Here is a 1,039,627-nt window from a genome sequence, read left to right as displayed (position 1 = left end):
ACTCTTCCATCGAACTTAGAAAACAATTTAGAAGAAGAATAGGCTGAATTCAATTCGACAACTTAATTCTTTCAAACTTGTCACTTAATTAAACTTTGTGTGCATCTGTGCTAAGTCATTTCAGTCATGTCAGACTTTGCGACCCTATGGACTGTAGCCCACCAGGCTCCTCTGTTCATGGGATTCTCCAGGCAAGAATATTGGAGTATGTTGCCATGCCCTCTTCCAGGGGATCTTCCCGACCCAGGGATCAATTCAGTATCTCTTAGGTCTCCTGCATTGGCAGCAGCTTCTTTACCACCAGCGCCACCTGGGAAGCCCCACTTAAACTTTATTGTTTCTTTAAATTGTGTAAGCATAGCCTAAACTCTACTATGCTAACATGGGAATAAAAAAATGAATTACTGATTAAACAAATAGTTTAATTGAAAATTGTGTTTAAAGTATTCTAATACTTTCCATCATGTAATATAAAATAAAACTGTGTGGTCTATCTATTTTTAGTGACCTATTTGATTTTTGTGAGGGAGATAATTTTTTAAATTGAGCAAAATTAAAAAGAAAGGGAAATAATGATTTGAATAATCAGTCCCAAATAAGTAAGATTTATTTTTTGTATTTTACTTATACATAACTAAGATTAGATTAAAAATTCAAAGTATGAAACACAAAGATTATCATTGAGCATAAATAATTAAAATTAATTAGAGTCTTAAACTGAGAACTCCTAGACTCCCGAGGATGTGGAGACTATTAGAAATCTGTAAAGATTTCTCCTCTTCTTTCATTAGGAATGGCAGGAACAGATCATAAGAGTTAATGTTTAAATGCTTAAGAATGTGGGTTTCAATATTTTTGGAAACACCAAACGGTCCTTTCTAAATTAACTGACAAGTCATTGTGTACTTGCAATACAGACTGGCTTTTTTGTGGTGATAAGCTGCATCATATCTGTCTGAGAGACAAGCTATGAGAGAATCGTGAAAGAAACAGCAAGTATAATCAGTAATCAAGTGTAGATTCTTGAGACAGCAATTGTATAAACTTCAGTGTTGAGAATTGATAGACTTTACTCTTCACTTCATGGTTGGGAAGTATCTGTAATTAGCTTCCAAATAAGAGAGACAAAGAGGTGTACTACACTCCTATGGAATTATATTATGTTGGAACTGAAAGTGATCTTCGTGTATTAGTTAGCCAATGCTGAATAACAAGCCATCGTAAAACTTGCTGGCTCAAAACAACAAACACGTGTTTGTTAATGGCTATGGATTAGCTAGGGATTGACTGATCTAGTCTGGGCTCAACTGAGCTAATTTCATTCCATGTGTTTCTCATTCTCCTTGGATCACAGGCAAAATAATAATAATAGTGTTTTTTAAAAAGTGCCTCTTGAAGTCTTACTGTGCGCCAGATTTTGTGCTAGAAACACTTAAAAGTGTTACCTCTTTTACTCTTCATAAAAACATTGTGAAGAAGGTTGAATTTTTCTCACTCTTTTTTGGCTCTCCAGTTCTTCCAGACTACTTTGTATTAATTTTAGGGCCTAAAGCATCACCCTCCACTGAAACCCAAAGATCTGTGAGGAGCTTCAAGCTGTGACTAGACTCCCAGCAGACTCATCAAAGCTTAACCTAACCTTGACCCTGGAGTCTCCATCAATGAAAACTCCCAGAATGTTCTAGCTGCCTCTCAACCTGTCTCTGTTAAAGAAACTTAGTAAGTTGACTCTCAACCCTAGTAGCAAATTGTCTTCTATTCTACCAGAATATTCACCTCAACAAAGTGGACACAGACTTGGTGAAGGCATACTATGTAGGAGGAAAAGTGTGAGAAAGTTGTTAATTGCTCAGAAAGAAAAAATAAGCCACTATGAAGTAGATACTTTTTGTCTTTTTTACAGGTAAGGGAACTAAAAAGAAGCTTTTTTAAGGTCATGAAATTAGTGTATGATGGACTTGGAATACACATATAGGTCTGCCTGACATCAAACTTCTTGTTCTTAACCACTCTGCTTTCTTCTGCCTCATGAAATATATTGCTCCATTTTCAGAGAGCCCTGACAACTAAAAAGTTGCTCTTTTATATTCAGTGAAATTATTTTCCCTGTAACTTTAAGTTATAGATCTTAATTTGGCCCTTGAACACAGACTCATGCTGTTTTTCAGGCACTTTTACTGTATCATCTAATTTAAATAATACAGTAGAAGTGCCTGAAAAACAGCATGTGTTCAATAAAAATTAATTTAAATCATCCCCACAATGGATATAACACTCATTGGTAAAATACTCATTGAGACAGGGCCAGCACTAATTGTAGTCTCACACAGTTTGCACTTGTTCAGTTTATTCAGAAAGCTATAAGATAATAATAAACTCCAGATATTTAGATATTTAACTCAGATAAACAGACAAACTGTTTCTACAATTTACCTTAATCTACTAGCTGAGTGACCTTGTCCAAAAGAGAAATGACTCCTAGATTTGATAAGCAACAGACAATTAGAATGCTTTGGCAGAGTGGAGAGGGAAAGAAGGTGAAATGACATTAAATAATGCTTCTTAAAATTAGTAAATGTTTATCTTATTAATAGGTAAATACGCAGTATTGACTCTCTTTATAAATGTTGACTTTATTAGTGGAAAAAATGGAATTTGTTCAAAGGTAAAACATAGCTTACATTAAAAATTTACTTAAAGCCACAAGGGGACTAAGTACATAATCAGGATTGAAAATAAGGAGGTTGTTCAAGGATGATTTTCAAAAATGGTAAAAAACAAATACAAAGTGAACATATGTTTAAGATTTTATTGAACTCATTAATTAACAAGGTCAATCTTGGGTGGCCTCAGCTTGCAAAGAGCTTGAAGCAGGATTTCGGTTTCCGGCCAGAGATTGAAGTCAGGCTGCAGCAGCTAGAGTGCTGAATCCTAGCTACTAGACCAGTGACCAGAGATGAGGCTCTGGCCTATCAGCTTTATAGTAACAAATTCCCACAGAGATGAACAGTAGTGAAATAAGTGTTTATTATGAGGAAAAAGAGTATAAGCGGGTAGACACACAAGCAGGTCCAGAGAGATCCATGCCCTTCTGGTAGTTTGAATTACTTATATGGGCATTTCTTCCAGGTTTCCTTTGGTTAGTCATCTCATTTTGCTGGTTCTGAGTCTGCATTTGGTTATCTCCGGGTCCTCCCATATTTGCATGGACATGTCTTAGCCAAGATGGATTCTAGTGAAGAGGCCTATGGGTAGGTTGACATTACTCCCTTTTGATCTCCAAGGAGCCTCTCTGGGAATGTATAGTTGGAAAGACCTCCTCGACCTCCAGAACGAGTAATATGTGGTCTCTTTTATCTGGGCGGGGCTCAGCTCCGCTCTAGTTCCTGCTATTATCTTCCTCTTGGAGGATCTATCCACAGGGAACAAATTCCAGCGGCTCAGTCTGGAGCCCATCTATCTCCTTCCTCAAAGGAACCAGTAAGCTATTGCAGCCTGTTCAAAAAAGAATCAAAACAGACATATGGAAGGCAATCAGGAATCCTAAAGTACATTTGCTAATGGATGCAAAAAATAGAGATTCTATAGGCACTAAACTATAATGCTGGAATCATCTTTTCTATAGAGGGGAAAGCAGTTGTGTCTCTATGACAAATTATGAACAAAAATAATTAACATTTTACTATCAGTCAGTTTTCTATAATATCCTGACTTATAAAATAGCTAAATCAAACACAGTTCAAAGCACAGGCCCCAAGAAGATCAGGTAACCTAAAGGGAGAACCAGGAGATGTCAAACGTTCCATTGAAAGGACACCAAGTAATCATGCCCATTTCAAAATCTTTAACAATTTTTCCTAATGGATTTTCCTAACAGGACATGAAGGAGAAAAATTGGGAAAATCTTGGGTTAAGTGAAAATTTGCATGCATGCTTGCTTAGTTGTTTAGTCATATCTGACTCTTTGCAATCCCATGGATTGTAGCCTACATAGCTCCTCTGTCCATGGATTTTCTAGGCAAGAATACTGGAGTGGGTTGCCATTTCCTACTCCAGGGGATCTTCCCAATTCATGTCTCCTGCATTGGCGGCAGATTCTTTACCACTGTACCAACCAGGAATCCGCAAATGAAAATTTATAATGCTTGAAATATTTTATATTTTTTAAAAAGACATATGAAAATTTATAAGAAATGGAATAATCCAGAAAAATCATAAAATTACTTTTTAGATTCTTCTTTGTCACATTCTTCAAATAAACCTAGTTACTCACTAAGGTCAGATGGGAACTGGAAAAAAGAGAAAGATAAGAAAATTAATAAATTCTATTCATGTACCTTCTCATTCTTCTGCCACAAATTATATTTAAAAATAATAATTTATAACATTTTATATGTCTAGATGATCACTGACAAGCTGAAGCATTCCCTGATCTTGTCATGTTAAAAGATGATTGGTTGGAATTAAAAAATGGACAAAGAAAGTATTAAAATGACCAATAGGCACATAAAAAGATGGTTAACACCCCTAGTTATTAGGGAACTACAATTCAAAACTACAATGAGATACTGTTTCATACCTGTTAGAATGACTGTTATCAAAAAGCAGAAAATAGCAGATGTTGGTGTTGATGAGGTGGTTGTTCATTTGCTCAGTCGTGTCCAACCCTTTGCAACCCTGTGTCCTGCAGCACACAAGGCTGCCCTGGCCTTCACTGTCTCCCAGAGTTTGCTCACACCCATGTCCCTTGAGTCAGTGATGCCATCCAAACATCTCATCCTCTGTTGCCCACTTCTCCTCCTGCCCTAACTCTTTCCCAGCATCAGGTTCTTTTCTAATGAGTCAGTTCTTCACATCAGGTGGCCAAAGTATTTGAGCTTCAGCATCAGTCCTTCCAAAGAATATTCAGGGTTGATTTCCTTGAGGATTGACTGGTTGGATCTCTTTGCTGTCCAAGGCACTTTCAATAGTCTTTCAAGGGACTTTGAAGAGTCTTCTCTATCACCACAGTTTGAAAGCATCAGTTCTTCAGTGTTCAGCCTTCTTTATGGTCAAACTGTCACATCTGTACATGACTATGGAGGCTGACAAATTGGACCTTTTATGCTTTGCTGAAGGAAATAGTGATACACCATAGAAAACAATATAGTGATTCCTCAAAATTAAACATATGATCCAGCCATTCTACTTCCAGGAGTATACCCAAAAGACTGGAAAGCGGGAGCTCAAACAAATACTTGCATACCAATGTTCATAGGAACTGTCAACTAAAAGAAAAAAGCACAGTGCAAGAGTTGTGGGTTTCAGTTTTATTCAAGGACCTTACTGAGGACTATACTATAGCCTGGGAAATAATCTCTAAGCACTGAGGTAATGATCTTAAGATTATATGTGTGTGTGTGTGTGTGTATATATATATATGTATATATATATACAGGCTTCCCAAGTGGTGCTAGTGGTAAAGAGCCTGCCTGCCAATGCAAGAGACATAAGAAATGCAGGTAGTTCTAATGAGATGGATGAAACTGGAGCCCATTATACAGAGTGAAGTAAGCCGGAAATATAAAGACCAATACAGTATACTAACGCATATATATGGAATTTTAAAAGATGGTAACAATAACCCCATATGCAAAACAGAAAAAGAGACACAGATGTACAGAACAGATTTTTGGACTCTGTGGAAGAAGGCAAGGGTGGGATGTTCTGAGAGAATAGCATTGAAACAAGTATACTATCAAGGGTGAAACAGACCACCAGCCCAGGTTGGATGCATGAGACAAGTGCTCAGGGCTGGTGCACTGGGAAGACCCAGAGAGATGGGATGGGGAGGGAGGCGGGAGGGGGGATTGAGATGGGGAACACATGTAAATCCATGGTTGATTCATGTCAATGTATGGCAAAAACCACTACAATATTGTAAAGTAATTAGCCTCCAACTAATAAAAATAAATGAAAAAAAGAAAAAAAAAGAAATGCAGGTTCGATTCCTAAGTTGGGAAGATTCCCTGGAGAAGGGAATGGCAAACCACTCCACTGTTCTTGCCTGGAGAATCCCATGGACAGAGGACCTTTGTGGGCTACAGACCCTACCATAGTGTCACAAAGAGTTGGACACGACTAAAGCGACTTCTTATGCACGCATGTATATTACACAGATATATGTATATATCTGGTTATATCACTTTGGTTATAGAATGCTTGCAGTCAAGCATAAATCTCAGTAAAAGCGTACTGCTAGTCATGAGGATCAGGTATCTCAGTTAATGATTTTAGTGCCATTCTGTGTATGCGAAGAGTTAAGAATCTGGGTTCATTAAAATTTTTTCCAGAGATATCTATCTAAGGGGTCTATTTTTCCAAAGCATGGAGTGCCTTACCTGTTTTTCATCCTGAATTTCTTTTAGGGTTTACCGTCAGTCAGCTACTACAGTGACTAATGACTTGAAACTCCCATCCTCATAGAACTGGAGAGTGAGCCATATTATTTGTTTTACACTACATTATTTACATTAGTCAAAAATTAGAAATAATCCAAGTGCCCATCAACAGATGAATTAATTAACAAAATGTGGTTTATAGGGGAGGGAAATTTTCCTTTTTACCTTTGTAGTCTATATGGCTGGGCCTATGAGTTAAACTGACAGAACAGTTCAACAGGAGGAAAACATACAAATGTTATCTAATATTTTTCCATGTACTCAGGAAATAGTCAAAAGGAAAATGAAGACATTAGGTTCCAAAACTTGCATACCTTTTTAAACAAAGAATGAGAAATTGTGCAGGTGTGACAAGACATAAGGCTTTGGGTCAGGGGCAAAAAATTATGGGACAGCAGATTGAAATATATGAGGGAAACTAATGGAAGTTCTTTTAATTGGTTTGTTTTATTTTAGCAGAATTTGTACAGATCATTTCAGTATAGGCTCCCGGTCTTGTGATAAAAGCATTCTTCTCTTCCTAGTATAGAGGTGGCACCCCTCTAATGGGAAATTTTATGATCCGATTTTAGGTAGAAAAAGGGAGATCAGAGATCTCTTCCTGGGACTTCCCTGGTGGTCCAGTGGTTAAGACTTCACACTTTCACTGCAGGAGACGCAGGTTCCATCCAAGGTCAGAGAACTAAGATACTGCATGACCAGTGACACAGCCAAAAAAAAAAAAAAGCGAAACAAAAGAGAGTGTCCTTCCTGCATCTATTGCTTTTCTCAAGTGCTTTCAGCTCAAAATAATTAATATGCCACAATGGCATATATTGTGGCATGTTCTGTACCCTTTCATTATATAGATATTACAGAGGAGGAACACTTTTCCTTCTACCCTTCTAGGGTTTTTAGCTAGTTTAATGAGCAAACTGACATAAGACGGCATCACAGGAGAAAACCAGTTTAATTTTGTACATGCAGGAGTACTTAAAAATATAAGACCCCAAAAGGTAGTCAGGCAATAGAGGCTTATATGCCATCCTGAGCTAAGGAATGGGATAGGGTCCTGAGTCTTCAAAGCGGAGGAAAGTGATTCACAGGATAGTAAGAAGAGTGGATGTTCGGTGATTGGATGTTTGCCCTGCCATACAGATAGGTCATTCAAATAAAAGTTATCTTTGGTGATAGTGCTCTCTCTGAGCCAGGGCCCCTAATTTCTTACAGATATTTAATAGGAAGGTTAAAAAAATTGCTTCCTAGGTTTTTTGGGCTTTAATTATCTTCAGCTCAAAATAACCCACATACCAAAGTGATCCATTTTGGGAAGGCTCATCTTGAACCCTTTCAGTACAATGAAATATCATTCAGCCTTAAAAAGTAATAAAATTCTGATACATGATGTAATGTGGATGAACTTTTGAAGCATTATGCTAAGTAGAATAAGTGAAGTATTGTAAGATTCCATTTACATGAAGTATCTAGAATTGGCAAATGTCTAGAAAGAGAAAGAATAGAGGTTTCCAGAAACTGAAGAGTGTGCAGAATTGGGTTATTGCCTAATAATGATGGGGTTCAGGACTCACTACTCCAAAATATGGCAACTTGCCATATTGAATATGAATATTCCTTTCAAGCTGAAGGAATCTGAGGATGACATGTGCAAGAAGGACTTTCTGACCTTCCCCTGAAGCAAGTTTTAAGAGCCCTATGTGATATATATGGAATTTAGAAAGATGGTAACGACAACCCTATATGCAAAACAGAAAAAGAGACACAGAAGTACAGAACAGACTTTTGAACTCTGTGGGAGAAGGTGAGGGTGGGATGTTGTGAAAGAACAGCATGTATACTATCTATGGTGAAACAGGTCACCAGCCCAGGTGGGATGCATGAGACAAGTGCTCGGGCCTGGTGCACTGGGAAGACCCAGAGGAATCGGGTGGACAGGGAGGTGGGAGGGGGGATCGGGATGGGGAATACATGTAAATCTATGGCTGATTCATATCAATGTATGACAAAACCCACTGAAAAAATAAATAAATTTAAAAAAAAAAATCAGAAGAAAAAAAAAAAAAAGAGCCCTATGTGAGAGGTACCATTCCTATATCTGGAGAGAGTCTCCTTATCTCTAAGGAGGAGGGCATTGAGAAGAATCTGAACTAACTGGCCTTGCTAGATTCCCCCAGTTTACCATACTTGGCTCACCTTTGTCCTCTGACATCTTCCCACAGCTTTTCCCTCTTCCCCAAATTTGGTGTGAGAACACTCAGGATTAACCATTTCTTTGGGTCTTCATTTCCTTATGAAGGCTCCCAAGTCACATAAAACTTGCATAAACTCAATTTGTATGTTCTCCTATTAATCTGTCTTTGTCAGTTTAATTTTCAGACCCATCCAGGGACCCTAAGAGGGTAGAGGAAAACTTTTTTCCTCCCCTGCAATAGGCACAGAGTTTCTCTTGGGCATGATGAAAAGGTTTTAGAGAGAAACACACACAATGATATGAATGTACTTAATTCGCCTGAATTGTACATGTTTAAAAGGTTAGAATGGTAAATTTTCAATATATATATTAGTGCACGCACACCAAAGATCACTGGTTGGAAGTCAAGTAGGTTTCAAAGCTCTCTCAAAGCTCTAGACACTCCAAATTGTCTTCCTTTTTTTCTTCTCATTAAGTTAAATAATTGTTAAGCATTTGTTGAGAGCTTTTGTACTAAACACTGTGCTAGGCACAGCAGAAAATTCAAAATAAGACATCTTTCTTTCCATGAAATCCATCACTGAGTTTTCTTAAATTGAGATTAGGGGAAAGCTGTTCAATTTTTTATACAGTTTTGTGTTCTTTGTTGGGAAAGGCTTGTTAATAGGTGTGTTCAGGGGGTAAAAAATCTTTCTTTTACAAATAAATAATTAGGCAAAGTTAAATGGATTTATTTTAAACATGGGACTTCTTTAACATGCTAATGTGCATTTTTGAATCTCCTAGATGGGGACTTAGTAAATGGCCTTCCTAAACTTATTTGATCAGGATTCTCTGTTCTCTTGAAGTCCAGTTAATTAACATCTCCCTTGTACTGTGTCTACAGAAGTTGAGCTACAGATGTACCAGCCATGTGGGGGATTCTGTTTATGCGGGGCTCAATATGTGATGCAAGCTGTAATTATGATACAAATGTGCAGTTTATTTTATCCCTAAGTGTTCTAGCATGTGTACATGATGATTTTTAACATTTTTTTAAAATTAAAAACATAGATTAAATGTTAAATAGAGACAATAAAAGTAACTTTCCAAAGTAATTTATTTCTTCAATTGAGAGTTCTCTATCTCCTTTAGATGACTTTTAGAATTCCTTTTAAAAAGTTATTTCCATTTTGGGGAGAAGGACTTGCTAATGGAGATTTTGCAGAAAATGTGATGCTGGCTTTGTGGTCTGTAACTTTTAAACATTTTTACTTTTAAAAAAATAAAGCACCAATTCTCCTTTTTTTTTCTTGATAATAGTATTTCTACTAAGCTGTATTCCAATAAACAGCTGTAGGACCTGTGATATTATCTATGCCTTTGGATAATTGCACTATATTTTGCAGTTCATTTAATCCATCATTTAAAATATGTCTCCTTTTCCCATTACTAGACCTGGACTTCAAGTCATAACCTGCAACAATATACTCTCTCATTTTCTACATATTCTCTATTTTTGTACCATTTCTTCACAATTAAACATGGTGGACCAATTTAAGTGCAATGAGTATCTGATTAAAGCCAAAGATACAGCAAATCTGAGCCCATTTCATGACTTTAATGTTGGTGCCAATTATATTTTCATTAGTAGTATCACTTTCATGTTTATAAAATATTGAGTGAATGCGATAGGATATTCAAATAATTGCATGGGGATTGCAAAGGGATCGAGATGATGAAGCTGTCAAGATCAAATATTTGGCTGTCAGGTAGAAGGCCCTTGTGATGGTGTGAAATGTTTATCATTGAAGGATGAAAGTCTACACTCAGCATGGGAAAGAGGAGTTAGCTGTGTAAATGCGCGGTAGATGGAAGTGCAAGTTATCTGAAAGTCACACATTTTAAAGCTAGAGGCTTCCTGAAATAGCACATGACATCCTATGTGGGTTCAAGGATTAAAATCCTACTGGATGACTACAGAGGCCTTCATGGAGGAGGACACATTTGGGCTGGATTCTGAGGGATCAACAGGAGTTCCCCCAATTATTCCAGATGGAAGAAAGAGGCTGAGATATGAAAATACACAGGTGACTCTAGTGGTAAAGAGCCCACCTGCCAATGCAGGAGACCTAACAGACACAGGTTCTATTCCTGGGTCTGGAAGATCCCCTGGAGGAGGGCATGGCAACCCACTCCTGTATTCTTGTCTGGAGAATCCCATGGACAGAGGAGCATAGCTACAGAGGGCTACAGTCCATAGAGTTGCAGAGTCAGACAAGACTGAAGCGACTTATCACGCAGGCACGCACGCACTAAGAAAGTCATCTGGTGGTGCCAAGGGTAGAGCAAATGAGAGATATGCAAGTAAATGAGACTAGAAAACAATAGATTAAGGCCAGATCATTAATGCTGACAATTTTAGACTTTATTCTCTAAATAATTGGGAGCTGAGGAACGTTTCTGAGCAGAGGGCACGATCTGTGTTGCAAACAATTACCTGGCGGACCCACAGGGAACAGATGAGACTGGAATGAGGCAGGGGGGCTGGGAGGCTAATGAGGATGTTATAATTGTCTACCGAGAAATGAGTGAGTGATGCCATCAACCATCTCAGCCTCTGTCACCCCCTTCTCCTGCCTTCAGTCTTTGCCAGCATTAGTGTCTTTCCTAATGAGTCAGCTCTTCAAATAAGGAGACCAAAGTATTGGAGCTTCAGCTTCAGCAACAGTCCTTCCAATGAATATTCAGGATTGATATTCTTCAGGATTGACTGGCTGAATCTCCTTGCAGTCCAAGGGATTCTCAAGAGTCTTCTCCAATTGATGTTCAAAAGCATCAATTCTTCGGTGCTCAGCTTTCTTTATAGTTCAACTCTCACATCCATACATGAGTACTGGAAAAACCATAGCTTTGACTAGATAGACCTTTGTTGGCAAAGTGATGTCTCTGCTTTTTAATATGCTGTCTAGGTTGTTCATAGCTTTTCTTACAAGGAGCAAGCATCTTTTAATTTCATGGCTGCAGTCACCATCTGCAGTGATTTTGGAGCCCCCCCCCCCCAAAAAAAAAAGTATTTGACTGTTTACATTGTTTCCCCATCATTTGCCATGAAGTTTTGGGCTTCCCTGGTGGCTCCAAGGTTAAAGCGTCTGCCTGCAATGCGGGAGACCTGGATTGGATCCCTGGATCAGAAAGATCCCCTGGAGAAGGAAATGGCAAACCACTCCAGAATTCTTGCCTGGAGAATCCCATGGATGGAGGATCCTGGTGGGCTACAGTCCACAGGGTCGCAAAGAGCTGGACACGACTGAGCGATTTAACTAACTACAGGACCAGATGCCATGATCCTCATTTTATGAATCTTGAGTTTTAAGCCAGCTTTTTCACTCTCTTCTCACTTTCATCAAAAGGCTCTTTACTTCCTCTTCACTTTCTGTCATAAGGATGGTGTCATCTGCATATCTGATGCTACTGGTATGTCTCCCTGCAAGCTTGATTCCAGTTTGTGATTCATTCAGTGTGGCATTTCGCATGATATATACTCTGCACAAATGTTAAATAAGCAGGGTGACAGTATACAGCCTTGACATACTCCTCTTCCAACTTTGAATGAGTCCATTGTTCCCAGTTCCCATGCCCAGTTCTAACAGTTGCTTCTTGACCTACATACAGATTTCTCAGGAGGCAGGTCAGGTGGTCTGGTATTCCCAACTCTTGAAGAATTTTCCAGTTCGTTGTGATCCATACAGTCAAAGGCTTTAGCATAGTCAATGAAGCAGAAGTAGTTGTTTTTCTGGAACTCTCTTGCCTTTTCTTTGATGCAACAGATGTTGGCAATTTGATCTCTGGTTCCCCTGCCTCTTCTAAATCCAGCTTGAACATCTGGAAGTTCTCAGTTCACATACTGTTGAACCCTAGCTTAGAGAATTTTGAGCATTACTTTGCTAGTGTGTGAGATGAGTGCAATTGTGCAGTAGTTTGAACATTCTTTGGCATTGCCTTTCTTTGGGATTGTAATGAAAACTGACCTTTTCCAGTCCTGCGGCCACTGCTGAGTTTTCCAAATTTGCTAGCATAATGAATGCAGCACTTTCACAGCATCATCTTTTAGGATTTGAAATAGCTCAGCTGGAATTCTATCACCACCACTAGCTTTGTTTGCAGTGATGCTTCTTAAGGCCCACTTAACTTCACATTCCAGGATATCTGGCTCTAGATGAGTCATCACAACACTGAGGTTATCTGGGCCATTAAGATCTTTTTTGTATAGTTCTTCTGTGTATCCTTGCCACCTCTTCCTAATATCTTCTGCTTCTGTTAGGTCCATACCATTTCTGTCATTTATTGTGTCCATCTTTGCATGAAATATTCACTTAGTATCTCTATTTTTCTTGAAGAGATCTCTAGTCTTTCCCATTCTATTGTTTTCCTCTATCTTTCTCTGGGTTTGTTAACTGTCACTTATCAGAGTTAGTCTTCTACCCTCACACAGAGACTGGGAGATAAGCCTATCAGTAGGTGCTGGCTGAAGCAAACAGGATGTCACCTAGAGCCAGACATCCTGGAATGTGAAGTTAAGTGGGCCTTAGGAAGCATCACTACGAACAAAGCTAGTGGAGTTGATGGAATTCCAGTTGAGCTATTTTAAATCCTAAAAGATGATGCTGTGAAAGTACTGCACTCAATATGCCAGCAAAGTTGGAAAACTCAGCAGTGGCCACAGGACTGGAAAAGGTGAGTTTTCATTCCAATCCCAAAGAAAGGCAATCCCAAAGAATGCTGAAACTATGGCACAATTGCACTCATCTCACATGCTAGTTAAGTAATGCTCAAAATTCTCCAAGCCAGGCTTCAGCAATACGTGAACCGAGAACTTGTAGATGTTCAAGCTGGTTTTAGAAAAGGCAGAGGAGCCAGAGATCAAATTGCCAATATCCACTGGATCATTGAAAAAGCAAGAGAATACCAGAAAAACAACTACTTCTGCTTTATTGACTATGCCCAAGCCTTTGACTGTGTGGATCACAATAAACTGTGGAAAATTCTGAAAGAGATGGGAATACCAGACCACCTGACCTGCCTCTTGAGAAACCTGTATGCAGGTCAGAGAGCAACAGTTATAACTGGACATGGAAGAACAGACTGGTTCCAAATAGGAAGAGGAGTACGTCAAGGCTGTATATTGTCACCCTGCTTATTTAACTTATATGCAGAGTACATCATGAGAAACGCTGGGCTGGAAGAAGCACAAGCTGGAATCAAGATTGCCAGGAGAAATATCAATAAACTCAGATGTGCAGATGACACCACCCTTATGGCAGAAAGTGAAGATGAACTAAAGAGCCTCTTGATGAAAGTGAAAGAGGAGAGTGAAAAAGTTGGTTTAAAGCTCAACATTCAAAAAAGCATGATCATGACATCTGGTCCCATCACTTCATGGCATATAGTTAGGGAAACAGTGGCAGACTTTATTTTGGGGGCTCCAAACTCACTGCAGATGGTGATTGCAGCCCTGAAATTAAAAGACGCTTACTCCTTGGAAGGAAAGTTATGACCAACCTAGACAGCACATTAAAAAGCAGAGACATTACTTTGTCAACAAAGGTCTGTCTAGTCAAGGCTATGGTTTTTTCAGTAGTCATGTTTGGTTGTGAGATTTGGACTATAAGGAAGGCTGAGCACAGAAGAATTGATGCTTTTGAACTGTGGTTTGGAAAAGACTTTTGAGAGTCCCTTGGACTGCAAGGAGATCCAACCAGTCCATCCTAAAGGAGATCAGTCCTGGGTGTTCATTGGAAGGACTGATGCTAAAGCTGAAACTCCAATACTTTGGCCATGTGATGTGAAGAACTGACTCATTTGAAAAGACCCTGATGCTGGGAAAGATCGAGGGCAGAAAGAGAAGGGGACAACAGAGGATGAGATGGTTGGATGGCATCACTAACTCAATGGACATGAGTTTGGGTAAACTCTGGGAGTTGGTGATGGACAGGGGGGCCGGGTGTGCTGCGGTTCATGAGGTCGCAAAGAGTCCTACACGACTGAGCGACTGAACTGAACTGAACTGAGCTAATGCAAACAAGAAATTCTTTGGACAGCCTTGAGTTTAAGAAGGTCATCCTAGGAATTCGACATTGAACTGTTAGAAACCACACTAGTGTTTGTTCAAGTCTTTGTGTGTAGATGGAAAAGTGAAAGTGAAAGTCACTCAGTCGTGTCCAATTCTTTGTGCCCCCATGGACTATACAGTCCATAGAATTCTCCAGGCCAGAACACTGGAGTGCTTACTTTCCCTTCTCCGTGGGATCTTCCCAACCCAGGGACCGAACCCAGGTCTCCCACATTGCAGGCAGATTCTTTACCAGCTGAGCCACAAGCGAAACCCAAGAGTACTGGAGTGGGTAGCCTATCCCTTTTCCAGCAGATTTTCCCAACCCAGGAATCGCACCAGGGTCTCCTGCATTTCAGATGGATTCTTTACCAGCTGAGCCATCAGGGAAGCCCAGATGTGAAGGGAAGATGTACAAAATCATTTGCTGACTCTGCAGTTTTAATAGACAAAGTCTAAGGCCTCATCAAAAAGAGGGCTTAGAGGAGCCTGAGTAGAGTTTGGTAAAAGGAGAGAATGGTGGTCATAAGATGTGGACAGAAAGTGGAAAAGGCCATGTGAAGATGAAGGCAGAGATTGGAGTTATGCTCCCCAAAATCAAAGAACACCAGGGGCCATCAGAAGAGACAAGAGGCAAAATAAAATCCTCCCCTAGAACATTTGGAAGGAGCATGGGTTTGCTATTTTGATTTTTAATTTCTGACCTCTTAAACTCTGAGAAAATCAGTTTCTGCTTTCTAAGCGACTTTGTGGCAAATTTTTCCAGCAGCTCGGGAAACTAATATCCATGTGAAGGAGAGGGAGGCACTTTGAACCATAGGAGTCTAGGAAGACATCACTACCGTGGATTGACATGTTGCCTACAAGACATCTGGGAAATATTAACAAGGGGATGAGAATATGGCAGGGTTTGGGATTATGGACTTAGGCTTGAAGAGTGAATGATAATGAGACTTCTGGGGAAAGAAAAGTAAATTTCATCAAAAAATAGTGTACAACTTAGACCATAATTAAAGAGCTTAATTGCCCACTTCAACACAGTTGTTTCCCTCCCATTTCCAAGTTCTATTTCTGTGTGGTGGGGTGGGGAGAAAGCTAGCATCGTTGAGGGTTAATGAATTTGGCTTATAAGAACCAACAAATTTCCACGAGTTTGGAAGCAGTCATTAGCAGAGCTTTAATTTCCTATTTGCCTTAGTAGCAAATTTAGCATCCCTTTCTAAACTTCACCTTGGATTGCTATCTCTATTAGTTGTTATTTTTTTTTAATAAGAAAACAACACCATAGTGTTGTTGCATCCTCAGTGTTCATAATGTAATTCATTTATATTTCTAGTATTGTATTTATCCCAATGCATTGTAATTATCATTCTGTCTCCCCCTCTAAATTGTGAGTTTCTTGAGAGCAATGATCCATATTTGTATCTCAATTACCTAACACAGAATTCAGCACTTAAGTAATTTGTGTAATAATTGTAGCATTTATTGCAGTAACAACAGAAGTTAAGGGCCAGGCTCTGGAGCTAGATCACCTAGGATAAATTTTGGCTCTCACATATTATCTTTGTGACCTTGGGCAGATTACTAAACCTCTCTGTGCCTCAGTTTCCTCATTGTAATCTGGAATAACAATAAGACCCTCTGCATTAAAATTGTTGTGATGATTAGTAGGCACTCAGTACGTGATCAATATCCACAAATATGGTATTAAATTATTATGTAAAATAAAACCTTCTCACATTCCATACTGCAACCCAAAGTAGGCCTTCCTTATTTTATTTTAGGTTTTCATATCTTCCTATTTCCTTCATGATGATATTATAATCTGTAGTTTAACTTACTTGTCTGCTAACAAGTCCCATGAAGGCAAGAACCTGGTCTGTTTAGTTTCCCACCCATTCCATGCTTAACACCTCATCCACAGAAGAAATAAAATTGATGAATGTTTCATTTCACTCAATGATCTTTGAATGATCATTGATGACTCGTCTATAATGTCTAGTTGAAATCGTTCTCACATAGCTAACATTTGTCAACTGAAAAAAAGTTCACAACCTTAACGTTGAGAGGTATGTTTTATTCCATGGACAAAACTGAGGACTTAAGCCTAGGACACAGTATCTCAGATAACTCTAAGGGACTGTTCTGAAGGGACAGAAACCAGGACATACAGAAGGTTTTGCAACAAAGACCAGGTAGTTGAAACATCAAAAGAAGGAAAGAAAGAAAGTGAAGTCGCTCAATCGTGTCTGACTCTTTGTGACTTCATGAACCAGGCTTCTCTGTCCATGGGGTTTTCCAGGCAAGAATACTAGAGTGGGTTGCCATTTCCTTCTCCAGGGGATCTTCCCCACCTAGGGATTGAATTCAGGTCTCCTGCATTGCAGGAAACATCAAAAGATTGCTGTTAATTAAAGAATACCAGATATCTTGAGTTAAGGAATTGAGTCCTTTACTGTGTTTGGGAAGATGCAAAAGTCTGACCTTGGTGAAATCAACCCTTTGAAATGTACCTCAGCTATCTGGGGTCAGTATCCTATGCTCAGGTTGAAGACAGACTTCATCCTGAGTCTCTTTAGGGTATATCATCAGAGGTGACTGCAGTGACTGACTGATAGATAGAGGTACAAGTCCAGTCTCCATCCCGAGTTCCCTCAGGGTACATGATCAGGGTGACTGTAATGTGCTGGCTTGATGGTAGCAATACCCCTTGTTTCCTGATAGTTCACACACTGAAATTCCTTCTAACTTGAAATTCAAAGAAAAGTAATGTGACAACAATAGGCCTTCAGCCAGATCTGAAAAAGAAGGACTTATTATTTCTAAGACCAACTACCTGAAAATAGGATAATATATCATTACAGGCATATACTGATTTTATCTCCTATTTCTGCTCTTCAGGGCAGTTTTGACATTGGAATAACTAACAATAATATCATGTTCTTAGAGAAAGAATGATCATTCTCTTATGAGAAGATTCAAGACAGGTTCAGGGGAGCAAAAATTGCCACCCCAAAATGTCTTGTTGGCATGCAGATTATTTCCAGCTGAAAACAATGCCCAAGAGACTCAGAAAGAAACTGGCCTTCTCCTGGATGCCTAAAAGAATATAGATAGAAGACTTGTTCCTGGAAGGGAGCTGTTACCATAGAAAACTATAGTGTGAACTAAGTGTGCAGACTACAGTCCTCAGTAAGATCCTGAATAAAACTTAACTCACAACTCATACGTTGTACACTTTTCTATAGTTGACACTACGCAGGGTACCTCCCAAATATTGCAACTTAGCATATTAGATATTTTTAGCTGTTGAAATTTTTAAAAAGCCATGTAAAGGAAGGACTTTTTTACTTCCCCTGAAGTGAAGTGAAGTGGCTCAGTCGTGTCCGACTCTTTGCGACCCCACGGGCTGTAGCCTAGCAGTCTCCTCGGTCCATGGGATTTTCCAGGCATGAATACTGGAGTTGGTTGCCATTTCCTTCTCCAGGGGATCTTCCTGACCCAGGGATCGAACCCAGGTCTCCCACATTGTAGGCAAACGCTTTACTGTCTGAGCTACCAGGGAAGCACTTCCCCTGAAGCAGGTCATAAAACATTCAATGAGAAGTGCCCTCCCTATACCTGGAGGAAAGGAATATCCTAATCTCTAAAGACAGAGGGCCACAGAGAAGAATCCAAGTGCACAGTCCCTATCCCACCCCCATGGTCCCTCTGACTATACAGTTCATTCATACTCTATGCCGTAGTGTCTTTCCAGAACTTTCCACTCTTCATCAAATCTAGCATAAAAACAGGTTTAACCATTCTTTGAGTTACTTTATGAAGTCTCTTGTGTCACATAAAACTTACATTTAATAGATTGCCATGTTTTTCTCTTGCTAATCTTCCTTGTGTTACAGGGATCCCAACAGAGAACTTAGAAAGGTAAAGGAAAAAGATATTCTTCCCCCTCTCCACTGGAATAAAGATTATGCGAATTTCCTGTTTTCTTTAAATATGATTCATAGAGAGGGGAATTCAATGATGAAGAGTCAGCTATTTTTAAAATTGATCCCTCTGTTGGGATGCTAAAAGGATTTGGAAAATAAAAACTAATAGAATCTTTACAATATTAAAAATTTTCAAATCAAAATGCAAGCTAGTCTTATTTACTGTAAAGCCTGTCCCATTGCTTTGTTCTGCCATCCTTCTATACATTTGCCTGGAGAGGACAGCAAACAAAGGAGGAATATGTAAACATTTTAATCATTTCTAACTTGCCATCTGCGACAATTCATGGTGCTGAAATCAGAAAGGATGGGATCACTTTTCCATTTCTTTAAGGTCACCAAGGACAGACAAGCTCAGGACATACTGTATTTGTCAGAAGCAAAAGAGATGACTAGGGAGATGGCAATGACAAATCTGTTCTAGGCTTAGCTCATTTTACTGAAGAATGTGTGTGCCCTTCTGACATTTATCAAGAGAAATTCAATTTTATAAAAAGAAGGATGTCAAATAATAGTACATAGCTAATACTCATTCTGCGTCTGTCAGAAGGCCAGATGGGGGCAAAAAGGAAAAGGGTAGATGGAAGAAAAAGTCATGCTGGCCAGAAACAGAAAACCAAACAGGGTGAAAGTTCAGTCCTAATATGCTTACAGGCTTGAATACATTTCTAATTAAGTCACATAGTTTTGAGATCCGTATTAGTGCCTACTTCACACTTTGGAATACTGTTTTTCATTTTCTACAAATACAAGGAATGACACAAAGTAAAGGTTTTGTGTCTGTGTGTGTATTTTTGTTTTTTGTTGTTCTTGTTTTATATTTTTTTCTTCCACATCTGGGAAGGAGGCTAATGAAACCTGGTAAAATCCCACAGCACCAGGTACAATGAAATGTACCCCATGGGCCAGCAATCTATATTTCTTACAGTGATGATGATGATTTTTCTCTGGCAGGAAAGGATATTCTGGGTCAAAGAATAAAACCAAAAGTTGAGGGAGAGGTAGTAGGAAAAAAAGAAGTCAGATTAAGATCAAAGGAGGGGATTCTATTAAGAGACTAATGATGAAGCTGACAAAATACTGTAACAAGTGAGTGTTTTTACCATACTGCATAAAAATATTGGATTAAGCTACAAATTAAATCTCTTTCTCGGTAAGGGGTTTCTGCAGGACAGAAGCAATTAGGCTGCTGTCTAGTGAAGACAGGAAACTTGATTAACAGATCCAAAAAGACAGCGTAGGGAAGATGGGTTTAACACCAGGAGGTGAAACACCAACTGTTATGCAAATTGACTTTTCTCAAAATGTTGGATAATTTCAATCAAGGACTGAAATACACTTTTTTTTTTTTTAAACATCACTGTTCTCTGGCCTTAAACCCGTCAATGCAATTTCTTATTAAATAACTGCTACTGATGCATGTGTCTCAGTCAGATTCCTGAGGTGGGCACTGAGACACTAGAACATTTCACCATAAAACGGATTTTTGCTTCTTTTCCAAATTTTCAAATATTCAAGGTGTTCTAAGGATGGCTGAGCAGGCAGCTTGTGGGACACTAGCTGTGAAGTGTTTGTGTCTGACCTTTTTGAGTCCCGTACTCTCTGTAAGGTACCTATTTGGTGCAGTCCAAGTCAAGTGGTTCTTGTTTAGAATAGGGACTCTAAGGAGTGGCTACAATTTGTTAATGACAAAATACTTGTGTGTATTTCTCCCACATTGTGCTAAAGCCAGAGACAGGACAGTAGAAATCCAGGAAACATTGTAACTATTTATTCTCCATTCTCAAATTTGTACTTAATGTCCTGGAGATTTTCAAATTCAGCAAATAAGGCATTGCGCTAAAACCAGAGACAGGACACCAGAAATCGAGGAAACGTTGTAACTATTTATTCTCCATTCTCAAACTTGTACTTATTGTCCTGGAGATTTTCAAATTCAAAATCCTAAAAGTATGCAGAATATTTAAAAATGTATCTGTAATCGAGTATCTTTCCTTTAACCAAAATAAGTCAGGCTCCACAGCACATAAACCAGATCATTCTACTCCTTCTTGGAAGATGTTGAGAAGAATTAAAATCATGTAGATGATCTTCTACATGAAATTAATTTAGTCATCTTCATACATATTATTACCAGCAAAGTTTTCAAGGTTTACATTTTTTCATGAGACTGGCCATACACATTTGCATAAATCCTTTGAGTCCAGGAAATATGATCAAATCAACTAAACAAGTTAACATACAGACTTTTAACTCTTCACATCAAAGGTTGTCGAACTTTTTCTCTGAAGTAAATGTGCTCACCTTTGCATTCCAGACAGCCCCTCACAAGTACTCAGCTTTGTTCTCTAGGGACACAAAAGCAGCCAGAGGACTCTCCAGAAGCAAACGGGCTTGGCTGTGCTCCAATACAGTGTTATTTACAATAACAGGCAACGAACTTTGGCCTGCAAGCCACAGTTTGCTGACTCATGCTTTATATCCTTTTATCCCCTTCATTTCTTTTCATTTATTCTCTATCACGATGTCACAGCCTCATACTGAAAATGCAGCAAAGCTGTGGCTACAGACCAAACACTGTAAACAAAGATTGCAGGGGGTGGGTGGGGGGGACGTGAAAATTTGTTTAAAAAATCTGTACTAAATTAGTAATAGAATATACACTGAAAAACATTAGAGTTAACAGTCCTTTCCTCACCCTGCTGCTTGAGAGATCTTTCTAAAATGCAAATTTGATCTTGGAACTCTCTAGCTTAAAATGTTTTACCTGCAGCAGACAGCCGGCTCTTTAGCTTGTCACAATCGGCTCATCCCATGGCTGACCCTGCTTTCCTCCCAATCTCATCTCTTGCTATGTCTTCTTCTCACATTCTATGCTCCAGGTACACAGACGGAATCATAATTTCCATAGTGCTATGTGCATTCTGGCCTTCCAACACATGCACTTGTTATTCACTGTGCTTGAAACCTGTTAACAACCCTGACCTTGCTAACTTTGAGGACTGAACTCAGGTGTCTCAGGTGACTTACTCCCAGGCTGTGCTACCAAGAGGTGACTATTTCCTTGTCTATTGACCCTGATAAATATTAAATTCTTGAAAGTTGAAACTGCATTTTTTAAAAGCATGAAGCCTAGCAATGGAGAACAATCCATAAGTAATTATTCAATCAATCAATCAGTTAATTAAATGAACTTTGTGGGTCCCTCCACTTCAGCCTATAAATACAATTGTTCCTAACAATGAACAATCTCTTTTCTTTAGCATACCATCTATAAATGATACACAAACAACTAATAGAGAAGTGGAAAAATTATAGTTAAAGCAATCTTTTATATCCCATAAGCAGGGGGAAGTGTTAACAAAGTCAGTTTGCATGCTTGTTTCAGCAGCACATATGCTAAAATCGGAATGATACAGAGATTAGCATGGTCTCTGTGAAAGGATAACCTACATGGGAAAAGAATCTGAAAAAGAATATATATATATGTGTATGAAGTATGAAGTGTTAGTTGTTTAGTCATGTCCAACTCTTTGCGGCCTCATGGACTGTAGCCTGCTAGACTTCTCTATCCATGGAATTCTCCAGGCAAGACTACTGGTGTGGGTAGCCATTCCCTTGTCCAGGGGATCTTCCTGACCCAGGGATCAAACCTGGGTCTCCTGCATTGCAAGCAGATTCTTTACCATCTGAGCCACCGGGGAAGCTCCACATATTTGTATATGTACAACTAAACCACTTTGTTGTACACCTGAAACTAATACAACATTGTAAATCAACTATACCTCAATATAAAATAAATTTTTAAAAACTGCTTTGCATTTACCACAGAAGTAGGAATCTTTTCTCAACTGCTCATCATAGGAGAGCCAGGTTTTATATGAAGAGCAGTTAAACATTTATGGGATCTACAGGAAACATGAACAGATGCTATATAAAGACATCTAGGAGAACAGACTATAGAAAAAATAAATTTGTGTTTCAGTGGGAAACTATGCATTAGACTTTAGCCTTTCATAATCTTTGCACCGTTTTACAACTTTTATAAGTTGAAGCACGTGCACATTCTGTCTGGTCTGGAAGAGTCTCAGTTGACTTCCCTCCATTCCTTTTTGTGCCGTGCTTCAGTCGTGTCCAGCTCTTTATGACCCCTGTGGTTGGTAGCCCACCAGGCTCCTCTGTCCATGGGGTTCTCTAGGCAAGAATACTGCAGTGGGCTGCCATGCCCTCCTCTCATTCCTGTCTGCTTCATAGAAATCACTGCCTTTTGACTTCTCCTTTAAGCCTGTTACACCAACTACCTGATTCTCTCATTGAACGAGTAAAATAAAATCTTCAACACATGCTTGCTTTAAAATCCATATGAGAGTCATGATTTTACCTTTTCCAGAAAAAATTATCTTTTAACAGTTTTGGAGGTTCCACTGAGATGCTCGATGGATTCAGGCACCAGAGCCAGGAAAACTTCATAAGGAGAGAAGTGCACTCCATGGGCAGCTTACGCCCAAGGTAGTCTTCTCTTGGCTTCCAAAGGTAAACCCAAAATGGCAACAAAACTTTGCTTCCTCTCTGCTTTTCTAATTTTAAGTTGCCTCTCTACCAGTTTTACGTTTGTGTTTGGATTTTTGGGGGTCAATACGTTCCTTCCCAGTAGTTGTTAGCAATTTGATTTTATGACCTGATCATTGATGATCTCTGTAAATGAAGTAATAGTAATAGAGAACACAGCTGGCTGAGAGAAAGCAGAGAATCTGGCATGTGAGTCTTTTCTTGTTTGCCTGTTTTGAGACCTAATCAATTAAGAATTTTGTGTCCATTCATGAATTTTATACTTCTGTGTTTACTCTTGACCCATGGCTAAAATTTTAGAAAGGATGCTATAAGCTTTCTCCCTTTCTCTTTGTATATCTGTATGTTGCTATAATTTAGAAAGACTTTTACCTCTTATGTGACGAGCCTGACGGGTTATGGTCCATAGGGTTGCAAAGAGTCACACACCACTGAAGTGATTTAGGATGCAAAATTCTCAGAAAATAGGGAAATTGAAGTTCTCTTACTTTCAGTGTGGCAGATTTAAAAAGTATTCAGCTCAGAAGTGTTTTAAGATTTCACTTTCAAATAATTTAACGAGACAAGTTTAATATTACTGGTTTTATTTTTTGAAAGTTATATATCATCTATGATTTGTCAATATTAAGTAAAATACATAAGTATAGATGTTTACTTGAATATGTACTACCTAATCTTAAATAGATTCACTGATTAAATAAACTTACTTCTACTTAATGTTTAACATTATGAAAACATAAATTTGATTTTACCCAGATTAAATTATTATTCCAATAAATTTATGTCAACGATAATTATGTTTTGTCATATGTCAGCTTAAAGATAATTTCTAAGAACTGTAGGTAACTTAAAACCTTGGACCGACAGTAACTTGAGTTAATTACTGGACTTTCATTAGATAATTACTATGGCAGTAAGTATCTTAAGACAGTAAGATAAAATATTGAAACACCAATTATTAATCATAATTTCAAGTTAATATCCATTTCCTTCTTATTTTTATGAATCTTTCTTTGCATTGGTAATGAATGTGCTCATTTCTGCCACTTTGAGAAGCAAACATAAATGATGTGTGTGGTTCTAGAAAGCTGCGTTAGGTGTGTTCATGGCCTCTGCAAATGTACTATAGAATGCTGGTGAGTGACAGACAATTATTCACTCCCCAATTTTTTTTCTGTGAAATAGAAGTTAGCTGCTTTGAGTAAAAGTTATAACTGCTATATGGTTTACACTATACTTAGGAGTCATAGCTTCAAAGAAATACAGCTATGTACATACTTCCATTTGGAGAGAAAAAGAGTAATTCTTTACCAAAGGAGCTGGGCCTATGTGGTCTCCAACCCTCTCTGGGGTCCTCAAGCTTCTTGAGAACCACAAATAATTAAAACTGTCTTTGAGATTTTCCAGAGGGCTCCTTGAAAATCACAAAGATTTGTTCCTTCACCTTATAAAAAGAGACATGCTAGAAAAAAAATTAGGTTTATTTGATATGTTATTGTTGATGAGTTATGTGAAAAGAGCTCTCAAATCAGAAAAGATGGTTAGCCTAATCTAGGTTAAATTTGTATATAAGCTTGTTAATACAAACACTTCAGAAATTGAAATATAAATGTGGCATTTCTGGAGATTTGCTTATTCCCTCACTGTCAATGACATATTTCCATTTATCAGAGTCCTGGTGTGACTCTGCTTACTATCAGACAACAACAATGTAGAGTTATCATTATATAACTTATATATACCATTATATAACTCTACAACAATGTAGGGTTATAATTTTAGTTATTATTTTTTATATACCAGTTTTACTGAGATATAATTCCATACAATTCAACCATTTAAAGCGTATAATTCAGTGGTTCTTGGTATATTATACAGCCATCACCACAGTCCATTTTAGAATAATTTTATCACCTTTAAACATTGTGTTGTTGTTGTTCAGTCACTAAGTCATGCCCAACTCTTTGCGACCCCACGGACTACAGCACACCAGGCTTCCCTGTCCTTCACTATCTCCTGGAGTTTGCTCATATTCATGTCCATTGAATTGGTGCTGTTATCTAACCATCTGATCCTCTGCCACCCCCTGCTTTTGCCCTCAATCTTTCCCATCATCAGGGTCTTTTCCAATGAGTCAGTTCTTCGAATCAGGTAATCAAAGTATTGGAGCTTCAGCTTCAGCATCAGTTCTTCCAATGAATATCCAGGGTTGATTTCCTTTAGGATTGACTGGTTTCATCCCCTTGCTGTCCAATTAGGTCTCAAGAGTCTTCTCCAGCACCACAATTTGAAAGCCCATTAGCAATAATTCCCCATTTGCTTACAAACTCACCAACCCAGATTTGCCTATTCTGGACATTTCATATAAATAGAATCTTATAATATGTGATCTTTTGCAACTGATTTCTTCCCCTTAGCATAACATTTCAAGAGTCATCCATATTGTAATATGTACCAACATTTCGTTCCTTGTTATTGTCAATTGTTACACTGTATGAATATAACACACTTTACTTATCCATTCATCAGTTTGTGGGCATTTGGTGTGGTTTTTTCATTTTTTGAATGCTGCTATAAATATTTATAGGCTTCCCTGGTGGCTCAGATGGTAAAGCGTCTGCCTACAATGTAGGAGGCCCGGGTTTGACCCCTGGGTCGGGAAGAGCCTGTGGAGAAGGAAATGGCAACCCACTACAGTACTCTTCCCTGGAAAATCCCATGGACGGAAGAGCATGGTAGACTATAGTCCATGGGGTTACAAAGAGTCAGACATGACTGGGCTACTTCACTTTCAGTTTTTCATAAATATTTATAGATATTTATATATATCTATAGATAAATATTATAGATCCAAGTTTATGTGTGGATATATGTTTTCACTTCTCTTGAATATATACCTTAAAGTAGAATTGCTAGGTTGTATGGTAACTCTGTGTTTAACTGTTTTTATGATAACTGTATGTTTACCTGACAGACTGTTTTCCAGAATGGTGGCTGTACCATTTTACATTACATACAGCTGCGTATGAGGAGTCCAATTTCTCTACATCTTTGCCAATACTTGCTATTTTCTGTCTTTTTTATTTTAGCCACTGCTGCTGCTGCTAGTCACTTCAGTCGTGTGCAACTTTGTGCGACCCTATGGACTACAGCCTGTCAGGCTCCTCAGTCCATGGGATTCTGTCAGCAGGACTACTAGAGTGGGTTGCCATGGCCTCTTCCAGAGGATCTTCCCAACCCAGGGATTGAACCTGGGTCTCCTGCATTGCAGGCAGATTCTTTACCGCTGAGCCACCAAGGAAGTATCACTCTGTGATTTTGACTTACGTTTCCCTGATGGGTAATGATGTTGTGCATCTTTTCATCTGTTTATTGGCCATTCTTATATCTAAATCTTTTTTTTTTTTTTTTGGCTGCTCTGGGTCTTTGTTGCTGCACGTGGGCTTTCTCTGGCTGCAGTGAGTGGTGCTGCTCTCTAGCTACAGTGCTTGGGCTTCTTACGGCAGTGGCTTCTTTTGCTCTGGAGCATGAGCTCTAGACACGCAGGCTCAGTAATTGCTCCACACTGGCCCAGGGCTTTTGGTGTACAGCTTAGTTGCTCCACAGCAGGTGAAATCTTCCTGGATCAGGGATCGAACTCACCATATCCCATGTATTAGCAGGCAGACTGTAACCACTGGACCACCAGGGAAGTCCTTGAGAAATCTTTTTACAAATCCCTTACCCATTTAAAAATTTGAGATACTTATCTTTTTATTATTGAGTTGTAAGACTTCTTTGTGTAGTCTAGATACAAGTTCTTTATCAGATACATGTTTTGCTAACATTTTCTCCCATTCTGTGGGTTGTCTTTTCGTTTTCTTAATGGTGTCCTTTGAAGCACAATTGTGATGAGGTCCAAATCACCTAATTTTTTGTCACTTGTACTTTTGATGTTTTATCTAGGAAGCCTTTGCCCAGCCCAAGGTTGCAAAGGTTTACCTCCTATATTTTGTTCCAAGAATTTTATTGTTTTAGTTCTTATATTTAGGTCTGTGTTCTATTTTTAATTAATTTTGTGCACAATATAAGAAAAGCATCCAACCTTATTGTTTTGTGTGTGGTTATTCCATTGTTATATTTGAGAATGATGATAATTTAGTCAAGCATGACATGTACTTTTAAGCAAGTAACATTTTAGGCTTTACAAGCAAATGCTTACAAACCCTCCTGGGTACACTGGACTGGCACTCTCACAGGATCCCCAGCCTTCCAGGTAAGTGTGGTAATTTACTTCCTGGTAGGCTTAAGAATCTTAGAATACTTGGGAGAACTGGAAAAGAGAGGAATTTGTCCACATTTCTAGGTAATGCAGGTGAAATCTAGTGGTGAGCTCTTACTTTGGTCTCCTAATCTCAGAATAACACATGTCAAGAAGCTTTTAAAAGTCCATTCTGAGATTACTTATGAAAACTTACAATAAAGCAGATTTTAAAAGGCTTACAGGGTGAAGTAGTAGTCTTATTGCCTCTGTATAAACTACCAGGGCAAATCTACTAAGACCAATCTTATTTTATAATCAAGAATAATCATTTGAGATCATTTTTGATCAAAAGGGAAAACACTGTAGAAAAAAATTGTGTTTCAGTGTAAAACTATATATTATATGCAAATAGCTTAGTTTTTTGTATTAACACATGCTAGCCTTTCATAGTCTTTGAGCTATTTTACAACTTTAAAAAAATTCATAGTTATGTTCTGTCTTGTTTGTTAGAGTTTCAATTGACTTCCTTCTTCCCTCAGGGAAAAAAAACACTTTTTCCTTCATTTGCTATTCCATTCATTTACTCTACATAGATTGGTGCCTTTTGACTTTCCTTGGAACTGGTATAACATTTGCCAGGATTCCTCATCAGATAAGTAAAGTAAAATCTTGAACACATGTTCATTTGTATATCTGCATAAGAGTCATGATTTTTACTTTTTTAAAAAATTATCTTCTAATAATATATTTCAGAATGGGATGGAGATAAAATAAAGTAAGAGAGAAAAGGACAATCAAAATGCATAGGTTTTGAATGTGTCTTATTTGAACAGTGTATAGATAGTAAGCAAAGCCTCAGGGAGGTTGACTCTTATCAAAGTGATAAAACCAGAAAATGAGGGTGACATAAAGATAAAGGATAAGCATTAATTAGAGCTTCACTGGTAGCCCAGCTGGTAAAGAATCCACCTGCAAAGCAGGAGACCCTGGTTCGATTCCTGGGTTGGGAAGATCCCCTGGAGAAGGGATAGGTTACCCACTCCCGTTTTCTTGGGCTTCCCTGGTGCCTCAGATGGTAAAGAATCTGCCTGTAATGCAGGATACCTGAGTTAGATCCCTGGGTTGGGAAGATCCCTGGAGGAGGGCATGGCAACCCACTCCAGTATTCTTGCCTGGATAACCCCATGGACAGAGGAGCCTGGCAGGCTACAGTCCATAGGGTCGCCAAGAGTCGGACACAAGTGACTAAGCGCAGCACAGCACAAACAATAAGAAAGAAAAGGGGTTTGTTTTGTTTTGTTTTTTACTGTGGTGCACGTATGTGGGATCTTAGTTCCCCAACCAGGATTCAAACCCATGCCCCCTGCATTGGAAGTCTGGAGTCTTAACCACTGGACCGCCAGGTTGAGACCTCTGGTAAATATATTACAATGACCAAAAACAGATGAATGAATGTTCAATCCCATAGTAGTCTCAAACCTCTAAACAACAACAACAAAAAAAAACAAGAACTACCTTTTCTTATCTAAGAGAATGGCCAAAATTTAAAAGTGATACTGTCCAGAGCAAGTAAGGGGTAGCAGGAATAGATTTGTTGTTGTTGTTTAGTTGCTCTGTCATGTCCGACTCTTTTGCGACCCTATGGACTGTAGCCGACCAGGCTCCTCTATCCATGGACTTCTCCAGGCAAGAATGCTGGAGTGGGTTGCCATTTCCTTCTCCAAGGGAATCTTCCCTGCCCAGGGATCAAGCCCCAGGTCTCCTACATTGGCAGGTAGATTCTTTACATTGAGCCACCTGGGAAGCCTAGCAGGAATAGGTACACTTCTGCTTTGTAAGTAAGTTATAAACTATTTATGTGGCTGTTTAGTAATATTTATTCAAAACTTGCCTGGAAAATTCCATGGACAGAGGAGCCTGGCAGGCTACAGTCCATGGGGTTGCAAAGAGCCAGACATGACTTAGAGACTCAGCATGCACACACGCACCTTTTAACCCAGCAACTCTACTTTTAGATATTTAACCAGTTAAAGACTGGCAAAAGTATATGATGATATATATTCAAGGACATTTATTTCTAGTAATGTTCTAATAGAAAATTTCAGGAACACTCTACATTTCCATCAATAGGGGTTACTTCAGAACAGAGTACATAATGTAGTTTGTAAAAATTATATATATATATATATATATAAAGTAGTTATCTTAGACAGCTGCAACTATGGAAGTCCACCATTACACATTTTCTGTTTATGTGTTTGTATTACTTTTATAACATCCAAAAATAATGTAGTGAAAATTTAACTGTAGGAGAATCCAAGCTTTTAAACTTGAGGCAGTATCTTTTCCGCTATTATGTAATGGACCATATCATACAAATTAGCTCATCTTTTCAATGCTTCATTGGAAGCTTATCAGCAGGAATGGGGAGGGTTGTACAACAGCTTTCTGAAATTGACCTACACGGAATGAAGAGAGGTCATTACTCTCAGAGGATTTTTCTGTGCCTGTGCACAATATTCAGACTAGGCTTTAATAAAGATCTGTACACCCTGCCCAAACCAGTCATACCCTTTACGTTTTCCTAACCAACTCCTTGTCTTTGGGCCAATAACCATGAGAAGTTTATGTAAATGATTTTGAACAACTTATGGACTATGGAATGTATATATGTGTATGTGTATATACATGTGTATATATGCTGTGTTCACTTAGTCATGTCCAACTCTTTGCAACCCCATGAACTGTAGCCCACCAGGCTCCTCTGTCCATGGAATTCTCTAGGCAAGAATACTGGAGTGGGTCGTCATTTCCTACTCCACATATGTGTGTGTATATATACATATATGCATATTTTTAAAATTAAAAATGACTAGTTGTCTTTTGACTGTAGTACCCAGTGAAGAACTAAGTTGCTGGAAGATGAATTAATGCCAAAAAATCTGAATATGCATCGTGTAAATAATCACTTCCAAGTGAATATAATGCAGATAGAATCAATATATCTTAAAAAGTTATTTGTGGAGTTGATTGATTTCAAACTGCATATACTCCCAATTGCAAAACAGGCTAATTTGAAGCTGACCCTTCAGTAGATGCATAACATAATACCACTTTAAGAATTTAGATCGTAAGTTACACTGAAGTGCTATAGGAAATAGATTTAGTCAGGCAACCAAACCAATGTCATGGTTCAGTAACCATAAATACTGTGGCAAATAATAGTAATTAACATTTACCACAGCCTCAGTGCATTGAAATTACTTCTGTCAGCTACACATCTGAGCAACCCAGTGACGTAGGTTATGTTTATCCTGGTTTAACAGGAGGTAACTAGGGGCACAGGATGAGAAAATGATTGATTCCAGATAACCAGTATGCAGATCAATCTTCTGGAGGACAGCTCCATGTGTATTGATTTTACAAAGCCATATTTTGGAGCCTTCTATTTATTGAAAACAATTTTAGTGAAATAAATCAAACACAGACATGTATAAGTCCCTCAACAAGGCTGTATATGTAAAAGAAATAACATAATAGACTTAACCAGGTTCCATTCCAAATTTATTTTTTTGTTCAATATGTATAGTTTCCAACTGTTTTCTATTTACACTAAAGCTACAACAAGAAGCAATAGGAATATTGTGAAAGAAAAAGCATGCGATCAGACTTTAAATTTTTGGCAATGATGGTGTTTAACTTTGTCATCTGTGGTTAATTCTCAAATTGCTCAGGACTGGGCTCTGAACATAGTAACCAGTGGACGCTACTGACAGATGGAGATTACAGTGGGTCACAAAGGGATATTGGAGACTATTTCCCAGGAGGTGCTCAGCAAATATTTATCTGTTGGTGTGGAGGCCACAGAGGCTACACCAATAATAGGTGGCACTTTTAGGACAATAATTTCTGAGGGAAAAAAAAAAGGTTTCTTTTTTTCCCCTTCACGGTTGGTTGTCTAAATAGTTAAATATAGCCTCTTCTGCCATGATACTTGTCCACCACCCTCCCCCTTAGAGAAACTGATTTCTGAATAATTTCTCTTGTACATGAATTTTAAATGTGTGTAATTAACTGGTAACAGGTTGTTAGGTAGCTGATGAGGTGTGAACCAGTCACTAATTTGTTTTCTTTATTTACAACTTTCCTTGCACTTGAAGATGACAGCGCGGTGTTTTTCATTCCCTGCTTACTTCACCAGATTAAAAAGTGATTTGTGAAGCCATTTTTAATTCCTCAAATTCCATTAAAAAGGAATATCCAGGGGAGTCTTAATCAAGACATAATAGGCACTAAAATGTGATCACACACAGCACTCCTAATGTGGCCCTATAAGCTACAATGTTAAGGGATTGCCTCCAGTTAACTGAATTCAGCCCTAACATCGACCTACAACTTCTGGAATAACCCTTACGCTTTTGGCACTGGCTTTGTTGCAAATGTTTGCAGCTAACACACTTTATTGTTTTAGAATTTATCACATGATCCACAGGGACAATTTGTTACAAAAGTATTATTATTGAATTATCACTAAAATAGTTTGCTTTTCCCTTCAAATTGCCTTGCCTTCTATTCAATAATAGATTTTTAAAAATCAGCTTGAGAAGAAATTAAAATAGAAACATAATGGAATGAGAACTGCTAAAAAATACAAGGCTGGAATATTGAAAACGCAGCTAAAACAGAAATAGCTAAGTGTAGAGTCCGAAGGTAACCAAAAGGGGTAATTTGGGATCAGAGAGAATATTGAGTTATTAGATAAGTTTGAAAAATAAATAAGAACAAAAACTGTGTCCTGGCCTTTAAAAAAATATAACCAGAAATGAAATTATAGAATATGTGAAAACATATGTCCAAAATACCCGTAAGCCTTGGATAGACAGTTAACCAACATGCAACAAAGCACAGATGCTAGTTAAGTGGTAACATTCTCTTTTTTACTTGTCAAAGCTACATCAATATTTCCATCTAGAACATTGTAACTTTCAAAGTCTGTTTCTAGATGCTGATATGTCTTGGGGGGATCAACTCCAGAAGCAGCTATGGTGATCATCACTTCTGTATGATATTAACAGCCAATGTTTTTTGAGTTCTTGATTTATAGCAATCATTTATGGTTTTTTATCTGTCTTTTTTTAAAATTATAAAACATTTTATTTGACCAAATATATTAAAGATATCATTGGTTTAACATATGCTAATATAAAATTATTAATAAGGTATTTTACATTTGTTCCAGCTAAATCTTTGAAATCCAATATGAGTTAATACTCATATTGTTAACTGGCCTCATTTCAAGTGGACAGCAGCACAGCATTAAAGAGTGTCTTACTGGTCCCCAGCAGGAGAAGGTCCCCTGCCCAGCTACCTAAAACAACCCGGCTGCTCTTCTACCACATTATCTATTAATATTTTGTCTTCTTTACAGCCCTCACTAATACCTCTAATTATCTTATTTGCTTGTGTATTCTTTGTCCCTTAAGACAAGGACTCACCTTGAATGGTGCCCAGCACAGCATAGGCTCTCATAAGCACTCAATGTACACTCCCTTCTCCTCAAGAAAGGGACGACAGAGGATGAGATGGTTGGATGGCATCACCGACTCAACGGACATGAGTTTGAACAAACTCTGGGAGTTGGTGATGGACAGGGAAGCCTGGTGTGCTGCAGTCCATGGGGCTGCAGGGAGTCGGACACAACTGAGGGACTAAACTGAATTGAACTGTACACTGTCCCTGACTGAATCCATGTTCGGCCAGGCCCCTGGGGCCCCTCACCCTCCCTGGAGCTGCTCCTTGGCACACCTGGCCTGCCCCCACCCTTCCTTCTCCAGGTCCATTTCCAGAGTATGGATCATGGAGCTGTGTGTAGTGGCGCTCTGCCAGAAGACCCACCGTGACTTCCCATAGGCTCTGCATTAAGTTCTTTATGGTATTAATTCACTGAATCTCCCCAGTGACCCCATGGAAAGTACCTTAGGATGCTTATTTTATAGATGCAGGAACTGGGGCACAGTTTTTCAGTTAAAAGTAACTTGCCTAAGGTTACAGAGTGTTGGGGAAATATAATTAAAATGAAATCTGCCAACCAAGAAAATCTTCCCATAGAGGTTAGAAGAGAAAGAAAACAGTTTTATTATCAAACAAACATCAAACCAGAGTGTGATGCACATCACAGGCAATCCGCTAACAAAGACAGGGGAAGTCTCATCTTTTTTTCTCCTTTTTTGTAGTCAAACAGATACAACCATGACATACATGTTCTCAAGATAAATGATAGCTAATCCTCAAGTAAGAGGCCTAGATAGCTCCTTTTGTGACACATAAGTCATCTTAGATGTACCTAGGGATACTTAGATGTACATGGGGATGACCATCCATATTAACTAATTGATTTTATTCAGAGGAAACACAAACCTCTTATATTTTTATGACAGGAGAGAGTTTTGCAACTTGGAGCAAGGCGCCTAAATAAGGGATGCTTGCACCTTTCACAGAAATAAGGAGATAGTGGTGCTCTCTTTTTTTTTTTAATTTCATATTATTTTTCATTTATTGCCAAAACTTTGCTCATGATGTTATCTTATATATTTCTTTTCTTAAATTTTTGTTGGAGTATAGTTGCCTTACAATATTGTATTCATTTCTGCTGCGCAGCAAAGTGAATCAGCTATACATATGCATATATCCCCTCTTTTTTGGATTTCCTTCCTGTTCAGGTCACCAGAGCACTGGTAGAGTTCCCTGTGCTGCCCAGGAGGTTCTCATTAGCTATCTGTTTTATACAGAGTATAAATATATACGTGAGCCCCAATTTCCTAATCCATCCCACCCCCTCCCCATCCACCCTTAGTGTGCTATCACTTAATATTTACATTTCACATGGATGACTCCTGGTCCTTCAGAAAGGATTACTAGGTTGCAAAGCTGACAAAAAGCATATCTAGTTTTCAAAAAGATTTTTATATATTTCAAATAGAGGAGAAAGTACTTGTGATTAAAAGTTTTCTAAAGTAAATGCCTTAAAAAGAAGAGATGAGAGAAATTTATTATTTTTATTAAGTCTCTTATTTTTCATTTTTATTTGTCCTTATAATAGCTAGTATATAGTAGAATTAGAGGTCAAGCCCAGATAGTGTGGCGTTAAAGTCCTTTTTTAAAAATATGTATTATACTGCCTCTACAAACTTCCTACTTGAGAGGAAATGCACTGAGAGAATTCATACATTCCATCAATGGCTTTTTATTGAGCATCTACTATGTACTAGGGATTTTGCTAGGAATTAAGAATGTAATTATGGATAAAACAGGTGAGATTTTTGTCCTCATGAAACTTACATGGAGAGACCTGTATTAAATAGTTTTCCAAATCAAACGAAATTATGGAAATTGAGAAGAATGAAAACTACAGAGTATTTTGAGAGCATCTGACAGAGAGAATTTGAGCTAGCCTAGGTGGTCTGGGAGGCTGTTTAAGTTCAAAATGGAAAGTTTGATGAAAAGGAAAGGAAGACAATAAAGAGTTGATTTGAAGTTTGGAGTATTAAATAGTTTGGGAAGAATAAAATGAACAAGTAAGTATGCCCTAATCACTGAACACTTATTCTGCCAGAGTGAAATAACTCTTGATATAAAATATCATGTCCTTGTCTTTGATTGATTACACTGTTTTACAGCTTATAGAGAAAGCAGTTAAATTGTAGAAAATGAAAAAGGATAACAACACAAATGTTTCTTGTCCATAATATTGCAAGTGATTTTTTTTCATAAAAATCCAAATAAATTTTGTCCGGTAGAGTTACAGATGATTTCCACCCAAAATATTACATTTTATTGCCCAATAAAGTATAGTGTTTCCCAGGTGGCTCAGTGGTAAAGAATCCGCCTGCCAATGCAAGACAGGCAGGAAATGCAGATTCAGTCCCTGGGTTGGGAAGATCCCCTGGAGAAAGGAATGGCAACCCACCCCAGTATTCCTGCCTAGGAATTCCCATGGACAGAGGAGGCTGGTGGGCTATAGAGTCCATGGGGTTGCAAAAGAGTTACATACAACCCAGTGACTGAGCACACCCACACATAGAATATTAACCAATTTGCATTTGTTGACAAGTTCATTTCAGAATTTCTAGTAGCCGCTATGTATGTCTGTACTTCAAAAAAAAAATGTTTGAGCTGGTTTTAACATCTTACTAGTTCCTTTACCAACAATGAGTTAAAATATTTGACATGTATTCATTGTGTATTTAGATAAGACTTATAATTCTGACTTTTTGAAAATTATAGTTTAGCAAGTGTTGGTGTAAGGTTTGATATCATATATTCAGGCAAGGGCTCTTCCTGGTTTGACAATGAAAAAAATAACCTATGGAAACAGCCTAACTCAGATGGAATCTAAACCCAGCCAAAACCCAGACTGGGGCTCGAACCCACTGTCTTTTAGTTAAAATCACACACTTGGTCTCAGAACTTAATGAAGCTCAGGTTATGTCTCACTACAGAAGGAATTCAGCTAGAGGCAAAATGATAGGAAGGGGATTTATTTAGAGAGACACGTATTCCATAGACAGAATGCCATCTGTCTCAAAAGACAAGAGTGGCCCTGGGAGAAGCACACTCCACAGACAGAGTGGGCCGTCTCAGAAGGCGTGAGGCCCTGATGTATGGGATGGCTGGTTTTTTATGGGCTGGATAATTTCACAGGCTTAAATAAGTGGGACTTCCCTGGTAGCTCAACTGGTAAAGAATCCACCTGCAATGCAGGAGACCCCCAGTTCAATTCCTGGGTCGGGAAGATCCCCTGGAGAAGGGATAGGGTACCCACTCCAGTATTCTTGGGCTTCCCTGGTAGCTCTCACGGTAAAGAATCCTCCTGCAATGTGGGAGAACTGGATTCGATCCCTGAGTTGGGAAGATGCCCTGGAGGAGGGCATGGCAACCCACTCCCAGTGTTCTTGCCTGGAGAATCCCCATGAACAGAGGAGCCTGGCAGGCTACAGTCCACAGTGTCACAAAGAGTCAGACATGAGACCCTGAGTGACTAAGTACAGCACAGCAATGAGTGGGAATATTATTCCAACTATTTTGGAGAAGGGCTGGAGATTTCCAGGAATTGGGCCACTGACCACATTTTGCACTTTTATGTTCAGCCTTAGAACTGTCAAGTCGCTAGTGGGTATGTCATTTAGCATGCTAATATATTACAATGAGCATATAATGAGGCTCAAGGCCTATTGGAAGTCGAATCTTCCACCATCTTGTGCCTAATTTGTTCTAACCAGTTACGTCATATCCCCAACAGCTATGTCCTTCTTGAAAAGGTTGTGCCCTGCCTCCTTCTCTCCTGTTTCACGGTGACCATATTTTCATTATACGCCTCTGCGTAGATGTCACATGAAATGTACATCGATCCTTTAACCCTCCCCCTGCAAAATGCTACTCCAGGAACTTTTTCTTTAATCCTAAAGAAATTCTAAATTTGACATGACTCAAGGTTGGGGGGTGGGGGTGGTGGAACAAATAAACCAGAAAGAAAAAAATAAGCCATACAAAAACTGAGGAGCAGACATGGTCCATATCAATATATTAGCTGGAGTTCTCCAGGTTGTACCTCTGCTCTCTCTAGGAAAAGACGTTTGTCTTAACTTTGTATTTTATACAGGAACTTAGCCAGTTAACAATGTTGTGGTAGTTTCCGGTGAACAGCAAAGGGACTCAGCCATACACACACAGGTATCCATTCTCCCCTGAGCTACTTCCGCATCCAGACTGCCACCCTGAGCAGTCTGTGCTATACAGTAGGTCCTTGTTGGTTATCCATCTTAAACGTGGCGGTGTGTACATGTCCATCCCAATCTCCCTAATATTGCTTCCCCTCATCTTTCCCTCCAGCAACCATAAATTCATTTTGGAAGTGTGTAAAGTTTGTTTCTTTTCTGTAAATACGTTCATTTGTATCATTCTTTTTTTTTTTTTTTTTTTTAGATTCTCCATGTAAGGGATGTCATACGATATTTCTTCTTCTCTGTCTGGCTGACTTCTGACTTCATTCACTGTGTCAATCTCTAGATCCATCCAGTTCAGTTTCAGTTCAGTCGCTCAGTTGTGTCCAACTCTTTGCGACCCCATAAACTGCAGCACGCCAGGCCTCCCTGTCCATCACCAACTCCCAGAGTCCACCCAAACCCATGTCCATCGAGTTGGTGATGCCATCCAACCATCTCATCCTCTGTCATCCCCTTCTCCTCCTGCCCTCAATCTTTCCCAGCATCAGGGTCTTTCCATCCATGTTGTTCAAATAGCATTATTTCATTCTTTTTAATGGCTGAATAATATCCCATTGCATATGTATACCACATCTTTATCTATGCCTCTGTTGATAGACATTTAGGTTGTTTTCATGGGAAAAGACTTGCTGGGCTCTATCATCTGGAGCATATCGTTGTGTGGGTTGTGGCAAGAGTTTTGCTTATTTTTGTTCTCTGTTGTTAGGGAAGCCTAGTCTATTGGATGGGTCTATATTCGATGGCTAACTCCACACCTCCAGGTTGATGTGAAGGAGTAGGCATTTGCCTCTTACTAAATGGAAAGTGTACCTCAAAATGTTGGCCTGCCCGTGCTATCCTAATTCTTAGCAATAAAATCAATCCTATTTTTAAAAGGTAATCTTGTTTTAAATAAAATGGATTCCATGTTGGACATACTTTAGTATAAATTCATTACTAGCCCTAGTAACTTTCTTGAGGTCACGAGGCTCTTTTTCTGCCTCCACACAAGTCCTCCACCAAGGCAATCATCATGATTCTTGTTCCCTTTGCCAGTTTTCAATGGGGACCAGCAGTGGAAGCCAAAGATATCCCTCTCTTATCACACCCATGAAGATACATCTATTAGGGTGTGTGTGTGTTGGATGTGTTTTTTAAAAACTGTTATGTTTTTTAAAATCTGATATGTTTTGCCAGAAAGTGAATCCCACTCTTAAGAATTTCTAATCTATGAGAATAAAACCTGAGAGAGTGGATGTATGGAACTGAGGAGGTGGGAACAGTGTGAAGAGAGGGGAGGGGTTTAAAGATGGAGTGTTGCTCAGAGAGGGTAAGCCTGGTCAGGACATCCAAACGTAGGAGGCTCGATGGTCACTGGAACCCGGGAGAGGGAGTGCATGTGGAAAGAGAAGGCCTGCCGAGCATCCACAACCTATCGAACCCACTTTACACTTTCAGCCTGAGCTGGCCGGATTCATCCACTATTAGGAGAAGCATTTCTGTGGACTTACCTGGGGAAGAAATCCGTATCTTCCTGCATCTGCAAGTTTTCCTGAAAAGGAGAGTCTGTAGCCTTCTCAGACTCTCAGACTTCAGACTCTCAGACTTCTCAGCCTTCACAGACTGCCAGTGGGGTCAGTGGCTCAAAATAGTCTCAGCCATTTTTCTTATTACTGTGTTCTTTCAATACCATTTTCTTTTCTTATCGCCTCCTCTCTAAAAACTTTTCCAATTTACTCTTCTGAGAGAACTTTATATCTTTGTGGCTATTTGATACTGTCCTTACATACACTTCTTATGAAATCTGTCTTGGTTTGCAGGGACTTGGAAAGAATGGGATACCAGGAGAAAAATTGCCACAAACTAAGATACAGCTGAGGACAAGAGCCCTACTTCAGTTTAGAACATGGTGGTGGACTTGTTGACAGTATCAATGATGCATTTAAAATCTGCAAAACGCTTTACCAACACACCCACCAGCTTTTGTCCAAATGCCAAAGAAGAAAATAACAAAATGCCTTTCACAGAAAGGCATTATAAACACGATGGTGTTCAGCCCTATTGCCATTTATTTCAGGCTGCTCAATGCTAAACCCTATTCATCTTCTTCTAGGAAGGGGCATTAGTAAATTGCATCAAAATGATTCCAGACTATCAGTCAGACTGGTCGGCCTGAACTCTCAGAGCAGTTAGACAAGCGCTCATCTGTAATGTTATGTTGGTTTCTTATTATTTAATATGTCAGCCACAGGGGGACAAGTGCGCAGAGATTTGCATTCACAGCAGTATGTGATCACATCTCTTCTTGTATGAAGAATTTCAAGAGGAAGATGATCACCTTGAAGTGCTTGATTGTAAGAAAAAGGTGCGTGTCTGTCATTAGTCGCTCATAATTGTTTTGGGCTAATTTTCTGCTGCAGGTGTTTTTACGCATTATTCCAGATGTGTAGTTTCAGATTTTAGTGGAAACAACACAATTCAAAGCACATTCAAAGTATTTTAGTGAGTAGAGAGCAATTTTAAATTCTGTTTACCTATTCCTTTTAGAAACGCTAGGAAAAAAGTAATTATTCTCTGACAGACTGTTTCACACTCTGTCAAGAATGCTCAAGAAGAAAGGACAGTTTCTTCTCATTTGTTTCTAAACAATCAAATAGAAACTGTTCACTTATTTTGTTCTCTAATTGATATATACATATTTATATACATAGTATAATGTGTGTGTGTGTGTGTGTGTGTGTGTGTGTGTGTGTGTGTGTGTGTGTGTGCATGCTTAGTCACTTTAACTGTCTTCAGTGGCTTCTTTGTGACCCTATGGATCGTAGCCTGCCAGGCTCCTTTGTTCATGGGATTCTCCAGGCAAGAATACTGGAGTGAGTTCCCATGCCCTCCTCCAAGGGATCTTCCTGACCCAAGGATCGAACCAGCATCTCCTGTGTCTCCTGCATTACAGGTGGATTCTTTACCCACTGAGCCATCTGGGAAGCCCATACCCGTGTGTATATATGGCTAAAAATGTCAATGCGTTTAGATATCTACCATTTCAAATATTTAATTAACCGTGTACACCATCAGATATAAATCTTACTCGTGAATATAACAAATGTCCATTATTTAGGTTCTTTAGTCTGTTGATATCTTTGCTTTATTGATAGGTTGCTACAATTTGAAGAACATTTAAGGATGTAAGATACCTGTGGGTGGGAGGCAGTTAAGTTTCTCCTCTCTAGTATTGCATGAACTGTTTCAGGCTACAAGAATCCCATTTGCTAGATTACCTTTTCTAATAGACTTCCCAGTACCCTAGAACCAAGGTTAGTTGTGTTTCAAGGAGTGAATGAGAACACTGAAGAGTATTGTTAGAAGTCTAAAAATCAATCAAGAAAGCACTCACCTGTGAGTTGACAGGTTCAAAAGACATTTGAGTTCAGCCTGAGCTTGCTGGTAAGAAGCCAGTAAATTGCTCTCTTTCAAGAAGGTTATGATTTTTTTTCCCCCAGGATAATTTGATATGGTATAGTAAATTACTCTCCATTTTAAAAAGTAGAACTCTTCAACTAAAGTTCCTTTGAGTAACATTCTAAAAGTGAAGTTAATGGCCTTCCAGACACCCCCTATCTACCTTCAAAGGAGGACCAGCTGTATGGACTCTGCCCAGAGTTGATGAGACTCGGAGGAAATTTCTAGTAAACTGCTACATTATTCCCTTAAACTGTCAGAAAGTGAAGTCGCTCAGTTGTGTCTGACTTTTTGTGACCCCATGGACTGTAGTCTGCCAGGCTCCTCTGTCCATGCGATTTTCCAGGCAAGAATACTGGAGTGGGCTTCCATTTCCTTCTCCAGGGGATCTGCCCAACCCAGGGATCAAACACGGGTCTTCCGCATTGTAAGCGGACGCTTTTACCAGGGAAGATTCCACCAGGGAAGTCCTTAAACTGTCAAGGGAATCTTAAATTAAAATTCATGAAAAACCAGAGCCTGCAGAGGGCATCCTAGGAAAACTGGCAGAGGCCAGAGAAAGTGAGGTTTCTTATCAGAGCCAGCACTCCCAAATATCTATATGTAATGTGTAACCATGAAAGGAAATAAAATTTCACACTGCCCCTCCCTTTCCAAACCAAAACCCATTGGTCATTGATCTTCCTGTCCTTGGAATAGCTATTCCTTTCTTCTTGTCTTGTTTTACATTCTAAGTCCCTGGCTTTGCTATCTGCCTCCCTGGGCCATGCAAGTTGTCAGTTCTTTCTTTTGGCTGGCCTTTGGGAGCAACTCTAGATCTTGCAAAAAATAATATATTTTACACCCTTTGGGGAGATAACTCCTGAATCCAAAACACTGTTTAATATTGCCAGAAATAATCATTGCTTGTCCCAGCAGAGACCTGAGAAGATGTTTGAAGAGATTTAATAACTTTATAACCATAACTTAAGCCAAATTGAAAACATATTCAGCGGCTGATAGAAAAAAAGTTTTTTGGCCATCTCCTCTTAGCTGAATGAAACGGGAGGGAAATATTCCAATAAAGGTGGCTGAGTGTGTCAGTCCTTTAGCACCAAGGCAATAACCCAGTTCTTTGCAGAATTGAGGTCAACTGTCCTTATTGGCAGCAGTAAAGAATCTGTCTGCCAATGCAGGAGGTACAAGAGATGCAGGTTCAATCCCTGGATTGGGAAGATCCCCTGGAGGAGGGCATGGCAACCCACTCCAGTACTCTTGCCTGGAGAACTTCATGGACAGAGAAGGAGCTAGATGGGCTACAGTCCATAGGGTTGCAAAGAGTCAGAAACCACTGAAGTGACTTAGCATGCATGCACAAAGAAATCAAGATACATCCCAGGCAGAGCTGCTTGTTGAAGGTGGCCTTGGGGAAGAGATCTCTGAGCGCTGTGGGGGAAATAAAGTCTGGCTACCCTGGAAAAGGGCTGGTTTGTGCCCCCTTTTTCTCTACAGCTATGACATTTGTGCAATGCCTTGAAGGACCAGCTGGGTTATACATGGCAGACTTTTCTACTTGTCCCCAGGGCTCCAAAATATGTCACCAGAGATGGAATTAAGTGGAACTAGCTGATCAGGATTTACAACTCCCTACAAATCCGGCTGCTCTTTTTGTGCTGTCGGCTGTGTTTTGCTAAGTCAGTTTTCTGGCAGATATGAAGCATGAGAATCTGACTACTATGTTTGCCAACAGATTTACTGTCTTACTTTTGACCACAGGACTTACAAGCATCCTCCAGGCCAGAAAAATGGCAAACACAGTATGAATCATAATGCACAGCATCAATGCAGGCCCTCCCCATAGTCTTGTGTATCCCACTTTACATAATAGCATGTTTTAAAAAGTCTAAAGACAGCGACACTCTTGTAAATCAAATCATACTCTGCCATTGACTTTTGTTTTATAAGATATACATTCTTACACAGCATAAATCTTGACTCTAAAAACATTGTGAAGAATTCATATTTTTAGCTGAAAAATAAAATTTTATAATGAAAGAATAGCATTAGATAGTTAAATATGATTTAAATATAATTGCTATACCTAATGGAAAAGTGGTTATTGTCAGTGAAGAATAGAACAAGAAGCATTTTTAAAAGTTCTCAAAGAACAATTTTTCAAAGTGTACACTTGTCTGTTTTTAAAAATAGGTTAGTTTCCTTCCAGTAACCTTTAAACTACAAGTAATAATGGTCAACAATAAAAATCTCAAACCAAACAAAATGACAGGTAACTCCCAACCCCCAGTAGCATTAGCTGTGTGCAAAGCACCATACTAAGAGATTTACATGGATTATCTAATTTTATCCTCACAGCAATTGACTGTTACTATTACTACTGGTGAAGATGTCCTAGACATGCAGAGGTATGAATGTGAAGTATTAATTATTTGCTCTGCAGTTGTTCTCAGAGTATATTGCTCAGACTGCCTGTGCCAGAATCATTTGAAGTGAAGTGCTAAGTGAAGTTGCTCAGTCGTGTCCGACTCTTTGTGACCCCATGGACTGTAGCCTACCAGGCTTCTCTGTCCATGGGATTTTCCAGGCAAGAGTACCAAAGTTGGTTGCCATTTCCTTCTCCAGGGGATCTTCCCGACCCAGAATCATTTGAAACCCTTGTTAAAATTTTATTATTTTAGACTCCCAACATACAGAGATTTTAATTCAGAGGTTTGAGGTGGGAGTCTGGAATTTGGTTTTTAAGAAGCACTTCAGGTGATTCTGGTGCACAATAAAGTTTGAGAATCACCTGAGAATATTCATTGTTTTTTATTGGTATATAATTGCTTTACAATGTTGTGTTAGTCTCTGATGTACAGTGAAGCAAATCAGCCATATGCGTATGTATATTCCCTGCCTCTTGGACTGCCCTCCCACCCTCCCCGCCATCCCACCTCTCTAGGTCATCACAGACCACAGAGCTGAGCTCTCTGTACTTTACAGCAAGTTCCCACTAGCTGCCCATTTTACACATGGTAGTGTGTTTATGGGGCTTCTCTGGGAGCTCAGCTGGTAAAGAATCTGCCTGCAATGCAGGAGACCCCAGTTCAATTCTGGGTCAGGAAGATCCCCTGGAGAAGGGACAGGCTACCCACTCCAGTATTCTTGCCTGAAGAATCCCAATGGACAGAAGAGCCTGGCGAGCTACAGTCCATGAGGTCACAAAAGCACAACACAGCACAGTGTATATATGTCAATTCCAATTTCTCAATTTGCTCCCATCTACCCTCCCGCCCTGCCACTGTGTCCACAGATGAACCTATTTCCAAAGCAGAAATAGAGAATATTCATTTTCAATGTAATTTTCATATCTACTTTTAATACAGGGACATATAAAAAAGGAAAAATGACACATAACACTGCTTTTGTTATAAAAATTAAAATGTACATTAAAAATTCCAGCAAAATAGAAAATTAGAGGTAATATCTCCCTCCTTGCCACACTCTTCATCACCAGCACCCCTCCAAAACACATAAATACTCCTGATTCTCCAAATAACCACTATCAAGTTTCTTGTTAATCTCCAGAAAAATGTTGCCATATATATGTGTATACTTTATATTATGCCCAGAAATTGAATCATACTATGTTTACTGTTCTCCATCTTTTTAATATATAACTGAAACTCTCTCTACAGCATATAAAGTTCTACTTCATTCTTTTAAATTGCTGCACAGTATTTCATTAACTTTATGCATTAAAATTTAATACATTTTATCTATCCAGTTTTTATTACTGTAAATAAAGAACATTGCCTGAATCTTATAGATGATACATATTTGTATAATATGTTGACTGCGTTGTCTCTTTCAAACTGTAAATCTGGTATTAAAATTGCCCAGATAGAGAATTCTATGTTTTCAAAAGCTTTAGATCCCTCTTTTAATCTCATTTCTGCTATAGTGAAAAGAAAGATTTTTAGCAAGGATTGTTGTTGTTCAGTCACTGAGTCCAACTCTTCACGACCCCATGGACCACACCTCTCCAGGTTTCCCTGACCTTCACTCTCATCAGAGTTTGCTCAAACTTGATTATACCATCCAACCATCTCATCCTCTATTGCCCCCTTCTCCTGCCCTCTGTCTTTCCCAGAATCAGAGTGTTTTCCAATGAGTCAGCTCTTCATATCAGATGACCTAAGTACTGGAGCTTCAGTTTCAGCAACAGTCCTTCCTATGAATATTCAGGGTTGATTTCCTTTAGGATTGACTGCTTTGATCTCCTTGCTGTCCAAGAGGCTCTCTAGAGTTTGAAAGCATCATTTCTTCAGTGCTCACCTTTCTTTACGGTCCAACTCTCACATCTGTACATGACTGCTGGAAAAACCATTGCTTTGATTATATGGACCTTTGTCAGCCAAGTGATATCTCTGCTTTTTAATATGCTATCTAGGTTTGTCATAGTTTTCCTCCAAGAAGCCAGTGTCTTTTTAATTTCATGGCTGCAGTCACCATCTGCAGCGATTTTGGAGCACAAGAAAATAAAATCTGCCACTGTTTCCATTTTCCCCCATCTATTTGGTGTGAAGTGATGGAACTGGATGCCGTGATCTTAGTTTTTTGAATCTTGAGTTTTAAGCCAGCTTGTTCACTCTCCTCTTTCACCTTCATCAAGAGGCTCTTTAGTTCCTCTTTGCTTTCTACCATAAAGGTGGTGTCATCTGCCTATCTGAAGTTGTTGATATTTCATCTGCCAATAGACATATAGGTTGCTTCCATGTCCTGGCTATTGTAAACAGTGCTGTGATGAACATTGGGGAACACGTGTCTCCTTCAATTCTGGTTTCCTTGGTGTGTATGCTCAGCAGTGGGATTTCTGGGTCATATGGCAGTTCTGTTTCCAGTTTTTTAAGGAATCTCCACACTGTTCTCCATAGTGGCTGTACTAGTTTGCATTCCCACCAACAGTGTAAGAGGGTTCCCTTTTCTCCACACCCTCTCCAGCATTTATTGTTTGTGGACTTTTGGATAGCAGCCATTCTGACCTGTGTGAGAAGGTACCTCATTGTGGTTTTGATTTGCATTTCTCTGATAATGAGTGATGTTGAGCATCTTTTCATGTGTTTGTTAGCCATCTGCATGTCTTCTTTGGAGAAATGTCTGTTTAGTTCTTTGGCACATTTTTTGACTGGGTCATTTATTTTTCTGGAATTGAGCTGCAGGAGTTGCTTGTAATTTTTTGAGATTAATTCATTGTCAGTTGCTTCATTTGTTATTATTTTCTCCTGTTCTGAAGGCTGTCTTTTCACCTTGTTTATAGTTTCCTTTGCTGTGCAAAAGCTTTTAAGTTTAATTTGTTTATTTTTGCTTTTATTTCCATTACTCTGGAAGTGGATCATAGAGGATCTTGCTGTGATTTACATCAGTGAGTGTTTTGCCTATATTTTCCTCTTGAGAGTTTTATAGTTTCTGGTCTTACATTTAGATCTTTAATCCATCTTTGGATTAATAGAACTTTAATCCAATCTTTAATCTTTGAGTTTATTTATGTGTATGGTGTTAAAAAGTGTTCTAGTTTCATTCTTCTACAGGTGATTGATCAGTTTTTCCGGCATCACTTGTTAAAGAGATTGTCTTTTCTCCATTGTATATTTTTGCCTCCTTTGTTAAAGATAAGGTGTCCATAGGTGCATGGATTTATCTCTGGGCTTTCTATTCTGTTCCATTGATCTATATTTCTGTCTTTGTGCCAGTACCATACTGTCTTGATGACTGTATCTTTGTAGTATAGTCTGAAGACAGACAGGTTGATTCCTCCATATCCATTCTTCTTCCTCAAGATTGCTTTGGCTATTTGAGGTTTTTGGTATTTCCATACAAATTGTGAAATTATTTGTTCTAATTCTGTAAAAAATACCGTTGGTAGCTTGATAGGGATTGCATTGAATCTATAGATTGCTTTGGGTAGTATACTCGTTTTCACTACATTGGGTCTTCCGATCCATGAACATGGTATATTTCTCCATCTATTTGTGTCATCTTTCATTTCTTTCATCAGTGTTTTATAGTTTTCTACATATAGGTCTTTTGTTTCTTTAGGTAGATATATTCCTAAGTGTTTTATTCTTTTTGTCACAATGGTGAATGGGATTGTTTCCTTAATTTCTCTTTATGTTTTCTCATTGTTAGTGTATAAGAATGCAAGGGAATTCTGTGTATTAATTTTATATCCTGCAACTTTACTATATTCATTGATTAGTTCTAGTAATTTTCTGATGGTGTCTTAAGGGTTTTCTATGTAGAGGATCATGTCATGTGCAAACAATGAGAGTTTTACTTCTTTTCTGATCTGGATTCCTTTTATTTCTTTTTCTTCTCTGACTGCTGTAGCTAAAACTTCCAAAGCTATGTTGAATTTCAGTGATGAGAGTGGGCTTTCCAAAGCTTTCCCTTGTCTTGTTTCTGACTTTAGGGAAAATGCTTTCAACTTTTTGCCATTGAGAATAATGTTTGCTGTGGGTTTATCATACATGGCTTTTATTATGTTGATGTATGTTCCTTCTATGCCTGCTTTCTGGAGGACTTTTATCATAAATGTGTGTTGAATTTTGTCAAAGGCTTTCTCTGCATCCATTGAGATAATCATATGGTTTTTATCTTTCAATTTGTTAATGTGCTGTATCACATTGATTGATTTCCTAATACTGAAGAATCCTTTCATCCCTGGGATAAGGCCCACTTGGTCATGATGTTTGATCTTTTTAATATGTTGTTGGATTCTGTTTGCTAGAATTTTGTTGAGGATTTTTGCATCTATGTTCATCAGTAATATTGGCCTGTAGTTCTGTTTTTTTGTGGCATCTTTGCCTGGTTTTGGTATTAGGGTGATGATGGCCTCATAGAATGAGTTTGGGAGTTTACCCTCCTCTGCAATTTTCTGAAAGAGTGTGAGTAGGATAGATGTTAGGTCTTCTCTACATTTTTGGTAGATTTCAGCTGTGAAGCCATCTGGTCCTGGGCTTTTGTTTGTTGGGAGATTTTTTATTACAGTTTCTATTTCTGTGCTTGTGATGAGTCTATTAAGATTTTCTATTTCTTCCTGGTTCAGTTCTGGAAGGTTATACTTTTCTAAGAATTTGTCCATTTCTTCCAAGTTGTCCATTTTATTGGCATATAGTTGCTGATAGTAGTCTCTTATGATCCTTTGTATTTCTGTGTTGTCTGTTGTAATTTCTCCATTTTCATTTCAATTTTGTTGATTTGATTCTTCTCCCTTATTTTTCTTGATGAGTCTGGCTAATGGTTTGTCTAGTATTTATCTTCTCAAAGAACCAGCTTTTAGCTTTGTTGATTTTGGCTATGGTATCCTTTGTTTCTTTTTCGTTTATTTCTGCCCTAATTTTTATTATTTCTTTCCTTCTACTAACCCTGGGGTGCTTCATTTCTTCTTTTTCTAGTTGCTTTAGGTGTAGAGTTAGGTTATTTATTTGATTTCTCTCCTGTTTCTTAAGGTAGGCTTGTATTGCTATGAACATTCCCCTTAGCACTGCTTTTACTGAATTCCTTAGGTTTTGGGTTGTCGTGCTTTCATTTTCATTTGTTTCTATGCATATTTGATTTCCTTTTCTATTTCTTCTGTGATTTGTTGGTTATTCAGAAGTGTGTTGTTTAGCCTCCATATGTTTGTATTTTTAATAGTTTTTTCCTGTAGTTGACATCTAATCTTACCACACTGTGATCGGAACAGATGCTTGGAATGATTTCAATTTTTTTGAACTTACCAAGGCTAGATTTATGGCCCAGGATGTGATCTATCCTGGAGAATGTTCTGTGTGCACTTGTGAAAAAGGTGAAATTCATTGTTTTGGGGTGAAATGTCCTGTAGATATCAATTAGGTCTAACAGGTCCATTGTATCATTTAAAGTTTGTGCTTCCTTGCTAATTTTCTATTTGGTTGATCTATCCATATGTGTGAGTGGGATATTAAAGTCTCCCACAATTATTGTGTTACTGTTAATTTACCCTTTCATACTTGTTAGCATTTGCCTTACATATTGAGGTGCTCCTATGTTGGGTGCATATGTATTTATAATTGTTATATCTTCTTCATGGATTGATCCTTTGATCATTATGTAGTGTCCTACTTTGTCTCTTTTCATGGCCTTTATTTCAGTCTATTTTATCTGATATGAGTATTGCTACTCCTGCTTTCTTTTTTTCTCCATTTTCATGAAATATCTTTTTCCAGCCCTTCACTTTCAGTCTGTATGTGTCCCTTGTTTTGAGGTGGGTCTTTTGTAGACAGCATATATAAGGGTCTTCTTTTTGTATCCGTTCAGCCAGTCTTTGTCTTTTGGTTGGGGCATTCAACTCATTTACATTTAAGGTAATTATTGATAAGTATGATCCCATTGCCATTTATTTCATTGTTTTGGGTTTGAGTTTATAAGCCTTTTCTGTGTTTCCTGTCTAGAGAAGATCCTTTAGCATTTGTTGAAGAGCTGGTTTGGTGGTGCTGAATTCTCTCAGCCTTTGCTTGTCTGTATAGCTTTTGATTTCTCCTTCATATCTGAATGAGATCCTTGCTGGATATAGTAATCTCGGTTGTAGTTTTTCTCTTTCATCACTTTAAGTATATCCTGCCATTCCCTTCTGGCCTGAAGAGTTTCTATTGAAAGATCAACTATTATCCTTATGGGAATCCCCTTGTGTGTTATTTGCTACTTTTCCCTTGCTGCTTTAATATTTGCTCTTTGTGTTTGATCTTCATTAATTTGATTAATATGTGTCTTGGGGTGTTTTGCCTTGGGTTTATCCTGTTTGGGACTCTCTGGGTTTCTTGGACTTGTGTGACTATTTCCTTCCCCATTTTAGGGAAGTTTTCAACTATTATTTCCTCAAGTATTTTCTCATGCCCTTTCTTTTTGCCTTTTTCTTCGGGGACTCCTATGATTTGAATGTTGGGGTGTTTAACATTCTGCCAGATATATCTGAGGTTGTCCTCATTTCTTTTAATTCTTTTTTCTTTTTTCCTGTCTGCTTCATTTATTTCCACATTTTATCTTCCACCTTACTTATCCTGTCTTCTGCCTCAGTTATTCTACTGTTGGTTCCCTCCAGATTGCTTTTGATCTCAGTTATTGCATTATTCATTATTGATTGACTCTTCTTTATCTCTTCTCAGTCCTTGTTAAGCATTTCTTGCACCTTCTCAATCCTTGTCTTTAGTCTATTTATCTGTAACTCCATTTTGTTTTTAAAAATTTGGGACGTCTTTACTATCATTACTTTGAGTTCTTTTTAAGGTAGACTCCCTATCTCTTCCTCTTTGGTTTGGTTTGGTGGGCATTTATCATGTTCCTTTACCTGCTGAATATTTCTCTGCCTTTTCATTTTGTTTAGATTGCTGTGTTTGGGATGCCCTTTCTGTAGGCTGGAAGTTTGTGGTTCCTCTTTATCGTGGAACCTGCTCCCTGTGGGTGGGGTTGGACTAGTGGCTTATCAAGGTTTCCTGGGTTAGGGGAGCTTGCATCTGTGTTCTGGTGGGTGGAGCTTTATCTCTTCTCTCTGAAGTGCAATGAATTGTCCAGTAGTGGGTTTTGGGGTGTCTATGGGTTTGGCAAGGCTTTGGGTAGCCTATCTTTTAATGCTCAGGGCTGTGTTCCTGCTTTGCTGGAGAATTATAGTGGTGTGTCTTGCTCTGGAACTTGTTGGCTCTTGGGTGGAGCTTAGTTTCATTGTAGGCTTGGAGGCTTTTGGATGAGCTCTTGTCTATTAACATTTCCTGGAATCAGGAGTTCTCTGATGTTCTCAGGTTTTGAAGTTAAGTCTCCTGCCTATGACTTTCATTCTTATTCTTACAGTAGCCTCAAGATGTCTCCATCCATACAGCACAGACGATAAAACATCTAGGCTAATGGTGAAACAATTTTTCACAGCGAGGGACACCCTGAGAGGTTCACAGAGTTACATGGAGAAGAGAAGAGGGAGGAGGGAGATAGAGATGACCAGGGTGAGAAGAGGGGGAGTCAAAAGAGGAAAGAGCAATCTAGCCAGTAATCAGTTCCCTAAGTGTTCTCCACAGCCTGGAACAGCTGGAGAGATTCACAGAGTTAAATAGAGAAGAGAAGGAGGGAGGGAGAAGATAGAGGTGACCTGGGGGAGAAAGTGAAAAGCGAAAGTGAAATCACTCAGTCGTGTCCAACTCTTTGTGACCCCATGGACTATAGCCTACCAGGCTTCTCTGTCCATGGGATTTTCCAGGCAAGAGTACTGGAGTGGGTTGCCATTTCCTTCTCCAGGGGATCTTCCCAACTCAGGGATCAAACTTAGGTCTCCTGCATTGCAGGCAGATGCTTTACCCTCTGAGCCACCAGGGAATCCCTGGGGGAGAAGAGGGAGAGTCAAAAGGGGAGAGAGCAATCAAGTCAGTAACATCACCCCTAAGTGAAAATGGGTACTGATTAGATTCTTAACGGTACACAATTGATATACCAAAAAGCAAAGATTAAAAATCTAGAATAAAGGTTAGACTCTCAAAAATACAACATTAAAATACAAAACAAAATCTGTCACAAAAATTATAAAATATATATATATATGAAATTGTCTTTAAAAATAGAGTCTTTCTTTTTCAAGTAATATTAGGTTATAAAAATGAAAATTAAAGGAGTAATAAAGAACTTAAATTTAAAAAAAAATTTAAAAGTAATAATAGTAAAAATTTATCTAGGAATTTCTCTGGAGCTGTTGTGGGCAGTGTAGGGTCAGTTCAGTTTCAAATATTTCCTTTTTCCAGTTTGTACTTATTCTCAAGGTCTATGGGCCCCCCTCTAATGCTTAATGTTAACTACAGGGTTTTAATCTGTTGCACCTGTCACTTCCAGGGCGGTTCCCTCTTCTTTGTTTATTTTGGCTTCCTCTGTTTGCAAGTCTTTTCAGTGTTTAATTTCTGCCCTGACACAAGGGGGTGAAGGTGGTCACTTATTTAGGCTCACTTGTTCAATTGTGTTGTGGGGAGGGAGGGACACTGCAAACAAATATCTCTGGCTTGTGGGGAGTGCTCCTGGTGTATGGCCCACAATGGGTTTGTCCCAGCTCTCTGGTGTGTGCTTTCCAGGTCTACACTGCTCAGGCTCCAGGTCTGCAGGAGCACCATCCAAAGTGGGCCCTACATTTCTTGCACTTCCCAGGTCTAAGCCACTCACGTTCAGGTTCTCAGGTACTCCGCAGGGGCACAGACTCGGCTGGGCGTGCATGTTTTGCCCTTCCCAGGTTCCAGCCATTCAGGTGACCAGGTGCTTGGCGAGCACACTGTCCCAGGTGGACCGTGTGTCCTAATCACCTCCCCGGTCCTGGCCACTCAGTTTCCTGGGTGCGCTGTGACAGCACGGTCTCAGGTGTGCCGTGTGTCTCCTCTGGGGAGCTGATCTCAGGCTGCGACCCTCCTGGCGGATATCAACTGTCCAGGATCCCAGGAAGATGTGATTAGCAACTGGGAGCCTGCTCACAGTTTGGTGGAGTAGGCTGGTCTCTGGCTGAGATTGCAGCAGCCCCTTCCTTTAGCCTCTGGCGGTGGCTCGCCTGCCTCTCTGCCTCCGGCAGAAGGGAGGGGTCTGTATGTAGCTGGTTAGCTCACCTTTGGCATTCACTCAATCCTTTGTTCTGTGAGCCGGCCAGGCTGCACATTAGAGCCTTTCACAGGAAAGTTCTCTCTCTCTCTTTTTCCCCTCTCTGGCGATCCCACAGCTTGGGTTGCTACCTCACCTTAGCTCCCTCAGATTGTCCTCAGGGCATTCAGACCTGGTCCTTACCCTAAGCACCACTGTTGCAGCCCGCCCCTCCCTGTCCTGCCTCCACTGGCTGGCGGCAGACATGAGCATCTGGGCTGCTTCTCTGCTGGCAGTTGCAATTAGGTGCGTATTCTGTGGGTTTTTTTTTTTTCCTCCCAGTTATGTTGCTCTCTGAGATTCCAAAACTCCCCATAGACCCACCTGTGAGAGCGTTTCCTACTGTTTGGAAATTTCTCCTCCTTCACGACTCCCTCCCCAGGATGGGTTTCCATCCCTAACTCTTTTGTCTCTCTTTTTGTCTTTTATATTTTGTCCTACCTCCTTTTGAAGGGAATGGGCTGCCTTTCTGGGTGCCTGGTGTCCTTCGCGAGCATTCAGAAGTTGTTCTGTGGAAGTTGCTCAGCATTCAGATGATCTTTTGATGAATTTGTGGGGGAGAAAGTGATCTCCCAACCTATTCCTCCACCATTGTGGGACTTCCCTCTGAATAGAATTTTGAAATAAATAAATAGAAGAAGAATAAAAGAGCATTCCCAATACAGAGAGTACAAAAAAGGCGTAAAAAAGGAGAATACAGGATGATCTTTGGCTTTGAAGGCTGAGTGACAAGAAATTGATGCTTTCAAATTGTAGTGCTAGAGAAGACTCTTGAGAGTTCCTTGGACAGCAAGGAGGTCAAACCAGTCAATCCTAAAGGAAATCAACCCTGAATATTCATTGGAACGACTGATACTGAAGCTGAAGCTCCAATACTTTGGTCACCTGATGCGAAGAGATGAATCACTGGAAAAGACTGTGATGTTGGGAAAAATGGAAGACAAAAGAAGGGGGGAGCAAGAGATGAGATGGTTAGATAGCATTGCTGACTCAGTGGACATGAATTTGAGCAAACTCCAGGAGATAGTGAAGGACAGGGAAGCCTGACAAGCTGCAGTCCATGGGGTCACAAAGAGTTGGACACAGCTTAGCAACTGAACAAAAACAACAATGACAGAAACTACATGGAGTTGGTTTATGAAGCTGGAGAGTATGTTCTGGTTAGTTAAAAGCATTTAGACTTTAATAATCTCAGTTGAACATTATCTTGCTTTGGTAAGTTATTTGCATTAATCAGCAGCTTGAATAATTTTATTTTCCAATAAATATTGAATATATCATCTTTAAGCTAGCCCTGCCCAAATGATCTCAAATTCTAAAGTGCTGAAGTACAAATTAATGAGATTTTATTGTCCAAATTGATAAAGTCACATTAAAGAGAGTTTGAAGGTAATGAGTGAATATAAAAATAGATTTCTTGTCTTTTCATATAATGTCGGGCTTGAAAGGATCAAATGAGGTATTTTGTACTTTTTCTTCTGTATAGTAATTTTGAGAAGTGGACATTTATGACTGCTGCAATGATGTCAAGAAAAGAAGAGAAAACCAAAACAGGTAGGGGATAAGTAAAAACTTGAGAGAAGAGAATGAATTCTGTTAAATTACTTCCTAAGAGGGCCCATGTTAACATTCTATCATTTAAATCATAGTTTCCTTTTTAAAATATAAAGATGTACAGTTCTAAGACGTTTGTTAATTATCCTTACTAGAAGACAATAAAATATAAATTCCATTCAGGCAATATTCTTCTCAGAATAATTAACGTCTCTCTCTTTTTTTTTTTTTTATTAATTTTATGTTATTTTCCGCCTGAAATGCCCCATTAGATTTTCAAAGCCTTACCTACCTTCTCTTCAGACATTCATTTGTCTAAGGAGTCAGCCACAGAAAACAGGAATAGAACCCTCAAACTAGTTCCACACATTTTAAGTCTCATAAATAATTGAGATGAAGTGTATGGTTGCTAGGCTGCAGTTGATTTCATCCTATCCCATTATAATTTAATTTAGGTTTGTTTAGGATTTTTTTTTTTCCTTCTTTGTAATCCTTTAGGAGCAAAGATTTTGGTGATTGAACTGCTATATATGATAGTACCTATTCTAAGGCAAAGGCTTTGAGGTGTTTCATGTCATTTCTTCTCATATCTCTGAAAACAGAATGTAAAGAAATCCAGTGCTGGCCCCAGCAATGACAAAGTGAAAGAGAATCAGAATGTTGTTGCTGCTCAGTCGCTAAATCATGTCCAACTCTTTGCAACCCCATGTACTGTGGCCCGCCAAACTCCTCTGTCCATGGGATTTCCCAGGTAAGAATACTGGAGTGCATTGCCATTTCCTTCTCCAGGAGATCTTCCTGATGCAGAGATCAAACCCAAGTCTCCTGCTTTGACAGGTATTCTTTACCACTGAGCCACCAGGGAAGCCCTGAAACTTGTTCTCCTTGGTCCCAAAGTGACTTTTAACTTCAAGACACTCAGAGTTGAGGGCCCCAAACTCAGTTAAATCAGCTCCTCAGGTGGAAGTCAATTCATGAAGGGAGTAAAACCTGAAACATTGTAGCATCATGTACTTCAGCCCAGGAACATCAGATAGGTTCCAGTTTTAGACGGCAACTCTGACTGGTGGTAGGTATTTAGAGCAGGGGCCTGCAAACTATGTCCAACAAACCACTGGACTGCAACCCATAGGCCAAATCCAGCCAGCTGCTCATCGCTTGTAAATAATGTTTTGTTGGAACGCAGCCACATTCATTCATTCCTTATTGTCTGTGACTGTTTTCACCCTAAAGGGGCAGAGCTGAGTAGTTGCAACAAAAACTGTCTGGTTCGAAAAGCCTAAAATATTTACTTACATTTTATTTACAGCAAGTGTTTGGTGATTCCTGGTCTGGGGTATTATGTTGGGAAGACTGTTGTCTGGAGTATTATGTTGGGAAGGCCTCAACTAGTCCTAGAAGGAAAGAGTGCTAAGATTTATTTTCTATGTCTGCTATGTTCATGGGAGACGAGTGCCATATGTTTTATCAACCCTGCCCTGTGCCCTGCCCAGAAGGCAGAATATCACGATGGGAGGCATGAGATGGAAAAGAGTAGTGCTGTGCTAAGTCACTCAGTCGTGTCCGACTCTTTGCGACCCTGTGGTCTGTAGCCCACCAGGCTCCTCTGTCCACGGGATTCTCCAGGCAAGAATACTGGAGTGGGCTGCCATGCCCTCCTCTAGGGGATGTCCCAGCCCAGGAATCAAACCTGCCTCTCTTATGTCTCCTGCATTGGCAGGCAGGTTCTTTACCACTAGCACCACCCACGAAGCCCATGGAAAAGAGTAGCTTCAGCATCAAATCCAGAGCCTAATGATCTCCACCTGAAATAGGAGGATATTGAATAATAGGTCAGAAGACTTGGTAGCAAGGAAGCAGGAAGTGGTGTCAGGAAAAAGAGATGACTCCTCAGGGGATGATAGAAAACTTAGAATAAATCAAGCCTTTATTCTATCGTTCAAAGTATAAGTGCACTGAGTTTAGTTTTCTATACTATGGACTGATTTATACTCATTAGTGATATAGAAAATTTGGAGGAAATCTCTCTGGTTTATTTAAGGAAAGGAAGCAAAGCAGAGTGATAAGAAAGAATCCACCTTGCCTTCAAAAACTGTGACTGCTTCCTTCCTGTGTACCATCTTTCGCAAGCACACATACACTCACACCTTCAGTCTTCCTCATCTCACAAAGCTGGCTGATTTCATTCAAATAAGGACACTTTGCCCTGAGATTCTGCAGTCAGAAGTGGAATGTAAAGACAACCATTCTCTAGTGGCCAGTACTTATTTGTTTGAAATGGCCTTAAACATAAAAAGCCTCTTTATGAAGGTGAAAGAGGAGAGTGAAGAAGCCGACTTAAAACTCAACATTCAAAAAACTAAGAACACAGCATCCAGTCCCATCACTTCATGGCAAATAGAAAGGGAAAAAGTTGAAACAGTGGCAGATTTTATTTTTGTGGGCTCCAAAATCACTGTGGATGGTGACTGCAACCATGAAATTAAAAGATGCTTCCTCCTTGGAAGAAAAGCCATGACAAACCTAGACAACGTATTAAAAAGCAGAGACATCACTTGGCTGACAAAGGTCCATATAGTCAAAGCTATGGTTTTTCCAGCAGTCATGTACAGATGTGAGAGTTGGACAGGACCATAAAGAAGGCTGAACGCCAAAGAATTGATGCTTTTGAACCACAGTGCCACAGTCCATGGGGTTGCAAAGAGTTGGACATGAGTTAGTACTAAACAACAACAAACAACAATAGGACTTGTGAATGGACAAAAGGAATCTTTTCACTACTCCTGGGTCCTAAGGGCTTATTTCTATACTGCACAGAGTCAGAATAGAAATCTAGTGAAAGACAGTCTAAAAGTGTCTGAAGATTTTTAAAACATTGTATTAGGGATGCTTGCAGTTGACATGCAAAAGCTTCTGGTAAGATACAAACAAGCCATTCATTGGCAAATTAATAAATAAGAGGTGTTGGATAGTCACTTACATATCTGTAGGAAGCAACCAGGAAAGTAAGTTTAATTTCTTTCTTTGACACATTGACAAAGGAAGAGTAATAGATATCATATATCTAGACTTCAGAGAGGCTTTTGCTACCATATCACATGACATTTCTTTTCAACGACTGTAATACATAGCTTGGCTCACAGTGCTGTCAAGTGGCTGAAGAGTTGCAATCAAAGAGGAGCTATCAGTGACTTCTTGTCATCCTGAGGACATTTATCAAGTAGTGTCCATCTATAAGGGTTGGTTGAGGGCCAGAGTCATCCACAGGGTGATGGAAGGGAACATAAGTTCAATAAATTTGCTGATAACACCAATCTGGAGCAGCCTCTTACACCTGGCAAGAGAGGAACAGTTTTCAATGACCTTGATTAAGTCGGGCTGGTAGAGTGGAACAATCTCAAAGCCAGGATGCCAGGCCAAGACACAGTGGGCAGATTTTCTATGCAGCAGGGCTTATGGCATGTTGCAGTAAATGGAAGTACTGTTTTGTTTCCAAAATTTTCTAAGGCACTATAATTAATTAGCAACTCTCCATGATGCCAAGTGGTTTAGAGCTACTTTTATTGTACTAGTTTTCTAATGTGCAAAATGGAAACTCAAAGACATGTCTCACCGTATTCTTTATTTTTAATGTATATACTTTTAATTGAAGGATAATTGCTTTACAATATTGCGCTGGCTTCTGCCATACATACATCAACATGAATCTCACCATATTCTTTTAAAATTTAATTAACTCCTGGATAATGCCTGACAGATTTGTTCTTGTTGTTTAGTCGCTAAGCTATGTCAGAGTCTTTGTGACCCCTTGGACTGTAGCCCAGCAGGCTCCTCTATCCATGGATTTCCCAGGCAAGAATACTGGAGTGGTTGCCATTTCCTTCTCCAGGGGATCTTCCTAAACCAGGGAAAGAACCCACATCTCCTGCATTGTCAGGTGGATTATTTACCACTGAGCCACCAGAGAGATATTGGATGCAAGATGTTAGTTTCCCTCTTCCTCCTTGTCTTCCTATCCTTGTTATAGTGTAACCAGCAGTGGGAAGGGAAAGCCTAGAATTTGATACAGAAAAATTAAAAAGGATCTTCCTAGAAACATAAATACTGGTACTGAACCTTAAAATGCCCTCTGGTTTCCCCTTAACATTATCTTAACCATCAAGTAGAATACTTTTTCAAGGATTATTCAAAATTATGCTGTGAAAGTTCTACACTCAATATGCCAGCAAATTTGGAAAACTCAGCAGTGGACACAGGACTGGAAAAGGTCAGTTTTCATTCCAATCCCAAAGAAAGATAATCCCAAAGAATGCTCAAACTATGGCACAATTGCACGCATCTCACACGCTAGTTAAGTAATGCTCAAAATTCTCCAAGCCAGGCTTCAGCAATACATGAACCATGAACTTCAGATGTTCAAGCTGGTTTTAGAAAAGGCAGAGGAACCAGAGATCAAATTGCCAACATCCGCTGGATCATCAAAAATGCAAGAGAGTTCCAGAAAAACATCTATTTCTGCTTTATTGACTATGCCAAAGCCTTTGACTGTGTGGATCACAATAAACTGTGGAAAATTCTGAAAGAGATGGGAATACCAGACCACCTGACCTGCCTCTTGAGAAACCTATATGCAGGTCAGGAAGCAACAGTTAGAACTGGACATGGAACAACAGACGGGTTCCAAATAGGAAAAGGAGTACATCAAGGCTGTATATTGTCACCCTGCGTATTTAACTTATATACAGAGTACATCATGAGAAACACTGGGCTGGATAAAGCACAAGCTGGAATCAAGATTGCTGGGAGAAATATCAATAATCTCAGATATGCAGATGACATCACCCTTATGGCAGAAAGTGAAGAGGAACTAAAAAACCTCTTGATGAAAGTGAAAGAAGGGAGTGAAAAAGTTGGCTTAAAGCTCAACATTCAGAAAACTAAGATCATGGCATCTGGTCCCATTACTTCATGGGAAATAGATAGGGAAACAGTGGAAACAATGGCTGACTTTATTTTTTTAGGCTCCAAACTCACTGCAGATGGTGATTGCAGCCATGAAATTAAAAGACGCTTACTCCTTGGAAGGAAAGTTATGACCAACCTAGATAGCATATTAAAAAGCAGAGACATTACTTTGCCAACAAATATATGTCTAGTCAAGGCTCTGGTTTTTCCAGTGGTCATGTATGGATGTGAGAGTTGGACTGTGAAGAAATCTGAGCACCAAAAAATTGATGCTTTTGAACTATGGTGTTGGAGAAGACTCTTGGGAGTCCCTTGGACTGCAAGGAAATCCAACCAGTTCATCCTAAAGGAGATCAGTCCTGAGTGTTCATTGGAAGGACTGATGCAGTAGCTGAAACTCCAATACTTTGGTCACCTCCTGTGAAGAGTTGACTCATTGGAAAAAACCCTGATGCTAGGAGGGATTGAGGGCAGGAGAAGACGGAGACGACAGAGGATGAGATGGCTGGATGGCATCACCGATTCGATGGACATGAGTTTGAATAGACTCCAGGAGTTGGTGATGGACAGGGAGGCCTGGCATGCTGTGATTCATGGGGTCACAAAGAGTTGGACACAACTGAGGAACTGAACTGAAGAATTTTAAGACATTTACCTTCAGCAGTTATAGGAATCAGAGAATTATTGCTTCTTTTGCTTCATGGATCTTACAAAAACTTAGTATCATGCATATAGTGGATACTCAATAGGTACTTGTTTTATATTCCTTGTAAGTTGTCAGAGAAATGATTTTTTTAAAATCAGTGCTTAATTGTATTCCAAAGCAGGTGTTCTTAACACCTTTGGGGATTAGATTTTTCTTTGAAAATGGAGGACTGGTAACAAGAGCCAGTGTAGTACCTAGAACACAGTTTTACTCCTAAATTATTTTTTTCCATTTAAAAATTTATTTTATTCAAGTATAGTTGATTTACAGTGCTGTGTTAACTTCTACTGCATAACAAGTTGACACAGTTATATACACACACACTTTTTTAGTATTATTTTCCATTATGTTTTGTCACAGGATATAATTACCTGTGTTATATAGTACAACTTGTTGTTTATACATTCTATATATAGTAGGTTTCATCTGCTAACCCTAAACTCCCACTCCATCCCTCCCCACAACTCTCCTCTGCCTCAACAGCCACAAGTCTATTCTCTATGTTTGTGAGTCTGTTTCTAAATAACTTCATTTGTGTCATATCTCAGATTTCACATATAAGTGGTATTATATGGTGCTTGTCTTTCTCTTTTTGACTTCACTTGGTATGATAATCTCTAGGTTCATCCATGTTGCTGGAAATGGCATTATTTCATTGTTTTTTATGGCTGAGCAGTATTCCATTGGATGTATGTACCACGTGTCTATCCATTCATCTGTCAACAAACATTCAGGTTGTTTCCATGCCTTGGCAATCATGAATTGTGCTGCTATATTTCAATCTTTATTGCTATAAAAAGATAGCCTGCTTGAATTTTATAAATACATATCAGTGGCACACCACTTACATTTCCAGGGCAGAATGAACTCATCTTTGGTCAATATCTGTATTAAATGACGGTCGTGCTTGAAGGCTCAGCCCTTACTAGAGCAAAAAAGTTATTAGCCATCAAGAAGGGACTGCTAACAGGACCACTCATAAGCTCTTATCTAGGCTGAGATAGAAATTCAAGATTGTGTTCCCATTAACAATGACTCTGAACAGACCCTGGTGCCTATAGCAGTGGAAGGGCAGCAGGTTAGGCAATGAGAAATCTGGTAGATGTTCTTGGGCAACTTTTTTCCAGAATAAACTCAAAGATGTTCTCAGTTATAAACTCTTCTCTTGGAGAGGATAAGATAGTCTCCTGCTCCCAATTCCTTAAATTAAACTGAAGAAAATAGAGAACCACTGTCAAAAAAGAAAGTTCCTGGCATTTAACATCTCTTCCCCTATCTTCACTCTCTCCTTATTGCTTTTACTTTATTGAAATAAACTGGCCAGTCAAAAGAGAGTTTCCCCACTCTCCAAACCTCAAAACTCTGAAGAGAGTCACCTAAGTTTTCATCTACACTCCTCCTCTAAGTCATTCTTGAATAGACTCTGATTAGTCTTTTGTTTTCTCTACTATAGTCAAACTCCTGTTAGCAAGACTCTGATAAACCTCCACATTGGTAAATCCAGTCACTAAGTCTCAGTCTTCATTACACTTGACCTGTCTGTTGATCATGTTCCTTTATTTGGAACACTTCCTTCACTTTTCCTCTAAGACCTCACTTTCTCTGGCTTTTTCTTCTACATCACTGGCTGCTCCTTCTTAGTGTCTTTACCTTGGCACAATTCCTCTTCTGCCCTTTAAACACTGGAGTGTCCCAAGACTTTGACCTTAGACTTCTCCTCTTCAGTTTCTATGTTTACCCTCTGGGGTATTTCATCCAATCTCATGACCTTTCTAAACCACCTAAACACTAGCAATTCCTGAATACATATCTTGGGCAGAGACCTCACCCCTGAATTCCACACTAATATATCTAGCTGCCTTCTTGACCTTTCTGCTTAATTGTCTGATTGACACTTCAAGTGCACCATGTCCAAAACCAGTTCCTTAATTCACTCCCCTGTGTACACCCTCCGTTTTTCCTCTCCCAGATTTTTGCATCTGAATAAAGTCAACTCCATTCTTCTACTTGTTCAAGAGAAAAAACATGTGGTCATCCTTGACTCCCCTCTTTCTTTTTCTGTTCTTCCAGCCCCACTTTTGAAAGATATCCAACTCTACTGTCCCATTATCATCATTTCCTGGTAGGATTACTGCTCTTCCACCATTTCTCTCCCTGACCTTTGCATGTACTCTGTATACACACACACTCCAGTCTCTAGAGTAGCCTAAGTTCAGTTCAGTTCAGTTCAGTCGCTCAGTCGTGTCCGACTCTTTGTGACCCCATGAATCGAAGCACGCCAGGCCTCCCTGTCCATCACCAACTCCCAGAGTCTATTCAAGCTCATGTCCATTGAATTGGTGATGCCATCCAGCATTCTCATCCTCTGTCGCCCCCTTCTCCTTCTGCCCTCAGTCCCTCCCAGCATCAGGGTCTTTTCCAATGAGTCAACTCTTCATGTGAGATGGCCAAAGTATTGGAGTTTCATCATCAGTCCTTCCAGTGAACACCCTGGACTGATCTCCTTTAGGATGGACTGGTTGGATCTCCTTGCAGTCCAAGGGACTCTCAAGAGTCTTCTCCAACAGCACAGTTCAAAATCATCAATTTTTCAGTGCTCAGCTTTCTTCACAATCCAACTCTCACATCCATACATGACCACTGGAAAAACCATAGCCTTGACTAGACATATATTTGTTGGCAAAGGAATGTCTCTGCTTTTTAATATGCTATCTAGGTTGGTCATAACTTTCCTTCCAAGGAGTAAGCGTCTTTTAATTTCATGGCTGCAATCATCATCTTCAGTGATTTTGGAGCCCAAAAAAATGAAGTCTGACACTGTTTCCCCATCTATTTCCCATGAAGTGATGGGACCAGATGCCATGATCTTAGTTTTCTGAATGTTGAGCTTTAAGCCAACTTTTTCACTCCCCTCTTTCACTTTCATCAAGAGTAGCCTAAGGGAGACTGCTAAAGCTTAAGTTCAATTATGCAAAGCTTCTGTTCTAAACCTTCCCTTTGTTTTCCATTTCCTTCCAAACAAAATCTTCAGTCTTTATGACCTAAAAGGCCCTACATGGTCAAGTCCTGGGAACTCCTGGCTTCATCTCCTACCACGCTCCCCTGCTCACTCCTCCTCAGCCTACTGCCTTCCTTGTGTTTCCCTAATTCCCTGCACACATTTCTGCCCCACAGCCCTTTCCTTTGGCGCTCTCTGTGCTGGGATCTTCTCCCACTCATGACTCTCTTTCACTTCATTCAGATTTCTTTCTGCTAAAATGTCACTTACTCCAAACACTTGATATAAAATCCCACAGACGCACTTTATCTCCTCACTCTCCAGCTTAAAGCAGGGTGACTATTTTAGCTCCTCTTCTTATATGATCCCCACCCCGCCCACCCCCGGGGCCTGTCCTATGTAAATTGGGCTTAGGCAGGAGCGCTGTTCTACCTGAAGTCCTCACTCCAGTCCTCAGACCTTCCTTTGACCTTCCTCTGTTCTATTTTCCCAGGCTTTTCCCTTCCTTGTCTTTTAGCCACCGCCATTTTGGACTCCTTTTCCCTATTCTAACTACCTAAACAAGACCTGGAGCTGACTGTGGCTCAGATCATGAACTCCGTATTGCCAAATTCAGACTTAAACTGAAGAAAGTAGGGAAAACCACTAGACCATTCAGGTATGACCTAAATCAAATCCCTTATGACTATACAGTGGAAGTAGGAAATAGATTTAAGGGACTAGATCTGATAGACAGAGAGCCTGATGAACTATGGATGGAGGTTCATGACATTGTACAGGAGACAGGGATCAAGACCATCCCCAAGGAAAAGAAATGCAAAAAGGCAAAATGATTGTCTGAGGAGGCCTTACAAATAGCTGTGAAAAGAAAAGAAACAAAAAGCAAAGGAGAAAAGGAAAGATATTCCCATTTGAATGCAGAGTTCCAAAGAATAGCCAGGAGAGATAAGAAAGCCTTCCTTAGCGATCAATGCAAAGAAATAGAAGAAAACAACAGAATGGGAAAGACTAGAGATCTCTTCAAGAAAATTAGAGATATCAAGGGAACATTTCAGGCAAAGATGGGTTTGATAAAGGACTGAAATGGTATGGACCTAACAGAAGCAGAAGATATTAAGAAGAGGTGGCAAGAATACACAGAAGAACTGTACAAAAAAGATCTTCACGACCCAGATAATCACAATGGTGTGATCACTGACCTAGAGCCAGACATCCTGGAATGTAAAGTCAAGTGGGCCTTAGAAAGCATCACTACGAACAAAGCTAATGGAGGTGATGGAATTCCAGTTGAGCTATTTCAAATCCTGAAAGATGATGCTGTTAAAGTGCTGCACTCAATATGCCAGCAAATTTGGAACTCAGCAGTGGACACAGGACTGGAAAAGGTCAGTTTCATTCCAATCCCAAAGAATGCTCAAACTACCACACAATTGCACTCATCTCACACCCTAGTAAAGTAATGCTCAAAATTCTCCAAGCCGGGCTTCAGCAATACGTGAACTGAGAACTTCCAGATGTTCAAGCCGGTTTTAGAAAAGGCAGAGGAACCAGAGATCAAATTGCCAATATCTGCTGGATCATTGAAAAAGCAAGAGAGTTCCAGAAAAACATCTATTTCTGCTTTATTGACTATGCCAAAGCCTTCGACTGTGTGGATCACAATAAACTGTGGAAAATTCTGAAAGAGACGGGAATATCAGACCACCTGACCTGCCTCTTGAGAAACCTATATGCAGGTCAGGAAGCAACAGTTAGAACTGGACATGGAACAACAGACTGGTTCCAAATAGGAAAAGGAGTACATCAAGGCTGTCTATTGTCACGCTACGTATTTAACTTATATGCAGAGTACATCATAAGAAACGCTGGGCTTGAAGAAGCACAAGCTGGAATCAAGATTGCCGGGAGAAATATTAATAACCTTAGATATGCAGATGACACCATACTTATGGCAGAGAGTGAAGAGGAACTAAAAAGCCTCTTGATGAAAGTGAAAGAGGAGAGTGAAAAAGTTGGCTTAAAGCTTAACATTCAGAAAACTAAGATCATGGCATCCGGTCCCATCACTTCATGGGAAATAGATGGGGAAACAGTGAAAACAATGGCTGACTTTATTTTTTGGGCTCCAAAGTCACTGCAGATGGTGATTGCAGCCATGAAATTAAAAGACGCTTACTCCTTGGAAGGAAAGTTATGACCAACCTAGATAGCATATTAAAAAGCAGAGACATTACTTTGCCAACAAATATATGTCTAGTCAAGGCTCTGGTTTTTCCAGTGGTCATGTATGGATGTGAGAGTTGGACTGTGAAGAAAGCTGAGTGCTGAAAATTTGATGCTTTTGAACTATGGTGTTGGAGAAGACTCTTGGGAGTCCCTTGGACTGCAAGGAAATCCAACCAGTTCATCCTGAAGGAGATCAGTCCTGGGTGTTCACTGGAAGGACTGATGCTGAAGCTGAAGCTCCAGTACTTTGGCCACCTCATGCGAAGAGTTGACTCATTGGAAAAGACCCTGATGCTGGGAGGGATTGAGGGCAGGAGGAGAAGGGGGCGACAGAGGATGAGAATGCTGGATGGCATCACCAACTCGATGGGCATGAGTTTGAGTAAACTCTGGGAGTTGGTGATGGACAGGGAGGCCTGGTGTGCTTCGATTCATGGGGTCACAAAGAGTCGGACACGACTGAGCGACTGAACTGAACTGAACTGAACTACCTAAACAGTAGTATATTCATTGCTGCTGCTGCTAAGTCACTTCAGTTGTGTCCGACTCTGTGCGACCCCATAGATAGCAGCCCACCAGGCTCCCCTGTCCCTGGGATTCTCCAGGCAAGAACACTAGAGTGGGCTGCCATTTCCTTCTGCAATGTGTGAAAGTAAAGTTGCTCAGTCATGTCTGACTCTAGCGACCCCATGGACTGCAGCCTACCAGGCTACTCCGTCCATGGGATTTTCCAGGCAAGAGTACTGGAGTGGGTTGTCATTGCCTTTTCCAAGTATATTCATTAGGGTTATCCAAAAAACAGAAGCAACAGATTTTTGTTTGTGTGTGTGCGTGCGTGTGTGTGTGTGTGTAGAGAGAGAGATTTATTTTAAGGAATTGGCTCATATGATTGTACAGACTTGGCAAGGTAGGCTGGAAACTGAGAGAAGAGTTGTAGTTTGTGTTTCAAGGCAGTCTGCTGGCACAATTTTTTCTTTCTCAGGAGAGATCAGTCTTTGTTTTATTAAGGCTTGATTTTTTGTTGAGGTCCTCCCACATTACAGAGGGTGATGTGCTTTTCTCAAAGTCCACCAGCTTTATTGTTAATCCCACACCCAGACACACACACACACACACACACACAAAAACTTTCACAGAAATATTTGACAAAATCTAGGCCCAGCAAGTTGACATCACAGGTCTATAAAATTAGACCTCAGAGGTAAGTTATTCCATATATATATATAGCCTTTGCCTCCTTTGTCTCTTCAATTATCTATAAGCTCCCTGGGCACATTGATTTTCAGGACAGCAGGTGATTGATAGATGAATACAGGTCTCCTAACAGATTGACACCAGTAGCTCCAATTTCATATTTCTATTTGTTCACTTGGATCCCTGATAAATTGTAATTAAGGGATCAGCTTTGGTCATCCTGCCCTTTCAAATTTAAATAAAACTGGTCTAAGTCTCTTTGTTCTGCCCTGTGGGAAGGCTAATGCTTTCCCTGGTATTTTCACAAAGGTCTTAGGACTCACATCTGTATGGATATATCTGCTCTGAGTTCTCACTTCTGTTAACCTCTCGGTGTCACTTTTGTCTGGCCCCCATCCTCGCCTCTTCTCCACTTTTCTCTGCTAAGTGCTGACCCAGATGTGGATGATAGCCCCATTTCCTTCTTGAGAAAAGCACATAGATGGGGAGCTAGTCTTTATTGAAGATTTGGGGAAAGGGTGGTTAAATGCCAAGAAGGCAAGCAACTTTAAATTTACACAGCTCTAGCATCTAGCATCAGAGAAGGCAATGGCACCGCACTCCAGTACTCTTGCCTGGAAAATCCCACGGACGGAGGAGCCTGGTGGGCTGCAGTCCATGGAGTAGCTAAGAGTTGGACATGACTGAGCGACTTCCCTTTCACTTTTCACTTTCATGCATTGGAGAAGGAAATGGCAACCCACTTCAGTGTTCTTGCCTGGAGAATCCCAGCGACGGGGGAGCCTGGTGGGCTGCCGTCTATGGGGTCGCACAGAGTCGGACACAACTGAAGTGACTTAGCAGCAGCAGCATCTAGCATAACTATTTCCTCTTTTATCTCCTACCCCCATCTTTGCTTCCTTCCATTCTCTGCTTTCCCTCATCACCAAATTTCTTTTATTTCTTATTCAGAGTAGTTTAGTCTTCTTCTAGATCACACCTTCAGGGGGTCTTGTCTTCCCTCTGAGCATGATCTTTCACTGTGTAGTCTTAAGTCAACAACAGCAACACTGCCTAAAGGGTCTAGTGCAAGCTGTTAAATTAGTTTTTCCATCTATATTTGAAAAGGTGACATGGAAAGTTCCAAATCCAAATCTACTTCTGTCTCTGAACTTAGATTTTCATGCACCAAAATGCTAAAGACTTTCTGAAGTTTTTTGCAATTTTATCCTTTGCAATAAGCATTACCTTTTAAAAATTGAATGTGCTTTGCAAAATTCTACCTTTATATTCTTATAAGCAGATCATGGTGCAGACTTTGTAACCTGAGAAGTAGTTAATGTATCTGAGCTGATTTGTAGACAGACTTTTATTACAATTGTTACCTATTCTACTGTAATAGTTCTCTGTTTACATTATTTAAATCATTCTATATCCAGAATACTAGAAAGCAGAGTCTCAGTATTGAATTAGAAAATTTCAGAAACATCAGATTATAAAGTAAAGATGCTTGAATTTAAACATCTCTCAGTAAGTAAGTGGGCACTGTTTGGGTACCTCCAGCAGTATCACTAGCAATTGTTTATCAGTAAATCCCAAGACCTTAGTCTAATAGTTGCTCAAAATAGCTCTTTTTCATTGGGGTAAAAAGTGCATTGTGTAAAGTTACAAATGGTGGAACATCTGAATCCAGGTGGAAATTTCAGTTCCTCAGAGAATCCATTCCCTTTATTTTGGCAAAAAAAAAAAAAAAAAAAAAGCATTTAAGGGTTTGTGCACCAAATGTTGTATTAAGATATATATGAATTAAATAATTTAGTTGTGATCATCACCCCACAAGGTAACTATTTTTATCTATATTTCAGATATGAAAATACTGAGGTTTGAGAAAGTTTTAGTAACTTGTCCAAGATCATGAGATGCTATCACCCTCAGGTGTATCAGACAGGGCCCTGGCCAGAGAAGCTTGGTACACCTAAACAAGATAATGGGGGCTAGTTTAATGAAGGATCTGCTTGTTGAGGTGTGGGCAGGGACAGGCAGAATCAGCGATGGGAAAGATGCCCACCCCAAGGCCTCCAAGACCAAGAGCAGGAAGCACTCCCTGCAACCAGGAGAGACCTGCAGTCACAGGAGAGGGGGTACCCAATAGACACTGTCATCTTAGGGAGAGAAAAGCAGATACTGGCACATTGAGGCCCAAAAGGATGAAGATTGACAATATACTCTTTGAACTCTTCAAGCCCTCTGATCTGCTAGTCACTAGCAGATAGTGCATCCTTTCGTCCAAACTCAACCCTAAGGTAGAGGGCAAAGGCACCTGTGAGGTACAGTCCATAAAGGTGAAATTTTTTTAAGAGTAGAAATGTAATTAATGTAAACCCCTCTTCCTCTCGGATTTTGCATCACGACTTTCCCAACACATGATCTAAAAATCCTCAGGTTGTACTGTTGAGAGAAGGTCTACAGCTTTGTCACCAAGGCAACAGGGCTTTCATCAGGCTGTGTGTGATTTGGAGTGTAAATCTCTAATAGTAACAGTTGATGAGAGTAGACAGCAGTCATCCTGTAAGCTCTCGATTACCAGTGTTTTCTTAAAACAGGAGCACTAGGAGACTGCATTATGTTCTTTAAATTGAATGCTGTGTCCCCACATTCATACTTTGAAATCTTAACCTCCAGTATGATGATAATCAGAGGTGGGGCCTTTGGGAGGTAATTAGCTATGAGGGTGAAGTCCTCACAAATGGGGTTAATAACCTTATGAAAAGACAGGAGAGAGCGTGCTTCTTCTATAAGAAACTGGCAGTCTGAAACCCAGGAGAGGGCTCTCATTAGAATTTGTCCAAGCTGGCACAGTTATCTCAGACTTCTAGCCTTCAGATAACTGTGAAATACTAGCCTGGCGTGCTTCTGCACAGAGATCTGTGGTCAGCAGCATAAATGCCCCCTAAAGATGCCCACATCTTACTCCCAAACCTGTGAATGTTTCTTTCATGGCAATAGGGACTCAGCAGGTATGATTAACGTTAAGGACCTGGAGATGTGGAGATTAGTCCAAGTTATCCAGGTGAGGCCAATGTACTCAACCAAGTCTTTAAAAACAGAACCACGCTCAGCTGTGGGAAACCAGAGAAACAGCGGCAGGAGGGTATCTTGAACATCTCTTGCTGGTTTGAAAAATGGAGGAAGGAAGCCAGGAGCTGAGGAACATGGGAAGACACTGGAAAAGGTAAGATAAGAAATTCTATTCCCAAGCCTCCTCTTGCCAGCACCTTGATTTTAGCCCAGTGACAATTATATCGGATTTATGGTCTACAGAACTATAAGATAGTTAAGTTTGTACTGTTTTAAGTGGCTATGGTTGTTTGTTAGGCCAGAAATAGAAAAGTAATACTAGGCCCTTCATCTTTTTGTTTTGGGTTAGAAAATAAGCCTCTTATTTCCTAACATTTCCAGTACATGCATTTCTGGATGTGTGATGACTGACGCCAAGGTATTCAAAAGCCCCACACATTAATCTTTAAGCATCGATTGGAAATATTCAAATTCTAGGGTAGAAGCTGTTTTCAATTGCATACCAGCACCACTTGAGAGTAGGTTGATGATTCACACTCTTGTTGTTTTTTAAAAATACCTGCCTCATCATTAGAAAAAGTTTCATTTTGGGTGTAAGACAATCAGGGGAGGATAGTCTTTGAGAAATGGTCCCAGAAATAATTGCCTAACTCCTGGCCATGGGTAAATAGAAGAACCAAACTCCAAAAAACCAGCAAGTGAACCACAAGGTCATCGATATACAACACGTCATTTGAGCACCAAAGTCATTGCTGGGTTGCACACACTCATGTCTATGGGTGTTCAATCTGTGTTCACCATAGAGGTGATCATCTGATGTATGTGTGTGCTTAGTCACTCAGTTGTATCTGACTCTTGGCGGCTCCATGGACTGTAGCACACCAGGCTCCTCTGTCCATGGAATTCTCTAGGCAAGAATACTGGAGTGGGTTGCCATTTCCTTCTCCAGGGAATCTTTCTGACCCAGGGATCGAACCCAGGTCTCCTGCGTTGCAGGCAGTCTCTCACATTGCAGGTGGATTCTTTACCACTGAACCACCAGGGAAGCCAATAAAATGCTAGTGTTCCTCAGATACCAGAATATTCTAATTGCTTTATGGAGCCACATGGGAAGAGTAAAGTGAGCTGTTTAAGCCTAAGTCTGAGAGGTAAAACAGGTAAGAAGTTTGGGAAGGCCCGAATTATTCAGGTATGAACCTCAATTTTTCTTGTTTGATGTATACATGAATGTAACCCTCAGACCTTCCAGTGTACTGAGAGGTAGGAGCCAAAGGAAGCTCATTCTGGTGTTGCAGCAACTACAGGATCCCCAAAGCACAATTCACGCCACAGAACGAAGCTCATTTCCAGATTCTTCCCTCCGTTTTGCAGGTGACACCACCTGAAAGGATGAGAGTCTGCTTTGATATTAAGCTCCCTTTGTTGTTTTTGCTTCAGACCTGATTTCTGAGTTTGAAGTCCAAGGGTTTTAGATGAAGAGAATTTTCAAGTTCATTAAGGGATGGAGTGGGGGGTGGAGGCAGGGTCACTACACAGGAATACCCGTTTCTAATCTAACAGAGTGACTGCACGCTGAGGGGCTGATTAGACAAAGGCCAGGGAAAGAAAACAAGAAAATTGGCTGTAGTGGGATGGGGGATCCAAGTTTCACTGTGGGTGACAAGTGTTTGTTTTAGGTTTGTAATCAGTTTCCCAAGGGAGAAAGGAGAAATGTTTTACTCTTCCCCCAAGATTATTGTAGACCCATCAGGGCCAAGGAGGATCCTGCAGAAAGACAGAGCAAGGACACACAATGTCACTCACTGTACCTTTGTATCTGGATGTTCTTCTGTATCCTTTGTCATATTCTTTAATATAAACCCGTAAATGTAAGTAAGTGTTTCCCTGAGTTCTGTGAATCATTATAGCAAATTATTGAATCTGAGAGTGAAGTTGTGAGGATCATGGATTTGTAGGTGAGTTGAATAGTACGCAGGCTCCCAGGTGGCACAGTGGTAAGGAATCCACCTGGAATTCAGGAAATGCAGATTCGATCCCTGTGTTGGGAAGATCCCCTGGAGAAGGAAATGGCTATCCACTCCAGTAATCCTGCCTGGAGATCTCATGGACAGAGGAGCCTGGCAGGCTACAGTACATGGGGTTGCAAAAGAATTGGACATGATTCAGTGACTAAACAACAATCTAAATGGAATCACACAAAGTAAACCTGTTAAGATGGGCTTTTTTCCATCAGCATAGTGATCTTGATGTCCACCTAGGTTTTTGTGTGTATCAGTAGCTTATGCCTTATTACTGAGTTGCATTCCATTGTATGGATCTAACATTTTGTTTGACTGTTACCTGTTGAAATTGTATTCTGAGTTATTACCATTTGGGGGCTATTAAAAATAATGTTGTGAACACTGATATACAGGCTTTTTCATGAAATAAGTTTTTGTTAATCTGGGATAAATGCCAAGAGTGTTATTGCTGTGAAATGTACTCTTTGATTCAATTCAATGTCTAAATCACAAAAACACAGAATTAAAAAAAAAAAACACTTCAGTTTCTGCAAAAAGATATGATTATTTAATTTGTTTTTACAAACAAGTTTTTCTCCAGGTTTATTGAGCTATATTTCACAAGTGAAATAAGGTTTTTAAAGTGTACAATGTGAGGAATTGATGTATCTGATAAATGTATACACTGTGAAAGAATCCCACCATCAGGTCAATTAATACATCCCTCAATACACATATTTACTTTGTTGAAAATATTTAAGTTCTACTCTCTTAGCGAAGTTCAATTATATAATACAGTGTTAGTGACTGTAGTCACCATGTGATACATTATACCCTCAGACCTTATTTATTTTATAGCTATATAACTGAAAATTTGTACCCGTTTACAGACCTCTGCCTATTTCTCCCATCCACCAACCCCTGGCAAGCACTTTTATACTGTAAACTTGAGTTTGACTTTCTTTCCAGGTTTCACATAAATGTGATATCATTCGGCATTGTTTGCCTGCTCTATTTCACTTTGTGTAATACCCACCAGCTTTGTCTATGATGTCACAGATGAGAGGATTTCTTTTTATAACTGAATGATATTCAGCTATTATATACGTAAACATGTGTATATTCACATACATGTATATATATGTGCCTACATATATGTGTGCCACATTTTCTTTTATTTCATTTATCAGTTGTCATGCACTTAGGTCATTTCCGTACCTTGTCTATTGTGAATAATGCTGCTATGAACATGGATGTGCAGATAGCTTTTTGAGATGATTTCACTTCCTTGGGATATATACTCAGAAGTGGAATTGCTGGGATCATACAGTAGTTCTAGATAAAATTTCTTCAGGAAACTCCATACTGTTTTCCATAATGACTGTACTAGTTTACATTCCTACCAACAGTGTACAAGGGTTTCCTTTTCTCTATAGCCTTGCTTTGTCATTGTTTGATAATTGACAGCCTAACAGGTATAAGGGGATGTCACCTTGGTATTATTCTGCATTTCCCTGATAATTAGCCATGTTGAGCACTTTTTCATGTACCTATTGGCTACCTGTATGTTGTCTTTAGAAAAATGTCTATTCAGATCCTTTGTCCATTTTAAAATTGAATTGCTTAACTTTTTGCTATTGAACTGTATTCCTTACACATTTTGGATGTTAACTCCTTATCAGATATGTGGTTTGGGTTTTTTATTGAGGTATAATTGCTTTACAATATTGTGTTTATTTCTGCTGTACAACGAAATGAATCAGCTGTATGTATACAAATATCCCCTCCCTCCTGGGTCTCCCTCCTACCCCACCCCCCATACTACTCATCTGGGTCACCACAGAGCATTGAGTAGAGTCTCCTGTGCTATATACAGCATATTCTCACTAGTGTCTGTTTTAACTATTACATGCCAATCCCAGTATTCCCATTCATCCCCTTCTCCCCCAACCTGTGTCCACATGTCTGTTCTCTATGTCTGCACCTCTGTTCCTGCCCTGCAAATAAATTTATCTGTACCATTTTTTTAGATTACACATATATGTGCTAATATACGATATTTGTTTTTCTTCTTCTGACTTGCTCCACACTGTATCACAGTCTCTAGGTTCATCCACTCTCTACAAAAGACCCAATTTTATTCCTTTTAATGGCTGAGTAATATCCCATTGTGTATACATACCACATTTTTATACATTCATCTATCAATGGACATTTAGATTGCTTCCATGTCCTGGCTATTGTAAATAGTGCTCCAATGAACATTGAGGTGTCTTTTTGAATTATGATTTTCTTTGGCTATATACCCAGTAGAGGAATAGCTGTGTCATATGTTACTTCTATTTTTAGTTTTTTTTAAGGAACCTCCATACCGTTCTCCATAGAGTCTGTCAGTTTACATTCCTACCAACAGTGCAAGAGGGTCCCCTTTTCTCCATACACTCTCCAGTATTTATTGTTTGTAGATTTTTTAATGATGGCCATTCTGACCATGCAAGGTGATACCTCTTTGTAGTTTTTTTTAATTAATTTATTTTAATTGGAGACTAATTACTTTACAATATGGTAGTTCAGTTCAGTTCATTCACTCAGTCGTGTCCAACTCTTTGTGACCCCATGAATAGCAGCACGCCAGGCCTCCCTGTCCATCACCAACTCCCAGAGTTTACTCAAACTCATGTCCATTGAGTCGGTGATGCCATCCAGCCATCTCATCCTCTGTTGTCCCCTTCTCCTCCTGCCCCCAATCCCTCCCAGCATCAGGGTCTTTTCCAATGAGTCAACTCTTCACATGAGGTGGCCAAAGTACTGGAGTTTCAGCTTCAGCATCAGTCCTTCCAATGAGCATCCAGGACTGATCTCCTTTAGGATGGACTGGTTGGATCTCCTTGCAGTCCAAGGGACTCTTGTAGTGGTTTTTGCCAAACATCGACATGAATCAGTCACAGGTGTACACGTGTTCCCCATCCAGAAACCCCCTCCCACCTCCCTCCCCATCCTATCCCCCAGGGTCATCCCAGTGCACCAGCTCTGAGCACCCTGTCTCATGCATCAAACCTGGACTGGCGATCCGCTTTGCATATGCTAATATACACGTTTCAACGCTACCCTCTCAGATACCACCCTCGACTTCTCCCACAGAGTCCAAGACTGTTCTTTACATCTGTGTCTCTTTTGCTGTCTCGCATATAGGGTCATCATCACCATCTTTATAAATTCCATATTGCATTTCTCTAATGATTAATGATATTGAGCATCTTTTTATGTGCTTGTTGACCATCTGTATATGTCTTCTTTGGAGAAATATCTATTTAGGTCTTCTGCCCATTTTTCCTTGTGTTGTTTGTTTTTTTGGATATTTGGTTGCATGAGCTGTTTGTATTATTTTGGAGATTAATATTATTTGCTTCATTTGCAAATATTTTCTCCCATTCTGAGAGTTGTCTTTTTGTCTTATTTATGGTTTCTTTTGCTGTGCAAAAGCTTTTAAGTATAACTAGGTCCCATTTGTTTATTTCTGTTTTTATTTTCTTTAGAAAGTGGGTCAAAAAAGATTTTGATGCAATTTATGTCAAAAAGTATTCTTACTGTGTTTTCCTCTAAGAGTTTTATACTGTCTGGTCTTACATTCAGGTCTTTAATCCATTTTGAATTTATTTTTGAGTATGGTGTTAGGGAGTTTTCTAATTTCATTCTTTTACCTTAGCTGTCAAATAACCTGTTTTGAAGAGGCTGTCCTTTCTCCATTGTATATTCTCACCTTCTCTGTTATAGATTAGTTGGTCATATGTGCATAGGTTTATCTCTGGGTTTGCTGTTGGAAATATTTTCTTCCATTTCTTGGTTGTCTATTGATTTTGTTGATGGTTTCCTTTGCTGGGCAGAAACTTTTAAATCTGATGTAGTCCTACTTTGGTTATTTTGCTTTTGTAGACTTTGCTTTTTTTTTTTTTTAGCTTTTATTTACTTTTGGCTGTACTGGGTCTTTTTTGTGGTGTGAGGGCTTCTCATTGCAGTGTTGTTGAGGAGCACAGGCTCTAGCACATGGGCGTGAGTTGTTGTGGCACACAAGCTTCAGTAGTTGTAGCATGCTGGCTCGGTAGTTGCAGCTCATGTGCTCCAGGATGTGGGCTCAGTAGTTGTGGCACATGGGCTCAGTTGCTCTGCAGCACATGGAATATTTTGAACTAGGGATTGAATCTGTGCACCCTGCATTGGCAGGTGGATTCTTATCCACTGCGCCACTAAGGAAGACCTGACCATATATCCATGCATTTATTTCTGGGCTCTCTATTCTATTCCATCGGTCTACGTGTCAGTTTTTATGCCAGTACTATGCTGTTTTGATCACTATGTGTGTGTTAGTCACTCAGCTGTGTCTGACTCTCTGCAGCTCCATGGACTGTAACCCACCAGGTTCCTCTGTCCATAGGATTCTCCAGGCAAGAGTACTGGAGAACTGTGTAGCCATTCCCTTCTCCAGGGGATCTTCCCCACCCAGGGATGGAACCCAGGTCTCCCACATTACAGGCAAGTTCTTTACCATCTGAGCCACCATCACTGTAGCTTTGTAAAGTAGAAATCAAAGTGTGATACATTTGGCTTTGTTCCTCATTCTCAGTATTCCTCCAGCTATTTTGCTTCTTTTGTGATTCCATACAAGTTTTAGAATTGTTTTGTTTATTTTTGTGAAAAATACCATTGGAATTTTGATAGGAATTGCATTGAATCTGTAGGTGGCTTTGAGTATATGGACATTTTAGCACTATTAATTATTCCACTCCACCAGCACAGAACATCTTTTCATTTACTTTTGTCTTCTTCAATTTCTTTCATCATTTATAATTTTCATAGCACAGATATTTTACCTCTTTGGTTAAATTTATTCATAGGTATTGTTTTTGATGCTACTGTGAATGGAATTGTTTTCTTCTCTTTCTGTTCGGTGGTGGTATATAGAAATACAGGTGATGTTACATTGATTTGGTATTCAGCAATTTTATTAAATTTATTAATTCTGACAGGTTTTTTTGGTGTTGTCTTTTGAGTTTTCTGATTAAATGTAATGTAATCTGCAAATAGAGACAATTTTACTTTTTCTTTTCCCATTTGAGTGCCTTGTATTTCCTTATCTTGCCTAATTGCTCTGGCTGAGACTTCCAGTACTATATCGAATAAAAGTGATGAGAGTGGTTACCTTAATCTTGTTCCTTGTCTTGAAAGTTTTCAGCATTTTATCATTAAGTATAATGTTAGTCGTGGATTTATATATGGCCTTTACTATGTTGTAGTAAGTTCCTCTATACCCAGATTATTGAGAGTTTTTTATCATCAATGAATGTTAAATTTTGTCAAATGCTTTTTCTGCATCTATTGAGAGGATTATATGACTTTTGTCCTTTGTTATGTTGATATGATGTATCACATTTATTGATTTTCAGATGTTGAGTCATCCTTGCATTCTCTGGAATAAATCATGGTGTATGATTCTTTTAATGTATTGTTGAATTCAGTTTGCCAATATTTATTGAGGATTTTTGCATGGTCAAATATGACCAGTGCTCCCACTTGAAAACAAAGTTAGGAATAGGTGTGCATGATACATCTAGGGTAGGTATATTTAAATTTAAAGTATTAATTATTTTTTAAAAATTAGGCCTGACACTTTTTACATTTGTCCTAGGGTCAAGTTAGCAATGATATTTGTTTTAAAATCATGCACCACTGTAAAAAAAAAAAGTGATGGTAAGATACTTTTTAGCTTCCCCTTTCACAATTTTTGCTATATATGTGAAACTATCTCTTTAAAACAACTCAGAGTTTAAGCATAATTTATAAAGCTCCAAATCACTACTATAAACTGGATAACATTATTGTTTGTCATGAGTAAAAGATAAACGCAAATAAAAATTGTTGTTAAATTCCCATTTAACATTACGTCCCAATTTTTTTTTGTTGGAGATATTATCAGTACCAGAAAGATTTTAAAGATTTAATAACACCAAACTGAGACTTGGTGAAAATTAAAAGAATTTTGAATATTAAAAAAACTGAAAAAGAATCGGAAAAAACATTTCCTTATAATAGTTCAACATATACGTAATGCAGTTGCCGTGGCACCACCTAAAACCATCAGAAGTATCAAACAGCTGTGAAGCAACTAACATTGCACATCTTCCACCACTAAGATTCATGCAGAAAATCTGACTTATGAGAAGATTTAGCTATGGAATAGGAGTAAAAAAAAACTTTATTTCACTAAAAGCTAACCTAGATAACATCTTTGGGATCATCCCAGTTGATCTGTTTTGCAGTATTTCTGCAAACAACATTTGTAGTGTGTATCCCTTGGTCCGTTGACCTATATCTTACAACAGCATCTGCCTTCTTCTCTTCAAAGCTAAGCTCATCCTCTTTTGCAAAACTTCTTTGGCTCAATAAGGACTCTAGGCACTGAGCCTGGAGCATCATCCTGGGGGTGGCAAGCAAAACCTGAGATGGGCACTAGGTGATGCCCCCAGGATCACACATCGGTAGGAACACACCTTGACCTCAAAGGTGAGAAGAGATTCAAACCCAGGCAGTCCTTCCCTATCACTGGCCAATGTGTCAAGCCAACAACCAGGTACTTGCAACATGAGATGGAAATCACACAGCATCATGACAAGTGCAAAAACTTTCAAAGGTTTGAGCAGCAGACTTTTCTGAGAATTGGTTGCATAGTTGTTACCCTGCAGGGAAAGCTTGGCAGGTTCACCTCATTCCTGATGAGCCCCTCAGTTGCTCCCCAAGGTCCATTAACCAGGGCCACAGGGAGCAACCTCTTGAGGACTTTTAAATGCCCGCAGCCAGCCTCATTCCTAAATACTGTGTTTTAGTTGGCGTGTAGTAGTTGCAGATGTATTTACAAAGAGCTCCCCAAGTGGTTGTGAGGGGCAGTCAGGGCTGAGAGCCAAGAAGACCTCCTACTTAGCAGACAGTGTCCACCCGTGGAACTTGGGCAGCAGTCAAGTTCCCTGGACTGGATGAGGGATGGGAGGGCGAAGCAGGCACCTCCAGGATTAGATGCCAAGACTGTGCTGGTGGTTGGAGCAGGCCAGCTGTGCTGTCTGTCTACCGGGAAATAGGCAGCCTAGATTTCTGGGCCAGAGGAGATCACTGTAATAACTGGTAAAGTAACATTAGAAAGAAAATGGCTTTTAAAAACTCCCGCGGAAAGTTTAAGTTAGGTTAATAAATAAAGATCTATTTGTTTAACTTGAAGCATCTTGACCTCTGCAGTTCACATCTAATGACTGGAGAAGAGTCAGTGTCATTTATTCAGTACCATCTTTTCTTCATTTTTTTCAGTGTGCCTAGTTTTTTTTTAGTGATTTTTTGTTTGTTTTCTTTTTTCTTTGTTTGTTAATATATTTTAGCTGAGGTATAGTTGATTTACAATATGTGTTAGTTTTAGGTGTACAGCAAAGAGATTCAGATATATATATCCTTTTTCAGAATTTTTTCTACATATAGGTTATTATCTACATGTAGATTTTTGTTTAATTGCCAGTTGCTTTAAGCTAAGGTTATATGTGAACTTTTGAAGGTGGAATGAAATCCATATTATCTAGAAGCAGACACTTCTCCAGCTATACTCTGTAATTTCTCATTTTCAAATAGCTGGTTGCATAAAGTGGTGCTACTCAAACAGTATTTATGAATGAAACAGGGTAGGTAGAACATTGAATTTCAGCTGATTTCAAACATTTATTTAATAAAACAAAGTATCATTTATTCAGAATCATAGATTAAAAATAAAGTAAAATGACTTTATAGAGTCGCCCCATCTTCCCTTGTTAGCACCAGCTAACAGAGGCATCATAGTGTCATCTGAAATTCTGGCAGGATCCGCACATCCTCTCCTCCCACAGGTTAGAGCCCCATGTGCTGATTCTGAGTGACAGGAACAAATGTCATTCCAATCACCCTCTCTGCAGGAGGAGGACTCCTGGGTGTGATGCTGGCCTTCTCCCTTGCTGGGGTATTGCAAAGCTTAATTAATGTTTGCAAAACATTGAAGGACCTTCTATAGAAATCACTATGTAACTGCAAAAGATTACTGTGAGGGAAAATGCTAGTAAAATTTACTGGGAGAGGAAGGGAGTTTAATTGGTAAATCTTATGCTTTGCTTTGAAAATTATGTCAGACAGAAGCAAATCGATTTTATAAGCACCCAGGAATAAAGGGAGTTATCCAGAATAGTGGTCTATAAATCCAAGGTATAAAGTGTCATGGCTCAGTTTAATTTTGTTTAAATTCATAATATTAGTACAAACCTAACCACCTCCATTAAAACCATTTGTTACAGAGATTAAGATCTGCTGTTTATTTGTTATCTGTCTCCTAAAAAAGCCCTTGTGCATGAGGATCTTTAGTTTTCTGTGAAGCTGAACCAGGAAACACACCCCAACCACCACGATCATAATTGGATTTACTTTGAGGTCTTCCCTTCTCCACATATCTTTTGAATGCCTGTCAGTGCTGCTTATTTGTGTTTGATTACTCCTTGGGAAACTTCAGCAACATCAGAAGTGACTAGCATTTTATTAGTTTTTTTTTTTTTTTAAACAGAACATCTGAGCTGAACTTGTTTATTTAGTAACACAATTTCATAACCCATATAACTCGTAGTGGTTTCTCTACCTCCTGCCCCCACCCAGTCCATCTTATGGTACAAGGTTAATCTTATCTATTGATTCTCATTTCAGGGCTTATGGATTAAGTAGAATAATTATTTGAGCTAATTCATAGAAGGCAAGGTTTGCAAACCCTTGTTACTGTGTGGCTCAGGGCTTGAATGGCCAGATGCTGAGCAGCCAAATTCAGAACTGTGCTTTCTCTTGGGTCCAAAGCCAAGTCAGCTTACACCCCAACCTGCAGGAGCTGGAGTCTAGATCCCAAGGGCCATCCATTGTCCAGGCTGTGGGACAACACCCCAACTGTTGGGAGAGCAGATGGGCTGCTGCAGCAATGCAGGATTTGCCAACATCTTTCTTTGCCCAGGAAGAGGTGTTGATCCAAGACATTGATAGAATGGATTGGAAACTGTGACCGGGAATGAAATGGAGGAGATTGAAAAGATAAGGTTCTCCAAGAGAACAGGTAAAAATATGGTAATGATTTAGTTAGGTCTCAGGTGTGAACAAGTCCCAAGGTAAGAGGTAGGAACTAGAGACCCCCTGGTCGTCAAACTAAGGCATGATGCTTGGACTGGGATCCAGAGAACACAGGGATGACGTCAAAGATGAAAGTGTTGCCAAACTGAACTTCATTCTGCTTGCCCGCCTCACTGTGAAGCTGATTTACTGACACCAGGTTATAGTGGAGGAAACGACTGTGTTTGCTGCAGGAACCAAGCAAGGAGAATAGGCAGCTCATATTCAAAAGACCCATGCTCTTTGCTGGCCTTCAAGGAACGGTTTTTAAAGGTAACATTAGGGCTGAGGGGTACATGACTTTCTTCTGATTGGTTGGTGGTGAAGCAACAGAGTGGTATTCCAGGAATCTTGATAATCAACCTTCTGGTTCCAACCAGTCTGGGGTTTATGTTTGTGGTCAGCATGTAGCCACCTGGACCACTGTCTTAGTTTCTCAGAACAACTCAAAGATATGAGTCAGATTGTTAGGTATATTCCTTGAGGAAAAGCTAGGTTTGTCTTATTGCTGATCTAGTACAATTACTTCTCTTGAGAAAGAGGTTAATCATAAACTCTGCAAGGAGTTCGGTTTTAAAGGGGACTCGGGCTTCCCCTGTGGCTCAGCTGGTAAGGAATCCATCTGCAATGTGAGAGACCTGGGTTCAATCCCTGGGTTGGGAAGATCCCCGGGAGAAGGGAAAGGTCACCCACTCCAGTATTCTGGCCTGGAGAATTCCATGGAGGGTATAGTCCATGGGGTTGCAAAGAGTTGGACATGACTTAGCGACTTCCACTTTCTTTTCAGTTTCAAAAGCAAGGAACAGGGGCCAGGGGCAAGTTTTTCTGAGAGGGCAAGTGGTGGCAGCTGGCTTGTTTATCCATCATTTTACAGCACTCATCTGATCAGGTCTCACTTCTGCTTACAAACCTTGAATACCTCTGTTCCTGGTGAATTTGGGTTCTTGATGTCTCGTCACAGCAGTAGTTCAGTGAGAGACAAAGTTATAGGTAAGAAGTGGATTTATTTAAAGAGAAACACACACCACAGGCATAGTGTGGGCCATCTCAGAAGGTGAGAAAGAGGCCCCAAATATGGTGTGGTTAATTTTTATGGGCTGGGTAATTTCACAGGCTAATTAGTGGGAGAATTATTCCAATTATTTTGCGGAAGGGGTGGAGATTTCCAGGAATTGGGCCACCATCCATTTTATGGTCTTTGGTTAGCCTTGGAACTGTGATGGTGCTTGTGGGTGAGTCAATTAGCATGCTAATGTATTACAGTTAGTGTATAATGGGCTTCAAGGTCCACCAGAAGTCAAATCTTCCACTATCTTGAACCTAATTGGTTCCAAGCAGTTTTTGTTACGTGCTATGGATATGTCATTCTTTTAAAGGTTGAATCCTGCACCCTTCCCTCTTGTTTCAACTTGATTATCCTCTGTGGTACAACCAGGACTTCAAATCTGATAATCCTGAACTTTATCATGGCTTCCCAGGTGGTGCAATGGTAAAAAATCTGCCTGCCAATGCAGGAGATGTGATTCAATCCCTAGGTCAGGAAGATTCCTTAGAGAAGGAAATGGCAACCAACTCCAGTGGTCTTGGGCTTCCCTCATAGCTCAGTTGATAAAGAATCCACCTGCAATGCAGGAGATCCTGGTTAGATTCCTGGGTCAGAAAAATCCCCTGGAGAACAGAAAGGCTACCCACTCCAGTATTCTGGCCTGGAGAATTCCATGGGCTGTATAGTCCATGGGGTCGCAAAGAGTTGGGCACGACTGAGCGACTTTCACTTTCACCAGTGGTCTTGCCTGGAAAATTCCATAGACAGAGGAGCCTGGTGCGCTATAGTCCATGGGGTCACAGAGTTGGACATGACTGAGCATGTACATGCACACATACACACACGCACACACACACCCACCCACCCCACATATGCTACAAGACGCAGCAGTGGTAGAGAAACCACCCTTCTATCCTTGTGATCCCTCTATGCTCTGAGAAAAGACTCACTGAGGGACCAGCCTGACCTTGCCTGTTCCCAGATAAGACCCACCTTCACTGTTCCTCAGTGACTTGCCTGTTTTATAAAACCTTTAGTTGTCTCTCTTCCTGAGACTGTCCTCATTAATGAATGTTCTCTCTATTGCAGTTGCCTGAATAAATCATTTCCTTAACTGCTGGATGCATTTTCTTTCACAAGTCCAAACTCCTTCGCAGTTCCCAGAAGGCCCTTCACAGTCCAAGTCCAGACTCTCCTTTTGCTACTCTTCCAACAAGCCCTAATCTCCAGCCCCACAGTCTACTTGCATCTGATTATTAGCACCATGTTCTCCTGGGTCTCTCTGCATAAGCTACACCATCTGGGCAGAACTCCTTGCCCACCTCATCTTCCAGCTGGTCCCGGAGCATTGCTTAGGACTAAAATGAGCTCTTCCCTTCTTTTGGAAGTCTTCCTCGACCCCCTCTACAACTCCGCATTTTGTTTACCTACATCAGAGTACTTACCACACTATTTTGGGCATACTGTGTTACAAGTCCTCCTTTTACTTATCTTAAAATGGGTAAAACACTATTAGACTCACATATGTAGTGGCTGATGAGAAAGTACTCCATAAATGTTTGCTGGAAAAAAATCTGCCTGATTAATGATCACAGGTTTAAAGCGGACTGGCTCTGACAGTAACCACCTCTGTGCTGTTTATGTGAGAATGAACATTGCTGCTGCTCTGATTTGATTGATGACTTCTCACCCAGATGAGAAGCCCTAATTAAATGTCAAAAGGGACTAAATTGCAAAGCATGAATTGTCTTTTAATTAAAGGCAGGAAACAATTGAATTAAATGACCTGATAATTGTTTAAAGTGGCCATGCTGAATCCTGAGACTCATCCTCAGCTCTGGATTAGAGCTGGGGGACAGGCATTATAATGTCAAAAGCAGGGTCCCATGAAGAAAACCTTGGACTACCTGAATGAGAGGGTCCTACCTACATTCTTGTCTCTTTTACCTTCCTTCTTTCTCCTTCACATTTTAGTTTACTCCTTGCCAAATTATAGTCATTACCACAGAGGATATACTTTAAAAATTTCTTCCATTCTTGTGTCCCATTAATATTTTTATGTGGCTCGTGTCTTTTCTTAATGCACACAAGAGGCAAATTTGAGGTGACTACCTTAAACAGTAACCAATATTACTTGTCATGAGCCAAAAGTCACCCCCAAAGTACATAACATATCCTAGGTTTCTAGCCTGCCAAGAAATCTGCTCCACCCTGACAGAGCAGAAAAATTCATGGGGCCCCTCCCTAGGGTCCTGATTACCTCTAGAGGTTTCTCCCCTTGATTATCTTCTTTGGATGTGGTGAAAGGCTGTGTTTCAAATTATCATTCAGGTCCTATCTAAAGCCAGGTAGCTAACAAATCTGGGGAAGCAGTAAAGAACCTGCCCACCAGTGCAGGAGACTCAGATTCCATCCCTGGGTTGGGAAGATCCCCTAGAGAAGGAAATGGTGACCCACTCCAATATTCTTGCCTGGGAAATCCCATGGAGAGAGGAACCTGTTGGCCCACAGTTCAAGGGATCGCAAAAAGTCAGAAATGACTTAGCAACTAAAACAACAACTAACAAGTCACCATTTTAAGGCAAGGCAAGAAAAATTTAAACATAAAATTTTTCTCTTTTGGCCTCTGCCCTCACCCCCAGTAAGCATTGTACATCTGCATTATGTGCTAACCAGACCTCCTCAGTAGTAGAAATACCTGCTTAACCATGAACATCAGTTTTGTTTTTTTTTCTCTTTCTGGGGCCAATACCTTAGAAGATAACATTCTTTTTTCAATTCTGTAAGGGGTTAATGATGACCCACCACTCAATTGCATGTGCAGACATCTTTGAACTTTATGTGCAATGCTAATATATCATTCCCCTTAAAGACAGCAATTGATTTAGAACAGATTGGTCAGATGACTTGGGGCAGGCGTGGCATGGGGGGATACTGAGTCTCACCTAATTGAAGTTCTTAGCTTAAATACTTGATTATGACTTATTTGTGTTACTAACCATATTACCTGTATTCTGCCTATTTTACTAGATTGATTGTTTCTTTTAAATTTTTGTCTGTGCTGGGTCTTCATTGCTGCATACGCTTTTCTCTAGTTCCAGCAAGTAGGGGCTACTCTGGTTGCAGTGCATGAGCTTCTCCTTGAAGTGGCTTCTCCCACTGCGGAACACAGGCTCTAGAGTGTGCAGGCTCCAGTAGTTGCGGCACTCGTGGCTCCCGGATTCCAGAGCACAGGCTCAATAGTTGTGCAGATGGGCTTAGTTGCTCTGCAGCATGTGGAATCCTCCCAGATTAGGGCTTGAACCAGTATCTCCTGCATTGGCAGGCGGATTCCTTACCACTGAGCCACCAGGGAAGCCCTAGATCATTTCTTGAATTACTAAACATGTGACTGAAACTCAGATCAAATTAATGATTAGGTGACTTGAAACAGTTGACCAACTATGTAGCTCTATAAGATCAATGATTGTAACAGTGTAACTCTAGATATGGGAAGAAGTGGCTAAAGGGAACCACTTCTTGGACCATAACAGACTAGTAAGACAGTGGGTCGAAAGGCTTTTGGCTACTCTTAACAGAGCCTAGTCCAGTAAGAGCTAGTTGAGGGGCCTGTCAATGAAATCCTTACCTGACCTGGGAATGAGCATTCCCAACACTGTGGGACAAATTCGTCCTGAAATGCCTCCCAAATTTTGGTTGAAATTAAAATAAAAAGGGAAAGGATTGTGGCATAATGTTGCCCATCATTCAGTTCTATGAGAACCAAGCCATTAGCCACTTAGCCACTGTAGTCATTGACCCACATCACATCCTGCAAGGAATTCAGGGCAAAGATCAGGATGAAGCGCTCTGTGCTCTAGGAAAATTGGAAGAATGGGGTTTCAGATAGTCAGATGTTTTCAGGAGCTACTTTTTATGAATCTGAATTCTCATATCTTAGAAACCACTAAACCATTAGGGTATCTATTCCTAACGGCTAGCAGCAACCTTCTACAGAAATGTGTGCTTCATTGACTGTCCTCTTTTGCCAAAATCACATATATACTGACCTCCCCCTTTGCCTTTTCAGTTCAGTTCTCAGAACTCTCTGAGAGACTGTCTCCCAGGTTATAACCCTTAGATTGGCTTGAATAAGAATGCCCATTTTTTTCTTTATATCAACTATTAATTTTTTATTGACACCATTGGTCATGCACCACTGCTAATACACGTACCACACTTTGGATGACATTGCTGGAGTTCCCAGCATCAGAACAGGTGAAAACCTTGTTGCTATCTGTGTTGAGTAGGAATTCCTGATTGTTTTTCATTTTTGTGCCTGAAAGAGTTCTGATTAATATCTTTCCTATTTTACTTTCCAACACTTTTAACCACTTCATATGTGTTGCTCTGGCCCCTCCTCGGGCATGCATGCTCAGTAACTTCAGCCATGTCCAACCTTGTGTTACCCCACGGACTCCTCTGTCCATGAGATACTCTAGGCAAAACCACTGGAGCAGATTGCCATGCCCTCCTCCAAGGGATCTTCCCAACCCAGAGATCAAACCCACATCTCCGCGTCTCCTGTACTGGCAGGTGGGTTTGTTACCACTAGCACCACCTAGGAAGTGGGCCCTTCTTCATGTCCCTTTAAAGGTCATGCTGTTAGAATTTGGAGCTGACATTTGTTATTGTTTAGTCGCTAAGTCATGTCGATGAGCTAGCACCTATTTAAGGTAATTTACATGGTCTGTCTCTATTAATCTTCATAACAAACTTGAGAAATAGGCATCATCCCTGTTCTACAGATGCTGTGAAAATTCTGCTGTCCATTATAGAGATAGGGATTGCCGGGAGCCATTATGGGGGGTCCCGCCCGTGACGAGGTCATGAAGAAAATACTGGGCAGGCAAGGCCGTCCAGGACCCCATCCATGACAAGGTCACGAGGACAAAACCTGACAGGCAAGGCCGTCTAGGATAAGGGACCCTCCAGGTTGGCCTCGGCCTCTACCTCACCCTGTATCCTCCCCCCTTTTTCTGCTGTCGTTCTTGTTTGCCCTGTTGCAGATTCTTGTGTTGCCTGCCAAGAGCTCTCCTGCTCCTCTTTCACTGGATGAGGACCAACTTAAAACCCTAATTAATAAATCTCCTGGACACTGCTACCCTATGAAGGGGCCAGGGATGAAGGAAATGCTTCAGTTCAAACCCTTTTGCTGGCATTCTGGCTTGTTTGATAAATGTGTGCTCTCATTGCAAAAAATGCTCTTGATTGTTCTAAACATCCTAAGCACAATATGCTAACAAAAGAAACTATTAAGCAAAGGCCCCTTCACGGGGTGAGAAAAGCTCCACAAATATTATAGCCACAAATGTGCCTAACAGAAAATAGTTTAGATAGAGTTTAGCTGGCGACTTCTTGCAGGTAGTTAACTTTTAAACTTAGAGCCTGTTTTGTGCCATATCTGCTGTTTTTGCAGTCCTTCGCATTTCTGTTCTGTAAAAATGTAATCCTATCTAGTTCCCATGGAGATGACACTTATTAGAAAGAAAATAGATTAATTATAAGAAAAACAGGGTCGGCTACTGAAGTTGCTTAAGTCACACCAGGTGCAAGCCATAAAATGTTAGCAGGCCTGAAGGCCAAATGATAAGTCTTGTGAACGAAAAGTATGTGGGTGACATTCTGTTTCTGTTGAAGGTCAAGTTGCTGTAATGTTTTGAGATGACCTGTGTATAAGCAATATGCACTTCCCCCAAAAAGATGTTGTTAAGGGTATAAAGGGGCCGTGCAAAAATAAACTTCAGACTTAGCCCCCGAGCTTTGTCTCACTCTCTCTCTCATTCGCCAACGCTGTTCATCCTGAGGGTTCCCCTGGATCCTGCTGGGGCTGGACCCCGGCAAGGGATTTAACTGGCCTGTTGGTTCACCCCTACTGGTGCTGCCTCTGAGAACGAGTTGGAATTTTTTCAGTAGTCACCTCATGGCTGAGGATCACAGTACCACTGCCTTGAAGTTTCTGCTTGCTATATTCCAAGTGATAAAATCAAATCAGTATGCCCCTAACTCATTTTCATTTTGGGATCACTATGACCATTTCATTCAGAGATGGCAGATAGGTTTCATCTGAATGTCCATGTCAAAAAACAAGCAGAAGCTCTGCGTTGGGACAGAGTTTCAAGGTTTCTCAGGAAAAGATAATTAATTAGAAATGTCTCCCATGGGTTCTGGAGCTGGGTGTGGCAGCACAAGTACCATGCATTTGTGATGCTTGCTATAATCTTTTCTGTAAATAAATCTGTGCTCAGTAGTTTCCCAGTTAGCATTTGCATGCTTTCTATTTTTGCAGTTTATTTATAATATAAAGTTGCTTTTTGGTTTCATATTATTTCTTGTGCCACCCAAGTTTTAAAATTTAAATTCAATTTTGTGAAGGTGCTGGCAAACCTTATTATTTCTCTTCTTTACATAACCCAGAATTATCTACCTACCTAAGGTGATATAACATAAACTAATGTAAGTACCTAAGAGGGCGCAGCAATATGCCACCCCAAAATGTGCCACTTTTGACATATGGACTGCTTTGAGCTAAAGGCAATTAAGACCCAGCAAACTCAAGAAAAGCCTCTCTGCCTCTCTCAACTGCCTAAAAGAATTTGTATAGAGGGCCTGGACCAGGACAAGCTAGTACCAAAGATAACTTGTTATGTCAGAAGGACCCATCTGCAGACTTCCCTGGTTGTCCAGTGGTTAAGATTCTGAGCTTCCACTGCATGATTTGGTCCCTGGTCAGGGAACTAAGATTCCGAATGCAATAGACAAATAAAGATTTATTTATTTATTTATTTATTTTTAAAGAGAAAGCCTCACCTGCATGGCATGTCACACAGCTGTTTCCCTGACATCTGCCTGTGATTTGTCTTCCTTTCCTTTGAAGCCCCAGGCTCCTCTCCCATCCTTTAGCTCAGATGAACATGAGCATCAGTTGCCTGGCTGATAACTTTGAATCTGGTGTTTTGATTATACTCCAGCATGTTCAAATTTTGTTTTTCTTCTGTGAATCCATCTTACGTCAGTTTAATGATTAAGCCAACCAAAGAACAGAGAGGATGTTGGAAGGAAGAACTTTTCCTCTGCCCTTTAAGGTTCTTGCTGATATGAATTAAATAGACGTGAGACAAATTAACAGGAGAAAACCAAACTGAAGCTTAATAACATGTTTACATGGGAGAGACTCACGATAACTGAGTAATTCAGCAAAGTAGCTAAAGCTGTCACTTTGAATATCATCCTTAGCTACAGACAAAGGGTTTCCCAAGTGGCGCAGTGTTAAAGAACCTGCCTGCCAATGCAGGAGACACAAGAGATGTGGGTTTGACCCCTGAGTCAGGAAGATCCCTTGAAGTAGGAAATGGCAACCCACTACAGTATTCTTGCTTAGAAAATTTCACAGAGAAATCTGACAGGCTACAGTCCATGGTGCCTCAAAGAGTCAGACAACTGAGCAACTAACCATACACAGCTATGGACAAAAGATGTTGAACATGGGTAGTCAGAGAAGTTACCAGGAAAAGCGCAATAAATGAGGGTAAATTTGTTATGCAGGTTTAAGTCCTGGCCTTCTCCATCTTTAAGTTCCTAATGAGAACCCTTACAAATGGAGATTTCTCATGTAAGTGTAATTGTTTCTTACAAAACAGTAACTCCTACATGGTTATCAGTTTATACTATGTCTGCTTATTTCTTAGAAAATAACCAGCTTAAAATATGCCAAAGAAACATATTTTGGAATGGCAAATTTTGCTCCCCTATGAATGGAAAAAGGAAAGGTTTTCCTGCCTTACATGCTTCATGGAAACAGCCACCAGAACTGTCTGCCTCCATGAGATTTTATAACCTGCTAAAAATAAATTTCACAAAGTATATATTAGGTTTTACCAATTTTTGTAATTGTGATTGCTAAATCCAAAATTGTTTGCCTCTGAATGAACAAGTCTAAAATGAAATGGATTACATAATTAATTTCTGATTTCATAGATCAAATTTTTTTCCATTTGAAGACCAGTTTAAATGTTCAAAAACAACTTTGGTTGTTTAAGAGTTTTACCATTTAAATTGTTAACTTGGATTCAATAAAAGTGATTTTGAAAATTTATGGTTTTTAAGGCACCAAATAATCATTTTTCTTTCTTTATACACTTAAGGAGTCCTCAGATAACTAGTTGGCAAACAGATTTCCAATGAGTATCTGAGAAGGTCTGAGAAGTATCTGAGAAGGTTTTCTAATATTCAGACAAAGAAAATAAAATTCTTTCCTGTGATATAATTGTTGATATAAACAAGGAATATGTTTGGCAGAAAGGGAGTGAAAACATACACATATTATTATGGCTAAATTTAAAACTGTTAGCTTGTGTTCTAAAGTGGGGAAGGCATAGGTGATTTTTCCCTATAAAAACTCTTACTCATAATTTAAGAGAATGAAGTTCTAAGAAGTATTTCCTCTTTGAGTTATTCATAATTAGAATATTCTAAGCTTACAATTTGCATACTGATTCTTAGTAAAAAAGAAAAAAAAAGTCGGTCCTGAAAACTAAAATTACTTGCTCCAAATTAGAGTATTTTCTGGGAGAGTTTTGCTTCTCTGTTCCCCCAACCAAAGGCAGATGAAATAAGAGCAAGCAGAGTCATGTGGCAGTCTCAAGAGAAAATTCATTTTAATTGCATTGATCTTACTTCATAAGGTTAAATACAATTGTTCCCCAAGTTATATATCACTTTTATTGAGGTTAATGTTGAGTCAAGATCTAATTTCAGCAGCTCCTTGAAGTTATTTGAACTGTTTCCTGCAGCTACATGATGATACTTATTGTTCATTTGAAATTCCAATTCACGACATCTCATTCCATTCATGTGTGGTTGGATACGCTTTTGTGTTTCAAAATAAGAGATGTGCTAGTCAAGCAAAGAAACTTAAGAGGACTTCAATTTCTGAACTATGGTCAAATTGATAAAATAAGTTTGTGGTTGTTTAAAAGCTTTTGCAATCTGGCCTCACATTGTTTGACACTCCTCCCCTTAAGAGGGGAAGTCTGTACCTGTCTCATGGAATTTGGGTAGGTTTTGAAGATTTCATCAATAGAGTTCAGCAGAAATAACACTGAATGCTAGATGAAAACCACAAAACTTGTTTGCTGGCAAACTGGTGGTTGTTGTTCATGCCCTCAATCATATCCGACCCTGCTATCCCAAGGATTACAGCATACCAGGCTTCCCTGTCTTTCACCATCTCCCAGAATTTGCTTAGATCCATGTCCATTGAGTTGATGATGCCATCTAACCATCTCATCTGTCACCTCCTTCTCCTCCTGCCCTCAATTTTTCCCAGCATCAGGTCTTTTCCAGTGAGCCAGCTCTTCGCATCAGGTGGTCAAAGTATTGGAGTTTCAGGTTCAGTATCAGTCCTTCCAAGGTATATTCAGTGCTGATTTCCTTGAGGATTGACTGGTATGATCACCTTGCTGTCCAAGCGACTCTCAACAGTCTTCGCCAGCATCACAATTCAAAAACATTAATTCATCGACGCTCAGCCTTCTTTATCGTCCAGCTCTCACATCCGTACATGACTACTGGAAAAACCATAGCTTTGACTATACAGACTTTTGTCAGCCAAGTGATGTCTCTGTTTTTTAATATGCTGTCTAGGTTTGTCATAGCTCTTCTTCCAAGGAGGAAGAGTCTTAATATCACGGCTGCAGTCACAATCCACAGTGATTTTGGAGCCCAAGAAAATAAAGTCTGTCACTGTTTCCATTTCTTCCCCCCATCTATGTGCTATGAAATGATGGGACTGGATGCCATAATCTTAGTTTTTTGAATGTTGAGTTTTAAGCCAGCTTTTTCACTCTCACCTTCATCAAGATGCTCTTTAACTCCTCTTAGTTTTCTGCCATTAGGGTGGTATCTGCATATTTGCATATCTGAGGTTATTGATATTTCTTCCAGCAGCAGTGTTGATTCCAGCTTGATCTTCATCCAGCCCAGCATTTCACATGATGTACTCTGCATATAATTTAAATAAGCAGGGTGACAGTATACAGCCTTGGCATACTCCTTTCCCAATTTTGAACCAGTCTGTCATTCCATGTCTGGTTCTAATGTTGCTTCTTGACCTGCATACAGGTTTCTCAGGATGCAGGTAAGGTAGTCTGGTATTTCCATCTCTTTAAGAATTTTCCGCAGCTTACTGTGATCCACAGTCAAAGGCTCCAGAGTAGTCAATGAAGCAGATGTTTTTCTGGAACTCTCTTGCTTTTTCTTTGATCCAACAGACTTTGGCAATTTGATCTCTGCTTGCTCTGCCTTTTCTAAACTCAGATTGTACATCTGGAACTTATCAGTTCACACACTGCTGAAGCCTAGCTTGAAGGATTTTGAGCATTACCTTGCTAGCATGTGAAAGGAGCACAATTGTCTGGTAGTTTGAGCATTCTTTGGCATTGCCCTTCTTTGGGATTGGCGTGAAAACTGACCTTTTCCAGTCCTGTGGTGACTGCTGAATTTTCCAAATTTGCCGACATACTGAGTACAGCACTTTAACAGCATCGTCTTTTAGAATTTTGAGTAGCTCATCTAGAATTCCACCACCTCCACTAGCTTTGTTTATAGTAATGCTTCCTAAGGCTCACTTGACTTCACACTCCAGGATGTCTGGCTATAGGTGAGTGATTACACCATCCTGGTTATCCTGTTCATTAAGAACTTATTAATACAATTCTCTGCATTCTTGACACCTCTTCTTAATCTCTTCTGCCTCTGTTAGGTCCTTTATTGTGCCCATCCTTACATGAAATGTTCCTTTGATATCTCTAGTTTCTTGAAGAGATCTCTAGTCTTTTCCATTCTCTTGTTTTCCTCTACTTCTTTGAATTGTTCATTGGTACTCTGAATTCTGTTGAGTATATCTTCCCTTTCTCCCTTGCTTTTTGCTTCTCTTCTTTCCTCATCTATTTGTAAAGCCTCTTCAGATAACCACTTTGACTTCTTGCATTTCTTTCTCTTCAGAATGGTTTTGGTTGCTGCCTCCCATACAGTGTTACAAACCTCTGTCCATAGTTCTTTAGGCACTCTGTCTACCAGATCTAGTCCCTTGATCTATTAGTCACCTCCAATGTATAATCGTAAGGGATTTGATTTAGGTCATACCTGAATGGCATAGTGGTTTTCCCAACTTTGTTCAATTTTAGTCTGAATTTTGTAATAAGTTCATGATCTGAGCCACAGTCAACTTCCGGTCTTGTTTTTGCTGACTGTATAGAGCTTCTCCATCTTTGGCTGCAAAGAATATAATCAATCTGATTTTGGTATTAACCATTTGGAGATGTCTATGTGTAGAGTCACCACTTGTGTTGTTGGAAAACAGTGTTTGCTGTGACCAACGTATCCTCTTGACAAAACTGTTAGCCTTTGTCCTGCTCCACTTTGTACTCCAAGGCCAAACTTGCCTATTATTCCAGGTATCTCTTGACTTCCTACTTCTACATTATAATCCCCTATGATAAAAAGGATGTCTCTTTTTTTGCTGTCTGTTTTAGAAGATCTTGCAGGTCTTCTTAGAACTGTTCAACTTCAGCTTCTTGGCATTAGTGGTTGGAGTATAGACTTGGATTACTGTGATGTTGAATGGTTTGTCTTGGAAAGGAAGAGAGATTATTCTGTCATTTTTGAGATTGCACCCAAGTACTGCATTTCAGACTCTTGCTGATTATGAGGGCTACTCCATTTCTCCTAAGGGATTCTTGCCCACAGTAGTAGATATAATGGTCATTGAATTAAATTCCCCCATTCCCGTCCATGGCTATTTTAGTTCACTGATTCCTAAGATGTTGATGTTCCCTCTTACCATCTCCTGCTTGACCATGTCCAATTTACCTTGATTCATGGAGCTAACATTTCAAGTTCCTAGGCAATATTACTCTTTACAGCATTGGATGTTACTTTTACCATCAGACATATCCACAGCTTAGTGTCATTTCTGCTTTGGTCCAGCTGCTTCATTATTTCTGGAGCTATTAGTCATTGCCCTCTGGTCTTCCCCAGTAGCATATTGGACACCCTCCAACCTGGGGGGTTCATCTTCTGGTGTCATATCTTTTTCTTTTCATGTTGTTCATGGGGTTCTCTCAGCAAGAATACTATAGTGGTTTTGCCATTCCCTCCTCCAGTAGTTGATGTTTTGTTAGAACTCTGCACTAGGACCTGTCCATCTTGGTTGGTCCTGCATGGCAGGGCTCATAGCTGCCCTTGTGTCACAACAAAGTTGTAATCCGTTAAGTGGCTTATTTATTAGTTCCCCTCTTTTTGATCAAGAGTATCACAGTAATTCTAGACTTGTCATGCCTCGATATGTTTGCTACATAGGGGGAAGTTAGCGTGTCGGTTTGGTTCACAGGTTTTTAAATCAGGAGAAATCATATCCTAGGAACTATACCCCAGGAGTCTCATCCACATCCAGACCTGATTTTGACAACTAACCTCAAACCTAAACTTGTAAAATAATGGGACTTTAGTAAGTTCTTGATAGAGAGTGAGTATGTTTTATATGTCATAAGAATGTAAGTATATTTATGTATGTAAATATTTACATATTTATGGCCACTGGGTCAATTGTGGAGGTTTGAAAACTTGGCCACAAATTCTTTGACACTGTTCTCTTTAAAAAGTGAGGTGCTGTAGACTCCCCCAATCCACGAGCACTGTTATCTTTTCATTTATTGTGTCGTCTTCAGTTTCTTTCATTAGCGTTTTAATGTTTTGGGCGTATAGATCTTTCACCTAATTGGTTAAATTTATCCCTAAGTATTTTGCTGTTTTTGATGCAATTATAAGTGGGGTTGCTTTTTAAAAATTTTCTTCTTTGAATAATTTATTGTTACTTAAAGAAATATAACTTATTCTTGTATACTGATTTTTTAAAACAATTTATTTGTTTTTGGCTGTGTAGGCTTAGTTGCTGAGTGGCACATGGGATCTTCTGGACCAGGGATTGAACCCATGTGCTCTGCATTGACAGGTGGATTCTTAACCATTGAACCACCAGGGAATCCCTGAATATTGATTTTGAAATCTTCAAGTTTACTGAATTTGATTATTAGTTCTAACAGTTTTTTGGTGGAGGCTTTAGGATTTTCTATAAAAGATTATTTCATATGCAAATAGAGAAACTTTACTTCTTCCTGATTACTTGCATGCCTTTTCTTTCTGTTTTTGAGGGGCAGGGGTTGATTGTTCTGGCTGGAACTTCCAGCACTATTCTGAAAGCTTTTAAGATTTTGCTATTGAGCATAATGTTCTAAGCATAGAACATCTGGTATAATGTTGGCTTCTCACATTTAGCCTTTGTTATGTTGAAGTGGGCTTCCTGGTGGCTCAGATAGTAAAGAATCTGCCTGCAATGCAGGAGACCTGGATTCAGTTCCTGGGTTGGGAAGATCTGTTGAAGTATGTTCTTTGTTGAAGTATGTTCTTTGTGAACCCAATTAGAGAGTTTTCATCGTGAATGGATGTTTAATTTGTTAAATGCCTTTTCTGCATCTATTGAGGTGATTGTGACTTTTATTTTTCATTCTATTAAGTGATACACCACGCTGATTGATTTGCACATGTTGAACCATCTTTGTATCCCAGGGGTGAATCCCACTTGATCACAGTATGTGATCATTTTAATGTGTTGTTGATTTTTGTTTGCTAGTATTCTGGCAAGAACTTTTTTGGTCTATATTAATCAGAAATATTGGCCTATAGTTTTCTTTTCTTGCAGTGTCCTTTTCTGGCTTTAGTATCAGGGTAATGCCAGCCACATAAAATGAGTTTGGGAGTGTTCCCTCCTCTTTCATTTTTTTTCTTTTTCTTTTGGAGTGATTTGGGAGAAATTGGATTTAATTCATCTATAATTGTTGGATATGATTCACCAATGAAAAAAATTGTCCTGGGTGTCCTTTTATGACTGGTTTATTTCATTTAGCATGATATCCTCAGTTTGATTCGTCATAGTGTATGACAAGATTTCCTTTTTATGTAATTACGTATAATTTCCATTTTATGTAAAAGCCACATGATTCCACTTACATGAGGTATCTAAAACAGTTACACTCGGAGAGACAGAAAATAGAATGGTGATTGCAAGGGGCCGAGGGAAGGAGGAAATGGGAAGTTGCTGTTCAGTGAGTTTAGAGTTTCAGTCACATAAGATGAAAAAGTTCTACAGGTCTGCTGTGCAGCATTGAGCTTATAGTTACTATTCTGTACTATACTCTTAACACATTTTTAAGAACAGATCTCATGTATTTTTACCACAATAAAAATAAACACATTATTAAATCATATCAGTACATTAAAAAATCATTAAGGCATTCTAAGGTGTATATATGTCTGGAGTTTCAGATTTTTGTAAATAATGGTCTCTCTTAAAATGTGTGCAACTGTATATGTATAATTCTCATAGAGCTTACGGGAACCTCACTTTGGTTCTGAGCACACTGTGGAGGAGATAACTGCTAGAGCTTATCTCAGAGTACTAAGGGATCCTGGATCCATGGCCCATAGAATGTTTGGAGGAATGTATAATCTGGCACCAACCAGACTAAGATGTATTTAAACACAAGAAGAGTTGTCCTTGGGTACAGAGACACTTGTTTCCCAAAGAATCAGTGGGCTAAGATTCAGCAAGAAAGCCTTCGGCTCTGTCAAAGTGCCCCCAAACTTCTCAATAAGAAAATACAATGTTTCATGAGGGGGCGAGATGAGCCAAGTAGCGGCTATGTGGCCATCTGCTAGGGGAATCATAGGAAAGTCCCTTCCTGGTCTGAAACTCATTGACTCAGTGACAACACTTATCAATTACATTAACAAATTATTCTGTGTTAAGCACTGAAGTTTCAACAAGGACTCCCTCTATTCATTCTCTACTATGTGATGAATATTAGCTGTGATTCAGAACTTGGAAAAAAATGTCAAAACCTTCTTTAGAGACCTCTATGCACATTGACATGATGCCCTGACACACTGGCTTTCTGGCCTCCACAGTTGGGGCCGTGTAACCTCCTGCTTGGAGAACTGGGCTCTTGTGTTTGTGAATCAAAAAAATAAAAACCATTGCAAACCAGCATAGGAACAATGTAGAATTTCTCTTAAGTTCTAGCAGAGTTGTTTCACAAAATCCAAGGCAGAAAGTATAGTCAAGTCTGGGGGAATCCAGACTGGGAGAGCCATCAGGCAGCCATTCTGTTTCTCTCCACGGCTTTGTCTGTCTCTCTGTATATCTCAATTTCTGTGGCCACACGGTCCTTTTGTACCTGTAATCAGCCCACCGGCTTCATTCTTCTGTCTGCAGATGAGTTATCTTGGCTTTTCCACATACAGTGCTGCCTCAAAGGTCTATATGCAGGCTTAAAGCCCTGTCCAGATTTCTAAACTCCTGACAAAGGGTTTTGGTTGGCTGAGCTTGGTCAGGTGTCCATACCTGCTCTGGATGCTCATGAGTGTGTGGTATATATGTGGTCTCAGGGTTTGTCATTATAGATAGAAGATAGATCTCAGAAATACAGCAGTTAATGAACAGAGCAGATACCTAAGTGATAGGTTTTATCACAGTACTTGGTACATAGTAACGGCTAAATAAATGTTAAATTTAGATAACAAAAAAGTTGACCTGAGATAGGGATTCTGTAGGGAGTGAACTAGGCTCATACATTAACTATGTAACTGGAAATTTATGGAATTCAAATTTGTGTCTCAGAGAAGACATATGGTTGCCAACAGGGGGAGGGTTGGATTGGGAGCTTGGAGTTAGCAGATACAAACTAGTATATATATGTGTGTGTTGGTGTGTATGCGCTAAGTCACTTCAGTCATGTCCAACTCTTTGCAGCCCTATGGACTGTAGCCTGCCCTCTGTCCATGGGATTCTCCAGGCAATAATATTGGAGTGGGTTGCCATGCCCTTCTCCAGGGGATTTTCCCGACCCAAGGACCGATCCCAAATCACTTGTGGCTCCTGCATTGCAGGCAGATTCTTTATCACTGAGTCACTGGGGGAAGTATATACATAGGTTGGATAAACAACAAGTTCCTACTATATAGCATAGAAAACCATATTCAATATCCTGTGATAAACTGTAATGGAAAAGAATATGAAAAAGAATGTGTATATGTATATATAGTTAATATATATATAATTGAATCACTTTGCTGTACAGCAGAAGTTAGCACAACACTGTAAATCAACTACACTTCAATTAAAATAAACTGTCTTAGCAAAGTTCCAATTTATAATATCACAGACTTCCAAGGTCACTATTAACAAGTCAAGTTTGTGATTTTTAAACTTGGTAATGTCAGAGATCTATTATAACTTTCTCCTAAATATCCCACTTATAGAAAAGAAAAAGTCAAGATTTCAATATGCAGTTCCTAATATATAACACTGATTTTTGGTTAAATATGATAGAGCTAAGCTAGTTCCTTGAACATTTCAAGTTTGTTCCCACATAATGACCAAGAAAATATAATTTAAAAGCAAGAAGAAGAATTGCTGAGTATATTATATTTTTGAAGTCATTTTTGGAAAGTATTAGATAAACTTCAATATTTTACTTAAAATCATCTATCACTTTCAGTGAAATTTTCATTGGGAATATCAAAACTATCCCAATGGGATTAAAACAGGCCCAGAGGCTGAGAAATTTGCTTTACAAGAAAATATAATCTACAGAGCTCGAAGGTCTGAGTTGATGTGATTTTTTTTTTATATGACAAAGCCAATTATAGGCATGTCTAATTCCTGCTTGCTGAGAGCTAATTTAAGCTAACATTATTTCATATAATATTCTTTGGGAACTAAATACTTTAATTCTTAGGTAAGTAAAACTGTATTTGACTTCAAAGGGAGTTTTGCCCATCTTAGAAACTGGACCATGTTTCTAGGCATATTACCCTTATATGATCTCCTGTTTTTCTTCTTTTTAGTTCCTTGATGTCTGAAAATTCTGGTGGATGGTGTATTAATGGATAGGTGCAAATCCCATGCTAGCTTTACTTTGTCACAACTGCCTAGTTTTTAAGAAAAAATTTGTTGATGTACTCCTGGAAAAATGGACATTGTAATAGACATAATTTAAAAATATACCAATATGTATTTAAAATATTAGGATATGTGTTATATAAGCAACTATAAAGTCCACAGCATTGGCAGAATGAACAGGAAAAAAATGCGTATGTTCTGGTTTTGCTCTATCACACTAATAAATTGCTTTTGAAATGCATGTAAGAGGGTAGAGTAGCCATACCAAAGGGTTGAATTTCACCAGTTAGTTGATACCTTTAAGAACTGATGAAATACATTCTTTTGGCTCTTGGAATTCCTTTCAAATGAAAATTCTTAATCAGTCTTCCTTGCTTCTCTGAAGAGAGACCAGATATCAAGCTTTCTCTCTTAGCAAGTAAGGCTAATTTTACTCGATGGATTTAATGCAAATTGATATTTTAGGTGAAGGTATCTAAAATAAAGGTCAAGACAGTGCCCCAAACTGGATTTGGTTTCAAAGGGCAAATAGGAATTCCAGACTCATTTGTTTTCATCAATACTTTGCTGTGCCCACAATGCATGTCAAAATCAAATTCAGTCCCAACAGAGAAGTTTGACCATAGCTCTCTGATTTATAATGGTACCTGGCTGTAGAATCAAAATATATCCATATGACAAGCATTTTCCATCCCATCCCATCCCCCTCCCTGCTGTCAGTCATCACTCCTGTTGCGGGGAGTAATGCCAAGCTCTGTTATTTGAGTTGTTTTCTTAATTAATTGAGATTATGTGATCATAACAAAGATTTGGCAGCAGGGACTAGAACAGACTTATTAATAAGGACCCATTATGAGCAGGTGGACTTTTTGACAGCTGATTTTTACCTGACAATGTGTATAAAGCCTTTAATTAGATAAATATAGCTAACAAGCTGACCTCACCATCTGCTGTCATTTCCCTTCCTGGGTAGAGCATTTTATCCATTGCCTATGAAATGTTAACCCTTTTCAGTGGAGGCCCTTTCAAGCAGCCCTGCAAGAGCTTACAATTCATCTCTCAATATAGTCCGTGGTTCTGTACCTCTCAACCTGTTTATGGCCGCCCAGGCATCACGGACGAGTAAACTCCGGGAGTTGGTGATGGACAGGGAGGCCTGGCATGCTGCGATTCATGGGGTCGCAAAGAGTCGGACATGACTGAACAACTGAACTGAACTGACCTGAACAAGAAAACAATTTTCCAAAATCAGTTGGTGGAAATCTAAACAATTCCCTTCTAGCTCCAAAACCAAGGGAGTACATGAAGCCCCTTTCTCTTTTATCCAGTCAATAAATCACTGCACATCAAAGAATTCTGAGGCTTGAAGTGCTTTCTTTGTTGCGGGGACTGATGATAGGGTATAATAACAGCAGTGAGACAAGTAAACAGGCAGAGCAGTGATCCTGTCATACCCAACTTGAATTCTTTCCAGGACAGAGCTGTTCCTTTGCCCAGCCACTAGGAGTTGGGGCAGGGTTGACTCACAGATGTGTTCTCTCCCTTTCCCCAGTAACTGCACTTGGTCAAAGGGAAATGCCTCGCTCTGTTACATAACCTCTGCCCCAGAGCTCCCAGTGGGATTAGCTCAGGCTCTTTGGCAGGAGCATCTTCATTCAACTTCTCCCTCTGTCTAATCTTGCTTTCCTTACTGCTTACAACTGTGTTCCTGAATTCCTCAATAAAATCCGGTACCGAAATCTCTTTCTCAGAGGTTGTTTCCTGGACACTCAAGTTATAACATACAGTTAGGTCATAAGACCTTGCTTGCAGACAAATGTTGCAATGTTGGACTTGGACCACACTGATTTTGTTTGCCATAAGACTTTCTCCACATTTCTTTGTCTCTTTCCTGTGGGTAGGAGGGATTGTGTCTTTATTGTGTACTTCATTATGGACGCAGTGTGGTGATGGCTGCAAGCTATCAGGATTCACATATACTCTCAATGCATCACTCATCCCAGATACAACTGAAGCACTCATACCTCAGTTAAGGATTTCAAGGGCACAAATTGACTTTGGAATGCCTCCTGTCTACAGCTTGCCCATTTCTATGGAGCAGCCCTCTATTTCCTCCCTCAAATGATCATCCACTTGAACTCCTAGCAGCTCTCCTAAGCTATAGTTTTGCTCCCAATACAGTTTGTGTACTTTGTGTAGTTCAAGTTCAGTTTTGGGGTGAAACTAAAGCTAAGATGCTTCTAAGATATTCAAGAAGAGATTTCAAGTAAGCTATTTGATCAAGCAGTCATGAACTTGGAGAAGGAATGATGTTAGCCTAACAGTACTATATGAAACTGTGGGGATGGGGTGAGGATTTTCTAGGGGGAGAGGAAAGACAGAGAAGAGAACTTATGATGAGCTTGAAAACTCATCCTAGAGGGCCTAGCAGAGGGTGAAAGGAATGAAAAGGAGACTGAGAAAATGGAGCTACACAGAGAAAATTAGGAGGGTGCGGTATTCTGGGAGGCAGAGTACTTCAAGAGGGCTGGGGTGGTCAACTGAGGATCTTTTAAGCAACAGCTTTATTGAGAAATAATTCACATACCATAGAGTTGACACTTTTAAAGTATACAGTTCAGCAACTTCAGCATCTATTGTTTGTTGTTTTAGTTGCTAAGTTCTGTCCGACTCTTTTTTGCAACCCCATGGACCCCACCAGACTCCTCTGTCCATGGGATTTCCCAGGTAAGGATCCTGGAATGGGTTGCCATTTCCTTCTCTAGGGTATCTTCCCAATCTGAAGATCAAACTCACATCTCCTACACGCAGGCAGATTCTCTGCCACTGAGCCTCCTGAGAAACCCTAAGCATCTATTACCACTAATTCCAGAATATTTTGGTCCCCTCAAAACATGAATTGGCCTAGTCTGGATATTTTATGTCAGTGGAATCATGAAATATGTCATCATTTGTGATTAGCTTCATGTACATATGTTTTCAAGATTCATCAAGTTATGTAGCATTATCAAGACCTTACTCTTGTTTATTGACAAATAATATTTTATCATATAAATATACCACACTTTGTTATCTGATATGCATCAGTTGACAGACATTTGAGTTGTTTGACTTTTTGGCTATTATGAATAATGCTGCTAGGATCATTAATATAGAAGTTTTTGTGTGCATGTAGGTCTTCAGATCTCTTGCATATATTTGGAAGTGGAATTGCTAAGTCATACAGTAGCTCTAGTTTAACTCTTTGAGGAATGGCTAGATTGTTTTCCAAAATGGTTTCACTATTTTATATTTGTAGTATTTTACTCTCTTCAGCAGAAATGAATGAGAGCCCCAATTTCTCCACATCCTCATCAGCATTTGTTATTGTCCATCATTTTGATTATAGCTTTTCTAGTCTATGTGAAGGTTTGATTTGCATTTCTCTGAGGATTATGGATGTTGGGTATCTTTTCATGTGCTAATTGGTCATTTATAAGTCTTCTTTGGAGAAATCTTGTGCTAGATTTTTTTCAAGTCTTTATCGAATTCATTACAATATTGCTTCTTTTTATGTTTTGTTTTTTTGGCCAAGAGGCATGTGGGATCTTACCTTCCTGATCAGGGATCGAACCCACACTCCTTGTTCAGTTCAGTTCAGTCACTCTTGTGTCCAACTCTTTGCGACCTGATGGACTGCAGCCCACCAGGCTTCCCTGCCCATCACCAACTCCTGGAGCTTATTGAAACTCATGTCCGTTGAGTGATGCCTTCCAACCATCTCATCCTCTGTCGTCCCCTTCTCCTCCCACCTTCAATCTTTACCAGCATCAACGTCTTTTCCAATGAGTCAGTTCTTCACATCAGGTGGCCAAAATATTGGAGTTTCAGCTTCAGCATCAGTCCTTCCAATGAATATTCAGGATTGATCTCCTTTAGGATGGACTGGTTGGATCTCCTTGCAGTCCAAGTTACTCTCAAGAGTCTTCTCCAACACCACAGTTCAAAAGCATCAATTCTTCAGTGGTCAGCTTTCTTTATAGTCCAACTCTCACATCCATACGTGACTACTGGGAAAACCATAGCTTTGACTAGATGGACCTTTGTTGGCAAAGTAATGTCTCTGCTTTTTTAACATGCTGTCTAGGTTGGTCATAACTTTTCTTCCAAGGAACAAGAGTCTTAATTTCATTGCTGCAGTCACCATCTGTAGCGATTTTGGAGTCCAAAAAATAAAGTCTGCCATTGTTTCCCCACCTATTTGCCATGAAGTGATGGAACTGGATGCCATGATCTTAGTTTTCTGAATGTTGAGTTTTAAGTCAACTTTTTCACTCTCCTCTTTCATCAAGAGGCTCTTTAGTTCTTCTTTGCTTTCTGCCATAAGGGTGGTGTCATCTGCATATCTGAGGTTATTGATATTTCTCCCAGCATCTTGATTCCAGCTTGTGCTTCATCCAGTCCAGCATTTCCCATAATGTATGCCACATATAAGTTAAATAAGCAGGGTGACAATATACAGCCTTGACGTATTCCTTTCCTGATTTGGAACCACTCCTTGTACTGAAAGGCGAAGTCTTAACCGTGCACCATCAGGGACGTACCCTTTGCTAGATTTTTAATTGGAGTATTTGTCTCTTATAATTGAGTTGTAAGAATTCTTTATATTTAAGTCCCTTACCAAACATATGTTTTGCAAATATTTTCTCTCATTCTGTGGGTTGTCTTTTCACTTTCTTAGTGATGCCCTTTGAAGCATAAAGTTTTTAATTTTGATAAAGTCCAAGTTTATTTTTAATTTAGATGCTCCTGCTCTAAGTGTCATGGTCAACTGTGTTTTGCCTGCTGGGAGAGATCAGGTAAAGTGAAAACAAAGAAATACCCACAGGTTTGGCAACAAAGAAGTCATTTGTGGCCTTGGAAGATTTGTAAAATGTGGTTAGGCTCCTGAACTAAATTGGAAGGACTATGGAGAACTCCTAAGCCAACTCAGAGTCTTGAAGTCCATGGAATATAAGAGAAAACAGTCTCCACTTGAGAGAGCTGCAACTTGCAAGGGAGATGATCTCAGAGGTGTCACTTTTCAGTTAAGACAGGGAGTTATGGAAAAGTCCATGGACAGAGGAGCCTGGCGGGCTGCAGTCCGTGGGGTCACATGACTGAGCATGTGTGCACGAGGGTGGAGGGAGATGGGCTGGTAGCAATAAAGTGGTAGGACTGGAAAAAAAAAAAAGGGAGTTAAAGGAATATTCAGGAAAGAGATTAAAAACATTGTTTATCAGTGCTGGGAAGTTAGAGGACACAGGGAGGGTTGGGGGCTGGGGTGTGATTAGTAGATTGGGGTTGAGAGGAAGTCTGAACTGAATTCTAAGTTGAAACTTTGTCTTTATATCACTAGAGCAAGACTCAAAATACTGAGGTGATCTATCCAGTTAAAGAGGCCTCTTTCTGCTGGGGAGCATAAAGAAATAAGGTCTAGCACTCTTGGCTTATACGGTGGAAAATTGAGCACTGCCTCCTATCAATACTACCCACAGTGGAGGCATCCTCCAATTGGGAATGGAGATTGGTTTCTAGGTTGTTATTTCTCCCCAAACAGAAAATACACTATATAAACTTGTTAAATTTTTTGTGTCTACTTTAAAAGAATGTTTTAGATAACATCTTCTTGACTAAGTGACAGAGATTCAATATCAAGTCAAATTCACATATAAATATCTGCTTTGCCATCACTTTTAACTATATGTTTGGTCTAGATGGTTTGAGGTATGAATTAAATCTGCCTGGATTTTGAGGGGAGAATGTAATCTTCAAAAGTATTTTTAAGGCATCATATATTCTTGGAGTTAAAGTATTTTCAAGCCATGCACACACACTTAAAGAGACTCATTGAAGATAATCTTTCCTGTATATGTAAAAATATGCTAAGCATCTGCTTTGATTTATCCCATTCTACCTATGGCTGCTTGCTGCAGTATAAAAATCCAACAAGAAGCCCTTGGCAAACACAATTTAATTTTACTGACACACTTTCATCAATTCTCTAATTTAAATTCTACATGTGTTAGGGTTTAGCCTAAGCTGCTTAAATTCTGTGGATTAAGTTTGATTTTTTTCCCTTTCTCCCCACATAATAATCCAAATGTTTAAGGATGGGTAAATGGCTCTACTCTGTGGCTAGTAATCTTTGCTCTTAATGTGTGGTTTCCATCTCCAGGCCCAAAGCCACTGCTATAGTTCATCCCATTTCCAACTGGCAGTAAGGAGGAAAGGCTGTGGACCAGGGCAAACAGCTTGTCTTTTTTCTTTTTTTTAAAGATTTATTTATTTATTTCAATTGGAGGCTAATTACTTTACAATATTGTAGTGCTTTTTGCCATACATTGACATGAATTAGCCATGGGTGAACATGTATTCCCCATCCTGAACCCCCCTTCCACCTCCTTCCGCATCCCATCCCTCAGGATTGTCCCAGTGCACCAGCCCTAGGCGCCCTGTCTCATGCATCAGACCTGGACTGGTGATCTATTTCGCATAGGGTAATATACATGTTTCAACAGTTTGTCTTTTCGTTAAAGTTGCCTCAGAATTTGTATACATCATTTATGATCACATCCCATTGGCCTGAATTTAGTCACATGGCCACTCCTGGTTGAAAAGAAGGCTGGGAAAAGTCTTTGCCATGAGTCCAGCTAAAACAAACAAGTTCTAGCCCTCAGGGAAGAAGGAAAAAATGGATACTAGTTCAGCAATGTCCACCAAATCAGGGGACAGGTAAAGTGTGAGAGCTTACCAGTTTTTTTCACAGCTCAATCTTTGTTGCAATAAAGTGCAGAGAGGAATGTCTTGTTGAACAAGAAACCTCTTCCTGTCTGTTCTTTAGAGGGAAAAAGCAATTAAACATTAGAGTCGAGAGCATGGGAACTATCTTGGTTGATAACTCAAGCTTTGTTGTGTATTCGTTTTGAGACTTTGAGTAAATAATTTCACTCTTCTATGCTTTATTTCCTCATATGGATAATGGTGATGAAACATGCTTGGCACAGTGTCTAGGTTATAGTAAGCATTCAATTTATATTAATTTGTATTTTAGCAGCCACTAGGGGTAATTAGTTGCTTTTAAGCCAACATTTTTTGTTATTAAAATATCCTGAAATTGTTGTTTGTATTAATATGCACATTTATGAACATGTATTATACTCCCAATAGTTGTTAAATGAATGAATAATAAGTCACTAAGGCCAGGAAACAGGTCAAAGTAATGACAGGGCTCTCTTTTCAGAGTCTTGTCTTCTGAACAGACTCAGGGAGTGTGGTCTTGTTGTAATTGATAAGGAAAATAGGAGTCTTTAATTCTTTCCAGCCGCTGCCTTGTCTGATTAACACCATGATTTACGGCTGTAGTTCCATGGGGGGAAAAATGATCTTAGCATTTAAGCTCGTAATTCCAAATGTGACACAGATGACCTGGACACCACTCATAGCAGAAAATAGGAAAGTAGCTTAATGTAAAGTCCAGTTTTTGAGGCCTTTTGTGGCTACCTCTGCTACTCAGGATCCACTCAGGCCTGATGGGCACCACACCTGTTTTTTTTTTTTAAAAAAAAAAAAAAACCATTATATTTTATTTTATTTCATTTTACCTATTTATTTTTGACTGTGCTGGGTCTTCACTGCTACACTCGGCTCTCTCCAGCTGTGGCAAGCAGGCCTACTCTCGAGTTGCAGCACACGCGCTTCTCGCTTTGGTGGCTTCTCTTGTTGCACAGCACAGGCCCTAAAGCACGGGCTCAGTAGTTGTGCTGCACAGGCTTAACTACCCTGAGGCATGTGGAATCTTCCCGAATCAGGGATCGAACCCATGTCTCCTTCATTGGCAGGTGGACTTTTAACCACTGAACCACCAGGGAAGTCCCCACCGCCTGGTTTTAGTGCACATGCGTGGTTGACCAGATGATGCTGCAATCATTATATCTGACAGTGTTCCCAAGGCACTAAAATGATTCTCTGTTTTTCATTTGTTTTAAAATAAGGAAACACACATTTTCATCTTTTTGTTGCTATTTCTAGTAGCACATCAACATTTGGGGGAGTCATATTTGCAGTGATGACTAGTCAGTGAAAAAGTGCTGGAGCATGAATAACAACTCTAGAAAAGTTGGTACAGAGAACGTCCAAATTGCCACCTAGAAGCTAAAAATATGGATGAAGGGGCTCACTTAGGACAAGTTCATGAACAATATCTCTGAGGTTGTATCTCCATGGGTTTGAGTCAATAAATGTTCACTTAATTCACTGTCAGTTCCTTGGAGATAGAAATGTTGGAAAACTTGGCTCTTTCTACTGAAGAAGAGTTTTTGAGTAATATCAAACAGGGATCTTGGAGTCCAAAGCTTCTTGTGATGAATCTATCGAGGTGTTATAATGAAACCTCCCAAATGTAGGTTAAAGTCTGGAGAAGGCTACTTTACAGTGTGGGTCAATGAGTGAACCAGGAGACCCCACCTCATCCCCTCCTCACCCCCTTGCTTGAGCTTGCCTGCTAAGTTGCTTTAGTCATGTCCAACTCTTTGTGACCCTATGTATTGTAGCCCACCAGGCTTCTCTGCCCATGGGATTCTCCAGGCAAGAATACTGGAGTGGGTTGCCATTTCCTCCTCCAGGGCATCTTTCTGAATCAGGGATGGAACCCACGTCTCTTATATCTCCTGCATTGGCAGGCAGATTCTTTACCATGAGCCATCTGGGAGGCCCCCCTCACCCCCACCCTGAAGAAATTGAGTCTATAGAACAGGAGGAATAATTCAGTGTTTTGACTAATGGAAAATAAAACATCTCTAAAGACATGAGCTGGAATAGTAAATGGCATCTCACTCCAGTATTCTTGCCTGGAGAATTCTGTGGAGAGGAGCCTGGTAGGCTACAGTCAATGGGTTGCAAAGAGTTGGACATGACTGAGTGACTAACACTTCACAACACAAAGACATAAGCAATAGTATATTTGGGGTAGAAATTTATATTAGCCTACAAATAATAAAACAGTTAAAGTATTCCAAAGAAGAATGCACCAATGACCATTACACCAATCTACATAAACATTAGGATTATATACTGTGCTGCATTTTGATTTTTACTTTCACTTTCCTTTAACATCAACCATTCACTTCCACTGTACCCTGTGGACTACTGGTCCCCCAGAACCTCTCTGAAATAATCCCCAATATCCTACTCTTGACCCAACACTTCTCCTTCCAGCTCTCACTCCTTCCAACATCTCCTCTTTGGCTTTATCCAAACATCCAGTCACATTCCTCCAAGTCTATTAGACCCCCACAAGTTTCACTCCCTTCTCTGTCTGACCCACCCTAGTTGATCCATTGCTTTATGTGTGTCTTTGGTCTTTCATGCCCCACTAACATTCAACTATGATGAACTAATATGAAGGCAACTTTCATCTGCCCTCCTGGGAGTTAGGCCTTGAGCACTAAGTACTCCTGGAGAAAGTTACAAAATTGCACCAATTGATGCCATCACAAAATCATGATTTCTAATCTCAGTGGGCCCTTCACTGCCTGATAATTCTTATATGTGTTTAGTAACACACATATAAGTGTTTAGTGATGTCTTTTTCTCTCAGCAAATAATTCTCCGTCTACTACATGGATAAAACAGGACCACTAGTAGTGAAGTCGCTCAGTCGTGTCCAACTCTTTGCGACCCCATGGACTATAGCCAGGCTCCTCTGTCCATGGGATTCTCCAGGCAAGAATACTGGAGTGAGTTTCCATTTCCTTCTCCAGGGGATCTTCCCAACCCAGGGATTGAACCCGGGTCTCCCACATTGCAGGCAGACGCTTCATCCTCTGAGCCACCAGGGAAGCCCATTAATTCTTACTATATCTCTTTAAAAAACTGTTCTATAGTCATCATCAAGAGTCTGAAATGAAGAGACATCCTCCTCTTTATCTACCCTCTGAATCCCTTCCTATCTTCGAAAGCATCTTCACCTACCCTATGTGTGTGTGTATCAGGGGCTCAGTCAAGTCCGTCTCTTTGTGACCCAACAGACTGTAGCCCACCAGGCTCCTCTGTCCATGGAATTCTCCAGGCAAGAATACTGGAGTGGATTGCCTTTCCCTTCTCCAGGGAATCTTCCCAACCCAGGGACTGAACCTGGGTCTCCCGCATTGCATGCAGATTCTTTACTGTCTGAGCCACTTGGGAAGCCTATCTTATAGGTCAACTTCCCTACAGGTGACCTACCCTATAGGTCAACTATGTCTCTCCCAGATGCATCCTATTATTTCTGTTGCAGACAGATCTGTTCTTTTTGTCCTTCCTGTTTCTCCACTTTTCCGGCTTTAGTCAGATTGCCCTTACTGAAAACCCCAATAGGAGCCCCTAGCTGGTCTTTCTGCCTCTTCCATTCTTCGCTTCTCCCAGTCTGTCCTCCTCAACCCTGTAAACTGGCACAAAAACCTTTCTAAAACATAGGTCTGAACATGCTTTTGTCCTGCTTAAAATCTTCTAGAGGCTCCTTTAAACCACTAGAAAAAAGACCAAGATGCCTGGCATGGCAAACCATGCTTTTTGTAATCTTGTCCCTGCCCACCTCTTTAGCTCCACTCCTCTTCGCTCAGTTTGTTTCCAGGTGCTCCTACAATCAGAGCCCACTTACCATCCCCTGAACACTCTTGCTCGCTCCCAGGTCTCTGCTTGCGCAAGTTTCTCTCCCTGGAATGTCTTTTCCCTGCCGTGTCATTCTTGGTGGTTCTTCAAGTCTTTGAATAAGGGCTCCCAACTCTGTGTTGTCTCCTCTTGTCCCACTTTTCCCCAGCACTCCCACTCTAAGTTAAATGCCTGAGCACTACCATACAGCCTCCTCATGATTCTTTTATAATCCTTATCATGCCCTATTTTTTATTCATCATTTTAGCTAGTTATTTTTTATAGTAGTAAATTAATCATAGATAAATTGAAAATATGTATAAGAAAAAAAGAAAAACCCAAACCTAAAATTCTCCTACCAAGATTTAGTCAATATTAACTTTTGGGCATATACCTAAGACTATATTTCTATGTGTTATATATAAATAATTATTTGATAGTGGGTTTATATTATATAGAGAGTATTATACTTAAAAATTTTTTTCTATGATATAGTTTTTGAGTTAGTGTTGTAAATATATTACAATGTCAAAAATATACATACATATCATAATTTTAATAGCTGCAGAGAATTAGTGTATACATATTTTATTAAAGCTACTCCCTACTGTTAGCCATTTAGAATATCTTAGATTTTTTTATTATGATCAGTGTTATTCATTGAATATCTCAGTATTTTTTCTTATGATCGGTGTTGTTTATGACCATAGTTTTTTATTATGATCAGTATGATTATACATAGATATTTGTGTACATTTCTGATAAGGGTATTTTCTTAAACTTTTAGAAGTTGAATTTCTGGATCAAGGAGAATTTTAGAGTGTGTTGGTAGTTATTTGTCCAATTGCAGAATCACCCTGTGTTTAAGTATTGGTCTATTTCTCTTCCTTCCCATCAGGGTAGAGACTCCTACAAGCTGGAAACAGTTTTGTTATTTTCTTTGTCCCTGGGACATTTGGAAGTATCACTGCCTCACATCAAACGTGTCAGATTCATGTCATCAGGCTGATTACCCTTGTCTAGAATAAGGAAACACAACACAGATCAGGATCATCAGCCCCGCATAAAGTTTAGTTCCAGTGTTTTCATGAAAATGAATCAAACCCAACAGCAAGATGAACAGGGTGTTTGAACCTATGTTTTTTGTTTGTCCTTAACATTTTATTTTATGTTGGAGTATAGCTGATTAACAATTTTGTGACAGTTTCAGGTGCACAACAAAGTGATTTAGCCATACGTACCCATGTATCCATTCTCCTCCAAATTCCTCTCCCATCCAGGCTGCCACATAACATCGAGCAGAGTTCCATGTGCCTTACAGTAGGTCCTTGTTGGTTATCCATTTTAAATATAGCAGTGTGTACATGTTGATCTCAAACTCCCTAACTATCTCTTCTCCCCAACCCTCCCCAATGGTAACCGTAAGTTCTGAAGCTATGTTTTGAATGGGATGTATATCATGTAAAGTCTGCATTATGGGCTGGGTCACTCATTTGGTGATTAATCACTTGTTCATGCTCTTCATGGCACTTATGATTTTTTTAACTAGTTAATATAAATACCTCCATTTTTTCTTAAGAATAAATTCCTGGAAAATGGGAATGATTATACTTTCTTGTATGTCTAGAAGTTGTGCTCTTAGTAGGCCCTCAATAAATATTTTTAATCACCCCAATAAATCTAATTTTGATCATGAAACTGCTAGGGGGAAGGGAGGGACATGGGCCTCATTCTGCTGTTTTCCATCCCTCATAAAGGACCAAGTGAGATAATTAACTGCATTTGTGCATGGGTGTTAAGTGGCTTCAGTCATGTTTGACTCTGAGACCCTATGGACCAAAGCCCACCAGATTTCTCTGTTTATGGGATTGTCCAGGCAAGAATACTAGAGTGGGTTGCCAAGCCCTCCTCTAGGGCATCTTCCCGACCCAGGGATCAATTGAGTGAAGCCCTAACTGCCTCCCACACTCCTTAAATATAGCTGGAGGTGCTCCCTACTCAGTGTTATTCATGGGTGGTAATGAGTGGATGATCTTGCCTGAGACAGCTGGCATTGCTAAGAGTCATATAGGAGGCCAAGGACCATTTCAACGTTCAAATAACTGCATACTTTCTGTTGCCACCCAGCCCCCACCCTTCAGCCCACTAGCTGAAGCTATGGGCTTCAGCTTTTTTAGCACCATGTTCTTTTTTTCTGAATAACAGTCTTCCACCAATTTAAGGAATATAAGAATGTTCTTTTAAAGCCAGTAGCAGGAATATGGGAGAAGAACTAATCAGTTTCTGGCAGCCATTACCCACTCACCAGTTTACTCAACTACTTTTGACTGGAATTCTATAGCAGTGAAGCATTCAGGGTTCAAAATGAACCCCAGGCTCTTAGCCTAGAAAGGCTTTGAAATCACAGCTAAGCATGATGAAATAGAGAGGAAGGGGTAAAACAGGTTGAAACTTACTACATGACAGAAAATTACTATTAAGAAACTACATCTCATTAAATATGTGAGGCTAAAGTGATAACTCAGCTCATTTCTGTACATTTTGACTCTATTTTTTAATTTTTTTAATTGAAGTATAGTTGATTTACAATGTTGTGTTAATCTCTGCTATATGATAAAGTGATTCTGTTATATATACATTCTTTAAATATTCATTTCCATTTTGGTTTATCGTAGGATATTGAATATAGTTTTCTATGCTATACAGTAGGACCTTGTTTATCCATCCTATAATAAAAGCTTAAATTAACCCCATCATTTCACTCCATCCCCTCCCTCCTCCTTGGCAACTACCAGCCTGTTCTGTGTGTCTGTGATTCTGTTTCTGTTTCACAGGTAGGTTCATTTGTGTCCTATTTTATATTCCACATAAAAGTGATTATCATATGGTATTTGTCTTTCTCTTTCTGGCTGCACTTAGAATGATAATCTCCAGTTCATCCTTTAGACTCTTGGATGAGGAGAATTAAAGGTAGTTTCTGCATCTGTCCCATCTTTTTTTTATCAAGAGTAATGGAATCTCCAGGCCCTGGTCCCCTACCCACACCCACGTGATGCTCCATTTAGAGAGCTGGGCTTCTGAGAGAGTCAATTTCTAGGCAGGCTGTTAAGAAGTCTGGGGTCCTCAAGGAGGAGAAAGGGGTCTGGAATTCTCAAGGAGGAGGAAAGGACAAACATCTTTTTTTTCCCCTCTACTTTCATAGTCTTAGTCATGTAAGACATTTCTCTCTTTCAGCCTGGATCTGATGATTATACAGCAAGCAACTCAGTTTAAACTCTGTACTAAGGATTATATAACAACAATGTATCCTGCTTGAGGACAGTTTCTCCTTCCTGAAAACCTTCTGGCTAATCCTGTTATTTTAAAATGCAAATTATGGGAGTGAGTCTAGTAAGATCTTTACCACCTTGAGACATTCTTTTGATTTACTGTAATAACTAATTGAAAAAGTATATAACTCCCTTGCTAACACTAGCAAGGGGGGCATTCTCCATCCCCCTTCTGATGTCTATGTCAGAAGCTTTCTCTGTCCCTTTTTATACTTTAAAAAACTCTGCTATACAAAATGTCTTGAGTGATCAAGCCTGGTCTCTGATCCTGAAGTTAAATCATCTTCTTCAGAGATCACGAATCCAACACAGTTCATCACAAACTATCACTTCCACCTCCATCGATCTTATCCTGCTCCCCAGCCTTTGAGGTTTCATGAAGCAGTATGATGGGAAAATGGGGAACAGTAACAAGAGTATTAACTTTTAGTTGTGCAAGTGAAGATATTGGGGAAAAGCCCCTCATCTACCACCACTAACAGTTCAAAAATTGTAACACCCTAGATAAAGGTCACACAAAGGAAGGTTTTTCCCAAGTTACAACAATTGGAAATTTAAGCCAATATATCGATATCATGGGGCTTCCCAGGTGGTGCAGTTGTAAAGAATGCACCTGCCAATGCTGGAAATGCAGGAGAGGCCGGTTTGGTCCCTGGGTCTGGAAGATCCCTGGAGGAAGACATGGCAGCCCACTCCAGTATTCTTGCCTGGAGAATTCTATGGACAGAGGAGTCTGGTGGGCTGCAGCCCATGAGTTGCAAAGAGTCGACTGAGCACATATGTATCGATATCATATTGTTCTTATTTTTTTTTTCATTTTACAAAAAATGTGTGGAAACTTTATAGTGGAAAAGCAACAGAATTTGAGAAACTCTGTTAGTCCACACTAGCATGCCTGCCACTTTCCCCAGCCATAATCCTCAACATGCTGTCTTTCAGTTTCCAGGCTGCAGTTCTCTCCTGTTCCCCTCCCCAGGTACTTTGCCTCTTCTGCTTACACTCATCCATTTTCTTAACCCCATGGAGCACTGATTCCATTGTGGGCCAGTACCCCCCCTTTTCTTGCCTCTTACCTCTGTCTCTCCCCAGTTCTCTGCTTTAAATTATGTTCCAGATGCTCTGATTACACTCCGTTTCCAAGGGTCCCCAGCATTACTAAGTAGGAGGAATCAGTCTACCCCACTCAATTCCAGGAGACTGATGAACTTGACCAGATCCAGGCCTGGGGCTGCTCCTGCTTCTCCTGGTCCCGGCAGATTTTCCCACTTCTAGATAAGTTGGTTGTTCCTTGGCCTTCTTTTCTAATTCCTTTGAAACTTTATGTATACACATACATACACACACACATACATACACACACATTGTTTTGTTTAGTCACTCAGTCGTGTCTGAAACTTTGCGACCCCATGGACTGCAGCTCACCAGGCTTCCCTGTCCTTTACCACCTCCTGGAGTTTACTCAAACTCATGTCCATTGAGTCAATGATACCATCCAACCATCTCATCCTTTGTTGTCCCCTTCTGCTGCCTTCAATCTTCCTCAGCATCAGGGTCTTTTCCAGTGAGTCAGCTCTTCGCCTCAGGTGGCCGAATTATTGCAGCTTTAGCATCCAGGGTATGAATATTCAGGGTTGATTTCCTTGAGGATTGACTGGTTTGATCTCCTGTCTAAGGGACTCTCAGAGAGTCTTCTCCAGCACGACAGTTGGAAGGCATCAATTCTTCAGCACTCAGCTTTTTTTATTGTCTAGCTCTCACATTTGTACATGACTACTGGGAAAACCATAGCTTTGACTATATGGATCTATGAGGCAAAGTAATGCCTCTGCTTTTTAATACGCTGTGTAGGTTTGTCATAGCTTTTCTTCCAAGGAGCAAGTGTCTTTTAGTTTCATGGCTGCAGTGATTTTGGAGCCTAAGAAAATAAAGTCTGTCACTGTTTCCATTGTTTCCCCATCTATTTGCCATGAAGAGATAGGACCAGATGCCCTGATCTTTGTTTTTGAATGCTGAGTTTTAAGCCAGCTTTTTCGCTCTCCTCTTTTACCTTCATCAAGAGACTCTTTAATTCCTCTTCACTTTCTGCCACGAAGGTGGTATTATCTGCCTATCTTGTAAAACTATGTGTTCATAAATTTAAAAAATTTAAAATACATGTTGTCACCCTTAATTTCACTTCTTAAACCAACTATTACTATTATCACTTTGTTATATTTTTTAAAGTACACAACTTTAAAAACACTGGTGTAATCATAGTTTGCATATACATTATATTTTTCTTTTATATTGGCATATAGTTAATTAACAATGTTGTGTTAGTCTTATACGTACAGTAGAGTGATTCAGTTATACATGTATCTATTCTTTTTCAAATTCTTTTCCCATTTAGGTTATTAGAGTATTGAGCAGAGTTCCCTGTGCTATACAGTAGATCCTTGTTAGTTTTCTATTTTAAATATAGCAGTGTGTACATGTCAATCCCAAACTCCCAATCTATCCCTTCCCCACAACTAATCCCTGCTGGAAACCTTAAATTCATTCACTAAGCCTGAGTCTGTTTCTGTTTTGTAAATAAGTTCATTTGTACCATTTTTTTTTTTTAAGATTCTGCTTTTAAGTGATACCATATGGTATTTGTCTTCCTCTGTCTGACTTTTTTTAGTATGATAATCCCTAGGTCCATTCATATTTCTGGAAATAGCATTATTTCCTTCTTTTAAATTACATATTCCACTGTATATGTGTACCACATGTTCTTTATCCATTCCTCTGTCCATGGATATTTAGGTTGTTCCCACGTCTTGGCTATTTTAAACAGTAGTGCTGCTATGAACACTGGAGTTGTGCATCATTATGAATTAGAGTTTTCTCTGGATATATGCCCAGGACTAGGGTTGCTGGGTCATCTGGCAGTCTATTTTTAGTTTCTTAAGGAATCTCCATACTGTTAGCCATAGTGGCTGTACCAGTTTACATTCCCAGCAGCAGTGTAGAAGAGTTCCCTTTTCTCCAAAAAAGAATTCTCTTTTTTCCAGTTGTTATTCTTTGTAGACTTTTTGATGATAGCCACTCTGACTGATATGAGGTGATATCTCATTGTAGTTTTGATTTGCATCTCTGTAATAATGAGAGATATTGAGCATCTTTTCATGTGATTGTTGGCCATCTGTATGACTTCTCTGGAGAAATGTCTATGTAGGTCTTCTGCCCATTTTTTGATTGGGTTGTTTGGGGTTTTTTTTTTTATATATATTGAGCTACTTGAGCAATTTGTAAATTTTGTCAATCACATTGATTGCAAATATTTTCTCACATTCTGAGGGTTGTCTTTTCATTTTGTTTATGGTTTCCTTTGTTGTGCAAAAGCTGTTGATTTTAATTAGGTTCCATTTGTTTATTTTTATTTCCATTACTCTAGGAGATGGATGGAAAAAGATAGGCTGTGATTTATGTCAGAGTGTTCTGCCTATATTGTTCTCTAGAATTTTATAGTATTCAGTCATACATTTAGGTCTTTAATCCATTTTGAGTTTATTTTTGCATATGGTGTTAAAGTATGTTCTAGTTTCTTCTTTTGCATACAGTTGTCCAGTTATCTCAGCACCATTTATTGAAGAGACTATCTTTTCTCTGTTATATAGTCTTGCCTCCTTTGTTGTAGATTAATGGACCATAGGTGCATGGGTTTATTTCTAGGCTTTCTATCCTTTCCCATTGATCTATATTTCTGTTTTTGGGCCAGTACCATACTGCTTTAATGATTGTAGCTTTACTGTATAGTGTGATATCATGAACCTGATTCCTCCAGTTCCATTTTATTTGTTAAGATTACTTTGATTATTTAAGGTCTTTTGCATATCCATACAAATTTTAAGAATTTTTGTTGTTGTTCTCTGAAAAATGCCATTGATAATTGATAGGAATTGCATTGAACCTGTGGATTGCCTTGAGTAGTACAGTCATTTTGACAATACTGATTCTTCAGTCTAAGAACAGAGTATATCTTTCTGTTTGTGTCATCTCCAATTTCTTTCATCAGCATCTCATAGTTTTTGGAGTACAGGTCTTAGGTATGGTCCCGTTGCCATTTACTTTGTTGTTTTGGGTTCACGTTTATACAACCTTTCTATGTTTCCTGTCTAGAGAAGATCCTTTAGCATTTGTTGAAGAGTTGGTTTGGTGGTGCTGAATTCTCTCAGCTTTTGCTTGTAGCATAAAGTCCTCCACTCACAGGAAATTTAGCCAAGTTCAATTCAATACAGGCTCTTTCCTTTCTAGCTATACTGAGGTAGTTCTGGGGACAGGGACAAGGACGAGCACCCACTGTGATGGGTTCCCTTCTCGTTCCCTGGTCTGAGAGTCAGTACAAGACAACCCCGTTGCACAGGTCCTTCCCATGAATATTTCATGTACCTCTGGGCCTGTGGATCTTTTTCAACCACTGGCAGATGCCTCTCAGAAGCCTGAGTCCTGTAACTCCCCTCTGTCAGGGTCAGACATTTCATTACCTACTCTGGACCAGAGAATAAGGTTGGATGGTCTGAGGAAGTGCACCCATTTTGTTTAAGATTTAGATTATGTGAGACATTTGCAAACGCTTTGCATGTGGTGGTTTAGTTGCTAAGTCGTGTCCAACTCTTGCGACCCCATGGACAGGGAAGCCTGACAGGGATTCTCCAGGCAAGATGGAGTACAGGTCTTTTGCTTCATTAGGTAAGATTATTCCTAAGTATTTGCCTCTTTTTGATGCAACAGTAAATGGGATTGTTTTTTTATCTTTCTGATCTTTCATTGGTAGTGTATAGAACTCCGACAGACATCTGGGTATTTTTGTATCCTGCAACTTTACCAAAGTCATTAATGAGGTCTAGTAGTTTTCTGGTAGCATCTTTAGGATTTTCTGTGTATGCGTGCATGCCAAGTCATTTCAGTCTAGTTCAACTCTTTGCAACCCTATGAACTGTAGCCCACCATGCTTCTCTGTCTATGGGATTCTCCAGGCAAAAATACTGGAGTGGGTTGCCATGCCCTTCTCCAGGAGATCTTCCTGACCCAGGGATCAAACCCACATCTCTTACATCTCCTTCATTGGCAAGTGGGTTCATTACCACTAGCAACAACTGGGAAGACCCTTTCTATGTATCAGCTCAGTTCGGTTTAGTTGCTCAGTCATGTCCAACTCTTTGCAACCCCATGAATCGCAGCACGCCAGGCCTCCCTGTCTATCACCAACTCCCGGAGTTTACCCAAACTTGTATCCATCGAGTCAGTGATGCCATCCAGCCATCTCATCCTCTGTCATCCCCTTCTCCTTCTGCCCCCAATCCCTCCCAGCATCAGGGTCTTTTCCAATGAGTCAACTCTTTGCGTGAGGTGGCCAAAGTATTGGAGTTTCAGCTTCAGCATCAGTCCTTCCAGTGAACACCCAGGACTGATCTCCTTTAGGATGGACTGGTTGGATCTCCTTGCAGTCCACGGGACTCTCAAGAGTCTTCTGCAACACCACAGTTCAAAAGCATCAATTCTTCAGCGCTCAGCTTTCTTCACAGTCCAACTCTCACATCCATACATGACCACTGGAAAAACCAGAGCCTTGACTAGACAGACCTTTGTTGGCAAAGTAATGTCTCTGCTTTTTAATATGCTATCTAGGTTGGTCATAACTTTCCTCCAAAGGAGTAAGCATCTTTTAATTTCATGGCTGCAATCACCATCTTCAGTGATTTTGGAGCCCCCAAAAATAAAGTCAGCCACTGTTTCCACTGTTTCCCTATCTATTTCCCATGAAGTGATGGGACCAGATGCCATGATCTTAGTTTTCTGAATGTTAAGCTTTAAGCCAACTTTTTCACTCTCCTCTTTCACTTTCATCAAGAGGCTCTTTAGTTCTTCTTCACTTCCTGCCATAAGGGTGGTGTGATCTGCATATCTGAGGTTATTGATGTTTCTCCTGGCAATCTTGATTCCAGCTTGTGCTTCTTTCAGTCCAATGTTTCTCATGATGTACTCTGCATATAAGTTAAATAAGCAGGGTGACAATATACAACCTTGACGTACTCCTTTTCCTATTTGGAACCAGTCTGTTGTTTCAAGTCCAGTTTTTGGAGAATTTGAGCATTACTTTGCTAGCATGTGAAATGAGTGCAATTGTGCAGTAGTTTGAACATTCTTTGGCAGTGCCTTTCTTTGGGATTAGAATGAAAATCGACCTTTTGCAGTCCTGTGACCACTGCTGGGTTTTTCAAATTTGCTGGCTTATTGGGTGCAGCACTTTGTGATTTGGGATTTGATTTAGGTCATACCTGAATGGCCTAGTGGTTTTCCCTACTTTCTTCAATTTAAGTCTGAATTTGGCAATAAGAAGTTCATGATCTGAGCCACAGTCAGCTCCAGGTCTTGTTTTTGATGACTGTATAGAGCTTCTCTATCTTCGGCTGCCAAAAATAAAATCAGTCTGATTTCGTTATTGATCATCTGGTGATGTCCATGTGTAGGGTCGTCTCTTATTTTGTTGGAAGAGGGTGTTTGCTATTTCCAGTGCATTCTCTTGACAAAACTCTGTTAGCCTTTGCCCTGCTTCATTTTGTACACCACAATTACACTGCCTGCTACTCCAGGTATCTCTCTTGGCTTCCTACTTTTGCATCTAGTCCCCTATCATGAAAAAGACATCTTGTTTTGGTGTTCTAGAAGGACTTGTAGATCTTCATAGAACCATTCAACTTCAGCTTCTTCAACATTACTGGTTGGGGCATAGACTTGGATTACTGTGATATTGAATGGTTTGCCTTGGAAGCAAACAGAGATCATTCTGTTGTTTTTGAGATGGCATCCAAGTACTGCATTTTCGACTCTTGTTGACTATGAGGGCCACTCCATTTCTTCTAAGGAATTCTTGTCCACAGTAGTAGAAATGATGGTCATCTGAATTAAATTCCCCCATTCCTGTTCATGTCCATTTTAGTTCACTGATTCCTAAGATGTTGATGTGCACTCTTGCCATTTCCTGCTTGACCATGTCCAATTTACCTTGATTCATGGACCTAACATTCCAGGTTCCTATGCAATACTGTTCTTCATAGCATCAGACTTTACTTTCACCACCAGACACATCCACAGCTGAGCGTTGTTTCAGCTTTGGCTCAGCCTCTTCATTCCTTCTGGAGTTATTTCTCCACTCTTCTCCAGTAGCATACTGGGCACCTATCAACCTGGGGAGTTCATCTTTCAGTGCATATCTTTTTGCCTTTTCATACTGTTCATGAGGTTCTCAAGGCAAGAATACTGAAGTGGTTTGACATTCTCTTCTCCAGTGGACCACATTTTGTCCAAACTCTCCACCATGACCCATCTGTCTTGGGTGCCCCCACATGGCATGGCTCGTAGCTTCATTGAGCTAGACAAGGCTGTGATCCATGTGATCAGTTTGATTAGTTTTCTGTGATTTCTGTTTTCATTCTTTCTGCCCTCTGATGGATGAGGATAAGAAGCTTGCGGAAGCTTCCTGATGGGAGGGACTGACTTGGGAAAACTGGATCTTGCTCTGGTGGGTGAGGCCAAGCTCAGTAAATCTTTAATCCAATTTTCTGCTGATGGCTTGGGCTGTGTTCCCTCCCTGTAGTTTGGCCTGAGGCCAAACTATGGTAGGAGTAATGGCTATAATGGCCACCCCCTTCAAATGGACTTAGGGCAGCATGTTATGGCTCCCAGGACTGTTGCGGTCAGTGCCCCTGACCCTGCAGCAGGCCACTGTCAACTCACGCCTTCACCAGAGAGTCCAGGACTCTCACAGGCAAGTCTGCTCAGTTCCTTTTGGGGTCACTGCTCCTTTCTCCTGGGTCCTGGGGTGCACAAGCTTTTGTTGTGCCCTTCAAGAGTCTGTTTTCCCAGTCCTGTGGAAGTTCTGTAATCAAATCCCACTGGCTTTCAAAGTCAAATTCCCTAGGGGTTCTCAGTCCCTCTGCTGGATCCCCAGGTTGGGAAATCTGTGGGCCCTAGAACTTTTACAGCACTGGGGACATAGCTTGGTGAGACAGGCTGTTGGGTGAGGCCACATTTGGTGAGAAAATGGCTGCCTCAGGAGTGCTCACGCCAATGAGTACTCACCAGAACTGCCACCGCCAGTGTACTTGTCCGCAGAGTGAGCCGCCACCGCCCCTTCCTCCGCAGGAGACCTCGCGGGACTAGCAGATATGTCTGACCCAATCTCTTATGCGGTCACCTGCTTTTTTCCCTGGGTCCTGGTCTGCACAAGATTCTGTGTGTGTCCTCCAAGGGTGGAGTTTCTGTTTCACCCAGTCCCGTGGAATTCCCACAATCAAACCCCATTGGTCTTCAAAACTAGATTCTCTGGGGACTCCTCATCTTGTTGCCTGGGAAGCCTGATGTGGGAGGCAGAACTTTCACTCCTCTGGTAGAACTTCTGTGGTATAACTCTTTTCCAGTCTTTAGGTTGCCACCTAGAATGTATGGAACTTTATTTTACTGTGATTGTACCCTTCCTGCCTTCTCTTGTGGCTTCTTCTTTGGCTTTGGATGTAAGGTATCTTTTTTTTTTTTTTTTTTTAAGGTTCCAGAATTTTTTTGTTGTTGTTGTTGATTGGTGTTTATTTAGCAGTTTGTTGTGATTTTGGTGTTTGTGTTAGAAGAAATCACTCATGTTCTTTTACTTTGTCATCTTGTCTCTTCTACTATACCACCAGTGTGCATATACTTTAAATGTTTTTCCCGCATTTTAAACACTATTAGTTTTACCTCTTTGTTGTGCTTGTGTGCTTATTTGCTCAGTCATGTCCAACTCTTTGTGACCTCATGGAGTGTAGCCCAGAACAATCCCCTGTCCATGGAATTTTCTAGGCAAGAATACTTAAGTGGATAGCCATTTCCTACTCCAGGGGATCGTCCCAACTCAGGGATTGAACCCAGGTCTTCTGCATTGCAGGCAGATTCTTTATCTTCTGAGCCACCTGGGAAGCCTTTCCTCCTAGTTAGTGAAGTCACTCAATTGTGTCCAACTACTCGTGACCCCATGGGCTGTAGCCTACCATGCTCCTCTGTCCATGGGATTTTCCAGGCAAGAGTACTGGAGTGAGTGGGCTGCCATTTCCTTCTCCAGAGGATCCTCCCGACCCAGGGATCGAACGTGGGTCTCCCGCATTGTAGGCAGACACCTTACTGTCTGAGCCACCAGGGAAGTCCTGACCTCAAATACATGTTTTAAAATAGCATATACCATTCTTTTGATTGGATGTTATATTTTATGTAACCACCTTCTTTAAAGTCCCAGGAACTAATATTTCTAGGACTTTAAATTTTTGCCTGTTGCTTCTCCATACACACATATTACATTTTGAATTATTATTTTCTCATACATTTCCAGTAATGAGTTATGGCTCAAAGGACATGACCATTTTTAAGATTTTGGATCTATTCTGCCAAATTGCATTTCAAAAAGGTTATGCTTGGGATTTGGGGGAGAACAGATACATGTTTATGTATGGTTGAGTCTCTTCTCTGTTCAACTGAAAGTATCACAACATTCTTAATCAGCTATACCCCAATACAAAATAAAAAGTTTAAATAAATAAAATTACAAACAAAAAGTTATCCTAATTTAGTGCCACTAGCAATATCATTGAGGACAACTTGTCACCATAGTCTTCCCAGAACTGGGTGCTATTATTTTATACATATAACTAATTTCATAAGCAATAAATGTTACTTCATTGTTTCCATGTGTTTTTCTTTGATTAGTAGTTCAGTTAACTATTTTACCATATGTTTATGGTTCATCTTTTGTAAATTATCTATTTATTTGCCTGTTGGCATATTTTCTCCCCTCCTTTCTAATACTTATACCTCTTAACAGTCTGAATACTTTTAAAATCACTTTAGATGAATTCTTTACAAGGATATTAACACTGTCACATTTGGTGCAATTTTTTTTAGTCTGTTTGCTCTTACATCTTGGCTATATTTTTCTTTGACTTATGTAAGTTTTGAAATTTAATGCTGACTTATAAATTCTTAAGCTCAGACATTTGCCTGACCAAGGAGAAAAAAAAAAAAAGAGAGGGGAAAGTTATCTGAAGCTGGTAAACATTTAGTTATATTTGTTCTTATCTTCAGACCCAGTCATCAAGATCAATTGCTTTAAGTAGATCAAAGGTCACAGATTCCCCTCACTTCCTCATTGATTAAGAAGGATTCCTAGGGAGATGAAGTGGGATCAACTCTAGGGTAAAAAACTTAATCCCAATGAAGGGGTTTCTTCTTTTTCTGGTTTTGGAACAAAGATTTGGATAAGTTGTGAGTGGTGAGGCAAGAGGTTGAGGTATAGTGAGGGAATGAACAATGGATGTGCCAGGAGACCCTCTGCCAAATTTCGTTTCAGGCTTGAAGTTCTAATGCTCACCATTTTTTACCTTTAAAAAAAAAAAAAAAAACTAATTATTTGTTAATAACCTAATTTTCTCCCTCTTGAAGGGAAATAACATGGGACTATTGACTGTTATTCCCAAGTCAGTCACACTAAGACCTGAGTGGTTTTTTGGGATGAGAAAATTCATGTTGTTGACAAAAAAGGAACTTGTGAACTGTTGATGTGTGCAGTGTTCTTTTCAGACAGGCCTAAAAATTTTATCTATTGGCTGCCTCACTCTGCTACTAAAACACAAGGAGGACCAGCCCCTTAAAAATAACTGCAAATGACTTAGTGGACAGGATTAAGTCATGATTGGAATTAAAATGTTTGTATTAATGCCAATCACTTCGCCCAGAGGAGTTTTATATAGGTCCAAACTCCCCTTTACTCCCTATAACCTGTCGCACCCATGCTTTTGAAGTAGAAATCTTCTGGCAAGCTCTATATGTGCTTCTCAAAGAGTTCCAAATCCAGGTCTGCTTTGAATTTGGAAGGAAAAAAACAAGAGTGAAGCCGGAGTGGTGAACATTGTAGAAATCATTTTTAAAAAAATCTGTTAAAATATGCATATAGTTTCTTAAACCACTGTGAAAAACAGGAATGTCCTGCAGCCATTATTTCACTCCACAGAAGGCATTATTTCCAAGTTATTTCTTAATTTTTGCTTTTATATCTAGATTAAAAAAAAATCTTAAATTGCTACTTTTTGATGGTCTTTAAATTTTAGGCATTTCTGATTGACATCCCTATATGAGAGAATTTGTTATTCTCCACATACACATCATGGCCTATTAGCTCAGTTGGTTCGAGCGTGGTGCTAACAATGCCAAGGTCACGGGTTTGATCCCTCTGCAGGTCAGGGGAACTTTTCCTTCTTACCACTCAAGGTGGTTACACGTTTGCTGCTGCTGCTACGTTGCTTCAGTCGTGTCCAATTCTGTGTGACTCCATAGACGGCAGCCCACCAGGCTCCCCCATCCCTGGGGTTCTCCAGGGAAAAACACTGGAGTGGGTTGCCATTTCCTTCTCCAATGCTTGAAAGTGAAAGTGAAGTCGCTCAGTCTTGTCTGACTCTTCACGACCCCATGGACTGCAGCCTACCAGGCTCCTCCATCCATGGGATTTTCCAGGCAAGAGTACTGGAGTGGGGTGCCATTGCCTTCTCTGGGTTACACGTTTAGGTTTCCCTGATAGCTCAGTTGGTAAGGAATCCTCCTGCAATGCAGGAGACCTTGATTTGATTCCTGGGTAGAGAAGATCTACTGGAGAAGCGATAGGCTACCCACTCCAGTATTCTTGGGCTTCCCTTGTGGCTCAGCTGGTAAAGAATCAGCCTGCAATGCAGGAAGAATCTGCCTGCAATGTGGGAGACCTGGGTTTGATCCCTGGGTTGGGAAGATCCCCTGGAGAGGGGAAAGGCTACCCACTTCAGTATTCTGGCCTGGAGAATTCCATGGACTGTATAGTCCATGGGGTTGCAGAGTCAGAGACGACTGAACAACTTTTGCTCACTTTCACCACATACTTCTTCCTTACCTTCATCTTTCCAAAATAACTTGGAGTTAAATACTTTACATTTCTAAGACTATGTAAAATGTAGAGCTGACTCCATGGTATACTATAATTACATTTACTTATTTAAACATTTTTCTTTTTTCTCTGAAGTTTTTTCCTTTCCCTTTGACTTGCGTAGATTTCTAGGTACTTCTCTCATCCATCCCTCAACTGTCTTATAAAAGTTTCATCTCCTGTCAGTAGTTTAAAAACATCAAGCATTTCATCAGCCTCATCTTCTTGGGACATTCCACTCAGCTGACGATGGCATTTATTATGGCTGTTCAGTGTCCTCACTTACAGGTTTTTGGCTTCTTCACTGGTTGTGAATGATGGCCGGGCTGGGGTGGGGGGCGCGGTAAACTGGATAAGTGAGATGGTACTTGTGTTCAGAATGTCGGGGATTTTCTAGTATTCCATACAAATAGAGGATCTAAAGTGCCTTCTCTGTGATGAAGTATCTTCAGTAGGTGATATGCTTAAGTGTTAGTGCCTATTACTGTAATGTTGTCTTCTCTCTCCTTTATAGATATCAACTTCCTTATACACAATTCTGTAAAATACTTAATTAGTGGAGTAATATTTTCTCAAATTTTAGGTAAAGTAGCAATATTTTCTCCCCACATAGCAAAAAATAACGGCATGGATATTCAACCTTGGAAGAATATTGCTGGTGGCATTAAAATTGTTAAAATTACATCTGAGAAATAATTTGCCAATATGCAAGATAGCAACAAAAATCATCCTTCCCTTGGCTTTGCAATTTTAGTCTAGGATTCCATGTTAAGGAATTAATCTAAAACATGGAAAAAGCTGTATGTCCCAATGGTATTATTTGCTTTGGTGAAAAACTGGAAATAATATCATGCCCATTAATAGGGGAATGGCTAAGTAAATGGTGGGAATATATACTTTGCTTTTTATGTACATGTAAAAATATGAAAATACTTACTGTACTGTAACATTAAACAACAACCAAAAACTGAGTAGTCTGCCCAGTACCCTGTTCTTACAACTATGTAAAACATAGATGTTGAAAACTGAAGCCATCTACTCCATACAGTTTACATGAACATGACCTCCATATTCCAACATTTGCTGGTATAACTTTACTCTTCCAGGAGCCTTTTTGCCGGGTAAATAACTTTATTTTTATGATGTAATTTTTCAACAGACTCATCAAGTTGTCAATAGAAAGTATCAACTAACAGTTATGTCCTAAGACTCTCTGAACCCTGCTGTTTCTTACCAATCCTCAATAATTATATCATGATCTGTACTCAGTCTTAAGCCCTGCTTCTTCAAAGATCTCCCTTAAACAAAACTCTGGAATTTCAGTAAAATCTGATATTGCCCTTGCCCCTCTGAGATACTGCCAAAGCTCTGTTGAAGTGATGTTCTCTGTTATGTCAGTTGGCAGTGAACTCAGCCCTGTATTATTAATTATGTTGGGATACTTGGGGAACCAGCACTTAACAATGTAGGAAAAGTGTGCAATATATGCACAGAGAAAAGACAAAAGGAATATGTAAAAATAATAGTTACATAAGGGGACTGTCAAATTTTCAAGTTTTTTTTAAATGGTATTATGTAATGAGGACAAGGTTTATTTCAGTTAATAACTAAGAATTCATTCTGGTAGAGCTATCTTTTAATGTGTAAAGATCAAATAAGGGCAAAGCTGTGTAACTTATTTTCTTTGTTGTATTTTGTAGAACAATCAATATCAATCCAGAGAGAAGACTACTAAGGCAGAGAAAGAAGCTATTCATATTGTAATTAGGCTTGTAGAATCGAAACACTTGTGGATTAAGTGGTGATGAAAATGTTCCCCAAATGCTCTAAAATCACTTAATGTTGAGAAATAATCAGGAAGACATTGACAATGACCTTTAAGTGAGTTCTGGTACTTAATTTAGCCAGTGGTTTGCTTAGCACTGAGTGACCTAAATGTTGTAAATCTAACACAATATATAGATGCAGCTCACAAAATTAAAAGTCAGGCTTTATTAGCAAATTTGGTAGTCAATGGACTTTGCAGTGTTAAATATATTTCCTATCATTTTACGAACATCAGGGAGAAAGCAGGCATGCAGACAGTTTGTGCAGCTGGCAAAAGCAGCACTCAACTGTTCCTTTTGTACATTTGGCAATTATTTACACAGCTTCTGTTCAAGTAAGGATGTGCTTATGACAGGAATAAAGACAGAAATACCAAGATTAATCAGGTAATTTTATTTAATATTTACCACTCAGCAGCAACCAACATGAACATCTGGGCTAATAGAATCTCTTGAAATGTTCTGCTATATAGCTGCTTCAGAAATACACGCACATGATCGACTGTTCATTGCCCCAATTTTTTTTTTAAAAAAATGGATTCAAGAGCAAATAACACTGATTTACACTGTGCCCAAGCACTAGTCAAGAAATCTATTAAATTACAGAAGAAAAGGAAATCAAAGCTTTGTTATCTTAAGCATGTCACCTTATTTAAATGGAGGGAAGGCTTTACTTCTTTAAAGCAACAGAAATATGTATCTTCCTATATATAGAGAGATATATATATACTTAAGGATGTGATTACAAACACAAAGTGTTATCATCAAAAGCAAAAGCTAGTTCAAGAAATTTTCAACTGAAAAACTTGCAAGATACAAAGCTAAAATTCATGTTCCTTTTCTCTATTAAGAATACTTTCACTAAACATAAATATTTTAACATATATTAATTTTTCTGACATTCAAAACTGTAGTCAATATGGCAGAATTATTGTTAAAAGCACATATGTACAAATATTCTTTTTCCATACATAAAGTATTTGGCATAATTATAACAATCATACTGCATCCACAACAGTTTGCTTTTATTTTTAATTTTTTTACACGTAATGGTATCTCTTATTAAAATTAACCAGTTATGTACAAAAATACTTGAACATTTATTATAGAAAACCTCTATAACCAGTCTCAACAGCATATACCTGCTGAATGGTTTTGAAGGGAATATAAAAAAGTGGTCACTGCCTTCTGGGTAAGCTATCAACAAAAACACACACAGTTAAACTAAAATGAGCTTCCCAACAAAAGAGGGAAAATATTCAACAGTATGATTTAAAATACAGTTCATATCTATTGTCAGTTGAGTGTTATAAACAGTCAGTAAAGAAAACAAGATATAAAATACATTACTACATACAAGGTGCTTTTCTCTTTTCACACTCCTACGACTGTGGCATTAGCATCCCTATCTAGATCTAAGATGCTATGTTGTAATGTTCAAGCTAGCGCAGTCTATAGCCATCCTCCTTCAACAAAAGGACAACAGGATTAGTTCAGCAGACAAGCCCCACTGGTAACAATGGAGTTGTGAGGAATTTCTTATTTTGTGCAGGACTGAAAGTTAATGCCCTTGCCTTTTAAAAGTCCTCTTGCCATTTAATCATGCTAATATATTTTCTCTACTTTTTTTCTTCATTTACTCTATCGATTTAATACTGTCCTGTATTGATTCCTGAATTCTTGTTAATGGGACACATTAATTTGTGCCTACTTAATACATGAACATCTCTTCTTCAATGACAAATTGGGTAGCAGAAATTATCTAAGGAAGCACAAGATTCAAGTAAACATTTCTCCTGGGGTCTTTTGCTTCATCAACCTGATGGGAACTCTGGAAGTAAATTGCACCTTGAAAAAAAATACAGTAGATACCATGGTGTCAGGGTACTAAACGGTTTACCAGCCAAATGGTATAGTAGCTTCTGAAGAATGCAGACAGCAGTCAAGGTCAAAAGCAACCTTCAAGAAGTATGTTTCAAGAACAAAACCGCTTCCAGTCCCAATCTTTGCAACTCCTTTAGTGTATATCTCATTAGCCTGCTTTAACTTTTAATTATGACGATGTGCATTCATTTGTCTGTTGATAGAAAGAGTCAGAAACCTCACCTTATTTACAGAAGTCTTCTGAAGTAAGGACCACTGCCTTAGGATGTGCACTGACTTAATAAGCTTTCATGAAGTATCAAGTATTCAGTAAAAAGTATACAACATTATCACGCTTCGTATTGTTCGACAATATTTTACTGGTTGAGATTATGTAAAAAAAAAAGTGAACATAAAAAGATACAAAAGAAGGCTTTATCACTATTTATCACTTTCAAACGAGAAACGGTGTCATGAAATTCAGCCATACTTGGGACATCTGGCGTTGGGGATCAGTAACTTTTAATATTGTGCAACATATTCTATTAAGCGAGTTTAAATTCCATTCATCTAAAGACAAATCTGAGTTATTAAAGTGCCTACACTAAAGATGTCTTCTCACCATACCTCTTGATGTCTTGTAAACGGCAAAGAATGCGTCGCAGGGAAGTAGAAAAGGGACTTATAACTGGGAGACCTTCCGGGGCAGGGGCCTGGGCCGCGGGCCGGGGTCCGTCCTCCTGGTCCCGTTCTCCAGGTGGCCCGAGCGCGCCGCCAGGGGCTTGGGGGGCAAGGCGGGCGGCTCGGCGGTGACGGGGATGGAGAGGCTGTGAGGCAGCGGCACGGGGCGCCGCAGAGTCCGCTCGTACACGCTGTAGGGCGGCGGCGTCTTGCTCTCCTTGCGCACCGGCTCCTCCGACCCCAGCGGCGCCGCGGACGGCTCATTCACCTGATTCTCAAAGCCTGAGGTCTCCGACGTGCTACACCGGCTGAGGGACGAAATCCCGCTGCTGTAGCTGCCCGACAGCACCGGGGAGTTGGAGATGAGTCCTGGGGAGTGGTACTCCACGGGGGACGGGGTGAAGGACTGCACGGAGCCCTGTGCGGAGGGGAAACGGCAGAGCGTTCAGCGTCAGGGTGATGAGCTCTGCTGCGTCCCCCATCAAACCCAGAGGCTGAAGCCCTTCTCTCCCCCACCCCTGGGGAAGGCATGGCAGGCCCTGCCCTGGAGACTTCTGGGCTCTTGCCAGGCTCAAAAGCTGAAGGTTGGCAGCCCTCAGGCTAGGTAGCCTGAGAGACCAGATGTTTCATCTGCAGTGTTTTTAAAAGCCTCGGTTGTTAATTCTGTAAAACAGGACGGTTTCCCACCAACTGTGCATTTCTTTAAGCACTGGAAAGTTCTAGCAACACGACTCACTCTCTCTTTCGGTAGAGAATCTCTTGTTGCTGAGCAGGGTCTGGCCCTTTGGATGGGGCCTGGATCCGTCCGTTTCCCACCATCACCACCACATCACACAGACGCCTCATTGTTAACTGTCTATTCCCACTGGCAGCAAGATCTGCACTTCCCTTTGGGCTTCCCTGCTGGCTCAGAGGGTAAAGAATCTGCCTGCAATGCAGGAGACCTGGGCTCCATCTCCGGGTGGGCAAGGTCCCCTGGAGAAGGAAATAGCAACCCACTCCAGTACTCTTGCCTGGGAAATCCCATGGACAGCGGAGCCTGGCCGGCTACAGTCCGTGGGGTCACAGAGTCGGACACGACTGAGTCACACACACACTCTCCCTCTCTCTCTCCACCTCTTTCTCCTTCTCTCCTAACAGCGCTCTGTGAAAAGAGGATTCTACTGGGAAATACTGCATCCTATGTACTCCTTGAGTCCATTCAAAGCCTATTAGCTCATTAAAGTCTGACAATAAAGGAACCTCAATGACTTTGTTCAGTTCAGTGTTTGCTAAACTTATTTCACCACAGACCTTTTTTTTTATACCTCCTCATTTATCACATAATGGCCTATAAAACCAAGAAATGTTATCCTACACTAACTTTACCTCGGTCTCTCTTTTTAAACATGAGAATGCTGGTAGACACAAATCCTTTCACTTATCAGGAGCCTAAGATCAAGAATGGCCAATTAAAAGATCCAAATTCACTGGTGTTTTTTGTTAAAAGTTCGACCCCAAGTGCAAAATAGGGCAGGTAAGCTGAGTCTTCTTCACAGGGTTAATTTCCTCATTTAATTGCTGAAAAAAACTCTTAAGGAGTTTTCTGCATTCTAAGCACAGCAAGAGAAGGGGATGACAGAGGATGAGATGGTTGGATGGCATCACCGACTCGATGGACATGAGTTTGAGCAAGCTCTGGGAGCTGAAGATGGACAGGGAAGCCTGGCGTGCTGCCGTCCATGGGGTTGCAGAGTCGGCCACAACTGAGTGACTGAACTGAACTGAAGCACAGCAAAGCTAGTAACTTGTGGCACTACGCCCTCTAATGTCACCCGGAGTTACAACACAGTGTTTCATCTTTTCAAAGCCTGATTTGTAGATACTGCTACAAGGCTACCTGTGGCCAGCAAGAACACAGCCAGGTCTGTGGAAAGAAGAGTGGCTAATTGGTGGCTACTTGAATATTTTCAACTCTTTGACTCTATTATTAGGAATTATTCTTTTTAAATTTTATCTGATTACTAATTTATACAATCAAGTTAAAAAATGCATATGTGAATCCCATAGCAACATGAGGGGTTCTTTGTGAGTAAGGGGAAATGTAACGATGCGGACACCTTGTTTCTTTGTTTCCAACACATTAAGATAACAGTCTATGGCTCCCGGGGTGAATGCAGTCACATGAACTTTACCATTAACAGCTGCATGGCAGTATGACAACCAAACCAGCAGATAATTTGCACCCACTAGCAAATTTTGACATCAGAAATGTCAGCAATGCAAATCACGCTTTTTTTTTTTTTTTTTGCAATTTTCTCCACTGCAGGGATGGGGTGGGGGAGGGGAGGTTTCCTTCCAGATTCTCAATTTCTACCAGCAACAATCCTGAGTACCACAGATGCACAGGATCACAATCTGCCCTTAGGTGTTTGCAGAAGCTAGTTTCTGTTTTTCTTTTACATTAGTTTGAAATGTCTCATCAACAAAAAGGACACAAGAGTATGTGAATCCTAAGTCATTCAGGAACAAATCATTCTTTCCATAGTCACTTCATCTTTAAGCCTCTGGTGTAGCAGCTCTGAACACCTACCTCTGAATGCACCAACAATCCTTGCAGCCAGTCTGATTCAATTTGGATAGAGACTAAATATTATTCTTTACCTTCAGGAGGAATTTTGTATGTTTAGAGATGTTAAATAGCCTATGTCTTCATATTAAATCAAATGTCTGACCTTTAAAGCTTTCCAGTTTGTTTCCCAGAGATTTTAAAATTCATTTTACTGTCTTGTTTTTCATGATCAAGTATGTACCTCTAATGTAAATAGAAGCCTTGGTATAATATGTTAAAAGAGAAAAAGTTGGGTTTGGCATTTTCAAAATGAGTGAAACTGATGAAAAAGGCACTTGAGAATATTTAGTAGATCTTGGTTATTTTTCAGCATTATCCTTTAGTTTAAGGCACATCAAAAACAAACACTTAAGTTGAAAATATCCTAGAAGATACCTAGGGACCATTTCTTTCTAATTCAGTGTTTATACTCACTCTAGTTTGTACATTCTCATTGCCACCATTTGGAGAAAAAGGCTAATAATCTGAAACCAAACGGCAGACTCCCCAAAGGGAAAGTCTAATGTTGTTTTCTTACCCATCTTCCTCTCCCCCTTCTATGTTCTCTGCCTGGTCTTTGTAGATGAAAGCACCTTATTGATGTAACAGGGGAAAAAGTAGCAAGGGGCCAATTTCTAGCTCCCATCTAAACAAGAGCCTGTACCTTCAGTGGAGATCGCCCAGCAGGCGAGGGGGATACTGACGCTGTGTGCCTTGCTGGTGAAGCTGTGAAGAGAGAGAGAGATCATTTCAGTTCAGAAAACCAGACAGCTGACTACCTGAAAAAGCCCTCTGTGTGTACAAACCCATACAAGGATCTAGGCAAGGTGGGTGCGTGGGTGGAAAGACTGAATGGTGCCCACCCAAAATGGATTCCCCACAAAGGATGGCAGCTCCAAGACATGGGGTGATCAGTGAAAAGTCACCAGAGCACACATGATGCTTTAACCAAGTGACTGGTCCAGCGTCCTTTCCACTTCCTCAAAGCCCAGATGCTTCTCTGCCCCTGGTCTCTTTCAAAAGGTGCTTTTACGCGTGAGGTGCCAGGGAGCAGACTTTGGGCTGAGCAGGAATGAAAAGACCCAGGTCACCCAGACAGCTTCGAATAGGTCCCTGGGAATGTACTGACATCAGTCTCCTCTTTCACCACCCCTCGCCCTGCCCCTCCATGCAATATTCCTGAAATTGACAGAAACCCCTTGGCTACATCCATATAAAAGGTAAGAAGTTTTCCATTTTTCTCCCTAATGTCTGTACTTGGGTTAGGAGGTCATCATTAAGATGAGAAGAACCCTCTCTGTTTCTCCCAGCAGATTTTCAAGCCGTACACCTGGGACATGGCCAGTGTGAAGACACTGCTGTGTGTGTGCCCTCGTGGACCAAATCCAGCTCTAAAGCGTAAGCACACATATGACAGCCAGCCGTGACACTGTCAGCACGGGAGTATAAGCCAGATTTCCCAGGTCTGCCTACAGCGTTTTCCGTGGGCTCGGGGTTTGCTGCTCTGCGATGAGCTGCCATGCTCCCAGCTGTCACAGTGGGGTTTGCAGCTCGTAAGAAAACCAGAGAAAGGCCGAAGGAAGAGAGACGGTTACAGATCCCACCAGCAGTGAGCACACAGGATGACAGGAGGACAGACCATGACAGCAGTGAGTGCAGAAGGGGAGGCAGCGCTGCCAAGGTAACCGGGGAGAGGTACGGTCACCTGCGTGCTCTGGGCCTAAGGCACTAGGGAGAGTGGCCGGTCCCCCCGCTGTGGGGTCGTGCAGATCCATCTTGCATGCCAGGGCATGCTGTCAGCACGTGCCATGTTCCATTGCCACTGTTAGTTCTCAGTTGTGGGTATCGAGTATAGAAGAAGAGCATGGACGTCTAGGGAAGCACCTCTTGATTGGGAAATGGTATTTTTATTGTCTGGGACCCTCATCCTCTCAACTTAGGCATTCCCTGACACCACCACTGTGGACCACCCAGCAGCCCCTGCACCCTCTGCATGTTTAGAGTGATGTTTCTCCAGAAAAGACCTAAAATAGTTCTATCCCTGTCCTTGCCTACAAGGTAGAGTTAGCCTAGGAACCTAAATACCATGAATATTATTGTCCCTTTGAAAACACTTTTCAAGTTTCCAACTTTAGGAACACAACCAGGTTTAAGCTGGAGGTTGCTGCAATGTACCAACATCATGAATAAAACACCAAGTACTGGTCGGTGAGTTTTAAACTTCCATGGTCACACTGACCTAGCAATGCAGATTATCAAGGAAGGCTACAGGTATTTCTTGTTCTGTTTGAAGATCTCACATGTCTTTCCAAATCTACTGGCAACTTCTAGCTTTGGGAAGGACAAAACAAACTGGGTAGCACACAGTTTATTTTAAAAAGAGAGTCATTTTTCTTCCTTTGGTTAAAAAAAAAGAAACTAGAAAGATGTTAAAATACAGCAAACGAAACAGGGTGATCAATCCAGAAAAATCCATGAAAAACATAGGTGTCGTATTTTCTCATGCCTTTAGGCTAGTTGTATTTGTAAAGCTTCAAAACGACTCTAAATATAGGCGAAGTGTTGAAAAAGCTCTCCCCATCAAGAGGACACAGTAAAGTGCAACAGCCTCTCTCAAAAACTGCCCTCATATGCAGGTCACCCAGCAATGGCTTCTACAAGAGGAAAAGGGGGTCCATTACTGTTATAAACTCAGGAAGTTTCTTAAGAATAATTTTCAAAAAAAAAAAAAAAGAATAATTTTCAGTGGCTCTCAAAATTTAGAAAGGTTTGGTAAAACACAGATTCTAGGGCTTTGGCCCAGATATAGTAAAATTCTGATTCAGTAGGTCTGCTGCTTAAACCACCTCCCTAGGAGATGCAGTGCCTTGAATGAACCCTTTGAGAAAGATGACCCTGGAATACAGTCTTGGCTAAGCCATAGGGGCAAGGTACTGGTTGGTTGTTCTCCACAAGCCTATCCAAATCACAGTCAATCCTACTCACGGACAACCTGAAATGGGGGCATCAGTCCTGCAGAAAGTGGCTGGAGTTCGCAGAGGCTGATAAGAATGAGGTGCTTCAAGCGAAGGATAGAGAAGATGCTAGTGGTTCAGCAAGGTTAGGGTGCCCCCCCCCAATTCTAAGGATGGTATCTAGGAAAAGAATGTTCTACAGTTTAGGAGTGGTGCGCTTGTAGACTTAGTATAACAGGAGTTGAGGAAAAAGAAGGAACACTGCAGATGAATTCTGTAGCTACTACAAAGGCTTTTACCTTGGACACATCAAACGCTGACCTTTCTGAGGAATTCAGGTCGGAGTAGTCAATAAAAGTTATTTTTATAAAAATGATCATTAAATGCTTCAAATACCCACCAGTCTGTGTGGGCCGTGGAGGGACTGGGGGAGAGATGAGCTTCCCACCATCTGCCATGTTCTTGGCTTCCTTCCCACTGTCCAGGCTCCAGCTGCTAGGGGTGGGGTTCACAGCTGGAAGGGAATAACACAGCTAAAATCACATGGTCCACGTCACCCTGCGAACACTCAATCTTAGAAGTCAGAGTTATCCAGAATGAACACAGCAGCTGGATTAAAAATAAGGAAACTTCCTAAATGCGAACCCTTTATTTAATTGCCCACCTCACAATTATAGTTGACATTTCATTGGGTGATAGCATGTCTCTCTTTTTCCCTCAAGCAGTCAGAACTACACATCTCGACAAAAGAGTGTAGAAACTTGAGATTTACAAATGTGTTTAGACACTGGATAACAGATGGAAGATGTAGTCACTCGACTATTTTAAAACTTGATTTTTAGCGGAATTTTCTGGACAAATAGCACCCTAAAAGGGGGAAGGCAGTGGACGCTAATATCTCCACTTCCTGGCAGAATTACTGGCAAGGAACAGCCACACCACACCATCCTGTTGGCCCTTGTTCCTCAAGTCAAAGGGCTATAGTGGAGAACGTCCTAAAAAAATAATTTGCAATGCTGACAGTATCATTCCTTTTTTGTAATCTATCTGCTGCACACTTCAGTAAGATGCAGAAATATGGAACAACCCCGTTAGGAACAAGGGCAAGACATACAAGGTTATAAATAGCTGCTCTGAGAGGAGGTTTACAAAATCAAGTCTTTAGAGAGTTCCAGTCTGTTGCTCACTGAGCAGACCCTGCCACCTGGTGGACATAGCCAGAATTTCAACATTTTGTGATTATATTACCACTTTAATTGGATGGAACCACCACTCGTAAAATACATTTCCTCTGATCCTTTTAAAGGTAGCTTTGTGGGTTTTCTTTGGTAGAAGAGGTGAGAAAACGACCACATTTCTAAGTTATCCAGACAGAGATCAATATTTGACTTGTAGCGTAAAGCAAAATGTGTGCTTTAAAATAATTTAGGCTACAGTCTTGCTGATTCCCATCTTCCGAGGAAAGTTTTAATGTATCGGTGTACTCAAATGACAATGCAGCCGAGATCTTAATGGGGACAATTAAAATGCACTTTACAGGGATATGTCATTAGTGACTGTTAATTTGCTGGCTCGGGGACTGCTCTGATTTTTGAGGCTGACTCTGGGAGGTGAACGAGTGCCCTGCTGCCAGTCCCCACCCCGCTAGCTGAGGAAGTCACATTTAATCCACCCTTCTTCCTCTGCTGTGTTGCACAGACCAATGCTAATTGGCTATTAACTGCTATGCATATGTTGGTTTCTCATTTTTCACATGACCTTGAGGCAGGGCACACTCCATTATGCACTGGATTGCAAACTTTCAATAGCATCTGAGTCACCCACAAGCAACAGATGAGCTGACTGAATGAGCTTGGTAAGGCAGACAAAAAGTGGGACCAAGGATCCATCTGGGAAGGTGCTCACTGTCCTTGTGTTGAACAAGTAGCCTAATTGGCCACTTTGTTTCAGGTAGCCCTGGGATTGCCTCAGTGGCTCTCTGAATGACACCAAAAGTCATTAAACAGAGGCGTCCCTACCTTGCTCAGATTCTGCTGCTAAATCCTACAAGAAAACAGTTTGTGAAGAATGTATCAGAAATAACTGTCTTCCATCTATCCCCTAAAGAGCAGATCAGTCCTGATCATTAAAGGTCTGCACATCTGCCTTCCACAGGGACACGAGGGCGAGGGGAGGAAATGAAGACAATACACTGTTACACATTCCATGACTGGAAGACGCTGGCTTCATACCCACCTTTCTCAGGCGCAGAAAGATTGGGGTCACTGCGTGGCAAAGCTCCATCTCCAATGTGATTAAACAGCAGCCTCTGGAAAGGCACAAGAATCTATTTTTATGGTGCAAGATACTGACAGGTGAGATCTAGAAAACGAGGTGATTATTTTATTACTGAATGGTGTATGCTACTGCTCCATCGTGTCTGACTGTCTGCGACCCTCTGACCCACCAGGCTCTTCTGTTCATGTAATTTTCCAGGCAAGAAGGCTGGAGTGTGTTACCATTGCCTACTCTAGGAGGTCTTCCCAGCCCAGGGATGTAACCCACAGCTCTGTGTCTCCTGCATTGGCAGGCGGGTTCTTTACCACTAGTGACACCTGGGAAGCCCTTACTGAACCTTTTGTTTTAAAAAAATGTTTCATATGGCAAAATAAGCCATATAAAACATTACTTGCTTAACATTGTTGATGATTGGCTTATCATTATTGAATTATTGTTCAATAATGACTCAGTTATATTTAAGGGAAAAAAAGGAGAAGACCCTTAGGTTTCAAACAGTGTTTCTAAATGGTGTTTTAAAAGTCTATACAGGATTTCAAATATTGGTTTGGCCAAAAAGTTTGTTTGGGTTCTCCCATACCATCCTCAAATGAACTTTTTGGCCAACCAAATATAACTGGCAAATAAATTTTTGTAACAAAATATGGAAAAAATAAACAGTAAGTAGCAGTTAAGCTACGGTGCTCTTTATAAATACAAATGCTAGACTGGCAATATAAAATATAAGTAAGAAAGAAGAAATATTAGCTCCAAAAATCTCTAGTCAATGAACTTTACATTTTAAATCCTAGATTAGGTTAAAACATATGAAATGGTTAGTATGTTGCAACCTTTAACCCACAAAAATGCCAGTTTTACATAGTTCTACCTAATATATTAAATGAAAGGCACCAAGTCCTTAAAAATAGATACACCAGAGGAATGTGTATTATGGAAATTTTGGCAACACACACTGCTTCAAATTTTACCAAAAGCAGAAAACTCGGGAGGCTAATCTGGAAGTCTTTCAGAGTTCCCCACGCTGGTGACCTGCTCTCCAGGAGCAGAGGGAACAAACTGAAAGTCCTGGGCAACAAGTGACAAGGGGAAATTAAACCAGCCAGGTGGTTCAGGAAAATGCACTCGGCTACAGTTTCTGCAACGCGTCCGTGCTGTGCGGATGGGGTACCCTGGAACTTTTGGGAAGATCAGAATCAGCAAAGAAACCAATCCAGACAAATTCCCCTCATTCTCATCCATTTCCAGATGCAACTAGCCTTCTGCCAGGATGGTGTGGAAAAACAGAAAATGAGCTGGAGGATAAATAATGATTATTCTCTGCTCCTGAGTTATCCACAAATAACCAATAAAACTGAGGGCTCCATAGGAATCTTTACCTTTGAAACCCCGCCTCAAGGTGCTTAAAGGGCCCAGAGGGTGAAAACGTTGGCCATGCAGTCACTGAGGCTGAGAGAGATCACTGCAAAGCCAAGAGAAGCTGAGCAGGTGAAGAGGGCTGCCGGGGAGGCCCCAGGGTTCAGCCACTCCCTCCTCAGTGCATTTAAGAACAGCAGAGGCAAAAAGACACCCTCTTCACTCTTGGATACCTCGGTAAGCAATCCGTGGCAGCCATGCCTCTCCTCAAGGAGGCGCTAGTGGTAAAGAACCCAATGCAGGAGACATAAGAGATGCGGGTTCAAACCCTGGGTTGGGAGGATCCCCTGGAGGAGGGCATGGTAACCCACTCCAGTGTTCTCGCCTGGAGAATCCCACAGACAGAGGAGCCTGCTGGGCTGCTGTCCATGGGGTCACAAAGAATCGGACATGACCGAAGCGACCTAACACGAAGTACAAGGAGTTCCTCCGAATTTCTGCAGACAGACACCCCCGCCTCTAACTCATTCACCCGTGACCTCTCTTAATGTTCAAGTGGCAGCAACAAAACAGTCAGATCAAAGTGGGTAAAATCATTTCCCAATTCCCTCTCAGCTCTACTGCTCGGGCAACCACCAGGCATCCACGTCAGATTCGACGGTTCACACAGAACTTCCTAACACCAGGCCCGGGGCCGAGGTGTGGACTTCACCCAGCTGGACTTGTCAGCACGGCCCGTCTGTGGTCTCTGGCAGCTCCCGTGACTTTCTGCAGCCCTGGAAGTAGCATCCAGACTTCTCCTTGTTTCCTAGAATTTCCATCCCCCACACTCTACCTGAGAAGGTTCCACAGGTGTCGGATAGATGGCGCTGCATGGCCGCTCTCTCGGGGACAGGCAAGCGTTTTCTCTGGAATGTTTGTGTTTGTCGGACAACAAAGGAGAGGCTGGGAAGAGACGGGAAGAGAGGCTCCTCAGGGTGGTGGTGAGCTGGGACCATTTGGAGGAGAAAACCTGAGCCTGCGGGAGGCTAGAAGGTCCTCTGGGCACCCTCAGTCCACCCCACGCCTTGGCACTGACCTCTGGCACTCGAGGGAGCAGAACTTGTCACATTAGGCGAGGCGGAGTGAGTAGAACTCAAACTTGAGGTAGATGGACTTGGCTGGAAAACACGGGAGCTGTTATCAGATAAGGCTTAGAGGCTGCAGACTACACTGACGCGTTTGAAACAAAATCACCATTTTTTTTTTCAAAGTAGAAAAAGCTCATTAAGAATTATGGGAAAATCTCACTAACTCAGACCAATACGGATGCCTGTCTGAATTAATAAAAAAAAAAATCTGAGATTTTTGACACCTGCCAAAGGAATGCCTTTGTGTTCAATTCAGCTCCATACAGCCTGTGACTAAAGACCAGTCAGCAGCAGCTCCCTGACTAAAGCACTAGCAGAAAGGCTCCCAGCCTCGGGCAGATAAACAGATGAGTGCTTCTAAAAGGCAGAGAACATGTCTGCGCCTTTTCTCCAATGTCATACATTCAAATCGTAAATTTGGCAATATGTGTTATGGCCCCTTTCCAAAGACAGAGGTGGGGGAAAATTTCAGCTGAGTCTTACCGAGTGATTATCAATGTCCTATTAGCTGTATCTAAACACAAATTTTTGTTCCAAGAGTTACACTGACACTTAAATCCCTAAAAACCTCTGTTTTTCTTTAGTAAACAGTTTTTTATTATGGGAAATTTCCAACATATACCTAAGTAGAGGAATCTTAGAATGGGCCCCTAAACGGTATCTTCTTAAAAGAACAAAACACTTAGGAATGCTAAGAGGCAGCTGGTCGGTGGTGACAAGCTCCAGGACACCCAACTGAAGACCTGACTCAGAGGCAGAGCTCAAAGTTCCCCTCGTAGGGCCTGGCTGGGCTTGCCCACCGCTGGCTCAGGTCTTCCTAGAGTGGCCGGGGCAGCTTTGAGAGAATCAGCTTTGCAGACTCCAGGGACCAATAAGGCAATACAGGTGTGTAAAGGTTTGTCCTTAGGTCAAGTTCTCGCTCGTAGGTCTGTTCCTAAGCATAGCAGAGTGAATGGAAACACTCATGATTGAGACAGAAAGGGAATAAACAGGACCAGACAAAAAGAAAACAGCTGATCAAGTACCTGCATGTTAAAGACTTCATCAGAGCTTTCTGATTGCCCTGTAATATTGCTTACTTCAGCAGACGCTTGTGAGGACAGTGAGGAGGAAGAGTATCGGTTGACAGCTGGGTAACTTAATGGGCTGTTTTCAGGGAGAAAAAGAAATGGTCGTTAACTTAGTCTCTACATTGCACTTTATCACATGCTGGCATGGTATAAAAACCAAAGGGAAAAAAATATATATACATCCCATTTTGTCGCCTCCCGTTTGCCTCAATGTGATCAAATGTCTGAGTTTATTTCTCATGCTGTTGCTGTTTTACCAGTGGCAGATGTCTGCAGCTGCCTCTAGGGTTACTTATTTCATTAAGAAACCGCATATTTGACAAATTGTGCCATAAAGAACGAGACAATCGTTCCGCATCATCTTGTGGGAATGCCAAATTGTCAGATAATGCAGAATGTGACTTACCTGCGTCGAGGAATTACCCTGGTGCCATCTGGGCTCATGGAAGCAGGTGCTGAGTTTCTACACACACGAGGGCTTCCATTAGGAAAATGGACTGGACTGGCTTGTATACAAGCGGAGAATTCCTAAAGAGGTAGTAAAGAAAATATTTCAGAATTGTAACGGTAAGGGCTGAATCACTCGAGAGGTGCTGTGTAGTACTAGATGTGCATTCTGATGGTCATAAAACCTTTATATAGGCACTTAGGAATGTAAGTTATTAAGCCTTCCCTCATTTACTTTTTCATTTTCATGAAAGTTAAGTGTGGTAAACCAAAGTTAATACAATTTTAATATTTGAGGGCTCTCTGGTAAAATTTTGGTGCAGTTTGGCAGACAAACCAAAAGATGTCACTGTTGTATACTTCATGGTTCCTCTTAACAAAAAGCAAATGGAAGAAGTCGGACTGCCCCCTGGCGGACCCTTTGTGTACATACCTGAATCCCCAAGCTGGACTTCATCACAAAGAACTGGTCGACCAGCTTCTTGTGAAGGGGTCTCATATCCTGAGGCACAAACTTCTCGTGCACGGCCAAGCCAAATTCCAAAATCTGTGCCTTGAGAGTAATAGAAGGAAAAAATCCCCATCAGTGAGTACCGCCTTAAGTGCCTGCTGGGGATTCAAGCATGGTGCCCCGCGTTTTGCATGCATTACTGTTAACCTCCCCATCCGACAAGACAGGAGCAATCCTTAGTTTACTGCGGAGAGCACTGAGGATCAGAAAATTCTGCATGTGCAGATGTAGCAAATGGACTGGTGGACACAGCTGGGGCAGGAAAGGGTGGGGTGGATTGACAGTGTAGCATTGACATACACTATAACGCCCTGTGAAAGACAGCTCGCTAGTGGGAAGTGCCCTATAACACAGGGGGCTCAGCTCAGTGCTCTCAATGACCCAGAGGGCTGGGAGGGGGAATCCAGAGCGCAGGGACACATATACACGTATGGCAGATTCCCGCCGCTGTACAGCAGAAACTAACACAACACTGCAAAGCAATTATACATAATTTTAAAAAAGAAAAAAAGAGAATTCTGCATGTACTAAAGGACAAATGGGAATTTGATTCCAAGGACTTAACTGTCCTACTACCCCAAGTTTCTTTCCCATGTATTTTCAACCTGTAACAACAACCATATTTAACAGTTAAGCATCCCTTTGGCCCCTTCCTGCACTTCTCAGGAGGGGGCAAGGGATGCAGCTCCCTGTTAGGAGGGTCAGGTGGTTCTCCCCTTAGTGATAAAGAACCTGCCTGACAATGCAGGAGATGTAAGAGACTCAGGTTCAATCCCCGGGTCGGGATGATCCCCTGGAGGGCGGGCAAGGCAACCCACTCCAGTATTCTTGCCTGGAGAATCCCATGGTCAGAGGAGCCTGGTGGGCTACAGGCCATGGGGTCACAAAGAGTTGGACACGACAGAAGTGACTTAGCACGCGCCACGTGGTACTCCCCATGGGACCTCTTTTCTGGCTGGCACTCTTTCAGCCACGTTACCCTTCTATCTCCTGTCAGTTCCTCTGTCCCTACCCCTCCCTCCCTCAGATTTTCAGAATCTGTCAGGGAGGAAGGAATGAGAGGGTATTCTATAACAGTTGCTATGTTCTTGTTTTTGTTAAAAAATATTCTTCTTCTTCTCCTTTATAATGCAAAAAGGAACAGTTCCTATTTTCAAAAAAGGTTTCCTGCTCTGAGAACCTAAACTGAGATGAATGTAAACATTCAAGTTTCCTTTGTACAGCTAGGTCAAAAGTGCTTAATCCCTTTGATGGGAGTAGAAGACATCTTTTACATTTTAAAAAACGCCCCATGCTACAGTGGTCAAAAGGACAAATTTCAGAGGCTGAGAGGAAAACAAATCGCACATCACTACTAGACGGTCCTTTATCTTTACAGCCAATGATGGTTCAAGTTTGAAAGCTTCAGGGCAGACATGAGTGACGCTGGGGGGGTGAGAGCATCCAGTACCGCCCTAAGGGTCAGAACGGTGGCAACTTTGCCTGTAACATTTGCATAAAGATAAAAAAACACCTTGAAATAAATGTCAAGTGCAGTATGTCTGAGGCCAAAGGGCAAGCCCGGTCTCTGTGGGCAGGGAGGAGGGCTGGACGAGTCGAGTCTACGGGCAGGGCCCTTGGTCCTCTGCATCTGAGACTCTGGCTGCGAAGAGCCCGCCCTTTGGTCCAGGTAAGGCTGCAGGTTGGGTGCTCCTGGAGGCAGCTTCGGCATGGAGACTGGGCTATTCACTGGGGAGTACCCCTGGGATCACTGCCCATGGGAGGGAGGGGCAGAGCGGGACTTGACTGAATAGGAAACTGAACCGGCACGGCAGCCTGAAAGCCTTTGCCGACCCCAGGGCAGCTCGGGGCCTTGAATGATTCGTCACAACTGCACTGTGTGTGCCCCAAATGGCCAGGCTGGGCCTCTCCTTCCCGGTTACCGGATGCAGGTCCTCCAGGAAAGTAGGGACATTAGGCTAGGTGACACTGCAGCAGAGGCAATGCTGGAGGATCTGAGAGGCCAAGGTGTCTTCCAGCAGGTGGGGCCACAGGTCCTTTCTGGAAGGAGCCCTGGGGCTGTGCAGCTCCGAGTCTACTAGACAGGTCTCTGAACCGCTTCCCAGAGGACCATTGCTCTCCAGCCGTCCCAGCTTCCTACAGTCCTGCAAAGACATGTGACTCGCCCAAGGTCACAAGGCTATACCGTGCATGACTTGATAGGCTCTAATGCTCCCTAGGCCACAGCTCTTTCCACAGGGTCCCATGATGCAGACAAAACAAAGGTTCCTCAATCTTTTTCTTGAGAGACTGCTTCAGTCAGTCAGTTCAGTTGCTCAGTTGTGTCTGACTCTTTATGATCCCCTGAACTGCAGGATGCCAGGCCTCCCTGTCCATCTCCAACTCCCAGAGCCTACTCAAACTCATGTCCATCGAGTCAGTGATGCCATCCAACCATCTCATCCTCTGTCGTCCCCTTCTCCTCCTGCCTTCAATTGTTCCCAGCATCGGGTCTTTTCAAATGAGTCAGCTCGTCACACCAGGTGGCCAAAGTTTTGGAGTTTTAGCTTCAGCATCAGTCCTTCCAATGAATATTCAGGACTGATTTCCTTTAGGATGGACTGGCTGGATCTCCTTGCTGTCCAAGGGACTCTCAAGAGTCTTCTCCAACACTACAGTTCAAAAGCATCAATTCTTCTACACTCAGCTTTCTTTATAGTCCAACTCTCACATCCACACACGACTATTGGAAAAACCAAAGCTTTGAGTAGATGGACCTATGTCGGCAAAGTAATGTCTCTGCTTTTTAATATGCTGTCTAAGTTGGTCATAGCTTTTCTTCCAAGGAGCAAGTGTCTTTTAATTTCATGGCTGGAGTCGCCATCTGCAGTGATTTTGGAGCCCAAGAAAATAAAGTCTGCCCCTGTTTCCATTGTTTCCCCATCTATTTGCCATGAAGTGATGGGACTGGATGCCATGATCTTAGTTTTCTGAATGTTGAGTTTTAAGCCAACTTTTTGACTCCCCTCTTCCACTTTCATCAAGAGGCTCTTTAGTCCTTTTTCACTTTCTGCCATAAGGGTGGTATCATCTGCATGTCTGAGGTTATTGATATTTCTCCCAGCAATCTTGATTCCAGTTTGTGCTTCATCCAGCCTGGCATTTCACATGATGTACTCTGCATATGAGTTAAATAAGCAGGGTGACAATACATAGCCTTGACGTATTCCTTTCCCGATTTGGAACTGGTCTGTTTCATGTCCAGTTCTAACTGTTGCTTCTTGACCAGCATACAGGTTTCTCAAGAGGCAGATCAGGTGGTCTGATATTCTGATCTGTTTCCACAGTTTGTTGTGATCCACACAGTCAAAGGCTTTGGCGTAGTCAATAAAGCAGAAGTAGATTTTTTCTGGAACTCTTGCTTTTTCAATGATCCAGTGGATGTTGGCAATTTGATCTCTGGTTCCTCTGCCTTTTCTAAAACCAGCTTGAACATCTGGAAGTTCATGGTTCACGTATTGCTGAAGCCTGACTTGGAGAATTTTGAGCATTACTTTACTAGCATGCGAGATGAGTGCAACTGTGCAGTAGTTTGAGCATCTTTGGCATTGCCTTTCTTAGGGATTGGAATGAAAACTGACCTTTTCCAGTCCTGTGGCCACTGCTGAGTTTTCCAAATTTGCCGGCATATTGAGAGGCTTTTTAGCCCTTTTGATTTTAACTTGAGGGAAAGAGTTCAGTCATACTGAATACAGCAGGTAAGAATCCTGGGGTGACACAAACTGCTCACAAGAGAATTAAAAATCAACAAAGGCTAAAGGCATTCCATAATCCTAAGTACTTGATGACCTAAGCTGCTCACTTCATTTCTAGCAACTACATCATCCCCAGGGCCACAATGAGAATTTAACTTCTCTTTCCTTTCAGGTCAAATTCAAGTAATCCCTCTTTTCCAGAAGCTGTCCAACTGACTCTTCCACCCACGGTCCTGGTCCATGGCCACTTCTCTCCCTTCAGTATCAATTTTGTGGACCAAGCCTACAGAGCATAAAATATGGACTAAAACCAGATACAGCCTCATCATTTCCTAGTCCAACAGAACATGCTTTGTTTATTAATTTGGCATTATCAAATGTCACATTTTATCATACATATTCCATTTTTCATAGATATAAAATGTTTCCTATTGATTTCCTATTGATTTATTTCCTATTTAACCCAGCCTCTCACCATAATGTCTCCCACCTCAGACGTTTTCAAACCATTTTCAGGCCAAGAGCTATCAACAGGGGAAGAGAAAGCAACAGGTTATTCACCCTGGCTCTTCATATTTGATGGAACCAAAGAAACAAAAGCCAATTGTGCTTTTGTAGAACTGAAAATGATGAGATTGTATGTAGATCTGTCTATGTCATATGATCTACAGGCTTTGTCTGCACAGCGTGATACTGTTTTAAAGCAAAGGGTATTACTGATTGCCCACTTCCTTAGTCTAACATTTAAGTACGAATCTCATTCATTCCTTTACTGAATCATTCATGTTAAATTGGCCTGAAGTTACACGATCCCAAAATCTTGAGTGAAAAGTTGGCATCAAGTCTTTGGGGACTGAGCATTCAAAGAACGTGCCAAGGGCTGACATGATGTTTGCTCTAAGGGGCTGCCATAGTCGACTCATTTTTTCGTTTTCCCCCCTACATCTAAGTGGGAAGAAAAAGTAGAAATTAGCAAGTCAGGATATATGACAAGTGAATCTGTAACCTGTGACTGCTAGATTGCTGACATGTGGGGCTGGCCAAAAAAGTTTGTTTTTCTGACACAGCTTATGGAACAACACAGACAAACTTTTTGGCCAACCCAGAGAAAACCATGTAGATGGGACCCTGGGTAGGCAAGCACATGTGTGCATGGAAGAGGGAGAAGGTGATGGGCTTCTGCCCCCCTTACCTGCTCAAGCATCAGCTCTCTTAACCGTGCGATTTTCTCTCCATCTTCGGGGTGACTTAAGATATATTCCTTGACAAAGAATGCCTGGTAAGAAGAAAGGCAGTCAGTTTACTTCAAGAGGGTTACAAAGGAAGTGGAAGACACACTTATTGTTTCTAAGGCTTCTTTAAAGAAATATCACTATTATATACCACTTTTGGGGGCTGGATGGAATGATTCAAAGTGTGGCAGCTGGTCAGAGGGAATACAAGGAGGTGATTGTTAACAGGCGATCAGAGATTGCATGAACTTTGTATCTTTGGTAAAACAGCAAATCTAAATCCATAAGCTTTTATGACATCATGTTGCTGTTCAGTCGCTCAGTCGTGTCCGACTCTGCGACTGCAAGGACTGCAGCACACCAGGCCTCCCTGTCCTTCACTGTCTCCCAGAGTTTGCCCAAGTTGTGCTAAAGAATGTTCAAACTACTGGACAATTGAGCTCACTTCCCATGCTAGTCAGGTTATGTTCAAAATCCTTCAAGCTAAGTTTCAGCAGTACTTGAATCGAGAACCTCCAGATTTACAAGCTGTGTTTAGGAAAGGAAGAGAAATCAGAGATCAAATTTCCAATATTTGTTGGATCATAGAGAAAGCAAGGGAATTCCAGAAAAACATCTGCTTATGACATGCTATCCTAAAATAAGCTGCCTAAAGACTCAGAATGATCAAGATGGTAGCCCCATCTTCCAAACAAGATTAGATTCTTTTATGTCCAAGGATCACTCTTTGCTTAGGGAAATGGGTTTAGGTAGCCATTTATTAAACAACTGTGATACCTTCACTACTTTTATTCAAGAAAACACACACATGCACATACTTTTAACCTCAAAATATCACATTCTGGGAAACAGAGTAAGTGTGCATCCCCAGTGATTACACATTTGCTCTATTAAGCAAAGAAATCTGGTTGTATTGATTGTGGCCCTATGTCAGCAGGCTGATGTATGGGCCTATCTTGAAAAAAGACTTCTGAAACCTTAAGAAATCACATATGAAAACTTTCACATAACAATACAAATCCTTACCTCTTGATACCTGGAAACTCCACCATTAACCGCAGCATCTATAACTCCATTCAGGCACATGGTTAGGGGATTAATATTCTGCATCTGTCTTGTCTGACACTGACCAATCAGAGTCTTCAGCTGCTGATTCTTATTCTCCAGCACTTCAATGGCATTTTCCAGAGGACTCATTTCTACCTGAGAACAAATGAGCATAAATATATATTGGATTTTGTGACATTCAAGAAGAAAGACAAAGTAGATTATCCACATTCTGAATTATCTGTGCTCCCCTCAATATCTCTACCAGGGGCCATCAGTATAGAACAGACAAGGATATAGAAGACAAATTAGCTGTTTGTAAGGCCTGGGAAGAGAAGGTGATTATGTTCACTGGCTGAAATGTGGTTCGAATAATCAACAATCACTGATTATATATTAGCACTAAAACAATTTAATTCTTGAAACAAAATTCAAGCCTATGTATTTTACAATTTATTTTTTCTTTTCTTTTGAAGGCTAGGTGTTCAAGGACCCTGCATATTCTTAGCATCTTTCTAGATACTTAATGCGAAGTACCACAGGAGATAACAAAATGCATTTACAGATCCTCTGATGTCAAGGAGATTTCAGCCCAGTTGGGAAGATGGGACATATGCCCACATGGACCCCATATGCGTATATAACAGCACCATAAGGTGGCACAGGATGGCACACAGTTTTGAGTTATAGAAAATAAGATAATCAGATATGCTGCAGGATCTATTTGTTCCAGGAGAGCCAAATAGAATCATAATGACTTTTCCACTCTGAGTTTTAATGGGAGACTCATTGTGAAAATGATGAAACTGCTCTTCAAATGTACAGCATTGTGACCGTTACTGACATTGACATACTCTTTGAAGAGAAGGTCTGCCAAGCTCTCATCTGTATAATAATCTAAGCTTAAGGATTATTAAGGAAGGGAAATTATTATTGGTTAAGGAAATAGTTTTTAAAGGTCACCTGAATCATCTTAAACCAACACTGAAAAGTACTAGAATGATTTGACTATGTCAAAATTCAGAATGTACATTTATCAAAAGACATTATACAAGAGGACAGATAAACCAGAAAGTAGGAGAAGGTATTTGTAACGTAAAAATCATCAGTCTATGTCCAGAATATATAAAGAACTCTTATAAGCCATTAAGAGAAAGGCAAACAGCCCACTTAAATATGGACAAAAAACATAGCCATTTTATGAAGGAAGAAACCGAAATGACCAGTAGACATATGAAAAGTGCCAAAACTGCATTTTTGATCTAAGAAGTGAAAAATAATACCACACTGATATACTATTAAGCACTTACCAGAATGGCAAAATAAGTATAACAGTAGCAAATGAAGTGAGAATGTGAGGAACTGAATCTCTTAATTCCTGCTGTTGAATGTTCAAATTGGTTCAATCACTTTGGGATTATTTATTAAAGATGAAGATATCTATATATTGTGTGAGCCAGTAATTCTACTCCTAGGCATATATCTGAGGAGAAGTGGAGTAGAAGATCTGTATACATGTGTACTAGGAAACATGTACAAAATATTCATACTCATCTCCAAAATCTGTACATCCATCAAGAAAAGAATGCATAAACATATGGTAGTATACAATGGAATACAGCAATGAAAACAAGTCACATGTAATAACATGGACTAATATTGTAAATCATACTGACAGATGCAGTTACACTAGAATATATACAGAATTACATTATTGCACAGGTGTACCTCTTTTTATTGTACTTTGCTTTACTGCACTTCACAGATACTATGTTTTTCCTAAATTGACACCCTCCATCGAGTAAGTCTATTGGAATCATTTTTTTCAACAGCATTTGCTCACTGCATGTTCTGTATCACACTGGTAATTCTCACAATATTTTACACTTTTTCATTACTACATTTGTCATGGTGAACTGTGATCAGTGGTCTTCGATGTTACTATTATAACTGATGTGGCATTTTTTAGGAATAAAGTATTTTCATATTCTTGAAGGTATATACATTGTTTTTTTAGACAATGTTATCACATACTTAATACACTATAGTATAATGTGAACATCACTTTTATATTCACTGGGACATCAACTAATCCGTGTGACTTGCTTTATTGTGGTAGTCTGAAACTGAACTTGCACCATCTCCAGGATATGCCTGTATAAAGTTTAAAACCACGTAAACTAAACTGACTTGTTTAAAGAGATATATATAGGTAATAAACAAAGCAAGAGAATGGGTACCATAAAAGTTATGATAAGGGAGGGAGTAGCAACTGAAAGATGAGGCACAAGAGGCCAGTAGGGTGCTATTGCCAGTATGCTGTTTCTTTACCTGAGTGGTGGTAAACAGGGTTTTATTTATTTATGACATTAAGCTTTTGTTTTGAGATCACAAGAGTTAACTCACAAAGAAGTAGTCTGAGAGTTCTGATGAACTGAAAGTTAAAAAGTCAACAAAACCTCTTGGAAACAGAAAGTAGAACATCGGTTGCCAGGTGCTGGGGGATGGGGGAAAAGGGAAATTGCTATTCAATGGATATTGCACAACAATGTGCATATAGTTAATACCATTGTATTATACATTTAAAAATGGTTATTATGGTGACTTGTATGTGATTTTGATCACAATTTTTAAAAAATTTATGCTTACCCTTTAAATGTTAGTAATATGAAGAAATTTTACAAGTAAGCAAAATAAAATATAGTAAATACAGACAAAAGACAAATAACAACCTAGGAAAATATTTCCAACATATATTTCAGATGAATTATCAATATATCTCAAATACTGATGAAAACTATACAAAGAATATAATCAGTGCATTCACCAAAACTGAGTTAATGAAAACATACCATGTTCATTAGCACTCAACAAATGCCAAAAAAAGCCAACCCTACTGTGACCATTTTTGGCCTAATATCTGGAAATTTTAAAATAATATACAGCACCCTGTGTTGAAGAGAATGCTGGGAAAATGGTTATTCCCAAGAACAGTTACCTCCTCCAGACAGGGCATAAATTAATACATGCCATTGCTGATCCATGAGTCAATATTACTGATTATATGTTGGTGAAATTATTCTAAGGAGATGGTCAAAGAAGTGCATAAAGAATAATGTGTAGAAATGTTTATCAATAAATTATTTTCCATTGGTCCCAGATTGTGATCTTTAATTACTATCCACCACTGAAAAGAATCAGGAGTCACAGGAGGCATGGTTGCTTTCAGGTCTGGGGCAAGATTGCACAAGTGAGTCTGGACTACCCAGAGAGCAAGGAAGGCTTCATTAAAGCAGCTGGCCTGCTGGCAATTCACTCTCCTTACTGGAGGGATGTCCTTGGGGAACAGGAAAGAAAGCAGGTGACTGAGGTCTTATCTTCTTGTCAATTAAAGCTTCAATATAGATTAACTGCTAAGAGGAAGAGATGGTATCTATGGAATGCTCTTAGCAGGAAGTCCCCAGCTACAAGATTGCTTACAGTAAATAAACCCAGAGTCCCTCAGGCATGCTTCACTAGGGAATGTTCCAGAGAAGTCTGACAACTCTCTGGAGTATAAATTGGAATGATTCACAATTTAAATTTTATGATTCAAATGTGCCCTCTGTACGAGGAACTCTGTGAACTTCCCTTAGAGACTCTGCCTCCAGATCTGAATTATTAGTGATACGGGAAAGAAGGATGTGGAGGACAAAACTTGAGGTCTCAGATATCTCTCTGCTTCATCCCAGCCTCTTGACTGCCTAAAAGTTGTTGGTAAAGTTTGATGCTGATTCCTGTGCTTGATTTGACAACTGGCCTGTGTATTAGCTCAGTGACAAAGACAACTTGGATACTGTCAAAAGGACTGAGGAGCCAACCTGAAAATGCTTTCAATGGGCAAAATGGAACAATGTGAAAAGTAATGAGTAATAATGTGAAAAGTAATGAGTAATAATTGCAATTGAAACAAAACAAATATGTTTAAATCCATGATGCTAAACAAAACTAACAAAATAAAACCCTCTCTGGTCACATTTATAGGGTGTTGTGGGTGCTAAGTCACTTCAGTCATGTCCGACTCTCTATGACCCTATGGACTGTAGCCCACCAGGCTCTTCCGTCCACGGGATTCTCCAGGCAAGAATACTGGAGCGGGTTGCCATGCCCTCCTCCAGGGGATCTTCCTGATCCAGGGATTGAATCCACATTTCTTATGCCCTCTGAACTGACAGGCAGGTTCTTAACCACTGGTGCCACCTGGGAAGCCCTTATAGGGTGTTAGGAAACCAAATTATTATTTTTAAAATTGGTAACTCAAAGGAAAGAAAAAAGTATTAGACTTCCTTTCCTATACCTTAGGGTAATCAGATTGTCGATGAAGGGATGTTTCTCTATAGAAGTATTCTAATCAATAAATGAAGAAAGAACGATGAAATATCACCCTTTTGTAACCTCTAATAGATTCCTGGAAAGGGGCAATGATCAGCGCTACTTGCCAACCACAGCATATAACACCACCTGAGAAGTAGTCTTGCAAAAAATAAAAGACAAAAAAACATTTTATCAAGCTTTTAGATATAGCTATCAATTTACCAAAAAATATAGGAGCAAAGAAACACACTAAATGACCTCACTGATTCATAGCCTGCAAAATCCAGACTCAAGGAAACACTTCAGTATAAACAACCTGATTTCTTCAACAAAAAAGCTGCAAGGAAAAAATAATTTGGGGGAACCTAAAGATCAAATGAGATCTAGGAGGTATTTCTACCAATGTGAATGTGTGGCCCTTATCTGGGTCCAGGTTCAAACAATAGATGACAAAAGCAAACAAAAACCTATAAAATGAAGAATTAGATAATTGTGAATAAACTGGATATTTTGTGATCAAGGAATTACTGTTAAAATTTTTAGATGGAAAACGTAAACACAATAATGGTATTGTGTGTACGCTTCTGATAAATATACAGACTGAAATATTCTTGCATAGTGTCTAGGACTGACTTCCAAATAATCCAGTGTAGAAGGGAATGGAGGGAGGTGTAGATGACACAAAGTCGGCCTTTTTGATAACTGAAGTAAAATAATGGGTAACTAAGTTTATTACATCTTTTCTCTATTTTTATATGACATAACTTTAGTTTTAAAAAGGAGACTGGCTACTGTGTACAGAGGTGTCTGCAGCAGGGGGAGGGAAGAAAGGCAGAAGCAGGTGACCTCTTAGGAGACTGCTTCAAAATCAGGCACTAGATGTATGGCAAAAACCACCACAATACCCTAAAGTAATTAGCCTCCAATTAAAATAAATTAAATGTTAAAAAGAAATCAGGCACTAGATGGCGCCATCAGAAGGGAGATGAGCAGGGCTCAGGTGCTGGGTAATTTTGAAAGTACCTGGAGCCACACAACTTTCTGATGGATCTGATGCGAAGTGTGATAATATTCTCAGGGGGTAAAGACTCCATCTGCAGTGAAGGAGACACAGGAGGTGTGTTTAATCCCCAGTGGGGAAGATCCCTTGGTGGAGGAAAATGACAACCCATTCCCGTATTCTTGAAAAATCCCAAGGACAGAGGAGCCTGGAGGGCCACAGTCCGTGAGGTCACAGTCAGATACAACTGAGCGACGAAGCACACACGTGATAATATTGGGGCTTCCCAGGTGGCACCGGTGGTAAAGAACCCTCCTGTCAGTGCCGGAGTCACAGGAGATGCAAGTTCGATCCCTGGGTCGGGAAGATCCCCTGGAGGAGAGCGTGGCACCCTATTCCAGTATTCTTGCCTGGAGAATCCCATGGACAGGAGAGCCTGCAGGCTATAGCATACAGGATCACAAAGAGTCAGATACGACTGAAGTGGCTTAGCATAGCACACAGCACATGAGAATACTGTCACTATCTGTAAGGCTTAAAAATATCATTATCTGTACATTCTATTTTATAGCTTTTTCACGATGTTTAAGATGTTTTAAATAAGCTTATTTTTAATCAAAAATATTTTGTTTTAAAAACAATTACTGAGGAAACAGTAGTTCAAAGAGGCTTATCATCTTTGAAACAATGGGATAATATGTTCAATAATGTTCTGGGGTTATGATTTAGAGAATAAAGGCCCATTATCTCATCTGAAATCTTTGCTGCCAGATGTATCAGAACTCAGAATTTTTCTGAGTTCTTCAGAAAGGTAACATAGGGCACCTATAGTATATTACACCATCCTCAGGCAGGGTCTGAAGAAGTTTCCTTTAATCAAATGTGTTAATATTTTCTGTAGTAAAGTATATGAGTAGTCCTACTAAGTGAGATAAAGATCATAAATGGTCTTAGATTGGGTTAGGTATATTCACAACTGAATTTTGGAGCCAAACTTATGAAAACATCTTTTGGTACTCAGAATCTTTTAGAGATTGGTAAGGTCCAAAAGGAATTTCAATTCAGTGCGGCACATATGTCTTGAGTGCCCCAATCATGAGGACCTTCTACACTGGCAATTGAAGCAGGAAACCAACAACACTAACAGAAGATGGGGATATGCCAGGCAGCGGGGATAAGAGAAGGACACGAGGTTGTCACAAGTGGGCTGTGTTCAGGGAACAAAACAGCCCAGTTGGATTTGTTCTGCTTGACAGTGTAAGACTGCATATTCTAATAAAGTAGGCCGCTGCTATTTGAAAGGCTGTGTTTAGTAACTCTCCCTTAATCACCATCAGCATGCTGCTTTTTATTAGCAGGCTGTGTGTGTGTGTATAATATTTCTAAGGTTAGGCACACTGGTGAGACTTCACAGAATTTACTGCTCTGGGTAGTAAGTAGCTGACAAGGCTCTCGGAATCATTAATGCAGCAAGGATGACTAAGAACATTCCTGTGGTTTGGGCCCATGCCATTCAGCAGGAAGCAAAACATTAAAGACTTTCTGAGCACTGAACTCAGCAGCCTCTTCCACAGGAGGCCACGGGGTCCACCATGGAAGCAGCCAACTCTGTGGACCCTTGAATCAGACTTGACAAGAACACACCCACACTGGTGTAATCTGCTGGCTGGAGTGCAGTTTGTGAAGAGAGCTGTATGAATTTTTTAGCCTTGCAAAATGAAAATGCCATTAAATCCCTAGCGTGATTGAACAGAATAAGCTGAGGGTGGTTTTGATGCTTAGAGAGACTGCAGGTAGGACAAGCCATTCTTGGAAGACAATTTGGGTGGGATCTGCTCTTACGGATTCATTGACAGAGAAGCTTGTTACCTAAAAAAGGAAGGGGCTACATTACATTTTCACGACTGGCACATTTTTCTATCAGGACTGTGGCAAAGGGCTGGCCCCTGACATAATGGATATGCCAAGGGTGGGAGGGGGGCTTCTTGGGGGCATAGGTCTGTGACTGACAGCAAGGGGCTGGGGCCTTGATAACTGCTGGGGAGGGGTTCTCACTCCATGGCTGCCTTCCACAAACGCTCTCTCCCTTCCCACAGCAGGGGGCATGTTTTACAACCGAAGGTTCTTCAGTTCTGCAAGGAGATCCAACCAGTCCCTCCTAAAGGAAATCAGTCCTGAATATTCATTGGAAGGACTGATGTTGAAGCTGAAACTCCAATAGTTTGGCCATCTGATGCGAAGAACTGACTCGTTAGAAAAGACCCTGATGCTGGGAAAGATTGAAAGCAGGAGGAGAAGGGGAAGACAGGATGAGATGGTTGGATGGCATCACCGACTCAATGGACATGAGTCTGAGTAAACTCTGGGAGTTGGTGATGGACAGGGAGGCCTGGCGTGCTGTAGTCCATGGGGTTGCAAAGTGTCAGACACGACTGAGTGACTGAATGAACTGGACTGCTCTTTGGTTGCTGTGATTCCCACATTCTCAGTGACACCCGCTGATTGCTCCACCGGAGCTCAGCGACAACAGCGCAGCGGCATCCTTCTCCTGTGAACTGTCACCGCACGGACCTACTGTGTGTCAGATACTGTGCTGGGCTTGACACTGGCCTCACACTGCTTATACGGCTAGAAGAAATAAACATACCTGGCTTTGGAGTCAGAAAAATCTGGGTTTGAGTTTATCCCCTTTCAGTATCTTGCTACGGGATCTGTGGCAAAGGTTTTAACCTCTTGTCAAAACTTATGAAAAGAAGGGTAAGAATATGTACCTTGGACATGTAGAAATGAGAACCACAGCACACTGTTGGTGGGAATGTAAATTGGTTCACCTTAGAAAATATGATGGAAGTTCCTCAAAAACTAAAAACAGAATTACCATATAATCCAGCAATCCTATTCCTGGCTATACAGCAAAAAAAAAAAAAAAAAAAAAAAAAGAAAGAAAATACTAATTCAAAAAGATACACGCACCTCAGTGTTCATAGCAGCATTGTGTACAACAGCCAAGATATGCAAACAACCCAAGTGTCCATCCACAGATGAATGGATAGAGAAGATAGAGGTGATGTATATAATTGCATATATATACATACACATACACACAATGGAATATTACTCAGCCATAGAAAAGAATTAAATTTGTAACAATGTAGATGAACCTAGAGGGTATTATACTTAGTGAAATAAGTCAAAGAAAGATAAACACTTTTATCACTTACATGTGAAATCTAAAAATAAAGAAATGCAAATAACAAAACAAAAATGCATACATACCTTGTAGCTTTGACATGGTGATTAAATAAGATAATGTAGATAACTTTCTTCCACTGAAGATAAACAGTGAAGGTCTCATAGCTAGAGTGGTTAGGGGAGCTGGAATTCCAGTTTCTCTAACTCAAGGGCCTGAGGTGTTGACATACTGCAGTCAGAGCTATTTTGGAGGGATCACTCAGACTGGCTGGGCTAGGCCAATGGGTCCCCTTCCAGCTTTCATCATAGCAGTCAACATCACAAACATTCACTAGCTTACTATGAGTGTTTCCAGGGACTTGGAGTCCAAAGCAGAAGCAGTGGATACATGGCCTGACTCCAGGTGAACAACTGTGCTGAGCAAGTATTCAATACTTGAGAATAAGCTCTGATCCTTACCACTTCACGCTTCTCCACTTCAAACCAGCGGGAAATTCCAGGTAAACTCTGCACCAAGTATAGTGATGTTCTTTCCACCCAGAGACTCTATGAAATACAAAACAAATTAAGTCCCCAAGTTACCTTCTTTCCAGTTACTGAGCAATGACTAATGTTTGCCATTCAATTTTACCAAGTTCTCAGTCTTTGTCAGCTTTTCTTTAGTATTCATTCCAGTGCTTCAGCAATCTCTTTGCACTCAGGAAGCTATCTCAGTAAGACATGCTGAAGCTTATGTTAATTTCATTGTATATAATCTGAAACTTTTTTTTTTGTGCAGAATACATGATCTGCTTCACACAGTAACCTTAAAAATGTAAAAACAGGTCATCACATTCTTTCCTTTTTCTCTAAACTTCTAATTTAAAGTTTCTCAACTCCTCAAGGGGGTCTAGCCATTTTTACTTGGAATGGGATATAGTATGAGCTAATCGTCATGAGATTAGAATAACAGAATCCTCAAGAAGGAATGGGCTTTAGGAATCTCATAGCCTAATCTTTCTGTATTAAAGATGAAAGACACTGGCCCCCCAAAAGCCATGTGTGCTGTGCTGTGCTTAGTCGTGTCTGACTCTTTGTGACCCCATGGGCTGTAGCCCACCAGGCACCTCTGTCCACGGGGATTCTCCAGGCAAGAATACTGGAGTGGGTAGCCTATTCCTTCTCCAGGGGATCTTCCCGACCCAGGAATTGAACCAGGGTCTCCTGCATTACAGGCAGATTCTTAACCAGCTGAGCTGCCAGGGAAGCCCGAGAGGCATGTGACCTGCTCAAAGCAACATCCTCATCACCTGGACTGCAGCCCCAGGACCCCCGCACGAGAACGCCTGACTGCCCCACGGCTCCAGCTACTGGGCCATCTGCGCTGCCATGATCCAGGAAGATCCGTACTTAGAGCGGGGCCTCCCTCTGGCCAGGATGAGCACCCCCATGACACATGCAATCACAGGTGCCTTTGGTAAGAGCTGCTGTTGACAACGGGTCTCTCTCTTGTCCACAGGCTTCTGCATTTCCGCCTCATGTTTCCTGGTTAAACAAAGTGTATTCTCACATGTAGTAAACCTGACAGGGTTCCTGAAACACTGCCATTTATTCAACAACAACAACAAATGGAAGGATTTCTTTGTGCCAGCCAAGATCTAGTGAGATGAATATGGCAGCAGCCCTGTGACAGGAGGCCAGAGCACTCTGCTGCTGATGAGGGGCAAAGCAGATCAAGAAGGGCTCAGGGGGCTTCCCTGGCATCTCAGGGGAAAAGAATCCGCCTGCCAATGCAGGAGACACAGGTTTGATCTCTGATCTGGGAAGATGCCACATGCTGAGGAGCAACTAATCACATGTGCAACAACTACTGAGCCTGTGTTCTAGAGCTGGGGAACCGCATCTACTGAGCCCACATGCCCTAGAGTGTGCTCTGCAACAAGAGAAGCCACCACAATGAGAAGCCCGAGCCCCCGTTTGCTGCAATTAGAGAAAAGCCTGAGTGGGAAGGAAGACCCAGCACAGATTTAAAAAAACAGAAGGGCTCAGGGAGAAGAGAGAGGAAGAGCCCAGGTGCTGGGAAGCCAGGAGGGGGCAGCGCACCAGGCGTCCTGTGGGAGGAGGGCCGCCTCACTGAGGAGTGACACGTGAGCGGAATTTTGAAGAGTGAGTAGGAGTTTGCCAGGCGGGGAGCGGGGGAAGCGGTGCAGGCAGCAGGAAGCAGAGACGCACGCGGCTTGTGAAAGGGCACGGCAGGCAGGAGATGGAGGGAGAGCTCCGCGCTGCCAGAGCTGAGAGTGGGTGAGTGGGCTGCGGCAGAGACGAGGCTTCCGGAAGGGCAGCTTGGAGCCAGATGCTGAGGGCTGTGAGCACAAGAAAAAGCAGCCAGATTTATTATTTTTTTTAAGGAGGGCTGCTACACCATTGATAAATATTTAAAGTGATGGCCAAAAGGAAATGTGGTGCAGCAGAAAAAGCAATGGAGAGGCATCAGAAGATGGACATTCCAGTGCAGGGTCTGGGGTAGTGAGAATGCCATTCTGAGCAAGTCACCTGCCTGATTCTGGGGGACCTTGGCCTTTTTACCTACTGGAAACTTGCAGTGAAAACTATATTATACACTAATGATCTTTAATCAGTTTTGGAAGGCAGAAAGAAAAATTATCCAGAGGGATTAGAACATGGTCATGGATCTTTTCAGTAACATCGTAGCGTTATTTTTCCAGTGGCTTCCTGGCCTTGATGTTTAACCCATCAACGTCCTTGCCCAAAGGACTGTGCTTTGCTCGGTCTCATCATAACACTGCAAAACTATCCAGCTTTCCCTCTGATCACTTGCTTGTGAGCAATTCTGGAGTTACTGTGAGGAGTACCAGGGACCGAAACTTGGGCAGGAGTGACAGGCGAGTTCACATCAGACAATCACAGCTGATAGTGTTAGAAGAACATTTTCTAGCTTCCCTGATAGCTCACTTGGTAAAGAATCCACCTGCAATGCAGGAGACCCTGGTTTGATTTCGTAGTCGGGAAGATCCTCTGGAGAAGGGATAGGCTACCCACTCCAGTATTATTGGGTTTTCCTGGTGGCTCAGCTGGTAAAGAATCCGCCCGCAATGCTGGAGACCTGGGTTCAATCCCTGGGTTGGGAAGATCCCCTGGAAAAGGGAAAGACTACCCACTCTAGTATTCTGGCCTGGAGAATTCCATGGACTGTATAGTCCATGGGGTAGCAAAGAGTCAGACATGCTGAGCGACTTTCACTTCACTGTGATGAAAGAAGCTAAGCCAAGTCACCCAGGATCCTAGGTTCATTTTACATTTTTTTGCTTGGGGGGAGATACTGGGGATCTGTATGATCTCACTTTGTCACTGTTATCAAGGAAAGGGCAGATTATAATTTATATGTGGAACAATTTCATCCCTTTCCCCCAGTAGGGCTGTGAGAAACCTTGCCCTTTCTGGCTGAGAGAGAACTAGCAAGGCTTATCAGAACTGAGGATGGAAAACTCAACCTATGCAAGAATCTATGGTTGGTCCTCTCGGAAGTCTGAGTTACACATCATTCTATTAAGAAAAAGCAGCAAAAGACAGCACAGTCCCTCTCACTGGGCCAGGAGCCTCCCCAGTGGTTCTATCTCAGAATCACCTGTTCCTTCAGTATCCTTTACTCGTGGCAGTCTCCTATATCTGAGATTAAATACCCGAGGTTCCCACAGTTAGTTCAACATGAACGAATGGAGGACTGAGCTGAACCCTGAGATCTCAAAAACTGGACAGAGGACCACTGCCATTAGAATCATCATAAACTTCGGGGCCTCCTCTGTGACCCAACGAGTCAGAATTTTCAGGCCAAGAAATCTGCTTGGTTAGAAAACACCCCCTGTCACCCTGATACATGGTAGAGTTTAAGAATAATTAGACCACCTTCTAGTTTTATCACCTGACTGTATCTTGAGTAAATATTTAACAAGCATCTTGATAAAAAAAGCTCTCAGTCTATTTGAGGAAACCATGTGTCACAAGAATTGCTCAGTACCTTGAATTCATTCTCTTTATCTTTCGTGCCTTTGTGAAATGGTCTGTCGTAGCGGAATTTCCAGATGTGATTCACTTTATAGAAACTTTTGATGTTGTCTGGGACACCTTCTCTCTGAAGGACCTCCTGGCTTTCTGGGATGGGAGTCACGGCGTATATCTGCAAATCTAGGATTCAAGAGTCAAGGAGGGAACCTGATTTGGCAGACTCTCTGGGGCGTCTGGCTCGACCTGAGCTATGGCAGAAAGAAAAGGATGGCGAACAATCGAGTGTTTCTATTGGGGTAAAGTCAAAACTGCCAAGAAGGTACCAAGAACTCAGTTTATAGCAAATCACTTCTCAAACTATAAGCCTTAAAATAGCTTCACATTGGTCATTCTGACAAAGTATCAGTTTGAAATTTCTATGTCCTGTAAATTCATTTATCATAGATTTTTTTTGGGGGTGGGGGTGGGTTTGAATGGCTTGGATCCTAGGTACTAAGGATTGTATTCATTTTAACCCTTGTTTATGAGGCTCTGATCTTTAGTGCATGTATGGTCCTTTTAAAATGTGTTTGTTTGAAAAATAATGTATAAATACCTATGCAACCAAAGACAGCAACCAGTACTGAGAGTAACTCATATGTTCCCTGTCTCTAGCCTTTGCACATTTGAGGTATCCACTCTCCCAAACCTTGTATTGATAAGCAGAGTGTTTAGTTATAGTTGGTATTTTTGAAAACTATATTAAAGGGGTATTATATTTACTTATACATTTACCATCTTTTCTTCTCATTCAAAGAAAGATAGCAAAATCTTTTCCCTTAAGTAATTGCTTGCTTCTGGTACATTTAAGTTTCTACTTTGGAATGGTATCCATAATTTTCAGGGGGGAATTTCTGATCTTCTTTAAGATTGTCAATTTCAGGAAGAGAGAACAATTCATAAAGGAGTGCTGGGGCGAATTCCCTTTGTCTCTAATGCCTGTGTAATTTCAGTTGAGTTGTTTATGTTTGCACAAATGGGAGTATCAACTACACGACAATTGTTAAATGCTGTCTGGAATGCCATGGCTAAGAGTCCCTGAAAGATATGGGGCTACCTCCTCCTCTTCCCTTTCATTCAGAATAAAAATATTAAGGGAAAAGTGGGTAAGTGATATATGCCAGTAAACATAATGCTATCATTTCCTTGAACTGAAGTAGTTTCTACAGGGTGTGTATGAGTGTGTATGTGAGTGTGTGTGTGTGTGTGCACACACACACGCATGCATGCATGCACACTCAGTTGCGTCTGGCTCTTTGAGACCCCATGGACTGTAACCCAACAGGCTCCTCTGTCCATGGAATTCCTTGGGCAAGAATACTTGAGTGGGTTGCCATTTCCTTCTCCAGGGGATCTTCCCAATTCAGGGATCAAACCAAGCCTCATGCAGTGGCAGGTGGATTCTTTACCAACGAGCCACCTGGGAAGCCCATTTCTACAGGGTATGCCAGAGCAAAATTATTCTAGGGGAAATCCCTAAAAAGGAGCTTTAAAAGCAGGGTTGAGATATAGAAAAGCTGCAACTAAAAGGAAAAAAGAATATTCTTAACAGAATCCTTAAGGGATTTCTTTTCAACTGACATTATGAGAATACCTAGCATAATTCTGTTTGGAAGGAGCTAAGCTAAAATTAAGATGATGAGAAAGAAGGAGAGTGAAACAGGGCTATTGACAAGGGGCCAGTGCCTGAAGCACCTGCACAGAAACACTCTGCAGCCCAAGGCCAGTGGGACCTAGTCAGAATCCGGCCTTTCTAGGCGTGGATACACTGAGCTTCTGCCTGGAAGATGGTCTCGTCGGGCTGGTTGGCATGCTGCATGGCGATGGCGTGGGGGAACTCGTTCAGCATTCTCTGCTGGAAGGCCTCCAGTCTTTCGTAGTCATGCCCTCGACACACAAACTCTTTATTCTGGAGATAAAATCAGAAAAAGAAACATTAGGACTATGTAATTGAGTGCAATCACTACAGAGAGGAGCCAAAATATGCAACACTGGTAGTAACTAAGCATAGGCCCAACATCAATAGAATAGAACCAAAAAAACCACACCAGAACAGTCTAGAGAATTTGTCCGAATATTAAAAATACAGGGCAAAGGTCATAAGCATCACTCTCTATTGCTTCTGGTAAGTTCCACAGCATGCCTCACTTTTCCAGGTTCACCTGCTTGAGGTGAAAAGGGGTGTCTGGTTCTCAGAGCACCAAAGTACAAAACAAAGCAATGGTGTTCCCTCCAAATGTTAGTGAACACATGTTACAGACTATTTTAAAAACTGTATAACAAAGTTAAGTGGGCAAATTCTCAATTTGGAAGAAAGCAAAGTAAGCGCAATCCCTAAAAATACATTTTATGCATCCTTTCTATAAAGGTCACAGAGATTGGCCTTAACCCTTTCACTCCGAGATCCTTCCATGGAGAGGAAGGCCAAGCCGCCTGCATGCCAGCTCTCCGCAGGGCTGCTGCTGCAAGCATCCTGGCCATCCCTGACTCCGCTCAGCGTCCTGTAGCCACGACCTCTGTTAACTGACTGAAGCCAAGATTGGGGACGTTTAAGGTCTTGCTAAATGTTGGACAAATCTTTGTCTGTTTCCGTTTTGTTTTTACAATACATATAAATATTCTGTTAGTTAGGACTCTCTCATTTAGGTAAGAAAGGTGAAGGTTATCCTTGATGGAGGCCACAGAGCTGGCAGGATGGGGACCTTCTCAACAAGTACCTTCATGATCTGGTTATCGATATGGAACAACACTTCCTGACAGTTTCAAGTCAAAGTATTAGTCGCTCAGTCATGTCCTACTCTTTGCGACCCCATGGACCAGAGCCTGCCAGCCTCCTGTATCCATGGAATTCTTCAGGTGAGACTACAGAAATGGGTAGCCATTCCCTTACCAGGGGGTATTCCCGGCCCAGGGATCAAACCCAAATCCAGTGCAGGCGGATTCTTAATGGTCATGAGCCACCAGGGAAGTTTAATGACAGTCTAATGATAATGAAATTATAATTGTTAAGCACAGCCAGCACATACCTTATTTAACCCAAAGAAACTTGAGAGGGTGGCCCACCCCCATTCTGTAGCTGGGAACTGAGGATCAAGATCATTACATACTTTGTCCACATGTATGAGATTTAAGCTCAGGTCTGAGTCCAAGGCCTTAGCTCCCTCTGTTCTGAACATGGCCTGGTACATGGAAAAACTCCTAAGAGCTACGGAGACCAAGAAAGACTGTGGGATAAGATGCCCTGAAGATCTTTAAGGAGTAAAGTGCTTCATGGACTGGGGAGTTAAGGCCCAAAGATCTCAGCAGTTCTCTGCTCTGGGAGGTTTCTGTGATTGCACCAAATGCACAGAGGAAGTACTCTGGGTGAGTACTCTCTCTGAGTGAGAGTACTTCGAGCCTCACTCTGAGTGAGGAAGTCAGAAAGGGGCTCAGGGTTGCAGCTGAGAAAAAGCAGCTGCAGGCAGAGGAACCAACAGAAGTGAGCTCTGAGAACCTGCTACAATGCCCCAAGCCACTCAATAAACCAATAAACCCTTGAGAAACACAAGCTAAGACAGACTCCTTAGGAATCAGGATTGCCCTCCCCATAAATAATCCTATATTTAAAATTTCTTGATTGAAGTCATACCTTCTGATGATGTGTTATTTTATTTTGCTCAAAAGATATTCGACAAGGACCTACTGTATAGCAAAGGGAACTCTACTCACTACTCTGTAATAACCTATATGGGAAGAAAATCTAAAAAAGAATAGATACATGTATCAGTTCAGTTCAGTTGCTCAGTCGTGTCTGACTCTTTGCGACCCCATGGACTGCAGCACACCAGGCCTCCCTGTCCATCATCAACTCCCAGAGTTTACTCAAACTCATGTCCATTGAGTCAGTGATGCCATCCAACCATCTCATCCTCTGTTGTCCCCTTCTCCTCCCGCCTTCAGTCTTACCCATATCAGGGTCTTTTCAAAAGAGTCAGCTCTTTACATAAGGTGGCCAAAGTATTGGAGTTTCAGCTTCAACATCAGTCCTTACAATGAACCCCCAGGACTGATCTTCAGGATTGACTGGTTTGATCTCCTTGCAGTCTAAGGGACTCTCAAGAGTCTCCTCCAACACCACAGTTCAAAAGCATCAATTCTTCAGTGCTCAGCTTTCTTTATAGTCCAACTCGGAGAAAGATTGGCCAAAGAGGCCTTCTGATTGCCAGCTACATCCATACATGACTACTGGAAAAACCATAGCTTTGACTAGACAGGCCTTTGTGGGCAAAGTAACATCTCTGCTTTTTAATACGCTGTCTAGGTTAGCCATAGCTTTTCTTCCAAGGAGCAAGCATCTTTTAATTTCATGGCTGCAGTCACCATCTGCAGTGATTTTGGAGCCCCCAAAAATAAAGTCTGTCACTGTTTCTATTGTTTCCCCAACTATTTTCCATGAAGTGATGGGACCAGATGCCATGATCTTCGTTTTCTGAATGGTGAGTATTAAGTCAACTTTTTGACTCCCCTCTTTCACTTTCATCAAGAGGTTCTTTAGTTCTTTGCTTTTTGCCATAAGGGTGGTGTCAGCTGCATATCTGAGGTTATTGATATTTCTCCTAGCAATCTTGATTCTAGCTTGTCCTTCATCCAGTCCAGCATTTCTCATGATGTACTCTGTATATAAATTAAAAAAACAGGGTGACAATATACAGCTTTGACATACTCCTTTTCCTATTTGGAACCAGTCTGTTGTTCCATGTCCACTTCTAACTGTTGCTTCCTGACCTGCATACAGGTTTCTCAAGAAGCAGGTCAGGTGGTCTGGTATTCCCATCTCTTTCATAATTTTTCACAGTTTATTGTGATCCACACAGTCAAAGGCTTTGGCATAGTCAATAAAGCAGAAGTAGATGTTTTTCTGGAACTCTCGTACTTTTTTTTGATGATCCAGCAGATGTTGGCAATTTGATCTCTGGTTCCTCTGCCTTTTCTAAAACCAACTTGAACATCTGGAAGTTCTCGGTTCATGTATTGCTGAAGCCTGGCTTGAAGAATTTTGAGCATTACTTTACTAGCGTGTGAGATGAGTGCAACTGTGCAGTAGTTTGAGCATTCTTTGGCATTGCCTTTCTTAGGGATTGGAATGAAAACTGACCTTTTCCAGTCCTGTGGCCACTGCTGAGTTTTCCAAATTTGCTGGCATATTGAGTGCAGCACTTTCACAGCATCATCTTTTATTTTATTTATTTATTTTATTGTGGTGGTTTTTGCCATACATTCACATGAACCAGCCATGGGTACACATGTGTTCCCCACTCCGAACCTCCCTCCCACTTCCCTTTTGAAATAGCTCAGCTGGAATTCTATCACCTCCACTAGTTTTGTTCATAGTGATGCTTCTTAAGGTCCACTTGACTTTGCATTCCAGAATGTCTGGCTATAGGTGAGTGATCACACCATTGTGATTATCTGGGTTGTGTAGATCTTTTTTGCATAGTTCTTCTGTGTATTCTAGCCACCTCTTCTTAACATCTTCTGTTTCTGTTAGGCCCATACCATTTCTTTCCTTTATTGTGCCCATCTTTGCATGAAATGTTCCCTTGGTATCTCTAATTTTTTTGAAATATCTCTAGTCTTTCCCATTCCATTGTTTTCCTCTATTTCTTTGCGTTGATCACTGAGGAAGGCTTTCTTATCTCTCCTTGCTATTCTTTGGAACTCTGCATTCAAATGGGTTTATCTTTCCTTTTCTCCTTTGCCTTTCACTTGCTTCTTTTCTCAGCTATTTGTAAGGCCTCCTCAGAGGCCTTTTTGCATTTCTTTTCTTGGGGATGGTCTTGATCACTGCCTCCTGTACAATGTCATGAACCTCCGTCCATAGTTCTTCAGGCACTCTGTGTATCAGATCTAATCCCTTGAATCTATTTCTCACTTCCATTGTATAACCGTAAGGGATTCAATTTAGGTCATACCTGAATGGTCTAGTGGTTTTCCCTACTTTCTTCAATATAAGTCTGAATTTGGCAATAAGGAGTCATGATCTGAGCCACAGATACATGTGTACATGTGACTGCATTGCTTTGCTGTATGCCTGAAACTAACACAACATTGCAAATCAACTATGCTCAGTATAAAATTAAAAAATTTAAATATAATAAATTTGCTTGATAAAATAAGACAATACATATCTTCTTGCATATTACTGAAGTCCCCAAATAAGTACCTGAAAACTGAAACACTTCTAAAGCAATGCTCCTCCATCACAACAGTTTGTAAAATCAGGGGAATGCCTCTAAGTGTAAGGTCATTCAAAGGTAGTAAGAAATCATTTTGGAATAAACATAAATTTGGGGCCTGATATTTGAGTTATGGAGAAATAAAAAGGAGTTAAGCCTTCTTTCCATCAATTATTTTTTAAAACCACAGTTTTGAGATATAGTTCACAAGCCATAAAATTTACCCTTTTCTAGTATGCAATTCGGTTGTTTTTGGTATATTCACGGAGTTGTGCAACTATCAGCATTATGTAATTTCAGATTATTTTCATTACTGCAAAAAGAAATTTGTACCTATTAGCAGTCACTCCCCAACTCCCCCTCCCCTTGGCACCTGGCAGCCACTAATCTGCTTTCGGTTTCCATGGATTTACCTATTCTGTACATTTCATATACATGGAATTACATAACATGTGACCTTTTGTAACTGGCTTCTTTCACTTAACATAATATTATCAAGGTTCACCCATTCTGTAGCATTATCAGTACTTCACTCCTTTCTTATTGCTGAATATCCCGTTGTATAGCTATACCATATTTTGTGTATCCATTCATCAGTGGATGGACATTTGGACTGTTCCTACTTTTAGGCAGTTGTGAATAATGCTGCTGTGAATACTCATGTACATGTCTTTGTGTGGCTCTGGATGCTGGGAAAGATTGAGGGCAAGAGGAGAAGGGGGCAACAGACAGCGAGATGGTTGTATGACATCACTGACTCAACAGACATGAGTTTGAACAAACTTCAGGAGTCGGTGAAGGACAGGGAAGCATAGCATGCTGCAGTCCATGGGGTCACAAACAGTTGGACAGGACTTAGTGACTGAACAACAACAATTTGTTAATAATTACTTTTTAAAATTGTCTTTCTTTAAAAAGGAAATATATACCTATGGGATAAAAAATTCCCAAATAGTATAAGCATACAATAAAAAGTAAGTATCTTTCCCATCCTTGACCTCAGTCATCCTCCTCAGACAAATCACTATTCAAAGATATTTTATGCATTTAAACATGTCAATAAAGAACTCATTTTCCACGAGGGTAAAAAAAAAAGCTAACTCAATTACACAAACATATTAATTTATTTGAGCTTTAAAAATTATCAGGAAATTGATCACACAATGAAAGGAAATTTTTAAAGTTGATATTTGTTTTTAAATCAAAGAACAGACTAGATAGAACCTGATTTCTTAAAACGTCTAGTCCCATGATTCCAAAGGGTGCAGTGCCATTTAGAAACCAATAGAGGGTGACACTTCTCTTTCATTTAAAAGGATATGCCATTTTATTTCTAGAAAAGTTGTTTTCAAAAGAAAGATGATATATTGATCTATTCCAATTGATATATTAACAAAATTCACTTTTTAGCTGATACGTCTTCTAATTTGCCAAATTTACTTTAAAATAATGGCTCCTAAACTACTTCTGACTTTTAAAAATCTTCACACTTTTAATTAACACTAATCACACATACACGATAGAGATCTATGGTACTTTATAATATATTTGTTAGCTGAATTCAGAATTTGATCAGGGCTACAATACAACTTTTATGGGCTGCTTTCTCTATTAAAAATATTAAAAATCATACTGTATGACTCATTTGGCATAAAGACAAATATATCAATAATAACCTAATGTATAATATACACTATTAAATAACAATCTAGTGTATAGTATACACTATGGGATTCCCTAATGGCTCAACAGATAAAGAATCTGTCTGCAATGCAGGAGATGCAGGTTCAATCTCTGGATTGAGAAGATCTCCTGGAGGAGGAAATGGCACCCTACTGCAGTATTTTTGCCTGGAAAATTCCACGGACAGAGGAGTCTGGCAGGCTACAGTCCATGGGGTTGCAAACAGTCAGGCATGACAGTGTGCACTCACACCCATAATATACACTATAATATATATTTTAACATTTTCTTTAACCTGAAAGTTCACTGTTTTCTTCTGATTTTTAAAAGAAAACAGTTTTATGAACCATCTATGAATATTATGGTCCCTAAGCACTGTACCTACTGTGTATAATGGATCAGGTAGCTCTGAGAATGATATGGAAAAAAACAGAATCATTGCATTATTTTGAGCCAAGAGAAGAAGGGGTGGTCTGCAGCATAAGAATCATGTCTTGGCCCTACTGTGGGGTCTCCAGCCCTCTGCGCTGCTCACAGCTCCAGAATGTCCCTCCTTCCCCTCAGAACTTGGACCCAGACCCTGCACTCTGCAGGAAGTGGCTGATGACAGCCCAGGACTAGCGTGTCCACTTTCAAGACACAGTCTTTCAAATTCAGTTAAGTGTTCTGAATTTGCCACTAGTTTTGACTTGGAATGAAGGTTTCCTCTGTCTGCAGGCAGGTCCATCTGCAGAGCCGACAATGTGACATGTCTGTCATGTGGATCCTCCTTAACCGAGCAAAGAGATCTTACTTAGGTCTGCGTGGTACCCAAATACATGGTTATTTCAATCAGTTAGACGACTGATTTGCTATTTGAGCATTTGTTTTATGCGATACTAAGTGACTCTTTGCCTATGGTGTTTAGGTATTTTATACATATATATATATACACACACACACATATATATCTTCATTCTGAAAGGCAGATACATGAATGATTATTAAAGAAGCAATGAAGTCAAATGTTTCTCCTCTCTGTCCTCCTTTAAGTACACCCCCATCCTGTATCTATTCATAGGTACCAACAGCTAAAGGAAGATATTTAAGATTTAAACTTTGTACTGAATTCACTCAATGTTACAAATTATTCCAGACACTCCCCTTAGTTGCTGGAGAAGGTGCATTCTCCTCCTTTCCAATGCTTTTAGGTGAGTATAAATGAGATGTACAAACTGAAGTGTTATGTAAGTTATTTCAGCACATAAGAGACTACTTGGCCAAATGCGAACAGTGGTAAGAATGGAGTCAAATATTTTATTATCTGGTAGGTACTTTAGAAAGTCTCGAAAATTTCCCTTTGTAGAAATAGTTTCTACTAGCAATAAGTTGAATCTCTTTGCTGGGTGGCATTTATCTTTTCAAAGTCAGCTAGGACAAACAATGGTCCTCTGGAGCCTGGAGGCAGAGTTTCCACAAGACGTGAAACTTCGTGTTTTCTGCAGTCTGCGACTCCCAGACCCTATAGCGCCCGCCATTTTTCTCTAGACTAACTCTATGGAAATTGCAGGCTGAACAGAAGTAATGCTACCAATCATACAAGGGAAACAACTGTAATTGCCAAAGATTGCTCATAAAATATAATAAACTTTGAAATGTAGGAAGAAAATTCAACTCATTGTTTGAAATCTTGGGAAATTATTCAAAACAAGGCATTCTATATGAGTATGGGGTTTGCAAACTAAAGTTAAAAGAGAATCTTGTAATGTTATTACCTGCCTTAAAAGGAAAACATGTCGTTCATATTTTAGTTTGCTTGATTGGGATAGCTATATTGGAAGCATGAAAGCAAATTAAGTAGTATATTACTTACTCTTAAGAAAAATGGAAACTTTTTCCCATAAAATCCAACTCTGAAGAACTCTGGTTCAAGACGCTGCTGGTCCATAATTTTGTCATACAAAGAGGCTTCCATCATCTAGCAAAGAACAGGGGGTGTTTTAATCATTTTATCTCATTTTTTAGCTCCACCACTTTATAGAAGAGGATATTTCCTCTATAAAAAAAGGAGAACGTCACTTTCGTTCCATTTGCAGAAAAGAAGGTTGACTCCTTTTCTATGCTTTAAGGCAGAGATCAGCAAACTTACTCTGTAAATGGCCAGACAATAAATATTTCAGACCTTACAAGTCACCTGGTCCCTGTCAAAACTACTCAATTCTGTGAGGTCCACAGGCTGTAGTTTCCTGACCTCTGCTTTAAAGGATCGAGTATATTACTACTTGTTCTCACCAGAGGAAATAATTTCTATGCACGTAGTCTATCAAAATATTTTCTTCATAATAAAAATTAACATGAACTCTTAGAGGCAAAATCTTTCTGGAGAATTCTTGTACTCACCTGAGCATTCAGCTCTCCTAGGTCATGGTAATTCAGGACATCTGGAAGATGTAACCTTGTACAGGTTGAATGGGGATAAACCAACAAACCAAACGGGGCCCATAGTGAAAGTGCTGTGGGAGCTGAAGGCTGTTAACTGTGTCTTTGATGAGGTTGGAAGCATGAAGTACATAAAGATAATGGCTTTCCATTCATGGTATTATCATCCCCAGGGTTTCCAGAGAAAGACTAACATTGCAATTGAAAATATCTCCCCTTTCTCCACCCCCAGTAATAACACCCAAAAGAGCACTTGGCATGAAGTGCAAAGCTTTGGGTTTATAAAAATCTTAGTGACTATGGCACCCAAGAGCCCTCACAGGTAAACATTGTAACCTCGCGTCTGTTCTGGGGACAGGATGCAAAAAGAAGCACAGGGACATTTTTATATGAAACTGCAGTGCCTGCCAAAGCCAGCGTGATGGGCTGAAGTTAAAACAAGGCTTTTCCTCCTTGGTTTTCCTGTTACGAGAAATATCGATGAACTCCTGACATGAAACAGTATGCCCAAAATACAGGGCTGGCTCCTGCCAGAGGAAGAAGTTACTTGTGGTATAAGGGATACTGGGTTGTTAAAGGTTTATGAGTATCATCTCTTATATTGCTACCTTGGAATGAAAAGGTAATATCATCATTTTTTAAAATATATATGTATATGCATATGTATATATAATCTGATGATCCTGTTTAAGAAGCCCTGAAGAGCTTAAATGTAACACGATGATATCACATGTTTGACCTGACAAGAATAAGGATGTGGAGTACCAGAGGGACTTGCTTGAACCTTCAAGAAGAGAAGGTATTGAGTTAGCCAAAGTTCATTTGGGTTTTTGTATGATGTTTCGCAAAAACCCAAGCGAACTTTTTGGCTACCTCAATATAAAAGATTTGGTTTAGGGACACAGAATATTAAACTCCTTGAGCTCTTGGGTACTAAGACCTTGGTTTCAGTTTTAGCAAATAAAAACATATTTCTGAAGCTAAAAAGATTTGATACCTACAGAAGTTAGCCCCCAAATCTTTCAAAATGTGTCAGCTAGCCATTTCTGCTATTTTACTGCACAGATTATGGGACTAAGAATGGAATATTACTGAGATTTGTGTGCAAGTGATAAGCTCTTCCAACAAAAAGTATTAATCCTGTGTTAAATTTTATATTTCAGATGTAGTGTTTAGAATAGATCAACAGCTTACATTTTGCATATTAATCAAAAGCATCACAGAGGTCAACATGCTATTTCTCTGGATAAATAGAGGAGTATGCTTCAGAGGAAAGGTATCTTTCAAAAGCTTTCTACAAGATACATCAAGACGATCACAAAGTTGACTTTCTAGCACCATGTGGGAAAGTTAATCTAAAAAAGGATTCCATAACCTGATTAGGATGCATGCAGGTACCTTACCCTCATCTTGCTCAGGTTTCTGTAATCATAGTAACTTTCATACTGCTCTGCAATCTTCCGGCACAAGATGATGCCGTTCTCCCAACACTGTGGACAAGTGAATGTCATAAATGTTAACAATCTCATGGCATTTACTAATTTCCACCCAGAGGTCAAGAGGGGACCACTCTCAGATGATCAGGTCTTCTTAACCTTTAAAACCTACCCTTAATAGGACCACTGCAATTTTAAGCATGAAAACAGAATGTAATTAACAAGTTCATTATTAAAAATATTTAGAGTTGAAAATGATAACCTACAAGTCATTAACATATGGTGCAAAAACAACATTTCATGGTATCATCTCAAAACTATTATCCTGAAGATGTGGTGTACACACACACATATATATTAGACTATTAGTCGACCATCAAAAAGAATGAAATCATGCCATTTGCAACAACATGGGTGGACCTAAAGACTATCACGCTAAGTGAAATAAGTCAGAGAAAGACAAATACCATATGATATCACTTATGTGGAATCTAAAATACAACACATATCAACACACCTGTGAAACAAAAACATACTCACAGACATGGGAACAGACATGTGGTTGCCAAGCAGGGGTGGGGAAGGAATGGATGGATGGATTGGGAGTTTGGGATTAGCAGATGCAAACTAGTACATATAGGATGAATAAACAACAAGGTCCTATTGTGTGACACAGGGAAATATATCCAACATCCCGTGACAAACCGAAATGGAAAAGAATATGAAAAAGAATATATATATATGTACAGATGAGTCACTTTGCTGTACAGAAGAAATTAACACAACACTGTAACTCACTACACTTCAATAAAATGAAAAAAAAAATAAAGTAATAATTTGTAGGTAAAAAATAAACAAAACGATCATGCTGAAATAACTGCAATTCCACAATGGCCAAGGAGATGAATGAGCAGCCCCTTAGGGCTGGGGTAGGGGGAACTGCCACTGACCCTTAAGGTCCAATTATCCACAGCTGGCTCAGTGGATTCCTTGCTGGCCCAAGTGTACTTGCAAACTGTAAGGGTCTAAGCCAGCTAGTTACTGTCAGCAGAAATGCAAAAATTCTTTGATCTAGCTCAGGTGTCTGCAAATTTTTCCACCAAAGAGTAAATGCTTTAGGTGTTGTGGGCCAAACACCCTTTGTCACAACTGCCATTAAACTACGAAAACATCCGCAGACACACATGAGCTTGGCTGTGTTCCAATAAAACTTTATTGACAACTGAAATATGAATTTCATATAATTTTCACAGGCCAAATACCATTCTTCTTTTGAGTTCTTTTGACCATTTAAAAACGTAAAAGTGATTCTTAGTTTGTGGGTTGAACTGAAACAGGCAGTGAGCTGTTTGACCCGTGGGCCATAGTCTCCAAGTCCTCATAAAGCACAGACTCCTGGGAATGAGCCGAGAGGTTCTGTAACAGCTTATTTTACAGGTGGAAAGTTTACTGTGGGAGGACACAGAGGCATTTCTTTGCTATTAACGCAATGAACAATATGTCAGGGTAGTTAGATAAATAATAGAAGAGGACAGGAAAGAAGCAATTCCCTTGCATCAAATTTTTAGGAGTACCCAATTATGTTTTATAAAAGAATGACAGCCACTGGGTGTATTTTCATTTCCTGTTTAACCTTGGCACTTTGAAAGATATATTTAAATCTAAGACATGTATCACCAAAGCATCCAAGTGTTCAAATCAACTGGGGTCAGATTCACGTGTTTTTTCAAGAGCATTGCAAACCCTTGAAGAGGGAGCAGGTGGCAGGGAGGTGACATGCTGAATTGCTTTATTAGCTCAGGGAGGTTTTCAACACCCCATGGCAACTCTGAGTACATGACGAGATGTCATAAAATTCTGTAAATAAATTTAGTTTCATTTATTTCACCTTAAAAAAAGTGGACTGGGACAGAATACTATGTGCCAGTTTGGGGAGGTAGGGGAGGTGTGATAGGGGTTTTTCAGATAATAAAATGCCTGGATGTTGAAACTTCTAGATGAGGATCTCTCAAGGTGGGGTACAAGTTCATACACACTGGAATTTTCTGGAGTCCTCATTAAAATCGCAGAATCCCCTGGTCCAAGCGAGACCTACTTAATCAGAATTTGCAGGAGTAGAGCCTGGGATCTTAATTTCAGTCAACTCTTGGGAGTCGTTAATGCACTGAAAATTTGAGGGCCCCTGCTTGAAGAGGTGGCCATCAATGAACTAGAAATAAAGGAAATGTGACAGTCACCTTGGGAAGGGACACCGGTGGCTGGGGCCACTTACCTTGCCTCTGTCAAAGTTCTGGATGATGGCGAGGTGCAGGTGCTCCTTGCGCTGCCATTCCGTTTGCATGGGGTAGGTCAGGAACTCCCGGAGGGGCCGGTCAGACCATTCCAGCAGCTCATCATATAACAACAGCGTATATGCAGCCTCTGAAAGACAAGCGGGAAGGTGAGGATCGAGACAGGACCCCAATGCAGCTGGCTCAGGACAAGCTGGATTAAGCACTTTTTTCTGAATTTCACGATACTGAAGAACACATGTCCAGGACATATGCAATGGAAGGTGAATGAATGAGAAGTGCCTCGGGAGATGGAATTACTGGAGACTTGTGTTTGATCTTTTGGTTCTCTTTATCTTCTCTTTCCTTCCCGTCTATGCTTCCCCCTACTGTTCATATGTACTGGCATAATAAAAATGTTTAAGGATAGCTCTGAAGCTGATTCAAAATGTAGGGGAGACACGCTTTCGTTTGCTGCACAGGTTCCCTGGTGAATCCCGTGGCAGGGGACTATGGGCAGTTTCCACAGGGCACGCTATGTTGTTTGTTGTTCAGTCACTCTGCCGTCTTCACCCCTTTGCGACCACATGGACTGCAGCACGCCAGGCTTCCCTGTCCTTCACCATCTCCTGATGTTTGCTCACACTCGTGTTCATTGAATTGGTGATGCCATCCAACCATTTGTTCTCTGTCGCCCCCTTCTCCTGCCTTCAGTCTTTCCCAGCATCAGATTCTTTTCCAGTGAGTCAGCTCTTCACATCAGATGGCCAAAGTATTGAAGCTTCAACATCAGTCCTTTCAATGAATATTGAGGATTGATTTCCTTTAGTATTGATTTGACCCTGCTGGTGTGATCTCCTTGCTGTCCAAGGGACTCTCAAGAGTCTTCTCTAACACCACAGTTTAAAAGCATCAATTCTTTAGCACTCAGCCTTGTTCATGGTCCAACTCTTACATCCTTACATGACTACTAGAAAAACCATAGCTTTGACTATATGGATCTTTGTTGGCAAAAAAAGGGCATGCTGAAGAAATAAAAAATGATAGCTCAATTCTCTTGACTAATAAAAGGCTGAAAAATGTGAATGTGATACAGTGAGTCCCCTATATACAAATGAGTTCTGTTCTGCGAGTGTGTTCTTAAGTGTAATTTGTTCCTAAGTCCACAAAGTTAGCCTAGGTACCCACAAACATAATCAGCTTTATAGTGCTGTACCGTAATAGGTTTGTAATACTTTTCACACAAATAATACATTAAAAAAACACAAAAAAATAAAGAAAACATCTTTAATCTAAAGTGCAGCACCTTGAAAGTACAGTAGTATGGTACAACAGCTGACACACAGGGGCTGGCATCGAGTGAACAGGCAAGAAGAGTTACTCACTGGAGAAGTGAGAGGAGGTGGGAGACAGCAGAGCTGAAGGATCGTCAGCAATAGGAGACGGAGGGCAAGCTGTCATTTCACTCACGCTGACATTGATGGAACACATGTTCACATCTTTGAAAGTTCGTATGTAGGGGACTTATTGGATATGTGTGTGGGGGGTATCAGGGTACAGACAGAATGTAGAAGGGGAAAAGCTAGAGAAAAGCTGAGTTCAGAGAAGAAAAACTTTTAAAATCTTTTAACAGCCAACAGAGAAAGGACCAGAAAAGGTAGAAGTATTGGGTAAGAAGAGTGTGTGTGTGTGAGAGAGAGAGAACAACTGGGTGGGCTGTGTACTCTGACAGCCCCTCTGGCTGGCCCCACAAAGCTTCAGTAATGGTCACTAAAGTCATGACATGTTTGGTGTAGTGAGAATTTCCTGGGGAAGCATGTAAAGGGATGCCATTCTATCCACATGCATAGAAACGGTGACCCACAGGCTTAAGCACGGTTGACAGGTGATGTATTTAATAGGATACTTGCCATTCTGCAGGTCTCTTCTTTTCCTGAGCCATAAATACAGCCAAATACATCAAGAATGGGAACCAGAATTCACTGTCCCTGATGAAAGACTATAATAATTTTTTTCACCTGACACTATAACAGCCAACTTATTTACTAAACTGAATAAAATGATAAAACCCTTATGTTAGGTATCCATTTACCTACCATCCCCACACATGTCTGAAATGACACAGTAGTAACTTTTAATACAATATCCATAAATGGTAATTCTTTTTCTTCACTTATTTGCTTTAAGGATAACTACACATAAGGCTCCTAAGTAACATGTTATGTTCCAGTACTGTGATCTGGCCATCTTAATGTATAAAATATAGCTGTGATAAGAAAGGCCTGGGTCCCATCACTATTCTCTTGTCTCTTAAGTGTAGAAGTCCTATAAGGCACAGGTTCTGGCTGGGTCTGCCTCTAATTACCTTTGGTGAGCTCAACCCAGTAACTTCAACGATTGCAGCAAAACTTTTCATCACCCACCAGCAGTCTCTTATCCCCCAGCATCCAGTGTGTAAGCTGTTACTAATACAAGTTTTCTTTACTGTAAATGATCACATTGCTCCCATGATTAAAACAAGTCAATGATTTTCAGTAACTATTAACAATAGAATGAATTTAGACTTCCTAAAGTGACACAGAAGGCCGCCCATGATCTGGTCCCTCCACTCACATTTTCCCAATGTCCCCACTTATGATGGGTAAGAAGGAGCCTGCTACTATGAGCCTGCTACTGTCTCCCTAAAAAGCATCCAGCCCCCTGACCCCATCATCACTTTTGCTGAATGAAACTGATGCATCCTGATCCAGAGGTGGCTGCCTGTCAGGGACACAGGTGCCTTCCACTGCATGGGCACGGGGCAGGCCCTTTCCTGGGGTGAGACGGACAGAGCGAATGTCTGCTGGAGGGTGTCGATTAATCAGTGGATGTAGAAGCAGCCAAATCTGCCATGACGTGGGTTGCCATGGAAGACTGCTTTGCAGGGGACAAGACAGATGATGATGATAACAAGATCATCAGAGCTGTGCCTATTTGAACAGCATCCTCATTTTCCCTGAGGCCTCCTGAGATCACTTCCTAATCTTTAATTATCCACATACTCTTATAATGCCAAGCATCTAAGAAAACCCTAAGGGCATCTTTGTTTTTCTGTCCACACTCTTTGCTCCTGTCACCTGAACAAACTACGACTCCTCTCCCTTATCACACCAACCCACACCTGGGGTCCTTCATAGCCTGTTCCTTCAAGCCTTTAGTTGCTGAATAATTCCTATTTTCTCTTAATGACACAGCTCCAGAATGATCATCTTTGCCTCTCAGATTTCTTTTGTATCTCCCTGAGCTCTCAAAAAATATCCTTGAGATTAACCATGCCACAGTGTAAAGGTGGAATAGTGAGTGGGGAGGTCAGAGGGAACCCCTTCCCACATCTCAGCTGCCCGCAGGGAGGGACCAAAAGGGCAATGAAGGTCAAATTGACACAGAGAGAAAGTAGCATCGTGGTGCCAGAGACGGGGGAGGGGAAAATGGGAAGTTACTGTTTAATGCATACAGGGTTTCAGATTGGGTGGATGAAGAAGTTCTGGAGACAGATGGTGGTGATGGTGGCCCAACAACATGAATGCACTTAATGGCCACTGAAGTGTACACTGAAAAATGGGTAAGACGGCAAATTTTATGTTATGTACATTTTGCCACAAGAAATAAAATGAAAAAAGGGGGGAGTAATGAAGTGTTTCTAATCTGTAAACTGCTGTTCAAGTAATGTTTGCCCTGGAAAGGTCCAAGGGATGGCTGGAAGGTCAGGTGTGGGTGAGCTGCCCCTGAGAAGGGTGGGAAGAAGTAACTACTCGCAGGTTTTTTGGTACAGTTCTTCTGTGTATTCTTGCCACCTTAATCTCTTCTGTTTCTGTTAAGTCCTTGGTGTTTCTGTCATTTGTTGTATACATCTTTGCATGAAATGTTCCCTTGGTATCTCCAATTTTCTTCAGGAGATCTCTAGTCTTTCCCATTTTATTGTTTTCCTCTATTTCTTTGCATTGTTCACTTAAGAAGGTTTTCTTATCTCTCCTTGCTTTTCCCTGGAACTCTGCATGGCAGAAAGCGAAGAGAAACTAAAGAGCCTCTTGATGAAGGTGAAGGAGGAGAGGGAAAAGGCTGGATTAAAACTCAACATTCAAAAAACGAGGATCAAAGCATCCAGTCCCATCACTTCATGGTACAGAGATAGGGAAAAAGTGGAAACAGTGGCTGATTTTATGTTCTTGGGCTCCAAAATCACTGCAGATGGAGACTGTAGCCATGAAATTAAAACATGCTTGCTCTTTGGATGAAAAGCTATGACAAACCTAGACAGTGTGTTAAAAAGCAGAGACATCACTTTGCTGACCAAGGTCTGGTTTAGTCAAAGCTATGTTTTTTCCAGTAGTCATGTATGGATGTGACAGTTGGACCATAGAGAAGGCTGAGTGTCAAAGAATTGATGCTTTTGAACAGTGGTGCTGGAGAAGACTCTTGAGAGTCCCTTGGACAGCAAGGAGATCAAACCAGTCAATCCTAAAGGAAATCAACCCTAAATATTCATTGGAAGGACTGATGCTGAAACTGAAGCTTCAATACTTTGGCCACCTGATGTGAAGAGCTGACTCACTGGTAAAGAACCTGATGCTGGGAAAGATTGATGGCAGGAGGAGAAGGGGGTGACAGATGATGAGATAGATGGATGGCATCACCAACTCAATGGACATGAGTTTGAGCAAACTCCAGGAGATAATGAAAAACAGGGAAGCTTGTTGTGCTTCAGTCCATGGGGTCACAAAGAGTCAGACATGACTTTAGTGAATGAACAACAACTGGCAGGCCAGCAGAGTAAGCTGACAAATGACCGGTGGGTGACGTGGGAAAGTGTGAAAGCAAGTTACACCTGGATCAGAATTTGATTCCAGAAGATAACGATGTATATCAGGGGTAAACGGTGTGTGTGAAGGAAACTGCAGAAAACGTTCATTAAAGGAAACGTATGCCTCCGAGGTGTCAGCAATAGACTACTGAGGTTTTTGGAAAACATCGGCACATCAAGGATGTTTTATTACAATATGTTGCATGTTTATTCCTATGTATCTTTAGAAGACTGTATTACATACTGAAAAGAGAAAGATGACTCACATCCAAAATTATGAACAATGTATTTAAAAGTGTTTATAATTTTGAACAAAAGGCCATCTCACATAATTAAATATGGGCCATCTCATTCCATCATTTTGAGAATTACACAGGGAAGATATCAATATGCAGAAAGAAGTAACACAGGATAAATGTGGAGACAAATCATGCAATGGAGGGCATTGTCACAGACGGCTGGAAAGGATTAAGCCATAAGAAACAAATCCTGTAAAGACAGAAGTTTTTCCATCAATTCCACTTTCTGCAAGGACCCACAGAAATGAGGACAGAGGACAAATGAGTAAAATGTTATATGGGAAAATAACTTATTTCTTATGGCTTTGGGGAAACATAAAAACTCCAAGCTGAGTAAACAAATTAAAGAAAAAAGATTTACACATTTTCAAAATATAAGGTGACAGATTTGGAGTTTCAGAAAACCAAAATATATCTGTTACATATCTGCAAGAGCTTGTCCTCACTTCCCTCTCTTATTTCTTCTGTTTTTTTTTTTTAAATGGGCTTCAAAATTAAACAAGTCTACTAGATTGTTTTCACAGATAAAAAAACAAAAAACAGGTTCACCATTTTTCTAATATTAGCTACAAACTACTTTAAAATGACTACTTAAACTTCTAGACAACAGAGTCAGCTAAAAAATCTTGGTTTATTTAATTAAGACTATCAGGACGTCTGTGTGAGGAGATACTGGGGCTTCCTTGGTGGTTAAGGAATTAACAATATTAAAGGAGGAAAATCTGCTCTTGGGGTGTTAAAATCTGAGTGCATTCTTAGTAATGCATTTATCTAAATCTCACAGCACTAGGCACTAATCTAAGAACTGAGGAGACTAAGAAGAAAATATCATCTCTGTCCTCAAGGAATTTACCCTTCAACTAAAGATCTCTCAACCTACCTACCTACCTGCTTGTCAACACTCACACACACACACACATTTGTTATATAACTATGAATAAAATGATATGATAAATACTTGAATGGAAACCTGAAAAAACTGCAATGGGAAAAGAGTAGGAAACATTAATTCAGCCCATGGCAGGGGGTGCAAGCTCATGGAATTGGTGAGGGAGAGAGAAGGAAGATAAAGACTTCATGAAAAAGATGACATAGGAGCTGGCTCTGAAGGATAAAAAGAACGAACACAGTATTAGAGGTAAACAAGAATACATTAGGCTGAATGGACAGGTGTTGCTTCAATTATTATGGGCCTTGAATAAAGACTTTGAGCTTTACTTTGTAGAAGACATGAATTGATAGTGTTACATCTAGAGAAGGGGGTGACAAAGTTTTTTCTCAAAGGATCAGACAGTTAAAAATTTAGGCTTGTAGGACATACAGTCTTTGTTGCAACTACTCAACTACGCCATTTGAGTGCTGCAGCAACCATACACAATATGTAATTAAGTGGGTGTGGCTGGAGTTTTAATAAAACATTCTTTAAAAAATCAAATGACAGGGCTGCAGGTTGAGGTTTACTGATCCCTGCTCTAGTGAGTAACTCGGGATAGTTAAGCAGCAGTACAAGAGAGAGACAATGAAGGCCTGATTGAGGCAGTGAAACTGGAAACAATAAGAAAGGATATGGCTTTCATTTTTAGGAAGCAGAACCAATAGCACCTCATGAATGGGAGGTATCAAAGATATCATAAAGGTCTCCAGTCTGAGTCAAGAACTGGGAACTTTTAACTTTTAAGCAATGCTCTTAACTGATATAGTGGAACTGTAGCTAGAGGCATGCTTAAATCCTGGGAACATGAGCATCACTTCAGAAAGCGTTCCTTTACTCTTTCAAAGCTGGGGGAGGAACCAAGATTCAGGAGTTCCTTGGAAGAACAGCATGCCAAAACACTAAGATTTGTAATTTCTAAATCCAATTAAGGGGTTCTCATTCTGGTTAAGATGTGGTATGCACATTTTAGTGTATTTTTCTCACTGATTCAACTAAAAACCCAAGACAGAAAATATAAAGCAACTATTAGAGAATTCTGAAAAGTAAACGAGAAGGTAGACAGAACAGGAAAATCAATACTCAAAGGAGGATGACAGAGTGGTGAGCTCCTGGTTTTTACCTTTTTGCCTTTTATATCTCCAGGCTTAGCCTTCCCTGTTTCTTGTAACTTCGAATGGAAAACAGACAGAAAAAGCTCCTCTAGTCAGAGAACTGGGAAAAGGACCTTCTGTGCGATGGAGTACTTTGTGTTCTTCTGGTCCACTCTGAGACCCAGGAACAAAGCTGCAAACCCGCACTGTGACATGAGGGGCAGTCACAGTGGCAGCTTCCATCTTTCTATTTTCTTTCACTGCCTTCCCCCTATCAGGGAGGCCGACTATACATAGTAGATCATAGTGTGGAGGATCAAATCTCGGCTCTGAGTCCTCGGCTCTGATTAAGCGAGAGTATCGGGAAAAGGAGCCCTTGCGAGATGCTAAGAGTGAGAAAGATCAGAGAGAGCAAGGAGATGGAGAAAGGAATTTTCAAATTACGTGTATGACTTCCTGGGCTCACCCTTAAGCTGTACATGTATAGAATGAATCAGAATCAACATAACAAAACTTTTGACAAATGAACTATGGTATAGATAACTGTCCTTGTCCCAGGCTCTCCCCAGGGGGCACACAGCAGGAAAGACCTCGGAAGTGCAGCAAAGGCTTTGAAAACTAAACTGACCTTCAAAAGGTAACTCGGGACTTTAAGTCTGAACTTAGCTGGATTGATTTTCTGAAGATTTTAACAAAACCCAGAATCTCACAGTATTCAAAATGTCTGGGATACAATCCAAAATTACTTGACATTCAGAGAACCAGGAAAACTAAATAAATCTCAGAGGGAAAAAGCAATTAACGGATGCCAACTCTAAGATGATTCAGTTGTTTAAATTATAGGCAAATACTATGAAACAGCTATTATAACCGTGCTACTTGAAGTAAAAGTGAACACTTGTGAAATAAAGAGAAAAATACAAATTTTGCAAAGCCATTGAAGCTATTAAAAATAACTAAACTTTTAGACAAATAATAAAAAATTAAAAAAATTAAAACTTCACTGGAAGGGCTCCGTAGTTGAATGGAAATGATAAAGAAGAGCCAATGAACTTGAAAATGGATAAATGGAAATTATCCAATCTGAAAAACAGAAAGAATAAAAAAATTGAACCCCCCCCCCCCACAAAACAGCACCCCAGGAAATTATAGAACAATACCAAATGGTCTAACATCCATAAAACTGGAGTCCCAAAACAGAGAATCAGTGCAGAAAATATATTTGAAGAAATAATGCCTGAACATTTCCCAAATTTGGTGAAAGAAATGTTTAGAGATCCAAGAAGCTCAGCAAACCCAACCAGGATAGACTTTAAAAAAACCATGCTGATATATATATCATAATTGAAGTGCTGAAAACCAAAGTCTTAAAGGCAACCAGAGAAAATTACACATTACATACAGGGGAACAATTTAAATGACTATAGCTCTCATCAAAAACAATGGAGGCCAAAAGAAAATAAAAGTTTCAAAGTACTGATACAAAGACACTGTCCAACTGTATCCAGCAAACATTTCCTTCAGGGATAAAGGTAAAATAAAGATGAAGGACAACTAAGAATTCTTCACTACTAGATCTGTTCTAAAAGAAATACTATAACAAGCTCTGGAGGTTGAATGAAAATGTTAAGAGGAAAACTGAGAATTTCATGAGTGAAGAAAGAGCAACAGGAATGGTAAATATCTGAGTAAATACAATAGATAATTTTTATCCTCTTAAATTCTTTAAAATAGGTATGACTTAAAAATTATGACACTATCCAATGGATTTCTCAATGTACATACATATATGCTTATGACTATTACAATGTCCAGTGGGGAGGTTGTAAAGTTCCTATATTTAACTTGAAGTGGTGAAATACTAACTCTAAACGGACTGTGAAAAGCTAGGTGTGTATTTTATAAACCACTCAAAAACCAATCCCAAAACCAACTCCTAAAAAATTATGTAAATAGATACAGTAAAGAAAAAACATATATATTCCAGTTCCAAATTCCAATTTAAAAAGGAGAAATGGTTGAGTCTTCAGCTCTAATTTAAAAAACAGAGGAATTATATTTAATATAACTGTGACCAGCCCACTTCCCCCAACTCAAGTCAAAAGACACAATTACCTGTGAAATTCTGTGCTTTGAGGTGCAGATCATAGAGTTTGTGGATGTAGCGTATATACATCTCTTCCTTGTTCAGTTCAGTCTTATAGAAGTTCTAAGAGAAAAAAAAAAAGAGTGTAAGTATGGATAATTTTTCAACAGTTAGGTTGGCAGGTATCTACCCTTTACTCTGCTTGAAGTTTCATGTCTTGAACCAAGAAAACAGACAAATTTTTCATACAAATGTCTTACAAAATTAAGTAAGGGACACAGTCATTCATGTATATACATATATATTTGACATTTCTTTCATTTTATTTTGGCTGTGCCGCATGGCATGTGGAATCTCAGTCCCCTGACTAAGGATAGAACCCGCACTCCCTGCATTGTTAGCGCAGTCTTAACCTTTGGACTGCCAGTCAAGTGCAAAAGACAGTGACATATCTTTAATTCAACACTGTCTGTATTAAAAATTACCTATCAATAACTGGATAGACTGGTAACTCCTGGGAGGATGTTATTACCACTGATTCACATTTCTTTTGTTACTTTCTACTGTTTTTTGGTTAAGTTTAACTGCCAATGAACTACTCTAAAAATTCAACTAAAATATTAAAAATATGTTAAGATATTAACCCATTTATTACATTTGATCACTGACAGTCAAAGGATAATTTCTTTCATCTTAAAATTATTTTATGGTGAATTAAAGGTTTCCAGTTTATGACTACAACATAAAGGGATTTGTAAGAGATTTTATTTCAAATTATTGCTACAAGGGCACGCTTACTGGAAATATTTGGTTTATGAAAACAAAGTATCTGGATCTTATTTAAACTTCTCTAAAATGTTTAACATCCACCATCAAAAACTCAACTTTGACTTAACTGAACACATTATGTTGTCATTTTAAATGTTTGCATTACAGGTCGCCACATCTATTTCTTTATCAATATCAATTTTCTAATATAGGAAGTATGTTAGCCCTCACTGAACTTTGTAAACATAGGAGCAAAAGTGTAAGAAGTTGGAATTCAGCAAAAGCATGAGGCTGTGAGGCTCTGTATAAGGCTCCTTCAGCAAGCAGATCACTGCAGATATTATGAAATCTCTGCTTACAGCCATCTGAACTACTATCATTACTATTGCTATTATTGTGACAGATGCTACTTGGTGTGGAGAATGAAAAATGAATAGTGATGGGGAGACAAATCTGTTGACTTGAAGGAGTAACAGGATTTTCTAGGGGGAAAGGCCAGGAATTGTAAACATTTCTAAAGTTGATTAGCTAGAGAGGGCTTTGGTTACAGACCAAACTAGCCAGTGTGGCTGCTTAACTGTGCTTGGGCTTGAAGCCTGAGGGCCTCCTGTCAATGTAGTTTGTGGCCACTACCCAACAGGGATCCATTCTTCAATATGAGGACTCATCTAACTTCAAGAAGCTGACATGTAGTTGAATGCATCATAGAAAAACATCTCCTCCAATTTATACCATTATCCCTTCCCTTTCCTCTTGTGTCCTGTAGATCTTGGGTGGCACTAATCTTGGGTGGCTTGCCAGGTGGCACTAATCGTAAAGAACCCAGCTGCCAATGCAGGAGACATAATAGACCTGGGCTCAATTCTTGGGTTGGAAAGATCTCCAAGAGGAGGGCGCAGCACCCTACTCCAACATTCTTGCCTGGAGAATCCCATGGACAGGAGGCTGGTAGGCTACAGTTTCCTGTAGATCTTAGCATTCTTTAAAAAGCTAAGTAAACAATGCTCTTTACCTCTCTCTTATTATAACCAAAATCATTTTAATTAGTAAGAATTATTGTACCATAAACATAAATCTAACCACTCAATAGCAGACCTTTACATTATTAAACAATGTTTTGTTTTGTTTTTTCCCAATAGCTTTCTGGTAAGAAGCAGATTTCTTTGGGAACAAAATAACTGATCATTCTGTAAATGAATAATAGTTCTTTAAAAAAAAAAGAAAGAAAAGATATCTCCAGTCAGCAGATGAGTCTCTTTCATGTATGTCTGGCAAAACTAGTGACAGAAAGAACAAAACAATAATTAATTTCCTAGTTTTAGTCATGTCAAAGATTACACATTTTTAGCAGTCTAATACTACCGTTTAACTCAGAGCTTGTAGAGAAAGTCAGAGTTCCTCTGAAGACAATCTGGAATTGATCTTTCCAAAGAGTTAAGAAAAATCTCCAGGAGGAAGTGAGTGATTAAAGAGAAGCATATTGCAGCTAGAAAACATCAGAAAACTTTCCATATGGAGTATAAGCTAAAAAGATCAGCTTCAGAGCTATATATTCGGTCCTTTAATAATAAGTATTCCTGTGCAGTTGAAATTAAAACAGTGTTCAAAATGTTAGCATTTCCTATAAGGACTATTCTTGGTCAGTGCAAAACTAACAAGATAGATTCTTTGTCTCATGTGAACACTGATGGGGGCCACAGATTTTATTGTCTCTGGCTCATTCCTCCTGGGAAACTAGAGTAAACACATGTAGGTCAAGAGTATTAAGTCTTTCATCTGAGGAAATGATATCTTCTGTTTATACCAGTTGAGGAAATGGACCCAGAGTCTACACTTAAGAGTGTACTTCCCAAGGTCACAGAAGGTGCTGTGAAAGCAGATGGAGACAATGGAAGACGATTCCTTCGGGAAAAGGTAAAGGCTTTCCTTTGAGGTTATTTATGAGATTTCGGGCTTGGAGCTGGGGAAGAGCCAGGATTAAGGAGACAGGCTGAGAAAACCTGAAGACGACAGAGTACTTGGCTTCTTTCCTCAAATACTGACGTACAAGCAGAGACACGGAAGGAGATCAGGCTGAGGACCTTGACCACGGCCAAAGGCTGGCAAACAGTGGGGAAACCACAGAAAGGAAATTTAGAAGTGGGAATGACTCTGCTCAAGGTTAGACATTAAGTGCCAAGAGGAGAGGTAATGGGCTGACCCCATGAGCTTGGCCTGATGGCCTGCAGGTTACTATTGGGTCTGATGATAAAAATTATGGAAGAAACTGCATAACAAGAGGTGGCCTGACAAAGGATACTCAGATCTCACTATTTTTAGCACCTGGTATCAGAGGTGGGATGTAACAATTAAATGCAAAAATGAGGAGGAAGTGGTGGGTGTGGTTAAAAAAAAAAGGATAAAGTCATATACTCAGTGATGAACAGTACAGCGAGAAAAGAAATAAAGGAAAAAGATAGTCCTAAGAAAGTTAAAATTCTGAGTTCTGAAGAGGGACTGTGAGGGGAATAAACAAAACAAAACAAAAAAATCTGAAATCAATGAGCTAAGACAAGACAGAATCAGATTGGGGAAAAAACAAAATTTTAAGGTGCAGACAAATAGTGAACAAAAAGGCATGGATGTAAGAGACTCGTGGATCAGAGTAAGAATTAGAATTGTTTGTGCAAATACTTAGGATAGATGATGAGGTATACCTATTCTGCGAAATAAGAAAAAGAAACCATGATATATACAAATTTAGAACCAGAAACAGTCACAGAGTATGCTTGCATTTTAAATCTGATCAATGTAAATTATTAAAAGCATCAATTTATCCTACACCTAAATTTGAAAAAGGAATGTAAATGTATAGTCCTTCTTTTGCTCTGTACTGAGAATACCATTCTATTTGATAATTAGTTATGAGAAATTTCAGGATAAATTTTGTGTTCCTAGAACTGTTCTGCTGTAGCCTATTATCCTTACGATACTGATTTTTATTTTCAAAAATTTCTTGTTTGGATGAGAAACTATATGGTTATCCCAGGTATAGTCCAAACTTTAACCACAGATGGCTTTAATTTGCAAAGATGCTATAGAGTGAAAATATGTGTGTTAAACAGAAAACTGTCATTTGTTCAGAAAGGAACATTAATATTTATTAAAATCTAGAATAAATATAAGCAGGGTAGAAAGGAACTGTTTACACAGAAGTGAAAAGACCTTTTCCCAGGGACATCATCCTTTTTCCTAGGAGAGCAACAAAGGACTCCAGGGCAGAAAAGCGAGACAAGAGGGAGAAGCTGGCATCACCCTGGGATCTTACAGTGGGTACTTTCTGCAACACTGGGGAGCTGAGAATTCTCTAGCATTTAATTCAAACTAAAGCAAAGAACACTTCTAAACTCTTCTAAGAAATACTCAGATAAAGACACACTGTGGTGGAAAAACAAATAAGACATAGAATCTCTGAGAAAAAGCAAACATTAGAATGCAAGGAGGAAAAGGGAAGTCATTGACTAACCAGGAGGCTCACGGTGCAGCCAATCTTTTTGCCATCTACCTCGCCCATTTTCATGCAGTCCCTGAAAACAAGAAGCAAGAGTCAGAACTCAGAACTTCCTTCCTAAGGGCAAACAACAGTTTGTTCTTCTAGGGGAAAAAAGGAAACTGTCAGAGACTACAGGCTATTTGCAAGTTGCTGTTTGGATCAAGGAGGCCAGAGCCCCAAGAGGCTTGGGGTTTGGGGGGGGGCGGTGGTCAGACCCTCCCTGAGCACCAGTGTGACTGTAGATTTCACTTCCAGGTGGGCTGTGCCCTCTCTCAACAGACTAAGGAAGAGGAGGAGTGAGGGGATGTTGTGACACACCTTTTACTGGGCTGAAAAGGAGCCGGTCAGCCAGGCCATCAGCAGTAACAATGAGGCTTTTTTTCTTAAAATACCATGCGTTTAAGTGGGATGACCTGCTTCAACAGTTTAGATCACTTCAAAATAAAAAAATCATGTCTCTGAAAGCTAACGGTGTGAGTTTCATTCCCTCTCTCCTTCTATAAGAAAGCAGCATGGTTATACAATTCCTTGTTACAACATCGTCACACTAAGATGAATGGGTCTGTTGATTCTAATGGGTGAGTTTCAAAAACAGCAACAAAGGATTTCCTTAATAACAGGACTCTCTCAATTTACTCAAACTTTAAAAGACCTGCCGTAAACCCCAGAACAAAACATTAAAAAAGGAAAAACAAACACAGAGGAAACTGAGCTAGCTAGTTAAAAGTCCACTATTTTACTGCACAAGGTTTCATGGTCTGATTATCAGTTCTTTGAGTGATTAACTCAAGTGCAACTGTATTCTGACTCTTCTACTTCCTAACTGGAGCGCAGTGTATCTGGGAAACAGGGCTTACCTGTAATCTAACAACCTCTCCATCAGCCGAGTTACAGTGGCGATTAAGGAAACGCCACTTTCTCTCCATGTTTCCCGCTCAATTTTCTTTAGTAGACTGGAAAAGAAAGAACCCAGGGCATTTTCAACATTTATTTTTATCAGTCACCATGACAACCATTTTACTTTCATCAGTACCTTAAATGCCTTAGCAACCACCGCAACATCTCACAAGTACCACGATGCAAACAATGTCTTACCTAGGATAGGGACCAAAGAGTGGAATTCTAATCCAGGAAGCATTGACAAAGCAAATCGATTTTCAGATTATCCAAGTCATCAAATACGAACACATGCATATAAATCATACTTTCAAAATATGCAAGCACCTCAGAGCTCAAAGACATTGTTTCCTAGCTTCTCTCTTCCACTAATATTAGAGGCTTGTGCCTCCCCACAGCAAACAACATTGAGAAAAGCAAAAACAGAAGTGCCTCAAAGTTTACTTTTAAGTAAGATCTTGCTTTAGTCACACGAAAATGTTTTCCTACCTCTCAGTGGAATGCATCTTCATCCAAGCAATTTTACTGCAATGCAACTGCTACAGGAAAATCCTTGTACAGACGGTATGACGTTTTGCGTTTTTTCCTTTCACTTAACATTTGCCCACTCAATACATATTGTACTATCTGTGCACTCACTCAACAGTTTCATTCATTTTGTCATTAATCACCAAGGATTTTCTATGTGGTTGTTACAGCAGATTGATGGCAAGTACCGAACCACATCTCTCCTCCTACATTTTTCCCCTAATCTTAAGCACCTTGGAGCAGAGGCACTGCTATGTAAACACAAAACAATAACAATCATAATAATTAGGATCTCTTTTTACTTTCACTCCCTCCTCTCGGCAAATTAACCATATACTTGGCAAAACCCCTTTAAGATTGAACTTTCCCCAAAAGAAAAAAAGAACATAGGCATGACAACATGAGGATACTCTGTCTCCTAAATTTAATGATGATTATTTCTAAAATCTTGTTTCCCTCTTATCCTGGATTCAGGAATAACAGAGAGAGAAGACATTTTTTATTTTTTATTTTTTTCACAAGTACCATCTCAGTCTAGCCTGTATTGTGCTTAGTAGGAAAAAAAAGCTATTTCGTCAAAGCTTTTTTCTTTTTTTGGTCTTTGGCTATGTTCTCTCTCAATTGTCCCTCCTGTTCCCCCCACCTTCTTTCTGCCATTGCCCTTCCAGTGCCCAGTCTTCTGTCCTGGCTCCTCATCTGGTGCCTAGGCATCCCTGATCATTTGTTTTTCTGGCTTATTCTGAACTGCTTCCTAAACTAAGGAGGGGGAGGAAGGGAGAGGTAACACATGAAGGAATGGAGTGTGCCCTGACTAATCCCCCAGGGAAAAGGCCCCTAGTTTGTTCTAAATGTGTTTTCTTTAAAAAAAAAAAAAAAAAAAAAAAGGAAAAAACCCTCTGAAAAGCACCTGTTTCAAGCTTAAATGCCAAACTGGTATTGAACCAAGCACGCAAATGAAACTCTGCCTGCCAAAGCAAGGCAGGATGATGGAGAAATCTTCCCAAGCGACAGCCCACACCTCATATACTTTAGAGGCTGAAAAACAAAGAACCCAAGTTAAGTAATAATTCTAAAAATAAATGGGAGACTTCTTTTATAGGCATGAGCTTCACTAACTTGCACAGCCCCTGGATGCAGTCAGAAATCAGAGCTACAGAATCCTCTTGCGAAAAGAGGCACAGCTCTGCAGAGCCCGCTGCCTTGACTAACCTGAGACTCAAATTAGCAGGACCAAGCCTAGAACCGGGTTCATCTGCTTTCTTGGCCAGGATTATTCCTTCTGTGGGAAAGCTGGCCCTCCAAGCTTACTTGATACACCCGGACAAGGAGAGGCTATCAGACAAGAAGAGTCTTTCTAGGTAACTTGGGTGACACAGGTCTATAATTTGGTCTATAATCATGCCAGTGTGCCCATGCTGAGTACACAGGGAACTCATCTAGTAACAGTGAAAGTTTTCTATTTTTTTTTTTGAGGCAATAAGATGATAAATGGTTGCTACATAAACTAATGCGCTAACTTTACATACATGTCACAAGAGCATAAATGATGCATCATTTCCTTATAACTTTTAAAAACCATTTTAAAAAACTGAACTACAGTTAATTTACAATGTTGTTAGTTTCAAGGGTACAGCAAAATGATTCAGATACATATATATACAAATATATCTCCCTTTTTTTCTTTTCTATTATAGATTATTACAAGATATTGAATATAGCTCTCTGTGCTATACAATAGGTCCTTTCTGTTGAGATATAGAAGTTCGTCTGTGTTAAAACCAAACTCCTAATTTATCTCGCCACTACTCACTTCCTGGCTCCAAGGTGATTTTTTATTGCTAATGATAGGCAATTGGATGCCATGACAATGAGGAGCCACATAAATAACGTCCTGCAGGACTATACACTTGCTCATTAGGCTTTTCCCCTCTGATGGGATGAAGGGTACAGAATTTGACCCTCACTCTACCTCTCTCTGTATCTTAACAGGATTGTGTGGAGGCCAATGTTTTATATACATAGGTGGCTCAGATGGTAAAGCATCTGCCTGCAATGTAGGAGACCTGGGTTCGATCCCTGGGTCAGGAAGATCCCCTGGAGAAGGGAATGGCAACCCACTCCAGTATTCTTGCGTGGAGAATGCCAAGGACAGAGGAGCCTGGTGGGCTGCAGTCTATGGGGTCGCAGAGTCGGACACAACTGAGCAACTTTCACTTCACTTCTTTACTTCAAATACACACACGCACACACACACACACACACACACAGCTCTATGAAATTATTTGGAGCCTTACTGAATTATTCAGAGCAACACACAATAAAACACAGTGGAGGACTGAGGTGGAGGTTACATCTTCCAGAAATCCCCTTCGTGACCCCCGAGGCTGTCAGTACCCTCGCTGTGCGCGCCAACAGCCAGCCACCGATGCACCCTCAGCCTCAGAAGACCAGCAAGCACAGGGAGATGCTCAATTAATGAAGCTGAAGGAGTCAACGAAGTGGATGCAGGGAAGCAGAATTTCATTCTGATACCTTATTCTGCATATCTCATGGGCAGCGATGGTCCATAATTTCAGCATTATCAAAACCAATATATCCCGACCCTCATTTATTTCAAAAAGATGTAGTGTGGGAAAATGAGGATAACATGAGGGTCAGGGAAAGACGAGTTCTTAGGAAGGACTGTACTTTATAAATTTATAGTTCCATTCTAAGGAGGCTATTTTGGCAAGTATATATCACATTTTCAGGAAGCAATGAGCTACTTTCAGCTTCTGACCGAATTTTAAGAAGTTTTAGACATGAATTACAGAGAAAAAATGAAAATCTGTACCACAATGGCACGTGTTCCCAATTCATACTGTGTGCAGTGACACAGTGTGATTACCCTAATTCTTTGTGATTTCTGTTGCCAAAAAAGCATTTTATTGTTTCCTGAAATATAGTTGGATTTTCCCTTTCTTTTCTGAGCCCAGGTAGTAATGACATTTAATTATCACTTTAGATTTTATTTATTCTCAATATGCTGATCATAAAAGTATGAGAAACATTTATAGTAAGATTTCTAGTGATATGCTAGAAAATCAAGAAAAGAATAAAAATCTCCAGTGAATGAATCAGGGACCTTAAAATAGTCCTAATTACAGAGGCTTAATATTTTAATTATTGGTTTGATTTTAATGTCAAGGTACATCTTCTACTTCAAAGCCATATTTACACACAAGCAGTCCAAATTGCATGCTATCAGGCCTTTATTAAAGTAGATAAGAGGCACTACAGAGCTATGCGAGTGCTTATTAATCTTGTGAATTTATTATAAATAATTAATCACAAATCTCAAGAGATTCATTTCACCAAGTGCTTTCTCATTTTAGTTCTTTGTTCAAACCAAAGACTGGTAACGGAATTGAGAGTGGTTTTCAAAAGTAATTTATTATACTGGATGAGGTTTTAATCAGAATTCTTGCTAAACTCCAGCTGTCATGAAAGACAGATGCTTTGTACAGTAGAATGAACAAAGGCTTGGTGAATAATTATTAAAAGTTCCAGTTTAATTACAGTATCAGAAGAAAATGCCATTGTTCAGGATTCAGTACAAAGAATGTATTTTATCACGTACCACCACCACAAGAGATCTGTATACCCCTTCTTGGCTTTCCCTTTAATATAATTTTCTTAAAAGCGTCAAGAATGACTTTAAATCAGGCAAGTTGAAATCTATCAACCATTAGTAACACTTTTCAACCCTATATATTAATATATCTGCTGCTCTAAATTTATGATCATAAATAAATTACAGAGTTTTCTATCTGGCTATCAGTGCTAAAGCAGTAGTATTTAGTTTTAGATTTACTTGGTTGTAACTACAAGGAAAAGCTTATTTTGTAACAGAAAAATATATTGCTAAATTGTTTCTGCACTTCTGAAAGAACTGCAAACATTTCCCAAGCACAATGAGCTGGTTCTTCCTTCAAAAAGAAACACTTCGTTAAGTATAAAAGGTTAGACAATGACTAAGATCCTTAGAAAGCTGTAGAGAAAACAAGTGCTAGAATTAAAATCCTTAAGCACTGGAACCTTCTTACATATTGTCTGTGGCCATTTTACACAGTGAATGACTACTCAGAACAAGCACTTCATCCTGGGACAGTGATCACAGTCTTACCTTAGTAAGGACAACTTCAAGTCTCCTTAAAATACTCCATTACTTCTTTATCCTCCTTACAAATCCTAATTACAGAATCTACTAGAAATTATTTGCTTCTGTGATATTCTAGTAAGGAACATTTAGGAAGCAATTAATAATGCTGAATGAGCAATAAGCATTGCTGAATTAAAGCAAGCGCTGAAGAACAGATGCAAACTAGGTTAATTTTCCTAACAGCAAATCAGCCAAGGACATCTTGGAAAGCATTGCACACAAACACAACAATCGCACCACTATTTTGTTTTCCTCTCCCACTATCTACCCAATTGAAAATCATTATCTTGCAGCCCCAACTTTAAAATTGTTAGTCACAAAAAGAGTGAGATTTGTTATGTAACACTTGTAACCTGTCCTAATCAGAGATTAATACAAGGAGATATGTCTAATCATCAGCATAATAAGATCCATTCACCAGAGTTAGGCAATGATCCTTTATTTCACACTCCACAAAGACAAAGCACTCTGGGGAGACCCAAGCTATCTTTGCAGCTCTCAGCTGCTTAACACTGACACCCAAATCCCCCAAAAAGAATCAACTGGAGGTACACATGTTACTCACATACTGTTGAAGAGCTCACGGTAGGTTTCATCGCCTTTGCCTTCGGACATCAGGCTGTCCAGTTTGTCAATGAGCTTGGCTTCCACCTAAAACAGACCCAAATGTTACTCTCTTTCTTTCCTGCTCACAAGGAGGATTTTCTAGGCACATGGAAACATATTTATTTCTGCAAGGGAAAAAGCCACAGTAAATTTTGTGAATTTATCAGCTGTGGTTAACCGGAGACACCCCCTTGGAATTCTAGGGGGCCAATTTAGATGCAGGAACATGACTTCAAACTCCCGGTGGGGTAGCGTGTGCTGCCGCGAAAGACTTCTATTTGTTGATTCAAACACAAATGCCTGCAGCCCAGCTTAAATGTTTGAATTCTTTTTTTAGGAGCTGTAAAAACTGGCAAGGCTTTTTTGTTTTTTTCAAATCATGATATATATACACATACACACACACACACACATACATATATATAAGAACATCAGCAAACTACCATATCCACAAACATTCAGTTAAATCTTTGATGCGTTTTGTATCTATTTTCTTTCTCAAAACAGTTTGAGGTTGCACTAAATCTTTGCTGAAGTTGAGAATTTGCCCTAACCATGTACAGATGGTAGATCCATAGACATATTCTAAGTCAGCAATCGGCAGCATGAGACAGAAAGGACATATTTCCTGAAAACTGTAGTCAAAACATTTATATTTTCAAGAACATAAATCCTTTAGGACTTCAGTGTCAGGAAAGCAGAAATAAATATCCCTTCATCTCTCGGAGACAGCAGAGGGGACAGGAAAGGAAGAGTTTCTGCAAGGCCAGAGAGTTAACAACTAGGGGTATGGAGGGATATCTGACTTTGTCAGAGGACTGAGCACTATTATTTTCTTTGAATCAAATTTCAATAAATGGGTAAAGAGATAAGGGAAGAAAGGTGTGTTTTCCCCAATATAATTTTTAAATAGGCTTTCATTCACGTATTGACTCTCCTGAAAATAAATGAAGGTCTTGATACAGATGAAATGTCATGCTTTTGGCAATGGGAGGGTTCTATGTATGCATTCAGCTTGTTCATACAGTTGACCATCATTTCTAAGACTTGAGAAGGGCTCACAGGGAGAAGCAAGAAGCTTCCTTCATGCAGCTGAGTGCACACAGGTGAGTGCCATGACTGTGTGAACAGTTGGCCTGCTGTCTCCAATAGGAGTGACTTGCCCTGGCAAAGGCAGTTGATTTCTGCTATGAGATCTGGTTTTGGAATAAGAACAAGTGTCTTTCCAAAACTGGAGCCTGTGACAAGGAGATCCTGTATCAAAGAGAAATGATAAGCTCATGCTCATCTTCTTGGAATTTCCTTTACAACAATTTTGACTGCTTTTCCCTTTAAATTAATTCTCAGCACTTCAAGCAAAGAGCAATAAAACATACTGTGCATCAAATGCTCAAAGCTAAGCCATTCACCAAACACAATGTGCAGACCACTGAGAGGTCAGCAATTTTAGGAATCATTAACCTTCTGATTCCTCTGTGCTGTGTCCAGCTGGGAACAAATAAAGTTTCTGCTAGTTCTTAAACACAGACCTAGGGAATCACAGGATTTTTTTTTTTTTTTTTTAGCTGAAAGGTAATGAAATTTTTTTTCAGGGCTTCTCAGAGATTCAGGGAGACAGTCCCCGAAAGGTGTCCAAGGCTACGTATTCAGCTTGGAAGTAAGCAGCCTAGGTTGAAATCTGGTTCAGAGCTCATTCCTCAACTCGGAGCATCTCTGAGCCGCCGCGCTCACCTCTGAGAGAACTGAGACTCTTCTGACTGCTCCGAGAGCACATCCACCTACCTGTTTAAAATTGCCACTCCGCCTCTGCTCCCAGTCCATCATATCGTGGAAAATAGGAATCATGACATTGCGGAGATCTGGCTGGGGTATCAAGGTTACTTCCAGGAAGGGGCCGATCAGGGCAGGGATGAAATGGAGCTTGTGCTCTCCTAAAATGAATGAAATATTTACCTTTCTGTAGATCTAGTTTTAATAAGATTTTAGAAAATCAGTATTATATGACTTGTTTAAAACTACTGTCACAAGAACAGGATTGATTATAGTTGTCTCAAGCAAGAAAATATTTCTCTAAGCAGCTATATAAACAGTAGATTTCCATGAGTTAGTATTTCTGCATCATTTTTAATTAAAAAAAAAACCTAGGGATTTACCTTTTCACAGTTTAAAAAAAAAGCCATAAGATACAATTAAACATTATATAAATCATCAGGAATTTGTTATGTATACTACTGCACTTCACATATTAAAATTCTTATGCAATCATTAAAAAGGAGGTTGAAGAATAACGCAGATAAGTTTCTCAATATAATTAACTGTAAAAGCAAACCACCACACAGTACGCAAAGGTACATCTTTCATTTAAAAAGAATATGTATATGATAGTCTAAAAGGTTATATCCCCTAGTAGTAACCACATTGGTTATCTCTGGGTGATAATATATTACTGGTGACTTTTATATATGAAAAAGGTGGTTCCTATCTGCATTATGTAATTTGTCTTCCTTCTTTACATAATAAACATAACAGCCTAAGTAGCATATAAACATTGGCCCAAACAACAACAGAACAATTTTCTGAAAAGACTACAATGCAATAATAGTGAATTCAAAACGGTATTTAGCAAGTCCTGAAAAGTATACTGTTGACAATTCAGAGCAAAGGAAAGTGGAGGGTGGGGTAGACACAGATGATTTTGTCTAGCAGATATGTTTTGAGTTCAGTCTATTACCCTAGTCATCTATGTTAAATCTCAGAGAGTTTCTATTTTTATAATAAAAAAACTGCACACTACAGAAAATGTACAATGTACATTTCATGTATGCACATTACATGCACAACTTTTTGCATCATGGACAAAAGCATATGATCCTGGGAGGCTGAGCAGAAGAAAGCTGGCTTCATGAAAAAGGATCATTTCCCTCCTATTAATTTTTCCATCTTGGATCTTTTTTAGTAAGTGTTGAATACACACAAAATCTCGCTGTTCAGACTTACTTGCCAATTTTGGAGTTAAATATCTTCACATTAATTATCATTTTCTCTATTTTGTTTCTGTAGCAGAAGGCATGAAGGTGAACACAGACTTGGACAGACATAAATCCAGGATGCAAACATACAGTTTAAATTTGTATTGACTTTAGAGGGATTTTTAAAGGAAGGAGAACATGAAGAAGAGAATTTGGAAAGAAAAGAAAAATGATGGATGGGCAAACCCAAGTAGGTGTTGTGAAGTCACTGTTTTTTGTGACTGCAAACACCTTGGGATATTTTTGATGTCTTCAGAAAGTGGCTCTCATCCTTTGTACTCAATACGGGATGATAACAGGACACAACTATCGGGCCCCTCTGTATCTGAAAATCCCGGTACTTCAGTGATGCCACATGGTCCTTTCCTCTTTTTCTCATGTTTCATTGAAAGTAACTTCGCAGTTTGTTATCATCTCTAAATTACTTATATATCAAGGCATCCATTACATGTGAGGAGGAAACATGGTTTGTAATTCTTTTTGCCTTCCTAACTTTATTCTTGACCTGGGTAATATTTTATCTTTTCCAAGGGACTACTTAGTTTTCCTCTTCAGAGCAAGAACACTTCCCTCTTATTCATCAAAAGAAATGTCCTTATTAATCTGCCCTTGTACATTTTCCTCCAAAAGAATGAATAATTTCAAGACCAACAAACTCACTGTGGCAGAATATACAAAAACATCAACTCATGGTCTTCTCCCTGCATTTTCCCCATGCTCCCAACATACACATTTAGAGCAGGTAACTAGCAGCCAGCATTTGCAATTCCTTTCTGCAGTTATTTTTGTCAGGGCAGAATGCAGAACAACCTGAACTCAATCATTCTTCCTGTCATTTGCAAAAGTCTAAACCCACTCACTGCTTCTTCAAGGTGTTCTGGCAAGTGAGGGGAAGAAAGAGAAAAGAGGAAAGGAGATTTCTGCAGAGATGAAGGCTGGCAAGTCTTGAGATCAGCCAGCCTTACTCTTATCTCTGACCCTGCCCTAGGAGATGGCTGCAGGGCTTCAGAGTCCAGCCACAGATGCTCTGCTTCCGCAGAGCCATGGGCTGAAGGGACTCTGTACACAGAACAATGGCCACCCTGGCATGTGACTAATAACCAAGAGGACCTTTCTGCTTCCTTGACACTGTGTAAGACACCAATCCTTTGCACAGTTTTGGGGTATGCATGGGGTGAGGGGGATGAGTGAAGCAACAAATATAGAATAAAATGAAAACTCCTGCCAGCCAGATAGTCCTCCCACAGCTACTATGGTGGAATGATATTCAGAACTGCTCCATTACAGAATTTTTACTTTTAATCTTCCCTGAGCCTGGCATCCTTTGACCTCCTAGCAAAGAACATCATTAGCATGCACTTAGTTTATTTACCACTATTTCTTTGAGCATCCATGAATCTTTTTAAAAACTCTCTTCCATTTATAGGCATTTTACAACATGAATTTCTCTTTTAAAATTTTCTTACTTTGAAAAATCTCAAATGTACACAGAATTACAAAGAACAGTAAGATAAATCCCCACATCCCTATCATCTAGCTTAAAAAATTATCAACATTTTTTTTTCTAATTTTGTTTCACTTATCAACCCAACTATTTTGTCACTGAGAAATTTTAAACCAAGTCAGAGACATCATAACATTCTACTTGTATAAACATCAGTAAACATCTTTCACAGGCAGGTCATTTTGTAAATATAGGATCACAACACCTTTATCACATCTTTAAAAAAGGGAGACAGTAATTCTTCAAATTAATCTAAAACCAGTCTATATTACAAATTTCCAGATTGTCTTAAAATATGTCATTTATAGTTGGCTTCTTTCAATCACAATCCAAACAAAATACATATAGTATTTTGTAGCCTGATTTTCTATGACAGTAAAGAAACCATGTTGTTGTTTAGTCGCTAAGTTGTGTCCAACTCTTTTGTGACCCTATGAACTGTAGCCTGCTAGGCTCCTTTGTCTATGGGATTTCTCAGGCAAGAATACTGGAGTCATTTCCTAGGACTTCCCTGATAGCTCAGTTGGTAGAGAATCTGCCTGCAATGCAGGAGACACTGGTTCAATTTCTGGTTTGGGAAGATCCGCTGGAGAAGGGATAGGCTACCCACTCCAGTATTCCTGGGCTTCCCATGTGGCTCAGCTGGTAAAGAATCTACCTGCAATGCGGGAGACCTGGGTTCCATCCCTGGAAGGGAAAGGCTACCCACTCCAGTATTCTGGCCTGGAGAATTCCATGGACCAGAGTCGCAGAGTCAGACACGACTGAGTGACTTTCACTTTCACTTTCTCCAGGGGTTCTTCCTGACCCAGGGACTGAACCTGTGTCTTCTGCATTGGCAGGCATGTTCTTTACCGCTGAGCCACAGGGAAGCCATACCCACATTTAAATTATTGTGCAGACTGTATGAGGCTAGCCTTCTTTACTGAGAACACACTTTGGAAACAAAGAATCTGTGCAACTGTACAAGTTTTCCACCACAGAAAATTTTACTCTTACCCAATCCGCAAAGCAAAATCTTGAGCTATGTATAGCAGCAGGAAAATAAACTTCACTTAGATTATTTCTCCTTAAATCACAGATTTAGTATACTTTTCCCATCTCTAATTGTCAGCCACATGGTCTTGTTTTGAAGTATTTAGGGCACCTGCTAGTTGGGCTGCTGGAGTTGTGTATTTATGCACACATAGCAGTCTGTTAGGGAAGTATTGATTTTTCTACAGCAGTTATAAGATGCTGTGTTTGCAAATGTGGAAGAGGAGCCCACTTTATATTTAGTAAGGATGTTAGTTCAACTAAAAATAGAAAGAAAAAACTTAACCTTGCAGCATGATGAATGGCAAAGGTGGAACACAGCAGTAGAGAATCACCTCTTTCTTTGTAGACTACTCTTCCAAGTATAGGTACAAATAAATAAATTTGAGGGGATTTCATGCTTTACTCACTTTCATTTTTTATGGAGGTAACACTGGTTTATAACATCATATAAATTTCATGTGTACATTATATTTTGACTTCTGTATACACTACAGCATGCTCATTACCAAAAATTTAGTTTTCATCCATCATCGAACTGTTGACTCCTTTACTTATTTCACCCTTTTCTACCTCCCTTCAGAGGTCAGACAGAAGAAGCAAGACCTAAAGCCCCACGCCCTCCAGAATGAAAACAACAATCACAGAAAGCTAACCAAAATGATCATATGGATCACAGCTTTGTGTAACTCAATGGAGCTATGAGCCATGCAGGTCCACCCAAGACAGACAGGTCATGGTGGAGAGTTCTGACAAAACGTGGTCCATTGGAGAAGGGAATGGCAAATCACTCACGTATTCTTGTTTCAAGAACTCCATGAACAGTATGAAAAGGCAAAATGATATGATACTAGAAGATGAGCCCTCCAGGTCAGTAGATGTCCAATACACTACTGGGGAAGAGTGGAGAAATAGCTTTAGAAAGAATGAAAAGGCTGGGCCAAAGTGGAAATGATGCTCAGCTGTGGATGTTTCTGGTGGCGAAAGTAAAGTCCAATGCTGTAAAGAATAGTATTGGACAGGAACCTGAAATGTTAGGCCCATGAATCAAGGTAAACTGGACATGGTCAAGCAGGAGATGGCATTTTAGGAATCAGTGAACTAAAATGGATGGGAATGAGTGAATTTAATTCAGATGACCATAATATCTTCTAGTGGGCAAGAATCCCTTGGAAAAGGAGTAGCCCTCATAGTCAACATAAGAGTAGAAAATTCAGTACTTGGGAGCAATCTCAAAAAAGACAAAATAATCTTAGTTCATTTCCAAGGCAAACAACACAGTAACCCAAGTCTATGCCCCAACTACTAATGCCGAAGAAGCTGAAGTTGAATAGTTCTATGAAGACCTAAGATCTTCTGTAACACAAAAAAGAGATGTTCTTTTTAATCACAGGGGACTCATATGTAGAAGTAGAAAGTAAAGAGATGTGTGGAGTAACAGGCAAGTTTGACCTTGGAGTACAAAATGAAGCAGGGCAAAGGTTAACAGAGGTTGCCAAGAGAACACACTGGTCATAGCAAATATCTTTTTTCAACAACACAAGAGATGACGCTACACATGGACATCATCAGATGGTCAATACGGAAATCAGACTGATTACATTCTTCGCAGCTGAAGATGGAGAAGCTCTCTACAGTCAAAAACAAGACCTGAAGCTGACTGTGGCTCAGGTCATGAGCTCCTTATTGCCAAATTCAGGCTTAAATTGAAGTAGGGAAACTCACTAGGCCATTCAGGTATGACCTAAATCAAATCCCTTATGACTTTACAGTGCAGTTGACAAAGATTCAAGAGATTAGATCTGGTAGACAAAGTGCCTGAAGAACTACAGACAGAGGTTAGTAACACTGTATGGGAGGCAGTGACCAAAAGCATCCCAAAGGAAAAGCATTGCAAGAACGCGAAATAGTTGTTTGAAGAGATCTTATAAATAGCTGAGAAAAGAAGAGAAGTGAGAGGCAAAGGAGAAAGGGAAAGATATACACAACTGAATGCAGAGTTCCAGAGAATAGCAAGGAGGGATAAGAAAGCCTTCCTAAGTGAACAATGGAAGTAGAGGAAAACAATAGAATGGAAAAGACTAGAGAATTGTTCAAGAAAATTGGAGATATCAAGGGAATATTTCATGCAAGGATGGGCACAATAAAGGACAGAAATGGCAAGGACCTAACAGAAGCAGAAGAAATTAAGAAGTGGCAAGAATACACAGAAGAACTGTACATAAAGGTCTTAATGACCTGGATAACCATGAAGGTGTGGTCATTTACCTAGAGCCAGACATCCTGGAGTATGAAGTCAAGTGGACCTTAGGAAGCATTACTAAGAAATGAACTAGTAGAGATGATGAAATTCCAGCTGAGCTATTTCAAATCCTAAAAGATGATGCTGTGAAAGTGCTGCACTCAATATATCAGCAAATTTGGAAAACTCAGCAGGGGCCACAGGACTGGAAAAGGTCAATTTTCATTACAATCCCAAAGGGCAATGCCAAAGAATATTCAAACTACTGTACAATTGCACTACTTTCACATGCTAGTAAGGTAATGTTCAAAATCCTTAAAGCTAGACTTCAGCAGTACATGAACAAAGAACTTCCAGATGTACCAGCTGGATTTAGAAAAGGCAGAGGAACCAGAGATCAAATTGCCAACATCCATTGGATCATAAACACAGCAGAAAATTCTAGAAAAACATCTACTTCTGCTTCATTGACTATGGTAAAGCCTTTGACTGTGTGATTACAACAAACTGTGGAAAATTCTTAAAGAGATGGCAATACCAGAATCCTTTACCTGCCTCCTTAGAAATCTGTATGCAGGTCAAGAAGCAACAGTTAGAATCGGACATGGAACAATGGACTGGTTCAAAACTAGGAAAGGAGTACATCAAGGCTATATATTATTACTGTGCTTATTTAACTTACAGACAGAGTACATTAGGCAAAATGCCAGGCTGGTTGAAGCACAAGCTGGAATTAAGATTGCCGAGAAAAATATCAAAAACCTCCCATATGCAGATGATAGCACTTTAATGGCAGAAAGTGAAGAGGAACTAAAGAGCCTCTTGATGAGGGTGAAAGAGGAGTGAAATGCTGACTTAAAACTCAACATTCAAAAAACTAAGATGATGGCATCCAGGCCCATCACTTCATGGCAAATATTAACAGAAGGGGGAAAAGTGGAAGCAGTAACAGACTTTATTTTTTTGGGCTCCAGAATCACTGCAGATGGTGATTGTAGCCATGAAATTAAAAGACGCTTGCTCCTTGGAGAAAAGTTATGATAAAACTAGATAGCATATTAAAAAGCAGAGACATCACTTTGCCGACAGAGGTCTATACAGTCAAAGTTATCCTTTTTCCAGTTATTATGTGTGGATGTGAGAGCTGGAACATAAAGAAGGCTGAGTGCCGAAGAATTGATGCTTTCAAACTGTGATGCTGGAGAAGACTCCTGAGGGTCCCTTGGACAGCAAGTGGATTAAGTCCTAAAGGAAATCAACCCTGAATATTCATTGGAATATTCACTGAAGCTGAAGCTCCAATACTCTGGCCACTTGATGCGAAGAGCTGACTCATTGAAAAAGACCATGATGCTGGGCAAGATTGATGACAGGAAGGGAAGTGGGTGACAGAGGATGAGATAGCTGGATGGCATCACCGACTCAATGAATGTGAGTTTGAGCAGACTCCAGGAGAATGGGAAAGATACGGAAGCCTGGTGTGCTGCAGTCCATGGGGTCTTGAAGAGTTGGACATAACTTACGGACTGAACAACAGCAGCAGCTTCCCTTCCCATCTGGTAGCCACTAATCCATCCTCTATATGCTTACTTTTGTCTCCCTTTGTTCATTTATTTACTTTAATATTCTTCATGAGTGAAGTCATATGATAACTGTCATTGCCTGATTTGTTTCACTTAGCATAACACCCTCTCAGTTTTGGTTTCAGTGAAAGTCGCTCAGTCGTGTTCGACTCTTTGTTGACCCCATGGACTACACAGTCCATGGAATTTTCCAGGCTAGAATACTGGAGTGGGTAGCCATTCCCTTCTCCAGGGGTTCTTCCCAACCCAGAGATCGAACCCAGGTCTCCTGCATCGCAGGCGGATTCTTCACCATCTGAGCCATCAGGGACACCCATAATACCCTCTATGTTATCACAAATGACAATATTTCACCTTTCCTATAACAGAGTAGTATTCCATTCTTTGTATATACAACCTCTTGACCCATTTTTCTGTTAATGGAGAGTTAGGTTGTTTCCATATCTTGGCTATAATAAATAATGCTGCAATGAATACAGGAGTGCATATATCTGTACAAATTAATTTTTTGGTATTCTTTGGATATCCAGAAGTGGAATTGCTGGGTCACATGGTAGATCTAATCTTAATTTTTTGAGGACTCTTCATACTTTTTTCCATAGTGGCTGCACCAATTTACCAAATTTATCAATGTAAATTGGTGCAGCCACTACAGAAAATTACCACCAACAGTATATGATGGTTCCCCTTCTTTCACACCCTGTTCAGCACTATTACTTCTTATCTTTTTGATAACAGCCATTCTAATGGGCATGAAATGATATCTCATTGTGGTTTTGATTGACATTTCCCTAATAGTTAGTGATGTTAAACATCTTTCCATGTGCCTGCTGGTCATCTGCACGTCTCCTTTGAAAATATGTCTATTCAGATTCTCTGCCCATTTTTTAATCATTTATTGTTGTGGTTGAGTTGCATGAGTGCTAAGTTGCTCAGTCGTTTCTAACTCTTTGTGACCCCATGGACTGTAGCCTGCCAGGCTCCTCTGTCCGTGGAATTCTCCAGGAAGAATACTACAGTGGGGTAGCCACCCCTTCTCTAGGGGATCTTCCCGACGCAGGGATCAAACCTGTGTCTCCTGCATTGGCAGGGCAGATTCTTTACCACTGTGCCACCTGGGATGCCCCATATATTTGGATAATAACCTCTTATTGGATATATGATCTGCAAATATCTTCTCCCACTCAGTAGGTGGTGTGTTGTTTTGTTGATTGTATCCTTTGCTGTGCAGACATTTCTAAGTTTTATTTAATCCCATTGGTTTATATTTGCTTTTGTTTCCCTTGCCTAAGTAGACATACTTAGGAAGATATTGCTAAGACTGATGTCAAAGACTGTACTGTCTATGTTTTCTTTTTAGAGTTTTATAGTTTCAGGTCTTATATTCAAGTCTTTAATCCATTTAAAATTTTTGTGTATGGTATAAAATGAAAACCTTTAATTATCTGAATAAATTCTCCTTTAGCAAGCAAAACACTCAATATTATACACTTATAGGTGATCCAAATTATAACTAATATATACTGATATTCTTAAGTAACATGCTGACTTAGGCCCTTTGAGGGGTGTTAAAATAGTACCATGAATACTTAATTTTTCTTAACATTTTGTAAAAATATATGTTGGAAAAGAGGTTTTTACATTTCTAAACAGTTTCCAATTCCAGTTGTTGTATGGCAGCAATGACCTTTAAAATTCACCTCATGTTTTGGAAGGCTATGACCACAACTCTAAGGAAATAATGCAGAAACCAAGGAATGAAGTGAAAATGTACACACACCTTATACTTGAACTATGTCATGCTGGGAATTTGCACTTGATTATAATGAGCCTTTTATAACAGGGTGCTAGAGCTAGACTTTAGGGTTGGAAAAACAAAGAAAGGCTAGAGTGCTGTCTACAGCAGTGCTTTTCAGTCTTTAGCCAAGTGCCTAAGAATCACCTGGAGAACTTGGAAACTCAAGACTGTTGTGCCTCCTCTCAGAGGTTCTTGAGAGGAGCCAAAGAATTTGCATTTCTTACAAGCTTCCAGGCGATGCTGTTTACTGAGTGCTATTGTTGTTGTTCAGTCACTAAGTTGTGTCCAGCTCTTTGCGATCCCATGGACTGTAGCCCACCAGGCTCCTCTGCCCATGAGATTCTCCAGGCAAGAATACTGGAGTGGATTGCCATTTCCTTCCCCCAGGTATCTTCCCAACCCAGGGATTGAACCCACATTTCCTGTTTGGCAGGGGGGATTCTTTATCACTGAGCCTCCTGGAACCACTGTTCAAAAGAGCACTGACATCATAATATGTTATGGGGACCAGCATGCTTTAGAGATGTTTTACATTCTTTAGGTTTCTGAGGAAAACAAAACCCAGAGAGGTAGACATATTTTTGTTAAAGACAAAATAGAGGAGAAAAGTTTATGAAGCAAACAATGACATCTTTAATGCAACAAAAGGTGCCAGTTTTATTTAGCAGACCATGGGCCTAAGGGCACAGGTATGCTGGCTTAGAGAAAGATTCATGTGGAAATAACCACACATGACTGTGCTAAGATTTATCTAGAAGATGTTAACCTGCCATTTTCTCACATTCTGTTAACTCAAGTGAACTGTCCAGGTCTTATCATTTGAGCTCTGACAAGAGCCTAAGCCACAACCACACTTCAATGTAACCTTCTTTGGAAAACACTTTGCTAAATTAATGCCAAAAGCAATAGGGACATTCCAAGGGTCTTGATCTGTTTTTGAAAAACAAAGCACAAAGAATCAATGAAACATGAAGACTGAGAGGAGGTGTTCTTCAAATAAGACAAATTGAGGTTATTTTTCAGTTGAATCTAAACATATGTCATGGGCTTCTCTGGCTGGTTTTAGACAGTTGGAGGTTGCTTTCAAGTGGTAACTTCCTTTTTTTCCCCCCTGAAATTATCAGTGAGCATCAAACCCTGGGCTCAATTATATATAACAAGGTTTCTTCAAATTGCCCTGTATGTATTCTACATTTGAGGGGTATCTTGGTCAAATATCACTTCTGTAACATGAATTGAAGTAAAATGATAAGGGTTGTATTTCTAGTTACAGAAAACAAATTCTGCCCTTTTCAAGTTGTGTTTGGATAAGTCCAAGAGAAAATATAGTTTCAGGTCATTATATATTCAATTCAAATAGGTCCATCACTTTAATAAATCACAAGGGAGAATTACAATAGTAAATGAATGCTATGAACTTAGGGCTTCCTAGAAGGCTCAGCGATAAAGAATCTGCCTGCAATGCAGGGGATGTGGGTTCAATCCCTGGGTGGGGAAGATCCCCTGGAGGAGGAAATGGCAACCCACTCCAGTATTCCTGCCTCAAAAATCTCAGGGACAGAGGGGCCTGGTGGGCTACAGTCCAAAGGGTTGAAAAGAATGGGACACAACTGAGCAACTAAGCAGAGCAGAGCTATAAACATGCATAATTAACATGTCAAATTAAGTAAGTTATGACTTTCTATAAAGAAACCCAATGCCAATGAGATTTTAAAACAACGTTTCTTCTAAATATTATTCTTTTTTATGCAACCAGATCTGTGTCATCAATTTGCTGGATAATATGCTCTATCTGCTGTGGCAGATTAACAAAACTGGATCTAATCGTTTCTTAGCAACTACAGATGCTTTAAAATCCTTTGGCTATAGTCTTTATGACATAGGCCATTGGTTTCAAAATTTTAAGAGTACAGATGCTCAGGTCAATGTTTCATGAACCTTATTCTAAATTCGTTATGATTCACAGCCTCAATTCATTCTGAGTTGCTATAATTCCAAATTCTGAAAGGTTAGCTCATTGCAGGTCTTACTGGAATAATGCTAGATTATAAAATTTGTCATTCAGTGGAACACACAAAAGAAAGGTGATTTTTCAGATAGATACCAATTTAAAGAATCAGTTGTAGCCTTATTCAACGCCAGACTGTCCCTTAGTCTCTCTAGACTTCTTTATTGATTTAGACACTTGGTTTCAAATGCTGTCAATGGTAAACTGTCCATCTTCATTTGTTTCCTTACAAGGACAGTGATAAGCTACAAAATAGGGGTGGCTTCTTTTTTCATTACTTACCTAGATTTTGCCACATGCTGAAAATTTCACAACCCATTGTTACCCGCATGTCACCATATCTGAAATAGAACAGAAATCAAACCTGATACAAAGACTCCAGAAAAAAGAAGTTATCTGTGTCTTTTTAGGACACAGTCTATCTTTCTGAATTAAAAGACAACATGTTCTTAACTAAAAATGTTTAATGTACACATCTTTTACTGAGGTATAACTGACATAATATCATATTATAGCCTTTAGGTACACAACGTAACAATTTGAATATTTGTATATATTGCAAAATTGCCACCACAGTAAGTCCAGTTAATATCCATCACCATAACTAGTTACAATGTTTTTTCTTTCGATGAAAACTTTCAAGATGCACTCTCTTAGCTACTTTCAAATATGCAATGCAGTATTATTAACTAGAATCACCAGTGTTGTATGTACATTACATCCCCATGACATTCATTTTAAAACTGGAAATTTGTACAATGTATTAATACATGTCTTGAGGCCTCTAATTCAAATTCACATATTAACCCTTGAGTGAAACATATTTGTCTCATAATTTTTGGCTCCTATAGTATTTTTGAATCCTGAAAGACTGAGGACAAAGATTTCTAAATAAGCTCAAAATAGTGAAATTCCAAAAAAGTCGCTTGCTGTCCTCTTGATCATTGCCTCTCCACTTTGATTTCTAGTTATGGAGATCAGATTTATGAATCACTCCAAGTAAAATACTTTTTAAAGGGCACAACATTTGATTTGCCTCATATTCTTACCCAATTATACACTGGTACTTACTTTTCTAATACCTTTTTCTTTTTGGAAGGTGTAAACATCTCTAACTGCAGACACAACTGGTTTATAAAAATGACCGCAAGGTAAAAGTAGGAATCCCAGATCTAAAATGAGAATGACATATTTAAATACTATGGGGTTACAAAAATATTTACAGGTGAAGTGACAAAATATCTTGGATTTGCTTCAAAAGTGGTAAGTGGATGGGGGGAGAGTTGCAATAAGATGGGCCATGAGTTGATAGTAGCTGTACCTGGGTATGGGTACATGAGGGATTCATCGTATTATTCTCTTTACTTTTATACATCCGTGAAATTTCCTATAACAAAGAAGCAAACTAACTAAATAGATACTATTTTTATATTGCTGTATCCCAAGTTTCATGGGCTCTCTGGTATATGCTAAATGGTAGATACTTCATTTCTCTCATAACATGTCTGTGTGTCTCCAAGAAGGCTGAGGCATAAGCTGGATAACTTTATTTTGGTGTGATTTCATTTTGGAACCCCTTTAAATGTAGGACTCAAAAAAAAAAAAAGAAAGATACATACACTATTTTGGATATGCTAATTGATTTAAATTCAGAGAGTACATAAAAATTCCCCACCCAGACAAATCTTCTAAGTTCTCTTACACCAAAAACGCATTAGAAAGAGATCAAAATAAAATTTCCAGAAATAAATGTAACCAAAAACATGGAGGACATAGGGAAAGAAATGACTTTTCTATTGACACCATGTAAAATTAAAGATTAATATGAAACATTATAAAGAATATATTTTATACATAAAGAGTGCTCACAAATAAAAAAGAATATAAAACTCTAAGCAAAATAATGAACAAAAGAACAGATACCTCACAAAACATGAATTTTAGTCAATAATTAGTCAATAGCTAATAACTAGTTAATGATTAATAACCAATGAATAATTAAAAACATAACTAGTGAGAAATGTGGGCTTCCTCTTGGCTCAGACGGTAAAGAATCTGCCTGCAATACAGGAGACCCGGGTTTGATCCCTGGGTTGGGAAGGTCCCCTGGAGAAGGAAATGGCAACCCACTCCAGTATCCTTGTCTGGAAAATCCCATGGACGGAGGAACCTGGCAGGCTACAGTCCATGGGGTTGCAAAGAGGCAGACATGACTGAGCGACTTCACTTCACCTCAGTGAGAAATGTAAATAAAGCAAAAAATTGTTCCGCTTATCAGAGTGCCCCCCAAAATGGACTCCTCTAGTGCGGGTGTATGCCAAGGCAATCAAATAGAATTGTTACAACCTTTACCTCAACATTTTCATTTACAAATATTCATCCAAAGAAACAATTAGGAATATAAGTCAAATTTTATTTTGTAAGAAATATATAAAAAGAGTAATTTACGAGAATAAAACAGTAGAAACAAACTGAATATTAAGAAGTAATGTGGTGATAATGAAATTTTGATATTTTGATTATTATAAAGTATAAAGACATCTATTATGCAACCATTAAAATTCCACTGGTTTCTATTATACTTTTTGTATTTTCTAGTTCTCTGATAAGGAAATTTTATTGAATGTTTAGTATAAAATGTTACTTTTAAAAGAATGGGAAATTAAGATGTCAAAAACATAAAACACCACTCAGAAGGGAAACCAGGATAGGCACTGCCCATCTTTATTTACCATTTTTCATTCTCTATTTAAAAAATGGTATACTGAGAATTCCTAGAGACCCAGGCATATCACATTACATTACAAACTTACAGAGAGATCTGCCCTAAAGAATCTTACTAATTTTTCATTTTTTTTTCTTTTCACTAGTTCATTCTAAATTATAAGAAGATAGAGATCTAAAGGAACTAAACAGTTTACTTTGTAAATATATTCTTTATATAAACTCTATTTTAAAAGATGTTTTAAAACATTATGCTCTAAGTTCTTTTTGTCATGCAGGGGATCAAAAAGAAAAAGAATTAAAATTTACAGTAACAGTAAAGAACATTCTTTCCTCTTAAGCACTATGATTTTGACCAGGTTGATGAACATAGTTATAGACCTAACTTATTCACAAATAGAATGAGGAACTCTTAACATTATTCATAATTGAAACTAATATGTTCCAAGATTAATTTGAGGTAGCCAGAATAATTTTATCTTCCTATTACTAAGAGAAAGAAAATTCATGAGGCAATTTCTTGAGGGATAATGTAAAACCTTTTAGCCTAAGCAAGATAGTTATCTAAATGGATACTGACCTTATAATCAAAGTTTTCATTTAAGAAGTTCTTCCGAAGTGCATCTGACAGGTACAGAACTGTTGTAATAATGACGCTAGTGATAAAAAAGAATACATTTTAAGTTGAAAACTTCACATTAGTGAAAACCATTTATTAGGCAAGACTAAAGTAATTAAGACAAAAGAAAACCTCTTCAGTAAGCCTGTGGAACAATATTAGATAATTCATATTTGAAATGAAAAAGAGGACACCTAGAAAAAAAAAAAGTAAAAGAATCTGCCACTGAAATGATATGCAGAAAAATCTATAAATTCATATGACTCAGAACTATATTGTCTTGATGTTTTACAATTTTTAAATTTCTAAACAAAGCAAAAATTTTTAAACAAATTTACAATAGTCTATATTTTATTAACATAGAAGAAAGTATAAAAACTTATATAATACAGCAAGAGAGAGAGCCCACAGATGAAATGGGCAGGTTAAAGCAATAGATTATATTGAGTATTTATTTGACTGTCTTCTCCCTGCTCTTCCCTATTTAAGGTGTTAGCGGGCATGTGAGAGCTATGGGAGTCAGATTCCCTCTCCATGGTGACAACATTGCCACTAAAGAAACCATTACAGACTGTGAAATTGTCTATATCCCAGTACTAAGCTGTGTGAAACTGACAGTGTTACAGCAGTTTAGAGAATGGGGCATCTCTGGGCTGGAGAATTAGGGAAAGCCTGTCAGAGGGGCCATATATAGTCATCTGTATCTTGTTAGGGAGATTATAAAAGGAAGATTTAGTAAGCATCCTTGGTTAACTCTTGAGTTAAGCAATTTGTTAAAAATCTGCTCCTTTTAACAGCTACAAGAGCATATGTTCAAAACTGAATGCAATTCCAATTGGCTCATTTAATGTCAGATAACAGCATTTATTGAAACAAGATAGGTCACTCCCCAAACCACCAGAAACCAAGCACCAATTTATAAATGATTGATCTTTAAAATCTCTTTGGCCTTTCCTAAGATGCATGCATAAGGAAGTGCTTGTGATGTGATGAGGCCCTAGTTCTCATTGCAGGATTTGTAAATGAGGGATGTAGTTGTATGACCCTAGGTAAAATAACATGAAACAAAACAAAACACCTCATCAACCTCACACCTTGGTTATCCTACTGGTAAAATAGAGATTAAAAGAATATTTACTCATTAGAAGAATATTTATAGTTTTTGGAGAACATAAATGTTCACTGATGAAATCCAAGGTGGTAACTGGTTAAGTTTCTAAAGCAGTTCATTCAAATCTTACTGTATAAAACTAAAGCTTATTCATCAGAAAATGGAACGCTATCAGGCAAGGAAGGGGCTCTTTGTCCAGCACCTATTGCATTGTTGGGCTTCTAAGTTTAAAGAAGAAAAATTTGCATCCTTAACAAATGTTTTCCTTCAATAGTCAATGAAGAAATATACACAGAACCATGATACCTGAGTTTCACATCAAAACCACCTTCTGGCCCACAACTCTAGCTTGAACTGTTGTTCAGAAACAGTAACCTCTAGTGTTAGTAAAACATGATGTATCTGAGATTTGGATTATTGGGCCCAATGCTGTGGAAAGGAGCCAACAAACTCAACCTTCCAAGTGAGATGATTCCTTGGCAAAGACTACTCATTTGTAATCTATATGCTGGATCCCAAACACATGAACAAAATCCATGGCTTCTTGAACAGTGCTTGCTGGTAAACAACAAGGACTCTCTCTGGCTTTATGAAGGACCTGTGAGCTTCAAGCTGACTGCTTACTGGAATCACTGAGGAGCTTTAAAAAACACAGATGTCTGGATCACACCCAAAAGATTTAATAATTGGACTGGGGTGCAATGTGGACCTCAGGATCAGTAAAGCTCCCAGGTGATTTCTTTGTACACCCAGAGTTGAGAACCATTGCTCTAGACAAACATTTTTAAAAGTTAGACAAACTTCCATGGATGCCTGGTGATCATTTAAGATGCAGATCATGATTCAGCAGGCTTGGGATAGGGCCAAAAGTTCTGCATTTCTTACAAGCGCCAGGAAATGTTCACGCTGTTGATTCACAATCCAACTTTTGAAGAGCAAGGTTCTGGAGAGGTTCAAGTCAGAAACACATTCCAAACAACACTGCTTCACACTCTCCTGCCTTCAAGAATTTTAGGCCAGTGACTACTGTGGTTCTTTAACAGGACATGCATCCTTGCTCTACACTGAACATCTCACCCTCATACCAAGGGTGCTTTATCATCAGGCATAAGAAGTACAGGGCACAGGCCTTTTCAGGGGCTTTGGAAAGTACTGCGTGTGTTTGTTAGTTGCTCAGTCATGTCTGACTCTGTGCGACCCCATGGGTTGAAGCCTGCCAGACTTCTCTGTCCATGAGGTTTTCCAGGTAAGAATATTGGAGTGGGTTGTCATTTCCTTCTCCAGGGGATCTTCCTGACCCAGGGATCGAACCCGGGTCTCTTACATTGCAGGAAGATTCTTTACCGTCTCAGTCACCAGGGAAGCCTGGCAATTTATTCCATAGGCCAATACTTCAAAAAACAAAATGTAAAAACTGCTTTTCATTTTGGCATGCGGCAGGTGGTATGATGAGGGATAAGACCTTCAAAAATATGACTTCCCAGGGCTAAAAAGATCTTAAAATGACTATTTCAATCGCTTTTCATTTATGCTTATAATCCTCAGCCCAAGTCACAGAGGCAGCTCCCAGAGCTTTTTATGTCTCAGCACTAAGACAGTTTCCTGGCATACAGGCCCTCAATCAGCTAAAAAGGCATATATATATTATGGCTCCTTCACTGTGGTGGAAACCTGTAGTGTTTAAGGATTTTTTTTTACTTGTTCTAATTTACCCAAAACCATGTGGCTCCTTTGGTTTTATTCTTTTACTCATGACTCAGTTTCTGAATATGTGGACTTTTCAAATCTCAGGGCTCCAATTTAATAGCCAAGAAAGGTTTGCAATCTGTTGCTACAAATGGTCAAAATACTGATGTCTGCCATAGGAATGCAAGCATAAAGACCACTTTTGACAACCCTAATCTATGGCACAGCATGATAAATGTATACATAAACGGGAAACTAGCACACAGGAAATCAAAACTCTTTCTTCAAATTTTCCAGCTGCCACTTCATTTCTGGCATTTAGAAAGTATTTTTATGCAATGCCATCCCCCCTAGAGAAACCTCATCCTATAAACTGTCCTTTTGAAAACTACTCTAACCTGATAATCTGCTCAAGCAAAAGCCCATCTCCATAAATTATAAATAAACTGAATATTTTGGATTCCGATATCCAGTTTTTGGATAAATTGGCCATCAACAAGGTTAATGTTTGTGCACTGAAAAACTAAGGAGATCTAAACTTGGAGGATGACAAATTCCCTATAAACTAGAGGGTTAAGAGGGCAGATCAAAACCCTGGACAGCCATCAGAGAAACTGACCTAAGCTAGTGGTCCTCAAATGTCAGTACATGAGTAGCACCTGAAAGATACATAAGGCTTTAGGGCCTCACCAGAGGCTATGGCTTGGTGAGATCATGCCAGGGCTCAGCCACGTAATTCTGATGCATGTGATCATTCATTTTGAGGTCTGGTGTTAGAGATGGAAAAGAAGATAGATGAGGGTTGGAACTTGGTGAGCAATGACATTTGGGAAATTTGTCTATGGTAAACACTGCATCACCAAGGGCCTAGCCCAGTAAGTGTTTGCTGAATGACTGTAGTTTCAAACAGGTATTTAAATCTATGGTTTGTGATAATTATTTGCTGTACTAGATATTTCTAAAATGTAAGCCTTGTAGAACTTTTTATACTTTTCTATAGCTACTTTTTTTTAAATAAACTTTTTTTTAACAACAGTTTTAGGCTTACAGGATTATTGCAAAGATAATACAGAGTTCCTGTATACATCATACCCAGTTTCCCTTATATTAACATCTATTATTGGTATGGTACATTTATCACTGTGAAGGAACCAATACTGTTTCTATAGATATTTTGAAGAAGAGACTGAGATTAAGACAAGCAAAGCTGATGGAGAAAGCCACTCTAAATGGAGGTCACAGAATAAGCCAAAACAGGAAGGCAAGAAAAGAAGTGATTTTGCTTTTAGTCAAGGAGGTATGCAGTGCAGGTGAGGTCAAAAGAATCAACGAGGATTGAAAGGGAAGGATTTTTAGAAATTCCATGACCTTCTCCTTTGGGCAGTGTTGGTACAAAATCACTCATGTGGCAACAGCCTCAGTTTTTGTTTGTTTGGCCTACTAGACTTAAATCCTAATATATTCTTGCCTTTCCTCATATATTCATTCTACCAACTCCTCACACCTCACCAGGAGATGCAGGCAATTCTTTTTTAAATATTTACTATAACTCTGGAAGTATGGCACATTTCTCTTAGTAATATACAGTTTTTGGTAAAAATCACTACCTTCTCCCATGCCCCCAACCCCCACCACAGTAAAGTATTTAAAGATAATAACCCTAATAGAAAAACCCCACCATCAACAAAAAACAATAGTAATTATTTTTCAATGGATCTTCAACAGATAATGGGCTTCCCTGATGGCTCAGATGATAAAGAATCTGCGTGCAAGCCAGGAGACCCTGGCTCAATCCCTGGGTTGGAAGAACATTTGGAGAAGGGAATGGCTACCTTCTCCAGTATTCCTGCCTGGAAAATTCCATGGACAGAGAAGCCTGGCAGACCTCAGGCTTCCCTGGTGGCTCAGATGGTAAAGAATTTGCCTGCAATGCAGCAGATATGGTTCAATCCCCAGGTGGGGAAGATCCCCTGGAAAAGGGACTGGTAACCCACTTCAGTATTCTTGCTTGGAAAATTCCATGAATAGAGGAGCCTAAAGGGCTGCAGTCCACGGGGTTGAAAAGAGTCAGACATGACTGAGCAACTAACACTTTCAATTTTTCACTTTCAACAGATCATCTACTCTAACATAAAACTTTTCATAGTCAGTATCACATACTTTGTCTTCCTTCCTGTTACAATGGATCAATGCTCCTAGCTAAAGTATCAAAGCTCCTGGCTAAAGCCAAGCTTCCTGGTGGGTACTTTATCAGTGCTACCCTAAGTGTGGTGAGCTTCCTTCATTGAGAAAGTCTCACCACAAAAAACAATGTCAATGGAACTAAACTGTATGCTTACGCAGCTGACCCAATTTCCAGTGCAAGTTGACAGTGGACAGCGCTACCTTCAGGAAAGGTGATCTCAGACAGGCACAATGAGAAATCCTGTACTTTATCTCACCCCTACTGGCTTACCCAAGGACACTGTTTCTTCACTTAGGCCTGTTTTCTTTAGCACTATCAATATTTCTTTTTTCTGTGCCCTTCCTATCTGTAAACCAACATGCATAATATTCCATATTCAGAAATGAATCTTAGCGTTCATATCTCCTTCCAGATATAGCCACATTTCTCTGCTCCTTCTTATAGCAAAATCTTCTAAAGAGCTGATAATTATTGCTTTCATTTTTTCAATTCCCATCTGCTCTTGAATTCACTCTGATAAGACTTTCATCTCTACTGCTCCACTGAAACAGTACTTGTCAAGGTCACCAGTATCTGCATCCCACTGCCAAAACCCAGGGATAATTGTCAATCTTCATCCTCCAACCTCCCAGAAGCTCTTTACCTCCTTCCTTTATGAAATATTTCCCTCATGTGGTTGGTATTATGCCCTTCTGGTTCTCATCTTACATCATAGGCTACTCCTTTTCCATCTCTGTTGCTGGCGGCTTCCAAACATCTTGACCTTGGAAGGTTGGCATGTTCCAGGGCCCAGTCTTAAGTAGATTTCTCTTTTCAATCTGTACTTTCCTCTAGAGTGCTCTCGTTCAGTTTGATGACTTCAAACACTACCCAATGCCGAGGACCTCAAACGTATTAGCATGTCGCTAGTCTTAACTTCTCTGAGCTCCATACAAGCATGTCCAGCCTCTTCTCTTACATCTCCACTTGGGTATCTAACAGCATCTTAAATTTCTGCTCAATAAAGGATCCCTCACCTCTCCCACTCCTCTCTCAGTATCTTCCATTTAAGTGAATGTTACCACCATTTGTCATTCTGTTGAGGCCACAATTCTAAGAGCCATCTTCAAACTTTTTTCTCTCCCACCCACATCCAGCCATCTGCAAGACTTGTCATCTCTGTCTTCAAACAGGGGCTCTGTATCAACCCAGGAGGGTGGGGTGGGGAGGGAGATGGGAGGGAATTTCAAAAGGGAGGGGATATATGTATAACTATGGCTGATTCATGTTGAGGTTTGACAGAAAACAACAAAATTCTGTAAAGCAACTATCCTTCAATAAAAAAATTAATAAATTTAAAAAAAATCGATCTTCCTACTACCATTATTGCAATCCACCTGTTCAAGTCATCATCGTCTCTTACCCAGACTGCTGTATTAAGCTCCTAACTGGTCCTTCCTGGTTTCTCTCTTGTCTCTTTACCCCCTAATATCTGGACCTTGTCTTCTTCCAACCTCATTTTTATTGGTTCCTTCGCACCTCACACTTCCTCCACACAGTCTTCCAGATCCTTGAATGTACCATCTTCACTCTGACCACAGGGCCTGTGTGTATGCTATTCCTGCTGATAAGAAGTCTTCCTTTGCTGTCTGCCTATTAACTCCTGCTACAGATTTCAGCACAAGTTTCACTCCTTCATAAAAACTCCTCCTATTCCAGTCCAGAACAAAGTTCCTTTCATAGCTCCCCTCTCAGAACTGTGCTTTTTAATGATGACATTAAAATTTTACAGATTAGGCACTAGAAAATATTTACTGAATGAAAGAGTCAATGAAGGAATGGATGACCTTCCTAAGAATCTCTGATTCCATAAATCACTTATTTGCTATATATATCTCATTTGAACATAAACTGGTGAAGGTAATAATCAGCTAAACAATTCAGTGTTTGGTGGGAAAACACACACACACACACACACACACACAAGTAAATGTTTGAAGCCAACATGCAGAGAAGATAAACAAAATAAGGGTCTGAAATTTTAACTGCAGGGCCAGGGAATTTTTACTTTCCTCAGTAAGCAAATCTTGAAAATATGTATAAAGCTGTGACTTTATTTTTGTACTATATTTTGCAATGTGTATGGAAGAGGGTGGAGAGAAGCCTGTCTCAAAGTGTCCTGTATTTTTGGTACTCAATTTTCATCTTCCTTATGTTCCTTCTTTCTCAGATTGAGCAGTTGTCCTCATGTGAAACATCTACCAAGAACTTACAGTGGCCAGGCACAATTAAGCTTTGCAGGCAAGCAGAAGTCAGCTTTCTTATCCTTGGGAAATTTAGCCTGAACACACAATGTGAGACATTCAGGTAGAAAAAAAACAAAAGACCATACTAACAGCCAGGTTTTTATAGTCATAGCTTTTGGTAGGACTTCACATAATGCAGAGAAGCTACAGGATTAGGGACAGCACAGTTTAAAGACAGCATTTAACTGACTTGAAAACACTGGAAGAAAGGACCCACATATAAAAGAACACATTCTTTGTGAGATGAGCTATTCAATTGAGTTCAAGCCTAGACAACGGTGACTTCTGGGCCAGTTACCATCAATGTGACATGTATCAAGCATACAAGTGGGTAGTAAAAGTGGAAGTTTGGGTGAAAATGCCTCTTTGAGGGGCTCTTCTCAAATATTTCTCTAGTGTCATGGAAGAAAAGGTGGTCAACTGCAGGGACCTAGATCTAGCTTCTGAAACTTGCTTCTATATAATTTAACAAAGTAAAACCTTTTAATTTCTGGTGTGGGCTCTTTAACATATTTAAAATATCTTTCAGAGATTTATTTCTCTATCAATACTATTGATGTTTATATTTTTTAACAGATAAGACACAAATAGCTGAAGGTTTATTTCTGAACTATCAGTTCAGTCACTCAGTCGTGTCTGACTCTGCGAGCCCATGGACTGCAGCACGCCAGGCCCCCCTGTCCATCACCAACTCCCAGAGTTTACTCAAACTCATGTCCGTTGAGTCGGTGGTGCCATCCAACCATCTAATCCTTTGTCATCCCCTTCTCCTCCCGACTCTAATCTTTCCCAGCATCAGGGTCTTTCCCAATGAGTCAGTTCTTCGTATCAGGTGGCCAAAGTATTGGGGTTTCAGTGTCAGAATCAGTCCTTTCAATGAATATTCAGGACTGATTTCCTTTAGGGTGGACTGGTTGGATCTCTTTGCAGTCCAAGGGACTCTCAAGAGTCTTCACCAACACCACAGTTCAAAAGCATCAATTCTTAGTGCTCACCTTTATAGTCCAACTCTCATATCCATACATGACTACTGGAAAAACCATGATCACACAAGAAAGATCCCACATGCTTTCAAGGTTTGAATGGGAAATGACTATGACAGTTAAATGAGGAGAGGACAGGAAACTGAACAGCTGAAATCAGGGGGTCTATTCCAACTTGGCAGGTGGTTCACAGGCTGTGGAGTCCTGTCTATGAATTAGGTTGGATATACCACAGCCAGACATCACCAGGGGAAAAGCAGTGCCAGATTCCTATCAGCACTGACTTGGGTGTCAATGGAATGATGGTACTGCATTCAGCAAAGTCTTACGACCTTTTTCTTAGGTTTGCTATGGGACTAATCTTTGGTTTAAACACATTACACAGAGCTCATCTCTAACAGAACCATGCTCCTATTTAGCTAACATTAGGGATGGAAATCTTGAACATTGTAAGTTTACTCAAAAACAGAATCTGACTTCTAAGTTTGCTCCCCACTCACATGACAAGTCTTCCCAAGTGTAGTAGCGATTTTTAGGTGGCGGCAGAGTGAGATGGCATTTCCTATCATAAGCCACATGACTGTCATGGCTTTCAGAAGCTAAACCACTACCTTTGTACAAAAGGAACAAAATGTTAAATTCACTTTCAGTTTGAATGTCTGCCACTGGAAATTCTAATTCAAGTCAAAATATCCCTCTGCACACAGATGCAGGCAGGATGACCAAATAATGATGCTGTATGATGATGATGTCAACAGCATAGACCCCTTCCTGTGCTGGCTCCCTGGACCACTCAACACCCTCTCCAGGTACCCAGAATATTTGTTGTTTGGTAATGAGGCCAGAAACATGACCAATGGTTCCCACTTAAACCTGTAGCATCTGGACATCCAGATGAAGAGTTATTTGATTCTACTCACAGATATCAAACTAAATATGCTAAACTCTAAAGAGAGCTATTTCAGGATTCTCAATTAGTCTTCAAAATGGAAAAGCTGTTTCTGTACTTATGTAAAATATAATATGCTATATTATACAATTTGTTACTTCACAAAGTTTTTAACACGGCATTTTAACACCTCCTCGTCTCTAAATGTGTACTGCAGCAGAAGCCACATTAGGCATATCTAATCAACATCAAACCCTATCTTCCTGGGGCTCTTACCTTCATCATATTTGGGTACCTGGGGAAGACAAATGGTGTTTTTGACCCATGAACAGATACCTGAAGAATCCAAGCTTCACCTGAGCATGAGGGTTTTGGGGATGGGAGAAGAGGAGGAAGGAGAGGGAGGCAAATGTGGGCTGGAAGGAAAGGATGCTTATGAAATAGGGTAAATTATAAATGTGGAGGTAAAGATCAAGCCACTTTCCTAAAAACAAACAAACAAACCCACTTCATCTTCATTTCACATCCTGAGATAATAGAGACCAGAAGCGTGAGAGCAGATAAACCCATGACGCTGTGCCCTCCAGGAATAGCTCCTGGAATAGAAGGCCGTTCTGACCACCCCTTACTCTCCTCTCCTGGTTCCTACTCATTCAACTATTGACCTGAGATCATTTTACTTTCCCCCCCAATATGCTTAATATAAGCTAATTTTGTCAACATCAGTAACTCCCCAGATGCCTGTATCTCTTCCTGAACTTCCTTCAGAACACTATTTTCAGCCTTCTGAAAATACACATCACTCAGGTATGTAAAAGGAACTTTAATCTTCACCTGTCTAACTCAGGGGTCCTATCTTATTCCCAGTGCTCAGCATATGGGAGAGGCTGAATGTATTCTCTGAGTTAAAGTGAGTTAAGAAAGATCAGAAATGACTCAAGGGTCCAGAAATAAAGCTGGTATTAAATAACCTATGGTACACCTCGTCAGTGGAATATTATACAGCTACAAAAGAAAAAGAAACCATAAATGAATGAGGGACTTTCTACGTATTGATTTGGAAAGATTGCTGGGATTTTTATTTAAAAGAAAGATTTGCAGGACAGTTCATTTATTCTGCTACCTGCTAAGCTCTGCATAAAGGAACAGTGGAAGGACATGCAAGAAACAAATAAAAGTGGTTACTGCAGGCTGGGAGTAGGGGTAAATAAAGTAGGTGGGAGACGGACTTCTTGAGGCATATTCTGTTATAGTTTGATTTTTGAACTATGTTAACATACTACCTATTTAAAACAAATAGTAATGATTAGGAAAAGCAAGCAGGCAAGCAAAGAGACAGACAAAACAAGTGAGACGAGTTAACTCAGAAGCAAAGAAAAAGAACTTCAGGATTTGGAGGTTTCAAATTTGAGATCAAAGTGAATGTACCATATTCTCCACTTCCCATATTCAATGAGTTGCAATTATCATCAATGTAAATGTCTTACTTGTTAGCCACCAAGCGCATGACAGTCCAGTCCTTTGGAAACATCTCTGGGCGTATCAATATTCGGAACACAGTAAATATCTGCAGCAGGAAATCCTTGGGTAAGGAGGAAAGAGACCATTTTACTGAGTTATTGTAATTGTTCACACACACACACACACACACACACACACACACACACACACACAGCTATTGTTACTATTTCCAAAGCACTTACAGAGAAAGGAGCCATACTCAATACTTTACCCAGGAGAAAAAATCATCTCCCTGCTCATTCTCAGTGACCAGTTGATTTGCTACCCTTCCCAAACGTTCCTCCTTCTTTCTCTTTCTCATGCCTGGTGGAAATGACACTTTGTTTCTCTCCACAAGCTCTAAACATTTAGGTTTGAGAAATAAAACAGAAAACTACTAACAGATTAGCAGGGAAATGTATTTTCTTTCTTCTATTATAGTATCCTAAACTTCAGTACTTTTCAGTTCAAGAGAACTGCAAAGGGTTTTAGTTCAATCATGCTTTCATTTAAGTGGGTGTTAGAATTTAGAAAGCTATGCTCATTGGAAAGCATCTTAGGCAAAAACCCATGTTTCTTAAAGGGCATTCTGAAAATGCAGGATTAATGGGATGCATGCAGGTTTATAGAATCTGAAGGTCCTAGGCAGAATAAATAGAGAGAGGGATGTGTATAAAGCTGAGCCCAGTGACAAGTCCTTAGAAACCAAGAGTGTGTCAAGGTATTCTTCACAGAGATGCCATTCTAGGGGGCAGTGGTATTTATGACGATGGTATCTTTAAGCTGACCACCTGGAAACACTCTTGACAAAAAGCTTTTGTCAGGCATGGAAATACCATTTCTTAAAACATTGTAAGAAACAGACCCAAATTGCTGGAGCACATTATACTTAACAAGAACTCAAGAAGCTAACACACCGCAGGTAACGAATGAAATGGAGCTTGCCCTACTCAAAAAGAGATTGGCTCAATCTAATTATGATTTAGATTTGTTAACTAGAAAACTTAAAGATAGTTCTGTAACTTAATTACTGCTAGGAAAACATATTTCACAATTTCACTGAAGGTAGTAGTATTGTGTTGCTTAGAAAAATACCCCAAATATAAGAGTTTTATTTATCAAACCTAACAACACATTAGGTTAAACATGTAAGCCACTTGAATATAAGATTATCATTGTCACCCATATCATCAGTAGACAGAAAGATCCTAAAAAGCTAGAAACATGTGGGAGCTGTGTGTGTGTGTGTGTTTACATATTCTAACAGCTTTGATCAAACTCATAAATATTTTGACAAGGATTTAATTTAGTTTCTTTGGCATCAGCACACATACGCTGATGTGTAGTCCATGCCATGTGGAAACATGCCCCCTAGGTCGTCTGTCTTTAAATGGTGAGACAGACCCTTCCTGTGTTGGCAGAACTACCACAGTTTCCCAAACGTATTCTCCTTCAGGTCAGATAATTTTGGGAAACCTCCCATTCTAGCCCTCCACTGGGATAGGGGGTCATTAGCATATCAAAACTATGAGAAGCTCTTTTTAATGCACTTCTAGATCTTTTTTCAGTTTTCCTGTTGATTCTTCTGAGTTTTGCAGACATGAACACATATAATCCTTGCAAAAACTGTTTGCATTTACCTTTCAAAGTGTTATACCTCACTTTAGTTTTCTGTCTTGAGGTATTTGCTTAGATAGATATTAAAGAAAAATCCTGAAGGTGGGGAGTCACTTGTTTTCCATAGTTTACAAGTACTTTTGTTGGGAGAATGAAATGGCAGCCCACTCCAGTATTCTTGCCTGGAGAATCCCATGGACTGAGGATTCAGGTGGGCTATAGAATATAGGGTCGCTAGGAGTCAGACGGTACTGAAGCAGCTTAGCACACATGCACTTGTGTGTGTGTGTGTGTGCGCGCGCGCACGCGCACACACGTGCCCTCAGTTGCTAAGTCGTGTCTGACTGTTTGTAACCCCATGGACTGTCCCAAAAGGCTCCTCTATCCATGGACTTTTCCAGGCAAAAAAACTGGAGTGGATTACCATTTCCTTCTCCAGTGGATCTTCCCGACCCAGGGATTGAATCCACGTCTCTTGTTGCACCTCCTGTATTGGCAGGTGGAATCTTTACCACTGTAGGTTCTAAAATGGTGATGTTTCATCTTTTCTCCTCTAATCAGTAAACAGAATTGGAAATTGGAGGCAGCACCCCTCACTAGGGAATAGGAGAGAGGGATGTCTCTTGCACAGAGGGAAAAAAAATGGCTGAAAAATTGGCTACAGGAGGCAAGATATCTATCTTCAGGGCTAGCAACTTTGACTGCTGTTTTGCAGCGCAGGGGACAAAGGCAGTTATTCCAGGTGTAGGACTGGAGACAAACAACCTGTTTCTGTACCATCTCATTTTCCTACTCCCATTTATCTCACACAATAAAAGGCGTGGCAGCATGGGGCCTTGGGCCAATGCCTACAAACTGACATCAACTTTTATTTCCCTGAAGAAAACCTCTCACTATCTTAAGTAGCTTTCTGAGCTTCATCTACCTTTGTGAAACCAAACACATTCATTTGTAGAAATCTTATAATGAAAAATAAAAGAACATTATACTGAGATCAGAAAATCTAGATTCTAATCCTGCCTCTGTCATTAACAAGCTCAATGACCTAGATAATTTATTTAACCTCTCTGGAGTTGAGCTCTGAGGCTTTATAATGCGAGGGCTTGGGCTTTCCTGGTGACTTGGATGGTAAAATGGAGAAAGATATGGCAACCCACTCCAGTATTCTTGCCTAGATAATCCTGTGGACAGGGGAGCCTGGTGGGCTGCTGGACATGGGGTCCCACAGGGTCAGACACAACTGAAGCGACTTAGCATGCATGCATGCATTGGAGAAGGAAATGGCAACCCACTCCAGTGTTTTTGCTTGGAGAACCCCAGGGACAGAGGAGCCTGGTGGGCTGCTATCTATGGGGTTGCACATGGTCAGACACGACTAAAGCGGCTTAGCAGCAGCAGCAGATGGTAAAAAATATGCCTGCAATGCATGACCCAGGTTCAATCCCTGAATTGGGAAGATCCTCTGGAGAAGGGAGTGGCTACCCACTCTAGTATTCTTGTCTGGAGAATTCCATGGACAGAGGAGCCTGGTAGACGACAGTCCATGGAGTCTCAAAGAGTCAGACATGACTGAGTGACTAACACTTTAAAGTCTCTTGTAGTTAGAAGAGACTAAAAATAATTAATATGGCCACTCATCTATTCATGCAGTATACAAAACTTTTTATATTTCTAAACTGAAGGTTAATGTTTCGGTAGATGGTATCACAAGTACATTCCACTGCGGTACTTATATGGATTCAGCAAGTATTCTTGTCAACTGCCTTGTGACAGGTTACATTTCAAACTCAGTGCCAATATTTTAAAGCACTGAGACCTGAATGTGAGGCTCACCATCCCATCCCTCCCCAAATGCAAGGGTATTTCCTTGTCTATTCTAAGTACTTTTCACTAAACAAGACTGTCTGCACAGATAAGTGAAATTATTTTGCACATATAAACAATAAGTAACAGGTTCTTTTTAAAATTTAAAAAAAGAACACTGTTGCAATCATACTCTGGTTTGGATAGACACAAAAATAAGTGTTTCATATGCCATTATTTTAAAATTGGCAGCCTGGAAGCAGTTTCTTTTATGTTTGTTAACTTCAAATAGCACAACATAGGTATTTAGTTGCATTACTGGTTATTATTCAAATAAGGCAACAAATTAAAAAAAATAGGGAGGAGTTTTATTTCACAGCAACATTTCTTTTCTGCAGTGCGAGAGGTTCAAAGAAGGTTCAGGTGAAAACCTTCACAAACAATAAAAGTCTCACATTCAAATAGAAAAGAAAGCAGAAGTAACCGTTATGATGTTAGATTATCATTAACATTTATTCATTCATAAATATTGGATGCTTTAATATGTGCTAGGCACAGTAAAAGAGACTGGGGACACCTAGTGGGATAAAATATATTCTTTCCTTTATTCATGTAAGAATATTTACACAGTATCTGCAATAGGCCACACGATGATGAGTTAGCTGAATGTGACCTTTGCTTTCCTCAAACTCAGTTTTGTGGGAGAGATGAGTGCTCATCTGTTTAAGGATGTGTTACAAACTAGGATAAATCTGTAGGCCAGTTATTTCACTGCTTCCCTGATAGCTCAGATAGTAGACGACAGTCCATGGAGTCTCAAAGAGTCAGACATGACTGAGTGAATAACACTTTAAAGTCTCTTATAGTTAGAAGAGACTGAAAATAATTAATATGGTCATTAATTGCTGTGACTATACTGCAGGTCACTGCAACTGACCTGCATTGCAGACCTGCAATGCGGAGACCCGGGATCAATCCCTGGGTCAGGAAGAGCCCCTGGAGAAGGAAATGGCAACCCACTCCAGTATTCTTGCCTGGAAAATCCCATGGATGGAAGAGTTTGGCGGGCTAGGTGGGCTACAGTCCATGGCGTCGCAAAGAGTCAGACAGGACTGAGGGACTAACACTTTCACTTTCACAGGTATTTCACACCAAGGGAAGGGCACTTCCCAGCCCCAGAGGCAAGACAGAACATAGGCTCACCCAGGCTGCAAAACGGAGTACTCAGAAATGGGGTGTGTAGGTGGGTCAGTTCAGTTCAGTTGCTCAGTCATGTCCGACTCTTTGCGACCTCATGGACTGCAGCACGCCAGGCTTCCCTGTCCATCTCCAACTCCCAGAGCCTACTCAAACTCATGTCCATTGAGTTGGTGATGCCATCCAACCATCTCATCCTCTGTCGTTCCCTTCTCCTCCTGCCTTCAATCTTTCCCAGCATCAGGGTCAGTTCTAATGAGTCAGTTCTTTGCATCAGGTGGCCAAAGTACTGGAATTTCAGCTTCACCATCAATCCTTCCAATGAATATTCAGGACTGATTTCCTTTGGGATAGATGGGTTGGATCTCCTTGCAGTCCAAGGGATTCTCAAGAGTCTTCACCAACACCACAGTTCAAAAGCATCAATTCTTCAGTGCTCAGCTTTCTTTATAGTCCAACTCTCACTTCCATACATGACTACTGGAAAAACCATAGCTTTGATTAGATGGACCTTTGTTGGCAAAGGAATGTCTCTGCTTTTTAATATGCTGTCTAGGTTGGTCATAACTTTTCTTCCAAGGAGCAAGCATCTTTTAATTTCATGGCTGCAGTTCCCCATCTGCAGTGATTCTGGAGCCCCAAAAATAAAATCTGTCACTCTTTCCACTGTTTTCCCATCTATCTGCCATGAAGTGATGGGGCCAGGTGCCATGATCTTAGTTTTCTGAATGTGGAGATTTAAGCCAACTTTTTCACTCTCCTCTTTCACTTTCATCATGAGGCTCTATAGTTCTTCGCTTTCTGCCATAGAGGTGGTGTCATCATCTTTCTCCCGGCAATCTTGATTCCAGCTTGCATTTCTTTCAGCCCAGTGTTTCTCATGATGTACTCTGCATATAAGTTAAATAAGCAGGATGACAATATACAGCCTTGACGTACTCCTTTTCCAATTTGGAACGAGTCTGTTGTTCCATGTCCAGTTCTAACTGTTGCTTCTTGACCTGCATACAGATTTCTCAGGAGGCAGGTCAGGTGATCTGATAGTCCCATCTCTCAAAGAATTTTCCACAGTTTGTTGTGATCCACACAGTCAAAGGCTTTGGCATAGTCAATAAAGCAGAAGTCGATGGTTTTCTGAAACTCTTGTGCTTTTTCAATGATACAATGGTTGTTGGCAATTTGATCTCTGCTTCATCTGCCTTTTTTAAATCCAGCTTGAACATCTGGAAGTTCATGGTTCACATACTGTTGAAGTCTGGCTTGGAAAATTTTGAGCATTACTTTGCTAGCATGTGAGATGAGTGCAACTGTGTGGTAGTTTGAACATTCTTTGGCATTACCTTTCTTTGGGATTGGAAAGAAAACTGACCTTTTCCAGTCATGTGGCCACTGCTGAGTTTTCCAAATTTGCTGGCATATTGAGTGCGGTACTTTCACAGCATCATCTTTTAGGATTTGAGATGGCTCAATTGGAATTCCATCACCTATAAGAAAAGAGTCGTACAACTTTTTCTGGAGCGATGCTTCCTAAGACCCACTTGACTTTGCATTCCAGGATGTCTGGCTATAGGTGAGTGATCACACCATCATGATTTATCTGGGTCCTGAAGACCTTTTTTGTATATTCTTCTCTTTATTCTTGCCACCGCTTCTTAATATATTCTGCTTCTGTTAGGTCCATACCATTTCCATCCTTTATTGAGCCCATCTTTGCATGAAAATTTCCCTTGGTATCCCTAATTTTCTTGAAGAGATCTCTAGTCTTTCCCATTCTATTGTTTTCCTCTATTTCTTTGCATTGATTACTGAGGAGGGCTTTCTTATCTCTCCTTGCCATTCTTTGGAACTCTGCAATCAAATGGGTATATCTTTCCTTTTCTCCTTTGCCTTTTGCTTCTCTTCTTTTCATAGCTGTTTGTAAGCCCTCCTCAGACAATCATTTTGCCTTTTTTGCATTTCTTTTTCTTGGGGATCGTCTTGATCCCTACCTCCTGTACAATGTTCTGAACCTTCTCCATCCATACTTCTTCAGGCACTCTTTCTATTGGATCTAACCCCTTGAATGAATCTACTTGTCACTTCCACTGTATAATCATAAGGGATTTGATTTAGGTCATACCTGAATGGTCTGGTGGTTTTCACTACTTTCTTCAATTTAAGTCTGAATTTGGCAATAAGGAGTTCATGATCTGAGCCACAGTCAGCTCCCAGCCTTGTTTTTGCTGACTGTATAGAGCTTCTCCATCTTTGGCTGCAAAGAATACAATCAATCTGATTTCAGTATTGATCATCTGATGATGTCCATGTGTAGAGTCTTCTCTTGTGTTGTTGGAAGAGGGTGTTTGCTATGACCAGTGCGTTCTCTTGGCAAAACTCTGTTAGCCTTTGCCCTGCTTCATTCTGTACTCCAAGACCAAATTAGTCTGTTACTCCAGATATTTCCTGACTTCCTACTTTTGCATACAAGTCCCCTATAATGAAAAGGACATATTTTTGGGGTGTTAGTTCTAGAAGGTCTTGTAGGTCTTCATAGAACCGTTCAACTTCAGCTTCTTCAGCATTATTGGTCAGGGCATAGACTTGGATTACTGTGTTATTGAATGGCTTGTCTTGGAAACAAACAGAGATCATTCTGTCATTTCTGAGACTGCATCCAAGTACTGCATTTTGGGCTCTTTTGTGGACTATGATGGTGACTCCATTTCTTCTAAGGGATTCTTGCCCACAGTAGTAGATATAATGGTAGGTGGGTAGGGATACATAAAAGATGGATAGATAGATAAACAGGAAGATAGCAATAAATATGGACCAAGGATATACAAACAGAAAAGAGACAAATGAATCTCCTACCTTTTCCCTGGTAAGCAGTTTGGAAATTCATCCTGAGGACAATGCAGAGACACTGAGGGACTTTATACATACATGTAAGAAGATCACACTCCTCCTTCACAGAGATTTTCTGACTACAATATACAACACAATGTTTTGTGTTTAAATATATTATGGTATCAGAACAACACAAGATAGAAATCAGCTGTATATGAAACAGAATTGGTGAGACACAGAAGGAGACCTTTGGAGATCAGGAAACCTGAGTTAAGAAATCTGGGGGAGTTGGACCATAAAGAAGGCTGAGCACTGAAGAACTGATGCTTTCGAAATGTGGTTCTGGAGAAGACTCTTGAGAGTCCCTTGGACAGCTAGGAGATCAAACCAGTCAATCCTAAAGGAAACCAACCCTGAATATTCATTGGAAGGACTGATGCTGAAGCTCCAATGCCACCTCTTGCAAAGAGCTGACTCATTGGAAAAGATCCTGATGCTGGGAAAGACTGAAGGCAAAAGGAGAAAAGGGTGGCAGAGTATAAGATGGTTAGATAGCATCACTGGCTCGATGGAAACGAATTTGAGTAATTCCTCTCCAGAAGACAGTGAAGGACACGGGAGCCTGGTGCACTGCAGTCCGTGGGCTAACATAGACACAGCTCAGCGCCTCAACAATAACAACATGATTCAGGCTATAGTCAAATATTATTTTAAAAATCTGCCACAAATTTCAAATATGTGACACTGTTGATTCAGGGTCTGAACTCAGTTAAAGAGTGTTAATCAAAATGATCACATTGAAATTTATATTTATACCCTTACAATATACTAAGTAGATTATGCAAAAATAACTTCCAAATGGTCCTCAATCTTCAAGAACTATAGAATTTTTTTTTTGTAATAAAATAAAGACTATAAGTTGAAATAACTTAATGGAAAAAGACAGCTTCTGAAGCAATCAGACATTTATTATGAGGGTTGAGTCACTCAATAAAGATTTAATGCTTAGGACACAGAGTCCTTACTCTCAGAGAGCTCACAGTCATCAAGAATACAAGAAAACATGCACATGTTCTCACAGAGAGGGACTGTGGTCTGTAAAGGCTTCATTTTTAAAAAGTGACATCTGGGGCTTCCCTATGGCTCAGTGGTAAAGAATCCACCTGCCAATGCAGGAGACGTGGGTTTGATCCCTGATTCAGGAAGATCCCACATGCTACAGAGCACCTAAGCCCATGCCCCACAACTGTTCAGCCCATGCTCTAGAACCCGGGAGCTACAGCTGCTGACACCACAACAAGAGACGCCACTGCGATGAAAAGCCCACACACCACAGCTGGAGAGGAGCCCCCGTTCACTGCAACTGGAGAGAAAGCCCACAGAGCAAGGAAGACGCAGCACACTGTAAAATAAAATGTTCTAAAAAGTGACTCCTGAGCCAGATTTAAAGCAGGAGGTGAAACAGGAATTTAAAATTATCTATAGTTTGTGAGGAATATACAAGTAATCACAGTAATCTTAAGTGACAGGAATGAGAGGTGTTTGGAAAGGGATGGAGGACAATGAGGATGGAAGGAAGATTGAGGATAAGGAAGACGATGAAGAGACTGGGTTTTGTCCTGTAGACAATGTTAAGGCCTCAGATTTTACAGATGGCTTGAGACTTGATCAGATATGACTGTTGCAAGCTAGTGGGCTAATATAAGGGAGACAATGAAAGGTAATAATAGTGCTGTATCTAACTTTCAGAACATGTATACTCTCAAGCTGAGGGCAAGATCCTCACAGCTCTATATGAAAAGTCATAATCAACAAAAAATAGGAGTTTTACTGCTCTCTATATACATAAAATGTCAGGGATATGGACAAAACTTTAGCCCACAGTAGAAGGCGGGTGTATTATAAAGGGTCAGTTATAATAAAACATTACTGACTACAGAAGAAGGAAAGAAACTCTAATCACTGCTTAGTTTTCGCTTTTGTTCATTTCTAAAATAATGGCAGGTTCTAGAGAAGGAAGGCAACAATCCAGAGGACTAGCACGGAGGGCCGCGCTCCTCCTCACTTCAGCTGACTCTGTGCCTCACACACAAGGACCTGAAGACCAAGGAGAAACAGCCTACTGTGCACCACGCTAGAAGCGACTCCAATAGTAACCCTGGAGACACCCCAAGTTTCCAAGCAAGAATGGAATTCAAACACTCGAGGCTTAGCAGATACTTGAGAACTACATACTTTCAACAATCATTTTGATTTAGAGACTCATGGGGAACTGCTAGGCCAAATCTCTCTTTGAATTGATAAGAAGGAAAAAAAAAAGAACAACCAAAACAGTAATTTGAAAATCTCAGTATATAATTTGTCAGCACCAAATAAGATTTAGAATGTGTATATCCCATGATCCAACAGTTCAAATTCCAGAAATTCATTCTACAGCAATAAGGGCACAAGTCCATGGAGATCTATGTATTGACATTAAGATGTACATGGCAGGATCCCTTCTTTATATTAATATGTATATTTTTTTGATAGAAGGTAGTTATTTCATTTTTAAAATATTTTTATTGAAGTATAGTTAATTTACAATGTTGTGTTAGTTTCAGGTGTGAATTGTATATACATACCACAACTTTATGCATTCCTCCATTGATAGACATTTAGGTTGCTTTCATATCTTGACTATTGTAAATTGTGTAGCTATGAAATTGGAGTGCATGTAGCTTTTCAAATTAGAATTTTGTCTAGATATATGGCCAGGATTAAGATTACAGGACAATATAGTAGCTCTATTTTTAGTTTTGTAAGGAATCTCTATACTGTTCTCTGCAATAGCTTTCCAATTTACATCCCCATGTATCCTTTCTAATGGAAAAAGTCATAAACATACTGAATGCTCACCAAAAGGGGAATGATTAAGTTTGGAACATTATGTAATGAGATTCAGAAAAATGAATGATGCAGTGGGCCATATAATGTCCATGATACATTATTGTGTGAAAAGAAGTGCAACCCATATGAATAATATGATCCATAGGCATGCGGATGCAGCAAAGAAAACAGTCTATGAAGATACACCCTGATGTGTTAACAGTAGTTACCTCTGGGAATTAGAATACATATGTGTGAAGGAAAAGAGGATGTATGCTTTATTACTTTAAACCGGTAGGCTTATTGGGATTTTCAGTGTCTAATTCCAGGATCAGCTATGATTTTTCACTAATCACTCTAGAAAGTTAGCAGAGAGATCACTTTGTTGACAATGGTCCGTCTAGTCAAAGCTATGGTTTTCCATTAGTCATGTATGGATGTGAGAGTTGGGCCATTAAGAAAGCTGAGTGCTGAATTGATGCTTTTGAACTGTGGTGTTGGAGAAGACTCTTGAGAGTCCCTTGGACTGCAAGGAAGTCCAACCATCCATCCTAAAGGAGATCAGTCCTGAAGATTCATTGGAAGGACTGATGCTGAAGCTCCAATACTTTGGCCACCTGATGTGAAGAGCAGACTCACTGGAAAATATCCTGATGCTGGGAAAAATTGAGGGCAAGAGGAGAAAGGGGCAACAGAGGATAAGGTGGTTGGGTGGCATCACTGACTCAATAGACATGAGTTTTAGCAAACTCAGGGAGATAGTGATGGACAGAGAAGCCTCACATGCCGCAGTTTATGGGGTCACAAAGGGTTGGACATGACTTAGAGACTAAACAACAACAACAATGAAGCTTTATCTTTCCTTACCTGATACTCCTTATTTATTCAATTTCTAACCTAAGCAAAAAAAACTCCCCAAACTCTCCCTCTGCTACTTTGGTATTTTCAGACACCTCCAATCATGACTAGAATAGCTCATTTCTTATAAAGAGGTAATAAAGGAAAAGGTTATACAATTTTAGATCAAAGATTTTGGGTTATGAACGTATGGGGGAAAGTTGGGTTTTGCTGACTAAGCCAAGAGCTGAGACATTAAAAGAATTCCTAGCCCTCTCAGTTACTTGGGAATGAAATAGTATCAATCTTCACTGCAGGGGGTGATGAAATGAGACACTGTAGAAAAGTTTAGCACTGTATCTGGTTCATGGCTATGAGGGTGAGAGTAAGGAGGGACTCTATAACTGTTGGAGAAGGAAATGGCAACCCACTCCAGTACTCTTGCCTGGAAAATCCTATGGATGGAAGAGCCTGGTAGGCTACAGTCCGTGGGGTCGCAAAGAGTCAGACATGACTTAGTGACTTCACCTTCACCCATAACTGTTAGCCATCATAACTGTTGTTTATATCAATACAGATCACACACATTTATAACTGAGTGATTTAGATGCCCTAATAACATAAAGGCATTAATAGAGACTGTTTTATTAGTCTTGATATCCCAGACATCTAGTCAAGGTACTCAACAAATATTTATTGAGTCAAGCGACTGACACAATAAAATGATAATAGTGCCTACCTCATGGGGTTCTTTTCAGGATTAAATGAGTCAATGCTAACCAACCTCTTAGAACAGTGCTGCATATGTACTGAGTTGGTCAAAAAGTTTGTTCAGGTTTCCATAAAATTCAGCTCCATGAGACTAAATGTTTGCTTTTTGAGGATCTCAGTTCCTTTATGAGAATACCAAAGCCCATAGTCCTCTTAAGACTTTTGGTTTGAGGATCCATTTGGCAGCAAAACCAAACTACTTAGAAGGTCTTTATATATCCCACCTAGAGTGAATATTTTGTTTAGCTGCAGAAAAACTGAGTGTTTGATTATTCAGTGGACCCTTGACAATATGGGTTTGGGCTGTGCAGATTCACTTAAACAGATTTTTTTCAATAGTTCAATTCAATTCAGTTCAGTTCAGTCGCTCAGTCATGTCTGACTCTTTGCAACCCCATGGACTGCAGCACACCAGGCTTCCCTGTCCATCACCAACTTCCAGAGCTTGCTCAAACTCATATCCATTGAGTCGGTGATGCTATCCAACCATCTCATCCTTTGTTGTCCCCTTCTCCTCCCGCCTTCAGTCTTTCCCAGCATCAGGGCCTTTTCAAATGAGTCAGTTCTTTGCATCAGGTGGCCAAAGTATTGTAGCTTCAGCTTTTCAGTAGTAAATACCCCAATACTGCACAATCGTAGCTGGTTGAATCCATGTATGTGGAGCTATAGATACAGAGGAAACTGGGATAGGGAGGAACCACATATACAGAGGACTGACCATAAGTTCCCTGTGGATTTTTAATTGCACATTGTTCAAGGGTCAAACTGTAGTTGCTATAGATGTAGTTGCTATAGCATCAAACTATAGTTGCTATAGCATCTCCTGGAGATGCTATAGATGTTACTACACAGTATATGTGCTACACTATCTTTCTGGAATAGCAAACATTCTGATTTCTGAAATACATGTGGTATGAGGACTCTAGTTAAGGGACTGTGGACCACTGCAATCATCTTTGGAAAGTCTTGTAACATAGGTTTCAGTAGCATGAATACAGATATCTGACTTTGAAGAAAACTGAGAACATGAAAAACATATGCTAAAAGGTGGCATCTGCATTTTTTAAGTACAAATGAAAACCAGATGACTAATTAGCCTTTCATAAGATAAATGCCCTCCAGCCTGCCTTCACTCCAGTTATTTCCCTTCCAGTCTTACACTGGGCAAGGCGTAAGATTAATTAGATCCCTCCAGCTGCTTTCTTAGGGACTTTCCCCGGTGAGTTAGCACCTTTTTATTTTTAGTGTCTCCCTTTCTACCAGCTCTGATTATTAACAATTCAATATGTTTAAGCTTTCTCCATGATAAATATTCCTCTAATAGCTCAAGTTCTCCTTCAGTAGACACCTTGTACTCCTCTTCTTGAAACACAGTTTACATCCACTACATCTTTTTCTTTTTTAATCCTTCAGTCTATGACACCTTGGCTTCCCACTCTTACCAATGCATTGAAAATGCTCATCAAATTTAGCAAATATGCAATAATTCCATAGTGCATCCAGATAGGTCTTTCTTAATACAAATGTGATCATGTCTGTCCCTTCTTAAAACCCTCCACAGTTTTCCAATGTCTTCATAATAAAATCTATATATACATATATATATTTTCAGAGAGGCTTATGTTTTACAACTCTCTTCTCAACTCTACAGTCAGTCCATTCACAGATGTTGCCTGAATACCGACAATGTGTTAGGCAAGCTCTGGGCTTGAGGATATAGCAGTGACCCAGCAATAGTTTCAGATGTCAAGAAGCTTATATAACCTAATAGCTAGGAGTTGGGATATATATAAACAAGCAAAAAGATTCCAGATTCTAGTAACTATTATAATGGTAGAATGGCAGATGTGGTGTATCAGGATATCTGGGTGACATTACAGCTGAAAGAAGCGGGTGGCAGCGGATGAGATGTTGAGATAGGCATCACCAACTCAATGGACATGAATCTGAGCAAACTCCGGGAGAGAGTGAAGGACAGAGGAACCTGGCGTGCTGCAGCCCACTGGGTCACAAAGAGTCAGACACAGCTTCGAGACTGAGCAACAACATAGTTGAGAGAGCCGAATGTCTTAGCCAAACAGGGCCAGCACACTCCTACTCAGTTTTCAGCCAAGACTTCCTTTGGCAAGGTTTCCTCTACCCTTGAGTTTGGGCTGGCTGCAATTCCTAGATGCTCCGAGGCACTGCGTGTTAACTGTGTCTTCACCACTTCCTCTGCCTATGTCACTGCCCGTTAACCTGTTTGATCCCACCCCCAGCAGGAAGTGGCCTTTTTGTCGCTGGTTACATAACAACACTGATAGCACTTGGTATGCCTCTCAATCTGTACTTCCCGAAGGATAGATAAAGTATCCTCATTAAATCATTTTCCTGACCTGAAAGTCCAGTTTTGTTTTGTTTTTAGGCCCCACTATTTTGAAGAGGGACATATGTCTTTTGAAAAAGTATATGGCTGACCAAAGGAAAAGTCACCTGAAACATTCCATTATTTTCATTATTCCATTATCATTCATTATTTTCATTTGCCTTATTATTGTTAACATGAATATTAAAGCATAAAACTCAATACCTAGATTAAACAATGTTTTTTTGGCTTATGCTTTTCCACTATTTTTTTTTATTCCCAGGCTCTGTGAAAATACGTAATCTTTTCCTATGTGAATTTTGAAATACGAAGTTATAGACTTCGTAAAATCTAATGATTTACTGTGTTAAATATTCAACTTGTGATGATAGTTCATAACTGCACAATTATTTTCCTTTTTAATCACATGGATTTCTGTATGTAGAGTAGATAAGCTCTAAGATCCATTTATCCATTTTAAATTCTAACCTCAAGATTAAATATTAATACAAGCATGAAAAACATGATATTTTCAGGCTTGGACATATGCTAATCAACTTTCAAATAGATTACACCTGCCCAAATCTATTCTTTGTTTCATATGACTCTGCTTATAAACTGATCCAAGGTAATTGAAAAATTCATCTGAGATTATACAACATTTAAAAGTCAAAAAGAAGTGACCCTTATGCACTATCTATATTAAAACTATAAATCTTGCTCTAAGACACCATTGTTCAATCACTAAGTCATGTCCAACTATCTGTGACCCCAAGGACTGCAGCACGTCGGGCTTCCCTGTTCTTCACTGAGTTTGCTCAAACTCATGTCCAATGAGTCAGTGATATCATCCATCACATCTCATCCTCTATCGCACCCTCAATCTTTCCCAGCATCAGGGTCTTTTCCAACAAGTCAGCTCTTTGTATCAGGTGGCCAAAGTACTGGAGCTTCAACTTCAGCACCAGTCCTTCCAATGACTATTCAGGACTGATTTCCTTTAGGATTGACTGGTTTAATCTCCCCGCCATCCAAGGGACTCTCAAGATTCTTCTCCAACACTACAGTTCAAAAGCATCAATTCTTCAGTGCTCAGTCTTCTTTATGGTCTGACTCTCACATCCATACATGACTACTGGAAAAACCATAGCTTTGACTATATGGACCTTTGTTAGCAAAGTGACCTCTCTAATCTTTAATACACTGTCTAGGTTTGCCATAGCTTTTCTTCCAAGGAGCATGAGTCTTTTAATTTCAAGGCTGCAGTCCCCATCTGCAGCGATTCTGGAGCCCAAAAAAATGAAATCCAACACTGTTTCCACTTTTTCCCTATCCATTGACACCATGAAGGCTTTTAATCATGTAATTCTTACAGTGTAACTATATCCACTGTCTTATAATTCTTCATCCCTTAGTGATAGGGACAGAGGAGGAAAATTAAACAGTTTGGAAATCTCACTAGAGGCTTAAAAACAAACAGAATTTTAAGAGGGTTTGCGAGACTGTTATAGGCTAATCACTCAAGAAAAGACAGTAACCTAGCAACAATCTATACCACCTTTAAGGAAGATCAGGTACATTCAAGTGCAAGGCACACTCAACCTGTGAACAAGTTGTGATAGTTAAAACACAAGACAATAGATATGTTACATGAAGTCAGGAAATTAATGGTCTGTGAAGAGCAGCATTTCTGTATGTAGTCAAGATAGGAATACAGGTGAAAGGGGAAATAAACTATTTGAAAAAGGATATTATACCAAAATCTGAGATGAATTACTATATTTGCTAATATACATATGACTTAAATAGTGCCATGACAGTCTCAGTCCACACTGGGTTCAAAGGCAGAACTGATGATGTAAAACCTTTATATCTACCCCCAAACGAGGAAGAAGGTGGTCTTTTCCCCATTTTTTCTTTGATTAAAAAAATGTAGCCCTCTTTGTTCTTGGGGTTGCACTGTCTTGCTGGCCCACTTGTGTATCTCTCACAAGCGTTCTATGCTAATGATCTCACTGTTCGCCTATCACTTTGCCTCTTGCTGAATTCTTTCTGTGACAAAAGAACCTGAGCTTCAGTGAGTTCAGGTGAGAAGGTGAGCAGTTTCAATAGAAAGATGGGGTTTGAGTCCCCTCCTAAGTCAGAGATTGTGGGTTTAAGTCCCATCTGAGAAGGAGGGTGGTTTCACCAGCACTAAAGAAACCCTTCCATTTTGATGGTTTATGTATGAACCTGTCTGGAAACTGAAGCAATGGAAGAGAAATAGACATAATTAATGACAGATGACAGATCATTCCTATCACTGAGGACAATCAACTTCTAAGATTTTAGTGAACACCATGAAGGAAGCATTGTTGTTCAGTTGCCATTTGTATCCAACTCTTTGCAACCCATGGACTGCAGCAGACCAGGAAACATTAAAGGAAGGAAGCATTAAGGTTCCCTAAATCTTAGCAAAGATCAGACTTTTACAAACTAGACATCAATATTTTCTATTTAATGTCAGACTGTCAGAGTAGCATAGCATAATGATTAGACTACAGCCTATAGAGAATATCAAATATAAACTCTGCCTCCCTAGTCAGAATGCTGTAGCCAGAACTTCTCACTGTGGCTTTTAGTTCAATTCAGTTGCTCAGTCGTGTCCGACTCTTTGTGACCCCATGAATTGCAGCATGCCAGGCCTCCCTGTCCATCGGTTTTAGCAGGATGAAATCAGCTAAAATATATTCTCCCTTATTTTATAGTAAGGCTATTTCTATTAAGATAATATATTCTCCCTTATTTTCTATTAAGGCAACATTACCACTATTAGACTTAGTCTATTTGATTTTTGTCTCATTAGTTCTGTTACTCTATTTCTAGGTTATTTTATTGGACTTTGATGATAGGCGTTTCAAATCTTATATGCTTGCCCAAAATTAGAGTTAATTTCTTGGCCTGGGTACAGAAATTTTAAAGAGTCAATTTACAGAAGAGCAAATCTACGGATAAATCTGATAAAAAACAGAATTTAATGGAATCAGATAAAGCAATTGTGAAAAAATTATCTGAATGATGATAAATAAGAAAAAGAGAAACTAAAAAGATATACTAAAGAACACCATATAATGTCACTTACCCTTAGTTCTTCTTTTGTATTGAAACTATCGAGAAGCTGCTGATAATGTCTATCTGTCATTTGCCGTAATAGGGACAAGAGACAAGCAACAAACTCCCCCTAATGAAAAAAAAGAGCAAGCACACTGTTTTAGCAAGTACATAAAGCAACATCAGCAACTTACTTTCAACTCTAAAGTGCTCTCAAAAGAACACTTGGAGAAAAAAACCCACTATGATCCAAGTTTACAGTATGATATTGTCTTACTCTAAATTAACCATGACATTACAGTTGAAATTTCTCCCTGTGATGATGGTAGACCTGCACTTTAGAATTTAAAATTTAGAGTTTTTTTTTTTTTTTTAACTTAGGTGGAAGCTTTTCAGTAGGGCAGTAACTACATACACTTAGAGAAGGTGAGGCAGTGAGGCTCCCGACTATTTATTAAGCATTTACTGTGCCTTGGTTCATTGCATCATTTGAGCTTCATATCAGTGCTATAAGGTAGGGAATATAATACTAATTTTTTTCTTTCTTTTTTTTAATTGAAGTATAGTTGATTACAATGTTGTGTTAATTTCTGATGTACAGCATAGGGAATACTAATTGAAAGAAAGTAAAATAAAGGTTTGGCAGGCTAAAAAAGATATTGGCAGAATTGGAGTTATTTCCAGCTTTTTATACTCCAAAGCTCTTCCTGTAACTTCCTGCTCAATATTTGAATTCCTATGTTCTTCTCCAGCTCATTAGAGGGCCTATCAGCTAACTTGCTGGATGTAAAGAAAGTCATACACTGCATAATGTTGGTTTCAATCTCCTTTTAAGACCAGCTAATTTTTAAAAATTTTGTTGAAATATAGTTGATTTACAATGTTGTATTAACTTCTGTGGTACAGCAAAGTGATTGTTATACAGAACATATAAACATCCTTTTTCATATTCTTTTCCATTATGGCTTATCACAGGATACTGAAGACAGTCCATTGTGCTATACAGGAGGATCTTGTTGTTTATCCATCCTGTATATACTAGTTTGCCTCTGCTAACCCCCAATTCCCAATCCATCCCTCCCCTTTCACCCCCAGTTTCCCCGGCAACCACAAGTCTAAGAATAGTTAAAGTTAATTGTGATTCTTTTGTGCTTGGGTGCTATGCGACTGACTCCCATAAAATCCAAATCTTAAAAATTAATAATGAAAAGAAAAAAATACATATAGCATCCATAGATTTGAGGACTTATAACATTATCAGGCTTTCCTAGTGACTCAGAGGGAAAAGAATCCGCCCACCAAAGTAGGAGACATAGGAGATGTGGGTGGGTTAGATCCCTTGGTTGGGAAGACCTTTGGAGAAGGAAATGGCAACACACTCCAGTGCTCTTGCCTGGAAAATCCAATGGACAGAGGAGATTGGAGGGCTTCAGTCCATGGGGTGACAAAGAGTCAGACACAACTGAATGACTGAGAACACATACACACACACAAAATCATTATTGCTGCATTTCCTGATGCATTTCTAACTTAAAATATTTGTTTTCAATGAAACTTTTGCTCAGCAAAGAATTTACCTACTTTTAAGTACATTTAAAACAGTATAAGCACAACAAGAGAGGTAACCAGTGGTAAGTGACTGTGGATTTAGAGAAATGCAATTTAACTGGGAGTTGAATTCTTTGAGTTTACATGGGAAAATATTATAGACTCATATGTACAACTTGAGACTAAAAGCTTTGAGAAATGGAATTTACCCATAGCAGTAGCTAAGTCAAGACAGTCAAAGTCACCAAGGCCATGGGAGGCCCAAGGATGCTACTTTATGGCCATGTTAGTGGTAAAGAATCCACCTGCCAATGCAGGTGATGCAAAAGATGCAGATTCAATCCCTGGGTCAGGAAGATCCCCTGGAGGAGGATGTGGCAACTGACTCCAGTATTCTTAACTGGAAAATCCCATGGACAGAAAAGCCTAGTGGACTATAGACCACTGGGTTCCAAGAGTCAGACATGACTGAGTGAATGAATGTGCACACGCGTGTGCACACACACACACACACACACACGAACCAGAGATGCAAGTTGACTCCTTGCATGTGTATAATAATTTGCAACACATAGATACAACAAATTAATATTCCTACACACTTTTTAGGGCAAATATTTGAGAGCTCACCAGTATGGGCTAGCAGAAATACCCTCTAAGCTCAATATATTACTTTGTTAATGTCTGCATATTTTAGCTGCTCTTATGTCTCAACCTGAAAACACAAATCTAGTTAGTAGTAATGCATTCAATTTTTCATCTTTGGTTTTTCTGCATCTTAACCAAACTATCTCCAATGTATCTATGAGATTAACATTCTTAGACTATTTCAACATACATTCTGTCTATGAATAGTGATATATCTTAAATGACATTATTTTTAATGATTTTAGTAAATCATAAAAATTACTCAAAAATGAAAAGATATTCATTTCATTAAATCTTTACAGTCACTGTACTAAGAGAATCTCTCTCTGAATCCATATTATTGACTATTTATCTCTGTCACATCCGGTTTAGGCCCAATGCAAACAACTTGTCATGCTAATATCTCATCCTGGCACATTTACGACATGTTGTCATTTCCAATATCTACCTTACGATATCATTTTATTTATTCACTTCATCAGTTTAGGAACATTTAACCCTGTTAAGAGGCCGAGATGTCCAATATTTCACTGACATATTTTTCACCTGCAATTTTGTTTTTAAGAGACTTTAAGTGTCTGCATGAAAGCCGTAGACTCGTAATTTGTTAAAAATAAAAAAATAAATTATTGTCAGCCAAGGTTCACTTCATTTTAATGTTGGAATTTAAGTACAAATCATCTTTAGCAAGAAATCCACGCCACAGTGGTTTCATCCATATTACAACTAGATTGAGTAAAATGGCCATTTCCACCAATAACTGGGAATAAGATTAGTAGATGGCTATAAGGTCTTCAAGAAACCTTTCATTATATATACCCAAATGTCCCCCAGAACTCCCCCTTACAGAATTCTGCTTTCTTCTTCCCCCAACCACAGCCCGTAGCACACAAAAACTGCAGACAAATGTAGAGCTATGTCTTAGACATGGTTCCTGCTGACTGAGTCACCTGTACTATAAATGGTGCTGAATAGAACTATGTACCCAGATGCATTTACCAACTGTAAGCAACTCTGGAGTCCAATAGTTGAGGGTGTGAACAAATGGCCATACATGCCTCTTAATAAAATCTGCTTCCATGTACAATTAGATGTTTGAAAGGAACTGATTATGATGGTGCTTTACCCTCCCCCAACTCCCCTCAACTAGTGAGAGTATTTTAAAGCTTAAACAACAGTTGGTAGAAGAACAAAAAGTACAACCCATTTAGATGGTAAAAATAAGGCTACTGTTATCTGGAATTATGACAAGAGTGGACGCCAGTCATCCTGTTGGCATTACCAGGAGACAGGGTGACAGATGTGGCACTTACAGAGAGCTGAAACACTTCCCCATGACACACGGTGGGACTGGCTCTTACCCACAGCATGACCACTTATAGTGGGCACTTTTTCTGTAAAGACAGAAAGGTGCTCAGGGTAGGACTGCCATGGAAAACCTCCCTATTCAGAGAGCCTGTTCTCTAATTCAGAAAGAGGAAGAAATCAGATAGGTCTTCAGTGCCCAGAGAAATAACCTTGCCAATGATCAGGACCCATTTCTCACCTTAGAATTAGTTAAAAAGTAAGTAGCTCTTTAAGGTCTTTCCTGGTGGCTCAGTAGTAAAAATCTGCCTGCCTATGCAGTAGATGCAGGTTCAACCCCTGGGTCAGGAAAATCTTCTGGAGAAGGAAACAGCAACCCATTACAGTATTCTTGCCTGGAAAATCCCATGGACAGAGGACCTGGCAGGCTACAGTCCATTGGGTCACGAGTTGGACATGACTTAGCAACTAAACAACAATAATAAACAACAACAATAAAGCAGCTCTTATAGGAAACTGCCTTCAGCAGGAAGCCCCTTTTCCCTGTCACTTTAGCAGAGCTACACTATAAGTTTTAAACCAGGCACCCTCATGTTCTACTCATCTCTAGCCCAACACACCTTTCAAATCTTTTAGTCACACAATACTTTGCCTAACTTGTCTGTTCCTTCTGTAGATCAAAGAAGAAATGAAGAATAAGTAATGAACAAATGACCAGATCTCTTCTCTAGCTTTCCCTTCAGTAATCTGAACAAAATGTGTGACCGAACTGTATGAACAAGATAACATCTAGAGGAAGATCACGAGGGTAGGACAAGCCTGCACGCAGCTGAAGAACGGTGGTGATTCTAACACCCGATCTCAATGATGAACTGAGGTTACTGCCTTATTTTTTTTTTAAGCTGTTGTTGCTGAGCAGAATCTTTGGAGGTGGTTTTGGGGGATGCTGAGTTCACCATCTCCCCAGATGGCTGGCATTTTGATTAAAGGCATCTTTCTCTTCTACCATTTGTGAGTGTGTAATTGATCTTGTAAGTGGGAAGCAGCCGAACTCGATTCATTCAATAACAACATAGATATTACTTCTACAATAATAATAATATTACAGACTGGTGTTGCTACCACAATTACTAATGGCTAAAATGTACTCATGTTGCTTAAACACTTTTATAGATTTGATGAAACCCTTAAACTCACGTTGAGATAAGTACAATTACTTTCTCTATTTTAAAGGCAATTAAACAGAAGCTTGCCCAAGAGCATGCACAGCTAATCAAAGGGCAGAGTAGGATTTAGACCAGGTCTGCTTGAGGATTCGAAAAAAAAAAAAACTATCTTGCAGCACAAAATCTATAAAATCTAAGATACCAAACTATTTAAGTGGACATTTCTTGCAAACTTCATCCCACATACCCAGAGTTTGGTTTGGCACACGGCAAGGGCCACACAACAGCTACATGAGGGAAAGGTTTCACTATATGTGATTTTCCTAAAATTGTAGCAAACCGGACAAACCCCCTGTCTGCCCAAACCCACCCATGAGCATCACTCACTGCCTTCTTAAGTCTCTTAATTTGCACTGATTATTATACTGTGAGGACTTCCCAGGTAACTCACTGGTAAAGAATTCACCTGCCAAGAAGGAGACACAGGTTCGATCCCTGGGTGGGGAAGATCCCCTGGAGGAGGAAATGGCAGCCCACTCCAGTATTCTTGCTGGGGAAATCCTATGGACAGAGGAGCCTAGAGGGCTACAGTCCAAGGGGTTGCAAAGAGTTGGACACAACTGAGCAACTAAACTACAACATTACGCTGTGAAGACCTACAGGTCTTCATGGCCCAGAAAAATTTGACAGTTTCAACCCTGTTGATAGACACAAAGCAGTTTGACAAAGTGTTTTAGCTTTTGACCTTGGGCAGTCTTTGACCACATGGAGCATTTGCTGTGATTTTGTTTGCTTGGCCATTATAATTTTAGGACTGTGTTGGAGCTGTATTGCCAGGAAGCAATTGAAATGTTACCAGCAAAACCAAAATGAAGGAGACTTTCTTCTGCTTTTGGGAAGCTGGAGTATATATGCTTTCCCCAATTCCTTCTACCAAGTACAACAAAAACCCCTCCATTATATACAAAACAAACAAGATGACTCTGGAAAGTGGAAAGAAGAGAACAGGCCTGCTAGAGACCTCAGACCCAAGGAAGGACAGGGTGCTGCGTTCTCTGGGTTTTCTTTTTGCCTCCTATATCCTGCCCCTGGAGTTGAAAAAGCTGGCCTCCTTGAAATAACAGTATTTGCAACAATCTCCCTAACCCCCCACCTCCGCTTGGCACCTCCCAGAAAGCCTGCTCTCTTAAGCCAAAGGACCAGTAAAGGGGAAGTTTAACAAGACAAAACTTTTAGCAGTCACTTCTCTACTGTAGCTCAACATCACAAAAATCTGGCTGTTTTCAAACCTGCAAGAGCCAAATGGGGAGTCCAGATTTCCATCTTTACAAGGCTGTGATGGGATACCCCAACATCTGTCTCCAGAATGCAGAGCCAAATAGGGGGCAGGTATTTTCATGACCACTGGTCTGTGTCAGTGAAGCCAAGGCAAGGAGCCTGGATTTCTGCCTCCAACTGCCCATCGTGAGTTGGCATCCTCACCCTTTCCTTGCTAAGTAGTGTCACATAAAGCCACGTGAAACAGAAGGTTTAAATAAGAGCTGGAGTCTTATAATACAAAAATGTCCAGGTTTCAACTGAAAATCACTCGTCATACAAAAACCCAAGAAGATCTCAAACCGAATGAAAAACGACAAGAGATGTCAACACTGAGATAATAGAGATGTTAAAATTATCTGACACAGTGAATATAAAAATCAACTCAAAATGGTTCACAGACTTTAATGTGACATATAAAACTATAATACTTTTAGGCAAAAAGAAAAAAAAAAAACAACCTAGGAGATAACCTTCAGAATATAGGGCTAGACAAAAAGAGTTCTTAAACTTGACATCAAAAGCATGATCCATCAAAGGAAAAACTGATAAACTGGACTTCATCAAAATTAAAAACTTTTGCTCTACAACAAAAAGACCCTGTTAAAAGGATGAAAAAACAAGCTACAGAGTGGGATAAAATATTTGTAAATGACATATTCAACCAAGGACAGCAATCCAATTAGAAAAAGGAGAAAAGACATAAAAAGATATTCCACTGAAAGTGAAATATAGATGGCAAACAAGTATGCGAAAAGATGTTTGGCCTCATTAATCATTAGGGAAATGCAAGTCAAAACCATGATGAGCTATTACTACCCACCTTTCCGAGGGTCCCCATCCCTTCCCCACTCCTCAAAGTGACAACACTAAATGCTTATGAGGGTCTGAGAAATTGGATCATTCATTATACACTGAATATATGAGAAGGTAAAGTGACACACCCATTATGGAAGTAGGTAAGACCATTTATTAAAAACCAAAATAGGCTACTACCATACAATCCAGCAGCCATACTCCTGGGAGTATTTATCCTAGAGAAATGAAGACTTATGCTTACATAAAAACTTGCATGCAAATATCTATAGTAGCTTTGTTAGTAGCAGCCAAAATCTGGAAACAACCAAGATGGCCTTCAGTGGAGATAGCTAAACATACTATAGCACATCTACACCATGTAAACTACTGAGTAAGAAAAAGGAACAGATATATACATATATATTTATTTATATATGTGTATATATACACATACACAATGACCTGGATGAATTTCTAGAGGATTAAGCTGAGTAAAAAAAAAAAAAAAGCCAAAAAAAAAAAAAAGCCAATCACAAAAGTTACGTACTGTATGGTTCTACTTGTATAACATTCTTTTTAAAAATTTTTAAAAATCATTGTCAATTTACAATGTTGTACCGATTCTCTGTTGTACAGCAAAGTGACTCAAGTACAGCATTCTTAAAAGGACAAAATAACAAGAAAAGGAGAACAGATTTTGTGGTTGACAGGCTTAATAAGGAGGTGGAGTTGGGAGAGAATTGAGTTTGGCTATAAAAGGGCAAGACAGGGGATTCTTGGGGTGGTGGAATATTCTGCATCTTGACTGCACTACTGTTGATATCCTAGTTGTGATACTGTGCTATAGTTCTGAAAGACATTACCATTAGGGAAACTGGATAAAAGGAACATGGAATATCTGTATTATTTTTCACAACTGCAAGTGACTCAAATTATCACAAAATAAAAATTTCAGAAAAACATGAGAAGACAGGACAAAAAAATTCAAAACAAACTCACGCAAACTTTCAAACCCATAATGATCTCCAGTAGTTTTAAGAAAAAACAACATGTTTTGAGCATTTACTGTGGATCAAAGAGTTGGCAAATACACAAAGCTAACCCTGTGAGGTAGGTGGCATTCTACAAATGAAATTCCACCAGATCGTGAGAAATTAATAGCTTGCTCTTCTTTTCTTTAATGAGGCAGTACAACTATTACATATATTAGGAAATTTTTTCGTACAATCTTTAACCTCTGCTTGTTACAAGAAATTGAGTAACTTTACTTCCCAAACCAGGAGCTTGGTAGGAAGAATCAGGTAAATCTCAGCTCTGAAAGCAGAGAAAATAAAATGCAATAGAAGATGGCCATCCTTAAGACACTCAACCTTGGCAGGACAGCCGGGGTGGGCTTTCTATTTTGTTGTTGTTTTTTGTTTAGTCCCTAAGTCCTGCCCAACTCTTTTGCGACACCATGGACTATGCCTCACTCTGTCTAGGGGACTTCCCAGACAAGAATACTGCAGTGGGTTGCTGTTTCCTCCTCCAGGTGATCTTCCTGACCCAGGAATCGAACCTGCACCTCCTGGATTGGCAGGTGGGGTTTTTTTTTTTTTTTTTTTTTTTACTACTAAGACACCTGGAAAACCCTCTACTTCCTTAAGTAAAAGAAAAAAAAAATTATCTTCATCAGGAGCTAGGCAAACATTCTTATGATAGTGGTTCTATAGTGCACAATTTGTAAAAATAATAGCAAAAGGCTGACATTTTGGTTAATAACCTATATGTGAAAACTAGAGCATCTACTGCCATTTCTGCGAGTGGTATTTACAAGAATGTTCTGAATCAGACCTTAAAAAAAAAAAGGCCACATTGGTCAACTGAATGTGAGTTTCAAATGTGAAAATTTATGTACCCATCCATCCATCTATACATCTCTCTCTCTACACACACACATATAAATATATATACAAATAAACTATCACATAAATTATGTCTTAATATTTATAACTCATGTTACATTAGATCCATAAAATGGTGGAGCTTGAAGATATCTCAAAATCACCAGGTCAAACTTTCACAATTCATAGCTGAGGAAACTGACCTCCCCCACCAACCTGCCACCAAATTAAGATCCTTACTAGCCATAGTGAAAAATTCACAATCAAAATTTAGGACCCTTGACTGCTATTGCTCTGTTTCACTGTTCTAACTTTCTCAAGCAATTTGATGAATGAAAAGAGAATGGATAATTATCAAGGAGACTGAGGATATAGAGCCACAGATTAACTTGAATTGCGCAAAATGGGGGGGAAAAAAACTGGGCCAATTTGGCCTTTCTGCCATTAGAAATATCTTAATCGAAGATCTTGTAACAAACATGCATCTTACTCCATCCCCTGGTAAAACGAAGGTAAACTTACACACATTTGAAATGAACACAGATCAACCTCCCAAGTTCAGATTCCCCAGATTCTTACAGAAACCCACCCTCAAAGCAACTGAGGCTTTAACAAGCAAAACTCTGCAGTTTTGTGCGCCGTGGCCTTACCGTGACATCCTGAAACTGAAGCCTCATGGTGGAGCCAGATGGCTGCGGACGACTGGTGATCTCCAAGATGGTTCTCAGCAGGATGTCCAGCAGGCTAGCCACTATCACATCTATTTCCTCCAGCACAGATTTTTCCTAAAGGAAAAAAAAATAATGTGCTCAGGAAATTGTGGCCTAAAATAAGAGTCCTAACAAAGGACTCGAGCTGGTCAGTCCTGGACCTCCCTAATTTATCTAAATGAATGACCTTTCATAGAAAACAAAAGGCACAGATATATTAACACCTCACCCAAGAGTACGTGACTCTGCAGTGCAGTGGGAACCTGAGATCAAGTAAAAAGGTGGAGTGATGGTCTGAAACACACCCCAGACTAATTCAGAACACCAGCTATGCCAATAACATTGTGTGTGTCTCTCTGTGAGGTAAGTTTGCCTCTCTGGGCCTGACAGTTCACTAAACATCCCTCTTGGTTTTAAGAGTTTGCAATTTTTTGATTTCAGATTGTTTTTACATTTATTCTTCTCATCACTGGAGTTGCATGGGTCATTTTCCAAAACTCCTAAGTGCAAATGTTCTATAAAGTGATTTTTAAAAATCCCTACATGTAAAGATTAGCAAACAGCATTCAGTCTGAATGATGTTAGTTACAGACTGGACTTAATGTCAGTGGTTGTGCTGGGACTGCTCTCCCGAAGCAAAATGTATACTATCTAAGCCCCAGAACTTGAGAGAGCGAGCAAAATTTTCTGTACTGACTAAAGGTACTGGATTTGAGTTCTTATTATACTGCACCAGACAAAGCACTATGATGACAAATGCTTTGTGTAGCAAGAAGATTACTTTTGCAAGGAAAACTTTTAGAAAGTATGAGTTGGAAAGACCCTTTTCACTGGGATTTTATGATAAACTTTCCTACACTGGAAAGAAAACCACTAAAGATTTTCCCCCAGAACAGAGTTTCTGCTCTGACTTCCTCATCAGACAAGTGCAAAAACTGACCAAAACTTCAACAATGAAATAGGAGGGGAAAAAAAAAAATCATCTCTACTAACACCTGACGTTTTTGGTTTTCTGCAGTAACCTTTTAAACTTACTTCTCACTCTCAGCAATGAGAGTTAGCAAAAACATTCTCACTAGGCACGGTATAGCTATACTTTACTGAATTGGGTACGTAAAAAGCAATGATCCCTCCTATGCAGGTATCTCATACCATACTTTCAGACACAGAGTTTCTGGTCTTTTTCTCTCAAGGGCCAACTCTGTTCCCACAAAAGACCTGATGCTTTTGAAATGAGGTACTGAAGAAGACTCTTGAGAGTCCCTTGGACAGTAAGGAGATCAAAGTAGTTAACCTAAAGGAAATCAACCCTGAATACACATTGGAAGGACTGACGCTGAAGCTGAAGCTCCAGTACTTTGACCACCTGATGCAAAGAGCCGACTCACTGGAAAAGATCCTGATGCTGGGAAAGATTGAAGGCAGGAGGAGAAGGGGGTGACAGAGGATGAGACTGTTACATAAGCATCACTGACTCAATAGACATGAGTCTGAGCAAACTCCGGACGATGGTGAAGGACAGATGAGCCTGGTATGCTGCAGTCCATGGGGTCACAAAGAGTTGGACATGATTTAGCAACTGAACAACAACTGTTCCCACAGTGCTGGAGTCCTATGTCCAAGACTTCTACTGGAAGCTCTTCAGAAGGTGATCATAACTCAGAGGGATGAAAATGGGAAAATTATAGCATGCTAGTAGTAGGAGGCAGAGAAACAGGCATCCCAACATTCACTGCCAATCCTACTTTGTAAAAGTTGTTACGGGTGAGGCTGCGTAGTAAACAGGTGCAAACTGATGTAACTAAACTAGGACATCCTTCGCACGTGGACTTCACACCAGACCTCTGAACCATGAGCATGCAGGGGGTTACCCCCAGTTATAAGCAAGCATGCCACTTTTCTCTGTTTACACTCTATCGCCTAATACAAACTGCAATTCCTCAAGAGTCAGGAACATTGACAGGAATTTCTAGAGCCATGACAATGGTGAGATTAGTAATGGTTGTGGTGCAAGATACCACCAGGTTCCTGGGCCTCTCTTTAGCTTTCACTATCTGCATAGGGCTTGGCCCAAGGCCCGTGGCCAAGCTCTGACCATCATCATCCAGTCTTTCACTGAATGGGCCCAAACAGACTGTCTTTGCAAGCAATAATTTATTCTTGCCACAGAGTATTTATCAAGATTAAAGACACATGTGGGAGGCTTTGAGATTTCTAATTTTTCTCATTGGGTATACAGTTCTTCCTTGAAATACAAGTTTAAGACATGCAGGTTATTTGGGGCTACAGACATCCTACAAGGTTAAAAAAAAGAATTCCTTTAGAAGAAAAGTAAAAAGTCCAACACAGATGGAAATGAAAGTGAGAGTCTCCAAGGATGACTCTTTGGTGTGCTTTCTCAGAAAACTTAAAATTTTCTTTCCAGAAGCCATCTGATGGGCACTATATCCTATGACCTGTGTTTACTTACTGAGCTATTTTTCTTGATGAGACAAAATACATTGCTCAGGATCCTTGCACACATGATCAGGTCCTTCTGTTCTTGCAAGTGCATGTGGAGGTGATGTAGCACGACAGGCAAAAGAATATACCGGGAATCTGGAGGGAGAAGAAGTATTAGTGTCATATTCAGCAGGCCCACGCAAACCTCGTGCAAATCCTTATCTACTATTTAATTTTAGTTGCTAAATTATTAACACATATAGTTAGAAAAGCACTTGTTCTATAAAGTTGATACTGAAAAACGGTAGTCCCTTCCCCAGCCCATGACCACTGTATTCACAAGGCTTTTCACTCTTTTATTGAAACAGGCTTTTTTGTTTGTTGTTTGTTTTTACTACCAAATACCTAAATGGCATGCTTTTCTTGCTATCTCCAGACTTCATTGAGATGAATTATCGAATCACTTCTTACTATGATAGATGAGAATTTAGTTTTTTTGTTTTGGTTTTTTTTTAACCTTTTTTTCTTCTCTCCAGCCTCTGAAAAGAGTTATATCACAATTTCTGGCTAAATTAACACTTTTCATTTCCTGCTATTCTGATTTCCAACCCTTTCTCCATGATCAGATTTTTGTTTTATTTTTGTTTCTCTCTCTGAAAGCTTTTAGGAGATTATTCCTTGCAATTCAAAACGTCACGATCATATACTTTGTCATGGCTCTTAAAATCTATAAACCCATGCCCTTGAGTTCTGGGAACTTGCCTTGAATTATTTCTGGTATTATTTCCTTCCTGCTACTAATAGTTCTTCTGTCCTCTGTCTGGAACTTTGACTACATTCATGTCATGAATATCATCTACTTTTCTTGAATATTTTTTCATATTTTTGATCTCTAACTTGTCATAAGTATTTGAAATAGTAAGGTGATAAGTAATCTAAAAATTAACTTATATGCAGTATATATTTCAATATTTTGAAAAAGTAACAGTGAATATGCCTATTGTCCTGAAGGTTTATTTTTCAATGTGATGTCATGAACACAAAATTATTGTCTATCTTGGGCCCATAATGGGAATTTTATTTATAGGATGTGCCCACTTGCAAATACCCCAACCCATCCTGCTTGATTTTCTAAAAGATGTCATCTGTGAAATAATTCAAATGAATTAATTTTGGGTTATACAAATCCATATGTCTTATAGACAGCTTGTATAAGCTATAATCCCACCTCACTCATTCCAGGAAAAATGGATAAGCTAAATAACTCTATACCTATTAAAGAAACTCAACTTGCTATTAGGAGAATACAAGGAAAATTCCAGACCCAGGTGGCTTCTATGAGTTCTATGAAGCAATAATTAGAAGAAAGCATATCAAATCTACATAAATCCTCCCAAAATATAGAATAAACAGGGAATACAATTAACTCATGTTATGAGGTCAGCATTATCTATGACAAAATTAGTCAAAGACATTTTAAGACAAAACTGCAGATTTGCTATCTCTCATCAACATAGATGCAAATGTTCTTATATAAAATTTTAGTATAACACACATACAGTGATTAAATAGGTTTATCCTGGTAATGAACGATCGCTTTAACATTTGAAATCAATCAATCAATGTGATTCACTATATTAGCAGATGTATTAAAAACGTGAAAAATTCAGCATCCATTAATGATAAAAGGTGATAAGAATAGCTAAAGAATAATAGATTTCTCAAATTGATAAAGGGCATTGATGAAATATCTACTGTTAGCTACATAATAGTAAAAGATTGAATGCTTTGTCTTTAAGATAAAAAATGAAGGAAGGCCAATTTCACCAATTCAACACTACACTAGATTCCTAGCTAGTATAATAAGGTATATCCAACAAAGTGAAAAAATGTATGATTCTGTATCCTAATAAAAATTTTAAGTATTCACAATTCGGAAAGTGCCTTTACTGGTGTTTGCCTGACTTCTCTTGTCTTCTTGGTTTCTTTCAGTAGTGAGGTTGGGAGTTATATTTCTTTTAATGCCTGCCACTAGACTACCAACACAATGAGGCGCGGCCTGAGGTTTACCATCAAAACAAACCACATAAGTCACAGTCGTGCTTCACTTTCAGAAAATGAACACAAAGTGTTAAAATACAGTAGAACTCATTGCAGGCTTCCCTGCAACAGGAAGCCTGAACCAGGGAACTTCAATGAAACCAAAAGTGAAAGTCACTCTGTTCTGTCAGACTCTTTGCGATCCCATGGACTATACAGTCCATGGAATTCTCCAAGCTGAAATACTGGCGTGGGTAGCCTTTCCCTTCTCCAGGTGATCTTCCTGATCCAGGAATCGAACCGGGGTCTCCTGCATTGCAGGCAGATTCTTTACCAGCTGAATCACCACGGAAGCCCAAGAATACCGGAGTGGGTAGCCTTTTCCTTCTTCAGGGGATCTTCTTGACCCAGGAATCAAACCAGGGTCTCCTGCATTGCAGGTGGATCCTTTACCAGCTGAGCTGTACTTATTTACAAAACAATTACTTGACAAAAAGAACCAAGAAAAGGAACCTGAAAGCTTAAATGACAGGAGTCACTGCCTAGTGATGCTTAATTAGAAGGAAGATAAAGCTTGTCTGATATGTTCCTGCAGCCAGTGGGATTTGATTTCTAAAAATTCAATTTGCAACCAACTGTTAAGGAAATCTCTACTGCCAAAATGCAAGGCAGACAAATAATTGGTGTGTGGCATGTGTAAAAAGAAATATATGAGTTGCCTGAAGATTTGCTGCTTCTCCATTACTAGGGCAATATCAGCCAATGCACATGATAGAATCGAGGGGTAAGTGCCAAAAGAGCTGACTGGTTAAAATGCTAATTCTTAACTTTAAAACAAAACACCTAGAGTGATCAAGAAGGCTCAAAGGAAAAAAGAAAAAGGCTCAAAGAAAAAACAAAACCCAGACTTGAACATACAGTAAGTTTCTAAACAGTAGAATCTGTTATGTAGGTTCTGTCCTTGAAAGGGTCAAAACACTCAGATTCAGATTCTCAGATAAAGCTCACTGTATAGTGTGCCTTACTTTTTATTTTGTCTGTACACACGTGAAGAGATAAAGCCAGCTCCCATTAGCAATTTCCAATAGATGTGGGGCTAGGAAGAGGAAGCAGCAGCTAAGAAATGCTGATAAACTTCCTCGTTGAGGTTAATTTCATGGGAAGTTCTCATCTTTGCTCCTCTAGCAACAAAGCTTTAGACAATCGTCCTTGTAGTCCTCTGCCCCAGGTGAGTGAGGGCTGCGAGTCCTGCAGGGGCACGCAGGGTTTCCATCCACCCTCCACCAGCTGTCCCAGTACAGGCTGGACACCAGCAGCACCCCCAAGCACCTGCTCCGTGGCAGCCTCAGGATGCGAGGTGGTACCTCGGGTGGGCAGGGGCTCTGGCTGTGGGACAGCTCTGAACGGAGCAGAGCTGCTGGATGCAGGGAAGCACCAGCAGGGCAGAAAGCCCTGAAATCAGAGCTGGTTTAGGCCTTTGTGATCCAAGATACCAGGAAATGAACTGCTGATGTCACAGCAACAGAAGCTGCAAACAAGCCCTTCAGATGCTGGTGGACAGAAAACGCTCAGAATGGATAGGACCGATGATGATTTAGGGGCTTCCTGCCGTGCACACACAGTCAGGACCACACAGGTAGACAACAGCCCAGGGCTAGGGATGATCTCTGTGTGGCCCAGGTTTCTTACCCAGTGGGTTCAATCTCCCACCCTTAAAGCAAAATACTAAGGGATGCAGAGGAACCAGAGATCAAACACCAGAATACGCTGGATCATGGAGAAAGCAAGGGAGTTCCAGAAAAACATCTATTTCTGCTTCATGACTATGCTAAAGCCTTTCAAGTGTGTGATTACAACAAACTGTGGAAAGTTCTTAAAGAGACGGGAGTACCAGACCACCTTACCTGTCTCCTGAGAAACCTGTATACAAGTCAAGAAGCAAGTTAGAACCTGACATAGAACAACTGACTGGTTCAAAATTCTGAAAGGAATACGACAAGGCTGTATATTGTCACCCTGCCTATTTAACTCATATGCAGAGCATATCATGAGAAGTTCTGGGCTGGATTAACCACAAGCTGGAATCAAGATGGACGGAAGAAATATCAACGACCTATATGCAGATGATACCACTCTAATGGCAGAAAGTGAAGAGCAACTAAAGAACCTGTTGATGAAAGTGAAAGAGGAGAGTGAAAAAGCTGGCTTAAAATTCAACATTCAAAAAATTAAGATCATGGCATCCAGTCTCATCACTTCATGGCAAATAGAAGGGGAAAAGCAGGGAAGCAGTGACAGATTTTCTCTTCCTGGGCTCCAAAATCACTGTAGACAGTGACTGCAGCTATGAAATTAAAAGGCACTTGCTCCCTGAAAGAAAAGCTATGACAAACTTAGACAGCATATTAAAAAACAGAGACATTGCCGACAAAGCTATGGTTTTTCCAGTAGTCACGTGTGGATGTGTGAGTGCCGAAGAATTGATGCTTTTGAACTGTGGTGTTGGAGAAGACTCTTGAGAGTCCCTTGGACTGCAAGGAGATTAAACCAGTCAATCTTAAAGGAAATCAGTCCTGAATATTCATTGGAAGGACTGATGCTAAAGCTGAAACTCCAATATTTTGGCCACTTGATGCAAAGAACTGCCTCATTTGAAAAAGACCCTGATGCTGGGAAAGATTGAAGGCAGGATGAGAAGGGGATGACAGAGGATGAGACAGTTGGATGGCATCACTGACTCAATGGTTATGAGTTTGAGTAAGCTCCGGGAGTTGGTAATGGACAGGGAGGCCTGGCATGCTGCAGTCCATGGAGTCGCAAAGAGTTGGACCTGATTGAGCGACTGAACAACAATTCTTGCTCCATCCTGATCCTGGTCATGACCTAGTACATAGCATTCATGAAGCATCTATCAAGTATCTGTTATGTACCAGGCACTGTTATGGAAGCTAGAGATAAAACTGTCTTCAGGATAAATACAACTCGTGTTATCTTAGGCTCTTCTGGGATGAGCGGGGAGAGACAGATTTGAAACAACTAAATCACCAGTTCTTCAGTTATTTCAGATGTGTTAGGTTACCTGAGAAGTAAAAAGCCCAAGAATGAGACTGATGATGGGATGGGTGAGGCAGATAAGAGATTTCTTGAGAAAATGAGAGTTCAACTGAATCCTGAAGGGTAAAGATGGGTCAACTTGATTCAGAAAGGAACAGGAGAAAGTCGGTTCCAAGCAGAGTGAAGTAACACTGAGATGGGACTAGGCGGGTGGACAGGGCATTATCATTCTACTTTGAGGGGAAAAAGAGCATTCTTCATTCCTGCAACTCCATGCATCTTTACAAGGCCTGTCTGCTACAGTGTAAGCTGTGGTTAATAGAAAAGTTGCGAGTAAGTGACATTTTCTAATGTGAAAGAAATTTAATCACAGTGCAAGAAAAGTCAATACTCAACTAGGCTTTACCTAAAGTTCAAAGAAAGAAAAGCTACAGGCACCCATCAACTGTAGTAGCATTTTATTCTTCAAGTCGTCAAATTAATAGATACACCATCACACATCCTTTTTTTATATTGTGGCCTAAAATGGGGGGTGGGATGGACAGGTAGAGGCATTCTTTCCCAGAATAAACTTTAAAAACAGTCTTATGGGGACTTTCCTGTGGTGGTCCAGTGGCTAAGACTCCACGGTCTCAATGCAGGAGGGCCAAGTTTGATCCCTGCTCAGGGAACTAGATCTCGCATGCCACAACTGAGACCTGTGCAGCCAAATATTAAAAATAACAACAACAACAAAGATGTCCTTAAAAAAAACAGTCTTATAGTCCACCTTCCTCCCCTTCTCCTTTTCTTTTTCATTGCTGCCATCAAGTCCACAAAAGAGCTAATAGGGAACTGGGGAGTTTCTGGCAGAAGGAAAAAACAATGACTTCTGGGCACTTTCTTACGAAATCCCTATGATACCTGGCTTTTCAGTTTGTGGGAACAGAAAGTAGCACCAGCGTGCTTCTCATCACTACATGCTCAGTGCATTTATGCTCACCTCTATCACCTACACTGTGGTTTGCCTGAGAAACTGCTCAATTATCCCAAAGGAAAAACATGTATGACCTTATCTTAGCAAGCAAATAGCTCGGGAATGACTGCAGACCTCTGCTGAACAAGTCAAGCACCAAGCGATGGGGCCCAATGAAAATGGAGGCAAAACCACAATCCCCCAGAGCCTGCCCTGTGGTCTGAGAAGACTCAATGTCCACCTTCTCACTCCCACAACTTCAACTGCCACTCAGCTCCCATTCTCCATGCTTCTGCCTCCTCCTGCCTCAATCTCTATCCTTCAAATCTGCTCTTTACTCACGGCAAGCTGTTTTCTCCAACATCACTGAGACCTTTTCCTGGCCTTCAAAAAACAGGAAGAATAGAATTGTGGGGAGAAAAGGAAAAGTGAGCAGCTCAACTTTTATACCTTAAATAAGCCTGCCTGGACCCCAGATGATTTAGGCGTGGAATAACAACCTGCTTAAATTTCAAATCTGAGCTAAGTCTTTCAGGTCTAGCCAGATACTCTAGACTCTCACCTTGCGGTACAGCTCAAAGGGACTGATTCAGTTCTGCCTGGCTGTGGAATGCCTCCAGCCCTGAGGCTGCCCCCTGGCCCTTAACTCAAGATGGCTTGAACCTTCCTACCATGTTTTTTTTTTTTGTTCCCTTCTGTGGTGTTGACCTTGTGTGTCCCTCTTTGCCTTCTGTGAGTATTAATTTCTAATGTAGGCTCAACTAGAAGTATTCTGCAGCCATACCGCTTCCCTTGTGTATCTCCTCCACTTTTTTTCTCTCTGGGGTTTGCATTGGTTAATTTTGTATGTCAACGTGTCCCATGGCAGCTCAGGTGTTTGGTTAAATGCTATCTTTGGTGTGCCAGTGTATTTCTGGATGAGAATTATGTGTGATTTGGTAGTCTAAGTAAAGCAGATTGTCCTCCCCAACATGCGTGGGCCTCACCTAATCCGTTGAAGCTCTGAATATAAGAAAAGGTGGAGTAAGGAAGAGTTTACTCCCTCTGCCTGTCATTCAGCTGAGATATCCACCTTCTCCTGCCTTCAGATTTAGACTGGAATTTATACAAACACCTCTCCTGGTTTTTAGACCTTGGAACTCAGACTGGAACTATATCACCAACTTTGAATCTCCAGCTTGCTAACTGCAGATTTTGGGACTTCTCAGCCTCCATAAACACATAAGACAATTCCTTACAATAAATCTATACACACACACACTATTGGGTCTACTTCTCTGGAGAAGCCTAATATAGGATTCTAGTACAAAGACAGCTTTCAAAACTTTCTACCTCTCCTAAGGAGCTTGTAACATCTACAGTTTTGTCCTTCAAAATATTTTGAGATCTATTTTCTTAAAGCATGGGCTGACTGTACTCTGTACGCCTTTCTAGCTAATATGAATGCCCCAGAAAATGAGGTCACTTTCTCAGGTCCCTCTCACTCTCTATCACCAACCAGTTCATCTTTGTTGATCAGAATTCAGCTCAGAGTAGCAATTATCTCTGCCACACTCAGTGTTCTGAGAAACGGAACTGTCATTAAGGCCATCAAGAATTAAATACTTTGTCTTCAGCTAAATACATAGCCAGCTGATACCCTGTAATGTACTTATCCCTATTTTATTTTCCCCTGTTCAGATTTATAATTTTAATCAGCAAAGTGTCATTTGTAACTTCCATCTGGCCAAGATGTGTTTACTTATATAACTGTAGGACTTCATGTTCCATTTATTTTACTTCCAACAAGTAAATAAAATTCATAGACTCCTGAGTGTTTTTGCCTTTCATATATGGAGCTACACCATCACACTGCTTTTAAATTGTTCGTTTTACCCCTATGTAGTAGGCAGAATAAATTGTTTCCCTCAAAGATATCTACATCTTAATTCTCAGAACCTGTGAATATGTTATGTGAATAGATTATGTTAAAGATATTTTTTTGGAAATGATTAAAATAAGGATACTGAACTGGGGAAATTATCCTGAATTCTAGGTGGGACCCATGTAAACATAGAGGTCCTTACGAGTGAAAGCAGCTAGACAGAGTCAGAGATGTGAAGATGCTAAACTGCTGGCTTTAAAGATGAAGGAGTGGGGAATGTAGGTAGCCTCTAGAAGCTGTCAGAGGCAAGAAAACAAATTATTCCCTAGACACTACACAAAGGAATGTTGCTCCATCCACACCCTGATTTTAGGCCAGTGAGAAGCATTTTGGACTTCTGCCCTACAGACATGTAACATAAGAAATTTGAGTTACATTAATCCACTAAGTTTGTGGTAGTCACTGTGGCACCAGCAGGAAGCTAACAGGTCAAAACTTATCTAAAACATGAATCTGATTTCACCATAGTTTGGTGATGCTATTCATGGTTTTTCCTTGTTGTTGTTATGGTTCCTGGGTAACTTTTTTACTACTGTGCCACCTGGGAAGCTCAGTGAGTCACTAAATCACAAGCTAATCCCATCTTCCTGGGGGCCCTGAGGGGAGTCAAGCCTCTTACCAGCATCTGCGTCCATGTGTTCCATTGGTCGGGAGTTACTTGTTTCTCAGAAGTTTATGTTTCCCCAGCATCACCCTCCACGAGGAGTGTCCCACATAACAAGGGAGGCAGGCTTCCCCTGCCCCTCTTCACATCAGTGTCACCATCACTAATCCCCAGCACTGGCTCTGAGTCTCTCCTCTAGGTCACGAGCACAGGTCTTTCAGGGTCCACGTTCCCTGGGTCTCGTGAGTCCTTCTATTCTGGCCCCAGTAAATAATCTCGTCACCTCCCACAGAGACCCAGTATGATTTCTCTACCATCTCTTGAGCATCAGTAATCAACAAGGAACTGAGTCCACAGACAGAACACATCTCCCAGGGGCAATAATGAACAAAAATAATTTCCTTACATTTAAAAACGGTTTTCATTATCTATGTTGCTCTTTTTGTGTCAGACTTTAACCTAACAAAGAATTATCTAGCCAGTAAGAGAGAAATATGGTAAAAATCACCAATTCCTCTGACAGGAGAATAAACTCTTCTTAGTTTGGTAATTGATATTGACAGAATTTATATTCTAGTCAAATTTGGATGCCTAATTGGGACCTTCATCCTTTCTACTTCATACTGCCTATTCTTCACCCTCAAGGAAGCCCTAATCACTGCAGCAGAACCCTAGGACTCTGAGAGGTACAGTCTGAAAACTACTACAAAAGCATCTTTCCAGGATGAGATGTGTTTTCATGGGGAGAAATCAGAAGGTTGAAGCCTCTTTCACACTGAAACATTGTTTATCTCAGAAAAAAATCAGAAACATACTAACAGTCTATCAACAGGGAAAAGATAAATTAACCATGATATACAAATATTCGTTGGACTACTATACAATAGTAAAAAAGAACAAGAGCTATATCTAATAGCATGGAAAAATAAAAAAGTGCAATATTAATCAAAAAGAAGCACTCTACAGAATGACATTCAATATAATATTATGTAAAAACTAAAAGATGAAAAAAATTTGAAAAGGTAAAAAATGATGTTTTTATAGCTACAGAATAAAGGCATAGAAAACAGAAATGAATCTGATAGTGGAAACATATATGAAGGAAGTGAGTATATACAAGAGGGTCTATTTCTATAATGACAAATCTCTTAAAAGACCTAAAGTAAATATCCCCCATTGTTGAGATTTATTATGCTCTAGTCTAGTTTGTATGTTTAAAGTGTTTCACAATAATGTAAAAAAGGTTTCTTAACTATATTTTAGACCTTTTTCAAAAATATAACACACACATATATGTATTCATGTGAAAAGAGATTTCTCAAAATATAATTTTTTAAAGTTTTTGATTCAGTGATAATTATGGAAACTTTTAAAATATAATTTAAAATGAGGCTGGCATTTTTTTTTTTTTAAACTGGAGGAATTTCTAGTATGTACTGGGATTTCATAGTAGACATTATGACAAAATCAACTTAGTAAGTAGTCACTTGCTATTAGGATAAAATATATAAAAAATGACAATACACTGTAACTTTCACCCAGTTTCAGAACACAAATTGATGGAAAACTTTTAAGGACAAATGAGATAAACAAACAAGGATTATACCAGTTCCCTGTAAGCATCTCTGAAAAGAAAAATTTTTAATTTTGTTGACTAAAGAAGAAAAAAAAAATCTACAGCAAGGAAAAAAGCATGCCCTACACTACAACTTGTTGTGATCTGAATTAACAATTTAATTATTAGAATTTTCATTCTTTCCAGAAACAAAATTTTAAGAGCCATACTTTTGTGTTTGACTATTTAATAAACTTATTCTACCATCCAAATACACAATGCTTCTGAGAAAGAAGTTTTTAGTTTCCTTTTTCAATTGCTTCTGCTGACCTATGACTAGAAAATGTAAGCAATGGCTTTCTAGAGACACTGTTTTATCCGAGAGACACAGCACCTTACCTGGGTTGGTATAGAGCTGGCTTTCCACGGTCTTGCCAATGCACTGCAGTTTAACAGCCTGCAGGGCGTCATCCACGTGCACGATCGTTGGCAGACTGCCCAGGGTGTCCTGGACCAAGTTGGCCACCTCCCGGACGTCAAAGAGCTTCAACAGCTCTGAATACACAGCTGGGAAGGAGCTCAGAAACACAGCCTTTAAAAGAAGAATTTAAGTCAATTCCCAGATATGCCCTGAGAAATCAGCTATAAAAATGTCAGTGAGTTTAAGACTGTGACAAATATTTTTAAATGGTAGGAAATAGAATGTCAAATGCTTCTGGTACCTAAATCTAAAAAGACTAAAAGGGCAAAATTTAAGGGAAAAAGGTATACCAAAATAGATCAATTTTTCAAAATATGCAAAGGTATAACATAGTAAAAAACTGGGAAATCCTGTAAAACAACTGACATTAGCAAAATGATGGACAAAACCCCCACAGATTCAGCAGAAGGTAGCATGATCAAAAGGTAGAAATACTCAGCCAAGACCTGGATTGTAATTACTTATGTTTCATTCTTTTTGGAGAAGCATTCTGAAGTGCTCATTTAAATATCATTTACCTTTAAGAAGCCAAACACATTAATTCCTTAAAACACTCAATTTATGATTAAAGAAAAAACACAGGACATCAGAAGGCATCAGAAGACCTAGATTACATGTAGGACTAGCTTGACTTCTAATCAACTCTGTGACCTGGACAAGTCATTTTAAACCCCTAGCTTTCAGTTTCATCACCTGTAAAATGACAAGATCATTAGAATAATCCCTCGGGTTACTTCAAGATCTAATGAAAATCCAAAACTGTGTTTATTAAGAACAATATTGTTTACATAAATAAAGAAACCTGATTGTTATTTTTTAAAAGAAAAAAAATAGGTGCTAACATCAAACCCTGAGGGGCATACTTTTAAAAATTGGGCTAAGACTGCACATCAAAACAAACTCAGCCTTTTAAAATTCCACAAAAGGAGGGCAGTGGAAAGAAAAATTGATCAACCACCTGGTGGAGGAAGAGGCACATGTTTCTAATATGCTGAGATTCAATGGCTGTCGGATTCACCAATGAGATCTGACACCAGCAGAAAGTGGGTCAGGTTTCCATGTGCTGATGATTCAAACACAGAATCGAATTCAAATTTGTGGACTCTGGTATCTACCTATATAGCGGTAGCAGAAATACGTTGAAGAGCTGAGACCTGTTTTTGATATCAGAACCATCAGAATGCTCAGGGTCAGCAGCTATGTTCTCCCTTTGACTTTTAAAAATTATAGATTTACTTGAATGCTTTTAAAATTAATTACTTGATATTTTTTGGTAAAGACTTTATTTATATAACCTTCATTTCACTCTGCAAAGAATTGAGTCATAAGATGAAGTTTAAAAAGAGTAAATGAGGCCAGCTTTCTGATCACTGAAAAATCACCTAACTTGATGTTCCTCAGAAATCCCTTAATGTATGCATCAATTCTTTATTTATACCTCTTTATTTCAAAAAGATATTTGTGCCTGCAGTGTAAGATACAATTATTTAAAAAGATAAAGAAAAAAGGACCTTGTGATGAGGGTAGAAAGAGACTTGTACAGGTATCTAAGCTAAAGATTTCTACTGCAAATAATAAAAACACAATATTGTTTTGATCTTCCTCGTAGCCAAGACAAAAAGAGAAAAGATAATTAATAGGAATTTGGGGCAGGGTCTCAGGGCTGAATGCCTTCCACCATTCTTCTTTTTTGGGGGTTCCCAGGGTAGAGAGCTGCCTTTGGAATGAACTACAGACAGCTGAGTTAGTCTTCTGTCCTGCTCCCAACGACAGAATCATTAACAGGCTGGGCTTAGGCCAGGAGGACCAAATGAACCTCCAAGCAGTACCAGCTCTACAGAGCAGCTGTCTACTGATCCAACTGGAAGGATTGCTGGGATGGCCTATTCTGCCTCCAGGAGACAGAATTTGCTGAGTTGTAACTCACATGGAAAAAATCCAAAATGGAGCAAGGAAACTGGGACTTTTGTGTTTAAGGCAAGAATCCAGACCAATGGCTATCCTCGGCTCTGGACACGGTAGGCAGAGTTCCAAGATGATCTCCAAGAAATTTGTCCCCTGATGCTGTTCCCAGGCAGAAGTGTTCTCTGGCACATGGTAGGGGAACTCAGAGATTTGAAGCATGAGAAAGATTTGATAAACTGTGCCTGGCTTTGAGGATTGGAGGGGCCATAAACCAAGGAATGTGTGGTCTCTAGGAGCTAAGAGCACCCAGCTCCTTCCCCACCTCTGGCTGACAGCCAGCAAGGAAATGGGACTCTCACTCATAAGGAAACTGATTCCTGTCTGAAGTCTGAAAGATCTAGAAGGTGAATTCCTCCCGAAAGCCTCCAGATAAGCCGTCAAAGCCAACCCCTTGATATTGGCTACAGGAAACCCTAAGCCAAAAATTCGACCACGTCTTTTGATCTACAGAATCTGACCTGATAAATGGGTGTCATAACACCATCATGAGAAACGCTGGGCTGGAGGAAGCACAAGCTGGAATCAAGACTGCCAGGAGAAATATCAATAACCTCAGATATGCAGATGACACCACCCTTATGGCAGAAAGCAAAGAACTGAAGAGCCTCTTGATGAAAGTGAAAGAGGAGAGCAAAAAAGTTGGCTTAAAGTTCAACATTCAGAAAACTAAGATCATGGCATCTGGTCCCATCACTTCATGGGAAATAGATGGGGAAACGGTGGAAACAGTGGCTGACTTTATTTTTATGGGCTCCAAAATCACTGCAGATGGTGATTGCAGCCATGAAATTAAAAGACGCTTACTCCTTGGAAGGAAAGTTATGACGAACCTAGACAGCATATTAAAAAGCAGAGACATAACTTTGCCAACAAAGGTCCGTCTAGTCAAAGCTATGGTTTTTCCAGTGGTCATGTATGGATGTGAGAGTTGGACTATAAAGAAAGCTGAGTGCTGAAGAATTGATGCTTTTGAACTGTGGTGTTGGTGAAGACTCTTGAGAGTCCCTTGGACTACAAGGAGATCCAATCAGTCCATCCTAAAGGAGATCAGTCCTGAGTGTTGCTTGGAAGGACTGATGTTGAAGTTGAAACTCCAATACTTTGGCCACCTGATGCGAAGAGCTGTATCATTTGAAAAGACCCTGATGCTGGGTAAGACTGAAGGCAGGAGGAGAAGGGGACAACAGAGGATGAGATGGATGGATGGCATCATCGACTCAATGGACATGGGTTTGGGTGGACTCCGGGAGTTGGTGATGGACAGGGAGGCCTGGCGTGCTGCGGTTCATGGGGTCACAAAGAGTCGGACACGACTGGGCAACCGAACTGAACTGAACTGAACACTATCATGGTCATCTGTTGCGCAGTGACAGAAACCTAACGTATGGGATCAATCAGATTAGTGACACCTTCCATCTTAGAAGAGAGAGCAATGACAGTGTGGGGTCAAATGGGGACTTGGAATGGGAAGAAGTGTTTAAAATTCTCCTTCCTCCCAAAATATAGAGGGACAAAGTCCTCCTTGCTTAATGAAGAAAACTAACTGCTTATTTATAGAAATTTTCTCTTAGCACCAAACTAAGAAACTATGTACACATTTTATATATTATCTCCTGATAAAAAGCTAACAGTCAAAAATGAAGAATCAAATATGATTCTTTGAAGGTGCAGCAGTTTCACTATTTTAAAAAAAAGTTATTTTAATATTTTAATTTTTCTTTGGCCATGCCCCAAGGCATTTGGGATCTTACTACCCCAACCAGGGATACAGCCCACACACCCTGCATTGGAAGGTGAAGTCTTAACCACTGCACGTCCAGGGAAGTCCCAACTGCTTCACTATCCTGATGGAGGGGTAGAATTTAGAGAATCAAAAGCAGTTGGAGGTTAAATATAGAAAAGGAAGCTGCTCTATATCACGGCTGTCCCTCAGAGCCCAAATTTCTCAGAGTGATGGCTAGGATTCAGTGTAACATAACTAAGGTAAAAGAATGTTTCTCTAACTTTAAAGAAGAAAAAAAAAATCTCATGAGTCCATAGCAAGACATTCTCATTTGAGAAACCATGATTTAAGATTACTCTTGAGAGAATATTTTTCAGATATGAATTAGGTATGTTATATCCTTGATAGAGGTTTTTCTTTTTTTTTTTTAATGAAAAATCTCAAAATGAAAACTGAAATTTTCAACAGTTTTTATAAAAGTAGTGAACTTATGAGAATATTGATCTAAAGGAATATATGGTTAGCCTGTTGGAATATCCTTTTCAAATATCACCAGCTGGTAAGTAAGGTTTGATTAGTTGGCAACTTGACATTGAGATCTCTGGCAAGTCTCCTAAAGTTCAGTGATTGTACCATTGACAAGAGAAGCCAAAATGATATTAAAAGAGCCCATATCCTTACCCAGGGGCTTCCCCGGTAGCTCAGTGGTAAAAGAATCCACCTGCAACTCAGGAGACACGGGTTTGATCCCTGGGTTGGGAAGATCCCCTGGAGAAGGAAATGGTAACCCACTCCAGTATTTTTGCCTGGAAAATCCCATGGACAGAGCAGCCTGGTAGGCTATAGTCTGTGGGGTCGCAGAAGAGTCAGACACGACTTAGTGACTAAATAACAACATCCCTACCCAGATGGAAGAGAAGTCCACCTCTGCAAAGAAGAAAGTAACAAGAACAGCTCCCAAACAGTCAGAAAAACACGGCATTATTATTGTAGGGGGGGTTGTACATTTCTAGTGTTTTGCCTTTAGATATTAATGCCTTCCAAATGGCAAACAACACCAAGTTACAACAATACTCCTAGGGATCTAGTTTCCTACTATCCCTTTTTGTATCCAAATTCACAGTGATTGTAAGTCTCAAGTCTCCAGGGGAGGGTAATAAGGAAGTTGCTTCCCCATCTGAACGGGTTTTTTAATCAAGTTATTAGAATTAAACAGGTACAAGAAGTATCAAGAAAGTGTAGAGAAAGGTATTCAGAATGATCTCACAGCACAATGACCTCTTGGCACAACTATTTGAAAAGTAGATAGATCCTGTTCTTAAACAAAACATGAGAGCTACTCCTGGTAATATACTTTGGCAGCGACCGCTGAGCACTGGTGATAGAGTAACTCCCAGGATGATTAGGGTCAACTGGAAACAAAACAACATGCAGTTTAGCCGAGACCAGTACAATGAGCCTCAAGTGCAGGGATTAAAATGCAGCACAAGGGAATTCTCCGGCGGTCCAGTGGTTAGGACTCACCAGTCTCATTCCCGGGACTGGGTTCCATCCCTGGTTGGGGAACTGGTCACACAGTGTACCAAAAAAAACAAAAAGGCAGGCTTGGGGGAAACAACTGCAGCAGATTGTTGTTTTTGTTGCTCAAAACAATACTCTTTATGACCCCATGGACTGCAGCACGTCAGGCTTCTCTGTCCTCCACTATCTTTCGGAGTTTGCACAAACTCATGTCCATTGAGTCAGTGATGCCATCCAACCGTCTCATCCTCTGTCACCCTCTTCTCCCCCTGCCCTCAGTCTTGCCTTCCTGAGTCAGCTCTTCACATCAGGTGGCCAAAAGATTGGAGCTTCAGCATCAGTCCTTCCAGTAGCAGACGAGTTAGAGAAAAATTCCTCCCCACAGGTGACACTGACAGGGTGTCTCCAATCAGCAGTGTGAGTTCTAGAAACTGGAATGGAGGCCGATGCAAACCAACAGGCTCTCCATTTGGGGTGATAACAGTCCAAAGAAAGACATTACCAACTTTTGCTCTGCTGGTGCTCAGAAGCTGGGGGACTTTTTAAAAGGCTATTCCGAGTCATTTAAGCTACAAATATAACCTGGAGTTATGAAATGCTGATGGAGAAAATATTCACTTAGGTGGCTATGTAAAAACAAATAAATTGGACTCATTTTTTCCTCCATTCAGCAGAGATGAAAAAAAAATTACCTGTGATTGAGATAATGCTCCAGATCCTTTGCTTTCTTGTGAAAGAAAAAAACGAACTGACATGAGCAGCTCCTGAATACAGCAGCGAAATTCCTCCTCATTCTGTCCTCCGGTGGCAAGGGAAAACAGCCTTCGAGACTGAACAATATACTTAAAAATATATTCTTGGGCCTTAAAACAAAATTTTTAAAATGTTAGTTTCAAAAAAAAAAAAAAAAATCAAAGGTATTTATTTAACAATGACCCAACACAAAACTATAGTACAACATTAGACTTTTAAATTATTGATTTAAGTACTAAGGCCCTGTGTAATTTTTGAACAGTATTTACTCATAGAGAAAGAGCTGTTTTTCTCTAATGCCTAATGAGAGGAAACAAACATGTAGATAATTTTTAAATTCTATATAATTCTTAAAGAGGTATGAACATTAAATGTTTTTGATCCTCAGATGATTTTTTTTAGTATAATTAACAAAGATACGGTGGTCTGTTTTTCAAAAATAATTCTGCTTTGCTGGTAGGTTCTCTTGCCACTTGCATTTTACCTTCAATCAGCCCCAAATGACAAATTTATGATGAGTAAAATGCTTGTTTTTCAGAATGTACACCTGTTTACTTTTACCTACTGACATCAAATACTATGTACTCAATTACAGAAATCAAAAGGCTGCCAAGGCTGTTACTGGACAAACCTCTTAAGAATCTGTTGACAGATGGGAGGGAGGTAAGAGAGGGGTTCAGAATGCAGGGGACACATGCATATCTGTGGCCGATTCATGATGATGTATGGCAAAAGCCATCACAATATTGCAAAGTAATTGCCCTCCAATTAAAATCAATTAACTAATTTAAAAAAGAATCTATTGGTAGATTCTTTACAAATATGTTGCAAGAAAGGTATCAACATCTTCATATACACAGAGCTCGTAGGGCCCAGAGATATGGGCAGTGTTAAATCACAAGACCCCGTAAAACCTCAGGTTTCCTCATTATGATCCCTGCTAAGCCATCCTCCAGGCAAGAATACTGGATTGGGTTGCCATGCCCTCCTCCAGGGGATCTTCCCAACCAAGGGATCGAAGCCAGGTCTCCCACATTGCAGGTAGATTCTTTGCCATCTGAGCCACCAGGGAAGCCCATGAATACCGGAGTGGGTAACCTATCCCTTCTCCAGGGGATCTTCCCAATCCAGGAATTGAACTGGGGTCTCCTGCATTGCAGATGGATTCTTTACCAGCAGACCTACCAGGGAAGCCCTTAAAATGTAAGACAAATGGTTCTCAGATGGTCTCTGTCAGGGTGGTAGAAGCAAGAACAGGGAAATTCTAAGCTTAACTGCTCATCTGCAGTCTTGTCTTCTCAATCCTTCCTTCTAGATTTCAAGTGTTCAGAGCCTGGAGGAGTAAGGATTTAATGCCAGGGAGGTTCCAGTGGGTGAGTCTGGCAAAGTTCTTTTCAAATCTCATCACCTCCAGAGAAGCCACAAACTGATTAAGATCATTGCACTGGAATGTCAGTGATACATCATCAGCAATTACTGTCTGTGTAGAGGAAACCAATTTGCTTAGGCATTGCCACGCAGCAGTGGGCTGCTGGGCTACGACATGCTATCCACAGCATGTCATTACCTTCAACACCTCTTGGATGTGCTCTTGTCTCTCTGCTTCTGTGATCCGGTCCACATACCACTTGAGTACTTTGATGAGATCTCTAAAATACAGGGGAAATGTGCAGAAGGGAGACTTGGTCTCATTCTCAATTAGAAGCCAACAAATCAAACACTTATTTTTATCACAAGGAGGTGTCATTTTCCATCAGTTCTCAACGTTTCTGTCAAACTGTTATAATATGATAAGTTTACAAAGTCTGCATATCAACATCATTATCCCTCTTTTGAAGCTGAAGAGAGAAACAACATTTCCTCCCAGCGAGATTCCTTTCAATCTGGACATATTCCATGAGCCCTGCTGCTTCTGGCCATGCTTCCAATGAGTGAACACAAATATCAGAAGAAAGGACTCCAGCCAGGGCAGTGTCTGAATCTGACTGCCACGGTCAATCTCGGACAACTGCTAATTAGGATTTCCTCCCCAGTGAAATCCTAATTTGGATGAAATATTTAGCGGGAGGCAAAAGGAGATGTGGGGAAGGATAAAGGTACCACCTCCTCATTTCAAATCACAACCCCATGGACTTAACAAGCCAATTCTCTGACCTGTGGGAAGAATGAGGCTTACCATCAGAGAATGCCCTAGTAATTTCCAGAAAAGCCAAGTTTTATTTTTTCCAAGTAATTTTTAGAAGTTTTATTGTTTTAAGAAACAAAAATTGAATTAACCTCCACCCCTTAAATTCTCAAGATTGCAGTTACGTGACCTTTAACACCGGCCAATTCTTGGCATCTAGAAAACAGCAATTTTTTAAAATTTTCTCTCTGTCCGAGGAGAATTCATGGTTGCTCCAGTTGATAGATGCTGATGGGAACACTACTTTTGAGGATGAGTGGTCATGATTCTGGCCCATGAAGATTCCGTGGGCCTTATTTGTCTTATTAGAACTGATCAGCTGCCTTCCTGGCTAATCTGAAGTTTACACCACTGTTTTCTAGTTTCCAGTGACAGTGTCAGTCAGAATGGTGACCCCTCACACCAGGGCCCAAACTGTTAGGTCATGGGCAAAACTATCCTTGCTCAAACATTTCACCCTTGGAAAAACTCATGTCGGTAGAAGGCCAAGTCTTGCAAAAATGACTCCATTCACTTAAACATCAGAGGTGTAAATCTTACCAGGCTATGGAAGCAAACAACCAAAGGAACTGGATGAAATGCTTAGCTGATTACCTACTATCTTCTATACAGCACACAGATGGGGAGAAAGGGCAAAGCCCTGATTCCATGCCCCTTTAACGCACCTCTAGGAATAGATGACTACGTGCACATACCCACAGGTGTTTAGTGTATAAGATAAAAGCACTGGCAGCTGCTGTATAACATAGGGAGCTGGGCTCGGTGCTCTGTGACGCCCTAAAGTGGTGGGATGGGGGGCGGTGGTGGGAGGCTAGGGAGGAGATATATGTATACATACTGATTCATGTTGTTGTGTAGCAGGAACTAACACAACATTGTAAAGCAATTATCCTCTAATAAAAAACAACAATTATAAACTAAAAAAACCCTGGCAGAATAGCAATGACGGCAGTGGAATGGGGAGACGGAACTTTGGGGTACATTTCAGGGCTGTATTTAAGCAGGCCCATGACCAGGAAGATGTCACCCACAGGACAGAAAGAGGGGAGCCAATCTTCTAGGCTACATGTAGGCAGGTACCAGCTACAGCATGTCATTATTCATTCACTTTTAGTTTGCTTGCCTTATCTGAGCTGATAAGAAAGGAGCAGCAGTTAAAATGGCAGCTGGTAACAAAGGATAGAGTCTAATAACTGAACTCCTTGCATCCACGGGTCAGCTCTTCATATGATCAGCACAAAACTTAGTGCCTGGCATGCAGGAGGCACTCAACAAATATTAACAAACGGATGAACAAAGGACTTTAAAATGGATGATTGCAAAGGCTGTTTTCCCATTGTATTTCTTTCTTAAAAACATCTAGAATTACCAAGGAGTGTGATGATTAAATGGGGTTCTTGACTGTCAAAATGAAACAACCAGCAACCTAGATGCCCATCAGCAGATGAATGGATAAGGAAGCTGTGGTACATATACACCATGGAATATTACTCAGCCGTTAAAAAGAATTCATTTGAACCAGTTCTAATGAGATGGATGAAACTGGAGCCCATTATACAGAGTGAAGTAAGCCAGAAAGATAAAGAACATTACAGCATACTAACACATATATATGGAATTTAGAAAGATGGTAACGACAACCCTATATGCAAAACAGAAAAAGAGACACAGAAGTACAGAACAGACTTTTGAACTCTGTGGGAGAAGGTGAGGGTGGGATGTCTCAAAAGAACAGCATGTATACTATCTATGGTGAAACAGATCACCAGCCCAGGTGGGATGCATGAGACAAGTGCTCGAACCTGGTGCACTGGGAAGACCCAGAGGAATCGGGTGGAGAGGGAGGTGGGAGGGGGGATCGGGATGGGGAATACATGTAAATCTATGGCTGATTCATATCAATGTATGACAAAACCCACTGAAAAAATAAATAAATAAATTAAAAAAAAAAAAAAAAAGAAACAACCAGGTATTTTAGACTAGAGAAGACCAAGTGAAACAGAGGCAAGAAGAAAACATATTTTAGGTTTTTCAGGACTAGAACTCAGGAAGTTCTCCCCCCACCCCCACCTCCCCCCCCCACCTCCGCTCCTTTTTAATCAAAATAAGTTTCAGCCATCAAAAAAAAGTGTGTGAAAAAGGAAGATACTGTCTCAAGAGACACTTGAGTAGCTGTACTTCATTTCTTCCTACACTCTCTTTTAAATTTTCCTATATAGCTGGTTCTGCTTTAAAAAGTTCAAAAGAAACTGTTTCTAAACCAATTACAAGATAAAGGACCTTACCTGTATGCAAGTGCCCCAGCAAAATGACTCTCAATGTAAGTGTCCATTACAGGTTTAAAATGATGAAATTTGCTATCTTGCAGCAAATTGATTATGTGAACCTAAAACAAAACAAAACAGAGTTTTACAAAACTGAATGCAAACCAAGACTTTTTTGGCAGGGGAGTGGGAAGGTTTCTTCTTTTTTTTTTGTTTGTTTTTTTGTTGTGTTTTTCTTTTCTCTCTCTCTCTTTTTTTTTTTTTTTGATTTGGGAAGGTTTCTTTTCAAGTGAGCTCATTCTATTAAGTGCACATTCCTAAAATGGTCTTATGAAAGTCGAGATTTAAAGACAAAATTAAGGTAAAAAGTTAATTTAAACTCACCAATGAATCAAACACTTTAGACCCATATTTTTGGGAATTTTCATCTAAAATTCCAAATAAGGTATCCAGTGTATCTTGCAGAAACTGTTGGATAAAGAAGTAAAAGCATAAATAAAATATCCTCTGTATTTCCCCTCTAAATATTCTTTATCCCACAAATTTCTAAGAGAAGGATAACAGGATGCATTTACCTTTACTATCTCGGAGCCATCAATTTCTTTTAATTTAGAGAGACAGCCTGTGATCTTGTCTGGGTGGGTTCTCCATTTCAAAAGATCAAGCATATCACCTGTCCAAATAGAAAAGGAAGATTGTTGCCTTGATAGAGAACAGGCTCTCACAGGAAAGTGTTCTAACTGGTAAACACTGAATTCTTAAATATGTTTCCACCTGGTCACCCAAACTGCAGGCTCCCCCAGACTCCAACTAACCCTCTAAGATGGCATTTGTTACAGTGTCTTCTCTTTCTCCCTTCCCAGTGCCCTTGACTGACAAACTCTTGCTTATCCTTCAGTTCTCAGGCTACTTGTATTTGCCCAAAGACTGTAAACTCCAAGAGAAAAAAACCACATTGAGTTTGGCCCTAACAGTGCTAGCGCTGGAACAGAGGAGGCACACAGCAGGCAGTTGGTAAGTACTGGTTGAAGAATTTTCTAACTCCTCCAATTAAACTGGGAGACTTGAGGGCTGGGATCCCACTTGATTCATTTTTCTGTTCCCAAGACATAGCACTTGGCCAAGCAACCAATTCCATTTGGCAATGAAGGTCTTCTTGACAATGTGACCCAAACCTGGCAGGACGAGAAGGTTCCTGCAGAATGAAGCCATGCCATGCCATGCCAAGTTGCTTCAGTTGGGTCTCTTTGCAACACTATGGACTGTAGCCCACCAGGCTCCTCTGGCCATGGAATTCTCTAGGCAAGAATACTGGACTGGGTTGTCATGCCCTCCTCCAGAAGATCTTCTTGACCCAGGGATCGAACCTGTGTCTCCTGCATTGGCGGATGGGTTTTAACCAGAGAGACACCTGGGAAACCATACAGTGATGACAAGTCCAGTCAACTGTCAGACCATCAAATGAGCCCTTGGACCTGAGAGGGCCAATTCCTGGACTCTGTGATCATCTTCCACCCTAGACTCTGGGCAAGAGCAGCTCCCAGCTCTTCAATTCCCTTTTCTTTCTGACCTGACAACATGTGAGCCCTGTGTCCAGCAGAGTCCTCAGGGAACCTCTTCACTGGTGAGGGAATAAATCCTTTCCTCCTCCTTCCCGGGCAGAAGCTCCTGCACATGGCACCCATCTTCACTGGTCTCCAAAGGGAACAAGGAGTCAGTGGCATCGGAGGCCAATGACAGCAGTAACAACTGACAAGGCTCATGGAAGCAGGACGTGCCCAGGACTATTCTCCTGGTGCCCAGTGGGGCTGAGACACTAGAGAAGCCATGAGAGAAGCCAGCAGGGGTTTTCTGCTTCAAAGCACTTGTTTCAGGAGAAACTTGAATGGGACTTGCCAAGAGGCAAGAAAGACTAAAAAATACAAACACCAACCATAACAACAAATAATCCAAAAAAATCAAGGAAGCAGTTATGATAAGAAAGAAAATATGATGTAATAAATAAAGATCCCTAGGTCAGGAAGATCTTCTGGAGAAGGAAATGGCTACCCACTCCAGTATCCTTGCCTGGAGAATCCTATGGACAGAGGAGCCTTGTGGGCTACAGTCCATAGAGTCACAAAGAGTTGGAAGCAATGGAGCATCTAACATACACAGTAAATAAAGAGAAAAAACATGAGAATCTCAAGAGGAAGTAGAAGCAACCTCCACCAAAGCCAATTTCAAGGGAAAAACTTCACAAAGGAACCAAAAGTAGGAAACTTAGCACTAAATAGGAATATTTTTCTGTAACAAATAGGGGGATGAGGAAGGGAAGATTTAGAATTAGAAAAAATGAGGGAATTTTTCAAAAACTGACATTGAAAAAGAAATTTATGATTATTTTATAGCAGAAAACCCTGAAAATGTTGAACATTCATGTCTAACTCAGACGTTCTGGAGGTATGACTGAAACATTTTAAAATATGATCGGTTACATTTAGATGAGAGATTCTACAGGGTGAGACCAGATGACTAAAGAAAGTTCTCCAGGACTCTCCTGGTCTGCTTGCTGCCCCGCTCCGACTTCCCGCATCTAGCTTCAGGATGCCTGCCTCCTTCCCTGGCAGCCCTCTTTTACAATTTGCCCTGCCATTCACTTCCCAATCCCCCTCCCATCCGGGTCTGTCCCCTTCTTCTCTCTCCCTGCCCTTTAGAATGAGGCCTTTGCAGGAGCATCCAATGTGAGGGGTGGACCCTGTGCAGAGGAAGAAGGAGGCTCTATGGGCTGCAAAGTGGCATCAGTAAAGGACCAAGGATAGGACTGTCATCAGCAGAGCCGGATAGCAGATGACAGCGGTCCAGGGTGGGGCTATTCATCTTTCCTGCAAGAAGTCTGAGGAATTGTTAGACTGCTCCCAATGGAGCCAAAAGGAGAATAAAGTGTTATACTTTGTCCATCTAGACACAATTAATCATGTATGCCATGTACTCAGAATCAAGTCAAAATTATCATCTCTTAGGTCTTTATTATAGCCCTTTGAAGATACATCAGTTGCAATTTTGCAGCTAGGATCTATTACTGAAAATGAGAATTTTATACATTCCATTCAACTATCATTTAAGTGTGTACTGACTGTATGCCTGGTCTGCCAAGAGCTATAAAATAGGTGGATGACCTGATCCCTATTTTTTTTTTTAAAACCACAGTCTCAGGAAGAGACTGAATAAACCACCTGTTACTGGGGGGAGGGGGGGATATGGAGCAGTCAGTATGGGCACAAATATTAGACTGAATTTAAACATTGTTTTCATTTTTTCTTAACGTTTTAAAAAGTTGTTTTTAACAGTCCAAGGAAGCTAACAAACAAGTTAAGTGGTTCCTTTTCTGATCCTCACTTTTAAGAAACTTAAAATATTTCCTTGATCTGGCAATCACAGATGTCCAGTCCAGCCAGTGCACTAGCCTCACTATGCTATCTAAGAACGACACTGGAACACACAGAACGTGTAGACAGACACACTTTAGAAATCCTGAAATGCAAATCTGCTCTAGGAAAACTGTCCTAGAGACCACATCACTTACTAAATGCCCAACTGTAATGGAAATGGGATTTGTATATTTTCCAAGTCGAGTAAAATGAATACAAAGCAATTTAATTCCAATTTGGAAGTGGATTACTTCTACGCAGAGGCATGTGTCTAGCATGTAAATTTCAGAAAAAAGAACTTCCTTCCTTCCTCTGTCCCATGTCTTTAAACACACTATTCATTTCCTGCCTCATTTTGAGCTGTTCAACATTGACAAGGTTAATCAAAGTCACAATGGTAATTAAGCACTTATTAGTCTTCAATAATGCTTTCTATATAGCGAGATGTTTAATTTAATGACTTCGTGAATAGTTTATTTACTTGAAAAATGTTCTCTGCTTTTACAGAGCAGCAGCTTCTAGTTATCAGGATTTGTTTCCTTCTGTCTTATGTTCACAGTTCTGTCTAATAGCCTAAACCCTAGAACTAGAAATAATTAAGCAGGCAGTGCCAAATATTTTCACGGCAGAGAATCTATTGTTAGGTTTATATCTTTGGAAGAATAATGGCCCCCAAAGATGTCCATATTCTAATCCATGGATTTATCTTAACTGACAAAAGAGTTTTACAAGTGTGATTAAGTTAAAGATCTTTTAAATGGGGTATTATCCTGGATGATTTGGTAGGAGCACTCTCATCACAGGGGTCCTTAAAAGATGGAAGATGATCAGAGTCAGAGAGATCTGAATATGCTTTGTTGCTGTCTTGGAAGATGGAGAAAGGGGCCTGTAGCCAGGGAATACAGGTGGTTCCTAGGAGCTAGAAAAGGTAAGTAAAGGGATTCCCTCCTAGAGATTTCAAGAGGGAACGTGGTCCCGCTAACACTTTGATTTTAGCCCAGGGAATAAGATTGCAGACTTTCGACTTCCAAAATTATAAGATAACAAATAATTGTTTTAAGCCAATAAGTTTATAGTAATTACTACAGCAGTAACTGACAACTAATACCAGCTGAAAATAATCTAATGGAGGCAGAGAGTTAAATATGAAGCAGATTCTTTAGAGACACACAACTCATCCATATAGGACGAATGACAATACCACCTAAGGGAGTCAATAACGTTGATTTTATTATTTTCACAACCTCTATGGGGTTAGACTCCTCTCACAAAAAAAGGCCTGAGATTTGGTAAATGCTGTATAGTCATTACAGAATTCTGTCAATGAAGGTTTTATTTAAGTAAGATCATTAACCACTGAATACTGATAGTCTGGTGTAATGACCTAACTTGGCAATAGCTACCTTCAATCAAATTTACTAAAAATAAATTACATAGTTTATTTTTTAAAATATGTCTCTAAAAATACCTTGGGAAGGGGAGAAATGAAATCCAATATAAATGTAAAAAAAACAATTTGCCAAGATGCTATATAAATACAGTAGCACTGTTTGACAAATTGGGTGGTATCATTAAAAGTGGTCATTATAATAACAACAAAATTTGCTTATTTTCTCATTCCACGTTCTGAGAAAATATATGTATTTCTTACTGTATGACACAGAAGAAAGTAATAATAACACTTTAAAAAGTTTAAGCACAGGTGCATATTTTGCCTAACAATATAAAGCCCTGACTTACTATGGTTTGACTTCAGATTTTTGACTCTACATGGGTGCAAAAGTGGTATGAAATCATTTAGAAACTATACTTCAATTTTTGAGTTCTGATCTTTTCCTGGGTTAGCTACATGCAATACAACAGCCTCCTATGATGCTGAGCATTGAGCCGCAGATCCCAGACAGCCAAGTGATTATGAAGGTAAAGAAGCAATATGGTTATTAATACAACCATTCTGCTTTTCACTCTCAGTACAGTATCCAATAAGTTATGTGAGACATTCAACATTTTATTATAAAATAGGCTCTGTGTTAGATAATTTTGCCCAACTGTAAGCTACTGTGAGTGTTCTGAGCTTGTTTAGTGTAGGCTGGGCTAAGCTGTATGACACAGAAGAAAGAACTTCTTTTCTTAGATGTTTTGTGGTGGTGGTGGTGTGTGCATGCTCAGTCATGTCTGACTCTTTGCGACCCTATGGACTGTAGCCCACCAGATTCCTCTGTCCATGGAATTCTCCAGGCAAGAAGACTGGAGTGAGTTGCCAGTTCCTGCTCCAAGGGATCTTCCTGATTCAGGGATTGAACCTGCATCTCTAGCATTGCAGGCAGATTCTTTGCCATCTGAGCCACCTGGGAAGCCCCATGATGCTTTGTAGGTTAGGTGTACTAAATGCATATTCTATTTATCTTATTCAAGTTACCGTGGGCTTATCAAAAGAATGTAACCCAATCCTAAAGTCAAGGAAGAGCCATACCTTATTATAAAGTGATTGTCTTTAACAGAATGAAACTAATTTTATTATATGGCATTCAGGATATTTCCAGAAGCCTTACATGGCAACCATGAAGAATTCAAAAATATTTAATTTACTTCCTTCATTACAGACAATGCTTTCAGGACAATTTGCCAAGGAGAAGAGCTTGCTTTATTAATCATAACTTGCTAAACAATCATTGACATAAAAAGTAATGCTAGAATAGAAAAGTAATATCCATCTAATTAAACAGAAAACAGCATTTACTTTGAAGCCTGCAATTAGCACGGTTTATGAAGCAAGAGAGATTAAGGTTGTGGTAATCTTTGTCTTTTTTTTTTAAGCAGCTGGGTTTTGATGGTTTATTTGAGGACTTGTGTACTTGGGTTCCAATACTAGGATAATTCTGTAGTCCTTAAACTATACACATTTAACTCTTCATTGGGTCACAATTATTTTCATATTATTAGAAACCACAAACAGAAGGATCGACAACAATTTTTCTAGTGCAAAGTTCTTAAATATAAAACTGATGTTTACAGAATATCCTACTAAAATTCACATGAGTACTTAAATACAGGGGCTTTCAAATAAAACAGTATTATACATTACCATTTTGTGTCAGTTTTGTGGAACAGAGAAAAGATGTTATCCAAAAAGACTCCTTTGTGGCCTTCGTGGCTTGATTATTATTCCCAAGGAGAATGCCCTTGGAAAAAGGAAGTTTGAGGTAGCGGGTAGTATCCTGAAGATTTGTGTTTTCTTCACACTGCAAAAAAATATTTTAAAAAATGGAAGCGGGAGAGGTAAGAGACCTCTTGAGAATTATTAAGCATAATATCCATTTCTAGTTTTTAAGAACTGGGAAATATTCCAAATATCATTACAAACAGAATTTTGCTTTTAAGTAAAATGCAACAAAAGTGTCTAAGAAAAATAACTCACTTATTTTGGACGCAGACCCATTTGGGTTTGAATTCCATCTCTGTTACTTCCCACACAAGTAACTGTATCAAGTTATTCAGCCTCTTATGATTTCCATTTTCTATCTCTATGACCTCACTGTGCTTCCATATGAATTAGATTACATGAGGCCTTTACACAGAGCCTGATACATTGGAAGTGCTCAAGAAATCATACTGCAGTGACCATAGCATTTTAAAAAATCTTTTAACTGGAGGATAATTGCTTTACAATGTTGTGTTGGTTTCTGTCATACAATGCGAATCAACCATAACTGTATGTGTATATATATACACACTACAACTATATATATATATATATACACAACATAACTATATACACACACACACACACACACACACACACACACCCCCTCCATCTTGAGCCTCCCTCTCACCCCCCCATCCCACAACCATAGCATTTTAAAAAAGTGCTTAAATTCTTCCCACATTTCCTCTGAGGTAGATATTAAACAACTCCTTACTTTGAAAACAGGCAATTAAAGGACTCTATATTTCATGATAACCTAATAATCCCACTATGTTGAGAAATCCCTACAGAAAATGTCCGTCAACAAATGTAAAAGAAATTATAGGTTTTATAAATATAGTTTCATATTCCTAGTGTAATTCTTTCTTTAGTCAAGGGTTGTTGCTAAATGTTAAAATCAGCAGGAAAATTGTTGATGAGCAAATGAACATTCAATGCTACCACAGAGATTCCCTCCTACTGGCAAGGGGACAAATATAACTGCACATAGGGGCATCGCCCTGTCGGCCCTCTGATGCAGGGCAACGCAAAACAACACATCATCCTCGCAACGCATTCCTCCCAAAGCTGTGGAGCCTAAACGGATGACACCGACAGATTCACCTTCTACTTCACAGAAAATACAAAGGACAGAGCAACATGCTGAATGCCATGGGGCAGCAACCCCCATGGGTTTGTCTGGGGACAAACCCAGAAGGCAGCACTTTCTGTAGGCACCTGTCTTTGACTCTTCAAGTCAAGTTTTGCGGCGGGGGGGTGGGGGGGGGGGAAGGATTACTCTAGATTAAATAATACTTAGGAGATAAGTAAGAGCCAGATACAATATAGTGGCCCTGGATTTGGACAAACTTGCTGAAAAGAATTTTCTTTTGGAATTTATACATTATTAAGTTCTAGATGAGATAAAAAAAATTAATGATTGGAAGTCATTAACTGGCAAAAGCAAATTTAAAAAAATAATAAGTTCCTATTGTATAGCACAGGAAATTATATTCAATATCTTGCAATAAACCATAATGGAAAAGAATATTAAAATAAGCATGTCTATTACATGTGTATCTCTGAGCTACTTTGCTGTATAGCGGATATTGGCACAACATTGTAAATAAACTATACTTCAATAAAAAAAATTTAAAAAATATATAATAAAGCAACTGAGATAATCCTTCAGTACATGAATAGATAAATGCGGTACATCCAGAAACCAGAATATCATTTCAGTGCTAAAAATAAATGAGCTACCAAGCCATGAAAAGACATGGAGGAGATAATGCATATCAAAAAGTGAAAGAAACCAATCTGAAAAGTCTACAAACTCCATGATTCCAAATACGTAATATTCTAGAAAGTGCAGAACTATGAAGACAGTTAAAAAAACAATGAGTGGTTTCCAGGGGTTGGGAGTAGGAGAAAGAATGAACAGACAGACCACAGAAGATTTTTCTAGGGCAGTATGATATTATGATGATGAATACATGTCACTATACATTTGTTGAAATCCACAGAATACACAAAAACAGGAGTGAAAGCTAGGGTTTCCTGGTGGCTCAGTGGTAAAGAATCCATCTGCCAAAGCAGGAGACATGGGTCCGATCCCTGATCTGGGAAGATCCCTCATGATGTGGAGCAATTGAGCCTGTGTGCCCCAACAACTGAGCCTGTGTTCCAGAGCCCGGGAGCCACAACTACGGAGCCCACGTGCCTCAGCGACTGCAGCCTGTACGCCCTTGAGCCGGTGCTCTGCAACAAGAGAGGCCACCGCAATGAGAAGCCTGAGCACCACAGCCAGAGAGAGTCCCTCACTCTCTGTGAGTAGAGAAAAGCCTACACAGCAACAAAGACCCAGCACAGCCAAAAGTCAAGAAAAATAAACTTATATATAAAAAAGGGTGGACCCTGGTAAACTATGGGCTTTGGGTAATGATGATGTGTCAATGCAGATTCAACCCTGGTTAAAATAAATACGCACCATTCCAGTGAATGATGCTGACAATGGAGGAAGCTACACACATGCCGGGCCAGAGGGTGGAAGGGAAGTCTCTATCCTTTACTCTCAACTTTATCGTATACTAAGCTACTCTTTTAAAAGTCTGCTAAAATAAATAACATCATTTGGGTAAAAAAAAAAGTTCATACAGAAAAACCTCCAGAAAGATATACCCTAAGGGATAAATAGTTAACATCATCTGAGCAATCAGAATATGGTATTTTTATTTTTGTTTATCTATATACTGTTTCTGTAATGAAGGTGACTTTAAATTAAAATTTTGAGAAAAATATATTGTAACAGATATAGAATCGGTATTAGTTCAGTTCAGTCACTCAGTCGTGTCCGACTCTTTGTGACCCCATGAATCGCAGCACGCCAGGCCTCCCTGTCCATCACCAACTCCCGGAGTTTACTCAAACTTATGTCCATCGAGTCGGTGATGCCATCCAGCCATCTCATCCTCTGTCGTCCCCTTCTCCTCCTGCCCCCAATCCCTTCCAGCAACAGGGTCTTTTCCCATGAGCCAACTCTTCACATGAGGTGGCCAAAGTATTGGAGTTTCAGCTTCAGGATCAGTCCTTCCAATGAACACCCAGGACTGATTTCCTTTAGGATGGACTGGCTGGATCTCCTTGCAGTCCAAGGGACTCTCAAGAGTCTTCTCCAACACCACTGTTCAAAAGCATCAATTCTTTGGCATTCAGCTTTCTTCACAGTCCAACTCTCACATCCATACATGACCACTGGAAATCGGTATAGCTTAACTTATTTTGAGTATAAATTTAGGAACTTTATTATTTTTTAATGTATATATTTATTTTTAAGGCTAGTGTTTTGGGAACAGGTAGGAAATTAAGCACAGAACCTCTTGGGTATTCTAGGCTAATCTGTGTGATTTACAAAAAATTTTTAATACTAAATCTTTAAGAAAGACACCTCTAATAAGCTTAGAGAAACAAAATCAGAATATTACAAGATGTTCTTCCTGGCACACCTGCCCAGTAACAGGAGGACCAATAAACACAAGAAACAGTCTCCATAACTCTCTTCTCACGTTATGGCTCCAAATGCTTTATTACTGTACGATATTTCACTTAGACAGAAGAATGCCTATATAGTTTAGAAATAATTATAACGTGAACACTTCAGATGCTTTCCTGAATAAAAGTGCTTAGCAAAGTAAAGTTCTGGAACCTGGGGTCACCATCCCCCTCTCCTCAGTCTTGTTCTGGTATCAGGGCTTGGAGCACAGCGTCCTACACTGGCCCTGTTTTTTTCTGCCTGGATCTTGTCTGTAGGGTCAGTAACATGCTCTGCTCCCATCCCCAGCATGACCTGTGGTCTGTATGTTGAACCACTCCTTCCTATTGAAACTGAAGCTTCATACAAACCCAGTCCAGACACCATCCAGGTTTCTTCCTCAGAAGAAACTTCCAGAAGCTGAAGCGTGCCCTGGTCTGGTATGCTCTATCTGTGTACAGAAATCCTGAAGCCATAGATGGCTTTCTTATCCTCATCCCTACAAATGGTTCTTGAAGACTTCTGGAAGCCTCTTGGAATGCCTGCTTGCTGAACTCATGCAACTCAACTGGCAGTCAAGGATCAACCACTTCTGTGATTGAAGATGCGATGGCCATGTTCTACCCATAGGGGACACTGTGGATAGACACCTTGGCTGCCTTGACAGGGGGCAGTCACTGTGGCCAGGCGAGCGCCATCTATTATAGTTCACTGCACTTCTCCCCCAGGCTGGGGGCAAGACCTCAGCATCAGAGTCTCTCTCATTTCAAGCTGTGACACCTTGAATACCTTCTTACAACTGAACTCTATCACCCTTACTCAACACAAAATACAGTAACTAACACAAACATTACTCTGGACACAGAAGTTATTTTAAGACCTTCCTTCCACGAATAATATCAGTGTGTGTTATGCATGTGTTGTGTGTATTTTGGTGCTGGTGTGGGGAGGAAGTGGGGAGGATGGGTAAGAATTCTACCTATTAATTTAATAAAGAAAAGTACATAATAACTCTTTGGTCTCTGTGAACCCTTTGCTATAATATTTACTGTATTATAATATTTACTAATACTAGGTGTTCAAAATTGATTTTTTTTGCTTTGTCCAACAGGAGTCAAAATCATATGTTAGGTATGGGGTTAGAGTTTAAATCTATTTCCAAAGAACTTAAGTGGCCTTCAGGGAAAATCTCACAGCCTGGCTTTTCTTGTCCTCTGAGGTTTTTAGCATGCATCCTCAACACATCACACAGCACTAGAGATTTTATAGGCAATCCAGGCAACCATCATTCTGTTGTTGTTCAGTTGCTAAGTCATATGCTAAGTTGTGTCTGACTCTTTGTGACCCCATGGTCTGCATTTACATTTATTTACATTCCTTTGCCATCATTTACAAAGGCTTACTAAATGTCAGACTAAGCACTCTGCGTGAGTTTTTTTACTCTGATAATAATCCTATGAGGCAGGACATCATAACCTGAAGGGCTTATGTGATTTGCTCAATATTACAAAGTTAGTAAGAGTCAGAGCCAGGATGTGAACCAAAGTTCATGCTCACAACTACTATACAAAATAGCAGTCATGACTTCAATGACTTTTCCACTGTTGTCTTAACCAGGTTTTGACTTTTGCTGTAACAAATTTTAAAATTAATTAACAGATAACATATTGAATGGCAGGTATGGTTAAGAAAGATCGCCCCCAAGATTTCATTTTTCACACAAAGTATGTTTGTGGGAAATACCCTGGGAGAGAGCTTAGAGTGGTCTTTGGAGCTGAAATAGTTTCATATCTAACAAGCCTGTGAGTCCTACAGTGAAATGGCTGATCTGTGTTCTGAAGCCACCCAGGGAGCAAAAGGGATCATGTGATCTGGATGCGGTTGGCGGGGAGAAGCATATAGGAGCAGAGAAGGCGTGTCACGGGAGCTGTGGAACACAACAGATGAGTCAGAGATCATTTGTTCATTCACTGGATGAAACAGAATTTACAGAAAAGAAATGAGACTGAAGAGCAGTGAAGGCTAGAAACAGGTTCCAGAAGATAGGCCTGTAGGGCACGGCAGATGTTGTAAAGGGTTAAGCCAAAAAGGTTGTCCAGAGTCTTCAGAGGAAATGCTCAGCTTACCAGCAGAAGCCAGGGAGTGAGAAAGAGTCAGCTGTGAATTTCTCGAGCATTCTTCTGCCAGGTGGGAGAAGAGTCTGGACTGTGAGGAGGAGTCTGAACAAGGGTGTGGATGGGAGAGAATAAATGGGTAGGAGCAGTCTTCCCCCAGGTGAAGGGCTAAAAGTCAAGGAAGTCACAGAAATGAAGCTGGTAAAGTACAGCATGGAAACATCAGTGCAAAAGAGTTGTGGCTAGATGTCTGAATGCCTGTGAATCTGAACAGTAAAAAACTGCAGCTTTGCACAAAGCTACATCACTGTGTTTTTTTGATGGATGGTTTTGTCACCACAGTAAAATGCAGTTACATCCCTAAACTGATGAGTAGTTAAATACAGACCACTTGCATTCTGGGGAACACCTGTAATGCAACTATTTTCGTTTTAGCATAGGGATGATTTTTTTCATCAAATCCAGTGTGGGCATGGAACAAGGCAACACGGATATTAGAATAAGAAGAAATATCCTCCCCTCCTCTTGCAGCAGACACAAGCAAAAGTCTTGCTGGTATTATGTCAGATGGGGGAGACAGACAGAGAGATGCAGGAACAATCAACTGAGCCATTCTTTCTAGGAGAGACAAGGCCACACGACTACAACCCCCTGAGGTTGCTCCTGGATTATGGGAACAAAACAATGTCACTGTCAGAGAAAAGGACAATTCTCTGTGTTTACTTTGATAGGGTGGGATCTGTGCAAGTCATTTTAAAATGGCATGAAGTTAATTTATTACAAATTAGAGAAGAGGGAGATGAAACGCAGCCTGCTGCTTTACTCGAGACTGAAATCAGATCTGACAGGAGGGATGGACTCCCTAGATTATTAAAGAAGAGTTAAAACAAAGGCTCTGTGGCAGCAGTAGTAGCCTCTGTCTTCTTTGAGATGATATAGCCTGGCTCACAATCTATTTCTTTGCCCAGAATGAAAATCAGTTGGTGGAGCAATGAATTATGCATCACACCCCAGGCCACTATTTGTCCACTGTCTTGAGCAAGAAAGAGATGCAGTGGTCAGTCACAGTCATCCAGAAAAGGGATAGGTGCAAAAATGCAAGCTACATAATTGAGAGAAATAAACAAGAAGTTTCTTCAGATATTAACTGGTACAGAGATTCATAGTATATTAATCAAATTAAGGGGCCTGTAAGTTTCAGGATGTAGAAAATTAAATTAAAAACTATAGTAAGTTAGACAATCCATTTGAAACTACTGCCAGTTAACTGAACCAGATTTATCAATAGCTGTGGCAGAAAAAACCTTCTTCTGGGGATCCTTTCAACATGATTCGTCATTTTTAATGTCAGTATTAAACATGTATTAAAATTCTACTATTTGACTGTCTTTTAATTCAGTATAAAGAATGTAACAAGGAGATAAAAATAGTCTCTGTACATGAGGGCATTACATGTCTGACCTCTGCACTCATTTGTTAAGACTGATGACAAAGCAGCAATAAAGACCCCCGGATTTTAGCTCTGCCAGGGAAGTAGAGAAAAATCTGTGGGGAAAAAGGCTATTTGACTTCAGTCATAAAGAGTAAGAGGCTTGCCAGGCAAGAGAGAGAAAGACATGTTATACAGAAGAAACAAAACATAAAAAGACACTGGGGGAGAAAAACACATATATGAGATGATGAAGATATGGCAACTAAATGCAATATGGGTTCTAGACTGGATCCTAGAAGAGAAAAATAAAAGTACTGGAAAAATGTGTAACATCTAAATAAGTTTTGTGTTAACAGTATTGTATCAAGGTTAATTTAGTTTCAATAAATGTTCTGTGGTTATGTAAGATGCTAACATAAGGAGAAGTTGGGTGAAGGGTATATGGGAATTTTCTGTACTATTTTTGCAACTAAGTCTAAAATAACTGAAAAAACAACTGTTTTAAAAAAGTACAGGTGTAGTCAGACAACTATATGTAGTTGAGTGTGGCCTAAATGATGTGATTTTTTTTTTTCAGGACCAAAAAAGCCTTGGGACTACTCTGAACTTCTTAAAGAAGGAAAACTCAGACTGATTCTGATATCTGTCTCTGGTTTAAATTCCTTAAAGAACCACCAAGGAAGAGGCAGTGATTGGTCATGAAACCAAGTGTTTAGATGGTGAGGTAAAGTGTGAGCAGTCAAGAAAAACTGAAGGTTTCAATTCACCACAGGAGAGGATGGAGATGGAATAAAAAAATTCAGTTTTGGACAAGCCAAGTTAAGAGGTGTCTCTGGCGGACCCCACTGAAGATGCTCAGTAGGCTGGTAAAAGTCCTGAACTGCAAACCCAGATCTGGACATCATCAGCAGAGATGTAGCAAATTAACCCACAGAAGTGGGTGAGATGGTTCCAGAGTGTAGGAGACACAGACAGGGTCCAAAGATTAAATCTATGATAACACCAAGATTTAAGATGCAGGTAAGATGCACACTAGTATATACAGGAAGGGTAAACAACAAAGTCTTACTGTATAGCACAGGGAACTATATTCAACATACTGTGATAAGCCATAACATAAAAGAATATGAAAAAGAATATATATGTGTATAGCTGAGTCATTTTGCAGTACAGCAGTAATTAACACAATGTTTCTAAGTTAACTATACTTCACTAGGGGATTCCAAGGTGGCACTAGTGCTAAGAATCCATCTGCCAATGCAGGAGACAAGAGACACAGGTTCAATCCCTGAGACACAAGAGACACAGGTTTGATCCCTGGAGTGGCAAGATCTTCTGCAGCAGGGAATGGCAACCCACTGCAGTATTCTTGCATGGGAAATTTCATGCAAAGAGCCTGGCAGGCTACAGTTATGGGGCCACAAAGAGTTGGACATGACTGAGTGAGCACATGCAACAAAAAACATACTTTACTAAAAAAAACTTTTTAAAATACAGATAAGAGAGAAGAGTACTCAAAGGAGTAGAAGGATCAGACTCAGGAGAACACTGTCAGACCATGAAATCTGGGATTTTTAAAAAGGGTAATCAATAGTATTACATGTTATAGGGAAATCAAGTAAGGGAAGATTTAGGAAGTGTCTAGAAGGTGGGCCACAGCGTAGGTGCTAGTGACCTTGAGGGGAAAACTTCATTTGAGCTTCAAGGACAGAGAGTAGCCCAAGGGACAGATGGGATGGAGGGAAGTAGAGACAGTGAGTAAAGACCAGCCTTTCCTGCAGGTGACTGAGATGGGAAAGGAAGAGACAGTGTGGTAGCTATTACAATGTAGTTTGTCTTTAAAGAAAAAGGGCTAGTAGAAGGGAAGAAATTATAAAAATTAGGGCAGAAATAAATGCAAAAGAAACAAAAGAGACCATAGCAAAAATCAACAAAGCTAAAAGCTGGTTCTTTGAGAAGATAAATAAAATTGACAAACGATTAGCCAGACTCATCAAGAAACAAAGGGAGAAGAATCAAATCAACAAAATTAGAAGTGAAAATGGAGAAATCACAACAGACAACACAGAAATACAAGGGATCATAAGAGACTACTATCAGCAACTATATGCCAATAAAATGGACAACTTGGAAGAAATGGACAACTTCTTAGAAAAGTATAACTTTCCAAAACTGAACCAGGAAGAAATAGAAAATCTTAACAGACCCATTACAAGCATGGAAATTGAAACTGTAATCAGAAATCTTCCAGCAAACAAAAGCCCAGGACCAGATGGCTTCACAGCTGAATTCTACCAGAAATTTAGAGACGACCTAACACCTATCCTACTCAAACTCTTCCAGAAATTGCAGAGGAAGGTAAACTTCCAAACTCATTCTATGAGGCCACCATCACCCTAATACCAACACCAGACAAAGATGCCACAAAAAAAGAAAACTACAGGCCAATATCTCCGATGAACATAGATGTAAAAATCCTTAACAAAATCCTAGCAAACAGAATCCAACAACATATTAAAAAGATCATACATCATGACCAAGTGGGCTTTATCCCAGGGATGCAAGGATTCTTTAATATCTGCAAATCAATCAATGTAATATACCACATTAACAAATTGAAAGATAAAAACCATATGATTATCTCAATATGCAGAAAAAGCCTTTGACAAAATTCAACATCCATTTATGATAAAAACCTTCCAGAAAGCAGGAATAGAAAGAACATATCTCAACATAGTAAAAGCTATATATGACAGACCCACAGCAAACATTATCCTCAATGGTGAAAAATTGAAAGCATTTCCCCTAAAGTCAGGAACAAGACAAGGGTGCCCACTCTCACCACTACTATTCAATAGAGTTTTGGAAGTTTCAGCCACATCAATCAGAGAAGAAAAAGAAATAAAAGGAATCCAGATAGGAAAAAAAGAAATAAAACTCTCACTGTTTGCAGATGGCATAATCCTCTACAAAGAAAACCTTAAAGCCTCTACCAGAAAATTACTAGAGATAATCAATGAATATAGTAAAGTTGCAGGATAAAAAATTAACACACAGAAGTCCCTTGCATTCCTATACACTAACAATGAGAAAACAGAAAGAGAAATTAAGGAAACAATCCCATTCACCATTGCAACAAAAGATTAAAATACTTAGGAATAAATCTACCTAAAGAAACAAAAGACCTATATATAGAAAACTATAAAACACTGATGAAAGAAATCAAAGAGGACACAAACAGATGGAGAAATAGACCATGTTCATGGATTGGAAGAATCAATACAGTGAAAATAAGTATATTACCCAAAGCAATCTATAGATTCAATACAAGCCCTAACAAACGACCAATGGTATTTTTCACAGAACTAGAACAAATAACTTCACAATTTGTATGGAAATACAAAAAACCTCGAATAGCCAAAACAATTCTTGAGAAAGAAGAATGGGCCTGGAGGAATCAACTTGCCTGACTTCAGGCTATACTACAAAGCTGCTATCATCAAGACAGTATGGTACTGGCACAAAGACAGAAATATAGATCAATGGAACAGAATAGAAAGCCCAGAGGTAATTCCACTCACCTATGGACATCTTATCTTTGACAAAGGAGGCAAGAATATACAATGGAAAAAAGACAATCTCTTTAACAAGTGTGCTGGGAAAACTGGTCAACCATTTGTAAAAGAATGAAACTAGAACACTTTCTAACACCATACAGAAAAATAAACTCAAAATGGATTAAAGATCTAAACGTAAGACCAGAAACTATAAAACTCCTAGAGGAAAACATAGGCAAAACACTCTCAGACATAAATCACAGCAGGATCCTCTATGACCCACCTCCCAGAGTAATGGAAATAAAAGCAAAAATAAATAAATGGGACCTAATTAAACTTAAAAGCTTTTGCACAACGAAGGAAACTATAAGCAAGGTGAAAAGACAGCCTTCAGAATGGGAGAAAATAATAGCAAATGAAGCAACTGACAAAGAATTAATTTCAAAAATATACAAGCAACTCCTGCAGCTCAATTCCAGAAAAGTAAATGACCCAATCAAAAAATGGGCCAAAGAACTATAGACATTTCTCCAAAGAAGACATACAGATGGCTAACAAACATATGAAAAGATGCTCAACATCACTTACTATCAGAGAAATGCAAATCAAAACCACAATGAGGTACCACCTCACACCGGTCAGAATGGCTGCTATCCAAAAGTCTACAAGCAATAAATGCTGGAGAGGGTGTGGAGACAAGGGAACCCTCTTACACTGTTGGTGGGAATGCAAACTAGGACAGCCACTATGGAGAACAGAGTGGCGATTCCTTAAAAAACTGGAAATAGAACTGCCATATGACCCAGTAATCCCACTGCTGGGCATACACACCAAGGAAACCAGAATTGAAAGAGACATGTGGGCCACAATGTTCATCACAGCACTGTTTATAATAGCTGGGACATGGAAGCAACCTAGATGTCCATCAACAGATGAATGGATAAGAAAACTGTGGTACATATATACAATGGAATATTACTCAGCCATTAAAAAGAATTCATTTGAATCAGTTCTAATGAGGTGGATGAAACTGGAGCCTATTATACAGAGTGAAGTAAGTCAGAATGAAAAACACCAATACAGTATACTAACACATATATATGGAATTTAGCAAGATGGTAACGATGACCATATATGCAAGACAGCAAAAGAGACACAGATATATAGAACAGTCTTTTGGACTCTGTGGGAGAAGGTGAGGGTGGGATGATTTGAGAGAAAAGCATTGAAACATGTATATTATCATATGTGAAACAGATCACCAGTCCAGATTCGATGCATGAGACAAGGTACTCAGGGCTGGTACACTGGGATGACCCTGAGGGATGGGATGGGGAGGGAAGTGGGAGGGGGGTTCAGGATGGGGAACACATGCACACCCATGGCTGATTCATGTCAATGTATGGCAAAACCCACTACAATATTGTAAAGTAATTAGCCTCCAATTAAAATAAATAAATGTTTTAAAAAAAGAAAAAGGATTGAGAGTGTTAAAAATCTGAGAACTCTGCCACAAGAGAGGAAACAAGAGGGGATGCTAAGAGGAGCAAGGTCCCAGGGGAGCCAGGAGAAGAGGAAGATCCTGAGAGAAGCAGGTAGAAGCATCAGCCTTGAAGGGAAGGAGTCTTGTCCCACCCCCTGAGACAGGAAGCAGGAGGTAAAGGAATGAGGCAGATAAGTGTGCAGGTGGCAAAGGAGAGAACACATGAAGTTAAGGAAGTTCCTGTCTCACAGCCTCTGTTTTCTCTGTTAAGGACAGGAGAAGTGGTGAGGCAGGCAAAGTGGTAAAGTCTTGTCAGTAGTTCTTATGAGGACTAAGAAGGGAACTATGGACAGAGGTTTTTAACACCATACAGGAGTTGGTGACCAAACCATCACCAAGGAAAAGAAATGCAAGAAGACAAAGCGGTTGTCTAAGGAAGCTTTACAAATGGCTAAGAAAAAAAGAGAAGCAAAAGTCCAGGGACAGAGGGAAAGATATACCCAAATGAATGCAGAGTTCCAGAGAACAGAAAGGAGAGATAAGAAAGATTTCTTAAATGAACAATGCAAAGAAATAGAGGAAAACAATAGAATGGAAAAGACTAGAGATCTCTTCAAGAAAATTGGAGACAACAAGGGAACATGTCATGCAAGGATGAGCATGATAAAGAACAGAAATGGCAAGGACCTAACAGAAGCAGAAGAGATTAAGAAGAGGTGGCAAGAATACACAGAAGAACTATACAAAAAAATCTTAATGACCCAGATAATTTCGATGGTATGGTCACTCACCTAGAGCCAGACATCCTGGAGTGTGAAGTCAAGTAGGCCTTAGGAAGCATTACTCTGAACAAGTTAGTGGAGGTGATGGAATTCCAGCTGAGCTATTTCAAATCCTAAAAGATGATGCTGTTAAAGTGTTGCACTCAATATATCAGCAAATTTGGAAAACCCAGCAGTGGCCACAGGACTGGAAAAGGTCAGTTTTCATTCCAGTTCCAAAGAAGGGCAGTGCCAAAGAATGTTCAAACTACTGTACAACTGCACTCATTTCACATATTAGCAAGGTAATGCTCAAAATCCTTCAAGCTAGGCTTCAACAGTATGTGAACTGAGAACTTCCAGGTATGCAAGCTGGATTTAGAAAAGGCAGAGGAAGCAGAGATCAAATTGCCAACATTAGTTGGATCACAGAAAAAGCAACGTAATTCCAGAAAAACATCTACTTCTGCTTTACTGACTATGCTAAAGCCTTTCACTGTGTGGATGACAACAAATTGCAGAAAATTCTTAAAGAGATGGGAATACCAGACCACCTTACCTGTCTCCTGAGAAATCTGTATGCAGGTCAAGACACAACAGTTAGAACTGGATGTGGAACAACAGACTGGCTCAAAACTGGGAAAGGTGTACACTGAGGTGGTATATTGTCACTCTGCTTATTTAACATCCATGCAGAGTATATTATATGAAATGCCAGGCTAGATAAATCATAAGGTGCAATCAAGATTGCTGGGAGAAATATCAATAACCTCAGATACACAGATGATATCACTCCATTGGCAGAAAATGAAGAGGAACTAAAGATCCTATCGATGAAGGTAAAGGAGGAGAGGGAAAAAGCTGGCTTGAAACTCAACATTCGAAAAACTAAGATTATGGCATCTGGCCCCATCACTTCATGGCAAACAGAAAGGGAAAAAGTGGAAGCAGTGACAGATTTGGTTTTCTTGGGCTCCAAATCACTGCAGACAGTGACTGCAGCCATGAAATTAAAAGACACTTGCTCCTTGAAAGGAAAGCTATGACAAACTTAGAGAGCATTTTAAAAAAGCACAGACATCTCTTTGCTGACATAAAGAGTTGGACTATAAAGAAGGCCAAGTGCCGAAGAATTGATGACTTCAAAATGTGGTATTGGAGTTGACTCTTGAGAGTCCCTTAGACAGCAAGGAGATCAAACCAATCAATCCTAAAGGAAATCAACCCTGAATAATCACTGGAAGGACTGTTGCTAAAGCTGAAGTTCTATTATTTTGGCCACCTGACGCGAAGAGCCAACTTATTGGAAAATGCCCTGATGCTGGGAAAAGACTGAAGGCAAAAGGAGAAGAGGGTGACAGAGGATGAGATGGTTAGATAGCATCACGGACTCAATGGAATTTGAGCAAACTCTGGGAGATAGTGGAGGACAGAGGAGCCTGGTGTGCTTAATCTATGTGGTCACAAAGATTTGGACATGATTTAGTGACTGAACAACAAAGAAGACAGTAACCAGGACAGGTAGAAAGTTGCCATGTTGTATGGAATAAGTTTTACAGAGAGAGGGCATGGAAACTCTTCACAAAAGGATGGAGAATGGTATCTTTACATGCACCGAGGCATTTAAAGAGATTGAGCGTCAGGACACTGAACACGAGGCTTCAGAAAAGGAGCTTTCTGTACTCCAGAGGTCACCCAGGAAGCTCTCTCAGCCAAGAGCCAGAGTTCAACAGAGGCAGAGATTTTAAAAGATTGTGTAGTGGTATTAATTACTGAGAATGAAAGCACTTTCTGCCCGTCACATTAGTAGCCTTCAGGGCTGAGACCAAGTCCACTTATTAAGTCATCTTAGCTGTCTTCTTTCTTTTTCTTTGCTTGATTTAGCTTGTGTTGGACTGTGTTAGTCACTCAGTCATGTCCGACTCTTTGCCACTCCACGGACTGTAGCCAGCCAGGCTTCTCTGTTCAGGGACTTCTCCAGGCAAGAATACTGGAGTGGATTACCATTCCCTTCTCCAGAGCAATTTTCCAACCCAGAGATTGAACCCTGGTCTCCTGCCTCGCAGGCAGATTATTTACCATTTGAGCTACAGGGAAGTCTGGTTTGGCTTACGTTTATGCTAAATTCACCAGGCTACTTACATTTTAATTTAATTTTGCAGGTGTATGCTACTTAATTTCTCTCACAGTCTGTAACAAAACAAGGATTATGTGGCCAATGCTCCTATGCCTAAGCCCAGGGTGGACAGATATGTTTTGTGCTTGTCTAAGATCTATTGTTCATGATTATAGGGGTGTTCTTGTGGGGTTCCCTTGTGACTCAGCTGGCAAAGAATCTGCCTGCAATGCAGGAGACCTGGGTTTAATCCCTGGGTTGGGAAGATCCCTTGGAGAGGGGAAAGGCTAACCACTCCAGTATTCTGGCTTGGAGAATTCCATGGACTATGTAGTCCAGGGGGTCGCAAAGAGTCAGACACAACTGAGCGACTTTCACTTACAGGGGTGTCTCTTTCAGAACTGTTGGAGAAGTATGTAGAGTTTTCTGCACAGCAAGATGGGTGGCAAACCTATCAGTCTATTAAATTTTTCAGACTCCTGTCATTTTTCCGTTTTACTTATAAACACAAACATCGTATAGGAAAGGATAAGTGGAAAGCAACTCAATCTGAGAAATTCACCTCAAAGAAGGTAACTAGTGCAGAGGGGCTGTGCTGGACTTCTCTGGATCAGGTAGGGAACTAGAGTATAGCATAAGAAACTGAAACATTGCAGGGAAAAAATGAGACACAAAGCATTTATGAACAAACTTCTAGGGAGCAAAAGTGAAATGAATTCATCAAAGACTCTTGCAATCTAGGCCATACATTAAACTAATCACTTTCCAACCAGGAAACACGATCATCCTCTATTTAGCTGATTTCTTATCTGACCCTTCTCTTGTTCAGAAACAATAAATCCCACCCTAAGGATTCAGATTCTCTACTAAGCAAATCCCCAGTCTGGCTGAGTTGGGTCACTTGAGTCATAGTGGTGTTAATCAACATAATGAATTTGCAAAACCCCAATTTCTTTAAAAGTAGACTGTATTATTATTTGTTTATCTATACACACAAACTAGACCCGAGAGTATTTTGGCATGTACTTCAAAGAAATAAAAATCCTTCACTAGAATAGGTCAGAATGAAGACTTGAAGGCACAGTTATTAACTTCCTATCCTTCTTTTTTGAACCTTCATATTATTATCTTTAACAGACTTGACCTTTGGAAAATGAATTTTCTTAAGCTTATTATTTCAATTTCTTTTTTTAACTTTGCTTTCCAACAGGTAGTTGGCAAGGAGTAGCCAAAAATATCTCTACAAATTTAAGGAAGACAACAAACCTAGCAGAATGCAGCAAAATAACAAAACTTAGCAAGATTAAATGCTGTTACAATCAACTTAGGAATTCCAAAGACAAGTTTTGGTCTTAGCCATCAACTACTTGGAGATATTACTGATGTCCTCAGAGGTGAAAAGGGACCCTGGAAGCACAAAATCTCTAATGATGACTAATCAAGTTCTTTCACTTCCCTTTCTAAAGCTATAATATTTGGATTTTTTTAGATTTCAGAGGTTATGTCCATGGAATACCACTGCAAACATACTATCAATTATGTAAAGGTGAAATGACTTTGAAAGGGAGCTTTGCCCTCAGAATTCTTCAGCTTCTGCCCTAAAGGATGAATCCAGGTTCTTGCCAGACCACTGACTGATAACAACTCTGTCACAATGATTTCCTTAAAACACACTCAGAAATCCAGTCACTGTCACAAGGGGAAATTATTATCTTTTCATAAATTTTAGGCCCAAATTAGGCTATTAAACAGTTTTCAACATACCAATTTTTTTTTTCTTAGTTCACTGTAGAAATGAATCTTCTAAACCAGAAACTTACATGAGGAGGAAAGTAGATTTTAAATATCCTACTATGAGGGATTCCCTGGTGGCTCAGATGGTAAAGAGTCTGCCTGCAATGTGGGAGACTGGGTTTGATCCCTGGGTTGGGAAGATCCCCTGGAGAAGGAAATGGCAACCCACTCCTGGAAAATCCCATGGACAGAGGAGACTATCATGCTACAGTCTATATGATCTTATACATAAATTAGTTTTAAACTTTATGTAGCTAAAGTTATACATTTTGGGGGTACCTGACTCTTTGAGACCCCATGGACTGTAGCCTACCAGGCTCCTCCCTCCATGGGATTCTCCAGGCAAGAATACTGGAGTGGGTTGCCATTTCCTTCTCCAGGGGATCTTCCCAACTCAGGGATCAAACCCGGGTCTCCTGTACTGCAGGCAGATGCTTTAACCTCTGAGCCACCAGGGAAGCCCAATTTCTAACATTGAAGAGGGATCATTAGAAAGGCCCTCCTTACCTTAACTTTCTAAAAATGTTCACTCATATTATAAAGGCTCTTACAGTTTTATTTTTTACATTTAATCAGAATTTGCTTTGGTATAAGAAGCAAGGTAGGGATCCAGAGCTTAATTTTTCCCTGCAACACCTATTGTGGTCATCTCAGTTATCTCAACATCACTTATTAAATGGGCTATTTTTTTACCCCGTAATTTGAAATCCATTCCTCTTCCTAGCTTCCTTTTTCATTCAAATTTTTAAATTAATAAATTCAAGGCTGTAATCATCAGCAGGCTGTGAGATTGCCCATCATGGCAGAGGAAGAATAACATTATGCTCATAATACGGTTTTATAATCATAACCTGCAAGTGCCCTTAAGTAGAAATTGTACTTCTTGACTCAGTACTATGAAAAAGAAAACCATGGCATCAACTAGATGAAAAACAAAAGATGTATGCTTGACAGGTATTCCAGTTCTCTTTAAGCAAATGCTGAATAATCCTAATCATAAGACTCAGCTACTTAGGGTTGTTCTGTGGAGCTAACGCTTCCTCATGGGTCTACACAATGTAGGTCTGCCCTGTATGAGATGATCTACAGATACCATCCTGAGCCTCCTTTGTGATGGAGGAAGATCACTGGGAAGAGCTGCTCTTTACACTGTTGATGCTCAAATAAATTTTCTTATGCTTTCTGGATTGGAATTCTGTATATCCACTGAAAATTTGTGCAAGGGCTTGAGATGATTCAAAGCTCCACTTTTGAGAAAAATGGTGGTTCTGTCAAAGGCATCCTGACAGACCCCAGGTAATGGGAGTACATGAGCCTATGCCTGGGAACCAATACCAGCTGGAATGCTAAATGCTCACATGTAGAAGCAAGCCCTGCTACCTGTCCTCCTGGCATTTTAAGTACATGGGTGTCTCTAATCAGCAGCTAAGAGTCTTAATATTATTTATACTTCTTTAGAGGAAGTCAACCTAGACTTGACTGGAAAGTTAGTACCTACCACCCAAAAACACCCTCCAAGCCACAGGTGAGAGCCTACATTGTGCAATGTCATGTACGTGCAGTCATGTCCAACTCTCTTCGACCCTGTGGACTGTAGCTCACCAGGCTCCTCTGTCCATGGGATTTTCCAGGCAAGAATGCTAGAATGGGTTGCCATTTCCTCCTCCAGGGGATTTTCCCAACCCAGGGATCAAACCCACATTTCTTGCATCTCCTATATTGGTGGGTGGATCCTTTACCAATGTGCCACTTGGGAAGCCTTGTGAAATGTCATAAAGAAGTGATTTATTCTTCTAAATATTATTAGGAAGTTAATAATTACCTTAGCCCTGCCTTTTCTGTGTGAAGATTTAATGGTACACAGAGTCAAGATCACAAACATTCATATCAAGTACCACTTATGTCTTTTGGTAAACTGTAGCTGAAGACACAGCCTGTCATATTACCCATCTCACATAAAGGGGCCGCAGACCTTTATTTATATAAATAGATCATCTCACATGCCTAGTGCATTTAAATCCTCTGTATGCCTTAGTGTCACTCTACTTGAAAATATTTTTTCCCTGTATTTTAACATCACGAATTCCTTTAAGTCACTTTTGAAGTCTAGAGGATGTATATGCCAGAAATGGAGGCACTTTAATGGTCTTATTCACCACTATATTCCCAGTTGCTAGAAGAATGTCTGCCCTGTGGTCTGTGGTAGTCAATGCCCTGAACAAACAACCAGAAGATAAATGATTCAAGAAATATGTACATACATACCAATGCACAAACAAGAATTACCCGGTGTCTTGTGCATGGACACTCATTTTACCAGCAATAATCCAAATGTAAAAAAGTCTCTGTCATCTCCTTCCTTCACTCAGTGTATCTTCACTGCACATCTGCCACATACCAGAACCCCTCTGACTCAGCTGTTGCTCCTGAAGGGCTCCTAAACCTACCCTGGTGAGTTGAGGGGTCATCAGACAACCATTTGACAATGTAATGAGGACAATGGTAAGAGATTCGTGCAGATACCCGGGGAGCTCATGGGCGGGCACATCGTCAGCTGGGAACACAGAGAGTAGGAACTAGGGTGAGGGGACTGTTTTCCCAAAGGTTCTGGCCCAGGTGAGCCTCTGCAGATGAGGAGAAGCCAACTGTTGGGAGACAGGGGAAGCATGGCTGCAGGAACGTCAAGTGGAACTGGGGGAACCAGCAGGCAGGAAGTGACTGGGGCATTAGGTAGAGGACTGGAAATGAGATGACGTGAGGCATAAGGGAGGAGGCAGCCCGACATACCTGAAAGCCTGCCATTTCCACTGTTGGCAATGGGAAGCTTTTCCATGGGTTGAAGTCAGGCAGGGGCCTGGTAAGATTTGCACCTTAGACAGGTCACCCTAATGGCTGACTGGAAAATGGACTAAAGGCAGAGAAAGCCCAGGTGGGCAGGACTAGTGACCCCAGGTAAGAGCTGACAAGAGCCTGGAAGAGCATGTGGTTACAGAAATGGAGAAATGCAAAGGAGAAAGATTTTGGAGAAAATCATATACTTTAGTGCTTGATTTCATAGTTACGAGTGCTTCTGTTCTGTATTTCATTATTACTAGTATTCTCTGATAATTCCTAAGGATCTCCTGTTAGGTGAATTTTCTTTTTATTGCCTACTACACTATATTCCCCGCCCCCCCCCCCCCCCCCCCCGCAAATGTTTGCATGCCAATTCTTACAGCAAAAAATAGAGAGAAACAACCACTGAGATTGTCATGACAAAGAACAGCCACTTACTTCTCCCTTGCTTCGTGAGAACAGCAAACAAGACAAATGGAAAGGTGACCTTGCAAAATTTGCTTCTGGGGTATTCAGATAAGAAAGCAAGTATTGGGAATATTTTTAAAATATTAATATATTAAAATATTAAAAACCTTATTTGTAAGGTTTATCTAATCCTATCACAGCTATGGATAGGATTTCAAGGTCACCCTATAGACTTAGCCAAATACCCTTATTTCAATTAAGTTTTAAAAAAAAAATCTTTAAAATACATGTCAGAATATGACAGAATCTAGAGATACTACTCTCAAAAATGCACTCTCCCTGCCAGTAATCATCCAAAAGAGTATCTTTGCAGTCCATTTTTGCTCTTTTCCAGAGTGAGGGTAAGACTGCGAGTTAGTACTTCTGCCCTGTTTTACACAACTGCTCCCAACCTCTGACTGATGTTACCTTATGCACAATGAGCTCGTGCGTGCCATCTGGAAGTGTCCTACCATCTTCCTGCATCAGGGGAACAAAGGAGAAGCCAAACAATTTCTTCTCTCCTTTCTCCTTTGCTGTAGAAGGGAAAAAAAAAAAAAGAATCAGTCAGTTACTTCACTGTATGCTTACACAACTGTGTTCAGACACACAGATTGTGGAGATGAGTGATCATGAAGAAATAGACCCCGCCCCACCCCCCACCTCCCACCCCCGCTCCCTTTACACAATGAAGAGCAGCTCTTATGACGGGACTTCTGTCTACAGTTGGCCACCCTCTAACCCCATAGTCCTGCCTCATAACCCTAAGTTATTTTCCTTGACTAATTTTCTTCAAGGGATTCACTATTTGAAATTACGTGTTTTGTTTGTTTGTTTTTTGAAGTTGTAGATTTCCCATTTCTTCTCCTCACAACCCAAACTCCACCCCTTAACATAAGCACCATGGAGGGCAAGATTCTTGTCTGCTCTATTTTACTCTATGCTTGGTATCTCAAAGAATGCCAAGAACATAGTAGGTTCCCAACAAATGTATGGAACACAAATGAATGAGTGAATGAATGAACTCTCCCTACAGACACATGTATAAACAGAGACCTCTGAAAGCCACCTCCTTGGAATCAGGCACGCAGACAAACATAAACTGCAATCAATAGTTTGACAAGAGCTTACTGCAGTAGTATTTGTATGCCAGAAACGAGGCACTGAGGTTTTCAGATGCCCAACTGAATTACAATGGCTAGAACAAGGGTCATGAGCAACTGTTTACAGATAAGGAAACTGAGAGGTCTATCACAATGTCACCTGCTCCAGACCTCTTGTGTGCCATTCTAGTACTTTCCACCCAGCTTCACCTTCTCCAAAAATGAAGACCGCATGAAAGAGAATCTGGTTTGTTCAACTGGACTCTGTCCTTGTATTTAGACATGCAAAGAAGAGTTGCAGGCTGGCAGCCATCATGGGCTGGCCTGTTTTTCTTGCCCACACAACTGTGGAAGTCGAGGTTTTACTTGACAGAAAAGTCCAGCTTTGGGATACAGTAAGCCCCATGCTAGAGGAGTCAGATCCTGAGGATTGGACAAGAGACTCTAATAATAAACACATTATCCCCCTTCCAATTCTTTCTGGCATTTAACCACAGGGATGTGGAACCCTGTGCACAGATTAATTCTAGCTGGCTGGGTTAGGTTCCTGGCATGAGGGCAGCCCTCAATTGTGATTACAGTAAAGGATTTTCTTTTTAAATCATTAATTTCAAGCCTAGAGAGAAAATGGGGAAATACCAACACTCTTCAAACAAAAGTCACAGCAAAGATCTCTGGAAAGAGATTTCTACGTCAGTGAGTGTGCTGGGTATGGAACTTGTGATTTACGGGGCAAGACTTATTTAGAAATAGTTTCTTAAGTTGCTTTGACTGTCTTTTTGGTGTGGTTTTTGGTATTCAATTCGGAAAGATAAACAAAATTCCAAGATGCATAAAATTAGCAAAGGTAAGGAACAAAGCAATAGCTTCCCCAAATGTGCCCTTGGTTATAAGGTAATATAAATACCAAGTAAAGTTTAAAGTACGTAGCCTTTTCCCCTAAGCTATTAGATCAGGACTAATGAACTAAATAGACTGTTACATATAATATGTATAATACAATCCCCTTTTATTAATAAAACCCCTGAATCTATGGATTTCACCTCTTGACTTTCCAATATATTTCTTCTTGTAGCTCAACTTGTACAATTCTGCCCCCTGGGACCTCCAATATATTGACTCACCACTCCTTACCCCTCCACTTCCACTTTCCATTTCTATAGCCCATCATTCTAATCACCTCAGTGAAAATACCCTCAACCCTCCCCCTTCCACATGTCCACTCATAACACTACACCTTGGCAGAATCCAATTTGTGGCTTATTCTATGCCTAATCTAAGCTTAATTAATGTGCACTAACTACAGAAGCGTCCTGGGAGAGGCAAACTTTCTGCGTTTACCTCATCAGCACACTCCTCTACTTTTCTAGACAATAATTTCATCCATTCTCCTCGTCTCTCAAGCCTCCAATACCTTGATACTTTCACTGTCAGCTCATGGAGACAGCACTCCCTCACACCCTCACATCCACCTATCACTCACCTGCATCTGCCCTCCTAGCCCTGAACTGCCCACACTCCCACCCAAGGCTAATTTTTATCCTTGAGTCCTAGGTCCTGTGCTCCTTTCCCAACTCAAGGACACTGTTCCTACAGGCGTCCCCACTCTCTACATCATCAGGTTTTCCCCTCTACTGAATGATTTCTCCCAAACGAACATACTTTAAAAGTTCCATTTAAAAAAAGAAACAACAGCAAAAACTTCCTATGACCTACTTGTTTTATAGCTACTATCTCACTTCTCTGCTCACCAGTATTCTTTATAGCAAAGCTTCTTAAAAGATCTGTCTATACTCACTGCCTGCCCTTCCTTTTCTCCATCTTACTCTTCGACTGACTCCAGTCAGCTTTCAACTCCACAAATCCAAGAGAACCACCTGTCAGGTTCAATGACTTCCATGATGCCAAATCAGGAGATCATTTCTTGGTCCTTAATTTATTTATCATTGGCACCTGACACATGATCAATCCCCTTGTGAAAAACTTTCTTCCTTTAGTCTCCTAGGTTCTATTCTTCCTTGATTCTCCTTCAACCTTACTAGCTATTCCTTTTTAATCTTCTTAATGACTACTTCTCACTCTCCCCAAATCCAAATGTGTCAGTGACCCAAGGATCCATTCTTGGACTTCTCTTTGCTATTTAAACTTTATACGTAGACATCTTGTCCAGTTTCGGCTTTGAAAACCACGGATATTTGTGATATGCTGGAGCTGACCTGTACTGGTTCATAAGAACTGACAGTATGCATCTTCCCTCAACTACAAGATCAGTGATGTCATGTTGGCAGCTTGAAATTGACCATGGTAGGAGTATTTACCCCATGGAAGTCAGCAAGTGCCATAATTTAGGGCTTCCCCTCCCTTCTCCATCACTCTGAGTGCTGGTTAAATATTTACAGCACACCAATGAACTACATGTTCTCATTATCAAGTTTAAGTCTCCAGCTTGGATCTCATTCAACTGCCTACTTGATGTCTTGAATATCTAATAGACTTCTCAGACTTAGCATATTTAAAATGGAATGTTTGATTTTTTTCTCTCCAAACAGATTCTTCCTGTTGTCTTCCCCACTTCATTAAATGACCCCTTTACTCTGAGGCCAAAATCTTGAGATCAACCTTGAATTTTCTCCTCCTTTCACATCCAATCTGTCAATAAATCTGTATAAAAGAATCAAACCACTTAAATCTCGTACTTGGAATTCTGCAAAAGCCTCCTGAATGGCTTTTCTGTTCCCATCTGGCCCACCTACAATCTATCATCCATACAGTTGGCAGACTTAACTTCAATCTAAAACCTCTAATGCTTCTTTCTCACTCCAAATAAAGTCCAAAGTCCTCCTTCCCATGACCTAAAACACAACAGAGGATCTGGTTCTGCTGGTCCCTCTCTGGTTCTCACCTCCAACTCTCTCACTTGCTCATTCTGGCCTTCTTACTAGTCCTGTAAAGTACCAATCACGTTTGAGAATGCACAGTATTAATAGATATATGCAAATCAAATATGAATCTGAGCCAATCAGAGGCTTTCCTGGTAACTTCACATGCCTAGGAAAGTCCATGAGGGTTCCCTTGAGCTGTCTAAGGGCTGGATCAGCTCCTGGCTGAAAAGACAGCACAAGAGTCAGGGGTGCCTAAGACCACACAAGCCAGTCAGGCCTTTAATAACCCATCTCCTCTTTCTGTGTAGTCTTCCTAGACTGTGAAAGTGATGAATTGATTTTTATGAAGTGATCACCTTCAGAAAAACCTTGTAGATTTCTACAGCCACTTCGTTTCCTCCTTCTCTTTCATCTCTTTCCATAGAGGTTATTGGTTCTTTGAGAATGGCACCCATTTACCTCCAGGATTCCATTCACCTCCATTTCTCTCTCATGGAGGTCTCTGGTTGGTGACGCACTTTCTACAGACTATCCCACACTGTTGTTTCTGCTTAGTAAGCAGTACCCAACATAACAAGGCCACGGAGACACTCATCCACTTACTGGAACAATGCCGGAACTCGAAGCGGATATGCGCACCCCTGAATTTATCCACGGGGATAGGAAGTTTCAGCAGCTCGGACCACCTGGGGCTGTTGTTATGATAAAGCACAAAGGAGTGGTACTCGCTAGCCGGTGGCTCTCCAGAGCCGAAGGATATAAAATCCTGACAAAAGAAACACGCAAGTTAAAGACAGCTTCATTTCAAGATGATTTTGGAAGGAGCAGAACAATTGCTTTGCTGTGTCTGTGTGCTCCCAAAACAGCACTTAATGCGAAATTACGTCCTCAGTCCTCTTCGGGGCTGTTTTTGCACCTGCTTCTGCAGGCAGGCTGTGTTTGGTTCATCCTGAGGCTGGTCTCCCAGGGCCTAATTGCTCAAAGGTGGACCTCAGTGACACATGCTGGCTGAGCAACTGCATGCCCAACTCAGAGTCAACTACAAAGCAAAATTCTCAACCAGCCACAGCCAAAAGCCTTCTGTGCCTTCCTATAAAACTCAGTAAGCCCCGGGGCTCCCATGAAATACTTCTTCCACAAAGGAATCTGAAATGATCACCCTGATTAGCAATACTCTAATCTCCACGTCCTATTTTGGTCATAATGAAAATACATAGGATTAAATATGGGCTCAGACACTAAAGAATGCCTGCAATGTGGGAAACCAGGGTTTGATCCCTGGGTAGGGAAGATCTCCTGAAGAAGGAAATGGCTACCCACTCCAGTATTCTTGCCTGGAGAATCCCATGGACAGAAGAGCCTAGAGAGCTACAGTCCACGGGGTTGCAAAGAGTCAGACATGACTGAGCGACTAAAAATTAAAAAACCCAACTGCACAAAGAAAAAGTATACCTCTCCAAAACTATAACAGATGAAAGAGAAAAAATGAAATGGGATAAAAATGCTGCATTTAAGGAGTAGCTGCTATGAGGATGTTTTTGACATGATTAATTAAACAAACTGAAAGTTTATTTTCCCTCTTTTCATGATTAAAAACAAACAAACAAACAAACTACATGGGGGTGGAGAAGAAAAATAAGATTGAAAATATTGCAAATCATAAGTTAACTGATCGCACTAAAGATGAACCCAAGGCAAGGATGTGAAATTGTTTTACCAAAAAGAATTCAGCATTAACGTACCTTCAGGGTCTGGCCACTACTCTCTACAATGAACATCGTAACTTCCACGTTTCTGGCCACACTCTTTCCTCCTTTCTCAAATTCTCCCCTTTCTATAGTGATATATAAATCATTCCGCATTTCACCTAGCAGGAGAGGAAAATTGAAATGGCATTTTATATATATAGTAGGAAGTATAATAAGAGTACTCTATCAAGGAAAAGTTTAGTTCACAAAAAATAGTGTTATAGCATACAACATACAATATTTATACTTCTATAATAAGATCCTCACCCTTACTGCCAACATCCAAGAAAAGCAAAGGCCAGCCTCTGCTAGCTTGAAATTAGCAATACTGAAAATGTACATTTAGGAGGGAAATAAAGGACCTGGGTAGAAAGGTGCTGTCAAGTTTCACCATTTTTCAATATTTCCTTCATCTCATTTATGAGGTGTGATTACAGAATGACAGCTGAGAAGGGGTGGTTCAAAGAAACTAGTCTCAATACTTTATAGTCAAGGCACTTAGAGAAGAAGAAATACTTAAGTGGAAGAAAATGATAGGACTGCAAAGGGTACAGTTACAATTTAAATCTTCTAAAATTCATGGACGAAATGATCTCACTCCTGGAAGAAGCCAGGTTAGTGCTTTACAAACACAGATGTAGAATAATTCAGGCATACAGAGACACTTGGCTTAATATTTCTTGCCATCAAGCTATAAAACAAATGAGAAAGGCCCTGGATTCAAACTGACATAGTCTATGTACACATATATCATCTATTGTTTTTTCTCCACTGGCTATTTATGAAACTTGAATGTTTTTTCATTTTGCCCCTTTCTGACTACAGCAAGAAAAAAAAAAAAAAAAAATAGAAATTGTATGCCAAACAGCAAAGAGAGGCAAACACCTGCTTTTATTTCTCCTTGACAACCTGCTTTTATTTCTCCTGTAAGAATTAAATTAGGGGTAGGCAATAAGTGGATACGGACACGAGAAGTAAGTCAACAACGTGTGACTAGAAAATTTTTGAAAGTAAATATTGGTAAGGTCAGCAAGGTTGAATGTACTTTTACTTAACACAGCTTCCAAACATTTGAACACTCAAAAGCAATATTGCTTTGTTCTAATAAAAAACAAAAAACAAAAAAACCCTCTCCTTAAGAAAGCAAATCACCAGAAGGAGCAATAACCATACAAATGTACCCACATTTGGGAAATTTATCAAACTTCCTGACCGAAATGTATATAAGAAAGTACCCTAGCTTTCAAAACCATGGGGGAATACCAGTGGCATGGGCTCCTTCCTCCACAAAGGCCGGCTTTTAATAAGAGCATCATCTGCAAATGACCTTGTCTGACCAGGAAACAGATGGGCCACAAAAGGGAGACACTGAATAAGTTCTAAAAAAGATGAAATCTCACTCCCTCTTTAGAAAGTGTATGTAAGGAACACATTAATGAAAACAATTGATACAGTGGTCTCTGCCTTATAAATTTCTCAGTACTCTCATGTAGCTCCTACAAATCAACTTGAACAGGCAATGAACTTGGAACTCCAGGAGAAAAGCAAGGTATTTCAACACATATAAAATTACATTTGCATGCTTTGAAAGTTTTCTTGTTTAACCATCTCAATTTTTTAAAAAATTAGGAAAATATGACCCCACAAATTTCACAAATTCTCTACAGTTTTATAACCTGATTCATTTAATTTCTATATATTTATCATTAAGTTTATACATATTTATTTATATATATATATTCATACATACACACATACATTCTCAACACTATTTATTTTAACAATTCCAATGCAGAATAAATAAGCTCACAAAGTATGTCCTCCAAATTCACCAGTTTCAACTCAAAACAGGCCTGCAGTGCTAATGGTCTGCACATGTGCTATTTCAACAACTGTCTGAGGGGAAACTCTTGACAATACTGTTCCAATGAACAGATCTGCCAGGTGAAAAAACAATACAAAAATCAAGGTACTTTAGAACACACACCCACACACACAACAGTAGGAAAATTCCTTTGCTTCTGGAGTAGGTGACATATGATGAGTGGCTGAGGTGACACACAGACTATAAAACACACGCTGATTAATGGGAAGTGTAGCTACAGGGGCTTTTACCTTAGAAATTTCTCATAATGAGTGATTAGCTTGTCCAAACCACATGGGGATTAACTGTCCTGCAAAATGAAGCGTAAGTGTTTCTTGGGAGGGGGACTTCCAACTCTCATCTATTGGCAGGGCCAGTAATTCTGGCTTAAGCAAAGTGGAGGGAGGGAGGCCTGCAAGATAACCTGTTTCTCCCTGTATGCATGGGCCCTGCAGAGGAACAGGGATGGAGGGAGAGTAAAATACCACCAGGGCCGTGAAATTCTTTCTCCATGTATTCATTCAGCAAATAGACTGTGAGCACCTACTATGTGTCAGATGTTATCTTAAGTCCAACAGACTCAGCAATGAACAAAGCAAAGATGTCTTCACTGCAGAGCTTAGATTCTAGCAGGAAAGGATTTTGAACAAAGAAGAAAAACACAGAGCACACTGAATAATGCCAAGAGCTATGGATCAAAGTGAGACAGACAAGGCGACAGGGTGCTGAATGAGGCAGAGGGGCTGTCCCCTGAGAGGAGCCCTCACGAAGAGGATGAGACTTCCGGGGAAGCGAGGCTATCTTTCCAAAGGGAGGTTTAACATGGCCTTCGCTTCCCAAATGGACCCCTGCAGTTGGTTTTGCTTGTAACTGAGCTGGATTCTTCTCTCTCTTCTGAGTTCAAATAAGCCTAAAGAATGTAGGGTCTCAGGAAGACTTGAATAAGGAGATCTGGATTCCACCCTTCCCTGCCACTGTCTCCTGTCTGTGACATTAGTCTAGACAGGGCAAGATAAACCTTGGGCCTCAAGCGTTTATATCACTCAAGTGGGATGCGGTAAAGGTAGATGTAGGGGTGGGAGAGCCAGTAGGAGGGACAAGGCTACTTTATTATGTTATGTTTCCTTTTCTGTAGAATTTCTAACATACAACACATTCATATATAAAAACACCTTATACATACATTCTACTTTTCTGTTCTTTAACTGTCACTGTCCCTGAAACTCTCTTCATCTTTCCCCAAACTTTTAAAAAATTTTTATTTTTATTTTGCAAAGTTTTTAGACTGAAGTAAGATTTCTCTGAAAAGAGAACACACGACAAGAACATTTCTCCCAGATGACATTCTACATGTGCCCACCCCCCTCAGGAATCCATAGCTTGCTGTGTTCTAATATGGCAAGGTGCCGTGTTTTGCCAAAATATGTCGAAGGATAAAGTTGAAACAAGTGTTAATTAAAGTTAATACATTTGAGGTTGACTCTAGAGAAAGCCAACCTAAAGAAAACTAAGCCCAAATGGTGTTAAGAAAGCAAATCCTGGGTAATTAAGAGAGAAATCATAAGGTGAGTATTGAAATGGAGTCACAGCACCAGTCATGAAAAGCTACTTGCCTGACAATGTTTATTAACACCTTGCACCTCTTAAATTTATTACTCTGTAAATTTGACGGGCTTGACACTTTCCTCTGTTTCACAGGCCCTGTTCTGCTGGTAAGCCTTCAAAATATCACTGTAGATGAGAAAAAGATAAGGCCACAGCAGTAGGAACAAATTCAAAAAGAGTTCAGTAACTACAATCAAATGGGGTTGATTTGTGGCTTATCCTCAATGGGCAACAGGCTTTTTTTTTTTATCAGTATCCGTAAACGTTGATTCTGTCCTATGAATGCCTTGGATAAAGTCACAGAGGACAAGCTCATCACACCAAGTAAAACACTGTCCTCAGCCATAGGGGCTAGTCCAGGGCCTCTTCTGCGCTAGACAATTGTCACTTTTGGAGCTGGAAAATAAGTTTCTGTACTTCTTAAAAACAAAAGACCATATGTAAATGACTATAGGATTTTTGTGACTTAGATTATGATGATGGTGCTTAGTAGTAGATAGACAGTAGTCAGGTATTTTGCCAAGTACTGTAAGTAGAATATCTCATTAAATCCTCACATTAAAACCTCATTAAAACCTTAAACAAGGTCCTATTATTTCCATTTTACAGATGAGGAAACTGAAGTACAGAGATTAAGAAACATGTCCAATGTGTTATCAGTATCTCTGCTTTACCCATGAAAATGTAATTCAACAGGTAAGAACATTCATCAAATAAGCTAGCGCAATTTAGCCTTTGCTTCCAAAAGACCAGTGCCCTAAGCAAGGAAGATACTAGTCCCACCCTAATTGGCCAGACTAGTTGTCAAGCAATGATTTCATTTCTAGGAATGAGACAGAACATGTATGCTTCTGATCATAAACAATACGGAGAAGGTACTCATCAGTGGAGAGATGAGGGTGACAAGAAGTTAACTGAACTTTGAAATGTTGAGGTTACAAGCAGGAAAACTCAGCCCAGCAGAAAGAAGGTAGAAGGAAACTAGTTGAACATGAAAGAAGTCATTTTGAGAGATGACATGAGATGTGATGATGTGATCTTGGCCATTTAAGTACTCAAGTACAGCCAAGAAACCATCCCCAGGGACCCGAGGAAGAAATTCATGCCTGGACATGTAGCTGAGCTGAATGGCCCTTTGTCTGTGTAGCAGGCACTTCCTTACCTCCCCAAAGATGTCCAGGTCCTAATCCCATGAACCTGCGAATAGGTTACCTTACATGACAAAAGGGGCTTTACAGACATAATTAAGTTGAGGCTCTTGCGATGGGAAAATTTTCTTCAATTATGAGAATGGGCTCAATTTAATTTCAAAGGTCCTTATAAGAGGGAGGCAAAAAGTCAGGGTCAGAGAAGGAGATACGATGAGAGAATCAGAGGTTGAATGATGTGGGGCCATGAGCCAAGGAGTACAGGCCACCTCCAGGAGCTAGAAAAGGCAAGGAAATGGTTTCTCCTTCAGAATCATCAGAAGAAATACAGCCCTGCTGATCCCGTGATATTAGCCCAGAGAGACCCGTGCAAACTTCTCATCCCCAGAACTGTAGTCTATTTGCATTGTTTTAAGCCACTCCACGTGTGCTGATCTGTTACAGCAGTCATAGGAAATGAATACAACATGCCATGCACACTTAAACTTCCATTACCTCGGGACATCTTCAAGGAGGGGACAGAGCAAGGGGCAAGGGCAAGGTTTCCACGTAACTGAAATCAAAGCAAACCACATACAAGGAAAATTTATGCATGGGATGAAAAATTAACTTTGGATTTCTCACATGGAGTACGCTTAAGTAAAACATACCTGGTGTTTCGTTTCTGTTTTATTTTAAAAGCGTACACTGAGATGTTGAACTTTTGAGGGGGTAGATTTTTAATTCTTTTTTGATGACTATCAAACAAGCAGTGGCAAGTGATAGCAATAGCAGTCATGAGGGGCTTTCCAGGCAGCAGTGCAGAGAAAAAGGAGCAGGAACAGGGTGCCCTTTACACTCTAGAACAACACATGCATCTCTGATAGCAGCAGTAAGGAAAAGTCCTATACCCATGGGCAGTGGGGCATGTCATCTTACTAATCTGGGGGCACCAGCCTCTCCCCCAGTGTGAACTTGGATGGGGATCCACCCTTAGGGTGACACAATAGACTCTTAGCCTCTCTCTCTCCTTGGTCACTGTGGCATTTGTTGGTTGAGAGACCACTGTCCCCTTGGTAAGGGCATCATCAGGGGGTTCAGATTTAAACAGACCAGTTGCAACTGTGTGATGGCGAGGTCCATGACTTGGTCTAGGGGGTGGTGAATTTTAGTTAGATTTAGGATATATTTTTTAGAGAAGACCAATTCAAGTAGGTTCCTACCTCTTTAAAAGAATTGAGGCAATTCCATCTGGTGATGTACATATCTCTTCCAGTAAGTGGTAAATAATACTAATAATATATATATTTAAAAGAATAAAACTATATATCTTCTTAAATGGGAGGCAAATATATCTACAACATTTTTCTTTCCCCAGTCTTGTAAATCATTATCTAGTGAACTTTGACTAAATAGAAGTTCGACTTACCTGAACTGTTGCCTAAAAAACAAAAAGGAGGCTTACTCTTGAAGACACTTGAAAAATAAACTTAAATCTTGGAATCACTATCACAGCTACTATTGCTGGCAACCATTTGAAACATAGGCTCTGTTAGTAATTTTTAGCAAGGTCTTCTAGTCTCCAAATCTCAACCCTTCATGGCTCCATCATTCTACGACTTTCCCGTAAGTCCTTGTAGGATTAGGAACTTTAAAGATGTACTAAAAGTGAATGCACTAGAATGTATTAATTAGAGTGGCTCAGTGGTAAAGAATCCAGCTAGCAATGCAAGAGGCTCAGGAGATGTGGGTTTGATCCCTGGGTCAGGAAGATCCCCTGGAGGAGGAAATGGTAACCCACTCCAGTATTCTTGCCTGGAGAATCTCATGGACAGAAGAGCCAGGTGGGCTACAGTCCATGGGGTCACACGGAGTTGGACGCAACTGAGCCACTGAGCATACACACACAACAATCAGGGACAGTTTTACTGGTTTATACGTGAGAATCCCACAGACAGAGGAGCCTGGTGGGCTATAGTCCATGAGGTCGCAAAGAGTCGGACATGACTAAGCAATTAACCCACACACACCCATGAGAACGAGTCTCCAGGAGAGTGTGTACAGGTAGGGAGATAAAGCATGGAGACCAGGATGACTGCCTAGAAAGAATCACAGACTCAGAATAAGAGTGGACCCCTAGGTCCACTAGGGTGGGAGGAGGGCATGGACTGATCGCCCATGACGTTCCTGACACATCAGCCGACTTTGTTCCAAAATGTCTGGTGGGTGGAAAATTAGTCCTTCCTGGTATTCAGCAAAGGCTCAAGCTCTGCTTTGTACAGTCTGTTAAGACATTTAGAGTTTGGCTGTTCAATCCTGTAACCACTGCCACATGTGGCAACTGACTCCTTGAAATGGGACTTGGCTGAAAAGAGATGTGCTGTAAAGTGTAACAGTTACCAGCCTTCAAAGACTTAAGTTGAAATAGTGTAAAATAACTCATTACAAAATTTTTATATGGGCTATCTATGAAAGGATATTTTGGATGCATTGGGTTAAATAAAATATGCTGTTAAAATTAATTTCATCTCTTTCTTCCTACCTTTTTTTTTAAGTGGTTACTAGAAAAGTTAGTTATATTTGTGGCTTGTATTATATTTCTACTGGAGAGCACTGATTGAAACATTTTCAGTGCCCTCCCTCTCATAAGCTCAGAGACCAGACCACGGAACATTCTGCAGGGTTATTTGGTTTGTAAGTGGCAGTAATGGAGCTTCATAGAGAGAAATTTTTCTTCTTTGGAAATTCCGTAGGGCTAAGAAATAAAGTGCTGAATGACTGACCCTTAGTAACAGAGGGCTTCGTGACAAGGCAAAAACATAGGGGCAGGTTGCCTCTTTATACCAGGTGACATTCCAGAGATCAACCCGTGTAAAAGACAGACCAAGACTTGAATCTCTATTTCCATGTTTTTCCCATTCCAAAAAGAGTTTGGCATTGATGACACTCTGTGACCCTCAAGAAAAGTTGTGTGTATGTTCCCATTAGTGTCAGGACCACAGATAATTCATTCTGCAGAAAGGCAGTGACTAAGTTAATGAAGGTCCTGTAGGTATAAACACACGCCTCACCCATCCTGACCTCTATCAGAACCCAAATTAACCCTGAAGGACAAGTCTAGAAAAAGAAAAAAAAAAACCCATCACATTAGCAGACTGTCAGTACAACACTGGGATCAGAAATGCTGTTCAGATACATTTTTCTCATTGAAAACTCAGCTCAAATTTTCATCAAAGCCACGAGTGAGACAGTGAAAATTAATTGGCAAGTCAAAATTCTGAAAATAAAGAAAAACAAAACAACGGCTGGTACGTTTGCCAATGTAAAACATTCCATTGAGTTGTAAAGTTGCTTTCTTTTCAGCTGTTTAAGTTTATACACACATCTCTCCATCCAATTTGTAAGACTCAAAAGCCAAAGAAGAAAAAAAATGAAAGAAGAAAAGGAAAGTGCTTTAAAAAAAATCTCTTGCAGTCTCAGGCACTGTAGACATGTGTCTGGGAAGATTGAGTCCCTCGTCAGCATCAACCCTGCCATTATAACGTGGTGCAGGGAAGGGACAGAAGCAAGCCTGATTCCACAGTAAGTTCATTTCCATCATTAAAGCCAGACAAGATCTGCGTGAGCAGAGCACATCCCAGACAATTATTCAGTCAGTGAAGTGTCATGTTGCTTGATATTTTTTCCATTTCTCAATGATACTGCTCGCAGACCAAGCTGAGGAATTCTTCTAGCAGCTGGCTGCATTCTGTTCTAAAATATGTTTTTCATATTAGATTTACCCATCAATTTGCTTCCCAGTGGGATGAAATTTTTTTCTTTTCTGCTAAAGAGGAAATACTAGCTATTTATAGCAACTAAAGGAAATAATGAATGGTTCCAAGAGCCAGTGGATAACATGCCATCAAGTAAACAGTGCTGTAAACAGTCATTTTTGACAATAGTAACAGGAGATGCTCAGGCAGACTGGGTCTTCAGGCTGGGTCAGGTCATCTCAGGAAACTTTCCAGGCTATTCTCTTAGCCCTCCCTGCATGAGTGATTTCCATCAGGAGATCAAATGCCACAGCGATCAATGCCGGTCAGTTTCTGCAATGTGTTAGGTCTTTATGGACAACAATCCCACCACTAAGTCTTACAGCTGTAATAGAGGCCTCGTCTGAAGCAATATTCATGGTTTGCTTTTTACACATGGGATTTAAACAGTGACTTAAAGGATCTTATTTCTAAAAATACTGTCAACAATTTGAGACTGTTTGGTTTTTCTATTTTTTTGCTCGGTTGTGTAGAGTAGGATGCAGGACCCTATGAAAGACTATTACTTGGCATTTACTTTGATAGTGTGAATTTCCTTAATCTCGACCATTTCCACTCAAACATTTTTTTGGATTCTCTTTTGGAGTCTCTTTTGGTTGCTAGTATAGATCTGATGTATATATACAAATAGAACTAAAAATATATATGGTATTTGCATATGACTGCTTAGTTACACACACATATACCTCTGGTGGAAAATCCTCCAAGAAAGGCTAACCATTGCTTAATAAACGTTCTTATCAAAACTTGTAAGGATTTCCCCAAGTGACTTCAATAATACTTCCCACCAAAGGGTAAAATATTTTCTGTATTCAACTTCAGTTTTCCTTCTTATTATGGTCATAATGAAAAGCAGGCATGGCCCCCACAAGTTATCCATCCTGATATGAAAGAAATGTAAAGATTAAAAAAAAAGAATTAAGTATCTCAATTTATTCTTCAGCATGGCCCATTTGAACTCTTTGAAGCTGACAGTTTGAAACTTTCTCAAGTGCCAAAAGGAGACAAAATAGCCATATTTCATCATGTGGTTCATTCTGAGTCACTTACCAGGCATAATAATATTAGAAAAACCCAACTTCCTGGTGATGGATACTCCATGAGAAAACACCGATGAGTATTCCCTTCTGATTTGTTCAATGTCTCCATGCAAGAGTTGTAAAGAAACAGCTAAACCTAAATTAAATGAGAACAGAATTAAAAACAGAAGGACAGAAATAGCATGAACAGAAACTGAAATTGTTTCATCAAGTCCAAATCTATGGTGTCATTGTTTTAAACTAAAGATTAACATTCAGACAAAATTAACAGAGTCTATAAGACAAATATCTAGAGAACACTTTTCCAATTTGACCACCTTAGTTTATCCACTTATAAAGAAGCTTCCTAGAAGCTGGAAAAAACTTGGAACAGAACACTAAGAAGAGGAAGTTTGACTGCTTCCCAAAACCCACTTCTCCATTCCCTGCCTGACGGAAACACCCCTGCACCAAACTCATCCTTGCAAATGGCAGGGGCTATTCAGCCCTGGAAGACACTGATCTTAAAATGGGAGTTCTAATTCCTTAAAAACTCTATAAAGTCTGTGAATAATTACTTACCAAATACCATAAAGATGAGCACAAATCTAAAGACATTAAAATTCAAGGATTTTAAGGATATCCATAGCTGTTTCTTTTTTTTTTTTTTAAGTAAGAAAGGTGATTAAAATGAAACCAACATTGTATTCTTAATATTATATATGGTACAAACTCATAATCACATTATTTTCTACTGAGCATATATAGCAAGATGCAGGCCATTTTGATAAACAAGAAGAAATTTAGTCAGTAAAATGGCAAAAATTATCTTTTTTGGTTAGCCCAATTATAGTGACATGACCACAGTAGAATTTATTGAAGACACTAAACGACACATTTTTCATACCTCATTTTTCCAAATCTCAGGCAAGAGCTAGAGAAAAAAATTAATGTCTTATATTTTTAATATGTTTCCCTATTGTCAACATGCTGCTTCTCTTTAAGCCTTTTAGTTCCCTGTTCCTTTTTCCCTCTATTATTTTAAAACAAAGAAAAAAATAAGCCCATCACTTACATTAGTAATAGAAAATGAAACCAGTCAAAGGTGACTTATTTTTTTAAAAAAACTTTCAATCATCATTAACCTGAACTCAAAATGAATGTGGATGATGGAATCAAGAGGATGATCAAACCGTACTCTAAAAATCTTCCATCTACATTCTTATCACCCTTTTCACTCAATAACACCCTTACTATTTGCCACTTGTTACTCCCAATTCCTACCACACAGCACTATGAAGTTAATTGCCAACATCCACCATAAGCCTGGCAACGATCAGGCTGGGATGAAACAAATGTGTAAGACATTTGCCATGCATCTAGATCAGGATCTCCCTTTCAATCCCCTTCAGTAATAAGAAACAACAACAACAAAAGCAGTGCTCTGTTGGCTTGTTTGCTTGCTTTACAGAGTGCATAAAACATCAGAAAAATTTGTCTTTTTACAAAAAGCATTATGCTCAGAGAGAAGATGAAGCCTTTCCTGGGGTTCAAAGCAAACCAGGATGAGGCAGCGACGTAAGCAAAGAAGGCCCGCACGTGGCTGCATCACCGAGTGCCCTGGCGTGTGGGTCTAACAGAATGTTGGTGCTGGAAAGTTGTTGTGAGAATTAGATTAAATCTGGCAGGCACTCAGGAACTTTAATTAAATCTTCATCTTATTTTTACCTAACTGTCTTTTAGCTCACTCCCCACCCTCACCCCACGTGAGCTGGGTGACTGAGGCGATAAAATGGAGGGCATTAGCCCTCCGAAAGCCACATGGGATGAAGCAGGGAGAATAAGTCTGGGTGGTTTGATGGTGACAACTTTGATGTGGTACTATTGGCTCCTTTTAAAACCCAGAGGCAAAAAAAAAAAAAAAAGAAACCAAACCCAGAGGCAGGCGAACAAAGATAAACTAACACATGTTGTAATCCATCTGTCTCAGCAGCTATTTCTTCTTGACTCATGCTCTTCACTACCCCCACCTCATTACTGGTGTCTCTGTTCTCCTCCTACTTCTGTCCTTTTGCCTTCAAAACATTCACCCACACTGTCACCATCATCATGAACATCATCAGGGTCTGGTATTTGTAGAATAGCAGTGTGTGCCAGATAGGGTATGTAGTAACAGTCTCTCCTGCTGGGTAGAACACTGTTCCAGTCCTGGGCTACTATCAGCAATGCTTTCAAATAGAGAATCACATGCACTAAATTCCTGAGGTCCTGTGATGTTTTGCAAGAGCAGGTCATTTTATTAGAACTTGTCATCAAAGGACCTGATCAGAGATACTAGCAACCTTATATGGTTTGTATAAAGTAAGAAGAGAAAAGAACTAAACAATAATGAAAAAATAAACAGATCCTGCTATTCAGGATAGAGGCTGGAGGAAGGAAAAGTGACCAGGATTCTTGTTTGGCTCTATTGGAGCCAGAATTCATTTAACCATCAGTGAATTTATATATATATATAATATGTATTATATATTTTATATATATATAAAACATATATTTTTTGGAGAAGGAAATGGCAACCCACTCCAGTATTCTTGCCTAGAGAATCCCGTGGACAGAGGAGCCTGGTGGGCTGCCATTCATGGGGTCGCAAAGAGCCGGATAAGAAAAGAAAAAAAAAAAAAAAAACATATATTTTTTATGGCTCAGTGGTAAAGAATCTGCCTTCAATGCAGGAGCCACAGGAGATGCAGGTTCTATCCCTGGGTTGGGAAGATCCTCTGGAGGAGGACATGGCAACCCACTCCAGTATTCCTGCCTGGAGAATCCCATGGACAGAGGAGTCTGGTGGGCTACAGTTCAAGGGTTGCAAAGAGTTGGACACGACTGAAGTGACTTAGCACTCCTATGTGTGTGTGAGAGTGTGAGTGTGTGTGTGTGTGTGTGTGTGTGCACACGTGTGCTGAAAGGATAAGACAATGAGAAAATAAAGGCATTCAATCAATGTGAACGTTAAAGACAACTGAACATAGGAAATAGAGAAAAAATATGTTTTCAGGGAAGACATAGATGTAATCATGAACAAAAAAATGCCTCAACGTTCTCCAGACAGCCAGAGTCATAGAGATGAGAGAATGCAAGAGGATAGAGAGGGAGGATCCACGTAGGAGACAATGGACAGAAAGGAGCCAATGAGGCAATGAGGAAGTGATGAGGGAAGATATACAAAATAGTATGGAGGGAAAAAAAACAGACATTCTAGAGTTGGATGCATCCTAACATTTGGTTAGAAGACATAGTAGTTCTCAACCTGAAGGTTTAGAAAGACACAGACGAAAGCCCAGGATAATGATTTCATTTGTTTGGCCAACTGATATCAATTTGCAGGGAGGGCAAGGTATTGTTGAAGTGACCCAATTTCTTCAGAATGAAGAACTCACAGAGAATTAAGAACTGGGAAGGTCAGGTGGGCCAAGGGCTTGACCACAGTGTACTTGGCTCTTCCCAAATCATCTATTCGATTTCCATAAAAAATCACAACACATAACAAACTTCAGAGAGTGGCAAGTCAAAGAAACATGATATAATAGTGAGTCCACAGGAACCAGCCCACCAAGAGCCATAGCAATATTATTTATTTTTCAATCAGGGAAACTCCTGATCCTGTTTTTCTAGTGGTTCTTAATTATGCTGACTACAATGAACAGGTTGGACAAATGACTCACTAGATAATAAGAAATATGGTATTAACACTAAGAAACTATTCTTCACTATAAAGGAGAGACTTGTCAAATATTCACTCATTATGATGACCTGAGGATTCATCCTCTCCTTTCAGGAGAGTAGCTCAAGATGTAAGGCATGTTCACAGAGCAGTATTTTCTTCCTATTCTCTTTCTTGTCAGATCACTTTACTGTCCTCACCTTAACCCTCTCTCTAGGGCTGAAGCAACTTCTAAAATTCTATCTGCACACTTTAACTTACTGCTACCACAATTTAAACTGTCCTCTTTGGGCAAGGCAATAACTTTCAGCTTGAGGAATATGAAAGGCAAGATATAAGAATGTATTAATATGTGATAGGGTTCCTGCTCCATAGAAGCTGATCATCCAATAATAAAAGACACACACACGTAAGTAGAATATGAAGCAGTATGGGTTAAATGCATGATAGGAATATTATAGTAAAGAAAAATTATGACTGATGGAATTTGAAATTTCAGGGAAGAATTTTTATGACAACCAATCAAATTAGGTTAAATTTTTAATTTTACAAATAGATCAATAATGTCCCACAATCAGTTTTTTTCTGGCACTTAACATAAATACCAAAAAGGAAATTGCTAAGGAAAAAATGTTACTCTTAATAGGAGAAACAAGAATTAAGCTAAACTTTAAAAAATCACTCTAGATATTTAAGACCCAATTATAAAGATTTTTAAACTAATTTTAAACAGAGACTTAGTCATTAATTAATAATGAATCTAGAATCACAAAGCAACATTTTTTCAAAATTAAATAGCTTATGGAACAGAACTACAGGAGAGAAAGGCTTAGTATCTGTTAAACCAAATGTGCTTGATTCTTTGGGAACTCTAATTTCTTAGGAATTGAAGCTAATTCACTCTGTGAGATGATTTCTTTTAAATTCATGAAATTCTGCACTTTTACATAAAATGGCAAGCACAGCAAGGTTTATTAAGTAGCAGGCAAAATTGATTTTAGACTAGATCAGCCATTTTGCCACCAATGAACCAAATAACACATAGCAAATGTATAACAATGCAAACACAGAAATTCATGGCAAATATATTTGATAAATACATGTTGTGATTAAGTGGGCAGTTTAAAGAGCCTGTCATACAGCATCATGACTCTGCCTCAATGTTAACTTCTCTGTGCTTGCTTTGGTTTTCACATCTGTAAAATAACTCCATAAAATACTTTGGGCAATGCCTGCTATAAAGGAAGTGCTTTAAAATGTTAGCAGCTACTACTACAACTACCACTGCTGTTATAATCACATGATTGCTTCTCTTTCCATTGTGCTCATTTGCTATTTAAGCAGTACACTAATTTTTCTTCAATGACTTCTTCTTTAAAATAATTTAAGAAATTCTATTTATTTCTTTCTCACCAATAAAGCTAAGCACCAAGAGGACAGTTCAGTTCAGTTGCTCAGTCATGTCCGACTCTGTGACCCCAGCTCAGCAGCTCAAGCTTCCCTCTCCATCACCAACTACCAGAGCTTGCTCAAACTCATATCCATCGAGTTGGTGATGCCATCCAACCATCTAATCCTCTGTCATCCCCTTCTCCTCCTGTCTTCAATCTTTCCCAGTATCAGGGTCTTTTCCAGTGAGTTATTCTTTACATCAGGTGGCCAAAGTATTGGAGCCTCAGCTTCAGCATCAGTTCTTCCAATGAATATTAAGGACCGATTTCCTTTAGGATTGACTGGTTGGATCTCCTTGCAGTCCAAGGGACTCTCAAAAGTCTTCTCCATCACCACAGTTCAAAAGCATCAGTTCTTTGGTGCTCAGCTTTCTTTATAGTCCAACACTCACATCCATACATGATTACTGGAAAAACCATAGTTTTGACTAGAGAGACCTTTGTTGACAAAGTAATGTCTCTGCTTTTTAATATGCTATCTAGGTTGGTCACAGCTTTTCTTCCAAGGAGCAAGTGTCTTTTAATTTCATGGCTGCAAGTCACCATCTACAACGATTTTGGAGCCCAAGAAAATAAAATCTGTCACTATTTCCATTGTTTCTCCATCTATTTGCCATGGAGTGATGGGAATGGATGCCGTAATCTTAGTTTTTTGAATGCTGAGTTTTAAGCCAGCTTTTTCACTCTCCTCTTTCACTTCCATCAAGAGGCTCTTTAGTTCCTCTTGATTAGATTAGAGATGCTTAATATTTTTTGATGAATGGATTAAAAAACTCTCCCTGGTCATTGCTTCCTATTTTCTTTTTCATTATGAACCCATTTTTCTACCTTTTATTTAGTCTTTTCCTGATAGTTTATTATCTAAACTTCTAGGAGACATGGTTTAGGGAATACACAAGTGATGCTTGGAAATGAGTTCTCTAATACTGGGCTTGAAAGAACTGTTCTCTGTTTGAAAAAGGTGATGAGAGGAGATGATTCCCCAATGAGACAGAAAAACGTAAGCTTAAGCCATTGAATTTAAATTAACTCAGCAGTTTGGAAAAATCCATAGCAATGAAATCCAGGGTAAGTAACCAGTCCCAGTGGAGGAGCCTGAAAAAAGGAAATGTATATTCATTCCACACTATCATGTTCACTCCCACAGTTCATGGAATTCCTGTGAATTAAGCAACACCCACTGAAAATGGGTCACAGTAAAATAAACAACAACAATAATCCATCATAAAATAATCAGCAATGAGGGAAAGGGAGCAGATATAACAAATCACGTCTCGACTTCCATGGAATATTTAAAACTTAAACTTCCAACTGTCAGGACCTGTGTTCACACCCTTCCTCCCTGTTGGAGCACCGACTGGAGTGTTTATCCCTCCAGTGTGGACCTCCCTATACAAGTCAGTGGGGCTTCCCTCATAGCTCAGTTGGTAAAGAATCTGCCTGCGATGCAGGAGACCAGGGTTCGAGTCCTGAGTCCAGAAGATCCTCTGGAGAAGGAAATGGCAACCCACTCCAGAATCCTCGCCTGGAGAATCCCATGGACAGAGGAGCCTGGCAGGCTACAGTCCATGGGATCGCAAGAGTCGGGTACAACTTGGCAACTAAACCACCACTACCACCATACAAGTCAGCAAGATGGCCCTTCCTTTCTTTGAAGCTTTGTTTTCTATTTCTTACCACATCTTGGTTATAATTTATCCAGCATTTTTATGTGTTTGTAGTTGAAGAGGAAGTTACAAGAGGCAGTCTACCATGTTTCAAAAGCCAATTTATTTAACAATCTTTGCAATCTCTATTGTTTCTCAATAACACAAGCAGTCTGTGAAGAATATAGAATAGTGTGCCTTCAATGTACAATTAAATTGTAAATGGGTAAGTTAATTAAGTGAGCAAAAATTTACTCTATTTATATAGTATTTAAGAACTATCAATCTCATAAATATTTAATTCAAAGACTGCCTTTTGTGTCAAAAAAAATTTACAAATGTGCCAAATTAAAGTATGAAATAAAATCATAATAGATTAAGTAACAGACTTAAAAAATGTAAAAAGTACTTGACACCACACAGTTACATTTTTCTTTTTAATTCGCCTGAGTTTCTATACAAGTATAGAAGAAAAATGGTAGCATATTACAGTATATGTTCTATAAATACATGTGCTAAAAACATCTGAGCTAAGAATAGATACGATAATAGTGCAAAAATATCATCACAAGTGGGGTATCCAAAGATCAAATTACAAATCCAAACTAATAACAAATTTCTGAAGTGACCTATAGGGGAGGAAACAAAGAACATAGCTGGCATATATCTATTAATCCTGAGTCATTTAATCCTCTCAATTAGAAATCTCATGAAGTTTGATGACCAAACTGAAATGGTCTTTTCTTTTCATTTTCAGCATTTAAAAACATCCACATGCTAAGAGAAGGCCAAAAAACTAGCTTCATTTACTTTTTCTCAAATTAAAGTGTGGCAAATAGAGAACCTTGAATTAGGTTTTTATCTCAATACAGCCAGAATACTGTAAAATTTAAAGAAACTCAGTTTGGAAGATAAGAATAATTGAACAAGCGTAAAAGATTTGAAAAAAAAAATCATCATATATAACATAGCAAAATCTAAATGAAAAAAGGCAGGGAATAATTTATCAAAGGGGTGTTTTTTTTTTTTTTTTTAGAAGCGAGTAAAGAGAAGACACATAAAATACAGCAGGGAGTTGTGAGCAAAGACAGAAAAACATAGAATGGGTAAAAGACATGTGTTTGCCTCGCTTTGTTTTGAAATCACTGAGGTCTTCTAGTTCCTAGTAAAATTATTGAAGGCTGTATCAATAAATTAGTTTAATTTCTAATACTATCATAAAGGCATACACTTCTGGGGTATGAACACTTACAGTACCATAACTCTATGTGGCTACTAATTCCAAAATCCAAAGAAGGGTATGTTGGGTTGAAGGTAGAATGTAGGGGGAGACACGAAAGGGGGCTGGGTCAGAGACTGAAGGCCTGCCTTACAAACCACACAGGAAGGAGTCAAGTTGGCATCACAAGTGATGAACCAATAAAACCTGAAATGGGAAAAGAGATACAGAACAGGTTTTTATATGACAAAGAGGATTCTGGCAGTACAACAGAAGAAAACTTGGCAGGATACAAATTATGGATAAATTTAACAGTCTAGGTGAGAACTAAGGAGGGATCAAAATTAATATCATTGGTTGTCACAGAGGATAGGCATGAACTTCAGTGATTGTTTTGAGCACACAGAGACTGTGAAAGTAAATCTACGTCTGAAACCAGTCTCTTCCACTCAGTCTCCAATTTCTTCTTTTTTCCACTCTTATGAATTAATACTGCAATCCTGAATCTACAGGTTCCAAACTTTTCAAAAATCTCTGACATCTGTCTTTGATGTCCTCAATAACCTGTCCCAGGTTTTATTCCAAAATGACCATCCAAGCTGCTGTTTACTTTGTTAATGTGGCAAAATTCATCAAAAATCTCATATTCTTCCTTAATAATCCCATTTCTAAGGCTTTATTTTAAAGTCATATTCTGAAATACAGGAGATGTTCCTCACATTATTACTTACAAATGTGAAAAAACTTGAGAGCATTTGAGTCTAACAAGCAGGGCTGGATACAGAAATTAGGGTCTTAAGTCTCAAAGCTAGAAAAGACAATGCAACCTCCTTAGAGCTCAGTAGATTATTTTTTAATGTTTTCCTATTTGGTACTAGGAAGCCAAAGAAACAAACTTAAGCAAATATCTGATTAGTGTCTTTGATTCATTCATGAAATAGATGTTGTCTGTTAGTCATTAAAGAATTGCGCATTTTAAAATTTAACTAGATTAAAAAAATTTTAAGTAGTACATGCATATGTCAAACTGTACTAAAGTTTCTGCTATGGAAGGAAATGTACTTCTTTACCTCAATTACTGAGTTCAGTTTACTAGAATTAATACATGTTTAACAACTTCTTGAGTATCCTACCACAATTTTTCTTTTTAAACTGTGATAATTGTCATAAAGAAATTAAACCATAAGTTGAGATAAAAATAATAAAAGATAAATGGTTTTAGAAGTCATTTCTGAAAGAGTAACATTCAAGCTTGGAAAGAGAAACAAATGGCAATGCAAAAAATGGGGAGACGGTGCTCCAGACAGAGAAAAGAGCATGTGTAAAGATCCTGCAACAGAAAAGAGCTTGGGGTGATGGAGAAGATGGAAGAAGGCCACTGTGTCTGAGCAGAGTCAAATGAGGGTGCAGGGGAGACCAGAAGATAAGCAGCAGTCATGGAAGCCATGACCAATTACTTTTATTCTAAATGCAACAAGGGGATCCCTCCTGGTGGCTGAGATGGCAGTCTACCTGCAATGCAGGAGACGGGGGTTCAATCCCTAGGTCCAGAAGATACCCTGAAGAAGGAAATGGCTACCCACTCCAGTCTTCTTGTCTGGGAAATCCCATGGTCAGAAGAGCCTGGTGGGCTCAAAGAGTCAGACATGACTGAGCAACTAACATCTAACACAAATGCAACAAGAAGTTATTGGAGAATTTTAAATAAAGAAAACATGATTCAATTTGTGTTTTAAGAAAGTGTTCTTACTGTTGTCTGGAAAATGGGATCAGAAAGAGGAAGAGTAAAACTGATGAGTCATTGAGCTTCCTGGACATGAACATCAGCTTTTTATCAAATTTGTAAAGTTTTTTGTCAATATTTCTTTTAATATGTTTTCTGCTCCTTTCTCTCCTTTCCTTTTGGTATTCTCATTTTATATGTTGGTGAGCTTGGTGGAATTTTTCTGAGGTTCTGTTCCTTTTCTTTCAGTCTTTTCTGACAAAAAAATTTTCCCTGCCATGTCCACTGTTTTCAAGAGATCCTATAGATTTAAATTTCTGCAGAGTGTATCAAATGAAGCCATTTTCTTTCAGGAGAGCTTCTTTTTATAAACTGCCTCTTCCCTGGGCCAAATCTATGATCCACCACTCCAGAACTGGAGGTGGGTACAGCAGTCCATTCTTTAGTGACACCCCTGCTTTATGTGGCAAAAGCTAGGCTGGAGCAGTAGCCTCTGGCCTCCTCGTGTGGAATCTCCAGCCAATGAGTGAGCTGGAGCAAGGGCAATTGACGCCTCAGTATTCTCAACTTTCTGTGTCTGGGACAGAGCCTCTGCCTTATGAGTGGCAGCCAGATGGTAGAAGGGAGACCTCAACCTCTGAGCCACTTCTGCCAGGAATGTAGCCTGTGCAACTCACAATTAATGGAGGTGAGAGACACTGGAGGTCTTCACTTCTTGATAAGATACAGTATCCCTTGACTGAGAGCTGAAAGGAGAAGCAGTCCTACCTTCTTGGCCACAAAGCACCCAGAGCAGAATTTCCATCATGCTGAGTAGGGCCAGGTGGAAGGGAAGAAGTCGACTGTAACACACGTGGCACAAACGCTCTCTGTTCTCACCAAGATTTAATATTATTCTTTTTTTTTAAGCAATTCTTATTGGAGTATAGTTGCTTTACAATGTTGTATTAGTTTTTGCTGTGTAGCAAACTGAACCAACTATATGTGTATATAATCTTTTCTGGATTTCCTTACCATTTAGGTCACCACAGAGCACTGAGTACTTCCCTGAGCTCTACAGTAAGTTCCGGTATTTTATCCATAGTATCAATAGTGTATATATATCAATTCCAGTCTCCCAATTCATCCCACACCCCCTTCTTTCATTGGTATACACACATTTGTTCTCTACATCTGTATCTCTATTTTAGCTTTGCAAATAAGTTCATCTGTATCATTTTTCTAGATTCCACTTTTAAGTGATGTTATATGATATTAATTTTTCTATTTCTCACTTTGCTCTATATCAGGGTCTCTAGGTTCATCCATGTCTCTGCAAATGGCAGTTTTGTTCCTTTTTATGGATGAGTAATATTCTGTTGTATACATGTACCACATCTTCTTCATCTATTTCTCTGTTGATGGACATTTAGGTTGCTTCCTTGTCCTGGCTATTGTAAATAGTGCTGCAGTGAACACTGGGATGCATGTAGCATTTTGAATTATGGTTTTCTCCCAGTATATGTCCAGGGGAGGGATTTCTGGGTCATATGGTAACTCTATGTTTAGTTTTTTAAGGAACCTCCATACTGTTCTCCATAGGGGATGTTTCAATTTACATTCCCCCCAACAGTGTAAGAGGATTACATTTCAAAATCCACACCCTCTCCAGCAATTTTTGTTTGTAGATTTTTTTGTTAATGGCCATTCTTACTGGTATTTTGATTTGTATTTATCTAATAACTAGTGATGTTGAGCATCTTTTCATATGCTTTTTGGCCATCTGCATGTTTCCTTTGGAGAAGTGTCTACTTAGGTCTTCCATCAATTTTTGATTGGGTTGTTTATTTTTTTGATATTGGAGCTGCATGAGTTGTTTGTGTATTTTAGAAATTAACCTCTTGTTAGTTGTTTCATTTAAAAATATTTTCTCATATTCTGAGGGTTTTCATCTTGTTTACAGTTTCCTTTGTTGTGCAAAAGCTTTTAAGTTTAATTAGGTCCCATTTGTTTACTTTTGTTTTAATTTTCAAAATTAAAAAGTATTAAATTTTATTCTTGAGTATTTCTTCATTTGCTGTATGCTCTCAAGAAAATTTTCAGACTTCAATGCTTTTTTAAAAATATGATCATTACTAGTTATATTTTGGAGTGAGTCCATGCAGCGCTTTATGCTGCCATTCTGGGGCAAGACTCTGAAAACATTATTTCATGACAGTACTTACATACTTTGTGTTTGGTAGGCATGGGCCAAGGGGTAAAACCTAATTGCCAGGATTTCTCAACATGAATGATAATTACTAACATCATCTGGTATCAGAAAAACTTCCTAAAGGTGATTATCAATAGATCCTTCCATAATTCACCTTCAGTAAAATCTATTAATTTCTGAAGTCCTAAGACCTCATTATTATCAGAGCAAGAATTTTTACTTCTATTCCCTTCTTTGTGTTTGATCTACAAAATCTGTCATCTGAGTTTTGCTTTGGACACTACAGTATTCTATGTTGTGTCTATAAGGTAAGATAATTGAGTTTTAAAATAAAACACCAGAAGCATATATAACTTTCAGGGATACATCCTGATTGCATCAAGCAGTAAAACCCTGACGGGATCAGGCGAGGAGTTCACACAGCAAAGTCAGCGACAGTCTCAGGGCCTCTGGAACACAGGAAAGAAAGGAAGCCAAATGTCTGGTAGGAGTGGTGTGAGGTGAGACAACACTGTTGGAAAGTGAGTCAGCTGAGGAAAACCAAGAAGCATTAGGAAGAGATTAGAGTGTAGAAATGGACCAGGTTCAGTTCAATTGGGTTCAGTCGCTCAGTCGTGTCTGACGCTTTGCGACCCCATGGACTGCAGCACGCCAGGCTTCCCTGTCCATCGCCAACTCCCAGAGTTTACTCAAACTCATGTCCATTGAGTTGGTGATGCCATCCAACCATCTCATCCTCTGTCGTCCCCTCTCCTCCTGCCCTCAATATTTCCCAGCATCAGGGTCTTTTCAAATGAGTCAACTCTTCGCATGAGGTGGCCAAAGTATTGGAGTTTCAGTGTCAGCATCAGTCCTTTCAGTGAACACCCAGGACTGATCTCCTTTAGGATGCACTGGTTGGATCTCCATGCAGTCCAAGGGACTCTCAAGGGTCTTCCAACACCACAGTTCAAAAGCATCGATTCTTTGGCGCTCAGCTTTCTTTATAGTCCAACTCTCACATCCATACAGGACCACTGGATAAACCAGAGCTTGGACAAGGTTAGATGAAGAATTAAAACGGGAGCTACGACAGCACTGCAGGCCTTCTGAAATGTGTGCTCACTGCGCAACTGAGGACGCCGAGCTGCTCAAAGCCTCCTGCCAGCAAGACCACATTACCCAAAGGACGCAACGTTTCCATACTGAAAACCAGACACTTATGTCTTTAATGCTGCAAAGCTCAAATCTCCTCTTTCAGATGCACTTTCAAAGCCATATAAAGTAAACAATAAAAAAAAATCACTCCTCTTTCTAAAGGGTCATATCTTGATTTCTGACTTTCATCCTGTATTATTCAATCTGTGAATAACGAAGCTAACAGCAATAGGTATAAACTGCCTGATGAAATAAAAATTCATATTTCAAGGCAAGACAAGAAAATTTTAAACATAACATTTTTCTCTGCCTTTTTGGGCCCTTCTCCCCTTCTGCGTGCATTGTGCGTCTGCATTATAATGTGTTCATCAGACCTCCCCAATGGCAGAAACACCTGATCAACCATAAATTGATCAGTTTTTCTTCTTGTGGTGCCAGTCATGAAGCTCCTTGGAAGATAACATTTCCTTCTTAATCCTGTAACGAACCCACCACTCACCTTATATGTCAACTTTATGTACAATGCCGATATACCATTTCTTTTAAAGACAGCAACTGGTGCAGAACAGACTGCTCAGATAATCTGGGCTGAACCTAATTGAAGCTCTTAGTGTAAATACTCACTTATGACCTGATTAATGTTACTAGCTATACTACTTGATGGGCTTCCCAGGTAGCTCAGTGGGTAAAGAATCTGCCTGCAATGCAGGAGACACAGGACACTTGGGTTCGATCCCTGAGTTGGGAAGAACCCCTGGAGGAGGGCATGGCAACCTACTCCAGTATTCTCGCCTGGAGAATCCCATGGACAGAGGAGCCTGGCGGACTACAGTCCATAGGGTTGCAAAGTCAGACACAACTGAAGCAACTGAGCACTCATACAACTTGTGTTTCCCCTATTTTACAAGATTATTATTTCTTGATTACCAAGTGGATGGCTGAGCTAATGATAATTAGGAAACTTGAAACAACTGACCAAATATATAATCCCATAAGGCCAAAGATTTTAAGAGTGTAAGTCTAGATACCAGAACAAGCAACAAGAAGGAACCATTCCCTAGACCATAAGAGACTAGTAAGGCAGGTGGCTGAGAAGTTTTGGTTACCGTGAACAGGACTTGGTCCAGAAATAGCACACTGAGTGGCCCGACAACAAAATCCTTGCTTGTTCTGGGAAGGAGCATTCCTAGCTCAATGGGACAAATTGGTCATAAAATGCCTCCAAAACCATGCTCAAAATTAAGACTGAAAGGGAAAAAAATAAAGCATGTTGTCCATCAACTAGTTACACAAGAATCAAGTCACTGCAATTGTTGACTTACAGTACAGGGCAAAGATCAGGATGAGGTACTTGTGCTAGGGGAAGACTGGCAGAACTGGTCCTCACAGATTATTTTCAGGAGAAAATTTTATGAACTCAGTTTCCCGCATCTTCCCATACTGAGAAAAGCACCAATAACTAAGATATTTATTCCTCAAGAGTAGCAGTAACCTTCTATCAAGATATTTGATTGCATATACCCCTTTGTCAAGGTCACATGTACACTGTTCTCTCCATCCCCCAACTTTTACTTCTTCAGAATAGTTCTCCAACTCTCTGAGAGACGGTCTCCCGGGTTATAATTCTCAGGTTGGCTTAAAGAAAATTTTCCATTTTTTTGGTAGTATGACATAGTCTGTTTCTTTAATTATTATTAATTAGAAGATCATTATTTCACAGTATTGTGCTTGTTTCTGCCATACAACATCATTTCTCCTTTAGATTACTATGAATTAATGTTTTTGTTGACATATTTAAGTCTGGTGTGTGTGTGTTAGTTGCTCAGTTGTGTCTGACTCTTTGCGACCCCATGGACTGTAGCCCACCAGGCTCCTCTGTCCATGGGATTCTCCAGGCAAGAATACTGGAGTGGGTAGCCATTTCCTTCTCCAGGGTTTAAGTCATAAAGGATGCAATTCTAAAGGAGGATGAACAACAGGCTGACCTTCAGAAAATCATTGCCCTGATATGTCTGCATAGGTAAACTCATCCATTGGGATGCTGACTTCCTAACAGGTAAAAGATATGAGAAGCATGGGTACAAAGATATTCACTGCTAGTCCACAGATGTGCTATTTCCAAGTATTGGGAAGGCTTTTATGTTTTCCTTAAAGAAGTGATTAGCCCATGGCTAAACAGTTATTGAAAAAATATGATTAAGTGGAAGGACTGATGTTGAAGCTGAAACTCCAATATTTTGGCCACCTCATGCGAAGAGTTGACTCACTGGAAAAGACTCTGATGCTGGGAGGGATTGGGGGCAGGAGGAGAAGGGGACGACAGAGGATGAGATGATTGGATGGCATCACCGACTCAATGGACATGAGTTTGGGTAAACTCCGGGAGTTGGTGATGGACAGGGAGGCCTGAAGTGCTGCGATTCATGGGGTCACAAAGAGTCAGACACAACTGAGCAACTGAACTGAACTGAACTGAACACATAATAAGTCATGGAATGTCAAACTAAGGCATATAAGCGACATCTGGAATTGTTTAGTTTCATCACGTCTTAACCAGAAAAGAAATATATTGATCAGAAATGAAAGACAAAGGCCATTGGCATATAGTGGAAGCTATAATTGTTTGAGTGGATGAGCCTATTTAGAGGGAATTCACAGTTTTTTAACAAAGGACTTTCACCTTAAAGTTTCCATACTTATTTTTAAAGGCAAACACCGAGGATTAGGTTAATAGATAAAAGGTTGTTTATTTGCTTTCTATTGTAACTATTACTACTTATTTGTAATTTTTTCAAAGGACACAGTAAGCCACTGGCTAAAAACAACTTTTTAGAAGTGTATATAGAGCATGGCATAAGTAAGTGTATGTCATATCTGATGTTTTTAATTTATTGATATACTTATTATAAACTACATTTTTTTCTATGTTGTATATCTTTTCCTATGTAGTATAGAAGATAAGATGTTGGATGGCATCATTGATTCAATGGACATGAGTTTAAGCAAACTCTAGGAAACAGAGAAGGACAGGGAAGCCTGGCATGCTGCACTCCACAGGGTTGCAAAGCTGGACATGACTGAGCGACTGAACAACAACAAGAAATATCTAAATTGGCAAAATGTAAGTAACTCAGAGAATAAAACAAGGCTAGAATCACTACTTCCATTACCTTATAGTTTGAGTTTGTGTTTGTGGTTTTTTTTAAATACTACATGAAGTTTTACAAATACCTTCCATAGACAGGTTTGGTCACTGTCATGTCCTACTCTTGTGACCTCATGGACTGTAGCCCGCCAGGCTCCTCTGTCCATGGGATTCTCCAGGCAAGAATACTGGAGTGGGTTGCCATTCCCTTCTCCAGGGGATCTTCCTGACAGGTATCCTGCACTGCAGGCAGACTCTTTATCAACTAAGCCACCAGAGAAGCATATTTTAATATATTTTGCACTCCATCTTTTTTCTTCACTGTCATGAAAAGAGAATTGCTTAAAGGAAACTAAAAAGATATGACAACTGCATGCAATACAGCCTGAGTTCCTTTTGTTATAAAGGACATTGAGAAAATTGTCAAAATCTGAACAAGATCTACAGATTAGGTAAGACTATTGTATCAGTGTTCACTTTCTGATTTTGATTATTGTACTGTGGTTATGTTGCCATGTTCTGAGTAAGTAGAGATAAAGAGGAACAGTTCCTACAATTTTTTCTGAAACAGTTCAGGTGGGAAAAAACATGTAAGTGTGATATATACGCATGTACATATACATGTATATATGTGCATGTATAAACATCAGGGGCATTAATGCAATCTTTAAGAATTACACCAATTCAGTAATAGTAAGTTACTATCTATAGAGAGAATCTATATAAGATACACACAAATATATATATATATAACACACAAATATATATATATACATATATATATATGAATAAAGTGCCTGTGTGTGTGTATGTAGAGAGAAAGAAAGCAAGAGAAGGATAATGCAAACATAGCGAAAAGTTAAACTTTGAGAAGTTACATATTTGCTGTACTATTCTTCAAATTTTTCTGAAAGTAAAATTAATTGAAAGCTAAAAACTCAAAAAGAATAAAAATAAAGCATTATTTAATAATTGTGTGTGTGAGCTCAGTAATGTCCGACTCTCTGTGAACTTATGGACTGTGTCCTGCCAGGCTCCTCTACCCATGGAATATTCCCAGCAAGAATAGTGGAGTGGGTTGCCATTTCCTCCTCCAAGGGATTTTCTAGACCCAGGAATCGAATCTAGGTCTCTCACATCTCCTGCATTACAGGCAGATTCTTTTACCTCTGAGCCACCAGGGGTGCCTTCATTTAATAATTAGGAAATTATTAATAATTAGGAAATTCCAAAAATGAGCCAAAAGGCCATATACTATATGTCTAGCCAATAGGTGGCGCCAATGAGTACCTGTTTTCTTTAAACAATATTAGAAAGCAAAGTTTCCAAGTGCAGTGTTCAAAAGTCAGGAGTATAGACACAATCTTTAAGAAGTACACCAGTTCAATACTGTTGAATTAAACAACTACCTGGCTATGTGAGGACAGGATGCTCACCTCCCCCAAATACAGTCTGACTCTCTCAAAAGCCTCCTTTCACCTCAGTTAAATGAAGAACACCATTTACTTCCTGCATGGGGTTAAACTGCCCTCCGTGTACAAGTATGTGGGCTTCTTATCTAGGTAATTCTGAAGGAGTTTCACCTTCTGTGGGGGTTAAAATGTATAACTGGCAGGAATGCAATCACATTGCTCATCTGGCTAAGGCAAAAAGCAGATTGTAGAAACTGACCTGATTAGCAAATATGATTTCTTCTAGTTGTAAGTTACATGTACAAACTACAGGAAATAGGATTTCATAAACACATAGATAATATTAAAAGATTCTGAATTTTCTCTTAGGACATACTGAACAGGAGCCAAGGATTTTTACACAATTTATTTCAAATAATAGAACTGAATGTGTCTCAGGAAATCATATTGGCTCAGTCTTATTTCACATTCCTAGAATTCAACTGCTAATGTCTTTCAGAGGTGATGTTAATAATAACCATTTGCTCAACAAACTTCAACCAGGCTGATTCTAATGACTATTTTTAGAAGTTCAAATTCTCACAATATGATTTTTGGATTTAAAAATTCTCACAGAGTACAACTTTGGAAATTTTGAATTACTGCAATGAACTAAATCTAGCCATACAAATATGTTAATTCAATTATATTTTTACCTTTAACAGTTAAATGGATCACCTGAAATTTTCTTCCAGTTTCTAAACCCAATAAAGGTAGTGGTTAATGTACTTTAGCAACACAAGTCTTAGGTTAGAGGGGGAGAAAAAACCCAGTTATCTAGACAAATCCTTTTACCTATTAAATAGACAAGATTACAACTCCAAAAGATAGGAGCACTTCAGTGAAGCATAAAAGGCCTGAAAATTAGGTGGTAGAATTTGATTCTAAAACTAATTTCGAAGTTATTCTTCTTTTTTTTTTTTAGTATAATGACCAAGGAATAGCAGGAGGAAAGCAGGGACTAAAACAAGACTTTGTCGAGTGCACTTAATTCTCTTGAAAACATTTGACTGCACTGCTTCCATTTAATCAACTACTCCATGGTCCATGGAGAAAAAGTCAACATTTCACTGCGATAATTTAATCATGAGGCATCCCAATTTCCAACTTCAATTTCCTATATTCTTGTTTCCCCCTTAAGTACGCTAGCAGATGCCTCCCTTTCAATAATAAAGCCAAACAGCTCCTAAAACTCTACCCACTATTTTTATAATTGCCTTCCCTCAAGACAGGTGACAACAGAACAATGTTCCACTCTCCAAGAAGAGTGGAAACTTAAATGGAAAGAAAGAGTAAAGGGTTCATTTACTAATTTTTAAAAGTTTCTGTCTGAACTTTCTCTCTCTGGAGCAGTATTTTGGAGTGACAAGGCTTAGGGCTGGGTTTGCCTTGCTATGAGCGAGCTAGAAGGGACCAGAAGGACCCAAGGAATAGAAGGCGAGCTGATGCTGGCTGGGTGCAGCTGGCTGGGACTCAGGCTTGATAGGAGGGGGAAGGAGAGGAGTGGGCTGTAAGGGCAGGAGAGCAGGCAGGGCTTTGCAGCCAATGCCAAGCATAAAGCGTATATATTCAATCTAGCAATCTCAGCATCAAGATAGGCAGCAAAATGCAGGATTGATTCTGCCAAAGGCAGAGAAAACCTGCTAGGCAGGGTTGTATGGTAAAATGGCTTCTTTCACTCTTTCCAAAGATGGAACAAGTGGTTTTTCATTTCAGTATAATGGATGTAAACACAACAGGTAACACCCAAGGAACTTCCCAGGGAAACATAATACGCTGCCTTTCCTTCCTGGGGTTAATCTATATGTGTCAGAAGGAAGACCTGGGAAGAGAGGTTAGCAGTCGACTGAACACAGACGAGACGGAAGAAACAAAGAATAGGAAGAATCAATTTGATGATTCAGCCTACCAATAATTCAGCTGTATGATTCTCAAAGTCTCCATCTAGAAGATCAAATCAGGATCCATTTTGAGAAAATGAAGCAAGGTGCTTGACAAAAGAAGGGTAAAATATTCTAGAGGATGACCCCAAAGTTGTAACAATGAATAGACACATCATGTATCAAATGCCACGCTATGCACTCTGCAACATTTTCTCTTTTAATCCTTCAGTGACCCTTACAGGGTGATACTACCTTTATCCCAGTAAAACTTGATTCAAACTGAGGACATCCCACTTCCAGGAGCAAATATCTTTGGGCTATCCTCTCTAAGAGATGACTCCCATCTGTAAGCAGAGAGAAATGTATGGTTTGGCTTGACTGGCATCCCGATCTCATAGGATATAGGGTCAATTATGCAAGGAATCTACCTGGACATATAAATAAATCAAAGCCCATTATCCAGGACTTCAGCATGATTCGAGAGGCCAGTGAGCATCACTTCAGTCAGGACGATGATAAACTCAAAGGATCCAACAACAGAAGAATTGTAAGGCACACTGGAAAGAGGAAAGACCTGGGACTTGACAAGGAATTTGGAAACAAGTATATTGGAGCAGATCAACACACCTTGCTTAGTCAACACTGCATCTCTGAGGGTAAGGAGGGAAGGGAATACCAGGAAAAATTAGAAGGTCAGGGTTAGTTTTATATTTATTTATTCACATAGGAGGCAAATGCAAGCAAACTAAAAATAATGGGACTCTGGGAGAGAAAGAAAAAGATACACAATAGCTACAAACTTCTCCACCCAAAGTCAGTGGGCAGAAGCAAGGGGGTGAGGCATAATGAATGTGAGGCATCAAAAGAGCTCAAAAAGGAAATTCTTAAATGGAGTCTAGAGCAGCACTGCCTAATAGAACTATGATATGAGCCACCTTTGTGGCTAGTAACCACTTAAAAAATAGAAACAAAATTAACTTTTGTAATATATTATGTTTAAACCAATATATCCACAATGTTACCTTTGAACATATAATCAATATAAAAATTATTAAAGGGGTGTTTTATATTCATTATATATGTATCAAGTCTTCAAAATCAAGTGTGTATTTTACAAGTACTACACACTGCAATGACATCTCCAGTGGCTCAGGGGTAAAGAAACCGCCTGCAGTGCAGGAGACCCAGGAGACGCAGGTTCAATCCCTGGGTCAGGAAGATCCCCTGGAGAAGGAAATGGCAACCCAATCCAGTATTCTTGCTGCAAAAATCCCGTGGACAGAGGAGCCTGGCGGGCCACAGTCCATAGGGTTGCAAAGAGTCGGACACAACTGATCAACTGAACATCATGCTCACACTTTAGTCCCAGTGCTATACTAGTCTCCTGTCTAAGGCTCAACAGCCACAGGTGGCTGGTACCTATCAAGGTGGACAGCACAGGTACAAAATACATTTAATGATAAAAAATAATCCATGGCATCAAGAAATACCAAAAAGTCTGTCAAAAGTAATGAATTTGGTTAGAAGTTTGTCAATGAATTTGGCAAGGTAAGTTTTTAAAAAGCACTAGGCCTACCATCTTACTGAAAGTACATTTAAAATAAATTGCTTGGTCTCTACACAATAAGTGCTATTTCTTTCGCAGAAAAATTGAAGACAAGTGGACACAGCAGTTTCTGAGGTATTCTTCTTATTTCAAGTTATATTCACTACTAAAATCCCCTGGTCCTTCAGAGACTCTACCTTCAATAGCAAGTGCAAGTATTTTGTTTATTTAGTGATAGATGGAGGACTTTGTGTGGATCAAAGGAAGCCAAGTTCCCTCCCCCACTCTTGGGAAACTGGAGAGAAAACTGACCTCACCATTCATTACGGACTGAAGTGCTGCCACATGAATGAACTGTGACTACTTACAGCTCTCGTGTGAACAAACCACAGAGTTTCTGTCTGCAGTTACTTTGTGGGTTGTTTTGGGCTGGTGATGTGGGATCGTCATATGCATAGGGTCCTCTGTCCATGGAATTCTCCAGGCAAGAATACTGCAGTGGATCCCCTGGAGAAGGGAATGGCAACCCACTCTAGTAATCTTGCCTGGACAATTTCACGGACAGAGGAGCCTGGTGGGCTACAGTCCATAGGATTGCAAAGAATTGGACACGACTGAGTGACTAACGTTGTCACTTGACCTGGTGAGATGTACACAGGTCTGAAGAAAAGGTGGTCTATATTTAAATTCAGGTTCTTTTAACTGCCAGGCAAGTTGGACTATTACACAACCATCTATATTCAGGGTACTTTAAAAATCAGCTGCAAAAAGCAATGCATTCAGTTCAAATACCAGTTGATTTACATGTTTCTTTAATTAAAGCACACAACTGCATAGTTTATTCTGCTTCAACATGGGTTTGGAGGTGGGACAGGGAACAAATAATATTCACCATGTTTTTGTATACTGATCAAACTTAAAGATGTCATTCAATATATTATATACTCTACATATGCTATATAATACTAGTATGTTACTAGTATAAGAGTATGCGCCACCTGATGTATTATATGTGCTTCTCTGGTAGCTCAGCTGGTAAAGAATCTGCCTGCAATGCAGGAGACCTCGGTTCGATTCCTGGATCAGGAAGATCCCCTGGAGAAGGGAAAGGCTACCCACTTCAGTATTCTGGGCTGGAGAATTCCATGAACTGTACAGTCCATGGGGTTTCAAAGAGTCAGACACAACTGAATGATTTAAACCACTCAGTGATTTAAACCACTTATATTATATATAACTTATAATGCTATGTTATATTACAGTTCCTGCCGATGGCATGCATATGCTTTTCTCTATATAACACTACAGCTATAGGCAGAGAAGCATGGTTTTCTTGGACCTTATTGACAAAAATTCCTGTTCATCAAACCCATTCCACACAACTGTCATGAACAGAGGTATATTTGTCATTTGGTTTTCAGCAATCAGCAATAACCTGGAGATCCCAAGACTAGAGAATAAACTCAGATACTCTACCTTGATTCAAACCAGAAAAGAATAGATCTTTTAGAGTTATAGTTACAAACCTATCATAGAGTAAGGAGACATACCAGCATGCTGACCGAGCACTTTTAGGGAGTGAGTAGAGAGAAAAACAAAGGGCTGCAAATCTTCTTCTTCACAGACAAATAAAGCAAAGCAACTGAAATGAAGAGTGTGGGGAGTCAGACAGACCATATACTCACCCGCATTGGAGCCAGTCAAATTATAACGCGCGTTCAACTTCTTGATGATATTCTCGTGGATCTGATACCACTCACTCTCTGTATTACACCTGTGAAATCACGGCCACTCTGTTAAGCTTTGATGATGCATGAGATGACCTTACTACACACCTGCCCCTTTTCATATAACCACTATAATGTACTTCCTTAAACCTCCCTGCAGTTCTCAACACAGAGAACATGGCTTGGCTTAGCTGCCCCAGGATAAGCAGAAATGACCATATCAGGTAATGCACAACCAACTACTTCATGAAGTGGCTGAGATGAACAATTCAGGTTATGAGAAGCTCAGAGAACAATGCATACAGTGGAAGGAAGTACAGGCTAAGATTCTGACTCCCTGGATTTGGATCCTCACTATTAACTGAGCTATGTTCTTTGGGTGAGTTACTTACTCTGTGCCTTGATCTGTTCATCTGTGAAATGGGGGGTAATATACTAGAACCCTGAACAAGCTTGGGTTTAGGATAATCCCTGGCATAAAGTAAATGCTCAGTAAATGTTATTTCTCATTATTGAATCTCCACCTATTATATCATGACCAAGTTGGCTAGCATCAAAATGCAACTGAGGTTAACACAACTTGAACTGGCAAAAACCTGGGATTTACTGAAGGGTAATTAAGGTAACTCTTCCAGATTTTCTACTTCTAGGCCAAAAGGCGTTTCTCCATCTCTCACACTGACAGCCATCTGTACCTTAGTCTTTCAGCTTTTGTCTTTCACCAACTCATGCTATCTTTGTGTACGTGGTACATTTCACCTAGGAGACTCTGAAGATTCTTGAGAATTGGATCTAGGACTGGTAGATACTTGTGTTTCCCTCAGTACTTTGAACATTGGAGGTGCTTAAAAAAATACCGGCTACATGAATGACTGAATGGATATCCCTCTGACTGTTACTCCCGATGATTTGTTAATATCTGGGTCTGTTCTCTTCTTACTGCTGAGACTCCCCCCCCCACCAGTTAGGTGTTTGTAAATTCACTACTATCTTTCACTAGCAACAAAGGCTCCCTCCAAAGGGTCCTGACAATCAAAGATTCTATAACTATCAATCAAAATATTACACCTTAGAGAGACTTCTTCCTTGTGATCTCATCTGTAGCCAATAATTCACAATGTGCTTACATATTTATTTATTTCACCACCATAAGCTTTTCCAGGATGAACTTGATGAAGGTTACCTCTGAACCAGTTAACAGTAGGATAGCAAATAAGAGCACTGACACTGAGAAAGCTGGAAAATTAAGATGAAATAAAACCATTCCACTTGTCCAGCTGTAAGATACCAAATTGCCACTTAGTACACCCTGCTTCTAGCTTTCTTAGTTCAGCTCAGTGGGGAAGGAAGAAAGATAGCTTGCTTCCTATTAAATAGTTAAGGGACTCCGGAATTCATGCTTTTAACCTACAAAACTCCAAATAAAATAAAAGCTCCTAAAGTATGCGACTGAAATATCTTCCAGGCTCAGATGAGGTATTTCTTGCTATTCTCTGTTTGAGTCCCAGTTTGGGCTAAGGATTTGGTCACGTTAACAAATAGAAATTTCTTCCAAATTGTTTCTAACAGTCACTCCTCTAAAATGTTTTAATAAATTCTAGTTTCTTTTTCATCTACAATAACTGTTTTGACTGCCTAGCATTCATCCTGGAATGGATTCATAAATTGCTGAACTGTAATTTTTAAGGGATCTCTCTTGCATCAAGAATAACCCCAAACTTTATTTGATATATTTGAAAAAACAGACAATAACAACCACAAAGAGCAGTACAACTTAATTCTAGGAGAGTGAGTATCCCCCACAGAACTGGAATTCATGGGTCTTCCTTGGCTGGGTGCATAATCAAGAGGAATGCAAGCAACTCCAGGTCCCTCAGTTTTCCCATTGACAAGATTAATCTAACACTTCCTACACATACCTGGAAAGATCACTCGAAGAAACAATAAGATTGTTTGTGAGGAATTTTAGTTTTTCTTAAAAAGCAAGGTCACCTAACAGCATCATTGTCACATCACTAGAAAGTGGTGTGAAATAGCACCCTGAAATAGCACATATGACCTGGGAGCTAACATGAGAGCTCAGGTTCTGAGTCAGGAGTCCTGACTTCACAGCTGGTCCCTGTTCTGATTAGTCAGGTGATTTTGGGTGCTATTTAGCCTCTCTGTCCCCTTATGTGGAAAACAGAGCCAACAGCATCTGCTTCATGAGTTTGTCATGAAGATAAAGTGATACGGCACATGCAAAGTGCTTATTAACATGGTTCCTTGCACATAGTAAGCACAAAGTAAATAGTGGCTTTTTAATTAAAAAAAAAAGTAAATAGTGGCTAATTATCATCAGTATTGTTGCAATTAAATTATGTTTCACAATCACCAGTAAAATTTAGAAAGGGGATTATACTGGATTTACGCTCCACTGTGGGAGAAAAGAGTAGCATGCTTTACTACTCAGTAGTTTCACCAAAAGTTTTCAAGTTTAGTATCAAGGTCACAGATTTTATCACTCTTAAAAGGGGCAAAGAGAGTTTCTAGTCCTAAACCACAGGCTATAAGTGAATCTTTGACAACTGATTAGCAAACATGTGGGGCAGGTCCCAGGGCCTCCGGGTAGAAGATGGATAAATCCAAGAAACCCTGCAGCTGTGGTCAAAAGCAACCTGAAGTGTATATCCCGCAGGGAGTGGGACACGCGGGTCCCCTCCACATATGGAAAAACTCTTGGCACATGCTACAACAGCTGGAACAGATAACTAAAGCAAGCTCACTCACAGAGGAGGTCAGTAGTGTGGTCCTCAAATCAGGAATGCGGACCCCAGACCCCCCACCCCCCAGTGCATCTGCTCTGAGGATATCACTGTGTGCCATCTCTCCATTGTCAGACCTGTGGGGAGGTGCTCAGGCAAGGGCAATCAAAAGCCATGTGCCTTTTTAAAAACTTAGGATGTGGAATACATTCAGTGGATTTTCTTCGTGGAATGTTCAAACTGAACTGTATCTGCTGCCACTGGCCCATAAAAGATGCATAAACCACATTCTGAGGATCTTATTTGGAAATAGGGTCTTTACACAGAAAATCAAGTTAAAATTAGGTTGTTTAGGGTGGGTCCTAACCCAATATAACTAACTGCTGCTGCTGCTAAGTCACTTTAGTCGTGTCCGACTCTATGCCACCCCATAGACAGCAGCCCACCAGGCTCCCCCGTCTCTGGGATTCTCCAGGCAAGAACACTGGAGTGGGTTGCCATTTCCTTCTCCAATGCATGAAAGTGAAAAGTGAAAGAGAAGTTGCTCAGTCATGTCCTACTCTTAGCGACCCCATGGACCGCAGCCTACCAGGCTCCGCCATCCATGGGATTTTTCAGGCAAGAGTACTGGAGTGGGGTGCCATTGCCTTTTCCAAATATAACTAACTAGGCCCGTGTAAAAAGGGGAGATGTGGTTACAGAAACAGACACACACACCTGGACAAAGTCATGTGATGATGAAGGTACACATGAGGTCCTGCATCTACAGGACACCAGAAACCAGGAGAGAGAAGCAGGGAACAGAAGCCCCCTCACAGCCCTCAGAAAGAATCAGTGTAGCCAACACTGTGATCTGGGAATTGTGGTTTCCATTACAGCGAGACCATAAATGTTTGTGGCTTAAGCCTCCCTGTTTATGGTGCTTTGTTAGCGAAGCCCTAAAATGGGCTTCCCTGGTGACTCGGTCAGTAAAGAATCCTCCTGCTATGCAGGAGACCTGTGTTCCATCTCTGGGTTGAGAAGATCCCCTGCAGGAGGAAATGGCAACCCACTCCTGTATTCTTGCCTGGGAAATCTCATGGACAGAGGACCCTGGCGGAATATAGTCCATGGGGTTGCAAAGCGTCAGACATGACTTAACAACTAAACCACCACATAATAAACTAATAATACACGAAGTAGGAGGGGAATCACCCAATCTGAACTTCCTTTTCCTTAATTCTAATTAGTTTACGTTAAAAGTTATTTCCATTTTCCAAGAACAAATGAACTTTCTGAGGGTAAAGCTATAACAGGTTTTAAAGTCTTGGGAGGTATTCTATGCAGTGGATGGTCCACCCAGTGGGAAAACTATCTGTTCTTTTTGGTTCTCAATTTCATAACTCCTCTGCAAGGCAAATGATGATTTGTAGGCTTAATTGTAGAAGGCCTAGAGATTATTAAATTTTTGAGGAATGGCTCATAAACTTGGCCCATCCCTGTCTCTTCCATTACCCACAGAAAGCAGGATTCACCACATAGGATGCCCATGTACCCCCATGCCCACCCCAGTCCACATCATGTGCAAGCTTCTTACATGTACACTTTCAGGATGAGGTCATCTTTCGTCTCTCCCGTCAGCAGGTCAGCAATGCTAAGAACTGCACAGCCAAAGGGTCGCCGGTACTGGACACTGCAGGCATTCTTTTTTTCTCCTGCCCCCATTCGACCTGTTCAACGAAAAAGCACACCTAGTTCAAGGAGCCATTTGATTAATCCAGCTTAAGACGAGACACATACAGCCATAATATAAGTCATATGAAATGTAACGGGTGATGGTAAAGACACAGAGTTGGGGCAACTGCTGCCTCCGTTCTGAACTCTCCCCTCAGATCACATAGTTGTGTGACCTTGGGTACGCAGTGCAAACTCTGGCCATTGGCTGTTACCTATAAAACATGAAGACTGAAGCTGAGCCCATGTGTGGGTACCCTTCCCGAAGCATTCACGAAGGCACCCCAGGAGAACTGCATCCAAAAAGTAAGGGTGCCCATTTCATTTTCTACTTGTAAGATTCTCCATATTTCAAAAAATGATTTCAAACATTTCACCTCTGAAAAGAAGTGATTTGAGATTACCTGAAGGTATAGCAAGTAAGCACAGATGAGCAAATGAGCATATTCTTTCCTGACTCAGTATGCAGACTGAGATTTCCAGGGATCCTTTTTTAACCCTGAAATGGTTTCTACTTGTTTAAATTGTTAGGTGTTTTAAAATCTGTGGTTGAGATACTGTTTTAATTTATTGTTGCATTTAATTACCAATGGGTTATTTTGAAAACGGAAAGCAAAAAGCACACTGGAGCTGTAACATAACAAGCTAAAGTGAGGAGAAATAATGAAAAAAGTCTGTCAGTCTGCTTCCAGATGCTAGGGAACAGATCTGTACATTGTTTCCACCTGACTGAAGTCCTCCTACAACATGTCTGCATGGCTCTAGTACTTTCCAAATCCAATGCTAAATAGAAAAGAAGAAAGGAATGGCAGTATTCAATTTGGTTTTCATTCTTCAGTAATAAAGGAAAATTGCCCCTCTGATATATCAACTTCAGAGTAATACTTATAAACAGAAGCTGGAATACCACTTAATGGTGGTAAAAACCACAGAAAAAACAACAACAAAAAGAAGAGGATTTCTGACGTAATGAAAAGGATTTTTCCCTGTTGAAGTCCCTTTTGAATAATTAATGTGTGACAGCCTTGAAATGTACTTTCTTGGATGATGTTTCATTTTCATTGGTATATTACCAATATATTGATTAACAGGCCTAAGGATAATAAGAATGCTGATTTACAATGGAATCATGTGCTAGACTCAACACTATAAAAAGAGTTGAGAGGACTCCTCTGAGATCAGGGACAGGTGTTCACTATGTGGCATGCATGGGTTTGGCGAATCATTAGGTATTACCATGTAGGTACAGGGTTTCCCAGATGGTGCGGTGGTAGAGAATTCACCTGCCAATGTAGGAGACGCAAGGAATGTGGGTACGATCCCTGGGTCAGAAAGACCCCCAGGAGAAGGGAATGGCAACCCACTCCAGTATTCTTGCCCGGAGAATCCCATGGGCAGAGGAGCCTGGCGGGCTACAATCCACGGGGTCATGAAGAATCAGCTACAACTGAGTGTACATGCAGGCAGCTCAGGGGGTCATGTCAGTCCAGGCTTATTAACAGGGTGAATACGTAAACTTGGCTACTGTGAACTCAAGAATAATAAGCAAAACAAGGACAATAAATGTAATGAAGGCTGTAGTAGGACTAATAATTATTAGGGCAAAGGTTGTTCTTCAAATTACATGAATTAGTAGGTGTTCAGCTGTAATATTAGCTGTTAGCTGTTAGTCATATAGCTAGGGCTACTGGTTGGGTGAATATGCAAATAGTTTCAATAACTACAAATATACTGGTAAGAGGAATGGGTATTCCCTATGGTAGAAAATACATTAGAGATGCTTTTGTTTTACGGTGAAAGCCTATAATTGTTCATGATAAAAAAGGGATAAATATACCTAAAATTATTAAAAGTTGTGTGGTGGGTATAAATGAATGTGGTAAAAGACCAGCTAAGTTTGTTGGGTTGATAAACAAGCACTATAAGTATTTCTGTTCAGGTCTGCCCTTTATAGTTAGGAATGGCCATTATCTGTTTTGTCGCAAGTTGAACCAATCACTGCTAAATAGAAATCATGCAGTTATTCATGAATCTAGTGTGTGGAAACTCTCTCTCTTTATTTCCTCCCCTTCTTTCCGATCGAAGACCAGGCCTCAAATTCCAGGGCAGGTGCTGTCACTCCCGTCTCGGCAGCCAGTGCAGGCCAGTGTGCCCTTTTCTTACTAAGTCCATGCAAGGAATATTCTAGGAAAAGTTCTTACTCTTTCTAGAATGATTTTTCTATTTGTCCCTGATAGACAAGGATCTTCCATTCCTTCATTTCACTGAAGCAGATTAAATCTTAACCTTTCTGAGTTTCTTACCTCCATTATTACTGGACTGATCATCAGGCAAGTTTCTGCAGTAATGTCAATATAGAATTAATTTGACCAAAGCTTAGGGAAGGAAGGTAGGTAATTTGGGATTCAACATTCATTCTGATGACTTAATGATCATAAATAGCTTAGTAAAATATACAGCCACTAATCAAATGCCAGGTATCTGAAAGGCAGCCCTGTGATGGGTAATACTATGCAGTCGTTTCCTCAACTGTATCCTGGGAGTGAAGGACAGAGATACCCAGCCCATGGGCAAGCAAGACATGTGATCATTTTCTACCACCAAAAACCTGTAGATACTTCTCTACAAGTTCTGAAAGCTAAAGTGGTTTACTTTTTATCTCAACCTTGTAGAAGATTATATTCAAATTGTATCCATGTTTACATGAAGATGTCCAAAATCACATTTTACATTAACAATTGCTGTGACAAATTTGAATACATTTTAAAAAACCACAAAGAATTACATAAACTGCACCCCTGCCATCCTAGGCACAGACAGAGGCTCTTATCTCATAAATACACAGAAACACGCATTACAAGGTTGACCATTTTAAAAGACTCTTTCCAATTTCTACACCCCATACTCATGTATAAAAAGAAAATTAAAACAAAACCAAAGACAGTTCACTTATTTACTTATTTCTGCTGTCCCTCAAATATAAAAAGAGGATAAAACTAAATGGGTTTTAAGAACAGACTTTTATGAGGAAAAAATGCTGAGAAAATCTTTGTTGAAACAACGTTTTATAGTCTCTCTCAATGCAAAATGGGGTCATCGTGTGTATAAAATAAAAAACCATAAAAAAAAAATAAAAGTCACCATGCAGGACTGCATGGTGAGATATTACTGTCCTGCAGAAGTCTCCTCAGCAAGCCGTGTAGCAGTTAGTGAGGAACGGGGAGCCGGTTCTCAGCATCAGTTGGTTAGCTTTCCTAGAGAAATGACTTAGGTTCCACCATGTATTTCCTCTGCCATAAAATGCCTGCTTTTAGAGGTCTTATATGTGTAAACCTAGTGACCATGTTTTGGTTTTGATGTGCAAGGGCATTGTAGAACACTGAAAGTGTGTTCTGCAAGAGGTTAGTAAGTGTTACATTATATAAGTGTTTCCACAGTCAAATCAAATCTGGAGAGAGCTAGGGTCAACAAAGTTAGAGAAGCAATTTTATTCTTCCCTGTAGGATTTCTCAGACTCTTTAATAAGCTGATGAAATTATACAAGTGAAAAATATATATACAGCATTCAGTTTTTCATAGTCTTTTTCTTATAGCACCCTGTGTAATAATGCTCTGCAGCCTTCCACACTTTGGGAAATGCCAGTTGGTGTAAAGTTTTCATAAATGTGTAGAAAATCCAGCTCCTAAAAGTTTAATGTATGCTGTTAACAGAAATTAGAATTTGAGTAGACAAATACCAAGTGTATGAATCCAATATTTTTAGAAAGTCCAATAAAACAAAATGAAATGCAGCAAACTAACTAATGACTTATATGGACAGAGAACAAACTCTATTTATGGCGGTGTGAGCGTTTGGGGAGACCAGAATCCCAAATTCTGCGAATATTGGATTCGGATCTTGCTTGGACTTCTTTTGGATCCAGTCAGCACATAAACCACGAGTACACAGAAACCTCGCGGCGATTCTCCCCGCCGTGCTCCTGTCACACCGAGCGTCACACCTACCGATTCGGATGATGTGCACAGTGATGTAGATGTCCTTCCTGAGCTCGCTGCTGCCCAAATCCTACCAAAAAACAAAGCCTGGTCATTGTAGAACTCATCCTTTAGGCAGAAGCACTTACAGGGCATAGCACATTGTTTTAACAAATAACAGAAGAAAGACACATATGAACATTCTTAATGGATTTTTTTTTTTTTTTTGGAGCAGAAGCACATAATTCAAATCCTGTTCTAAAAAGACCACTGTGATCAACTTTACTGTAAGCCTACAGATATCAAATAAGACTTAAAAAAGAAAAGCCCATTCTTTTTTCAGTCTCTGGTTCACTCATTCTTTAAATATTTCTTAAATAAATACTAAATAGCACGTGCCACTCTGAGCCCTGTCACGCTGGGCTTCGGCCATAGAGAACAGGCTCTCACACACACTGAAGGAACAAAGGTGTGTTGTGAAAGCTGGCATTCAGATTTCAGGGCATTATTGTAATTTACACTCTTCCCTGGCGGCTCTGACAGCAAACAATCTCCTGCAATGCAGGAGATCTGGGTTTGATCCTTGTGTCGGGAAGATTCCCTGGAGGAGCAAATGGCAACCTACTCCAGTATTCTTGCCTGGGAAATCCCCTGGACAGTGGAGCCTGATGGGCAAAGAGTTAGACACCACTGAGCAACTAACACTTTCATTCCACTTTCACTGTAATTTGTGTGTTATTTACAAAGTTTCAGCAAATCCACTATGTTCTCTCATAATAACTTACTCTCTTAAATAAGATAAAGTACTTAAGAAAGAATCTGCCTCCTTGATAAAACAAGATCCACTTACCACGAAGAGAGAGCAGTGTCGTTCTGGTTTATCTGGGGCTTTGGGAAGACCGTTTCTATTTAGCCTCAAGAAAAATCTCTCACTACAAGAGAAAAGAAGTTGAATATTTTTAGAATTAATTAATATTTAAGGACTCGTCACCTTTCTAGCTGCTCTTTGTCCTAAGGGTTAAACTCAAAATTTTTTAGGCTTTTCACTAATATCAAAACTGTGTATATAAATTAGAAGAGCACCCAAGACAGTAAACATTTGCTTCACTTCTGACAAAGCTAGCAAAGCAGAATGTGCAAAAGCAGAAAACATACATATGCAAACAAAAAAAAGAACTTTTAGAAAGTTTCCATATCCATGAAATCATCACTATTACTTTAAAAAGTAGAAACAAGGACACTAAAAGGAAAAAATCTGACTTAACATGTTCTGTGTATTTGTACCTAAGATTATTTTTCATGCTTTGTGTCATTGTATTTACTTCACATCATACATGAACACTATTCCGAGTACTAACAATCCATTAGAAGGCTTAGTATTTTATGCTCCTATAAACCTAATCCAAAACACAAAAAGAGAGACCAGGTAGTGAAACCTGAATATTCTTTGTTCCACAAAGAAATAGAAAACCTCACAATGCCTGCAGAACTTGCAATTGAAATCGCAGCAACACCTGGATATAATGCAAATACAAATAATGCTGTTGATCAGTCACTAATTCAAGTCATTTCAAGGTAATGTGTTACAATATTTATATTAAAAAAAAATGAGTATCACCCTTGCCCCCACATTAATGTACCAGCTACCACAAGCTTCTGAATTTCAATATCCTGGTGCCCATGGTAGAATCAAATGGCTGGCTGCCTCAGGCAGAGAACATACAGCTAACATCTCCAAAATGTGAAATTAGTAAATGGCATGGCCTTGGTCAGTAGCTTCCTTCGGTCTAGGGATCAGGCAGAGAAAGGGAGAGCAGAGCATCAGGAGGACTCAGACCCTTCCAAGTCTCCATGCATATTCATCACTTGGTTCTTGCCATAAATAATGGTGCTGTATTTATATCAAAATCTCCCTTCTCCCCTACAGGGGGAGAAATGAGAACCATAATCAGATCTCTAAGGAAGCATATGGTTTTAAATTTATGGCTGTTTTGGAACATTTTTATTCTCTTTTGCCATCTAAATCAAGACAGATATATTTAACAGATTCAACTACCTGGCTCACCCTGTCCTTTTTTAATGCCTATCCCTGATCTTTCACACAACAAAGTGCAAGCAATACACATGTCTATGGGGTCACTTCCTGCACCTATTACCTATGTCTTATTCCATAGAGCAGTGGCCGATGAGATCTGATGAAGAGAATATAAATTGCTGCAAGGATTCTCAAATGAAGCCTACGAAGTTCCCATATAATTCTGAGACAGAGGCTGGAAATGACAGATTCGACCAAGACTGCAGAGTTAAATTAATCTTATTCAATTGTCATTTACTATAATTCATGGCAAAGGACTGCAAGCTCACCTCAGAGTGGAAGAATATTCACTATTATTTCAAATTCATCTTGGGGAAAAATGAATTACACTTGAAAATAATCATAGCACTAGGTAACACTACTTCTTTAAGAAAACACTATTTTTTATTTGAGAATGGGCACTCTGTTAAGGACTTTACACGGATTGATCTCTTTTACCCTCACAATACTCTTATTCTGTCATTTTATAGTTGGGAAAACTAAGAAATAGTAAATAGTTTTGTTCAAGATCACAGAGCTGATGTGTGACTGAGTAGGAATTCTATGCCACATAACACCTACCTTCATTTGAATGCTATAAAATAAATTCTTTCTCTACTTCATAGAATAACTGAGCATATTTACAGATTATTGAGATAGGGAAGAAGTCATTCATCTGTAAGGGACACCCACTGACTCAGTCAAGCCTGGTCCTAACTCTCTCCATATTCTTTCTGGGCTAAACTTGATTTAGTAGGTTTCAAAGCCATCCCTGGCTTGAAAGTATTCCTTGGTAATTTTTTCAATGAAGTATTCTTAGAAAAATGACTTTGGAAATAAATTATTTGCTAAACAAATGCGAAGCTTCAGAAAGATCTAAGTATTTGGTTTTAGTTGGTCAAAGCTCCTAAAGTTTAAGACCAGTATTTGGTTTTGCTTCTTAGTCCGCACCTACTGACATATTTATTGATTATATTTTAGCCCCAAATGAAAGCAGTGTGATCATTTTCTGCTGATTATAGGCAGCATGCTCCATTCTATATTTTTGAGGTGCATTTATGTTTGAGACTACTCTTACAGACTAAAACATTCGAAATAAATGCCACTTTATCTTCTGAAAGGTCAGTCAAAATGATAAATAACAAAAATATTAATATACAAAAGTCAACATGGCATTCCAGATATTGAGACCTTAACTTTAATGTTGATATAAAATAATATTTTATATTCACAAATTTTATCAATATTTTGGTAAAATGTTTTCTAAAGCATTCCATTTCAGAGATTCCTTTTGCTCTGTCACTATTTTAATTTCACTAGTCTAGACAGAATCCTGATTATGCAAGTATTATATCATATCCTGTTTCAGAAAGAATATCAATATTTACTAAGCCATATCCCTTAACTTAAGCATGCCTTCAGTCTAAAAATAGACTGAAGATGGGTACTACAGAGAAAAAAGTCATGTGCAATTTCCTTAAAACACAGACTTCTAAGAGGGGGAAAAACTCTCTTATGGTCAATTAAACAAAATCTTTTTTGTTCATCTGGTGACAAGCTGTTGGTATACAAACTCAATTTCTTTCAGCTTTAGTGATACAGCAACCACTTAATTGGCAAATGGTTTCAGAAGAAAAGAAAAGAACTACAGCAAAACATTTCAGAGTCTTTGAATTACAAATAAATACCCACCCACATGCTCACCAGATGATATTAGTGTTAAAGAACCTGTCACCCATCTGCCAGTGCAGGAGACGCAAGAGATGTGGGTTCAGTCCCTGGGCCGGGAATATCCCCTGGAGGAGGGCATAGCACCTCTCTCCAGTTTTCTTGCCTGGAGAATGCCATGGACAGAGGAGGTCACACAGAGTCAGACAGGACTGAGTGATAAACATTTTCATGCTTTCACACACTCACACACATTTGGAGAATGCCCACATGTTGCCTTTAAGGCAAGGGAAGAAACTAAATAAGTCAGTGACATTCCACTATGGCACATCTTCTAAAATTCTTTCAAAAACTTTTGTGGCCACCCACAAAGATATTTTCAACTTTCTACAGTTGATTCAAAGAGTGGCAACTCTGATTAGAAAACAAAATTAGTTTTCATCAATTAAAAAATTGTCCTATTACCAGCCTGGAAGAGAAGGGGAGGTTGGGAGCGAATGGATACATGTATGTATGGCTGAGTCCCTTTGCTGTCTATCTACAACTACCACAATATTGTTAAGTGGCTATACTCCAAGAAAATAAAAAGTTTAAAAACAAAGCAAAAAAAGTGTTCTATTATAAGATGTGCATACTTCCTATTTCCATTCCCAGATATCAACTAACGATTTGGTACCTTCTAGGTATTTAAAGACTGAACAAATACAATCTTTTAGGAAAAAAATACAAATTATTAGGTAGCAACGTTCGCTCTCTTCCATGTAACATCTTTTACACTTCATGGTAGCGAAACACATGAAATTCTCCAGGGACATATCAATCAATGGCACCTTACCATCAGACGTGAGAGTCACCTAATTAACTTCAAGGCCACTCTAGATTCTAGTCCATGCCATGTAACTCTGTCCACCACGCACATTCTAGGTCTTTATTATAACAAATATATTGTAATGGAAGTATCTATGGTGACATATTTTCAAATGGGAATGCCTCCTTCTTCATCATCAAACAATGAATTAGCACATAGAACACTTTCAGCAACACTGAAGAAATGGGATTTGATATTATTAGTAGCAGAGAAAAATCATCATTTGACTTCCCCTTACAGTGCTATGTGCTCCCAGAGGAAATTTCACTGCCAGAGAAATTTAGTGTCCACCTGAATTCCTTGTGTGAGCCATTATGAATCACTGTGTGATAAATCAACAAGAGTAAATTATGTCTTTGGAAATAAAGAATAAAAAATCACAATTATTTATTATTTATAATGTGCCTTCTTCTAAAAAGGATTTGAGAAAACCAAGATAGTGAAGTAACAGTGGGCATATTCATCCCCAGATATCCCAGGGGAAAATAGTACAACTCAAAATAAAATACATACATTTTATACGGATTTTCTCTAAGTCTCACAATCACCCTATAAGGGAGGAGCCCCTCCCATCCTCACTTTACAAATGAGAAAGCTGGAGCTTGGAGATACTGGGTAAGTTGGCCAAAGTTGCATGGTCAGTCAAGGATGGAGCCAAGAAATTAATTTCCAGGGTCTGATTCCAAAGTCTCAGGTCTTAACCACAAAGCTATCTTCATAAGAACAGAACACCTCATAACAGACACAAAAAGAGCAAGTCTAACCATATCATGTGAACCCAGGGTTTTTATTGTGAATATATACAATAAAATACAAAAATAATTATTAAAACATGCATGAAGCCAGACAAAAATAAATAAAGCTACAAACCTATCTGTGTTTAGGGAGTTTAGGTCTGTTTCAACAGCATAGTTGGTAGAAAAGTTCTTACCAATGATGCAAATAACATGGGTGGCACAGTAGGGATCTGAAGACCCCAATGGCTTCTCTTCTCAGCAGGATAGGATGCTCCTATCTTCCCACTCCTCCTTTTAACACGCAGAAGCAGCTGTCCTTCTAAAGGCCCTACCTAGGGTCTTGGAGGCCTTCTGGACAGATGTGGGAGGGTCCTCCCAGCTTTCTGAGTCATCATATCAAGTGACTCTCCGATAACAGCATTCCTAGGACAATCATTTGCTTTCACAGAGCAATGTACCCATAGTTAGGGATGACCAGCATCAAGGACATTTTTTTATTTCTCTATATGAATTTTTGTTTATAACTCTATAGCTCCCTTCTCATAAGAAGCAATGTACCTATAGTTAGGAATGCCTAGTGGTTTAATGTTTGTGAAAGTTACACAATGTATAGCTACCTAGTGGTTTAATGTTTGTGAAAGTTACACAATGTATATTTTATACAGTAATTCATGATGATAATATATTGAAGTTGAAGTCTGACTAATCCACAAAAATTGCAAAGAATACTTTCAAAATCATTTTGGACAGTTAAAACACTGAAATAAATTTATGTTCTCCAAAAGCAACAGTAACAAAAGAGAGAAAACACTTGGATGGTTGTGTTCTGGTACACAAACTGGAAAAAGAACTATCTGGTTCTTTTGTGCTTATACTTGATAGAGGGCTTCCCTGGTGGCTCAGCAGTAAAGAATCCACCTGCAATGCAGGAGACACAGGTGTCACCCCTGGGTCGGGAAGAGCCCCGGAGCAGGTCACAGCAACACACTCCAGTATTCTTGCCTGGAGAATCCCATGGACAGCAGTGTCTGCCAGGCTACAGTCCATGGGGTCACACAGAGTCAGATACCACTGAAGCAACTTAGCACACAGGCATGCATATTTTATAAAACAGCTGTACCAAAAAAATACCCCATGTAGCATCTCTGAAAGAACCAAGTTCCTTGTCTTAAATATAACTATGCTGTGTGTGAGGACAATTACTATTTATTGTACATTGAGTAGTCATGCAGGGAGATGCGCCAAGAGCCAAGGAGGAAGCATTCGGAGCAAGAAGATGGAAGGAGAAGAGGAAAGAAAAAGGCTCTGCTGAGCTGACTTTAGGGCCTCTCCCCAAAACGCCATAGTACACGATAGATGTTGATCTCAGTGCTTCTGTTTCACTGTTTCTCCTGCATTTTCTCAAATGCTTTCTGATTGACTAACATTGTAAGCTGCTTCCAACAACCTGCGCAGGGAACTGTTACTGTGTTCTTTCCTAGGACAAGTGGCAAAGCACAACCCACGGAGCATTCTAGTCACAGTACCGGGAGCTGGTACTGCCACCGGCCAGGTAAGATACTCTGGGAAGTGAGGGGAAAGTGCGCCGGCTGCCCTGGGGTGGCCACTGGACTGTTTCAGTGTCACCATGGCACAGCAGAAGGGGCTGTCGGCCAGGCCATCTCCTAACGTGGGTGTGCACAACATTCCCCTGGGGAGCTGTAGAAAGCCCAGGTCCCAACCTGGGGTTCCTGACTTACTGGAATATGGATCTAAAAGCTCTTGCATGTTTAAAAGCACAGTCACAGTTAACGGCCACAGTTTTGACCCAAATGCTTAAGCTCTAATCAGTCAGAATTGCTGACTGTCCTTTGGAAACAGGCAACACATGCCTGATATGTTCAGGTCAATGGCTTCTCCCCTTTGTCTCCCAACATATGACGGATGCAAACAAAGTGCTTCCTTGTCAATAAATAAAAGCAACTCCTCAAGCAAGTCTTCCTAGATAAAGCTATTAATATGCTTTCTAATTTTAAAAGTAAAGCAACACAAGGGTCATGAGCTCTTCTGCTAACTAGAGGGAAATGAAACAAGAAGGATCGTTGATACCAGGATTTCCACAGTAGTTTACTTAAAAAGCAGACAGATTCTGAGTTTTCTTTTTTAATATTACTGTCCAAACCCAGATTCACTTGACAAATATTTAAAGCTGAAGGACTAAGCAGTCAACTAAAGGGATGCTTTGTTAGGACAATAAAGGATTTTGCTTTAGTTGAACAATGAAAGAGAAGATAATTTTTTAAACTATAGTCAACTCTATAGCCAATGCTGAACATCAAGCTGATTCTTTCTTACTAGTTAGAATGACTTAAAACCATTTCATGTTTTGTTTTTTTTCTTTCAGAGTATAAAGCTAGTTGAATCAGAACTCTTTTTAGGAAGGTAAAGCTCAAAAAAGGAATGCGGTTTAAAGTTACAAATAAGTGATGTACAGACCACCTGCTGATAGACCAATGAACGAAAGAAAAGATTTGGATCAACTGTTGATTTGAGAAAATCCATAATGGCAATAAGTTCTAAAAAGTTGATGTTCTAAAAATCCCATTGTTGAATTCAAGTAAAATCCTTAGAAACAGTTAAACTGTTCAATTAGGCAACTCAGGAAAATGCTTGTGTCTATCTCTAGAGAACTCATTAAGAATTTCACTAGAAAAAAGCTCCTGAGAGGTAACTAAAAGTAGGTGATAATGCGATCTGGTCAACAGAACCAGGGACTGTGAAATAGGAAAGCTTGTTTTTAGGCAGAATGTCTTATGCTTATTCTTGGAATTTTCATTAATTTGATTATGGTAAACACTGTATCTATGACATTTCATGAAGGAGGAATTGCTCTGATTTATATACAGTAATTATTTTGACCTTTCTAACAATGGTTCTTTGTTAGGGAAAGTATCTGTAATAAGGAATCTTGAAAGTAAAGCAAACCTGAGCTCTTTATAACTATTCTGGGTTGAAGCATGCAGTTCTTTGCAAAGGTAAAGGAAACCTTTATGAAAACAGAATAAATAATAAAAATCCAAGTAATTCAAGCCCTGCAAAAACAGTAAGTAAAATATCTTTCATACATCCATCATCTCAAAAATATGTCCTAAGTTTTAAAATGAAATAAACCAAAATCAAATGTCCCTTTCAACAGCTTACTGATACTGACAGATTCTTTATATTCATTATAACTTAAAAAAATGAAAACTTATGGTGGTCACCAAAGGGGAAAGGTATCGGGAATAGGGGAAGGATAAATTAGGAGTACAGGATTAACAGATGTATACCACTATATATAAAAATAGATAAAGATTTGCTACATAGCACAGGGAAGTATAATAATCTGTAATGGAAAAGAATCTGAGAAAAACATATGTATGTGTTTAACGGAATCAATTTGCTATACATCTGAAACTAATACAATGTTGTAAATCAACTATACTTCAATCAAAAAAAATTATCAACTACACTCATCATTCAATACTATTTATTAACTAGATGATGCATGCAATTGGACTTTCTAAAGGTCAAATGCTTTTTCTTTTTAACCAGGAAACTACAAGGCCTCTGCATTGAAATGCAAATATTCATGTGTATGAGAATAAGTACATTATTTTCTGAAGAGCTCTACAGTGTTAGTAAGTTGGAAAATGCACTGAGAAGTTTAGGAAGCACTGCTCTAGACACCACAAATATCTTTGTAAAATGAAAACAGCATATTGATTACATACACAGAGAAACTCTAGTGTTTAAAAATATCCCTTGATTTCAAGCTTAATAGTCTTTTGAAGATCAACAAAATCTAAGTTTAGAGAGGGCAATACTTTTTAAATTTTTTATTCATTGATGTGTCCCCAGTGTCCAGATCAGTGCCTGGGGACAGTGCTCGATCAGTAATTGTTTGCTGAATAAATGAAGATCAGTGATTCAACAACAATAGCATGTGATCTCTGACGCTCAACTGAAATAAAAAGACGCAGTCTCTGTTTAGCTTTTTTATCAAAGATCTGCAAATGGAAGTACTTAGGAAAAGATGCTACACAGATTTTCCTCAGCTTATAGGGTTACGTCTTGATAAACCCACTTAGCTTCAACAGAGTACTATAGCTCTATAGCTCACATGGATAGCCCAGGGAAAGATCAAAATTCCAAGTACAGTTTCCAGTGAATGTTCATTGCTTTCATACCACTGGAAAGTCAAAAAACCCTACTGAAACACTGTAAGTCGAGGATAGTCTATAAATTTATCTGCCAGCTTTTATTTACTTTTTTTTTCTAAAACAGATTTTGCAAATGATGCTCCCTGCTCCCGTAGAGACATATCTAAGAGCATACCTCTGCTTAACCCAAGAGAGCATGAAACAAAACTATGGACTTTTCTGATGCACTCAACCTTGAGTTCTCTCTCTTATCAAGAAGCACATCGTCACTGGAGATGAAGGAAAACAGCAAAAAAAAAAAAAAAAGACAACAATGACATGATCTTTTCATACTTTGCCTCGACAATAGTGACAGATTTGTAAATTACTTTTAACCGTATCAATGCCCAGCCTGTGTAGGGCATTCTGCAAGGTTCTGGGAACAGAAAGATAACAAGAGAGTAGCCTTATCTTCAAAAAAGGAACTAACTAGGGCCATATCATGAACAATTCTTTTGTTGGTGTTGAATCACTTACAAAACAAATGTCAGTGAAGAGCAAAGAAGTCCTAGCAAGTTGGGTTGCTCTGTGTAAGCATGATTTAGTTAGTAGCGAATTAAGGGAAACTAAAGGGAAACTAAATTAATCTGAATTCCCTCTAGGCAGCAGACAGGGCAGAGGAGAAAAGACACAGCTGATAAGAATCCTGGTGAAAAGAACACCAATCTGGTAATCTTTTAAAACACAGGAATGTGGGTTAAATCTGATCAATTTCTAAAACATTGCACAAAGCGCCATGAGACAAATAGGCTGCACAGTGTCTGGAGCTAAAGGGGATGATAAAGTCAATCTAAATCCACTTATTCAATGAGTTTTCAGTTTTTTACCCCTTAAAATTCCAGTCACTTTTTCTTATAATAACATAATAATTTACAATTTCAAAAAATAACTGGAATTGTATGGCTCTTAAAATGCTACAGAGAAAAACAGTGGATCACTTCTATGTTGTGTGTTCTCGCAGCATGAACACAGTTATTTGTTTCTTTTGTTTTAATTTACATCCTCCTCCTGGTCCATTTCTGAAAATCTCTCCTATTAACATCACTACACCTCTAAAGCAATATTTTTGTATATGCAACATAATGTGACCAAAGAATCTGATTAACTTCAAAGGGACAACAATCTCAATTTTCGTGCACCTGCTGGAGGAGTCAAACGATAGAAAAGATGTGGGAGAGTGGAAAGCACTCATGCCTTTAAACAGGAGGCCCGAGGGAAGGTCACTGTGGGGTCAGTGATGTACAGACACCCACAGAGAAATCTGTGCCAGCGCGTCTAGACACAGCAGGAAGCACACTGGGCCGTATGGAATGGTTGATGTTGCCACAATCCGAAGAGGACCTCTGAACGCCTTCTTCTATTTCTGTTCTCGGTCATGCTCCCTGCATGCATGGCCAGTCAGAAATTTTCCCCTCCGTTATTGCTTGACTTTGGAGAGGTTACAATTTCCAGTTAATTTTATAACATAAAACTATAAAAAGAGATCTACACCAACCATCTTTCTACATTCCAAACAACAAATGCTCCTAATTTATGTAAAAACATAGATGCTGAATTTGTGTGATCACACTATAATAAGTTGTAAATGAGGTATGAAATGAGAAATTCTAGCACAGTGCTCGAAGAATTAAAAAATCACATGTGCTGTCTTAACTATGTTATGTACTATAATATAGACACCAAAAGATTAGCATTTTTTTCTAAGAGTGGACTAAATAACTTTTCTCCAACAGCTGTAAGGCCTTGAAAAAATTTCCCAGTACCTAAGTCTTTTCAAAAGAAGCGTGAGTTCTTTAATTTCCTCTTAAAAATGAAAGGCTTATGGGTCATGTTAGCCTCTGAAGAGACCAACTGGAAGCTATGGTTGTAATTTCTTTTAATTCCCTCATTGTGCTAGACTCCCATTCTCAGTTTTATCTAAATATGATGTGTCAGGCTCCAGCTCTACCACCTGACAGCTCCATCCTGAGCACACCTGGCAAAAGGTAGCTAACTCGGGAGCCAGGATTCACCACCAGTTTCAGACATCTCTCTTGCAGCGGCCTTCCTGAGCTCGGCGATTCCGTTATTCATCAGTAGCTCACTTCCTATCACATTTGTGCTCAAAGGCCACTGACCTCGTTTGTGCAACTCACTTTCCGCCCTGAGCTCCCTTTCATTCTCCTTTCTGCTCTCCAACAGCAGTTCATCTTGTTCCTCCACTTTTCTTATGAAAGGTCAAGGCCACAGACCCAGGCCGTCTTTTCCATTTCAACATCTGAAACTCATTTCGCTGCCCTCCCTTCCTCCCACATTAGTAGAAGCAGCAACCTTCCTCTTTCTCAAATTAATTTCTTCATGGGTGCCCTGCATCCCTTCTGCCATCTGCCCCAGAAGTCACCTGTGAGTCTCCAGCAGGGCCTCATGCCACAGGCATCCCACTGCTGCTTCTGTGACCGTAAGACCAGTGCATGAATGAACAAGGGAGTGGCGAGAGGTAACACGCCAGTCATGTACATGTAGAAATTCCTCACCTTTGGGAGGACAAACCTCTATTATTATTGTTTATAAAATTTATTTTATTGAAATATAATTGATTTATGATGTGTTAATTTCTCTGTATAAGCAAAGTGACTAGGTTATACACATATAAATATATGTATATATATGCATACATTCTTTTTCATATTCTTTTCCATTACACTTTATCACAGTATACTGAATATAGTTCCCTGTGCTATACAGGAGGACCTTGTTGTTTTGGACAAACCTCTATTAATTCAGAGTTTCTGGGAACCTGGTCCTTATATAGACATAGAATTTTGCTTAAGCATATAAGGTATTTCCTCTCACAGAACATTCATCTTCTAAAAGTCGCCTATTTTATTTTATATATGAGTCAGACTTTACACTTTAAAGACAATATTACTATAATATATTTGTTACTGTAACACTGAATGTCCTAGACCTTCAGAAAACATTCCTGTTAAGTTCTGCCAAATATAATATCAAAAATATTATTGTCAGTTTATAGGAACCCAGGAATATTATTCCAAGCAGAATGGAATCCAAACCATGTATGGGGCTAGTGACTAGATCAGAGTAATAAATCTATCATCTTTCAAAGAAACTGAGAAAAAGGCCTGCCTTCATTGTTTTACTGCTTGTATGCATAGAAAATTGATAATTTCAAGGAGATAATGCATTATCATACACACTATATGCTAAAAGGTAAACAAAGCACGCACAGATCTTATATCATAGGAAATTTACAACCATTCAATTCTGCCACATTGCTCCACCTACTTCTCTTTGTTCCTTCTTTCTTTCTTCTCCTTTTTCTTTCTCCCTTTCTTCCTTCTCCCTCTTTTTTTCTTTTTTTCTGTTGCTAAAGTATTTAAAAGCAAAGCATATCCCTGGATGCTGTTCCACATGTTTACTAGTCTCTCCAAATCTTATGCAACTATAATAACATACACTTTAAAGATTAATAATACTTCCTTAAAATATATGACTCCTTTAAGAATTCAAGACCAAATACCACATATCATTTCTGGTTATGTTAAAGTGCATTTCCTAGTTTTTTGTTTTGTTTTAAATCATCATCATCATAGCTTATAATTACTGACCAATGATCCAGTGTCAAGCATTAGACTAAGAAGTATATGCATTATCTCATGTAATCCTAAAACAATTCCATGAGACAAGTACTATTCTTATCTTCACTTAGCAGACAAATTACAGCCATAAGAGACATGAATTCACTTGCTCAGGCTGATGGAGCTACTGAATGACAGTGGAGGGTCCTCTGACTACAGAGTCTGACCATTTCTGTACTATAGAATGGTACCTGTAAGATACAAGATATACATCTTGAGTATGGAGAGGATTTCAGATAAATTTCATAGTTCAGAATTGGCTCATGTAAAAAAAAATCTGCAAGCTAGGACATGGAAGCAACCTAGATGTTCATCGACAGATGAATGGATAAAGAAGTTATGGTGTGTGTGTGTGTGTTTGTGTGTGTGTATATATATATATATATATATATAATGGAATTCTACTCAGCCATAAAAAGGAAAGCATTTGAGTCAGTTCTAGGGAGGTGGATGAAACTAGAGCCTATTAAACAGAATGAAATTAGTCAGAAAGAGAAAAACAAATATCATGCATTAACACATACATATATAATCTAGAAAGATAGTACTGATGAACCTATTTGCAGGGCAGCAATGCAGACGCAGACATAGAGAAGACTTGTGGACACAGTTGGGGAAGGAGAGGGGTGGGACAAATTGAGAGACAATTTGAGCATGGAAAACATACACATGACCATATGTAAAAGAGATAGCAAGTGGGGAAGGTGCTATGTGACTCAGGGATCTCAAACCAGTGCTCTGTGTCAACCTAGAGGGGTGGGGTGGGAGGTAGGAGGGAGGCTCGAGAGGATGGGGACATATCTATATCTAGGCTGTTGATATATGGCAGAAACCAACACCATAGGGTAAAGCAATTATCCTCCAATTAAAAATAAAAGAAATCTGTGCCTCACCAATAATATTCATCAATTTTACTTAAATAACAGACTTGAGTATACTGAAAAAGAAGGCAGTTTTAGGCAATATAAAATTTATACAGAAATGAAGCATTTAATGGAGAGTTCAACTGTGTGATGGTAGAAAAAACACAACTTTAGTCAAGTAAGTGAGTTAGGCACCAGCAAGAAAGTCAACTTTATCTGAACTTAATTACATGAAAGGACTTTTTGTATTTAATCACTAGAATAAGACTTTTTTAGAAGCACTACTCTGCTGCTATTTTCTCAAACAGAAGCCCACACCAGCAGTCTGCACACACAAGCAGACCTATAATAAGCCGAGAACCCACTGGCGGCACTTAGCAGTAGGAATGCTAGTTGCTCAGTTGTGCCCCACTCTCTGAAATCCCATGGACTGTAGCCTGCTAGGCTCCTCTGTCCGTGGGATTCGGCAGACAAGATTAGTGGAGTGGGTTGCCATTCCCTTCTCTAGGGGATCTTCCCAACCCAGGGATCAAACCTGGGTCTTCTACATTGAGGGCAAATTCTTCACCATCTGAGCCACCAGGGAAGCCTTGGTGGCACTTAGGTCATAATAAATATATTCTCTGATAAGAATGAAATACAGTAACAGATTAGTCCTAAAACTTAGAATACAGCAGTAACCAAAGTAGCAAAACTTATATGGGAAATAGTCAACAAAAAGGACCATGTCATTATCACTGGTCCATGTAACTTACACTCTGTTGTAGATTAACTGACACATTAATATGTAAATAGGGCTTCCCTGGTGGCTCAGATGGGCAAAGCCAACTGAAAGCCTTCTGAAAGGATTCATCATTCAAGAAGCCATTAAGAACACTTGTGCTTCATGGGAAGATGTCCAAATAACATTAACAGGAGCTTGGAAGAAGTTTATCTAATCCTTATGGGTGAGTTTGAGGAGTTCAAAACCTCAGTGGAGATAGTAATTGTACATGTGGTAGCAATAGCAAGAGAACTGGAATTAGAAGTAGAGCCTGAAGATGTGACTAAATTGCCACAATCTCACATTTAAACCTTGAATGGATGAGAAGTTGCTTCTTAAGGATAAGCAACAAAAGTGGTTTCCTGAGATGAAAGCTACTTCCGGTGAAGATGCTGTGAAGATGGTTGAAATGACAACAAAGGACCTAGAATATAATATAAACATAGTTGATAAGGCAGAGTTTGAAAGGGTTGACTCCCGTTTTGGAAAGAAGCTCTGCTGTGGGTAGAAGGCTATAAAACAGCATAGCATACTATAGAGAGATAAAACATGTTAAAAAAAGTCAACGGATAGAGCAAATTTCACTTCTGTCTTAGCTGAAGAAATTGCCACAGCCACCGAGCCTTCACTAACCACCATCCAGATCAATCAGTAGCCATCAAAATCAAAGCAAGATAGTCCACCAGCAAAAAAGATGAGGGCTCAGACAATGGTCAGTGTATTTTAGCAATAAAGTGTTTTTGATTAAGATATGCACATTCATTTTTTTCAGACAGAACACTCCTGTACTCTTAAAAAACTATAGTATAGTGTAAACATAACTTTTATATGCACTAGGAAACCAAAACATCCACGTGACTTCCTTTATTGTGATACTCACTTTATTTTAGTTGTCTGTGGTATTTTAGTTGTCTGTGATATCAAAGCTGTGGTTTGATATCTTTGCACAAATCCCCTCTCCCTGATATTCCCAGTCCTGTGCCCCAGGTTATGCATATCCACACTCTGCCCTTTCTCCCCTTCTCTGCTCCTTGGCTGGTCTTCCCACCTGCAATTTCAAGCCTGTTTCCTGATACCTCCCCTAAGGGACCTTGATCCAGACCTCTGCTGCTCCCCGAGTGTAACCTTTCCCATGTTACTGGATCCTTCCTGTCAATTCTTAGTAAGCTCAAGCTTCTTTCACTTCAGTTTCTTAAAAACACACACACACACACAAAAAAACCTTCAACAGACATCTTGCTATATGCTGCTGCTGCTGCTGCTGCTGCTGCTAAGTCACTTCAGTCGTGTCCGACTCTATGCGACCCCATAGATGGCAGCCCACCAGGCTCCCCCGTCCCTGGGAAGGAAATGGCAAGAACACTAGAGTGAATTGCCATTTCCTTCTCCAATGCATGAAAGTGAAAAGTGAACGTGAAGTCGCTCAGTCATGTCCAACTCTTAGCGACCCCATGGACTGCAGCCTACCAGGCTCCTCTGTCCGTGGGAGTTTCCAGGCAAGAGTACTGGAGTGGGATGCCATTGCCTTCTCTGACCTTGCTATATACTGGTGATTTAAAAATCGGTTGAGGAAGCAAACAGAATACTATTAACATTGAAGTTCATGAGAATGGGTATAGAAAAGTTATTAAGGATACTGATGCCTGATCAAACAGCATGTTAAAATACGGTCTCACTGTATATACCAGCTGTGTGGCCTTTGGCAAGTTATTAATCTCTCTGATTAATAAGTTTCCCCATGGATAATAATGAGGACATAGTCAGTCTTCTGTATCTATAGGCAATACATCTGCAGATTCAACCAACTGTAGACAGAAAATGTTCAGGAAAAAAAAAATTCCATAAAGTTTTCCAAAAAAGCAACTATTTAGACAGGATTTATATTTTATTAGGTATTCTAAGTAATCTAGAGATGATTAAGAGTACATGGGAGGATGTGCACAGGTTATATGCAAATACTATGTCATTTTATATAAGGGACTTGAGTAACTGTGGTATTTGGTACCTGAGGGGTGTCCTGGAACCAATTCCCCACAGATACCAAGGAAAGACTATACTAATAGTGCCTACCTCATAGGGTTGTTACAAGGGATACATAAGTTAATATTTTTTAAACAGCTTAGAAAACAGTGTCTGGCACATGGTAAGCAATATATGTTAGTTAAATGAAATGAATAGAACTGAATAAAATTACAGATGCTATCTAGGGAATTGACTCCCTGACTTTTCTAGCTATACCCTTATAGCCTGGAGAAATTACAAACTTTCAACCAGATAGATGTGCTCTAAAAATATTTTACTCCTATAAAACTTAATTGAGTAAATATTTTTTAAACTAAGAAATTACATTTAAAAAAAAAGAAATTACCTTTTATGGTGAGAAATTATGTCAAAGACTGGGAAAAACTCACTCAGGAAAAGTACGTTATTTCTCCTTATAACTGAGTTCAGTGTGTAGCTGTACCCACCGTGGCAGATGTTGTTAAACAAATGAGGGAAAATTGGAAAATAAGCATGGGCTAGGTGTACATTAGCAACATGCTGTTAGAATATGTCTGACTCTTTCCGGTACAGTAAAAGGCATCTGCAACATGCATCAGAGGATTAACACTAGAGGCCATCTTCACGCAGAAACTGTTTGGAAATACTAATGGGCTTTCTAAATATCATCCAGCATCAATGACACATTGTTCTAAGTTTCTGTCAGAGAACATACCCCTCCTGGTACTGAGGAAATACTGTGTGCTTTGATGCACATGGTGAAGTAGAAGCGAGTAATCTTCACGTGCTGATTCCTTTTGCATTTGATATCTCCAAGTACTAACTCAACGTTTTGATCACTAGTACATGGTAAGAGTCAGTGCTATGTTGCTATTCTTCAAGTATCTTGAGAAGGACTCACTTTTATTTATTTATTTTCATCTATTTTTATTAGTTGGAGGCTAATTAATTTAAAACATTGTAGTGGTTTTTGCAATACATTGTAGTGGTTTTTGCCATACATTGACATGAATCCACCATGTATTTACATGTGTTCCCCATCCTGATCCCCCCACCCGCCTCCCTCCCCATCCCACCCCTCTGGGTCTTCCCAGTGTACCAGCCTTGAGCACGTTTCATGCATCCAACCTGGGCTGGTGATCTGTCTCACCCTTTATAGTATACTTGTTTCAATGCTATTCTCTCAGAACATCCCACCCTCGGCTTCTCCCACAGAGTCCAAAAATCTGTTCTGTACATCTGTGTCTCTTTTTCTATTTTGCATATAGGGTTATCGTTACCATCTTTTTAAATTCCACATATATGCGTTAGTATACTGTATTGGTTTTTATCTTTCTGGCTTACTTCACTCTGTATAAGGGGCTCCAGTTTCATCCATCTCATTAGGACTGATTCAAATGTATTCTTTTTAATGGCTGAGTAATATTCCATTGTGTATATGTACCATCGCTTCCTTATCCATTCATCTGCTGATGGGCATCTAGGTTGCTTCCATGTCCTGACTATTATAAACAGTGCTGCGATGAACATTGGGGTACACGTGTCTCTTTCAGATCTGGTTTCCTCGGTGTGTATGCCCAGGAGTGGGATTCCTGGGTCATATGGCAGTTCTATTTCCAGTTTTTTAAGAAATCTCCACACTGTTCTCTATAGTGACTATAATAGTTTGCATTCCCACCAACAGTGTAAGAGGGTTTCCTTTTTTCCACACCCTCTCCAGCATTTATTGCTTGTAGACTTTTGGATAGCAGCCATCCTGACTGGTGTGTAATGGTACCTCATTGTGGTTTTGATTTGCATTTCTCTGATAATGAGTGATGTTGAGCATCTTTTCATGTGTTTGTTAGCCATCTGTATGTCTTCTTTGGGGAAATGTCTGTTTAGTTCTTTGGCCCATTTTTTTGACTGGGTCATTTATTTTTCTGGAATTGAACTACAGGAGTTGCTTGTATATTTTTGAGATGAATCCTTTGTCTGTTGCTTTGTTTGCTATTATTTTCTCCCATTCTGAAGGCTGTCTTTTCACCTTGCTTATAGTTTCCTTTGTTGTGCAAAAACTTTTAAGTTTATTTAGATGGAGAAATATACCGTGTTCATGGATTGGAAGAATCAATATTGTGAAAATGACTGTACTACCCAAAGCAATCTATAGATTCAATGTAATCCCTATCAAGCTACCAACGGTATTTTTCACAGAACTAGAACAAATAATTTCACAATTTGTATGGAAATACAAAAAAAATCTCGAATAGCCAAAGCAATCTTGAGAAAGAAGAATGGAACTGGAGGAATCAACCTGCTTGACTTCAGGCTTTACGACAAAGTCACAGTCATCAAGACAGTATGGTACTGGCACAAAGACAGAAATATAGATCAATGGAACAGAATAGAAAGCCCAGAGATAAATCCATGTACCTATGGACACCTTATCTTAGACAAAGGAGGCAAGGATATACAATGGAAAAAAGACAACCTCTTTAACAAGTGGTGCTGGGAAAACTGGTCACCACTTGTAAAAGAATGAAACTAGAACACTTTCTAACACCATACACAAAAATAAACTCAAAATGGATTAAAGATCTAAATGTAAGACCAGAAACTATAAAACTCCTAGAGGAGAACATAGGCAAAACACTCTCCGACATAAATCACAGTAGAATCCTCTATGACCCACCTCCCAGAATATTGGAAATAAAAGCAAAAATAAACAAATGGGACCTAATTAAATTCAAAAGCTTTTGCACAACAAAGGATTCGATTTTAAAAACAATTTCTATAGTATAGAATATTTCTGAGGTCCTATATTAGTTTCAGTGTTATCATTACCAATAAGTTGTCACAATTTATTATTAGGGCTACCAGTCTCTGGAGCTCTCACTCTGGCTAATGAAATCTTGCTGTGATGGAAATGTCCAGAAGCCCTTGACGAGGCCGATGGGGTGGTGTTCAGAGGGCAGACTTTGGGGCCACGTAGCTGGCCTGCCACTCTGCTTCACCTCTTACCAGTTTGGTAAACTCAGGCCAGTTTCCTGACCTTACTGTGCCTGACTTCCTCACCTATACAATCAGGGCATATAATATAAAGTATTTAAAACAAACTCTGGCAGATGTGCTTAATAAAATGCTGGCTGTTTGATTCTTAGAGAAGTTAAATGAATAAATTCTAGCCAGTTGTCTGCCTTATGAAAGGAATAAACTTATTTCTTTCCTAATCAAACCTCTACGGGCTTTGTACATGTTGGTCCCCCCATCTGTACCTGGACAAGGTTATTTCCCATGATTAATGGTCAGCACAATGCCATAAAATTACACTTAGACTGTATTTTCTCTTTTTGTAAATTTCAGCACTAATGATCCTATTTACCAACAAATGCATTCCCTAACGGAGAAGGAAATGGCAACCCACTCCAATGTTCTTGCCTGGAGAATCCCAGGGACAGGGGAGTCTGGTGGGCTGCCGTCTATGAGGTTGCACAGAGTTGGACACAACTAAAGCTACGTAGCAGCAGCAGCAGCATTCCCTGAATTACACCATCTTTTGCCTACTAAATTTCATTGTTTGGATTGGACTTCAAATGCAGAAAAAGAAAGGAAAATCATGATCCAGTCTCTTCAGCAAATAAATTAGAAGGAATTTAAAAAAGAGAGAGGGAAAGGGAAACTACATATGAAAGGTGACCCGTGAAACTTATCAATCATACAATGGGTGGACTTTATTTGGGTCTCATGAATTACAAATTCCTTATCTAGAATCTGTAAAACAATAATCATCGGTCAATAGCAGAACAGAATACTGACCAAAAACAGATATTTGATGATGTTAAGGGAATATTTATTTGGCAGGGAAAGACAGTGAGGACTGGCGTGCTGCAGTCAATGAGATTGCAAAGAGTCGGACATGACTTAGCGACTGAATGACAAGATTTTTTTTAGTTTTTTTCTTTTTTTTTTTTTTCAGATAGGTGTACCCTGAAATATTTACATGTGAAAATTTGATCTCAGGGATTTGCCTCCATATAAGCTGGGAGCAAAGAGGAGGACTGGAAAGATATGTAGTTGAAACAAGATCAGCCCTGAGTTGATCACTGTTGTCACTGGTGGTGGGTCTATGAAGCTTTATGACACTATTCTACTTTTTAATACATCTGAAATTTTTAAAAGAAGCTTTAAAAAATAGTATGAGTTGATCTTAAAATACTCACACATCCATTACTTTCTCTCTCTAAACCTCATCTTTTATAGGTGATAGTGATGTTATTTACCTCATTGTTTCTAAGTTTACATGCCAGAGCACACTGGAGAGTTTATCTTACGGCCTGCCACATGGTAAACCTGCAAATGTAACTCAAGGAGGTGAGAAGCAGTTATAATCTCTGTATGTATGCAAATCAAAAAATGAAAAAAAGTATACTGTTATATTTAAAGGAGAAAAACTGTTAACGAGAAAAAAATAACCCACACATCTCACACTACATTCGCTGTTGGGCATAAGAAGAAATACAACAATGCCTCAAATATCATATTTTGGCTTTATACTACCTTTTTCTGAGAAGATGCAACTATTTTGCAATGCTCAGCTCTGCCAGAAGCAATGAAGGAAACAAGACTTGTCACCAGTTTCAATATGAAGAACAAGACAGAGGTTAAGTTAAAGGGTCAGGGCAGCAGCATTCAACTGCAGAGACAAGAATCAAGCTTGTTCTCAGATCTGTGCATCCCAAGGCCTCTTCAAAAGGTAAGTATGAGTCCAAGCTACTCATAGCAAGGTTTTGAACACTCCCTAAAAGAATAATCACCACCATCTGAAACCTCAGAAAGTTAAGAAATTTGAGATCCTTCCAAACACCTAGTAATTGTGTATTTTCATTCTTCCTCATTCTTTTGCCAATCAACTTCATAGAGATGATGAGTTTGGGAGCTGAGAGCCCATGGCCAAACTCATCAAGTAGAAGCAAGGGAGAGAGATTCAGGCTTGATTTCTCCAAGGTCATTCTACACCAGGGGTGTCACAGAGGGAAATGGAGATTAGAGAGGGGAAGCAGGAGGAGAGGAGTTGGGGGAAGAAAGGGTTTGATGGAGAGAGGGGAAGCCTGGAGGCTGGAGGAGGGAGTCAGGCACAGATACAGCCCAATCACATCATAGACCCAGCTTCTGGGCAGAACCTAGGAACCACAGAAACAGTATTTTGTTTCTGCACCCAGGTTTTTTTTCCTACTTTCACCAAGTAAACAGGAATAAAAGAGGAGGAACTCTGTCAGTCAAAGCCTGAAGGAATGTTTTAGAAAATCTCAAAATGTTTATAACAAGACAAAACTGAGAGACAAGCTAATATTAATCTTATGTCAATGCCATTTGAAAATTACTGGCAAAGGGGAATGTATATTCCTCAAAAACTTTAGCTGAACAGGAATGAGCAAAAGCTTGACCTCCTTTCTCCATTTTACACTCCATACAGTTCATTAAATATTTCAGAGACCATACATGACACAGACAATGTTACAAAGCCATTGGTTAAATTACACTACCTGGAAACCAAGCTTTCTAAAACACTTCAATGTGTAAGCAGGTATTATCTCTAAGGAATCTTTCACATCTCTAAAGTCAGTGCTAAACTGTAACGTGGATCCTTTTTTCAGGCCTTTATCTTCCCTTTTTAGTGGTGTTGATTTGGGAAGGGGAAAGGTTCTTTTAACTCACTGACTCATTTCCTGCAACAGTGTATAAAGTAGATTTGAAACTGTATTCCCATCATTACTTCCACACCTCATAAATCTTGCCCTTGCTGTATAAACCAACACCTTTAAACTCTATGGACACAGTTCACTGTTAGGAAATAGAAAGTATACTTTCTAGCAGGCAATGAATAACATATAAGCTAATTAAAAGATTATATGGCTATAAACGCATTAAAAACAAACTTCACACAGATTTCCTTAAAAAAAGATTTTCTTTTTACCAGAAAAGAAATAGTTTGTGTTTATAAAATAATATGCAGCTCATTGTTGCCTAAAACTGTCAACACTTATTTTAGTAAGTATTATTTTTTAAAGTGGGGTACAGTTGGATCATTATGTGTGATTTGTGGTATAATATTAATTCTAATTTCAAACTAAAATTTTTTCATGTAAAATATGGTGTGGATTATGCTCAACTTTAAGATGAAAACATTTTTACACATAAAGAAGTCTCAAAAAAGGTTGAGACTTCTGGATAACAGCCAAAACATCCATTGTAAGTTTTTCTTAAATACAGAAAACTTGCCATAACAGAAATACAACAGGTAAGACAGAGAAAGAAAAAAATGTATGTGAAAACTGTTTATTATTTCCCACCTTTGAAACGCTAGTGGAAAGGTTTCTAAGTATTTAGTTTTTCCTCAATATCATTTGATGTGAACAGGGTAAGAATAATTTACTGTTTATTGAAAATTTGAAAAATACAATGTATTGACCTTGAGATGCAAATGAACTTCAGGTTTAGAGATATTATGTCTTTTTTGCATTATCAATACAAAACAACTCAAACAAATAACAGACCTGCTATCAATGACATACTTTCATTTAATAATAAGTATGGTTCTATGGCCTTTTTGAGTTTTTCAAAACAAACCTTTTCATGACTCATGTCATTTAATTTTCAGGGAAACCTCCAGAAGGTACGCAACTTAGAAATTCATAAAGTTCTAAAGGCGAGAAAATAGGCTGATAAAGTAAAAGCGTACAAGGTCACACATCCCAAAGTTTGCCAGTTGCAAACACCTACCACTTCACCATTAAGGAATTCAAGTCATACCTCCACATGCATTTACCTGATCGGTCGATTCTCTTTACTGTCAAACAGTGAAAAGATGACCTCAAGCTCCTCTCCCAGATTGGAACACATGAGACTCTTCATCTGCACAAAGAGGTGGTGACTGCTGGCCTGCACTGGGGTATCTTTCTTCCGATGTCGATGCTCCATCTGCATGACGTCCACCAAAACACAAGATCAGCGTGGGCCACGGGAAACGATGGAACCCAACAAACTAGTTAGCTGTGGTGTGATCATAATGTCCTGTGCTTTTTTTTAGGCTGTGAATTTGGTATCCAGTCGGATGTTAAACTCCAAATTTTATTTCAACTTCTACTGAAGTCTGCAGACCATCAGGAATCCTACTTTAAGAAGATTTGTTTCTTAATTATTAACATTAAAATGATACAAACTCACAGCGTGAAAATGTAAAGGATTCTACTGGTCCCTTGTCAACTCCCAGGGTGAGAACAAATTATGGGTCATCTTTTAAAACATCAGACTAAATTAAAAATCTAACTGATCATTTCACTGATGGGAGCTAAACAATGTAGCTATGATTTCACTTTTCTCATAATTAAAAGTTCTTTTAAATTATACTAAAGGTTTGGTAGTTTTCCAAGGCAGGCAGTGGCAAATGATATTCAATCATTAGAAAAAGAAAATGTTTCTAATCTGATGTGGAGATAAAGGGAAGCAGACCTACAAAACTCAGTGAGTGTCTAAAGGCAGGAATAGTCTCTGTGTCCATCTCTAGTTTCTCTTTTAATACAGCCAGCCTAGGCTACATGTGAGAGGTGGGACCAGAAGTAAGAGTTCCCACATGCTAAGGAAGGAAAGGAATCACCCAGGGTTCCAGGGGTGAGGAGAACATGGAAATGATCATTTATTAACATATTTGTTATGTGTCTACAACATGCCCAACACTGGGAATGCAATGATGGGTAAACACAGAAATAGCCTATGCCTTTGTGGAGCTTTTCTACTAAGGGGAACAGCTATCAACAAAACTGTCCCACAAGCAGATAGAAAATTGCAACTATGATGAATGGAGGATCTGACTTGTGTCTGAGCAGTCAGAGAAAGCATTTTGGGAAAGCAACACTTTAACTAAGAGCTAAAGGGTGAGAAGGAATTATGAACCATCTAGATAGCACTTCTCAAATTACCTGCAGTCAAGGACCAGTCTGTTTTCCCCTCTAATCTACCACAGGTTGATATTTTCATAAAATACAGTCAAAATGTCATGGCAATGGCAAAACGTCATAAAGGCTTCTATACATTTACTCACCATCTTTCTACTTGGGTCAGTTACAAACAGTTCATGATTCAGCCAGTTCTTGAACCACACTGAGCAGAACTAATACGTGTAAATCTATGGCTGATTCATATCAATGTATGACAAAAAAATAAATAAATAAAAATTTTAAAAAAAATAGAATAAAATAAAATAAATATTCTTGATCTCAAAAAAAAAAAAAAAAAAACTCCAAAGGAGTCATATCTTTGCTTGAAGTTAAGGTACACAACTCTTTGTCTACCTCAGCCACCTTTTACTGTTTCTAAGTATAGTTCAAAAACTAATGACTGAAAAAAAAAAAAACAACTAATGACTGACTAACCAAGATTTGAATGCAAAAAAATGCTATTTACATTTAGTTATAAATGCAACAACATAAAATCACCAGAATTTTTTCATGCTTTTATCATTTAATCTGAACCACTTGAAAAGTAAATAGCTAAAAAAAAAAATGCAATTAACCAAATATATCTATAATTGTTGTATACTCAACAGGGACACTGAACCTGCTTCTGTAAAAGTGAGGAGTAAGTGCATTTTCTTTTAAAGTGGACGTCAACGTTGTGGTATGTGTTGGCCATAATTACCAGAAAAGGCTTCCTGGAGAGAAAAAAAGCATAATTCTGTCTTTTTTCTATGATGGTTGCTCTATTTTGTACTTTAAAAACTCCTTAAAACAGGGCAAAGGAAGCATCATACATTCATAAAACTACATCTCTTTAGTTTCCCAAGTAGTTTTTTATTTTCTGAAATTGCTCATTTATTTACTGATTTACTTATAAGTTCAGGGTAACAAAGCACAAACTGCTATGAAGAAATGAGTAACTACTAAAGGTTAAAGCTGGAAAAACAGATATAAGAACTAGGAGATGTCTGGTCTTTACTTCAAACAGTGCAAAGTTCCCAGCATCCAACATGACATTCACTAAACGCTGAACAGAAGAATTAGCTCCCTTACACATGCAGAGAATCCAATATATCTAGATCAGTGGTTCTCAACCTTGGCTGCACTTTAGAATCACCAAGAGAGCTTTTAAAAAATACTTATGTCCAGGTCCTATCCCAGAACAATTAAACTAGAATTTCTAGGGGGTGGGGGTCCAGAGAAGAGAAGTTTTAAAAGCTCCCCAGGTGATTCTAATGTGCAGTGAAGGCTGAGAATCACTGATTAAGATCACGCGAAGAGAGATGCAAATCCTAGCGGATTGAAAAACGTATTGTTTCATCTTTTGTATAATTACTGCCTTGAAATATTTGGTCTCTGAAATCACCTCTCTTCCCTCACCTATAATGTTTCCAAGCCTGAGATGGATTTGAACTTGAGTAGGTTATGAAGACTTGTTTATCTTTTGGTAATTTACTACTTTTGGGAACTGCTAAAAATATCTCTGTGAAGATATTATTACAACAGCAAAATGAAAAAGGCAAGTTCATACTTCAAGAGCTATGATTTGATAGTTATAACACACAGACAAAAATCCATCTCTGAAATAGACAAATCTATCTCTGAAATAATTTACGGTTACAAAGGCACCTAGCAGTTATTCTAAATGTACTTACATTTTAACTAGACCTTTGACTGTGGAAAGAAAAAGATGTATTCCAAAGACTTATTAAAGTGATACAGATTTTTAATCCTCACCAATGCATCAGTTACTAGGTAAACTGTCTATATATACCAGGGTTCTCACCTTCAGCACTACTGATAATTGGGGCTGGTTCTTTCTGCGTTGTGAGAGCTTTGTGGGATGTTTCCCATTTTCTGGCATGTACCCGCCAGATGTCAGTAGCACCTCTCCTGATCCCCTAGCCCACACATCCCCAACTGTGACAATCAAAACATGTCTACAGACATGGCCAAATGTACCCTGTTCTATGTTCGAGAACCACTGGCCTACCCACTAAGGATCACACAGCAAGCTGCTAACATGATCTTATAAAAACCAAGAAAGTTTCCTAAAAAGATCCTCCTTATGCACAAATTAACTAGAGAATCCAGCCAATAAGGTCCTCTTTATTTAGCGAAGGATTGAACTCTGGTCATTGGCAGTAACCCAAGTGGACATATGTTAACACTGTGAGGTTTAGCACATTTTACTGCTTAGATGAACACAATGAGGTGAGAAAGATCTGCTAACAGGGCTATCAAAAACCGAAAACAAGACTTTTTTTTTTCCCTAATGATGCAATATGGAGTTAGTAAGATGCAAATACCTGTGTTTCAAATATGACATAGCGAAGACAACCCCCACCCCCAGCCACAAGGGATTTGGTGGTGGTGCCCGCCAACTCTCCTCGGTGAAGTCAGCACAGTCAGTCATGTTTACATTGCATAGAGAAAAGGGCCAGTGCTACAGACAACCTGATTACTGCTGTGCCAGGACATAAACAGGAACTTGAAGCTGCCTTAAAGAGAAAACATGTCCTTCTGACGTTTATAATCATTTGAGGTTTCCTGGAGTATTGTCTTTACTTCAGAAACAGTAAAATGCAAAGGAGGAGGAGAATCCCAATTTCATTTAAAATCATGTTTCTAATGAATGAAGACTGTGGACTAAGTTCTGAGCTATAAAATACAAAAAAATCCTTCTCATCTGGCAGTCATCACAGCCCAGATGAGATCCCAGAATCCTATCAACATAACACTCCCAGCAGCCACAACTAGCAAATTGGAAAGTCCAAAGAGATGAAATAAATTTCTCATCCTGCAGATGACATTAAGTAAAAAGCAGATAGATAAAATTACATGCATACAAAATCAAACTTGGGAAAATAAAACATATTTGTGTCAGATACTATTAGTTGCTTATCAAATATCTGATATCCCTAGCTAAATATGGGGATGTGACCATGCCCTAGCCAAAGAAATATAAGGGCAAGTATTATGTGGAGTTTCCAAAAGGACTCATTAAAGTAGCTGAGTCAACTGAAAGAAATCATTCTCCTTCCTACTGTTGGAGAGCAATGTAATGGCTGGAGTTCTTGCAGCCATGTTGTACTATGATGCATCCTGGATAAAGGATCCTTTTTTTGCTTCTGACATCATGAATCCACAAACAAGCCCAAGACCTGCTGCCTGGGCTTGTGTACTGTCAAAGAGAAATAAATTTCTGTCATGTCTAAGCTTCTATTACTTATTTCACTGAACGCAGTCAAATCTAATTTTAAGAAGTAGCATAGTGAAATTCACTCAGTCGTGTCTGACTCTTTGTGATGCCATGGCCTATACAGTCCACGGAATTCTCTTCTCCAGGGGATCTTTCCAATCCAGGGATCAAACCCAGTCTCCTGCATTGCAGGCTGATTCTTTATTAGCTGAGCCACCAGGGAAGCCCAAAAATACTGGAGTGGGTAGCCTCTCCCTTCTCCAGTGGATCTTCCCAACCCAGGAATCGAACCGGGGTCTCCTGCATTGCAGGTGGATTCTTTAACACCTGAATTACCAGGGAAGCCCCAATGACATAGCATGTAAGGTAAAAATTATTCTTGCCACCATGCCTCTTTAACAAGGATGAAATAAAGATGAGAAAAGAATGAAGACTGACTGAATGCTTAGGTGCTTTGCAAATGTTATCTGCCAAGGAAAGGCATTTCACATGAATGTCTTATTTAATCTCCCAAACAAACATGGTAAGAATGATTTCTCCGTTTAATAGAAGAAGAAACTGAAGCTCTGAAACACTGAGCAATAAATCCAAGATCAGAGAGTGGTAGAAGGAAGAGATGATATTCAAACCTAGTTTTTTTGATCTACAGCCATGGTCCTCTCATAATATCATAATGACTGCAAAACCATTACGTGATTGCTTATTGAGTGCAAAGCACTGTACGAGATGACCTCAGATGTAACAAAGGGAGATAAGACATGGTGCTCACTCTGAAGAAACTTCAGATTGATTGAGAAATTAAAACAAAAGTGAGAGACAAAATTTGATGCCCAATAGTTAAATAAACTATAATAAAAATATCCCATTAGAGGATGTGTCTGACAAATTCTAGTGATTTTGTTATATACACATAAGCTAAGAATTAGTGATGACTTTAAACTTTACTTGTAATCATCTCTGCCCTCCTCCCTCCAACCAATCTTTAACTGTGTTTTTGCTCTGTGCTTGACACTCCACTTAGCACTAACATCAGAGAGGGGTGCGGCATGAAGCACCACTCTCAAGAAGCTCAATGTAAAGGAAATTCTTTACAGAAAAAGAATTTATTCCAACTGACATGATGAGCTTTAAATCATCTGAACAGATTGATGACAAAGGGAAAAAAAACTGAATGTGGTATTAAAAATCACTTTCTCAAATCAGACATATGCATACTGGATTTTTTTCTCATGTTTTTCAGATAATCTCAGGTCAAGAATAACCTGTGATTCTATGAAGAAGGTTGGGAAGTTACCTCCAAATAGGCAGGATCTTCCAAAAAAGGAATCCAGTGTTGACCACAGTGATTCCTCCTCGGAACATTATGGAAAGACACAGCAGTAACTAGAGCAAAGCAAAATGACACCTGGGATGGTGACTGAATGTCTTTCCAGCCACATTTTTCTTTGATTTGATGTTTCAAAAGAGCTTATTGAATAACAGGGGCTTCCCTCGTGGCTCAGTTGGTAAAGAACCCATCTGCAATGAAGAAGACCCAGGTCTGATCCCTGGGTCAGGAAGACCCGTAGAGAGGGAATGGCAACCCATCCCAGTATTCTTACCTGGGAAATCCCATGGACAGAGGAGCCCTGACAGACTACAGAGCCTGGGGTTGCAAGAGTAAAAGATGACAGCGACTGAAACATCACACCACCAGTGAATAACAAGAGATTAGGTAAACTTTATACAAATATTAAGAATATGAGGCAAAATACAAGACAGAGGATCATTCAGGGAACCTAGATGCCAAGTAAATAACTAGACTGTAACCTATCATGTAACTAGGGAAAAAACTCAAGTCATGGGTGATGCCATGGTGGGTGATATGACCAAATATCTTATGATTATTAATAAGCTTCAGTACTTAGAAATGGTCTCAGAGAGATGGGGGCTAAGACCAGCATTTGGAGACCAAGGAGGAGACACTTTCAGGAGTCTGTGCATGTAGTGATAAGACAGGAGGGAAGGGAGTTAACACGCTGATGAGCACTAACTGGAAACCATTAGTCATAACAATGTCTTGATACACAACAGATAAATATACAACTTGTAAGCATTTCACTAGTCCAGGCTAAGTAGAAAGATTTAGGAAAAGAACTTAAAATTTCTTTGGCTTTACTTCCTAGAGCCTGGGAGTTGAGGGCTCAGTAGGAATGTCAGGTAATTCTTAGATGGGTAAATTATCTTAGTTTTGTACTTGGGGCAGGGTCACCTCAGCTTTCAATTCTCTTTACTTGCTCCAAATTAAACCTGGAACATCCTGTTCTTACAAAATCAAGCAAGTATGAAAAGTGTCATGGAAACCACAAAATTAGCAGTGAGACTGTGAGCCACAGGTTCCTGTACCTACCAATCGGTAGAGCTCAGTAATGCTGATGTCCTCTGGATCCACCATTGCATACTCTTTCCTAGGTACCAGGTCCAGTCCCAGTTGTCTAGAAAACAAATTGCAAATGTTTGGAAGAAATGTCACCTCAACAGAATATATTTAAAATAATTATCTTAACTGTATCACTCTACAATTCAATACATCACCCATTGTGTTTCTCTCACCCAAACTTTTTACCTTATAATAACCTTTTACTGTGCTCGGACTAAGTAAGTAGGCTGAACGCTGGTTATAACTTGAGAAACAGAAGATGATAAAGGCAAGGAAATAGGGATGGGGTGGGGATGGGCCGGCTCTCTTGGTGCAACGCCTTTGCCACTGGGGGCCTTGGTTCTACAGAGTGGGGAGCCTTTAGCACCCTACAAACTATTACCACAGAAACCCTTCCTCATTGTGCTGGCCTGGAAACTAGACACAGACATAATTTTGTTCTAGAACACAGAGTTGAGGAGAGGGAAGTCTGACCTTGAGGATTTGACCTGGCATCAGGGGTTGGTTTTACGTTAACACAGTCACTGAACTGTTCTGGGACATCAGGAAGGAAGAATGAATTGATTCTCCCTCCAGGACCATCACAGGAGCGTCATAAGACAGCACAGGGCTCTGTGGAGAATGGAGACGCCGCCACCGCTGCAACTCTGTTTGAGGCTTTCAGGCAAGAACACTTCTGATGGCCCTGATAGGGAATGAGATGACTATCTCCTCCTCCTCCCAAGTTTCCTCCACTTTTGTTTTTCCCGTTCAGTAAGAAAACTATATTTAAAGGAATACAGTAAATGCACAATCTGTAAACTGTAAGTCATTTTAAATAAGTTGTCAAACTCAAAGAAAGCAAAATCAGACCTCTGAAAATTCATGAATTTGAGGATGATCTAAATAAATTATATTGCTCATTTTCATACATCCATGTTTTACCTACTTACCATAAATTAGCCATAGAATTGCCCAAAGCATAAGCTGGAACTTACATGAGTCAAAACTGAGCCATGATTCAGTCATAATTAATGTTTTTCCCTCTTTTCCCTTCCTTATGTCATCATCTTCCTTCCTAAAACTGAAAAAGTATCATCTTCTTGCCTGCCCTCTATTTCTAAGCTATTTTTGATAAGCTAACTTCGTCCAACTTTCTTCTTGTTTACAAACTAGTCTTTTAAAGGAGAACCGGCATGATGACTAAGGGCCAACATGATTCAGAGAACCAAGTTTTTTCAAAACAATAAGGAAAAACATTCAAAAACATTCAAAACATGAAAGATGGGCAGCCTAGGTCATGGTCAAACAGTCTTCAGATCTACCCCTCAAAGGGCCACCCCATCACACACAGTGAGACCAGAGGCTCCATGCACGTGGCTGGCATATCCCATCTCTCAGGAAGCGCTCCATGCTGTGAATCACATTGGTCTGGAGTGGATGGGGCCTTACATCTCTTCTGGCCCAACTTACCCCTTCGACAAGCGACAAGCGACGAAACTGAAGCCAAGGAGGGCTCAGGAATTTGCCTCACATCTTAAAAGAGGAGAGTTCCGAGTGCAGTGTCTTGCTGTATTCTACCCCTGCCCTTGATTCCCCATAAAGAATGAATCTCCCCAAGATAACTGAATTAGGGCTGCTCTCTTGACTGTCTATAAAAGGATGAATGGCGCAGCTCACTCAGCAAAATAACAGAAGGACTGGACAAGATAGAGCTTTAAAATGTGTTATATACTTCACTCCTGTAGTATACGATGTCTTAGCAGGAATCAAAACTGCCTTCTGATAAAGTGATATCCTATACTTGAAGGAAGCATTACTCTTGATTTCAAATTGGTTTTTCCAGATTCAGTAAAAGGAAAATTCATCTGTGGTATCTTTTACTGCTTTCTCCTTTCCTGTCTGCTTTTCTTTTTTTCTGTTGCTCTAAGATGCTCTGATCCACAGAGGATCACAATAAACTGTGTGGATCACAATAAACTATGGAAAATTCTGGAAGAGATGGGAATACCAGACCACCTGACCTGCCTCTTGAGAAACCTGTATGCAGGTCAGGAACTGGATATGGAAGAACAGACTGGTTCCAAATAGGAAAAGGAGTACGTCAAGGCTATATATTGTCACCCTGCTTATTTAACTTATATGCAGAGTACATCATGAGAAACGCTGGGCTGGAAGAAACACAAGCTGGAATCAAGATTGCCAGGAGAAATACCAATAACTTCAGATATGCAGATGGTACCACCCTTATGGCAAAAAGTGAAGAACTAAAGAGCCTCTTGATGAAAGTGAAAGAGGAGAGTGAAAAAGTTGGCTTAAAGCTCAACGTTCAGAAAACTAAGATCATAGCATCCGGTCCCATCACTTCATGGCAAATAGATGGGGAAACAGTGGAAACAGTGGCTGACTTTAATTTGGGGGGGCTCCAAAATCACTACAGATGGTGACTGCAGCCATGAAATTAAAAGATGCTTACTCCTTGGAAGGAAAGTTATGACCAACCTAGACAGCATGTTAAAAAGCAAAGACATTACTTTGTCAACAAAGGTCTGTCTAGTCAAGGCTATGGTTTTTCCAGTAGTCATGTATGGATGTGAGAGTTGGACTATAAAGAAAGCTGAGCACCGAAGAATAGATGCTTTTGAACTGTGGTGTTGGAGAAGATTCTTGAGAGTCCCTTGGACTGCAAGGAGATCCAAGCAGGCCCTCCTAAAGGAGATCAGTCCTGGGCGTTCATTGGAAGGACTGATGCTGAAGCTGAAACTCCAATACTTTGGCTACCTGATGCGAAGAGCTGACTCACTGGAAAAGACCCTGATGCTGGGAAAGACTGAAGGCGGGAGCAGAAGGGGACAACAGAGGATGAGATGGCTGGATGGCATCACCGACTCAATGGACATGGTTTGGGTAAACTCTGGGAGTTGGTGATGGACAGGGAGGCCTGGCGTGCTGCCGTTCATGGAGTCACAAAGAGTCAAACACGACTGAGCAACTAAACTGAATAGAAGATGCTCTGAAGGTCCAAACAGTGAATGGGGATTTGGGGAGAGAGGGAGGCCATGACCTTATAGGATACCAAGGGACCAGTTACCTTCCTTATGCTTGAGCAACCACATAAGCCTAACATCATTGTCAAAGTTGGCTTATTCTAATTTCTCACCCGTATATTAACATTCATATTTAGCACAACATCAGCCTTGATCACTGCTTTAAGTGACTAGATTTACTATTTAAAGTACTTGGCTATTATTTTAGATTAGTCAGTTATGTCTTATTTAAGAGCAAATCTTGGTCAAGATCAGTTTTCCCAAGCAGCTCCTCAAAAGACACTAACATATATGCACAAGTAGAATCAGGGCAGTGAGGAAAGCCACCCCTCAGCCTTTCCCCACCACCACCCAGGATCCCTGTCCCTAAGACTTTTAACAGAAGCCATCTCCCTCCGCATAACATCAACAATCTATGACCACAACAGAAAAGAGGAATGTATTTAGAAAGAAATACACATGTCAAGCCCAAAGCCTTTTTGAAACAAGATGTACTCTCAGTGTGGAGAAGGAAATGGCAACCTACTCCAGTATTCTTGCCTGGAAAAGTCCATGGACAGGAAAGCCTGGTGGGTTTCAGTCTATGGAGTTGCAAAGAGTCGGACGCAACTGAGCACACAGTAGTAGTAGTACTCTCAGTGGGAGTCACATCTGATTGACCCCGGTGAACATTTTGTATTTCGTGAGCATGTGCACACTGTCAGACCACACACGGCAGTAGAGAAGTGACAACGTCCTGGGACCAACACCAGCCCTAGAAGATGCCGTTCTCAGCTCCATCAGTGACAGTCTGCACCAAGCCCCCCAAAGGAGGAAACTGGAAAGTTTTCCAGAGATACGAGCACACGGCGGCTCACACCACTGTTACAGTCACACCCTCGTGTGCACCCACCAGAGCTCGTCCCCAGGGTGGCAGGTACTCACTCGTTGCCCCAGTCCAGGCGGGCGGTGATGTGGCGCTTCACGTCCTTCATCCGGTCATGGGTGAGGTGCCCCACCAACACCTGCCGCCGCAGATCCAGGATTTCATTCATGATATGCCACAGTCGGTGGAAGAGATCACCTTCATTTCTCTAGGAAACACGCAAATGCGGAGATTCAGTGGTCAGACTCTGAGACACGGGGTAACCACAGAGGAGCAGAGGGCGAGTCCCGTATACCCTCTATGTGCCGGGCACTCTGAAGACAGACTTTCCATTAACAAACTCTCTCCTCTGGTCCTGAAACGCACTCACTTCTCTACATCCTTTCATCCTGTTTCACGATGCTGCTCTCCTGCCCAAGAATCCAAATCCAACTGCACTTCTCAGGCTCCCCAAAACACACATCATGTCACAGGATCCTGATTACGTCTCCACACCTGAGTTTGGCCCTATCTCTGACTTTACATTCTCTGCTTCCCTTTCCACCTCAAATCCTCTCTTTCTTTAGCTCCATCCAATTCTACTGTCCTTCAAGGCTACAACTGACTTCCACCTGCCTCAGGAAATCGTCCCTGACAACTCTTGCTCGCATGCTTTTCTCCCTTCTCTCAAGTATGGCTGCATGCAATGAAAGCCAATTCAAAGGAAAATCTTATTTTTCAGTTACTTCTTGTGTGTTGGTCTTAATGCTTTACTGTTTCCCATCAGAAGCTGGGTACATAGAGGACTCTAATGCTCGCTTATTGATAAATTTTCACTGCTAGCAACTGGACAGTATTTAGACTTTAAAAAAATGTTTTCTTTCTTACTTATTAAATTTTCTTGTAAATTCAAGCTAATCTCTTGTGAAATTCATCAAGTGAGGAGGCTTAGTTGGAAAGAAGATTGGTCAAACTCCTGGCTTCAAATCTTGGTTTTGCCACTTAACTAGTTTTATAGGCTTTGAGTATGGCTTTTGTCATCTGTGAAACACGCACATGGAAGGTTATTAGAGATAACATTTGTGAAGAGAGCCTGATAAGACAGTGATAAAGAGCACAGACTTGAAAGACAAACTATCTCACTCTGCATTCTAATTTTGCCCTTCACTGGCTAAAAAACCTGTGGCAATGTATCAAGCTCATGGTGCTTGCTTTCCTATCTACAGAGTGGCTATCATAGTCCCTATCTCATAGGCTTGTTATGAAGATTGATTAAATGAAGATTAAAACTCTGAGAACGATGTCTGACCCACAATAAACACCACGTAAGTATCAGGTGTTGCTAGTGCTGTTATCATTACAGTTTTGATCCAGAGTAAACCCTCTTATAAATACTGCATCTTTATCAAAATCTAAGTGTATGTCTCTTTCCCACAGATATTTAGGGTAAGCCTTTGGTAAGTATTTCACCTTTCATTAACTCTTCATCTTTCTTAAGCAGAAGCTATGCTTTCCTGTTCTATGAAAATTGTTAATAGGCTATATGAATAATGGTATGAAAGTATTGAGATTATCATTTACCAGAAGTTCTCTACAGAGATAAGCTGCCAAAAATTTCAAATTCTGTGTGATGGATAAAGATAGTCATAAAATTCTTTAGAAAACAAATGGTAGAGATGGATCTTCTGCTTCATTGATGCTTGGTGACTGGGAGTGTTTTTTTGTACTGAGCAGGTTAGACAATGTGCCAGTTGAGCAAGAAACGTTCTCCATGACACCATCCCTGATACTCTGAGATAGAAGTAATCTTGCTCTCAATTCCTATAGCACTCCCTTGAGCCTGTTCTACGATCTCTCACTCTTTCCTCACGTTATACACTCCCTGCAGTGCAATACTACTGTAAGTCACTGGTCAATGCCTGTTCTTCATCTGATGTGAGCACCAACCACAGTGGCTGAAACTGCCCTGTGTAGTCCCAGTAGCTGGAGAATGAAGCAAGAAACACCTTGATTTAAACGAGCTTTAGGGAATCTTAAGAGGTGGGTTCTATTTAGATCATATAAGAGAATAAGCAGGGAAGATCAAGAAAAATTTGAGGAGAACAGACCTAGGGATTATCATACTAAGGGAAGGAAGCCAGACGAAGACAAATATCATATGATATCAATCATACTTTGAATCTAAAAAAAATGATACAAATGAACTTATTTATAAAACAGAAAGACACAGACACAGAAAACAAACACTGTTATCAAAGGGGAAAAGGGTGGGGGTGTAAATTTGGGATTAGCAGACACATACTACTATATATAAAACAGATAAACAACAAGGGAACTGTATAGCATAGGGAACTATAGCTGTATAGTGCACAAACTATATTTAGTATCTTGTAATAATCTATAATGGAACATAATCTGAAAAATAATACACACACATACACACGAACTTCCCTGGTGGGGGGCTCAAACAGTAAAGAATCTGCCTGCAGTGCGGGAGACCTGGGTTCCTTTACTGGGTCAGGAAGATCCCCTGGGGAAGGGGATGGCAACCCATTCCAGTATTCTCGCCTGGAGAATTCCATGGACAGAGGAGCTTGGTGGGCTATAGTCCAAGGGGTCACAAAGAGTTGGACATGACTGAGCGACTAACAGTTTCACTTTCATATATACACATACATATACACAGACACATACACATACATATACATATATATATAACTGAATCTCTCTGTTCTTCATCTAAAACTCACACATTGTAAATCAACTATACTTCAATTAAAAATTAATTAAAAAATTAAAACTCAAAAAACTTGAGGAACTCCACGGGCAGAAGGAAAAGTCCACTCAAGTAGTCAAAGAAATTACTTACCTACGGAAGATATAATACAAGTCAAATCTCATGTGGCAGGGAGACAGCCAACTCCTGCTTAACATGACCACCACCATGTGAAAGGCACCTGTCTTGCTTTCGGGAAAGGTGTCCTGGTGTTGTCCAGAGGGATGGGCTTGATTTCCTAATAATGTCACCTCTAGCACTTAAGTTCAAGAGCACACTGAGCTGAGAAGAGGTTGGATTTACAAAAAGAAAAACCGGTCGGTCTGCTCTCCCTTTCAGAAAGGGGTGGCCAGAACAGTGACATACCACAGCACCCTCCCCACTAATGCACAAAAACAGTACATAACTGTTTTGATAGCTAGTCAGAAAATGATGCCTCTTTAAAAACTAGATTAAAAAAAAAAAAAAAAAAGGATAGTTAAGAAGACTCTTCAGGAAACATGAAAAATGCTTTTAATTTAATGTTCAATGAAAGAGGCAGGGTAAATAAACACTTAAAATAGAAAAATACATAAACATTTTTACAATATATCAGAAAACTTCTGCAACATTTATCTGCTAAAAATGAACTGTAAGTATTTTAGCATCGTAGAGAATGAGCAAGTTTTGATTTGCCTCAAGATGGAAATAATATAAATTTTGGAGCAGCAGACCATGTACAGCCAGGTTTTCCTACTTAGCATGTGACCCTAGATAGATTATCTCTGATAAGATTTGAGAATAAAAACTACCTGGTAAAGTCTCAGGGAAGAGAGCTGTGCAATACCCAGCCGAAGGCCTGCACAAAGGTACTTGGTAGAAGATAGTCGGTATTTCACCTAATGTTTTTGTTGTTACTGCTATTTTATTAAGTGATACTTTAAAGGACATTATTTAGACCATGACCAATGCACTGAAGAAAGCAAATAGCACTTCTTGAGCATCTACCATGTGTTTTTTTTTTTTAAATGCTAAATGTTATACGTTATATTAAGATAAAGTATATCTCACATACTGGTTACCGTTGACAACATCTGAGTAGCTCATCAAACACCTTCCAGTGGAGAAGCTAGGTGTCTTAAAGCTGTTAGGAAAGACCATAAGTATCCTGATACACTTATGCATGATGAACTTGAACAAAAACATTTAAATTAGGAAAAGAGAAATCAAAAGGTCCAACATATCCAAGTCAGCCAAATTCTCAGGGTTAAAAATCTAGTATCTCCAGGTTAAATTTTATATTTGTTCCTAAGAGAACTATTATTCCAGTATTCAAGGAAACTTTGAAATAATCATTTATCTCCATCACTCAGGATGGTAGGAGGTAAGGGAGTTACTCTTAGAGCTTCCAACACGTAGATTTTCAAGCCAATCAAGTAGTCCCCAAAATAGATGCTCACAGCCTCAAAAGCAGGTAAAAATAGCTAGATGAGGCAGAATCAAGAGGAATTCAACTTTGATCCTCACTAGCAGCTACATAAAAGGGAAAGTGCTCATCACTTAGCTCAATTAATGGTTCATACTTACACTGTCATTATTTTTATGGTGGGTATTTAAGATGCAGCGATTTGCACATTTCACATAGTTTTAATTTTCATCTTAATGTCATGCAATATTAAGTGAAATAATACTTGGGTTTTATTCTCTCCAAGACAAATTTTGAAAATCTAAAAAGGAGATCTGCATTTCTTTTGTACTCTCCCAGCCCAGAGCCCGAGTTCAGTTATCCTGACAGAGCATTTACTGCACCCCAGCAAAGCCCAGATGCCGTGTTTCATCTAAGATCATCTTGTGGATTTTAGTAGCGAGCCCTAAAGCCACCAGCTCCAAGAGGGCATGGTCAGAGAAATCCAACATCAAATGGGTTTTTATTAGTGACTTTTAAAGATTTTCTTGACTCAGTGAAATATCCTATTGCGTTTTCTATGGAGCAGAGAATAAAAATGGTCATTCTTTGTCCATGTCCCTCACTAATTTGGATTCTTTTCTTTGACAGGCTATTTCAAATAGTGTTGTCAGGATAAGTACACCTTTGTATTTTGAGCACATCCCTTCAAAAATGACTAAGCTGTTCACTAAATTCCTTTGAAAATCAAAGAAGAAATAAACTCATCTTTCCCAAAACATCACCCCCAATTCCCCACAGACAGTGCTTCAGTGAGGATGCTAGACTTACATGTGAATCCCAGCTTAGTCATAGTCATTTTTCAACTGCTTGGCCTCCAGTAAGTACTTCACTCTCAATTTTCTTCATTTGTAAGCTAGGGATGATCATAGTCTTTATTTCCTTGAGTGGCTGTAAGGCTTAAACGAGATACTACATGTAGAGTAGTTCTTACAGGGTTTGCAACATAGAAGGTTCTCAGTAAGTATAATATGTAAATAGGTATGTGTTTCTGTGCATGCTTCAGTTGTGCTCAACTGTTTGTGACCCTGTGAACTGTAGCCTGCCAGGCTCCTCTGTCCATGGCATTCTTTAGGCAAGAATACTGGAGTGGACTGCCCCTTCCTCCAGGGGATCTTTCTGACACAGGGATCGAATCTGCAACTTTTATGTCTCCTGCACTGGCAAGCAGGTTCTTTACCACTAGCATCACCTGGAGAGCCATATATACGTATATACCCAAAACACTGGCTCCTTTTTTTCCCAAGAAGCATCCCTTTCTCTTGTAGTTCTAGAATCTTCTCATTGATTCTAAATAGACTATCATTTTTAGTATACCTGAGCAATGTACAGAGAATTAGAATATAATTGAATGTCATCATTATGAAAATTATATTGAAAAATAAGCTTATTTCTCTGTGACAATTAAAATTATTCAGAAAGCCTAAACCTAGGTTCCATGTACATCATCCTATTTGATTAGATGCCAGGGAAGTAATTTTTTACCTTCATGCAGCTTGAAAAAGACCTTACAAAATCCATGCTGGATGGACATAGGGATAAAAATCAGACTATTTTGTATTAAGCTCTCCATCCCCAATTCCCAGAGGAGTAGTAGAGACTTACAGCAGGTCCTCAAATACTAGTTGACACTGACCCCTGTTCAGATATTTTTTGAAACAATTCTCTACTGAAAAAACAATGCCATTAAAAAGTTACATACCACATAGAGTTGTTTCCACATAGTTCCCCAGTCTCTTAATGTTGATGTCATTTCTGTGATCACAGAGTCTTCAGTGGGAATAACCATTTCAAATTGTCTGTGAAATTGAACAACAAGTATATATGCAAATGACATAGACAATAATCTTCTTTTAAATATTCTAAAAGACCAACTAGGAAAGGAAGCTGCCTAGTTATTTTTGGTTCTGCAAATAGAAATCAGGATCTGAATATGAACTTGTGTGAGGAATGTGATGTGGGTTATGGCAGTACAACACCAGAATGACCAGCCGCTTCATCTAGATCAAAGTTTAAGCAGTGTGGTGAAGCAACAGTATCAGCGAGGTTGTGCGCCAGGCACAGTTTGACCTCTAAACAGTAACTCACTTAAATTCTCCAAGTCCAAAAGTCCTTGTATGTAACATGAGGTTACCAGGCTATCTAGACTGTAAGATGGCTCTTGCCTTCCAAGCGCTATGACCACTGGGCTCAAAGAGAGTGAAAGCCTCATTCAATGATCAGGATATGATGGCTGCAAACATCCAAACTAACTCAGTATTATAAACAACTAGACACTGAGGTACTGACTGAACACTCACTTGATCTCATTAACACCTCATTTTTATTACTTGCAAACAGGACCATGAAAAATGATTACTACTATCAGTAATGTTGTCATGCATCACAGAACTTATAAAGGGTTTAAGACCTCACAGGTATTTGAATATCCATTGCAGAATGCTCCTCTCCATGATTAGGGTAATATATTCCTTCTATTTCTTTCCTATGTGTCAGAAACTATACTTGGAAAATATTCATACCAATATTAGCAGAGTATCTATGGTGGTCCTGATGTTAAGCGTATATATAAGGAGATGGAGAGAAAAAAATCAGATTGAATTTGACTTCTGCATCCTATCTTTGACATACAATAACCTTTATTTTTTTCATCTCTCGTTTCTTTTTTGTAAATTCTTCATTTTTGTGCAGGTTAAAATGGGTAAGTGCCTTTAATACTACTTCCCAAAAGTACGCTAATTGACCATACTGAGGGGGATTATCTTCTTCATTTGAGCATCTTTTTCTAAGGACAATATTCAGTGTTCAGTGGACACTGAACCAGGTTAAGTAGATGATCAAGGGAAATTTTTATTTCTTATCATGAGACTATTAACTGTTCTGTGTTCCTTCTTGATGTTAAGTCCAAAGTGTACATAACTGTCTTTTGTAAAGTTTTCTCGGCAAGTATGGGAATTAAAATCTTGCCTTGATTTCTTCACCAACAAAGCCTCATTTCATACTGCTGCTAAAATATCCTGAGAATATTTTACTTCTTTCTAGAGCTTAAACATAGCTGAAGATGTAAAACCAGAAATAAAAGTAAACAGTAATATATGAACTGTGACATATACAGAACCTTTTATCAAGTATACATAATTGATATTTTCAAATGGTAGTGCATTTATTTTGCTTTTCAAGCAGCTGTTGCAATTTAAATGATGAGTATTTGGAGACAGGCATTATAAAATGATAGATGCAAAGTCTGGGCAGGAACAATGAATTCCCAAGAAAACTTAACAACCTACTTAGCATTTAAAAACTGACATGACCACAGCAAGAATTAAACAACAAAGAAGTGACCTCACCATTCACAACTATAATTTAAGGACCCCCACCCCCCACCCCCATCAGTCTTGCACTGCTCTGAGACCCAGGAAAGAATTTAAAGGCAATTTAGTCTGCGGGAAGTTGGTCTGGGGTTTGCTCAACCAAAATGTACATTTTTAAGAAGCACAAAATTGCCATTTTAGGTGAGGCAGCTGTTTCCTCTTAATTATACCAAAATCAACATTCAAGCAGTCTGGCATAAGTAACTGCCCTTGAAATTATATTCTGTTGAGTTATTCTGAGATGTACACTGCAGTTATTTCATCCTGGTGGGCCATCAGCCTGCTAATCCCCTTAAAATAAGACAGGCAACATCAAAAGCCTAAAGAGACTGCTCTCTGGGAAAGCAATCATCTGGCAATACGTGTTCTGGAATGTTTTCAGGTTAAAGTTTTTCTTCTAGTTAACGGTCCTAGAACCTAAAGTCTCCATCAATTCTAACTTTTTTTTTTAAGAAAAGAAACTTTGGTTCTACCCTGAGGTTCTCTTGCTGTATAATGCTCATCATGCCCTGTGTCCGGTGTCGAACCCACACCAAGTCTTAAACTAACAGGACCAAATTTTGAGACAATTTTATCTATTGTTAAACTTCCTCAGACTCAAGGGAGTCAGATATTCACCAGTTACTGGCTAGGACAAACAAACAAGGTACTTGTTTCAATTAAAACTATGTCCCACCACAATGCATTTTCAGAGAGAGGACTTAAAGTACACAGAACGATGCTTGACATCATCTTTGCTAGCATGCTGTCTATTTTCTCTTCCTCGGTCTGCATGCAGGATGGGGGCAGGGTGGCTCTCTACTCTGGAGGGTTTTTAGGATCAGGGTTGGGTTTGAGGCAAAGGCAGCAAAGAGACTGGCTACAGGGGTTGGATCCTTTAAGGGACAGGGTAGAAAGATCCAGATCACTAGGCCAGAAAGGTCAGAACAAAGAGTAAGCGTGTGTTTTCTGGACAGTCCCTTGGTTTACTTGAGGAGGGTTGGATAGACTCTGGTTGGAGAATTCCAAAAGGACTGATAACTCTGCCTGACTCATTTCTGGTGGGCTATAGCTGCACATTTCTGAAGAACATACATTCATTAAAACAGTAATAGTAGAGGCAATTATTAGTATTAGAAATATATTTTCAATCTAATGTTTTAAGTACTTACTATTGTTACTATCAAAAAAGGTCTTAACGACCGGGATAACCATGATGGTATGGTCACTCACCTAAAGCCAGACATCCTGGAATGTGAGGTCAAGTGGGCCTTAGGAAGTATTACTACAAGCAAAGCTAGTAGAGATGACAGAATTCCAGTTAAGCTATTTCAAATCCTAAAAGATGATGCTGTTAGAGTGCTGTACTTAATACGTTAGCAAATTTGGAAAACTCAGCAGGGGCCACAGGACTGGAAATGGTCAGTTTTCATTCGAAACCCAAAGAAGGGCAGTGGCAAAGAATGTTCAAACTACCAGATAATTGCGCTTATTTTATATGCTAGCAAGATTACACTCAAAATCCTTCAAGTTAGGCTTCAGTATTATGTGTACTGAGAACTTCCAGATGTACAAGATGGGTTTAGAAAAGGCAGAGGAACCAAAGATCAAATTGTTAACATTCACTGGATCACAGAGAAAGCAAGGGAATTCCAGAAAAACATCTTCTGCCTCACTGACTACACTAAAGCCTTTGACTGTGTGGATCACAGCAAACTGTGGAAAATTCTTCAAGAGATGGGAATACCAGACCACCTTACCTGTCTCCTGAGAAACCTATATGCAGGTCAAGAAGCAACAGTTGGAACCCAACATAGAATAATGGACTGCTTCAAAATTGGGAAAAGAGTATGTCAAGGATGTATATTGTCATCCTGCTTGTTTAACTTATAGGCAAAGTACATCACGCGAAATGCCAGGCTGGATGAGTCACAAGCTGGAATCCAGCCTGCCAGGAGAAATATCAACAACCTCAGATATGTAGATGATACCATTCTAATGGCAGAAAGTGAAGAGGAACTAAAGAGTTTCTTGATAAAGGTGAAAGAGGAGAGTGAAAACACTGGCCTAAAACTCAACATTAAAAAAACTAAGATCATGACATCTGGTCCCATCACTTCATGGCGAACAGATGGGGAAAAACTGGAAATAGGGACAGATTATGTTTTGGGGGGCTCCAAAATCATTGCAGACAGTGACTGGACCCATTAAAAGATGCTTGATCCTTGGAAGGAAAGTTGTGACAAACTTAGACAGTGTATTAAAAAGCAGAGACATCACCTTGCCAACAGAAGTCAAAGCTGTGGTTTTTCCAGTAGTGATGTATGGTTGTGAGAGTTGGACCATAAAGAAGACTGAGCACTGAAGAACTGATGCTTTGGAACTGTGGTGCTGGAGAAGACTCTTGAGAGTCCCTTGGACTACAAGGAGATCAGACCAGTCAATCTTAAGGGAAATCAACCCTGAATATTCATTGGAAAGACTGATGCTAAAGCTCAGTATCAGCTGAAGCTCCAATACTTTGGCTACCTGATGCCAAGAGATGACTCATGGGAAAAGACCCTAATTCTGGGAAAGATTGAAGACAAAAGGAGAAGGGGTTGGCAGAGGATGAGATGGTTGGATAGCATCACGCACTCAATGAACATGAATTTGAGCAAACTCTGGGAGACTGCGGGAGGCAGAGGAGCCTGGTGTGCTGCAGTTCATGGAGTTGCAAAGAGTCGAACAGGACTTAGCGACTGAACAATAACAATAACACACAAGGATATGTTTTTAAGTCCAATTAGGAAAATAATGACAGACTCAGCTACTAATGATCAGTAGTGAATCTAGGAAATTCCTGGGTTGAGATATGACTCAGCATTTGATGGCTATGATTCCTTGCTTCCCTACACAACAGGAAACCAAGAAGAACCAACTCCTCTTGCTTAAGATTAGGTGGATTCTATGATTTCCAATGAGAGACCTCTAGTGCCCTAGATTGTACTGCTGTCCAACATATAGATGTGGTTCTTTCATTTTCTCCACGAACTGCCTTCATGTCATCTGTCTTTTATCTAACAACACAAACAATGGCAAGAATCGGTTCATTTTTTCAAGACAATAAGTCTTTCAAATTCCAAAATAAGCAATGATTGTGTGAAAACTCTCCATCAATAAAATTTATTTCTCACCCTTTGTTCTTTACACAGGCATTTTTCAAGTGAACATAGCTGGAAGGAAATATACCCTGGAAGAGAAAACATGAAGGTTATGGTGCTAGCTGTCTATTACGGCAGAGTAAATTTCATAAGTCATATATATAAAATATCACCACACAACCATAACAATACCAGGAAGATGGAATCTCTAACACATTATCTAGGTGAAATCTAATGTAGCTTAGAACCAGTCATTTTATTTCTACTACTTATCAGTTTACAAATTTAGAGATACTTTAAAATAAATATAACCAAAACATTAAATCCCACTCAAAAATATATTCTACAATTTTTTTGTATTTTCAAGAATATTCTATATAGAAAGCATGCTAAATAATTTTTTTTAATATTGCAGTTTTGAAAAAGGGGTTTTAGTTTGCTTCTCTTGGTTGTAGTTCTTTTTCTTTTCTTCAAACTACTCATGTGTCTATTTCAAAATACATACTAAAAAACAGCACTACTACGAATTTAGAAACAGTATGTATATTACATGTTTAGGAACAATCCTTAATGAAAACATAGCAGCAAATCATCACCAGGCTGCCATTCTGATGGAACAAAAATTAAACAAAAGAAGACATGCTAGCTTAAAGCTCTTTATTGTAGGGAAAGGCTAGGGCAAGGAAATTGTTCCTTTGTTCTAAATGAGAAATTGAAAAAAAAAATTAAAAAAGAGAGCAATTTTATTATCCATTAAATGACAATATTCTCTGAATGATTTTTTATGTACAACTAAATGGAAAATTCAATTAAATATTTAGGAAAAACAAATGTCATTTGAATACATTATCACCATTGTGGGTCCAAGCATAACATAAAATTTAACTAGCAAGCTCTGTATATACAACAGTAGTAAATAGGCATAGGTTTTAAAAAAAGAAAAAAAACACCCTTTCCTTTGGAATTTAAATTTACCTCAATATAGTAGGAATATCAAATAAGAGTAATTATTAGAATTAACAAGAAGTCAGAAATTGAGGTTCTTTAGAAGAGAAATAGAAGCAACAAATCTTAACACTTTTTAAAGCATGTTCTAAATGAAAAATATTGAAGTTACATATGCATGTGCCTGCAGATGACCAAAAATAACTTTATATGAGAGCTAAAGTATAGGCTCTCCTTTAGAACAACCTAAAATAAATGAAATACAGTAATTAACACAGTTGGATGATCCAGGAAAAAAGGTATACTTAAACAGAAATGTAGGCAAAATAGATTAGATTATTTATATTTTGGAAATGAGAAATGATACTTTCTTATCTACAATCCTAAGAAAACCAGGATTAAACCAAAAAATGAACATGACATGTAAGAAAATATTAGTGAATGTGGGTAGCATGGGTAAAGATGGGAAGATAGGAACAAAGTAGAAAAATATAGAAGTAAGAATTAGTGTTAACATCATAAACTACACAAAGGAAAGGTAAAAGAAAAATCATATTACTTCCTACTATAATTCCTTATGATTTATATAAATATATAAACAATAATAAGTCTTAGTTTTTGTCTGGAATGGTAAGAAAGATGGACTCTTTATAATTTGATTTTCCCACATTTCAGCTCCTCACACCTAAAAGGACTCATAACATACCTAAAATAAACCACTCTCCACACCAACTTTTACAACTGATATCACAGAAAACAAAGATTAAATACCTCTATTCATTATTTCTTTTGGAATATATATTTCCACTGCCTGAATTTTAATTTAGCTCTCTGCAAAGCTTACACTTCAAAAAGATTTTGTTTATATATCATGAGCTTATTAAGGTCTTCTCAGTATAAATTTCAACAGCGACACAGGATTATCATCTGAGTAGCGTGTCTTAAGTATAATCCAAGTTCAAAGGAATTTCAAAAATTATGAAAATCTGTATTGCCATTTAGTATTTCAACTAAGAGTCCCAACTGTAATTTCAATTGTATAATGAAATAAAGTAAATTAACTGTCTTTCTTTAAAATCCCATAATTATAGTAAAAGTGATTATTTTTACCTTGATATTCGGGTTTTTTAAGGCAAAGCCTCTGTACCAGCCTGTGGAGAAATAATCATGGTCATGTTTCAATAAATCATTACAATACTTAGAAGAAATGATTAGAAATCAATCTATCCTTTGCTGACAGAATTTTACCTTACGTGTGGGAGTTGGAATTAGGCTAGACTATAAAAGTCAAGTAACTACAAGTGTAAGTCTTCTATCAATAAAATCATTTAAAAATTGTATTGGAAATGTACATAAAAAATACAAACATGCATAATGGAAGTAAAGGCTTGGGAATCAGAGTACTGGGCTTTAAATTCTAGTTTTACTATCAATAAGTATTAGCTGTTGAATCTTGGGCAAGTTAAGTGACCTCTCTGAGCTTAGTTTCACTCCATTTTATAAAATGTCACACTATATCTCAAAGAAATTCAAGAATCTACGCAAGACTTAATACAGTTCCAAACTGTCTTTGCCTGAATACAAAGCCCTGACTCTACCACCAAAGAGCAGTGCTTAGCCAGCAATTCTGTGCTGAACTCACACATTCTTTAGCCTACCATCTTGCATGAGGATCAGCATAAGAAGAAAGAAGCCAGGTCTCATCCACTTAGAGCATTAATGGCACTCTTTCATCCACACAATGTCCCATCAACTGAGCTCACCATAATTTTTATTCTGCAGAATGTCTATAACTTAACCTCCAAAGTGACTCAATCAGTTTTACAGCACTGTCCTTAAGGGGGAACATAACTTTTTATAGTTTAAAACAATTACAGGGCATATATATTATATATATGAATTTATATAGCTAATATACGTGTGCTGTGTGTGTGTTCAGTTGGTTAGTTGTGTCCAACTCTTTGTGACCCCATGGATTGTAGCCCTCCAGACTCCTCTGTCCATGGAATTTTCCAAGAAAGAATACTTGAGCGGGTTACCATTTCCTACTTCAGGAAGCTGAAGTAATATACAGCCTCCTATAAATGTATTATTTTCAATTTATTGTTTCTTCAACTATAGAAACCATTTTGCTTATTGGAAGAAATTATTTTATCATAAAACCAATTTCTATTGAATTGAATCTTTTTGATTAATTGAACTTTTAGAAAAAAGTATTTGAGTTTTGTATTTAATTATTTTTGTTCCTCATGAGTTTTCTTAAAAAAATATTTTGTAAAACATCATTTTACAATCAGTCTGGAAAAGAATGAATTGAGAATTGCAATCTCTATAATGTCAGGATTTATTAGATTCCTTAAAGACATCCATCCAAGAAATATATCCATTCTTAAATAATTATTTTAACAGTAACCAAAACTTCTTAAGAAATGCAGAAATGTCACAGTGAGGTCTCTGTCCAACTACACCACACAGAAAGGTTTTTACATTACAAAACAGCTCCCATTAGCTGGGAAGTACATTTTCACCCATTCATAACAGATTTTATATTTATCTGTAAATGAAGTGGAAACAGACAAAATATATCTGGCAATAACAGAGAAAAACCTTATATTTTTAAATATATCAGTGACACTGTACAAAATAAATGTTCGTGTATCACCACCATTTAATGACAGGCTCTAAATAAAAGTAATAGTTCTATTTGGAAGAACACGATTTTACCAATAATGAACCTTAATATGATAGAGTCTTACCATATTATAAATTCCTAATAAGGACAATGTATTGAGAGGAAAACCATATATTTGGATATGCTGATGGAACTTTACAATATGGCCATTTTGTTAAGAAAAAAAAAGAGTAGTCATTTTATCTGGGATCTTTTTAAGGACAAGAGTTTAAGGATGTTTTGTTACAAGGAACAGAAGCATTTGAAAACATACTAACTTGATTTAATGAGGTGCCTCTTATATAAATTAATCATACAAGTTCACTTAACATTTCAAATGGAGTAAATAATTTCAGTCCAAATTTGGGGGAGGTGAGGAGGAAGAGGTTACAGGACTAGAGCAGAGTTGGCCAGGGCAGGAGTCCCACCCCAAGGAATCTGGTTACCCAACCTTGGTTAAAGCATTTCTGCTCTGGACCTCTGTTTCTTTCTGTCCTGGGGAGCCCACCAGACTCTTGACATTCCAAGAAAGGCCTTTGAGTTTGGCCCTGAGTCATGAACTCTCAGAAATTCAACAGTCTCAATAGTATCTAGCAAATATAAATAAATAATATTAGGAAAAAATATAATCAGCTTAAAAATACCAAACAATATTTTCTCATAAGCCAAACATTGAACATGCAAGAAAATAGTTTTGTAAAAAATGGTTCATTGTGACTAAAGGGAAAATCCCAGAGATTAATAGAAGTATGAAAAGAATTTGTACACTTTATGAGCTGCCCAATGCTGAGGAGATCGCTTACCCAACTGCAAACAATCAATACTAGTCTACTCACCATCGCACTTCTCCAGGATCTGAACTGTATCTCCAATTTCCAATGACAGACCATATGGCACAGTTCCTCGAAAACTGGCAATAACTGTAAGAAATGACACAGAATATATGGGGATAATCATGTCAGTTATGGCCAGTTATACTGCTTACTATTGCATGTTACTGACCAAGAAAAATGAACATGGGCAGGAAATACGTACCGATAGCTAGAACTGGCTGTCATATTTTAACATGACACGTTTCGGAAGAAAACCAAAGTTTACATATTTTGCTAACCTCTTGGTCAAACAAGTGTTATTAATACAAATTTCAAAGGTGTGATAGTCACTAAGATAGTAGACAAAATATCAACATCACCCGATAACATACGTAAGCAAAGATACTGCCTGAAGAGCTTCGCAAGGAGTGTCCCTCTCCCTCACTGCTAAAATCACTCCCCATTCAGAAGCCCACCCCATGGTAGTGACTCAATAAATATGTGTTCAATAATAAATGAGGACTATATGTCTTACTCCTTAATAAGCTTGGTTGACCTTTCTGCTAAGCTGTCTTCAGGATATTTCCTTTCCATACACCGTAAGGTCCTCAAGAGAAGGGACTGTGTCCTCACTATTGTGTCCTCAGGGTCTAGCCCAGTACATGGTGTTAAAGCAGTCTTCTTCTCTGCATTAATCAATGGTAATGATTACTTCTATCCCTTGGGTCTAAACATGTGGCCAAAATGACAATTCCCACATGCCTTAGCTCTCAGATAATTTGGAAGTGGGGGAAAAGGGGGCACACAGAGATTAGAGTCACTGTTTAGCCTCACCTAATGTTTACAGACTGTCTGGTTTTTGAAACACAGTGTGGGGCTGGGCAGGACTAGGATATAACACCAGAGATTAACCATCCCTAGGCTATTTAAGGGGTTAAGAGAGAATGAAGGACAGAGATTCTTCCCAGGAAATTAACACCTGAGTCATGAGAGACAAGACTAGAAAATAAAGAAAAGGACCTCAACATACGGAAAGAGAAGACACATTTCCTGTTAAATATTTCACATGCTAAAATCTTCTTGCAATTCACATCCAAAAAATGATAGTAAATGCTTCGACCACCTGATTTTTAAGAGCCTCCAACTTTGGAAGTGAATTTTACAATTCTCTCTCTTTCAGATCTTAAGATTTAGAAACAAGACCAATCCCCCAAATAAATTATTGTTACTGCTGTGTATGTATTTTAAAAGCCTGAAGGAACACATGAATCTCTCAAAAATCAAAACATGCCAATAAGTAATGGGCTTTCAGAGAAGTCTAAAGCCATTTTATGATCTTAAAACAAAATTAGCAGTAGCAATCAAAGCACAGGACAGAAAACATAGCCCAAAGTACATGAGACAGATAAAAATAACTACACAGTAACCAAGTTAAAACATTTTAGATAAGCACTAATCCATGATGTCATTTTCCAACTATACCCATAAATACCCTATGACCTCATGTTGATGGCCTCAACAGTGTTTGCTTAAAAGATAATCAAAGGTCTGTATCTTGACAGATTACTTCAAATAACTTTCAGGGACCTCTTCTTAAAAGGAATCAACAACCAAATAGACAGCAGATTGAGTACCATTTAAGACTCCAAAGCAAACTTACCCTCAGAATTGCCTTTTTACATTCATGAAGTTACCTTAACCTCTCACAACCCTAGTGGTTCAACCCTGCACTACTGATGCTTCTCTTAGAGGTCTAAGGGTGTGGGTGCCCTAACTCGGCTCTGTGTATAGCTCTTACCACTCACGAATGCCCGTGTTAACTCCCAGGCAGCCAGAAATACCTCCCCTACTGCTGGTGGCTCTCTCCTACACCATCACCTTCTTGAACATGGCAGTACCATTCATTAGTTTCATTCTTCACCACCCCTTCACGCCTCAGCCCTTCACTTCACTGTGTTCTGAAATTGCTCTCTCCCCCACTGTCACTACATTCATATCACCTTTGAGGAGGCCATCCTCTCTTCTACTACTCCTCTCATACCTTCCAGCCTTCTGCTGTAGATCTACTTTCTTAGCCCTCTTTTTAAAAATGTATTTATTTTTAACTGGAGGATAATTGCTTTACAATATTGTGTTGGTTTCTGCCATACATCAACATGAATCAGCCATAGGTATATAAATGCACCCTCCCTCTTGAACCTTCCTCCTACCTTCCTCCCCATCCCTTCCCTCTGTGCTGTCACAGAGCACCAGGTTTGAGCTCCCTGCATCATACAGTGAATTTTCACTGTCTATTTTACCTAAGATAATGCACATTTTCCATGTCACTCTCTCAATTCGTCCCACCCTGTCCTTCCCCTACAGCGTCCACAAGTCTGTTCTCTGTGTCTGCATCTCCACTGCAGGCGTGCCGACAGGTTCATCAATACCACCTTTCTATACAGTGGAAACAGTGGCAGACTTTATTTTTTTGGGCTCCAAAATCACTGCAGATGGTGACTGCAGCCAGGAAATTAAAAGACGCTTACTCCTTGGAAGGAAAGTTATGACCAACCTAGACAGCATATTAGAAAGCAGAGACATTACTTTGTCAACAAAGGTCCATCTAGTCAAGGCTATGGTTTTTCCAGTAGTCATGTATGGATGTGAGAGTTGGACTATGAAGAAAGCTGAGCGCCGAAAAATTGGTGCTTTTGAACTGTGGTGTTGGAGAAGATTCTTGAGAGTCCCTTGGACTACAAGGAGATCCAACCAGTCCATCCTAAAGGAGATCAGTCCTGGGTGTTCATTGGAAGGACTGATGCTGAAGCTGTAACTCCAGTACTTTGGCCACCTCATGTGAAGAGTTGACTCATTGGAAAAGACCCTGATGCTGGGAGTGATTGGGGGCAGGAGGAGAAGGGGATGACAGAGGGTGAGATGGCTGAATGGCATCACCGACTCGATGGGCATGAGTTTGAGTAAACTCCAGGAGTTGGTGATGGACAGGGAGGCCTGGTGTGCTGGGATTCATGAGGTCGCAAAGAGTCAGACACAACTGAGTGACTGAACTGAACTGATACTTCATATATATGCATTAATATCCGAGTTAGCTTTCTTCTTAAATGTTGACATCAAACAGGCTGGGTGTAGGGATTTCCCTGGCTGTCCAGTGGTTAAGACTTCAAGCTTGAACTGCAGGGGACATGAGTTGGAGAACTAAGACCCCACATGCTGAGTGGCCAAAAACAATAGACAAACGAAAAGCCTGGGTGTAGGAAAAGAACATCAAACTTGGTATCATGAGATGTGGGTTTGAGCCCAGGTCTTATTAGCTGTGTGATTCGGTCCAAGATACCAATCTCTCAGAGTCTCCATTACCTCATCAGGAAAATGGGGTCAATGATAAAGAAACTGCAAAAGGTAGTAAAGGATTAAATAAGGCTCCTCAAAGCAGACTTCCTTGATACACATCATCTCACCTTAATTCCATATGCTCATAGCACCATATACCACTTAACCAGCCTCCCTTATTTGTGCAAGTTTTGGAAGGATGTCTCCTGCAACAGACTGAAAATTCCATGGATATAAGGACTAGGTTGGTTTCAGCTCCCAGTTGTCTACATAATTCAGTACAGAGCCTAGCACAAAAATTGAGCCTGGTAAATAATCACTGAGGGAATGAATGAGGGCAGGGCCATTACTGTTAAGTGTTCTGGTCTTAGGCAGTCAAGTTCCTTTTTTATGGGCAATTCTATTTTAAGAGGGCACACAAAATTCTAAGAACCAAACTATATTACCTGTGAAAACTCATTCTTTCACAGGAAATGTTTAAAATTGGGATGACAGGTTGTCTGGGTCATAACTGTGCATCATCTCATTTCTTGCCCAAGGAACCTATGTGGGTGAATTCTGACTTCACTCTTCACCTATATAATATCTGATAACTATTAAAGGTGAGCTATTATGTTCTTCAGTCTCATTGAGCTTCAGATGCCTCTTCTATGAAACAAAGGAGTTGAACAAGGTGAAATGAAAGGTCCCTGCCAGCCTGCAATTCCGAGAGTCTGGAAGAAGTCTTTCAGCTCAGCACTGAGAGGGTATAATATATAACTGAAGCACTCTGTCCCCACACCAGCCTTGCTTCAGTTTTAGTCACTGCCTGAGTTCTGAACGAATGGACATTGGTCCCCACCGTCTGATAAAGCAGAAGGGAAGGTCTGCTCTCAGCATCTCCTACCAAGTCCGTTACCACTGTGCTCCCGTTCCTTTCCAGGCTCCCATCCCACCTGCCTCTCCACACAATGCCTTCCACGCTACACCATATCCAAATTCTCATCAAGCTCTTTCATGCAGAACTCATTGCCTTCATACATATTATACCCCTTGGGGGCAGTTGCCTTCCCCACCCCTTCTAGACAGCGAACTACAAAGTAGCCTGAGTTGAAGCTCTAGCTCCAAGGTAAACCCTTTCAATTTCCTGATGCTACCCTTTCTCTTTCCCCATCCTTGGACCCAAATGAAATCAACTATTCTCTTATCTGTGCTCCAAGGGTACTATGACCATATCTTAAATAGAGTAAGGTATCCCATACACTTAACTTATCTTTGTTTCTCTACTTGAAAACTTTAATTGTTTCAAATTCATCTTCCATACACCAGCACTGGATTATGTTAGTACAGAAACAGTAACACATGGAATGAATGAATGAAGTCACTGAAAAATGGTACTCAAGTTTTAACAGAGTCAGAGAGTGTCAAGGGCACCTCTCATAACTTAAAATGTCTAAAATATATTAAACCACAGATCATACTGGAGAGTAACACTTTTTTAAGATATAGTTCAAGGCAGGACTTTGATCTTCACCTTCTAAAATGGCTAGCCATTTTCAGTCTTTGAATTACACAAGTAATTCTACCTTGCAATGTACTAAGCTCATGAATGGATGGATAAATGCTATTCTGTTTATGCTTCAGGTTATGCAATTGAAAGGGGAAGGCAGTTCTAGGCCAAAGAGCAAAAGATCTGAAAACATGATCGGCTTGTGTTTACTAATGGTAGCATATAGTGTATCATAAAGGAAGGAAAACTGGTCTCACAAAGCAAAGATTCAAAGAAAACTCAGGCATTCATGAAATCTCAATCTGCATTTCTATCAAATGCACTTGGAACATATGGTATGCTTAGATTCCACTCTGGATACAACTTTTCAAGTAAGTCCCCAAATCCTCCAAGCATTTTTGCATGAAACAAGTCTACAGCTGAAAAGTAATCTTGCCACCAGTTGTTATAGAGTAGCTCTGTCTTCAAATGAAAGTCTTCTCATCCTATCTTTCCAGGGGCATCCCAATAATACTTGGGTTTACTGAACATGACCACATACTGTCTTGATTCCCTTGTTTATTTTCTGATAAATTGAAAAGGAGCTACAGAAAAGATCATAGAGAATGAATGCTTCATAGAGCTGGAAATAAAAAGGTTCAATGCTATTGTTTGAGTCCTAAGGATCCTGAGAGTACAGTTTTAAACAGACATAAAAACTACTGTATGGTATTGTTTTCATCTCTGTCCATTTGCTACTATATAGAAATTTATTTGGATTAACAAACATGTATATAAACATAGCTATGTTCAAGTCTTTTAAAATTATATGTGGAGAATTCGGGTAGAGAGGGAGGTGGGAGGGGCGATCAGGATGGGGAACACATGTAAATCCATGGCTGATTCATGTCAATGTATGACAGAACCCACTACAATATTGTAAAGTGGTTAGCCTCCAACTAATAAAAATAAATGAAAAAAAATTTTATACAAACACGTTTTTGGTCGCAAAAAAATAAATAAATAAAATAAAATAAAATAATTTGTGGAGAATTCCTTGGCAGTCCAATAGCACTCCATGCTTCTAATGCATGGGGCACAGGTTCGATCCATGGTCAGGAAACTAAGATCCTGCATGCCACGTAGTAGGGCCAACACTTCCCCCCCCCAAAAGAAAAACTAGCTAAAATTATGTGTATAAGGTGAAAGTGTTAATTAAATGTATAGCTTAAGTATCTTGAAAATCAGAAACAGTTGCCTCTTACCACATATTATTCCTTTACATAATATCAGTTTAGTATCTAGTGACTTTATTAAAAATTAAGTGGTTTTAAAAAGCATCCTGTCTATAACTCACCAGTATTTTCTATGAAGGCAGTGAAAAAAAAGCAAAATCATGCTGTGAAGCAGGAACTTATTTCTCAGTTTCAGTGACATTGCTTGTTTTTGCAAAGAACAAATTCATACTGTAAAACTTTTAAACTTAGTATGGAGCAATTCAATCACAGTTGTGATTTTAAAAGCAAAAACAGAAACAAATTAGAAAAACTACTAGAAGACAATCATGTAGCTCTACATCACAGATGATACCATATTCATCATCATGATCAAAATAATATTGATGATGATGCTACACACCACAATTCAAGTCAAGCCTGGCAAACGCTGCCTTTGCCCTTTATGGGTTGACAATCTAAGACGAATGGAACATAATGTGGGGGGAAAAAATAATGAAATGTTTTGTTCCTTGTGACACAAAGGAAGGAAACTCATCCCTCAAAGTCAAAGTTTTGGCTTCATCTTTCTGATAAAAGGATTTCCAACTCAGAAACAGGTTGTGGTCTGAAAGGTCAGTTGGAAGTTATTTACAACACAGAACACGATGGATGCTGCTGTTCTCAAGTTCTGAGACTATCCCATGGAATCCCATTTAACACAAAATAAATGAAACTCCTGTTTTTCACAATAGAAATGAGCTATGACTGCACCAGAAATTAAATAAACATTTTTATGCAAGTAGTTGTAAAATTCTGAATGCTGGTACTTGAAGCATGTCAGCAACAGTGAGAAGGCAGTGACAAAAGCAGGGCTTTGTAAAGAACTCAGGGATTTAAAACCGGTTCTTTCCATCTTCACATGTATTTCATACTATATTTCACTCTGGTTTGTCATGAATATATATCTACATTCAGGTTTATCAGCTTTATGAGTATCATTGTGCGTATTGGGGGCACGCACAAATGGAAAAAAGCAGGGAGGAAAAGGTAGAAATTCTGAAGTGTCATAAGATTTTTTTCTGGATAAGAGCTGGAGGACACAGTGAAAAGGGAAAGGGTATTATGCAGAACTAAATTCTTTTTCAGGGATTTTACTTCATAAAATAGGAAACAGCGGAAGAAGAGGACAAGGGGTCATCTCCTCTGCACATGCACAGAATTCTCCTGTAGGGAAAGATAAAATATGATGGGGAAATCCAAGTTAATAGTCTTATCAAAGACACCACCTTATTTTTTAAAGAGCTGTCTGGATAGGCCTTGAGGGAAGATGAAATAGAAGTCATCTGGAGATTTCGATTGGTATGATCACAAGTGTAGGATGGCACTGTCTTTGTCTCACAGCCCCTTAACATCTTCCCCCTCCATGAGATGAAGTTAAGAGCAAAGGGGTCATTTCTACCTTCAAGGGACTCCCAGCTGGCCATCAGTATGACAACAGGGCCATAGGAGCAGGCGGTCTAGAAAGACTGGAAAAAAAATTTCAAAGGAAATGTGGGAGGGGGCAATGGGATGCCTGCTCCTGAACATGGCTTTGATGCTGAAGGTGAACTCCACAGGAAAATCAAAGGAAGGCTCACTCTGCTCCATCTTCTCGTCCTCATAATTGTCATGCATTTGAGATCAGTTCCGTTCTGTCTATGCAGGCATGCCTCTGGGGCAGACATATGCACACTGACCAACAGGACTTCATTCTGATGCCACGGGTACCACGGTCAGGCCTTCAGACAGCTCACAGGACTCTCTCGGGCCTAAGTGACTTTGAAAAATCAGAAGCGCATGGAATAAAATGTATTCATTTCTAACATTTGACAAGTGCTACTTGAAAATATATTGCTGTCCTTGACTGTTAAGAGGACATTTCTACCAACTGCAGAACCCCATTCTGCTTGAACCTCTGCCCTTTGGACTCCAGGTAAACACAAAGTAAGGTCGTGGGTACAGCCACACCAAGATCTTGGAAGATCAGCTGAAGGGAGCTGCTTTGCCCAAGGCCATGTCCTCTTCCCAGGGGGCCTGCACCCAGTGACAGCGAGGGCCAGGCCCTCCTGCTACAACTCTGAAGGGCCACTCCAGCTGAAGCTGATAAGGGCTGTCACTGGGCCAGCATCACAGGTCATGTGTTCCCTCTGCCCATTCCTACTTCTCCCCTGTTCCTTCCACCGGTGTGACACCCAAGAACACTCTCTGATACACACCCTGCAAGCTAATCTCTACATCTCAACATCTGCTTTCTGGGGAGGCCAACCTGCTCCACGCTTACAGTGTCCCATGTTCAGAACCAACTTCTTGCCAGATCCATTTTCAAGGGAGAAGGAAAGTAGCCTTGTTGTAATACTATCTGGTGGTTTTGCTAAGTTCTTTGTGCATTATTTCTGATCTTCTATGACGGGGGTGTTTCTATTCCCATTTTAGAGATAGAGAAGAGGACAGAGGCCAACAACAGAACGAATGAACTTCAGGAGGCTACTGTTCCACACTAAGATTCATTTGAAGACACTGTCACTGTGGCAGTAAAGGAACCCGATTTATTCCCCAAAGAGTCATAAACATACTCTTTCCCTTGGTTTTAATGTTACAAATGCAAAGGCACTTTCCTAAGTGGCTACAAGAACAACTGAAGGTCAAACAGTAAAATTCTGAACTGATGACTGCATCCACCCATCAGTACTTCTAAAAACAACTTTCAGATGATAGAAAAGGTTATGGTTTTGGTCAGATGCCAGTCAAAAGGAGCATCTTGGAAAACACAGAGTTTAAGCAATTATCTCAGAAGTATCTCAGCACCAAGGAAAAGGAGACAATATTGGAAGCTCACAGTACTGCTTTTTTTTGGCGGGGGCGCACAACATGGGGAATCTTAGCAGCCGACCAGGGATTGAATCTGTGCCCCTTGCACTGGAAGTGCAGAGTCTTGACCCCTGGATCACCAGAGAGGTCCCCTAAGGGGACAATACTGAATAGCGAGATGAAGGACCTGGGTTTAGCTCCACTACTTATGAACCATCTGTCTTGAGTCCTACCATTTACAGGCAGAATGACATCACCTGCCCAGACTAGCTCCCAGAAATGTCATGAGGATCAAACAAATGTATGAGAACTGGATTTGTAACCCTTTAAATGTAAGTAAATACAGGGTATTCTTTTTTTCATAGTCACTGTTAACTGGAAGCTTGGAGACTAGGTCTGAATCTATAACAGGCAAAAATAACATTTCCATTCATAATCATTAAGTCAAAAACCCTTGCTCCATTTTGTGATTATGGATTCTCAGAAACCACTATTAACAAGTTAAACTTAGAAAGATTCAGGTTCAACTGCTCCAGAGCGGAAAGAAGGCTGGTACTATTGCATTTTCTGATAAAAGAGGAAAGTATCTTTGGCAAATGAGATAGATTTTAAAAAAGGAAAGTAACAGAGTTAAGAAAGATTTTCCTAAAATGCTGAAGCAGAGATAGGAAGGGAAGAAGATTCAACTTTTAATACACTCTCTGCAAAACAGTGCATTATTTGTCCTAGGAATACTAGACAGCATTAGGAGGAAAAATTACAATGCAGACTTCATGTCACAGAAAATAATAACTGCTTTCCCCATACTCCAAGGGAAAAATTTTCACTGGGAAGTAAAATACTATTTCCTAAGCAGACATATTAAATCTACCACCAAATATTTGGTTTAAAAAATGTATATATAAAATTTATAGACATGTATATAAATCATTATATAAAATATATTTCCTTTCCCAATGTGAGATGGTTAATGTTAAAATTACATCCTTCAAGAGAATTTTTGAAACATAGGATTAAGCTTCAACACTTTTTTTTTTTTTAACACTTTTTTTTTAAACTTAATTTTTTGCTATAAGGGAAGGGAAAAAAAAAACAAAACCTTGTTACATCTTTCTGTGCTCTGTTCTGATTTCTCTCTCCAAGTACTAAATACTCAAAGTCACAAAATGGCACAGAAGAACTCAAGTGGTCCATCTGGGCCTAGTCATCCAGCCGTCTCACCCTCTCCCCCTGCACCAGAGGGACTCACAGGTCACCCCCAAACGTGTGTGCTTAGTCGCTGAGTTCGTGGCCGACTCTTTGTGACCCCATGGGCTGTAGCCCACTATGCTCCTCTGTTCATGGGGATTCTCCAGGCAAGAATACTGGAGTGAGTTGCCATGCCCTCCTCCAGGCGATCTTCCCAACCCAGGGATTGAACCCGGGTCTCCCGCATTGCAGGCGAATTCTTTACCAGCTGAGCTACCTCCAAATGGGGAGAGGTCAATCTGTTCTCACAGCCTCTCCTAATGTTCTCTCCAAAAGTTGTCTCATTTGGTTATTTGTCTGGCTCACACAATAAAGCACTCTAATTTTTTCTTCCACAGGGTTTTCTTTTTTCAACTTGAATTTGACTTCTATTCCCAATACTCACCTTTCAAGAGGTCCACTGGGATATTACCTGCAAACCATGTAACTCCCACCAGAAGAGAACCAATCCCATGTTCTTATACTTTATTACTCCCTCTTCTCCTTTGATGAATAAGCCAATTTCCAATTTTGAACAAACACTAGTTCTGACTGGCTTTGACCACTGAAAACCAGTTGAAAGCAACTTCTCTAGAAAATGGGAAGCCAGTGAACAGGTCAATGGAGAAAAGGAAGAAAGTTCACAGTTCTCTAAGAATCTGGTGCCTGCATACTTTTCGAATCTCAGCCTTTACAAACCATAGTCAACAGTCATACTGAACCTCTTCACTGGGTCTTAGCAAGTGCTGTAAATGCTTTTCTCTATAGTCAGGATCCCCTTTTGCCTGTTTCCAACAGATATTCTTCAAATCACCTCCAGCCTCCTTGACTCCATGGTACCCCTCCCATTTACATCTCTCTAACACTTAACTATATCCAGCATCTCTAGGTTTGAGATCCTCTTAAGTTCCCGACCCCACCAAGTGGCTGTTCAATAAATACTGATCAAACACGTGTACAGTTTACTCCTTCATTCACCTTCTATGCCCCAGCTCTGTGGCCGGTACTGGAAAGACAATGGCGAAGGAAACCCTCTACATCTGCTTCACCTAGCTCACAGGCTTCCCTTGTGGCTCAGCTGGTAAAGAATCTGCCTGCAATGCGGGTAGAACTGGGTTCGATCCCTGGGTTGGGAAGATCCCCTGGAGAAGGGAAAGGCTACCCACTCTAGTATTCTGGCCTGGAGAATTCCATGGACTGTATACCCCATGGACTCACAGAGTCAGACACGATCGAGCAACTTTCACTTCACTTCACTTTCCTAGTTCATAAGTTACGAGAAAGAATATTTCCCATATCTTTTCATTCCTAAAAAATTCAACACTGAATTTTATATTTCCAGTGATTTTTTAATTGTAAAATTGTTTTTATACAAAACCAACACATTTATAATTTATCATTCTTGTGTGGGAGAAAAAATTAAGTCTCTTGTCCATTTTCTTAACTTTCAATTTTTAAATTGCAGATTTATATATTAAAAAACCTATGAAAATAGTATAAAAATTGATTTAGCCTTCAGTTAGTTTCAGGAAGTGTTAAGATATTAAATAAAGCACGCTTGCCAAAACCAGGGCTTCCCTCATAGCTCAGTTGGTAAAGAATCTGCCTACAATGCTGGAGACCCCAGTTCAATTCCTGGGTTGGGAAGATCCCCTGGAGAAAGGAAAGGCTACCCACTCCAGTATTCTGGCCTGGAGAATTCCATGGACTGTATAGTCCATGGTGTCACAAAGAGTCAGACATGACTGAGTCACTTTCACTTTCTTTCATTGCCAAAACCAAGAAATTAAGGTTGATATAATATTCTTAACTATCCTAAAGATCATATGCAGATTTTACCAACTGTCCAACCAATGTCCTTTGGTTAAGGATTCAATCTTGGATTCCACATTACATTCAGTTGCTTTATTTCTTTAGTCTCCTCTCATTTGACAGGTTCTCAGTCTTTGTCTTTCATAACCTTGATGCTTTCAAGAATAATGCCCAATTATTTTGCAGAAAGTCTCTGACTTTAGTTTTGTCTGATGTTTCCTCCTGATTAAGTGCAGGATATGCAATTTTGGCAAGAATACCACAGAAGTGATGATGTGTACTTGCTCAGTGTACCTTATCAGAAGATATACAATGGCAATGTGTCTCATTGCTGGTGATGTTAACCTCGATCACTTGGTTAAGGTGGTTTCTCCACTGTAAAGTTACTACTTTTTTCTTTGCAGTTAACTATAGTATCTTGTGGGGACATACTTTGAGACTGCAAATATACCATTTTTTTCACCATATTTTATAGCATCCATTGATAGTTCTTGCCTGGAATCCTAGCAAATTTAACTCTGGTGTTTTTTCATAGGGTTATCCAGACACAGCTGGTTTATTTCAATTGCAGTTAAAACCTATAATGGGTCCTTGTTGAAGCTGGCACAATATCCTGACTTCAGCCATGATGTCTTGATTTTGTAAGTAGAAAGCATAGAATTAACACCACTACTACCACAGGTATTCTTGACATGACCTTACTCATCATATTAAATAAAATCTCAACCATAACATTTCACTCATTTCAGAAAATGAACAGAATTAACATTTTTTGCTTAATTTTCAGTATACTTCTTGGTCTCCTTAAGTACTTCTTAACCAAAGAACAGATATGTGCATTTGGTAAAAGACAGCTTTTGAACTATTTCAGCCAATATTTTCAAGAAAGATTGAATGGGCTTGCATTAACTATAATCATTCACAGGTTTGAATTAAGCCTTTCAGTCTTTACTTATGAGTCACTGACAGGGAATTGCGGGAAAATTTTCAATTTCTTTTATTTCAGTGAGAGAATCTAGTCTTCTGCGATGGCTAATTTTTTGTGTCAACTTGACTGGGACATAGGGTGCCCAGATAAAGCATTATTTCTGGGTGTGCCTGTGAGGGTGTTTCTGGAAGAGATTAGCATTTGAATAGGTGGACTGAGTAACGTAGACTGCCTTCGGCAAGATGGATAAACACCAACCAACCTGCTGGAGGGCCAGAATGCAACAAAAAGGGAGGAGGAGGAGTTTGATCTCTCCGCCTGTTTGAGCTGGGACCTCAAACTTCTCTCACCTCGCCTAGGACTTAAGTCACTGGCCCTCCAGTTCTCACAAAGACATCACTGGCTTGCCTTGGTCTCTGCTGCTATAATCATGAGACAATTCTTTATAGGAAGTCCTATACATACATAAATATATCCATATACACATGCACATGTATATGTATGTATCTGTATATATGTATGTATCTTATAGGGGCTTCCCTGGTGGCCAAGGGTAAAGAATCTGCCTGCAACGCAGGAGACACAAGTTTGATCCCTGGATCGGGAAGATCCCCTGGAGAAGGGAATGTCTAACCACTCCAGAATTCTTGCCTGGAAAATTCCATGGACAGAGGAGCCTGGAAGGCTACAGTTCATGGGTTTGCAACAGGGTCAGACACAACTGAGCGACTAAACAATATCATGTATGTATTTTCTGGAGAACCCTGACCTAATACACCCTCCTAATGACTGTGTACAATAATACTGATTTTAAACTAAAGTCTTAGGTTTTACTGATGTTCCCAACAGCTTCTAAAGTTATTAATTCTGGCACACTATATTAGAACTGATTATAAAAATCTTTCTTAAACTAAGATATTGACTACAAACTAGAACGTCTAACTTATAAGTGATTTGTGTTTTGGAAATTTTATAAAGTTGGTTATTTAAAATGAATGGATTCTCAAGCTACCATGTAATAGTCTTATTTGATTGATAAAGCAACTGAAACAATCATTCCACATGCAATGAAACTTCAGGGATGGGAGGGATTTATAATCCGGGAGATACACTATGCGCAGAGGTAGAGCAGTCCTGGTTAATGTGGAGAGAGAGTGGGTATACTCTTAATTCCTCACCAGTACCTTAATTCTCATCCTGGACTCCTATAAGACCCCACGCACGGGGAGCACCACCATACTTCAACTCTGTGGTGACCTGGTGAATCATCTACATCCCTCAGCACCCTCAATACAGACTATGATTATGAATCCATCTTGGCCTTCCTTCATCACTTCCTTTTCTCCAGGGAAACACAGCTGTATTCGAATATCTCGCTCAACCTCACTCCCACCCCTATCCACAGGGCAGACCCAGTAGCCATCTGACCAGTGAGACAGGAAGGAGTGAACATCCAAGTCCTCTGGGATCTGGCAGGAGCCCAGCCCAATCATTCTTTAGACTTACAGTATTAGAACTGAAAGGACTTTACAGGAGTAATGACATCATTATATATGTGGTATTTGTAAACCTGGGACTCATGTGGCTTATATTATCCAGGAAATTCACTGAACCCTGCTCTTTCTAATTTATAAATTCTCAATGACTATTTTTCAAATTAAAAGATATTGAGAAAAGAAATGCTGCCAGTTTATCATTGAGATTTTAATGACAAGTTAAAGCAAAACTCATGAAACTGTAATAGCCAAATCAGGGAACCAGGATAAAAACAACATTACCGACTCAGTACTTATCAATTATAAATGAACTTTTAAATCCTTCCTTGGGGTTTTCAGAGGGTGTCAAGTTCTCTGGGGATCATGCCCTCTGTTCTTTGACTCTTCCAATTTTATGAACTAATGAAGCAGTTGCTTCCCACGTCTTTCTTCTCACTGTAAATTTCAGCTAACTATTGGTCCCAGGTATTGTCTACAGTAATTGAAATCTGCACTCTTTGTTAGCAAATCAATACGCTGTTGAAAAGAAACTTCTAAAAACTATCCCCTTAAACAGACTGCTTTTTTTAAAAATAGATATTAAAACATCACTGTGCTTGGTTAAAATCTTTGTAATTATTTGTCCTTTCTCCCCTCTGCAATGAAATTTGCCAAGAAAATTTGATACGTTTTCCAAAATATCTTCAAAAACAGACAACAGGTCTGGTGTTAGGGCCAAACCCAGTCATTTGTTTCACAATATGTTAATTAGGAACAATCCATCTATTGCAATTCTTTGGTTTGAAGGATAATTCTGCATTTGTTTTTATTTTTCTGAGCACCACTGGAGGTGACTCAGTCTGCTCGTGAACTAAATCTGACAACGTGAAAGCCCTTGGGGTTATGTACAAAGTGAATGACTTTAATATTCCAGCCAACACAGACTGAAATAACAAATGCCCAAAGATGATAAGATTGAAAAGTGAAAAACATTTCTAAAACATAGAAATTTCTATTTTTTTGAAGATAACTCTAATTCCCAAAAATAACCTCAATATAAAAAAATTTAATAAAAAATGTGATGGATTCTTCCACAGGTGTGTGGGAATTAGAGGATAATTCCATTTAACAAAGAAAAATGAGGAGGTCAAATTCCTAAGCTTCACTAGAGGAGTACATCTACATGAAATGTACATATAAGAAAGTATGGATATTTCCTTTTTTATTCATGACTATAAGTAAAAGCATCTTATTTTAGAACCTCTGGGAATAGCCATATGTTAGTTATGTTTTATAAAGCATTGACAATTTACTGAAAGTTTTACTATTGCTAATAAATGTAGGTGAGTGTAATGAATTCTTAAAGTTAAAAAGCTATATATTGTATTTTCATTTATATAAATGAATAATTTAGCTATTGAAACTCCAATACTTTGGCCACCTCATGCAAAGAGTTGACTCATTGAAAAGACCCTGATGCTGGGAGGGATTGGGAGCAGGAGGAGAAGGGGACGACAGAGGATGAGATGGCTGGGTGGCATCACCGATTCGATGGACATGAGTTTGGGTACCTCCGGGAGTTGGTGATGGACGGGAGGCCTGGTGTGCTGAGATTCATGGGGTTGCAAACAGTTGGACACGACTGAGCGACTAAACTGAACTGAATATAAATAAATTGATCTAAAGCTGATCAGGATCCCCCAATAGGCTATCAAGACCCCCATAATAATATGCTTAAAAATCCTGAATCTATCAACTTCTTATAAAATTCAAATACAAAAGTATAAATGAATAAATAAATGTTTCTGCCATCTCTCTTAACTCTAGCTCTGACAGCTCAGTGAAATATTAGCAAAAGATACTTTTTCAAAGATTTTTCAATCATTGAGTTTTAAGGTCTTTGTGTTCCAAATATTTGTGCATTAAACATTTCAGTGAATCCAGCGTAGTATGTCTACCTAAAAGAAAACCCAGTTTAAGAAAATTCTGCATTTTTCTGTGAGTTCTTCCTAAAAAGATTCACGACAAGGTCAACTTTTTTTTGTTTGTTTGTATATATAGGAGAAATTTGTAGTTCTAAGTTATTTCATGCCATGAAATTTCAATTTACAATTAGAACTACACAGTTAAAAACAATAAACCTTATAGGGAAAAACTTCCCTACACTGTATTTGAAGCTGTGTGACAAATGTCTTAGGTTTTCTCAATTATTTCATCCCTGCCACCTGCCCCAATTCTGACAGACACAGTAAGCAAATAGAACATATTAACCAAAATCTCATCAAAATAGGTAAGGTGGATCTCTTCTTACCTCCATCAAGCTAATATTTTCATTCTTTGCCATAAGATTGAAACTTTTTTAGTTCCTGACACATGCAGAAAAAATAAATCATCCTGTCAGTTTCCCAAAGACTAGTGGGGTCCTGCTAGAAGTAACATATGTCAAGCTACTTAATGTGCATGCATCTCAAAGCCCCAGGGTGAAAAAGCTCAGCTTCACACAATTCCCCAGATATGGCAGGTCCTCCTGTTTGTTAAAAAACAGAAAACCATCTCTGATGCCCTTCATTTAGTCTGCAGCTTGCACCTACTGGCGTTATGAAAAACAAACGTCTTATTTCCATTTGTTTTTTGGAAAATGAATAGATATCAATCATTTCTGGAAAACTAGTCTCTGGCTTAAGTGATCAAATCTGCAGTATCCCAAATCCGAGAGCCTTATAAGATCACATGGCATAGAAATGAGTTTTGTTTTCTATGCCAAAGAGCCACTGGTAGCCCATAAGTAAAAATTTAAAAAAATTTAATGAATGGGCAAAAGCTGGGCATGAGGGTTGCTGCTGCTGCTGCTGCTAAGTTGCTTCAGTCGTGTCTGACTCTGTGCGACCCCATAGACAGAAGTCCACCAGGCTCCTCCGTCCCTGGGATTCTCTAGGCAAGAATACTGGAGTGGGTTGCCATTTCCTTCTCCAATGCATGAAAGTGAAAAGTGAAAGGGAAGTCGCTTAGTCATGTCCGACTCTTAGCGGCCCCATGGACTGCAGCCTACCAGGCTCCTCCATCCATGGGATTTTCCAGGCAAGAGTACTGGAGTGGGGTGCCATTGCCTTCTCTGGGGCAGGAGGGTTAGGGAGCCAGAAACAATGAGAGGGTGTGGTAGCTTCTAATCACAATGGCCTGGCTCAAGATGAACATTCTCTCTGGAGATCAGTTCCTAAAGACTTTCAGGATCTACACAATAATGTAGTTTAAAATTCTTAGGGAATTCACTGGTTGCCCAGTGGTTAGGACTCCTCCACGCTCTCACTGACAAGGGTCCAGATTCAATCCCTGGCTGGGGAGTTAAAATTCCACAAGTCATGCTGGGCAGCTGAAAGGGAAAACTATGAAAAGAGTTTACATAGTGAAACTAAAAAACAAACAAACAAACAAAAAATCCCGAGAGCTGCAACTAACACCCAATGCAGCCAAATAAATAAATAAATATTTTAAAATAATAAAATTGAAAGTAAAAAAAATAAAAACTTGCCATCGACTCATATAATGAAAAAGAGAACTTTCCTCACTGTGTTTCTGCTCTCTCTACTCTCCACTCCCACTACTCAAACAGAATACTGTCACAGATAAGTTTCAACATCCAGGAATCTGGGAGGGTGGTTCTCGGATTTACCAGCCCACACTGGATTCTCTAGCCGAACAATATGTTTCCATATCATCATTTGTGTTCTTCCTTCCTAGTAGTTTCCTGTGCTCCTTAGCCCTCCTCCCCCCGAGGCAGCTGAATGGTTTCTTGGGGACAACAAAAGAAAGGAGACACGCTCAGTCTTCCACTTCCCAAACAGACATGGCTCATTTCCCAGTCAATAGTTGTGAAAGTCAAGGCTTCCGTTTGCCAAGGCTTTTATGAACAAGGGCCTGGCTTTACTGGTAGAAGTGTACTCTAAATTCCTAAGGCTGTCCTTTAAATATCTATACTAGAATCTAGAGATCTCAGAGTTCTGCTATAAACCACAGAGCATGAAAGATGCAGGATGGTTTCCCAACATGAAAGGGGAAAATCTCTACCAGTCTAGGAAGGGAGAGAAGGGGGAGAGGGAAGAAAGAGGTATTTGGGGTGTTGTACTTATATGCAGAGTGTGGATCACAACAAACTGTGGAAAATTCTGAAAGAGATGGGCATACCAGACCACCTGATCTACCTCTTGAGAAACCTGTATGCAGGCCAGGAAGCAACAGTTAGAACTGGACATGGAACAACAGACTGGTTCCAAACAGGAAAAGGAGTACTTCAAGGCTGTGAATTGTCACCCTGCTTATTTAACTTATATGCAGAGTACATCATGAGAAACTCTGGGCTGGAAGAAGCACAAGCTGGAATCAAGATTGCCGGGAGAAATACCAATAACCTCAGATATGCAGATGATACCACCCTTATGGGAGAAAGTGAAGAGGAACTAAAAAGCCTCTTGATGAAAGTGAAAGAGGAGAGTGAAAAAGTTGGCTTAAAGCTCAACATTCAGAAAACTAAGATCATGGCTTCCGGTCCCATCACTTTATGGGAAATAGATCAGGAAACAGTGTCAGACTTTATTTTGGGGGGCTCCAAAATCACTGCAGATGGTGACTGTAGCTATGAGATTAAAAGATGCTTATTCCTTGGAAGGAAAGTTATGACCAACCTAGATAGCATATTAAAAAGCAGAGACATTACTTTGCCAACAAAGGTCCGTCTAGTCAAGGCTATGGCTTTTCCAGTGGTCACGTATGGATGTGACAGTTAGACTGTGAAGAAAGCTGAGTGCTGAAGAATTGATGCTTTTGAACTGTGGTGTTGGAGAAGACTCTTGAGAGTCCCTTGGACTGCAAGGAGATCCAACCAGTCCATCCTAAAAGAGATCAGTCCTGAATGTTCATTGGAAGGAATGATGCTGAAGCTGAAACTCCACTACTTTGCCACCTGATGTGAAGAGTTGACTCATTGGAAAAGACCCTGATGCTGGGAGTGACTGGGGGCAGGAGGAGAAGGGGATGACAGAGGATGAGATGGCTGGATGGCATCACCGACTCTATGGACATAAGTTTGAGTAAAATCCAGGAGTTGGTGATGGACAGGGAGGCCTGGCGTGCTGCGATTCATGGGGTCCCAAAGAGTCAGACACGACTGAGTGACTGAACTGAAATGAACTGAACTGACACAAGCATAGCACCTGCTTGGTATCCTACTGGGGCCAAGACCCAGAAATGGGGGGAATGGTTGAATAGATTCCCTGACAAAGTCTGGAAATGGCAAAGCAAAGAGGTCTGTCCTCCCTGCTCTGCGGAACTTTGCAAAGGATGGCAATAAGAACAGTAGCCAAAGTACAATAGAAATGATAGCCTGCTATGAGTTGGATCTGAATAAGGTAACATCCCTCCCTCCCCTCAAGACAAACTCTCCCAGTTAAGAGGACAGTAGAAGGCAACTGAGAACACAAAATCACATTCCTGCCAGGAATCCAGAGTCAACAGCCCAGAGTCTGCACTGAACGAAGTCTGCAAACTGAGGCTTGAAGGGTCCACAGCATCTGCTAGACCTAAGGTGGAGGCTTAGTGAGGATGGGAAATGGCCCATCACCATGTCCCACCCCTGGCCCAGCCCCGACCCATCACCACGTCCCAAACATGGATGGTACACAGAGGGTAAGGGCCAATACCCAAAGTCAGTGTAATTTTTCTCCTCTAAATTATTTTGGCCCAGAAATCAGCCCTTTTGATTTATCATGAAAGAAAATCAATAAACTGCTAGAATGAGTATCATGAGCTTCAGAGCACGGACTTCAGCAAACCTATCCTGTTAGTTCAGAAAATTCCTTGTTAGTTCTTGGCCATGTGGTATAAAGGTGTGGTAAGTCCCAGAAACATGGAATCTTACAGACACCTAAGATGAGACACCTGTCTTCAAAGTGCCTATACCTCGGTGAAGAAAAAGGGCAGAGACAAATGAAAAAATAGGTAAAAACTCAATCCTGTCAATCCTTTGACCAGCTTATTAGAAAAAGGAGGAGTGCATGAATGTCATACATAGTTCTCTTGTATAAAGTGAATTAAAAAAACAACTCCCTAGGCTACTTGGCAATTCAGGAGGAAGTGTAACATCTTCCATCAAGCAAGTTACACTGATCCAACTCCATAAGTCTGAGTGGCAGCTTAAGCATTTTTATCATCTGCAAAGGATCTCATCATCATTTCCATAAATTCACCCACATCTACTCAGTAAGCTACTTGCCCTGCATCTTTTCACAGCTTCCTTAAAATCTGTGTCTTTTCATTGACTTACTGCACAGAGTGTTCTCGTTTAAAACTTCCTCGAACAATTCCAGAACCGTTCCTATCTGCCAAACACAGATATGCACAAATGGACCACAGCTCTTCTTCACAGGTGTACTGCCAAGCACCTTCTCCCTGATTTCCTAGTTTAAATAAGACAGTTGGTCCCCACCACCCACAGACTGCAGGGCGGGCATCTGGAACAGTCTCCTGAAAGTCCAACATTATGTTCAGGGCATAAAAAATGTGGCTTTTATAAAATATTCACTTGATTATTTATGCTAATTAATATAAAAAAGGTAAGCTGAGAAAGACTACACCTTAACAGCAGGAATGCAATTTCCTTTGGTAATTGGTACTAGTCTGTATCATGATGATGTGAGAAACACCTAGAATGGCAAGTTTTACCCTTCCCTCTCCACATGCAATCTCCTTTATCCCCACCTGGGTTTCTCCCAGAGGAGGGTATGGTATGAGCTTAGAATCAGTAAATGTTTATTAAAGATCTACCACAAAACAAAATGGTCTACCATAGATTGAGCACTGCTCTCAGTACTGAGGCAGGAAAAAGTGAAAGTGAAAGTCACTCAATCGTGTCCGACTCTTTGCAACCCCATGGACTATACGGTCCATGGAATTCTCCAGGCCAGAAAACTGGAGTGGGTAGCCTTTCCCTTCTCCAGGGGATCTTCCCAACCCAGGTCTTCCCCACTGCAGGCAGATTCTTTACCAGCTGAGCCACAAGGGTAGCCCTTCCCTCTACTGAGCCAGGAGCATCCACAAATGCATTGTAATGACTCCTCTCAGCAACTCTCTGCAGTAGCTACTTCTATCTCTTCCTCATAGAGGAGGAAGGCTGGGCTTAGCCAAGAGAAGTCATTTGCTTAAGGTCACAAAGCTTGAAAGTGGTACCCAGGAGAGTTCAAACCTCGGTTGGCTGATGGATGTCCCAGCCGCAATTACTGCTGCTTGAGAGGAGAACAGGTACCACAGCCATGGTGAAGAAAACCACCGGACTTCTGCATAGATGAGGCTGTATATTGTCACCCTGCTTATTTAACTTATATGCAGAGTACATCATGTGAAATGCTGGGATGGATGAAGCACAAGCTGGATTCAAGATTGCTGGGAGAAATATCAATAACTTCAGATATGCAGATGAAACCATCTTTATGGCAGAAAGCAAAGACTAAAGAACCTCTTGATGAAAGTGAAAGAGGAAAGCCAAAAAGTTAGCTTAAAACTCAACATTCAGAAAACTAAGATCACGGCATCCGGTCCCATCTTTTCATAGCAAATAGATGGGGAAACAATGGAGACAGTGAGAGACTTTATTTGTTTGGACTCCAAAATCACTGCAGATGGTGATTGCAGCCATGAACTTAAAAGATGCTTGCCCCTTGGAAGGAAAGTTATAACCAACCTAGACAGCATATTAAAAAGCAGAGACATAACTTTTGCCAACAAAGGTCCATCTAGTCAAAGCTATGGTTTTTCCAATAGTCATGTATGGATGTAAGAGTTGGACTATGAAGAAAGTTGAGCACTGAAGAATTGATGCTTTTGAACCACGGTGTTGGAGAAGACTTGCGAGTCCCTTGGACTGCAAGGAGATCGAACCAGTCAATCACAAAGGAAATCATCCTGAATATTCATTGGAAGGACTGATGCTAAAACTGACACTCCAGTACTCTGGCCACCTACTATGAAAAACTGATTCATTGGAAAAGACCCTGATGCTGGGAAAGATTGAAGACAGGAGGAGCAGGGGACAAGAGAGGATGAGATGGTTGGATGGAACCACCGATGTGATGGACATGAGTTTGAGTAGGCTCCGGGAGCTGGTAATGGACAGGGAAGCCTAGCATGCTGCAGTCCATGGGGTCACAAAGAGTTGGACACAACTCAGCTACTGAACTGAACTGATAGAGCTCAAATCCTATTTCTGCTACTTATTCACCAAGTGCCCTCATCAAGCTATTATTTTTATTGTGCCTTGGTTTCCTCAAACTGTGCAAGTGAGGTGATAACAGTATCTGCCTCACAGGGTCATGTGTCCAATGAGAACAGGGAAGGCACCCAGCACAGTGACCAGCATACATGTGCAGTCAGTACCTGTGAGCTGTGACCACTGCCTCCCTTCTACCACCATGACTACCATCACCTGGCTAGTAGTTAACACCAAGGAATGTTTCCTTGATAAAATACTTTCAGTACTTCCTTCATTTCCCACCTGTGATTTACTGGCTATAATTTTCTATTAAAAATAAGCACACAAAGTTAAAGGTCCATAAACTGCCCCAGAAATAAAGTACAACTTCTAATCACAGGGAAGCCTTTTCTAAGGAGACATCCTGATGGGACTTCCAGAGTTACTGCAAGAAGTGAGGAAGGCATGTGGAAGTAGCAACCCAGAAGCTGACAGGTACCATAACACGGGGTTAAGTTTCTTCAGGGCCCATGGCAAAGGCCTCTGTTTCCCACCTAAGGATTTGGTATCGATTCCCATTCAGGTTGTAGAGAGCATTGAAGAAAACCAGGCCAGGATACGGGGAAAAGCTGCATTTCTCACTCATCCAGATACATCACCTGCTTCTCATGGGTCAAAAATCTCAGTAAGAAAACCATTAGATAACATCATGCCTTCTCATTCCAAGAACAAAGATTTTAGGTTATTGTGCTTACTATTTTTAAAATCAGTAATGGTGAAGGCTTTTTCCTCCCCGTAAACTTTGTCCTTTGAATCGAACTAGAATTTTCCTAGAATACTAATGAGAGAGAGACGGGCATTTTGTACTCCGTCCCCTGAAAGATGGTTGTGTGCATTATTTCTGCAACTTGAAAATCCACAAAGAAAATCCTCAACTTGTCATTCATTATGTGCCTTTGGGGAATTAACAAAAATAAGTCTCAAAGACAGGCTTATTCTTTAATTTACATTCTAGTTCTTTTCATGTTACAAAATAAAACTTTGATATTTAGTGTTGCTAACTGCTAGCCAAGAGACCAAGTGATACCAACACATACAGGTGTTTCTTTTCTTTGGTTTCTTAGCCATGTGCTGGTCAATAGCTTTCCCTCCTAAGCTGCTTTGCTTATGCCCTTCAGAGTCAAGAAAATGTTTATCATGTACATTTTGTTTCATCTTCAAGAAAGATTGCTTACGTGCACGTCTTTTAGAAGACATGATCAAGGATACAATGCTTTCAACGTTCTAATTTTTAAAAAAACTTCATAAAAATACTTAATTTGCCCTAAAAATTTAATAAGTATATAATCCAAATGTTTCCAGAGACCTTTGTCAGCCTCCTGGCTTATACATCATCTAAAGGCTAATGATTCCCACACTGATGTATCTACATGGGACTTGCTTGAATACCAGATTAGTATATTCAACTTTCTGCTTGGTTTCTCCATTAAACAACTCTTCATCTCTCCTTCCCACATGACCTATCTCCACACCCTAAAGCCTGTTCTACTCTCAGCCATCCGTCTCAGGAAATAGGACTGCCATCTCCCAGCTGCTCAAGCTCAAACCTAAAAGTCATCCTTGTCCTCTTCTCTTACACCCTTTAACCAACCCATCAACAAATCCTGTCCTCTACTTGTAAAGCATATATCAAGTATGGTCGCTTCTTACCCTCTCTAACAATAACTACTTCGTCAAACCACTCATCTCTAACCTGGATTATTACATTCTGTCTCCTAAAACCCTCACGGCTTCCAAAACCTTGACTTTCAAATAGTGAATTCTCCACATTGTAGCCAGAGTGATTTTTCTAAAACTGAAGACAGATCATGCCATGTCTCTGTGCAAAATAAACACAACCTCTTCCTCGACGGCCCCATTGACATTGGTTATTTTCATCTATTTTGCTCTTCTGAACAGTGCCATCAAGACCTGTATTTTTAGCTATGCATAATGTCAAATTAGCAAAGTGATACAAAATCTTTCACAAAATTAGCAAAGTGATACAACTCCTTCCTTAGTATTTCATGCTACCAAAGACATTTACAAAATAACCAAATTTCCAAGTTTAGAAACTTGGTTTGCATAACACAGCTGGTCACTGAGAAAGCACTAATCAACAGAAATATAGAAGATCAACCTTAAGTACTCACTGATGATAGTACAGATGTCTTCCAAATGCTGACACAAGACAAATCCTCGACATTCACTCAGCACCACCCATATGTTGGCACTGTGCTGGGGCCAAGGAAGCCAGTGAAGTGTTTTTTTTTTTGTTTTTTTTTTTAAAGCTGCTGTTTCTACCTTACCCTCACTGAGTTCCTAAGCTTTCACGGAGCTTCCAATTCAGCTCTATTCTATGCACATGAACTCACCACCAGCTCAGAGACACCCGGGGCGAAGACAAGGATGAAAAACAGATCCAGCATCTGATCTAAATTGTGGATGGTATGACACAGTGTTTAGAGCTGTTTTGAATATGTCTTGGCCTTTCTGTCTCAGTTCTAACTGCTGAGTTATCAGACCAGCCAAGGAGAGGACAACCTACTCTCCCAGTACGATCCACTCCTTTTTCGGCCATCCTTATGCTGCCTCCTGCCTCAGTACCTCAGACCCCCATTCCAGTGACAGCGCAATCTACCCCCAGCTGAGCTGATCAGGTCTCTCACCCACAAAACCCTTCGATGGTCCCCCTGTAACTGCTAAGATGATAGTCTCATCCTCAGTGGCCTGGCCCAATTGCCTACCTCTCCTGTCTCCTCATCCTTTATCTTCCATCAGTCCTTGTAGTCCTGCTCACTCACGATGCTGTTTCTTAACTCTTACCGGCTCATGCGGGCCCTGGTGCTAGGAACAGCCTTCAGCCTTTCACTGCCTGTTTCATTCTAGATTATTTCAAATTCAGCAGAGTGTCACCTCCACCCAGGCAGCTTCCCCTGCCCACTCCTGTACTCAGGCAGAGATATCTCCTCGTTTGCTTAGGCTTCACAACCTAACAGGTGACCACACAGACAAGAAATGGATTTCCATCTTCCTAGGATGCTGTGAAAACAAACATACTACTTTTCCAAGAGCAAAAGCAGTTTGTTGGCAAGAGTCCAGGCCAGAGGATGTGTCGAAAGGACCAATCAGTGTATGTCTGAAAACTTCTACCCCACTGTTCCTAACACAGACCAATTTCATCTCACTAGTAGGGGCTCAGCATTACTTGGCTGCATTGCAATTGCCTGATTATACCTTTAAAAGATCTAGTTAACCTCTTCTCTTAAAGAATCAGCACATGGCTAAAATCAAGCGGGAACAATTTTAACCCAGAAGGAAAGCTTTCTGCAAGAACCTGGATCAAGTGAAATGGAAACTTGGAGAAGAATGAACATCTCTAATGACCCTCTGCACAGCGAGTCACAGCAGCACTCTGAGTCTAATTGCCTCCCCAGGCTCCTTCAGTCCATTTCCCTCTCAGCATGGACAACACACATTTCACAGTGAATCATACCACAACTCTAATCATTTAAAAATAATAATGCTAGAGCTAGCATTTTCCGACTGACTACCCAAAATGTAAATCACATACTGAGCCAGGCTGTTCCGGCGATATCATGATACAAAGGTATGGATACATTCTGAGTTTTTCCTCCTTTCTCTAAGCACCCAGCTCCTTCCAGCTGCCCTTGAAGGATCTGTCACTGAGCTGTGGCCCCCAGCTCAGAAATGTTTCTTCTCATTCCTTGGTTCTGTGCCCCATCACTGTACCCACAAGATTCAAACCAAATCCGGTAACTTAACCGTGAATGCACAACTACAGAAAGGCTAACCAGTTGCTCCTGGGGAGCAAAGGCACTTCAACCATAACCTCTCAGCTGAAGGACACCCACTTACTCTCCCATTTGACCACATCTGATTTCCTGGGCACCCACAGGAGCCTTTTGGACCTCCCAAATTATGTAGCATAGGACCTCTTCTTTCATAGGGAGTTTTGGATATAAATCTGCTCTGTCAAAATGAAAAATCCTAAGCAGCCTCAAGGGACAAGAATGGGGAAATATAATTCATAAAATGTCACCATTCATTTTCCTCCCAGGACAAATGGTTAGTGCTGGCAACATCTCCTGCGAAGTCAAACTGACATTGGATGAGCACTCTTATTAACCCCTGAACTTCCATGCTAATATGATGGACAAAACTTGTCACTTGGGTTTGGATAATCTAAAATGTCAGCCAGCAGTCACTCCTGAACTTAGGTGGAAATTCATTAGTTCCAACAGACAGCAGTGTTAATGAAGGTAATTGTATTCAATGGGTGGTTTATTTGCTACTGCCGATGGAAGGAGATATGCTGATGGATGAATCTGATCCCACGGAATCCTTGGAAGTACAAGGGTAAACTACTGAAGCATTACAGAAAGAAATTATTTGTGGTATGGTTGAACCTAAACAGGATCACAATTCATTGTTTCTCTAAACACGTCTGACAATTAAATAGCCATAATATTTCAAAAAAGATCCAAATGTCTAAACCACCGAAAAATATAACTTTCTGGTTCAAAACAACTAATCGCTTTCTTAATATAAGCAAACCAGGTAAGTGTGCAAACACTACATCTGTAGCAAAAACTACTGAGAGCAAAGTCAAGAACTTTGCTACTGGTGTGCTGTGTCTCTCATTTAAATGCTGCTTTCAGATTCATACTGATCAACCCAAAGTACCAGGACCTTGGTTTTATAGAAAGCAGGTATGATGCCCTTTATACCTAAATTAGCAGTTGGGCATGGAACAGCAAGTTCTACACTATCTATTTCCTAAGGAAAACATACATCAAAATGGTGAAGAGGCCAGTCTGGAAGCTCAGGTTGGGTGTGAACAGCAAATATTCACATCTGCAACACACATATCCCACTGTACAAACACAATCACCATCCAAAGTCAACCACAGAGAAAACACTTGGCAGTGTTAATGCTGCCTCAACTAATGCAGCTAAGTAATGGATTCACATTTCCAAGTGTATCTAAACCACAATGAAATTACAAAAATCATAAAACAGTAAGATAGGAAAAGGAATACGTCAAGGCTGTATATTGTCACCCTGCTTATTTAACTTCTATGCAGAGTACATCATGAGAAACGCTGGGCTGGAAGAAGCACAAGCTGGAATCAAGATTGCCAGGAGAAATATCAATAACCTCAGATATGCAGATCACACCACCCTTATGGCAGGAAGTGAAGAAGAACTAAAGAGCCTCTTGATGAAAGTGAAAGAGGAGAGTGAAAAAGTTGGCTTAAAGCTCAACATTCAGAAAACTAAGATCATGGCATCTGGTCCCATCACTTCATGGCAAGTAGATGGGGAAGACTTTATTTTGGGGGGCTCCAAAATCACTGCAGATGGTGATTGCAGCCATGAAATTAAAAGACGCTTACTACTTGGAAGGAAAGTTATGACCAACCTAGACAGCATGTTAAAAAGCAGAGACATTACTTTGTCAACAAAGGTCTGTCTAGTCAAGGCTATGGTTTTTTCAGTAGTCATGTTTGGTTGTGAGATTTGGACTATAAGGAAGGCTGAGCACAGAAGAATTGATGCTTTGGAACTGTGGTGTTGGAGAAGATTCTTGAGAGTCCCATGGACTGTAAGGAGATCCAACCAGACCATCCTAAAGGAGATCAGTCCTGGGTGTTCGTTGGAAGGACTGATGTTGAAGCTGAAACTCCAATACTTTGGCCACCTGATGTGAAGAGCTGACTCATTGGAAAAGACCCTGATGCTGGGAAAGACTGACGGCAGGAGGAGAAGGGGATGACAGAGGATGAGATGGCTGGATGGCATCACCGACTCAATGGACATGAGTTTGGGTAAACTCTGGGAGTTGGTGATGGACAAGGAGGCCTGGCGTGCTGTGGTTCATGGGGTCGCAAAGAGTCAGACACGACTGAGCGACTGAACTGAACTGAACTGAAGATGCAAGACGGTTGGAGGGAACACACTTGTTCCATGTGCGCCTCATCTTTTCTAATCACTGTACATGGCACCTGTAGTTTAAGGGGGATGGCTCCACACATTTGACACCACCCCCAGCCCACTAACGAAGAGGAATTAACAGATTCTTTGCTTCGACTTTAACAAGAGCTGATGATAAAGAATATCTTTCACTCTTTAGGGACTTGAAGCTCTAAAAGACGTGAAAGGCTAGAGCCATATGGAAAGAGCTGCTAGAAACAGAAGTGCTGCTAGAGGGATGAAGAGAGCTCTGATGATACAGTGAACTCCTGGATCTAGTAGAAGGTGTTACAAAAGTTAACACTTAAGATTTCTCATTTTAATGAATGTTTTTTAAGTTCATTTGGCAGGGTTGATGCTTTGTAACTAAGAGTACTGGCCCTATACCATGGCAAATACTCAGAGAGGGATGTAATGAAAGACAAGGGATGGAGTTTTATAAGGCAGAAGTCATTGATGCGTATTCTCTATGACTTAGAGTTCATCATGGTAAACACATGACCTGTCGGTGCCCTTCATTTAGTGCCACCAAACCAGAATAGAGCAGAGGGGGAAAGAGCAGGACTAAAAAGTGAGCAGCAGAGGCACTATACAACCATGGTCATTACTAACAACAACTAGGCTACAAAATAAGAGCTACCAGCAACCATGAAAAAGCATGTAGGGAGGATACTGGAACCATGGATGCTGAAACAGGAACTGGTTCAGATCCTGTCTTAGTCAGTTTGGGCTGCTCTACCAAAGTACCATAGGGTCTGGGTGGCTTATAAGCAATAGAAATTTACTTCTCACAGTTCTGGAGGCTGGAAGTCTGAGATTAGAGTGTTAGAATCATCCTCCTGGTTTGCAGATGGCCAGCCTCTCACTGAATCCTTACATGGTGAAAAGACAGTCAGCTAGCTCTGGGGATAAGCACACTAATCTCATTCATGTGGATTCCACTGTCATGACCTGATTACTTCCCAAAGGCCTCAACCTCGAAATATCATCATACTGGGGTTAGATTTCACCATACAAGTTTGGAGGGAACACAAACATTCAGCAAGTAAGATCCCTAGCAAGTAAGGTTAGCCTTCAACTCAATTCACTGTTGATTCAACTAAGACATCCTCCATTCAGTCAGTCAATGGATTCCCTTGTCTGCTTCTCTTCAATGGAGCTGGAGTATCACTCTCCCACCTACTTAGGTTAGATGCCAGAGAGTTTTTTCTTCCTTAGGGAACCTTAATTCCAATCTTATTCTTCAGTTCTCTTCCTTTCTCCTTCTCTCCCTGCCTCCCTCCCTCCCTTCATTCTCTCTCATCTGTCCTTCTTCATATCAGCTTTATTTTGTCAAAGATTAAATCTTCTGACAAACTTATCAAAAAAGAAAACCAGGCCTGTTTTTTTACAAGCTTTCAGAGAGTGTCCTGCTTTCTAAGCTTTAATCATATTGGAGCCTCTTACTTCACTCCTCACCCTCCTCCTTCCCCTCTCTTGAGCTGTAACTCATGGACTGACTTTGTTTCAAAGAGAATTTGCTATGTGTGGTTCATCATTTCAAGCCTCTTCAAATTAATCTCATTGCTACAGGGTGATTTCCTGCTTTACTCCAAGAACATTTTTTAAACCATTAGATTAACCCTTGAAAAATACAGACTTCTGAGTAAAAATGCTGACAAACCAAAATTAAAGTGAGGTGAACACATCATTAAAATGTCTCCAGTCAAAATACCAAAAGACACATGCGGGGTACATTAGAAACTCAACTCAACCATATCAAATGATATTGCTTCCTGAGAGTCAAAACACAAAGCATGTCTACCAAAAAAAGAAGGCAGTGGGTTTGCATGACAAGCCTGGCCATTATCTCCATAGGAACAAGGCTGGAAAATACAACGTACAATTGTTGAATCCACTGCAGTCTGCAGCATGCAACTCACCAGAATTTTTAATCTTGTCAGAAGACCCTTAAGTAGGTCACAGCAAGCTTAAAAAATTTTGACAGCAAACAAAGTGTGATGGGTGACAATGTGTACATCATCTTGGAGGGAAAGTCAGTATTTTGTTATTCTGACCAAATCTCAGCAACATTAAAATTATTAAATATTTAGGAAGAGCATGTACAAAAATATCTACTCCAACAGAAACTGAAAGACGTATTACACCATCTTAAACTAAAATATTTGCTAACTAATTAGGCTTAAAGTGCTGTTTACCTAGAATTGGAAATTCTAAGTGAATGGCTATAAACATCAAATACAATTAAGAAGTGACCTAAGCAAGTGAGTTGATTAAATAAAACTAAATCTTTACTGTCTTACTAGGGTGACATCTCATGTAATTACTGTCCTTGGCACTTTCATGTCTGGGGCTGCTTGCTTTGTTCCTTTATAAAAATTTTTATTGGAATATAGTTGCTTTAGAATGCTGTGTTCATTTCCACCATACAGCAAAGTGAATCAGCTACACATATAGTCCCTCTTTTTTGGATTCTTAAAAATGGCTTTTTGGTGTTTTGGTATTCATTGCAAGGCACCAAAGCATTGAGGAAGGATCTGTCTTAATCTGAATTCCTCCCTACGTGATACTGTGTTGCAGTTGAATTCCTCTGAGGTATGTGAATACCATATAAAATAGTAAATAAGGAAGTGGCTGAAAGACAGACTAGATTTCATCCCATTGCACTGTGACCCTGCCTTAGTTACTTTTGTCTCATTTCACCCTCATGTACCACACTCATCTAAAAGGGAAGATGGGTAGGGAAGGGGTGAAAAACAATGTCCAGTCATCCCCCAGTACCTGTGGGGGACTGGTCCCAGGACTTCCTGCAAATACCAAAACTTGAGGATGCTCAAATCCCTTCTATAAAGTGGAGTAGTCCAGCTGACCATCTGTATCCACGGGAGGTTGAATCCACAGATGTGGAATCCATGAATATAGAGGGTCTACTGCATTGCCTTTTATTCGTAGCTTCAAATTAACATTTAAGTATTAATTACTTTTCTCCAACATATTTTTACTTTCCATAAGAAGAATACATTCTAACCTCTGAGGGGAAATTTTTTTTATTACAACCTCCTTAAAGGGAGGTATTAAAGCACTCATTTATTTAGCTAACAAATGTAAATAAAATAAAACTCACTGGAATCACCTCTGACTTCAATCACTCCATGCATCTGTTTTTTCAGCTGTAAGAAATCTGAATGAACAATCCAATGAGACATAGAGGTATATTCTACCTTTTATTTTAATTTTTAATTAAAATAATTGCAAGTATTTCTGAAAAGTTCAATATAAAGTAAATAGTTCCAAAAGAAATACAGTATCCTAACAGACAGATAAAAGAGAATTTAAAAATAGGCCAAACTCCTTTACCTTTCTAGACTAGAAAAAACTTTGCTAACAAAAACAAATATAAAGAAATGACTATTTCTCTTGTTAGCTATTGTTTGAAACCTGAATGTGCTAAGTCGCTTCAGTCGTATCCAACTCTGCAATCCTATCTGCTTGTAGCCCACGAGGCTCCTCTGCCCACGGGATTCTCCAGGCGAGAATACAGGAGTGGGTTGCCATTTCCTACTCCAACATTTCCTACTCCCCTGATCCCGGGGATCTTCCTGACCCAGGGATCAAACCCAAGTCTTCTGCACTGCAGGGAAGTTCTTTACCATCTGAGCTACCAGCAAAGCCCCAACAGGAAGATGAAAAAGCCTAAAACTTCAAATTTATAAATGGAGTTTCAATGCTCCCAACCCCATCCCTTAAAACAAAAGAAAGCCAGACAAAAAACCCTCTTTGGGAGGGTAGAGGTAAATGTCTTTTATTCTGATGGCACATGCTATGTCCTACTAACAAGTTTGGCATTTTCAAGGTGTGCCTTAAAATTCTTCCTGAAATTTGCCTATAATGCTTTCTCACCTTCATTCAAAACTTCAAACCTTCCCCTCTTTCAGGCTGTATCACTGCAGCATTATCCTCCTGACCTTATCAGAAGTCCCCAAGATTGGGCTTCTCTTTCAACTCTACCCGTTAAGACTGTTGGATCAACTTTAGAGGGTACACACTTCTTCAAGCAGTTCTGCAAACAACATGGATGGAGACCCAGCACTAGATTACAAAGTACATACTCATTGTGCCAAGTAACACAGTCCTTGGAAATATGAACCACTACTTCACTATTGGGAGATAATCTTCTTTATACTTTTAAAGAAATAATCTTAGGAGAACAAGTAAGCTCAACTTAAAACCCATATCAGCATTAATGTTTCAGTGTTAAATATAGTGATCAGTCTGGAAAAATCCCTAGAAATAGAAGTCTTAAATGATAGGATCTCAATAGACAAATCCTGCAATAAAGGAGACCATTTTCAATTTATGGGCTAATCTAGTATGCTTTTGATTGGGTTTTGGTTACAAGACCACTCTCAAAGCTCTATTTTTTATTTAAGTGCCTAATATTTCCTCCTGCATACGTGTATGGGAAAGAGAAAGCAAGAGAGATTCATGTTTGCTTTTTGGTGGGGGAGAAGAGAATGAGCAAAGAGAGAATATATAAGGATGAATCATTTGACCAGCTTTACGAACTGGGTAAAATGTTAGTCATTCAGTTGTATCCGACTCTTTGCGGCCCCATGGACTGTAGACCGCCAGGCTCCTCTGTCCATGGAATTCTCCAGGCAAAAACACTCGAGTGGATTGCCATCCCCTTCTCCAGGGGATCTTCCCAAACCAGGGATTGAACCCGGGTCTCCTGCAATGCAGGCAGATTCCTTACTGTCTGGACTACCAGAGAAGCCCAAACTGGATAACAGCAGTAGAATCAAACAGGATTACTGAATCTATTTCCCCAAGGGCTAAGTGGAAATTTTAAAATATCTTTTTAAAGTAACTAAACAAGGAAAGGAAACTATGCATGTGCCTGCCATCTTTTGAAAAGTGCAGCTGAGGGATGGAGCAAGACTCTGAGAGCTGCATCCAGCATGGCCCTGAGTCCTGTTCGCATATTCTGCCTCAGAAGTGGTGTTGAAGAAAAGAATAAGCTGATGAAACTCTGAACATTCTTACTCAAATGCTCTCAATTGGTGAGAAGTTGACTTGGAATTAGAAGTCTTAAAGGGGAAAAAAAAAAAATCCATGAGACTAGAGTCCTGTACTTCCTCAAGTGCCCCAGGCTAGCCACATCCCAGGATACTAAGGAGAACTGGGGTCAAGCTGAACCAGCTACAGCTACATGGAGTAGACAGGGGCCTAGAATATTTAAAAATTAGTAGAAAAGAAAGTTGATCCAGATAGGGTGACCAACCTTCCTTGAGACTGAGAGGGTTTCCTGGGATATAGGACTTCCAGTGTGAAATTGGGGAAAGTCCTGGAGATAGAACGATGCTTAGCCATGCTAGATCCAGGTCTTCCAGCAAAGGCTGTATTCATCTCCAAGGGCGTTCTCCCCACTCTTCCACCCTTGGATTATGAGTACTGCAGTGAAACTGACAGCAAGCCCTCAAACTGGAGGCAGGGATTTAGAAGATAATATAGTCCCAGACAAAGCAGAAACAAGATCAAGTAAATTCACTTCTACTTGATCAGAACAAATAGATGATGTGGAGAGTGGCCTCTATCATTCATGAGTGAGAATAAATAAGAAGGATTATAAAACTCTGCTAAAACAAAAATGGAAGAAAAGGATCCAGCATGTGAACAACAGATGTGGAACTAAGATTGTAAGGAACATAACCCTAGAAACAGACAACTCTCAGTGAGTGTTTGGCATTCTATTAAAAACTTCCTAAGACTGAATTCTATAAAACAAGGACCCAAAGACTAGAAGACTCAAAGACAGAATGAAAGGAAAATTATCGATATACAGAAATGCACACAAAACCACAGTATTATGTCCTTAATAAACCAATTAGAAACATCAAGGAGCCAAAGAGAAGAAAAGCCAACTAATGAATGGCCCAGAGTAAAGGTTAGAGATAATCACACTGAATGGGGCAAAACAAAGGAATTAAGGGACCTAGAGAGGAGGTGATACATGGAGGCTCAAGGTAAGAAAATTAAGGACGATTGTTGTTCCTGAAGTTACACACACAGGAAAGAGAAAAGAAGGGTTCATATTTAAAAACTAGAGGCTTACAACACACTCCCCCCAAAGCTCTTCAAATAAAGGAAGAACTGAAACTGTAAATCAAAAGGACATTCTTATGCCAGGGAAAATTTATACACAGAAAAAAAAAAAATCAAGCAATAGCTTGAGTTATTGAATATAAGAATTAAACATTTTTCAGATACCAAGTATGAAAAACCAAGTAATCTACTAGAGGGAGAAAGAAAACAAAACAAGGCTGACTACAGATATCATCACAGTAATATTCAATGTCGAAGACAGTGCAGTATCTAAAGACAGGCAATGTCTTTAAATGAGGAAGCTTATACCTGAAGAATATTAGGTCCAGCTAATTGACAGTTCAAGTATAAAAGCAAAAGGCAAACATTTGAAAACTCAAGAAACAGGATATCCATGAGTCTTCCTTTAGAATAAACAAACCAAAAAAACTGCTTGACCATAAAATCTGGATAAACAAGAGATGAATCCAAATAAAGAACTCAGAAATGGAAAAACTGTGGCAAAAGGACGCGTGGTTCTATTTAAACACAGAACTAAGACTAAACAACTAGGGCATTATGATTGCAAATCAGAGTATGAATGTTGTGAAGCCTGAAAAAAGAAAAACTAATATAAGCAAACATAAGGGCAGGTGGGAGGAAGCACAAGTTTGTTAATTCCTCTTGTTTCTGAACAGAAAGACAATCCGTAACAGCTCAGAGGTTTAAAGTGAGTTTGTTTTTTAAACGTTTGAGACTTAATTATATACAATAAAGTACACAGCTCTTAGGTGTACAGTTTGATGGGTTTTGATAAATACATACATTCATTTAACCAATATCCCAATTATGATAAAGAATACTGACATCATCCTAGAAAGTTCCTTTCCAGTCTATACTCCATTCATCTCACAGCAAACCCTCTTCTAATTTCTATCACCAGAGAAACAGTTGTACATGTTCTAGGACATAATATAAATGGGTTTATAGAATATGTACTCTTTTGCATCTGTCTTCTTGGCTCAACACAATGTCTATGAGTCATTCATGTTGTTGCATGTCTTAACTATGAATGAATGTGAAATGACTATTCTTGCACAAATCTTCTTGTAGACATGGGGCTTCATTTCGGGGAGGAAATTACAGTGGAATTACCAGGTCCTCAGATAGAGGTATATTTAATTTTATAAGAAACACTTTCCCATAGGGTCTATACCATGTTACATTCCCATTAGGAATGTAAAAATAAAGAATCCCAGCTGTTCCACATCCCCATACCTGTGAAAGTGAAAGTGTTAGCTGCTCAGTCATGTCTGACTCTTTGCATTTCCATGCATCACGATCTCCATCCGCGGAATTCTCCAGGCAAGAATACTAGAGTGGGTTGCTGCTCCCTTTTCCAGAGGATCTTCCCAACCCCGGGATCAAACCTAGGTCTCCTGCACTGCAAGGCAAAGTCCTTACTGTCTGAGGCACCAGGGAAGCCCATGTCCCCATATAAACTTTGTATTTTCAGTATTTTGTGTGTGTGTGTGTGTGTGTGTGTGTGTAATAAAGTTTTATTAAAGTATAAAGGAGATAGAGAAAACTTCTGACATAGGCATCAGAAGGGGGTAGGAAGAGTACCCGCTTGCTAGTGTTAGCAATGGAGTTATATACTCTCCAATGAATCCAAAGAATGTCTGGAGGTTGTAAAGACCTTACCAGACCTACGTCCATAATTCACATTTTAAGATAACAGAATTAGTCAGAAGGTTTAATCCAGAGACTGTCCTCAGGCAGGATACATTATTATTATATAAATAAGGAATGTAGAGAAAAAAAGTAAAAAGTTTGTCCTTTCTTCCTCCTTGAGAATTCCAGACCTCTCTCTCCTTGGGGATCCCTAGACTTCTTATCAACCTACCTGGGGAATGATGCTCTCATTCCCCCCTTTTCTTTTAGGAGAATTATGTTGCCAAGGGAAAGGGGCGTCGTTTTCGTTCCATAACTACTTCCTGCTGTTTAGGGGCGTGGTCCCTAAATTGTTAAGGCAACATATTCTCCTAACCCTCATATTGAGGGCGTCTGATCCAGGGACCCATGTAATAGTTGGAGGAGGCTGTGGTACTCATAGGAGCTCGGACAACCATTTGTAAATTAAAAGCTTTTAGATGGCTAGAAAACCCCATTATACAGTTACAAACGTAAGGCAAAATAGTCCTCAAAATGAAAAGTCACATTATGTCCATAGTTAAATGGTGCACAGTGGTCAGACTATGATGGCTCTAATCTCCTAATGGTTCTTCTTAACTCTGAATTACCTTGGAGGCATTATTTTAGATATTAATGATTTTTAAATAAAGAAACTTAATCAGAAGTTCAAAAATTCCTTCAGTTTCATTTCATTGAATATAACGATTTAACTTTTAAAATAACATGTACACACACTATTATAAAATTATTTGTGCCCATCTACCTATATCCAGTCATTCATCCTTCTATTTTTAAATTTTCAGATGCTGACATTCCCCAAATGATAACATTTTATTTCTGGCAGGTAAGACTTGGAGATGATTTGTAACTGTCTTCTTTATATTTTTCTATAGTTCTTGAGTTTTAGAAAAATGAGCATATCTCCTATTTTAGAAAAACTGTAAAGTTGTTTTCTGTCATTTTAGTGGGGACTGGACACCATATAAAGTCACACAGAGAAAGATATGGATATGAAATCTAAATATTTTTGAAAAAATAATTAACAAACATATCAACAGGTCATCACTATCCTGGGGACTTTGATTCTTCAAAAACTTTGTAGAGAGGAGCAAAAGGAGAGGCTTAATGGTGATGAATACTAATGTCATCCTGCCACAAAAATGAATGAAGACTGAAGATCAATATATCAAGTGAGGTCAAGAACAAACAGCTTGGAAATGGCAGAACTGTCATACCAGTGCCATGGCTGGCTGGGGAGCTTCAACTGCACCCAGGACAGGGTACACCCTACCCTGTCATTGAGTTTGTATCCTGAAAATCAACACCAGTAGGACCATGCTTCTCCCCCAGCTGGCAAAGTAACAGAAATATAAAATCCAAGTAGTAGGTGGATAATCCTCAATCAGAGGTGTAAGTCAAACCCTGTTTGGTTCTATAGAAAAGACCTAACTTTTGGCTAGAGCTAACCAGCTACAGCTGATTTCAACCCTTGCTCCTTAATTACCAGCTCTAATATAAAGAGGATCACGTCTGTCTCACTCAGTAGAAACTTATTAGAAAACCAGCATATTGGACCAAAGTCACTACCTTCCGGACCAAAGAACTAATGCATCAACAAGAGATGTCCACATGACTTTAGATGGGTCCTTGGCTTCTGAGAAATGGTTTAGTTTCTTCACAACAGAGTAAATAACAGGAAAGGGATTTAAACAAGGGAGTCAGAACATAAAAGTAGGAGTGTTTACATTCATATACCATAATATATTGTACTATTTCAGGCTTAGTGAATCTTCACGTTTCCCCAGAATCATCATCCATATTTAAACACAGACTTACTTCAAATGCATTCCACTCTTAAGTGATGTCAGAATTATCTCCAGCTCTTACATTATTATTTCACTGGAAATATATTTACTGATTACCCACAGTGTGAGGAACCCTGCCACAATTCCTGCTGATAAGGTTGAATTATCAAGCACTTACTGTGCAACAAAGAAAACTGAGGGTTATAAAGGATTTCATTTGGGTGCCTTAGAAATGCATAAATCTAGTTATAAGCTGTCATTTGTTCCTTTTTTTCTTTATTTCTTCTTCTTAAGTAATTGCCTACTTGAAAACTTCTGGCTTTTATATTATTATACCTATCTTTTGTTAAAAAAGGCTTGATTGTCACTGTTAAGTAAAAATCTAGTTAGCCTCGCAAAGAGATGACTGGACATGCTGGATTTCACATCTGTGGGTAAAAGGAGACTTCAAGCCTGGGTTTTCTCACTCTCAATCATGTGCTCTTTCCACTAACCATTCAGTCCTAGTTTTCATCAACATCTTACTTTGGCCACATGTCATTCATGTTTTCCAAAATCAGAGGCTGGGGCAGCAGAGATCTAGACGTGAAGGCACTCCAGATGACAGGATGTTAAGACAACTGGTTTCCACAACCCCTTCTTGTCTGATGCCTGTTGGCTTCAGGGACATTCCCAACTGCAAAGGTCTCATCTTGGGATAACTGGGAAGCTTCGAGAGTGGCACTTGAAGAGGCTTCATTATCTGAATATTTTATCTATCCTTAAAGTAACTCTGAAAAGATGGATATAGAAGCAAAGCTTTCTCTTTCTGAAGGATTTCTCAGTTTCCAAAGAGCTGAAGGCCTACCCTAGAGCAACCTCTGCACAGACATGTGGACTAGATTAGATGTCTCCCATTTCATCTGCACTGTGTTTTCAAACAATTATGACTACTATCAACATTTGAGAATTAGGAGTCTTTCATAAATTAATTTTCAGCTTTTCTTGAAAAATGAGAAAATCCAGTTAATCAGAGTCCTTATTTCCCATGCTAATAATGTAATTTGATTTAAATAACAGCTGACCTCTTTAGATGAGAAAACAGCCTCTGAATACCCCTAGTACTTACCCCTGGCCATATCTACTCATGCCTGGCACCAATAAACATTTGAATTTTCAGTCTCCACTACAAATCAAGTGCATTTCATTGGTAGCTGCCTTATTCAATTCTGTATATATTTTCATTAATAAAATGTGAATGACTCAGGCACAGCCTCAAGCCATCTTATATGTAGCTCACTGGTTGGGAAAATAAAGACTCTCCACATATGCATGCTGACCCAATTTAAACTGGGTCAAAATGTTTTACAGAGAAAATTTAATCAATATGAAAGAACAATAAGTGATTAAGTGGAAATCCTTCAACAGGATTCTCAAATGATCAAGATTAAATCTCTAGCTTCTATACTATCAAATCTTATCTTCTGATTAGAATACTAAATAGGAAGGCTTTCATACTGAATGACAAAAATATGGGAAATGATGCCACAGGTAGACTGTGTACTTTTGCTTTAAAATGTCCAATAATAGGGGTTTGATGAAATAATTCATAATGTCCATACAGAAGGATACTAGCATTAAGAATGATATATAGAAGGAAATTTAACTACATGAAAAACTGACCAAGATGTTAAAAGATTACAGTGAACAGTGTTGGATTCGTGATCTCTGAAGAAGAAGATTTAGCTTCTTCGGGACTAGGGACCAGGCTTGATCACTCAAGAGCTTTTGTGTAGCAGAGTTTTATTAAAGTGAAAAGGGACAGAGAAACCTTCTGACACAGACATCAGACGGGGGACAGACAGTGCCTCCCCTGCTAGTTTTAGCAAGCTGCTTTAAGTCTGTTAGAAAGTTATTAATCAGTGAGACATCTCAAGGCTGAGGGAGTTTCACCAGGCCCCTCTCCCACAATATGCATTTTTGAAATAGGATGGCATGAGGTGTGTCATCCCCCAGCCATAAAACAATTGATATGAATACTGGTTTGTTGAGTTAGTATTAGCCCAAGTTTTGAGAAAAGGAAAAAAGTCTTAGCTTAGGAACCATTTTGAAGAAAGGCAAATTCCAAAGCAAATACATCGTTTCATTAACCTAGATTAAGAAAAACATTTCCATAAGAAAAACGCATTGGTTAGCTCAAGCTTTGACAAAAGTTAAGTTCAGGTGGAACCAGGTGTCGTCACAGCAACACAGAATTTTAAGAGACACTTGCAGCCTATTTCCTCCATTTGGAGACCCCTGGCCTTCCTGCCTGTTACCCTCTCACTATCATTCAATGAAAGGATCACATTCTCAAATAGTATATTCAGTGTAACTACTTTTAAAAAATGTATAAAGTATACATACATGCATTAAGAATGTACAGTTATACATATGATACTCTATAAACATGCAATTAAAAAGATACAAAGTATATACAGTGTCTAAAGTAGTTATCTCTGGGTGGTGGACTCTGAAGTAATTATTGTTTTTCTATTTTTTTAACATTTTTAACGATAACTAAATATTATTCTTTAGTTAAGGCAGTGATAAACAGACCAGTTCAGACGGAGATGCAGCCCTAAGTTGAAACCATTAGTTGAGGCATCTTATGAACTATTTTCCTTGGGTTTAACAGGAAAACAGTGATGAACACTGCTGATAAAAATCCTTCCAGAGTTTCTAGTACCCATCTATTGCGACAGGAAGGTCACAGAACACCCAATTATTATCTCTCAGGAGAGGTGAGGCCGTGAGATGTAGCTGTCAAAGTAGATAAGAATACACAAGTATAGGAGTTAAAAAATATATTTCCCCTGACCTCAAGGTAATGGCGAAGAAAAGAAAATGAGGTCATAGTGTATCTCCACATTAGTCACCATTTTTCTATCCAATCACAATTTTGAACAAATTTTAATTATCAAAATATGATATAACTCAATGAACAGACAAATTTTAGATGAAGGCAGGGTCATCAACAAATCCACCATTCAATGGATAATGAACAATTTTGAAAATGATTGCAGTTAATTACTTTGAATCATAAAACTACTATATAACAACAGACCTGGGCATAAAACCTCCAGTCTTCAAATTGTAAACTTGATACTGTTTCTACTCTATCATTCTGCCTGTTGTTTCATTTCACCATAAGGGTAACACAGGACTACAAAGACTTTTTAGTTAGGGTTCCTGTGCTGCTATTAACTATCATTTTGGCAGACACTTTCCATTTGTAAGTTTCCTTTAAAGAGCAAACTGACATGATATCCATGATCCCTCCAGCCCTAGAATGCTATGATTCCACAGCAGAGAGAAGATATTTGCTTGGGCCCTAGACTGACCCTTTTTACTCAGAAAAGTCTACTTCTGGAGAGTCAAGCTGTACACGCATTGGTTTAAGAGCACCAGTCTGTGGGTTTATAGGGGTGCAGCAGTCAAAGTAAATCTTCTCCACAGGATGAAAAAAACAACCAGCTGCAAGGTGATAAAGAGTGATAATCTCTGAGGATGTTACCTTATCATTTCAGTGACTCCCCAACACTGCTCACTGGAACAGACATCACTGTAGTCCAGAGTAGTCAATGATGGGGAGATATTATTCTCATGCCTTATGTGCCTTGGGACAGGAAGATTAGGCCAAAATATGAAAGATACTGGACTATAGACGAGAAAGAATCAGGCAGTTAGCAAACACAACTAGTAAAACTCATATCCAAGACAGCAAAGATGAATAAAATCTATAGTTATATGAGACTAGGCCAGTATGTGCTGAGTGATAATTCCTTGAATATCACATGACAAGAATTAGAGCTAATATATCATGGGTGGGGAGGGGAAGGTAGTAGATAATGCACACGCTACACAAAATTAAATCTTTGCTGTTCAACTGCCTGCTATAGGAATACCCGATTATCCATGGGCAATAATGACTCTCTTCACTCACCTTACCTGACAATCAGCATGTCAGGCAAAGGAGGAAAATAAACAGACATCATTACCTACCCAATTAAACAGAAAGAGACTTTCACACGTCTTGACCAAAATGATGTCATTAAATCTCTTTTATAATCAAAAAGAACCTAATCAATAATCTCATCATTCCCTCTGAAAAACTTAACACTTTCACTAACAATCATAATCAGTTCTTCTACATTCAAGAGATTGCTATAAATCAATTCTTAACCACAAAGGATGGGGGTCTTAAAAACAGGAGCTTACTTGTTTTGATCCATATACAATGATGCATTGATAACATAAAAACACACCAGTGAGAGGTTACAGTGCAGATAACCAAGACATTGTTTAAAATGCTAAAGGCTAGATTAAGATCTCTATTAAAAAGAAATCCATAAAAGCCATCAATGGAGAGAATAAAGTGTCACAGAATCATGAATGTTTAATGAAGAGGCAGATAAGCCACTCTCACAGAATACAGTCAATTAAAAGAATAAAATGATGCAAAAGAGCAGAGTTTGTTTCCAACTAATTATCAGCACTAGGAGATCCAAATGTCAGCAAGAGAACAAACTTGGATAGAAAGGATATGAGAATATCTGACTGCAATAGGGTTTATAAGTAGTATTTGAATATTCCCAGACACCTAGACAATTCTGGGTCTCCCAGAAGTTGTAATAAAAGAGCTTCGCTTCCACTCTGAAATAAGAATCTTAAAGACAACATTTAGCAGAATACACATTTTATACATGAGCTATGGACACTCAGACTAAAAAACAGACTTTCTGAAGATACCCCAACTAGTTACTTAGCATAATAAAAATTAATAATAATAATAGTTATTATTATTACCTCTGCTGCAGCTTCACTTGCATAGCATTAACAATCTAAAAGATACTGTTTGAAGTGCTTTATATATATATATCCTGTCAATTAATTTTCCCACTCTATGAGGTAAGTACTATTATCGATTACATTTACAGATATGAAAATTAAAGTGCAGAGAAACGAGGTTATTTATCCAAGGTCACACACAGGGTGAGTGAGAGGTCCAGGATTAGAACCCCAGGAAATTTGCTCCAGAATCTGTGCTTTTCAACACTGCCCACACTGAAAGTGAAGGGCTGGAAAAAAAATATTTCATGCAAATGGAGACCAAAAGAAAGCAGGAGTCGCAATACTCATATCAGATAAAATAGACTTTAAAATAAAGGCTGTGAAAACAGACAAAGAAAGACACTACATAATGATCAAAGGATCAATCCAAGAATAAGATATAACAATTATAAATATATATGCACCCAACATAAGAGCACCACGATGTGTAAGGCAAATGCTAACAAGAATGAAAGGGGAAATTAACAATAACACAATAATAGTGGGAGACTTTAATACCCCACTCACAACTATGGACAGATCAACTAAACAGAAAATTAACAAGGAAACACAAACTTTAAATGACACAATGGTCCAGCTAGACCTAATTGATATCTATAGGACATTTCACCCCAAAACAATCAGTTTCACCTTTTTCTCAAGTGCACATGGAACATTCTCCAGAATAGATCACATCCTGGGCCATAAATCTAGCCTTGGTAAATTCAAAAAAACTGAAATCATTCCAGTCATCTTTTCTGACCACAATGCAGTAAGATTAGATCTCAATTACAGGAAAAAAACTATTAAAAATTCCAACATATACAGGCTAAATAACACACTTCTGAATAACCAATAAATCATAGAAGAAATAAAAAACGAAATCAAAATATGCATAGAAATGAATCAAAATGAAAACACAACCCAAAACCTACGGGACACTGTAAAAGCAGTGCTAAGGGGAAGGTTCATACTAATACAGGATTACCTCAAGAAAACAAGAAAAAAGTCAAATAAATAACCTAACTCTATACCTAAAGCAACTAGACAAGGAAGAAATAAAGAACCCCAGGGTTAGTAGAAGGAAAGAAACCTTAAAAATTAGAGCAGAAATAAATGCAAAAGAAACTAAAGAGACGATAGCAAAAATCAACAAAGCTAAAAGCTGGTTTTTTGAAAAGGTAAATAAAATTGACAAACCGTTAGCCAGACTCATCAAGAAACAAAGGGAGATGAACCAAATCAACAAAATTAGAAATGAAACTGGAGAGATCACAACAGACAACACAGAAATACAAAGGATCATAAGAGACTACTACCAACAGCTATATGCCAATAAAATGAACAACTTGGAAGAAATGGACAAATTCTTAGAAAAGTATAACTTTCCAAAATTGAACCAGGAAGAAATAGAAGATCTTAACAGACCCATCACAAGCAAGGAAATCGAAACTGTAATCAGAAATCTTCCAGCAAACAAAAGCCCAGGACCAGATGGCTTCACAGCTGAATTCTACCAAAAATTTAGAGAAGAGCTAACACCTATCTTACTCAAATTCTTCCAGAAAATTGCAGAAGAAGGCAAACTTCCAAACTCATTCTATGGGGCCACCATCACCTTAATACCAAAACCAGACAAAGATGCCACAAAAAAAGAAAACTACAGGCCAATATCACTGATGAACATAGATGCAAAAATCCTTAACAAAATTCTAGCAAACAGAATCCAACAACATATTAAAAAAAATCATACATCATGACTAAGTGGGCTTTATCCCAGGAATGCAAGGATTCTTTAATATCTGCAAATCAATCAATGTAATACACCACATTAACAAATTGAAAGATTAAAAACCATATGATTATCTCAATAGATGCAGAGAAAGCCTTTGACAAAATTCAACATCCATTTATGATAAAAACTCTCCAGAAAGCAGGAATAGAAGGAAAACACCTCGACATAATAAAAGCTATATATGACAAATCCACAGCAAACATTATGCTCAGTGGTGAAAAATTGAAAGCATTTCTCTTAAAGTCAGGAACAAGACAAGGGTGCCCACTCTCACCACTACTATTCAACATAGTTTTGGAAGTGTTGGCCACAGCAATCAGAGCAGAAAAAGAAATAAAAGGAATCCAGATAGGAAAAGAAGAAGTAAAACTCTGTCTGCAGACGACATGATCCTCTACATAGAAAACCTTAAAGACTCTACCAGAAAATCACTAGAGCTAATCAATGAATATAGTAATACTGCAGAATAGAAAATTAACACAGAGAAATCCCTTGCATTCCTATAAACTAACAATGAGAAAACAGAAAGAGAAATTAAGGAAACAATACCATTCACCATTGCAACAAAAAGAATAAAATACTTAGAGGAGTATATCTACCTAAAGAAATGAAAGACCTATATATAGAAAACTATAAAACACTGATGAAAGAAATCAAAGAGGACACAAATAGATGGAGAAATATACCATGTTAATGGATTGGAAGAATCAATATTGTGAAAATGATTACACTACCCAAAGCAATCTATAGATTCAATGCAATCCTTATCAAGCTACCAACGGTATTTTTCACAGAACTAGAACAAATAACTTCACAATTTGTGTGGAAATACAAAAAACCTCGAATAACCAAAGTAATCTTGAGAAAGAAGAATGGAACTGGAGGAATCAATCTGCCTGACTTCAGGCTCTACTACAAAGCCACAGTCATCAAGACAGTATAGTACTGGCACAAAGACAGAAATATAGATCAATGGAACAGAATAGAAAGCCCAGAGATAAATCCATGTACCTATGGGCACCTTATCTTCGACAAAGGAGGCAAGGATATGCAATGGAAAAAAGACAACCTCTTTAACAAGTGGTGCTGGGAAAACTGGTCAACCACTTGTAAAGGAATGAAACTAGAACAATTTCTACACAAAAATAAACTCAAAATGGATTAAAGATCTAAATGTAAGACCAGAAACTATAAAACTCCTAGAGGAGAACATAGGCAAAACACTCTCCGACATAAATCACAGCAGGATCCTCCATGACCCACCTCCCAGAATATTGGAAATAAAAGCAAAAATAAACAAATGGGACCTAATGAAACTTAAAAGCTTTTGCACAACAAAGGAAACTATAAGTAAGGTGAAAAGACAGCCGCCAGATTGGGAGAAAATAATAGCAAACAAAGCAACAGACAAAGGATTAATCTCAAAAATATACAAGCAACTCCTGAAGCTCAATTCCAGAAAAATAAATGACCCAATCAAAAAATATGCCAAAGAACTAAACAGATATTTCTCCAAAGAAGACATACAGATGGCTAACAAACACATAAAAAGATGTGCAACATCACTCATTATCAGAGAAATGCAAATCAAAACCTCAGTGAGGTACCATTACACGCCAGTCAGGATGGCTGCTATCCAAAAGTCTACAAGCAATATATGCTGGAGAGGGTGTGGATAAAAGGGAACCCTCTTCCACTGTTGGTGGGAATGCAAACTAGTACAGCCATTATGGAGAAGAGTGTGGAGATTTCTTAAAAAACTGGAAATAGAACTGCCATATGACCCGGCAATCCCACTCCTGGGCATACACACCGAGGAAACCAGTTCTGAAAGAGACACGTGTACCCCAATGTTCATGGCAGCACTGTTTATAATAGCCAGGACATGGAAGCAACCTAGATGCCCATCAGCAGATGAATGGATAAGGAAGCTGTGGTACATATACACCATGGAATATTACTCAGCCATTAAAAAGAATTCATTTGAATCAGTTCTAATGAGATGGATGAAACTGGAGCCCATTATACAGAGTGAAGTAAGCCAGAAAGATAAAGACCAATACAGTATACTAACGCATATATATGGAATTTAGAAAGATAGTAATGATAACCCTATATGTAAAACAGAAAAAGAGACACAGATGTACAGAACAGACTTTTGGACTCTGTGGGAGAAGGAGAGGGTGGGATGTTCTGAGAGAATAGCATTGAAACAAGTATACTATCAAGGGTGAAACAGATCACCAGCCCAGGTTGGATGCATGAGACAAGTGCTCAGGGCTGGTGCACTGGGAAGACCCAGAGGGATGGGATGGGGAGGGAGGTGGGAGGGGGGATCGGGATGGGGAACACATGTAAATCCATGGCTGATTCATGTCAATGTATGGCAAAAACCACAAAAACCACTACAAGATTGTAAAGTAATTAGCTTTCAACTAATAAAAATAAATGAAAAAAAAAGAAAAGTAGAAAACGAGAGAGGTAATGAGGAGAGGGAGGGGGAAGAAATGAGTGAAAGAAGGAAGGAAAAATGGACTTGAATCTGGTCCTATAATTTGCCCCAGGGCCCTGAAAGCCACTGTGACCCAGTGTGTGTTAACTCTCCCAAGTAACGGCCTGTGAAAAAAAAAAAAAAAACACTGCCCAACACCACTGCTACCATCCTCAGCTTTTATGTTAGTGGAGCTCCACCTATTCTATTACTACAGCAACACGGATGGTGAGCTATGCACTGAGACGGAAATAGTACTGATGATGGGTTGAGTGACATGGGTGCCACAACATCTTATGTGTCCTTGGGCATCTCATTCTAGTTTTCCAGCTTTAGAATCTTCATTTGTAAAAAAAAATGTGTTCTGTGTTAGATAATGCTAAATATTTTCTCTTTACTGCTCAGCAATATACATGAATTTGTTTATTCTCCTTTCATTATAATATGCCATAAGATATTTATACCTCTTAGCTCCAACTCCTCCCCTCACTTTACATTGATAAAGTACCTACTTGATATCTCCATTTATGTCTAACCTGTGTATTAAACATACCAGGTCCAAAATCACATTCTTTCTTCCTACTCCCTCCTCCAAAACCCCTCATTCCATCCTGGTTTCAAACTCTCTACTAAACAAAATTCTCTTCTATCAGTTGTAAAGACCAAAAACATTAGAACCATCCTGGATTCCTTTCCTACATTCCTTTCCTACATACCCTACATCCAACCCTTCAGCAAACCCAAGGATGCGTCCTTCAAAATATATCCTGAATTCTTAAACTGACCACTCTCACAATATAACTAACCCCACCTGAGCCAGAGCTCGCGGTCCTCTCTCATCTGGACTAGTGTTTCAATAGCGTCTCATGGCCCCCCACCACCCGCAAAGCAGCTTCCCTTGCTTCACAGGACAGCAATTCACCAGATTCCTTTTAACACTCAAGCTCCTCAGATCTCTCCTATACACGGAATCGTTCACTCACATTCTTCCCACCAGGGTAATCAAAGTCAGGAGATCTGGCTCCGCCCCTACCCCTTCTCTGGGCAGAGCGAACTTCCCGCCATTCTCCCCTGCTCATTCCACTGGCCACTCCACTCTCTCTGTGATTCTACAATCCATGTCAAGTACATGTTCTTTTAATACTTTTTATACCTACCTCTGTCTAGAACACTCTTTCCTCACATGGCTGCATGATTGTGTTAATTTTTTTTAAGTTTCTGCTCAAATGTCATTTTACAAAGAAAGACTTTCCTAACTAATGGAAAATATAGAACTTTTCCTTTGTTAAGAACTATCTCTTTACATTAATTCACTTTTATAGCATTTACTAAATACCCCCATCCCAGCAACCCCTTATTAAAATGTTACCTCCATGAGACAGGGAATTGTTTCCTGCTACTGAACTGAACTGAACTGATGAACACACAGACTGTAATAGTATCTGACAAACAGCAGATTCTCAATACATACTTATTAAACAAACAAACAAACAAACCAGTAAGTGATTATCACAATGTGGTATAATAATCATCTGACACTAAACATCCTTGGCTGAGGACAAGGATCAAGTCTTTTTATCCATATGCACCCAAAACTCAGCACTTACCTGAAAGATAATAATTGCTCAGTAATATTTGTCAAACAAGCGAGCGCATTTCCTCCTGAAAATTAAGTCCTTTCTATGACCTGTTAAGGGGCTTCTGTCATAGCTCAGTTGGTAAAGAATCTGCCGGCAATGCAGGAGACCCGGGTTCGATTCCTGGGTGGGGTAGATCCTCTGGGGAAGTAAATGGCAACCCACTCCAGTATTCTTGCCTGGAGAATCCCATAGACAGAGGAACCTGGCAGGCTACAGTCCATGGGATCGCAAAAGTCAGACATGACCTAGTGACTAAACCCCCACTACCACATGGCATGTTAATAACTAGCAGATTTAAAAGCCATGCCTCTAAATCTGATAGGCTGGTGAAAGTTTGCCATTTTGTTCAAGAGAGCACTGTTGACTCTCTCCCACACACAAAAAAACCCTAACATATTTCAAAGGCACTGCCATTAAGAAGGATATCATTTAAAAGATGAGAGAATATATGTCAACTGCCATTTGGCACAAAAAAAGGTATATTAAAATTTATGCTTCATGATGTGAAGAAAAATAATTGTACATTTTCATGGAACAAAAAGCAAGCAAATTCCCCTTAGCTATCATTTATCATTCATAAGTTTATATTCATGGCATATTGAACAACTGCTTAGGGAAATCATTGCTCAGTACCCTGTTTCTTGCATAACAACTGTATTTAAAAAAAAACAGAGAAACTTGTCAACAGAAAACCTGCATCTGATTTGAGCTTGTTTCTTTGCTGGATATATGTTTTATTTGCTAGATTCTGGGAGCTTTTATTGGTACTAGTGGAAAAAGTAATCCTGGCCAATTATACCTTAAAATTGACACAAGACAATATAAAAGGCAATAATCAGTCAAACCCATGTAAGCAATCATCATCTGACAACCTTTGAGTTAACATAAAGAGCATCCACCACGGAGCACTGGATACCAGTTAGCCTTTGTTCAAACCCAGGGTTCGTGCCAAAGAACAAAGTTTCTCGTTTGTCCCAGCTAGAGATATTTAAGAAAATTCAGACAGTAGAAAAAATCAGTTCAGGGAAATTGTACCCCTGTAATAAAGGATGCATGCATGCATATATGCTAAGTCACTTCAGTTATGTCTGACTCTTTGCAACCTTATGGACTGTAACCTGCCAGGCTCCTATTGAACCCGCATCTCTTACGTCTCTTGTATTGGCAGGCAAGTTCTTTACCCTTAATGCCACCTGGGAAGCCCCGTAATAAAGGATAAGGGCCAGGAATAAAGAAGTAAAAAACAAGGGAAAGGAAAATGGTCTCCCAGAAAGCTGACAAATGGGAAAAGAAAAAAAAAAAAATCCTTTGGTGAAAATTTACATCTAATACTTCAGTCTCCAACTGAGATGGAGTAATAGGAACTAGATATAGTCTTCTACTGAAACAACCAAAAATCTGAATAAAATATATGGAACAATAGTTTTTAATACAATGGACATGAGACACCAAAGGACAGTGATCCCCGAGAGATGAGATACACATGGGGTATCTCAGTTTTCTGCCCTGAAAGACAGTCCAGGCCATAGAGCCCTGAGAGGAAGCCCGGATGGAGTCCAGCAGACTCCTTGAGTTGAGGAAATAGAGTTGGGGGTCTGGGGAGATCAAGGAAGCTTACAGGAGCAGAGAGGATAGAGTTAAAAGAGAAAGAACTGCACAGGTCTGCAGAAGGTCTACCTTGAGTATTTAGGAGAAGACTGATCAGTGCAGGCATGTGAGGAAACTACATGAGTATGGGGCGAGGGGTGGGGGCAGGGGTGGGCAGGAATCACCCTGAAGGATTAGAAGAAACAGTGTCTGGAACTCACACAAGACCTGCTCCCAACAGTCAGACTGGAAATCCTCCTCATAATTCATGGGATATTAAGTACAGAAGGGTTTTGCCTCAGTATTGGGACAAAATATTTACGTACCTAACAACTGATCTTCAAAATGAATCTAAGTCAGATGGGCTGGAAAGAGTATGGTGCTTGGAGACCTAGAGACTTAAATCTGAATATTAGCCATACCACTGCTAATTTTATGATCCAGGGCAAGTGATAAAACCTCTCCTGAGCATCATTACTTTACCTATACTAATGACAACCACAAACCTACCTATTTTAAGAATTTAGGAGGATTTGTCTCAACACTTAGCATGTCTGATAAAGAGCAGGATCTCAGAATTGGTTGTTCTCCCTTCCTTTTGCAGTATCTATTGTAGCATTCCTTCTAAAATAAGAGGTTCACCATCATAAATAAAATCTGGCATTTCCTCCCAGAATTTAAAGAGGCTTTTCTCCTAAAAGTCTTTAAAGTATTGGTCACCTTTGGACCAGTCTTGTTTTGTTTAAATTTTATGGGCAGCCTCCTGCTGAGATAAGAGGCAAGTGGACTAGTAGGGGGTAGCTTTGTTGCCATAAATGCTAAAGGCACTGGATTTATTCCCTGACTTGAAATGAACTGTTCCCTGGTGGCTTAGACAGTAAAAAATCTGCCCACAATTCAAAGACCCGGGTTCAATCCCTGGGCCAGGAAGATTCCCTGGAGTAAGAAATGGCTACCCACTCCATATTCTTGCCTGGAGAATCCCATGGACAGAGGAGCCTGGTGGGCTATAGTTCATGGGGTCACAGAGTCCAACATGACTGAAGTGAATTAGCATGTCATCTGCATAGGTTATAGAACATCATACTTATGCAGAAAAAAAATACTTTTCAGTACTGAATTCAAATTTTTCTTCCACATTGTCAAACAGCTATCTATGTAGAAAATGAAAAATAGCCATTATTATGAATGACTTACAAAAGTAGTCATGATAGTCCTTTCTTAAACAAAAGTCAAATACATTCACTGGGAAATTATTTAAAAAAAAAAAAAGCAACAACAGAGAGCTCCAGCTTCCCGTGCAAATTTCCTTTTACCATTAACTTTCACAATAAGGAAACTGCTAACTGAAATAAACTCTGATTTTTCACTGATTTAAAGTCTACATAAGATTTCATCTCATCAAGACAAATTAAGATTGCCAAATATTACTAAAATGCAAATTCTGAACCAAAAATATCTATGGGCTGTTATTATGTTTAGCTCAGTATTTCACAATTAATAATTCCTGATTCAGTAATATACAGATGAATCAGTGATTTGTGAAAATTTTTTGAGGCTTTGCAACATGGCCTATCAGGTATTTAATTCTAAGAGTGAAATACAGCCATTGCTCAATTTTTTTTTTTAAAGACAGTATTAGGTACACATATTAGTGCTATTTAATACTACATACAATACTAACCTCACACTAATATCAACTGGTAGTACAATTTAAAAAAAATTAGGTTTAAGGTTTAGGGTGGAGAAGGAAATGGCAACCCACTCCAGTACTCTTGCCTGGAAAATCGCATGGACGGAGGAGCCTGGGAGGCTACAGTCCGTGGCATCGCAAAGAGTCGGACACGACCGAGCGACTTCACTTCACTTTAAGGTTCAGGGAGTGTTGTGGCAATGGAAATAGCAAAATGAGGGCGGGCAGGGATTGTAATGCAAAGTTTCAGGAATGTGTTGGGAATTCTTCAAGGTTTTGAGGGTGGAAGGTTAAAAAACTCAGAGAGGATGTGGTAGGACATTTCAGCAGCAGGATTTATTCATATGATGGAGAGAAAATTTAGTGGCACCAGATTACAAAACACCTTGAAGTTTCTGCATACACACTAGTTACACTTTTCAGGTAGGGAAGTACCAATGACACTAAATTACAGATTCTTTTAAAATGACCTCTTTTATTGAGGAAAACAGGAGCCAGGAAGAGTGAAGGAGGAGTTAGGAGATGAATAAGTAGGCTCAACACCTTCTGGTGTTAATTTCTGAAATAAGAGATCTAAAAATGATGGCAATCATTTTCAGAGAAGCCATTAATAGGTCAGGAAAAAGATCAGAGAAAAGAATGATATTTTGCAACAATAAAAAGTTTAATTTGCACCTGGCTGCAAACAGTTTTTCAATAAAAATTTGAGAATATGAAGGAAAGAACCTCTAGAGTTGTTCAAATGATACTGTATTATTATGTGAGATGATTTGATAGCACTACGAAAAATATTAAGGCATTTTTCAAAAAGGCAAAAAAAGAAAATGCTTATATCTTCCCAAGGTTATTCCAATTTATTTTTCAGAAGACTTACTTTTAATTAAAACCTTAAAGAGGTCAATCTAGATAGTTCCCTATATATTGATAACTGTATTTATGGGTCTATATTCATATTTATCTTTATGTATATATACAGACTTTTAATTTTATTCAAGTATAATTGATCTACAATGTTAACTTCTGCTTTATAGCAAAGTGATTCAGTTACACACATATATGAGACAGGTAATTTTTTATAAATAAGTATGTGCTCAGTCGCTAAGTCATGTCCAACTCTTTGTGACCCCATGGCTGTAGCTCTCCAGGCTCCTCTGTTCATGGAATTTCCAGGCAAGACTATAGGTATATATGTATATGCTAAGTCACTTCAGTTGTGTCTGACTCCTTGCAACCCGATAGACCATAGCCCACCAGGCTATTCTGTCCATGGGATTCTCCAGGCAAGAATACTGAAGTGGGTTGCCATACTCTCCTCCAGGAGATCTTCCCAACCCAGGGATCGAACTCACATTTCCTATGTCTCCTGCATTGGCAAGAGGGTTCTTTACCACTAGCACCACCTGGGAAACCACTTAGATGTGTATGTATATATATACAAACACACACACACACACACACACATAATATATATATTTAAGCTATCTTTTAACATCCAGATTTCAATACTCCTCTTAGAGAAAACTCTATAAATATGTGTTGCATTCAGTAGAATTTTAAACTTTCAACATTCTTTCCTATTCCCCCCTTTTTCTTTCTTTTGGGGCATATGTGGTATTACAGATTCCCATGCTAGATTTCTCTGAAACCAATTACAAAGTTACATTATTTCCGTGCTGGATCATCAGGCCTGTGTTGGGTCAGAGTTGTTTCCAAACATATCAATTTACCATCTGTATCTCCACTTTCTGTCATGATGCCCTACACCCAGCCCCAGACTATTACATAAGAAGTTTTGCTGTTTCCCACTCACCCACCAGCAATAATGGCTACAGCTTCCTCACAGCAGCCACTGGACTTGAACACCGACTCCCTCTCACCACTCCCATTTAAAATGTCCATTTAGTGATTCAACACTCCTCTCCGATATTATTAAGCTCTTCGTTCTTCTCACCCTCATGTTACAGTTTTACAAACTAAAGTGAAGTAACTCAGTCGTGTCCGACTCTTTGCAACCCCATGGACTGTAGCCGACCAGGCTCCTTGGTCCATGGGATTTTCCAGGCATGAATACTGGAGTGGGTTGCCGTTTCCTTCTCCAGGGGATCTCCCCGACCCAGGGATCGAACCCGGATCTCCCACATTGTAGGCAGACGCTTTACTGTCTGAGCTACAAATTTGCATAATTCATACCACATATGAGGTTTGTCTGTTTTAGAATCACTTAACAGAACACACACATATGATTCCAATTTCTTGCTCTGCTTTCCATATCACCAAACTGACAGTTTAAAGGCCAAGAGAAAAGCTAGTTAAATACTATAGTCTCCCCTACCCAGAGTTTATTCATCTCAATTATTATTATTTCAAAGGACTCATATATAAAGAGATTCAATTCTCTTAACTATTCAAAACCTGGAGCTAATAAAAGCACTCATTCTTACTGGCCAGCCATCATTCTGGAGAGGCAATGGCAGTCCATAAACCTTACTAATTATAGTACAATATTTGGCCACATGCAAGACCCCAGGGTGCTATTTATATTCTACTCCTCAGATCAAGTTCAAGGGTTTGAAGTTCAAGGGAAGGACAAGCAAGGCGGCACACTCAGACTTCACTGCTACAGACCATACCACAAAGCAAGTAAACACACCTCTGTTCAACTTATGACTTGACCCATGTGCATATCTTTAAAGGGAGTTTTCTGTAAGGGAAAAAAATTATTCCACTCATTTCCTCCCTACTCCAATCTCTGTTTTTCAAAAGTTTAAGAAGTAACTCTGCCCTCTCTCATGAGAAAGCCCCAATAACTAGTACAACTCAAGGGGGCATCCAGCTTAATTGCAAAGTGACACAGACATGGTAACAACAACCAAAAAAGGCTTTCCAAACACTTGACAATACTCAACTTATGCTATAAAATAGGAGGATTCGTTTCCATGGCTTATTTAGAATTTCACTTGCTTTCTCTCCCAGTGGTGTGCATACAATAACTACATCTTGCAAAACCAGTAATGTCTGTCAGAACCCGGAGGAGAGAGATCCCAGGGAAAGGAAATGTCAGCTATATCATCACCACCAGACCATGAGTCAATCCCTCGGACTGGAATCTGACCCAAACACCTGGGGAAAAGAGGAGTAATGAAAGCTGAATCGCAAATGAAGAGGAGAGCTGGTCAGGGAAGAGGAGGCAATGGTGGCTAGAGGGGCCGACCCTGCAGGAGCTCAGCCTGGAAGCTTCTCCTGATCCCCCGTGTGTGAGGTCTCGAGGCCGCTTAGGAAGCACTCCTCCAATGGGACCAATGAACAAATTAAAGCATTCAGGACGGGGACATTCAGAACTACCTCCATGCCTGGGCCAGGTAGCAAAATAATGACTCCCACATCCTGTTTAGGACTACAAAACCTTTAATTCCTCAGATAAGAGTTATTTAATATCACTTTCCAATTTCAAAATAACGAACTCTATCATTACACACCTTGATAAATCTCCATTTGTCTCTACCACAGCTGACCCCAGTTTCCAGAGAACACAATCTCCATTCTCCAAGTAATCCCAGCGTGAAACCCCTGATCAAAAACCACACAGAAGTCAGGACTGTATTAACTGTTAACTTAGAAAGAGAACCTGGATGTTCTTTTCTAAACTAGCCTCTGAACTTGAGAATTACTGAACAGTGACAACACATCTACAAAATAAAGAAATAAAAATGATTTATTTACCATTTCTTACAGAGAAAAAAGATTTTTCATGTAACATTAGATTTACCTGTCTCTACTCTCAAAGCAAGTCTAAATCATTCACTGCATTTTGAATTCACTTACATTTATTTAGAACTTTCCTTCCAAATATATTAAGGTTGATTTTTGAATAACAATAAAATAGGGCATATTTTCAGAGCCCTTGTACTTATTCCAAAAGAGATTAAAGTAATTTAAGCTACACACACACACAAATATAATGGGAATTTAAAATTTAATTTAATACAAAAATAAAATGTAAATTAAATAGAAGCAAAGGAAAATAAAGGCACGGAAGCAAGATAAAGCCAGGAGTAGGCCTGGTATCTAAAAGGTATCCCATGCATTTCCATACACTGCAAGATACAACAGATGGAACTAAACACCATATCAAACTCAGTACAAAAGATGGAGCTGGTGCTAAGCTCTTCCTAAAGGAAGGCAAAGAGGGAAATGTGATCACTGACAAGAATCTCGGGATCCAGGAGAGGAAAACGAAGAGACAGCAAAGGAGAAGTACAGGGAGATCTGATACTAAGATCAGAGAGAAGTCTTTCCTGACTATTGTGAGTCAAACTGTGCTCTGCTAGCTCTGGCTGGGAGCAAGGAAGGGGCAGGTGGGAAAGGAACGCGGCAGGTGAGATGAATCCCCAGTCCTTCGATGCGGCTGCCTCAAGAAGAGCAGCTCTGGGTGTTTTTACATAATTGGCCTTTGTGCAAGAAGTTGTTGGTGGGAGGGAGAAGATAGGTGGCTCTACTTTAAATAATAAATTTATGACCACTGATAGAGTCAGGTCCACAAGATGAGCCACTGGGGAACAGGAGAACAAATGAGGATTTCTGTGTGTGTGTATGATATGATATATATATAATATATAATAATTTTTTACCTTAAAAATAAAGGACTTTAAAAAACTAGGAAGGGAATTATAATATGACCCAACAATCCCACTACTGGACATATGCCCTGAGAAAAGCATAACTGAAAGAGATACATGTACCCCAATGTTCATTGCAGCACTTTTTACAATAGCTAGGACATGGAAGTAACCTAGATGTCCATCAACAGATGAATGGATAATGAAGTCGTGGTACATATATACAACAGAATATTAGTCAGCTATTAAAAAAAAAAACTCAGTCGAGTCAGTCCTAATGAGGTAGATGAACCTAAAGCCTATTATACAGAGTGAAGTCAGTCAGAAAAAGCGAGACAAATATTGCATATAAACACATGTGTACGGAATCTAGAAAGACGGTGCTGATGAACCTATTTGCAGGGCAGAAATGGAGACCAGACCCAGAGAACAGACTTGTGGACAGAGTGGTAGAAGAAGAGGGTGGGATAAACTGAGAGGATGGTATGGAAACACACACTACCATGTGTAAAATGGAAACCAAGCGGGAATTTGCTCTGTGACACAGGAAGCTCACCCCAGTGTTCTGTGACAACCTAGAAGGATGGGGTAGGGCGGGAAACGGGAAGGGGGTTCAGGAGAGAGGGGACATATGTATACCTGTGGTCGATTCATGTTGATGCATGGCAGAAACCAACACAATACTGTAAAGCAATTACCCTCCAATTTAAAAAAAAATGCAATCCAAAAATAAAAAAAATAAAGGAAGCTCTCCTAAAGTCTCATATTTGAGCTTTCCCTGGTACATTCCCTAAATCACATGCTACTGGAACTGTGAAGTGTGGCATGAGAAAGGGGGTTTGCCCAGAGGAAAGAATCCACACAGTTTTTTGTTCCCAGCATATGGTGAAAACTGCACAGCACCTGGGCCTGGCTAAGTAGATTTATAAATAAGATTACATCAGTTTAACTGAACTCATTTACAAATGTGCAAGTGGCTTAAAAAGATTCCTGCAAAGAAAACATGGATTAAGGTTAGTACTAATATAAGCCCATGCAAACAGATAGAAAATGGTAAAAATGGACCTTTCTATGGATTTAGCTTAATCAGCCATATGTTATAGGTAGAAATTGAAAATCCAATCAGATCTGAAAATAAGAGGGCAAAATCAAATTATGTAACACAGGCTGTAATCAGTATTTATAAACTAACCTTCAAATATCTATATCAAAAGAAGTAAGCTTAGGTTAAAAATAATGAAGCATATTTAATCACATTGCTATCACTAGAATTATATGAATCTGTTCCCTGATTAAAAAGACTTTATAATACTGATAATAAATAACAGTTTATCTTATAAAATATGTTTTTGGAAGAGCTTTATGTTATGCTTAATAAGAGTATATAGTACATAGATATAATTTGTAAATAAAAACACATATCCTGTGCATGCAGACATCAATTTTCTATTAGTGGAATTTCACTAATATAGAAGATACTGTATGAATTATATTCAACAGAAATGTTTGAAAAGCGTTTGGATAGATCCTTGGCGAGAAAGAAGTCCAGTAGCAGTAACAGCACCTTATCTTTGCATTCCCCCTTCTTATTCCTCTATCTTCACCTCTACCATGGCAAACGTTATTATATAATACATGGTCTAGGCAATTTGTTTGTTTTTAATATATCATTAAAATCTCTGTTATAAAGAACAGCAAGCATCACCTCCTCTACTGCTGGAGGTTTCAAAAGCAGTATGAAGTGATAACAATGTTATATGCCTAAATTATTTTCGTAGTATGAATTACCCTAGCCTAATTCACATTAAATTTCATTTATGACCTTTCATCTAAGCCACGCTGCTTGATTAGAATCTCTGGTATGTCTTTCCAACCCTTTCAAATGCTTACTGTCCTGAATGGGGTTCCATAAACTAAATTTGTCACCTGATCCCTGTTTCATTAACTCAATCATGAACATAGTCAATATTGAGTCCCTTGGGCAAAGGCCTCATGTAACCAATTCTCAAAGCTTCAGTCAGGCAAGAGCCTTGATTATAGGCTTGTCTGCTGTCTCAGAGGAAACAGGGGCAGATAATGAGCATGAAGACAATAGAGTAAAGCAGGAGAGAAGAACGGGGGAGAGGAGAAAATGAAAAAGGCGAACTCTAGAAGTGGGCTCCGTGGGGATACACTGACAAAGGTCAAAGCCTGATTCCTCTTCCTCTTCCCACATTTCCGAGGCTCCCACTATAAAACTGGGAAATGAAAGTGAGGAGCTCTGCTTCAGACAGGAGAGAAAGCTCTTCCTAAGTCACAGGTTAAAACTGAAAGAAAAGCTGATTTGGGTGAAAGATGAAACTATAACCTGAGGACATCAGGGGTTACCTCATCTACTCAGAATCTGAAATTTAGATTCAGAAGTTGGACCTTCTTTGGAACCACTCATGACATTCTTAGGCAAATCAAATCACAGTAATATTCTTATATACATGTGACAATTTCACAATCACAAAATTATACTACATTTCAGAATTTTTTCACTTCAGTGAAAACCATCCTGACCAAACTTAGGAATCTATTCTCTTTCACATATCAAGTCAAGATGTGATGATAACAAGCATCTTGCATTTACCTTCAATTTCATTTAACAGCAAAAATGATATACAATTATTTTATCAACTCATGATATAATTCTAGACATGCAGCCCTGACTAATCAACCCTGTTTCCTTAAAGAAGTCCCCACACTGGATTTATCAGCAACAGCTGACTCAAGCAAGGATTTTTTGATTAATATAAAAATTAATTTAAGATAAACATGGACATATCCAAAGGAAAAGGATGAAAGCTATGGGATACAGACACAGTTACACAGATGAAGATATGAACACTTTTGCACGGCTGTGTCCAAAACTTTGAGAAATCCTCCTTTTCAGACACTTGGATTTATAATACTAAACTCCCTCGCAGTGCACTGCAGACAACCACTCGCAACTACTGCGGTCAAGGTCTACACCAACTCAGAAGAAAGAGAATATATTTAAGAAGTTAATAAATTTTTTTCTTGAAAATTAAAATTAAGAATTTCTTTAACTTTTAAGAGAAAGCCTTAGTTGTAACAGAAAGAATTAAGCTCATTTCCAAGGTGGTGACTAAAAGGAGCACCACATTCAATTCAGCAGCTTCACAGGCTTGACATCAAGCCCATGTAGCAGGTTTCACGGTTAGGCAGAGAGAAAACACAAGTGCCAAGGACTGCCAACTCCAACAGAGAGACGACTTAATCTCCAACTCCTTCAAGGAGAATTACAGAGATAAAGAATAAAACAGTTTTCCTCCATGATTTTTAAGCCATTTAAAGGTTAAATGTACGATCTAAAAGGAAAAGAATGGCCCGAATTCACAAGGTTATGAGGTAATTGAAATGATAATCTCTTATGTCCTACTTTACCACTTGTTCTCTCTTTTGCATTCCTTCATTTCACACGCAGAGATACTTTCCAATATAAAAGGGAAAGGATGGAGTTAAAAACTGCTCACCTCCCCCAACCCATCTGTGCATGACTTTCCTACAAAGACAAGATCACACACATGTACATCACCATTTCCAATAATCACCACTTTGGGTGGGTGTGTACAGCCCCTGGAGAGAAGGGATCACGGTGCACCCTCTGAAAAACAGCTGCATGACGTCCCAGCTGGCCTCCCCAGCACCTAGAGGAATGCAGACACGGGTCACACCACAGGCAGTGGCAGAATTAAGCCACAGAGACATTCACAGTCACAGAGGGACTGAGAGCCACACTAGAAAAGACTGTCCCAAAGTGCCAGGCTTCTGGTTCATGAGGTAGCTCAAGACAGATGCCCAGAAGCCAGGGTGCACACAAGGCTTTTCCTTCAAGGGAGCTTACTTAGCCCTGGGCCTGCTACACACCAGCCTTGCAGTCATCACCTGCTATCCCACCATCTATTCACTATCCCATCCTTCCACGTGATACTGAATGGGGGCCAGCACACACAGCAAAGTCTAAGTTCTCTCTGGCCACTTAAAATGTCTTCAAGATAAACACACCAAAGTTTTGCTTTAAAAAGAATTATCAGTGTAACTGTGATTTGTAGTAGCCTTTCCCAAATTTTATTTTGTGGAAATAATTTCTCTGGGAAGATGTTAATAATGTTCCATACACACACACACACACACACACACACACACACACACACACACACACACACACACACACACACACACACACACACACACACACACACACACACACACACACACACACACACACACACACACACACACACACACACACACACACACACACACACGTGTATACAGTTTTTTTAAATGTTAAGAGATTCTTTTGCTGGAGAGCTTCCCAGTGTCTTTGTTATGATAACCTTCACTGGGAATTTCCCAGGGAAGAATAAAGTGGTGATAGTGGCATTGATGGAAATGTTTACTGAGTGCTTTAACAGAAGCCAGAGCAGCAGCATCTAATTTTTTTTAACATAAATTAGCTTATTTAATTCTCAAAACACACTTATGAGTAAGTAAAATTGTACAGTATAAAGACAAGGAAACAGACTCAGAGAGTTCATTATAACACAACTAGGAAGGAGCAGATCAGAAATCTGAACCCAGACCTGGCTGAAGAGTACCGCTTCCATCCATCCATTCATTCATTCATTCACTCACACAGTGAGCTAGGAAGTATTTACTGTTGGTAAATACTAGTTAGGATACTCCTAATATGTATTTCTCTCCAATAATAACATTGATAATTATGACATCTATCCTCCTACCAACCTCATATTTTTGTAAATGTCCAACTTGCATGAAAAAGCTTGAAAAAAAAAGACTCAATGAATATCCACTCCACCTGTGAAATTCACTTTGTGTAAAGCAAAGTAAGTTTCAAAGAGGAAAAGAAAATAATGGAATCAAGGAAGTGGGAAAATGCATTACAAACATTCATAAGATCTTCTGAAGGGGCAGTTCTGTCTCCAATAAAAGCAAGGCTAATTTTTCAAATCTTATATTTTATACCAAAGTAAAGGCAGTTGTCAATACGTGAATGAATATTCAGCTCCTTAATCAGCACCTCTTTATGAATACATTGTCAGGATCATTAAGATGTGCTAACATACCTTTATTGCTGCTCTATCCCTAGCACCAAAAACGGTGATACCTCGAGCTGACATTAAACAATTCTATTTGAAAACACGTGCATAAACAGAAGTATACATCCTGTGAGTTTTACTGTGTCCTCCCTGATGGGACCACAGTGCTTATCGTCTTGACCTCTTGCATATACTCAGGTGCTGCTGGACATTTCCACACGGATGCTCCCCCCTCCTCCCTCCCCACAAAGGATAGAGAAGCTATAAGCAGAAAACTCAGTAATAATGAGAGCCCACCTCAAAGTCACGAAGTATGAAAAATTCCCCAGTTTAAAATAAATCACCATTAAGCAAAAACATCTACAAAACCTTCCACTCTGACGAAAATGGAAAAGACTCTCTTGAAACTGAAAGCTACGGTTCTAGAAAGGCCTCGAGAATACTTAGTCTGCATTTACTACCTGCCAGCCTTTCTCCACAACCTCCTATCCCCTTTCACTCCTGCGTGATACAATCATAAAAATGAAAAGCATTAGCCAGTGGGACGCTTAAGATCTCATCACATCTTATCTTCTACTTGATGCTCTCTGTATCTCACTTGAACCCTCCCAAAGATGAACAGACAATGAACACAGACTCTGCTCCTGTTCTACAATTTTGCCAGGGTAGGGTTGGGAGACTTACATTATAATGTGAGCATATCTTGATTTGCTTGTTTTGGCCAGGCCGCATGGCTTGCAGGATCTTAGTTCCCCAACTGGGGATTGAACCCGGGTCCCAGCAGTGAAAGTGCTGAGTCCTAACCACTGGACTGTCATGGAATTCCCGTTGTAAGCAGAAAAGAGGATTATTGAGAAGGACATGGGTGGGCATCCAAAATCTCGTTCTTTCCTTTTTTTTTCCAAAGAGGAAGGGGTTATCTTTGACAGTTCCCCATACTGTGAATTCTCCCTTGTGAACAGAAGGTATAGCCATGAGAACAGGCTCTATCACTCACATGTGAGATTTGATTTGGCAGTGAACTATGTGAGAAAAGAGCCAGGCCCAGGACACCCTCAGAGCTGGCACAGGTGATGGCAGAGGTATGAGGGCTGGAGTCACATGTGGCAGCTTCGTGGGTCACGGCAGAGGCGGTGTGGTTCGGAGGCTGGCGGCAATGGCAGCCTGCTTGTCAGGCTAGTCCCGTGGGGTGGTTCTAGGAAATGTTCATGGAAATGTAGCCTGGAGCGTGTTTCTGCATCTTTTCAGAGAGTCTGTAAGCCAGCTAATATCCCATAACAAATCCCATTTAAACCAGCTGGGGCGGATTCTATTATCTGCATCAGAGAACTCTAGCAGATGCAGAACTCTGTGCAAATGAAAGGTTTTGAAGCTGCAAAATATCCCAGTAAGTGGAGCAAAAATTTCATAAGCCAGTTCCACACCACTTACCACAGCTCCATCGACATGAGAGCTTGTAAGGACACTAAGCCAGTCTCTCTTTTGCTTATGATTCTTTCAATCCAAAAAAGTAATACAGCTTTCTCTCTTGGTGAGAAAACAGGTGTCTTGTCTTGTTAGACAAGCTCCTATGATGACGGGGGACTGTCAATTACAAGAAGGCAGCTGGTACGGGCTGAACTGTCACAAAATAGAGCTTCTGGCCAAAGATCCAAAAATAAATAAATAAATAAAAGGTCCATGGCACTCCCACGTGATAAAACTTCAGGTGCCCAGCTTCTGCTCAAGGACAGAACAAACATAAACAGTGCCATTCACATCTGACAAGGAAAGCAAATGGCCCAAAAGGTCAACTCTGGTTGTTTCCAGGCGGTAAGTTCATGGGCGATTTCATACCCTTTCTTTTTACCTCTCTTAAAAAATGCTACACAATGAATATTATTACATTTATAATCAGGAAAACTAATCACATTAGTTAAGAAATAACCTTATTCCTAGAATCGAACCGGAAAGCACCATGACAGCAAGTAAACAAAACACACCGGCAGTTGAATGTCCAGGGCCTGCCGAGGAAAGCCGTGGAGGCAGGGCATCCGACTCGCGAAGGGCTGGCCAGAGCAATGCCAGGCATCCTAAGAGGGGTAGGGGGCAGGAGCGTGGGTTTGAGCTAGCTGGGGAGGTGTTCCCAGAGGAGGTTCCACTTCAGCTAAGTTGTAAAGGAGTGGAAAATATACTGAGCAAAAAAAAGTAAGTCTTGTACATGCTCTCGGAGTGAAAACTGGAGGGCTAAAAAAAAAAGAAAAGAAAAGAAAGAAAAAATGTGTAAATGACATGGTATGGCCCTGGGCCTGCTGCCTGCTGCAAAGAGGCATTCATTGCTTGCAGGAAACAGGCAGGGACCGGTTTCCTGCCAGCCCTTCTAGAGCTGATAGCTTTGACTGGCCTCTAGCACCTCTACAGGGAAGAGGAAACTCCCCAGAGCAGCCCTTTGAAATCCCCAGAAGCTCTGACACCCTTGCCATGTGACTGCCACGGAGAACCACAGCAGACACCTATCAGATGAAGTCTGGCTGTCTGCTGCCAGGAGCAGCTTCTTTATTTACATTTTTTGTGGAAGATACTGAATGACTTTACAGGGTGACCACATTCCATCTCAGCCCATTACTCACTGTGCTCAGAGTATTCATCTTGAAGCAGGTATGTAATTATATAGTCAAGAAAAGTATGCATGGCCACACAATAGGGAAAGGGAAAATGGATTGAAGGAAAATATAATAAACCCCAGATCGCTTTGTTCCTGCATAGTAAGTGGTTCCTATTTGTTTCATTGCTACTGGGAGTGGTATTAAGAAGACTGGGCTATTGTGTTCACAACCTAGTATTACCAGTTAGTAACAGACGTATAACTTTGCTTCAGACAAGCCCTCTAGGTCAGTTTCTTCAACTATATAATAGAAAAGATGTCTTGTATCCTTCATCAGTTCACTGAAATGATCAAATGATTCTAAAGGCTCCTGTAATGGCTCTGAAGATTCTATTTTTCTAGATTGTTCTGGGTCAGACGAGGTAAATTAATACAGCGATTTAGAGCACAGGCTTTGGGTGTGAATTCCAGCTCCATCCCTCTGGGTATATGAATGTGGACAAGTTATTAACCTCTCTCTAAGCCTCAGTTTCCTCATCTGTAAGACAGAGATAATAATATCTATCCCATGGGTTTATTATGAAATTAAAAAAAAATAATCCACATAAAGTGTTAAGCACAGTTCCAGACACATTACAAATAAAAATTATTATAACGAATGATAACTTCTGTCTTGAGCAAGGATCAGCTTATTATGTAACCTAAAGAAAAGCACACCATCCCATATTGAAACTTTCAGGAATCTCCCCACTGGCTGGAGGGAGTCTCACCTTTCTAGAGACAGAGGTGGTATCCTATTCATCTCTATATCCCTGGGCATCTCCCACAGGGCCCTGCACTTGGGAGTGTCCACACTTGCATTCAATTAATGGTCCCAAATCCTTCTTGTGGATTCAGAGACCCTCTGATAGGAAGTAGGATCTCTGTCTCCCTGGATTACCCCCAAGTGGTTCACCAGGAAATCACTTCTTTAACGAGGTACCATGAGAGTACCCAAGTGAAGCAGTTCAAAACAACAAAAAAGAGCAATATTAATGAATGATCTCATTAGGATGATCTCCCAACTTTCATCTCTCATCCCTCCATGTTAACAAAATGAGCCTCCTTCAGAGTAGTAGTATATGTGCCTGCCAGTTAAAACGCACTGTGAGAGCCTTGAATTAACACTGACTGGCTATTCTGAGCACCCAAATGATTACCTATTGCTTGACATGAGTACTGCCAGACAGTGACTAAAACAATAAACGATAACCTTAGGTCACCAGGTGGATGCAGGCTCAATGCTTTTCTTCTGAGAAGAATGAGTTAACTTTGGCCCTGTAGGCTAAACATACTTATAACTCTCACATCTTTGCTCTTCTTATTTGGCAGTCATAGGATGGGCTATTAACAAAAGACAGAATTCTTGCTTTCAAGGGACTCTCAGCCCAATGAGGGAAGCAGCATGGGGTCACTGCTAAAAGGTAAGGCTCAACAGTAAGAATAACTTATTTAAATCTCAACTCCGCCCCTTGTTGGAAGATTTAGAGAAAAAGGCTTAAGTTCTCCAATTCTTGGTTTGCTTATTTATAATAGGGAGGAAATAGGACCTACCACTCTCCTAAGAAGAGAAGAGAGAGCCACCTATCTCTCCTTCCATCTCGTGAAGACACAGCAAGAAAAGCCCTCCCCAAGATCCCTGACCATGCCGACACCTGGATCTCAGCCCACCGGCCTCCAGAACTGACAGAAATAAATGCTTGTCACTTAAGCCATCCAGTCTATGGTCATTTGTTACAGCCGCCCGGACTAAGACATGACTATCGTTGGCAGACGTGGTGGTGGAGGAGAAGGACGTGCCAAGATAGACATGGTTGGGGTCACAGCACAGATGAAGAGCACCCATTTCACTGGGAGGACACAAAAAAGACTTCCCGGAAAAGGAAGGCATCATTGATGCAATGGACATGAATTTGGGAAAACTCCGGGAGACGGTGCGGGACAGGGAGGCCTGGTGTGCTGCAGTCCATGGGATCACAAAGAGTCAGGCACGACTTGGCAACTGAACAAAAAAAAAAGAAGTAGTTAAACAGCGAAGAGAGAACAGGAAAGATGGCAAACCGAGGATGGCATTTGCACATGGGTTCGTTTTACTTGGAAGGTCGGAAGAGGATGTAGCTAGATGGTCCACACTTGGGTCAGTTTTTCTTTGAGCAGCAGCCACTGTTCATCTTAGCCAGGAAAGTGCCTAGAGTGAAGCTCTGGAGCAGAAGATGCTTCATTCTACAGAATTTCTTGCAACCAAATCAGTGTTTTGGGTTACATGACAGAAAGACAATTTGTTCTACAAAGCTATTCTCCTATTAAAATAATAGCATTGGTGATAATATGATTTTACCACAGCCCACAATAGGACTCTCCTCCCAAAAATCTGACATTTTTATTCATATCTGACATGGGCATCTTACACCATTTTTTTTTCCCCTCCTCTTCTTAACCATTATTACTTAGTTCTCCTTCATTTTATCTTCCTCCCAACTAGCAATTTTAAGTATTTTCGGACGAGGAACTTCTACCTTTTGTATTAATATTTTCCACAACCCCTACCAGGCAGAGTGTACTACACATGTGAGAAGGATCAATAAGTGCTAACTAAAAGAAGAATTTTTTTTAGCATCCTTATTAAGGATAGTTTGAAATTTCAATGACTCTACCAGATTTAAGTTATAAATCTTTATGGCTCTACCACCTGAAGGCAAGAACACTTTTTTAAAATTATAGTTCTATTACTTCTCTAACTGGAATGAACTCAAGAATGATTCTATTTCAATAGGAATGTTATACAAACTGACAAAGTGTTACATTCTCAGAGCAGTCTTCAATCTTCTCAAAGGAATGCAAGTATAATCCTCTTGAATATTTTCTAACCTTTGAAATTATTATTATTCACAATCACCTGCCAAATACTTACCTTCTTACTTGCATGTCCTTGCCCTTAGCATAGAAAACTAAAAGTACACTAGCTTTAGAAAATTGTACCAGGAGCAATATTCAACGCTGTTAGAAATAAGGCTGGAAGGAAGCTACCATCTGAGCCTTGCCAAGGAAAGAGGAGCCTTTTTTGATATGATTTTCAGTAAAAAAAGATTAGATGAAACCCCAAATTACTCCTCTTTTTATATGTTTAAGATTTTAGTGGAATTTTCTTGACTCTCTTAAATTCATGTGAAATACATACCCCTTCATCCTGCTGAACTCACTTTTCTAAAAACTGTTGGGAAAATTCATCCCTGAGTCATAATTTGCTAAATGACATAGAGACTGGGAATCCACAATCACTTCAGGTCTTTTTCTCAACAGCTCTAACCAAAGAGCTCCCATTTCCAGTTGGAAAGCTCTAATAAACCTTAACAATTCCATGAACTCAGAAAGTACAAAGTGTTCACAGACTTGCTATCTCTTTAGAAATTCTCCTGTGTTACAAAAGAAGGAAAGAAAAAAAGAAACTATCCATGACCAGATTATCAGCTTGCAAAATAAAATAACAGACAGGCAATCAACAATTTGCATTTCACTGAATCGCTACTGAACACATCCACAACAAAATACAGACGCTAGGCCCCTGTGATCCAGGTTCACTTATCAGAAACCTTAGCATCAGACATATCATGTGATTCAGTATGTTTCCAGACTTCACCAAGTAACTTGGATTAAATATCAAGTATTACTAACCTTTCCAAACAGATATGGATCAATGTTAATGTCTCTGCACAAACATGTATGAATATCATATCAACAATTTAGATTAGGTTTTACTGTCAAATAAGTAGATGGAGATTTTACAGGGATTTGGGGATGACAGGTAAATGATACACTAGTAATACTCCTGTATCAAGGAGCTCGTGATCAGGTAAGATGACAGCAGTTATTTATCCCTTGAGTCAGTTAAAAGCCACTACCCATCAGCTCCAAGTTCACCCCTCTATGCTCTGTTCTGGGATGCTAGGTTCAGCAAACCCCATTTCAGCTTTGCCAGATGCTGGTTCCTCTGCCTGCCACAGGACATCCTGGGAGACTAGAAGACTGGGGAGGGAGAAGGGAATTCTGGTGGGTGGACGCTCCCACGTGACCTCCTGTCTGTTGGCAGCTCCTCTGATTATCATCCAGGCAACACGTCTTCCCCTGGGCAGTGGCCAGTCCCTCCAGCAGCACTGGGATCCAGTTGGCTGGACTCCACACACCAGCAGAACAAGCCACAGCCAGAGATCTCAGGGGAAGCTAGCTCCACGCTGGGTCCCAGCCCACAGGACTCGCAAGCCAGGGCACCACCCTCACCTCAGGTCGATTTCAGTCCTGCAGCTGTTGCTGTTCAGTCGCTCAGTCATGTCCGACCCTTTGCAACCCCATGGACTGCAGCACACCAGGCTTCTCTGCCCCTCACCATCTCCCGGAGTTCGCCCAAGTTCACGTCCAGTGAATCGGTGATGCCATCCAACCATCTCATCCCGTCGCCCTTTTCTCCTCCTGCTTTCAGTCTTTCCCAGCTTCAAGGTCTCTTCCAATGAATGGGCTGTAGGGCCCGACAATTCTGTAGGGTCCCCCTCTAAGCTTCTAGGTTTCAGTAACCTAACCTCTTTCTTGCCACCAGCCCCCAACCCACCCAGCGGTTTCTCAGGTAACACCGTTATACAAGTTAACAATCCTTTATATTAAAGTATCTCTGTTCTGTAATTAGTGTGGTTACTGTAGTTGATTGGACTCCTGCTGACATGAAACCCCAGACATGCTATAATAAATCCGGAAATACAGATTATGAAACAACATATTCTAACAGTGGGCTCAGGGAAATATTCTGAAGACCTAATTGTTGAACTAGAACCTTACAAGACAAGAAGAATTCACCCAGTAGAAAACGGGGCAAAGAGACATTCTGATAGAAGAGAAGTAGCCACACAGCAAAGGCTCACAGAATTTTGCAGGGGAGGGGAAGGAGGCAAAGGTGGAGAGAGACCTTTTGCTTGTGCTCAGAAATGTTTGCTGGAGACAGTAGAGAGTTGCTAGAGACTCACATGCAGCTCCCTGCTCTGGCTGGCCCAGCGCTGATGGTGGTGTAGAGGGCCGCTTGCAGGGGAGTGCCGCGAACTCGGAGATCAGTTAGACAGCTTAATGCTGATAGTCTCTCCTCTAAAAATGTAGATAATTTAGCAGGAAATTCAGACATAGTTCATTAAATACTATAATTAAATATAACTAGATCCCAAATATTGAGCCATACTCATTGGCAGCAAACAATGAAATTTCAATCCACTTCAAAAAGTGGTGTGACAACTTTAATTTCTGAACTAAAGATTTTCATTAAAAAGTACTTTCACATAGACCCAACCCCCCTCCCACATACACACAAAACCATGATGAAACTTGTGATTATGCAAACGTTAGTGGGGCTAAATTTTGCCTTAATTAAGGAAGGAAGAGAGGGAGGGAAGGAGAATAGTTCCCTAGAAAAACAAATTCAGGGTACAATGGTAATAAACTCTTCCAGTCCAAAAGAAGTACCCCAATAAATGCAGTGACTACTGATCTCTTAACTTGATTTTCTTTGTACCCTTGTAGCACTTACAATTTTAATACAATTATCATTGACTTGTTTCCTTGCATTATCTGTTATTTCATATTCTCTCTTAAGTTAGATCATAAAGTTACTTTGTCAAGAGAAAGAATCACATGTGACATTTTTGCTATATTCTCCTAGAGTCTTTCACAGTGAATAAAAATTCCTAAAGTATTTTTTGTTGATATGTATGCTAAAAATATTTTCAGATATAGACTTAAAGAACTCTTTAACAAGCGGTATGTGAAATTTTTTTTTAGAATAATTCTCAGTAGTTTGAATAGTGTGATTTATTTACTTTTGCATTCCCTGGAAACAAGCATAACTTCTTGCTCATAGTAGGCATGCAATAAATATTTGCTGATTTGAGTTGTCTGAGAGTCAAGGGTCATCAAAATATTTTGAAATCTAATTCTTCATTAGTTTAGGATCTGGACAACCAGAGTTAACAACGACAAACTGGATTTGGCAAAAATAGTTAAAATTTTTGGAACTCATTTTCGTATTAAATAGGTTAGTTAAAAGAAAAAAACAGATGAGGAAAGCTTAGGACACATTGGCACACTTCCACAGATTATTTGATGATCAAAGACATCTGGCTTCTTTGATTATTTACAGAATTCCACCCTAAGTATCACTTGATAATTCCAAAATATGTTTTGCAATATTTGGACACTCTCCAGGCGGCTGGTTTAATTCACATTTCCCCAAACACTCATCTTATTAGGAAGCTTGATTATTATTTCTTTATGGTTACAATTAAGTCCTAAATTCTAGGCAGAGTGTGTTCAGAGTTTTATGAAACAAAATGAAACTTTTAAAATTTAATTTTTAATTTAAAACTGAAATTAAGCTTTGATCCACTCAGTTTGTCATTAAATCTCGTTTTTCTGTGTATGATGTAGAGAAGAACTAACCGTTACATAGAATTTCATTTTTTCAGGAAAAAATACTACATTTAATCAAGATATAAATAAATACACTAGTTCTTAAAGATTGACAAACATAAGTATTATTTCCAACAGTATACAACAAAACAGTATAGGTAAGAGATTCTCTTCTCCAAGATATCTGTTAAACATAAACGTCAAGGTGATTATGGTAAGTAGAAATACTTAGACATGTTTAATTTTATTCAATGTGATGCCAAATGAGAAAAAGGCAGAAAAAAATCAACAGGACTAGGAAAGAGCAACTGAATGCCAACCAATATTCAACAGATGAGGTTAATGTCTGTCAGTAGTCAGAAGTTAGAAATTCAAAAACAGTACACTTTTCTGACCAAAGTAACCTTGGGAATAAATCTTTTCCTCATCCCCAACATGAATGACTACAGAGTAAATTAAATTACACAAAAAGGAAAATGCTACAAGTTAGCCAAATATCCTACTAGCCAAAATAAATGCAACATATTTGGGCTCCCTATGAACATTAAGAACAAAAACGCAATGGTATTCACATCTACACAGTGGGAAAAATAAACCACATAAAAGGAAACCAAATTAGAACATGCTTCATTTTTTACTTCTTATAGTATAAAAATATTTCAGAAGTTCCCTGGCAGTCTAGTAGTTAGGACTGCATACTTCCATTGCCAGGGACCCAGGTTCAATCCCTGGTCGGGAAACAAAGATCCCACAGGTTGTGGGGTACAGTCAAAAAGAAAAAAAAAATTTTAATGTTTGTAGAAGACGGCAAGTCTTTTTGAAAATAATTGTGTACAAAACAGAAAATTATAAACTTTAAAGTACATGGTAGTGCCATGTACTTAAGAATGATGGAATAAGTATTTTGAAAAAGTCTTTCACTAATAAATCATTTATAAGTGTTTTATATTGAGTTGCAGTACCATGTATTATGAAACCTTATTTTAAACCATGGTATGTAACAGACGGCCTTGGAAAGAGCACTGATCATTTTTATATACACAGATACAGATATAGATTTATGCATATGCTGTTGCTGTTGTTCAGTCCCTAAGTGATGTCTGACTCTTTGCAGCGCTGTGGACTGCAGCACACCAGGCCCCTCTGTTCTCCACTGTCTCCTGGAGCTTGCTCAAATTCATGTTCACTGAGTTAGCTGTGCTATCTAAATATTTTTTAACATGCAGTTATTTGTCTAAAATATTATGGCAGCATTTTATGCTGAATGTTGATACTAGAAAGTGTGAAGTAATATTTATAATTTTCTGCAAAATTTTCTCAAATTTTTATAAAACACTATTCATTTTAATACTTTGGGGAAGGAAACACTATAATCAGTAAACTTAAAGGATAAAGGGTAGCAAAGAAATGTCAAAGCAGTCCCAGAAGAAGAATAAACATCAATTATGCTGTCCTAGGTATTCATGACAAGTACAAGGCCAAGTGAGTAAAATTCTGACTACTTTGTTGAACATTTTCATAGATGCTACACTTTATTGATAAGGCTGGCAAATATATAAAATTGTTCTCTACTAAATGGGTTTCTAGATGGATTACTTGAAAATATATACATTTATCAAATTCTTTTTAGAATGTTAGGGTTATCAGTGTATGAAAATAATTTTGTCTCCTTTTTTTAAATTAAGAAATGCTTAATTAATTGACATCGAAGTTAGAACCTTCCTTAAAACAAACGAAAAGTGCCTTTTATTTCACATTCTACTCCACTTCTCTCAATATATTCTGCCCCCAGCTATATCTCACACCACTTGCTCAGTCACTCAGCCATGTCCAACACTTTTACAACCCCATGAACTGTAGCCCATCAGGCTCCTCTATCCATGGAATCTCCCAGCAAGGATGCTACCATGGGTTGCCATTTCCTTCTTCAGGGGATCGTCCCTACCCAGGGATTGAACCCTGTCTTCTCCATTGGCAGGCAGGTTCTTCACTGCTGAGCTACTAGGGAAGCCCATCTAATACCACTAGAGATGTCCTATTTCCTTACATGAAACAGAAATAGCCTAAAATCGCCCAGGAAAATACTTTTTCCTATTATTAACTTTCTAACACTTTGATTACTATGAGCAAAGTACGATGAGTAACAGTTTCATTATTTTGTGAGAAACTTTACAGCTGCAAATAGGGCACAGAAAGAGTGATTTCAGGATAGTGTATCTGACTAGACTGGATTGATGGGTATTATAAAAGGAAAGTGATTTATTATGAGTTTGTCAGAAAAATGCTGTCACACAGCTCCAACCTTCTTCCCCAAAGACAATAGGGTCAAACAGAACAGATACACTGATGTCACTCTACAGGATGTCTACGTAAGCCGGTTGGGAAGACAGGCAGAGACTGTTGATGGTCTAGGTGAGGAAGAGCACAGAGGAGCTCATGCATCTTACACGTCCTTTCCCTTGGAATCTGGGTCTCTGTTCTAAACATGTATCATTATTTCCATTATGTATATTACAAAGGATTACACAGGATGATATCAGGGGCTGCTCTGATGGCTCAGCAGTGAAGAATCTGCCTGTCAATGCAGGAGATACAGGCTCGATCCTGATGCAGGAGGGTCCCACATGCTGCATAACAAAGCCTGTGTGCACCACAACTAGAGAAAGCCTGCTCGCCAACTAGGGAAAAGCCCACACATCAATGAAGACCCAGCACAGCCAAAAATAAAATGAATCAATAAAAATTGTAAAGATGATATCAGGCAGGAAGAATGAGGTACAACAAAACACTTCCTAACAATTATACAAATAAGTGTACAAACTGAGGGAGACTTGGCTTACTTGCATTTTGTGTAGATAGAGATCCCGGAAGTTTTACCTGACTAAAAGTCCAGTCTGAGGCAATGGTGTCATGTGGAAGTATCTTTGCCACAAAAAAACAAACAAACAATCTCCCATAATGCTTGGGCCACTATCTGAACTCCAGCATTCTGTACAAAGGCAATTAAAAACCCCGCTGTACTCTGCCTATAAATTATATTACATGCGAACTAGACTTTAAAATTTTGGCTATAACATAGTCAAGGGCACTAGCAAACCGCAGCAAGCCTAGAGCTGAGGGAAAACAGAAAGGAATCTAGAGACATTGTCCTACAAGGTATGACAGAAGTAACTAAAACTCAAAGGCTATAAAAGAGAAGATAATTCAAGAATTGACAGAGAGATGTGGCCTTGGTTAAGCCAATCAACATCTTTGCGCTTTAGTTTCCAATCTGTAAGACAGAAATCACAAAAGCACCTATTTCGCAAGGCTGTTGTAAAGATTAAATAAACTAAAACAAGCACTAAAATAGTACCTTGCACATAATTAATCTCATTAATATAGTGCCATCATTAATAACATCATTTTCATTTTTTTCTATAACCTCCAGAGGGCAGAATTAGTAGCAATGGGGAAACTATAAAGGAAAACAAATATTGACTGGATATTAGCTATAAATCCTGCTTTGCTGTTTTGAGGATTCCATTCCATCTCTTCAATTTAATCTAATCAAGTTGCAGTCACATCTGCTTTTAAATGCCTATGCCTCCTTGGTTATCCAAGTTAAATTTCTATCAGAAGAACTAAATTTAGAGAAATTGCTTCTGTAAAGATTATTTACATTTCAAAAAGTACTCTAACTTACCTAGTAAGTAAATATAGATCATTAAACATTTTTTTAAAAGTTGGATTTGCATATAAAATACAGAGTGAAAGTCGTTCAGTCGTGTCCAACTCTTTATGACCCCATGGACTTATACAGTCCACGGAATTCATCAGGCCAGAATACTGGAGTGGGTAGCCGTTCCCTTCTCCAGGGGATCTTCCCAACCCAGGGATCAAACCCAGGCCTCCCACATTGTAGGCAGATTTTTTACCAGCTGAGCCACAAGGGAAGCCCATAAAATACAGAATGCTCAAATAATTAAGAATTTCATAAAATGACAAATAATGTTTTTAGTATAAGAAGGTCCTGCAAATTCCATGAACACATTTTAGCTTAAAAAAAAAGTATTTAAATAAAAAATTCAATCATTTACCTGAAATTAAAATTTAACTGGGTGATTTGTACTTTTATTTGCTAAATCTGGCAAAGGTTTCAAAGGGTCAACGTTAACAAAACTCAGTCTCTGAAAAAAAACTTTTTTTAACGAATTTTTTGAAGATCCTTTAACAATTTAGATGTTTTCTAACATGGATAGGGAAACGTTATGTATCTACCACTTTGTGTTTAACACCATTTAAGAAAATTTTCCTTCCTGACGCATTCTTTAGTCATATCTTAGATTTCCGGTGCCAGCTTAAATTGCTCAAGAGGAGGTTAGGATCAGCCATCTACTTGTGGCAACTTGCAGGAACATCACTTCCCACTTGGCTGTAGGAATACAGACCTTGTGGTCAATTTCTGTTTTCAACTCCGTTAGGCACAGATAACACAGTTCCTCTGCTGTAAGCATATTTACACGAACAATGTACCCAAATATTTGAAAATGACCATTGTCAAAGAACACAGCTTCTATCATTTTCCTCAGGCTCTACCAATAGAGCAGTAACAAAAGTGCTGAGATGTGAAAGGGAGTGGGGTACTGTAAAAAGCCTACGAAAGAAGAAGCGAAACAGGAAGAAGGAACCCCAAGTCAGAAGAATGCAAGTCCAGTGGATAATTCAAGGAAGCAGTGAGGTTTGGAGGAGCCTGACAGAATGTGGGCAAGCTGTGTTTATATGACTCAGTTTCGATTTGACTGCTGCTTCTCAAAGTTGTAGGGAACAAACTAGACAGTCCATATGAAATTATTCTGCACACTACAAAATCTTAGGAGACACTGCTCATCATGGTCACGAATCAAGATGACTTGAACCCAGGGCTCAAGGTGAGGGAGACCTCTAAGAAGTCTGAGAGGGAAAGTGCCCACAGAAGAATCCCTCAGAACAGACCAGGTAGACAAAGAACATGCAAGAAGGCCCTGCAAGTGGGACTCTCGTTCCCTTGAAGGAAGCTATTATACCTTCATATCTTCATGGTCTTTGAGATTTACTTGTATCTATTTTATCAGTTCCCTCAAATGTTTTACAGATTGTAATATTAAGAAAAAAACAAAAAACAAAATCTTTGTAGCTCCAAATTCCTAACACAGTACTCCACACACACCTGACGTATAATACACGTCTATTAAATTAAATGATTAAGTAATGGTCGTTTCCTTTAGAGGACTAAAAAGAAAGATGGTAACTAAACTTGAGACTCAAGAATGAAAAGAGGGAAAACTACGTGAAGTACCATAATTCAAAAGGTCAAGACCAAAGGAAGCGGATCACAGGGTAATGGGGCACATGACAGCGTGCTCATGGGTGCAGCCTCGAAGGGGACATAGACTCGAGTTAGAGCCCTAGTCTGCTTCTTACCAGCCATGTGACAAACTGCTGATCCTCTCTGCACCTCCAAACCCTGGGTGCATCCAATGGATGTTGGAGGAACACTTGCCAAAGAGAGCTGTGGGAATTAATTGAGATTCCTACACATGTAGAGTCCTTAGCACAGTGCCCAGCATGGAATAAACCCACAATAAATGTTAAGAGAAACAGTAATAAAATATTTAAAAATGAAAAATTTTTTAAAAACCTTTGTCATGCCTGGGATGAGAGAAAATCTATGTCAAGAGAACCATGCCTTCAATGAAGGCATGCCTTGGGATCCTGAATACATGATATTTTACCCTGAAATTCTCATAAATCATGATGTTAATGGTGGTTTTAACAGCCATCACTACATCCTCATCTGTGGGTCTGGAAGAACCCTTGAGGTCGGGGTTGGTTAATCCCACAGGAGAGTCATGGAGAGAAGAATGGCTAGAAACAGGGGCAGTGGTTTCTGTAGTATAAAATCTACCTTAAAACAATTTTTTTTTTTTTATTATTATCTCTACCGAGGGATGACAAGATTGCAAATCCCCCAGCAGCCTGGGATTTCCCATCAAGTCCAGCATCAAAGTGGTTTATTACAAAATTCTTTTTTCTTCCTACAAGAAACTGAAAGGCCAAAGGAGAATGTATTGTTAAATTAAACCCTTAGCTAACATACACAGGGAGGCACTTGTGGAAGTGGCAACTCCACTTCTCTCTCCCACTTAGAATACACTACATTTAAGGCTTTACACACACACACACACACGAGAGAGAGAGGACTCAAAGGGAGAGAAAAATACTAGCCACCAACTACTGAAACATGAGACATTTCATATCGAACATTACTGTGAGATTGGCAGTGCTCTTCTTGTGCCTGAAAAATACACAATCTTGTAAACGTGGTAAAATCCTACCCATGTGATTTAGTTAAAAATAAACCTTGAATAAGAAAATATGATTTATTGTGGAACATATTTAAGTAAAAAACTCTATTACTTTTAATTCATAATGAAGATTGTGAATTTAAAGTCCATTGGGTCTGCTTTGTGAACAGATTAAGCACACTGAAAATTAGCACTAATTATAATTAGCATCGATCATACCCCCAAATAAATGTTCTAATTTTTATAATGTACTTTTTTAAAGTAGGTTCAAAACATTAATTTTTTAAAAAATGCCTTTCTTCACTGATTGCACTAAGGTAAAGTAAATTTCAATGCATCTTAGGCAAAATAATTAGAAATCAGGAGAATTTTATACTAATAGGATTTTAAAATAGTTGAAAATAACTTTATTTGCTATTTGATTGCTACCACAATTCTTCAAGCTTTCATTTTGATCATCTCCACTGGCTACACCTACAAGCACCCAGAGATAAGACAATTTGCCCCTGCTGTTCTGTGAGTTGGTTGAAAATATAAGATTAGAACCTGAAAGTCTAGAGTTACTAGTATAGTACATGACTCAGTTACTATAACAAAATGAATTAACCTCTGTTTCCTAGCAGTTTACCTTTACATATTGAGTTAACCTCTTACTCCCAGAAGTCAAGTTTCTGGCAACATCAGAGATTCTTTTTAGAACAAACCGTATACAGAAAAGTAAAGGAAAAGTTTGCCAAGTACCCAAAACAGCCATGAAAATGCTTCACGTCCCAGGAGAAGGCCTGAAATTCTCATACAGAATTTATTTATCCTTACCTAAAAATGTTTCTTAAAAGACTTGTTTATCTGTGGTTCAAAATAAGCAGGTTGAAAGTAGTACTGATGGCTGAGCAACTAAAGGTACAAATAATAATTGTACATAACGTAAAGCCATGTTAGATAATTCATATCAATGACTCTGGTTAGTATGATCAAATAGATTGGTGTTCAGCAAACTCTTTCCCTTCCCACATTTATGGAAGAGGTATACTTCTCTGTGTTACTGAGGTTAGGTTCAGTATGTGACCTACTTTGACCAATGGAATGGAATCAAATGGATACAAGAAGAGACTTGAAATGTGCTTGCACCCTTGGACTAGCTCTATTGTATCTCTTCCATCACTCTAAGAAAAGCTTTCCTTGGTTTGCTGCTCCTTCATATTGGACCCTATACCCAAGCCCAATCCACAGTGAGAACACAAGGTCAGACAGGCTTGCAATATAACCTACTGGAATAATCCCTAGCCAATCCCTCAGCATCTGGGTAAAGGCAAATGAATGAAAATCATTTTAAGCCATTGAGTTGTGGGATTATTTGTTACACAGCAATAGTTGTCTGATGCAGACATAAAGTTTCAACAGTTTCTGCTTAAGGCAGTTACATTTTTAGTAAAATTTTTATCAGGAGCTATTAAAGTATTTTTAAAGTTTAGCATTTGAAGAGAGTAACTTTCAACTGAATGGAAAATTCATTTATATGAAAGCATCCCCAAGCCACTACTTAACAAAGTAATGCATAATTCTTATGAGTTGTGTGTCCAGAAAAAGAGAACGAGTGCTTTCTTTAAATAAAGCCTGCTTAGTTTTGCTGAACTGTTGTCCTGGATCCAGAGTTAATATACTTCCATCTGAGATTTCACACTGATGGTAGGAAATAGTCACATGATGCTGTGGACTGAGTAAACAAATCAACCACACAGGAAACTTCAAGGCCTGCATAGTGAAAATGAAAGAAAACCCTTGCTTTCTCAAAAAATCCTGCTTCACATCTGTACAGCGTGAAGTAAAAAATTGAGACTTAATGCCAGAATCCCATGGATGTGACTTGCTGCCATTTTGATGTTACCAACTATTTACTGAGCATTTCCTGTGCATGGCAGGCCTTTGTACTGGGTGCTTTACTGTTATTACTTCAAGTAAATCATACAGCCACTCTAAGAGGTCTGTATTATTACCATCAGCACTTTAGAGAATTGGAAAAACAGAAATGTACTGAGTATGAATAACGCGACCAAGCTGTAGAGTCAGGAAGTGGTCAGGGGATTTGGAGCCAGTATGTCTTACTACAGACCAGTGCCCTTACTCATACCGTGTTATATGAGAAAACAGTTCCAGAATCTTCATTTTAACATCAGAACCTGCCATAGAAATCTTACCACAAAGCTACCTTCCAACCTTTTCTCCTCAAAAAGAAGATCTAACACAGTGACATCTAGAGAAATACTCAATTGCTCCCTCTCAACCCCCAAATGCCAACTTGTCATCAGATACTCAACATGCCCACAGAGTTATTTCCAGCATCCTTTAGAAATCAGTAAACGAGATGAGAGATTTGATCCATTCTTGATCAGAGATTGATAAGATTGTGTCAAAAAGACACAGGGGTCAAAGTGGCCTAAGACAGGGCAATTTGAGCAAAAAGAATAATGACTGCAGTAGATAACCAATGTCTAAAAATGTATGAGTTCATAATACTTACAGGAAAGATTTCACTTCTCTTTACTAGAGGTTGCAAGGACACAAATTTATTACCCTCTAAATTTATAAACATGGAAAAAGAATCAAACATTTATCTTGTCTCTTTTGTGCAAACTGTATGTCAAGGTACTCAAACAGTAGATGAGGGGGAATTCCTTTTTATAAGAGAATTCTAGTCAATAAATGTGTAAGACATGACAGAATTAGAAAAATCAGCACTATCTAATTTCAAAGAGAAAGAATGGATCTAGGCAATGATTATCAATGGACACTACATTCATCCAATACTTTGGCTACCTGATGCAAAGAGCTGACTCATTTGAAAAGATCTTGATGCTGGGGAAGATTGAGGGCAGGAGGAGAAGGGGATGACAGAGGATGAGATGGTTGGATGGCATCACCGACTCAATGGACATGAGTTTGGGTAAACTCTGGGAGTTGGTGATGGACAGGGAGGTCTGGTGTGCTGCAGCCCATGGGGTTGCAAAGAGTTGGACACGACTGAGCGACTGAACTGAACTGAACATTCATCAGGTGAGAGGATAACGGGGAACTTTATAAAGGAATCAAGCTGACACCTCCTGATTGAGTAACCTTGAGTAGGGCCAGTGAAGGAGCGACAGTGACACCAAGTTCTTGTTGAAGGAAGATAAAGGTACAGAGCACCAACTATGAGATATTTTCCCCAAAGTAAACAAGTAAACAAACAAGGCTGAATCTAATCACATCTCTAGACCTAATGTCCAATTTACAGAAAATACAGGTTGTAGAGGAACCAATGAAAGATTAATACAACATGAGAAAGCCACCAGCTAAATCCACAATATGGACATCTGAATCTACACACGGACTCATTCTGAAACCATTTACTTCAGATCAGGACTTGAACCCATGTGCTGGGACTCGAACTCAGACAAATCCTTGCTTGGGACTCTAACCAATGTGGTTGGGACTCAAACCCAGTCAAAACTTCTGGTCTTTCAATTGAGATCACAGATCTGGTTTCAGGACCTAATGAAGCTCAGGTTCTCGATGTCTCATCGCGGAAAGAATTCAGTGAGAGACAAAGTGATAGGTAAGAAGTGGATTTATTCAGAGAGAAACACACTCCACAGTGTATAGGCTTTCACAGAGGGCTAGAGCAGGGGCCCTGAAATGTGGTGTGGTAAGTTTTTAGTTTTTATGGGCCGGGTAATTTCATAGACTAATGAGTGGGAGGATTATTCCAACTATTTTGGAGAAAGAGTGGAGATTTCCAGGAATTGGGCCCACATTTTGGTCTTTTGAAGGTGCCTTGGAACTGTCATTGTGTCTCTGGGTGTGTCATTTAGCTTGTTGATTGAGGATCAAGGTCTAGTCCAAGTTGACTTGTCTGCCACCTTGGACCATTTGATTCTAATTGGTTTATGATACGTCTCTGAGTTATGTCACTCCTTCAAAGGTTGTGCCCTGCCCCCTTCCCTCCTGTTTCAATTTTGCCAATAAGTCAAAAGTAGGAAGGGGAAAAACCAGAATAGCTGGGAAAGAAGGACAATAACAAAACAAAAGACTTAAGAGACCAAATAATCACTTCAAAATGCAGATTCTGTTTAGATCCTAATTTGAGAGAGGGCTAAGGGAGCAAACTATAAAAACATATCCCTTCTCAGGCAGCATTAGTGGTAAAGAATCCACCTGCCAATTCAGAGACATAAGAGACACAAGATCCCTGGGTTGGGAAGATCCCCTAGAGGAGGGCATGGCCACCCAGTCCAGTATTCTCGCCTGGAGAATCCCATGGACAGAGGAGCCTGGCGGGCTACAAGTCCATGGGGTTGCAGAGTCAGACACAACTGAAACAACTTAGCATGCACGCATAGGCTGACTCTTATATTAACCCTTGATATTAATATTCATTCTATTAGGTATGATGAAATAACAATTACTTTTAAAAAAACAATTGTCAGTTAGAAGTACACACTGAAGACTTTTGAGGTAAAATGACATAACATCTAGGATTTGCTTTAAAGTACTCCAGAAACAGGAAAAATAAAAGGACATGATGTGATGTTAGATAAGTTAGATAAGCAAACTGTAGCTAATTCTTGAAGCTCAGAAAATACATGAAGATACGTTATACTACCTTTATATACATATGTGTTCAAACTGCCATACTAAAATAATGCAGAAAAGGAAAAAAACAAACACACACATGACAGCTAGAACTCTTAGATCTAGGGACTGTTAGTCACATTTCACTTGGTGTTTACTTGCCTGTCTCTCTGCTCTTATTCTTTATTTTCAAAATTATCAGTTTAGTTCAGTCACTCAGTCGTGTCCGACTCTGTGTGACCCCACGGGCTGCAGCACGCCAGGCTTCCCCGTCCATCACCAAATCCCAGAGCTTACTCAAACACATGTCCATCGAGTTGGTGATGCCATCCAACCATCTCATCCTCTGTGTCCCCTTCTCCTCCCACCTTCAATCTTTCCCAGCATCAGGGTCTTTTCCAAGGAGTCACTTCTTCACATCAGGTAGCCAAAGTATTGGAGTTTCAGCTTCAGCATCAGTCCTTCCAATGAATATTCAGGACTGATCTCCTTTACGATTGACTGGTTCGATCTCCTTCCAGTCCAAGGGACTCTCAAGAGTCTTCTCCAACACCACAGTTCAAAAGCATCAATTCTTTGGCGCTCAGCTTTCTTTATAGTCCCAACTCTCACATCCGCACATGACTACTGAAAAAACCATAACTTTGACTAGACAGACCTTTGTTGGCAAAGGAATGTTTCTGCTTTTTAATATGCTGTCTGGGTTGGTCATAGCTTTTCTTCCAAGGAGCAAGCATCTTTCAATTTCATGGCTGTATTTACTATCTGCAGTAATTCTGGAGCCAAAAAAAATAAAGTCTCTCATTGTTTCCATTCTTTCCCCATCTATTTGCCATGAAGTGATGGGACTGGATGCCAGAATCTTAGTTTTCTGAATGTTGAGTTTGAAGCCAACTTTTTCACTCTCCCCTTTTACTTTCATCAAGAGGCTCTTTAGTTCTTCTTTGCTTTCTGCCATAAGGATGGTGTCATCTGTATATCTGAGGTCATTGATATTTCTCCCGGCAATCTTGATTCCAGCTTGTGCTTCAGCCAGTCTGGCATTTTGCATGATGTACTCTGCATATAAGTTAAATAAGCAGGGTGACAATATACGGCCTTGATGTACTCCTTTCCCAATTTGAAACCATCTGTTGTTCCATGTCCAGTTCTAACTGCTGCTTCTTGACCTGCATACAGATTTCTCAGGAGAAATTTTCAAAATTTTATATAATTTCTTATAATTATAAAAATTATAATTTTTATAATTATCAAAATTATAGTTTTGTATTAAATAACTAAGTTTGAGAGAAGTGTTTCCTAAAACAAGAGTCAAAGAAACAAAAATTAAAAAGAAATAGAACTGAGAGTATCAAAATTCATTCACTTAATAAATATTTGAGTCCCTATTTGACTTCTCCTCATCAGTCCAGGGGGAAATCTGTGGAAGAGACATAGGTTCCTCTCGCTAAAATAGTGGTTGCTAAAAATCTGGCAAATATCAGCTTCTCCATCAGCGTCAGAAAAAGGATGTGGTAACAGATGCAATTTCCTAAATCAACTTTACAAAACTTAACTCCAGAGTCTTATCAAACTGATTCTGACAGGGTTTATGCTGAGCCCAGGCTGTTCTGCACCAGATCATTAAATGTTAACTGTGAATGAAGTGCGTGCAAGCAACCTAAGAAGCTCAGTCATCTCTGACTCTTTGCGACTGCACGGACTGTAGCCCACCAGGCTCCTCTATCCATGGGATTCTCCAAGCAAGAATACTGGAGTGGGTTGCCATTTCTTTCTCAAGGGGATCTTATTGACCTGGGGATCAAACCTGAGTCTGCTGCATTGGTAGGTGGATTCTTTACCACTGTGTCACCTGGGAAGCCCTTGAACAAAGCATATGCAGAGCTAAATAGTATCCAAAGACCAGATGGGGATTTATCACAGTTCACATGGTCAGGAGTCCCAGGGAGAGGAAAGTAAAAGCACTCAGGAAGACTGGAACATTCCACCACCACCTCCACCCCCAGAGGAAAAAACAATTCAGGACATACAGGATTTCAGTGAAGAACACTGCATGCTAAACCCAGAGCAAGAAAGAAGAAGGGTCAGAAAATTAAAGAGGAAACTCTTCGGATTATCAGTTCTACATTTTGTGGTGCAGACAAGACAGCTGACCACACCAGGGCTGTGGTAAAGGATTCCATTTTTTACATTTCAAGATGCCAGTTTAGACCATGTCAGTCTCCACCACTGATCTCTCTTTTTCAGTGACAGAGTTCTACTCATTCAGTGTCCTACACTGAAGGATCATGTTAACTGCGGCAGCATAACCTCCTATTAACAGCACACATTTTGGAGCCGGATGGCTTGAGACTGTATCCTAGCTCTGCCACCTAGTTGCTCTGACCTTAACCTCGCTAAGCCTGTTTCCTCATCTATAAAATGGAAATAACACTAGTATCTAGGGTCTGACATTTAAGATTTGATTAAATAACATGTTTAAAGAGCTTACAATAAGTGCTTGTTATTATACAGTGTCTATGTAAAAGACACTCTAGATTTTGAAGATTTGATTCTAAAAAAAAAATATAGAGTATCTAAATTTTTATGTGTTTACATATAGAAATGATAACATTTTGAACATATGGGGTTAAATAAAATAGTATCAGAATTAATTTCACTTTTACTTCTATCACTTTTTAAACTTTTTGGTGTAGCTACTAAGACATTTAAAATAATATGTGTGACTGGCATTCTATTGGACAGGACTGCTCTAGAAGGTTGATCTTTGAAACCAGAGATCCATCATGTCTCCCCCTATCCAGAGCTGCAAATTAGGTTTACCTGAATTTAAGAATATCTGTGTATATGCGGTCAATAACGTAATCTCCACACATTCCACAGTCCTATAAAGAACAATAATCTTCCTTAGGTCTTTCTTCACCAAGAGAAGGCTCTGCCCATCTATAAGCCTTCGGCTGGCAATGTACATGCTCCTGAGATCTGAAATGAATGGCAGTCCCTAACTGACACCTAGGATCTTTCCTGCACCTTCTGAAGGCATCAAGAGTTGAAAAGCATTAAGCCTATAAAGTCCATTTCATAAACTTGTTATCTTTTTCTGAGTATCATCAAAGCAACCTAACTGGCCTTATCTCCCTACTCCCCATTTGCTCACATCAGCAATTCATTCTATCCTAGGTGGGATGCTCACAATGACTTACAAAAAAATCAAATCTGAGCACTCTGCAAACAAACTGCTAAAGCAGGGGTCCCCAACTTCCGGGATCAAATGCCTGATGTTCTGAGGTGAAACCGATGTAATAATAATAGAGATAAAGTGCACAATAAATGGAAAGTGCCTGAATCATCCCAAACCCATCTCCCCCTCCCCCAGCGCATAGAAAAATTGTCTTCCGTGAAACTTGTCCCTGGTGCCGAAAAAGTTGGGACTAATGTACTAGAGGTTTCTGGGTGAATCCTTATAGAGTCAGGCCCACTTTTAGCTCTGCTCTCTAGCACCCTACATCTTCACCAAGGCTGCTTGTGCAGTAACTTGGTTTAATCAATGAAGATGCCAGGGACTGCCATGAATTATTTCTTGCCTGACTAACTAACATACTGCAAATATTCTTATCCTGCCTCATGCTCACCTACCATGGAAGATGTGGGCTACAACGGTCTGTCACATGCAAGGAAATAAATGAACATTCACTAAGGGCTTATCACATATGAAACACTATTTTGAGTTATCACATTTTATTTTTTAATCCCCTCAACAACTCTGTGAGATATGTTTACTTACACTTTCCCACAGATGAAGATGTTGAAATTCAATTATATGTCCACCAAACAGTTCCCTATAGCTCTGACTTGTGCGCACTTTTGGTATCAAAGATCAGAGACCTCTAGCCACGGGAGCGACAGCCTGTCTCCAACTGAACAGGAAGAATCTGGGCTCTGGCTTGTCCTTGGACCTGCACAAGGACTTCAGCCCCAAGCATCCAGTGTCTTCAAAGCAACATATGAAAGCACTCAGGTGAAAAACAGGTTCTCCAAAGGCTACTGCAGTGTGAAACAACTAAAGATGACCTGGCCTCAAAGAGACGGCGATTTGCATTAAACTTCCCTTCCTTTTCTTTTTTAACATGCCTGGCAGGCAGCAGTAGATCAGAAAGTCATAATCACGATTCCAGTTTTGAAACCGCACTGTCCTCCTTCCCCAAGAAGATGGAATAAAACACACAGCCAGCAGGCTCTGGGTACCAGTAAATTACACCCTCCACACACCTCAGGATGTCAGAGGGGTGTTGCTCTCAGCAGGCGTCTGGGAGAAGTGGGGACAGAATGCTGAAATCTGTAGCAGCCCAGAAACTGAAGGTGTCCTAAGGAATCAAACCCCAGTTTGACAACAAAGGATTTACCTTTTCTATCCTTCGCATATCGGTGTCATTATGGAAGATTTCACATACTGGTGTCATTATGAAAGATTTGAACACATGTGGAGATAATTATATCAGGAAGCAGAAAAGAAAGTAGCCCAAACACAGTGGAGGGGTGTCACAGAATTCTTAAAGAGCCAGATAGTTACCCTATGGCTTGAAAGAATACAAGTGGGTACATTATTACCCAGAAATAGTCTAATGGTCACCTGATCACAAATAAACATGAAGGAGTTCTTGTTCCGTGTGCTGTCTCTCAATGCCCCCTCTATTTCCTATTACCCCACAAACCGCTATTCTTATTAATGCTATAATTAATTCTCTCTCTAAAATTTTAATATTTTAAAAATATTGTTAAAAATATCATTTAAGCTGGTCTGCAAACCATCATTAATATTCTCATCACAAAATAATACTACAGCCAGAATTAAAAGTCATCATGCATTTCAAAAAGGGAAGAAGACAATTATATTAATATTATTGCTTTGAAGTTAGTGATGACTGTGCCCCTGATTGATTCATGTGGGCCAACAATTCTAAGAAGCAGGACCGTTGTCTCTGCTTTAACACATTCCTGCAGTAGAGTGGGCAGTCAGCAAAGATGTGGTTTCTTTTAAATGAGAGATGCTTTATAAGCAAAATTACCTTTCCATAAGGAAACTCTTATTACTAAAATATATCATTTCAAAGACTAGTGCAAAAAATCCAGATTTTGATCCTTATTTTTAAGAAACAGAATGCCCTATGCCCCATCTAATATGCAGTTAACTTTATAAAACTTGCCTTTAAAAAATTCTATTGAAATATGAGATTAAGAAATTAAGCCATCAGGATTATTGGTTCTTATTTTAAAAAAATAGTGACTGTCTATGATATAGGAAAAATAAAAGAAAAAACTGTCTAAAATGGTTATTTTTAAAATCTAAAAACTGGAAATTTAGTTTCTATCTTGAAAAAACATACTGAACCTAGATACAAGACCATTTGGCTTACCTGGAGCAGGCAGAAAAATGTACTTAAATTGACAGATGATTAGAAAATATTTATATTATAATGAACATTAATAGGGCTTTTCAAAAGCACATTCATGCCATCTTTCTCTCAAAAACATTGTAATTTATTCAATTCCACCAAGATAATATACTTCTTTCTTCAAAAACATTGGTCTATCATAGGTTAAACTAACAGCCATCACAAGGGGAAAAAATGCAGTAATATCAGGTCAGGGCCCAGGGATAAGCCACAGGGAATTTTCTCTGTGACACAGTGACAAGCTATACAAATGAAAACAGAATATGAGAAACAGAGCTGAAATACAGCTTTGTAAATTACACCAGCTTAGTTGTGACTAACTTGAAAGAAAGAAATATGACAACTGTCTATAAAAATAAAAAATACATGTAGGAATTTTAAAAATATACTATATACATTATAATAATAGAAATTATCTTATATATATTATATTTAATAGAAAATGACAAAAACAGCAACAAAAAGTTCTAAAATTGAAAACTGATCAACTCTTAAGGCTATATTTCAATGATTATAATAGAGACTATCACTAATTTTTAAAAATTTTCCCCCTTAACTCTTTTTTTAATTTTAAATTTATTTATTTTTTAATTGAAAGATAATTTCTTTACAGAATTGTGTTGGTTTCTGCCAAACATCAACATGAATCTGCCATAGGTATCATTAATTTTTGAATAGCAATAGAATAACTTACAATCCTGAAAAAAAAATTTCTCTGTTTTACTTATCATTGATAAGCCTTTCAAAGATAGAGTGCTAAATTTAGCCTTCTTTATTTTATACAGAACATGGACAAGCTGGAGTCAAAAAAAGGCAATACAATGAGTTGAGAGGGTAATGCTGAATCATGGAGTCATGGATAAAGATATTCAGTTGCTAAAAGAAAATAAAAGACTTGAAAAGGAAGAAATAGGGAATGGTTGTTCAATTGTTATAAGAAATATTTAGTTTAGATTTACTTGAAAATCAAAAGAGAAATGGTGAACAGGACCCAAAAGGAAGTTAAACCCCTAAGTTTTAATCTATTAAAGAGACAATATGTAATTAAGTGTCCCATGACACTTCTTAAAGTTATTTAACTCTATGAATTCTATGGACAGAGAATTCAGCAAACATTTCATAGAAGTCTTCTTTCTCCTATTGGTTATAGTGGTAACTTTCTCATAAAATGGTTTCATTCTTTCCAAAACATGTATGCTGATTTGAAATACTTTCGTAAAAGTTCACTGAGGTAGAGGGACAAAAGTAAAAGCAAAAAATCTTAAGAAACAATAAAACATTTCAACAGATTCCTTCAAGAACATTGAATAAGCAAGTTTCATGAATTTAGGTGTATCCAGAACTGAAAAAGCATGGGTATAATTAGGCCTTTCTGAAGCAAGTTCTACAATTATATAAAATGGTGTGTGGGCTATATTTTTAGGTCATTACTTTACTAATCATGTATCATGAACCAATTTTATTTTCTTCTCTCAACTGATTATGTGGCTCAAGAAGTTGAGATCAGGTCTCACTAATCTCTCTGTCAAAATACAAAGCACTGCCTTACATCCAGCTGCTGCTCAAAATAACGTTTCTTCAGCCAAAATGAATTCTCATACCTTTGAATTCCACACAGGAGCCACGACAATGTTAAATGTCAGTGAGGTGCCCTACAGTGAGTGAGATGTGGTTCTGGCCAAACTCAAAGACCAAGATGTAGGTGACTAGTAAATATCCCAGTGAGAAGAACAGAAAGACACAAGCCTAGCCAGCATGACGTGGGCAAGTGGAGGTTCCAGCACTGGACCACAGGCACAGCACTGGGAATACAGGAAGAGTCAGCTGGTGTTGAGCAGAGAAGTGAACCGCCTGTGTACAAGAGGCATAGTGGCAGGGGTTTAGGGGCAAGGCTCAGTCACTAAGGGGGCCTGTCTGTAAAAAGCAGGGCACCGATACAGAATAAATGCAACATATATCTGAGAGAACACACCAAGGCAGGGCATAGGAGTGAACACAGGATCTGGTAACCACAGCTAGAGCCAACTCTCATTCAAAGGAAAAAAGGCAGCAGCTTACTCAACAGAACCCAAGTAAACCAATCAAAAGGAAACAAGTGGTAGGAGAATACTGGTCCTAAGTCATTAAAATGAGGGTTTTGAGACTTTTGGGGCTAGGAAAAGGGTTATTTTCAGAACTCAGGGTAAGTCTAAACATACTGAAATGTTTTAAAAGCTCTAGGGTTAGGGACTTTCCTGGTGATCCAGTGGCTAGGATTCCAGGTTCCCAATGCAGAGAGCCTAGGTTCTATCCCTGGTCAGGGAACTAGATCCCAAATGCCGCAACTATGACCCAATGCAGCCAAATAAATAAATAAAGCTCTAGGTTAACGTGCAAAATAGATAGCAGTGGGAAGCACAGGAAGCCCAACTCAGTGCTCTGTGATGACCTAGATGAGTGGGATGGGGGTTGGTGGGAGGGAAGCACAAGAGGAAGGGGATATATGTATATTTATAGCTGAATCATGTTGTTTACAGCAGAAAGTAACACAACATTTTAAGGCAATTATCTTCCAGTTAAAATTTACATTTTTTTTTTAATTTAAAAGAAAAATAAGCTCTAGATAAAGGGATGAGGATTTAGGTTGTTTCACAAGCCTTCTGTAGACTAAACTTATGTTTTGAACAATTTTTTAAAATATCAACATGGTACACCTAGCCACATATACTTCTGGAGATTTATAGAAGTGAACATGTAAACAGAACTCTTAAGAAGTTGTGGGTCTACAAATTCAAAGCCAACTGGTATTCCCTAAATTCAGAACAATGTATTAATAATATTCCTGTCATTAGGCCAAGATGCAGAAAGGACTCCTAAATGTCAGAATGCCAGACTAACTCCCAGTTCTAACAGTTAGGACACCAGAGGTTTGCCCATAGGAAGCTGAAAAGTTTTGGTGGGACTCAAAGGATTCCACAGTGTATTAGAGCATGGAAATTTTGTTATATAATCAGAGCTTTAAATATGCCATACAAATAATACACTCTTTGAGGAAATGCTTTCCTTCTCTTATGCCTGTATCTCAAATGGTTTCATCCTGCACAATGATTAGAAACTGCTTACATGTGAGTAAATACCAAAATTAAAAGTCGTAAGTGCTAGGGACTTCCCTCGTGGTCCAGTGGCTAAGACTTCACACTCCCATTGCAGGGGCCCAGGTTCAATCCCTGGTCAGGGACCTAGATCCCACATGCTGCAAATAAAATAAGACCCAGCACTGCCAAATAAATAAAAATAAAAGTAAAAAATAAATACTTTTTATAAGTCATAAGTGCTAAAAAATGCAAAGATAATCCACATTCCTCCTCTCAAATTCTCTAAAATATAAACTACCACTAAAGGAGATTTTCTTATTTTATAAATTATATAATTTTATAGTTAAATTATATAATTTCCTTTAGCAATGAATAGTTTAATATATACATGACACAATGTGAAAAAATACCTAGACCCAAATTAACATGCACTGAACTTTAAATCATCCAAGAAATATTTATACAACACTAAAAAGTGCAGAACAAATTTAAATTCCTAAAACTTGCTATCACTATGTACAGTCTAGAATGGCGAATAAAAGTCCACATAAATAGCAGGCATTAGCCCTGATAACCACGTCTGTAGTAGGATCCTCCACACACAAGCCTCTCTTTAATAATAGCCCCTTATTCTCTTTAACAGGAAGAAAAAGTTTATTGTATTCCTAAACACAATTGATAATTTGTATTTACTTGTTTGTTTACTCATTCAATGCCTGTCTCCAGGACTTCACTGTCTGTTCCATGAGGTCAGGGAAGGTGACAGTTCTGTTTACCACTAAGCAACTATCCTAGCACGTGGTGGGTATTCATTAAAATCGATAGATTGATTGGCTGAATCTGTGAGTAAAGACTACTTTCTTTTAGGTTGACAGACCTTATATAGACACATCAATCAGAAAAACTTGCCTTTCAAATCAACCAAGTATAAAGAAACCCCATAATATGTATGCACAAGAAAAGTAACAGATGCAATTAAATAAGACAACTAGCTAGATGTGAACACAATAGCAGATAAAACTACTCCCTCACCCACATTTACAAATATATTTAGAGGAATTGAGTACATTAATATATTCCTACTGACATAACTGTTGGAAAGACTTAAAAATCAATGAAAAAATAATGAACAGGTTTTGTTTCTGTATATTAATTGTAAAAATTAAATATTGATAAATATTTGCAAACTCCAAATAGATTTTATCCTCTTAATTCTAGGTTATTATAATTTTACAATCAGATCTTTATTTTTAGACTCCACGGAATAGTATAACAAAAATAAACTCTGGCAGTGAAAATGAGTCGTGTTTCAAACCTACATATGCCAGCTATCATACCTCCTTCCAACTGTGAATAAGGAATATTACATTATGCATGAAGTATTTAATAGAATGTTTTGATATAGTTACAATTCAGGTATTGTTAACTATGTAAAGCACTTGTTAGAAGTGTGAGGGTCTCCGAGGAAGTGAATGTGGTGTGTATTATGGAAGGATAGGATGAAGGAACACACAAAGTGAAAAGATTTCACTTTTGGCATCACTTCTAAAGATGAGAACTATTACAGTCAGCAATCCACCCAAAAAAAAAAAAAAAATCATCTACTAAGAATTAACAAGCAATTTTATCACAAGCAGACAGTGCCTAGGTATAAATTCAGCTCCATTATCCCAGTGTAATATCATGTTGATTTACTATATATTTCACATGCTAGTTAGAAATTCACCTATAAAATATATCTCAAAATGTCTTTTGAATTAAGACAATGATGACCCTACCTACGTCATAGCTCTGGTCTCCAGAGGGGTGAAATATGCGCTATAAAGAAGGAAGGCTTGATTTTTTGCATGCGGTTGCTTAGCATCAAGTACTTTTATGTCAAAAGACAAATGGCACCAATAAAACAGCTTATTTCAAAGGCTACCAATCAGCCCTAGAAAAGTCATGACCCACTGCCAACTTCCCAGAGCAATTCTCAGTTGAATTTGATATTTATTGTTGTTATGATTCTCCACACAATGAATCCCTCAGAACCTCTGTCCCTTGGTATTTTTAACTCCAATACTTCACTTTCCAGCTATAACTTTTTTCCTTTCACCTACTGGTAAATATATTCATTTTCCTTTTGTCTTCAAATAGAATTGCAGTTCATTCCTGAACCATCTACATTTTATGCCCACTGACTAATTTTTCCTAATCTTGTGTGTGTGTGTGTGTGCGCATGTGTGGTGCATGTGTGGACACACACACACACACACACACACACACACACACGTGCGTGCAGTGGGCTGCTGATGCTCTGAGGTCTTTCTTCAGATTCACATCCTCTACCACCTCCCTCAATAGAACAGATCTGTCTTTCTCCTCCCAACCTCCCCAACAGTTCTTGTTCTAGTTCCCAATTCTGAATGCTCCTCGTCTGCAACTGATATATCTATATCCCACTGACAGTCTGAGTTTCTGAGGACAGGACATATACTCAACCACAACATCTAATTAATAGCAGGTCTCAGTAAGTGTAAGATTGTGAGCAAGTGGCTGAGACACTGAGAATTGGGTGAGGAAGAAAGAGAAGCTAGAAACATTGCAAGTTCTGAAACCAGACACAGCACAGTGGTTAAGAAGAAAAACTCCAGAACAAACTGCCAAGGTTCAAATCCCAGCCCAGCCATCTTCTAGTCCTCAGGAAAAGTACCTAGCCGGTGAATGTCACGAGGAATACCTGAGTTAATATATGTTAAACACTTAGAAAAGTGCCTTTAAGGATTCTAAACATGCTGCATGCTGGAAATTAACACAGTGGATTAACCTTTAAAGAATTCTAGTTTCCCTAAGCTAATAAAATCTTTTAAGTTATTAGTAAAATCACAAGTTCAAAATTTTTTTACAGTTTCCTTATTGAAAGGAAGCAAACCCACAGATGCTTAGACCTCTGCCTCTGGTAATGCCGATTTGTGCACTCCTGAGTTCACACATGAAAACCAAGAAGTCACTTAAAATATGAACAAAATTAACTCCAGTCACATGAAACACTGCCACTTTTTAAACTTATCAATTATACACATTTTCTCCAGAATACTATAGGACAATAACACATCATTAGCTTTTCTAATTCTCTGGTGGTGGTGGTGGTTTAGTCGCCAAGTCGTGTCCGACTCTTGCAACCCCGTGGACTGTAGTCTGCCAGGCTCCTCTGTTCATGGGATTCTCCAGGCAAAAATACTGCAGTATGTCGCCATTTCCTTCTCCAGGGCATCTTCCTAATCCAGGAATTGAACCAGGGTCTCCTGCATTGCAGGCAGATTCTTTACCAACTGAGCTACAAGCCCCCCAAATTTGGGGAGCAAATGGGAAGTAAAGAACAAGGTGGAATTTTTCTACCAAGACTAAGATGCAATGGTACTGAAAAACAAATGGGAAGTTCAGTCCAGGGAAGTCAGAATCACAAATTCAGACCTTCTCCTTCCCACCTGTTGAATCTCAGCCCCAGACCCTGAGAGGCAATAGGAAAGCCCGAAGGACCACCTCTTAAACTGGGCATGCATGTGTGCTCCATCGCTCAGTTGTGTAGCCTGCCAGGCTCCTCTCACCATGGACTTCACCAAGCAGTAATACTGGAGTGGGTCATCATGCTTTTCTCCAGCGGATCTTTCTAACCCAGGGACTGAACCTGCGTCTCCTACATTGCAGGTATATTCTTCACCCACCGAGCCACCGCCTGGACAGAAGATTTATTTAGTCAAGGGAATCAGAGCTGCAGAATATTTGATTATGGCCCTCAGTCTTGGGGTAGGATAAATTGATGAAAAACAGTCTATTTACAGGATTAAAAAACAAACAAACAAAAAAAAAACACTCATGAGTGCTCTTGTCCTAAGAACAGCTCTAAACAATCATTCCTTTTTTTTCCCAAATAAGCTTATTTTATTTTTTGGCCACTCTGTGCACATTCAGGATCTTAGCTCCTTGACCAGGGATCAAACCTGTGCCCCCTACAATGGAAGCTGAGTCAACCACTCCATTACTAAGAAAGTGCCAGTTCCCTTGATCTGAGACCAAGGATGCAGTCCTGCTTATCTCTGTGGGACAGGACACAAGGCCAACTTCTCTGAGGTAGACCCATCTTATCAGCCGGAGCTTTAGGGCAAGACAAGGAGAATACACCCAAGTTCCTGTGCCCCCACTGCACCCTCTTCTCCCTTCTGAGGCCAGTGCTTCAGGGAAGGCACTTGAGAAAGCCGAGGTCTGCATTTTTCCCGGGTACTGCAGCCATCAGGGAACACAGGGTGGGTGAGTTAACGCCCTCACAGTCTTACAATGGAACTTTCATAACTGACGTGCTATTGCCACTGGGTGCTCTGGAATATGAATCACAACACGCAGCAATTATTACTGAATTACTTTCAAGTACACCACTGAAACAGAATGCCTCATTAACCAGCCCTGCTCTCTCTATTAGCAAACTAATCATTTAAAGAGGGAGGGCATGCTAAGACGAAGGGAGGGAAATGCCCAGCTCAGAACCTTTACAGCTTCTTTGCACAAAATCGTAGGCCAAGACTTGCGAAGCCTGGCTCTCTGATTGCAAGGGAAGCACCAAAGTTCAAATTTATCCTTGGCTGCTAGCAAACCCAGAGAATCAGCCATCAGAAGGAATCTGCTTTCTCCTTCCTTCCCATATTGGACAGCATGATGTAGAATGGACAGGTGGAAAATACCACTTTTTAGAAGAAAAATATCCAAATGACCTCCTGTATTTTAAATTTGTGCTAAAGAATATAGTAAGAATATTAAAAGTATAAGGCAGAAAGGTTCAAAGTGCTTATAATCTGGGACAGGTGAGAGGAAAAGGGGAAGAATAGACTAAAAAGTAAATTTGGAAAAAATATAAGACACTATATGGTTAACCCAATGTGAAATGGTGTGATATATCAATAATAAGCAGTAAAGGGAATCAAGCAAGCATGAGATCAGTAATGCTTAGAGGATGATAGTTTCAAGAAAAATAATTAAGACTCAAGAAAAAGGTTAAATCCACATTTTAGATGATTATCTAGAGAGTATTAGTTTAATAATCTACTGGTATCATTAAAAAAATAAGAAAAGACCATCAGAAACATGTCAGAGACTATATTGAGCAATATTGAGGATGTCATTCTGTGTTTGAATCTTGGAAGAAAAACTCCTAATCCCTGTTATCTAGTAAAGTAATCTGAAACATGCTCAAGTTAACACACAGTTGACAGATCCTGTTATTCTTTCTTATTTATCAGTTTTTACTTATTTTCAACTTTTCTCTAAATAAATAATGGAAAGTTATAACAAAAAACATAGCAGTCATCTTAAGGAAACAAATTTAAAAATTAGTGTGAAAATCTAAAACCCTCCTAAAATAAAAAAAGTAGACATAAAGCATGAGGAAAGCTGAGTAATGAGTACACATGACTTCTCTATATTGTTTACAAAACTTCTTACAAGTGAATAATTATGCAAATAAATATTTTTTTAATCAGAAGATCAAAATCAAAATCCAAACATGATAATTATATGAGTTGACCTGAGTAACCATGATGAAGTTTCAAATTTGGTTCTAAGCTTCTTTGAGTAAAAGGCATAAAACCTGAAAACATTAACAGAAAGTCCTTATAAGAATCTTTATGGTTACATGAAAGATGGGAAGGCACATAATGGACAACGGACTCCACAGCAGATTCCACTGGGTGGCTCCTAATGGATTATTCACTAGTCTGAATGATTACGCTGTCCCTCCCCTGACCCCTGTAAATTCATACCTTGGATCCTAACTACCAGCATAACTGTATTAAGAGATGACTAGGTCATGAGAGCAAAGCCTAACGACTGGGATTGCATGTGTGAGTGCTAAGTCACTTAAGTCATGTCCAACTCTTTGCGACTCCATGGACTGTAGCCTTCCAGATTTCTCTGTCCATGGGATTTTCCAGGCCAGAACACTGGAATGGATTGCCATGCCCTCCTCCAAGGGAATCTTCCCAAACCAGGGATCGAACCCGTGTCTTCTGCAACTCCAGCATTAGCAGACAGGTTCTTTACCACTAGCGCCACCTGGGAAGCCCAATGACTGGGATTAGTGCCCTTATAACAGAAGCCTGAGAAAGCACACCTGCCTCCTTCCACACTGTGAAGACACAGCGAGAAGAGGGTCCTCTATTATCCAGAAAGTAGGCCTTGATCAGACGCCCAATCTGCCAGCACCTTAATCATGGACCTCCCAGCCTCCAGAACTGTGAGCAATTAATGTCTGTTGTTTATAAACCATCCCATTTGTGGGATTTTTGTAATAGCAGCCTGATCAGACTAAGACATGTCCACAGCCTTCAGCAAGAGCAGACAGCAGCACGACATTCAGATTCAGCTCAGGGAGGTAGCAAAGCAATCTATAGGGACCTGGTAACTTGGGGCGTGAAAGGATACAAGTCTTCAGGCATGCTAAAAGCCCCCTCCTCCAGATAAAAGCTGTCAGAAAGGCTGAGGGTACACTCTAATCTGCACCCAGGGATTGATATTTCAAACCTCTGATGAGGACAACTCTATAAACACACAGAAGATCAGACTAGCAGACGGCAGAGCAGGACCTTGCAAATCAAACTGAGAAACTGAACCAGACCTTTCCAAACAAAGCATCCACCCAGAGGTGGGGTGCTGAGGATGCTGTGGGCTAAACAAGACATTTTCTTTCACAGCAGCGAAGATTCTCCCCTGACACACAGACATGTATTTGACATCCCCCACACATTGGAGAAAGACAGAAATGCTTTGAACGTTATGGGTTTTTCAAGTGGGAATAACCACTTTCTTAACATAACCAATGATAACTTCAGAAATATTCCCAAGGAACATCTAATTCTGAGTAGCTAGGCTTGCTGATGAATCCTTTGATGTCACCAGCTCCAGAGAGCTAAGTGAATTGGCTTGTTACACCCAAGCGTTATTTAACATTTGCCAGTCGAACACAGAAAATGACAGCCAAAGGCAATGAAGATTCTTGTGTGGATTTAAAAGGTAGATGTATTAAGTTCTGTCTTGACCTCTATTTTCACCTTGAGTTTATAAGACTGAAAGAGGGTATATGAGCATTACTTAAGTCTGAAGAAAGAAGAGTAACATAGTATTCTGGCAGTGTTTAGTTTTTATAAATTACTTGGCAACATTCAGCTAAATCCATCAAGAAACTGTAAGTACCCTGTTTTGGCCATAGATCATTTCCATAAAAGTATAATAATAACACTAGATTTCTGAAGAGTTTATTTAAATTTAAATCTAGCAGATACTTATTGATTATTTATTATGTATGAGGCATTATACTAAAATCTAGTAAATCCATTTGTACAAGGCCCTACCTTCGACTTCGAATCCCTCACAATTTAACCAGGGAAAAGAAAGAGGAGAAGACATGTAATGTATTCAAAGAGTCAGTGTTTTGGACTGAACTGTGTCCCACCCAACCCCACCACCAAATTCATATACTGAAGTTCTAAGCCCCAGGACTTTAGAATATGGCTGTACTTAGAGACAAGGCCTTCGGGGAGTCAATTAAAGTTAAATGAGGTCATACGCAGGATGCCCTACCCAATCTGACTGGTGTCCTTCTGAGAGAAGGAAGATATCTCAGGGTACAAGGGAGATGCATTCACAGCAACAGTGACCATGTGAGGCCACAAAGGGAACTCTGAAAGTCAGAGGAACAGGCTTCAGGAGAAATCAACCCTGCTGACACCCTTGATCTGGGGCTTCTGGCCTCCAGAACTGTGAGAAAATAAATTTCTGTAGGTTAAGTCACCCAGCGTGTTGTATTCAGTTACAGTCACTCTAGCAGACTAATATAGCCACTCTGAAGGGTGAGGTAATGATACATACTGTAAGAGGAAAGTGAAATTTTACTTAACTAAAGGAATCAGGAGAGGTTTCATGGAAGAAGCTCATGGGATAGATGGGTGAAATTATGAAACATAAAGGGGCGGGAAGCGTGGGGGAAAAGTGTCATTCCAGATCAATCAAAGAAGAAGATATAACAATTATAAATATATATGCACCCAACATAGGAGCACCGCAATATGTATGGCAAACGCTAACGAGTATGAAAGAGGAAATTAATAGTAACACAATAATAGTGGGAGACTTTAATACCCCACTCACAACTATGGATAGATCAACTAAACAGAAAATTAACAAGGAAACACAAACCTTAAATGACACAATGGACCAGCTAGACCTAATTGATATCTATAGGACATTTCACCCCAAAACAATCAACTTCACCTTTTTCTCAAGTGCACACGGAACATTCTCCAGAATAGATCACATCCTGGGCCATAAATCTGGTCTTGGAAAATTCAAAAAAATTGAAATCATTCCAGTCATCTTTTCTGACCACAGTGCAGTAAGATTAGATCTCAATTACAGGAAAAAAATTGTTAAAACTTCAAACATATGGAGGCTAAATAACACGCTTCTGAATAACCAACAAATCATAGAAGAAATCAAAAAAGAAATCAAAATATGTATAGAAATGAATGAAAATGAAAACACAACAACCCAAAACCTATGGGACACTGTAAAAGCAGTGCTAAGGGGAAGGTTCATAGCATTACAGGCTTACATCAAGAAACAAGAAAAAAACCAAATAAATAACCTAACTCTACACCTAAAGCAATTAGAGAAGGAAGAAATGAAGAACCCCAGAGTTAGCAGAAGGAAAGAAATCTTAAAAATCAGGGCAGAAATAAATGCAAAAGAAACTAAAGAGACCATAGCAAAAATCAACAAAGCTAAAAGCTGGTTTTTTGAAAAAATAAACAAAATTGACAAACCATTAGCAAGACTCATTAAGAAACAAAGAGAGAAAAACCAAATTAACAAAATTAGAAATGAAAATGGAGAGATCACAACAGACAACACTGAAATACAAAGGATCATAAGAGACTACTACCAGGAGCTCTATGCCAATAAAATGGACAACTTGGATGAAATGGACAAATTCTTAGAAAAGTATAACTTTCCAAAACTGAACCAGGAAGAAATAGAAGATCTTAACAGACCCATCACATGCAAGGAAATCGAAACTGTCATCAAAAATCTTCCAGCAAACAAAAGCCCAGGACCAGATGGCGTCACAGCTGAATTCTACCAAAAATTTAGAGAAGAGCTAACACCTATCTTACTCAAACTCTTCCAGAAAATTGCAGATGAAGGTAAGCTTCCAAACTCATTCTATGAGGCCACCATCACCCTATTTCCAAAACCAGACAAAGATGCCACAAAAAAAGAAAACTACAGGCCAATATCACTGATGAACATAGATGCAAAAATCCTTAACAAAATTCTAGCAAACAGAATCCAACAACATATTAAAAAAATCATACACCATGACCAAGTGGGCTTTATCCCAGGAATGCAAGGATTCTTTAATATCCGCAAATCAATCAATGTAATACACCACATTAACAAATTTAAAGATAAAAACCATATGATTATCTCAATAGATGCAGAGAAAGCCTTTGACAAAATTCAACACTCATTTATGATTAAAACTCTCCAAAAAGCAGGAATAGAAGGAACATACCTCAACATAATAAAAGCTATATATGACAAACCCACAGCAAGCATCACCCTCAATGGTGAAAAATTGAAGGCATTTCCCCTGAAATCAGGAACAAGACAAGGGTGCCCACTCTCACCACTACTATTCAACATAGTGTTGGAAGTTCTGGCCACAGCAATCAGAGCAGAAAAAGAAGTAAAAGGAATCCAGATAGGAAAAGAAGAAGTAAAACTCTCACTGTTTGCAGATGACATGATCCTCTATATAAAAAACCCTAAAGACTCTACCAGAAAATTACTAGAGCTAATCAATGAATATAGTAAAGTTGCAGGATATAAAATTAACACACAGAAATCCCTTGCATTCCTATATACTAACAATGAAAAAACAGAAAGAGAAATTAAGGAAACAATACCATTCACCATTGCAACAAAAAGAATAAAATACTTAGGAGTATATCTACCTAAAGAAACAAAGGACCTATACATAGAAAACTATAAAACACTGATGAAAGAAATCAAAGAGGACACAAACAGATGGAGAAACATACCGTGTTCATGGATTGGAAGAATCAATATTGTCAAAATGGCTATTCTACCCAAAGCAGTCTATAGATTCAATGCAATCCCTATCAAGCTACCAACGGTATTTTTCACAGAACTAGACCAAAGAATTTCACAATTTGTATGTAAATACAAAAAACCTCGAATAGCCAAAATAATCTTGAGAAAGAAGAATGGAACTGGAGGAATCAACCTGCCTGACTTCAGACTCTACTACAAAGCCACAGTCATCAAGACAGTATGGTACTGGCACAAAGACAGAAATATAGATCAATGGAACAGAATAGAAAGCCCAGAGATAAATCCACGAACCTATGGACACCTTATCTTTGACAAAGGAGGCAAGGATATACAATGGAAAAAAGACAACCTCTTTAATAAGTGGTGCTGGGAAAACTGGTCAACCACTTGTAAAAGAATGAAACTAGAACAGTTTCTAACACCATACACAAAAATAAACTCAAAATGGATTAAAGATCTAAATGTAAGACCAGAAACTATAAAACTCCTAGAGGAGAACATAGGCAAAACACTCTCCGACATAAATCATAGCAAGATCCTCTATGACCCACCTCCCAGAATATTGGAAATAAAAGCAAAACTAAACAAATGGGACCTAATGAAACTTAAAAGTTTTTGCACTACAAAGGAAACTATAAGTAAGGTGAAAAGACAGCCCTCAGATTGGGAGAAAATAATAGCAAATGAAGAAACAGACAAAGGATTAATCTCAAAAATATACAAGCAACTCCTGCAGCCCAATTCCAGAAAAATAAATGACCCAATCAAAAAATGGGCCAAAGAACTAAACAGACATTTCTCCAAAGAAGACATACAGATGGCTAACAAACACATGAAAAGATGCTCAACATCACTCATTATTAGAGAAATGCAAATCAAAACCACAATGAGGTACCATTACACGCCAGTCAGGATGGCTGCTATCCATAAGTCTACAAGCAATAAATGCTGGAGAGGGTGTGGAGAAAAGGGAACCCTCTTACACTGTTGGTGGGAATGCAAACTAGTACAGCTGCTATGGAAAACAGTGTGGAGATTTCTTAAAAAACTGGAAATAGAACTGCCATATGACCCAGCAATCCCACTTCTGGGCATACACACTGAGGAAACCAGATTTGAAAGAGACACGTGTACCCCAATGTTCATCGCAGCACTGTTTATAATAGCCAAGACATGGAAGCAACCTAGATGCCCATCAGCAGATGAATGGATAAGGAAGCTGTGGTACATATACACCATGGAATATTACTCAGCCATTAAAAAGAATTCATTTGAACCAGTCCTAATGAGATGGATGAAGCTGGAGCCCATTATACAGAGTGAAGTAAGCCAGAAAGATAAAGAACATTACAGCATACTAACACATATATATGGAATTTAGAAAGGTGATAACGATAACCCTATATGCAAAACAGAAAAAGAGACACAGAAATACAGAACAGACTTTTGAACTTTGTGGGAGAATGTGAGGGTGGGATATTCCAAAAGAACAGCATGTATACTGTCTATGGTGAAACAGATCATCAGCCCAGGTGGGATGCATGAGACAAGTACTCCGGCCTGGTGCACTGGGAAGACCCAGAGGAATCGGGTGGAGAGGGAGGTGGGAGGGGGGATCGGGATTGGGAATACATGTAAATCCATGGCTGATTCATATCAATGTATGACAAAACCCACTGGAAAAAAAAAATAATAATAAAAAAAATAAATAAATAAAATAAAATAGAAAAAAAAAAAAAAGTGTCATTCCAGGAATAAACCATGATTCCAGGGTAGCAAAGAGGCCATTTAGAAAGCAGCCAGTTGCCCAGTTTGGTGACATTCTAATTTCCTGTGGGCAAGGAAGTGAGACCCTATTAAAGGCATACTTTAGCAAAGGGCTTTGAATGTCAGCATGAGGAATGTATGCTAAATTTGGTAGAGGCAAGGCTGCACATATAAGAAATAAACTGTCAATTATATAGCTCTAAGTGCAATAGGAAGGATTATTTCTGAATATGAAGAAGAGTCTTATATACAGCAGTGAAGTTAATAAAGCTTCTCAGTTTTTCTTTTTCAAAAAATACACACACTAAAGTTTCAAGTTTAAATTTATTATAAAGAGTCTAAGATTAGAGTAATACAAACATTTCTGGGATTGCATCCTTAGATAGACATTGATATTATTTCACTGCAAGCTCATCTGAATTCTGAAGAGCTTGCAAAAATAAATGTTACTCTCTAGAAAAGGATACCACCCGAAGACTAAATACATATTCATTACATAATCTGTTAGGTGTCACATACAACACTGGAGTGATACATATCTTTCTAGGAAACTGAACAGAAAAAATGACTGAACTAAACAAACCTGTCATGAGAAGCATGCTAAGTTTGATAGTACAAGGAGAAACACTCCTCCTGAATTGAAATTTTCACCTCAATTAAGAAATGAGAAGGTGTAATACTTTACACCATTAACTGAGCTATTTATTATCACACCATTGAGGATACTTTTAGATCACCTCCTGGCAATGAGACACTTATTTATACTCCCTTAATTTGCAAACTCTAGTGAAACTCAGATAATTAAAAGGGTGGTTAAGACCCAGGTCATTAGAAGAACACTGGCCAAACACAAGAAGTTTCCAGTGGTACCAAAACAAACTAAAAACCCACTTCAGAAGCTGATCTTTCATCATATCCTTTCTATTTATCACAGACAAATGTCAAAATACCCATACGGTTCCATTCCAGTGTGAGGAGAAACCCAACAACTGCTAAATCGCATCCATGAATATGGACGCTATAATCCCACTTCACAGGGATTTAATCTGGTAGAATGTAGGGAATTTCAATCTGCAGTAAATAAAACCAGACACCTCTTCTTTGCATGCTGCCAGGAACCAGGGATGTAAAGTTGACCAACCTCTTTCAGTATCTGGCCCACTTTTATTTATTGGAGGAAGAGAAAAGGAGAAAGGAAAAAAAAACAATCATTATACCGTTTCTAATAACTGATGTGAGAAGAAAGTGCTTTGCTACTCTTTAAGGATCTCTCTCAGAAAGAGAAGTTTCCTTCACTGAGGAGAAAGAAATTACCTCCCTTCCACATGATAACATTGCCCTGGCATGGCCAGGAGGCTGTGGTTCCTCACATGCAGCAAATGGACAGGATGCCCAAGAAGGCTGTAGCACTGGTTCCCAAATGCCCTCTCGGGGCCATTTCCCCAGCAAAACACACACACACACACACACACACACACACACACACACACACACACACACACATACACACACGTGAACAATATGGGACCCCTTGCCAACCTCCAAACATACAAGATGAAAGATCTTTGCTGATCAGGCTTCCTTCCTCCAGGTAGGATTAAGGAGGAGGCAACATTGAGGTGGTAAGCCACTGGCCAACACAATTTCTCCACAGTACCAAATGAGACACAGAGAAGGAAAATATATATATATGGTAAGCTTAAAATATAAAAAGCAAGACTGTTCTCTTGAAGAAAATGCTATATAAAGTCAGGCAATGCAACTCTCACAGAAATGTAACCAGCTTTCATTACAGAAACTTCTGGGCTACCTGCTCTCTCAAGGTAAAACTACTGAACTAAAAATAAGATTGTATTGATTTTTAGGAATATTGTATCTCAGAAGAAAAGGAGAGTCCTCAGGTGTTAAGAAACTTTAGAGGGAGGCTGGTTATTGAACAAAAGCTACATATTTGTGAGTGAGCGACCAGGGTGAATTTCTATATATAGCAATATTTTTCTGTTAAGCTGCAGTAAAAATCATCTTTGAATGCAGTATTTGTATCCAAAAGCAAAGTCATTTGCAGATGGGCTCCCAGAAAAGTCAAAGGATGGCCAAACATGAAAATGAGCCTCCAAATCTCCTGAAACTTTTTTTTTCTCATCAAAATGTAATATATTAAGTTAACAGATATCTTTCCAATAAAGGCTTAAAAATAATCAAATACCAGAAAACCTTGTCTTAAAACACTGTTAACATTTGTAGAACTCCATTAGGATTAGAATAAAATTCTAAGGCAAAGAATATTTCATAAAACTGTGCACAGAGATATGCATCTCTCCACCTACACGCCTCACTCTGTGGATTGAATTCATAGTGATACAGGTCTACTACTCACCTATCCAGCTCAGAGCTTGAGGCTTCAAAGACAGGACTAGATTATTATATTTCAAGAAACTAAATAAAATAGGATATGAAATATTTATGTTATTACCCCTGTATCTCCTACCCCTGTAGGAGAAGAGGGCAGCAGAGAATGAGATAGTTGGATGGCATCACCAACTCAATGGATATGAGTTTGAGCAAACTCCAGGAGATAGTGAAAGACAGGGAAACCTGGTGTGCTGCAGTCCATGGGGTGGCAGAGTTGAACACGGCTTAGGGACTGAACAACAACCACCCCTGTATCAGGTCCCAGACACTGGGTCTTTCTAGGGAAGAGTGACATGGCAGACAGACCTCCAGGCCACCTCCATCAGCAGACGAAGCAGAGCAAAGGCCGAATCTGGCAAGCATCACTCATAGTGGGGTCATCCAGAAATCTCTCAGCTAAGAAGACGGTGGTCCTGTTTGTAGAGGCAACCTGGTCCCTGGTTGGGTGACTTGCTGATTATAGCCTTTTCAGATCAGACACTCCCCATTCCCATCCTCTAGCCGCTCTCACAACAGACCCAAAATCCATGCTCAGGGAAATCAGACAGGTATTCAGCTGGAGGGTGCATGCAGTTCACATGCTGCAGGAGGAGCCTGTCCTCTAGAGTCCATGCAACTCACCTTCCACAGTGAAATGCAGCTGTCTGCATCTTCCCCATTCAGAACGCACCTGAACCTCAGCAAGGAGAAGTCCAAACTATGTCCCATCTACTGCTCTCCTCCAAGCTCCCCTCACCCTCCAACACCCACCCTCAGGTCTTCACATAGCAGAGCACTGGATGTGCAGGTGACCCCCATGAGAAAAGGGTGCAGCCTTTTCTGAAAAGCACTCACAACAGGTAGCGTCACCTGGGCACAAGAAGAGTTGGCCCTTTCAGCTCTTCACATCTGGACTCTTGGTCCTGCCTCAACAGCTAGCTCTTGACAGCATTCGAGTAGACCAGATGATGCTGAGGAAGGGATGCAAACTCCCTAGGGAAGAATGGACCCACTTCAAGGGTTCCAGACTGTCTAGGAAGGTCTTAAAGTGTGAGCAGTGAACATGCAGACATTCCCTTCTAACCCTTCTCAATGGGAGTGAGGTTCGAGGGAGAATGGCTACACATATATGTACGGCTGAGTCCATTCACTGTTCACCTCTAACTATCACAATATTGTTAATCAGCTATATTCCAACACAAAATAAAAAGTTAAAAAAAAAAAAGGGCACTCCCTTATGTGGAGAGGGGATAAGGGATTGTTTTAGTTCCAATTATTTCTGCCTGCCTGTCCTCAGGCCATAAGTGGGACTCTTGGTCTCAATGCTGTTTACATCAGATTGAGAAAAACATTGTAATTATACAAACTGGTGAAAATCATTCATTTTCATTGACATCAGTTACTATACATAGAACTTCTGCCTGTGTGGGGCATTTTTGCTAGTCATTTGTTATCTGTTTTAATTCCAACTAGTGATTTCTATTTTACATAGTGAGACATCTTTTGCAACTTTCCATTGAATAGTTTTCAATGTTTATAATTTTTATTCATAAAACTTATCACTCCATAACACTTCAGTTACCATCGTTGCCTTTTGCTCTCAGAATGCCTGTAACTAGGACCCTGAACTGCAGAGGCCCTGCTTCTATGTGTAAGGGTTAGGGCTGAAATTTCTGTACTGGATGGGGTATGACCTGCCTGTCCAACCTCGGATCACTAGCTATTTTAATTAAGTATAGACGTCTTCATTCATAAAGAAAAGATGAGTAGTCTACATGGTTTACATAATCCTCAGAACAGTCTCCAAGGGCCTCTACGTTGTTCCTCAGCCCCAATGTGGAAGATGATTTTTCCACATTCATCAAGAAGATTCCTCCATGTAAACTGTAAGTGACTGGATTTTGCTAAAGATTTCACAGAGAGAGGTGTCAGGGTGTTTATACCCACACAACCACATCAAGCCTTGTAGGCAGAGCTCTTCTCAAGATCTTCTTTTCAACCTCCGGCCACCAGTCTGCCCTCTCATCACCTTTCCATGAGTGGTCTTTGAATCTCGTTGGCTTTTGTGCCCCCTTGGGGACATTTTCAGGGACCTCTCCATCTCTCCCATTTTCCTCTACAGAAAAACTTGGTTCTATTCCAGTTTCTACCTCTTATCTTATACCCTTCACCCAGCACTTAACACTGTCTTCGAGGACATATCGGGCTATCACTGTGAGAGAGCTGATTCTACGCTCAGCAAACCACAGACGTCCCACAACTAGGATCCTTGAAAGGTGGAGATGTTATTACCAAAGGGAAAATTAAAAATTACACTACTGCATATCCAATAAAAAAACAAGCTTGCAAATTAAAAAACAAAAAGCAAAAAATTACGTCAGAGGCTATGGTGAAAGAAGCCAGGATTAGGAATTCCTGAGGCAAAGTGGGGTACAGGCCACTTCGAGCAATTTATAAACCAGAGAGCTCTGTCCTGAGTTCCCAAATACACTGACTAGTACCTGAGACCAGGAAGACAGGTCCCAAGTGAGCAGAAGCACCAGAAGAACCGGGCTCTGGTGAAAACAGCTGTACTGAGAAGGCAGCTGGGCAAAATCCAGTGTTTCTCACAGTGAGGTCAGTAGCCCCAAGTGGGCTAACTTTTGGCACCATACAAGACTTTTTAAAAAAGCAACAAAAAAGAAAATTATGATTATTAAGAAAAGGAAAAAAAAAACTCAGGAAAACGAATTTCTCTGTATCATAATGCCATCCCCAAACAGAAAGCTTCATTAAGTTTAGCTTCTTGTCAAAAGATCTGATGAAGGATTAAGACAATTTCATATCAGGATCCAGCCAAAAGCAGAACATCATTTTCCTTTAGCCTCCCCACCTCCCTATCAGCTCCGTTGGTTGACTCTCATTTCTCATTAAAAGGACCAATGCTAAGTCCATCAGGTCAAAACATCTGTGCGGTTTTTGGCTTTTTGACTGACCTTGCCTCATGCAAGGGCCAAATCCTGCAAATCTGACCTACCTCATTATGCTCTCCGAATGAAAGCATGAATACATGAGCCATCTCAGTTAAGCCCTCATGACACAGTCACTCCCAATGACTAATATTGGAAAATCTTGGTTCACTTAAGAGAAACAGGGATTCCAAATGCTGATACATCTCATCATACAATAGCAAGATATCACAACTCTCATCAGAAAAGTTTTCAAGTATTGGTACACAGGTGTGCACTGGCAGATAAAAATCTTTGAAATTCTCATTTTTGTTCAAGAGGGCAAATTGTCTCATTGGCAGTAACTGCTGTCAAACATCTTGAAGTGACAGACTCATGTCGTTCACTTCCAAAAAGATGTCTGCCAAATACTCAAGATTGCATGACTACAATATGTCGATTTGTCTTCCACGTAAAAAGACTGTTTCTTGGGGAAAAAAGCAGCTAGTACAGTCTGCAGCTCAAACATTTGTGTGAATACTTTTCCTCCTCAAGACAACCAATGCTGTCTGCATTCAGCAGAAGTGCTTTAGGAGTGCTTCCTATATTGCTGCACGGAATATTAAAACAATGTGAACCGAAGGTTTGAGATTTTTACTGCTCCATCAAGGATATTCTTAAGTGAAACTGAAACCTTTTCTGTAGGTGCACAGAAATGAAAAAGAAAAATGAAGACTACAGCTTGATGCCATGGCCTTGATTTGTGCTAAGGCACCAAAAGTTTTCCTGGCATGGCTTTTGAATCATCAGTATAAATGTCAAATCCAGTGAAAAAGGCAAATAACATCTTAGTATGATGAAAATAGCTTTGTCTTGGCAGACCCTCCCCCAGAAAAGACCCCCTGCAGATTTCACCTTTCAAATACATTCCTTACAGGTCTTCCTGTCTCTAGTGAGTTATACAGCAGATCATTTTTATCTCAAAATGCTGCCAGAGTCACCTATCTAAAGCACGGGTATCTGTTCCTCACTCCTACATCAAAATCATCTGAGTCCTTCCCACTGAGAGCAAAACTAACTGCAGATTCCCACATGTACATGAAAGATATCCAGTGAGGTTGCTTAAGCTGCTTTTCCTGCCTGACTCCTCCATCTCTTGCATTTATATCCTCTTGTCTAGTCAAACAAAACTTACATTCTTCCCAGCTGGGCATTTATTTGCTTCTTTAATTTCCTCTGCCCAGAATGCAGCTGTCAATATCCCACTGTTCCCTAAACCTGTGGTCCTCACCCCCACTGCATGTGAGAATCCCACGGGAGATCCAGAGGTTTTGATTTAATTTGAATAGGGCCAGGCCTGGGGATAGGTGCTTTTTAGAGCTTCCTAGGTGACATTCAGTTGAGATCCAGTGAGTCCACCTTTCATGCTACTGCCCGAAAGGAAAGCGTTTCAGATTCCTCCAGAAGAACAGGTGCACTTTTGGGGGGATACCTGCAGCCATCTGTTGTCATCTTCTCTGCAGAGCATCTCATTTCCATCTTGTAATCTAGCTCTTGCTCTGTTTATCTCACCTCCCTGCTAAGCTGCACAATCCTTTGAGACAGCACCTCACCGCGCTCCTTGCTGTGTCCCGTGCAGTGACGAACACAGAGCTCTGCCCAGGACACAGATTCAAGACATAAAGTTTACCATTTTCACCATTTTAAAGCATGCAATTCATTAGCACAAAGTATAATCACAATGCTGTTGCACCATCACCACTCTCTAGTTCCAGAATGTTCTCCTCACCCGAAATGGAAACCCCACCTCGATTAGCAATCATTCCCCATAACCCTGTCTCTCCCAGCCCCTGGCAACCACTCATTTGCTGTCTCTATGGATTATATATAGATATAGTATGGAAGCCAATGTGTGTTTATCTATATACAGTTGACCTTTGAACAACATGAGTTTGAATTACATACGTCCACTTACATGTAGATTGTTTCTTCAATAGTAAATACAGTACTACACGACCACTGGCAGTTGAATCCACAGATGAGGAGCCTTGGATACAGAGGCACCACAGATACAAAGGACCAACTATAAATTCTACGTGGATTTTTGACTGTGTGGAAGGTTGGAGCCCCAACTCCCACATGATTCAAAGGTAAATTGTGTATTTTATGTATCTCCATATGTGTGTGAGGTGTGTGCGTGCATGAGCGCTCAGTCGAGTCTGACTCTGTGTGACCCCATGGACTGTAGCCCACCAGGCTCCTCTGTCCATGGAATTTTCCAGGCAAGAATACCAGAGTGGGTTGCCATTTCCTTCTCTGGGGATCTTTCCAACACAGGGATCAAACCGTGTCTCTTCGGTCTTCTGCACTGGCAGTCAGGTTCTTTACCAGCTGAGCCACCAGGGAAGCCCATATCTCCCTATGATATATGATAAATATACACAAGCATTGATGTTATATATCAGAGTTCACACAGCCTTCCTTCCATCACTTCACAGTGACTCCCACACTGTAGCTCTCTGAAGCCCACCTTCACAATCAAACTTCAGGTCTTTGCAGTGCCATATTTTTGCAGTAATTATGTATGTCTTAACCATTCAACATGTGCAAAGCATACTCCCATTTTTATTTGGTTACTATCTTTATTTAAAAAAAATGTGTCATTGATTACATTTTTGCATGTTGGGTCCTGACTTTTCCCATAAGTGCTGTGGGTTTTGTTATGCAATTTTGGGCAGCATGGTGATTTGGGAAAATTCAAGAGTTGCATTATAGCAGAACTGACTGGATGACTTTTAATTCCAAGTAGAAGCTTGGGTCAAAGACCAAGCTTTCATGACCTGCATCTTCCTTTGTCAATCCTGGATATACAAACAAAGATGTCACTGCACTCATTAAAAGTCTCTCTCCATTCAACTCTCTTTAAAACTTATTCTCACACCATCATAAGTATAATAGGAATAGCCTCCTACTCCACAGTCAGAAAAATCCATGCAAGATTTCCTGCACAAGACGCAGCACTGTTATGTAAGAAAACTCTCTTCACACTTACCAAATCATCCCCATTTTCCACAAAAATCTGTGGTCTGCTTGCCAATTCTTGTTTACAAATGAATGATACCAGAACCACGGACACAAAATTTAAAACATCATTTCTCTGAAAATCCCTGGAGCTTACTTATACTATACTCAATTTTCTCCATCTTAAAGTTTAAAGAGTTTATGGGAATTACTGAGTAAGTTAGTGTCACAATGAACAAGACTGAACTGAACTACTTCAAGTGAAAATCATTCAGAGAGATGCAAGATGACAATCAGAGATTTCAGATTAATTTGGGAAGCCCATTTTGGCCTCTTACTGTACCCAAATATTCCTCTTAGTTGAAATTAATTAATACTTCACATAAAAGTAAAGTGGAACTTCCCTGGTAGCCCAGAGATTAAGACTCCTGCTCCCACTGCAGGGGCTGAGAGTTCGATCCCTGGTTGGGGAGCTAAGATCCCACATGCTGCGTGGCCACCAAAGAAAGGTAGAGTAAAAAATACTCAATAGCTCTACATTATATATAGCAATACTGGCCCCAAAAGCTGTCCTCCTAGACTTTATAGTCAGGTGGCCACTAGAACTTCACTGCTTACTGTGATTCCCACTCTTACCTCCCCCTTCTCTGTAATACAGCCTGTGGGGCTAAAACCATCTTCTCTCACTCCTCGAAACCCAGTCCAGGGACTGTCTTCAACCTATGAATCAAACAGGCCTATTTGGAAAACACAGAGAGTGGCAAGGAGGGGAGGAAGCTCTGGCAATTGTCACTCCTCTACCCACCCTCCTGCTACTTCCCAAACTTCACATCTGCTGTGTACAAGGAGCCGCAGCCCAACTGCTTCAATGTCTCCCCAGTAGATGCATGGAATCTTCACTTCCCCCTCAATGTAGAGGTGTCTTTCCTCCGAAATCTAAATGTTCAGTGTCCACAGATAGCTCTTATATGTCTTCATCTTTTCCTAATGACCTTGTGCATCTTAAAATGAGATTAATGGACTTCCCTGGTGTTCCAGGGGTAATAACCCTGTGCTTCCAATGCAAGAGGTGCAGGCTTGACTCCTGGTCAGGGAACTAAGATTCCACATGCAGAGAAGTGCGACTAAGGAAATAAAAACAAGCTGTAAGAATTTAAAAAAAAGAGTTCTCATATCTTTTGCTTTGGGAGATTTGGTTGGGTTGTTTCAGAACTCCCCAGTGGTCCACTGGTTAAGACTCCAAGCTCCCAGTGCAGGGGGCATGGGTTTGATCCCTGGTCAGGGAACTAAGATCACACATGCCACTTGGTACAGCCCAAAAGAGAGAGAGACAGAGACAGGCTGGGGCCAGAGCTAGTCACTCTTATTAGTTGCCTGCTTCCAACCATTCCAATTCCAATATAGAAGCATCCATAGCAACAGACAAGGTGTTAATGTCAGTCCATCAAGGCCCTAGTACAGGAGACAGGAATTCCACTTCAAGACAAGAAGTGGAAACCACTGCAGAAAAGCAGAGGAGAAAAAAAAATCAGAGGAAGACAGGGCACTGAATAAATGGCAGAATCCCAAAGGCTTTGCTAGAAGCCCCCACCCCAGCACCGCCAAGCCCAGGCAGTAGGTGGAGAGCTGCAGGAGAGGTTAGAAATGCCTGCCCTGTGGAGTGAACGGTCCCTAGCCGTGAAAAAACCAACACTGTTTCAGGATCTCACTAGAGTTTTAAGATCTACGGTGCTGTTGACACTCGGATGCCTCAGACACATCAAGGTTGGCCCACAAACCTAATACTGACCAGAACACAGAATACTATTATTATCAATAGCAATATGTGTGCCAACTCCATTTAACTGCATCCTAAATGAATTTTGGAAACACAGCCCTTTCATGAAGAAGCAGTCAGGATGGTGACAAAGTGTGGGCTCTCAAGTCAGACAGCATGGGTGCAGGGTCGAGCTCCACTTTCTGTGGCCTTGGTTTCAGGCTGTCAACCTACAAAAGCTGCATTAGTGAACTAGCAGCACTCACAGATTGAGCCCCTACTGTACACCAGACATCATGCTAGGTATTTTATGTATGTTCTATCCTCATAATAACACTGCAAGATTCAGTAACTTGTCCAACATCACATGTGTAGAAAATGGCAAAGCTGAGATTTGAACCTAGGGCAGCCTGATTCCAAATCTCATGCCTCCTTCCTTTCTCAAATAGCATTTCTACATTATATATGATAAGTATGTATGATAGATATCATGATATATGACATATGATACTCGTCTGTCAGTAAAAAGTCTCTAACTTTCAAGCAGTCTTTGTCCTTCTGGGGGCAGGAGCAGAACTTCCTCCTGTGATTAGACTCGATGAGTTCCCCGTGGGTATGGCTGAGCACAGAGTCCTAGCACTGCTTAAAGAGGTCCACACATACTCTCCACTGGTAAAATATTTAGCGTAGTTTCCTACAAATCCATATGGACAGCAGTTCTCCTTTTTGACCACTTCATGCTCTCACAGTTACAAACCTCTTGGCATTAGGTTCAATTCCCTTGAACTTTCAGAGCCTTCTCACTTCTATTATCTCATCAGCCTTGTCGAGGAACCCTCACCCACTCCCCAACATGAGAGAACAACATCACAGTTTGAAGACCTTCACTGTTCACAAATTAGGTTGCATTTGCACATATCAGTAGAGAATAACTCTAGGCAGGAAGACTCACAGACCAATATGTAGATACTTTAGTCTGTGAGTCCCCTCTTAATGGCTGCCTTTCATTCCTCTACATGAGGCATGTGGTTTTTGACCCCATCCATCCACCGAGACTGCTCTCATCAAAGTTGCTGATGATATTCTGGTGCAAAATGAATAACTGAACTTATTTAACATAGAGAAAGCTATCTTGTATCTGAATATAGCGTATAAAAGTTTCCAACACTACTCTACTTCAAACAGTTTCTCCATCCACTTCTATTAGTATTTGATTTACATTTATTCTTGAGTGCAAAAAATGCAGCAAATAATATTAATTAAATTCTGCTTTGTCAGATATTAATATTGTCACATTTGACTCTTACTTGCTACTGCTAATAGATCCTGTCTTTTTAATTTTGATAGGTTATATTTGGCTAATTGTGGCAAAAAACACAGTGGAAAATTTACCATCTTTAACCATTTTTAAGTGTCAGTTCAATGTGTGAAGTATATTCATATTGCTGTGAAGCAGTTCTCCAGGACTTTTTATCCTACAAATCTGAAACTCTATACCCATTAGAAAGCAAATCCTCATTCCTTCTTCCTACCCTCCGCCCCCTGGAAACCACCACCATTCTACTTTCCAGTTCTATGAATTCGATTACTTAAAAGTTGAGTCATTATGTTTTAAGACTGTGCCTTACAAATAGTATTTACTTGAATTTTTTAAAACCCAATCTGAGACTTCACCTTCTAGTGTTTAGCCCAAATGTATTTACTGAAATGACAGATATGTTTGCATTTATTTTTGATATTTTATTGAACTCTTTTTTGTGTTTCTGTGCTATGTACTTTATCTTCCACTTCATTATAAAGACTAGGGTTTTGCCTGCTTTTATCTATTTTAGTATTTTCGAAGTTGAACTCTATTTTTATTTTACTGGTGGCTATCTTTAAGTTCTCAAATACATCTAAACCCTTTATTCCTCTGATGATGAAATCAAGAGCAAGATCTCTTGCCACTCTCTCACAGGCAGGGATAAGAAATTTACCAACATCATCAACAGAGAGGCCTGAGGGGATGGGGTTTTGTAAAAAGTACCACAAACAAACTTTTGGTCAAAAGGCAACATAAAGGTCTAGTTACTAAATTTAGTTTCCATTAATCGTTTCTATAATTCAAGCATCTGGAGTTTTAGCTATCAAGATAGGAAACCTCTTATCCCTATACAGAAAAGGAAATAATTTTCTAAATTACTCCACCAACCGTATCAACTATTTAATAAACTGTCCACCATTTACCCGTGAAATATTCATGGTAAACTATACATTCTTAATCAAGCATGGCGTTGAACCATCTTCTTACTACGTCCTTCTGTTAGAACTCAAGTCACTCAAACAAATTTTCATGCTTGCCTAAATCAGCTGTAACAGGAAGGAAGTGAAGTAACAGTCGCTCAGTCGTGTCCGACTCTTTGCGACTCCGTGGATTATATAGTCCATGGAATTCTCCAGGCCAGAGTACTAGAGTGGGTAGCCGTTCCCATTTCTAGGAAATCTTCCCAACCCAGGGATCGAACCCAGGTCTCTCGTATTGCATGCAGATTCTTCACCATCTGAGCCACAAGGGAAGTCCAATAGGGAAGAAAAATCTGCTTCAAAAACTAAAGAATATATTCTAAATGCTGATGGAAGGACTCGTATCTATATAGAAGGAATTTGTCTAGAAGTAACAGAAGGGGCATCCACAGTTAAGTGGCATCCCTACCACTCTGTCCTGTACTAATTATAATCAGGACATTATCATAAAAATAGGGTATTCATTTTATTGATCATGGAGAAAACATTCTAGATGATATCATAAAGCAACATTCCCTGTAATTTACTTTTATGTGTAACAATCAGATAAGTGAGAAGTGATTAACCTGGACACATTTTGTCATTTTCATTTAAATAAGAAATTAATTAGCTATTTTAGTCCACCTGTGACCTTACAGTCATATTAAAGGACACTCCACCAGCGGGTCCCTTCTTTTGGCCAAGGTCCAAATCCCAGCTCTATTTCTCTTTTCTCCAGTTTAACAGAGGGAAGATCATAGTTTGAAAACAGAATAACAATAAAAGGAGGAACATCTAGCCACTCGCTGGCCACATGACTTGGGAAACCTCATTTCTCATTTTAAAAATGAGAATAATATCACCAACTACTTCATAAAATCATTTTAAGGCTAAAATAAAATAATGCATTATCAACCACCTAGCCTGGTACCTAGCCCCTAACAGGTATTCATTAAATATTGTTTCTCAAAAAAATAAACGCTTAGTCAATTTCCTTGTTTATAATATAAAGAACAAATCCACATTCATTAACATAATACATTCATAGATATGCATATTCCATGTATAAGTTACATTCTTTTTTTTTAGTCACTTCCGTAAATATAACCTTGATGTACTCCTTTCCCAATTTGGAACCAGTCTGTTTTTTTTGCACGTCCAGTTATAACTGTTGCTTCTTGACCTACATACAGATTTCTCAGGAAACAGGTCAGGTGGTCTAGTATTCCCATCTCTTGAAGAATTTTCTACAGTTTGTTGTGATCCACACAGTCAAAGGTTTTGGCATAGTCAATAAAGCAGAAATAGATGGTTTTCTGGAACTCTCTTGCTTTTTTGATGATCCAACGGATGTTGGCAATTTGATCTCTGGCTCCTCTGCCTTTTCTAAATCCAGCTTGAACATGTGGAAGTTCACAGTTCACGTACTGTTGAAGATGAGCTTGGAGAATTTTGAGCGTTACTTTGTTAGCATGTGAGATGAGTGCAATTGTGTGGTAGTTTGAGCATTCTTTGGCATTGTCTTTCTTGGGGACTGGAATGAAAACTGATCTTTCCCAGTCCTGTGGCCACTGGTCAGCTAATTTTCCAAATTAGCTGGCATACTGAGTGCAGCACTTTCACAGCATCATCTTTTAGGAATTTAAATAGCTCAACTGGAATTCTATCACCTACACTAGCTTTGTTCATAGTGATACTTCCTAAGGCCCACTTGACTTTGCATTCCAGGATATCTAGCTCTAGGTAAGTGATCACACCATCATGGTTATTTGGGTCATGAAGATCTTTTTTGTATAGTTCTTCTCTGTATTCTTGCCACCTCTTCTTAGTATATTTTGCTTCTGTTAGGTCCATAACATTTCTGTCCTTTATTGTGCCCATCTTTGCATGAAATGTTCCCTTGGTACCTGTACTTTTCTTGAAGAGATCTCTAGTCTTTCCCATTCTATTGTTTTCCTCTATTTTTTTGCACTGATCAGTGAGGAAGGCTTTTTTTATCTCTCCTTGCTATTCTTTGGAACTCTGCATTCAAATGGGTATATCTTTCCTTTTCTCCTTTGCCTTTTGCTTCTCTTCTTTTCTCAGCTATTTGTAAGTCCTCCTCAAACAACCATTTTGCCTTGTTGCATTTCTTTTTCTTGGGGATGGTCTTGATCCCTGCCTCCTGTACAATGTCACAAACCTCCGTCCATAGTTCTTCAGGCACTCTATCAGATATAATCCCTTGGATGTATTTGTCACTTCCACTGTGTAATCGTAAGGGATTTGATAGGTCATACCTGAATGGTCTAGTGGTTTTCCCTACATTCTTCAATTTAAGTCTGAATTTGGCAATAAGGAGTTCATGATCTGAGCCACAGTCAGCTCCCGGTCTTGTTTTTGCTGACTGTATAGAGGTTCTCCATCTTTGGCTGCAAAGAATATAATCAATCTGATTTCAGTATTGACCATCTGGTGATGTCCATGTGTAGAGTTTCTCTTGTGTTGCTGGAAGAGGGTGTTTACTATGACCAGTGCATTCTCTTAGCAAAACTCTGTTAGCCTTTGACCTGCTTCAATTTGTACTCCAAGCCCAAATGTACCTGTTACTCCAGGTATCTCTTGACTTCCTACTTTTGCATTCCAGTCCCCTATAATGAAAAGGACATCTTTTTTGGGGTGTTAGTTCTAGAAGGTCTTATAGGTCTTCATAGAATTGTTCAACTTCAGCTTCTTCACCATTACTGGTCAGGGCATAGACTTGGATTACTGATACTGAATAGTTTGCCTTGGAAGTGAACAGAGATCATTCTGTCATTTTTGAGATTGCATCCAAGTACTGCATTTCAGACTCTTGTTTAGCATGATGGCTACTCCATTTCTTCTAAGGGATTCTTGCCCACAGTAGTAGACATAATGGTCATCTGAGTTAAATTCACCCATTCCAGTCCATTTTAGTTCAATGATTCCTAAAATGTTGATGTTCACTCTTGCCATCTCCTGTTTGACCACTTCCAATTTGCCTTCATTCATGGACCTAACTTTCCAGGTTCCTATGTAATTTTGCTCTTTACAGCATTTGGCTTTATTTCCGTCACCAGTCACATCCACAACTGGGTATTGTCTTTGCTTTGGGTCAGTCTCTTTATTCTTTCTGGAGTTATTTCTCCACTGATCTCCAGTAGCATATTGGGCAACTACCAACCTGGGGAGTTCATCTTTCAGTGTCCTATCTTTTTGCCTTTTCATACTGTTCATTGGGTTCTCAAGGCAAGAATATTGAAGTGGTTTTCCATTCCATTCTCCAGTGGACCACGTTTTGTCAGAACTCACCACCATGACCTGTCTGTCTTGGGTGGCCCTGCAAGGCATGGCTCATAGTTTCATTGAGTTAGACAAGGCTGGGGTCCATGTGATCAGTTTGGTTAGTTTTCTGTGACTGTGGTTTTCATTCTGTCTGCCCTCTGATGGATGAGGACTCAATGGATAAGAACTGACTCGATGGACATGAGTTTGAATAAGCTCTGGAAGTTGGTGATGGACAGGGAAGCCTAGCGTGCTGCAGTCCATGGGGTTGCAAAGCGTTGGACACGACTGAGCAACTGAATCGAACTGAAATACAACCTGCTGAATCTTTTAAAAGATAGGCTCCACTTCAACCTATTAGTGTACTAATAAGTGATAAGAAATGAACAGACATAGATGAAACATTCATATCAAAAATGAGTTCCACTCCCCAAGTATAAAAAACTCTCACTTAAGGAAATTTCCTATGTGAGCATAGCCCTAAAGCACTGAGTTAAACCAGGCCTCCCTGTAAAAACAATTAACCTGAAAGCCCACAGCTCCACCAAGTTTGAAATTAAAAACAAGCCTGAATTATACATTTGAAAGGTTATGTGCCTGATGAAGAGATGGGTGAGTTCACTCTCAGGTAATTGTAATATCTAGTACTTTCTACAATATCTTTATGATCTAAATTACAGTGTGTGGGAAAAATCATATGCTTTAGAAACAATGCCTCCCTGCCTCCCCCCACAACAGGATGACCCAAAGCCTTCTCTATCATGTCATTTAGAGCAATTATCCTGCCTCTCAAAAATCCAAACCAGTTATTTAAAAAATACTAAGGTTAGTTGGATTCCTTCTTTCTGAAATGTGAGGTGATCTTGTGTGTGTGGTTGCTTCCACTGACCCCTAGACAAAACTTAAGAGCACTTCCTAGTGGAGCTGACTCCTAATGAATGCAGTGAGTGTACCTGCCACTTCAGTTACAAAACATGGTGCAGAAAATTGTATTTGAAAAAGCAACTGACACCAAGAAAGAGGTATAGGTTAATGATGAGTGCACTAGAGACAGACTGTCTAGGTTCAAATTCCAGCTTCCCAAGACACAGGCCTGTGACCTTTGTCAAGTTAACTAATTTCTCTATGCCTCACTTTCCCTCATCTGAAACTAAATATTACAAGAATACCCAGCCATGGATTTGCTGTAAAGTTTAAATGAGACAGGTAATCCCCACTCATCAAGCATGGCAACACACTCAATGTGTTATCAAAAAACAGAAGGCTCATCACACTATTCTGATTATAAAGAATTATCAATGAATTTCTATCTCTTATGGAAAACTAGCAGCTACTGAAAATATTAGCTATTTCTAATCACCATAAAAACTAATCTAAAAGGCACCGAAATCCTCAAAGACACAGAATCTCTGAGCACCTACCATAATCCAGAAAAACAGCCTATTATCCTGCTAAATCCTCCCAACAGGCCAGTGAATTAGGTATTATCATCTCCAAATTAAACATAAAGCTAAAACTCAGATAAATAATCACAGCTAAAATGGAGGAAGAGCTGTGAGTTAAACACCATCTCCTTCACTCCCAAATCTAGATCCACACATGAGATCAGGTTGTTCCCCTTGGTTTCCGATACTAGCATATCTCACTAAATGCTTGCCAATGAAAACACTGAAGAACGGCAACAATATAAACCAATATAGAATAATCAATAAGTATGTACACATGTGTCTTTGTTAAGAAAGCCTAAACTATGGCTCATTTATTTAAAGCAACATTCAATTAGACAAACAGGACCATAAACACATAATTTAGATAGTCTCTTAATATGTCTCAGTAAGGGAAGATCCAGTACCATCTTTCTCCAATCTTACAAGATTTAGAATCCTGTACCCAGATGTTTTTTCAGTGTTAAATTACTACCACCTTGAAAACTGAGCCCTCTCATACATTGCTAGTGAAAATGTAAAATGGTTGAGTCACTGCGGAAAGCAGTTTGACAGTTTCTTATAAAACTAAATATGCATTTACAATATGACCTAGCAACTGTACTCTTGAGCATTTATCCCAGAGAAATAAAATTTGTGTGCACACAAAAACTTGTATATGAACACTCATTGCACCGTTATTCACTATAGCCCCTAACTAGAAACAGCCCAAATGTTCTTCAAGGGATGAATGCTTAAACAAACTCAGATACAACCATACTACAGATCAGTACTGTTCAATAAATAGGGATGAACTGATTGATACATGCAACAATTTGTGTGGACCTTGAGGCATTATTCTTAGTTTAAAAAAAAGCCAATCTCAAAAAGTCATATACAGTACAATTCTAATTGGATACCATCTTCAAAATGACTAAATTATAAAGGTCTGGAGAACAGAAAAGTAGTTACCAGAGGCCAGGAAAAGTGGAGCGATCAGTGAATATATAATGGAATAGCTTAGGGAAGGTCCTTTATGGTGATAAACAGTGCATATCATGATTATGGAGGTGGTGACATGAATCTATGCATAGGATTAAATTGCACAGAAATACATACATACACACACACTAGAGCATGTACAGACTGAACAAGCCATGTGCCAATGTCAATGTTCTAGTGTCGATACCGTGTTACAGCTATAAAAGATGTCGTCACTGAGGGAGATGGGTGAGGGGAACACAGGCCTCTTCATGTACCAGTAACTTTCAATGAGTCTATAATTATAATTAGTTCCAGAGTAAAAGTAAAAACAACAAAATACCAAGCAGGTTTTTTAGCTTATCCTTATATGGAACCTTCGAAACAGCCTGAGCAACATTCTTCCCTTTACGAGGCTGCGATTGTCCCAAAACTCTTAATTCTAGCAGCAGCCTGGAGACTAGAACCCATGTCAACTAACTCACCATCCAATTCTCCATCACAGCTTTTATATGGGAAGACAATGAAAACACAAACATATTAACATAGCCATAATAGTAATACTGTTAGTTGCTCAGCTGCGTCTGATGCTTTGCAACCCTATGGACTGTAGCCCTCCAGGCTCCTCTGTCCATGGAATTCTCCAGGCAAGAATACTGGAGTGGGTAGCCATTCCCTTCTCCAGGGGATCTTCCCGACCCAAAGATCAAACCCGGGTCTCCTGAATTGCCGGGTATGAGCCACCAGGTAAGCCCAACATAGCCATAGGCTCTGGCTTTCAGTAATGTCATTCCCGCAGTGTCCAATCCTTGGGAGTCTACCCAAATGAACAAGGCCATGAGTACATCTAGACTTGGAAGCAATCAACTCTGCCTGAAAAGGTCAGGAGAGGCTTCTTCCAAGAAGGGAAATTGGAGCTGAGTTTGAAGGTTAAGAAGAACGTCACCTGGCAGAACTGGAAAGAAAGAGCATTCCAGGAAGCGACAGGCCTGGGACAGCACCTCAAATTTAGAGGGCTGCAAGGAAGGGGGAAGAGGGTGTGATAAAGGTGCAACGTAGCTGTGGGAAAGAAGGGGCACAAGGTCATAAAAGCCCACAGTGCTGTGTTATAAGCAGAAAGTTTTCAAGCTCAAGGTTACATATCCACCATAAACCACTGAGGACAGGAGGTCTCTTAACACTTCTCTTTTATTTTGCTTAAGACACCTACATGATACTTCTTTTCCTCACATGTGTAACTTCTGCTAGTTAATAGAAACAAGATATCATGGTTCTAACAATTCTCCCAATAATTATGATAATGGGATGCTTTGTCAGTTTGTCTTCTGACTAAGCAAAGCAAGTAGATTCTTTTGGGGAAGTAAAATTAAGCCAAGGAGGAAAGAGATCAAAATCACCACACCAAATTATACACAAAAGCTAATCTTATTAACATGTCCCATGCATATTTATTTTTATCCAATCTTACCTTTTCTCAAAGCTTGTTTATTCTCTCAAAATGAATATAAGCTATGTTTTAAGTTAGTAAACTGGAAAAAAACAAAATGTTCAGGGGGGGAGTAAAAATGCAGAGGAATCCTGCCACAAGGAACCAATAATTCTTGATTTAAATTTAACAGCTTTGTTCACTGTGGCAGTAAAGTATTAATGGCATTGCAAAGTTGAATTCACATGGGCAGTAATTCACAATCTCTGGAACACAGTCTTTATTTTATGTCAAGTCATTACATCAGTAAAAGTTACCAAAAATAAACCCATTTGACTTTCAGTATTTTAGACAATAAATAGAGTCCTTTCTTCCAATGTCAAGTTAGCTTTGAAATATGCAGGCTTATTAACAGTGAAAATCTCCATGACATCAAAGAAATGGTACACCCTATCTCATAAATATATCTCATAACTAACAAATATGATTCTGTTTCTTATAGTTTGTGAGGTGTCTTTTGTTCTTTGAATTAACCTAAAACCCCAAGTATGAAAAACATGCTTTGTGCTGAATGAGGTCAGCTTTATGTTCAGCACTTTAGATTGTTTTCAAATGTGCTTTGGCCCAGAATGATGGATCACTCTGCAATGACCATAGCATAGGGTACACAAAGTCGTGGGATCCCCCGTCTGCCTGGGGAGGGCAGAGGGAGGCAAGCAATTCTAGGGGGATACAGGGATGCCACTTAAAGGTCAAACATCAGGGTGGGTCATTCACCTACAGCAAGTACCTAACGCATGCCACTACCACCCACCCACCCCCCCCCCCCCCCCAGCTTATAAGAAAGGAAGGAACCAACTACCTTCACATCTAATAAACCATGGACTTAATCAGGAATAAGTCTTATTCCTTCTGCGCTTCCCTAGTGGCTCAAACTGGAGAAGGCAATGGCAACCCACTCCAGTACTCTTGCCTGGGAAATCCCATGGACGGAGGAGCCTGGTAGGCTGCAGTTCGTGGGGTTGCTGAGTTGGGCAGGACTGAGCAACTTCACTTTCACTTTTCACTTTCATGCACTGGAGAAGGAAATGGCAACCCACTCCAGTGTTCTTGCCTGGAGAATCCCAGGGACGGGGGAGCCTGGTGGGCTGCCGTCTATGGGGTCGCACGGAGTCGGACACGACTGACGTGACTCAGCAGCAGCAGCAGTGCTTCAAACAGTAAAGAATCTGCCTCCAATGCAGGAGACTCGGGTTCGATCCCTGGGTCAGGAAGATTCCCTGGAGAAGGGAATGGCTACCCACTCCAGTATTCCTGCCTGGAGAATCCCAGGGACAGAGGATCCTGGCAAGCTACAGTCCATGGGGTCGCATAGTCGGACTCATTTGAACAACTAACAGCTGGCGTCTTATGTCTTTTCATGTTCTCAGTCCCTACAATGCTGCTCAATACGTTTTTGGACTAAATGAGTGACTGACTGAATGGATGCATTGGTGCAATGCAAAAAACAGTTAAAAGATGGTACAATGCATTATTAATTCACTTATTTTTTTGTTATAAACATTTATCAGGTGCTTGTTATGAGCCAAATAGCATGCTAGCTAACAAGAAACAGGCAATAGGAGATAGCAGATTGATGACAGCAGGGAAAAAATAGGACCAAAGAGAGAAAAAAGGAAAAAGGATTAAGGATGGTCCTAACAAATGTCATGATTTCAAACTGATACTGGTTCCGGGACAGAAGGAGATACTTTTAAAATTCTGTCCCTGGAAAGAGGCTGATGTCCTGTGGGGAGAATAGGCAATGTCTAAAGCCCGAAGACTAGCTCACAAACAACAGGCCTTCATCATCACCGTGAGGCTGAAAGCTTTAAAAATCTCATTTCAGAAGTATTTATTAATCCCGCACAAGAGCTCAGATGAAAGGGATGTGGGGAGGGGGGCTGGCAGTTTCTCAGACCATTAGGAAATCAGTGGACTCTCGTGGTGTCTGGCTTAGGAGTCTCACTTAGATAGGATCCCTTAACCCCATGTAAATTGGCCCCCTACTTCAGAGCCAGGGGTCATTTTCTCTGTGGTCAGTTTGTCTTAACCACAGGGATTCTTAAAGAAGCTTAAGCCACACAATTTCAAAGGCACGGTTTTGCTTCAAAATTCGATTCAACACAGTCAAAGAACAGATTACCATCCCAAAAGGATTTTGAGCTATCCTGAACAAAAGAATGGAACTTAACCAGGAAAAACCTGGGGGAGAAAACAGGACATTTGGTCATCCCAGCCTGGTGGCAGCTCGCACAAAGGATGCAACGTTAAAAATAGAATCAACAAACATTCACGTGGAGATGGTATCTAGAAACAGGACAAAGACTGATGGCATCCCTCCCCTGAAAGGACCTTGAAGGAGGAAGCTACAGACCACAGGCATGCATGCACACAGCAAGACATTTGGAGAAATGCTTCAGAGGAAAAAAAAAAAAAAAGCCCTTGATTTTGCTATTTCACCTACATTCAATATCCCTGGTTACAGAGTAGGAGGGAGCATGGGACAAAGAAAGGTTATTAAAGGATAAATAGACTATTCTCTGGTCTCAGGGACATTTACTCCTGGTTATACTGCTCTTTGGGCACTTGGCCCCATGGTTTGCAGACCCATTCTCCTTGCAGGGTTCATTAAGCACAGAGGCCCATACAAACCAGTCCTTTTTCTCTATCAGAAGTTCCGAATTTCACTCCCAAGTTTCAACTGACAGTGGATGGAAGTGAAATGGATGAATTCAGACATTTAGTATTCAGGTTCCCTAGAATTCAGAATCCCAAATTCCAGAATCACCACATATCCTTAAATCTCAAAAGAATCATCGACATCTGTGATACTAATATACCCCTGAGACTTAATCTTCATTCTGTTAAATGTAGGTAGTTCGAACAGGAAAAAAGGAGTCCAGAATGGCAGTGGCTAAAAGACAAGGAAGGGAAAATCCCGTGAAAATAGAACAAAGGAAGGTCTGAGGACCGGAGTGAGGACCTCAGGTAGAACAAACAGCACTCCTGGCTCCTCTTTTTATATGCTTTTTCCTTCCCCTGGGCCTGCCCTATGTAAATTGGGCTAGCCAGGACTGCTGTTTGTTCTACCTGAGATCCTCACTCTGGTCCTCAGACCTTCCTTTGTTCACGGGCTTCTCCCTTCCTTGTCTTTTAGCCACCACCATTCTGGACTCCTTTGTCCTATTCTAACTACCTAACAATCCCAACCTAATTCCCGTAATACAGACACAGGTCATATCTCTTTCTATGAAGTGTTGCAGGAGGGTGAGGATGATACAGCCCTGTGTGTACCTGTGGGAGCCAGTGAGCCTCCAACACACAGGAGCATGTCTAGAAAGAAACCAGAATAGAAGCCAGGACTGATGGAGGCAGAACATCATCTTATCATTCCATGAATGTTTCTGTCATGAGTCTTCTCAAACTTCCTCAAATAAATAAGCCATGCTTTCTTGTTTAATCTTTTAATTGGGCCTTGATCTTACATCTCTTTGCCTGAATGAAGAAAGGATACACTCTAAAAAGGCTGCCTGAATGTACACTTATAAAGGACAAAGACTGCTTTTTTTGGAAAAGCACTATATACAAGCAGGTGTTTATTACTCTGAATCAGTGGCTTTAGAACTGTGAGTTGTGTCTCATTTATGGTTCCTAAAATGGCTCGTGAAATTGACTTTTTGAATGGAATAAAATGCAAGGGAATGAAATAGAATGGAAAGGAAAATATTAGAATGTATCACATAATGTCAGGCTATTATTTGGTGAAACTTTTACTATAGTGCTGACCCAAGATTTGGTTTTTAAAATAAAAAACCACTACTTTGGATGATGTCAAACTGACATTTTGAAAAATATAATGTACTATTCATAACATTCACATTACTTTGAATTTCTCACTCCATTACAATGCTTCAGAATCATTTCAGCTGTAATTAGACAAAGTCTCAAATCCTTCACAGTTTAGTCTCAAGATAAAGAAAACTAATAAAATGAGTTGGGCCTTTACAACAACATTCCTCGTCCCTGAGGCATGGACCAGCAAATGGAAAAAGGTGTAAATCCACCATCCAAACCATCAAGATCCTGTATCTTTTAAAGCGATCTGTTCCAAAGACATGGCATCCTGACCCCATGAACTGTGGGACAGACCCAATGAACCACAGAGGGTTTTCACTAATATTTTTAAATGACTTAAAAAATTATAATAGATAAAATATCCAAGACTAGAAAAATAAAGTAAGTATACTCTAAAATAAGTATATCAAGTATGTTTCAAAAATCTCCATGCGTATTATGTTTTTAGTAAGAAAAATGCCTGACCTATGATTCAATCAGGCATCTCAGAATATGTCATGATAAAAAAAACTTATTTCCATAATTTTCTTAATCAGTATTTATCCTTGATTGCTGCAAAACTTATTTCATCCTTAGAACACACATACACAAATAAACTTAAATAAAATTCAATATTTAATAAATTCCTTTCTGTATAATTCACTCTTTCTACATCTTTAATCAACTTTGCTTTAACAAAGGCATAATTATTCTAATTGGGGCTCTTTAAATTGATCATTTTACATTGCTAAATTAAAAGTCAGTGTATTTTTCAAGTAAGTATGATTCAAGCTTATTGATAAAGGTCATTGATTCAGGTGGACTGAACTTATTTAAAGTCATTTAAAAATCACTAAAACCATGCAAGTAAAAGGCTTATTATTATCTATTTAAGCTTTACCTTCCTCTCCTTCTTTATGCTTTTGTCAGAACTAGGGTATTAAGATATCCCTATCTATATATCCATACATCTCTTCATCTAGCAATTAATCATCTTTCTTTCTTTATACTTCCCTGACATAGTACCATATGTATAGTAGGTACTTTGAGAAAAAAAATTTCTGAGTTGAAAGATTGCAAATGACATTAAATTTATTCTAACACTAATTACAGCCTAACTTATTTATTAATTTTATCCCCTAAAGCAAGTTCTTTCTACCTCTACAACCTGTCTTCTTTAATCAATAGGAAGCCATCAATCCAAGCATTGAGTGTTATATCCTCTCAATTGACAGCTTGCTGCCTTGATTAAGCTGCATGAAGACCATTATGCAAGGAATTCAAGAGCATAGAGAAAAGAAATTCAACCATCAGAAATATTACAAACAAAAAAACCTTCTAACTCTCTTTTCCAAATGTTATATAAAATTCCAATCATTCCTCTCATCAAAAAATTGAATCACTCCAGAGTACCCCAAATATATAATAATGAAAAACTGAATTTTGTTGTTTTCCCAGGAATATCTCAAAGACCAGTTGAAAAGACCGATGGGTACAGAAAATGATGTAAAACATCAACTATCCCTATCAATTCCCTTCCACATTCATCTTAATTACAGGCTATCTTCCCCCAAATAACCACCTAAACCTACAGCCAAAAGGAGAAAACCAAGTGTTAGCAGTCAAAGGTAATCATATTTTTCTCTTGTGTCATACACCATTGCCACAGGTAAAAAGCAGGATTATTCTGAGCAGTTTCCAAAGATGTCGCTGTAAATTAAACATACTCGCATAAGTTTTTATCTCATTGTGGTTTCAAATCAATAGTTTGCAAAATTTCAAAGTTCTGAAGAAACTGAGAACAGAATAAATGAAACCTGTTTTATGTCTAAGTGTTTTCATACTTAAAAAAAAAAAAATCATAGAAACTATGAAGAATAGCAACACAGAAAAAGCCATTATCTGCTTGTAGATTTTTCTCTGTGGTTTATGTCATGTCTCCAATCCCAGGCTGGCTTGTAAATCACTCAGCCTAAAATCATGGCACAGTTCCCACTCCCATAGACAAGTACAATGCACTCAGGGAACACAAAATAATTTTTATTAGTTTAATCCAGACACTTATGAAAAGATAAGCCTGCTATGGAATGCTGTAATTCATTCACTTATTCACATATGCATATAACACCAGCTATGTGTCAAGCCCTCTGCTGGAGGATGATCGGGGAGGAGATGTGTCTCCACCCCTCGGAGAGTTTATAATCAGGTGGTACACAAAAGACCAGATACAAACAACCAGAGGTCAAGGTCAAATGCTGTAAATAGCACTACAATGAAATAAACAAGATTCTCTAAGCAAGAAGGGGCCAATTATCCTCGGTTTATGTGATCAGGCAGGGTTTTTTTGCAGCACATCACATTTAGATTGGGTTTTGAAGGATGAAGAGGATTTTGAAAAGCAGAGATGGATGGATAATTTGAAAAATAAGAAGAGAATGCTGACACTCCTCAGAGGTCTAGTACATATGCTAACACCAGGCTATGAGCTTTCATGTATGGTATCTCATAATCCTTTTTCAATGGGGAAGGACAATAGGATTCAGCTACAGAATCTGAGAAGAAGCAAAAAGGAAGGCAAGGTGAGATGAATACAAGTAAAGAATATCTCCAGTGTTAATAAGTCAAAAAGTCTGAACTTCACCAGAAAGAAAAATGGAATGCAGTACTTCAGTTCCCTCATCTGTATAATGGGCCTAACAGCTATACCTGCCTTACAGGCTTTTCATATGATCAATGCATGGAATAACATACATAAACACTTTTGCACACTGTTTGGCATACAATCAACACTCAGTTCAGTGTTAGCCACCAGCATCATCCACCTCTAAACTAAATAATTCCCTCCCCACCATCATCCTCCATATGACACGGTTTTTAAGACACTTGCCACTTTGTGGTCTACTCCAACCTGTCAACATCCTCCTAAGATATGGTTTATCCAGAAAGGAACCAACATACTCTCAGTGGTTTGGCTGGAATATGATACAGAAGGACAATTATTGCCCGTACTCTCTCGGCAATGAATAGAGAGAACAGGCTATGGTCCCTTTGATAGGCTAACGTAAAATGACCAGGAGAGAATCTGCAGATGAAATGTTACAATTTAAACATTCAGGTAACACACGTAGAGATCAAGAATGAATACTACAAGGGCAGAATACCATACAGGAAGGGGCCATGAGAGGTCACTGACTCCAAATAGCTTAGAGAAACTCACTACATGTCCAAATTCTAAGAGAAGCCACTCAAAGCATTCCTGGCCGTATCCAGCTCCACCACAACTACCTACCCTACAAGAAGCTGGCAGCAGCAGCAGCTCCAGTAACCAACTGATACACATTCAAAACCAGGGCCTCAGGGATTCAGAAAACAACCGCAAATGGCAATGGCACCTCTAACTAACAAAGAAGCTAGCTCTTGCATGTAAAGTAGGAAACATGAAAATAACCCCCAAAAGGTGTGATTCCTTTGAATAAAACCATTATGAGCCCCCAAAGCAAGGCAATCTTTCACAAGAAAAAAGAGGTTCTACTTCCAGTGATCCCAATAATCCCAATAGCAGTAACCATTAATCCCAATGGCAGGTACTCCCGTCATTTCTTTATGCAGCACTGTCATCAAAAGTATCATTTTTTAAGTATTAAGGACAACCTGTGGAAAAGACACAGCCTAGGAAAAGGACAGAGCTAAGTCTAACCTTAGAATATGGGAGAATGCAATTTCATTTTATCTAACCTAAAGTGAGAGGGAAAGAAAAAAGTATTAAATTAAATTCAGCAGCAGGCTGATAATTCTGTAGCCTGGTGTGACAAAATAGTACAGTGCTTTACAGGTTAACAGTGATAATTAAAAGTTTTTGGGGGAAGGGTTTGTAGAATCAAAGCCATACAATTAAGAGAACCAATAAAGATAATGCTGAAAGGATAGTAAAGTCATTGATGAGGAGGAACAAAAAAATAGCAGAGTCAGGCGGCTTGAAGAGAGAAGAGACACCGCTGAGAGAGCAATTGATGGCTAGACCATGCAGCTCACCACTGAATAAAGAGAGGATGTTAGTTGCAGGAAAACTAAAGGAATCAAGGGACTGTAAGAGTTTCCAACAAGGCTCCAACCAAACTTAAAAGTTTCTCCCAAGGAACCGTTTACAAAGCAAGGAAAATTTTCAGAGTATCTCTACATTTTAGTTACTATCCCATTCAACCTCCTTGTGGTTAAGTAGAGGAAGACACGGCCCAAGTGACCTGCCTAAGTCTACCAAGTTAAGGTACTGCCTGAGCAGAGACTGGACACCCAGCTCCCAAGTCCAAATTCACTGCTCTTCCTTCCTAATGACCTTGTCCAAGAATAAAAATTAATATAGCTAGAATTCTCTCAAGAAACAATCAAAGCTAATCTTCATGGTTCTAATGAAGGATACAAGTAGAAGATTAGTTGGAATAGCAACCCAGTCACTTCAAGGCTCTATGATCCACCCTTGAACAGGAAGCTCTGAAAAGTAGAAATATTGGCACCTCTATCTCACACGCTAGTAAAGCAATGCTTACAATTCTCCAAGCCAGGCTTCAGTAATACATGAACTGTGAACTTCCAGATATTCAAGCTGGTTTTAGAAAAGGCACAGGAACCAGAGATCAAATTGCCAACATCTGCTGGATCATCGAAAAAGCAAGAGAGTTCCAGAAAAACATCTATATCTGCTTTATTGACTATGCCAAAGCCTTTGACTGTGTGGATCACAATAAACTGTGGAAAATTCTAAAAGAGATGGGAATACCAGACCACCTGACCTGCCTCTTGAGAAACCTGTATGCAGGTCAGGAAGCAACAGTTAGAACTGGACATGGAACAACAGACTGGTTCCAAATAGGAAAAGGAATACGTCAAGGCTGTATATTGTCACCCTGCTTATTTAACTTCTATGCAGAGTACATCATGAGGAAACGCTGGGCTGGAGGAAGCACAAGCTGGAATCAAGATTGCCGGGAGAAATATCAATAACTTCAGATATGTAGATGACACCACCCTTATGGCAGGAAGTGAAGAGCCTCTTGATGAAAGTGAAAGAAGATAGTGAAAAAGTTGGCTTAAAGCCCAACATTCAGAAAACTAAGATCATGGCATCTGGTCCCACCACTTCATGGCAAATAGATGGGGAAACAGTGGAAACACTGGCTGACTTTATTTTTCTGGGCTTCAAAATCACTGCAGATGGTGATTGCAGCAATGAAATTAAAAGATGCTTACTCCTTGGAAGAAAAGCTATGACCAACCTAGACAGCATATTAAAAAGCAAAGACATCACTTTGCCAACAAAGGTCTGTCTAGTCAAGGCTATGGTTTTTTCAGTAGTCATGTATGGATGTGAGAGTTGGACTATAAAGAAAGCTGAGAACTGAAGAACTGATGCTTTTGAACTGTGGTGTTGGAGAAGACTCTTGAGAGTCCCTTGGACTGCAAGGAGATCCATCCAGTCCATCCTAAAGGAGATCAGTCCTGGGTGTTCACTGGAAGGACTGATGTTAAAGCTGAAACGCCAGTACTTTGGCCACCTGATGCAGAGAGCTGACTCATTTGAAAAGACCCTGATGCTGGGAAAGACTAAGGGCAGGAGGAGAAGGGGACCACAGAGGATGAGATGGTTGGATGGCATCACCAACTCGATGGACACGGGTTTGGGTGGACTCCGGGAGTTGGTGATGGACAGGGTGGCCTGGCGTGCTGCGATTCATGGGGTCACAAAGAGTCAGACACGACTGAGTGACTGAACTGAACTACACTACTGGTCACCTGTAAGATACGGTCCTTCACACGAAGCAGCCACTGTCCAGACTGCACCCAGAGCCCATGATCTCAGCTCTTATATGTTTGCTCCTCAGCATCTTAGTATGTCCCACACAGAACATACTCTTTGAGATTAAAGCTCTGAGGCTGAGCTCCTGGGATTTTTGCATCATTCCTGAAGATTATTTTTGGATCTTCTAGCCAGTCTATTTTTTCTCAGAAATAAAACATAAATATTCAGGATTTTAAGTTGTTGTAAATTAGCACAACACACACAGAAATAGAGTCTTAAGGCTTTATTCAAACTCCCTATTCACCTATTCTCCACAAATGAAAAACTAAGCTTAGAATCATCTTAACTGATGCTTTACAAAAAATAGTAATGCAGAGACAAACATACATGGAAGATTGTTTTTGCCTTGTGTTTCAGCTTCTCCTTAGCAGCTTCGGAAAATCTCTAGGAAACAAAGAAGGTTTTGAGAGGATTCCTTTTGAGTTCTGCTGGCAGCCTTCCAATGCACAAAGCCACATAGAGGCTAACAATAGAGATGGGTATTGAGAACCTGCATTAATACCTGACCTGAAGCAGGAACAGCACACACCTATACACCTGGTTTATAGGAGGCTCTACAACTGCTGTAGAAATCTAGTTCTTCTTCAACATCCTGTCTTCCTCCAAAACTCCTCTGAGCATCTGCAAATGACTAGTCTCCACCCTGAATGGCAGAGCCAGTACTGCCAAACCCAGGATCCCTGTTACACCCTGCCTGGAGGAAGCATCCTGCCTCATGGATCACAGCATTCAGCCTCTTAGATCCCAACCCAGACACAGCAGCTTTATTTGCAAAGCTCAAGGTTCTCAGAGATTTTTAAGTTCAGCTCCTTCAAAAAAATCCTAAATGCCACCACTATCCTTTACTATAAAGAACAGAAAAAAGTCTATAGGTGCCACATAGATATCATGAAGTGAAGTGAAGTTGTTCAGCTGCTTCCGACTCTTTGCGACCCCATGGACTGTAGCCTACCATGCTCCTCCATCCATGGGATTTTCCAGGCAAGCGTACTGGAGTGGGTTGCCATTTCCTTCTCCAGAGGATCTTCCCGACCCAGGGGTCGAACCCGGGTCTCCCGCATTGTAGGCAGAAGCTTTACCGTCTGAGCCACCAGGGAAGCCCTATCGATAACATAAGATTGCTCAAAAAAAAACATAAACTGGGATGGTTTGTTTCATACTTGGCTAAGCTATGGTATCCAGTTATCCAGTCAAATACTAACCTAATCAAAACTAACTGCTCTGAAGATATTTTATGGATATGGTGACACCTATAACATGATGACTTTAAGACAATTATTCTAGATTATGTAGGGGGGCCTCATCCAACCATTAGGAAGGCCTTGACAAAAACACTGAGGTCCTGAAGAAATTCTGCTTCGAGACTTGCAGCATCAATTCTCGTCCAAGGGTTTCCTCATATAGAGAGAGATATTAACATAAATACAAAGATAGATACAAAAATCTCCTACCAGTTCAAGTTCTCTGGAAAGCCCCATTGCTGATATATAATCCAGTTCCATATTTGTATCACTGCAAACCCATTAAAATCAATTGTAAACTCAAATGCTGATGGGAGGCCAAGGAGGCAACGTCACTGGGAAGAAGTGGGTGGTAGACATCAGAGGGCAATACACAGGCTGCCTTAGTGCCCGGAAGACATGTGGAGGTTGCTGGGAATTACACTGAACGGTGGATACGTCTACCTACAGGAGATGGCAGTGCTGCCAGGCTGCAATGGGGAATCAGTGCCAGTAGATGTTCCATTTGTTAAACAGAAGCCAGAAGTCCATACTTTTAAAAGTTAACCCCCCACCCCAACCAAATTTAAAGCATCCGATAATCCAATCCTTCAGAGATCAAATAAAACAAGTCTGTGAGCCAGAAGGGAGAGAGAAGGAAAACTGGCTCTACGGATTCTACATACATTAACTCATTTAGTTTTGAAAACATTGTCGTAAGCAGATACTACTATTATGCTATTTTTGCAGATGAGGAAACTGAAGCATGGTCACATGACTAGTAAGTGGGGCAGCCAGGACGTCAATTCTGGCAGAATACATAGCCACAGACAATTTTGCTTACCTTTTGTCTGCAGTTCTCACCGTGAAGAGCCTGAAACTCTGACTTTTCATTTCCGGATGTTACAATAGGCTCATAAAGACAGCCACAGAAACTTTACAGGTGGAGAAAATGTGACTCAGAAAACTAAAGACATAGTGAAGGGTTCACCCAAGTAGTCAAGCCAATAATTCAACAGACGCCGCTCTCCTCTGCCTTTCAACTCAGAGGGTACACGATTCTCAGGGAAGCTAATCACTACTGCATTTCTAATGAATGGCCTGGCTGGGCTTTTGCATTATTATAATTTACCAAGTTTTAAATTAAACATTTTAGTCACTGAAAAACAGTCAGGAGTAAATATAGTAACCCCAGAGTGTCCACCACTTAGTTTAAAAAACTAAATGCCACAAGTACAATAGAAAGCTCACCAGTGTTTTTTTAACCACTTACAGAAGAAACCAGAATCCTGAACTTTGTGTGTATCATCTACTTGTATGTGGCAGTGTTTACACTATTACTTCACATGCAAGTACAGCATGTAATACCACTCTGCATGCTTTCAAACCTGAAGAAAATGGCACCGTAAGGTATATATACTCTTCGGCAACTTGTTTTTATTTTCTCACTGTGATGCATTTGACATTTCTTTCTTCCTATACTGTATAACATTCCATTGTATGACAAAAACAGGTTACATATCCATTTGTTTGTTATTAGATATCTAATTCACATTATGCACAAGGCAACAAAACACGTTCTTACATGTGTCTTCTTGTGGACAAGAGGTGACAATTATACTATGGCAATGAGTCAGATATATAAGGGGATTCTGTATAATTTTGCAATTCTCCTGTAATTCTAAAATTAATTCAAAATAAAGTTTTGCTTTGTTTTTTTAAAAGAACATTTTCTTGAGGCCACTCAAAGGAATCCTTCCATACGACTGCAAAGCTTTATGCTAAATACCAAACACAGATGAGGCCTCCATAGTCAGTGGGCACAAAGAGGCTGCCTCCTCAGCACCCAAGCCCAGAAATGTCACAGCTCCACCATGTGAGTGTGGCTGTTCAGAATGCCTCAAATATCTGAGCTTACATATGGTCAAGTGTGTTAAGTAAAATCAATGCAATTCCTTGCATATTTATGAACCAAGACAGGAAGAAGCTATTTAAATTGAAAAGACTCACTAGAGTCAAAAAGCCTCTCAAGCTATAGCACCTCTCTATATGTTATGACTTGTCATTTTCATAGGGTAAAACGGAATCTAAGATTTAATTCTATGCATTCAGGGCATATCTAAAAGTTTGAGGCCCCTTAAAGTATGAAAGGGGAAAAAAAAACTCTCTGAATTCAAACATTTCTTCCTTCTTTTCTTATTCTTTCCAAGAGGGCAGATTCCTTGTGCTATGAGTAAATCGTGTTTACGTAAAGGTTCAGAGTGTGGGACTTACAAGAGCTAATGCACCAAATCCAAGCCCAACCGCCTCCCCTAGGAAGCCTGCCAGGACTAACCTCATCTGAACCACATCACTCAGCTCCCCCTCTCTCCCTTTGGCCTTGCACATTTTCTTTGGCCTCAGTCACTTAGCACTTGTGGATGTTTTGATTGGGATAATCTGTAAGTCCCTGTTATGTTGTTTTGTCTTCCTACACAGATCGTAAACTTCTTGAGGCATTATGTCAGTCCATCAACAAGGGCAATTGCCAAAATATAGCAGAAAGAAGCCGAACTGGAAACTAGAAGAATGTTTAGTTTCCAGTAAGATCTCTGCAGCCACAGCCTAAGGATGTTATCATCTTTGGGAAGATTTAGATCCTTCAAACTCTTTCTTCAGTTTCTGAGACTATTGCTTCCCATTAGATTCTATTTATAGATCATCCATTCATTTCACTTTCTTCTACTGACAGTTTATTACATGCAAGATACAGGAACCCTGGGAGATTTAATCTTTGCCAATAAGAAACAAATGATTTTATTTTGCTACCTCCCCAAATATAAGTAGCTCACTATCAACCAAAGATTACTTAATAAATGTTCGTTCAAGCATCCAAGTGATGAAGCCAGTGGCTGGGGAATAAACAAGCTCAGCAAATCCTTTATCTGAAGGGTGTTTTCTCTATCTAGCCTCTTCAATCGTGGCCCACACTTGGGAACAGTTTGACATTTTAGCACCATATGGCTCAGCGTGGATGCAAAGGCCACACTAAAACCTGCCAGGCCGCCTGGCATTTCCCACACTTGCCCACGCGGGCGGCAGCCGGCACCCAGCTCCCAGCTGCAGCCTGAGTCAGGTCTGGGGGGCCCGGGGGCCCTAGTGGACACCAGGTCAGCAATAGCCAGAGCAGCAGCCACAGAGCTGTGTGGTTCAGCACCACAATGCCAAAACTAATAATCTAATGCCCATTTGCCCAGATTTCTGGCACAGCTGTGAAAATACCCTGGTGGTTTTGGAACCACGTGTCTTTTCATCAGAGGAATCTCGGAATCGCACCCTACGCCAGAAAGCCATCTCTCTGAAGCACACCACGGTACGCTCATTCTCTGAGTGATGCTTGCCAATGTCAAGGAACCTACTGGGACTATCGGGACAGACAAAGAACCAAGAGGTGAAAAGAGGGTTCCCATCCTGTAACAACCTCCTTTTCCAAAAGCCTGAGCTTCATCATCAGAGATTCGTTTCCTACTAGATTATAAAATACCTTTTGCTTGTTAAAATTGCAAAGAGTGCTATACTTCGTAAGTTATAAATTCAGACCTCTTCTTGTGCCTCTGTAAGAGCAGCTTGCTCTGCGATGAACAATATTTATGTTGTGAGAAGGAACCATGTAGGAGCCAAGGCAGGGATGGGGTACCTTGCAGGGGATAAAGGCAGGTGTCAGAGAGGGGGGAACCAGCAGCAGGAAAACAGGACAGAAAAAGGCGGGTGTAAATGGAAGACCACGGCTTTACTCAAGGGCTGTACTGAGGGTGTTTTGTAAACATAGTGAAGGACCAGGCTGTGATCAAGGAACCATGTCCCTAGGCAATGCTTTGCTGTAACTGGCCATGTCTCATTATTCCAGGCCTTAAAATCTCTCTTAAACAACACACACAGGCACATATACACGCACTAGTAAGCTCCTATCCTAGACCTGAGATTGGTTCAGCTCACATAAAACCGACTACATGCAAGCATATGCTCTTCTGGAAAAGGGCCTCAGGGTTTGTGATACTGCAGTATTATATATTAAGAGATACAACAGAAGTCTTCTCGGTTTATAGTAGCAAAACTAGCTATTCAGAGGATGAGAAATTCCAGAGAGACTGAGCATTCCTTACTTAATAACAGCTAATCTATATAAAAAAACTAACATAGTCATTAAACAAGATTTTTATACTTCTTCAGGCTCACCTAAATTCATCCTTCTCTCTAGTAAGCTCTGCATTTTACTAGACATACATGCACTCCAAGGATGATTTTAGAAACATGATTTGCATGGAAATGCTTATTTTCATCTGACTTAGACTCTAAAGTCAGAAGTCTAGGTCACAGCAGCCAAGTCAAAAAATTAAAACAAAATGAGGGAGGGGCATGAGAGCAAGTATGCAAAACTATGACAACCTATTATTTGGCATCATCTAAGTTCTCTTAAACTTCATACTTCATTAGAATGTGCTCAAATGTTCATTTCCAATATAGAAAATGAAATAACTGGAAGATACAATATTCTAACAGGATAAAACACGCTTCCCACAGTAAGTGGCCCATGCAACAAATCCGAAGATCTGACATCTAAAGTCACAATGTGGCAGTATTTATCAAACACTACTAACAACATCCATCAGTTTTTGCAGCAGGAATCCAAGGTGACATTACAGAGGGACTCAGCTTTGGGAAGCAGTTGGATATTAAAGGCTTTGCCAGAAAGATTTTGCAAAATCAGCCTTTTCTAAGGCTGGCATGAGGAGGAGTTTTGAAGTCTCCAAAACAGAGCTACAGAAGTCCCCAGAGCTTGGTCATCCTGCAAAGGGTTTACTAAGCCTTCCCTTAACAAACAGGCAAAAGCTGATCCCTTTCCTTTTTGGCTATCCCAACTTCAGAAGCGCCAAACAAAAGGCAGGAATTTCAAGATCTGAACCTGGACTCTGCTATTACCAGAATAAACATTTTTAATTCCCCAGAATTAATTTTTAAGCATAGCCATTTATAGATATATCAATCAGTACATGCATGTCACTTTACATTCTGGCCTCATCCACTTGACCTGTAACTTTTATCTTTTGGCTTCACAAAGACTCAACATTCTTATTGTTACTGGAGATACTGCCTAAAAATATGTTCTTTTGGAATGATTTTCTACCCATTTCCATGCCCAACACTTCCAAAACCCTCAAAGGTAAAAGTCATCAGTTGGCCTGTGTTCCCCCATTTAGTATAAAATCTGACAAAAACACATCAGTTAAACAATGTGAACTAAAATAAGGGAGTTATCTGGGAGGCAAGGAAGCCTTCACAGAAAAGCCTTGAGTCACAGAAGCTCTAAACTGAACTGAACTGCTTGTAGTTACAGGTGAAGAATCCACCCTTAACTACACAGGAACAGTTCCCAGGAGCAAATGTAGATTTGGACAAGGAGACGCCTCCATCAGGAATCGGCTGGAAGGCCTCAATTTAATTACCTCTCCGTCTTCTTATTCCACCCAGCTTCCTTCCTTTCCCACCTCATCTCACAGCCTCCACCAGCTCTCCTTTCAGGCCTCCTACTATCCGTTTGTACAAGCACACTCTCACTCTCCCTCCTCCGCACTCCCATGGCTAAATGTGCTCTGCTTGCTGGGTCTTGCTTTCAGCATCCAGCTTTCCAATGAACTGTCATGAATCAATGTCTTTCACTAGAAACTTCTGTAGACAATACTGTCCTAGAGCAGCAGAAGAGCTAAAGAAAGTATGCTCTTTTAAGACACGTAAACCGCAGACGAAACCAAAGAAGCTTCATCACCAGAGTCAAGAATACAGAACAGATTCTAGCGATGCAACTGATGCTGAACTTTTCAAAAGTCTGTCTCTCAGCTCTCCAGAGCGCAGGCAGAGGGGTGTGGTGCAGAAGAAAACAGAAGCATGGCAAAGAATCGGGACCAACAGAGAGCAGGCTTCTTACCTTTGTTTGCCCCAGAACTCTGGCAATCTGGTGAAGTCTAGGGATCACTTCTCAGAATAATGTTTTTAAAAGCATTAAAACACAGGACTTAAAAAGGAACACAATTGCACTGAAAGACAGTGATAAAATTATTTTACAAAGACAAATTCTGATACAGCTGCCTTCTTGCTTCTGTATTACAACACTGAATAACAGGATGTAGTGGCATATTTCATAAGTATTATAATTCAAAGGCTAAATGCTACTATGATTTGTTGCCTACATTCATATTTAAAAGGAAATGCTAGATTTCACTTAGGGATTAGAGAAAACGAAGAATTTTTTTTTTTTTTTTTTGCCCATCCAGGTTCAGAGAGTCAGAATTCTATCCATGGGCTCCCTGGTTAAGAGCCCCTGCCACAGTTAATTCTTCCCAAATCCTAACTTAAAAAACGACCTCCAAGTTCATGTCGATGCAACTCCAATGCCACATCCAATTCAGCCACAATTTGGCACACAACCACTATACAAGAAGATGGAACATTAGCTCCAGCGTTGTGTGAATACAGCGGAGACCCTGCGGCCCTAAAGTGCGATTCCTTGGAACTAAGGTGGATGACTCTGGCCACTGAGAATGCTGGTCCTTCCTTCAACAGGTAGGTGCACCATTTCCCTTGTTCCTAGATATTAATTTTGAACTTTCCAACTGAAGATACATAAACACATCTGTGTGGACTCTTGTATCACTGTTTCCTATTCAAAGACAAGATCATTTTTTTGACTGCAACATTAACTAAGTAACAGCTTTATGGGGTGGAGGCGGGGGAGAGGGGAGTGCAATATTAAGTACACCCATGGATTTTAAGATGCATACAATTTCCAGACATTAAAGTATAGCGGGAGGGGTAGAATGCCTCAGACTTAGAACTGAATAAAAAAAACTGTAAGTGATTTTGTTATTCTGAGTATGCCAAATAGTTGTGCTTAGGCTGAAGATATTTGAGAAGTGAAATGTTACATAAAGTCTCAAAATATTAGGCAACAGATTTTATGAATTCATGGAATCTATTTAACCAATGCTTATTCATATTTTAGTCTTACACAGAAATATGCCAACCAATCAGCTCAGCAAATACCCATTATTATCATTTTCAGCATTTAATATTTAACAGATGCTTATATAATGCCAGGTATTATTTTAAACACTTCATAAACATTAACATGATTAATTTTCAAGACAAGCCTATGAGATGGTAGATAACATCCCCATCTTACAGATGAAGAAACTGAGGTTGAATGATGAGCTCAGATTCATACAACTACTAGGGCTTCCCAAGTGGCTCCGTGGTAAAGAATCCACCTGCCAAAGCAAGGAGACTCAAGAGTGATAGGTTTGATTCCAGAGTCGGGAAGATCCCCTGGAAGAGGAAACGGCAACCCACTCAGGTATTCTTGGCTGGAAAATCCCATTGGACAGAAGAGCCTGGAGGGCTGCGGCCCATTGAGTTGCAAAGAGTCAGAAACGACTGAGCACATATGCACACATACAGCTACTAAGCTGCACAACTTGCTTGAACCCAGGCAGTATGACTGCTGGATCCGCATTCTCAACTATGCCCCGTAGCTTTGTCTTGCTCAATTCCTGATTACTGGAACAACACTTTTTCATTTCTTTTTCTCACATTTTATGAAGTGCTATTTGCTAACACATCTCTTTCTGGCATGTGGATAAAGAGACTCCCTATGGAAATTTTTCATGCCAGTCAACAGGGACTTATGATTCTTTAACATCTGTGGAGTAAAAGATGGTGCAGCTATAGGACCAGTCCCAGGCTCTGCAAGGCAGAGTCATTGCCATCCCTTTGTCATTACCAATTCTTAGCTTCCCACTTGAATATATCACTATTTCTATGCTCAAGCATTGAGCCCAGAGGCTGATATAACTCCGGCACTAAGGGAGAAAAATGCAAAACCATCATGTTTTCCTTAATTGGGCCTTTCAGAGTACAGATTCAGAGCACACATGATAACTTTCCTGTTATCACTCACATGCCAACATGGGTCTGATAACTTTTCTATGCATGAAGATACAGGGTCTTAGGAGGCCGGGCCCGGAGCGCGAAGGAGGGAGGCCGGGGCGGGAGACGCGGGGGCGAGGGGGAGGGGAAAGGAAAAGGAGGAGACAAAAAAATAAAAAGGCTGCGACTTTGGCGGCGCCCCATGAAATAAACAGAGGCGGAGGCGATGGCGATCTGAGCCCACCGCAGCCCGAAGCGGGGGACACGCACCTCGCCCTTCGCTTGGGCACTCGCTCCGAACTCCGCTCGGTCCTGCCGGGTGCGGCCGCCCTCCGGGTCCGGAGCCCCGGGCTGATAGGCGAGAGAGAGGGAGCGAGCGAGCGAGCTGGAGAACACTTTTTTTTTTTTTTGTATTGTTATTGTTTTTGAGTCCAGCCTCCCCCTCCTCCCCTCCTTCTCCCCTCCTACAGCCCCCCTTCTCCCCCGCCTCCTCCTCCCGCACAACTTAAAGAAAAAAAAAAAAAAAGAAGATACAGGGTCTTAAAAGCTTCCCATGCAGGTCAGCTGGTAAAGAATACACCTGCAATGCAGGAGACCCCAGTTTGATTCCTGGGTTGGAAAGATCCCCTGGAGAAGGGAGTCTACCCACTTCAGTATTCTTGGGCTTCCCTGGTGGCTCAGCTGGTAAAGAATCCACCTGCAATGCGGGAGACCTGGGTTTGATCCCTGCATTGGGAAGATCCCCTGGAGAAGGGAACAGCTACCTCCTCCAGTATTCTGGCCTGAAGAAGTCCATGGACTGTATAGTCCATGGGGTCATAAAGAGTCAGACATGACTGAGCAACTTTCACTTTCAAAGCTTCTATATAAAAGAAAACATCTTACAAAGAAAATTAGAAGAAAAGAACATTATAAAAAGTATACAGAGTTTCCTATTTTGCAGAAAATAAGACTATCAAAGAACAGAATATCCTTCATCAACAGGAGAACCGAAGTTCACATACACTCAGAACAGAAGGTTCATCTCATAATAGAAGATATCATTTCTAAAGTTCTTATTTCCTGGACTCAGTATATCTGGAAGAAGGATGAAAAATATTGGTACAGAACAGAAATAGAATAGAATCTAGCCAAGCCACCAGATCTGCTTGGCAAGTACCCAAAGACTTATGAAACATGCCCTAAGGGCAGCCCCCAGAGATGTCTGGGTCAGATTCAGTGGCATGTGCCTGGTGCATCTTCCGGGAGAATGGGAAGAGGCAATAGCTGCTGACACTCACTGCACATTTACTGTGGGCCAAGTGCTTCACATGTACTATCTAATTCTCACAAAAGCTCTACTGTCCACCATTTTACAAAACAAACAACTGACTTATTAATTTGCCTAAAATAACAAAACTAGTTAAGAGCCTACGCCTGGATTTGAAACTAAGTGGGAATCCAAAGCTTTCAAATACTTCCTTGCCCAAGGAATTTCTACTCCTAAGATTGGAAGACTACCTTTTTAAACAGGCATCTCCCAAAATGACCACAGCATATTGTAATTGCAGTGGTAAGTGCATAAAACCATGCAAATGTTTTATTATAGCTGGCAGAAATATCAAAGTACAAATTACCCAACAATCAGGTAGTTTACAGGTAAATAGTTCCAATGTTCTCAATTATCTTTACTTCAAGAATGAGACTTTTTTCATATATACGCAGAACAAACTTATGTTTACCAGAGGGGATAGTGAAGGTGGGCATGGGGGGTGGGCAGGGAATAAAATACGAGTTTGGGATTGACATACATACACTACTATGTATAAAATAAATAAACGGCAAGGACCTACTATACAGGGAACCATATGCAGTGTCTTATAATAACCTATAGGGGAAAAAATCTGAGTCACTTTGCTGCACACCTGAAAAAAACTCAACACTGTAAATTAATTTCATTTTTTTAATTGTTCAAAACAGAATGAGTCTTTCTGAGAAGCACAAATCAAACCAATGAGATATCACCTCACACCTGTCAGAGTGGCTATTATCAAAAATTCTACAAAAAACAAATGTTGGAGAGGATGTGGGAAAAAAAGGAAGCCCTCATGCACTATTGGTAAGAATGTAAACTGGTACAGGCACTGTGTGAAACAGCATGGACATTCCTGAAACTAAAACCAGAACTACCACGTGACCCAGCAATGCAACTCCTGGGTATATATATGCAAAAAACAAAAACCCTAACTGAAAAAGATATATGCATCTCAATATTCATAGAAGCACTATTTGCAATATATGGAAGCAACCCAACTGCCCAACAAGAGACAAATAGATTAAGAAGATGTGGTATTGTAATACAATGGAATATTACTCAGCCATAAAAAGAATGAAATACTGTCACCTGCAGCAACACAGACGGACCTAGAGAATACTATACTTAGTGTAATAAGTCAGACAAATCAGAGTATCATTTATATGTGGAATATAAAAAAATACAAGTGAATGTTTGTGTAAAACAGAAACAGACTCAGAGGGATAGAAAACACACCTGCTGTTACCAAAAGGGAGAGGGAAGCAAGGAGGGACAAATTAGGGGTATGGGATTAACAGATACACACTATGATGTATAAAACAGATAAGCAGCAAGGGTATTGTGTATATACAGTGCAGAGAATTATAGCAATTATCTAGTAAATGCCTGTAACAGAGTATAGGAAGAAAGAAAATGGAGGGAGGGACAAAGAAAAGAAGGAAGGATTTTTCTCTGTCAACACTAGTTCTAGGTTTTTGAGTTCCCAACTCTCAGCCTCCACCCCATCCTCAGAGATCAGCCCTCACAGAACCATTCCTTCAAAAAAGGAACAAAGCCCAGCATTTCAACAGCAAGTCAGTCCTGCTCCCACGTGGAACCCTCCTGATGTAGCCTAGTTTTCACTCACAGACCTTCCCCACTTTCCCATCATCTGTTCAACTCAGCAACTGCTCATCCCTTGAGTCCAGTTTCTGATACACCTCCACGTTCTCTGCCCCAGCATGCCTCATGGCCCTCAGCACCAGCGTGACTTAACAAACCCCATCCCCAACCTCCCAGGACCTTCAAAGTACACCCTGGGACCAAGAGTACCTTCTCAGGGCTTCCATAAGTTCAGATGTCAATTCCTAGTCAACTTCTTCTAAAACATTAATAAGACTAACACCATCTTCACAGCATAATTACAACACGTCGCCGGGTACCAGCCAGACCGGGGATGCTGAAAACCTTAGGAAAGCATATCTTCAAGATTGGTCTTCCAGAGTTAGTAAGTGGAGATTGGGAAACCAGTCCTATATCTAAAGAAAACATATATAAAGTAAGTGGCATTCAGCTACTTAGGGAGTAACTTAATTCTGGATACTTTTCTTATACCTTGGAGAGAGTTGGAGAGACGATGCAATAGCCATGTCTGAAGCAGTTTTACAACAGTAAAGATCTGCACTTATAGCCAGGTCAGCTGAGTAGCTGAAGCCTGGGGCTGTGGCATCTGACCTGAGCAAGTGGCCCATACTCAGCAGCCACATTAGTTTCTTGCAGGCTCAGTTTCCTGACAGGTACAATGGCAATAATAAAAATACCTACCTTATAGGACTATAGAGAGCAAATAAAATAACGCATGTTAGGTACTTGACACATCACTTACTGCGCTCATCACTAAACTGTGTTCAACTCTTTGAGATGCCGTGGATTGAAGACCGCCAGGTTCCTCTGTCCATAGCATTCTCCGCAAGAATACTAGAGTGGGTTGTCATTTCCTTCTCCAGGGGATCTTCCCAACCCAGGGATCAAACCCCCGTCTCCTGCATTGGCAGGTAGATTCTTTACCACTGAGCTACCAAGGAAGCCCCTATTACTTATTAGCAGTAGTTTAAAAAAAAAAAAGAGTAACTCAATAGCATACACACTTGACCACAACCTTCACACAGCCAGGGTAAGAGACAGTTGCAAGACTGATTTAACTTTTAGTTCAGTGGGAAAGCAGGCACATTCAAGACACAGATGGACACCCCTGTGTGTGGAGCTCTTCACCAACACACACCTCTGCGTTATGCACAGTAGTGGAGCATCTTTTCCCAAATCTCACTTTTATGTTGAGGTTAAATTCAGCAAACATAAGCTTCTGTTATTGTGAGCCTCTAAATGCTTCTCTCACAGAGCGCTCTGCTATTTTTACTTTTATCAAATGGATATCTTTTTTCAATAAGAGAAAGTTCAAAAAACTACAGACATGTAGTTGAACATAAAGGTTTCTATGACCCAACCACCTACACAAATTTGATCATGAAGAAAAGAACTTGTGTGTGGCTGTAGATTGAGCTTGATAAGAAGAAAGCAGTCACACACAAATGCAGATTGTAGAATACTTTTAACTACAGCAAAAACTGCTGCTGATTTGTTACAAAACAAACTCCAACTAAGTGCAGCTAATATGCAATAAGCTGATGCCTAGTTGCATTTGAAACAGAGGGAAAAACTAGAATCCATTCAAAGATGTATAAATGAATGCTATTTTTGCAAATGCTCTATTTACATAAAGGCACATGTTCAACTTTAAGTTTAGAAGACCTCAAGAAAAAAAAATAACTCTTTCATTTACTATGTAAGTAACAATCTCAGAAAATGGACAATTAGACCATTCCATGACTGAGAATATTAGCATTTAACAAACTCATCTAAAAATATAAGCAGTAAATACTTCTAGCACAGCTGGCTTCTGAAGACTTCACTATTAACAAACAGACTTAATATTCTTGATTTACTACAGATTTTTCCATCAAGTGAAATAGTCATGAGGATGATAATTGGGCCCACATGCATCCCAAGGACACAGTTCTGTGGTGTGATGGGGAGAAAGTCACAGAGTCCCACAGGACAGCCGTGCATACTGCAAGTCTTAGCCTGCAGTATTGGAAAGATTCTGTTTCCTCAATTCAACTAAAAATAAACAAATGGGGGTATGCGCAGTCTCAGTGTCCCCATCACAGATTTTAAACCAGAAAAAAACTCACCAGTTACTCAAAACGTACCAAAGATTGACTCTTAAAGAGTATTTCTACAGTTTACATCCATCAAGCTGAAGGACATATCTTGAATAATAAAAAATGAAACCATTAACATTTATTCAAACTAAGGTCCTATAAAAGTAAATGTATAGTCTATGATGTAAAGAGAATGTAAACATATTTTTATGTTAAGTCATTTCAATAACATGTCACCAATAGGATCAGTGTTCACACAGGATACTGGTGTCAATTTCAACAGTAATTCAAAGACTACAATTTGGAATGGAAGATGGGAAATACCTATATAAAGTAATCTTTATACATGAACATTATTTTACAATAAACTGCATTTACCTCTTCAGGATTTGGCACAATAAACTCTCAGATTATGCTTGTGCTACCACCACCACGTGGCTTCCCTGGTAAAGAATCCCCCTGCCAGTCCAAGAGATGCAGGTTCAATCCCTGGGTAAAGAAGATCCCCTGAACATAGAAAGAAAACCACTCAGTATTCTTGCCTGGGAAATCCCACGGACAGAGGAGCCTGGCAGGCTACAGTCTTTAGGGTTGCAAAGAGCTGGACACAACTAACCGACTAAACAGCAAGAACAAACACCACTATGTACTGTCTTGTTGAGTTTTTAAAGAATTCTCTGTACAACATGGGAAAAATAGTGTAAATCAGTAAAATGAGACCATTTCAAAATTATATTTAATCAAAAGAAAAAAAAATTTAAACCATGGAGCTAGTTTTTAGCAAAACTTTTGACACATAAACAGGCAACACTAAATTTAGATCATCATCCACCAGTTGCTGAATTTTTATTTGTTTCAGATTGTAAGTTAAAGCTCCTATGAAGGGAGATGATTCATACACTGAGAAGTCAGAAATAACCAAAAATGTAACAGACATGATAGTCATTTATAATTTATACTATAAAAATGAATAGGCAATTACCAACTTTTCAGTGTAAGTTATCAGTTATGTAAAATGTACCTCTGAGTTTTTGAGAGCATCTCCACATTCTAGCAAATATTGGGGTGGCCAAAAAATTCTTCCAGGTTTTTCTGGAAACAGTTATGGGAAAACCCGAATGAAATTTTTGGCCAACCCAGTATGTTTCTCCTTCAGCTAAACCATATTATGGGTTAATTTAGTTTGGTGGACCATTCTGGGAACAAATCCATTATTTATAACATTATTTCAACTGGAAAATTAATTGTCAGTTCCAATATAGAATGTGGGATATGTGTGAAGGACACATTGTCCTCGCAAAATAGAGAGATCACCCTCCAATTTCTACCAACTGCAGTTACTGAATCAACAAGTGATGTGCTCAAGGCATCATACGAGGTACTTTGGGGGACCAAAAGCAATAATATTTCAGTAGAATCAGCCTTCAGTTTAAAAGCTAGCAATAATAAAAACAAACCATTGAGACAGAGGTGACAAACTTCCTGTCAAAATAATCTAATGATGTAGCAAATTTTTAATATTGTTTTAGGTGAAAAAAATAAGTAATCTTTAAATGACACTATACCCAAAGAAACTGCACATTTGAAAGTTACAAACATCACTAATCAAAACCGTGCTACCTTCCCAGCTAAGAGCAACATCTCCATTCTGCTTAGATTTTGTTTGAATGACTCCTTTTTCTTTGCACTGGGTTTCTGAAATACAGAATACTGTGAAATTCTACAATGATGTTCTACATTTGTCACAACATCCTTCTAGGCCTTACCAGTGAAAGTATTAGATAACTTCTCCCTTTCATGAATTAAGATGGCAGCTGATACACAGAGTACTGTCTACTACATATCAAGACAACTGTTCTCTGCTATAGATGTGCTAAGACGGAGACTGGTATTTATTCCTCCATGAGATAAAGACTCTCTCATTTCCCAGGAAGGCTGGCTCAGAGTGAACAAGTTCATAAAGTGAAGACAGCTCATGGAGTCCATGGCATCAGGACTGCTCCTCCCCAAACAAAGCATTTTTCATCACATCATCATTATCACCATTGACCCACTCTCAAGAACAAGGTCTATCATCGACAGTGCATGCCAGAGATGTGAAACAAGAGTGCCCTTAAGGAGAGTTGGGCCTCATGCAAAACCTTGATGTTCTTTAGATTCAAAAAGGATTTAGAAAATAAAGGATACAGACACAATGCCACATTGACATTTGGAAAGAACCAGTAATTTCCCGAGGGCTACCATCACTTCATTTGAGACTCCAATGATTCTGACAAGCAAGGCAGATGTTACTGTCCCAACTTACTGATGAAGAAACGGATAAGCAAACTGATAAACTTTAGAAGGTTAAATGACTTCTCAGAGATCCAAAGCAAAGCATTTTTTCTTTTATAGGACACTGTCTCAGTTGTTAAAATGATCTTTTTTGCTGAACTACTTTAAAAAATCATCATAATAAAATAAATACACATTAGGTTAAAAACCCCTTTTATGTATCCCCTTCCCCAAAAAGTCCTTTAAAAAGTCTATTTTCCCTGTACCATAAAAATTTCCTGAGGAGAATGCTAAGGATTTTGGTATTCACCAGAGTATATTCTAAATTTCAATTCTGATTAATTTCTCCCCATTCTGGTTTATCCTTCTCCAAATGAATTAAGACCCTGTGTTAAGGAAATATTAAACAGATGTAAAAGAATAATTTGTAGCTGGGAGGTACATTTTGGCACTTACCAGGCAAAGAAACAAATCATTCCTCTTCTATGCCTGACCTATTCAAGAAACAAACGCTCTTTGGGTAATATGCCACATATACTAGTATCATGATTCTGCTGCAATCAGCAACCAATGGGTTATGCAAGCTCCCTCCTCTCTTCAGTCAAGAGGCTCTAGACTGTGGACAATGTGGATTGTTGTTGTTTAGTCACTCAGCGGTGTCCAACTCTTTTGTGACGCCTTGGACCGCAGCCCTCTAGGCTCCTCTCTCCATGGGATTTCCCAGGCAAGAACACTGAAGTGGGTTGCCATTTCCTCCTCCAGGGAATCTTCCTGACCCAGGGGTCAGACCTGCATCTCCTGCATTGCAGGCAGATTCTTAACCACTGAGCTACCTGGAAAGCACAGACTATGGGGATTCCAGAGTTCAAAAAGATAGGACAGTGCATGAGTGGCTAAGGGTAAGTAGAACTCAAGAGTCCCAACAGTATTTCTAGGTGTATTAGTAATGCTACCAACGAAGATAGTGGATGGGCACTTGAAATAACTGCTCCAGAGGCAGCCTCCAGGCCAGCCCTGTCCAACAGGACTTCCTGTGACAAGGGACATGCTCTATATCTACACTATCCCATGTGGTACTCCCAAGCAACACGTGACTATTAAACACTTGAAATATGACTAGTGCAACAGAAAAATACATTTTCAATTTTATGTAAATTTACTTAAATCTAAAGACTGACATCTGAACAGCCCAAGCCAAGAGCAATGACATTGCTCCATGCAGGACCCTCAGCAGTTTGTTTCACAGAACTCAGACCCCAGGGCACCTGGGTGTAATGAAAACAGCAGGGGCTTTGGAGGCTGACAGACTAGGGTCTCTAACAAGCTGTACCACCTTGCAAGTTTACTTTATTGAGTCTCAGCTTCTATATCTCTATAGTGCAGATCTCAACATCCATTTCTCAGGATAAGTAAGAAGGAAGGGCTTCCCTCCCTCTATGTCTAGCACACAAAACACTCTGTAAAACAACAATCCCTCTTCCCTACCATTCTACCCCATCTCCTCAATCCAAAAGAACTGTACACTTGGAACCTACCAGGCAATTATGAGAGAGAATTTCATGAGCAGTTTAAAAAAAAAAAAAAGAACACCTGAGCTTCTTAGAAGTAAGGTAAAGAAGGAAAAAGAAAATCACAACTGGCTAACATTTTTTAACTTGGCAAAAAATTTTACAGCAACAAAGAATTATAAACTGTACGCATTTTTCAATATTTGGTTAATTACAATTGTGCTTTATTTATGAGCTGAAAAGCTAAACCATGTTCGTCTCTTATCTCACAAAGCATAACATTCTATAACAGAGATGATAAAAACCACATAATGTTGTTTCAACATTACTTTATATGATACAGTCTTCACAAGAAGCAGATTGGAAATTCCCTCATATCTGTGTAAGGGATGAACTATCCAGCATTTCTCTAGTGTTAAATGTTTCACTGATTGTCAGGTGGATAGAGTTCAAGAGGAACTACTGATATCCTTAACTGTATACCTGATCTTAGAGATTATTAAAAGACTATTTATACACACAAACATTATTCACAACATTCCATGTAGTTTTATTTACAATGAATAATGTGGACAAAAACTTTAGCATTCCATTCCAGTGGAATTATATAAGTAACCAGAGATACATTCATTCAATGGAATTTCATGTAGTTGTGGAGAGTTTATAATGAGAGGTGTATAGTGTAATAAATAAGACTATAAAATTACATACAGCATGTCTTGTCATGCTGTCGTTTCCGTCGTGTCTGACTCTTTGTGACCCCATGGACGGTAGCTCACCAGGCTCCTCTGTCCATGGGATTTTTCAGGCAAGAATAGTGGAGTGGGTTGCCATGCCCTCCTCCAGGGGATCTTCCCAACCCAGGGAACAAACCCACATCTCCTGCATTGCAGGCAGATTTCTTACTGCTGAGCCACTGGAGAAGCCCATATACAGCATAACTCTTTAAATTAAAAATATATATGGAAAAGGTGAAAAAATTAATAATAATAATAGCCGGTTTCATTAAAAGTTGGAGCAACATATAATTCTTCCCTCATACTTCTCTCCTGTCTTCCTAGATTTCAGTAATGAGTATGTACGACTTTGAGGGTGGGTGGTGGGCACAAACGCTTTTAAAGTTATTCACTCTGTTGGAACCCGAATCATCTCTGTTTCCCATCATTTGAAAGCAGCTCACTATACGGGGAAAGACAAGAGCTCAAACCACAATACCTCAAATGTTTTCTGGCTGCCGGCAGCCTGGCAACCAGGCAATGAGAGTGATTACAGAGTGCTCAGCCCACACCCTCCCTGTGGCCACCACTGGCGACACCATCTTCTCCTCAATGCCCTGAATGATGGCATACCAGGTTCTACACAAGCTGCTGGCTTGCTCCCCAGAGACAGGAACATTTATTTAAAGTGGGAAGAAATACCCTCCAATAGCAATGACACACCTAAGTAACCTGCTTGAAAGGTCTTCATAGGGTCCCAAACTTGCTTTTTAAATGAGGTCTGTGGTCTAATCATTTTTGGAATAACTATTTGGAGGAAAACCGCAGCAACAGCTCAGAGAATGGAGCTGCTAACCCAGACTGGGTTGCTGAGGAATACCTGGTTATGGAACTTACATGTAAACAGAAGTTAAACAGGCAAAGAAAGAGTGGGGTGTTCCACATGGAGGAACAGTTAGGACAAAGGGGAGATGTCACAGGACTCTCAAAACCAGGAGAATAGCTTCAGCAAAAGCTAAGGTCGAAGGCATGTGCTAAAAAGCCTAAGAGGGGAACCTGGAAATGCAGACAATGTCTAGGTCATGAAAACAACCTGCATGTCAGTTTAATGAATTTGGAGATGATCCTATCCAATTAGTGACTGATTTATAGGGGTGTGATGATTTGCAGCTAAGAACTATCCCATCCCTTTGCTGCAGTCAGGAGGATGAACTGGGGGAGTGGAGAGCCTGCTGAGAGACAGGACATGTTGGCTGTGACTGCAGTAGTTTAAGAAGGAGATAAGCCTGAAGCTAAACTAACAAATGTGGGGATAAGGAAAGAAGGGCAGATTTCAAAGATATCTCAATAGTAGAATCCACAGGATTTGATGAACTGATAGAAGAGGAAGAGGGAGAAAGGAAGGAATTCAAGGTCATAGAATTCCTAACTAAGCTCCTCTGTGCCACAAACTGCTTTTGTAGTATGGTAAGGCCAAGCAATGTTTCTCAGAACGTTTTTAAGTGCATGAAATAAAACACACAGAATTAAAAGAAACTAATAACATCTTAGGAAGCATTATTACAAACAAAGCTAATGGAGGTGACGGAATTCCAGCTGAGCTATTTGAAATTCTAAAAGTTGATGCTGTTAAAGTGCTACACTCAATATGCCAGCAAATTTAGAAAACTCAGCAATGGTCACAGGACTGGAAAATGTCAGTTTTCACTACAATCCCAAAGAATGGCACTGCCAAAGAACATTCAAACTACGGCACAACTGCGCTTATTTCACATGCTAGCAAGGTCATGCTGAAAATCCTTCAAGTTAGGCTTCCACAATATGGGAACTGAGAACTCTCAGATGTACAAGCTGGATTTAGAAAAGGCAGAGGAATCAGAAATCAAATTGCCAACATCTGCTGGATCATAGAAAAAAACAAGAGAATTCCAGAAAAACATCTACTTGTCTTCATTGACTACACTAAAGCCTTTGATTGGTTGGATCACAACGAACTGTAGAAAATTCTTAAAAGAGATGGAAATATCAGACCATCTTACCTGCCTCCTGAGAAACCTGTATGCAGGTCAAGAAGCAACAGTTAGAAGCAGACATGGAACAACGGACTGGTTCCAAATTGGGAAAGGAGTACATAAGGCTGTATAGTGTCACCCTGCTTATTTAACTTATATGCAGAGTACATCACATGAAGTGCCCGGCTGGATGAATCACAAGCTAGAATCAAGACTGACAGGAGAAATATCAATAACCTCAGATATGCAGATAACACCACCCTTACGACAGAAAGCAAAGAGAAACCAAAGAGCCCTTGATGAAGGTGAAAGAGGAGAGTGAAAAAGCTGGCTTAAAACTCAACATTCAGAAAACTAAGATCACAGAATCCAGTCTCATCACTTCATGGCAAACAGATAGGGAAAAAATAGAAACAGTGGCAGATTTTATTTCCTTGGGCTCCAAAATCACTGCGGATGGTGACTGCAGCCATGAAATTAAAAGACGCTTGCTCCTAGGAAGAAAAGTTATGACAAACCTAGACAGTGTTATTAAAAAGCAAAGACATTACTTTGCCAACAAAGGTCCATCTAGTCAAAGCTATGGTTTTTCCAGTGGTCATGTATGGATATGAGAGTTGGCCCATGAAGAAAGCTGAGTGCCAAAGAATTGATGCTTTCAAACTGTGGTGCTGGACAAGACTCTTGGGAGTCCCTTGGACAGCAAGGGGATCAAAATAATCAGTCCTAAAGGAAATCAATCCTGAATATTCATTGGAAGGACTGATGCCAGAGCTGAAGCTCCAATACTTTGGTGACCTGATGCGAAGAGCAAACTCATTAGAAAAGACCCTGATGCTACGAAAGACTGAGGACAGAAGAGGCAGACAGAGGATGAGATGGATGGATGGCATCACTGACTCATTGGACATCGAGTTTGAGCAATCTCCAGAAGACAGTGAAGGACAGGGAAGCCTGGCATGCTGCAGTCTGTGGGGTAGCAAAGAGTCGGACACGACTTAGTGACTGAACAACAATAATACTAAAATACATTTCTCCCCATGGAAGCCCTTAAGAGCCTATGGCTTTCAACCTTTAGTCCATCTCTGAATCACTAGGAAGGCTTGTTTAAACATTTGTTGTTGCTCCTCTGTCCATGGGATTTTCCAGGCAAGAATACTGGAATGGGTTGCCATTTCCTTCTCCAAAGGATCATCTGGACCCAAGGATCAAACCCACATGTCCTGCATTGGCAGGCAGGCTCTTTACCACTGAGCCACCAAAGAAGCCCAAAACAGACTGCTGGCTAAATAAGATACAAGGGTACAGTGTACAACACAGGAAACACAGCCAATATTTTATAACTATAAATGGATATACCTTTTAAAAATTGTGAACGACTAGTCTGTATACTTGTTTGAGCATGCAAGCACACACACTTGAAAATTATAAAATATCATACATCGACTACATCTCAATTAAGAAATAAAACCGATTTCCAGACTCCACCTCCAAGTTTCCATGATGCTGACGATGCTGGTCTGGGGAACACACTTAGAAACCATTTACCAGGGTGTTCCCCAGGTTTCTGGCTAGAAACCTAAGTGGACTGGTACCACTGATATGCTTGCTTCCCTCTGTATCCCCAGAGCCTACAGCTTGGTGTACGTGCATGCTGTGTCACTAAGGACGTGCAGTCATGTCCGACTCTTTGCGACCCCATGGACTGTGGCCTGCCCAGCTCCCCTGTCCATGGGGTTCTCCAGGCAAGAATCCTGGAGTGGCTGCCACTGTATGAATTCAATACGTACTTTGTGAACAAATGAAGCAGCAATACAGATATAATACTGAATTTAGTGCTTAATATTTGGCTAGGTTATAGCTTCATTTTTTTAAATGCTTTTTCTGTAATCCTTGGAAGTCCTGAAGACAATGGATTACAATGTTTTGATCTAATTTACAAGTCCTGATTCACCTCCTTACAAGAATCAGAAAATGACCTTCAAGTTGCCAGTTATATTCCTCTATATATAAGAAAAATACTTAAAAGTATGCATTTACATTTTAAAATATTACTTGGGCAGTTGGTAAAAATGCTGAATCCTCTTTATTCATATACAAGGAATCTCTCTCTTATTAAGGCATACAGTGTCAAACACTGAAAATTTCAAAGAAACTATCACTTTTAATAAACTCAGCACAGTTCAAAGAATTGTCCATAGAGAGATTTTAGGGAATCTTTTGTAATAAATGACTAAAAACTATTTTCACTTAGCATTTCAATAGTTTAGTTACAAATGGATGTTTCTCTAGCTCCTGACAGTGCTTTAAAAAATTTTTTCTTTCCATAATATTTTCAGTATTCCTCCTCCGTTCTCATTTACTATAACCACAGTGTAAAGTTTACACGAAAGGTAAGATTTAGCACAGATTCACCTAAGTTACTACAAGCCAACTAAAAAAAACCCAACTATTGAAGTCCACACGTATTAAGGCTTGCCCTGCGCTGGTTGCTATGGAGATTGCAAAAGCCAAAGAGAAAGCCAAATTTAGCTCTGGGAGCAGCCTTACCAAATCCCTTTGGTATTCTACCTATGGGGATATCTCCACAAACACATCCATCTCAGAAATATGTTATCTTCCCTTGGAAAGAAGCTCTGGGACCTTTCCAAGTCCACTTGTGTGTTTTAAGTTGCTTCAGTCGTGAACTACAGCTGCCAGGCTCCTCTGTCCATGTGATTCTCCAGGCAAGAGTACTGGAGTAGGGTGCCATGTCCTCCTCCAGGGGATCTTCCAAACAGAAAGATGGAACCTACTCCTGTTAAGTCTCCTGCACTGACAGGCAGGTTCTTTATTATTAGCGCCACCTGGGAAGCCCTTCCAGGTCCACAACATTATACAAATTATACAGCCCCACCCACATCACTTGCCTGGAGTTGTGTTATTTTTTCCTTCACAATCTGGCTCATACCTGAATTTCTTTGCCTCTAGCTCCCATCACCCCTGTTCAAGGGTCTGTCAGGCAGGCCTCTATAGCTGTCCCTCATCTTTCTCCCCCTCCCCAGAAGCTGTCTGCTGCACTCCCACCACAAAGCCTTTATCACATTACCCTCTCTTCCTCAGACACATTCCTGGCCCAAGCAAGACTCTAGATCTGGCAACCAAGGTCCTCCATCATTTGATCCCAACCTGAGCTCCCCACCAAGTTCCTTCCTGCTTCTCCAAACAAACTCTTCACTCCAGCCAAATTGTTCTGCTTCCTCTGATCAAAACACGCCTTTTGGCACTTCAAGTAAGAAAAAAACAAGAATATTTATGCTGGGAAATTACCGCACAGTCATTACGTCAATGTGGTAAATAAGAATACTGGTTTGCTTATTAATCTAGAATATATGCTCACAGCACACACACCTGGAGGGTGGAGACCCTGAAAGGGTGATGCGATCATGACTTATGAGGGGTTCCTGTCTGAGCTTCAATGCTAGAATCATGCAAGCCAAGGGTGTCTTCTTCAACAGTAATGAGAGCAACAGCTCTTAGTAAGCCAACCCCCTGTGCCTGGAATTTAATTCACATGGCAATCCTGAGAAGTAGGGAGAAGGCAAGAAGTATCAGCCCCATTTTAAGAGGCAGAAACAGAGGTTTTAAGAATAACAGGTAGCCCATTAAAGACGGCACTGGCACCCCACTCCAGTACTCTTGCCTGGAAAATCCCATGGACAGAGGAGCCTGGTAGGCTGCAGTCCATGGGGTCGCTAAGAGTCAGAGACGACTGAGCGACTTCACTTTCACTTTTCACTTTCATGTATTAGAGAAGGAAATGGCAACCCACTCCAGTGTTCTTGCCTGAAGAATCCCAGGGACGGGGAAGCCTGGTGGGCTACCGTCTCTGGGGTCGCACAGAGTCGGACATGACTGACGCAACTTAGCAGCAGCAGCAGCATTAAAGATCACACCACTCCAGGCTAGGTTGGGCTTCATACTCAGGTCTGACTTAAAGGAAAATTTATCAGAGTTACACTGGGTGGGAGAGTTTCTGGTGATTTTTATGTTTTTGATAGTTTCCTATCAAATTTTCAAATTTTATACAATAAACTTGCATTATCTTTTAGAATCTAAAAAAACAAACAAACAAACAAACAAAAAATGCCATTTGCTTCCATATTTCTTTTGCTCGGTTTCCTCTCTGACAATGATACCCTGCACCCAGGGAAGTCTTACTCATCTACTGAGATACAGCACATGTATGGCCCCTTCCCCAGGAGCCTTCCTTATCCCAATAAACAATCCCCTCCCCACTGTCCACAGACTAAAACTGTCACTAATTCAGGTAACTGTACATACTCTTCTTGGAGTGACTGTAAGCTTCTACATGACGATTGTGTATCACACTTCCCAACACTCACCCCATCTGTCCACCACAGCGCACTTGCACTCAGAGCAATGCTCCAAAAATAACCTGACTTCAGGGACCATGAATCTGGGTCTCAGTACATCTGCAAACTAGGCTCCTTTGGTACCTCTCTCTAAGGGCCTTTGTGAATACCAAATGAGATAACAAAAGGTTTCTTGGAAAACACTCTATAAATTGAATGCAAAGGACACCACCACTGAGAAGGCAAAGGTGCATTCACAAAATACCAGAGACCCAAACAAGGCAGCAGGCTCTCAAGCTGGACGCTGTCAGATGCCACAGGAACTCCAAGACAGCAAGGACTGCTCCAGGCAACCACAGGATTCCTGGGGAAAGTATTCCCTAGAGAGGAGGCTCTGCGGCCAGCCCTGAGGGAGGTGCAGGATCTCTATTAACAAACAGAAGAGGAGCAGCGAGGACGGACAAGGCCTGTCCAGTCTTCCTGAAACATCTTCACCTCCTAGAAAGTCATCAAGAATCTGCAGTCAGAGGTTACTTGGAAATCTTGGGGAAAGTGCTGGGTGGTCTCCTTCAACAGGCACCACCCCTTCCCCAGCGAGAGGTCAGCGGACACGTAGAAAAGGAAACACAATGTTCCTTCAGCAGGGAACAACAATAAATTTGTTAAACTTTAGCTGTTCTATACATTTATCTTTCTAAATGCCTAGTACTTGGCCACTGTCTCGACCTATCATTCCACTTATCAGCCTGCGTTTCACAACTTTTTCCTGAGAATGCAGGCTTAGCAAATATTTTCCTGGGCTAAAATGGACTCTGGATTCTACGACACAGGACCTCAGGCCCACCATCAGGATCGCCACTGTGATCCTGCGATTCCTCTGATATAGGCATGTAACTAATATTTGCAGGGGGGCAGAAAGAATTTCCGACCAAAGTGAGTCATAGGATTTTAACAATTAAAAAATAGCTTTGAAAGCAGATGTACAGAAAAGGCCAATCAGTGTCAAATTTCCTGTTGTTTTCTTTCCTGTTTTGTCTACCAAGTGATAGCTAGTCTCCAAAAATACCCGATACAGAAATATTTCTAGAATATTTGTGTAACATGCTTACCACTACTAATGAAAATTTAACATATGAGAAGCCTAAGAAAACACTTCTGTGGACTACTGAATTTGCTGTACTTGTTTAGAAAACTGACACATATGTCTGCTGCAGAATCCTAAGTGAAAGAAACCAGTTTCTTTCACTTTACCACGTAACCTGGTAGCGAACAGCACAAAATAATCTGACTGGGCACACAGTAACAGGAAGGAAAGCTAAATACATCTTTCATGCCCAGCATGGAAAATCTAATGGAGGGCTACATTTTCGATAAATTCTAATTAGACAGGAAAGGGAAATAAAAGGATTCTGCTTTGATCCTGGGATCTGTCTTAATCTTAGGATCAACCTGTGTAACAAGAAAGCAGCTTATTAATTCTGCATTCCTATTTCACACAGCAAAGCCTTTTAGGGTAAAACAAAATGCAGTCCATGTTGGCTGTCTAGAAAGACTGGGTTAATTTATGTGATGTTAGGGATGCCTTATTTATGGAAAGGAGGTAGGTTAAGCGCTCCGGGGGATAACAACTTCAGCTCTGGAAGGGTCTCTCTGGACCACTTAAGCAGTATCAATAGTTCACTTACGACATTTACACATCTTGGTTAATGTGGCATAACAAAACTGGAGGAACTTCGTGCCAAACTAATTTTTTCCTCTGTGACTGTAAGAAACGGATGACAAAAGCCTTCATCCTGAGCATGCTAACTAAAGAGTATGGCATACTAAACTCATAGTTGCTACACCCACCCGGATTGGTTTCAACTCTCCTCTTAAGCTTGGGAGGGTGGAAAGAGGGTACATCATTTCTACTGTAGTGGTTAAAAAGTGCATTGAAAAAAGGCTTATTTTCCATCATACTATATGTAATAAAGTTTGGCTAAAAATGATGATTAATTTTTTTATTTTTTAACTGCATCACAATTTTTATTTTGCATGTTCCCAAAGAGAGTAAGTAACTCTAAATAGGGTGAAACCTTATGTATCTGGCATCAAGAGAGTAGAGCTCTAGAGGAGTGGTTTCCTGAATAACAAACACTCTGCCATTCATTTGCCTGGAGTGGAAGTGTCTCTCCTGCCAGCGCTCCTCCCCTCAATCTCCCCTCCTCCACTCTGCCTGGCCTGGCTGGACTGTCACTCATGGTATCCAGGCCTCCTGGCAGCATGTGATCCAAACTGGACTAATCACAGCCAACAACCCCTGGACTGAGTGGTACATCAAGAAGTAAGCATGAGACCAAAACAGTATCTGCATTCTTTCACTTAATATTGTGTAGGGACATTGAGAGGAAAAGGGTTTGTTTTCTCATTTATCTAAAAACTCCAACCTTGTAGATCTGGAGCAAAAGCAACAGAAGAAAGAACCCTAAGAAATTCCACTTAACCTCCTGGGTACTGCTTTGCCCCAAGTCAGCCAGGCCTTTGAACGACTCTTTACATGATCAATATTTTCCAGATAGGTTTTTAGCACTTGCAACTAAAAGAATTGCGATTCAATGTCCAGACTTTATCTGATTTAAAGTTTACTTGATATTACAGGAAAACTTCCCAAAATAAACTGCATGCTTCTTAGTTTAAGGAAATAAGCCATAGTAAACATAATTTAACCTTTTCTTATTGATCTAGTCAGTTAAATGTTAATGTATGTTCTCAAGCACTACTGAATTATCCAGGTATACCGGACTTCACTAAATAGGTCAATACTGCTTTGTATCAGATTTCTGGGTTTATTATATTCTAAGCAACATAACACTGCCTGAGTGAGTGGGGGGCCAGATGTGGATCTGTCCTCCCTTGCAGTTGTCTCTACTGCCACATTCCACGACAACAGACCATGCACAGACCAGAAACCATTTACTAAAGGAGAATAAATTAAGACACGCCAAGCTAGTTGTTGTGAATGACTAATCACACCCTGTCCTTTGTCACGCATGGAACAGAGCTTCACTCAAATTACAAGACAAACAAACAATAAGATGGGGAGGTGGGGAGAGGCAGGAAGTACATGCTACACAAATAGAGCCGCTCTCACGAAGCCCAGCCCCCATGCTCCTCCTTCTGCCCTGCCCCCAGCCCCATTCCACCGTTTCTCTGTGCACAACACACACCACCCGCACCACTGCCCAGACTAGCGGCGGCCCTGGTTGCCTCTAGTGGCCGCCCTTCTCCGGACGGTCAATCACTTTTCTCACAGCTAATTGGCTTAATTTCTCAACTTCCCAAGGGTAACATCCTAGAATGTGGTCTAGCTCTTCTTCTAGAGCTAGATGGACATCCTGCTAACGTCACCCAAATTCAGCTGATGGATGACAGTCTCTGGCTTGTGTGTCCATTCTGGACACAATTAGTGGTAGCCAAAGAAATTCCTTTTATTTACTTCTTCACTGTTTATTTAATAATTTATTTAACAAACATTTACATAGAACTTAGTAGAAACAAGGCAAATACTTTTCTAAGCACTTTACACATATTCATTAATTTAGTACTCATGATAAACCAGTGAGGGCAGTACAATTATTTTCCCATTATGCAGATGAGAAAACTAAGGCATACGGAATAACTGCCCCAAGGTTCACAATCAATAAGTGGATCTGAGATGAGACTGTCTTGGGAGAAGAATCTATACTGTTAATCACTATGTCACAGAAATTTTCATAATGAGGACTGCATGAAGCTGGGCATGCACACATTCCAAAATGACTTTAATATACATTCATCCACCCATTCATCATTCATTCACACATTCTGAGCATCTATTATGTGCAAGGCACATTTTAGCTTCTGAGGAGACAACAGTGAATAAAACACCCAGAGACCTTGCCTTGAGGAATTTATATCTGATCCTATTAAGATTACTCTGCTCATCTTTACTGGTTACAAAGCAAAGTTGGTGTTTTTGAATACATAATCTTATTCTTGTTATATAGTCTACATTTAGCCATATTAATAAAGTACCCATTTGATAGACTTTATAAAAACTGAATAAATAACAATAATCAGAGCTATTGCTCTTTAACCAATCTGGATCACTTATTCACTCTGTGTCAGAAACTGCACTAAACATGCCTTCTTTCATTTGTACATATACCCCAAGCCTACGTGCTCTATCTAAAGTTCAAAGATGGACATCTCATCTACCCAATCTTGCAACGATCCTGAGAGCTTATATTATGCTCTCATTATTTACAACTGAAATTTTCAAACCCTTCCATAGCATTAATGTGTCCCACAGTGTGTAAAGGGCATTGCATGTCTTACTTCATTTAATATTCATGGCCATCCTGAGGTGGATACTATTACTTCATTATACAGATGAGGAAGCTAAGGCTCAAAAACCTACTAAAAGGGAAAGCCATAATACAAATCAGGATCTGCTTGAGCTCCACTACAGACTATTGGAAAAATATCACCCATTGTGATAGACACATTATTACAACTTCATGGGGCAAAGAAGTATCTGTAAAGAAGTAAAGAAATCTTTATCTTTCTAAACACTAACATCAGCATAAACTGCCTAATTAATAATAATTAATACTACTAATATTAATTAGTAGCAGATTAATTAGTAGAAATGCAAAAAAGTAAAATGGCTGTTTGAGGAGGCCTTACTAATAACTGTGAAAAGAAGAGAAGTGAAAAGCAAAGGAGAAAAGGAAAGATATACCCATTTGAATGCAGAGTTCCAAAGAATAGCAAGGAGAGATAAGAAAGCCTTCCTCACTGATCAATGCAAAGAAATAGAGGAAAACAATAGAACTGGAAAGACTAGAGATCTCTTCAAGAACATTAGAGATACCAAGGGAACATTTCATGCAAAGATGGGCACAATATAAGACAGAAATGGTATGGACCAAACAGAAGCAGAAGATATTAAGAAGAGGTGGCAAGAATACACAGATGAATTATACAAGAAAGATCTTCATGACCCAGATAATCACGATGGTGTGATCACTCACCTAGACCAAGACATCCTGGAATGCGAAGTGGGCCTTAGGAAACATCACTACGAACAAAACTAGTGGAGGTGATGGAATTCCAGCTGGGCTATTTCAAATCCTAAAAGATGATGCTGTGAAAGTGCTGCCCTCAATATGCCAGCAAATTTGGAAAACTCAGCAGTGGCCACAGGACTGGAAAAGGTCAGTTTTCATTCCAATCCCTAAGAAAGGCAATGCCAAAGAATGCTCAAACTATCACACAATTGCATGCATCTCACACGCTAGTAAAGTAATGCTCAAAATTCTCCAAGCCAGGCTTCAACAATACGTGAACCGTGAACTTCCAGATGTTCAAACTGGTTTTAGAAAAGGCAGAGATCAAATTGCCAACATCCGCTGGATCACTGAAAAAGCAAGAGAGTTCTAGAGAAACATCTACTTCTGCTTTACTGACTCTGCCAAAGCCTTTGACTATATGGATCACAATAAACTGTGGAAAATTCTGAAAGAGATGGGCATACTAGACCACCTGAGCTGCCTCTTAGAAATCTGTATGCAGGTCAGGAAGCAACAGTTAGAACTGGACATGGAACAAAAGACTGGTTCCAAATAGGAAAAGGAGTACGGCAAGGCTGTATATTGTCACCCTGCTTATTTAACTTATACGCTGAGTACATCATGAGAAACACTGGGCTGGATAAAGCAGAAGATAGAATCAAGATTGACAGGAGAAATATCAATAACCTCACATATGCAGATGACACCACTCTTATGGCAGAAAGTGAAGAAGAACTAAAGAGCCTCTTGATGAAAGTGAAAGAGGAGAGTGAAAGAGTTGGCTTAAAGCTCAACATTCGGAAAACTAAGATCATGGCATCCAGTCCCATCACTACATGGCAAATAGATGGGGAAACAGTGGAAACAATGGCAGACTTTATTTTTGGGGGCTCCAAAATCACTGCAGATGGTGACTGCAGCCATGAAATTAAAAGACACTTACTCCTTGGAAGGAAAGTTATGACCAACCTAGATAGCATATTAAAAAGCAGAGACATCACTTTGCCAACAAAGGTCAGTCTAGTCAAGGCTATGGTTTTTCCACCAGTCATATATGGATGTGAGAGTTGGACTATAAAGAAAGCTGAGCACCAAAGAACTGATGCTTTTGAACTGTGGTGTTGGAGAAGACTCTTGAGAGTCCCTTGGACTGCAAGGAGATCCAACAAGTCCATCCTAAAGGAGATCAGTCCTGAATATTCATTGGAAGGACTGATGTTGAAACTGAAACTCTAATACTTTGGCTACCTGATGTGAAGAGCTGACTCATTTGAAAAAACCCTGATGCTGGGAAAGATTGAAGGTGGGAGGAGAAGGGGACAACAAAGGGTGAGATGGTTGGATGGCATCACTGACTCAGTGGACGTGAGCTTGAGTAAACACCAGGAGTTGGTGATGGACATGGAGGCCTGGCGTGCTACAGTCCATGGGGTCGCAAAGAGTTGGACATGACTGAGCAACTGAACTGAACTGGATATTAATACTAAGCAGACCATTAATCTGGACTTCAATTTATGAATACAAACAAAAATTGTCCACTATGGACTATAAAGTGGATTGCTTTCTTTGGGTGACAAACTCCAGTATGAGATTATACATAATAATGAGTAATTATTAATGTAATATAATGGAGAGGATATAGATAAAAGGGAACTCTCCCACACTGTTCGTGGGATATGAATCGGTGCAACCACTGTGGAAAACAGTGTACAGGCTTCTCAAAAAACTAAAAATAGAACTGCCATATAATCCAGCAATTCCACTCCTGGGAACATATCTGGAAAAAAGAAACAAAAACACTAATTCAAAACCATAATGCACCCAGTGTTCATAGCAGCATTATTTACAATTGCCAAGATATGAAAAAAACACAAGTGTCCATCAATAGATTGTTAATAAATAAAGATATGGTACATATATACAATGGAATGCTACTCAGCCATAAAAAGAATGAGATTTTTGCCATTTGCAACAACATGGATGAACTTGAAGGACATTATGCTAAGTGAAATAAGTCAACAAAAGACAAAGTCTATATATCACTTATATGTGGAATCTACACAACTAGCGAATATAACAAAAAAGCAGCAGACTCACAGATACAGAGAACGAACCAGTGGTTACCTGTGAGGAGAGGTAAGGGGGAAGGGCAATACAGGGGTACAGGATTAAGAGGTACAAACTATTAGGTATAAAATGAGCTACAACAATAAACTGTGCAACACAGGAAATACAGCCAATACTTTAAAATAACTAGAAATAGAGTACAACCTTTAAAAATTATAAATCATTGTACAGTATACCTGTTAAGTTGCATAATATTACATAGCAACTATACTCCAATTTTTAACAATTCTTCTGTTTTCAATAAAGGCAATAGTACTGAAAAACATTAAATATTTAAAGTAATTTCTCTTAGGTCCTAATAGTTGCTTGGAAGAATAAATTCTGATGATTATAACTGTTTCAATTCTCATTAATGAAATCCACTGCATATTTATTGAGGCAGGGGTAACAGAAAAATATGTGAAATGGTTTACAATTTTCAAGGTTCCCATCAGACACATCTCCAATAGTTCTCAACTACAAAAGAATTTATCAGTGGACAAAATTTCTTTCAGTCAAATGGCCTATAGATGGACCAACGTGCTGGGGTCTCAATTAAGAGTTGTTATTCTTTAGGGAACAAAACCAGGAACAGTGATCAACCTTTTACTTCCCCTTTCCAACTTTTTCCAAGGAATTTTTCTGGAAATTGATGTTGATGCCAGAAGAACAAACAACATACATTTGCAAGTGAAACAGAAAAACAGAAGCAGGTGGTCAAGTAGCTAAACTGGCAACACATCTAGCCAGTAGCCGGATGGCCTGAATTCAGTCTTGGCTGAGGTCACCAATGACTCCCTAATGCACAGCTGCACAGCGGCCAGTCCTTCCTTTATAGGAAAACGCTTGTGAAAGACAAGAAAAGAGATGTCCAAGAAAATACACCTGAACACAGAATCTATTAGTGCCATTTGACCATTAGAAAATCAGCCCACTAGTTTACAATACTCATGGCTAAAAGAGGAACAGCAAAGATACCAAAAACTCTTGGTGGAGATGGGTCATGTATATTCAGAGAATTTAAGCTATCAATCATCAAAACTGTCCATCTCTCCATCCCTCACTCTTAGTGATCATCCTTTATAAAGTTCATGGTTCATTTTACATGCTCTAGGACTCTGTACTGTTACCTTAATCACTGGTTCACACACACCCGAGTAAACTTGAGAAATTTCACTACCTACTCTAGGCCTTGATTGTTTCTTCAGGAACAAAAAAAAAAGAGAGAGAGAGACATACAACTGACTTTTGAACAATAGGAATTCAAAATTTATAGGCTCACTTCTATGCAGATTTTTTTCAACTGTAAATACTACAGTACTATATGATCTGCAGTTGGTTAAATCAGAGAATTTGGAATGGTGGATACAGAGGACCAATTATAAGTTACCTTTGGATTTTCTGTTGCACAGAGGGTTGGTATGACTATTTCCCGCACGGTCCAAGGGTCAACTGTACTAGACTAAATAATCTAAGACTTGTTCAAGCCTTTTCATTTCATCATTATAAAATTAAAACATCTTGACTTTCTTCTATGCCACCAAATTCTTCACCAGCTCCTTCTCACTCTCCATGACTCTAGATAACAACTGCCCTACATGCTAAAAACCTGTTGACTAAGATGCATAATACAGTCAAGATCGTGGTTCACTTAAATTAAAATCTGAAGACCATATCACACTTCTGAATCACTGAATTCATCACACTACATTTTCTGGCAGAAAAACTCTACTCTTCACGAGTATTTGAAAATAATCTCTGTTTGGAAGAAAAGCTATCTGGCATTTGCTAGTAAAAGAAAAACTCAAGTATTAATCAAGTTTTAAATATAACATCTTTGATCCATCTTAGGTAAAGTCTCCAGAGAAAGTAGCTCATCATTTTTGGACAAACTGCCAGCTCATATACAAAATGCTTCTCTATAAACACAGTTAAGTAATACATGGAATTAGGCAAGGTAAGCGCTGACCATGGCTGATGAAAAAATTAATTTTTAATTCTACTTGCAGCTCTATTTGTAAACCACTGAAGAAGAAAATCAGGTACATCTGTGTCCTCATTTGGGTCAGAAGTCCATGAAAAATTGCAAGTTAAGCATGGTGATCTGAAATGAACCCATCAGCCTGGGTGGTCCTTCATAGGACAATACCTACACACACATTTATGTTACCATTATCTCTCTGAAGCCACAGTTTTCTAAGTAAAATACTAGTAACACAACTTGAAGGATGAAATTTTATACACTGAAATTAAGATGCCTCTTAGGAAAAGCTCGTTTAAGTCTCTAAAGGATTAAAGTGAGAATTTTACAACCCAAATATTTGATCTTTTAGAAGAAGCACTTTCTATGGGGGAAGATTATCAACTCTTCTGTGGCTGACTCCACGAAGAAATTTTTGAAAAATATGACAATAGCTAAGGGACATAGAATTAGGCAAATAAGTCTAAATGATGCCCTTATAGCCTTGGATGAGACTTTTGGCCCCTATCCCAAAGTACAAATCAAGACTGGGAAAAGCAGAAATTTTTATTTCTCAACTGCATAAATGGTCATAGCTGTTAAAACAGCAAGCAGATAGAACACCTCTGTGCTTCACCAGCTGAAATGTAAGGAACTGACAGGTGCCTGCACTGGGTGGGGCTTACCTGTAACAGGCACCCAGGAGAGGTTATATTAATCTTAACAGGTGAGCAACTCAACTAGATACCACAAAGTCTATTAGCACTTTTTTTTCCTAATGCAGAGGTTCTTAGTTCTCTAAGGCCACTGATTAATATACAATCACTATTAGTTCAATTATTACAATCTCCATCTCCACACGCAAAGCATACAGCAAACGAGGAAGAAGTGCTACAAAAAGCAACAAAGAAAATTACAAGTGATAATCTAATAACAAAACAGGAAAGGAATAAAGTAAAAGAGTAAAGAAAACATTCAAAAATCATATATTTGGGTTATTTATCATAGGAACAAATGCTACTGAATTCCATAGCTCCAAAGACATCATTATATTGCAGAATAAGAAATGTTTTCATAAATAATCATGACCTTAATTAATTACACAAAAGGTCAAGCTACATTCAGAATGTCTAACAGGGAAAGGATAACTAACATCTTTTACAAAAATTTTCTTAAGAAATATTTTTAATTAGGGTGCTAAAGGGAAAACCTTAGGTATCCAGAAAGCCTGATAAAATGCTTTAACTTAAGAAACGTTAAAGCCCAAAGCTCTCTATGAATAATTATCACGATATTGACACATGCAGAAATGTTGTCAGCTATTGCCTCAGAGGACAGAATACTCAGAAGCAGTACCGTATGTGCTAAAAAGGGTGTTTTTCCAGCACAATGCTCCAGTCAATTCCACCTTGCAACCACTGCCATGCATTTCAAATGTGATTTATCAATGTGAGAAATCTCTATTGTCACAGTATCCAAAAAAAAAAAAAAAATGGCTAAAGTGACATGAACCTGGATTGGACCCATTTTCACTAAATACCCACACCCCCAGGGGCTTCCCCTGCAGTCTAGTGGTTAAGATTCTGCCTTCCAATGCAGGGGGTGTGAGTTCAATCCCTGGTCGGGGAACTAAGGTCCCACACGTGGGACACAGCCAAAAATAAATAAAATTTATTTAAAATTTAAAAATAAATACCCTCATTCCCACACTCTACTTTCTAATTCTAAATGTTAGATAGCTTTCACACACAGTCCTGGTCTTCCTTCACAGCCACTATTTTAGGATCACGCTTCAATGGCATAAGCTTCCACATTTCAACACTGGCAAAGCTGAATGGCTCACTTCTGATATTAATTTTCCCTTTAAATGGAAAAATAATCTAGTTCCTCTAAGAAATAACTAGTGAATCCCATTTCAATTTGCTTGAGAGAACAGACTAGCTATTGAAAAGAAAAACTAAGTCAGTGATGGCAATGAGAAGGTATTCTGACCATGTCATATTTCATTTCACTAAATATCCATAAAAACAAGTGGGTTTTTTTCTTTTTATACTTAATAGGTCTTTTCTTTATTTTTAATAGACTATTTGATACATGGAAAATCACATAATGTTAAAAAGATGTAAGTTATAAAGCACTGTAATGTCAAAAAACACAATGAACAGACTACAAGATCCAGGATTGGGAACTTTATCGAAACTCTGCATCCATCCAGGTATACCTCTCCCAGATCCCTGCCTCCTAAGGTGACTCATTCACATCCACAGAGAAATGTTCCTGTACTATCGTATTCAGAAAATACACTACCAAATGGGCTTCCCAGGTGGGGCTAGTGGTAAAGAACCCACGTGCCAAGGCAAGATACCTAAGAGACTTGGGTCCAATCCCTGGGGTGGGAAGAAATCCTGGAGGAGGGCATGGCAACCTACTCCAGTATTCATGTCTGGAGAATCCCATGGACAGAGGAACCTGGTGGGCTAGGGTCCACTGGGCTGCAAAGAGTCGGACATGACTGAAGCAGCTTAGCATGCATACACACATACTACCCTGCTTTATTCATTTGCTTGGCTGTCATGAAAAAAAATACCACAGACTGTATGCATGGCTGAAAATACAGAAATTTATTTTTCTCACAGTTTTGAATGCTGGAAGTCCAAGGTCAACGCAGCTAGTGGGAAGAGCTGGTTTCCTCTAAGGCCTCTCTCTTTGGCTTGCAGACAGCCACCTTCTTGCTGTATCTTCACATAGCTGTCCCTCTGTGCACACAAGCTACTGGAGTCACTCTGTATATCCCAATTTCCTTTTCTAATAAGGACACCAATCAGACTGGATTACTACCCACTCTAAGGCTTCATTTAAATTAACCATCTCTTTCAAGGCCCTATCTCCAAAGACAGCTACATGCTGAGGTACTGGGAACTAGGGCTTCAACATATAAATTTGGTGGGGGGGTGGGGGATTGGGGGGGAGACAGTTCATCCCATTGTTGTTGTTGCTTAGTTTGCTAAGTCATGTCTGACTTTTTGCAATCCCATGGGTTGCAGCATGCCAGGATTCCCTGTCCTTGTCTATTTCCCAGAATTTGCTCCAACTGAAGCGACTTAGCAGCAGCAGCATGTTCATTGAGTAGGTGATGCTGTCCAACCATCTCATCCTCTGTCACGCCCTTTTCCTCCTCCTTCATCCCTGTTATCACTGACCAAATAAAATTCAAAGGAAATATTCCAATAAGTTTCTGGTGCTGTGCATCTCAGGATTCTTCACAGGCGTGTAAGGAAATATTCCATCTAGAAAGTCAATATTCATTTAGCCACAAGAAAGGCCCTCAAAAAGAAGAGAAATACTTCCAGAATAATAAAAATGTATCTCTTCTTTGTGGGCTTACTTTAGTGTGACAGCCTCTCTCTTCTGGTCCTATAGTAGGTCCCTGTAAGAAGAGAATTTTGACCAAATCGCTTGAGATCTATCCTCTATCTCTGACAGAAACAAACCTTTAGAAGCATACAATCTCAAATAAAGGCCAGGTAATGCTGTTTTCAGCATATGAAGAGAAAAGTGACTTTTAGTTACTGTCAGTGTTAGAGGTAAAAATCAGGACAATTGCTCCTTCCAAAGCCAGATGACACTAATCAAGTAAAATTACAGTAATTCACATTTTCAAGTGTTTATCTTCTGCAACAGAGACAAATTCATTAGCTTAAACTCTACTGTTAAGTGGAAGAACCATACTACCAAATGGTACACATTACACAATCCTGTTACGAGAAAGAATATATCAAATACAAAAATAAAAAATATAAAATACATGAAGAATAGACCTTAAAAAATAACAGTAAGTTAGTCCTGGTAGTGAGAATATATATAAATTTTGATTCCTTTTCTTAACACTTTTTGATAGCTCCACATTTTCAACCATGAAGTATAAAATCTTATTTTCTGCCATGGATGTGCTGGTAAAAATGACAGCCTCCTGTCCTGAAGGACCCTCATGGGCAGACCTTAGCCACAGTCTCAGACCCAAACAAAATCGAGAAAGAAGGAACTAGAAGAAGCTTAATCACCTCCTGTGAGTGTTTCATGACAACAAGTCCGATCGCATGGATATTTATCATTTCACTGATACCAAAGACATCTGGCATGTCAACAGTTCAAAGGCCAACCAATGATTACCCAGAATCCAATGTAATCCCTCTGACATTCTATACATTTGCCTGATTAATTTAGTGTCAGATTTTTATGGGATTTCTGTTCAAAAAGCAGGGAGGAAACAAACCGCTAAAAAGCATTATCTCCCTTGTGCATTGGGTAAGAAAGAAACAGTCAAAGGCATGATGTCCCCCCTCCTCAATTTATAATTACTTTTCCATGTTTCCACACAACTGTTTCAACTCCAGGGAAGGAGGGAAATGTCACTTCTGGACAATAGCCCTTGTTGTACTAGATTATTTTCCATGGTCTCTATCTAAAGACAGCTGTTTTGTAGGCAGCAGGTCCTCTTATCCTGGTTCCCTAAGGAATCATCTCCTAAAGAGATTAATAACAGAGCCAGACAGAAGAGGCTCTGAAGCCTGCACTGCTCTTTTAAAGACAGGCAGCACTTAGTTCAAAAGGGTTTCACTGGGATCCACTCTGGCTTTCCAGATAGTTATTAGCTGGGCAATATTTAGGAATCACCGGCTCCCAAAAGCTACCACACACTCTGAATACACTACAAAGACCTCCCCAAGACCCAGGTCATGGCTATATCAGTCAAGAAAAAGCTTGGAAATGCCCGAGGACAGGAGCTGGCCCAGCACAACGCCACAGCAAGACATTTTCACTAGAAATTCAAAGTGGAAAATGGCCTCCAAGAAAGTTACCTAAGCAAATGTTACATCCAATAATACACTGACCAAAGTCAGTCTAGAAGAGAGCAAGCAGGTATCTGTCCAAGCTGACAGCATGGGGACTGGGCCTCCAGGAGCAAGGACGGCAGGTAACTCATAGGACATCTCAGAGAGGATGGCTCTGGCCCTCCCAGCACAGGCTATCCCCTCCTCTGGGCCTTTCCCCACCTCCCCTCCTCTACACCAATTCCCTCCCGATTTGTCAACTCTTCTGCTCTGCTCTGGCCTGCCAGGTATGGTGTGGAGCATGGCCAGAGCCATGTCATCTGCAGACTCTCAATCTTGACCATCAGAAGTCCCTCCACTTTTCAGTTGGCCGGGAGAGACTGTGAGATCCCATCAGACGGCAGTATACAGCCTGAGATGGTCCCTATCGTCAGAGAACAGAAACTGCCCACATGTGCACACATTGAATGGAAGAGACAGCGATCCTTGAATCACAGTCTTGAATCACACTCTGCCTTTCCTACCTTGATCTGTTCTCCTCCAATGACCTTAAAGACGCAGAAACTCTTCCAAATCACTGTTTAAGGCTCAGCTGTGGGCATTCCATCACAGAAAGGTATGTGTGTGCCGCCCTGCACACAATCACAAACTCCCTGACTTTTACTTCTAGTGTAAGGACTCCCAAAACTTTCTCTTTACCATCACACCATATGATCACACACACAGACACATACAAACACATCCATAAATATACGAAAGACAGCTTGATTTTAAGGAATAAAGGCAGGCTCTTAAATAATACAATAATAATAACAATTATCACTACTAGTTTAACTTAAAGTTCTCACCAGCTCTTCAGGAGAGTAAACAATGCTTCTCCCAGTACCTTTCTTCATGTGACCCCAGAGGGCTTCAGAGATGCGTAACATCTCCTGATTTTAAGGCTCTGTCACTTTCACATTGTGTTAATATTCTAGCATGACCAGCACCTAGTTCCCACTAGATCTCAAGTGTTTTCCAGAAGGTTTTTGCTTGCCTGTCTGCTAAAAGAACTACAACAACGTTTCCCCTTGCACACATTTAAACTGACACCTAAGTTTTTCCGTCTGAAATTTCAACAGTTTGAAAGAATTAAATTTCCAACGCATCATATAATGAATTTGAAAATTAAGTATATGATTCTTTAAAATGTATCCAACTTAAAACACCAGAGCCTTTTGATGTCTATTATTATTCATAAACAAACTGAAAAGCTCTTGCATAACAAAACTTTTCATCGTTCCTTATTCCCTTTGAATTTATATGTCCATTCCAGTATCCCCAAAGAATTTTATCTTAACATAAAAAATTTTTAACATTTAAAAATTTTATTAGTCATTCTACCAAATATCTCTGCAAATTAAGGATGTATAATATATATGCATAATTTACAGAAAATGTCATACATATGTAAATCTTATGATCTCAAGAAACTTTAAAAATTTACATATAAATATTTTATGGTCACAGGATCCTTAAATTTCCATACATAAAAATGTAAACATGAGTATCTAAATTTCCTGTAACCATAAGAGGCTCATTTTTTCACCTGAATTGATGTGCATTATTTATTAGTTATACACAACTAATACCATAAACATTACAATTTCATAAATGATTATTAAAATAAAAATCAGTTGTTAGAAATGCATCAGTTAATGAGATGAATCAGTTACTTCTATTAAGCATCTGTAGATGAAAATGGCTAACATGAGACAAAATTCAGCATAAATTTTATTCCTATCTGCCTCTCCCTCTTTTTTAATATAAAAGCTGAGAAAACTTGTTCACACAAATAACTACATGGAAATTCAAATTCGTCGTGATAATTTTCCTCAGTAGTTTGAAGTCCTTCTGGGACATATGCCAAAAACAATCTCAGGGTGATCTATCATCAAAATTATTTTTAATGATCAACTGACAACTCAATTAAGTCCTCTTTCAATTTATGGAAAATAAAGGATTGGACACCACCTGAATTGCAAAAGTATTTGTTATCCTGTCATTAGGGTCATTAATTTTCATCAACACCAACACCACTACTTCAATCATCCCTTTGTCTGGAATTCAGGAGTCTGGAACTCAGAGTCAGAAGGACTGCCTGGTAAGACTAGAGATGAGAGAGACTGGCCAGAGGCAGAAGACTTATTTGAGAAGGAAGTGGGAGGAAAAGGATACTACAAGTACTACAAGAACATTTATGAAAGGTGAGATCTAAAAAGAGATTCCCTGAAGTCCACTCACACTGACCACCACATCATACTCATCACAAGTCTATTCATCCATGAACCCCTGTCTGAAGATCTCCCCTGACCCTGCTATGTTCTGTTTTGTTCTGACTTCATAAATAACACAGGGTTGGGAGTCCTGTCCTTCCCTCCTACAGTAATCCAATTCTGTCTGCCTCACATCTCATTTTACCTTCCCATTATTAACAATAAAAAAATTTCAATGCCCTTCAGTTTATTGGGAGAAAAAAAAAAAACCTCATACAAACAATGCAAAATCAGTCTCATACAAACAAAGAAAGATTTGGCTTTTTCAGAATCAAAACAGAAAAATCTGTATTGTGCACAAACCTGCCAACTACTGTATTTTAATTACAGCCCTTTTTAACCCCCTGGAGTCTTCTAAGCACCTCGTCCTGCTCAGTAACAATGTTGAGGCTGGCTCATTATAGTAAGCTGTCTCATGAGTGTCTACTTCTTTAACCAAGTGCGTTTGCTCTGAAAGCACAGTGCTCAGTGCTGATGCTGCACTTAAGACAAAAGCAAGTTTAGTGAGTTATTTGTGTTTAATGAAATTACTGCACAGATGCTGATCATCTAAGTGTGAGAAGCCTGATATACCATTCAGCATCAAGACCTTGGGTAAGGTCATCCTTTTGGGACCTAGGTTACAGAAACAGTGAGATAGGGTAAGGGTGGGAGGGAAAAGAATTTTCTTGCCAGCCAACTTCTCATTCCACTCAGACAATTAAGCTCCAGGGCACACAGTTACAGTCAGACCAAGTAGTTATGCAGAGACACTGGGAATATGTGTTGTCCCTAAAAAGTGGTGCCTGTCTTGCAGTTATAGATATCAGCCACAATCAGGACACACTGGGGAATTTGTCACGAGTTTATGCTGTTATCACACAACCCAGGGTGCAAATTACTGTACCTGTGTGTCCTTGGTCAAGCAACCTTTCCAAATCTTACACAGCTCTCCTGGAATATGTGTCTGTGTGTTCAGTCATTTAGTCAAGTCCAACTCTTTGCCATTGCATGGACTGCAGCCCACCAGGCTCCTCTGTCCATGGGATTCTCCAGGCAAAAGTACTGGAGTGGGGTGCCATTTCCTCCTCCAGGGGATCTTCCCCACCCAGGGAAAGAACCCACAGCTCCTGCCCTGCAGGCGTATTCTTTACCACTGCACCACCGGGGCTCCCCCTCCTGAAATATAGGGATGATATTAACAGCACCTACTTCACAAGGTTATTGTGAGACGTAGACAAGCTAATAATCCACTTAAAAGCACTTAACCCAGTACATGACAAATGGAATTGTTCCTTATACCAGTAGCTATTGTTATTAAAGAAAATACTCTCACACATGTGCAAACCAATTTCTCTTAAAATCAATTCCTAGATGATATGTCAAATACAATAGGGGAATACTGATTTTTTTTTTCACAGAAATTTGAAATAAGCCTTTTCATAAGGTTAAAAATAAATTAAAAAAAAAAAAAAAAAAACCAGTTGCTCTTTTGGGGAAATCTCAATCTTTATCAACATGACATGAGGTGTGCTTAAAACAAAAGACACCTGCTTTGCAGAAATGCTGTTCTTTATGCTATGGGGGCACCTTGGGCAGTCTCTTGGGCATGACGGCCACCAGCTGTCATCTGCTGAGCACAAGCTCTACACAACACATCCTATGACATTCATCCTATGGGACTTTCAGTCATGGTAAAACAGCTGTGGAACCATGGTCAACCCAATAAACAAACTGTTTTCAATGACCACTATCAGGATTAGGACAATCTCAAAATGCTTATTGATATCAGAAGCATTCTCTCATTCCTAAGATCTTCCTGAAGGCTGTTTTGGTCTCCTTCTTCCTTATCATAGCTACAGATGAAATCAACACGTGGTACTAGTACTAAAACTTGCAGTGTTTTTGCTGCAAGCTGTAAGGAGTTTGGCCATATCACTTGCCTAGGTACTTATGAAGTGAAGCGTAAGGTATACCTTTCTGCTTACTTAATTGTGAATGGTCCTAAGTTATTCTAGAATATAAATAAATAAAGAGCTTTCCCAGAAGAGAGTTAAGGAGGGGAGAAGATGAGACATCAGCAAGGGAATGAGGGAGCTGTGAGAGAATTCAGCGACCTCAGTACCCTGATCTCCCAGCCATATGTATTCAAAAGATGCACATAACAAAACTTTTCAATTTCTCTGCTTCTAGCCTCCACAATTTAGCCAGAAACAGAAACATCTACCAGAAGGGAGTGCAGAGAAACACTAGGAAAAGAGCTATATACCTTCTCCTCCTATCAGTTTGCAAGCACCAGACACACACACCATACACAAGAGTCCCAGCCTATGAAGCAGCTGCCTGAACTACAAAGACAAAGCCATCATTTTGTTGCTGCTAGCAGGTAGTCATGTAGAAATGACTCGTTTGCATGCTTTGAAAAAAAGTGAGGCAAAGAGTAAAAATAATATTTCTATCCATCACACTTCCCTTCAATGGTCCCTTTCATTCTCAGTTCAGAACCACAGAAGAGTTTGAACACAGAATATATGTGCAAAGGACAGTAGGCTACTGAACTTGGGGTTTGTGTAAGATCTCACTACACATATCAATTCACAAGAAACCAGGACAATATTTATTATAAAGGTCACCTGAAAGATGCAGCAACTTCAGACATAAAATGAACCTATGATGACTAAAAAAATGAAAAAAAAAAAAATTGAATTGTGTATGCCTGTAGCCAACTTCTCAAAAGTTAAAAGTACCCAGAAAGTTAGAATGCTTACTTAGGAATAGGATGCTCGGGGCTGGTGCAGTGGGATGACCCAGAGGGATGGGATGGGGAGGGGGTGGGGAGGGGGGTTCAGGATGGGGAACACATACACACCCATGGCGGATTCAAGTCAATGTATGGCAAAACCAATACAATGTTATAAAGTAAAATGAATAAATAATTTAAAAAAAGAAATAGACAGAGGTGACCACAAGAGAAAAGATTCTGTGTGAACTCTCTAAAAACCCTCCCTTATAGACATTGAGCAATACAGTGTTAATGTACCATTATTCATTACAGAGTTTCAGCAAAACACCCAACACAAAGAGTCTTCTTTTAAACCAAGACACAAACATAAAAATGAAGATGCTTGGCACTCAACACCTTCAAGAACACAACTGCTTCAAAAGGAACTTTTTCTAGAATCACTACTTGATTTTTAACTGACACAAACTAGTGTACCTTAAAACCCTTTCTTCCCCATCTTACAGATACATAGCTTAATTAGAAATATGGAAATAAAACTGGCAGTTCTACTGTCTAGATTTAGGAGATTAGGACAGCTTTATTGAAAAGCCTCAAAATCAGGAATGTGCCAATGAAACAGGCATCTGAAATGTGTGATGAATATTAAACTTACACTGGTATCACTTTAGCTTAAGCATAAACACTTTCAATTTAGACTCTTCCTATTATACGCACTTCTAGTAAGTCGTTAGGAAACTGACAAGCTGTCAATTCAGTTTTAAAGGGGAAGGGGAGGGTCACGACATCAGTTTCTTGTTCTATAGCAAGTTCAAAAGTCTAAATTTAAAAGAACATGACTAGCAAACAAAATTTCAAAGTGAAAACTACAACTTGAGAACTTCAAGGTCAACCTGAGCGGTTGTCAGCATGACAGACCCGGAGTTCATTAGGCAGAAAATGGACCAGACGAGAAACAGCATCCACTGAGCCCAAGGCTGGGCAGCACAGAACACAGCAAGGAAGCACCCAACTTAGCCCAACCCTGAACCCCCTGCTGGCTATAAAACCTCTTCCTTCTCAAATCACTTAATAACTACTCAAATGATCAGAGGCCTAGGGGCATAGCACACCCTGATACACAAAATTCCCTTCTTCCTTCAGCAAGCAATCTAGTACCCCACAGAAAACAATCTGGGATCCGTCCAACAGATCAGATGGAAATTCTGCTCTTCAAGGCTTGAAAGTTAAAATGAGCTGATCCTGTGGAGCCAAAGATTTCCGAAAGGGAATCTGAGGGCATGTAGTTAAAGGCACTGGTTTTTCCTTAGAAAATGCTCAGAGAAGAAGCATTTCCCCTAAAATCAGGAAGAAGACAAGGGTGCCCACTCTCACCACTACTATTCAACGTAGTGTTGGAAGTTTTGGCCACAGCAATCAGAGCAGAAAAAGAAATAAAAGGAATCCAGATAGGAAAAGAAGAAGTGAAACTCTCACTGTTTGCAGACAACATGATCCTCTACATAGAAAACCCTAAAGACTCTACCAGAAAATTACTAGAGCTAATCAATGAATATAGTAAAGTTGCAGGATATAAAATTAACACACAGAAATCCCTTGCATTCCTATAAACTAACAATGAGAAAATAGAAAGAGAATTTAAGGAAATAATACCATTCACCATTGCAACAAAAAGAATAAAATACTTAGGAGTATATCTACCTAAAGAAACAAAAGACCTATACATAGAAAACTATAAAACACTGATGAAAGAAATCAAAGAGGACACAAACAGATGGGAGAAATATACTGTGTTCGTGGATTGGAAGAATCAATATTGTGAGAATGAGTATACGACCCAAAGCAATCTATAGATTCAATGCAATCCCTATCAAGCTACCAACAGTATTCTTCACAGAACTAGAACAAAGAATTTCACAATTTGTATGGAAATACAAAAAAAACCTTGAATAGCCAAAGCAATCTTGAGAAAGAAGAATGGAACTGGAGGAATCAACCTGCCTGACTTCAGGCTCTACTACAAAGCCACAGTCATCCAGACACTATGGTACTGGCACAAAGACAGACATATAGATCAGTGGAACAGAACAGGAAGCCCAGAGATAAATCTGCGTATCTATGGACACCTTATCTTCAACAAAGGAGACAAGAATATACAATGGAAAAAAGACAACCTCTTTAACAAGTGGTGCTGGAAAACTGGTCAATCACTTGTAAAAGAATGAAACTAGAACACTTTCTAACACCATACACAAAAATAAACTCAAAATGGATTAAAGATCTAAATGTAAGACCAGAAACTATAAAACTCCTAGAGGAGAACATAGGCAAAACACTCTCTGACATAAATCACAGCAGGATCCTCTATGACCCACCTCCCAGAATATTGGAAATAAAAGCAAAAATAAACAAATGGGACCTAATGAAACTTAAAAGCTTTTGCACAACAAAGGAAACTATAAGCAAGGTGAAAAGACAGCCCTCAGATTGGGAGAAAATAATAGCAAATGAAGAAACAGACAAAGGATTAATCTCAAAAATATACAAACAACTCCTGCAGCTCAATTCCAGAAAAATAAATGACCCAATCAAAAAATGGGCCAGAGAACTAAACAGACATTTCTCCAAAGAAGACATACAGATGGCTAACAAACACATGAAACAATGCTCAACATCACTCCTTATCAGAGAAATGCAAATCAAAACCTCAGTGAGGTACCATTACACGCTACTCAGAATGGCTGCTATCCAAAAGTCTACAAGCAATAAATGCTGGAGAGGGTGTGGAGAAAAGGGAACCCTCTTACACTGTTGGTGGGAATGCAAACTAGTACAGCCATTATGGAGAACAGTGTGGAGATTTCTTAAAAAAACTGGAAATAGAACTGCCATATGACCCAGCAATCCCACTTCTGGGCATACACACTGAGGAAACCAGATCTGAAAGAGACACATGTACCCCAATGTTCATCGCAGCACTGTTTATAATAGCCAGGACATGGAAGCAACCTAGATGCCCATTGGCAGACGAATGGATAAGAAAGCTGTGGTACATATACACAATGGAATATTACTCAGCCATTAAAAAGAATACATTTGAATCAGTTCTAATGAGATGGATAAAACTGGAGCCTATTATACAGAGTGAAGTAAGCCAGAAAGATAAAGACCAACACAGTATACTAACACATATATATGGAATTTAGAAAGATGGTAACGATAACCCTATATACAAGACAGAAAAAGAGACGCAGAGGTATAGAACAGACTTTTGGACTCTATGCAAGAAGGCGAGGGTGGGATGATCTGAGAGAACAGCATCAAAACATGTATATTATCAAGTGTGAAACAGATCGTCAGTCCAAGTTGGATGCATGAGACGAGTGCTTGGGGCTGGTGCACTGGGATGACCCAAAGGGATGGGGTGGGGAGGGAGGTGGGAGGGGGGTTCAGGATGGGGAACACATGTAAATCCATGGCTGATTCACTTCAATGTATGGCAAAAATCACTACAATATTGTAAAGTAATTAGCCTCCAACTAATAAAAATAAATGGGAAAAAAAAAGAAAGAAACAAGACGGAGATAAAAACACAAGCTGGAGAGACACTTACGGAGCTTTCTCAATTCCACAATGACAGCATGAGCTTCCTGCCAGTTTGTGTGAGACACTGCCTCAGTGATGACATCCTTCTTTAGAGTAGCTGGGGTCCCCACAGTGCCACCCAGGACTTTGTGGCTCCTTACTGCTTCTCTGCTTTCAAGGGAGGGGCTGGCAAAGAGGGCTGAAGTACAGACTCCCTAATCAATAACTGCTCTGCCCTAGTCTAGGAAGCATTCCCTGGCTGTGAAGCTGCCAAGGTGGTTTTCCTAAAGTAGGTGAAAATGATACGTAATAGCTGCACTTTTAAAGGCACTTTTAAAGTCTTTTAAAGACTGGAAGATATTTCTTAATAATACAGGGAGTTTCTGAATAACTTACACATAACTCTTCTTAAGCAAGTGAATCCTAGCATGACAGGATAAGCTAAAAGATCACCAAAGTCGAACATTACTGATTTTGCTACCTGACATCACTTTTATAGACTAATAAATTACTAGTGATAATATCCAATGTCAGCATGGGAAAAGCAAAGCAGGTTGGTGGAAATATAAATGGTAGAGGTTTGGGGGAATATAATTTGTCAAGATAAATTATAAAAAGTTTTAAATGTGCATCCCTTTTGACAAAGCAATTACACTTCCAAGTATATTTTCTACAGAGATATTCACATATGCATAACTACATGAGTGCATATAGTTGCATATTAATATAAAAGCAGACTCTTTGAGGCAGTATTGTTTAGAAGAACATAGAACAGGAAACCACAAAAAGAGGTTTAAATTATCACATAATCCAAGTGTGGAGTGAAAGTGTTAATTGCAACCCCATGGACTGTAGCCTGTCAGGCTCCTTTGTCCAAGGAATTCTCCAGGCAAGAATACTGGAGTGGGTAGCCATTCCCTTTTCCAGGGGATCTTCCCAACCCAGGGATCAAACCCAAATTTGCACTGCAGGCAAATTCTTTACTGTCTGAGCCACCAGGAAAGCCCAGTGTGGAACATTATGCAACTATTAAAAAGACTCACAATTATTATTATTATTATTATGAATTAATTATTCACAATAACCAAGGTATGAAAACAAGTAAAATATACATTGAGTGATGAATGGATAAAGGAAAAGTGGTATATGCATACAATGAACCATTATTCAGTCTTAAAAAAGAAAGAAATCCCTGCCATTTGTAACTGTAATATGGATGGACCTAGAAGACATTATGCTAAATGAAATAAGTCAGACACAGAAAGAAATACCCTGCATGATTTCATTTATATTTTGAATCTAAAATATTCAAATACATAGAGTAAAGAGTAGAATGGTGGTTTCCAGGGACTAAACAAAAGAAAGAATGGGTAACAGGAAGCATGACTACATGAATGAAATGAATGGGAACCTCTATCTCTGTATCACAAATATTTGGCACTTTTTGAATTTGATATCATATGTTGTCAAATATATTTAAGAGCATGCATTATGGAGCCATGCCACCTGGCTTCAAATACCAGTTTTATACCCTTGTTCTGCACAATCTTAGACAAGTTACCTGAATTCTGTGCCTCAGTTTCTTGAGTTAAAAAACATTATGAACAGTACACATCCCATAAGGTTGTTCTCATACACAAAAAATGCTTACAACAGTGCAGGCACACAGTAAGCCTCAAATTTAAGTATTATAGTTATGATTATTATAAATTTAAAAATATATTAGTTTATAAAAGAGCTAGATTTATAATGTATACTTACATGAACAGATATGATCTTTTTTAAGCCACAGAAAATAACATGATCACATTTTTAAAAATATACACACCAACAGAACAGAAAAGGATCTGATGTTCTACCCCAAACCATTAGCAATGATAGCTTCTAAAAAAGAAAGCAGAGAAAAAGGTCAAGGGAGACTTCAGCTTCATGATTTACATTCTTCAATACTATTAAACTTGTAATCATAAGCAGGTATAAACTGCAAGTGAAACAAAATTTAGATCTCACAGAGCATCAAAACCTCATTCCATTAAGGAAACTAAAGGACCAGATATATGTATATATGTGTGTGTGTATATATATACACACACAGCATCCCTTTCATCCACTGGAGAAGTAGAGGAAGCAGGTCAAACCAATGGGGATCAAAATGTCAGCTTCTGACATTTACCACCACAGGGAAGGACACAATTGAGTGTGTAGACCTTTGGCTCACTACCAAGGCAGTGCACACAAGACCTAGAACAGCAGACACAGACCACAATGAGAACACAACGGTGCCCTCTGGGGTTGTGCAACAGGACCACCACTCTACACAATGGCCTCGTTCAAATGAGCAAAAGGAACTGCCTGGGTCCCAGTACAGCTGGCGGGGTCCAGCAGAGTTCTGGCCGGCTTCCAAATGCCACTTTCCCCCATTATGCAGTACACAAACCACCTTACTGTAAGCAGGACTCGGCTGACACTCCCCTAGATTGAGTTTAGGTCAGGAACATGCAGGCCTCCAGCACCATCACTAAGCTCACAAATCAGAAGGCAGATTACCCGGGGACAGGAAGGATTGAGCCAGGCCACCCTGGTCTCCAGGCTCAAACTGGCCAACCAATTGCCAATCAAACCAGGCAGGGAAGGAAGGAGAGAAGGGCCAGAGAAGAAACAGACTGTTACGTTAGTGGAGTTCTCCACTTGGGAACAGGAAGAAAATAAGTGCTTGCTCTTAACAAAGATATTGGCAACATAAGGTATTAGAATTTTATAAATCAGAATAGCAATTAAACATGGAAACTAGAAGCAGCAAAAGCAATTTCAAACATAAGAGAGTAATGGAACAAGCATTCCAGACCCTACTAATAACCTACAAGCTGTGGACTTTGACTTTTGTGTCTTAAGATTAACAGTAGACATACTCACTGACTTGTGACCTCATGAGATGAAGCCTACGAGGGCTTGGCAAAGAGTGAGCACATCATAGATATTTGAGACAACAGAGTTCTTTCTTCTAAAGGCAGGTACCATCCCTGGCCCTGTCCAGTGAAAGTCACCAGGACTTCTCAAATACTTGTCAAAAACAACACATTCCCAAACACCCTTGGGAATAGGGGTAGGGGGTGAGTGATTCAGCCAAGCAAGTTGAGAGTCACTGATCTAAACTGGAATAAGGCAACATGTCAGCTACATGTAGCAGTTTTAAGATGATGATAATTTATATGGAAGTCACATATGTGCAACTCCCAGTCATTCCACACACACCTTTAGCTTACTTGCCTTTACTTATTCCATTTCATTCCCATATTTCTTCTACCTCGTAACCTCCTGCAATTCCTTCAACTCTATTTAGATACCATTTCTCCAGGACACTTGCCTGCCCTGACAGAAGGGGCCTTTCCTCTGGACATACCTGCCTCTCCCAGGACCACAATCAGTGATCGCTTCTCTGCCTTGTCCATGCAGATTTGAGCTCCTTGGAGTTCACTCTTTACCTCTGAAATCACAGCACAGTGCACACGCCTAGTGCGTGTACCTAACACATATTGAATGGAGGAGTAAATTTCCTGAGGTCCAAAATCCCTCCCCTCCCCATGTTAATACAGCACCTGGCAAAAGAAGACCTTGTAAACCCGTGACTATCCCAGGAATATAGCTGCATGGGTGACCATCACTTTGTACATCGGAGCAGGAACAGGCTATTTCAAACCTTCCTTCCCTCCCTCCCTCCCTCCCTGCATCATCAGGGGGCACTTTCTGTGGGTGCTGCTTTAGGCAATATCTTCACAGTGCAATGTACTCTCCACCACAGCCTCATACAGGAGCATTGTGCAGGAAACACTAGCATCTGGGCTAACGTCAACTGATTCAAGGTTTAGTAAAGCATGTGCTCCAACTTGTCTCTCATTTCTCCCTTTCTTATTTTTTTTTTTTTTGAGACTAAAGATGCAAGCTACTATCTTTGTTTTGGCTCATTCCAGGCAATATGTCACTGACCCTCCTTATCAATACCCAGCTGATTCCTGGAGATTAGCTGGTGATTCCTTCCTGATAGTAGAACTCTGTTTCTATGGTCACACACCTTGGACACTGGCTCCCGGAAGTGAGCCAAGTCTTTCCCAAGGGACCTTAGAAGTCTTTCTGCTCCTTCACAAACATCTGGGTGACCCCTACACCTCCCCCTTTGGGCTTGTAGAGGGTCTTGAGAGAAGCAGATATGGATGGTATCATGAGCAATTACTCTAACTAGTGTAGACTTCCATCTTGAATACAGGGTCATCCGTCCATAATAATTTCTTAAGCTTGTAAAGCACTTTATGATGTACACAGCTTCACAAGAATGATCTCACCTGATCATGATAATTACCCCCTGAATAAGCAAGGCTGATATTACTAGCCTAGTTTACAGAGCAAGAAACTAAAGCTTCCCATTAGTTTCCCTTAAAAGGACCCTTAACATGTTTTTTTTTAAAAAAAAAAATGACATGGACTGTAAAAATGATAAAGAATCCATTTGCATACTCAGTCATGTCCAGCACTTTGCAACTCCATGGACTGTAGCCCACCAGGCTCCTCTGCCCATGGGACTTTCCAGGCAAGAACACTGAAGTGGGCTGTCATCTCCTCCTCCAGGGGATCTTCTCAACTCAGGGATCGAATCTGTCTCCTGCATCTTCCACATGGGCAGGTGAATTCTTTACCACTGAGTCACCTAGCAAGCCCAAAGAATCTATAGGTCACCAGTAATACTGTACTACAGAGTAGGCAGGATACTGTAGTACAGAGCTGCACCACTTGCAGCATGGTCCTGAGGTCGGTCTGTGGATGCAGCAGCAAAGTACAGGCTTCACGCTGGCGTTTTCATCTAAAGATGGTGGCCACCCATCAAGTTCTGGTTGGATTCACTGTCTGGACACATATATGCACAAAGCATGTGGTAGACGGTTGTACAGAGGTGTAAAGTAAGTACACAGAGAAATAAACTGAGATGGTTCTTCAAATGAACAGTAGATCTGGGCTGTCTTGACCAGTGAAATTTGATTTATGCTCCACTGGTCACTTCATCTGCTGTGCCTTCACCATCTCATTCTTTAAAGAGGAATAGCTCCCTCCTAGCCACCTTCTAGGAGGCTAAAAGGATCTGAAAGGACAAGTGAGAAAGCACTGAAAATAGTTAAAAACCCCCCAAAAATGGAACAGGGTATTACTATTTTATACACAGGGAAGTTAGGACGTAAGCAGTCAAGTAACATTCCGTCTATCAGGCCCAAAGAATTCACAAGGGAATCCAAACATGGGTCACCCTCAGACAGCTATCTGGGGTAAAAGTCACTTGAAATGAAAGAGACACTCAGCCTGACTGCAATACTTGCACAATGATTTATAATTAGTTTTCCCTGATACTGCCCAGATCCCCCTGACCCAACCCAAAGGTCCAGCAGGTCTCCACTGTTATGCGCTTCTACTTTCCTAATCTGCCTTTCCCACATTATGACGGCACAGTCCTAAACTGCTTTTCCTAAGTGGCACCTAGTCTTTTACACATCACCTGGCAAATGGTGACTACCATAAGGTGGGAGATTGCCTGCCACCATTGGCGGCAGTTGAGGGAAGGGGTCACTTTGATGTAGGGGCCATCTCACCAGCGCACTTAGGGATGCTCCAACCCCAGGCTCCTGCAAACACTCCCTAAGTAGCTGAGTCTCAGTCTACACGTCTGTTGAGCCCTGTGACGGTGATGGGCTGAGTTGGTCTGGAGAACCTCTCCAGGACATCAAGGGAGCTCTCAAGGGGAACTGATGGTCAAGGACCCAACCCAATGCAAAGATTTCAAAGTCATGAGCTGTCCAACCATTAGCTTTGTCTCTGTGTCAGTAGCTACCTACACCCCTTTATCCCAAGGGACTTGCCTGTTTAAAAAAAAAAAAAAAGTACAATTAAATGCTGCAGTAATAACTACGCCTTTTGTCAACAGTTTAACTTGAGGGTAATTGACGGCCTCCAGTCCCACACCACCACCACCAACACAAAACAAAACAAATGAGCAAAAAGACCTGACTGGGGAGACACTAACAGTATGCTAAAGGCATGACAGCAAATTACAGTTCCACACCTCTTTTGAGATCATGGGCAGGTTCTGACACATTTCAGTGCCTCAGTTTTCTCATTTGTAAAAATACAAACAATAATAAGAACAGTATCCACATCATGCAATTGTCAGGAGCATGAAATGAGACATCATGCACACAACCTGGGCATCATGGGGCCTGACACAATGTTCACTATTACTATAACAGCAAGGTACCGCCTGTAATCAACTATATCATCAGAAAATATTGTTGCATCAACAATTTGACACCAAATTAACATTAGTATTTGAGGAGGAAATATAAATACAAGAAATGTCCCATGGTGCTTAATCAGACACTCAAAAAAAAAAAAAAAAAAAAAGGAAGTTTGCAGTATTTGAACATGATGTTCACCAAATATGTCATAATAGTTTTCCCTCTTGAAGAGATTAAAGACACCAAAATGGTTAGTACCTTCTCTAAAGAGCAGCAAGAATTCTGTGAAGGGGGAGAGAAACTCCAGGGACATACAGAAGAAGCTGCTTACATTAGAGAAACAGAAATCTTACAGCAAAAATGCTATTATTATATTAAAGGGGTGGTGGTGCAGAGGTGGTCTCTAATTACACTTTTTTTTCAACAGATACTTATGCTTGTTTCTCTTTTTCAAAAAAGCTAATACAAGTTAATATTGATGCCTAAAGAAAAAAGTTGTATTTTTAAAAGCTAAACATGAGACAGACTAGCATTTGTCAATTACCCTTTTCTTCTAAATCCTGTTTAAAATGTGCAGTGTGCAATTGCCCAAGTTAAGTTTTAAGTATGCCAAAACATTAAGAAATTACAAAACTCAATACCAAAATAATTCATGTGTTACAACCATAATTAGTTCTATACTAAGAAAATTATTATCCTCATAAGAAAATTCTGGCAAATTACTTCAAACATTGCCCTTCTGAGTGCATCTAGGAGTAATAAAAGGAAAATTCAGAGTTCAGTCATTTTGATGTCCCCATGCCTAAGAAGACTTTGTCTATTTGTCAATTAGCAACATGCAATAATTTTAAATGTCTGTGTAACAGTCACATTTCCTTGGTTTGGGAGGTCTTCCCTCCCCTCCCCCATTTTCATTTTCACAGATGTTTCTGCGGAATACAAAACAAAGGAACGCTTTCTTCCTCTGTTCCTGTGCCCTCTGCCTTTTTGTAAGTCTTTGTCTGATCTACTGCAGAGAGCTACAGCCAGAAAGGAAATGGGGAGAGAAAGTGGGGGAAGGAGGGTTTGGTTCTGCCCTCAGAAGCCACCATTTCTCAGGTGGAAAATAAGACTGTCATGCCACGATGACATTTTGCCTTGTGTCACAATGATTAATAGTCCTAATTTTTTCCAATTAGGGAAGTAATCACAACCAGTTGGTGGAATCTGACCAATTTTATATAGTGTGATCTGTGAGTGCTATAATTTCAACGTGGAATAAGATCTAAGATGATTCTTTTCTTTTTGACAGCTAAGTGTAATATTGTATTTCCATCTCCGAGTTCCTTTTTCATATCCAAAAGAGAAAAGAAGCTTTTCCTAAATAAATTATTTCCAAATCTGACCTCCTCCACCAATCTGCTCTCTATGAATTGGTACACTGCAATTCAGAAAGGGGGTATGGAGTTTAGTATATTCAAATGAGTATGTTAATAAACCTGGCAATGCCTTAGTAGGGACAGAAAGACTTAGGGGAATAGAGTGCTTTTATATGATACTTATAAACACTTGCCAAATTCACAGAACCAAATTCCATAGGGAACTGCCCAAGAGTATCAAGAAACACACAAGGCCGCACAGGCGGTAAATTGCCTGGCAGAAGAGACCACTACAAAGAGTAAATATCTCATACACTTCACCTTCAGTTACCTAAACACAAACCGAAACATTTCAGATACAGAATATTCCAGACAGTTCCACTGACATCTAGTCAAATGACTGGCCAAGGAAATTAACTTACAGTGAATTTCAAGCAAACTGGAAAACCACCTCATCCAACTCTATAATTTTACAGAGGCCCTAAAAGAGAAATGCTTTCCTACAGTTCAGACAATTATTATGAAGGAACCAAAATTAGAACCCTAAGCTCTTACTTTCGTAAGACAAACTTATAAGTATGTAATTTATAGCATGATGGTATCAAATGGTTTTTTCAGACATGAAGAGCTTTATTACATCAATATAAATGGTACAAACTGTGCCACATGGCAAATGTGCTCTGGAAAATGCAATAATTCCATGACAATTCCTAACCCCAAACCAGATTTCTCTCTACCACCAATCAAAGCAGAAAGAGGTGAGCTCATCAAGAGAATTCTGATAGGAATTATGAAGCCTGTTGTAACTTAAATTTACCTGTAATACTCCAGTCTCATGTCAAGAAATTCTGCTATGTCAATGGTTTTCAAATTTTGGTTTTCAGAGTAAAGTTATCCTGTTTGTTTGTTTTTTTTTTTTTCCTTAAGTGAGCTCTTAAATAGAACCTCAATAGCTAACATCAATAAAATCAACATTTTATCCTAATAAATTTATATTTTCAAATATTTATCTGCTCAGTAGGGCTCCCCTGGTGGCGCAGTTGGTAATGAATCCACCTGCCAATGCAGGAGACATGAGACACAGATTCAATCCCTGGGACGGGAAGATCCCTGGAGTAGGAAACAGCAACCCCCTCCAGTATTCTTGCCTGGAAAATTTCATCGACAGAGGAGCCTGGTGGGCTACAGTCGATGGGACCACAAAGGGTTGGACATGACTGAGAACACATGCACAAATACACATCAAATCAGTCAGTGAGGACACTAATCAGGGTTCCTGTGAGCCCATATCACTCCACTATGCAGACCAAAAAGAGGACCCCTCTCCTTCCCAGCAGAGACTTTCCCACAGCCAGCCACCTTGTGCAGAGCACATCCTGCAATACAACACATGGGACATGACAGATGGCTTCTAATAAAAAGTTCTAATGAATAAGGCTGTTCCCATGAAAACAAAAATTTTAAATAGGAAGTTATAAGTGATAACTGTAGTCTCTCTCTTCAACATGCCACATATCTCTATATTTTGTTTTTGTTGCACAGTAGAGTGAAAAATGATGTTTCTTGCCAATGGCTAATTGCATATTTGATAACAGTTTTGTTTCTGTCTTTTGACAGTAGCTTGCCTTGCCTTGCAATCTCAGGATACTCTTATTCTGAAAAAGCAGAGGTAGGAAATTTTTGTTGCAAAGTTGAATCACTTAGAAGTTGGAAAAGCATCCCAAACTTGCAAGAAGCACTAAGAATGTCTAAGATACATTGTTCGCCAGAGAATTATATATAGTTGACTGGAACGTGGTGACCAGAGCATGTAAAAACAGATATGCCTGAGCATCTTCTGGTATTTAAGTATAATCCAAGCCATGCTAACGTGAATACTTGACTGATAAACACTCTTAAAAATTTAGACTTGTCCATACTAACTCAAAGGCTTCCCTGGTGGCTTGGATGGTAAAGACTCTCCTGCAATGCAGGATCCCTGGGTCGGGAAGATCCCTTAGAGAAAGAAATGGCAACTCACTCCAGTAATCTTGCCTGGAGAATTCCATTGACAGAGGAGCCTGGAAGGCTATAGTCCAGGGGGTTGCAAAGAGTCAGGCATGACTGAGCAACCATCACTCACATACTGGCTCAAATAGAATTTATTTTTATAGTTTATCATAAATTATAATGTATTATGTAGCAAATATTACACTAAGAACAGAAAATACAACAGGAAGAAAAATCCAGTCCTGTCTTCATGGAGTTCAGCGGTTAGCAGTAGGTTTCTTTATGAAATAGCACTCACAACTTTCTGGTTTTTATTCTCCATCTGGATTTTTGGGTGCCAATTTTACTTGGTCACAGAACAAACAGAACTATGTCGCATGCTTCAGAATTTCTGTAGGTAATTTTACATACTTTTGACAAATTCTGTCACTTCTCTGGCAGTTACTTGTCTCCTCTGGATGAGCCCTGTAGGATGTAGGGGGCAGGCCATGATTAGTCTGTTTGACCTCTTCTCCTCAGAGCCTTGTTTATACACTCTGGACAACCTGACAGATAAACTCAACAAGAAACTACGACACAGTGAGCTTAGGTTTCCCCCTCCTCAACTGAACTCATTGGCTATGGTCTCAAGGACTGTGTCCCTGCTACATCCACAGGTTGAAATCCTAATGCCCAATGTGATGGTATTAGAAGGCAAGGCCTTTGGGAGGTACTTAGGTCATGAAGACCCTGTCCTCATGAAGGGGATTAGTGCTCTTGTAAAAGACACCCCAGAGAGCTCCCTGATCCCTTCCACCATGTGAGGAGACAATGAGAAGTCGGCAACCCCAAAGAGGGCCTTCACCAGAACCCGGCCAGGTGGGCACCATGACTGTGAACCCCCAGGCTCGAGAACTGTGAAAAATCAATTGCTGGTGTTTATAAGTCACCCAGTCTGCAGTATTTTGTCGGAGCAGCCTGAATGGACTAGAATACCATTTATTCATTGATTCACCGCTTACTGAGCCTACTAAAAGCTAGCTCTGTGCTACCCCCCAGGGAAATCAAATGGACAGAACAGCATCGAGGGCTTCCCCAGCCTGTAGCAGGGGTAGACGGTTTCAAACGATAGTAACAAGAGCCCTGGGAGAGGCAGCTGCAGGCACAGATGTGGAATAAAGAGCGGTTTTCGTTTCTGCTAGGAGTCAGATGTAGGAGCTTTTAGAGAAGAGACACCCCAGTTAGGTTCTCAGGTAAAGATCCGAAGGAGGATGGACCAGCCAGGCTGAGTGCAAGCCAAGTGCAAAGACCAAGAGTCCAGACGCAGCTCAGCACCTCTAAAAAGCTCTACCTAGCCCCTTAGCATGGAGCTCAGGGTGCGGGAGGAAGAAATGCCCAGTTGGGATTGGACAGTGGTTGGGGGCCAACTCACGAAGGGCCTGATGTGCATTTGACTTTGGATTCTATCCTGACTGCACAGGAAACATTACAGGTATTTGTTTTTGGGTTTCCAAATGAAGTACAACAAATTTGGCCTAGAGAAAAGATCATTTGCAGTTAAAATGCAAGGCATGTGCTAGAGAAAGAAGGGACTACAAGTAGGCAACAAACGAGGAGATTATTGCAGTAGTCCACACAAGGGGTGCCTACCCAGCACACCCAGGTTGCTCATGGCATTTGATCCTCAGCCCAGCAAGATGAGGCTTCTCTGAGCACGGATGGGGCCCAGGTCCATGCAAAGCAAGAGCTTCCAATATCAGAACCATCAGCCTCAAAGACTAGGGTTTCCATGGCTGTTCCAATCAATGCTGATCAGCTCGCCCTCCCAGCTAGCTCTCTTTCTTCTAGTCCCACCATCACTGAGAACTTGCATTTTACTCCAGGGTTCTTCCTTGGTCCTGGTCACACTTGGCCGAGGTCCATCCTCACTCACAGATGCACACTTTTACTTCCTTCCTATCATGCAACCTTGTTTGGTGGTTGGCTCTCGGCCCCCATATTTCCCCCAAACCTTCTGGTACCCAGCCATTTCCTGACCCACCTCAAGGCCCCTCCAGCACCACTGGGCTCCACATGCCCTACCCACAGGCAGGCAGCACAGCAGCACACGAGGGGCTGACCATGACCACCAGAGGCTAAGGTTGAAGTGAAAAGACAATGCAGATACTTATTTCATATAATACTGGAAGCCAGCATCTTACATAGCTAGTAAGGTATAGTGAGCAATTTCTTCATCACTGTCCACAGAACCCAAAGCCAGGGGCTAGGCCTCCAGATTCTGACCACAGGCCTCTCTGCGTGCAGAGAGGCCACAGGCTTCAGACTTGGACTATGCATCCGAATCTCAGTCAGTCACCTTGAACAAATACTTGCCCTCTAGGTTTGCTAAGGCTTCAGTGTGCATACACGGCACCAATCACACAGGCCTAACCGCTGGAAAACATGCATCTTGAGGCTGGATTTTCCCCTGCCTACCCACTCTTCCTGGTAACTCAGATGATAAAGGATCCACCTGCAATGCAGGAGACCTGGGTTCGATCCCTGGGTTGGGAAGATCCCCTGGAGAAGAGCATGGCAATCCACTCTGGTATTCTGGCCTGGAGAATCCCATGGACAGAGGAGCCTGACAGGCTATAGCCCATGGGGTCACAAAGAGTCGGACAAGACTGAGTGACTAAGTTGGACACAGCACCCACTTGTAGTTAATACTGAATCCATCTTTCTTCCTCTGCCCAGTCTTAGAAGGAAATTACAAAAAAAGACAACCCATTGTCCAAGATACTTAACATTGTTTAGGTGACAAGAATGAGTCCAAGGTTGGGGGGAGGGGAAAGTGGAAATTACCCAGAAGGAAGAGGAAGAAGGTTTTCCAGCTATTTAAAGTACAGCTCCACTCAGGTGTTTATACTGGACAGTCTCAGCAGCTGGTGACTCACTGTGCAGGGAATATCTTAAAATGAACCTTCTATTCTTCTGGGTAAGTTCTGAGTTATCCAGGATATGAGACACTCCCTCCTCGGGGCTATTTCCTAAGGCTCACAAGTGAATAGCATCACCATTTTGAGTCCTTATCTTCCTTTTAAAGCTTGAGGGAAAATATGTCTTAAGCTTCACACTAATTTCTCTCTGATATATTTATACATTGCCTTACTAAGCCCACCTGGGGCTTCCCAGGTGGTCCTAGTGATAAAGAATCGGCCTGCCAGTGTAAGAGATGCAAGAGACGTGGGAACGATCCCTGAGTTGAGAAGATCCCCTGGAATAGGAAATGGCAAGCCACTCCAGTATTCATGCATGAAAAATTCCATGGACAGAGGAACCATGAAAGGCTACATACAGTCCATGGGGTCGCAAAGAGTCGGACACAACTGAGTGACTGAGCGTGAAGGATTACCAAGTAAATATTGAAAAAAAAAGATAACACCTACCTTGAAAAAAATGTTTTATGAAAACTAAATAGAAAACTAAGAAATATTTCTAGCTTCTTCACTTGTCCAGGGACTCAGTTCTATACCTATTCATATGCCCCCATAAAGTTAGCACAATGCCTCATGGACAGCGGGCACACCCGATAAATTTTTCCATCAATGTGTCACAGGATATGCCTTTATATTTATCATCACTAAAGAAAAAAAAATGTGACAAACTCTTAACAGGATGTAGTATCTGCTACCAGGAAACACATACTTAAGGACAGAAAATGGAAAAAAAAAATTACCTAATATTATTTATTCCCCTCAGGGACTTGGTATATACTATATCCAGGCAGGCCTTTCAAAAACAAAGTACACTTGAAGTGATGTCTCCAACCAAATTTCAATATAGTAAAACTTCAATGACCTGTTCTAAGTGCTAACCCAGACGGTTAAACTTATTGACCTGAGTTTTTCATAAATAATTATAGCAGGGAGAAATGACTCATTTCAAGACCCTACTTTTACTGGTTTCTTTGAAAGAACCCAAGGTGATTTAATGACTTAAAATGCTATGAGCAACTCTACATAAATGCCATTATTCAAATAAACACATTCCTGGAGTTACTGGTAGATAAACATCATCAAACAGTGACTCAATTAACTCTGTGCTTCCAAGGGCAGACTAAGGGAGTTAGATCTCAGACCACAGTAAAGGGCTACAGTGATGACATGTCTCACACAGAGGTCCAGGATTCTGCTTCTATTTTCTTTGTTCCTCTTCCTACAATGCCTAAAACTGCTTTAACCCATTGTGTTAGCTCAGGCTGCCATAGTAAGATTGAAGAAGAAAATGGTAACCCTCTCCAGTATTCTTGCCTGGAGAATCCCGTGGATGGAGGAGCCTGGTAGGCTACAGTCCACGGGGTCACAAAGAGTCAGACACAACTGAGCGACTTCATTTTACGTGAAGTAAGATACAATAACCTGGGTGGCTCAATAGCAGAAATTTATTTTCTCGCAGCTGTGGAGGCTGTAAGTCCTAGATCAAGGTCCAGCCTGGTCAATTTCTGGTGAGGGCTCTTTCTCTGGTTTACAGATTAGTCTCCTTCTCTCTATATCCTCACATGCCTTTTCTCAGGTACATGCATGCTTGAATTCCTGGAGAGAGCTAGCAAGCTCTCTAGGGTCTCTTCTTATAAAGACAGTGATCCAATTAGAACAGGGCTCCACCCTCATGATTCATTCAACCTTAATTACCTCCTTTCTTCAAATACAACCAGGCTGGGTGTTAGAGTTTCAACATAAGAATTTTGGAGAGACACAAATATGCAAACCTAGACAGCATATTAAAAAGCAGAGACATTACTCTGCCTACAAAGGTCCGTATAGTCAAAGCTATGGTTTTCCAGTAGTCATGTATGGATGTGAGAGCTGGACAATAAAAAAGGCTGAGGGCCGAAGAACTGATGCCTTCGAACTGTGGTGCTGGAGAAGACTCCTGAGAGTCTCTTGGACTGCAAGGAGATCAAACCAGTCAATCCTAAAGGAAATCAGTCATGAATATTTATTGGAAGGACTGATGCTGAAGTTGAAGCTCCAATACTTTGGCCACCTGATGCAAAGAGCCAAGTCATTGGAAAAGACCCTGACACTAGGAAAGATTGAGGGCAGGAGGAGAAGGGGACAGCAGAGGACAGGATGGCTGGATGACATCACCGACTCAATGGACATGACTTTGAGCAAACTCTAGGAGATAGGAAGGACAGGGAAGCCTGGCATGCTGCAGTCCATGGAGTCACAAAGAGTCGGACATGCCTGAGCGATTGAACAACAACAAACATCCAGTCCATAGCACCCATAAAGAAGCAATTATCCCCCACAATGGCCAAATAAAACCTCTTCAAGTTCTTGACCCTCTACATTGATCAATTTCTCTTACATAAATTATCCCAGGACCCACATTCTCACTGGAGAGTTTACAGAACAATGGTAAGTGAGCAGTGACATCAACATTCATCTTCTTAACAAACACTTCTTGGAAAGAACAGTATTTTTTATATTAGATGAATTTGTTTGAAGCTCTTTCTCAAAGAGGAATTGGGGCTCTTTTCCAAAATTGGTACCCCACAGTCATCTGAAAACACTGTTCTGTGACTACTGGGAAATGAACAAAGCAGCAACATCACAAGTAATCAAGCACCTTAGAGCAAGAAAAGCCAGTTTGAAACTTTTTTTTTTCCCACTTTGAAACAGAAAAACTTTCAGGCATAAATGACAAACTAAACTCAGGCCTTCCAGACTCAATTTCCACCAGTCTAACCTCTAATCCTGAAAGGAAAACTCTATATAGGAAATAGTGCTCAGCTTATAAAAGAGTTCATATAATTATTTCTGATTACAAAAGAAATTCATGTTAACTTTTGAAAATTATTAAAAAGTAGAAAGTCTAAAAAAATGCCACCTCTCAATGGTAACAATTGGTTATAACAACACTGCAATATGTAACTTTGTATCCCAATTCTTCACTTCTCGAATTTTCTCATTTTGAAACTCATTACCATAATTTTTACATAATTTATACATAATATTTCCTCTTCTAACTTGGGGCCAAGAACATAAATGGCTGGTTTTCTGAATCAATTTATATAAACTACAAATGGGAATATTAAATGAAATGTAGGATGCAATTAATACAAATATGATTTTCCTAGGGAAAAAAACTGAGGAAGGGGCTGAGGGCTAACTTTTACCCATATGCAAAGTTTTTATAGGAATCCTCATACTTTGTTGTTAGTGTTCATCATTCACATTTCTGGAGAAAACTCTCAGACATTTTTCTTCTTTTCGATCTTTACAGAACTGCTTATACATGTTTGGATTTTCTTATTTCATTGAGAGTCTGGCTAAACCCTAAGCCTGTTATTATGGAAGCCCCACAGACTCTTCAACCCATTCTGGACATCCTTCAAGAAAGGCCAACAGGTTTCTTCCTCTCCCCAGGATAGTGAGTACTGTTTTCTCCAGGACCTGGGTTAGGGCTATTTTTAGTTGCCTCACACACATTCAGGCTTTCCAGGTGGCTCAGTGGTAAAGAATCCGCCTGTAGTGCAAAAGACAAAGGACGACACAGGTTCCATCCCTGGGTGAGGAAGATCCCCTGGAGGAGGAAACGGGAACCCACTCCAGTACTCTTGCCTGGGAAATCCCAAGGACAGAGGAGCCTGGCAGGCTATAGTCTGTGGGGTGGCAAAAGAGTAGGACACTACTGAGTGACCAAGCAATAACAACACACAAATATATGCCCATGTTCCCGAACATGCTCACCCCTGGTCACCAAGGCAGAGATGATCGTTTTCATTTTGGAGGGAAAAAAACACCTCATCTCTACATTTCTGCTTAAAGATCTCAGGGAGACATGTTTAGAGAAATAACTTTCCTGTGGTCCAGTGGTTAAGACTCCACACTTCCAAAGGAGGGGGAACAAGTCTGAATCCTCATCAGGAAACTAAGATTCCAAATGCTGTGCAGCACAGCCAAAAACAAAACAAAACAATAATAGATTACCTTTATTTTAAAAATGCCCAATTAACACTATCATAAAATGGAACAATAAATTGCTTGGTTTAAGAAAACAGTTCACAACTTGGGGGAGGAAAGGTTATCAAATTCACCCAAGAAGACATGCAAATTTCATAACCAGAAGAGTTCTCACCAGTCTCAATCCCACCAACTTCCTCTTTCTGGCACACACACAGGGGTCATGAATCGGGGTGGAAAACAAATACACATGTGTGGCTGGCAATTTCCCAAAGCCTTCTGGGCCAATGTCACGCTTTCTCTCTTCTTTCCCAGCTGAGAAGCAGCCATGTTTTAGTTCATTACAGAGTGACAGATGCCTGTTTCTGGATTTAGTTGCTTTTCTTCTTCGATAGGGACACAAATGTGATCCTGACTGATACAACCTGAGTCTTGAACCTCCCTGCAATACCAAAGCCAGGGCTAAACATAAAGGAGTATGTTCAGTCCCACTTTCAAGTCTTCCTTCCTGGAAGAGGTACACTGCTCCAATCCAAGTTCCCAGTGATAAGTCATCCTGTACCATGAAAAACTGTTGGTTGCTAAGTTGTGTCCAACTCTTTGCAACTCCATGGATTATAGCCTGCCAGGTTCCTCTGTCCCTGGAATTCTCCGGGCATTGAAGGCAAATTCTTTACCATCTGAGCCACCAGGGAAGCCCTCCATCCTGTACCATTGTGTGAAAGTGTGAAAGTATAGTTGTTCAGTTGTGGCTGACTCTTTGGAACCCCATGGACTGTAGCCCACCAAGCTCCTCTGTCCATGGAATTCTCCAGGCAAGAGTACTGGAGTGGGTAGCCATTCCCTTCTCCAGAGGATCTTCCTGATCCAGGGATCGAACCTAGGTCTCATGTATTGCAGGTGGATTCTTTATGGTCTGAGCCACCAGGGAAACTGCACCATGGTTTACAGCAATTAAGATGAGATTATCTCTTATCCCATCGCTTCTTCCTCTGTACCCAACAGACTGCAAGCAAAACTATCAATATAATATCTAGCATGCCTTGTTACTGCAGTACTTCAAAGGTGCCCATGAAAGCACACTTTGTATGAAGGCCATAGTACACCTGTCAAAGACAAAATGGTGTCCTCAAAGACTCCGTTCCACCCACCCACCTTCCGGTCCCAGCTGTTTCTACACAGGTCATCTCTCATACAAAGATGATTTGGAATGAGAGGGACTAGAGATACTTGAGGTGGTAAAGGACACACTCCATGTTGAAGGTATTGACCTGGCCTCCAACTTGGTGATAGTAGAGAAGGGCAATGGGTCTTCCTGCCCAGGTCACTGAGGTCCCTGAAGCTTCTCTATTAAGGAGGGAAAGCAGAGGGAAGCCACCAACTGGTTTTCACAATGTAGTTGCACCTGCCTTGGAGAAATTGCTCCTGAATTTGGCAGTTGGTTTTCTGTCAGACTTCATTTCTAATATCATTAATGTCTGCCTCTTTGTGTACATCTAGCAGTATGTGTGGGAGGTTATGACAGGCTACATTAGGGGAAAGGAACATAAAGCTATCTTAAGCTGGAATCCCTCACTTCAAATCACATATTTTTTCAGGAGTACAGTGGTGTAACTTTAAGAATTCTAAATCTGACCTTGTGGTTCCTAAGATGTATTACATATTTACCACACACACATACACACACAGGCTGTATGCACAAATATATTGCTTTGGGTATCTGAGCATTTTCCCATTTCCAGATGTGTGTATACACTTAGATGCTGTTTGAGGGATATATAAATCATGTTTATTGAAATACTGTTTGTGGTTTCTGTTTTTCAACATCCTGCTGGGGAAATCTTACAAACATGCAAAATCTGGCATGAGACATTTGCTTCAGAAAGAACTGTCAGAGAAAGAGAAGTAACTTATGCCTTACCCAGGCAATGCACCAATGGGAAGCAAGAAAAAACCATGAAATCTAGCTTCCTACCAACTCTACATGACAGCTAATCGTTCTTATTTTATAGTCCCCGGATATCTGTATTAATAAAGTGCTTCGAGATGACTGCTTTTGAAAAATTCAGGCTCTATCACTTTAAAACTTAGACAAGCAGACTACATAATCAAAATCAATACAATTAATAAAGTGGATCATTTCAGTTATCACACCTAAATCAAATGACTCTCAAATCATGCTCTTTAGTCTATAACCTCTCTCCTATTCTTGTTTATGCAGATATTGCCACCTGAATGTTTGATGGGGATGGCCAACTCTAGGAAGCCAAACAAAACTCTTAATCCTAGGCTATAAACCAGCCCCCCCTGCAAAAACATCTCTTTTGTTAAATGGCACCTATGTTCACCTGGGGCTTCCCTGGTGGCTCAGTGGTAAAGAACTCATCTGCCAATGCAGAAGACTCAGGTTCAATCCCTGGGTTGGGAAGATACCCTGGAGAAAGAAATGGTAAGCTGCCCACTCCAGTATTCTTGCCAGGGAAACTAGATGGACCCAGGAGTCTGGCGGGTTATGGTTCATGGGGTCACAAAAGAGTTGGACACAACTTGGCAACTAAACAACAACAATCTATGTTCCCCAACTTGTTCAAGCCAGAAATCAGGAAGACATCCTAAACTTCTTCCTTCCCCTAACTCCTCACATTCAATGATAAACTCTATTGTTTCCATATTCCAAACATCTTAGATTTATCCACATTACACCATGCAGGACTGCTCACCTGATTCAGGAACTTATCTCTTAACCTCATCTACTGCAATAATCTTTCTTAGATCACCTTTATGTCACCTCCATCATCCAGAAGGAACAATGTGCATGCTTTAAAGGTGCATAATGCTCATATCTCCAACCAGGAGGAGTTTTTTAAAAAATAATTTGCTGGTAATCTTAATATTCTAACAATTATCACCTGTGCATTAATTATTGACTACATCTTCTCTATATGCTACACATTAACTACCATCTTCTCTATAATGCCAGGCATTTTATGGAATTTCAATCACTATCTATGTTTCATTTATTTTGTCACCTGACACTAGGTATGTGGAATGTATTTTATTTTTTTAACATGGACCATTTTGAAAGTTGCTACTAAATTTGTTACAATATTGTTTCTGTTTTACATTTTGGTGTTTTGGCTGCAAGTTAGGTGGGATCTTAGCTCCCTGACCAGGGGTGGAACCTGCACCCCCTGTACTGCCTGAGAAGTCTCTTGGAATGTATTTTAGAAATGGCATTATTTATGGAATTCTTTCATTTTATGACTATAAGTATTCTGCTGTGCTGATAATCAAATGTGATTCAACTATTCCTATATTGGAACTGATGTTGTTTCACAGACCACATGGCAAGGAATAACTGCATAAAGTGTTTGCCATAAAGTGTTTTGCCACTATTGATTTTGTTTCATGCGAACTTTGAGGGGTGGAATTACTGATTCAAGCTCCTGCTTTTGACCATCATGTTAGACAATACAGCAGAGTGGCTAAGAAAGCACACTCGAAGACTTTTGAGGTTCCAATCCTAGTTCCACCACTTCCTGTATGACCTTAGACAACTTACTTAACCTCTCTATGACTCAGTTTCCTGTAAAATGAATGAAAACTGAACCTTCCCTTATGGAGCTGTCACGAGGATTAGACAGAAAACACATGAGAAGCTCTCAGAACAAAGCTTGGTGAAAAGCAAGTGCTCCACAAAGCCTATTTTACATATTTATACACCCACACACACATATACATACACCTTCATTTCCAAAAGGATCACATTAATATTTAATACAACCAGTAGGGTACTGCATATCAGTTTTATTGCAATTCTGTCACCAAAAGGCATTAACAATATTTTTGGTGATTCTTACTTGGTAAATATCCAGTGTATCTTAGAACACATTTTTTTAAATGCCAAAGAGTAAAACAGTTGTTCCTTAAGTACATTTATAGAAAGTGAAAGTGAAGTCACTCAGTCGTGTCCGACTCTTTGCGACCCCGTGGACTAATGTAGCCCACCAGGCTCCTCCGTCCATGGGATTCTCCAGGCAAAAATACTGGAGTGGGTTGCTATTTCCTTCTCTGGGGGATCTTCCCGACCCAGGGATCGAACCCTGGTCTCCCGCATTGCAGGCAGATGCTTTAACCTCTGAGCCACCAGGGAAGCCAAAATAAAAATAGCTTGGGGGACATTACTTCTTCATTCTTTAGTATTATACATACTCTGACCAAATAAGCTTACCAGTTTATGTTTTTAAGAAAACAAGTCACATGAGTTGCCTTGTTTCTTCTAATAATGATCAGCAATACATAAAAGGATGGAAAAGAATGGTGTGGGTAACCCTTCAATTGGCAAGAAATTAATAGCTCATTAGATTCATTCTTCTGCTATAGAGGCCAGAGATCATTGTCAAAGGAAATTAAATATATATATAAAAACTTAAAATTGGGCTTTATGCAGTTGATCCCAGCCCTTGTCAAAAAGACCCTAGCAGAAAGACACACCTAGCCTAAAAGAAACAATTCATGCAATGCATGTGATGGCTTTGGATACTTGTTTCATAGTTAATGAGAAATATTATATAAAAAGACAAACTTTGACTTTTATTATAGGAAAAAAGTATGATTAAAGTCTAAGTTTAAATATAAATACACATTTGTCAAAAAATAACAACATAATGAATGAACTTATCTAGAAACCCAACAAGGCCTAAATTCCAGTCCTTCCTGTATCCTGGTATCATTTAGATACCAAATGAGGTATCTAAAGCAGTGTCATTCAAACTATCGGTGAGGACCCACTGAGTCATTAAGTAAAGTTAGTGATAGTCTTTTTAAGTTTATAAATAAATTTATTTTATTGAGGTATAGCTGGCATACAACATTTTATTAGTTTCAGGTGTAAAACATAATGATTTGAGTCCTGTATATATGTATGTTTTAAATGAAAAACAATAGGAGATCACAGAAAGTATGAGTAAATATTGTTTCACTTATATGTGTGTAGGGTGGTGCTGTAATCAGGAAATGAATTTCCTATTATGGATGACAGTTAAGCAATGTCAAAACTCACTGATGGAGAGTGCCTCATTTTACTATGCTTCACCAATACTGCATTTTTTACAAATTGAAAGTTTGTAGCAACCTTGCATTGTCAGATGATGGCTTGTGGTTTCCCTTTTTATTTATTTATTTATTTATTGCTGGTTTTCTTTTTAAATTAAGGTATATACATGGTTTTTTAAACATAACGCTATTGCACTCTTAAAAGACTACAATATAGTGTAAACATAACCTATATGCACTAGGAAACCAAAAAATGTGTGTGATTCACTCTATCGTGATAATTTGCTTCACTGCAATGGTCTAGAACCAAACCTGCAATATCTCCAACGCATGCCTGTAAGTCATTTAATCTCTGTGAAGTTGTTTCCTCATCTCTTAAATGGAAAGTATTCTACTTCAGAGAGTAGATTCAAATAAAATAATTTCACAACATCTTTTTAACTATAAAACATTGTATTAATAAGCTAAGATTACAGCATTATGGCTGGGTTTCCTTAGAGTTAGATTAATGTTTCTTGGCTGTATATGTTCACAACATAAAATGACTATGCTAGAACTTGGACATACTGTATCAAAGATAATTCTGCAAATGTAGTCTCCTAAAAAAAATGGAGCTAGAGACAGGAAATCCTTAAGTTTCTTGAAATGTTTATAGTCTCCTTTGTAGTTCTGACTATACAGCCTCTGAAGGAAAAAATAAGACTAAAGAAGAAAGGCAGCATCTCAGTGTCACTGTGGGGCCTTGTGAAAGAGTCATCACTTATGAGAATGACCAAAAGGGGGAAATGTTTACAGGCTATTCCCACAGGAGGCCAGATCATGAATGTAGGCTGCCACCTCACTGTCTGCACAGCCCTTCAGTAACACTTTACTTGCAAGTACAATCACTGCTCTTTGCTTCCCACTGAAAGTTTAGAATCCTGTACCAGTCTCTAAATGCCACAAACAATTCCAGGTAGCACATCTTTATCTAGCTACACATGTTATCTGCACACATCATGGTACCACAAGATAAGAAACATCTCAAGACTGCCAGCTAACAAACTGAAAACAGCTAGGAGGAAAGGTACACTCCCTCATAACTCTTCCACACAGGCTACCAATAAATCACGCTTCTGAAGAAAAAGACATTCTAAAGATCCTGAGTAAATAAGAGATGGTACCTCTCCCTATTAAAATAGAAGGGACTTTTAAAAAGGAACAGAATTCCTACTTTGCTGTTGTTTAGTTACTAAGTCATGGCCAACTCTTTTGTTACCCCATGGACTGTAGCCCACCAGGCTCCTCTGTCCATGTGATTTCCAGGCAAGAATACTGGAGTGGGTTGCCATTTCCTTCTCCAGGGGATCTTCCTGACCCAAGGATCAAACCCACATCTCCTGCGTGGCAGGCGGACTCTTTACCACTGAGCCACCTAGGAAACCTGAATTCCTACTTAGATGATTTAAAAAACCAATTTAGGATAAATGGAAGACAGGGATGTTTGTGAGGACTCAGTGATATAAGTATGATGACACTTCATTTTTTAAAGGATATCTGTGACCTTCAGATCAGCTTGTTCTGAGTTTTGTTTCCTGTATGCCTTAGGGGTGTTTTTTTACACTGATCAATCCAGCCCACATTACCCCTCTAAGCCTAAACAGGTTCCCAAATGTAAAACATCTGGCTTGGGTGAGGGGCTCAGTCTGCAGCTCTCAAAGGCTCACTGGCTCACACATGCCTGCTGAGCAAATGAATGTAGAAATAGACCTGCAATGGCCCTAACTTTCTCTGTGACTAATTCCCATCACTTTAAGGGAGGGGACGGGGGACTATGACAGACGAGAACATACAGAAGGCAGATAGTCAGCGTGAGGAAAGTTGTCAGGGGGTGATCAAGAATGTTTTAGTCACTGCCCATTGAGTTCCTGCTAGAGAGAGAGAATCAAACAGCCTGAATCACCTTGGTTCTGGCAGCCTGCCAGGTAGCTTTTGCTTACCTGTGATCTTAGTTGAAAACCATGTGGCATGTGTCACAGGAAACATGCCTTTCTCATAACAGTCTCAACACAATGGAAATATCTTCCTAACCAAAGGACACACTTGTTTGGAAGAACTCCACAGAATTAATACTGAGAAAAACCTTGGCTATTCTTCGACTGTGTATTGAGACCCTGGAAGGTTAAGTGACTTACCCTATGTCACACAGCTGCAAGCAAGCACTGTCTTGACTAAGACCAAGAGCTAAACAGACTCTCCCAAGATAAAATATGTCTACAATTGTGCCTATTAACATGTTTCAAAGAGACAAGGTTCCTTACTACTCAGAACTCTAGTTTAATCACTATACCTGTCTAATACCCTAGAACACTTGGATATATGACTAAGTATGCATTGTTTTAAGACCATTCATCAATTAAATGGAGGGGATAGTACCCACACATCAGGTTTGAAAAGGAATTCCTATCTCTGATACACCTCACTACAGGTATGAAATTTAAGTAATTTTATCCATATTTACAGTATGTTGCTTGAGACTGAAACAATAATATATAAAGATACATAATTCTCTCATAGATAGTGAGAGATAAGTATGTTAGAAATATACAATGTGCATGGAAACTTCAAGCAAAGTTACAAAGATCGATTTATATCAAAGAATACGGAAATTGATTTACTACTACACCTAATATCAGCAAAACATCTGTGCCCATAAAATAAATTTTCTTGAGTATTTATAAAAAGCTAGAAAGAAAAGCACACACAGTAACCAAGTTTATTATAAAAAAAAACAACTTGTAGCGCGTGTGTGTTTTAGTTGCTAAGTACAAGCAGCTACAAATAGTCCTTTCTGTGGTGAGAAATAAAGTCCACACATAAGAATCCCTGCAAAATTTTCACCATACACACACACACATGTAACAGATGGAGTCTAAAAAACACCTAAGTATTTCATAAGCCAAATGCTCAAAAATTAATAGTAAAAGATGGTAACAATCCTGTATTATACTGCATAAATGAGCACAACAGATCCCTGCCCTCTGCTTTCACCGCGCATCTCATCCCACCTTTCTCCAAATGTGTGCTCACCCATCTACATCCCCTACTCTGCAACCAAATCACAACCACCCAAAGGCGAGGTGTCTGCTGCAGCCCAAAACACTTGACTGATAACATCCGGTTTGCCATTCCAGGAAATCCCAGAGTGTGTTTTAATCCTCTGCCCACAGCTTGCAAAAGAAAAGCAAGAGAAGATCTAATCGATACCAGCACCCCAGCTGTGACCTGGCACATAAAGAAATCAAGAAAATAAATCCCATCCATAATCTGTATAATTTAACACTTGGAAGAAAGCAACATCTGGGATCAACTCCAAGCGGGACAGTGCTGCTGGCCATGTCTGTGCTTCCTGGACCGAGTGCTAAACCGGTGACAAGGGGCCACTCCGCATCCTCAACACTTCAGCAAAAACAATGTCTCTTCCTCACAAGAAGTAGTCTACCCCCAAAAAGGAGGCAGGTGAAGAGAAGGAAACATCTCCCTGCCAGCTGAGCGCCTGATAAAGGCTCCCCTTACATTTCAAAGACAGGGAAAACTGGAACTCCTTCCCAAAGGTGGGTCCTGGGCAAACTATTGTCTTGCTCATCAGTCAAAATCCAAAATGAAAGCTCATATAATACAGGGGAATGACTCTGTTTAATCCTACAGCCCTTTCAGGACACTCCAAAGTCCTATCCCCAGATGAAGTTGGGGGGGAAAAAAAATCCCCTGTAATTATGATTCCCTGGAAAGGCTTTCCAGATTTTTTAAATTACAGGAAAATGAATTTAGAACATAAGTAGATACCTACATATCATCTGAATCATTAGATCTACACCCAATTTTTAAAAAAGTAAACCAATAAGCAGGACAGGGCATTACAGGAAACTATGTACTATGGATTTTTAGTATAAAATTTTATTTTATACTATAAAATTATAATACTTTCTCTGTCAAACCTTCTGAGAGGTTATAATTGCATTTGGCTGCTTCAGGCTTGTCAGAGAGCCTTCCTTCTTAACAGTCGCAACCTAAAAGGAGTAACTGTCAAGGAGCGACCCAGCTGAAATCAAACAACAAAAACGGGAACTGTAATCCGCCTGAAATGGGAGGAGGGAAAGGAAGGGAGACTCCTGTATTCATCCGTCAATATTAATGTCCTTTGTTGTTCACCTTTACACAGAACAGGGAGCGCTACCCTGCTCCTTTTCCTCCTAACACCCGTGTCAGGGTAGTCTTTCCTAAAAGCTGTCTCGTTGCCTCGAAGACCCAGGCTTTCGGAGTCTCTCTCCCCATTAACACTCCACAGCTGTCCTCCAGCACCACCCCCACCATGGGCAGAGAGGGTGGTCAGAAGTAAAAACATTGCTGAAATACCCGTTCCCCTCCAAAGACCAAAGAGCAGAGCGGCGCAGATGTTGAAATTTACCAATTCCCCCCGCCTCTCCGAGCGCACACACACACACCGGGTAACCCGGGATGGGAGGGAGGAGGAAGGCTCGGGCCGGACAGTCAGAGCGGCTCTTCTGAGGACGGTGCCACATTCCGCACTCCGGGAATGTGGAAGGCACAGGGAAGGTTCTGCGCCTCCCTTCTGTTTTGGGGATGTTCTCTCTCCGCGACTGTTGTTGTCTCCCTCTCCACCCTGGGAAGTCGTTGCAGCCCTTGCCATCTTTAAGGTAAAGGAGAAAGAGGGAGAGGAAAGCCGTCCGTCCTCCTTTTCCAACTTGACACACACACGCCCGGTAGCCACTCCAAACTCCGCAGGCAGAGCCCACAGCAGGCGGGCTGGCCGCGCGCTCCCCGGAGCCGTCCCGGCGCTCCCTCGGGGAGCCCGTGCCGAGAGCTCCCATCCGGCGTTGAGGGGCGAGACCCCGACGCGCACCCCTGTGCCAGGAGGTGGCTGAGCAAAGCCCCGGACCCGCAGCGCGATGCCAGAATTAGGCATTTGCAGCCGGGCTGAGCGAGAGGGGCACAGGGGCAAGGACGCGAAATTCGCACTCGCTCGGACTAGGACCAAAGCAGAATAAAAGTTCGCCCCGCGGAGACTCACCCACGCCGTATTTCTCGTGCTCCGTAGGTATCCACATGGCTAAACAGGGGTGCGGGGTCTTCAGGCTTTGTAATCCCCGCGCCCCTTCTCCGGCTCACGACAAAGCACAGCTCCCGAGCAGTGGCTGCAGCGCTGGAGCCCCGCGGCTCCGCGCGGGCTGCGGTCTCTGGGCAGGGTCTGCGCTGAAGGCTCCCGAGGCTAACGTTGACACCGCACGGCCGAGGCTGCGCCGCCCGCCGCTCTCCCGGCGGCGGCTGCTCACAGTCCTCCGACGCGCTCCCGGGAACCCGGAGGCGCAGTCATTGTTCTGATTCACTGAACTAAGCGAACACGCCGGGGCACTCTCCGGCGCACCCCCGCCCGTCAGCGCCTCTTCTAGCCCTCCCTGCCTAGCGCCCCGCAGCACGCTGGGAACTGTAGTTCTGCAACAGCTCCATCCCGGAAGGAGGCGGGAGTTAGCGGCTAGGGGCGGGGATACGTCCCGCTCGCCACATTCTATTGGCCCAGATCGTGACGGCGCGGAGTGGGCGTGGAGGAAAAGTCGCGTCAGTGGGGAATTCGTTTCCAACCGCGTTTCCATTGGTCCCGCGCCTGTTCTGCGGCCCTCTTTTTTTTTTTTTTTTCCTCAGCCGCGTAATGGCTGCTCCCAAGACCCAGGGGGCTGCTACCCAAGGGGAGGACAGGGATGGCAACTGTGGTGGAGCCGGCGGTGTCAGTTATGAGGGTGAGTACGGTGCCTCTGAGGTGCAAATGGTTTTTTGTCTTCGTTTCTCTCCGACCTGGAATACAGCTGACTGCTGGACGGACCTCAGCTCTAAGGCCACTTGAGCGCGAGGGGGCCACGGGTGGAGCCCCGCGGGACACGATGGGGTGGGAGGAGGCTACTTGCTGGAGACTGTCTGGGAGGGAAGCAAAAATGGGATGAAATGGCCTTATCCGCAGCCAGGGAAGTTCCCTGGGTTCTGTCCTACGTGTGGAGTTCCCTCCTTTACTCTCGCTGCCTAGTGGGCGTGGGTCAACGTTTGCTCGTGTGTGATTGTAACTCTGGAGTTAGCTGTCCTCTTTCCTCGCCAGTACTCTACCCTTGCCTCGGTTTGCTTGATTTGGCCTAGGGAGATAGGTTTTATTTGGGTTCGGGCGGATTTCCATTTGCAGACTGGTTGGTCACTGCTCTTTACAGATCTTTCTCAGTTGTTGGCTGGAGCAGCCTCTGAAGGGAAAGTCTGTATGGCTCTCACAGCTTCTTCCCCTGTCAACTGCCCCGGGCGTTCTCCAGGATTGAACGTCGAGCCTGGGAGATCTTCCCAAACTCTGGGTCCTTAGAGCAGTAGGAAAGGAAATGGTAATTTGTAGTCATGGCTTCAGAGAAAGTCATCGCAGCTAACTTTGGCTTTGCTTGCCTTTCAGGTTGTCTTCTGACCTAGTATAGAGAGCAAAAATCAAACTTTGAAAGCTGCCAAGGAGGTTATCTTTAGAATCCCTAGCTTCTTTCTTTTGTTGTTGTTCTATTCATCTATCATCTATCCAACTATCAATGAATCCTATCCAACTCTTTGCATCCCCATAGACTGCAGCATTCCTGGGTTTCCGTCTTTGACTGTTTCCCTGAGTTTGCTCAAACACATGTCCATTGAGTCAGTTATGCCATCCAACCATCTCATACTCTGTCGCCCACTTCTCCTCATGTCCTTGTTCTTTCCCAGCATTAGGGGCTTTTCCAGTGGGTCAACTCTTCGCATCAGGTGGTCAAAGTATTGGAACTTCAGCATCAGTCCTTCCAATGAATATTTTGGGTTGATTTCTTTTAGGATTGACTGGTTTGTTCTTCTTGCAGTCCAAGGGACTCTTAAGGGTCTTCTCCAGTTCCACAGTTTTAAAGTATCAATTCTTTAACCCTCAGCCTTCTTTATGGTCGAACTCTCACATCCATGCATGACTACTGGAAAAACCATAGACAGCCCTTTGTCAGTAAAGTGATGTAAAGTGTCAGTAAAATAAAGTAAAATGTTTCTGCTTTTTAATACACGGTCTGGTTTGTCATAGCTGTATCCTTACAGTCTGTGTATCACCAACCTTACCCCCTTCTTTTTTTGTCTGATACATAATTTAACACAGCTAGTTGTCTTTTTCCTTTTGATTTCTGTTTTGTTTGGCCACACCGTGCAGCTTGCAGGGACTTAGTTCCTTGACCAGGGACCCAGACTAGGCCTCCTGCAGTGGAAACCCTGCCCTCTGCAGAGTCTTATCCACTGACTGCCAGGGAGGTCTGTTGATGTTTTTTCTGTGAGGTCAGTTTATTTCTCTTCCTAGTTTCTTGCCTTGTCACACCAAAAACTTGAGAGTGATAGACTAAAGGGTACAGAATAACAGACAAGTTACAGTTCAGTTTGGCTCAGGCAGACAGATCTTTTATTAGACAGACAGACACTCCTAAAACATGGGAGCAGACTAACTCCAAAGGAGTTCTCCTCTTCCTTCCTGTTGATCCTGTTCGGTGTCCCACTTTCATACTTCCAGTCTCTCCCTTTTGCCTATGGTGTGTGCAGAGTAGAACTTGTACCCACCACCAGTCAAGGAAAGGGAATGCAAATGGGCATATACTCAAGGCTGATTGACAGTTGTAACATATGCAGGATATGTTGTTTGTGTCCTCTCATAATTCAGCCTGTTATAATTAGATGTAGAATGTTCATGAGCCTTACTGGGCTCCTAAGTGCCTAAGGTTGCTTGGAGAAGCCCCTTGATTATTTTGTATCCACTCACTGTGTCCCTAGGGCACATGTGCAAGAGTTGAAAAGTCTCTGGTTATTTTGTAGCATATCTGTGAGCTCTCCTGGGTGTGTCTGGGATGGAATTTAGAGATCAGCTTGCATCCCTTTCAGCCAGGCCTCCCTTGCTGCTCATGTCTAACTTCCTAACATAACAAATGTGGTTTGAGGCTTAAATGTGGTTCTTCATCCTTGTCACTGGTGTTTTTTTTGTTGTTGTTGTTAATTTCTTGCTTTTTTTGTGCTTTCATGGTTAAATTGACATTTAGTCTTAAATTTTTGTCTTAGCAGAGTTGGTGCTACTTATTCCCACTTCAGTGAAACCCCTAGTTCTGAAATTATTTCAGTACCTCTTTGTAGAAATTTTTAGTAAGCTCCATTCTTAAATATTGTGTTATATTCATACTCTAAACAGTTCATTTTGGGATATGCCATATAGTCAACTCTTATCTTATGGTAACATACTAAAAGTTTTCCACATTCTCAAAGTTCCAAAAGGCTACCTGTTTAACATTTGAAGGTGGAATCTTTGGTAAATTTATCCCACAAAGTAACTCATAAAAAAGAAAATTGGGTGTGCCTTTCAAAAGCATTGTGTGACTTTTAAATACATTAGTCATTTTAAAATTGTAAAACTTTTAATCACCAAGAGTTCAAACCATTCAGAGATGTGTAAGGTAAAAAAATCAAAGTTCCTGCACCTCACACAGTCTCAGTCCCAAAGTAACAGTTCTTGGGGGTTGGGTAAGTATTCTTTTCAATAAATTTTATGTATGACACACGTCTGTATGGTTTTTATTTCTTTTGAATAAAAAAGGATCATTCAGTGTAAGCTTAAAGACCTGCCACCTTCTTTCTTCCAGTGTTCTATTATAGACATTCTTCCATGTCAGTACATCTGCTGCTTCATTGTTTTTAAGAACTGTGCCCATAGTATTCCATGATATGAATGTACCATATGTTAACCATTCCTCTGTTAATGAACATGTAAGTGTAGCTTTAGTTTTTCACTAATGTAGAGAACAGCTCTACATACATATCCTTGTCCACCGGGTGTATATTTCTTGAGAAATTAGATCAAAGGTGACACATGTTTATAATTGTGATAGATGTCAGATTTTCCCCTTCAATGGGGAGTAGACATTCCCACCAATAATAATATGAGTATCCTTTCCTCCAGATCCTTACAAAACTGGGATTACCATCATTAATTCAGGATAAATGTTCAGATGACTATTAGAGTGAGTTGAGTATCTGATGGAAAGCGTAATTTTAGATTCCAGTTTATTTTCAATGAAAGTATTGAACAGTGAATTTGCTGTCTGTACCAGAAAAAAATTCCTCACCCTGACTCAGAACTGCCCAGTAGTCTCAGTAATGGTTGGTTTTTAGGACATAAGGTAAAGTTGTCGTTAAGAATTCCTTTGATAACCCATGTTTCGTGTGACTTTATCCACATTCTTTTCCAAGTCTATAAAGTGTGATACAAATTTTGGGTGAAACTACAGATGTTAAAGGTATACATATTTTTTGCTAAGCAGCCAGTTCAGTTATCAATTATGTCTTTCCCTGTAAAAATCTTTAATTTCTTAAAAACTGTCTCTTTTAAGAGGTTTCCCTCTAATTCTAATTAAAATGTCAGTCTGTGTGTTTAATATTCTGGGACCGAAGGAACTATGGAGTCTTTTTATAGAAACCCTCCCAACTGTGCAAGATTTCTGCTGGAATGAGTCACTTTGTGGTGTGCAGGCAGGTATGACACCTTCCCTGAGGTCTGTGTGCTAGACTCCATCTTCCTTCAGGGAATCCTCTGATCAGACACACACCACCTTCCAAACATTCAAACAGTGACTAGGACTTCATATTTTTCCCTAAAACTGGGAACAGATAATAAATAGACTCAACACTTCTCACATTTGGGGAGGTTACTGGGGAAGTTTTTCTGATGGAGGTGATTTCTTCTGACAGTTAATCTGTGCTTCCGTATTGTAGCATTCTGATAGAGTCAACTTTTTTCCCTACAAATGCATGCCCAGTAGATGATGATAAGGATAATGCTTCTTTGGACTTACAATGCATATCCCCCATGCTCCAGACTCTGCTTTTGGGACCAAAACCATGTCTTTTGTTTTTGTCTGCTTGACCCTGTTCTTGTCCTCTTGTCAGTGTTTAATAAATGTTTGACCCAAACTGAATTCTAGCCTGGATGATTGCAAAACCTTCATATTGATCTTACTGACTCTTGATTTTGCTGTTCGTAATCCACCTTCCAAAACTCAAATGTATTCATGGATCTTCACTTCACATCTTCAGTGTAACTCTAATGCATTGCATTTAAGGTTCTTAATCGACTTTTCCAGCCTCATCGTCAGACACCCTGCTTCCCTTCCCAGATCTCCATTATCACACTTAACGTAATAGGTTTTAGTTATTTGTTGGCAATTTTGTCTACATCAGTAGACTGTGAGCTTCTTGAGGGTAAGAGGTGTCTTCTTTTATGTTTATACATCCAGTGCTTATCAGAGCTGTGTGTAGTTAACATTCTATAGCAATTTGATGGTTAGAATCTGTTTGAAATTTATCCAAAGTACTTAAAATGACTGCTGTTTTAAGCAGAGGAAATGAAGTAGAATAAAAAACTCAGTAGATGCTGTGTGCTTGTGAAAGTTATGCATATCAATTGGAAAATGTAGAATATCATCATGAAGTCTCAACTTGGTTAGAGATAATCACAGTTAGCATTTTAGCATAGTTTTTCAGTCTTTTTTTAAGTGAACGGTTAGTTTTTAGATAATGATTAAATTTTTGAAAGAATACTTCAGACCTGTCCTTTATAACCTTGCACTCATAACTGAGTAAACTGCTGCATAGACCTTGAAATCTGTCTTCCATTATCTATGTGGCTGTTACCCAGTTTTCCAGAGGTTGTCATCTTTCAGAATTAAGGCTTAAGTCCAGTCTCATATATTTGACATGACAGTGGAAGGAGGACTAGAGCCTGTCTTGGAAAAACTGTATTTAAATTTCAATTCTGACATTTAGCAGCTATGTGTGGTAGATTTATTGCACATTTGCTACATTTATGAAAACATAGCTGTAATACCTACCTTGCAGAGTTTGTGATTATTTCATTGAATTTTATATTTATGAAAGACTGACATACTTCCTTTTATAAAGTTAGAAATCAGTAAATATCAGTTGAATTAAGTATAAAAATATGCCTAATTGAATTGTAAAACTGCCTACTCTGCTTCACTTAGAAGTAGTCCAAATTATGGTGTAACCAAGGGGAAGCTTAGGAATGTAGTGGTGATAACTGCTTAGGCTGCCCATGCATTCCTAGGGCTTGTCAGAGTGTCTGTTGGTGCTCTGTACTGGTATTGCAACTATGTGCTCTGAAGGCCGTTTGTATTATCTTTATACCCTTTCTCAGCTCTGCCCAGTGCAGCCCCCTCATACCCAGCTCCCAGCTCTTCACACATACACCACCCACATTTAGACTCATGGGCAAGAAGCTCAAACAACCTTCCATACTCAGATGGCCTGGAAAGTACAGGCCAGAGGGTGTGAAGGAAGAAAAAGAATTATAGCTGCTGGGTTTGATGTCAGGTTCTGAAGGGGCCTTCTTTAGAACATCCTTCGTTTTCCTTTAAAATGTACATGAGACCCAACTTGTAGGATATTAAGAGGAGATATTATAATGATGATGCTGATAGTAGCTAACATTTGTTGAGCAATCATTGTGCCAAGTACTGTTTCAAATGCTTTTGGAGATCTTACTTTGTGTCACAGCATCCCTGGGATAGATATTCATATTATCCCCTTTTTATTTACAAAGGAGGAAACTGGTGCAAAGAGCGGCTGGCACAAGGTCACACAGTAAATGAAAGAGAACTTTTAGTCCAATTACTATTAGAAAGATGTCTCACAGTAACTAAAGTCCATTGGATGAGGTCTGAAACAGACTTTCCTGAAACATAAATTTGTTCTAAAGCTTATGTTACTATAGAAAGGCAACATAGTATGAGAAAAGAGATCAGGCCAACTTAGCATCAAACCCTGGTTACTTAACCAGCCACAGGCAAGTTAAACAACCTCTGATCTTCAGTTTCTCACCTATTAACAATGGGAGCTAATCATGTCTGTCTTGCTGGAATATTAAAACAGTGAAATGATGGGTATAATTCCTGGTCTTCAATAAATGGTGACTTTTATTTCCGCCATAGGTTCAGGAATACGTCCAACATGTGTGCCAGTGGTGGTACAGGTGCTGGTTTTGAGTGTCTCTTGTTCATTTTATGACCAGGTTTCTATTAAGGGATTTGGTCAGTCCTTGTAGTATCAGACACTGAGTTAATCTACACTTCTTAGTATACTGACATAGATATTCCATTCATGGAGAAGAATAGCTCCAGTCTCCACAACACAAACGCATATACAACCCCATCTTGAAACACTGAACATGATATTGACCAGACTGATAATAAAAATCATATTAATACTTTCCTGATGCTCATCACCGTTTGATACCTGAAAACTCTTTTCTCTCCAGTTGGACAGATGAGCTGAAGGAAAAGTCTTTCCCTAAAAGGACTTTCTGCCAGGGATCAAAGAGTTCATTTAAAAGGGAAGTGAGCAGAGGTAAAGAGGATCAGTTACTGTAATGCTAAAAACTATAAAATAAAACTGATTCTGTGAAAAATAAAATAGAAAAATAAAAATCATACTTTCTTCTATACATAAATTCATGAGCATTTAATAAGAAGTGTATCTAAACTGTCCTTCCAGTCATTGAATCTTTAAATATCTCTATTAACTGTTCATGGGGAACTTTGTCACAAACTGGGGTTCAGTTTTGCTGTGATTTATTTAACAAATTTATGAGACCTAATGGATTGTCATTTCACTGACAGTGCCTTGAAGAATTGCCATCTCTCGCTGAAACAAGTGTGTTGTATTGACTTCTTTGACCCAAAGGTGAGCAGGGCAGCTTTTTCCAGAAGTGATGGATTCGACTTATCAGTCTTCTGCCTTTCTTTACATCTCAGCCAATGGTCTTTGTGACCAGTGTCATTTATTTGTAAAATAGCCAACTGGAGTTGGGTGCTGTCTTCAGGAACCAAGTAAAATTTCTAGTATTAAACAGGACTTAATTTTAAACCTTTGCTTCATCAAGGGTGCAGAGGGACATTAGGGGGGATTCAATAATAAATGGTAGAATATTTTAAGTATTAATAATATAATCTAATATGGGATAATTTGGGGCTTTCTTTATGTGTAATATATTTAAATTAATACATTGAGTAAAAATACGTGGAAGGAAAACCTGGATTAAGAGTTAGAAATCTGCACTTTGATCCTGAATTTGCTGCTTTGTCACAGTGTGAACTTGGGGGGTAAAAATTGCTTAACCTCTCTGAGCCTCAATCTCATAAAAATGCTGCAGGTTAATTACCTTACTGATATTTTGGAAGGTTGAGTGAGGCATTATATGTGAAAGCACTCTGTAAGCTTTGATATACTGTGAAGATAGATATGAATAATGTTGATGAAGGTATATCACAAGAGGCAATTGTGAGTCTTTGGAATTAGACAACCTGGATTCCAAAGTAGCTGTGAGTTAAAACCTGTGTGACCTTTAACAAGTCATATGACCTCCCTGTTATCATCACAACTGCTGCCACTACTGTGGCAGTCTGGAGGTAGAACTTTAAAAGGATTACAGGCTAATTAGCATTAGAGTTTGAATCAAGATACACCCCTGATTTTATAATAATCCCTTTGAGGACGGGACTGTCACATGTAGCTTTGGATCACCTCGTCTTCTGGGACAGTGCTGTGCTGTGATGGCATTTGCTGTTGAATGGGTTGTGACTGTCAGTCAGCTCCATGTTGGGTGCTGTATGGGGCACAAATGAGGAAGAACCCCTGGCCTTGTCCTTGAGGATGTTTCAGTGCAGTCCGTGGGGCTCCACATTCGTATTTTACCGGAGCTAATTGGAAAGTCCTTTCTGTTTCCATATTGTACTCTGGGAAGAATTGGAAACATTTGAATCTGCAATTTGTATTCATTGACTGAGGAGCTGACCAGAATAAAGCTTTTAAGCGTGGTTATTTTTAAAAGAAAGGAAATGCATGCTCCATCTCCTGGTTTCCCTAACACTGTCCTTATTTCGTGTTTTTTTTTTTTCTAAACTGAAAGATGAACCCTCCCCCAAGTAATTACTGAGGCCCTGCCTTTAACAATTTTTTTAGTGGTTTTATTCAAAACTTTGATTTGTTTTTTAAGAGAAGGACTTCAGAATTGTAATTGTGGTTATTTATTTAACACAGTCTTTCTGTTATGTAACAAGCTGCTATTCACCAGTAATAGCCAATTAGAAAAGAAAATAATCTTGTACCACAAATCGTAATTACCATTATAAAGCAATTAATAGCAGGAACTGTTGTTGAACAGTAACATAACATCAATCAAGCTATCTTTGCTAAAGCACCATACAACTAATTTTCACAAATGGAGGAGGGAAGAGGAAAGTGAAAAAGAGTCTGAAAGCTTATTGGAATTGCTTACATACTAGTTGATGGATGATTTTTGAAAGCTTTATAAACATGCATCCTCATGAGGGAAAGTAATGCTGTAATCTACTGGGACTTTTGAGTTATTTTTCCAACATCAGTGATCATAGACTATATTGTTTGGTGGCGCGTTCACAAGGAGTCAAAAGATCTGGGTTTTAATCCCTCTTTTGCTTCTGACTGGCTCTGTGGTTTTAGAGAAGTTATTTGTACTCATATTTAAGATTTTCTGGTATGCAAATGGGGGAATTCTTTATGTTAGCATTCTTTCAACTGATCATCTGTACATCCACAAAAGAAAGAGAAGACAGACTTAACATCTAGGGAGTCTAATTATACATTAATTCTAGAGTCTGTGTAGAAAGAATATATATATATATATATATATATATATATATATATATATATGGATTTTCCCTTGGGAATTAGATACACATTAGTTGCACATGTTAATGTCACTAATCGAGTGTATCAAGTTAGAAAATTGGTGCAGAGCCACAGGCAACAGACAACTTCTAGAGTTTCTTAATCCAAGAGATTACGGATAGATCATCATGACGTTTCATCTTACCCCATCCCTTCTCCTTTCCATATTTTAATAAATGATGCAAATCTGAAAGGGCTTTGATAGAACTGAGAATTAGTTCATTCAAAAAACTGTATTAAGCATCTACTGTGTGCAAGCTTCTGTATTTTAGATGCTGTAGAATACAAAGATGGAAATAAGATAAGTCTTGCAGTCCAGGGTTTTATGGCCTAATAGGAAAGATAATGAGGTATAAGTACCTATATTACAAAGTAGAAAGTGTTAAGGACCATCAGAGTGATCAGAATAGAGTTGAGCAAGAAAGAGATGGTACCCAGCAAGTGGTGCTGGGCCTTGAAGTTGAGTAGGATTTGGACATGCAGAAATAAGGCAAAGCATCCTAGGCTTAGGCAAAGGGAGGGAACAGTGAAAACCTAAAGGCATAGGCATCAGGTCACAACTCATCTCATTTTGCCCCGAGAAAATGTTAGGTAGATAGAACAATGAAAAGAGTTTTGAACAGTTTGAGGCAGATGATGTGATTTCAAATGTTAGATCCTGACTCAGCAGACTTGAGGAAAGGAAATGATAAGATCAAACTTTAATCAGATAATAATATACTGAAGAGGGAAAGTTGAGTCAGGAGGCATCGGTATGTGCCAGAGAAAGAGATACTGAAGACTCAAGGGTGTGTATTCAGTCGTGTCTGGCTCTTTGCGACCCCATGGACAATAATCTGCCAGGCTCCTCTGTCCGTGGAATTTTCCAGACAAGGATACTGAAATGGGTTGCCATTACTAGACTTTAATTATATGCTGTCTTTAATAAAGTCAGGTGATCCATCAGTCCTGTAAGGAAATTCCTGAGATTTGAAAGACATTCCAGGACAAAGCAGGTTGTGTATGGAGATTCTTTCTTTTATAGGTTGGGGGTTGCTTGGGCTCTGTCATCAGGAAGCCCCTGAGAGCGTAGGCAAGAACTCCATAATGATGACAAAACAGGCATCAGAGCACAGACAGGTAGAAAGTCTGGTGTCTGGTAGTGTTAAAGAAAACCAGAGCTGGACAGTAAAGGAGTAAAAAAATAGATTTTATTCAGCAACTATTGGAATGGAAGGGAAGAGACCACAATACAGAACTGGACTCAATTCTTAGTTTAAGGAAAGGTAGGGATTTTTAGATAAGGAACAGGTTGGGTAGGTTAGGTGATAGAAAATTCCTGATAGGAAACATTAGGGACATTCTGGTGTAATGGACCAAAGGGTCCATGTGCCTGTGGTGCAGAAAGCCAAACTCTTAACAGCAGGAGTTTGCAGCAAAGTCAGAATTTATCGCCGGCTGGGCTCCAAGCAGGAGAAACAAGCCTCACAAACGCTCCAACTTGGTCTTGGAGTTAGGGGTTTTTTAAAGGGGAAGGAAGAAAGAAGCTGGTTGTGACATTTATTAATCGTAGTTTGGGGAGTTAGGATGTCTCTGGTTTACAATTCTCAGGCCAGGTGATCCATGCCTCGGGGGTCTATTAGCTCATCTTGCCCTGGAGAAAGAACCCGAGTTTGTATTTTAATGATAATATCAACAACGGCAATTTTAGTCACCTGACTCTGGTTGTTTAGTGTTCAGTTAGCACAGGATTGAGGTCAGAGGGGACACGAAAGGGAATAAATTTTCAGATAGGTAGTCATAAACTCAGCAGGGCAACTACATTTTAGGAGGACACAGTTTCACAGGTTATACAGACTCAACAAGACTCTTGCCACAGGTCTGCCATGGTAGTAAGGTATCACCTGGAGGATAGTAGAGACAGAGGAACCCCATCAGAGATGGAGAATGGGGGGTTCTTTCCAGACTGACTTACCAGGATTCTTGCTAAAACCTGTCTATGCAGGTCTAGCATGGCCTGATCAAGAAAAAGATTCAGAGGAACCTGACTATAAAGTTTGGTCAAGGAGAGTCTTTGTCAGTAACAAGAACACACTCACAAGAAAACTGGACTTGAGAGACAGGATTCAAGTCAGTTAAAAAGCCTTAGGGAAACAGGTTTACAGGGACATTTATTCTGGCTGAGGTATGAAATCAGACAGTTTACAGAGTCAGGACAGCAGGTTGAAGGCTCAGTTACTAAAAAAGATATACAAGTTGAGGCTTCGTTCTGAGAAATGAGTCACATGCCCAGTGACTAGCATTCCAGACCCAGATGGAGATGAAGCCAACAAGACTGACTTGGTTTAGAGCCGCTGGCTCAAGGTGGTCCCTGCTGGGGCAGAGCCAGACTGCTGCTGTAGGGCCCCTGCCACGCGGACTGGCTGTGCCGCAGGGCCCCAGCTCCAGGCAGCTCATTACAGTTGCCCATCTGGCCACTGAACTCCTAACCCTGCGCTCATTAATCGTGAATAATCAGCCAGTTGTAATATAATTCTCAAGTATAAGGTGATAATAGCCTTTCTTTTTCATGACCCCTGGACTACGTGGGTATTTGATGCCACAGAGAAAGATTCCTGTCTTGGGTCTTTTTCCTTTTGAAACATCTTAGTTTTTCTTGACAAAACAGATAGTTTTTTTTGACAAAACAGATGAAAATTCAGTGTTAATTGTTTCCCACTTGTTAATAAGGTATTTTTAAGTATCACTTGTTATCATTGTTTCCATAAATAGGGCACAGTTTGGTTTTACTTTCATTTAATGAAACTCAGAGTACATCCAACCATATAGATTTACATGTTCTTAGAGTCTAAATGAATTTAAAAATGAATTAAACCTGTAAGTAATGGACAGAAAAGAACTTGATTTCTTTGACATCATACTTTTGAGATACATTCATAGAAAATTGTGTTCTTGTTTTTGTTCATCTGTGTGATGGAAGTAGGTAGGGCTGATGTGAATTTAGTATGCTATTTATGTTTTTAGGGACAGTATTTCAGGACTCCATTGATTTCTAAGGTGGAAAAAGTATTTTAACCAAAGAGACTTTCAGGTGCAAATACTGAGTTAAATAGAATGTCAAAGCATTCTTACTTCAGGACTTTTTAGCATACAAATTTTTGTGGCTGTTAAAGAGATAAATGTTACATTACAGTTTCCCAAATATTTAACTGCACTATCTTTTTCTCAAATAGCACCTATTAACATTTAATGAGACCCTAGTGTTCCATGGAATTTCATTTGGCAAATGCTTATCAGGGTCATCTCCTCCATAAACTGATCATATTTATTAAGAGCTTAGACACCCTCAGTAGTTCCATCTGTAAACATCTTCAAGAAGAGATTGTTCTCCCTATTTCTATAATAATAGCTATAACCATTGTTGTTCATTTTATAGCTTTCTTGTTTTACTTCAAGCCCTTAGTGGGGAAGGAATAAGTGTAGAGTGCTAAACACAGGGTAAAAACGGTAAATACAGCTATTTGTTCTATCTCAGAGAGATGTGACATCCTCTAAGGAGCATTCCTCCCCACCCTCCCCGTGCCCCACTCCGCCCCCCTCCCATATTCAGAAAGTCAAAATTCTTTTGAAAACGTTCCACGAAGCATTGAAATAAATATTTGTATAAACAAAACCTACCCACTTTAGCACAATATGAGAACTCTTCAAATTTTCTTTTGTTTATTTTAGTGTCCTGCTCTTAGTATATTTGAACTGAGATTTGAATATTGAGCGATATAAAAGGAAATTGTTCCTAAGTAACCAATCTCTGATCTACTGTTCCAGAGCACTCAAGCCTATGCTTCTTATTAAACCAGGTAACCATAGCTATTTAATGCATTATTTAAGGTTATAAAATTTTAATTTACATTCTCCTATCAAGTTTCATCGACTTCAAGAATGTAGGTTAGTTGCAGTTTTTTTCATTGCCTGTGTTTGGCATCATTGTCAGAAATGTCAGAGTTTCTGAATTACTGTTTATAAATGAAATGATGAATCCAGACATCTCTTTGATGTAAAAATCCACAACTAGTGTGATGCAGAGGAATTTTTTATTGAAAGTTTTTTTTTTTTTTTAACAATTTAGAAGTGATTCATGGGGCCATTGTTATTCACTTCTAGTTAGCAGTATTCAGAGCCAGCTGGCAAGTCTCCATTTCTTCAGGATTCTCACTATTAAACTAAATGTGGTTTCAAAGTAAACTGATTTAGGCAAGCAGTGTATAAGTGAAACAATTGGATTGCGCTTTTGTCACCTTTTCTAAAAATCACGTTTGCTGGCCTTTTTGATAGTATATTAATCAGATTCTGAATTCACCTTATTTATAGATATCAAAAATTATTAGAATGTTATCAATGTTTGCTGATCCTTGGACCCTTCTGTGAAATGCACACATACTTGTGTAAACTCAAACACATTTTCATATACTTATGGGCAACATTTTTTATGTTATATCCTTCATAAGTTATACTTCATAAATATTATAATCCTCATTATAAATATATACCTCCTCCGTTTCTCTTTCTGGGCTAGTCATACTCATTTTTCAAATCTTAGCTTAAGTGTCACTTTTTATGTGAAGCTTTTCTTGAACCATAGTATGAATTAGCTACACACTTCTTTGTAGCTTTAATCATATTACACTTCATAATTATCTAGGAGAATCCCATTACCTGCTTGTAGAGAGAAAAGTTTTAATGCTAATAGTTCCATTGATATATATTATGTTCATTCTCAAAGGCTGCGTGTAACAGATTATACAAACAGGGTGATTTAAAGCAGCAGAAATTGATTCTGTCTCAGTTCTGAAGGCCAGAGGCAGAAATCAAAATGTCAGCAGTGTCACTCTGCCTCTTCTCTAGAGGAGAAGCCCTTCCTTGCCTCTCTCAGCTCCTGATGGCACGGGGCGTTCCTCGGCTTGTGGCAGCATAGCTGTAGTGCCTGCCTCCGTCTTTAGCCTGTTGGAGAGGTCGGGTGGGCTTCACGAGGTGAGACTTAGGCAGTGGTCTTTGCCGGGTGCGGTGGGTCTTCTTAACAGTGGAAGCCACATGAGAAAAGGCCAGGAGAACCCACACCCCGGCATGTCAGCAGAGCCTGAGATGACGTGGTAGAGGGGGAGGCAAGGCTAGACGGGGCATGATGGCTGTATTAAAAAGGAGTTGGCGGGCCTTGTAAAAATAACCTGGATTAGCTCCTACATGGTGAGGAGTGCTTTATGGGTGAGAAATATGAAGCAGGTTTGCTGGAGAGGAACAGCCTTGCAACAGTTCTGATGTAAAGATGAATACAGACTTCAGAGGCTCTTGTGAGAATAGCACAGTCCTCATGTAGTCCAAACTGGGTGCCAAGCTAAACGTGCTTGTGCATGCTCAGTTGTGTCCTGCTCATTGTGACCCCCATGGACTGTAGCCCTCCAGGCTGCTCTATCCTTGGGATTTCTCAGGCCAGAATATTGGAGTGGGTTGCCATGTCCTTCTCCAGGATATCTTCCCTATCCAAGGATTGACCCTGCATCTCCTACAGGGGCGGGTGGATTCTTTACCCCTGAGCCACCAAGTAAGTCTCTCTAAAGCATCATATAACCTTCCGGCTCACAAACCAGCTATAATGTCTCTGTGCCAATAGGAAAAATCCCAAAATGAAAGAGTATTTTTATTCAGGACTCCTCATTGCCTGGCCCTGCTAATTTAATCTGCTGCTTCTCAACCATGGGGATAGCTGTGAGTTTTCTTTTTCTACCTTGTTTGTAACCACATTTCAGGTGTGAGTCCCACATTAGATGATTAAGGGGCACAAATGGAAGAGTAAAGCCTGCTCATGAAGCGCTCACTAGACTGTCATATGGAAATTTGCGCTTTTAAATTTTATTTTCTAGATGAAAGTATACTTTTGAAGTTGTGTTTTTATTATCTCTATGAAATTTTTGTTTTCTCAGAAAATTTGATATATTTTCCATAATTAAAAATGACCATATACCCCTGAAATTTTTGCTTTGATCCATGTCAAGTTTTGTCAGGTACTCCTAATTAAGCTCCAGATTTTTTGCAGACTGTCTAAGAATTTTCAACCAAGACCTCACATCATTTGGGAGAGAAGATGATTATATATCTTTAAAATTGTGCCTATTGTATTTATGTAAAAAAGAATGTTGATGTGTTAATTGGAGTGAAGTTTAGTCTGATTAACCCAAATGGGGAAATGCTGCTTTGTTGCTGTAAGTTTTCTCTTATTGAAAACTTACATACATATCTAATACAAATCCTTAACTCTGTTTTAGCACAGCTGATAAGTCCAAAGTCATCCTTTCAGAGGTATTTAGTCTTCCACTGTAATACTTCTTTTTAGTGATAAGCTGCATTTTGTATGTGTGTATGTATGAGAGAGCAGTCCAGTTACTTCTGAAGTGTCTAATGAATGCCATCTGATCCTAAAGACAGACTGCGATTTTTCATATTGCTTCCATCTCCACATTCTCCTGTTTTTCCATTTTGATAATTTATTGTTGTAAGAGATTACTTCATTGCCCATAAATGTCCTTTACTGTTTTTCTTTAACATGAATGACATCTTTTTTCATTTCTGAAGTAAGGAAGCATCAGCATGGTACTGTTTTATATCGTGTACTAGGAACAAGTCACCTGTAAGACTTTACTAATTAAAAGAATCTTTTGGTTGATCAGTGTATGGCTTATCTTATGTATTCCTTCTTAAAATCAGTTGCATTTGCTTGAAGTCGGTAATTTGTGGGAGAGGAGTCTAATCTACTATTTCAGAAAAGCAGACAAGATAGTAGTTTCCATTTCATTGGGATAGAAGATTGATATCAATTTAAAATATTCTATTTTCTCTAGTTCTCTTAATGAAAATGGAGTAGTATCCAGGGACTGCCACCCCCTTCACCTAAAAAAGGATTTTTTCCCCTTTAACTACAGTGTTTTCAAAGCCTTTGTCCCATAAATGTAGTATACTAAAGACTAGATAGACTATTTTAAAAGTGAATAATGAGATCTGGGGAATCAAGATAGAGATTTCAAGTCAACATAATTGGAATTAAAGTCTCAGGGGAAGACAACATGAATTGCAGGAAAAAGGAACAAGGTATCAACTAGACAATAGAAGAAACTTTGTGAAATCAAATAGGATGTGTTCATTTAGAGAATAAGAACAAAGCATCCTGTCTGGAGGAGAAGGCAATGGCACCCCACTCCAGTACTCTTGCCTGGAAAATCCCATGGATGGAGGAGCCTGGTAGGCTGCGGTCCATGGGGTCGCTAAGAGTCAGACACGACTGAGCGACTTCACTTTCACTTTTCACTTTCATGCATTGGAGAAGGAAATGGCAACCCACTCCAGTGTTCTTGCCTGGAGAATCCCACACTCCAGTGTTCTTGCCTGGAGAATCCCACGGGAGAGCCTGGTGGGCTGCCGTCTCTGGGGTTGCACCGAGTCGGACACGACTGAAGTGACTTAGCAGCAGCAGCATCCTGTCTGGAATAGTTTGTAGATTAACACTTAAATTCATGCAGGACGATGTTCTGAATTTTCAGGTGTTCCTCTGCAGCACCTACTTTGAGTTGATTTGCCTTCTTTGAATTAATTTGAAAGCCAGATTACAAATAAAGTGCTGAGAATTGAGCCCACTTCTCTGTAAGTGTAGACATACGTGTGCATAAATAATCCACAGCTAGTTGATGATAGTCTAGGCATTGTAAGGGATGGGTAAGAGTTGAAACTGGTTGCTGTCTGGCATGTCCTCTCCTCAAGATCCCCTTGAGTCCTGAATCTGAGTAATAATTTAATAGCAGTTTTGTTGTTAGAGAGGTTGTGTATCATATGCTTTATGCAGTGTCCAAAGCAAGAGTCTAGTGATGCATTTCTTACCCCATTAACCTCATGACACTGAATTTTAGTCTGTAGCCATTGGAGTACCATGTAATCTTGAGAGTGATGGCGGGTGGTTCCAAAGCCTAAGGTTACTTCAATAGTTCCCTTCCATTATCTCTGCATATTTTGAGAAATTTTGTCATCTTCTTACCAATCTAATCTTAACTCGTAGTCTCTCTGCCTAGAATCTCTTTTCCCTAACATTCTACTTTATGTTGTTTAGTCACTAAGTTGTGTCTGACTCTTTTGCAACCCTATGGACTACAGCCCGCCAAGCTCCTCTGTCCATGGGATTTTCCAGGCAAAAATACTGGAGTAGGTTGACGTTCTTCCTCCAAGGGATCTTCCCAACCCTGGAGTCAAACCCCTACTTATTCCTCAGACCAGTTTAGATAGCACCTTCACCTTTTCAATGAAATGTTCCTGTTGACTGCCTGCCACCACACAAAAGGTAACCCAGCGTTTTCTCTTCTTAGTGTTTTATTTCTATCATCAGTTTCTGGTTTCAGCTCCCATTTTGGGATTGTGACTTCAATACACTCTGCTCCTGTATTTTATGTTCAGATGCTCAGTCAGTGATATCAGAATTACATCTGACCTAACACTGGCCACTTGGATGGGATTAGAAATGTGTCTCCTGTATGTCCAGATCTGAAGCTGAGGCACCATTGGATTTGTCTTCTTTCTCCTGCCTTTTAGCTATTGGAAGCTACTGTCCTTGCAGACCCAGAACACTGAGTGTCCTCCACAGTCCTCCCCATGTTGTTAGCAGGTCATATTTTCTGGAACATTATTCCATGCTTGATCTCATTTTATCACTTCAGCTACATTTAGAAGATAAGCAAGTTACTGAGCAAAAATTGCAAGTCACACAACTAGCTTTTAGCAAGCAGTGCTGTCATTGGAACCCCCAAATCTATTTACTCTTAGTGCATTACCATTATACCAAAACATATTCTCTCATGTTATCATTTTACTTATCTCCATTTGAATGGATAGCATTTTTAGGTAATTTCTGTGTATAGTACAAAGAAGTGACCCAGCTTTTTCCTTTTGCATGTGGACATCCAGGTGTTCCAGCACCATTTGTTGAAAAGACAGTTGTTTCCCCAACTGAATTATCTTGGCATCCTTGTCAAAAATCAGTTGATTATAAATTCTGAGGATAAATTTATGAACTCTCAGTTCTCTTCCATTGACCTGTATTGATCTTTTTTTATGCCAGTACCACCCTGTCTTAATTACTGTAGCCTTTTAGAAAGTTTTGAAATCAGTTAAGTGTGAGACACTCAACTTTGTTTTTCTGTTTCAAGATTTTTTTTTTTTAACTTACCTGCTGATTTTTTAGCATTTGAGATCAAAAACGAAAGACAGATACCAGCAGTAGTAACCCTTTGTTTTGCCATAACTCTTCTTAATGGGCTATTTGCAGGTTCTGTTCTTTAATTACACTAGACCCAGGTAGTACTTTGGGGCAGATGGTGTCTGAGCCTTTCTGGGCTTTAGTTTCTTCTGGTTAGAGATTGAGTCCATTAGACAGTCTTCCATGCCCCTGCTAGTGTTTCAAAATGTAGGGTCAATAATTTCTTATTTCCTTCTGTAGTGAATAGGTAAAGAAAATATAGATGAGAAAGAGGATTTCCAGGGAGTCAGTATTAATGGAGCACCCAGGTTATACAATTGAAGTAAGTAAATATTAGAATGAAAAGCTTAAATGGTTGTGAGTGCTTTGGTAAATAGCTTAAGTTTTATTGATCCTTAAAATTCTACATTATCTTTTCACTAACAATCACTCACTTTCTATGTTTGAAATTAAACACAGTCTAATAGTTTAAACTATAACCCAAATGACATTTTTAGAAACATTTATAAAAGGAGGTCTGTCTGTGCAAATAAGATATAGTTCCTGTGACAGTGAATGCATTATTAAACCTGATTAAAACATATATTTGTATTTCTTTGTCACCCATATTTCTAATAACAGGCATTCTTCTAGACTCAGTGTAACGTATTGAGGTTTGAAGTCGTTTTTTCTGTTGTAATTTTAGATCATTATATACCTCTCTTCATCAGATCGGTATATTCTGCTACAGGTGACTTTAACTTCTTTAGAATTAAAACAGAAACCTTATTAGATATGAATTTTTAAATAAAGAGAGGTACACAGAATAAAAAAAAGGATAGATACATTTTCTTTAACCAGGTGGTTTTTAAAAGTAAATATTAAATATTCTGTAATATATCTTTTTGATAAAATACCTGACAATGTCTATGTTTATGAAGTCAGTTAGATGCCTAATTGTATTAACTATCTAGATTAAAATTTATGGTCTTGTGATCAGTTGATATGTTTCTTAAAACATTAATTTACATTTTCTCCATGCATTAAATGTAACTTTTATAATTTAGTAGTTTAAGGCCTAATATAGAATTATTTGTGTGATTAGAAAAAATTTTCAAAAGGCAGTTATAACCAGTTGAAGTATAATGAAGTGTAATGTGTTGTACACACTGCTAATCTAAGAAAAGAAGCACAAATTCTGTTATTTTATTTCACTTTGAATACCTGGTTACTGGCAACAAGAGCTCAGATTATGTCCGTTGAACATTTATTTTTGTTTACAATATTCAAAAAAATTATTTTTCTCATACATGTTCTTTTTAACTAACTTTCTGTTCAGGAACTTAACTCCTCTTCTTGGCTTTCTGATGGGTTTGTGACTACTCTTCTACCAGTCATTTTTCCTCATAGTTTCTTCAGGTCCTCATTTTCTCTTTTCAGTTGTCCTTTCACCTCCACCCTAAGCCACTTACAGTGGTTAACCCATACATTGCTTTGGGATCCACAGCTTTGAGGGCTAGTGCAGCTGGGTGAAGGTGAGAAAGACTGTGAGCTAAAGCTTCAAGCCACCCTTTTCACACAGGTTGAAAGTGAAAGAAGGAAAAGAAGGAAGAGCAGGCAGAGGAAAGGAGTGAAGAACTTGGGCTCTTTGTGGTTGTGACCTCTTAGACCTTGCCCTGATGTTCTTTCCACACCATTCCAAGGGAGATGCTTCGTTCACAGTTAGTTTGCTATGGTTGCCATAATACAGTACCACCAACTGGATACCTTAAACAGGAGAAATTTGTCATCTCAAAGTTGTGGAAGGTTCTAGGACCCACAACAGATTTCCCAACCTGGGGATCCAGCAAAGGGACTGAGAACCCACAAGGAATTTAACTTTGGAGGGCACACACGAAACCTTGTGCACACCAGGAGCTGGGAGAAAGGAGCAATGTCCCCACAAGAGACTGAGCCAGACTTGCCTGTGACTGCCCAAGAGTCTCCAGCGGAGGTGTGGGTCGACAGTGGCCTGCTGTGGGGTCAGGGGCTCTAAATACAAAAGTGCGGGCATCAGTCCTTTTGAAGGAGGTCGCCATTACTGTCATTACACCTACCATAGTTTAGCCTCAGGCCAAACAACAGGAAGGGAACACAGCCACGCCCATCAACAGAAAATTGGATTAAAGATTTACTGAGCATGGCCCCGCCCTCCACCCAGCCCCCACCCCCGCCCCCACCTCAGATATAGACCAGATTCCCCCACAGTAACTCTCTCCCATCAGGAAACTTCCATAATTCTCTTATCCTTCTCCATCAGAGGGCAGACGGAATGAAAACCACAATCACAGAAAAGGAACCAAACTGATCACATGAATCACAGCCTTGTGTAATTCAATGAAACTATGAGCCATGCCCTGTAGGGCCACCCAAGACAGACGGGTCATGGTGGAGAGTTCTGACAAAACGTGGTCCACTGGAGAAGGGAATGGCAAACCTCTTCAGTGTCCTTTCTTTCAGAACCCCATGAACAATGTGAAAAGGCAAAATGATATGGCACTAAAAGATGAACTCCCCAGGTCGGTAGGTGCATAATATGCTATGGGAGAAGAGTAGAGAAGTAACTCCAGAAGGAATAAAGAGACGGAGCCAAAGCAAAAACAGCACTCAGTGGTGGATGTGACTGGTGATGGAAGTAAAGTGCCGAGCTGTAAAGAACAATAATGCATAGGTACCTGGAATGTTAAGTCCACTAATCAAGGCAAATTGGAAGTGGTCAATCAGATGGCAAGAGGGAACGTTGACATTTTAGGAAGCAGTGAACTAAAATGGACAGGAATGGGCACATTTAATTCAGATGACCATTTTATCTACTACTGTGGGCAAGGATCCCTTAAAAGAAATGGAGTAGCCCATCATAGTGAACAAAAGAGTCCGAAATGCAGTACTTGGGCACAGTCTCAAGAATGACATAATGATCTCTGTTCATTTCCTAGGTAAACCATTCAGTATCACAGTAATCCAAGTCTATGCCCCAACCACTAGTGCCAAAGAAGCTGAAGTTGAGTGGTTCTATGATGACCTACACGACCTTCTGTAACTAACACCAAAAAAAGATGTCCTTCTCATCATAGGGGACAGGAACACATAAGTAGGAAGTCAAGAGATACCTGGAATAACAGGCAACTTTGGCCTTGGAGTACAAAATGAAGCAGAGCAAAGGTTAACAGAGTTTGCCAAGAGAATGCACTGGTCATAGCAAACACCCTCTTCTAACAATACAGTAGACGACTCTACACATGGATGTCACCAGATGGTCAATACTGAAATCAGATTGATTATATTCTTTGCAGACAAAGATGGAGAAGCTCTACAAGGTCAGCAAAAACAAGACCGGGAGCTGACTGTGGCTCAAATTATGAACTCCTTAATACCAAATTCAGACTAAAATTTAAGAAAGTAGGGAAAACCACTAGACCATTCACATGTGACCTAAATCAAATCCCTTACGATTATACAGTAGAAGTGAGAAATAGATTCAGTGGGTTATATCTGATAGACAGAGTGCCTGAAGAACTATAGATGGAGGTTTCTGACGTGGCACAGGAGGCAGGGATCAAGACCATCCCCAAGAAAAAGAAATGCAACAAGGCAAAATGGTTGTCTGAAGAGGCCTTACAAATAGTTGAGAAAAGAAGAGAAGCAAAAGGCAAAGGAGAAAAGGAAAGATATACCCATCTGAATGCAGAGTTCCAAAGAATAGCAAGGAGAGATAAGAAAGCCTTCCTCACTGATCAAAGAAATAGAGGAAAAACAATAGAATGGGAAAGACTAGAGATCTCTTCAAGAAAAGTACAGGTACCAAGGGAACATTTCATGCAAAGATGGGCACAATAAAGGACAGAAATGGTAATGACCTAACAGAAGCAGAAGATATTAAGAAGAGGTGGCAAGAATACACAGAAGAACTACACAAAAAAGATCTTCATGACCCAGATAATCACCTAGAGCCAGACATACTGGAATGTGAAGTCAAGTGGGCCTTAGGAAGCATCACTATGAACAAAGCTAGTGGAGGTGATGGAATTCCAGTTGAGCTATTTCAAATCCTAAATGATAATGCTGTGAAAGTGCTGCACTCAATATGCCAGCAAATTTGGAAAACTGACCAGTAGCCACAGGACTGGGGAAGGTCAGTTTTCATTCCAATCCCAAAGGAAGGCAATGCCAAAGAATGCTCAAATTGCCGCACAGTTGCACTCATCTCACACGCTAGCAAAGTAATGCTGAAAATTCTCCAGGCGAAGCTTTAGCAGTATGTGAACCGTGACCTTCCAGATGTTCAAGCTGGATTTAGAAAAGGCAGAGGAACCAGAAATCAAATTGCCAATATTCGTTGGATCATCAAAAAAGCAAGAGAGTTCCAGAAAAACATCTACTTCTGCTTTATTGACTACGCCAAAACCTTTGACTGTGCGGGTCACAACAGTTGGGAAAATTCTTCAGGAGAATGGAACACCAGACCACCTTTCCTGCCTCCTGAGAAATCTCTATGCAGGTCAAGAAGCAACATTAGAACCGGACATGGAACAACGGACTGGTTCCAAATTGGGCAAGGAGTATGTCAAGGCTGTATACTGTCACCCTGCTTATTTAACTTATAGGCAGAGTACATCATATGAAATGCTGGACTGGATGAAACACAAGCCAGAATCAAGGCTGCGGGGAGAAATACCAATAACCTCAGATATGCAGGTGACACCACGCTTATGACAGAAAGCCATAAGAAGAACTAAAGATTCTCTTGATGATAGTGAAAGGGGAAAGTGAAAACGGGGGCTTAAAACTCAATATTCAAAAAACTAAGGTCATGACATCCAGTCCCATCACTTCATGGCAAATAGATGGGGAAACAATGGAAACAGTGACAGACTATTTTTTTGGGCTCCAAAATCACTGCAGATGGTGATTGCAGCCATGAAATTAAAAGGCTCTTGTCCCTTTGAAAGAAAAGCTATGACCAACCTAGACAGCATAGTAAAAAGAAGAGACATTGCTTTGCTGACAAAGGTTCTTCTAGTCAAAGATATGGTTTTTCCAATAGTCATGCATGGGTTGGATCATAAAGAAAGCTGAGAACTGAAGAATTGATGCTTTTGAATTGTGGTGTTGGAGAAGAATCTTGAGTGTCCCTTAGACTGCAAGGAGATCCAGTCAGTCAATCCTAAAGGAAATCAATCCTGAATATTCATTCATTGGAAGGACTGATGCTGAAGCTCCAAAACTTTAGCCAGCTGATGTGAGGAACTGACTCATTGAAAAAGACCCTGATGCTGGGAAAGATTGAAGGTGGGAGGAGAAGGGGATGACAGAGGATGAGATGGTTGGATGGCATCACCAATTCGATGGACAAGAGTTTTTGAGCAAGCTCCGGGAGTTGGTGATGGACAGGGAAGCCTGGCATGCTGCAGTCCATGGGGTATTATTGGCCATCTCTGCGTTCCTTGGCTTGTAGGTACATCATCTGTGCCATCTCCATCACATTGTATTCTCTGTATTTGTGTGTGGCTTTCTCTGTGTCCAAATATCCCCTTTCTATAAGGATACCTGTCATGTTGGGATTATGACCTCTAATGACTCATTTGAACTTAATTCTAAAAACACTTTTCAAATAAGGTCAGATTCTGAGCTATTCTAGGGACTAGGACTTAAATGTGTCTTTTTGAGAGGACACAATTCAACCCATAACTTTGGACATCTTATAAAAATCCATGCCCAGAACATCCTAAATCAAGACACTCGCCTTCTTTTCTTTGATAAGCAGTTTCCACAATGGAAGGAGGTTGAGGGCAAGTATCATTAGGAAATCAGTGACCCTTGGGATTTCCCTGGTGGTCTAGTGGTTAAGAATCCACCCTAAGGCTGGGGATGTTGGTTTGATCCCTAGTGGGGGAACCAAGATCCCATATGCTGTGGGGCAACTAGACCCATGTGCTGCAATTAGAGAAGCCCAAACACCGCAGCGAAGACCCAGCACAGCCAAAAAATAAAATTAGTGGCCCCTGATTGTTTATGCATCATAGTTTGCCTGGGTTTAAAAAGGATGTTTACAGTAGAACGTTAGGCTTCACCCAGTTTTGGCAAACAAAGATGCCGGTCTCCATGGAACTTTCTCCCCCATTTTCTGTTTCAAATTTTAGTTCTTTGATTTTTAGAAAACAATTTAGACTACTAAATTCTTAATTATGTTTCTATAACAAAGAACCAAGATTTATCATACCTCAAATTTGATGTTGAATGCCTAGTAACGTAGACTTAAATAAACCTCCTCTTGGAGACTTCTCTGTTACAGCATCCCGTGTGAAAACTTCCAGATATCATATTCACCCCCATGAGCATTCCTTGTCAAAATACCTGCCTGTCACCTCCCTTCACAAGACACCACTCAGTAGACCATCTTGGGCTTTACCTGTTTAGAGTCCTGCTCTCCTCTCTGACTTTCTCAAGGACAAAATCAATGTTCATTCATTGTTCTGTGCCCAGTAACTAGCCCGGTTCCTGAAACAGTCTGTGTAGCTACTTCAGAAATACTCTTTAGTTGATTTCCTTCTCTGTGTACTGACTCACCAATTCTGCAAACCTGAAATGCTGAATATCTTTAGTGTCTTACTGGATCTCATGGTCAGGATGTTATTCATATTGTCACTGCACTTAAATGAAAAGGCCTAAACGCTTTTGAGTATGCTTCATCATTACTTTTCAGATAAGAAAGCAGAGCTGGAAAGTATCAACTGTTTTGTCTGAGATCACTGGCAGAGAACATTGCAGGTCCCTAGATTCTAGGTTTGCTATCCTACCTTGACTTCAGGAATCAGGCAGTTAGATTCCTTTGGGCATATTTATACATCTGAGAGTGTGTGCGTGCTCAGTCGTGTCTGACTCTTTGTGACCCCATGGACTGTAGCCCTCCAGGCTCCTCTGTCCATGAGATTTCCCAGGCAAGAAGACTGGAGTGGGTTGCCATTTCCTCCTCCAGGGAATCTTCCTGACCCAGGGATCAAACCTGTTTCTCTTGTGCCTCCTGCACTGGCAGGCGGATTCTTTACCACTGAGCCACCTGGGAAACCCCTACCTATGTATAATGTACTCTTTTGCCAGGAAAGAGGTTTTTTTGTTTTGTTTTGTTTTCTTCAGTGACTCAAGAAAACCACAGTTCTACTCCTGTACTGGACACAGGAACAGTATTACCATGCTGTCCTGCTCTCTTCATTCACCCTTTTAGGAAATGCTTAAAGAACAACAGGGCCCTATGGTGACAAAGACACTTTATTCTCAGCTCAGTGTTCCACTTGGCAGCCTTGTCTTTCTTCTCCTTAATTGCAATAAGCTAACCTCTTGCATCTCAAATGTCCTCATAATCCAAAGGAAATAACCAAAGTGAATGTTTTGTTAGTTATACATTTCCTAACTAATGAGGTAAGAGAAATATAAGTAACCAGTCTTAGCAATGCATGTAGTTTAGCAAAATGTAGTAATTTGTATTTTTGTGCATCAGTCTACAAAAATTTTTGTAAACCCAAAAGGCATGAACAGAGTTAGTTAAGTATATGTCCCAAAACTGATCCAGTGCCACAAATTGCTAATTTAGGTGGCTTGATTTAATAGGCATTGAAAAACCTCCATTCCACAAAAATGTGTCTTCTTTTCTGCTGATATTTAAAACATCATGTCTTTATCAGTCCATTGCTTTGCATTATACCCTACCTTCTGTGAAGCATTGATTTTAAAAATCTGAAATATTCATTGCAGAGAGGCAAAACATCGTGTCACTCACCTCAGTAGAGGTCAGCTCAGTATGAATTTTACCAGTTCATTTACAAAATGAATTTTAAAATGAGTCAGTCAAGAAAATGGACTCCTTTTGCTCATTGCTGAGCTGAGCACACTGGGGAAAAAAGCTTATTTTAAGGAGCTTCCAGTATAATTTATGAGACAAAACATATATACATGAAACAAAAGTGCCAGTAACAATATTTTATTGAATAACAAATGATTTGGTACATTAGAGAGATGTGTTTCTCAAGCTTTTTCCTTAAGCAGTAGCACTATTTTCCAAATTATCTTACCCAAAATCCCAATATATAAAACCTCTGAAAGTTGGGCTTCTTTAGTTAGAGAGAGTGGGAGGAAGCCAAAGGAGCCATCTGCTCCAGGTGTCCTTTCATCCCTGAAGGGATTCCTTGGGGTCTACGGCATTTGGGATCACAATTAAAAGTCATTAAATTTAGGACTTCCCTGGTGGCTCAGTGGTGAAGAATCTGCCTGCCAATGCAGGAAACATGGAGTCAATCCCTGATTTGGGAAGATCCCACATGCCACAGAGCATCTAAGCCTGTACACCACAACTGTTGAGCCTGTGCTCTGGAGCCCAGGAGCCATAACTACTGAGTTCATGCGCCACAACTACGGAAGCCCTTGCGCCCGAGACCCCCTGCTCTGCAGCGAGAGAAACCACTGCCGTGAGAAGGCCTCATACTGCAACTAGAGAGTAGGCCCAGGGGCCCAGAACTAAAGAAAAGGACATGCGGCAACGAAGACCCGGCACAGCCAAAAATAAATAAATGATTTTTTTAAAAAATCATTAAATTTAGCACACAAACATGGGGTGAGTTGACAGAAGGGAAAATACACTCTGGGTCTGACAAGGAGAGGAAAATCCCAAGTAGGAATTCCTCCTCAAGTTGTTGTAAAAAAAAAAAAAGACAACAACTTTTTTTAGTATGAGGGACAGTGAGAAAAAAGCTGGGTTAAGGTAGGTAGGTAGACATTAGGTCTAAGCTAAAAAAGCAGGCAGAAAATTTGAGATTTGTTGAGAAAGAGAATAGGGAGGCACTAGGGCTTAATCTTAGGAACTGATGTAATGAAAGCAGACTTGAAGAGGGAAGATTGGTAGCAGGTGCAAGATGGTTTAGAAACCGAATTGATTCTTATTCTCAAGTTATTCCTTCCTCTCTGTCTCAAGTTATTCTTCCTCTCTTCCTCTTGGTTTCATTATTTGCGAAACTGCAAGCAGGCCATCCACCTATCCTCCCCGCTTCCCCATCCACAGAGGATGTGTGGTACCTGCCTGAGCCTTCTGTTCCCCATTCTGTGCAAAGGTGGATCTAACTGAGCAGAATGTGCATCCTTCCCACACAGCCCCTAGCCTTGGGGTCATCATGCCTAACCGTAAACCCCATAATGCCACTTTCCTTTCTTCTTAAAATTTTATTTCCTTCCCTGAATTCTGCATCTTCTGAAATCAGAAAGATTTGTATGTGAATCTTTATAGATCTCCTTATTAAAGGAGAATTTATACCTTAATTTACATAAGTGCCAGAAAATGGGCGATATGACTTGACTGTTTTCTCAGAAATGGTTGTTTTTTTTTTTAATTCAACAATTCCCTCTTTTCATTTTCTTGTGTACTGATGATTCCTCGCCAGTTGGTCCCCATAGCAACACTGGATAATGCTAATGAAACTGCAACATCTTAAGCTCTCTCCCACAGAGCATCTCTGTTAAAATAGCCATGAAACACGGTTGCATTTATTATTTTCTTTGCTTAAAAGAAATTGCTATTTTGGAATCTTTCCCATGATCAAGGCTTAACTTGCTAAACTTTCTGGCTTGAATTGGAGCCTGTGATGTAGCGAGGATTTTTCGAAGGTGATAAACCACAATTGGAATGCCACTTTCTCTCCCCACGTTCATGCCCCATGTTGGTGTATGGCGGTGGTTCTCAAAATGTGTTTCCCCAGCAGCAGCAGCATCTGGGCACGTGTTAGAAATGCAAATTCATTTGCCACATCCCATACCTTTTGAATCAGCTACTCAGGATGGATCCCAGTACTCTTTTTATATATATAATTTTATTTATTATTTATTTGGCTGTGCTGGATCTTCATTGCTGTGAGAGCTTGTCTCTAGTTGTGACAAGTGAGGGCCTCACTCTAGTTGCAGTTTGGGGGCTTTTCATTGCTGTGGCTTCTCTTGTTGTAGAACACAGGCTCTGGGTCTCATGGGCTCAGTAGTTGCAGTTCCTGGGCCCTAGAACATAGGCTCAATAGTTGTGACACATGGGCTTCATTGCTCCTCAGCATGTGGGATCTTCCTGGATCAGGGATCGATCCCATGTCTCCACTTCGGCAGGTGGATTCTTTACCACTGAGCCACCAGGAAGCCCTAATACTGTTTTAACAAGTCCTCCAGGTGATTTGGATACACGCCGAAGTTTGAGAACCATGGGTGTAAAGTTCCAAAATAGAACTGTAGTAGGCAACAGCATCACATCCAGTTTGCTGGATTTTGCTAACAAAGTTAGAAATTATTTTACTTTTTGTTTCTTATATCACCTAAATTTGTTTATGCTATGAAACATTGCTGAATATCAATTTTTGTTGAGATAATATATGACAGTGGAGAGTGTAATTGATTTTAGCTCCTGAAAATGTTTTGTGATCCTTGTTTATCCATTATTAACAGGCATTTTAAAAAGCTAATTAATTGCCAGTAAGTCTATGATAATAGGTAATGGCTCAGACCGTGAAAGCATGTGGTGTTTTTTGTTTTTTGTTTCTGTTCCTTGTGCGTAGATGCTGACACATATCTGCCTCTTTGAAAGGAGTGCAGTTGACCCTTGAACAACACGGTGGTTAGGAACTCTGACCCTCCGCACGGCTGTAAATATGAATATAACCAAATTCACGATTCCACATCTGCAGATTCAACCAACTGCAGATTACGTGGTGCTGTAGTATTTACTAATGGAAAAAATCCACATATAAGTAGACCTGTGCAGGTCAAACTCATGCTGTTCCAGGGTCAACTGTATCTTAAATAGTGCCTTGTCTGCTTATACTAATTCATCCTTTATATGCAGAAACACACCAAAAGCAAGCAGTAAAAGCAAGAATCTTTGGGAGGCATGATTTAGAGAACTTTTGTTCGAAAGATAGGAATCAGATGGAACAGAGAAGTGCAAAAAGGATAAGTTTATTTTGTTATATAAAGTTTTAAGAGGCAAAAAAAAACCCCCAAAATATGGATATCCAGGCAGAAATCTGAGCTGGAGACAGGCACTCTGAAAGTTAAGGTATTTTGAGCTGGTGGTTATCACAAAGCTGAACTATCTGTATACCAGGATGTTGGAGCACGACCTAAGGAAGTTGTACTTGTTGGTGATTAGGCCCAGTCTTAAAGCCAGATGGTCAGGCATTACAAAAACGAGCCAGATGGGGTTCAGAAACCAAGATCAGCAAGATTCCCCTGGTTGGGAATCCAGAGGTTGATCCAGCCAAACATTACAAACAGAATGATTCTGATCAGCACCTGGCCCTTGCTCCTTTCTCTTGATCACCACTGTCCTAGTTCAAACCCTCTCTGTATCTCACCAAGACTGTTGCCTTTGCTTCCATATTGGGCATTACTAATGCTCAGATCCCTGAGCATTAGTAATATTCATCAGAATTCATTCATCATATTCATTAGTCAATTCAGTTGCTCAGTCGCGTCCAATTCTTTGTGACTGCAGCACGCCAGGCTTCCCTGTCTACCACCAACTCCCGGAGCTTGCTCAAGCTCATGTTCATCAAGCTGGTGATGCCATCCAACCGTTTCATCCTCTGTCCACCCCTTCTCCTGCCTTCAATCTTTCCCAGCATCAGGGTCTTCTCCAGTGAGTCAGTTCTTTGCATCAGGTAGCCAAAGTATTGGAGCTTCAGCATCAGTCCTTCCAATGAATGAATATTCAGGACTGATTTCCTTTAGGGTTGACTGGTTTGGTCTCCTTGCAGTCCAGGGGATTCTCAAGAATCTTCTCCAACACTACAGATCAAAAACATCAATTCTTCAGTTAAGTTCAGTTCAGTTCAGTCACTCAGTCATGTCTGACTCTTTGTGACCCCATGAATCGCAGCACGCCAGGCCTCCCTGCCCATCACCAACTCCCAGAGTTTACTCAAACTCATGTCCATTTAGTCGGTGATGCCATCCAGCCATCTCATCCTCTGTCGTCCCCTTTGCCTCCTGCCCCCAGTCCCTCCCAGCATCAGGGTCTTTTCCAGTGAGTCAACTCTTCGCAAGAGGTGGCCAAAGTATTGGAGTTTCAGTTTCAGCATCAGTCCTTCCAATGAACACCCAGGACTGATCTCCTTTAGGATGGACTGGTGCTCAGCCTTTTTTATGGTCCAGCTCTGACATCCATAAATGACTACTGGGAAAACCATAGCTTTGACTAGATGGACCTTTATCGGTAAAGTAATATCTCTGCTTGTTAGTATGCTGTCTAAGTTTCTCATAGCTTTTCTTCCAAGGAGCGAGCGTCTTTTAATTTCATGGCTGAAGTCACCATCTGCAATGATTTTGGAGCCCAAGAAAATAAAATCTGTCACTGTTTCCATTGGTTTTCCATTTATTTGCCATGAAGTGATGGGACCGGATGTCATGATCTTCATTTTTTGAATGTTGAGTTTTAAGCCAGGTTTTTCACTCTCCTCTTTCACTTTCATCAAGAGGCTCTTTAGTTCTTTGCTTTCTGCCATAAGGGTGGTGTCATCTGCATTATCTGAGGTTATTGATATTTCTCCCAGCAATCTTGATTCTGGCTTGTACTTCATCTAGCCCGGCATTTTGCATGATGTACTCTGCATATAAGTTAAATAAACAGGGTGACAATATAGAGCCTTGACGTACTGCTTTCCCAACTTTGAACCAGTCCATTGTTCCATGTCTGGTTCTAACTGTTGTTTCTTGACCTGCATAAGGTTTCTCAGGAGGCAGGTAAGGTGGTCTGGTATTCCCATCTCTTTCAGAATTTTCCACAGTATGTTGTGATCCACACAGTCAAAGGCTTTAGCGTAGTCCATGAAGCAGAAATAGATGTATTTCTGAAATTCTCTTGCCTTTTCTGTGATCCAACAAATCATCCTGTCTCTGCCTTTCTTGCTCCTCAAAGTGCCTGTGGCCAACCTGCTCCCTCCAACTAGGTGTGCTCCTCTCAGTTGATCATATTTGCACTTAAGGTTTTAGTTCAAACAATGAACATCTTCAACTTTGATTGACAGACTTAGGTGCTCTATGTACCCTGTATTTTTCCCTGTATTTATACTTACCATTATTTATAGCAGATGCACACATTTTTAATTGTGTCTCTACTTGCACTTTGGTAGCTGGATCTATACTTTCTTCTCTCTAATCCTTTCTCTTGGCTTGGTGCCTAGACTGTAGATTTTCAATAAATATTTTTGAAATAAATAAGAGATTTTTACCTGCTATAGGCATGGCAAACAGATTTTGGATTTTCTGAAATAATTCTGATTTGAAGTCTTTTTGTCCTTTTCTCTCAACTAGTCCAGCTCCAGCTGTTTCAGTGACCTCAGATTTATCTCCTAAATGTCTTATATGCAATATCACAAAAATCCTTTAAATAAAGTTACAATATACCAGGGATCTGGAAAGATGGAAGAAATAGAAGTATATAATAGTCATTTAAGAAAATCTGCAGGGAAGTCCATTAGTGAAATCTGAAAGTGGGAGTTTAGAATAGGATGTTTCTTCTGTGCTTTTTTGAGGTATTTAATTAATATAATTCTTGGACTGAATTGGTCAAGCCTTATAGAAAAACCCTTCTGTTCTTTCCTCTCTTTGCATTGCCATGTTATTCCAAAATTCACAGTACTAAGGGAATGTGGTTAGAATTGAGAAATAAAAAGAAATTCCAAATTCTTTCCATGGGTAACAGATTGTAGTGCCCTTTAATTTACCAACAGCATCTCAGAAAACAATATGATGTTTTGTTTAAGGAGCTTTGCCAGGTTTCTGAAGATTATTATGTTGAGTATTTTTCCAAAGGGCTTGCATATATCACTGACTGCAAACATTATGTCTTGATGGCTGTCAACAATAAACACTCATATTTTTACCTACTAATTCCATTGAGATATTTCTAAATAGCTTTCCTTGTTTTGTTTTTTTGTTGCCATAGTTATTCTTGCTTCACCCTCTTTGATGATCATTCAATTAATCAAATAAATACTCACTTAGCATCTACTGTATGTTGGGCACTGGGCTGAGGAGAAGTAGACTTTAGTGGCATTTCATCTCTCCATATCATAATTTGTGGCTTCAGATCTTTGGTGAAGATAACTGGGGATAAAATAAATATGTATAGCAGAACCCAGGTCACAAATTCAGTGAAATTCAAGGGGCCGCCAGATAACAGAAATGTTGGAAGTGGATAGAAAATATCACTCTAAATTACTGCTGTCTTCAGCATGATTTTGGAATAATAGCGAGTGGTGAGGGTCATGGCAAGTGGGAACGTGCCTCCACTGCCTGAGGAAGCAACCATCTGATCTGAATTACTGACATGTGGAAATGGACTCCCAGTGTTGTCAGAATCTGAAATTATTATATTTAATGTGTAATGTACTCTTTCAGTTTTAATGATGGTAGCTAACTGATACTAAAATACTGTGCATATCAAGTAAAATATATCAGATGGGTAGATTTGGCATGAGGCTGCTAGTGTATAGACTCTGAGAATCTTGAGCTTCCTGTGAATAAACTGCATGAGTTTTAACATCTAATTTGAATACACAGCAACCCTTTTTTCTCCCTTCCTTGTTAGATTCCCGATTAAGCAAATGAAGATAAAAGTTGCTGACCAGTTTTATTTTCATTTCAGATAAGCAACTAATAACATTTTTGTTATATACCACAAACATTACTCAGCATATACCCTGCAATATCATGCAGTATTTGGGACACACTTATATTAAAACAGTATTCGTTGTATATCTGAAATTTGAATTTAACTGGGCATTCTATATTTTATCTGACAACCCTATTCCTACTATTGTCTCCTATTTTGAATTTAAATTTGCCAGATAAGTGACCTATTGGTGAAATATTTCATCATTTTTCCTATTCACTAATAACTAATCATTAAAATTTTTATTTTTATTAAATGATGACTCAGTGCAACCTGTGCATATCTTCAAATAGGAATGGGTTTTTTGTTTGTTTCTTTGTATTATTTTTAAATCTGACCGTCTAATGGGGAAGCCTTCTTACTTAGCTGTTATATTTAAACTTCTAAAAACGTTTTTCATAATGTTTACTGTTTTGGCACAAAAATAGTAATTCTGTAGTTCCAGTGAACATTTTTATCTATTTTTATCCGCATGTTACCAGCTTGCCTTTATGACCTTAAACAAAAGAAAGCGAAACAAGCTGGATTTCTGCAAGTGTCATTTCCATATTGGCACATTGATCTTTAGTTTAATCTTTGCAAAGCCAAGTTCTGAGCACTCTGCTTCAGTAGTATTCTCCCTGATGGCCACATCACTTGGCGGTGCTTGTGTACTTTTTGAGATTCTCCTATTCTTCCCTTCGTGATATTAACCATCTGTATTAATGAGCTAATAAACCAGACTTGTTGCTAATGAATTGATTCATTCAACTGCTAGATTTAATTAGAAAGACATTTAGCATGCCAGCAGATGTTCTGGTTTTGTTTAATGGTCCCCAAATATAATAAAATAAAATACAATGAATTTTTTTTGTTTTTGAATAAATTAAGCCAAATCAAGATTTGTTATTCTACCATGTATTATAAAGGACTAAATGATGGAGTTTTGTTACCATTGTATTCCAAATATCAGAAGGAAAATCAGTTTCCTTCTAAAAAACACTCACCTAACTCTAATTGGCACAAGAGTAAAGTTGAGGAGTGAAGAATATCCTGACCCTCAAATCTGTATAAAATAAACTAACCCGAGATACATCCCAAAGTTGTTTTTCCCCCCAGTACTTTGATAGGGGGTGTATCTTCTAAATTATTAACCATTAAAAAAGTTACTTAACTATAATTCTGGAGACACTATCTAGTGAAGTTTTTTAATTGCTTGCTTTTCATAGTTTTGTTTGCAATGTTCAAAGGGACTTTTATTTTTAAAAAAGAGAAAAAGAAAAAGACAACGTTTTAGGAGAGACTTTGTTGTTCAGGGCTTTTATTAGAGAAATTGGCAGGGGAAGTTTTGAATATGTTAGTGCATGCCCAGAAGTAACAGCTCAGACAGACTGAGCAGCCCTCACTTCGGGGCTTCAGCCTCTAGCACGCCCGTCCTAGGAGAGATTAAAGGGTTCTATGCAAGATCCCAGATACCAAGTCAGTCAGTCCGTTCAGTCGCTCAGTTGTGTCCGACTCCTCGCAACTCCATGAACCACAACATGCCAGGCTTCCCTGTCCATCACCAACTCCCGGAGATTACCAACCCATGTGCATCAAGGCGGTGATGCCATCCAGTCATCTCATCCTCTGTCGTCCCCTTCTCCTCCTGCCCTCAGTCTTTCCCAGCATCAGGGTCTTTTCAAATGAGTCAGCTCTTCGCATCAGGTGGCCAAAGTATTGGAGCTTCAGCTTCAACATCAGTCCTTCCAGTGAACACCCAGGACTGATCTCCTTTAGGATGGACTGGTTGGATCTCTTTACAGTCCAAGGGACTCTCAAGAGTCTTCTCCAACACCACAGTTCAAAAGCATCAGTTGTTCGGCGCTCAGCTTTCTTTATAGATGATGTGAATTAAGCATTACTCAGACACAGGGTAAATTGCAAATAAATTAGGGAAAAAATAAAATCTTTAAAAAATTACCAAATGATTCAGTTCATCCATCCTGGGCACATAGGGGCATAAAGGCTTGCATGGTAGTTAAAGAGAAAGAGGAAGAAGATGAGAGTAATTCCTTTCACCCTTCTAGCTTAGCTTTCTTTGCTTCTGTTTTTTGCTTGGTAGTTCTTTCTGTTTAAAAATGTGTATTTTTTTAAAAGTAAGGATCATAGTATGAATATGGGTTTGTTCAGGTTTTTTCCTGAGTATTTCCCCATCCCACTAAATCTCTCGAAACACATTTTTTGATGACTTGCTTTGTTTCTGTAATTCATTTAGTCATTCTCTTATTGTTGGGTATTAGGTTGTTTTTTTGTTGTTGTTGTTTTTCCTATCATTAAAACCAAAAGGTATTCTTTAGCAAACACTCCAATCCTGCTTTTATAGGGCTGTTATTTCTAGGAAGCAGTCAGCCTTAGGTGCTGGTTAAATTTTAGTATTCACATTACATTTCAGAGTGTAAGGAATGCAACAGTTTTCAAAAACTAGGGCAAGAAGAGAATGAAATCAGGAGGGTCGGCTCGGCAGAGAGCAAAGGTTATGGAACAGAAAGTTGTGCCTGCCGGTTGCTGTACCATCCCAACCTCTGTGATGAATAGTTAGAGCATAGATAATTACCTTTTTCTTCATTTGAGGTTTACTTCTTACAGATTAGCAGTATTTTTCTTTTCGTTTTAACAGTTCTTCCAAGGACTTGGTAGAATTGTTAATATCATTCACGTACAACCATGGAGGCGTATGTGAGAAACAGATTAGGCCTTGTGATAGTAGGCTGCCATAACTCCTGATAACAATCTCTAAGCAGAACTTGCCTCAGTGGTTCTCCTACACAGAAGGTTGCTCAGGCAGATTGAGATAATTCCAACCAGTATAAAAACTTGAGGCATTTAGTAGCTTCATGAATTTTGAGTGTCTTTCTAGGAACAGCATTAGAATCTTTGAATTCCATGCTGAGCATCCCCTATATATATTATGGCATTGTCTGCTTCAGCCAGGTACTTGGGTGTTTGGAATGAAGTTTCAGCTTTGACATTTTCCTTCAAAAGTAGTCATAATGTACCTGGAGACCAACTGTATCTCATTTCACAATTCATGAAGTCTGTTTTGGGCTTCCCTGGTGGCTCAGACGGTTAAGAATCCACCTGCAATCCAGGAGACCAGTATTCGATCTCTGGGTTGCAAAGATGTCCTGGAGAAGGGAATAGCTTCCCTCAGAGCTCAGCCGGTAAAGAATCTGCCTGCAATGCAAGAGACCCTGGTTCGATCCCTGGGCTGGGAAAATCCTCTGGAGAAGGAAATGGCAACCCACTCCAGGATTCTCACCTGGAGAATCCCATGGACAGAGGAGCCTGGCAGTCTACAGTCCGTGGGATCACAAGAGTCGGACATGACTTAGTGACTACACCACCACCCACTCCAGGATTCTGTCCTGGAGATTTCCGTGGACAGAGGAGCCTGGTGGGCTACAGTCCCTGGAGTCACAAAGAGTCAGACACGACTGAGTGACTTTCACTTTCACTTTACTTTCAAAGTCTGTTTTACGTAACAGCCAACAAAGGTTTTCTGCCTATTAAAAACCAAAAAAAATGAGAAGATGCTAAATAAGTTTGCTAAATTCCATAAAGAGTTAATGAATGGCCTTTTATATGCCTAGCTGTGTCTACTTTTTGATTGTATTTTTGATTTTTCAGATCAAGAATGGTGTTTATATTTAACCCTTGAACAGCAGGGTTTTGAACAAGGAGAGTCTGTTTACACCTGGATTTTTTTCCTGTAGATACAGTGGTACTGCATGATCCGCAGCGACTGCTGAGGCTGTGGGGCCACAGGGGAGGAGAGCCTGCCGTAAGGTTAATGCGGATTCTCAGCTGCAAGGGTCTTGGTGCTCCTCACCCCCGCCTTGTTCAAGGGTCAACTGTGCTTCATTTGGGCCCTGATTTCATGCTTTTTGTGGGAGAAAAGAATGATAATTTGTATTGAAGGTGGAAACAAAATCTCATTTTCTAGTGTTAACCTCTCCCCTAATTTATTTTTGTGCTTCTTGTCTGAATTTTACCACATGTAACATTTGGTCCCAAATCCTTACATTCTTTAACCTTCATGGTCCCTTTAGAATTGTGTTTTTATGAGTTTCTTCATAATCTGCTCTCCATTAAAAGACACCATGCTCATCTGTTTAATCCTCTTGAATATCAAAGCCTTTAGTCAAAGCTTTCGTGTCATTGTGTTTGCTGTTACTTGAATATTCTGTAATAAAAGACTTTCTTAAAGCAAGGTGACCTGAATTACATTTTGTTCCAAATAAAGTTATTTCATTTTTAAGTAGCATCCTTTGACTTATACCAAGGCAATAAACATTTAAAAAATCTACTTAGTTTTTTAAGCACTGTGCTAATAGAGTCTTATCCTCTACTAAACATTTATTCTTCTGTTCAGGGTCTTGTAGCATATGAGTACCAAGGGTATATTCATTTCCTGTAGAATTTGGTGTTCTCTAATCATTACTTTATATTTCTCTACAATGAATCCTGTACACTGCTTTCAGCCTTAGTTGAGTTCAGTTGCTCAGTCATGTCTGACTCTTTGCAATCCTATAGACTGCAGCACACCAGGCTTCCCTGTCCATCACCAACTCCCGGAGCTTGCTTTCAGCCTGCCTGCATTTAATAACTCTCCTCCTTCCTACAATCTGCCCCTCTAGTTTTCTGGCCTTAGTATATTTTATCTCTCTCATGTTCTGTCTTCCAAATTACTGAGATGTTTTAAAAAGCAATTAAATTTAAACAGATTGTTATTGAGCCATGTGTATAGACCGCTTGCCCACGTTTATGGATTGTAAAATGGTCAAGCTACTGGCCAGGAATTTTCAGCTTTATATTAAAGCTCAGAAAGAAATCCAAGGGGAGAACAGTGTAGGGAATATTGTCATTAAAAAGAGAACTTTGGACTTAAAGTTCCCATGGCAGATAATATTTTTAGTTTCTTTTTTTTGGTTTTTTTCCTTTTTGTCTATTTGCCTTAAATATTTTTTATCTATGAAAAAATTACTGCATGTGATTTATTTTCTGCACTAATATGTTAAAAGCTTAATAAGTTAATTAAAAAGCTTAATAAGTTAGTTATATAAATAAGCATCATTTAATGATGTAAAAAATTTGTTCCATGGAATTATCTCTCAATGTTTTAAACAATATAGCTGATTGTCTATTTTTGAAAATACATTTTGTCTTATTACTACAAAAGTATGCTGTTATTCATAGTTAGAAACTCTTCAAAGCTTGTTATTTTAAGTTTGTTTCAGTTAAAATATGGATACTTTTGCTTGTAAATGTTGATGACTAGTACTGCCTAACTTCAATAAGGACTTTGCCATTCACGGTGTCCATAAAAAGATAATAAAAATAGAAAGGAGCAATAATAAGTCACTATATGCTGTATTTAAATAACAATATTTCTATGGTCATGAAAGGAAAGAGGGTGTCAAGATCTCTCCATTATAGTCCAAATATTAGGATATTTGTTCAAGGAAAGTATAATGACTCTAAGGTTGGGTTCTGAAATCAGACTGCCTGGCTTCCAATCCTCTGCATAACCCTTTGGTCAAGGAGGTCATTACTCAATCTCTGAATCAAAAAGCTAGATTTATTGTTGCTGGACTTGAAAGGCATAGTCTTTCTGACAGAGCAGAGTGCTGATCATATTTTTGGTTTGGGGAGGCATGGTGATTAGAGACTGTTGGACTCTCAGAAGCAGTACTGTCTGGGGGGGGGGGGGGGGGGGGGGGGGGCGTTGGTAGACCTTTAGCTAGCTACACAGTAGAGACACTGAATGAGGCTGCTGCCTGTTAAGTGATTTTCAGAAGTTTGGTAATGGATTGAGTTGTCACTGACCCATTTGGAGGAGTTTAGAAACTGTGATTCTCTTACTTAATAATAAGACTGCCTTGCTTATAGACTATTTTCTGATAATTAAATCAGAGATTGTGTATGAACTTCCTAGCATACTGCCTAATAGAAACAATCCATCATCTTCATCAATCTGGCCTTAAACAGAGTAAAGGCCTTAAACTATAAAAGCCCAGCTTTAGACCATTAGATCATCATAGCAGGGCAGTGTACCACCTCAAATTTGCCCCATTCCCCAGTGTTGCATAGTACATGATGTTCGTTTTCATTTTTATGTATGCTTAATACATGACTTTACACTGTCAGCATTTTATGCCATGTTTATTTCACCTTTAAACAGATATCATTTGCTTTCTACACTAGGAGGCTTTTTGTATATTTGGTTTTAGATGATTCTAGTCCTAACTACTCTTAGAGAAAAACTGAATTACTTTTCTTTTTTTTTTTTTTCTTTTTTCTGAATTACTTTTCTAATCCAAACATTGTTATGACACAGCAAGTTCTCCCCACCTTCCTCTCTAATTTTTTTAAGTACATGTGGCGCTTGTACCTTAACGGACCCTCCAAAGCAATGTAAGCATTTCCCTAGAGGATTTTGTGGTGTCGGGTCAGTAGGCCTTTGGTTCTTAAATTGCATCACCTGTTAAAACAGGTTACTTGTTAAAATGCAGGTTTCTGGGCCCCATCCCCAGAATTTCTGATTCAGTAGGTCTTGGACGGGAGCCCAGTGATTTGCATTTCTAGCAAGTTTTCAGGTGATGCTGATGCTCCTGGTCCAGGGACCACACTTTGAGAACTACTGCTCTGGGCATTGATACATAATTGGCCCTCAGACCCCAGTTACCACTGGTCATAAACACAAGATTGCTTATACCACCCACTCAAACTCAGTGATTTAACTCATATTAAGTAATTATTTATAATAACTCTAGATCAGTTGAATGGGGTAATTGCTCTTGGTTAGTGGCTAACAATCAATAAAAGTATTGCAGAAATGTCTTCAGGCTTGAGAAATGGCAGAAATAATCTTGTAAGCAAATTTTTTAGTAAGATTTAAAAAAAAAAAAAAAAACCAGCAACCCTGACTTCAGTAAAATGCAAGGTGCTTCCTCTGGGCCCTAGCTGACATCCAGTTGAGAGAAACATTTGAGCAAAGGCTGCATCTGTAAGCAGGAATAAGTCACACTTATAGTATGGCCCTCCCTGTGGGGCCATGTTTCCCTGGAGAGGAAGTAAGGAACTCCTACAGCTGGAGATTGTTGACCTTCTTTCCTGACTCTTCATACCAGAATAAAAGAAAGGAATCAAGTTTATGTTCAGAGTCAAGCAGTATGATGTCTAATTCCCTCTGCTAATGTCACCTTTTATTAGCTAGGGACCAGACCTTCTTTACCAATTCCATAATAAGAGATATAAATGATCCACACTAAAATATTGGTACCCTTTGACCTAGAAATTCTGCTTCTCATTAATCCTAAGAAAATCATTATTTTTAAAAGGGCAGGAAAAATAAAAATTTTTTTAAAAGGGCAGGAATTTAGTTACACTTATATTCACTGCAATTTTGTTTATAATAGCAAGAAATCCATGAACTGTTATGTTCCAAGGTTAGAATACTCTGGTTATTATAAGTAATTTTATACAAGACATTTAGTGGTATGGAAAGTTCCTTACAGCATATTAAGTGGAGGAAAAAACATGTATGAGGAAAGTATTTTGGGGATTTTTAATAAAATATGTGCTGAGATATATATTAAGAAAAATCATTATAATGTTAGTTATGCTTATTTCTGAATGGTTTTGCTTAAAAGTTCTACAGTGTACTCATTTTTGTTGTCTGAAAATTTTGTTTTAGAAATTTATATGACAAACTATTTTAGTGAGAGTTTTAATCAAAGTATTACACCAGTCAACCAAGATGTAAAGAAAATAGCTGAGAGCACTTTCTTACATTTTGTTTTGAATAAGAAGGAAAGGTGAAAGTTGCAGAACAATTCTGGATGCTTCTCTGTAGGGAAGAAAGCTCAGCTTTGTCAGAGCAGAGAGTGCAGAATGAAGCTACTGGAGGCAATCATGTTGTTGACTGTGCTCTGTCAGCCTTTAAATGGTAAAAATAAATGGAAACTGTGAGGAGTATTGTCATCTTACTACAGGGAAAGGCAACTCTGCCTATTATCAACATTTCTGCATTTTTTTAAATTCCTAAGATGACAGTATAGTTACTGTCTGGCCAGTGGATCACTAACAGTGGTCCAGGGTTATCACTGGCTGTAAAAATCACAAACCGAGAAATGATGACGTTTTTGGATGGTGGGTAAGAGTTACAATAACTTATGAAATATCCAGTAAGATATTTGAAGACCTCACCAGCATATCATAACAAACTTACTTTTGAAAATAATTATAAGGCTTAGGTTTGTTGAACACTAAAAACCCCATTGAAAGCTCTAAAGTTTTACTGTACTCCTAAAACAATTGCTTACCAGAAATTGCAGTGCCAATAACGTGTTTTGTAAAATAGCCCTTGGCTATTTATAGGTCTAGGTCTTCTCTTTGGGAACTATTGATGTCACACATATGTTCAATTTTGAAGAACTCATGTAATCCCTTAATGCACCAGAACAGTGTATTTATCTTAATAAATGTAGAACTCAACTCTTTAATATCAATAAACTTTTCTATGCTTCATTTTTTTAAATAAGAATTTCTTCAACACAATGGCTTTCATCTGGATGAGTGGTTTACAAAGCTTCCCAAATTATTATAACAATATCCCCTTCCCCTGCTTTAAAGTACACGTTTGGAACACAGCAGAAGTGACAGCTGGTAGTGAAATTCAGAGTGAAGCACCTTTCTGCTCTGTAATAGATTCCTTTGACCACTGCTATATCCTCTTATAGTCTTAAGTATATTGGATGTGTTAAACAGAATTATTATCCCATTAGCTTATTTTATACAACCCAAATAACTTATTTTGCCTCTTCTGTTTTAATTAGTAGGTATTGTGCATGTTCAGTATTCAGTATTCAGTAGAGTGCTGGGACTTGGAAAACCTCATGTCTTTTTTTTTTTTTATTAGTTGGAGGCTAATTACTTTACAATATTTTAGTGGTTTTTGTCATACATTGACATGAATCAGCCATGGATTTACATGTATTCCCCATCCTGATCCCCCCTCCCATCTCCCTCTCTACCCGATCCCTCTGGGTCTTCCCAGTGCACCAGGCCCGAGCACTTGTCTCATGCATCCAACCTAGGCTGGTGATCTGTTTCACCCTATATAATATACATGTTTCGATGCTGTTCTCTCGAAACATCCCACCCTCGCCTTCTCCCACAAAGTCCAAAATTCTGTTCTGTACATCTGTGTCTCTTTTTCTGTTTTGCATATAGGGTTAGCATTACCATCTTTTTCAATTCCATATATATGCGTTAGTATACTGTATTGGTCTTTATCTTTCTGGCTTACTTCACTCTGTATAATGGGCTCCAGTTTCATCCATCTCATTAGAACTGATTCAAATGTATTCTTTTTAATGGCTGAGTAATATTCCATGGTGTATATGTACCACAGCTTCCTTATCCATTTGTCTGCTGATGGGCATCTAGGTTGCTTCCATGTCCTGGCTATTATAAACAGTGCTGCGATAAACATTGGGGTGCACGTGTCTCTTTCAGATCTGGTTTCCTCAGTGTGTATGCCCAGAAAAGGGATTGCTGGGTCATATGGCAGTTCTATTTCCAGTTTTTTAAGAAATCTCCACACTGTTCTCCATAGTGGCTGTACTAGTTTGCATTCCCACCAACAGTGTAAGAGGGTTCCCTTTCCTCCACACCCTCTCCAGCATTTATTGCTTGTAGACTTTTGGATAGCAGCCATCCTGACTGGTGTGTAATGGTACCTCATTGTGGTTTTGATTTGCACTTCTCTGATAATGAGTGATGTTGAGCATCTTTTCATGTGTTTGTTAGCCATCTGTATGTCTTCTTTGGAGAAATGTCTGTTTAGTTCTTTAGCCCATTTTTTGATTGGGTCATTTGTTTTTCTGGAATTGAGCTGCAGGAGTTGCTTGTATATTTTTGAGATTAATCCTTTGTCTGTTTCTTCATTTGCTATTATTTTCTCCCAATCTGAGGACTGTCTTTTCACCTTGCTTATAGTTTCCTTTGTTGTGCAAAAGCTTTTAAGTTTCATTAGGTCCCATTTGTTTATTTTTGCTTTTATTTCCAATATTCTGGGAGGTGGGTCATAGAGGATCCTGCTGTGATTTATGTCAGAGAGTGTTTTGCCTATGTTCTCCTCTAGGAGTGTTATAGTTTCTGGTCTTACATTTAGATCTTTAATCCATTTTGAGTTTATTTTTGTGTATGGTGTTAGAAAGTGTTCTAGTTTCATTCTTTTACAAGTGGTTGACCAGTTTTCCCAGCACCACTTGTTAAAGAAAACCTCATGTCTTTTGATGCTGTTCAGTTCAGTTCATTCTCTCAGTCGTGTCTGACTCTTTGCGACCCCATGGACTACAGCACTTCAGGCCTCCCTGTCCATCACCAACTCCCAGAGATTGCTCAAACTCATGTCCATAGAGTTGGTGATGGCATCCAACCATCTCATTCTCTGTCGTCCTCTTCTCCTGCCTTCAATCTTTCCCAGCATCAGGGTCTTTTTCAAGGAGTCAGTTCTTCGCATCAAGTGGCCAGAGTATTGGAGATTCAGCTTTAGCATCAGTCCTTCCAATTTGATGCTGATCTTATCTTTATTAATTTTATCAATCAAATGTTTCCCTATTATGTTTTAAGTCTTATTTCATATGTGCTTTAAAGCTTTATAGAGTCAGATCTGAGAATGGAAAGAGGTGGAGGAATGGAGGGAAGAGAGCAAGGGCAATGAACAGCCCTTTTAATGATTGCTAACATGTGACTTGCTTTGCTGGCTGTTTGGAGTGTTTTTGTTTTTTAATCTCTTGCCTGCTTCCAAAAGTTCTCTTCATTTTTTTTTTTCCCTTTCCTGTTTTTCCATTCTTTTTTTGTAGTGTACGTCTCACTGGTAGGGAATATCTGCTGACTGGAAGAGGACTAGGAGGTTTGAGTCATCAGACCTGAGAAGCATAGGGGAAAACCGAGTGTTCTCTACTATTGATGTCTCATTCCACAGAGGGATCTGAGGCCACTGCACTTTCAAAATAACAGTGGTGGCAGCTTGTTCCATTGGAGACCTTACCCAAGATTTCCCTGCATGTTCCCTCTGATAATTGAAATTCTCAAGAAGTGGAGCTCAGCATCTCCTTTCATGGAGAAAGCTGAAGTTTTGTTAACTCTGGCTCAATATAAGACTCATCCAAATGATTCTGAATGGTTTTGAATGGATTTCTGAAAAGTCTAAGGTACCTCATGACAATTTGGTATGAAGGTGAGTTTATCTGTATGGTCCTTAAGGATTTACAATGTGTTTCTTTTCTGTCTTTTTCTGTTCTTTTTGTATAGAATTTTATCCACATAGAATCATGTGGTGAAAACTTGAAATTAGAAGTGATTTTATAACACAGGAATTACAAAGAATGATTTATAGATTATTGCTTCTGAACTTTCTTTTCTTTTTTTTTTTTTTTTTGCATGTCCAAATTAAAATCCAAAGTGGATTTTGTGGAATTATGTACCTTCAAATCAAAGTAAATCACATCAAAACTAGGGATGGGCTGTAATTTTGTCAGTATATATACTCTTTCCTTGGGTTCCTTATTTTGAATTACTGTCAATTTTTTAATTGACAGTAATTTTTAAATTATTGTATATCTATTTTAGGTGGTTTAGATAAACAGGTTTCATTGATTTGCCACTTAATAACTTCAAATGCACGGTCACTTGAACACTTTGTTTTAGTCTAGATTTCTTGAGAGGTTTCTTCACTTTTAAGACTCTGCACCTCTTTGATATTCCATGTGTCAGTGCCCTGAATCTTACAGACTGGGACTCTTGAGTGATACCTTCTGTCTTTCTCTATCTAGTATTTCTCTCTCAGGATGGCAATTTTATATCTAGATTAGGGGGGAATAAATCCATTCCAGTAAAATTGGTTATAATGCTTGTCCTGGTAAGACAAGTACTATTTTGTAATTGTTTTGCAGAATAAAACTGGAACTGCATTGGGGAAGGACAAAGCCTCCTTGTTGACTTGGCTATAACGTGATGCAGAAACTGTTACGATGGCCAGTCATTTGGCATAATGAGCATTGGCCTCTTCAAGAAAGCTTGTTGTAATACTTTACTAGGGAGACAAGATTTAAAGTAGAAAAAAGATTTTAGGTCACAGTTTTCTTATCCCTAAAGTGGAGTTTTGATTCTACGTCCTCACTAACTGTAAGCTGAGATGTGCTATAGCAGAAGCACTTTTTCTCTGTGTGGAGTACTGTGATTCCCTAGCCCCAGGGTCCTTTTATTAAGGGTTTTTAAGTCTAAAAGCTGAGCTATATTATCACTAGATGCCCTTCTCTGTCCCAGTGTGAAATAATGGAAGTCACTCAGTCGTGTCCGACTCTTTGCAACCCCATGGACTATACATATACAGTCCATGGAATTCTCCAGACCAGAATACTGGAGTTGGTAGCCTTTCCCTTATCTAGGGGATCTTCCCAACCCAGGAATCAAACCCAGGTCTCCCGCATTACAGGTGGATGCCTTACCAGCTGAGCCAGGAGGGGAAGCCCTAAAAATACTTCATTAAGTACAAGTAACAAAGGTGCTTCTATTCTAGTAACCTTATATGCATTCCTGAAAAACTTTGCATTCTACTGAAGCATGCAATACAAATAGGCTTTGTTGGGGGTGGAGGCTGGGAGATAAGGGTAAGGATAGATGACTCAAAACCAATAGAACTTTGTAAACCAGAGCAGTCCTAATAAAAAGAGCAGCATGGTTAAGTCTCCACTGGGTTTACGTTCAGAATCACAGTCCAGTTAATTCTTTGTCATTGAACACTGGAATTCACGCTGTCTCCTTCAAACTGTAGCTCCTTGGAGACATTTGCTCCTAATGAAGGTCAGTTTTATCAAAATTAAATATGCAGCTCAGTGTGTAGACATCTATCAATCAGGTATTTTGTTTTAAGACATTTTTTAAGAACAGTTTGAGATTCACAGCAAAATCGAGAGGTACAGAGGTTTCTCATATACTCCTTACGCCAACACACGAATAGCTTTTCCCATTATCAACATTATTCACGAGAATGGTACATTTTTTTTTTTTTTTGACCAAGGGTGAACCTACATTAAGGACTTCCCTGGTGGCTCAGACAGTAAAGCATCTGCCTACAATGCAGGAGACCCAAGTTTAATCCCTGGCTCGGGAAGATCTCCTGGAGAAGGAAATGGCAACCCACTCCAGTGTTCTTGCCTGAAAAATCCCATGGATGGTGGAACCTGATAGGCTACAGTCCATGGGGTCGGTCAAAGCCCATTGTTTATTTTGGACTACATAGTTCATCCTTGGTGTTGTACATTCTAAGGGTTTGGACAAATGTGTAATGGCATATATCCATTATTATAATATCATGCAGAGTATTTTCACTGCTTTAAAAATCATCTATGCTCTATATATAATCGTCCGTTCCCACCCCCATCCCAGCTACCACTGATCTTTTCATGGTCTCCATAGTTTTGCCTTTCCAAAATGTCATGTAATTAGAATCATACACTATGCAGCGTTTTTAGATTGGCTTCTTTCACTTAGTCATATGCATTTAAGATTGTTCCATGTACTTTTATGTCTCGATAGCTCATTTATTTTTTTAGTGCTGAATAATATTCCATTTTCTGGATTGTACCAAGATTGATTTATCCACTTGCCTACTGAAGGACATCTTGGTTGCTTCCAAGTTTTACCAATTGTGCTTAAAGCTGCTGTAAACTGTGCAGATTTTGGTGTGGACATCAGTTTTCAACTCCTTTGGATAAACACCAAGCAGTACAATTGCTGGATTGTATGGTAAAAGTGTGTTTAGTTTTGTAAGAAACTGCCACACAGTCTCCCAAAGTAACCGCAGCATTTGGTGTTCCAACCAGCAGTGAATGAGAGTCTGTTGCTCCATATCCTCACCAGCGTTTGGTGTTCCAACCAGCAGTGAATGAGAGTTCCTGTTGCTCCGTATCTTCACCAGCGTTTGGTGTGTTCAGTGTCTTGGCCATTCTAATAGCTGCATAGTGGAATCTTGTTTTAATTTGCATTTACCTGGAACCATATGATATAGAACATCTCTTCACATGCTCATTTGCCTTCTGTATATCTTCTTTGATGTCTGTTAATGTCTTCAGCCTCATATAATATTGTGAATTAACTATACTTAAGTGAAAAAATTAAATGAAAAGGTAATAAAAATCCTCAGCCCGTTTTCTAACCAGGCTGTTTGTTATCTTATTGTTCAGTTTTAAGAGTTCTTATATATTTTTGGATGACAGTCTTTTATCTGGTATATCTTTTGCAAATCTTCTCTCCCAGTCTGTGGCTCAGCTTCAGCTTCTTATTTTATTGATACTGTCTTTTTCAGATTGGAAGCTTTTAATTTTAATGAAGTTCAGCTTATCGGTTATCTTTCATGGATCCTTTCTTTAGGGTTGTGTCTAAAAAGGCATTACAAAGGTCATCAAGGTTTTCTCCTCTGTTATTATTGACTTTAAAATGAGCAACATAAAAGCTGTAAGTCTAGTTTATTCACTTTCTTACTAAGGACTGTTGCCCAGAAGACAGCCTCTCAGACAGCTCTGAGAAACCTTTCCAAAGAGGTAATCAAGGACATATATTTATGATTTAGGCAAAGGTGGCATATGCAACTAAGCACTCCTCTTGGTAGAAGATTGCTGCTAATCATAAGGTGCAAATATCTTAGTTAATAGTTTTAGTGCTTTTCTAAGTATAGGAAGATGCAAGAATCCAGGTTCATTAAAAAAAAAACAACAACAACTTTCTCTTGAAAATATCTCAGTATCTGAAGGCCTGTTCTGCCAGTTTTCCCAGAACAGAGTGCCTCTTTCCTGATCTCCTCCCTGAACTCCTTTCAGGGTGTGTTGAAGGTTAGCAACCATGGTGGCTAATTACTCAGTCCTTATAGAGCCAGATGGCCAGTGGCATCTTTAGTTTGCATTGTTGTCTAAGAGTTTTACAATTTTGTGTTTTGCAACTAAACCTTTGATCCATTTTAAGTTAAATTTTTTCAAGGTTGTAAGGTCTGTGCCTAGATTCTTTTTGGGTTTGTTTGTTGTTGTTGTTTTTTGTTTTTTTTTTTTTGCCTGTGAATGTCCATTCGTTCCATACCATTTGTTGAAAATACTCTCTTTGTCAGTCAGGTGTTTTTTAAATACAGGAAGAAAAGTCATTGCACCTTGCTCATCTGCATTATCAGCTTCCTTGAATAGCTTGACTTATGGAAAGAGTAGCAGTCTTGAAACCCCTGCTTGCTGTAAGGAAGAACTTAACTAGAATTCTCAGGAGTTTTGTTAAAGATTGTTATATATTGCTAAGACTTTCTTTAAATAATGGGAAAGCATGCTGTGAGTGCTTCAAATCATTATTTTGCTGGGAAAAAAAATACACATGAAATAATACAACTTCTTTGTTATGCTGATATTATTCTTCAATTTATCCAATGTGTATGAGCAGGTTTCCCCCATCCCTGTAGCTCAAACAGTAAAGAATCCAACTGCAATACAAGAGACCAGGGTTCAATCCCTGGGTCAGGAAGATCCTCTGGAGAAGGGAATGGCAAGCCACTCCAGTATTCTTGCCTGGAGAATCCCATGGACAGAGGAACCTGTCCGGCTACAGTCTTTGGGGTTGCAAAGAGTTGGACAAACTGAGTGACTAACACACACATGAGCAGGTTTATATTAAAGAAACATATTGTAATGACTAATTTGATTACCTTTCATAAATACAGTGCTTGCTTTCTTTGTGCTCTTGTGCTTCGTCGCTCAGTCGTGTCTGACTCTTTGCGACCCCATGGGCTGTAGCCTGCCAGTCTCCTCTGTCCCTGGGGACAGGTCACCAGCCCAGGTGGGATGCATGAGACAAGTGCTCGGGCCTGGTGCACTGGGAAGACCCAGAGGAATCGGGTGGAGGGGGAGGTGGGAGGGGGGATCAGGATGGGGAATACGTGTAAATCTATTGCTGATTCATGTCAATGTATGACAAAACCCACTGAAAAAATAAATTAATTAAAAAAATAAAAATTAAAAAAAAAAAAAAAAGAATACTGGAGTGGGTTGCCATGCCCTCCTCCAGGGAATCTTCCCAACCCAGGGATCAAACCCACGTCTCCTGTATTGCAGACGGATTCTTTTACTGTCTGATCCTCCAGGGAAGCCCTTTCTCTCTCTAGTCAGCGTATTATCTACAAAATATAATTTTTATCTATCACAAAATAGCCCTTCTAAAACCTGTAGAAAAGATGTTGTTTTTCTAAAAACAAGGAATCATTTTTTAATCTTCCTCCGTAAAATGTCTGTCATTTTACTCTTATACTAAATTATGAAGTCATAGAATTGATCATAACACGTTTTCCTTTCAACAGTACTTTGTGGATGTACATAAAACATGTTCCAGTCACCATAGAGTGATTACGTTAGAATGTCTATGTGAAAAGCAGCATGTTGCCAAAGCTCCCTAGGTGAGTTATATGTACTGTCAGGTTTGAGAATCACTACCTGAAAATAGAAACAGCTAAAGGTATTTATTAAGTATCATTTTTAGTAAAGTTGCAATTGGACATCACAAGGAAGCCAGCACTAGTCAGATTAACTGCTGGCAAAAGTCTGTATTTGCTGTTGCCTGAGTAATTTGCAACATGTACAACCTTATGTAGACTACCTTCCACCTATTCTTTTAGAGATACAAAATTTATATCACTTTTTGGGTTAATTTTTGTAATTATGATGTAAACCATGGGAAATTAGTACTATATCTAAAATTCTAGAACTAAAATCTGTTGTGTATTTTATTGTCCAGCTGTTTTTTATTTCCCCTTTTTTGTATTGGAAGTCAAGTGATTTTTGTGATGTAGTCACATTTAGAGAAGATTATTTTGTATTATGGAGGTAGGATTTATACTAAACTTCACTGAAGATAGAAGAGAGGTTGTCAGTGGACGAGTAAATTAAGAATTACTTCCTTTAATTGTCCTGAAATAAAATGATCGAATCTCAAGCGTTTTGCCGAAGCTTTTTAAAAGACTACTCATAAGTATGTTGTTATAAAAGCAGCAGCTCCAGATAAGGTGAAGAGAAAGGATTTGTTAAAGACCTCAAAGTAAGACCGAACAATTACCCAAGCTTGCTGGCATGTGACTGGAACTGAGAAATGCATCCAGGGTTTCATATTTCACTTGGTGGATACAGGCTGCCTTGGCATTGTGCTTCGTTCTTTTCTCTCCTCTGGTTCTTCTGACATTCTAGGTTGTGTGAAATGTATCTGAACATGACCAGCCTCCCTGGTGGAAAAGACATGAGTTCCTTGAAGGCAGAGTTGCTCTTCTTCATTTGCTCCCCAGTATCTAGCACAACCTTTTGCCTGAAAGTGGGCTTGAGGGAAAAATTACTTTCTAGAGGTATATTTTTGTAAAACTGAATGATACAGTGACTATCAGCTAAGACTGCCTAACTTTTGGAAAGTTTCTATTTCAATATCAGGGCTTAGAGGCAATCTGTTATTATTTTTTATCCTCATATTCTTCAGAGCCTCATTATTACAGAGCTGCTTTATTGCTGAGAAGGCTTTTATAAAGAGGTCTTTTACTATTTCTACAATTAAAATCCATCAGACGGAATCTCAGCTGATTTATCCAGTGTTGAATAATCTCGTAAGTACTACCATAGCCAAGGTCCACTGTATTAATAATCAATTTTCTTCTAAAGGAGTTAGAATAAATTAGTAGTTGTTAATGTTAACATATCATGCAAAAATCAAGAAAGAATTAACAGATTTTCTTAGTTTTACAGTTTGTCATTGTATTTAGTATTAAAAAGAGCAAAATTGCTTGTCAAAAGAGCAGAGATACTCAGTTAATGTATTCTTTTCTCCACATGAAAATCCATTCAGCACACATACTGATTTGGAACTACTGCTTGTCTTTATTCTACATTATTAATATGTTTGGGACATAAGCCAAATACAGAAATGCATCTGTAGAACTGTTAACAACACATTTCATTAAGTGAAAGAAAAAAACTAATTTTTTCAGGGAACTCATTGACATCTGATATATACATACATATACATGTATATAAGAGTGAAGAAGTAAAATGTTCTAAAACAAGAATTTGAATCAGTGGTCTGTGGTGCTTTTGAGAAGTTCCTATTTCTTAATGTACTTTTCTGTGCCTAAAAATATTTTTAACTTGTCCTATAAACAAAACTGTCTCTTGTACTAACAAATTATTTATATTGATGAATTAAGATATCAGACATTAAAAGTAAAAGATGACATAGCTCTTTAATTTTTTAACTAGGAATATATTAGTTCCATAACTCAGAAAAAATTATGATTCTATCAAAAACACTAATTATACTTGATAAGGAAATATCAGATAGGTATTCACAATTTTCTAGTTGCCAACCCATTTCATTAAAATATTGACTAGAATATTCATTCCAAGGTAATTGTCTGTCAAATCAAATCAGTTAAATTAGGTTAAACCCAACCTCTGTGGCTGCACTGTGAAATCTCCACTGGACACCACTTGTTTAGAAAGCATAAGGTAGGCAAATAACCATCAGGTGTTTATGAGTCAGCATTTACCCTTCCTTCCTTTCCATCTTTTCCCTCCGTGTGTGCATACTACATGCTAAATTGCTTCAGTTGTGTGACTCTGCGACCCTTTGGACTGTAGCCAGCCAGGCTTCTCTGTCCATGGGATTGTCCAGGCAAGAATACTGGAGTGGACTGCCATGCCCATCTCCAAGGGATCTTCCTGACCCAGGGATTGAACCCATGTCTCCTGCAGCCCCTGCACTGCAGGCAGATTCTTTACCACTTCAGTAAATAAGAGTATTCATTCACCAATTAGCTTTGTTTCTCCATTCATGTCTAAAAGTCTTGTTTGTCAGTGTCTTTTGTTATATTGGTCTTCTGTCAGGATCATCAGCATTGTTTGAAATAGGTTATCCTGGTTAACTAAGTTTTCCATTAACTGAGGTGAAAATTTTAATACTTTTTTTATTTCCAGATTTATAGTCCCAAATCCCCCATGTCTGCCTCTTGCCTACTGCTGCCTTCTACTGGTGGGAGGGAGATAAAGTTGAGGGCATAATTCCTATTTGTTGCATTACTTAGAATGAAATACACACACACACCACAACCTTGAACTCTACTTACACACACACACACACACACACACACACACACACACAGCCTTGAATTCTACTTGGAATCCCAGCACTTCTATCAAATAAAAACTTACAGTAGTTTTACATTGAAATACTCCGAGGTGTCTTTGATAGTATACAGTCGGAGCAGTAGAGGATGTGAGATATCAGTGATGTGAGGCAGCATTTAAAATAATAACACAAAATATGGTTTTTTAATCTTCCATTCCAACTCCTTTTGGATTTGAAATCTTTCCTTGCCAATAAAGTTTAGCATTAGAGAAAATATTTCTGTTGAAATGAATATACTTAACCATATATGTTTTTTTTTTTTTTTTTTAATTTTTTTATTAGTTGGAGGCTAATTACTTCACAACATTTCAGTGGGTTTTGTCATACATTGATATGAATCAGCCATAGATTTACACTTATTCCCCATCCCGATCCCCCCTCCCACCTCCCTCTCCACCCGATTCCTCTGGGTCTTCCCAGTGCACCAGGCCGGAGCACTTGTCTCATGCATCCCACCTGGGCTGGTGATCTGTTTCACCATAGATAGTATACATGCTGTTCTTTTGAAACATCCCACCCTCACCTTCTCCCACAGAGTTCAAAAGTCTGTTCTGTATTTCTGTGTCTCTTTTTCTGTTTTGCATATAGGGTTATCGTTACCATCTTTCTAAATTCCATATATATGTGTTAGTATGCTGTAATGTTCTTTATCTTTCTGGCTTACTTCACTCTGTATAAGGGGCTCCAGTTTCATCCATCTCATTAGAACTGGTTCAAATGAATTCCTTTTGACGGCTGAGTAAAATTCCATGGTGTATATGTACCACAGCTTCCTTATCCATTCATCTGCTGATGGGCATCTAGGTTGCTTCCATGTCCTGGCTATTATAAACAGTGCTGCGATGAACATTGGGGTACATGTGTCTCTTTCAGATCTGGTTTCCTCAGTGTGTATGCCCAGAAGTGGGATTGCTGGGTTATATGGCAGTTCTATTTCCAGTTTTTTAAGGAATCTCCACACTGTTTTCCATAGTGGCTGTACTAGTTTGCATTCCCACCAACAGTGTAAGAGGGTTCCCTTTTCTCCACAGCCTCTCCAGCATTTATTGCTTGTAGACTTTTGGATAGCAGCCATCCTGACTGGTGTGTAATGGTACCTCATTGTGGTTTTGATTTGCATTTCTCTGATAATGAGTGATGTTGAGCACCTTTTCATGTGTTTGTTAGCCATCTGTATGTCTTCTTTGGAGAAATGTCTGTTTAGTTCTTTGGCCCACTTTTTGATTGGGTCATTTATTTTTCTGGAATTGAGCTGCAGGAGTTGCTTGTATATTTTTGAGATTAATCCTTTGTCTGTTTCTTCATTTGCTATTATTTTCTCCCAATCTGACGGCTGTCTTTTCACCTTACTTATAGTTTCTTTTGTAGTGCAAAAGCTTTTAAGTTTCATTAGATCCCATTTGTTTAGTTTTGCTTTTATTTCCAATATTCTGGGAGGTGGGTCATAGAGGATCTTGCTGTGATTTATGTCGGAGAGTGTTTTGCCTATGTTCTCCTCTAGGAGTTTTATAGTTTCTGGTCTTACATTTAGATCTTTAATCCATTTTGAGTTTATTTTTGTGTATGGTGTTAGAAAGTGTTCTAGTTTCATTCTTTTGCAAGTGGTTGACCAGTTTTCCCAGCACCACTTGTTAAAGAGGTTGTCTTTTTTCCATTGTATATCCTTGCCTCCTTTGTCAAAGATAAGGTGTCCATAGGTTCGTGGATTTATCTCTGGGCTTTCTATTCTGTTCCATTGATCTATATTTCTGTCTTTGTGCCAGTACCACACTGTCTTGATGACTGTGGCTTTGTAGTAGAGTCTGAAGTCAGGCAGGTTGATTCCTCCAGTTCCATTCTTCTTTTTCAAGATTACTTTGGCTATTCGAGGTTTTTTGTATTTCCATACAAATTGTGAAATTCTTTGGTCTAGTTCTGTGAAAAATACCGTTGGTAGCTTGATAGGGATTGCATTGAATCTATAGATTGCTTTGGGTAGAATAGCCATTTTGACAATATTGATTCTTCCAATCCATGAACACGGTATGTTTCTCCATCTGTTTGTGTCCTCTTTGATTTCTTTCATCAGTGGTTTATAGTTTTCTATGTATAGGTCTTTTGTTTCTTTAGGTAGATATACTCCTAAGTATTTTATTCTTTTTGTTGCAATGGTGAATGGTATTGTTTCCTTAATTTCTCTTTCTGTTTTTTCATTGTTAGTATATAGGAATGCAAGGGATTTCTGTGTGTTAATTTTATATCCTGCAACTTTACTATATTCATTGATTAGTTCTAGTAATTTTCTGGTAGAGTCTTTAGGGTTTTCTATGTAGAGGATCATGTCATCTGCAAACAGTGAGAGTTTCACTTCTTCTTTTCCTATCTGGATTCCTTTTACTTCTTTTTCTGCTCTGATTGCTGTGGCCAAAACTTCCAACACTATGTTAAACAGTAGTGGTGAGAGTGGGCACCCTTGTCTTGTTCCTGATTTCAGGGGAAATGCTTTCAATTTTTCACCATTGAGGGTGATGCTTGCTGTGGGTTTGTCATATATAGCTTTTATTATGTTGAGGTATGTTCCTTCTATTCCTGCTTTTTGGAGAGTTTTAATCATAAATGAGTGTTGAATTTTGTCAAAGGCTTTCTCTGCATCTATTGAGATAATCATATGGTTTTTATCTTTCAATTTGTTAATGTGGTGTATTACATTGATTGATTTGCGGATATTGAAGAATCCTTGCATTCCTGGGATAAAGCCCACTTGATCGTGGTGTATGATTTTTTTAATATGTTGTTGGATTCTGTTTGCTAGAATTTTGTTAAGGATTTTTGCATCTATGTTCATCAGTGATATTGGCCTGTAGTTTTCTTTTTTTGTGGCATCTTTGTCAGGTTTTGGAATTAGGGTGATGGTGGCCTCATAGAATGAGTTTGGAAGTTTACCTTCTTCTGCAATTTTCTGGAAGAGTTTGAGTAAGGTAGGTGTTAGCTCTTCTCTAAATTTTTGGTAGAATTCAGCTGTGAAGCCATCTGGTCCTGGGCTTTTGTTTGCTGGAAGATTTTTGATTACAGTTTCGATTTCCTTGCCTGTGATGGGTCTGTTAAGATCTTCTATTTCTTCCTGGTTCAGTTTTGGAAAGTTATAATTTTCTAAGAATTTGTCCATTTCATCCAAGTTGTCCATTTTATTGGCATAGAGCTGCTGGTAGTAGTCTCTTATGATCCTTTGTATTTCAGTGTTGTCTGTTGTGATCTCTCCATTTTCATTTCTAATTTTGTTAATTTGGTTCTTCTCTCTTTGTTTCTTAATGAGTCTTGCTAATGGTTTGTCAATTTTGTTTATTTTTTCAAAAAACCAGCTTTTAGCTTTGTTGATTTTTGCTATGGTCTCTTTAGTTTCTATTGCATTTATTTCTGCCTTAATTTTTAAGATTTCTTTCCTTCTGCTAACTCTGGGGTTCTTCATTTCTTCCTTCTCTAATTGCTTTAGGTGTAGAGTTAGGTTATTTATTTGGCTTTTTTCTTGTTTCTTGATGTAAGCCTGTAATGCTATGAACCTTCCCCTTAGCACTGCTTTTACAGTGTCCCATAGGTTTTGGGTTGTTGTGTTTTCATTTTCATTCATTTCTATACATATTTTGATTTCTTTTTTGATTTCTTCTATGATTTGTTGGTTATTCAGAAGCGTGTTATTTAGCCTCCAGGTGTTTGAATTTTTAACAATTTTTTTCCTGTAATTGAGATCTAATCTTACTGCACTGTGGTCAGAAAAGATGACTGGAATGATTTCAATTTTTTTGAATTTTCCAAGACTAGATTTATGGCCCAGGATGTGATCTATTCTGGAGAATGTTCCGTGTGCACTTGAGAAAAAGGTGAAGTTGCTTGTTTTGGGGTGAAATGTCCTATAGATATCAATTAGGTCTAGCTGGTCCATTGTGTCATTTAAAGTTTGTGTTTCCTTGTTAATTTTCTGTTTAGTTGATCTATCCATAGTTGTGAGTGGGGTATTAAAGTCTCCCACTATTATTGTGTTACTATTAATTTCCTCTTTCATACTCGTTAGTGTTTGCCGTACATATTGCGGTGCTCCTATGTTGGGTGCATATATATTTATAATTGTTATATCTTCTTCTTGGATTGATCCTTTGATCATTATGTAGTGTCCTTCTTTGTCTCTTTTCACAGCTTTTATTTGAAAGTCTATTTTATCTGATATGAGTATTGCGACTCCTGCTTTCTTTTGGTCTCCATTTGCATGAAATATTTTTTTCCAGCCCTTCACTTTTAGTCTGTATGTATCTCTTGTTTTGAGGTGGGTCTCTTGTAGACAGCATATATGGGGGTCTTGTTTTTGTATCCATTCAGCCAATCTGTGTCTTTTGGTTGGGGCATTCAACCCATTTACATTTAAGGTAATTATTGATAGGTGTGGTCCCGTTGCCATTTACTTTGTTGTTTTGGGTTCACGTTTATACAACCTTTCTGCATTTCCTGTCTAGAGAAGATCCTTTAGCATTTGTTGAAGAGCTGGTTTGGTCGTGCTGAATTCTCTCAGCTTTTGCTTATCTGTAAAGCTTTTGAGTTCTCCTTCATATCTGAATGAGATCCTTGCTGGATACAGTAATCTAGGTTGTAGGTTATTCTCTTTCATTACTTTACCATATATGTTTTAAAGTATATTTTTAACAGTAGAAATCTTGTCTGGTTTAAAATCTACAAATAATCATTTATCATATTAATAAGAAAGGATTTATTTTTATCCATTTACTTTCTCTTCCTAGGATTTATTTCCCTCTGAAATGTCATGAACTTATATTTCAAACAGCTGTTGCTTTCACATTATTGTTACTACTGCATTATTAAAGTAGACACTACTAAGTCCTCTTTATGGAATGGAGTAAGATAAGAATGAATCATGTGTAAACCAGACAAGTAATCGATTGCCAAGAAAGCTGCCTGAGAAAGGAAACTTAATCACAGTTCACCATTCACTAGTTTTGAAAGTAAGAATTTGTAGCATGGTAATGAGGCCCCAGCCAACATTTTAGATTCTGCACAGCCTTCATATTACAGGAATGCAAAGGAGCTTAATATCATCTCATGAGTCGTAATCTGAGCAGGAAATCAAGCCATTTCTGCAGCCTCTAATCTACTACATGGTACAAATCTTTCTGCCCCTTCGGTTAAGTTTATTCCTACATATTGTTTTCTTTTTGATGCTATTATAAATTGAATTGCTTGAATTAACTTTTCAGAAAATTCATTGCTGGTATATAGCAGAAACACAACTGATTTTTATATGTTGATTATGTGTCCTGCAAATTTGCTGAATTTGTTTATTAGTTCTAAGCAATTTTTTCTGTGTGTATAACCTTTACAATATTCTACATCCGAGATTATGTAATCTGCAAAGATAATTTCATTTCTTTTCTTATTTGGATGCCATTTTTGTTTCTTGTTTGTTTCTAGGCTAGTCTCTAGGACTTCCAGTATTATATTGAATATAAATACCAAGAGTGGGCATCCTTAATTTGTTCCTCATCTTAGAGTGAAAGCATTCAATTTTCACAATGATTATATATGATATTCACTATGAGCTTTTTATATGTGGCCTTTGTTGTGTTAAGGTGATCTCCTTTTTTTAAAAGGTAAGCTCCTTCTTTTTCTAGTTTGTTGAGTGTTTTTATCATGAAAGGATGTTGGATTCTGTCAGTGCTTTTTTTCATCTATTGAGATGGTCCTGTGATATAGAGCTTTCGTTCTGTTAATGTGGTATATACCATAATGATTGATTTTCATATGCTTAACCATTCTTGCATCCCAAGGATAAATTCCACTCAATTATAATGTGTGATCCTTTTAATGTGCTGTTGAATTTGGCTTGCTAGCATTTTGTGGGGAATTTTTGCATCTTTACACGTTAAGGATATTAGCCTGTAGTTTTCTTGTAGTGTCTTTGTCTAGCTTTGTCATCAAAGTAATGCTGACCTCATAAAATAAGTTTGGAAGTGTTCCTTCCTCTTCAGTATTTTGGAGAAGTTTGAGGATTGGCACTAATTCTTTAAATGTTTTATAGAATTCTTCTGTGAAGACATTTGTTCCTGAGCTTTTCTTTGTTTTTCCTTACCGATTCAATCTCCTTATAGTTATAGATTTTCTGTTTCTTCGTGATTCAGTTTTGGTACATTGTATGTTTCTAGGAATGTATTAATTTCTTCTAGGTTATCCAGTTTGTTGGAGTATAATTATTCGTGGTAGCCTCGAATGATCCTTTGTACTTCTGTGTTATCAGTTATAGTATTTCCCTCTTTCATTCCTGATTTTGAGTTTATCGTTTCAAAACACCAGCTCTTAATTTTGTTGACTTTTTTCTGTATTTTTTCCTATTCTCTTTATCTCTATTCTCTATTTCATTTATTTCATTACTTCATTCATTTGTTTCCCTTCTGTCCACTTGAAGCTTGGTTTGTTCTTCTTTGACTAGTTCCTTGAGTTACAGTTTGTTTATGTGAGATCTTCCTTTTAACATACACATTTACCAATATAAACTTCTCTGTAAATACTAGTTTTGCTGCATCCCACAAATGTTTGTATCTTGTGTTTTCATTTTGTTAGGACTTGCTTTGTGACCTAATACATCGTGTTACTTCCCTGATTAAAGACTCTCAGGATCTACTCACAACTTTCAAATTAAATATAAATCTTTGGCTTGGCATTAAGGTTCATCAGCATGTGATCCACCTACTTTTGCAGCCTTTTCTTAATGAGACTCTAGCACTAGTTGAACTGTTTGGACTTTTAAACAACCTATGTGTACTTGCTGAAATTCTTTACCTTTGAATCCTCTATGAAGACACCCCTTTGTTTCTCCAGATTTATTTTTTCATCCTTATCCTTAGCCCTTGATGTATATGGTCAACTTCACTCATATTATAATTGTTGTATAGCTGTCTCATATTTTCTTCTAGACTAACAACTTCTTCACTATAGGGGATTTTACTAATGATCTTTCTGTTTCTTATAGTATCTAGAATATACCTTATGCATAATAGGCATTCAATTTTTAAATAGCAAGTTTAATCAAAATTTTTCATCTCAGGTAGCAAGACTTAGTGACTGAGTAAAACTGTCACATTTAGGAACTCATCAGATAGCATATTTTTATTTAAGAAATTTTCAATGTTAAAGAAAATTTAGGGTAAATAAATGCATTCATAATCTCATTATTTTGTATATTTTCTTTCAAACCTCGCAGTTATGTTTGAGTGTATGTACATGTATGTTTGTGTATGTGTGAGGAATTGTTTGCCATTCATTGTGGATTAGGGAGAAGGCAATGGCACTCCACTCAAGTACTCTTGCCTGGAAAATCCCATGGACAGAGGAGCCTGGTGGGCTACAGTCCATGGGGTCTCTAAGAGTCAGACATGACTGAGCGACTTTACTTTCACTTTTCACTTTCATGCACTGGAGAAGGAAATTGCAACTCACTCCAGTGTTCTTGCCTGGAGAATCCCAGGGACGGAAGAGCCTGGTGGGCTGCCATCTATGGGGTCACACAGAGTCGGACATGACTGACGCGACTTAGCAGCAGCAGCAGCATTGTGAATTGGGCTCTTTTTAGATAATATCAAACATGTTTGTCAGTGTTTCTCCATTGTTTTCATAATTGCCAGTTAGCAAATTCATAATGTTATGCAGCATAGATTTGCCATGTATTATGGAACAATTTCCATTTGCATGACATTTAGCTTGTTTCTATTACTTTATAGATGATGCTGTAATAAAGTTTTCATAGCTTTTTGCCTGTTAAATTAGCTCCTTAAATTTTCAAGTATGGATTTATTAGGTTTAAGGGTTGAATGTGCTGTTAACTTTTTCACACCAGAGGACAGGGCGGGCCTTCCACCAGTATCCATGTGTGTACTGACCCGGCGCAACCTCATCCTCTGTCCCAGTGTGCCGCTGAAACGATGTGACAGGGCCAGTGTACGTCCGTCCCCACACACACTCCCACTCTTAGTAGGAGTTTAGTAAATTGGCCTTTTAAATATTGGGCCTCATTAATTTACAGAATGAATTATTAGCCCTGGGGTAATTAAATAAATATATTAATTATATTCTTATTCTAAGCTTTATAGATTAATTATGGTTAAATCCTAGACCCCATCTTTGCAGTTTTTCACATGCATCTGCAGGGGAACCACTTGTGGAAATCAAAGAACTGACTGATTTAGGAAGTAGAAGGCCATTTTGTAGTGTAATTTTACTTTCAAGAATTTAGAAATCAATCAGCCTTGGAGTTTAATTTTTTTCAGAATAAAATCAACGCATAACCAATGAATTGATTAGGCATTTAAATCCTCTGGAAAGACATGGTTTCTTCAGATCAAAAGCTTAGAGAACAGGCCTCAAAATATTGTCCAGGCTTGTTAAAATACGTAAGTAAACTGTAATCAGAGGCTTCCCAGGTGGCTCAGACGGTTCAGAATCTGCCTGCAAATGTAGGAGACATGGGTTCAACCCCTGGTCGGAAAGATTCTCTGGAGGAGGAAATGGCAACCCACCCAAGTATTCTTACCTGGACGGTATTCTTGTCCATGGAAATCCCATGGACAGAGGAGCCTGGCAGGCTACAGTTTATGACATTGCAAAAGAGTTGGACACGACTGAGTGAGTAAGCACGCATGTAAGCTATAATCAAATAAATTACATTAATATCTATAAAGAACAAGTGTAAAGGAAATGTTTGCCTAGGAAACTAGGAGTTTATTTATAGCATTTTCATAATTAAAACAGCAAAAGCAAAATAAAGTACTCTACCTATCTCAGTATTCCAGTTTTTATGCCCTTTTGGAACTAACACACAAAAAAGATGTCCTTTTCATTATAGGGGACTGGAATGCAAAAGTAGGAAGCCAAGAAATACCTGGAGTAACAGGCATATTTGGCCTTGGAGTACAAATTGAAGCAGGTCAAAGGCTAACAGAGTTTTGCCAAGAGAACACACTGGTAATAGTAAACACCCTCTTCCAACAACACAAGAGAAGACTCTATACATGGACATCACCAGATGGTCAATACTGAAATCAGATTGATTATATTCTTTGCAGCCAAAGATGGAGAAGCTCTATGCAGTCAGCAAAAACAAGGCTGGAAGCTGACTGTGCCTCAGATCATGAACTCCTTATTGCCAAATTCAGACTTAAATTGAAGAAAGTAGGGAAAACCACTAGACCATTCAGGTATGACCTATCAGATCCCTTACGATTATACAGTGGAAGTGAGAAATAGATTTAAGGGATTAGATCTTTTAGACAGAGTGCCTGAAGAACTATGGACTGAGGTTCGTGACATTGTACAGGAGGCAGGGATCAAGACCATCCCCAAGAAAAACAACTGCAAAAAGGCAAAATGGTTGTCTGAGGACAACCATTATAAAAGCTGAGAAAAGAAGAGAAACGAAAGGCAAAGGAGAATAGGCAGGATATACTCATTTGAATGCAGAGTTCCAAAGAATAGCAAGGAGAGATAAGAAAGCCTTCCTCAGTGATCAGTGCAGAGAAATAGAGGAAAAACAATAGAATGGGAAAGACTCGAGATCTCTTCAAGAAAATTAAGAGATACCAAGGGAAATTTTCATGCAAAGATGGGCACAATAAAGGACAGAAATGGTATGGACCATTTCTGGTATGGACAGAAGCAGAAGACATTAAGAAGAGGTGGCAAGAATACACAGAAGAACTGTACAAAAAAGATCTTCATGACCCAGATAATCATGATGGTGTGATCACTCACCTAGAGCCAGACATCCTGGAATTTGAACTCAAGTGGGCCTTAGGAAAACATCACTATGAACAAAGCTAGTGAAGGTGATGGAATTCCAGCTGGGCTATTTCAAATCCTAAAAGATGATGCTGTGAAAGTGCTGCCCTCAATATGCCAGCAAATTTGGAAAACTCACCAGTGGCCAGAGGACTGGGAAAGGTCAGTTTTCATTCCAATCCCAAAGAAAGGCAATGCCAAAGAGTGACCAAACTACCACACAATTGCACTCATCTCGCATGCTAGTAAAGTAATACTCAAAATTCTCTAGGCCAGGCTTCAACAATATGTGAACCCTGAACTTTCAGATGTTCAAGCTGGTTTTAGAAAAGGCAGAGGAACCAGAGATCAAATTGCCAACATACGCAGGATCATTGAAAAAGCAAGAGAGTTCCAGAAATAACATCTACTTTCACTTTATTGACTATGCCAAAGCCTTTGACTGTGTGGATCACAATAAACTGTGGAAAATTCTGAAAGAGATGGGAATACCAGACCACCTGACCTGCCTCTTGAGAAACCTGTATGCAGGTCAGGAAGCAACAGTTAGAAGTGGACATGGAACAACAGACTGGTTCCAAATCGGGAAAGGAGTACGTCAAGGCTGTATATTGTCACCGTGCTTATTTAATTTATATGCAGAGTACATCATGAGAAACACTGGGCTAGATGAAGCACAAGCTGGAATCAAGATTGCTGGAGAAATATCAATAACCTCAGATATGCAGGTGACACCACCCTTATGGCAGAAAGTGAAGAAGAACTGAAGAACCTCTTGATGAAAGTGAAAGAGGAGAGTGAAAAAGTTGGCTTAAAGCTCAACATTCAGAAAACTAAGATCATGGCATCCAGTCCCATCACTTCATGGCAGATAGGTGGGGAAACAGTAGAAACAGTGGCAGACTTTATTTTTTGGGGTTCCAAAATCACTGTAGATGGTGACTTCAGCCATGAAATTAAAAGATGCTTACTCCTTGGAAGAAAAGTTATGACCAACCTAGATAGCATATTAAAAAGCAAAGACGTTACTTTGCCAACAAAGGTCCGTCTAGTCAAAGCTATGTTTTTTCCAGTAGTCATGTATGGATGTGAGAGTTGGACTGTGAAGAAAGCTGAGCGCCAAAGAGTTGACACTTTTGAACTGTGGTTTTAGAGAAGACTATTGAGAGTCCCTTCGACTGCAAGGAGATCCAGCCCGTCCATCCTAAAGGAAATCGGTCCTGAATATTCATTGGAAAGACTGATGCTGAAGCTGAAGCTCCAATACTTTGGCCACCTGATGTGAAGAACTGACTCTTTGGAACAGACCCTGATGCTGGGAGGGATTGGGGGCAGGAGGAGAAGTGGACGACAGAGGATGAGATGGTTGGATGGCATCACCGACTCAGTGGGCGTGAGTTTGAGTGAACTCCGGGAGTTGGTGACGGACAGGGAGGCCTGGCGTCCTGCAGTGTGTAGGGTCGCAAAGAGTCAGACACAACTGAGCGACTCAACTGAGCTGAACTGATCAATTAAGTAGATGATCATATGAGAGTAGGAACTAAACCAGCTTTATCTGGATTGAATATATCACCAAATTACTCCTTTTTTGTTTGTTTGTTTTCAGTTTCACTAATGGTGTGGTGATAGTGGAGCTTCCCTGGTGGCTGAGATAGTAAAGAAGCTGCCTACAGTGCAGGAGACCTGGGTTCAATCCCTGGGTCAGGAAGATCCCCTGGTGAAGGGCATGATTACTTACAGTGTGCAAAAGGAGGTTGCAGGGTTTTATTTAAAGGGGAAATGTGTGGGATATACCGCAGGTCCTTACAAAGGAATGCTGGGAAAGTTATCAGTTATTTGTTGACTTGGGCTTTTATTCTCTCATTGGACTAAGACCGACAGAAACCTCAGTCATCTTGTTTTTTCTTCAAGGTGCCAGCAGCCAACTATCTGTTTGGCAGTAATGATGTATTGTAAAGTCTAGGACTACCTCTCCTAGCACCTCGGTATGTTGTGAATTTGTGACTGCTTTGTTCCCTGGAGAGAACCTTGCCACTCAAAGTGTGGTTTATGGATGGATGAGTGGGCTGACATCATCTGGGAACTGAGACATGCAGAATTTTAAGCCTATCTGCCTCCTGGTTCTACTTTGATAATTCATGTCCTCCAAGAACCACACACGGAGATGGGATTTGACATCTTAAGAGATGTGTTAGGGAAGACGCCAGAGGGAAAAAGGAGAAGTAGGTCTGACCTGTGTGAAGGAAGAGCTAAGGGAAGATTGTGTAGGATCTAAGAGTGTAGCAGCAGAAAACAGCACTAAGCAGTTTTCTGGCAAGCCAGGGGGGAGTCCTCCAGCCAGTATTACATGTCTTGAAGTTCCATCTCTCACAGGAATGAGTCTGCCTTACTATTTCTGCTGCCTCCAGTCATTTACTGAGAGCACTGTATGGAAAGCTCTGCTTCAGTGGAAGTGGGATTTCAGAGCACGCACTGAGGCCTTCTTTCAATTACGGTCATAGCAGCCAGAGATCTCATCAGCACGTTTCCCTGGTTGCGACACCTTCTGAATCAGGTGCATCAACAAAATCTCCAGGTGATTATGTGCACGTTAAACTTGAGAAGCACTATTCTAGAATACTTATTTGCCACTTTGAGGATCTTACCCACAGTCAATAAAATTGTTTATGATCGGCATAGCATCTCCTCAAAAATGCAGTTCTTTGGGGCTAGTATTTTTCACAGTTCATTTGAACAGAGTTGCTGTTCAAAGTGAGAACTAGAGCAGATAATTTGTTGTTAATTTGTAACAAATGTGTGAAGCCAACTTGGGGCCAAAGCAGAATTTCCAAGATGCTTTGCTTGCTGGCTAAAGGGAGCTAGATACAATTTACTTCCTCTGGCCTTTTTGAGTTTAAGGTTCTTGTAACAAAGAATTATATATTTCTGCTTCTGTTGTCTTTTTACCACTTGGTAAGATATAAATATGATTCTTATGGTGACTGCTGGAAATAAACTGTTAGGAAAATCTTACTGAGTTGCCTCTGCTGATAGAGTGCTTAGTATTTGAGGGGCTCACTTCAACCAGACTAATTTACATGAACTATTTACATTTGTTTTTTGTTTTTTTTTTACAATTTGCATTACTAATTTACAGGAAAAATCAAGAGTACTTTTTAAATCCCTAATTAAAGGTAAAATACTTTTACTACACTCAATAGTATTTTTTGTGATCTTGGAATTCAATGTAATTTTTATATCATTATTTATTAATTAGTAATGGGCTGTTGCCCCAAGGGCCACAGCACTGAAGATCTGGCTATAAATAAAGTTGGACTACTCTCAATCTTGGGCAGAGAAAGTTCCTCTAAAGACAGACAGCCACACGTGTTCCCTAAAATAGAATTTACCTAGAAACTGAGTTAAAGGTGTAAGTCTAGGTGTAAGAACCTCTGGTCCACTATTTATCAGCAAACACTTGTCAAATGTAATCTATATTTCAGGCACTGTATAATTACACCAGAGACCTGGAAATCAGTAAGACTTAGTCCTCAACCTTGAAGAATTCACAGAGTACCCTAGTGGCAGAAATATGCCTGAAAACAATTAACTGCAGCAGAGATGTTTGCTGTTGTTGAGCATGGAGAGATGGAATAGGTCAAGCAGCTGGGGAGCTGGCAGACACAAAGAGTGCTACAGATCCATCGCATGAGACACTAGTAAGTGCTGGCTTTGTCCACCAGGCCTGTCAGGAGTATCTAAAATTCTGAGCAGATCACCTGAGCTATCTAAAACTTAACTTATTACCATCCTTCTCACAAAATAGGGCTTCCCTGGTGGCTGAACTGGTAAAGAATCCACCTGCAATGCAGGAGACCTGGGTTCGATCCCTGGGTTGGGAAGATCCCCTAGAGAAGGGAAAGGCTACTCACTCCAGTGTTCTGGCCTGGAGAATTCCATGGACTGTATAGTCCATGGGGTCACAAAGAGTCGGACATGACTGAGTGACTTTCACTTTTTAGTAAATAAAAATCCTGCTTCTTTACATGTATTCATAGAATTGTGATTGGTACCCCTATTCATACAGTCCTTTCAGACAGAAACCTGAGCGGCTTCCTCATGTCCTTCTCCTTTACTCCCCGTGACCAACATTAATCAGGAGCTCTCAGTTTAATCTTCAGAGCCTCTTCTCTGTTCCTCCCTTCTGAGCACTCCAACGTTGCTGCCTCAGACAACCTCTTAAACTTGAACATCTGCAATAGTCTTCCCACTGGTTAGTCTCCCCCATCTTCAGACATGACCTCTTTCCAATCCATTCTCCCCATATCAGTTTAAAACAGGAGTGGCCCTTCTTCCTGTAGGAAAAGGCCTAAACTCCGTAAGGAGTTAGGTATAGGTTGAGAGATCAAAAAAGATCTTAATGACCCAGATAACCACAGTGGTGTGATCACTCACCTAGAGCCAGACATCCTGGAGTGTTAAGTCATATGGGCCTTAAGAAGCATCACTATGAACAAAGCTAGTGGAGGTGATGGAATTCCAGCTGGGCTATTTCAAATCCTAAAAGATGATGCTGTGAAAGTGCTGCCCTCAACATGCCAGCAAATTTGGAAAACTCACCAGTGGCCATAGGACTGAAAAAGATCAGTTTACATTTCAATCCCAAAGAAGGGCAATGAATGCCAAGGAATGGTCAAACTACTGCACTATTGCACTTATTTCACATGCTAGCAAGGTCATGCTCAAAATTCTCCAAGCTAGTCTTCAACAGTATGTGAATCAAGAAATTCCAGATGTTCAAGCTGGATTTAGAAAAGGCAGAGGAACCAGAGATCAAATTGTCAACATCTGTTGGATCATAGAAAAAGCCAACACATTAGAAAAGACCCTGATGCTGGGAAAGATACAAGGCAGGAGCAAAAGGGGATGACAGAGGATGAGATGATTGGATGGCATCACCAACTCAATGGATATGAGTTTGAGCAAGCTCCAGGAGATGGTGAAGGACAGGGAAACCTAGATGTGCTGCAGTCCATGGGGTCACAGTCAGATGCAACAGAACAACGTAGGTTGAGAGTGCTACTAATGCTTGAGAGCCAAACTGCTTGGATTCAAATCCTGGCTCTACCACTTACTAGCTGTCTAGGGCAAGCCACTTAGCCTCTCAGTGACTAAGTTTCCTCAACTGTAGTATAGATGTAGAAACTGACTCTCTGTCAAAGGATTATTGAGGGGATTAATTGACTCAATACTGTACCTATAAAGTGCTTAACAGTGCCTGGCACAAAGTCAATACACTGCTTGATGGTGGGTACTCATGGTAGGATAATAGTACACAGAGTATGTGCCAGGTAAATAAAGATGAGCGGTACTCCCCTTGTCTTCCAGAGACTAACAATCTGAAGGCAAACATTGCGTCTTATAATCAATGCTGTTAGAATTTGAGCACAATGCTAAATGATCGGGGAGTAAGGAGAAAATTATTAACTCTTGTAATCTAAAATTGTTCTGTTAATTTTTTTTTGTTTTCTGGATACATAGTAACTCAACTTCCCAAATACAGCTTAGTGTCTCTCAAACCACACATGCCTTATACATAAAATTTGAAGACTCATGATTTTGTTCCTGTATCCCCTTACAGTGACAATAAGCAATTGGTTCTAGTATGTGTGAACATTTAGGTCCATTGAGGAATAGTTTGAAAAAAAGAGAAACTGGCATTGAACACATATACAAAACGGAAGGCACATGATACACAGAAGAATAGTAGAGAGTTTGCAGTAAAGCCTCAGGAAATAATAACAGTGGTAAAGATAACTGTAGAGATGACTGGTTGGGAAAGACCGTGATGCTGAGAAATGAGAAAGACTGAAGGCAGAAGCAGAAGGGGACAACAGAGGATGAGATGGTTGGATAGCATCACCAACTCGATGGACATGAGTTTGAGCAAGCTCCGGGAGTTGGTGATGGACAGGGAAGACTGGCGTGCTGCAGTCCATGGGGTCGCAAAGAGTTGGACCAGACTGAGCAACTGAACTGAACTGAGTGATAACTGTACCCACTGGTTTTTGAAGTATGTGGGCTGCTGAGATTTGAGAGTTGCTGATGGGGGTGATACGAGGGAGATTTGAGGACACTGGCAGAATATATGTAAATTCAGTATGTCTTATAAGTACATATGAATTCAAAACTGAACACAGAGTTTAAAGAAGAAATACAGATTGAGGAATTGCCTTTTGATGTTGGAGGCAGAAGAATGTTCTGTTTGAATTTGGGTTCAAATTACTAGTTCAGTTCAGTTGCTCAGTCCTGTCTGACTCTGAGTTTCAGCTTCAACATCAGTCCTTCCAATGAACACTCAGGACTGATCTCCTTTAGGATGGACTAGTTGGATCTCCTTGCAGTCCAAGGGACTCTCAAGAGTCTTCTCCAACACCACAATTCAAAAGCATCAATTCTTCGATGCTCAGCTTTCTTTACAGTCCAACTACACATCCACATGTGACTACTGGAAAAACCATAGCTTTGACTAGACGGACCTTTGTTGGCAAAGTAATGTCTCTTGCTTCTTTATATGCTGTCTAGGTTGGTCATAACTTTCCTTCCAAGGAGTAAGCATCTTTTAATTTCATGGCTGCAATCACCATCTGCAGTGATTTTGGAGCCCCCCAAAATAAAGTCTGCCACTGTTTCCACTGTTTCCCCATCTACTTGCCATGAAGTGATGGGACCAGATGCCATGATCTTAGTTTTCTGAATGTTGAGCTTTAAGCCAACTTTTTCACTCTCCTCTTTCACTTTCATCAAGAGGTTCTTCAGTTCTTCTTCACTTTCTGCCATAAGGGTGGCGTCACCTGCATATCTGAGGTTATTGATATTTCTCCCAGCAGTCTTGATTCCAGCTTGTGCTTCATCCAGCCCAGTGTTTCTCATGATGTACTCTGCATATAAATTAAATAAGCACGGTGACAATATACAGCCTTGACGTACTCCTTTCCCGATTTGGAACCAGTCTGTTGTTCCATGTCCACTTCTAACTGTTGCTTCCTGACCTGCATACAGGTTTCTCAAGAGGCAGGTCAGGTGGTCTGGTATTCCCATCTCTTTCAGAATTTTCCACAGTTTATTGTGATCCACACAGTCAAAGGCTTTGGCATAGTCAATAAAGTGAAAGTAGATGTTATTTCTGGAACTCTCTTGCTTTTTCAATGATCCTGCGTATGTTGGCAATTTGATCTCTGGTTCCTCTGCCTTTTCTAAAACCAGCTTGAACATCTGGAAGTTCAGGGTTCACATATTGTTGAAGCCTAGCTTGGAGAATTTTGAGTATTACTTTACTAGCATGCGAGATGAGTACAATTGTGAGGTAGTTTGAGCATTCTTTGGCATTGCCTTTCTTTGGGATTGGAATAAAAACTGACCTTTCCCAGTCCTCTGGCCACTGGTGAGTTTTCCAAATTTGCTGGCATGTTGAGGGCAGCACTTTCACAGCATCATCTTTTAGGATTTGAAATAGCCCAGCTGGAATTCCATCACCTTCACTAGCTTTGTTCATAGTGATGCTTCTTAAGGCCCATTTGACTTCACACTCCAGGATGTCTGGCTCTAGATGAGTGATCACACCACTGTGATAATTTGGGTCATTAAGATCTTTTTTGATCTCTCAACCTATACCTCATTCCTTTCGGAGTTTAGGCCTTTTCCTACAGGAAGAAGGGCCACTCCTGTTTTAAACTGATATGGGGAGAATGGATTGGAAAGAGGTCATGTCTGAAGATGGGGAGACTAACCAGTGGGAAGACTATTTCAGATGTTCAAGTTTAAGAGCTTGTCTGGCTTACTTCACTCTGTATAATGGGCTCCAGTTTCATTCATCTCATTAGAACTGATTCAAATATATTCTTTTTAAAAAATAGTAAGATGACCAACAAGGACCTACTTAAAAAAAAAAAAAACAAGCTTGTCTGAGGCAGCAATGTTGGCAGTGCTCAGAAGGGAGGAACAAGAAGAAGCTCTGGAGATTAAACTGAGAGTTCCTGATTAATGTTGGCCACGGGGAGTAAAGGAGAAGGACATGAGGAAGCCGCTCAGGTTTCTGTCTGAAAGGACTGTATGAATAGGGGTACCAGTCACAATTCTATGAATACATGTAAAGAATACATGTACAGTTCTGTGTATTCTTGCCACCTTTTTTAATATCTTCTGCTTCTGTTAGTTTGGTCCATACCATTTCTGTCTGTTATTGTGTCGGTCTTTGCATGAAATGTTCCCTTGGTATCTCTAATTTTCTTGAAGAAATCTCTAGTCTTTCCCATTGTATTGTTTTCCTCTATTTCTTTGCACTGATCACTGAGGAAGGCTTTCTTATCTCTGCTTGCTATTCTTTGGAACTCTGCATTCAAATAGGTATATCTTTCCTTTTCTCCTTTGCTTTTCACTTGTCTTCTTTTCACAGCTATTTGTAAGGCTTAGACCATTTACTAACACTGTGATTTTGGGAAATTATTTAATTTTTTAAGTCTCAGTTCTCATCTGAAAGATGGGGGTTGTGATAATACTAATCAAACAAGAAAGTTAGGATTTAGAAAGTTCTCTGAACACTTTGCTGCTTATTTACAAATAGTGAACATCTAGTAAGGTCAGTTCTTGCTGTTGATGGTGATTATTAATATATTGTTTCTTTTCTTCAGTCAAGATAGGTGAATTTACAGATACTTCAGGCAAATTTAGGAGAAGATGATTTCCTAGTGGCAGGTTATTGTCTACTTAGAATATGCTGCCTTTTGTTATCTTATTCTAGGGAATGTAAAATATTGTAGAGTTTCATAAGTATATCTGTATCTCTTTCCTCACCTATTTTTCATGTGCAGGTTTAAGTTCCTACAGAATTTAACAGGTAATTGAAAAATATATCCTACAACTAAAGAGCTATAGAATTCCAGAAATCCTTGATTTCATTACCTGATTTAATGAATGTAATAATTGGTAACATTCCAATTTTACTAATAATGCTTTTAAAGTGCTTAAACATTTTTCATATTCTCCCTATTGTCATGTGTACCCTGTTTTCTCCTTTCTTGATATTTAATAACTTTATGTAATTAAGATAAACAGTTTGATTTAGCACCCTCTATTACGAGTGGTGTGTCAGAGGACATCCCCTACAGGACGCTCTCCTGAAGCTCACTTAGACTCCTCTACCCCGTGTCCCGTAAGCCCTGTGCACTCCCTGCTTCTCTCCCCCCCGCCTCTCGCTCTCTCCCTCCCCCTCTCCCCTTTCTTCTCTCCCTGCTTCTCTCTTTCCCTCTCTCTCTCTCTGTCCTTTTAACTTATCTGCCCCTTAGCCTTGATGGTAAGAATAGTATCATGCAGCATCAAACAGGAAACGGCCAGCACTCAGTAGATACTTAGCTAGGTTTTGTTGAGTGAGTGAATGAATGCTGCCCTCTTGCATCATTTATCCAGTTCTGAGACCAGGGTCAGCAGTGTACCAGTAACTGATTCAATTAGTTATTCATTTAAGAAGGCCTTTAGGAATAAGGTAAAGTAAAATAAAAAATAAATAAAATTTAACAATAGAATTAAATAGTAACCTAATTCCAGAGACTGCTGTCTGTGAAATAGCTGTCTTTCTAAAGTTGTCTGCACTTCTTCAAACGCCAAATGCCTTCCACTAGTTACCTGGTTGCTAACTACTCAGTAGTGTACCTACAGTGACAGGTTCAGTCTAGAAGACTGAAGAGGACTCCTGATAAAACTGTCTCTAATTCAAGGCCCTTAATTCAGAGCTGTAGACCTTAAACACCTCAACTCTTAAAGATTCTGTCGGTGATGTTAGGGAAAGGAATAGTGTAGACATGAAAAAGGTTCATCATGTATGTCTAGTGATTGAGCATTCATCTCTTTGTTCACAAGAACTTGAATTATGATGCATAACTGTGTAAGAAGCAAATGATAGACATAAATCAAATCACAAATTGCCACCTGAGCCACCCAGCACATGCTGTGTCAACCCAGTGTGAGACTTACCTTCTTCTCACATGACAGATAATCAGACACAGGAAAAAGTTTGCAGGTGCAAGAGGAAGCAGCTAAAAAGATTGTCCTGGCATCACCTGTAGCCTCAATATATACCATTTACCTCCCAGTGTCATGACTTTCGGCCATAGGTCACATTTGAGACTTACAACCTTAACCCAGCGTGCTGCTGCCTCCCCCTCAAGTTCCCCTAGAGTTGCTGCCATTGGCCACTGTCCAAGAATGAGGTTGCACAGCTGTCCTGACAAATGAGTTTCCCCCATTCAGGCCAACAAATGGGGAGTTTGAGCTGCTTTGTAATACTCTTTGCCTCTGGGTTGCAGAAGCTATTTAAGATGTAATAAAGTATCTTGCTCTCTGGTACTGTGTATTTTCTTTTTGAAATTATGTAAACATCTTTAGGATCCTTTTAATGCAATAGTCAAGAAGTCATCCTTCTAAAGGGAGTTGATTTCAGCTTTTTTCCTCTTTCTTTTTGTCTCTCCCAGATACTAAGGATTATATCTTGGAGCCGCTTTCTCTGCCAGAAAGTCCAGGTGGCACCACCAGCTTAGAAGGTTCTCCATCTGTGCCTTGTATTTTCTGTGAAGAACATTTTCCTGTGGTTGAACAAGACAAACTTCTGAAACACATGATTATTGAACATAAGATTGTCATAGCTGATGTCAAGTTGGTTGCTGATTTCCGAAGGTAAATTTTGTTTTCATCCATAGAAGAATTAGGTTTACTATTTCATAGTGGAAAGGTATAACTTAATTATTCCTGTAGAAATATGAAAATTCATACTCTTTTTCAGGTTTCACCTTAGCCTTTTTTCAACTTTGAGCTTATTTGCATTCTTGAGCAAGTTGTATTTGAAAATGTTACATACTCTTGTATTTCTACAAATTCTGGAAGCAGACCAACTTTCTAAAGAGTTGATAATACTCCCTTTACCACACCTCATGAAATTTTTGGCATTGTTGGTCTCTATCAGATTGATGTCCTTTTTATATTTCAGGATACACACATTCTCCAGCTAAGTGAGTTCTTCCTGACAGCCCAGAATAAACTTGGTAAAAAAAAAAAATTTTTTTTAAGCCACCCAAAGGGAGGTTTGGGGGAAAGGGGATCCTTGGATCTTAAGTGTTATGATAAAGTTGAAAATCAGAAAAAGTGAGTCTTTCAACAATCCAGAGGGGTATAAGGGGTATAAAAGGAGACAGCAGCTAAGGTAAGTGACTGAGGTGCTCAGAGGAAGAGGATGAAGAAGATGAAGAGAAGATAGGTGTGAGTGGCTGAGTAACTGCCAACACTGGACGTGGTGAGAAATGTAGGAACCTAACCTGTATAGCCGGATCCTGAAGTGAGCTAGACTTGCTGATTCTAGACTGCTTCTTGGAAGTGATTGTCTAAGAGACATGCCTTCTCTTAAGCAGGTCTAATGGAGTAGTTATGTATAGGTCATTATACATAATGACCTATATATATAGGTCATATATATTGTTGCAAATATGGTGGTAGTTAACTAGCTTAGGATAGTTACTGACAGCACACATTTTGGTATATCTGGTAAAGTCCCATTTTGAGATATTCTGCATTGATTTCCCTACAGAACATTAGAGTAGCCCAGATATTGTAATGTCCTTGCATCTAAATTCTGTATCTGCCAGACCACATTATTCTTAGCAAGAGACTTCTTTCTTAGGATGGGTTTTGCAAACATCAAGCTGTATTATTAAGAGTGGACTGTGAAACCCAGCCAGCCTAGGATTGAATGCAGGCTCAGTGACTTTCTTACCATATGACTCCCAGCAAGCTACTTACTTCTCTAAGCATCAGTTTTCTTATCTATAAAATGAGGGTAACACCAGCCCTAAGATTGTTGAGCATTATATAAAAGCAGGATATGTGTAGCACCAACTAGCATCTGATATCTTTCATACCCAATAAATAGTAGCCAAGTTTTTAATTATATTTTGGTTACAAAAGACATATTTTAAGTCTTAGTTTTCTGCAACTAGAGCTTAAGTTTTCAATAGGCATTTGTTGCTGACCTGAAAATCTAATTATGGTTTGTAAAATTTGTTTTGAGAAATTTTCATTTCAGGTTCTAAGTACTCTAAACTTCTAGAGTAACAGTTTGTTTTTTAAGGACAAATAACCACAGTGCCCACAGGGGTAATATTAGCTGTTCTGTAGCCCTTTTGTCCTTCTCAGCCGCGTAGCACCTATTCTGAATGTCCGCTGTGTGCCTCCTGTGTGGTGGCTGCTTTTATCCATTCAGCATTGCCACTCAGCATTTGAGTAGCCTTGGGGCTGTATGCTTAGGGGGCATAGAAAGTTATATGAAGAATATATGTCACCAACTCCTAGAATGAGTTTTTTTTTTGGCCACACCATACAACGCTTGTGGGAATCTTAGTTCCCTGCTGGAGGTCAAACCTGGGCCCCCTGCAGTGGGAGCGTACAGTCCTAACCACTAAACCAGCAAAGAATTTCCTAGAATAAACTGATTTTTACAAGCTTTCAGTGGAGAAGCTGTGCTTCTCATTCTCATCCATTGTTCTTTATTTTCAATTAAAATATTTGTATATGTATGTATATACGTGTGTGTATGTGTGTTTTGGGAGTTTTCTCTTACATGCTACAAAGTTACATGTAGTCAGATCTGTTGGTTTTGTTTTAGACACTTCTTAAGCTAGAGAGCTTTAAATTGTTTACTTACTCAAATAACCATTGATAGGAGTATCAGCTAAGTTATGCTTTTCTAAATTTTGTATCACTTGGTTTTTCTTTGATGTAAAACTATATTTCCTTACTCTTTTTTGTGATATAAATGCAAATTCTCCCTCAGAAATTGCAGAAAAATGTGATGATCAACCAGTGATAATTGAGTAATGTTGAATTTTTCTTTCTCTTCTAAAATCTGTAAGGAATGTCTGAATCGGAGTTTGTATTTTATCCTCTGTACTTACGTAAGATAGCTGAGTGGCTATATTTGTTCTAATCCATCTCTCTTTTTATCATTGTTGTCAATCTCATCTGTATGTGGGCAGGAAAATCAAATTATTTGCTAGGTCTCAGGTCTTCGGAGTTGATAATCAAATGTTAAGATCAATCACATTCTAAATGCAACCATGTAATAAAATGGATGCTTTAAGTAAAAAGAAAAAGGTGCTTGTCTGATAGAAGTGCTTTCTAAATAAAATGTGTAGTTAGCATGTACTTTACATTTGGAAATCTAGATTTTCCTTGTCAACTGTCGTAATTAAATTAGTTTCATTCTCAGGAAGTAAAAACATGATGAATTCAAATTGACCAGGAATGTATATGAATAGACTTTAATATCTTTTAAAATATTCAGCCTCTTTTAGGTATTACCTGCCTGCTTTTAAGGAAACTAAAAATTCCTCTCCAAAACAGTGCACGCATTGACTGCTGTGATCAGAATTAAACTGGAACCTTCTCAGCATTATATGACTTTTTCTTAACAGTTATTGAGGGGAGGAAGGGACAGTGAGTTCAGTTGGCATGGATTAATTCACTCAGAACTGCTTTATAGGTTGAATAATTAATATATGTAATAATTATTATATATGCTTCTCAGAGAAGAGTTGTTGCTTCTGAGCACAATAAGTAATAAAGATCATAAATAATAGATAAGAGATGCACTTACCTCATCCTTTGTAAGAAATAAGCTCTCACCTAAAAATGTGGAATATATTTAACATTTTCTTTATTGGAACAAAGTAACAGTAAAACTTTCCACGAGCAAATAAACAAAATCTCTCCTTTGATCCATTTATTAACATAGCTATTTATATAAGCTATTTGCTAGCTTTATGCAGTAGGTAAAACTTTTCCAGAAGAAAAATGTTAACTCCTAATTCTTTGCTGCTTTCTATATTAGATTCCACTCATTCCATGCTACTTAATTAACAACTATATCTCAAATCTTTATGCTTCTGTCAGTATCACACCAGTTACAGTGGGGAGTTGGACAGGGAAGATGATATTACTACAAAGATTTCTGGCTAGACATGATTAAAATTCTTTGAAAGAAAGTATTTGCTGATGACCAAATAATTACTTTTGTGGCTTTTTAATAAAATATGAAATGCTGTGATAACTATCCTCCAAATAAAGGGTGCATACCACATATTATTTCTTGGCTTCCTTTAGGTATTGGGTGGCTGCAACTGTAGCTTTAAGTAAACTAAAGAAGTAGGAAAAAAATGAAGAAATACTAAATGATTTCTTAACATGGAACAATAAGTTTTAGTGGGTAGGAAAAAATGCCATAAATGCATGTGTTGAACATCTGCTGTCTTTAAGACATCTCTCGGTTGAATACAGTTTATCTGAATGTTTTTACCAACCACAGGAAAATGGACATATTGACACTTCTTAATTCTGTGGTAAACTAAAAGTATTATTATGTGATAACTGTGATGCATCTTAAATCTAGACTTAGGTCAAAAATTTGTTGTAGTTCAGATCTGTTCATATACCATAAGATATGATAATATATTTAACTTATATGGTAGTTTATGATAATATTTCACTTTTGTAGCATGATTTTTTTCATTTGATATTGGTGTCACCCAACCTTTGGTCAGGAGGAGACCACTCAAATGACAACTTTGTGTCTATTGGACTGACCTCTTACCTGCATTATTCTCTTTTCCTCAGAAACTGCCTAACAACATCTCAGAGATGTTCCTAGAGCTGGTGTCTAAAAAACATCCTTTCCAGAATTCATAACTACTTGTTCATGGAGCAATAAAATAACTTTTAATGAATGTAAAGGCCTCTAGACTGTAAGAATATAACAACATTTTCTCTCCCTTCACACCATGGGAAGCCTTAACAATTTGAGGAGCGTAACTGAGGTTCTGTCAGACAGGCTCTCTCCATGATTTTAAGTCAGCTGCTGTTAGTTATCATGTCCCTTGTGCCTACCACATTGAGGTAAACAGTGATACAAAACAAATATGTGACGTGAACCTTCTTGTCAAAGACCATAGAGAATAGGAGTGAACATCGAAGTCCTTGGAGACTCAGAGTCATTGACTTTTGGAATCAGGACTTCAGAAGAATTAGTGCCACTGTAGGGTCTCTCTTGGGCTCTTCCTTGGTGGCTCAGTGGGTAAAGAATCTGCCTGCAGTGCAGGAGACCAGGGTTCAATCCCTGAGTTCGGAAGATCCCCTGGAGAAGGAAATGGCAACTCACTCCAGAATTCTTGCCTGGAGAATCTCTTGGACAGAGGAGCCTGGCGGGCTACCGTCCACGGGGTCACAAGGAGTCAGACACGATTGAGTGACTTTCACTTCACTTCAGAATCTCTCTTGCCTAGTCAAGCAGTTCCAATTCCACAGCCCCAAACAGCTGGTGTAAACTCTCAATACCTACACAGGAGATTAGGAGCAGTTCAGATTAAGAGCTGCTTTTAGGGAGTATGCTTTTCAGAAAGGGAAGACCTTCCCTCTCCCTTCAGACATCATTTCTGTACTTTGGTTTTTCCCTGTCAAAAACTGTTTTCCAAGGGCTCTAAGGAAGTTGAGTCTCTCCATGGTCTCTGAGGAAATTCTTCAACTATCCTTTACAACTATTAATATAATTCTAGAGGCTTTCTCCTGCTTTTTTCTTGTTTTGAGGTTCTTATGTAAATTGGTACTCAAGTGACATGAGAGACATGATGTTGTAGAAGACTTAAAATTTGGAGACAGCAGATCCCAATTTGAAAGGTCACAGTTGTGTGACCTTGGGCAGGTAGGGTCTCAGTAACAGGAGCTGCTCATAGTTATCATCCTCTGATCACTCTACTCTTCCTCCACCTTAGGCACCTGTGTGTGCCTTCTGACACTACTAATACAACTGTTGTAACTTGCTCATTACATGTTTGATGAAATGTTATCATTGTTTTTGTTGTTGTTTTGGATGCCAGGATTTCTTTGGAATAAACAAATTCTTTATTACTCTAGTTTTATCTAATTATGTTATTTTTCCTTATAATATTAACCGGCCATTTATTAAACACCCAGAATGGTGGGTGCTGCTTTACATGTATCATCCTATTTAATTATCAGCAATCCATTTTGCAAATGAGTAAGCCAAGTTTCAGAAGTTTTAAAAAACCTTTCAATTCAAATTTATATCTCTAAAGGCAAAGGCCCTGCTTCTCTCTACTCACTGTTGCCTGCGGGGCTGGTGTAATCAGTTAATAAAACATCAACTATGAGGGTTTGACCATAGGTTTAATTTGGAAAGCTAAACTACTTCTAGCTCACGATATGTGCAGGTAAGAGACTCTTATTGTGTTGACTCTGTTACAGAATTAGTCAATGACAGTTCACAGGACAGTCTCATCACTAGTATCTGCTCTTATCTGGTCATCTGCTTCATGCAGTTATGATTGCCTTTTAACAAACTGTAGGCTAATGGGCTGGTCACTATTCTGTTTTTCCCAGAGGATATCACCCACTTCAGTGGAATAGTAATCAAGAGTGATGAGCCTTTCCTTGGTGTATTCTAGTGGTAGCCATGAGGGAGCTCCAGATAAAACGTGACTCTTCTAGTTTTTTAAGTCAGTTATCTTAGCACCTGGTCCTGCTGTGTGAATTTGATTAGTCATGAAAATAGATGTGTGTGTATTTCTGTTTGGAAGAACGATCCATCTTCCATTCCTGACATCTCTACTGGACCTTCTCTTGTGGTCCTTCATCCGTGTCACCACTCTGCAATAGAAAATATGCTGAGGGAAGAGTAAGAAGAGTGTCTGGGAATGTCACTTTTATTCTCTTAAGTCTTCTCTTGCCTTTTTTTTCTCTTTCCCCTGGAGAGGGAAAAAAAGCAACTAGTGGGAAATGGAAAGGAGGAGAATGAGAGTAACTGTGTAAGATAACTGGGAAGTGGAAGGTTGCTGAAGCTGGCCAGAATGGCAAAAGAAATAAGCCTTTTAGAGGTGCCTTTTCTCTTTCTGTGTTCTTTGATGGATCTGAAATGCTTTCTGCTCTGTTACTTCTAATGTGGAAGCCAGTAAGCTAGCCATAGGGTTGTAGTTCATTATTTATACTATTTATCATTTGAGGGTGAGCTGGAGCCTAAGATACATCATTTTCAGATCTCTTAAAATAAGGTCTAGCACTGTTTTATAAGGAAAGGTTTCTCCCCCTTCTTACCCATCCAGGTTGACAGCATGGTTATACATGAGAAGAATGAACTAAAGCATGTGGTTCTATTGTTACACATTATTCTTTTACTTCTTTTACTTGTATATTCTATACATGGTGTTGTTATCCATTTATATTTTATATAAGCTCATGTCATGGTTCTCTCTTTCTCTCAGACCTCTCTCCCAGCACATTTTTTTCCCCTAATATGTAATGTATGTCCTTTCTATAGGGGACTATAGGTTTGGGAAATTAAGGAGAGAATTAAAAAGAGCTGAAATACTGGGGGTTGGAGGCTACTTAGAGAACCTTACAAGAGTCTTTAGATACTCTTCTACCTCTTTAAAACATTTAGTGTGGACCTACTATATGCAGAACACTGCTTGGTGCTGTAGCAGGCCATTTAAATGTATTGTTTCTGTGTACTTTATCTGTATCACTAAGTTCCATCTCTTTCACAGGTTTTGGTTCTTTGTTGTAAGTTTCTTTTTTTATCCATTGACCATGTGTTCTGATAAATTGTCAACTATATAGTCCACCTTTCCATCTCCTTTCTCCTCCATGAAGGAGATCACATTCTCTTCTTTGTAAATTTGATAAATGGGATTGCAGTTGTTAATATAAATCTTTTTAGGTAAATGGAAAGATGAGCAGTCTGTTGAATCCTGTCATCTTTCTCCCTCTTTCGTCAAATGACACAAGTCTGGCTATTATGCTTTGCTTTTAAATTTAGCCAGTGTCCTGCTTCTAACTCAGCTCATTAGATACAGGAATTGTAAGCTTGGCTATTTTTCTAAAAGCTAAATTTCCCTCCTTTCAGATACAGCATGGACAATATGGAATTGTTCTATCTTGTTATATAGATATTCAATTTAGACAGACCTTTTGTTGCATTGTCATCATGATCTCTTCTTTTGATGTATAAGGTAAACACCCAGCTTTCAATTTATTGGAAAATGTGTGATGAAGCCTTTTTAATCATTGTTGCATTTTAAATTCACATAAACATAGATGTGATTTTCAAAAAAACTTCACTATTACATAAAAATAGTTCATTTTAATTTTCCCGTATGTCTGTTTCTTGAATTTGTGGATGGTAAAATGTAATCATTTTCATGCCCTTACAGGGTAATGTTATTTCATTAAATATTTCATGGTTCTACAATGCTCTATTGCCTTTCTATTCACAAATTTTCTAGCAGTTTTCAGTCAACATTTGATTTGTTGCTTTAAGATAATGTTCTTATAAAATCCTGTCATTCTCAAGTAAGTAGTTCATTGCGTCTTCTCACTATTCTTTCTTTATGATTGTTCTAAGGTACATTTTATATTGGAGGAAAAGGTTCACTGAACAGCCCATTACAGATTTTTGTAGTGTGATAAGAATCAATTCTGCAGCTCCATCTGGTAAGTGTACATCTTGACTACCATCTTTCCCCTGCAATCCAAAAATTCAAATGAATAATCTTTCTTTAGTTGTAATTCTCTAAAATAATAGCTAAAATTAAATTTCTCTGTTTATATTTTCTAATAACTTCAATGAAGCTAAAACAGAACTATACACCAGAAGAGATTTTTTTAAGAAATAAAACAATTTTTTAAGTGAAAAATAACATTTCTCATTTATTTTTCTCATATCTCAACAGAAGAACAAGACAATTATTTTTTGTTATGTGATGTTTTACCAGAAGATAGAATTCTTAGAGAAGAACTTCAAAAGCAGAGACTGGTAAGTAGTAAGACTTATTTTAAACAATGAATAGTGTGTTGGAAATACAGAATCATTTTTGTTATTGTTCTTTTTGTTTGTTTGTTTTTATTCTGGAAACTTTCAAATATACACAAAAAAGGAGATAATGCATAAAGATCTTAAAACAGAAAAAGTATACATTCGATTGAAGATTAAAGCATTTCATGTTAAAAATGCAGAGAGAATTTTTGGCTTTGTTTTGCTTCCTGGATTATCTCTAAAATAACAACAGAGCTTACACACTTTAGTGTAATTTTAGTTGCCTGACACATGCTAGGGTTCAGCAGTCGTGGAAAAATGCCCTCAGCTAAAATTGAGTTGAATTGATTAACTTTTTTCTCCCACTGGAATGTGCTACGCACGAGCACTTCTTCTGTTCCTCTTTATGAATTAAGCATATAGTTTGATGGTAATACCCTTTCTCATTTTCAGCCTTAACAGTAAGTACACTAATTTGAAAATTACAGTATCTTTTCAAAAGATAACAGCATATACAATTGTGAAAATTTTCATTTTCAGAAGTTGAATAGAAATTGGTTAATTTTTTGAAGTTACTAATTTTATTTAAAAGTATCCAATTTTCCATTATTTGTCAATAAATATCAATTATTACTTGAAAATGACTGGCTCGTTTTTTCTTCTTTTAGTATTTACTGAAGTGTTCCCTGTATCTTTGGACTCAGCTAGATATATTGTAAGAGAATGTAGTACTTCTGCTAAATCCTCAAGAGATCTAGGAGGAAAATAATATCTGTCTACTAAAGTCATAAGATTTGAGAAAGTCCCCTGAAGCACATTATGTTTTATAAACATCCCAGCTGTTTATTTCTCCCATAAGCAGAGATGGTATTGTTGGGTATTGATTTATATATAAGAAAAATTATGCTTTTCCTGTAGCAACAAACCCAATGAAGAAAGAGGACTTCTCTTCTTTCCTTATTGTAATATATAAGAAATCCACAGAGTCAGGATAAATTTGCTAACATTTTATGAATTTTGTTTGGTAGTACTTATTCATAATTTTTTATTTTCATGAATTTTTTCACTCTTACAGTGTTCTTAGTCAAGAATGCTCAGCTATCATAATCCTAGTGCTCCTATAGGTTTCTTTATAAGAACTTAAACTGTACTACTTCAGTGGTTACTGTTACTCAGTACACAGAATCTTTACTGTATACCTGTAGATAGATTCAAGTTTCCAGAAATATGTGCATCTATAAAGTTGAGGTAACCTTTGAAGATTCTGACACCAGCTTCAGCATATGGGCTCTTAACTCACACCACCAAGCAATTCTCTGACACCAGCTGGATACTCTGTCGATATAGTAAAACTCAGTCCTGACATTGTCTATCCAAAGACAGCATCAGATGCCACAGGTCAAGGGCTCAGACCTGCAAGACTGACATCCACTTCATATGTTGTTCAGTCCCTCAGTTGACACTTTGCGACCTGATGGACTGCAGCATCCCAGGCTTCCCTGTCCTTCACCATCTCCCAGAGCTGGTTCAAACTCATGTCCATTGAACTGGTGATGCCATCCAACCATCTCATCCTCTGGCGCCCCCTTCTCCTTCTGCCTTCTATCTTTGCCAGCATCAGGCTCTTTTCCAAAGAATCAGCTCTTCACAGCAGGTAGCCAAAGTATTGGAGCTTCAGCTTCAGCATCAGTCCTTCCAGTGAATACTCAGGGTTGATTTCCTTCAGGATTGACTGGTTTGATCTCCTTGCTGTCCAAGGGAGTCTCTATAGTCTTCTCCAACACTGCAGTTTAAAAGTATCAATTCTTCAGCGCTCAGTTTTCTTTATGATCCATCTCTCACATCCATACATGACTACTGGAAGTTGGCAAAGGAATGTCGCTGCTTTTTATTATGTTCTCTAGGTTTGTCATAGCTTTTCTTCAAGATGCAAGTGTCTTTTAATTTCATGGCTGCAGTCACTATCTGCAGTGATTTTAGAGCCCAAGAAAATAAAATCTGTCACTGTTCCCATTGTTTCCCCATCTGTTTGCTGTGAAGTGATGGGACCAGGTGTCATGGTCTTCGTTTTTTGAATGTTGAGTTTTAAGCCAGCTTTTTCACTCTCCTCTTTCACTGTCATCAACAGGCTCTTTAGTTCTTCTTTGCTTTCTGCCATAAGGGTTATGTCATCTACACATCTGAGGTTATTGATATTTCTCCTGGCAATCTTGATTCCAGCTTGTCTTTCATCCAGCCCAGCCTAGCATTTCTCATGATGTACTCTGTATTTAAGTTAAATAAGCAAGATGATAGTATACATCCTTGACATACTCCTTTCCCAGTTTTGAACCAGTCCATTGTTCCATGTCTGGTTCTAACTGTTGCTCATTGACCTGCATACAGGTTTCTCAGGAGGCAGGTCACATGGTCTGGTATTCCCATCTCTTGAAGAATTTTCCACAGTTTGTTATGATCCACACAGTCAAAGGCTTTAGCATAGTCAGTGAAGCAGAAGTAGATGTTTTTCTGGAATTGTCTTGCTTTTTCTATTATACAACGGATGCTGGAAATTTGATCTCTGGTTCCTCTCTCTGCCTTTTCTCAATCCAGCTTGAACATCTGGGAGCTCTCGGTTCACATACTGTTGAAGCCTAGCTTAGAGAATTTTGAACATTCCTTTGCTAGCATGTGAAATGACTGTAATTGTGTGGTGGTTTGAACATTCTTTATATATCTACTTCATATACCATTCACAAATCGAGGTTTTACCTGTACTTCTGACCAACTGGCTATAAACGTCTATAAAGTGGCTGTCACGACCACCCACCTTCCTTGGTTTTGGTTCACAGAACTCAGGAAGCTAGTTTACTCACTAGATGACTGGTAATGATACAAAGCATGCTAATGAATGTGAACTGACATCCAGATGAAAAGATACTTAGGGTGAGATACCAAAGAAGCTCTGTCCCCATGAAATCTGAGGCCCACCAAGGCAGCATGTTCAGGTGGCTCAGTGGTATAGAATCTGCCTGCAATTCAGGAGACATGAGTTCAATCCCTGGGTCAGGAAGATCCCCTGGAGAAAATGGCAACTCACTCCTATATTCTTGCCAGGAAAATCTCATGGACAGAGGAGCCTGATGGGCTACAGTCCTCGGGGTGGCAAAACGCTGGACATGACTGAGCGACTGAGCATGCACACATGCAAGGCAGCATGTAGACATTTTCTGATTCATCAACCTGGAGGCTCTCTGAACCGTGTCCTTTTGGGGTTTTATGGTAGGCTTCCCAGGTAGTGCTTGGATTTTTATAAAAACCTCATTAAATACTAGGCATGATTGATTAAATCATTGGCCATTGAGGGATATGAAGTTCCAACCTTCAAAATCACATTGTAGGCCTTCATCCTTAAGTTGCCTATGTGCTCTCCAAAAGTCAGTTCATTAACATAACAAGAAACACGTTTATGACTCTCAACACTTATGAAATTCCCAGCATTTTAGGAGCTAAGTGCCAGAAATGGGGACTAAAGCCAAATACATATTTCTTATAACAAATCACAACATCCCATCTTTTTAGCAACTTTATACTCTGACAAAGTGGTAAATTTGATGAAAGTGAGCATTATGGCAGCTTAAAAGAAAAAAATGATGAAGTCAGTTCATACATACATGCATATTCACTGAATTCCAGCTTAACTAGATGTTTATACAAGGTGTAATTCATGTCATAAGAGAGTGTAGAATCTAGAGAAATAAAGGCAAATGTGTTATCTCAGGAATAGAGATAATGATAGAACGTAGGGCTTGTGAAGTTTAAGTGAGATAATGTGTGTAATATACTTACCCCAGTACCTGTTAGGAAGAAAGCACTCAGTAAATGTTGCCAGTAGTACAAATAGCAATAATACTGGGACTTCCCTGGAGCTCCAGTGGTTAAGACTTCATGCTCCCAATGCAGGGGGCATGGGTTTGATCCCTGGTGGGGGAACTAAGGCCCCACATGCCTCACAGCGTCAGTGTGGCCAAAAAAAGAAAAAAACACAATAATATTGTGCCTTAACAGTGACATTGATTTGGGTATTTGAAGAGTTGTAGAAAAAGGAGGAAAATACATGTGGATCCACACTGTTGTTGTTCAGTCGCTCCATCATGTCTGACTCTTTGCAACCCCATGAACTGCAACACATGAGGCTTCCCTGTCCTTCAAGTCTCCTGGAGTTTGCTCAGACTCATGTCCATTGAGTCAGTGATGCCATCCAACCATCTCATACTGTTGCCCCCTATTCCTTCTACTGTCAATCTTTCCCAGCATCAGGGTCTTTTCAGTGAGTTGACTCTTTGCATCAGGTGGCCAAAGTATTGGAACTTCAGTTTCAGCATCAATCCTTCCAGTGAATATTCAGGGTTGTTTTCCTTTAGGATTGACTGGTTTGATCCCCTTTCTCACCAAGGGATTCTCAAGAGTATTCTCTAGCACCACAGTTTGAAAGCATCAGTTCTTTGGTGCTCAACCTTTTCTGTGGTCTAGCTCTCACATCCGTACATGACTACTGGAAAAACCTTAGCTTGACTATATAGACCTTTGTTGGCAAAGTGATGTCTCTGCTTTTTAATATGCTTTCTAGCTTTGTCATAACTTTTCTTCCAAGGAGCAAGTGTCTTTTAATCCCATGGCTGCAGTTATCGTCCGCAGTGATTTTGGAGCCCAAGAAAATAAAGTCTGTCACTTTGGGAATTGGCAATGACAACAGGATGTCTTTTAGCTATAACAAGCTCTACAAATCAGTAACAGACATTTCCAGAAAGAAACCCAAATGATCAAATGAAAACTTTCAACCAAAACAATAATACACCTTTTTCCTTCTATCATGTTAACAAGATTTGAGAAGAGTAACAGTGAATGGTGGTAAGGATGTTAAAAGACAAGCACTTTTTCAACCACTTTAAATAGTGTGCATTGGTATACTATACCTGAAAGGTGCATAAATGTAGTTTAAACCCATTAACTTGCTTTATGGTAATGGGTATATAATCCATTCTGTGTTTGAATGATCTCAAGTCAGTGTCAATAGGATCTCAAGTCCGTGAGAGAGGACGTCAAACCAGAGTGGCATTTGCCCTCCTGATTTGCATTAGTGAGACTTGCATTGATATCCTTCGTCTGTACTCTCTCAGTTGGAACTCTAAAGAAAGGATTTGGTGTAAATACCTTTGTATGATTTGCTCTTAGTTCAAAATGGCTTTGTAATATCTTTGAGGCAGGAATTATGTCTTGTATTTAAATATCCTTCAGTAGTACTCACTATACTGCTAAATTCATGTTAGTATTTTTTACAAACTTCATTTTTTAAAAAAAATTGCTTCTGAACAAGTAACAGAGGTATATAGAGTCTAAATGATCCACTTTTTTCCATTTTCTTCTAGACCTCACTGGTTCCTTGTGACATTTATAAGATTTGTCTCTGTTTCCAGGTTTGCTTTTTTTTTTTTTAAGAGCTTGACTCCTACTTGACACTTACTTGAACTTTTTCATGTGCACTCTGAAGGGAGAATGACAGAATTAGGAAAGATTCTTGAGGGTTTGAATACCTTGTACCCCTTCCTCCCTTTAGCTTCCTTCTTTAAAAATACTCCCTTGATCTCATCATTCTATCTTAATCTCTTCCAGTAATCCTTTCCCCTTTTTTGTTTTAAATGGGTAAGTTCTCCAAGGTCCCTGTATGCACGTTCATAAATACCACTGATAGGCTGATGGCTTAAATTTTGGTGCTGCCACAGAAATAGGCAGTCAAAGTCAATATCCATTGATTGAGTTCATCTCCAGCTTTCTTGCTGGCTTACCTCTCAATGCCAATTCTAACTTCCAATATGTTGAACTTTTCCATATGAATTTTCAGTCCGCACCTTAATTTTAATGTGCCTAAAACTGACTTTGTTTTTTTCTGAACCAGAATTTGCAGTTTGCTTGTTTTCTTCTTCTTACATAATAGTACCACCATTTCCCTGGTCACTCAGTTTGGAAATTTCTGGAATTATCTTTAACTCATTTGCACACCTTAGTCATTTGCCAAGTCCTGTCAGTTCCAACTCTGAGTCCTGTATCCATACTTTTCTTTGTGCTCCTGGTGCATTTTACGTTACCTTGTAAATGGAATCACCTCTCTAATCAGTTGGCATTGCCTTTAGAAGTTTAATATTAAAACACATAGCAGATCACTTTATCCTCCTAAAACTTGCAGTGGTCTTTTTCACCTACATTTTCTTAAGCTTATCTGGGCTCACATTACATTTCCAGTATCTTTCCCCATTTTTTTTTCTTTCAGTTACCCAGGGTCCAGTTTATTCATTCATTTATTTAATATTTATCTTGCCCCAGACACTGTTCCAAATGCTGTTGATATAGCAGTGGGTGAGATAGGCCACAGCCCCTGCTCTTTTAGAGACTGCACGCTAGTGAAGACACTCCGTTATCTCTCAGTTACTCGTGTTAGGTGCTTGCAGGAATATGCTTCATCAATCAGGAACGCCAGCCTCACCTGTGTAAATAACATACCCCTCAAGACATTGCTCAAATACCACACTTTCCACAAAAACTTCCTGATGCCGTCAGTCAGAATTAATAACCTTTTCTAAACTCTATTAGTAACAGTATTTTACTTGGCTTTTCAATTATAGTTATCTAAAAACCTTTCCTCCCTACTGGATTAGATGCCTCTTAATGGTTGAGACTGTCAGGTTCCGTTTTGTATCTTCTCTGAGCCTTGTTCATAAAGTATTAACTTAAATTTGATCCTGAAGTATTGGTGTGGTATTTCTATAGTGCCATATAGTCAGATCTCCTGGATTAAAGGAAGAGAGATAAAATAGCTGAGGCAGACATACTTAATCATGGCATACACTTTTCACTTAAGCATAAAAAAAAAAATACTAGTTTTTTACATTTGCCCACAGTAGAAGATAAATGACATTCATAAGTTCTCAGGGCAAGATACAACTTTTAATTAAATTGGGATGAGGGGAAACATCCATTTAGCTGCATGAAAGTGGGTGTTTGGTGTTGTTTTTTTTTTTTTTTTTGGTCACTATTATAAATGTCAGCCTGAGAGGTCATTCATGACAATTATAAATATTTTATGAAAAATTTAACCTATATAACAATTTGTTCCTCTGGAGAGAAACGGTTTTTTGTTGTGGTTGTTTTTAATGCTACTTCATATATCCCACCTCCCCACCCCACAGTAAAACAGCAAAATGAAATTATATATCCCCACTAAAATTTTTCTCCCTTGTGCCACTTTCTTTATAGATTTCAGAGATTGTTAATAAAGGATCAAAATATATCAGTGACTTTAAAATAAAATATATTTATACCTTTCTTGCATAATTCCTAGCTTTGTAGCATAAATCTTATAATTGCATCTAGAGTGACTCCCAAATATAAGATGTTTCCCATTGACTATAACATTATTATTAACAATGCAACAGAGATGAAGTTAGCTTGAGTGACCTTTGAGTCATATTAACCTTCATTTTAGTTGTTTTCATTTAGGAAACAAATATAAGCACAGTCTGAAACAATACTAAACTGAATCCTAAAGTTTACCACTTTGAACTTCAACAAGAACTTAAAATTTACATGGCAATTTGTATATACATTGGCTCTGTGAGATCACTAAGGCAATACCATTGTCTCTGTTTAGATGGAAAAACAAGTTTGAAGATACGAGGAGATGTGCTCAAGGCCTCAGTCCTGTTCTGTATTAAGTAGGAATGAAAGAGTTCAAGCTCTTGTTTTCCAAGCCCAAGCTCCATTCTTTACCAGGATCCTTTATCATATTGGAACTTCCTTCTATAAGCAAATGTGACATTTTCAAAATAGGCAGTTTTTAGAATTAATAAAAATGGATGAACAGGAAAATAAATAGTGGTATTCTGTTTCCATTGCTAAGATTTTTTTTCATCTACTTTCTTGTTATCTTAGGTCAGTGGTAAATAGAAATTCTTATTTCTTTCAGCGTAAGCTACTTATGGCCTTCCCCGGTGGCCCAGCAGTAAAGAATCTGCCTGCAATGCAGGAGACTCAAGTTCAGCCCCTGGGTCAGGACAATCCCTGGAGGAAGGCATGGCAACCCACTCTAGTATTCTTACCTGGAGAATCTCATGGACAGAGGAGCCTGGCGGGCTACAGTCCACAGGGTCAAAAAGTCAGACACGACTGAAGTGACTGAGCACGAGCACAAAGCTGCTTATGTTTTCTTTTAAAACTCGAAGGTTATGTGTTTTTCAAATTTCTTCTATCTTTATAGAAACATAGGGTATACCTGACCCTGAGTTTAGCCAATAAAATACTTTCATAAGTAGATAATACTATAGTGATTCATGCTGATAGCCTCTCTCTTCTTTAGTGTAAAAGGCAAGTAAATATTTCACAGTCTCCCATGGCACTTTTCAATTTTTTAAAGTCTGTCTTTTCTTGCCTAGGTAGGGTAGAGTCCCTTATATCTTTAATACAAATAGAAATTAAGAAACTTCCCTGGCAGTCCAGTGGCTATGACTTCACCTTCCAATGCAGAGGGTCTGGGTTCATTCCCTAGTTAGGCAGCTAAGATCCCGTATACCTCATGGCCAAAAATCCAAAACATAAAACAGAAACAATATTGTAACAAATTAATTAAAAATCTTTTAAACAAAAGTTTCATTAAGAAATGTAGGCAATCCAAGTAATATATACAATAAGAAATAAAGTCCTGAATTTTTAAGCAATTTAATTAAGGAAAAAAAGTTGGGCTTTTCTAGCTTTCATGTGTTTAATTAACTCTTGCAATTTTTTGTTCTGCAATTCAAATTCTCTTTTTTTCATTGTGATGATCTATTCCATGTAAATGGTTAAAGCTATATAATTTTTTTTTCTCTTCTAGTTAGTTTTTTAAAGATATTCTCACTATCCTGTCTCTTCCTTACTCTTCAAAAGCCACCTCATAGAGATTCAAAATAGGAGAAAATTACTGACAGTGTGTCCTGTGTAGCAAACAGATGGTTATTGCCTTCATCTTTGCAGTTTCAAAAAGGGTGGGAGGTACTGATATCTTTCAAAAAGGTGAGATATTAGTCAGATCAGATCTCATGGATTTGGGGGAGTGTGTATCATCATCCAGTTAAGAAATTTCTCCGTGGCTTTTTTGTTTTACTGTCTTCCTTTAGTCATTGACATACATTTTCTTATTCATTTAAGACATCTTGATATTGCCATAAACTTAACTTTTCACCATCTCAAAATGCAGAGAACACTGGATTTTTACATTTAGGAAACTGCATTGTACCTTTGATAATCCTTGTTTTAATGCAGTTATTCCTGCCTCTACCTGCAGAGATGTGTTTTTAAGTATATTGCATGATTTACATTGCTAACATAAATTCAAATGCTTACATCATCAGATTCTGGCAGGCAAGTTAGTCTTTCCCAGGGTTATGTAGCAATTTTTGACACTTAAGAGAGCAATTCTTTGGGGAAAAGTAGCTTTTTACTTGACCCCAGGTCAGAGAGTTTCTAAAATATTTAAGTTACAGGCAGATTCTGTCCTGAAAGTGGTTGAAACAGGACATCAATATCATATATAAAATTTGTCCATGTTTCCATTTTACTTTGTTACATACTTGTCCCCTAATCCTTATATTATTAATGTTATCGGGCTTTTTATACTTTAATTTTCTCATTTTGAGTGTTAGATAAAATAAAGGGTATGATAGAAAAAATAAGCTTTTACTGTAACTTGTTCAGGTCACATAACTCTAGTATTAAAACTTGCCAATACTTTTAAATTTATTTAAAATAAAAATCCAGCCTCCTTACCAAGATCTCAAAGGGTGGGTGCCTGTTTCCCTCACCCACTCTCTTTGCTCACTGTGTCCCATCACACTGGCCATGTCTCTCTCTGTTCCTCAGATACAGGAAGCTCCAGCCAACACCACTTACTATTTGTTCTACTTGGAATGCTCTTCTCTAAAATCTCATGACTTTTCTTAAGGGAAAGGAAGAGATTTTGGAGATGGTTGTATCCAAGATAAGCCTTTAAAATGGATCTATAGGCTAATGAATGCCTTTGGAATACTTCTGGAACATAAAGATATTTAGAGTAATTCAAATGGGTGACTAGAATGATTTAAGAAAAATTGCCTTCTGTTGGAGCATTGATTGAGCTACCAGTTACAGTGTGGATACTCAAAACTTATGTTGACTGGTTAATTTACTAAAGTCTTTTTTCAGTGGGTAGGAAAAATTGAAACCTATTCTGAATTTGAAATTATGACCCAGAAGAAGTCATAGGTTGCAATGCCCAGTGTAAAACCAAATCTTTAGTTAACTTTTGAGAAATTTTGGCTGAATAAGTGACGTGTGTTTTAGCCAGTTGAAGTGTCCATGTCACCTGTTTAAAATAGACCTATCCATGTTATTTTCAAATCATTTACTCTGGTTGGTACAGGGGAGGAAAAGTAGGAAGTAGGCAGCAGACTTCTTTGATTGCTTTCTTTATTGCCAGCAATGGCTGACGTACCATTCTTCATGCCTCGATGTCTGTTCCCCAAAGGAGTGCCAGTCCAGAATCCCCAGTGCTGTGCTTGGAAGTAGCAAATGTTCCCACTCTTTAAGAGCAAAGGCTCCTCAGGGTTCCATATGTGTATCAGGGGCTTTGTCATTTGGTATGCCTTCTGGGTTTTCGTATTGGAAACAAGTCACTTCAGAAGAAAGCAAGTGACTCATTTGTATCAACAGTACAGACATTTTTCTGCATCTGCCTAAAAAGAATTTTTATTAGTTTCTTTTAACCATCTACTGCTTCATTTTTTACCCTGAACTTTAATCAAGTAGCTGAAAACACAAATAAATTCTAAACTGTTCCAGGATTGATTCTTCTTCAAGGTGTGTCCTCCTCAAAGATTCCCAAACGCTCATGTTTTATCCATTTTTCTTGTGAGGATCTTTCGTAATCTCAGCGTGTAAGCAAAAAGTGAATATACTCAGGACCTTTACTGGTCCCTGGATTTAGCCAGGTGTGCAGAATGGGCAGAGGCTGGTACTGCAGGTCTCCTCCATCTGCCGTCTTTTCCTGCTGTTCCATCAGCTTCTTGCTACACCTGCCCCAAGTTTAAGCAGAAAAACCTTCATCTCTGTAAATTTTAAGCATTGTAAATTTTTTTATTTTATGTTTAAATCCTTTTATACCAAAATACATGCCTATAACTTTCTTGAACGTTCTAAGAAAAATGCACTGTCAGACTTGCTTACAAACTTCCAAGTTAGAATCTTCCAGGTCTGTCTTTATATCCAGCTCTTATACCACAAAACACTCTTGTACAGTCAGAAAGAACTCAGTGATACTCTAATTTACTTCTTAGTGTCCCCGCCCCATCCCCCAGCAGCGCAGACCGCTGCTTTGTATCCGTGTGGTACTGCGGTCCCTCCCCTGGCCAGCAGCTGTGTGCTAAAGAACTGACGGAAGCTAGCAAGGTCCCAGGAAGCAAGCAGATTCAAAAACGAAGGCCAGAAGTGGAGTTTTAATGAAGTATTCAGACAGTAATTTGTGATTTATGTGACAAAAACAGAAGTATGTTAAGCAACAGGGAACTGAACATTATTTTTCATACAAAGTTAAAAGCACGTTGTATTTTCTTCCTGACTACTTGCCCAGTCCTCATCTCTTCGAGAGAGACAAGCTTCATCTAAATTATTTCATCTAATTGATGATTGTCATTTAGAACTTTATTGCTACTTCTGTTTCAGGTATTCCTTTGAAAAAGGTGTATGGATTCATTAAATATTCTAATACATTATCTATAGATTATAAGATAAAATCAAGCATGTTATCTGCAGATACTTTTTAATTGACTTGTCTTTATACTTAGAAATGTCTCTTAATAGTAGGCTTCCCTGGTGACTCAGATGGTAAAGAATCTGCCTGCAGTGCAGAAGACCCATGTTTGATCCCTGGGTTGGGAAGATCTCCTGGAGAAGGAAATGGTAGCCCACTCCAGTATTCTTGCCTGGAGAATTCCACAGACAGAGGAGCCTGGCAGGCTATAGTCCATGGGGGCACAGAGTCGAACATGACTGAGTGACTATCACACCATGGGAGGGCTATTGTTCATGTTTCTTTGCCCTACTGCCAGTCTTTCTCCTGAGGTCTCGGAGGAAGCCTGTGGAAAAGAGCTGGATCCCCTTTTGTCCAATTTTGTTTGTTTGGGGTTTGTCTTTTTTTTTTTTTAATCCAACTTTCTCTCATTGTAAGGATGTTCTCTTGTGGCTTTCCTCATCCTAAGCAGAGTGAAATTCTTCCTCCCTCTGCTTTATTTTAATTAATATCTAAGTGATTCAGTTCAATTCAGTTCAGTTGCTCAGTCGTGTCCAATTCTTTGCGACCCCATGGACTGGGCTTTCCTGTCCATCACCAACTCCCAGAGCTGAAACTCATGTCCATCACATCGGTGATGCCATCCAACTATCTCATTCCCTGTTGTTCCCTTTGCCTCCCGCCTTCAATCTTTCTCAGCATCATGGTCTTCTCCAATGAGTTGGTTCTTTGCATCAGACAGCCAAAGTATTGGAGTTTCAGCTTCAGCATCAGTCATTCCAATGAATATCCAGGACTGATTTCCTTTAGGATGGACTGGAAGGATCTCCTTGCATTCCAAGGGACTCTCAAGAGTCTTCTCCAACACCACAGTTAAAAGTTATCAATTCTAAGTGATTAAATGCCACTTTTGGTTAAAGTAGATGCTTCTCCTCTTTTCATAGAATTCAGAAAGATATGCACACATATGTATTTGTCTACTAAAAGAGACAATTGGCCTTACTAACTAGTTGTCATGAATAAATTCCAAAACCTGTTATTGTTTAATATCTATTTATTTTATTTTCTTTTTTTCTTTTTTCCATTTATTTTTATTAGTTGGAGGCTAATTACTTTACAATATTGTAGTGGTTTTTGTCATACATTGACATGAATCAGCCATGGATTTACATGTATTCCCCATCTTGATTTCCCCCCCCACCGCCCTCCCTACTCCATCCCTCTGGGTTTTCCCAGTGCACCAGCCCCAAGCACTTGTCTCATGCATCCAACCTGGGCTGGTGATCTGTTTCACCCTATATAATATACATGTTTCGATGCTGTTCTCTCGAAACATCCCACCCTCGCCTTCTCCCACAGAGTCTAAAAGTGTTCTGTACATCTGTGTCTCTTTTTCTGTTTTGCATATAGGGTTAGCGTTACCATCTTTTTCAATTCCATATATATGCATTAGTATACTGTATTGGTCTTTATCTTTCTGGCTTACTTCACTCTGTATAATGGGCTCCAGTTTCATCCATCTCATTAGAACTGATTCAAATGAATTCTTTTTAATGGCTGAGTAATATTCCATTGTGTATATGTACCACAGCTTCCTTATCCATTCATCTGCCGATGGGCATCTAGGTTGCTTCCATGTCCTGGCTATTATAAACAGTGCTGTGATGAACATTGGGGTGCACGTGTCTCTTTCAGATCTGGTTTCCTTGGTGTGTATGCCCAGAAGTGGGATTGCTGGGTCATATGGCAGTTCTATTTCCAGTTTTTTAAGAAATCTCCACACTGTTTTCCATAGCGGCTGTACTAGTTTGCATTCCCACCAACAGTGTAAGAGGGTTCCCTTTCCTCCACACCCTCTCCAGCATTTATTGCTTGTAGACTTTTGGATAGCAGCCATCCTGACTGGCGTGTAATGGTACCTCATTGTGGTTTTGATTTGCACTTCTCTGATAATGAGTGATGTTGAGCATCTTTTCATGTGTTTGTTAGCCATCTGTATGTCTTCTTTGGAGAAATGTCTGTTTAGTTCTTTAGCCCATTTTTTGATTGGGTCATTTATTTTTCTGGAATTGAGCTGCAGGAGTTGCTTGTATATTTTTGAGATTAATCCTTTGTCTGTTTCTTCATTTGCTATTATTTTCTCCCATTCTGAAGGCTGTCTTTTCACCTTGCTTATAGTTTCCTTTGTAGTGCAAAAGCTTTTAAGTTTCATTAGGTCCCATTTGTTTATTTTTGCTTTTATTTCCAATATTCTGGGAGGTGGGTCATAGAGGATCCTGCTGTGATTTATGTCAGTCTTGGCCTTTTGACATAGTTATCAGTGAATATTGTATTAGTAAATTACTATGTTTAATGTACCTTGGTATACATTTTGCTGGAAGTTTGTCATTGGAGGATGTGCCAACAAATTATGTCACTCATTGGCAGGTGTTCTTTGGGTACATTCCTGACAGCCCCCAACTTACCCCCTCCCCAAAATCAGAGCTGGGCATCTGGTGACACCTTAAACTTTAATCTGTGTTAAAAATTGTGGCCATGATAAATGAGGTACAACTTTGGAGGCTAGTAGTTGGTGTAGTGGGGGGTGAGATGGGGAATAACAATGATTTTTTTAGGGGACTCTTTTTTTATCTAGTGTGTGGCTGTCCCCTTGAGTCATTTTTGACAAAGAATTAAATTACTTCCCATGTCAACTCCTGTCCATGTTTAGGACTCTGCAGCTTTTATAAGACAGAGTCAACTCAGATGTCTCCCAGTTGCCTTCTAAGGCCAGTAGCTGCACATCCAAGTCAGAGCTTAGAAAAGCAACAATCAAGCTGCTTGACCAGAATGACAAAGTTGAGAATATTACCAGCCAATATTTATAAAAGCCATGTTCAGGGAAAATTTTTTAAAGGAGGGTCACAGTTTTTCTAGGAAGTCTTAAACTGTCAACCTCCAGTCAGAAGGAAACAGCTATCTATTGTATCATGATGATTCTTACCCTACCCCTATGCATTGCTTTCACCAAGTTTTGGGATATGCTTTGGCATGAGAGCTGGCTTTGGAGAATCAATATGAGACACAGTCTATCTTGTTTGGTCTATTTGTTCTAAGTATATGGACTTCACTGTAGCTCAAACGGTAAAAGAACCTGCCTGTGATGCAGGAGACCAGGGTTCAGTCCCTGGGCTGGGAAGTTCCTCTGGAGAAGGGAATGGCTATCCATTCCAGTATTCTTGCCTGGGGAATTCCATGGACGGAGAAGACTGGAGGGCTACAGTCCGTGGGGTCACAAAGAGTCAGACACGACTGAGCCACTAACACGCATATACATTCTAAGTCTATTGCCCATTCTGTCACATGGTATACTTATTATTAATGGCTTCTGACTTCCCAGAGTTAGGCCAGACTTCACAAGACTATCCTCTCTTCAAACAGCAGCCATAATTGTGGGCTCCCTAAGTTGCCTTCAGCTCTGACCAGCTGGCTACAAATTCAAGGGGTTTCCACTATGCCCCCTCAGATTCATTAGTTTGCTATAATAACTCACAAAGCTCAGGAAAGCCTACATTTATGATTACAGATTTTATTGTAGAAATAAGCGCAAATCAGAACCAGCCAAAGAGATACATAGGGTGAGGTCTGGGAGAACCCCAGACACAAAGCTTTCATCATCCCCAGGGAGGTATTGCTCTTCTGATACATCAGTGTATAACAGTACACACAGTATTGTATTATAACAATACACACTCAGGAAACCTTACCTGAGCTTTGGTGTCTAGAGTTTTTGCTGAAACTCCATTAAGTTTGATTGACTGACTCACTGACCACATGATTGAACTCAAACTCCCATTCCCCTCCCCTTCCTGAAGTCAGGCTGATGTCCTGTGGTTCAAAACCCATAGCCCACTGATCACATGTTGGTCTTTGAACATGGCAGTCCCATCCTGGAGTTATCTCATTAGCGTAAACTATCAGGTGACTTCAAAAGGCCCACCAGGAGTAACAAAGACACTCCAAACACTCAAGAAATCCCAGGGCTTTAGAGGTTATCTCCTAGGAACAGGGGACAAAGCCAGCAAAATTCTTTGTTACATGAACTCCTGTCCAACTGTTTCCCTTTTCTAAGAAAGCCAATGGCCAAATTTGAAGCACCTAGAGATTTGAATGTGTGGATGTACATTTTTATTTCTTCTTTTTATTTTTTATCTTCAATTTGTGTGCCCTTCCCACCCTAATTTTTCTTTCTTCCTTTACTAATTTTTCTGCTATGTTGTTTTATAACCACTTGAAATACTTATGAGAACAAGATGGAGGTGTAAATTAAATAATCCCAGATACCTCAGAGATAATCCATGGTTCTAGAAACGGAAAGCAGGAGGAATAAGGAGTTCTGCTGCCTTTCTATGGAGCCTTTGGGCCACTGTTCTAACTTTGGTAGGGAGATCTGTGGTGTTCTGTATGGGAGGAGCGCAACTAGGCCCCTGGACTGAGAATTCCTAGCAGGTTCTGCCATGCTGCTGCCTTTGAGCTGGTTGGGAGGGAACCTTAGGGGTGTGCTCTTTTCTCTCGTAGTCACTTGTGTAGCCATTCAGCCAGGAAACTATTTTGAATCTGATATGTCAGTATCTATGAAATGTTTTTGATATTATATGAATAACATCAACCTTAGTTTTACTTCCTTATGTTAATACAAGCTGTTTCCATTGGATTTGTCATTTAAGCATCAGCGTTTTTCTTTCCTGTATACAAATACTTACCTAAATTGACATTTTCTAAATTGCTTTTTCCCAAATTGGCTGATTTTTATAATCTCCAAACTAACTCACAGATTTCATTTTCTACCTACATGTCAGTCCTCTATGACTGTGTTGCATGCCATCTGCTATGTCTGCCGTTTCATTAATGTTTCCTCTGCTTCAGCTTATGAATAAAGATGAGACACTTTGTGCTGACCCCTTTGCTACCATTCTTGACATTTTAAACCAATTACACAAACATACAGCTTGTTATTATGACTCTTTGCTTAATACATCAGCTGATGTTATATTCTTACAACTATGGTTTTTTTCCAAGCCTATTTTGTAATGAAAATTTTATCTTATTTCATCAGCCACCTTGATCAGTTCAAACAGATAACATCTGTGACATTCTCTTCATCCCTCTATTCTATAAATCCATGAATAAAATCTAGTATATCTACCCAGCATGGGACTTTTTTAGAAAAAATAAAAGCACAAAAATGGTGGCTTGGATATGCCGTCAAAGATGCCATAGAAAGCATCTTTGTGATGCTTTCTATGGATTGTCTCCAAAACTTATATTTTTCTGTTTGTAAATGACTTCAAGCATAGCTATCATTAATCCTAACCAACACCAATCTTACCAAAGGAAGAAAGGAAGGAAGGGCAGAAGGAAAGGGAAAAAAAGAAGAAAAAAAATTGTTCTTATTTGTCACAAGTGTCTTCCATTCAGTTTCTTCCTCACTAATACTTCATCAGCAGTGAGCAATATGTATGCTACAGAAGAAAGAAATACAGACTCCTTAAAGTTCTGTATTGTTTTATCTCATCATACCAAGTTAGCATCAATGGAAATAAGAGTGGAGGGGCATAGTGGTGATGTGGCTGTCTTTCACCTAGATTTTTGCTAACCATTCAAGGGGTCTGAGTAAGTAGAGATCTTAGGAAGCAGAGCACTTCCATTGAACAGTTATTGTCCATATACTTTAGAAGACCATTATTGAGTTGGGAAAAGCTTCCCTTTTCCAGACATCAGAGTCATTTAGTTAACAGACATCAGGCTGTTTAGTTATTTTGTGGTTTATGATTCAGAGGGTGGGGGAATTGGATTAAAAATAATAAGAAAAAATGGGTGGGGGGAGGTGGACTTGGAGGCAGAAGTGAAGTCACTTAGTCGTGTCCGACTCTTTGCAACCCCGTGGATTGTAGCCTACCAGGCTCCTCCATCCATGGGATTCTCCAGGCAAGAATACTGGAGTGGGTTGCCATTTCCTTCTCCGGGGGATCTTCCCGACCCAGGGATCGAACCCGGGTCTCCCACATTGGAGGCAGACACTTTAAACTCTGAGCCACCAGGGAAGCCCAAGCACCTAACAAACAAATGAAATGTGTGAACCTAGGAAGGTCTTGGTGGGAGCTGGGGAAGAGATGAACAGTAAAAGACATACTTGAGGCAGCTGAAGAAATTTAACTATTACCCAGGTGTTAGACACTACTTTGGAATTATTGATTTTCTTAGATACAATGATAGTGGCACTGTGGTTGTATATAGGAAAATGCCCTTATTTTCAGTAGAAGAATGCTGAAGTATTTAGGAGTGAAGTGTTGTGAAGTCTGCAGCTTAACTTTCAAATGGTTCAGCAAAGCAAGAGGTGTTTAGTGCTAAATATATATGTGTGTATGGTGTGTGGGAGGGGAGGAGAGAGAGAGAAGCTGTGGCAAAATGTGAAGTTATTGAGTATAGATATTGGTGATGGACAGGGAGGCCTGGCATGCTGCAGTTCACAGGGGTCGCAGAGTCGGACACGACTGAGCAACTGAACTGAACTGAACTGATTCGGTATACAGATGTGCATTGTACTAGTCTTTCAACTTTCCTGCTTGTGAAATTTTTCACAATTAAAAAAATAAATAAATCAGACAGTAACCGAATTACCTGACTTGAATAGCTTCCAGGTTTACTAACTATTTGGTGTTCTTAACATAACTGTCAGCAGAGCCAATTTCAGCAAATAAATAACTGTCTCCTTAATTTGCTGAGTTGATTACAAGATGAGGAAAGCTATTATAGACATAATAGTTACGGAATTAAAATAGTTTCTTTTTCATCTTCACATGATTTATGCATAAGTAAAATTTGATTCAAAGTATATCAGTATATATTTGGTATTCCTATATTAAGAAATAATAATTTCCTATTTGTTTTATAATGTATAGACAGACACTTCATAGAGTAGGCTCTGTTAGAGTGGATAAGAGGGAAAGCATGTTACCATTATTTTATTTCTTAATATATTTAAAGAATAAAACAAAAACAATTACATTCTACTTCAAAATATTTAGATTCCTTAATTATTGGATTTATCATTCTAGTTCATTTCTACATCTTGACTTGCATCTCCTGTTTTTCTCAAAAAGTCATCTTAGTGACAAACATGTAATTATGCTTTTTAGATATATACTTATTAAAGGGCTTCCCTGTATTTTGCTGAGAGTTTTCACTTTCATCTTAGGTTCAAAGGATTTGTTAACAAAATAAATCACTCATTATATACAAATAAATAATACCAATATTTATTAGAGAATTATCTAGCTTACTTTCAATATACTAACATTAAAAGAAAAAAGGGAATAGAAACAACAAAGGATATATATCACCGAATTGGGTGTTGACCAACATCCAGACTTAAGTGGATGCAGCACAGAAATCCTGTGCTACAGTACATCTGGAGTCCCAGTTGGGAAAGGGTCCCAGGCAGTACATCTGCTCTGTGGGTGAGACTTCAGAAAGTTGAGGGTTCCCAGTTGCAATCTCAGGATGCAAACTGATAGTATCATCAATCTGTGAGCAAATTGCAGCTCTTGTTTCATTATAATGCTGTTTGCTCTATCCTGTAAAACTTGAGGGTTAAGCCTGGGGCTTGGTTGGCCAATCCCCCTCCAGGGGCTCAACAGTCCCAAGATTTGTCCCATATCTTATCTATGGCGCCGCAAGGCTTACACTCAGAGCAGGCAGTCAGGGCACGCACATCAGGGCAGTGTCCATGCAGCTTAGAAGCAAGGCCAGAGGCCTGCTGTGCTTTGTCTCTTAAGCCTAAACAAGACTTATTTATTTAATTTCCCCAACATCCTGGTGATCATTGTGAAGATCAGTGATCAATGCAAAGAAATAGAGGAAAACAATAGAATGGGAAAGACTCGAGATCTCTTCAAGAAAATTAGAGATACCAAGGGAACATTTCATTCAAAGATGGGCAAAATAAAGGACAGAAATGATATGGACCTAACTAACAGAAGCAGAAGATATTAAGAAGAGTTGGCAAGAACATACAGAAGAACTATACAAAAAAGATCTTTGTAACCCAAATAACCATGATGGTGTGATCACTCATCTAGAGCCAGACATCCTGGAATGTGAAATCAAGTGGGCCTTAGAAAGCCTCATTACAAACAAAACTAGTGGAGGTGATGGAATTCCAGTTGAGCCATTCCAAATCCTAAAAGATGATGCTATCAAAGTGCTGCACTCAATATGCCAGCACATTTGGAAAACTCAGCAGTGGCCACAGGACTGGGAAAGATCAGTTTCCATTCCAATCCCAAAGAGGGGCAATGCCAAAGAATGCTCAAACTACTGCACAATTGCACTCATCTCACACAGTAGCAAAGTAATGTGCAAAATTCTCCAAGCCAGGCTTCGACAGCATGTGAACTGTGAACTTCCAGATGTTCAAGCTGGTTTTAGAAAAGGAAGAGGAACCAGAGATCAAATTGCCAACATCCGCTGAATCATTGAAAAAGCAAGAGAGTTCCAGAAAAATATCTACTTCTGCTTTATTGACTAAGCCAAAGCCTTTGACTGTGTGTATTACAATAAACTGTGGGAAATTCTGAAAAAGATGGGAATCCCATACCACCTAACCTGCCTCCTGAGAAATCTCTATGCAGGTCAGGAAGCAACAGTTAGAACTGGACATGGAACAACAGACTGGTTCCAAATTGGGAAAGGAGTACATCAGGGCTATATATTGTCACTCTGCTTATTTAACTTCTGTGCAGAGTACATCATGAGAAATGCTGGGCTGGAGGAAGCACAAGCTGGAATCAGGATTGCCAGAAGAAATATCAATAACATCATAAATGCAGATGACACCACTCTTATGGCAGAAAGTGAAGAAGAACTGAAGAACCTCTTGATGAAAGTGAAAGAGGAGAGTGAAAAAAGTTGGCTTAAAGCTCAACATTCAGAAAACTAAGATCATAGCATCCAGCCCCATACTTCATGGTAAATAGATGGGAAAACAATGGAAACAGTGAGAGACTTTATTTTTAGGGGCTCCAAAATCACTGCAGATGGTGACTGCAGCCATGAAATTAAAAGATGCTTACTCCTTGGAAGAAAAGCTATGACCAACCTAGACAGCATATTATAAAGCAGAGACATTACTTTGCCAACATAGGTCCGTCTGGTCAAAGCTATGATTTTTCCGGTAGTCATGTGTGGATGTGAGAGTTGGACTATAAAGAAAGCTGAGCACCAAAGAACTGATGCTTTTGAACTGTGGTGTTGGAGAAGACTCTTGAGTCTCTTGAACTGCAAAGAGATCAAACCGGTCCATCCTAAAGGAGATCAGTCCTGAGTGTTCATTGGAAGGACTGATGTTGAAACTGAAACTCCAGTACTTTGGCCACCTGATGTGAAGAACTGACACATTGGAAAAGACCCTGATGCTGGGAAAGATTGAAGGCAGGAGGAGAAGGGGACAACAGAGGATGAGATGGTTGGATGGCATCACCAACGTGATATACGGTGAGTTTGAGCAAGCTCCAGGAGTTGGTGATAGACAGAAAAGCCTGGCATGCTGCAGTCTGTAGGGTCGCATTGAGTCAGACACGACTGAGCTACTGAACTGAACTGAACATCTTGGTGGCTCAGTGGCAGAGAATCCACCTATCAGTGCAAGAGATACCATTTCGATCCCTGGTCTGGGAAGATCCCACGTGCTGCAGGGCAGCTAAGCCTTTGTGCCACAGCTATTTAGCCGGTGCTCTACAGCCCCAGAGCAGCAACCACTGAGCCCACATGCTGCAGCTCCTGAAGCCCACCTGCCGTTGAGTCCACACTCCACAACGAGCGAAGCCACCGCGATGAGAAGCCCACGCCCTGCAACCAAAGAGTAGCGCCCACTCGCCACAACTAAGGGGAAGCCCTCGCAGCGACAAAGACCCAGCATGGCCAAAAATAAATAAATAAATAAGTAAAAATTTAAAAAAAATTTTTGAGATATATACTTATTAAAATATATTGCTGTATCAAGTGAAAGCAATTCATTGAAAAAAAGTAAAACTCATCCTCCACTTTCCTTTCCCATAACAATATAAAATTCTCTGTGTAACTCTATTTCTAAAAATTATCAGTTGTGACTTCTTAAAAAAGCACTTTAGAACTTTTAAATTAATAACCAATAATAAATTCCAATTTTTAGGATAACTTACATATACAGTACGCTGTTATATTTGTTTATGTAAATATCTTACCAACTTACTATTGCTGCGGAAAGTTCTCCATTTTATAGCCTATTCAGTTCAGTTCAGTCGCTCAGTCGTGTCTGACTCTTTGCGACCCCATGAACCGTAGCACGCCAGGCCTCTCTGTCCATCACCAGCTCCCAGAGTTTACCCAAACTCACGTCCATTGAGTCGGTGGTGCCATCCAACCATCTCATCCTCTTTCATCCCCTTCTCCTCCTGCCCTCAGTCTTTCCCAGCATCAAGGTCTTTTCCAGTGAGTCAGTTCTTCACATCAGGTGGCCAAAGTATTGGAGTTTCAGCTTCAACATCAGTCCTTCCAATGAACACCCAGGACTGATCTCCTTTAGGATGGGCTGGTTGGATCTCCTTGCAGTCCAAGGGACTCTCAAGAGTCTTCTCCAACACTACAGTTCAAAAGCATCAATTCGGTGCTCAGCTTTCTTTATAGTCCAACTCTCACATCCATACATGACCACTGGAAAAGCCATAGCTTTGACTACCCAGACCTTTGTTGGCAAAGTAATGTCTCTGCTTTTTAGTATGCTGTCTAGGTTGGTCATAGCTTTTCTTCCAAGGAACAAGCGTCTTTTAACTTCATGACTGCAGTCACCATGTGCAGTGATTTTGGAGCCCCCAAAAATAAAGTCTGCCACTGTTTCCACTGTTTCCCCATCTATCTGCCATGAAGTGATGGGACCGGATGCCATGATCTTAATTTTCTGAATGTTGAGCTTTAAGCCAACTTTTTCACTGTCCTCTTTTACTTTCATCAAGCAGTTCTTTAGTTATTCTTCACTTTCTGCCATAAGGGTGGTGTCATCTGCATTTCTGAGGTTATTGATATTTCTCCCCAGCAATCTTGATTCCAGCTTGTGCTTCCTCCAGCCCAGCATTTCTCATGATGTACTCTGCATAGAAGTTAAATAAGCAGGGTGACAATATACAGCCTTGACGTACTCCTTTTCCTATTTGGAACCAGTCTGTTGTTCCATGTCCAGTTCTAACTGTTGCTTCCTGACCTGCATAGAGATTTCTCAGGAGGCAAGTCAGGTGGTCTGGTATGCCCATCTCTTTCAGAATTTTCCAGTTTATTGTGATCCACACAGTCAAAGGCTTTGGCATAGTCAGTAAAGCAGAAGTAGATGTTTTTCTGGAACTCTTGTTTCTTTTTCAGTGATCCAGCAGATGTTGGCAATTTGATCTCTGGTTCCTCTTCCTTTTCTAAAACCAGCTTGAACATCTGGAAGTTCAGGGTACACGTATTGCTGAAGCCTGGCTTGGAGAATTTTGAGCATTACTTTACTAGCATGTGAGATGAGTGCAATTGTGCAGTAGTTTGAGCATTCTTTGGGATTGCCTTTCTTTGGGATTGGAATGAAAACTGACCTTTTCCAGTCCTGTGGCCACTGCTGAGTTTTCCAAATTTGCTGACATAATGAGTGCAGCGCTTTCACAGCATCATCTTTTAGGATTTGAAGTAGCTCAACTGAAATTCCATTACCTCCACTAGGTTTGTTTGTAGTGATGCTTCCTAAGGCCCACTTGACTTCACATTCCAGGATGTCTGACTCTGGATGAGTGATCACACCATCGTAATTATCTGGGTCGTGAAGATCTTTTTTGTACAGTTCTTCTGTGTATTCTTGCCACCTCTTTATAGCCTATATGAGATGCTATTAAGAATTGGCATAAGATGTGCCAATCTTTTTTTTTTTTAGGATGTGCCAATCTTTTATGAGTAAGGGATAATCAAGTGTTTTATAAATTCCTCTCCTTTGAGAATTTTATTTTGATTTTAAGAGAGCATTCAGGTTTGTAGTGAGTTTATTGTTGCACCAGGGGTATAAACTTAGTTATCTGGTATTTTTAAGACTCTACTATAATAATAATAAGTTGTGCATAAAGGAGCTCATGTTCTATTAGTAGAGATGGTTGGGACATAGTTTTCTTGAAGACTAAACAATATAGATGTCAGTGTAACATTGTAAACTGTGGCATAAGAAGATAGTATGTCGATATTCTGTAAGAAATTTTTTAAATTGCCCTGCCTTTGCATATATCTACGCCTTGGATTCTGAACTTGGTTTGTTTACTAAATATAACACTTATTGTCATATACTTTGTGTCTAAATATGCTACCCTGGGTACCATCTGGGGAAAAAAGCAAATTTGGTATTCAAATATGGCACCAAGTAGCTTTGTAGCTTTAAATAGGTCACCCTAACATCTCTTTATAGGGAGTTAGTAAGTAGTTTCATGAGGTCCCTTTCAGTTCTCAAATTCTAAAAGGTCAGTACTGAGCAGTATTGGTCAGAAAGGAAATCTTATTGGAGAGGTTAGTTGTGGCTAGTAGAAATAGAATATGTTAATGGAGAGATAGGAAAATAACCAAGAAGGAATAGGTAGAGTATGCATGTCATTGCAATCACAAGAGTCAAATATGGCCAGAATACAAGTTGGAACTGAACAGTTGGAGCAGTGAATCTGACTAAAGCTGAACTACCTGACATGCCACGTCCATTATTCCCTGCCTTATAGAACTCTTTCTTACATTGATAATATTAAGATGAGAGAGGTCTTATGCAAATAAACAGAAAGCAGAGGTGAAACAACACATGGTTTAAGCAGCTTCACTTGGCAAAAGGTCTGGGAAAGAGTTTAAAAAGAGTTTGGGCAGCGAGCAGAAGGCAGATCTCAAAAGAATGAACTTAAATAAAAATGAAAGAAGTTGTACGGGACCAGCCAGATCAAGGGTGACACAAGAACGCTAGAGTCCTTGTCTCTCTCACTGTGGTTGTAGGTAGTGCAGATAAACTAGCCAAGAAGCCATAGTTCCACCACGTGAGAGAAGCTCAAGGATGCAAGTAGAATGGAGCAGTTTTAGCTACTTGCCACTAAAAAGTGGCTTCTGGCTTTACTGCCCTGTCTAGGCCATGCTCCTTCTAACTCACCAAAATGCAAATTAGGCTCTCCTAAGAAGAATTTACACACAGCTTCAGGTGTCTATACTTAGGTTGTACCAATTAGGGTCAACTGATAAAACTTAAATTTGGCCAAAGTAAACTGTAGATGGCTTAGTATCACTGTGGTTTAAACTCAGAAATGTGTTATGTTTGTGCTGAATCAAAACCAGGGAAATATTCAGTAAGATATTTCTTTAGCCAACTTTGGGTTATATCATCACCAGCCTGAGAAATATGAGCCAGAAAGATGATTTTAATAAGTGTTAACTGGTCTCATAGTCCAAAAACAGGAGCAGGCCAAGAAAGTATTGCTCAGCCTTACTGCGGGGTATTTAAAGTGATCTTTATTTATCAAGAGCATTATCTGTTGGGTTTTTTTGGTTGCTGCTAACATAGCTGTAAATAAAAGGCTCTGAGATGTGTTTTCTCTTTTTCAGTTGGACTATACATGTTTGTGAAGGTTCGCTTTTCCTTTAATTTGACTTTTACTGTCACTTTCAGTTTTTATGTATGATTAACTTAAAAAGCAATAATTAAAATTTTCTGATACATCAACTTTACTCCCTTTGTTTCTTTTGCTTTTATCTATCCACTTGCCACCAACAGAAAGCCCTAAGCTTCATGGAGTAAAAAGTGTTCTTTTATATTTGCTGTGTGCCTGAAGTGTTGAGTAAGGTCTCTCCATTCTGTATGTCAGGTTCCAACATACTGAGTCCAATGCTGTGGCTTCTAGAATCCCCATTAAGCTTCACAGCCCCTGGAAACTCCCCTATCAGGCCTCACAGAGTCTTGTCCTATACATTGGTTGTGATGGTGGTTTAGTCACTCAGTTGTGTCCAACCCTTTCGATCCCATGGACTGTAGCCCACCAGACTTCGTTCATGAATTTCCCAGGCAGGATACTGGAGTGGGTTACTATTTCCTTCTCCAGGGGATCTTCCCAACCCCAGGATCAAACCCATGTCTCCTGCATTGCAGTGGATCCTTTATCACTGAGCCACCAGGGACTAACCCTATATAGAGAGAGAGCTCAGTGTTTGGACAAAGATATAAAGAATCCCAGTCCAGGTTTCTTGAGCTCTTCCTCTGAAGCTCTCTTCTCTGTAGTACATTGTCCCACAAATTTCTCTTGCTTTTAAAGTATGCTGAATGCCAGTCTTTTTTTTTTCTTCTCCACCAACTGAGGTAGATATATACCCTTCTTTTGGGTTTAACTTCCCTGTGTTGTGATTTGGAAAATACTACCCAACAGAAAACTGGCAATGTATTATTTATTTTTACTCATCCATCACAGTGCTATTATCCATTTTCTGAAAACAGGTACAATATATGAAGCAACTTGTTTTATAGTAGTTTACAGGGGAAGGGGAAGTCCAGTATCCATTATTTTCATCATGACTGAAAGCAAAAGTTGATTGAATTGATTTTTATTGTGGCAGTATCTTAATTTTTTTTCTTCAGTGGATTAATATTTCTAAATGTTTGGTGATAGATTTCCAGACGTACCAATGGAATTTGTTAAGCTTCTAGATACTAGCTCATTTTTAGGCTGTCCTACAAATATTTATAGAGTCAGTAATAGACTTTATGAAGTTCCTATTTTGAGCTTCATGTTACAAGAGTAGCTGAAGAGTAGTATACAGATGTAAAATAAGAACAGCATAAAATACTCTCTTTTAATTTCAGAGAGCTTTCATATCCATTCAGAAGATAAAGCAAGCAAAAGAGACGATGGTAAAGCAAGTTACCAATTAGAGGGGAAGTGAGGTCAGATGAGCTCCTTAGTTACCAGGAGACCAGTAAAGGGGCATGCCCCTCACTGCCCCTTTGATAAGAACAATCACTAGCTGGGGCCTGAGGCTTGTGTGTAGGAATGTCAGTCATGTGTTGTTGTTATTATTCAGTCACTCAGTCGTATTCCACACTTTGCAACCCCATGGACTGCAGTACGCTAGGCTTCCCTGTCCTTCATCTCCCAGAGCTTGCTCAAACTCATGTGCATTGAGTCAGTGATACCATCCAACCATCTCATCCTCTGTCACCCACTTCTCCTGCCTTCAATCTTTCCCAGCATCAGGGTCTTTTCCAATGAGTGGGCTCTTCACATCAGGTGGCCAAAGTGTTGGAGCTTCAGCTTCAGCATCAGTCCTTCCAATGAATATTCAGTGTTGATTTCCTTTAAAATTGACTTATTTGATCTCCTTTTAGTCCAAGAGACTCTTAAGAGTCTTCTCCAACACCTCAGTTCAAAAGCATCAATTCTTCGGCGCTCAGCCTTCTTTATGGTCAGTCCTGTACGTAAGATAGAAGTGAAGCAGGGGCTGGTAGGGCAGGAGATGTACAGAGAGCAGGAGAACAGCCATCTTGAGTGGCCTGACCATACACATGTGCAATTTGAATTCTTTATGCAAATTTCTGATGTTATCCTGTAAACAATGCTGTGAGGTAATATTTTCATCTTAAAATTGAGAAAACTAAGTATTATAGAGGTTAAATAAAATATCAAGTACAAGTGAGTTGTAGTTGTTGTTCAGTCACTAAGTGGTGTCCGGCTCCTTGCAAACCCATAGGGCGCAGCACACCAGGCTTCAAATCTAGTTCTTCTCAATGTTTCAGATTCTGAACTCTTTACCTGTTGTACTGTAGTTCAGAACTGACTACATGGCAGAAATGGGAATAGACTAGGATGTTACTGACGCATGTTTTAAATTATATGAATTGGAGAGTAACAAGATAATTGTACATGAAAATAATTTTAAGAGGTTTTTCCACCTGCCAAAGAGAGGATGAATATGGTAGAAAAAAGGACTAAAATCAGGCAGACCCTCTAGGGGACTTACTCATAGTCATCTCGTAATGACTGACTAGAGACTGGATTGAGAGTGATGGCATTGGGATTGGTGGCGAGAAGTAACATGAAAGATCAAGTAAAAAGCTTTGATCAGAACTTGATTACAAACTGAGAATTCCAGAAAGGAGCACATTTTTGCTTTTGGAAGAGAGTGAGATTGGGAGATGACTGATAAAGAGAGGAGAAAGGACAGAGTCGGGAAAGGATGGTAAGACCCTGTTGACTTTGTTTCTTACATAGCTATCCAAATACTATGTTTTCTGGCATTTAACTGTATAGACCTGGAGTTTGGGTCCAAGAACAGGAATGCAGAAATTTGAAATATCATCAGTGTTCGTATACTTCCTTTGTGCCTCTCTCCAGTTTCCTCTCAACCAGACCATGACATTTTTCACTAGCTATGCATTTATTAAAGATAACATAATGTATCTGTTTTTCCTTTACAGAAAGAAATTCTGGAGCAACAGCAACAAGAACGAAATGACAACAGCTTTCATGGCATTTGTATGTTTTGCAGTGAGGAATTCCTCGGAAACAGGTAGCTGTTGAGTATGTATTTAAATGTTACTGTTTTTCATCTGAAAACTTACCAAAACACTGACAGTGGGTGTTTTAATCTTATATAGATTAAGTTACATGAATTGGCTCAGTCCCCTTTAATATATCCACAGTAATTTTTTTTTAATACACCAAACATCAAAGATGGAATGTTTTGCTCTAAGCAAAGTAGGGGAATAAAATTTTTTAAAAGCCAGAAATAGATTTGTGTTTAATGTTGTAGGGCTTTTTAAAATCTGTTGACAGGCCAAGATCATGTGCAACAGATGTGCCCTTCTGTATTAACTTGTAAACTCTAAACCTTCAGCAGCTTTTGGTGTTTTATTTTTAAACATTAAAAACGATAAAGATCTAAGGGGGAAAATAAATGGGGAATTGGTAATTCTGTCACCAACCCCAACTGGCCTAAAACCAACTGATATACTCTGATTCAGTTCTAAAACTAACCACACAGAGTTAGCATCAGACTCCACTGGAAAAGGGATAGGCTACCCACTCCAGTATTCTTGGGCTTCCCTTGTGGCTCAGCTGGTAAAGAATCCGCCTGCAGTGCAGGAGACCTGGGTTCGATCCCTGGGTTGGGAAGATCCCCTGGAGAAGGAAAAGGCTACCCACTCCAGTATTCTGGCTGGGAGAATTCCATGGACTATACAGTCCATGGGGTTGCAAAGAGTTGGACACAACTGAGTGACTTTCACTTCACTTCACTTCACTTCACTGTGGGTTTAAGGGCGGTCATCCCCTACAAGACTGCCCCCTCTTTAGACACCACACAAGTTCAGAGATTCCCTTGGATAGCTGCACTTCTGACGAACTGGCTACAAATTCAGGGATTTCCACCAATAATTTGCTTCAGTTCATTTCAGTTCAGTTGCTCATTCATGTCCAACTCTTTGCGACCCCATGAATCGCAGCATGCCAGGCCTCCTTATCCATCACCAACTCCCAGAGTTTACTCAAACTCATGTCCATCGAGTCAGTGATACCATCCAACCATCTCATCCTCTGTCGTCCCCTTCTCCTCCTGCCCCCAATCCCTCCCAGCAGCGGTGTCTTTTCCAGTGAGTCAACTCTTCACATGTGGTGGCCAAAGTCTTGGAGTTTCAGCTTCAGCATCAGTCCTTCCAATGAATACCCAGGACTGATCTCCTTTAGGATGGGCTGGTTGGATCTCCGTACAGTCCAAGGGACTCTCAAGAGTCTTCTCCAACACCACAGTTCAAGAGCATCAATTCTTCAGCACTCAGCTTTCTTCACAGTCCAACTCTCACGTCCATACATGACCACTGGAAAAACCATAGCCTTGACCAGACAGACCTTTGTTGGCAAAGTAATGTCTCTGCTTTTTAATATGCTATCTAGGTTGGTCATAACTTTCCTTCCAAGGAGTAAGCGTCTTTTAATTTCATAGCTGCAATCACCATCTGCAGTGATTTTTGGGTCCAAAAAAATAAAGTCTGCCACTGTTTCCACTGTTTCTCCGTCTATTTCCCATGAAGTGAGGGGACCAGATGCCATGATCTTAGTTTTCTGAATGTTGAGCTTTAAACCAACTTTTTCACTCTCCTCTTTCACTTTCATCAAGAGGCTTTTACTTCCTCTTCACTTTCTACCGTAAGGGTGGCGTCATCTGCATATCTGAGGTTATTGATAATTCTCCCGGCAATCTTGATTCCAGCTTGTGCTTCTAATTTGCTTAGGTTCATTAATTCACTAGAATGACTCACAAAACTCAGAAAAGTGTTAACCATAAAAGATACAGATCAGGAATAGTCAGATTAAGAGACATGTAGAGCTGGGTCCGGATGGATCCTTAACACAGAACTTCTGTGCCTTCTCAAAGAATCAGAATCTATCACCTCCTGGCATGTCAGTGTATTCACCAACCAAGAATCTTCACTGAGTTTTGGTATCCAGAATTTTTACATGCTTCATTATGTGAGCATACTTAATTTAATTATGGAACTTAGTCTCCAGTTCCTCTCTCCTTTCTGAAGGTCAGGGTGGCTCTGGGTTCCTAAACTTTGATCACTTAGTTATTTAGTCTTTCTGGCAATCAACCCCCATTCTGAAGCATTCTAGAAGCCTACCACAAGTCACTTTATTGGCATAACAAAAGTAATCTTAGAGAACTTTCGAGGGTTTTTGAGGTCCAGTGCCTGGAGCCAAAGACAAAGACCAGACTAAGTTCTTTTTATACAACAGTAATATTTACAAGTGTACATTAACTTAAATACAAGTCATGAAGTTGTAACCTCTAGGGAATGGGAATAGTTTTAGTGACAACCTAGAGTGGACAACCATTCTGCTGCCCACTTGAAGGAAAGCAGTCTTTAGTTTTAAAAAAACGGCTAAGCACAGTAACTGACATTGTTGTCTGAAAAACATGGAAAAGGAGAGGGTGACTATTTGTTTGAATTTAGAAAAGGGTTTGGATGAAGCATCAATGTTGAAAACACCAGTTATGAAGATTTGATACTCATATAGATCAGTTAGCATAGAGGAAAACCTATGCCAAGGCCAGTCATTATGCTTTTAACACTGTCTATATCAAAAAGATTTATGGGGATGGAAGTGAGGACCACCTCCCTATCAAAAAGCTTACCAAGCACTGCTACTTCCTTTTAACATGTTATTTCTGATTTAACATTAAGACTATTATTAACCCAGTGAGGAGCCATGTGACTATTATTAAGAATCTCTGGTATTAAAAATCTACAAATATTTTTGTTTTCTATAGCTTAAGATTTTATGATAAATGTAGATACTGACATGATTTGAAATATATATCCTTATGATTTATATTAAACTCAGGGATACATGGGTATCAGGATATAAGGATTGAAAGTTTGACAGAGAAAGGCAGTCAGCCTGTTGCAGAGACAGAAGTTTGCTTTATCTTGCACCATACAGCCAAGTGCACGTGCATGTGTGGGTGCTCACTCTTTGACTCTTTGCAACCCCATGGACTGTAGCCTGCCAGGCTCCTCTGTCCATGGAATTTATCAGGCAAGATTACTGGAGTGGGTTGCCATTTCCTACTCCAGGGGATCTTCCCAACCCAGGGATCGAACCTGTGTCTCCTGCATCTTCTCCGTTGGTAGGCAGATTCTTTATCACTGCACCACTTGCCAGGTAACTTTAACCAATGATAAAGATAAGCATGTCTTATTTTTATAAAATGTCCTCTTTCCTTCTGCAGCTCTTATTTATGAAAAGGTCTGTTTATAATGAAAGATTAACAATATAACCTGATTCTAGCTATGCACAATATTAGCAATGTTTGGGGATTATATTTGTGTTCTTCCAGCCCAGGCACAAAAAGAATAGAAAAACATATGGCGTGGGTAATGGTCAAGGATAGAAAAACGAGTACATTCTTGCTATCCTATATTTATGTTTATTGTAGTGTAATTACTGATGAGATGGGATTTACTTATACCATTTTGCTGTTTACTTTATTTATTAAGTTTTTAAGAAGTTCTTTCCTCCATTACTGCCTTCTTTATTGTTGAGTAGACATTTTCTAGCACACCATTTCAATTCCCTTGTTTCTTTTACCTTATTTTTTGAGTTATTTTCTAGTGGTCCACTCACTATCCACTATAATTCACTGGGGAATACAATTGAGATTTTAACTTAAAACAGTTGAACTCAGGTTAATACCAGTGTAATTTCAACAATACACAAAAAATTTGCTCCAAGATGGATTGCTTTTCCCCCACTCCTTTGTGCTGTTGTTGTCACATAAATTACATCTTTATACATAATAAGCTCATTAACATGTCTTTAAAATTTTTGTTTCATGCAGTTATTTTTACATCAGATACGGGAAGAAAAGATTTATAAACAAATTCATTTATACTGCCTTTTATATTTGACTATGTGACTACCTTTACTGGTGCTTATTTTTTTAATGTATGTTTTTATTTTTTATTTTTTTAATGTATGTTTGAATTACTATCTAGCATCATTTTATTTTATCCCAAAGAATTTGTTTTAGTTTCTTATTGGCCAAGTCCTTTAACAATGAATTTTCTCAGGTTTTATTATCTGGGAATGTCTTGATTTCATCTTCATTTTTTCTCTCGGTATGAGTCTCTCTGATTTATTCTACATGAAGTTTGTTGGGCTTCTTCAATGTTTGAGTTAATGTTTTCCATCAAATTTGGGGAGTTTTTAGTTGTTATTTCTTCAAATATTATTTCTGCCCCTATCCTTTTTGCTTTTGGGGAATCCTATTATACATAGATTGGTAGATGTAATAATCTCTAAGGCTCAATTTAATTTTCAGCATTGTTTCTTCTTCTCTTCCGCAGACTGGAAAATCTCAATTGATCTTCAAGTTCATTGATTCTTTGTTCTGCCAGTTCAAATTTTCTTTTGGGCCCTTCTAGTGAATTTTTCATTTCAGTTACTATACATTTCATCTCCAGAATTTGTCTGTTTTGTTGAATTTCTGTCTTTTTATTAGTATTCCCATTTTGGTCAGGGTATCCTTCTCATACCTTTTTTTTGATTATTTAGTCATGGTTTTCTTTAGTTCTTTGCACATATTTTTATAATCTAATTTATCTTATGATCTTTGTTATGTCCAACATTTGGGCTTACTCAGAAATAGTGACAGTTTCTACTGACTACTTTCTTTTCATATGGTAGACCATAGTTTCTTTTCTTTGCACGTCTTGTAATTTGTTTGTTGAAAACTCAACATTTTAAATAATGTGATAACTACAGAAGTTAGATTTGTCCCCTACCCAACCAGAGTTTTTGTTGTTGCTATTTGTGTATTTAGTGAGTGTCCTGAACTCGTTCTCTGAAGCATGTATTCTTTGTCAGGTATGGCTGCTGAACATATATACTCAGCTCAGTGTTCAATAATGATATGGCAGCAATTTACTTAAATGCCTTGAGAAAACGTACCTTCTTCCCTTTGACAAGGAGTTCTGTGTTTGACTTGGGACCTATCTTCAGTGCTCCATCAGTTTACAACTCTGCCTTAACCTTCACTCCCTGCTTGTGTAGAGTCTCAGAGTCAGCCACAGGTGAAAGATTAGGGTATTCTCAGGGATTTCCTTGGGATGCACACAGCCCTGCACATGTGTGTTTCTAGATACTTAGAACGGTGCTTGAACTTTGTTGAAAATCCCCTATGATCATCTCATTCCCCAGATTTTCCTTTTAAGTTTTGTGGCCAATCTATCATTTATCCCAATTGATACTGCTTCAGGCAAACTACATTGTTTAACTATGTAGGGAAACCTTTATTCCTACTATGAAACAAGGGAGAAATATTTGAGAGAGGAAAAATGCATTGGCTTAGCTCCCATCTCCTAACTTATGAACCCTAGATATCAAGCCTTTAGGTCCCAGAGAAATGAGAGTAGTAATCTCCTATAAGTACATTCAGTACAACTCTTAAAAAAGTGAGAGATCCTAATGCCACACAGACTAGGGTGAAGTAATCCTCCTAATTCATCCATAGGCCTTGAACCAGCTGTTAATGATTGCTGAATCCTTCCAGGTACAATATAGGGTCTGGATCTAGAGGCACTGAACTCTGCCCCAGTACAGCCTTGAGGTTAGGGGAAGCTCTCCAACCGTCTGCCTCACATAGCCTGCCACTCACCCATCCCAACCCCTGAAAGAGGACCCCACCTCTGCTTCTGCCTGGACCCTTCCTCAGCCTGGGCCTCATGCCTAGAACCCCTGGAAAAGTCCAGCTCTGTCTGGGCTGTCCCTGGGGGATCCCCTTACAGGCCCAGAAGGTACTGTGGAGTAGTCCAGCACATACTAGTTTTATTCATATTTGTCTGTAATACTTAAGTGATTTTACAAATGGACATATGAACTATGAGATTCATAAATGTATCTATTATATAGTAAAGAAAAAAGCAAAACATTTTCATGAAGGTGGTTGCTATATTTCACTTTCTGAAGAGAAAAAAAAAACAATGAAAGCAATTTGGGGCCAGCTATGTGTCTAAACAAGCTAGAAAAAATAAACTGTGTAATGTCACTGTACATAGTCTATCATTGGTATGTGTACTAATAAGTTCCCAAAAACTGTCACCTTTGTTTTATGAACTAAATTTATGGTAAACACCCAAAGTATGTATTTTACACATAAGATTTTTTCTGTGTAAAAGTTACACTATATTACATAAATTAAAATTTTCCTTCTATACATGAACTGATCAAAAGATGGTCATTGTGTATGCAAGTTATCATAACCTTTACATGAAATTAGATATGTGAACTGTGGATTCCAGTTTTGCATCCAATGATAAGATAACTAAATATCTGTGATCCTGGGTTATATTTGTTTATATATTTCACTTGAGCGGTTGTCGCTTCCTCATTAATTGGAAGAGTAGGCAAAGCACATTTATTTAATAGTTTAAAGGACAGATACTCAATTCACCAGTAGAGTGTAATCCTGCTCAGTGACAGATTGTGGACTCCCTTTAAAGAACTGATATGTTTATGCATACTATTACATAGACTTCCCTGGTGGCTCAGTGGTAAAAAAAAAAATACACCTGCCAATGCAGGAGACTCAGGTTCCATCCCTGAGTTGGGAAGATTCCCTAGAGAAGGAAATAGTAACCCACTCTGGTATGTCGCGGTGTTTAACCTTTGCTTGTCTTCTAATTAGTATTGTTATCATTATATAAATGCTACTTCTGACCTGATTTGTTCCTAGATGAGTTATAAATAATGCAGATGGCTCAAATTTCTTCCTAGATCTGTTCTTTTGAACCACATGGCCAGAGAACATGCTTTCAACATTGGATTGCCAGACAACATTGTAAACTGCAGTGAATTTCTGTGTACATTACAGAAAAAGCTTGACAAGTAAGTACATCTTTATGAAACACAGCCTAAAGCTATCTTAACCTCGGACTCCACTGAATTTTTAAAAATTAATAGTCACAAGTAATTAAAAAAATAGAATTTTCTCATTTCTCACGTTGGAGGAGTTCCCATTTTATATGACAGTCTATTTTGTGTAGATCATATTGCCTTTTAGTCACCTTTAAATATAAATGTCATATGTAGCAAACAATGTATATACCACTATAAGGTATGTTATATAGGGTATGAAAAATATACTTACCAGCATAAGAAAGAGAATGTTACTATGTCCCTTGAGTCTCCCTTTGTTCCCTTCCTCATTAGTATCTCCCTGAGTAACTACTGTTCTTCACTTTGGATTCATAATTTCTATACTTCTCTCTATAATTATTCTACACATTTAGTAAAGTCAGATTCCTAGACATTTTTCAACTTTAGGCGAAACATAGCATCCTGCTTGTATTTTTTTAACTTTAGTGTTAATTTACATTTATATATCATAACACTCCACTTTTCTTGAGGTTATATTCTGACTGTTTAACTTGTAGAAATAGGGAAGAAAATTCTCTACATCACCAAAATGTGGGCTCACTCTTCTTTCTAAGGAAGGGCTCAAGATTTTACTCTCAAACCCTAACTTTATTCACTTAAATATAGTACTAATAATGTGGTGTCTCAGCCCACAACATTTGGAGCCGTAACATTGAGCAAGAAATACCTACTATAAAATTCTAAATTCATATTCTGGTATCAACAGTACATTAAAACAGGTCTCTTCACTCTTTTAATGAATGATCCTTCATTTATAAAATAATACCAGGTGTGTTCTCTAGCAAGACTAGCAGTAATGAATATCCTTAATCAACTTATTGCTATAAAAGAATATAGTTACTTCTGTGGCATAAAAAATAATTGAGATGTTGTTTGGTAAAGATGGAAAAGAATTCAAAATAGCAACAAAAACTTATTTCAGTCATTTTGTTGTCAAACCCAAGTTCATGTGCCCAACACACAGTGAGACCAAGCACACCAAAACATCCGTTTAACACAGAAAGGTTTTCGCAAGGGCCACACAAGGACAACAGGTGGCTCGTGCTCAGAAGACCAGAACTCCCTACTGGGTTTCAGGGAAGCAGTTTTTTAATTTAATTTATTTAGTTTTTAATTGAAGGATAATTGCTTTACAGAATTTTGTTGGCTTCTGCCAAACATCAGTCATAGGTATATGTATGTCCCCTCCCTCTTGAACCCCCTCCCACCTCCTTCCCCAGCCCACCCCTCTAGATAGTCACAGAGGCCCTGTTTGAGTTCCCTGAGTCATAGTGCAAATCCCCCCTGGCTCTCGATTTCACATATGGTAACACAGGTTTCCATGTGACTCTCTCCATACATTTCACCCTCTCCTTCCTCCTCCCTCCCACCACCCCATGTCCATACATCTGTTCTCTATGTCTGTGTCCAGGGAAGCATTTTTAAAGGCAAGTTGAGGGAGGATAATCACAGGATGTTTGATCAGCTTATGTACAGTTCTCTGATTGATTGATGTTGAGGTAACAGGCCGGTGTCACAAGGGTTAACATTATCAATCCTCAGGTTCCAGTAGATCTGGAGCCCACGTGCCCATGGTCTTCAGGTACTTCAAGAAGGAACTAAAGATGCCATGACTGCCATATGGCTGATTTACTATTCAAATTCATGCAAGTTCTCCTGACCCAACTGCTGTTTTTGTCACTACATGTTCCTATCTTGTCAATCATTAATTCTTGAGAAAGACTTTTGTGAGTCAGGGGAGGCCTGGAAGACTACAACTTTTCTACAGGCAAGAGGCAGACAGAGGACATGGTGGAAGTGTTGTGTCCTGGGAATGCCCCACAGTGTCCTGCTCAGTTATAATTTTAGTGTTTTCATGAATTCTTTGTGACTAGAAAGTAGAACTCTTATGACTGTTGGGTAGAAGTTCCAGGCAGTATCAACTGTCCAGCTTAGTATGAGAAAAGACATTTTGCTAGTAATCTGTTCAAAACTGGTCATTACTGCCTCATTAGGTAATGATTCCCAGTTAGGGAAAATACTCTAGCAGAAGGTACATGTGAATGATAATATAGTAAAAGTAGCACTTACTGTGTGCCATGAATATGCTAGGCATTTTATTCATATATATATATAAATAAAGCATGGTTTAAATGTGTTCATGTATTGTTCATATTTTGTGTAAATTAGTCTCATGGTTATGAATTTATTTGTATACATTGTCGTAAGTATACTCTAAAATGTGTTATCTTCAGGTTAGAGATCAGAAAATGAGTGGTAACAGAGATAGCAAGTAACTTGACCAAGTCCCACAGCTGGAGCTAGGAGTTAAACCCTGCAAATCAGGTCACAGGATATGCCAAACCAGACTAATCGTTACACTCAGTGGAAGCAGCCAGTGCGGGTTATCATTATAATTATACGAAGAACATACCTTCATTTTCATTTTTAGAATAGATATTTCAATTCAATTAGTAAAGCACCAAAATCATTTTTGGGTGATTGATACCTTTATCATAGTTTTGACTAAATAGCCAAGTTGGCAAGTATAGCCAACTACAAAATAAACCACAATACACATCCTTTAAAGCCAAATGAATAAAGGGAGAGGGATTCCAAAAAAGATATTATATCCCATTTGAAAACTGTATGAGACCTAAAAAATGAGTAAATTTTAAGGCCCAATAATAATAATAATTATAAAGGTCTGCTGCAGGAGCTATTCAAGGGACTTATTTAATCTCAGTGTTTGTGTCTTTCTTGTAGCTTGCAGTGCTTGTATTGTGAGAAGACCTTCAGGGACAAAAATACACTTAAAGATCATATGAGGAAAAAACAGCATCGTCGGATCAATCCTAAGAACAGAGAATATGACCGATTTTATGTCATCAATTATTTGGTAAGGCTTTCTTTTCTCTTCATAATTTAAAATTTGATTGCCTGTCTACAAACATCAAAATGTGGTTGAGGGATACTTTGAAGCAATGGTTAATTTTTAAATGGTTAGTTTACAAAAGGTAACGTGATTTGATTTGTCTCTTAGTTTGCCAGGTATTTATATAGTAAAAAGGTTGTGTCTCTAGAACTTGTTTATATAGTAAAAAGGTTGTGTCTCTAGAAATCGTAGGGATCTTGCTCAAGTAAATAAATGTAAAACATCTGGATAGCCACACATTGCCACCCATTTATTGTCTATTACTTGTTGGGAAGATCCCCTGGAGAAGGAAATGGCAATCCACTCCAGTATCCTTGCCTGGAAAATCCCATGGACAGAGGAGCCTGGAGGGCTACAGTCCACAGGGTCGCAAGAGTCAGACACGACTGAGTGACTAAACCACCACCACCACTTTGAGTACAGGGACTTCTATATTCTATATACTATTATATTCCGTACACTATATGTATGTATGTGTGTTAGTTGCTTAGTTGTGCCCAACTCTGCAACCCCATAGACTGTAGCCCACCAGGCCCCTCTGTCCATGGGGATTCTGCAGGCAAGAACACTGGAGTGGGTTGCCATTTCGTTCTCCAAAAGGAACTATAGAAAGAAAGTGAAGTCGCTCAGTCATGTCCGACTCTTTGCGACCCCATGGACTGTAGCCTACCAGGCTCCTCCATCCATGGAATTTTGCAGGCGAGAGTACTGGAGTGGTTTGCCATTTCCTTCTCCAGTATACTATATACTTCTGTATATATTAATACAGGGACTTCTATATTCTTTTCTAAATTCTTTTCTGGGTGTGCTGGGTACTGTGCTAGATAATCATTTATAGTCTCTTCACTCATGACCTTTTCCCCCTTTAAAATATCTTTGCCTTTCTTTCACACACACACACACACACCAAATATATATATATATGATGGATTGATGGGGTTACCATGTCAAGGATTTTAAATACTTTGTAAACTCTCCTTGCCCAGAAACCTCCATACCATTTACTGGCCTCTGTAGATTACAGTCCTTTTTGTGTAAGAAGAGGTATTCAATTGGAGGCAAATGTCCTTCTCTTTAGGTGCATTTGGAAATTTAAAAAGAGATTTTTTATTGACATACTGACTGGAGAGTGCTACCAGCCCTGCACCCAGTCTGCTGATTTTTGTTTTACATATACATAGCAAAGGAAGGAAACTCTTGTGGGAAGGGGGACCCTTTCCAGGGCCCAAGAGTGGGCTCTTGTCTAACACTTGGAAATGAATTGTCCAAGGAGATTCTTATGCTGACAAAGCAAGAGACTTTATTGAGAAGGGGCACCAGGGGAAGAGCAGCAAAGGAACCCAGGAGAACTGTTCTGCCACATGGCTCACAGTTTCAGGTTTTATGGTAAGTGGTTTAGTTTCCTGGTTGTCTGTGGCCAATCATTTTGACTCATGGGTATTCCTGGTGGCGTGCACATCTCTCAGCTAAGATGGATTTCAGCAGGAAGGATTCTGGGAAATTAGTAGGACATATGGACTGGCATCTCCTCTCTCCTTTTGACCTTTCCTGAATTCTTCCAGTTGGTGGTAACTTGTTAGTTGTACATTACTTCCCAGGACCTCCTGTTGTTTATGATAACTCATACAAAGTGGTTGTTATCGTGCCTGTCTAGGATTAGCAGTTGCAGTCAGTGGTTCTCTAACAAGACTACTCATGACAAGAGAAGGAGTTAAGTAATTCTGCATTGGAATTGATAGAAAGATGAGGAGTTCCAGTTCTGACAGCTTTCTAAAGCAAATAGAAAGTGTTTTTTGCTCTTAATTTGAAAGAATTTTAATCCAAATCCATTGGCCACAAAAGGCATAATTGATAATAATGAGCCATTTTATCTATTGGACAGAAAACATATTCTGAATTATGTTGGAAGTCTCTGCTTTAGGATAAAATTTTTGCCTGTTCTAACCAGTCCTTAGCATATTAAAATAAAATTCCCCTTGAGAAATAAGGTTAGCATGTGTTTAAAGATTGTCTCTGAGAGGTTGCTGTGGTTTGCTACAAATGTTTTACAACTAGCTAAAGGTAAAGGCACCCTTTGAGTCTTTCAATCTTCTCTTGAAATCGCTCAGTCATTAATTCATAGAGCAAACGCTACTTCAGGGCCCAGCCCAATCTAACAGGGAATGGACTTCAGTGTTAGCTCTAAGAAATATTCAGCTACTGCAGGAAGCTGTGGAAGCAATTTACTAGTACTTCCTTCTGGGGTTCTTTTAAACTAATAGTCAAGAGTTTAGGATTAGCAGAACATTGTACATAGCTGGAGGTGTGTATCTTTTAGAGGATACTTCAGAGAAACTGCTCACTCAGATTTTGCTGGCATTTTTAGAAAAGTTCAATACGGGCATCAAATAGTGCGGCTGGGAAAACTGGAATTATCCGTGAGGACCAGCTGGCTCTAGATGAGCGTGCTAGATTGTACTGCCCACGGAGAGCCCAGATTTCATGTGGGATGAATCATGGCTTGAAAGAAGTACTTCAGGAGAATGTAAAGGCTTTAATAACATATAAAATGAAAATTAAATCACTTCAGGGTAATATTGATAGTTTTTTTTTTTAAGGCTTTTGGTGGGGGGGTTCAACTTTTCATTTTGTATTGGGAAGTAACTGGTTAACAATGTTGTGATAGTTTCAGGTAGACAGCAGACTCAGCCGTACATCGTGTACACGTACCCATTCTCCCTGGTTTGGTTTTAATTAGCAGCTTTTGAGTACCAACTATGTGCCAGGTACCGGCTTCCCAGGTGGTGCTAGTAAAGAGGTAAAGAACCCTCTTGAGAATGCAGGAGACATAAGAGATCCACATTCATTCCTGGGGTCAGGAAAATCCCCTAGAGGAGGGCTTGGCAACCCACTCCAGTATTCTTGCTTGGAGAATTCTACTGACAGAGGAACCTGGGGGGGCTATGGTCCATAGGGTGGCAAAGAGTCGGACACAACTGAAGCAACTTAGCACGCATGCACGGATGTGCCAGGTACTGTCTTAGGTATTTATATTAAGTCATTTACTCTTAACCACCTCCCTGTGACACAGGTTTTGTCATTATCCTCTTTTATAGATGAGGTAACTAGAGCATAGAGAAGTTAATTTTCCAGGGTCACATAGCTAAAGCTTTCTGCATCAGTTTCCTTCAATTTTTCCTCAGTTTTTACAGTTGAAATAGTACCAGTACCCACCTCTTACACTTTGGGTTGGTTTGGGGATTTGGTCAGTTAATGGTGATAAATTCTTAATGATCTGCACACATACACACCCTTTGCCTATTATCGTTTATACCAAAGGAGAAGATGACCCATGGTAAAGGTAAAGCTGACTTTAATTGAATCCTTAAGGGCTCTAACCCACAACCCTAACCATCTTAGCTCTCTATGCTTTTCCATTGAGGCCAAAAACAATAAAGTGTTTTGTTTCTGGATTTTTTGGTTTTGTTTGTTTTTTTCCTTTTTTGACCACGCTACACAGCTTATGGGATCTTAGTTCCCCAACCAGGGATTGAACCTTTGGCAATGAAAGCTCAGAGTCCTAACCACTGAACTGCCAGGGAAAGCATAGGAAAGATTTTTTTTAAAAAAACTTAGAAAGTGTTATGATGCCTTGTTGTTGTTGTTCAGTCACTCAGTCGTGTCCGACGCTTTGCAGCCCCATGGACTGCAGCATGCCGGGCTTCCCGGTCCTTCACTATCTCCCGGAGTTTGCTCAAACTCATGTCCATTGAGTCAGTGATGCCATTCAACTGATTCATCCTTTGTCATCCGCTTATCCTCCTTACCCCAGTCTTTCCCAGCATCAGAGTCTTTTCCAGTGAGTCGGCTCTCCGCATCAGGTGGCCAAAGTATTGGAGTTTCGGCTTCAGCATCAGTCCTTCCAATGAATATTCAGGGTTGACTTCTTTTAGGATTGACTGATTTGATCTCTTTGCTATCCATGGAACTCTCAAGAGTCTTCTCCAGGCACCACAGTTTGAAAGCAATCATCCTTTGACACTCAGCCTTCTTTGTGGTCCAACTCTCACACCCATACATGACTACTGGAAAATCCATAGCTTTGACTATATGGACCTTTGTCAGCAAAGTAATGTCTCTGCTTTTTAATACATTGTCTAGGTTTGTCATAGCTTGGAAATGATGTAAACTTAACCTTTGGAAAGAATTGAAAAAGCTAATAACATCTCTAAAGATGTATCAGTGCCTTAAGCTAGAGGAGTGCTTATCAGAAGTATTAATCTTAATAGTGTTCTTGGAATATTACAAATAAAGGTATAAAAAATATATAGGCTAAATATATTTTAAAAAACTGTTCCAAATATTAATAGTGTATAGTTGGAGAAAAATGAGGGCCAATGGTTTTTCATTTTAGTTTTATTTTAGACTTCATTAATGAAAAATAAATATTATCAAGAGTAAACTATTCTAAAAGTTTAGTTAAGCAATAAACACATTTTTTTTTCTTAAGGACTTTAAAGAGCAGGTCAATTTTTTATTGTTATTTTATAAAATTTTGGCTGCGCTACCTAGCTTGCAAGATCTTAGTTCCCCAACCAGGGATCAAACCCAGGCCCACAGCAGTGGAAGTTCATAGTCCTAACCACTGGACCACCAGGGATTTCCTGCTTTATTTTTTTTTAAGGATTAAAAAGAAGAAAAAAAGGAAAACAGAAATGAGAGTCATTCATTGTTTATTCCTCTGAGGGAAAAAACTGACATGAGTACGTGGATGTAGGCAAAAGATTGAATTGTTGTTTTAGTAGCTAGTGTCTGCACATCCATTTCTCACATCCTCTTTCCTTCAGAAGAAATTTCATTGACTTCATACATTCTACAAATGTTTGAGTGCTTTCCAGGTACCAGATGCTGGTGGAACAGAAAGAAAAATATGGCAGAACAGCTGCTACTTTCAAGGAACTTAGAGATTGGTATGAGAACCAGATGTGTAAGCACATTAATTTCAACACTTTGTAATGGTGTGTGCAGAATTAATGTTTTGACCTCTCCTGTAGGTCTGTGCGGTAATTGAGTCATGCACCCACAGAGTGTCCCACTTCAGAACAGAATTTTTAGACCAGCAGTAATGGAAGCATCCAGGGTATTCCTGGCAAGATACACTCTGAGAGTCATAAAAGGTGGGAGATCAATAAACAACAAACAAAGAGGCTATTTGGGGTCCCTTTTGGGCTCAGCAAATTGATAGATTCCATCTTCTTTCTTGGGAGAAATAATTTTCCTGTTTAATAATTCATATCAGTTTTTAAATACTGATAGATTTGCAAATAAATATATTAAAGGTCTTTTGCATAATCTAAATTATCTACTTAGAGTTCATGCTTTGTTTTCTCACAAACAGAAGGGTTCAATGAAATGGAGGTTGGGGTGGGGGGAACAGCTAAGGGGAGAATGTCCCAGGCAGTTTCATTTTCAAATACTCTTGCCTCAGAGGGCAGCAGACTGTTTAACATCATCTTCAAGGCTTCAGCTACATGTTCTGTAGGTGCTCATGGTTCAAGGCCTGAGTTTTACTAAAGGGAAGTATTTTTGCAGTGGTATCATTTTTTTATTTAAATTTTTTTAGTTTTAAAATATACAAACCCATCTGTAACAAAAAATTGTTGTTTAGTGACTGAGGCATGTCCAACTCTTTGTGACCCCATGGACTGTAGCCCACCAGACTCCTCTGTCCATGGGATTTCCCAGGCAAGAACACTGGAATGGGTTGCCATTTCCTTCTCCAGGGGATCTTCCCAACCCAGGGATCGAACTCACGTCTCCTGCACTGGCAGGCAGATTCTTTACTGTTGAGCCACCAGGGAAGCCCCAACACAAGTAGGCTCTTAACCTGTTTTTCAGTTTTGTTATAATTCTCTCTACTGTAATTATTTACATTTAAACACTGTCTCTGTTTCTGATGGATTTTTTTGTGTGTAAGCATGTATAAGTGTGTGAGTTTTAGGGATGAAAGGGTGCTGGGTGAAAGGGACCTTTTTTACCCATGTTTTTTCCCACCCTCTCATTGATCATAAGCCATCTGATGCAGAGGTTTGAGGAGGTGTTCTGAACATCTTTACTGACATGCCTTCCCAACTTTGTTTTCTGTGTGTGTGTTCTTCTCTTTCCTGATATGATTCATTAGTAGGCACAGTGTCTTAATCAGAGACTAAATTTTTTTTTCTCTTTGTGTCTTGTTCTTATAATAAATCATACATATAACTGTACCAAGGCAGAGCACTCTAGGAAAGTCTCAGCCACTGTCACATTCAAATCACTTGTTTCCTATTATACTAATGAACACAGAGTTCCATTTTGTTCTCAAGCGGTAAATGGTTAGTGCTGTATTGCCTAGATAAATCCCTGTGTTGTACTCAATACTGAGAAAGCTGTAAAGTAATGCTTTGACTTTGGAAGTTTGACAGTGAAAGATATTTTTCATCATTTTGGGCTCAAAACATTTATTGATAAGTAACATTTGCCTGTGTTGTTGAATGGTAATACCCCAAATGACCCATCCTTGAGTAATATCTTGCAGCAGTGGCCTTGAGTCCATGTGCAAAGAGACCAACCAGTGCATAAAAGATTTAATTCATCACCAAAAATTCTATCTAATAAGAATCCTGTTGGCAATGGTGAGGCCATTCTTACTGTTCATAATGATGCTTAGACACTTCATGACGACTCTGGGAAGTCCATTATGGAGTCCAAATTAACTGTCTCTAATGACGTTATGGTAAATCTCTGCGTGTCTGAGTTTATGCATCATTTAGCTCATAGATAATGACAGCTGCAAAACCTCTCATTAAGTTGACGAATGATAGATTTTCTTTTTGTCTAAATCATAATGGCTCTTGTAGTCCTTTGTTTTTAGTTAAATGAGTACCTTCCTTGAGAAGATGTTTCTAACTGAGAGTGAATTCTGGTAATGTTTTTCTAAAAGAAAAGGATATAAAACAGGAATATCTGTATTATATCAGGTGAGGTTGGACTTGACAGTTACCATAGTTTAACTGCTTGGAAAAGTGCCCAGTAATATTTCTCTGTATCCCTCTTTAATGCAGTGTCTGTTTTTGCATGGCACAGTAGGAAGATTGAGTAGAGAGAGAAGAAAGGCCAAGAGAAAGAAAAAATGACTCAAGGGAGAAAAGAGACATGGTTGGGCCAAAAGAAAGCATTCCTGCTCATCACTGCATTAAGTTTTGCTGAAACTATGACTAAATTTGTCTGACATAGCCCTGCAAAGGTGGAACTCCTCCATGAACTGTAAGAGATAAAAAGGATTTGAGTAGATATTTGAGTACCAACTATTACCTGGTACCATGTGATTTTTATACATTAACTATTTACTCAACATGCACAAAACTTCTGAAGTAAGATCTAAATTGGCATCACATTTTTTAGACGTTTTCAGTTACAATTCAACTCAAATAATTTCTAGTACCCGCTGTATGCCCGACTCTGGAAATATAAGTGAACAAAACCCGTGTCTTCACAGACATTCTAGTGCAGAAGACAGAAAATAAGAAAACAGATCCACAAAATGATTTCAGGGTATGATCAATGCTTTGAAGGAAAATAAAGCATCCTAGCAGAATAAAAAGTAACTTGAAAAAGGGGTGTTTTAGACAGTGTTCAGAAAAAGAAGTGGTTACATTCAGGATGACAGAGCTGTGTTAGGATATGTGAGGCAAACGATGCCAACAAGTGTAGAAGTAGCCAGGTGGAAGTCAGCTTGCTGTGTTCAAGCAAGAACCAAAGGGTGGTCTGACCAGAGCCAGCTAAGCATGAGAAAAAGTGCTGGAACACAGTGATAGGGAGGGAGCCTGGCAGACCATGGAGGCCTTATAAGCCATGGGAAGACCTCTGAATTTTGTCTTGAGTGTGAGCAGCCCTGGGAGGGGTTAGACAAACAGCGAGATACCCTGCAGAAAGTTCACTGTGGCTGCTGTCTGGGAAATTGACTTTTGGGAACCTCAGATGGAAACAGAGTCCAGCTAGGAGGGTCTCTCTCAAAAGATATTAGTGGTTTTTCTAAAAGATTCCCAAGAGGTTCCTGTGTACATCCAGGGCTGAGAAATGCTAATTTACATTTAAGAGAAAAGAATTTGACTGAAAGGTTACCTCTGCTTCTCCAAAAAAGAAAAGCATATTAAAATGTTATTAAACATTGTTACATGCTTTTTAAATGTTTGATTTAGGATATATCTGAAATCCTAACCATTTAGGATATATCCTAAATCCTAAACTTTGAGTTAGAATATATCATTTCTTACCCTGAAATAACAGCTTTGCTATATTCTGCTTATGTTGTTTTAAAACCGTTTGCGTTTAGGTACTGTCTTGTTTTGTTTCGAGTTCAGTGTCTACTTTCTCTCTCCTCTCCCCTCTTCCCCCTTCACCTCCCCTCTTTATCTCTAACCCCTCTGTTCTTCCTTCAAAGGAACTTGGAAAATCTTGGGAAGAAGTTCAACTAGAAGATGATCGGGAGTTGCTAGAGCATCAGGAAGAGTAAGACTTATTTTTGATGGTGCTTAATCACAGTATTTTAAGAAAAGGAAACTAGTTCTTTAGTTTGATTTTTAAGTTGCCATTCTGAAAAGATAGAATAAAAAGAAAGAGAACCCTTTCTGTAAGCCATGCATCATTTCATGTAATATAGCCAAAACTTGAAATCAAAATAACTTTTGATACCTCATACCAGTCAGAATGGCCATCATCAAAAAGTCTGCATATAGTAAGTGCTGAAGAAAGTGTGGAGAAAAGGGTACCTACACTTTTGATGAGAATGTAAATTGGTGCAGCTACTGTGGAGAACATTATGTAGGTTCCTTAAAAAACTAAAAGTAGAGCTAGCATATGATCCAACAATCCCCCTCATGTGCATATATCTGGAAAAGATGAAAACTCTAATTTGAAAACATACATGTACCCCAACATTCATAGCAGCACTATTTATAGTAACCAAAAGATGGAAGCAACCTAAATGTCCATGGACAGATGAATGGATAAAGAAGATATGGTATACAAACAGTGGAATATTACTCAGCCATAAAAAAGAATGATATAATGATATGCCATTTGCAACAACATAGATGGACTGAGAGATTATTATACTAAATAAAGTCAGTCAGAGAAAAACAGATATCAATTGATATCACTTGTATGTGGAATCTAAAGATATGACACAAATGAATTTATTTACAAAACATAAACTAACAGACATAGAAAACAAATTTATGGTTACTAAAAGGGAAAGGGGTTGATTAATTTAGGAGTTTGCCATTAATAGATATACACTCCTATATATAAAATAGGTAAACAACAAGGTTCTGCTGTATAACATGGGAGATTAGACAATATCTTGTAATAAAGCCTTTAATGGAAAAGAATCTGATAAAAATACCAGATTTTTTATCAGATATTTTATTAAAAACATATGTTTATAAAATGATTTTATATATATATATACATATATAACTGAATATATACATATAACTGAATCACTTTGCTACATACCTGAAACTAGCACAGCATTGTAAATCAACTATACTTCAATAAAATTAATGATAACACCAAAATAAGTTGGACATAATTAAAACAACTGTTATTCCAACTAAATAGTGTTTTGCTACTACAGCTGATCGTTGAACACACAGGTAATATATAATTCAGAGAAAAATATACTCCAAAATTCTTTACTCGTTAGTCCATTGATCCCTAGACCTTAAACTGATATGATCTTTGAACTCTTCATGCTTCTTACTGTTAGAATAGAGAATTTAACAACTAAATTGCGGTTAACTTTGTTCTGTGTTCATCCCATTGATGACTAACTTAAAACATTCACAGCTTCTTTGCTTGAAATTATAAGCTCAAGAAGTATTCTTTTCAACCTAAAAGGATTCCCCATTATTCATCTTCCTCTCACTCAAAGCTGTTCAGCCTTTTGTCTCTCCTGGGATTTTGCTTCTCCTGGTTTAGCAGTGACAAGAAGTTGACAGTATCTCAAAAAATAAATGCAAGGAAGGGAGAAAGTGGTTAAAAAAAAAAAAAAGGCCCTGTATGCTTTTTTATATCTGCCATCAAATTTAACACTTACCCCATTTAAAATGATCAGTACTTCCCACATGAAAGATACAAGGTTGCCTTTTTAAAATACGCCATTTTTCATGCAGAAACACACTCTCAGCAATGACTGCACCTCTCAGCATGCGCACTTAGTGGTTGTAGTTAATGAGAGAGCATCCCATCTCCTGATATGTCTTCTCTGCAAATTAAATCTGGTTGTCTCAGAAAGACATGGTGCTGATTTTGTAGTGAAATAGCTGCTCAGAAAGAGAGGCAAATATAAGAAAATAGAGCAGCACCTGTTTGCTATTTATATTAATTTCATGGTGCTGCTTTGAATTTCAAAAATTGTATCAAAAAGTCATAATATAATATGACAGTCTTTACAGAAATGTCAGAGTTGAAAGGGACTGGCAGGGTTTCTTAGGGAGCAGAAAGTAATACCAGGTCACTGTTCAGTTACCCTTGAAGCTCCATGTTTGCTGTTTTATTTTTAACACAGTGACTGGTCTGATTGGGAAGAGCACCCTGTGTCTGCTGTCTGCCTGTTTTGTGAAAAGCAAGCAGAAACAATTGAGAAATTATGTGTCCACATGGAGGTGAGATACTTTGATTCATTTGACATTTGTTTTGTTTTGACAGGGAGAAGTTGATGATTACTGCAACCTCATCATGCCTTTAGTCATTTATACCTTTAGTCTCTTGATTGTTTTCCCCTTCCTTAAAGTGCTGTAAGCAAAATGGGAGTCAGGGCAGGTCCATCAAAGAGAAGCAGAACTCGGGGCAGTTAAATGGAATTCACTGAACCTGGGTGGACTGTTAGTTTGATATTTCACAGACCACTGATGCCATCCCACCTCTGAGGTGTTTATGAGATAGTTCTGCCTTAACCTGTTGGATCTGCAACCACGATTAACAGTACCCGGGGTGTGAGCAGGTTCTGAGTCTATACCCGAGGTGTGGGCAGGTTCTGAGTCTGTACCCAGGGTTGGGCAGCTTCTGAGTCTGTACCCGGGGTGTGGGCAGGTTCTGAGTCTTTCCCAGTGCTTCCCCTGCTGGTGAACAAGGAGAGCAGGAGAGAGAAAGCTGCCATTTACAGAGCCCTTGGGAGGGCTGAGGGTGCGGAACCATGGAGGTGGACAGGGACCAGGGTGTGGTTTTACAGCCCCCCCAGTTACCAGGATTTGAGGAGAAGAAATTTGAGGACATTTCCAGTTCGTGTTTTCTCTTCTGCATGCTATTCTTTTGTTATATTGGGAGCTGAGTTGAGTATAATAGAAAAATATTACTGGATTATTCTGATATGCCCTCTCTCCCATCCCCCCACTCAGCTCTTTACTCGTGGAGCAGACTCTCCTGTTTGACCCACCTTCATTCTCATTCATAAAAACTGTTCTTAGTTCAGTAAAACAAGGACCTGGAAGGTGTTCAAAAGGCTGTGGACATTTACTCAAGAGAAAGGAGAGTTATTTTGTCTGAAGCAGGTTGTCACTAATACATGTGTATAGTTTCCAGTCTTAAATATCCTAATCTCACAATATCCTAACTTCTTTGAATTGAAAGGTGCCTTGGTCCCTCTATCCTGCGTAAGAATTCCCTTTGCAGGATCCTTGACTGGTGTCCTCAACCTCTGCTGAGTCACTTTAAGTGATAACATATCATGGAATTCTTAATTATCCTGCCTGTGATGCTACACTGAATGCCTTCACAGAGAGTTAGACGGTCTTTATTCTCTGTAAGCTTGTAAGTTGAAGCATTTACCCAGATGGGCGATTGCAGGAATGGAACAGAATAAAAATAAGCCTGTGCATCGTAAAAATCAAAAGACATGTAATTTGTGGGAAGATATGAGTGAGAAGAAACTTGCAGGTTTAAACACCATATTTGACAGTATAAAAGGAAAAGCAGAATATTTAAAATTACCTATCTACTTGTGAAGCAAAGGACCTATAGTCATAATTCTAGTCCAGACACACAGTACAGTAGGTCTGCGTTTACCTAGAGACTGAGGACCCTTTTGTTAGACTGCAGAATGCATACAGAGTAAATAATAAAAACTGGAGAGAGAAGCTGTGAACAACTAAAATGTTTTAACTGATTGACATGACTTGTTTGGACTGTGCTTTATAAAGCAATTGGATGTAGATTTCGAAGACTTTGAAAACAGATGATGAACTGAGACTGAGTTCTGCAGTGTTCAAACTCCTGTGAGTAAGCTGTCTGTTTATACTTTCATCCTGAAAGATTAAATAATTTATATGCTCACAGATACATTCATTCCTTTTTTTAGGATGCACATGAATTTGATCTCCTCAAAATAAAGTCAGAACTTGGTAAGTTTGATTCAGAAATTGTTTTCCATGATGCTGCTTTTTTTCATACACTATTCCGTGAACGATGCCTATGTTCTGCAGTTGTGATTGGACAGTGTACAGCCAAAATGTGTCTCTCCACAGATGGTCTCAGTGGGACTGCCTGAAACAGTGATTCACAGTCTGAACTACAACATTCAATTATGGTTTTGATTTATAGTTTTTTTTTTTCCTACATATATGATGTCAAATAAAACAGGGCTTCCCAGGTGGCACTAGTGGTAAGAACCTGCCTACCACTGCAGGAGACATAAGAGACGTTAGTTCGATCCCTGGGTTGGGAAAATCCCCTGGAGGAGGGCATACAAGTTAATGATTAATATCTATCGTAAAGTGGAGGGGGCTAGTGGGAAAAAGCATGGATTTTGAAGTCAGACTGGAGTTCACAGTCCAGCTCCAGCACTTACTAGCTGTGTGACATTGGGCCTCAGCTCAGCAGAATGTTGTAGAGAATGGATAGTGAATGAAAAACACCTACTGCACTGCTTGGTAGTGTAGTTCGAGTGTTTATTGTAGATGTACCCAAGTAGATCACTGTGACAGAAATATTAGTGTCATGAAGACGTAAAGTACTGACTTGCTAATATATCCAAGACCATAAAAGCTCACGTCCCACCCCTCAACTCACCGACTACTTTCCTAGACTCTTGAAAGTGTTACTTTACTTTATAGCTCTTACAGACATGTATATGTGTTGTGTATGTAATAGGCTAATAGTCAAGAACATGGGCTGTGGAGCCAACAGCCTGGTGTCAAATCCTGGCTCTACCACTTACTGGCTGTGCAGCCTTGGACAGTTTCCTGGTGTATAACGTGGATACGGTAACACCTATGTGGTAGGGTATTGTGGAGATTAAACGTATCAATGCATGAGAAGTGATTAGAGCAGTGCCTGGTACATAAGCACTATATAAGTACTGGCTGTTATTATTTTCTATCTATTATTTTGCTTTAAATCTGCACTGCCTCTTCAGGTTGGTTAATAAAGAGAAGTGGTTCTTTTAAAAAAAATTGTAACAGTGCAAAAATGGGTCTGGTCAGCTGTCTGATGATCCTGTATACTGTCATTTTCAGGATTGAATTTCTATCAGCAAGTGAAATTGGTCAATTTCATTCGGAGGCAGATTCACCAATGTAGATGCTATGGCTGCCATGAGAAGTTCAGGTCCAAAGCAGACTTAAGGATTCATATGGAAGAAGCTAAACATACTTCGCTGCTTCCTGAAAAACAGACATGGGATCAACCACAGTGAGTTCTGCTCAACCAGACATATATTTCTTTGCTCCTTCTCCATTATCTCATCCATTTATTTAATTCCTTTAAACTTAAATAAAAAATAAATGCAAATCTATGGTAAAAAGTAAAAATCTTCAAAAACCTTGCTTTTAAAATAATCTCCCTGTTACAGATGTAATCAACTACTTCACATTTTATGGTGTAGTGATATGGATAGCTATATATAGGTATAGAAATATAGGTTTTTAAGTTATATTTTATTAAGAAAGTATTTAAAAGCATATCCACTACACATCTATTGAATCATTTTTAATGGTTGCCAAATATTCCATTGTATGGATGTTACCCTAATTTGCTAGATGTTTAGGATTTTTATGTTTTGCTCTTCTAAATAGATGCATATGCCTGCATTTTTGCACACTTACATAATTATTTCATTTAGATAAACTCCTAGACATAAAACTACTGTGTCATACAGTATACCACTACTAGGGCTTTTGATGCATATTTTGCATCCTGGCGCTTTTAAAAACATCAAGCATTTGTTCTTCTAGTATGTACCTGTTGAGATGGTCTCAGACTCCCAGGTATCCTTTGCCAGTCTCGCCTTCTGAGATGGTTCTCAAATCACTCTGGATAATCTCAGTTGAGGGAACCTCTGGGAGGTTGTGGGATTCCAGCTCAAGAGAGATACCTCTATTCTCAGGGGATGTTAAATCAGAGCCCCCAGGAGTCAAGGCAAAAAGCTCTAGTTTTTCCTCTTTAGAAAATTCAGATTTATGAGAGGCAGAGTCAGTCCTGGACTAACCTGAGACCCAGTTCCTATAATTCTTCTTATACAAGTCAAAACCTTTATATTTCAGAGTTAACTCCAGAGTCTGTTGTCCAGAGAAGGAACCAGAGTAGTAGACTTAAAATTCCGTAGATGTTTTTAATTTTTTAAATTTATAATGAAGAAAATAGTGATGATTAGATTGGAGGTGGGGGGAACCCCACACTCGGAAACAGTTGTTTTTATTGGATATTTGAAGGAGTAGTGTATGAAAGAGTAACTGTATTTGAACTTTACTATCCCTAGGGGAGAACTGAAACCTTTGAACAGAAATGAGAGGAATGTCGTTTTTAGCTTTATACAAGAAGGTATTAAATTAATAGCTAGAGCTGCCTGATAGTAGAGTAGGCTACCTTTTAAGATGGTATCTTGTTATGTTAAATATCAAGCAAAGGCTGAAATGCCAGCTAACAAAGATACTAGTAAAACTGATGTCAGCCAATAAAGGTCAAAGTAAAATTAATTCCGAAGTTCTATCCTTTACAGCCTTTGCAAAATGTGGTTGAAACTATTGGCAAAGAAACCCAGCAAAATTATAGTAATGTGTGCATTCAACTGCTGAGAAATTTTCTAGATAATCTGTAGTTTTGGTTGTTCAGTATATTTGTGGTTGTTTTCAGGTATTACTTTCCAACTTATGAAAATGACACTCTGCTCTGTACACTGTCTGACAGTGAAAGTGACCTGACAGCTCAGGAACAAAATGGAAATATTGCCATCATTAGTGAAGATACATCTAAACTGCATGCTTTGAAACAAAGCAGTATTTTGAACCAGTTGCTACTACATGAGTCCTTGAAAAACTAGAAGAAACTGCCACAGAAGGAACGTTTCATGTCTTCTCCTATGAGACAGACACGAAAGAATACTTTAAAGTTGAACATCAGCAAAGGATTAGTCCTTGCTAAAATAAACTTTTAAAAAATGATTTTTTTTCCAAAAGTAAAGTAGAAACTAAATAAAATGAAGGCTTTTTGTATTTTGGCTCTAAAGTTTTATTATGTAATCATTGTAACTCATATCTATAATAAGGAAGACATGTAAATCAGAAAGAAATGAAATGTTCAAATTATTTATAAATCTGATTTTAACCAGTAGTTTCAGCCTCCTCCCCACAGACTTTCTTCATCCAACAAGTCACAAAATTTGATAGATGTGTGCTTTTTGTACTACATTGGGTCAGCTGTAAATGTTGTGACCATCAGAGGAGCCGCAGAAGAGAGGAGCAATGGTCAAAGTCCTGGACGATGCACGCTTTGGACACTATTTGGGGATAATCAAGATCTGACTATATTATTATTATTATTGCTTTCCACCTAGAGTTATTAAACTCCTTAAAAATGAACTTCAAGACAACTTCACTTTCCCCTACAGTGTGTACATGGCTAACAGATGAGTATCATTTTTTTATAAACATGACCACAATAGCATGATAACATTTAAATAAAATTAACAATATCTTCTTAGTATCATGTTTTCCATTGTCCCTAGTTGAAAAGTGTGTTTAGTCTGCTGCATCTGGTGCTGTCAGTTTGAAGCACCATTATAAAGTTTGCCATCAAACCATTTTAGTGTCCATTGGTATATATTATCTAGAATACTTTTTTAGGGCTTGCAAAATGGTGATTTTCTAATTCTATCATTTCTTTACCAATGGGTTCCTTACAGCGTGGGTGCTCGAGAGCACTGGAGTCTGAAGTTTTCGTTTTCTTTTTTAATTTATTTTTTAATTGGAGGAAGATTGCTTTACAGTATTGTGTTGGTTTCTACCCCACAGCAACTCAAATCAGCCATAATTATACATATATCCCCTCTCTCAGGAGCCTCTCTCCCCTCACCCCACCCCTGCAGTCCATCACAGAGCACCAAACTGATGGCAGCTTCCTGCCAGCTGTCCATTTTACACATGAGCGTGTATAACATGTCAGTGCTACTTTTTCCATTTTCCCACCCTCTCCTTCCCCCCCTGGGTCTACGAGTCCATTCTCTACATCTGTGTCTCCATTCTGAAGTTCTAGTTTTCAGTTATTAATGCCAACTTATGGAGGCATTGCCCCAAGACTAATCTTGAAGTTGTATGGTATGACCTGTGCAGAATCTCAAGACTAATCTCCCACTATGTGATCCAAAATTGACTAGAATTGTAAGTTATTATGAGCTCTGGCCAAGGCCCCATGCAGGCACCCATAACAAGGCTTTTCATTGAAAACCAGCAAATAATAAATAGGAGCCCTTATTGAATGAAAAAACTGTCTAAGTTAAAGACACAAGTTGTTTTAAATAAAACAAAAGTCAGGCTTCTCTGGGGGTCCAGTGGTTAAGAATTCGCCATGTAATGCAGGGGACACCAGTTCAATCCCTGGTCCCGGAAGATCCCACATGCAATGAAACAGCTAAGCCCATGGGCCACAACTACTAAGCCTGCACTCTAGAGCCTGCAAACTGCATCTACTGAGCCCACGTCCTGCAACTACTTAGGCTAGAGCACCTAGAACCTGTGCTCTGAAACAAGAGAAGCCACCGCAGTGAGAAGCCCGTGCACCACGATAAAGAGCCCCCACTTGCCACAACTAGAGAAAGCCCGCATGCAGCAACGAGGACCCAGCACAGCCACGAAATTAATAAATAAATCTTTTTTTAAAAAAAGAAAAAAGGTCAAGAAGGTGATTATCCTGTGCCTAGAAACTTGGGTCTCTAGAAACCAGATCTGTTTGGGAAATCAGGGAATGTCTGGAGTGTTCCTAGAATGTGCTTCAGTCTCAGGTCAGGAACAATGACAGGATGAGAACAAATAAGTGAAGGGTAACTAGGCTTTAGAAGGAGAAACCTTTTTTGGAGATAAAGTTGAGATCTTGCAGAACGGATTCAATAGACATTAACGGAAAAGTGAAATTGAAGGACAGACTTTCAATGTCTGTCCTGTACTTGAAGGGACAGGATACTGTACTTGAAGTTTCATTCATTTAAGAGATTATTTCTTAAATTGGTAGATATTTGGTGGGATCATCTGGAAGATAAGGACAGAAATAGTTAACTTAGTTCCAAGGAAATTGAATAAGAATTATAAGCAAAGCCTCAGCAAACTGTACTAACTGTCCCAGAGGGAGCACGGAGCACAGATACAGGCCACTACCGTGCAGGTGCTCTGTTAGAGCCATGCAGAGCGTCCTTGGAAAGAACCCCTAGGGAACTGTTCGTTCAAGACTGGACAGCGGTGCCAAATGTACCTGAAAGTCTGGACCACTTGAGAGGGGAATAGCAGTCCAATGCAAGTAAACTATTCATGGGATTATTAAAGGAGTTTCCAGATGTCACTATAATGTGCCCAGAGAGAGCACACCTGAGAAATTTTGAGAATTAAGACTCTAAATGAAGGCAACAAGAAAGGCGAAACATAGTAGGCACGAGTGACCAGGACAATGATAAATGAAATACAACCCTGAATTGGCCATGAGCCCAGTCAAAAAATCCATGCTGAATATCTAACTCAGAAAAGTGAGAGTGCCCAAGGTGTTTTTTTTAACAATGATTGCCTTTGAGAAGACCAGAATCTAGTAACTTACCTCTCAGAACACAAGACTCCATTAGACAAAATCTAGGTGAGAAAGGTAACACTGTCTGGACCAGAAAGGAGAGTTAAGTTTTTTTTAAAAAAAAAAAAAAAGGAAAGCATCAGATCCGACACATACTATTAGCCTATATGTGTTAGGGAAGGACAGGGATCAACTTAAGAAATAAGTTACACTGTGACAAACTCAGCTGTTCCTTCTAGAAAGGTATAGTGAGGAAATCAGGCACTAGGACATATCCACTATTGCTGGAAAAGGCAGAGCAGAGAAGATTACTGCCGGAAGCCTGGACCAATCAAAAGCAGGAGAAGTTCTGGTGTGCTGAGGAGGCTTGCCAGAGGTATGTATCCTCACCACTGCTCTTAGTCTGGTAGTCCAGTTCCCTTCAGTATTTGTTTATTTCTGGTAATAATACTTCCCTGGTAGCTCAGATGGTAAACAATCTGCCTGCAGTGAGGGAGACCTGGGTTTGATCCCTGTTAGATCCAAGTAAGATCCCCTGGAGAAGGGAATGGCAACCCACTCCAGTATTCTTGCCTGGAGAATTCCATGGACAGAGGAGCCTGGTGAGCTACAGAGTCGCAAAGAGTTGGACACAACTAAGCTACATGGACAAAGGAGCCTGGCAAGCTGCAGGGTCACAGAGAGTCAGACACGACTAAGTGACTCACTTTCCTTTTCACTTCACGATAATAGTAATGTTTGGTTGGGTATATGGCTGTCTAGGATGAAGACCACATTTCTCAGCCTCTCTTGCAGTACAGAGTATCTATTGTATTTTGCTATATTGGACTTCCCTGGTGGCTCAGATAGTAAAGTGTCTGCCTATAATGCGGGACACCTGGGTTCGATCCCTCAGTCAGGAAGATCCCCTGGAGAAGGAGATGGCAACCCACTCCAGTACTCTTGCCTGGAGAATCCCATGAATGGAGGAGCCTGGTGGCTACAGTCCATGGGGTCACAGAGAGCTGGACAAGACTGAGCGACTTCACTTATTGCATTTATCAAATACTGCATTTTCTACAAATTGATGTTCATGGCAATCCTGCATCAATCAAGTTTATCAGCTTCATTTGTCCAACAGCATTTGCTTACTTCACGTCTCTCCCGTTTTGATAATGCTCACAGTATTTCAAACTTTTTTGTTATTATTATATTTGTTATGGTGATCTGTGATCATCAATCTTTGATGTTTCTGTTGTCGTTGTTTTGGGATGCCATGAGCACACCAAAACAGCCCATCTCTCTCTTCAGGCCTCCCTATTCCCTGAAACACAGTGTTGAACATAGGCCAATGAATGTTGGCCTCTAAGTGTTCAAGTAAGAGTCACATGTCTCTCACTTTAAATCAAAAACTAGAAATTATTAAGCTTAGTGAGGAAGGCACATTGGAAGGTGAAATAGAAAAGCTAGGCCTGCCAAACAGCGAAGTTGTGACCACAAAGGAAAAGTTCTTGAAGGAGATGAAAAGTGCTACTCCAGTGAACACATACATGATAAGGCAAAACAGCCTTGCTGCTGATACAGGGAAAATTTTAATGGTCTGGATAGAAGATCAGACAAGCCACAATATTCCATGAAGCTAAAGCCTGATCCACATCAAGGCCCTAACTCTCCTCAGTTCTTTGAAAACTTGAGAGAGGAGAGGAACTTGCAGATGAAGTTTGAAACTGCCAGAGGGTGGTTGATGAAGTTTAAGGAAAGAAGCCATCTTCATCACATCAAAGTGCAAGGTTAAGCAGCAAGTGCTGATGCAGAAGCTGCTGCAAGGTATTCAGAAGATCCAGCTAAGATAATTTACCAAGGTGACTATTCCAAACAACAGATTTGAGTGTAGACAGAGCAGCCTTCTGTTGGAAGAAGATGGCATCCAGGACTTTCATAGCTGGAGGAAAGATGTCAGTGCTTGGCTTCAAGCCTTCAGAAACCAAACTGACTCTCCTGTTTGGGCTAATGCATCAGGTGACTTTAAGTTGAAGCCAGTGCACATTTACCATTCTGAAAATTGTGGGGTTCTTAAGAATTATGCGAAGTCTACTCTACCTGTGCTCTGTAAATGGAACAAAAAGCTTGCGTGACAGCGCAACTATTTTACAACATGTTTAACTGAGTATTTTGAGCCCACTCTTTAGATCTGCCCAGAAAAAAAGATTCCTTTCAAAATATTAGTGTTCATTGACAATATACCTGGTCACCCGAGAGCTCTGATGGAGATGTGCAACTGGATCAGTGTTGTCTTGATGCCTGCTAACCCAGTATCCATTCTGCAGCCCACCGATCAGAGTCATTTCAACTTTCAAGTCTAATTATTAATAAATGCATTTTCTAAGACTCTAGCTGCTAAAGATAGTGATTCTTCTAATGGATCTGGGCAAAGCCAATTGAATCCTTCTGGAAGGGATTCAGCATTCTAGATACCACTAAGAGTATTTGTGATTTCTGGGAAGAGGTCAAAATATCAACATTAACAGGAGATTGAAAGAAGATTGCAACCCTTGTGGATGACTGAGGAGTTCAGGACTTCAGTGGAGGAGATAACTGCATATGTGGTGGAAATAGCAAGACAACTAGAATTGGAAGTGGAGCCTGAAGATGTGACTGAACTGCCTCAACCTCATATAAAACATGAATGGAAGCAAAGTTGCTCCTTAAGGATGAGCAATGAAAGTTGTGTCTTGCGATGGAATCTGTTCCTGGTGAAGACGCTGTGACGATTGTTGAAATGACAACAGAGGATTTAGAATGTTACATAAACTTAGTTCATAAAGCAGCAGCAGGGCTTGAGTGGATTGACTCCAATATTGAAAGAAATGCTATGGATAAAATGCTATCTAAACAGCATTTTATGCTGCAGAGAAAGCATTCGTGAAAGGAGGAGTCAGTTGATGAGTCAAACTTCATTGTTGTTCTATTTCAAGCCAGCCCAGCTTTCAACAGCCATCACCCTAATCAGTCAGTACCATCAATATAAAGGTAAGACTTCCACCAGCAAAAAGATTATGACTCACAGATGATGGTTAGCATTTTTAGCAGTATTTTTTTAGCAGTATTTTTAAATTAAGGTATGTACATTGTGTTTTTACACATAACACTATTGCACACTTAGTATAGTGTAAACACAACTTTTATATGCACAGAGAAATCAAACAATTCATGTGACCTGCTTTCTTGCGATACTCACTTTGTTGCAGTGGTCTGGAACCAAACCTGCAGTGTCTCTACGGCATGCCTGTTCTTACATGTCTTCCTTAAGAAACTGGGCAGAAGTACCCTTTGCTTTACTTTCATCCTTTCCTACCTTCTTTTGCTTAGGATGTAGATGTCTGCATATGGGACAGTGAGGTGTAGCTGGAAGGCTACACCAGCACTGGAATGCTGACCTAGACATTTATGTGAGCAAAGTAAACCTCAACCTTCTCCCTCTTATTTTGGATTTCCTATCATTCATATCTGAAACTAATCCTAATACACCTAGAAATTCAAGCTGCAGAAATGTCAACAACAGCTTTAGTTCAGGAGCCTGGTGAGGACATTTTCCAGCTGAAACAAACTGCGGGGGATGAGGGAAAAACTCCCCTTACATGGAAGGCTTCACACACCCAAGCGATTCCACAGCAAAAGGCAACAGTAGGAGCCACTGTGTCATTATTTAAAGCCCAGATTCCATGGATCAGGGAATGTTGGAGACAGAGGGTTGAAAGGGGAAATAGAAGTTAAGGGGTGTTAAGAGTCAAGGTGGGAGAGAAAGATCTCACAACAGACTCATGGCTGGCCTTCCCATCATTGCAAGGATGCAAAAATTGTGGGGAATAACATTCTTTACCCTCTTAGGTTCTCTGGCTGGGTCTGCACAATAGGCTGATAACAGACATATTAAAATGAGAAAAGACAAGTTTCTTTGATGTTACAAGTTTTGTATGATGAGGGAGTTTCCCAGAAAGAGAGAAAACTCACAAAGAAACAACTTAAAGCTGGAGGTTTTATGTCATTTGAACAAAAGGTTATATTTAAAAAGTGTCAAGGGTGCATGGCTAGCTCAGTCAGTAGGGCATGATACTCTTAGAAATGCAAAGACAAATGGAAAGGACTTGGGAGCTTCTAGGGGCAGCAAACTGTAGGAAGGCAAATATATGGGCAACCAATGGGAGCTAACTAACCTAGTTAGTGAGGTTTGGTTGTGTAGACTCATGGGGCCAGCCTGTCTCCTATGTTACTGGGAGTTGTCATTCTCTTTCTGTTACGGACAATGAGGGGCTGCCTGGCGCTGGGATGGGGAAACCTTCACAAAGGAATTTGTGATACCATTTTTCACAAGATAGGAGACAGCAAAGAGCTCATATTGTGCCTGCTTTTGCTCAGTTGCCTTCAGTTCAAAATGATCCTTATGCCAGAGGGCATATATTGGGATGGTGTATTCTGACCTCCTACAGTCTCATATGTCACCCTGAGAGAAATATCTGTTGATTCTTGCCACAGGAATGGCAAAATATGTTGCCAGCTTTAACTTCTTGAGGGAGCTTCCTCCCAGTTGAGTCTGTTTACAGATCAAGGATTCAGATAACTTACACAGATGGACTAGCATCCTGTGAAGCCCGAATCAAGATGACACTGAGTTTCATTTATGAAAAGTGCAAAGTTCTGGAAGCATCACTTTGTCTTGATAACTACTTGAAGGTCTTGGTATTGATTGTTTTCTATTGTTTCATTTTGTTGGTATTGAGTGCTTTGATGATACTCCTTAAAAAGTGGCATGTAATGGAAATGTGATGTTTAACTTCTGAGACTCTGAAAAAAGCCACACCAGTGGTTCTAATGAGACCCTGTCCAAGCTGCTGAAAGAACCACAGATATGAAGAACCCCTCTGGTTCACAATGAGCAGAATTAGGGACTTTCTGGCAGTCCAGTGGTTAAGACTTCGATTCCACTGTGGAGGGCATGGGTTTGAACCCTGATTGGGGAACTAAGATCCTACATGCTGCCTGGCACAGCTGGGGGTGGGGGGTTGAGGGGATGTCAGGCAAGAATTAGAACCTGGGAAGGATAAGTTTTAGGCTCATGCCTTTTAACTTTAACTCACGCAGAAAAGAGAATTCTAATCTTAGAACTCTGATTTCTCCCTGGGAAATTCACAATGGTAGAGGGGTTGTATTTAAGTTGGGAACATCAGTATTTTACTGGAATATTTTCTCCGAAAACATCTTTACAATGTTATATAATCTCCTGGCAGAACCTCTGATAGACTGTCCAAAACAACATGGTTAGATATAATTCAGAATGAAAAGTGAACTGGGGAACTTTCTCCTGGGTTCAGCATGGCCTATGATTACTTCAGTCACTAAATTGCCTTCTTAGGGCAATAGCTACACTTTTCACCACCAGGACCAGGAGAACACACGAAGAAAGAGTAGTTGCCATTTGAGTGGGAAGGGTGGGGGGTATGATCATGGTGGGGGCTACACTGTTATCATATTAAAAGATGGTTGATCTCCTGCAAGGGAGCCGGTCACACTCTGAGTCAGCCCAGAGTGTAATGGTTAAACCCAGGGAGCTAAGAGAATAAAAACCTGGGGAATGTTGGAAAGAGGGAACTCCTTTCTCCTAGCATCTTGTTTCTATGAGGAAAGGAATCCATTACAATAACATTCTGGGTTTCTTTCTGGCCCCACTCATTCCTGCAAGGGAGGAATGAATTTTCTAACGGGAAATTTGGAGAATAGGAGCTCGGCATGTGTGACGCAGCCCCTTCCTCCTCCTTTTTCTCTTTGGGATCTGTCTCCACAGAAAAAACACATCCTGTTCTGCTCCTCCTTTCTGCAGACTTCAGAGTAGCAGGCTCTGCCGGGGCAGTTGGAGTCCTTCAGCTGTCCAACACTGCCTATGACCTTGTGCATGAGACTGCCTGGCTTTGGGGTTCAACGTTAGAAAACTCACTTGCCCACAGCTGTAAGCCATGTTTTTTAATATCATCTTTATTAGCAATAATGGTGATATTGCATCTCCATCTGCTTGACTCATGTTTCAGCTGGCTCTTCTGTAAGGTACAGTCTCTCAGCAAATGGTAGGTGTGGCCAGAATTACTAGGAAACTACCTCTCAGAGAATTAGCACTAAATACACTAAGTCCCAGTAATCAGGAGACAAAGTAGACTTAGTCCCATTCAGGACTAAGGCTGAGCGATAAAGCCCTAGAATTCTAGAATGTCATTGGTGAGCTGGCTGCACGAATACTGTTTGAAAAGCTGTTGGAACTAGAGTCTTAGGCTAAGTCTCCCCAGAAACAGACCTTAAGAATTTGAAGACAGGTGGTCAATTTGAGAGGTAAACCCAGGAAATACCAGTTAAGAAAGTGAAAAATAAAATGGAAGGAGCACACAACCGTGTGCATTAAAGAAGCTTTACTGAGTACCTCTGAGAGATTGCATAGAACACTTGTTAGAGTTGCCCTCTGCCTACCAGCACCACCAAGGGGCAAAAAGCTGGGGATATTTGTCCACCAACTCCACTGGTCATGGGTTGAGCCTTGCACATAGGTCCGGTGCCCTCAGGAGACTGGCGAAAACCCTCACACAAAGACTGAAGAAGCTGTAATACAAAAGGGCCTGGACAGTAACTGCTACAACTACAGATGCTGTATTATCACAAAAGTAAACGTGTTATGTAAACCTTAGCAGTCCTCACAGCTTCTCCAAATGACCTTCAAAACAGTGTTGTGAGGTATCTAGTCAGGAACTTGGATCCTAAACAGGAGTAAAAAGAGGTCAAGATAAACTGACGATCAGAGAGATGGAGCGGAGCACAGCAAAGAAATCCATGACATGATACATGAAAATTCAAAATGAGACAAAGCCAAGTCCCGAAGTTCTTTAATGAATGAAGTAATAGGAATTGTTTTTGAGAGGATGGAGCCGAACTTGACTGAGAACAAGAGCAAATTCTTTACTTTGCTGAATTTATATGTAGAATTAACATACCAGTCCACTTCTATCGAGGGCATCAAATTGCAGCTATTGTTTGCTTAGTCTGCAAAAATAGCCACCCTGCATCCTTGAAGTTTAATTCAACTATTTCTGTAAGCTTTAGATGATGGATAGCTAAAGGATTAAACCAGGAGCTGTAGTTGAACTCTTAGGCCTTATAATTGATACTTTGAAAAGCTAAAGCACGTTCAGTTCCTGAGGATAGCAATTTGCAAGATTGAATGGCATTGCAAGCATGTTAATTCAAACTGAAAACATTCAGCTAAATTAATATTAATCTCACAGTGTTCTAATATTCAAGTGAAGCTATGTCCTTTGGGCTTGTAAAATTAGACTACAAAAAGCATTTTTGAGGATATTTTCAGTCACTTGACTTGGATACACAGTAAGCAGTAAATAAAACTCTAGTAAAACCATGTAGATTATGATTTTCAAAAACATTAGAAGAACAAAAGAATATGCTGTGGTAAATTGCAAACAGTAAAAAAAAAAAAAAAAGGAGGAAGAGAAAGTGAAAGACAAATCAAAAAATAAAAATCATTACTTGCTTACCGTCACAAAAGGCAACTTATTTCATCACCTCTGTTGCTGACTACAAAGATGAAGTCCAAACCAGCAGCCATGCCATTGGGATTGACCCCAGCCCTAGCTTCAAGGGGTTCCTGCTGGGGGTAAGAACGTCACTGCAGAGATTGGGTTATGCAGAGAGGGGCATAGCAAAGGCCTGCACACCATGACTGGTGCAGGTTGACCCAGAGTGAAGGTGAGGAATTCTGTTATGCTGCTTAGGGAAGCTAGACCGTCCCTTTCCTTTTGGAAAAAAGACACCTGTACCCTGGTTGCTGCCAAAACCACCTTTCAACCTTGAGAGAAACTAGCCCAAAGACTCTCAAGAGAAGGGTGAAGAAGAGAATTCCTGAGAAATGAAACCAGAGCCTTCACCTCAAGGTCCCCTGGACTTTTCAGTTCCTTGGGTCAATAAATCCCCTTTGTTATTTAAACCCTCAAAGTGGGTTTTCTATTTCATACAGAGAGAGATTCCCATCAAATGTGGAGGCAAGGCAGCTTCTTACACAATCTCCAAAGCCCCCAAGAGTTTCACCTCCACCCTCATTTCATGTCACTCTCCTGTGCCCGCTACTCTCCAGGCAACCAGGCCTCCTCCTGTTCACTGAACCGAACTCGCTTTTCCTACTTTGGTGTGTTCTCTCCATCTGTCTGCTATTGCCCCAGCTCTTTAACATTAATGTCTCCTCAACATTCCACCCTCACTTTGACCCGCCCTACCTACTGGCCCAGCCCACTTCCTATCCCTGCAGTGCAGTTTCCAAAGGCCAGTGCAGTTTCAGCAACCCCGTAAGACAGAAGTAGAGGGGGACAGTCAGGCTGTGAGTTGGAAATAGTCTTGGGTGCAACAGGCAAATGGTGCACTTGGTCTCCTTCCACTGTCACCTCTAAGAGGAAATTATACAATAGATTTGTGGGGACATCAAGTTTTTCTAGACTTCCCTGGTGGCTCAGCGGTAAAGAATCCTCTTGCCAATGCAGGAGACATGGATTCGATCCCTGGATCTTCTCCCTTGGAGAAGAGAATGGCAACCTACTCCAATATTCTTGCCTGGAGAATCCCATGGACAGAGGAGCCTGGTGGGCTACAGTCCATAGGGTAGCAAAGAGTCAGACATGAATGAGTGACTAAACAAGTTTTTCTGGAGTTAAAATGGAATACAAGAGGCTGCTCCCCCTGAGACTGAAGCCAGACTGCACTTTGCCACTGGCTATGTGGGTGGAGAAGGTCTCAGGCTGAGAGCTGGTGGAGGTGGGACACAAAGCGAAGGTGAAGGGAGAGACAGCAGCAAGACGGTAAAGATGAGGGAGGCTGCAGGGGTCAGAGAGGGCAGACCATCCAGTGCAGAGAGAGTTGAAGACTCTGAGGATATTTTGAGGAAGAATGTAAGCTGTCTTCCTTAAATACATTCCTTGGAAAACCGAAAATAGATTAGAGGTTACCAGGACTTGGGGAGGGGGAATGGGAGTGACTGACAATTATAGTTTCCATTCAGTGTAAGGGAAAAGTTCTAGAAATAGACTGGTGTTGTTGCACAACATGTGAATTTAATTAATGCCATTTAAAATGTCAAAATGGTCAATTGCATGTTAGGCATATTTTACCAGTTTTCAAAAAAAAAGAATAGATTAAAAAAAAAAAAAGAAAAACTAGCTAATTGTGTGAAGGATGAACTTGGAGTGGGTCCAGCTTACAAAGGAGGCTAGCAAATTAATCTGATCAGAAGGTGACGAGAACTTCAGTTAGGATAGTGAAAGTCAGAGGGAAAAGTTGAAAACAGAATGGTCAGGATCAAATGCGTCTGGTTTTGGACCCTGCTGAGTTTGGGGGGGTGTGGTGGATACTGCCCAACTCCCTTCTTTAGGACTGAGGGCTGCCCTGAGTGCAGGTTGATAAGAGCCCACAGCTGCAGCTCTTCTGGGCATTGTTGTTGGCCAAATGGCGTTGTATTACACAAGGGATAGTGGAAACTTGGGAAGAAATGGTTTCTATCAGAAGGAGGGAGTAGTAGACAGAGAAGGCAATCTGAGCGTCTCCTTTGGATTTGGCAGCATGGAGGTCCTTGGTGACTTTGGAAGGAGGAGTTTATGCGGAAGGACAAGGTCTGGATCACAGCAGGATGGAGGCCACGTGGGAGGCAACAAGGATGAGCTGGGCCTGCATCTGGAAGGAAGGGTAGGAATTAGGGGCATAGAAAGACCTGCCAGGCAGGGAAACAGTATTAGCCAGGGAACCTAGGCTGGGGAATCGCTTAAGTTAATTAGAGGAGGTCAGGGGAAGGCAGGAGGGATGGCTGGAGAGGTGGGTAATACCTAGACATGGCTATGGGGTTTTAGCAGAATTAACCAGGCTGTCTCCACACATAGGCCTGAGTTCCAGAAACCGTCCTCTGGTGGGCACTGGGCATTCTCTCCCTAGAGTGACTCTGACCATTCATGCCAGGTGAATGTTTTGACTACAGTCCCTTGGACTCCATGTTTACGAATCCTGGCATAATACATTTTCTGAAGTGAGAGAATTTATTTCTGTTTTGTGTTGTGTGTGTGTGCATGCTCAGTCACATCCGACTCTTTTATGACCCCATGGACTGTAGCCTGCCAGGCTCCTCTGGAATTTTTCAGGTAAGAATACTGGAGTGGGTTGCCATTTCCTACTCCAGGGGATCTTCCCAACTCAGGGATCAAACCTCCATCTCTTATGTCTGCTGCATTGGCAGGCAAATTCTTTACCATTGTACCACCTCAGGAAGTATCTAATACATCTATCAAATATCAAATTGCATCCATTATAGCTTCTGCCATTGTAAATTTTCTTTTGTGACCATTGTTTTTATGAAATTTAATTACCCTTAACAAATATTTGCAGATCTAAATTTTATCAAGGCAATTTGGTCTTTTTAAAAATCTCTAACAAATTGTACAATGTGACTTTTTAACCATCATCAGTTCTATTTTGAGATTATTCCTTCTAATAAAATTCATTAAGACTAGGAAAAGAATATTCCTTGATGAAAGTTTCTTGTCAAGGCTTCTGGAGTTGATCTGTTTTTTTTTGTTTTTTGTTTTTTTTGGATGTACCAGGCAAAACCTGGACCCAAAAAAGCCTCGTGGTAGTCCAGTTACAAAGGGCTAAAAGAAATTTCAGCGTGATACTTAATATTTCCTGTAATCAATGAAATTCCAAGGCATTAATTAAAGAGTTCTAACTCTCCATGCCCCTGCCTTACAATCAATGAATGATTTAAGCCCTGGAGAGAATTTGGCTTATTAATTTAAAAGATAGCTTTCATCTTTGTACATTGTTCTTTCCCTCAGAAAATGACAATATAGTTATTTAAATCTCCCTTGAAACCAATGACAATATTAATCATGTTTTTTAAATGCCTTGGTTAGTGAAATTCTTTCAGTAGCATGTTATTACGCCAACCATTGAAGTAAACTGGGTTAAATTATAAAAGCAAGCTCTCACCATGATACATATAATAAGCAGACTTACTTTTAACAAGTCCCTTACTGGTTTTGAGTCCAAAAGCCCAAGAATCAGGCTTTGTAAACACAGGCATATTATTAGTAGAGGCTTTTGAGTCAGAAGATCCTGGGTTCAAATCTTGCCTCTGACATTGATCAGCCACAGAACTTTTTAAAAGTGAACTTTAACTTCTCAAAGCTGCAATTTTCTCCTTTGTGAGATGGGCATCTTACAAATAATAATAATAATGGCTATCTCGTAAGTTTGTAAGATGGTGCTTCAGTTCAGTTCAGTTCAGTTGCTCAGTCGTGTCCAACTCTGCGACCCCATGAATTGCAGCACGCCAGGCCTCCCTGTCCATCACAAACTCCCGGAGTTTACTCAAACTCATGTCCATCGAATCGGTGATGCCATCCAACCATCTCAACTTCTGTTGTCCCCTTCTCCTCCTGTCCCCAGTCCCTCCCAGCATCAGGGTCTTTTCCAAGGAGTTAACTACTTCACATGAGGTGGCCAAAGTATTGGAGTTTCAGCTTCAGCATCAGTCCTTCCAATGAACACCCAGGACTGATCTTTAGGATGGACTGGTTGGATCTCCTTGCAGTCCAAGGGACTCTCAAGAGTCTTCTCCAACACCACAGTGCAAAAGCATCAATTCTTCGGCACTCAGCTTTCCTCACAGTCCAACTCTCACATCCATACATGACCACTGGAAAAACCATAGCCTTGACCAGACGGACCTTTGCTGGCAAAATAATGTCTCTGCTTTTTAATATGCTATCTAAGTTGGTCATAACTTTCCTTCCAATGAGTAACTGTCTTTTAATTTCATGGCTGCAGTCACCATCTGCAGTGATTTTGGAACCACAAAAAATAAAGTCTGACACTGTTTCCACTGTCTCCCTATCTATTTCCCATGAAGTGATGGGACCAGATGCCATGATCTTAGTTTTCTGAATGTTGAGCTTTAAACCAACTTTTTCACTCTCCTCTTTCACTTTCATCAAGAGGCTTTTTAGTTCGTCTTCACTTTCTGCCATAAGGGTGGCGTCATCTGCATATCTGAGGTTATTGATATTTCTCCCGGCAATCTTGATTCCAGCTTATGCTTCTTCCAGCCCAGTGTTTCTCATGATGTACTCTGCATATAAGTTAAATAAGCAGGGTGACAATATACAGCCTTAATGTAGTCCTTTTCCTATTTGGAACCAGTCTGTTGGTCCATGTCCAATTCTAACTATTGCTTCCTGACCTGCATATAGGTTTCTCAAGAGGCAGGTCAGGTGGTCTGGTATTCCCATCTATTTCAGAATTTCCCACAGTTTATTGTGATCCACACAGTCAAAGACTTTGCCATAGTCTATAAAGCAGAAATAAATGTTTTTCTGGAACTCTCTTGCTTTTTCGATGGTGCTTAGCACCATAATAATAATGGCTGCCTCTCAAGTTTATAGGATCATGCTTAGCACATAGGAAAGGCAATATTAACTTTTGTTATGATGGATTTATTCCTAAATCCTGTGGGAGGCATCAGGAATGTTCCTAAGGGTGTGGTGCACCATCACTCTGTCATCCATCTTACAAAGAGCCTTTGTCTGAGCACAGCCCCTCCCTTTTATCACTCCCTCCTTTGTGTCTTCTTTCTCAAATTGTTTTCCTCTTCAGAGCTGTCCTTGATGTTCTTTCTAACTTGATTTCATCCATATAAAAATACTCACAGACATGGGCAGTCATGATACTACTCTATACTTAAGAATATGTTAGAACTTTTCCCTAAGAAAAATTGCTTAAAAATCATTTTTCATTTGGGCTGCTCCACACACACCTTCCCTAAGGATGGTTCTGACTAATATCACATGAAATGTACACCTGGGCAATAAATTTCAGGCACCATCTCTGGAACTCCTACCACATGTGAATCACTGGAGAGCTGCTCCCACAGCAACACGCACAGGGGTAAGGCTTAGTCATGGCCCTAGCATGGTCCTCTGTGAAGAGCATCAACCATCCCAGTATATACAATGCTAATTTGTTAGAGCTGTGGGGGTTGATTTTTCCAGGCAGACTGTGATCTCACTGCTGGGATAAACCAGTTGTCAAAGCCCAGTCTGGGGACCTGGGGCTCTGGAGCCAAATCTCTTAACTCCTATCAAGACACTCCACAGACAAAAGTAGATTATAGGAATAAGGTAAAAGAATGGAGATAGATGATAATAATATTCATTGTTAGTAGTGGGAAAGAAAGTTAAAACTCTTGCCTGAATTTCCACAGCTCAGTATCAACATTTTGTAAAAAGGTACAAGATCACTGCCTCCACTTTCTTATGTGCATTTCAGAAATAATAGAACCTATCTCATAGGGTGTCACAAGAAATAAATAAGGTTGTATTTTTAAAGTGCATCCCCTAATTCCCACAGTACAACCCTATCAAAATGTCAATGGCATTTTTTGCACAAATGGAAAAACTCTATCATAAAATGCATATGGAATCTCAAGCAACCCAAATAGCCAAAGTAATCTTGGAAAAGAACAAGATTGGAGATCTCACACTTCCTGATTTCAGAGCATATCACAAAATTATGGTAATCAAAGCAGTGTGGTGGTAGCATAAAGACACACAGGTGTTAGCTCATAAATCACAGAGTTTCCACTGTGTAGGAGGCATTTAATAAATGTGCCATCATCATCTTCATCATCATGAATCCTGATTATAATTACCCATTTTTCTCCTGACCTCCTTCTCTATATTCTGAATATTGATGTCAGTCATTTAATTCAGATTCCTTCCTTTACTTCTTTATAGACTGAGTTTGGCAAGGTTTGACTAGGTATAAGGAGAAATGTGACTTAGGTAGGGATTAAATGAGGAAGAACAGGTTCCAGTCTCATTAGGCCATGAGGACTCAACCTGACAGAATCTTAGCTTCCAGGGTTTTGATGAAGATGAAAGAGGAGTGAAAAAGCTGACTTAAAACTCAACATTCAAAAAACTAAGATAATTGCATCCAGTCCCACCCCTTCATGGCAAATGGATGGGGAAAAAATAGAAGCAGTGACAAACTTTATTTTCTTGGGTTCCAGAATCACGGCAGATGATGACTATAGCCATGAAATTAAAAGTTGCTTGCTCCTTGGGAGGAAAGCTATGACAAACCTAAAGAATGCATTAAAAAGCAGAGACATCACTTTGCCAGCAAAAGTCTGTATAGTCAAAACTGTAGTTTTTCCAGTAGTCACATATGGATGTGAGAGTTGAACTGTAAAGAAGGCTGAGCACCCAATTATTGATGCTTTCAAACTGTGGTGCTGGAGAAGATGCTTGAGAGTCTTTTGAACTACAAGGAGATCAAACCAGTCAATCCCAAAGGAAATCAACCCTGAATATTCATTGGAAGCTCTGATGCTGAAGCTGAAGCTCCAGTACTTTGGCCACCTGATCCGAAGACCTGGCTCATTGGAAAAGACCTGGATACTGGGAAAGTTTGAGGGCAAGAGGAGAAAAGCGGGCGTCAGAGGATAAGATGGTTGGATGACATCATCAATACAATGGACAGGAGTTTGAGCAAACTCTGGGAGATAGTGAAAGATGGGAAGCCTGGCATGCTGCAGTCCATGGGGTCACAAAGAGTCAGACAGTCAGTCAGTCAGTTCAGTCATTCAGTCGTATCCGACTTGGACAAGTATTAGAGCTTCAGCTTCAGCATCAGTCCTTCCAATGAATATCCAGTACTGATTTCCTTTAGGATTGACTGGTTGGATCTTGTGCAGTCCAAGGGACTCTCAAGAGTCTTCTCCAACACCACAGTTCAAAAACATCAATTCTTCAGCACTCAGCTTTCTTTATGATCCAACTCTCACATCCATACCTGACTACTGGAAAAACCAAAGCTTTGACTAGACAGACCTTTGTCGGCAAAGTAAGGTGTCTGCTTTTTAATACAAATGAGCAACTGAACAACAAAAGGGTTTTGAGTAGAAATGAAGGAGCTATCTTTGTCCCACCACTGGCAGTTACTGGTCAGCAAGTCTAAAGGCAAAGCTATAGCTCACACAAAGCCAATTATGGAACCGTGGGCCCTGTTAATAACTTACACAGAATCTTCAGTGTATGGATGGCCAAATGGTATTTATATTCTTGAATGCCACACTGCTGGGTACATTCTCAATGTCTGACAGCACAGAGTCTAAAACAAACAGTCTAAAGGAGAATTTCATTGTGTAGGTAATTTCAGAGCATCATTGAGGTCAAGAAATAAAATGTTGGGCAGATAGCTCAGAGGTCAAGATCTGGGCATGTGTTTTTCACTGCCTCCAGCTACAGCTACTTCTGGTGTTCGGAAAGGCTTAACAAGAGTCAGGACAGTTTCTGAGTGTTTATCAGCAGCTTCCAGAATTGTGGGTTGACATTCTCTTTGAGCAACAATTAAAAAAAATTTTTTTATTGCAGGATAGTTGGTTTACAATATTGTGTCAGTTTCTGGTGTATAGCACAAAGAGCAGCATTATTTGGTGTCCTGGGTGGAAGCTGTTTGCTTTTTTCTTCCCTGAAATAATAGCTACAACTTAAATATCATCAGTGGTAATGATCAAATTTGAGTTTCATTTTATGTTGCAAAATTTGTTAGTCCCAGCTTACTCTACTCATGCCATAGTAAATCTACTACTGCTAACTTTTATTTAAAGGTCTTTGTGTGGGAGATGGTCTTTCTTCAACCCTATTTTTACCAGGAGATAATTATAAATTCATCAACCTATACATAGGTATAAGTCTTACAAACACAGTCAAGGAAGGAATGTCAGGCATTCTTCTCCATGACGTGCCATCCATGCCATCACAGGCGGATTCTATCTTGTGTCTAGCTTGTGTCTCAAGCATTACCAAGACAGTTGGTGATCACACTCACATCACACTCACACACTGCAACAGGGAGCAGTTGGTGATCACACTCACACCACACTCACACACGACAACAGGGAGCTGTCCCCTCACTGGGTACCTGGATGCTTGATATGTGCAGCTGTATACTGGGGATCCCAGGGCAACCTGAGCTTTGCAAGGAATTTACATCATAAAGGGAGCATTTTCTGTCTTCCCAGGAATTGGGTCATAATGGAAATCAGGACACTAGTGTACTCACCTCATACCTCCCATGGAATCATGGGTTGATAAGCATTTAGGCACCAGCTGCTGGGGCGCACAACTCAGGACTTCAGTGTACATGAATTCAGGATGTCTTAGCATGAAACATCAGGGACTGGGTCTGTGCTACGGTCTTAAATGGAGATTAGCAACCTGGGGTCTGGACTTTCCCCACTGGCTCTCTGAATATGAATGGGAGAAATGATATCTTTATTGCCATTAACCTTAAAGTCATAAAGTCAAATTTAGTACTTCCTTCCCCTGTGAATATAGGCAAGAAATCACAGTCGAATTAGCAGTGCTTTTGAGAATAGAAACCACAGGTACATTCATATCACATCCAGCTGTCACAGACATCTCAAAATACCATTTACATTCATTACTAATTCAATAGTTACTTCACCCACCGCTGGATCTTGTTGTTGAATGCATTAATAAAGATGCACGTATATTACCGTATCTTAACTTTCATTAGTATTTTGACTATATTTAACATATGTGGTTTCCTCTGTATTTAATTTTATTTGCAGTGTGTCTCCAGGTGTCCAGACAACTCTGGAAGAAGACTGGCCCCTGGCAGAAATGATCAGTAGCCCAAGGATTTCTGGTCACAGCGCTGTGCAGAGATCTTCCAGTATTCCTCAGGAGCCTATCCTGTCTCCATGTGTCATAACCAGGGCCGTTCCCAGTACATCAGTGAGCATCAGGAAAATATTAAATGCTTCTTAACTGGTTAGTGACTAGGCACTGGTCTGAGCTCTCTGAGTGCGCTTCCACCTCTCCAGACACCCCGGCTGCAGGAATCCCTGGTGGGCACTAAAGCGGAACAGACTTTGAACCAGCTAAGTCTTCTGCTGCCTGAGGTCGTCCTGCATTTCCCCCCTCCCCATCCACCTCCCACCATTGCTGCCAGAGCTATCCGACCCCAACCCTCCTGGGAGAGGGACTGTCCTCCTGCAGGGAAACGTGCCCAATGCCCACCTGGCCACCCAAGGCTGCAGCGTCCTGCTTGCCCTTCCCCCAGGTCCCACTTCTCTATATTTTTCTAAAAATATTACCACTGGATGGACCTAATAAGATTCACAGGAATGACAGTATTGCACTGGAGAAGAGCCTGATGCTGGGAAAGATTGAAGGGAAAGGGCGAAGGAGGCAGCAGAGGATGAGATGGTTAGAGAGCATCACTGACTCAATGGACATGAATTTGAGCAAATTCCAGGAGACAGTGAAGGACAGGGGAGCCTGGTGTGCTGCAGTCCATGAGGTTGCGAAGAGTCAGACAACAGCAGTGTTGCACTGGAGGGGAGGCAGCTCATAGGTGCTCTGCCTCTACCCTGTCAGCTGTCATTCACTGAACTAAACCCCGCACTGGGGCTCAGCACTGTGTGGTCCTTGAGGGACTGAGGCCACAGCGTTCTCCTTGGCTCTGAGCACACATCTACAACAGCTGACCTTCACCAAGATCTATACTCAGATTTCTGAATGAAAATGGCTAAGTAGCAGCTCTCCATCCCCACCTGTGGGAGCTCCCCAGGTGGCGCAGTGGTAAAGGATTCATCTGTCAATGCAGGAGAGGCAAGAGACATGGGTTTGACCCCTGGTCAGGAAGATCCCCGAAGTAGGAAATGGCAATCCACTCCAGTATTCTTGCCTGGAGAATTCCATGGACAGAGGAGCCTGATGGACTTGGTCCATAGTGTTGCAAAGAGCCAGACACAATTGAGCGTGAGCACCTCACCAATATCACACCTCACACGCCAAAATAAGGGCCTTTTCCTAACTCACAGCTCTCACACGGGTAGGTACCTAGCTTCATTATTGCTTAAAGTAAAGAAATTAACACAAAACTTTGGAAATTTCTCTACTGATCCAAGACTGTCCGACTCAAACATTTTGTCCGCAGGCTGGTATATTACTTCAGACCTTACATGGCGAACAATACCTTTTGGATGTGTATCGAACAGTAAACTGTGTGCGGGTCTCTGTGCTGTCCTGCTGAGCTGTTGCTAAGGCTGCCTGGCTTGTGTGTCGGCTGGGAGTGGCTTTCCGGCTGCTCCAGTGGGCCGGGCACTCAAAGTCAAAATAGCTGAGTGGATTTTCTCTCTGTCATTTCCAAGCTGCGTGCCCCTGGGGAACCACTTGGTTTTCCAAGCCTCAGCTATGTAGCTAACCCAAAGTTGGTGTGGGGTTTAGAGGAATGTAAAAGGCCCAGCCCATGGCTAGCATATAATAAGGATTCAGTCATTTGTTATTTTTGTTATCTTAATGCTCTTGGCCTGAACCAAGGGGTTGCATGCAGCCAACAGTGTGTTTGGAAGGGTAGAGGGAGCACTCAACTTTGTCATTATGTCATTGTTGCCTGAAATTCTTCATTATAAAGGCATTCTTGGGGTTAATAACTTTTAAAAAATGCAAATAGCTCTACGGTTTACTTCATTAAGCTATTAGCTGTCACTGTCACTGAAAGGATATGTGTGATTGGGACAAAAATATAACCTGTGATTGTCCAGAGCTTCCTCTCCCCTGGGGACTGGCAGTGAATGAGGTGAAATATGCTTTCAAAGAAAGAGAGGCTGAGAGGGAGGGGTGGGTCCATAGTCCTGGGTCCCCAGGGATTCCTTCCAGGTAGGCCTGAAGTCTGGGGCCCACTTTCCACTGTGCAGCCTGAGGAGGAAGAAGGTGCTTTGGGGAAGCACTAAAAAGAGAAAATTTGAGGCGGTTAAAGTTTAGAAGAAAGTTGATGGGAGAAGGGGGACAGAGACTCTGATGTACCACTGCTGTGGTCAACATAATTCTTAATTCCAGGTCAGGTGCTCCAGAAGCAGGACTAAGATGGAGTCTATGCTCTGAAGACTAACCAGTCGGTACGTCTGGGAAAAGCGTAAAAAGGTCTTTCATTTGATGATGATTTCGCACCCTAGAGATTGGGACCCCATCCTGTCAGAGTAATGCCAGTGACCATTCTTCAGCTGCGCCCTCAAGCCGACTGCCAAGGCGCTCTCGGCTGGGCGGTTTCTGAGAGATGTGGAATGTGCTGCAGCCCGTGGAGCCCATGGTCCTGGGCCCACTCTTGCTCTTCTGCTGGGACATGGTCCCGCAGTCTGATGTGATGTTGTATGGGATCTCATACCAGTGGATCAAACACTCTGTAAGCCCTTAAGATAGTGGTCGTGGCTAAGGCCTACAGATGGAAAAGGCAAATCTATAGCCAAAATATGTGTATATTCTTGGAGTGCTGGTTTTTCTAGGTTTGAGGGGGCCCAGTATAGTCAATTTGTTGCAAGTTGGCCACTTGGTCTCTTCAAGGAATGGTGTCATACCAGGGGCTGGCTCATTGCTGGTCTCTGTTCAACAATGGTAATTATTAGCCTTAGGCCCTTCTCTTTCCACTCAAAAGGGGTGACCATTACGAAGATCTGTCTTGCTAATTGAGAGTCCATACTTCTGGCCCATGAATCACCTCCATCTTTGCCACTGTGGTCAGAAGGGCTGCTCACATCACAACCTGAATCTGCTCTAGAGCCCTTTCCCATTTTGCAGTCCTCAAAATCCAGCAGCCAATCACCTCACTCAGTACATGGGCCATGAAATTATCACTAGCTGTAGAAAACAACATCTTCAGAATCCGAACAGACCTACCAGCATTGTGCATCCTTCTTTATGGTAGATGGTAAAAGATGTATAATTTGTCTTTCCTCTAGAAGGGGATTTCAGCATACCCCTGACCACTGAGCTATAAATGTAGCAGGCCCCTATATATTCAGAGTTTATCTCACATCTCCTGGAACATCTGTGAAGGTGTTACCAAGGCCTCTAGCCTGTTGGTCACCTCTTGCTTGTCTGGTCTAATCAACATAATGCCCATAATGTAATTGGTAAATGTCATGTTCTGAGGAATACCAGGATAGTACAGAGATCTCCTGTAATATATCTATGTAATAAATACAACAGAGGGCAGAAGTTTACATAGCTCTAGGGTAAAACTAAAAATGTATGTTGTCCATTTGATGTGAATGTGAACTATTTTTGATTCCCCCCCCTCCCCCCGCTTTTTAACAACAACAACAACAAAAAAAAAAACCCTAATTTTATTTAGCCCAGTATTTCCCAAGCCAAGTGGCTCATGGAAACTTCTGCATACTTTGTGGGATAGTCCACAGGACACCAGTTTGGGAAGTGCTATGGGGTAAGGCTCTGAAAGTGGAGGAAGGGGTCTCCAGGAGAAGCTATGTGGCAGGATTGAGCCACGGCAAGATTCCAGTGCCAAGAGAGGAGGGAAGGAGGGAGCTGAAATGCCAGGGCTGAGAGCCGCAGAGCATAGGGAAAGGCAAACGGCAGAGAGCAAGGTCAGGGGGTAGAGAAGGAGCTGTTTGGATGCAGAGAGGAGAGAGGAGGCAGAGGCAACTCTGAGCATTCGCCTCTGAGGAGGGAGGAAAGGAGAGGGCAGAAAGGGGGTGAAGAGTGGAGGACATCCCTCACTCAGCACGTTCCCCTGTCACTCTTCCCAGCTTGTGAATGAGGGGGATCTAAAACCTGTGGCTTCCCCAAGTCGGGGCTGATCACCTTTCTTGGCTGTGATAGAAAAGTCATTCACCATATCAAGACCACAGGACATATTCCTGAGGCCACGCTACTTTCTCGAGCAAAGATGGTGGCTGTAATTTAGGCTCCTATGTGGTGGTGCTTGTTGTGGTCTAACAGGAGTCAGCAAACCTGAGCCTGAGGGTCACATCTGCCTGTTTTGTGTATTAAATTTATTTTATTTAAAAAATATATTACTGTGTTTTTTTGGAAGCCAGCCACATTTACAAATTTCCGTAGTTGCTTTCATGCTACAACTGTAGAATTGAGTAATTGAAACTGAAACTCTATGACCAGCAAAATCTAAATATTTATTACCCTTACCTTTATGGAGAAAGTTCATTGACCCCTGGTCTACAGTTATCTTCCAGGGTCCATTTGGTTTCTTCAGGGTCTGGATTAGCAAATTAGATGGAGATATTTGGGAACCACCACTCCTGCATCTTTTTTATCTTTAAGAGTGACACTAATCTCTACTTTTCCCCCCAGGATGCAGAGTCACTGTCTTGAAGGGAGAAGGGGCTCAAGAGCCTTCCACATGGCCTTTCCCATGACAGCTCTTAACCATGCAGACCAAGGACTTGATGTGGGAGTTTACACCAGTTGCCAAGTATGTCAGTCTAATGGTACATTTGGCGAGAGGGGAACAGAACACAGGGTGGGTTCATTATCTTTCTGTAGCACATCACTGACTCCTAGCGATCACACCAATACTCTTATCCATGCACCTGCTCTTTTCTCCACACATCTCAAATGCCTGATAAATCATTCTAGCTGGTACCTTCCCTCCTACCAGTACACGCTCCCAATTCACCACAGGTGAAAGTTTTAACAGTTAGGCTACCACCTTGCCCCAGAGCTGTGTTCCTCCTACCAGTAACTGGTGTCCTCACCACCTGCCCGAGGTAAATGATAACTGCTCCACAACCCCATCTTATTGCCTACTTTGTTGGACTACTCCTGGTACAAACTCACATATCTTGGGTTCTCTGGAACCAGATGCTGAGATGGGTGTAAGATGTTTATTAGGAATCAACACCTGTGAAGGGAAGATCAAGGAAACAGTATTGGGCGGAGGTTGAAGCTGAACTATAATGCAGGCTCAACAGAACCTTGGCCAATTTGGCAAGGAACTGTGGAGAGAGTGTTCTCTGCCAGACCAGAATGAATGTGCCTTTAAATCTCCAATTTGCTCAGTCAGAGAATGTGGGCTGCCTTGGAAAGGGAGAGAACTCAGGAGAAGCAGCTCCTTGCAGCTGACTGCACCACATGTTCCTCCTTCTACTCCCAGCTGGGAAGAAAGTCCTTCCTTCCTTCAGAGGGGTTTGGACCATGTGTCTGTGTGTCTACCCCAACTCCTTTCTTGGTGTTGAGAAATCAAGGAAAGAACTTGAGTTATTGTAAAATGATGTTTGGGGTTGTTAATCTGCACTTCTTGAGTGTGGCACCCCTCAGGGACTTCAAGGATAAAGCATAATGGCTGAGGAATTAAGAAGGAATCAGTGCTCTAGAGTTTGGGCAATAGCAGTTTATAGGAATGAAAAGAGACGTTGCCTGGGAAAGGCACTGGGTTCTTGACAGAAGACCCAGTTAGGAAGGAGAGGGAATAAAAGGGAATAGGAGTCCAGGAGTCAGAATCTGCCTACCTTACAAGATTGTCTTGTGTTAAAAAAAAAAAACAAGATAAAAACAAGGGTGAATGAGGGTGAGGAACAATGGGAACCCTCACATTTTGCTGATGGGATGTAAAATGGTACAGTTGCTTTGGGAAAGAGTGTGCATTTCTTCAAATGGTTAAACATAGAAATAATGAATGACCCCAAAATTCCCCTCTGTGCCATACCCAAGGGAAATGAAAATGTTATGTCCACAAAAAAAATTGCACATGACTGTTTATGGAAGCATTGTTAATAATAGTAAAAAAATGTAAACAACCCAGAAGTCAATCAATTGCTGAATGGATAAACAGAATGTGATATGCATGAGAACATTTTACAGTGATCAAAAGGAGTTAAGTACATATACATGCTACAGTGTAGATGAACCTTGACGACATCATGCAAAGTGAAAGAAGCCAGTCACAAAAGACCACATATTCCATGATTGTGTTTATATGAAATGTCCAGAACAGGAAATCTATAGAAATAGAGAGGAGATAAGTGGTTTCCAGGAGATGAGGGAAAGAGAAATAAGAAGAGGCTGCTATTGGGTACAGGGTTTCTTTTGGAGTGATGAAAATGTTCTAAAATTCATTTTGGCAGTTGCACAATTCTGTGAAAATACTAAAACCCATTGAGTTGTCTGCTTTAAATGGGTAAATCATATGGTATGTGAATTATTTCTCAATAAGGCTTTAAAATAAGGAAAGATTTCAGTCAAAAAAAGATAGCTTTTCATTGACTGACCAGAGCTGTCTCTGAAAGGTGTTGCCGATTGTGAGAATGTGGTATATTTTATATCAGTTTTTAGGTTTGGATTTCTAAGATTATTCTTCCAACATTTGAAATTTTTTGAAGGTAAGCACCAGGAATTTGAGCAAACGGTTGCAGAGGTTAGTGGTATCTGACAGATGATTGTGATTGTGGCATTTGCAGCCCAGCTTCCCATGGGCATGAGGAAACTTTCCTATTTACTGTCGCCAAGGATTGTGCAGCTCCCTAACACCAGAGACACCTGAGCTAATCCATTCCCCTACCCATCCACCCATCCGTTTATTCACCCACCTACCCATCCATCTGCCCACCAATCCATCCATTCATCCATTCAGTTACTAGTACCTACTGTGTGTTAGACCGTGTGTAATTATTGGAAACACAGTGAAGAACACTGTAGTCACCAGCTTTAACCTTAAGCTTAGAGTATAGTGGTAAGGGAAGCAGATAAACAGGTCATTGCAACAGTCTACTTCACATGCTGTAAGAGGTGAACATAGGAGTTATGGATAAAAATAGGTCCACCCTAACCAGATCTGAAAGAGACACGTGCACCCCAATGTTCATCGCAGCACTGTTTATAATAGCCAGGACATGGAAGCAACCTAGATGCCCATCAGCAGATGAATGGATAAGGAAGCTGTGGTACATATACACCATGGAATATTACTCAGCCATTAAAAAGAATTCATTTGAACCAGTCCTAATGAGATGGATGAAGCTGGAGCCCATTATACAGAGTGAAGTAAGCCAGAAAGATAAAGAACATTACAGTATACTAACACATATATATGGAATTTAGAAAGGTGATAACGATAACCCTATATGCAAAACAGAAAAAGAGACACAGAAATACAGAACAGACTTTTGAACTTTGTGGGAGAAGGTGAGGGTGGGATATTTCAAAAGAACAGCATGTATACTATCTATGGTGAAACAGATCACCAGCCCAGGTGGGATGCATGAGACAAGTGCTCCGGCCTGGTGCACTGGGAAGACCCAGAGGAATCGGGTGGAGAGGGAGGTGGGAGGGGGGATCGGGATTGGGAATACATGTAAATCCATGGCTGATTCATATCAATGCATGACAAAACCCACTGGAAAAAAAAATAATAATAATAAAAAAAATAAATAAAAAAAAATTTAAAAAAAATGGAAGAGAGAAAAAAAAAAAAAAAATAGGTCCACCCTGATAAATCAGCCCTCTCAGTGCTCAACTTATACAATCATCTTTCTATACAGATGAACGCCTTTAATTTTCCCTTTTCCTCTTACTCCTTAATAACCATTTCCCCTTGCTTTAAGATATATCCTGTTAGTGAGTAATCAGAGTATCAAATTTTAACTGTATATATTAATAAAGTACTCTTGGGATATTATAATTTTGTATCAAATCCTTGCTGCTGTATTATAAATAGATGACTGTACTGTCAAGATCACAGTCACATGGATGTTCTAGAAATATTGTAGTAAGAAGTCCAAGTTTATTGAAATAACTGGATTAATTGCCTTTCCTTCTGTGGCTTGGGTTTTTTCTCCCCCTAAGAGCTCTCTTTAGAGAAGGTTTTATCGCCTAGCTCTCTGCATCCGTCTCTGTCTGTCTTGGATGGCTGGTATGGGTTTTCCTACGTGCTTCGGGTGGTTCTGTGAAATTGTTTGCCCTTACATCCTCAGCTCTGTCGTGGTTTGAGATACTTTGAAAGAAGAGTAATTCATTGCTGACTGCATTATGTTGACCACATCCTCACTTGTGTCAATTTACTTCAGAGTTCCTTTTTTACCATCTTATCAGTCCTGAGATTTTAAGTATTACGGACACTTTTCCATAATTTATTTTGATGTATATAGTCTCCCAATTAAAAAAACATTTATCATTTATTTATTTTTGGCTGCACTGGGTTTTCGTTCCTGCCTGCGGGCCTTCTCCACTCGTGGTAAGCAAGTTTCTCATTGCTGCGACATCTCTTGTTGCAGAGCATAGGCCCTAGGGCCCTCAGGCTTGGTAGTTGTGGTGCATGGACTTAGTTGCCCCAAGGCATGTGGAATCTTGCCCAACGAGGGATCAAACCCTGGGTCCCCTGCATTGACAGGTGAATTCTTAACCACTAAACCACCAGGGATGTCCTTTAGTTTCCCAACTTAGAAGAAACCAGTGGTATTCATACTTCAGGAAGATCTGGGCAAACTCTGAGATTTTGAGTCCTTTGAAGTAGGGCACTGAAGGAGGTGTGCTATTTCTAGTTTTCTTTGTAATATCTCAGCATTGAAAATTCAAAAATGAAAAGAATTTAAGAAATACTATATAGATATAAATGGGGCTTCTCCAGTGGCTCAGCAGTGAAGAATCCACCTGCAACGCAAGAATCACAGGAGATGTGGGTTTGATCCCTGGGTCACAAAGATTCCCCTGGAGGAGGGCATGGAAACCCACTCCAGTACTCTTGCCTGGAGAATCCCTGTGGACAGAGGAGCCTGGCAGGCTACAGTCCATAGGGTCACAAAGAGTCAGGCATGACTGAAGTGACTTAGCACGAGTATAGATATAAATATCACTTTGAGAGATGATTAAAAGGACAACTGAGTGCTATTAATTTATCAGTCTGTCAGTTAGTTCAGTCCCCCAGTCATGTCCGACTCTTTGTGACCCCATGGACTGCAGCACACCAGGCTTGCCTGTCCATCACCTACTCCCAGAGCCTACTCACACTTCCATCGTGTCAGTGATGCCATTCAACCATCTCTTCCTCTTTCATCCTCTTCTCCTCCCGCCTTGAATTTTTCCCAGCATCAGGGTCTTTTCCAAATGAGTTGGTTCTTCGCATCAGGTGGCAAAAGTATTGGACTTTGAGCTTCAGCATCAGTCCTTCCAATGAATATTCAGTACTGATTTCCTTTAGGATGGACTGGTTGGATCTCCTTGCAGTCCAAGAGACTCTCAAGAGTCTCCAACACCACAGTTCAAAAGCATCAATTTTTTGGCACTCAGCTTCCTTTATAGTCCAACACATGACTACTGGAAAAACCATAGCTTTGACTAGATGGACCTTTGTCAGTAAAGTAATGTCTCTGCTTTTTAATATGCTGTCTAGGTTGGTCATAGCTTTTTTCCCAAGGAGCAAGCATCTTTTAATTTCATGGCTGCAGTCACCATCTGCAGTGATTTTGGAGCCCCAAAAAATAAAGTCTCTCACTGTTTCCATTGTTTCCCCATCTATTTGCTGTGAAGTTATGGGACCAGATGCCATGATCTTAGTTTTTTGAATGCTGAGTTTTAAGCCAAATACTCTCCTCTTTCACTTTCATCAAGAGGTTCTTTAGTTCTTCTTCACTTTCTGCCATAAAGGTGGTGTCATCTGTGTATCTAAAGTTATTGATATTTCTCCTGGCAATCTTGATTCCAGCTTGTGCTTTATTCCTGCTTGTGCCTGGCATTTCACATGATGTACTCTGCATTAATGGGACAAATGTAAATATTTTGTAATAATTTTTTCAATAAGGATGCTGTTATAATGCTTGAATATTATATCTAAATTTCAGTTTGTTTCCAATCTAAGTATTGCTTTAAAAATTATTGACAATTCCAGTTGTTTCAGCCTCAGCAGGGCAGTTTCCTCAAACTGAAATTAAGGAAAAAAACTTTAATTACTCAATAATGATTTACTAATTTAACACACTGTCTATAGAACTCAAAATATGCAAAAATCTTGATTCAGTTCAGTTCAGTTCAGTCGCTCAGTCGTGTCTGACTCTTTGTGACCCCATATATCACAGCACACCAGGCCTCCCTGTCCATCACCAACTCCTGGAGTTTACTCAAACTCATGTCCATCGAGTCGGTGATGCCATCCAGCCATCTCATCCTCTGTCGTCCCCTTCTCCTCCTGCCCCCAATCCCTCCCAGCATCAGGGTCTTTTCCAATGAGTCAGCTCTTCACATGTGGTGGCCAAAGTATTGGAGTTTCAGCTTCAGTATCAGTCCTTCCAATGAACATCCAGGACTGATCTCCTTTAGGATGGAGTGGTTGGCTCTCCCTGCAGTCCAAGGGACTCTCAAGAGTCTTCTCCAACACCACAGTTCAAAAGCATCAATTCTTTGGTGCTCAGCTTTCTTCACAATCCAACTCTCACATCCATACATGACCACTGGAAAAACCATAGCATTGACCAGACGGACCTTTGTTGGCAAAGTAATGTCTCTGCTTTTTAATATGCTGTCTAGGTTGGTCATAACTTTCCTTCCAAGGAGTAAATGTCTTTTAATTTCATGGCTGCAATCACCAACTGCAATGATTTTGGAGCCCAAAAGAATAAAGTCTGCCACTGTTTCCACTGTTTCCCCATCTACTTGCCATGAAGTGATGGGACCAGATGCCATGATCTTAGTTTTCTGAATGGTGAGCTTTAAGCCAACTTTTTCACCCTCTTTCACTTTCAAAAATCTTGATTAAAACTACATAATTAGTGGTTTTATTGAAATGAAGTCCAAAACAAAAGTGTGGAGTAAATAAAAAACACATTGTGTATTATGTACATCATTATTGTATCACTCTTCCAAACATCACCAAACCATCAATGGACCACTCTTATTTATCTTTTTTTGTCATTAAGAAACTTATTTTTCAAGGTAGGAGAAGAGAACATGTTTTATTTAACAGTTTGTTAGTTTGATTTATGGCTTCTATACGGTGTATGGCGCTACCCTGAACAAGCCTGATCTCTTTGTGTAACTTCTACAGGTTTAGACTTAGAGTCTGTGGGCAGCCATTTCTGTTCTTGGCCCAGATTCCACAAATGCTTGAGGGAAACCTACCCCACCCCCTATTTCTTAGTTAAAAAAAACAGCACAATGTTCATGACTTTAATTTCTTTCTTTCTTTTTTTTTTTTTTTAGAAAAAGGCAGGGACTTCCCTGGCACTCCAGTGGTTAAGACTTCACACTTACACTTCCAATGCAGGGGTCTTAGGTTCCATGTCTGGATGAGAAACTAAGACCCCACTTGCTGTGGAGCACAGCCAAAAAATTTTAAAAATGGAAAAAAAAGGAAAAAGGCAGACATTGAAAAACTCTACCTATCCCATCTACCTCATTCCTACCTCTGCCTGTAAACCCTTTCCTGCATAACCATGTTTTTTAATTTCTTGTATTTTGTATACTAATAAAATAATATGTAAATATGGCTTCTTATCTGCTCCCAAGTGTTAGCATGCTATGTACATCACTCTTTTCCTACTTAATATTGAAGACATTTTGGAAATCTCTCCATATTAGCATACAGGGAAGTTTCTCAATCTTTGTAAACAGCTGCATAGCATTCCGTTAGTTGAATGTACTGCATATTATTATTTAGTCCCATGTTAACAAGGACATTTGGTTTATTTCGTAACTGTTACTATGATCAACAAAACTACATTGAATAAACTTCTACACTTACCATTTTTGCTTGTTTGTCTGCAAATAAATCTGTGGGAAAGGAATGACAGGAAGTGGGATCGCGGCGTTAAGAGGAACGGCAATGTTTCTCTATAGTGACCTTAGAGGTGAGCGAATTCTTCATTGTTCAAGACTGTCCTTCTTGTAGCTTGGTCACTGTTGCTGTTCTTTCTCTACTAAATGCCACCAACACCCTCTCATCTCAGAGGTTAGCTGGTGTGTGGTCTCTCACCTTTCTGACTTTCTCTGAGCAGCTATCTACCGAATGTGTCCATGAACCATTTGTAGGGAATTGAGTTATGATATATCCTTTTAATGAAATATCATTTGTCCTATTAAACCTTCTTGTATGCTAGGCCCTGTTCTGAGTACTTTAAATTTAATATGTCTTTGATCTTCATAACATCTTATGAGATAGACGGTGTTGTTACATTTCACAGATGTAACCAAAACTATAATTAAAGTAGTTGATTGAACCGTGCATGAAATATGTAACATCATGATCTCATACTTAGATATTACTTATTATAATCCAGTATAGTGAGCTCTTTTAAATTATCCATTATTACTATTTATTTGGGGAGAAGGAAATGGCAACCCACTCCAGTACTCTTGCCTGGAAAATTCCATGGATGGAGGAGCCTGGTAGGCTACAGTCTATGGGGTCGCAAAGAGTTGGACACGACTGAGCGACTTCACTTTCTTTCTTTCTATAGTTCCTTTTGGAGAAGGAAATGGCAACCCACTCCAGTGTTCTTGCCTGGAGAATCCCATGGACAGAGGGGCCTGCTGGGGCTGCGGTCTATGGGGTTGCAGAGAGTTGGACACGACTAAGCAACTAAAACACACTGTTTATTTGTGCCAGAAGAAAGCATCCTCTGAGATTTTTGGCTCTATGCCTAAACATTTTAGTGTGGATGATAAAATTATGCCAATTCTATAGTTATATATATATGTATGTACAGACACATATATGTGCACACACACATATTTTTAAGGATTTCCTCCTTGTATGAGGCAAATGTTCTACTTTATCAATTAAAACCTGTTAGTGAAACTGTTCATTTTGGTAGGAAAACATAAAGTACATGAGGTTTAATAAGTAGTTTCTAGAAAGCTGCATGGCTGTTGTTGTGTAACTGTTACTACAAGATTGTTATTACTCGATTAGCTCACTGCAGAGGAGTCTTCTGCTGAGACTTTGCCATGGATCACTGTCTGCATTGGATGGTTTGTCTCCTTAGCTGTGGGAGGAACCCAGCAGTTCCCTCTGGAGGCTCGCCTTGGGGATGTTGCTATACTGTGCTCTAAGGAAGCATCCCAGGTGTGATTAATCTCTTTTAGACTGGTTGAAAATGAATTTCCATAGCCTAATTTGGAAAAAGAAAACACTTTCTTGTTGATAAGCCTAGAAACAACTCTTAAATATGCAGAAGTGTAACCACTCTCTTCAGTAGTTTGAAACCTGGTGAAAAAAATCCCTTTCGGTGGTAGTTTTCTCTCATTTAAGCAACCCTTCTCTTGTCTTTTGCCTCTGACCCAGCCCTTAGTTTTGTGTTTAGTATAGTTCTATAATAGCTATTTCTTGCTATTTGCCTTGGTATGCAGTATTGAGCTTTCTTACCTTTTTCCCAGCACCAATACACTATAATTTGTATAGTTTATGTTTAAGACAACACTTACTTGCTTTGTAAAACCCAATGATAAAAATAAAAGGTACTCAGAATAAAAAACATGGGGACCTAAGACTCAAAGAGGGAAATACAAATCACCTCTACTCCTTCCTCCAAGAGATGCCTGTTGTTCACGTAGGAACATGTGCTGTGATTGAATTTATACATAGCTGTACTCAACATTTTTTAATTAACATAATGCTCTTTTACTGCTTCTCTTTGGAAAATACATTTAAAAATAGAGAAAAGTTTCAGACACCTTGAAAGTTCTGAAGAGTGATAACATGTTTGAGGAGCAAGTATTTTTTCAGTTAGTTTCCTAATTAAACATTTTGCTTTCTTCATTAAGGCCCTTGTTCAAGCAGCAGAAAACTAACTCTCGCTAAATTAAGCAAAAGATGTTCTACCAGAAGAATATAGTGGTCTCATGAGATTGAAGAGAAGCTGAAGAACAAGACTTTTTTTTAGCCAGACTGTGCCATGTGTAGGATCTTAGTTCCCTGACCAGATATAGACCCCACACCCCCTGCTGTAGAAGTGCAGAGTTTTAATCACTGGACCACCAGGGAAGTCCCCAACAGGGCTTATAAAAAACAGGGATCTGGCAGTCCTGGCCTGGCCTTCCTTACTTGTTTTCCCACCTCTCCTCAAAAATCAAAGTACCATGAGAAAGTGTTTTTTCTTCTTTTTTTTTCTTTCACTGAATTTAAGTTATATAAAACCAGTTGGGAGAATTCCTCAGAGGTCCAGTGATGAGTCTCTTAGCTTTAGCTGCCAGGCCCTAGGTTTATTCCCTGACTGGGGAACTAAGATCTCTCAAGTCCTGTGGTACAGCCAAAAGAAAAGAAAAGGGAAAAAAAAAAAAACACTCAAAACTAGCTGGCCTTGGTGATAGACTGACTATGGGTGGAGAGGGAAAGGAGTCAGGAATGACCTCCAGGTTTCTGGTTTCCATAAATATATTGCTAATGGAGCATGAAAGAAGACCAGATTGGCTGTATCTTAAGAGGGGTTAGATGAATGGTTTGGTTGGGGACATGCTGAATTTGAAGTGCCTTGAGACATCAAAAGATGTGAAGTAGGCAACTGGATACATGGGTTGTGCCACAGCTTTTCTATCTGCATCTCCAGCCTTCTCTCCACACTGCCTGCAGCCCTGGGAAGTTCATCTACAGCAAACAAGTCCCTTTGCTTTTGGCTTTAGGTTGGGTCGGTTCAATGGGAGCAATTGCAGAGGATCAAAGGAGGAAAAGGAGTGAGGCAGGTCTTTACTTACCTGGTTCTTCCCTGCAGAGTTGCTGGCTGACTGCAACCCTGAACCAAATGCCATTACTCTTCTCAGACAGCCTCACCCACCAAGCCCTTTCTCTCTAGGGTCCAGCAGTGCTCTTGCTTGTCTCAGAATACTGTGCTGCCTCCAGTGGTTTTCCTATGTTCTGTCCACCCACTCAAATTACACCAATCTGAGGGTGCAATTTGAGTGATACCACTCATTTCCAGGGTCCTGGCTGATACACATGTTACTTATTCACCAAGTTGTGTTCAACTCTTTGTGACCCCGTGGACTGAGCACACCAGGCTTCCCTGTCCTTCATCATCTGCTGGTGTTTGCTCAGATTGATGTCCATCGAGTCAGTGATGCCATCCAACCAACTCATCCTCTGCCATCCCCTCTCCTCCTGCCTTCAATCTTTCCCAGCATCCGGGTCTTTTCCGATGAGTCAGGTCTTTGCATCAGGTGGCCAAAGAATTGGGGCTTCAGCTTTAGCATCAGTCCTTCCAATGAATATTCAGGGTTGATTTCCTTTAGGATTGACTGGTTTGATCTCCTTGTAGTTCAAAGGACTCTGAAGCATCTTCTCTAGCACTACAGTTCAAAAGCATCTGTTCTTTGGCACTCAGCCTTCTTTATGGTTCAATTCTCACATCCGTACATGACTACTGGAAAAACCATAGCTTTGACTATATGGACTTTTGTTGGCAAAATGATGTCTCTGCTTTTTAAATACATTCTCTAGGTTTGTCATAGCTTTCCTTCCAAGGATCAAGCAGTTTTTAATTTCATGGCTGCAGTCACCATCTGCAGCGATTTTGGAGCCCAATAAAATAAAATCTGTTATTGGTTCCACTTTTTCCCCATCTGTTTCCTATGAAGTGATGGGACCAGATGCCATGATCTTGGTTTTTTGAATGTTGAGTTTTAAGCCAGCTTTTTCCCTCTCCTCTTGGCACCCTCATCAAGAGGCTCTTTAGTTCTCTTTACTCTCTGCCATTAGGGTGGTGTCATCTGCATATCAGAGGTTGTTGATATTTCTCCCAGCAGTCTTGATTGCAGCTTGTGATTCATCCAACCTGGCATTTCACATGATGTACTCTGCATGTAAGTTAAATAAACAGAGTGACAGTATACAGCCTTGTTGCACTCCTTTCCCAATTTGGAACCAGTCAGTTGTTCCATGTTTGGTTCTAACTGTTGCTTCTTAACCTGCATACAGGTTTCTTAGGATACAGGTAAGGTGGTCTGGTACACCCATTTCTTTAAGAACTTTCCACAATTTGTTGTGGTCCACATAGTCAAAGGCTTTAGTGCAGTCAATGAAGCAGAAGTAGATATTTTTCTGGTATTCCCTTGCTTTCTCCATGATACAACTAATGTTGGCAATTTGATCTCTGGTCCCTCTGCCTTTTCTAAACCCAGGTTGTACATCTGGGTTGTACTGCTGAAGCCTAGCTTGAAGAATTTTGAACATAACCTTGCTAGCATGTGGTGTTTCCCCAGTGGCTCAGCAGTAAAGAATCCACCTGCAATGCAGGAAGCACAGGTTCGATCCCTGGGTTGGGAAGATCCCCTGGAGTAGGAAAGGGTAACCCACTCCAGTATTCTTCCCTGAAAAATCCCATGGACAGAGGAGCTTGGTGGCTTACATTCCAAAGGGTTGCAAAAGTCAGACATGACTGAGCACACACACACACAAAATTGTTATTAATGAAACACTTTTTGGCATTGCTCTTCTTTGGGATTAGAATGAAAACTGACCTTTTTCAGTCCCATGGCTACTGCTGAGTTTTCCAAATTTGCTGACATATTGGGTGCAGCACATTAACAGCATCATCTTTTAGGATTTGAAATAGCTCAGCTGGAATTCTGTCACCTCCACTAGCTTTATTCATAGTGATGCTTCCTTAGGTCCACTTAACTTCACATTCCAGGATGTCTGGCTCTGGTGAGTGACCACATCATCACAATTATCCAGGTCATTAAGACCTTTTTTGTAGAGTTCTTCTGTGTATTCTTGCCACCTCTTCTTAATCTCTTCTGCTTCTATTAGATCTTTACCATTTCTGTCCTTTATTGTGTCCTCCTTGCATGAAATGTTTCCTTTATATCTCCAATTTTCTTGAAGAGATCTCTAGTCTTTCCCATTCTATTGTTTTCCTGTATTTCTTTGCATTGTTCATTTAAGAAGGCTTTCTTATCTCTCCTTGCTATTCTCTGGAACTCTGCATTCAGTTAGGTATATCTTTCCCTTTCTCCCTTGCCTTTTACTTCTCTTTTTTCCTCAACTATGTGTATAGTCTCCTCAGATAGCTACTTTGCCTTCTTGCATTTCTTTTCCTTTGGGATGGTTTTGGTCACTGCCTCCTGTACAATGCTACAAACTTCCCTCCATAGTTCTTCAGAAACTCTGTCTACCAGATCTAATCCCTTGAATCTATTCATCACCACCACTGTATAATCATAAGGGATTTGATTAGGTCATACCTGAATGGCCTTGTGGTTTTCCCTTCTTTCTTCAATTTCAGCCCAAATTTTGCAATAAAGAGCTCATGATCTGAGCCTCAGTCAACTCCAGGTCTTGTTTTTGCTGACTGTATAGAGCTTCTCCATCTTCAGCTGCAAAGAACATAATCAATCTGATTTTGGTATTGACCATTTGGTGATGTCCATGTGTAGAGCCGTCTCTTGAGTTGTTGGAAAAGGGGTTTGCTATGACCAGCATGTTCTCTTGACAAAACTGTTAGCCTTTGTGCTGCTTCATTTTGTACTCCAAGGCCAAACTTGCCTGTTATTCTGGGTGTCTCTTGACTTCCTACTTTTGCATTCCAATCCCATATGATGAAAAGGACATCTTTTTTTTTGGTATTAGTTCTAGAAAGTATTTTTAGTGCTTCCCTGGTGGCTCAGACAGTAAAGAGCCTGCCTGCAGCGCAGGAGACCCAGGTTCGATCCCTGGGTCAGGAAGATCCCCTGGAGAAGGAAATGGTAACCCACTCCTGTATTCTTGCCTGGAAAATCCTATGGACTGAGGAGCCTGGCAGGCTACAGTGTATATTGTAGGTCTTTACAGAACCAGTCAACTTCAGCTTGTTCAGGATCAGTGGTTGGGGCATAGACTTGGATCATTGTGATGTTGAATGGTTTGCCTTGGAAACAAACTGAGATCATTCTGTCATTTCTGAGGTTGCACCCAAGTACTGCATTTCAGATTCTTCTGTTGACTATGAGGGCTACTCCATTTCTTCTAAGGGATTATTGCCCACAGTAGTAGATATAATGGCCTTCTGAATTAAATTTGCCCATTTCCATCCATTTTAGTTCATTGATTCCTAAGATGTTGATATTCAGTCTTGTCATCTCCTGCTTGACTACATCCAATTTACCTTGATTCGTGGATCTAACATTCCAGGTTTCTATGCAGTATTGTTCTTTATAGCATCAGACTTTACTTTCACCACCAGACACATCCACAACTGAGTGTTGTTTCTGCTTTTGCCCAGCTGCTTCATTCTTTCTGGAGCTATTAGTAATTGCCCTCCGCTCTTCCCCAGTAGCATATTGGACACCTTCCAACCTGGGGGGCTCATCTAGTGTCATACCTTTTTGCCTTTTCATACTGTTCATGGTGTTCTCCAGGCAAGAATACTGGAGTGGTTTTCTATTTTCTCCTCCAGTGGACCACGTTTTGTCAGAACTCTTCACTATGACCCGTCTGTCTTAGGTAGCCCTGCATGGCATGGCTCAGAGCTTCACTGAGTTACACACATCTCTTTACCATGACAAGGCTGTGATCCATGAAGGGAAATAGAAGTATACAGAATTCAAAGCACAGGTTAAGGCTGGAGATGTATTTTTTGAATTACCTGTTTTTAAAAATAGCAGAAACTGATGTGGATTAAATTAAATTCCTTTGTGGGGAAGTGCAGTCAAGAAGTGGAGAGTGCTTAGGACCGAGCTTAAGAAATTCTGCCTTGCCTCTCACTGAAACAGCGCAGTGGAAAGAAGAACCTGATGAACAGAGAGTCCAGGGACCACCTTGGGAGGGAGGCACCTAGTTTTGGCCATCCACCATGGCATCACACAGCAAAAGAGGAGAAATTCACTAAAAGGAAATCAGAATGATATTAAAATGGTAGAATGAATGCTGGGAGGCTGGATGCAACACACCCACATACACCTACACAACCCTTGTGCAAACATACCTACATAAGTTTACTGAAATGGAATACACATATTTTTGCCCTGTTGACAAGATTGATTCTGTTGTGTGAGTGGCAGAAAATCCAAAATGGTAATAATATAAGCAAGATAATTTATTACTCTATTATGTAAGCAAAGTTTGGAGGTAACTCAGGGCTGTTTTAGATAGTACTCATGGTGTAGGGATCACGGTTCCTTTATCTTGTGGTTCCACCATCCTCACTGTACAAGTTCTACCTCATGGTTCAGGATGGCTACTTGTGCTTCAGTCATCTTGTCTGCGTTCCAGTCAGCAGGACATTTTTCAGATATTGCACACAACACATGTCTCATTGGCCAGAACTGGGATATATGACCATATCTCCTGGGGAGCTACTGAGGAATAGCTTTGCTTCACATGACCATATGCCTAGCTTAAAACCAAGAGTTCTAATATAAAATAAATAGGCTGGGACTTCCCTGGTAGTATAGTGGATAAGAATCTGCCTGCCAACCCTGGGGACACAGGTTCCATCCCTGGTCTGGGAAGATTCCACATGTCATGGAGCATGCGTCACAGCTACTGAGCCTGCGTGCTGCAACTACTGAAACCTGTGTGCCTAGCGCCTGTGCTCCACAACGGGGGAAGCCACCGCAGTGAGAAGCCGGCGGACTGCAAGGAGGAGCAGCCCTGCCGTCCACAAGTAGAGAAGGCCCGCAGACAGCAGCTAAGACCCAGTGGAACCAAAAATAAAACAATAGATAAATAAATAATTTTTTAAAAAAAAAAAGAAATGGAGAATGGAAATTGGGACACCACTAGTGGTCTTTGCCAAACATGTTATTGTACAACGTATTTTCTTTTTCATTCAAAGATTTTCCAGCTTTCGATGACTCTTGCCAGCGATAGTTATTGTATAATATCCTTCCATGTATGTGCTATGTCTTCTAATCCAAAACACCCATGAAAAATATTAGATAACATCAAGGATCCAATATATGGCTAGTACAGCTTAAGAAGATTTTTAAAACTAACTTGGCTTGTCCTCATATCTTACAACATTAGAGTCAAAAGAACCTGTAGCGAGCATCTTTCAGCTAAGTGCAGCCTGGCTGCAGAAGCATGCCTCCTGAAGCTAGCTCTGACTAGAGAACTTTTAAATTCATGGGCACATTTTACACCCTGCCTTAGGCAGATGAACATGCACATGTTACCCTCGGCTACACATCAATTTCTAGACAGGGATGAACCACCCATTGCTGCTTTTTCTAGGAGGCATATGACGCTGTGGTGAATGGGGCCATGAATTTCTGCAGGAGATGGAAATCCCACAGTAGGCACTCATTACCATGTCTTTGGACTGCCTTTTCCCATAACAAATATGGTCAATTTTGTTTATGGGGATGGTAGGGAAGGTATCATTGGCTCAAAGAATTTGGCTCATTAAGTCAGAGTAAAGCAACCAAAATTTTTCTTATGCAATGTGGAATAGACACAGTTTCAAAGTCCAGCCAAGTGTAGATTGGGAAGGTAATAGGGTAGCAAGATTTTTCTCATTACAGTAGGTCTATTTACTTCTTATGCAAGAATTTCATGGCTTAAGGGATCAACAACAATCTGTGGCACATTGTCTTTGAATTCTAGAGTTATCAAACCCTGTCTTAGATACATGGCAAAGAATGTAGCATGGTGAAAGAGGCTTGTAATAAAAACAGCATTTAGTACATAAGAATTTTGGTAAGAAGCAAATGAAACTATGAATGACAAATAACATTATCAACTTTAGACTGCTCCACCAGTATTATTTTAATTATCTTCTTGTGTCATGGTTCCAGCCCAGATGTTATTATTTAGTCAGCAGGGGTTAACATGTATTAGTCTGATATAATTATTAGGTCCCAGAGAGTTCTAGATTATTAGTCCCAAAGGTGCTTTCTTAACCAGATGGCCAAAAGGTTGTGTGCAGCTCTGTTCAGTGGGAGAATTAGTGAGTCATCATGTAATTCTACCCATTTGTGTGGGTAGAAAGTTGTTTAATTTGAACCTAGCATCAGCAATTACAGATATCTCTGGAACACTTTTAAAAGAACCTAATAATTCTCTAAGATTATAAAACAGTAACAAGAGTTGGATAATACCAGTGTTACTTTGGTTCCTGGTAAATTCTGTCTTCTTACAACATTGCTCATTGATGACAATAGTTGAATAGATTATGGTGCCTAATCATTACTGACTTTGTATCTCCATGTAATAGCTTGCCACATGCTGACTTGCTAACCAATCTATGATAATACCATTGTACACAAAGTAACAAGTAGAATGATTTCCCCATATGTTACATAGAAAGGATCTTCAGAAATTTTTTATAAGTAAAACAGTGGAACTGCTGATAACTGTCTTAGTTATCTTCTGTTGTGTAATAAATCATCCCAATCCTTAGAGACTTTAAAGTATTCTTGTGGACCGCGCGCGCGCACGCGCGCGCTTGTGCCCGGCCGCTGCGGGCTCGGAGGCCGAAGAGAAAAGACGGCGAGGCGGCTTCGGCTGTGTCCACAGAGCACAGGATGATCCAGCAATGGAGGAGAAAATACTGCAAACTGGCTGATTACTCATGAAGATGAGATTTTATTTTTGTGGCAGGCATCTGTGGGGTCTGTAATAGAAATGATGGCTGGCTGTGGAGAAATTGATCACTCTATAAACATGCTTCCTACGAACAGGAAAGCAAATGAGTCCTGTCCTAATACTGCACCTTCTCTAACTGTCCCTGAATGTGCCATTTGTCTGCAGACATGTGTTCACCCAGTCAGTCTGCCTTGTAAGCATGTTTTCTGCTATCTATGTGTGAAGGGAGCTTCGTGGCTTGGAAAGCGATGTGCCCTCTGTCGACAAGAAATTCCCGAAGATTTCCTTGATAAGCCAACCTTGTTGTCACCAGAAGAACTCAAAGCAGCAAGTAGAGGAAATGGTGAATATGCCTGGTATTATGAAGGAAGAAATCGGTGGTGGCAGTATGATGAGCGCACTAGCAGAGAGCTGGAAGATGCGTTTTCCAAAGGTAAAAGAGCACTGAAATGTTAATTGCCGGGTTTCTCTATGTTGCCGATCTTGAAAATATGGTACAGTATAGGAGAAACGAACATGGACATCGCAGGAAGATCAAGCGGGATATAATAGATATACCAAAGAAGGGAGTAGCTGGACTTAGGCTGGACTGTGATGCTAACACCGTAAACCTAGCGAGAGAGAGCTCTGCTGATGGAGCGGACAGTGTACCGGCTCAGAGCGGAGCTTCTGTTCAGTCTTCTTCTGTGAGGCCCCTGACGTCAGTAGATGGTCAGCTAACAAGCCCCGCCACGCCATCCCCTGATGCAAGCACTTCTCTGGAAGACTCTTTTGCACATTTACAACTCAGTGGAGACAGCATAGCGGAAAGGAGTCATAGAGGGGGAGGAGAAGAAGAGCATGAATCGCCATCTTCAGGCAGGGTACCAGCACCAGACACTTCGATTGAAGAAACCGAATCCGATGCCAGTAGTGATAGTGAGGATGTATCTGCGCTTGTTGCACAACACTCCTTGACCCAACAGAGACTTTTGGTTCCTAATCCAAATCAGACAGTATCTGATCGGTCAGGAACTGATCGATCAGTGGCAGCGGGTGGAACAGTGAGTGTCAGATCTCGAAGGCCTGATGGACAGTGCACAGTAACGGAAGTTTAAATAAAAAAGTTTTCAGATCCATGCTCAAGATGAAAATGGTTATCTGTAAATTTCTGCCCACGTAACATTATACTCATCCCTAGTAGTGCATTTTGGGAGTTGGGGTGGGAAGGGGTATGGGAAGGATAGACCTGTAATTAAAATGTCTAACACATCTCTGTTGAGAAATTTATTTAATATAAGGAACTTGGGTGTTAATAGTTGAGAGCTGTTTAGTAATAACCCAGTTTTCTTGAGGTCTGTTTATTCTATAGTTTTTTAAAAATATCTTCAGTTCTTTTGGCCAGCGTGTGTGTATTATCTGTGCATTAATGGTCCTTATCTGACTACTGCATTGGTTCCTATTTTTCTGCATGGATTGACATAAAACCATTACTAAAATTTGGCACCTACAAGAAGTCTGGTATCAGTATGAACAGAAAGCTTAATGTGAGAACAAATGTGAATTTGGGGTTTTAAAATAGAATAACAGCAACTATTTAATAGTAAAGTTAACTGAAATGGAAATGTAAAGAAAACAGCTTATAACTTATGTTTCAGAATCTTGTCTGTAACACACTTCATGGCGTTCCCATAGGCTTTGCTGTCTAGTCCTTGTAGTTAGAGGTTTCTCTTGATCCACATTTTTTTTTTGATTACAGACTTTATAATTTAATAAATACTAGAATTAAATAAATAAATAAAGTATTCTTGTGAGTCAGGAATCCGAGCATAGCATGGTTGCGTGCCTCCAGGTCTGTCAGGAGTTTGCAGTCAACTGTCAGCTGGGGTTGTGATCTCATCTAACAGCTCAGCTGGGGGTAGAGCCGGGGTGCACCCTAAAGCTCCCTCACGTGGTCATCGGCAGGCCTGAGTCACTTGCCATTAGGCCTTTTCCACGGGGCTGCCTCATGACATGGAAACTGGCTTTTCATGGCCGGCAAGAGAGAGAAAGAGAGAACCAGAAGCTATTCTTTTATAATTTAATCCCCAGAGTAGCATGTTATCCCTTCCGCCATATTTCGTTCATTAGAAGTGAGCCAATAAATCCAGTCCATAGGACTAGGGGGGAGTAAACAAGGGCATGAATATTAGCTAGTGGGAATCATTAGGGATTATCATAGTGGCTTCTTACAACAATGGCATTGGAGTTTTTTATAATTTTGAAATAATTATTTGGCAGATGGTCTTCAGTTTAATAAATTATTTTGTTTTTACATAATAGCTAATGTTGAATATTTGTTAATGAAGTGAGGTTAGATATCTGCTGATAATTTCCTAGAATGTGCTTAATGTCAGTTCAAGTTTTATGATCTACTTGGAGGCACTGAGCCTGTAAAATCTACATAGTAGTTTTTATAGGTTCATTACAGTTCATCTAGTATATTCTCTTTCAGTAAATTAATTAGTAAATTAATTTCTATGCCTCCCATTTTTTAATATTTATTTTTTTAATTGGAGGATAATTGCTTTACAGAATTGTGTTGGTTTCTGCCAAACACCAACATGAATCAGCCATAGGTGTACATCTGTCCCCTCCCTCCTGAACCTCCCTCCCACCTGCCTCCCCATCCCCCCCACCCCCCGTGTTGTTGCAGAGCCCAGGTTTGAGTTCCCTGAGTCATATAGCAAATTCCTATTGTATGCCTCCCATTGTTTAAAAACTAATGAGCAGAAAGTATATTTTACATGGTAAGAATTTGGGTTATTGTATATTTGGCATGACTGGGCTAAATGTTATTCATGCTTTCTAAACATAAAACAAATCGTGTGTGTGTGTATGTGTGCATTCATGACTTGAATCTCGAGGTTCTTATATCAATTAGCAGAAGATACATTATGATAAAATCAACCAATATCATTTTCTTTTTGCCTGAAGAACTTTATTTCATATTTCTTTTAATACAGGTCCTCTAGCAATGAATTCTCTGTTGTTATTTACCTAATGTTTACTTTGAGTAAAGCATTTTAGCATGACAGTTTTCTTTCAGTATTTTAAAAATATTGTACCAGACTCTTCTGGCCTGCATGGTTTCTGATGAAAAGTTTTCTCTCATTCTTATCTTTGTTCTCTGTACATAGTGTTTCACATTTGTCTGGCATTTTTTAAAATATATATTCTACTTGGAGTTTGTTGAGATGTTCAGATCTGTGGATTATAGTTTTCATCAAATTTGGAAAAATTTTGGCCATTATATCTTCAGATATCTCTCCTCCCCCTTTCTTCTGAAACTCCAACTATACATTTATTGGACTCCTTGATATTGCTTACAGTTGCTGATGTTATGTATGTGCACAAGTATGTTTATCTCTTTTATCTCTGATTCATGGATAAGTTTTCTATTGCTGTGTAACAAACGACCACCAACTTTGAGGCCTAAAATAATACTGACTTATTAACTCACAGTTCTGTAGGTCAGAAGTCTGGCATAGTATACGTCTGGATTCTTTGCTCAAGATCTCACATGGTTGAGATCAAGGTGTTAACTGGGAATGAGACTCTCATCTGAGGCTGGCATCCTCTTTCAAGCTCACTGGTTGTTGACAAAATTTATTTTCTTGGGGCTGTAGAATTGAGGTTGCCATTTCCTTGCTGCTTCTCAGCCCATTGCTGGTCTTTGCAAGTGGAGGCTGCCCACATTCCTTACCACATAGCCTTCTCCATCATCAAGCCAGCTGTAGCACTTTGGCTATTTCTGCTGCTTTTCATCCCTTACTTCCTCTTTGTGACTATCCAGAGAAGCACTATGCTTTCAAAGCCTCTCATCCTCGGGTCAGACCCGCTTGGATGATCTCTCTTTTTTTAACAGCATCTGTATCCTCATGCTTAGTCACTCAGTCGTGTGTGACTCTTTATGACCCCAGGGACTCTAGCTCACCAGGCCCCTCTGTCCATGGGATTCCCCAGGCAAGAATACTGGAGTGGGTTGCCATTTTCTACTCCCAGGGATCTTCCCAATGCAGGGATTGAACTGCATCTCCTGCACTGGCAGGCAGATTTTTTACTGCTGAGCCACCTGGGAAGCCTCATCTGTATCCTAGAATATGACAATCACCAGAGTGGAATCCATTATATTCATTGTCTTGTGGATTATGTTACATGCACATACACAAGACACAAACTCTTTGGGAACATTTTAGAACTCTGTCTAGCACAGATAGTTTACTGCTATTTCTTTAACTTTAGTTATCTTTTCTTCTCCAGCATCATTCTTGTTATCCATCTCATTTAGTATATCTTCCAACCAAACATTGTATTTTTTAATCTCTAAAAGCACCACTTAGGTCATTTAAAAATCTTCCATTTCTTTCCTTATAATGGTCATGTTTTCCTCTATCTTCTTGGTTAGAGATCACATTTATAAAGACTGTTTCAGCATCTTTGCTAATTCCACCATTTTCTTCATTTCTAGTTCTATGGTTTTTTAATAAAAATTTCTCTTGGTTATAGATAACATTTCATGCTTCTTTGCATGCATGGTGATTTATGGTTAGATATTGGACATTGTGAACTTTACATTTTTGAATGTTTGGTTATACTGCATTATTTTAAATTGTGCTGGATTTTGTTTTGGCACACAGTTAAGTTACTTGGAGTCAGTTGGATTCTTTCAACTTCTTGCCTTTAAGCTTTGTCAGGGCAAGTCCAGAGTTGCTTTCAGTCAGGAAATAACTTAGCCCTCCTGCTAAGGTGGCACACTCTTGATGATTCTTCTTAGTGCCCCACGTACGAAAAACTTTTCCATTCAGGCTTGTAGACCAGACACCGTTACCAGCCCTGTGAGAGCAGTGGGAATTGTTATGCCTTCTCATTTCCAGTGGGTCTTTTCCTGGCCTTGGGTAATTTCCTTTCACACAAGAGAACAGTAGAACTCAGCCAAATACTTGAGGGTATTTGTAGAGTTCCAGAGCTCTCTTTCGCAGCAACTCCCTTCTTTCTGGTAATTTGTCTTGAAAATTCTACTTGCCTTGGCCAGTATCTGCTTTTTGGCTCAACAAGACTTCTGGGGTCTGTTTGGGTTCCTGTTTTTACTTTTTTCTGTACTGCAACCTGGAAATTACCTCCAGGTAGTGTGGTACAATTGTAGGGCTGACCTTGTTTACTTCCTTTCTTTCAGAGGTCATGGATCTGCTCTGCCTGTTCTCCAGTGTGTGAAAAGAGTTGTTTCATATATTTTTCCATTTTTTCTACCTATTTAAGGTGAGAGAATAAATATGGTCCCTGTTATTCCATCTTGGCTTGTAGTGGAATATTTATGATGAAACCAAAATAAATATAGAATTTTACTTTTAAGAATTTTTAGAGTATAGCATGATCTTCATTTTAGGTCTAATTGAACTGTAATTGAGCCTGTACTAAGTATTAGGATGTAGTTGCTTCTCTGTGTCTTGAATAGCGAGGAGTTCATATAGGAAGAAGGTATGTGGGAGGTTTTTGAAAGAGTAGGAAAATGTTAAGAGGAACATGGAAGAAGACACAATATCAAGGAAACTGTTGGACTGGCTGGGTTCTTTGATTCAGCAAGTATTCCCTGAACAAACATTTGTGCCGAGTACCTGTTATCCTGGCTTGCCCACTGGCTGGAGCAAGCCAAGGATCATGTGCAGCCAAGTGTGGCTAGGACCTCTGGACTCCCAGGTGCTCCCTCTGTATGTGCTCAGGAACTGCTGTGACTGCCTCCCTCTTTTCATCCTTTGGATGCCATTGTTAAGGGTCAGCACCATCCTTAGATCCAGGCAAGATGGTTTTCTGTCCTGAGCCCTGTGCTTTCAACATCTGTATTTCACAGACACAGAAAACATAAGTTTATTAAAAACACGCAATACCCTGTCACTGGGACCCAGAGCTCAGCCCTGATGTAGTACAGCGCGTAACATCATACACCTACCCTCATGACTCCTGCTATTCAGGACCCAGGGAAACACTTCTCCACAACTCGTGCCCAAAGTGCTTTTAGGCAACGGGTGATGGCATCTGAGTGTCCTGAAAGTCTGTGTCTGACTACAGTGGACGTTAGAGATCAATGCTGCCTCGGCATGAGGATTTGAGTAGCAGAGATGTATGGTAAAGAGAAGACAGATTAACTGTTGAGTACCTCCTCTCAGATAACTTGAATGCAATAGATTTTTGCACAGTGAAATATCCTTTTCCAGCTGTGCTGAGTGCTCATGTCCTTGCTTTTCCTCATGTTCCAATCTGTGGTTCCAGAGCATAGTTCACAGCAATTGCATATGGTAGCTGATAAATAGTTTGCAGTATTTATTCATATTGTTTTAAAATTTGTTTATATGTAGGCCTAAATGTAATATGAGTAAAATGCAATACCAGTTCTTTACACTGTTGACTAAATGGTTACTAAACACTAGAACATCGTGCCAGTTTGAGTTTTCCAGGAAGAAAATGCCAAGACAGAGTCGGGAGTGCAAGAGATTTATTTGGGGAGATGCCTGTGAAAGGCGCAGGGAAGAGGGAGCAGGAGTGGGCAGGAAAAGCCTTTGGACCACAAAGTAGATCTCACACCTGTGAAAGGAGAGAGGAAAATAAGGAAATTTGGGTAGAAAGAGTCTCAGACTTCAGTACAGCTCAGAGAAAATCTCAGTCAGCCCAATAAAAAATAAGATTTAGTTTTACCTGAGCCCTTGTTCCTACAAACATTAAGACCTGCGGAGTTCCTATTTCTTTCAGAGCTAAACCTCTTTGCCCTAAGTGTAGCAATCTGACCTAATGGCCTGTTTTTTTATGCCCACTTTTTGTTTCAGAAATCTGATTCTTGATTTTAACTTGTCCCAATTCATTTAAAATGTGCCAGAGCCCCTTATCCTGGCCCAAGCTGTGTCAGATGGATAAAAGGAGGGGCAAAATGAGAGGAATAAAATCTCATGGCAGTGGGAGCGGGGGTGGCGGGCAGAGTGAAAAGACTGGTAGTATTTGGTGCAAATTTCGCCAAGATGGAAACTAGGAATGAAGAGTGAATGTTATAAGGCAGGAAAAACATATTGTCCTCAGAGAAATTGAACACTGAACTTAATGACAGCCCACAGCTGACATAGTGAACTTTTTGTCTTAAAGAGAAAAGTAGTGTAACAGATCCACTCTTAAGATGCACTTGCAAGTGCTGTTTTAAGGTGTCAAACAAATCAGTGCATGCTAAGAAATATTAAGAAACCTTGAGCTCATTCTCAAGATTTGCATCAAATCAGACCCACCTGGCTCTGTTACTGCTTTCAAAAGGCTAAACGCTTGGCAGACAGCATAGGTATTTGGGGAAAATTTAGAATTGCATATATTGGAGCAAACTGGTTGTCTCCAGAAAGTGGCTGTTATTGGGAGCATTGAATTACTATGTTGCTGTGCGAATGAATACAAAATAATGGGCACAGCATCCAGATGGCAGCCCTTACAAACTGGCTTTGGAATAGTCAGTTGACCTCTCTGTGCCTTGGATTCCTCCTCCATAGCAGAAGGATAATGATAGCTCTTATCTCCTTTAGACTATGGTGATGATGAAATGAAATTATACATGTGAATAAAACACTAGAATGGGCCCTCGCACCTACCAACCTTTCAATAAGTATTGTTTATAATGATTGTTTCTTTACCCATCTGTATTTGCTCCCTTCCATGGATTGATTGTACTTCTAATCCAAGCTGGCTGCCTTGCAATATGTGTTCATTAGAAGAGTGTTGAGTAGATCAGTTCAAACTTATCGTCACTACAAATGACTAAGATAAAACAGCTCAAGGATCTTGTGATAATAGTAGTGGATCACCCTTGCAGCAAAAGATGAGGTGGATGAGGGTGCATTGTCCATTTAAATCACTGCCATCAATCTACCACACAAGTTTTGAAATGATTCTTCTAAAGGGCAAAAAAAAAAAAAGTTTCTTTTTCATCCTGTTCTTGAAATATGCTACAGATGCTATGAAAAACAAGGACAAGAAGTGGGAGGTAAGAGTTCTTAGATGAGATTTAAGATATTACTTGCCAAAGAGTTTAGGTCTGGATTTCTTATATTTCAAAATTGTGTCCCACAGGTCTCCATAGTGACATCTTGAAGTCAATTGAGTGGCTGATGAGAAAAACACATGGTTCTCTCTGACACCCTAGGGTCTCTGTTCTGTTACTGTCCACCATTCACCCCAAAGACCAAGGAGCCATCGGACCAGAAATCTATATATTCCTTTGGAATTCCCAATTGGTAATAACAACAGGGAATATGGGAATTTGCAGGCCTTGAAAATAACTTGAAATCATTAAATTGAATTCTATTTGACCTGGTTAGATTTGCTAAGATTTCTTTCTTCCATTCTGGCCGACCTCACTATGTATTAGAAACCATGATCTCTCCCATTTTCCCCCAGGATTCACTTCTGAAGTTTTTTCCTTCTTGAGATGCAGACCTTGGAGGACTAGACTTAAGATATGCAAGTCCATCCTTGCTAGCTTCTCAGGCCACCTTTCAGTTCCAAATCCATGTCTGAAGAATTATTCTCTCCTCAACACTGGACATTTCAAGGGAGAGGGAGCTCGCCAGGAGGGAATGGCCTTGTCCATTATGCCTGAGGATAACCCTCTCTCTGAGAAGACAGTTTGGGGGAGCACAAAGGTTCCTGAGACAAAGCTCACCCCCCCCAACACTCCAAATGGCAGTGTGCCATTTGGAAGCACTGCCAGCAGGAGACAGGCCTCGGCTCTGAAAATGCATCCCTTCAGTCTCTTCCAGGCTTGACATCCTGGGTTCCATCCACTTGCTCATCTATCAAGGCTTGGAATTTTCTCCCTCTCCTCTTCACAATTCTTAAATTGCTTTGGGGTCACTTGCTTCTAAAAGTGAGGCCTCTGGAATGAAAGCCTTGACTCAGGTGTGTTGTGACAGAGCCAGGGAGATAAATGATAACCAGTGAGGCAGATTATTTCAGCTCAGGAAGCTTGTAGAGAAATCCTAGACTATAGACTATACTCAGTAAGTATTTTTGTGTGTTCTTAGGATGGTTAAGGTGTCCAGGCAGTCGTTTTCATCTTCCTGCTTTGAAGTTCCGGGAAGAACTTGAATCACCTACTATAAGCCTCTCACATTTCTTTTTCTCTATTCTGGCTGTGCTGGGTCTCAGCTGTGGTGCTAAGTTGCGGGCTCTTAGTTGCCACATGTGGGCTCTTAGTAGCAGCATGCAGGATCTAGTACCCTGACCAGAGATCGAACCCGGGTCCCCTGCATTGGGAACACTAGCCTCTCTTATTAAAAAATTTCCCCATCTCACCCCAAATCCTGCCGAAGAATCCAAACACTTTGTGCTATAGGAAAACTGACAGAACTGGCCCCCAGGTAATAAGATATTTTCGGGAGAAATTTTTTATGAACCTGGATTCTTGCATCTTCTTATACTTAGAAAAGCACTAAAGCATTCAAAAGAAATCTGTTTCTCATTGACTAGTAGCAACACTCTACCGAGATGCATGCTTGGTTACACATATCCTCTTCACCAAAATCACATTTATACCAACCTCTCTGCCTTGTTATTGGAGTATAGTTGATTTACAATGTTGTATAAGTTTCAGGTGTATGACAAAGTGATTCATTTATAACGTATATTTTTATATATCCATTCCTTTTCAGATTCTTTTCCTGTAAAGGTTATTACAGAATATTGAGTAGAGTTCCCTATACAATACACTAGGTTCTTGTTGTTTATCTATTTTATATATAGTAGTGTGTATATGTTAATCCCAAACTCCTACAAATGTATTCCTCCTCCCAATACTAATTTTTCATTGACCTATACTCTTAATATTTTTGTAATTTTCTGCAAGTATGCTAAACTTCAGTAGACAAGTCTATTTGAACATTTATCTTGCATTTACAGTTACAACTTCAATGGAGTTATTGCTCAGCTACAATAACTTAGAAATACACACACGCATGTGGGGAATGTCATTAGCTACATGAGGACATGCCACATGGTTTCCGTAAAGCAGTGGTGAGTGTACTTATGTGACCTAGGGGTTCATTTGCAATCACCATTAACCAAAATAATGAGGCAATGTCTGCGTACCCTGGAGAATCTAACAGAAGAGTTAGAGGTTTTCAAGGGCTGCAAGTCAAAGAATTCCAGCTGCTAAAAGGCTTGTGATTTGATAATGAGAATGCAGGGGTATTTGTGGGGTTTTTTTTGTTTGTTTGTTTTGTAACTTCAGACTTGTTAGGGTTTTCAGAGCCAAGATGTATATGAACTCTTTTGTTGAAATAAAAAAGAGTCAGTTGGACTAAAAAGTAAGCTAGGTGACTGAAGGGCACTTCCTCACCTCAAACAGAAATAGGTACTTTTGTGTATATATATACTCATGTTTGCCTTATGGCTTAAATACTAAGAATAGTGACAAATAGGTAAGACCTTTTATATCTTGCCTCTCATTAATCACTCCCTGATAGAAAGTGTCTTACCCAAACAGAAACAAAAACTTCCCTTTGGGGAGATGATTCTGTGTTTCTAGGTATTAGCAATGGTCTCATCAATTGTCCTCTAAACCCTTTAGCCCATCTTGACTATTCTGGGTACCAGTGGCAGTACCATGCTTTGATTGAATATGTCTGCCTTAACCTAGAATACTTCTTTATCTCATTTGGATGACCGTGAAGGTCACGCCACAGCCTTGCTGTCTTTGGGTGTTTCCTTTTAAATAAAGATGGTTAGAGAAGGTGATCTTCTGATACACTCCTCATGGTTTAACATGAGGCACACTAGCTGTTTTCTGTGAAATAAGCAACTTTCCCAAACAATGACCCTTACTCATCATTAAGGCTTTCACAGGGAGGTAAAAAGCACCCTTTCAAGTTAAAAACAGGTTAACCAAATTTGCCGACCACTCTTTTTAGTGTACTGTGTTACTGTGCAATTTGAAAGGTAGAAAGACACAGTCTCATGGCTTACAGCAAAGAATTTGCTTGAAGGTTACAGATTTTTTGATGGGTTATAAATGGGATTTCACTCACAGGGGCAAATCTCTCTTGTAATCCTGAAGGCATTATTTTTTAAAACTGCACAGTTACTTTATGCACAATAGTTTTGATGTTTTATCTGCATGCAATTAAAATCCCTTTGTCTAAGGTTCTGGCTTTAAACTCTTGAATAGATAGGAGCCAGAATGAACTGTGTTATGCGTTTCAGAAAGAAGAAAGAAATTAATTTGACAACTGGTGCGGTCCCACCCCCAGGAGGGAGTGAGCGGCGCAGTGCTGCTCTCTGTTGGGCTGCTGCGGAAACACACAGGATGCATTTTGTTTGTCTGCCAAGAAAGTCTTCCCAAGGAAGTGTCTCTAGTCACTTCCCTGGGAATAGTCTGGCTGCTTATTCAACACAGAGACTTTTCTTTCAGCCAAAGGGCAAGAGACACCCAGTAAGCTAAGTAGTAGAGCAGAAAACAAAATATGTTAAAACTCCTCTGCGGGGCACTGAATGCTTCTATCTCCCCAGATTCACATGTTGAAGCCCTAATCCCCAGTGCGATGGTATTTGGAGTGGAGTCACTGGCAAATGATTAGCTCATGAAGGCACCGCCCTCGTGAATGGGGTTAGTGCCTTTTTGAAACCACTGCTCTCACCCATATTGTAAATCAGCTGTTTGTTTCATGCATGCATGCTCAGTCGTGTCTGACTCTTTGCAACTCCTTGGACTATATATAGCCTTCCAGGCCCCTCTGTCCGTGGGATTTTCCCAGCAACAATCCTGGAGTGGGTAGCCATTCTGTCCTCTTGGGGATCTTCCCAATGAAGGGATCAAACCCAGGTCTCCTGCATTGACAGGCAGGTTCTTTACCACTGAGCCATGTGGGAATCCCCAAATCAACTACATTCCAATAAAAATAGAAATTCTTTTAAAACGTCCTTTCTGCGTTGATTTAAATGATCACGTGATTTTTCTCCTTTATTCTGTTAATGTGGTGTAGCACGTTTATTGATTTGTAATTGTTGATTCATCATTGCGTCCTAGTGATAAGCCACACTTGATCATGGTGTATGATCCTTTTATAATGCTGTTGAATTCGGTTTGTTAGTATTTTGTTGAGGATTTCTCATTCAGTTGGTACTTTGATCTTAGACTTCCCAGCTTCTAGAACTGTTAGAAATAAACGTGATCTGGTCCTGGCCAATGAAATATAAGAGCAAGTCAAGGGGTGGGGGAAGTGTTTTTCCTCCCTGAGAAGAACAAGAGATGCAGGAGAAGAAGGCTACATTTGCCCCTTTATTCCTCCCTGCTTATAGAGCTGGTATGTGAGGCTGGGCTGCCTGGGACCTGGCAGACATCTGGAGACAAGCAGGTTTTAATTTTCTGGATGAAACCACTGAGCTGCCAACCACCCTGGAAAAGCAGCTTTGAACTTCTCGTTCCTTATGGTTTAAGCTCCTCTGGTTGACTCTTCTGTTCATTAGCGCTGAGTATGTTTCAGCCAGTACAGATGGTCTAAAGTCTGGGCAGGAAATAATGCTTCCTTACTCCACAGCCTACAGGAGTATTGGAACTAGCTGACCTACCTTCTGTTAATTGTCTTCGTTGCTACATGGATTGTTCAATGACCTAGGAGCCCCAAGGATCATGGTTCAGTAAGACTCAGGGATGTGTAAAAGCAGGCTGTATATCCAAGCTGAAGCTGACTTCAAAAATGTGGTTTGAACAGCACCAAAATCCTCCACTCAGCATATGAAATAAAATAAAATGAATGTCCTTACATCCTGCTTTCAGGTTTGGAAGTCTGTTGGTAGAGATTTATTTTCTCAGGGTCTTGTCTTCATGAGTCTTTTCTTAAATTACACATTTTCCTGTACAGAGACTAGTATCTTACACTTTTGTTAGCTCACATGTTAACTGAGATGGGGAAACAGAAGGCAGGGACAAAATGAACAGTATTTTAGGATCTATGAGTTGGTTGGGATCTTTGAGATCACCTGCTCTTATACTTTCCTTTCATAGATGAAAAACTATGTGGACCAGAGAGGTTCGGTGGTTTACCCAGTTAATCTCCACCTTAGAGCCAGAACCCTGGTTTCCAGGCTTCCAGTCTGGGGGATTTTATACTCTCCTGCCATTCTCAAAGTAACTGTGTGAATGGCACATTGGCACATTTTAAACACCTGGAGGAACTTTGCTGCAATTTCTATATATGGGTCTGGAGTCTGTGGGTTTGAAACTTCATTTGAGTAGTAAAGATTGTTTTTGCAGCATGAGAAGAGCTGATGGACCCTGGAGGGAGCAGATATGTAGCCAGTGGCCTCAAGGGTTTGCTGAGGTTCAAGCCTGCTCTTGCTCTCTGTATACTAGAAAGGGCCGTTCTCACTAGTTCTGCCTCCGTTTTTACTTAGCTGGTAGATAAAACAGGTTTGTTTTTAAAAAAACAACCCATTTAACATTTTGACATTTGTTAGCCCATTTTACCGAACATGCAGCGTTTACAATAGCATTAAGTTCTTCAGAGATATCTGTTTCTGAGGCTTATCATATTAATCACTGCTATGTATGTTTATTGAAGTTGTAGAGCCTTTATGGGATCTTCAAACAAGAGTGTTTCTCAAAATGTTAGGTCGTATTATTCAGACATATTCTCATATTTTTGTCAAGCATGTAAGGATCTATAGAGAAATGCATGTACCATTTAAAGAAAGTGTGACTTTCAATTTTAAAACAGCAAGAATTTGTTGAAACATCAACAGTAATCAATCTCTGCTTTAGACATGCAGTTTTAAAATATATTATTTTTCAAAACGGCTACATTTGTGATTATTTCTGTTGTTTGCTTTTGCAAAGACACACCTATCTACAGTCCTTCAATTCTGAACATTTATAAAACCATAAATTCTGGAACAATTTCTGTGTTCTTTTGCCCTCTGCTGGTTAAATTGAGACCTTTTAATGGAAACACGTCCATCAGCTACCTTATGATCACCAATGTACACCCTCTGACCTGTTCATTTTTGAGTCCATTTGGCAAAAGTCTCCTTAATCTTTTGCCAGAGGTAAGAATCTACCTTGAGGCTCCATTTCTCATCAAGATACGCATGCCCTGATGGTTCCAGCTCAGGACTCATGTCCATTCTCAATCATCTTTTGTATTTACCCCTGCATCCTTTGATTAGCACCTTATTGTATACTGTACTATTCCTGACTTGTCTCTACTGCATAATTTAACAGATATATCAGTGTGTAAATATAAGCTGGTTATTAATTGCTTGGTGTTTGTCTTGTTTTCCCAGTGTGACTGTCAGTTCGCCAGGCCTTCACCCCCATCAACTGAATTTAGAAGAGGCCTCAGTCATGGAAATCAAGCCTTCACACAAGCCCTAGACTTTCCTGGAGTGATGCAGGAACCCTCATTCTGGTTGTGACCTGCCTTCCTGGGTGTCCCCCAGTCTCCCTGCAGTGGTCAAGATGGACCACACACACTTGGGTAAGATCAGCCCTTCCCTGGAGAGCTCAGTGGAGGAGCGTGAACCAGCTCACCGTCTTAGACCTGATTCCCCCCTCTCTCCTGCTGGTGGTGAACCCCAGCTGATGTTATTTAGGTTCTGCTACCCTGCTGCTCTCTCTTTTCTACCCAGTTCTCACAAGTCTGATGTTCTGGGGTAAACTCTGAGTGACTGCTACTCTGGATTTCTACTTTCTTATTTACATCTAAATTAAAATTTGCATTATTCTGTCTCCTAGTTATTCTGAAGATACAAGCTTTTCTCTCTCTCTGCATTGATCTGTATCTTCCCCCCCGCCCCCAGCAGGAGGGTATGTGAGTAGATTTGAATTTGGGTGGCTGGCATTATTTTCCTATGGGAAAGCTGCAGAAGTTCTCTTTTGATTTCTTCTTTTTTGTTGTGTGTGGTTTTCTCGGTGAGCTGAGTGAGAATAGGGGAGGAGAGGAAGAGAGAGTGTGAGTAGCTGTCGAGGGGAGCAGGAGGCTGAAAGACAGGGCAGTGTGACTGCCTATGAGCACTAAGGTACCACTTGAGGTTTGTGGTAATAAATGTAAAGTAAGACCAGTCAGTATGATCATGGGCTTTTCTCCAACCACGTTCAGTTCAGCTGCATCCTGTTGTGGTTTTGCCAAATGAGTACAAAGAAATGTGCAAAACAGATAGGAGGAAAACTTCAAAGCTCTCCTGTGAAGGACAGAAGTAGAGTTGAACAGACATGGAGACACACCACGTTCTTGGATCCAACAGCACAGTGCCAGATGCCGGTTCTCCTCAAGCTAATATGAGCGTTTATGATGACTGTGTTCAAAGTGACCTTCCCCCCCACCCCCCACTGGAATCAGAAAAGCTGATTCCAAACAAGAATACTCAGGAAAACTCTGGAAAAAAAAAAAAGGCACACTGGACAAAAGATATGAACAGTCTGTTCAAAAAAGGAAAACAAACAAAAACAAAAAAAAAACAAACAAAAAAGGAAAACAAAACAAAACAGAAAAATGTCCCTTATGTATCTAAACAGCTGCTCAATCTTGCTTCTATTAAGAGAAAATTGATTTATAACTGTTTTAGAATAACAAACGCTCACCTATCTGACTGGCAAAACTCAAAATGTTTGGTAGTACCCTCTGAGGGTGAGGCTGTGGAGAAACAGCCATTCTCATAATTGTTGGGAGTTCAAAATGGTCCAGCCTCTATGGAAAGTAATTTGGACTTAACTAATACCGCTGCACATGCATTTGCCTATTGACTTAGCAGTTCTATTTTTAAGATTCTCTATAAATTCATGACTATGTGCAGGGAGTTATTCATTCTGACATTGTTTATAATTGCAAAAGATTATAAACAATCCAAATATCCATCAATAGGGAACTTGTTACATGAAAAATAGAAAAGCTATTAGAAAACAAAAAATGGCTCCCTTTTTAGGAGCTTGCTTTTGCAAGATTCAGAACCAAGATTAGATAAGTAAATAACAGGTACAGAGCCCTACCTTTTGTATAAGGAAATAAAATTATTTGCTTATTTTTGCCCAAAACAAAGGTCATGGAATAAATAAAAAATTAGTAGATAAGAAAGAAATGAAAACAGCAGCTGGCTCTCAAAAAAAGTTAGTAAATATGATTTCCTAGAAGGAGCAGGAGAAAGGGACCAAGAAGACAGAGGAGGAGATTCAGTTCAGTTCAGTTCAGTTCAGTCGCTCAGTCGTGTCCGACTCTTTGCGACCCCATGAATCGCAGCATGCCAGGCCTCCCTGTCCATCACCAACTCCGGGAGTTTACTCAAACTCATGCCCATTGAGTCGGTGATGCCATCCAGCCATCTCATCCTCTGTCGTCCCCTTCTCCTCCTGCCCCCAATCCCTCCCAGCATCAGGGTCTTTTCCAGTGAGTCAACTCTTCACATGAGCTGGCCAAAGTATTGGAATTTCAGCTTCAGCATCAATCCTTCCAGTGAACACCCAGGACTGATCTCCTTTAGGATGGACTGGTTGGATCTCCTTGCAGTCCAAGGGGCTCTCAAGAGTCTTCTCCAACACCACAGTTCAAAAGCATCAATTTTTCGGTGCTCAGCTTTCTTCACAGTCCAACTCTCATATCCATACATACTATCCCAAAGCCTTTGACTGTGTGGTCACAATAAACTGTGGAAAATTCTGAAAGAGATGGGAATACCACACCACCTGACCTGCCTCTTGAGGAGGAGGTTACACTTCTCTAAATATAGTGAACAGTGGAAACAGCTTACAAATTTTGAAACTAATAATAATATAAAATGAAAGAGGAAAATAAAAGCAAACCCTAACATTGAAAATAAATGCATTTCGTGTGAATAACTGATTGAAGGACCATGTATGTTTCCTTGTTGACCGTCGACTTGTGAGCTTTCCTGGTAAGGCTTCCTCTTCTTACTCTAGCCATTGAAAGCTGTGGAATTTGTACAGCTTGCCTCAGTTTACTGGTTGCTTTCTGTTGTCTGTCTTTTCCTACTGAATAGTCAGCTCCACTGGGCAGGGGTTGGTGTTTGTTTTGTTCACTGATAATCCAAACAGCTCACACAGTGTCTGGAGTATAGTAAGAACTCAATAAATATTTGTTGAATGAATTAAGCTCCTTGTGGGCAATGAAGCCATTTCTTTCTCTCTCTCTCTCTTTTTTTTAGTCTTTTTAAAAAAATTTGAAGTTTAATAAGGACCTAGTGTATAGCACAGGGAACTCTAGCAGTACTGTGAAATGGCCTATATGGGAAAAGAACCTAAAAAAGAGTGAATATATGTATACGTATCACTGACTCACTTTGCTGTACATCTGGAACTAAGATAACATTGTAAATCAACTAAATTCCAACTTTTTAAAGACAAAGAATTAAAAAAGTTTAAAAATAAAAGCATAGATAATTGAAGTGTAGTTAATTTACAATGTTGTGTTAGTTTCAGGCATACAGCAAAGTGATTCAGTTTGTGTGTGTGTATATATATATTCTTTATATATATGTATTTTTTTCAGGTTCTTTTCCATTATAGGATAAGATATCGAATATAATTTCTTTTGCTATACAGTAGTTCCTTATTTTCCTTCTGTTTTATATATAGTAGTATGTATATATTAACCCAAAACTCCTAATTTGTTCCCCAGCCCCCAGCTATCCCCTTTGGAAACCACAAGTTTGTTTTCTACGTCTGTGAGTCTATTTCTGTTTTGTAAACAAGTTCATTTAAATCATTTTTTACTATTGCACATTTTAGTGATATCACATGATATTTGTCTTTCTCTGTATGACTTCACTTAATGAGATAATCTCTAGGTCCACTCATGCCGCTGCAAATGAGAGAAGCCATTTCTTGTATGTTCTTCCTTTAATGCTCCAAAGCTAGTAGTGGGCTAGTACAGGAATTGCTAAATGTATATTTTAGTCTGAGCCCAGATGATTTTAGCAGAACTCCAAGTACATTTCTGTCCTCATTGTTGTTATTCATGTCTGGCCAGTAACCCGGGACCCCGTCCCTGGGACTTCGTCTGCAGCTGGCAGTCCCTAGCAGCCAAGACATTGCCCAGCTTCATGCTGTGTTGACTGTGGCCCAAATTGCTAACGATTTACTCTTTCTCCTTTTGTGTACAAACTTCCAGCTGAGCTGCTTTGCAGATATTTCAGAAGTATGTCTCCATTTCTTTCTAGTTATTTCTTCCTGGTCTTTCTTATAATGACCAGCAGTGAATGTTTGGGGTTTAGAAATAAGTGTCTCTTTTTAAAATGTCTCTTCATTTTTAAAATGAAGAAATTTCTTTCAGTAGATCAAATTCCATGATAAACTGGATAGATCGAACTCTCACTAAGAATAGCATCAACCTTCCCACATTCCTCTCATCATTTCATTCTCTCTGCAAAATTCACTAGCAGGCTTCAGTTTGGAGTCCACTTAGAAAATTTTGCTCTGAGAGTGATTTGAACTAACTTGGATTTCAACTAATTTATCTTCTTGGGGCTCAGTTTCCACAATTTCAGCAACACCTATGTTTCCAAGTTGCTGGAAATGCAAGCAAATATTTATGTCAGTTTCCTAGCACAGTGCCTGTTCTTGGCTGAAGAGCATTGTTAATAAAAACAGGCCTCCTAGTCCCACTAAAGATTGTAGGGAAAAGGGATTGGAAGGAAATATCAGTATATCAAAATGTGGACAGTTATTACTGTGGGATGTTGAGATTATTGTGCTTTTTATCTTGGTGATTTAAACTTTCCTGGGCTTGCCATATCTTATAAAATGATTATATAGTAGTTTTATAATCAGAAAATGTTAATAAAATGATCATTTTTATAACCTTTAACAGTTAATTTTTTTTCTCTTTCCATGATTCTGTCCCATTTCTCATTAAGTAATAACTCACAACAAAAAATCCAACTAACTAGATGAATTCATGTTGGTTCATTTCATTAACAACCAAAAGAATTGATATGAACACACCGACCAGGACCTGAAGAAAAATCAGCCTGCAAACAAATGTGAATAAGAATGAAAACTGAGGACTTGATCTTTGGCACAAGTGTTGGAATAAATCATAACTTTTAGGACCTAGTGAGCAGATGACAAGTCTTTACTAGGTTGGTGCAAATGTAATTGCAATTTCAGACTGTGAATTTTAAATTATTATAACTAGGCTCAAACACATCTTTATTCATCAAAATAGGAACCAATACAATCAACACATTTTTGCCAATGAGAAATAAGTTTGTTTACTCCTGTAGTGTGAAAATCTATGCTTTGGGATTTGATGAACTCTTGGAAAGCATTTTTTTGCCTCCTGCTGATTGTGGAGGCATTTTCCCTGCAAAAAGTTGTCAAGATGTTTGAAGAAGTGGTAGTCAGTTGGCAAGAGCTTGGGTGAATATGGCAGATGAGGCAAAACTTTGTAGCCCAGTTCGTTCAACTCTTGAAGCACTGGTCATGCGACGTGCGATCAGTCACGTCGTGGAGAACTGGGCCCTTTCTTTTGACCAGTGCCAGCTGCAGGCCTTGCAGTTCTCAGTGCCTTCTGCTGAGCATGCTTCTCAGATGCAATGGTTTTGCTGGGATTCAGAAAGCTGTAGTGGATCAGACAGGCAGCAGATCACCAAACAGGGACCATGACCTTTTTTTTGGTACAAGTTTGGCTTTGGGAAGTGCTCTGGAACTTCTTCTTGGTCCAGCCACTTAGCTGGTTATTGCTTTTTGCCACCAGTCACAATCGATTGAGAAATGGTTTGTTGTCGTAAGAGAAGATGACACTTCAAAAAGATGATTTTTTTTTTAATTTTCAGTCAGCTCCTGAGGCCCCCACTTAGCAAGCTTTTTCACCTTTCCCAATTGCTCCAAATGCCGAATGACCAGAGAATGTTCAATGTGGAGTTCTTCAGCGACTTTTCATATAGTTTTAACAGAATCATATTTTTCAAACAGAATCAGCTTCAATGATCCTCTCAATTGTCAACTTCCGATGGCCAGCCACTGCGCTCCTCATTTTCAAGGCTCTTGTCTCCTTTGCAAAATTTCTTGAACCACCACTGCACTATACGTTTGTTCACAGTTCCTGAGCCAAATGCGTTGATGTTGTGAGTTGTCTCTGCTGCTTCATGATTCATTTTTTAGCTAGAATAAGAAAATTGCTCAAATTTTCTTTTTGTCTAACATCATTTCCTATTCATTGGAAGGACTGAAGCTGAAGCTGAAACTCCAACATTCTGGCCACCTGATGCGAAGAACTGACTGGAAAAGACCCTGATGCTAGGGAAGATTAAAGGCAGGAGGAGAAGGGGACGACAGAGGATGAGATGGTTGGATGGCATCACTGACTCGATGGACATGAGTTGGAGTAAGCTCCAGGAGTTGGTGATGGACAGAGAAGCCTGGCGTGCTGCAGTCCATGGGGTTGCAGAGTCAGACACGACTGAGCGACTCAACTGAACTGATTTCCCTAGTCTAAATAAATATAAAATAAACAGCAAGTAATAAGTCATCAGCAAAAAAAGAAAAAAAAAACCCAAAAAACCATAAAGTAAGAAATGTCCATTAAAATGATGATGTATAATATAACCACATTTATTTAAGAATGTATTCTCATAGCAAACAGCAAAGTTCAACAACGCAAAACTGTGATAACTTTTGCACCAAAATAATATTTCTTTATTTATGGCTGTGCTGGGTGTTCATTGCTCTGCAGGCTTTTCTCTAGTTGAGGCAAATGGGGGCTGTTCTCTAGTTGTGACGTGCAGGCTCCTCATTGCCGTGGCTTCTCTTGTTGTGGAGCGTGGCCTCTAGGGAGCGTGGACTTCAGGTGCAGCACAGGCTCAGTAGTTGTGGCTCATGGGCATAGTTGCCCCATGGCATGTGGGATCATTCTGGACCAGGGATCAAACCCATGTCCCCTGCGTTGGCAGGCAGATTCTTTACCACTGAGCCACCAGGGAAGCCTGTAAGTCTTTAAAGTGCTGGCTAACAGTGGCCTCCATGAGCCAGAGAGTAGAGTGGGGGGTACATGTCTCCTGTGGAGAGCTGCACCCTCTCTCTTCGCTGGGAAGGGATCCTCTTCAGTGGCCCTTCTGGAGGGTCATGCATGGAGCAGCCAGGCTGGAAGCCCTCACCCACGCTACAGCCACGCTTGGTGGTCAGCATGGAGAAAGATGTCACGGCCAGGTTTGCATGTCCCCACAGCCAGATGGCTGTGTTTGCATCACCAGGTCGGGGGGAGGTGGCTGAGGCTGCTTATCAGAGACTGGAACCCAAGAGGGAAGGAAGTGGCTGAATTGGTGACTGCTGCTCTTTGGACTGCCGGCCACTCCCACCTACTGTCACTTGCAGGGGCTGTGGTCAGGGTTGCAAGAGGGGCAGTGGGGACAGAGAAGACCTTTGTGACCATTCAGACCTTGTGCATGAGACTTCTAACCACTCCACATTTCACAACTGGGGAAATAGGAAGTAAGGGCTTAGAAGGGAGTGTGGGGCTGGCAGCTGTACACTCAGGACTTCAAAGGGCAAGTATTTTTGTCAACACAGGTTCTCCGGTTAGTGAAGATGCTGAAATGCATTTCCGGTGTGGCTCTATTTTAATAGGGTGTTGACCAGCTCGCTAACTCTGGGCATCTGCAGCCTGTCTCAGGGGTTTGCAGCCTGAAAATCAGAACCAACCATTCATCTCATGGTCCTACTGCATAAAGCACGGGTCAATTAGTTACCAACACTGATATTTATTATGGGAGAATTTATAACAGAGAAGAGATGACAAGCCACCTCCATAACTCTGGCAGCACCCTCAGACTGCACAGATCGGATTAGGAAATTCATCATAGAAATAGATGAGTAGTTGCACTCATCTATCTTCTGCAAAACACATCTAATTTTTTCCCTTTCCTTCACTTTCATCCGTTTCCACTATGAGCAAGTTTTAAAATCTGTTTTCCCCTCCCCCCATTCAGCTCTTTTAAAAGAAGAATCTGAGCAATGTTCCCAGGAAGAAAGTTAGCACCTTCCTCTGCCCAGAGCCTCCCCTGATTAGCAGGTGGAAATTCCCAGGTAAGAGCACCTGCTCATTTGGCTGTGGCTCAAGAACTGAGGCTGGGAGGTTCATGCCCATGGAAGGAAAATAACCAGTTGGATCAGTGGGCAAGAGATGAGAACATAAATAGGCCTGAGACAAAGAAAAGGTCAGCTGCAAGTGGGTCAGGAGATCAGAGTGGATGAGTAGGCTCTGGAAGGGAGGCCTGCCATAGAGAATTTCAGTTCCCACCTCACCCTGGGGGCTGGATGATTCAGCATTTCCTATTATTACTATTATTAAGGCCAACCCCAGAGGCCCTAGCAAGGCTGACTGCTGTTAAAACTGGACTATTCTCCTTCTGGCCTCTGGTTCATTCTAGGTAAACATAGTAGAAGGCTGATCCAGAAGGGCTATGTAATTCATCCTGATGTTTAATGCTCTTTTATTCTTTTTTTTTTTTAAACTTCACTCAATAGCCCAAACTGGTCAGGCTTTCGGTGGGCTGACATCAGCTGCTTTATCTGGTCACATTGTCACCTATTTATTGGTGATTTATTGTCATAAATGACAATTTATTTATTGTCATTTATTGGTGATTGCCAGGTGCTGACATTTCATGAAGACTTGACAGGAACATCGCTTTTAATTCTCAGAAGCAGGCCACAAGGTAGGTGTTATTATTTGCATCTGCAGACAAGAAAGCTGAGGCTTAGAGATGTTCATTGCTCAAAGACTGAGAGTCCAACTTAAGCCTTTTCACTTAAGTCTATGCTCTTCACCTGTACCCTCTACTGCCTGGCAGAGATTAGAAATGGTTTATTGAGCTTAAACACAAATCAGAAGGTGATCCTGGGCAGGAGAGCATGGAGAAAATGAAAAGCACAGAGCAGACCAGGAATGTGACAAGAAGAGAAGGATAGAGGGAGGGAAGCATATGCTGCTGGTGGAAAATCAGGGTGGGAAAACCACTGCCCCTTTATGGGCACATAAGGTCCTCCCTAGAGTTTGTTTACCTTGCTAACATGTCTTCAAGATGGACAAGTTTTGTTATCTTTGCTTTTCATGTATGCGTTCCATGGACTTATTACCTAGATGATCGGTATTCTTCCAGCCACCAAGGGACTGATGTATATTCAGTGTGACATCTGAATGATGTCACACTGAGTATGTGAGCATGGGGCATCTCTCATACTGCCACTCGTCTCCTACCCTCCCTGGAAATTTCACTCTTCAAGTAACTGTGTCAGGCTGTAGAGGCTGGGCATTGTTTTCAGAAGGTTATTGTTGAAATGTACATGTTTTCCCTCAAAATCAAACTCTGTGAAGGCAGGGATTTTTGTCTTGCTTGCCTTACATCCCTAGGAATGTAGAAAATGATCTTTATAAATGGAATTAAGAATGTATAAATAAATGAATGAAAGACATGAACAGGAGGCAGAGTGTCCCTGAAAGCCTTTGCTGATCCATTCCCTTTGCAAAGTAGAAAATGGGGCGGAATGGGTTGCAGGGAACATGTTAAGGGGAGGTGTGGTGGGGTAGGATCAGGGATGGGTAACTTTGGATCTTGGGGCTTTAGGGCAGGAGACATTGGAGAGCTGGTGGGAAGTGTCACCTCCCCAACCCACCTCCTCTCCGCTTCAATATTATGGCCTCTGTACTGTCCTCTCCCGCTTCCTTCATTTTCAGGAACAGAGTCTTGCTTTACCAAAGCTAAAATCACTAGTTTTAATTCTTCTCCAGCATTTTTATGAGCACAGGTATTTCTCCTTCAAGAAAAACAAAACAAACAAAAACTAAACCTGGTTTCACTCTGTAGTTCTAAGTCATCACCCTAAGGAAACCATTGACATCATATCATTCTTCTCCTCAAAAGCTTTTGTCATCTTGTCAACAGCCTTTTGCCAACTTGACATTTTTTACCTTGAGGCTACCTTTTACCTCCTCTCTCTGAAATGCTCTCCAGATGTTTATAGTTTCAAACATCCCTGTCTGCCAAAGGTGCTTTGGCCCTTTATGACCTATCTACTGTAGAGCTGCTTTAGTTGCAGTTACAGTTGGCCCTTGAACAAGATGGGGGTTAATCCATATATAACTTATGGTCAGTTCTCCATATCCTCAGCTTCTCAGCATCTGCATATTCAACCAACCACTGACAGTGTGGTACTCTAGTGTTTACTGCTGAAAAATATCCTGTCTAAGTAGACCCACACAGTTAAGTCCCATTGTTCCAGGGCCAACTGTATTCTGTTGCACTTTGTTTACTCGCAATCTTCTTGCCTTATTTTTATACCAGTTGTGGCTTCTCTATCTTCAATATGTGTGTAATCTGACTTGGCTCTTCAGTGGTGACTGGTGTTGGGAATGTCTCATACCCACAGAAAGCCTCTGGTGTAAGCAGACATCACTGTATATTATGGCCATGGTATACAGCCAACATGTGATGACACTTTAAAATTCTGATTTTTTATAATATTAAGTCAAAGACAATTTGTACTTTAGAATGTTCATCCTGGGCTATAAGGCCTTGAACGTTAGTTATTCAGTAGTTCTAATATCTGGAACATGACATCCTGTCAACTGCAGTCACAGAGCTGTCCCAGACCATCCTCTCCACTAAAAGAAGAGTTGTCTTTTTTTGCTGCATTGCCACCTGATGAATGGCTTTGCAGGATTTTTCTACTATCTGAGCAGCTCCTACTCCAGGTATGAAAAATCTAATTTCACTCCCTAAGACTTTTCCCCATAATGTCCCTTCTGCTTCAACAGATTCTCACTCAGACACATTAAAATGGGACTCATAATATCGATTTATTATCTTAGCAATCTCAGTACACAGGGCAGTCTCATTGTGTTTTTTTTTTCTTCAGAGATAAGGCAGGCCTAGCATCTTCCTTAAAAGAACATACTCTATGGCCTCATGTTACAAAAATTGCAGCTTGGTTCAAATTCCCACTGATAGTCCTTCAGTTTTTCTTGTAAGGAGATAACTTATTATGGAGAAATGTTGTTGCGTAAATAAAATAAAGCTAGAATGTTAATATTAGGAGACAGTTCTGAGCTTGGAAGCCCAGTGCTGCTGTTACATACTGAATTTTTCTCATCTCCTCCTTCTCAGCATCCTCACACTACTTCTGTCTCTCTGTTACATGTTGGCTGATACAAATCGAAGGTGTGATACAGCTGACAGCACCTGCAGAGGTCAAGGGCCTTCTCTTAGACAAAGAGATTTGGGTCTGTCCATCATAATTCCAAAATAGGAATTTTGAACCAAAGAAAACAAAAAATTCTGATTCTAAGTGACATAGAATGGATGCAACCTAGGGCTGCAGGACTTGGCAGCCCAATTCTTTTTTGGGAAAATATTGTTTGTTATATTGTGATTCTCTTCTATAGCCCTAGCCTTCTTATCTTTGAGGCTTTGTGCATGGAGGGTTGGAGTAAATTAAACAGGAAATGAAGTCCGGTAGCAGCCTAGGAAGGTAGTTATGAGACGGGAGAGGTGACCTGCTGAGAGCCGAGCCTGGCTTCCTGCTGATCCCTGAGAACAGACAGTGGCTGGTGCAGAGGCTGGGAGCAAGCAAGTAGTCCTCAAGGATTCTCAGAGGTAGCTGGAAGAAGAATCTGGTAAAAGATAAGCTTCCTTTTTGTTAAACGTGGCATGAGCTCTGACCTTATTGGCCTTGGAAGACTAGTAAGGTCTCTGACCTCTGGCTTGCCCAGACTAAATCCTGCTGAACCCATGTCCAGGAATGGGGCCATTTCCCACCTCCCTTCCACACACCCACTCACTCCTAGCTGCCTTTCATTCCACTTCTGTCTCTTCCAATGGGGACTGCCCAAATGAGAGGAGAAAACTAAAAGGTATTTTATATAAAGGGAGCAAGGAGAATGTCAAAGACTCATGTCAAAGACTCATCTGTTTGCAGCTTGGTACCCCCAGAAGTGGCCCTGGGCACTGGAAGCCTGATGTCTGAAATCAAGGGTTCTCCCAGCATCCTGTTTCATACAGGTCAGCACCACGTTTCTCAGCTAATTGATAGACACCGCCGCCCCGCCCACCCCAGCCCCGCCCCCCGCCCGTCACCCAGAGGCCAGGATGAGTGGAAGGGCTATTTCTCACGGCTCCTTCGACTCAGTGTTTTACATCGTTACTCCTTGAGATGGATGGAACTTGTTAGGTTCGTTTCTTTCTTTTGTCGATCTTTCTTCTCCTCTTCCTCCCACCTTCTCTCTGCCCTCCCTTCTTTCCTTCCTGCATCCTTGGTCCTAGAAAGTTTTCTGCTCAGTATCTTCCAAGCAGTGTTGCTGCTCCTTCCAGTGCCCTGCGTTCTCTGCAGTAGCCAGAAATCTGCTCCCCCCATCAAAGACTTAAAAAGCTCACAGGGAGTCGAGGAAGCTCAAGTCTAGGCCTCAAGGTTAGACCTTTTTGCCTAGAAATGATTATATGAAGACATGAAACGTTTTAACTCTATGTCCTACTTTGTATTTTAAATTAAAACTCTCAATATATAGATATGGGAAATTCAGATTGATCACTCAGCATGACAGCCTTGGACTTTTCCCTCTTTCATCAGTAGTACTCTGATATGGTTTATGGAGTCTGCTTTCCTACCTTGGAGAACAAGGATGATGTGTGTTGATTTGGAATGTTTAGGTGAGATCACCTTGGGAGCCAAGTTACAGATGACGTGTAATCATTTATCTTTAGACTCCCAGCTTTGATTTATCCATCCTCCACCCATTCCTCATCTTCCACTAATGGGAGTGTAGTATCCAGGGCAGTAGAAAACGCCCTTGTCCTGACATCCATACTTTGTGTTTCTATACTATCTGTATTTGTGACAAAAGTCATTGAGGCTACCTCCTTTTGCCAAAATATTAATAGGTAGGAGCAGAAAGGTCACAGTTATGAAAGTAATATTTGGAAAAAAAAGACTGATTCTGTTCATTATGCTCTTTTTGGAATCTCTCTTCTTTAGGAGGGGTGGCGGGTGGGGCGGGGGTGGTGGTAGGAAACCTGCGCTGCACAGCATGTGGGATCTTATATCACCAACCAGTGACTGAACTTGTTCCCTCTGCAGTGGAGGTGCGGCGTCTCAACCACTGGACTGCCAGGGAATTCCCTGGAACTTCTTTGGGACATGGAAATTCCCATCATCTATGATCTCAGATTCTTGGAAAGCAGGCATGGCCGTGTTCTGTCGCTGACATAGATGCATTTGTTCCTAAATATTTTATCCATTTTGGTGTTTTCCATATCCTTAGTGCTCCACAAAGTTATTAAACACCTGATTCTTGCTGCCAGTATCAGTGTTGCTTTGGAGATTAGTTTAATAGTAGAAGGTATTAGTCATTGGCCTGTCATACAGCCACATGCTCTTATTGCCTCTTCCTGTAATTACATGATAAATACATGGGTGTGGGTGTTCATAGCATTGTTTTTTGCTCGTAGCATTTTAAAAAATGATTTTATTTATTTATTTTTGGCTGTTCTGGGTCTTCGTTGGTGCGCGGGCTTTTCTCTAGTTGTGGTAAGTGGGGCTACTCGTTGCTGTGACTTCTCCTGTTGTGGAGCATGTGCTTTAGAGCCTGAGGGCTTCAGTGCTTGTGGTTCCTGGGCTTTGGAGGACAAGCACCACAATTGTGGCGCACAGGCTTAGCTGCTCTGAGGCATGTGGGATCTTCCTGGATCAGGGATCAAACTGGTGTCTCCTGCATGGGCAGGCAGATTCTTTACCACTGAGCTACCTGGAAAGCCTGCTCAGAGCATTTTTAGTCCAATTTTTTCATATCCATTTGTTTTGAGAATCAGAAGTCAGTTGTTGTGGCCTATTTACCAGGCACTGTAACCATGACTAGCACTTTATATATACATTCTTTGTAATTTTTACAATAGTGTTGTAAGGAATTACCTTCATTTTTTCATCCATTCGTTGGTCCATTCAGCAACTGCTAGGTTCTGTGTTAGAAGGTAAAGACATCAGTCAATGAGACAGGGGGAAAAAAAAATCTAACATTCACAATGCTTAGAAACTGAAACTTAGAGATGTGACTTGTAGTCAGGAGACACCCTGAGTGACAAGCTGGGATTTGAATCTGTCCAGTCCCAAAACTCAGGCTGCCTCCAAAAAATAGTGATAGTCAGTGCCAGTCATTCACAGCTTCATTTGTTTTCAAGCCTTCAGACCAGTCTCATGTGTTCAGTGTCATGGTCTCCACTTCACAGGTGAGGAAATAGGACTTGGAGAGGCTGAATAACTTACTCACGATCTTGCAGGCAGTCGGTTCCCAGGGCCACACTGCTTCTACTTGTCCTCTCTGCTGCCCACGTAGCAGAGAAGGCAGAGGTTCACAGACCCTGCCCAGCAGGAGTTTGCAGAACAGCAGGCTATTACAACACAAAGCAGAATGGAATAAGGCCACAAGAAGAGCGTAAAAAAAAGTGCTATGGGATTGAGCAGGGATTATTTTAGTCTAAGGAGTATTTGAAAACAGAGGACAAGGAAAAGCACTCTGTTTAGAATTTACAGGGTATCATATTTCAAGCAGGAAATAATATATTATTCTAAGTAAAAACATAACAAATAGGAGTTAGAATTATTTTACTTCTCTTTTTTGCCTAGTAAGTGTATTCATTATATAAAATTTATTGAGTGGCTGACTGGGTATAGTACTGTAAGAAACAATTCATTTTCAGAGATGTTAAATTGCTAAAATAATGTGGATCTTAAAATTGATTAGTTTTGTTTATTTTTTTAGTAAGAGTATGTCTTGGTCTGTGTTCAGATATTTTAAGTAGAGAAAGTGGAGAAGGGTCATAACATATTTTCACTTTCACTGGGGTCCCAGCAGGGCTGTGTACAGTTGTATGATCTGTGTACTACACAGAAGTACCCAGATGGGTAAAGAGGGTACTGAAATCTAGTCTGCATTTCCCATGCCCAGCAATGCTCCCCAGCACAAGACTGCCTCCCTCCCAAAAGGAAGGACATCTTGGTGCCTTCTAAAATTTTGTACGAGTAAGAAAAGGTTGTTGATGGGTTTGCAGTTATGCTGGGTCCCACAGCAAGAGCAATAAGAATGGTACTATAGCACCCAGGGTTGAAGGTGCTTAATATGATGGTTTTTTTATCTTTCTACTGTAGACTTTAAAATACCATAGGAGTTTATTACATTCTAAATTAAACATTAACTTAGTAATTAAGTAATAACCAACAGCATTGTAAAATCTGGTAATGAAAAATTTTATTGATTCCATGTTATTACATAAAACCAAATTGTAATGTGGGATAAAATGAAACAACTTTAATTCTCAACCACACAATATTTTTGCATGTAATTTTAGAGATTTCACAGACCATCTAAGTTCTATTTCGGACCACAGATTAGCATACCCATATTATAGTGCAGAATGATTCAAAAAGAATTGACAATATAATGTGTTTATGGTATTTGTTTATAGCAAATATAAACATGTAGTTGAAACCTAATACTTTCCCTATGGCTAAACGCTCAAGAAGTCACCACAGAATGTATATTTACTGGTTACTGAGTCATCCATTTTGGAAGTGTTTAATTCTTTTTGAATCACTCTTCTCATTTAGCAAGTTCCTCTGAGAAAGTGCCTAGATTTGGATGCTATTGTGCCATGAATACGTACTTATTGTGGCTCACTTTGCAAGGTGCCTTTTATAGGTTGGATTAATGGTGAACAGAGTAATTTGAATTTATTGGATGACAATAATTTTACTTTAGATTTCAATGAGTGATGGTGGTGTTACCTCCCTACTCCAGCACTCCCTAAAAATCAGATCCACAGATCCAGAGCGTCTCTGAAAGGTTCAGAATTGTCATAGTGACCATGAAATTACAAGCTACTCCAGGGCTCATTCTCATAGAAAGGGAAGTTTCCCAGGACAATGAGTCATTATTGAAGCAGAGAATGCCTCTAAATGGCTCCCTCATTAGACCAGTCAGTGTGAGACTGTAGAACATCCATCTGGCAGTGTGGTTATCATCACTAGCCAGAGGCTGTCTTCCACATCACAGACTATGTCATGAAACTGTCATGTTAAGTGTTTATTTTCCTGGCCAAACATCATTTTTTTTTTTTAATAAAAGTTTGTTTTACTTTAATATTTTGAGATTCTGTTTCAAATTTTTTTTGTTTTGTAATGCTATGAATTTTATTTTATACTTTTAAAAGCATAAATGTAAGAAGAGTCCATGGTTTCACTAGACTGCTAAAGTGGTTTGTGGCTCAAAAAAGTTTAGAAAGCGGACCTCAAATTTGTCCCAGTCTGCTGTGCTCTGCTAATTTAGAACATTAACATGGTCCATTATATTTTCATACCAAAGTTTGTTTAGATTAGAGTAGTACAAATTAGCTTCTCTGGGACTTTTCTTCATGGACCTCCTGGATATCATGTGTTCCCATTGAGTAGGTAGGAATATTTCCTGCCTTGTACCTTGGCTTCTTCCTGCCATGGTCTCCTTCCTGTTCTCGATGCTTCTCTGAGTCTCCCAAATGTCATTTTTAAGAACTATTTCATTGAAGAGTTTGCTGAAAGGAGACTGACTTGGGATTTTTATCATAAGCCAGATGAAATCTGCTATGGGTGGGAGGGGTGAGTGTATGCTAAGTCACTTCAGTTGTGTCCAACTCTTTAAGACCCTATGGACCATAGCCTGCCAGGCTCCTCTGTCCATGGGATTCTTCAGGCAAGAATACTGAGGTGGGTTGCATGCCTTTCTTTAGGAGATCTTCCCAACCCAGGGACCAAACCTGCATCTCCTGCATTGGCAGGCAGATTCTTTACCACTGAGCTAGCAAAGAAGCCCAGTTTAGAAACTAGCTCTTTATAAAGTTTCAATTGGCTTTTATTAATATGAACATTCATATTTAAATGTGCCACTGATTTTGAAATGCTTTATTTATTTTGTGCTTGTGTGGTCTGTTGTGTCCAACTCTTTGTGACCCCATGGACTGTATGTAGCCCACCAGGTTCCTTGGTCCATGCGATTTTCCAGGCAAGAATACTGGAGTGGGTTGCCATCCCCTTCTCCAGGGGATCTTCCCAAGCCAGGGATCAATCTCCTGCATTGGCAGGTGATTTCTTTAACACCAAGCCTTTTGGGAATCCCTTTATTTATTTTACTGTCTATCAATATTTTTCTTTTTGAAGTTATCAAATAATGATGGCTGATTAAAGTAGACCCATTTTCTTAAATTTTCCCTTTGTCAAAAATGGGAATATTTATTCAAAGAAGACATGACTGCTAAGTGCAGGAAATGCAGCATGAGATCAGTAGGGCACATGGCAAGCATTTTGCTTCCCTGCCTGGAGCAGCAGGGATAACGTGATTGCAGGAGGGGATTTTTATGTTGGAGATATTCACTATCAGTGATTCAGAGGGTGGCTATTTTCCTTACCTTATACATCGAGGATCCAAAAATGTTTGTTGAAATTTTACTCATTCAAAAAGTATTCAGTGACATGTGTCGTCTATGTCAGTCATAGAATTGGGTGGTTGGGATACAAAGATGAATAAGAGCCTCTGTGTGCTGAGTCCTAGGTCATCCATGCTTACAGAAGAGGCAAACAGAAGAGGCTTACAGAAGAGGTTGATGTGAGAGCATGAAGAAGGGAAGGATCAGTTTTAGCCACAGGGTGGCCATGAAGTCTGGAAGTGAAGATACATTATTTCATCCTGAATGGTAATATAATATAAGTTCAGTTCAGTTCAGCTGCTCAGTCGGGTCTGACTTTTGCGACCCCATGGACTGCAGCACGCCAGGCCTCCCTGTCCATCACCAACTACTGGAGTTTACTTAACTCATGACCATTGAGTCAGTGATGCCATCCAACCATCTCATCCAATTTTTTCATTCTTCTTTCACTTTCATCAAGAGGCTCTTTAGTTCTTCTTCACTTTCTGCCATAAGGGTGGTGTCATCTGCATATCTGAGGTTATTGATATTTCTCCTGGCGATCTTGATTCCAGCTTGTGCTTCATCCAGCCCAGCATTTCTCATTAAGTACTCTTCATATAAGTTAAATAAGTACGGTGACAATATACAGCCTTGACGTACTCCTTTTCCTATTTGGAACCCGTCTGTTGTTCCATGTCCAGTTCTAACTGTTGCTTCCTGACCTGCATACAGATTTCTCAAGAGGCAGGTCAGGTGGTCTGGTATTCCCATCTCTTTCAGAATTTTCCACAGTTTATTGTGATCCACACAATCAAAGGCTTTGGCATAGTCAATAAAGCAGAACTAGATGTTTTTCTGGAACTCTCTTGCTTTTTCGATGATTCAGAGGATGTTGGCAATTTGATCTCTGGTTCCTCTTCCTTTTCTAAAACCAGCTAGAACATCTGAAAGTTCACGGTTCACATACTGTTAAAGCCTGGCTTGGAGAATTTTGAGCATTACTTTACTAGTGTGTCAGATGAGTGCAATTGTGTGGTAGTTTGAGCAATCTTTGGCATTGCCCTTCTTTGGGATTGGAATGAAAACTGACCTTTTCCAGTCCTGTGGCCGCTGCTGAGTTTTCCAAATTTGCTGGCATATTGAAGGCAGCATTTTCACAGCATCATCTTTTAGGATTTGAAATAGCTCAACTGGAATTCCATCACCTCCACTAGTTTTGTTCATAATGAACAAAGGCCCACTTGACTTCACATTCCAGGATGTCCAGCTCTAGGTGAGTGATCACACCATCATGATTATCTGGGTCATCAAGATCTTTTTTGTATAGTTCTGTGTATTCTTGCCACCTCTTCTTAATATCTTCTGCTTCTGTTAGGTCCATACCATTTATCTCCTTTATTGAGCACATCTTTGCATGAAATTTTCCTTTGGTATCTCTAATTTTCTTGAAGAGATCTCTAGTCTTTCCCATTCTGTTGTTTTCCTCTATTTCTTTGTACTGATCACTGAGGAAGGCTTTCTTCTCTCTCCTTGCTATTCTTTGGAACTCTGCATTCAAATGGGTATATCTTTCCTTTTCTCCTTTGCTTTTTGCTTCTCTTCTTTTCACAGCTATTTGTAAGGCCTCCTCAGACAACCATTTTGCTTTTTTTGCATTTCTTTTTCTTGGGGCTGGTCTTGCTCCCTGACCCCTATAAAATGTCACGAACCTCCGTCCATAGTTCATCAGGCATTCTGTCTATCAGATCTAGTCCCTTAAATCTCTTTCTCACTTCCACTCTGTAATTGTAGGGGATCTGATTTAGGTCATACCTGAATGGTCTAGTGGTTTTCCCTGCTGCTGCTGCTGCTGCTGCTAAGTCGCTTCAGGCGTGTCCGACTCTGTGCGACCCCATAGATGGCAGCCCACCAGGCTCCTCCGTCCCTGGGATTCTCCAGGCAAGAACACTGGAGTGGGTTGCCATTTCCTTCTCCAGTGCATGAAAGTGAAAAGTGAAAGTGAAGTCGCTCAGTCGTGTCTGACTCTTCTCGACCCCATGGACTGCAGCCTACTAGGTTCCTCCATCCATGGGATTTTCCCAGGTAAGAGTACTGGAGTGGGGTGCCATTGCCTTCTCCCGTGGCTTTCCCTACTTTCTTCAATTTAAGTCTGAATTTGGCAATAAGAAGTTCATGATGTGAGCCACAGTCAGCTCCCAGTCTTGTTTTTGCTGCCTGTATAGAGCTTCTCCATCTTTGGCTGCAAAGAATATAATCAGTCTGAATTCAGTGCTGACCATCTGGTGATGTCCATTTGTAGAGTTTTCTCTTGTGTTGTTGGAAGAGGGTGTTTGCTATGACCAGTGGTTCTCCTGGCAAAACTCTATTAGCCTTTTCCCTGCTTCATTCTGTATTCCAAGGCCAAATTTGCCTGTTACTCCAGGTGTTTCTTGACTTTGTACTTTTGCATTCCAGTTCCCTATAATGAAAAGGACATCTTTTATGGGGTGTTAGTTCTAGAAGGTCTTGTAGGACTTCATAGAACCTTTCAACTTCAGCTTCTTCAGCATTACTAGTTGGGGCATAGACTTGGATTACTGTGATATTGAATGGTTTGCCTTGGAAATGAACAGAGATCATTCTGTAGTTTTTGAGATTGCATCCAAGTACTGCATTTCGGACTCTTTTGTTGACTATGATGGCTACTCCATTTCTTCTAAGGGATTCCTGCCCAGAGTAGTAGATGTAATGGTCATCTGAGTTAAATTCACCCATTCCAGTCCATTTTAGTTCTCAGATTCCTAAAATGTCGATGTTCATTCTTGCCATCTCCTGTTTGACCACTTCCAATTTGCCTTCATTCATGGACCTAACATTCCAGTTTCCTATGCAATATTGCTCTTATATCTTTGGGCCTTATACTTCCATCACCAGTCACATCCATAACTGGATGTTATTTTTGCTTTGGCTCTATCTCTTCATTCTTTCTGGAGTTGTTTCTCCACTGATCTCCAGTAGCATATTGGGCACCTACCAACCTGGGGGGTTCATCTTTCAGTGTCCTATCTTTTTGCCTTTTCGTACTATTCATGGGGTTCTCGAGGCAAGAATACTGAAGTGGTTTGCCATTCCCTTCTCCAGTGGACCACATTTTGTCAAAACTCTCCACCATGACCCAGCCATCTTGGGTGGCCCTACACAGCATGGCTCATAGTTTCACTGAGTTAGACAAGGCTGTGGTTCATGTGATTAGATTGGTTAGTTTCCTGTGATTACGGTTTTAAGTCTGTCTGTCCCCTGATGGAGAAGGATCAGAGGCTTATGGAAGCTTCCTGATGGGAGAGACTGAGGTGGAAACTGGGTCTTGTTCTGATGGGCGGGGCCATGCTCATTAAATCTTTAATCCAATTTTCTGTTGATGGGTGGAGCTGTTTCCCTCCCTGCTATTTACCTGGGGCCAAACTATGGTGGATAAAGATAATGAAGATAATGCTGACCTCCCTCAAAAGATCCCAGGAATGTATTGCTACACTCAGTGCCCCCAACCCTGCAGCAGGCCACCACTGACCCACGCCTCTGCCAGAGACTCCCAGACATTCACGGGCAAGCCTGGAACAGTCTCTTGTGGGGTCACTGCTCCTTTCTCCTGGGTCCTGGTGCACAAGGTTCTATAACATAATATAAACAGACCATTTATTATGTATTTGCCTGTGTTTTCAGATGTGCTGGTTATCTGTAAGAAGGTCAGGAAAGACTTTAAAGAAAAGATAGTTGACTATGGTCTTGAATATCAAAAGTTCACTGGGTTTGGGGAAAGGGATTGGGAAGACATTCATGGTTGACGGAAAAAGTGTATTTGGGGGAACTGTGAGTGATCTTGTTTAGCTGGAGTGTAGAAGATGAGACAGAATACATGGGTAGGAGGCAGATTTCAGAGGTTTTGGAAACTGTTCTAAAGAGTATGGATTTTATACTGCAGGCAGTCAGGAGCCAGTGAAGGGTGACAAGCCAGGCAGTAACATGGTCGATCAATCAAAAAGTATTTTTGGCATGTCCACTACTTTTCAGACCAGTGCCAGGTGCTCAGCTACAAGGATGAATTAGATGCAAGAAACTCAAAATATATTAAAGAAAACTATAAGCAAGTTAGTGCAATGGAAGTCATGGATTTTCTGAAATGATATCATTATTATTATATTTACTGGGGCTTCCCTTGTGGCTCAGCTGGTAAAGAATCTGCCTGCAATGAGAGACCTGGGTTCGATCCCTAGGTTGTGAAGATACCCTGGTGAAGGGAAAGGCTACCCACTCTAGTATTCTGGCCTGGAGAATTCCATGGACTGTATAGTCCATGGGCTCACAAAGAGTCACACATGACTGAGTGACTTTCACTTTCACTTACTATGTTCCAGGCTTGTACTGAGTGCTAAAATGTATTGTCTGATTTAATTTTCCCAGTAAGCCCCAAAACACTAAGGCTTGGTGCTATTTTGTAGAAACTGAAGCACAGAAATTTGGTAACTTGTCTCAGGTAAGTGGTGGAGCCAGGGTTCAAATCCTAATGGTCTGACTCCAGAAAATGCACTTTTTACCACTAAGGGCTACACTGCCTCCCCATGACAGAAACCTCTCTGAATTCCAAGTACTAGGGGCCACATGAGCCATTCTGCAGAAACAGAAGTAGGATCTGGAAAATCTTCATGAAGATAGTGATGGGGTTTGTCTTATGGAAGATCACTCTGTCCACTTGGAGCTGAGCAAGACCAGAAGCAAGAAGGTGATTTAGGCGACTGGGTAACAGTTGGCAGTTATCAGTGAGAATGAGGGTAGGCTTCTCACTTGGATATCAAGGTGGATAGTGGAGCCCTTAACCATGATTCATAATGCCAAAGGAGAAACAGGTGTCAGATAGGGGCAGAGTAGGTGTGTACATTTTTAATTTGTTGAATATGTGGAGTTTGTGGGGGCAGTAAATGTCAGTAAAATTCAGTGACTGGATGCACAGTATTAGAATTTAGAAGAAATATCAAAAGCTAGATATTACATTGGGTGTCATCTTTGAAAAATTAAAAACTAACATATTAGTTAATTGAAGGTATCTAAGTGTTAAATCAGAGCTATTGATTCTATCTAAAAAATTGGGGGAAATATAACAAATGGATAATATTAATAAAAAGTAAACAGTAGAGCTGGCAAAATGTGCCACTCCACTTTAAAGAAAACATGTAGGCAGGTCTTCTAGCTTCTGAGGTTGTGAAAAAATGGTATTGTAGCACTGTGCATACCTTTGGTGAGGAACACCAGGGATGGGGAGAAGGTGGTTTAAGATATAAGAGGTAGAACTTCAGAGAACAAGAGTAGGGAAAGAACATTGCTGAATGTTGCCTTAAGCATATGGAGAGCACAAAAGTATAAAACTTGTTGGTTTGCTTCCTATTTTGAGAGTTCATTGATCAGCCTGAGGCTTCTTAAAATGCATGCTGAAAACCAGAACTAGGAGACAAAAGGCAAATTTGCATGGATGCATGAATAGAAATAATTTGAGACTAGAAGATACCTCCTATATAAAAAGTCTGGGCTATTGAAATCAGGCCAACAAAAAAAATAATCTTGAAAGAAATTACAGTTATAACCTATATGTTTAGAATCAAATTAACCCTATTACCATGTGGGTAGAATACATTTTAGTCCTTTGGTCTTTAGAGAGGGCACCATTGCCCACTCATCATGGCAGTCCTTATTTAGAAGGAAGACTACCATTCATGAATCATCAACCTAAGCATAATGAAAGTTAGCTACCTGGGATACCAGTGACAGAAAAATTGATTCCTCTGGTTGAAAGATATTTCAGTTACAAAAATTCTGATGCCAATTAACAATAACAACAAATGACTCTATTAAGAACATTAAGGGAAATACAGACTCTTAATGAGGAATGCCAAAGATGGAGAAAGAAAAGGACACTGAGAGGAAAAGCCCATAAAACACTTGTACATGCTAATGGCAGGAGTGGAGGAAAGGAAGCTCTCCAAAGAAAGAGTTTTTAACAGGGTGTTCTCGGACAGAATCCTGTGGAGGCGGCATGAAGTGGGCAGTGGTACTGTGTTGGCACATCCTCTGTACAAAACAGCAGATGACAGGAGTGAGGATTCCAAAGACATTTTCTCTCTGAAACCATATGGGAATTTTAAGGGTTGTAGGGGAAGAGTTGGGGATTATTTCTATTCAACTCACTCTTAAACACATATAAGAATGTTAGAAATTGCCAAATGCTACCATCTTTTTAAGGGGATCATTAGATATAACATATCAATTGGGATACTTTCAGCCCCAAGTCACAGAAATCTCCGGTTAAAATTGACTGAAATATTGAGAGACTTTATTATCTCACATAATGGGTGGTCTAGGGGTGGTAGGTGGTGCCAGTTGTTGAGTGATTCAGTGATTCAAAAATCTCACACAGGTTCTCTCAGGGAATCTGGACTGGGGCTTTGTAACAACTTAGAGTGGTGGGATAGTGATAGAGCCAGGAGGGAAGTTTAAGAGGAAGGGGAGGGACACAGGTATCCCTATGGCTGATTCATGTTGGTGTTTGGCAGAAACCAACACAATACTGCGAAGCAGTCATCCTTCAGTTAAAAATAAATAAACTAATTTTTTAAAAGTCTTATACAGGTTCTTTAATCCTTTCCTTTGGCCATTTGTTGGGGCTTCCCTGGTAGCTCAGTTGGTAAAGAATCTGCCTGCAATGCAGAAGACCCCAGTTTGATTCCTGGGTCGGGAGGATCCTCTGGAGAGGGGATAGGCTACCCCACTCCAGTATTTTGGGGCTTCCCTTGTGGCTCAGCTGGTAAAGAATCTGCCTGCAATGCAGGAGACCTGGGTTTGATCCCTGGTTTGGGAAGATCCCCTGGAGAAGGGAAAGACTACCCACTCCAGTATTGTGGCCTGGAGAATTCCATGGACTATACAGTCACAAACAGTCGGAGACAACTGAGCGACTTTCACTTTCACTTTGGCCATTCCTGGAATGTTAACTTTCTATGCCCTCATGGTCACAAATGACAACATTCAAAGAAAGAGAAAACCATCTTTTCATTTGTATTTCTCTTGGAAAATCCTTCTGTAAAACCCTTCACCACTTAGACTTCATTGACTAGAATTACGTCTAAGTGTCTAAGACTAAACCAACCATTTGTAAGAGGAATCGATCATGGGATCCATGATGACCCAACTCCTGGAGCTGAGGCTGGGTTCAGCCTTCCCTGAAGCACCTGGCCACTCACAGCAGTTGCCAGTCTGGACAAAACTGGACTTTTGTGAATGCAGGAGGGTCGCCTAGTTTTGGGGTAGGCAATCAATGATGTCTCGTACAAAGTAATTGCAAAAGCCTTTCTTGAGTGGAATGAAAAAATATTAAATGTTTCTTATTAATACAATTTTGTCTTTTAGTTTGTGTTCAGGAGCCAGTTTTCTCTTATTTTTGGTAAAATAATTAAAGTGATAATTTTAGAACTATTTAATATGATTATTTCAGTGTGATAAACCTAGTATGGTCAGTTTAGTTTGGCTTAAGTTTTTTAAAATAGCTTTTCAGAATTCTTTTGGCTGGATTGGTTCACAGTAAATATCACTGATGATGAATGAAATTTGGCAGTTCACTCATTCTCCATAATTTAGAAAAATGCTAACATGCCTCCAAAGTGTTGGAGAATCTGTTCCTACTTCCTACTGCCTTTCATCTGGGACTAAAAGATAGGCTTTGCAAGTTCCACTTGCCGCTACCTGGACAGTTTCCTGGATTTCCCAGAGACACTAGGCTCAAGAAAACAGGAGGAGTGCCAAGAAGAATTATCAGTTACTCTGGCTTGTAACTGACTAGACTTAACCTAAGCAAAAAGAAAGAGTTTATATTTTAACAGTTCAGGGTTGTATCTTGGAACCCAGAGCAGGAATTCAGTCGAGTCTTTGGAAGTTCTGCTGTCTAGAAGTGGAAGACCACTGGGAGCTGGGCTGTCCCATCTCTTGTCTCTACTTCTTGTTATAATCCTATTTCATTCTTTTCTTTCTGCACATGCTTTAATGTTTTTTCATGTCTGTAGTGGGCAGATGAGAGTCACTTTTTACTGCTTGATATGACTTCACCTCTGCTTAAAAGACTAGTTCAGACTTTCAGTGTCTCTCAGTTATGATTCAGCTGTGGCTTAGATGAAGCATCTCGTTCAAGGTTACCCAACTACGAAGCAGTAGAAAAAAGCATTTTGACTTTAGGTCTGTTTGGATCTAAAACTTGGTGACCTTCCAACAAAATATGCAAGCACTAGTGAGATTTGGGGAAACAATGCTTCATAGCTTGTTGACTCAGTCCATTTGTGTTTAGAGATGAACCTGATTTGGGGGCTTGGTATAGTTCCTCTTCTCACTGCCTCTGTCAGCTCCCAGCCAAAAGAGCTTCCCTTCCCATCATTAGAGGAGTCATTTCTTTCTTTGACTTAACACAAAAGAGTATCTCATCATTATAGAGTAGCTGACAGATTCCAAAGACCACATAAAAATCTCCTTTTATTTTACAACAGTCCAGTGATGTAGTATTCTGGAATTACTTACTCCCATTTACAGATAAAGAAATGGAGGCTCACAGAGGCAAGTAGTAGAAAGACTGAATTCCCTGGGGAGCTGGACTAGTTGCTTAGGAGAAGACGGAGCTCCTTGGTCATGTCCCTGGGGGACCCAAGTGGGCAGAGAGGGCAGGATAGCCACAGGTCACCTGGTGCTGAGCTCTCTTGCTAGACTGGGGACTTTGTGAGGCCAGATACTTTGTTCTCACCTCTTCGTTCTCAGGTTCTAGCACAGTATTTGGTACATAGCAGACTCTTGATGAATGTTTGTTGAAGGAATATGAGACTTTCCTAAAAATGATAACTATTCAATATTTGAATGAACTGCCTTGAAAAGTTCGGTGATTCCTAGCACTGGCAGAGTTTAAGATGGATAAATATCTGCTTGCTAATTTTTAAAAACTTTTTATTTTGTGTGGGGGTATAGCTGATTAACAATATGATGATAGTTTAAGGTGAACAGCAGGGGCTCCGCCATACATATCCATGTATCCATTCTCCCCCAAAGGCACCTCCCACTCATGCTGCCACAAAACATTGAGCAGAGTTCCATGTGCTATCCAGTGGGTCCCTGTTGGTTATCCACTTTAAATATCATTGTGTACATGTTCATCCCAAACTCCCTAATTATTCCTTCCCGTGTCCTTCCTCCTGGCAACCATAAGTTCGTTTTCTAAGTCTGTGAGTCTGTGTCTCTTTTGCAAATAAGTTCATTTGTATCATTTCTAATTAGATTCCTACAGTATTTCTCTTTCTCTGTGTGACTTACTTCACTCAGTATGAAAATTACTAGGTCCATTCATCTTGCTACAAATGTCATTAATTCATTCTTTTTAATGTCTAAGCAATATTCCATTGTATAAATGTACCACATCTTCATCCATTCTCTGTCAGTAGATATTTAGATTGCTTCCATGTCTTGGCTGTTGTAAACAGTGCTGCAATGAATACTGGGGTGCATGTATCTTTTTGGATCATGTTTTTCTCCAGATTTATGTCCTGGAGTGGGATTGCTGGGTCACACAGTGGCTCTATTTTTAGTTTTCTAAGGAACTTCTATAGTGTGCTCCATAGTGGTCTGTTAGCTAATTTTAAAGGCTAACATTTATGGAGCATTTACTATGTGCTGGGCACTGGGTTAAGTGTTCTACATGTGTTATTGCATGTATTCCTCACTCCATTCCCCTGAAACAGTTTCTATTATTATCCTCATTGAAACGAAGGCATAGTATGATGAAATGACTTGCTCAAGAATCCATTGCAAGTTGTGTGGCCAGGGTTTGAAATCCTGGAAGACTGAGTTAGAGATCTGAATCTTAGTCATGTTGTTCAAGTGTTTCTAGATGAGACAGGACTTTGAAGTAGATCACCTCTCAAGTCTTTTTCAATCTGGAGATTCTCTGATATTTTGGCCGGGAGATTGGTGCTACCACATACAGGGAAAGCAGAGAAGGAGAACTGGTTGTATAAGGCTAGAGGGATTGTTAGAGGGCAAGTTGATTTTGATTTTGTTTGGTATGAATGTCAGAGGATATCCAAATGAAAAACTCCAACAGTATCTTTATGTTGAAAGAAAAAATAATTCATATGTGTGCTGTTGGCATGAAAAGTTCTTCCAATATAAGATATCATAAAAATTACTGCCTGGTTCTACATATGATGTTGCTTATAGCTCACAGTACTCCTCTAACACAGCCTTACACTGTGTTATGGATAATACCATAGCTTTGAGAGATAAGCAACATTCTCTTTTTAGAAATTGAACTTACTCTTACTGTCCTTTATTTATCAGAAATTTCATTAAATTGAAATGCAATTTCAGAACTGAAAACCACAAAGAAATGCCTCCAGAATTAGAAAAAAGGCAAATAAAATATATTTTAAGGCTTCAGAGTCCTAGGTAAATTTGCCACTTTATCCGTTCTTCCTTTCTTAAAACAGGGACCTCAAATTTAGCATGTTGCATTATCACCATTCCTATCAACAAAACAAAACTTACAAACATTTAAGAAAGTAATGTAGCCTAAAACATAACAATAAAAATTCAACCTAGAGGGGTGGGATGGGGAGGCAGATGGGAGGGAGGTTCAAAAGGGAAGGGATATATGTTTACCTATGGCTGACTCATGTTGAGATTTGACAGAAAACAACAAAATTCTGTAAAGCAATTACCCTTCAATTAAAAAATAAATAAATTTTAAAAAATTATTTGATTGAAAAATATTGCTCTTTGACAATATAATTCTGCCACAGCCTTAGAAATATCAGAAAAATCTAAATCTACTGAACAATCAGGCAGTCAGAAACTCTAGAGAGAGACACTATAAAAAAGGAACAAGGCAAGATTTTGCCCAGATGGACCTGTGCTAGCAGACTGCACATATAACCTGCGATTCCTAGGAACACGCAGTCAGGTTCCTGTGTAGCCAAGGCCAGCCAGGGGTGACCTTGGAGTCACATGGGCCTGGGTTTTAATCACAGACTCACTGTTTATTAATGGTACGATCTTGGGGAAGTTGCAAAACTTCTCTGAGCCCATTTCTTCATCCACAAAATAGACTAATCTTTCCTTCATGGGGGTGTTGTAAGAAGTACATGACATGACATGTGTGAAAAGAACCTAGAATGAAGTGTTCTTAACACACACACACACACACACACACATACACACACAAGGGTGAGAGGAAACTTTTGGAGGTGGTATGATAGATATGTTTTATGGCATTGATTAGCTGATGGTTTCACAGGTACATACTTTATCCAAATTTATCAAATTGTATACAGTAAACATGTACAGCTTAAAAAAAACTTTTTATTTTGTATTGGAGTATAAGCTGTTAACAAATGCAACCCACTCCAGTATTCTTGCCTGGAGAATCTCATGGACAGAGGAGCCTGGTGGGCTACTGTCCACAGGGTCACAAAGCATCAGACACGACTAAGTGACTTAGCATAGGTGGTTACCAATGTGATAGTTTCAGGTGACCAGGGAAGGAGCTCAGCCATACATACACATGTATCTATTTTCCCCTGAACCCCCCTCCCATCCAGGCTGCTACATAACATTAGGCAGAGTTTCGTGTGCTATACAATGGGTCCTTGTTGGTTATCCATTTTTAAAATAGTAATGTGTAACATATACAGCTTTTTATATGTCAATTATACCTCAGTAGTGGTTTTAAAAAAACCCGATAACCCTAAATAGTACTAGAGACAGACTTTTGGTAATGGTTCGGTCTCATCCTTTCCCCCACCTTAATTTCTTTGCCTTTAAGAAACTAAGATGTAGAGGAAATTGACTCCCTCATTGAATTAAACAATTAGTGTCTACCAGGCGTACTATGTACAGGTATACAGGTTGTTCCCTGCTAAGGTGAGGAGGGTGAATTCCAGTCCATTAGCACTCATCAAGCTGGGTGCCGGGGCCTCTCTTTCTAATTTGCAAAAAGGTACTATATGTGTGTGTAAAGTCCCAGCATCTGATTCAGAGATAATGAATTTGAACTATGCCCACTTTGTGACTGATGGGAAATGGACAAGCAATCAAGCGTTACAATACCTATAATTAATGCTACTACAGGGAAGATACTATGGGAACACAGAAAAGAGACACTTAAATGAGATGGCATGAAGAATGGAGTATTCAGAATCTGTGACTTAAAGGATGGTGGCAGGGTGCACAGATTGTGGAGAATGTTCCAGGCAGAGCAGTGAAATTGAATTATTTATCCATTTATTCATTCAGTAAACACAAATTGAATAGCTACCAAGTTCCAGTACTGAACTTGAAGAAAAAAACAGTACATAATGAAAGAAAAACTCCTTACTCAAAATCCTAACATTCTGGTAGGGCAGAAGGATGACGGTAATTGAACTAGAAAAATACTAGGTAGTGGAGATGTGCTTTAGGAGAATAACACAGGCCAGGCAGGGGTGGTGGGTTGGGTTGGATTGGCACCCCTTCCACACGAAAGTGGAGAGCAGCAGGCATAGTCAGGGAGGCATCACTTTAAGCTGAGGTTTAAATGGCAACCGTAGGAAGCTCACAAGATAATCTTCTCAGGCAGAGGGAAAAGCTGTTACAAGTCTTGAAAGTTAGTTGCTCAGTTGTGTCTGACTCTTTGCGACCCCATGGACTACAGCTCACCAGACTCCTCTGTCCATGGAATTCTCTAGGCAAGAATACTGGAGTGGGTAGCCATTCCCTTCTCTAGGGGATCTTCCCAGCCCAGGGATCAAACTGGGTCTCCTGAATTGCAGGCAGATTCTTTACTGTCTGAGGCACCAGGGAAGCCCGTTACAAGTCTTAAGCGGGGATGAACTCTGTTTTTAGTTGGCAAAGAAGACACTTGAGGTGTGTCTGAAGTGGCACGGGAGAGAAGAGGCTCAGGAGATGAGACAGAGAGGTAGGCCAGTACCAGACCTGTGTGAGCATGGTGACCTCACAGACCTGCAAGGCGTCCCATATGGCAGGAGGGAAAGGTCTGTGTTATTAGGGGAGGACAAGTGAGTTGGGAGAAACAGGCAGGAACCAGATGATGACAAGTCTTACATGGAGAATCTGGGAGGCATTTATTTCTGCTTAAAGCTATGCAAAGAATTCCAAGGAAGCCATGACTAAAGCCAGTCAAAGAAATCCTTTCATGTTTGTCTTCAATACCAAGACTTGAATACCGAGTCTTATTTGTGTTCCTTGTTCCTGAACCCAAATCCTCAATATATAGACCCCATGAAAGGTTAGAACCCTTCTCAAGTGTGACCACATGTTCAGATTAATGTAAAATTTATTTTTGCAACATGATGGTGACAATTGTTAGGAGAAATGTTAAACTGGGTAGGTTGTGTTTTTTAGGAAGATACATCTTCCTCTGATTTCAAGAAGTAAGAAATACATAAGGTCAAGTTGGTAACAAATAAGTAATATTTATTTATTAGACTATTTCCTGTCTTATATCCGTGATCTTCATTCTCATCAACAAAACCTCAGATTTGATTATCAATGAGCTTAACTAAAAATCTTGTCTTCTAGACTCCCATGTGACTTGGAGTCATATTTGACTAAAATGTAATTGTTGAGATATAGGCTGAAGTCCCTGCAGAGGCAGAGCCTGGCTGGGAGAAAGCTTTTTTGTTCTGTTCCCCTTTCTTCCTGGTATTTGTATTTATTTTGTGACTTCTTGATATGGTTTGGAGTCTTATAATTTCTTCAAATATGTTGCAAAACCAATACACTGAGTTAAGGATTACAGCTTTATAAGGTCTATGGGTACATTTTTCAGGTACTTGTACTGATTTGGAACTAACTGTGGATGTAAAAAGATAGTAAGATGATTTTATCAAAAATACCTCGTAGGGTTCATTATGCTGAAAGTGACATTCCATGTATGTAATGTTTCTGCTGTTTCTTGACCCAGAAAAATTTAGTCAACAAGTATTTCTCAAACATTCATTTAACACATAGTATCTGTAATTACAAAGATGGCATGAGAGAGAGAGATAATGAAAACAAGGTTCTCATTTTTAGGGAGTTAATTTCATGAGATGACAGATGTGTTTACAAATAAACGTAAAACAAGTATGTATCTGATGTGGTAGGCGATGACTAGGCTTGCCCAAGAAAAGCCTCTAAGTGGATGTGAATGAATGCAGATGAAAGGGGTGTGCCCCAAATGCAGGCAGAGCACAAGCTTCAAGGCTTGGAACTGGTGCATGAAACCTGGGTGATCTGGCTCAAAGAGTAGCAAAATCATTGCCTTATGAATAGTATGAGTTGTTTCTGAAGGATGAAGAGCCTGGGGTTATGGAAGGTATAGTTCTATGATCCTCCAGTCTGGGGTCATCTCACTCAATGTGGGCCAACGCCACTGGGCTTCACATGCACAGTCATCAGTAGGAGCTGTGTCCACCAACTTGCATCCTTATCAGGTTTACTTGCTGCTTCAGGATTAAACAAAGTAAAAGCAACCCTGAAATGTTGCCCTTTGAATAGGATGTGTGGCCTGTGGGGATGTAATAAGTGTCATGGGTGCATTACAGACAGTTTTAAAGAGTTTTAAGAGCTGTGAGGAAAAAGAAACATTTCTGGTTGGAGGCTTCATGAAGGAAGTAGAATTGTTTTCTTTTTTAAATTTTATTGAAGTATAGTTGATTTATAATATTGCATTAATTTCTGCTGTATAGCAAAGTGATTCAGTTTTACATATATATACTCTTTTTCATATTTTCCATTATGATTTATCACAGGATATTGAATATAGTTCCCTGAGCTATACAGCCAGACCTTCTTGTTTATCCACTTTTTTTAAAAAACAATTTTACTTTGTATTGGAGTATAGTTGATTTACAATGTTGTTAGTTTCAGGTGTATAGCAAAGTTATTCAGTTATACATATACATATATCTATTCTTTTTCAGAGTATTGAGTAGAGTTGTTACAGAGTATTGAGTAGAGTTCCCTGTGCTATACAATTAGTCCTTGTTGACTATTTTCTATATAATAGTGGCTGTATGTTAATCCCAAACTCCTAATTTATCCACCGTCTACCTTTCCCCTTTGGTAACCGTAAATTTGTTTTCTAAGTCTGTGAGTCTGTTTCTGGTTTGTAAATAGGTTCATTTGTATTGTATTTTAGATTTCACATAGAAGTGGTATCATGATATTTGTCTTGCTCTAACAGAAGGAAGTAGAATTTGAGCTAAATCTTGAAAGATGAACAACATTCTAAGGTGAAGGTGGGTGGAAGAACATTACAAGAACACTGGACAATGAATGATAAAATGGAGGCAGGAGAGTAGAGCTGTGTACTGTTGATGAGGAGCAGGTTAGTGTGGCTGAAGTACAGGGCATGTACCAGGAAGCAGTGAAACGTGGGCTGCAGAGGAAGTCCAGACCAGGGGAAGGGGACTGGCATTTAACATATTGGTAATGGGAACCAAAAATGTTTTTGAGCAACTACTAAACCATGTGAATTAGTAAAATAGGGGAGATATCAATAAATTTGGCAACATTATCATGCATGAGATAGCATAATGCCAATGAAATGACTGGCAAGATCCTTTAAAATGCCCAGGCACCAACTAAGGTCATGTGTGATTGGAGAAGAGCTTATGAATTCAGGAGTTTTTAGAAAAACTAACTGTTTTAGGGAAACCAGGTTTCGATTTGGGCATATTGGAGGATAGCAGTAATTGTGAACACACGAAAGGACGACAGGGAGAGGGAAACGCAGTATTCGAGAAGCTGGATTGAGTGCATATGGAACATTCATTCAGGTGGAAATGTGCTATATGCCATTCAAAAGAAAATAAGAGAAGCAGCTCAGGAGAGAGGTGGAGTGGGGGATGAGTCACCTACATTGAAGTGAGTCAGTGAGTTCGGTCTGTCATAAGCATAATATATGAACTCAATAACAGGTTCTAAATATGTAGCAAATATAACAAGGAAGACAGATCTTAGACTCACCTTGAAAATAAAACAAAAAACGCTGAGATTATTGGTATTTATAGCTCATGTTTGTTTTACCAGCTGTTAAATTCCCCAAGCCCAATACTTATCCCAGCCTGACCTCCTAACTGGCAGGAAGAATTTGTCAAAGGACACATTCTTTCATAGAAATCTGAGTCGCCAGATCTTTCTAGTCTAGAATACGAGAAATACAAGAACTACACGACTAAGTAGATTGTCAACGTGCCTTGTGCTCAGTGGTGTCCGACTCTTTGTGACCCCGTGGGCTGTAACCTGCCAGGCTCCTCTCTCGATCGCATTTTCCAGGCAAGAATACTGGAGTTGGTCACCATTTCCTTCTCCATGGGATCTTCCCCACCTAGGGATCAAACCCGAGTCTCCTCTGTCTTCTGCGTTGCAGGCGGATTCCTTACCCGCTGAGCCATCTGGGAAGCCCAAGCAGATTAAAGCACGTCGTTTTGAAGGTGAGGGGGGGCACATAGCCCTGAACCACAATTCAGTTATAGATACTGATTATCGCTAAACGAATTCAACTACTAAAACCACGGAAACGTTCCCAACTAGAGGGGTTTCTGTGCCAGGGCAGAGGCCGCAAGCAAGGGAAGGTTAAAGAGAAGAACGCGAGTCTCTGGAGACAGACCAGCGACGCGGATTGCGTAGCTCCCAGTTGGAAGCTGGCTGTCGTCATGTGGCATACCCGCGGCATTGCTCACCGCCGGCGGCCACCTCCGTCAATTCCAAGGCTGGGCCGCCAGCAGGCAGTGGAAGGGTCACGAGAAAGGAAGCATGTGCGCAGAAAAGCCAGTTGGGAGGAGCTGGGAGGCGGCTCCACGGGGCCGACTACATATCCCATGATTCAGCACAGCAACGAAGGCCGGCTCCCCGGGCGCCGCTGGAAGACTTGCGGCATGGGAGCTGTGGTGAGCATCCTTCGCCCGCCCGAAGTCGGCCTTTGGTGGGGAGATATATGGGGATTGGCTAGTGAGAGTTCGAGTTCCGCCCACAGATGGTGACGACAGGCGGCGGTCCTGCTACTTAAGGCGTCGTGGCCTCGACCGCCCCGCCTTAGCTCCCGCGCTAGAGAGAAACATGTATCGTTTCCGATCACAGCTCTTCACGGGGATTTCAGCTGCCGCCATCGCCCACTCTTACCCGCGCCGCTTCTCGCCTCTGTTGTTAGCCGAAGACTCGCCACTCAGCCGCCCGTCGCACAGACGCACGAGTAAAAAGTGCAGCTCCATCGGCTGATCCTCGCTAAGCTAGAGTTTAGGCGGCACCGGGCGTCCCACGATGCCGAAGAATAGGAAGCGGAACACTGCCCACCGCGGTGGCAGTGGTGGCGGCGGCTCAGGGGCAGCTGCAGCGACGGCGGCGACAGCAGGTAAGAAAGTATTCCTGTCGCCGGCATCCCAGATACCGGCCGGGTTGGCGAGTCGCTTAGCCTTGGGCACCCTGGGAGTTGTAGTTCTATTCCTCTAGACGTATGCGTTGGCGGGGCGATTGGCGTGGCCGGCGGACTACGCTTCCCAGCATGCCTTGGGGGCCGAACCTCGCGCGATTTGGATCTGGCGTGCGAACCGAACTCTTGGGCACCGGCCGCGGGGCAGGGAGAGGGGCAGATGGATTCTTGCGCCTGAGAATGGGTCGGGGTTGGGGGTGACTGGGAGCTGGGCGGGAGAGGAAGTGTTTTCAGAGACTGGTACTGGCTCTCTAGAGCTCTTCTTGACAGAGGGTGGTGCCGAGCTCGGAGTTCTGTCCATGCTGTCACTGGTCGTCTTGGACCACTCGGCTCCAACATGGAGTTCTCGGGAATGCCAAACGTCCGGCGGGTTTGGACCGGCTCTTGCGTCACGCGGCCTGGGCCTTGCGCCGTGGGGCCGGGGTGACGCAGAGGAGCCCATGTGGCATCCCATTCGGCTGCCTTCCTGCGCATCCCGCGTGTGCACCTGGCCCGGCCGAGGCGCCAGAGGCTGGGGTCCACTGTCCCAGCGTAGACTCTGCTCCTACCTTTATCTGGCACCCGCACAAATCCCGAGTCCCTGGCTCTGGTGCGACCCGTCGAAGCCAGCTCCTACTCCCGGGGGCAGAAACTGCGTTCTCCTTTGTGCTATATTTTGTAGGTTCTCCGCTGGGAGTCCGGAATAGGCTGGAGTGGTGAGGAGCTCAGATTGCAGTTGGCCAAAAGTTTAGGTTTTTTTTTTTTGTTTTTTGTTTTTTTTTGATTCCTCTTTGCAGAGTTGAAACTTCCTGGATGGGTAGGTGCTTAACTGAATTAATGATTTTTTAGTCCTAACTATACGGCTAAGAAAAAATGACTTCAAGCAGAAACTCCAACGAGACACACCATACTGAAAGCTAGTGTTAAACCTGGTAAAGTCATCTCACTTAATAATTGCTTTGTTGAAACTTTGAAATTAAGTATTAACCTCAGGTGTTATCACATCGAATCTATTAGCCATATATATTTGTGAACACAGTTGCCACTTTAACCCTCAGATTGATATGCCTTTGTTCTTTAGCAAATAAATAGGCCAGTTTTTTTTTTTTAAAGAATTGGAAACTGATATTTAAAAAGCAAGACGAAAACTTGCAATCATGTATTATTTAATAATTGACAGTAGAAATGAATTATTATAGATGCAGTTCCCCCCCCCCTTTAATATCTTTATTTTGATTGAATGCTTGCTTTCGGTGTGTATGAAGTTCATTCTTGATCAAAATATAAAATACATCTAGTTGCTTTGTGTGAATTGATATCTCTTTACCTTTCTGCTTCGTCTTCTCCTCGTCAGAAGTAAACATTTAAATTCTGTCCAGAAGGTCCTTATTAATTTTAATTCTTCAAGTTTACCTTTTGTTGAAACAAACACAGAGATGGAGCAAGCTAAAGTCATTTTGAAAGTGGTAATGGCCTCCTTGATTTGCTAAGGAACATTTATTCCCTTCTGAAGCTTCCTGCCAGCCTCCTTCCTTCCTGGTACTTAGAGAATAATCTCAGAAGGCAATGGGGGGTTGCCTTGCAAATTTTACTTCGAGGTTCTCATTTGTGACTTTTCAGCAGCAGGAAAACAATTCTTCGATAGTTTATAAAACTATACATGCTTTCACTATCTTTGGACGTTTACACTAGAACTTGTTAGCTGTGCTTGCCTCTGATTGGGGCTTGGGGGTGAGATTTACTTTTTGAAAAGGTTAAATTGGTTCCACCTGAATATTACTTACTCAAATAAATAATAGTTGAGTAGAAGAGATGGAAAATTTTCACAAACTTGTACTTAAAAGTCTCTTACCTTACTGATATTTTAAAATGACATCTATAGAAGAAATGGGATTCATATGAAATCTTCACATGTACAACCAAGAAATAACCAACTTCTATCGTTTTGGGTTTCCCATTTAAATACTTTTTAAGTTAGTGGAGGGGGTCCAGGAAGCTAATAAAATTGACCTGTTGTTCAAGTGTGTGTGTTTTTCAAAGCACTTATTTTGAAGGGAGCATTTTTAGGAAAGAACAAAGCCTTGTTAGTAAGTAAGCCCTTTAAGAAATAAGGACTTAATGTGTCTAAAGGGCCACCTCATTAATGGTACTTAGGATCACAAGGTGGGTGAGTGTGACCTAGATATTAGACACTCATACAGGGTTTTTTCCCCTCGATTTTTTTTTTTTTAAATGATCTCTCTCCTCTTGAGCTTTGGGAAATCATTGAAACTTAGAGAGGGGAGCTGAGTAACACCTGGATAGGACACTCTTTTTGACAGTTTAAAAATAGGCTGAATGTGAAAAATAAAAGATTATTTGTGAATAAATATTTGTAAAAATTAAGCTGATGACTCAACTATTGCCATGACTTCAGATCATGAAAACACATGAAGACAGATCCAAAAATAGAATGTGATGTCATAGGTCTTTGTTTGTTTGTTTATTCTTTCCTAAGCACTATGATTAGGAAGTTTTGGTGTCTTGGATTCATTGCTTATTCTTTATACTTCACTACTTTGATTGGCACACTTTATTCTCTTTTGGATAGCAAGCAGATTTGAAGGCCACTTGCTTTCTGTGTTGATTTAAAAATCTGCTAAAGCCTCATCTCTGTTTTGATTTTTTAAAGCTATAAAAAAGACAGCAACAGGCTTAATTATACGCAGAGAATTTTTGAGAAGCCTTTCTTAAGATTTATTAAATGATACAGATTTCTTGAACATAGGGACCTAAGAGATATCTAGTGCAATCTAAATCAGGTGACTCATGGTCACTTTTGGGGCGGAATTGGGGACTTCTTTTAACTCAGTGCTCATTGTAATTGATGACTGAATAATCTTTCTATTAATATGAAGTTCCCACAAAACAAAAATAATTAGAAGTGACAGTGACTAGGAGTGTAGATTTATTCCTTAGATTAATGAAATTGAGAGGAAGATTCTAGTTTAAAAAAAGATTTTAATTTTTTAATAATAGCACTGATATTTTAAAACTTTTGGGTATATTAGAACCTTTCTTTTGAACGTGATTTGTCTAACAGGCTTTTTATGCTATATCAAATACCAGAACATCTTTTTAAGGTCTTAAAATTCGACTCTTAGTTGACCAAAAATACTCAGACAAACTGAAAGAGCTCTGTCTGTCTTCCCAAGGGAGTGACAGGAATGTTAACACTTGACTAGGAACAAATGTAAATGTGTGCAGCCATCACAGTAGGAAAGTCATCATCCAGCTTAGTCACTAGTCACTACAGTAAAGTAGGTTTTTAAAATACTGTAGTCATTTCTGAAATTGGCATGTGAAAAAAGTCAAGTCTTGAGCATTGCTCAAGGTCTTCAAAGCAGATTCTCAATTTTAAGCACACCATGCTTACAATCTTTATCAGCTTGCATCTTGCCTATAATTCTTTACTTGCAAACATGAGACAACTCTGTTAAGAGGACTCTTGAGTAGATGCTTTCTCCAGTGGACTTGGCCCTGTGAAGTCCACTGTAGAGTGCTGGTAAGAGGAAGGAGGGCCTCTCTGCAGTGCTTGAGGACCATTTCATAGTCCTGCCTCTTAAGTGATTTGTATGCTAGTTCGCAACACTTCTCAGCTCTTCTGTCTTCCATGACTTGGGAACAAAAATCCTGCAGTTCACTGCACTGGTATCATGTAGAAAGTCCATCAGAGCTCTTTGTATTTTCTTACACATCTTACCAACACTAGTTCTTTCGTGATCAGTCACTTCATCCAGTTGCTGTCCTCATTTTCTGTGCCATGTTGGATCCACTTATCAGCATCTAAAACTTCTATCTTAAACTTTTTTGATCCTCTCAATTCAAATTGTCTTACTTAAAACTACCATCCCACAACTCCTCACATTTCCCTTTGTATAAGACATGTGTAACCTAAAAACTAACCTATTCACCAGTTAATGTTATTCTCATTGGAAAATGCGTTTTTCTTATTTTTATGTTGATCTACTTTTATTGTCTTAATGATTTGAAGTAATTGGGAAGTAGTTTTTTTATCCGTAATACTGGTTTTATTTTACCAAAAATGGTCACATACTAGATGGTTGATATATTTCTGCAGTTGATGTATATTGTAAATAGCTGGTGCTCTGAAATACATAGTAGGTGAGTTGACTTATATTAGTAATATTTAAGTGAGTTCTTTTGTTAAAAAAAAAATTATCTCCCAAGTAAGTTTGGGTTTTTATTACTGGCTTTAAGTAAGTTTTAAAATTCCCAAGTTAAGTATTTGTATATATGACAACAAAATCATTGACCTCCACCCTCTTTTACCTACTAGGTGGCCAGCATCGAAATGTTCAGCCTTTTAGTGATGAGGATGCATCGATTGAAACAATGAGCCATTGCAGTGGGTACAGCGATCCTTCCAGTTTTGCTGAAGATGGTATGAGTTTTCAGTCTAGATTTTCGACATTAGATAAAAGGATGTTAAGGTCAAGGAATTCTTGTAGCTAAGTATTCTATTACTTTCCCTATCTGCTTTTTTCTGTTTAAATTACAGTGGTTGGTTTTATTATTCCGTAGGGCCAGAAGTCCTTGACGAGGAAGGAACTCAAGAAGACTTAGAGTATAAGTTGAAGGGATTCATTGACCTGACCCTGGATAAGAGGTGGGAATTACTGGAAGCTCTTTTCATTCTGGTTGATTTTGATCGGCCACCTTTTATATAAAATATGTGCAGTTATTTCTTTGAGCATTGTTTTCCTAAAGCTTGATTTGTTTACTTTGGATATTTTAGTTTTTTGCGCCTTTGGACTTTTAATGTAGATAGGAACATGCCACTAGAATTTAGATTAACAGACTCAGATTAGTTGTTGTTCTAGAATAAGAGCATATATTTGTGTTTGATAATTGAAGTGTATTTGTTGAATTAAAAGTTAATCTTCAACTAGAAAGGATAGCTATTGAAAAATACTAAAGCCAAATTGTTTTGTTACTTAACAGTAACTCTAGAACCAAATTAAAACAAATGGAATTAAAAACCCCAGAAGATGCAAACAAGAACTCTGGACTTTTGTTCTGTTAAAAAAAAAAAAAATATGTGTTTACTTGAATATGTAATAAGGCATGTAAGAAGAACATGCCTTATACACTGAAACTATGAAATACTATGTGGCCATTTAATGTTGTTATTAAATGAATAAGCAGAAAAATGCTATGATATGTAGTAGGGTGAGTTGTAGATGAAAATTAAATTATTATTTGAAAAGTGGTGTGAACATGAAAATTATATGTTAAAAAATCTATAAATAGAAAAAATTGAGAGGAAACTAGTCTTTTACAAGTCTCATTGACTGATGGTACACTCCAGCTGTATCTTCTTTCTCTTACATTTTGTTTTAAATAGTGCGAAAACAAGGCAGGCAGCCCTTGAAGGTATTAAAAATGCACTGGCTTCAAAGATGCTTTATGAATTTATTCTGGAAAGAAGAATGACTTTAACTGATAGCATTGAGCGCTGCCTCAAAAAAGGTAATGTCCTTACTTTAGAGCCACAGTTACAGAACCTAAAAGGAATTTGCTACCTTCTGTGCAGTAACATTTGTTAATAGCACTAAAAGTCTGGCTCACTCTTGTAACCTTGTACTTGACAGGGAATATATCAGTCTTGTTAAAACTCAAAATCAAACTTGTTAGCTTTTGAAACTGTAGTTTCAAAATGTAAAAATGTAGTAAGCATTTGAAACTAGGAAAGACTGGGGTGGATTGTCAACTTCAGTTGTATTAAAAGAGGTGTTTGCCATTCTCTTGTACATAAACAAAGGCTTGAAAACTTGTGTGAGATGTCAACAAAAAGTATTACTAAAAAGCCATCCTACTTCCTTTTTCTAAAATTAAAACAGTACCATAATTATCTACCTCATTTTCTTATTTAAAACATTGATCATACTTTCAATGACATCATTTCAGAATATCCCTTGGAATATTTGAATTCTTGAACTTTGTCATAGAGATTCTAGAATTCATATTAGGATCTTCTATGATCAAAGAACTTTTAAGAATAAAGAGAGACCTTAAAGATTAAGTCTAGTATTATCAAAGACTTTGAATTTTAGAAAATGCCAGAATTCAAAAGGTTTGGGGATACCAGCTTAATTATTTTGCCAAGTAAGAACATTTGTCTTTATTCTCATTTTCCCTCAGGTGAAAGCTTTGTCAAGAATGGGTGTTTGGAAACCTTTGGTCTAATCCACCTCTCACTGTGCAGAGAAATGAAAGGCCTAGGAAATGCGAGACTGGTCTAAAGTTATATAACTTGTTATTGGTATAGTTGATAGCAGAGCCAACTTCTTTGAGATACTACAATGGCTGTGTTAAAAGTTATTGAAACGGTATCCTATAAGGTAGTTGGATTAGACCTTTTAAAATTTCGTTACAACATGCATAGACATTTAATTTATCAGATAATAACTTAAATTCAAAATTTGTGCAGACCCTTGATGTATACAGTTGTCAAGAGAGTTAGTTTACACTTACCTTTATATTAACATGCTTCCCTGGTGGCTCAGATTGTAAAGAATCTGCCTGCCGTGCAGGAGACCCAGGTTTGATCCCTGGGTCAGGAAGATCCCCTGGAGAAGGAAATGGCAACCCCCTCCAGTGTACTTGCCTAGGAAATCCTGTGGATGGAGGAGCCTGGCAGGTACACTCCATTGGGTTGCAAAGAGTCAGACACAACTGAGTGACTTCACTCACTCACTCACTTACATTAACGTATTTGTATAGTTTTAAAGACTCTGTTATTTATAGTTGGCTGTGCCATGCAGCTTATGGGACTTTAGTTCCCTAACGAAAGATTGAATGAAAAAAGCCCTCTACAGTGAGAATGTGGAGTCCTAACCACTGTACCACCAGGGAATTCCCAAGAATACCTGTTTTTAATCCCTTGCTTATTTTAAACAATATTGGTAGAGGAGAGCCCTGAAGGTTTAGTTTACCTCATGGGCTGTGTACATCTGAAATGCTTGACAAGTTATTTCAAGAGCTCTTTGTGCACTATTCTGTGAGTTCATGAAGGATTTAGAAAGTCAGATTAGCTTGAAATGCATTATTTTGCTGACCTGTTACAGTACTCTTCTTTAAAATCGGTGTTAATTTCCATTTTACAGACGAGCAACTGTTTTGAGAATAAGAGTAATTGGTTGAAGGTCATTTGGCTAGTATGTGATAGATCTAGGATTCGAGTGTGGCCTGCTTCCAGAGTTTGAGATCTTTAACCTCACTAGATTTATAGGTCATGCCAAAGCGTTGAGCATACTTTGAGTTTCATAATTGGTAGATGCTATTTTGAAATAGAACAAATTTGGGAAATTGCTGCCTTAAGAAGTCTACTGAAAATGATCTGTCATAATTGCTGGTGACTTCTTTTATAGGTAAAGGTGATGAGCAGCGTGCAGCTGCAGCATTAGCGTCTGTTCTTTGTATTCAGTTGGGCCCTGGAATTGAAAGTGAAGAGGTTTTAAAGACTCTTGGACCAATCCTGAAGAAAATAATTTGTGATGGAACAGCTAGTATCCAGGCCAGGCAAACTGTAAGTATAGAATTTCTAATTATAGATCTATCTAGGCATGATACTCAGACCTTGTGATGATCTAGGAAAATAGCATCTTCAAAAATATAGAAAAAAAAAAAAAAATATAGAAGGTTTTTATTATCATTTTATTCTCATTTGTTTTTTAGTGAGCGGATTCAATATGACAATTCTTTTCTTAAATTTTCTGATGCTCAATAGAACATCCCTTATAGAGCAGATTTCTACATTTTGAAATTGAAGATCATGTGCTTATATGAAGTACAGTGCAATGTTGATTTAGGATTACCCACTTTTTATTGGAGCTTAAACAAATGGTCTAGACAATGTTTATTGTGTAGTTATTTTTTTAATTCTAAGAAATGTAATGGAGTGTTGTTGTTGTTGTTTTAATTCTGACCTAGAAGTCCTTAATTGAAAGGGCTGAGTGCTGTAGTTACATGGGTGGGTTTGGTTGATGTAGGGAACTCTGACTTTTGAAATATTCATCTGATTTGGGGGGTTTGGAAAAGCTTTCATTTTCTAATTGATATTTACCACTTATATACGTAAGATTGTGAATTTTGGTGGAGGAGTTGGTTGTTGGTTTCTGTTAGGCTAAATAAGTGATTTAAATGATCACACAAAACATCTTTTGCTTTATCACAGAAACATGAGGCAGTCTTAGCGGATTTAGGAAGTGGATTTTAATCTTAATGGATGTTAAGAATCTTAAGAGCCTTAATAGATCATAAGGATTTATTGTTAGTGAATTTGAATCTTAAGCTGTTTTTCTAGCAAGAGAGCCAGTTTGTTTAAAACTTTTTAATACTAATTATTAGCCTCCTCTTTAGTGTTACTTAAGGTAAATGATGGGCTTTCCCAGTGGCTCAGTGGTAAAGAATCCACCTGTAGTCCAGGAGCCGCAGGAGACTTGGGTTCTTTCCTGGGTTGGGAAGAACCCCTGGAGGAAGGCATGGCAGCCCACTCCAGTATCCTTGCCTAGACACTCCCATGGACAGAGGAGCCTGGTGGGCTACACCCCACAGGATCACAGAGTCAGACACAACTGAAGCAACTTAGCATGCACACACACAAGGTAAATGACATTACTCTTTCTATCAGGTAAACCCTGAAGTCTTAGTAGCTTAGTAAAAGCTTATTCTTGTACATATCAGTGCCCAGTCAAGCCAGCAAGGTCCCTTGGCATATCCGTCTTGCAGCTCTGCCCTGCCTCTAGGTTCTTTTCAAATGGCAGCAGTGGTGGTGAGATGAGGAAAGCTGGAGGTCAGAGGCAGGTCACTTCTGCTGAGAGTTCCTTGGTTTACCAACTGTATAGATGCTGGGAGGAGTCTAGAGGAAAAGGAGTAGGAGTTTGGTAACGTTATAGGAATCTCTGCCCCCCAGTAGTTAGTAATCTCTTTACCTTTCTGTTCTTCCTTTTTGGCTGGTTTCTTGCAGCTTTAAAATTGCTCGGGAGTATGAGGGGTATTTGAAATGTTTTGACAGAAAACACTGTTGATGGTATTTGGGGCGATCACTTAGTTTTGGTTGCATGTGAGTTGTTGTGGTTGTCCAAGGCACTTTCTTCATCCTTCTCACTCTTTCTGTGAGTTAAAAAAAAAGCAAAACTCTGGCATTCTTCTGCATATTAGTAGAAGGAATCTTTATTAAATGAAGGCAGTCCTACTTTTTAATCTGCCATTTCTCTTAGGAGATGTGTTCTGGCTTCTGCTGCTTACTTAGGAGAGGATTACATATTGAAATCTTCTTTTACTGAGAATAATGCTTCAGCTACTTGTGAATTTTAACAGTGTCTAATTTTTACGATAACCTAATGAGAATAAAATAGTGGCAGCAAGCAGATTAATATTACAGGTGTCCTCATAGTACTGGGACAGAACTCGCTAAAATTGGGGGCATGTGAATGATGCCTTTAAAGGCTTACACCTTAGTGGTACTTGGAACAACATGAGGGCATTTTAGTGATAACGTATGGAGAAAAGGGAAATGAAGAGTAATAAAACCTTATAAATTTCAAATTCTGCTTTTATACAATTAGCACAAGTGTTCTGAGACTTAATGACTCCTATAATGTTGGAAGTAGATTATATATAAATATACTGAATCTGTTTTATTAGGTAGGTTTTTCCTTGGTAATCTTGGATGTCTTGTTCACTTGCTCAGTTGTTTCCAGCTCTTTGTGACCCCATGGACAGGTTTCCCTTCCTTGCCTCCCAGAGTTTGCTCAGATTGATGTCCACTGAGTCAGTGATGTTATCTAACCATTTCATCCTCTACCGCCCTGTTCTCCTTTTGCCTTCAGTCTTTCTTAGTATCAGGGTCTTTTCCAATGAGTCGACTCTTTGCATCAGGTGGCCAAAGTATTGGAGCTTCAACTTCAGCATCAGTCCTTCCAATGAATATTCAGAGTTGATTTCCTGTAGGATTGACTGATTTGATCTCCTTGCAGTCCAAGGGACTCTCAAGAGTCTTCTCCAGGACTACACTTTGAAGGCATCAATTCTTCAGTGCTCAGCCTTTTTATGGTCCAACTCTCACATCTGTACATGACTGCTAGAAAAACCATAGCTTTGACAATACGGACTTTTGTCAGCAAAGTGATGCCTCTGCTTTTTAATATGCTGTCTAGGTTTATCTTAGCTTTTCTTCTAAAGAGTTGGAGTTGGCTTGAAATGATCTGCTAGATGAATGAAGACCCAAGTGAAATGGAGTAACTTTGCTAGAGTTGAACTCTTAAGTTTACTAGCAGACCTTACTGGGTTTTAGCTGAAGCCCACTTCCCTTAACTCTTAACCCTGTTTTTTCCTTCTTTTTATACTATACTTGGGACCTAACATAGTCATGTAGCTGATAAGTTTTTCACGTTGAATTATAAAAGCAGGAATATGTAAAATTAATAAGAAAATGGCAAAAATAATGTCTGACTGATTTTTTCCTTTTTTTAGTGTGCAACTTGCTTTGGTGTTTGCTGTTTTATTGCCACAGATGACATTACTGTAAGTAGAGAGTCTTCTGAATCCAGTTATTTGCACATTTCTCATTTAAGATGGTAATCTTATTTCCTGCTCTTATGCATTAGGAGCTGTATTCAACTCTGCAGTGTTTGGAAAACATCTTCACCAAGTCCTATCTCAAAGAGAAAGACACTAATGTTATCTGTAGCACCCCTAATACAGCACTTCACATCAGCTCGCTTCTCGCGTGGACATTATTACTGACCATATGCCCAATCAATGAAGTGAAGAAAAAGCTTGAGGTGTATGTATTTTTTGTTCTTATTTTATAAAAACAACATTTGTTGATATAATTGGTTGTGTTCACATAGTAATGACTGGCTGTTCTCCAGGCATTTCCATAAACTTCCAAGTCTCCTTTCTTCTGATGATGTAAACATGAGAATAGCTGCTGGTGAATCTTTGGCACTTCTGTTTGAATTGGCCAGAGGAATGGAGAGTGTAAGTATCTGATGGTAAAGATATCACAAGAACCATTATTCTGTCATTACCCTCACAATTAAGAATTGGATGATAACTCAAGAGCATGGCCCGCTTGAGAACCTAATGATTGGTTGTCCTGCTTCTTGGCAGTGATGATGTAATACTTAATAAGAGCATAAACCAATACTGGTTGGTTGGTAGAGCAGTATTTGAATGTAGTTCATTATACTTAATCATTGCTGCCTATAGAACTGAAGTTAAAGTACACTCTTATTACTCATGGAGAGTTGTCCTGTATAATCTTTTGGATCTGCTTGGATTTCTCAGACCTGAGACACATTAAGGTAATTCAGGCACTTACAATAAATGTTAGACAAATGGATGAAATATGATGTCAATGTAGGTTTGGGATTAAGTTAGATGAGTTTAGTTACCATCATGTTTAACTTTTCTAAGCCAAGTGTGTTATTCGTTCAGTCCTGTTCGACTCTTGGCGATCCTATGGAATGTAGCCTGCCAGGCGCCTCTGTCCATGGGATTCTCCAGGCAAGGGTTGCCATTTCCTTCTCCAGGGGATCTTCCTTACCCAGGGATGGAATCTGGGTCTTCCACATTGCAGGCAGATTCTTTACTGTCTGAGCCCCCAGAGAAGCCCTTTCTAACCCAAAGATGAAAATAAACATGTCCCTTTAACCTGGGACATGTGCTTTGTAGTTCTCCACTGCTGGCCACTCATGGTTGCTTTTTTTCTTTTCTTTTCTTTTTTTTATACCACAATTTTGCTTTTGGGGGTATTTGAGTTTGTGGTAGGTGACCGAGAGATGATGCACCATCCTGGTGGTATTCCATGTTTAGCACTGAAAAGTCCTATGTCCTGAAGCCCTTTGTCTTAGGCTAGTTATATGGAACAGTTGGTCACCCTGGTTTGTGACCTCTATTGTGAATCTTAGGTTACTTCCTAGCTGCTTTTCAATTTAAGGAGAAAGATTATTTTCTGGAATGATGCTTTTCTGCAATTAAAGAAGTTAGTTAACAGTGGATAATTCTAAATAAGATTAATACATGTTCCGAGTTGCCTTGGTTTTTCACATTCCATTATTGGCCTGTGTTTGGCTGCCCCCCCCCCCCGCCCCACCCCCCGCCTACCTTCCTTATTTTGAAAGAAAGCTAGTATGAATTAAAAGTAAGTTATTCACACTGTCAGTAGGTAATGAGTCTCCATATGTGAGAAATTGGACTCAAGTTTAGCAATCCATTTAATTTTATTGAACTAGTTAATAGCACCTTAACCTCAAGGCACGGAAGCCAGGTGTCCTAGTTTTTAATCTTGTATTCCTCTACTGACTAGAAATGTTAATTTCTTTTCTTTTTCCTTTGAAATGCATCCTAAAAGTGAAATAATGATGCAATTTAAATTATATATATTGAATTTGTTTAAATTTGCATAAATGTAAATAGTATTGCCACCTGCATATCTTCTCTGACTTAATTAATCATATGTGATAGTCAAGAGAAGTCACTCAAACATGTTTAATTTGACCAAATCCTTGTCAAAGACAAAAATGAACTGTTATAAAACAGAACCATAAGTGTTTTGTTTGCTATTTTTGTTAAGTAAGTTTTGTATTTGTTTATTTTTAAAAATATTCACTTACTTATTTGGCTGCCTTGGGTCTTAGTTGTGGTTGGTAGGATGGTTGTTGCAGTGGGCGGGCTTCTCCAGTGGCAGGCGGGCTGCAGAGGGCGCAGGCCCAGTTGTGGTGCACCAGCTAGTTGCCCTGCAGCGTGTGGGCTCTTCACTGACGAGATTGAAGCCATCCCCCCTACATTGGCAGGCGAATTCTTGCCCACGGGACCACCTTGGAAGTCCTATTCCTACCTTTAAAGTGGAGATGGTAATAGTTTATGCCTCACAAGTTGTTGGAACACGTGCCAAGTACCGTGTGCATGAAAGTGTTAGTCACTCAGTCATGTCCCACAGCTTGGACTGTATTCATGGGACTGCATGGAGCCCACCAGGCTCCTCTGTTGTTGGGATTTTCCAGGCAAGAACACTGGAGTGGGTAGCCATTCCATGAGTTGTTGGAACATGTGCCAAGTACAGTGTAAGTGGTAGCTATTCCTACACTGTTAGCTGAAATGCATGTCACCTCCCCCTTGCTAGTAGTCTAGTAGTAGCCTTTTTAGAGCTCTCTAGTCAAACTTAAACTAAGAGAAGGACTATTTAGTGGATAAAATTATAGGTCTGAGGGCCATGTGATAAACTAGTTCAGGAAATTGTACCAAAATACAGTATTCTCAGACCGTCCCTAATTCTCTCTGTTCCATCTTCCACCTAAGCTGACAGGGGCAGTGCTTCAGGACAGAGATACAATGGAAGTAAAATCTGATTACTCAAAACACATTTCCCAGGCCTTAAATCGCATGCTTCTCACTTCTTGATTTTGTTTGTAGGATAACCGGATCATGTAAAAATGTCTCCATACCCTGACAGAAACATTCTGCCTCAATTAGCAGGAGTGAAAAGAATAAAAGTTTCTGTAGTTGAATTGTCAGATAAAACCATTCTGGAAATAGTAGTCAGCGTTTTGCAGTGAAGTGGGGAGGGATCAAACTCTGTTTTAATGTTTGGCTTCCCTATAGTTATTTCTTAACACTTAGTACAGCTTGTTTCATTTTATTTACAATCAGTGCTCCGGTGACTACTATATAGAAAATACTAGTTTAGGGCATGATTTTTGTGACCATCAGCATCTCATCTTGTGTACTTGAACTCTTAAGTTTTCTATGGTTTCATTTCATTTTAATTCCACTCAACTTTTGAAACCATTTAACTTATTACAGCTGTTTGAAATAATTATCTTTAGACTTGTTTGAAACATTTAAATTATTATACTGAAACAGACTGTATCATAAAAAAACTATAGCATAATGGATATTTATGTACTGTGTTTTATGTAATTTTAGAATATATAAATATACTTTACTTAGGCCTTACAATAAACTTACGAGATGTGGGTGGTATTAACTATCCCCTTTTTATATCAGATTCCTCTGATTAAAAAAATGTCTGCTGGGAGATAAGATTCTTGAGAACCACTGGCAGTGATTCCCAGTTCTTAGAACAAATTACGGTAATGCATAGAGTCTTGTTAATTTTTGGTGTATTCTCCCATATATATGTTTAAATCTTCCATACTTTTTTTTTTTTTGAGAATAATACAAAAGAACTAATAGCCAGTGAAATAAGCAGGAAACTGTTAATCCCTAAAATGTACTTGTTTCTACAAGTAAAACAATTCTTTTTTTTTTTTTCCTGCACAAAGGTTTCTTTTTATTCATAACATAGGCAAAGTTATTTAAGTCAATAAATTTTTAAGGATTTTCACACGTCCTGATTCTTTCCACTGCCAGTCACCATAGTTCCTCCAAAGTTGTCAGCTTCAAGGCAGCCCTTACAAAAAGTTCTGCTCAGTCCACAGCTGTGATGTCTTTAAGATCCAATTTCCTTAAGCAGTTCACTATAGGATCCTGTTTAGGGTCAGGAGATGGGATGTCTAGTTCTCTAAAAGCTTATCAAGTTCAAATCATATTAATTCCTAAGTTATCACACCCTAAAACTTGACAGAGATCATTGGGATATGCCAATACCTTTGGAAAATCCAGACACTGTATTCCGAAGATAAAAGCCTAAAAAAAGGAGCCCACCTTTGTTTGTTTTATGTCAACATTAAAACTGAGTACTAGGATCAATACAGCTGGCAATTTAAAAGCTTATTTAATTTTATAGCCCTGGAAGCAATCTTTATGCTCATCAATACACATCCATTTTATGAATCATGTTCCTTCTTATCTGTATCAAAACTCATACTGAACAATGAGTTGTGGGTTGCAAAAGAGGACTTACTTTCGCACTTGTTTGTAAGTCCTTGTCCACAAATTAAACAAAAACAAACACAAGTGCTAAAAACAATTCTTATTTTGTTATGATGGAATCAAATTTAGTGAAATATAAATACAGACATCAATATAACATTGAACTGTTTTAATAATACCTTTTCAGTTTTGGTAACCGTTTTTCTAGATGAAAGTCTTATTAACAGGTGTCATTTCCAGCTAATTCAGCCATAGGAAGTTGAATGAGAACATGAAAGAAAACATTCATTAGAACAGTTAAGAATATACAATCTCTAAAATACTGACATAAGAAAATACTTGTACTTAAAAAAATAGCTGTGTTGATTTCAAGCTTATTTTCCATGAGTATAATAATCTTTTTCATTTTAGGCATTAACAGAAATTACATCTGTACCTTTTTAGATTGAACAATTAATAAATATATACAGTACAATGTGAAGAATGCCCAAAATAAGAGTTTCTTGTTTTAATAGAATAAGTTAAATGATTGTTACCACTAATGCAAAAAAGGTTAATAACTAGAGCTGGAGATGTCTCACCTTCTGTCTGCTTTAGTTTTGGTCAACTAAATAATTCTGAATCATTGCTTAGTTTTTAATGTGTTGTAAAATTTAATTAGAGAATAAAAACACCCAAAATAGACTTCTTAAAAGTATAGCCATTTAAACTGTAATAAAGAAGCCTATAGTCAACTTAAGGTCATAGCAAATAGCAATATATTTGTGGCTTCCCTCCAAAAGGAATTAAAATATATTTCTTTCTGAAATAATTTAATCACTTGAGTTGTGCACCTGATGTAAATACTTGGTTGCTTATTTGAAATATGGCTAGTGAATTAGAAATTAGGAGCTTTAAAAAGCATTACTAATAGCTTGCCCTTTTGCTATAAAGAAATTTGGAGTTCTGGGAATATGCACCTTGGGGTCTGAGGAACCAGAGGGTAGAAACTATATTGGTTTATGTATATCTGACTGTCACTGAACTTGGAAGTCCCAGTAACGTCTTGAATACAGTTGGAACACAGTTAAGTGTTAGTTGAGTGTATCTGGATATACTTAGAAGAGGAATGTTCATTATTTGGTGGTAGTGTATCATCTTGTAGACAGTATTTCTGGATTAAATTTTTACATGTTAATAAGTGTTTTTCTGACCAGGACTTTTTTTATGAAGACATGGAGTCTTTAACTCAGGTGCTTAGGACTTTGGCTACAGATGGAAATAAGCACCGGGCCAAGGTGGACAAGAGAAAGCAGCGGTCAGTGTTCAGAGACATCCTGAGGGCGGTGGAGGTAGGCTTCTTAATGCTTTAATAGTTAATTAATTCTTTTGATATTAGATTGTTTTAAGCCAGACTTGTCAATTGGGTGATTCTGCTGATTGAACTTCACCTTTGAGCTAAATAATTTCCTCATTTTAAGACTGAGCAAGTTTTTAACAACAAAAATGAAAAAAATTTCTTTCTTTTTAAACAAAGGAAAAATTAATTCTGATGTTATAAAGGTTTTTTTTTTTTTCTTTTGTTGATGTTGAAAAAGATAAAAAAGATTCATAGTGATAGAAATACACTTCACTTTGGTGTACTTGGCCATCATTCAAGACCTGGTGCTTATCATTAGCACATAGATACTTAGTATTGTATGAATAGTGAATTATTTTTGTAAATAGTAAATTATTGCCTATCCCTCAGTACCTTTAATCAGAGACCTTTGTGAGCTCTTTGGGAAAGCTAGGTGCTGAAAGTCAAAATAACAAAACCCAGCATATCATTTTCTGATGCTTGAATCCTTTCTATAGACCTCTAACCTGCATTAGCCAACCTGGCAAATAAATTGATTTAGAAACCTTTAGGGCTTATAGTGCATGGTTAAGGATAAGTTTCTTCGATAAATGTTAATAGGGCATTTCTTTCAAGAATATTAGTAAAGAGTCCTTCAGTGTGATGTGTATGAAATTTTAGAATGGGCATTTAAAGGAAAATACTAAAGCCCCTCTCAGATCCAATTTTTAAGTGTTCCAATGATTCTTATGTAGCCTGCTTAAGAACTACTCTCTTCATTTTAATTTACATTAAAAAAAGTAAAACCTAGGGTATAAATTAGTATACAGGTCCTCTGTGATCTAAATTTTTGGTTAATGTTAATACTAATTGCTTTTTTATAATATTTTATGTTTATTCAGGTAATACTTTATTCAGGATGTTTTTTTAAAAACAAAATGAGAAAAAAAAAAACAACCCTGACTTGAACAGACCTACATACATACTAAGCATTGATCTTGTTGGTCTTAAAATTAGTGTGGTAAAATCCCCAAATAAGCAAGTGATTTTCTTGAGTGGAATTTAGAAACAACCTATTCCTGTATTTAGATCCTATAGCCTCCAAAAGGTAAAATAATGACATGTTGTAGATTTTCTGGATTATAGCTGATTTCTAATTTTCTGTCTTTGGATCCTCTCTGGGTAACAGATTTTAAGGTCAGTAGGATTCCACGGACTCTAACAGGTCCCTCAGCCAAGGCCAGTCATGGTGGAAAGTACTGAGTCTCTTGAGAAAGATAGGTCTGAAATCTCGATGTGAACCAGTTTTAACAGGCCTCTTGTCTCCTCCCTCTGCCCCCCCACCCCCTCTGCTATCAATAGAAATGAAAGCCCTGTGTTTGCCTCATAATTCTATCCTCTGGTGACCTCCCTCCCAGGCCTGACCCACCCTCTCTTCTTCATCTCAGAATTTCTGTTCCTTCTTTGCCCTTTGATTGGTTCCCTGTTCCTCCAGCTCAGCTTCAGTCTACCTGCGTGTGTCAGAGCTTTCCTCAGTGATCTTGTCTCTTTTCTTATATTGAAACCCAGCTTTCTTTGAGGGACACTGCTTCCTTGTTGGATCTTGTTCAGTTGCTGCAGAGAATGGTCCATTTGGGGTGTGGTGGTTTAGCCATACCATTTCTTTTCATCCAAAAACCCATTTTGAAGTTCATGTATTAAATTGGTAAACATTTGATATGTTGGTGCTTTAACATACAGTTTTCTTGTTTCGGTCCCAGTATAGGTCTTAAGCAGTAGAATTATCTTTTTAAGGAAAAATGGAGACCAGAGGAATAGTCAAAAAACAGCAAGTAGCAACGCTGGCATCTGAGTGCACTGTACTGTGCTGTTTTTGAGGGCCAAACACTGTGGAGAGGTCCAGAGAGGGAATGGAAAGTGTCAGTGAGATTTGTCACAAAGGACGTGACCTTTGTAAGACCAGCTTCAGTAGAATGAAGGGAGAAAAACCAGGCTGAAGTGAATTGAAAAGTGAATGGGAGGTGAAAAAGTGGAGATAGTGTGTCTTGACTTAAAAAACATGGCTGTGATGGGAAGAAGAGAGCTGATGACTGGATTGTGGGAGGGTTTGCTGTTTTAAATGCTAGAGACAGTTTATGGGAAAAGGAGTCAATGGAGAAAGGAGCCTGTGAAAATAAAGTGAAAGATTTGTGGTATGAGGCGTTGAAAGAATAATGATTAGCCTTGAACTGGGGAGGAGGGTCTGTCTGATTTAAGAGAGAGGAATAGGTAAGGATACACGTGAGTTTATAGGGAGTTATTTCCTGGTGTCTCTGTTTTCTGAAATAAGAAATGATGAAATAATAGAATCCTACTGTTTTCTCGTTGTTGTTTTGAGCTGTTGTAATAGCCCAAGCACTGTATGTGCTTCACAAAACATGCTTATACCTGTAATAATTCTATGTGGTAGACGTATAGATGGCCTTTATAGGCAAGGGAACAGACCCAAACAGGTTAAATTACTTGCCAAAGTCACAAGCCCAGGGAGTGGCATATCCATGTGAATCTAGCATTCACATTCTTTTTTATTACATGAGATCCTGTGTCTGCTGAGAGAGGTGGGGACAGCAGTTGGATTGGTCCCGCCCAGTCAGTTCCCATTGCTTTGTTCCTCCTGCCTCTGTGGAAATCACTTCCTCCCTTCTGGGTTGTGTGTGCGTGCTCAAGTCCCTCAGTCCTGTCTGACCCACGGACTGTAGCCCACTAGATTCCTGTCCATAGAATTTCCCAGGCAAGGATACTGGAGTGGGTTGCCATTTCCTCCTCCAGGGGCTCTTCCCGACAGGGATGGAAACCATGTCTCTTGAGTCTCTTGCATTGGCAGGTGGATTCTCTACCACTGCACCACGTGGGTTACTCTTCCTTGTTCATGATTTATTAAAATATAGAGCACCTATTTTGTTTTTGTCTCAAGTTCTGTCAGTATTCTGGATTTCTTCTCTGTTCATTTGGAAAACCCTATCCTGTATTTGTTCCTGTTTCCATTTCACTTCCACCACTACCTCTTCTCCCCCCATGGTTATACTTTAGAAATTGTCTTCTGGCAAAATTATTCCATCTCTGAAATGGTAAATGTTATCTCTCATTTTCTTAATAAGAATCTTCAAAGGCCCTCTGAACCCTCTGGTTGCTCCTCCTCTTTGGTTGGTCTGTTAGTAACACCATTTGTCTTTACTTCCTTTCCTAGATTTCTGCTTCGCTAATTTCACCACTGGCTTGTGGGGGCATCCTGTCTCTCTGACTTGTCCCATAACCCTCCCGACCCCCAGCCCTAAACCGGTGCAAATACCTGACTTTTCCAGCAAGTTTGTTGAGTGCTTTTGAAATGAAAAAACATTCACAACAAGGTAGTTTTGCCATGTTTACTGCAGCTAGACAAATTCTGCACTCTTTATGTAGGATAGTACTTCTGCTTTCCAGTCTATTCCTATTTTAGGGATGGAGGTATTGGTTTAAACCATACTATTCAAAGAAAAAATAAATAAATAAACCATACTATTCATTTCAACATGTATGTGTGTATTTAGTAATTGTGTTTATGTAGGATCTCTTTAGATCATTTTGGTTCCTCTTAAAATTTTTATTCTTCTATTGACCAGGAACGGGATTTTCCAACAGAAACTGTTAAATTTGGTCCTGAAAGGATGTATATTGATTGCTGGGTCAAAAAACATACGTATGATACCTTTAAGGAGATTCTCGGATCAGGAATGCAGTACCACTTGCAGGTGAGTGGGTGACATCCTTTCTGTATGTTTACTTTTAAATTTGAGAGTAGTTTTGAATGTACCTCACTTCACTGCTTTTGAAGTTAGTTTGAATATGCAGACTGTTTTCAGTATATGTTATGTTCAATAGCAAATGTATTTTTGAAAGTTAAGGTGAATAAATATGAAACTGTCCTTTTTGTTTTGTATAGTGTAAACTTGGTGGAGCATCTCTGACTGTTGGAGCACTATTGACATCTTTGTAGGAAAGCAACTAGTTTGACATAGCTTTCTTGAACTCAGGGCATTGGAAAACAATTTGGTCTTATGAGAAACAGAAAGAAAATAAGTGACATACGTTCATATTTATCAACTTCACGTAACTTCTGTTAACCAGATTTCAGATTTCAGTTTATGTAGTAAAAAAAAAGAAAACTGATGTTTAATACTGAGCCTTATTGCCTCTTTTATTTAAGTCAAATGAATTCCTCCGCAATGTATTTGAACTTGGACCCCCAGTGATGCTTGATGCTGCTGCATTGAAGACAATGAAGATTTCTCGATTTGAAAGGGTAGGTTTGGTTTTTGTTTTCAAGAGAACTGAATGCACAAAAGTGGAGCCAACGCTTTGATTCTGCTAGGTGACAGGCATTTAGCTATGTCTATGAACTATATTTAGTTCTCCATGGTGTTTCAGACAGCTCGACTAATAAGTATAGAAACTTTAGTTCATTTAGAGTATGGAGGGTTAAGACGAGAAATTTTTATCCATAATCCTATTAACATAGAAACTATTTTCATTTTTTGTTTCCCTTTGTTCTATGAAGTTTATATATTTAAGGATAAATATTGACAAAAGTGCTTTCATATCTGATGACTGAGCCTAAACTTAGTCAGTACCAGATTCATTTTACAGATGAGAACAAATGTGCTTAGAGAGTTTATAACATTAAATAGTGATTAATATTATTTGGCTTCCCCAGTGGCTCAGCATTAAAGAATCTGTCTGCAATGCAGGAGACCTGTGTTCAGTCCCTGGGTGGGGAAGATCCCTTGGAGAAGGGAATGGCTACCCACTCCAGTATTCTTGCCTGGAGAATTTCATAACATTTCAAAAATCCATGTTATTTTTTTTACTAAGGTAAAATTCACGTAACATAAAATAAAGTGTACAGTTCAGTGGTATTTAATACACTTACAGTGTTGCACAACCATCACCACTGTCTAGTTCCCAAACATTTTCATCACCTCAAAGAGGAAACTGAGGTTCATTAAATATTCACTCTCTGTTCACCTCTTCTTTCCTCCCAGCTGCTGTGCAGTCACTCATGTGCATTCTTTCTCTGGATTTACCTGTGGTGGGTATTTCACAGAGAATCATATAATGTGACCTTTTGTGACTTTTTTTTTTTCACTTAGCATTTTGTTTGGAGAAGGAAATGGCAACCCACTCCAGTATTTTTGCCTGGAAAATCCCATAGACGGAGGAGCCTGGTAGGCTACAGTCCATGGGGTCGAAAAGAGTCAGACATGACTGAGCGACTTCACATCACAGCATATTGTTGCCAAGTTTCATCCATATTGTAGGGTGGTCAGTACTTCAGTACTTTCTGTGGCCGAATAATCCTCAATTGTATGGATACACCACATGTTTATCTCTGTTAGTTTGTGGACATTCGGCTTGTTTCCACTTTTGATCCTTTTAAATCGTGCTTTTTTTGAACATACACGTGCAAGTTTTTATTAGAGCACCTGTTTTCAATTCTTTTAGGTATATACCTAGGAGTGGAGTTGCTCAGTCATGTGTAATTCTGTTGTTTAACTTTTTAAGGAACCACCAAACTGTTTCCTATAGTGCTGCAGTGTATTTTACCTTCCCACTAGCAATATGAGAGTTCAAATTTTGACATCCTTACCAATACTTTTTTTTGTTTTTATTTTCCTTTTAAGTTATAGCCATCCTAGTGGATGTGAATTATTTTATTGTATGTTTATAAAACCTTTATATTTAATTATTTTGATGGACATATACTTGATGGGCGTTGTAAAATTTTCTAATAAATACGGATATTTTTACATTTATTTCTCTTTTGGATTATTTCTTGGATAAAGTCCTTGCATGGGACTATAGGGCTTGATTATGATTTTTTGAGATGTATTGCCAAATTACCTTCCAAAATTATTCTACTACTTTTAATTATTTTCAGTGTTGAATGAATGCATGTAGCTATTAAACACATATTTAACAGCATTGGTTTTATTATTTAAAAAATTTTCTTGACATTTTATGTTGGATTATTTTTTTCATACAGAATCGTCATGAACTATCACGTGTTAATCTTCTCCCTCACTCTTTGTGTCTTTTAAACATTTAAAGTATATCTAAAGTCAGATTAGTTCATTTCTTTCCTTTCAGTCCGTGGCGACCCCATGGACTGTGGCCTGCCAGGCTCCTCTGTCCATGGGAGTTCCCCAGGCAAGAATACTGGAGTGAGATGCCATTCATTTCCTGCTCAGGAAATCATCCCAACCCAGGAACTAAACCCCGGTCTCCTGTATTGCAGGTGGATTCTTTATACCACTGAGCCACCAAGGATGCATATATATGGTTTCAGTAGTACTTCAGTGCTTATAAGCAAGTTAGTTCTCTGCTTCTTCCTTTCCCATTTCTCAGGCTTTCATTTCAGCCTTTAGTTTTTTCCTAGCACTTTGGTTTCAGATTTCTAAGTAAAATGCTTATACAGCTATTTCTTTATTTGATAGGTAAGGATTTCTGCCTTTTTACTTCTCCCCCCCCACCCCCCCTTTTTTTTTCTAAATCAGCATCATTGTTTACATTATAGTAACATTATAATTTTTTTTTCTTACTTTATAAGAATACCTAAAACTTTATCGGCTCACACATATTTTCCTTTTTTTCCATTTCAGCATTTATATAATTCTGCAGCCTTCAAAGCTCGAACAAAAGCTCGAAGCAAATGTCGTGATAAGAGAGCAGATGTTGGAGAATTCTTCTAGATTTTTAGCATTTGAAGACCACTTTCTAATTTCCCTTTTTTTTTTTTGTAATTTTTAATGTATTTAATCTCTAAAGACAGTTTTTATCTTAGTCAACAGATAGCTTTTGTAGTAGGGGTTATATTATAATTTAATGTATATAGTATTGCAGATGGTAAGTCCTGATTATTGAATATTCTTTGTATATATAATCAGTAAACATAAATAAATTGTTTGTAATGTTTGGTCATTTTTTATTTATGAAAAAAGCAAACATAAGATATTTCACTTGATTTCATGATGAGAAAAACTGTTAGCCAAAGTTAAATTTCTTATGCTGTGATTGTCAGAAATACTGATTATAATGATATAGATAAAGTTTTTAACTTAAAGATCTTAAACAGATGAGTTCAGGATACAATTTTGGGAGCTAGATATGGAAAAGCTGCTGTTATTTCCAATTTTAAGTGGAACCTAATAATTTTGTCACTAGGATCAACAAAAGGAATTATACCATGCGACCATACAGCTGCACTTACAGGCCAATCAGTCCATCCGTTGTTGATGATGAATTAATATAAGCCAGAAAAGTTGCCAGCCTTGACCACTGAGGGCAGTAACACTAATTTTATCTGCTGTGTAAGACCTTGTGCTCTTTATTTTGAAATAAAGATCTTTTCACACTAAAGGTGCTTCTTTTCTAATAGAAGAAACATTTCTGAGTTTATGTATAGAGTTCAAAATGATAAAGTGGGGTAGTGAGAGTAAAACAGAACTTCCTTTTGTATATTTGGAAACATGAAAATAAATGAAAAAAATGGTGCAGTGTATCGTTGACATTTCAGCTACTTCTAAGACCATTGTTTCTTGGTTGCCCCATGAGATGCTTTTTGTTTTTTACTTTATGGGAAGTTGTAGGCATTTTGACAATGCACTAGGATTTTTTATTATAAAACTTTATGTTAAAACAACATTGCATACATAATACCTACAGTTTAGAAGTTACAGATTTCTTTATATTAATGCAGTAAACAGTAATAAGAGGGGTGGAAGAAGCATGCAAATAAGGACCAGAATCCACAGAGGTTTTTTTTCTAAACTAGTCTTCCTCTGCCACATCTTCAACCCCTCCTGGAAGGTCTGATGCGTCCCCTATTGGCTGCCTCATGGAGCTGTGACTGCTGCTGGGAGGGTGAATTCCAGCCCTCAGATACAATGCAATGGAAAACCAACTTGGAATCCCAAACCTGGGGTTGCATGTTGTCACCTCTTTATATTCCGGGTAGTTTAGGACCATGGAGAAGAGATTGTAAGTAGTATTTTTTCTAAATTTTCAATTTACTCTTTATATATTTTAGAATATTAATGAATTTTTATTAAAACAATGTATAGTGGTGGTTTAGTCACTAGTTGTGTCCGACTCTTGGCGACCCCACGGACTGTAGCCTGCCAGGCTCCTCTGTCCATGGGAGTTCCCTGGGCAAGAATACTGGAGTGAGATGCCATTCATTTCCTTCTCAGGAAATCATCCCAACCCAGGAACTGAATCCTAGTCTCCTGCATTGCAGGCGAATTCTTTATACCACTGAGCCGCCAGGGATGTATATATATAGTTTTAGTAGTACTTCAGTGCTTATAAGCAAGTTAGTTCCCTGCTCCTTTCTTTCCCATTTCTCAGGGTTTCATTTCAGCCTTTAGTTTTTTCCTAGCACTTTGGTTTCAGAGTGCTAAGTAAAATGCTTATACAGCTATTTCTCAATTTGATAGGTAAGGATTTCTGCCTTTTTACCCACCCCCCTTTTTTTTTCTAAATCAGCATCATTGTTTACATTATAGTCACCATATTTTCTATTCATTTCTGAACCAGATGGTTTCCTGTGCTTACATTACCATTCTCAGGACATCTTGTCTTGGTTTTATACACACATCATTTAACTCTTCCAGAACAGTCCCAGTAAGTCTGCAAAACTCCTCTTTAGTCTCTTTGTCACATAGTCAATGCCCAAAAGAATATTGAATTCTTTGTTGTTTCAGTCTAGACTACCTTCTCGCATCTGAGTGTACAGCTGTTGCCTGAGATTCCATGCTGGGATCTGTTTTCCACTCAAGTTGGATTCCACATCTGGACCCCATGTCTTCATGATGAGATTAAAGTTAAGTCACTCAGTCGTGTCCAACTCTTTGCGATCCTGTGGACCGTGGCCCACCAGGCTCCTCCATCCATGGGATTCTCCAGGCAAGAATACTGGAGTGGGTTGCCATTTCTTTCTCCAGGGGATCTTCCTGACCCAGGGATTGAACCTGGGTCTCCCGCATCACAGGCGGATGCTTTACCCTCTGAGCCATTACTTCCCTGTTAAAATGGAATGAGTGAAACTTCTGGGAATGAGTGTGTGGGAGGTCAATTATGTTGAAACTTTACGTGTCTAACAGGTACTTTGGCTTGGTATGTAAAATTCTAGGTAGAAAACCAAACTCGGAATTTTGAAGGCATTGCTCTACTCTAATTAAAAGTGTTGCAACAATGTCTGATGCAGTTTTACTTTGTGATTTGTTTTGTTTTGTTCTTTGAATCTCTGTCTCTGCTGTAAAAATGTGTGGTACTGTGTTTTGGTAGACTGGCGATCTGGGAAATACTAAGTTCTTGACACCACCCTCCCATCCTCCACGTAGACACATGCACATTGTCTATGAGCTGGAACTCCCATGAAATGGTAGAGCTGCTGGATTGAGCCTCTGGCCTTACTTCTTTTTCTTTCTGGGAGAGATTGTAACAGCTTTTAAATCTTGCTGTTGCATTATATTTTTAGCTAACATGAAATTACCTGCCTGTATTTAGCTCCTTACTTTACTGTTGCCTTCAGTTCCTGAGCCTACTTGAATTCTATAGGGTCCATCACTTACTCAGCAGTGATGGTCCTGTGACTGTCTGCTAAGGTACGTACCAACCACTCTCCTTCCTATATTCAATACATTTGCTGAAATCTTGCTCAGTATTGTTACCTCCTATGTTTATTATTATGGCTCTATAACTTTTATTCTGCCTTTTTTATTGGAATTTTGGGAGGAAGAAGTAGTAAGCAAGTATTAATTATACATTAAATTTATGATTATATTATATATTTATTTTATATATATATTTAATATATATTTATATATAAATATATATATTTAATTAAATATATATAAATTATATATAAATAATATATGTATTTATAAATATAAACATATATTAAATGTGTAAAATTAAATATATAAATATTAAATATTAAAATATAAATATTTAATGTATATTTAATCATATATAAACACATGATTAAATTATAATTATAAAATTATATTAAATATACATCAATTTTCATGAAATTGATGAGCAGCTGCTAGGCAGGATAACTGGGGATTCAATGTGAAAGTGCTTGAGTTTTCTTCAGAGTAGTAAAATGGTGTATGATAGACCAATTTATTCCTTGATACTGGTTAACCTTGCTGGCTTACAGGAATTTTAAATGGTCCCTGCCTAGTAACTTCTTTGAGGTTTAGTCATTCATTTTGAATCAGTTGGCATCTTTGACTCAAGTCTTTGATAGTATATGCTTTAATTTCCTGGGAATGAGATATAATATTTGAAAGAAAAAGTAAGAAATAGTTGAAAATATCCCCAAATTGATCAGTTCTTATGAAAATACCTGTTTTCTTCTTGTGACTCAAAACCCTTCAGGATCTGACCTTTTAGATACATAGCAGATAAAATGAAGTAGGTTGTCTTGCTTTGCTCTTAAGTGGTTCTCCAGAAGTCTACCTGGTCACACATCATTAAAAAAACCTTATCCCCCTCTCTGATGTAAAATATGGTTGAATCCAGACTTTGGTGTGAGGAACTGTTAATTTCCACTTTCCTTGTCCTTGAGGGCAAAAGGGGGTGACTAATACTTCAAGGGTTAGGTTTACAGGAGAGAGAAAAATACATAGTGTTCAAAATGAGGTGTTTTTTTTTCTTTGAAGAATAGATGGTTTAAAACAGATCAGGTAGTTGGGAGATTAAAGCTGAACATGATGATTAAAATAGCAAACATTCTTATTTTTTCAAGAAATTTTGCATAACTTTTAATGCATTATGTGCTTCGGAGAAAACAGTTACTGGTTAACAGTCTTTCTTCATGAATTTTAGAAGATGACATTCCTTTTCCCCCAAAGGAGAGTGAGGTCCATACTAAATACAGATATAAAAGAAATTTTGTAGAGCAAACATTTTCTAATCGATGTGCTCAAGGGTGAGTTAATGTCTGTCTCAGTTCAGTTAGTTCAGTTGCTCAGTTGTGTCCAACTCTTTGCGACCCCATGGATTGCAGCACACGAGGCTTCCCTGTCCATCACCAACTCCTGGAGCCTGCTCAGACTAATGTACATCAAGTCAGTGATGCCATCCAACCACCTCATCCTCTGTCATCCCCTTCTCCTGCCTTCAGTCTTTCCCAGCATCATGGTCTTTTCCAATGAGTCAGTTCTTTGCATCAAGTGGCCACAGTATTGGAGTTTCAGCTTCAGCGTCAGTCCTTCCAATGAATATTCAGGACTGATTTTCTTTAGGATTGACTGGCTTAATCTCCTTGCAGTCCAAGGGACTCAAGCGTCTTCTCCAATACCACAGTTCAAAAGCATCAATTGTTTGGTGCTCAGCTTTCTTTATGGTTCAGCTCTCACATCCATACATGACTGCCGGAAAAACCATAGATAGCTTTGATTAGACGGACCTTTGTCGGCAAGGTAATGTCTGTCTAGTCATGGCAATAGAGAGTAGGATTATAAAGGGTTACATATCCGTTTACCACTTAATCATTAGTATCCTGCCCGGGCAGTCAGTCTGGGGCGGTGGGCCTGTGGGATTGTCTCACCACAGCTTCTTTGCTATACATGGGAGAGGGAACCACATCAGAGGCTGACATTCCCGAGAAAGGAGGATGCGTTAAAAACTCACAGAATAAAGCCTTTGAAAAGGAAAGTTGATGAGATGAAGTGCTTCCACCACCGGCAGTGGGGACAGTGGGCCAGTAGCCATGTAAGCTCCCACGCACCATCCCCTTTTGTAGCTGCTGGAAGCTCTGGAGTCCGCTGACCTGCTGTCCTCCTGGTTAGACTTGTCACAACCTCACTCTCTTCTGTTGACTGTCGTACTCTGATTGGTCTGGAGTCTTGTGTGGTTAGCTGTCAGTGGCAGCTCCAGCCTGCTTCCCTGTATTTATCCATGGAAGCTCCCGTGGCAGAATGCAGGAGCTTCGTCAGGTTAAAAATATCAGCCAAATAAGGACATAAATCTCCGTCCAGTAAGAACCTCATCAGTTACCAATTAAAGCAAGGCATGGTAGTGTTGTTTTTTTTTTTTTTCTTTTTAAAGCATAGTTTCAGTAATATATTTATTTAAACCTTAGACATTATAGAAAAAAATCAATATTTGGGATCTTAACTACTTGGCCAAATTAACACTGGATATAGACCAACAGTTTCATGCTGGGGTTTATGGGCCTTCTAGGAGCACCCGTGTGCTGAAGGAAGGCAAAGAGCTACAGAATTTCTAGAAAGTCTTATAGTTGCTTCTGAATATTTTTCCCCCCTGGCAACCCAGCAGGCAAAGCTCACTTTTTTGTAAGTAATTTGCATGCTGTTACTCAGACTGAATTCTGATTCTTGAGGTTGGGATGTCTTTTGTTGCATGTGCTGTGTGCTTTTCTAACTTGTGTTAGAAATGATTTAGACTTGATTTTAAAAATTACTTCCTGAATGTGAAGAAGCACTACCTCTGAAATGGAATTAAAGAACAAATTATCATGACTCACTCAATAAAGCTTCTATTAGATTTGAATTAAGCTCTATTATAACAATTCTGATTTTGTAGCAAGCAATACCCATATGAGTTATTTCTGTGGTATGATACCAAGCACCTTTGGGAAAAAGTAAAGAGCAAAGCAAACTTTATAGACAATTACATTGGTCAGAATGTTTATTAGTAGGCAGTTAAAGAATTCTTAAAAGACAAAAAAGAACCATCTGTTAGCATTGATCTAAACTGGAGAAAAAATGAAATTACTTACATGTTTGGGCTAGAGGTATTAATATTAGAAAGGTTCTGGGAAACGGGTGAGGCTTTGCAGACTTGCACAGCGCAGTCAAGAAGGAGGGTCAAGTTAGAGAAGCGCAGAATTTAGTAACACTCTGGCTTTTCCAGCCATACTGGTTGTTCTCAGATGCCCTTCATATGGAAATGCCAAAGATAGCAACAACTGGGTGTCAAACAGCTGTGGGTCCCGGTCTGAGGGCCATGTGATCTTGTATCCATTTACTCAGGGTTGTTTGCTGACTCTTAGCGGCCACGAACCAACCCCCAACTTGGTTTTCTCACTGGCTGTTTATTTGCCATTTGCATGTTGCACTTAATTTAAAAATGCATTTACATAGCATCTATAGTATTTACATTGTGACTTTACCCAAATGAAGATTATTCCTTTCAGAGCACTTTTCATTCTAAGTTGTTATCTTAGTGCTTTTGTATTTGATGTTGCATTGAATTACTTAAGTTGACAGCAAGGATAGTGATTTGGAGATTTTATTAGCTACATGGCTCTTAAGTCAGTTTTTGTGGCTATGATTTTCTAGCTAGTCTTCTACTTTGTAAATGCTGATTAAGCCTCAGTATGAGATTTAAGCAATGGCAGTTACATTCCTAAAGGGGAAGCTAAGGCTCAAGGATGGCAAGTCAGATCCAAAAATGAAGCACGTGTCAGCTACCAAGCCTAAAATAGAAGCTGTGTTTAAATGATGATCCTGTGATGTGACACAACCTTTATGCCTCATCCAATATTGGTGTTTGGGATAGCAAAGTGTAAAGTGATGATAAAATATAAAACCCTTTTAAAAGAGTAGTTTAGAAATCTGTAACCACGCATCAGTCAACACGTTTGGTTTTATCTATGAAAGAATAAGATTTGATTGATCTCTTAGGCCCTGCTGCTTTATATGCTCTTTTTTTCATTTCTGGTCAGAGTCATTCCCTTCAGAATGCTCCATGAAGTATATTTGGAATTCAGTATATCTAAAGTGCTTCAGTAGTATCTTATCTAAAATACTCAGGGAGCTAGTTGTTCTTGTTAATTAAAATTTCAGAATAACTGAAATGCCCTTTTAGTTTTAGACTTTTAAAAAAATTTTAACTAGTCCATAACTTTACAAGCCCACTGCTTTTCTTAGCTAGGGTTCTGATGGCATGTTTTTTTTTTTTTTTACAGGTACTAATAGGTTTTTAGATATTGCTAGGAAATTGATGGGTTTTAATGTTTTTAGAATGCAGTTTAATCTGTTTATTAAATGATTGATTACCATTTACCATTTCTGAGTTTGGTTTCTCCTAACTCTAATCATATTTCTCTTTATTTGGTAGCTGGGTATTAAAGGAAATTTTTAAAATGTTAAGAGGAAGTCAATAGTGTTGCCATATATAGGCAAGCATGAAGCTTATTACATTGCTTTTTACTAAAGTTCAGATAGATATGAGGATTTTTAACCTCAGTTTTATGTTAGTGTTCTTATTGTTAACAGCTTCAAATTCTTCTGGAAATAGTGAGATTTAAATCCTAGATAAAATATTTTAGATATTGGCTTCTAAACTTGGCACTGGACATTTGAAGAATAGAATGGGTACTTACCCTACAGAGTGTTCAGTCAGTTGAGGAAATCAAAGAAGTAAGCAAATAAATGTGATGAAATAGTACAGATGTTATGATAGAAGAAAGTATAGCATCCAGCAAGGGCACAAAGGAAAGACAGGTTGGAGGTGAGGTTTGAGCTGAGTCTTCACAAAGGATTAGGGAAGGTGATGGAGAAGAAAGGTCACACAGGGAAGGGGCAGTGATCTCAGAAGTAAGAGGCCTGCTTCCGGCTCTGCACCTAGCTAATGTGTGATCTTGGGCATTTACCTTCTGAACTTCAGCTTCCTCATTTGTGGAATGAAAAGGGGCTTAAATGAGAGCATGTCTAAAATCCTTTCTCAATCAAAAAATCACACATCACTATTAGACTCATGAAAAGAGATGACTGTGAAAGAGAAAGCTTTGATAGCAATTGGAATTTGTCTTCCTATCACCTTCTTTTCATGTATTTAAAATGCCACAAGTTTTCTGTTGTGCTAGAGAGACAACTTAAAAAGAGAACTTTTCAATCTGTTCTGATTTTTTCAGCATAGCTTGAACTTATGCTGTCATTAGAGAATATTACCTTAAATGTAAACCACAATTTCAGAATTAACTACGTAAGTGGCCAAAATCTAAAGGAGCTCGGGGGAGGAAACCTCAGAGGTCCTGAAGTTTAGCCTCCAACAGCTGAAACATTTCTCTCTGTATCATCTCAGTTTGCTAAGATTTTGTCCTGAGGTCTCAGAGCCAGTCTGTAATGACTAAAGGATATATTTAAGATATGAACTTCTAGCCTATTGAAGGGGAATATAAGAAGTATAGTTTTGTATTATAAGCCTATTCTATTAGAATAGTTCACAATATTTTCTTCTTCTCTTAGAATCTTTATGACCACAGGCTTGCTTGGCATAATTTTATCTTTTTGTGTGTTTAAACATAGTCGTCTTGTACAAAGGATTTGAGAAGTCTCACCAGAATATGAAATATTTAAAAATCAACTACAAAATTAAAAAAAAGAGAGAGACCCAGGGGAAATATAGACAAAATTGAGAAATCTGAGCAGGAGGAAGGGGCATGTTCTGATAAGCAGGGTCTGAGAGCGTTAAAATTGTGCCACGCACTTGACTCTGAGCTCCCTGGTAAGCAAAGCAGAAAGAAGAGTGTCATCCCCCAAAGGAAAAGCTAACTTTCCTAGCCCTTCATCTGGCAGTCATATGTGTGGGTGGGTCTTTACGTGCCGGCCCAGCTTCCTGTGGGCTGTGATGTGAAGGCCAGCTCCCCAGCCCAGCCTGTCTGGCTTAACAGCAGTGTTTTCTTCCAGGGACAATGAAACGTTCTTCCCAGGACAGCGGCTCTCGCAACATTCCTGAAGATAGAAAGCTTTATGTTGTGGATTCCATAAATGATCTGAACAAACTAAACCTCTGTCCTGCCGGATCACAGCAGCTGTTCCGTACGTGTGCCCTCCCAGGCTTGGCGGCCAGTCCTGGCTTCTAGGTCACCTAAAAATAGCCAGCGCTGAGCTGGGCCTGTGGGTGTGGTGGGGCGGGGTGGGCATTAGAGTTGCTGTTTAGTATTAGGCAATGTTTGCTTTTGCTCTCTGAATACCTGCCAGGCTATGGGCTTTCCTGGACCTTAAGCAGGATTCAAACTCTTATCTTCAAAAGTTCTGAGAAGTTTCCTGTGGAGTTTCTCTCCCTGGAAAGGAGTGGATGCTGCGAGATGGCCTCCGAGAGGCTAATTCATGCCTCTTGGCTGCTTCTGTGTCTTCTGGTGACCACAGCCAGGTTACTGAGTGTGCCCACTTTCCTAGACAGGTCTGACTTCATAGCAGATTGCTGAGAAAATGTTCCACACATTTATCTAGTATAACAAAGATCATTCATGTTCTGTTGGGCAGAGAAGTCATCTTCATCTTTTTAAATTTACAAATCTCCTCAATGAACACATTAGAAAGAAGAGGGGGAAAACAAAAACACGCTAAATACTAAATGCTACTTGTGTATCTTGTCCCCTAAATATTATAAATGAGTTCTATCAGGTTATTTGAGCCCCATCTTTTCTAGTTTAAATGCTGACCTGCCAACTCAGGGGATAAATGTCCACTTGATGTTTCACATGTACTCGAAAGTCGTACTGTCCCAGTTTTATGTCTGTTATTTATCTTCTGTATCCTTTTTGAATGCTTGTTTTTCTCTTTCATTCATTCAGAATTTCACCGGTTTTTACTACAGTTGGTCTTAATAAAGGTTGGTGTTTGAGTGCCAGCTTATGCCTTGGCTGTGATTAGGAAGGAAAGGCTGTGGAGGGTGTGAGGCAGGATATCTTTATAAAGCATGGGACCTCTGCCCCCTCTCTCTCCGTAATCAAGCAGTAGAGGGGTGGGACTGATACACAGTAGGAGAAAATACAGAAGGTAATTCAAGGATCTCCATGATCCCAAGTTTCTATATTTATTTTTCAATTTAATTTGGATGTTATTAAGCAAAGAGGCCTTACAAAGCAGCGACCAAATGCGGACAGTTCATGGTTTGGGTGAGCCAAGCATAAGTTGCATTCTCAGTTCAACAGCAAAGCGTTTAAGAGAATCTTGCTTTCAGAGCATGTCCATCCTGAAAACAACTTTAAGAAACCAAGTACATCAGGCTCATTTTGATGTTGTTGTGTAAAGAGATGTAGGAATAACTGGTTATTTTTATAGGAAATAAAGTTTTCTGGGAGATATCTCAGAGTGCTCGGACTTTCAGTCAGAGTAAGTGGCCCACAGCCCGCTGTGTTGTATGCCTGGGTCGCTTTGGGGAAAAGGGCAATAGAGCCTCTGTCACTCCAAATCCTTAACTTTTTACACCACCCCACCCCCACCCCGTGCAAAAGAAAGTTCCATGTCCGGCTACACCAGTGTTAACATGATCGTCAAAGAATTTTCCAAACAGGGGTTATAGAGACAGCTTGACCAGGCTTTTTCTTTGAATATACTAATGTAAAAGAAGGTGAAAATTTCTCAAAGAGCACTAGTGCAAAGACATTTCTAAAGTGTACGTCTCTTTTCAGAGAGACCAGAGGGAAAACGGGTGTATCCCTTACTCACATCTTTTTTTTTCTTTTTTAAATTTTATTGGAGTATAGTTGATTTACAATGTTGTATCATCTGACATCTCTAACTCTGGGGGACTGTTCGGTTCACTGACAGCCTGTATGCTGAGGAGTCCTTTTTTTTGTTGTTGTTGTTATTTGTTTCACATCAGCTCTAGAGGAGAAACTCCAGGACGTCAGCACTGATTCAGGAAATGGAAGCCACAGTCTGTTTTTGGTGGGGCTGATCATCGTGCTGATCATCAGCCTGGCACTGGTTTCCTTTGTGATATTTCTGATAGGTAGGTACCATTGACACTCTTCATCACTGCTTTGCCCTTACTTGACAGCTGGTTCAGCTTTGCTTCCGTAAGGAGGCGGTGCTTCCTGCATCCAGTACGGCCGCTGAAGGACGAGACGGCACCCTGCTGCTCTGGGGGGGTTACTGGGGCACACAGAAACCCTCCATGCCAGAAGTTCACACACTTGGGTGTTGTTTCTGTACCACTTTAATTTCTCACCCAGAGTCCCTAGCTGCTAATGGTAGGCAGCTTATCCTAGTTAATTCTGGGTTTTCTTAATCCAACACACAGTTTCTCCGTGAATTCGGCCTGTAACTTTCAATCACCCTCCCAGTTTTCCTCACTTCCCTGAAATCGGTTAGAAGCACCAGCTGGGCTTTGCAAGGGCCCAGAGGCAGGGCTGGGATGTGAGGCGATCGCTTGTCTATTGCATGACCCTGTCTGGGCTGGTGTCCCGCCTGCCCTCGTCCCGGCCCCGCACGTCCGCCCTTGAGCGGCGGCCCACGCTTTCCCACACGGCTCCTCAGCCAGGAGATCCCCGGAGCCTCAGTGCCACGCTTCTCCGCCTCAGGTTGGGGCGGGGTGCTGTCCACTCAATGCTGCGCTCTCCTTGTGCGTGTTGCCCCTTCAGGGGAGCCCCCCGTGTTCTCTCTGAGCAGTCCCCGTAGACCACCGTCTGGAGTCACTTCAGTTCTCTCCCACACCCACGAAGAGTGGAAGAGCCTGAGAAGAGGGAGGCCTCCTTGATACCCGTTTGCCTGCATCCACCACAATCATTTCTTCTGCCCTGCAGGCCTTGTAGTCTTCACAAAGCCTAAATGAGAAGTGGATTCCATGTGTTTGAAATGCCTCTAATTCAAGTTCACTCAGGATTAGTGGAGGTAGCAGTGGTGGTGATGGGAGGTGGGCAGAGGGCGTGACTCTCACAGCTTCTAACCTTTTCCCTTTTCCTCCCCAAAACTTCATCTCCCATCCAGCTTAAAGCTCTATCTCTGGTCTAGGTTTCAGAGCTGGCGTGAAGGGGTGATGTAATTTAATTGCTTCTCTGTCACCCTGCTAATGCCCTTTTGCACTTAGAAGCTACAGTGTGAACTCTCCTGACAGTAACGGTGCCCTTGGATCTGATTATTCTATGGAGGATGGGCAGGAAAGAGGGCGTGGATTACTCTTCAGAAATGTTATACCACAAAAGTGGATGCTGCAAATATCATCCTGCCTCAGTGTCTGGGGAAATGACTGAGTTAAACTACTGGGAAATTTTAGGTTTGTCATCTCTACAGGGAAGCAGCCCAGAGGGACTGCTTTCTTTTGTGGGAAAAGACTAAGGGTAATGATAATTAAAAATATGATGTATTGGGTTCTCACTCTCTTTCAGGCACCATGGTAAACATTCATATCTGCTCACTACCTCATAACAATTCTATTGTGTGGGACCTGTTGTTATTCTGGTTTTATCAATACTGAAACTAAAGCTTAGAGAGATTAATTACTGTGCTGAAGGTCCACAGACAAGGGTGCCTAATCAGGGCTCAGAGACACCCCTGCCTGACATCAAATACCATGTTCTTTATTACCATCTTATACCCTCTTTTATGAATAGGATTTATTTTATGTTTGCTTCTAGGGTTTTATATTGAGGGCAAAGTCATATCAAGAAACAGAAAGAAGATGTGAATAAAGAAGAATGTCTTTTTATTGGACAATTGCTCTGTGCCAGATGCATTAAATTCATTATCTTAAATCTTTACCCTTCAGGGTAGTGTCTAATATTTCTATTTTACTGATGAAAGGTGAAAGCCCAGAGAGTTTAACTCTCCCTGTTTGTTTAGCTAATCCGAGGCAGGACTGGGATTCATACTCTGGCCCATCTGCCTCCAGAACTCCTGGCACTCCACTGCCTTTTGCAGTAACAATAAGAGGCTTCCGGTGGTTAGCAGATAAACTTTAGCCCAACCTAAGACCAGAGTTGGCATATGCTTGCATGCTTAGTCACTCAGTTGTGTCTGACTCTGCGACCCCATGGACTGTAGCCTGCCAGGCTCCTCTGTCCATGGGGATTCTTCAGGCAAGAACACTGGAGTGGGTTACCATGCCCTCCTCCAGGGGATCTCCCCAACCCAGAGATCAAACCCAGGTCTCCCGCTTTGCAGGTGGATTCTTTACCATCTGAGCCAACAGGGATGCCCTGTTGGCACAGGCCTCGGTAGATGAACTTGGCCTGTGCTCATCTTTGAAAAGGGAAACTTTCTGCTCTCACTGGGATTTGGTGCAGATTTGTATCATTTTAACTGAAGTGTAAGAACTTATATCTGGCATTTTTATGCGACAGAAATAGGCTATTTTACACTGATTACATTGATTAAACTACTGGGCCTTGTGTTTTTGTCACAATCGCTGTTCTGAAGAGGAATACCGGCCAGCAAGGGTAGATTACCCAGGATGCTTACCTGCTTCTGTAGGTTTACAGGGGCCAAGCAATGTTAGATACTAGGTGTGTGGGATGTGATTAAGTATTGCCTTCATTTAAGAAAGGGTTCCATGGTCTAGTGAGTTTGAGAATTGCTAGGTTGGTAATACTCAAGGTATTTTATTTTACTTTTTGTGAATTTCCAATGTGCAAGTCAGTATGTGATTTTTCTCTAATGTTTTTGCATGTAGAATCCTTTTTCTCTTTTGGAATTTAATTTGGAGGTAATATACTGTGGAACAGACTTAGTCCAACATGCCTGCTACTTCCTTTTGTGTTTGACTCATGTAGAAGGTTCCAGAGAGAGGAAAGGATGTCGCATGCTGTGGATTTACTTGTTTCACACTTTTCTCCAGCAGCGAGTGGTGTTTCTTCTGTCTGGCTCTGCACCAACACACTCATGTTCTAGACCACAGTTCATCCAAACGTAATTTTCAGACACAAAGGGGAGGCAGCTTCTGGGCAGCAGTTTGTCCCGAGGCCGGAAGGTGAAGTTCTGACATCTTCCCACAGTAGTTTTTGGGTCACTCAGTGGTATGTCACCACCTTCATTAGTTCCTGAAAGCTATCTTGGAAAACACTTGCCTGAAATGGAAATGATACAGAGTCCACGTATTAAATACTGATTTTGTGCTGCCTTTCTTGGAAATTTTAACTGCCAAGTAGGCCTCAGAGTGTTCCACTTCCTGGCTTACTCAATACCCAGGGGTTCTATTTATTTTGTAAATATGGTCTCTCTGCTCTCAAAATGGCTGGGGAGAATTATTATTATACATTCATTATGGACTAGTAATTTAGAACCAGGAGACCTATGTGTTGGAACCCAAAATATCTCACCTCCCAAATGATGAGTGAAAAGCCTTTGCTGAGAACGGGTCTCAGAATGAGATAACATAACAATCCCTTCTCCGGGGATAATCAGACACTGGCAGTTTTCCTGTGGTTGTTCACGCAGTGTCTTTCTCAGCCAAAATCTGAGCAGAGCTGCCAAAGGTAGTCAAGTCTGGCACAAAAGGGTTGTAAAAATAATTCACTTCATAGAAAAACTTCAGCAGTTTCTCTCCTGGGCCTCTGGGCTGCATGGGCCATTGGAGCAGAGGATTTGCCGAGAGGGCATCTCAGCTTCCAGCTGAGCACCCCCATGGGCTCTGATGAGTCACGATGGAACACTCTGGAAACCAGCATAACGCTGTCTATTTTTCACTTTTAAGTTCAAACCGGCAACAAGATGGAAGATGTGTCAAGACGACTAGCAGCTGAAGGAAAGGACATAGATGATCTTAAGAAAATCAACAGCATCATCGTAAAGCGACTCAACCAGCTGGACTCAGAACAGAACTAAAGAAATGAATCGTCCAAGAGCAACTGCTAACACCTGAGCTTCTCATGGTCCAGGGAGGGTGTAGGGTTTAAGAACCACCAAGGGCATTTCTGTGGATCTTGAAAGGCTGAGTTTCTATTACAGGGATGGGAGCAACTCCAAGGCGAGGGAGGCTGGGGGCAGCTGCCAGAAAGGGGCTCGTTCTGTGGCAGTGTCCTTCAGCTTTCGCAGGATCAAGGGTGGCAGGCATGGAGGAAAAACAACAGTAAATGAGAAAGGGAATTTGGCTCTGCCTGTCAGCCTCTACCAAAGGAGCTTTGTCACCAAAATAAGGTCACGGTGGCCAGTAAAGTTCATGGCCCCGCATGTATCTTTATGAACTCCCGGGAAAGCCTAAGGGATTTGTTGAATTGTTTGTATTCAAAGGAATCAGGTGATAATTCTTTTCAATAAAACAGATTCTGCTCAGGTGATTATACTTGACTCTTCCTTCTTCAGGCATGGGGGATGGATCGACTCAGAGCTATTTGCCTACAGTTATTTGTTGATAGTAGTTAAGTGCATATGGTAGGTGGGTACCACAAGAGAGAGCCTGAGTTAGTCAAACAATGTTTACTGAGCTATTGCTTTTTGCAAACCACTGTATTCTACAGAAGCTTACATTCAAGTAGGGAACAAAGGAGATACGTAGTTATATATAGATACATAAGCTTTTTGACTTTCCGACAGGAAAAATAATTCTTCAGTACCCGTTGATTAATTGTGCAGAAATATGATAGGTTTATAGGTTATAGGTTTATTAAATTACAGTGAGAAATTGTATATTTGGAATATATGTAACCTGCCTTGTTTCAGCAAAAAGGTAAGGCACAGAGTTTGTGAAATTAGATATGTTGCAATATAAATGAGTTTAAAAGCACGAATCTTAGAAAATGTTTACTATAAATATATTGTGTAAGTCTGTTGTGTGAAATATATTATTGTTCTACCATTTTGGGTTCATTAAAAACATTTGAGTTTATTCTAAAGTTATATACATACATAAAAACACATTTTGTAACAGTAAATAATGAAATAAACACAAGATGTTTCACCTATTCATTTTTATACTCAACCCTTTTTAAAGTTAATTTTTTAATGTATTTATTTATTTTAATTAATTTATTTTTTATTGAAGGATAATTGCTTTACAATATTGTATTGGTTTCTGCCATACATCAACATGAATTAGCCATAGGTATATGTATGTCCCCTTCCTCTTGAATCTCTCTCCCACTCAAAAACATTTGTACTACATAGTTATTTTTTTAAAATTGATGTCATGCAGGATATTTTAATACTGAAATTTGCATTTATTGGAAAATTATTATTGACCTGTTGATGTGGTGTGGCAAAATTATTTGTCAAGATTTGTTGTAACATTGTGTCAGAGACCACAGATGAGCTGATGCAACAACTCTTTAAAAATAGCCATTTTTCTTTGAACTCATTTGTTCTTGTAACGCTTTTTTCCCCCTTTCTACCTACAAAGTGGATATTTTGTGCTCGGTACTAAGTGATCTTTATTGTAAGAAATACATGATTTTTATAATGTGAAGTAGTATAGTGCCTGATGCATCATTTCATCCATCTTTTTGGATCCATCCTGTTGGATCTACACTGTATGGTGTCTATGGAGCCATAGGCATCCACACAGCCTGGGGAACTCCAGGCACCCTGGCTCCAGGTATTTGGATTCACAGACTCACAACTTCTATTGATGGTGTTTTATGTTTTAAAATATTGCTGGCTACATGTAGTCTCTTTTTTTGCTACACAAGGATTTAAGTTTGCTATTAAAGCTATTATTGGAGCAACTGGAATAATATGAATAGGGTCTGTAGGCTAGATAATGGTATTATGTCAGTGTTAATTCCCTGATTTAATAATCATATCATGGTTATATGAGAATCTTTGTTTTTAGGAAACACACATGTATGCATTTAAGGATAAAGTGACATCATGTCTTCAATTCCAAAATGGTTCGGAACATAAAAGTGTGTGTTTGTGTGTGTGTGTGTATGTATGTTTAAAGGAACTATGGTAAATGTTAACATTTGGAAAATTTTTATTTAATAAGATCATGCAGCAACCTAGATGTCAATTGACAGATGAATGGATAAAGAGGTCTTGTCACATATATATAATGGAATATTACTTAGCCATAAAAAGGAAGGAATTTGCATCAGTTCCAGTGAGGTGGATAAAACTAGAGCTTGTTATACAGAGTGAAGTAAGTCAGAAAGAGAAAAACAGATATCATGTAATAATGCATATATATGGAATATAGAAAAAATGGTATGATGAACCTATTTGTAGGTTAGCAATAGAGACACAAGGGCTTCCTGGTGGCTCAGATGGTAAAGAATCTGCCTGCAATGCAGGACATTGGGGTTCAATCCCTGGGTCGGGAAGACCCCCCTGGAGAAGGGAATGGCAACCCACTCCAGTATTCTTGCCTGGAAAATTCCATGGACAGAGGAGCCTTGCAGGTTGTAGTCCAAGGGGTTGCAAAGAGTCAGACACGACTGAGCGAGTAACACTTCCAGAAGAGACACAAACATAGAGAACAGACTTGGGGACATAGTGGGGGAGGAGCAGGTGGGATGAATTGAGAGAGTAGCACTGAAACATGTACCTTACCATATGTACAATAGATAGCCAGTGGGAATTTGCTGTGTGAGGCAGGAAGCTCACCAGGTGCTCTGTGACAGCCTAGAGGGGTGGGATGGGGAGGCAGGTGGGAGGGAGGGGACATATGTATACCTATGGCTGATTCATGTTCATGTGTGGCAGAAACCAACACAACATTGTAAAGCAATTATCCTCCAAATAAAAATAAATTTTAAAAAAATCATGCATTTTTTTCCTTTAAAAAATAGCTTTGACATATAATTGACATAGATTTGTTTGTATTTAAGGTCTGTAGTGATGTTTTGATCTATGCATACATTGTTAAACAGTCACATAATTAAGCTAAGTGACATATTCATCACCTTCATAGTTGCTATTTGTATGAATGTGTGTGCTGTGTATGGAAAGATCTAAGACCTATACTCCTAGAAAATTTCAAGTATACAATACGGTACTGCTAAACTATTGTCACTATACCGGACATTAGGTCTTGAGAACTTGTTCATCTTGCATAACAACCTTCATATCTTTTGGTTACAAGTAGTCTCTTGGCAGTCAGATATGGTGGTTGAGACACAGGCTGGGGAACCCAACTGTCTGATTTGTCCTGGTGCTACCATTTACTGTGGCTTTGGGGAAACGAACCTCTTTCCTCTTTTATCAGTAAAGTTGGATAACTATGAAATCTACTGTTACTATTGTGAGTCTTGAAAGAAATGATGAATGGCTTACAACAGTGTCAGAAACAAAGTACTCAATAAATGCTAGTTTTTGTTGTAATTATTATTGTTAATGTTAAAAGTAGTAGATGTATAAGAGAAATAACTAAATTTAACATCTCCTGATGGGGCCTTAGGGCTAAATGTTTTTCTGCTGTGCATCCTGATCTGATCTGACCAGGGATAGTGGAGATAGATAGCTTTTTGGCAAAACAACTTAAGCTAATTTACAAGTTCTTGTTGTTCAGTCACTAAGTCGTGTCCAACTTTTTGTGATCCAATGGACTGCAGTATGCCAGGCTCCCCTATCCTTCACTGTGTCCAGGAGTTTGCTCAGATTCATGTCCATTTAGTCAGTGATGCCAGTCAACCATCTCATCCTCTTCTCCTCCTGCCCTCAATCTCTCCCAGCATCAGGGTCTTTTCCAATGAGTAGGCTCTTTGCATCAGCATCAGCATCAGTCCTTCCAATGAATATTCAGGGTTGATTTCCTTTAGGATTGACTGGTCTCATCTCCTTGCAGTCACAGGGACACTCTAAAGTCTTCTGCAGCTCCACAGTTCCAAACCCTCAATTCTTTGGCACTCAGTCTTCTTTTTCCAAGCCTTCAGTTTACAAGAGGTGGTCAATGTAAGCCGGAGGATTGGTTGTTGCCTAAATGATCTAGTATGAAGAACAGAAGGATCTGCATTTGCCTCCCTGAGTGGAGCCAGGAGTTGCCTGTCTGTCCTGGATTAATGCCTTGCCCACGAGTGGGCAGTGTCAGGGGAGAGCCAGGACAGGAAAGGAAGGCAAAGGAGTAGAAAAATAAATAGAAGGGACTGTTTGACTGACTCATGTCCTGATAGGGAAAGAGAAGGAAAGTTTTGTATTTTTTTGGACTTTGTATATGTTCACGAGAGGCTCAGAAAGAGATGATTTTTTTTTTTTTTTGTCTGCATGCCCTTCCTGGTGTTGCTGTGGTGGAAGGATTACCGTGTCTTCTGACCCCAGGGTCAGCCATCGTGAGGCCCTTGGGGAGCCTTGCTGACGCTCCTCAGATGGTTCTGACTGGCAACCACCTGTGGGTGACCCAGGCCCAGCCCCACACACACACCCTGCTGTGACACCTGGAGGCCATCGGGTGTGGAACAGCCTGGAAGGAGGAGGTCCCAGCTTCACAGTGTGGATGCCGGCCGCAATTTAGGGAACATGGGCCCTGTCTCTCCCGGAAAGACCAGGGTCATCTGACCAGAACTCCCCCAGTGGACTCCAGCCTCCAAAGCAAGGTTCTTGGGTAAGAACAAGAAAACCAGGAGGGTTAAAATAACACAAAACAGTAGCTTTTTTTCTTTTTTTTCTAACAGCAGTCTGTGATGGAAAAGAGAACAATTTTGGTATGTGTGACATTTGGACTGAGGCGTCTTGGGGAATTATACTGCACAAACCATTGTATTATAACCCATTTTTATGTCTTAGAATTTTAATGGAAACAAGATCTCTCTGAATTATGGTATATAAAATAATTTTATTCCCTCTTAAAATAATGACCCCATTTAAATTCAGTAGAGGATGAGCAAAAGAAACAGATCACCAGAAAAGATTGGTAATCTATCTCCTCTGTGAATGAATTTGCCCGGAAGAAGCTGTGAAAAGGAGAAAGAATTCTAGGACTATGAACTATCTTTCCACAGAGTCAGGAAATATATTTTCTTTTAAAGAGGAAATTAAAAATATTCTTATTGGAATCCATATGTCTGCTTATTCTCATTTGGTGAAGATAAAAACTTCTCAGTAAATTTTCTTTTTATAGGGGAAAACTTACTGAAATATAATTTTGCTTTGCAGGAAGATGAAAGGATTAAAAAAAAAAACAGTGAAAGGCAACTCAGAACAAACTTAATTCCCTGTAATGAGCAAGCATTGGGTATATACATGGTGCCCACCTGTGTGGGCTGACACTGCAGAGGATTTAAGGGTCTAGGGCGTCATCCTGGCTCCAAATGGGTTTCTGATCTGGTTGTGCAAATAAAATGTGTAAGAAACCAGTCATGATCTGCTACCACGACAGGAAAAAGCAGGTCCATGGCTGTCCAAGTATCACCTGGGAGACTTAGACCTGGGTTCTTGGATCCTACTCTCCATGATTCTGACTTAGCAGGTAGGGCTTGGGATTGGGGATTCATGGTCTTACAAAGTTGCTGTGATGAGTCTGATGTACAGTTTGGTACAGTGGCTGGACAGATGATGGATTCAGTATAAGCTTGTGTTTGGATTCTCTATGCATGAGGTCTTCACCTCTCTTGACTCTGTTCCTGACTTTAGAGAATTTTGTCTGTAAAGTGGGTGTTTTGCTGCTGGTGAGAACCAGGAAGTTGATAGAAAGTCTTTCAGGCTCTGTTGTTTTTAAGTCACTAATAAATTGTATATAAATAGGGGGACCGTCTGATCATCTGTGGTTATTAGTTTTAATCCCCAGGGAACACTATTAGTCTCTAGTCAAAGGACCCATAAAAGTCTTCAGAAGAATCCACCATTTCTTCCTGCACATATCTTTTCTCTTTCCTCTCCCTTCCTCTCTAGTTTCTCAACCTGCTTGGCTGAGGCTCCACTTTAAGGGGCTGTTCACTTGTCTGGAGAGCCCATGGAGGGCTATTCTAATAGCAGAAGATGTGAATGAGAACCTGGGAACGCTGAAGGGTGAGGAGTCCATCGGGGGAAGCCAAACAAGGGGTCTGCTCCACTTTCTGTCCCAGGAGAGCAGAGAATAATTATTTTTGCAGTAGAAGCTTTGCAGTATCATAACCTGAGGGCTTCTTGGAACATGAGACAGACAGGCCTGGCCAGGCTGGTCGACTTTCTGGCAGTTTGTCTCTTCAAAGGTTGAAAAAATTGTGATCAATCTTAATCTCAAGACACAGATTTCAGTTTTGTTTTTAAGAAAAGTGATGCTGCTCAGGGTTCTTAGAATCCCCCTGCCCTCACCCCAGTTACATCAGACTATGCCTCGTGGTCGTTTGGAATGGAACCTTCCTGTCTTGTGTATTTTCATCTGAAGACGTTTTATGGATTCTTGGACAGAATATTGACATTTCCTGGGTACTGAGAATCACATCTAGAAATGGTCACCCTTCTCTTTGATATAACAGCTTTAAGTGACTCAGAGTTGGTGGGATTAAAAAAAGTCAATACCAAAATAGTCAATAGTCACCTGAAGCCAATGACAGTGATAGGCCATGAAGTGAGTCAAGTGATTAATTCAATCTTCAGCACCTGAGGAGCAAAACTGTTGAGACAGGGACTCGATCAGCTATTAGGTGGTGAGGTGCAACTCTTTAAACTGCAAGGATTAAAAACTTGTCCAATTTAGTTGCATTTTCTGTTTTTTTAAGAGTTCATTTGGATACAACTTGTGTTACCTCTGAATTTCTCACCATCCAAGGGAAGTTAAATTGCACCTAGAGGAAGGTGACATTATTGATCAAAAACAAATCAGAGAAATTTAAAATTTTGTTCTTCTTTACTTCAAGGTTGGTCTTGCCAATAAAATACGTAGGGATTTTCCTGTAGACAATTGTTTTTAGGCCAGGAATGTGGGGCCTCCCAGGTGGCACAGTGGTAAAGAATCTGCCTGCTAATACAGGGGAGACAGAGATGCAAATTCAATCCCTTGGTCAAGAAGATCACCTGGAGTAGGAAATGGCAACCTACTCCAGTATTCTTGTGTGGAAAATTCCATGGACAAAGGGGGCTGAGGGACTACAGTCCATGGGGTCGCAAAGAGTTGAACATGACTGAGCATGCACTTGCCTCATGGGGAGTAGGATGTAAAGGTTAATAAGGGCAGATAAGGCCCCTTTGGAGTGATGTACATATCCCACCTGTCAGGCTGTGGCATCTTAAATTTCCCGGATGGAGGCTGGCAAATGCTGCCTGTGTCTTCTCCACACATAAAGAATAAATGGACTGTGGAAACAGAAGTCATGATCCTAATTTCTCTTTGTTTCTTGGCCTCCTCTGACTCTCACATCCTCTTTTAAGTTGTGAAACATGATTCATTCTTCATGCATGAATCCTCAAAGAAATGGATTGTAACAAGCTTATTCTATGAGGAATATCCTTCTTGAATGTGGAATACTGCTGCTACAGAGCATTTATTGTCTGATGAACAAACGGGGCAGGTCAAACAATCAAAAAACCAGTTAATAATTTAATTACGATTTCTTGAAGGCTAAAAATGTCTAATGTTCCATGCCCCAAAGTGGTTTCAAATATTGCCACAAAAAGGCTAAATTAGAATTCTATTCCACATCCTCTTCACTGATCCCACCCAACTTAGCAAACTGCTTTAATATTGATGAGATGGGGTCAACTTCTGAATTACTGTAAATCCATTTAGGGGCTCAAAAACAGTTTCTTATAGACTCAAAAAATAATGATGGAAAAGACATTAGCTAGCCTTTGAGGTACATGCCAGGACCTATTTTTAAACTTCATTTAGAACAGATGAGAGAAAACCCAGGTTTTTTCCAGAATACTTGTGGCAGTCACAAAGGAATCATTCATAATTGTTTCCTCATGCCTTCAGTGCAAGCTGTACCTCCTCTGAGCCCAGAACTTCATGTGACCCTCTCAGATTTTGCCTTGTCATTGTGTATTTGTGCTGTACCCTTTGCATGATGTTCGCATTTGGGCATCCCCAGGCTCTAACTGATGGCTCAATAATGGGAATTAGTGTAACTGGATTAAGCTAGGATGGGTTTCCAGGCTGCCTGCATTGCTTTGACTTGCAACAGAGCCAAGTGGTGCGACCAGTAGGAGAGGAGGGACACCTGGTGGCAGTTGGTTATTTCGGAGGAAGGAGGACAATTTGAAAGGAAGAAAGAAGGCAAGAGTTAAAATGTAGTGGGTGATGCTGAAGGGAGAGTGAATGGTTGCATCAGACATAGGACAGCTGGGGGCTACACCTGGGAGAAACAGCCACCCAGCTAGGAGGCCACCTTGATGGTGGTGAAGATGGTGGGCTTTAGGATTGAAGGACTTGCCTTTGAATCTGGATCTGTTGCTCATGAGCTGTGTGACTGGCTGAGTTACTTACCTTTTCTGAGCCTTGGTCACATCATCTAAAAAATGAGAAAAATACCTGCCTCACAGTGTTGCCATGCAGATTGGACAGAGCGACACCTAGCACTTGGTAAGAACTTGGTTAATGAGAGTGGCCATTCCTTTTCTTACTCACATAAAGAAGGTGACAGTGGGGTTTGAGGTGAGGGAGAGATTTTCTGCTGGCTCTAGTGAGGGTCTGATAGCTCTTTTGGATTTGGAGAAATTCTCTGGAAGGGTCCTCTCTGACCCGGCTTTTAGGAAGGTCCACACAAGGTAACTGATTGTCAGGCCTCTGTTGGGAAGTATCTTCCTATGAAACAACAGGAATTTATTAAGTTCCAGAGTCTTTTCACCATGCAGACATGCTGCTCTCCTGGAACTTATCCCTAAGAGGGGAGACAAGATTACCACACAGAGGCAAAACAAGAGATAAGGCATGGTTAAGTTTCCAATTTTGTGGCCCAGAGACTAGGAGCTGGAAAAATTCAGAGGAGGGAAGGCACCCTCCCAGACAATAGGCTGGCCATCACTCATGGGAGTCTTCATTCCCTGGAAGGCTGGGATGGTTGGTCATTCTACCTTCAGAGAGAAGGTTGATGCCATCTGGAAGATTGCTCCAGATGCCACCTTTTCTCTCTATAGACCTACCTATGACCTCACCCCAACCATGGCTTCTTCTCAAGACTCAGGTCAAGGTGAACTGCCTTCTCACTTTGATACCAACCTCTTTTCCTAACCTAGGACCATGCTCTGATTAGTCAATTGGTCCCCTTCCACTAGCTCCTTCTTTTCCTGTAGATACCCGTTTGAGTCTCTCCTATTCATAGAGATCTTTCTCCATTTACCCCTACTGGCCACTATCTTTTTTTCTTACTCTCCTTGTCTAGACTTCTCAAAATGATAGCCTACACTCACTGTCTCTTATTGTTTAACCTCCCATCCATTCCTCAAAGCACTATGCTATCTGACACTTGCCTCTACCTGTCTACCAAAACTGTCCTTGTTAAGGTTATAATGGATGACCTCATTGCTAGATCCCATGACCATTTCTCAAACTTGTTCTTTCCCCCCCAACAAATTTATTTATTTTTGGCTGCACTGGATCTTTGTTGCTGCACGTGGATGTTTTCTAGTTGCAGCAAGCAGGAGTTGCTCTCTAGTCGTGGTTCATGCGCTTCTCATTGTGGGGGTTTCTCTTGTCATGGAGCACAGGCTCCAGGGTGTGCAGATTTCAGAAGCTGCATCTTGCAGGCTCCGTAGTTGTAGCACTGGGCTTAGCTGCCCTGCAGTACGTGGAATCTTCTCAGACCACTGATCAAACCCGCGTCTCCTGCATCAGCGGGTGGATTTTTAACCAGTGGGCCACCAGGAAGGGCCTTAAACTTCTTAATGAATCTTTTTTGTTTGTTTGACATTGTTGATCATTCCCTTCGCAAAGCTCCTCACCCCCTTGACCTCTGGGTCAGCACTCTCCTGGGTTCCTTCTGTACCTGTAGGCTTTCTCTTCTATTTCTCCCTAGTTCCCCTCTTGCTCTGCCTGCCTCTTTGTTGATGCTGCTCCTGCTCTTCTGGATTACTTCATTTTATGTTTTCAAACACCTTTTTTACTTATAGATGAACTTCTACATCTATTTCTTCAATTTAGATCTTTCTACTGTGCTTCAGGTATGGAGCTAATTGCCTTTCCAGTATCCAGACTTAGATAAACCCAACATGTCCAATATAAAGCTAATTGCCTTTCCCCATGAAACTTACTCCTCTTCTTGTATACCCTGGCTTAGCTGGGAGCACCACCATCTGCAAACCAGAACTTGAGGGCCACCTCTGCTCCCTTTTCCTTACTACCATATGCAATTTAGTCATCAAGGTTTTTTTATTTTACCTTCTATTGGTAAATCATTTCTCATATCCATTCTTTCCTCCCCCTCCCCCCCCTCCCCCAGCTGTGCCCTACTTAGGGTCATCATTGTTTTTTGTCTGAATGATCACAACATCCTCCTAACTGGTTTCTCAGACTCAAGGTTGGTTTGTTTCAAGTTCTCATTCTGTGAAGTCATTAGAATAAACTTTCTAAAAATGTAAATCCATATTCTCCCTGGTAAAAAATCTATAATAGTTCCCAAATCCTGCTTTGTGGGTCCTTACTCATAGCATGTCATTTCCACTGCAATGTCTTCATTCATGGTGTCTTTTCTGTTTGGGGGGACCTTTTCTAATCCCTCCATCTCAACACCTCTTCTTCAGGTATTCAGACTCTTCTCAGACAGAGTCTCTAAAACATTTTTGGATTTATTACCTCAGGCAGACTTACCCTAATATTTTCAGGCACCAGAAAGACTTGGAGTTGGGCACACTAGATTATTATCTTAGGTCTGCTTCCTGATAGCTGTGTGGCTTTGGGAAGGGAGCTTAACCTCTCTCCATCTTAGTTCTCTTTATAAGACTGAGAATGATAATCATCAACCTAATGGTATGTTTGAAGAGAGATAACACGCTTGTGAAGCACATAGCATAGCCCTTGGCTCATAGTCAGTTTTACCTGGACTCTAATCACCATGGCAACAGAAACCATGTCTTAAAAAAAAATCAGTTAAGGCAAAAAGGGAATTTATTGGCTCACAGAACCTGGGTCTCAGGAACAATTGCAACTAGGAATTCATAAACCATCAGGGCCATCCTACTCCTCTCTCGATCCTCTGTCTTCTGTGTGTTGGCTTTGTTCTTTTTAATTATTTTTATTTTCCTACAGATTTATCCTTCCAGATACTAGAACCATGGCACCAGCAACTTCTGGTTTAATGTGAAACCATGTCTTTCTTATTCATCCATGAATCTTTAGTGCCTGACAGTGTCTGGCAACAGGAGGAGACTTTCTGAATAAATGAATAAAGAATCTTCAGCTGTTAGGGATGTATTTATGTACTTGTGTCTTTCCTACAGTTTTCTGCTTATTGATAATATTTTGGGGTGATGAGTCTATTGTGCTCCTAGGCCTTGAAGGCCCACTCTCCTGTTTAACAGTGGTAGCTCTTTACTCATCAAAGGCAGATTGTGGATTCTGCAAGAAGAAAGGTGGTATAATACGGAAAGATTTGAGTTGTCAGTTGAGCAAAGAAAGACTTTATTAACATGGAGTGTTAATGTCAGCCTCTAAGGAGGAATTCACTGCTTGGTGGATTCTGACCAGGCTGAGTCAGAGGCTGTCAAGTCATGTCGTCTTTAAACATGCGCCTGCTGTCCTGGGGCGGGATAACTGTGGGAAGCTCAGGTGTCAAGGAAGACAGAAAGGGGATCTTGCAGAGAAAGGAGGTGAGTGGATTGCCTTGTTATTGCTTTAGTCTCTCTGCAGGTTTGTCTGTTATTTCAGACGTGAGGGAAAAAAGACACTTTGCCAATACTGGTAATGTTCCTTGCACTCTGAATTTATTGCAGGATCAACAAATTTGTGGGTGTCTGGTGCAAAATGGAAAGGCAGGCCCCTTGTCTGTAAATTACTAAGAATTTCAAGAAGGCAACAGTGGAGCCTTAAACCAAGCCCAGGGTCCTGTGCTAACACACAGGGTGACACCGCATTTCCTCTTCTCAAGCTTTTCCTGTATCTATTTAGTATCAGTTTCCTAGACAGAGTTTCCATTTCCAATTGTTTTAGCACTCACCTTTAGTCCCATTTTGAGTGGTTTTTGAGTCTCTGCTCTTTAGCTCCATATCTAATTATTCTTTGGTCTTTACTGTTGTCCTAGTTTAAGAAATTGTTAGATCAGAGATTTATTTAGCTTAGAATTCTGCCTCTGACACTCAAGGATACTTTATGGGTGAATACAGTGGTTTTCTAGGGCTTCCCAAGTGGCACTAGTGGTGAAGAATCTGTCTGTCAAAGCAGAAGACCCAAGAGACATGGGTTTTGAACCCTGGGTTGAAAAGATCCCCTGGAATAGGAAATGGCAACCTACTCCAGTATTCTTGCCTATAAAATTCTAGGGCAGAGGAGCCTGGTGGACTACAGTCCATTGGGCTGCAAAGAGTCAGATACCACTGAACACTTAGAGTGGTTCTCCAAAGCTCATCTGAGAGATTAGAAATAAGAGACGTTATGGATCTATAGCCTATGGTATTAGTTATGTTATTCTCTTTAGTTACTTGTTTGTATATTCTATTTTATTTTTATTTTGGACTTCCTGACATCCCCTGCAAAGCTATGACCTATATCAGAGATATAATGTGTCCCCTGCAATTTGCTCTCTTTTGCCTCCTTTTTAGGAAGTTAGGTATACTTGAAAAGATGCTAAAGTTGAGTACTCCCATCAAACTGTCTGCCTTGCATTTCCCCCACAAGATCAGAAGAATGTTTGCTTTTTCATGAAGAGATTTAAAGGTACAGAAGACAGAAATATAGTTGTGTGTATTCTTATTTAAAGAATTCATTTAAAAAGCAAATGAGTTCTACTAGTTCAATGTGTCAGATGCTTCTGCTTAGGCCCAAAAGGGAATTTCTTTGAAGGACATCGGTTAATGTGAAGAAATCTGAGAAAAATATTGGCAACAAGCCTTCAGAAATGGGAGATGGAGCTTCTGCTTCTGATCAGGACTGAGTAACCGGGAATGGATTCTAGAGTGTGAAATGTGAAAGTGCAAGATGAATGGGGAAACAGGACACTCTATTTCATGGTGCAGGAATCCCAAAGTGAACAAATCAAATGCTGGGTGATGTGCAAGCACTGGAATATTCTAGCAGATAAGCAGGCAAGACATAACACATACCAGGCAGGATGTTGGAATATCAGCAGTATTATTCTTGTGTCCCTATTGACAGATTTTTTTTCTTCTACCCTGTCTGTAGTCATCTCGGGCTGGGGCCAGTGATGGCATGAACTAAAACTAAGATTCCATCTGGAAGACGAAAGCAATTGTGGAAAAGTGCAAAGATCTTATTTTTCTTTCAAGGTCAATTCATGTTGATCTCGTGTTGAAATAGACTGAGGTCTCCCAGGAAAATTTCAGTTTTTCCCTTCTCTTCTCTCTCTCTCTGCTCCATTGCCTTAGTCAGATCTTCGGTCTGTAATTTCTGTGGCAAGGTTTCTGCCTTTACACGATTTCCTGTGATAGAGTAGTCAAGCTAAATAAAGCATCAGGAAATTCATATCTATGAATAAGCAGAATTGCTGTGTGTTCATTGTAAACATGCAACCTCAAAATCTATTGAAAGAAGGGGATCCTGCTTCACAGACTTCAGGGTGAAGGTTACATTTTTTCTGAGTTTGATTGACTCCCAGAGACAGATGTGGATGTGAGTTTATCTTGCTCAACATGTGCAGGAGATTAAAACTGTGCCTCCTGTCATCCGCTTGTGCCCATATCTTGATGTTATCAATGCTAAACACAAAAATGGAAAAAAGTCCTCACAGTGGTTGGAGATCTCTGCATTTCCCAGTGACTACTTCCCACCTAAGAGGTGGTAACACTGCTGAAACCTCTGAGGCCAAAATTTACACAGTCTTTCATTGCTTAAAGGTGTTTTTTTTAGCAGCTCATTCCCCTAAAACCTACATATGTAACCAAAGGCAAACAGCTCATGCATTCTGAATTCTAAAAAGGATCTAGAATGAAGGATGGAGAATTTTTCCACTAGGTGGTAGGATTTTGCCATGGTCCTAAGTCTCAAAATGTGGAGAGGAGGGAAAGTAACTTGAAATTAAGAAGAGTTGAGTCAAGATAGAAAGTGACATTAATAATGACACTACACACAGATTGGGTAGATTTTTTTTTTCTTGGCACAGAGAAAATTACTTCTAATGCTATTCTTAAATTAAGCAAAAATAACACAATTCAAAGATTCTAAAACTTCAGAATAAAACTGGGACTTTAAAGTTCACTCTTAGGGAGTCTTAGTTTGTAGTTTATACTCTTTAATACCCACTGAATTATTTTACTTTTCTTTTTTTAATTGAAGTATAGTTGATTTATAATGTTGTGTTGGGCCTCTGGTATACAGCAAAGTGATTCAGTTACATATATAAGATTATGTATGCATTTATATACATACATAAATATACTGGGCTTCCTCAATGGCTCAGTGGGTAAAGAATCTGCCTTCAATGCATTAGACGCAGGAGATGAGGGTTTGATCCCTTGGTTGGGAAGCTCTGCTGGAGAAGGGCATGGCAACCCACTCTAGGACTCTCGCCTGGAAAATCCCATGGACAGAGGATCCTGGCAGCTACAGTCCATAAGATCGCAGCATTGGACATGACTGAAATGACTGAGCACACATAAATATATATAATATATAAAGGGTTATATAACTATATAACTATATATTTGTTATACTATATATATACATAAAAATATATGTAATATATAAAGGGTTTTATATATATAAGACTATATATATGTTATATATATACATAAAATGATATACATAACTATATATATATACACATAAAAATATATGTAATATATAAAGGGTTATAACTATATAACTATATATATAAAACTATATAACTATATTATGTAATTATAATATTTTTCATATTCTTTTCCATTATGGTTTATTATACTTGCTGAACTTTATATCATGTGTGTATTTTACATATTAAAAAAATCAGTAAAAATTTGAGTCTTTTAAATTTTTAAAGAACCATCTTTAATGCTTCCAAGACTTCAGTCCTCTCCAGTGGTTGAGTGTCTTTTAGCAAGTATGTCCCTCCATCATTTACCAGAATTGGTTGTTTTGTCTGGCTTCTCTGAATAAAGTCTTGTCTCCTTAGGAAAACTTCTTTAATTTTCCATATTCAGTAAATGAAGTCTTCCCTAGTGGCTCAGCTGGTAAAGAATCTGCCTGCAATGTGGGAGACCTGGATTCGATCCCTGGGTTGGGAAGATCCCCTGGAGAGGGGAAAGCTACCCACTCCAATATTTTGGTCTGGAGAATTTCATGGACTGCATGCTGCTGCTGCTGCTAAGTCGCTTCAGTGGTGTCTGACTCTGTGCGACCCCATAGAGGGCAGCCCACCAGGCTCCCCCGTCCCTGGGATTCTCCAGGCAAGAACACTGGAGTGCGTTGCCATTTCCTTCTCTAATGCATGAAAGTGAAAAGTGAAAGGGAGGTCGCTCAGTCGTGTCCGACTCTTAGCGACCCCGTGGACTGCAGCCCACCAGGCTCCTCCATCCATGGGATTTTCCAGGCAAGAGTACTGGAGTGGGGTGCCATTGCCTTCTCCATGGACTGCATAGATTAGATTAAATTAGATTAAATAAGGTTAGATATATTCCATGTTTTTAAAGTTTTTACTTGGCCAAGGAGTTAAAGTGTTTATATTTCCATAATTAATAGTTAATCTTTAATTTTCCATATCCAGTAAATGAAACTTCCTGATCCTATCATCATTGCCCTGTGTGACACCCTGGCCCTTTTCCTTAGATCTTTTGAGCAGCATAGAAGACTTTCTTGAAAACAGGATTCAGTTCTCACCTCAGTAGCTTTGGGTCAGGCTTTATGATTAATAATTAATTTTAGGCCTTAGATAAAGTTTGGCTGGATATTGTTTCTTTGAATCCTTTTGTGGTCTAAACTCATAGTGTAATTTACCATCCAGAGCCATACTCCTGACCTTTTGGCCTCTCTGCTATCTGGATCTTTCTTCCAGGGCAGAACTTGCTTTCCTTTCATGAAAAATTCACAAATTGAAAGCTATTTTTGTAGTGGAACTGGGCTTGGTCTCTTGTTAACCCTCTCATTGACTTGAGGTGCTTCGCTTCATACAGTAAAATGATACATCTGACTCACCAGGTGCATGTTCTGAACTTTTTGTCCTGCTGTATGCTGTTTTTGGAAGGTCGTCTTGTGCTCTTGTGGCACAACTTTATGGGTTATTTGTTGAAAAATTATTATTGATTACCCTTTTTTTTTTTTTTTTGCTAGACACTGCATAGAGTGCTGAGGAGATAGATACCTAATGTAGTCTCTGACTTCACAGAAAATATCTAGCATGGGGTACAGATGAGTGAGTTGACAATGATAATAGAGTACAAAATGTTAGAATGGGAAAGGCACAAGATGTCATAGGAGTCCAGAGAATGGGAGTCTAACTCATACTTGGATTAGACTAATCTAATCCATGACCAGGAAAGTGTATCAGCTACCTGCTGGGTAACAAACTGGATGAAAACTTAGAGGCACAATGCCACCATTTTGTTACACTCATAGAATTCGGTGTTCAGGAATTTGGGAAGAGCACAGTGGAATCAGTTCTCTGTTTCACAATATCTGAGACCTCAGCCAAGAAGACTCGAATGGCTGGGGGCTGGGGGGTAACTTGATGGCTGGGGGCTGGAACCATTGGTGTTTTCACTCACATGTTGACACCTGGGCAGAGGGTATCAACTGAAATACCCGCATATGGCCTTCTTTACAACATGACAGCCTCAGAATAGTTGGATCCTTTACACGGTCAGCTCAGACCTTCAAAGGGCACATGGAATAAAAGATATTGTTGTGGCCATCTTTGGAAAATCCTCCTAACCCAGTTCCTACCTAGCATCCCATAAATCACACATTATATTATCTGAGGGCCCCAGCTCAACAAATCAGGAATGACATTTCAAGGGCCTAGAGATCACCTCCCAGGAGCCAAGGGCAAAGGCCAGACCTCTATTCTGGGTGAGGTTAATTCTTCACTACACAGTGGGTTTATGGGTAGGGTTAGTGGAGGGAAAGTATGTCTGGTGATTGAGAAAACAGAGGTGCTCTTGTAAGAAACAGAGCTAGGAAGTGGATCTGGTTGGGAGATGAGAACAGGAACAGAGGAGCATGTTCGTGAATTGTGCTTTTGTGTCGACACAGTCCCACATCCAAGAACATTAATCGACTTCAGAATGGCAGTGGTGGTGGAGCTGGCAACCCTGTCCCAGCAGGATGGGAGGTGGAGGTCAGTGGCTAAGGTGGGGAGTGCAGATAGTTTCAAGGCCGCAAAGACAGACAGCGATGGAGTTTCTGGGGCACCTGTATCCACATCTTACCCTGCCCAGCAAGTCTCAAATTAGGAAAATGACCTCTGAATAGTCCTCCTACCAGGCGCTTTGGGGGCAATTGCTCTTCATAAATGCCTCCGGTAACAAACCTAATCTTTATGCGGAGCACAGGGTATACAGATCTCAGACTGGCTTCTCTTGGTAACTTCCAAATAAATGTTCATTTTCCTAGCAGACCCATAACACTTCCTGTTTACAATAACACTTACTTTATTCTAGTCCAAATTTGCCTTTGAGTTTTCTTTGTAAAGATGTTTTGGGGATGAACAGAGCTAAAAAAGCCTTCCCTGGGTATGCTTCTGCTTTCGACCAAGCAAAAAATTTCCAAGACCCCTGGGCCCTCTCGACTACAGAGTCTTTGAATTACCACTGCTTTTGCCTGGAGCCTTCCTGATGATGGCAGTAAAGCTGTAAATTAAGGAAGAGCCAAAGCCAGGAATTTCAGTGGGGCTCTGCAAAGCCCTATGCAGATGTTCCTGGAGCTCGGAAAACAAACATACACAAGTTCTCGGAGAGGTAACAGGCTGGGCTACTTCAGGAGTAGTAGAAGAGAGACTTCTCTCCTCTCCTTGTGGGGGTGGGGAGGTGGGGCTGTGGTAAGAGGGTAGGGGGAATGGAGGGAACAAAGCGTCGAGTCTCACTCTCCTGAAAGATCGCAAAGCTCCCTGCTGTTGACTATCTCCCATCCTTGCAGGGCTGGGCTGTCTATGTGTCTCTCCGAGTGTGGAAAGGAGATGAGCCACCGGTATGTGCTGTTTCTCAGAATTTCCCACACTCTTAACAGAGTCTAAAGTTGGGAGGAGGGGACTTATTGGGGTCCCTTCCAGAGGCCAGTCTCTCTGACACATCATCCAGCTGACCAGCCACTGTTACTGTCCTCACAGTTCTCTGCCAAGGGCACCACCTTCTCATGTCCCCTCAACTCTTCTCCCAGAAGTACCTGTATGCAAATCTAATCAACAGGTCTCAGTGAGGCAGAGACCAGATTGGTAACTGTATCGGTATCACAAGACCTAAAAGAGAGGTTCAGCCTTATCTGGCATATGGGGTGACAACCTTTCCCCTCATGCATCTACTTGCCTCCACCTGTGCAACAAGGGGCCCCATAGGCTGCTGTCCTTGAGCCTTGTTTATTTGAGAGAAACTGACAGTTCTGTTCTTAGTGAGTGGCATCACCTGGGGCTAGATATTTCACTGAAGTGTCAGTGGAGTGGCTTCACTGCCTGATTGTCATGAGATTCATACAGAACAGAAAGGGACTGGTTCCTCCAAATAGAGAGTTGCTGGCAGGCAAAAATGGGAACCATCTACTGCTGTTGATTGATAGCAAGATGTTGGGTAGAGTGGAAGAGCTTCTCTCATTATAATTCTGTGCGCTGTGGCACTTGATCCAACCCATATCTTGGGCGCTGCTTCTGAAATGTGTTGGGGGAGACCCCCAAGGACTGAACTGGTGATGAAAATGGTGAAGGGAGGGTGACTTGGCTTCCTTCTGTGTGGGTTTGCAGATGAATTATGGGGTCCTCTGTTCTGCATTTCCCTGCAACTGTCTAGAAACACTGGTGTAGGGCAGGGCAGGAGAGGAGCCCAGAGACTTTCTCCTGTGACCTGTCACCCACACAGACCTCCCTCATCTTGCACATGCTGCTTCCATCCAGGGCGTGGAGAAGGAGTTCCTCCTGGGGCAATGAGGAGATGCTGGATTAATCTATTCTATTTTTTAAAGGCTTATTTTTATCAGTTGTGGGTGAGATGGAGTCAGAAGGTAGTTGATGTGGTTTAGGTTTGAGTGGTAACCAGCCTCCTATTTCCAGTCACGATAATCAAATGTGGATGGGTTTTGGGGGAGAAGGCAGGACTAGAGGGGGCTTACAGAAATGAGGGTAGGGCCCACAATGGGAGGTGTCTCTAGGCAGAACACCTAGAGAGCAGGGAGGATTTATAGTCATAGGTGTGCGAAGTCAACAGAAAGGGTGAGGAGGAAAAGACATCTTCCCAGGAGGAAAGGCTGTGGGTGGAGATGGATGGAGATGCATAAAGAAAAGAAGGTTCAATGGAGGATTTGCAACTTAAGAGTGATTTAATGAAACAGCCATATAGAAAAAGGGATTTGAAGAGAATTGTGATGTTTGTGAATCAGCCACTCAGATAAATAATTTTAGCTGTCATGGTAGAAAATGTGCATTAGTTTATGGGGTATACAAAGTAAAATCTAGGATGCGAAGATTACAGATGGATGTCCCCCATCACCTGTACTTTGATAATCTGATTCCGTAGCCCCTTAACAGAAGCTAACTTACATTTATTCTATGTTTACCATGTGAGGCTAGCCATGTGACTAGGATTATCTCATTTAATCCTCATAACAAACCTATGGACAGGCACTATCTAAGCAATTTTTTAAAAATAATTTTATTTATTTATTTATTTAGGGCTGTGCTGGATCTTTACAGCATCGAATCTTGCTTCTATCACCAGTCCCATCCACAACTGGGTGTTGTTCTTGCTTTGGCTCCATCCCTTCACTCTTTCTGGAGTTATTTCTCCACTGATCTCCAGTAGCATATTGGGCACCTACTGACCTGGGGAGTTCATCTTCCAATGTCCTATCTTTTGCCTTTTCAAACTGTGCATGGGGTTATTGAGGCAAGAATATTGAAGTGGTTTTCCATTCCCTTCTCCAGTGGACCACATTCTGTCAGACCTCTCCACAATGAGCCGTCCATCTTGGGTGGCCCCACACATAAAAGCAATATTGTAAAGAGCAATATTGCATAGGAACCTGGAATGTTAGGTCCATGAATCAAGGCAAACTAGAAGTGGTCAAACAGTATATGGCAAGAGTGAACATCGACATTCTAGGAATCAGCGAACTAAGATGGACTGGAATGTGTGAATTTAACTCAGATGACCATTACATCTACTACTATGGGCAGGAATCCCTTAGAAGAAATGGAGTAGCCATCATAGTCAACAAAAGAGTCTGAAATGCAGTACTTGGATGCAATCTCAAAAATGACAGAATGATCTCTGTTCGTTTCCAAGGCAAACCATTCAATATCATGGTAATCCAAGTCTATGCCCCGACCACTAACACTGAAGAAGCTGAAGTTGAACGGTCCTATGAAGACCTGCAAGACCTGCTAGAACTAACACCCATAAAAGATGTCCTTTTCATTATAGGGAACTGGAATGCAAAAGTACGAAGTCAAGAAACACCTGGAGTAACAGGCAAATTTGGCCTTGGAGTACAGAATGAAGCAGGCCAAAGGCTAATAGAGTTCTGCCAAGAGAACGCACTGGTCATAGCAAACACCCTCTTCCAACAACACAGGAGAAGACTCTACACATGGACATCACCAGATGGTCAACACCGAAATCAGATTGATTATATTCTTTGCAGCCAAAGATGGAGAAGCTCTATACAGTCAGCAAAAACAAGACCGGGAGCTGACTGTGGCTCAGATCATGAACTCCTTATTGCCAAATTCAGACTTAAATTGAAGAAAGTGGGGAAAACCATGAGACCATTCAAGTATGACCTAAATCAAATCCCTTATGACTATACAGTGGAAGTGAGAAATAGATTTAAGGGACTAGATCTGATAGAGTGCCTGATGAACTATGGACGGATGTTCATGAAATTGTACAGGAGACAGGGATCAAGACCATCCCAAAGAAAAATAAATGCAAAAACAGCAAAATGACTGTCTGAGGAGGCCTTACAAATAGCTGTGAAAAGAAGAGAAGTGAAAAGCAAAGGAGAAAAGGAAAGATATAGCCATTTGAATACAGAGTTCTAAAGAATAGCAAGGAGAGATAAGAAAGTCTTCATCAGTGATCAATGCAAAGAAATAGAGGAAAACAATAGAATGACAAAGACTAAAGATCTCTTCAAGAAAATTAGAGGTGCCAAGGGAACATTTCATGCAAAGATGGGTTTGATAAAGGACAGAAATGGTATGGACATAACAGAAGCAGAAGATATTAAGAAGAGGTGGCAAGAATACACAGAAGAACTGTACAAAAAAGATCTTGATGACCCAAATAATCACAAAAGTCTGATCACTCACACTCACCTAGAGCTGGACACCCCAGAATGTGAAGTCAGGTGGGCCTTAGGAAGCATCACTACGAACAAAGCTAGTGGAGGTGATGGAATTCCAGTTGAGCTATTTCAAATTCTAAAAGATGATGCTGTGAAAGTGCTGCACTCAATATGCCAGCAAATTTGGAAAACTCAGCAGTGGCCACAGGACTGGGAAAGGTCAGTTTTCATTCCAATCCCAAAGAATGGTAATGCCAAAGAATGCTCAAACTACTGCACAGTTGCACTCATCTCACACACTAGTAAAGTAATGCTCAAAATTCTCCAAGCCAGGCTTCAACAATATGTGAACCATGAACTTCCAGATGTTCAAGCTGGTTTTAGAAAAGGCAGAGGAACCAGAGGTCAAATTGCTAACATCCGCTGGATCATTGAAAAAGCAAGAGAGTTCCAGAAAAACATCTATTTCTGCTTTATTGACTATGCCAAAGCCTTTGACTGTGTGGATCACAATAAACTGTGGAAAATTCTGAAAGAGATGGGAATACCAGACCACCTGACCTGCCTCCTAAGAAACCTGTATGCAGGTCAGGAAGCAACAGTTAGAACTGGACATGGAACAACAGACTGGTTCCAAATAGGAAAAGGAGTACGTCAAGGCTCTATATTGTCACCCTGCTTATTTAACTTCTATGCAGAGTACATCATGAGAAACGCTGGGCTGGAGGAAGCACAAGCTGGAATCAAGATTGCCGGGAGAAATACCAATAACCTCAGATATGCAGATGACACCACCCTTATGGCAGAAAGTGAAGAAGAACTAAAGAGCCTCTTGATGAAAGTGAAAGAAGAGAGTGAAAAAATCGGCTTAAAGCTCAACATTCAGAAAACTAGGATCATGGCATCTGGTCCCATCACTTCATGGCAAATAGATGGGGAAACAGTGGAAACAGCGGCTGACTTTATTTTTTGGGGTTCCAAAATCACTGCAGATGATGACTGCAGTCATGAAAATAAAAGGCGCTTACTCCTTGGAAGGAAGGTTATGACCAACTTAGCATATTAAAAAGCAGAGACATTACTTTGCCAACAAAAGTCTGTCTAGTCAAGGTTATGGTTTTTCCAGTGGTCATGTATGGATGTGAGAGTTGGACTATAAACAAAGCTGAGCACAGAAGAATTGATGCTTTTCCACTGTGGTGCTGGAGAAGACTATTGAGAGTCCCTTGGACTGCAAGGAGATCCAACCAGTCCATCCTAAAGGAGATCAGTCCTGAGTGTTCATTGGAGGGACTGATGTTGAAGCTGAAACTCCAATACTTTGGCCACCTGTTGCGGAGAGCTGACTTATTTGAAAAGACCCTGATGCTGGGAAAGATTGAGGGCAGGAGGAGAAGGGGACGACAGAGGATGAGATGGTTGGATGGCATCACCAACACAATGGACATGGGTTTGGGTGAACTTCGGGAGTTGGTGATGGACAGGGAGGCCTGGCGTGCTGCGGTCCGTGGGGTCACAAAGAGTCGGACATGACTGAGTGAGTGAACTGAACTGTGCTGGATCTTCATTGCTGCTTGAGCTTTTCTCTTGTCGCAGTGAGTGGGGGCTACTCTCTAGGTGTTGTGCACAGGCTTCTCACTGTTGTGGCTTCTTTTATTACAGATCATGGGCTGTAGGGCCTGTGGGCTTCAGTAGTTACAGCATGTGGGCTCCAGAGCACAGGCTCAGTAGTTACGGCGCTCAGCCTTAGGTGCCCCAAGGCATGTGGGATCTTCCTGAACCAGGGATCGACCCCGAGTCTCCTGCATTGGTAGGCGGATTTGTTACCACTGAGCCACCAGGGAACCCCTAAACAATTTATAGTTGGAGGAACAGGCTTAAGGAGCTGGCCAATTGTGTGAAATCACAGGACTGGGTTTTGGAGCACAGCGGCTGGATTCCAGTGCCAGGGGCTGCAGCCCTCTCACCCACTCCCACCTTCCTCCTTGGCCCAGTGTGTTTCCTCGGGCTGCTGTCACAAAGGACACATTCTGGGTGGCTTAGAAGGGCAGAAGCTTATTGTTTCACGGTTTTAGAGAACAGAACTCTGGGGTGACGCTGTCAGCAGGCCCGCCCTCTCTCTGAAGGTGCTCAGGAAGGATCAGTTCAGGCCTCTCTCCTCGTTTCTGGCGGTGTCCTGGGTTGAGCAGTGCAACTCACATCCTCACAAGGCATCCTTCCAGTGCCTGTCTCTCTTCATATGGTGTACCTTTATGAGGACACCAGTCATACGGGATCAGGGTCCCACCCTCCACCAGGATGACTTCATCTGGACTAGTTGCACCTGTAACAATCCTATTTCCAAATCAGATCATCTCCTGAGGCACTGGGGGGTTAGGATGTCAACATATGGATTTGGGGAAAGAAGGGGACACAATTCAACCCTTAGCAACACCCAGGGAGCCAGGGAGGGGTCCTGCCTCCAGGCAGTCCTCTTGGCCTATTCCTGCCTCTGCCTGGGTCTCTGGCAAGGTCCCCTGTGCCGCAGAGGAGGTGTCCCCCTGGCTCGGCTGCTGGCTCTGGGGCTCAGCTGTGGCACGAACGCCGCAGCCATGGCCTTGGCTGGATGGGCTGGAGTCGCTGCCGGGGCACATTCGTTCTTCCCCTGCCAGCTGTATCTTTGTCATCACCACTGAATGCTGACCTGCTGGCGAACCTCCTGCTCGTCTTTGTTCTCTGTTTCTGTTCATTGTCTGCAAAATAGACTCCAAGCCTCCAAATGTATGCTTGTGTGTCTGCAATGTCCATGTAATTGTTTAATAGGTGCTTTTGGAAAATGACTTCATCCCAATTGCAGGTGCCCCGTGATCCATCTCCCCCTTTCTCTCCGTGGCCTTAAAAATTGGTCTCCCCCTCTACCTGCTACAACCCCAGGGAGGCACACATAAACAGTATACCTGTTTCGGGGTCCCACAGTCTTTGAGAAGGAAATTATCAGCATCTTTTCTCTGTCTCTGACTTACTTTAAGAGTGGAGGCCTGTTGATCTAATTTTCTGGCTGGTTTCTATGCAGCAGCATATTGCATGGAAAACTGTGATTTGAATGACTCTATTAACTCCCCAGAAAAGCCAGCCTCATTGTTTTCCCTCATCTTTTCAATCTGGAAGTCTGCAGAGGACACATACAGTCACATTCCCTTTCCTGTAGAATGTTCCAATCAGCAGCCAGCATAATGAAATCCAATTAATGCGTTAGGCTGTTGTGATTCTAAAAATATTTCACATCCCCTGGAGGGGCTGTGGAAATTGGAGGAATCAAGGTATTATAGCAAACTCATAATTTGCAGAGAGGTTCTTCAATCATTCTGAAGGTGGTAAATTTGTTCTTGAGAAAACAAAAATAGATCACCTCTCCAAAATGAGGCTGTCCCTGAGATTCTGTTGATGATCCTTTCTTCAGACACTGGCCCTTGCATGCAATGTAGTGATCCCTCGGTTTGGATATGTATGAATTATTAAGGTCAGTTAATTAACACATTTTTCTTCTGCTGAAGTAGTTAGACGAATAGAGCTCTTGCCCTCTTTTCTGGCTTCACTGGCAATTGCTCAGGGCTGAACAGAGGCAGTAAACATATTGCCACACAGATGCTAACCAGAGAAGTAATTTTTTGGTTTCCATGTGATTTCTGAAGCATCTTCCCTGCAACCCAAGGCAGCTTCCACCTGGGAAGCGAAGCAGGAGGGCTGTGGGGAGCTGGAGGGGAGAGAGGGGGTGAGGAACAGGCAGAAAGTCTTCACACAAAGCTACTGAAGAGCATCTTCTAGATGCCCGCTATTCACATGTCGTTCTGCCCAATTTTAGGCTTTGCAACTTATAATTTTGTGCTTCCCTCATAAAGGCTCTGTATCATCTCCGCAAAGGTTATTCTCCAGTGTGAAGAGTTATTACAGCTGCATGTATTAATATTCCAAGGTCATTTTCTTTCTGTCCCCAGTGTAGCCACAGAGTTCATAGTTGCCAGAAATTAGAATTTGGTATGTGCAAAGTGATTTTTTTCCTGTCATTTGTGTTTTCTGATTTTCTAGGTCATTGGTTCGAAGACTGGCTCTGCATGAGAATCATCTGGGGAGCATAATAAAGGGCAGTTTCCCAGCCTTCGACTCATGTCCATGGTCTCAGAGTCTCTGTGGACAGGGCCTGGAAATCTGGATTTAAAAAAAATCTCTCAGAGTAGGACTTGCTTGGCAGTCCAGATGGTTAAGAGTCTGAACTTCCACTGCAAGGAGCACTAGTTCAATACCTAGTCGGGGGGCGAAGATCCCCCATGCCGCGTGGCATGGCCAAAATTAAATAAATAAAGTGTATACAATTCAAGGGCTTAAAAAAAAAAAATCTCCCAGGGTGAGGCTGATTCTCAGTCAAAGTCTAGGAATCACTGTTCTTTGTAGTAACCATGTAAATGACAAAACAGCATCTCTCCTGTTCTCTACTGAAATTCTTCCGGTCAGGGCTGATCGCCAGTCTGATCCCCAGGCAAACATGCAAAGTGACTTGGTCTGTGGGTGTTATAGGTCTTCGTTTGCATCACTGGACCTTTTTTTTTTTTTCTTCTATGGCTTTGCCCACCAAACAACCAGAATTTTATGGAAATTATCTGCTGTGAGAAGGCTGGCTGGCTGAGATCATGGCCAAAGAGAAGAAGGATAAGACATAGTTTCCAACCACCAGCCTTCCCACAGCATCAGTTTCCTCACCTGTGAAATAGATTTAATAATAGCAACCCCATGTGACTGTGAGGAAGAAATTAGTTGATGTATATGAGCCCTAATTAGATTTTAAAAACACGGTTTCATGGAAGCTGGTGATGATGATTCAGCCAAACTTTGATTGAGGCAAGGGAGCAGAAAGGAGGCTGGAGAGGAGAGGAGGCAGACACTGTGCTGTCTTAGGGTACATCAAGGGGACCAGCGGCATCATGCCTGGGCCATGGTATACAGTCTGTAAGTGTTTCCTTGGGATCATTGTCTTGCTGAGGTTTTATGTGGTTTTCTGATAATTTCCCCCATCTTTTATACTTCGTGGTCATTTTTGCTGATTTTAACACTATTTTGCCTTCAAAAATAGTGTGCATGCAGGGGAAGTCCCCCATGGTGAGATTCACCCTAGCTTCACACTCCCAGAATGGCCCCAAAGACAGGTCTATGTATGGGGGTGATGAGGGAGGACTGGTCATTAAGACCCACTTTAGGAACTTGGAGATTGTTTGCACAGACTTGCTAGGGCCCCCGAGAAAAATGTGAAGTGAGAATTATGACTGGTGGTAGGGCTCAGAGACTGTAAAGGTTAGAATTCATGATAAAAGCTGTGATTGAAGACGTACCCAGCTTTGGGAGCTCTTGAAGACAGCAGAGTTGAAGCTAGGGCTCTGTAAGTGGGATACTGGGTCACACTTGTCGTCAGGCAGGAGAATATCAGATTCCAAGGGCTTTGTATGCATTACCCCAAGTCTTAAAACAGCTATGAAGCAAATAAGAGGAGGATATTATAAGGGGAGCATAATCTTTTATCTGTAATTCTGAAACCCCAAAATCTTTGAAAGTTTTTTTTAATAACACATTTGAATGTGAAACTGACCTGAAATCTTTTGACAGGAAAACCTGACTTGAACTTATGTGAAGCTATTTATAGTTTTGACTTATCCCACTCAGTGTGAATAGTCATATGTTTTGCTGCAGAAATATTAATAGATTTGATTATAGGGGACTGCGTCAGACCTTGCTGTTTGTATTGGATAAAATATGATAAGGGCAATGTGTTACCGTCCTGTAATCCAGAAAGTCTAACTTCTGGAAACACATCTGACTCCACTCTGAGTTTGGGGGAAGGGATTTATATTCCATTCTCTGCTTCTATAGAAAAACTGAAGCTCAGAGAGGTGAAGTAATTTGTCTGGGGTCCCAGAGCTCCTCCACTGAGAGCTATGGTTCCAACATAGGTCTGTTCGAGCTGTTCTGCTAAAAACTCCTGTTTCTGCTTGGTTTTGAATCATGTCCCCTGAATCTCTCCTTTTTGTTACCCTGGTTTTGTGAGTAGCCCCAGGAGGAGGGGTGTGTGTGTATGAGTGTGCTGGGGACGGGAGTCAAGTCGTCTTCCTTCGTTACTCACATGGGTTCACTCTCCACTCCAGAAACACTTTATGCTTATCTTAAAACATAAGTCTGATAATATTACTCATCTGCCTGAAATCTTTCAGTGCTGCCGGAGAACCCAGTCCAAACACCTTAGGATGGGGAGTAGAATCCTCTCTGAACTGGGACCCGCCTGACGGTAGCAGCCGTGCTTAGGAGTGTGGACTTGAGCTGGGTCGGGAGGTGAAAGCCTCTTCCGCTACTCCCTAGGTGTGAGTGGCTTTGGGCACGTCACTTATTCTGTGCCTCAGTGTTTTTTTTGCTTTTTTTTTTGCCTGTAAAATAATGGTAAAGGAGTCATCTACCACCTGAGGCTGTGTGAGGAGTGAATGAAAAGCAATGTAAACTATTTAGTATACACGATAAGCACTCAGGTGATCTTAGCAGTTATTATTACTGTTTTCCCAGCCTTTTAAAAATATTACCTGGCTTTATAGAGATATGACTGACACATAACAATGTAAAAGTTTAAGGTGTACAGTGTGTTGATTTGACCTCTTGAAACTTTTCTCTTGCTGCCTGCTTCCTCTCCCACCAACCTCACGTCTTGACTCTTCCCCCAGAACATGGAAGACCATGGCTATCTCCGTGTTTTCACTAATGTTTTCTCCTTTGTCCTATTGCTCATTGGCATGTCAACCATCTGTTTATATTTTACAACTCAGCTCAAGGGACATCTCCTTGAAGATTTTCTGAACTTGCCCTCCTCCTCCCTATCTGTTGGGCCTCCCTGTTGCTACATTTATATTTCATGGCCACCTACAATGTTTTAAAGTTCTTCTTGGTGTGCTGATTTGTCTTTCTCTGAATTTTAAGGACCTTGAGAACAAGTTCTATAAATACATCCCCAGTCCCTGGCAGAGTCTAACACAAGTCACGTAATCAATGTGTGTGGGTAAATGCTGTGGAGAGAATTCTTTTCCACCTGGTAGGAATTTCTGCTTTGGATGCTATTTACAAGTAGTGGAACCCACTCTTACTAATTTGAACTGAAAAGGAATTTGTTAAAAGATATGAAGTAGCTCACAGGATTTCCAAGAAGCCAGAGACTGGGACTGGGATTTTTTAAGCAGGGAACAAGATGCAAGCTATGTCAGTTCATTGCTCTGGTGTACGTCTTCTTGCAATGCTGGTGCTGACACTGAGCATGCGCACTGCCTTTAGCTCACCCCCCTGCTGCGTCTATAAGTTGATGGTCTCTCTTGCCACCCTCCCCAATCTTCACCAGCAGGCAGTCATGGAGTACCCGAGTGTTGACTTCTAATTGTGTTGCTTTCTTCCAAGTTGAAATCTCCATGGATGCATCTGATGGGTGGAGTGTAAGTCACATGCCTATCCAGAGCCTGCAAAGGAGGCTGGCAAGGGGAAGACATCTAATTTGAGAAACGCTGGGTTCATCTACTGGGTATGACCACCACAGAAAGGAGTTTGGAAGATGCTGAGGGGCCAGAATGTCTCATGTAGAAAGAATGGCATTGACAGCCAGAACTTACACCAGTGGTGGAGGAGTGGTGAGTGAACTAGGTCGTGAGTGAGAAGGTTTCCTGGGCAGCAGCAGGAGAATTTTCATAGACTTGGAGTGGGAAACTCCTAAGATTCTGTGGGGAAAATGAGGAAGACATTTGAGCTGAAAGTTCTAGACCTTGGCTTTTCTCACCTGTGTTCATCACTGTCTGCTCGCTCTCAAGACTGATGTCTGGAGGAGTGAGGATTATGCTCATGCATCACAACTGCTCTCCTCTCTGAATTGTTAACTGTGAGTCATTCATTGGTAGCAAAAAAAAAAGGAATTATTTCTTGCATAAGTCACTGCTGTTCAACAAATGTTCTGTATCTGCCTTGTCCACTGGCCACACATGGATAGTGCTTGAAAGGTGGCTAATGTGACATAGGAACTGAATTTTTATGTTAATCAATTTCATTAATTTAAACATAAAGAGACACAGGTGGCTAATGGCGACCTTGTCGGATAATGCACATCTAGATAATTTGACCTGTTTAGGAAGGCAAGAGGTTTCACTTTTTTTAATGTGGAAAAAGTATTCTCATAACAGTTGCTACTTCTTGGCAAGTAAAACCTTTATTGATAAAAGTGTTCCATAGCATGTTGATTTAGCAACAAATGGTGAAATACTAGATTTAATCCTCAGTAGTGATTCCTCACTTGAAGCTTTGTTAAACTAAGAATCTAAAAGCTAGAGTTGGCAATAACAGTATTTTCCAAGTAAATCACTTTGGAAAACTCTATTATTTGCCAAAACTAGAAAAAGGGTCAATGTATAGGACTCAGGCTGTACGTCAGAGTCACTTTGGTGGACTTGTCATAACACAGACTGCAGGGTCGTACCCCAAAGCCTGAGATTCTGTGGGTCTCAGGTGGGACAAGAATTGATGTTTCTAGCAAGTTCTCAGGTGATGCTTCCACTGCTGGGCTGGGGCAACATTTCAAGGACCTCTGACTTGGGAAACTCTCTGTTCAATAAAATTAAACCAAGTTTTTCATTGTAGGGCATTTCTGAATCTTTCATCTGCACATATTACTCTGGTACTCTGAAGCTCCTAGGGGAACTATGTATGCAGCACATCACACGCTGATTTGTTCATAAAACCCTTTTCTCACTGAGTATCCCATGGACTAGAGTTGGAAAAACACAATTCTATGAAATTCTGTTGAGTTAAGCATAAAGCTTAGTTTCCCATTCTCCTGCTTTGTCTATGCAGTCACAGAAACATTATTCCCCAGGGCTCAAATCTGAGATGGCTTTTCTTTTCTATCTGTCCTCTCCTCACAGGAGGGCTCATCTAGGGCCATGGCTTTAATGGCAGAGGGACACCCAGTTTAACATCTCCACCCTGTCTCTCGTCTGAACTCTACAGACTGTATTCGCTGCCTACCTGGCATTTTCATCTGAAACAGCACATACTGAGCTGAGCTCATGTTTATAGCTCCCCACTGATCCAATCTGACTCTTCTCCTGGCTTCCCCTTCTCAGTAAATGGTATCACCATCTACCACATGTACTATCATCAAATTCATTGGCAAGATCTGTCATTTCTGCAAAAAAAAAAAAAAAAGGGTGTATGTAAGTATATGCATATGTACTTACATATATATGAACACTGCCATAATACATATGTGTATATAAATGTACACACTTGTGTATATATCTCATTTTATCTGTCGATAATACTACATGCTAGTTCAAGATACGAGCCATCTGCAATTACATCGTCACATTCTTTTTAAAAAAATATGATTTTCTGGGTCATGCCATCCTGGAGGTTAAAATGGGGTTAAAATATAAGAGAGGATAGAAAAGTATTTCTTTAGCTTTGCTCCCATCTGTAATTGTGGAAACTCAGGTGGTTCTTAGATCTTTCTAGCTGGTTCAGGAAGATGATGAAATGTTTTGCGTGTGCTCAGGAGCTGGTCCTCTCTGTCAGCCTGCCCACTCTTCCTCCTGCTGGTGTGGTGAGGTCGCCCATCAACCAGAGAGGAGCCCAGATGCAGGTCATTCTCCTACTTCTCCATCCCAGGGAGAGGTGAGTCCCACTCTGTGCCCAGCCTGCTCTCTCTCTCTGCTCTATCGAGCTCCATCTACATTCCTCTGAAGTGGGATAGCAAAGGATACTGAACTCCTCCATATTCTCCATCTAATTGGAAATTCAGTGAAATAGGTCAGATTCAGTAGGTCTGGGGTAAGTGTAAGGATCTACGTTGTCTTCATGGTAGGTAGAAGCCATTTGAATTTCCTTCCCTCTGGGATTTCTGCCTAGGAGAAAACACAACCCAAAGACCAGCTCTTTCTTTCCATTTTTGTTAAAACCTAAACTCACTGAAGAGCTGGTCTGGTAGCTGACTCTGGTCCCAGCATGATTTCTTGTGAAATATTTGGAACAGCTTTCTATTTCTTCTCAACTCTCTTGCAACTCTCTCTTTAAATTAGATTCTTTGTTCAAAAATTTCTTGCTTGCCTGGCAAATAATTGGTGGGACACCATGTACCTCCCAAATACCCTCATTATCATTAGTGACTGTTATTAATTAATTGTTTCCAAAAAGAATCCTTCAGAAAGCTTTGCTTCTTGGCAAGTACTATGCATTGCTTTCAGAATTATATCAGTTATTTTAAGAACCATTTGTAGTCCATTTGGCTATGATTTATTATATAATGTTATTTATTCAATTTAAATTTCAGCACAGAGTGTAATAATCATGCTATTTCAAAAATATGGATATATGGATGTTTGCTTCTCTTTATGTAAGTAGATAAAAGCATAATCAGTCTTTTCTTCTCTAGAAGTGACATAAAGGAAAAATGTAATCTCTCTCCTCATGTTAGTATTTTGGGAAATGGTTTGGAAATCAGAGTTATTTAAATATTAGATGCAAATGTGCATTTTTATGAACATTTTTCCATTTAAATGTTTAAAACATTTCTCTCCACTTAAATGTTCAAAAATTCTCATCATATCTTTTCAAAAATAATGATTAGAGGAAAAAGAATCCACTGTTTAGGACAAAAACAATTTAGAAACTTACCAGTTTTTCCTGTTATCATGAAGCTAATTTGAATAATTTTTTAAAGAGTTTATTAACTGATCTAAAACTCCCATTCAACTGAGGGACTGACATCACCTGTGTTCTCATTAAAGGTGAAGTGGTGGTGATTATGTCAGCTTCTTTTTTCTCTCCTGGACCATTTTCTTCCTTAGGAGATAGCTCTTCCTCCCCCATGGGGCACAGATCTGTGCCTGCCTGAGTGGTCGGGAGCAGCGATGCTTCTGAATTCACAGAAGACTGAGCGCTGAAATTGCCTTCTGTCCCTTCTCTTCCACACTTGATTTCCTTGTGAACTGCTGATCACATTCTACCCAAATCCTGTGATTCACAGCATTTAAACAAGTCTTCTTGCTGTCTAGCTTCCCCCTTTAAAGAACATGGCTGTTTTTCTTCTTTCTTTCTCCTAAGTTAAGTTGCCTCTGAAATTCAGAGCTTTCTTGCAGGAGACAGTTTTTCTCACAGGAAACAATTTTTACCTGCAGGGAGCACTTTGTACATCAAATAGATTCCTTTGGGGTACCTGCTGACAATAACCACCCACCTCACCTTCATGTGGGAACTGTGAGAGTGGGATTCATCTCTGTGAATGAGCAGAATATCCTCTGTGAGTGACTTCCCAGCCTCCGGAACTGTGAGAAATAAATCTTCGGCCACCTAGTTTTATGGTGTTTTGTCAGAGCAGCCTGAATGGACCAGGACACAGGGCAACAGCAGAACACAGAGGAGCCTGTGGAAATGAGGCAGGCCTTTAGAGCCTGGGGTTGGAACCGGCACACTTCAACATCACCTTCCTTTTGCTTTCCTAGTAAGTCAAGGGTTGAACCCAACATTTAGATGTAGACAAATACACTCTGCCCCTTGATAGAACTCTAAGTCATAAGGCGCAGTGCATGGATATGAGGCCTGAGGGGTGAGTGGTGGGTAAGGAGAAGGATCAAAGCCAATGATGTAATCGATTACACACGTGAACTTCGGGTTTATCTGTGGGGTGACCCACGTACCCCATGTGGGCTAGAAGATAGAATGCCTCTGCCCTAGGAGGAAGGACAAAGCAGATACAAAGAATCAGAAAGAAGGGACAGAGAGCTCAGCTGACTTACTGTTACCTATTCCAGGTCCTTTTTTTTTTTAATTGAAGAACACTTTCTGTATAATACACTATATGTTACAGGTTTGCAATACAGTGACTTGCAATTTTGAAAATTATACTCTATTTATAGCTATTATAAAATATTTGCTGTATTCCCCCATGTTGCACAGTATTTATATCCTTATAGCTTATTTTATACATGATTAATTGTACCTTTTGATCCTCCAGCCTTATATTGCCCCTCCCCAACTCCTTCCCACTAGTAACTTCTAGTTTGTTCTCTATATCTGTGAATCTGCTGCTTTTTTGTTATATTCACTAGTTTGTTGTATCTTTTAGATTCCAAAAATAAGTGATATCATAAAGTATTTGTCTTTGTCTGACTTACTTCACTTAGTATAATGCCCTCCAAGTCCATTCATGTTACTGCACATGGCAAAATTTTGTTCTTTTTTATGCTTGAGTAGTATTCCATTATACATATGTATTATACATTATATGTATGTATAGTGCATATGTATAATACAGATCTGTATCTTTAAATATACCACATCTTTTTTTATCTGTTCATCTGTTGATGGACACTTAGGTTGCTTCTCCAACTCGGCAATTGTAAATAATGATGCAGTGAACATATGGGTGCATATACCTTATTGAATTAGTGTTTTTGTATTCTTAGGATAAATACTAAGAAGTGGAATAGCTGAATCACATGGTAGTTCTATTTTTAACTTTTTGAGGAATCTCTGTACCATGTTCCACAGTGGCTGCACCAATTTACAGTTCCACCAACAGTGTATGAAGGTTTTCTTTTCCCCACTGCCTCTCCAACATTTGTTATTTCTTGTCTTTTTGATGATAGCCATTCTAACAGGTATGAGGTGATATCTCATTGTGGTTTTGATTTGCATTTCCTTAATAATTAGTGATGTTGGGCATCTTTTTGTGTCTGTTGGCCATCTGTATGTCTTTTAAAAAATGTCTATTTAGATTCTCTGCTCATTTTAAAATCAAGTTCTTTGGTTTTTTGTCGTTGTTAAAGAAATTTTTGTTTTAAGATTAATCATAAGTGGCAGCAGCCTCTGTTTGAGAGGTCTTAAAATTTCAGCCTCAAATGTTCACCTGGAATCAATACCAATTGAAGCAAAAAAATTTTTTTTTTCTTTTAAAACTACTACACTTTTTCTTTTATATCTTTTTTCCTTTTCTGCTCTTGAATATACCCTGGCAACTCATATGTGGATGGATGTCTTCACAAGGGAGTGTCTACTCTTTTTCATGTCTAAAGAGAAACTGGATTTTTATTTAATACAGTACTAAACATTGTAGAGCTAATGAATTGTCAAATACTCTGAAGTTTTACCATAAAACAGACTTTGGGTGGTGTAACAAAGAACTATGGATTCATTAAAATATAGTGAAGTGATTTTTTTAATTTGAGGATTACAATCTACGGTACCAGATCCAAGACTGAATTTTGTCTTATACCAGTTTTCAAGCTTTATGGGACTGGGTTCTAGTGGTAACCCTCTAGCACTCTCATTGTGGTTGTAGGGAAGTCACTTAAATTGATGGTGGGCTAGTATGTATAAAGAGAGAAAAATGGCTTCTTTGTAGTCTTCTTGAAAGACCAGAGATGAACTAGTGATTATAGTGTTTTATTTTAGAAGTTTATATTTTATTGAAGAGATATAACACTGGCTTTTTCAGACAAGATGTCATTTTTAGAAGCATTTTTCTTTGTAATTTTACTACATTTCTCTATAGGACTATTTACATGGCTAGATGTATTCTCTTGTGAGGTTTTGCTATTTCTTCTTCTTTAGATTGGCTGCCTAGCCCATCCCAAATTCAGGAGGTAATTGAGCTTTCCAATATTTTCCTCTACATGTGGGTCTTCATAAAACGAGTATGGGGAAGACAGAAGGAATATGGCATTTTGAGGTGGCCCAACAGGCAGGTCTCTAAGCCTTTGTCCTAAAATCAAGCAATGCATGTCATAAACACCCTCACTCGATCCAACCCTCTTAGGCCCAAGGGTAGGGTGAGGCTTAGAGAAGCTATTGCACATTTTAGTTTTGAAACCACTTCAGTTGAGAAATGTACATTTAAAAAGTGTGCCACATGCAACTGTGAATGCAGAACACAATATACATACATCGTTCAGTTCAGTTCAGTCGCTCAGATTGTGTCTGACTCCTTACAACCCCATGGACTGTAGCACGCCAGGCTTTCCTGTCCATCACCAACTCCCAGAACTTCCTCAAACTCATGTCCATTGAGTCGGTGATGCCATCCCACCATCTCATCCTCTGTTGTCCCCTCCTCCTTCTGCCTTCAGTCTTTCCCAGCATTAGGGTCTTTTCTAATGTCAGCCTTTCACATCAGGTGGCCAAAGTACTGGAGCTTCAGCTTCATCGTCAGTCCTTCCAATGAATATTCAGGATTGATTTCCTTTAGGATTAATTTTGAAAATGGAAAAGCAGAGAGGGAACTGTCCATAGATGGAAGAAAGAAGGGCAGAGCTTCTTGCAGCCAGACAGCCATTTTACCACATAGGGAGATAAAAGATCAGTGTGGAGTGGATGAAGATTACGCTCAAGTCCACCCAGGACTGACTGACTGTACTCAGGCTTGCTCCAGAGTATTCTTTTTTTTTTTTTTTCTTTTTTAACTTGACTGCACTGTGGGATTTTGGTTTGCCTATAAGAGGTTGAACCCATGCCCCGTGTATTGGGAGAGTGGAGTCTTAACCACCGGAGTGCCAGGGAAGTCCCCCAGAATGTTTTTATATCCATCTCATCCAGTTCCCTCAGGGCCCATTTGCTCTCCAAAGTTTCAGCTCTAATCAGCTAAAGTAACTGGCTTGAATGATAGTGGTGGCTAAACTCTTAATGGAAAAGAAATAGATCCTGAGGCCTCTCTCCCATCACCCAAGGGAATGTTTGGCTAGCTGTATTTCAAAGAGCTGTCTATACTTTGCTTCTTGAAACTTTGTCTTCCTGGCCGTCTGTGGCCACACAGTTGCTTTCCTTTATGCCTCTCAGGCTTTTCCTCCTCAGTCTCCTTTGCTAGTGGGTGTCTCAGGCCTTGGTCTGAGGCCATTTTCTCTTTTAATCCATAGCCTGTCATTCATGCCTATAGCACTGAACACTGGAACAAGATGTCTATGTCCATGTTCTATATTTCATTGCCTACGTTCAGATCACCATGTAGCACCTCAACTTTAACATATCCCCAAGTGGACTCTTCATCTTTATCCTCAAACTTGCTCCTTTGAGTGAGTAAATGAATGAATTATGGCCTTCTGTAATCAGTGCTATAATCAGAACTAGATCTAATGGTGAAAGTGTTACGTAAAATTCAGGCTGTTAGGTGATATAGGGTAGTCTGTATCTTATAAACTCTGATTTATTTAAAAATCTCTCTCTCTGCCTCATATTATAGACTCAGCAGAGAGGAAAATTCCCGTGTTGCCCCCTTTTCTATTTTCCTAAGAAGGAGAGCTCCTCAGAGGTTGAGGTGATAAGGGTGAGGGCGAGTGAACTATCTCTGTGTGAATGTGTGTCTTAAAAGGGACTTCCCTGGTGGCTCAGATGGTAAGGAACTCGCCTGCCCGTGTAGGAGATCTGAGTTCAATCCCTGGGTCTAGAAGATCCCCTGGAAAAGGGAATGGCAACCCACTCCTGTATTCCTGCCTGGAGAACCCCCATGGAACAGAGTGCCTTAGAAAGAGGAGACTTTTCAAAGGGTGGTGAAGCGGGAGAACTCACCTTGGAGACAAATCAAGACAGGTTTTTGTGTGGGAAGGTGGAGATCCTGGAGGTTGAATAATTGAAGTGGGCAGTGGTCTACCATCTACCTGTCCTTCTGATGGAGAAGGGAAATGGAGGCATATCTAGTTCTGTTGGAGGAAATCATCTGGGACTGTGGGAGGACTATTGTCACCTGATGAGGCTGCAAGGCCTTAAAAAGGTCCTTGAGAGGGCTCACCAGGAAGTACTTGGCCACGTGGACTGTGCAGAAGGTTTCCTTGTCTGAACTTGAGATGGTGGGAGTGGAGTTGCCATGGAAACCAATGGCTGCAGGCACTACCCACAGGGACTGAGAATCAAACCTCCCTCCTCATTTTTCTAGATCTTGTAAAGTCTGGGATTCCTGTATGATCCTAGGAGATGGTATCCTTCAAAATCCATAAATACCTAATTTCTTTTCAGTCTTGTTGAGTAAGGAGGAAGAGTGGGCTCGAATCAGATCTACTTTGAAATATTGCTTTTAGAGGATTGGGAGGCATTTCATTTCTATTGCATTTGTGATGACATCAGATCACCCCACATGACTGTCTTCTCTGTGTTCCTGGAGGGACCCAGGCAACACATCCCTCATCACTGAAAGAAGCAAGGACTCAAGCATGCAGAATGCAAACTGGCTATGAAAAAAAAAAGCACTTAAAAATACTTTAGTGTCATTCTAAAGGAGAGTTTAAATCATGTTCTTTAAATGCACATATTATTTTCTAAATATTTGTCATTTAGTAAATTTGTGGTTTCTGTCTGGGAAACAAGCATGGTAAAAAAAGAAAATTGTTCTTTTGTTCCCCCTTTTTTTGGTCTGAAACAAGGACTATTTATTGGAAACACATCTGAAGCGTTATCTATAATATATTGAGTCTCTTTTGCCAAGGCACTGTGGCATCTGTCTGAAAACCAGGGTCAACAATGTGGGGTAGGGGATTGGGAAATGCAGAGACAGAGACAAAGAAGTCTTGCAGATCCCTACACTGAAATTACTGAACTAAAATAACAGGAGATCTGTTCATAGGAGGTATTTCAAACATTGTGAAAGGGTTATCATTCCCATATTGTTGCCACAAGAAATCTAGCAAAGCAATCTAGCTCTTGGTCTTAGAGCTGCCAGGCCAGGATATTTTACATGCTGGTTCCCATGATTGTTTCTGTGGCTCAACACCATCCCAGGGGCGGGCCTGCAGACTGAGACTGAGCCTATATAGCCCAGGTCATTTGTGGAGGAAAAGTGTCAGATTCTAGACTGAATGAAAATGAGATCATATGCAAAATCCCTCCATTAGTCAGACACTTGTTAGATTATATTTCATCTATTTTTGGTCAAAGCTCTTTAGTAAAATAGGGTAGAAAGCAAGGAGTTTTGAAGAGACTAAGATGATCAAGAGATAGAAAGTACAGTGAGTCCTCATTAACCATCGACCCAGATCCTTATTTCTGTTCAAAATTTACCAAGTAGAGGTATAAATATATCTTAGGGGCTTCCCAGGTGGCGCTAGTGGTAAAGAACCTGCCTGCCAATGCAGGAGACATAAGAGACATGGATTCAATCCCTGGGTCAGGAAGATCCCCTGGAGAAGGGCGTGGCAACCCACTCCAATATTCTTGCTTGGAGAATCCCATGGACAGAGGAGCCTGGTGGGCTACAGTGCATGGGGTTGCAAAAAGTCGGACACAAGTGAAGCAGCTAAGCATGCATGCACATAGAGGTATCTTATAGATTTTATGTTTCTATTAAGATAGATTTTGGCAATATCGACTTAGCAATTAGGATGATTGCTGCTTGTGTCAATTTGGTCTTTACTAGAGCCAACAAGAAAGAGTTATTGAATTTTTTTAAAGAAAACCACCATGCTTTTATATAATTATTCTGCTTTTGGCTTAATGTAATATTACAGATGTGTTTGAAGCCCTCTTTGCACCCTTTGCAATTTTACTCCTTTTTCTTTCCCAAAGCTAAGCCATTATCTTGAAATGTGTGTGTTTTTCTGCCTGAACCACTTTAAAGACATATACTGTATATGTATCTATAAACGTTACAATTGTTTTGTTTGTAAACTTGAAATAAACGATATAGTGTAAATCATGTCCTACATATTATTGAACTCAATAGCAGATTTTTGTTAGCAGCTTTATTGAGAAATAATTCACATACCACGCAATATTCACCCAATGGCAGTAAACAATGTAATGGTTTCTAGTATATTCAAAGATATATGGAGCCATCGCCATGATTTTTAGGATAGTAATATTTTCATCATTTGAAAAAAGAAAACCTGTGCCCATTAGCTATTGCCACCCTGTTTTCCTCTCCTCTATCCTTCTCGGAATCCTAAGCAATCACTCACACGTTTTATGTCTCTTAGATTTCCCTATTATGGACATTTTATGGGAATGAATTCATATAATATTTGGTCTTTTATGACTGGTTTCTTTCACTTAGCATAGTGTTTCCAAGATACATCATATTGTAGCATATATCAATACTTAGTTCCTTTTTTATAGACGACTAATATTAGTTTCTGTGGATAAATCACCTTTTGTTTGTCCCTTCATCCTTGATAGACATTTGAGTTGTTTCCACCTTTAGGTCGTTGTAAATAATGCTGCTATAAACATTTATGAACGGTTTTTAGTGTGGACATATGTTTACTTTCTCTTGGGTATATACCTAGGAGTGGAATTTCTGGGTCATAGGGTAACTTCACATTTAATCATTTGAGGAACTTCCAAACTGTTTTCCAGGGTCTGTGCAATTTTACATTCCCATCCGTAGTGTATGAGAGTTCTTATTTCTCCAAGTCCTTGTTAACATTTGTTATTATCCCACTTTTTAAAGGCTAGACGTTCTAGTGGTGCTCTTTATGTATTCCGGATATAAGTCCCTTATAAAATATATAATTTGCAAATATTTTCTCCTGTGAATTGTCTTTTCACTTTCTTCATGGTATCCTTTGAAGAACATTCTTGATAAGTTCAATTTATTTATTTTTTCTCATGCTTTTGGTGCCATATCTAAGAATCTACTGCATAATTCAAGGTTGCGAAGATTTACCTCTGTATTTTCTTCTAAGAGTTTATGGTCTCATATTTTTGTTTTTGATCCACTTTGAATTAATTTTTGTATTTTGTGTGAAGTAAGGGTTCAACTTCATTCTTGTGTATGTGTTTATCCAGTTGTCTCGGCATCCTTTGCTGAGAAGACCATTATTTCCCTATTGAATGATCTTGGCACCCTTGTCAAAAATCAGTTGTCCTTGAAAAAAAAATACATATTTATATTTCTGGACTTTGAATTCCATTCCACCCATCTATAAGTATATCCTTGTACTACAACCATACAAAGACTCATTCTTTGCTGTTGGCTTCTGATAGACTACTTTAGAATTAAAGCTGTTCCAGAGCAGTGATTCTTATCCGGGCTGCACCCTGGATACCCCAGGGGAAGTTTTATAAGAATACTGATGCCTGGTTCCAACCCCTGGAAATTCTGGTTTAATTGGTTTGGGATGTAGCCTGGGCACTGGGACTCTTAAAAACTCCCCTGATGCTTCTAATGTGCAGTCAAAATTGAGAACTACTATTCATGATTAATGCCTATATTTATTGGCCAAAAGTCTCTATTAGTGATGGGTGACAGAATACAAGTAGCTTAGGGAAAATAAAGAGGAAGACCTCCCTGTGGTCCAGTGCTTAAGACTCTGAGCTTCCACTGCAGGGTATGTGGGTTTGATCCTTGATTGGGAAACTAAGGTCCCTGCATGACACATCCACCACCCCCAGAAAAAAGAGGAGAAAGATTTATAAGTTTATAAGATCATGGCAGTCGCAGAGCTAGGAATAATTGTAGTCATTCTCTACCACAGCAGTGAGCTGTCTCCAGAGACTCGTGGGAAGCTCTGAGCTCATCTTGTAATAGCTTCCAGTGATGAGAGAGTCTTTTTCCTGCTAACTCCAGCAGGGGAAATCTCCAAGAAAGGCCCTGTTTGCTTGACTTGGGTACCTGTCCTTCTCTGGACCACTCTCTGTGGCCCACATGTGGGCAGGTGATTTGGAGGAGGGCTTGTTGGACAAACAGAGCAATTTAGACTTTGGTTAACTTTAACTTTCTTGAATATATTCATAAAACTGATAGTAAGAACAAGTCTCTAAGAGTCACAAGAGAGATGTGAAGTCGTTTTTAAATATTGTGTTAAATTATGTTACTCATTTAATAAAATTGATAATTTGGTTTTCCCTGGCAAGTTGCCTAAGCTTCAGTAAAGATATTAGGAGGAGGGAAGGATTATTGCTGAAGCTAATATGCTGAAAGTGATACCAGGGGAGGAGAGAGGTAAGTCATCTTGTAAAAGTTCAGCAACTTGTCCTGTTTAGCTAAGGGGTAAACAGTCCTTGAGGAAACCTCCAGCAAGAAATGGCTATAAAAAACAACTTTCAAAACTTGGAGGGGAAAGCATGGGAAGGATAACAGGAAAGCTTTGGAATCAGACAGTAGATGTCAATTCTTACTGAAGATATATGCTTGGTTTTAAATAAATTAATCTTTCTAAGCCTCAGTTTCTCTATCTGCAGAATGGAGATGTTGCCTAGTGTATAGGATCATTGATGAAGTTCAGTATTACGCATCAGGCATACAGTAAGTGCACAATAAATGTTACCACTCACCCTTTCCATCTTTTCCCATAATAAATAATGATCATAATGATGATGCTGTGTTTACAAGCAAGGTTATATTACATCTAGTGTACTGTGTATTGAGAAGGTAGGCAAATTTTAGTGAGGTTGACAAAAAGATGGCTCAGATTAAAGGTTCAGATAAAGTAAACTTTATCTAGAAATTTCCCTTGTACAAATAAGACATCGCTCTACTACTATAACATAGAGGAATTTGAGGGTGTCAGATTTATACTTCCAAAGAAATGTAGCCTCTAACTTAGTTATTAACAGGCAGACTGTTTGTCAACCTTCCATGCTTTCTATAAGTTTCCCCACTGACCTGAAGCTGCTTTGGGCCAGCTGTTGAACAGTGGGATCAACACTTCTCTGCTTCAGGGAATCCACAAGCCTCTGGCTGACCCGAGATATGAGTGCAGAGGAGGACATCTGTCTCCTGAGCCACTGCTAAGATGGAGGCTTCCAAGAAGCTGCACACCAGGGGCTGCCCTTGGATAGTTGGGCCTGAGGTCCTGGAGAAGGACCTCATGCCTTGTTCGTTTCTAGACAAAACCTCACTTGGGTTTATCTGAGGAGGAAGGAACACCTGATCAGGTCTTTGTCAAACTCTCTCTTTTCTCCTGTCCATTGTCTCCTTCTGGTTTTCCTGCAAGCTCTCTGGACTTCTGTCTCACCACCCCACCCCCTTTCCTGCATGCTGTATGTTTCTTCTGGTTCTCTCCTTCTCATTTACACTGATGGCATCAACTATCAATTATGTGTGACCACTCACAAATCTATGAGACCTCAACCGCTCTCTTGACTAGTTTTCACAAACGCAACATTTGTATGCTTCCCACTGGCTGTCTCCCAAGCACCTCTAACTCAGCATCTTTTTCATCTTTGCTTCCTCTCACCCAAACCTGTATTTCCAGTACAGTGAAAGGCATGTCTATTTACTGGTCATGTAACCCGGGAACCTGGAAAGTCACCCCTCTCTCTGTTTCCATCCAATGTAATTAATACTACTAATAGCTGATATTTCTGCTAGTATTACTAAGCCAGAATTATTAATAATACAGAGCCATAATTCCCTGGATCCAGAGTCCTGATTTTATTCTCTTTTCTTTAACTGCCAGTCAGTTCTCAGGTCTTACTGACTTTACCTGGGTACTATATTTTAGATCTTTCCTCTTACTGTCTGACGTATTTGGCCTGTCCTGGCTATCCCACTCGTGATGCTTAATCCAGTCCTCTAAATGGTCTCTCTGCTCTGTCTTATCTTCCTTCAGCGCTCTCTACTCTGTAGCAGGATCTGAACCCCTTTCTGAGACTGACTGCAAACCAAGGAAGCCTTTGGCATTTACCCCCCTGTTAGTCTACTCCTTTATACACTCTCAAAGCAGTGTCTCATGCAATACTTTACCTGTCTTCTCTTTCATTCTACACCCCCAGTATAATGGACATTTTAATTCATTGTTTTATATGGCTCAGGCGCTAAAGAATCTGCCTGCAATGCAGGAGACTGGGGTTCTGATCCCTGGGTTGGAAAGATCCCCTAGAGAAGGAAATGGCAACCCACTCCAGTATTCTTGACTGGGAAATCCCACCGACAGAGGAGCCTGGCAAGCTTCAGTCCGTGGAGTCCTAAAGAGTTGGAGCTGACCGAGTGACTTTCACTTTCAAGAAATTGAAACAGTAGTTCATCAGCTGTTCTTTCAGAGCCCAGTCTCACCATATTTAGTATTCACAGGGGGTTCATTTCAGCTTTCCTCAGTACCTTGCTGAGCTCCTCCTAGCTGCAGCTTTCATTGACAGAGATAAGTGCTGTGGTGCCAGGGAACAGGTGAAAAGGGGTCTCATAATCTCTATCGACACAGGGATTGACGTGCTACATCACCATGGGAAGGAGGACTCAGTTGAGAGCCATGGGAGCGCTTTGGAAGAGCTTGTGCTAAGTACAGATAGGCTGATTTTCAAGTAGAAATGTGTGCTGTATGCGTGAATCTTCCCCACGGAGCTATCATGGTTAATTAAGAACAGGTTAATTAAGAACAGGGTCATAAGATCCTCGATAACCAATAATAAGCTATGCTGTTTGGAAAACTGAGGTAAACAGACTCCTTTCTTTAGAAAAAAATTAAGATGAACAAAAATTTGCCAGAATTTGTTAATTTGCTACAATGTGGAGTGACTTTTAATGAGCTATGAAAACCCATTACATGTTACCAATTATTTTCTAGAGGATTTGTGGAGTGTGTAGGATCTTAGAAACAAGACTATTTGAGTAATTAATAGACATAGACTACAAAATTCAAAAAGTAAAAAAAAAGTATATTATAAAAATTGGCTCCTCACCAGAGGTAAACCTGTTAACAGTTTCTTGTGTTTTCAGAGATAGCCTATCATAGAATAAATTTTGGAAGATTTTTAAAATCAAAATAAGCATCTCCATTTCTCTAATACCTAATGGGTTGCCTGGTTTTTAATAGGTATTCTATAAATGCTGATTTAAAAAACTGTTTCTGAGTAATGTTTCAGTAAATTTCATGAAAGTATTTTTTTTTTTCATTAAAATTTCTCTTTGGTCATCACATAAACAAAAACACAAAATTAAGCAGTGATATGACAAAGTGAAAAAGAGATGTATACAGTCTGAATTGCTTTATTACAAGCCAAAAGCTAACATCATATTCAACAATGAAAGGTTTGAGATTTCTCACTAATACCAGGATCAAGACAAGGAAGCCCACCCTCACCACTCTAATTCAAAACAGTACTGGAACTCCTAGCCAGAACAATGAGATTAAAAAATAAAAAAGGTTTAAAAGTCATCCACATCAAATAGGAAGAAGTAAAATTATCTCTTTGCAGATTATATAATCCTTTTTGTTATTATCATTTTTGATCGCACTGAGTCTTTGTTGCTATGTGGAGTTTCTCTAGTTGCGGTGCATGGGCTTCTCATGCGGTGGCTTCTCTTGCGGAGCATGGGCTCTAGGCACACGGGCTTCAGTAGTCGCAATACATATTTTCCCAAAGATACATCCAAATGGCCAACAGGCACACAAAAAGATGTTCAACATCTCTGATTATCAGGGAAATGCAAATCAAAACCACAAGGAAGTATTACTTCACACCTGTTAGAATGGCTGTCATAAAAAAGACAAGAGATAACAGATGCTGGTCAGAGTGTGAAGAGAGAACCCTTGTACACTGTTGGTGGGAATGTAAGCTGATGTAGCTACTATGGAAAACAATATGGAGGTTCCTCAAAAAATTAAAACCAGAGCTACTGTTATGATTCAGCAATCCCACTTCTGGGTATATATTTGAAGGAAGTCAAACTACTCTCTTGAATAGATATCTCCACTCCTATGTTCATTACAGCATTACTTAAAATAGTCAAGACATAAAAGCAACCTAAGTGTCTAATGATGAATGAATGGATAAAGAAAATGCAATGTGTGCCTGCGGACACACACACATACACTATTTAGCCACAAAAAAGAAGAAAACCCTCTTTTTTGTGACTATGGATAGTTTTTAAGGACATTTTACTAAGTGAAATAAATCAGAGAAAGACAAATACTAATTGATATTACTTATAGTGGACTCTAAAAAGATAAACTCATAGAAATAAAAAGTAGAATGGTGGTTGCCAGGGTTGGGTTCAGATGAGTGGGAGAAAGGGGAATCTTGGCCAAAGGGTGCAAACTTCCAGCTGTAAAATGAATAGATTTGGGGAATCTAATGAATAGCATGGTGACTATAATTAGCAATACTCTGTCATATACCTGGAAGTTGTTAAGACTTCGATATTAAATATTATCACCACACGCATACACACACAATTATATGAGGTGATGGATATGTTAACTGATCTTATTTGGGGATCATTTAACAACAGGTATCTGTATCCAGTCATCACACTGTACACCTTAAATTTATGTGTGTTATATGTCAATAATATCTCAGTGAGGCTGAAACAAATACCATTCAGATGAGTCAAAGACCTTAATGTAAAAAATAAAACAATGAAAGTTACAGAAGGAAACATGAGAGAGAACTTCCTGGGAGATAGGGAGTGAAGGAGGCTTTTTTCACCATAGATATTTGGTACTTTATGGATGCTGTACTACATGTATGTGTATTACCTAGTCAAATATTTTCTAATAAAATGAAATAATTAAGAGAGTTCAGAAATAGAACTCTCTTAGTTCTGTTAGTATACTCTTAGTTCTCTCTGGGATTGCTTGATCATATGGTAGTTTTATTCCGAGCTTTTTACAGAAATCTCCACATAGTTCTCCATAGTGGATGTATCAAGATACATTCCCACCAACTGTGTGAGAGGGCTCCCTTTTTTCCATATCCCCTCCAGCATTTATTGCTTGTAGATTGTTTAATGATGGCCATTCTGACCAGTGTGAGGTGATACCTCATTGTAGTAACTGTCTTAATTCTCATAGTATATAAATAGAAATATAGGTACGTTCAAGTGATTTTTGACAAGCGTGCTAATGTAATTCAGGGCTGGAAAGAAAAGATGTCTTTCAACAAATGCTAAAGCTATTGAATATCCATATGGAAAAATAGTAAAGTCTACCCTAACCTCAAACCATATAAAATTTTTTTAAATTTTTATTTTCAATTGGAAGATAATTGCTTTACAATGTTGTGTTGGTTTAGGCCATACACCAATGTGAATCAGCCCTAGGATACATATGTCCCCTCCCTCCTGAAGCTCCTTCCCACCCACGACCTCTTGCCACCCCTCCCTGTTGTTACAGAGCACTGAGCTGAGCCCCTTGTGTTATGTAGCAACTTCCCCCTAGCTAGCTGTTTTACATGTGGTAATGTGTATGTTTCAGTGCTATCCTCTCAATTCGTCCCATCCTTTCCTTCCCCCGCTGTGTCCATCCTCTTCTTCCCCCACTGTGTCCACAAGCCTGTTCTCCGTGTCTGAGGCTCTATTCCTCCCCGCAAATAGGTTCATCAGTACCATTTTCTGGATTCCCTATGCATGTGTTATTATTATAACAGTATTTGTTATAAATATAACAATTATAAACAGTAATTGTTTCTCTTTCTGACTGACATGCGTTATTATTATACAGTAATTGTTTCTCTCTTTCTGACTGACTTCACTCTGTATGATAGGCTCTAGGCTCATCCACCTCACTAGAACTGACTCAAATTCATTCCTGTTTATGGCTGAGTAATATTCCATTGTATATATGTACCACAACTTCTTTATCCATTCATCTGTTGATGGGCATCTAGGTTGCTTCCATGTCCTAGCTATTGGAAATTGTGCTTCAATAACATTGGGGTACATGTGTCTTTTTCAATTATGGTTTTCTTAGGGTATATACCCAGTAGTGGGATTGCTAAATCATACGGTAGTTTTATTCCTAGCTTTTTAAAGAAATCTCCACATAGTTCTCCATAGTGGATGTATCAATTTATCTTCCCACCAACTGTGTGAGAGGGTTCCCTTTTCTCTTCATCCTCTCCAGCATTTACTGTTTGTAGATTTTTTGATGACGGCCATTCTGACCAATGTGAGGTGATTCCTTTTTGTAGTTTCAATTTGTATTTCTCTAATAATGAGCACTGTCGAACATTTTTTTCATGTTTGTTGGCCTTCTGTATGCCTGCTTTGGAGAAACATCCATTTAGGTCTTCTGTCCATTAAAAAAACATATTTACTTGGTTGTACCAGGTCTTAGTTGTGGCATGTGGGATTTAGTTCCCTGACCAGGGATCAGCCTGGGCCTGCTGCTTTGGGAGTGCAGAGTCTTAGCCACTGGACCACCAGGAAAGTCCCCTTCTGTCCATTTTTTGATTGGGTTGTTTGTTTTTCTGATATTGAACTGCATGAGCTGCTTGTATACATACAGAACTTACGACACAGGTTGATGATTGTTAAGAGCTAAAGCTATAAACTTCTAAAGGAAAGTATAGAAGGAAATATTTATGACCATACATTAGCCAAAGATTTGTAAAAGTGAAGGTTGCTCAGTCATGTCTGACTCTTTGCAACCCTATGGAATATACAGTCCATGGAATTCTCCAGGCCAGAATACTGGAGTGGATAGCCTTTACCTTCTCCAGGGAATCTTCCCAATCCAGGGATCGAACCCAGGTCTCTCACATTGCAGGCGGATTCTTTACCAACTGAGCCACAAGGGAAATCCAGAGATTTCTAAGGCAGGACACAAAAAACATGAAGAAAAAATAGATAAATTGAAATCCATCACATTTAAACATGCATGTATTGAGCAAGTCGTCTCTTCTCTCAGCTCCCAACCTGGTCCTCCGGTCCCGGTTTTGTAGTAATGAAGCTGCAACCTGTAAACGTTTCTTTGCCAGTTAGTGTAATGCCGGGATTTGTCAGTAGAGGGCACTAAAGTAACATTGCAAGATGATAGCGACATGAACTTTTTGGGGTGATGGAAATGCTGGGCGCTGGAAATGTTGTCCAGCATCCCATGCAGCTGCTTAAATTAAGATTTGAATTAATTAAAATGAAAGTTACTAATTCAGTTCCTCAGTCCCAAAGCCATTTCAAGTGCTCAATAGCCAGTGTGATCAATGACTACCATATTGAATAGATACAGAACATTTTCATCATCACCAAAAATTCTGTTTGTACACCACTGTATACATTAGTCAAAACGTATCAAACCGTACACTCAGAGTTAGTGAGTTTTGTTTTATGTAAATGACACTTCAACAAAAATTACTGTTTGAATAAAAAGGTGTTAATGTGTTAGTCTAGGGTTTTAGTCATTTTTATCACTGAAATTGTACCATTAAATAAAAGTCTTGCAAACATTAATGTTGCCATCCACCCCTCTTTTTTTTTTTTTTTTGAGCCAGGAGCAAGCAGTGCTACAATCTTCAGTTAACATTTATTCTGCATTTCCATTTTTAAACCAGATTTTCAATTCTTATCTTACTTTAGAAAATTAAAAACATATCCTTTAGAGAGTCAAACAATTTCATAACCATTTTTTCAATGCTATTCATTAAGTTTGATGTCCTATGAGAACTGCCAACAATTTAAATCTTTTTCTAAGATGGTTTAAGCAGTTATTAAAAAATTATTTGATGCATGAAATAAAATATTCCTATCCAGCTCAACTCCCAGATGCTAGATGATTGCCTTTTCCAGAAAAATGAATAGTTTTGTGTGACAAAAACTATGGAAATAACTCCATGGAGGGGCTGGGCTATGTTTTGTTCAACAAATTGTATCTTAAGCACCTGAACAGAATCTGGCACTCAGTAAATTTCTGGTGAATGATTGATTTGGGTGGATGAATGAATTCAGGTACTGGGGGAAATCTGTAATTAGTTATAGACTTTGAGACAAGGTGTACATCACAAGCAAAGAACAGAAGAGAACTGGAGAAATGCATAGCTATTATTTTTTAACTGAACACCTCCCCCAAATTTCTTTTGACTGAATAGCTGGCCAAATTTCCTGATTTCAAACTCCATTTCCTAAAGCAAAGGGCAAGCTGGATGGCACATTTTAGGCATTTAAAATAGCAAATACCAGCTTCTGTGCGTCTATATACTTTAAACATTTAAAACAGGCAATTGAACTCCTACCTCAGGGACTTCTACCCAGCTATCTGCCTAGGCCTTCCTTTGCCATCCCCCAGAGATGAAGTCAGTGTACTTCAGTCCACTCTCTCCTGGTCTTATTTTTGTATCTGAGTGATAAGAACTGCTACTTTCCTCAGACACCACTGATAGAAACCAGGGAGTCTCTAGAGGAAGATTCTTCTCTCTTTCCCACCTTCTAGAGCCAATCAGTTGCCAGCACTTGCTAATCCACTGTAAGCTGGAATGTCTCTAGTTGTGTCCAGAAGCATCACTGGGGGTGGATAAAGACTGGAAGAACAGACTGGAGGGTTGGAATTGATGGTAACTGAGAAGTGGAGACCCTCGCAGGATGCATTCTCAGAAAGTGGCCCCCCATTTTCCTGCAGTAGTTGTTAAAATTATAACGAAAATTTCTTAGACGAAACAATGTGAAGGGAAGACTCTAATATGACGAAAGTAGCTGGAGCAATGGTAACATTTTCACTTGTTATCTTTTCTAAGCAGCCAATGACAGAGACAGGTTCATTCTTTGTTAAATCCTTTGTCTCTAGTCCCACTTCTATTTTAGTTCTTTTCGCATCTTGATATCAGTGTCATCTTCCTAAAATCAAAATTTTAATTCTTCCCTACTTACAAACCTCTAATGGTACTCTTTGATAACCAGTAGGATGGCTAGAATCTAAAAGACCAATAATAGCAAGTGTTGACAAGGATGTGGAAAATCATACACCACTGGTAGGATTATAAAATGGTGCATCTACTTTGGGAACTAGTCTGGCTCCCTTGAATCATTAAATGTGAGTTATCATATAACCCAGCAATCCCACAGTAGGGTATGTACTCAAGAGAAATGAAAACTTATGTCCACAAAGAAACTTGTACACAAATGCATATAGTTGAATTACTCATAATAGCCAAAAGGTGGGAACAACCCAAATATCCATCAAAGGATGAATGGATGATAAAAAATATATCCACACAACAAATATTATTTAGTCATAAAAAGTATGAAATACCTGATACATGCTACAACAAGGACGAACCCTGAAAATATTATGCTAAGTGAAAAAAGCCAATTACAAAAGACCTCATATTACATGATTCCATTCTTATTAGATGTCCAGAATAGGCAAATCTGTAGAGACAAAAAGAAGATTAGTGGCTGCTTAGGACTAGTGGATGGAAAAGGAAATGGCAACCCACTCCAGTACTCTTGCCTGGAGAATCCCATGGACAGAGGAGCTTGGCAGGCTACAGTCCATGGAGTTGCAAAGAGTCGGACATGACCAAGCGACTAAACCACCACAGGACTAGTGGAGAGCATAGAGTGTGGTGATTGACAGCTAAAAGTTGTGGGTGTTTTTTTTTTTTTTTTTGAGATAATGAAAATATTCTAAAATTGTGAGTTGCGTGCATTTGTGAGTATACTAAAACTCAATGAGCTGTACATTTTAAATGGATGAATCATATGGTATATGAATTGTATCTCAAAGCTGCTAGAATAAACAAATTTAAAAGTCTTTTGTGATCTACATAGTAAAGCACAGATTAATCAATTCTGCATTCTGTGCAGGGCTGGCTTCATACTCAGAAATACTCAGAAATACGCCATCACTGGGCTCCACCATCATGTAATCAGTCCTGACTGACTCTGTTTCATCCACATAGAGTCCCTGGATGTTCCAGACCTCTCCCAGTGTCCAATTAACTCTTGTTTATGCTGTGTCCTCTGCTCGGAATATCTTTCCCAATTGCCCCTTCCGAGTCCTGCCAAACAAACACCTACTTATTGTCCAAGTCTATTCACTGGTCACCTCCGTTTCAATACCTTTACCCAGCCTTCCTAGGCTGAACTGATGTCTCTGTCTTCTGTGCTCCACTCTGCACCTTGTACAGAAGTGTCTCCCAGCTTCTCTGGAGCTTGTTTCTTGTGTGTTTCTTTCTCCCTATTTAGACTGTGAGCCTTTCATTGGCAAAGATATTGCCATTTTGTTTTCCCTCTGCAGCTTCTTGCTGTTTGACTCTGTTTGACATCTGTTGGCTCATCTCTGCCACATACTAAAACTGAAGCTTTTAGTATGAAAAGGAAAGATATAAAGAGGAAAGATCAGAGTTCTATCTTGGTTTATTTCATTCCCTTCCCCTGCTGCCCTGTGGTCCTATGTATTCTGGTAGCTGCAGACAGCCTCCTTCCAGATTATCTGTCCAAATGATGAATCTGAATCTGAGCTCTGGTCCCTACCAACAAGCTTTTGGCTATGCTGTGCATGCACCCTGTCTGGTCCCTGCTGGACTTGTACCTCTGGAAGTTGACTGCAGAACTGTGTACTGGACTATGAACCTTGCCGGGTTTCTCCAGTTCAACTAGATAGCCCACACTACCAACTGTGTTTTGATTTTAAACTGATGGGGCCAGGACCTGTAATGTGGGCACTGCCTAAGCTATCCCAACCCAGCTCCTGGTTCTGTCTTCCTAATCAGCCTTATGTTAGTTATGTCTTGGCACAGTTTCCTCTAATCCCAACTGCAACTTCTCCTACTGGCACAGTTTTCTCTGATCCTTTCTCTTTCTTTTTTAAAAAATGATATTCTTATAAGTATTTTTTAGAAAATTGAAGTATAGTTGATTTACAATATTGTACTGATTTCTGTTACATAGCAAAGTGATTTAGCAATACATGGCTTCGCTCGCAGCTCGGTTGGTCAAGAATCTGCCTGCAATGCAGGAGACCTGGGTTCGATTCCTGGGTCAGGAAGATCCCCTGGAGAAGGAAATGGCGACCCATTCCAGTCTTGCCTGGACAGAGGAGCCTGGCAGACTACAATCTATGGGGTTGCAAGAGTTGGACATGACTGAGCAGCTAAGCATAGCACATACATATGTATGCTTATGTGCTTTTCCATTGTGGTTTATCACATGGTTCCCTGTGCTATACAGTAGGACCTTGTTGTTATCCATTTTGTAGAAACAAACCCAACCCTCCAACTAACCCCAATTTCTAGCTTCATCCCTCTCCCAACCTTTTCCCCCTTGGTAACCACAGTCTATTTTTTATGTCTGTGACATAGATAAGTTCATTTGTGTCATATTTCAGATTCTACATAAAAGTGATATCATATGGTATTTGTCTCTTTATGACTTACTTCACTTAGTATGATGATTTCTAATTCCATCCATGTTGCTGCAAATAACACTATTTTGTTCTTTTTTGTGACTGAGTAGTATTCCTTTGTATATATGTACTTCATCTTCTTTATTCATTCATCTATCAATGGACAGTTACGTTGTTTCTGTGTTTCAGCTATTGTGAATGGTGCGGCTATGAGCGTAGGGGTGCATGTATCTTTTGGAATCATAGTTTTGCCCAGATGTATGCCCAGGAGCGGGATTGTTGGATCGAGTGGCAACTCTTTTTTCAGTTTTTTGGGGAACCTCCATAATGGTTTCCATTTTGGCTGTATCAACTTACATTTCCACCAACAGTGTAGGAGGATTCCTTTTTATCCACACCTTCTCCAGCATTTGTTATTTGTGAACTTTTAAATGATGGCCGTTCTGACCTGTGTGAGGCAATACCTCATTGTAGTTTTGATTTGCATTTCTCTAATTTAGTAATGTTGAGCATCTTTTCATGTGCCTGTTGGCCATCTGTATGTCTTCTTTGGAGAAATTTCTATTTAGTTCTGCCCATTTCTTGGTTGAGTTGTTTGTTTGTTTTTGTTATTGAGTTGTATGAGCTGTTTGTATATTTTGGAGATTAAGCCCTTGTCTGTTGCATCATTTGCAAATATTTTCCCCCAATCTGTAGGTTGTCTTTTCATTTTGTTATAGTTAACCTTACTGTGCAAAAGTTTGTAAGTTTGATTAGGTCCCATTTGTTTATTTTTGCTTTTATTTCTATTGCCTTGGGACATTGACCTAAGAAAACATTAGTATGATTTATGTCAGAGAGTTTTGCCTATGTTATTATTTAGAAGTCTTATGGTGTCATGTCTTATATTTAAGTCTTTAGCTATTTTGAGTTTATTTTTGTGTATAGTGTGAGGGTGTGTTCGACCTTCATTGATTTACATGCAGCTGTCCAACTTTCCCAACGATCCTTGCTGAAGAGACTTTTTCCTCACTGTGTATTTTTGCCTCTTTTGTAAAAGAGTAATTGGCTTTAGGTGTGTGGGTTTATTTCTGGGGTCTTCACTCTGTAACGCTGACTCGTATGTCTGTTTCTGTGTCAGTACCACGCTATTCTGATTACTGTAGCTTTGCAGTGTTGTCTGAAGTCTGGGAAAGCGGTGCCTCCTGCTTTGTTCTTTTTCCTCAGGATAGATTTGACAATTCTGTGACACTTCGTCTTTCTCTGCCTTACCATAGTATCCTGTATTTACACCGGGTGCAGATGATTGCACCAAATAGACTGTTCTGTGATCATTGTCTGTCTGCCTGTCTCCCTCTCCCACCGAATATAGTCTAGAGCTTGTCAATAATTTTTTCTATTTTGACATATTTCATTTGCTGGCATACCCCCCATGGATTTATTCAGATAAATTGTAACTCCATCCCTTCTAATCCTACTCAGGAATGTATATCATGATGCCAGTAAATGAATACAAAATTATTATAGGGATAACTGAATCCGTTCTAATCTTTTAAAGTAAATATTTACAAACTTTAGTACTTTGTTATTAATAGACAATCACTTGTGCTAGCCTTCTGAGGTGGCTGCACTATGCCACCGTGCGATGGGTGCCTCTATGTAGGACCATGGGTAACTAAGAGCCAAAGCTACATCACAGGCGTCCCTGCAGGCCCAGCCCCTAGCACACTTTTGGACAAGAGCAGGTGCCCAGTGCATGGTTGTTTAATTTGTCATTGGTTGATGAATTGTAAAGTAAAATTAATTTTTAAATAATTCCCTGGGTTTTCTTAAAAACAAAAAGGAGACTGAGGGTAGCTGTCTTTATGTCCAGCTGTTTAAAGGCAGCTTCTAAGGCCACAGTTCTTTAGAACTGGGTTTTCTTTCACAATAAGGCCCAGAAGGAGTTTGTAGTAAACAACGTAGTTAATGAGTTGGCTCACTCCAGGCATGTTATTACTTTCACACACTGGTAAGTGATTTCCAGCCTATAATTATGGGTGTCTTTTGGGTATCCATATAGAATCCATTATGTGAATTCATAAATCTACTTCGTATTCTTTTGGTCAGATGCTCATGTAATAATACTTCTAGGGTATGATTACTTCAAGGAGCTCACAATCACAAATAGCACAGTAGAAATAGCTTCTGTCTAAGAGAACAAGATGCTAATACTGTGTTCTTTACTATTTAATGTGTGATTTTATCCTAGTCACTTTGCTTTGCTGAGGCTTTAAAATGGGAGTTAAGTGAATAGTCTCTAACCTCTTCACTCACTCTAAAATTCTTGAGTGCAACAAGTGTTGAAAAGACTTTAGAAAGTACGTTGACAGATTGCCTCCCTACAAAATGAGAATAAAAAATTGCAAAGTTTAGTCAAAATCTTTACATATCCTTCCAAGGTGAAAAGACTGGTGCCTTAGCCCATGAATCACAGGAGACACTGGGCTCCCTGTCCATTTCTAAAAAAAAAATGGATACCTAGCCTGGGGTTGGGAAAACAAGGTAACATTGGAAGGATCCCTGATTTGCCACATGACTGGTACTCAGATTGTGTCTTGTGGTGGCTCCATAATTAGAGCCAGACAAGATCCTTCAGCGAGTATAGCAGTGTTTGGATTGGAGTCTAGACAGAGCAGTGCTGCCTCTGGCATTTAGGATTCATGAATCTGTAGGCATCCTCACCAGGCTGTGAGATGTGTGAGAGGGCAGCCTGTCTAACTTGAAAGATTTATGTGAAAGAGACACAGATGTATAGAACAGACTTTTGGACTCTGGGAGAAGGCAAGGGTGGGATGTTCTGAGAGAATACCATTGAAACAAGTATACTATCAAGTGTGAAACAGATCGCCAGCCCAGGTTGGATGCATGAGACAAGTGCTCGGGGCTGGTGCACTGGGAAGACGCAGGGGGATGGGATGGAGAGGGAGGTGGGAGAGGGGATTGGGATTGGGAACACATGTAAATCCATGGCTGATTCATGTCAATGTATGACAAAAACCACTACAATATTGTAAAGTAACTAGCCTCCAACTAATAAAAATAAATGAAACAAAAAAAAGCACACATACACACACAAAAAGATTGATGTGATGGGAACTGGAGTCCAAGTGAAAGATGCACCTTTGAGGGCAGAGAGACATACCTTCCATTGTAACATGAGGAAGAATGGAGAAACAGATATTGAAACAGGCAGGCTCCACATATGGAGGTGAGGATATGAGGGCATTCCAAGCTAATAATGTGGGTTTTGTCATGAAGTATGAGTCAAGGTCATCAAGCGAGAATAAAAAGGGAAGCGGGGGTAGGAGGTTTTTTGAGAGGGGAGGGCATATGAAATAATTGTGTTAGAGAGTGGGAGAGTGCGCTTACTAAGGAAACACTGTAGACATTCCAGGATGTGCTGCCTGCCCATTTGAGATGAGTGTTCATGAATTTAAATGATGTGCTTTTGCATTATCAAGATACAGGAAAAGTGGATATTCAGGTTCAACCATGGTTTTGTTAGGACAGTACAGTCAGAGGCAAGAGCATACAGCCACTGATAGTCTTGATGATTACCAAAAGAGATAGTTGAAGATAGAAGATGGGTATGTTAGTAACAGGCAGAAGGTTAAGATTGAAAATTGTAGCAGTGGAGGAGATTGTTAACAGAATAAGTGAGTTCAGAGAAATAGAAGGTGGCAGCTAGAAGTGGGATGTTGAAACATTATGGAAGGACTCACAATATGGTCATAGGAATGGCTGACTGAGATTCTGTGGAAGAAAACGTCCCTGGAATTGAGGTGGTTGAGAAACTGAGACACTGAGATGTCTGATGGGTGATCTGTGTGGATGACGTCATCACTTTAAGAATGATGACAGAAGTTGTGATGATAAGGAAGATCCCAGTCTAAGATCTCTGATGTAATCCTGTCAAAGGAGAGAAGTAACTGGAGATAAGATGATGGTAGCATTGAGAAGGTAGAACAGTTATTATTGCTGGCTGGGATGAGCTTCAAAGCCAAAAAGGAAGGGGGAATGATTTGCGGTTATATTGGAAAGCATGGAGTATGATCTATCTTCCAACCCTTTTGTATGTGCAATGTGAGAGGAAATAAATAGCCTCTACTTGAGAAGAGAAAGCAATGTTGTTAGGAGGGGACCTGGCTTCATTTAAGGCAAAGAGAAGGAATGTTCAGAAAAGACATTGAAGATACAGTGTTTACTGGTGAGGAATTTTTAAGAATTCAAGAGCAGCATTTGGAAGGGAGGATGGGGTAGTGTGATGGATCAGATTCAGAGATGTATTGAGAGAAGGGCAAGTTGATGGTGGTGGAAGAGTACTGAACTTCTAAAAGGGCAGAGATAGAATCATGGATGAGAAGTCTCTACCCTGAGAGGGCCAAGGGTCTCAATACTTATCTCAGTGACAAGACATCTTAGGAACCTTACCTTTATGTACTTTCTATGCTGAATTGTGGGAACTTGTAGGTAAAAGTAGGAGTAAAGCAAGCCTCTAGGGCATGAACTTATTTTCAAGTTATAATCATGAACTTGTGGTTCAGGTGGAACTTGTTTAATAAATGTACTGGTAGAAACCCTTAGAGCTCAGAAAGTGATAAGGCATTGGCAGTAGGAGACTATCTAATAACATACAATAATTGATTGATAAATGAAAATTCACTTTTTTTTTTCTCCACTGTAAGTTCTTTACCTGGTTTAGATTTTTGAGAGGGAGAATCCATAACTTTCACTAAATTCTCAAAGTGGTCTTTGAACCTTCAAAAGATTACCAACCACTGATGTACATGATCAATCAAACATCAAACATTGGGTGAGTTTCTTTTTCTCTGAATTAATTGAAATTCGCACTGGATTTACTAAGTTTTTGTTATCACTTGGACACAAACATTAATCTTTAGTTTACATATTTGAGTTTTCTGTGAACTCTTGCTACAGCATAATGAAAAATACTATACAGAGGAACCTTAGTAATTTCCCATAATTACTAAGAGAGCCTTTTCAATGTATTGCACTTCATAAATCAATGAGTAAATAAACAAAAGGACAGAGTAAACAGACAAGGGCATATTATCCCTGTGAATACACTTGATTGCATAATAAAAAAAGTCACTATGAACTACTTGGGATGTACATTAATGGTTTGAATAGTACTCTTCACAAAATAAACACTTCATTAACAGATTTAATTGGAATTGATGATAATTCTGACCTGTAGTCAGAATTTTTATCTTTGCATTAAGAAAAATGTGTTGGATATGAACATTAATCATGAAAGCAAAGGAAATGAACAGCTTACTTGAGTGAAGTTTCTTAGTCCAATAAGCTGTTTTCAAAAGCATTTAGAAAATCATACTTAGGGTATCTGAATAGTACCAATGAATATGTTAATGACAACTGATTATTTATTTACTAAAGAACTCATAAACATTTTCTAGGAACCACAGCCCTACTTCACTCCCCTACCAGTCCACAATGTGACTGTATGCTATAAGTCCAGTGTGCCCTCTAGTTAGAGTAAATTTTTTACAGTTAATCAATTTTAGGTTTTTCTTTTCTCTCTAATCCATAAATATAAAAATAGATGATAATTCTATTGTAAGAGACTATTTTGACACAGATATTCAATCTTGTGAGTTACTGAAATTGATAGTTTTCTTTGGCTTGTGATAATTTCAAATGACTTGATATGATTCAAAATAGGTTAGATAAATGGAAGCTTTAAGTTAAAGTTTTATTTTACTGTTCTTAGGACAATAGAAGGTAAATCAAATTATATAATACTATAGGCTAAAATAATAAAATTTGGAATACAAGAATAAAACTCTCTCTATAATATGAACTGGATCATCTTTAATTCCCAATATGTAACAGAGGTCCTGGCTTATTGTGAGTGCTCATAGAATATTGTCGATAATGAGTGAACAAAATATACAAATTTTTTCATACATTTTTGATGGCTAGAAACATTGACAGTTTGGAGAGACACTGTATTAAAAGTCTTTTTGTGGTTCAAACTATATATAATTAAAAATTCACATTTAAATTAACTTGGTATATATAATTAAGGACTTTCTGACTAGTGTGCATTTTCTAAGCCAACTGTACATGATCAGCAAGTACTGAAACAATTATTTACTTATTTACATATGGATGCAGGAATATCTAATATCCAAGTAAATCATGGTTCACCAACCAGATTCTTCTAAAAAGTAATTTTATTTGTTTGTTTTTGGCTGTGCTGGGTCTTCGTTACTGCATGGGTTTTTCTCTAGTCATGGTAAGCAGGGGCTACTCTCTAGCTGCGGTGCACTGCCTTCTTATTGCGTGGCTTCTTTTACTGCCAAGCACAGGCTCTGGGGCCTGTGGTCTCGGCAGTTGTGGCTCCTAATCCCTAAAGCATGGGTTCACTAATTGTCATGCACAGGCTTAGCTGCTCTGTGGCATGTGGGTTCTACCTGGACCAGGGATTGAATCCTGCATTGGCAGGTAGATTCTTTACCACTGAACCACCGCAGAAGCCCCCAACCAGATTTTATATCTAAAAAATCTTGTGATATGATTCAACAGCAAAAAGACAAACAACTAAATTTAAAAATGGACAAAGGACATGAATAGATATTTCTTGAAATAAGCTATACAACTGATACATGAAAAGATACTCAAACGTCGCTAGTCATTAGGGAAATGCAAATTAAAATCACAATAAGATATCATTTTATATCTGTTAGAATGTCTATTATCAAAAAGATAAGACATAGCGAATGCTGGCATGGATATGGAGAAAAGAGAACCCTTGTGCACTGTTGGTGGGATTGTAAATTAGCACAGCCACTAGGGAAAATAATATGAAGGTTCTTCAAAAAATTAAAAACAAAACTATTGTGTGATCCAGCAGTTCCACTTAAGTGAGTATATCCAAAGGAATGAAAAACACTAACTCATAAAAGACATGTGCGGCTCTGTGTTCATAGCAGCATTATTTACAATAGCCAAGACATGGAAGCAACCTCAGCGTCCATCAACAGATAAATGTATAAAGAAGTTATGGTGTGTATGTATGTATATGTGCATACAGACACATGGATTATACACAGTGGAATATTGCTCAGCCATAAAAAATGAGGACACACTCAAGCCTTTACAGGCTTCTCTGGCTCTAAAGTTCCAGAGTGCTCACAGGAAAACACACTGTTCCTGAAGTAAGAAGCTTGGTGCTCTATTTGCATCCTCACTCGACAGGCCTGAAGCACCAAGTGGCTTATTCCTCCAATTCTAAACCCTTGGGAGTAAGCTGCAGGGGCAAGAGGGTTCAGTGACTTGCCTGAGCCCAGACCAAACTGTATTTTTCTGCTACTGTTTGAAATAGAATTCAAAGTCTTTAAGATTTTACATTATTTAGCCTTCAGAGATTTTCAGATACCTGACCTTTAAAGTATCTGTCCTTCCCTTTGCTTTCTCATGATTGGGCTTATTTATGAGAATAACTGAAACTTTAAATCTCCTACTTTCGTTGTCAGTAAAAGAAGCAAAAATGAGGACAATAAAAAGTCTTAGCTTCTATTACTGAATCGATGACCAATTCTTTCCTATCTAAGCAAGCCCATGTGACAGTAAGCAGTGGTCTGTAGCACCATTATCACTTAAAGGCCAGCCAGCAATTTTGTTACAAAATCTTCTGAAGCAGTTTGTAATTTGGTTGTTTTAATTAAACCTTACCAGCCCAGACTACAGAGGGAAAGTACTGGGAATTTTCCACTGAACTGTCACTCTGAGTGTTTTTCTGTGGATTTGATATCAGAAATCATAACAATATTTAATGCCAGATGATTGGCATAACAATGATCTTGACTGACAGCTTGTGAACTTGGGAAGTTAAATTAAAATTGATGTGCTTATTTGTCTCTTGAACTGCTGAATCAATACATGCACCTTTTACTTTCAAAATTGCTGCATCTTGGGGCAGTTGGCTGCAATCAGTAGTTAATTCTGTATATTTTAGCCAGAGACTAGGTTGATTTTGTTTTCCTTTTCTTCTTTTTTTGATCTTAGATAAGGATAATGAGAATGATGCTAAATTTATCAGTGCAAACTGGGACCATAAAGAGATGCATGTCTAGAAGAATATTTCCTTGGCTTAATTCATCTGTTCAGAGAGATTAGGATATGTAAAGCAGCTAATAATGGCAATGGCTACCATTATTATTTACTCTGTGCTGGGTACTAGGCTAAAACCATTCCTGCATTTACAACTGAGGGCCACTCTTATAGAGGAAGATAATAGCACCACTTCATAGGTGATGAAATTTGCTCAGATCCCACAGTTAGCAAGTGGTGGATGTATGATTTCAACTTCGGTTTGCTTAACCCTAGATACCATGTTTTAAACTATATCATAATGTTTCCTGTCACAAACCACCCACTCTCTCCCAAAAATCAAATTCTTTTTCCAAGAGTCTAGGTTATAGTGAGACTTTTTAAAATGTTGTTTTTTATCTAAAGAAAAACTACTTGTTCTAGAGCTACATACAAAAAAAAGAGAGAGATAAATATTAAACATTCTATTCACCTACTTTTAGCTTAAGAACAATCATAACACAATGTAATTTTATAAAACTGAACATTATTATTTTTATTTTACTTCTATATTACAGCTGGATGGGAGAGAGAGAGAAGTAAGGTGAGGCAAAGAGAAGAAAAAAAGAAATGAAAAGGAAGGACTAGGAAGTTGAGGGGAAAGGAAAACTGAAGGGAGTACAGAAAGGAAGCGTAGAAATGGAAACAATTCCAAGTAACAGTGAGGAAGGCTCATGTACCCTCCTTGACTATCACTATTGAGAATTTTTTTCCATGGCTCTCTTTAATCAAGGTCTTTCTTTAACATGATCAATTTCTTCCCTCCACTGATTTCATCTACTTTGCCTTCAAAAATACACACTTCCCTTCTAACGTGAAGAAACCTTCCCTTGGTCTTGAGCCCTTTCTAACACTGGTCGAGTTAGTGATTGACTTGATATACAAGCTCTGATTATCCATGTACCAGGCATTAGCGGCTAGCTTCTAGGAGTACAGAGTAGTACAAGAATAGATTCTTTCCTTTTCATAAGCAAAATTTCCAAGTCACTGGAATTTAATTATGGGCAGGGACATGTCTCTAAGACCATACTTTATAATGATAAATCCATTAAGGATAAAAAACCTCCTGAAACAGCTTATATTGTTAGTCAGATAGATCAACCACCATAGAGATTACTTTCCCTTTTTAAAACTTCTTATTTCTTCTTTTTGTTGACTGTGATTACTATCTTCGTATTCTTTCTGTCTGCTCATTGTGACAGTATGATACATAACCCCCTACTAAGCTGTGCCTTGAATGTCACCAATTTTATTTTTATTAAAAAAATAAAATATTTCTTTTACTCTAATGTTTTCTCTTCCTTCTATTGTACGTATTATGTGTATTTATTATATAACTTTCTTCACCTCTTCACACCCTCAAATTATTTCTTTCTAGAACTATTAGCTCAAATCATCATTGTTTAGGAAAGCTTTATCTCAAACTGGAGGAGCTTGGTTAGAAAAGCTTTATCTTGAACAAAGTGTTAATAACTGTGGCTTGCTAAATTTGGGAAAAGCTATTCAAATTGAGGTTCTGAGTATTATAAGTCATATATTCAAGTCCTAGATTACATTCTTTTACATCTGGAATATACCCTCTAATGATGATGACTTCTCTCCTGAAAGGAGATGGGGTCTTGTGTGCAATTTTTCAGGGGGATTATTTTATATTTGATACACATATATCAGAATTAAGCATGGATTTTAGAAATCTCATTTAAAAATTATTTTATTGAAGTGTAGTTGACTCACACCATTAATTTCTAGTGTGATTCAGTTATACATATGCATACATTCTTTTTCATATTCTTTTCCATCATGGTTTTTCACAGGATATTGAATATAGTTCCTTGTGTTATATAGTAGGACCTTGTTGTTTATCCATTCTATATATAATAATTTGCATCTACTAATCCCAAACTCCCACTCCATCCCTTCTCCACCCCCTTACTCCCCATTGGAACAAGTCTGTTCTCTATGTCTGTGAATTTGTTTCTGTTTCATAAATAAATTCATTTATGTCATATTTTAGATTCCACATATATATGATATCATGTTATTTGCCTTTCTCTTTCTGACTTACTTCACTTAGTATGATAATCTCTAGGTCCATCCACATTGCTGCAGATGACATTATTTCATTCTTTTTTATGGCTGAGTAGTATTTTGCTATATATATATATGTATGTGTGTGTGTGTGTGTGTGTGTGTGTGTGTGTGTGTGTATGCTTAGTTGCTCAGTTGTGTCCAACTCTTTGCGACCCCATGGACTGCCAGGCTCCTCTGCCCATAGGGTTTCTCCAGACAAGAATAATACAGTGGGTTGTCATGCTCTCCTCTAGAGGGTCTTCCCAACCCAGAGATCAAAGCCAGGTCTCCAGCATTGCAGGTGGATTCTTTACCATCTGAGCCACCAGGGAAGCCCATATATACACCACATATTTTTTATCCATTCATCTGTCAATGGACATTTAGATTGTTGTGATTATTGTATGTCTTGATTATTATAAATTAGAAATCTCATTTTTTGACATCCATTGATTTAGGCTTTTTGGCTTTTGGGGTATAGGGGTTGGGAGTCTGAAGGGAAAGTCCAGCTTTTCTAAAAGTAATCTGAGTTCTGACTTTGTCCCATCCACCTTCTCTTATCTTAGAAAGAAGACTACCAAACTCCCTTGATTTACCATAAGAGCTTCAACAACAGTATCCTCACTGTGAAGGCACAGACTGTCTGCTCAAATATTAGGTTACATTTTGCATATTTCTTAACTCCATTTTGTGTACAATCATTGTGGAGTTACTTATTTTGGGAATTGAGTATCCCATGAAGTTGGTTATCAGATTTATTATATCAGCAGATATAGTTCCTCTTTGCACTTCTCTCTTTAGAATTATAAATTTTTAAAATAATTCTGTAGATTTTGCTTACTGATACAGTAAGAAGATTTGGGTTGTGTCCATATACAGAAGAAGTAAGTGGCTGAAAAGAGGAAAAACAGTTAATATGGTCATTAATCTACCTATAGGGGCTTCCCTGGTGGTTCAGATGGTAAAGAATCTGCCTGTAGTGCAAAAGGTCCAGGTTTGATCCTGGGTTGGGAAGATCCCCAGAGAAGGAAATGGCAACTCACTCCAGTACTTCTTGCCAGAAATCCATAGACAGAGGAACCTGGCAGGCTACAGTCCATGCGGCAGCAAAAAGTCTGATATGACTGAACAACTAGCACTTTCAATCTATCTATATAGCAACAATGGAACAAGTCTATATAGCAACAAGTCTAACAACATCAGACTTCCCATTCCAAGTATGACAAACAACTGGTTTGTCAGATATCTATTCTTAATTGATTCAATTAACATTGTAAAATATGGTTTAGATATCCACCAGCTCATGATTAAATTCTGATTCACCATGCTGCCTCTTCTGACAATTTGCCCTTAGAAATTTTCCAGTAGAAATGGAATCTTGAATAATGAGTATTAGCTAATTTGAGAAACTTGGAACCCAGATGAAGGATACAGAGCCAATTTATGTAATGAGGTTCCAATTTATTTAGCTTTAAAATACTATACAGCATTTGGGCTATGAAATTCTTAAGAATATGGTTTAGAATTGGACTAAGTAGTAAATATCCACATTTACATTCATTATGTATAATTACTACTCCAGTAGAGCAGGTGAAGTCTGAGTTTTATTAGTCATGAATAAAGAATGAAAAAAGAGATAATGTATGTAAACACACTTAGTGAACTATGATTTCTTTTTTTTTAAAATTTTTATTTATTTATTTATTTTTTTGTCATACATTGATATGAATCAGCCATAGATTTACACGTATTCCCCATCCCGATCCCCCCTCCCACCTCCCTCCCCACCCGATTCCTCTGGGTCTTCCCAGTGCACCAGGCCCGAGCACTTGTCTCATGCATCCCACCTGGGCTGGTGATCTGTTTCACCATAAATAGTATACATGCTGTTCTTTTGAAATATAATTTCTGTGTAACTGTTAACAATGACAGTTACTGTTTTAACAATCAGGCTAACTCTGCATTGTCAATGTAAGAAGCATGCAATCCATGGTAGCTTATTGGTCAGGATGCAGACAAAAAATAAATGGCTCACTTAAACCAAGTAATGGAGGAGAGCTTAGTGAAAGGACTGCTTACAAAGATGTATGGAAAGAGGGCAAGGACAAAGTAAACTAGCAGGAAATGGTGAAGCACAATAGAACTGACAATAGTAGAGAAATGTCACCTCTCTAGGCCTGCAGCAGCAGGAAAAGGAGAAGTTACTAGAACTCAGGGAGAGAAAGCAGCTGCAGGAGTCTATCTGAAAGGTGTTGCTGTCTTTGGTGGAGGGACAGAGTCTCACCATGGTCAAGGGGACATGCAGCTAGTGTCACTCTTCTCTCCCTCACTTTGATCTACTAGTGTCTCCCGTTGGTTGGACCCAATCGGAGGCCAGAAAGCAACACAGCCCATTGATACACTTCACACACATTAGCCTCTGGAATGCAAAGCAGGGAAGAGAAGCCTCAAGAGTGAAATTGCTCTGGAAGAGCAAGTGAAATACATCCACCTCACAGGCTAGACTTAGCTATGGCCTACCTTAATTTATTTGGATCATTTAACTTTTACTAGCCCAGAGAGCATCGTTCCTTCCTTTGAATGCCACAATTACTTCCTTCTTGACAAATGCTTCTTTTACTCTCACACTTTCCCTCAGACAAACATACTCCACCCCCACCATATTAAGCCTCCTTCTTAGCTCTTAAGTTTTGCACACGCTGTTCCTACTACCAGGAATACTCTTTCTACTCCTTGTATTTTTCCTCTTCTGCCATCCACCATATTATATTATATTTGCTTACTAGTGACATGCTGTGAGCACCCTGAGAGTAGAGGCTATTTCTTACTTGAAAGTGAAAGTGTTAATCACTGAGTTGTGTCCAACTCTTTGCAACCCTGTGGCCTGTAGCCTGCCAGCTCCTCTGGCCATGGAATTCTCCAGGCAAGAATACTGGGTGGGTTGCCATTCCCTTCTCCAGCAGATCTTCCCAACCCAGGGCCAAACTCAGGTCTCCTGAATTGTAGGCAGATTCTTTACTGCCTGAGTCACCAATTTCTTACTTATGCATCATTAAATCTCCAGGACCTTTTCCAGTGCTAGGCATAAAATAGCTTCTCATTATCTGTTGAATTAATAAGTGGATAAAAGAAATAGCAATGGGAAAAGTTTTATTCACTGATGTTTATTCTCAAGTTAGTTCTGCTTAGGATGATCTCATTTGTAACCGTGAAAGAAAATTGCCAAGTGCCTGAATAATTCACAGATACAGTGTAGGTCCTGCATAAGCTGCAGAACAATGGCCAGCATGTTGCACTGTGAGGGCTCCAGATTTGTGAAACAACTGTGAAGAAACTGACTCTACCAGAGCTGCCTAGATTAGGTGCCCACCGGAATCCCTTCAGGTTACTTATTACATTTATCGAAGCCAGGTCTTCTGCCTCCCAGACCTTCTGAGTCAGCCTCTCTGGGGTCGGGGTGGGGTGGTTCTGAGAGTCTATGTTTTATCATCTGTCCCTACCAACCCCTATGTGGTAGTTCTGGTGCACATTCAAGCAGGACAAGGTTTGCTTGATCCCTGAGAGGTCTCGAAGCTCCCTGAGGACTTATGATCTTGCCACGGGCATGAATCATCAACAACCCTAAGTTTGTAAAGAATATTTGTAAATATTTAGTTTTATGTTTTAATTTTTTATGACTTGTAGACTTTACCCTGGGGAAATGTTTAATTTTCTTTTGCTGCTTTGTATTGCAGGGTCTTATTCACTTCATTAATATTTAATCGAAGAATCATACTGAGCTATTTCCAGACTCTGAGTGGAGGGAACATGGTACTGCCTTCCCAGTGGAATTCTGATTAACGCACCATGTCTGTGGTCCCTGAGGATCACCAACTTCCTCATCCCCCAACTATACATATTTATTCTGTGGAGAGGAAGGCAGAAAGTTGGAGAAAGGTAAGCCCTGCTGAGCAATGTTGAGACATGCTTGGTAGTGGAATGTTAAAACCTGCTTTTGCATGTCTGTAAGTATGAGTCTACTTGTGTGTCTCCATGGAATCATCCAATATAGTTCTGCCTCTTTGTTTTCACAATCATTTACTTTTATTGGAAGATTGGTTGTTCTAAAATTAAGCATTTAACTTCAGTAGAGATCTCTGCTAAAACTTCCTAATATGCAGTCAAGTCTTAAAAAATGATTGCTCGAGTCATTTTGGTTAGATGGTTCTGGTGAGTCTTCTATTTAGGCTTGTTATTAAAGCCAAGTGAGTCATTTTCTTATTATAGCCCTTTGTAGCTCAACACATGATCTTCAGAATAGTCAACAGACCTTTCCTGATGGTCACCCAGTGGCCTTGCTGTTTCTCCATGTGAAAGTGATATTGAATGTTGTACAAAGCTGCATGAAAATGTTAGATATAAAAGAAGCCTTACATGTAAGTTTACAGAAGAATAATGGATTAGCTATCTATTTCTATCACTGCCATGAAGTGAGTGGCTTATCACTCATTTATTAGGTAAACCAAAAGTCTGGCAGGAACTTGGCTGAGTTCTCTGCTTAGGGTCTCACAAGGTGGAAATCAAGGCATTGGTTTGTGAGAGAGGAACAGTTCTTGTCTGGAGGCTCAGGGAAGAATACACTCATTCAGGTTGTTGGCAGAATTCCCTTCCTCCCAGCTGTGAGACTGAGGTTGCCATTACTCTGCTGGCTGTTGGCTGGGGGGCTCTTGGCTCTTACAGGCTGCTCTCTGGTCCTTGCACCATGCCCTCTCCATTTTCAAGGCCAGCAATCGTGCATCAGAAAGTTTTTCTTGCCTCAATGCTACCAGCCAGAAAAAACTCTGCCTTTAAAAGGGCTGATATGATTAGGTCAGGTCTACTCATATAGCCTCTATATGTTAAGGTCAATTGATTTGAGGATTTACAACTTAAAAATTCTGTCACAGCAGTACCGAGATTATTGTTCAATTGAATAACTAGAGGATAGGAAATCTGGGGATCCATCTTGAAATTCTGGCTAAAACAGACAAGAACAGTATTTAAATAATAAGACAATCATTATCATTTATAAATATATATAATCTATATTAGACCTGCAATCTATATTATTCAGTTTTTATGAGCTGATAACATGGCTGGTACCTTTGGGAAAAACATCAGTTGTGACAGTATACGATATCATTTGTACATTATATGTACGCCAGAAATTAGGGTACAGGGTATAAAATCTTTTATCAAATTTAAAGATATAATCCTCTTGAATTTTGAATGAAATGGCTCATCTCTAGAGGCTGGATTTTCAGGTCATCTGAAGGCTCACTTTAATGCCAAAATCGTCTAGAAATTTCCCGGTAGTTACCTGCCAGGCCTGAGGACTCATTCTTTCCTAAGTCTGTTGGCCAGTATCAAGAATTCATTTATAGACAGCTATATAGATAGCTAATACAAAACCCCTGTTGTGATTGGCTTATGTTTAAAACCAAAGATACTTAGTGAAAAGTCCTTTTCCTGAACAACTCCATAGGCCAGCTAGCACAGTGTATCATTAGGTTCTTGTTAAATGTGTGTGTGTGCATATATCTTCAATAGTGTAGAAGAGCAAGTAAAAGGGGTCTGTTAGGGTAATGTACTTAAAATCAGTGAGAGAAAATAGTTTTTACATTGAGTAGGCTCCTAAGAACTGGGTCAAAGATTATCATGTATAGTGGAACTATGAATTTGCATATTGACCTTTGGACTAAGATCAAACGCTATAGCAAGATGTGCAGAGAAGAGGGGGAGACTCAGGAGCAGGATGGGACCAGGAAAGTGCCCAGGGGAAGATGGCTAAGGAGAGCTTAGGGCTGGGATGAGATAAGCAGTCCACACTGGCCAGAGGAAGGAGGGTTGTGTTTCATAGCTGGGCATATTCTGAGTTTGAGTTTGCAGCAAGGCAATGAGTCAAGCTAGAAAGAATGCAGAAACGAGGAGAAAACAGACAATGGAGGTCAGTGGTTTTTCAATTTTAATTAAACTTGTCCTCCTTCTTACAAAACCCCACACACATAGTTTGTGTCTAATTCTGAGCTCCATAGCAATCGGGACTCTCTACAAATGTTTACATCAACAGTCACCCAACATAGACTCTGGATTGGATGCAGACCCAGAATTCAGGGACAAGCCCTGAGACCATCTACAGAACTATAATGGGGCAGCAATCAGCAGCAGGCACCAAGATCTTTGATTCTGAAGTTACCCTCTTCTCTCACCAGGAATCTCCTTATACACTCTGGTCACTTACAAGTCAGCCTTACAGTTTGACCCTTGTGAGGTTTAGGAGTAAGGTTACAGAGGGTGGACTTGGGCATGTAAGATAGAAAAAAGGATGAGTCCTAACATTTAGGTTATAGTCTCAAGCAGATCTGATGGATACCTCAACTGCAACTACCTCTCATTTTTTCCTTTACAAAGTCATATCCTCCTTAAATGTTTCTGGCTCTTTTACAGTCAAATTCTTAAAACTGCCCATCTGAGAAAATTGTGGAAAGTCTTTTTAAGCTGGTCATTCACACAAGCTTATTTAGTTTATATTCTTGAGTATTTAAATAATTAAGAAGGAGCCTCAAGAAATCATCAAATGAAATAGGTACCTAATAATTGATGAAATACAAGTGACTTTGAACTAGAGAGACAGAGCAACAGCAGACAGCCTCCAAGGCAAGGTATTCAAGAGAAAGCATTAAAAATATCATGTGGGTTTGTCTAGGGACAATTGTCAAGAAATCACTAGAATTTTAAGTGGCACTTTCTCCTCTCCCGTTCATCAAATCTGTAGCTGGAAAATGTATGCCAGTAGAGAAAGTCATTGATTATGAGTATCTACGCTGTGTCCAGTGAGGCCTAGGAATTATCCACATAGACTTCTTCCATCAGAGTGGATGATCCTGGCTTTGCCTACCTGTTACACTCACACTTGGGGTTCAGTACGTCGGTTATTCTCAACTGGTATCATCATCGGTGGCTAAAATTTAGCTTCAGGAAGAAATGGTTTGGGGAGTTTTAGTTTACTAAGCATGTCATTGCAGTCATTACAGGTTGGTCTGTGTTCTGAGCTGTTTCTTTTTAGGAAGGAGACATTGCTATACTGATGATGACCATACTGAATGCTTGGGACTCCTTCTTAGGTGGCAGACTCGAATACAAGGACAGGTCAAGGAAGAGACTTCAGAAATGAGGCTGTGTTGGGGAAATTTATTACAAACAAGTGTGTTTGGAAAGATTCAGCTACTCTTCTAGTGAAGAGTCATTTGCATTGAATGTGAGCTAACTGATGATATGGCAACTGTAATTCATAAATCATTTAATACTTGATTGTTATCCTTTTTGTGTAGGTGAGCAGGTGCATGTCTATAATCCTAAGCCACAAATGTATTCAGGATGCAAAGTGTTCTTAGCTGCAATATTTCACTGATGTTAATAACTATTTGAAGTAGGTAGGGAAGTTATTAAGACTATTATCTTTAAAAATGTATATCTGGGGTTCAGAGGGATAAAGTAACTTGTCTAAAGTTACATATGTTGTAAATAGCAGACCTAGGTGCACCCTGTCTCCTTATTCTTGCATACTTGCAAAGGCATTTTTCCTCCACCATCCTCAGGAAAGGCGTTCTGTGATTCGTTTTTCCAGAAGTGATAGCAAGACCCTGCATTTTAGTGATGCCCTTGAAAGCCCTAGTAGCAACACGCATGTCATGAGTGCGTGGTACAGCTTATGCACCTCAGGTGGGGCTTTTCTGGTTTTTAATTTTTATTGTAGTATAGTTGATTTACAATGTTGTGTTAGTTTCAGGTATATAGCAAAGTGAATGAGTTATACATATATACACATGCACTCTTTTTATGATTCTTTTCCCATACAGGCCATTACAGAGTGTTGAGTAGAGTTCTCTGTTCTCTACAGTAGGTCCTTTTAGTTATCTAATTTATATACAGTGGTGTGAGTATGTCAATCCTAATCTCTCAATTGGGGCTTTTCTTTAAAGGGATGTTAACTGGCATATCGTTACAGTCAAAATCATGTTCTATTCAACTTTAGTAGATGAATGCAAGTCAACTCCAAAGAAATGCCTAGAACAGTGCGTGACACTTCATAGACACATAAAAATATTTGCTGAATTCATTGTTCTTAGTGTTACATATAAAATTGAAACCTTTATAGAGTGGGTTTCATCTGAAGAGTCTATTCATTAATTCAACAAATATCAAGGCTTGTTCTGTGCTTGGCACTGCTCTGGGCTCTAGGAATTCCATGGTGAAACAAAGATTCCTGTTTTCATGGAGTTTATGGTCTAGTGCAGAGGAACAGATATTTAGTAAGTAGGAACATGTCATGCATGTCAGTAATCCAAAGAAAATGTATATGAATCAGGTGATAAAATGGCTGGGTCAGGGGCTGGGTGAACATTTCAGAAAATTCTCTTCTGAGGTGGTAATATATGTGCTGAGACTTGAATGATGCGATGGTGCCTGCTGTGCAAAGATCTGGGTGATGGGCTTTCCAGGAAGGATTCTTAGAAGTTAAGAAGCTGAGTGTGTTTCAGGGACCAAAAAACCCAGAGGAACAGCGAAGTTAAAGGGTCCTAACTGAGCAGACAAAGAGAACACAGGGAGGATAAACAGTCAGGGTTTTATAGATCATGATAGGAATTTGAAATCAAATTATACTCAGAAGTTACAGGCGAGTTTGAAGTAAGGTAGTCATAAATCTGATTTGTATTTTAGATGATTCAAACTCTTATGTAATGAGGGGACTGTGGGGGGCGAGGGAAGTGGGTTCAAGTGAGGGATGCTGGTGGCAAGGCAGAGTATCAGTGGAGGTGGTGAGAAATGGTTGGGTCGATATGTGTAAATTGGAAGTAGGACTTGGTTGGTCTCATAGACTAGGAGTGGAGCACAGGGAGAGATGAATCTGGGATGTTTCCTAGGGTTTAGTCTTGAGCACAAGGAGGATGCTAGCGTCTTCTTTCGAGGCTCAGGATTTTGGGGTGTGGAAGTGGGGATGGAGAATCAAGAATTATTGCCCAAGAGTATCTTTGCCATCAAGAAAATTCTGTTGTAAAGGGAAAAGCTGAAGAACAGACAGAACTAGGATGTCACAGTGAAAAAGTGAGTGTTAGTCATTCTGTCGTCTGACTCTTTGTGACCCTGTGGACTGTAGCCCTCCAGGCTCCTTTGTCCAAGGAATTCTCCAGGCAAGAATCCTGGAGTAGGTTGCCTTCCCCTTCTGCAGGGATTGAACCTGGGTATCTGCATTGCAAGCAGATTCTTTACTGTCAAGATTAGAGCTTTCTTTGATTTCTCCCTGCTGGGGAATATAGTTCCAGGAAAACATGTTTTTAACTCTTTGTGTCTGTTTCCTTTCTTAAGGAGTAGCAAGGTTAAATACATAAGATGCATATGCACAATAACTTTCCCCAAGAGTTCTGAGCACCTTGGGTTTCAGTGTTATACAAGTATAAATGATTCCCCCAAAGGTCACAGAGTGTATCTCCTCGAGAATGATTTATGTTAGTGGCTCTAGCTGTTTATCTTTTCAGCACCTCTGCTGCCAGGAATGGAAAGAAAATCCTGAGACATCTTATTCTTCATTAGGCATCAGGGGAAGTGGTTTATAGTCCCTGTCTAAGTTATTAATTAACCACTTAGCTTGGTTGTATACTAAAATATAGGGAATCCTTTCTCCTCATCTTGTAGGAATATCGAAGAAAGCAAAATATATGAAATAAGCAATATAAGTGTGTACCTTAAAGAAAAATAGTACTTGTCTTCCCGCTGTAGTTCCGTCTTCACAAAAGTAAGTCAAGACTTTGAGCATCTGTTACCATTTGGTTATAATTTAATCAACCTTTCATTCACTGGGGTAAAACAAGCTGTTACCAGGAGATAGTATTTGGGCGCCAGATAAATGACTTCCCTGGTTTCATCAACGACTCTAGATGCTCTTAGATTGGTACTAATAATAGGAGTAATAAGTGAAGTTAGCCAGAATGATGCTCTCTCATACACTGATGTGGATTTTTTTTTTCCTCCTCAACATATTTAATGCTCAAAGACCGTCAAACATTTTTAAAACCCTAAACCTGTTAGACTTTTGACAGCTGAGAATTTAAGGCATTGAAGGGGAGGAGGGCTTATCTAAATTTAGGCTGGAATCAGACTCTGAAGAATCTACATCTATTGTGGGCAAAAAAGTAGAAATTTATTTCCAGTGACTAATGTTCCTCTTCTCTTATCAGAATCATACCCCTCCCCAGTGGGCCAGGGCTTTACTGTGTACACTTCCTGAACCTCTTATTTCAAAAGAAAATGTTGTCATTAGTGAATTTATGATTGAATCAGGCTGGTCACAGTTTGGAATATTATTGTTCCAGATGGGATTTGAATTTTGAGTAGATACTCAGGGAAATGCTTAGGTTAAGGGGGACAAATTAGTCTTTGACAGTAGACTTTTTGTCACATGGCCTCTGGTTGGACATGTGTTTGAGGCAAGGAGCATCTTCCTGGCTTCCCCAAGTCATAACAAATCAAAGATCATCTGCTTTGTCATTGTAAAGACTCATCCTGGGAGAATGAGCCTCCATGGATTCTCTGAAGTCCCAGAACAATAGAGACTGAAAGACCCATTCTACCACGTGAAGGGTTTTCTGTAAAACAAAAACAGTATTTTTTTCCATTTATTTTTATTAGTTGGAGGCTAATTACTTTACAATATTGTAGTGGCTTTTGCCATACACTGACATGAATATTATTTATATACATGTATTTGAGAAAAATAGCAAAATATCTCTCTTAAACCCTCCTTCCTGCCATGCTTCCTCCTCACCAGTGGTCCATAAATAAAAGATAGCTGGTAAATTAAATCTGATACCTGGTTGTACACTAACGTCTGAGAGCTTACCTTAGCATAGCGGGTCGCAAACTTGAGTGTGCAGTATGCATCAGAATCACCCAGAGAGCCTGTTAACACACAGGTTGCTGGACTGCATCTCTGGAGTTTCTGATTCAGTAGGTCTGGAGTGGGTGTTGAGACTTTCCCTTTCTTACCATATCTGGAGGCGATGCTGATGCTTCTCATCTGAGGACCATATTGTGAGATCTACTGACTTAATCTTCATGCTCATCTGACTCCCTCTCACTTGAATCTCTGTTGGGATAATGGAGAGTGGATGTTGCAGGAGCTAGAACTTCCACTTTGAGCCAAAGGACCTTAAGACTCAAAACTTAATCCCTAAGTTATTTCCTACTTTAATTTTGTCCAGAACATTTATATCACATGACTTAACATTTTGAGAGTTAAGAATTGTATCCACCTAGACAACTCCCCTAACTTGTGATAATACCAGTTCTAGAGACTCCGCTCAGCTCAGTCAAATGTACCTCTGTCTTATTGTCGTTGTTCAGTCACTAAGTCATGTCCGACCCTTTGCGATCCCATGGACTGCAGCACACCAGGCTTCCCTGTCCCTCAGTTTCTCCTGGAGTTTGCTCAAATTCAGCTCAAATTCATGTCCATTGAGTCAGTGATGCTCTCCATTTCATCCTCTGCTGCCCTCTTCTCCTTTTGCCTTCCATCTTTCCCAGCATCAGTCTTTCCCAATGTCATCTCTTTGCATCAGGTGGCTGAAGTATTGGAGCTTCAGCTTCAGCATCAGTCTTTTCCATGAATATTCAGGGTTGATTTCCTTTAGGATTGACTGGTTTGATCTCCTTGCAGTCCAAGAAACTCTTAAGAGTACCTCTGTCATGGACTAAGCATCCCTGATATGTTAGAAATTTGTGTTTTTGTTTGGCTCAAAAATCAAATTGCAAATTGAGCTTGCACTGCGTCTTAATACTCTTTAGTGGGTTGATAAAGATCAAATGACCTGGTGTTGCAATTCCCTTCATCAGCATTGTGCTATTTCTTCAGGAGCTATTTCAAATGTCACCTTTCCATGAACCCTTTCCCGTATCTCTCAGGCAGGAGGGAACCTCCCTTGCAAGGTCCACACCACATTTAGTTCACACATTGCTGTTTATCACAGGGAACCACAATATATTCTACCACAAGTCTATTACCCCAGTAGATTGTGCGCTGTTCAAGGAGGAACAAGCTGTAATTTTTCATAGCATCAGGGCCAGTTATAATGCCAAGTATGTAGTAGATATGTAATAAATGTTTCTAAACAAATGTGATTTTTAAAAAGTTACTGTGAGACAAACATCCATAAACAGCAGAAGAGAAGAATCACATTCTATCAATAATAGTATACCATTTCCCTTTTGGACTAACTCAATAACATTCAATTTGTTAATTTTGTGGCTGTTTTGAAGTTTAAAGATGAATGAACTGGTGATGAATGAACAACTGGTTTTGACTGTTAAAAAGATATCATTTATTATAAAACTAATATATGGTTATTGTAGGAAATCTGGAAAATATAGAAGAGAAGATATTTTTAAAATAACCCCTGAGTCTATACTCAAATTCAACAACAAATATATATGGTTAAGGCTAAAGTCCCTTTTTTGTCTTCTTTCCCCCCAAATATACGACGTTAATGATTTGATTTACCAATTTCGCATAGATGAGATCCTACTTAATACATTGTCCTTGTACTTGACTTTTCATTTAATATTCTATATTTTGATTATCCTGGGTACAAATATCATTAGTTTACATTTTATTCATCTGTTTATTGTCAGGATGAGAATATTTTTATGTTTCTGCATCGTTTGACCTCCTAGTTCAGTTCAGTTGCTCAGTCATGTCCAACTCTTTGCGACCCCATGGACTGTAGCATGCTTGGCTTCCCTGTCCGTCCACAATTCCTGGAGCTTACTCAGACTCATGTCCATCAAGTCGGTTATGCCATTCCAACCATCTCATCCTCTGTTGTCCCCTTTTCCTCCCATCTTCAATCTTTCCTAGCATCAGAGTCTTTACCAATGAGTCAGTTTTTCACATCAGGTGGCCAGAGTATTGGAGTTTCAGCTTCAACATCAGTCCTTCCAATGAACACTCAGGACTGATCTCCTTTAGGATGGACTGGTTGGATCTCCTTGCAGTCCAAGGGACTCTCAAGAGTCTTCTCCAATACCACAGTGCAAAAGCATCAATTCTTCAGCAATCAGCTTTCCTTATAGTCCAACTCTTATATCCATACATGACTACTGGAAAAACCATAGCTTTGACTAGACAGACATTTGTTGGCAAAGTAATGTCTCTGCTTTTTAATATGCTAAGTTGGTCATAGCTTTTCTTCCAAGGAACAAGCATCTGTTAATTTCATGGCTGCAGTCACCATCTACAGTGATTTTGGAGCCCCCCAAAATAAAGTCTGTTACTATTTCCATTGCTTCCCCATCTATTTCCCATGAAGTGATGGGACCAGATGCCATGATCTTAGTTTTCTGAATGTTGAGCCATAAGCTAACTTTTTCACTCTTCCCTTTCACTTTCATCAAGAGGCTCTTTAGTTCTTCTTCACTTTCTGCCATAAGGGTGGTGTCATCTGCATATCTGAGGTCATTGATATTTCTCCAGCAATCTTGATTCCAGCTTGTGCTTCTTCCAGCACAGCATTTTGCATGATGAATTCTGCATATAAGTTAAATAAACAGGGTGACAATATACAGCCTTGACATACTCCTTTCCTGATTTGGAACCAGTTCATTGTTCCATGTCCAATTCTAACTGTTGCTTCTTGACCTGCATACAGATTTCTCAGGAGGCAGGTCAGGTGGTCTGGTATTCCCTTCTCTTTCAGAATTTTCCACAGTTTGTTGTGATCCACACAGTCAAAGACTTTGTTGTAGTCAATAAAGTGAAGATGGACACAATAAAGGACAGAAATGGTATGGACCTGACAGAAGCAGAAGATATTAAGAAGAGGTGGCAAGAACACACAGAAGACCTATACAAAAAAGATCTTCATGACCCAGATAACCATGATGGTGTGATCACTCACCTAGAGCCAGACATCCTGGAATGTGAGGTCAAGTGGGCCTTAGGAAGCATCACTATGAACAGAGCTAGTGGAGGTGATGGAATTCCAGCTGAGCTATTTCAAATCTTAAAAGATGATGCTGTGAAAGTGCTGCACTCAATATGCCAGCAAATTTGGAAAACTCAACAGTGGCCACAGGATTGGAAAAGGTCAGTTTTCATACCAATCCCAAAGAAAGGCTATGCCAAAGAATGTTCAAACTATCAGACAACTGCACTCATCTCACATGCTAGCAAAATACTGCTCAAAATTCTCCAAGCCTGGCTTCAACAGTATGTGAACCATGAACTTTCAGATGTTCAAGCTGGATTTAGAAAAGGCAGAGGAACCAGAGATCAAATTGCTAACATCCGTTGGATCATCAAAAAAGAACGAGAGTTCCAGAAAAACATCTATTTCTGCTGTATTGACTACCCCAAAGCCTTGACTTCCTTAGCAAAGGAGATTGACAAGCTACAGAATGTCTTCATTTCCCCAGATCCATTTGTTTCTCACATTCCACAGTTTTAGACCTAGAGCCATCTGCTCATATCCAGAGTAATAAACTTATCTCCTCCAAACTGTGGAAATACTCCAAGATTGTAAACTTAGAGATATTTGTCCTTTCTTCCTCCTGGAGACATTTATTATATTTATATTCCATAGGGAAAGAGCTCATCACCCCTTTCCTTTTGTTCCCAAGGAGAGTTTGCTTATTTTAGGGAACAAAATTTCTTTCCTTCTTAGGAGAGATGTAGGGGAAACAGGTGTCCCCATATTTATGGGGCTTCTCACCTTCAGTACAGTCCCCTGTATATGTTGGATGACAATTGTCAGGCTCTCATTCTGTCATCCCAAGAAGAGGAGGAATTGGAACAAATAGGAACAGTGTTGTTATTGTAATTGGTAGTCCCTGCCCCAGAAATCCTGTGCCTATTTTCAGGATACTACGAATAAATAAAGGTATTAAAAACTGATGACTTGTTATTTCATATAATGGCCATACTTAAGTCATTTAAGATGTTTTCTTTTCAAAAGCATTTAAGTTATCTACATTTTTCACAAGCACAAATAAAGCTTCATTAAACAGATTTCTGTAAATCTGATTCATAGAAGTGAAAATGTTCAGTTAAATGGCATGTGCATTTAAATTTTTGTCAGATATTATTAAAAAAACATAGCCCTCCAAAAAGGCAATTTATACTTCTATCAACTGTGTATATTACCAGTTAATTTTTTTTCTAATCTAATCTAAATTGATAAAAATCACATTACCTTGTTCCAATATGCATTCCACTCTTTACTAGTTGGGTTAAGAATATTTTCTTTGTTTATTTTTCATGTATATTTCTTTTTCTGTTCATTGCTTGTTCTGACGCTTTGTTCATTTTCTACTGCACTGGTTTCTTAGTGATGCAGAGATCATTATATGTTATGAACATTGATCTTCATCTGCTTTCTATACTGCAAGTATTCGCCCCTGTATTTTGCTTTTTGTTGTTTATTGTACTTTGTTCATGGCTTCTACTACTATATGAAAATTTTATGTAGTTAGTCTCTCCATCTTTTCCTTTATGGTTTCTGACTTTTCTGTCTATCTTATTGTGAAATGTAAATAAACCCCCTTGGTGAGATTCCAGCCCTTTTGTAGTATGCCTTCCCTGATAGCTCAGTACGTAAAGAACCTACCTACAAAAAAGGAGACATGGATTCGATCCCTGGGTCAGGAAGATCCCCTGGAGAAGGAAATGGCAAACCACTCTACTATCCTTGCCTGGAAAATCCCATGGACGGAGAAGCCTGGCTGGCTGTCATCCATGGGGTGAGTTGGGCACAACTGAGCGACTAACACTTTTCATGATAAAGACTAGAAAGTAGAAGGGTAGAATGTAAAAGACTACATTTTATAAAATCCATCAAAACTTGGGTTCTACATGTGAACTAGTATTTCCTAGCAGAAAATCACCTTCTCCCCAGGAGTTGGAAGATGGACATGAGGTGTGACTGTGACTGTGCTATTCTAGCTATTTCCATAGGCAAGCATGGTGGAAGGGGCACTTGGTTTAGAGAAACAACAGTAGTAGAAACCACAATTCCTCATTTTTACTTTCATGAACATCAAGAAGGATGGTGGTGCAGGGATTCAGTTAGCTGGTGTGGAAAGGATTGAAGTGGAATGGTGTTTTTTTTTTAAACTTTTAATTTTATATTGGAGTATAGTTGATTAACAGTGTTGTATTGGTTTCAGGTTACAGCAAAGTGATTCAGTTATACATATACATGTATCTATTCTTTTTCTAATTCTTTCCCATTTAGGTTATTACATAATATTGAACCGAGTTCCCTGTGCTGTATAACAGGTCCTTGCTGTTTATCCATTTAAAATACAGCAGTGTGTATGTGTCAGCCCCAAACTCTGTAACTGTCCCTTCTCCCTCACCTTTTCCCCAGGTAACTATGAGTTTGTTCTCCAAGTATATGAGTCTGTTACTCTTTTGTAAATAAGTTCATTTTTATAATTTAAAAATTCCACATTTGAGTGATACAATATTTCCCTTTCTCTGGACTTCCTTCACTTAGGATGACACTCTCTAGGTTCATCCATGCTGCTGCAAATGGCATCATTTCATTCTTTTTAATGGCTGAGTACTTTTCCGTTACATATATGTATTACATTTTCTTTATCCATGGAGTGTTCTACAAGTTAGCTATTTCCCCACTTCTGATCATGGAGTTTTCTGACCACAGCAGAGTTTGTTATTGATTATTTTGTGGTGGGCCAGATCTGTAGTAAAGTTCCGGAAATCTTTTTGAAAATTCTGATTAGATCTTGTTCCACAAATCCCTTCTGATAATTTTCAAAGCTTTGTGCATGCCTAGTCATTCAGTTGTGTCTGACTCTTTGTGACCCTGTGGACTGTAGCCCACCAGTCTCCTCTGTCCATGGAGTTTTCCAGGCAAGAATACTGGAGTGGGTTGCCACTCCCTTCTCCAGGGTTCTTCTCAATCCAGGGATCAAACCTGGGTCTCCTGCATTGCAGGCAGGTTATCTACCATCTGAGCCACCAGGGAAGCCCATTTCAAAGTTTCAGGTTCTCTATATTTAATGGTTTGTGCTTAAGCCAGATAGAATAATTTTTGTTATATTCAACTGAATCCTGATTAACATTCTTGGCAATACCTCCTTGAAGCTGGACACTCATTCTCTTATATTTCTTTTAAAACTTTTGTAGTTGTGGTTTTTCATTTAAATTGGGAACGTGTCCAGAAATATTTTTGTGTTTGATGTTGGATAAAAGTATATTGGATAGTTACTAGTTCCAACAAAATTCTTTGATTAATCAATTATTTTCCATAGATCTCAAATGTTACATTTATCTTTTATCATATCCCACATACACAGATACAGGAGTACATTTAGGTCCTTTATTTTATTCTATTATTTATTCTTGAAAGAGTTCTCTATTAAGAAATACTACAGGGTTTTGATTACTGAAGTTCTTCAAAGTGTGTTTTGAAATCCAGCATGGCAAGTTATCATCATAATCATAAGTTTTCTTAATGTCCATAGATAATTTTAATATTTATATATATGTAGAGGAATAAGGGATATCTTTTTCATGCTTCATGAAAGTCTCTTTGGGACTTTATTTAGAAGTGCATTGAACTTTTAGATAAATATGAGAATGGACATATTTATATTAATAATAATGATTATATTATACTTTACATAAATTAATTCATTTAATTCTGATAACAACCCAGTGAAGTAAATATTATTTTCATTTCCATCTTACCAACAGCACAGAAACATTAAATAATTTACACTTCTTACACAACTAGAAAAACAGTATATCCAGAAACATAGTATGTCATTTCACTTAATCAAGCATTTAAATATTTCCTTCAATAAAGTTTTACAATTTTTTTTCTCACAGTGTTGACACATGTCTTGTAATGTTTATTCCCAGTTGTTTTATAGGATTTTGTCATTAGCATGAGTGAATACTTTCCCCATGACTCTTCAGATTTGTTAATGCTGGCATGCAGAAAAACAAGCCACATTCACATGTTGATCTTACATTTGATCATCTGACAAAATTCTCCTGTTTGTTCTCATAGTTTTAAAGTGTCTTGTAAATATTGCATATTCACTGTGATAACTGATAAGCCAAATTCAGAGCACCACATACAGACGTGTACACACATAGAAACGTGTGTACACACACATGCATACACAAGCACACATGAGCATGCACGGTGTGCCGCAGAGCGCAGAGGATCTCAGCAGGCACTTGGAGTCTCAGCCCTGCAGGTAAGAGTCCCCAAGGCCTTGATATTTGTCTCTCCAGCAACAGGATCCCAGCCAACTCAGAGCCACAGCAGCATACCAGTTGGCTCAGGTCATCCTGCACCCTTCAAGTCACCACCTCTGTGGAAAACTAGTGTTTTCCTCATCTGAGTTCTCAGTCAAGCTGTTATTTCAAATTCCACCAAGTCAAAGCCCCCTTTTTTCTGCCATCTCTTAGATAGTCTAGTTTAAATACCCTGGGGTGGGAGGGTGGGACCAGGTCTTCTAATCACAGAGCCTTCATATCTCCAGGGTAGCCAGTGCTTGAGTTTAGCTAATGTCTCCTTTACTAGCCGGGAAACAGAAAAGCTCCATCCTTGCTACAGGTGGGGAGAATGTAGACCGTAGCTTGGTTGTCCTCTTGAGAAGGGGTTAACAGGTTTTTTTATTCCTCGCTAACCAGACTAAAAGAGTGGGAGCAAAATTCTTATTAATTTCTACAGAGCATCCTATTCTCATCCTATTCCTGAATTAGTAAATTTGTTTCAGGAGTAGGTTTGGGATTTTTAACGCTCCTTTGTCAGCATCTATTGCAAGATCATAAAAAATTTCTCTGTATTTCTATTGATATTTATACGAGGAGTTAATACACATACCATTATCTAACAGTTTAACCACACTTTTATTCTCTGAAACATCCTGCTTGGTCATGACATATTCTTCTTGTTATATGCTGCTAGTTTTGCTTTGTAATTAAATTTTTTTTTTTTTACTTTTATAATTTTATGTAAGATTTAGAAAAGGCTATTTTTGGCGTTTTTGCTCAATTTGGTGTTATGCTAACCTTATATAACAAGGAAGGGAGTTTTATATTTTTTCTATGCTCTGAAACAATTTAAATAAAACAAAAAAGCAATCTGCTCTCAAGATTTTGCAGAAATCATCCATAAAACATAGTCTGGGACCTCTGCCTTTTTTAAAAGGCAGATTTTTAAAAATTATATTTTCAATATTTTTCTATGGCTCTTTATTCAGTTTTACATCTTCTCTGATACTGTCTTGATAATCTTTATGTCCCAAATAGTTCTTTCCTCTTGAATTTTTAATTTGTTAATTCTGCATGTATTATCTTTGGCTATGTTTTCATTCTTATTTCTGGTGTTATTTCTCTCTCTCCCTATCATCAGAATTACCAGAGGCTTATGAATTTTATTGGGCTTTTCAAGGGATGAACTTCAATTAATCTAAGCTTACCTTTGTGGGTTATTTTCTATTTATTTCTTCTTATTCCTTCGTAAATTTTTTGTTTTGTTTGGTTCTCTTTCTATCAGCTAGAGTTGAAACCTTACTGCATTTATTTTCTGTCTTTCTTGCTTTCTAATAAATGTACTTGAGAATGTATATTTCTGCTTTGGCTGTCTGCCATGCAGGAAAGGTGCCATACTCTCACTGATGTTGATTTTATCAGTGATTTTAGTGACTTCTCCTTTAATGTAAGAATTACTTAGAAATGATTTTAAATATCTCAAAATGCCTTTATTTTATTCTTACACCTGTTTTTCAACAGATGATTTCAATTGTGCTCTTTAAACATCCCAAACAGGTAGTGAGTGTCCTTGGGCATTTCATTGTTTCTAGAGTTGGGCAGCTCCCGCATGGTTTTCATCTGCCCACTTAACTATTTCTTTGTCAGAGACACATACCATCCACAATCTTTCTGATACTCTTGTTTTTAACTAGTGTACCTTTTTAAAATTGAAGCAGTGGAATTCAATACAAGTTTACAGTTGTTTCATTCAAGAATTAATTCACCTTTCTCAGCTTGAGATATGGAACAAGTAATGACCTGGCCTTATCCCATTCTTATGGATATATTTTTCATTCAAGCAATTTCAGATTTCAAGAAGAGATCCATTTTTCTGAAGAACGATCTTGATGATAAAGTAAACACACAGGGACCTCACCTTGCAATAAAAGACCAAAGTGGCAGCCTTGATGATGTTTTGTATATAATGATAGAGAGTCGAGAGTTCCTTTCTACCTCCTCACTTTTTGTCAACCAGACCTTGTCCTTTTCTTCTCAAAGAGATTGAGTTCTATGCTGATGTGATTGAAGTCCTTCTGTGGTATTGCTGTGTGGACTTTTGTAATAAATACGCATTCCTTCAAGTTAACTAAACTCTGTTTCTGGAGTTCAAAAAAAGTAAAATACAATCTTCCTAAAAGAAGCAAAATGCTAGCAAAGGGTGTCTTTCTCCCATATTTGAGGATGGGGAAGATTCGTACACCTACCTGGCTCCTCTGTAGCTCCTCAGGGTACAGAAAGAGCAGTGGCCTTCATCCAGGGGACCAAGGATTTCCACATGCCAAGCTTTATCTAGAATCCTCAGTCTGGTCTCCCTTCCTTCTAAGCATTTTTGCTGTTGGTCCCCAGATGTTCCTGTGGTTCATCTCTCTCCACCAGGACTGGCCAGAGTTGCAGCCTGCCCACACCCTCTAAGCCCAGGAGCCATTTGGCTGGAAAGTGGTGTGACAGATTGAATATAAGAGAACAGAGACCAGTTCACCTTCCTCTCTGACTGCCAAATTTTTGTCAGTCTCAACAAGCACAGAATGGCATTTCCTTACGTTAATTTGGCTTTCTTTAATGACTATTAGGATTGAGCATCTTTTAAACAGCCCTTCTCTTTCTCTTTTTAAGTTGTTACTTTCTGTTCCCTTTTCCCTGTTGAGTTGTTTATTTTTTTCTAAGCATTTGTAGTTGTTCTACAAATATAAACATATATTCTGGACTAGCCCTTTTATCTGTTTTATTGAGATATAGTTGACATACTCATATATGAGTTTAAGGTGTATAGCATTAAGACTTACATACATTGTGAAATGGTTGCCACATAAATTTAGTTAATATCCATCACCTCATAAAAACACAAAAAGAAAGAAAAAAAAATCTTTTCCTTGTGTTGAGAACTTTTGGATTTATTCTCTTGGTAACTTTCATATATACCATATAGTATTGTTAACTACAGTCATGATGGTGTACATTACATTCAGTACTTGTTTATTTCATAAATGGAATTTTCTATCTCCTGACTACCTTTCTTCCAATTCCCTCACCTCCCTTCCCCTGCCTCTGGTAACCACAATTCTGATTTTTTAAAAAAATATGAATTATGTACTTATATATAACCTATAAATATACACATGTGTACCCTTCCAACAAGGACATTTTTATTGTTATATTTTATTATTTTTTAAAGACATTTTATTTTGTATCTGGGTATAGCTGATTAACAAGGTCGTGATAATTACAGAGGAAGAATGAAGGAACTCAGCCATACATATACACATGTCCATTCTCCCTCAAACTTCCCTCCTATCCAGGTTGCCACATGACATTGAGCAGAGTTCCATGTACTATACAGTTGATCCTTTTTGGCTATCCATTTTAAATATAGCAGAGTGATCTTTTTTTGGAGTTTTTTTGTTTATTTTTTAGATTCCACTATGAATATGGTCATACAGTTTTTTGTCTTTCTCTGTTTGACTTATCTCATTTAGTTAATGGGTTAAAGGTCCACTCATGTTGTCACAGGTGACAAGAGTTCCTTCTTTTTGATGGCTGAATAGTATTCTATTGTGTATATATGTGTAAATATCACATATATATCATATTTTCTTTACCCATTCATCCATCAATGAACACTTATGTTGTTGTCATGTTTTAGATATTGTAAACAATGCTGTTATGAACACAGGGTACAAATAACTTTCTGAAATAGTATTTTGATTCCTTCAGGTAAATCCCCAGAGTGGGATTGCTAGATCATATGAGTTATTTAAAAAAAATTTTTAAGCAGCCTCCATACTGTTTTCCACAGTGGCTGTACCAATTTATGTTCTCACCAACAGTGCACAAGAGATCCCTTTTCTCCCCATCCTTGTCAATGTTTATTACCGCTTGTCTTTTTAATGCACTGTAACTCTCAGTCGGGGGTTTGTCTTCACTTTGTCGTGTCTGTTGCTGCACACAGTTTTTTTTTTTTTTAAAGTTTGAAATTCAAATTCCACTTTTTTTTTTTTATTTAAGAAGTCCAGATTGAGTGGTGGCAAAAAACTGCCTCCATGGTGGTTTCTCAGCTGAATGAGCATGGGGTGGTGCCAGCCCCCCCATTCAGGGGTGCACACAGTTTTTAATGTTAATCTAGGTGGTTTATTTTTCCTCTTTGAAGAAGGAAATAAAACTGACTGAGGATGTTCTGTCTTCTCTACTGCCTCCAAGTCCTAGGAAAATGTTGAAAGGGGAAAATTGATGATTCACTTCTCTGATTACAATAATAAATAATAGGTGATGTTAATAGGAAAAAAAAAAAAAACCCAGGCTGTTTTAACATTTTGATACCAGAGCTTTAAAAAGCTGCTTAAATGTCAATTTGTGCTAAATGACAGGCTCTAAAAGAGGCCTGCAAAATTAACTGTCAAGGTTATAAATCCCAAGAAAAAACCTAAACCTTGGGTCACATGAATGTCTGCCAGGACTGGGTAATTTTCACTTTAACCACTTTTTAGATGACAGGAGTAATCTGTAAATGTCGGAACCTTATTATTTACAGGACAGGGTGGCTGAGTCATCTTGATAGTCAGAGTGAAGAGTTTAAGTGTATTGTGGATCATTTTAATGCTATAATATTAATGGGAAAGACACACATAGAAGGAACACAGTTGAAAATAATGGGTCTAAAATATTAATACTAATGTTTCATCTAGAGAGAAGGAGGTTTCTGGCCACCATGGTAACTACTTTTACGTGAAAGCTCATTATCACATAAGGATCCAGATTAGACTAGAAATAATAAAGATGCCAGTTTTTACATTTCAAAAACAAAAGTGAATCCTTTCATACAAAGATGTTTCTGTGATTGTGTATCTTATGGTCCCACATTCTCACCCCAAACTGCATACTTAACTCTTGATAAAAATATGCATGTGTTTTTAGTTCACTTATTAATTTTGAGAACTTATATAATTTTTTTTAACCAATTCAAAGTAGTGACTTTGGCTATGATTAGCATTATTTTTTATTCATTTCAGTTCAGGCACTCATTCATGTCTGACTCCTTGCGACTCCATGGACTGTGGCACACCAGGCTTCCCTGCCCAACACCAACTCCCGGAGCTAGTTCAAACTCATGTCCATTGAGTTGGTGATGCCATACAACAATCTAAATTTCTGTCGTCCCCTTCTCCTGCCTTCAATCTTTTCCAGAATCAGGGTCTTTTCTAATGAGTCAGTTCTTTGTATCAGGTGGCCAAAGTATTGGAGTTTCAGCTTCAGCATCAGTCCTTCCAGTGGATATTCAGGACTGATTTCTTTTAGGATTGACTGGTTGGATCTCCTTACAGTCCAAGGGACTCTCAAGAGTCTTTTCCACACCACAGTTCAAAAGCATCAATTCTTCAGCGCTCGGCTTTCTTTATAGTCCAACTCTCCCATTCATACATGACTCCTGGGAAAACCATAGCTTTGACTAGACAGACCTTTGTCAGCAAAGTAATGTCTCTGCTCTCTAGATTTGTCATAGCTTTCCTTCTAAGGACAAGTGTTTTTTTATTTCATGGCTGCAGTCACCATCTGCAGTGATTTTGGAGCCCAAGAAAATAAAGTCTCTCACTGTTTCTATCATATCAGTGCATAATATTGGAAAAGACTCTAAATAACAACCTCTGATCTAATAATTGAAGGAACTTATTTCTCTAATCTTTAAAAAGTGACCTCCTACAAGCTCCATTCCTCTTCTAAACTTTTTAGGGCAAGATTCTCAGGTGGCTCTAGTGGTAAAGAACTCACCTGTCAATGCAGGGGATGTTAGAGATGCAGGTTCCACCCCCGGGTTGTAAGATCCCCTGGAGGAGGGCATGGCAGCCCACTCCAGTATTCTTGCCTGGAGAATCCCATGGACAGAGGAGCCTGGCGGGCTACAGTCCATAGGGTCACACAGAGTCAGACACGACTGGAGTGACGTAGTACGGACACACGCACACAGACCCTATGTCATGGGATGGACCCTTCTCATAGGACTGGTCTTTGATTGGCTCCACTGTTGGGGGAACCAGCAGGCCAGGTGCACCTAGAGTTGATCAAGTACCTCCTGTTGTTTCTGGATGATGACCTGTAACTCAGTTCTACATGACCTTGATCCTGATGCCATCTTCCAACTTATAGACTTAATCCACCCCAGCTTGGACTTGGACTCTAGGCAGTGCCAGGCAGCCTCAGTTCTGCAGATGGTTCTTGTTTCTTCATCCTTGGCATCAACCCCAATCCAGTTCTTCCACCTGTTCTAAATGGTGATAGGTAGCAGTTTTAAATTGTTATAGAAGTGTTCTCTCCTAACAGTTTGTTCTTTTTAATTGTAAGCACTGACACGTTGATGGGAATGGGGACAAGTGTCATCCTCTGCTCCCTCATTGCTTTTGTCTCCCTTGGGTGGGTTGTTTCCACCTGTTTCAATGCTAGGAGCTCTTCTCCCTCAGACAGTGCAGCTCTGGGGGGAGTGGAGGGGGTGGGTCTCAGCTTTCAAGTCAAAGGCTTCACATTCTTCTCCACTGTGGGGGAAGCTCCAATTGTCCAACCCAAAGCCCAAGCAACTCTCTTGGGAAGGAAAAAGAAAAATGCTTTCCTTTGAGGACAGACAAGAATGAATGGAGTAGAGGTGGGGCACCCCGAGAAGTTCCCTAAATGATACAAAATCTAGGGAGGCTGTTTTCATAGTTGTTGCTGTTATTGTTGTTATCATTGTTAGGCTTTTCATATCACACTCAGAAAACTCAGGTTTGCTCATCCAAACACACCTGAGCTTCCAGGATAACAATGCTTCAGTTCACTTCTGTTCAGTTCAGTTGCTCTTCGCAACCCCATGGACTGCAGCACGCCAGGTCTCCCTGTCCATCACTAACTCCTGGAGTTTACTCAAACTCATGTCCATTGAGTCAGTGATGCCATCCAACCATCTCATCCTCTGTTATCCCCTTCTCCTCCCATCTTCAATCTTTCCCAGCATTGGGGTCTTATCAAATGAGTCAGTTCTTCACATCAGGTGGCCAAAGTATTGGAGTTTCAACTTCAGCATCAGTCCTTCCAATGAACATTCAGGACTGATCTCCTTTAGGATGGACTGGTTGGATCTCCTTGCAGTCCAAGGGACTCTCAAGAGTCTTCTCCAATACCACAGTTCAAAAGCATCAATTTTTCAGCACTCAGCTTTCTTCACAGTCCAACTCTCACATCCATACATGACTACTGGAAAAACCATAGTTTTGACTAGATGGACCTTTGTTGGTGTAATGTCTCTGCTTTTTAATATGCTGTCTAGGTTGGTCTTAGCTTTTCTTCCAAGGAACAAGTGTCTTTTAATTTCATAGCTGCAGTCACCATCTGCAGTGATTTTGGAGCCCCCCAAAATAAAGTCTGCTACTGTTACCATTGCTTCTCCATCTATTTGCCATGAAGTGATGGGACCAGATGCCATGATCTTAGTTTTCTGAATGTTGAGCCATAAGCTAACTTTTTCACTCTCCTCTTTCACTTTCATCAAGAGGCTCTTTAGTTCTTCTTCACTTTCTGCCATAAGGGTGGTGTCATCTGCATATCTGAGATTATTGATATTTCTTCCGGCAATCTTGATACCAGCTTGTGCTTCATCCAGCCCAGCATTTCGCATGATGTACTCTGCATGTAAGTTAAATAAGTAGGCTGACACTATACAGTCTTGACATACTCCTTTCCTGATATGGAACCAGTCTGTTGTTCCATGTCCAATTCTAACTCTTGCTTCTTAACCTTCATACAGATTTCTCAAGAGGCAGGTCAGGTGGTCTGGCATTCCCATCTGTTTTAGAATTTTCCACACTTTATTGTGATCCACACAAAGTCTTTGGCATAGTCAATAAAGCAGAAATAGATATTTTTCTGGAACTCTCTTGCTTTGTCAATGATCCAGCAGATGTTGGCAATTTGATCTTTGGTTCCACTGCCTTTTTTAAAACCAGCTTGAACATCTGGAAGTTCACAGTTCACGTATTGCTGAAGCCTGGCTTGGAGAATTTCGAGCATTACCTTACTAGCGTGTGAGATGAGTGCAATTGTGTGGTAGTTTGAGCAGTCTTTGGCATCGCCTTTCTTTGGGATTGGAATGAAAACTGACCTTTCCCAGTCCTGTGGCCACTACTGAGTTTTCCAAATTTGCTGGCATATTGAGTGCAGCACTTTCACAGCATCATCTTTCAGGATTTGAAATAGCTCAACTGGAATTCCATCACCTCCACTAACTTTGTTCACAGTGATGCTTCGTAAGGCCCACTTGACTTCACATTCCAGGATGTCTGGCTCTTAGGTGAGTGATCACACCATTGTGATTATCTGCTTCATGAAGATCTTTTTTGTACAGTTCTTCTGTGTATTCTTGCCACCTCTTCTTAATATCTTCTGCTTCTGTTAGGTCCATACCATTTCTGTCCTTTATTGAGCCAATCTTTGCATGAAATGTTCCCTTGGTATCTCTAATTTTCTTGAAGAGATCTCTAGTCTTTCCCATTCTACTGTTTTCTTCTATTTCTTCGCATTGATCACTGAGGAAGGCTTTCTTATCTCTCCTTGATAATCTTTAGAACTCTGCATTCTAATGGTTATATCCTTCCTTTTCTCCTTTGCCTTTTGCTTCTCTTCTTTTCACAGTATTTGTAGGGCCTCTTCAGATAGCCATTTTGCTTTTTTGCATTTCTTTTTCTTTGGGATGGTCTTGATCCCTGTCTCCTGTACAGTGTCATGAACCTCCGTCCACAGTTCATCAGGCACTTTGTCTATCAGATCTAGTCCCTGCAACAACACTTAATAGGTGTTAAAAGTTCTCTCCAAGGGCTTTATGTGCAATTCATCCCCAGAAAAGGAGCTGACCCAGAGGCACACAGACAGAGGAGAGACACAGAGGAAAAGGTCATGTGAAGGAGAAGGCATACACTGACTGCACTGTAGTCGCAAGTCAAGACAAAAAATACTGAGGATTGCCAACAGCCACTAGAACTAGAGGAGAGTCATGGACCAGATTCTCCCTCGGAAACTCCAGAACAAACCCACCCTCCCATCCCCTTTATTTCAGACTCTGACCTTCAGAACTGTAAGAGAATAAATTTCTGTCATTTTGAGCCACCAAGTTTATGGGACTTTCTTACCAAGATTGTCATTGTGGTAGTTAAACAGTCATATTAAGAAGAGACAAGGCCGCTAATTTATTTCTGGTATCCTTAATTATTTTGATGATATAACACTACTATTTGTGAATCATTTATCAAGCATTTTTTAATTCTAGTTTAAGAATATTAAAGCAGCCCAAGTTGCAAATTCATCTTGAATGGAAGTTATGGCAATGTTATTTGTCTTTGTTAATGCTGCAACAGGGAACAGACATATAATGCTTGATTTCCCCCTTTTAAGTAAGATTATTTTAAACTTAAACAGCTGAGTAGATGGAGCAATATTTTTCATAGACTTTGAAGTCTTGAACCTGAGATATTTTTAGGTAGAAAAGCTGAGACAGACAATCTTGATGGAGAGTGATGCTATTTTCTACGTCAAAATTTCTTTTCGGCTTTTTAATCTTAAAAAACATGAAAAAAAAAAAAAGAAAAAAAAACATGTATGAGAAAATTCTTGTTTTTTTTTTTTTTTTTAAATTTTTTTATTAGTTGGAGGCTAATTACTTCACAACATTTCAGTGGGTTTTGTCATATATTGATATGAATCAGCCATAGATTTACACGTATTCCCCATCCCGATCCCCCCTCCCACCTCCCTCTCCACCCGATTCCTCTGGGTCTTCCCAGTGCACCAGGCCCGAGCACTTGTCTCATGCATCCCACCTGGGCTGGTGATCTGTTTCACCATAGATAGTATACATGCTGTTCTTTTGAAACATCCCACCCTCACCTTCTCCCACAGAGTTCAAAAGTCTGTTCTGTATTTCTGTGTCTCTTTTTCTGTTTCGCATATAGGGTTATCGTTACCATCTTTCTAAATTCCATATATATGTGTTAGTATGCTGTAATGTTCTTTATCTTTCTGGCTTACTTCACTCTGTATAATGGGCTCCAGTTTCATCCATCTCATTAGGACTGATTCAAATGAATTCTTTTTAACGGCTGAGTAATATTCCATGGTGTATATGTACCACAGCTTCCTTATCCATTCATCTGCTGATGGGCATCTAGGTTGCTTCCATGTCCTGGCTATTATAAACAGTGCTGCGATGAACATTGGGGTGCACGTGTCTCTTTTAGATCTGGTTTCCTCAGTGTGTATGCCCAGAAGTGGGATTGCTGGGTCATATGGCAGTTCTATTTCCAGTTTTTTAAGGAATCTCCACACTGTTTTCCATAGTGGCTGCACTAGTTTGCATTCCCACCAACAGTGTAAGAGGGTTCCCTTTTCTCCACACCCTCTCCAGCATTTATTGCTTGTAGACTTTTGGATAGCAGCCATCCTGACTGGCGTGTAATGGTACCTCATTGTGGTTTTGATTTGCATTTCTCTGATAATGAGTGATGTTGAGCATCTTTTCATGTGTTTGTTAGCCATCTGTATGTCTTCTTTGGAGAAATGTCTGTTTAGTTCTCTGGCCCATTTTTTGATTAGGTCATTTATTTTTCTGGAATTGAGCTTCAGGAGTTGCTTGTATATTTTTGAGATTAATCCTTTGTCTGTTGCTTTGTTTGCTATTATTTTCTCCCAATCTGACGGCTGTCTTTTCACCTTACTTATAGTTTCCTTTGTAGTGCAAAAGCTTTTAAGTTTCATTAGATCCCATTTGTTTAACAGTCAAACAATATAAAAGTATATGGAGAAACAAGTGAAAAACTGGAATTTTCTTTTTATGAGTATGTTCTCTTTATGTATTATGAGCACAGATCCTTGTCTGTTACTGAATGTTTTCTGATACTCTGTCTTCACTCTCCCCTTTTAAAAACTTTGTACATTATACCATATAAAGGTTTGTTTTGGTGTTGTCCAACTTATTAGATTTTTTTCTTGACAGTTTCTGCATTTTGCATCTGTCTTAGATTTAGACACATTTGTGTCTGTCTTACCAAGATTTTGAAACTTTTCTCATTTTTAAAAGATCCTCTTGTGCTTAGATATTTAATTTTATGTTTGATAGGGAGAAGAGATTGAATTCTCCCCACTCTAAGGTGTAGCCAGTTGTTGTATTATGTTCAGAAAAGTTCTTCATTTCCACACAGATATTAAACATCAGCTTCATCAAGTACTCCATTATGGAAATGGAGAACCGTGGAGCATCCGAAGGGCAATTTCTGAACTCTCTAGTTTGTTTCACTGATCTGTGTTTGTATATCTTAGTGCCAATTCAATACTCTTTATTATTAGGGCTGCAAAGTATATTTAAATAAATGTTAGGGCAGTTCCTCTCTTATTCTTTTTATTTTCAAACATTTCTGGATATGATTAAGTATTTTTTTCCTTCCAATTGTACTTTAGAATAAGGTTGTTAAGTTACATACACAGCAAAAATCCTGTTGGGATTTTGAATAAAATTATATTAATTAAGTTAATAATAACTCCCATGGGCTTCCCTGGTGGCTCAGATGGTAAAGTGTCTGCCTACAATGTGGGAGACCCAGATTCAATCCCTGGGTCAGTAAGATCCTCTGGAGAAGGCAATGGCAACCCACTCCATTACTCTTGCCTGGAAAATCCCATGGATGGAGGAGCATGGTAGGCTACAGTCCATGGGGTCGCAAAGAGTTGGATATGACTTCAATTCAATTCAACAAGTCCCTGGGAGAAAACCATTCAAGAACAAGGTGGGCCTCTGTATTTATTCAAATATAACTTTATGTCCTTCAATTGAGTTTTGTATACTTCACCTACTTTTTAAACAGTCTTGATAGGTGTCTTCCTATATATTTTATATTTCTTTTGCTATTATAAATAAATGGTAGCTTTTCTACTGTATTCAAATAATTGATTATTACTAGTATATCACAAATTTATAGATGTTTTTACATCTGCGTGTGTTTCTACAACATGTTACTAACCCCTCTAAAAAGCTAACAGTTTTTCATTTGGTTTCTCTTGATCTTCTAGGTAAGCAAACATATTTCCTTGTAACTAATGATAGTTTGATCATTTTTCTATTATTTATCTCATTTATTTAATTATCTAGTTGCATTGGGCAGGATCTCTGGTACATGGTTGAATAGTCCTAGTAAGAGTAGACATCTTTATCTTGTTCATAACATCAAGTGGAATTACTTCCAGTGTGTTCACATAGGGTATGATATTTGTTCTTTGTTTCTGGTAGATATCCTTTATGAATTAGGAAAAGTTCCTACTATTCCTAGCTTGATAAGATTTTATTTTGTGTTATTTTTAGTCAATAAGAGATGTTGAATGTCATCAAACAGTCTTGGGCAGTAAAATAATAGTTCTTTTTTAGTCTATTTGTCTTTGAATCACATAGATAGATTTATTAATGTTAAATTATCTTTGCATTACTGGTATAAACTCTACTTTGTCAGCAAATTAGTTCACACTTTTAGTTGCAAGCAACAAAACCAACTCATGCCAAGTTAAACAGGAGAGCAGTTTGTAGAAAGCAATCAGAGAAGGAATATCTAGGAAGTCAGAAGAATAGGGCTGCATGATCCAGAAGAAAGCCTTACATTATTTCAAAGAACTGGTCCAGTGAAGATACACTGCAGAGCACAATGCTGCAATTTTTATCACTTAAGCTGGTCAGCTGATACTTCCTTTGGCTCCATCATCTTTGTGCTTGGATGTAGCCTCTACTGCCCAACAAATGGATTCTGAACAGTCCCTGCTTCTTCATACCAGTTGCTTCCAACTCAAAGTCTGGAGTTGTGGTACCAGATGAGCAAAGCCTGGGTCATGCACCTCTTGCTTTAGCTTTGGGAGAATTTGGGGAATATCATATGTAGCATGGGGAGCCTCTTTGATAGGAGATTGGGAATTCCCTAAATAAAGGACCAGTTTTCAGACACCAGGCAACCCAGAGGAATGACTAATGTCTCTGATAGTTCTGATGTGTTACTTTAAAAACAAACTGCTGGGTTCTGTTAGATAACGTTTTATTTAGGATTGTTACATCAGTGTTTTAAAATGAGATAATTTTTAGCATTCTATTTTTGAGCCATCCTTATTTTTGAAATAAAGTTAGGCTGTTGTTATAGAATGATATAGGAAGATTTTCATGCTTTCTATGCTCTGAAAGAGTTTATATAACATAGTAATTACCTGCCTTTTATAGGTTTAGTAAAACTTATAAAACCATCTGGGATTGGAGCCTATTTTTAGGACAGAGCTTTGACAATCCTTGCAATTATTTTTACAGTTATTGCTATAGTCACTTTTTTCCTCTCTCTGGTTCAATTTGATAATCTATATTTTTAGGAGAAAATAATAATACTTTTAAATTAGTTGATATTGGAAAATTTAATATTTTTTATAGTATGGAAAATCTCCTCTGTATTTGTATTAGATTGGTATAAAAGTGATTGCAGTTTTGGACTGTGAATTTTAAATCATCATAACTGGGCTCAAACACATCTTTATTAATCAAAATAGGAACCATTACAATCAACACATTTTTGCCAACAAGGAGTAAGTTTCTTTATTCCTGTAGCATAAAAATCCATGCTTCAGGATTCAACAAACTCTTGGAAAGCATTTTCTGCCTCTTGCTAGTTGTGGCAGTGTTTTCCCTGCAAAAAGTTGTCGAGATGCTTGAAGAAGTGGTAGTTGGTTGGTGAGAGGTCAGGTGAATATGGCAGATGAGGTAAAATTAAATAGCTCTCTGGCTTACTTCACTCTGTATAATGGGCTCCAGTTTCATCCATCTCATTAGAACTGATTCAAATGTGTTCTTTTTAATGGCTGAGTAATATTCCATTGTGTATACGTACCATAGCTTCCTTATCCATTTGTCTGCTGATGGGCATCTAGGTTGCTTCCATGTCCTGTGGGAGAAGGTGAGGGTGGGATGTTCTGAGAGAACAGCATTGAAACAAGTATCAAGGGTGAAACAGATCACCAGCCCAGGTTGGATGCATGAGACAAGTGCTCAGGGCTGGTGCACTGGGAAGACCCAGAGGGATGGGATGGGGAGGGAGGCGGGAGGGGGGATCTGAAGGGGGAACACATGTAAATCCATAGCTGATTCATGTCAATGTATGGCAAAAACCACTACAATATTGTAAAGTAATTAGCCTCCAACTAAAAAAAAAAACTAAATAGCTCAGTTTGTTCAGCTTTTGAAGCAGTTGTGTGACATGCGGTTTGGCATTGTCGTGAAGGAGAATTGGGCCCTTTCTGTTGACCAATGCCAGCTGCAACTGTTGAAGCTTTCTGTGTATCTCATCGATTTGCTGAGCATACTTCTCAAATATAATGATTTTGCCAGGATTCAGAAAGTTATAGTGGGCCCAATGGGCAGTAGACCACCAAACAGTGACCACGACCTGTTTTGGGTGCAAATTTGACTTTGGAAAGTGCTTTGGAGCTTCTTCTTGGTCCATCCACTGAGCTGGTCATCACTGGTTGTTGTATAAAATCCACTTTTCTTTGTATGTCACAGTCAGATAGAGAAATGATTCATTGTTATTGTGTAGAATAAGAGAAGACAATAGGTACCTCAAAATGGTGATTTCTTAAAATTTTCAGTCAGCTCATGAGGCACTCACTTACTGAAATTTTTCACCTTCTCCAATTTGCCTCAAATGCTGAATGACCCTAGAATGGTCAACATCGAGTTCTTTGGCACCTTCTTGTGTAGTTGTAAGAGGAGCTGCTTTGATGATTTCTCTCAATTCGTCACTGGCAACTTCCAATTGCTGGCCACTGTGCTCCTTTTCAATGCTCTCATTTCCTTTGCAAAACTTCTTGAACTACCACTGCACAATACGTTTGTTAGCAGCTCCTGGGCCAAATGCGTTGTTGTGTTTGTGAGCTGTCTGCTCGGCTTTATGACCCATTTTGAACTCGAATAAAAGAATCACTTGAATTTGCTTTTTGTCTACTGTGGTTTCTATAGTCTAAAATAAATAAAAAATAAATAGCAAGTAGTAAGTCCTTAGCAAAAAAGCAAAGTGAGAAATGTGCATTAAAATGATGTATAACATAACCACATTTATTTAAGAATGTATTCCAATATCAAACAGTAAAGTTCAATAATGTAAAACCACAATTAGTTTTGCACCAACCTAAGAAATATTTCTTTTCTCATTACTAATGGTATTTATTTGCTTTTTTCATTTATTCTAAACAAAAGATTCAAAGCTATTATCTATTTTATGGAGCTTTTCAAAGTGCTGCGTTTGATTTTATTGATCGGTTTAACTCCTTTACGTTTTCTATTGCATTCTTTTAAATTTAATTTTTATGAATTCCTTTTTCCTCTGAAGATATTTTATTATTGTTTTTCTAGTTACTTGAGAAATTAACTTATTTACTTTATTTTTTCCTTAAAATTACAGATTACATCAAGCAAATAGGAGTTTAGAGAAGGATATGTCTATATTCCCTCATACAACTTAGATAAATCTTAATATTTTGCAATATTTGCTTCAGAGAGCTTTTTAAGAAACAAAATATTTCAGCTAGTAAATCCCATATGTCTTTCACAAGAGAAAACTACTACCCTAAGCTATGTATTCATCATGCTTTTCTATTTGCTACGTTTACATGTGCCAAGTGTTCCTGCCTGGAGTATCCCATGGATGGAGGAGCCTGGTGGGCTGCAGTCCACAGGGTTGTAAAGAGTCAGACATGACTGAGTGACTTAACTAACTAACTAACAAGCAACATAGAGTTTACATAAAGTTTTTAAGCTTTATATAATTGGATCAGACTGTATGTATCCTTTTGCAAATTGCTTTTTCTAAACACATAATGTTTATTTTATCTATCAAAATAAATATAGCTCCAATTTATAAATTTGACCTACTCTATGGTTTCCTTTGATGAATGGGTCACAATTTATTTACAGTATCATGTTGATAAATCTGAGGGAAGAAATGCTTTATCTATAATAACACTAAAAGAAGCAGAAGAATGACTGTAGAAAGAGAGATTAGAGTTCAGACATTGCTGTAAGACTACAGTGAAAGTGTAACAGTGAATGTGTTAGTTGTTCAGTAGTGTCCGACTCATTGCAACCCCATGGACTAGAGCCCGCCAGGCTCCTCTATCCGTGGGATTCTCCAGGCAAGAATACTGGAGTGGGTTGCCATTTTCTACTTCAGGGAATCTTCCTGACCCAGGGATTGAACCTCCATCTCCTGCATTGGCAGGCAGATTCTTTACTGCTAAGCCACCTGGGAAGCAGGCAGAACATCAATTGACATCATTCTTGAAAACTGACTACTTCTTTTGCTGTTTCTTTGTCAAAAGATTCAGAAATTTTTTTTGTGGGACCCAAATGAAAACCATCTAGATAATGTAATTGATGTTATTAAAGTATACTTTTCACTCAGTGATTATAAATTTTGTAAAGCCTGTTTGTTACCAGTCTAGATTTAGAAAAATAAAAATAATTTTTAAAAAGTTGGATTTTTCTGAGGTTAGGTAGGGATGACTTCAAGTAGTTCTTGTGAATGCCCTCAACTTTTGTTCTTTTAGAATGTAAGGAATACTGATTTTTTGTCTACCTACTTCTTATATTTTCCTTGTATTTTTTTCCTCTCTCTCATCTGTTACACTCTACCTTAACTGAATATAGTACAGACCTAAAATATAGAATGACTTGATGTTCCCTGTTCTAAATTTTAATACAGAATATTTCTATTTCCTCTTCAGTATAAAAAATTGCTTTTTGATGGATTTTTACTTAGGTCAGAAACCTCAATTTAAAAATGTATGTATGTGGGTCTTCCTTAACTGATTTAAGGATTTGAAAGTAAAATAAATCCCCTGAAATTGGTAGCTTTATGTATTATTTCACAGAAGCCCTGTTCTATAGGGCTGACCTAAGTTGCTTGGCTCTTCTGCATCATGGCATCAAATCTTTCATTAAAAGCATTATGCAGTGTCTCCACATCAAAATTACACATATATATCTATATATATAGATATGTATATGTATTCACACACATATCTATCTATCTATCTATCTATCTATATATTTTAAGATTTCAAAACAATTCTTTGGTCTTAAACCTTTTGAACTCAAGAAATATATATGGATTATTAAAAATAGATTTCTTTAACTTTAGGCATGTTATCATAGAGCTGGAAAAAAAGTGCAAATGATGTTGCTAAAGCTGGAAGACTAAGAAAAAATGGTTGACATGCAGAGAATAAGAATGAACTATAGTATTTTGAAATGTATTATCAAAATGTATTTTAAATTTGAAAGCAAAACTTAAAAGGCAAAGTTAGTTTCCAAAAGATAGGGTCAAAGAGTTTGAAGCGAATCTCTGCCAACTGTAAATATTCCTCAGAGGAGATGCCAGTGGGTGAGGGGTGAGGAGAGCAGAGAGATGGGTTTCTCTTTATTGTCTTCTCTTGTCAGTTGACTTGGGAAAATGAGGAAGACAGCCTGGAGTTTCCACTCACTTCTTTGTGACTTCAATCATAGTATTGAAGTAAACTGCTGAGACTTAAGTCGCTCATGCATTGAGTGTTTCCTCTGTGTCAGGCAGCCCCTATGCAACATTCTATACACTGGTGAACTGAAGGGATATAGGTCCTGCCCACAAAGGGACGTCCTGTCTGAGCCATTCATTTGTTTGAGTACAGAGCGAATTTTATTTTTTTTAACCTCTTCTTTCTAGACTAGAGGGTTTTTACTGCTTTGCCCCTCTATTAAATATCTGGAACTGATCTCAGGTGGCCTCAGCCTGCAATGGCTTGGAGCAGGGCTTGGGTTGGACTCAGAGATTGGGCTGGATCACGGTGGTGAAAGCACCAGATCCTAGCCTCTAGGCCAATGGTCAGTGACAAGGGTCCTGGTCCTCTGGCTTTACAGAAAAGAATTCCCACAAAGACGAAAAGTAGTGAAACAAGTGAAGTATTTATTAGGAGGAAAAAAAGTACAGTATGTGTGGATAGACACACGGGCAGAAGACTACCCCTTGACATGACTCTCCTTTCACTTCCAAGGAGCCTTTTCTGCGCGTGTGTGGTCAGGGAGGTTTCCAGACTTCAGAATGAGAAATATGTTGTCTGTGCAGTCTCCAACCTCCTCCCTTAATTGCCCTGCTATTCTTGTCTTTGGAGTGTCAGTCAATAGAGAATGACTCTCCAGTTGCTTAACCCTGGGGGCTCTGTCTGCCTTCTGCCTCAGAAGCTGTCATTTGTCTTCTGCTTAAAGGATGAATGTGTTTTTTTGTCTTATTTAGCGGCCTTTCTGAGATGGACTCAGTGAGCATGACCCAATTAATAACAGTAAGACAGAGGCAGCTGGGAAGGTGCATGGTGTGGGCTCTTCCTGCACCCTGGCACTGGACAGATACTGGAGGACAGATATGTGCTGGCTGAGGTCTCATCTAGTAGGTAAACATAGTGCCTAAGAATAACAAGCACTTGCATAGCATTTAGTAGGTCCCAAGCATAAACAATGTTTACTCCACATCATAGCCCCATGAGGTAGATGCTAGAGTCTGCCTTTCTGTCTTGATTCAGGAATCAAACAGATTCAAATAATATGGGGTCACCTCTTAATTGGGCTTGCCTGGTGACTCAGATGGTAAAGAATCCAGACGCAATGTGGGAGACCTGGGTTGGGAAGAGTCGATCTCTGGATTGGGAAGATCCCTTGGAGGAGGGCACAGCAACCCACTCCAATATTCTTGCCTGGAGAATCTCCATGGACAGATGAGCCTAGCAGGGTACAGTCCATGGGGTCGCAGAGAATCGGACATGACTGAGCGACTGAGCACACTCCCACTTAATTAATTCCGTTTTAGGGATGAAGAAACTGAAGCATGAAGAGGTTAGTGACTGGCCCAAGGTCACATGGTTGAATTCATGGTTCAAATCCAGGTAGTATGGCTCTAGAATCTGTGCTCTTAACCACTGCACTACTCCCCCCCCCCCGCCCCCACCAGCCACCGTAACTGCTTGTTATTAAACTTCCAATACTTGTTTCATCCCACATGACTTATCCTGCCTTATGACCTGCCCTGGAATTGGCCGATGCCTTTGAATGTACAAGGGGATTTGAATAGAACAGTAAGGATCTCTAGCTAGAAGGTTTGTGATTGTTGCCCTGTGGCTACTGTATGCTTTATTTGGAGAAGGGGGGCAGGATGGTGAGGAGGGGAGAGGACTTTGCTGCTTCTTTGCCTTTAGGGTTACTCTTCTACTTTGACAATGGGTTATGGGAACTGATACCCTGAGGGCAAAATAATGGTCATTCCCTGACCTTCAGTCTTTTTGAGTGTTGTGGTTCATAATTCCTAGCTGTTTAGCTTGTTGGCCGGGGTTCTGACTCCCCCAGGATTGTCCCAAGTTTTGGTCTCTTAGATTTTTTATTTCTTCCTTTATATGATTTCTTCTACAGCACAGATCCTCAACTTGGGATCACGTATCCTTAAGGCATTGGCTAGAGATGGGGAAGCCTGTGAAATTCTTAAATTGTATACGGACTTTTATCGATATGTGTCTGGAGGTATTTCTTTTTTTTTTCAAGATGGACAGAGCCTGTATTTTATTAAATTCTCAGAGGAGTTTCTAGCTATGAAACCAACCTAATTTTATAATCTGCTCATTTTTAATCTATTATGTGTATATTAAGTAAGCTGCCTTAAATTATTTTTAGAAAGATATATAAAAATATAAAATCATAACTTATTTGAAGGATTCATCATTAATTCTTTGTGTCAAACAGACTCTAATGTTGTGCTATGGTTTACATTAGCCATCTATGCCCAAATATAACTTCTCCATTCATTTTTGGGAATATTTAAAATGATTGTGATCCAAGATGATATCAATCTATTAGCAACTGTGGCCTACCTGAGGAAAATAGTAGAAAAAGATGGGAGAGAAAGAGCCTAGGAAGATGACAGATTTTGAAGGAAGGGCTTCCCTGATAGCTCAGTTGGTAAAGAATCCGCCTGCAATGCAGGAGACCCTGGTTTAATTCCTGGGTCGGGAAGATCCACTGGAGAAGGGATAGGCTACCCACTCCAGTATTCTGGCCAGGAGAATTTCAAGGACTCTATAGTCCATGGGGTCACAAAGAGTTGGACACAACTGAGCGACTCACACACAGGTTACAGTTGAAGGAAAGAGTGATATCACTTCTGAAAAGAAAGGATGGAGATAAAGAGAGATTCTAACATGGACCGAAGGTGAGATGAAGGGATACACAAGTGATGGCTCAATATTTTCAGGAAAAAAAAAGGGGAAGATTTTAAGTATGTGTAAAAAAAAATGAAACTGGGTTTAGTTCTGATCTATACACCCTATTGAGATGAGAAGACTCAATAAAAGAGTAACAAAAGAAAAAAGTTAGGCTGTCAGTTCAACAGTTCAGCAAATTTCTGTGAACATTACTGTGATAAGATGCTCTGTAGGCACAGGGTCAGAGAAGAGAGTCCACAGAAAGTGGGTGTCATGTTTAACACATAGGCTACGCTCAGGGCCTAGTTGGAGGCAAGTGAAAGTGAAATATTAGCATGAACTCAGAACAATCTTCAACAATGTTTGTTAGACTTAGGAGGAGAGAAAGTTGAGTTAAAGTCTTGAAGTTTCAGGTTTACTTAATGACCTTATGTGAGTGTTCCAGGCAATAACAATCTTTGTGAACAGGCCATTAGACTAGGAATGGTGTATAGACTAAGGGAAACACTGTTCGTGTGTGGAGGGAGTGGAATAGGTGTCCAGAAAGATGGTGCTGCCTTGCTGGGGGCCATCAAAATAGAGATCTGCTAAGTGATAAGAGGCCCCACAGTCAGGTCCTAATGGCGGGTCACTGAGACAGTGTGGAGGGGTGCTGATGAGCAAGAAGTGTTCTAAAGATGTAATAAGGGCTTACCCATGTCATAATGTGATCTAAACAAATAGGAAGTACACAGGGGCTGTGGGGAGTTGGCCTCCCCACAAATCTGAGACCTAGACATGTACGGTCCTGCTCTTGTGTAAAGATCTCTAAGTACAGGAATACTGATTCTAGAATCATCTCCATTATATTGGTTTGTCTTTTTAAGACAGTTGTTTCCAAGCTGCCTTACTATGAAGATTCATTACCTTTTCTTGGCTCTTCTTTTCTCTGGCCTCTTATCTGCTGCAGGTAAGGCTTTAGCCATAATAAGGGAAGAGCTTCCCACATAATATGGGAGGAGCCGACACAGATGAGAAGTCTGTGAAATGACACAAAAACCATCCATCGCCAATGGTATTCAGTAGGTGCTCAGTGAATGTTTTGAATGATTGAATCATTGTTTCTTTACAGATAACCCCTTGAGAATAGAATAGAATTTGGAGAATTCTAAGATTCCCTTTCTTTTTGATACCAAATTACCTATTTCAGCTATGAGGTAGAATCTTATATCCAAGGGGAAATCTTAAAAAAAATGACTTTGAGACCTTCAATCCAGGGTCTTCTGACTCCCAGTACACCATACAAATTTCTCTAACACTGCTGCATTTTTCTGCCTATCTTAAGGAAGGTACAAATGGGGTCCATTTCACAGACTTCTACTGTGTGTCTTAAATGTGTTAATCTATGTAAAGGACCTTTAAGAAGTACTTGACAGCATTTAAGAAATGTTAACTATTATTATTATCATTACTACAGTTTTTACCTCTTCTTTAGTTGATTCCCTTTAGTAATTTTTCCTTTCAGTTCAGAATATCCTCAGTCAGTCAGAAAAATATGTGACTTTATTGTTCATCTTTAGAACTTCAAGTGCCCATAAAATGATAAGGGGTTGATAGGACTAAGAATGGAAAGCAAGGGATGGAGGAGAGAAATAATATCAGGAAAATGGAAACATAGATGGTACAAAGGTAAGAAGTGGGAGGAGCATCAATGTTGGCACTGGGGATTGGACTGAGTGATTTAGAAAGTTTTGGGGCCATTAATAGCAATGAAAATGCAGGGACAGGGAGCTAGGGGAAGGAAGCCAGTTAAAATGATTTTAGAAATGGTTACTTTGAAGTGACAGTAAGATATCCAAGTGGAAATAATCTAGTAGACAGACAAGTGGAGATACGAAACGAGGAGAAAGCTTGTGGCTGAAGATAAACACTGTGGGACCTACCAAAGAGTATGACAGTTGTGGTTATGTGAATAGGCAACTACTTCAAGGGTACTTCTCCCTCTCTCCTCTTTCCGGCAGGCATGTTGTATTCTGGGCATGGTGACAACAAACACTGTGTATTAGTGGAGGACAAAGGCAATGCCAGAAACCATCATTCTCTTTTTCTTTATCCTCCTCTCCCTCTCCTTCTCCTGTCTACTCTTCTTATGTTCACTTTGCTTTTCTCTATTTTTCCTGGTCTTGTACAAATGAGGAAGTTTATAAGTTGCATACAGTAAGTGTTCTAAAGCTAAGTAATTAGGAAGAAGATTTTGGCAGAGGAAAACGAGCTTAGTAAAAAGTGATTTGGAGCAGTGTTGATATTGTATTCCAAAATGATCCCTGGGGGAGGCAGCTGAAAGTGGAGGACAGAGGAAGTTGATGTGCATTTCAATTAGGAATGGAGTGGTTCCTCCTGAGACTCCTCACTTCTTCACTTCCTGTTGTCCTCATTTGCCTGGAATGGCAGGACACCCAGCATGGCATGATCTTTTAGAATGTCTACTATTGGCCATTCTCCTGGGATCATCCTATGTTGCTGAGCGTATTCAGTCCAAAGGGAGGGTGATCAGTCTTCTATACCTAGTCAGGAGACATGTAGTGTCAGTCTGTTCCTTCTGAACTGTATTTTAAAAATCTAATTAAAAATTATTTTGTTCCCATGGGTCATTGTTACTGGTAATTCCACAAGTCTTTATATTTGCAAACTCTGCTAGAACTTTGTGAAACATCTGCAAATCAGTGTGACCCCCTGTTTTAGCTTATATGTTTATATGTCTGCTTGATTTCAGGAACTGAAGATGATCATGTCATCTCTAGTTTTCTGGAGTGTAAAAATCAGACACTGTGTGATCCTTCAGATGAAAAACAAAACTGCTCTTACGCTAACAAGGAGGTTGGAATATGTGTCTTGCGTCTTAGAAAGCATGAAAAGCTAATAATCATGAAGAAATAGAAAATTAGGAAGACAAAACAATCAACTCCCTTGTCTCATTAAAAAATAAAGTCAGTCTTCCTTTCTCTTTTTGTGACACATTTACTTAAAGTTTAGACAAAAGTTTATCAAGGAATAATGAGAGAGGACATTTTCTCTTTAGTTCCAACAGATCAAAGAGTATAGATTAAGAAAACAGAAGAAGCCCGGTTCCGTCTGAGTTGGGGTGAAAAGCTTAAGGGAGTGTGAGATGCAGTTGAAAGAACCTGAAGAGGCATTTATACTGTGTGTATGAGACACAGAAAGGGTACACGGGGACAGGTCATTACATTTTACTGTACATTGTGAAGTCTTCCCTACCTGCTTTGCAGATTTTGGTAAAGTCTTAAGTTGCTCTTTAAAAAATTATTTCTTTGTACTTGGCTGCATTGGGTCTTCGTTGCTTCATGCGGGCTACTGCTTGCAGTGGCTTCTCTTGTCGCCGAGCACACTCTAAGCCCACAGGCTTCCTTGGGTGCCGCACCTGGGCTCAGTCGTGTGGCTCCCCGGCTCTAGAATGTAGGCTCAGCAGTTGCAGCACTTGGGCTTAGTTGGTCGGTGGCAAGTGGGAATCTTCCCAGACCAGGGATGGAAGCTGTGTCCCTTGCATTGGCGGGCCAATTCTTATCCATTGTGCCACCAGGGAAGTCCTTAACTTGCTTCTTAATGATTATTTTTGGCTCAAACTCTTTAACTGTAATTAACATGTTAGTGTTTGTATCATAACCTGTGATTCCTTTCCCTGGCTTTTTATGCCAAATACCCAAACACCACCAGGGCCTGGTAAAGTAAGGAAGTGATTCTTTGAGCCCTGGTTTCCTTCAGGCCTGGGGTGCCTATGTTGCCCATGATATCCGTAGCAAATATAATCCCTGCTTGGCGTGTTAGACAGAGGTGTCCTCCCCAAGTCCCTTATCCACCCTTATCCAAGTTCTCTTGATTCCAGAACACCAGCTTCCCTCTGAAACGGCTGTCTTAGCCTTTCAGAAAAAAAAATGTGACTGAACACATCCGATTTGGGTAAAAAAGACCAACTGCATTTTAAATAGAAAGCTTAGCACTTCTAAGTGAGTTTTAAGACAACTACAGTGAAGAATTTCAGGCAAACATGAGCCTATCAGTCGGGGTTCTGACTGGAACAACCTCGCCAGTCAGAGGTTCCCAGAGGTCTGGGCGGGGCTACAGCCCTCCAGCGGCGCCCTGTGGCGGTGGGGGCGGGAGTGGGCGTGGCTTAGCAACGTGGGCGGGACATTTCCCTGGTGCTCTGCACCTAGAGGCTCACAGGGAGCGAGGGAGACGGCGTTCTTGGACACTAGCACAGGAATGTAAGCGAGAGGCAAAGGTAAAAGTTAACAAGGAAACAACAATAATTTGTCTCATTATTAATAGAATGGGGGGCAGCAGTAGGCCAATAAGTGGAAATATTGGTCCGGATGTGCTTCGAGGAAAGAGTTTTTGTTCCAAGTATTCAGGGTAACCCCCGCAGGCTCCGCCTTTTGGGTCTAGGTGGCCTCCTAGAGAGGCACCGTCCTTTCTCAGGGTCTACCCCTCCCCTTCTCCCCGGGTGAGTTGGTCCTCAGGGTCCCTCTGTGACGCTGATCAAGGTGCCCAGGAGGGAGATGTGACAATGACTCCCTTCCATTCGCATCCTCAGTCTTCTCTGCTCTGGCGGCCCTCAGGCCCAGCCCCAGGGATCAGCAGTCCTGGTCCAGCTGGTGTTCAGCACAGAGCGGTGGGGATGCAGATGCAGTCCCAGCTGCAGAACGCGGCCCTCCCGGAGCTTTGCAGGGCTCTGATTACTGAGTGCAAGTGCTCCTGGATGATTCCAGATGCTGTCAGGGGCCAGGCTCCTCCGTCCCAGTTCCCACAAAGCCCTCCGTGTCCTGTGGATCATTGAGATTATAGCCCAGTTCCTAGTGTCCTGAGAAACATGGGTGTATCCAAAACATGTAAAATGTACTGTTCAGATTCTGGCTGCTATAAGTGCATCATTTTCTGGTTTCTATACTAGTCTCTGCAACTGCACCCCCACCTCCCCAAATGCAGAGAGGTGGTTGCACTGGTTTTCCAGGAGGCCTTCCAGCCTCAGGCTTGCTCTCACATTTATTCCTCATTGTCCACCAAAAAGGGGTGTGCATGTGTACAGGTGAGTTTGTGTGCATGTGCATTTGTGTGTGTGTGACTTATAGTCTCTGGGAAATGAGTGCCAGAAATTCCCCTGTGCCTTACTTTTGCTTTGGCAAACCAGGCCACACCAAAATTACAGTCCCTGAGTCAGAGGGGCCGACAAATTAGAAAGGATGGACTGCTACTCCTATGTGGCTATGTTGTAAGCTGGATGGAGTTGCAGATGGTAGGGTTCCTCACCTCCACTCCCTCTGAACGAACAAACAAACAAGTAAAAATGAAAAGCAATGGCAGAGACAACCAGGCACAAGGAAAATAATTAGCACTGATAGTACTTCTTCAATTACCTATGTGAGGTAGGTAGTATTTTTCACTAGTGTACAGATGAAGAAACTGAGGCAGATGAGAGGTTAAAGAACCTGCAGTTTCCAAGGAGTGGGGCCAGGATTCAAATCCAAGCAGAAACTTTAACTCATTCTCCAGACAAAGAAGCTAGAAGCAATGTATCAATGATAACTACTGGAAGCAGTTCATTGGAGGCAAAGCTGACTAGCTTGAGTGAGTTAAAAGTTGTGGGGTCCTTCAATTTCTGTACTAGGGGATGTGTTAACCTTTTAAGTGCAGCAGTACAGAGCTTGAAACAGTAAGAATCTGCAAGTATTAAACAGAGAAGAAACCAATTTTAAACCAGAAAAATTACCTTTAGTCTATAATATCTCGAAATGTAATTCAAGAGGCTGCAATCTCTTTTAAGAAAAGTAATTATGTATATTAATATCAGAAAGATATCATTTGGAATAACCCTGATCTAGTCACATTAAGATTAGACAGTGAAGCCAAAAGTTCTTATTGCTCTTAAAATAAGGCTCTGTCATGGTCATTATAAGGGTGACCATCAAATGCTAGAATTTAATATGACTAAGCTAGATAATGTATTAAATTTTTCCTTCCAGTTTTAGGTTGTTGAACTGCTGGACATTCTAAACCAAGTAGAAATATACCAGATACCCAACCCAGATATTCCTTTGGCCCAACTGGTAATTTTTAACTTTCTTACCGAAGAGTCTTACTTTGGGTGGTGATAAGATGATTCTTGAAAATAGAGTTGAATTTCTGGAATGAAAAGTGCAAACTGTGTGTTATGATTTTCAATATAATATGAGTTTTGTTTATCATTATTATCCTAAGAAGTACTTGGCTATGAATACAAAGTAGGGTTTTTTTGTGTGTGTGTGTGATTCAGAACAACTAGTGAGACTGGATGAGTGTCATCATTAGGTCTTTGTTAAATAAATATTTATGCAGCCTCATTCTGTTGGATTTGCCTTTGCAAAGAATAGAAGAAAACAGAAGCTAAAGTAGTAGATAGAAAAACCTAATCTATCTGCTCTGCTCAAAGAGTGTACAGCCTAATGAGGCTGATAAATATAAACACTGTGTAGTGTTGAGATCACCAGTTTTCCAGAGCAGTGCTTATCAAAAGGCTGCACATTAGACCCACCTGGGGAGCTTATAAAAGTTCAGATACCCTGGCTGTACATCGGAATGTCTGGAAATGTTACCTGGGTTGTGCAATTTCAATGGGCAGTGAAGTTGGAGCAGTTAGCATAACTGTGAATGTGTTAGCCATTCAGTTGTGTCCAACTCTTTGCGATCCCATGGAAGGGGAAGCCCATAGGCTGCTCTGTCCATGGAATTCTCAGTACTGGAGTGGGTAGCCATTCCTTTCTCCAGGAGATCTTCACGACCCAGAGCTCGAACCTCGGTCTCCCATATTGCAGGCAAAATCTTTACTGCCTGAGCTGCCAACTGTATCACCTTGTTAATGAATTTCATTCTTTTAAAGCTTGATAAAAGCCTTTTAAACATGAGCCTGAATTTAAAACACAGGTAAATTTTAATGTGGGGATCACAGAAGCGGATGTGGGGTTCTTTTAATACTGTTCTTCTGACTGCAAAAGGGAATAACTAGGAACTAAAATGGTGTGAATTGCAGGCAAGAAAGCAATGTGTAAAAAGATTCTTAATTCATTGTGATACTTTGAAACCCAGTGCCTTAGATCAGGGAAAGGAAAACATCTGAGAAAAACTTGATTCATGGCAGTGTCTGGAAATGGCATGCTCATCACTATGACTTGGAACCTGAGTGTGAAAAGAAGTCTCATCAAACCCTGTTGTCTTTCTTGTGGAGACACTAAGATGGTTGATTTTACAAGCACTCACTGGTTTTTGTTTTTGTGTGGTTTTTTTTGGTTCTAGATGATTTTCATTTATTCACATATTCAGACTTAAATAACTCTTCTGATGAACTTATTTTCTTTCTCTAAAAGATATTGAAGAGGTAGAACTAAAGCTATGCCAAGTGCTTGAATGTGCACTTTGAGAGCTTTATCTGAGGATCTTCTGAGATGATGCCCTTAATTTTGCCAACCCACACTTCTCTTAGCATCTGAGTGGTACTCCTCCTCCTTAGAAAGCCACCCACTTATTCTTAGCTCAATAGCAGAGATGGAGTTTTTGTACTTATGAGCCAAGATTGGTTTTCAAAAGCTCTGTGGAACAAGCTATAATAAAGCAGAAATTAGCCTCAAGGCATTTTCCCCAGTAAGCCTCTTCCAGTCCTCCTACCACCAAATTGGGTTTAGACAATTTTAACATATCATTGTCTAAGCCATTAATTACTAAAATTATTAGTTGGAGATTTTGAATGCCTTACTTTTATTAAATACCATAAATTTTGTTGGTCTTGTGTTTTAAGAAAGAAGAACAAGCCCATTTAAATTTATCAGGTAGCACATATTTAGAGGAATTTTTTTGTCTGTACTAAAGCTGTAGTTTCAGACAGTGAAATTCAACATGTTTGCAAATAATTGGTTTCAACAAATGTTATTCTGAGTATATATTGGCAGTGATATATGAAGGAAATATTATAAAACAATAAAATGGAAATTGTCATGCTTAAATAAAAAGTTATTAGCCAAAATTATTTTAGAACATATTACCCAAACCATCTTGGGCCTGACCACCATTTGAATAAATATTCATACTTGAAAAAAACCTGCCTGTTGAATTGTTGGATTGTTGGTCAGATTTAGAATTCCTTGCAACCTGGCTTTCTATTCCTCACAGTGATAAGGGACATTTTTCAGAGATCATGGTTGCCATTCATGATACCTGAAAAAGTTAAGCTGTCACTTAGACATCTTTCCCTTTTTTATGCATTGGCTGTAAGGCATATGCTAAATATGTTAGCATGTTTAGAATTTACTTCTTGCACTTCTTCTCGTTATCCATTCCCATTTTACAAATGAGGAAACTAAGGCACAGAAATGTTCAATGGCTTTCTGAAGTCATAAAACTAGCAAGTGGCCACGCTGAGATTTAAACATAGGTAGTTTGACTTCCCCTTAACCACAACAGAATACAAAAAAAAAAAAAAAAAAAAAGAGCCAAAGCTTTTGAGCCTAATAGCTTGAGAGAAGAGCAGTATTATTAATGAAAATGAAAGAACTAGAGAGATGATCTAGCCTGGATTTTTCTTGCAAAGGGAGAAGGAGGAAACAATTGATTTAATTTTGGTCATGTTAGAATTACATGTCAGAATATATAAATATCTGTCCTAGACACAGATGCATGTGATTAGGGCAGAATCTGCACTGGGGATGTGGACTGGAAAAATCTTTACAATAGAAAATGTAGGTTAATAGATGAGAAAGTGTGATTTTTTTTTCCCCAAGAAAGCGAATATACAGAAAGAAGAGCAGAGGAGAAGGAGTTTAACTTTATGGTAAATGCAGAGTTAAAATGGGGCAAGTAGAAGAGAAGTCAGAAGCAATCATAAAAGGGGATGGAGAATGAGGATAGGACTAAGACCCCACCCATGAGAGACTTTCCCAAAAGGTGAGCATGGGATATAAGTCTTTCAGAGAAATGGAGGAGAATGAAGAAATACAGATTTGGTGACTTCCACAAACTATTATAAATAGTAACTATCAGTAGCAGTGGACATTGCTACGCTTATTTTGTCTTACTTGTTTTAAAATTTTATTTTGTTTCATTTCTGGTATCTGATTTAAAAAGATATCTTATTAAAGTAATAAGATATTAATAAAATATTAAAAATCTTATTGTTCTTTTTTGACAGAAAGAGTAAATGATTGCTTCTCAAAGTGTTTCTGAGTCAAGCCTTAGAAATCTTGCCCAGAACTTAAGTATCAGCAAAGTCAGAGAACCACATGAAGTTAGCAGTGAGAAGGCCCTCAGGTTCATCTTATTGGTGGGAAAGTCGAGGTACAGAGTGGTTGAGTGTCTCCCACCTGAGATGCTTTCTGAAATGGGCCTGGAGGTCTGAGCCAGATCCAGGTCCCTCCTCTTCCTAATGCGTATCCATGTGGCTTTGGAACGATAGGGAGAGTCAGTTTAAAGCCTTAGGCTCTCTTCTGACTAATTTATTCAGTCCTCCTTTGATTTCCACAGGGGCCTGGTCCCCCACTCAATACCAAAATGCTCGACTGCTCAAATCCCTTATGTAAAATGACATAGTGTTTGCTTATAACCTATGAATATCCTCCCATATACTTCAGATCATCTCCAGATTATTTATATTATATAATACAATGTAAGTACTATGTACATAGTTGTAAATACAGTGTAGGTCTGTGGGCATGGAAATGGCAGTTTCAAAGGGCGGACTGTACCTTGACTTGTGTCAATGTCACAGAACAGAGGGAGACCCTAGACCAAATGAAGCAAATTTTAAAGAACATCTTTCATTATTTTGAGCTGGGACAGAACCCAGCTCCTGATTGGCAGGTGGAGGTAACAGACTGACAAAAACTTCCACAGTATCCACTACAGGAAATGTGAGTCTTAATTTCAAAGAAAGGCAGTGCCAAAGAACGCTCAAACTACCAAACAATTGCACTCATCTCACACACTAGCAAAGTAATGCTCCAAATTCTCCAAGCCAGGCTTCAACAGTATATGAACTGTGAACTTCCAGATGTTCAAGCTGGATTTAGAAAAGCCAGAGGAACCAGAGATCAAATTGCCATCATCCATTGGATCATCAAAAAAGCAAGAGAATACCAGAAAAATATCTACTTCTGCTTTATTGACTACGTCAAAGCCTTTGACTGTGTGGATCACAACATACTGTGGAAAATTCTGAAAGAGATGGGAATACCAGACCACCTTACCTGCCTCCTAAGAAATCTGTATGCAGGTCAGGAAGCAACAGTTAGAATTGGACATAGAACAGCAGTCTGGTTCCAAATCAGAAAAGGAGTACATCAAGGCTGTATATTGTCACCCTGCTTATTTAACTTATATGCAGAGTACATCATGAGAAACACTGGGCTGGATGAAGCATAAGCTGGAATCAAGATTGCCAGGAGAAATACCAATAACTTCAGATATGCAGATGACACCACCCTTATGGCAGAAAGCAAAGAAAAACTAAAGAGCCTCATGATGAAAGTGAAAGAGGAGAGTGAAAAAGTTGGCTTAAAGCTCAACATTCAGAAAACTAAGATCATGGCATCCAGTTTCATCACTTAATGGCAAATGATGGGGAAACAATGGAAACAGTGGCTGATTTTATTTTTTTGGGCTCCAAAATCACTGCAGATGGTGACTGCAGCCATGAAATTAAAGGACGCTTGTTCCTTGAAAGAAAAGCTATGACCAACCTAGACAGCATATTAAAAAGCAGAGACATTCCTTTGCCAAAAGGGTCCGTCTAGTCAAAGCTATGGTTTTTCCATTGGTCACATATAGATGTGAGAGTTGGACTATAAAGAAAGCTGATTGCTGAAGAATTGATGCTTTTGCACTGTGGTGTTGGAGAAGACTCTTGAGAGTCCCTTGGACAGCAAGGAGATCCAACCAGTCCATCCTAAAGGAAATTAGTTCTGAATATGAATTGGAAGGACTGATGCTGAAGCTGAAACTCCAATACTTTGGCCACCTGATGTGAAGAACTGACTCATTGGAGAAGACCCTGATGCTGGGAGGGATTGGGGGAAGGAGGAGAAGGGGACGACAGAGGATGAGATGGTTGGATGGCATCCCCGACGTGATGGACATGAGTTTGAGTAAACTCCGGGAGTTGGTGACGGACAGGGAGGCCTGGTGTGCTACAGTCCATGGGGTTGCAAAGAGTTGGACACGACTGCCAACTGAACTGTAAGCTAGTGCATACTATAAAAGGATGTGTCTGCCATTTCAAACCACTAAGCTCCTAGACTAGTGAGAGTTTGGCGCTGTACTGTGTAGGGATCTGTATGTAAAATGTGTCATCATAGACACATGAGCTTGCTTTGACTTATGTATCTTTGGACTGGTGTCAGTGGCATGGAGCTTCTCTGGTGGCTCAGATAGTAAAGAACCTCCCTGCTAATGCAGGAGATGTAAGGGATGCAGGTTCGATCCCTGGGTCGGGAAGATCCCCTGGAGAAGGGAGTGGCTACCCACTCTAGTATTCTTGATTTCTTGCCTGGGGAAATCCCATGGACAGAGGAGCCTGGAAGGCTATAGTCCATAGGGTTGCAAAGAGTCAGACATGACTGAGTGACTAACACACACATATTCTCACTCTCTCTCTCTCTCTCTCTCAGTGGCACTAGGGAGCCTAAGGCTGCTTCCCTGACATGGATGATATTAGTAAAAGGACAGAAAGAACTTCTGTTTTATAGTTTAAACTTAGCCAAAATCTTGCTATTTAAAACAACAAGAACAACAAAGCAAAAACAAAACCACAAAAACCTTAAGTATTTTGACACAACATTTTTCTTCCAGTTCTATGAGGGCCATTTTCATTTAGCAGTTGCTCTCCAGAACCTGAATCTCCACAAAAAGTCATCTAGCAATTAATAAGTGCCTCAAGGATAGCCTCCGTACCAAAGGTGAACCTAGGGGCTACTGCTTAGAATTTTCAATAAGGTGAAAGTTGTAGAAATTTGAAAAATCTTCTATATTTCCTAAAACAAAGATATCACTCTCAAATAATTAAATGAGAGACTTCTGTTAAGAACTGAATTTTTCTTTTCCATTACATTTGTGTCTAATAAAGTAAGCTTGGGCTTCCTAGTTGGGCTAGTGGTAAAGAACGCCCCTGCCAATTCAGGAGACATAAGAGATGTGGGTTTGATCCCTGGGTAGGGAAGATCCCTTGGAGGAGGACATAGCAACCCACTCCAGTATTCTTGATTGGAAAATCCCATGGACAGAAGAGCTTGTGGGCTACAGTGCATAGGGTCACAAAGAGTCGGACACGGTTGAAGCAACTTAGCATGCATGGACACACAAAGTAGGTTTAGGGGAAAATTATAAGCTTACAGAGAAATTAGCCCTTCTGACTGTTCCTCAACATCGTTTTATTATACTTACATTTTATTTGTATTATTATTACTGCTAAAAATATACTTTCTCCCTGAGCACTAGGCGTGTTTGGGGCCAAATGCTAAGCACTGCATGTAAATTATCTCACTTAGTTCTCACAAGAAACCTAGGAGACTGGCAGGAACCCCAGTAACTTAATACAGGTGGGTTAGTGGAAGCCCAGAGTGATTGTATTGAATGTAATGAGCCTAAAGTCGAGAAGCTGGTAATGAGGGAAGGTGGATCCACACTCAGTTCCCTGCAGTCATCCCACTGCCTGACTCTGAAAGGAACAGAGGGAAGGATGAGGTTTTTGGAGCTTCTCTAGGTAGGGCGATGTGCTAGTTACTTCCCTTGCTGATTTTGTTGCATCCTCACAGCCTCACTAGGTAAAGCTTGTCATTTACATTTGCTGTTTTACAAACGTGGAAACTGACTTCCCGTTCAAGATGGTGGAGTAGGACATGTGCTCATCTCCTCTTGTGAGAGCAACAAAATTGCGACTAGCTATGGGACAACTATCGACAGGAGGATGCTAGAACTCACCACAAAAAGATACCCCATGTCCAAAGATGAAGCCGCAATGAGAAGGTAGGAGGGGTACAATCATGATAAAATCAAACCCCATACCCACTGGGTGGGCGACCAACTAACTTACCAAAGAAATTCTCCCACATTGTGAAGGTTCTGAATGCCACGTCAGGCATTCCAGCCTGGGGATCTGGCAAAGCGACTGGGACTCCCCAGGGAATCTGACTTTGAAGGTCAGCAGAATTTGATTCCAGGCCTTCTACAGGACTAGGGGTTTCCATTCTTGGAGGTTCGGAGGGCACATACAAATGTGGAAAGTGACGTTTCGGGGGATTAAATACTTTATTAAATAAAGTCACACAGCTAATAAGCGGCAGAGCCAGGAGACAGATTTAGCTATTTTCAAAGAGGTCATTCCCAGTCAACCACATGAGAAAACTTCTTACATCTCTTTTCCCACATAGAATTATAAGACCAAAATGTGTTGCCTCTTTTTATAACTGTACAGGATAATATGTACATTGCATGTGAAGACTCTCTACTCTGTAGATTCAAGCTGAGTTAGACTTTGAGGTCCAGCTTGGAGAACTCCACCAAGGGCTCAACATAATGCCCAGAGATTTTATTGAACACACAATCTAATGTCTTGGTAATTTCACGTTGAATCTCAATTTAAAATAAATTGGGAAAAATAGATTTGACACTCTAGTTTAAAATAAATAGTACTTTAAATATGTGTAGGAGGGATTCAAGCACAATACTGAAGTTTTCCCAGTCAAAAATGTTCTCTCATTACTGATTAGATAACAAGTGAAAAATAGATTTATCATAATTTAGAATATGTTTTTCCTACAAAATAATTTTTGAAGAAATTATAGAAGAGAAAATTTCTATGAGAAACCTGGCTTAAGAGTGGTATCATAGTTTATTTATTCAACAAATATCTATGAGTATACTTTTCTAGGGCTGAAGATACAGAAGTTAAAAAAGCAAAATCCTGGCTCTCCAGATTACTTTCTAGTGGCAGAATGCAGACCATAAACATAAATAGTGTATCAGAAGGTGAGCTGTACTATGGAGAACAATGAAGATGGATAACGGGAGAAAGGAAGTCTGGAGTATAAGAGGAGGTCATTGTTTAAATAGAAAAGTCAGAGATCTCCATGTAAAGTGAAACCTAAAATTTCTGCCTGAAAGCAATCTTGTAAAAATGTGGGATAAATAAAGGTATGCACAGCTCCCTATGCTGAGTGGAAAGGAGTATTATTCTATTTTGTAGATGAGAAACAGATGTGGATCAACAAGGTTGCATTCCCTCAGTTCCTGCTAACTGGCAGAGTGGAATTTGAACTCAGTTTTTCTGACTCTAGAATCTGTCATCTTCCTACCTTGCAGTGGTGCTGTTTCCTATGGGTATTGATCACTCTTGGGCGGACATTGAAGATAATACTTGCTTGCACATGAACCTAACATAAATGCTTATTTTTCATTTTCATAAATTTTTCTATGTGATGCATTTGTGTTTGAAAGTATGAAAAAAAAAAAGGTGCTAGTCACTCAATCATGTCCAACTCTTTGCAACCCTGTGTACTGTAGCCCACCAGGCTCCTCCGTCCATAAGATTCTCCAGTCAAGAATACTGGAGGGGGTTGCCATTCCCTTTTCCAGGGGATCTTCCTGACCCAGGGATCGAACCCAAGTCTCCTGGATTGCAGGCAGATTCTTTACTGTCTGAGCCATATTTACTGTTAACTGTAATTTTTATGTTTGTTAAATGTATTTTTAAAAATTATAATCTTTAAGGATGTGAACTGATTTATATTAACGTGTCACTGATGTTGAAGTTTTTTTTAATAACCTCATAGGTGTTCACATTGTTTTTAAAAACTGAGTGTTATTATAAGAAACATTTATGGGATAATGGCATAAGTTAGCCCTGAAGGAATAGCAGAAATTCTGGAGAAGTCTTGTAGAGTCCTGTTAAGATTAATAAAGGTGGTGATTTAAAATAAAGAACTGATTGTGCTCATCCATTATGGTTTACAAATATTGTTAGATATGTTGTGAGGGATTTTTATATTTAGCAGTTCTAGCTGATGATTCAATCACTCTTAAAAACTGTACCACCAAAGAAATGATAGAGAAAAGTACTTTATTGTGTGTAATCAAAGCTAATGATGACATATGAAAAGAACATTCAGTTATAAGCAAAAAAGTTTTACCCCAGGATAATTGGCAAATACAAATAAAATTTCTTTCCAAAATGAAGTAGAAATATTAAGGAAACAGTAAAAATGGGTTTGTGGTTGCTAGTAATCATAGAATGAAATTAAAAGGCAGAACAAGTTATTTTTCTACTCAGAGGAAATGATTGAGAACAATGAAAATGGTATTTTTTATGCCTTGCAAGTGGGAAGATGAGTGATACAGCCCTCAGGGAAGGCAGAGTGGTAACAGAAACCAAGAGCCATGAAAAGATTTGTAATGTTTTAACAAGCAAGTCAATTTATTGAATGCATTCTACCAAATTAAGCTAAAATAAAAGGAAAAACTTGTTGAAGAAGATGTTCCTTGTAGTATTATCGATAACAGGAAAAAAAATTGGAAGAAAAAATAACCCACAATAATATCTTAATAGGTAAATTGAGTGGACCTACTTGTTAGAAGACTATGCAATTAGAAGAAATGATCATGAACTTAGCAACATAGAAACGCCTTAAATAAGTGAAAAATAAGTACATGAAATTAGAATGCAGACTATTATTATAGCTATATACAATTATGTAGAGAAGCCTGAAAGGAAACATATAAAATAATTTGTAATTTTTTTAAGATGGTAGGATTACCTATTTCCCTATCTATTTTTGAATGTTCTGTACCATTGTTTTAATAATAAAAATGTTAATTCATAATATATTAATAATATTTTTAATTTATTGTATAGTAATATTGGCTGTAAATATGAAATTTCTTCCACACACCAAGATTTTCAAGAATGGCATATTCTCAATGCAGTATGTGGTAAGATGCATTGTTTCTCTCTGAATTGGGCTGATACTAATTTTCAAGCTAGTAAACCTGTTTCCTCTATATTAAGTTTCCACTGGAGACCTTACTCTCACTCTATAGAAGCAGTAATTAGCAAAAAGCCATTATTTTGAAATGTCAAGTGTTTCCTATACTAAAGTGTTTTTATACTTTCATAATTTACAATCAGCTTGATTAAAGCGCTGCATCTTCCAAGTGCGTTGGGACAACACCTTCATATGCTCAGGAAAAACCCAGATGTTCAAGTATAGAACTTAATCCCAGAGACTCAAATACAGAATTTTTTTTTTTTTTTTTCTTTTAAAAATTTATTTATTTTCTTTTTTTTTTTTAATTTTTTTATTAGTTGGAGGCTAATTACTTCACAACATTTCAGTGGGTTTTGTCATACATTGATATGAATCAGCCATAGATTTACACTTATTCCCCATCCCGATCCCCCCTCCCACCTCCCTCTCCACCCGATTCCTCTGGGTCTTCCCAGTGCACCAGGCCCGAGCACTTGTCTCATGCATCCCACCTGGGCTGGTGATCTGTTTCACCATAGATAGTATACATGCTGTTCTTTTGAAACATCCCACCCTCACCTTCTCCCACAGAGTTCAAAAGTCTGTTCTGTATTTCTGTGTCTCTTTTTCTGTTTTGCATATAGGGTTATCGTTACCATCTTTCTAAATTCCATATATATGTGTTAGTATGCTGTAATGTTCTTTATCTTTCTGGCTTACTTCACTCTGTATAAGGGGCTCCAGTTTCATCCATCTCATTAGGACTGGTTCAAATGAATTCCTTTTGACGGCTGAGTAAAATTCCATGGTGTATATGTACCACAGCTTCCTTATCCATTCATCTGCTGATGGGCATCTAGGTTGCTTCCATGTCCTGGCTATTATAAACAGTGCTGCGATGAACATTGGGGTGCACGTGTCTCTTTCAGATCTGGTTTCCTCAGTGTGTATGCCCAGAAGTGGTATTGCTGGGTCATATGGCAGTTCTATTTCCAGTTTTTTAAGGAATCTCCACACTGTTTTCCATAGTGGCTGTACTAGTTTGCATTCCCACCAACAGTGTAAGAGGGTTCCCTTTTCTCCACAGCCTCTCCAGCATTTATTGCTTGTAGACTTTTGGATAGCAGCCATCCTGACTGGTGTGTAATGGTACCTCATTGTGGTTTTGATTTGCATTTCTCTAATAATGAGTGATGTTGAGCAGCTTTTCATGTGTTTGTTAGCCATCTGTATGTCTTCTTTGGAGAAATGTCTGTTTAGTTCTTTGGCCCACTTTTTGATTGGGTCATTTATTTTTCTGGAATTGAGCTGCAGGAGTTGCTTGTATATTTTTGAGATTAATCCTTTGTCTGTTTCTTCATTTGCTATTATTTTCTCCCAATCTGACGGCTGTCTTTTCACCTTACTTATAGTTTCTTTTGTAGTGCAAAAGCTTTTAAGTTTCATTAGATCCCATTTGTTTAGTTTTGCTTTTATTTCCAATATTCTGGGAGGTGGGTCATAGAGGATCTTGCTGTGATTTATGTCGGAGAGTGTTTTGCCTATGTTCTCCTCTAGGAGTTTTATAGTTTCTGGTCTTACATTTAGATCTTTAATCCATTTTGAGTTTATTTTTCTGTATGGTGTTAGAAAGTGTTCTAGTTTCATTCTTTTGCAAGTGGTTGACCAGTTTTCCCAGCACCACTTGTTAAAGAGGTTGTCTTTTTTCCATTGTATATCCTTGCCTCCTTTGTCAAAGATAAGGTGTCCATAGGTTCGTGGATTTATCTCTGGGCTTTCTATTCTGTTCCATTGGTCTATATTTCTGTCTTTGTGCCAGTACCACACTGTCTTGATGACTGTGGCTTTGTAGTAGAGTCTGAAGTCAGGCAGGTTGATTCCTCCAGTTCCATTCTTCTTTTTCAAGATTACTTTGGCTATTCGAGGTTTTTTGTACAAATACAGAATTTTTGAGGAAAGTACCACTTAGAAAAATCATGCTTTGTGTGTCAGGAGAGATGTACTTTGAAATCCAAGGTTTTCGTCCCTTGGAAGATGAATGAAGATCCCTTTGTTTTTATCTTTCACCTCCTAGATTTCCCAAAACCTAATTTGGAGAGAAATCCACTTCTGTGGGTTGAGGAGAGAAGGTTGCAACAGAAGTTACATTAGTTGAGTGGATAAATGATTTAATGAATCCTACAGTGTAGAGTGCAGATAAAGTTAATCTGATGCTTTAAAGAGATGCAGCTGTTTTTCATAGGTGGGAATCTTTAGGAGGGGAAAAACCTGGGAAGGGGGTGTTCATAGACCTGGCCCAGACTAGAGCTGGAAGCAGATCTCTGACAAGGATTCTAAAGATGTTGTTGTTGTTATTATTCAGTCATTAAGTTGTGTCTGACTCTTGGCGACCCCATGAACTGTAGCACGCCAGGCCCCTCTGTCCTCTACTATCTCCTGGAGTTTGCTCAAATTCATGTCCATTGAGTCGGTGATGCTATCTAACCATCCGAGCCTCTGCCACTCCCTTCTCTTTTTGCCTTCAATCTTTCCCGGCATCCAGGTCTTTTCCAGTGAGTCGGCTCTTTGCATCAGGTGGCTAAAGTATTGAAGCTTCAGCCTGTTTAGCAACAACCCTTTCAATGAATATTCAGGGTTGATTTCCTTTAGGATTGACTGGATGAGGAAACCCACCTGGGGACGTGGTGGGTGCTGCACTTGAGGTCAGGAACCAAAGAGATGGATTGAGTCAAGAATAAAGTCAAATATAGTTAGAGGTCCATAGATCCTGCATTACTGGGCTGGCCAAAAATTTGGTTTGGATTTTTCCGTAACATCTTACAGAAAAACTTGGATGAAGGTTTTGGCTGACCCAATATCTTTCCTATAGTTTCCCATGGATACTCTCTTCTAATAAGTGGGACCCAACTATTTCTTCTGGTAAGAACTTGAGGTAGAAAGAACCTATGTAGGTAGAGTAAAATCCAGTATTTTGACAGACAACTTTGACAGGTCACTTCCATGCCTGAATATTAAGGAACTTAACCAACACTTGCATGTACTGCTGGCTGGAAATGGACCAAATATTCCAGTTAGAATAAATATTGATAGAATATACAAAGGATCAGGTCTGAGTATGGAGAGTAATTGTTTCTTAGGAGCTATACTTAACAGATTACACCCAAGAGCCTAATCTGCACCTGGACCTAATTCCTAATATAGATGATGAGATTTTAGACTTTGAGCAGATGCTATAATGCAGTGAGACTCTTGAGAAAGATAAATGCATTTTGCATGTGGAAAAGATATGAATTTTTAAAATTTATTTTTTAATTGAACTACAATATTGGTTTGATTTCTGCCATACATGAATTAGCCATAGTATACATAACTCCCCTCCCTCTTGAACCTCCCTCCCAATTCTCACCCTTTTCTACCCCTCTAGGTTGTTACAGAGCCCCAGTTTGAGTTCACACAGCAAATTTCCATTTGTCTATGCTATATATGTTAGTGTATATGCTCCCATGCTGCTCTTTCCATTCATCTTACCCTCTCTTTCCTCCCCTCTGCCCTTGTCCATAAGTCTGTTCTCTGTGTCTGTGTCTCCACTGCTGCCCTGCAAATAGGTTCATCAGTACCATCTTTCTAGATTCCATATATATGTGTTAAGATACAATATTTGTCTTTCTCTTTCTGACTTACTTCACTCTGTATAATAGGCTCTAGGTTCATCCACCTCATTATAACTGACTCAAATGCATTCCTTTTTATGGCTGAGTAGTATTTCATTGTATATATATATGTACCACAGCTTCTTTATCCATTCATCTGTTGATGGACATCTAAATTGCTTCCATGTCCTAGCTATTGTAAATAGTGCTGCAATGAACACTGGGGTACATGTGTCTTTTCAGTTTTGGTTTTCTCAAGGTATCTGCCTAGAAGTGGTATTGCTGGGTCATAAGATGGTTTTGTTCCTAGTTTTTTAAGGAAAGAGATGTGAATTATTGATTCCAGAGGATGGACTGTGGCAAAAAAACTCTAAGGTAGCCCCCATGACCTCAGTTTCCTGGTGTAATTACCTCCTTTTCCTGGACCTGTGACTTACTTGGTTCTAACAAATAGATTGTAGCAAATGTGTAGGAATGTCAGCCTAATGATTGTTATGTTATGTTAGAATCTGTCTGGCTAGCTGACTTTTTCTCTCTCCACCTCTGGTTTTTAAACAAGTCATCTTCCATAGATCCTATAACTTGCACGGAAGTGAATACTTCCAACAACCACATGAGTGATGGATCCTTCCCCAGTTGTATCACCAGGTGAGAACCCAGCCTTGGCCAGTGTCTTTGTATTGTAATTTTTTAATCAGCAATAGATAACTAAGGCATTACATTGGAGGCAGAAGCCCCTAGTAAACTCTACTTTCATCCCCAGTCTATAAAAATAGTTAAAATATTAAGTTTTAAGTGGGAAACAATTACATTTCATCTTGTCAAGATTTGTCAGATCTTTCTGAAGTATTTTAATAGGCTTCTATTCAAAGAAGTAAAGAATTATTAAAACCAGTTTTATTTTCAGATTAATCTTCTATTTTCTTCTCTAACTCTTTTATATCTGCTTTTCTTCACTTCCAATTCAAGCCATGTCCAAAGCCAACCCTCCTGATCTGATGTGAGGGTAGTAGGTCCTTCAATAGCATTTAGATTTCACTGTCTCATTTTTATTTTAAAAAATCTCTTTCTTTATAAATCTGTAAGAATTTCAGCATGTCCTGTAGTACCTTTTCAGTAAATTGAAACCACCTATAAACATCATATAAATGAATATTTATCAGAATATGAAAAGCATTTAATTTCCAGTTTATCCATGGCAATAAAATGTGAAGAGAGAGACTATGAAAAAATACACTTACTTTCCACCTTCTCTACAGTGACTTAGGATATAAGAGAAGCAATAAAAGATGCTAATAAAGCTGTTTCTTTGAACATTCTTAACCTGATAAATTTTAGTGTAAATAAATGACTAATAATAGTCATTAGCTATTCCAAAAATTCTTCCCTTTATCTTCTCTGCTTGCTATTATTTAGATATTGTAATTACCTCTCCCTATTTTTATGTATGGCTTCCCTTGTAGCTCAGCTGGTAAAGCTTCTGCCCCAGTGAACAATACAGGAGATCTGGGTTCAATCCCTAGGTTGGGAAGATCCACTGGAGAAAGCAAAGGCTACCCACTCCAGTATTCTGGCCTGGAGAATTCCATGGACTGTATAGTCCATGGGGTCACGAAGACTTGGACATGACTGACTTTCACTTTCACTTTCATTTTTCTGTATGTACCACTATATATTTCCTTGACTAGTTTTTAAGTTAGTAAAAATTGTGCACCTTGGGATAGAAGAATGAAATATAGGAATCCTTAAGTTAAAAACTATTATATCAATAACAGTAGACTATAACTTATTTACTACCATATACTGTCTTCATAAAATGTGCCTTTACAAGCTTCACTTTCTGTGGAATAGATTGATGAAATGTTGTGTTGACATTATGAATAATTTATTGCCAAATGGTATATGCAGTTTTCTGTAAAGATGGGCAGAGCTAACATATGTAATTAATGAAAATGCATGAAGAAGATTGTTGCAAGTCTATAACTTGAGAAGCCCAAAAGATATCTGTTGCAGTTGTCTTACTTTGCAGGTGAGAAAACTAAGGGGCACGGTTTACATGGTCAAGTTTGGGCCACATGAATGGTGCTCCTGAGTTTCCAGTGCTTGGCTGCATGGTTAGTACCACCCTGTCAGTTAATGGTCAGGGAACAAAAATCCAGATCTCTGAGCTCCTGAGCTGGGGCTCTTAAAACTATGCGACTTTAGCCTGACTTGTGTCTTTTTTACTTGTTTTGATTCTGGATTTCTTTTAAACCTAAAGATTAACCACATTTAAAAAAAAATGAGTTTTATGTTTTCTAGGAAGTGTATTGTGTTAGAGCTCTTCTGTGGAATTCATGCAAAGAAACTGAAAGAGCCATTTATGATTTAAACTATGGCCTCCAGCTAAATCCTTCTCACATTTGTACCTTAATATTAAGAGGGGCTATCACTGAGTCTATTGGAGATGAAAATTATTAATTTGAGTGTAAAGATAGTGAAAAGGTAAACATAATTTTCAAAAGCTTCTGACCTCACAAATTTGAAATGAATACATATTCCTTCTATTGTCTAATGTTTTAACTCAAATGAGAAATGTGATGTGGAAAGCACTGTATTAGTGATTATAATTTGGTGGGAGAAATTTAAAAATTATTGCATCATGATAGTACTGCCCAAGCCACATTATAAAACAAAATAAGGCCCTGTATACAGAAGTGATGTAAAGGTATATTACATCAACTCTCAAAGTAGAATATACTAACATACCCTTTTTATACGTTAATTCCCTGTAAAAGAAGATACTTAAATCTTTACACTTTTAAGTGTCTTGGAAAGAAATGCATGAAAGAAATGTTTATTTTTACACTTGTTATTTCACTGTCATATTTCTTGCATCTATCCATTAATAAAGCATGAGATAAGTTGCAAATAGTCCTTTTACTTTTACCCCAAGCCTGCTTTGCAGAATCTGAAGCTACCTTTTGGTGTTATGGGAGAGGCACTCTTGTGATGAACCTGAAGTAATCTTGCAGAATACTTAGAGTTCAACTGAAAAAAAAATTATAAGATTTAGTCCTTTTGTTTAAGTAGGTTTCATATTTATGTGAGATCACATAGTATCATATAGTATTTATCTTTTTCTGTCTGGTTTACTCCACTTAGCATAAAAAACTTCCAAGTTTCATTTATGTTGCTGCAAATGGCAAAATTTTCTTCTTTATGGCTGAATAATATTCCATTACATAATGTGTGTATATACCATTTTATTTATCCATTCATCCATCAATGAACACTTAGATTATTTCCATGTCTTGTGTGTGTGCTGAGTTGCTTCAGTTGTGTCTGCTCTTCGTGACACTAGGACTGTAGCCTGCCAGGCTCCTCTGTCCATGGGATTCTCCCAGCAAGAATCCTAGAGTGAATTGCTGTGCCTTCCTCCAGGGGATCTTTCTGACCCAGGGATCGAATCCGCATCTCTCATGTCTCCTGCCTTGGCAGGTGGGTTCTTTACCGCTCGTAAATAATGCTGCAGTGAACAAGGGGGTGTGGTTACCTTTTTGAGTTAGTGATCTGTTTCCTTCAGATAAATACCCAGATGCAAGATTGCTGAATCATACAGTAGTTCTGTTTTTAATTAATGAGGACCCTCCATACTGTTTTCCATTCTGGCTGTGCCAATCTGCATTCCCACCAGCAGGGCACAAGTTTTTCTTTTTTCCACATCCTCATCGACACTTGTCACTTCTTATTTTTTTGATAATAGCCATTCTGACAGGTGTGAGGTGATACCTCATTGTAGTTTTGATTCACATTTCCCTGAAGATTAGTGATATTGAGTACCTTTTCATAGACCTGTTAGTTATTTAAATGTCTTCTTTGGAAAAATGTCTATTCAGATCCTTTGCTCATTTTTCAAATTAAATTGTTTTTTTTTTTTTTTCTGATTGTTTTGTTGTTTTTCTGCTGTTGGGTTATGTGAGTTCTTTATATATTTTGGATAGTAAGCCCTTATCAGATATGTGGTTTGCAAATATTTTATCCCACTCTGAGATAACCTCATTTTGTTGGTTTTTTTTTTTTTTTTTGCTGTGCAGAAACTTTTTAATTTGATGTGGTGCTATTATTTATTTTAGCTTTGTCACTTGTGTTTTAGGTATTGTGTTTATAAAATCATTGCCAAAACCAATGTCAAAGAACTTGTTTCCTGTGTTTTCTTCCAGGATGCTTATGGAAGCCTTAGTAAAGTCTTTATTGTGTAGGGCTATCCAGTGCTTTCAAAGATGTTTAGCAGCATCCCTGGCCTCTATCTAGGAGATGCCAGTATCACTCTGTCTCAGTTGTCATAGCCAAAATGTCACTAGACATTGCTAAGTGTTACCTGGGGAAGCAAAATGTCCCCAGTTGAGAATCACTGCTTTATTCCTCTGTTTGGATTTATGTAAGGTTTTTGAAAAAGAATATGAGCAAAAACAGTCTTAGCTCCTGATATTTGAGAGTGCATATGTAAGTTAAGTTTTTCCAACCTTGTCAAGCTCCAGACCTCTTACAAACTGGATAGTTCTTGCCTGATATCATTTCTCTCTTGTAATAACTTGTCAAAAGGTGCAAGGAGCTGCAGCTACATGGTGATATTCTGGCTTTGTTTAACCTCTTCTCCTAGAAAGTAGACATATAGACATATGATTTGCCTTCCAAATTATCGCAGGAGATTGTATGTGTGTGTGTGTGTGCGCGCATGCACATGTACACGCTCAGTCACTCAGTCATGTCTGACTCTTTGGGACTCCATTAACTGTAGCCCGCCAGGCTCCTCCATCCATGGGATTTTCCAGGCAAGAATACTGGAGTGGGTTGCCATTTCCTTCTCTAGGGGATCTTCCTAACCCAGGGATCAAACCTGGGTCTCCTGCATCCCCTGTGCCTCTTGCATTGGCAGGTGGATTCTTTACCCCTGAGTCACCTGGGAGGCCCTATCCTGGGAGATCCTGTAACCGAAAGTTTTGCAGCAGCAGAACAAGAATCACCAGATTTTTTCGCTTGCAGTGTCTGTGTCCATTCTTCCTGCTATGACACTGCTAAGCCAGTACCATATTTTAGGCTTTTATAATGGCAGCACTCCACTTCTGAGTATCAGTCTCCGTTACAGGAAAAAATAAGCCATTTGAGAATTAAGGGGGAGAAGATTTGGACAGAAGGAACAGTTAGTGAAAAAGTGCAAAAGTGGGTGCACATTGGGTCTAGCTGAGGAACCAAAAGAAAGCCGTTTAATGGAACTCAGTGGAAAAGAGGTGGAGCAACCCGAGATGACGTCACAGAGGCAGGCAAAGCCCAAATAGGAGATCTTCCTAGCCAGGGTAACTTGTTCTAGGAGCAATGGGAAGCCATTGGCATATATTAGGTAGAGAAGGAGAAAAAGAAAACAACTTGGATCATTCTGGCTACCATGGGGGAAATGGATTATAGGGAAACTAGAAAAGAAGCAGGGAGCAGTCCTATAAGAAGTTCATGTGGGATGTGATGGTTGCTTATATGTGGACTGTAGTCAAAGAGATAGAAGGAAATTAATGGGTAAGGGATGTTTCGGAGGGAACGCTAGAAGACTCCTTGACAAACTGAACATTCAGTGTAAAGGAAAAAGAGGAATGAAGGATAATTCCTGGATTGTGACTTAATCACCTGGAGGAATAATGTTTTAATTTATTTAACTGAAAAAGATTCAGAGATAAAAACAAATTTTTTTTTTCAAATTAAATTTGAGATGGCATTCATCAACTATGTGCTTATATTAAGGGACCAATGTGCTGTATGGTTCAAGATTTCCAGAAAGATGTATGGCATAGGAATTTTGACTGGAGATTCATCAGTTTTTGAGGATATTGAAAGCCATCACCCTAAATGAGGTCATTATTGGAGAATGGAGAAGAGAAGGGTGTGTAGGATAGGTTCTGAGGGTTGCCAGCATTTCGGATGTGAGTACTATAGGAGGAACAAGTCAAGGAAACTGACAGGGCAGACTGAGGGGCAGGAAGAAGCAGAGATTGGGAGTCTGGGATGTACAATTAGAGGTGAATCTTCTTTCTATTCCTGATTTCCAGCTCTCTTGTCAGTAGCAGTTTCCAGGATATCCTTCCTGGAAGTATAAGCAGGTAGTTTTTTCCTAGAGAAGTCATAGTCTTTAATGATACTCAAATAGAAGATACCATAATATTATTCTGCAATTTGCTTTCTTAACAGTACATCTTTCCACATTAATATGCAAATGTTGACCTCTTCTATGACTTCACAGTACTTGAAACTTATCTTCAGAGTCTAAGAAACCCTCTAATTATCAGATGAGTCTTTTTAAAAAATACTCTATTTACACACACATACATCCATACACACTCACGATAATAGTATACTGAATAAGAAGCTACGCAAACATGAAGCATTCCAGTTTTAATTAATGAGTACTTGGAGCATTAGCTCTGACCTTAGCTTAAAGACTTAATAATTGAGGGCTATGGCAAGCCAGCAACAGTTTTTCTAATCTCCAGAAGAGAAAATGTGGAAAAACAAGGGACAGTGTTCTCTTGTACAGGTTTCATGTGCTCAAAAGTAACAGAATTAAATGAATACCCTCTGACAATGCAGTGGAATGGAGAGTTATTTTAACCATGTATTCCTAAACCCTGACTTCTGGGATCTTTGCTCCAATTAAGTAAATAAAGCAGCTTATTTTGGTTTTATTGAGTTATAAGTAGAGTCAACCTGCTGTTTTCTGAAAAAGTTAATAATCATGGGTCTAAAAAACTTCTTCTACAAGTATTTCTGAACAGTGATGTTTATTACTATAGTGGAGCAATGAGTTGCATAAAGAATGAATCACTGGTTGCTCACTTTATTATCAAGCTATTTAGATTCATTTATTAGATTGCTTATAATTGGAAAACAGTTTTTTGCACCACAGAAATAGACTTTTATATAATAATAAGTATACAGTTAGTCACCATAAGCAAACAAATGACTTAAAACAATAATGATGGTTGAGATTAAAAATTTCCCACAGTGTTGTTCACCCAGTGATCATTGCATTTGAGCATCATTAACGAAGCATTAGCAATTCACATGAATGCAGTTGAGATATCATTTTTTTCTTTAATAGGTTTGTAAAATATGCCTGACTAAGAAACATTTTTTAGATTTTACAGACTTCAACAGTCCTAAAATGGTTTTTTATGACAAGTAAATGCAGTAATAGATGAGAAGAATTTTAGTTACTTTTAAAAAATTCATTGTTATCATGAAATCAGCTTAATTTTGGGGGGTCTGTTGGTATAAACATGCATCAACACCAAAGTCTGAGAGCCTGGGGAAGGAAGGGGACTCGGTCCTGAATAGCTGAATCAGGTCTGCTGTGTCCTTTTATCCTGAAATTATGTTCTACATCCACACAGTGCAGCCCCCCCCCCCCCCCAACGATGACTTGAGTTCCATGTCTTCCCCGAAGGGCTCTCATTCTGATCTGATGCACAAGCTTCCAATTGCTTCAGGCTTTGCCTTCCTTTCACTCTTCTCCTCTCCATCTGGTCAAGCTTGTGTGTGTTATCAAGAACATTATCCTTAAAATGTTTTTTCTTATACCATCTTTGCTTTTCTTCTCCTGGTAGAAATTTGTAAAGAACAGGATCTGTGTGATTCTTTCAGCCCAGATCAAGTCTCTGTCCACTGACTGTATGGAAGAAGAATTCCCCCTGGGGCATACTTTATTTTTATCACAGATTGCATGTACCCAGTCTTGTCCCTCAAAGTAGCATTAATATATTTTTTTTCTTCAGAATTTTGTCTTACTTCTTCAGCCCACTGTTACTGTTTTCCCAAGAGGCAGGACTCTTTCCAATCATCAGTACTGATTGTTATTTGCTATTTATTTGTTTGCTTGTTTTTTCATCAGGTTTGGGGATAGGCTTCTTCAATTCTGCACCAAAGCTCTCCAAAAGTGAGAATCTTGTTTTTTACTCCACTCTCTGCCCAGTACCAGACTATTTTTGAAGAATGAATGGGTCTGACATGATAGTTTCAGAGGTATATTGAATGTGAGAGGATGTGTCAGGTATCCTTTAAGTCTCTAGAAGCTATATTCAGTGAGTGATGTGGACCTACTAGACTAAAAGCATCAGGGTAGGGAGGTGTCTATTACAACCCACAGCTTCTCATCCCAGTGAACAATGCTCTTTACAATCCATGGTCTCTCCTGCCCACCCAGCTTCTCACCAAAGGCTGCTTCTGGACCCCCTCAAATCTTAGCCAAGTACTGAGAATTACAAGGGGTGAATACCAGTTTAGGTACTTGGCCTGATTCAAATGAACCCTGTATGCTAAATGTTAAATACTTATGTACAGTTCCTCTCCACAAAATATCAGTTCAGTTGCTTAGTCATGTCCAATTCTGTGATCCCATGGACTGCAACATGCCAGGCCTCCCTGTCTATCACCAACTCCCGGAGTTTACTCAAACTCACATCCATTGAGTCGGTGATGCTATCCAACCATCTCATCCTCTGTCGTCACCTTCTCCTCCCACCTTCAATCTTTCCCAGCATCAGGATCTTTTCAAATGAGCCAGCTCTTTGCATCAGGTGGCCAAAGTATTGGAGTTTCAGCTTCAATATCAGTCCTTCCAATGAACACCCAGGACTGATCTTCTTTAGAATGGACTGGTTGGATCTCCTTGCAGTCCAAGGGACTCTCAAGAGTCTTCTCCAACACCCCAGTGCAAAAGCATCAATTCTTTGGCACTCAGTTTTCTTTATAGTCCAACTCTCATATCCATACATGACTACTGGAAAAACCATAGCTTTGACTAGATGGACCTTTGCTGGCAAAGTAATGTCTCTGCTTTTTAATATGCTGTCTAGGTCAGTCATAACTTTTCTTCCAAGGAGTAAGTGTCTTTTGAATTTTATGACTGCAGTTACCATCTGCAGTGATTTTGGAGACCCCAAAAATAAAGTGTCTCACTGTTTTCACTGTTTCCCCATCTATATGCCATGAAGTGGGACCAGATGCCATGATCTTTGTTTTCTGAATGTTGAGTTCTAAGCCAAATTTTTCACTCTCCTCTTTCACTTTCATCAAGAGGCTCTTTAGTTCTTCTTTGATTTCTGCCACAAGGGTGTTGTCATCTGCATATCTGAGGTTATTGATATTTCTCCCGGCAATCTTGATTCCAGCTTGTGCTTCATCCAGCCCAGTGTTTCTCATGATGTGTTCTGCATATAAGTTAAATAAGCACAGTGACAATATACAGCCCTAACATACTCCTTTTCCTATTTGGAACCAGTCTGTTGTTCCATGTCCAGTTCTAACTGTTGCTTCTTGACCTGCATACAGATTTCTCAAGAGGTAGGTCAGGTGGTCTGGTATTTCCGTCTCTTTCAGAATTTTCCACAGTTTGTTGTGATCCACACAATCAAAGGCTTTGGCATAGTCAATAAAGCAGAAATAGATCTTTTCTGGAACTCAAGGCTAGGTCAAGTGTCTGTAGGTCCTTTTGTAAAGCCTGTCCAAAAAAGTGGGGGCTGTCTCTGAAACCCTGGAGAAGAACTGTCCATGTTAGTTTTTGGGAAACATGAGTCTCAGGGTCTTGCCAATTGAAGGTGAAAAGGGGTTGGTAGAGGGGATGGAGGGGGATGGTGAAAAAGGCATCTTTGAGATCTAATACCGTGAAGTGGGTTGCAGTTGGAGGTATGGTGGACAGGAGGGTGTAAGGGTTAGGGACTACTGGGAATGTTGTTGTGACGGCCTCATTGATTTTTTGCAGATCCTGGACCAGTCTCCAAGAGTTTGGTCCCTTCCTCACTGCCAGAATAGGGGTGTTGTGTGGTGAATGGGTAGGAATTAAGATAGAGGCTTGAAGAAGACGGTCTATGATAGGCTTAAGTCCCTTGTGGGCCTCCAGGGTAAGAGAGTACTGTTGTTGGGTGATTATAGTCGAGGGGATAATGTTTGGCTATCGATGTGTGGTCAGTGTCCCAGACTTGGGGGTCTAAGGTGGGTGGATCCAAGGGAAGGTCAGGGGTGAGGGATAGGGATAGTCCAGGTGTTATCTGCATGCAGAATATAGAGACTGTATCGAGGAGGGGTATGGTAATAAAGACTCCCAATTTGGATACCAAATCTCTCCCTAGGAATGCCATCGGGCACTGAGGCATTATGAGGAATGAGTGTATGAGGGTCAGTTTTCCAAATTGACAGAGTAATGGAGGGCTGATTTTTGGCCTTAGGGGAACTCCAGAGACTCCCTTGATTGTGAGTTGTGAGTCTTGAGTTGGGCCAGAGTAGGAAGTTAAGAGAGAGAAAGTGGCCCCAGTGTCTACTTTAGAGGAGGTCTTTTTCCTGGCCACTACCCCGTCTACCCTAAGTTCCAAGCTCGTGTCTGGTACATGGGATGGGGGGCTGGAACCCAGGTCCCACCATTGGAACAACTCTCATAGGATTGGGCTGGGGTTCTGGGGAGAAGTGGGGATCTCCCCAGGGGCGCCAGGGCATCCCTGTGGATATTCCACTCTCCAGGTCTGGGAGATGGGGACCTCCCCAGCGGTGCCAGGGTGTCCCTGGGAACAGTCCATCTTCCAGTGTCCCCACTGACCACAGGTTGGGCATGCTTTTGTGGGGGGCCATGGGTTCGGGCATCCTTTTCCCAGTGTCCTGACTGGCTGCATCAGAAGCAGGGTTCGGGGCGGGGTTGGGGGGTGGTCTTAAGTCCCGGTCTGGGATGACTTGGGCCTGGCTGATCTCTTCTCTTAATTGCTGCCACCAAAAAGGCATATTTAGCTTTTCTCTCACAGTCTTTTTCTCTCTTAGCCTCCTCCTCTCTATTATTGAACACCTTGAAGGCTATTTCCAGAAGGTCTCTTTGGGGGAGTCTCAGGGCCCTTCTCTAGTTGAAGCTCTTGTCTAATGTCAGGGATAGACTGGCTGATGAATTGAACATGAAGGTAGAGTAACCAGCAGGAGTGGTGATATCTAGGTTGGTATACTTCTGGACTGCCTCTGTGAGGCTTGCCAAGAATAAGGCTGGGTTTTTGTCTGCCCCTTGGGTGGTTTCCCTGACTTTATCATAATTGACATGGATATGAGTATTTTTTCTGTATTCCTTCTAGAAAGCAGGTAATCATATGATTGAGTCTCCTGATACCTGGGTCACCGGGCTGGTAAGTCCAGTGGGGATCTAACTGAGGCACCGCCTCATCAGCAACTGGGCTGTCATAGTCTGGGTTATGTAAGTGATCAGCATGGCTTTTGCTGCTTGCCAGATACAGTCTTTTTCATCTGGGGTGAGAGTGGCATTTAGGATATAATATACGTCACTCCATGTGAGGTTATAGGCCTGGGAGAGTCTCAGGAATTCTTTTCTGTATCTGGTAGGATTTTCAGAAGATGATCCTAATTTTTCTTCTATCTGGCTCATGTCTGACAATGAAAATGGCACATGGACTCAGGTGGAGCCCTCTGGTCCTGCCACCTCTCTCAGGGGAAACATGTGTTGGGTAGTGCCCATGTGGCAGATGGGGAGGGAAGGGGGAGGGGGAGTCGGGGAGATGGGTTAGCGGGGTTGAGGGAGAGTCAGGAGAGGTTTCAGAGTCAGTAGGTGAGTTGGATGAGGGGGATGGAGAGGGTTGGCGAGATGGTGGGTAGGGAGGGGGCTCCTCCATGGGGTTGAACTCCGGGGACGTGGATGGTAGCTATTGGTGGTTAGTTGAAGAAGAGCCCTTTTGCTTGGGAGGCAAGGTGCATAGAAGGACCTCCTGGGTGGAGAAGGCCTGGCGTAGGGAGGGCCTGCTCTGAAGGGTCCAAAAGGCTTGGGCATATGGAAACTCCGACCACTTGCCATTCCATTTAAGGAAGTCAGTGAGATTTTAAAGAATGCTGAAGTCAAATGTGCTGTATTCAGGCTAGCGGTCTTGATTGTCTAATTGGTATTGATGCCAGATCTGTATACAGGGTTGTTTTAAGCGGTTAGCTTTGAGTTCAGTAAGAGCGGTTTGAGATTTTTGAGAACACAGGCCAGAGGGGATTCTTTTGGGACAGATTGGCCAGACCCCATAAGTGAAAGGCAAGCAGAGGCTCCTATTGGGAGTTCGAGTCGTCACCCTTAGTCACAATAGGAGTTATGAGAAGAGAGCTCTGTGTCGCGGTGGAGCATCCCCCACCATTGCCTACATGGTGGCCTTAGGCTGGGGGGTCCCTGGGACCCGGAGAGGACTGAGGTCTAGGGCGCCTCTAGAACACTGTCCAGATCGTACCTTAATCTAGGGGCCGGCTTGAGTGGAGTGTTGCATGTAGAGCAGTCAAGTGGCAAGAGTTGCCTGTTCCGGAGGTCGTCAGAGAGAGAGAGAGAGAAAGGGGATAGAGCCAGAGGCCTGGGGGTAGGCAAAGCACCAATAAAAACTTAGGACAAGGCTTGCACCGCTCATGAAGGCATTAGGCGGCCCGAGGAGAATTTATGAGCCCTGGCAGAAAGGGAGCTCGGCAGGGGGCAGGCATTGGTGCTCCCAGACTCTGGGAAAAGGGAAAACAAGGAGAGGGAGGGAGAGTAAGAGAGAGAGACAAGTGCCTCGCCCTCTCCTGGGTTTCGGCACCAAAAATCTAAGGTATAGTTCGGGCTGAGGCAGAAAAGGAGGAGAGACGACCTCAACGGAGGTAGGTTACCTTTATTCAGGCAAGGAGTTGTGGCAGTCAGCCTAATGACCAGGCTGAGCACGAGAGGGATCAGGGAGGCTCCATATTTAAAGGGAGGTTTGTGGAAGCAAAAAGGGAAATGTTAGTCAGGTGGGACATTTTGGGTATTCTTTAGTTGAGATGGCATTTGTGGTTGAACAGGGGGTGGGAGGTTTTGGGCAGGGGGTGATAAGTCCCCTGGACAAGGGGTGATAAGCCCCTGGCAGATGTAGGGGGTGGAAGGTTTCTGGGCAGGGGAAATAAGTCCCAGGTAGATACAACCGGCCAGGAGCATCAGGGCGGGACCTAAAGTTCAGTTTTGTTTTCTCTGAAGTTAGATGATTCAGCAAGGGCCTTTGAGACCGTTGTTTTTTTTTCCTAGGCCCAAAGACGCCTTCATATTGAGTACAGCACTTTCACAGCATCATCTTTTAGGATTTGAAATAGCTCAACTGGAATTCCATCACTTCCACTAGCTTTGTTCATAGAGAGGCTTCCTAAGGCCCACAAAAAAAGGCTTCTCCTCAATCATGTAATTTTTTTCCTCAATGTGAACAGTTGTGTGTTTTGACTAAAGAGACGTACCATGCCTGCCTGCTGTGTGTCTGGCCTTGAGTACAATCATGACAAATAATCTCTGCCCTCATAGGGTTTATGCTCAGGTGAGAGAAAAAAAGTAAATACAAATTATTATCTGCAACCTGTTTTGATGGATAGGGTGGAAAAATTTCAAATTCAGTATATCCTGGAGGATTCAGGGATTATTGATAACAGAGATGAAAGTTCAGACAAGTTTTTGTGTTTTTTCCCTTACACATTGGAGGAACAGATTGGTGATTGGTTTTTAAAAACAAAATGCTTTTGAAATTTTGCCTGAAATTCAAACAGAAGATTTGCATAAAATTTTGGGGCTTCGGTGAGGGAGAAAAACATAAATATTTGACATCCTGAGTATCTTTGTGTGTTAGGAATCTTTTAATGCCTCTTTTGTACACACTTAAAGATTCACACCAGCTATTCAGTTCATTGAATTTAGCAGCTGTGTCTTCTGCTTAGCTACTAGTTTATTTTTCCCTTATTCTTTGGAAATGAATGCTGTATGCAAATTGTTAGGTATACTTGGTAAGGTGTAGGCATACATGGTACAGTCTGGAACTGTTAAAATGCATTTCACGTATACAGCTGTTTCATGGAAGAAAGTTAACAATGACATTCTATTTACTACACCAGGAAAATTTGCTGTGTTCATTTTAGATCATTATCTTTTCAAGATGGTATTTCCAATGCCTTATCAAGATTTTTGCAAGAGGAAATTTAAATTCTGCATTATTGTTTTAAAAATAAGTATTTTTCCATTCCATTTCCATTTCACTGCATTGACTGGCAAGCTACTAATCTCACTTTCTTTGAGAAACAAAGTACTGCTTCACTTTTAGACTGGTGGCCTTTATTTGTCCTCAGGAGCCTGCTGGGAACCATTCTCTGCACAGGTTTTTAGATATTTGATCTGGAATCTAATGGAATTAGAAAACAGAAACATGTAGAAACATGACTTTCTCATCATCTGTCTTCTTCTGGTAACACTAGAGAGAGATTCACAGCTTGTCTTGTTTGTATGTGGCAGCCCTCAGCGCTTTCCTTGAGAGAGGAAGGCGAGTGTGATCTAAGGTCATCCACACATTACCAGGACAGGCATTCTGGGCTGACCTACAATCCTGTGAGCAGAGGGAGTGCATGAAATACTGCCTCTACCTTTCTTAGGCCCTATTAATCTTTGCAGAAATGCAAGACTGTAGATGGCTGCTCTGCACAGGTTTCTTCCAGTCCCCTATCTGGGTATCAGGAAAAATGTGCAACTAGAACAAGAAAAGTAGAATCCCATAGCCAAATACTTACTTGCTCAACCTTCTCGATCTGGGTCTTACCTTAATTCACCTTTATTTCTTTGTGGCTTCAGGTCCAGATAGAAAGGCACGTATACTATCTGGAAGTGAAGTGTTCTACATGTGGGGTGGTATGTCAGTTAGTGGTTGTTTGTTGCAAGCAGCAGACCAATAAAAAATGAAGCAGATCATTTGACTTCATGTATTTGAGAGATGAATACATTAATGCATTATGGCAATGGCCTCATCTTAACATTATAAATATACTGTAAAATGCTCTTCCATAAAAACATCCAAGTAAAACAGAATCTAGCACACAGAAAAGAACCCATTACTCTTGCTTCGGGAAGAAACCTGGCAATGTGTATTAATAGCTAGGAAAATGATCATACCCTCTGACATAATCTTAACAATCTTATAGCAATCAAAAAGGTTTGTTCTTGTATTAGGCTTATATTTTTGGTGAATTTTCAAAATGCATTTAATATTGACTTTCATTTGGAGAACAACTTCATAAATTATGATTCTGTGAAATTCAAAATTTAATCAGTATTTCAAAATATTTCTTGAATAGCTTTGTGACCATGGAATTTAACACTGTCCAGTCTGTGGCTTCAAAAAAAAAAGTCAAAGTGAAGTCGCTTAGTCATGTCCGACTCTTTGCGACCCCATGGACTGTAGCCCACCAGGCTCCTCCATCCATGGAATTTTCTAGGCAAGAGTACTGGAGTGGGTTGCCATTTCCTTATCCAGGGGATCTTCCTGACCCGGGGATCGAATCCGGGTCTCCCGCATTGCGGGCAGATGCTTTATTAGTATTGCAGTAATCACTCCCAAAGGGTACCATTCCCTGAGATGTGTGGACTCAGGCAGAGAAACTTTTTGCACAGAGTATTGGTTGAGCCAGCTCGCTGATTTTCTGAAAATCACAAACATACTGCTGCCTTCAGCTGAGGGTGCTTTTCACTTAGAATTTGGATCAAATTTAGCACCAAAAGTCTTCTGAAGTGAAAGGTCAGCTATTTAATAAATAGTTTTAATTAAATGATAATGGCTTTTGTGTTATATAAAAAGAAAGTAAGCAAGTTCCAAAATGGAAGCCTGAATAGCTAATTCTAGTGAGGAAACCAGACTTACGAACACAGCAAAGTTCTTATTAATTACTTTCTTTAATGAAAATTTGTTTTGTTCCGTTTACCTCTGCATTAACTTTTATAAATGAGTGTATTTCCTCTATTTATATCATGTTTTTAATTACAATAGGTATTGCTGAGTCATCGCGCTCAGAATATGAAAAATAGAATAGGAATACTGAAGATAGACTGCTGTTGCAACGTGAGATGAACTTTAAGTACATTGATTAAAACTCAATATTCTATTTCAATAGTCTTTTTCAAAACCAAATTTTTAAGCCAGATATATTATTTGAAGTCAAAATGATTTTTCCTCCAAAATTAGCCATTTATATGTCAAAACTGAAAATGTTTCTTATTTCAGTGAATAGAAATATGGATGTTCATTATTGAGTTTATGGTTACTATGGTTAATTTAAACAACAAGAAGCAGAACAATTTTGTGAAAATTTGTACTCAAGTGAAATTAACAATGGAATAATCAGCATATTTAATGTGCACATAAACAGATATGGTTACCACGGTTTACATTGGGATCACTTATTAGTGAATGTATTACCGACTCAGGTCCTTGGACTCTAATCAATAACAATCAATAAGGGGTATCAATTGCTCAGTTCAGTTCAGTTCAGTCGTTCAATCAGGTCAGACTCCTTGCGACCCCATGAATCACAGCACGCCAGGCCTCCCTGTCCATCACCAACTCCCAGAGTTTACCCAAACTCATGTCCATCGAGTCAGTGATGCCATCCAGCCATCTCACCCTCTGTCGTCCCCTTCTCCTCCTGCCCTCAATCCCTCCCAGCATCAGGGTCTTTTCCAACAAGTCCACTCTTCACATGAGGTGGCCAAAGTATTGGAGTTAGAGCTTCAGCATCAGTCCTTCCAATGAACACCCAGGACTGATCTCCTTCAGGATGGACTGGTTGGATCTCCTTGCAGTCCAAGGGACTCTCAAGAGTCTTCTCCAACACCACAGTTGCAAAGCATCAATTTTTTGGTGCTCAGCTTTCTTCGCAGTCCAACTCTCACATCCATACATGACCACTGGAAAAACTATAGCCTTGACCAGACAAACTTTGTTGGCAAAGGAATGTCTCTGCTTTTTAATATGCTATCTAAGTTGGTCATAACTTTCCTTCCAAGGAGTAAGCGCCTTTTAATTTCATGGCTGCAGTCACCATCTGCAGTGATTTCGGAGCCAGGAAAAATAAAGTCTGACACACATTTCCACTGTTTACTTGTCTATTTGCCATGAAGTGATGGGACCAGATGCCATGATCTTAGTTTTCTGAATGTTAAGCTTTAAGTCAACATTTTCACTCTCCTTTTACACTTTCATCAAGAGGCTTTTAAATAGTTCCTCTTCACTTTCTGCCATAAGGGTGGTGTCATTTGCTTATCTGAGGTTATTGATATTTCTCCCGGCAATCTTGATTCCAGAATGTGCTTCTTCCAGCCCAGCATATCTCATGATGTACTCTGCATATAAGTTAAATAAGCAAGGTAACAATATATAGCCTTGACGTACTCCTTTTCCTATTTGGAACCAGTCTGTTGTTCCATGTCCAGTTCTAACTGTTGCTTCCTGACCTGCATACAGGTTTCTCAAGAGGTGGGTCAGGTGGTCTGGTATTCCCATCTCCTTCAGAATTTCCCACAGTTTATTGTGATCCACACAGTCAAAGGCTTTGGTGTAGTCAATAAACTAGAAATAGATATTTTTCTGGAACTCTCTTGCTTTTTCAATGATCCAGCGGATATTGGCAATTGGATCTCTGGTTCCTCTGCCTTTTCTAGAACCAGCTTGAACATCTGGAAGTTCTCCGTTCATGTATTGCTGAAGCTTGGCTTGGAGAATTTTGAGCATTACTTTACTAGCATGTGAGATGAGTGCAATTGTGCGGTAGTTTGAGCATCCTTTGGGATTGCCTTTCTTAGGGATTGGAATGAAAACTGACCTTTTCCAGTCCTGTGGCCACTACTGAGTTTTCCAAATTTGCTGGCATATTGAGTGCAGCACTTTCACGGCATCATCTTTCAGGGTTTGAAATAGCTCAACTGGAATTCCATCACCTCCACTAGCTTTGTTCATAGTGATGCTTTCTTGGCCCACTTGACTTCACATTCCAGGATGTCTGGCTCTAGGTGAGTGATCACACCATTGTGATTATCTGCTTCATGAAGATCTTTTTTGTACAGTTCTTCTGTGTATTCTTGCCACCTCTTCTTAATATCTTCTGCTTCTGTTAGGTCCATACCATTTCTGTCCTTTATTGAGCCCATTTTTGCATGAAATTTTCCCTTGGTATCTCTAATTTTCTTGAAGAGATATCTAGTCTTTTCCATTCTGTTGTTTTCCTCTATTTCTTTGCATTGATTGCTGAGGAAGGCTTTCTTATCTCTCCTGGCTATTCTTTGGAACTCTGCATTCAAATGGGAATATCTTTCCTTTTTCCTTTGCTTTTCACTTCTCTTTGTTTCACAGCTATTTGTAAGGCCTCCTCAGACAACCATTTTGCGTTTTTGCATTTCTTTTCCATGGGTATGGTCTTGATCCCTGTCTCCTGTACAATGTCATGAACCTCTGTCCATAGTTCATCAGGCTCTCTGTCTATCAGATCTAGTCCCTTAAATCTATTTCTCACTTCCACTGTATAGTCATAAGGGATTTGACTTAGGTCATACCTGAATGGTCTAGTGGTTATCCCTACTTTCTTCAGTTTAAGTCTGAATTTGGCAATAAGGAGTTCATGATCTGAACCATAATCAGCTCCCGGTCTTGTTTTTGCTGACAGTATAGAGCTTCTCCATCTTTGGCTGCAAAGAATATAATCAATCTGATTTTGGTGTTGACCATCTGGTGATGTCCATGTGTAGAGTCTTCTCTTGTGTTGTTGGAAGAGGGTGTTTCCTATGACCAGTACTTTCTCTTGGCAAAATTCTATTAGCCTTTGCCCCACGTCATTCTGTACTCCAAGGCCAAATTTGCCTATTACTCTGGGTGTTTCTTTACTTCCTACTTTTGCATTCCAGCCCCCTATAATGAAAAGACATGTTTTTTGGGTGTTAGTTCTAAAAGGTCTTGTAGGTCTTCATAGAACCGTTCAACTTCAGCTTCTTCAGCGTTACTGGTTGGGGCAGAGACTTGGATTACCGTGATATTGAATGGTTTGCCTTGGAAACGAACAGAGATCATTCTGTCATTTTTGAGATTGCATCCAGGTACTGCATTTCAGACTCTTTTGTTGACTATGATGGCTACTCCATTTCTTCTAAGGGATTCCTGTCCACAGTAGTAGATATAATGGTCATCTGAGTTAAGTTCACCCATTCCAGTCCATTTTAGTTCGCTGTTTCCTAGAATGTCAACATTCACTCTTGCCATATCCTGTTTGACCACTTCCAATTTTCCTTGATTCATGAACCTAACATTCCGGTTCCTATGCAATATTACTCTTTACAGCATTGGACCTTGCTTCTATCACCAGTCCCATCCACAACTGGGTATTGTTCTTGCTTTGGCTCCATCCCTTCATTCTTTCTGGAGTTATTTCTCCACTGATCTCCAGTAGCATATTGGGCACCTACCGACCTGGGGAGTTCCTCTTTCAGTATCCTATCATTTTGCCTTTTAATGCTGTTCGTGGGGTTCTCAAGGCAAGAATACTGAAGTGGTTTGCCATTCCCTTCTCCAGTGGACCACATTCTGTCAGACCTCTCCACCATGACCCAACAGTCTTGGGTGGCCCCACACTGCATGGCTTAGCTTCATTGAGTTAGACAAGACTGTGGTCCTGTGATCAGATTGGCTAGTTTTCTGTGGTTATGGTTTTAGTGTGTCTGCCCTGTGATGCCCTCTCGCAACACCTACCGTCTTACTTGGATTTCTCTTACCTTGGATGTGAGGTATCTCTTCACGGCTGCTCCAGCAAAGCACAGCCGCTGCTCCTTACCATCAATTGCTATAGGTACTTAAAAACAAGTGACAGGTATCCTTGCAGGCTCCCCGAGGAGGGCAGGCTGGGGGTTCTTAAATGGGCTGAGGGTAGGGATAGACAGTTGGCTCAAGCTGGAAGGGAGACAGGTGGTTTGCCCACCTCATTGGTGGTGCCATGTGTAAGCATCATGTGCCCTGCTTTTGTGCCCGGCACCTCACAAGAGGTAGTGGATTTTGGCCTTTTTGTGTCTAACTGCACATGCATGTAGTTACTTTTAGTTCCTTATAGTTTCTTCTGTTCTGTTGCTCCAGGAGACCTTTGTCCAGGTACAGGCACTCCAGAAAAGGGTTCCAGGTCCCAGCCTATCTCAGTAGCTTCCATCTTTTCAGCATTTACGTACCAACTGCCTCCACTTCTTTCTCACTTTCACCTTATATATATATAAACTTAAAATCTTTCTTTTAGCCAAGTTACTCTATTGAAAATGTCCTGAGAAATCAAATGATTTCCTAATTGTCATTGTCAATAATTCTTAACATATTTTTAAATGTTTAACACTATACTTCGAAAAATGCAGATTATAACTGTACATCTCAGTGAATTCTCTCTTCTAAAGGTAAACACTATCCTTAACTTTATGTTTTAGTTTTGCTTGATTTTTAACTTAATGTAAATACAGCCTTGCAACTCCCTCCCCCATTTCTTTTGCTTCGTATGGTATTTTTGAAATTCTATTATAGAATATAATTTATCCATCGTACTGCTGATGGACATTTGGCCTTTGACCAGGTTTTGGCTGTTGTGAATAATGCTTCCATGAATTTTCATGCCCGTATTTCTGTTGAGTTATATATTTAGGAGTGGAATTCTATGTCATAGCGTGAATAGTTTCAACTGTTGTTGATAATGCCAGAAAGTTTCTTAAAATGGTGGTGACAATTTATACCTCTACCAAAGCTGTGTGTGAGTTCTAGTTCTATAAACATGTTATTTTGAGTCTTAAATTTTAACTATTTTGGTAGGTAATTAGTTATATCTCATTGGATTTTAACTCTCATTTCCTTAATTACTAGTGAAATGTGTCACTTTTCACAAGTATGTTGTTTACTGGGATTTCCTCTTATCTGCAGAGATGATTCAGGGCTCATGCTCATTTTTAAAAAATGGGTTGCTTGTCTGTTTCTTATTAATCTGTGATTATATGTGTACCCATATTGCCTTCTAGTCTGTGGGTTGCCTTTTTTGTCTTAACTGTGTCTTTTGATGAATATATATTTTTAATTTCAACAGTCGTATTTGTCAATTTTCTTTTATTATTAGCACTTTGTATGTTCTATTAAAGAAGTCAGCCTCTCATCCTGAAGGCATAAGAATATTTCCTATATTGTCTAAATATTTTATTGATTTGCCTTTAACAATCATTTCTGAACGTTGTGGTACAAACCAAACAAGGCTTGTAGGGACATTATCTAGTAAAAGTGGAGTATCTTAAGATTGATGATATGTGGCTCCAAGTCAAGGGCTCAAGCAGTTTTTACTTAAACAGAAAGTTATATACTCTAAGGTTCAGAAGAAGGAAGATATAAATAGCATTTTTAGAAACAGTAGTAGCTCATCCTGGCGACTGTGAGCTTTGTGATTTTCCACTTAATTGGACTGAAATATTCCTGAGTGTGGTCAAGACTGAGTTCTTGGGCATGTCAGGAATGTCAGTCCAGCTTCACCGAAAACCATCAGTGGGGGGCCAAACACCTCACACAGAGGAAGAAGGGCTTTGAACTTGCAAAAAAGGCAATCATCTCAACTAAGAAATATGTGTTTGGAGAAAATCATAGTCCTTGTTCTTTTCCATTCAGTTGGACTTTTATCTGAATTCTGGTGTTTGACACTTAACAGAAAATAAAACTTGAGTCATTTACTTGAGAGATAAATGTATTAAAGGAAATCATTTTCACTATTACTTAAAGTGGAATCAGTTCTATAATTTGGTTTCTTTTCTTTTTTTACAACTCCTATTTTACATTTTGAGTTATTAATACTTTCATGTATTAGCTAACAGATGAAATAAAATTATATATGTTATGAAGATGGATATACTGGTCTCACTTGCCTTGTTAAACTAACTTTCTGTCAGACAAAATAGTCCAGTGCTCCCGGTTAAAGAAATTAATAATTGTTAGAATGGTCAAGATTCCTGGAAAAGGGCAAGACTTGAACTGAGTCTTGAGTAGGTTTAGTTTTAGTCATTTGAAAGGACTTGAGTAAAGAAATGATAGCAGTGTGAATTACTAGGCTGGGTTCTTGATGTGTGGGGGATGGTGGGAACATTCACGTTTAAGTGAGGCCTGATTTGGAGGGCATCAGAAACTAGGGAGAGAGGTGTGGACTAGATACATCAGGAAAGGGGGAAAACCGTTAGAGAAGTTGAAGTGATGAAAGCGTTGTTTAAGAAAGGCTTACTGTGCAGTTGTGAGTGGAAGGAACAGCCATGGTGAGATGCTGTGACAGGCAGGCCAGCTGAGGATTGATCATGCGGACTGCACAGGGGCTTTCAAATCAGAAAAGCCTGGCTGTGTTCTCAACTCTGCCATCTAGCCTCTCTAAGCCTCTTTTTCCTGGTGTTAACCAGTAATCTTTTGCTGGCAAGTGATTGAATCTCTCTTCAATCTGTGTTAAGACAAAAGGCATTGTACAGTAAGCTGGATTAACTCCCAAAGCTGAAGGAAAGCTGAACAGTCAAGCTAAGGCAACTGCAGGAACTCAAGAAATGAAACTAGAGGTTTAAAACCACTAGGATTCTCTCTTCCTCTCTGGGGAAGGGCTGTGAGCAGATTTCACTATGAAGTAGGGGATGTGGTAACTGGTAACTGTAGCTCTTCCTGGTTTCTTCACCAAGAGAAAAAGGACTCTTTCTAGAGCCACAGTTCTAAGTTTTGAGGAAAAAAAAACTAGCTTATGACCATAGGCAAGTTCCTTAACCTGTCTGTGCTTCTGTCTCCTTATCTGATAAAGGGTGAAAATACTAGGACCTATGGCATAGTGCTGTTGTGAGGATTGAATATTGAAACTATTTGGAATAGTTGCCAGCACAAAGCTATCTTAGTTGTTGTGTCGTTGTCATTGGCTCATCCCCAGCCCATCATTACAGTTCTGTGGTTGACCTAGACATGCCTGGGAGGAGGGTTAATCAATGCTCTGTTGTTGGGAGTGGGGTGGGGTAGGAATGATGCCCCGAAGGACTATAAGAGGAAGGAAAGGGGTACCAGGCAGACAGAGACAATAGCTCTCCTCCACACCTCATTTGTAAAAGCTTTACTCTTGAGTTATAATGTAACTTTTAGAATTAATAGTTGTGCATGTAAAGTGCCTGCCCCATCTCAGGCCTTTAAGAAATGTCAGCTATGCAATCTGCACATGAAAAAACCAAGGATGGCCTGGGCTGGACACAAGTTATGGGAATTAATGAAATATTTTGAAGGAAAATCAGATAGACTTGGATTGGTTTGTGGACTGTATTCATGGTGGACGTAGACTGACACGTTTTATCTTTTGTCTGTGTTTTACAGCAAACAGCAGTCATATCCATGTGCGTTGCATTAAAAATACGGGTTTTGATACTTTCTCCTATGGGTGGGAGGGTTCCCCAGTAAGAGGTGCCTCCTGCAGTCTCTCCAGCTGGGTGGCATTCGGTCTATTTTAATAGAATCAGGCTTTAGCCTCCTGCCAGTCCCCTGGGACCTGGGTTATAGTTCCTTCTATTGCAGGTCCCAGAAGACAAGGTAGTTTCTATAGTTGGCCAAAGAAAGAATGCTAATCCAAGAAAGTTGATGGGAAAGGAATCTTGTTTTTATGAGGCTCATGGGGTGTCGTGGCTCTTGCCAATTGCTAGCAGACCTCCCAGACATTTACTCTTTGCTCCACACCAACATTCACATTATTCAAAATGCAAACCAACATTTATATCATTATATTACATGATTCCCAACTTTGAGTCTATGGGCTTCTACTAATTAAATCAGCACTCTTGAGGTTGTGTGTTTAAAAATCCATTATATGGTGCATTGAGAAGGGAAATTAGGCCCAAGAGTGATAATCCCAGACCACCTCCAGGCTCAGAAATGAGAGGCCTGAGTCAAAGAAGGCTTCGGGTGAGAAGTAGGAAACTGTCTTCATTTCAAACCCTTTGGAATGTGCAAAGAAGCATGCGAAGATCTTTGTGTATATGATGTGCTCAAAATGAGCACAAAAAACTAGATTTCAGCAAAACTTACCATTGTGACATTGCTCTGAAAAAAAAAAAAAATGTATGTGAAAGGAGGAGTTGTGTAAGGCCCTGATTGACATATATTATCCTTGCCAAAAAGAAAAAGCCTAGGAAGAGAACGAGGCAGAAAAACTGAACTTGTGCTTTGTCCTACAAGGGCCCAGAGGACCAGAGGGAATTAAAGAAAGGAGGTTGGAATGAAACAGGGAAGGTCAAATGTAGGGGGCAGTAAAAGAAGCTGTAAACACTTGTAAAATGGGAGATTGTGAGGTATCTTTGCTTCAAGTCGATATTCTCTAACATGCAGAGAAGTAAAAGGAGTTACTATTTGAGATGTTTATTTGCCCTCATGTTAACTGTTTACGGCACTCATTGACTAGAATATTATTTGACACACACAATGCGTGCTGCTGCTGCTAAGTCACTGCAGTCGTGTCCGACTCTGTGCGACCCCCATTATAGACGGCAGCCCAGCAGGCTCCCCCGTCCCTGGGATTCTCCAGGCAAGAACACTGGAGTGGGTTGCCATTTCCTTCTCCGATGCAGGAAAGTGAAGTGAAAGGGAAGTCGCTCAGTCGTATCCAACTCTTAGCGACCCCATGGACTGCAGCCTACCAGGCTCCTCCATCCTTGGGATTTTCCAGGCAAGAGTACTGGAGTGGGGTGCCATTGCCTTCTCCGGACAAAATGCTTAGCTTGTACTTAATCTTTCTCATTTCTTTTACAGTCTTAATAATCCCCAGGGCTGCCATATATATGCAGTTCACCCCGGCCCTCTCCACACACTTGTGTATATATGTATAAATATAATACCTCTTTTAGAGAAGACAAAAGCAGTGCTGATCACACTCATTTTGGGGGTGTGCCCATGGAGCACTTAGCTCATTTACTTAGTTATCAGTTTCATGTGAACTTTATGATTAATGCATCAGTTCACTTTGGAATTCAAGGCTTCTATATAAATTAGCTAATTGTATTGACCAAATGAATTAATAATCACAGTCACCATCCTAATTAATCAACAGCAGCAGAAACAGTAGCAGAAACTGTTTCCAGCTCTCTACTGTTTTATAATTGACAAAGCGCTCTCACAGATTTATCTCGTTTGATAAATGAGCCTGCAGTGAGTGCAGCATGCCTTCAACCAGCTCTTTATGTAAACAAAATGATACATCCATGGTTTTCTCACAGCCATAGAGCTCAACTCTGTTCCAAAGACTATTTGAGTAAAAAGCTTCACTTCAGTTCAGTCGCTCAGTTGTGTCTGACTCTTTGCGACTCCATGAATTGCAGTGCGCCAGGCCTCCCTGTCCATCACCAACTCCCAGAGTTTACTCAAACTCATGTCCATCGAGTTGGTGATGCCATCCAGCCATTTCATCCTCTGTCTTCCCCTTCTCCTCCTGCCCCCAATCCCTCCCAGCATCAGGGTCTTTTCCAATGAGTCAACTCTTTGCATCAGGTGGCCAAAGTATTGGAGTTTCAGCATCAGCATCAGTCTTTCCAATGAACACCCAGGACTGATCTCCTTCAGGATGGACTGGTTGGATCTCCTTGCAGTCCAAGGGACTCTCAAGAGTCTTCTCCAACACCACAGTGCAAAAGCATCAGTCCTTCAGCAATCAGCTTTCTTTATAGTCCACCTCTCACATCCATACATGACTACTGGAAAAAGCATAGCTTTGACTAGATGGACCTTTGTTGGCAAAAGAATTTCTCTGCTTTTTAATATGCTGTCTAGGTTGGTCATAGCTTTTCTTCCAAGGAACAAGTGCCTTTTAATTTCATGGCTGCAGTCACCATCTGCAGTGATTTTGGAGCCCCCCAAAATAAAGTCTGCCACTGTTTCCACTGTGACCCCATCTATTTGCCATGAAGTGATGGGACCAGATGCCATGATCTTAGTTTTCTGAATGTTGAGTTTTAGCCAACTTCTTCTTACGTGGACCAAATAACAATCACAACATGAGTACCATGATTTAATTAATATGAGAGACACGATGAGAGCAGCTTAACATCCAGAACTGCAGTAGCCTGCCTGCTGAGCACTGGACTGTTCACAGAGAGGTACACCCAGCTCCAGTGCTGCTGAAGAAGAAATGGAATGACTCCTGTGATGCTGGAAAAATGTTAAATGTGCTTAGCACTCTTTCCTTTTGTGATTAATTTATGGCTGATTATCATTTAAAAACAGTTTTGGGCATGATGTTTTCTCACAGTTTTGCTGTTGTTCAGTCACTAAGTCATGTTAGACTCTTGGTGACCCCATGGATTACAGCACGCCAGGCTCCTCTGTCCTCCACTATCTCCCAGAATTTGCTCAAATTCACGTATATTGAGTTGGTGATATCTGTATAACCATTTCCTCCTCTGTCACCCCCTTCTCCTTTTGCCTTCAGTCTTTCCCAGCATCAGGGTCCTTTCCTCTGAGTTGGCTCTTCGCATCAGGTGACTAAAGTATTGGAGCTTCAGCTTTAGCATCAGTCCTTCCAATGAATATTCACGGTTGATTTCCTTTAGGATGGACTGGTCTGACCTCCTTGCAGTCCCAAGGGTTTCTTGAGTCTTCTCCAGCACAATTCAAAAACATCAATTCTTTGGTACTCAGCCCTCTTTATGGTCCACCTCTCACCACTCTAATGAGGGTTAGTTGACATATACTAGCATATATTTACAGTGTACACTTTGATGAGTTTTGACATACATGTGTTCTTGTGAAACCATTAGCACAACCAAGATAATGAACATAGCCATCACTCTGAAAATTTTCTCAGTGCCCCTTCGTAATCCCCTTCCCACAGCCCCCCTCCCTAGAAAACCACAGGTCTGCTTTCTGTCACCATAGAGTAGTTTGCTTTTTCTAGAGTTTTATATCAGTAGAATAATACAACATGTGCACTTCTGGTTGTGTTCTTTCACTTAGCATAAATAATTTGTCCATGTTGTTACTGTGTATAAATAGTTCTTTTCTTTTTTATTGCTGAATTGTATTCCTTTAGGCAGATGATCTATGATTTGGTTATCATTCTCCAGTTGATGGACTTTTGGTTTTTTCTAATTTGTGTTCTTAGAAATAAAGCTGCTATGAACATTTATGTATAAGTCTTGGTATGCCTATAGTCTTTCAGTTATCTTAGGAGTAGGGTAGCTGGATCATATGGTAAGTGTATGTTTAGCTTTTTAAGAGACTACCAAACTGTTTTCTAAAATGGAAATCAAGCAGATTGTTTCAAAACAAACATTTCTTCAACATAAATTTTAACTTGCGACTATTTGAAACAGTTGACTCCTGGTGTGCTGGTGTGTATTGTTCAAACTAATTAATACAATTAGTCTTAATTGAGTTGATATTTTAAAATTTTTGATTGACATGCTAAAGTTTGCTCCAATAGATTTTTTTTTCGATCTATTGAGAGCTAATATGCCAAATATCATTTCATTATCCATTTGCAGCATCCATTTCATTGCATGGGCTGTCACACAAATATGTTAGTCATTTGCTCTGCTGCTTCTTCCCTTGTTTATTTTGAGGTTAACAGAAAGATTGTTACTAAAATATCCACATTAGAATTTGCATTCTATGGAAATTTTAGTTATAAATACAGATTAAATGAGACTGGGGATCTCAGAAAAAGATTCATTTCTGAAAATACACATCTCCTTAGAAACAAGAAGTGACCAAGTTTGACACACAAGCCATAGGACATATAGAGAGTTGGATGTAGATTTACAGGTGCCTGTCCCCTTTTGTACTCTTTGGGGCTTTCTTCCGTTTACATGAAAATGGATATTATCCCCATTCCATGCATGAAACCACCTTCCCAAGTGGTTTAGTGGTAAAGAAACTGCCTGCAGTGCAGGAGATGCAGGGCACACGGGTTGGATCCCTGGGTAGGGAAGATCCCCTGAAGTAGGCAATGTCACTCCAGTATTCTTGCCTGGGAAAACCCATGGACAGAGGAGCCTGGTGGGCCGCAGTCTGTGGGGTCGCAAAGAGTTGGACACAGCTGAGTACGAGCGTGATGCCTGGAGCCGGCAACCCTGCCCCTTTACGCGTTGCTGGAGACTTGGGGGCCTGTGTTTCTCTTGTTCGAAGCTTCTGCTTCTTCTGAACTCTTGCTCTGTCTCCTGTGTCTTGCCTTCTGCAACTGGTTTCTTCCATCTGCCCCACATCAACAAAGATATGGAGCAGCTGGCTTTTCTTCAATACAGACGCAGGTCTCCTGTCTATTGCAGAGCAGTATTGCAGCTTTGGGGACACAGAGGACAGAGGAGGTGGAAATGTCAGTTGCTCAGTCATGTCCAACTCTTTGCAACCCCATGGACTGTACCTTGCCAGGCTCCTCTGTCCATGGAATTTTCCAAGCACGAATACTAGAGTGGGTTGCCATTCCCTTCTCCAGGGGATCTTCCTAACCCAGAGATGGAAACTTGCTCTCCTGCACTGTAGGCAGATTCTTTACTGTCTAAGCCACCAGAGATTGTTTCGCAGCACAGCAAACAATTGAATAAAAAATTGAACATTATGTTTTTTTGGAGGTCTTTAACCATCTGCCTTAGACAATTTTTGCCTGACACCATGTTGCTCTCCTCCTCACTGTTTATCCAGACCTTCATCAGTCTTCCCTTCTCTCAGCTATCTAGAACTTCTTAATACCTAAAGGTTTTCAGAAGTGCCTACATTTTCTTGCATAGACTAGAGCAGTGCCTTTCAGTATGCACATGGATCACCTGGAGATGGTGTTAAAGTACAGGTTCTGATTCATGTGTCTGGAGAGGGGCCTGAAATATTGCATTTCTAACAAGCTCCCGGGTGATGTTGGTTCTGCAAGTCTAAGGGCCATTCATTTAAGAACCACTGGCTTGGAACATTCAACTCTGTCTCCATTTCTAAGCCTTTGTCTATCTCAATGGTTTTCAGCTTGGGTCAATCCCCACCCCCCCACCCCCATTTTTGGTTGTCAGAACTGAGGGGGGAGTGCAACTTTAAAAATTATTTTGTGTCTCTTTTTCCTTCTTTGTAAATGAAGTGTTTAGAACAAAGGCTGTCACATGGTCAACATCCAATAAATGCCATGTTGCCATTAATTTTCTTTACAACTGAGGCAAAGAGGTGGTAGGGATTTTTTGGTGAATTTGGGAAGTGCTACAGAGAAGGAAATAGAGGGGATTGAAGAGAAAAGAATATTTGCTATATACCCTCATTGTTACAACAACTCTACTCAAGAATAATAGGACAAAATTCTATGCAATTAATAATTATGACTACCAATACACAGCTTCAGGCCTCTTGAGTCAGAATGAGAGACAGTCCCTTTGCTTTAGGAAGAAATTGAGTCAGGATCAGGAATAGTCCAAATAGCTAAAGGAGAAAAATGTGGGAAGGCTTTCATTCGACATTACTCAACATAGTATGTACTGAACACAGTGATAGGTGCCGGCAATGCAGTGATGAGTGAGATGACAATGTCTTGTCCTCTGAAACTTATTTATTACTCAGTGGGAAAAACAGACAAGAAAGCAAGCAATTACAGTGTGTTAAGGACAGGGTGATTAGGGAGCATGTGTTTTGTGTTCAGCCTAGGATTTACTATGTTTTTCTGAAAATGTTGAAGGAAAATGTTCTGAAATTTTTAACGGTAACAACTGTAAGGGAGAAAGTCGTTACTATTAAATACCCTATTCTTTTTAAATTCTCTATTTATTTATTTTTGGTTGCATTGGGTCTTCTGGCTGTGTGTTGGCTTTCTCAAGTTGAAGTAGTTGGGGGCCGCTCTTCCTTGTGGTATGTGGGCTCCCCATCGCGGTGGCTTCTCTTGTTGCAGAGAACAGGCTCTAGGCATTCAGGCTTCAGTAGCTGTGGGTACAGGCTTAGTGCTCGGTGGCATATGAAATCTGCTCACACCAGGGATTGAACCCACATCCTCTGCGTTGGCAGGCAGATTCATATCCCTTATTGCATCACCAGGAAAGTCCAAATACCCTTTTCTTAAGATTTCACATGGGCCATGCTCCTTTCCTGCAGACTCCAGGTGGAGCATGTGACTTCCCCAGGGGTCCCCACCAAGCTCGCCCCCTCAGCATTCCTTCACTTCCCACCCTATGCCAAGGGACAGGTCGGGAAGGAGGCATCTGTGACAATTTCCTGTTACCATGAAAGGTGGTTTTGGTTAACTTTGTGAGGATCCTGTGAAAGTAATGGACTAGTTGTTCTCTGTTAATGAGATTCCAGAGAAGATGGAGAAGTAGCCTGAGGTTCTTGAAGAATTGTGGCCAACTAGCTTCACTGTTCACCTTGTCCTCTCGTTCCTTCACTCCTGAGTCAAGTCTTAGCGTCTCCTTTTTGCTCCTGGATGCAGGTTGTGTATCTCTAGTACAAGAAAGACTTGCATCTGCACTCTAGCCCAGCTCCATGCCCTAGTCCTGAACAGGCTCACATATCACCTTACTTGATCCATACCTGCCTCATTTCATTTAAAAGCCTTCACAGAACTGACTTGACACCATACCCACAGATCTTCTCCCCTTTGCTGATCAATGCTTTGGCCATACGAGGAGCTGTGTGTGTGTGTCTTTTTAAGAAAACACTACTAATACTGTATCTATTGCATTACTCAGTAAAGATCAGTGTGATTATTTTCCCAGAATTTACTGCCAGACAAGTAATGGTCTCTGAAGAAAATAGTATAGATAGTTACAGCTGCAAAGCCACCTGCCTCAGCTGCAAGGAAGTTCAGAGCTAAATTTAGTACTTAGGCAGAGGATGACATCATCCTCAATTTCCTTTATTTCTATTAATTTAGACTCTGTCTTAATTTTATTTCCCTATGTATATGTGTATGTGCCTTTTCTATAAGAAGACTGGATTCTTTTTATGAAAGTAGGAAAGATATAAATTCTGTATTTATTTTTAAGGTGATAATATATTTGATAATTTCTACCATTTTTCAAGTCATCCAGGCTCAAATTTTATCCTCCTCTCTTCCTCCCATCCCCTAAAGTTATGTCACATCAATTTCTTTTTTCTCTAGAAAATCTTTATAGTCATTTTTTCCCCTCCATCCCCATAGCTCCTGCTGAAGTCCAGGTTCTTACCATATTCCACGGGGTTGTTACAACATCCTTCTATCTGACTGCTTGGTCTTACGTGTACCTGTCCCCTGAATCTAGCCTCAATATCCACACTCAGTAAGTGCTAATTTCATCATGTTACTCATATGTTTAAAAACTTACAATGATTTTCCATTTTTTTCTTGCCAAGTTTTACCTTTGCCAAGCCCTTTGGCCATATCTTGCTTGCTTGCCTCTTATTTCCTTTTAACTTCTGTTATACAAACTCTCTTCTTGTTTAGCTTGTTCCCTACCACCCTGTACCTATCTCCAAACCTTTCTCTCACCAAGGATGCTTTCCTCCCCACCCTCCCCTTGTCAGCTGTTATGTCTTTTTTTTTTTTTTTTTTTTAAGTAGTATTATCTTAACAAGTGGCTTCAGAGTTTCTCTTAGGAGAATCATCTTTGTTTAGGAAACATAAAGCTAAACTTTGACAAGTTGCTTGGAGTGAAAGATGGAACACTGAAGGCTTAGGTGAGCAGCAGGAAAAGCAGAAAAGCAGTACCTGGTGGCTTTGCACTAGAGAGGAGCAGAACTAAGACTGGGGAAGAACAAAGGAGGGCAAAGGGGCAGGCTGAGCAGAGGTGGGAGGTCTTAAGAACACCAAAGTCCAGTACTGAATTTGAAATTCTTTGCTGTGATGGAAATATCCTCCCGGTTTTCTCCAGACTTTGCTTTCACTTGCTTTCTGAGCACAGGCCTAGTAGGATGGTTTCCTGATAAAAATCACAGAAATGAACTGTTTCTCATTTGACTCAGTGCAGAACAGAAGATTGTTTTCTTCTGAACTAGACTTTAAGCTCCTCGATGGCAGAAATGACACATTAATTTCTTTGAGGTTCTTGACAAGGTGAAGCAGAGAGCTGAGAAATTACCTACCCAATTTACTAGTTATGATACTTGCCCTCAGGTAGATGTGATGAACGATTCCCAGGGATATTTACAACAGGCAGAGTAGATAACATACCCACCTGTTAGTTCAGTTCAGTTCAGTCGCTCAGTCGTGTCCGGCTCTTTGCGACCCCATGAATTGCAGCACGCCAGGCCTCCTTGTCCATCACCAACCCCCAGAGTTTACTCAAACTCATGTGGAAAGTAAACTGTAAAGCATGTTTTTAGGAAGTGAGCTACATTGTTCTCGTTTACAGAAGAGGTGAGCAGACATTTTCTGTTAAGGGCCAGATGGTAAATATTTTTGTCTTTGTGAGTGATAATAATGTCTTTGTCACAAGAACTCAAATCTGTGTTGTAATATGAAAGCAGCCATACACAGTAAGTAAACAAATAAGCATGGCTGTATTTCAATAAAACTTTATTTATGGACACTGAAATCTGAATCTCATATATTTTCATGTCTCATAAAAGGTTATTATTCTTCTGATACTTTTCAACAGCTTCAAAAGGGCTTCCCTGGTGGCTCAGATAATAAAGAATCTGCCTGCAATGCAGGAGACCTGGGTTCAACCCCTGGGTTGGGAAGATCCTCTGGAGAAGGGAATAGCTACCTACTCTAGTATTCTGGCCTGGAAAATTCCATGGACAAAGGATCCTGGCGGGCTACAGTCCATGGGATCACAAAGAGTCAGACACAACTGAGTGACTTCCATTTTCACCAGCTTAAAAATGCAAAAACCATTCTTGTGGGCTGTATAAAAATAGGTGACAAGCCAGATTTGTCCCTCAGATCTTGGTGGGTAACCCCTAATTTAGATAATCTATCTTGTTTGCTCATGTGTTTTATGAAGTAAGCTCTTATTTTAAAAAATCTACACTCCAAGCTCCTATTTTTAAAAATCAACACTCCACTATGGGGATTCCATGCTTAATTTTGTTCGAAAAGTTTTCCTGCTTAAAAAATAAAAAGAGATATGAGAACTCTTAATAATGACTTACACTGTTATCAAATGGTTTTATTTCCCATAAGTCACTATTAGAACTGTGAACTGTGCATCACAGCAAGAAAATATAAATGACTCAGACACGTGGGATGAGAGAGAACACACGTGGGGCATTATTACGTAGGCATTTGTATATTTGATGGTCACATTTCATACACTGGGTTTTTTCCCCAAATCTCTAGAGCAGCTGGAGACTGTTTCAACTAACTGTATGTCCATTTGTGTCTGCTGGTCTTGGAGAACTTAAAATGTATCTACATTAAATTTGTGCAACATCCCTGAGCTTGATAGTTGGTGATTTTAGGAATATTATGTACGTTTTTAAGCCAAAATTCAAAAGAATATTTTGGCTTCAGACTGGAAATAATGCAAGATTGTAGTTTTCTTACAGAAATTCCTAAAGTTAGAGTTTGACTTGCCTCAGGAAGAAATTAATAATTCAGAAATTCCTGTTAGCTTGTTGGAAACCTAGAGAAGCTTGAGTCTAACTCATAAACTATCAAACTTTTTTGTTGTTTTTTTTTTTTTTTTAATTTTCTCCCCCCAGGAGTCATTTAACTATAAAATCTCATTAATCATTTTCATAAAATGATCACAATATACAGAAGAGATTATTGTAAACATTTTAAACAAATCATTCTAACTCATGTTACATTGATTATACCCTTGACTCACTAGTTAGAGTACGTTTTGTTCTAAATTTGTCCCAAAGGGCTAGAGAAAAAAATGAAAAAAGATGGAAAAGGATCATGGTACCAGAAAAGCAAATACACTTCCATAAACCCATGGAAAAAAGGCATAGGTATGCTCATGTCAAATAAATGTGCATGTCTTAGGACCAAATATAACATGAATCATAACCTGATTCCCACCCCACACCAGGGTATATCAATGTGATTTGCCTTCTTATTGCTATATTGGATTATGTTTAGAGAAGGTAACAATTTCTTCCAGTTTTAATATTTTTCTTTTTTTCCTATTGTGAATAGCGTTTACTCTTTTTGTGTTAAAAATGTATGGAGTTCATATCACATTTAAAATAGCCAAACAGTAAAGAAAATTGAGGCAAGGAAAGAAAACCATTACATTTGGCTTATTAGAATTGTCTTTCTTCTATATCTTTGTGGTCTCTGTACGTCCCTCACACTATCACTGTGGCAAAACTATCAGAAAGATATACTTCATCTTCTAACAAGATGTATTCAGATCTAGGTATGTACACTTAAAGTGGGGGGTAAATGTTAACTGGATAAATGTTGATTCTCAAGCAATTAAAGCCAATGATAATTGAGTAAAGATGAGACTGTGTAAGGTTTCCAACTAGGAGCAAAGCTACCAGAAATCTCCGCAGAAACGAAAGACAGGTTTGGCTCCTAACTGTGATGATGTTTAGTGTCAGTTCAGTTTTGAAAATCCAGTCAAATTAACTTGTAAATAAGTAAAATAATAATTTGGTAGGTTGACTTTTTTACCTTTTTTAAACCAGTTTTCTATTCCTTAGTCATAATCTGTGTATTAGAAAATAATACAGTGATTAGAAGTGAAAGGTTATGAATGATAAGAAAGAAAGAAAGAGAGGGAGACAGAAAAGGAGCAAAAAAAAGACAGAACTTGAGAAAAGGAAGAAAGTTTCTTAGATGGGCTCCTGAGAAAAAGACTGGATGATTTTTCTTCCCCTACTGTCTAGTTTTCAAAATTACAGTTACCATAAAATTCACTCAGTTAAACAGTGAATTCAATTTTCAGTTTACAAGCTTGCCAAGCAGGTTCTAAACAGCTTGGGGGATTGTTTGTTTGTTTGTGTTTATGTTCTCAGACAATGCTAGAATTAATTTTAATTCTACATAGTTAGATTTGAGGGGTGTTAAGTGTTAAAACCACAAGTGCAATGCTATTGATAGTTTCTGCCTACTCCCACCATGATCCCTAAGTAGGATATTTGGGGAAAATAAATATGTTTCTAAAGTTTAATAATTATTTTAGAAAACTTCCCTAGTTAAATCTTAGTCAATCATAGTCAAAGATAGACATCACCAAATTATGGCTCATGGGTTAAACCTAGCCAACCATCTGCTTTTATAAGGTCCATGAGTTAAGATAGCTTTTTATATTTTTAGATGGTTGAACAAAATTGAAAGAATGTTATCACAAATAGTTTTTACATGAAAATAATATGAAATTCCAATTTCAGTGTTCACACTAAAATATACTGGAACTTTGGTTTGAAAATCTGTGTTCCAATGTCTGTTCATCATTTGTTAATAGGCTGTCTATGGCTGTTTTCATACTGCAACTGCAGTTGACTAGTTGAGACAGAGACCTTATGATCATAGAGCCTAAAATATTTACTTCTGGCTCTTTATAGGAAAACTTTTCCAATCTTTACTCTAGAAGAGTCATGTTCCCAATGTAATGTAATGTCTGTCATGCATGTAAGTTAAGGAAAAGATGAAGAGAAAAAAAAAAAAGTCCAGTTATTGAATGATACAACAAATGTAAATTACCTTAGGCAAGTCGGTCTCTCTGGTCTATAGTTGCCTGGCCAAGAGATTGGATATTAATGGAGGGAATTAGAGTGGAAGACTATAAGTATCGTAGTGTTTAGACTAGATCTAGAGTTTATTTGTATAGAATGGGAAAGACTAGAGATCTCTTCAAGAAAATTAGAGATACCAAGGGAACACTTCATGCAAAGATGGGCACAATAAAGGACAGAAATGGTATGGACCTAACAGAAGCAGAAAATATTAAGAAGAGGTAGCAAGACTACACAGAACTATACAAAAAAGATCTTCATGACCCAGGTAACCAGGATGGTGTGATTACACACCTAGAACCAGACATCCTGGAATGCAAAGTCAAGTGGGCCTTAGGAAGCATCACTATGAAAAAAGCGAGTGGACGTGATGGAATTCCAGTTGAGCTATTTCAAATCCTAAAAGATGATGCTGTGAAAATGCAGAACTCAATATGCCAGCAAATTTGGAAAACTCAGTAGTGGTCACAGGACTGGGAAAGGTCAGTTTTCATTCCAGTCCCAAAGAAACGCATTGCCAAAGAGTGCTCAAACTACCACACAATAGCACTCATCTCACACGCTAGCAAAGTAATGCTCAAAATTCTCCAAGCCAGGCTTCAACAGTATGTCAACCTTAAACTTCCAGATATTCAAGCTGGATTTAGAAGAGGCAGAGGAACCAGAGATCAAATTGCCAACATCCACTGGATCATTGAAAAAGCAAGAGACTTCCAGAAAAACATATACCTCTGCTTTACTGACTACGCCAAAGCCTTTGACTGTGTGGATCACAATAAACTGTGGAAGATTCTTAAAGAGAAGGGAATACCAGACCACCTGACCTGCCTCTTGAGAAATCTGAATGCAGGTCAAGAAGCAACAGTTAGAACTGGACATGGAACAACAGGCTGGTTCCAAATTGGGGAAGGGGTACGTCAAGGCTGTATATTGTCACCCTGCTTATTTAACTTATATGCAGAGTACATCATGAGAAACGCTGGGCTGGATGAAGCACAAGCTGGAATCAAGATTGCCGGGAGAAATATCAATAACCTCAGAAATGCAGATTACACCACCCTTATGGCAGAAAGTGAAGAAGAACTAAAGAGCCTTTTGATTAAAGTGAAAGAAGAGAGTGAAAAAGTTGACTTAAAACTCAACATTCAGAAAACTAAGATCATGGCATCTGGTCCCATCACTTCATGGCAAATGATGGGGAAACAATGGAAACAGAGACTTTATTTTGGGGGGCTCCAAAATCATGCAGATGGTGACTGCAGCCATGAAATTAGAAGATGCTTGCTCCTTGGAAGAAAAGCTATGACCAACCTAGATAGCATATTAAAAAGCAGAGACATTCCTTTGCCAACAAAGGTCCATCTAGTCAAAGCTATAGTTTTTTCCAGTAGTCATGTATGGATGTGAGAGTTGGACTATGAAGAAAGCTGAGCACCGAAGAATTGATGCTTTTGCACTGTCGTGTTGGAGAAGACTCTTGAGAGTCCCTTGAACTGCAAGGAGATCCATCTAGTCCATCCTAAAGGAGATCAGTCCTAAATATTCATTGGAAGGACTGATGCTGAAGCTGAAACTCCAATACTTTGGCCACCTCATGTGAAGAATTGACTCATTGGAAAAGACCCTGATGCTGGGAAAGATTGAAGGCAGGAGGAGAAGGGGTCGAGAGGATGAGATGGTTGGATGGCATCACCGCCTTTATGGACATGGGTTTGGGTGGACTCTGGCAGTTGGTGATGGACAGGGAGGCCTGACGTGCTGCAGTTCCTGGGGTCGCAAAGAGTCAGGCACAACTGAGCGACTGAACTGACCTGAAAGTTTATTTCGTATACATAATGGGATTGGCACTGGTTTCAGTCCCATCTGTGGGGTTTCACCCTTCTTCACTAGAATTTGGCTGGTTCATAAACAGCCACAGTTATATAGGTGAGGCTGCCTTATAGACAGTGATACAAATGTCAAGAATTAGGATATAGTTTCAATATACCCATCCACCAAAAACAGCGAATAAGTTAATATGGACACCCCTTGGAGAGTCTGGGAGGATGGGAAGGTGAAAGGGCCCATGTGTTTGGTGGGACAAGAGAAAGAAATGGAGCTAAATTTGCATTTTTTAAAATAATGGGAAATCAATAGATGATGCTTAAAACAAACCCTCCCCCCAAATCAAGAAACAACAATACTAATATATTGTTGGATATAAGTTGATAATGACCAAAAGACATCTAGAAAAGATTAACATGGCTACCTTTCTGGAGGGGAAAATAGAGGACATGACTAGGGGCTGTATTTTGATCTTGTAACACTAGTTGAGTCTTAAACTGTGTGCAAGTATAGTGCTGACAAAAATTAAAACTTAAAAAAATTATGTTTTCCCTGGCTTTGGAGTGGGAAAAAAATAGCTAATAAGTGATCTCTAATTTCTTTTGATTGTGTGCCATCAGCAACAGAATTTATGGAACATGGTTCCCATTCTTTTTTAAAGATAACTTTCAAAAGTTATTGGAAGTAGAGCTGCTATAAACTTCTTCATACAAGGTTTTTTATGGACGTATTCTATCATTTCTCTTGGGTGTATACTAAGTGAGCCAGGACTTAACGGAAGTGGGGACAAGTTTGTTTTTCCCTCTGAGTGATACTTCATTTTATGAGCTGAGTGCTTATTGGAGGGAATGGAAGTAGTCTTCAGCTTGCCTGTCTTGGCTTGGAACCTCTGATATATAAGCTACCAATGAGTTGTGGCAAAGGGGATGTGGGCCTCAGCATTCTTAGCATGCTATAACTTAAGGCAGAGCCTGCATCCCACTGGTGGGTGATGGATGGAAGGAGCAAGGCCCCACTTCTCAGCAGCATTCACTCAGAACTTAGCCTCAGCAGCAGGTATGGGGGCAGGATGAGAAATGTTGACATTGGGCTTCTCTTGGCTGATGGCCTCCAGCTGGGCCCTGAGGGGAGAGGGAGCCCTGTGTGTCTGCACCAGTCTGCAGAGGAGTTTTTGTGTCACTGAGCTGGGAGAGAATAGTAGAGAAGTGAACATCCGTTCAAACATCACAGTCTCTGTTGTTACTAAGTTTCAGTGGACTTTGAATTCTTTATTTGCTGTGTATCCTTCGGACCATTTCCCTTGACTTTAAATAGTGTTTGTTTGTTTGTTTTAAATAATTTTCACCAGTTTCACTAGTGAAATAGAAGATGGTCTATGGAACTCCTTACAATATCTTGTTGGAAATAGAATTTTAGTTAATTGGAAATCACACACACATGCACACATGTGTATACATACACAGATGCTTTACTAGTATATTATGCATGCTATAAATAGGTTACTATATACATTTTTGAATGAAAAAATTATTTCAAATGAACTTTTTAAAAGATACTTTGTATTTATTTGTGATAGAAAGTATCTCACTGTTTTTTTCAGAAGTATTATAAGTAATTATAATGATACTAATATTTTTCCTGAGAGTAGTGTGACTGAAATGCTTCTTTGTTTTTAAAGTCCTGGTTCTGATTTAGTTTGTTTTGATACTTGGTTTTAATGGTGAATTAGCTGGGAAAATAGCTAAAATGAGCTCTAGATCTGAATGGAAGAAGTACTCATTGGATGTACTTACTAAATCACTGTTAATCCTATTCAGCAATGATGTAGACTTACTGAAAAGCGACTAGTAAATTTTCATCTTCCCTATCACTTTGCCACCTTCCCTATGGCTATCACTTGTTTTTGCAAATGAAGTTGGATGGTTTTGCATTTTAATATTTTTTTTTGAAAAGGGGCTCAAACCCAATGAAACTCTTCACTTGAAAGATTTTAAAACAAATGATAATGTCAAAGCTTTTAAAGTGTTCAGACATAAAAATGTATCTCTGTGATATATTTCATTGGTTTTGCCACAAAGATTGCATAGTAATGAAAGTATTTTCAAATATGTGTTTTCAAAGTACTGTTTATATAGTACAATTTATTTTGAAAGACTTTCCTTCAAAAATCTCGTGCTTTCTCTCTCTTTTTTACCTTTAAAGGACAGATTAGGTGTGTTCATTTGTTTTAAAACATTTGATGGATAGCATATTACTAACTGCCACCAGTCATCACATTTTTTTCAGGGAACAAGAAATATTCAGCATCTTTAAATCTGGTAGTTCTCTTAAGTATGAGATAACCAGTGAATCTCTGCTTGAAATTTAAAAATTTACTATCAGCTGCTCATCTTTTTATAATATTAGGAATGTACTATATTTCAATATTCTCTTTTTATATAATTAATTGCATTGCTATATGCTTCAGCATTTTGTTCACACCCAACTTTAATACTTTGTCTGTAATAGTGACCTAGAATAATCTATTGAAAATTGTTCCAGTTAAAGTTGCAGCTCCAACTAACACAGTTTTCCCACAGAACATTTTTTCAGCCTAAGACACCGTTTACTGTTGAGACTGTATCTTCTCTGACGCATCTTCCATTTGTTGAGTCACAAAACAGCAGCTCTGTGTTTCAGACTGTAGAGGCTCATTCGTAACAATTATGGATGTATATACTCATATTTCATATTTCAAATAGTATTCTTGGTTACTTCTTGCTTCTTTTTATTTTTGGCTGACTTCCTGTCAGATTTAATTTTATCGTCGTTGCTTCTTCATTGCAGCATGGCTACGAAGGGCTTATATTAGGAATAGAAGAATCAGGTCTGCATTTTCTTACTGTTTACCTGTATTTATATTGTTAGGGCTATCTTTGTTCCTTGTCTCCTTTGCAGACATCTTTTAAAGCTCTGTATTCATTTTGTGAATATGAATAGTTTAGTTTCATCAAAATTCGGGAATATAATCTGGAAACTATGAGGTATGGCAGTTTCTAATCACAGAAGGATTTGCTAACTCACCAAAGGAATTGTATCTTACCAACTTTAAAATACCACTTACTATGTGCCAGGTACTGTTTTAAGCATTTTATACATATTATCTCATTTAATCCTCATAATGATCCTATGGTATAAGCACAGTTATTTTCTTAGTAGTGAACTGAAGCCCTGAAGTTGGGGTACTCTTATCTAGTACGCCCAGCTATCTCTGCTTATTGAACAATTACTAGGAAAGTGGAACTCCAGTTGCAAAGACCAATGGAAAATCAATCCCAAACCTCTTTCTTGATCTCACTTCTACCAAATCCAAGGTCAGAAATCCTTTTGTGCTTCATTCTAGGTGTCAAGCCCTCTCAGAGATCACTCTATTTTCTCAAAATAAGTCTGCCCTAGGGGATGTTCTGGGAATACAAGTGGAATTAGAGTATTGTTTTATTCTGATTAAAATAATATTTATTCTGGTTAGGATAAACTCTGCTCTTAGGAAAATCAGGGAAAGGGAGACAGAAAGTTATTAGAAATTAAAGAAAAATGAGAACCTTTGCTCCCAGGTGATTAGAACCTGGTGATTAGAAGAAAGAGGACAAGAAGGAACCAAAGTATGCTTTGGAGGGAAAGCAAATGGACTCAATACAGGTCCTTTATGTTTGAGGTCATGGGAAGGAGAAGGATAGCAAAATGATAAAGATGAAGGACAGAGGATTTGTCAGCAAAACTAGGGAAGTGAGAAGTAGATGTATATTTTTAAAACTTAATTTCATTTTTTAACCTTTAGTTGATTTTTTAAAAACCTTTTTATGATGAGAAATTTTAAATGGATGCCAAAGTAAAGATAATTATGTGCATGACTCCTTGCATAAACATCACCAGCTTCAACTCACGCCTCATTTTGGTTCATCTATAACCCCCAGTCCCTTTCCTGCCAGAGGATTGAAAGGAAAAATCTTACATGTCACATAATTTCATCCATAAATATTTTAGTGTGCATCTCAAAATGATAACTTTTTAAAAAACATACTTCAGTACTGTTAATTGCACAGAAAATTTAGCATCAAGTTCATAATATCATCACTCAGTGTTCAAGTTTCCCTGATTATACCATAATGTTTCCCAGCTTTTTTGAATCAGATGCAACATATGATCCACACAGTTGATATATCTCTTAAGTCTCTTAAACTGTAAATGTCCCTTACATTTCTCTCTTTAAAAAAAAAAAAAGCAGTTTATCTATTTTAAAAAGTGAGGGAGTATTAGGGTAAAATGATGATTTGGTATTGCTTATACTATGTCAGAGGTGCCCGTTGACCATCCAGGTAGAACTACTGTGAAAAAAGTTGACATGGTGGGTCAGGAGCTGGGGTCAAGGTGAATTATATTGATTTGGTAAATATTTGAGCATTGGTTTATAGTAGAGTCATAGGAACAGATGAGATCACCTCCTGAGAGGCCACAGGGCAAGAAGAGGACTTGCTCAAGAGTTCGGCATGGGAAGAACAAGGACAGCAGGGCCAGAACAAACCAACGGAGCAAACTGCTTCAAGAGATGTTGCCAACAGTGCCGATCTGGGAGCCAGGACTAAGGGTGATGAGTGATCAATGAATTCAAGTGCATGCTGACCCTGAGACCTCTGCAGTCAGGAGGAGGGATAGTATACAACTGGAGGGAACTTTGATTTGTTTTGCTTTTAGAATAGTGGAAGAAATAACCAGTTGAGAAGGAGAAACTTATGGCCTCTCCCTGCTGAGGGAGAGACAGTGGAGATGGGAAAAAGTCATCGAAGAAAAAAAGTTTTGGAGGTTCTGCATGCCATGGAAGCAAAGACACGTGTAGTGAAGTTGACCTTGGGAAGGTGGAAGAGTCTGTGCTCTCTGAGTGTGGAGGGAAGTGAGACAGGCTGGGTGAAGAAACAAAATGTTTGGGAATAGAGAGGAAGGGAAGCTGAAGGAGCCCATATGGAGTGGCCTTCATCTCCTAAGAGATGAGGAAAGTTGGGGGCAAAGAACAATAAATAGTGCTTTTTCTTGCTAACCTGTTCTCTATTCCTAACCTTATAATTAATACCAACCTGAAGGACAAAGAAGTATGGAGTTAGTATGTGTCCAAATATTGAACTTAAAAAACTACCTCCTAGCTCTGTATTCAACTTATCTCACTTTGATGCTTATGTTGAAGGGAATTCAGCTTGTGCAAACTTCATTGCTCTTCTAAAACTTTCTACCCTCTGATACATGATCTGCTTGACTCTGGTAAATTTTGAAACATGGAGCAGATCTCACTATCTGAACACCCTCTACTAAACAGGAGAAGACTATTGTTATGAACTGAATTGTGTCTCTTATCCCCCGAAATTTGTGACCCCGGTAACTCAAAATGTGCCTGTATTTGGAGATAGAATCTTGTTTTATCTGTTTATTTATTTATGGCTGCTCTGAGTCTTTGTTGCTGTCAGTCTTTCTCTAGTTGCGGTACCCAGGATCCCCATTGCAGTAGCTTCTCTTGTTGTGGAGCACCAGCTCTAGGGCGCGTGGGCTTCAAAGGTTGTTGCATTCAGGCTTAGTTGCCTCATGGCAATGTGGAATCTTCCTGGAACAGGCATTGAACCCTTGTCCCCTACATTGGCAGGCAGATACTTAACCAGTGGACCAGCAGAAAAGTCCTGGAGTTAGAATCATTAAGACGTGATTCAAGTAAAATGAGATCATATATGTAGGTCCTAATCCAATATGACTGGTGTCCTTATAAGAAGAGAAGATTGGGGATGCAGAAACTCAGAGAGAAGAGCATGTGAGGGCACATGGAGAAGACAGTCATTTACAAGCCAAGGAGCAAAGCCCTCAGAAGAAACCAGCCCTGAGATACCTTGACTTTGGATTTCTAGTCAGCAGAATTGTGAGGAATAAATTTCTGTTGTTTAAGCCATCCAGTCTGTGGTACTTTGTTATGGCAACCCTGGCAAACTAATGCAAGTACCCTCCTGTGAAAGTCATTTGCACCCTGCAGACATTGGAATATGGCTCCCTATAGCAACAGCCACAGCTGCAGGAGCATAAACAATCATGGCCTCAGGTAGCACTCCAGTGGAGAGGACAGAAGCGTCCCTTCAGGCTGAATAAATGCCCTCTTGGAAATCAGCACAGCTCTCTCTGGAGAAGTCATCAGAGCAAAGAGGGTGCATTTAATAAAAGCTGATTTGATGTGAAAAAGAAGTAAAAGGAAATTGATGTATTGTGAGAAGTGAAACTGGATTTTGGACAGCCAATAAGTAAAAAGCCATTTAATGCAATGTTGTTTTTTTTTTAACTTAACAAATAATCATTAGAGTCTTTCAAATTTACCAGATGGTTATCAAGCCTGCAGAGCATTGCTTTTCTCTAATATGTGCAAAATCTAGTCATAAGACTTTGTTTTCCTCGTTTGTACTGCTAATTCCTAAGGTTTATAGTCTTCAAGAAAATTAGAGATACCAAGGGAACATTTCATGCAAAGATGGGCTCAATAAAGGACAGAAATGGTATGGACCTAACAGAAGAAGAAGATATTAAGAAGAGGTGACAAGAATACACAGAAGAACTGTACAAAAAAGATCTTCACAGCCCAGATAGTCATGATGGTGTGATCACTCACCTAGAGCCAGACATCCTGGAATGTGAAGTCAAGTGGGCCTTAGAAAGCATCACTACGAACAAAGCTAGTGGAGGTGATGGAATTCCAGTTGAGCTATTTCAAATCCTGAAAAAGGATGTTGTGAAAGTGCTGCACTCAATATGCTAGCAAATTTGGAAAACTCAGCAGTGGCCACAGGACTGGAAAAGGTCAGTTTTCATTCCAATCCCAAAGAAAGACAATGCCCAAGACTGCTCAAACTACCACACAATTGCACTCATCTCACATGCTAATAAAGGAATGCTCAAAATTCTCCAAGCCAGGCTTCAGCAATACATGAACCGTGAACTTCCAGATGTTCAAACTGGTTTTAGAAAAGACAGAGGAACAAGAGATCGAATTGCCAAAATCTGCTGGATCATCAAAAAAGCAAGAGAGTTCCAGAAAAACATTTATTTCTGCTTTATTGACTATGCCAAAGCCTTTGACTGTGTGGATCACAATAAACTGTGGAAAATTCTGAAGGAGATGGGACTACCAGACTACCTAACCTACCTCTTGAGAAACCTATATGCAGGTCAGGAAGCAACAGTTAGAACCGGACATGGAACAACAGACTGGTTTCAAATAGGAAAAGGAGTACATCAAGGCTGTATATTGTCACCCTGCTTATTTAACTTATATGCAGAGTACATCATAGGAAATGCTGGGCTTGAAGAAGCACATTCTGGAATCAAGATTGCCGGGAGAAATATCAATAACCTCACATATGCAGATGACACCACCCTTATGGCAGAAAGTGAAGAGGAACTAAAAAGCCTCCTGATGAAAGTGAAAGAGGGGAATGAAAAAGTTGGCTTAAAGCTCAACATTCAGAAAACTAAGATCATGGCATCTGGTCCCATCACTTCATTGGAGATAGATGGGGAAACAGTGGAAACAGTGGCTATCTTTATTTTCTTGGGCTCCAAAATCACTGAAGATGGTGACTGCAGCCATGAAATTAAAAGGTGCTTACTCCTTGGAAGGAAAGTTATGACCAACCTAGATAGCATATTAAAAAGCAGAGACATTCCTTTGCCAACAAAGGTCCATCTAGTCAAGGCTATGGTTTTTCCAGTGGTCATGTATGGATGTGAGAGTTGGACTATGAAGAAAGCTGAGCACCAAAGAATTGATGCTTTTGCACTGTGGTGTTGGAGAAAACTCTTGAGAGTCCCTTGGACTTCAAGGAGATCCAACCAGTCCATCCTAAAGGATTTCAGTTCTGGGTGTTCATTGGAAGGACTGATGCTGACGATGAAACTCCAGTACTTTGGCCACCTGATGCAAAGAGTTGACTCACTGGGAAAGACTCTGATGCTGGGAGGGATTGAGGGCAGGAGGAGGAGGGGATGACAGAGGATTAGATGGCTGGATGGCATCACTGACTCAATGGACATGAGTTTGAGTAAACTCCAGGTGTTGGTGATGGACAGGCAGCCTGGCATGCTGCCATTCATGGGGTCGCAAAGAGTCAGACACGACTGAGCAACTGAACTGATAGTTTCCCCCAATTAGTCTCCTTATTCTCCTCAGACTGCATTTTTTTTCCCCAAGAGATAACTGATAAGGAATGGAAACAAGATAGGGAAAGCATGTGGGGAATTGCAGTGGACCAATACATTGCTGTGGTAGAGGAGATGGGAGATATGTACATTTATAATTTTTGTGATTATCTTAAAAGGAGCTCTTGAATCAGAAAAAGGAATTTGCCAAATGGCAAGGGCAAGAATTAGGATTAGTTAAACTGAAAAGAAATGAATCTTGGTTCTTGTATCTTCTGTTGTTTGCCTTAAATAGACTTTGTCCTCTGGTCAATGGACTCATTCTAGTTGAGATTGCTAAGATTATAGTAGGATCTTTAGGGTATGATAACACCTGGCATGCTATCAATTGTCTGACATGGATGACTAATTCACTTTGGTGGTTGCCAAGTATCCTAGAGGAGAGTAGAAGGTCACACAAGGTTCTAGTGAAGACCTGTGCCCCCAGGGATGTTTAAGCATTTTTTTGACTGGTGAGTCCTAAACCTAGTGAAATGCCTCACCCGGATTAGTTTTCTTCTGTAGAGAAACAGAACATTGTCCTTCATGTATATAGAGAAGGTAATAGTTAGAACTGATAGGCTGCCTTGGATTCAGTTATAGAGACTGGGGACAGTCTAGATTGGTATGTCCTCTGAGCAAGCTTGTTTAAAAGGAGACAAAAACCAACTGTTGTTAACTCTCTATTATTTAAAGCAGCACCATTCTTAACATGATTTTGCTGCACTGTCTTCAGTTTATGCGATATTGATCTCCTTTTGTGCTGTTTTAAAAGCTTCATAGGGATAATATTAACAAGAAACAAATTGATGCTTGTGAACTGTGGTGTTGGAGAAGACTCTTGAGAGTCCCTGGACAGCAAAGAGATCCAAAGAGTCTATCCTAAAGGAAATCAGTGCCGAATATTCATTGGAAGGACTGATGTTGAAGCTGAAACTCCAATATTCTGGCCATCTGATGTGAAGAACTGACTCATTAGAAAAGACCCTGATGCTGGGAAAGATTGAAGGTGGGAGGAGAAGGGGACGATAGAAGATGAGATAGTTGGATGGCATCACCAGCTCAATGGACATGAGTTTGAGTAAACTCTGGGAGTTGGTGATGGACAGGGAAGCCTGGCGTGGTGCAGTCCATGGGGTTGCAAAGAATTGGACATGACTGAGCGACTGAACTGAACTGAATTCTTGGACAGATGTGACATCAACAGACTTAAGTCACAGGAAAAGTGTGTGGGTGATTTGGCATTGAAGAGGCCAAGGATATTAGTTTAGCCAAAGCAACTTCACATAGAATCATGAGAAATGTGAATAAGTGCTCCATCCTCACATCTTTTAATCTGGTGATCTGTTAGCCAGCTTCTGTAAATGGTAGGAGAAAGGCAAGACCTAGTGCTTTGTCAAGGGTGTGCCATAGTTTATCTTCTGGGTGTCTATTTCCCAGAGGGATGGTAAGCCATAAAGCTAGTAGTAAAACAGTAAAACCGTGGCACTGCCTTGCCTTGCTGAGACCAGAGGGGATAGTTCCCATTTTAGCCTGTAGCAGGCTATCACTCATCAGCTAGTTCCCATGCAAGCCTCCATCCAAAATATAAAATAAAAACACAAAGCAAAAAGTTCAAAATAGAGTCCCATAGTGAAGACACACTCTATTCAGCAAGTGCAAGTGAGGGAGGGGGCAGGATTCCAACTCCAGCTTGGCCACCCTAAAATGTGCCCAGTGACCTCCTTTTACTTCCTGGGTCCTTTGAACTTGCAGCTTCCTTGAAAGTAATCCCTTGCAATAGCAGCTTTCTCTTTGAGTCTTGTTTTGGGCTCTCATTTCCTATATTTCCTCCGCAGATCTGATCTTGTCTACTTTTTGTTTTTCAAGTATTTCTCAGAATTTTTGATCCCTTTATTATTATCTAGTGCTGTTAATAATTTATTCTTTTCAGAAATACATCTTTTTTTCTCTTTCCTGGAGGTTGGAAGGCATAGGGAAGTTTGCCATCTTGATCCAACTAAAGATGAAAATTTACTTTTGAGAGGAAATTAGAGTTTACAGGAAAAATCCAGCTATTTACACTAGGTGATAAGCTATCATCTTACCCATGAGTGCTGGATATTGAAATGACTTAAACAAATATTTTAGAAAACTATTTTCTAGGAAAGCATGTATATCAAGGTTGTAAAGGTCACAGTTACTAAAATTATGAGATTATTTTCATATTGTATTATTATAAAGAGGCTTCCCAGTTTATAGAGAATTAAAATCTTTCATGTTAAGGCAGAGGGAAAGTTTATTTATAGAACAGAAGGACTAGCATTGTATCAAGTTTACCAAACAGGTGCTTACATAAATATTCTTACATTTTCCTGTCTACTCTAGTTAGATGTTCCATATTACTTTGCAGCTGGTTTTCCTATACCTGCCCCGTGTTGAAAGTTTAGCTGGTAACCACTCTAGAATGTAAGAAGTAGCAAGCTCTTTATTGTTAAACATACACATACACATGTCCATTTGACTCTTTATTATACTTCAACATTTAGAATTAAAGCAGTTTAAATACTGTGGGTACAATAATAATTGACTTTTCTAGTGGGCTGAAAATCAGTAAAGATATTTTAGTTAAACTGAACATTTCTGTCAGTTAACTGTCAATCAAATTTAACAACAACAGCAGGATATGCATTCTTCTCAAGCTCACATGGAACATTCTCAAAGATAGACTACATTCTAGTAATTAATACAGATAAAACATAACTCAAATATGAATGTATAGAAATCATGTAGAGTATGTTTTTAGACCACAATGAAATCAAACTAAAAATTAATTACAGAAAGAAAGATGGAAAATCCCCACTATTTGGAGATTAAACAACAGACTTCCTAAAAATACTGTGGGTTATAGAAGGCTCTAGAGAAATATAAATGTTCTTTTAGCAGAATAAAAATGAAAACACAACTTATCAAAATTGTGAAATGTAGCAAAAGCAGTGCTTAAAGGGAATTTCATAGCTATGAATTCATATATTAGATAAGAAAGATGTGTAATCAATAATCTAAGCTTCCACTTTAAGAAACTAGACAAAGAATAGTAATATAAACCTAAAGAAAGAAGAAGAAAATAAATGATAAAAAATTAGAGCATAAGTCAATAAAATTGAAAATAGGAACTTAACAGAGAAAATTAACAAAATCAAAGCTGGTTCTTTGACAAGATAACACTGATAAACCTCTAGCCAGGTAGCCAAGAAAAAAAGAAACAAGATACAAACTACTACTATCCAAAATGAAAGAGAGGCCATTACTCTTACTATTAATCTCATGGACATTAAAAAGTTCTGTTTATCTGATGGAAACCTGAATGAAACACATAAAGTTCATACATGTAAAATATGTAAATATATGTAAAATATAAGGTATGAAAGAATTTTCACCAAAATCTATAAAATGGTTGGGGTGGGAAGGACCGGGGATAGAGGTTGAACTTAGAATTGGATTTTAGTCATCAATTTTTTTTTTTTTTTAATCAAGAGAAGATTTCTTGTGCAATTAAAAAACACTTTCCAAAGAAGAATTGAAACCCTGGAGAACCATCTAATCAACAATACACAAGGCAAAAATAAATGTCAACAAGGTTTTATACCAGTCCTTCATGCAATATTCTTCTTCATGAGGTTGTCAAAATAACTGACTGTAGTCATGTGTCACAGAGGTTTGGAAAACAAACTCCTGCGGGAGGACTATGGAGCTTCTTGCCACAATATTTCTCCTGTATGTTAGTCTGTTCCCTGAAGTATCCTTCCCTTGGCCCCTTTTCCTGCAGTTTCTCTGCATGGACTCTTTTCCTCCTTATCCTCCTGGTAGCTACTTTCTGTCGGCCTTTCTCCCTTCCCCCTCTGGCTGCCTGCCTCTCTTAACTCCTCCTTTCTGAATTCTTATAACCACATTCCTGAGTTAAAAAGCAAAATTCTTCATCGTTCTTTGTTGAGGGAGGGTCAGGAGAGGAAGTATTTACATTCTTGGTTAAATTCAGGGCTGTGTCTGTTGATCAGTTCTTTCCTGACAAGGTAACAGTATTTTCTTCTTCCTGTTCACCTGCGCTATCTTTGTGCTTGCGGTGGTTTAGTATCTCCCCCTACATGACAAACACAAGTGTTGATGGAAAACTGCCTCTGTCAGTAAAGAACTGCCAGCTGGTGCCTGAGTGCTTAGACTGACTATTGCTCTTGAATCGAGTGCTGAAAACTTGATAATGAAACCCAAATCACAGAAGCATAAACACAGCTGCTTATGCCTATAAAGTAAGTGGCTTACAAGGGAAAGCATGATCAGTAGAATCTAGTGTTTAGTCAATTACATTAACAGCAGACAAACAGAAATCATATGTATTTGACAGGAGGCCATTTTAAGAAACTGTGTATTTGTATGCTGCAAATGTAATGTGACATCTTACAAGGAATGTGATCCATTATTCATGAACTTGGAGAAAATACAAAGAACTATCCCAAAAAACCAGAAAATTTAAATTCTGTTAAAAATATATGAGGGTTTTTCTTATTGAAATATAGTTGATATACAATATTATTTTTTACAGGTATGAAATAGTCACAATTTTTAAAGGTTATACTCCATTTATAGTTATTATACTGGCTCTATTTTCTGTGTTTACAATACATCCTTATAACTTATCTATTTTATACATAGTAGTTTATATATTAAAACAAACTTAGTCCCCTACTCGTATATTGCCCCTCTCCGCTTCCTTCTCCCCATTGGTAACCACTAGTTTGCTGTCTGTGAGTCTGCTGCTTTTTTGTTTTAGTCAAAAATGTGAGGATTTTATTTCTTAAATTGATTCAGAGGTTTATTGTTTAAGTGATTATAACCAGAGATTTAATGTCTCTTAAGTATGCCAGAGGTATTATTTCAGAAAACACTGTATTTGGGGGAGCTCCAAGGCTTTAAGAAACACAATCAAAATCAGAACTTGAATTGGGTTGGAGAAGGGCCATAGCAAATAGACCCAGTGGAAGGTGGGAGATGATATAGGAAGTTCCCTCAAAGGATAAGGGAAGGTAATTCGTGAAGGCAGCTGGACCATCAGAGGAAATCTCATGAGAGTACATGAAGGTCAGAGGTCAAATCAGAAAGCTAAAAAAAGGCCCATTGCTGGCTCATTGGTGGGGTTTTGGCCCTTGGGGTCAGAACACACACACACAAAATCACTGATGAAAAAGAATCTGGAAAGACCCCTGTACTGGGACTTGGGTACAAAGATGCTACTACTGGAGTTGGAGCTCAGGCTGGAACATGGTACCAGGACCATTTTTAGGGTGTCCAGACCTAAGGTACAGTGATAGTCATTTGTTTCTTAAATTCTACTGATTAAGGACTGTTGGGAGAGCCTGGAGTGGGGCTGAGTCTTAAGGTTCCAGGTACATTGTCATAATTACAACTTCTGTGGGGTGTGGGACTGCCAATTGCAAATGAAATTTTACTAATCTGGTATAACTGCAGTCGTGGTAAGTCAATAAAGGATAAAGTTCCAGTTTGTGAAAAACTAGTAATGGCAAATTTTGCAAGGCATTTTTGAAAGGCTTCCTATATTTCAATTACTACAGGACTGGAAGTCCTTAAGGTATCTGTTAATAAATGATAGATAATAATAAGTAAATGGATAATAAAAGATAATAATAAGTGGGTAAGGTGCATGGTTGTATAATTAGCAGAGGTTCCCTAAAACTGTGCATGAGTCAATTGCATTTGAAACACCTGCTGGTGCTTTAAGAAACTCCCAAGTCTGCAGACAGCCTAAGGAATCAGTATCTGAGAGAAAGCCTAGAAATCTGAATTTTCTCTAAACTCCCCAGGGAACTAAAGACAACTCTTCTTAGAACCCTGTCAAGTTTATTACTCATAACATTTCATCTGCTCCAAACAATTTGAAAGTTTGAAGACTTTATTCTCACAAATAGTTTAGGCATTCCTTTTCCAATAGTATCCTATAAAAACATAAATACATCTTATTATATCACGATGTGTATATACCAGTATATCACCTTTAGCTCAGTGCTTCCTAGAATTATCATGAATTCCAATTTCAGTTCAGTTCAGTCGCTCATTTGTGTCTGAATCTTTGTGACCCCATGAACCGCAGCACGCCAGGCCTCCCTGTCCATCACCAACTCCTAGAGTTCACCTAAACCCATGTCCATCGACCATGTGATGGTCGTGATGGCATCACGTGATGGCATCAGTGATGCCATCCAACCATCTCATCCTCTGTTGTCCCCTTCTCCTCCTGCCATCTTTCCCAGCATCAGGGTCTTTTCCAACGAATCAGCTCTTTGTATCAGGTGGCCAAAGTATTGGAGTTTCAGCTTCAATATCAGTTCTTCCAATGAACACCCAGGACTGATCTTTAGGATGGACTGGTTGGATCTCCTTGCTGTCCAAGGGACTCTCAAGAGTCTTCTCCAACACCACAGTGCAAAAGCATCAATTCTTTGGTGCTCAGCTTTCTTTATAGTCCAACTCTCACATCCATACATGACCACTGGAAAAACCATAGCCTTGACTAGATGGACCTTTGTTGGCAAAGGAATGTCTCTGCTTTTTAATATGCTGTCTAGGTTGGTCATAACTTTCCTTCCAAGGAGTAAGTGTCTTAATTTCATGGCTGCAATCACCATCTGCAGTGATTTGGAGCCCAGAAAAATAAAGATAGCCACTGTTTCCACTGTTTCCCCATCTATTTCCCATGAAGTGATGGGACCAGATGCCATGATCTTAGTTTTCTGAATGTTGAGCTTTAAGCCAACTTTTTCACTCTCCTCTTTCACTTTCATCAAGAGGCTCTTTAGTTCTTCTTCACTTTCTGCCATAAGGGTGGTGTCATCTGCATATCTGAGCTTATTGATATTTCTCCCGGCAATCTTGATTCCAGCTTGTGCTTCCTCCAGCCCAGCATTTCTCATGATGTACTCTGCATGTAAGTTAAATAAGCAGGGTGACAATATACAGCCTTGACATACTCCTTTTCCTATTTGGAACCAGTCTGTTGTTCCATGTCCAGTTCTAATTGTTGCTTCCTGACCTGCATACAGGTTTCTCATTAGTGAACTCTTAATTCCAGAAAATCATCCCCTTAAAATCCTTCTATTCCTCTACAGTTGCACTATCCACCCCTGGGGTACATATTCCCATGGCAACAATGTCCTTGAACAATCCCAACTGTTTCTTTTTGTGTGTGTACCTTATTCTTCACTGTCTTTCTGGTCATGTGGAAGTAGTTTTGGTCTGATGTTGTTTGGAAGTGAGGAGAAGCCTTAATCCACTTTATCAGAAGGCAAGGATTCTACTTGCAGTCAGATTATTGTTCCAGCTACAGGTGAAGACATAGGTACTTGACTTGCCGTCCGAGTACATTTCCTACCCCTAGCCCTCTGAGCAAGTCTCTTGTCCAACTGACAGCTAAAAATGTTTTCTATGTCTGTTCACAACCCCGGGTGATCCCAGACTCCTGCATGGGGAATCAGAAGACTGAAGTCTTGGTTTTGCCTCCAGGACTAGCCAACTGTGTGGTTTTACACAAACAGCATCATTTCTCTGGGCTTTATTTTCTTCTAGTGGTAAGATCAAGGGTTTGAATCATGGTTTTGTTTTCTATTTGTGTAATTTGGGGCAGATTATTGAATACCTAGTGCCTCAATCTCCTCACTTATAAAGCAGAGATAATAAAAGGACCCACCTTAGAGTAGTTGTGGCAGTTTGCTCAGATGGTGCCTGAAAGTGAGAAGTCCAAGTGTTAGTCGCTCAGTCTTGTCCAACTGTTTGCGACCCCATAGACTGTAGCCTGCCAGGTTCCTCTGTCCTCCACTTTCTCCTGGAGTTTGCTCAAATTCATGTCCATTGAGTCAGTGATGCTTATCTAACCATCTCCTCCTCCTCCGCCCATCCTCCCACACACATATTCTTTTTCAGATTCTTTTCCCTTATAGTTATTACAAAATATTAACTGTAGTTCCCTGTGCTACACAGTACATCCTTGTTGGTCATCTATATGTAGTAGTGTGTATATGTTAATCTGGGCTTCCCAGGTGACACAATGGTAAAGAATCTGCCTACCAATGAAGGAGATACTGGAGGTGTGGGTTTGATCCTTGGTCAGGAGGAGCCCTTGGAGAAGGAAATGACAACCCACTCCAGTATTTTTGCCTGGAAAATTCTGTGGACTGAGGAGTCTGGCAGGCAAAAGTCCATGGGGTTGAAAAGAGTCAGACCCAACTGAGCATGCACGCACACATATTAACCCCACCTACTAATTTTTCCCTCACCCCACCTTCTACTTTTCCCTTTAGCAGCCATAAGTTTTCTATGTCTATGAGTCTCTTTCTGTTTTATAAGTAAGTTCACTAGTATCATTTTTCTAGATTCTACATATAAGCCGTATCATATGATATTTGTCTTTGTCTGGCTTACTTAGTATGATAAACTCCAGGTCCATCCATGTGTTGCAAGTGGCATTATTTTGTTCTTTTTAATGGCTGAGTAATATTTCATTGGGCTTCCCAGGTGGCTTAGTGGTAACAAATGTGCCTGAAATGCAGGAGACATAGGTTTGATCCCAGGAAGATCCCCTGGAGAAGGAAATGGCAACCCACTCCAGTATTCTTGCCTGGGAAATCCTGTGGACAGAGGAGCCTGGTGGGCTACAGTCTATGGGGTCAGAAAGGAGTTGGACACGATTTAATGACTAAACAACATTTCATTGTATATATATATACCACATCTTCTTTATCCATTTATCTGTTGATGGACATTTAGATTGCTTTCATGTCTTGACTATTATAAATAGTTCTGCAGTGAACATTAGTGTCCATGTATCTTCAAATATTGGTTTTCTCTGGATATATGCTCAGGATTCACTTACTAGTTTTTAAGTGAAATCAGGACTTTTTAAAACAAAATGTTTTTAGGAAGTTCCCCTGTGATCTTGATGCAGACAACAATTTGAGACCCACTAGCTGAAGAGGTGAGGAAGGAGTGAGATAGTGGGTCAGAAACAACCAGAGAGACTGGGCAATGGCAAGGCCGTTGAGCACCAAGGCAGGGCTGACTGAGCACCATGCCCACCCTATGGTTTTAGTCCCTTCTTTTTCAGGTGGGAATCTTCCATCTTTGGTGAGATCTAGCCTGAAAACAACAGTCAGAGAAAGTAATTATGTGGGAATTTTTACTTGATTCCCATAAAATTTAAACTGGGAATGGCTTAAAAAAAAAAATCAGGACAGGTATGGCTCTTAATATTGGTACCTAGTAATAGCCCAATATCTCAAGCACCTGGGCTGGTCTTTGCCCTCTTTCTGGTGTGGGTTGTCCACCACAGGTGGGAAGTGCAAACTTTGACTGATGTGTGAATCCTTTAGCTTGCTTCTCACATATGATCTGCAATCATTGTGACAGGCTGACTTGGTTCATGTGATTCAACTCATAGGAATATTCCACGCTTCCTTGAGCTCATACTGATGCTAAAGAAAAGGTTATGTTGTGTTGTGAGAAAGCCAGCCAGACTACATGGTCTTCTGAGATGGTTCGTTGCTTCTATACTGTAGTGATTGTGGTCACTGGTCATGATACAGTGAGTGTGTGATTAATAAAACGTGCAAAGCCTAATGATCTGTGGCTATCTAAGCTAAGAGAAGAGAATCATAGAATTGAGAAATTCACAACTCTCATTGTTGGTAACATGCTATAGAGCACCATAAGCATTTGTTATTTGTGTCTCCTGTCCCCAGTGGCCACAATCAACAGTTTAGAAAACTGTGGAAAGATTATCCACAAAACCCTAAAGTTAAAAAGTCCAAAGGCATAGCCTAGGATGTGAATGAGACTTCTACTCACATACTGATTGCGCTCTGACCAAATTCTTTGTAACACAGAGCTCCAATTTAATAAGAAAGAGAGGTCTCATAGTGAGGGTCCATTTTTGGCAGTATTATGGGTCAGATATTCTGAACAGCTACCCTGCTAAATGAAATGCACATAGATCCTGAACAATGAATATATAGTTTAAAAATGACTGAGTTTGCAAGGAAGTAAATTCTGAAGAGCAAAAGAAAAAAACTGTGAGCTGAAATCAAGGTTGTAAGTAAATAAAAGCCATCCCTATCCAGGAGCAAAGTGTGTGGGCTCAGTAGTTGCAGCTCATGGGCTCCAGAGCACATAGGCTTCAGTAGTTGTGGCACTTGGGCTTAGTCGCTCCTCGGCAGGTGGGATCTTCCTGGTCCAGGGACGTAATCCATGTCCCCTCCATTGGCAGGCAGGTTCTTAACCACTGGACCACAAGGGAAGTCCAAGAAAGCAAATTCTTGTTTGTTTGAGTGAAAGTCTGCAAACACAGCAAACAGTAGTTTAGATCACATGAAATTCAGATAATGGGATTTTCCAA

At 39.7% G+C, this 1,039,627-nt stretch overlaps 5 protein-coding genes, 3 long non-coding RNA genes and 2 other non-coding genes across 15 annotated transcripts; 6 read left to right on the top strand and 4 right to left on the bottom strand.

The window, feature by feature from the left end:
* The first annotated feature begins 22,083 nt into the window (after nt 1-22,083).
* On the top strand, nt 22,084-22,188 carry LOC122674975. Its single transcript, XR_006335133.1, has one exon. It is a non-coding gene; the product is annotated as a U6 spliceosomal RNA (small nuclear RNA).
* A 104,373-nt stretch (nt 22,189-126,561) lies between these two features.
* DOCK4 (dedicator of cytokinesis 4) lies at nt 126,562-599,697 on the bottom strand. 3 transcript variants are annotated; one of them, XM_043872328.1, is made up of 53 exons: nt 599,324-599,697; nt 393,419-393,502; nt 391,022-391,062; nt 389,000-389,055; nt 384,176-384,272; nt 378,334-378,482; nt 374,354-374,438; nt 367,577-367,728; nt 344,787-344,868; nt 343,967-344,027; nt 339,825-339,957; nt 335,463-335,551; nt 312,696-312,821; nt 303,229-303,353; nt 302,090-302,252; nt 297,931-298,037; nt 277,332-277,488; nt 271,412-271,509; nt 271,221-271,304; nt 270,858-270,958; nt 267,955-268,036; nt 266,327-266,497; nt 260,344-260,536; nt 249,841-249,968; nt 247,311-247,445; nt 238,027-238,125; nt 220,630-220,724; nt 209,965-210,040; nt 207,732-207,832; nt 206,943-207,001; nt 195,244-195,392; nt 193,421-193,506; nt 188,325-188,351; nt 188,087-188,182; nt 187,203-187,263; nt 182,959-183,052; nt 173,682-173,830; nt 171,377-171,463; nt 169,408-169,512; nt 161,425-161,566; nt 159,632-159,798; nt 156,076-156,162; nt 147,051-147,227; nt 145,985-146,068; nt 140,981-141,100; nt 140,507-140,628; nt 140,110-140,176; nt 138,979-139,060; nt 138,736-138,845; nt 136,506-136,578; nt 134,671-134,784; nt 131,981-132,042; nt 126,562-129,144 (listed from the first exon to the last, which is right to left on the bottom strand). In XM_043872328.1, exons 1-53 carry the CDS (start codon nt 599,358-599,360, stop codon nt 128,728-128,730), a joined length of 5,844 nt encoding a protein of 1,947 aa, XP_043728263.1. In that variant the 5' UTR covers nt 599,361-599,697; the 3' UTR covers nt 126,562-128,727. The 3 variants fall into 3 exon arrangements, with proteins under 3 accessions (XP_043728263.1, XP_043728261.1, XP_043728262.1); XM_043872326.1 differs by having other exon boundaries at nt 140,056-140,176; nt 599,324-599,696; XM_043872327.1 differs by lacking the exon at nt 188,325-188,351 and having other exon boundaries at nt 140,056-140,176; nt 599,324-599,696.
* Nucleotides 457,102-459,630, top strand: LOC122674188. Its single transcript, XR_006334924.1, has 3 exons — nt 457,102-457,153; nt 459,297-459,388; nt 459,501-459,630. It is a non-coding gene; the product is annotated as an uncharacterized LOC122674188 (long non-coding RNA).
* A 203-nt stretch (nt 599,698-599,900) lies between the features above and the next one.
* Nucleotides 599,901-735,331, top strand: ZNF277 (zinc finger protein 277). 2 transcript variants are annotated; one of them, XM_043872236.1, is made up of 12 exons: nt 599,901-600,047; nt 672,659-672,860; nt 680,644-680,732; nt 680,972-681,054; nt 709,401-709,492; nt 716,260-716,370; nt 719,167-719,299; nt 727,794-727,861; nt 729,924-730,020; nt 731,712-731,754; nt 732,868-733,042; nt 734,483-735,331. In XM_043872236.1, the coding sequence occupies exons 1-12, from the start codon at nt 599,960-599,962 to the stop codon at nt 734,667-734,669; spliced, it is 1,368 nt and encodes a 455-aa protein (XP_043728171.1). In that variant the 5' UTR covers nt 599,901-599,959; the 3' UTR covers nt 734,670-735,331. The 2 variants fall into 2 exon arrangements, with proteins under 2 accessions (XP_043728171.1, XP_043728172.1); XM_043872237.1 differs by lacking the exon at nt 599,901-600,047 and adding an exon at nt 607,017-607,068.
* Nucleotides 735,332-775,642: 40,311 nt separating this feature from the next.
* On the top strand, nt 775,643-777,552 carry LOC122674594 (E3 ubiquitin-protein ligase RNF146-B-like). Its single transcript, XM_043873087.1, is given in 2 exon segments — nt 775,643-776,225; nt 776,228-777,552. Coding segments are annotated over 2 exon segments (1,056 nt in total). The 5' UTR covers nt 775,643-775,825; the 3' UTR covers nt 776,884-777,552.
* Nucleotides 777,553-824,214: 46,662 nt separating this feature from the next.
* Nucleotides 824,215-848,409, top strand: IFRD1 (interferon related developmental regulator 1). 2 transcript variants are annotated; one of them, XM_043872103.1, is made up of 12 exons: nt 824,215-824,696; nt 829,093-829,197; nt 829,338-829,422; nt 830,161-830,285; nt 832,187-832,344; nt 835,293-835,343; nt 835,427-835,605; nt 835,694-835,802; nt 840,857-840,991; nt 844,617-844,745; nt 845,201-845,296; nt 847,653-848,409. In XM_043872103.1, exons 1-12 carry the CDS (start codon nt 824,606-824,608, stop codon nt 847,740-847,742), a joined length of 1,353 nt encoding a protein of 450 aa, XP_043728038.1. In that variant the 5' UTR covers nt 824,215-824,605; the 3' UTR covers nt 847,743-848,409. The 2 variants fall into 2 exon arrangements, with proteins under 2 accessions (XP_043728038.1, XP_043728039.1); XM_043872104.1 differs by lacking the exon at nt 824,215-824,696 and adding an exon at nt 824,975-825,685.
* LOC122674068 lies at nt 833,561-837,544 on the bottom strand. The gene is made up of 3 exons (XR_006334881.1): nt 837,440-837,544; nt 833,750-833,930; nt 833,561-833,676 (listed from the first exon to the last, which is right to left on the bottom strand). It is a non-coding gene; the product is annotated as an uncharacterized LOC122674068 (long non-coding RNA).
* Nucleotides 839,623-839,749, bottom strand: LOC122674992. The gene has a single exon (XR_006335149.1). It is a non-coding gene; the product is annotated as a small nucleolar RNA SNORA40 (small nucleolar RNA).
* A 3,973-nt stretch (nt 848,410-852,382) lies between the features above and the next one.
* LOC122674585 lies at nt 852,383-853,942 on the bottom strand. Its single transcript, XR_006334999.1, has 3 exons — nt 853,808-853,942; nt 852,836-852,992; nt 852,383-852,434 (listed from the first exon to the last, which is right to left on the bottom strand). It is a non-coding gene; the product is annotated as an uncharacterized LOC122674585 (long non-coding RNA).
* On the top strand, nt 852,464-863,038 carry LSMEM1 (leucine rich single-pass membrane protein 1). 2 transcript variants are annotated; one of them, XM_043873066.1, is made up of 4 exons: nt 852,464-853,080; nt 856,722-856,853; nt 858,646-858,774; nt 862,453-863,038. In XM_043873066.1, the coding sequence occupies exons 2-4, from the start codon at nt 856,727-856,729 to the stop codon at nt 862,581-862,583; spliced, it is 387 nt and encodes a 128-aa protein (XP_043729001.1). In that variant the 5' UTR covers nt 852,464-853,080; nt 856,722-856,726; the 3' UTR covers nt 862,584-863,038. The 2 variants fall into 2 exon arrangements, with proteins under 2 accessions (XP_043729001.1, XP_043729000.1); XM_043873065.1 differs by having other exon boundaries at nt 852,467-853,361.
* The last annotated feature ends 176,589 nt before the right edge of the window (nt 863,039-1,039,627 follow it).

The sequence above is a fragment of the Cervus elaphus genome, chromosome 18 (genome assembly GCF_910594005.1).
Source record: "Cervus elaphus chromosome 18, mCerEla1.1, whole genome shotgun sequence".
Lineage (NCBI taxonomy): Eukaryota > Metazoa > Chordata > Mammalia > Artiodactyla > Cervidae > Cervus > Cervus elaphus.
Note: the sequence above shows the minus strand (reverse complement) of the source record. Positions and strands in the feature narration are given on the sequence as shown.

Coding starts and splice junctions, on each gene's coding strand:
- LSMEM1 (XM_043873066.1), top strand. CDS start 856,727: ATGAAACGTTCTTCCCAGGACAGCGGCTCTCGCAACATTCCTGAAGAT. Junction 856,854..858,645: donor CGGATCACAGCAGCTGTTCC/GTACGTGTGCCC, acceptor GTTTCACATCAG/CTCTAGAGGAGAAACTCCAG. Junction 858,775..862,452: donor CTTTGTGATATTTCTGATAG/GTAGGTACCATT, acceptor TTCACTTTTAAG/TTCAAACCGGCAACAAGATG.
- IFRD1 (XM_043872103.1), top strand. CDS start 824,606: ATGCCGAAGAATAGGAAGCGGAACACTGCCCACCGCGGTGGCAGTGGT. Junction 824,697..829,092: donor AGCGACGGCGGCGACAGCAG/GTAAGAAAGTAT, acceptor TTTACCTACTAG/GTGGCCAGCATCGAAATGTT. Junction 830,286..832,186: donor TGAGCGCTGCCTCAAAAAAG/GTAATGTCCTTA, acceptor CTTCTTTTATAG/GTAAAGGTGATGAGCAGCGT.
- DOCK4 (XM_043872326.1), bottom strand. CDS start 599,360: ATGTGGATACCTACGGAGCACGAGAAATACGGCGTGG. Junction 210,041..220,629: donor ATGCGCTTGGTGGCTAACAA/GTAAGACATTTA, acceptor TTTTATCACTAG/CGTCATTATTACAACAGTTC. Junction 141,101..145,984: donor GAGAGCTGATGCTTGAGCAG/GTAAGGGGGGCA, acceptor ATTACTCTCAAG/GCACAGATTTTGGAATTTGG.
- ZNF277 (XM_043872236.1), top strand. CDS start 599,960: ATGGCTGCTCCCAAGACCCAGGGGGCTGCTACCCAAGGGGAGGACAGG. Junction 680,733..680,971: donor CAATTCTGCAGCTCCATCTG/GTAAGTGTACAT, acceptor ATATCTCAACAG/AAGAACAAGACAATTATTTT. Junction 727,862..729,923: donor TTGCTAGAGCATCAGGAAGA/GTAAGACTTATT, acceptor TTTTTAACACAG/TGACTGGTCTGATTGGGAAG.